Source organism: Corythoichthys intestinalis, chromosome 3, assembly GCF_030265065.1.
Source record: "Corythoichthys intestinalis isolate RoL2023-P3 chromosome 3, ASM3026506v1, whole genome shotgun sequence".
In the NCBI taxonomy this organism is placed as follows: domain Eukaryota; kingdom Metazoa; phylum Chordata; class Actinopteri; order Syngnathiformes; family Syngnathidae; genus Corythoichthys; species Corythoichthys intestinalis.
In genome coordinates, this window is record NC_080397.1 from 6,019,968 (window position 1) to 7,173,400 (window position 1,153,433).

A 1,153,433-nucleotide genomic window follows, 5' to 3' on the forward strand; every position below is an offset into this window, starting at 1 on the left:
AGCAAGCAGTTCGTTATTGAGGTTAATCAGCTTAACGCGGCCGGCCAAACGTAACCACGGCAAATTCATTTCCTACCCGGCTCGAGAGGGAGGGAGAGACGATGGGCCGAGCCTATTGTCAATCAGTCAAAGCGCCTTAACAATTATATATTTTCAAGTAGCATATTAATAACATAATAATAATATTAATAACTTTTTCAAAAATAAGAAACCCCCATTTTTTAAGAAAAAGTATTTATTTATTTATTTATTTATTTTAAAGATGGTATTATCAAGAAAACTGAAAACTCATTTTTGATAACCCTTTCGGGAACAGTGGTCACCGCTGTGAACAATAGGGGCGGAGCTTAGAGAGGTGCTGGGGGTGCAGTTTGTGGGCATAAAAGGGGCATGGTTAGGGGAGCAGAGGGTCAAAATGAAAAGGAAGATGATGGGCGGAGCCGTATTATGATTTTTAAATGTTAAAATATCACTGACATTAAATTAAATAACATATTTATTTATGTATTTTTAGGGGGAGCGATTAATACCTTTAATCTTTTTCTTTTGAAATTATTGATCATAATTATATTTTCGATGTTCTTTTTAATATAACTAAATGTATAAATTAATAAAATGTAAACTAAAAACTAAATTAATGAAATTACATGAAAAAAAGTGTTGTTTTTTCTGCATGTATGCCTTTGTAATTTCCTCAATATGGCGTTGATTGCACTTTATGTGAATAAGAAAAACAGTTTTTTAAAAAATGGACCCATGCTTGTATGAAGAATGAAGAAAATAATTGTGGACCTTCAAGACTTGTTATAGACAAATTGTTCTATCAAACACAACAGTTCTTTTGGCTTAAAATGCAGCAGTTTATTTTAAAGAAGGGTGCAAGAGCAGAAACTGCTTTTTTAGCGTTGTCTGTGTTTTCCGCCATGTACATAAAACAGTACATTTACAGGCTACAGTTAAGTCAGGAAGCTGTAATAAAAAAATATTTTTGAAGGAAATAGTCATCCATTTTGTCTTCATTGTTAATTACAACGTGCCTGAAACAACTTCATGTTAAATTGTAAAGGCAATTTTTAAAAAATTGACATTTGTCTGATTAATCGTTTAATTAATCATCCAATTAATCCATTATAAAAATAATCATTAGTTGTAACCTTACTTCAAAGTATTTTACAATATTTAAAAAACATGTACTATTTTTTTTTAAATTAAGGAAAAATATCATCTGCTTCTTACTAGTGTTGCACCGATACCATTTTTTGGCCCCGATACCGATACAGATACCTGGCTGTGCATATGTGTATATGTGTGTATATATATATATATATATATATATTTTTTTTTTTTTTTTTTTTTTTTTTTAAACCCCCCAAAGAGCTTCATAATTGGATGTGAAATCATTGCTATCAAGGCTTTGTCAGGCTGTTGCTTACCTTTGCAAAATAGGAAAAAGACTAGTACAAAGTATAATACTAGCCCAACAGTAAGAAAGTAAAAATAAGTTCATAATAATAAACTTATCTCTATTTCTGAAAGGTGGCAACCTAACTTTGGAAACAGTTCCCAAATTACTGCAGCATTTCTTTAAGTAAAAGACAAAGTAAAGCTGACGTAGTCAACTGACCAGAGATTGTTGCACCGGTCCAGCGCCCTTCCTTTGAATAGCAGTCCTGCTCTTGCAGGCTCAAACTCTTTGTGTTCGTTCACGTTTCGTCTTCAAATGTTTTATCAGGTTAGAGGTATTGAAACTGGCCGATTTAACTCCACATCTCGAAACTTTGAGGCCGCAAATCTTGCATGCAGCCATTGAATTTAATTGACGGGATTTCTATTTTGAAATATTTCCTGACCGCCGCCATGTCGGCGCCGCCAAGCGGCCTTGTCATTGGTCAAGAGTGGCTATTGGACAGTTCTCATTGGTCTGGAGCAGGCCAATAGCGATAGCTGCTTGATGTTCACGTGTCATCACACAACACAGAGACAGAGTGTAGTGAGCGCCAGGAGAACAAAAAAGGCTGCGGTCAAATGTTATAATAATGGACCGGTAAATGGTATTGGCGCCGTCTTTGTTGGTACTCACCGATACCGATACCACCATTTCAGGCCGGATCGGCGCCCCCTGCCGATACTAGTATCGGTATCGGTGCATCTTTACTTCTTACACACAGATGCACAAACAAACAAAAAACAAACAGAGTGTACATATGTGACATTTCCAGCTGGCTAATTCCTTCCTCGTGTTTGAGTGCTTATGAGCACACACACACTGTACTTCCTTGTTCGCACACAATCAGCTTGATTCTCTTACATAACTTGTTTGAATGTGTTAGCATCTCAAGCCTTTCTTTCACACATTGTTTTTCACCTGTCGCGTGTCAAGAAATGCGAGATGACTGTCATACTGAATCTCATCACTTTGAGGAAAGCAAAACGACAATTTTCTCAAAGTGCTTCCTGCTGCTATTTATTACGCCTAAATAAGGTGAGAGAAAACAAAAAAAATTGGATTCCACGAATCCCCATTTTTTAGTCATGAGCAGTCAAACATGACTTGGTTTGATCCATTTACCTCAGTTCAGGCATGAAAATGGGTCAGGGACTCAAGGTTTAAAAAAGTGAGAAGGGTGTGGAGGAAATATGTTCCCGTTGGGCTGTCCCAAACAACTAATTTCCTCCCGATTAGTCAGCCGACTATTTTTACGATTAGTGGACTAATAAAAAAACTAAATAATTAAAAAAAAAATTTTTTTTTACTAATTTAGCAATGAAATTTTTGTTGACATTTACTAATTCACAAAAACATTTTACAACACTTAAATTCTTTATTAAAGTACAAATACACATGTAAATAACAATAATTAATCACACATAAACAATGAGGTCAAATGTTGATAGCATTTACTAGTGCAAAAGAATATAATGTAAACAGATTCAGAAAACTGACTTTGCCTTTCCAACATTATTCAAAACAATTCTTAAAAAATATATATCTAGCAATATTAGTATCGTATACTACTATACATAATAGTATTATAATAATTAAAATATTCATAGCCAATCATTCAGTATTTTTCAAAAAGGGTATCATTTTAAAGCTATTCTTAGTGTAGAATCTGAATTCTGTAGTATTATAGTATTTACATATTATAGTATTAATTCTGAAGTATGAGGATTAATTCCAGAAATGGTTATTTATATGAGCGTGACGTGGTTTTATTTTGAAATTTTCACCGGAAGTACGTTCGCTAATCCGCTAACAGCTTCCCACTCCGCAAAAAAGCACCTTGTGGTGTCACTCATAGATTTTTTTTTTCTTTTCATTTTTTCGTTTGCAAATGCTGTTAACCAGTGATTTTTAATCTTCAAAGTGTCACCTTCTAACTGCAAGTTTGTGTTTTGGAGAAGACTGTCAATGTTATATAGCAGGCTAAAGTAGGTTGTCTTTTTTTCCCCATTAGTCTCAATGTAGCAATGCTAACGTTTACAGTGTTTAAAGACCTAATGTGAAGTAAGGTTGGCCAACCGTGTTTTTGAATAATATCAATGGCTAAAAAATTATAAGCCTATTTTCGTTATTTTTTTTAACGCAACCCATCCAGATTCTTTGTTTAACCTATAGCAACGCCCTTGACAACGAAAATGCTTTCCTTCGACAATCTTCGGAAATAACGTCACACAGAGAACTGCGAGGGAAGTCCGCTATAGAACAGTATTGTTGCATTGCTTCTCGGTAAGACGCCACGGCGGTGTGTGGCTATGTATTGTTCTCAATCTAAAGAAAAGTTGTGTTGTATGAGTGGCCAAAGGATAGCAGGGCAAGTAAACGGACAGCTTTCGTTCGCACGAAGCAAATGAATTTCACGCCATCATCGAGTAGCATTCTCTGCTACAAACACTTTGAAGATACCTGCTTCCTCAACCGGTCTGCTTATGATCAAGGATTTGCAAAAAAGTAAGTGTGATTTTTGGATAGATGACTGATTCTTTGTCAAAGCAGAGCTGCCAACTGTTGTGGAATTACCAATAGAAGGTAGCGACGTTAGCCAAAAGGTAACTTGAGGCAAAACCCCGATCGTGTTGTTGAATGAACAGTAGAAGCTAGCGACGTTAGCCGAAAGCTAACTCGTGGCAATCCCCGATCATAGTTGTATTCAGGCATGAAAATGGGTCAGGGGTTAAAAAGGTGAGAAGGGTGTGGAGGAAATATGTTCCGGCGTTCTGCCAAAATTCTGCCTACATGAGGCAAATTTGACAATTTTTCACATAAGGCTTAATATTCGAGTTAGCGGGGGTTTAATTAGTTGAAGGAGTTGATTTCAACCACCCTTGACTCACGCTAGAGGACTCCAACGACTAATTAAACCACGGCTAACTCAACGATTAAGCCTAATGTAAAAAATTCTGAACTTCCCCTTTAAAATAAAGACCATTTAATATGGCCATTAAAATGTTGTCTATAAAAGTTTTAGAGCAATAAAACAACAAAAATGAATGAAATGAACAAGAATCCTTCAAAGTATTTCATAATGGGTCCTAATTATTTTTCGAACAGATCATGTGACTATAGCACCTTAGAGACAGCCGTTTGCTTTGCTTAGCCAAAACTACAGCTGAGGAGGCAAAATGGATATTTAGAATTTCCTTAAACCTAAGCTTTCAAAACTTTCAACAACAACTGAGCTTGAACCGAGGATTGAGCACGAGCAGTATCAAAAAGTCCTGGCTGTCTTGTTGCCTGTTGTGCTGTAATTCCAAGTGGTGCTTGAATTGGATGCGGTCGACAGTCTTTTTGAGCCAGCGCAATGTTCGCAGCGCATGGAGATATTTTTGTCCTCTTTACTGGACAAAAATGTGAAGTAATGTCTGTGTTTCCAGTGTGCAAATGCAGCCGTTTGTAGTATATCTCCTGCCTATTTCATTGCATCCTGGCGAGGTAGCAAAGCAAGGTTGTTTTGGCGGCAAACTCCCAGCGCACATGGCTCACGCATCATAGTATTACACGTGACCTGTTTTTTTTTCCATCCCCGATTAGAAAATGTGACATGTGATGTCACTCCCATGACTACAGTATTCTTCATACTACATACATTATGGGGCAATAACAAAATAGTAACGCACAGGCATCAAGGAAAGTAACTTTAATCAGATTACTGATTTAGAAAAATGAACGCGTTAGATTGCTCTTTACTTAAAGAAAGTAATCAGATTACAGTTACGCATTACTCACATAACGCGTAACTGACAACACTGCTTTTATATTACCGTTAAATACACAAGCTTGACGCTAACTTAACGGGAGCTATTTTTTCACCGGAGATTTTGCTAGCTCTGGCTGTGTTCAATGCAAGCTGCAATGATTGAAACCATTACTCACCAAATTCAATATGCTGGCAAATGCATTCATCAAAAAAAAAATTGGGAGTGAGACCTCTCCTTGTCCATCGAACATGAATTTGTGCTTAGGACAAGATCATCTGTCGCAATTAGCGATCTATGACGCTCTCTTTTTCTCCTCCTGCATTCAAACTTGTTTCTCTCTCAGCGGCTGTGATTAACCTTAATGTAGTTGCTCTCCTAGTTAAGCCTTGCCCATCATTTGTCTTTGTTAGTTTTTAGTAACTTTGTGTATTGAATTTGAAAGGAAAATGTGTGTTTTGTTTTTGGCGAACTTTTTCATGAAGCTAAACTGTTGAAGCTACTCACGTGGAAAAATACGATTGTACAACGTTTTAAATGTATTCATTTGGTATATTTTAGTTACCACGATTTGAGAGATCAATAAATTGAAGAAAAGTACGCCTTGTGTTTGGAGTGTTTGTTTTTGGGTTTGCTGGAATAGCGTCACTGACACACGCAGCATCAAAAGGAGAAGGGGTAAGCGCTGCCGCGCCAAGCCACTTCTGGCTGCATTTTTGACACATGAAAAATAACGAATACGTACTACTGTATGACGGAAAATTTTAGTGGTTTTGTTACCGTGAAGGTAACTGGCACATGCCTACACCCCCCCCTTAAAAATTTTCTCCTCGGATCTACACGATTCACGTAGCTCATCCTTTTTTACTTCAAAACGGCGGATTTCGCCGAAAGGTGAGAGATTTTCATGCCTGTGTATTGAGTTAATTTTGCCTGCACTTATAAATTCGTTAAAACTTTTCTTTTATCCCAGGCAATACTAGGTGGTTTATTTACCTGACATGTTTCAGCGAACACTTCTGCCTTCATCAGAGTCCGAAGGCGAAAGTGTTCGCTGAAACATGTCAGGTAAATAAAAGTTAACGTCGCTAGCTTATACTGTTCATTACACAACATGATCGGAGATTCGTCAAAACTTTTCTTTTATCCCAAGCAATAGTAGGTGGTTTATTTACCTGACATGTTTCAAATCATAAAAATAATAACAGCCTATATCTTACCAATCTTGTAATCTCGATGGGTCTTGTCTCCATTCCATGTCAGGTAGTCTGGGCACATTGTTTGCGTCCTGATTAGCGTCTGGCTAATACATGTACGGTCCAACATAAAATTCCAACCTCCTCCTCTTCCTCCAACTCTTCAAAAACTTGGATCTCCTCACTTGCGCTCAATCTATCGCTTATATCGCTGTTTGAAATATTGTTTGAAGAGCTTTGTATGGCGGCCGTATGGAGCGCTGCCATCGCTGTTCTTGGTGTGACCTATCACTTCTGGTTTCGTCCCCTTTCAGGCTCGAGCTTTCAGGCTCGAACTTCGGAAACGCGATTATTTTGTCAAATATACAACATTTAAATTATTTTTGCATGCTGTTTTTGTTGGACAATGTTTAATTACGTTAATTGTTACCCTTTTTGGCATTTTATGAAATTACTTCACATTTGGTCTTTAATATACATGTTTCCTTATTTTGTATGTCCTAACTGTAATTCTATGGCGTGTTGATTACCAATAAACATCTGTGAAATGAACTGGAGTCTCATATGTCATCTACACGCACACAAGCGGTGATAAAACGCACCCGTGAAAATTGTCGCCCTCATTTTTATTTATCTTGCGACAAATGAACTCATTGCGTATCGCGGCAGGCTTAGCAACTTCAATAAAACATGTTTTTAGTTAGTTAGATGGAATTACAACCCCCACCTCCCCTTAAAAATGTTTTCCTCAGATCTACACAATTCACATAGGTCACCCTTTTTTATTTCAAAATGGCGAATTTCGCTGAAAGGTGGGTGATTTTCATGCCTGTCAGTTTGTCCTTGGGCTGACTCATGTTGCATGGTTGCCATCTGCTGGTGCCTGCACAGCACTCAAATTGATTCCAATGTACAACTGAGGAACCTATAAATACTGAAAATACCGCTAAATACATTTCTTAAAATGTGTTATACATAGCATGGGGTCAGGTTTCAAAATCTTTTTTTTTTTTTTTTTTTTTTTTTTTTGGGCGTGTTTATGTAATTACGCTTATGCAAGTGTGGCGTGCACATCAGGGAGTTGAGGCGCTTGGACATTCCATGAAGCGTCCACATGCTTCTCATCAAGTGTGTGCACAAGCCCGCCCTCGCAAAAATGAACGTTCTGCCGTGGCCACTTTATTTATCCAATAAGCGGTGCTTAGAATTTGGTGACTGTAAAGTTGTAATTTTTATTTTTTTAGACAACATATTGGATTCAACTAGACTTAAATACCTTGAACATGTGCATTCCAGTAGAAATAATCTTGTCTAAAGTGAAAAGACAGAATTTAATTTTTCCAATCCAGTGTTGTTTTCCTCAACGATGACGGCAACGAAAATATTTTTTCAAAGAACATTTTTTTCATGATGATGACGAGACGGTAACAAGCTAAAAAGGTGTTTTGGGAGACTAAAACATAACGAGACGCATTCCAGTTTTCGTCTGATGAGACGAGAACAAAATGCGCCATAGTTTCCGTCACATATTCACAATGTGTGACATTTTATCAAACCTTTTAAGTTGTGGAAAGTCAGAATAGGGAGATTTTTTTTCCCGCGCACGACAAAGATAAGACATGCATATTGGAATCTAATTTAACATTTTATTGTGTATTGAACCTTCATATGAATACAATGAGCACAGTAAATGATTAAAAAAGTTTTTTAATCATGCATCAATCATTCTTACATAAACTTTCTTACTAGTTATGTTCTTTAACATAATCGTTCTTACATAATCTTACATCTTTCTTACTAGGTCTGTTCTTTAACATAGTTCCATGTGGCTGTATTTGCCTTCTGAGCCAACTCAAAGGGAATTTTGTAATTATAACAGTCACTGTCTATGTTGAACTTTGTGGCTAGTGGAGCACAGACAGTTTCATTTGACAGATCTGATCAGTAGCTGGTATAAATCAGTTTTTTTACCATAGAGAATGGCCTCTCACTGTTACTGTTACTATTGGGAATTGTCAGTATAGCCGTCAGAACTTAAGACAAAAGAGGAAATCTGATGACCCCTGTCACTATCTTCATTTTCAACACTTTCATCCACCATTCATAAGTAGAGAGAATGGCTGATTTTAGCACTTGTCTACGACAGAGGCTGGTTGCTAATGATGCAAGAGCATTCTTCACCAACATTGTGGTCTTCATTTTTGCTCAACTGAATTTCTTTGCTACAGTGGGGCAAATAAGTATTTAGTCAACCACCAATTGTGCAAGTTCTCCCACTTGAAAATATTACAGAGGCCCGTAAATGTCAACATGGGTAAACCTCAACCATGAGAGACAGAATGTGGGAAAAAAACAGAAAATCACATTGTTTGATTTTTAAAGAATTTATTTCCAAATCATGGTGGAAAATAAGTATTTGGTCAATACCAAAAGGTAATCTCAATACTTTATTATGTATCCTTTGTTGGCAATAACGCCAAATGTTTTCTGTACCTCTTCACAAGCTTTTCACACATTGTTGCTGGTATTTTGGCCCATTTCTCCATGCAGATCTCCTCTAGAGCAGTGATGTTTTGGGGCTGTAGTTGGGTAACACAGACTTTCAACTCCCTCCACAGATTTTCTATGGGTATTTTTTTGGTATTTTTTTAAATCGGGAGATTATACTGGTAAATCGCGTGGCGGGAAAATTTGTAAATAATCGGGAAATTCCCGACCAAATCGGGAGACTTAATAGGTATGTTTTATGTCTAGTTAGCATACACAGAGTAAGATTGGCTTTCATGGCGAGAGAAAATATGCAATGTTGCTTTAGCCTTTAAAGGTCTGTACTCATAGATCATCACACACCCACTGTAACTCGTAGTGTTAGCATAGCATTCGCGTTAGCAATAGGCTAATGCTAACGTCATGCGTCCTCTTAATGCATCCAAAAGACTGAGACTAAGACGAAAATTAAAAGGTCTAGTAAAACAACACCGTTCCTATGTGTAATAGTAGAATAATAACAAATATTTCCCAGACGTAAGCGAAATAGCTGCTGTCAGACATTTCTAAATGTCAATAATATTTTAGGCAATCAAATGCAAGTACGTATCTCAGATTGTCCCACCTATTAATCACGCATTTACTCCCCACTTTAAACTTTAATGGACCCAGGATGTGAAGCGGTGATACAGGAATAATCATCAAACTTGCAAGATATGTTTGCAATATTAAACGGGGGTAATGAGTTCAGATTTCAAGCATGAGTTCTCTCCGGGTACACTCCAAATTATGGGTGTGAGTGTGAGCAAGGATGGTTGTCTGTCTCAGTGCCCTGTGACTGGCTGGCATCTGGTTCAGGGTGTACCCTGCCTCCTGCCCGTTGTTAGCTGGGATAGGCCCCCGCGACCCATGTGAGGAGAAGCAGATCAGAATATCAATGAATGAAGGGCTGGCTCTGGGTGACAAGGTGCCCTAGTCCAGGGGTCAGCAACCCACGACTCTGGAGCCGCTGGCTCTATAGCGCCGCCCTAGTGGCTCCTTGGAGCTCTTTCAAAAATGTTTGAAATGGAAAAAAGTGGGGGAGGGAAATATATATTTAGTTTGAATATTTTCTGTAGGAGGACAAACATGACACAAATATTCTTCTGATTCATTAATATTGTAATGAAGTCAAACTTGAGGCGGCATCGTACAACCGAGTAGTCACGTGGTGCGTCATTTTCTATAGGATGCACTGCAGGGAAAATAAACATTAAATCATGAAGGCTCATCATGTATTTTTAGCCAACTTAGTCATTTTGATAGTAGGCTAATATAGCTAATATATCTAATAAAGATACATACAGCATGTGTTGCCTTTATTATAAAGTTTATATAAGGGTTTTAATAATTTACGGCTCAAGACGTATTTGTTTTTTGTGTCCAACATGGCTCTTTCAACATTTTGGGTTGCCGACCCCTGGCCTAGGCGAAGGTTTAGCCACTCCCTTCTAACATACAGTGGGGAGAACAAGTATTTGATACACTCACAATGGGAAAACCCATTGGCAGTGTATCAAATACTTGTTCTCCCCACTGTAGCTATTTGTATATCTATATATTTCAAATATTATATATTTTGTCTATATTGGACTTTCACAAGTTCAAGGGCGTACATCCATCACTGTTTATGGTTCACCTGAAACGAGTGAATAAAGGTTCCGCCCCCTACATTAAAATCCCATAAAGTGCTCGTTTTTCTCCGCCTCCTTTCGTGGCTTTCTTAAAGCAGAACCTGAGGGCTAGGAGCTTTTCATATTCATGTTTTTAATGTCCTACTGTAAGTAACAAAAGAGAGACATTCATTTTTCAATTGCGCTAGCCACTAACACAATGAGATGATGCGCAACCGCTCCCCCGTGATATGTTAGAAAATGATCTGGAGGCGAAGCATGAGAATTTTATTCCCCCAAGTATTTTTTCCCCCCCAAAGAAATTTGGCGCCCCCTCCACTAGATGGCGTCCTAGGCAACCAACTAGCTCGCAGATGCCCAGGGCCTACCCTGAATGAATGAGTTCAGAGGTCAAATGACACATAAGCAAAATACATTGGTTTTGGACTTTTTGGAGTTATTTAGGGGCACCTAAAGGGTTAATTCTGACTCACAAAGAAATTCACGTTACATCACCAGTGTAGGAACAGAACTCGTTCATAACTCGGGGACTACCTGTACTAAAGTTCCATCATTGGCTGCCATTGACTGCAATACACATCCAATCCATTTGAACTGGGAGCGAATAGTTCAAATGGATTGGACGTGTATTGCTGTCAGTTGCATTGAAATATGTTCATTCAGTAATGAATGCTAACATTTACTAGAGTTCATATTCAATCATTTTGATTGATGGGTTTATAGATGATTTTTTTACATAGAATATGTTGTCTGACTTTAATCCAGGAGTTGATGTTTAATTTTTCGTCATCCTGTGACACATTTCCCCCTCATCATTTCACACTCCACTGACACACACACACACACACACGTAACAAATAGAGCAGATTGCGATGATGCTTGACGGATTAGCAGCTTTGCTTGTGCCGTTTATGGATTACAGTTGTGTATGTGAGTGGTTATGTAATGTCCAGCCGCTCCAATTCCTTTGAGAGACAACATAAATGACAAAAAAACCAATCTAATGAGCGTTACATTATCACAGGATATATAATCGTTGCACTTCATGAGAGCAGTTTTCTCTGCTTTTTCTTGTTTTTCTTTCTTTTGCATTTTACCTTTTACCAAAAACTTTTGGCAATTCAGACATTTTTTTAAGCACTAAAGACTCAAAGCATAACAAACAGATGCAAAACTAAAACTGGTGTGAGTATTCCTTACCTAATGCACAGGAAGTGCACATGCCAAAACTTTGGCTAGGAACTTTGCCATCCCAGAGATCTCTACGAAAAGCAGAAACTGATGATGATGGATAAAGTATTTCTGTCAAATCCTCAGTGGTCCTCGTAGGTGGAGCCATGAGCTGACACATGCAGGTGGCAGATTTCCTGCCTTTCATTCGCACGGCACAGTAGAAGAACTAAAACCACCAACTCCAAAAATAATAGATAATAATTTTATCAGTTTATCAATTTGTCACATTTCTGCATAAAATAACCATCAAATGTGATCTGATCTTTGTGAAAATCACACAGATAAAAAAAAACGTGTCTGCTTTAACTAACACCACCCAAAAATTTATAGGTTTTCATATTTTAATGAGGATAGTATGCAAACAATGACAGAAGGCGGAAAAATAAGTAAGTGAACTATCACATTTAATATTTTGTGCCTGCCTCCCCTTTGGCAGCAATAACTTCAACCAGACACTTCCTGTAGCTGCAGCTCAGTCTGGCACATCGATCAGGACTAATCTTCCCTACAAAACTGCTGTAGTTCAGTCAGATTCCTGGGACGTCTGGCATGAATCGCTGTCTTTAGGTCATGCCAAAGCATATCAATGGGGTTCAAGTCTGGACTTTGGCTTGGCCACTCCAGAACGTGTATTTTGTTCTTCTGAAACCATTCTGTAGTGGATTTACTTCTGTGTTTTAGATCCTTGTCTTGTTGCAGCATCCATCCTCTTTTAAGCTTCAACTGTCTGACAGACGGCCTCAGGTTTTCCTGCAAAACATCCTGATAAAGTTTTGAATTTATTCTTCCATTAATGATAGCATGATAGGTGTCCAGGCCCTGAGGCAGCAAAACATCCCCAAATCATGATGCCCCCTCCACCATTCTTTACGGTGGGGATGAGGTGTTGATGTTGGTAAGCTGTTCCATTTTTCCTCCACACATGATGTTGTGTCTTACTCCCAAAAAATTCTACTTTGGCTTAATCAGTCCACAAAATATTTTGCCAAAACTTCTGTGGAGTGTCCAAGTGCCTTTTTGCAAACATTAAACGAGCAACAATATTTTTTAGACAGCAGTGGCTTCCTCCGTGGAGTTCTCCCATGAACACCATTCTTGGCCATAGTTTTACATATAGTTGAGTTGTGCACAGAGATATTGGACTGTGCCTGTGATTTAAGTCTTTAGCAGACACTCTAGCGTTCTTTTTTACCTCTATGAGTATTCTGCACTGAACTCTTGGCATCATCATAGACAGCCACTCCTTGGGAGAGAAGCAACAGTGCCAAACTCTCTCCGTTTCTAGACAACTTCTCTGACTGTCGATTTATGAACATCCAGACTTTTAACGGTGGCTTTGCATCCTTTCCCAGCTTTATACAAATCAACAATCCTTGATCACAGGTCTTCAGACAGCTCTTTTGACCGAGCCATGATTCACATCAGACAATGTTTCACATCAGACAATGTTTCACATCAAGACATTTCTTACCAGGTGTGTTTTATAGTGGGCAGGCAGCTTTAAACCACTCATCAGTGATTGGGCACACACATGACCTATATTGTTTGGTAAAAATTGGTTTCAATTGCTCTTTAAGTCTCCTTAGGCAGAGGGTTCACTTATTTTTCCCCCCTTCTGTCATTGTTTGCATGGTATTCTCATTAAAATATGAAAACCTATAAATGTTTGGGTGGTTTTAGTTAAAGCAGACACTGTTTTTACATCTGTGTGATTGTGACGAAGATCACATTTGATGGTGATTTTTTGCAGAAATGTGAGGAATTCCAAAAGGTTCAAATACTTTTTCATACCACTGTATGTGCTCTTACTCGCGTGGCATTAGTACTACCTGCTCTAAACTTCCTGCACTAAGATGAAAAACATAACAAAAGTCAACATTATTAGAAAAAAAAAAAAAAAAACCTTTGGTGTCGTTAAGTTTAAATCACGTAAGTCGGGTACGTCGAGTACCTGTAATACCAATAAAATTTACATAAAGAAAAGTGATAATTATAATAGAAAAAGATTAAAATAGGCACTTTAGTGGTCATACGAAGAATGAAATCCTCCAAAAACGTATTTCGTTGCTCAAAAAATAATGTGAACCAAAGGAGTTTTGAGACAGCGGAAAATCAATTTGGGCCTATGACCTTTGACCTCATCACCAAAAATACAATTACTTCTTCAGTTATATATTGCAACAATATCCTGCAAATTTGATATTAACCCCTTTTTTTCAATCTTGAGTGATCGTAAAGTCAATTTGACCCTGTGACCTTTGACCTCATTTCCTCAAAATGTAATCACCTCTTGCATTTCATGTCGCAAGCATCCTGATTGATCTCTTTATTTGTTCTTAAATTATCTTGAACACAGACAGAAAAACATATGAAGCTGAATACATAACCTCCACTATAGGGTTCACCTACTGGCAGAGAAGATCCAGAAGGCTGGTATAACAAAAATCAAACTGAAATTTTGGCTCAGGCACCCCCTTTCAAAAACAACATTACATTGTGATGGAGTTTTGAGTCTTTTGACCCTTTCACCGTGCAATCCTCACCATACAAATCATCTGGTCTTATCCTCCATTAATAGCAATTTCATTGTTTTGTCTGCAGCTGCTTCTTAAGTGCGGGGCGATTAAGCAACACTTGGCAGAGAACTGTCAACACAGCTGCCAAGATGAATGACATCATCATGTAGGCGCTTTTGTTTTATTGTTGGTACGTAATTAATTTTGATGTTGCACTACAGTAATTATAAGATGATTCATCTTTTTGTCATAAATCTTTTTTTATTTACTGAAAAGTACCCTTGAGGGGTGATTTATTTAAATCCGTCTAAACATGAACGCTGGGCAATATCGCTGCCTCCCTCATGAGGCAGAAACGTGACATTACAACTATTTTTCCCAGACAGCGGTTACTTGCGAGTTGCGAGCCCCCCAAAATATCCATAATTTCACATAGGCTTTTATTTGTGACTTTGATAGCCCAAACGCTTTTATATACAGTACTGTGCAAAAGTTCTAGGCAGGTGTCCTGCCTAAAACGTTTGCACAGTACTGTATATTTTTATTATATTATGTATATACAGGATATACTGTATGTATATATTTTCTCCAAGTGGAAGCTTCCATGATCCTAATAAATTTAATAATTAAAAATATATATCTATACATATATATATATATATATATATATATATATATATATATATATACATACATACACACTCACCGGCCACTTTATTAGGTACACCTGTTCAACTGCTCGTTAACACTTATTTTCTAATCAACCAATCACATGGCGGCAACTCAGTGCATTTAGGCATGTAGACAATCTCCTGCAGTTCAAACCGAGCATCAGTATGAGGAAGAAAGGTGATTTGAGTGACTTTGAACGTGGCATGGTTGTTGGTGCCAGAAGGGCTGGTCTGAGTATTTCAGAAACTGCTGATTTACTGGGATTTTCACGCACAACCATCTCTAGGGTAGTGATGGGTCCGTGAGCCCTCATGAAGCTGGTCGACACAGTGACACACTGTGTTGACACAGTGTGGATACTGTGTCATTGAATACTGACACCTGCTGGACATAAAATATCCCTACAGACAACCCACTTGACAGACTGAAACTGAATTGATGACATAGCATGTAAAATCAAATCATTTAAGTCTTTGCATTCATATTGCATTATTCCATATCTTTAAATTATGTGAACATATATTATAATGTGAAAATGTAAGTAATAATGAATGGGTGAATGAGGAATGCCTGTGGACTTTTTGTTCTGATAAAATTTTATTCAAAAACATAGTTTTTTTTTTATGTTTAAAATTTAGTTGGTTACTTTTTTTTCTTTTTTTTTTTAACAAGTCTGCTGTGGACAACGCACTCGCATGGAGCCAACGATGCCAGCATGCACAAGAATTTCCAGTTGAAAGAGGTTTGGATAAGATGTCCATTGGCTCCTCCAGTATTGAAGAAAATCAGCATTGCGTGCCATGTTCGGCTCAGCCATGCATCGTTGCACTTTTGCGATTTCATCTACAGTTGCTTTGCCTTCTTGACTCCCCACTTCGTCGTCTAAGTGCTACCATAGCCCATCAGAAAGAAATTGAAGTGGACAAAAAATAAATTATAGCTTAATTACAGATATCTAATAAATTACCAAAAAAGTGACTGTGGGAAAGTAAAGGAATGGCTCTATACCTGTGTTTATTTTGGGATTATCAGAAACTTAATTCTCATGCTTGGCCCAATAACGCTTCAGCATTGAGGAGGTGGCAACTGTTTGTATATGACAGGTTAGTCATATACAAAGTACAAATGCGACCTTCACCTGCAAAAAAAAAAAAAAATACTTAAATAGTAAAATCCAAAGTTATAGAACTGCGCAGCGATCCGCTCGACATGTCCTGACCTGGACTCGGACTCGAACCCGCGCACATGACGCATCAGGGACGAATGGTGTTTGCTCTGACCACTAAGCTAGCATGTCGAATGCCAAAATGTATTCTTGAAGGTAAGGCACCGCAAACGACGGACCCACGTGCACCCGTCACACTAATAAACTAAGACTTACCGTAAAATTAATTGTACTTTGAATGGCCGATGAACAAGTAGATGCTTCGGAGTGAGGACAGCATAGACAGATTTAAATGACAGTAGAGTGAAATGCCCACTGCAGTCCTTTTATACCGTTTGTTGAATGTATATATCCATCTTGTGTCTTATCTTTCCATTCAAACAATTTATTTTACATAATATATATATAATTTACAGAAAAATATGGCATATTTCATGATGGTTTGAATTGCGATTAATTACGATTAATTAATTTTTAAGCTGTAATTAACTCGATTAAAAATTTTAATCGTTTGACAGCCCTAATATATATATATAGAGAGAGAGAGAGAGAGAGAGAGAGAGAGAGAGAGAGAGAGAGAGAGAGAGAGAGAGAGAGAGAGAGAGAGAGAGAGAGAGAGAGAGAGAGAGAGAGAGAGAGAGAGAGAAATTCAAGAAAAATATATTAATCTCAAGGTAAAACGTCAGGCAGGCGGCCATCTTGCAGCAGAGGATTTTAATCAGTGCCGTTTATTTAAAAATATATTAACGTGGCTATGATTAAAGATGAATATGTAATTAAAATATTATTCTCAAACATGCAGTAAAAATACTGCATCTGACGTTTATGAAAAATCAACCAATTTGAACGTCCGTATGCATGTGTGATACATCATTTGAAAGCTTAAAATCTCAATTTTCTGGGGGAAGAAAAGTTAAACAGCAAAACCCTAACTGGAGGTGAGAGCATGCAAGAGCATAATTAAAGATGCCATGATTTTAAGGAGATATTATCGCGTACTTACCTCTTTTGAATCCAAAAACTCCATGTAGCATGGATCACCTAGTGTCAAGACACAGCTGTGAATGGCCATGGCTGTTTTTTGGGGGATTTTATGGGTGACACATGGTAATATTACAAGGGTCGTGATGCAGAAATCGCAGACAAAAGACAATCGCAGAGTAATCGATATTTTCATATATTTACCCTTTTCATGTTTTTTTTTTTTTCAAATTTTCTTCGTTTGGATTGATTATTTATCATCTAAAATATCGGGGAAAATGCGCCAGTAACAGAAAACAAATACAATTAAGCCATAACTATGAGGTAGATATCCGTGACTTATTTACAGACAGCAAATTTTTCAGTGTGATGTAATTTGTTTAAAAGTTTAAAATATGCGAGTGAATATTTTTTTAAAGTTGTTTTTTTAAAGTGATCCTCTAACTTAAATACATGTATGCTCTAATAAACCACAATTGTTCTCTTGTACTAAAATATGTTGTTAGAAACACATAAAATGTTAAATCAATGGCAATATTTTATAATATTTAGTCCAGATTTTGACCGTTAGTTGGCGCCCTGGTTTGCGGGCTCGCAGTGATGACGTAATTGGTATCCTTCCAAATGTGTAGCGTGTTAAACAATTGCTTATTGCTGCCTAAACTCGCGAAGTAAAATGCCACGATGTGCTGCTTTTGGATGCAATTTCCAGTCAAATGGAAACAAGGGGAGTGAAGTGAGTGGTCAAGGTGGAATTATTATTTTTAGTGAATAAATGTGCATAAGTGGAAGCTTCTCCCCCTTTTTGGTCGCTGTATGCACATATCCTAGTACCCACCACGCGTTACAACTGGCACCCGAACATTTTTCCTGGATCCTCAGTCAACTGAGGGATCCGTCTATTTTCTGGATCCGACCGTCCTACCGCGTCTGCAATATTGGTTTCGGATCTGTCCATTTTTTTGATTCGTCGGTCCCACAGCGGCTTTTCGGATCAGTCTATTTTGTGGAATCGACGGCCAATGTTGAGTTCGTCAGGGAATGCGTGTTTGCGTACTGCTGAGCTCCCGAGTGAAGAGTGGTCATGATGGAAATATTATTTTTTCCAAAATAAATGTGCATAGTGGAAGCTTCTCCCCTTTTTGGTACTTTTATACACGTATCTTAGCTACCACGCGTTACAATGTACAAGACATGGATTACACAAGGTGTGCTCTTTGGCCTGTACTGTATGTAAAGTACACGACAGCTCTGGATGCTAACAATCTACATAATTATATTGGGATAAGTTTGAAAACGCAACATGCTTACCTTGAATATCTGCTAATAAAACCGGACAGCATACACTCTCGCAGTCAACCTGCAGTTCCCAACAGGACTCTCTCACATCACCAGTTTTGCCCAACTTTTGTCTTATCAGGTATTTGCTGCACACATTTTTCCCTGAAGCTCGTCTTGTGAATGACCGACAGTGCTGTCCTGCTCTTCACTTTTCAGATCTGGTTCAAATAGGAAGGGTAGAACTGACGACATGTTGGGAAACCTAACGAGTGACAAGCTGGAATTTCTGCATTCGGGGCCAGTGATGTCACGCACTGCGACGTAACAAGAATGGCGACCTATCACTTAAAATAATTTTACAAACTTTATTAAAACAAAAACATTAAGAGGGGTTTTAATATCAAATTATTATAACTCATACTAACATTTATGCTTCAAGAATTACTTGTCTTAAAAATAGAGGATCCCTTTAAACTAAATATTAGACATCAATTAATGATTCTAAGCTAAAAATGACAGACGTTTCGATTAATAAATACGATTACTTTCTTTTTATGGGTAGGTTGAAACACAAACGGTTGTGCGACGTCTTTAAACAGGGGTTTCCAGGGTAAAACGGACAAATTGAAAATAGTTCGGGGGCTTATTGCGATTCTGCTATGGCAGCATATAGACATATTGTTCTATTGAACACAACAGTTCTTTTGGCTTAAAAGACAGCCGTTTATTTTAAAGTGGGGCGCAAGAGCAGAAACTGCTTTTTCAGCCTTGTCTGTGTTTTCCGCCATATGTATAAAACCATATATTCATAAAAAAGACTTTCATCTCAAAGTGAAACGTTAGTCAGGCAGCCATCTTGCAGCAGAGAACTTTGCCTTCAGGATATCCTCTAAAATATGTTTGACATGGTGTAAACCGGACATACATCTCGCTGACGATGGCACTAGCATATTAATAATTAGTCTAGATGTTCTGTGTATTTCTTGTTGTTGTTTGTGTATGTGTTTCTTTTCTTTTTTCTCTTGTGTTGCTTTTCTTCTGTCCCCCATAATCTAGGGTGACCAAACGTCCTCTTTTGCCCGGACAAGTCCTACTTTCACGCAGTATCCTCGTTGTCCGGGCGGGTTTTATAAATTCATAAAAATGTCCGGTTTTAATTTTTTTTTTTTACGGGACCAACTTGAAGAGAATTCCTCCGGCCGCTAGGGGGCAGCGCTTGCCTGCGTTGACGTTGCTCCTACTAGTAGGGGCGGGAGAAGGAGTAGATCTTCTTCTTCTTTTTTGTTGGCAGTTCACCCTTTGTTTCATGGGGAATTACCACCATCTACTGACGGTTTGGCGAGAGCTCAGACTACAGTAAGGAGTTCAATAAGTTCTAAAAGACGTGGCTCCATACACCTTTCTGTAAGTTTCTCCTGTTAATGTCGATCACGTGTCTTCTGTTGTACATAGGGTTATATGTGTACACAGAGATGCAGTATATTGTACGAGTCTTGTAATTGTTCTGCGTTAGTTAGTGGTTGAATGCTAGAATAGCTAAATAGCTGTGTTGCTTATGAGTTTTTTTTTTTACGATAAATACGTATATAATGACAACTGTTGACTTCTGTCGGAGATTTGTACTGGTGTAATCTGTAAAATCCCGTTTGTTGTCGCATCTTTGCGCTGCCGATGGTAGTAAACTTTTATAGCAAAGTCTGATTTTGCCTCGGCTCCCGTATTCGCTAATAGGGAATGGGACGTACTACGTCACTGTTTGGACGCGCCTCCATGCTGGCAATATGATTTACTTCCGGTTCGGCAGAGCCAATGCGGATTGTAACGTGTGGTAGTGCTAAGCTAACTCCTTCGGTGTTTTAGAAAGAAAATATGGGCGTTTATTGTTGCGTTACCGGGTGCAGCAGCGTCTCCCACAGACAAAAAGGGGTTAGGAAAAATGGACTCACTTTTCACCGTTTTCCTGCATGGAGGACCAAATATCAGATCACGAAGGTACTACGGATGGCTGGATTGCAGCGGTTCGTCGGAAAAGCATTTCTTATGATCATATTTCTGCTGGAATGAGAGTATTCCCCTCATCTCTACTCTTGTAAGTTGAACGATTTATCCGTTTTGGTTTCAATACGGTTTTTGTTTTTTTACTGTTGTGTAAATCTGCCTCGGTAGCAATGCTAACCTACTCCTCCTCCTCACCTACCTGTTGTGTTACTAGGAAAACCTGCATATGAAATGCTGACAACACATCCCGATTGGTCACCATATCTCTTCTTGGGTTATTCTGAGGTCAAGCGCACCACATCGGAGCGTTATGAGAGGTTGGAAAGGCGAAGAGTGCACGCTGAAACTTCAGTTTGCTCTGCTCTTACAAACACGATCCCAAGTGTTGTTGTGAAAAGTCAATAAAATATGAATACCAAAACATGACTTGAACAACTTCTTGACAAACTGTAACTGCTTGTTGTTTACTTCAGGTCTTCATAATAAACAGGTGTAATAATTACAAAGTCAGGTGACTTAATTTTGTTATTCTATTTGGAATATGCATTGACAATTTTTGGACAGTGTTGTAGACAAGAACTGGGACTGATAAGTTGCAATAGATTTATTTCAAGTAATGCAATTTCTCCAATACGATATTTGAATTGACAGTTTAAAATCTTTAAATTAGCGCAAACAAGGCCCACCCTCTGACGGTGGCAGCAAATATTATATAATTATAAGTAATACACAAATACAAGATCACAATAAACGTGTCTTTGTCAAAGCAGTTTAAAACACTATTTACTGGCCTTGGGTAAATTGCCAGACAGGATAAATATGTGCTTTAAAGTTCTTGCATTTCCATTTTAAGTATTGCAAGTACTAGTCTCCAACACAGTATTTGAACTGACAGTTTAAAATCCTTTTAGTACAAAACGGCCCACACGCTGGCAGGGGGCAGCAAATATTATAATACATAATACATTATAAAAAGCTATATACCATATAAATACAAGATCACAACAAAACCTGTATTTTTTCAAAGCAGTTAAAAAACATCCAGTGGCCTTAGGTAAATAAAGGTGTAAAAATATGTACTTTACAGTTCTTGCATTTCTATTTTAGGTATTGCAACTTTTCCAACACTATTTGAATTGACAGTCTAAAGTCTCCATAAGTGCAAATAAGAATATTATCATTTAAAAATAATAATAGAATATATAAATTCAACATTACAATGAAACGTCAAAGTGGTTTAAAAAAATAATAATAATAATACGTCACTGGCCATAGTTAAATAGCCAGGCAGAATAAATATGTGCATTACAGTTCTTGCATTTTCACAAGTTAAAAGCCCGCAGTTCATCGACGAGAAGGGCAGACCCAGATGGCGTCTGCAGCAGGGGCTTGTTTGAGTCCGACACAGGACAAATGGAACCACTCCATTGAACAAATTTTCTTTGTCAAATGATCCAAGAAGAGAGATGGTGACAAATCGGGATGTGTTGTCAGCAGGTTTACCTAGGAACACAACAGGTAGGTGAGTCGTAGTAGGTGAGCATTGCTACCGAGGCAGATTTACACAACGGTGTAAAAAAAGAAAAACGTATTGAAACCAAAAGTGGATAAATCGTTCAACTTACAAGAGTAGAGATGACAGGAACACACTCTCATTCCAGCAGAAATATGATCATAAGAAATGCTTTTCCGACGAACCGCTGCAATCCAGCCATCCGTCGTACCTTCGTGATCTGATATTTGGTCCTCCATGCAGGAAAACGGTGAAAAGTGAGTCCATTTTTCCTAACCCCTTTTTTTGTCGTAGGAGATGCTGTTGCACCCGGTAACGCAACAATAAGCACCAATATTTTCTTTCTAAAACACCGAAAGAGTTAGCTTAGCACTACCACACGTTACAATCCGCATTGACTCTGCCGAACCGGAAGTAAATCATATTGCCAGCATGGAGGCGCGTCCAAACAGTGACGTAGTACGTCCCATTCCCTATAGGGTAGCAATCAGTGAGCTCAGCTGCGCGAGGCATTATGGGCAATGTAGTTTTGAATTTGAACTGCTGCGTTTGGAAACATGCTGGTTGAATCGCTTGTCAGTTTATTTCAGTTATTGTTTGCGTACAATTTAGAACATTGTATGAGAATAAAAATTGAGTGGGAATAACATTTTGTCAACGACAATTGTCGCGATCGTAATTTTAAAAAATGTTGAGTTGGCGCATAGCCAACTGTGTGTGTGTATTAACTGGACTACATTTCCATGAGTCTGCATTATATTATTTTTTTAATAATTATTTTTATTTTTTTAAATATTTTTTTTATTGTTTGATTATTTTTTTTAGGAAGAATAAAGCCTGTTGAGTAAAAAAAAAGTGGGAGATATACGCATCTTTGAGTGATCTTCAAGTAAAATTCAAGTATCTTGAGGCCGGGCCGAGTGTCCTCTTTTTTTGGAAATCAAAATATGGTCACCCTACCATAATCCCTTCCTGTTCGCTGCTTTGTCATAATAAAAAGGTATTTTGAATGATTACAATGAGAGTAAATCAGACTCTCAATGTGAAACATTAAAACTGTTCAGACAACCCGGACACTTAGACTTCCATTCTCTGTGTCAAACAGCTGAACAGGACAGGTTTAAAAAAAAAAAAAAAAAAAGTTTGATATACTGTAATGTGGCTTGAATGGATCTGTCCTTAAAATGGTCAACAACTGAAGGTGTTTGTTGCCGTTCCTTATAGTACAAGTAGTACATCTATCCTTATGTATAAGATATCTGTAGCGGAAACTGCCATGAGGTCCTACACTTCCGCATCCGGTTTTCCCGCCCCCTGAAACATCACCTGACTGCCTCAACAGTTTGTTTGCAAACAGAGTGGCGGCCTATGACATGGGTCGACGCGAAGACGATGACCAGGCGGCGGATGAGGAACTAGTGGAGGAGCTGCCCGCTACCGTCTCCACAGAAAGCTCCCTGGCCGCCTTGGATAACGCTGACCACGATGAGGACCACGGCGGCACGCAATCATCCCACCGGCTGCTAGCCTACAGCGATGCGCTCCTCTCCATCATCGCCACCGTTATGGTAAGATGATGAAAGCAGGTGCGTTGTGACGTAGGATGAAGTTTTTACAGGCGGACAACCAAACGGCGGGAAATCTTAGGTCTTCAACGTATCAAAAGTACAGTTTATTTGTATGTTTCAATTTTTAAAAAATGATAATAGGTGGGGGTGTACTACCCGCCAATAAACCCGAAAAAGAAATCTTTCCATAACGGCGTGATGTTTTTTAACGACTACCATTCCATTTGGAATGGTTTAAGAATCCAGTATGGATAACATGAGGTCTTCATAGCGATTATTGCTCATTATTAGCTTTGTCCACACCCAAAATAATCAACACGAGCTGCTGCTAAGTGTAGCGTTTAATAATGAGACTTCTCTGTAATCTTCCTGTTGGGGTGACCACTTCCATGAAGTCAAAATAAAAAACATATTTAGGAGAAACAAAAACAACAACAACAACAAAAAAAACCATCAGGCTTGCGACGTATTTTCATCAAAAATTCATGTAACTAAATAATAAAAATTACCAAAAGGTTTTGCACAAAGTATTTAACTTACAGTACTGTGTTTTCAATAGCGTACCACACGCAACACGTCGCTTTTGCTCATTAATATTCATGACGTTAGCAACTGTTGCCAAGGGGGTCAAACTCGCGTTTGTCCCTCATGCTGGATGCATGTAAATAGTGTAAGAACGAGATGTTTACTGAGTTAAACCTACCAACACTGTCCGAAAATGATGTCCCTGGTACCAAATTCACTGGTAAAGATGTGGAAGAACATCTAAGTGTTCAGTTAAAGAGATGGCTTGAGTGTTCCAGATGTTCCAGGGTATTCCTGATCCAGAGGTAGCTTTTTTATTGGCACCTTTTTCTTGTGTGCATTGCCTTACGCCACTGACAATGACACTCTCCTGTATCAACAAGCTATTCTTTACCACCATATGACCTGTCTTTCTTATATATTATATCCCCTGGTTGTCTTACGTCTCTGACCGTTCTTGGGGGTCATTTATATTTTTGTGTAGCGATCGCAAATGCTGCTCAGTGACAGCCAACGGACACATTTAAGTTTTTCATTAATAAAATTTTTTTAATCCTGTTAATTTATTTACACTTCCCCCCTGACTTAGGTTGTTTCTTTACAACAGAAAAGGTAAAGCTGTTAAATCTAGAGCCTACCTGTAGGCATGAACAGGCTTACTATACAAAAACACCAAGGCCAAACATGGCTAATTTATTCACATTTTAGAAAAATAGGCCTACATGACTGTTGTGATATATAAATATAATTTTAATTCTTTTTTCAGGTCATTCGTTGTCCGACAGAAGCAGCATGGCAAAACACCACGCTAAAAAATAAGTAAAAATATCAAAATGGCTTACCTCTTCAGGGCAGGCAATGGATCAGGATTGTCATCTGTAGGACCATGGCCCCCAACAAAATGTTTACTGCATATGATGGTGAATGGCTTCACCTTGCTGGCATTAAACTGGTCTTTTGGACGTCCGCAAAAGTTGATCCATTGTTCACATTTTTTCCCTCCGAGTTTTTGGGCTCGGGAAACGTATGAAGAAAACATCCTTCATATGTGGACAGTCGTAATGTCTAGAATTGTTTCTACAAGTTTCATAGCAGAAGTGTTTATTCGGCATGTTCTTTTTTTTAAAGATTACTGGCAGAAAACAAGCAGTAATAGCATTGCTTATATGCGAGCGCGTTTATATGTTGACCCCCTTCCTGTTTACGATGGTGACGTCACGCAGCCTTGCGCTCTAAAAATAGCATTTGTGTGGTAAGCTATTTCAACGTGCCCAAGAACAAGTCTTATTTTGAAACAGTCTTCTGCCATAATATGCTACATAGCGAAATGTCTACCAATGCCCAGTGCGCTTGCGCACGCATGCGCACATCAGTTAAAAGTTGCGAGTCCTTATTATTTTCGTTTTTATTGAATCTTGCCTTAAAATACTTTTGGCGTGTGTTTTCCTCTGATAGCCTTTGAGCAGAGTGTTTATGTGTTGACCCAGGCATGAAAATCTCTCACCTTTCGGCGAAATTTGCCATTTTGAAGTCAAAAAGGGCGACCTACGTGAATTGCGTAGATCCGAGGAGAAATTCTTTTTGGGAGGGGGGGGGTCGGGAGGTTTTATTTAATTATTATTATCATCATCATGTGATTAAGTTAGTACGTAAACTGAGCACTTAAGAAATCGGTTCTTTAAAAAAGTGACGCTTGGACAGTCAGCAAATCCTTCTAGATGCTTCGCTGACGAGAACCAATCATCGGCCCAAGCTGCGTTCCATTATTCCAAACGCGCGCACTCCTTTCGTGTACATGGAGTGCTCGGAGAGCCTTTGGTTGCATTGCAAAGCTGCGAAAACAAAAAGCAGGCCTTATCCACACCGGGGCAGACCAGAGCGCAGCATACACACTTGCCTGTATTTGCCAGCAGATTGAATTTGGTGAGTAATGGTTTCAATCGTTTTCACATTTTGCGATATAAAAAAGTTACTGCCATTCGTTGAAGCTTGCGTTGAACACTGCCAGAGCTAGCCAAATCTCCCATGAAAAAAAAATAGCTCCCGTTAAATTGGCGTCAAGCTTGTGTATTTAGCGGTAATATAAACGAAGAAACACAGTGTTGAGTCAAATTAAGCGGCATGCTCTCGGATGGAGGGGGCGCCTCGCAGCGCATCGCTCCCCTCGTCCGCCTGAGACGTGTTATTTTCGGCTGGGACTTGAGCTGACGGCCGGTGTCGGCACAACACCGGCCCGACGAGTGGTGGGAATGACTCTTGCTTCTTAATAAAGGGATCCCTCGTTTTTCGCGGTTAATGGGGACCAGAATCCGCCGCAATAAGTGAAAACCGCGAAGTAGCGCCCCCCCTCCCCCATTTTTTTGTGCGTGTTCAATGTATTTATTCAGATTTTACATTGGAAAAAAGATATATATATAAGACATGTTTTTTCACTTTTTTCACCAAAGTATCATTTATAAATGGTTTTCAAGCCCTTCAAAATGTAAGAATTATGATAAGTTTTTCTTTTTATATATATTTTTTTGTTTGAAGCAACTTATTTGATTGAATAATAAAGACACAAATGTCCTAGCCAAAATGTGGCCCAAACGCAAAACAACATTACTTCAATGGAAAAATTTGTTTCAATCAGGAAAAATAGTTTTCAAATGCTTTTTTTTTTGTCTCAAATTTATTTTTGCAATCAAAAACAATTTTTTTAATTGAAGTGACTTTTTTGGGATTAAAAGTATATACTGTATTTTGATTGAAACAACTTTGTTTTTGATAGAAGTAACTTTGTTTTTTGATTGAATAATAAAAACACAAATCTACCTCCATCGTTATTGAGAGAGAAAGAAATTAAGAAAGCTTTAAAACTAAAAGCCACCGGGGAGTCTGTTTTTTTTTTTTTTTTTTTTTTTTTTTTTTTAAATATATTTCATTACATAGACATGCCTCGTAGGGAAAGGAGATTGAGGGATAAAAAAAAGGAGTTGGATGAGGCTGCTAAAGGCAGTGGATACCTCATCAGCTGGGTGAATAGCAAACCTGGTAAGAACAAGTTTGCAAGGATAGTCGGGTATTATAAATTATAAACACAACTACAATGTTATTTTTCTATAAGATTTTATGTCATTGCTTTATTAATCATTAGGTGCTAGAGTTGTTAAGTATGGATAATAATGAAATAATAGTTTTGAGAAAACTGTGCTGTTGGTGGCTCAGTGACCATCTGATGTGGTTTGTTCTCATCGCGAAGGCCCGCGGCGGGTGTTGACGCGATGTGATTTCTGCCCAGTGCTCTCGTTTCGTTTCTTTCTACGCGTCGCGTTTCGGCGACGGAGACGGGGCCGCTTTTTGAGACGGGCGTTTTCACGATCGCGGGGGTACGAGAACGTCGGCCGCCGGGCGCTCCGCCGTCAACGCGGCGGAGATATTGAACCCCTTTTGATGCAGAGGTTGAAGGAAGAAAAGAGGCAGACTGACTGAGTCACAGCCAGAAAGTGTGGATGACAGTTTTGATTTCTATTCACTGTTGCCCCCTCCCAATTAAAGTACCGTATTTTTCGGACTACAAGTCGCTCCTGAGTATAAGTCGATCTAGCCATAAAATGCCCAACGAAGAGAAAAAAAACATATACAAGTCGCACCGGAGTATAAGTCGAATTTTGGGGGGAAATTTACTTGATAAAATCCAACACATAGAACAGACATGTCATCTTGAAAGGCAATTTAATAGAAAAATACAATAGAGAACAACATGCTAAATAAATATACAGTGTACAGTGCATGAACAACGAAATGTGAATATACTGTCCTACGCTACAGCTCGGTCCTGGCTGTACAGCGAACTCCCAAAAGACAATGCTAGACGTCCGTATAATTTGCTGAATCAATTTGGTCCTCGATAGAAAACAGGTTCGCATCAACGTAAATAAATGATAATTCGGTACTATTAGTAATAAGTAACAGGTTAGCATGCGTTCGCTATCATTAGCACATCGTTCAAACAACCACACAACTGGCTCTAAGTGTCCGATCGCGGGTGGAAAACACACAACAACAACAGAAAAGATGATACACGCAGGCGTTGCCTCTGTAGAGATGATTTAAAAGCATAAACAATAAAAGTAGGTTCGCATCCGTCTATTCTCTCTAGCTAACTCACTCACTCAGAGCTACGTAGCTGTCAGTCTTCTTCTGGCGTGTCACGTAAACAAGTGCGAGTGCGCCCTCACGTGGGCGTGAAAGCGCCACAAACTAAATGCATCCATTTCAAGATAAAAAAGTCAATAATACAATTGAACATACACTGCCATAGGCAGAACGCGAACGTGGCCATAGCTATAAAGAGTTATTCAGATAACTATAGCATAAGAACATGCTAACAACTTTACAAAACCATCAGTGTCACTGCAAAACACCAAAATAAGATGTGAAATTATATCATAATGTGTTAATAATTCCACACATAAGTCGCTCCTGAGTATAAGTCGCACCCCCAGCCAAAATATGAAAAAAAACGCGACTTATAGTCCGAAAAATACGGTATGTCACAGTCGCAGCCAATTATTATCTAAAGCTGGTTAAAATTGAAGTTATGTTGTTTTAAGTTGTATTAAATACTTGTTCATGTGCTTCTTTTGATCTACGAGCACCCGCCCCTCCACCGGTCTCTGCACGGCCCTGCTGAAACACAGTGTGGGTCGACAGAGCTCAATATTTTGTTGGGGTGTACAGTGTACTGGAACATATTTCCTCCACACCCTTCTCACCTTTTTAAGCCCTGACCCATTTTCATGCCTGTGACCACATTACTCATGGCGTGTATATAAACCACCCTTATGATATTATTACTTAAGGTATTTTTTTAGTCCGTTCTTCGTGTATGCATCCAAACAAAATAAGATGAAAGTGCACAGTATTACTGAGGGTGTCAAATTCACCATTGGTAGAGATTTCGCCAGTTTAGATACTGCTCAAAAGAAGTGAACCCTTCATAAGAGGAACAACAACAAAGTTAAGCTGCAGTTATTTTGTTATCCAGAGGCAATGACAAGAAATGTTATCAATGTGGATGCCCCGGCAAAGCGTGCAGGCACCATGGAACGAGTTTTGACTGTTTTTGGCTAGGAATTTGGTCTCACGTCCCCTTTCGATATTAAAAAGATATCCACCGTTTTGGCATGTTTCCTAGCACTATTGTAAAATCACGGTGAGTAAATGATGTTGTCAGATAGCCACGCGTAAAGCTTTGTTTACATTTTATTGAACCAATGATACCGGACGTTTTTAACTGAAGCCACTCTCGGCCAATCACAGACCAGTTGTGACAAACGTGGGGCTTAGTTGCATGACATAAACTGAACAGCTGCTCATTTTCTTTAAAAGCTGGACAAATAGCGTCCAGCTAATGGGTTGTGGACACCGGACACATCACTGACTGTCTGTCCCAAACTCGGACAGGTGGTCACACACCCTGTTTCACTACGATATGACTTACATAAGAAGTTCATAATCATTTTTAACTTAGTTTACATGTGACACCATGAACAAACAAGTTTGTTTTTACGCAGATCCTTCCTGTGGCGCACACCAAGATGGAGGACGACAAGGTAACGAGTGATATCATCGTAGTCGAGTGTTATCTTGGGTAACGGTGTCATTGTTTTTAGGGGCTAGATAATAACCTTCAGCTTTTGTTGGGCACTAAGACGGCCGTCTTCTTGATGACTTTCCTCATTGTCACTATGGCTTGGGCGGCGCACATCAGGTGACAGAAAATGACTGTTGTCACGGCGGTGACAGCTTCCTATTTCACATGACTTATTTTCCCACCTTTAGTACCTCTACCTTTGCTGTTCCTCAACTTTTTGCGTTTCCATTTGGCTTGTCGATTTTCCTGTTGGACTTGGTTTTTATATCTCTTGCAGGTTATTCCAGGTGATCGTGCGGATTGACGATACTCTGGCCTTGCTTAATCTTGTAAGTAGGCCAACATGGACACTAAGGATGTCGCGATCACATATTTTTGCCCCAGAGTCCGAGTCACCTGATTTTGAGAATCTGCCGATACAAAGTCTCGATCCGATACAGTGATATGAAAAAGCATCTGAACATTTTGGAATTTCTCACATTTCTTCATAAAATCACCATCAAATGTAATCTGATCTTTGTCAAAATCACACTGATGAAAAAACAGTGTCTGCTTTAACTAAAACCACCCAAACATTTATAGGTGTTCATATTTACTTCATAATGTGAATTATTTTAAACAAGAATAACGTAGAAAAATGCTTGTCTTTATTAAATGCTTCATTGAGTGAGTCCACTCAAATCCGTTCACGCTGCTAAGAACAGCCTCTCACTTACACAATGAGTTGCCACAGCACACTTCTGACTGGGCTGCAAATTTAACGATGAGTGTCACAATTGTTTCTTTGATCGTAGAGCTACCAAGCTTCTCTGGCTAGATCAAAGCCACAAACCTGTCAATCATTGTTAACTTTAGGTACCAAACGCAAGCTGGACAGTTTGGCTGCACTGCTTAGCAGGAGGGTGGGTGTGGGGCTGTACAAGCATGAAACAGAAAGCCTTTTTTTTTTTTTTTTTTAAATCTTTTTCACCCAATTCCAATCCTCCGAAAAATGGCGCGATCGGCCCGATTTCCAATCAAGTGATCGTATCAGGACATCCGAAGTGAACACTGTACTGCTTCTTGTTCCGTTGGTGATGTTGTGTTATGATCTTGTTGTTCCTGATATGTCATCGTTCCCTTTTGGTTTCAGGCATGCATGATGCTGATCACCCTGCTGCCGTACACGGTAAATATCACCCTGCCCATTAGTTGATCGATGACATCGTAGATGACAGCACAACGAAGTATTTTTTTGCACGTGCAGTTTTCTCTGATGGCAACCTTTCCCACGCACATCCTGGGAATACTTTTGTTCTGCGGCTGCGTGATAGTCATCGGCATCATTCAGGTCTGGTGTTAGCGCAACTAGCATTAGCTTGAGCTGCCAGTGACTTTTACTTCCATGTTGTATTTGTTCAGTCGGGGATCGTGCTGTACGCTTTCAGTCGCCCGTTCCTGCTAAAGGATGAGATCCGAGCGTGTGAGGAATGCAAAATGTACAAAATTCACATCCTCAAAGTGCTCCTGAGGGTTCCTCTCATGTGTTTCCTGGCTGCAATTTGCTCCTTCTTCTGCTACCAGCTGGTTGGGCCCGCCTCCCTGACAAAAAGTGCTTGTTGCTGTCATGTTGTTGTACATGATGTCATCTTTTTCTGTCTTTTAGTCGTACGTGTTGCTGACTGTGGTCATCTTCCTTCCGCACATCTCCCGCGGCCTCTTGTGGTGTCGGGACAAACTCCTCGGTAAGCGCCGGCTTAATTTCGCCTATCAAGGACTTTTGAAATCAAAGAAATAATAGGTTCCAACTTCCAATCATAATGGATTTTCTTCAAGAGATTAATTGGCCAATTAAGAGTGCGTATTTGTGTTTTTGAGGTCCTACGGAGGATGACCCTGAGCTGTTGATGTTCGGTGCTTTCCTACCTAGCGAGCCACTGAGTAAGGAGCGCGTGGAGGCCTTCAGTGACGGCGTCTACGCCATAGTGGCCACGCTACTTATCCTGGACATTTGGTCAGTGGACTTGCCTCTTTCAGCAACTGGTTAATTTTGTATAAATATGACTGGTAGACCAGTGGTATCAATTTGTGAGATTTCTATCATCTTGCGATATATCTTTGTTTGGCAGCGAAGACAACGTCCCCGAGCCGGCCTTGGTGCAGCAGCGCTTCAATGGCAGCCTGGTGGCAGCGCTTCGCTCGTACGGGCCCGAGTACATGGCCTACTTCGGATCCTTCGCCACAGTGGGTCTGCTGTGGTTCGCTCACCACTCGCTCTTCCTCCACGTGCGTCGGGCCACCCGCGCCATGGGCCTGCTCAACACGCTGTCCCTGGCCTTTGTGGGCGGCCTGCCGCTGGCCTTCCGGCTGACTCACGAGCTTCCCCGTGCGGCGTTACGGGACGAGCGCCGCGCCGTGCAGGCCGCCTGCGTGCTTGTGTTCGGCGCAGGTATTTTCCAGCTGGCCACCTGGGTGGCGGCTCTGAACGGCGACGGGCGGAAGAGGCTTTCTCCGCTCGTTCGCTACGGCGGCCCCGAGCACGTCTTCATGCTGGCCAAGCTAGCTTTATACCCGTCCGTCGCCCTCGGCGCTTTTCTGCTCTCGTGCGTGCTGAGCAACTTCAGCGTCACCATCTTCCACCTCATGGAAATAATCACCCCATTCGCCTTCTTGCTGCTTAGGTTGATGGTGCAAATCGTCCTCTCCCTGCTCAGACGCCTGTCGGCGGTGTCGTACGACCCGCTCATTACCTAGTCGCTAAAATATTCAAATGAATGCGCTTTGTAAAACTGCGGCACTGCCAAACGCTTGTTGAACAATAAGCGGCATTTATGTGCAAACTGTTGAAATAGAAGATAAAGGCACTTTAGGAAAAGTCTGAACAGTGAATGGGCAAATGAGACAAAAAATGATAAAAATCTGACGTGGGAGTCTTGTTTTCCTTTTTAGACACGATTGATGCTCTAGCTAACGCGGCCTAGGTTAAAAACATTAGATGCTCTGAAATCACCCCTAAAGGAGAGATTCAAGTGGGCACATATTTTGTTTTAACCGTAAATGGTGCCTAACTTCAAAACATTTCAGTTGAAAATAACTTTGGCTAACAAAGCCACTGATGGAAAGTGTTAAAATGCTAAAATCAGAATGGTTGAGTCAACCCTAGGTAACTTTTCAACCTTTATAAAATATTTTCAGAACATTTGTGATATGTTGAATGACACCTCTTTTATATCTTGATGGATTCTGTATTGCTTTCATTGGCACTAATTCACTTTGAGGAGGGTGGCAGGAACCCTGCCACACAAAAACTACAAATGTGCTGACTGCTTTACGGCATACGTCACTTCTCTGTTTCACCATTTGTTATAAAGATGTAAGTCGATCCAAACGCTGTAGCCACAATTGGATTCATTTCCTTATTACTATTCATCCTTCACACAGCCGCTGGAAACAGAAATGTCGTTCAATCCATCTGCAGGTGACCGGGAGATCAGGATCTGTGCCTCATGGGAAACGCAGTCTTCCTTAAGGCAAAACACTACCGCTTTTGTCTACATGCGTCGCTAAAATCAACCAAAACTGAAAAGTTACCTAGTGTTGTTTTAATAATTTTATTTTTAAAAATGGATACAAATCTTTGTTTTTTGAAAAATTACTACCATACAGGTACAGTCCCCAGGTTACGAAGGAATTCTGTTCCCACTTTGGAGACATAACCTGAATTTCAGCGTAAAATAGAAACTAACTCTATAACTACCCCTAAATACCCCTCAAAATAACCATCCAAAAACATTTATTATACGTCATTGTACTGTCCTCGCCAAGAAATTGGAGCTACATCGGTATGAAAAAGTATCTGAACCTTTTCGAATTTCTCACACTTGTGCATCAAATCATCAAATGTGATCTGATCGTTGTCAAAATCACACTGATTACAATACCGTGTCTGCCTTAACTAAAACCTCCCAAACATTTATAGGTTTTCATATTCTAATGAGGATAGCATGCGAACAATGACAGAAAAGGGGAAAATAAGTAAGTGAGCCCTCTGCCTCAGGAGACTTAATTGAATTGACGCAATTGAAACCAATTTTTACCAAACATTTTAAGTCAGGTGTGTGCCCAATCACACAGTGAATTAAAGCTGCCGTGCCCACTATAAACTACACCTGGTAAGAAATGTCTTAATGAGAAGCATTGTCTAATGTGCAACATGGCTCGGTCAGAAGAGCTGTCTGAAGACCTGCATTCATGGATTGATTTGTTTCAAACTGGGAAAGGACACAAAACCATCTGTAAAAGTCTGGATGTTCATCAATCCACAGTCAGAGAAGTTGTCTACAAATGGAGAGATTTTAGCTCTGTTGCTTCTCTCCCAAGGAGTGGCCATCCTCCAAAGATGACGCCAAGAGTTCAGCGCAGAATACTCAGAGAGGTAAAATCCTCGAGTTTCTGCTAAAGACTACAGAAATCACTGGTGCAGTCCAATATCTCTGTGTAAAACTGGCTGAGAATGGTGTTCATGGGAGGACTCCACAGAGGAAGCTACTGCTGTAAAAAAAAAAAAAAAACAACATTGTTGCTCGTTTAATGTTCGCAAAAAGGCACTTGGACACTCCGCTGAAGTTTTGGCAAAATATTTTGTGGACTGATGAAACCAAAGTTGAATTGTTTGGGAATAACGTCATGTGTGGAGGAAAAATGGAACAGCTCACCAACATCAACACCTCATCCCCACTGTGAACTATGGTGGAGGAAGCATTATGATTTGGGGCTGTTTTGCTACCTCAGGGCCTGGACAACTTGCAATCATTAATGGAAGAATAAATTCAAAAGGTTCAGATACTTTTTCATATCACTGAAAGTCCTAGCTAGACAGCGAGCTAAGCTCTGAAATGACAATGTCAGAGATCCGTGTGGTTTGCGGACTTTATTCATCTGCTTGTGGCATCAACACTTGCAGAATGAAACTAGAATAAAAATATCTTCATCTTCAATAACAGCAATTCAAATTTGTGTTTACAACCAGCTACTGATACAGCAATAAATCTGCACAAACGATTAGCATGTATCAGTTAGCATCCGCACATCATCAAAAACAGTCACATAAACTCACCCTAAGAATTCGACCACAATCTAAAAAGCACAACAAACAGTACAAAAGGTGTCATACACCGGTGTTGCCTCTGTGGATGGTTCAGAAGCAACAAATGTGCGAGCAGGCCTGCAGCTATAATCCATCCCCTACTTCGCTCTGTCTCGGCTGCACAACTTCTTCGTTGGAGCTGTCACTACCTGCAAATGTGCCCTTCCTCGTGAGTGCGCGTGCGCTCTTCTTCGTGTGCGCAAATATGTTCTTCGTGTGTACATGAGCTCTAATTCGCATGCCATTAGTACTACCTGCTATAAACTTCCTGAGCCAAGATAAAAGTATGCATCACAAACCAAAATTCAACATTATTTAAAAAAAACAAAAAATTTGGAAAAAAATACGTGTCGCAATCACGCAAGGCGAGTATGTCGTAACCCGGGGACTACCTGTATTTTTTAAAGGCGCACCTAAAAGACAGTCCCTTTAGCACAGCTCAATCTAGTGGATGCACAATGCAACCTAACTACTACTACTGTGCCTTATAATGCAGTGCGCCCTATATATGTAAACGTTTAAAAAAAAAAAAAAAACGACCATTCATTGAAGGTGCACCTTATATTCCGATGCTAGTAGTGCGAAAAATATTGTACGCACACACGTTTGTTGCCATTCATTTTCGTCAATCAGAAGCTCAATAATAGGAAAAAAACAATATTGCATAGAAAATGGAAGGTAAACTCCCTGTTTACTAAAAACAAAAGATTAACCGTTTCGTGTGGCTACAAACTTTGATGTTGATCGGAGAAGCTAGCTAATTTGTGGTTTGTTTTGTATGTTTTCCCTACAGGGTTCTTGCACTCTTTTAAAAGTCAAATTTAAGGCATTTTAAGACATTGACTATATCATCATTCAAGACCAAACCGTGTTGCAACAATTTCTGTTGAAGAAAAAAAAAAAATCACTGTAACTGACATTTTTCTCTTGTCATGTGCGACTTGACGGCTTTGACCCCCTTTGTCCCAAACTAAAGTCTTTTTGCAGACTTTGCACTAGTAATGGGAACCTCTGGGTACCTCGCGATACTATTTGCTAAGCAAGGCTCACAATATGGCGGTACAACAATTATCGGTACACGGGTCAGGTCATCATTGAAGGATATTCTCCAAAACAACTGATAAACAGAAACACAAGCTGTGAATTGGACTCCCTCCCACTTCCAATGAATTGGATGTCTATGGCCTTTAGTGGCAGTCAATGCAAGGCTCATTTTGGCCATTTGACGTCATTTCCTGCACTGGATGTCAAGCGCCTTCAATGGCAACCATTGAGCTAATGTAGACAAAAATCTAATGTAAGATTTTGGTAGCAACCTGTTGGTTCTTTTCTTTTTTTTTTTTTTAAACTAACACATTTAAACGCCAATTAATGATACCAGAAAATTGTCGCTAAACCATTATGGTCTGTATTTGCAGTATTTCAGCATGCAACAAAATGTACCAAATTGTTTTTGAGGCAATATTTTTGATTTACAAACGTCCACAAGTATGACTGTTCACTTTATTTTATGGAAATATAGAGCAAAATTACTTAGCACTTTATAATGTATATTCAGCATCATTGTATTCGTCTTTATTTTAACGTTAGCATGTTTAGTTTTTGTATTTTGATTTTAAGGCATCTGGAATGTTCTTAACAGTTCATTTGGAAATTTCATGGCATTGGTTAAAGTGTGGGGAAATTATTTCTCCCAAAATTTACATTTCATATCAATATTTTGTCTTTGTGCTAAATAAAAAAAATGTTGCACTAAACAAAACGTCGACTTTTTTTTTTTTTTAAATAACTTTATTTACCCCATGTTAATCTCAAACCCTTCATCATCAACATCATCACCATAATAATAAACATCAAATTAAATATTCACAGAATGATAAATAAAAAGCAAACTATTGCTAAATGCTCCAGTTGTTTTCTAAAATAATTATCCTTTAAAAAAAAAAAAAAAATGTCTTCAAAAATATTTTGAAAGAATAGTCAACTGGCACATTTAACAATATCACGCCCAATCCCAATATTGATTTCTAGTGTGCAAAATCCCCCACCCCCAATTTAAATCTCTTTTATTTAACTTTTCAGTGACAGTTTTTAGGTTGGGGCTGGGCCAGTGGTCAAAAGAGTGATTTTTGTTTGCAATTTCAGTCAATAAAGAAGCAAAAATCAGTCAGTTGATGGCCACATGTCTCACTAGTGTTCCACAACATCCAACTGCTCTGTGCTGTCACACTTGTAACTCAAAAACTCTCATCTCAAATCAATTTTCCCCAATCCAAACAAATGTATCTGCAATTCACCCGTTCCAGACTCCCCCAAAAAGAAAAACTAAAACTTTTTATAATATATTTTTCTGAACAAAAACAGCACTCCATAACATAGTACTTTATAAAAACATGAAATAATGACACTCCTGTAATTCAATAGAATGTAAAGAATTAACCAACTTGTGCTACTGTGTGCGCCTTGGCCACTAGGGGGACAAGGAAACAGCTTTAATTCCTCACCTACGGTATCCCAAAAGTGTCAAATTTAAATAAATAATATTTTGAAATACAATTTTGATAAATAATAGACAAATTGTGTAATAATGCCCTTAAATTGTAAAATAAGGTAACATTATGAAAAAGATTTACAAGATTAAAATCGTTTTTCATATAGTATTTTTCTATTTCATAATGCCTTTTTCCACAATAGCCTTTTTATTTCATTATATTGTTTTCCAGCACAATGAATTGTCTGCTGTCAATCAAATACAAAAGACAGAGACAGTAAAGTGAATGGCTGGATGGATTTTGTCTGGCTAGCTGCCATAGCATCACTTTCAGGGTTACTCAGAGAAGTTGCGAACCGGTTGGATTGTAATAAAAGGCCTTTACATCGGCCTGAGATAGGATTTCCGCAGCAGTGTTTTTGATGAGATGCTTTCTGGAAGTTTACCTAACAGTTCATCGACGCTACCAAACGCTAACGACCATGTCATTACCCGATCGTGACAGGATTGCTACTGCACATGCGCAAACCGACGCCATTTTCTGTCAAGAGATGACGGGAGATAAGATACGTACATGTTAGATTAAAAGCATGAAAAAAATACATTTTTCAGTGACAATTCTTTTTTTTAAACCATTCAATCATTATACCGTAGATAGAAGTAAACACAAATTACACAATGCCTTAAAATATTGAAACTGTTTTAATGTTCATGTGTAGAACATAAACTATACTAACATATGCAAATATAGGACTCTGAAGCCTTTGTTCTTTTTTACAATAACAATGTCTTACATACATCAAAACTAACTAAAAAGGCTAGTTAAACGATAGATACCTGAAAAATGTATGTTATAACAAAGTCTAACGTTCAAATAAAGTTTTTGGTTTATTCTTAACAGCGTGATTGGTTGGGGAGAGGAAGACAGGTGTGTAAAAAGCACTTGTTAAGATCTTGAAAGACATTAAGTTGATGTAAAGATCGTTAGGGTGGAGGAATGGGTGCTGCACATTTTGTACATTAGGTGGCGGTATGCTAACTCTGGGCGATAAAACCATAATAATTATCGTCAAATAATTTTTGTCAACAGGAATAATAAGGTTCGATCAATTTAAACTGTAATTACATCACCTGAACACCAGAGAGCGCTGATGCGACCTGAACGCTATCTCTGGGAGCGTATTCGGTACAGGAGGAAACATTTTTGTGACCTGTCACAAAGTAGCATTAAAGCCTGATTCTGTGGAAAGACTAATTTTTCTAGCCCGTAACCTTTAAAGCAATGGCTGTCTTGTCTATTTGTCAAATTTCTGAAACTGAACATTTTCTTTTGTCTATTTTGTTGACATTGTCAGTGTAAATTAAAAAGTTTGTCTATTTATGATTTTTTTTTTTTAGATTGCATGCCTACCTCAGATTTTGTGCAATGTTCCTCCTATTTGTGAAATGCTGAATAGTAGTTTGTCACCATGCCTGCATGTTTGTTCTGGCATCAAGTGCATGTGACACGGAAAAGCATGTTTATTTCATAATACATGCAGTATTTTATGCTCCTGAATGATATGGACCGCTTGGATGTGTGTGGAAGCGATCACTATATTTATTTAGTTTTTTTTTAATCCCGCACCATGAAAATGAGTGACTTCCGGCTTCGGTCTTGCATTGAGGAGGAGGGCGCTGTGACATGTACGGGTGAAGGCGTCCTCTTCACTAAACGGCCGTACTGTTGTGTATGAGGACTAAGGATTCAGCTGATTTTGTGGATTAATACGTTTATTTTTCGCATCACGCCAGCCAAACGGCTGCAGAAAAATCTTGCTTTATAAGGGAGAGGCGTGTGCGCCATTTTTAGAGTTTCAAAAAGTTCCCATTCACCATGGATATTGGCCAAGCCCTACTACTGTGGGACTATTTGACTTACGAGGAAGTGAGTAAACATCTTGTTTTGTATTATGTCAAATATTAATACAGCGATTACAAAGTAAACACTACAAACTTTCTTTAAATAAAAGACTACCTATGTTTTATCATTGATCGGCATGTAAAAAGCTCTCCTAATGCACATTAGCTGCACGTTAGCTGCACAACAATTGCAGCCGCCCTCCTCCGGGGAACGAACTGTAAATTGCTCTCCGCCGGGCGGTTTGCCGATCTGCGAAGACAATCGACAACCCAGTCGTCATGTCAAATAATACGGGCTAGTTTTGTGTGATTTTCCGCTTCGAAGACTTTGAAACATCACTCGGTTCGGGTTAGCATGTCGGCTAGCTGTCACGCCTCTTGGTTTGTTTAGATGCTCCGAAGCCGGGGAAGGGAAATGACATATGTCCGATTTAGGTGTCATAAAATATCATTCGGGAGGTGCAACAGTAAAGGTGAAGTCGACAGTTTTGACCATTATGGAGTAATTTTGCCATGTCGTCCTGAATAAGTGCATTTTTATTATTTCATATTTCATTTAGCACAAGACTGTAATTTGTCATGACCATGCCATTTATTTAGCAATTGGGGAAAATACTTGGATAAAAAGAATATCCTGTGAAAACATTGAAGTAAAGAGACAGAAACAATGACATTTTGCAGCTCTCTTTGTCGCGTTTTCCTCGTTGTGAATTGTTCCCCCTCGACGGGCTGACTGGCCCTTCTCAAGCCATTTATTTAGTTATTGGGGGAAAAAATACTTGGATAAAAAGAATATCCTGTAAAAATATTGGAGTAGAGAGACTGAAACAATGACATTTTGCGGCTCTCTTCATCACGTTTTCCTCGTTCTGAATAATTCCCCCTCAATGGGCTGAATAGTAAAACCGATGAGCCCAGTCTCCCGCTGACGTCATCCACCTGTTGGGGACGCTAGAGCCCTATAACGGTAGACGTGGCTAACCGGCTGATTAAAAGACTAATTTCTCGTCATCTGCGCTTTGCGAAATTGTTGTATATAGTCGAATTGTCCCATAATATGATTCAAATTCACATAATAATGCTATTTAAGACTTTTTTTTCCTCATGTCATATGCTCTTTAAAGATCGGTTTAAAGCAGCATCTGGTTTTGTCAACTTTCACTCGGGGAAAATCAGATTTCAAATTTTAAAGAAAAAATGATCGTGAAAATTGCCAATTTCGACTGATAAGAAAACTTATCATGATAGCAGTTTGTGTCATGTCGCTCAGGCTTACGGTAATCACCTGAAAATTGATTGCAAGAAGAACTTTAACGCGCATGCGCAGTGCAGCTACCCAATTGACACCGGCTGCTCACGTGATTGCGCTACGTCACTTCCCCCGTTGGCTTTAGGTTGGAGAGATTCGGACATATAAATTAATTATCCTTTGAATTAACTGGCATGTTGGTTGAATAATAATGTTTTATATGTCTAAATTGAACATAAATCACCTTAGGGACATCGCAGCACGTTAAAAAATCTTTTGATTAATGGCGGATTGCAAGCAGCTTTCTAGTGTACAAGAATGAGATGAGAAATGAATGAGAAATTCTTGAACTGTCTTTCAAGAATTTAAACAGCGCAGTCCAAACAGTCTTACTGTCCCCTCATCCCAAGTAAACCCTTCAGAGACAATTGTCACCTCCCTCAAAAAAAACTAAATATTTATTGTTTAATCTAGCACATACATATCTATATCTCCTGTCAATCATCGAAGAAAATGGCGTCGGTTCGCTCGTGTGCAGTAGCAATCCGTCGCGATCCGGTAGCTCGTCACGATTGGATAGTCAGTTTAGGCATGTGCCGGTATGAGATTCTGACAATATAATAACCTGAAGCAAAAATATCATGGTATTACAATTACAGCTCTAAAATGTGTTATTTTGAGATGTCTGGTTTTTTTTTTCATTGAATAGGATTTTTATTTTTCAAAACAACATATCAGCAAATTGAAACATAAGTATAATGAAAAATTCTAAATTAAATGAAAATAAATGCAGTCCTTAAAGTTAGCCCAAACCCTCAGCCACAGCTCGATACTATTATCATCAGAACAAAAATAATTAAATTATTGTCAAATTTCCATTTTGTTTTACCACCGCTAGACACACTAAACACGCTGGAGTTAACTCTCGTAGCTGGTGGGAAACGTTCATAACAGCGTTTACTAACCTTTAATTTTGTATAAAGCAACCGGTGGTCACGTCATATTCATATTGGATTGGTCCAAATCATATTGGAGGTACTGCCTCGTCTGGCAGCCACCCTCCGCAAACATGTTTTACATGACGGATGGCCCTCTTCTTCTCAGCCGCGACCGTCTAACTTTTCTGTAGCTGAAGTATTCCCATACCAATGACAAAGTTCAGGTGTTTCACCTCCTCCAGCCATCGTGTAGCACAGCTGACTCACTGAGCAACAACCGGAGGGGGAGAGGTGAGCCCTTCAGCTGCAAGATAGGGATTTCTACCTTTGGGACATAAAAAAGTAGCTAATAACGTAGTAACGGTATGACGGAAAATTTTAGTGGTTTTGAAACCTTTGCATACCACGCAATACTTTGAAACCGGTAACCAGCACGTGTTTAGTAGTGACAATGCTTTATGGAAGTTTACCCAATAGTTCATCGACGCTATCAAATGCTTACGACCAGACTCCACGACATAGCCAGTCACTTAACTGACTGCGCCTTATGTATTTGATTGACAGAAGACAATTCATTCTGCTGATAAACGACGTTATGAAATAAAAAGGCCATTTTGGAAAAAAGACAATGAAAAAAAGTGCCTGTGAAATCCGCTTTTTATCTTGTAAAATATCGTGCTGAAAAAACAACGTGAAGTAATAAGGCATTATGAAAAAAAAAAAACATTGTGAAAAATGCTTTTTATCTTGGAAAAATCTTTTTCATAATAATATTACCTTGTTTTACAGTTTAAGGACCATGTCACACAAATTTGTTATTTATCAAAATGGTATTTATTTGTAAATTTTGTTTTTATCTATTCAATTTGGACCCTTTTGGGGTTCCATTCGCACCAAGCCACAGAATTACAGAGAATGAAAAAATACACGCCCTGTGAGCTATCTGACTGCAGGCTCTACCAATTCCTTTCAAATATTTCTTATTATAACAGTGTAAAACTAAATCTATTTGTTGGTTGGTTGAAGCATGAGGAGCAAGATACAGTAGTGACATGTTGCATTGCTCAACTGGCTTTAAGGCGCAAGTCTCGTTTCTTTACAGAATTTTGACTTCTTCCTAATTTGAGTCTGGAAAGCCTTTTGTGTGTTGCATTCTATGTATTTTTCTATATTCATAAAAACTCAATCGGCAGCTGTAATGGCAAGTGACATGCTTTTATAATGAAACCTGCTCATATGGTCCCAGTTAAGATTTTCAAAATAAAAGGTCCTGGAAAAAGAAAAACTCAGTCTTTCCAGAGGAAAGCAGCAGAAAGTCAAAAACAACTCGAGAAAAAAAAAAAAAGCTTTGGTAAAAGCTTTTCTCCATCTGACGTATCGTGACAATATTTGGAGAAAATTTGCATATAATCTGCAGTAAGTTTTGCGAAAATAATATCTATGTGGCAAACCTTCAAACTATTTCACGTGTTAAAAGCATCGATTAAAAAGTGGCGCTCAGTGCGGACCGCTTAATTAGCGGTAGAAACTTTTTAGTGCTTTTTCTTCAGTAGTACATTGCTAACGGGTTTGTGGTTTCGCAGCTAGTTAACGTCAAAAATTGAGTTTATTGCGTCGAACATTTTGTCAATCTAACATTTTTCACGCGCCCGTCCAACTACATTTAGGAATAAAATGCTAACATTTCGCTAGGAAGCTCTAGCCTATTAGCATCGCTGCTAGTTGCTAGCGTTTTTCCACCTGGTGCAGAACGTGCTGGTTATTCTAGCGTTTTTTAACTTCATATAATTTGATAAACTACTCTTAAAATATAAAACTTTGTTCATATTCTAAATGTTCAACTCTACTAAATGTGTACATGCTAGCTAGCTACATAGTTAAGTTGTATTTTTCATAGTTTTTTTTTTGCATATATATTAACATCAGTAGCTATACATTAATAATTTTTATGTACATTAGTATGTAGCATGTGCGTGTTGTACTTTGGTGACGGAACGGGACGAGAGCGCGGTCTAAAGTGGGTGCTTGCCAACATCTTGATTTGTCAGCGTGTCAGTGCATCGTGGCCTTCAACCAGGTCAAAGATGGCGCAGAGCTCCAAAGTCGCCGGAAGACTTCTATTTTTTGCGGGGCAAGGGCTCTTTTTTTGACTGTTTTGTTAAATCCTCAGTGAGTGCAGGTTTCAAGTCTCTGTTGTGTGAATACTCGTCCCTCAGGCTGTGGGGGGCAGCAACCCTCGGTCCTTGAGGTGCGCGGTGAGCGTGTTGAAGATACTCACCTGCTGCTCGGGCTGCAGCATCAGCAGCTGCTGCAGGACTTTACTCGGATTGGGGCCCCTGTCATGAAAAACAACAAGGTAAGCTTGTAGGACGAAATGGAGAGCTCCCTGTGTGACTTATGCTTAAGATTCATGAGATTTTGTTGCAGATTTGCTCAGGGGTGAAAGTGGGTAGAATGTCTTGCCAGAACTCCCTGACATAGGTCGCCATGGAACATGAAGTTGTTTTTTTGTTTTTGCGGGTTTTTTGGGGGTTGGGGGGGTTCAACCTAAACTCATAAGATCATGTTTTTTTGGTAGCCATTTTAAGATTTAGGGGGTATTTAGTGGTACGACTTAAAGCGTTCATTCAGACTTACGCGGAAATTCGGGTTACGTCGCCAGCGTAGAACGGAACTCATTCGTAACCTGGGGACTACCTGTATTTTAAAGGGCTAAAAAGTAACAAAATAATCCAGATTTACGATGGCAAAACAAACAAAAATATGTATGTTTTATACTCCACAACACTCCCGGATAAAAAGGAAGAGAAAGTACTGTAAACAGTACAGTACTGTTACATGTTTGAAACTTTTGTTCAAATTGATAAAAAACATACAGTGGGGAGAACAAGTATTTGATACACTGCCGATTTTGCTGGTTTTCCCACTTGCAAAGTAATTTGTATCATAAGTTCTCTTCAACTGTGAGGGATGGAATCTAATACAAAACAACAGAAAATCACGGTGTATAATTTTTAAATAATAAATTTGCATTTAATTGCATGAAATAAGTATTTCATACATCACAAAAATCGAACTTAATATTTGGTACAGAAACCTTTGTTTGCTATTACAGATACCAAACGTTTCCTGTAGTCCTTGACAAGGTTTGCACACACTGCAGCAGGGATTTTGGCCCACTCCTCCATGCAGATCTTCTCCAGAGCCTTCAAGTTTCGGGGCTGCTGCCGGGCAACACGGACTTTCAGCTCCCTCCATAGATTTTCTATCTGGTTCAGATCTGGTGACTGGCTAGGCCACTCCAGGACCTTAAGATGCTTCTTACGGAGCCACTCTTTAGTTGCCTTGGCTGTGTGCTTTGGCTCGTTGTCATGCTGGAAGACCCAGCCACGACCCATCTTCAGGGCTCTCACTGAAGGAAGGAGGCTGTCAGCCAAGATCTGGCGATACATAGCCCCATCCATCCTCCCCTCAATACGGTGCAGTCGTCCTGTACCCTTGGCAGAGAAGCAGCCCCAGAAAATGATGTTTCCTCCTCCATGTTTCACGGTTGGGATGGTGTTCTTGGGGTTGTACTCATCCTTCTTTTTCCTCCAAACACGACGAGCCGAGTTTAGACCAAAAAGTTTAATTTCGGTCTCATTCGACCACATGACCTTCTCCCATTGCTCCTCTGGATCATCCAGATGGTCAGTGGCAAACTTCAGACGTGTCTGGACATGCACTGGCTTCAGTGGCGGGACCTTGCGTGCGCTGTCGGATTTTAATCCATGACGGCCTAATGTGTTTCTGATGGTTTTCTGCGAGACTGTGGTTCCAGCTCTCTTCAGGTCATTGACCAGGTCCTGCCGTGTAGTTCTGGGCTGATCCCACACCTTCCTCATGATCAGTGATGCCCCACGAGGTGAGATCTTGCATGGAGCCCCAGAACGAGGCAGATTGACCGTCAACTTGAACTTCTTCCATTTTCTAATAATCGCTCCAACAGTTGTTACGTTCACACCAAGCTGCTTGCTTATTTTCCTGTAGCCCATCCCAGCCTTGTGCAGGTCTATTATTTTATCCCTGATGTCCTTACACAGCTCTTTGGTCTTGGCCATTGTGGAGAGGTTGGAGTTTGTATGTTTGAGCATGTGAACAGGTGTCTTTTATACAGGTAACAAGTTCAAACAGGTGCAGTTACTTCCGGTAATGAGTGGAGAACAGGAGGGGTTCTTAAAAAAGAACGAAGAGCCGAAATATTTACTAGTTGGTAATGTATCAAATACTTATTTTATGCAGTTAAATACAAATTTATTATTTTAAAACCATACAATGTGATTTTCTGGATTTTTGTATTAAGATTCCGTCCCTCACAGTTGAAGAGAACTTATGATACAAATTACAGACCTCTACATGGCTTGCAAGTGGGAAAACCAGCAAGATCGGTAGTGTATCAAATACTTGTTCTCCCCTCTGTATCTATATATATAATATGGCGGAACACACAGACAAGGCTGAAAAAGCAGTTTCTGCTCTTGCACCCCTCTTTAAAATAAACTGCTGTATTTTAAGCCAAAAGAAATGTCTTGTTTGATAGAACAATATGTCTATATGCCGCCATAGCAGTTTCATGGCGCATTAAGCCCCCGAACTATTTTTAATTTGTCCGTTTTACCCTGGAGACCCCATTTAGACACCATGCAACTACGTTTGTCTCAACGCAGCCATAAAACCAAGTAATTATATTAATAATTCGAAATGTCTATCATTTTTAGCTTAGAATAATTAGTTGGTCTAATATTAAGTTAAAAAAAAAAAAAAAACTTTATAAAATTATTCACTTGCATATTTTAAACTTTTAGACGAATTACGTCACAATGAAAAAAATAGTGTCTGTAAGTGGGTCACAGATATCTACCACATAACTATCTTTTATTTTGTTACTGTCGCATTTTCTCCGATATTTTAGATGAAAAATAATCGATAGAAATAAAGAAAAATTGAAAGAAAGAAAAAACGTTGAAAAGGGTACATTTTTGAACGAGAAAATCTCGACCACTCCTCGATGTCTGTGATTTCTGCATTGCGACACTTGTTATATTACCGTCTTTCACCCATAAAATCCCCCAAAATTCCGGCTGTGGCCATTCAAAGCTGTGTCAAGACACTCAGTGAGACATGCTACACGGATGTACACGATAATATCTCGTTAAAATCACGGTGTCTTTAATTATGCTCTCCCATGCTCCCACCTCGAGTTAGGGTTTAGGGGTTTAATTTTTAATTTTTTTTTTTAAATGCCCTCCTGTTCAGAATTTTTCTTTTGAGATTTTAAGCTTTCCAATGATGTATCACACATGCATATAGGACAATTTTGAAATGTAGCCAAATTGGAGGTCTCAGAGCGGAACTTCAAGTCACCTGAGTGTATATATAATAGGGCTGCAGCAATCGAATATTTTAGTAATCGAGTAATCGACTGAAAATTCTATCGCTTAATCGAGTAATCGGATAAAACAAATATATTTTTAGGTGAAGAGCAATTATAAATATACATGAGAAAACAAGACATTTCATCTAATCTTGAACCATTTTCAGTCAATCAATGTCTTTATTTTCGATGTATATTGTTGAAAACAGCCAACAATTGCATCTCAGATGTAACTAGAATTAAAAAAAAGACAAATTCACTGCTTTCACTCAAAAAACCTTTAGATCTTATTAAAATATATATATATTTATACCTAAAAATGCCATTACGCTTGATAACACACATCACTTAAAAGTTAGGATTTTTTCCCACCTGTTTCAATTGAATTTCTATTTGTGTCAAGCCATTTTTAAGTACTAGTTAAGTTTTAGGCTACGCTAAACTGTAAGTCCTGATAGGATTTTGTGTTTTTGCAGTGTTCAAGATAAATGTATGATACAGGCTGTATTGGAGCACATTTGGGACCAGTGCTACTTGGTGTTTTATCCAGCAATGACTACTAAGCTAAAATTGATAGTTAGCATTATTGAGTTTTTATTTTACACCCTTATCACTCCACAAAGCTATGTTATGTTAAAACCTGTATGTAAGACACGTTAGCCACGCATCGAAAGTGGTCATAATTAATAGAAACCTAGCCCTCCGCAGGGCTAACGTTGCGTGAGCTAGTGACTCAGACAGTAACGTTAATCTTATTTTTTAGCGCTTAGCGCTCTTTATTAGCGCTTAGCGCTCTACTGCTTTAAGATGGCCGCTGTTTATTAACGCTGCCCAGACGCGGCCGAGTCTATCATATTGCATCTAGTTCAACATACATGTGATCTCTATGAGACTCCTCAGATGCTACCTGCTACCAACTTAACATCACGCGGGCTAGTTTTTAGCAACGTCGGCGTAGTTTGGAGCGGCTGTCGGCTGCGGAAATGTTTTTTATATTTTTTTATTGCTTCTTCCTCTACGCACGTGACGTCAGCGCGTTGTCCCGCATTAAAAGTAGTCCGAGCGAAACGTGATGCTTAGAGCTTTCAAAATAAACGATTACTCGAGGTGAATAAAATTACTCGGATCAGTTTTTAAACTCGAGTTACTCGAGTTGCTCGAGTATTCGTTTCAGCTCTAATATATATATATATATATATATATATATATATATACTGTAAGTGTTTGGGCTACTGAAAGCCTCAGTGAAATCATGGTTATTTTTTGGGGATCGTAATCGCAATTTTAAAAAAAGTTTCCGCAATAGGTATGACATACATAAGGCTAGTTGTATTCCTTATATTTTGAGCCAACGGGAAAAAACATTGTCAGTTGTTGATCATCTTAAATGGTAAAAGATGTTATACTTGTATAGACCCTACCCACCGACGTCACAAAACCACGTGCTCGCTGTGTGGTTCCGCCCAATTGTCCGTCATTTTGTCTCTGTATTAGCATTGTTTTCAATTGATCGAGGAATTTAAAATGCATTTCATGGAAGACCCGGTGTTTTCTGATGCCGTAAACTCACTGGATGTGTTGCATAAAAGGCGTTATGTGGAAAAGCTTCGTTCTATACAGTCGCCAGATCCATATTTGATGCCCAAATCGATGTTTTTCGACCCACTGTCTTCGCCCTGTCTGCCTGACATCTGCTACGCTGATATTTACAATTATCTTGTCCACACAAAATCAGCCTATTCCCACGAAAATTTGAAAAACTTCAAGAGCTTGGAGGCTTATAAATACTTCGTTGCTGGTTGGGTGAAACAGGTCCTCGTTCGGCAGGAATCTATCTTGTGCTTGGAAAGGTGAGTTACGAAATTTTCAATTCAAAATCTTTTGTTATTGCTAACATCCACTGTCAAGTCTAATGTATTTCATGTCGTTTGTCAATGGAGTTAAGGCTTTTAATGTTTATATGGTTTAGCGATAGCACTCTCACTACATACATACGTGTATGTTGTCGGCGATTAGCCTAGCAATGATCTTAATTGTGGTTATTTGTCAGCCCCGTAGACGAGGCCAGTTTCTTTCACTTGGTACCAGCTAAATATTATTCAAAAAATAACGATGGTGGAAGAAAGGGAAGTCACAAACATCTTGAATTTGAAACTATGTCGTACTACGTCGTATGTTGTCGGCGATTAGCCTCGCAATGATCTTAATTGTGGTTATTTGTCAGCCCAAAACCCTATAAGTATATCTTAAATGCATCTTACCGGATATAAAATGACTACTACATAGTCTGTGGTGATTTTTTGGTGCCCAGTTTTCACGTCGAATTGCAGCCGTCCATTTCGCTCTCCTCTTTGGATCCCTCGGAATACGGTAAAACTTCAAGTCTCTCCTTCCATCTTCTCTGTTAGTGCAACCAACAGCCACACACGCCTTCACCATTTTGATTATTAATGTTAAGGAGCAGAAAAACACGCCGTAAATAGGAGAAATGTACGTAGCCGTAACAGGTTAACACTATGTTTTGACGGACAAGTGGGCGGTACCATTCAGGAGAGCGGAGCTGTGACGTCACGTGGGTAGGGTCTATAGCGCTTTTCCACCTTTTAAGATGCTCAAAGTGCTTTACACTACATTGCCATCTACCAACTGGTGACGCAGCACCAGGAGCTGAAGGACATGACATTAAATAGTCTTCAATTTCAAAATTGTCCGATATGCATGTGTGATACATCATTGGAAAGCTTAAAATCTCAATTTTCTGGGGGAAGAAAAAATGCCCTACTGTCCAAAATTTTAAAAAGAAAATGTTTTTTAAACAGCAAAACCCTATATGGAGGTGAGAACACGCGAGAGCAGAGTTACAGACGCCATTACTTTGACGAGATATTATCGCGTACTTACCTTGTTTCGATCCAAAAAGTCCATGTCGCATGTATCACTGAGTGTCAAGACACAGCTGTGAATGGCCACAGCTGGATTTTGGGGGGATTTTATGGGTGAAACATGGTAATACAACAAGGGCCGCAATGCAGAAATCGCAGACATCAAGGAGTGGTCAAGATTTTCTTTTTCATATATCAACCCTTAAAAAAAATTTTTTTTTTTCTTTGTTTGGATTGATTGTTTATCATCTAACATATCGGGGGGAAATGCGACAGTAACAAAAAAAATACACTTTAGCGAAAGTTATGAGGTAGATATCCGTGACTTTTTTACAGACACCATTTTTTTTCATTGTAATATTTAAACCCCTGGCAACAAAAGTGAGTACACCCCATAGAGTACACCCCTTAGAAACTACATCCCTAAATGTCCAAATTGAGTACTGCTTGTCATCTTCCCTCCAAAGTGTCATGTGACTCGTTAGTGTTACTAGGTCCAGGTGTGCATAGGGAGCAGGTGTGTTCAAATTTGTAGTGCAGGTCTCACACCCACTCATACTGGTCACTGGCAAATAACTCTCTGAGGATCTTAAAAGATGGATTGTTGCGCTACATGAAGATGGCCAAGGCTACAAGAAGATTGCCAACACCCTGAAACTGAGCTGCAGCACAGTGGCTAAGATCATCCAGCGTTTTAAAAGATCAGGGTCCACTCAGAACAAGCCTCGGGTTGGTCGTCCAAAGAAGCTGAGCGCACGGGCTGAGCATCACATCCAAAAGCTTTCTTTGAAAGATCGTCGCAGGAGAGCTGTCAGCATTGCTGCAGAAATTGAAGAGGTGGGGGGATCAGCCTGTTAGTGCTCAGACCATACGCCGCACACTACATCAAATTGGTGTGCATGGCTGTCACCCCTGGAGGAAGCCTCTTCTGAAGACGGTACACAAGAAAGCCCGCAAGCAGTTTTCTGAAGACATGTCAACAAAGCACATGGATTACTGGAACCATGGCCTACGGTCTGATGAAACAAAGGTTAATTTGTTTGGTTCCGATGGTTTCAAGCATGTGTGGGAGCGACCAGGTGAGGGGTACAAACATAAGTGTGTCATGCCTACAGTCAAGCATGGTGGTGGGAATGTCATGGTCTGGGCTGCATGAGTGCCGCAGGTGTTGGAGAGTCACATTCCATTGAGGGAAATATGAACTCCAACATGTACTGTGAAATACTGCAGCAGAGCATGATCCCCTCCCTCCAGAAACTGTGTCGCAGGGCAGTGTTCCAGCATGACAATGACCTCAAACACACCTCCAAGATGACCACTGCTTTACTGAGGAGGCTGAGGGTAAATGTGATGGACTGGCCAAGCATGTCTCCAGACTTGAACCCAATAGAACATCATTGGGGGATCCTCAAGCAGAAGGTAGAGGTTCACAAAGTCTAAAATATCCAGCAGCTCCGCAACGTCGTCATGGAGGAGTGGAACAGCATTCCAGTGGCAACCTGTGAAGCTCTGGTCAACTCCATGCCCAGGAAGGTAAAGGCAGTTCTGGATAATAGTGGTGGCCACACACAATATTGACAGTTGACATGTTGTATTTTCATATTGACAACTTTCACTAAGGGCTGTACTCACTTTTGTCGCCAGGGGTTTAGATATTAATGTCTATATTTTGAGTTATCTTGAGGGGAAAATAAATTCTCTATTATATAAGCTGCACACAGACAACTTTTCATTGTGTCAAAGTGTCATTTTGTCAGTGTTGTCCTACGAAAAGATACACTTAGATATCTGCAGAAATGCGAGGGGTGTACTCACATTTGTGATACACTGTATTTAAAAAATTGCCCTTAACAGAATTTTGTCTTTGAATGCCTTATAAGTAGTTTCCAGAGCTGAATTTTCTCTTCTTACCTGATGAAGCTGGCAATGTAAACATGGGTGAAGGTGGCCATCAGATACTGACAGTCAAAACGGTCCATGATGCCTCCGTGTCCCGGGATGGTGCTGGCAAAGTCCTAGAAAAGAGGAAGCGTGGTGGTTACGTCTAGCCAGCCCGGTAATAAGACAAAGCGAGCGACTCACTCACTTTGATCTTAAAGGCTCGCTTGAAGCCGCTAGCGAAGAAACCGCCGAATGGACCGATGAGCGACGCGAAGGACGACAGGAAGATGCTGTGGATCTGGAACGGGTACAGCGTCACCGTTTCCTGAAAGACATTCAGGATAGATTAGTTCTACTGTTCTTGCATTTGAGGTGCGAGGTACTAACTCACCCAAGGCAGGAGAAAGTTGCGTACGAGCGCGGGTAGTTTGTACTCCTGCAGCACAAACAAGTCGGATGGCTCGCATTCCACCGTGAACAGGCTGCCGCTCTCGCTACTCAAGCCCACCGGACACACAAAGTACTGGAACTGGGACAGCAGCGACGACAACTACACAATAAAATGTAATAATAACAACGCTTAAGTCATTGGCTGCCAATTTAAAACAGAAAAAACAAGCCCTTTTGATCACTCTGCTGTGAATTGGAAAGAGTTTATCACTAGTAGATGTCCAATCCATTTGAACAGGGAGGGTGGCAGCGAATGAACGAATGTTCATTCGCTGCCATCCCTCCCATTTCAAATAGATTGCACATCTATGGCTGTCAGTGGCAGCCATTGATAGGCAATTAATACACATTTTGGTACATTTCACCTCTTCTCCTGTTGATTTTCGGTCACTTTCCTTTTGGGGCATTTACGGATTACTTCCTGTTGATTTTGGGTTACTGAAAAGGAAGTGATTGAAGAATGTCCCCAAATAAATAAATGACTCAAAATCAACAGGAATTAACCTGTTAATGACCTAAAATGAACAGGACCTGCAAATGCCCACAAGACTGGCTATGAATGCTCTGGTTTCTGTGCCATTTACAGCACTAGACGTCCAGTCCAGTTAAAATTAATTGGACGTCTAATGCCGTCAGTGAGTTAACATAGACACTATTCAAATGGAAGATTTTAGCAGCAATCTGTTGCTTCCTTTTTTTTTTTTTTTAATAACAACATTGACACTTTTTTAAAAATGATATATCGATTCTTGGTGGGAGCATATCAATAATCTTTTGAGCCACAATTTGTAGCCATGGAATGCCCCCCTCAGGTGGCCGAAAAGTGTCATTGCATGTAATTGATATGATTTTAATATTAAAGAGTTTTCCGGTAAAATATTGGAATAAAAGTTGTAAAGCAATAAAATAAACAAACAAAAAAATGAGTGAAATGGCTCAAAAAATATATTTTATAGTGGGTCAAAATTTTAACAGATCATGTGACTAGCACCTTAGACGGTCAATTGCTTTGGCATACACTTCATAATGTCTGCGACACACCTTCCCAAAGGGGGCCGTCCCAAACTCCGCTTCATTTATTAGCAGTCGGTCACATGCAGCGATCAAACGCCGGATTTACTTTAGAAAGTCCTAAAGCTGTACTGCATACAAACAGGAAGGATTGTCTCAGGAGTGATTTGTTCGAGGATTCAAGGTAAATATTTTTTTTTATACCATGCATGCATTTTGAAACATGAACAAAATAAATGAGAGTAATTAGCCGCTACAGCATTGGTGTTATACTTTGCAATATGTACGTAAAATAACTGCTAACTGTGCGCTGTTTTTTTTTTTTTTTTTTGCTTTTAACCAAGAATCGAGACTCTTTTGCCTACATATCGATAAAGAATTAATAATAAGCATTTATTCACAAGAATTTTCAACGGAAAAAGCTCTTTGTTTACATATGGCGGCTGCTAATTTCCTGACTAGCCTCAAAGTTCACAATATTTACGTAAAATAAATGGTACCAACATGTTTTTTTTTCTTTTAACCAAGAATCAAGACTGTTTTACATCCATATCTATAATAAATTCAGGGATTTAAACATTTATTCACAAGAATTTTCAACGGAAAAAGCTCTTTGTCCGTGTTTTCACTCAGTCAGCTTTGGCGAAGATAGGCCCCTTATGAATCGGTTCCATGCCCAGTGTCCTGTCAATACATTATGAAATCTATGGCTTTGGTTAGCCAAAACCACCTGAGGACTGAACAGGCAAGATACATAATTTTTTCAAACCTAAGCTTTCAAAAGCTACAACAACTTCTGAGCAAGAACTAAGGATTGAAAATGTGGACCATGAAACGCCAAAGAGCACTGGCAAAATAGTGAGCTGAGTTTCAATTTGCCCCACTAAAGATGCTGTACAACAGAGCTACCACCGGCGGGCGTACTTTATTCAATGGATGGCGATCTTGGCGAAAATTATGGCTGTCCTAAACAGCCTGATTTAGAATTCCACTCAAAAATAATGGGAAACAAAAAAGACGCTAATTTTCAATTTATTACTATGAATATTCTTGTAAGTTAATTTTGTTGCTGACACTGCGTTTCGGGGTCATCCACATGGTGTGCGCCCCCCTCCCCGCCCCAGAAGTCAAACTCCGCCTATGGCAACAAAGTATCGCGATATATCACCTTTCTGATATATTGTCACTAAGGCAGCAAAGACTAATCAATTAAATTGATTGATAAATAAGTTGCCAACTGATTTGATAATCCAATTTTGCCGGCAGCGATGAGCAGTCCCGTTTGGGTCCATGGGTGTGTGTAATGTGAGGGTGCGTGCACACCAGTAATTAGAGCAAGAGAGAGATAGTGTTCACTGCTACACTCAGGTTGGGTTGCTGAATCAATAATATTACAAACTGTCGAGAGTTACATTGTCTTTTGTGTTGTTAAATCCAGTGTGCCACTGTCAGGGTGAGTAAAGGAAGCCAATTGTTATGTTTGTATTCTTTGTTGATGAGACGTTGCTACATAGCAGGGAGTGCTAAACTAGTTCGCGATGATGCTAATCGGTGTCTTAAGTTGTCTTTAGGAGAAGCATATTAGCACTTCAGTTAACATAAAGTTGTCTCATTTATTTTTATTAAAAAAAAAACACACACACAAGTAAACCCCATTCATATAACAGCTTAGAGTCTCTTCAAAACAAACTTCCATTCAAACCGTTAATTGTCATACAAGTCTGTGCTTTGAAATTGGATTTGGATTGTATTTATGAACAACTGTTTGATAAAGAAAACTGATTCATTTCTGGCTGCCTCATTATTTGATTTCTTTTGTTTCATTGATTTGAAGAAAACAAAGGAGTCATTGACATAATTTACAGTGGTATGAAAAAGTATCTGAACCTTTTGGAATTTCTCACATTTCTGCATAAAATCTCCATCAGATGTGATCTGATCTTTGTCAAAATCCCACAGATGTGAAAACAGTGTTCGCTTGAACTAAAGCCACCCAAACATTTTTTTTTTTTTTTTTTAATATTTTAATGAGGATAGCATGCAAACAATGACAGAATGGGGGAAAATAAGTGAACCCTCTGCTTAGGGAGACTTAAAGAGCAATTGAAACCAATTTTTACCAAACAATTTAAGTCAGTTGTGTGCCCAATCACTGATGATTGGTTTAAAGCTGCCCTGCCCACTAAAACACACACGTGGTAAGAATTGTCTTAATGACAAGCAGTGTCTGATATGTATCATGGCTCGGTCAAAAGAGGTGTCTGATGACTTGCGATCAAGGATTGTTGATTTGTATAAAGCTGGTAAAGGATACAAAATCTCTAAAAGTCTGGATGTTCATCAATTGACAGTCAGTGAAGTTGTCTCCAAATGGAGAGAGTTTGGCACTGTTGCTTCACTCCCAAGGAGGAGCCGTCCTCCAAAGATGATGCTAAGAGTTCAGCGAAGAATACTCAGAGGTAAAAAAGAACCCTAGACTGTCTGCTAAAGACTTACAGAAATCACTGCCACATTTAAATATCTCTGTACACACATCAACTATATGTAAAACTATGGCCAAGAATGGTGTTCATGGGAGGACTTCACGGAGGAAGCCACTGCTATCTAAAAATAACATTGTTGCTCGTTTAATGTTTGCAAAAAGGAACTCCACAGATGTTTTGGCAAAATATTTTGTGGACTGATAAAACCAAAGTTGAATTGTTTGGGAGTAACACACAACATCATTTGTGGAGGAAAATGGAACAGCTCACCAACATCAACACTTCATCCCCACCGTGAAGCATGGTGGAGAGAGCATCATGATTTGGGGCTGATTTGCTGCCCCTCTGAGCCTGAACAGCTTGCAATCATTAATGGAAGAATGAATTCAAAAGTTTATTAGGATGTTTTGCAGGAAAACCTGAGGCCATCTGTCAGACAGTTCAAGCTAAAAAGAGGAAGGTTCAGATACTTCTTAATACCACTGTATATCAGCGCTTTGCCCACAACAACAAAAAAATGTCAATCAGCAGCACTTTTTTATATCTGAAAAAACATGACTTATGTCTGATTTGTGTACTGAGAAATTCTTTTTGTTTTATACTCAGAACCTTTTTTAAAAACAGTGGTAGACGACAGTTAAGTCAGGAAGCTCTAATAAAATATTATTTTTGAAGGAAATATTCATCCATTTTGACTTCATTGTTACTGACAACATTCCTAAAACAGTTATACAAGTTAAATTGTGAAGGTAATTGAAATAAAAGGGACATTTATAAGATTAATCGTTTAATTAATCGACCGATTAATCGAGTATAAAAATAATCGTTAGTTGCAGCACAAATTGTCACACCCCTCGTGTTGACGTGTACATTTTGTGTTTCTGTAATGTAGTGTAGTGATGTCCCAATCGGATCACGTGATAGGAAATCGGGCCCTGATCACGTCATTTTCGGAGGATCGGAATCAGGTGTGAAAGATCGGGTTTTATACAAGTATAAAGTTTATATAAGTACTCATGTTGTTATGTTGCTGTTGTGCATGTGTTGTGTGTCCACATGAACATTTGGTTGTGTGTACTTGATGAAGTGTAAAGATTGTGCAGTTTCTGCTCTCACAATGAATCCAAAGATGACGGTGGAGAAATAACCGCCGATGAATCCCTCCCATGTCTTCTTGGGTGAGAGCTGCACACACACAATGCAGTAGTTTTCATTGATATTGATCTCGTGTCTTCCTGTTGAAACATGGCTAATTTTAGCTTTTCTCTGGAAAAATGATTATTGCATCGCCCTCAAGCTTCCTTTTAACAAATCTGTCAGTTCAATTGATTGTCTAGTTATCATCAGGAGTACACAAACATGTTTTTCCTGCAAGTTTTTAAGGAAATAATCTTAATTGATTTCGGGGATCGGCTCTGTGCTTTTTTTCTCAGATGAAACTATGCGGAAATATACATGACTATCAGTTGACCCTTTTCATGTTGACATTTTATCTATATGAAATCACCTTGATGAGCGGAGTGCGGCCGAAGAAGAAGCCGAAGAGATAGGCTCCGATGTCGTTGCAGATTACAATGGAGATGGGCACAATGAACCTGAAAAACACCATGTCATAAAAATCATTATTATCACTGAATAACTGGTAAATTCAAGAGATGATGTAGATTCATTGGCTGAACACAGTAAACATTGTGCATGGCTTACCAGATCATTCCTTCAAACAGGTTCTGAATGACAAGGTGCGACTGAGTCACCACAATCAACAGTGTCACATGGGTCCACGCAAACTGGAATGGCAAACATACACACCCATACAATCACACGTATACACACACGTAAAGCATCACAGCATCGCAACGTGGCGGCACGCGTTCCGGCCCATTATTTGATTGACAGATGAATGACGTTGCATCAAGAGCAGATGAATCATTAGGCATTGAATAAACAATAAGCATGACCTGACCGAGCATTTGTGTAGCATTAGCGGTTAGCAGTGCTGTTTGTATACACACCATGTAAAACTGCAGGCGGTAATGTTTCTTCACTAAACTCAGCACAAACATGCAGAACCCTAAAAAAAAGAAAAAACATGCCATCAGAGACATTGAAGAAGACACGTCGTATGTTGAGCTTGTTCATGAAAGACAAAGCTTTTTCCACACACAGCATTCAGACTATGGAGGACCAAAGCTGCCAAAATTAAACATAAAAGTAATTAAAAATACATCAATAAAAGGCAAAATATAAACGACTATAAATACAAAATAAAAAATAGGATACAAAAATTAAAAATAAATACAAAAAAATATATGGAAATAAATAGCTACTTAAATAAAAGTAGAAATAAAAATGAATATATATACAAAAATAAGAAATTACATTAAAAATGTAAGAATAAATACAAAAATAAATGTGGAAATAAATACAAAAATAAATATATTGACTGAAATAAATGTCAAACAATAAATAAAAGCGCTTTGCCTTATATTTACTTATTTCATTGTCAGCACGACCGTGCAAGTGGAAATACTATTCAAATGAGGAGGCGTTCCTACGGGTGCAATGGGTTGAACTATTCGCTTATTGGTTGATCGACATTCTGAAATCTACTAGCCATGCCTCCCACCAAAGACGTGACTTTACAGTTAGCGATTTAGCCGACCTACATGGTGTGAAGTGAGAGAATATCCACCGTTGAATGTCAGAGCATGGTATAAGGTGAGTTTGTATGTATGTGGCATTTTTTAAAATGAAAACTTGGTTAATCGTATGGCATGCTGCACTCTCTATATATCTGACTACCACGGGTATCAAAGCTATTTGTAACTGCTCCAGTGTAGCTTAGCAGAAGTTACAACTAAACTCTCATGATAGCAAACGATATTCCTGCTCACCATGTTACGTTGTTTTTAGAGTTTCTGACCTGAATTCCACTGACATCACAACGTCGGATGCTGGATGATTACAGAGATCCCAGGATCTCCTCAAAATTCTGGGTTCAAAATGATGCAAGGACAAATGTTCAAAGTAAGTGAATGTCATTAACCAATTTGACTTGGACTATAGTTTTCACTCATTCAAATGAAGTGTCAAGAGGAAATATTTGTTTAAAAAATACCAAACAAGCCGAATCATGATTTTGCTATGAGGGTTAAACCATTTTGTTAATTCAAGTCCTGTTTAAACACTAGAAATTACTTTTTCAGCTTTTATGCAAGGCAACTATTTAAATTGTAACTTGTTTTTCTGTTTTTTCATGGAAGACTTCGTGTGCAAGAATCCATGCGACGTCTGGATCCACCGGGAATTGTCAGCACACTACAACTACAAACTGTTCGGCATAGAAGATATTCTGTGCCAGCCCCCGACAGTCAAAGGCATATCTATGGCAACCATAAACTCATAAATTAAGGCTCTATGTTGGGGAACTAGGAAGGAAGTACAAAAATAAATTAAGACCATATTTTTTTTCACCCATTTTGGAAAGGTAAACCCGTATATAATATAAACCATTTTAAGTTAAGTTTAAATATTTCATGCTTTTATTTTTATTACGCGCTAGGAATCAATTTTGATTGGGAGTGCTTTTGCTGCCAGCCTCTCCCAGTCAAAATGGATTGGGTGTCAAGCGCTGTCAATGGCAGCCAATGAGTTAAATGTTGATGTTTATGGCTTGCAAACAAAACAAAAAAACTCAAGTTTCATGTCTCGAAAAAAATTTAAACATTTTTTGGGCCTTGCAACACATCTTCTCTTATTGCAGAAATGTTGGTATAGTTTTAGTTGACACTTCTGGGAGATGATTGGATGAAATGTCACCCATCGAAATCAAATCATGAGGTTTGGCATGCCCTCTTTGCTTGTTGGCTCTTTGAAAATGGTTTAACAAGAGCAACTTCAAAAAGGATCATGTAAAGTGCATGTTTCTCACACATAACATTAAAAATAACCAATAAAAGCATGAAATATCCCCCGACCAAAAAATTACACTTTGTTCTGGTACTTGAGTAAAAATGAGCTTAGATTTTTTTTTTTTTGCCCAGCAGAAAAAACATGCACGACTGAACGGGTTAAGTCTAATGTCAAAAATTCACAACTTCCACTTTAAGGTTATGTGTAAAACGACCTAAAAGTAACAACTGAGTGTCACCCTTTCCATTTTGCAGTCTTGTCCATTGTCCTCAATCATTTTTTCCCCTTCTTAATAAAATTATATAAATAAACACTTTCACAGTCTAGGCACATATAGGTTAAGCTAATCAATAAATTTGCCATAAATGATGTGTGCATGTTTAGTTATATTTCAGGACTAGTTGGTTCAACTTTACATGACATATTTGGAGTTTTATGTGATGGTCCACATGGTCATCACCCCCATGTAGGTGTCAGTCCCTGAAGTGCAGCTGCAACAAGCCTCGACTCCTGAAGAAATTCAGCAGATGTCAGAATTTTCTAATTTATTGAATGTCTACAGCGAGACTATCAATCCTGCATCAGATATTTGGACTTGTTTGAAATGACAGCATGGCATGTTTGTTGTGGTTGATGTGACAGTACCTCACCAATGTGCAGAAATAATAAAGGCAATGATTGTTTTTCTGCTAAGTAGCATTTTATTGATGACCAGTGTAATACAATACAAATAATAAACAGACAATTGATCTACAAAAAAAGGACTTCCAGCACAACTAACTCGTTCATCAATGCAAAAAAAAAAAAAAAAAAAAAAAAAAAAAACCTGTCCGCTGGACACCAACATGAGCCACTTAAGGTCAATAACTTTCTCCCCTAAAACTGGCCAGCTGCTCACCATCAGCATCCCCTGAAATGTAAATTGTCTTTGGGGAGCTTTAGGGTTAAAAAGCACGTAGATGAGTGAGGACGAGAGATGTCTGTTATTGTTGAGGAACGACACCCCAACCTTCCTCGTAAGTATCTAGAAGAAAATAGATGACAACACAAGGCAAAATGGTATTTAAAAAAATAGCAACGGAAGCATTAGACGAGACACCAACCGGTGCAGTCTACCTTAGCCCTTAAGAGCGTAAACACGAACTTGAATGTGTAAATTTCGCTTCACTAATTTGCACTAACGGCAAACTATTCCTCGTGAGTTTAACATTGTTAGCAAATTTATCCGTGTCCCGCCTTGCCTCCCCTTCCTGAGACCCAATGCGAGGTATTAGCTTATTAAAAATGATGTAGATTCAACATACCTCAACTGGACTTAAGTAAAAAGTAAAAAAAAAAACCACACCAAATTAAGTAAAAAGTTAAAAAACACACCAAATTACCAATTTAATACGTACCTTGTCCTCATCCAACCGATTGCCAGCTTCCCGTTCCCGTAGCGGCTTGGACGCCGACCTTCTCGTCGAGTCCCATTATTTTACGAAGCTAGCAACAAGCAGCCAGGCAGGCCAGCAGGCAAAGTCGATCGAGAGGATCGCTGCACCAGCGTGTCGATCGACCAATGGGTGAATAGTTCAACACATGTAGGACCGCCCCCTCATTTGAATAGTATTTCCACTTGCACGTTCGTGCTGACAATGAAATAAGTAAATATAAGGCAAAGCGCTTTTATTTATTGATTGACATTTATTTCAATCAATATATTTATTTTTGTATTTTTTTCCACATTTATTTTTGTATTTATTCTAACATTTTTAATGTAATTTCTTATTTTTGTATATATATTCATTTTTATTTCTACTTTTATTTAACGAGCTATTTATTTCCATATTTATTTTTGTATTTATATTTAATTTTTGTACCCTATTTCTTATTTTTGTATTTATATTCGTTTTTATTTTTCCTTTTATTGATTGATTTATTTTTATTTTTAATTTTGGCAGCTTTGGTCCTCCATATCAGACAAGTATCAACACATCTATACAGTAATCTTCAAACAACCAAAAGATGTCCACACAAGTGACCAAGGTTATTACAATTTGGGGTTTTTCATCACTATTCCATATTTGTAGAGGTGTAAAGATGACCCATTTTGAATCATTTATCAGTCTATGATGTGGAAAACCCGTCACTATGAATTGTCGGATGGACCTGGATTTATAGTGACGGAATGGTTTCCTGACTTCAGTCATGTAGCTAGTAAACTTGCAAGCGCCAACAATATTGTCGCACTCACAGAACAAATTGGACTTACATCTTGTAAGCAGAAACATAGGCTTAAATTCACCTCAACACATAAGAAAAACTGAATAACTCACGTCAAATTAATGTTTTTTTTTTTTTAACCAAACGAAAATGATCACATAATAGTATAACTAGCAAGTTATGAAACAACTAATTAAACAAGTAATTAAATAAATAATTAGCACATGTCATGAACTTAGTAGGTTATTTCCATCCAAAGCGCCACAGTGCATGCTGGGAGGCATGAGGCACTATTTGCAAAGTTACAATATGTTGAACGACAACATGGATGAAATATACAGCGTTCTTCACCTAAATTAAAGGTTTGGAAATCATTTGGATTTTTAACAAGCATGCTAAACTAGACAAAGGTGATGGCTAAATGAATCTTCTTGAAGCAATGAAGCTTTGGAGCCTTTTGACTTGCACAAATGGCTAAATGAATCTTCTTGAAGCAATGAAGCTTTGGAACCAATTGACTTGCACAAAGCTTCATTGTGGTTTATTTCTTCTCCGGCGCCATCAAATGGTCTTGAAGCCCAAGAAGTCAACAGTGTTGAGAATTCTATGGCTATTTGTTTAAGAAACTTATATGAATGTGCATGTGTTCCTATAATAACACATTGCAATAAGTGCTGAAAAGATAATTTGTTATTCATTTTTATTTAGAAATAATATATTTATGGGGGGGGGGGATTTCACTAGCATCAGAGTAACCTTAACCAGCCTGAAATCCACCAAATTGAGATGACACACCGACACGACCGAAACAGCTCAAATTGTTTACTAGTTTTTATTAATCGTTCCTGAATCGGACTGTAGACTGTGACTCGAGATATACCGTAATTTTCGGACTATAAGGCGCACCTGACTCTAAGCCGCCACCCACCAAATTTGACATGAAAATGGCATTTGTTCATAGATAAGCCGCACTGGACTAAAAGCTGCAGCTGTCCTCACTGTATGATGTGATATTTACACCAAAAGATATTAACTGGTAACACTTTATTTGACAGCAGCATCATAAGACTGTGTCATAAGACCAAATGAACCCCATGAAGCTTTAAATCAATTGCCTGCAAAGCTTCATTGCTTCAAGAAGCTTGATTTGGCCATCACTGCTCCCTTGGGGAGACAGTCAACCTCTTCTGCCACCTGCTGTCAACACTGTTATTATCTAACATGCCCACAGTCATGCATTGCAGCACTACGGATGTCAATTACAATCAAAATTCATGTTCTGGGCTAATTATTTCTTCAGTTACTGTTGTAGTTGTTTTACTGCTAGTTGCTAATTGCTAGTTATGGTATTTGATAATACTTTATTTGACAATGGCACCATAAGACTGTTATAAGACCATGATAACTATGACATGACACTGCCATGAGCATTAAGAATGCTTATCACAGATGTCATTTTGTGTCATCCGGCAAATTATCACACTTTTGAATGGATGTAAAAGATCTGGACTTAAATGGAGTTAGTGAATAATTTGCCAGATGACACTAAATGACAACTGCCATAAGCATTCATTAAGACCCATGACAGTGTCATGTCCTCATTATGACGGTCTTATGAAAGTCTTATTACGCCGCTGTCAAATAAAGTGTTACCTATTAACCCAAATAAATCTACAACTAGGCCACACTGGACAATAACCTGCAAAATTCAAAATGAGGGAAAAAGGGAGCAGCCTATAGTCCGAAAATTACAGTAATCGAATCATTTTTTAGCAGTGAAAGATTCGCACCTCAACATATTATATTAGTTTTGAATAATATTTTCTAATTCAGTTAGTTTAAATTCATTTTTAGAGTTGATTCGCTAGTTTTTCTTGAAATGATTAATTCTACTTTAGTTATTACTACGTGTAGCGTTAGCTTTGAGTTTTCCCTCATAATAAAGTATTCAGTCATTTCAACAATCACCCATAACAGTCTACAGCCATAGACTTCATAATGATATTGATGGGACACAGTCCCCAGACGCCACACCTTCAAGTAGGGGGCCGTCCAACACTCCGGTTCAGTCGGTCAAAGTCGGTCGCAGTTATTCTCAAACACAAGCAGCGATCCATTGCCTGATTTTGGTTGAAAAAGTACAAAAGCTGTACCGCATACAAACAGGAAGGATTGTCTCAGGAGTGATTTGTTCGAGGATTCAAGGTTATTATTATATTTTTCGTACCATGCATATACATTTTGAAACGTAAAAAAAATCAATGGGAGAAATTAACCGCTACGGCATTGGCGCCATTATTTGCAATATTTATGTAAAATAAATGCTAACTGCCCAGTTTTTAACCAAGAATCAAGACTGTTTTACGTTCACATCTATAAAGAATTCATGCATTCATTTAAGCATTTATTCACAAGAATTTTCAATGTATAAGCTCTTTGTGGTGATAAGGTGCCACCACAGAGGCTTAGACTAGCAGCACATTCAACATATTTACGTAAAATATATGCAAACTGCCCGTTTTTTTTTTTTTTTTTTTGCTTTTAACCAAGAATCGAGACTGTTTTATGTCCACATCTATGAAGAATTCAGATATGTAAGCATTTATTCACAAGAAATTCAACATAAAAAGCTCTTTGTCTGCGTTTCCACTCGGTCAGCTTTGATGGAGATAGGCCCCCCAATTAATCGGCCCCGCACCCTGGGTCGTGTCAGTATATTATGAAGTCTATGCTATAGCACAGCTGCCTCAAGTGCCAAATATAGATATATGTTTTTTACTTACTCTTGTGGTAGAATACAGTAAAATACTGCCCATTTTCAATTTAATTTATAATAATTTTGTGTTAATTTCATTACATTTTAGTTAGTTTTGTGAACACACCAAAGTTTAAGTGAGGATTTTTTCTTTAATTTATACTTTTTTACGTCAGCCTTTTTATTCATTTTGAATTATACACAGAACACATATCACACGACTCATCAAAATACGAGCGTGTTACATGAAAACAGGAGAAAAATATATCAATATAATATCAAGAGGATAAAATTGAAAATAAAAATAATAATAATAAAGACAGAAGATTAAAGTCCCATTTTACAGCCTTAAATATTGTTTTATAAATTCTAGTTTTTGTCATTTAGTTCTTTTTGGGTAACGATAATAACCTTGCCGGGGCATCAACTTCCCCCCATTTTCAGATTGTAAAATGAGGATTGTAAGTAAAGATACACGATAATATCGGTCGCCGATAATTATCAGCCGATAATGGCAATTATGACGTCACACAGATAATCCAGATAATTAAAAAATTCAACCGATAATGCAATCCAATAATTATATACTTGATTTAGCCTCCAAATGTGCACAACCGAAGAATTCAGCACGCCGCCTCCTCAACCCCTCCCCTCTCTGAAAGCCCGAGGGAGGGGGGGTTAAGGAGGCGGAGTTACACGACAAGAAATAGTTGAATATTATGGCGGCTGTTACTAGAAAAAACTACGCTCTCGCCATCTGCGAAACGTACCGCAGAAGTTCCACGAGGCCGAAAGAAAGCGTCCTCATTCAAAAACACTAACCCAGCATTCATTTAAAACTGCATCACAAAGATTTTTGGAACGAATACGAGGCTGCTGCTAGCGGGAATGCTAAAGCTATTGTAAACACAAGCTAAACTACGGGGCTTGTGACAATACAGAGTCTAGTTGTTTGTGAAAGCAGCCCAAGGTGGGTGGTAAACTCGCATCTAAGGCTAAACACCGGCACGACTGGAGACCGATAGTCTGCAAGTAGCCGTCCTCCGACGGAGCCCGCCGCTCTGGCCGGTCCGGCAGGCCGCCGCCTCGCCGTTGGCGGGGCGGGCAGAGCCCGGCTTCAGCACCTCCGGCGAACACCCCGGTTTCTCGAGCGTTCCCCCACGGCGTGCGAGCTGAGCCAGGCCCCGATTACGCCGCGGCGAACAGGCCGGTGCGGGCGGATTATCCAGTACGAACGTAGCCGCCGAGACGAGACACGATTTTTTTTTTTTTTTAACCGAAATGACCCGAGAGCCAAAGCCCTACGACCACCATTCTTCATGAAAAATATGCCAATCACATTTTCACCACGGATATTTGGAAAAGTGATGTCCAGTAAGTAAGCTTATCATGACGGCACAGTGGTTAGATGATAATTTAAACATGGAGAAAACGAAGTCAGCCAGTCAATAATGCTTTCAGTATGTAAAATGACGAGCGATCAGATGACTTTGTAACGCTGCCTTTATTTTCGGCTTAACAAAACTCAGGCACAAAACAACACGCACGGAGTTGCGAGCTCCAACTCCATCCAAATAGTACTGCCGTGTATCAGTTTAGCTGCTGTAAAGCACATGTCGTGAGTGCCGCAAATGTAAACAAAGCGCTGCAGAATGGGGTACATGACATCTCGTTCTTCGAGTTAATCATTTTCACAGTGCGCAATAAAGCATATAACATTAGCAAACACTTTTCAAATTAATTTAACTTATTTGTCTGCTCAATTACAGTCACAGTAGATAATCAAAACTTATTGGCACTTATTAACACTTATCAATTTAAATATGCACATTGTTGTAATTAAATAACAATAACATTCTGTAGCCACAAATATTATTCAAAATCTTTTCTTCTTCCAAGTTTTTTTTTTAGGATTAAGTATAATAATGTATTGCTTAAAATAAGGCTGTTAAGATTATTTTCAGCTAGCTATTTTTCTTCCAAGAAATCTGAGAGAAATACACTTGAAGCGCTGGCAGATAATTTCACTTATTTCCAATAGATTTACACTTAAAACTGACAAGTTTTAAGGAGGGGTGTTTTGCAGTGTATTAATGATATACATGTTAGGAATGGCTTACTTTTAAAGGGATTTTTGTGCAACTTAGGTATTTACTCTGTAAGTAATTGTTGCCAAAAGTTTACCATTACACAATGTCAGACACCCTGTCATTATTTAGATGTTGGAATTGAATACTTCATATTTTATGTTGAAAAAAAGAGCAATAAATTACATTTTTGCACAGTAATATTTTCTTTTGTGTATACTTTAAAGTTTTACATAAATCTTTTAATAGAATTATCGGCTTGACATTATCGGTTATCGGTTGGAATGAGGAGGAAATTATCGGTTATCGTTATCGGTGGAAAAATGTATTATCGTGCATCACTAATTGTAAGTGTGGTAAGTGAACACTGCGGCAGATAAGGACAAAAAAATTGCTGGCGTGAGGGTTTAAAAGTCGCGACGTTAGGTCAGCGTACCTGCCAAGTACAAGGCGAAGGAGATGAATCTGTGGTAGCGGGACAGGAACTGAAGAGGCTCCTCTCTCTGCACCAGAGCGCCAAAGTAGTCGGCCAGTGTTTCGCCGTAGAAGAAGTAGTTGACACACACCAGGAAGTACCTCCAATTCACAAAATACACATACTCACAAATCAAATAAACATGTCATAGAACTAACCACACTCATACACGGCGATTGACGTCCTATCTATTTCTACTGAGAGCTGCTCGTCCTCCTAGTCAAAATGGATTGGACATCTATCGCCGACAATGGCAGTGAATGAGTTAATCATCCCCATGACACCACACAGCATTGACATCCGTTGATGCTCATTGACTTCCAACACAGCAGTGATCTTTGAACCCGGCGTTTCAAACTCCGCCTTATCCTCACCAGCTGAGCGTACGGAACCAGGGCAGGTCGTAGGAGCGATAGACCTTGTAGCCGATTGTGATGATTTCCTGGAAACACTTGATTTGCACCGTCATCACCTATGAGCACACACAAACATTCAGCTAGCTGCTCGCTAGGAAGAAACGAAGCAATTTCAGCGTCGTAAAAGGACAGGTGGCGTACAATCAAAATGAGAGCGATTGGTCCCAGGTAGATGATGAGGAAAAATCCGAATATCATGGCGAGGGATAAAACTCCTCGGATCCAGTAATTCTTCCATCTGTGGATGCAACAACAAAATGTGTTCATTTAATGTAGTTGCACAAGGTTTCAAACATGGAAGAGCAAGAAAGCTAATGTTTACGTCTGGGGACAAGAATTACTTGAATGTTTTTGGCTTTGCTAGAGTATAAAACAAACAAAACAAAATTAGGCCTGTGAGCTGAACTAAACGTGCCCAGGCAATTTGGCGCAACTCAGACTGCATGCAGCTCAGGGTGGTGGCAGATCGTCCCCTACTTATCATCTCATGAGAAACTGACATGTGCTCTAAAATCTCTTTTTTCGTGATGAGAAATACATTCACCGACCTATTGTAGAGGCTCCTACAAAAAGGAGGCTCTACTGAGCTGAGCAGCCACGCCCTTATTCAAAACCAAAATGAATCTTCTAATTGGGCCAATTCGACGAAGTGTGCCAAATTTCGTGGCTCTATAAACGACCTAGGTCCCTGAAGAAATCTACTTCCTTTTAATGACGAACAAAGGGACTTGAAACTTGATACGAACCACCCTGAAAGGAACTGGAAATGTATAATTAAAATGAGTGACTTTCTGTTGCCACTACTGGGTGCCGTAGGGTTGATGCAAATGACCTCTACAGGACCCTTCAAGGTATGACTTTCATCAAGCAAATATGTTGTATGTCTGCCAAATTATGACTGTTCAAAATTTGTGGTGAGACAAAATGGCGACGGTCATTTTCACTTTCCTGTTTGGACCCCTCCCCTCATTACTGTAATGCTTGATGTGCGCATATTTCAAGATCAGCTCATTTGACCACAGGAACACGAACGCCCACTCCACTGGCTTGTCTGCAGTTTGCGTTTGCCCTTTGCAATATTTATAGAACATAAGATTGTCTTCTAGCATTAGCCAAAGCAACAGTTTGAGCCAGTCTGATTGGAATTTGTAAATCTTGCTAGCAGTGTCACTGCTAACACTGACTGTCGGCAAATGTTTGACTAGATACTGTCTGACCCAGAAAGCATCTCCTGCCGCATTTCTCTTGCCAATTTCCTCTCAAATCTCTTATATTTTACAGGAGCAAAATGCGAATTAAAGGTGTAAAATCTCTTCTTGCACTCGTGCATTTCGCAATAAATTCTTTTTAGGCGCAAATGCGAGCACTGTACAGCCCTGGAATAACTTATATATTTAAACAGCAAACCCAATATAATATTAACTATCAATGGCAATAAATGAAATAAATCAAATTGAAGGTCAATAATGCAAGAAATTGATGGGAAAAAACGGGAAAAATGGGAAAAAATACGGCCCGAAATGGTGGTATCGGCGAGTATCAACAAAGAGGGCGCCGATAACATTTACCGGTCCAGTGTTATACTTTTTTTCTCCTGACGATCACTACACTCTCTGTCGTGTAATGACACGTGATCACTTTGCATGCCAAGCAGCTATCGCTATTGGCCTGCTCCAGACTAGAGATGTCCCAATCCAATATTTGGATCAGATTGGACATCGATATGGGCAAAAAAATGCGCATCGGTATCGGATCGGCCAACACGGAAAAAATCCATTCCAGACTTCCGATCCAGTTTCTAGAAGTCCGGTCTGGGTTTTCCAGCGCACCGATTTACATAATCCATTCCAGTTTTTGCTTCGGTTTCCTTAAAATCCGGTCTGCATTTTACGGCACACCTTCAACACACTACATTTACATTAGTTTCCCAATTTACCGAGAGACTTTATCGGTAAAAATGTCAGCTGTGTGTGATCATTTCACCTTAAAGGACGACAAAAACGAAGAGGCAGAGTGCAACATATACCACAATAAAGTCAACCGTGGTGGTAAAGCTGTAAGAAGTTTTAATACAACCAACCTAATCAAGCATTTAGCGAAATACCACCACAAACAATATCAGAAGTATGTTAAGAAAACCGAAGACAAAAAGAAAGGTCCTACGCAACTAACACTGGCAGAAACGTTTGCTATGCGTGACAAACTGGCACTCGACAGTCCCAAAGCCCAGGGAATAACAAGAGTCATTGCCGATGAATTCATTCTGGATGACGAGCCATTATCTCTCGTGAGTAGACGCACCATCCAACACTTAAAACCACGGTACAACATGCCCAGCCGTCATTACATCCTTGAGCGATTCGGCCGTGGAAGATTCTAGAACGATTCACAAACATCCAAATTCCGATTATTGAAATATGTCAAGTGAAGCGGAACTAATACACAGCGCGGTCTTCGGGACGCAATGAGAAACGGACTGCATTGCGTCCCGAGAGTAAACATCATGCTTGTCATAGACCCGCGTAATGCCAGTGCTCAACTCATGCCGCTGGATAAGAAACACAAGAATACCTGACTGCTGCTGACAGCCGCTACAAACTATGTCAACATCGTTTTACTGTAGATAATAGATATTGATAGATTGAAGTATTGAAAACTAGTTGCGTTAGTGAACAGCCGCCATCTTAAAGCAGGAGACTTCCCTAGTAGGCTGTTGTGAACCTTCCCAGAGAACCTAATTAACTTTTTATCTAAAATACTCCTAAATCGGCAAAATCATGACTTGAATCTATCTTCAAAACAGTTTTAAAACTTTCACATGTCGAAAGTAGACAGAAGGGAAATTATGGAATAATGGGAGCAATTTTAACAACTTTAACAGTTGATTCGCAAAATAAAATGAATTGAATGTAGTTTAAAGCTGCTGATACAGAATGGGGACTTGAGTATTTTATTTACTGTTTTAAATGTTAACTTGATACTGAAATAGTCGTTTATTTAAACCTGAGAGGCTTTTTATACAATTTTTGTAACTAATGCACGAAACATTAAAAGCATCTAATAGCTTGGGAGGTTTGTGGGATTTTCCACTGAGGTTGTTTGTGTGTTTTGCTTTTTTAAGACAGTTTACAATATTATTTGCACATTTTACTGACTGACTATGCCATTTCTGTTTGTTATTTATAATGTTTTGTGTTTGTCACTGAATAAACAGGTCAGTTTCTTGTTACCAACTGTTGTGTGTTATTCAAACTCACCTAATTCAGCTGGCTAGGTGTTATCAAGAGTACTAAAACCTTTTTCAACATGAGTCTGACAACTAAGTAAGGAGGCTAAATAACTTTAAACTTTAACACATGTTCAGATAGGCCGGTATCGGCCAGTATCGGTATCGAATCGGAAGTGCAAAACAATATCGGTATCGGATCGGAAGTGCAAAAACCTGGATCAGGACATCCCTACTTCAGACCAATGACAGAGGGCCAATAGCCGCTCTTAACCAATGCCGGGGCAATTTTTTCACATGCAGGGAAACCAAACTAAGAGAGGAAAATTTTGGCGGTCTGGAAATAACCAGAGGAAGAGGGCTGGACCGGAGCAACAATCCCTGGTCAGTTCAGTTCGTCTACTTTACTTTTATTGTCTTTTACAGAAAGAAATGCCGCAGTAATTTCAGACCTGTTTCAAAACTCAAAAGTGCTGTATAAGTAAGCAAGGTAAGCCAAGCTAAGTGGCTAATTGTGTGTTTCTGCTGGTGCACAGAGAGGGAGGCTAATAGAGAGACAGGATGCTGTGGTCAATTATTATTACATATAATTTCATGAAAGTTGCACTGTTTGGCCTTTGAGAGCTAAAACTCAAGGTTTTAAAAAGTTAATTATTTTTCACTGTATTTTCACTTTCTTACTGTTGGGCTAGTATTAGACATGTTTTAATTTCACGAATTTAGCACTATTTTGGCCTTTGAGAGCCAAAGGTTTATTTAACTATTGTCACCAATACCAGGTATGCTATAAAAACTTCTACTGGATTCACTTTGTGTGTATATATTTCAAACAAAGTGGTATCGGTATCGGCAGATACTCCACAGCCAGGTATCGGTACTGGGGCCAAAAAATGGTATCGGTGCAACGCTATCAGCAACCCGCGGCTCTTGAGCCGCCATTGTACAACAGAGTAGTCACGCAGTGCATGATTCTCTATAGGATACACTGTCGGGAAAATAAAACATTTAATCATAAAGGCTCATTATGTATTTTTAGCCAACTTATTAAAATCATTTTGATAGTAGGCTAATTTAGCTAATGTAGATACATACAGAAGACGTTGCTTTCATTATAAGGCTTATATAAGGCTTTTAATTTTTTGCAGCTCCGGACTATTTGGGTTTTTTTTGTCCAATGTGGTTCTTTCACCATTTTTGGTTGCCGACCCCTAAGCTAGATCATCGTTATCACAATATCATTTTCCCTGTAGTCACGCGGTTGAATCATCACGTTATGTCCATAACATAGGTTTCATTTTTGTGAACCTTTCTCTAACTTACTTGTCTACATATGCAGTGTTTCCCACAGGATTTTAGGAGACTGTGGTGAGAGGGTCTCTGACCCTCGGGGTAGGGTGTGTGTGTACATTTTCAAGCCTGGTGTATCTCTTTAGGGCATTTTGAGACCACTGAATGTAATATAATTTGCTGTATGCGGTGTCGCCGGATGGCACCAAATGCAGCAGAATGCAGCAGACAGTAGTCCAGTAGCCTGGTACACCAGACTCTGTAAATTCGGTTTTACATGACCAAAAACACATCGAGTCGCTAAAACCAACAGTCTGTCTCGCGCTAGCCATGTTGAATATGTTGAATATGTTGAAATGTCTCTCGCTAGTTTCTTGTCGCTTTACCGACGTCGCGTCAGCGCGTCGCTGATTGGTCCGCTCCGCTGTCTATTTGCTGTGGCTGGCTCCGCCCTGGAAATTTTTTTCTGCTGAATGGTGGCCAGACTCGTACTCTCATAGCCAGGCATGAAAATGGGTCAGGGGTTAAAAAGGTGAGAAGGGTATGGAGGAAATATGTTCCAGTACACTGTACACCCCAACAAAATATTGAGCTTTGTCGACCCACACTGTGTTTCAGCAGGGCCGTGCAGAGACTGGTGGAGGGGCGGGTGCTTGTAGATCAAAAGGGGCACATGAACAAGTATTTAATACACCTTAAAACAACATAACTTCAATTTTAACCAGCTTTAGATAATAATTGGCTGCGACTGTGACATACTTTAATTGGGAGGGGGCAACAGTGAATAGAAATCAAAACTGTCATCAACACTTTATGGCTGTGACTCAGTCAGTTTGCCTCTATTCTTCCTTCAACCTCTGTATCAAAACTTCCTTCCTCAACTTGTTCATCTGAGAACAAACCACATCAGATGGTCACTGAGCCACCAACAGCAAAGTTTTCTCAAAACTATTATTTCATTATTATCCATACTTAACAACTCTAGCACCTAATGATTAATAAAGCAATGACATAAAATCTTATAGAAAAATAGCATTGTAATTGTGTTAATAATTGTATTTAATACCCGACTATCCTTGCAAACTTGTTGTTACCAGGTCTGCTATTCACCCAGCTGATGAGGTATCCACTGCCTTTAGCAGCCTCATCCAACTCCTTTTTTTATCCCTCAATCTCCTTTCCCTACGAGGCATGTCTATGTAATGAAATATAAATATTTTTAAAAAACAAACAAAAAAAAACAGACTCCCCGGTGGCTTTTAGTTTTAAAGCTTTCTTAATTTCTTTCTCTCTCAATAACAATGGAGGTAGATTTGTGTTTTTGTTATTCAATCAAAAAACAAAGTTACTTCTGTCAAAAATAAAGTTGCTTCAATCAAAATACAGTATATACTTTTAATCCCAAAAAAGTCACTTCAACAAAAAAAATTGTTTTTGATTGCAAAAATAAATTTGAGACAAAAAAAGCATTTGAAAACTATTTTTCTTGATTGAAACAAATTTTTCCATTGAAGTAATGTTGTTTTGTGTTTGGGCCACATTTTGGCTAAGACATTTGTGTCTTTATTATTCAATCAAATAAGTTGCTTCAAACAAAAAAATATATATAAAAAGAAAAACTTTGCACATGTGTCAATCACCGTTTAATAAAGCCTGAGAGGGTTTGAGTAGACTCACTATGAAGCATTTAATAAAGCCAAGCATTTTCTTACTACTTTATTCTTGTTTAAAAATAATTCGGTGGGGCAGTAACATGTTTAAAACTTATCATAATTCTTACATTTTGAAGTGCTTGAAAACCATTTATAAATGATACTTTGGTGAAAAAAGTGAAAAAACATGTCTTATATATATATGTATCTTTTTTCCAATGTAAAATCTGAATAAATACATCGAACACGCACAAAAAAATGGGGGGGGGGGCTACTTCGTGGTTTTCACTTATTGCGGCGGGTTCTGGTCCCCATTAACCGTGAAAAACGAGGGATCCCTGTATTTCCGAAAAGCTTTAAGAAGCAAGAGTCATTCCCACCACTCGTCGGGCCGGTGTTGTGCCGACACCGGCCGTCAGCTCAAGTCCCAACCGAAAATAACGTGTCTCAGGCAGACGACGGGAGCGATGCGAGGCGCCCCACTCTATCCAAGTGCATGCCGCTTAATTTGACTCAACTGTGCGTTTCTTCGTTAATATTACCGCTAAATACACGAGTTTGACGCCAATTTAACGGGAGCTATTTTTTCACGGGAGATTTGGCTAGCTCTGGCAGTGTTCAACGCAAGCTGCAACGAATGGCAGTAACTTTATTATATCGCAAAATATGAAAACGATTGAAAGCATTACTCACCAAATTCAATCTGCTGGCAAATGCAGGGAAGTGTGTATGCTGCGCTCTGGTCTGTCCCGCTCTGGATAAGGCCTGCTTTTTGTTTTCGCAGCTTTGCAATGCAACCAAAGGCTCTCCAAGCACTCCATGTACACGTAAAGAGTGCGCGCGATTGGAATAATGGAACGCAGTTTGGGCCGATGATTGGTTCTCGTCAGCGAAGCATCTAGAAGGATTTGCTGACTGGATTTCTTAAGTGCTCAGTTTACGTACTAAGTTAATCACATGATGATAAGAATAATAATTAAATAAAACCTCCCGACCCCCGCCCCCTCCCAAAAAGAATTTCTCCTCAGATCTACGCAATTCACCTAGGTCGCCCTTTTTGACTTCAAAACGGCGAATTTCGCCGAAAGGTGAGAGATTTTCATGCCTGCACAGCTATGAGTCTGGTGTACCAGGCTAGTAGTCCCGTCTATGAGCGCGACCTGTTGGCGCGTGTGTCTGTGTGTGTGTGCACGCACGCACGCGCGCGCTCTCGCTCACGCGGGTAGTAGAGTGGAGTGGGCTACAGCTGTGTAATCGGCTGACTGACGCATCTGATTTTTTTTTTTTTTTCTTCCGGCGGGGGGTCAAACGAGCCGCCACAGTCTCGTTCATTGGTGGGAAACACTGATATGTGGGGATTGCTCTGCACACCTCACAGTAAAGCTTGTTTTTTGTCTCAATGTAGCCGAGCCAATTCCAGCAGTCTCGCCACCGGGGCTGAAACTTTCTCTCCCTTTTCTTTTAATGTTGGATTTCGCTTTCCCTCAATACCTCCAATGACGTTCTCTTTCTTGAGTGGACTTTTTCCCTCGGTGCTTGGCCGAGTGCTGGGGTTTTCAGAAACATGTCAGCTAGTTAGGTGGGTACTGAGATACTGACAATTAATCAACAGCAGTAATCAGGTTGCACAGGTTCAAGTGGGAGGGGGCGAGCGAATGAGGTGTGTTTACACCCCACGGAGAGCAACGGCTGGCTGCATAAATTTAAGGTTGTCTTTGATCAGGATAGCGTAATGTTGTGAAAACACGGAACCACTGGGAGGGACTTCATGTGAAATAAGGTTTTTTTTGTTTGTTTTTTTTTAAATCGATGCATCATTTTTACTGGCCCCACCAGGCTTGTGGTTGGCGCATTCTGGCCCTGAAGTTTTTAAAGTGCGTCAGGGTTACCGAGCCATTTATATTGTCGACCCCTGTATTCATTGCTTTGACAGGTTTAATACCAGAGCAATCCCAGGCTAATTTTGTTAAAACTTAAATTTCGTCTTCGATTATCTATTAGAATTAGGTTAACAGGTTTTCAGGAACAAAAGAATGCTTGGTATGTTTTGTATTTGAATGCACAGCTTGTTTAATTTTACTTTTGACCTCAATTGGACTTCAATAAATGGCTGTTGATCATTTAATTGCACACACTTTCTTTCAAGAGCTGTCTGTTATAAACTCCGCTAAGGCTAAAATGTGGATCTGAATTTGCATTTGTCCAATTTCAACTTGTACCTGGGCGGCAGCCCCTCCAGAGCCTTGTTGAGGCACTGCGGTGTGTTATCTGTGTCTGCCGTGGAAGCCGGTACATCGGATCCATCCGCTTTGGTGTCTACGTCGCACTCGCCCTCTGTGTCTCCCTGCATGCCCATCAACCTGTCGTCCTCACATGCCACTTCCTTAACACACAAATAAAACAAAAGTTTAGAGTGATTGACATTCACAAGGCAGACGAAAACAAAAGTTTAGAGTGACTGATATTCACAAGGTAGAAGGCGTGTGTGTTTTTGTTATCAGATTAGAGCATTAACATTAACGATGTTGCATTGCTTTGTCTTAGACAAAAGCGATAGTGATACTTCTGTAATCTGGTTGAACAAAAACCCTTTTTGTGGCCCCGCCGCAAAACGTGTCTAAAAAAGGCCAACTTGCAGAACGGGTTGAGGCACTGCTCGCATTTGACTGCTTAGCTCGCTCACCGGAGCAAAAGCCAACGCTCCAATGCCGCCGGGGTGGCTCGAGCCCACCAAAAAAGGGAAGTGAAGCAAAAATCAGTGCACGGAGGACGTTGTTGACGTTGTTAACAATATGTGGTAACCAGGGGCGTCATTAAACCTAATACAGAACTAGGGCACAGCACACACATAATCAAACCAAAATACAAGTTTCCAAGCTTTATACAAATCAACAATCCTTAAACGCAGGTCTTCAGACAGCTCTTTTGAACCATGAACCATGATGCACATCAGACAATGCTTCTCATCAAGATATTTTTTACCCGGTGTGTGTTTTATAATAGGTAGGGCAGCTTTAAACCATTTATCATTGCTTTGGCACACACCTGACTTAAAATGTTAATGGTAAAAATTGGTTTCAACTGCTCTTTAAGTCTCCTTAGGCAGAGGGTTCACTTACTTATTTTTTCCCCTTCTGCCATTGTTTGCATGCTATCCTCATTAAAATGTGAAAACCTATAAATGTTTGGGTGGTTATAGTTAAAGCATACATTGTATTTTCATCTGTGTGATTTTGACAAAGATCAGATCACATTTGATGGTGATCTTATGCAGAAATGTGAGAAATTCCAAAAGGTTCAGATACTTTTTTATACCACTGTAGGCTGTAACCTAAAAGTATTTTATGTTGCCTAGGTATGTTAACTAGCTTATCTCTTTCATTCCTCCTTGCTGCGACCAAATAACTTTCTAATATCCATTTGCAATAGTAATGCTGTTTGAATCAAATAAAACATAAAAAATAATACATCTTGTTACAGATTACAAGGCCTGCAGTAACAAATAAAATGCTTGTAAAACAGCTCGAAATTACGATGAGCACACAAACAAAATTGTTAGATGTTATATCCCAAAGATGGGCAACTAATTCAATTCATTTTTGTCATATAAACAAATAGCAATAAATAGCAAAAATATTGATAGAGTTCAAATACCACATATCATATTAACACAATATTAGACAAAGCTCTTGAGTGAATGCCTCTCACTCAAATCGCATTTGTCATTGTATTCATAGCCAGTGAGCTAAAAGACAGCAGCTAATCTGCGACTTCAATTTCCAACCAGAGTACTTTACCGCAGTAAACTGCCTGGTACGTAAAGAGTAAAGTTGGAACATTTAAACTCGCAAATAATGGGAAATAGCGATCAAACAAACATCAACACAGAGGCAATAAGGTAGTTTATCTAGAACTAAGCTGTAAAGCCTGTGGGAAGATGTAATTTGCAGCGTCGACTGTATAATCGACACACACACACACACACACACACACACACACACACACACACACACACAAAACGTAATATTGATGCTGCATTCCTGCCTTGTTGAAGTAATCCAAATAAAAAATTATTCTATTCTCTATGGCGTCTATAAAAAGCGCCAAACAGTCATTCAACTTGTGAAGTATTGTTGGAGCATTAAAATAGGCTACTTGTCTTTGTAGCAACCATGTTTTTATCCCACATTATGACTTTACAACACATCAGAACAATTTTCTAACTTGGGAACTCAGATCTGCCGACATACATGAATGCAGCATGTCTCCCGAAAGTACTTCGCGGAAGTTTCAAATCATATGCCTATCACGGTCAAAGTTACGTGCATAAATCACCATATTAAGGAACCGTGTACAGATCGTGTATCTGGAGTGAATAGAGTAATATGATCATATTATATACAGTGCCCTCCATAATTATTGGCACCCCTAGTTAAGATGTGTTTTTTAGCTTCTAATATTTTTTTTTAATTCAAATAATATGGGACCTTAATGGGGAAAAAAAAGAGAAAACTCCAACCTTCAATACAAGTGCATTTATTCAATGGGAAAAAAATCCCACATAAAGAAATAATTATTTGACATCAAATAATGTGAGTCACATTTATTAGCACCCCTGGTGTTAATACTTTGTACAACCCCCTTTTGCCAACAAAACAGCACCTAATCTTCTCCTATAATGTTTCACAAGATGGGAAAAGACAGAAAGAGGGATCTTCAGCCATTCCTCTTTGCAGAATCTCTCTAAATCATCGAGAGAACTGGGTCCTCTTCTCTGTACTCTGTTCTTCAGCTCACCCCACAGGTTTTCAATGGGGTTGAAGTCTGGGGACTGAGATGGCCATGGGAGGAGCTTGATTTTGCGTCTGGTGAACCATTTCTGTGTAGATTTGGCCATATGTCTAGGGTCATTGTCTAGCTGAAAGACCCAGTGACGACCCATCTTCAGCTTTCGGGCAGAGGGCAACAGATTTTGATTTAAAATGTCCTGGTATTTCAAAGCAATCATGATGCCATGCACCCTAACAAGGTTCCCAGGGCCTTTGGAAGCGAAACAGCCCCACAGCATCACTGTGCTGTCTACACGCCAACAAGCTGTTTGGGAGGCATGCACGGAGAAAACCTTTCCTCACTCACAGTTATAAACGCAAACGTCTGGAGTTCGCCAAGCGGTATTGGGGCTTCAACTGGGACCATGTGCTTTGGTGAGATGAGACCAAGATTGGGCTTTTTGGCAACAAACACTCTAAGTGGGTCTGGCGTGCCACGAAAGATGCGCATGCTGAAAAGCACCTCATACCCACTGTGAAGTATGAGGGTGGGTCAGTGACGCTGTGGGGCTGTTTCGCTTCCAAAGGCCCTGGGAACCTTGTTAGGGTGCATGGCATCATGAATGCTTTGAAATACCAGGACATTTTAAATCAAAATCTGTTGCCCTCTGCCCGAAAGCTGAAGATGGGTCGTCACTGGGTCTTTCAGCAAGACAATGACCCTAAACATATGGCCAAATCTACACAGAAATGGTTCACCAGACTCAAAATCAAGCTCCTCCCATGGCCATCTCAGTCCCCAGACCTTGTTTTGTTGGCAAAAGGGGGTTGTACAATGTATTAACACCAGGGGTGCTAACAATTGTGACATACATTAATTGATGTCAAATAATTATTTCTTTATGTGGGATTTTTTCCCCACTGAATAAATGCACTTGTATTGAAGGTTGGATTTTTCTCTTTTTTTCCCTTAAGGTCCCATATTATTTGGATTGAAAAAAAAATTATTAGAAGATAAAAAAAAACACATCTTAACCAGGGGTTCCAATAATTATGGAGGGCACTGTCGGTGCATTCTGTAGATTATGCCATGCAGACTTAAAACTTAGTTTCTGGGGGTTTTTTACCGGTGAAATTTATACTGGGGTACTGCTGATCATTACTGGTGCACATGTCCCAGTGAAATAAGTCTTGTGACTCCTATAGTGGAAACATTTAAAAACTCAGTTTTTGTGTTTTTCAATTTTTTTATTTATTTTTTTACCTCCACCCCTTTCTCTCGCTAGTGAATGTTGCGATTATTTTCTTGAGTGTTGGGTTAATTCCTATATAGAAAAAAAGTGTTCTTTTTCCAATGTGGTTCCTCCTTCACTGCTCTTGTTAATTCATTAATTCCTACATTGGTGTCTTTTCATTCCGAATTAAGCCCGGAAATAATCAATGTTGTCGGCGTCATCACATGACGTTTCCAGGTTTCAATTTAACACAACAGAAATCAGATGACTACCAGTGGGGGATTTTTACCCGTTACGCAATAGTGTTTACAATCAAGCCTCCATTTTGCATTCAAGCAGAAATATTCTTTCCCATGAATTATTCTTGTTTATAAATAATACTAATCTTGCACCAGTGTTGAGGATGATCAACATATTTGGTCCACGTTCATTGCATAACCTATGCTGCGATAAGCAATTAGTTGTGCACAAAACAAGTAGTTTTGTGTCTGGAGCCACCGTTATTCAGTGATTTTGATCTTTTGTTGTTCGTTTTTTACGTAAATCTTATTCTCCTTTTTCTTTTTATTCCTCAAAGTCTTCCTCACTCATTCAACTGGATCAAAGGTCAAGGAGACCCACAACCGCAATCACCACCGCAATCACCACACCCTCCCAAGTGAGGTTAAAGTTCAAATCTTGGCATCCGGTGAACTCATGAACTCGTCTCACTTGATATGTATGACTCAGGTTTATTGCAGTTATTTATTATTATAACAGTAAACTCCATATTGGTTAAAAAAGGATTGCAAGTTTAGTAGAAAACTCACATTAAATTTTATTTAATAACTGCAATTGTATAATTCATTACCTGCCATTGACAACAATAGACGTCCAGTTCATAAACGGCGTTTAAAAAAGTATTTGGCTCTGATCTTTATGTACAGCACTTTTTTGGCTGATGGCGACAGACATCAAAGCCATTTTGACTAGTCGTCAATGGGTGTTTTTAGTATAAATTTTCTTCTTTTAATAACCACCACAAGAGATACGCTGTGAATACAATACATTAGAGCTGTGGCATAAGGCTGAAAAAGCAGTTTTAAATAAACTACTGTATTTTAAGACAAATGATTTGTTGTGTGTGATAGAACAATATGTCTAGATGGTTTCATAGCAGTTTCATCGCACAATATGCCCGCGGATTGTCTTTAATTTGTCCGTTTTACCCCTGAGACCCCCATTTACGGACAAACCGCAACCACTTTTGTTTCAACCCAGCCGTAAAAACAAGGTAAGTAATTACATTTTTATTTATTTATTTATTTATTTATTATTTGAATTTTCTTCTTTCTAGCTTAAAATCATTAATTAATGTCTATTATTTAGTTTAGAGAAGAAAAACAACAAAGTAATTCACTCGCGTGTTTTTAACTTTTAAACAAATCACGTCACAATGAAAGAATTGCGTCTGTAAATAGGTCACGAATGTCTACCTTATAACAGTGGCGCCCCCAGGGGGTGGCCACGGCCCCCCATATAAATTTGTTGGCCACTCCACTGGCCACCCCGCTTGCTAGTATATCGTTAGATTGTTGTAGCATCAGTTAGCCATTTCATCCCATCACGTGTCCTTAAGTCTTTCTGATAGTTTTCCCCTGACCTTTTTACTGCAATAATATAATGAAAACCTGAAATTAAGGCTTTTAGTTTTGGTGTGCCCACCCCAAGGTTTTAAGTGGCCCCATCTGGCCACCCCAATGAAAAATTTCTGGAGGCGCCACTGCTTTATAACTATCGCTTTATTGGATATTTTTGCTACTATCGCATTTTCCCAATATTTTAGTTGATAAATAATCGAGCCAATGAATTAAAATAAAATAAAAACTTTTAAAAGAGAAAATATTTAATGAAAGAAAAATCGATTACTCGTTTTTTCCACGATTTTTATCTCGCGCTCCAGGCAAAATAACCGTTTTTAAGATATAAAAGCCAAACAAAGCCCAGTTGTACCCATTCACAGCTGTCTTTACACTCGGTGATACATGCTACATGGAATTTTTGGATCGAAACAAGGTAATTATGCAATAATAAATAGTTAAAATCAGTGTGTCTTTAATTCTGCTCGCACTTTATCACGCAACAAGGTACCGGAAATGTAGCATGAGCCGAAAAAAAGACGTACGTTGCAGTCCAACGCGAGCACGGACATAGCAAGCTAACTGATTAGCATCCTATCCATTTTCAACCTGTGTTGAAGTATGTATTGCTTATTATGGAATGATACTGATATATTAGATAGTACATTAGATGCATAAATTATAAAGCCTAGGTCCTAAACTTTGAGGCTAAACACAATAGATTGATGGCTAGATAAATCGATCTTTTTATTGGGAATTCTTCATTCACGTTCACATGATTGGCTGCATTACTTTTCAGAAGTAATCATGCCACATTTACACAGTGGAGTAGAGAAATGAAGCAGAATGATCCGGATAAATATGAGATGCTTAGGGATGCTATTATCTAGATATAGACCCTACCCACGTGACGTCACAACTCCGCTCTCCTGACTGGTGCCGCCCACTTGTCCGTCAACACATCGTGTTGACCTGTTACGGCTACGTACAGTGCCTTGCAAAAGTATTCGGCCCCCTTGAACCTTGCAACCTTTCGCCACATTTCAGGCTTCAAACATAAAGATATAAAATTTTAATTTTTTGTCAGGAATCAACAACAAGTGGGACACAATCGTGAAGTGGAACAAAATTTATTGGATAATTTAAACTTTTTTAACAAATAAAAAACTGAAAAGTGTGGCGTGCAATATTATTCGGCCCCCTTGCGTTAATACTTTGTAGCGCCACCTTTTGCTCCAATTACAGCTGCAAGTCGCTTGGGGTATGTTTCTATCAGTTTTGCACATCGAGAGACTGACATTCTTGCCCATTCTTCCTTGCAAAACAGCTCGAGCTCAGTGAGGTTGGATGGAGAGTGTTTGTGAACAGCAGTCTTCAGCTCTTTCCACAGATTCTCGATTGGATTCAGGTCTGGACTTTGACTTGGCCATTCTAACACCTGGATACGTTTATTTTTGAACCATTCCATTGTAGATTTGGCTTTATGTTTTGAATCATTGTCCTGTTGGAAGATAAATCTCCGTCCCAGTCTCAGGTCTTGTGCAGATACCAACAGGTTTTCTTCCAGAATGTTCCTGTATTTGGCTGCATCCATCTTCCCGTCAATTTTAACCATCTTCCCTGTCCCTGCTGAAGAAAAGCAGGCCCAAACCATGCTGCTGCCACCACCATGTTTGACAGTGGGGATGGTGTGTTCTGGGTGATGAGCTGTGTTGCTTTTACGCCAAACATAATGTTTTGCATTGTGGCCAAAAAGTTCAATTTTGGTTTCATCTGACCAGAGCACCTTCTTCCACATGTTTGGTGTGTCTCCCAGGTGGCTTGTGGCAAACTTTAAACGAGACTTTTTATGGATATCTTTGAGAAATGGCTTTCTTCTTGCCACTCTTCCATAAAGGCCAATTTTGTGCAGTGTACGACTGATTGTTGTCCTATGGACAGACTCTCCCACCTCAGCTGTAGATCTCTGCAGTTCATCCAGAGTGATCATGGGCCTCTTGGCTGCATCTCTGATCAGTTTTCTCCTTGTTTGAGAAGAAAGTTTGGAAGGACGGCCGGGTCTTGGTAGATTTGCAGTGGTCTGATGCTCCTTCCATTTCAATATGATGGCTTGCACAGTGCTCCTTGAGATGTTTAAAGCTTGGGAAATCTTTTTGTATCCAAATCCGGCTTTAAACTTCTCCACAACAGTATCTCGGACCTGCCTGGTGTGTTCCTTGGTTTTCATAATGCTCTCTGCACTTTAAACAGAACCCTGAGACATCAGAGCAGGTGCATTTATACGGAGACTTGATTACACACATTTGGATTCTATTTATCATCATCGGTTATTTAGGACAACATTGGATCATTCAGAGATCCTCACTGAACTTCTGGAGTGAGTTTGCTGCACTGAAAGTAAAGGGGCCGAATAATATTGCACGCCCCACTTTTCAGTTTTTTATTTGTTAAAAAAGTTTAAATTATCCAATAAATGTTGTTCCACTTCACGATTGTGTCCCACTTGTTGTTGATTCTTGACAAAAAAATTAAATTTCATATCTTTATGTTTGAAGCCTGAAATGTGGCGAAAGGTTGCAAGATTCAAGGGGGCCGAATACTTTTGCAAGGCACTGTACATTCCTCCTATTTACAGCGTGTTTTTCTGCTCGTTAAAATTAATAATCAAAATGGTGAAGGCGTGTGTGGCGGTCGGTTGCAATAACAGGGAAGATAGACGGAGAGACTTGAAGTTCTACCGGATTCCGAGAGACACGGAGAGGAGAGAGCGAGATGGGCTGCTGCAATTCGACGAGAAAACTGGGCTCCAAACGATTACCACAGATTATGTAGTAGTCATTTTATATCTGGTAAGATGCATTTAATATATATTTAGAGGGTTTTGGGCTGACAACCACAATTAAGATCATTGCTAGGCTAATCGCCGACAACATACACGTATGTATGTAGTGAGAGTGCTATCGCTAAACCATATAAACATTAAAAGCCCTAGCTCCATTGACAAATGACATGAAATACATTAGACTTGACAGTGGATGTTAGCAAGAATAAAAGATTTTGAATTGAAAATTTCGTAACTCACCTTCCGAGCACAAGATTCCTGCCGAATTTTCGTGTACGAGGGCCTGTTTCACCCAACCAGCAATGTAGCATTTATAAGCCCAGTGTTTCCCACTAATGGACGAGACTGTGGCGGCCCGCCACAGTCTCGTTTGCGCGCCCCCCCCCCCCCCCGGAAAAAAAAAGATACTAATCAGATGCGTCAGTCAGCCGATTACACAGCTGTAGCCCACTCCACTCTACTACCCGCGCGAGCGAGAGCAGCATTTTAGAGTAGTATATTATTTATTTATTTATTTATTTAAGAGACGCAAGGGGAACGAGTAGGAAGAATGGGAGAACGAGCGAGATAGCGAGAGACAGCGGTCGCATGTCGTAGCAGCCCACTGTTATTTTGTTATTGTTTTTCTTTATTATTGTTACCACAATCGAGTGGGTAAGCAAATACAGACTTCTCTCCTTCTTCCCCATATCCGGGGCATTACAATAGTTTCGATCGGACTTTTCGGCGAAAGTGAGCGGTGGACGGCCGTCTTGGACGGAAAGCAAACTTTGATTGAACTTGCGCGGAGAGGCGGGGCCCAAAATAAAGCCTTGCTCTATTTTCAGAGCGTTGGTCACAGTAAAGTATTTATTAGTTCAAGCAGAGTAAAATGATACATATTCACGGTACAAGAACGTCGTTTCCGTGTCCATCGATTGGTAAGAAAAGGCTGTTTGTACGAGTGACGTGTGGGCGCTCCCGTCGGGGGGACATTTCGCGTGGAGTGGCTATTTTTCGGCACAACACCGGCACGCCAACTTCAGACAATTATGGCTGACGAAAGTTGGATAAATGCGCCCCCCCCCCCCCCCCCCCCACACAATTTCGCGAGCTCTGGGACACTCGAAAAATGACTCTCTTACCTCTCCTTGCTAAGTTAATGGTACCTCGATGTGCGTTTGTGTGGAAATTTAGTTAACGAACAACGGGGAAAAAACTATTCACCTTCTCACCGAATCAAGAAAAACTCTTTACACGTAAATGGGTCAGTTGACAGAAGGACTGTTATTGTTGTGGTAATGTAGTACTTATGAGGGTCAAATAAAAAGAAAAAAGGAGGGCTACGACGGCGGTCTGAAACCCGCGGCTCTTGGGCCGCATGCGGCTCTTTAGTGCTGCTTCGAAGCTTTTTTTTTTTTTTTTTTTTTTTTTTTTTTTTTTTTTAATGGAAAAAGATGGGGGAGGGAAATATATTTTTTGTTTTAATAGGATTTCTAGGAGGACAAACATGATACAAACATTCTTTCAATTCATTAATATTGTAATGAAGTTAAACTTGTGGTGTCATCGTACAACAGAGTAGTCACGTGGTGCGCCATAGGATCCACTGCAGGGAAAATAAACATTTAATCATGAAGGCTAATTATGTATTTCTAGCCAACTTAGTCATTTTTATAGTAGGCTAATATAGCTAGTATTGATAATTATAAGGCTTGTACAAGGCTTTTAATTTTTTGCTGCTCCAGACATACTGTATCAGTTTTTTTTTTTTTTTTGGGGGGGGGGGTCAAATATGGCTCTTTTCAACAGTTTGCCAACCCTGAGTCACTACGAGATGTAAGTCGTACTATTGCTACGAGAAAAAAGTCGCATTATTACATAGGGTAACGTAGCTGTACTCAGCAACGCATTTTACATACATGTACCGTAGCTGAGAGCTATAACATTAGCCTAGCTAATAAAATATTTCAAATATATCGTTGTTATGGTTCTTCTTGGGGGAAAAAAAAAAAGAAAAAAAAAAAAAAAAAAATTCGCCGTGGCATGACATGGTGTGGCTGTCCGACTCCGATGCAGCCCACCACCACAGTTTCAAAAAATCCTATGGTCAGAGACCCTCCCACCACAGTCTCCTAAAATCCTGTGGGAAACACTGAAGCCTCCAAGCTGTTAAAGTTTTTCAAACTTTCGTGAGAATAGGCTGATTTTGTGTGGACAAGATAGTTGTAAATATCAGGGTCAGGCAGAGATGGCGAAGGCAGCCGGTCAAAAATCATCGATTTAGGCATCAAATATGGATCTGGCGACTGTATAGAACGAAGCTTTCCACATAACGCCTTTTATGCAACACATCCAGTGAGTTTACGGCATCAGAAAGCACCGGGTCTTCCATGAAATGCATTTTAAATTCCTCGATCAATTGAAACCAATGCTAATACAGAGACAAGTGGGCGGAACCATACAGCGAGCACGTGGTTTTGTGACGTCGGTGGGTAGGGTATATAGGGTGGACAGTGTGGTCAGGGAGGCCCACATCTTTATAACAGATGACATCAAACGCGACCACAAGGCGGTCAACGAGTTTGAAACACAGAGCCTGTCAAGGATGAGCACAAAAATGACAGTGACAATGTGGAGTGATGCTGTTGCGACTCAGTACGAATTAGGTTTTTTTTTTATCAGACTTCATTAGTGTGTTATGGAGAGTCTTTTTTGTTTATGTCGTTATTCATCATTTCTATTCCACTTCCATTCATCAGAATAAATCAACATGTGATGACTTGAAAATGATGCCCCACAAGTCTCAACGTCGCTTCTATGGCTCTGAGCACGGCAAACGGGAGAGTGATGGAGTGATTGGCTTTCTCTGAGCGCCGTGCACTCTGGAAAAAACTTCCGCAACGCCAAGGACATGGTTAAGTATCTGTCCGAGAAGCATGGCACGGTTACATCTCTTTTTCATACAAGCCAATGTGTCTTTTCACGTGATGAGTATGAAATGACAAGGAGTGGGAAATCACCTTTACGAAATGGATATAATAAAGTTTCTGGTACAAAATGTTACTTGAAGTGTTTGTTCTTTATTACTGGTATGTACTAGGATGGGTGCCTAAAACCTTTTTTTTTTTAAAAGGAGAAACAAAGAAATGTTGTCACTTGATTTGACCTACTTTTCAGGTGTCAAAAAAATGCCCTCCTGTTAAGAATTTTTCATCCCTCAGAAAATCGAGATTTTAAGCTTTCCAATGATGTATCACACATGCATATAGGACAATTTTGAAATTTGGCCAATTGAGGTTCTCAGAGCCATACTACAAACCACCTGAGTGTTTCCCGCCATACGGGAACCTTATTTGCATTGTATAATGACTTCAGTTAAATTGGTAATTAGATTGCCCATATGTTTTAAGGATAGAATTGACCCAACTATTATTAAGTGAATTATTGTCATTATTTTCAGACATACATTTACCCCCTTTTCACTTGCTGAATGTGTCAGTCCATTTTTTCCCCCCTCAAATACATATTTGATTGGCCGATGACTTGACACCCACTCCCACTCCCACACACACACTCACACTCACAAGGCCCAGCCAGAATTATATATATCGATGACACGCTGCCGCCTCCTCCGGCCCCTTCGAAGAGGAGGGATATTAGAAGTTTTTTTTCGGCCAGCAGAACAGCAGCCACTTTAAGTAATGTAAAAAGACGCGAGGTGAGGAAAACATCACTAATTTTGCTATTGAAAGTCCGACCTGCATCAGATTTAGCATAACATTAAACTGTGTGAACTTGCTAACATACAAAACTGGAGTAGAAAGCTGCTTAGAGAGAAGTCAGAAGTCCTCCTGTGTGCGTTTTCTACTGTTAACGTTAATTAAACTGTGAGAAATGTAGTGAACTCTGCTGGAGACTATAGAACCAGAAAAACTTGAGCAAGAAGCTGCTTAGAGAGAGTGTTTCACATGAATGTGTTGACAGCCAAAAACCCATACTGCTGCTTTTCTTCTTATAAATGGCCTGGTTTAGAAGGACAGAAGGCTAGAACATGTTGTGACTTTACACTTTTGAAACCAAATGCCCATTAGTGCATTTATTTATTAATTAAGATGTATTTATTTTCTACATTATTTATTGCAGCCTATGCAAACATTTTTTCAGGTAATCATACATTAATCATAACTGAGGAAAAAGTTAAATGAATCCCGATTTAGATTTTTTCCATAATTGCTCAACCCAATGATGCACTTTAGAAATGAAAATTAGAGCGAAGAAGATTAAAGACTATTTAAAACAATGTATTACTCTTGTGGCGAATGACAATGTAGCCTAACATGTAGTGTATAGGTTAAGTAGTCCCCCCCTCCCACCTTTGTCCTTTATATCAGGGGTCCCCATCTGCCGGGCCGCGGACCGCTACCGGGCCGCACAGAAATAATAATTTAATAACGACCGCATTCTGCCCAAATTAACCCTATGCCCCTGCTTAACACACCAATATCCCTGTCTACTCTAGATATAATACTACGGGATAGATTAGAATGTCGTCATAGAAATCCATTGATTGGACTGCTAGCAGTACATCTTGTTTGTGTATATAACATATCTATGTGCGCTTTTCTTCGATAATAATGTATTACTAAGCCGCAGGCGCAGCACATTTGTTCCCGGAAATAATTAGCCCCCACACAAGCGAAGATGACTGGAAAACAGACGTCTTTGGAGATATTTTTACGGCGAAAAGGGCACCTGAGGAGCCTTCAACCTCCAAGACCCACGAACTGCGAAGGAGTGGATTCGTGACCCGTTTGTGAATAAACCGAGAGATTCGAGCATGTCTGTGCAACAGGTGGATCAACTTGTAAATGACGGCGACCTTATTAAATGTATATGTGAGACAACAACTCTACGAGTTTCTGGATTAAAGTCATTCTGGAATATACTGAAATCGCTACGAGAGCATTGAAAACCTTGCTACAATTTCCAACATTGTAGCTTTGTGAAGCGAGCTTCTTAATTAATGCTTAACGACAAGGCGAAGTCGTTAATAGTGAGAGCGGTGTGCAGTTGTTGTATGCAGCTAACATGGCAGGATGTATCTGTGGAGAACCTTTCTACAAGTCCTTCCATGATCAAACGTAAGTTAATATTCCTTTCTTTCAACAAAGTTTGTAGTGTTCACTTTGGAATCGCTGCATTTGCGCATTTTGCGGCTATGATTTCCGTTACGCGCATGCGCAGAACCGCTTCGTTGCAATTTCTGATGGGTTGCAAAATTTGTCAGAACACCGGTCCGTGAAAAAAAAAAGACCCAAATAACACCGGTCCGTGGTGCAAAAAAAAAAAAAAAGGTTGGGGACCCCTGCTTTATATGAAGCAAGAGGGAATTCCCCCATTTTGAAAAATGACTTTCTCCCATGAAAATAACAATTTTAACTGAGTGGTCTTAAGACAAATGTTTATTTTATGCATTCCTGGATAGTCAAGAGATTACAAACAAGTTTGTATTTATTGTGTATGTTAAGATAATTTATGTGCCATTTAAATTTGCTGATAAATCCAGACATTTTTCCGGAATTTTTTCTTTAAATTTTTGAAATCAAAGGTTTGAATCTAACGGTGTATCGCCTGAACCAATACACATTAATTTTGCATTGATCATTTAGTCTATCAATTAATTGGGTTCATATTCGTGAGAAATGTAATCCTGACCCTCTTTCGCCCAATCTGTTTGGTTTTATTAATGTCCCGTCCCCAGCAAAAAGTGTAGAAGTACATGCAAGTAATGCTGTTATATCGTCCCAACCAATGTTAACAACAATCCTACAACCTTGCCTGGGACCGATGGGGGAGCGGTTCAATTCCTGGCCACGACTGCCCAATGTCGAAGTGCCCTTGAACAAGGCACTGAACCTTAATCGCACTGTTAGTGTGTGAATGTGTGATTTTGAATATGTGAAGCGCCTTGTGACTCTGATAAAGACGCTGTCTAAATACAGTTTAGTTACTTACTATAGGTATGTATACCTGCTGTGGTTAAAATGAGGATATAGTTTTATTTTATTTATTTATTTATTTATTTATTCAAACAAAGTTTCAGATTTTACTCCCTTGTTATTGTTTCGAAATGCACCGACAACTTTTTTTTTTTAATAAAATAACTTTCTAGTTAATTAAATGATTTAATTTTATGACTAAATGGCGTCAAACGTGTTAGTATAAGAATTTCTGCCCATTTAAATAAGAAAGCGTTTGTGTTGTAAACATTGAATCAAAGCGAGGGAGGTTATTTTTAGACCCGCGTAGGGATTAGCCACTTAGCTCGCTAACAGGCTAATCATTAGCCTCCCGCCTCGGTTCTATTTGGCTTCACAACCTCGACCAACTGGTTCGGCCGACAAGGAAGCTGCTTTATTTTATTTTGTCTACCTTGTCGCTCAGGTTGTCATTGCTGTCCGGGTCCTCCCCAACGCCCTTGCCATCGCCGCCGCCTCCTCGCTGCCGGAGCTCGGTCATGTCGCCAACGGGACGTTCGATAAGCCGTCCCCCGAGGAGAGGTGAGGGGAGCCCGGGAGACGAGCCTCGCAAGGACGGCCGCTCGCACGCTCGCTTGCCCGCTCTGGCGACGAGTCTCCTTGAACGGCTCTTCAAACCTCAACGTGTCCCTGGGTTTTCACGCGTCAAAGGCCGCTGGGAGCAAGAGAGAGATGCTCCGAAAAGCTCCACTGACGTCCCCGCTGTCACTGGACTCGGACTGCGTGTTTGTGTTTATCACCGCAGTCCACCGTCCCGTCCGGTTGTCAATACCGTGTCACTGCGGGGAAAGTACTTCCTAAATTGGGACTTTCAAAATAAAGTTGGCGTATAATCATGCTCATGCCGGACCATTAATTTGGTGGTCAAAACTACATTCGCTTCTGCATTGGGACCCAAAGCGTGTATTTGACGCGCGTTTGCTGCAGTTGACACTGCAGATAACGTGTACGCATGCGCGCGACGCTTTCTGACGTCACCTAGCAACCACAGTCCAAAACTCCTGAATGAGCCAAATGTCTCCTTTGGACAGGTTGTTGCTGTCACGCAAGGCATTAATACAACATTAATAACGTGATAAAGTTAGTGATAAAGTTGCCACTGACGGCCGGAGAAGTCCAATACATTCTGAATGGGCGACAAAAAATGAATAACTCTCTAAAAGCTATTTTTTTTCTTTCGGAGCATATTATTAATTTATAATTGTATTCATTAATCAAACAAATATTTTTGGGAAATACTTCTAACAACTCAAGGGTTAGTCTCATTTATTTTCTTTTACGCTCGGGGAAGACTGAAACGTTTCGTGCCCTCCAACTCTCTTCCGCCACTGTAAATAGTATCATTTATCTATAAAATTATTATTATTACTAGTACACTTCAGAATAATATTGTGTCTTTTTTATAATAAAGTGAAAAAGTACTGTAATTTTCGGACTATAAACTGCCACCCACCAAATTTGACAAGAAAACGGCATTTGTTCATAGATAAGCTGCACCGGACTATAAGCCGCAGCTGGCCACATTGTATTATGGGATATTTACAACAAAATATATTATCCCATGAAAATCCCCAAACTAGACGCACTGGACTATAAGGCGCAGGATTCAAAAAGTGGGAAAATGAAGTGGCTTATAGTCCAAAAATTACGGTAATATAGATCAACTTACAATAAAGTATAATTTTATTAATATTGTTTTGTTTGTAACAGAGAAGACACACCCAAACTGTTGAAATACACTCAAGGTACATGTTTTGACTGTTTGATACTGAAAAATAAAATCACTAAATACTAATACATTCAAATTGATTAGCAACATTAACTCATGAGGACAATATGCCAAACAATTTGACTGGAAAAAAAACAAATAATACGACAAAAACGACAGTGTCATTGGACAGTGGGACGGTTTTTATTTTTGCTGCAGGCAGTATCAGCTCCTTCGCTATGGTGTATTTTGCACTGAGAAACTTGGTACAGTGGGGCAAATCAGTATTTAGTCAACCACTAATTGTGCAAGTTCTCCCACTTGAAAATATCAGAGAGGCCTGTAATTGTCAACATGGGTAAACCTCAACCATGAGAGACAGAATGTGGGGGAAAAAAACTGAAAATCACATTGTTTGATTTTTGAAGAATTTATTTGCAAATCAAGGCCGAAAATAAGTATTTGGGCAATACCAAAAGTTCATCTCAATACTTTGTTATGTACCCTTTGTTGGCAATAACGGAGGCCAAACGTTTTCTGTAACTCTTCACAAGCTTTTCACACACTGTTGCTGGTATTTTGGCCCATTCCTCCATGCAGATCTCCTCTAGAGCAGTGATGTTTTGGGGCTGTCGTTGGGCAACACGGACTTTCAACTCCCTCCACAGATTTTCTATGGGGTTGAGATCTGGAGACTGGCTAGGTCACTCCAGGACCTTGAAATGCTTCTTACAAAGCCACTCCTTTGTTGCCCTGGCTGTGTGTTTGGGATCACTGTCATGCTGAAAGACCCAGCTACGTCTCATCTTCAATGCCCTTGCTGATGGAAGTACATTTTCACTCAAAATCTCTCGATACATGGCTCCATTCATTCTTTCCTTTACACAGATCAGTCGTCCTGGTCCCTTTGCAGAAACACAGCCCCAAAGCATGATGTTTCCACCCCCATGCTTCACAGTGGGTATGGTGTTCTTCGGATGCAATTCAGTATTCTGTTAGGAATCCTGCCTCCTGAGCCCTGCTCCTCCTTTGTGTGTGTGTGTGTGTGTGTGGGTGCGTGTCTTGATTGCAGGTTTGGACAGATGGGTGAGCCTGGGACCAGGTGCAGGTGATCGTCGTTAACAGCCTACTTAAACCAGTGCCTGGCCTCACCTCATCGCCAGATCAACAACTCAGCTCAAAGAGTTGGTGACTCAAGCCTCAGTCAAAAGACCTGAAAAATACTATTAAGCTAATTTTTCTTTTATTCCCTAGATCCTGTGATACTTGCCTGCCTGAACACCTGCTTGCCCGTCTGCTCATCTATCGCAAAGACTCACCTGACTATTTCAACACCTTCTGCCAAACCTGCCAATAAAGTGTTGTCACTGCCAGTTTTGCCTGTCATCTCTGCGCTTGGGTCCCCTGCTCAATCAGAACCACAACATATTCTTTCTCCTCCAAACACGAGAACCTGTGTTTCTACCAAAAAGTTATATTTTGGTTTCATCTGACCATAACACATTCTCCCAGTCCTCTTCTGGATCATCCAAATGGTCTCAAGCGAACCGCAGACGGGCCTGGACGTGTACTTTCTTCAGCAGGGGGACACATCTTGCAGTGCAGGATTTGAGTCCCTGGCGGCGCATTGTGTTACTGATAGTAGCCTTTGTTACTGTGGTCCCAGCTCTCTGTAGGTCATTCAAAAGGTCCCCCCGTGTGGTTCTGGGATTTTTGCTCACCGTTCTTGTTATCATTTTTACGCCACGGGGTGAGATCTTGCATGGAGCCCCAGATCGAGGTAGATTATTAGTGGTCTTGTATGTCTTCCATTTTCAAATAATTGCTCCCACAGTTGATTTCTTTACACCAAGCGTTTTACCAATTGCAGATTCAATCTTCCCAGCCTGGTGCAGGTCTACAATTTTGTCTCTGGTGTCCTTAGACAGCTCTTTGGTCTTGGCAATAGTGGAGTTTGGAGTGTGACTGACTGAGCTTGTGGACAGGTGTCTTTTATACCTGGGTTATGAGTTAAAACAGGTGCCATTAGTGGAGCCTCGTGAGACCTCGCTAGAAGAAGTTAGCCCTCTTTGACAGCCAGAAATCTTGCTTGTTTGTAGGTGACCAAATACTTTTTTTCCACTCTAATTTGGAAATAAATTCTTTACAAATCAAACAATGTGTTTTTGTTTTTTTTTCCACATTCTGTCTCTCATGGTTGAGGTTTACCCACGTTGACAATTACAGGCCTCTCTAATCTTTTTAAGTAGGAGAACTTGCACAATTGGTGGTTGACTAAATACTTATTTCCCCCACTGTATGTCACTCTATATGATGCTAACAGTGCTCGCTGGTTTACTGAAGTAACAGTGACAAATGATGGCTGGCCAGATTTGGCACATTTTCGCTGAAAAAAAAATCAGCGGCTTATCAATGTGATTGGGGTGTAATGTCTTTAAGTGATGTCTTAATTGATTTGGCTTCCTGCTGTTCGCTGCAAACATTTTTCGACACAGTAAACAGACTGGTCTTTCCTCGTCTCCCACTGTATCAAAAGTCAAAGCCGAAAACTACATACGCTTTGTCATATTTCCTCATCTTAGCTCTTCATATCTCCAGTAATCTTTGCTGTGTGCTCTTGTTTGGTTAAAAAATACTACACAAACCTACTGTGTCAATGTGCAATTACACTTTATTCTAGTACAGCAAAAAAGTATGTTCCCGGAGGTCACATGCGCCGCTTCCGGCTTTGCACTATTTGAGAAGAACTGATATTTTACCATTTTAAATGTCAGCCCGTTTTTATTGTTTTGAGTCTGTGTTTACAACGGATGTCCCGCCCTGAATTAATTAATGAATGGATTGTATTCTAAACGTACGGTAAATGAAAATGAGGTCGGTTATTTTTCCAACTGCGATTTTAACTGTTTAATTAATTCAAATAAATAAATACACAAAAGCCACACTTTTGTTTTGTGACCTTACACAGTTTAACTCTTCAGCTTTTATTGACGGCAATAGTCGTCCAATCCATTTTAACTAGGACTCTGTCAATTGAAATGGATTAGACGTCTATTGCTGTCAATACGTGCTTTTAGTATCAAATTTCCTCTTTTTTTAACGACCACAACACATTATCTGTGACCTGAACTGGCAGTTAATGAGTTAAACCATTGCTAATTTATGAATAGACATCTACTGTTTTTTCTTGAAAAAAAGAAATGCCAAAAATTTGGTGGTAAACAGCAATTATTTATTGAAAGGCTAAAGAATAAGTAAGCTCTATTGCATTATTGTAACATCTTGTTTCCATGACAAGGGTGTAAGATTTGTTCTTTTTTTTTTACAACATGGTTTGTGGCGTGTGAACACAAACACACGAGGAAGAAGAAACATTCATGTAGCACAGATTGCACAGCAGATACTCGCAAAGTCATTTAATAGTAGATCCCACGCGCAATCCGCACACGTATTTGATTTTTTCACAATTTCGTGTCCTCTTGAGTGACGAGTGTTGGGCCCAGCCCACAAAAAAAGTGTGTTTTCCTTGAAAACGCGACAGAAACGCACAAAAAAACAACGACAATGGCGACAAGAAGAAGAAAATCTTGTTGTTGATGCGGCGTCAATCCGCTGACGTCATGCAACAATTAAAAAAAAAAAAAAAAAAAAAACTATGTAAAAGCAGCCATCATTGCATAAATACTTTTTACAGGTGAAATGTTGTCCGTGACTATGTGAACATTTTAATATAAAAACTCAAAGTCAACTAAAGAAATGCTCTTTTGTACACAGATGATTGACAAGGACGCGCCAACACCCAACACGGTGACATCATCAACAATGGCCGTAACCACCTGTGAACCTGGTCGCAGCCATTTTGTCTTTTGGCCTCCAAAATCTTAAGTTTGATATGAACATAAAAAAGTATTACAAAAGAGTCTCCCACACAGAAACAATATTAATATTGTTAATATGTTCGGATGTTATAAATTCACATTTAAAGACATAATATTATTTTACAAATTCCATTTCTGAACGAAAGGAGACACTATTTGTATATATTTCATGAATAAACTCTCAGCTTAGAGACATTCACTTCAAGTTGAACTCTTTCCGTGCCATTGACGGCGATAGACGTCCAATCGATTTTGACTGTGCCGTCAATGGCACGGAAAGAGTTCATATGAAAAGTCACATGATTGTATTGTTTTAACATGATACAGTGGTATGAACAAGTATCTGAACCTTTTGGAATTTCTCACATTTGTGCATAAAATCACCATCAAATGTGAGCTGATCTTTGTCAAAATCACACAGACGAAAAAACAGTGTCTGCTTTAACTGAAACATCCTGAACATTTATAAGTTTTCATATTTGAACGAGGATAGTATGCAGACAATGACAGAAGGGGGAAAAATGAGTAAGTGAACCCCTTCCCTGAGGAGACTTAAAGAGCATTTGAAACTCATTTTTATCAAACAGTTTAATTCTGGTGTGTGTCTAATCACTGATGAGTGGTTTAAAGCTGCCCTGCCCACTATAAAACACACACCTGGTAAGAAATGTCTTGATGAGAAGCATTGTCTGAAGTGCAATACGGTTTGGTCAAAAGAGCTGTCTGAAGACCTGCGACTTGTTGACTTGTATAAAGCTGGGAAAGGGGACAAAACCATCCTGACTTCACGATACCATATGATTTGCAATATGAGGCTCATGATTATCACACGATATGGCGATACAACAATAATCGTTACAAGAGTTTCTGCGATACCACTGTTAAACAACCCATTTCTAAATAAAAAAATAAGCGGTTTATATTTTTGTACGTTTGTGGAAGTAAATCAACTTCAGAATGGTTTCAGTAGAACAAAATACACGTTCTGAAGTGGCCAAGTTGAAGTCCAGACTTGAACCCCATTGAGATGCTGTGGCATGACCTAAAGACAGTGATTCATCCCAGGAATCTGATTGTACTGTAGCAGTTTTGTAGAGAAGAATGGGTCAAGATTAGTCCTGATCGATGTGCCAGACTGATCTGCCGCTACAGGAAGCATCTGGTTGAAGTTATTGCTGCCAAACGGGGGGCCACAAAATATTAAATGTGATGGTTCTCTTACTTATTTTTCCTCCTTCTGTCATTCTTTGCGTACTATCCCCATTAATATATGAAAACCTATAAAAGTTTGGGTGGTTTTAGTTAAAGCAGACACTGTTTTTTCATCTGTGTGATTTTGACATAGGTCAGATAACATTTGATGGTGATTTTATGCAGAAATGTGAGAAATTCCAAAAGAATCAGATACTTTTTCATACCACTGTAATTTTCACTTAAAAACGTGGTAAATTTCACATTTCAACTAACATTTTAACATGATAGATTTCACATTAAAATATGGTTTTCACATTCGAACTAGTCTCACAATGTCGTGCCAAATAGTGGTGAGGAGTAATTAACTTGATGTTAAATTTGCATTCACCAGTTCCAAATAGCTTGAACCATCATTTTAGAATATTTTTTTTATTCAGAAGAAAAAATACCATCATTTTGGGATAAAACAGCACTCCTGTTCTTTTTATTGATTTTCCTTCATTTGTGGCTGCAACCAGGTTCAAATCGCACAAAAAAAATGCATATACATAATAACCACTGTGTTTTAATGCGTTTACATTCCTGCTTTTTGCAATCCAAATGATATCTCGAACATGTTTTTTGTCATGATTAATTAACAAGATCATTATGATGATGACGATAATCACAGCTGTCAACAAATGTTATATTTAAAAAAAAAAAACTGACACTTACATACAAGAAGAGTCCCTTTTGATAGAAAATCCTGTACACAAACTCAAGACTGAGCAAACATTATGAATAAAGTTATTTTCAGAAATAAGATATGATATTTCAACATCATCCCTCTCCAGTCTCTTCAGGAAGCAGCAACTTAATTCAACAAAAGGGGTGGGAAAAAAAAGGAACTGTTGCATAACGAGTGACAAAATTCATGAGTGACATTCATTTCTCTTTGATATCCACCTGCTAGCCGCTATGTTACATTGGACCTTTTTTTTTTTTTTTTTTTTTTTTTTAAATCTGAGAGTTAAAAAGGCTGTGGTTACATGTATGTACACTATAAACACACCTCGGGGAGTTTGGCGGGGGCGCTCAAGTTTTGTGTTCGTCGTTGGCCGTGCGCTCGTGCTGAAGGTTGCAGTAGCAGTTGTGACACACACGCACCGGAGATGAGATCTTCAAACGCTTGATCTCCGACTGGAAGCGACTGCACCTGCAAATACAGTAGCAGCTGACAAGCGCTATACAGAAATCAATTAATTCCTTAAGAGTTTTTTTCCTTAAAGGAGCAATATGTGGTGGCCAAAAATGGTACTGCAACCAGGATGAAATATTGAAGCGCACAACATGCCCTTCCTTCCCCTTTAGGCTGCCAGATAAGCGAATCAAAATGCAGAATCAAGCCGCGTTATCATACCAATGATGCATTTCGATAAGAAACTAGAAAATTTCTGGATTTGGTTACCCATGTAACTTTAGCCTGGTACACCAGACTCACTGCTGTTCCAGCTATTGAGTCTGGCCACCATTCACCGGATAAAATTTCCAGGGCGGAGCAAGCCACAGCAAACAGACAGCGGAGTGGACCAATCAGCGACGGGCGGACGTGATGTTAGTAAAGCAACGAGGGACTTGCGCGCGGAAGTAAACATACGAGGAGAGCGGAGTTTGTTCAACATGGCTAGCACGAGACAGACTGTTGTCAATGACTTGTGTCGATGTGTTTTTGGTCATTTAAAACTGATTTTACCGTGGAATGGAACATATTCTCGGCTCTCTTGTTCGCCATCTGTGTTGTTGTGGAGACGACTTCCGACGCGGAAGAGTGACGTTCCTCGTTAAGAACACGTCACGCAAATAAACAAATCTGATTGGACAGTTGATTTTGTTGTTTCTCGAGAGGCCGTTAATGGGCTGGGTCCCAGACTATTCTCACAGTGTTTGAAAAATACAGGGAGAACAGTCTGGCCATGCCAGGCAAATCTAACGTTGCTGTGCTGGTCGGTAGACATGTGGTACAGGTACACACTCTGGTACTACAAGTAAACGCACCTGTAGTACACGCAAGTACATGCGCTTGTAGTACATGTGCACGCAAGTATATGCGCTTGTAGTACAAGCACACGCAAGTACACCCACCCACCTGTTGTACAAGCACATGCAAGTACACGCACCTGTCGTACAAGCACATGCACTTGTAGCACAGGTATACGTGAGTACACGCGCCTGTAGTACAAGTACCCGCGCTTGTAGTACAACTAAACGCAGGTACTCGCGCTTGTAGTACAACTACACCGAGGTACACGCGCTTGTAGTACAACTACACGGAGGAACACGCGCTTGTAGTACAACTAAATGCAAGTACAAGCGCTTGTAGTACAACTACGCACAAGCGCGCGCTTGTAGTACAACTACGCAAAAGCGCGCGCTTGAAGTACAACTACGCGCAAGCGCGCACACTTGTAGTACACCTACACGAAAGTACGCACGCTCGTAGTACTAGTACACGAACATACGCGCACTCGTGGTACAAGTACACAAACATACACGCGCTCGTAGTACAAGTACATAAACGTACACGTGCTCGTAGCACAACTACACGCAGTTACACGCGCTCGTAGCACAATTTCATGCAGGTACACGCGCTCGTAGCACAACTAAACGCAGGTACACGCGCTCATAGCACAACTCCACGCAGGTACACGTGCTCGTAGTACAACTACAAGCAGGTACACACTCTTTTAGTACAACTACGCGCCAGTACACATGCTTTTAGTACAACTATGTTTGAGTAGACATGCTTTTAGTGCAACTACGCGCAAGCACGCACACTTGTAGTACAACAACACGCAAGTATGCGCGCTTGTAGTACAAGTACACGAACGTACACGCGCTTGTAGTACAATTACACACTTGTACATGCACTTGTAGCACAAGTACACGCAGGAACATGCGCTTGTAGTACAATTACACACTGGTACATGCACTTGTAGCACAAGTACACGCAGGAACATGCGCTTGTAGTAAAACTACACGCAGGTATACACGCGCTTGTAGTACAACTACGCGCAGGAACACACGCTTAATAGTATAACTGCACGCAGGTACACGCACTTGTAGTACAACTACCCGCCAGTACACGTGCTTGTAGTACAACTACGCGCAGGAACACTCGCTTAATAGTATAACTGCACGCAGGTACACGCACTTGTAGTACAACTACCCGCCAGTACACGCGCTTGTAGTACAACTATGCGTAAATACACATGCTTGCAGTACAAGTACACGCAGGAACACGCGCTCACAGTACAACTACACGTCGGTACACGTGCTTGTAGTACAACTACGCGTAAGTACACACGCTTGTAGTACACGTACACGCTGGAACACGCGCTTGCAGTACAACTGCACACAAGTATACACGCTTGTAGTTAGAGGTGGGAATCTTTGGGCACCTAACAAATCGATTATGATTCAGAGGCAACGATTCGATTATAAATCGATTATTGATGACACCCACAACCCCCCCCCCCCCCCCCAAGTTATTAGCTGCTTTCAATGTTTCGTACATTAGTTACAAAAATTGTACAAAAAGGCTCTCAGGCTTAAATAAACGACTATTTCAGTATCAAGTTAACAGTTCAAAACAGTAAATCAAATATTAAAGTCCCCATTCTGTATCAGCAACTTTAAACTACATTTAATTAATTTAATGTTGTGAATCAAGCGTTAAAGTTGTTAAAATTGCTCCCATTATTCCATAATTTCCCTTCTGTCTACTTTAGACGTGAAAGTTTTAAAACTGTTTTAAAGATAGTTTCAAGTTAAGATTTTGCCGATTTAGGAGTATTTCAGATAAAAAGTTAATTAAATTCGCTACAACAGAGCCTTCTAGAGAAGTCTCCTGCGTTAAGATGGCGGCTGTTTACCAACGCCGGCAAGTCTGTCATTTCGCATCTAGTTTTCAATACATGTGCTGCTAACGCCATTGAGTCTGTCATTTTGTATCTAGTTCTGTCAAGTATATATATATTTTTTTTAATGTAGCGGTGTGAGTTGAGCCGGAGCCGTGAGTTGAGAATTGTCGTTAGCCGGGTAATGACAAGCATGATGTTTACTCTCGGGACGCAATGCGGTCCATTCCTCATTGCGTCCTGAAAATCGCGCTGACTGTGTTTTAGTTCCGCTTTACTTGACATTAGGGGTGTAACGGTACACAAAAATCTCGGTTCGGTACGTACCTCGGTTTTGAGGTCACGGTTCGGTTCATTTTCGGTACAGTAAGAAAACAAAATGCAAAATATAAATGTGCTAGTTGTTTATTACACACTTTTGTGTTTTCAACAATAGGAACATTAGCCTACACAAAACTAGAATTCTGCTCAAAAATAGAAAATACAATATTCTGAAATGTAGATATTTTGAAAAACAAAATAAAAATAACTTTGGCTAAGACTTTCTTTAAAATAAATATCTAATGTGCAAAATTGAACAGTTGCAACACTGAAGTGAAGAGTTGTTCCATCTATATTCTTTTTTAAATTGAATTCCCCACCCAGAGGGCCAACCATCTTCCATGTTTAACCGTTACCCACGCTGCTCACTGCACTTTTGAGTGGTGTGACGGCCCTGGCCGTTTAATTGTTATCTTTTTTGAGACTGTTAGTCATCTGATCGCCGCGTCCGGCAGCTGGCTGCCTACCCTCCCAACGTGGCGTACTCTGATTGACGCCGGACGGGCAGATGACGTCACCGCCGCTGACGGGCCACCCGAACTAGCCGCTGTCTGACATGTATCCATTATGCAGCGCTTTGTTTACATTTGCGGCAATAACGACACATGCTTTACGGCAGCTAATGCGATACACCGTAATACACCTCTGGGTAATACTATTAGGCCGTTGTTTGAGCTTGCATACCCGCGTGTGTTGTATTGTGCCTGAGTCTTGTTAACCAAGTAAAGGCAGCGTTAACAAAAGTCATCTGACCACTCGTCATTTTACAGTCAACACTCAGAGTTCGCAACTTCGCATTTGACAGCATACGTGCCGCGTACCTCCTCGCCAGCTGTTTGCGCGCCATTCATTCACCTGTGCATTTGATCGCTATTTTGTTACACTCCCACTTTTTCGGTGAGGTATTTTGTGTTTATTCGTTGTTGGATCATTTTTGTTCACCACTGTAAATAAGAGCACCGCAGCAGTAGAGGTAAACTGCCGTTTTCGTTCAACCCGTTTTGTTTAGTGTAGAAGCCAGGCTAGTGGCTGTATTGTTTTTTCTTTTTTACGATCAGGGTTTACTTAGCGGGTGGGGTTCAAGTGTAGTTTCATTTTGTTTGTTGTTTTGGCCTGGGCTTACACTGAAGCCAGCTTCTTCCGCATTTTGTATATTTTGTTCATTGCGAGGTCAACTTGTGTGAATAAATTTGTGTCCACTTGCAACTTGTGTACGTGGCTCGTTTTATGTTACGCTCTTAGCAGCCGTCCGTGGGACGTAACAGTGGGATTATGGGAAGCATGAGCGGGCATTCCGCACTTGCGTTAAATGTGTCAAATATTTTAACGTGATTAATTCAAAAAATTAATTACCGCCCGTTAACACGCTAAATTTGACAGCACTTTACATTCTGTCAGAAACTCGTTCGGTACGTCCCTGTACCACGTACCGAAACGGTTCAATACAAATACATGTACCGGTCCGTTACACCCTTACTTGACATATTTCAATCATCGGAATTTGGATGTTTGTGAATCGTTCTCGAATCTTGCACAGCCGAATCGCGAATAATCTAAGAATCGGAAATTTCGCACACCTCTACTTGTAGTAAAAGTAAGCTCAAGTACACACAGGAACTCACGCTTGTAGTACAACTGCAAGCGGGTACATGTAATTGTCTTTTTTTGGTGAAAATGTGCAGGGGCCCTGGAAGTCACAACAGGGGTTGGTAAGGATCTTATTTTGTTTTTCCCATCCAAAAACAGTTGTTTCGGTCCAAATCTGTCATGCTCACTCTTTTTCTCCATACATGGCGTGCACAATGGCAGTACACACGCATGCTGGATAGTTGACGTACCACTACTAGGCTACTACAAACACAGCGTACTATTTTACCTACAGTGTCTGTTGGAGATTTTGTACAAGCAAATCCCTACAGCTAGACGGTGCAACGACACCCAAACACATTAGAAAACTAAAAGGTCCAATGAGCTTCGGTTAAATACCCACTTTTCACAACACTCAAACATACGTATTGCACACGAATATCCAACAGCGCTCTGCAAAGCGACAGCTAAACAGCAACCGCAAACAACATTGTGGCTACAACACAAACTATTTGAAGTTCTCCACTGTCTAAATCTGCAGCTAAATTTTCCTCGTGGGCACTATTATAAACTATCATAATCATCTTCGTTTGTGACCTCAAATTGAATTTTAGAAAATTTCGCAGTTTTTGTAAAGAAAAAAATTGCTAATTCGTTTTTGCGCCACATTAACGCCTCCTCTGTCAACAGTTAACTTTTCCGTTCCAATAGCGCCTTATCCAACGTGACCTAGTAGCAGGCAAGGTGTCAAACAAAAACCTTTTTTTTTTCCAACATATATATTTAATCCTCAAAGATAAATACGCAATTTTTTCAATAGGTATTATTGATTGATTTATTTTTAACGAAAACAAAAAAAACCCTACCCAACATCAGGGGGTGCTGCAGCACCCTCAGCAAACCACTTCCCACGCCACCGGAAATGACCTAAACTTATAATAAAGTCATGTTTCCAAGCAGAGGAGGGAGCGCCTAAAGCATGAAAATTTTGAATGGAGTGTGTTTGCAGTTGGACTTACTTCTGACAAAACAGTTGTCCACAATTCCGGCAGTGGTGGCGTCTCTCGGTGAGGGAGAATCGGACGGCGCAACCCGAACAGCTGTCCACCACCTCGTCCTTCACCCAGTGGTCGGCGGCCGAGCGTCCGGGTTGGTCACTCACAGACCAGCTGAAGACACGTCCCCGTCCGTCGCCCACCAATATCTTGCTGTGGTCTCTGGCAGGGCACCAAAGACAAAGGTTAGCGTCGTATTCCTCGCTAGTAAGACAATTCAGTGCACTACAACGGCGAGATAAAATGGGGTCTCACTTGGAGATGGCGAGGGCAGTGATCTCAGCGGGGTGCGCGTTGTCCTTGCGGTCGAACGCCGTGTGCATGGTGAGTTTACTGCGGAATACCAGCTGTCGCTCCCACCGGTAGCCTGCTGACACACGTTAGCGGTAAGCAAGCGCACCCTTTCACATTAAATGGGTGCGTTACACGATTTGGAGAGATGCCGTTCTGTGACATTTGAGCTAAAAACAAGGTTTCCGAAGTGACGAAACTAAATGACAAGCTAACTTAGACTGGTGTTGAAGGGGTTGCACAATCTTAAAATGTTGCACACCCCATAGACTTCATAATGTATTGACGGCTCAGATCGGTCATTAACTGTGCCTTGCATTCAAGTAGGGGGCCGCCCACATAAAGAGGAGCTATTCACAATCACGCACATAGCGATCTAAGGCCGGATTTAGTGTGAAAAAAGTATGAAAGCTGTACCGCATACAGACAGGAAAGATTGTCTAAGGAGGGATTTGTTTGAGGATTCAAGATAATTATTATATTTTTTGTACCATGCATGCATTTTAAAACATTGTGAAAAAAATCAATGGGCGGAACTAGATGCTACTGCATTGGCATCATAGTTCGCAATATTTATGTAAAATAAATGCTAACTGCACTTTTTTTTTTTTTTTTTGCTCTTAACCAAGAATCGAGACCGTTTTACGTCCATATCTATGAAGATTTCGGAGATTTAAGATTTATTCACAAGAATTTTCACTGGAAAAGCTCTGTTTACATCAGGCGGCCGCTAGCTACATTCACTAACAGACTAACATTGCACTTAGACATATTTACGTAAAATAAACCATAACTGCAGGATTTTTTTTTTTTTTTTGCTTTTAACCAAGAATCGAGACTGTTTTACGTCCATATCTATAAAGAATTTGGGAATTTAAGAATTTAATCACAAGAATTTTCAATGAAAAAAGCTCTTTGTCTGTGATTCCACTCGGTCAGCTTTGACGGCCTCACCAAAAATGCAGGCCCCCTATTTATCAGCCCCGTGTCCCCTCAATACATTATGAAGTCTATTCACACCCATTTAATTTTTTTGTTTTTAAAAAGGAAATAAACAGATATTATTATTTCTGTAGTCTTTGATAAGGCATTGAAGACTACAGAAATTTGATTTAAATCAAATTTTACCGTGAAACATGAAGTTGATGCATAATTTACTTTTGTGGTCCACAAAAAATCATGTGGCGGGCCGGATCTGGCCCTCGGTGCCTTGAGTTGGACACCTGTTATCTATGACGACACCCACCTGCCCTGAGCTGGTTGAAGGCGCGTGCCTCCATGGCGGGTGGGTGCAGCAGCTGAGTTGTGGTGTTGCTGAGGCCATGTGGGTGCGCGTGATGGGGGTGCGCAACCTTATGTTGACCCTCCGAGTAGTTGACAAACACAAAGCCGTCCTTCTCGTCGATGCTCAGACTATCCGACCAGCGGTGGGAGTCGTCCGAGCCGCTGTCCATCGACCAAGAGGCACCGGCTCGTGACGATGGACCTACGGGGGAGAAATTTGACAGTTGTACTTTAGTGTCAAAGCTTTGTCATCTATATTGTGCACACCCTTGGAGGGGTATTAAGGATCATTCTTGTACTAACAGTACAACTTTTTTTTCTTGTACTAATACTATGACTTTCATAACATATTCTTATTTTTTTTCTTTCTTTGTTTGCCCCAACTACTCTGTCGTGTAGAATAGTAGCGAAATGCAAAAAAGAGCTTTATGGCAGGTGTCACCTCTGGGTCTGTGCACACCGCTGCCTGGCTGACTAGACGAACTGCGCGGCGCTTTGGGCTCCTGATTCAGACCATTTCCCGCTACTCCTCCTTCTTCTCCATCTGATTCACTGCTGTCCTCATCACCACCCTCTGGAGGTCCAGAGAGAAAATTGCACTATTCAGGATTTGAACGCTTCCATTTTTCTTTTTAACATAATTATTTTTGACTCACCGAGTTTATCATCTCCGCAGCAGTCGGGAACGTCGGGCTCCACAGGTTCAGGAGCAGGGGTTTCAGGGACTTGTAGGAACTCCATTCTCCAAAACTACAAAAACAACATAGAGCTCAATCTGCCTTCTTCATCATGATTCTTACCAGTGTCATGAACAGTAAGGGAAGATCAATCGCACATTAGCTTCTTAATCCAACACTATTATTTGTAATTAATCGTTATTAATCTATCAATTAACCATTTAGAGGGCAAGTGACTACTTTTGGTAATCTAAAAAAACAATGCCATTAAGATCTGATATCCCCCTTTGGGTCATGTAAGCCACAATTAGACTTGGGCATTAAATGCAGCAAATAATCGCAGTCGTAATAGATTGGAGTGCTCGCTCCGTCAATGGCAACTAGAGGTTAGATTTTGTGCCCGAACCCAAACCGACCCGCCACATTTTAAGCATTCACGTTCGGGTCAGTTCGGGTCGGGCCGCCATGCCGGACCAATAAATTATTTAAAAAAAAAAAAAAAAATTGGAGAGCAGGGTCTCTGTATTGCGCTTCTGCTTGTGCATGTGCACGAACGCCGTGGCGCCGGCCGCTTTTTATTCTTGTCCTCCCGCTATACGTTTGCGCACGGCCGAGGCGCCGCCCTCATTTTCATTTCCTTGTCAGAGAGGCGCGTCCATGTGAGAACAATATCCCACACACTCAGAAATATGTTTAACAAACTTTCCCAGCATTATTTCGTTGTGTGAATGCTTTGATAATTCTCAAAAAAATATGTAGATTATTTAAACATTAAGAAAACTTGCGTTTTTTTCTGCCAACTCGAAGAAATGAAAATAAATTGCTGCTGCTGCGTTTTTTCCGCGTCACTCAAAAAAAAAAAAAAAAAAAAAAAAAAAAAAAAAAAAAATGGAGAGCAGGCTCTCTGTATTGCGCTTTTGCTTGTGCGTGTGCACGAACGCCGTGGCGCCGGCCGCTTTTTATTCTTGTCCTCCCGCTGTACGTTTGCGCACGGCCGAGGCGCCGCCCTCATTTTCATTTCCTTGTCAGAGAGGCGCGTCCATGTGAGAACAATATCCCACACACTCAGAAATATGTTTAACAAACTTTCCCAGCGTTATTTCGTTGTGAGAATGCTTTGATAATTCTCAAAAAAATATGTAGATTATTTAAACATTAAGAAAACTTGCGTTTTTTTCTGCCAACTCGAAGAAATGAAAATAAATTGCTGCTGCTGCGTTTTTTCCGCGTCACTCAAAAAAAAAAAAAAAAAAAAAATCGGGTTTTTCGGGCTCGGGCCTGCAAATCTAGTTAAGTGATCGAGCTCGGGCCGGGTCGGGCCTCAATACCAGCGGGCCGTGTCGGGTCGGGCTGGATTTTTTAGGCCCGAACTAGGCTCTAATGGCAACCAATGAGTCCCTTATAAAGAGGGGTTAATATCTTTACCCTGACAACACCGTCCGAATGTCCCGTGACGATGACGTTATGCGTGTCCCACTCATTCATTTCGGACACGCAGCAGCACGCGATGTTCTGGCTACGTCCGGTGAAAGTGTTGGCGCTGGCAATGGGGCTGCCGTTGATACTCCACACGTGGATGTGCGTGCCCGCGCACGACACGATATCGCCCTAAGCGGACACACACAGAGCTAATAAGCAAGGCAATAATCCTGCAAAAACAAACAGTTTTGACCTCTGCACCCACCGTGAGTTCATTGATGCAGAGCGCAGAAACGGGAGCACGGTGCCCTCGTAGCTGCGTGACGAAGGAAAGCTTGTTGAGGTCCCACACGATGCAGGTTCTGTCCCTGGAGCCGCTCACCACAATGTGGTAGGCGGATGACGCCGTCAGACAAGTGACAGCGTCCGTGTGACCCAGCAGCGCCTGCAAATGCGCACGAGAGGCGTAGAATGGTGCCACTACAGATTAAAGCTCACAAGTTTTACCTGCTTTAGAGTGAGTGTTTTAGCCCGCTCTTTGGACGTTCCTGTCTCCCATACGCAGATGGTCGTACTGGTACCGCCCGTGATAATCAGTTTAGGGTTTGGGCAGATGGCGCACAAAATCTGACCCCACTCAGACAAACACTCATACACGACCAATGCCTGGGAACAAAAACATTTGTAATGTTCAGAAAAACTGAAGTATGATGATTTTTCCATCTGAACAGACAAAAAGAGAAAGAAGGAACTGAAGAAATCATGAAACCAAAACATCACTGAATATATTCTACCTAGATAGAGGTAACGTTTCAAACTGTACGACTATCTTATCGAGGGGACACCATGTGGGAAGGGGTTAGGATAGGAAGAGAGACGATAGGTCAGATTAGGGTGTAACAGGGCAGGGTAAGTGCACAAGCAGTGTTAGTGATATATAAAAGGAAACCCAATATTAACTTATTGGCTGCCATTGACAGTGCTCGATATCCAATCCATTTTGAGTGGAAGGATGAGCAGCGATCATTCGAAGGATCGCTGAGGGGAGATTATTTTTTTAATAACATCTACAAAGCCTATGCAGATGACACAAAACTCTACATTTCAGTGTCCCCGTATGATTATAGTCCCTTAGTTTCTGTGAGTAAATGCATTCATCAAATCAATGAATGGATGTGCCAGAATTTTCTCCAGCTAAATGTGGCGAAGCTCGCTCTCGCACCTTGGCACAATGTCACTTACAGCTACAAATCAAGTCAGAAATCTTGGCGTAATTATTGACTCAGACCTCAAATTTGACAGCCATCTAAAGTTTGTCACTAAATCTGCTTATTACCAACTAAATATAGCCAGAATTAAGGGGCTTCTGTCTAGACAAGAAAAGGAAAAACTTCCAATGCAATGCAAATGAATCCATGCATTCATTTTTAGTAGATTGCAACTGTATAATTACGGGACTTCATTAAAAATCAGTCAGGAAACTGCAGCCAGAGTCCTTACAAATCCAATGAAACTGGACCATACTACACCGGTTACAAAGTCGTTACACTGGCTTCCAGTAAATCAAAGGATAGACTATGAAATACTACTGCTCGTCTCTAAAACACATAGTGGCGTTGGACCAAAATACGTGCTTGATTTGTTTGACCACTATGAAGCACCTAGACCCCTAAGGTCGTCTGGAACTTGTCTGTTGTATGTTCCAAGAACAAGAACCAAGCAGGGTGAGGCAGCATTCAGTCACATCTGGAACAAGTTACCTGAAAGTCTGAAGTGTGTTCAAACTGTTAGCTCCTCCAAATCAGGGCTAAAAATGCTTTTATTTACGACAGCATATACATTATTGTCTATACTGTATATCAGTGTTGTTTTCATCAACAATGACTACAACGAAAATATTTCGTCCACTACATTTTTTTTTCATGACGATGACAAGACGAGAATGAGCTAAAAACGTGTTTTGGGAGACTAAAGCATAACTAGACTAACGGCAGTTTCCGTCTGACGAGACGAGACGAAAATGCGCGAGTTTTCGTCACATGTTCACAATGTGTGACATTTTTTGTGTAGTTAGCCCACATCGTAACAGTGTCTGGTTGTGTCACTAATGTGACGTGCTGCTGCTCTCCATTTTCCAGGCTTGCACACACACACACACACATTGTAAGATTTGTTTTCTTATCTTGGCCAGAGAGAATTTGCAATCTTGCTTTAGCCTTTGAAGGTCTGTGTTGAGTGATCATCACACACTAAATGTAACCTGTAGTGTTAGCATTAGGTCAATGCTAATCGCGAGCATCCTCTTAATTGACTTTTTTTTTTTTTTTTTTTTTTTTTTACATACAGCTCAAGGCGTCCAGGTTGGTATAATTACTTGAAAATAATGTACTGATTTCCTTCTGAGTGTGTATTATCACAAAGTTGGCGTTGTCCTTGTAGACGCTACAATATGTGCTTGACTGTCGACTGTTTTTTAAATAATTTTATTTCCTGTTTCAATTGTCTTCGTTTTTAACTTTCGTTTTGATTGAATGTTATTTTTACGAATCATTTTACAGGTAGTCCCCAGGTTACGAACGAGTTCCATTCCTAAGCTGGCACCGTGACCGAATTTCCAACCAGGTCGGAATTAACCCTTTAAATACCCCTATATCTAAACATGTATTATACGTCATCGTACTGTCCTCGCCAAGACATTGGAGCTAAGTCCTAGCTGGACAGCGAGCTAAGCTCCGAAATGACGATGTCAGACGCCCGTATGGTTTGCTGACTTTATTTGGCTGCTAACAACATTAACACCAACTTGCACAATTAAGCTAAAATAAAAATGAAATTAAATCAGTTTCATCTTCAATCACAGCAATCCAAATTTGCGTTTATAACTAGCTGCTGATACGGCAATAACAATCCACACAAACAATTAGCATATATCAGTTAGCGTCCGCACATCATCAAAAACAATCACATCAATTCGACCACAATTAAAAACGCACAATAAACAGTATAAAAGGTGTCATATACACGCTTTGCCTCTGTGGATGCTTCACAAGCAACAAATGTTTGCGCAGCCTTGCAGCTGTAAACTATTCCCTCTCTCTCTCACTCGTCTGTCGCCCATTTCTTCATGAGCATAAATGCGTTCTTTCTTGCACGTGCACGTGTGTTCTTTTTCGTGTGTACGTGCGCTCTTACAAGCGTGCGGAAGTACTACCTGCTGTGCACTTGCTTTGCCAAAATAAAAGTAAGTATCACATAACAAAAATGAACATTATAATTTTATTTTATTTTTTTAATCAACTGGAGACAAAATGGCGGACAAGACTCCAGCATCATAAAGTCAAAATCACGTAACTCGGGCACGTCGTTACCCGGGGACTACTGTGGATCTTAATGTGATGTAAACCACTTTGAATTGCCTTGTGTTGAATTGTGCTATACAAATAAATTTGCCTTGCGCTGCTTTGATCGCTGCGGGCCCTCCCAGTCATTCTACACTCACTGAAACTATCAAAGTTTAAAACAAATCACCTGTGAGCATTAATGAATCAACATCTCTCTCACTCTGTAATCACGAATGCTAACAGCTTTAAACCAGTATGTGTCTAGTTATACCTAATCATGCAAACTCTGATTGTTGCTTACTCAAGATAGGCCTCGCCTGGGGCATTTACATTGACCTATGCCCCCTAAAGTCTGGTTCTTTGGAGAACCGCCACTGACCTTATCAGACTCATAATTGGCCAGGCGGCAGCTAAGGTCGGCGTAGCCCCATGCGAACGTCTTGTTCCACGTAGGTGGAGTTAGCACTTTGTTCTGCTCTACAGCCAGGATGCCTTTGTCAGTGCACACGATCTGACCCACTGGCTCCTTCAGTTCTGTGATAAACACAAAAAATGATATTATAAACGGTTGTGTTATTTTATGATTAGTTTTTGAGTGTGTGTACCTTTGACAGGGGCTAGCGAGGGTCTGAGGTTGTCCAAGTGATAAAAGAAGATCTTGTCACCGGTGGAGCTCGGCGGAACATTAGCCACATCACCGTTAGCTTTGCTGCGCACCCGTTTAGGCGGGTGAGGCTTCTTAAACAACTGCACAGCATTTGTGATGTTAGCATTAGGCCTAGCAACAGTTTCGCGCGATAGCGGAATTAGCTGTTTGCATTAGCACCTGTTTGGGGATCTGCCCAAAGTTGTTGATGAATCCTATGGTGGCAGTCTCCTTGAGGGGGTCGTTGATGTTATAAATGTCCACTTGGCCCTCGTAGAAGAGATGGTGGAAAACGTTGACAGCTTCCACGGCGGGAGGACCTTGTTGCTTGTAGCCAAAGATCAAATCGATCCACTCGTGGAGGTGCGCGGACACATAATCGCACTCCAGCGCCTGGATAAAAAGGCATAATTATGACTGAGGGACAACTGAACGGCTGCATTTTTTATGGTAGCTTTGCATGTAATGCAAAAGAAACCGTCTATGTTATTCCTTTTTTATAGGGGGCTTTGCGTTGCAAAGGCCAAAATAATCAATTTTTCAATAGTGTTTCTTCAGCATGCCACACAGCTCAAACAGTATGGCCCATTGACACCGTTCGAATAGTGAAATTAATGGAATTTTTGTGTCATGTAGGGAATCTTTCGAATAACCCCCAAAAAAATGACCATTCGCGCCAAAACGGAGGTTTTTTGAAAAAAAAAAAACGTTTTTTTCAAAATGTATCTAGTCCTACAATTTTTATCCAATTCGCATAAGTCATACATCAAACATTTCAGAAAGGTAAAGGGCATAAAAGTTGTATACAGATTACAGAATTTGCCAAAAACCTATGGTCCCCCCCAAAACAAAGTTTGCCAAAAACTTTCCCATTTGTTTCTAATGGACAGTTTGGACACCATTTCCATGTACAATGTTCCATTCATTTCTAATGGTCAAAATTTCCTCTTCATTTTCAATGGGAGAAAAACTTGGTTATGATTTTTTATCAAAAACTTATCATTACAGCCCAATGACTAGGGATGGGAATTGATAAGATTTTTACGATTCCATTAACGATATTGCTTAACGATTCGATTCTTTATCGATTCTCTTATTGATTCTAATTTGGACTAATGGACTGTATGTGGTTCTGGGTTCAATGTTTTATGGTTCATTCGCCTCGGGGTGTCGGTTAGAACACAAGGAGCGGAGAGTGGACTTGGTCTTTGGCAGTTTTAACCCAACTTGGAAACAGACACAACTATATACAGGCAATGGCACTTGATATGATCTGCTGGTTGGAATCTATAAGTCTAGAGAATCGTTAGATAAACTGCCAAACGATTCCATGGAATTGAATCAATCTCAATCTCGATTCCCATCCTTACCAATGACATTTAAATGACGCATATGTAAGTCGATGCATTTGACGGACCCCGAAATGTTCCCAAATCAATAGGAAGTGACCTGATATCAACAGGAAGCCCCTGAAATCAGCAGGACGTGAACCCAAGGGGTCAACCTGTGAAAGCAAAGCTACCATCGCAATTTCTCCAGAAATTGCATTTTCTGGTTTGAGGGTGGTACTAAGCTTTAGGGAAAATAAATGATGAAGCCGCACCTCTCTGTGCACCCGGATGAATTCCCGCGGGTCACCCTTGGCCCACGGAGGAAGGATGACGTCGCCAAGTTTAGTGCCATTCTGCTTAGCGCCTATTAGCATCAAAGACATCTTCATTAGCTTCAATGACCGTTACATCAAAGATATACTGGTCCTTCTAAAAAAATTACCATGTTGGGATAAAGTTCATTATTACCTGTAATGTACTGATAAACATTAGACTTTCATATATTTTAGATTCATTACACACCATTGAAGTACTTCAAGCCTTTTATTGTTTTAATATTGATGATTTTGGCAAAAAATGTCAAGAAAAAACAAAAATCCCTATCTCAAAAAATTAGCATATCATGAAAAGGTACTCTAAAGAAGCTACTAACCTAATAATCAGAATCATCGAATTAACTAAAACCCCTGCGAAAGATGACTGAGGGTTTTAAAAACTCCCAGCCCGCTTCATTACTCAAAACCAGGGGCGGACTGGTAATCTGTGGGTTCTGGAGGATCACAGAACGGCCGGTGCCCTGGACGGCCGGCGGCCGCCATTCATTATACATCACTATTTTTATCCCCTCTATCCTCTGATTATCTACAGTTCACGTCCAATCCGACAGGTGGCAGCAATGCGCCTGGCTGTTGACTGCCAATCTGATAGACTAGGAACGAAGAAAGCACAGAGTAGCCTTCATTGGATCCTTCCTTGTGGAAGCAAAATAGCGACGAGCGTTAATGCACAATATGGATGGTGGTGGCAAAAAACAGAAAAGAGCAGGATGGCGCGGAGAAGGTTAGGGAGAAAAAAATTAAACTGGAGAGTGAAGCATTAAAATGTCATAAGTCGACAAATATTTTCGCAAGCAGCAGTCTGGCTGCAACGGGCACGTCGGATAACAACAGCCCAGCTCCCGGCAATGGTGAGAGGGAGCGGCAGCCGCTCTGACGTGCAGCCGGTGCAGGGAGAGAGAAAAGAGGAGGGAAGTAAGCTGGTGGAAGTTCCCCAGACAAGCGCAGGGCAAGTAAATTGGGATGAAGAGGGTTACTTGCTCGGTATACTGGCAATTGTTATCCACCAGGTAGCTACATTTTAAATGAAATAAATGACAATTAAAGGGTTAGTGCCAGCTAATCGATGTACCCGTTTGCAATCGTGTCAAGTTACAGTATGCTAGTCCTACTATCCCACTCTTAAGAAAAAATATTTTAGCCGTAAAACAATGTATGCACACGCAGCATAGCAATATTAATTCAGAAGAAATATAACAAAATATTAATAAAATGAATAGTTTTACTTTAAAGTTTAGGTAGTTAAACTGATATGATATACAATATATTTTTAATCATTTATATATCATTTTGTTGTCTGGTTAATACTTTCCAATGAAGGTTATGTATACAGGATTTGTCTTGAAATGTTTATTGTATTTTTATTGAAATTGATTATTTGTATGGCAGGGGTCTCCAAACCGGTCCTCAATGGCCGCTGTGGGGCCTGGTTTTTGTTTCAACCGATCGAGTACCGACAGTTTAACCAATGACGGTTCTGCTAAAACAAGCAGTACCTGACTGCAATCAACTGATTACACTTGTAAGACACCAGATCGGTGCAGAGGTGTTGTCTTGTTTTGTTAGAATGAAATAGAATGAAATCCTGTGCCCGCCGCAGCCCTATGTGGAATAGTTTGGAGACCACTGAATTATGGCATAAACAATGAAGTCATTTTATAGACAGAGATATATAGAGATATATTATAATCAATTGGATACCTAAAACTTGCTTTGAAAAATAAATTCTTTAATTTGTTTATTCAGGTTGATCATAGAGCTAGTACAGAAAATGAATCCAACTCCAGTTCAGACTTACAGTACTTTGAGCGCCCCAAGTCAGACAGTCACAGTCTAGACACATTTTCTTAATTTTTCTCTGAAAGTGCACGAAATTGATGCATTTTACAATAAAATGTAAAAAAAAAAGAAAAAAAATTCTCCCCGGGGGGACATGCTCCCGGACCCCCCTAGGGGTTCTGTGTTTCCTTTCGTAAAGCGATTCTTGTGGGCTGGGCTGAGTCAAAGTCCAGGGCTGCTTTTTAGTCCCAGTCCGCCCCTGCTCAAAACCGCAATCATGGGCAAGACTGCCGACCTGACTACTGTCCAGAGGGCCATCATTGACATCCTCAAGCAAGAGGCTAAGACACAGAAAGAAATTTCTGAGCGAATAGGCTGTTCCCAGAGAGCTGTATCAAGGCACCTCAGTGGGAAGTCTGTGGGAAGGAAAAGTGTGCCAGGAAACACTGCACAACCAGAAGAGGTGACCGCACCGTGAGAAAGATTGTGGAGAAGGGCCGATTCCAGACCTTGGGGGACCTGCAGAAACAGTGGACTGAGTCTGGAGTAGAAACATACAGAGCCACCGTGCACAGGCGTGTGCTGGAGATGGGCTACAGGTGCCGCATTCCCCAGGTCAAGCCACTTTTGATCCTGAAACAGCGGTAGAAGCGCCTGATCTGGGCTACAGAGAAGCAGCACTGGACTGTTGCTCAGTGGTCCAAAGTACTTTTTTCAGATGAAAGCAAATTTTGCACGACATTCGGAAATCTAGGCGCCAAAGTTTGGAAGAAGACTGGGGAGAAGGAAATGCCAAAATGCCTGAAGTCCAGTGTCAAGTACCCACAGTCAGTGATGGTCTGGGGTGCCATTTCAGCTTCTGGTGTTGGTGTACTGTGTTTTATCAAGGGCAGGGTCAATGCAGCTAGCAGGATATTTTGGAGCACTTCATGCTTCCATCTGCTGAAAAGATTTATGGAGATGAAGATTTCATTTTTCAGCACGACCTGACACCTGCTAACAATGCCAAAACCACTGGTAAATGGTCTAATGACCATGGCATTACTGTCCTCAAATAGCCTACCAACTCTCCTGACCTTAACCCCATAGAGAATCTGTGTGATATTGTGAAAAGGAAGTTGAGAGACACCAGATCTAACACTGTGGATCAGCTTAAGGCTGCTATCGAAGCATCCTGGGCCTCCATAACACCGCAGCTGTGCCACAGGCTGATTGCCTCCATGCCACGCCGCATTGAAGCAGTCATTTCTCCAAAACCAACCAAGTATTGAGTGCATAGCTGATATAATTCATTGAAGGCTGACTTTTTTTTGTAATAAAAACACTTTTTTTGTATTGGTCGGATGAAATATGCAAATTTTTTGAGATTTTTTTGAGACTTTTTTGCCGAAATCATCAATACTAAACAAGAGGCTTGAACTACTTCAGTTGTGTGTAATGAATCTAAAATATATGAAAGTCTAATGTTTATCAGTACATTACAGAAAATAATGAACTTTATCACAATATGCTAATTTTTTTAGAAGGACTAGTATTTATTCGCGAAATTGGTGTCAGTTGATCTGATATGCAAAGCAAAATCTTAAAAACATTGGATGTTTTGCCAAGACAACTAAAGCTGTACGTCACTGTAATTGCTTCAAAATGTCACATTATATAAACTCAAAGAACTAAAATTATCACTGTCCTATCAGAAGTAGAAAAGTTGTATCAGATAATTGCCTGTATGTTAGCATTAAAGATGCATCCATTTGCGACAATGCTCTTATATGTTGTTGTGCAGCACAATCGACCCTACTCACCCAGGTCAAAGTTGTTGGAGTTGAGGAGGAATTCCGGCAAGTAGAAAAATTCAGGTATGAGCTCCTTAACATCTGCCATGTTGTGCTTGGCGGCAGACAGCCAGGCTTCGCGCACGCTGTGGAACATCCTGTCTGCCAGGTCAAAATGGCCACCCTGGATGTGGAAACGTCAAAAAAATGTTTTAGTTTTATAATTGAACAAACAAATAGAGGCAAATAACAAACCAAAACAGATACCATTCACAAAAATTCACACCATATAGATCAGGGGTCCCCAAACTACGGCCCGCGGGCCGGATACGGCCCGCAGCCACATTTGGTCCGGCCCCCTGAACAAAACAACCAAAAAAAATTGTTAAAAAAAAAAAAATTTTTTTTTTTTTTTTTTTTTTTTTCCCCCAATAGAGTTATTTATGTCCTGGCTTTTTTCTGTGAAGAACTGAGCAATGGTTATTTGGTTATTATCTATTTAATTAATACAGTATATTATATATATAGTATATATATATAATATATATATATAATAATATATATATAATATATATATAATATATAATATATATATATGTATATGTATAGTATATTATATTATATTACATGATATTATATTATATTATATTATATTCAGGGGTGCACATAAGTGGTCCGCACATGCGTACTGGACGTAGACAAACGCGCTGGCCCTCAACGGCTTCCATACGCTTTTGCGTACCGATGGCTGACCACTCTATTGGCGGCGGACACGAGAAAATAACTTCTCAAAATGTCGATGAGGCAGGCCACACTGAGTAATTACTTCCGTGTTCCCCCACCCCCGTCAAAAGACAGACAGACGACAGAGACGTCACCGGAGCTACCGAAAAGTGGCTACAGGAGGTACCATGGCTAGAAGCGAATGATGCTCGCACGGAAATGTGGTACAAAATGTGCCGTGAGAATCCCAATGTCGCCGATTAGAGCAACGCATTTTATGTAGGGTCAAAGAATTTCAGCCATCCAAACTTTGAAAAGCACGAAAAAAACAGAGAGCATGTGGCAATTAAGCAAACTATCGATGTCAAACAGGACCCCACTCGCCCTATGGACATGTGGCGGAGTAGGGCGGAATAAAGGTAATGAACAGCGACATGCACTGACAAACGTGTTTTTGCTCGCATTTTACAAAGCTAAACATGCACGTTCAATGAGGTCTCATGAGGAGGACATCCCACTTTTAAAAAGGCTTGGAGTTAATGTGGGAGCCGCATAATGCCCTTTATTTTGAATTGGTGCTTTTATGTTTATTTCTTTACATTTCACTTCAAAGTAATGGCAATTTTGTTGTGCCAGTTGATGTTAATCAAGCATTAACTGTTAATATAATTAATCAAAGTTAATTGGCTCTAAGTAAAGCTTGTCATAAATTTATCGCATCAGGTGGGTCGGCTCTCAAGCTCAATGAGGACCAAGTCACATCTCCAGGTCCTCCTCTGAGAACCTGGGCAAAAAAATTATGTGCACCCCTGATTATATTATATTATATTATATTATATTATATTATATTATATTATATTATATTATATTATATTATATTATATTATATTATATTATATTATATTATATTATATTAAGGGCTGTCAAAGTTATCGCGTTAACGGGCGGTAATTAATTTTTTTCATTAATCACGTTAAAATATTTGACGCAATTAACGCATATGCCCCGCTCAAACAGATTAAAATGACAGCAGTGTCATGTCCACTTGTTACTTGTGTTTTTTGTCTCCCTCTGCTGGCGCTTGGGTGCGACTGATTTTATGCACCATGAGCATTGTGTAATTCTTGACATCAACAATGGTGAGCTACTAGTTAATTTTTTTGATTGAAAATTTTACCAATTTTATTAAAACGAAAACATTAAGAGGGGTTTTAACATAAAATTTCTATAATTTGTACTAAAATCTATCTTTTAAGAACTACAAGTCTTTCTATCCAGGGATTGCTTTGACAGAATATTAATGTTAATGCCATCTTGTTGATTTATTGTTATAATAAACAAATACAGTACTTATGTACAGTATGTTGAATGTATATATCCGTCTTGTGTCTTATCTTTCCATTCCAACAATAATTTACAGAAAAATAAGGCATATTTTAGAGATGTTTGAATTGCGATTAATTACGATTAATTTTTAAGCTGTGATTAACTCGCTTAAAAATTTTAATCGTTTGACAGCCCTAATTATATTATATTATATTATACTATATTATATTATATCATTTTTATTTTATTTACTTTGGTTCCGTGAAGAATCCAGAAAGGGCTATTTGATTGTGGCTTTCTGAAAAACAATACATTTTTACATTTAGGCACTCCTGCAATCGTCACACTTTTTCTGTTACAAACTGACCCCGGCCCCTCATCAGAGAAGAGAAGGGTTATGTGGCCCTCACAGGAAAAAGTTTGGGGACCCCTGATATAGATCATCAGTTTTACATGATTAGTTTTGATTCAAATCTGTACAATTTCCTAACCTGTAGTCTGAGGAAAATCTGTGTGAAAGGCTCCATGCGCACCAGGTAGGAGGCCACGATCATGGCGGACGAGTAGTGTGTGCCGTAGTGGTAGGCGGGAGTTTCGCCTGAATGACATAGTCATAAATTTGTCATACAATTCCTAGTCAGCCTACCCAGTCATTACCATTTGGGTCCTCCCAGTCCTTGTAGCGTTTCTTGTACTGCGTCAACCTGTCGTCCGTCTGTGCCCCCATGGGTTTGGCGAGATTGCGGAAAGTCTTGGGGTTGTTCAGGTCCAGCTCCTTTAAAAAGGAAAGACAAAACTTGAATTGGCATCACAGGTATCTAGACAGGGCAGATTCCCACACATGGGACCCACCTCTGAGTCAAAGTCGGCGAGGATCCAGGGGAAAACGGGGTACTGCATCAGGTCGTTGTAGGAGCGTCCCGCCAATGTGTTGAGATGCATTAAGTACTGGAAATTGCTGATCTCCCCTCGCTGGAAAATAAAAAGCAATTTAACGTCAGAAAATGATCAGCTCTGACAATGAGGGTCCAACATGAAACATGATATGGCTGCTTTTTACCTCCCAACGCTGAGTCACAGACTTCTCACCAACTAATGTGCTGAGGAGGCCGGACCTGACGACATCATGACAGAGATGCATATTCACGATTGCGTTTTTCTTATTCTCATTCGACAACGTTCTTAGCACAGGTAATGATAAACACGCACCCTTGTTCCACGCTGGTGTTCGGCCTCTGTCCCGATACCGACTCGGAGCTATCAGCCAGTGACGGCACCACCGCCAGGAACCTACAATAATGGCTTGTTTATTGGTTGCCATTGAAAGCTATGGACCTCCAATCCATTTGAACAGTTCAAATGGACTGAACGGCCATCGCCATCAATGTTAGTATATGGGTATAATACATAGTCCACTCGGGGCGTTTAGCAATGTTCCCTCTAATTTTTCACATGTCTGAGCAGACACACAAGCTCCCTGAGAACACGGAGGACCACTGTGAGCAACATCTGATGTGGCCTGTGATGTGACTGTGGCCACACACCAGTATCACACCATTAAAAGAATTAAAATACAGCAGCAATTGGCATTAGTTTATTTTTAATGTCATTGATTTGGCCCACATAAATTGAAAAAGACACAAATATACTTGTTCATGAGATGTATAATGGCCTGATTAAGGTCCAGTTGTGGCATGGGCGTGTTAATAAATAAAACAACGAACAGCCCCAATGGGAGTACAGTATATCAAACTCCCACATTAAAAATGTTCAGACAAGAAGGACACTCAAGATTCATAATCTCTGTGTCTGAGCAGCTATTCTGCAAAAACACATCTCCTTAAAACTAGTTAAATTCCCTTGTTTTCAGTGTAAATCTTATTGAAATAAGTAAAATTATCTGCCAATACTTGCGCATATGGGCAGGGCACATATGCACAACACTGTGAGTTACATTGAGTTACTTTGCAAAAATTGTACAAATATTTTTTGTTGGTCTATTTAACTTAATTATATCAGTTCTAAAATTGGATATTAATGAATACTGTAGCGCTTAGACTGGCAGCGGAATTCTGCTTCAGTAAATCAGGAGTTCAGCTAACCTTTCACCACCAATGGCAGCGTTGTTTTGCCGTATCGAACGCACCAATAGGAGTGTCGCGCTAACACATCACTGTGGTGCCGACAGTAGTCCTACATACACTACAGTACGTTTCTGTTGAATTTTATTTTCTGCGCTGGATAGATTTTCTGGTGCGCTGAGTCTGTCCAAGCAGTTCGTGATTGCGCACGTGCAAAGGTTAGAGGCAACATTGGTGTTTAGTACCTTTGGTAGACTTTGTTGCGCACGCCCTTCTGGAAGGCCAGCAGGTAATTCCTCCCATCTGCAGAAAACACCTCCACCGCCATTGGCTGCCACACAACAGCAAAAGACTCTTGAAAATCCCTGACATTGACACACCCTCATCACCACAACCCATCCAAGAAAAAAAACTCATACCTGCAGTAGATATCGTCGCTTGTGTACCTCCTTGATGTCCTCGTAGGCGAAGATACTGCAGGTCCGCTTCAGCTGACTCTGACCCTGGCGCGCACCCCTGGGTATGATGGCTTCATGCAAGCTAACACACGACACAGCCACAGCATTAAATATCCCTTTTTGGATGTCACAGGGACGAGGCAAACTTTTTTGGGGATACTGAATAATGGCACGAAGCTACAAAAGTTTTGCAACGTACTTTGGCGGCAGAGTGTCAATATCCCGGATCTCTCTGGACACAGTCATGGTGTAGCCATCGATGACGTAGAAGTGTTCTTTTCCGAAGAGCAGCAAACCTTCGCTGGTGTCCAGACCTTGAACACGGGCACAGCGGTACATGTGCTGGATCTAAACACGGAACAGACAAACAGCAAGTCAGAGTAAGCTAGAGCAGCACTGTGAGAGCGCACACCTTGTCCTAAGCAGCCAAATTCACAGGGGTCAATGACTTTTGACCTCATTACACCAAGATTAAATCACCTCTTCTGTTTCATATTACGAACATAATCCCCAAGTTTGATGATTATCCCTTTTACTCATTCTTGAGGTTATGTTAAATACAAACAAACAGACAGACACACAGAACCATTTGTACCTTCTCCCCCTCCTCCAGTAGTCGCAGCAATGCGGTGTTGTCAGTACGCTGCTGGTGCTCCTCTTCAGGCCCGCCTGAATCCAGAAGCTGATCCTGGATCTGATCCTGAGCGTCCTCATCACCGCCGTCTGCTGTGGATCGTGAGCGCTTAAGGGGTGCCTTCACCAGACCTGAGAAAAAAAAATGATCTTTCACATCCAGAATCCATCTACCAGCAATTCTGTAGCGCCTTTCCTCACAAAGGTCTTGGGGGGGCGAAAGCCTATCCAAGCTTAGACACTCAAATTAACATCTACAGACAATTTCAATTGTTCAGTTAAAGTTCAAAATGTTGACATCAGGCTTAATCTTCGCATTAGATGAGGATTAATTAGTCTGTGGAGTTGATATCAAAAAATTCCGTGGAGTTTGTCAGATATGTTTTTCAGTTTCAGGGCTCCAGAGTAGCTAAGCTGTTGCGAGTCAATGGTACAATCTTAGCATGCCAATATAAAACAATATTAACAAATCTTAGATCGTCAAATAAATTCAAAATGCAGATCATTGTTCGAAATACGCACGCGACCAAAACAATGTCACACCAAAATGCCGTGATTCGTTTCATTCTGCAGGACTCTTTTTTTAAATGCGTAATGCCACCACAATAGAGAGAAGTGCTTCGGCCACTCATGCTCATGCTGCATTTGAGGAAGGTGGGAAGTCAGAAATCCCACTCGAATGGTACCAGTTGCGACCTCATAGCGTTCCAAGCGAATGTGAACAGCAAAGATGGCTGATCGCGACAAGTTGTTTTTCATTTTGGTCATCAAGAGACATTTTGACCTACAGCAAAATTGCCTTCTCCTAAGCGATCAAATCGTGGTGGAAAAACGACGGCTGACGTAAATAGCACACACTGTAAACTGCCTTCTTTTAGTTTTACCGTTGACGGTCTGCTTTTCGACGGGCAGCGCCATTTTGTCGGGTGACGTCAGATTGACTCGTGGTGACGGGGTAATTTTTTTCCGACCTCACGATTAAGACCTCACACTTTGAGTGCCGTTTTAATAATAAATTTCCAGGTCAGAGGTTGGAAACTCCGACTTCCGGCCTTCCTCGAATGTAGCATCAGTAATCTGAGTTGACTGAGGGACGGAAACATGAAGAGATGCGCTTTTTTTAATTCATGCAAACAGAAGAAATAGACAAAGGAAAGTTTCCTCAAATTCCCTATGAAAAACGAGGAAAAATATAAACTGTGGGTACTTGCTGCTGTCAATGACATAAACACAAAAATATCACTCCACTCTGCAGCCTACTCCCTGCAGAGCTGCTGGATTACAAATGTTGCTGTTCATACTACAGTTATTGACATACAATGCTAAGTTTGAATAACTTTATCCCGAAAACATAGCCAACACTATTGAATGCATGGGTGATTTTTATGCACGCATATGTTGTTTTTTTCTTGGCATGCTAAAACGGGACCATTGACTCGCGCTAGCTTAGCCACTCCAGAGCCCCGAAACTAACAAATAACTAACAAACTGCACGTAAATTGTTAAATTTAAACTCTACCGACTAATTAAACTCCCGCTAACCTAAAGATTAAGCCTACTGTCACAAATTTTGAACTTCCCCTTTAACCTATCATTAATTTTTTCAAAGGTGAGGGGAAAAAAATCTGTGGTGGTAACTAGAGGTGTGCAAAATTTCCGATTCTTAGATTATTCGCGATTCGGCCGTGGAAGATTCGAGAACGATTCACAAACATCCAAATTCCGATTTTGAAATATGCCAAGTAAAGCGGAAGTACAACACACTCAGCGCGCCGCGCAGTCTTCGGGACGGAACGGAGCGGGAGTAGCTAAACATCATGCTTCTCATTACCCGGCCCCTCGGGTAATGCCAACGCTCAACTCACGGCTCTAGCTCAACTCATGCCACGAGATAAAAAAACACAACAACATACCTGACTGCTGCCGAAAAGCTGCTACATGTACAGCTACATAATGTTACGGTAGATATCATTTATATAGGACTAGATGCAATATAGACTCGGTAGCAGCACATCTGCAAAAAGCTACATGTGGGCGTTAGAAACGGCCGCCATCTTAAAGCAGTAAACTTCCCTGCAAGGCTGTTGTAGCGAACCTTCCAAGCAAACCTAATTAACTTTTTATCTAAAATACTCCTAAATCGGTAAAATATTAACTTGAATCTATCTTTAAAATAGTTTTAAAACTTTCACATGTCAAAAGTAGACAAAAGGGAAATTATGGAATAACGGGAGCAACTTTAACAACTTTAACGGTTGATTCACAACATTAAATTAATTGAATGTAGTTTAAAGCTGCTGATACAGAATGGGGACTGGAGTTTTTTTGTTTAATGTTATTTTTGTATATTTGTTTACTGCTATATGTTAACTTGATACTGAAATAGTAGTTTGGTTTAGCCTGAGAGTATTTTAACAATATTGAACTAATTGTACAAAACTTTAAAAAAAAAAAAAAAAAAAAAAAGGAGGGGGGTGCATCAATAATCGTTTTATAATCGAATCGGAGCCTCTGAATCGTAATCGTAATCGAATTGTTAGGTGCCCAAAGATTCCCAGCTCTAGTGGTAACCGTCAAGAAAACTCATGCCTGTATAGGTAACACATGCTATTGCCCATTTTCAGTGTCACCTTTGACCCTGGCGATGGTATCCTCTCCATGCTCGGGTTCGTGTCGGGTAGTCTCGCCCTCACTGCTGTGCTCCACAGAATGTTGGTACATTCCGGGGTTGCCCGACAGTAGGCGCATGTAGTACTCCTTGCTGTCAGCGCTAATGGCACGACGGTAGCGCACTGGTTTCTGCCCAAGAAAAGAAAAAAATAGATATATTAAAAGAGGAATTGACAAAAACCTGTCAAGCGGCCAGTGGATTTAAAGGTGTACCTGTGCAGTGTTAGTGTTGTTTTCAGTCTCGGGGATGTAAGGGTAGTGGATGTAGAACATGTCGTTGCGCACCATCTTCTTGCGCATGCGGCAGGGGCCTTCGGTCATCTCCAGCATGAACTTGTCCAGGTGGGAGCCGATGGGAGGGCCCCATAGGCCTCGCTCGCGGAGAAGCTCGTACTCGATGGACGCCCATTCCTCTGTCACGTACTTGAGAGCGTTCTGCTGCCGCTGGGAGATGACAAAAAAGGAAAAAAACAAAAAATGACAAATTACACATACAGTCATGTGAAAAAATTAGGACACCCCATTAAATATTCAGTTCTTTATTGAAGAAATGTTCACATATCTATGTCTGATTTTGTTTTTCTTTATCACTGGAAAAGAAAGTGATTTCATTGCAGGTAAACAACAAAAATTAACATTGTTTTTACTCATTAAACCAAACATATCAACAAAAAACTATATTCTCACTAAGGAAATATCATAATACCTAGTGTTAAGGCCCAAGTACACCAGATGCAAGATCGTTGCGGTTCCGGTCCGGTTCAGTGTTGACTGCGTGCCACGCAGTACGTCAAAATCAGGCAAATCATACCGGCTGCGCACGGCTGCGGTCCGCCAACTCCGTCCCCTTGTGAGCTCTCGCGTGATCGCGCGCAATAATATGCCATTTAAAACAACGACAAACACAAAGAGTCTGTAGTATGTACTCATCAGAGAAGCAGAGAGAGAGCACATTTTTTTCCTTGCATATTGATATTGTAACGTTTGCTAAGCGGAAGTTTGGCCATGAAAACAACACACAAGTTTCAACACCTTTTTCCTCTTTTTCTTTATTAACTTCCCGCCACCTCACCAATGCAAAAACAACAACTATATACACTGACGCTATCTAGTCCACCAATCGGAGCGTCGCGCTGGTGCAACAGCACACCAATGACAGCCCCGCGTTGGTGCATAAATTAACCCACCGATGACAGCCCCGGCGACGCTACAATATTTTAGTTGCGTCTGTCTCTTAATTCCAGATTGACTGCATCATGTTGAGATCAGGGCTCCGTGTGTGGGGGGAAGGGGGGCTATTATGCCCTTGGTTGTGTCGGTGGGTTTATATCTTTGTGCACATTTAAAATTTATGGCACATAACATCTCATAGAGCTGTTATAAACAACTGTAAAATAATCCGTCATATTTATAAAACGGATAGCGAATTATATACTACACGAACTAAAAAACAGCGTACTTGGAATTGGTGTCTCAACACTGCAGATTCCTGTGCCCAGCGCAAACTGTTGTTTTTTCTATGAAGAGTCAAGTGAAATGTAGGAAAGAAAGAGAAATGTCTTGAATAGACCACCAGGTCGAAACTTGTGGGTGTCTCTTTATTCTCTTTCGTACTTTTCCCCCTCGACTCGGTATACAAACCGGCATTGTGTGTGCGCCGGGGACGAGAATTTCTGCAGTGGAACCACTTCCAGATACGCAGCTTTTTTTTTCTTTTTTTGCTCAAAGTTGTCAGCACATCGTGAGTTTGATATCATTGCCAGAAAAACACACATAATAGGACACCTTGCAGCTTCGCTTTTAATGCTGTCCTTATAATAACGATCTGCTGCATTGTATATTACTTTGTGACTTTCCACCTCCATGATGAAGCGCTCATCATCAATCTTCACTCGTGTTTAAACCGTGATTAGGCACCTGGGCTTTTGACGTCGGGCCCAGCTCTGCCCATTTTGTCGGATGCGTGTCCGGCAAAAATAGAAAATAGCCTATACCATCTGGCGGGCATACGGCACGCCGGAGGTGGTTCGCAGTCAATCCGGAGCACTGACGCGGCCGGTATACGTTGAACAATAGGATATAATGGGAACGGATTGGCTCCGGCGCTATTTTTTACCGGAGTCGGACCAGAACCGCAATGATCATGCATCTGGTGTACTTGGGCCTTTACACCCTTTGGCTGAAATAACTTCAGTGAGACACTGTTTGTAGCCATCTACCAGTTTTTGACATCGGTCTGAAGAAAGTTTGCCCCACTCCTCAATGCAGAATACTTTCAGCTGTGAGATGTTTGAGGAGTTTCTTCCATGGACAGCCAGTTTCAAGTCACCCCAGAGCATCTCAAAGGGATTAAGATCTGTGCTTTGACTCAGCCATTCCAGGACACTCCACTTCTTCCTTTTCTGCCGGTCCTTGGTAGATTTAATGGTATGTTTTGGGTCATTGTCATGTTGCAGGGTCCAACTTCGCTTTAGGTTTAATCTTTTCAAAGATGATCTCACATGTTCCTCGAGCACCCTCTGATACACGATAGAATTCATGGTGGATTCTATGATGGTGAGCAGGCCAGGTGCTGCTGCAGCAAAGCATCCCCAAACCATGAGACTTCCACCTCCATGCTTCACAGCTGGTATGAGGTTCTTTTCCTGGAAGGCTATATTGGGTTCACGCCAAACATGTCCTCTGCTCTGGTGTCCAAATAATTGAATTTTGGATTCATCTATCCAAAGAACATTATTCCAGAAGTCCTGGTCTTTGTCTACATTCACTCTGAAAAACTTCAGTCTGGCCTTCATGTTCTTCTTGGAGAGCAAAGGTTTCATCCTTGCGCAACTCCAATGTAGATTAAACTTGTGAAGTCTCTTTCTGATTTCACATCAACAGTAGCAAGAGCCTGCTGTATGTCCCGTGATGACATTTTAGGGTTTTTGGAGACTTCTTTTAACATCTTGCGGTTTGCTTTCAGGGTGAACTTGCTTGGATGGCCAGACCTGGGCATGTTGGCAGTTGTTTTGAATATCCTCCACTTGCAGACTATTTTCCAGACAGGGGAATGGCTGATTTAATATTCTTTTGAGATCTTTTTAAATCCCTTACCAGACTCATAAGCGTCTACAATCTTCTTTCTGAAGGCCTCAGACAGCCCCCTTTTATCTCACCATGGTGTTTTCTCTCACTTCAACAGTCAAGGCCACACCAAACTAAATGTGAGGTTTAAATAAGGCAAGCCTCCATCAAAACACTGGGTAATGATGTTGTAATCATGTGCACCTGATTGCGATACCCCTGTGTGTGATTTTAGCTCTTTTAAGTGGGATTAAATGTGGGGGTGTCTCAATTTATTCCACAACAGAAATTGCATTTATTTAAAATCACATTTTACAGAAAGATATAAAAAATATTTTTTTCAGTTTTAATTGTTTAGTTCTATTACTTGAATCTCTCAAGATTGTTAAAATTGATACTGAACATCCATATGACCAAATATGTTAGAAAACACACAAGCTCCCATAGGGTGGCCTCATTTTTTCACATGACTGTATACAGTTCATTACCATATTTTATGCCTTGTGGCAAGCTCCCCCCCCCCCCCCCCCCCCAAAAAATATGTATAGTTTATACATCCAAAATAATGTGTTTCATTTTACTTGAACAAGGTGGACTCTAAAATAATACATTACAGTATATTTTCAAAAAAGAAACTGTAATATTGTGGATCTGAGTTTCGAACTGTATTTGTCTCGAATTAGAAAAAAAAAATCGTGAAAGAACTGGATTTTTTTTTTTTTTTTAATATTGTGGATCTGAGTTTCGAACTGTATTTTTCTCAAATTAATTTTAAAAAATAATGAAAGAACTGGATTTTTTTTTTAAAGCAATTGAAAAAAATATATTCTCTTGCCCTAATCACTGGCGCACACATGTTCACATTACACACACACACAAAGACTCAAACGGGACTGCTCATACCTGACAGCAAAAATCAATTATTAAATTTGTTGGCAAATAATGTATTAATCGATTAGTTGTTGCAGCCTTACACTGGAGATAAAATGGTGGACAAGACTCCGGCATCGGAAAGTGGAAATCATGTAAGTCAGGTACGTCGCAACCCGGGGACTACTCGTATTTCTTTGTGGTAGTTTTGTGGTACTTGACAAATTCAGCCTAGCAATAAGTGACCAGCGGGAACTGAATTTAGTGATCTTGTGTCTTACTGTGTCCTTTTGTTACTAAAAATTGGTGAAGCAGGAGTAGATACCTCTTGATGTTCTTTGTACTGCATGGCCACCAGGTCTCTCACCACAGCTATGTGCGTGAACATCCACTGAAAAGCTTCCTGTGTTGTCAAAATAAACCAACAGTGAGTGATATTAAAAGAATATAAGTAGTATTTTTGTATTTGCACTTGCCTGTGCAGAGAGGCTGTTCTTGTTCAGGCTGTTCTCCTTCTTGTGGCGGCGCACGCCCGTTAGCTTGGACAAGCCAAAACCGCTGCTGACCCGCGACAGTTTGGACTGAGTCGCCACTGCCGGTGCGGCCGCCTCGCCGCGGCTAATGCACTTCTTCTCGTGAACTGAAATTGAACACTCATGTCACATGTGTTGCAAGTGATTTCATCTTAAATGGTCTTCAGAAGTTTGTGGACAAGACGTGATAATGTTGCTTACCCAAATGGTTCTGCCAACTCTTGAGAGCGGGCTCCTCCAGGGCAGGCCGGGCCGTGGCGATGTCCACATGGCCGCGGTCGTTGCAAGGCAATGACACCTTAAAGATGTCCTCCAGCATCTGACGCTTGCTGTGCATAAGCTCCGTCCACACGCGGTTCACCGCCTTCAGGAGGAGCTGCCGCCCTGCATAAGGCCGAGGCCAACCCATGCTTTAACCCTTTAGTTTATACGGCACTCACTGAACTCAATGGCTGCCACTGACGGCGCCAACAGGTTGCTACCAAAATCTTCCGCTAGAATAATATCTGTGTTAGCTCATTGGCTGGCATTAACGGCGTGAGATTTCCAATCCATTTTGACAGTGAGGGGGCAAAAAAGGTTCATTTGGGGGTCTTTCATGTCAAAGTGTCCCAGAAATGTTCCAATAATCAACAGGCTTGAAATACCCCAAAATGAACTCATTGGCTGCCATTGACGGCCAAAATCATCCAATCCGTTAAAAGTGATAGGGAATTCACAACCAGTCCATTCAGTTTCCTTGGACGTCTAACGTTGTCAAGTTAAATACTAAGAAATTTAAAAAGAAAAAAAAAAAGGGAAAAAAATGGATTGGACATCTGGTGCAGTCAATGGCAGTGAAAGATGAACATTCACATCTTGTTCTGGACGTCTATCAATGTCAATGGCCGGAAATGAGAATACTACAAAATTAAAAATGTATTGGGGCCATAACCAGAGTGTTTTTATTCATTTTAATTTTATTAATTTTGTTCTAATAACATTTTACTTACTCATAAAAAATATATACAAATAAACATTACATTTTACAAAAATTATATTAATTATACTTTGGCCCTGGTGTCTACAGTGTATCACAAAAGTGAGTACACCCCTCCCATTTCTGCAGATATTTAAGTATATCTTTTCATGGGACAGCACTGACAAAATGACACTTTCACACAATGAAAAGTAGTCTGTGTGCAGCTTATACAATAGAGTTAATTTATTTTCCTCTCATAATAACTCAAAATATAGCCATTATTATCTTAACCCCTGGCCACAAAAGTGAGTACACCACGTAGTAAATACGTACATCCCTAAATGTCCAAATTGAGTACTGCTTGTCATTTTCCCTCCAAAATGTCATGTGACTCGTTACAGGAGTGCTGTCAGCATTGCTGAAGAGATTGAAGTGGGGGGTCAGCCTGTTAGTGCTCAGACCATACGCCGCACTCTACATCAAATTGGTGTGCATGGCTGTCACCCCAGGGGGAAGCCTCTTCTGAAGACGGTACACAAGTAAGCCCGCAAACAGTTTGCTGAAGACATGTCAACAAAGCACATGGATTACTGGAACCATGTCCTATGGTCTGATGAGACGGGCGGGCTTTCTTGTGAAAGAAAGATGATGATTATGATGGTAATTCTATAACAATGCCCAGCGGGATAAAGTTAGCTGCAGATTTAGACTCTGGAGTCCAGAAAGGAAATCTACCTTTGGTCTCTTCAAATAGGTAAAAAAGCCGTAGTATTAATTGTTGTTGCTGTTGGGTTTCCGCCGTGCAGAGCGCTGATGGATATTAGTGTGCAATTTATTTTAGTGTTGTGAAAAGGCGGTTTCAAAGTAAGGCTTATTGAACTTTTAGTTTTCAAATGAGTTCATGTGTCATTGCGGGGGTTTTCATTATCATACACAGGCGCTGTTATTTCCAAAACAAAAACTCCAACACACACTGTAGGTGAAAAAGAACGCTGTCTTTGTAGTAGCCTAGTAGTAGTACGTAGACTATCCAGCATACATGTGTACTGCCATTATGCACACCTAGTATGGAGAAAACTGTGAGTGACTTCCAGTGCCCCCAAGCACTCTTGTGAACTAAGTTAATATTGTGGCCTACATGACACAAAATATGATGTCCATGTATGTGGACACAAGGTCTTTACGGGGCAAGACTTTACAAGTCATTTGCCATGTAGTGCGTAGTGTTAAAAAATCTGATCTCACCTTCGCTAACATCATGGTTGTGCCCGGCGTCGTTCTCATTTTCTGGTGACATCATGACGTGCCAAGTGGTCATACGGGCCTCCGCTTCTAGGCCGAAGCCCTCCACGCTGCTAAATACAAATGTAAATGTAAATACAAAGTTACATTTTCGATAGCAGATTTGTCAGAAGTTGAACTTAAGAACTAAGCCGTATTTCTATGTTTTGTTACAAACAACTCAGCAGGAATTTCCTCCAAAGAACGAGCTGTGTCCTACACCGGCTTACCTTCCGGCATGCAGACAGATGAAGCAGTGAGCCAGGCAGGCCACAAAGTCCTGGTCGTGATTGCCGGGGCCGAGCACCAGGTTGCGGTTGACCGTGAGAACGCGCAACGCGTCCAACAGCGCCACTTGTTGTGCCACTGTCTTGTGCGGCCGGCACAATTGGTATAGCACCGTGCGGTTTAGGCAGTGGTACACGGCGTCCAGAGAAAGACCTTGAGAACGCCTTTTCGACTGAGGACCACAAAAAAAAGGAAAGTTCTAGACTTGAATAGTTGAATTGTTGTATGGAATAGTTGAATCATTTTAAAGTAAGTAATTTTTGTGCCAAAACACAACTTTTAGTTTTCAACCATTTGATTTTGCACACAAACATTGTTGTGGTCAAATATAGTTTAGTTTTCTTAAAAATACTGTCTTCGGTGTTTAGGGTAAAAAATTTGTATCAACATTTTGTGGTCAATGCTGCATTTTGTGCACATACAGTGGGGAGAACAAGTATTTGATACACTGTCAATGGGAAAACCCATTGGCAGTGTATCAAATACTTGTTCTCCCCACTGTATACTGCACTTCTTTGAACAAATACACATTAATGTGACAAGTGTTACTAAGATTATGAGGTAATTTATGTATGAACCTGTCCAATGAGCTGCACAATGAAGTCCACAACCAATTTAGAGTCCTTGTTGAACATGCCCTGCCAAAGCTTGTCCACCACGCGCTGAGTAAAGTAGAAGACATTGTGCACCAGGATTTGATAGCTGCCGCCGCTGCTGAGTGGCAGGGACGAGTCCTCACCTGTAAAAGAGGGGCTTGTTAAACTATATTATGTTTTGGTAAAAGATTGTTGAGTGGTATTCATGCTTAAATTCTGTGGTTAGACATTGCATTTTTTTTATACTATAGCTAGGTTCATATCGCAGGTCTTAATGCACAAATCTGATTTTTCTTCATATCTGTTTTTTTTGGCGTGCCTGTTCAGACTGCCTTTTTTTCTTGGCGCTTAATGATTCGATTACGATTCAGAGGCTCCGATTCGATTATAAATCGATTATTGATGCACCACAACCCCCCACTATTAATTTTTTGTACAATCGTTCAAAACTGTTCAAACATCCTCTCAGGCTAAACAAATTACTATTTCAGTATCAAGTTAACCATTAAAAACAGTAAATAAAATACTCAAGTCCCCATTCTGTATCGGCAGCTTTAAACTACATTCAGTTAATTTAATGTTGTGAATCAATCGTTAAAGTTGTTAAAATTGCTCCCGTTATTCCATAATTTCCCTTCTACTTTCGACGTGAAGTTGTAAAACTGTTTCATCATTTAAAGATAGATTCACGCCAAGATTTTGCCGATTTGTTTTTTTTTTTTTTTTTTTAAGATAAAAAGTAATTAGGTTCACTACAACAGAGCCTTTTAGAGAAGTCTACTGCTTTAAGATGGCATCTGTTTACTAGCGCGGGAAAGTCTGTCATTTCGCATCTAGTTCTTGGTATATGATCTAACACAGCAGTCGTCTGTCATTTCACATCTAGTTCTAGATATATGTGATATCTACCATTGCCGTATGTTGCCGTATGTTTGTAGCAACTAGCAACTGGCCGCTGTTTGTAGCTGCTAATTGCCGCAGTCTGGTATTATTGTTTTTTTTTTAATCTAGCGGCATGAGTTGAACATGATATTTATTCTCGGTTCGTTCCTCATTGCGTCCTGATGACTGCGCTGACTGTGTTTTATTTCCGCTTTACCTGGTATAATTCAATAATAAGAATTTGGATGTTTGTGAATCGTTCTCGAGTCTTCCACGGCCGAATTGCGAATTATCTAAGAATCGGAAATTTCGCACGCCTCTAGTAAGCAATATTGAAATACTGCTCATTTGGTGCACAGAAAGAAAAACGAGCATTCTCAGGCTTATCCCCACCCCATTTTATTTTTTAAATGACTGTTGTCAAACTGCATTTTCCCTTGAAGCAGACTTCAAGCTAGGCGCAAACGCTATTGCATGGCTCCATTGCTGACGTCAACCTGCATCTCTCGCTCTTTACTGACATCATTACTGAATGAATTCTGATTTGGGAGACTTGACAGTTCAGACCGCAGCCACATTCTGGAAAAATGGGTTTAGACCGTTAAGTTAATGCCTCACTCTAGTCGGAAAAACACGAAAAAAATCGGATTTGTGCATTAAAACCTGCGGTATGAACCTAGCCTAAGTGACTGTTGCAATTGAGCCTGCACAATTTATCATTTGAAAATCATCATCGCAATGTGCGCATGTGCAATAGTCCCATCGCAGGATGTGCAATTGTGTTTTTTTTTTTTGTTTGTTTGTTTTAATGTGAACTTTTTATCTATTTATTTTTTAAGTAATTTTTAAAAAAATTACACACGAAAACATTTTTAGTAAACGTCGACTAAAACTAGATGAAATAAGTCTTGAGTTTTCGTCAACAAAACTTGATGAAGACAAACACATTTTGAGATGCCTAAAATATGACTAAGACTAATAAGTATTATCATCCAAAAGACTAAGACAAAAATTAAAAGGGCTGCTAATGGTATAGAGGAGATTGCATTTTACCAAGCAAAACATCAGCTGCCAGCAGGTGCTCCATGACACCATCTAAGATGTTGGACTGGAACTCCTTCTGCTGAGTTCTGGTGGAACGCTCGGGAGACGCCTTTGGATCACAAGAACAATGACAGGGCTTAAATGGACAAACAACACCTTTGAAACATGATCATTCACTTTCAGGTCATTCACCTCTAGCAGCAGGTCAATGATGGGTGTCTGCTTGGTAGCGGGCGTGACGCACATGTTGTCCATGATGAGCGCCCGCATAAAGTCAAATACGTACTTCTTCGCAGGGTGGTTGGTTAGTGACGTCTTGGAACCCACGTTGCAGTACTCAGACTGGCTGCGGTTCATGCCCGAATCAGAGACAAACGCCTTCAACTCTTCGATTGGAGAGCCTGCTTCATCATCCAGGTCGCTCACCTGCAAACAGTGAGACTGTTAACGCTAGCTAAATGCAGAGTATGAAATAGGCAAGAAACCAATGCCATTTTCATTCAATTACAGCCAATCAAAAGTGTTTATTTGATCCAAAATGACTGTCACCTTGTTCTGCAAAATGCACGTTAGCAAATTTGAAGCCAAATTATTCATTGCCAATCAGATTTTTCATAATGGGTGTCATTTTAAAGCTATTCCTAGTGTTGAATCTGAAGTATATGAGATTAACTCCAGAAATCTTTATTTACATGTTGAACATGGCGTGCTTTTGTTTTTAAATGTTCATCGGAAGTACACTCAAACCGTACCGGTAACCGTAAGCTTTAGACTTTGTAAAAAAAAAAAAAAAAAAAAAAAGTGCACTTCTCTTTTCGTCATGCATGTGATGTCAGTAGATTTTTTTTTTTGCATCAATTGCTGTAAACCAGCGAGTTTTCATGTTTGAAGTGTCACCTTTTAAGTTCAAGTTCGGGAGAAGACTGCCAATTTTTCATGGCAAGCTAAAGTGTTTAGTACATTGTCTTTTTTCCGCTAGCCTCAATGTAGCAATGCTAACGTTTTGTTTAATGTTTGTGTGTTTATCAATGTTTAATATAGATGTCTTTCCTTAATTTATGTAACTTAACTTTAATTCTACGGCGTGTTAATGGCCGTGTTAATGTGTAAAGAACACAAGCACGCAAAAATGCACGCACGTGGCGATAAATCAGTCGGGAAAATTACTGCCCTTATTTGTGTTTACCATGCAATAAATTGAATTTTTGCATATTGCGACAGACTTAATTCTAACCATTAGTACCATATAACCAACACACATGCCAAAGGCTACATATTACCATCTCGGAGTAAGGTCTCATGTTGAATGGAAAGACGGAAGCGGCCAGCGCACACAGGAAATCGGGACTGTGCCACATGGGGGCCAGGTCGGGCACATTGTGGTACAGGTAGCGGAAGAACTGCATCAGCGTCACTGGGTAGTCACGCAGCCACGAGCCCTCCTCCTCTGACTGCCACGGCTACTCCAAAATAAACATCAGTCACTTTCAATACCTTTACTTTTGGGGCTAGATGTATCCTATGTATTTTCACTCACCAGGTTTAACATGCTGCGCAGCATGGCGAGCAGAAGGAAGGCCGCCTCGGTGCACACGCTGTGAATGGAGCCCACCACGGTGGCGCTTGATGCCGGCACGCCGAAGATGAACGTCCACATGGAGTCCAGATCGAACTGTAACACAAAGCATTGCACAATAGTTGATGTGGATAATTATGAAGTTCATTCATATTTTTTTAATTACTCTATGGAGCAGAACCTCCGAAGTTGAACACCCCAGTAAGAAGAGTCACATGACATTCTTAAGTCACGCGTCAAAGCATTGACTTCTGTCAGGCACATAACCCGCTTTCAGACAAATACAACAACAGGGTCCCGGAATCTGGTTAGTTTCAGTCTTTTGGATGAAAATATGTATCAGTTTTAGTCCTTTTTTGTCATTTCTAAATGTGTTAGTTAGTCTTATGTCTTATTAGTCGATGAATACTCAAAAAAATTTTAGTTAGTAAAAATGTAAAGGTTGTAGACAGTCTAGTTTTAGACAACAACAAAAAACACACATCTGTATATGTTTTTTCAATTTAATTCATTTCTTTTCCACATTATGTTATTGAAGGCTACAGAGTCCCTAAAAGGACATCGACAGAAATAAAATAAATTTACACTATCTGGTGCGCACCGGTAACAATCTGGTAAACTTAAGAATACTATAGGATTTAAGCTAGCGGACTTTTGCTATGAAAGTTAGCCAAATGTTCTTTTATTATACTTACTGTATATCCTTTGCCTGGCACTGCCAGACTATTCTCCCTGTATTTTTCAAACACTGTGAGAAATCGCTGGACCAGCGGTTAGTCTGGTATACCAGGCAAGTATATCCTCATCTTATTTATTTTTTATATCGTTTGAGGCTAAGCTCCGGTGCTAGTTGAGTCCAAGATTGAAGTAAAGCTCAACAAAATCCTGTATCATCGTTTTTTGCACGCTGAAATTGCTGGTGTCCGATGCATGCCTGAGCTTAGCCTCAAACAACGTTAAAAAATAAATAAATAAATGAAGATCTGAGTACAACAAAAGAACAACTACCAGTAGCTAACTTGCATAGCAAAAGTCTACGAGCTTGAATGCTACATAATACTAAAATGCTACATAATACTAATGTTTACCAGATTGTTTCTGGTGCGCACCACCACATACTATCTAATTAATGTCACAATTTACCTTGATGTTTTTTTAAGCATGTTGTAAGCAACAATTTTCTTCAAAAATAAAATTTTATTACGGCTTCCTGACTTATTTGTAGTCTACAACTGTATCGATTATCAAATTCGTTGGCAACTAATTTATTAATCGATTTTAGTTTAGACCGGGGTATCAAATAACCGGGTTCGTTATCAGGCTCCTGCAGAGTGCTGATCATTTGATTCAGGTGTGTTTAAGGAGGGAGACATGGAAAACAAGCTGGATCGGGGCTCTCGAGGACCAGACTTGGATACCCCTGGTTTAGATAGTAAGATGTCCGAAAAATCTGAATTCCAAAGTAAAAGATGATTTTTGTTCATGTCTTACTTTTACGTAACCAAACTATCATGAAGAAACCTGATAGAATTTATAACTGAAAAGTTATATGTATGTTATAATTTCAAGAATTTAAACAAGTTTAAGGTGAAGAAGGTTGTAAACGATTAACTGGTTATGAAAATAGTTGTCGATTAATTTGCTAATCGCTTAGTTGTCGATTAATCGATTAAATGTTGCACCTCCTGATTGTAGTTTGTGCTGTTAGATACCGTGTGCCTCCGTCAGAGGTGAGTAAATGATGCCAGTTGTTTTGTGTTCTTTGTTGATGATCCGTTACTACATAGCACAGAGCGCTAAGCTGGTTAGCGATGATGCTAATCAGTGTCTGTATTGTGTTTTGGAGAAGCACATTAGCACTTGAGTTATGGTTAGATAGTAAAGTTGTTTCATTTCTCTTTTTTTTTTATAAAGAAACCACACACATAAACCAATCCATATAACAACTTGGAAGTCTCCTTTCAACACAAATTCCTATTCAAACTGTAAATTGTCATAAAAGAGAGTGTGCTTTGAATTTGATTGGATTTGGATTGTATTTATAAACAAACAACGGATTGATAAAGAAAACTGATTCATTACAGTCTGCCTCCTCCTTATTCGATTTTATTGTTTATAGTTTGTTTAAAGAAAACAAATGAGTGATTGACACGATTTATATCAGCGCTTTGCCCACAAGATAAAAAATGTCAATCAGCAGCACTTTTTTTTTTTTAATTTAAATAAACGTTTTGAATGTGTTATACTCAGAAACTTTAATAAAAACTTGAACAAGTTTTATGTACTTAAAACAGCACAGTTGTAGACTACAGTAGGCTACAGATAAATCAGGAAGCCGAAATAAAATATTATTTTTTTAAGGAAAGTCATCCATTTTGTCTCCATTATCACTTGCAACATTCCTAAAACAACTTCAAGCTAAATTGTGAAGGTAATTGTAAAATTTATCTGATTTACAGGTTTCATTAATCGCCCAATTATTCGATTTAAAAATAATCGTTAGTTGCAGCCCTAATTGTGAAAATTTGACAGAAACTACACAGCATTCTATTTCATTCCTTCTGACCGCCAGAGGGCGGTGCTTAGCACCTGGATATCTACGTGTGCACAGCACAAAGGTCGAGAATAAAATACCAACAAAGTCACGCCATTGGACGTGACCTGGGTGACGTCAGAGGTCGATAAGAGCCCCGCTCACCCAGCACTAGTTCCTTTTCTACATTCTCGCATCGGCGAAGGTCGTATTACCGTGTTTGTAACGCGCTCGCTGGAAGCCTCGAAACCGGCTTGGTTGGAGCTACGTGGATTACGTCCTCCAGAGGCTGCGAGCTGCGGCTGGACTATCGATTTCTTCACGTTCTGGATTATCTTCAGTTGCATATTTTCTGTGAGTGTTTTCCGCTCCGGACACTATTGATTGTATTGTTGTGAGTATATTCGCTCTGATACGCTAATGTAGCACCCCGGCTATTTCCACCAATCCTGCGGGCCCGCTCTGGCTAATGTGTCGCCGCGGCGGTTTCTTCCGAACCGGGTTATTGATTAGGCTGTGAGTGTTTCCCGCTCCGCGCCATTTTTGTTTGGTGTGCCGTGAGTGTTTACTCGCTCTTTGCATTTATACAACGGGAGTGTTTTACTCACTCTTTGCATTTCTACAACGGGAGTGTGTGAGTGTATTTTCGCTCCGCGCCTCCTCCAGCTGTAACCGAGTGGCTTGTTTGCTTCGAGCCTCAATACTGTGGACTGGTCCTCGAGTGTTATTCGCTCGGGGAGCCTCGTACTTTGCTGACTCACTCCGGAGTTCGTGAGTAGGGCTCGCACTGTGTGTAGGCATGTCGGGACCGCTCGTGAACGCGTGTGCTCGCTGTTTAGCCCACCTGAGCCCAGAAGACGGACACACTTTATGCCCGTCGTGTTTAGGTGTTGGGCATTTAAGAAAGGCGCTCACCGAGGAAGCGTGTCTTAATTGTGTCTGCATCCCGTTGTCAGAAAGGTCCGCTAGACTGGCTTTGGTGGAAAATGAAATTTCTCACGGCGCGTTGGCGTCGAGCCCAAAAAAAGACGACCAAGCGCCATAAGAAGCAGCATGTTGAGGCCACCTCATCAAAGAAGGGTTGTGATACCGACCACATGGTATCTGCTAAGGTTGACACTTTGGCCTCTGAGTTCGCTCAGATTAAATCATTACTCCTGAATTTACAGCCAGGGGAGGATATGTGTGCAAACACAGGTGTCATTGATAGCGTGCCTGAGCAGGAGCACTGCAGTGTGGTTGGCCACCTGGAAGAGGACGTTGTGTCCATAGAAGCAAGTGACTCGCTGTTTAGGACCGGAGATGTTACCTATGGTGGTGACCTTGACATCGGGCCTTCTCCATGCCCCTCGGTAGCAGACTCTGACACTTCCGAGTCCCTACCCCCAGACTCTAGTCCTGGTTTGTCTTTCATAAAGCAAACTGTCCAATTAGCCCTTTCACAACTGGGTATTGAGACACTACCAGCTGACAATTCGGTTTCTAGTGCCTTCTTTAAGACCGCTCAAAAACCACAATTCTGTGTGCCAGCATCACAACCCTATATCAAAGAGCTTCAGCTTTGCTGGACAGATCCTAAGTCGTCCACCCACTTGTCCCAAGACTGTAGGGCACTCAGCTCTATGCATGATGCTGCTCAATATGGGTTAAACAAGATGCCGTCGGTGGACAGCATTGTCGCGAGCCTGATAGTGGACCCAGCAGATGCTGCCCGCGCAGAGGCACGATGCCCGCGCCCACAGTGCCGGGTGACTGATGATCTCCTTACCAAGGCCTATGATGTTGCGGCTCGGATTGGCCGCTTGGGTAATACGTTTTCCCACCTTGCCCTGGCCCTTTCACAGTCATTGAGGGTTGCAGGTGTCAATGAAAGTTTACAGAACCTGAGCGATGCTTCCCTCCAGACATTTGCATATATGTCCAGAGAACTTGGCAGACTCATGTCGACACTTACTGTGACCAGACGCCAAGTATGGTTGGCACAGTCTCCTCTGACTGAGTCGTGTAGGGGTGCGCTTCGCACTCTACCTGTTGTTCCGGGTCAAGTGTTTGGCCCAGCAGCCCAACAAACCCTTGAGAGAGCTGTGGAAGCCAACAGGTCCCGGCAACAGTTTGTTGACCTGCAACGAGCTTCCAGGTCCCCCCACAGACATGCTCCTACCTATCACTCTGCAACCAGGGCTCCACCTGCGCCGAGAACTGCACGTCCAGTTTCTGCGGATGGACATTCCTCTCTACGGCCTGTTTTTCGGGAGCCGACAGGAAGACCTCCAAGAGCCGACCGATTTCACAGACTTCAACACACTCGCCCCTCCAAGCACTCTACCGCTGGTAGGGGCAGGAACGGTAGAGTTTGACTACCATTGCCAGGGCCTCAGCCGTTTTACCAAACACCATCTCAGACGCTGGGTCGCCCTTGTTCCAGACCCATGGGTCATTTCAACTCTGTTCAGAGGTTACACTATTCAGTTCAAGCGTCGCCCCCAAAGTTCAATGGGGTGAAGACAACAGTTGTGTCAGATCCAGGGAAACGTATGGCCCTCAGAAAAGAGATCGTAGAACTCTTACAGAAGGAAGCTATAGAGTTGGTTCCCAGTTCAAACCTGTTGAAAGGGTTTTATTCAATTTATTTTCTTGTTCAGAAGAAGGACGGCGGATTTCGCCCTATCCTCGACCTGAGATAACTAAATTGTTACCTCAAGCGTCTAAAACTTCACATGCTTCGCACGACGGACGTTCTCCAATCAATCACTCAAGGAGACTGGTTTACAAGTGTGGATTTAAAGGACGCCTATTTTCACGTGCCAGTGGTACCACACCACAGGCCTTTCCTTCGCTTTGCCTTCGAAGGAAAAGCATACCAATACAGAGTGCTGCCATTCGGCCTCTCTCTTGCTCCCCGGACATTTACAAGATGCATGGCTGCGGCGCTGGCCCCCCTGCAGAGCCGCGGCCTCAGAATTCTTCCTTACTTGGACGATTGGCTTGTGTGTTCACAGACTCGGGAACAAGCTCTCAGCCACACCACGCTGCTGTTGGACCATGTGAAGCAACTAGGTCTCAAGGTAAACCTTTCGAAAAGTCATTTGATTCCCAGCCAACATGTGATTTTCATCGGCATGAGCTTAAGCTCCTTAACTATGACCGCCTCTCCGTCGCCACAAAGGGTGGACGACGTTCTCCGAGCGGTCACGCGTGTCAGACACAGTGCGAGTCTGTCATACGAGACCGTCCTCCAGTTGTTGGGGAAACTGACTGCACTATCAATTGTGGTGCCATTGGGGCTTTTGTTTTTGCGCCCGTTACAGATTTGGGTGAACGGTTTGGGATTGGATCCCACCCGACATCAACGCAGACTTGTGACTCTCTCAGGGCGTTGTCATCGACTTCTAAGGCCCTGGATGGACAGGCAGTTCATATGCAAAGGGGTCACGTTAGGTTCTCTTCCCTCACGCCGAGAAGTGGTTGTAACGGATGCGTCGCTTTCAGGCTGGGGTGCAGTGTGGAACCACAGGACGATCAGGGGTGTTTGGTCCCCACTGGAGAGACTTTGTCACATAAATGTATTGGAGCTTCGTGCTGTTCGACTTGGTCTCAAGCATTTTCTCCCTGCGCTGAGTGGAAAGCATGTTCTGGTTCGGTCGGACAATACGTCCACTGTCTACAATATAAACCACCAAGGGGGGACCAGATCTCCTCTCTCACTGGTGGAGGCTCAAAAACTTCTCCTGTGGGCTTTTCCACACCTTCTGAGTCTCAGGGCAGTCCATCTTCCGGGGTGCGGAACTGTGCAGCAGACTTACTCTCCAGGCAGAAACCACCGCCTGGGGAGTGGAGGTTGAACCCTGCTGTGGTTCAGGAGATATGGGGGAGGTTCGGTGTTGCAGAGGTGGACCTCTTCGCTTCAGAAGCAACCACTCATTGTCAACTGTGGTTTTCCCTTGCGGAACCGAACAGTCCGCTAGGTCAGGATGCCCTAGCACACTCATGGCCAGACTCTCTCCTGTATGCGTTTCCGCCTCTTCCTCTCTTAATGGTGACTCTGCACAGAATCAGCCAGAGCAATCACAGGATGTTGTTGGTCGCTCCGTTCTGGCCAGGAAGAATGTGGTTTCCGTTGATTCTCAAACATCTCAATGGAAATCCTTGGCCTCTGCCCCAGAGAATGGACCTGTTGTCCCAGTTGGAGGGGAGCATCTGGCACCCCCACCCGGAGCGTCTTCACCTGTACCTGTGGCCTCTGAAGGGCCGGACTCTCTGTTAGAGTCCTGTACAGAGGCGGTTGTACAAACTGTACTTGATGCTCGTGCGACGTCCACGAGGGCGCTTTACAGTAACAGGCGGAGACTGTTCAATAAATGGTGTAAGGATCATGATGTGGATCCTGTGTGCTGCTCTGTGCCAATATTACTTAGCTATTTACAAGAACTTCTTGATAAGGGACTTTCTGTATCAACCTTAAAAGTGTACGTGGCTGCGATAGCCACCCACCATGTTTTGGTGGATGGCCGATCAGTGGGCTCTCATTCCCTGGTGTGTCGGCTTTTGAAGGGTGCCCTTCGTCGACGGCCTCCAAGATTACCACGCGTCCCCACGTGGGACCTTCCATTAGTCCTGGAGGGTTTGTGTTCAAGCCCTTTTGAGCCTTTGAATGGGGCTGACCTTAAGTGGGTCACAATAAAAACTGCGTTCCTCCTCGCAATTACTTCAGCGAAGCGAGTGAGTGAATTACATGCTTTATCGATTTCTCCGAACTGTTTAAGGTGGAATCCTGATTGTTCTGGGGTTACATTATGGCCCAATCCGAGTTTTCTACCGAAGAGGCTTTCAGCCTTTCACATTAACCAGCCAGTTACCCTGGCTGTGTTTAACGATGTGAGTGAACCTGACGGACATTTGCAAAGTTTGCTATGTCCTGTTCGTATGCTGAAGCAGTATATTAGTGTGACTGCAAGCACTCGTAAAACAGATGCTCTTTTTGTATGTTTTGGTGACAAAAATAAAGGCTGCACAGTCTCGAAGCAACGCTTGTCACATTGGGTTGTCGAAGCTATTCTTCAGGCCTATGAATCCAAAGGTCTTCAGCCTCCTAAAGTCACGTGCCATTCCACAAGGAAGATGGCAACTTCCTGGGCGGCACTGAGAGGTGTTCCTCTGAATGACATCTGTTCCGCAGCAACGTGGGCATCGTCTTGTACGTTTGCCCGCTTCTACAGAGTGAATGTGGCAGCTCCTCACCCGGTAGCTTCAGTAGTGCTGTCGGCTTCCTCTCATCGAGACTGATCCTCGGTATGTGTGGTGTCTTCGTGACATTGTTGGTATAAAGTCATCCAGGTGCTAAGCACCGCCCTCTGGCGGTCAGAAGGAATGAAATAGAACGAGAGTTACTTCTGTAACTAAGGTTCTATGAATTCCGGATGACCGCCAGAGCTGCCTGTCACTCAGACTCCCTGCGAGTACATTCCGAAAAGGAACTAGTGCTGGGTGAGCGGGGCTCTTATCGACCTCTGACGTCACCCAGGTCACGTCCAATGGCGTGACTTTGTTGGTATTTTATTCTCGACCTTTGTGCTGCGCACACGTAGATATCCAGGTGCTAAGCACCGCCCTCTGGCGGTCATCCGGAATTCATAGAACCTTAGTTACAGAAGTAACTCTCGTTTTGTGTTGTCTCGACTCCGCGACTCGTTAGAAGTTAACTGGCAGATGTCAGTCAACCAAGAAAGAACTATACATTTTCTAAATACAGTGGTACCTCTACATACGATCGCTTCGACACACGAACTTTTCGACATCCGACGTAAAATTTGACTCGCCATTTGTTTCTACATCCGACGACATGCTCGAAATACGACGACAATGGCAGCACCGCAGACGAATGCACGGCGGATTTTCTTGTGTGACAAATCAACACTGGTTTCAGAAAAGGTTGGTACAGGTGGTGAAACAAGGAAAAAGTTGACGCTTACCTTCTAATGAAGATGCAAATGACAGAAAAATATGAGCGTAGGGTGGGCATCCGTGAAATGGCTCAACAATACATCTCCACGGTCCTCCTCCGACCATCGTTCGCCAGTCTTTATAAGTTAAGCTGACAATTCTTATTATGGTAACATCTCCAGAGAAATCGCCAACTTCGCCACGTTTTTATCATTTATTTCACAACTTATTCAAAACAAAAACACCTTCTGTCTGCCGCAATTGACGGTGTTAAGAAAACATTCAAAGTGAAAGTGAAACTCAAGCTCACCGGTCTGCCTCTGGCACGTCAGCCCCACGGTGCGTTCAGGGTCAGCAAAAAACGTCCGCCGCATTAGAACCCGATTCGTTACATTAATACAGGAATTATTATTATTATTATTATTATTATTATTATTATTATTCCGATTTTGATTTATAATTTATTTGTTTTGCTATGTGTAATTACCATTTGTAATAGTACCAGCAGTATTTTTTAAGGATTTAGTGAAGGTTTTTGGGCTGTGTAACGAATTAATGAAATTATAATGTATTCCTATGGGAAAATCCTGCTCGACATACGACCATTTCGACTTACAAACAAGGTCCTGGAACGGATTAACTTCGTATGTAGAGGTACCACTGTAACAAGGTTTTTTTTTTTTTTTTAATTTAATTTTTTTAAATAACAAGGTTTATTGAGAAAAAAAATAAAAATAAAAAAAAATCCGCGAAGCATGAACCGCTCAAATACGATACGTCACATTACCAGATTTCAGGGTATGTCTGAAATCCAATCTTCCAATTAAAGTAGATCTCTGCTTCAGTGTTCTGACCTTTTCATTAACTCTACTTTGTGTTCAACCTTGGAGATTCAGCTTGAAATATTGGCGTGATAAAGAAGTAGTAAAGGAGGGTTGTGGTACTGACATGTACCTGCAGGCTGTCTGGCAGCTCAGTGACAGGCTGCTGCAGGAAGAGCGCCATCAACAGGAAGTAGAGCTCGGGTACGTTGGTGTGCTTGGGCAGCAGTGTCTGTAGCACCGGGAAGCCCGGGAAGTGGCATGCGTCGCGGTTGATTTCCCGCACCGTAGACCGGCCGCCGGCATTGCGTCCCACATTGAAGCCTGGAAACATCACTGCCGGTTAGTTACTGGCCTCTCCTGGTGAGTCTCAGTATGTGTGAGCAGTAAAGTGGTTGGTTTCCTAAGGATTTCGTCTCTAGCTGGGAATGCATTGGGAACACTAGGATTGCTTGCCAATGGCTGGCAGCGATCATATGCTGCCAGCCTCTCCCAGGTCACGTGAATTGAACGTCGATCACCGTCATTGGCACTGAACAGAGGTGGGTAGTAATTTACTTGAGTCGATTTGTGAAAAAGAAACGCTACTCTTACACCGCTACTTTGGGCTACACTAGTCATTACATTAGTCTTCTTAATCTACATATTAGGTTTTACTTTTTTTTTTTTGCCACAGATGCCAGCAGTTTCTCCACCAGTTTCACCAATGAGACATCGCAACAATAATCACATGCCTTCAATCGGACTCAAACTTGCCATTCTATGATCACGCTGGCCTGTTCAATCATGTAGCATCATCAAAGTACCATAAAAAATTAAGTATTTCGCATAGAGTGCTGCAATCAACATGACTCGAAAGCAGGGATTTTAACCTCTCTCCCAGTTTCTAATTGGCACCAACTGTCCACGGAAAACCGGACATATGATCCTTCTAATTTCATAATAGGAATTATGAAGGAATTATTCACCATTCAACTATTATTGTTATTGTACAGTAAAATAATAATAACAGTTCAAAATAACGCTACTCTTAAGTAAAATCTTTTAACCCTCTGGCACTGAATCAGTTACGGTAATAAGGTTGTTATATTTCACGAAAAAACGGACGAAATACCTCAAACTAAACTTTTAAAAAGTTTGAGATTTCTGTAAACAAAATAAAACAACGAGTAACCTAATTTTAAACTAAAGTTTTTTTAAATAGTTAAAATTCTTGAAAAAAAAATCAAGAGGGTCTCCAATGCTGTACACATATTATCCTTGGTGTCCATCCAGGACAAATCCTCTCTTTATGCAAACAAGTTCAAACAAACTATGACCAGCCGGTTCCCTAAAGGTATCATCAGTCCAGAGGCATGATAAGTACACTTGAAGAGAGGCCAAGCACTCTACTGTCCAATTCCAAACCTACAGGCAACAATAAGTCCGCAATTAATTATTCAGTCGGAGACAAAAAAAATTAAAATTAAGCTTTAAGGATTGACATCTACAGTCATGTGAAAAAATTAGACACCCCATGAAATATTCAATTCTTTATTAAGAAATGTTCACATTTCAATGTCTGATGTTGTTTTTCCTCATCTTTGGAAAAGAATAGAGGTGCATGATAATTATCGGTCCGATAGTAGGAATTATGACGTCATCCCAATAGATCCAATAACATTAGATATTATCGGGCTTATCGATATTAATTTTGGCACTGTGTCGGTGGATTTGGATGTATGCGTTTGAGTTGTTTCATGGACCAAGACCACAAAAGTCTCCTCTCCTCTTGCACCAAATGTTTAATCTGCTGACGAAGCACAATACCTGTTGGGTTTATATTTGTTTCAGTTCAGCCCTCATTGTTCAGGGGAACACATCATCAATAATATTAACTAATTGATGGTGACTGACTCAAATGTTATCTATTTGAAAAAATAAATATGGGCACTCTGAAGTCAAAACTGTTCTTGTCTTTGTTTTTTTCATTATAATAATGTTCATGTCATCATGAAAATTCTGGTTAGGTCAAAGGCAAGTCTATGTTGAATCCACCAGTAGTATTTTTGGCCTATACATGTTCAAAAACCCATTCGAATATACATTTAGAAATTATATATATATTATCGGTTATCGTATCGGTATCGGCCTGGAAGAGCAGGAAGTTATCGGTATCGGTTTCAAAAAATGGATATCGTGCACCCCTAGAAAATAAAGTGATTTAATTGCAGGTAAACAATAAAAATTAACATGGTTTTACTCATTAAACCAAATACTGTATATCAACAATAATGCATATTCTGAGAAATAAGTTAGGACACCCTACCACCTAATAGCTAGTGTTACCCACTTTGGCTGAAATGGAACGCTTTTTGTAGCCATCTACCAGTCTTTGAAATTGGTCTGAAAAAAGTTTGCTCCCCTCCTCAACGCAGAATACTTTTACCAGTGACTGACTGTTGAAGTCAGAGAAAACAGCATGGTGGGATCAAAAGAGCTGTCTCAGGCCATCAGAAAGAAGATTGTACACACCTCTGAGTCTGGTAAGGCATTTCAAAAGATCTCAAAAGAATATAAAATCCGCTATTCCACTGTCCGGTAAATAGTCTACAAGTGGAGGACATTCAGAACAACTGCCAACATGCCCAGGTCTGGCCATCCAAGGCAAGTTCACCCCGAGAGCAGACCGCAAGATCATCACGGGACCTACAGCAGGCTCTTGATACTGTTGATGTGAAAGTGAATGCCTCTACAGCCAGAAAGAGACTACACAAATTTAACATTCATGGGAGGTGTGCAAGGAGGAATCCTTTGCTTTCCAAGAAGAACATGAAGGCCAGACTGAAGTTTGCCAGAGTGAATGTAGACAAAGACCAGAAAGACTTCTGGAACAATGTTCTTTGGACAGATTAATCTAAAATTGCATTATTTGGACACCTGAACAGAGGACATGTTTGGCATGAACCCAATACAGCATTACAGGAAAAGGACCTCATACCAACTGTGAAGCATGGAGGTGGAAGTGTCATGGTTTGGGGATGCTTTGATGCAGCAGGACCTGGCCAGCTCACCACCATAGAATCAACCATGAATTCTATCATGTATCAGAGGGTGCTTGAGGAACAAGTGAGATCATCTGTGACAAAATTAAACCCGAAGCAAAACTGGAACCTGCAACATGACAATGACCCAAAACATACCAGTAAATCCACCAAGGAGTGGCTGAAAAGGAAGAGAGTCCTGGAATGGCTGAGTCAAAGCCCAGATCTTAATCCCACTGAGATGCTTTGGGCTAACTTGAAACGGGCTGTACATTCAAGAAACCCCTCAAAAGTCTCACAGCTGTAAATATTCTGCGTTGAGGAGTGGGGCAAACTTTCGTCAGACCAATGTCAAAGACTGGTAGATGGCTACAAAAAGCGTCTCACTTAAGTTATTTCAGCCAAAGGGGGTAACACTAACTATTAGGTGGTAGAGTGTTCCTCAGTTTGAATACGCATTTTTGTTGATATATTTGGTTATTTTTTGTTGTTTACCTACAATTAAATCATTTTCTTTTCCAGATATAAAGATAAAAATGAGATCACACATTGATATGTGAACATTTCTTGACTGAATGACTGAATATTTAATGGGGTGTCCTAATATTTTCACATGACTGTATCTATCACTGCAAAGTATAGTACCTAGCAAATATCATTCTTATCCATCCACAAATAATATAAGTAGCCATTTAAGTTAGTGTTCTCATCACAAAGACGACAACTGAAGCGAGTTACATCTTTTGCCCAATCTACAGATCCCAAGAAATCCCAATCAACTAAATTGAAATGTGGATAGTACTTCAATTTATGGGCATGAAAACCAGCAAATCTGTGTCCAATGTTCATATTATAATGAACTAGGAGTAAAATCAGCTTTTGGAGAGTGATTTTTGGTGGTCATAATGATACAAGGTGGGAATTTACAGTATGTAGCAAAGAAAAATATGTTACAATGAGAGAGCTAAAAACGAACTAAAATATGGCGAGGGACAACTGTCCAGTGGCAGCTTGACTGACAACAAACCAACTTCAATAATTTGGCATGCAATCCAGGCACACTAATATAAAAAAATAATCATCCCTTGTTTGCTAAAAAAAAAAGAAAAAAAAGGCATACAGTTAGCAACTTAAAGCAGAGGAAAATAGAATCAAGGAATTTTGACAGCACAAAGCTAAAAACATTGCAAAAATGCGACATTATCACAGCAAAATTTTGCTGATTTCAACTACAGCAGATGGTAGTGTGTCTAATTAAGGAGAACTGAAGCAGGAGTCTGCTCAGGATGAAAAGCGGCACTCAGGACTCTACGGGAGGACATCAGCGAGTTGAAAAAAATGACAAACCAACCCTTGGCCGTGCGGCGTACAAACCGGGAACCCAAGGACGGCCAACTCCGGTGAAAATGGACCCCAGTCACTTTGAAGGGAGCCTCGCACTCACCCAGCACGGTGCCGATCTTGTTGGTGAGCACGGAGTCGGTGTGGTCCAACCAGCCGCCGCCGCATGCGCCCTCCTTGAAGCGGTGGAGGACGGCCGGGTTGGACAGAAGTACGGTGAGGATCCAAAGAGCCGCCGCCACCGTGCTAGAGTGAAGGTGCTCCTCCATGAACATCAGAAGCCAGTCCAGCCCCAGGGTGCGAACCAGATCTTCACATGCCCTAAAACGGGGGCGGAGAGATCAACTTTTTTCATTTGGAGTCATTGGAATTTATCAGATCTGCAACTGAAGAGACCTTCGTTTAAGCAAATTGTATCGAATCAATATTGAATGAATTAATGTGGATTGTAAATAAAGTGAAGAGCAATTGGACTGGTTTAGATGTTGAGCGTGCAATGTGTGTAGACATACTGTGAGTTGATGGCCGTCTTGTCCTTGGTGATGAAGAGCAGCTTGAGTAGGTTGTCCAGCAGCCTGTTTCGGAGCAGGATGAGGTTTGCGGACAACAGGCCGCCAAAGTCATCCTCGTTCCCTGCATCCGTCTTCTCCTCGTTGTTGAGTTCCATCACCACGAATTTCTCGCACACTGCAAACGTGGGCAGCGTGGACGACAAGAACTGACCGAACCTGCAACCACACCAAAGAGTGGGAACTAGGAATTAGGCCTGAACGATATTGGAAAAAACTATCATTGTGATTTTTGGGGAGTTTGCGCAATATTGCAACATTAAAACTAGAAGAATTTTCACCAAATAACTTGAATAGTTCTGTTTGGGATAGGACTACATAATATTGGAAAAAATTAACATTGCAATATACTATATTGCCAAGGCTCCACACTTACTGAAAAATGGTGCGATCGGCCCGATTTCCGATCAGATTGGGGACATCCCGAATTTATATAATGCCTTGACTGTCTGTCGCATTGACGCTGTTAAGTGCTCTATGTTACGTTTCTGCCTTAGAAACTAGATGTCTGTAAGTATTTTACATCTATACCAACTTGTAAATAAGCAGTATACAGTATGTGCGCTTATGGGGAAAAGCTATATGAACAACTTGTGTGTTATGTGTTAATAAGTCCTACTGTATGGAAGCTAACCTATACTTATAGCATGTAGCTCAAGTAAAGTGTGGTGTCTAAATTTGTATACCTGCGTGTATTGTGCAGCTGTGTTGAATGAATGCATGTTTCTTTGTTACAGTTTCACAAGCTTAAATGAATTACTACATATAAAAACAAGAAGACTCCAAGACTTGTGTTTGACTGGATGGCATACAATGTTAGCTGGCTGTCAGGCATTGCACAAGGAAACACACTTTTTTGGGTAGTACACTTCTATATATTTTTTTATTTTTTAACAATAATAAAGTAACAAAATAAATCAGAGATATAATGGTATTGCCGGAAAAATATATATATATATATATATATATTTTATCCTCCGCAACACTCCTGGAAAAAGAGGAGGAGGAAGTACTGTAAACAGTACAATACTGTAACATGTTTTTGTTAAAAAAATAAATAAACAAAACAAACTTTTTCGGTATCGGCAGATTCTCAAAATCAGGTAAATCAGACTCGGGTTCAAAAGTACACCTTCGAGAAATCCATAGTGGGAATGTTTAAGACTTCTACTGTTATCTGATTTTGCTTGGTGAATAACAATTGTAATTTTTTTCAAATTTTTAGAAAGATTTCTACATTGGAGCGACTAAGAAGTCATTGCAGAGCACATTCGGCATGTGCGGAATAGCGGTGTGCCAATACAGTGATTATTAGATTACTCGAGATTCAACACGTGACGATTTGATTACGATTCATAAATGTTAAAAAAACGGTGATTTTTCCTCATAACTTAATGACAGCCGCTGCTAGCAGAATGAAATTCAAAACACATTTGCCACCCGGACACCTTGGGGGACGTATGAATTGAGGACGGCTGCAGCGGAAGTTACCGTGCGAGAGATTTACTCCCGTACAAAAGACTCAAAAATACATTTGTGTATGAGACAGGCAAGCACCAAGCGGACGCGCTTTGGGTCATCTTCCGACCGTTATTTTTATACAACTTATTTTTTCTAGAACGAGAGGGGAAGAGAGATCGTTCGCTGCTCCTTGCCTTTCAGTTGTCCAGCAGTAGGTTCAAGTCGTGTTAATTGGAAAATGTCCCTAGTATGTTGCTAAGTGTACAAAAGTTACTCCATATGGAGAACGTGTAAAACCAGGATTAAGTACACCAGTAACACTACAAACAATAGTACAGAAATCTATGAAAACAAAGTATATTGTTTAAAAGAAGTATTATTTCTAAAGGCACTTCATGTTTGTTTGCAGAAAATGTGTAATTCAGCACTAGGGTAGTGTGCTGTGGCAACTCGTTGTGTAAGCGAGAGGCTGTTCTCGGCAGTGTGAGTGGATTTGAGTGGACTCACTCAATGAAGCATTTGATAAAGACAAGCATTTTTGTATGTTATTCTTGTTTTAAAATAATTAACATTATGAAGGCGACACGGTGGGACAGTAACAAGTTTAAACTATTTTTTTTAACAACACTTTTTTGGGGGATTGGATCGGGACTCTGTATCGGCAAATTCCAAAATCAGGTGTATCGGACGCAAAAATATGCGATTGGGAATGAATTTATGAAGAGTGCTTTGCCACAGCAGCTCTTAAAATGTTTTATAATACATAACATGGTGTTGAAAGCTGAGCAGAAAGGATAGTGAGATGAGGTATGATTGGTTTTATGCGAGAATGCACTGTACCTTCATGTAGTATATCTATGTATTTTGACTAACTGAATCCGCCAAAGTTGCTATACAAGATGGCTGACCCGTTACACGTGTGCAGAACACATAAATCATGCGAACCAGATCACATACTGACAGGCATCACCTGTCATTTCCCAAAAACAACATCTTGCCATCCTTCCCATGAGAAATACCATTACGCAAAAGCAAATGACTGATTGGTACATGTGTTGGTTGGTTTCCCATGCTAACTAGGTACAAATACCGATAATCGTGTCAAAATACTGATCTCACCTGAGCAGGTCGTAAGGGTTGGGAAAGCCCTGCAGCAGCAGGCTGAGCACATTGCTGATGGCGGCAACGGTGGGCTGCGACAGTGACGTGTCCCTCAGGGTTAGCAGCAGTCTGGGCACCAATTGGAACTCGCGCAGAAGCCTGGCGTTCTTGGCCGCCTCGCTGTTGAGAGGGCCAGGAGAAAAAAAATGGTTAATCGATAATGGAAACGCAGGCGGTTAATGAATGGATAAGAAAAAGAGAGACTCACCTTGACTCTGTCAGAAGCTCGATGAAATGCTCAAAGAGAGAAAGGTGCAGTTCGTAAGGAGCGTGGAGCCAAACCTGAACAAAGAAACACAAATACTCAAAAGTTTTTTATTTCTGAATAATTTTAGCTTTTTAAAATCTTTTTTTACCTCAAAATCACAGAGAAGGTCTTGGAAAGCGGTGGAGTTGGGAATAATGGAGGTCTCGTGACCGCTGTCCACAGTGCCCACCAGTGAGAAGGTGAGGTGCAGGATGTGGCTGTTGAGCAGAGAGCGCTTCTTCTTCAGCAACATTGCCAGCAGCTGCGCAAAAGGAGGTTTCAGTTCACCACTACCACACATTGCCACTCAGTTCACTTTAATTTAAGGCTGCAACAACTAATTGATTACTGTAAATCGATTAATAAATTAGTTGCCAACTAATTTGATATTCAATTTTTTGCTGGCAGCTTTGAGCGTCCCGTTTGGGTCCTTGTTTGTGTGTAATGTGAGGCTGCGCGTGCGTGCCAGTGATTACAGCAAGAGAAAGAGAGAGTTCACTGCTACACTAGCCCTAACCTGAAACAATATTACAATTACAAAAATGTTGTGAGCTAGATTGTATTTTGTGTTGTTAAATCCAGTATGCCTCCTTCAGAGGTGAGTAAATGATGCCAATTTTTTTGTTTGTATACTTTGTTGATTAGACTTTACTACATAGAACGGAGTGCTAAGCTAGTTAGCGATTATGCTAATCAGTGTCTTAAGTGTGTGTTTGTAATGTGTTTCGGAGAAGCATATTAGCACTTGAGTTAAAATAATCGTTAGTTGTAGCCCTATTATGACTGACTCCTCACCTGGTAGCCCTTGATGCGCTCCATCTCTTTACTAGCGAGCGGGTTGCTCTTCACCACACAGACAAGTGCTTTGACAGCAGCGTACAGACCCTCCACGTCCGACGCCATGGCGACAAGACCCAAAATGGCTGCTGCCCCACCTACGTACTGCAGGTTGGTGGCAACTGGCTTGGGTGAGAAAGCACGCACGCCTGTGGGGGAAAAAAGGGTTATTGTGTAAAAGGTTTGTTGGCATCAGGAGCTAGTTTTTTTTTTTTTTTTTTTTTTTTTTTTTACCTAAGTAGCCAATGACGGCAGCGCCGATGGTACGGGCTGGACCGTTGAGGTGGCCGGCCGCGTTGTGGATCAGCTTGACAGGTGTGGCATTTTCGTGGGAGGACACAGCCAGCTACAGAAAAACGACAGACGTAGAAGAAGAAAGGCAAAGGTTACGCTAATGACAAGCGGCTTTAAGGTAATGTGGCAGTATACAATCTCCCCAGGTAAATGTCCTATGTTCACAAAAAGCTAGTGATGGGTGAAATGTACTGAGACTCCAAAGTGTCGGTCAAATAACAGTGCAGCTGCTAAAAGTGGCGCGGGAAGTAGGGTGCTGAGGGTGCTGCAGCACCCCCTGGTGTTCAGGAGAGAAAGTGTTTTGGTAGATTCTTTTTTTGTTGTTTTTGTTAAAAATAAATCGATAAATAAAACATTAAAACAATAGCATATTGAACTTTGAGGATTAAATAAATATGTCAGCACATGACACCTTGCTTGCTACCAGATCACATTGGATAAGGCGTTAACATGGTACAAAAACAAATTAGCGATTATTTTCTTCACAAAAAAAAAAAAAAAAAAAAAAAAAAAAAACACGCGCACAGCCATATGATTATTCTGATATTCGTGTGCAATTTATGTGAGTGTTGTGAAAAGTGTTTGTTAAACTAAGGCTTATTGGACCTCTTAGTTTCCAAATGTGTTTGTGTGTCATTGTGCCATCTAGCTGCAGGGATTTACATTATAACAAACGGGTGCTTTTTTTATTTTGAATACAAAAACCCCAACACACACCGTAGGTGAAACAGAATGCTGTCTTTGCCTAGGAGTAGTACGTAAACTATCCAGCATGTGTGTGTACTACCATTGAGCATGCCATGTATGGAAATATAGCACCAGCATGACAAAACGGCTGTTTTTGGATGGGAAAAAAACAAAATAAGATCCTCCGCACCCCTGCTGTGAGTGACTTCCAGCACCCCTGGCTGCAAAGCAAAGTGTGGTTCAGTGACATAAAGAATTACGTTTGAACCTTCCTTGAGCACGGTACTACGTGCCAGATTCTATAAGGGGTTTACTGACACCGCCTGTGATTTGAATAAAAAAAGGCGCAGCAAAATACAATGGCGTCTCCCGCGCGTCTTGTGTCATTTTTCAGTCTACTGAAGATATTTGCATTTTGCAATTTTGGAAGTTGGATCAATATACATAGTCAAAAAGAGGGAAGTATTCCCTGAGTCTTTAGACCTCATCAGTAATAACAAGGTTTGTCTTATCCAGTGTTGTTAATAACGGCGTTACAATATAACGGCGTTACTAACGGCGTTATTTTTTTTCAGTAATGAGTAATCTAATTAATTACTTTTCTCATCTTGGCAACGCCGTTACCGTTACTGAGGCGGGAAAGGCGTGCGTTACTATGCGTTACTAAGTTGGTTGAATAAAAAAAAGTCTGAGAGAAACGGACTCACGGGGACGAGAGCAGAGCAGGAGTGGGGAAGACGCCGTTGCGACCGCGATGCTAGATGGCTCCAATAATACCTGACTGCAGCCATAGCCGACAAACTACGCCCACATGACACGGTAGATATCATATTATAGATCTAGATGCATATGACAGACACTGCTGCATTGCCAACATGTTTTAAGGACTACATGCGTTTGTAAACAGCCGCCATCTTAAAGCAGTAGACCTCTCAGGAAGGCCCTGATGTAGAGATCCTTCCTAGCGAACCTAAGTAATTTTTTTTTATCTAAAATGCTCCTAAATCGGCAAAATCTTAACTTAAATCTATCTTTAAATGATGAAACAGTTTTAAAACTTACACATGTTTAAAGTAGACAGAAGGGAACTAATGCAATAACGGGAGAAATTTTAACAACTTTAACGATTGATTCACAACTTTAAATGACTTCCACACATAGCAAAGGTTACTAGCTAGTTATCGCAATACCCTTAAGTGGAGGGTAAAGAATTGGGCTTGGGCCAATTGTCCCCCAAGCCCTTTAAGCTTCACATTGTGTGACCTGTTTTTGTTTTTTTTTTTTTTTTTTTTTTTTTGGGGAGAAAAAAAAATATCACTAGTTACTTTGCCAAGTAACTAATTACTCTTACATTCAGGTAACTGAGTTACTAATGCAATTACTTTTTGGGAGAAGTAATTTGTAACTGTAATTAATTACTTTTTTAAAGTAAAATTAACAACACTGCATGGCACTAAATGCGTTAGTAGACAGCCGCCATCTTAAAGCAGTAGACTTTTTAGGACGGCTCTGTTGTAGAGAACCTTTCTAGCGAACCTAAGTAACTTTTTATCTAAAATACTTCTAAATCGGCAAAATCTTGACTTGAATCTATCTTTAAATGATGAAACAGTTTTAAAACTTTAATATGTCGAAAGTAGAGAGAAGGGAACAAATGCAATAATGGAAGCAATTTTAACAACTTTTAACAGTTGATTCAGGGTAAAGGGTAAATTAGGGTAAAGAATTGGGCTCGGGCCAATTGTACCAAAAACCTTCACAAAAAACTTCACATAGTGTGGCCAATGTTTTTTTGTTTTTGTTTTTTTTTTTTGAGGGAGAAAAAAAAAGTAATTATCACCAATTACTTTGCCAAGTAACTAATTACTCTTACATTCAGGTAATTGAGTTACTAACGCAATTACTTTTTGGGAGAAGTAATTTGTAACTATAATTAATTACTTTTTTTCAGTAAGATTAACAACACTGGTCTTATCAAAATCAATATAAATAAATACGATTCTATTCATTTTACAACAGCAAAGTTCACTATTATGCAGCTTATATAGACACGCAAGGGGTGCAAAATTACACATCTTCCGCTCACATAGAATAGAAATAGCGGTTTACTGTTTCAATTATCCTTATTTATTTACAACTGATACTTCAATGTAACACAGTCCCATTACTATTTCTAATACTGTGTTTCATGGTGGTTGCTATACCTTTGGGTGTGTATTTGTCCATGTCAGTGTTTTTCAACCTTTCCTGTGTCACGGCACGTTTTTACATTGGAAAAAATCTTGCGGCACACCACAAACCAATTACTTTCTGTACAGTATATTTCATTATGAAATAATTTCTCAATATTTATACTTACTCTGTGTGAAACTTGAGCCTGTATGGATAAACACAAAGCCGATACCCTTGCAGGAATCTTCGTTAACAGCTCTTAGTCTCTGTTTTTATATTTTTTTTTATAGCAGTTAGGCTTGAAAAGCTCCGAATTGTCAGATGGGGACTTTAGAAATGTCTTTAACCGCAAGCATCTCACTGACAATGGCTTTGCACGCAGGTAGTATTGCCTCTTTTTGGATTCAGCTTCAGCAACAAGTTTAGCAACAAGATAACCTTTGAGGGCTTTTTCATTTACCATTGTAGTGTTTCTCAAAAAAGTTGCCTTTTTTCTCTCTGTGTTTTCATGGAGGCGAACAAAATAGTCAATCGACTTGGTTTGAAACGAGAGCAAATGCAACTGCTCATGTCACGTTCAAGAACTGCTCGGATTTTTAGCTATCAGCTACCTTGCTGTCCTTGACAGTGTGTTGGAATAAAACACAGGGGGAGGATTGACGGTCTCAAACATGGATGAAATGGAAAGGACACTTCCGTGCATATTGACACTTGACGACTCTAATCATATGACGTACAGTTGACATGCTGGGGTCCACATTTTCGCAGACGGCAGGGTAGCTGATGGCTAAAATTCTGAGCAGTTCTTGAACGCGACACAAACAATACTTTGCTCATTTGCACACGACCGCAAGCTTCTACCTACTCCTCCTTTCCTACTGCGACTTGTTACACGTGGAAAGTAGGATGCGTGCAAAAACAAAAAGGGGAGAGGCTTCCACTTATGCACATTTATTCACAAAAAAAAGAAAAAAATAAATAAATCCGCCTTGACTACTTGTCACTCAAGAGCTCAACGGTTCGCACACACGCGTTCGCAGAACTCCAACATAAAAGAAGGCAGCAACAGAAGAACATATTCAACGTAAATAAAGCGGTGCCACCGCGTGGTGGATGTTGGGAGGATCACAATTTAAGGAGGTGACTGTTACAAACTCTGCCCGACGACGTAAAAAAAAAAAATCCGATATTGGATAACTTCTCGCGGCACACCAGACGATCTCTCACGGCACACTAGTGTGACGCGGCACACCGGTTATAAAACACTGGTCTATGTGATGGACAAATAAGCAATTCTGGATTTGGACCTATAGATGGTGTCATAGAGTAAATGAATCATTATAAAGTGTCGGCATATGTAACAGCAAAATTGGCTGAAAATATCAATGCTTCATCTGAACTTGACTACAAAAAGCTCACCTGTTTGGCGATGGCCTTGCTGTCGAGCTTGTTGTAGACCTTCCTGATCTTAGCCACAGTTAGCGTAGACACGGAGACGGCGAAAAGGCTGAAGGAAACCTTCTCCTCAGGCACCAGCGCTACAGGGGCAGCCGGTGCCACCTCCGCCTTGGATTCCTTGCCTACACAACAGCGTGACAGACAGTCAATGAAAAACAGAAGAATGGGTGTGCAAGAGGAGGTGGTGCTTACATGGCAGGTAGACGGCCTGCAAGCTTCCCACGTTAGTGGGGCCCAACTCGAAAATGGCGGCCACGCTGGTGGCAGGAAGCGCCTCCTCGAGGAAATGGCACGGCCCCAGGCGCCACACCAGCGCCGAAAGTTGGCGCTGGGCTGGTGGCGTGCCTACATAGCCGTACACTGTACTGGCCACTGGTGGGTTGGCAGAGCCAGAGCCGCCTGGGACGCTATGGACGTAGTGGAGCTGAAAGAACATTAGTCATTAAAAGGGGGAAGAATGATTTTAGAAATATCATAAATACCTTATTTTGGGAAGGGATTGAGTGACATATTTCTGAATATCTTTTGCTTTCGCACAACCCCAAGTAGGGGTAAGAACTTCTGGGTACCACAAGATACAATAGAATTTGCGATGCAAAAACTCACGATAATCTCATGATACGGCAATACAACAATTATCCATACACGCGTCAAGAAATCATTCTACAGTATTCTACAATGCACTTAAAAAACAGAAAAGTAAACTCTGCTCTTCTGTGAATTGAAATGAGTTTATCATTAGTAGACATTAGGGCTGAATGATTTTGGGGAAAAAAACTTATATTGTGACTTTTGGGGGTTTGTGATATATATTGCAGAACTAAAACTAGACCCGGGCTTCGGCCTTCCTGTGTGGAGTTTGCATGTTCTCCCCGTGCCTGCGTGGGTTTCCTCCGGGAACTCCGGTTTCCTCCCACATCCCAAAAACATGCATGGTAGGCTGATTGAACACTCTAAATTGTCCATAGGTGTGAGTGTGTGCGTGAATGGTTGTGTGTCTCCTTGTGCCCTGCGATTGGCTGGCAACCAATTCAGGGTGTCCCCTGCCTACTGCCCGAAGTTAGCTGGGATAGGCTCCAGCACCTCCGCGACCCTCGTGAGGAATAAGCGGCATGGAAAATGAATGAATGAACTAAAACTAGAAGAATTTTCATCAGATGCCTTAAATAGCTCTGTTTGGGAAGACTTTGGTTGACTCACCGTGACCAAATAGTATTCATATAATAACGTTAAATCCAGGCTAAGGGGGTTCATCTGTTACGTATGAAGATTGCTGTATATAAAAGTGATCCAAAAGGCCATGTCTCTGCACACATGTGGCTTTAACCCTTTAACACCAGACGTGTCGGCGGCGACACGTTTACGCATATCATATTTGAAGCCTCGTCACGCTGTAATTACATCACCCACGTGCCACTGGTTGATCTCGTTTGAAAGTGCGGAAGTTGAGGTCCATGCCTGTTTTTACCTGAAGTCAATCGACCAAGTAAAACGGGAGATAATGTCAATTGGGTTTTATCGTTTTATTGCCTTCATAAATAAACTTTTAAAAAGTTGCATGGACCCTATGTTTAAATCCATATTTTTATCATTTCTTGTCCCTTTTGAAAATGGAAAGCACCATGAAAAACAACATATCCCAGGAGTCATTGTGAGTTCACGTAGGAAGAACGTCATCCAATAACATATTATCGAGCAATGCAAGGTAGCGAGCCACGTTTGGATAATTATTCATGTTTATTTGGGAATAATTTATTTGGTTTCTTAAAAACAAGTTGTTAATTGTTATTTGGTTCTATAAAGTAAGTAGTTATTTGTTGTTTTGGTTTAGTGGGACGGCCTTGTGACGTCATGTCGTACTATATAATGGGCAGCGAGAGCTGTTTTGGACAAGTCAGTTGGAGTCGGCATGAATGAGGAAGCATAGGAAACTAATGAGCCCGAATAATTTTTTTGACCTACATTCTTCTACATTCTCTTTTTCTAGCGATCTCAGTTTCTCATTTTCGTTTGTATTTTGAATATCGGTGGTATTGCTTTTTGTTGTATTAAACAACGAACACGTAAGGAGCGGCGTGAGAGTTTTTCTTCGCTGTCTCGCAGGTACGAGGGAGAAGAAGAGGATAGCATCGGGTTGAAGGGCTTTTCGTTGTGGATCCTACAGTGCGGAATGAAACGAAAACTAAATTTAGCGTAAGCATTTGTGTTTTTTCATCAGTTCGAGGAAGAGGCTGGCCAGATTTGTTGTCGGGGACCCAACCAGACAATTGTGAACATTTTTTTCTATAATATGTAAAGGCAAAATCGAATGCATGCAAAATTGAAATAAATATACCCAGGCCTTAAAGGGTTAAACAGTGAAACCTTTTTAAAACGCTACATATCAATTCTCGGCAGGAGCATTTAGATAACTTTTTGGGATGTAAAGTAACGCATTAAATCACCATCACGAAATATTGTCACACCCCTACCTCCTAGCATTGTGTAAATCAATTCCTGGCATTGTTTCTCTGTTCTTTGCCCATCTTTTTTTCAGTTTGTCAAATAATTTACAACATTAATGAATATCCCGTCATGAGGGCAGGAAAACAGAAAAAATGTAGCCTGGTCCTTATCTGATTTTTCCAGGAAGAAAATTGATGCTTTCCCAATAAACAACGTGGCTTCCTCGGCGGAGGCCCTCATTTGTCTCGAGGTACGTACCTTAACAGTGTTGACGAGCTGTCCGTCCAGGTAGAGGGTGGCCATGCTGTTCTTCAGCATGCCCTTGCTCATGACCAACACCAGGTGGTGCCACTGGCCCTCGGCAATCAGCTCACCACAGCGGAATCGGGCACAGCAGGGAAGGATTTCATAGAAAGATGCCTCTTCACTTGACTCATCAGCTGACCAATATAAAAAGAGAGGAAAAACAGACACGCTCAGTTATTAATATCGTGGAAGTCATTTTGCAATCATCTGTTTGCTATTTGGTCGAAAGTTTCAATAAATGTTCCCTGAAGGACTGACCCCTGGTGCCAAAGTAAAATGATTATGAATGTGACAATGAAAAATTGGAAATGGAAATTGAATACATTGAAAATGACTTTTAATAATCAAAACATTTTGCTTGAAAGGACAATTTTCTAATAAATTTAAGTGAATACATTTTTTAAAGCAGAGAGTTAATTATAGAAAAAAAAAAAGACGAAATCTATAAATACTGCATGAAAATAAAGAAATAATAATTGCCAATTATATACACTCAATAAAATGTCATTAAATAATAAAGAGAATATGCTGTCAATTATCTATCAATAAAGTAATTAGATAGAGTAAACAAAGGAACATAAAACAAGAGAAAAATTAACAAATACGGAACAAAAAAAATACATTAAATAATTTTAAAATAAAATATCCCAAATTCTAATTTAAGAATAACAAATAAAATATGAATGAAGTCGTTAAAATGAAGTTAATTTATTACAAATAAATATGCTATTCAAGCTTAAAAATCAAATAACGATGTCTTTAAATAATTAAAATGAATTTGCAATTTTGTAGTCAAAAAAATGTCATTGTCAAAATGCATTGCAAAAACATATACAGTAGATATACTATTGCGTAATGAAAAATGTGATCAAATCAATACAACTGACATGAAATAATTATAAATAAAATTCTGGGGGCAGCAAGTTCATTGAAAATTGAATCAAGAAATGGCATTGAACGACAAGTAAATCAATGTAAATGCAGTGAAATACGTCAAGGCATGTAAAAAAAGAATGAAGACTTACAGTAGGTCTGCAGCAGTTCCTCCTTGGTGGAAACGGTGAGCGAGCGGTCTTTGGCCGAAAGCACCACGGCCAAGCAGACGTAATGTTGCTCCGACGACGTGGCGCGGCGCACCACTGTCAGAAGGCGTACTGGGTGGTTCTGTGGCGGTGCGCTAAAGCGCTCCACGCAGAACCAGGTGGAGTAGCTCAGGCCTGAGGGCGGAGGAAACAGACGCTCCCCTGCAGGAACCACACAAGAACAGATGATCGTGGCGACCATTAAAATATTGTTGAAAAACAACGTCATTTTTTAAAATGCGTAACAACATTTGGTCATATAATACTCAGTAAAGTAGAGGTGCTAGCTACTTATGTGGTAAAAGGAAAAGAAAGGCAAAAAATGTCACCAACAAGATATGAGTTGCTTGAATAGCTCCAAACGATGCATATTTTTCCATAAAATATCAAGACTCTTCCTAGTTGTTTTTTTATCTAGATCACATTCAAACTACTTGTCAACATGTCAAGACAACAAAGGAAAAACAACCTGCAGTAAAACCTCCAGACGGAGCAGGAACATCAAAGCACGTAAGGCATGGAAAGAGGAAGAGATAGAGGAAGAAAGACGAGAGGAACGACACTAACGAGACAATGATATGACGATTCTGGGAACCAGTGTTGTTTTCATCAATGACCATTTAGAGATTGCACATTTGAGACACTGGCGCCTAGGGAGTTAGTTGGATCCTCCTCAAAATTGGTGAGACTGTTCATGAGACATATGAGATCTTAAGTTATCAAAATGGTGAGTTTTCATTCACGGGCCTGAATTATTTTTTTGTATATGAGAGGTTTCCCAGCCTGAACACGACTGCATTGAGACATTACCCATTAGGCCTGGCGCCCCCCGCTGGGAACAAGAAACGTAGTTTTTTACTAGACAGGTTCCTCCTCCAAGGGAAAAAAATCAATTGACCTCAAACCTGCACCAGGGGCGCCTTAAGATATGTGTTCAGGTGCCTGAAATATTGAGGTTTCGTTGAAGCAGAGGGGTCCAAAATGAAAAGTGAACATGACCATCTGCATTTTGTCTCCCCACAAATTTTGAACAGTCATTACTTGGTAGATATACAACATATCGGTCCCAAACTTCCCATGCTTGATGAGAGTCGTACCCTGGAGAGTCTAGTAGAGGTCATTTGCATCAACCCTAAAGCGCAAACTAGTGGCTACAGAAGGTCACTCATTTTACTTATACATGTCCAGTTCCTTTTAAAGTTGCTCAGTGTAGTTAAAGACCTTTTGTAATACTACATTTTAAGGCCCATGTCCACATGGAAGTTCTTCAGGGACATTGACAGCTTAGACAGCCACGAAATCTGGCATACATGGGTGAATTGGCCCAATAAGAAGATTCATTTTGGTCTCCTTTTTTTGTATGACCCTCTTCAATTGGGGGTTTTTCACCTAGGTGTGTGAATGTATTTCTCAACTCAGGATATATCTCTGTCATCTCTGTCAGTCATGCCTACAACACAAAAGAAGTGAACTTCAAACACATGTCAGTTTCTCATGAGATGATTTGAGGGGGACGATCTGCCACCACCCTTAGCTATGTGCCATCCGAGTTTTGTGGTGTCCGAGTTGTGCCAAACTGCGAGAGCCCGTTCAATCCTGATTGCAGGTCCAATTTATTTATTTGAAGTTTACAGACGAAAACATCTGGAGTAATTGTCGACTAAAACTAGACAACATTTGTATGAGTTTTCGCTGACTAAAACTACACGAAGACAAATAACGAAATTATGATTAAGACTAATAAGTATTTTTGTCCAAAAGACTGACGAAAATTGCCAAAAACAACACTGCTGTGAATGTGATGGAACAGCTACGTAGGACGGTGTGGAAACTTAAAATGAGTGACAGGAAGTGGGAGGTAAGAAGAGACAAGGAGCTAGTGAAAGGAAGGAGATGGAGCAGAGAAGACTGGGGACAACATTTAGAAAAGAAGAAACCAAAGACAGGGATGCTAAAAAGGGCATCCATGGGCATGTTCAAAGTATTGATGATATCACCGAGGTGCTCGTACCTGTCCCCATGCCGCTGATGACATCACCATCACTGACTCCTGACGTGTTAGTGTTGTTGCTGGGTGCATTATGAGGTGCCAGGCTGGGGAGGAATAAACACCTGCACACAAGCACACGCAATACATAAATGCATCAATCAAATCTATCTTATGCATCTGTTCCTACTATTTGTAAGTAGGTGTGTGCGTGTGCTTGTGAGTGTGTGCGAGAGGCAAGAGTGCTACCCCGCTAATAGCGGAGGAGAGTATCAATATTTCATGTTGACAGATGGGAAAGCAGGGAGGGCTTTATCAGTCTATTTGTGTGTGTGCGACAGTGCTGCTGTGCAGAAAGTGGGCCAGCGCCGTTGTCTCCTGAGTGCAAGCGCTTGAAACTATCTTCCATTCTGTTGTGACTAAAACACTGACACAAAAGCACAGTTGTGACACAAACACTAGGAATACAAACATCTCGATGTTGCTCAAAAAGAAGTTAAAGAACATACACAAAAAAAAACATACACAAAAACTTGAATACAAACCAAGAACACATAGAACACACACATAACCACGCACACACACATACACACAAAACACACGCACCCATACAATAAGAACAAAGAAATGCCCACAAACACAAAGTTTAAACATAAGCACACACAAACGTAAAGAAAAACACACACACACAATCAACATATCTATAAGCAATGCACAAACACTAAAAATAGAAAGAAAAAAGAACATGCAATGACATACAAAAACTAAGAAACACACATAGAAACAGAGACGCACGCGCACACAAACTCTACAAACACGCATAAAGGAAATAAATTCAGTATCAAAACTTTAAAAAATACTACACTGTGATAACACACACACAAACAAAACAAGGAAGCACAAAATCACTAATAAACAGTAAGAACACAAAAATTCGGAAAAAGTCACACTAAGAAAAACAGCACTCAGAGAGTAGACTTCTGCCTAAACAGCCAAATTCAAAGCATTGGCATAGTTCTGACCTGTGACCTTAGACCTTTTACCCATTCTCTTCTCTCTTTTCACTTATCCAGCAAATTTGAGTTAAGTACGTTAATTTGTTATCAATTCATCACAAATTCCTTTTCTGACCTATGTGAAGTGAACTTTGACCCACGACCTTCCATTTATTCATCCATATTCTACTGCTTAATCCGGGGTCGGGTAACGGGAGCAGCAGCTGTAGCGGGGAAGCCCAGACTTCCCTCTCCCCTGCCGCTTCAACCAGCTCCTTAAGCGGGATCCCAAGGCATTCCCATGCCAGCCGAGAGACATTGTCTCTTTAGCGTGTCCTGGGTCGTCACCAGGGCCTCCCGCCAGTGGGACATGCCCGGAACACCTCTCCAGGGAGGCGTCCAGGAGTCATCTGAACCAGATGCCTGAGCCACCTCAGCTGGCTCCACTTAATGCAGAGGGGTAGCGGCTCGACACTCTGTCCATCCAGGATGACCGAGCTTCTCACCCTTTCTCTAAAGGAGAGCCCGCACAACCTGCAGAGTAAACTCATTTCGTCCGCTTGTATCTGTGATCTTGTTCTTTCGGTCAAGAAAGAACAAGATAGAACAACCCAAAGCTCGTGACTATATGTGAGTGTTGGAATGAACAGTAGATTGACTGGTAAATCGAACGCTTCGTCTTTTGGCTTAGCTCCTTATTCACCATTATGAACCGGTGCGGAGCCCGCATCAATGCAGACGCTGCACCGATCCGCCTGTCGATCTCCTGCTCCCTCCTGCCCTCACTTGTAAACAAGACCCAAGATACTTCAACTCCTCCACTTGGGGCAGGATCTCATCCCCCACCCGGAGAGGGCACGCCACCCTTTTCTGACCGAGGACCGTGGTCTTGGATTTGGAGGTGCTGATGTGCTCCCAACCGCTTCACACTTGGTTGTGAACCGCTCCAGTGAGAGTTAGAGATCATAGCTTGATGAAGCCAACAGCACCACATCATCAGCAAAAAGCAGATATGCAATGCTGAGGCCACCAAACCAGACCCCCTCAATGCAACTTGGCAGAGTACAACCCTCACTGAGAACGAATTCGACTTACTGCCAGCAATGCGGACCATACGCTGGCACCAGTCGTACAGGGACCGAACAGCCCTTACCAAGGGGCTCGGTACCCCATCCTACCAAAGCACCCCCTACAGGACTCCCTGAAGGACACGAAGAACAGGAATATTTCATGAGGTGTCCTCATGTTTTCACATGACTGTATAGGGTGACCCAAAAAAAAGTTTACACTGCCATAATACAACTTAAATGCCATGTTTATTCATCTTAGAATTAGAATTTAATCACAAATTATATATTATTGTAAAGAACATGTACAGTACACTCTATTTTTCAATGTGTCCTCCCTTAAGTGTCACAACAGCCTCCAGGTGCCTGCGGAACGCTTGACAGGTCTTCTTTATGTAAGATGCTGTCATCTTTTCCCAAGATCTAACAATGGACCTCTCCAAGGCTGCCACAGAAGTTTGTGGCTTCTTACAGGCACTGTCCTCCACAGTTGCCCATATGATATAATCCAGGGGATTGAGATCTGGACTCTGGGGTGGCCACATATCACCTTGTCAATCAACTTTTTGGTCCGCACAGATCGGCACTTCCAAACCCAGGTTTTCGTGAGGCTGTTCCAGTATCTTTCAGCTTCTTTTTAACTTTGTAGACTGCACATCTGGATATTCTCAGATTTGCTGCAATCTCAGTAGGTGTCAGACCGGCACGCAGCAATTCAGGTACAGCTAAAGTTTTATTCATTTTCAGCAGAAGCACAGGAATTGTAGAGACGAGAGATTACCAGCTGCATTGAGTGACCTTAATGAATCACTTAAGCATGACAACCTATTTAGATATGTTTCAATGGCTTTTAAACAAGCAGTCAACTGAGTGTAAACTTTTTTTTGGGTCACTCTGTATGTACCCTGCAAGTTTGATACTAATCTCTTCATTCGTTCTTGAGTTATCTTGAACACAAACGGAACCGAAAACATAACCTCCACCTTCCGTAGGTTTCGTCTACTGCCGAAAGTAAGAACTTACACATTTGTGACACATACAGTAGGAAAAAATACACAACAAGCAACGCACACAAACACACAAGTATTAGGAACACACACCGTACTAGGGAACACATACAAACGCACAAATTTACTGGAAATGATCTGTGAAATTAAATGAAAAAAAAAAAACTGAAAAATGATGTAGATTGTGCTATATTAGCTTCTGGTGTTAGCTAGCTGATGTGTGGGCGCGCACGCCTGCGTGTAAGAAACCTACCCGAATCCCTCAAGCGAGGCGTCAAACTCAACGTAGGCGGGCGTGTCAGCAGACCCGTGCAGTCGGATGTCATGCGGCGTGGTCATGGAGACCAGACACTTGACGCGGGTGAGCGGCACGGTACTGCCCTCAGCCGAGCGTACCAGGCTGCGGCTGATGCGGTACTGGCCGTTGTACTGGCCGCTGTCTTCAGCCGGCGTGGCGAACACACTGTCAGCACCGAAGCCCTCCATCGACGTTGTCATGCCGCCTGCGGGGGTAAAACAGTCGACATTTCGATTGAGATAAAATTAGAGGAGTGCTGGCCCTCACCTTAGGCGAGCTAGGCGGTTGCCTAGGGTGCATCTAGTGGAGGGGGGCCCAAAATTGCTTGGGGGTGGGGGATAATATACGGGTTGGGGAATACTCATGATACACTTTCTGAACATTTTCTAACACATTAAGTACATATCAATATGCTACATATAAAAAATATAATATTTTTAAAATGACTTCTGATCTGAACCCGTGACCGTGAGTCAGATCATGACCTGGCGCACTGACCCTTTTGTTGCTCTTGTTTTGTTCCTCTTAAACTCTTGCTGAGGGTAAAAGGTGTGGGGAGGGGTTGCCCATCATCTTACTGTGTTAGCAGCTAGCACTATTGATAAATGAATGTCTCAATTCTGTTGCTGTCAACACATTATTGAAGACTTTTGTTATGAAAAGGTCCAAGGTGCTGCTTTAAGAAAGCAACAAAAGGAATTTGGAGGAAAAGCGGGCTCAGGGTAGAAGTATGTCCATTGTCTACCATAAAAGTTAACCATTAAAAATAGCGATAGCTTTGTAGATTGCGGCGTGAATATCAGGTAAGGTGCAGTTTAAATAGGACTTTAATGCACGGAGGGGAACCTTTAGTGAATACGTACAGCATTTAAGTTGCAAAAATACAGTATTTACAATATATATTTATTGGTCATTCATGGTGGGCTCCTAGCTAGCTACACTTTTGTTTAGGGTACCAAGTCACCCACGCCCTTAATTAGGGGGAAAGGGAATTGTACGACAATCAATCAATCGATATGAAGTAATTTTTTTTTACCCCCAAGCAAAAAAAAAAAAAGATTATTTTTCAGTAAAAACAAATGACAGTTTTCCAAAACAGAAACACAGATGGCGCTGTAGGTTGTATATGAAGCTGTGCTAATGATCATTAATTAGCCCGACTTTTAATCTCCACTCAGCAGCAGAGAAGTCACAATAGCTGCTCAAAAGAGCTCATTAAGACCTGCTGACTCCGTAATTACAAACGTCAACAGCTGTTAGCATCTGCCATTTGCCTAGCGGAGGCGGCGAGCGGAGTTCATGCGGAGGTCGAGTCTGCAAAATGGAGGACGAGTGTGGGTCGCTTACCTCTCATGTCGGCGTCGTAGCTGAGCGAGCTGGGCTTGTGTACGCGGTACTGCTTTAGCAGCTTCTTGTCCCATGCTCCGCAGTTGAGAGGGTTGCCCAAACGGAGGAACTCCCTGTCAACCAGTAGAGACAATTGGTCAGTGTCCGTGCACGGCGTGTAGTCATTGGCCACTTTGAATAACATTTTTTTTTAATGATTTTAGATTTAAGCACATCTGTATACAGTCAATGTTCATACTCTGGGTGGGAACCTCTGAGTACCTCACGATTAGCGTTGGGCATTGAGCATCGATGGGATCCGGGACTAACACTCCAATTATCCCGGAACCATTTAAAAAAAAACAAAAAATTGGATTCCAAGTTTCGATGCCCTGACCCCTGACCGGAAAAAATAGCTGCCGAACACCATGAAGAAGAAGCCACATGAAGTGTGTGTTCGTGCATCGCAACTTGATTTCAATGGCGTATCGTACGCATGCTATTTTTAGACCGCGAAGTTGCATCGTAAAGCGGAAGTGAAGCAGGAGTGGGACATTATAGACCTGCCCTCGCATAGAAACCATGCTGATTGTGCTGCTTTTCTCCGATAATCTTTCAAAAACGAACATGCCGATCACACATTGCTTTTTTGGAACTTGTAGAAACGACTCATTGCTTTTTTGGAGCTTGTTGAAACGACTCTAGACATTACGACATATGACGGATGTTTTCTTCATACGTTTCCCGAAACCAAAAACTCAGAGGAAAAAATGTGGAGACTGAATCAACTTGCGCGGATAAGACACTCTAAAACATAGGCAAAAGAATAAGTTTAAATGTTTTCTCTGTGAGCTTTTGAAAAATAAACATCTTTGTGAAAGTGCACTCCTGTGGAAAGAAACTTCATCATATTCAAGTTCAAAGACTTCTATTTATTTACAAGTTAAAAATAGCCCTGTGAGAAATTCATAGCAAAGTTAATTGAAACTTCATATAATTTTAAAAATTAATTGAGAAGTTAAGAAATTAACATAAACTATGAAATTGTTTTTACCCGGCTATTAAAAGAATCGGAATCGGGAATCGTTTGGAGCCGGAATCGAAACGTGGAATTGGAATTGGAATCGGAACGAGAACCGTTCAAATTCAAACGATGCCTAACCTTACTCACGATACGATACAATACAAGGCTCACGGTAAAAATCATTTTACGATATGGCAATACAACAATTACCGATACTAGAGGTCGACCAATATATCTGCCGCACATATATAACTAATAGTGTTTGCGTAGCATTCGCGTTAGCATTAGCTTGGGCATGGCAAGCATCCTCTTCAACTTTCACTTGTTTACATTTGATCGTGACATCCTGGGTTTAATTATTTGAAAATCATGTACTGTTCTTGCCGGTGTATATAATCATAAAAAGAAGTGCTGCATTCGTTGGTTTGGTAGCACTGGACTGAATTAATCCTTTGAGTCTCAGGTAATCATTTTAAATTTGAAGCTGTTGATGTTTTTTTTTAAACACTATGGATAATCACAAAGAGAGTTTATCATTCTCCCATGTGATACATTAAAACTGTTCTGACCATAAGGACAATCAAATTCCAGTTGTCCATGTCAAAGTAGCTGAACAAGACAGGTGAAAAAAAAAATAATAATAAAAAAAGTGACTCAAAATGAACAGGAAGTGACCTGGCTGTAAATGACCTAAAAAGAACAGGAAGTGACCCGTAGATGCCCCCAAAACTAGCGCCGTCAGTGGCAGGCAACGACCTAACATAGACACTATTCTAGTGGAAGATTTGGGTAGCAGCCTGTTGGTTCTTTTTTTTTTTTTTTTTTTAAACAACGACACCTTTATAAACTGATATATCGATTCTTGCCAGGAGAATATCTATAACCTTTTGGGATACAAAGTATCACGATAAATCATCATTTCGATATACTGTCACATTCCTAGATCATACACTTTTAGTTAGCGTTTATAAGATTATTGTTTGGTCTATCTGCCAATGTTTTTGATTTTCAAAATCTCATATTCATGTTAATTCCTGTTTCTTTTTTAGTCACAGTCATAGTCAGTCTACACGCCAATCCTTTTCAAACCATCCATGATGTCATAAACATTGAAGAGCGACTCTGGGAAAAAGCTGATTTTACTGGCAACGCGCAAGTGAGCTGCATGCCAACAAGCCTGAGGAAGAGGAGAGTGGCGAGGATGAAGAATGTGAAGCGTTTAGGCTTTGAAGCGACAGGAAGCAGATTGACAGCCCCTCGCACACCGTCATTTCCATGTGAAAGGGGAAACGGCGCGTGCATGTCAATGAACTTTGCTGCTGCGACTGCCGTCTCGCTTCGGCAGTCAAGCGGGAAATGAGAGCTCGCACGCTCGTTCGTTCGGCTGCCCGGTCACAGCGCATTACCCATTCAGGTCATTCCCTAATTTCTCTCGCAGGATTAATCAAGTCTATTAATGATATTGTCAGTTCTAGAAAGAGAAACATAGATGGCCATCAAGTCAAGATTTGAGCGTGGCACAAGTAGTAGTGTGATCGTATGTGTTCAACAGTCAGCCCTTGTGACTTTGTTGAAGTCAGCTTCAGCAAACAACTGAACTCAAATTGCTCCTGATCAGTGTTGTTTCCGTCAACGATGATGATAACGAAAATATTTCGTCGATGAACTATTTTTTCATGACAATGACGAGCTAATAACATGTCTTGGGAGACTAAGGGGCAGTTTACATGGCGACTCTGCGACACAAAGACGCAAAGGCTGAGTAGCGGAATGGCCTCGCGTTCAAATGGTGTCGGCGAAGACGGAAGGCAAAGACGCAAATCTCCGAATCCCGCCTCCAAAGTGGAACGATTCGATTCGGGGGGGGGTCGCAGCGCATTCATATGAATGGAAACCCCTTTCGCTTCAATGATGTAAGCACTCGCACATGTCACATTTGGCGTGCGCAGCGGTGCTATTAAACATTAAAAAGTACAAATGGCGGATCATTGGTTTCTAATTTACTGTTTTTTTTTTTTGCGACATTGCGACATTGTTCGAACATTGTTTGAATGGTGACGGAACAATATAAATGTAAGTAGGGCTGCAGCTATCGAATATTTTAGTAATCGAGTAATCGACTGAAAATTCTATCGATTAATCGAGTAATCGGATAAAACATTTTTTTTTTTTTTTTTTAGGTAAAGAGCAATTATAAATATAGATGAGAAAACAAGACATTTCATCTAATATTGAACCATTTTCAGTCAATCAATGTCTTTATTTTCGATGTACATTGTTGAAAACAGCCAACAATTGCATCTCAAATGTGACAAAAAAAAAAAAAAGACTAATTCATTGCTTTCACTCAAAAAACTTTTAGATCTTATAAAAAATTTCTTACCTAAAAATGTAATTGTGCTTGATAACACACATCACTTAAAAGTAGGTGTTTTTCCCACGTGTTTCAATTGAATTTCCACTTGTGTCAAGCTTTAAGTTCTAGTTAAGTTTTAAGTTAGTCTAAACTGTAAGTCCTAATAGGATTTTGAGTTTTTGCAGTGTTCAAAATAAATGCTGTGCTGTATTGGAGCACATTAGGCACCAGTGCTACTTGGTGTTTTATCCAGCAATGACTACTGAGCTAAAATTGACAGTTAGCATTATTAAGTTTTTATTTTACACTCTAATCACTCTACAGCACATTTTTCACGGATTAAATAAAGCCTGTATGTAAGAGTTAGCCACGCATCAACAGTGGTCATAATGAATAGAAACCTAGCCCTCCGCAGGGATAACGTTTTGTGAGCGAGTGACAGTAACGTTAATCTTATTTATGAGCGCTGAGAAGTGTACTGCTTTAAGATGGCGGCTGTTTTATTAACGCCGCCGAGTCGGTCATTTCACATCTAGTTCTACGTACATGTGATATCTATCACACGCATCAGACACTACCTGCTACTATGTTGCTACCAACGTAGCAACATGCGGGCGTAGTTTTTAGCAACGTCGGCGCAGTTTGTAACGGCTGTCGGCTGTAGTAAGGTTTTTTTTTTTATTGCTTCTTCCTCTACGCACATGACGTCAGCGCGTTGTCCCGTATGAAAAGTAGTCCGGGCAAAACGTGATGCTCTGAGCTGGCAAAATTAAACGATTCCTCGAGGTGAATAAAATTACTCGGATCAGTTTTTAAACTCGAGTTACTTGAGTTGCTCGAGTATTCGTTTCAGCTCTAAAATTTTTTGTATTCTCGGAAAGTCACCATGTAAACGGCCCCTGACGCATAACCAGATAAATGCCAGTTTTTGTCTGACGAGACGAAAATTCGCCATAGTTTCCGTCATTAGTTTACAATGTGGGCCATTTTCTTATCGTACGTGTAGTTAGCACGCATGGTAGCAGTGTTTGGTCGTGTCATTCATGAGACGTGCTGCGCCCCAACACTAGGGTGACCACATGTCCGGTATTAGAACGAACACTCTGCCTTTTCGGTGATGTGACCGGCACAAGCCATTAGAGGCGTGCGAAATTTCCGATTCCTGGATTATTCGCGATTCACAAACATCCAAATTCTTATCTAGACTTATCTAGCAGGCGTTGTAGTGAACCTAATTACTTTTTATCTAAAATACCCCTAAATTGCCAAAATCTTGACTTGAATCTATCTTTAAATGATCAAACAGTTTTAAAACTTTTACATGTCAAAAGTAGACAGAAGGGAAATTATGGAATAACGGGAGCAATTTTAACAACTTTAACGGTTGAGTCACAACATTAAATTAATTGAATGTACAGTACTGTGCAAAAGTCTTAGGCAGGACACCTGCCTAAAACCTTTGCACAGTACTGTATATGTTTATTATGTTATGTATATACAGGACATACTGTATGTATATATTTTCCCCAAGTGGAAGCTTCCATGATCCTAATAAATTTAATAATTAAAAAAATATATATACAGTACTGTGCAAAAGTTTTAGGCAGGTGTCCTGCCTAAGACTTTTGCACAGTACTGTAGTTCAAAGCTGCTGATACAGAATGGGGACTTGAGTAGTTTATTTACTGTTTTTAACTGTTAACTTGATACTAAAATAGTAGTTTGGTTTAGTCTGAGAGGAATTTTGAACAATTTTGGAACTAATGTACAACATTTCAACCTCCACAAGCCATCAGCGGGACGCTATTTTTTCGGCTTTTAAAGAAAATATGCCGCGGTTCAGTTCATGTGACGCAACTCAGCCCTTCGGTTGTCACAACTGGTCTGTGATTATGCCAAGTGTGGCTTCAGTTAAAAACGTCCCATATCATTGGTTCAATAAAATATAAAACAAAGCTTCACGTGTGGCTATCTGACGACATCATTTCCTCGCCGTGATTTTACAACTGTGCTAGCAAACATGCCAGCAACACAGTAAAAACAGTGTGACGTGGTGTAATAACTTGGGCGCAATTAATAACAGGTGTAATAACGCAGGAGCCTACCTGAGCGCCATGGGTTGCAGCGCCTGCGAGGCGAGCCTCTCGAACATGCGCTGCAGTGGCGGGTGCAGCGGGTGGTCCTCATCGCCCAGCGCTTGGCTGCATCGATGCAGCAGACGCTGGTGCAGCGACGCCTCGCACAGGACCTGCTGGTTCCTTTCGCTGTTCACCAGCAGCTGCAGGATGTTGGCCACCGCCAGCTGGAGGTCCAAAGCGTGCTGCAATGACGAGGAGACCGGCTTAGTTTTTCTTTGTATTACCTGCATAATTTGGAAGCATCCATCAAATTCATTTGGTCTGGACCCAAAAAAAAAATCAACATTCCTTCTAGGAGGCAAAGCAGTTATGGTGTGAAATAATTGCACCCCCGTGATTATATTCAGCAAAATTACAACAAGCTGTACTGCCCTTACCTCGGGCTGACTTTCGGAGGAGACGGAGGGCAGCAGGTCCACCATGGCCAGCACGGCGCCCGGGTGGATGACCACCATGTCGCCCCCTGAGGACGAGGAAGAAGAAACCGAATGGACGGGGTTGGAGGAGTGCAGTTTCAGCTCTGTCAGCAGCTTGACCGGTGCCGGGGCACCTGATGAGCCGTGGTATCCATGTCTGTCGATGAGAAATAGTTCCTGTCAGCATGATGATATGACATAATTATAATCAGAGAAATCACTCATAAACTTTTAGGGTGTAAAGGAAGAAAGGAAAGGACCCAAAAAATGCAGCAGAGCCAAAGCAAAAGCAGCTACCTCTTCCGGGTAAGAGCGGGCGTGCCCCAGGGTGAGGGCAGCGAGGTCTCGTGAGTCAGGCAAGGAGGAACCTGCTCCGCGCGACTGAACACACAACCATACATTGTGAAGCGGGTGAAGACAGACAGGTAAATGTTAGAAGAGGACGGAAAAGAAGAAGAGTTAGTAGTACACAACAGTAGAAGAAGAAGAAGCTGAGAGACTCCAACTACGTACCTGTCAAAGGAGTCTGTGGCCATTTTATAAAGATAAATGAAGAGTTTTGCGCAGTGTCTGAGGGTGGGACACACGCTGTCACCACCGGGGGCCGCCTCCTCCTCAAGAAGTCGCTGAAAGGGCTCCGAGTTGGACGGAAAGACAGTGGTGGCGCCCAGCTTCTTGGTGTCGGAGAAACAGCCCAGCAGCCTGAGGAATGGAAGAGATTTATATTGTATATGTACATTTGTTTGTATTGGCCCATTTTGCAGTAAACGAAGGGCTGTGAGTCACATCAACAATCGTAATTAATATTTCAAGCAGAGAGTCTTTTTAACACTTGAAATTAATATCTTAAGCCCCCCATTGACTGCAAAATGGACCCAAACGGGTGGTTTGTGCTACGTTTAAGCTAGTTGTTGGGACACCCCTCTGTTTTTGAGAGAGTTGGTACGCTCCGTCAGTGGCTTGAGTTAGGAGAGAGAAAGGCTGCTGGTGACACAATCACTCAAAATTAATTTCTCAATATCTATAAAACGATAGCAGCACAAACAAAAAAATTTCCAGCACAAACGGGCACAAACGTAGGATAAACGAATGGCACCATTTCGGGTCCATTTTGCACTAAATTGGGGGCTGCGTGACATAATCACTCGAAATTCATATCTCAATATCTCAAAAATGATAGCAGCACAAACAAAAATTTTTACAGCACAAACCAGCACAATCGTAGCAGAAACGATTGACACCATTTTTAATCAAAATGGGTTGCTGGTTGACGTAAGATTGACCTATAAAAGAATTGTTCATATCTCAAAAACAAGTAGCAACACAAACAAAACATTTTTCAGCACAAACGAGCACAAACCTTGCACAAATGGTTGACATAAATCTTCTATAAATTTGTGTATGATGGGGGGGCAACTTCCCTGAGATTGTGCAAACCCCCCAGTAATGGTGGCCAACCACTAGAGGGCGACGTACACAAATCTCTACTCGGATTAGTCATATTGATGTGTTAAGAGGCACAGGCCAGATTACCGTTGTTAACAAATTATTTATTATTCCTCTGCAGCCCAGTAGCAAATGTGCCACGGACCGGTATCGGTCCCGGCCCAGTGGTTGGGGATCCCTGTTCAAAAATACTGTAGAATGATATCCTGACTCATATATCGATAACTGTTGCATCGCCATTTCTTGAGATAATTGTGAGCCTTGTATCAAAAATTGTATCATGAGCAAGCCAGAGGTTATATAAAGGGTTAAAAGGTTCAATTTGCCCCAAAAAATCCAAAGTATCCTCTTGAAACTGCTAGTGATATGAAAAAGTATCAGAACCTTTTGGAATTTCTATCATTTCTGCAAAAAATCACCATCAAATGTGATCTGATTTTTGTCAAAATCACACAGATGAAAAAACAGTGTCTGCTTTAACTAAAACCGCCCAAACATTTATAGGTGTTCATATTTTAATGATGATAGCATGCAAACAATGACAGAAGGGGGGGAAAAAGGGTAAGTAAACCCCTCTGCCTAAGGAGACTTAAAGAGCAATCTGAAACCAATTTTTAATAAACATTTTAAGTCAGGTGTGTGCCCAATCACTGATGTGTAAAGCTGCCATGCCCACTATAAAACATACACCTGGTCAGAAATGTCTTGATAAGAAGCATTGTCTGATGTGCATCATGGCACGGTCAAAAGAGCTGTCAGAAAACAGAGAAATCACTTACAGAAATTACTGGCACAGTCCAATATCTCTGTGCACACATCAACTATATGTAAAAGTATGGCCAAGAATGGTGTTCATGGGAGGACTCCACAGGGGAAGGAATGCTGTCTAGCGCTTAATGTTCGCAAAAAGGCACTTGGACACCCCACAGACGTTTTGGCAAAATATTTTGTGGTATGATGAAACCAAAGTTGAATTGTTTGGGAGTAAAACACAACGTCATTTGTGGAGGAAAAATGGAACAGCTCACCAACATCAACACCTCATTCCCACCGTGAAGCATGGTGGAGGGAGCATCATGATTTGGGGCTGTTTTGTTACCTCAGAGCCTAGACAACTTGCAATCATTAATGGAGAAAGAATTCAAAAGTTTATCAGGATGTTTTGCAGGAAACCCTGAGGCCGTCTGTCAGACAGTTGAAGCTAAAAAGAGGATGGATGCCGCAACAAGACAATGATCCAAAACACAGAAGTAAATCAACTTCAGAATGGTTTCAGAAGAACAAAATACACGTTCTGGAGTGGCCAAGTCAAAGTCCAGACTTGAACCCCAATAAGATGCTGTGGCATGAGATAAAGACTCGATTCATGACAGACATCCCAGGAATCTGACTGAAATACAGCAGTTTTGTAGAGAAGAATGGGCCAGGATTAGTCCTGATCGATGTGCCAGACTGATCTGCAGCTACAGGAAGCGTGTGGTGGAAGTTATTGCTGCCAAAGAGGGCGGCCACAAAATAGTAAATGCGATAGTTCACTTATTTTTCTCCCTTCTGTCATCGTTTGCATACTATCCTCATTAAAATATGAAAAACTATAAATGTTTGGGTGGCTTTAAATAAAGCAGACAGTTTTTTCATCTGTGCGATTTTGACAAAAATCAGGTCACATTTGATGGTGATTTTATGCTGAAATGTGAGAAATTCCAAAGGTTCAGACTTTTCCATACCACTGTATTGCACACAAATACTACACTTTGCCGTGGGAAAATCTCATATTTGGCCGAAAAACATAGCGATGTCTTCAACAAAAAATACCTGACAGCGTCGGCCAGCTTCTCGTACTGGATCTCCGTGCGGAAGAAGTGCGAGTTGGCGGGTTCGTAGCGCATGGCGGCGGTGAGCGTGCAGAAAACGGTGTGCAGCAGCTCAAACACTTGGTTTTGGTTGGGGCTCTGGTGGTGGTGCTGGTTGTTGGTACCATGCCAGCCGCTGCGATTCGGCTGGCACAGACACAAAGAGCGCTCCATGGCCACCAGCAGAGACGTGACATACACAAATCCGCCCACCTTACGGAAGACTGTGCGCGTACGGTGGCTCTCGCGCAGCACTGACAGCAGAGCCTGTGCAAAATTAGAAACTAGATTTAGAATCCCTACTTCAGCGTTTTGAAGTCGAAGGTGTTGTGTGGTCTCACCCTGAGTATGTCGGTCTTGAGCGTGAGTTCCGCGGGCGGCGCCGAATGCATGAGTCCCAGTAGTGTTCCCATGTCGTCGTCGCCGCTGGGCGACAGAACCAGCTGCTGAATAATGAGCAGGGCGTGCTCGCGACACTGACGGTACTTGATGATGTTGTGTACGCACCGCGCGCCACCGAACTCGCGGAACAATGCTGCAGGGAGATGGTCAGGGCAAGAAATCGGTCATTAGGCTTTTATGCGAGTCGGATCTTCTCATGCGTAAGCGTAAACACATTTTCGACCAGGGGTGTGCACACATTTTCATTCAAAACGGAAGGAAAAGGTGAGCTCATACACAAGGCAGGGGTACACAATAAGGGAAATTGAAGTTCACAGGCCCCAGTATGTGGTCCAGGTCAACGTGTCAGTTATTGTTCCCAATAATCACAAAAAAGAACAATTTGCTTGAATAACATGAATAACATTCATTATTTTGCGGTAGATTTAATGAAACGTGCAGCAAAATGGTGCAAAAACATGAATCTATTGCTAATAATCCTATTCTAATTCCATAACCATATAAAATGTACAATGTACAAACAAGCATGCAACTCATGCAACCAGTGGAGTGCTGTCCTACCACACGGATTTTGACTCCATTGGTTGCAAAACCAGGGAGTTTTTGCACTAAAATAATGTTGATCATTTTTATTATTTTTGTGTAACGTCGGCATGTCAACTGGCAACTGGCGGATGGCGTCCGCATTTACCCGTTTTCGACTTTACGGCGTGCACCAACCCGGAACACTAATAACCCAACCAGAAACATGAATAAACCCAAATCGACTACCTTAGACTGACCACTTACACATATTTTAATGTTTTCCGAGAGACAAATGCACACCCAAAAAAACAATAGGGGGAGGTGGGCCTGCGGGAGAGCCCAGTGCCTGGGCGAACCTTTCATGCCTTCCCCTTACCACCCTCTGGAAGTCTCCCCTGGCTCGTTGTTATGCCAACAATTTAGAAGTCAAAGAGATGACTATGCACAAAGTGAAAAAAAATACATTACCCGCATTGGTGTTCATCGTGTGTGAGCCTTGCAGGAGAACGGTGAGCGTCTCCATGACTAACCAGGCCAGCTGCTTCTGCTCCTCTGCAACCGTGTTGTTTTTACACTCCGCTACATACACAGAAAATTGGACAACAAAAGCTTAGATTGGATGCAAAGATGCTTTGGAACAACACAAATCAGTAGTACATGTACAACTGTAAACACAGTTTGAAATTTTTTCTGCTAAAATACAGTAGCGATGAAATGTGAGGCTGAACTTGCGCTTTATAAGATGTTTCAAATGATTCTGGTATGATTCAGACCTCTTTTCAGAGTACTGTATTTTCCAAACTATAATCCGGACTTAAAAGCCGTAAATTTTGTCAAATGCTGATAGAATATTAGTTGACCATGGCATGGCATGACATTCACTTTAACATAGCTCCATCTAGTGGATGTACAATGCAACCCCAACAATTACTTCTACTGCACCTTACAATGCAGTGCACCCTATAAATGAAAACAATTTAAAAATATTCGCCCAATAGCATATGACTTTCTGCCGGATCCGGCCTCAGCTCGCAAGATCCACATAGCAATCATGCTTGCTGAATGCCAGTGCGCCAGATGCGGACGGGATCATTAATCTGAAAGTCCAAAAGATAGGTTACAGATTGTTCTGGGGCAGACCATGCAGACTGGATGCGCTCAAAATCTGTAATTTAACGGTCGACACTGAAGGCGGGCCGCCGCGCTGCGACACTCAACAGGAAAACACACACCAGTGTGGACAGAGCATCTCGGCGGATGACAAATTTTTATGGTAAGTGCTTTATTCCAAGTCACAATCGCGTTCTTATGGTCCAGAACTGGTCCAAAATAGCAGAAACCACATTAATGCATGGTCCAGATATGACAAATCTGGGCCAGCATTGGGCCAGATCAAAACTGTTTTAAGTATTAAATTATGGGTCAATTTTGTTCAATATATCATAATGTAATTTGTTCCTATTGTGTGTTATGCACTACATTTATGCAGTAAACATTTTAATGTTGGAATACTGTTAGGACCCCTGCCCCCTGAGCCCCGCTCTACCTCCTTGTGCGTGTGTGAATGTGTCACTGCCTTGATTGCATGATTGGACAGATGGGTGACATTGGGACCAGGTGCCAGTGATCATCATTAGCAGCTTACCTTGGCCTCACATCAGCGCCAAATCAACAACTCAACTCCACTAATTTGTGACTCCAGCTTTCAGCTAAAAAAGAATCTTGTAATATTGATAATGAGCTTATTTTTGTGTTTTTCCCCCTTGATCCTGTACTGCTTGCCTGCCAGGACGCCTGCCTGGCCGTTTACCTGTTCTATCACAAAAGTGCCCACCGGATTTTTCGGTGTCACTCAATCTAACCGCCAGTAAACTCTTGTTACACTGCCAGTTTGCCTCTGGTCTCTGTGCTTGGGTCCCCCAGTTACCCCGGAACCTTAACAAATACAATATGTTGTTTACAGTCCAAAAAAATGTAACATGGAATTGCTTGTTCCAGTTCCACTTTTTATCTGGGCCATGCATTGTGGTCTAGGCTGCTATGAAACAGTTCTGGCCTCAACTGTTTGCTGATCCAGCAAATGAATTCCTGCTAAATTTGGGACAGATGCATTTTACGACATTGGGCGGAAATTTTCATTACATTTGGCCTATGTCCACTCCAGTTATATTTTGCTAACTGGGAATCTGGACTACATCAGGCCCAGTGCTGGCCCACATTGGGTAACATGTTGTCATATACGGTACAGGGCACAGATTAACGACGTGTCTGCTACTTTGGACCAGTTCTGGCACAAAACGGTTTGCTGGTCCGGCAAGTGTATCCAGACTGAGTTTGGCTCATTGTTAAAAAAGACACAGGGGCTGATCCGTTTCACATGATTGGGCCGAAATTTGCTGTACAACAGGCCCACATCCAATCCAGTTATATTTTGCTATTTGGGAATCTGGAATACATCTGGTTCAGTGCTGGCCCAGATTGGGTCCCGTGTGTGCCATATCCGGGCCATAGATTAACGTTGCGTCTGCTACTTTGGACCAGTTCTGGCACAAAACTGTTTGTTGATCCGGCAATTGAATCCAGACTGAGTTTGGCTTATTGTTCAAAAAGACACAGGGGTGGATCCGGTTCACGTAATTGGGCCGAATTTTGCTGTACGTCAGGCCCATGTCACTCCAGTTATATTTTGCTATCTGGTTTCATTCATTGAAGGTGCGCCTTATAGTCCGATGCCCTTATAGTGCGGAAAATACGGTAATAGAGTTTAAAAAATAAATTACTTATTCTACAAAAGAAAAAAAAAGTTGCATTTTCTCTTTTTCGCATTATAAATCGAGTTGTCTGATATTATTGGCTAGCTGATAATTCATAATCATTATCGGTTTTAGGCCAATATGCATGTTGCCTTCAAAGTGAATATAGAAGCCTTCTTAGTACAAGGGCTGGTCACAGCTTAAAACAGCAGTTACGCTTATTTGACCATTAGATGTCGCCAAAACAATATGCTTTGGATTTGTTATGTGATCAGACTATTTGTATTCACGGTGCAAATAATAAATGAATAATAAATGATTGAACAATAATGAATTATAAACTCATGAATTAGCCATGATATGTATCCAACGACATTTCTCTTCACCTTGGTCATGGTCGTGCTGCTGCTGAGCGGCGGGGTCCTTGAGGAGGGCGGCGTATTTATGCAGCAGGTTGACCAGCACCTCCAGGAGCCCAACCTCCCTCAGCACGTCCCCAAAGACTGGATCGTGGCGCGCCATTCTCAAAAGTGCTCGCACGGCCGTCACGCTACATGCGTGTGAGGCGCTGGCCTTGAGCAGCACGCTAACGCTGAACAGCTCCTTGCACGGCACGTAGTTGAGACTGAAGACCACGAACTCCAGCAGCTGGAAGTATTTGGCCTGCGCTTCCTCGGGCAGGCGGGCCACACGCTCGGCAAACTGGGACAGTGTGTGTTGTGACTCAAGGATGAAGTAGTTGGCGGGGTCAGCGGCGTAAACGCTGCCCACCGCGTCCAGCAGCGTGCAAGCCAGCCGGCCGCTCTTGGCTTGGAGGAAGGCGTTCTGCAGCACCGAGAACGCTTGGATGTTGCGCACTGTCTGGCCTGGACGAACAAGACCGCAGCGTGTCATTTGAAACCAAAACACCAGTTTTGTCAACCAGAGAACTGTGAGCTCTCGTACCTTTGCCGGAGGGTTGCGGAAGGACGAATCCTGGCAGCAAGAATGGCGCTCCGGTGGTCAGACCGGCGGGTTTGAGCTCAGTTACACCATAGGTGGTCAAACACGTCACCAGGTTGACTAGGTCCTTCAGAGCGTCCCGCGACTCGTCCTCCTTAGCCTGTTCCAGCCTGTATCAATCCACCACATAACAATAGAACCTTAACGTCCATAAACGTACTACCCTTTGAAGACATCTCCGGCAAAATTATCTTACGAAAAATGGTACGAGAAAGGACCATTTGTACTATGTGTGTGACAATATATCACAATGGCGATATATCACGATACTTTGAATCCCAAAAGGTTATCGATGTGCTCCTGCCAAGAATCGAAAAATGATTTTAAAAAGGTGTCACTGGAAAAAAATAAATAAATAAATAGAAAGCAACAGGTTGCTACCAAAATCTTCCAGTTGTAGAGGTCTATTTTAGCTCATTAGGTGCCATTGACGCTGCTAGGAGTCCAATCCATTTTGACTGGTAGGAGGCGTATGAACAAATATGAAAATCACATAAATGTCAATGGCACTGAAACCAGAGATTTCACAGCCAGTCTTTCCGGTTTTAGGGGCATTTACAAGTCCATTCCTGTTCATTTTAGGGATTTTACAGCTCACTTCCTGTTGATTTTGAGTCACTTCAAAGAACCTATTCACTTAGGGACCACTTCCTGTTAAGCAAGCCAAAATCAACAAGAAGTCACCCGTAAATCACCCAAAATCAACAGGAAGTGATCCAGAAATGCCCCAAAATCAACTGAAAGAGACCGACAAGCAACAGTAAATGATCTGAAAAACACTAAAATTACCTCATTTGCTGCCACTGACGGCAATAGATGTCCAATCCATTTAAAGTGGAAGGGGTGGCAGCGCTACCAGGGAAGAAATATCTATTTCTTATTATTTACTTTATTTTATTAATACGACGTATAATACATGTTTTTGGATAGTTATTTTGAGATTAAGGTTTCTTAAAGGGTTAATTCCGACTTGCGCGTAAATTCGGGTTATGTCGCCAGCGTAGGAACGGAACTCATTCGTAAACCTGAGACTACCTGTACTTTTCTGTTGTATTGTAGAGTGTCGTAGAATGATTTTGTACCGTACCTGAGCATGAGATTGCAAAGGAAGTTGTATCCCTGGCACATGCGGAAGTCATCCAGCAACGTCTGTGACACGTCGCTAGAGTCCTTAAGGAAGCAGGACAGGCCGGCAAACATTTCCACGATCTCATGTGGGGAAAGATCGTCAGACTGCTGCATGTTCTGCACGCACGTGGACAGGCATTTTTTTTCTGAGGACAAAGAAGGTACAACTCTTTCAGGTGTGAGGAAACACAAAGCAATGCTAACTATGAAATCCTTTTCAACTTTCAGACTCAAACAGATTTAAACACAAGTACAACATACCGTGTATGTATTTGACAACGTTAACACTGAGTCCGTGTCGCGATATGGTGGTGAGCACGTCTCCAGCGCTCCTCCTCCAGGGAAGATTGTGAGGCGGGCACCATGACGTGATGGCGCTGAACAAAAGGTGGAGATCGTCCTTCTGGGCCAACTCCTCAGCAGGGGAAACGAACGTGCACAACTTGACCAGGATCTAAAACGCCAGAAAATCATGTTTGAAACCCTCATTCAAAAAGTTTTTCCTGGATTTAAACTAGTGCTGCGATTAACTCGAGTAATTCGATTCAAGGGTTAGCTTCAAAAAAAGCTTCAAATCAAATGTTGCTGCTCCGAGATTCGTTTAATTAGAGTATTATAATGGTTTGTTTTGAAAGTGTTTGCATTTAGTTTTATTGATTTACGGTGGATACACTGACCTCTAGTGGCAACAGTGAATATGACATAACTCATTTAAATGGTAAATGGTATATGGTGTTATACTTGTATGGAGCTTTTCCACCTTTCAAGGCGCTCAAAGCGCTTTACACTACATCGCCATCCACCTACTGGTGACGCAGCACCAGGAGCAACGTGAGGTTCAGTATCTTGCTCAAGGATACTTAGGCAAGTTCATCAGGGCAGAGAATCGAACACACAACCTCTGGGTAGGGGAACAACTACTCTACCACGGAGGCACGCCATCCCATGGCTGAACATGGCTTAATTCAGCTGCTCCCCGTTAAGAGCAACACAAGGTAAATTTTTGTTTGATTTATGTTTGAGTATGTTTTTTTTAATGCAATAGTAATTTAGCTTATAGGTATACTTAGCCATTTTTTGTGGGAATACGAGTTGAAGCAATTTATTAAGACCTCTGTAAAAAATATATACCGTTTTGGCCCAAATATAAGACAGTGTTTTTTGCATTGAAATAAGATTGAAAAAGAGGGGGTCGTCTTATATTTGCGGTCTAGTCCAGTGTTTTTCAACCTTTTTTGACTCAAGGCACGTTTTTACGTTGGAAAAAATCTCGAGGCACACCACAAACTAAAAATGTTCCAAAATTATTTTCTGCACAGTATATTTAAATATAAAATAATTTCTCAATATGTACGTATACTTACTCAGTGTGAAACTTGAGCCTGTTTAGTCGATATCCCTATTCTTCAACCGTTCTCAGTCTCTGTTTTTATTATTATTTTTTTATAGCAGTTAGGCTTGAAAAAGCTCAGAATTACCAGAAAGGGGGACTTCAGCAATGTCTTTAACCACATCAGGGGCCGAGCATCTCGCAGACAATGGCTTTGCAGGCAGGTAGTATTAAATGTCTCTGTCATGGTGTGGGACTTTTTGGATTTAGCAACAAGGTGAACTGGCTTTGAGGGCTTTCTCATTTACCCTTGTAGTTTTTATCAAAAAAGTTGCCTGTTTCTGTGTGTTTTCACGAAGGCAAACAAAATAGTCCATCAACTTGATTTGAAGCGACAGGTGTTTCGTTTGGAGATGACGTTTAAACTTGCTTGGCACCATGGCGCTGTTTTTGGATTGCTGCTCGTGTCGTTTTCAAGAACTGCTCGGATTTTTAGCCATTAGCCACCTTGCTGTTCTCAACAATGTGTTGGAGTAAAACACATGGGGAGGATTGACGGTCGTCACATATAAATATAATAGAAAGGACACTTTGGAACACATCGACACATGACGAGTCTAACCAAATGATGTGCAGTAGACGTGTTGGGGTCCACATTGTCATGGACAGCAAGGTTGTTGATGGCTAGAAATTCGAGCAGTTTTTGAACGTGACACGAGCGATACTCCGCTCATCTGCACACGGCCGAGAACTCTCGAACTTTCTACCAACTCCTTCCTTCCATCCATCTACTGCAACTCCGCCCGACAACGTAAAAAACAATATTGTAATAGCCCCGAATGGGGAATTAGAAAGGAGAGGAGTCAGTGATGACTTTCCCACTTTATTGTGGCAACAATAGAAAATAATAAACAAAATAACAGCGGCATCCGCAACATGCGACCGCGAACTTGGCTCTCACGCCGTTCTCCCTGAGACTCCCTCCCTCCTTGCTTCCCGCTACGTCACCACTCTGCAGTCTGATGGCCCCTTCAAGGGCCCGTACAGAGTTACGGACATTACAAATTTATATATTATATATAAAAGCGACATTAGATAATTTCTCGCGGCACACCTGACGATTTAGTGTGCTGCGGCACACCGGTTGAAAAACACGCCAGATATCATTGAAGTGATGTTCTGTTATGACAGATCTCAGCTACTCTCACCATTCACGACGCTAGATGGCGCCAGATATCATTGAAGCGATGTTCTGTCATGACAGATCTCAGCTACTAGTTTAACCAGTTTGCATTATTTTATTGCAATGTTTTTCCTTATTCAGATTTGTTTCAAGACTACAGTTACAGTTAAACTTCACTTTGATGGTTAATGCAGTTATTGCAATTTTGTAGTTTTATCACAATAGATTGGTTTATTTACATTTCAAAATACAGAAGCCATTCATTTACGAATAAAATTGCACTTTAGTTTACATATTCAAATGTTCACAAATATTAACATTTGAATGAGGCAAAATAACATGCTTTTTCTCTCAAATATATTGTTATAATCATTTGTTTCAGGTGTACTGTAATTATTTTCTGTATAAAAATTAACTTTTTTCAAACTTGAGTCTTGAAAAACAGGGGGTTGTCTTATAATCAGGGCCGTCTTATATTCGGACCAATACGGTATATGTTAGCCTTTTATAACATTTAAGCTAGCAGACTTTTGCTATGAAAGTTAGCCAATCTTTATTTTGTTGGACTTAGATCCTCATTTACTATTTTTTATACTGTTTGAGGCAATACAAGTTCTAACGTAAAACTGAAATATTAACCTTTGAAATCAAACCTTGGCTTAACACCTCATGCAGACTTGAAACTCATTTGAAACAAAAATGTTTATAGAAGTCGATAACAAATATTTCATCAGCTAACAATTTTTTAAATATTTTTAAACTCCCATTCAAACTGTAAATTGTTATACGAGAGTGTGCTTTAAAATTGGGATTTGGATTGTATTTATGAACAACTGTTTGATAAAGAAAACTGATTCATTAAAGTCTGTCTCCATCTTATTCAATTTTTTTGATTAGTTTGTTTACGAAAATAAATGAGTCATTAACACATTTATATTAGTGCTTTGCCTACTAGAAAAAAACGTCAATCAGCAGCACTTTTTTTTTTTTTTTTGAATGAGCAGGTCTTTGGTCTTATTTATTTTATGTACTGAGAAATGCTTTTCGTGTTTTATATCCAGAACCTATATTAAAAATTTGAACAAGCATAAACATCATCACTATTGACGTGTCACTTCGTCATTCTTTGCGCGACGCCTTATCAGAGGGGGCCGAGCTTCATTTAGAAATAGCCGAAGACGGCACACGCTCATGTCGAATTTAAGCTTGGATTTTTGAAAAAGTATGAAGCTGTCCCGCATACAAACAGGAAGGATTGTCTCAGGAGTGATTTGTTCAAGGATTCAAGGTAAATATTATACTTTTCGTACCATGCATGCGTGATTGAAGCATTTATTTGCAGGAATTTCCTTCTTTGTCTACACATGGAGGCGGCTAATTTTTGTAACGGACTAGCCTTATAGTTGGCAATATTTACGCGAAATAAATGCTACCTGCATGTATTTTTTTATTTATTTTTTTTTGCTTTCAACCAAAAATCGAGACTGTTTTATGTCCATATCTATAAAGAATTCAGATTGAAACATTTATTCACAAGAAATTTCGCCAGAAAAGCTCTGTTTACGTCAGGTGGCTGCTAGCCTCATTCGCTAACAGAGTAGCATTCTACTTCGACATACTGTATATACGTAAAATAAACGCTAACTGCATGGTTTCTTTGCTTTTAACCGAGAATCGAGACTGTTTTATGCCCATATTTATGAAGAATTTGGGGATTTAAGAATTTATTCACAAGAATTTTCGCCAGAAAAGCTCCTTTTCCGCCAGGCAGCTGCTAGCCTCATTCACTAGCATAGTGGTATTGTACTTCATCAATATATGTAAAATAAACACAAACTGCACGGTTTCTTTGCTTTTAACATCGAATCGAGACTGTTTTACATCCATATCTATGAAGAATTCGGGGATTTAAGCATTTATTCACAAGAATTTTCGCCACAAAAGCTCCTGTCACGCCAGGCGGCCGCTAGCCTCATTTGCTAACAGTATAAAGTGTATAATGATAATAAAGGGCTATTCTATTCTATAATAAATTGTGATTGTATATAGAATTTATTAATAATCTAGTTACATATTATTTATAATTGATTCTGCATGTTTTCCTCAAGTATTAAGTTTCTGATGTTAAATTGAGTGATTTATTAGTTGTTGAAAAATTGCAGTAAATAAAAAATAACTTGCTATTTTGGTCAAAAACTTATGATATGTTAAATAATGCTATTGATCCTGAAAATATAGGTGATTATCGCTGCATTTGGTGATTTTTGTGCATTTAGTGTAAAATCTGATAGCCATTTTAAGTTGTGTTATATAAAAAATAATTAATCGGGATTTTGTAAGGGAACGACTTTAAATTTTCTGATGCCGCTGCTCATGGAGACTCATATATAGATAAGGTATGCCTGTTTTGGTTTTATGTTGGTAGCAGCTTTGGTTTTGTAAATATTTGAATTTGAAGTTTTTTAAAAATAGGCCCCCTACGAATCGGCTCCGTTTCCCGTGTCATGTCAATAGGTTATGAAGTCTATGGAACAAGTTTTATGTATACTTAAAACAGTAGAGTCGTAGATTACAGTTAAGTCAGGAAGCTGTAATCAAATATTATTTTTGAAGGAAATAGTCATCCATTTTCTCTTCATTGTTACTGACAACATGCCTAAAACAACTTCAAGTTAAATTGTGGAGGTAGATGACATTTATCTGATTGTTTAATTAATCATCAATCATTAATTGATTATAAACATAACCGTTAGTTGCAGCTCTAATGATGAAAATAGAAAGTGATAACATTTTGGAGTATGACACAAAGGCAGAATGGCCACTTTACCAAATATGGTGATGCTTTGAATTTGGTTACTTCGGCGAATATCTGCTCTCTCAGAGTGCTCCTCTAATTTATTTAAAAATGAATAATTAAAGAAAGTATTTTTTTTGTTTTGTTTTTTTTTGGAAGAAAAAAAAAACAAAACAAAAACAAATGTTAATATACTCTTTTTATACTTCAAAATTTTAAAGATCTTTTTTAATGGGGAAAAAAAACTAAAGGCTAACCAAGGATTGAAACCGTAATTTGGAGTTATAATGCTTTATTTGCTCATTTAAGTGATCTCCCACATTCCAAGATCCTCTATTCCAGCGTGATGCCGGCGCTCTGCACTTGTACCTGAACAAAGACTTTCTGTAGCAGCACCCTGCGGTCGGCCAGCGGAAGTTCCATGGAGGGGTGGCCCGGGCCGGGCGTCTTCTCCTGGGAGGGTGGCGGTGACGTTGTAGCAGGTGGGGGTGGTGGAGCAGCAGGACCCACTGGGGCCTCTGCCATGTGCGGGAGGTCGAAGAACAGGTAGAGACATTTAACCAGTGTGGACGGCACAGACATGGTTGTCATGCAGTCCACAGTTTTCTGGAAGAACAAAAAAAACACTTGTGTGAATGTGTTTTTGTTAGAAAGGATGGATGCAAGAATCAAATATTGCTTAGTCATGTGTGAGGAACACTAAGAGGAAGGAAGAAGGGGGTTAATGCAGGCCAGCTGCTGACATATCATACAAGTACACACTAACAGTACATTAGTTGGTGGCACACACACAAACGCACATGGACAGACAGAGTCGAGAGAAAAAATTATTTTTCTTCTAACAAACATTGACACAGCTTTAAAAGTAGGCACGCTATCAATCCACCAGACGCACAAACACATTGTTGTGACACAACAGACACCTCAAGCATACTGGACTGTCTCAGGAAATTAGAATATTGTGTATTCTAATTTTATGAGACAGTCCTGTATGTTGGTGCTGGATGTACAGTATATATATATATATATATATATATACAGGACTGTCTCATAAAATTAGAATACACAATATTCTAATTTCCTGAGACAGTCCAGTACATCAGCTTAGCAACAGATGAAAAATGTAAATATGATTCGAAGGTTCTCATTCAACTTTAGCCTAATGTCTTAGCCTAAGTCTAACCTAATGTTCATAATAAACTGCGTTTTCTCTAAAGTTTTAAACAATAGTTTGTTGCATGTTAGAATTATGCGCTGACCTGCCCAGAGGAGGCCAACAGGTTGATGGTGGTGAGGAGCATCCAGCCACGACTGGCCTCCTCGCTCTGGTTCACCTCCAGAAATTGAACAATGGCGCGGCTGGCTGCCTCTAGACACAAACACACAAATTTTATTAGAATAAAGATGTCTTACTGGAGGACAACGGGTAATTATAAAACATCTAACAAATGAGATATTTAAAACAGAAGAAACAACCTAATCTTGAATCAATTTTCCCCTTTGAAACCAGTGCAAATGCCGTTAATCTGTTCCAGCCTACTGACCAAAAAACTAAAATTGTAATGCAGGGGTAGACAATAAGGGATTTTGGGAAGTTCACTGGCCCACTATCAAAACCACTGACCCAGGTCAATGTGTCAGTTAACAATTTGCTTGAATTACAGTAATTCATTTTTTTAGGTAGATTTAATGAAAAGTGCAGCAAAAATGGTGCAAAAAGATGAATCTAGTGCAAATAATCCTATGCCAATTCCATAATCACATCCATAATCAATCTAACTTTTTTTCTTGGGCGCTCCAGGGGGAGGCGGGCCCAGGTGACTTTCTCTTTTTTAAGTGGTCTTTTTTCCCCCCGGTGTTTGTCCGGGTTCTTTGGGTTTAAGAAACATGTCGTCTTGAAGTATAACGTTAGGTGGGTACTGAGGGGCAGTTTACATGGCGACTCTGCGACACCAAGACGCAATGACTGTGTTGCGGACTGGCCTCGTGTTCATATGGTGTCGGCGAAGACGGTAGGCAAAGACGCAAACCTTGGAATCCTGCCTCCAAAGTGGAAGGATTCGATTGCGGGGGCTTAAGGGGGTTGCTAATTGTTTAATTATTATTATTATAATTATTATTATTTTAATTATTAATGGAAAGCTCCTGCGCCGGTAACGTCAGCACTCGCACACGTCACATTGGGCGTGCGAAGCAGTGCTACTAAACATTAAAAACAGCAAATGGTGGAACGTCGGCTTTAATTTACTGTTTTGATAATATCTTTCATTTAAATATGTTGAATGTTTCAATTTTTTTGCTTTTTGGAGCAAAAGAAAAATGTCATTGCTTGGAGTGGGCGGGCATGTTGTCTTCCAGGCTGAGGAGGTTGTTGGGGTCAAAGTGAATCATTCGCGGTCGCCCTGTAAATCTGCACTGCCCCATAGGACCTTGCATGAATACAACATCGTTTTGATGCGGAAATGCGACATTGGTTGAATGGAGACGGAACCATAATAATGCAAACATGAAATTTTTCGTCTTTTCGGAGAGTCACCATGTAAACGACCCCTGAGATACTGGCAATCAATCAGCAGCAGTAATCGGGTTGCGAGCGAGCGAACGAGGTGTGTTTACACCCTACGAAGAGCAACGGCTGCTGCATAGGCTCTAAGGTTGTCTTTGATTGGGACAGCGGGACGTCATCAAAAAACGGAAACGCTGGGAATTAATGTAAAATATGATTTTTTTTCCCCCAACACATTATTTTTACTGCCCGACTGGGCCAGTGATTGGAGCATTCTAGTGGCCCTGACGGTTTTACAAGTACGTCCGGGACACCGGGCAATTTACTTTATATTGTCGACCGCTGTAATGTAATGTAAATTAGAATTAAATGTGATTGGAACTATAATGTGTTAACACGGATAATGCTATTGTTTAACTACTTGTACCCATTGAATTTGGGGGGCTGGGATCACTATATTGGACGTCTATCCCCGTCAATGGCAGCCAATTAATTAATTTTGCTGCCATGATTTAAAAAAAAAAAAAAAAAAGAAAATTCTAAAATGATCTGCCATGCTAAAAATATCCAAATAATGCTAAATAATTGAAAAAATTAAATAATCAACAGCAACAAAAACACTAACCAGTGGATTTGTTGGAGGCCCTGCGCCTGATCTCGGTCACCATGAGGCGAGACACCTGCGTGGTGAACTGCAGCAGGTCTGAGAACTTCTCCATCATGCTGCTGGGCGCCGCATTCCCGAACACCTGAGAGCAGAATATAGAAGAAGTCGGACATCCGGGAATTAATGATGTCACCAGCTACAACAAAGCGTCGCCATATTGAAAACGGGGCAAAAGACGAGTCACAAGCAGTTGCTCTGTCATGCATTGTAATAAAAAGGCGTTGAACTTTCATCTTATTTGCGGTCTTTTTTCCGTCGGAATGACTAAAAGTTGCTGTGTTGCGGGTTGTCACACAAGGAAGAGTTCGGAGCCGCATTTGAAGTTCTTCATTCTTCCTCGTGAGAAGAAAAGGAGAAACAAATGGCTGAAAGCAATTAATCGAAGAACAGTAAAAGAAGATGGTTCCGTGGACTATTCTCGCCTGTGGGAACTTAAATCCAAGCACATTTACGTTTGCAGCCGACATTTTATCACTGGTGAGTAAACTTTAATCATTTTTTTTCCCCAATTAGCTGCTAGGATTCAATAGACTAGGCAGTGGTTATTATTACCATAACCGGCAACGCGTTATTATTCTTTTTCCGTGAACTGCTCTGATAGGTCAATCGGTATATTATTGGCCTGGTGGGAATTGGTTATTTTGCCGTGACGTGTTCACGGCTAAATAACCCTTGGAGGCGAATTACCGGTTACGGCAGAAATAATCACTCCGTATATACTACCAGTTTTCTTAGTTCCACACAGTACATATTCCACGTAATTGATAAAGGTCAACTTACTGGGTGACTTTATGAGGTAGTTGTAGATGTTTCCGAACTCCACTGCAGGCCATTCCTTTGGATTGTTTATCCAGCTATCATCTGCGACTTTGTATGCCCAGATTTGCAGGCCAATACACGGTAATTTTAAATTGTATTTTATGAAAAAAGACGCAAAACACACCTGAAATATATGAATTTCAGACGTTTGTCTACGGAATGTTTAGTTGTGCGTGCCCCCTTCGCAAAATGGCGACACGTTGCTAAGCGAGGTGACGTCATCGTGACATCACGCCGACTTCCTCCATAGAAATCGTCAAGTAAAAATACAATATACGGTAAGTGACGTCATCGTGACATCACGCCAACTTCCTCCATAGAATTCGTGAAGTAAAAATACAATATACGGTAACCCCTGAGTGGCATAGGTAAGGGCATATGTTTGCTTAGGGACGGTAGGGTCATAACACTGCAACATTTCAGGATGCTCAAATTGTTCCCACCAACTTTTAATCAACCTTATTTGCATTATATAATGAGTTCAATTATATAGGTAATTAAGATTGTCTTCCCATACTCTGCAAGACCAGAATTGACCCTACCATTATTCAGTGGATTATTTTCTTTATGTTTAGACTTACATTTACCCCTTTTCACTTGCAAATTGCACCGGTCTATTATTTCTCCCCTTAAACCAGTACTTCTCAAATAGTGGGGCGCGCTCCCCAGGGAGGCGCAGAGCAATGCCAGGGGTGGCGCGTGTGACCTCAGGGAACATGCTTTTTTTTTTTTTTTTTGCCGTACTAGAATAAAGTGTACTTGCACATCCACTCAGTGGGTGGCAGTGGCGCTCTCATTTTCAAAGTGCGCGCACTATTTTTGAAGTAAGCAAGAGCACACGGAAGAGACTTATGAAGAGCTGGAGAGCTGTAAGCCGTTTTCCGGCCGGACTCACGCAGCGACCCACTGTCTTCTCCGGTTCTCACGTGTCCGCCCGAGAAGTGCCATTTTCGGCTTGGGATCGTCACGACGACCGCCCTCACCTACGGTTCTCCCTCGGCCGCCGAGAATGCGCTTTTTTCGGGCCGTTTGCCTTTTGGCTTTGACATTTAATTCAGTGGTAGACGAGGATAGACCACTGTTTACTGTGTGTAAAAATGATTATAGCGGAGAGCCGGAAGCCAAATCAATTAAGACGCCACTTAAAGACATTAGACCCCAATCTCATTGATAAGCCGCTTGGTTGTTTTTCAGCGAAAACGTTCCGAATATTGCCAACAATCATTCCGCTTTGTCAGTGTTATATCAGTAAACCAGTGAGCACTGTTAGCATGTTCAGTGCAATATAACCCCACATCATTGCAAACTGGAGGTGATACTGGGAGCAGCGAAAATAAAAACGGTCCTTCTGTCCAAAGACAGTTTTTTTTTTTTCCTTCTATTCAGTTTTGTTTTTTCGGTCAAATTTTTTGGCATATTGTCCTCATGAGTTAATGTTTCTAATCAATTTGAATTTGTTATTATTTACTGATTTTATTTTTCAGTATCAAATGGTCAAAAATGTACCTTGAGTGTATTTTTACAGTTTGGACTTTTTTTTTTTTTTTTAATTCAGGCAAATTGATGTGCGTTAAGTCTTTTCTGTTCCAAACAAAACAATGTTAATAAAGTTGTACTTTATAAGTTGATCTGTTATTTTCTCTAACAGGAAAAAAAGGATACAATGTGAGGCAGAGGCGTACTTATAATAGTAATATTATAGACAAATGATACTATTTACAGTGGCGGCAGAGTTTGGGGGGGCGCAAAACATTTAGGTCTTCCTTGAGGGGGTGTAACAGAAAATAATTGAGAAGCACTGCCTTAAACGCATGGTATACTGGCTGATGACTTGATTCACACACACACGCACACAGACAACATGTCATCTCCTCCACCACCTTCGAACAGACCGGATATTAGAAGTTTTTTTTTGCCCAGCAGCGGCCACTGTAAGTAATGCAAAAAAAAAAACAAAAACAAAAAAATCAGTTTTGTGGAGGATGGGGAACACACCACTAATTTTGCTACTGAATGTCTGACCTGTATCAGAGGTTGCAAAACATTAAACTGTGAGAACATGCTCAGCTGCAAAACTCAAGTAGGAAGCTGCTTAGAGAGTGTCCTCCTGTTTGTGTTTTCGCCTGTTAAATTAATGGTTATTAAACTGTGACAATTGTAGTGAACCGAGGTTTATCCCCTTCTCCCCAATTTTCATTATTATTTATGTGGTCTTAAAGAAGCCCAAAGTAGCTTTCATTTTTTGTTGAGTTTGGCTTTTCTTGTGGACAAAAGCAGTAGTGTTTTACATGAAGGAAGGCTCCATTTTTATTTATTTTCAATATTCCCTGACCATGTCATTTTTTTCACTTATATTTAATTTCTTTATTCCTGCATACAATGTGGAGTAGTCTTAAGGCAAATGTTTATCTTTTGCGTTCCTGGTTAGCTAAGAGATTATTAACAAGTTTGTAGTTATTGTGAGTGTTAATGTAATTTAAGTTCATTCCAAATATCGCAATTTTAATTTGCTGATAAAATCCAGACATACTGTATATTCTGGTTTTCAAAATGTTTCTTTAGTAATTTTTGAAACCAAAGGCTTGAGTCAAATAGTGTTTCACCTGAACCAATAAACATGATTTATTTTGCATTATCATTTAGCCTATCAATGAATTAGGTTCATATTCATGAGAAATGTAGCCCTGACCCCCGTTCACCCAATCTGTTTGTTCTTATTAATGTCCCGTCCCTAGCAAAAAGTGTACATGCAGGTTATGCTGTTATACTCTCCCTACCAATGTCGAGACCAGGTGTCAACAACAAATGAAATTTGATTTGGCTGTTGACAGCACAGATAATCAGCTACCTGTTAACTGTCCAAGTGTCAATTGTGACCATGTCTGAATATTTTTGGGGTGAATACATTATTCCAGTTGTTTGATTAATAGTGATTATATAACACTGCTAGCGCCTTCACATACCCTGTTGAAGACGGGCAGCATCATGTAGAGCTTTTCCTCCTGCTCCTTTTGCGTCATGTGTCTGGGAGGGTGGCATAGTTCAGAGAAGAGGCGGCGCAGGTGCATCAGGCCCAGGGCATTGTCCTGGGGACTGCACTCCTCCTGACGCGGCCGCCCCATGATCCTCTTCACCATGTTCATCTTGAGAGGCTTGCTTAGGACGAAGCTCGCCCTGAACACAAACACGTGACACTCATGATCCTGAAAAATGTCTCAAAACATGTCAGTCTTGGTATAGGGAAAAAAAGTTAGAAAGTTACACCACAATTACAGTATACACTGCTAGCCAAAAGTATTGGCACCCCTTCAATTCTGTCAGATACTGCTCAATTTCTCACAGAAAAATGATTGCAATTACAAATGCTTAGGTAATAGAGCCGGGCGGTATACTGAAAATTTACCGTTACCGAAATTCTTCGCGAAGACCGACGTAATTTTGACCATATTGGTAAATTCGGTAATTTAAAAAAAAAAAAAAGAAAATATAGTTTTTTAAATTGCCGCTTTGACTCTGTGTTGTTCGACTATGTTCCTTCCCTTTTACGAAAGCAGTCAGTTTGCTTACGTATGAAGTTACATGGTTATCAGAAAGTCAAACAAACAGAAGCCCGGTAGGTTAACACTAGCAGCTAACGCTGCAAGCAAACGTGATGGAGTGTGGCTTAAGGGAGCTTCGCCAAGCTCTCACCCGAAATTAATTAGACTCTTGGCGGCATCCAGACAGGCTTTCACCCGTTGTCCTTGCTGGTTCTCACTATTTCAGGCTAGGGTGCTTCGAGTGCTTTTTACTGGTACCCGGGTCACAAGCTAAGGCTAGCGGCTAACGCTACAAATGAATGTGATGCAGTCGGATAGCGGCTCTACCCTTGTCGAAACGGCTAAATTTAATGAGTGCATTGGGCACGGACTGCATCTAGCAATTAGTATGTCGCGTTATTTTGTATCTCTGCGTGTGTTTTTTCTGATAGCTTTTATGATGGTAAAGCATTCAGCATAAAGTACAATCCAACAGTGAAACCTATAATATGACCGTTTAATGGCCACAGCTATTTTTCTGTATGTGCTTGCTTTACTTTGTGTCATTACTGCCATCATAAAATCTTAAATGTTTCATTGGCATAAGAGCAATATAGCTTTAATGCTTGTGTGTCTGTGTGTGTGGGGGGGGTGCATGTGTGCGTGCATGTATTAAAAAATGCTTTGGGGGAAAAAAAAAACCCTGAAACCTTGAAGTAAACACTTGTGTTGAGTAATAATGTCACAGCAGTCATTAACAATAAGTTGTCTGTTTGAAGTGTACTGTTCAAGCTGCAAGTCATTTTTGTTACAATGACATGTTTGTTCAGTCATCGTATTGATTTTTATAACGTGCATTGTTCAAGTCATACAAGCTGTTATAAATGTTCATACTGTAATTCTTATTATTTACAAAAAAATGTTATCTACTTAATGTTTAGACTGTGTGTACAATTGTTAAACATGTTAAAATGTTAACTTTGTATTTCCTGCATTGATTCAGATTTTTAAATTATATAACAGCCGCTTGGGCGAATTTATCGCCATTTATCGTTATCGAGGTAAATCTGCTCAGTTTACTGTGATACGTACTCAAGGCCATATCGCCCAGCCCTATTTGGTAGTGTTACGGATGGGGAGTAATTTTTCTTTTTGTTCAGGTATGTTTTCCCTTTCACTTTATGTTGGTTTATGTTGGTTTTCACCTGTTTTTTTTCCTTTGCAGTAGTTTCCACCTGTGTGATCACAGAAGGCCTCCACAGCTGGAACCACTTCCTCATCATCCAATCATCTGTTCGTCCTGCCACTATATAAGTAGAATTGTTTGCTTGGCTCAGGAGAGGCGGTGGCAGCTCTCATTTTGGTTGTCTTGGTTTGTTGAAGCCTGTTACGTTTTGACTTTTATTCTGTTTGTGAAGTTTGATTTCTGCCACTTGTTTATTAATGATCTCTTTTGTCTTTTTTTCCTTTAGGCTGGTGCAGAGCACAGAGGTAGGGACTTTAGTTAGACACCTGCAGGTATACATCGTGTCTCCCACCTCACGTAGGTACTAACTCTCTGTATTAGTTCATTAGATAGAGCGGCAACACCACCCATGTATTTTGGGGTACACTAGGTGCCTGTCACGGTAGTGTTTTAGTTTGGGGGTTGTTTTGGGTTTTAGTTTTAGTTGGGGTTTTTGAAACTGTTTATTTGGTGTTTGCTGCATAGTGCAGGGGGTTGGGTAAATGTTTGTGTGCTCTGTGTCCATTGTTTTTTTTTCTGTTAAATAAACTTTTTATTTGCAATTTTGATTTGTCACTGCCTCCTCCTTGCACACCTGCTGTCTTATGTTACGCCGCGGCCCCTGACCACCAGGGGTACTCGTAACATTTGGGGGCTCGTCCGGGAGCTTTGTGGTTCCGCGGAGGCGGCGGGTGTGTTGGTGTGCAGTGGCGTTCGGATTGAGAGTTTTGTTTATTTAACTTTAACTTTTTTTGGTAATTCCCTGCGCGCCCTGGTAGACAATGGCCACAGGTTTTAGTGTTGAGGATTTCTTGGCTAGTCCCACGGTGGGTCAATTGGACCAATGTAGAAAAGCGGATTTTTGTGCGATCGGTGCGCATTTTGGAGTTGAGCTCCAAATGTCTAAAACTTGGGCTCAGCTGAAGGCGTCGGTCGTTGATTTGCTGATCAAAGAGGGCGTGTCCGTTGAGGGGGTAGAGGGTCTGTCGGATTCTCAGGAGGAAGTTCCTCCGGTTTTTCGGGTTGTGGGGAGTGCGACTCCTCCCACTAGCCGTAGGTCATCCTTAGATGGAGCCGGTTCGTCCCCTCGGCTAAGGGTTCGCTTAGCTCGTTTGAAGCTTGAGAAAGAGGAGAGGGACCGTGAGCTCGAGTATAAACATCAGCAGGCCATGTATAAATTAGAACTTGAGGCTAGAAATGCTGTCCGATTAAAGGAATTGGAACTAGAAATGAAAAGGCTTGATGTAACGTCCGGAACTCATTTGGTCGCAACTCAGGGTGATAACTCATCACATAAGCCATTTGACGCTAGTCGGCAGATTGGTCTCGTCCCCGAATTCCATGAGTCGGAGGTGGACGAGTATTTTGAGACCTTCGAAAGAATAGCCACGGCTTTTAAATGGCCACATGAGGCGTGGGCACCCTTGCTACAGAGCAGGTTAACTGGTAAAGCTCGCGATGTGATGAATAAAATGCCTCTGAGGGATAGCATGGTTTATGCTACATTAAAAGAGACTGTCCTGCGTTCGTATAGCCTTGTTCCTGAAGCATACAGACAGCGTTTTCGTGTTCACAGAAAAGCACCCGAAAAAACCTTTGTCGAGTTTGCTAGTGAGAAGCAGACTCTGTTCAATCGTTGGTTAAAGGCGAGTGAAGTCACAGATTTTAAATCGCTTTGTGATTTAATTTTGATGGAGGATTTTTAAAATAGTCTATCGGATCGGTTGGCTACTTATTTAAATGAACAGAAGGTCACTAACGTGTCCGAGGCAGCTGTGCTGGTAGATGAGTATGTAATTACTCACCGACAGCACATTGATAAAAAAGATGACAGTGAGAAACGGGACAACAGTAAATTGAGAGTTAAAAGCTGGTCTCAGTCAGGACGGGCGTCACCACCTACTTCGGCGGAGCGTCGCTGTTTTCTTTGTCATAAGAATGATCATTTAATAGCCAACTGTCCAGAGCGGAGAAATAACCGAAAGGCTGAATCTTCTCCGACTGGATTATGCACGGTGCCTTCTCAACCAGTTCGAGTAAATAAAGGTGAGGTTTCCTCTTATGAACCTTTTATGCTCAACGGTTATGTTTCTCTAGGCTCAGGTGAGAAATGCTCAGTACGCATCCTTCGGGACACCGGAGCTGCCCAATCTTTTATCTTGGGTGATGTATTGCCTTTTAATGATGAGTCTTCTCGTGGCTCGAGTGTGGTGGTCCAAGGAATTGGAATGGAGTACATCACGGTACCGTTACACTGGGTTAATTTGTCATGTGAGCTCTTGGCAGGCACATTTTCAGTTGGGGTTCGCCCATCATTGCCGATGCCAGGCGTCACTTTTCTGTTGGGGAACGACATCGCCGGTGGTAAGGTCACGCCGGTGTTGGAAGTCGTGCAGAAACCTAATGAGTCGCAATCAGATGAATCGGGGCAGGCTTACCCTGATGTGTTCCCAGTATGCGTCGTCACTTGTGCACAATCGAAAAAGCTGGGTAATGTAGTTGATTTATCGAACACCTTTTTCGCGGATGGCTTAGTTGACCCAAAGAGTGAGAGTACAGCGACTGAGTTAAAAGGATCTGCTTTTGATGCAGTTTCTTTAGCTATGACTCGCGATGACCTTATTGCTGCGCAGAATTCTGACGCCAGTTTGAACAAATGTTTTGAGGCTGTTCAGCACCCGCATGACTTAAAGAATAAAGATGTTAAGTATTTTATTGAGGACGGGTTGCTTTTAAGAAAATGGAAGTCTCGTTTGGACACTGATTTTAAGGTTGTTCAAGTAGTTGTCCCTGTACGTTACCGCCATGCAGTGTTATCGTTGGCTCATGAAAATGCATGGGCAGGTCATTTGGGGGTGACAAAAACATACGATCGTGTATTGGAACCGTTTTTCTGGCCAGGTTTGAAAAATGATGTTGTGCAGTATTGCCGAACGTGCCAAGTGGTGGGGAAGCTGAGTCAGGTGCTTAAACCAGCCCCTCCTACATCCTATCCCTGCGCTGGGCGAAGCATTCGAACATATCCTTGTCGATTGCGTCAGCCCGCTACCCATGACGAAGAGGGGTAATCAATATTTACTCACTATGATGTGTGGAGCAACAAGATATCCTGAAGCCATACCACTCAGAAAAATAACATCGCAGTCTGTAGTCAAGGCTCTGATCAAGTTCTTTTCTACTTTTGGGCTGCTGAAATTGTTACAGACTGATCAGGGTACCAATTTCCTTTCTGGTGTTTCTGAGCAGGTGTTAACAACATTGTCTATCACACATCGAATCCTCAGTTTTGTGAGCTGCTACGCAGAGTATGTAGTTTGGCCAAGGAGTGTTTGTCGGGAGTGCGGAGCGACATGAAAAAACGGTATAAGACCGCCGTCTGTCGTTCGTTTGGGCCGGGTGACCAGGTACTGGTCTTGTTACCTGTTCCAGGTTCATCATTGTCTGACGACTGTGTTGATACAGTGGCTCAGCACTTTGCGTGGGAGAGGTGTCGACAAGGTGTTCGCGGATGCCCTGTCTCGGTGTGGTCAGTAGCAGGGTTTTTATTTATGATGGCATCTTTGTTTTTGGTACGTGCCGGTTTTGGTTACTTCTCTGTTGCTGTGCTACCCTTCTGAAATTTCGCTTGCATTGGATGGATGGGCTATTCCGGATAGGCCTGTTTATCAACTGGAAGTTGATATTTTAGGGGGGGAGTGTTACGGATGGGGAGTAATTTTTCTTTTTGTTAAGGTATGTATGTTTTCCCTTTCATTTTATATTGGTTTATGTTGGTTTTCACCTGTATTTTTCCTTTGCAGTAGTTTCCACCTGTGTGATCACAGAAGGCCTCCACAGCTGGAACCACTTCCTCATCATCCAATCATCTGTTCGTCCTGCCACTATATAAGTAGAATTGTTTGCTTGGCTCAGGAGAGGCGGTGGCAGCTCTCATTTTGGTTGTCTTGGTTTGTTGAAGCCTGTTACGTTTTGACTTTGATTCTGTTTGTGAAGTTTGATTTCTGCCACTTGTTTATTAATGATCTCTTTTGTCTTTTTTTCCTTTAGGCTGGTGCAGAGCACAGAGGTAGGGACTTTAGTTAGACACCTGCAGGTATACATCGTGTCTCCCACCTCACGTAGGTACTAACTCTCTGTATTAGTTCATTAGATAGAGCAGCAACACCACCCATGTATTTTGGGGTACACTAGGTGCCTGTCACGGGAGTGTTTTAGTTTGGGGGTTGTTTTGGGTTTTAGTTTTAATTGGGGTTTTTGAAACTGTTTATTTGGTGTTTGCTGCATAGTGCAGGGGGTTGGGTAAATGTTTGTGTGCTCTGTGTCCATTGTTTTTTTTTGTCACTGCCTCCTCCTTGCACACCTGCTGTCTTATGTTACGCCGCGGCCCCAGACCACCAGGGGTACTCGTAACAGGTAGTGACATCTTTATTCATTTTGGTTGCAATGAAAAAACACAAGAGATAATAATAATAATTGAAAAAAAAAGAATCATTCTCATTTTACATAAAACTCCAAAAATGGGCTGGGCAAAAATATTGGCACGCTTTGAAAAATCATGTGATGCTTCGCTAATTTGTGTAATTAACAGCACCTGTTACTTACCTGTGGCTAATACAGTAACAGGTGATGGCAATAACTAAATCACACTTGCAGCCAGTTAAAATTGATTAAAGTTGACTCAACCTCTGTCCTGTGTCCTTGTGTGTACCACATTGAGCATGGAGAAAAGATAGAAGACCAAAGAACTGTCTGAGGACTTGAGAAGCAAAATTGTGAGGAAGCATGGAAAATCTCAAGGCTACAAGTCTATCTCCAAAGACCTGAATCTTTCTGTGTCTACCGTGCGCAGTGTCATCAATAAGTGTAAAGCCCATGCAACTGTGGCTAACCTCCCTAGATGTGGACGAAAAAGAAAATTGACGAGAGATTTCAACAAAAGATTGTGCGGATGGTGGATAAACAACCTCGACTAACATCCAAACAAGTTCAAGCTGTCCCGCAGTCCGAGGGTACAACAGTGTCAACCCGTATTATCTGTCGACGTCTGAACGAAAAGGGACTCTATGGTAGGATACATAGGAAGACCCCACTTCTGACACAGAGACATAAAAAAGCCAGGCTGGAGTTTGCCAAAACTTACTTGAGAAAGCCAAAAACGTTTTGGAAGAATGTTCTCTAGTCAGATGAGACAAAAGTAGAGCTTTTGGGGGAAAGGCATCAACATAGAGTTTACAGTAAAAAAAAAACACGAGGCCTTCAAAGAAAAGAACATGGTCCCCACAGTCAAACATGGCGGAGGTTCCCTGATGTTTTGGGGTTGCTTTGCTGCCTCTGGCACTGGACTGCTTGACTGTTTGCATGGCATTGTGAAGTCTGAAGACTACCAACAAATTTTGCAGCATAATGTAGGGCCCAGTGTGAGAAAGACGGGTCTCCCTCAGAGGTCATGGGTCTTCCAGCAGGACAATGACCCAAAACACACTTCAAAAAGCGCTAGAAATGGTTTGAGAGAAAGCACTGGAGACTTCTAAAGTGGGCAGCAATGAGTCCAGACCTGAATCCCATAGAACACCTGTGGAGAGATCTGTAAATTGCAGTTTGGAGAAGGCACCCTTCAAATCTCAGAGACAAGGAGCAGTTGGCCAAAGAAGAATGGTCTAAAATTCCAGCAGAGCATTGTAAGAAACTCATTGATGGATAACAGAAGCGGTTGTTCGCAGGTATTGTCTAAAGGTTGTGCTACCAAGTATTAGGCTGAGGGTGCCAATACTTTTGTCCAGCCCATTTTGGAGTTTTGTGGAAAATGGTAATGATTTTTTTTTGTTTTTTACCATTTTGAATCCATTCTCTTTTGTGTTTTTTTTTTTATTGCAAGCAAAATAAATGAAGATATTACTACCAAAGCCAAATTTTTTATTGCAATCACTGTCTGGGTGAAATTGAGCATTATCTGACAGCATTGCAGGGGTGCCAATACATTTGGCCAGCAGTGTAGCTATTTATTTTTTTTTATTACTGTCTTTTATTTTGCAATGATAATATAAATGTGCCTCTGTATGTGTCAATTATTTCTCAACTGACTGTTTTGTGAAGCACAATACGAAAAAAACGTAATGTAGCACTGCATAGCAAGCCGCCGCTGGCACTCTCACCTGACTCAATGCCGAGCGAACTGGAGTATATAAAAATGCAATGGGGAAAATTAAACCACAAAAGCAGCCGACAGTCACACAGGCGCAAACGCTGTCACTTTCGTGACTTTTTGGACTGTCAAATAGTCGCCACTTCCAGGAGAGCGAGACTCACTAAACCTCCACCCAGAGAGGCTCCGCCCGTCTCGGCCAGTCACTCTCACATGGTACGTTCAGCAACAGCATGCAAAACACAATCGCCATATTAGAACCCGATTCTGTGTATCAAATGTAACTGCTTAGCGCAGCACAACAACATTTAGCCATGGCTAATCGTCTGTCATCTAGCCTTTGTTGATTTTGAGTAGGGTCCGCATTGTACTTCCGCTTCCAAGGATGCCCTGTGTGTACCGTCACAGCCTAAATCATCTCAGCTCAGCCCTGTGACGCTACAGATAAAGTAGCAAAGTAGCAAAGCGCAAAGTTCGGTTGTTTGGTCCGAACTAGAGTTTGATGCACGTTCACATTTACAAAACGAAGCGGACTATCTGAGAAAAAAAAACTCTGGTCCATTTAAAACAAAACAAACAGTGCTAGTGTGAAAGTGCCTTTTGTCCTGAGGGTTTGTGGGTTGGTTTACAAAATGTGTGGAGGGTGATGTATTTGGGGTTGTTTGTGTTGCTAATAAAAACCGAAAAACTATCAAAGTCTTCATCAGGTGTTAAAAACATTGAACGTTTGCATTTATCCTATCCGTTCGCTACTACCACACTAGTCTCCAACTGAGATTGCAGAAATAGAGTCACCATCAGGTCACCAACTAGTCTCCAGGCCAATAGTTGATTAGTATATTGTATGTTGTTTCTAACATTTGGAGGCTCTCATATTCGGTGCTTCTCACATTGAGCCCAAGGTCACCCTTATTTTTTGCATTGTGAAACAAAAACCAAAAAGAGGTTCTCACAGAAAATAAGGATGAAAAGCACTTAACGGATTATTGGTTTTTGATCTCAAAGCTTAGTTGGCTGACGTTCACGCACTGAATTACAAAAAAATTCGATGATCAGATCAATGCACGCCTCCACAGTATAAATTTGATGTTTACAAACATGCTGCTAGCCTGTTTGAGGTTTTGAAAATGTCTGCACTATGGTTGGTCAGCACAGTATAGCAACAGGCTGCCATACCGACTGTTCATAAGCAAAAGACTGTTGCTAAGAAACACCATCAAAGCTCAAACTCAGCAAAAAGAACCAATGCAAATCTCATCAGATGAAAAGAACAAACTTCCACTTAAAATATCTCGCTAATGGCATGAATAATCTAATAATACGGGAAATGGAAGGGCAATGATGACGAATGGTGGCTACCAATTACAAAATATGTTTACTAGTAACCATGTCTGAAGGTTAGAAAACTTTTCTCCATTTCTTTTTACAGATCAAACACGATGTTGACACGAGAAATTGCAAATGTCATTGAATTTTTATCGTTTGACTACCTATCATCGTATTGTGCTAAGAAAAAAAATGACAACAAAAAACATCTTGGCACCCTAAAAACATCTGCATCATACTAAAAACCATCTGTTGAGTGAAAGCATCCTGCTCATAAAAATCACTCTAAAACAACAACATCCGTTTGAAAAGCAAAACAACTATTACACAACAACAAGATAAGATATTTTCAGTCATGTACAAAAAAAGTACTGTCAATGACCTCCACAAAGTTGACACCCCATCGTACGCAAATTTATAGAAAAATTATGTCAGTCCTTTGCGCTAGGTTTGAGCTGAAAAAAATTGTTTGTGCTGCTATCGCTTTTGAGAATTAACAATTAGTTAATATCCAAAAAATAATAGCAGCACAAACGATTTTTTTTTCAGCACAAACGAGCACAAACTTTGCACAAAGGTGTTGACATAATTTTTCTATAAATTTGCGTCTGATGGCGGTCCAACTTCACGGATGTCCGTCGATGGCAGACAATGAGTTAAGCAGTGTCTGACCAAACCATGATAGCAATTTACTTTACATCGCCCAATTATGGAGGACCAAAGCTGCCAAAATTCAAAATAAAAATAAAAATCAATCAATCAATAAAAAGCAAAATAAAAACGAAAATAAATACAAAAATAAGAAATATGATACAAAAATTAAATATAAATACAAAATAAATTTGGAAATAAGTAGCTAATTAAATAAAAGTAGAAATAAAAATGAATATACAAAAATAAGAAATTACATTAAAAATGTAAGAATAAATACAAAAATAAATGTGGAAATAAATACAAAAATAAATATATTGATTGAAATAAATGTCAATCAATAAATAAAAACGCTTTGCCATATATTTACTTATTTCATTGTCAGTGCCAACGTTCAAGTGGAAATGTTATTCAAATGAGGGGGCGGTACTACATGTGTTGAACTATTCACCCATTGGTCGATCGACATGCCAGTTCAGTGATCCTCTCGATTGTCGAAGTAATGTCTGCCTTCCTGCTGCTTGCTTGCTTCGTAAAATAATGGGACGAGACGAGAAGGTCTGAATCCAAGCGGCTACGGGATGCTGGCAATCGGTTGGATGGGGACAAGGTACGTATTAAATTGGTAATTTGGTGTGTGTTTTTAAAAAAAAAAACTTTTTACTTAAGTCCAGTTGAGGTATGTTGAATCTATATAATCTTCCATAAGCTAATACCTTGCATTGGGTCTCAGGAAGGGGAGGCAAGGCGGGACATGGATAAAGCTGCTAACAACATTAAACTCACAAGGAATAGTTTAGCGTTAGCGCAATTTAGTGAAGCAAAATTCACACATTCAAGTTCGTGTGGTGCTCCGGGAGACTGTTTGTACCGGCTGGTGTCTCGTTTAATGCTTTCGTAGCTAATCTATTATACCATTTTGCCGTTGTCATCTATTTTCTTCTAGATACTTCTGAGGAAGGTTGGGGTGTCGTTCCTCAACAATAAGACATCTCTCGTCCTCTTATCTACGTGCTTTTTTTTTTTTTACCCTAAAGCTCCCCGAAGACGCAATAAATTTACATTTCAGGGAATGCTGATGGTGAGCAGTTGGCCAGTATTAGGGGAAAAAGTTACTGACCTTAAGTGGCTCATGTTGGTGTCCAGTGGACAATTTTTTTGATGAACGAGTTAGTTGTGCTGGAAGTCCTTTTTTGTACATCAATTGCCTGTTTATCATTTGTATTGTATTACACTGGTCATCAATAAAATATTACTTTGCAGAAAAACAATCATTGCCTTTATTATTTCTTCACATTATTGAGGTACTGTCACATCAACGACAACCAACATTCTATGCTGTCATTTAAAACAAGTCCAAATATTTGACGCAGGATGGATAGTCTCGTTGTAGACATTCAATACATTAGAAAATTCTGACATCTGCTGAATTTCTTCAGGAGTCGAGGCCTGTCGCAGCTGCACTTCTGGGACTGACATCAACATGGGGATGATGACCATGTGGACCATCACATAAAACTGCAAATATGTAATTTAAAGTTGAACCAACTAGTCCTAAAATATAACTAAACATGCACACATCGTATATGGCAAATTTAGTTATTGATTAGCCTCATCTGTATGTGCCTAGCCCTAGACTGTGAAAGTGTTCGCATTTATATAATTTTATTTAACTTTTTTGGTCAGGGATATTTCATGCTTTCATTTTTTTTTTTATGTTATGTTTTTGATTAGAAATGTGCACTTTACATTATCCCTTTTGAAGTTGAACTTGTTAAGCCATTTTCAAAGAGCCAACAATCAAAGAGGGCATGCCACACCTCATAATTTGATTTTGATGGGTAAAATTTCATCCAATCATCTCCCAGAAGTGGCAACTAAAACGATACCAACATTTCTGCAATAACAGACAATGTGTTGCAGGGCCCATAATTTTTGTAATTCTGAGACATAAATTTTAGGGTTTCTTATTTTTGCAAGCCATAAACATCAACATTTAACTCATTGGCTGCCATTGACAGCGCTTGACATCCAATCAATTTTTGACTGGGAGAGGCTGGCAGCGAAAGCTCTCCAAATCTAAATGGATTCCTAGCGCGTAATAAATAATAAAAGCATGAAATATTTAAACTTAATTTAAAATGGTCTATATTATACTGTATATGGGTTTATCTTTCCAAAATGGGTGAAAAAAATATGGTCTTCATTTATTTTTGTACTTCCTTCCGAGTCCCCCAATATAGAGCTTTAATTTATGACTTTATGGTTGCCATAGCTATGCCTTTGACTGTTGGGGGCTGGCACAGAATATCATCTACGGCGAACAGTTTGTAGTTGTAGTGTGCGGACAATTCCCGGTGGATCCAGACGTGGCATGGATTCTTGCACACGAAGTCCTCCATGAAAAAACAGGAAAACAAGTTGCAATTTAAAAAGTTGCATTGCATAAAAGCTGAAGAAGTAATTTCTAGTGTTTAAACAGGACTTGAAATAACAAACTTGTTTAACCCTGATGGCAAAGTCATGATTCGGCTTGTTATTTATTTTTTTAACACAAATATTTCCTCTTGACACTTCATTTGAATGAATGAAATTATAGTCCAAGTCAAATTATTAATGACATTCACTTACTCTGAACCTTTGTACGTCGGAACCTGAGACGTCCTTGCATCATTCTGAACTCAGAATTTGGATGAGATCCTGGGATCCCTGTAATCACCCAGCATCCAACGTTGCGATGTCAGTGGAATTATTCAAGTCAGAGACTCTAAAAACAATGTTATGGTGAGCAGGAATATCGTTCGCTTTCATGAGAACTTAGTTGTAACTTCTGCTAAGCTACACTGGAGCAGTTACAAGTAGCTTTGATACCAGTAGCAGTCAGATATATATAGAGAGTGCAGCATGCAATACGACTAACCAAGTTTTCATTTTAAAATATGCCACTGTCATACAAACTCACCTTATACCATGCTTTGACATTCGACGGTGGATAATGCATATTCTCTCACTTCTCACCAAGTAGTACTAAACTAGGTCGGTTGTTTCCCTGACTTTCAGACCCACGTTCTGTCATCTGTGGCAGGCATGGCTAGTAGATTTCAGAAATCGAATGTCGATCAACCAATAAGCGAATAGTTCAACCCATGGCACCCTTAGGAACGCCCCCTCATTTGAATTACATTTCCACTTGCAAGTTGGCGCTGACAATGAAATAAGTAAATATAAGGCAAAGCGCTTTTATTTATTGATTGACATTTATTTCAATCAATATATTTATTTTTGTATTTATTTCCATATTTATTTTTGTATTTATTCTTACATTTTTAATGTAATTTCTTATTTTTGTATATATATTCATTTTTATTTTTACTTTTATTTAATTAGCTATTTATTTCCATATTTATTTTTTGATTTATTTTTAGTTTTTGTATCTTAATTCTTATTTTGTATTTATAGTCGTTTATATTTTGCCTTTTATTGATTTATTTTTAATTACTTTTATTTTTAATTTTGGCAGCTTTGGTCCTCCATACCCAATATCACATTGGGAGCCAAAAAAAAAAAGGCATCAGTGCAATACAGTTCTAATAGTATGGCTGAAACTAATGATTATTCTTATTCTTATAATTATTCTTTATCAAAAAGTTCATAAATACAATCGAAATCCAATTTCAAAACCCACTCTCTTGAATGCCAATTTACAGTCGGAATGGGAGTTTGTGTTGAAAGGAGACTCTAAAAGCTGTTGTATGAGTAGGTTTATGTTTGTGGTTTCTGCATTAAAAGAAAGGCGATAACATTACTATCTAAAAATAACTAAAGCGCAAATACTGTATGCTTCTCCAAAACACAACACAAACGGACAATTAAAACACCAATTAACATCATCGCTAACTAGCTTAACACTCCGTGCTAAGTAGTAACGTTTCATCGACAAAGAATACAAACAATACAATTGGCTTTGTTAACTCACCTCCGACTGAGGCAGGCACACTGGATCTAACAACACACAAGACAATCTAACTCTCGATACTTCGTAATATAATTAATTTAGCAGCCCAACCTGAGTGTACCAGGGAACTCGCTCTCTTGTTCTAAAGTGCCTATGACAGCAAAAAGCATGTTTATTTCATATTTCACGCGGTATTTTATGCTTCTGAATGAAATGAATCGCTTGGATGTGTGTGGAAGCGATCGTTCTATTTGTTCATTTTTTTAAATCCCGCTAGTGACGTGTAGAGCCGGCTCTGTCTGTCTGTCTGTCTGTCTGTCTGTCGGTCTGTCGAAAGGAAAGGACGACACAGGAACGCGGTTTGTAGGCCTTCAAAATGAGCAGAAAATGCAATAACATTTGGAGACATTTTAATTGGTTAAAGTCACATGACAATAGGGCAGAATGCCGTGCCTGCAAACCTAACCCCTTATAGCCTAATGTCTCACATTTGATACACTTAGAATTTCATGAATTTGAGACTCTAATTTAGAATTTTTTTTTTTTTTTTTTTTTTTAAATGAAGGATGCAAGTCAACACATGCATCTGTAGGTTCCATGAGAAAAAAAATCTGGATTTAGCTAAAAGACTGGACAAATAATTACTGATAGAAGGAGCCGGATCAGTCCGTCCAAGTTGAAGTATTTAGTTTTCTTGAATGCAAATTTAAAGACCAAATGTGAAGAAAGGTTGGGCAACTATGTTTTTGAATAATATCAATGGCTAAACAATCATAAGCATATTTTCGTTATTTTTTTTAATGCAACCCTTCCAGATTCTTTGTTTAACCCATAGCAACGCCCTTGACAACGAAAATGCTTTTCTTCGACAATCTTCGGAAACCTTCGGAAATTACGTCACACAGAGAACTGCGAGGGAAGTCCGCCATATAACCGTATTGTTGCATTGCTTCTCGGTAAGATGCCACGGCAGTGTGTGGCGATGTATTGTTCTCAATCTAAAGGAAAGTTGTATGAGTGGCCAAAGGACAGCAGGGCACATAAATGGACATTTTCGTTACACGAAGGGAATGAATTTCACGCCATCATCGAGTTTTCTCTGCTACATACACACTGCTTCCTCAACCGGTCTGCTTATGATCAAGGATTCGCAAAAAAAGTGATTTTTGGATAGATGACTGATTACTTTGTCAAAGCAGAGCTGCCAACTGTTGTGGAATGAACAGTAGAAGGTAGCGAGGTTAGCCAAAAGGTAACTTGAGGCAAAACCCCGATTGTGTTGTTGAATGAACAGTAGAAGCTAGCGACGTTAGCCGAAAGCTAACTCGTGGCAATCCCCGATCACAGTTGTATTGAGTTCATTTTGCCTACACTTATAAATTCATCAAAACCTTTCTTTTATCCCAGGTAACAGTAGGTGGTTTATTTACCTGACGTTTCGGCGAACACTTCCGCCTTCGTCAGAGTCCGAAGGCGGAAGTGTTCGCCGAAACATGTCAGGTTAATAAAAGCTAACGTCACTAGCTTCTACTGTTCATTCCATAACATGATCGGGGATTCGTCAAAACTTTTCTTTTATCCCAGGCAATAGTAGGTGGTTTATTTACCTGACATGTTTCAGCGAACACTTCCGCCTTCGTCAGAGGGTCCAAAGGCGGAGGTGTTCGCTGAAACATGTCAGGTAAATAAAAGCTAACGTCGCTAGCTTCTACTGTTCATTACACAACATGATCGGGGATTCGTCAAAACTCTTTTATCCCAGGCAATACTAGGTGGTTTATTTACCTGACATGCTTCAAATCATAAAAATAATAACAGCCTATATCTTACCAATCTTGGAATCTCAATGGGTCTTGTCTCCATTCCATGTCAGGTAGTCTGGGCACATTGTTTGCATCCTGATTAGCGTCTGGCTAATACATGTACAGTCCAACATAAAATTCCAACCTCCTCCTCTTCCTCCAACTCTTCAAAAGCTTGGATCTCCTCACTTGCGCTCGATCTATCACTTATATCGCTGTTTGAATTATTGTTCGAAGGGCTTTGTATGGCGGCCGTATGGAGCGCGGCCATCGCTGTTCTCGGTGTGACGTACCACTTCCAGACTAGTCCCTTTTCAGGCTCGAACTTCGGAAACGCGATTATTTTGTCAAATATACAACATATAAATTATTTTTTCATGCTTTATTTGTTGGACAATGTTTAATTACATTAATTGTGACCCTATTTGGCATTTTATGAAATTACTTCACATTTGGTCTTTAAAATAAAGCAAGGAGTAGCTTATGTTTGTTTTGTTAGCTGCTTCTGTTGCAGTTACTACTCGCTATTTTTGTTATGATGCAGCATGTTTGATTGTTGTTGGTTGAAGTTTAATTTTGTTGCTTGTTTATTGTTTGGAGCCCTTTTAATGTTCAATAAAATAAGTAAAAAACCCTTTTCTTTGCTTGATAATTGTTGCTATTTGCAGTCAGTAGAGTGCAATATTCAGTTCACCAAGTCATTCCTCAAAATATATGCTAAATTTGTCATAAATATTTAAAAGAAAAGCTATAGTTAAACGAGCCGTGAGCCGATCCAAATGAACCGGATCACCGAGAAGAGCCGAAAATCCCATCACTAAGTCCCGCGCCATGAAAATGAGTGACTTCCGGTTCCATTCTCGGGTTGAGGACGAATGCGAATCTAAGGCCACACGGTTCAGCAACTCACAATACAGCATTGTTTTATAACATGCAGATGGACTTCGGATTCAGCTGATTTTGCGAATTCATTTATTTTTCGCATCACGCCAGCTAAACGTGCTGCAGGGTTTTGTTGCTGCACCAACACTGGGATTATGGCACATGTTTTAATGTGCTTGCATTTTGTGGCTGACAATGCTCGTTGTCCACCGAGTATAGCACTTGGCCGACAACCGGCGGCTTGTCGCACACCCCCCTCAGTCCTCTTCGCGTGCCCGCCGGGAGAGCAATATACTTGGCTTATGCTCGTGCGGTTCTCCATATCGTCCAGACTTCCAGCCCCCTCTGCCCTCTTCGTGTGCTCGGTAATCAACTGCTATCCTCGGGTTGGGCTCGGGCAGCTACGTGCTCCTCAGACGCTGGGCGGTTTGTCCGGCGGTCATTCTTCAGCTGCTTCCCCGGCAAACGAGCTCTCCTGCCTGCAGCAGGGCAATGAAGAGCTGTAACTTGCTCGCTGCCGTGGGGGGTTACCGATCCGTGAAGACAATCGACAACCCCGTCGCCGTGTGACATGATCCGGGTAGTTTTGTGTGATTTTTTTTTTTCGCTTCGAAAGGCGAGAATAAGACTTGGAAAGGATTAGCATATTGGCTAGCTGTTACACCTCCTGGTTTGTCTATGCTCTCCGAAGCAGGGGCAGAGAAATGACAAAAGACGGACAAACTTCGGTGGCATAAAATATCGTTCGGAGGTGAAAGAAGTCGACAGTTTTAACTATTATGGAGTAATTTTTTAATGTCGTACTGAATAAATGCATTTTTAATATTTCATATTCCATTTAGCACAAGCCTGTTGTCTGTCATGACCATACCATTTATTTAGCAGTTGGGGAAAGATACTTCGATAAAAAGAATATCCTGTAAAAATATTGGAGTAGAGAGATTGAAACAATGACATTTTGCTGCTTTCTTCATCGCATTTTCCTCTTTCTGAATCTTCCTCCTCAATGGGCTGAATTCTAAATCAGATGAAATCGTCACCCTGCCGACGTCATCCTCCAGCTGGGGACGCTAGAGCGCTAAAATGACAGGCAGGGGCTAAACGGCAGATTAAAGGACTAATTTCTCGTCATCTGCATTTTGCTAAATTGTTGTATATAGTCGAATCATCTCAACATATGATTCTAATTCACATAATAATGCTATTTAAGATTTTTTTATATGCTGTCACAGGCATTTTAATCACTGGCGCGCACGCGCACCTTCACAGTACACACAAACAAGGACCCAAACGGGACTGCTCATAGCTGCTGGCAAAAATAGATTATCAATTTCTTTGGCAACTAATTTATTAATCAATTTAATCGATTAGTTGTTGCAACCTTCATTAAGAAGCTAGTTTAGGCTGTAAAATGTCCGAAAATTGGCAAAAATGTGAATTGTTGTTTTCCAAAGGAAAAGCATTTTTTTTTCATGTCCTACTTTGACTTAACCAAAATATAATGAAGAAATCTATATTTAAAACTGAGAATTTGAATTGATGTAATAATTTCAAGAATTTAGACGAGTTTAAGGTGAAAGTCCTAAACAATTAATTGCTTTTCAAAATAGTTGTCTATTGAATTGCTAATCGATTAGTTGCCTCTAACTCAGGGGTGCCCAAGTCCGGCCCTCGAGAGCCCCTATCCAGCTTGTTTTCCATGTCTCCTTCCTTTAACACACCTGAATCAAATGATCAGCTCATCAGCAAGCTCTGCAGGAGCCTGATAATGATGCTGATTATTTGAGTCAGGTGTGTTGGAGGAGGGAGAAATGGAAAACAAGCTGGATAAGGCCTCTCGAGGACTGGACTTGGGCACCCCCGCTCTAACTAATAGAATACAATATTATCAGGAAAATATTAAGTTTTGGTGTTGTGTGTATCCAAAGAGAAAGTAAAGATAACTAAGGGGTAGGTTCTTCATTTCATTTGTGTAAAATGAAAGTAACCAACAAGTTTCACCTAAACTTGTCATGTTGGCAATGCGAAGCCATCTTGTTTACGTATGTCTTAGAAAAAGCTTTATGTGGAGTTTAATCCATTAAACAAACAGAAGCAATCATACGTGTCATCTTAATACTTGTGTCCACAATTACTCGAGAACAGCAAACATTTGAAACGGGATGTAAATAAGTTTTTTTTTAATGCTGCTCTTGTAGTTCGCAGTTCCTCAAATTGAAAAACAGGATAAGAAGTGAATTCTAGAACAGGAATGACTGCAGAACTCATGATGTCTCCTTCAGATTTTTACATGTATTTCACAATCAGATCCTACAATGCTAAAACAGTGAGGCTGAGCAGTAAGCTTGACAGAAGCCAGACTGCGACCAAAATAGAAAGACAGAAAGGCTGCCAGTTCAACATAAAATGTCTGCAAATAATAATATGGCAATCCCCCGAAAATTCAGCAGGACGCTTCCTGAGTCATTGCGGGAAGAACATCGCAAGGGGGTCGACTGTCGTCACCGCACCTGGTGACAGGTTAAAAATAGACACTGATTCAGACATAAAAAAAAATAAAAACAATCACATGGTCTGAGGCATTTCAAGTGAAACATCCAATACAACTGTTTTTACATTAACATGAAATTACACCGCAGATGCAAAATCGCATTTGAATAACTACACAAGCGTCAACAGTGGGCAACGGGACAGAACTGCAAACCAGGTCAAACTAACTAAAGACCCAGACGAGTTTTTAACCGCACACAAAATAAACCTCAGCCAATTTAAAACATCTTTTGTGAACTAATGACTTTGATTTGGTCTCGTTAAAAGTTCCCCAACAATCAAAACAAGTCAGTTGAATGCGTCAGTGGAATGTGAACTCCTCAGCAAGCCTACTGACGCTGTTCAAAGGGGACGTCAAGTGCGATGAACGTCTCTCGCTGAGTTAGAGGCAACTTGTGAGCGAGATGAAGGCAGCAGCGCAACCTCCCAGAAAAGCTCGATGTCTTCAAAGGAGTGTCAGAGTGAGAGAGAACATGACGTAACCGTGGGATTGTCTGTAGCTTTACCGGGAGGACGTGGAGGCCGGGGAGCTCCGGCTTGACAGCGGTGAATAAATAAAAACCCAATCTCAAACTTATTAACACGCCACGGCATGTATAAACATTTCCTTGAGCTGCAGACTCATTAGAGTCATTTCATGGCATAACAATGCAAAATGGGACTGAACATTCTTCATATTATTTTAGGTAAATTACTGTACATCTGTCAATAATCCATTTTATTTATTCAACACAAATGGAGAATGGGAAGGGGTAGACCTGGTAAAGAGAATAGTGCTGCAGCTATCAAATATTTTAGTAATCGAGCATTCGACTGAAAATTCAATCGATTAATTTATAATTTATTTTTTTTAGGTAAAGAGCAATTATAAATATACATGAGAACACAAGACATTTCACCTAATATTGAAACATTTTCAGACAATCAATGTCTTTATTTTCGATGTACATTGTTGAAAACAGCCCAAAAAAATGCATCTCAGATGTGACTAGAAAAAAAAAATTCACGGCTTTCACTTCTTCAAACTAACATCACTTAAAAGTTAGGTGTTTTTCTCACTTGTTTCAATTGAATTTCATTTTCTGTCAAGCTATTTTTAAATTCCAGTTAAGTTTTAAATTAGTCTAAATTGTAAGTCCTAATAGGATTTTAAGTTTTTGCAGTGTTCAAAATAAATGTATGATACCTGCTGTATTGGAGCACATTAGGCACCAGTGCTATTTTGTTTTATTTTACACCCTCATCATTCTACAGCGCTGTTTATACAGATTAAATAAAAGATTAAATAAAGCCTGTGTTTAAGACACGTTAACCACGCTTAGACAGTAGTCATAATTAATAGAAACCTTGCCCTAAGTAGGGCTAATGTTACATTAGCAAGGTACAGCACCGGTACTTTTATTTATTAGCACTGAGAAGTCTACTGCTTTAAAATGGTGGCTGTTTACTAATGCCGCCGGGTCTGTCATTTCGCATCTAGTTCCATATACATGTGATATCTATGAGACGCATGATCAGACAACACCTTAGCATCATGCGGGTGTAGCTTGTAGCAACGTTGGCAAAGTTTCTAGCTGCTGCCAGCCGCTCTCAGATATTATTGCGTCCCTCCTACGCACCTGACAGCGCAATGTCCAGCATTAAAAGTAGTCCAGGCGATACGTGATGCTTAGAGCTGGGAAAATTAAACGATTCTTCGGGGCAAATATAATTGCTCGGATCAAATTTTTTGGGATGGGTGGTAGTGAATGACCACCCTTCAAATGGTTTGAGGTGTAGTAGAGAAAGATCAATTATCGGCGCCTATATTCGGAATTTTGACATATATCCTTACCGCCTTTTTTTTAATCCGACCGGCTGATATAAAAAAATATATATATATTTTAAACTGCGTTATTTCGGTTCTGATGCAGCCGCGCCTCCCTCTCCTGCACTAGTATTCACCCTGTCCTCTGATTGGTTAAATGGTCATGGTAAATGGAGTTACACTTGTATTGCGCCTTTCGACCTTTTTAAGGCCCTTAAAGTGCTTCACAGTATATCCTCATTTACCTACAAGTGACACAGCACCAGGAGCAACATACGGTTTAGTGTCTTGCTCAAGGATCGGAGCAGAAAATCGAACCCACAACTTCTGGGTTGGGGAACGACTACTTTCCAACTGAACCACGTGCACGGTAGTAATTAGGGTGTCAAATTTGCCATAGTTTCGCCTGAGTAGGATATTTGGCAGAACGGCGGTTTTATCAAGGAACATTTGTAACAAACAAAATTCTTAAGAACAAGATTTTTTTGTGTAAAAACAATGTGAGCGTTGAACTGCTCAAAAGAAGTGAACTCTTTATAAGAGGAACAACTTTACAAAGTTCAGCTGCAGTTATTTTGTTATCGAGGGGCGATTAGGGTTCTCGAAAAAAATGTTTTCAATGTTGATGCACCTGCTCCTCACCTCATTCTTTTATATTTCGCACTCTCCACGAGTCTTGACTGCTTTTAGCGAGGAAATTGTGCTCTTTCGTCCATTCAATGTTAAACAATGTCTGCCGTTTTGCCATATTTCCTAGCACTGTTGTAGAGCTGTCCCGACTAGTCGACATAGTCGACGTCATCAATGACGTAAATGCGTCGACAAGCACAACATCATGTCGACGGTTAATGAAGGGTTAAAAAAAATGTATGCGTGGAAAGTTTAGAATGTCGGACGCTCGGTATGCAAGCGGGGAAAGCGGCACAAAGTCAAAAAAAGCGAACCAGAGTGGCCAAAAAATTGACTTATTTCAACAAAACCAAGGAGGGTAGTGTAAAGCGCTTTGAGCGCCTTTAAAGGTGGAAAAGCGCTATACAAGTATAACACCACAGGCCACCACAGGTACACTGTTGTGTCCTGTCTATTCAATGCCAAGCTTGGCTGCACGTCGGCCGTGAATGGACATTTAAAGCGCCGTCACCCAATTGTAATTTTGGAAGACAACAGGAGACAACAAGCTGGCAGATTGTAAGACCTGCTTTACCCTGCTATAAAACATTGGCAGTCTTCTCCAAAACGCAAACTTGCGGTTAAAAGGTGACACTTCAAACATGAAAAATCGCTGGTAAACAGCATTTGCAAATGTAAAAAATATATATTTTACTGACACCACATGCAATGACGAAAAGTGTTTTTTTGCGGAGTGTAAAGCTTACGGTTAGAGGTTTAGCTAATTTACTTCCGGTGAGCATTTCAAAATAAAAGCACATCGTGATCGTCATATAAATAACGATTTCTGAGTTAATCCCACACACTTCAGAATTCAGATTCTACACTAAGAATAGCTTTAAAATGACACCCTTTATGAAAAATCCGACTGGCAATGAATAATTATTATATTAATTGTAATGCTATTATTTATAGTAGTATACTATAATAATAATGCTAGATATATTTTTTTAAGAATTGTTTTGAATCAGGTTGGAAAGGCGAAGTCAGTGTTCTGAATCTGTTATTTATGTGTTTATTTGTATTTTAATAAAGAACTTAAGTGTTCCAAAATGTTTTTGTTAATTAATAAGCATCAATAAAAATTCCATTGCTCAATTAGTAAAATAAATAAATAAATATTTGATTATTCGACTATCGTAAAAATAGACTAATGACTAATCGGGAGGAAATTAGTCGTTTGGGACAGCCCTATACTGTTGTAAAATCTCAGCGCAGAAATGATGTCATCACATAGCCACATGTGAAGATTTGTTTACATTTCACTGAACCAGTGATATAGGACGTTTTTACCTGAAGCTACTATTGGCCAATCATCAGTTGTGACAACCGTGGGCTGAGCGTCACATACACTGAACTAGGGGTGTGCCATCTCAGGCACCCCACGATTCGATTCGATTCCGATTAAGGGTGCTACGATCCGATTATTAAACGATCGCGGCATTGACGATGATTGCAGTTACCGCAATTATCGCGATTATCACGATTATCAATGGATCGTACATTACTACTTAATACAGTAGCCAAACAAATTTATGTCAATTATTTATTTAAAATATCCTAATGATTCAACTGGAACGATGGAAGCATGCCCATACAACAAAAAGCTGCCCTTAAGCTGCTTTTTTATTTATTTTTTTTTTTTTACAAGAAAGTGCAAATAAGACTTCTTTCAACCAATAATTTGTTTTCACAGAATTCTGTACTATTTCGCATGTTTGTAGTGTTGCCGCTGTATTTAATCGTGGTTTTACACGTTCTGCATATGAAATAGATGTTAGCAAATTAGCTAATTAGCTTAGCGCTCGGCGCTAACTATTAACATCTAAAAAACAACAACAATAAAGGCTAAATAGTACAAGAAGGTTCGTGTACTCACCTCTATTAGATGCACACGGGTCTTAGCAACACACTCAGGACATTTTTCAGTTGAAATGCCTTAAAACTACTGCTGGACATCTAAATGACAAGGAGCAACGAACTATCTCTCTTCCCCTCTTGCTCTAAAAAAAATAACCTGCGCACAAAAGCGCAGCCACCAGGTTGCGCTTCTGTTTCTGCCTCTCTCATACACAAATTTATTTTCCAGTCTTTTAAAAAGGAGTAAATCTCTCTCTCAGTAACTGGCAGCATCCATCATAATGTGCGCATGCCTGTTAACGTTGCCTGGCGGCAGACGTGTCTTGAATTTCGTTCTGCTACGAGCGGCTGCCATAAAGTTATGAGGGAAAAACATCGTTTTTGAACCTTTATGAATCGTAAACGAATCGTCACGTGTCGAATCGCGATGCAAGTAATAATAGATTTTTTGGGACTCCTCTACACTGAACCACCGCCTATTTTCTTTAAAAGACGGACAAATAGCTTCCGGCTAATGGGTTGTCACTGAAAAGGCTGAGTGTCCCTAACCCTAAAACTAAAACCGGACAGGTGGTCACCCTAACTGCTAATAAGGTTCATAGTCTTCAACTGCAATCCAAACATTTACTGCAACAAACGAATATACTGCTCAAGTATCAAGTATGGTCACATTAAAAATATGGCATCACTTTGTATTTGAGATAAGCACAGAGGAACCTTAATATTAAGAAAACACTACTAAGAACCAATGCAAAACTCAATTGCATGACATTGTGCTAGTCTGGAACTACTGCATCAACGCGGCTTTACAACAAATTCGAGAAAACCAAACCAATGTTTTCCTGCTAATGTCTTAAGCGTGGAATGAGCTAGAAAAAAATAATTCACCAGATGACCAAAAAAATCCCCATAAAGCTTCTGTCCCGCATTGGTATCTTATCCAGAAACAAGTTGGCAAGTGTGCAAGTGTCTCTTGATGCTATCTCTAAAGGCTTACAAATTTGTCAGTTGACAAAAAACACCCCGGTCCCGCATCTGTACCTAACATGGCTGCGAGCTGGGAAAAAGTTTCTCACGCTACGTTGGAAGCTGACAAATTCCAACTTCAACCCCTGTTGTAAAGGGGCTCATGTCCCAGAATTTCAGAGATCATAACTAAATTTCAAAATAGTCAGTTTACCAATACTCTTGCTTTCCCTCATCTGAATGCGGGTTTCAGATCCAAATCACAATCAAAAGTTAGTTTTGAAATCCACGGGTGGCTCATATGAAAGCTCAACAACGGATTTGCCAAAAATTCAACAAAAACAAAGGTGATATTTTCAGGCTGTACTAGAATTTAAAATATACAACTGTTGTCACGATACAATCACATGATTAGAAATAAGGCAAAGTGACTTACTTTTTAGCTGAACAACATCAAGTGAAAAAGACTGAAAATCTATAGGGGAAAAAATCCAAAGTTCACAAAGCAACAAAATAATCAAATGGTATGAATATATTGCTAATGGACCTATTACGAAGCCCTGCCTCCTTGTAAAACTCTGTCAACTCAAGGCTCTGTCAAATTCTGTCAGTGACAGTGAATGAGTGAACCAACGATTTATTAATGATGGCGGGAGTTCAAATTTCTGAATTTCCAGTGCCACAGCTGTCAGGAGACCTGTTTTTTTTTTTTTTTAATTGAAACGTTTTTTGTTGCTTTATTTTTTTAAATTTATTTCGTCTAGGAGCAGACAGAGAGGGTTGCAGTATGCAGTAGAGCAGTATGTCCATGGTATTAAACTTTACAGAGAGGATACCATTATTATAATTGACACGAAATGCTACCACTCGCAACTTAAAAACGAGAAATCCCACAGTCCTATCTGTCTAGCGATAATGTTAGCTACTTAGTAACATTACGTCATGTGTTCTGTCAGATTTTTTTCCCGAAGCTTTTGTGGCAATGAATAAGCAGTCTTTTAAATTCAGTTGGATTCTCAATATTATCCAGAGTTATTAAATAAACAACTTACATCATAAACATTCATGTGCAACAAGAATATGACATAAATAAATGCTCAACGTTGACAGAGCGGCGTGCATTCGAGTTGACCGGAGCCAAATGCTAAGTGTGTGCGCGAGTAGAACTTTTCTTTGTGTGCTTCCGTGACCAAAATTAAGTGCATCTTCCTTTTTTTAAAGAAAGTTTGTGGTGTTTTTTTGGCCTTTTAGTGCTGGGTCTGGACAGCTTAGATTAGTTATATTTTATTCTATTTGTGTAGTGACAGGCTAGTAAACAAGTAGGCAGACTGCTAGCAATGTTAGCAAGCTAATGTTAATAGGTACAGTGCCTTGCAAAAGTATTCGGCCCCCTTGAACCTTGCAACCTTTTGCCACATTTCAGGCTTCAAACATAAAGATATAAGATTTTAATTTTTGTCAAGAATCAACAACAAGTGGGACACAATCGTGAAGTGGAACAAAATTTATTGGATAATTTAAACTTTTTTAACAAATAAAAAACTGAAAAGTGGGGCGTGCAATATTATTCGGCCCCCTTGCGTTAATACTTTGTAGCGCCACTTTTTGCTCCAATTACAGCTGCAAGTCGCTTGGGGTATGTTTCTATCAGTTTTGCACATCGAGAGACTGACATTCTTGCCCATTCTTCCTTGCAAAACAGCTCGAGCTCAGTGAGGTTGGCTGGAGAGTGTTTGTGAACAGCAGTCTTCAGCTCTTTCCACAGATTCTCAATTGGATTCAGGTCTGGACTTTGACTTGGCCATTCTAACACCTGGATACGTTTATTTTTTAACCATTCCATTGTAGATTTGGCTTTATGTTTTTGATCATTGTCCTGTTGGAAGATAAATCTCCGTCCCAGTCTCAGGTCTTGTGCAGATACCAACAGGTTTTCTTTTTTTCCTGTATTTGGCTGCATCCATCTTCCAGTCAATTTTAACCATCTTCCCTGTCCCTGCTGAAGAAAAGCAGGCCCAAACCATGATGCTGCCACCACCATGTTTGACAGTGGGGATGGTGTGTTCAGGGTGATGAGCTGTGTTGCTTTTACGCCAAACATATCGCTTTGCATTGTGGCCAAAAAGTTCAATTTTGGTTTCATCTGACCAGAGCACCTTCTTCCACATGTTTGGTGTGTCTCCCAGGTGGCTTGTGGCAAACTTTAAACAAGACTTTTTATGGATATCTTTGAGAAATGGCTTTCTTCTTGCCACTCTTCCATAAAGGCTAGATTTGTGCAGTGTACGACTGATTGTTGTCCTATGGACAGACTCTCCCACCTCAGCTGTAGATCTCTGCAGTTCATCCAGAGTGATCATGGGCCTCTTGGCTGCATCTCTGATCAGTTTTCCCCTTGTTTGAGAAGAAAGTTTGGAAGGACGGCCGGGTCTTGGTAGATTTGCAGTGGTCTGATGCTCCTTCCATTTCAATATGACGGCTTGCACAGTGCTCCTTGAGATGTTTAAAGCTCGGGAAATCTTTTTGTATCCAAATCCGGCTTTAAACTTCTCCACAACAGTATCTCGGACCTGCCTGGTGTGTTCCTTGGTTTTCATAATGCTTTCTGCACTTTAAACAGAACCCTGAGACTATCACAGAGCAGGTGCATTTATACGGAGACTTGATTACACACAGGTGGATTCTATTTATCATCATCGGTCATTTAGGACAACATTGGATCATTCAGAGATCCTCACTGAACTTCTGGAGTGAGTTTGCTGCACTGAAAGTAAAGGGGCCGAATAATATTGCACGCCCCACTTTTCAGTTTTTTATTTGTTAAAAAAGTTTAAATTATCCAATAAATGTTGTTCCACTTCACGATTGTGTCCCACTTGTTGTTGATTCTTGACAAAAAAATTAAAATGTTATATCTTTATGTTTGAAGCCTGAAATGTGGCGAAAGGTTGCAAGATTCAAGGGGGCCGAATACTTTTGCAAGGCACTGTATAAGTGTCCTTGCGTGACTGTCTTGACATTCAATTATTTACGTGGTCAGCAACAGAGCCTTATCCATAGCGTGTATTTTGCAAGCCTTCTTTTCACCTCTGAAAAGCTACAAAAAAAAATCCTCCCCCCAATCTTTCAGTGTACCTGGTGTCGGAATTACAGGTACCCCATGCATAGTGTTAAAGCACCGGGTTTTTGCTGTTTTAAAGTTTGAAAAAAATATGTTTTGAATCACGACCACACAGTATTCCTATGCAACTCTACGGCTAGGTGTCAGACTTCTGTGATTTGGCAGCGTAGTTTTGTGATGGGTCCATTCGAACAGCAGTAGCTTATTTGATTCAATACATTGTACAAATGTTATTGCACTCAGTGAAACTTGTCTTTTGTTGTTTTTTTTTTATTGTTCGACTTGAGCAAACAGCAAACAAAGCAACATTATTATTGACTCCTGAGATGATCATGATTTGAAAAGTTGCACAGTGTGAAATTGAAATCCTTGTCTGTTTCTAACTTAATGGCACCATGAAGATGATTCTGAAATTGCCTACTTCTTTGTAACTTTAGTAAATGGTGGTCAGTTAATGCCACCATTTTAGTCTTAACTGTAACTCCACTAAAAACACAACACACGGCTGTCTAGGAAACAGTGAACCAGTTGCTCCTCTTTACAACGATTCGCCCGTCTTTAAGATGTTGCAAATCATCATCGTCATGGTTTGTGTCTGTTTCCTTTCTGCCAGGCTGCTGACACTGACCATCTCCCGGGCATCGCTGCATCCATGTTAATGTAGGACTAATGTTAATGGGTGCGGCGTAGGCGAACGGAACAAGCGATAAAAACAAAACAAAAAAAAACATGGCAGACACGGACCGCAACCGCAGTAAACACTACTGTCGCTGCGGAGACAGGTTGTTGTTTTTCCCCCTACCTGCTGTTTTCTCTGTGTCCTGCCAGCATCTCAACATGTATATTTATTCTTTAAAGACTCGGACTTCTCTTCCCTTCCTTCCACGATATCTCTTCGACAAGGAAAGGCGGTGGTGACGGCGGTGTCATGCCTTCCCCTCGCCAAGGCGTGAGAAGGAGAGAAGCATGGCAGTGCCAGTGGCTTTGTTTGCCAGTCGGCCCGCTGTGTGACTGTGTGCGTATAAGTGTACGCGTACTGTATGTGTGTGTGTGTGTGTGTGTGTGTGTGTGTGTGTGTGTGTGTGTGTGTGTGTGTGTGTGTGTGTCTGCGTCCTGTAGAGACTGGTGCAGCTGATCCCCCCCTGACACCGCAGGGGTGCACGTGGCTTTGGAAGAAGAACGGGTAGAGGCAAGTGACCAATATGCCCAGAGGAATGGGCCATTTAGGTAGAAAAACATGGGGGTGAAGCACGTAAAGTACTTTGTGAAAACGGCACTTGCGATTTTTGTCAAATGTGTACTAAAAAAGCTGAAATGTCACTTATGAGACCAAATGTGTGTCACAGTATTTAGGTACCTAGTGTAACAATCACAAGACTCATTAGGATTTAACTGTTGCTTCTACGTTTAGACATGGACTTGAAATGATAAAAGGGGTTTGATACACTTGTAACACTTCTCAATTGGTTTCTGTTTCAGGAGTGCAGCTAACACATATTACAGTGGAATGAAAAAGTATCTGAACCTTCTGGAATTTCTCACATTTCTGCATAAAATCAACATCAAATCTGTGAAATCTGTCAAAAAGTGATCTGATCTTTGTCAAAATCACACAGATGAAAAAACAGTGTCTGCCTTAACTAAAACCACCCAAACGTATAGGTTTTCATATTTTAATGAGGATTGTATGCAAAGGAAGGGGGAAGGGAAGGGGGAAAAATAAGTACCGTAATTTCCCGAATATAACGCGCACTTTTTTTCCCCAAAATCAACTTGTAAACTCATGGTGCGCATTATAAACGGGTACATGGATGGAGACAGAAATATGTATGTATTACATATATATATATATATATAAACCGATTTTTTTTCATTGACACGGCCACGTTGTGTTGAAGAAACGTATGCGGCGACCCGTTGCCGACCATTACGGTACGTGACGTCACCGTTTTGTTTCGGTAATACTTCACTCTAATCGGCCGAATGATTTCGTCTGTGTTAAATTCTGCTTTTTTCACTCTTCATAAAGCACAGAATTTAGTTTCTTAAACTCATTTGAGTCGACGTTTATTGCAGCTCCGCAATTCGGACTATAACAAATGTAAGGACACACACTTCCTATGTCCGTCAACTATATCGGTCCCTCGGGAAACTCAAACCCAAATAACAATAGTTCCTTTTGTTACTGTCGAGTTGACAGCTATGAGCTCTCACGGATTTCCGACTTACGTTCTCACTTTCATTTTACCGTATCAATCCATGGAAAAAAAAATTTATTCATCATGAGGAAACGAGCAAGTTATACAGCAGCCTTTAAAAGAAAAGTCACGTCTGTTTTGTTTTCTCCTAGATTCTGGTAAGTTGGAGAAGTTGTCAAATCATATTATTACCGTAAATATTGTCAGTTTACGGTAATGTTTTGAACTACCAATGTGCTATGCTTGTGCTGTGTTTCACCAGTCAGTAAAATGACATCTCTGTATCTGTACACAAGCTCTGTTTTCTTCTAAAATTAGGGTGCGCGTTATAAACGGGTACAATAATTTTCCCTAGATTTTACAAGTAAATTTGGGGTGCGCATTATACACGGGTGCGCCTTATATTCGGGAAATTACGGTAAGTGAACCATCACATTGAATATTTTGTGCCCCCCCTCCCCCTTTTGGCAGCAATAACTTCAACCAGACGCTTCCTGTGGCTGCAGATCAGTCTGGCACATCGATCAGGACTAATTGTGGCCCATTCCTCTCTACAAAACTGTTGTAGTTCAGTCAGAATTCTGGGATGTCTTGCATGAATCGCTGTCTTTAGGTCATGCCACAGCATCTCAATGTAGTTCAAGTCTGGACTTTGACTTGGCCGCTCCAGTACGTGTATTTTGTTCTTCTGAAACCTTTCCAAAGTTGATTTACTTTCTGTGTTTTGGATCATTGTCTTTTTGCAGCATCAATCCTCTTGGTATCTTCAACTCTCTGACAGATGGCCTCAGGTTTTCCTGCAAAACATCCTGATAAACCTTGAATTCATTCTTCCATTAATGATTGCAAGTTATCCAGGCCCTGAGGCAGCAAAACAACCCCAATTCATGATGCTCCCTCCACCATGCTTCACGGTGGGGATGAGGTGTTGATGTTGGTGAGCTGTTCCATTTTTCCTCCACACATGACATTGTGTGTTACTCCCAAACAATTCAACTTTGGTTTCATCAGTCCACAAAATATTTTGCCAAAACCTCTGTGAAGTGTCCGAGTGCCTTTTTGCGAACATTAAACGAGCAACAATGTTTTTTTTAGACAGCAGTGTCTTCCTCCGTGGAGTCTTTCCATGAACACCATTCTTGGCCATCGTTTTACATATAGTTGATGTGTGCACAGAGATATTAGACTGCCAGTGATTTCTGTCAGTCAATAGCAGACACGCTAGTGTTCTTTTTTACCTCTCTGAGGATTCTGTGCTGAACTCTTGGCATCATCTTTGGTGGACGGACACTCCTTGGGAGAGAAGCAACCGTGCCAAACTCTCTACATTTGTAGACAATTTTCTGACTGTCGATTGATGAACATTGAAGGGATAAGAAACCATCATCTATAGAACGTCATATATATGGGGATAGGGACAATTCTGGATCCAAAACAAGGCTACATGTTTCCGAGCAGCAAAATCTGTGTTATCTCAGTGTTCAGTCTTTTTAAAGTCCTTGGTGGAGCGGGCCGTGTCGAAGGTGTGTCCGAAGGTGTGTCTGGGCGTTGCTTTTGGGTCTTCCCCTCTGTGGCCGGTTTTGGGCGGCTTAGGTTCGTGCGCGGATGGGACGCCCGCTATGACCTTTGTTGTCCGGGCTATCTCTACTTGTTTTGGGACAAAGCGCTTTGTCTTTGGAGTTTGCTGGGAGAGCAGATTGCAAGAGTTGGTGCGTCAATCTTGTTCGTGACGCACGCGTTCGGCTTCTGTGATGAGACGGCATTGTGTATCTCTTCTCTTTCTTCTCATTAAACTATGGTGTGCTATTTATTTTATATTAGTAGTGCAGTCCTACAGTAAATATGAAAACGATACTATTTCCTGATTAATTATATTACGTGTGTTAGAGTAATGCAAACAGTTAGACGGTGCCTACGAGAAACTGTACCATTTTTCTCATCTCCCCCTCATTAGCCCGGATAAGGTGATTCACTTTATTGTGTCAAAGGGCATGTAGTGGAGTCTGCTTAACCCTTGAGAGTCGAAGGACGCGACGGCGCGTCCTCAGCGCACGTTGTCTTTGAAGCGCCCTCACGTTTTGATTACGTCACCCACATGCCGTTGGTTGGTCTCGTTTTAAAGTGCGGAATTTGCGGTTTACTCTCGTTATTATTTGAAGTCAATCGACCAACTAAAACGTGAGATATTGTCATTTAAGTTTTATAGTTTTATTGTCCTCTCAAAAAAACATTAAATCACTGCATGGATCATTTGTTTATGTCTATATTTCCATCATTTCTTGTCCTTTTTCAAAACGGAAGCTCCATGAAAAAAACACAAATCAAACAAACCCTTTCGAAGTCACAGTAGAAGCACAAAATGCGTTTTTTTAAAAAATAAATATAACTGCCGTGCGAGGTTCCACCGAACGAGAGGGAGGAGTGTTCTGAAGCAGCGAGGTGGCGAGCGACGGCCGTTTGGATCGAGCAGCGACTTTGTGTGACTTTGAGAATGAACGGAAAACTAAATTTAGCGCAAGCAATTGTGCTTTTTGATCAACTTGAGGAAGAGGATGGTCCAAATTCGTCATCATCGTCTTCTTCAGAAGAGTCCTCGAGTGAAGATAGTGACGGATTTGAACACGTGGGTGACGCCATCGACGAGCAGAGGTAAGCAAACTCACTTTTTTTTTTTTTTTTTTTATGCTGAAAAAGTTTCTTTTAAAAGTTTCTTTTGATATTGCAAGACAAAGTTAATTTTGATGCAATATAAGTGTGTGTTTGTGTATATAATCATAAACTGTGCATATCAGATCAAAGTCGTACGTGCACTGTGTGTATCCAAGGCAGGAATTTATAATTGTGGTGATCTTCTTTCTATATGAAGATTAGGGATGTAGCACATATTCAGCTATGGTATTCTTCCTATTGTCATACATATAGATTTCCATTATTATTTATTGCTGTATATATTTTTATTTTATACTTTATTATTTTCATAAATACTGACTTTTTTTCATGTACATTTATAGTGACAATGAAAGTAAAGTGAAATGAAAATGGAAGGGTGGAAGGGTGGAAAGAGGACCGACACCCCATGGAAGTGTGGGCTGTGTGACGTCACCCTGTGTCGAATTCCAGGACGAAACTGCTTTTCGGAGTGGCATGCCTGAAAAAAATTTAACTTGTTTATTGTAAATATTTTTGAAAATACTTTTTTTCCCCCAAAGTTATATATATATATATATATATATTTTTTTTTTCCCCACAGTCTTCTCAATTTGTGTAAATAAATGTGTGTTCAAGAAGCTTGATTGTGTGTACATAGTTTTTATCAGGTGATGGGCCGCAATACCTAAACTCATAAAGAGATGGCCTCTAAACACTTTTTGTGTTAGATGGTATATTTTTTTTCACTGTTCGGTCTGCTGTATATAACCTGTTTTGACTAGAGCATGTATAAAGGCAAAAAACGCCTCTGGCTATACCTGTTGTTTATGTTGAATTGTCAAATATAAGACTATTAATTCTAATTTTTTTTGGTTGAATATTCATCCTAACATGTTGAATAAATATTACAAAGTTTCAAAACGGTTCGTTACGCATGTTTGGCTGTCAATTGGACATCAATATTAAACATTTTGACAAAACGATTTTAGAATTTTTGGTCTTTTGGGGCCCAAAATGATGATTTATAATTGGTCAGTGAAGGAAACAACAGTTTGGACATGAAGTTCAAGGTGTCACAAAAAAAAGGGACCAAACCAGGCCATCGTAAACAATTATTTCTTTGAAATATAAAGGCAACTTCAAAGGCATGCAAAATCAGACAAAATAGGCCCAGACCTTAAAGGGTTAAACAATAGTTAGATGAATGTGTTAGAGTTAGACTAATGCAAACAATTATATGGTGTGTGCGATGACGGTTTCTTTTCCCTTCAACATCCAGACTTTTAGAGATGGTTTTGTATCCTTATCCAGCTTTCTACAAATCAACGGTCCTTGATCGCAGACAGCTTTTTTGACTGAGCCATGATGCACATCAGACGATGCTTCTCATCAAGACAATTTTTACCAAGTGTGTGTTTTGTAGTGGTTAGGGCAGCTTTAAACTTCTCATCAGCGATTGGGCACACACAACTTAAGCAACTTAAATTGTTTGGTAAAAATTGGTTTCAATTGCTCTTTGAGTCTCCTTAGGCAGAGGGTTTACTCACTCTTTTTTCCCCTTCTGTCACTGTTTGCATGCTATCCTCATTGAAATATGAAAACCTATAAATGTTTGGGTAGTTTTAGTTAAAGCAGACGCTGGTTGTTCATCTTTGTGATTTTAACATGTGATAATTCATCCGCCTGACTACGGAAAAAATAATATCGTCATAACGACAGTCTAATTTGACCTGGGCCAGTGGTTTTGATAGTGGGCCAGTGAATTTCCCTTATTGTCTAACCCTCACCATGCTAATCTAAGTTTCTTCTCAATTGTGTTATCTGGATTAGGGCTAGAGCTATCAATTATTTTAGTAGTCGATTAATCGATGAACTAGTTAGTTCGAATAATCGAGTATTCGCATAAGGAACATGAAAAATGAAAATACCTGAGCTGAGCCTGGGACAGTATACAAAAAAATTAGGATCTATGTACAGCAAAAGAACTGTTGGCTAACCTAAATAGCAAAAGTCCGCTAGCTTAAATGCTATAAAATGCCAACTTTTTTGTACAATGCTCTTAACAAATAGTTCAGACACATATTCCCACAATAAACAGCCAAACATAGCTATAAACAAAATTATGAATGCATAAAAAACATTAGCTCAAACAAAAACCTATGTTGGTCTTAACAGGGAGCAGTTGGATTCAGCCATGCGAAATAAGGCAGACAAGAGGGTAGTGTATCCACCCTAATCAATAAAACAAAATGTCAATCAATCAATCAATCAAAATTTATTTATATAGCCCTTTACAAAACCCGAAAGGCCCTCAAAGTGCTTTACAACAAAACCTGGCTCAAGATAAATAAAAGGCAGGAAAATATTATACAATGACATTTAAAAAAAAATAAAATAAAATAAAACAAAGAGCGCATCGCAATAACATTCCAGCAAGCAAAACAATAAAACCGGTAGAATCGAAAAAACATTAAAAAAGCCCTTAAGCTAATAAAACCAGGCTATCCTAATCTTTGTAAAAGGCGAGTCTAAAAAGGTGTGTTTTTAGCCGAGACTTAAAAAGACCTACATCCGTGGTGGTACGGATTTCGGGGGGAAGGCTGTTCCACAGCCTGGGGGCAGCAACCGCAAAGGATCGGTCTCCCCACTGTTTAAGTTTTGACCTTGGAACATCTAAAAGAAGATGGCCGGTCGAGCGAAGAGTCCTGCCAGAGTTACGAAAAGTTAAAATTTCCGATAGATAAGATGGAGCCTGGCCATTAATAGAATTAAAAACAAACAGTAAAAGTTTGAAATCAATTCTAAAATGGACTGGAAGCCAGTGGAGTGATGATAGCACGGGGGTAATATGCTCACGTCTAGGTGTACCTGTTAAAAATCGAGCAGCAGCATTTTGAACAAGTTGCAGCCGAGAGATCGAGGACTTGGGTAGGCCAACATAAAGTGCATTGCAGTAGTCCAGCCTTGAACTTATAAAAGCGTGAATTGCTTTTTCAAGGTCGTGGCGACTAAGAAAAGGCTTCACTTTGGCTAAGAGACGAAGCTGGAAAAAACTTGCTCTTACAACGGAACTAATCTGTTTTCCAAAGTTAAGCCTGCTATCGAATATCACTCCGAGATTTTTAACGTGTGTCTTAAAAATGTCAGCCGGAGCGCCAGAGTTGGGCTCAAGGGCTTTCATCATGGAAGGTGTGCCAAAAGTAATAAATTCAGTTTTGCTCTCGTTAAGGTGTAAAAAGTTTTGTGCAAGCCACTGCTTCACATCAGATATGCACCCCATCAATTTAGCAAGAGCAGTTTCTTTGTTAGGTCTCAAGGGCAGATAAAGCTGCAGGTCATCAGCATAAAAATGAAAAGCGATATTATGTTTTTTTTTATAATTGATCCAAATGTAAACACTTTCAAAATAAACCATTACAACGCCACTTTAATTAAACGAATACTCGAAGCAATAAAATTTAATTCGAATATTTTTTTCTAATCGAATACTAGAGTTAATCGATTAATCGTTGCGGCACTAATCTGGATTAATAAAAAGTTTGATAAAAATACAAATACATTAAGTGAGTGAGTGACATGGATATTAGTGAACCAGAGTGCAGATTGAGTTACGTGTTGAGTGACAAAATTTGTTAGTTTTTACCACTAGCAGTTTGTATATGAAAATGCTTGTTACTGTAAATGTTTGTTTTATTACTCGATAAAGTGATTGAAAGTGCACCAGTGGCAGTGTCTTATGTTTTACTATGTGCAGGGACATGACAATCTGTTTTGACGAGTAATGGTAGACTAGGATAAAAGAGGTGACGTCGATACGTGCTTATGTGAAAGTATTCCAAAATTGGGACCGTCTGCTACCACTTCATTTTTACACGAAGCGGAACATGCGACTTGAATTATATTAGATTAATTCACCTCATGGAAAAATGATTCCCTGTAATCTTGAAATATGTGAAAACACAGAAGAAGGACTTCGGCGTAGAAAATACTGTGAAAGTAAAGAAACGGTCACTCAGTCTCAGACCGAGAGTGTCATTACAGACCTCTACTTGGAAGCAAGCCCTCAAGCAAGTAAAGAAATACTGTCATTGCTTTTGTTGAAGCTCTGCTCTTTGTTTCTGTCTTTGCCTCAAAGACACGCGAACTTGGAATTCGCCCATAACGCCCTTAAAATGGCGGTTATTCCTTTAAGCCTGAGCCAAGTCCCTGCTCTCAAAGTCAAAAGTCCCGACGGTTTCACAGACAGGGGAGCAAATGGGATCAGCTCACCTGCTTAACTATCTTGCTACCGGCAGCATGGTGAGTTGTAATAATGATTTGATACATCTTCAAAAAATAAAAGCAGGAAGCTCCGGAGAAACCAGTTACAAAGCCCCTGAGGGTGTCTTCTAGAGATTGGAGGTAAAATCTCCACTGATTCTTAAACAAACCCGAAGTATACGATATTGCAGTGATTCTCAACTAACTACTAAATCTGATATGATTTAACTGCCACCATAAAACACCTGTATGTCCAACGTTTCCCCGAAATCAAAATAAATCTGTGCTATTGGCATTTTTAGATGTCCAATCATGTGGCTCTTAAAAATTAAAACTCTTTAAATGAGTTTCTCACTAGTAGACGTCTAATTCATTTGAACTGGGAGGCTAGCAGCGAGAATGAACATTCGTTCATTCGCTGCCAACGCTCCCACTTCAAATGGATTAGACGTGAATGGCAGTCAATGGCAGCTGACAAGTTAAGATGACAGGGATTTTGAAATTATGATCATTATTTTCCTAGTTTTTATTTCCATTTGTTAAATGCGTCTTGCTGATTTGCATGTGAAATAACGCACTTTATAAGTACGTTGTGTTGAATTGTTTTTTAAAAATAAACTGCCTTTTAGTGTATTATCATTTAAAGCAATTTATCAACTAGAGGTGGACCGATATGGGATTTTCAAAGGCCAATCCCGATACCGTTATCCCCCCAAAAATTTTCAGCCAATTGCCGATATGCAAAGGCGATTTTGTAAGCCAATATTTGAGGCCGATATACTTTTTTTTTTTAAAGCATGTACATTATGAAAAGCATTTTTTAAATGCTTCAACAGCTTCAAAATTACAATGATGACCTGAGATTTAAAGGATTAATTTGGCCGAGTGCAGGGGTCAGCAACTCGCAGCTCCGGAGCCACATGTAGCTCTTTGATCCCTCTGATGTGGCTCAGTTTTAATAATAAAACACAAGTATTTTATTAAAACATATTATGGCGCTTTCAAAATTTAACAAAGGAAATTAGCGTTCCTAAGGTTGGCAGAACAACTCAGACTCACTTTCTTTGTACCTTCAGAGTGGCACCATGACTTTACATAGTTGGTGATTTATTATATACATGTGTGACTGCTCTATAAAAAAAGGTGTATAAAAACTGAACCTGACTTGTTCCGCTAAATTCCCTTGCAAAATCTCGTAAACACCATAAGCCATGTGTCGGCCAGCCCATATTTCGGTCGACCTCTATTATTAGTAATACTTAAATGTGGATTCTTACAAAAAGGCACAGTCTAAAAATAAGAGTTTTAACAAACAAATACACAATAGAATTCAGTTCAATGGCAAAAAGCTGGGACCGGTTTGTTTACATACAACCCATAAGATGTAACGCTTTCAAATTTATCACGAGACAAAGTTAATGTTAAAGATGCACGATAATATCGGCCGATAATGGCAGTTATGACGTCACACAGATAATCCAGATGAAAATAAAATTCAACCAATAATGCAATCCAATAATTATATACTTGATTTAGCCTCCAAATGTGCGCAACCGAAACAGTTTTATCAACTTCTCCACTGCCGCCTCTTCAACCCCTCCTCTCTCTGAAGCCCCTGAGGGAGGAGGGGTTGAGGAGTATGGAGTCATAGAGGAGGCGGCGTTACAGAACAGGGTTAAGGCGATATCATGGCTGCTCTCTCCCTAGCGTGGGTTGATTTTTCCCTGTATGAAACAAACGACGCTCTCGCCATCTGCAAAACATGCACTGCATAAGTTCCACAAGGCAGAAAGAAAGCGTCCTCATTCAACACCACTAACCCGATCAGCTATTTAAAAACTGCGTCACAAAGATTTTAGGAATGAATACTAGGCTGCTGCTAGCACGAATGCTAAAGCTAAACACACATAAACTAAGCGAAACTACGGGGCTTGTGACGATGGAGAGACGCTGCGGCCTTCCCGGAGTCGGGTTGTTTGGGAATGCAGCCCAAAGCGGGTGGTAAACTCCATCTAAGGCTAAACACCAGCACGAGACCAATAGTCAACAAGTAGCCGTCTTCCGACGGAGCCCGCCACTCTGGCCGGTCCGGCAGGCCGCCTCGTCCTAGGCAGGGCGGGCAGGTGGGCCGAGCCCGGTTCCCCGGCAGTGGGACCTCCGGCGAACACTCCGATTTCTCGTTTGTTCCCCCACGGCGTTCGGGACGCGAGGCGCGCGCCTCCGTCCGGAGCAAAGCCAGGCCCCGAATACGCCGCGGCGGGCAAACATCCGGTACGAACGTAGCTGCTGCCATCACTCATCTCCGGTTCAACTAATCGAGCACCACAGCCAGACAGAGACCTTGCACGGGTGCTAATTTGGCGACCGGACAGACTGAATGGCACAGGCGGGAGGGGATGCCGGATGAGAGACCGAAGTGACCCGAGAGCCTAAGCCCCGGATGAAAAAATAATGCAGTTTATACGACCACCATTCTTCATGAAAAACATGCCGATCACATCAGTTTCACCACGGACATTTGGAGAAGTGATGTCAAGTAAGCATGCTTATCATGACGGCACAGTGGTTAGATGATAATTTCAACATGCACCAAACCACACTCACAAAGAACTCAGCCAGTCAGTAATGCATTCAGTGCGCAGTAAATTTATGACGTCTTCATCAGATCACTCTTCTTAAATCTAGTCAAATAATTTTCCCCTTCTTGTTTTGAGTGTTAAAGACTATTTAACAGATGAATGCGCCAGATTGTTCCACTTACTTGAAGTAAATATTGCCATTTGTCCTTATTAAGCCCATACATCTTTAAAAAAAAAAAAAAAAAAAAAAAGTAATTTTTCACCTAAATCAAGAAAAAATTGCTTTCAAATAATGTTTTGAACCAGACCTATTCTTGAAAAAAGAACATTTCTGACAAGTTTTTTAGGATTGAGTATAACAATTTATTGCTTAAAAGAAGGCTGTTAAGATTATTTTCAGCGAGCTGTTTTTCTTCAAGAAATCTGAGTGAAATATTCTTGAAGCGCTGTCAAATAATTTCCCTTATTTCCAATAGATTTACACTGAAAACAAGGGAATTTAACTAGTTTTAAGGAGGTGTTTTTGCAGTGAAGTAACGTTATATGTTAGGAATGGCTTAATTTTAAAGGCATTTTTGTGCAATTTAGGTATTTACTCTGTAAGTAATTGTTCCCAAAGGTTTACCATTACACAATGTCAGACAATCTGTCTTTATTTAGATGTTGGAATTTACAACTTGTTCACATTTGATGTTGAAAAAAAGCATATAAATAAAGCAATATGCATTAATTTTTTGCACAGTAATATTTTCTCTTGTGTATATTTTAAAATTTTACAATAATCTTTTAATAGAATTATCGGCTTGACATTATCGGTTATCAGTTGGAATGAGGAGGAAATGATCGGTTATCGGTATGGTTTGAAAAATGTATTATTGTGCATCACTAGTTAATATATGTAATTTGTATACTTTATTTTGTAACACTGTTTTAGCCTAGCGAATAAGGCTGGAAAAGCCAGGCGGCCCGCCAGGCTTATAAAGCACTGGGTGAAACCCTGATGTCAAACTGTTGCTCACAACTCAATGCAAAAAAAAAAAAAATTATATACACCACTCAGAGTAGAAGCACATTGCAGCATGGAAGATGTTTTTTCTTGCCCTTCTCTGGTGACGAGTGGGACAAGGAGCTCCCCTGGGCGCTAATTAATTTTTTTTCCCTCATGCTTTTATGGCTGCCTCTTCTCAAGAAGCACAAAAAGCAGCAGTTCGCTCAGAGTGTGACTGCGTAGACCTACAACGCGAGGGAAGTTTGCATTGAGTGTGCTGCGTCAACAAAGCATCACGTGACTCAAGTCTACATATCCCACGCACACTTGTAACCGGTCATTACTTTTTTGTTTAACGTACAGCCTGTCATTAGGTTTCTGTTGAACATGCAGTCTGTCATTGTGTTTCTCATACATGTAACGCATTATAAGGCTTTGTATGTTTCACACATGTATTGCATCATGTGTGTGTGTCACTTATTACACCACTAAAGTGTAATTATTGTGCTGTATGCATTACATCATTGTACCACAAAGTATTTTCATAATCCACTTGTAACACAACGTTTCTAGCAAAGGTAAACAATCGTAATCTGTCATGTTCCTCTATTATATATGTCATGTTATTGTACGTGTAACAGCAGATGTTTTACTAGACCTGTGTTTCTACCACGTGCATATAAATCAAATGTTTTTGTTACACCATGTGTGACGCATCTTTGCTATACGTCTAATAGGGGTGGGAAATTCTGGGTGCCTCACAATACAATACAATTGAGCCCCTTTCACATACACCAGAATACTGTTTAAATGACCTTGTATGTGAACACAATTTCCCGGGTTTGCTGACACGGAGATTACGTGGACATTTCACGGGTCGCGTCTTAGTATAATGTCTGGGAATTTCCCGCAACGAGGCGTATGTGAAAGCAAGCGTTAAATTCCCGGGTCATAACAAGATGGCTCATGACGTAAATATCATGGCAGGCCGATCGTCACTTCCTCTTTCTTTGCAGTTTCACTAAAAGCGGTAAACAAACATCGCAATTATCAACATAGCAAGCTAGAGTAGCTAAATTAAACTGAAAACATAACGAAATTAAATTGCTACTGGATCGTAGAGCCGAGGAAGAGAGTCCATCGTGCATCTTTGGAAATGTGCAGTTTATTTTGTTGCCGATGTTAGCGTCCGCAACTGCGGAAACAAGGTTGTACCTCAAAGCAAAAAACAACGGACGGAGGCGTTTAAGGGTTTATTAAGTACAAACAAAAATACATGCGATCGCGGAAAGTGGGGAATAACACAATAGGTCCGTGACAGTAGGTCGACGGGGATAAAAACAACAAAATAAATACATTGGTACCTCTACATACAAAGTTAATTAGTTCCACCACCTTGTTTGTAAGTCGAAATGGTTGTATGTCGAGTAGGATTTTTCCATAAGAATACATTATAATTCCATCAATTCCTTCCACAGCCCGAACCTACACTAAATTCTTAGTAAATACTGATGTTACTATTGCAAATATCAATTACAAAGAGCAAAACAAATAAATTATGAACAAAATCGGAATAATAATATAATAATAGTAATAATAATAATAACTGTAATAATGCAACAAACCGAGTTCTAATATTGCGAATGTGTTTGCTTGGTGTACCTGAACGCATCGCGTGGCTGACTTGATAGAGTGAGCCTTTTTAATTTCACTTTGTTTACTTGCTGCGGGGGACACTAGGCGTGTTGTGTTGCACAGGTTGATGGAATAAATGATTAGAAACCTGGCGAAGCTGGTGATTTCTTTGGCAATGTTACCACAATAATAATTGCTGGAAAACAAAGAAACTGTGGTATGTTATAGATTGTCCTATTTAGAGCATGTCGTCGAATGTTGAAACATATGGCGAGTCAAATTTTACGTCGGATGTCGAAAATATCGTGTGTTGAAGTGATCGTATGTGGAGGTAGTACTGTACACTCAAATACCAGCAGAAAGTAGGGGATTTCAAACAAGGGCGGCAGACGAACAAGCTACCAAATGCACGAAATTCGAGAGTACAAGGTGTCGAATGGCGCCCAGCAAGTTAATTTCTCGTCACCCTTCTCTGGGACCGCCTGGGCTTAAATACGGTCTTGATGAGCTTGAATTGGCTGCAGTTACCAGGTCGGGGACGCTCCCACAACCAGCTCTGGAACAAAACACGATTTGACCAACATTGTGACAGCCGATGCTAACCAAAAATGACGTGATGCCTGGGTTACAAAATCGCGCCAGCCGCCCTCCCCGCACAGACAGCGGCAGTGGGCAACACGGGACAAGTCTGTGAAAGTGTCCAATCCTCGTCATTCCCAGGATATCTCTACATGCATAAAAGCAATGACGCGAGTAAATCCCACGTCACCTTTACACGGGAATTTACCGGGATATGTTTGTGAAAGGGGCTATTGTGATACTAACCTCAGGAAAAGGATTAAGATTTGATCTGATTTTGCTCTTCTCTTGACAGTAATGGAGAATATTTTTGCATTTTCCTTGTTAATGTATTGGCTGCCATTGAAGACGGCTACCAACCCTTCCACTTCAAATGGATTGGACGTCTACTAAGGATACATTTAAAGAGTTAAAATTTAGTAATTAAAACCAACATGATTATATGTCTATCATTGTCAATGTTGCTGAAAGAGTTAACGACAGTGTCATTGAACACAGGGACCGTTTTTATTTTTTCTGCAGGCAGTATCAGCTCCTTTGCTGTGTCATGGGGTTAGTTTGCACAGAGCAACTTAGCATGCCACCTTATATGATGCTCACAGTGCACGCTAATTGTTGTTTTGGTGAAAATAAATCAAGCGGCTTATCAATGTGATTGAGGTCTAATGTCTTTATGTGACACCTTAATTGATTTGGCTTCCTGGTGTTAACTGCAAACATTGTAGACTCAGTAAACAGACTGAACAGTCAAACAGACAGTCTTTCCTCGTCTCCCACTGTATTAAAAGTCACAGCGAAAAGCCAAACGCTACATATGCTTCGTCATATTTCGTCATCTTAGCTCTTCATATCTCCAGTGCTCTTTGTTGTGTGCTCTTGTTTGGTTCAAAAATACTGCGCACACTCTGAAAATGAGAGCTGTAGATCAAACCACTAGGTAACCATGTACGTTGCGCGGGACTACTTGGAAACTAATGATAGTAACATATCTTGAGCAGGTAACAGTAGGGCTCACTTCTAATACAAAAAAATATGATTTGTCATCAACTGGTTGTATTATTTTATTTAGTGCTGCAACGATTAATCGATGAACTCGAGTTATTCGATAAGAAAAAATTTTGAATTAAATTTTGCTGCTTCGAGTATTCGTTTACTTAAATTGTCATTGTAATGGTTTGTTTGGAAAGTGTTTGCATTTAGTTTTATTGATTTGGGTGGATAACCTGCCCTCTAATGGCAACAATGAATAAGACGTATCTCATTTCACATGGCTGAATCCAGCCATAAATAAAAAACTAAGTTATTGTTTGAGAAAATGTTTTTTTATTGCATTCGTAACTTAGTTTATAGTTTGACAGCATTTAAACTAGCGGACATTTGACATGTAAGTTAGTCAATTGTTCTTTTGTTGTTGTTCTTAGAATTTAGATCCTGCCGTTTGAGGCTAGAGATCAGGTATTTTAAGTTTTTATGTTCCTTATCCGATTACTCGATTATTCGAACTAACTAGTTCATTGCTTAACCGACTACTAAAATAATCGATAGCTGCAGCCCTAATATTATTGGTCTACAAATATGAGTATCGGATTGACAAAACATTTGGGAAAAAATCGGTTCAGATCGGAAGCCAAAAAGATCAACATCAAGACATGTCTTTCACATGTAACACCTGATATTACCTACATACTATCACTATTTGCTACACATATGCTTGTTAGGCATATCTGACCATGACCATCATTCCACACAGGTAACGTATGTGTGTTTCCATCACGGCACACATGTCAACAAGACACGTTTGTTACAAATTACTGCGCTGCATACATATTTTCCACCAGACTACGGCTCGTCGCCGGTAGTAATCCCGCAGCGAGCGACCGCGATAAAACCGCACCGAGGCCCGTCGTAAACGGACTAAAATGCCAGTCATTTCCTCTGTAACGTCACTCTCGAACGGAACCAGCCACCCGGTACCGTAACCATAACACCCCTCCCCCATCTACTACTCATGATCGTCTGATAAATCAAAGACGCGTCAATGCCCGGCCGCTCGTTCGCCTCCGTAGTAGCGACCGTTCCGGTACCGGGAAGCCCAACAACGTCTCCCCGGTCGAGATTGCTCTGCAGGCGGCATTTCAGTGCACAGAGGTCCGTTAGTTAGCTCCCAGCTGATCCCGCTAGCATCTCCAAGTGTCACATTTAAACCCATTCCGAAACAAATATAAGATAGCAGGTATCGCAACATGAATAATTAACGCTATGTTTCAAAAATGACGAGGTACAAGATACATTTAGGCCGAATTGGGTGTGGGTAGTGAAATAGCCGAGACGGTACAGGGCTTGTTTATGCTACTCCGCCCGCTAGCCATTTAGCTTCCCTGTTTAGCCTCCGTTTAGCACATAGGACTTACCAGCCAAGTAGTGGTCACAGCAAAACACTTGGCCCGGAATGAGAGGGGAGGAGAGCGGCGGCGCGTCGATTAGCTCCGGGCGGGCGGCCTCCACGTACATCCATAGGGTTTCACGGGACGCCTCGGTCCGACAATCCCGCTGTTGATGCTTCACCGCCGGCCGGTGGCCATTTTTTCCTCGCAAAACATCCACACACAGAGGAGGGAAAAAAATCTTAGCACGGAGCTCGTCGTCGTCCAAGCCGGTCTGCGAGCATCCCTCCAGTGGAGCACAGCAGCGACTGAGTGAGCAGCCAGTCAGCTGGGGACGACATGTCGAAGAGCGAGGGTGACATCTGCCGGGAGGAAGTAAGAAGACAAGTCCAGGTGAAAAAAATCACCAGGAATGCACCCATCTTATCGCTAAATTTGGACCAATTTTCAAAAACGTGACACGTGAAAAGGCGTGTGTAGACTGTTCATTACCTAAAACGGAGTTGCTTAGCCCATGGGTTGGTTGCCACACTTACTCAACCACCAGAGGGCAATATTGCGCATCGGGTAGTCCCACGGTTACGGCCAGAGGTGGGTAGTAACGCTTTACATGTACTCTGTTACATTTACTTGAGTAACTTTTTGAGAAAAATGTATTTCTAAGAGTAGTTTCACTAAGATTTACTTTTTACTTTTACTTGAGTAGATTTGTGAAGAAAAAACACTACTCTTAATCAAGGGCGTAGGTTTGCATAGGGACTGTAGGGACATATCACTACCAACTTTTCAGGATGCTTAAATTGTCCCCACCAACTTTTACGCAACCTTATTTGCATTATATAATGACTTCAAATATATAGATAATTTAAATTGTCATCCCATGTTGTAAGGTTAGAATTAACCCTACCATTATTAAATGAATTAAAGTACTTTTAATATGTTGAGACTTGCATTGACCCCTCTTCACTTGCTGAATGTGCTTGTCCATTTTCCCCCCTCAAACGCAAGTTTGATTGACTGATGACTTGACATTTACACACGTTCACAGCAATGAGACGTCGCAAAAATAATCACATGACTCCATTATACCAATCAGACGCAAGCTTGCCGTTATAGCTTCACGCCAGCCTGCTGAATCATGTGGTGACTTTAGCACCGTAGAAAAATGAAGTATTTGATAGTGAGCGCTGCTTCCAACATGACTCGAAAGTGTGGATTTCAACCTCCTTCCCAGTTTTTATTTGGCACTAATTGACCAAGGAAAACCGGATATATGCTCATTTTAATTTCTAAATAGTAATTATGAAGGAAGTCTTCACTATTCAAACTAGGAATTATTTTCACCACCAGAGGGCGTCAATGCTCTTTGGACGAATAATGCCTCATTTATGTATTTTTTTTCTCATTGGAATGGCATACTGCACGCAGGCTATTTTTAGACCGTGACGTCGCATCGTAAAGCGGAAGTAAAGCCGAAGTGGGACATTATAGACCCGCCCTCGCATAGACCCAACGTAATTAGTGCTACTTTTCTCCGGTAATCTTTCAAAAACGAACAAGCCGATCACGCATTGCTTTTTTGGAACTTGTAGAAACGACTCTAGACATTACGACACATGAAGGATGTTTTCTTCATTACGTTTCCGGAAACCAAAAACTCGGGAGGAAAAAAATGTGAAGACCGAATCAACTTGTGCGGACTTTAACACCAGCTCGGCGTATCTATTCACGTTTCATATGCAGTAAACATTATGGTGGGTTGGCATGGTCTTTCAGAGGACAAAGAGGTAAGCCATTTTTATATTTTTAACTTTTTTTAGCGTAACGTTGTGCCGTACTGCTTCTGTCTGACAATGAATGACCTGAAGAGAATTACAATGGTATCTGACTGCCACTGTCACCGTTTGTTATATATGAAAAAAAAACAACTTTAGTAAGGGGGAAGTGGATGTGGATGACTACTTTTACTCTTACTTGACTAATATTATTTTGAAGTAACGCTACTCTTACTTGAGTAAAATTTTTGGCTGAATTTAAATTTGCTTATAAAATCCAGACACTTATTCTGGAAGTTTTCAAAATGTTTCTTGAGTAGTTTTTGAAAACAAAGGTTTGAATCGAACGGTGTACCACCTAAACAAACCAATATATATGCACTGCAAAACTTCACCTTCTTAAAATGGAGAAAAAAGCTTAACTTGTTTTCAGTGTAAATCTACTAGAAACTAGGCCTGCAAGCAGGACTGAACGGGCCCTCGCAATCTAGCGCAACTCGGACGTCATGCAACTCGGACAGTGTGCAGGTCAGGGTGGTGGCAGATCATCCTCTCTAATCATCTCATTAGAACCTAACACGCGCGAAAGTTGCCTCTTTACATTCACACACCTAAGAGATAAAAACCCCTATTGGACAGAGGACTACAAAAAAGGAGCGAATAAAGGGTCATCACAGCAACAGACAGAGACATGTGGACATGAGCCGTAAAATAAGTATTTTAAAAGGTCTTGAAACTACAATGACCAACCTGAAAAGAACTGGACATATATTTTAAAAAATGAGTGACTTTCTATTGCCACTAGTTGGCGCTGTAGGGTTGATGCAAATGACCCCTACAGGACCCTTCAGACTATGACTCAACAAGCACGATATGTTTGGCGCAGATATGTTGTAGAAGTTATGACTGTTCAAAACTTGTGGTGAGACGAAATGGCTTCAGTCATTTTTACTTCTCCTGTTGGACCCTTCTGCTTCAACCAAACCTCAGTATTTTTCATCAGGCACCTGAACACATGTCTTAAGGCTCCCCTGATGCAGGTTTGAGGTGAATAGATTTTTTTTCCTTGGAGGAGGAGCCTGTTTCGTAAAAAAGGCATTTCCTGTTCCCACTAGGGGGCGCTAGGCCTAATGAGTAATATTTCAATGCACTCGTGTTAAGGGTGGGATGCCGCATATACATGCCAGATATGAAAAAGATTGAACGTTGTTTCAAGGAGCTATTAGTCCTTTACTGAATTTGTCATTTTGCCGAAAAAATGGCCGACTTTGGCACCACGCCCAGGTCAGACCCATGAATGAAAACGCACCATTTTGAAAAGTTTAGATTTCATATGTCTCCTGAATTGTCTAACCAATTTTGAAGATGATCCAACTGATTCCCTCTGTGACAAGGTCTCAAATGTGCACCCTGTTAATTGATAAAAATTTCACATTCGATCCAAAATACCCGATTTCCTGTTGGGTTTGGAATATGGGTACAAGAGACTTTTTGGAGCAGTTTTGCACAAGGTATCGACTCCCCAAATTTCATTGCGCTACGTTAAAAAAACCTAATAGGAAACGCCTTTTTGAAAAATTCAAGGGGGCGCCACTGAGCCATTTTGTTACATTTTTTTGTAACGTTGCAAGATTATCGAAATCCACACAAAGCCGCATGTATGTGCAAAATTTGGTGAGTTTTCGTGCATGTCCAGGCCTCCAAATGTAAACTGTACTAGAAATGGACAGAAATTTCACATTCGATCCAAAATACCCGATTTTCTGTTGGATTTGGAATATGGGTGCAAGAGGCTTTTTTGAGCAGTTAGGCATAAGGTATCTACTCCCCAAATTTCATTGCTCTACGTTGAAAAAACCCAATAGGAAAGGCCTTTTTTAAAACTCCTTTCTGTCGCAACTAGTTGGCACTGTAGAGTTGATGCAAATGACCCCTACAGGACCCTTCAGGGTATGACTCTCAACAAGCATGGGAAGTTTGGCGCAGATATGTTGTATATCTGCTGAGTTACGACTGTTCAAAGTATTTTGCGAGACAAATTGTTGACGATCATTTTCACTTTCATGTTTGGACCCCTCCGCTTCAACGAAACCTCAATATTTTTCATCAGGCACCTGAACACAGGTCTTAAGGCTCCCCTGATGCAGGTTTGAGGTCAACAGATTTTTTTCCCTTGGAGGAGGAACCTGTCTCGTAAAAAAAGGCATTTCCTGTTCTCACTAGGGGGCGCTAGGCCTAAGGGGTAATATTTTAATGCAGTCGTGTTCAGGCTGGGATACCGCATATACATGGCAGATATGAAAAAGATTGAAAGTTGTGTCAAGGAATTATTAGCCATTTACTGAATTCGGTGTTTTGCCGAAAAAATGGCCGACTTTGGCACCACGCCCAGGTCAGACCCGTGAATGAAAACACACCATTTTAGAAACTTAAGATCTCATATGTCTCCTGAACAGTCTCACCAATTTTGAAGATGATCCAACCAACTTCCTCGGCGAAAAGGTCTCAAATGTGCACCCTGTAAATCGATAAAAATTTCATATTCGATCCAAAATAACCGATTTCCTGTTGGGTTTGGAATATGGGTGCCAATGCTTTTTTGAAGCGGTTTTAGACAAGGTATAGACTCCCCAAATTTCATTGCTCTACGCTGACAAACCCTAATGTTATAGGCCAATTTTAAAATTTCAAGGGGGCGCCACTGAGCCATTTTGTGACATTTTTTTGCAACGTTGTTAAATTATCGAAATTTACAATTTTCCGCACGTATGTGCAAATTTTGGTGACTTTTCGCGCATGTTCAGGCCTCCAAATTGGCCGTTTTCATTTGCCCTGAAAAAAAATAAAAATAAAAAAAATAATAATCCTTTGCAAAACAATAGGGCCTTCGCACGCCCAGTGCTCGGGCCCTAATAAGTGAAATTATCTGCTAATGCTTCAAGTAAATTTTACTTTACTTAAATTTTACTCAGATTTCTTGAAATAAGAAAAATACCTAGCTGGAAATAAGCTTAACAGACTTATTTTAAGCAAAACGTGTGTATATTTGATATTTAAAAAAAAAAAAAAAACATGTTTGTCAGAAATGTTCTTAATTCAAGAATAGATATTGTTCAAAACATTATTTGAAAGCATTTTTTTCTTGATTTTGGTGAAAAATGAAAAACTTGGAAGTTGTATGGCCTTAATAAGAACAAATACTGTAGTAATATTTACTTAAAGTGGAAGAATCTGACGCATTAATCTGTTAACCAGCCTTTAACACTCAGAACAAGATGGAGAAAATTATTCGACTAGATTTTTTAAAAAATTATCAGATTAAGACGTTATAAATTTGCAGTGTGAAAGTTAAATAAATTTGTATTGATGTCTTTGCATTAATAGTTTAACCTATCAATTAATTTGGTTCACATTGGTGAGAAGTGTAGCCGTAACCGCCGTTCACCCAATCTGCTTGGTCTTATTAATGTCCGGTCTCAAGCAAAAAGTCTACATGGAGGTTATGCTGTTATATCGTCCCTACCAATATTGAGACCAAACCTACGCCCTTGCTCTTAATTCGCTACTTTGGGCTACACAAGAGTCGTTACATTTTTCCATTTTATTCTAGTAGAATAATTCTACATATTACATACCTGTCAAGTTGTATAGTTTCTGCGTAATTTGTACAAGTGAGCACTGATTTTTAAATGTGTACGCTAGGGGTGTGACAAAATATCGAAATTGTGATTCATACTTTGCATCCCAAAATGTTATCGATATGCTCCTGCCATGAATCGAGACATCGTTTTAAAAAGGTGGCAATGTATAAAAAAAAAAAAAATGGGACCAACAAGTTGCTACCTAAATCTTCCACCATAATAGTGTCTCAGGTACCTCTAAGGCTGCCATTGACGGTGGTCGAAGCCCAATCCATTTAGACTGGGAACATTCGTTCATTCGAAATAGGGCTGCAGCTATTGATTTTTTTAGTTGTCGATCAATCGATGAACTATTTAGTTCAAATAATCAAGTAATATGATAAGGAACATAAAAAATGAAAATACCTGAGCTTCGCTTCGCACGGTATATAAAAAAAAAACAGGATCTACAGTATGTACAGCAAAAGAACAATTGGCTAACTTACATATCAAAAGTCCGCTAGCTTAAATGCTATAAAATGCTAACGCTTTTTTACAATGCTTTTAACAAATGGCTCAGACACATATTCCCACAAAAAAATGGCTAAATATACCTTTAAATTAAATTACAAATGCATTCAAAAAAAATCATTAGCTCAAACAAAAACTTAGCTTATGCTGGTCTTAACAGAAAGGTGATGGATTCAGCCATGTGAAATGAGGTAGACTAGAGGGCCGTGTATACCACCCAAATCAATAAAAATAAATGCAAACAATTTCAAAACAAACCATTACAACGCCACTTTAATTAAACGAATACTCGAAGCAGCAAAATTTAATTTGAATCTTTTTTTCTAATCGAATACTCGAGTTAATCGATTAATCGTTGCAGCACTAATTCGAAACCAGAGCATTCGCAGTCATTCTGTCTGATTTTCGGGGCATTTACAGGTGACTTGCTGTTCATTTACAGGTCATTCCTGTTGAGTTTGAGTCACTTCCTATTCATTCGGGTGATTCCCATAAAATACCCCAAAATCAACAGGAGGTAACTGAAAATCAACAGGTAAATGACCTTAAATGGCCCAAAATTACCTCATTGCCTGGCATTGGCTGCCAATGACGGCCATAGACGTTTAATCCGTTTGAAGTGGGAGGGATGGCTGCCTCCCTCCCAGTTCAAATGGATTGGACGTCTACTCGTGATAAACTCGTGATAAACTCATTCCAATTCACAGCAGAAGCTTGTTTTTCTGTTTATTAGTTGTTTGTAGAATATCCTAGAATGTGTTAATGACCAATGTATCAATAATCGTTGTATCGCCATATCGTCAGATCATCGTTATCGTGAGCTTTGTATCGCAAATCGTATCGTGAGGTAACAAGAGGTTCCCACTCCTAGTGTACGGCGTACGTTCAAAATCTGTACGTTTTTCGTGGATTCGTTCGGATTTTGTCACCGTTTCGGCAACGAGACAATGTGCGTTACTATGCGTTACTAAGTTGGTTGAATGACGCGAGAAAAGTCAGAGACACGGAGACTGAAGAGGGCTTGTTGTGACGCTGTAGCAAACGCGATGCAAGGCTAGATGGCTCCAATATTTCCTGACTGTAGCCGACAGCCTACAATCTACGCCTAGATATCACATGCATATAGAACTACATGCGAAAGGACAGACTCGGCGGCGTTAGTAAATAGCCGCCATCTTCAAGCAGTAGTGAACCTTCCTAGCGGACCTAAGTAACTTTTTATCTTAAATACTCCTAAATCGGCAAAATCTTGACTTGAATCTATCTTTAAATGATGAAACAGTTTTAAAACTTTCACATGTCGAAAGTAAACAGAAGGGAACTAATTTTTTTTTTTTTTTTTTTGACAAAACGAAAAAACATGAAAAGTAACACCAGTTACGTTGCCAAGTTACTAATTAGTCTTACATTTAGGTAACTGAATTACCAACTCAATTACTTTTTTGGGAGAGGTAATTTGTAACTGTAATTAATTACATTGTAAAAGTAAGATTAACAACACTGGTCATAATGATGAAGTCTGCAGAATGAAATGTGACGAAAGCGGAGATTTCATTCTGCCAATTTGTTGCCAAACACAATTTGCCTATTGTTGGTCACTTCTCAGAATTAAACTTAAAGATTGCATCGGTAAGTTAATTTTATCAACTGACCTTTTTAACTTATAATTGGAGACACTAACGAACTACCTTCAAGTCAAACTGAATTGCGAGCTGAAGTGCAGCCATCAAAAGACATGATAGAAATTGCCAAAAGTGCTACATTCAAATTATAACAAAAGTCACTGTTACATCTTAGTATTCATGATGTAGCTGAAGATATTGATTGTTCTTTGCACCAGGTTATACTGTATATGAAAATATTACCAATAAATTCATATTATTTTAAAAATTGAGTTTTATTTTTGTTTCATATTGCATGCTATATACAACGTTGTAAGACTAGTCACCACTTGTATGGGCATACGTCACTATTTGTAAGATTGCCAACGGCCTCGGGTTGACAGGTATGATATTAGATTTATTATTTTTTGCCAGCAAAGCCAAGTCGCTGTAGCAGCTGTATTAGGAGTCAAGTAGCGCTACCAATTTCACCAATGAGACGTCGCAACAATAATCACATGACTCCATTATACCAATCAGACTCAAGGTTGCCGTTCTATCTTCAGCCAGCCTGTTCAAACTTTAAAGCACCGTAAAAAATGAAGTATTTGATATAGAGCGCTGCCCTCAAAATGACTCGAAAGTACGGATTTTAACCTCTCTCCCAGTTTTTATTTGGCACCGACTGACCACAGAAAAGTGGAGATATGATTCTTTTAATTTCAAAATAGTAATTATGAAGGAACTCTTCACTATTTAAACTAGGAACTGTTTTCTCCACCAGAGGGCACTCATGCTCTTTGGACGAATAATGCCTCATTTATGTATTTTTTTTTCTCTCATTGGAATTCAATTATTTTTTTCCCCTTTTTTCGTGTGTATTTCTTTGGCTTAATGTGGTTATGTAATGCGTCATTGTACATTATCATTATAACAACAGTTCATATTAGGGCTGCAGCTATCGAATATTTTAGTAATCGAGTAATCGACTGAAAATTCTATCGATTAATCGAGTAATCGGATAAAACAAATATATTTTTAGGTGAAGAGCAATTATAGATATACATGAGAAAACAAAACATTTTATCATTTTCAGTCAATCAATGTCTTTATTTTTGATGTATATTGTTTAGAACAGCCAACAATTGCATCTCAAATGTAACTAGAATTAAAAAAAATTTAAAAAAAAGACAAATTCACTGCTTTCACTCAAAAAACCTTTAGATTAATATATATATACACACACCTAAAAATGCCTTTACGCTTGATAACACACATCACTTAAAAGTTAGGATTTTTCCCCACGTGTTTCAATTGAATTTCTATTTGTGTCAAGCCATTTTTAAGTTCTAGTTAAGTTTTAAGTTAGTCTAAACTTTATAGGATTTTGAGTTTTTGCACTGTTCAAAATAAATGTATGATACAGGCTGTATTGGAGCACATTAGGGACTAGTGCTACTTGGTGTTTTATCCAGCAATGACTACTGAGCTAAAATTGATAGTTAGCATTATTGAGTTTTTATTTGACACCCTCATCACTCTACAACGCTATGTTATGTTAAAGCATTTATGTAAGACACGTTAGCCACGCATCGAAAGTGGTCTTAATTAATTGAAACCTAGCCCTCCGCAGGGCTAACGTAAGATGAGCTAGTAGTGACAGTAATGTTAATCTTATATATTAGCGCTTAGCGCTCTTTATTAGCGCTTGGCGCTCTACTGCTTTAAGATGGCGGCTGTTTGCTAACGCTGCCCAGACGCGGCCTAGTCTGTCATTTTGCATCTAGTTCAACATACATGTGATCTCTATGAGACTCCTCAGACCCTAGCTGCAACTAACGTAGCATGTGCGGGCTAGTATTTAGCAACGTCGGCGTCGTTTGTAGCGGTTGTCGGCTGCGGTAAGTTTTTTTTGCTTCTTCCTCTACGCACGTGACATCAGCGCGTTGTCCCGCATTAAAAGTAGTCCGAGCAAAACGTGATGCTTACAGCTGTCAAAATAAACGATTACTCGAGGTGAATAAAATTACTCGGATCAGTTTTTAAACTCGAGTTACTCGAGTTGCTCGAGTATTCGTTTCAGCTCTAGTTCATATAAATAACTGTACCCAGAAAAAATACTATTGAAAAAAAAAAAAAAAGAAATCCAGCAAAATTATAAGCAGTTACTCACAATGCTACTCATTACTTGAGTATTCTTCTCACCAAATAGTTTTTTACTAGTACTTGAGTACATTTTTGGGATGACTACTTTTACTTGAGTAATATTATTTTGAAGGTACGCTGCTCCTACTTGAGTAAATTTTTGGGGCTACTCTACCCACCGCTGGTTACGACGTACGTGGTTTACGTAATTTCGACTTTACAACGCCGGAGTCTCGTCTACCGTTCTGTCGCCAGTCTTTTTTTTTTTTTTTTTTTTAAATAATGTTGACTTTTGTTTTGTGATGCATGCTTTTATTTTGGCACAGGAAGCATAGAGCAGGTAGTACTTCCACACGCGAGTAAGAGCCCATGTCCACACGAAGAACGTATTTGTGCACACGAAGAAGAGTGTATGCGCACGCATCAGGAAGAGCGCATTTGCTCCCACAAAGAAGTCGCGCAGCTGAGTGAGAGAGAGCGGGGATAGATTACAGCTGGAAGCCTGCGCGCACATTTGTTGCTTGTGAAGCATCCACGGAGGCAACACTTGTGTATAACACCTTTTTGTACTGTTTAATGTGCGTTCCCAATTGTGGTCGAATACTTGGGCCAAGTTTATGTGATTATTTTTGATGATGTGCGGATGCTGATACATGCTAATCGTTTGTGTGGATTGTAATTGCTGTATCGGCAGCTAGTTATAAACGCAAATTTGAATTGCTGAAGATGAAACCGATTTAATTTTATTTTGTTTTAGTTTTATTCTGCGAGTGTTGATGTCATGAGGAGCTGAATAAAGTCAGCAAACCACACGGACGTCTGACCTCGTCATTTCGGAGCTTAGCTCGCTGTCTGGCTAGAACTTACCAGTACAACATCTTGGCGAGGACAGTACAATGATGTATAACACATGTTTTTGGATAGTTATTTTGAGATTTAGGGGGTATTTAGAGGTGCTTAAAGGGTTAATTCAGATTTACGCGGAAATTTGGGTTAAATCGCCAGCATAGGAACGGAACTCATTCGTAATCCGTGGACTAACGGCATTGAAATTGAATTGTGAAAGTGTGTAACCTGCATGAAGGGGCATGACTTGCAGGGGTTGTGGTTGAGGTTAGTGTGTGGTGTGACTTTCAAGACGGGGCATGGTTGAGGTCAGGGTTATGAATAGATTAGCAATAGACCATGCTACACCCACTTTCACGTTATGCCCATGCAAGGAAAATCCCAGATTTTGCAAGCAGCAGATAGACCTTTCTCAAATTGTGCTCAGAAAAAAAATACGTTCTTTTAATGTTTTAAGTGACACATCACTTTGAGTAACTTCAAAGTCTCTACCTCCTCAATCGCTTGCTAGATTTTAGCCAAAAACACTGGTTGGGGTTGGTTGTCACACTTTTGGGTCTGGGATTGTTGTCACGCCATCAATAGTTCAGTGGATTTAAAGGACTTTTATCATCACAGCACAGAGAACAGTGTATTCAACACGGATTAAAAAAAAAAAAGTGCTACAAAATACAAATTTAAGGCAGTTAAAGACCAAAGAGCAGAGTAGTGTGCTTGCATACCCGACTGCATATGATGCATATCTGCATATTTGGAGAGGGCAGAGAGTATGCTGTTACAAAAGTAGAGGTTCAGTTCTCGACTCCATTGAATGCCTCTAAATGAGTTCTCGAGTGCAATGAGCTCGTTTGTGTTGTGTACCGTCGAAGCAATAGTTCGTTTGTTCGTTTTTTGTTCTGTTCTAATTTAATAGACACATTATAATGTATTCTTGTTAGTTTTTTTTATTAATATTAATTAAAATTGCACTTAAATTTCATTAAAAAAAGACTCATCCTCATTATAAACAACAACGAAAAATCTCCCATTTAAATATCAAGTCACGACCAACCTCTGTGCCAGGCTGTCTTTGAATGATAATAAAAAGTTTAGAAAAAAATGAGAGGAATGTCAGATCCAAGCTAATATACACTGCTCAAAAAATAAAGGGCACATTAAAATAACATATTGTAAATATGATTGTTTGAAATATTTTTATTAAATACTTTGTTCTTTCCATAGTTGAATGTGCTGACAACAAAATCACACAAAAATTATCAATGAAAACCAAATGTCTCAACCCATGGAGGTCTGGATTTGGAGTTATACTCAAAATGAAAGTGGAAAACACTAGCGGCTGAGCTAACTTTGATGTAACGTCCTTTAAACAAGTCACAATGAGGCTCAGTAGTGTGTGTGTGGCCTCCGCGTCCCTGTATGACCTTCCTACAACGCCTGGGCATGCTCCTCATGAGTTGGCGGATGTTCTCCTGAGGGATGTCCTCCCAGATCTGGATCAGGGCATCACTGAGCTCTTGGACAGTCTGAGGAGCAACCTGGCGGCCTTTAGGAGATCCCAGGAGACACATAGTTACTCCAGAAGAGCTAGACAGGGTCGTAAAATTAAGGTCCTAAACCAGCAGGCTATGTAAAGTGGGGCAAATAAGTATTTAGTCAACCACCAATTGTGCATGTTCTCCAACTTGAAAAGATTAAAGAGGCCTGTAATTGTCAACATGGGTAAACCTCAACCATGAGAGACAGAATGTGGAAGGAAAAAAAACAGAAAATCACATTGTTTGATTTTTAAATAATTTATTTCCAAATAGGAGTGGAAAATAAGTATTTGGTCACTTACAAACAAGCAAGATTTCTGGCGGTCAAAGAGGTCTCACTTCTTCTAACGAGGTCTAACGAGGCTCCACTCGTTAGCTGTATTAATGGCACCTGTTTTAACTCATTATCGGTATAAAAGACACCTGTCCACAAGCTCAGTCAGTCACACTCCAAACTCCACTATGGCCAAGACCAAAGAGCTGTCGAAGGACACCAGAGACAAAATTGTAGACCTGCACCAGGCTGGGAAGACTGAATCTGCAATAGGTCAAACGCATGGTGTAAAGAAATCAATCGTGGGAGCAATTATTAGAACACGGAAGACATACAAGACCACTGATAATCTCCCTCGATCTGGGGCTCCATGCAAGATCTCACCCCGTGGCGTCAAAATGATAACAATAACGGTGAGCATAAATCCGAGAACCACACGGGGGGACCTAGTGAATGAACCACAGAGAGCTGGGACCACAGTAACAAAGGCTACTATCAGTAACACAATGCGCCGCCAGGGACTCAAATCCTGCACTGCCAGACGTGTCCCCCTGCTGAAGAAAGTACACGTCCAGGCCCGTGTGCAGTTCGCTAGAGAGCATTTGGATGATCCAGAAGAGGACTGGGAGAATGTGTTATGGTCAGATGAAACCAAAATAGAACTTTTTGGTAGAAACACAGGTTATTTTGTTTGGAGGAGAAAGAATACTGAATTGTATCCAGAGAACACCATACCCAACGTGAAGCATGGGGGTGGAAACATCTGCAAAGGGACCAGGACGACTGATCTGTGTAAAGGACAGAATGAATGGGGCCATGTATCGAGAGATTTTGAATGAAAATCTCCTTCCATCAGCAAGGGCATTGAAGATGAGACGTGGCTGGGTCTTTCAGCATGACAATGATCCCAAAGACAGAGCTAGGGCAACAAAGGAGTGGCTTCTTAAGCATTTCAAGGTCCTGGAGTGGCCTAGCCAGTCTCCAGATCTCAACCCCATAGAAAATCTGTGGAGGGAGTTGAAAGTCAGTGTTGCCCAATGACAGCCCCAAAACATCACTGCTCTAGAGGAGATCTGCATGGAGGAATGGGCCAAAATATCAGCAACAGTGTGTGAAAAGCTTGTGAAGAGTTACAGAAAACGTTTGGCCTCCGTTATTGCCAACAAAGAGTACATTCAAAGTATTGAGACAAACTTTCGGTATCGACCAAATACTTATTTTCCACTATGATTTGCAAATAAATTCTTTAAAAATCAAACAATGTGATTTTCTGTTTTTTTTTTCACATTCTGTCTCTCATGGTTGATGTTTACCCATGTTGACAATTACAGGCCTCTCTAATATTTTCAAGTAGGAGAACTTGCACAATTAGTGGTTGACGAAATACTTATTCGCCCCACTGTATCTTAAGGATGGAACAGGAGGAACAGGACGAACACTGCCAGATCCCTACAAAAATCCCATCCCTCGCCCGCCACTCACAGAGAGTGCCAACAAGGGACAAGTCTAAAAATGTCCAACCCCGGTAATTCCCGGTACATCTCCCCATGTCTGAAAGCCATGACACGGATAAATCCCACGTCATGTTACACGGGAATTTAATGGATATGTGTGTCAGGTTTATGCTCGTCACCCTGCCTAAATGTGCCCCATTTTGGCCATTACCGTAATTTTTTGACTATATGACGCTACTTTTTTCCTTCATTTTGAATCCTGTGGCTTATAGTCCAGTGCGGCTTATTTGTTGATTTATTGGGTTAATAGGTTACACTTTATTTAACAGCAGCGTCATAGGCTGTCATAAAACCGTAATAATTATGACATGACACTATCATAGGCATAACTGAATGCTTATGACAGATGTAATTCAGTGCCATCCAGCAAATTATGTCGCTAACTCCATTTATGTCCAGCTTGGCTCTTTTACATCCATTCAAAAGTGAGATAATATGCCGGATAACACTGAATGACATCTGATATAAGCATTCAGTAAAGCTCATGACAGTGAAATAATGTCATAATTATGATAGTATTATGAATGTATGCTGGCGCCACTGTCAGATGAAGTGTTAACAAATGCCATAACTAGCAATTAATGAAACAACTGGAACAGTAACTGAAGAAATAGTAAGCACAGAACATGAATTTTGATTGTTATTTACAACTGAAGCACTGCAATGCATGCTAGGGGGCATTTTGGACGACAACAGTGTTGACAGCACATGGCAGCAGAGCTTGACTGTCTCCCCCAAGGGAGCAGTGATGGGCAAATGAAGCTTCTTTAAGCAATGATGGTGGTTCATTTGGTCTTATGACAGTTGTATGATGTCGCTGTCAAATGAAGTGTTACCGGTGAATATATTTGGTGTGAGTGTCCCATAATACAGTGAAGACAGCTGCTGCTTATAGTCCACTGCGGCTTATCTATGAACAAATGCCGTTTTCAAGCCAAATTTGGTGGGTGTGGCTTATAGTCAGGTGCGGCTTATAGTGTGAAAATTACGGTAATTCCCCAAATGTTTGCTTAACGACTGGAATTTAACATCCATTTTACATCTATTAATTATTGTAATGTTAATTAAACATTAGTTATTGTCTTAAAATGCAATAACGAATGCATTAACTCATGTTAATTAATATATTAATAAATGTTAGATAAGGGATTACATGAATTATTGTCATGTTACTTAAACATGAGTTATTGTCTAAAATTGCATTAACTAATGTTAATTAAGGGACCCTTATTGTAAACCCTAACCCTTACCAAAAAATGTATTAAAAACAAAACAAAAACCTGATAACGGTTTGGGGGTGAAAGTGAAAGTAATCACAACTGATATACTAAAAATCACATGATTTTTAGCAGCTCATAAAACAAGACCGTCATCATCATCGTTAATTTATTGCTTCTTCTGTCAGCAAGGCCGTTTTCTTTTCCTTCTGCGACTGATCAGGATTTTTTTTCCCAGGGAAGCATGTTTGATGCAAGCACAGACATGCAGATAAACACCCACACAGCTCATCTTCCACATACAGTGGAAAAAACATCCACACACCTCTGTTCAAATGCCAGGTTTTTCTGATTATAGAAGAAATGAAACCAAAGCAAATCAATTTAGAACTTTCCTCTATAATGAGCGATGTCCTGTGTAACCCAATTTGGAACAAAGAAAACGAAAATCAAAAATAAGCAACTCCACACTTTCCCGATTGATCGGAATATTGGACATCAATAGGAATGAACAAAATACTGTAAACCTAATATTGTGTATTTCTGAGAATGGCCTTTTGAGACTTTTTTTGTCGGTCTACTCATGACAGACATATATATCAAATATTGACTTTTTTTGTGGGTCCCCTCATGATAGACGGGTACCAAATTTATGCTGCTACTTGAAACTGGCTTCCAGGGCTGAATTTTCTCAAAATTTCAAGTGCTGCCGAATATGATCAAATATAACCTAAAATGGGTGATTCAAACAACTTCCTGTGTGTTTTCTGGCACAGCTTTGTCAACATTTTATAAGGAACTCACTCAATTCGTTTTCTGCCAATCCTCCCTGTCAATATAGATTGGACACTTGACGCATGAGCATTTACAGCCAGTCCACCCGGTTTAAATGAATTTGTTTGTTGTCATTGTCAACAGTAGGCAATGAGTTAATTGTCAAAGTGGACTGATATCAGCAGGAAACACCCCCAAATCAACAGAAAGTAACCTGTTATGAACAGGGAGTGAGCCAATATCAACAGAAAGTGAAATTATATAAGCATGAAGTGACTACGAAATGCCTCCAAATCAACAGAAAGTGCCTCATAAACGCCTCCAAGTAAAAATGCAGGCGTTTACTTACCACAGCAAAGCCACCATCGCGATATCTCCAGTTTTCCATTTCTTTTTAACTTTTTTTTTTTTTTTTTTTTTTTTTTACATTTTTAAAAACGTTTTTTTTTCCCGAATTAAATCAAACTAAAATATGAAAAACTGTAAAATTCAGCGTGTGACAGCATGAAAAAAAGCTTAAATAGCATTATTATGTGAATTAGAATCATATTTTGAGACGTTTCGACTATATACAACAATTTGGCAAAGCGCAGATGACGAGAAATTAAGTCTTTTAATCTGCCGTTTAGCCCTACCTTTCATTAGAGTGCTCTAGCGTCCCCAGCTGGATGATGACATCGGCAGGGTCACGATTTCATCTGATTTAGAATTCAGCCCATTGAAGGGGAAGATTCAGAACGAGGAAAATACGAGCAGCAAAATGTCATGATTGTTTCAATCTCTCTACTCCAATATTTTTACAGGATAGGCTATTCTTTTTATCTAAGTATTTTTTCCCCAATTGCTAAATAAATGGTATGGTCATGACACACAACAGTCTTTTGCTGAATGAAATTTGTAACATTAAAAATGCATTTATTCAGTCCGACAGGGCAAGATTACGGCATAATGATCAAAACTACCGACTTCTTCCTCTCGAACGGTATCTTATACCACCGGAGTTAGTCCGGCTTTTGTCATTTCCATGTCCCTGCTTCGGGGACGAAGGAAAGAGCGTGAACAAAACAGGAGGTGTTACAGCTAGCCGACATGCTAACCCAAACCGAGTGGCTTTTCCAAGTCTTATTCTTGCCTTTCGAAAACAAAAAATCACACAAAACTACCCCAACTCATGTCACACACGACGGCGGGGTTCATTGTTTTCACCGATCGGCCAGCCCCCGCGGCGAGCAAGATTCGGCTGCGGCCACGGCGGGTTAGGCAGTGCTCATCGCCGGGAATGAACGCCGAAAATAGCCCATTCTCGGTGAACCAACCGGCCAACCTAGGGGCGGGGGGGCTGCTCTTGGCCAAGCGGAGGATAGTGGTTTATTGGCAGCCACACGAAGAGAACCGAGGGGGTGGAAGTGACCATGGTGTGGGACAAGCCACCGGTCGTGGGCTGAGTGACTTTCTCGGTAGACAAGGAGCATTGTCACCCACAAAATTCTTAAAACGTGTGCCATGATCCCAGTATTTGACATAATGCAAAACACATAGTTTACTCACTTCCTCGTCAGTCCAATGGTCCCACAGTTGTCGGACTTGTTTTGACCATTCTCCGCGAAAAAAAGGCTCACGCCTCTCCCTGGTGCAGCAACAAAAGCCTGCAGCACATTGGGCTGGCTTGATGCGAAAAATAAACAAATTAATCCGCAAAATCGGCTGAATCTGCAGTCCATATGCATGCTATAAAGCAATGGCTGTATTGTGAGATGGTGACCCGGGTGACGTCACATTCGCATTCTTCCTCAGTCCAGGAAGTCACTCATTTTCATGGCGCGGAATTTAAAAAAAAATTGAATAAATAAATCAATCCTTTCCACACACATCCAAGGGGTCCGTTTCATTCAGGAGCATAAAATACCGCGTGAAATATGAAATAAATATGCTTTTTGCTGTCATAGGCACTTTAAATAGCTTGAATACAAAAGAAAATTATTTCCTTAATTTACTTACAATGTTAATAATTTAAAAAAAAAAAAAAAAAAAAAAGAGGGTTCATTCATGTTATTTGTATTAATGCTATTTTATTTATTCGTCAAATTAAGAATGTTATTGAGGGTCATAGGCTCATGGCCAGTGTATTTCAGGGGCATCACTAGATTTAATACAATACTGGGGCACAGCGTGGAATTGGCCAGCAGATCAATACTGGCACACGTGCCCAGGTAAAATATGTATGGCGACACCCATGCCATACAGTAACCCCAACCTCCATCTCGTAATTTTTATTTTCCCTCATTTCCTCGCATCTAAATGCAAAACCTCAATTTTAACTACTTAAAAACATAGGATGTACACTACATTAAAATTGCAGATAACAATATTTAAGTCAATGTTTAAATTATTTAAAAAAAGAAAAAAAAAGAAAAGTAACATACATTAACAAAAATAAGTAACATTGACTTTTTTATATTATAAGGAAATAATTAAGAAGCCTAACATACTGTAGGTAAAATGAACAAAAATAAGTCTAAAGTGCACATTAACTATATTGCCAAATGTACCACACTGGAGACAAGCATTTCTGGACCTCATTGCATTAAAAAAAAGTTTCTTTATTGTGTTCAATCTCAATTTAGTTGTACAGAAATCCCTCGCTACTTCACGCTTCAAAGTTCACGTCCTCAGTCCCCAAAAATATACAGATGAGCTCTCCCGAGCCGATCATGTAGTCTCTCACCTTTCCTTTCCCTGCTCTTTGTCGGTCAAGCAGTGAGTGCGCTGGAATTGCTTATTAAAGTTAACGGTGATTGACAGACATGTAAGCTTTGATCTTACCTGAGATGCTGATAAGCCGAGACTTCAAAGCGCCGCATGCATCAACATCGTTTATCTAGAACTACCAAGGGTGGATCAGTTGATACATAATTTTGTATCCAGAGAAGGGTCATCTTTGTGAGCATTGAGGATCTGATTAGTCATTCCCATTCACACTCGCAAAACCACAGGGTTGGATTGCTCCAATTAGCATCTTGAGTGTTTGCAAGGCTGCCTGTTTACCGAGGACTGTCTGACATTACAGCATTGAGAAAGAACAGCTGTCTCAATCTCTCTGAATATTTAGTTGCACTGTTTCTTGTATTTATGGAGCTATAATTGTCATATTGCTGATGATGGATGGCTGATGATGCACAGCACAAGTCGTTTTTTACACAAAAAAGATTTTTATTCAATAAAGAAACCAATGTGAAAAAGACAACAAAATAAGCTATATATGTACAAGTGACAGTGTAATAAAAACAAAACATTTTTTATATGGTGACATATGACACTTCGCCCTTTTCCCTGGGCTAGGTGTTGGAGGTTGTTGCTGAAGCAATTTTTCCTTCTGCACCTTCTCTGTGCCAAATGAGAGTGAGACAATTCTTTTGCAAGACCCACCAAGAAGTCTGGTGCATCCCTGATACAACACATATGCATTCAGTGCTGCCATTTCAATCATATTGTAGAACACGGCGACTGGCCATCCCCGTGTTTCTACGTGGTTGACACAGCCAAGGGAGCCCTGGATTTGCAAATATTCAAGATGCTAATTGCAGCTGTCCAGAGTGAAACCCCCCTTCACACCTAGGCAACGACTCCACAGGAGTGTGTAGAGGGGTTGTCTGCTTGATTGCTTGTTTGAGTGGTCAATTGTATGACAAAGCCAAGTAGTCAGTTTGGTATCGGGGTCATTTGACGCCTTTCTAGTATTTCTTTATAGCCCCCCCAAAAAAACCCAGAGACTTCCAGTGTTATCTTGTTAAACAGTGCTGTGGCAACTCATTGTGTGTAAATGAGCAGCTTGAGTGGACTCACTCAATGAAGCATTTAATAAAAACAAGCATTTTTCAATTTTTTTTTACAATTGATTAGGCGTCTACATTTTTTCTTGTTTAAAAATAATTAGGTGAGACAGTAACATGTTTAAACCTTATCATAATTATTACATTTGAAATGCTTAAAAAAATTATTTAAAAAATTTATATACAATTTTATAAAAATGATACTTTAATAATATATAAAAAAATGAAAAAACATGTATTATATGTATCTCTTATCAATGATAAATTTGAATGAACACATTGCACACAAGAAGAAATTTTATTTGGGGGGGTGCTACCTCATGGTTTTTCACTTATGGCTGCGGGTTCTGGTCCCCATTAACCGGGAAAAACGAGGGATCAATGATCAGGCATTATAACATGGAATATGTTCTGAACCTCCCCATCAGAGCAAATAAAATAAAATAAGCCTTTTCAACTCTTTCATTTCTCTTAAAGATCTGATTTTCCATTGCATTGCCCTTTTTTATCGCATTAATTACAGTTGTTGTTTTCTTCTTTTATGTTGTCACATAAACGTGCATTTGAACCAATCAGAGCTAACTATCCATGCTGATCACATCCGTATGTCGGCCTATTGAACAGACAACGGGAGTCCAGGCAGGGTGTCTCGTCTGACGCAGATACACACGCTGGGAGAACTCAAATTTATCAAAAAAATCAGTTTCTCATATATGCCTTGTTACAGTAAGTGTAATGCAGTAGCCTGATGCATATGTAAAACCTGTTGTGTTTTATTTTGAGTTATGGGTATAACTGCCAAGAGCAGTTTTCTTTGCATTTCTGTGGTTTTAGGAGGTTTGAGTCCCCTATAATTTTTTTTTTTTTTTTGCTCCGTGGCGACCGTTATGTCTTTGTTAGACATTTGGACGGAAACAGTGAATTTCCCATACAGCAATGAAAAAGAGCTCCAGGGGAAAACAATTCATCCCACGTCATGTTCTGCTTGTTATTATGAAGAATGTTACTTTTACTTTCTGTTGAGCACTGTATATAAATCTCCCTGTGGACCGACATAGCCACCTACAAGCTCCAACCATGAACCCTCGATTTGCTGCTCTGCTCCTCTTGGTGCTCTTCTGCTCCCAGCGGCTGGCAGGTAAGACAACTTGAAGAGCATATCGCCGTTGTTGTCCTGTGCTTGACGTCGGGCGGTCTTTTCTTTTCTGCAGCTCAGAAGCTGCCAAACTGCTGTCTGCAGACCAGTGACAAGTGCCTCCCTCGTCAAATTCTGGTCAACTACTTCCAACAGGAAGCTGGAAAAGGCTGCAAAATCGGCGCCACCGTGTAAGTGTTCACTCATGGAATGGACCGATATTTTGTAGTTTTGTATTTATCAATTAATTAGATCGTTTTCATTAAAATACACATTATTGCTGAAATATTTCATTCATTCATTGTTTCTTTCAATTTTCATTTTGTATTGTTCAAGTATCTATATGGCGGAAAACACTCAGGGGACTTGAAGTTCCGCTCTGAGACCCCTAATTTGGGCCAAATTACAAAATTGTCCTATATGCATTTGTGATACATCATTGGAAAGCTTAAAATCTCAATTTTCTGGGGGGAAAAGTTTTTGAACAGGAGGGCATTAAAAAAACATTTAAACTAACTTGAGGTCAGAGCATGAGAGAACATAATTAAAGACACCATGTTTTACGAGATATTATCGAGTACTTACCTTGTTTCGATCCAAAAATTCCGTGTAGCATGTCTCACAGAGTGTCAAGACACAGCTGTGAATGGCCACAGCCGGACTTTTAGGGGATTTTATGTGTGAAACACGGTAATATAACAAGGGTTGCAATGCAGAAATCGCAGACATCAAGGAGTGGTCGAGATTTTCTTTTTCAATATTTACCCTTTTAAACGTTTTTTTCTTCTTCAATTTTTCGTTTTTGTCGGATCGATTATTTATCATCTAAAATATCGGGGAAAATGCGACAGTAACAAAAAAAATACAATTAAGCGATAGTTAAGAGGTAGATATCCGTGACCTATTTACAGACACTATTTTTTTCATTGTGACGAAATTTGTTCATAGGTTTAAAATATGCATGTGAATAATTTTGTGAAGTCGTTTTTTTTTTTTTTATATAAGCTAAATCTTAGACATCAGTTAATGATTGTAAGCTAAAAATGATAGCCATTTTGAATAATAAATATAATTACTTAGCTTCTTTTTATGGCTGGGTTGAAACAAAAGCGGTTGCGCGACGTCTGTCAGCGGAGGTCTCCAGGGTAAAACGGACAAATTAAAAAAAGTTCGGGGGCTTAATGCGCCATGAATCTGCTATGGCAGCATATAGACATATTGTTCTTTCAAACACAAGAGTTCTTTTGGCTTAAAATGCAGCAGTTTATTTTAAAGAGGGGTACAAAGAGCAGAAACTGCTTTTTCAGTCGTCTGTCTTTTCCGCCATACATACATACAGATTCTGTATACGGGTTAACGGGCGGTAATTAATTTTTCAAATTAATCACGTTAAAATATTTGACGCATTTAATGCATATGCCCCGCTCAAACAGATTAAAATGACAGCACAGTGTCAGGTCCACTTGTTACTTGTGTTTTTTGGTGTTTTGTCGCCCTCTGCTGGCGCTTGGGTGCGACTGATTTTATGGGTTTCAGCACCATGAGCATTGTGTAATTATTGACATCAACAATGGCGAGCTACCAGTTTATTTTTTGATTGAAAATTTTACAAATTTTATTAAAACGAAAACCTTAAGAGGGGTTTTAATATAAAATTTCTATAACTTGTACTAACATTTATCTTTTAAGAACTACAAGTCTTTCTATCCATGGATCGCTTTAACAGAATGTTAACAAATAAACAAATACAGTCCTTATGTACCGTATGTTGAATGTATATATCCATCTTGTGTCTTATCTTTCCATTCCAACAATAATGTTAACAATGTTAATGCCATCTTGTTGATTTATTGTTACAATAAACAAATACAGTACTTATTTACAGTATGTTGAATGTATATATCAGGCTTTCCATTCCAACAATAATTTACAGAAAAATATGGCATATTTTATAGATGGTTTGAATTGCGATTAATAAATTTTTAAGCTGTGATTAACTCGATTAAAAATTTTAATCGTTTGACAGCCCTAATATATATATATATATATATGGTGGAAAAGACAGACAAGACTGAAAAAGCAGTTTCTGCTCTTGTACCCCTCTTTAAAATAAACTGCTGTATTTCAAGCCAAAAAGAACTGTTGTGTTTGATAGAACAATATGTCTATATTTTGCCATAGCAGATTCATGGCGCATTAAGCCCCTGAACTATTTTTAATTTGTCCGTTTTACCCTGAAGACCCCCGTTTACAGATGTCGCGCAACCGCTTTTGTTTCAACCCAGCCATAAAACGAAGGTAATTAATCATATCTATTATTCAAAATGTCTGTCGTTTTTAGCTTAGAATCATTAATTGATGTCTCATATTTAGTTTTTTTTTTTTAAAAAAAGAACGACTTAAAAAAATTATTCACTCACATATTTTAAACTTTTAAACAAATTATGTCACAATGAAAAAAAATGGTGTCTGTAAAAAAGTCACGGATATCTACTTCGTAACTATCGCTTAATTGTATTTTTTTTTTGTTACTGTCGAATTTTCTCCGATATGTTAGATGATAAATAATCTATCCAAACAAAAAAAATTGAAAAAAAAAAAGGTTTAAAGGGTAAATATATGAAAAAGAAAAATCTCGACCACTCCTTGATGTCTGCCATTTCTGCATCGCGACCCTTGTTATATTACCATGTTTCAGCCATAAAATCTGTCAAAAATCCCGCTGTGGCCATTCACAGCTGTGTCTTGACACTCGGTGATACATGCTACATGGAGTTTTTGGATCGAAACAAGGTAAGTACGCGATAATATCTCGTTAAAGTCGTGGCGTCTGTAATTCTGCTCTCGCATGCTCTCACCTCCAGATAGGATTTTGCTGTTTAAAAAACATTGAAAAAAAAAAAAAAAAAAAAAAAAAACCCTCCTGTTCAAAAGTTTTCTTCCCCCAGAGCGGAACTTAAAGTCACCTGAGTGTTTTCTGCCATATACTGTATATATATATATATATATATATATATATATATATATATATATGTATATATAGTCCCCAAACTTTTTCCTGTGAGGGCCACATAACTCTTCCCTTCTCTGATGAGGGGCCGGGGTCAGTTTGTAACAGAAAAAGTGTGAAGATTGCAGGAGTGCCTAAATGTAAAAATGTATATTGTTTTTCAGAAAGCCACAATCAAATAACCCTTTCTGGATTCTTCACAGAACAAAAGTTAATATAATGTAATGTAATGTAATGTAATGTAATATAATAATAAAACTATTAATTAAATAGATAATAACCAAATAACCCTCTCTGGGTTCTTCACAGAAAAAGCCAGGAAATAAATAACAAGAAGTAAAAAAAAAAAAAAATTTTTCAAATAAAAAATTGTTCAGGGGGCCGGACCAAATGTGGAGGCGGGCCGTAGTTTGGGGACCCCTGGTCTATGGTATCATCCTTGTAGATATTTTCCAGCCGGATGTGAATCCTAAGAGGGGTTTCTCCCTCTGCAACAAGGAATTCTGTTTCCGACGAGCTTCAAGAGGGGCAGCCATTTTGGATGCTAGTTTAAGCTTTAAAAATCTCAAAATAAGAAAAACACATATAACAATCGTAAAAAGGTGTGTCCTATCATGTTTGTGCCAAATATAAACAAGATTGGTAAAATCCTGTACGAGCAATGCACTTGAATATACGAGGGGCATTCAAAAAGTAATTAACTCATGTTGTTTCTACAAATTATCACTTATTTTTTATTTAACACAGTGGTGATGCTTCTAATTTTCATATGTGGAGTGCAGGGTAAAATGTTACAAAAATTTATATTATTTTCTCATGTTTTTTTGTTGTCTTCTTTTTTTGTAGTTTTGAGACCAGTAAAGGCCGAAAACTTTGTGCCCGGCCACAGGATGAGAGCCTGTGTGTTCAAAAGCTCATTGCTTACCTGGACAACAAAAACAAGCCAAATAAGCTATAGAAGTAAGAGAAACCTTTATGGTATTTGTTGCGGTTATTAATGAATGAATAATTGTCTCTTTTTTTCCCCCAGGTAAAGAGAAGAAAACAAGAGAATGTTTTTGTGTACCATCACATTTTTTAAACATTATAGGCTGCATGTGAATAGACACCATTTCGTGGTTTTGTCCTTGATATCCGTTAAATGTTCTTTTTTTAAAAAGATAAAATAAAGTTCAGCCTCATTTTTAAAAATCATCTTGTGACGGGCTCATATGTTTTAAAGTGGAACTGAAACTGGTATTTTTGTTACATCGGTTTTAAATTTGATTTCAAGATTTAAAAATTATAACCTAGAAGAATTCAGAACTCTTAATAAGTTACATGAGAGAACTTCAGAAATCAATGTAAAACTAAATATAAAAAAAGGTACTTCTTTAGGAGATTTATTATTTATTTATTGAGTTAAAATTAAAAATAATTCCATGCAATAAATAATCTTCTCAATTCAAAGGATCCTTAAACACTGGATACATTTTCGTCCTTTCAAGGCTGCCGTACTTCCTGCTTAAGTCACACTCTCGAGCTAACAAGCTAACAGCTAACATTTAGAAAAATTAATATCCTAGTATATGATGAAAAGTGCCTTGATAGAAAGAATGAAAAAACTTTATTTTTACTTGTCTTCGAGCATTTTTTTTCCTTTGTGAGTTAATTTCTGCAAAGGGTAAATGCTGTTCAGGCATCAAAGTGCTAATCAAATGGGAAATGTCCACCAGCACTCAGTTTACCAATTAAGTATTGTATTATTATCACTTGGAAATTTCCCACAAAAATAAATACCAGTCACATGATTGCGTGTCACAAGAGCACTTTAGTTAGCCATATTAGTCGGTTAGCGTTGTACATACACACAAGAAAATAAAGGTATTTACAAGCGGGGGGGGGCAGGGCCAAGGCAGAGTAACCAGTCCCCGACAAGTGTCGCCTTCAAACGCTCCCTCAATGAGAACGACATATTTACACTACAAATCACATTGGCATTATTAAATAGTTTTGACTGTACAAGAAAAGCAAGCTAACATTTTCAATAAAGTGTTCAAACAGTGCAAAGTTCCCTTCTTTTTTCCCAGAAGCTAGCTTGCTAACAATTAGCTTGAGCTGTAACCGTGACAACCACGCAACAAATAAGGTGGAAAGGCCCGACGGCGAGTTAGGGGGGAAAATCTTTTGGGTTTAACTGTGGATTGTTTTGAGGTAACTGTTTTAAAGTGGAAATTCAGAATTTTTGACATTAGGCGGGGCTTTAATTAGTCGGTGGAGTTGATTTCAACAAATTCCGTGCAGTTGGTCAGTTATTTGCTAGTTTAGGGCCTCTGGAGTGGCCAAGGCCACTATCGAAGCATCCTGGGCCTCCATAACACCTCAGCAGTGCCACAAGCTGATTGCCTCTATGCCACGCCGCATTGAAGCAGTCTTTCCATCAAAAGGATTCGTGACCAAGTATTGAGTGCACAGCTGATATAATTAACTGAAGGTTGACTTTTTTTGTATTAAAAAACACTTTTTTGTATTGGTCGGATGAAATATGCTAATTTTTTGAGATAGGGATTTTTGGTTTTTCTTGACTTTTTCGCCAAAATCATCATTATTAAAACATTAAAAGGCTTGAACTACTTCAGTTGTGTGTAATGAATCTAAAATGTATGAAAGTCTAATGATTATCAGTACGTTACAGAAAATAATGAACTATCACAATATGATAATTTTTTGAGAAGGACTAGTATTATTATAAATGTTCCTGGGTGGAATATTCAGTCAAAACGAATGCGACGTCTACTTCCCCACTGGTAAGACAGAAAAACGTGCGTGCTCACACCTGCACGCGCACACACACGCAAACGCACACCCACATCTGGGATGCCGGTATGTACGAGCATGGGCTAAGCTACTTTTCGAGCATATATTTTGTAAGTTCATTTTATTGATGACACTGCGTTTCGGGGTCATCAACATTTTTGCACCCACTGCCACAAAAGTCAAATCCGCCTATGGTGTGCATATGTTGTTTCTTATTGGCATTAGGGCTGCAGCTATCGAATATTTTAGTAATTGAGTAATCGACTGAAAATTCTCTCGATTAATCGAGTAATCGAAAAAAACAAATATATTTTTAGGTGAAGAGCAATTATAAATATACATGAGAAAACAAGACATTTCATCTAATCTTGAACCATTTTCAGTCAATCAATGTCTTTATTTTCGATGTATATTGTTGAAAACAGCCAACAATTGCATCTCAGATGTAACTAGAATAAAAAAAAAAAAGACTAATTCACTGCTTTCACTCAAAAAAACCTTTAGATCTTGTTTAAATTAAAAAAAAAAAAATATATATATATATATATATATATATACCTAAAAATGCCGTTACGCTTGATAACACACATCACTTAAAAGTTAGGATTTTTCCCCGTGTTTCAATTGAATTTCTATTTGTGTCAAGCCATTTTTTAAAGTTCTAGTTAAGTTTAAAGTTAGTCTAAACTGTCAGTCCTGATAGGATTTTGAGTTTTTGCAGTGTTCAAAATAAATGTATGATACAGGCTGTATTGGAGCACATTAGAGACCAGTGCTACTTGGTGTTTTATCCAGCAATGACTACTGAGCTAAAATTGATAGTTAGCATTATTGAGTTTTTATTTTACACCCTCATCACTCCACAACGCTGTTATGTTAAAGCCTGTATGTAAGACACGTTAGCCACGCATCGACAGTGGTCATAATTAATAGAAACCTAGCCCTCCGCAGGGCTAACGTTACGTGAGCTAGTGACAGTAACGTTAATCTTTATTTATTAAGATGGCGGCTGTTTACGAATGCTGCCCAGACGCGGCCGGGTCTGTCATTTCGCATCTAGTTCAACATACATGTGATCTCTATGAGTTTGTAGTGGCTGTCGGTTGCAGTAAGTTTTTTTTTTTTTTTTTTGCGTCTTCCTCTATGCATGTGACATCAGCGCGTTGTCCCGCATTAAAAGTAGTCCGAGCAAAACGTGATGCTTAGAGCTGTCAAAATAAACGATTACTCGAGGTGAATAAAATTACTCGGATCAGTTTTTAAACTCGAGTTACTCGAGTTGCTCGAGTATTCGTTTCAGCTCTAATTGGCACGCTAAGGGGACCATTGACTCGCTCTAGCTTAGCCACTCCAGAGCCCTGAAACGAACAAATAACTGACAAACTGCACAGATTTTTGTTGAAATCAACTCCACAGACTAGTTAAACCCTCCTTGAAGATTAAGCCTAATATAAAAAATTCTGAACTTCCCATTTAACATGTGAAATGCAAGTTTCTAATTATAAAGGGCAAAAAAGTGACATAAGAATCTTATTTTTTTTTTCTTGGCTGTCGAACAAGTGTTCCGACTCACACAACTTCGGGGCTTGATCTCCCCTCACCCAAAATAACAAAATCATAAGAATTAGGTAGCATTTTCAACGTTACGGTTCTGTTATATCAATCAACTCTAACATTAATTATGTTTGATGCTAACTTCGGAAGTGCTAAAAAAAAACATTCAATCGCTTCTGGAGGAATCCCCGGTTAAATATGTAATGCTTCTAACTGGTGCCCCACCCCACCGTAGGCAGCTAGCGAGACGATAGTTTTAGCGAAGCATGCTAAGCTACCTGGGTTAGCTCCAGTTACATTACAGGATGTACGTATTTATATTGTTACACGAAGTAGGGATGGGATTCCTACGTTTCCTTCATGGCAACGTTACAATCAATATACGTTTGATTTCACAGATTTAAGACCTGATTCATCAACAATTAATTTGATTCCCATTTACTCCTGTTGACGTGTTCGATGCATCCTCTAGAGGGAAAAGGGAGTATTACAGTCTGTGACATTACATGCTAGCCCCTCCCGCCTATGAGCAAGGAAGTGCTGGACAGCAAGTTCAACCAGGTGTATTGATATTTACAACACGGATAACCTTAACCCATTCTTCGCCATTGACAGTGATGGGCGTCTGATCCATTAGAATTTTTAGAATGGATCAGACTCCCATTCTCATCAAAGGAAGAGAACAGTTAAATAATAATAATATGAACAGCGGTACGATGACAAGTCCTGTTGGTGTGCAAGTGTCTTTGGGTTTTGATTATTTGGATGTCGCATGCTCATGTATCACGGGAGGCCCCATGTTCTACGTCAAGGTGGCCTTCACTTCCCGTTTCCTTTTGAGATCAACATGGGCTGGAACCTTCTTGAGCACCTCTGACACCAGTACAGTCGCCACCATGGTCAGCGTCACCTCCGCTGCTTAGGCCACGGCTTTCCTCCATGCTGCAGATCGAGACGTAGACGATGGGCACTAGGCCCCGAGATGCGCCAGTAGAGCAGAGCAGCCAATCGGGATCAGCCTTGCTCAGCACACGCAGGATGTCACCTTTGCTGAAGCTTAGCTGTCCCGTCTCTGTGGCAATATGGTGGCACAGTGCTCGCACTTCACTGAGGGAGGGAAAAATAAAAACAAAATAAGTTCAAGGTCCTTGTTGGGACCAGTTTTGGTTTTGGCAGCCCTTTTAATTCTTGTCTTAGTCTTTTGGACGAAAATACGCATTAGTCTTAGTTAAGGATGCAACAATACTCGGTTTTATATTGAACGGTTCGATACGGCCTCTTCGATTCAATACGCAAAACATTCGATCCAATTGAAAAAGCTCCCAAAATGTATTTTCCAAACTTTTTTTGATGTCTCTCTCGCTATAATGTCCGGCGCATCTTTGCCTTGTATAAAACAGCTATGAGAAGGTTCCTCCCCGCTAGCAACCCACCTCTACTCCTCCCCAGCTGCGGGAGCCGTAGCGTACGGGGATCATTGCTCGTGAGGAAAGACAGTCGTACAGATCCGCTGTTTGGCAGCATTTTGGGTTTGCTAACACCCTATCCCCACTCGTACATATTCAACTCATTTGCTCCCAAAACGTATGAATACGTTCTATTTCTAATTATTTCAGTGTCCCAAAGACGTATTCCTTTACATTTTTTTTTTACAAGAGACATCTCTAGGTTCTGATTCAACCTAGCTTCAAAGCACAATGCTGAAAATCCAGTTTAAAGCAATAAAACTGGCCACTGGAGGGCAGTAGCGCATTTGGTAAGACCCCCAACCTGATTGAACGGAAAGAACGGCCGGGCAGAAAATCATACCAAACGTGACTTAACTGTATCGTTGCATCCCTAGTCTTAGTCATATTCAGTGTTGTTAATTTTACTTTAAAAAAGTAATTAATTACAGTTACAAATTACTTTTCCCAAAAAGTAATTGCGCTAGTAACTCAGTTACCTGAATTTAAGAGTAATTAGTTACTTGGCAAAGTAACTCGTGATAATTTTCATGTTTTGTTTTTTTTCCTCAAAAAAAAAAAAAAGTTCACACAATGTGAAGTTTAAAGGGTTTTTGGGACAATTGGCCCTAGCCCAATTCTTTACCCTCCACTTAACTAGACACAAGGGTATTGCGATAACTAGATAGTAACCTTTGCTATGTGTGGAAGTCATTTAAAGTTGTGAATCAACCGTTAAAGTTGTTAAAATTGCTCTCGCTATTGCATTAGTTCCCTTCTGTCTAATTTCAACATGTGTAAGTTTTAAAACAGTTTCATCATTTAAAGATAGATTTAAGTCAAGATTTTGCCGATTTAGGACAATTTTAGATTAAAAAAAAAAAAATTATTTTTTTTGCTTCGCTAGGAAGGATCTCTACAACAGAGCCTTCCTGAGAGGTCTGCTGCTTTAAGATGGCGGCTGTTTACTAACGCATGTAGTCCTTAAACATGTTGCCAATGCAGCCGTGTCTAACATTTGCATCTAGTTCTATAATATGTGATATCTACCGTATCATGTGGGCGTAGTTTGTAGGCTACAGTCAGGTATTATTGGAGCCACCTAGCATCGCGTTTGCGACGGCGTCTTCCCCACTCCTGCTCTGCTCTCTCGTCTCCGTGAGTCCATCTCTCTGACTTTTTTATTCAACCAACTTAGTAACGCATAGTAACGCACGCCTTTCCCGCCTCAGTAACGGTAACGGCGTTGCCAAGATGAGAAAAGCAATTAATTAGATTACTCACTACTGAAAAAAATAACGCCGTTAGTAACGCTGTTATATTGTAACGCCGTTATTAACAACACTGGTCATATTTTAGCCATTTCAAAATGTGTTAGTCTTTGTCTAGTTTTAGTTAACGAAAATTCGGATAAATTTTGTCTATTTTTAGTTAAAAATTACTCAAAATGTTTTCAATTATAAACTTCAAAAGTTTTAGTCAATGAATAAATAAATACAGTAAATGAAAGGTTTCCAACAATTTCAAATGAACATTGACTGATGAGCACACAATTGTAGAGTCTGTAAAGACATCACCATCTTCGTGATGATAATACACATTCAGCAGGAAAACAGGACATTATATTTAATGAATTAAACTCACTAGGGCTCTCCCAAACGACTATTTTTCTCCCGATTAGTCAACACTAAGTTTTTGTTTACACTTATTAATTTACAAAAACATTTTGGAACACTTAAATTCTTTATTGAAGTACAAATAAACACAAACACATAAATAATAATAAATCACAAATAAACAATGAGGTCAAACGCTGATAGCATTAACTAGTGCAAAAGAATGGAATGTAAACAGATTCAGAACACTGACTTCGCCTTTCCAATCATATTCAAAACAATTCTTGAAAAAATAAAATAAAATTATTCACCATTAATATTATAGTATAGTACTATATCATAGTCTTCAAAACTCTATTGACCTGACACTTCGTCATTCTTTGCGTCACACCTTACCATAGGGGGCTGAGCTTCATTCAATAATAGTCATTCGAAAACCGCACACGCTCATGTCCAAACTGGATTTAAGCTTGGATATTTGAAGAAGTATGAAAGCTGTACCACATACAAACAGGAAGGATTGTCTCAGGAGTTATTTGTTCGAGGATTCAAGGTAATTATTATATTTTTCGTACAATGCATGCATTTTTAAACGTTGTGAAAAAAAAATCAATGGGAGAAATCCGCCGCTATTGCATTGGCATCTTAGTTAGCCATATTTATGAAAAATAAATGCTAACTGCACAGTTTTTTCACTTTTAACCAAGAATCGAGACTGTTTTGCATCCATATCTATGAAGAATTCAGGGATTTAAGCATTTATTCACAACAATTTTCACCATAAAAGCTCCGTTTATGTCAGGCGGCCGCTAGCCGTAGTCGCTAACAGAGTAGCATTGTACTAGGCCAGTCGCAATAACAAATTTTTGTGTGCGATAATTTATCTCATAAATTATTGCGATATGCGATATTATTGCGCACCCCCCATTTTTTTTAAAACTAATTTACAATAAAACAGTGACAATACAGTATACATTAATAGATCAAGTACACCCATTTAAACGCGATGTTTAGTCTTAAATTCAAAAATACTTTTTAAGAAATCACAACTAAAAACAATAGACCATGCATTTTTTAAGTAAAAGACAACAATATTAATAATGCACAGAAACACAGAAAAAATAAAATGTTTTTTTTCAAGAAAAAAATTAAATTGCTCTTAATAACTTGGCAAATGAAAACTTTTCCCCTTATAGCTTCTGCTATGGCGTTCCATGTGTAATATTCTGATTGGATGTTTTCCGAGGCACCCTGAAGCGCACACAACGGTGTTGTTGTTCTGTTCATGTGACGCAGCAGTGAGAGACACACAGCCTGCCGAGAGACTCAGGTTGAGTAAGTGTTGTTAGCGCCTTGTGTTAATAAAAAACAAAGTTGTCAGCACGTTGTGTGTTTGATATCATTGCCAGAAAAACACACATAATAGGTCACCATACAGCTACCTTTTTCATATTGCCCTTACAATAATGATCTGCTGCATCATAAAGGACTTTGTGACTTTCCACCTCCATGATGGAGCGTTCTTCGTCCATGCTCGCTGGTTAAACTGTGAATAAGCAACTGGGCTGTTGACACCAGGCACGGCTGCGCCCATTTTGACGGATGCATCTTCGGCAAAAATAGAAAATAGTCCAAACCATCCGGTGGGCTCCGGCACGCTGGAGATGGTCCGCAGTCAATACGGAGCACTGACGCAGTCGGCATATGTTGAACAATAGGTTATAATGGGAACGGATTATTTTTTGCCGGACCCGGATCGAAGATGCATTTTGCGTAGTTGGCAACAAGGAAGCCGAACTTTTAACAGCACATCTGCCGCAAGCACGCACGTGCACGCGAGGCAATAAATCGCAGCGGAAAAATTACCGCCTTCATTTTAATTTACCGTGCGATAAATGGAATTATTGCATATTGCAACAGGCTTACATTGTACTTCGACATATTTATGTAAAACAAAAGCTAAGACAGTTGTACGTCCATATCTATGAAGAATTTGGGGATTTAAGCATTTATTCACAAGTATTTTCACCAGAAAAGCTCTATTTACGTCAGGCGGCCGCTAGCCTCAGTCGCTGACAAAGTAGCATTGCACTTCGATATATTTATGTAAAATAAACGCTAAATGCACAGTTTTTGGTTTTTTGGCTTTTAACCAAGAATCGAGACTGTTTCACGTCCATATCTATGAAGAATTCGGGCATTGAAGCATTTGTTCACAAGAATTTTCGTCAGAAAAGCTCTGTTTACATCAGGCGGCCGCTAGCCTCAGTTGCTAAAAGAGTAGCATTGTACTTCGACATATTTACGTAAAATAAACGCAAAATGCAGGTTTTTTTTTTTTTTTTGCTTTTAACCAAGAATCGAGACTGTTTCACGTCCATATCTATGAAGAATTCAGGGATTTAAACATTTATTCACAAGAATTTTCACCAGAAAAGCTCTGTTTACGTCAGGCGGCCGCTAGCCTCATTCACTACAACTACATAACTAACTATACAACTGTACACAACAACTTAATAATCTGTTTATAAATTATTTATAATTTATTCTGCATGTTTTCCTCAAGTATTAGGTTTCTGATGTGAAAATTGAGTGATTTATTAGCTGTTGAAAAAACTTTTAGTTGCTATTTTGGGCAACAACTTATATGTTTAATATTGCTATTGATCCTGAAAATATAGGTGATTATCTCTGCATTTGGTGATGCTTGTGTATCTAGTGTAAAATCTGAGAATTTTATAGCCATTTTAAGTTTTGTTATACTTATATAAAAAAATGATTAATCGGGAATTTATAAGGGAACGACTTTGAATTTTTTGATGCCGCTCCTCATGGAGACTATATAATATATGGCTAAGCTGGGTGCCTGTTTTGGTTTTAGCTCGGTAGCAGCTTTGGTTTTGAAAATATTTGAACTTTAAGTTTTTGAAAATAGGCCCCCTACGGATCGGCCCTGGGCTCCGTGTCATGTCCATATATTATAAAGTCTATGACTATATGTAATAGTAATGATAATTACAATATTATTATTATTATTATTCATTGCCAATCAGATTTTTCATAAAGGGTGTCATTTTAAAGCTATTCTTAGTGTAGAATATGAATTCGGAAGTATGTGAGATTAACTCCAGAAATCGTTATTTTTACGTTGAACATGACATGCTTTTATCTTGAAATGTTCACTGGAAGTAAGCTCGCTAAACCGCTAACCGTAAGCTTTACACTCCACAAAAAAAGTGCACTTCTCTTTTCGTCATTGCATGTGGTGTCAGTAATAGATTATTTCTTTGTTTGCAAATTCTTTTAACCAGCATTTTTTCATGTTTGAAATGTCACCTTTTAACAGCAAGTTTGCGTTTTGGAGAAGACTGCCAATGTTTTATAGCAGGCTAAAGTATGTTGTCTTTTTTCCCCATTAGCCTCTGTGTAGCAATGCTAACGTTTACTGTGTTTAATATAGATGTGTTTCCTTATTTTGTATGTCTGAACTTTAATTTTACGGCATGTTGATGACCAATAAACATCTGTGGAAGGAACTGGAGTCTCATGTGCCATCAACATGCACGTGTACACGCATGCACAAATGGATGCACTCACGCACGTGGCGAGAAAACGCAACCGTGAAAATTACCGCCCTCATTTTTATTTACCGTGCGATAAATGGACTTATTGCATATCCCGACAGGCTTAGCAACTTTAATAAAAAATGTTGTTAGTTAGTTATATGAACTAACAAACTGGCAGCTTGTCGTCTCCTGTCGTCTTCCAAAATTACAACTGGGTGACGGCATTGAAGAGACTGCACTTTCCCCGCTTGCATACCGAGCGTGCGCCATTCTCAACTTTCCACGCATATATTTTTTTTAACCTTTCATTAACCGTCAACGCATTTATGTCATCAATGATGTCGACTACATTAACTAGTCGGGACAGCTCTAAAACTCACCTGGATGTCGCAAACTGAATGTAAAAAGTTTTCCAAGAGTTTAAGACGACACTCACCCCGCTAAATGCTAATGCTAATGTGAACGCTATGCTAACGCTGCAAGTAGTGTGTGACGATCACTCAGCAATATGGCATAGCTCAGGGGTTCCCAACCTATTCCACTAAGGCACACTGTGGGTGCAGGATTTCATTCTTACCAAACAAGATGACAACACTTTTTCCCCAATCTGGTGTTTTACAAGTGCAATCAGTTGATTGCAGTCAGGTGTGGCTTGTTTTAGCAGAAGCCTCATTGGTTCAACTGTCTCTGCTGGATCGGCTGGAACAAAAACCAGGACCCACAGTGTGCCTTGAGGACTGGGTTGAAAACCCCTGGCATAGCTAACCAAGATAAGAAAACAAAACTTATCAAGCAACACATGACACATGTGTTTTACAAAAGGAGTGTGGATAGGGCAAACACTGCTAAGAATTGTGCTAACTACACATATGGTAAGAAAATGTCACATATTGTGAGCTTATGACGGAAACTATGGCAAATTTTCATCTTGTTCTCGTCTAGTCAGACGACAACTGGCATCCATCTCGTTATGTTTTAGTCTCCCAACACACGTTTTCAGCTCGTCATCATCATAAAAATTGTTAGTTAACTAAATATTTTCATTATCGTCATCGTTGACGGAAAGTTCGTGAAAGATCAATTCTCTATACAAGGGCCAGGAAATCATTCTACAATGCAACTAATATAAAGAAAAACAAGTTCTTTTCATCCTGTTGTGAACTGAAATTAGTTCATCACTCGCAGACATCCAGTCCATTTCAACTGGGAGGGTGGCAGCGAATGAATATTCATTCAGCCTTCCCAGTCAAAATAGGTTGGATGTCAATGTCAGCCAATGAGCTAACGTAGACACTATTCTAGTAGAAGATTTTTTTAGCAACCTATTTTTTTTAAACAGTGACACCTTTTTAAAACAATATAACGATTCTTGGCAGGAGCATATCGATAACCAATTGGAATAAAACGTATTGCAATATATCACCATTTCAATATATTATCACACTACTAGTTCGTTAAAAGGGAAAGGTTAAGATTTTGCTTCTTGGTCGAGCAAGACAGTTTCTGAATATTTTCATACCATGTTGGAAGTTTTTCCTCTGTGGCTTGGGTCACATTGGGCGGAGGTTCAACTGTAGGAGGGTTGATGGTCTCAGGCTCTAACTTTTTGCCGATAGTCTGAGCCATTAAGCCCAAAACAGACGAGTCCAGGCCGAGCCAGCCCGAAGGTGGCCTGAAAAGTACAATAATCTTGCTTTTGATAACACGAAAGACTGCGGCAAATCTTAAAAATCATAGCAGTATTGGATGTACCTGCTCTTCTGAGTTTTTGCCCTAGGTTCACTTGCGTCTGTTTTGGTCGGAGAACCCACACTGGACCCGAAGAGCCGTCCCCAGCGCAACCCCTGCCCTGGAGTGGCAGTGTCCGGCCGGACCTCGGTCGCCGGACTGATCCACTCCTGGTTGAGGACAGACTCAGGCGGGCTTCCCATCCACGAGGGCCGCCCCCCAGATCCAGACTCTGCGCCCTCCACCACGCCCTCCCTGGTAGGCGGCAGCCGGCGTCGCTCGGCCGATGTCCTTCGCTTGTCCGTCTTGATGAACTTGGAACCCTCTGCCGACTGGTCGATATAGACCTGGGAGGACTGCATGAGCTGGTACCACCACCCTGCCTGGCGGTCCTGACGTTGCCGTCCCTCGTCCAACTCCGCAGTGTCTTTCACCGTTGGGTCCTTCCCTGCGAGATCCTTCCTGGTATCCTTTTCCTCACTTTCTTGTCCAACTCCCTTCATCCTCTGGCTAACCGTCCCTCTCTCCGTGAACTCGTGACCCTCCCCCACCGGGACACTCTCCCTTTTGGGGTCCTCGGTCCTGGGCCACGTCCCCTCTCTCCTCAGCGCCGTCCTCTCCTTCCCAGTTACCATGTCCCCAACGGCAGCTCCCCAGCCCCTCATCAGCTCCAGGGTGGAACGGGTGGCGGAACGTCCCGCTGTGCACAGCAGCTCCTCGCGCCGCCTTTGCTGCTCGCGGCCCGTCGCCAATAGCCGAGGCTCGAATAGGAGGTCCAGGTCGAACGGGAGGAGGGAGAGGGGCTGTAGCAATAGAAGTAGCTCGCTGAACAGCTGCTGACACGAACTCAGAGCCAACGGGACTAGACCCCATGCATTATAGTGGGCGCCGATGATGTCTGGAACAACAGGGACACCCCATGAGTAAGCTACTAGTAATTTGTTAGCCTGTCTTGTTACGACTGGCAACTAATTTTGAAAAAATACTCTGCATGAAGTCTTGAGCAAAGTGGAAACGAAGGAGTACATTCGGGTTGTTGTTAATTTACCTTCATGTGTCAAGAGGTGACTGAACCAGAACTCCAAAGACTTGAGGCTGGAAAAACAGTCACGAAATGAACAAGAGTCTGAGAATATCAGCATAAAAAGGAAAAGAAAAGGAGGGCTTACTTGAGGAGGCCGAAGATGAAGGCGTTGAGTCTCATGCTGTGGCTTGTCAGCTCAGAGAGCTGGTTCACCTTCGTCAGCAGGTTGTGAAGGACACGTGTAGACGGTCCTGCAGGACATAAACATAAGCAAATGGCAATGTGCTTATCGGTTCTGGTCCCTGACTAGAATGCCGCTGATCCTTACCAAGCTGTGTGGAGGCCTCCACCAGGCTCCAGGGCTGACAGCGGCGCTGTCCGATGATCAGGTCCAGAACGTAGGCCTTGAGGCCATCCTGGAGAACTTCACGCAGCGCCGGGCATAAGTACTTCAGGATCAGGTGACCCACATTGGGACTCACCCAGCTGTTGCCGAGTTTAGCCTGATGCCGCCCAAAATAAAATTTGCGTTCATGTCGACAGACTGATGAGGAAAGGGATGCATGACGGACTCACTTTAACGTCGGGGTCTCGACTTGTGCCAAAGTGAGCCACGATCAAATCCACTGCTGTGTTGACAGCTTTCACCAAACCTGCAAAAAGATGACGAAATCTTCTTTACGTACATTCAAGACAACATGGATGCCTTCATACACGTATGCCTGCGCTATTTCACTTTTCATGGCTCCGCTATATTGCTGATTTTCGGTGAAGTTTTCTCAGCGTAGAGTGATGAAAATTGGGGAGGCGATACCTTGTGCAAAACTGCAACAACATACACTTCATAATGTTTTGACATGACACATTCTCCATTTACGCCTTCCGCTTCATTTATTAGTGTATATTCATTTATTATTTATCTCTTTGTTTACATAGGGCAGCCGCTAATTTCCTTACTGACTAGCCTCATAGTTTGCAATATTTACGTAAAATAAATGCTACCTACACGTTTCTTTTTTGCTTTTAACCAAGAATCGAGACTGTTTTACATCCATATCTATAAATAATTCAGGGATTTAAGCATTTGTTCACAAGAATTTTAAACGGAAAAAGCTCTTTGTCTGTGTTTCAACTCTGTCAGCTTTGACGGAGATAGGCCCCAATGGATCGGCCCCACGCCCCGTGTCCCGTCAATACATTATGAAGTCTATGGAAACAAAAAGTCTCTTGGACCCATGTCCCAAACCCAGCAGGAAATCGGATATTTTGGATTGGATTGAATGTGAAAAAAGTATGCAATTTAAGTCGATTAACAAGGTGCATATTTGAGACATTGGTGTCTAGAAAGTAAGTTTGATCCTCCTCAAATTGGTGAGACTGTTCATGAGACATATGTGATCTAAAGTTATCAAAATGGTGATTTTTCATTCACGGGCCTGACCTGGGCAGGGTGCCAAAGTGGGTTTGATTTTGGCAACACTCCAAATTCAGTAAATGACTAAACTCTCTGATCCAAGGTCTTTTTTATATCTGGCATGTATGAGAGGTATCTCAGCCTGAACATGAATGCATTCAAATATTACTCATTAGGCCTGGCGCTCCCTGCTAGGGACAGAAATTTTTTTTAAAAAAAAGCATTTGACCTCAAACCTGCAACAGGGGAGCCTTATGACATGTGTTCAGGTGCCTGATGAAAAATTTTGCATTTTCTTTGATGCACAGGGGTCCTAACAGGAAAGTGAAAATGACAGTCACCATTTTTGTCTCACCACAAATTTTGAACAGTCATAACTTGGCAGATATACAACATATCTGCGCCAAACGTCCCGTGCTTGATGAAAGTCGCATCCTGAAAGGTCCTGTAGGGGTCATTTGCATCAACCCTACAGCGCCAACTAGTGGCAAGAGAAAGTCACTGATTTTACTTATACATGTGCAGTTATGGTGTTATGGTTATGGTGTTATACTTATGTAGCGCTTTTCCACCTTTCAAGGCGCTCAAAGCACTCCTTTCAGGTTGGTCCATTTTAAGGTCCATGTGCCAGGCCCCAGGCTGGGCAAGTGTGTGGGTGTGTCTGTCAACCAATTACAGGCCCAGCACATGACGGGTGGAGCGACGGCAGCTGTCAGCAATCACCATCACCAGCCTATAAACAGTAAGCCAGCCAGAACTCCACTGCGTTGCTGGATCGTCTCTTTCAGTACAATGTTGGGGCCTCACGCGTTGTGAATACTTCTGTGTGGACTCATCTGATCATCGACCTATTTGCTTTGTTGATCTCGTGTATGCCTCGTGCTTTTGGTACCTTCACCCAGACGCTCAACGCCACAGACTCCACAGCTCTGTGATGAATAAACTGCTTGAACTCAGACCCTTGCTATCTCACGTGCCTGTTTTGGGGTTCTTAGCAAACGAACATTAACACCATGTCCACATGTCTCTGTCAGTTGCAATGACGACCCTTTGTTCGCCATTAAAAGGAAGTAGTGGGCATGTTAGTTTCTCATGAGATGATAAGAGTGGGATGATCTCCCCCCACCCTGAGCTGGGTGCCGTCCGAATTGCGCCAAACTGCAAGGGCAGGTTCAGTCCTTGCAGGCCTAGTTTTACTTTTAATACTTTTTGCACAAAAAAGTCATTAAATAACTGACAAAGTACGATCCTGCGTTAAAGCTTACCTCGCTTGTGTGTCATATCAACACTCATATGCGGCTGCGAGGAGGATGACGAGAAGGACGAAGCTGTTGAGGCGTCAGGGGAGAGGCAAAACTCATCCGGCGGTCTTTCGGTCAGAGAAAAGTAATCGGGTAGGAAGTCGCTGTAACTTTGCTGCATTTGCTTGACTGAACCCCAAAAAATACATAAAAGAAACACAATTACACAAACTAGTACATGGTCACAAGGTAATTACAGCAACAATATCAAAGGCGAAATGTGAATAAATACTACAAGAAACAATTTCTGTCAACTGCAGCGCCTCATTTGAGTAAAAAAAATCCGATTCAATAAGATTCAACACTAAAATTGAACAGCTTTTCTGCAAAACAGTAAAAAACATGAAATATTTGGACACAAAACTGCAATATTTATTTATTAAAAACTTCCTATTTTAGCACAGAAGTTCTACATTCTGACCAACAAACCCATTTGAGCCACAATATAGCAACACTTTTTTCATAAAAATTATATTTTTGCACAAAAATCACTACCCTAAAACCCAGAAAGACATAATTAGCCCGCAAAAGAGCAATAATCGCACCATGATGGCGTCCCATGGACTGGAAGGAGGGTGCTGAGGGGAAATCAAAGACGTTGCGTCTGGGGGGACGCTGAGAATCTGTTGCAGAAGAGATGCTTGGCAGTCTCTCCCCGCCTAAGGGATTCTGACGCCGGTATTCCCGCCACTTCAAGGCTTGGGGGGAAAGGTGGTGTGCTGTGAGGGGGGTTTGAGAAGGTGACAGGAATAAGATGAAAAAGGAATGATTTACAGAAGAAAAAGATGACAAAAGGTTCAACTTCAATCACTGCCAACATTCACAGTTCAAATAAATTGAACTTCTGTTCTGCTGTGTTTCCTAACCCATTTTGAGCTGATGCACACTTTTTGCATTGAAAAAAAATCTCAAGGCACACCATCAGGAAATCTTTAAATTAAAGACTCTGTAAGCTATATTAACAATATAAAGATTGTATGAGAATAAAGTCATACCTTGTAATTAGGGCTGTCAAAATTAACGCGTTAACGCGCGGTAATTAATTTTTTAAATTAATCACGTTAAAATATTTGACGCAATTAACGCACATGTCCCGCTCAGACAGTATTCTGCCTTTTGTTTTACAGTAAGGCTTTTTGCGCTGTCTAACAGCGAACTCTTGTGGTCGCTTTGTGACATGGTTTATTGATTTCTTGCCAGTTCAATATGGCTGCATGACGTCTCTGTTGTGCTTATATGATCCTTAGACAAGATTTGTCCGTAAGTATGGTTGTTGTAAAGAATGTACATATTATGTTAGTAAGCGAAATGTTATATTTTTTGTATGAGACGCTTTTTGTTTATGTTTAGTTAACCTGTATAGCGTGCTAAGCTAATGTTGTTGCTAATGCAATGCTTGTGTACTTTTTTTTGGTTGTTTTAAGACGGTCTAAAGAGAACAATGGTTTGAGGCCATTTTATTAATAAATCAGATGAAAAAGGAAGAAGTCTGATTATTAAGGCGTCGTTCACTAGCTGTCTAGCTTTGGAAAAAGTAGACGCTTCGGAGTGAGGACAGCATAGACAGATTTAAATGACGGTAGAGTGAAACGGCCACTACAGTCCTTATGTACCGTATGTTGAATGTATATATCCATCTTGTGTCTTATCATTCCATTCCAACAATTCATTTTACAGAATATATATATAATTCACAGAAAAATATGGCATATTTTATAGATGGTTTGAATTGCGATTAATTGCGATTAATTACGATTAATTAATTTTTAAGCTGTAATTAACTCGATTAAAAATTTTAATCGTTTGACAGCCCTAATATAAAGTATAAATATTGTAATGTCCGTAACTGTGTGCAGGGCCTTGGAGAGGCCATCAGACTGCAGAGTGGTGACGTAGCGGGAAGCAAGCAAAGAGGGAGGGAGAACGGCGTGTGAGTGAAGTTAGCGGCCGCATGTTGTGGATGCCGCTGTTATTTTGTTTATTATTTTGCATTGTTCCCACAATAGAGTGGGAAAGTCATCACCGACTCTTCTCCTTTCCAATGCCCCATTCGGAGCTACTACAATTTTTTTTAAGTCGTCGGGCGGAGTTGCAGTAGGACGGAAGGAAGGAGTAGGTAGAAAGTTCTCAGTCGTGTGCAGATGAGCGAAGTATTGCATGTGTCGCGTTCAAAAACTGCTTGGATTTCTAGCCATCAACGACCTTCCTGTCCGCGACAATGTGGACCCCAGCACGTCTACTGCACATCATTTGGTTAGACTCGTCATGTGTTGATATACTCGAAAAAGTCCTTTCCATTTTATCCAAATGTGACGACCATCAATCCTCCGCCTGTGTTTTATTCCAACACACTGTTGAGAACAGCAATAATAATAATAATAATATAATAATAATAATAATAAAAACAGAGGAAGACTGAGAGCTGTTGAAGAATAACGACATCGACTTTGTGTTCATCTAAACAGGTTTAAGTTTCACACTGAGTAAGTATACATACTGAGAATTTTTTTTATAATTAAATATACTGTACAAAAAAAAAATTGGGAACATTTTTGATTTGAGGTGTGCCTTGAGATTTTTTCCAATGTAAAAACGTGCCGTGAGTCAAAAAAAGTTGAAAAACACTGGTATAACCTAATTCTCGTGAGATTACAACTTTAATATCGTAATATTACGATTTTTCTCTCGTAATATTACGATTTTAATCTTGTAATATTACAAGTAGGGCTGTCAAACGATTAAAATTTTTAATCGAGTTAATTACAGCTTAAAAATTAATTCATCGTAATTAATCGCAATTCAAACCATCTATAAAATATGCCATATTTTTCTGTAAATTATATATATATTCTGTAAAATAAATTGTTGGAATGGAAAGATAAGACACAAGATGGATTTATACATTCAACATACGGTACTTAAGGACTGTAGTGGGCATTTCACTCTACTGTCATTTAAATCTGTCTATGCTGTCCTCACTCCGAAGCGTCTACTTTTTCCAAAGCTAGACAGCTAGTGAACGACGCCTTAATAATCAGACTTCTTCCTTTTTCATCTGATTTATTAATAAAATGGCCTCAAACCATTGTCCTCTTTAGACCGTAGTGAAACTACAAAAAAAAAGTACACAAGCACTGCATTAGCAACAACGTTAGCTTAGCACGCTATACAGGTTCACTAAACATAAACAAAAAGCGTCTCATACAAAAAATATAACATTTCGCTTACTAACATAATATGTACATTCTTTACAACAACCATACTTACGTACAAATCTTGTCCAAGGATCATATAAGCACAACATTACAACGTAGGCGTCAGCCCGAGACGTCGTGCAGCCATATTGAACTGGCAAGAAAGCAATAAACCATGTCGCAAAGCGACCACAAGAGTTCGCTGTTAGACAGCACAAAAAACCTTGCTGTAAAACTTACCAAAAGGCAGAATACTGTCTGAGCGGGACATGTGCGTTAATTGCGTCAACTATTTTAACGTGATTAATTTAAAAAATTAATTACCGCGCGTTATCGCGATAATTTTGACAGCCCTAATTACAAGGTATGACTTTATTCTCATACAATTGCGACTTTAATCTTAATATTATGTCTATTCTCGTGGATTTTTCCCCTTTCTTTTTTTGGACATATGATGACTAGATTTTCCATCCATCCGCTTATTTCTTTTTGAGGGTCTCTGGGACAATGGCACATTATTGGCAGATATTTTCTAGCAGCACACCAGTGTTGGCAAACATCTATAAAGTCTATACACAGCCCAGCTTCCACCTCTTCAACCTGTTGCTATGTGGCAGGCGCCACAGGGCCATAACAGCAAAAAGAGACTGAGATTCAGTTTCTTTCCGAGAGCTATAACAATGCCCAACTCAAGTTTGCACCTAAATGTTGATGTCTTGCACTGCTAATGCCACAACATTGTCACATGCATCTCACTAATATGTTCTCAGATATCTGTCTCAACGTCTATTCTATTCTATTCTATTCTATTCTATTCTATTCTATTCTATTCTAATCTAATCACTGCCATATACATGATTAAAATTAAGGATGTCCCGATCGCATATCTTTGCACCTGAGTCACCGATTTTGAGAATGTGCCAATACTTAGTCCCGATCTGATACCTTTTTAAAAATTTTTTGTTTTTTAAATAAAACTTTTAAACATGTTACATGCCATCATGTATGAGTTATTTTAAAACAAGAATAACCATAGACTTCACTATTAGTTGACGGTACCTGACGGTACATGATTGACATATCTATGCCTTTGATCGTAGCGCTACAGAGCCTTCACTCGCCAGATCAAAGCTACAAACCTGTCAATCATCGTTAACTTTAAGTAGCAAACTCTAGCTGCCTTCTGACCAAGAAAAACAGCAGGAGGGAGAGTAAGATGCTGTGGGAGCATGAAGCAGAAAAACATATATTTTTTAATCAAAAACCCGATCTTTTTCACCCAATTCCGATCCTCTGAAAAATTGGCCCGATTTCCGATCACGTGATCGTATCGGGACATCCCAAATTTAAATGAATGACCGTTACAGTAAATGAATTTTGACATTACCGTTGTGCATCCTGGCCGCTTTGCCTCCTTCCACGAGGGTCCCCAGGGGGCTCAGCGTGTCCTGGTGCACAGGCGGCAAAGCAGGTGGCACCACCCCTCTCTTCACACCCAAGGTGGCGGCGTCAGAGTCATTGGGCGGCAGCGGCCCACGGTTGTGAGGCGGCAGGGGGCTCGGGGTACACGTGGAACAGGTCCCGGAGCTGGCGGCCCCTTCCTGAAGGTGTGCCGGGGAGTAACTCCCCAGGGGCGACGGCCGAACAGACCCCGGGGGAGCTGCCGCCCCGTTTGCGCAGCCCCGATGCCGCTCGTTCCCGGCGGAGTCCTTGCTCTCCTCGTCCTCTGAACTGCCGGAGCTTCGGTGGGCCTGTGTACCCGATGTGTAACCGGTTAACAAGGGGAGTAGAGGCTTGGGCTGGGGGGGCTTGGTGGCTAGCTGGTGGTGGAAGGTGAAGGGCTGAATAGGGAGAGTAGTGGGTCGCCGGTCTTTGCTGTAACGCACAACGCCCGGGTGGATGCCAGACCAGCTGGTGAGGCCTCCTGAAATGACAACAGCAGAAATAACTGCTTTCAGGCGGTGGTTACGGACCATAAACAACCAAAGGAAAGCCTTTTTCTGAGTGAAGTGAGTGGGCTTGCAAGAAGGACTTGAAATTTACAACAGAGCAGCCTTAGAAATTCCTACACCTACCCGTGAAAAACATGAAAACACGTAGTGCACAAAACCTAGATTATACGTAGAAGCAAGTGCATGTTCAAGTTCAAGTCATTACAAGAAATTCCAATGGTTGTCATTGGAAGTCAGTCACGTGACTTTCCAGGCACTAACACAAGCACATATACATTAGCTTAGCTTATTTTAGCAACATTGTCAAGAAACTGCTGAGACATCTTGCGAACACACACCTACACACTGATACAGGCACATACAAACCTGTAAATCTTGCATCAGAAGAATTTATTCTTCTTTTCTATGTTTTTCTTCCCTCCCAAAACGCAGTGAGTGTTGCACCAGCACGTATATGTTTGTGTGTGTGTGAGAGAGAGAGACGCTTCACAGCATTGCGCAAGCTGTTTGTCAGTCTAAAGGCCGAATTACTACTACATGAGACTGGGTGAAGCGTTTGTGGCAGCCACACGGAGGCGACATTGAGTTGTAGTGGGAAAAGCGGGATGAGAGACGGAGGGCGGGAGCGAGGATGTTTGGAAGAAAGGAAGGATGGAAGCAGGAAGAATGAAGGAAGAGAGGAAAGAGGCAGAATACAAAGGAGGAAATCAGGGAGTAAGGAAGAAATAAAGATACAAGGTGTGATGAAAGAAAGGAAAGAATTGATTGAAAAGAACAAAGATCTGTAGAAAGGACAAATGGATGCGAGGTATGCATGAGTGAGGAATGAAAGCAAAACAGAGACAGGGAAAGAAATATGTGAAACAAAGTGGGAAGAAAGAAACAAAGACTGGTACATAAAGAAAGCAGGATGAGTGAAAGAAGGGAAAGAATAAAAGGAATAAAGAAGATGAAGAATGATGTATTGAAGGGCCGAGGGTGCAACAACATGTCTCAGGCAAAGCACGAGATGTTTTTTGCAACTTCACATTAGCACCATTAGCAAGGGGGCTAACCCACCGCAGGCTTTTAAAAACAAAAAACTTAGCTGATTGAACTTAATGAAGCTCAATGAATAAAATATGTGCACAGCTCTCATTGACATTCCAAACCATTGATGGAAGCGAAGAAGAAGAAGCACATCCTTTTCCACAGGCTGACCTAATTGTCAAAATCTCCAGTGTATCCATGCAGACGTTGACTGATCGCGACAAGGCGAGTTGCTATGTGAAAGTACAGAATGTTGTCTTACAGCACCTGTGCGTACCGTGGTACAAAAGCTATTTTGCATCGTCTCTAGCGCTGCAACAATTAATTGATTAACTTGAGTAATTCGATTAGAAAAAATATTCAAATTAAATTTGCTGCTTTGAGTATTCGTTTAATTAAGGTGGTGTTATTAAATGTTTTTTTTAGAAAGTGTTTGCATTTAGTTCTATTGATTTGGGTATATACTAGATACACTGCCATCTAGTGGCAACAGTGAGTATGACATAACTCATTTAACATGGCTGAATCAACCTGCTCCCTGTTAAGAACAACATAAGTTTTTGTTTGATGTAATGTATTTTTTAATGCATTTGTAATTTAGTTTATAGGTATATTTAGCCATTTTTTGTGGGAATATGTTTTCAAAACATTTGTTAAGAGCATTGTAAAAAAAAAAAAAAGCATTTTATAGCATTTAAGCTAGCGGACTTTTGCTATGTAAGTTAGCCAATTGTTCTTTTTTTTGTACTTATTCTCATGTATTTATTTATCTTATACCATTTAAGGCTCAGCTCAGGTATTCAAATTACTCAATTATTCGAACTAATTAGTTCATCGATTAATCGATTTCTAAAATAATTGATAGCTTCAGCCCTAATTGTCTCTTCTGAAATTAAAAATGAGAGCCAATTTTTTCTTTTTTTTAATTACATGCCAGGCCACTAGGTGGCATCGTCTATTTGTAAGAAAAACTCCATTCTAGCAGGACAGCACAGAACATCTTGGACAGGATGAAGAAAGGGATAAAGAAAAGCACGTAGGGAGTGAAGGGTGAACAAAAAGCAGATGGAAGGAAGCAAGCAAGGAAGACAGAAAGGGGTTTGGGTAAACTAAGAAAGTAACAAAGGAAAGAAACAAGACATGTAGAAACATATAAAGGCAGAAAGGGTGGTAGGGAAGAAGGATGGAAATTGACCTTTCGCAAACTCCGCCCCCGCAACTGTTGTTCGGTGAGCATGATCCATTAAGCTCTACCTCCATTGTCTAATTGATTCATTTAGTGGTTACATATGTATGAGACTGCCAACTGACATAAAACTTTACGGAAGAAGACAGACAGGATCAACAAGCTGTCGAAGTCCAAAAGGGTGAAACGATGTGCGTATCTAAATCGGACACAAAATCCCCCAGGAGTTTGGGACAAGGAGGAAAAGAAGGACAAAAACATGAAACGCAAACCTTCAGCGTTAGCCTCCCTGGTCGCGTCTGGGCCACAAACGGCAGTAGGGGATGTCATCCCTGTGGTGCCTCCTTCCTGTATGGGCCAAAACTCCGTGGAGGAGAATGGATCCACCTTTAGGGACGGCGAGTTCCCATGCCGACGCTTACTGCGGGCGATCTCGGCAAAGGAGGTGACACGAGGAGGTGCCGCCGCCCCCTCACTGAGGCGCACAGGGCAACTCAGCATGCGCTCCAGGGAGCCCAGGCGGGGCCCCGGCGACTTATCCAAGTTGCGGTCATAGCTGCGGGAACGTGGCCGGCCGCTGACGTCACCCCGGCTGCCCGGCGGAGGTGAGACGTTGACGTACACTTGGCCTTGGAGGAGGACAGGAGGGGCGTCGAGCCCCTCGATCGCCTCCTCATCTTCATCCTCGTCTGCTTCTTCATCTTTAGCAGCTAGATGAGACTGGAAGAACATTAAAGGGATTTATGATCATTCTCTATACATCAGCAGGGCGCACTCCATCTACCTCTACCACATGGGTATGCAACCTGCAGCTTTAGAAACACATTTGGCTCTTTTATCCTTCTGCTGTGGCTCATAGTGACTTGAAAGTCAACTCTTTTAGGGCGCTTTCACATTACACAAATAGGACCAGGGTCCAGTTAGAGAGCTACCTCGCAACAACACTTGCAAATGACTTGTTATAAAATATTCACCATTCACACTGCGCCAACCGAACTTTCAGAGTAGCATCACTTGGATGAAAGGCCCACTCATTGAGTGGACAAATAGAAGACGAAATACCTCCATCCTGGGAGGGGAGGGAGCGTGCAGCGTCATAGCACCACTCTGTGACGCTGCACGTAAAATAGCATAAATTAAGGAATCGCTCTTCCAGCGGCAGGGCCACTCCCTCTCGACTCTATGCCGAGTGAACTGGAGTATATGAACAAAAACGCATAGAAGAAAAATAAACCACGAAAGTGAACCATGTGGTACCCCAAGTCACACAGGGACACTATCGCTTTTACTTTCGTGACTTTTTGGACTGTCAATCGTCACCACTTTCAGGAGAGTGAGACTCACAAAACGGCAACCCAGAGAGGCTCTGCCTGCCCCGGCCACTTTCACTTTCACACTATTCAGGAACAGCATGCAAAACACAACCGCCACATTAAAACCTGGATCGAGACACGCGATTTTGAGCGGACCAGAATCGTTTGGTCCGAACTAGAGTTCAGATGCTCGTTCACATTTACAAAACGAAGCGGACTATCTGAGAAAAAGAAAAAGAAGTCTGGTCCATTTAGAACGGACCAAACAGTGCTAGTGGGAAAGCGCCCTTAGTCTGACTTATAATAATAGACGTCCAATTGCGTGGCATCCAATCAACCTTCGACCAGGAATTTAAGCGAGTTTATCACTAGTAGACATCCAATCCATTATAACTGTGAAGGTGCCAACAAATGAAAATTAGCTGTCACCCCTCCCACTTCAAATGGATTGGACATATATCACTGTCATTGCACTGGCTACCAATGAGTTAATTTGATTCAAATTGTGAATTGGGCTTTCTGTTGCTGTTCAGAAATGTTAGATGTCAGAGGACTTTTGAAGCTCCTGCTGTGATTGAGGTTACTGCTTTATCTATCATGACAACAATCTCTTAAAGCGAAGTTCAGGATTTTTGACATTAGCTTGATCTTCGAGTTAGGGGTTAAGTTAGTTGGTGGAGTTGATTTCAACAAATTCAATTTAAGTTATTTGTAAGTTTCACGGCTCTGGAGTGGCTAAGCTAGCGTGAGTCAATGGCACTATTAGAGCATGCCAATAAAAAAACGATACAGATCTATGAACAGATCCAACATAGTCAAATAAATTAAAAACAGATCTTTGTTTTAAAACACCCATGCGGCCGAAACAATGTCACACCAAACTGCCGTAATTAATTTTATTCTGCAGGACTATTTTTTTAGATGCGTAATACGACCCCAATAAAGAGGAGTACTTCGGTCACTTGTTCTCACGCTGCATTCAAGGAAGGTGGGAAGTCGGACTTATCACGCTCGGAGGGTACAAGTTGCAACCTTAAAGCATTCCAAGCGAATGTAAACAGCAAAGATAGCTGATCGCCACAAGTTGTTTTTTATTTTGGCCTTCAAAAACATTTTGACCTCCAGCAAACCTGACGTCTCATAAGCAATGAAATAGTGGAGGCGTACTAATGATATTTTTCCAGATCAGAGGTAGGAAACTCTGACTTCCCACCTTCCTCGAATGCAGCATCAGTCTGCTGAGTTAACTGATGGCCGGCAACATGGCGAAATGTGCATTTAGAGGCTGTGGAAACATCAGTGTTGTTAATCTTACTTTAAAAAAGTAATTAATTACAGTTACAAATGACTTCTCCCAAAAAGTAATTGCGTTAGTAACTCAGTTACCTGAATGTAAGAGTAATTAGTTACTTGGCAAAGTAACTGGTGATAATTTTCACGTTTTTAATTTTCTCAAAAAAAAAAAAAAAAAAAACATGTCACACAATGTGAAGTTTAAAGGGTTTTTGGGACAATTGGCCCTAGCCCAATTCTTTACCCTAAACTTAACTAGAAACAGGGGTATTGCGGATATTGCGATAACTAGATAGTAACCTTTGCTATGTGTGGAAGTCATTTAATGTTGTGAATCAACCGTTAAAGTTGTTAAAATTGCTCCCGTTATTGCTTTAGTTCCCTTCTGTCTATTCGACATGTGTAAGTTTTAAAACTGTGTAAGTTTTAAAACTGTTTCATCATTTAAAGATAGATTTAAGTTAAGTTTTGCCGATTTAAAAGTATTTTAGATAAAAAGTTACTTAGGTTCGCTAGGAAGGTTCTCTACAACAGAGCTTTCTTGAGAAGTCTACTGCTTTAAGATGGCGGCTGTTTACTAACGCATCTAATTCTTTATTATACTTGTTGCTAATGCCGCCGTGTCTGTCATTTGCATCTAGTTCTGTATATATGTGATATCTACCGAAGCATCATGTGGGCGTAGTTTGTAGGCTATCGTTTACAGTCAGGTATTATTGGAGCCATCTAGCATAGTAGCATCGCGTTTGCAATGGCTTCTCACTCCCTTGCCTCCTCCCCGCTCTTGCTCTGCTCTCTCGTCTCCGTGAGTCAGTCTTTTTCAGACTTTTATTGCATCAGTCAACCAACATCGCAACGCATAGTAATGCACGCCTGACCCGCCTCAGTAACGGTAACGGCGTTGCCAAGATGAGAAAAGTAATGCATTAGATTACTCATTACTGAAGGTTATTAACAACTCTGGGAAACACGGAAGAAACGGGCAAGGAAAGTTTCCACAAATTCCCTATGAAGAACGAGGAAAAATATAAACTGGTCACTGGCTGCTGGCTACGACATAAAAAATTAGCGGTGAAAAAAAAACCATGTGATATCACTCCGCCCTGCTCCTCTCCAGAGCTTCAGGATTACAAATGTTGCTGTTCATACTGCAAATATTGACATGCAATGGTAAGTTTTAATAACTTTATCCTGAAAACATTTTTCAACACTATTGATTGCAGGGGTCATTGATGATTTTCATACGTGCATATGTTGTTGTTTATTGGCATGCTATATTGATGCCATTGACTCGCGCTAGCTTAGCCACTCCGGAGCCCTGAAACTAATAACAAATAAATTGCAAACAAAACGGAATTTGTTGAAATCAACTCCACCAACTTGGAGTGGGAACCTCTTGGTGCCTCACGATACGATACGATTTGCGATACAAAGCTCACGATAACGGTGATCTGACGATATGGCGATACAACGATTATCGATACATTGGTCAGGAACTCATTCTAGGATATTCTACAAACAACTAATAAACACATGCTCATTCCAATTCACAAGCTGTGAATTGGAATGAGTTCATCACTAGTAGACGTCCAATCCGTTTGAACTGGGAGGGTGGCAGCGAACTAACATTCGTTCATTCGCTGCCATCCCTCCCACTATGGCTGTTAGTGGCAGCCAATGTCAGGCAATGATGTAATTTTGGGCCATTTAATGTCATTTGCCTGTTGATTTTCAGTTACTTCCTGTTGATTTTGGGGTATTTTATGGGTCACTTCCTGTTTATTTTGAGTTACAGAACACGAAATGACCTGGGAATAACCCAAATGAATAGGCAGTGATTCAAACTCAACAGGAAATGACTTGTAAATGAACAGCAAGTGACCTGTAAATGTCCCGATAATCGGACAGAATGACTGCGAATGCTCTGGTTGAGAAAGAGCCAACGTTGCCAGTCAAAATGGATTGGGCGTCGAGCACCGTCAATGGCAGCCTTAGAGTTAACTGAGACGCTATTTTGGTGGAAGATTTTGGTAGCACCTTATTGGTTCCTTTTTGTTTTGTTTTTAAACATTGACACCTTTTTAAAACGAGATCTCGATTCTTGGTAGGAGCATATCGATAACCTTTTGGGATACAAAGTATCATGATATATCACACTTTCGATATTTTGTCTTCACCCCTACCACCAACTAACTAAACCCCTGCTAACTCAAAGATTAAGCCTAATGTCAAAAATCCTGAACTTCCGCTTTAAGAAAATGTGCAGGTTTATTGTGTACCTCAAAGGGCCAATAGCACTCAGAAAAGAAATTTGATGTGATTTTGAATCGCACTCACACGCAGAACAACAGATGTCAAACAACCAAGCGATGTAAAAATAAATACAATACATCAGTCTAAAATAACCCACAGTCACAAGCATGCGACACTAGACAAAGCAGAAGCTGTTTCTTTTCTCTCCCTTTTTGGATTTAATAAAAATAGGAATCAAACCTGCCCATTTTTTATTTAAAAAAAAAAAGGAATGAACTTGCTGAATCATAGAGGAAAAAAATGAGCCCTTACTGTCATTGACTCTTCATCCTCCCTCTCATCTTCCACTTCCTGGTCAGCCCTCTGTCGGAACAGGAAGTACTCGCTGGGCTGCGTTGGGCTAGATGGGCTACCCCTGCTGTGCTCCTCAGAGCTGCTGTGGACCGAAGATCCGGCGGGGCTAGGCGACGACTGGGATGACAGGTCACAGGTGACCAATTTATAGTAATTCTGTGTGGCCACTACCAAGCGGGCCTGACTCTGCAAGCAGGATGCCGGGCCGCCCGCTGACGCACACGGCGGTGGACAGTAGGAGTTGCAGTTGGCGTCCAGCTCCAGAGCGGCCTGGTGCTCCGCCGAACAGGAGCACGCGGAGATGGTTGATAGCGGAGGCTCTCGCGCAAGCGGAAAAGACAGCGGTGGCTCCGTCGGAGATGTGAGGAGGTCCAAATAGAACGCGCTCCCTGTGGACTCCCGTTGGTCAACCGGCGGGGGTCGCTCAGCGGGGCTGTTAAGATTACCGGGCTTTTCGGGGACACTGTTGTTCATTTTGTTGTAAATAGTGCTGAAGTTGACCAGTACTCCGTCCGAGCTGTTGCATGAGGAGTCGCTGCCGTAGCCCCGCGGGCACTCAAGGAAGGTGTCGGGGAAGTCCTTGGGTAAGTCCCGGGAGAAGCTCTGGGCCAGGGTGCAACAGGAGCAGTGCCGTGTAGACGAAGCGGACGAGTAGGAGCCCGTCTCACCGCTCCGGCCGCACGGCATGGGATGATCTCCGTCCTCGTCGTCCTCCCACTCGTGCTCGGCACAGTCTACAGACATGTCGGACCCGCCGCTGGCGTGTCGGCGCCCCAGATCCGGAGGGTCCGAATCCCGGTTTGCACCGTTCCGTTTGTGTGGTTCTGACGCGAAGCCCAGGTCATGTAGATGGAATGACTGCATGGTCAAGTCAGCGTGGGTATGTAGGTGGAAGGAAGAATCTTCGCGGTAGCCACTCAGGTTGTCGTCTTCGTCATCCTCATACTCCTCATCGTCTGTCTTGATCAGGAAGGGGTTCCGACGTAGTGGGTGTTGGCTCCTGGTTTTGACTCGGGGTAACGTGTGCGCTGCCACCAGTTGTTCGTCAGAGATGCTAGAAGTGAATGAGGAGTCGTCGCTGGCCATACTACTACCGGCCTTCCTCTCTTCTCCTCCGTTGTGGGCTGAGGTCTGGATCAAGCTGCTATACAGCAGCGCCTCTCTCTGGAGGACGTCTCTTTCGGGGAGGGAGGTGGTGCGACTCAGTCCCAAATTCTCCGGCAGGCTAAATGGGTTGTTCCTCTTCAGGGAGCCTCCCCCAACACCGCACCCCCCTTGCCTACGGCTCGACACCTGACAGTGCACCAGAGGGATGTGGTGCACGATCAGGGTCTCCCCAGACAGCTTGGGGGTGCCGTCCATTGCTGAAAAGGACCGGGGTTAAAATTAAACTTTGCGCACTTTGTGTCAAGACTAGAATTCAAGAGTGGCAAGCCGGGTGCCGCTCAGGGGCGCCGCCAGGGACTTGAAAGGAGAGGTCAGGAAAGTCGAGGGCGTGGTCAGAATGGTGCACAAAGTCATGGAGAGAGTGAGACATCTGTAGACACATACAAAGAAGACACATTGCAAATTTTAGGTTATACAGTATTCACCAGAGAGAACGCCACCTCATAAAATTCTTAACTACTTGCAGGTGTCTATTAGTGAAAGGGTCAACAGGTCATAGGAGGCAAATGTATTTGGCTCGATCAAACTGATGAATTCTCTTTATTTGATTATGGCAAAATCCGCTCTTTTTTTCCCAAATGATCCACTCAATCATTTAATAATCCTCTATTATAAAAATAATCTCACTGGATTATGGAAAAATAATCCATGTGTGTGGATTCATGCATGTTTTAAAGAAAGACTAAAAGTCTTAAACCATGCTAATCACCTTTTGGTGGATTAAAACTGAATCTCATCAGGTTGGTTTTCAGAATCATATTACTACTTGACTCAACTGGAAATGCTCTTTTTTTATTACCAGAGTTTGTACCTTGTATTTAAATGAAGGAAAATCCAAGCAGCAAAACATATAGAAGATACAATACAGTCTTCTCACTAGACATATATTTAGCACTTACTAATTAGCATATTAGCTTTGCTACTGAACAATCCTTCTTACATCACCACATATGCACTTCCAGGAAAATGGAGCAGAGTGGGACAGGGGCCAAGTGGACCCCACCCTCCACCCCACACTCGCACACCCTAGACAGGGATTCCATGTTTAGCACTCCCAGTTGGCGTCTGCTTTGCACAATTACAGCATTAACAGATGCTAAAAGACAGATACTAAATGTCCAAACACAGACTGAACTAATGTTGGCATTGAGTGCATTTACTCCACATTAACTAGCACTCAGTAAGCAAGCAGCTGGTTGCAAAGGCCCTTACCACACAAAGAAGTCATATACGTCAAACGTACATTATGGATTTGGTGCACAGAGTAGCGTGAAAGTGAAATGAATAAATTGTCATACTTGTCAACCAGCAGTCTTCATCAACAACCATAATTTTCAGACTATAAGCCGCTACTTTTTTCCCTCATTTTGAATCCTGCGTCTTATAGTCCAGAGCGGCTTATTTGTTGATTTATTTGGCTTAACAGGTAACACTTTATTTGACAGTAGTGTCATAAGACTGCATAAGATTGCTGTCATAATTATAACATGACATTATCAGGGCATTAATGAATGCTTATGACAGATGTCATTAAGTGTAATCCAGCAAATTATGTCGCTAACTCCATTTATGTCCAGCTCGGATCTTTTACATCCGTTCAAAAGCGAGATAATTTGCCGGAGGACACAAAATGACATCTGTCATAAACATTCATTAATGCCTATGGCAGTGTCATCTCATAATTAGAATGGTCTTATGACAGACTTATGGCACCACTGTCAAATAAAATGTTACCGGATGATATCTTTTGGCGTAAATATCTCATAATACAGTGAGGACAGCTGCGTCTAATAATCCAGTGCGCCTTATATATGAACAAATGCAGTTTTCCTTTCAAATTTGGTGGGTGGCGGCTTATGGTCAGGTGCGCCCTATAGTGCGAAAATTACGGTAGTCAGTTTTGTCGATGGCTTTGGGTTCTCTTGTTAACCAGTTGCCCTTTTAACTCTTATTAACGGGTCTCTTTTGTCAGCTCGTCTATCCCGTCAACGAGTCACATTCACAAAAAAGTCTTTCAACCAGTCACTCTTCAAAACATTTTTTATATCAACCAGTTGTCTTCTTCAATTAGTCTCTCCTGACAATTTGTCTCTCTCTTCAAAGTGTCACTCTGATCAACCATTACTGGTCAACATTTGGACTTGCCCGTCGGGTAAACGAGTCTCTCGTTAGCTAAGATGATGTGTATCAAGTTACTACTCGTTCTTCAGCTCGATTCTCTCGTCAAGTTGCATATGGCAAAAAATAAAATCTTCTCTACCAACTATCAATTTTTCTTGTCAGCTGGTCACTATTCCAGTCACCCTCTAAACAAGTCTGCCACGTCAACCACACACACAATATAATTGTCTCTCTGGTCAAAACATGTCCTTGACCTGGATGGACACCTTCCAAATGACTTGGTTTACTTCCCAAGCTAACTGTGCATCCAAGGTAGATTAGCTTAGCCATGCTTACGTAACCATTGACCGCCGTCATTGTTGGGTGCGATGGGGTAGTGTCTTGTGTCAAGGCGTAGTGGATAATGAGTGCAACATGTTGCATCTGTAGGAAACTATTCATGGTCCTAAAACATGCATGTGTGTGACTACAACACACGCACACACAAATAGAAAGTATGTGCATCCGGTCAGTGAAGGCTCACAGTTATGTAACGTGAGGAGAAATGTTCCAAGAGGCATGCAGACACTAAAAACATCTTCACACTGCCTGCCAGATGGACGCAAACAACTTTAACAGATTCACATGAAGACACGTCAACTAGGAAAATGTTAAATAGTCAGATTGTAGTGATTCGTTGCTAGTTGCTCATGTCAATTGGTTGTACCCAGCAGGAAAAAGGTGCACAACTCCACTAGTTGAACTCATTGATACCTAGTACCTATGCTCAAATTGTCCCCACCAACTTCTAAGCAACCTTATTTGCATAACGACTTCAATTATATCGGTAATTTAGATTGTCTTCCCATATGTTGTAAGGATAGAACTGACCCTAGTACCCTACCATCATTGAGTGAATTACAGTATTTTCATTATGTTCAGATGTACATTGACCCCCTTTTCACTTGCTGAATGTACCAGTCCATTTTTTCCCCTCAAACGCATGTTTGATTGGCTGATGACTTTTCAAAATGTTTCCTTAGTAGTTTTTGAAAATAAAGATTTGAATCGAACAGTGTATCACGTGAACAAATACAGTGCCCTCCATAATTATTGGCACCCCTGAAAAAGATGTGTTTTTTAGCTTCTAATATTTTTTAATTCAAATAATATGGGACCTTAATGGAAAAAAAAGAGAAAAATCCAACCTTCAATACAAGTGCATTCATTCAGTGGGGAAAAAATCCCACATCAAGAAAAAATTATTTGACATCAAATAATGTGTGTCACAATTATTAGCACCCCTGGTGTTAATACTTTGTACAACCCCCTTTTGCCAACAGAACAAGGTCTGGGGACTGAGATGGCCATGGGAGGAGCTTGATTTTGTGTCTGGTGAACCATTTCTGTGTAGATTTGGCCATATGTTTAGGGTCATTGTCTTGCTGAAAGACCCAGTGCTGACCCATCTTCAGCTTTCGGGCAACAGATTTTGAATTAAAATGTCCTGGTATTTCAAAGCATTCATGATGCCATGCACCCTAACAAGTTTCCCAGGGCCTTTGGAAGCGAAACAGCCCCACAGCATCACTGACCCACTCCCACACTTCACAGTGGGTATGAGGTGCTTTTCAGCATGCGCATCTTTCGTGGCACGCCAGACCCACTTAGAGTGTTTGGTTCCAAAAAGCTGGGACCGTGTGCTTTGGTCAGATGAGACCAAGATTGAGCTTTTTGGCAACAAACATGCCAGGCAATATGCACTGCAAAAACCCAACTCCTTAAAATTGGGGGTGGGGAAAAAACTTAAAGTCCCTTGTTTTCAGTGTAAATATACTAGAAATAAGTGAAATTATCTAACAATGCTTCAAGTAAATTGTACTCACTTAGATTTCTTGAAATAAGAAAAATAGCAAAAAGTTTGGATATTTAATCTTTAAAAAAACGTGTCAGAAATGTTCTTCATTCAAGAAAAGATATTGTTCAAAACATTATTTTAAAGTTTTTTTTTCTTGATTTAGCTGAAAAACGACCAACTTTTAGATGTATGGGCTTAACAAGAACAAAATAGTAATATTTACTTAAAGTGGAAGAATCTGACACATTAATCTGTGAACCAGCCTTTAACACTCAAAACAAGATGAAGAAAAATATTCGACTAGATTGACGTTATAAATTTGCAGTGTGAATGTTAGTATAAGTCAATACAGATTTATTTTGCATGAATAATTTCACCTATCAATTAATTAGGTTCATATCGGTGAGAAATGTAGCCCTGACCACCATTCACCCAATCTGTTTGGTCATATTAATGTCCTGTCCCCAGCAAAAAGTGTACACTGAAAAAAAATAACTGGTGGATTTACTTGCTAAAATCATTGTAACCACTTGCACTTACTTTTATTAAGTAAATTTTACTGCTAGCACTTAGTGCAAATTGTTAGAATGTTTTTATCAAGTAAATCCACGAGTTTTTTACAGTGTACGTGCAGGTAATGCTGTTATATCATCCCTAACAGTACTGAGACCAAGCCTACGGCCTTGCATTCATCACAACTCGTCGTACTAACTGTTCACATGCTTGTCAGGTAATAACACTCATCCAATAGTCATACTGGTCACTAGACTCCCTCTAGTTGCACTGGTCACTCTTGACTATATTAGTTGCTTGTATTATGCGGATTAATTTGACACACACAAGAATTTGTCTTACTTGTCAGTTTGGCGCACACATCACACGGTCAAAATAATGACTCCAGTCAACTAGTCACACTTGTCAATTCCTGGACTGATTACTCAATCGTCAACCTCTTGGTCATTCACACCAACTGTAACACTGGTCAATCATATGAACTAGTCACACAGGTCACTCTGGTCAACTAATCCCAATCATTTACTAAATAGTTGCAGTGGTCAATTAATCGTAGAAATCATATCTGATTTTAGACAGCAAGGAAGTGACATAATGCAGTTCAGGTGTCTGGGCACACATCAGCTGGCATTAACCTACATCTTCATTACATTCTTCTATTTATGTCACATAGGCACGACCACAAGACTCAATGATGTTGCATTCGGGAAGTGTTTCCAGGATGACTTCAATATAAAAGAAATTAACGAATCTATCGAACATTCACTACTCATTACAAGCTGATTAAATTGTACGGAAATACACGTGAAAGACCTCAGTAGCATGGTTTATATGAAAAATAGTTTGCGGATGACTATCAATGTGTCAGGAAATAAACGATGCCTTTATTTTGACAAACAAGAACGGATATGTTATTCATTGCTTCCCTGTACCTTGACGGCTGTTTGTTTCTGTCATATCGGGATCAATATGTGATCAAATGGAGTTTAAATCAGTGCGTCATTTATCTCGGACTGTCAAAAGGTACACCAACAACAAAGCGTGTTGACGTCTAATCATCTCTTGACAACGTGTAAAAACATGAACATGTGTTAATAGCGATGCTGGTACAAACGTCCCTTTGTGTCAATGCGATGAAAAAAAAGAAAAGAACACCAGCACAGAACCGAGTTCTGCAGGGGTGGGGGTGTCAAAACAGAAACCGACATCTTTCCCGTCAAACGTTAGATCATACGATACGAAAAGATGGTTGAATGGGGAGAAAAGGACGTTTGAGGAGGAGGCTGAGGGAGGCGTCGTCAGCTGAAAGAAAACCTCCGAGCCGGGGCCGAACCGCCCCGTATCACCAAACCTCCACCCGGTTCTTCGCTTGTTTTTTTTCTTCTGATACCCACTACGCATTAACGCCACTCACCTTGACGGTGGTCGTCCGTGAAGTGGAGGAAGGGTCACAGTCCGGTGTTTTCAGGCGCGTGTGTGTGCGTGTGCCCGCAGGAGGACGACGACGAAGATGCTTCTTGCCGACTTGGCGGACTAAACACTCTGCGCATGCGCAGAAACAGGATTGTCTTACCTAACCCGCACCATGATATCCACTTTTTTAAAAATTTTATTCATTTTGATTTCTATCGTCATTAATAATCATCTAGAAAGTGTTACCCACACCATGCAATATTAAATCGTATGAAAATGATGTTTTGTACAACGCTTCTTGTTCAAATATGTTGTCAATAATCTCAAACATCATAGAAGGTTCTATTACTTACGAACTGAAGTTTTGAAAGGCGAAAATAGTTGTTTGTACGAAACGGAATGAAAAATGTGCATTATGCTGATGCTACAGATAAGTTTGAACCTTGTTTTATTTTTGCCACTAGATGGCGCGATATGACAGTAGAGCCACAGTAAACAACTGCAGTGATGAACACACGTGTTATCTGACTGATAAAGTACAGTACTGTATGTGGTTTTATGAACCCAACTTTATATAGAAGATTAATGGGGACCTCAGAGTAAAAAAAATATGATATAGAATATAGATTATGTAATACCTTAAACAGGTACATTTGTTTTCTCAGGTGTTCAAATACTTATTTGTAGCTGCATCACACAAATAAATCGTTAAAAAATCATACATTGTGATTTCTGGATTTTTCTTTTTAGATTATCTCTCTCACAGTGGGCATACAACTATGATGAAAATTTCAGACCCCTCCATGAATTCTAAGTGGGAGAACTTGCAAAATAGCAGGGTGTTCAAATACTTATTTTCTTCAATGTAAGTATATGTATATCATCCATATTTTTTATATAGATATGGCGGAAAATAGACAAGGCCGAAAAGGCAGTTTCTCCTCTTGCACCGCTCTTTGAAATTACCTGCTGTATTTTAAGCCAAAAGAACTGTTGTGTTTGATAGAACAATCCGTCTACAGTATTTATCAATAAGTATTTAGTCAACCACCAATTGTGCAAGTTCTCCTACTAGAAAAGATTAGAGAGGCCTGTAATTGTCAACATGGGTAAACCTCAACAATGAGAGACAGAATGTGGAAAAAAAAACAGAAAATCACATTGTTTGATTTTTAAAGAATTTATTTCCAAATTAGAGTGGAAAATAAGTATTTGGTCACCTACAAACAAGCAAGATTTCTGGCTGTCAAAGAGGTCTAACTTCTTCTAACGAGGCTCCACTCATTACCCGTATTAATGGCACCTGTTTTAACTCATTATCGGTATAAAAGACACCTGTCCACAAGCTCAGTCAGTCACACTCCAAACTCCACTATGGCCAAGACCAAAGAGCTGTCGAAGGACACCAGAGAGAAAATTGTAGACCTGCACCAGGCTGGGAAGACTGAATCTGCAATAGGTAAAAACGCTTGGTGTACAGAAATCAACTGTGGGAGCAATTATTAGAAAATGGAAATCATACAAGACCACTAATAATCTCCCTCGATCTGGGGCTCCATGCAAGACCTCACCACGTGGCGTCAAAATCATAACAAGAACGGTGAGCAAAAATCCCAGAACCACACGGGGGACCTAGTGAATGACCTACAGAGAGCTGGGACCACAGTAACAAAATCTACTATCAGTAACACAATGCGCCGCCAGGGACTCAAATCCTGCACTGCCAGACGTGTCCCCCTGCTGAAGCCAGTACACGTCCAGGCCCATCTGCGGTTCGTGAGAGAGCATTTGGATGATCCAGAAGACGACTGGGAGAATGTGTTATGGTCAGATGAAACCAAAATAGAACTTTTTGGTAGAAACACAGGTTCTCGTGTTTGGAGGAGAAACAATACTGAATTGCATCCGAAGAAAACCATACCCACTGTGAAGCATAGGAGTGGAAACATCATGCTTTGGGGGCTGTTTTTCTGCAAAGGGACCAGGACAACTGATCTGTGTAAAGGAAATAATGAATGGGGCCATGTATCGAGAGATTTTGAGTGAAAATCTCCTTCCATCAGCAAGGGCATTGACGATGAGACGTGGCTGGGTATTTCAGCATGACAATGATCCCAAACACACAGCCAGGGCAACAAAGGAGTGGCTTCGTAAGAAGCATTTCAAGGTCCTGGAGTGGCCTAGCCAGTCTCCAGATCTCAACCCCATAGAAAATCTGTGGAGGGAGTTGAAAGTCCGTGTTGCCCAACAACAGCCCCAAAACATCACTGCTCTAGAGGAGATTGGCATGGAGGAATGGGCCAAAATACCAGCAACAGTGTGTGGAAAGCTTGTGAAGAGTTACAAAAAAACGTTTGGCCTCCGTTATTGCCAACAAAGGGTACATAACGAAGTACAGTGGTACCTCTACATACGAAGTTAATCCGTTCCAGGACCTTGTTTGTAAGTCGAAATGGTCGTATGTCGAGCAGGATTTTCCCATAGGAATACATTATAATTCCATTAATTCGTTCCACAGCCCAAAAACCTGCACTAAATCCTTAAAAAATACTGCTGGTGCTATTACAAATGGCAATTACACGTAGCAAAACAAATAAATTATAAATCAAAATTGGAATAATGTAATAAAAAGAATAATAATAATTCCTGTAATAGTGTAACGAATCGGGTTCTAATAAGGCGGACGTTTTTTTGTGTACCTGAACGCACCGCGGGGCTCACGTGCCAGAGACGGACCGGTGAGCTTGAGTTTCACTTTCACTTTGAATGTTCTCTTGAGAACACCATCAATTGCGGCAGACAGCAGGCGTTTTGTGTTGAATAAGTTGTGAAAGAAATGATGAAAACGTGGCAAAGCTGGCGATTTCTTTGGAGACAATAAGAATTGTCAGCTTAATTTATAAAGACTGGCGAACGATGGTCGGAGGAGGACCGTGGAGATGTATTGTTGAGCCATTTCACGGATGCCCACCCCACGCTCATATTTTTCTGTCATTTGCATCTTCATTTCGAAGGTAAGCATCAACTTTTTCCTTGTTTCACTACCTGTACCAACCTTTTCTGAAACCTGTGTTGATTTGTCACACAAGAAAATCCTCCGTGCATTCGTCTGCGGTGCTGCCATTGTCGTCGTATTTCGAGCATGTCGTCGGATGTAGAAACAAATGGCGAGTCAAATTTTACGTCGGATGTCGAAAAGTTCGTGTGTCGAAGCGATCGTATGTAGAGGTACTACTGTATTGAGATGAACTTTTGGTATTTACCAAATACTTATTTTCCAATTTTGAAATTTGGCCAAATTGGGGGTCTTGGGGGGGTCTGAGTGTTTTCCGCCATATACACTACCGTTCAAAAGTTTGGGGTCAGACGATGTTGTGTTTTCCTTCAAAAGTCACAGTTTTATTTTTCAACTGATTTGCTAAATGAATAGAAAATATAGTCAAGGCATTGACCATGTTAGAAATAAGGATTTTTATTTATAATAATCATTTTCTCCTTTAAACTTTGCTTTTATCAAAGAATGCTCGCTTCGCATCAATTATAGTTTTGCAGACTTATGACATCATAGCTGGTAATTTGTTAGGGGAATCTGGAGAAACGTCACTCCACACATCCGGAAGCAGCTCCCACAAGTTGGATTTGCTTGATGGGCACTTCTTTCGTACCATACGGTCAAGTTGCTCCCACAACAGCTCAGTGGGGTTGAGATCTGCTGACTGTGCTGGCCACTCCATTACAGATAGAATTCTAACTGCCTGTTTCTTTACTAAATAGTTCTTGAATAATTTGGAGGTGTTCTTTGGGTCATTGTCATGTAGTAGGATGAAATTGACCCCAAATCAAGCGTTGTTCACAGTGTATAGCATGGCGTTGCAAATTGGAGTGATAGCCTTCTTTAGTTATAATCCCATTGACCTTGTACAAATCTCCCACTTTACCAGCACCAAAGCAACCACAGACCATCACATTACCTTTACCATGGTTGACAAATGATATCAGGCACTCCTCCAGCATCTTTTCAGTTGTTCTGCATTTCACAAATGTTCTTCTCTTTGATCCAAAGTCAAAACACCTCAAACTATGATTCGTCTGCCCATAACACTTTTCTCCAATCTTCCTCTGTCCAATGTCTGTGTTCTTTTGCCCATATTAATCGTTTCCTTTTATTAGCCAGCATCAGATATGGCTTTTTTTTTTTTGCCACGCTGCCCTGAAAGCCAGCGTCCCAGAGTCGACTCTTCACTGTCGACATTGACACTGGCGTTTTACGGATACAATTTAATGAAGCTGCTAGATGAGGACCTGCAAGGCATCTATTTCTCAAACTAGAGACTCTTATGTACTTGTCTTCTTGCTCGGTTGTGCAGTGGGGCCTCCCACTTCTCTTTCTACTCTGGTTAGATCTTGTTTGTGCTGCTCTCTGAAGGGATTGGTTCACAGCGTTATAGGAAATTTTCAATTTCCTGGCAATTTTTCTTATGGAATAGCCTTCATTTCTAAGAACAGATTGTCAAGTTTCATGTGAAAGTTGTCTTTTTCTGGCCATTTTGAGATTTTAATCAAACCGACAAATGTGATGCTCCGGATACCCAACTAGCTCAAAGGAAGATCAGTTTTATAGCTTCTCTAACCACCTAAACTGTTTTGAGCTGTGCCAACATAATTGTACAAGGTTTTCTAATCATCTATTATCCTATTCCTGCTGCTTCGCTACTGTGCAGACGTCTCTCTGCTTTGCTCCTGCTTCTCAAGCTTCAATCATCTTTTTAATCATTTTTAATCACCTCTAAATTACTCAGTAAGTCTTGGAATTTTCTTTTAATCTTGTTTATATTCAAACAAAGGCTTTTTGAGCATTTTTGAGCCTTTTAAAGTGCTTTTTTGTCGTTACTGGAACACAAGTCTGCCTTATCGGAGCTGAGGAATTCGGCTAGCGAAAGCTAAGTAGCAGCAACATGCCTCCCCTGTCAATGGATGATTACCACAAACTGCTCCAGAAGATAGCAGTACTGGAAACAAAAATCTACCGGCTTGAAGTGAATATGGAGGTAAATGGACAGCTCGGGAATGAAACCACTCTGCCGATCTCCCAAAACGGCGAGTGGGAGCGGACCCACAGAATGCAAACAAACACCATCGAGACTCAACGGGACCCTGGCAGAACCCAGCACTGGTAGATTTACGATGAAAAGGAATGGCCACCTCTGCAGAAGAAAGCGTCATCTACTCCGGCACCAGAAAGAAAATTATCACAGATCAAGGCAACAACAAAGGCTCAAAGCAAAGTGCCTCAAGCTGCTGGAATTCTACTGGAAAATAGATTTACGCCACTCTCCGAGACTCCTGACCCAGGGAAAGTTGGAACACCCAGCTCGAAAGAGAGGTACGATGCTAATGCATGTGCTAGCAGGCTACAGAGAAAGCGACCCAATGGGCCCCGCACTCTGATAGTGGGCGACTTTGCTGTGAATGGGATGAAACACTTTTGTAGCAACAATACCAGAGTATGTTGTTTTAACAAAGTTACGGTGTCTGTTATCTCAGAGAATATCCTGAGCATTGCTGCTCAGCATCCAACAGCCACTACTCTGATAATACACACAGGAGCCCTCGATATTGCGAAGCAAAAATCAGAGCTTTTAAAGCAAGACTTCACTGAACTGATAAACAAAGTCGGAACTTTAAATACTGAGGTGTTTTTCAGTGGACCCATACCCGTGCCCAGGCTGGGGGATGAAAGTTTCAGCAGAGTGATGATGCTCAACAAATGGCTCAAAGCAACATGCGCTGGACAATCGATGTACTTCATTGACAATTTCAACATATTTTCAGGGCGCAGGCATCTCTTTAAGAACGATGGCCTTCACCTAAATAAGTCAGGAGTGCGGTTACTAAGCAGCAGCATGTTTTATCTCTTGAGGCACAGACAGTCTGCTTATCTCGAGGAAAGGAGGCAAGCTGTCCCAAAACATCGGATAAACATGGTGGCTGGGATGAGTGCTGAATCAGACAGTGTGCACGCAGGATCAATGTCTCCTCCAAAAATGGAGCCGATAGTCGCTGAAGGGGAAGTGACTAAGCCAGCCCTGCCAGGCTGTGACCAACCCACCTCTGCTGAGGCTCCACTGCCTCAACGGGAGGAGACCCTGGTAGCAGGTGATCGACCCCCTTCAGACGAGACTCAAGAAGTGGCTCCATCAGCTCAACAGGAGGAGAACGACCCGACCGTGCAATCCTCTGCTGTCGAGGCCCCATCCAGCCCCAAATCCTCGCACTCCAAGACGCCACAACGCCGTCGACTCCAGGCTAAGGCCCCATTCAGCCCCAAATCCTCACACTCCAAGACGCCACCACGCCGCCGACTCCAGGATAAGGCCCCATCCAGCCCCAAATCCTCACACTCCAAGATGCCACCACGCCGCCGACTCCAGGGTAAGGCCCCATCCAGCACCAAATCCTCACACGACAAGACGCCACCACTCCGCCGACTCAGTCAGGCTAAGGCCTCATCAAGGCCTAAATCCCCACAGTCCCGGAAGCCACCCCGCCGACGACTTAGTTTGGATGGAATAATGAGTCAACCTGATTGGGACTCCATGGATCTAGATAGCAAGGTTAACCAGTCTCTTGATCTCCTCAAGTTCATGTCTTCGCTTCCACCCTGTACCTGTCACACCCGACAGGTGCCAGGGGAAGATGGCAATAAACCAACCAGCCTCCCCTGGAATTCTCTCGGGGCAAAGCCAAAGCACTACAACTCTGGAACTACACGGTATTATCCTTCTATGGAGGAAGCCATGTTTGCGACACCAATATGATGTGCACCGGGTCCAGGCTGTGACAACATTACAAAGACTGTTCTGTCCCAGCAAAAGCCGGGGCCTTATGGAGTACAGTATGTATGCTCAACAATCCCAGTGGTGATAAACAACAAAAAAAGGGCTACACTGGTGAGAAATAAAAAACGTTCAATCAACTCTGCCAACCTGTTAAGCATAGCATATCATTCCCAAAACTCACCAGTGAATCCAGTCTGGCATCTCCAATTGGCTCTGCTAAATATTAGATCTTTAGCTGGCAAATCTTTCTTAATTAATGATTTTATCAGCAAACATAACCTTGACATGTTGTTCCTAACAGAAACTTGGTTAGATCAAGATAAGAGTTCGACAGTTCTGATCGAGGCAACCCCCACAAACTTCAATTTCTTTAGTGCGCCAAGAACCCATAAGAAAGGAGGTGGGGTTGCCAGTCTGATCAGGGACAGTTTTCAATGCACGAGTATTTCATGTGGTCAATTTGATTCCTTTGAGTATATTGTCATTCAGCTAAAAAGTCCATGCAGAGCTGCCTTGGTAACAATTTACAGACCACCGAAGTATAACACAATGTTTTTTGATGAGTTTACCAAATACTGTCTTCCGTGTGCATGGACTTTGATTGTGTTGTTTTAGTGGGTGACTTTAACATTCATGTTGATAATCCTGAAGAAGGATGTGCTAGAGAGCTTTTAAATATTTTGGATACATTTGGTTTATCTCAGCATGTCACAGTTCCAACACATAACAGAGGGCACATACTGGACTTAATAATATCCAAAGGTCTTAACATCTCTGAGGTCACAGTGAATGATGTTGCTCTGTCTGATCACTACTGCATTATGTCTAAAATGACCACCCCTGTCCATCCTCTGAAAAGGGAAACAGAGGTGATTAGGAAGCGTTACATAAGTGATAACACATGTGCGTTATTCACACAGGCCTATGCCTCATCATTAACCCCTACAATAGCTCCAGTGGAAGAACTTGTAAATAGTTTCAGTTCCAGTGTGATGACTGGAATGGACACTATTGCCCCGATTAAGACCAAAACTTTGTCAAGAAAGAAGAGGTCACCCTGGAGAAATGCCATACTAGCTATAAAACAAAAACAAGTTTGTAGACGAGCAGAACGCAGATGGCGAAAAAACAAACTCCTAGTTTTTTATGATATCTACAAAGAGAGTCTTCGCAAATACAACCAGGAACTGAAAAATGCTAGACAATCATATTTTTCAGAGATCATTAGTAGAAACACCAACAATACTCGCACACTATTTTCTGTTGTTGACAAACTGACAAACTCACAAGCATCAATACCTCAGGAATTGGCATCTGAGGTGTCCTGTAATAATTTCGCAGCATTCTTTACACACAAAGTACTAAAGATTAGACAGACTGTGTGCAACTCCGGATTAACAAATGTTACACTAAATGCCTCCCAAAATGTCCCCCACGTCAATCTTAGACTGTTTAGCCTCTTGGACTATGCCACTTTAACAGAAATTGTGTCGAAATTAAAGCCCGCAACATGCTGCCTTGACATCCTTCCTTCAAACTTTTTCAAAACTGTTTTTCATTGCATAGCCCCAGACATACTTCAGATTATAAATACTTCCCTCCAAACAGGAGAGTTTCCTCAGACTTTAAAAACTGCAGTAATAAAACCTCTCCTAAAAAAACCTAATCTGGATGCCGCAAACATTAGTAATTACAGGCCAATATCAAATCTGACATTCCTGGGGAAAATTATCGAAAGGGTTGTGTTTGAACAGATCCAGACTTTTATGATGCAAAACAATCTTTTTAACTCATTTCGTTCTGGATTTCGGCCACAACACAGCACCGAGACCGTGCTTATCAAAGTCCTAAATGATATTCGTCTGAATACCGATGCAGGCAAATCATCTGTTCTGCTACTATTGGATCTCAGCGCCGCATTTGACACGGTTGATCACAACATACTACTCAGCAGATTGGAACAGTGGGTAGGGCTTACTGACACTATTCTTCAGTGGTTCACATCCTATTTACATGATAGGGATTTCTTTGTGTCAATTGGAAACTATCAGTCAGAACGAACCAAATTCACGTGTGGAGTCCCTCAAGGGTCAATTCTTGGACCACTCTTATTTAACATCTATATGCTTCCGTTAGCTCAGATAATGGAACAGTATGACATCTCCTATCACGCCTATGCAGATGACACACAACTGTACATTTCTGTGTCCCCACATGATTATAGTCCCTTAGTCTCCCTGAGTAAATGCATTCATCAAATCAATGAATGGATGTGCCAGAATTTTCTCCAGTTAAATGTGAAGAGGACAGAGGTGATCATTTTTGGGCCAAAAAAGGAAAGGTCAAAGATAAGCAGCCAACTTAGCACAATGTCACTTACGGCTACAAATCAAGTCAGAAACCTTGGCGTAATTATTGACTCAGACCTAAAATTTGATAGCCATCTAAAGTCCGTCACTAAATCCGCTTATTACCACCTAAAAAATATAACCAGAATTAAGGGGCTTCTGACTCAACAAGACATGGAAAAACTTATGCATGCATTCATTTTCAGCAGATTGGACTACTGCAACGGTATATTTACAGGTCTTGATAAAAAATCAGTCAGGAAGCTGCAGCTAGTACAGAATGCTGCAGCCAGAGTCCTCACAAATACAAGGAAGCTGGACCACATTACACCGGTTTTGAAATTGCTACACTGGCTTCCAGTGAGTCAAAGGATAGACTATAAAATACTACTGCTCATCTACAAAACACTTAATGGCCTTGGACCAAAATACATGCTTGACTTGTTAGATTCCTATGAGACATCTAGACCCCTAAGGTCGTCTGAAACGGGTCTTCTGCATGTTCCAAGAACAAGAACCAAGCAGGGTGAGGCAGCATTTAGTTATTATGCTCCTCACCTCTGGAACAAGTTACCCGAACGTCTGAAGTATGCTCAAACTGTTAGCTCCTTTAAATCAGGGCTAAAAACGCTTTTGTTTAGCACTGCATATCCATAACTGTCTATATATTTCAATCTACCTGCCTTCTATACCTCTAGTGCTTATCTCCATTGCTGATTTCAATGATTATTAGTAGTAGTAGTTTTTGCTTTATTTTTATTTTTGTTTTATTTTTATTTATTTATTTTTATTCTGTGATTAAATGCGATCTTTTGTCTTGGTTTTTACGTTGTATTGATTTAAATGTGATTTTTATGGTCTTCATGTGATGTAAAGCACTTTGAATTGCCTTGTGTTGAATTGTGCTATATAAATAAATTTGCCTTGCCTTGCCTTGCCTTCTAAGGCAACTAGCAAGCAATATGTACCATTAGAACACTGGAGTGATGTTTGCTGTCAATCGGCCTCTTTACAAAACTACATCGATACTGCATTAAAACCGGACGTTTCCAGCTAGAATAGTCATTTACCGCATTAATAATGTATAAAGTGTTTTTCTGATTAGTTTAATTTTATTTCCATTGAAAAAAGTGTGCTTTTTTTTCCAAAAAGGAGGACATTTCTGAGTGACCCCACTTTTGAACGGTAATGTATACACATACATGCATACATACATACATGCATACATACATACATACATACATACATACAGAGATCTAAGTCAATATTCAAAGAATGAACCAGACAATTCAGTGACTCCTCAGTTTTATCTAAAAGTGCAGAATGGAAAAAACAAGCAATAAAATTGACTGCACTGTAAACAGAAGCTTAAAAAGCCCAAAAACTCCAAAACTTAGTTTAATGGCAGATTGCAAGAAACGATCAGGTGCATACCGCAACCTACTGTCCAAGAGTGTGGTGTTTCTTATTGGTCAATATCTTGTTCACCTGCCCAATCTGGCTTCTACTCGTGTGGCTGCCTTTAGTGCTCAGTTACCGTATAGTTTCTATAGCTGAAAATGAAACTATCAATTCACAATGACAAAAAAAAAAAAAAAAAAAAAAATAGTAATGTGTAACACAGGTGATAATTTGAAAAGTAGTGAAGTAAAAATCACAGATACCTGCAGTAAAATGTTGTGAAGTAAAAGTAAAAAGTACCACTTCATATTTGTACTCAAGTAAAGTACAGATACACAAAAATGTACTTAAGTTCAGTAACGTAGTACTCTTACTTCGTTACATTCCACCAATAGTTACTGAACAGGAAATGTCCCCAAATAAATAAGAAGCAGTGACGTGCAGTCAGGGAAAATTATTCATCACAGAAATATGAAATTAAAAATAATTCAAATGGTTGTATTTATTCAGTGTTAAAGCTCTTTTTCATTTAATTCCTCTCACTGTGCCAGCAACAACACCTCGGTGGAGCGGTCATTCTCCGCACTGAAAAGAATGAAAACATACATACAGAACCTGACTAATCATGGACGACTTTCTTACTGGCAATGATCTCCATTGAGACACAGGGACTTTTAAAACTGAAGATTGATAAGGAGGACTTTTATAAACAAGTTATCAATGCTTTGATTCAAAAGGAGCAGCGTATGGACTTCATGCATAAGTTATGGAGTAAGCAGGGGTCGGAAACCCAAAATGTTAAAAGAGCCATATTGGACCGAAAAAACAAAAACAAAAAACAAACATGTCTGGAGCCGCAAAAAATTAAAAGCCTTATATGTATAAGCCTTATAATAAAGGCAACACATGCTTTATGCAAGAGCATAGGTTTGCATAGGGATGGTAGGGACATAACACTACCAACATTTCAGGATTGCCAAATAGTCCACACTAACTTTTAGGCAACCTTATTTGCATGATATAATGACTTCAATTATGTAGGTAATTTCGATCGTCTTCCCATTTGTAAGGATAAAATTGACCCTACCATTATTAAGTGAATTTTTTTCAATATGTTCAGACTTAAATTTCCCCTTTTTCACTTGCTGAATGTGCCTGTCCATTTTCTTTCTCCCTCAAACGCACGTTTGATTGGCTGATGACTTAACACACGCATGCACTCACAGCCCCGACAGAAACGCAACATGTCGACAACATGCCGCTTTTTACGCCCCTTTACGAGAGGAGGGATAGTAGAATATTTTTCAGCCAGAAGCAGCCACTGTAAGTAATGTAAAAGGACGTCAATGTTGTGGATTTGGGGAACACACCCCCAATTTTGCTACTGAAAGTCCGACCTGCATCAGAATCAGCATAACATTAAACTGTCAATTTGCTAAGTTGCTTAGAGAAAAGTGTCCTGCTGTATGTGTTTTCTACTGTTAACTTTATGTAAATTGTGAGAAATGTAGTGAACCGAGGTTTAGCTTCCTCACACCAATTTTTTTGTTTTGATTTTATTTATGTTCTCTTAAAGCAGCCCAATTTTTGTTGAGTTTGGCTGTGCTTGTGGACACAAGCAGTAGTGTTTTACCTGAAGGAAGGCTCCATTTTTATTTATTAATCCAGATATTTATTCTGGAAGTTTTCAAAATATTTCTTTGTTAGATTTTGAAAACAAAGGTTGGAATCGAACGGTGCATCCCCTGAACACGTGAAAGTTAGTATAAGTCAATACAAATTTATTTTGCAATAATCATTTAGTCCATCAATTAATTAGGTTCACATTTGTGAGAAATGTAACCCTGACCCCCGTTCACCCAATCTGTTTGGTCCCATTAATGTCCCGTCCCCAGAAAAAGTGTACATTCACGTTATGCTATTATATCATCCCTACCAATGTTGACACCAAACCTACGCCCTTGGCTTAATGTATCAAAATTAGCCTACTTTCAAAATGACTATGTTGGCTACAAATATGTAATGAGCCTTCATGATTAAACGTTTATTTTCTCTGCAGTGCATCCTATACAGAATGACACACCACGGGACTACTCTGTTGTACGATGTATTAATGAATTAGAAGGTTTGTGTTATGTTTGTCCTCCTCCAGATACATTATTAAAACAAAATATATATTTCGTCCATCTTCTTCCATTTTCAAACATTTCTGAAAAAGCTCCGGGGAGCCACTACGGTAGCGCTAAAGAGCTGCATTTGGCTCTAGAGCCGCGGGTTGCTGACCCCCTCCCTAAAGGGACATCGACAGAAATAAAATAAATTTAAGCAATCTGGTGCACACCAGAAACTAGCTGGTAGACATTAGTATTATACAACATTTAAGCTAGCGGACTTTTGCTTTGCAAGCTAACCAATGGCGTACCGCAAGCAACATGTCACTTTTGCTCAATAATATTCATGACGTTAGCAATTGTGGCTAAGCGGGTCAACCTTCTGTTTGTCCCCAATAGTAAATAAATGGAAATAGTATACCAACGAGATGTTTACTGAGCTACACCTACCCATTCTGTCTGAAAATGATGTCCCTGGCGCCACATTCACTGGTAAAGAATTAATGAATTAGAAGGTTTGTGTTATGTTTGTCCTCCTCCAGATACATTATTAAAACAAAAGATATATTTCGTCCATCTTCTTCCATTTTCAAACATTCTGAAAAAGCTCCGGGGAGCCACTAGGGTAGCGCTAAAGAGCTGCGTTTGGCTCTAGAGCCGCGGGTTGCTGACTCCCGCCCTAAAGGGACATCGACAGAAATAAAATAAATTTAAGCAATCTGGTGCACACCAGAAACTAGCTGGTAAACATTAGTATTATATAGCATTTAAGCTAGCGGACTTTTGCTTTGCAAGCTAACCAATGGCGTACCGCAAGCAACATGTCACTTTTGCTCAATAATATTCATGACGTTAGCAATTGTGGCTAAGCGGGTCAACCTCCTGTTTGTCCCCAATAGTAAATAAATGGAAATAGTGTACCAACGAGATGTTTACTGAGCTAAACCTACCCATTCTGTCTGAAAATGATGTCCCTGTCGCCACATTCACTGGTAAAGATGTGGAAGAACATACAAATGTTCAGTTAAAGAGATGACTTGAGTGTCGAGGACTGAAAATGACGGGAAAAAGAGCCGACCCAGCCAAAGCTTAGCCTTAGATTTTTTATCAACACCTTTTTCTTACGCCACTGACAATGACATTCTCCTGTTTCAACAATCTATCCTTTCGTTCTTGGTGGCAATTTACATTGCTATTTTTGTGTAGCGATCGCAAATGCTACTCGGTGACAGCCAACGAACACTTTTAATTTTTTTATTAACAACATAACAAATCTTAATTTTATACTTTGTTCACACTTCCCCTTTACTAAAGTTGTTTTTTACAACAGAAAAGGTAACAGTGGCAGTCAGACACCATTTTAATTTTTTTTCAGGTCATTCATTGTTAGACAGAAGCAGCACGGCAAAACGCCACGCTAAAAAGTAAGTAAAAATATCAAAATGGCTTACCTCTTCGTCCTCTGAAGGATCATGGCCCCAACAAAATGTTTACTGCATATGAAATGTGAATGGCTTCACCTTGCTGGCGTTAAACTGGTCTTTTGGACGTCCGCGCAAGTTGATCCATTCTTCACATTTTTTCCTCAGAGCTTTTGGTTTTGGGAAACGTGTGAAGAAAACATCCTTCGTATGTCGTAATGTCTAGAGTCGTTTTCTACAAGTTCCATAGCCGCAGTATTTGATCGGCATGTTTATTTTTGAAAGATTACTGGAGAAAACAAGCATAAATACAATGGATTGTATGCGAGGGCGTTTGTATAATGTCCCACTTCCACGTTACGATGGCAACGTCACGGTCTAAAAATAGCATTGGTGTGGTACGCTAATGTTTACTAGCCAAACAAAAGTGCGCTAGCTTAAATGCTATATAGTGCTAATGTTTACAATAATTGGCTAACTTGCATAGCATGAATGCTCTGGTTTCAGTGACATTTACTGGAAGGAGCGAATGAATGAACGAATGCCCCTTCCAGTCAAAATGGATTGGACGTCTAGCGCCGTCAATGGCAGCCAATAAGCTAACATATCCACTACTATTTTAGTGGAAGATTTTGGTAATAACCTGTTGGTTCCACTTTTTTTTTTTTTTTTTTTTTGTGACACCTATTTTTTTTTTTAACAGTGACACCTATTTAAAACGATATATCGATTCTTGGCAGGAGCATATTGACAAATTACCAGTTATATCACCATTTCGATATACTGTCACACAGCTATTTACTATGATTACTGATTTACAAAAGTGAACGACAACAATTCCATAAAAATGCCAAACAAACGTCGACTTTCCAAATGACCAGCTGCGCATCCAACCCTTGAACGCAGCACAAGAGCCGCCCAGCTCGTCGGATTTGATCCTCCTTTTTAATCGTTTGTGCGTGTAGGCGCGCGCGTGCAAGTGACACAACTCACTGTGACAGTCAGATAGTCGGTCGTACCTAGAGCAGCGGCGGCAAAACGGGAATAATGTCGACTTTTTTACTCTCACTTTCACTCCACGCGGAGATGTGGGACACGAAGGTGTTTGGTGGTCATGAAAGCAACAAGTGACTGAAGGAGAACGCGTGGAATCACTCCAAAACACGCCGCTGCGATGTCACTGCTGTGTGTCAGAGGTGAGCTTGAAAATTCACACACACCAGGTAGCAATATGAGCTATTTTCAAAGTAATTTTATTTTGAAATGACACATCAGAATATCACGACTTTAGTTCGAGTCTTCGGGTAGTCTTGTATACCTCCAGAAGTAGAACGGTGCTTGGATATCTCCAAAAAATATTTAATTGATTTTTGAAATCAGGCTAACTGACAGGAAATATGAGCAATTTTCAAAGTGCTTATGTTTTAAAATGACACTTCAGAATTTCATGAGAGTACTTCGGTTCAAGTCTTGGGGTACTCTAGTATACCTCGGAAGTAGAACGGTCCTTGGATACCTCAAAGATTTTTTTTAAATTATTTTTTTCAATCATGCTAACTGACAGGAAATATGAGCTATTTTCAAAGTACATTTATTTTGAAAGGGCACATCAGATATTATGAAAGTACTTCAGATTGAGTCTTGGGGTACACTAGTGTACCTCAGAAGTAGAACGGTCCTTGGCTATGTCAAAGATTTTTAAATTTTATTTATTTATTTATTTTTAAAGTAATGCTAACTGACAAGAAATATGAGCAAATTTCAAAGTGCTTATATTTTGAAATGACACATCAGGATTTCATGAGAGTACTTTAGTTTGAGTCTTGGGGTACTCTAGTATAACTCAGAAGTAGAACGGTCCTTGGATATTGCAAATATTTTTTTAATTTAATTTTTAAAATCAGGCTGACAGGAAATATGAGCTATTTTCAGAAAACATTTATATTTATAAGAGTACTTTAGATCGAGTCTTGAGGTACTCTTGTATTCCTCCGAAGTAGAAAGATCCTTTGATATCTTAAATATTTTTTTTGATTAATTTTTCAAAATAATGTCAACTGACAGGAAATATGAGCAATTTTCAAAGTGCATTTGTTTTGAAATGACACATCAAAACTATGTGACTACTTCAGTTCAAGTCTTGGGGTACTCTAGTTACCTTGGTCTTTCTGAAAGAAAGAACAAGGTATTGTTATTGTGCAACTTTATTATTACCTTGGTCTTTCTGAAGGAAAGAACAAGGTTATGTTGTTGTGCAACTTTATTACCTTGGTCTTTCTGAAAGAAAGAACAAGGTATTGTTATTGTGCAACTTTATTGTACTTATTACCTTGGTCTTTCTGAAAGAAAGAACAAGGTATTGTTATTGTGCAACTTTATTGTTCTTATTATTATTATTATTATTATTCATCTTATTCTCCGCGTTTTTTTGAGCCAACGCACAGCCCAAACCGTAGCACCGATCGGCACCGTTCAAGTATCGGCACGACCGGATTTTTCGTGTGACGATGGGAATTTTTCAAACCGCCACGAAAAATTTTCCGTTCGCCCGTAAACGGCAATTTTCCGAAAAATTAAAAAAGTTTCAAAATGTATCTAGTCCTACAATTTTTGACCAAATCACATAATTTGGGCATCAAAAATTCCGGGACGGTGAGGGGCATAAAAGTTGTATACAGAATTTGGCAAAAATTTACGGTTCCCCGGAAATTTGCCAAAAACTTTCCTATTCATTTTGAATGGAAAAAAAACGCGCGCTTCACAGCCTGAACCGTTAGACCGATCGGCACCGTTCAAGTATCGGCACGACCGGAATTTTCGCGTGACACAGGAAACTTTACAAATGGCCCCGAAAATTTTTCCGTTCGTCCGTAAACGGCAATTTTCCGTGAAAAAAAAAAAAGTTTCAAAATGTATCTAGTCCTACAATTTTTGACCAAATCAAATAATTTGGGCATCAAAAATTCCGGGACGGTGAGGGGCATAAAAGTTGTATACAGAATTTGGAAAAAAATTACGCTTCCTCGGAAATTTGCCAAAAACTATCCCATTCATTTCGAATGGGAAAAGTCCCATTCACTTCCAATGGGATTTCCAATGGAATTTACATTGCATTGATGCCATTGACGGCCATGCATGTCGAATCTACTGATGCCAATGTACTTGGATTCAACTGACTATATAGATGTCGATGCCATTGACTGCCATGGACGTCCAAAAATTTTCCCATTCATTTTCAATGGGGAAAAAACAAAATTACCCCAAATCAACAGAAAATGACCAGATATCAATAGGACGTGTCCCCCAAACTTCCCCAATTCCATTGACGCTTATGAAGGGTGCCGCCATTGACTTACATGGACGTCCAAAATTTTTCCCATTCATTTTCAATGGGGAAAAAACAAAATTTCTCCAAATCAACAGAAAATGACCAGATATCAATAGGACGTATATCCCAAACGTCCCCAATTCCATTGACGCTTATGGGGGGTGCTGCCATTGACGTCCATGGACGTCCAAAATTTTACCCATTCATTTTCAATGGGAATTTTTTTTTTTCCCCAAATCAACAGAAAATGACTAGATATCAATAGGACCTGTCCCCCAAATGTCCCCGATTGCATTGCTGCTTATGGAGGGTGATGCCATTGACGTCCAGGGACGTCCAAACTTCCCATTCATTTCCAATGGCATTTCTTCATGTTTGTTCATTCTTTTGATGCCAATGTACTTGGATTCCATTGACGGTTATGTAAGTTGATACCATTGACGTCCATGGACGTCCAAAATTTTTCCCATTCATTTTCAATGGGAAATTTTTTTTTTTCCCCAAATCAACAGAAAATGACTAGATATCATTAGGACGTGTCCCCCAAATGTCCCCGATTGCATTGCTGCTTATGGAGGGTGATGCCATTGACGTCCACGGACGTCCAAACTTCCCATTAATTTCCAATGGCATTTCTTCATGTTTGTTCATTCTATTGATGCCAATGTACTTGGATTCCATTGACGCTTATGTAAGTTGATACCATTGACGTCCATGGACGTCCAAAATTTTTCCCATTCATTTTCAATGGGAATTTTTTTTTTTTCCCCAAATCAACAGAAAATGACTAGATATCATTAGGACGTGTCCCCCAAATGTCCCCGATTGCATTGCCGCTTATGGGGGGTGATGCCATTGACGTCCATGGACGTCCAAACTTCCCATTCATTTCCAAAGGCATTTCTTCATGTTTGTTCATTCTATTGATGCCAATGTACTTGGATTCCATTGACGCTTATGTAAGTTGATACCATTGACGTCCATGGACGTCCAAAATTTTTCCCATTCATTTTCAATGGGATTTTTTTTTTTTTCCCAAATCAACAGAAAATGACTAGATATCATTAGGACGTGTCCCCCAAATGTCCCCGATTGCATTGCCGCTTATGGAGGGTGATGCCATTGACGTTCATGGACGTCCAAACTTCCCATTCATTTCCAATGGCATTTCTTCATGTTTGTTCATTTTATTGATGCCAATGTACTTGGATTCCATTGACGCTTATGTAAGTTGATACCATTGACGTCCATGGACGTCCAAAATTTTTCCCATTCATTTTCAATGGGAAATTTTTTTTTTTTTCCCCAAATCAACAGAAAATGACTAGATATCAATAGGACGTGTCCCCCAAACTTCCCCGATTCCATTAACAATTATGGAGGGTGCTGCCATTGACGGACATGGACGTCCAATTCTCCCAATCTTTTCTAATGCCTTTAACTTTGTTTAGTGCCAATGACTGGCATTATGGTCCATTCTATTGATAGACCTGAGTGGGGCTAAGATTTGTATCTCCACAGAGGAAAGACCAAGGTGTGTAATTTCTCCCGAAATTGCAGTTTCTAGTTATTTATTCATCTTATTCTCCGCGTTTTTTTGAGCCAACGCACAGCCCAAACCGTAGCACCGATCGGCACAGTTCAAGTATCGGCACGACCGGAATTTTCGCGTGACGATGGGAATTTTTCAAACCGCCACGAAAAATTTTCCGTTCGCCCGTAAACGGCAATTTTCCGAAAAACAAAAAAAGTTTCAAAATGTATCTAGTCCTACAATTTTTGACCAAATCACATAATTTGGGCATCAAAAATTCCGGGACGGTGAGGGGCATAAAAGTTGTATACAGAATTTGGCAAAAATTTACGGTTCCCCGGAAATTTGCCAAAAACTTTCCTATTCATTTTGAATGGAAAAAAAACGCGCGCTTCACAGCCCGAACCGTTAGACCGATCGGCACCGTTCAAGTATCGGCACGACCGGAATTTTCGCGTGACACAGGAAACTTTACAAATGGCCCCGAAAATTTTTCCGTTCGTCCGTAAACGGCAATTTTCCGTGAAAAAAAAAAAAGTTTCAAAATGTATCTAGTCCTACAATTTTTGACCAAATCACATAATTTGGGCATCAAAAATTCCGGGACGGTGAGGGGCATAAAAGTTGTATACAGAATTTGGAAAAAAATTACGCTTCCTCGGAAATTTGCCAAAAACTATCCCATTCATTTCGAATGGGAAAAGTCCCATTCACTTCCAATGGGATTTCCAATGGAATTTACATTGCATTGATGCCATTGACGGCCATGCATGTCGAATCTACTGATGCCAATGTACTTGGATTCAATTGACTATATGAATGTCGATGCCATTGACGGCCATGGACGTCCAAAATTTTTCCCATTCATTTTCAATGGGGAAAAAACAAAATTTCCCCAAATCAACAGAAAATGACCAGATATCAATAGGACGTGTCCCCCAAACTTCCCCAATTCCATTGACGCTTATGAAGGGTGCCGCCATTGACTTCCATGGACGTCCAAAATTTTTCCCATTCATTTTCAATGGGGAAAAAACTACATTTCTCCAAATCAACAGAAAATGACCAGATATCAATAGGACGTATATCCCAAACGTCCCCAATTCCATTGACGCTTATGGGGGGTGCTGCCATTGACGTCCATGGACGTCCAAAATTTTACCCATTCATTTTCAATGGGAAATTTTTTTTTTTCCCCAAATCAACAGAAAATGACTAGATATCAATAGGACCTGTCCCCCAAATGTCCCCGATTGCATTGCTGCTTATGGAGGGTGATGCCATTGACGTCCAGGGACGTCCAAACTTCCCATTCATTTCCAATGGCATTTCTTCATGTTTGTTCATTCTATTGATGCCAATGTACTTGGATTCCATTGACGCTTATGTAAGTTGATACCATTGACGTCCATGGACGTCCAAAATTTTTCCCATTCATTTTCAATGGGAAATTTTTTTTTTTCCCCAAATCAACAGAAAATGACTAGATATCATTAGGACGTGTCCCCCAAATGTCCCCGATTGCATTGCCGCTTATGGGGGGTGATGCCATTGACGTCCATGGACGTCCAAACTTCCCATTCATTTCCAAAGGCATTTCTTCATGTTTGTTCATTCTATTGATGCCAATGTACTTGGATTCCATTGACGCTTATGTAAGTTGATACCATTGACGTCCATGGACGTCCAAAATTTTTCCCATTCATTTTCAATGGGATTTTTTTTTTTTTCCCAAATCAACAGAAAATGACTAGATATCATTAGGACGTGTCCCCCAAATGTCCCCGATTGCATTGCCGCTTATGGAGGGTGATGCCATTGACGTTCATGGACGTCCAAACTTCCCATTCATTTCCAATGGCATTTCTTCATGTTTGTTCATTTTATTGATGCCAATGTACTTGGATTCCATTGACGCTTATGTAAGTTGATACCATTGACGTCCATGGACGTCCAAAATTTTTCCCATTCATTTTCAATGGGAAATTTTTTTTTTTTTCCCAAATCAACAGAAAATGACTAGATATCAATAGAACGTGTCCCCCAAACTTCCCCGATTCCATTAACAATTATGGAGGGTGCTGCCATTGACGGACATGGACGTCCAATTCTCCCAATCTTTTCTCATGGCTTTTACTTTGTTTAGTGCCATTGACTGGCATTATGGTCCATTCTATTGATAGACCTGAGTGGGGCTAAGATCTGTATCTCCACAGAGGAAAGACCAAGGTGTGTAATTTCTCCCGAAATTGCAGTTTCTAGTTGTACTTATTATTTATTCATCTTATTCTCCGCGTTTTTTTGAGCCAACGCACAGCCCAAACCGTAGCACCGATCGGCACAGTTCAAGTATCGGCACGACCGGAATTTTCGCGTGACGATGGGAATTTTTCAAACCGCCACGAAAAATTTTCCGTTCGCCCGTAAACGGCAATTTTCCGAAAAACAAAAAAAGTTTCAAAATGTATCTAGTCCTACAATTTTTGACCAAATCACATAATTTGGGCATCAAAAATTCCGGGACGGTGAGGGGCATAAAAGTTGTATACAGAATTTGGCAAAAATTTACGGTTCCCCGGAAATTTGCCAAAAACTTTCCTATTCATTTTGAATGGAAAAAAAACGCGCGCTTCACAGCCCGAACCGTTAGACCGATCGGCACCGTTCAAGTATCGGCACGACCGGAATTTTAGCGTGACACAGGAAACTTTACAAATGGCCCCGAAAATTTTTCCGTTCGTCCGTAAACGGCAATTTTCCGTGAAAAAAAAAAAACTTTCAAAATGTATCTAGTCCTACAATTTTTGACCAAATCACATAATTTGGCCATCAAAAATTCCGGGACGGTGAGGGGCATAAAAGTTGTATACAGAATTTGGAAAAAAATTACGCTTCCTCGGAAATTTGCCAAAAACTATCCCATTCATTTCGAATGGGAAAAGTTCCCATTCACTTCCAATGGGATTTCCAATGGAATTTACATTGCATTGATGCCATTGACGGCCATGCATGTCGAATCTACTGATGCCAATGTACTTGGATTCAATTGACTATATGGATGTCGATGCCATTGACGGCCATGGACGTCCAAAATTTTTCCCATTCATTTTCAATGGGGAAAAAACAAAATTTCCCCAAATCAACAGAAAATGACCAGATATCAATAGGACGTGTCCCCCAAACTTCCCCAATTCCATTGACGCTTATGAAGGGTGCCACCATTGACTTCCATGGACGTCCAAAAATTTTCCCATTCATTTTCAATGGGGAAAAAACTAAATTTCTCCAAATCAACAGAAAATGACCAGATATCAATAGGACGTATATCCCAAACGTCCCCAACTCCATTGACGCTTATGGAGGGTGCTGCCATTGACGTCCATGGACGTCCAAAATTTTTCCCATTCATTTTCAATGGGAAATTTTTTTTTTTCCCCATATCAACAGAAAATGACTAGATATCAATAGGACGTGTCCCCCAAATGTCCCCGATTGCATTGCTGCTTATGGAGGGTGATGCCATTGACGTCCAGGGACGTCCAAACTTCCCATTCATTTCCAATGGCATTTCTTCATGTTTGTTCATTCTTTTGATGCCAATGTACTTGGATTCCATTGACGCTTAAGTAAGTTGACACCATTGACGTCCATGGACGTCCAAAATTTTTCCCATTCATTTTCAATGGGAAATTTTTTTTTTCCCCCAAATCAACAGAAAATGACTAGATATCAATAGGACGTTTCCCCCAAAATGTGCCCGATTGCATTGCTGCTTATGGAGGGTGATGCCATTGACGTCCACGGACGTCCAAACTTCCCATTAATTTCCAATGGCATTTCTTCATGTTTGTTCATTCTATTGATGCCAATGTACTTGGATTCCATTGACGCTTATGTAAGTTGATACCATTGACGTCCATGGACGTCCAAAATTTTTCCCATTCATTTTCAATGGGAAATTTTTTTTTTCCCCAAATCAACAGAAAATGACTAGATATCATTAGGACGTGTCCCCCAAATGTCCCCGATTGCATTGCCGCTTATGGGGGGTGATGCCATTGACGTCCATGGACGTCCAAACTTCCCATTCATTTCCAAAGGCATTTCTTCATGTTTGTTCATTCTATTGATGCCAATGTACTTGGATTCCATTGACGCTTATGTAAGTTGATACCATTGACGTCCATGGACGTCAAAAATTTTTCCCATTCATTTTCAATGGGATTTTTTTTTTTTTTCCCAAATCAACAGAAAATGACTAGATATCATTAGGACGTGTCCCCCAAATGTCCCCGATTGCATTGCCGCTTATGGAGGGTGATGCCATTGACGTTCATGGACGTCCAAACTTCCCATTCATTTCCAATGGCATTTCTTCATGTTTGTTCATTTTATTGATGCCAATGTACTTGGATTCCATTGACGCTTATGTCAGTTGATACCATTGACGTCCATGGACGTCCAAAATTTTTCCCATTCATATTCAATGGGAATTTTTTTTTTTCCCCAAATCAACAGAAAATGACTAGATATCATTAGGACGTGTCCCCCAAATGTCCCCGATTGCATTGCCGCTTATGGAGGGTGATGCCATTGACGTTCATGGACGTCCAAACTTCCCATTAATTCCAATGGCATTTCTTCATGTTTGTTCATTCTATTGATGCCAATGTACTTGGATTCCATTGACGCTTATGTAAGTTGATACCATTGACGTCCATGGACGTCCAAAATTTTTCCCATTCATTTTCAATGGGAATTTTTTTTTTTTTTCCCAAATCAACAGAAAATGACTAAATATCATTAGGACGTGTCCCCCAAATGTCCCTGATTGGATTGCCGCTTATGGAGGGTGATGCCATTGACGGCCATGGACGTCCAATTCTCCCAATCTTTTCTAATGGCTTTTACTTTGTTTAGTGCCATTGACTGGCATTATGGTCCATTCTATTGATAGACCTGAGTGGGGCTAAGATTTGTATCTCCACAGAGGAAAGACCAAGGTGTGTAATTTCTCCCGAAATTGCAGTTTCTAGTTATTATTATTATTATTATTCAATAATTCTCCGCGTTTTTTTGAGCCAACGCACAGCCCAAACCGTAGCACCGATCGGCACCGTTGAAGTATCGGCACGACCGGATTTTTCGCGTGACGATGGGAATTTTTCAAACCGCCACGAAAAATTTTCCGTTCGCCCGTAAACGACAATTTTCCGAAAAATAAAAAAAGTTTCAAAATGTATCTAGTCCTACAATTTTTGACCAAATCACATAATTTGGGCATCAAAAATTCCGGGACGGTGAGGGGCATAAAAGTTGTATACAGAATTTGGCAAAAATTTACGGTTCCCCGGAAATTTGCCAAAAACTTTCCAATTCATTTTGAATGGAAAAAAAACGCGCGCTTCACAGCCCGAACCGTTAGACCGATCGGCACCGTTCAAGTATCGGCACGACCGGAATTTTCGCGTGACACAGGAAACTTTACAAATGGCCCCGAAAATTTTTCCGTTCGTCCGTAAACGGAAATTTTCCGTGAAAAAAAAAAAAGTTTCAAAATGTATCTAGTCCTACAATTTTTGACCAAATCACATAATTTGGGCATCAAAAATTCCGGGACGGTGAGGGGCATAAAAGTTGTATACAGAATTTGGAAAAAATTTACGGTTCCCCGGATATTTGCCAAAAACTATCCCATTCATTTCTAATGGGAAAAGTTCCCATTCACTTTCAATAGGATTTCCAATGGACTTTACATTGCATTGCCATTGACGGCCATGCATGTCGAATCTATTGATGCCAATGTTCTTGGATTCAATTGACTATATGGATATCGATGCCATTGACGGCCATGGACGTCCAAAATTTTTCCCATTCATTTTCAATGGGGAAAAAACAAAATTTCCCCAAATCAACAGAAAATGACCAGATATCAATAGGACGTATACCCCAAACGTCCCCAACTCCATTGACGCTTATAGGGGGTGCTGCCATTGACATCCATGGACGTCCAAAATTTTTCCCATTCATTTTCAATGGGAAAATTTTTTTTTTCCCCAAATCAACAGAAAATGACTAGATATCAATAGGACGTGGCCCCCAAATGTCCCCGATTGGATTGCTGCTTATGGAGGGTGATGCCATTGACGTCCAGGGACGTCCAAACTTCCCATTCATTTCCAATGGCATTTCTTCATGTTTGTTCATTCTATTGATGCCAATGTACTTGGATTCCATTGACGCTTATGTAAGTTGATACCATTGACGTCCATAGACGTCCAAAATTTTTCCCATTCATTTTCAATGGGAATTTTTTTTTTTTCCCCAAATCAACAGAAAATGACTAGATATCATTAGGACGTGTCCCCCAAATGTCCCCGATTGCATTGCCGCTTATGGAGGGTGATGCCATTGACGTTCATGGACGTCCAAACTTCCCATTCATTTCCAATGGCATTTCTTCATGTTTGTTCATTCTATTGATGCCAATGTACTTGGATTCCATTGACGCTTATGTAAGTTGATACCATTGACGTCCATGGACGTCCAAAATTTTTCCCATTCATTTTCAATGGGAATTTTTTTTTTTTCCCCAAATCAACAGAAAATGACTAGATATCAATAGGACGTGTCCCCCAAATGTCCCCGATTGCATTGCCTCTTATGGAGGATGATGCCATTGACGGCCACGGACGTCCAAACTTCCCATTCAAATTCCAATGGCATTTCTTCATGTTTGTTCATTCTATTGATGCCAATGTACTTGGATTCCATTGACGCTTATGTAAATTGATACCATTGACGTCCATGGACGTCCAAAATTTTTCCCATTCATTTTCAATGGGAATTTTTTTTTTTTCCCCAAATCAACAGAAAATGACTAGATATCATTAGGACTTGTCCCCCAAATGTCCCCGATTGCATTGCCGCTTATGGGGGGTGATGCCATTGACGTCCATGGACGTCCAAACTTCCCAATCATTTCCAAAGCCATTTCTTCATGTTTGTTCATTCTATTGATGCCAATGTACTTGGATTCCATTGACGCTTATGTAAGTTGATACCATTGACGTCCATGGACGTCCAAAATTTTTCCCATTCATTTTCAATGGGATTTTTTTTTTTTCCCAAATCAACAGAAAATGACTAGATATCATTAGGACGTGTCCCCCAAATGTCCCCGATTGCATTGCCGCTTATGGAGGGTGATGCCATTGACGTTCATGGACGTCCAAACTTCCCATTCATTTCCAATGGCATTTCTTCATGTTTGTTCATTTTATTGATGCCAATGTACTTGGATTCCATTGACGCTTATGTAAGTTGATACCATTGACGTCCATGGACGTCCAAAATTTTTCCCATTCATTTTCAATGGGAATTTTTTTTTTTTTCCCAAATCAACATAAAATGACTAGATATCATTAGGACGTGTCCCCCAAACTTCCCCGATTCCATTAACAATTATGAAAGGTGCCGCCATTGACGTCCATCGACGTCCAATTCTCCCATTCATTTCTAACGGCTTTTACTTTGTTTTTTGCCAATGACTGGCATTATGATCCATTCTATTGATAGACCTGAGTGGGGCTAAGATCTGTATCTCCACAGAGGAAAGACCAAGGTGTGTAATTTCTCCCGAAATTGCAGTTTCTAGTATACCTCTGAAGTAGAATGGTCCTTTTTTTTTTTTTTTTTTAGATTTTTTTTTTAAGATTAATTTTCAAAATAAGGTACCTGACAGGAAATATGAGCAATTTGCAAAGTGCATTTATTTTGAAATGACACATCAGATATTCATGTGAGTAGTTTAGATCGAGTCTTGGGGTACTCTGGTATACTTCAAAAGTAGAACGGTCCTTTGATATGATAAAAAATAAATAAATAAATAATGCTAACTAACATGAAATGATTAGCAAAGTGCTTTTATTTTGAAATGCCACCAGGATTTCCTGAGACTACTTTAGTTTGAGTCTTGGGGTACTCTAGTAGAACTCAGATGTAAAACGATCCTTGGATATCTCAAATATTTTTTAATTTACTTTTAAAAACAGGCTGACAGGAAATATGAGCTATTTTCAAAGTGCATTTATTTTGAAATGACACATCAGATATTCATGAGTGTACTCTAGATCGAGTCTTGGGGTACTGTAGTATACCTCAGAAGTAGAACGGTCATAGGATATCTCAATTATTATTTTTTTTTTTTTTCAAATTTAATTTTTGAAATCCGGCAAAAAGACGGCCATATTAGCAATTTCAGAGTACTGTACTTTAATATTAAAATCTCAAATAAGTTTTATGATACTATATAATTTAGTTTGAGTCTTGTGGTGCTCCAGTGTCGCACTGAGGTGGATCCGTTATTTGATAGCTTCCCGTTTTTTAAAAAATAATTTTTTAAGTAAAGGGACTTTCACTCCGAAGCCACCGCGATGCATTATCATAATGAACCAAATGAGGAGCAGCTAGCTTGACTTCGTCTTTCCGACTGGAGGCTGGCCTGAATGTAGTCAAGTGTTCCACCTGTCAGATTTACAAATGCGGGATGGCTAATCATATTTTGATAATAGAAAAATGAGGACTTTTGAACATTTGTATAATTACCATGTAATTCTCATCATGCGTAATCATGGATATGAAAGCCGACAAAATTTGCCACTTTGAAGGGTTGTTCGAATGGATGTTGATTTTTATCGCTGCCAGTGTTTCTCTGGTGTATCATTTATGTGTGATGGATGCCCGAGGCAAGGATCCACTACAGTCTAGTTCATTTGTTCCGTTTTGATGAGCTTGCACCTGCGTCCAGTTTTGGTTCAATAAAATGAGTAGCCTGGAACTCCAGACTCACCACTGTTCCAGCTATACAGTCTGGGACCCAGCTCCTTATTGGCCTCTCGAGTCCGAACGAAATCATCCGTGCAATCAGATTTGTTTATTTGCGTCACGTGTTCTTAACGAGCAACGTCACTCTTCCACGATGGAAGTCGTCTCCACAACAACACAGATGGCGAACGGAAAAGCAGAAATGATATGTTCCTATTAGGGCTGTCAAATTTATCGACTTAACAGGCAGTAATTATTTTTTTAAAAAATTATCAAGTTAAAATATTTAACCCATTTAACGCATACACAGAACGACCCACCCATGCATTGCTGCAAACAGACTACAATGGTGCCGTTTTATGTATATTGAGAGCGAAGAGGCAGAGACAAGCAATTGGAGTGGACACAGGCATTCATTGGGGCTGCGCTATTTATTGGCATTAGCTTTGGCATCTCTTCCACAACAATTATAACTATTGTGGCGAGCGACGTGGGGATTTTTTTCTTAACCCCCCGAAATGAACACAGTGCAGAGAAGATATACCATTTGCAGCCACCACTGACAGTCATGGTTGCCCAACTTCCCATCATGCATTTGGGCGGAACAGTTAAGTTGCTACAGTATCATTTACTGAAAGCACAACAAAAATAATATTCCTATCTCTCAAAAAAAAAAAACATGTTCACAAAAAGAAAAGTGCTCAATGCAAAGAGAACTGGCATTCCCAATCAAAATAGCTATGCAAAATAATACTCAGACTTTGGTCAAACTCTATTCAAACATTTCGTTTAGCTCAACAAATACACGAGATGGCAATATTTAGTCACAATATACAAGCTATCAGAGGTCTCGTATGTTGTGAAGTCAACACTCAAATGAACATAAGGTACAATGAACCTGGAAACTACGGTGTCAGTCGAGGGGCAAAACGCACTAGAAAAACTTGGCTAGATCTCTAATTAATTTAAAACTCGCTTGACACCTTGTGGTGTATTTCAATCACTACCTTCCACAATGGCGAGCTATTTATTTTTTTATTGAAAATTTTACAAATTTTATTAAAACCAAAATACACAGAGGGGTTTTAAGATAAAATTACTATAACTTGTACTCACATTTATCTTTTAAGAATTAGAAGTCTTTCTATGCGTGGATCCCTTTCACAGAAAGAATGTTAATAATGTTAATGTCATCTTGTGGATTTATTGTTATAATAATCAAAGACAGTACTTATGTACAGTATGTTGAATGTATATATCCGTCTTATCTTTCCATTCCAACAATAATTTACAGAAAAATATGGCATATTTTAGAGATGGTTTGAATTGCGATTAATTACGATTAATTATTTTTAAGCTGTGATTAACTCGATTAAAAATTTTAATCGTTTGACAGCCCTAATTCCTATCTGTGGTAAATTCAGTTTTAAAAGACCAAAAACAAATTGAGTCGCAAAAACCAACAATCGGTCTCGAGCTAGTAATGTTGAATAAACTTCTCCGTTCTCTGCTCTCCTCGTATCGTATGTTTACATTCTCGCGCTAGAGTTTCTTGTCGCTTTACCAACGTCACGTCCGCCCGTCGCTGATTGGTCCACTCCGCTGTCTGTTTGCTGTGGCGTGCTCCGCCCTAGGAATTTGATCCGCTGAACAGTTGCCAGATTCTATAGCTGGATCAGCGGTGAGTCTGGAGTTCCAGGCTATAAAACGAGTGCTGTTCATGACATCTTAAGTGTAACAGAATAATACACATAGGAGTGGGAACCTCTTGGTACCTCACGATACAATATGATTTGCGATACAAAGCTCACGATAACGATGATCTGACGATATTGCGATACAACGATGATCGATACATTGGTAAGGAAATAATTCTAGAATATTCTACAAACAACTAATAAACAGAAAAAGAAGCTTCTGCTGTGAATTGAAATTAGTTTATCGCTAGTAGACGTCCAATCCATTTGGGTGGCAGCGAATGAACGAATGTTCACTTGCTGCCATCACTCCCACTTCAAACGGATTGAACGTCTATGGCGGTCAGTGGCAGCTAATGCCAGGCAATGATGTAATTTTGGGCTATTTAAGGTAATTTACCTGTTGATTTTCCGTTACTTCCTGTTGATTTTGGGGTATTTTACGGGTCACATCCTGTTTATTTTGAGTTACAGAACAGGAAGTGACCTGGGAATCACCCAACTGGATAGGCAGTGACTCAAATTCTACAGGAAATGACCTGTAAATGCCCTGAAAATCGGACAAAATGACTTTTAATGCTCTGGTTTTGAATGAACAAACGATCCCAGTCTAAATGGATTCGGCGTCGTGCACCGTCAATGCAGCCTTAGAGTTAACTGAGACACTATTATGGTGGAAGATTTTGGTAGCAACTTGTTTGTTCCTTTTAATTTATTATTTTTTAAAGACATTGACACCTTTTTAAAACGATATCTCGATTCTTGGCAGGACCATATCGATAACCTTTTGTGACACAAAGTATCACGATATATCACCATTTCGATATTTTGTCACACCCCTAAATACACACGTGACTGAATATGCTTTTAACATGTGAGATATTTCCTCGAGGAGACAAAGAAACCATCAATGGAATCAATCTAGACAAACCAGAAGAACTGCCTCTTAACACTTTATTTTCTTTCTTCTTCCGGCTTCTCTAGAGTCTGCTTTGAGGGTGCTTAATTAAACAACTAAACAATGGAACCTTATGCTGACTTCATGCGGTGTCGTAAATATGGTAAATACCACTTGTCGAATTGAAAATTGCATGTGAACAAGTCATATTTTCTACTGGATTTTATTATGATACCTGAGTTTCTGGATGGGACGACCTCTTACTTTTCAAAATCGGGGCGCATGAACAAGAATTGTCAGAAACTAAGTTTTTAAAGAAGATTTATTGTCAATTTGCACGTTTTTTTTTTCTACAAGAGCACATGAACAGAACACACTTGTAATACCAATTACCAACTACCAAGTGGTAAGGATCATATTTCCCAGAGCGCCTGAAGACAGCATTAGGCTATGTTCAAACTGCAGCTTGAAGAGACCTCAAATCCTTTTTTTTTTTTTTTTTTTTTTTTTTAATTTAACATTTTTTTGAGAAGTTCTGAACGGCGGTCCAAGTCACATGGAATCAGATGTCTAGGTCATGTTCGTATTCAGGTCTCCAAAGTGCTCCTAAATGGGGGCATTTCACCTGTAAAATTTGACACATTGCAAGTATTTTTTTCATATACTTGCACCTGTGAAAGTGGGACTTCTGCAGATTAGTTTTTTTTTAAGAACTTTTTTTTTTCTGGCTCATAAATTTCTACTCCACACTTAAGCTTAATCTTTGGTGGCAATGCGCAAATAAATTGCTAAAGCATTGCATTCATCAGTAATATAGTAAAAATGAATGGAAATGAAAATATTGACAGGGTTCCTCCAGCTCATGGACAGTTAACTTCAAGACTTATTAAGTATGTTTGAGACTGTTTGAGAATAGATTGGTTTATTTACATTTCAAAAATCAGAAGCCATTCATTTACGAATGTGATTGCAGTTTAGTTTACCAGTACATATTTAAATGTTCAGATATTAAGATTTGAATGAGACAAAATAACATGCTTTTTCTCTCAAATATATTGTTATAACCATTTGTTTCAGATGTACTGTAATTATTTTCTGTATAAAAATTAATTTGGTGTTCAAAAAGTCTTTTTTTTCAAACTTGAGTCTTGAAAAAGAGGGTGTCGTCTTATAATCAGTGCCATCTCATATTTAGGCCAATATGGTAGTTTTATATGTTAACAAATAATAAGGGTTCAAAAATCAGCCAATTGAGGAGGAGATGGAGAAAGAACTGGTTATACTGGAGTGATTACGGAATTAGAATATGATTTTTTTGTCCTAGATTGATGTTTTTGCACCATTTTGCTGCACTTTTCATTACATTTACCTAAAAAAAAAAAAAAAAAGTTATTCATGTTATTCAAGCAAATTGTTCTTTTTTGTGACTATTGGGATTAGGGGTGTGACAAAATGTCGAAATGCTGATATATCGTGATACTTTTTGTATCCCAAAAGGTTATCGATTTGCTCCTGCCAAGAATCGAGATATCGTTTTAAAAAGGTGTCAATGTCTTAAAAATAAATTAATTAATTAATTAAAAGGAACAAACAAGTTGCTACCAAACTCTTCCACCATAATAGTGTCTTAGTTAACTCTAAGGCTGCATCGATGGTGCTCAACGCCCAATCCATTTAGACTGGGAACGTTCGTTCATTCGAAACCAGAGCATTCATCGTCATTCTTTCTGATTTTCAGGGCATTTACAGGTCACTTGCTGTTCATTTTGGGGCATTTACAGGACATTTCCTGTTGAGTTTGAGTCACTGCCTATATTCATTTGGGTGATTCCATGGTCACTTTCTGCTCTGTAACTCAAAATAAACAGGAAGTGACCCATGAAATACCCCCAAATCAACAGGAAGTAACTGAAAATAAACGAGTAAATGACCTTAAATGGTCCAAAATTACCTCATTGCCTGGTGTTGGCTGCCAGTGATAGCCATAGACATTCAATCTGTTTGAAGTGGGAGGGATGGCAGCGAATGAACATGTTCATTCGCTGCCACCCTCCCACTTCAAATGGATTGGACGTCTACTAGTGATAAGCTCGTTCAAATTCACAGCAGAAGCTTGTTTTTCTGTTTTTTAGTTGTTTGCAGAATATACTAGAATGATTTCCTGACCAATGTATCGATAATTGTCGTATCGCCATATCGTCAGTAGGGGTGCAACGGTTCAGTTAGACCACTGTTCCGTTTGAACCTCTGTTTTGGGATCACAGTTTCGGTTCGGTTTTGGTTTGCATTTTTTTTTTTTTTTCCCAAACTGTCTTCATTTTGCTTTTTTAAAAAAAAAAAAGAAATAAACACTTAAAATGTAAACATTTTCGACTGTTAAAATCAGTGTTGTTAATAACGGCGTTACAATATAACGGCGTTACTAACGGCGTTATTTTTTTCAGTGATGAGTAATCTAATTAATTACTTTTCTCATCTTGGCAACGCCGTTACCGTTACTGAGGCGGGAAAGGCGTGCGTTACTATGCGATAGATACTAAGTTGGTTGAATAAAAAAAAGTCTGAGAGAAACGGACTCACGGGGACGAGAGCAGAGCAGGAGTGGGGAAGACGCCGTTGCAACCGCGATGCTAGATGGCTCCAATAATACCTGACTGCAGCCATAGCCGACAAACTACGCCCACATGACACGGTAGATATCATATTATAGATCTAGATGCATATGACAGACACTGCTGCATTGCCAACATGTTTTAAGGACTACATGCGTTTGTAAACAGCCGCCATCTTAAAGCAGTAGACCTCTCAGGAAGGCCCTGATGTAGAGATCCTTCCTAGCGAACCTAAGTCATTTTTTTTTATCTAAAATGCTCCTAAATCGGCAAAATCTTAACTTAAATCTATCTTTAAATGATGAAACAATTTTAAAACTTACACATGTTTAAAGTAGACAGAAGGGAACTAATGCAATAATGGGAGAAATTTTAACAACTTTAACTATTGATTCACAACTTTAAATGACTTCCACACATAGCAAAGGTTACTAGCTAGTTATCGCAATACCCTTGTGTCTAGTTAAGTGGAGGGTAAAGAATTGGGCTTGGGCCAATTGTCCCCCAAGCCCTTTAAGCTTCACATTGTGTGACCTGTTTTTTTTTTTTTGGGGGGAGAAAAAAAAAAATATCACTAGTTACTTTGCCAAGTAACTAATTACTCTTACATTCAGGTAACTGAGTTACTAAAGCAATTACTTTTTGGGAGAAGTAATTTGTAACTGTAATTAATTACTTTTTTAAAGTAAAATTAACAACACTGCATGGCACTAAATGCGTTAGTAGACAGCCGCCATCTTAAAGCAGTAGACTTTTTAGGACGGCTCTGTTGTAGAGAACCTTCCTAGCGAATCTAAGTAACTTTTTATCTAAAATACTTCTAAATCGGCAAAATCTTGACTTGAATCTATCTTTAAATGATGAAACAGTTTTAAAACTTTCATATGTCGAAAGTAGAGAGAAGGGAACAAATGCAATAATGGGAGCAATTTTAACAACTTTTAACAGTTGATTCAGGGTAAAGGGTAAATTAGGGTAAAGAATTGGGCTCGGGCCAATTGTACCAAAAACCTTCACAAAAAACTTCACATAGTGTGGCCAATGTTTTTTTTTTTTTTTGTGTGTTTTTTTTTTTTGAGGGAAAAAAAAAAAGTAATTATCACCAATTACTTTGCCAAGTAACTAATTACTCTTACATTCAAGTAATTGAGTTACTAACGCAATTACTTTTTGGGAGAAGTAATTTGTAACTATAATTAATTACTTTTTTTCAGTAAGATTAACAACACTGGTTAAAATGCCTCTTAGCTCTTTGGCTAGTGTAGTGACTGACTACTGAAATACACACACAGTAGTAAAAAAGTTACTTGGCAAAGTAACTGGTGATACCTTTCATGTTTTTTTTTTTCATTTAAAAAAAAAAAAAAAAAAAAAAAAACATAGTAACCTTTGCAATGTTTGGAGGTCATTTAATGTTGTGAATCAACCGTTAAAGTTGATAAAATTGCTCCTGTTTTTGCATTAGTTCCCTTCTGTCTACTTTCGACATGTGAAAATTTTAAAGCTGTTTCATCCTTTTAAGATAGACTCAAGTCAAGATTTTGCCGATTTAGGAGTATTTTAGATAAAAAGTTGCTTAGGTTCGCTCGTAAGGTTTACTACAACAGAACCTTTCTGAGAAGTTTACTGCTCTAAAATGGCGGCTGTTTACTAATGCTACCGAGTCGGTCATTTCGCATGTAGTTCTATATGCATGAGGTATCTAGGCGTAGATTGTATGTTGTCGGCTAAGTCAGGTAATATTGGAGCCACCTAACCTAGCATCGCGTTTGCTACAGCGTCTCAACAAACACTCTTCCCTCTCCGAGTCTCTGACTTTTCTCGCGTCATTCCACCAACGCATTGTCTCGTTGCAGAAACGGTGACCAAATCCGAACGGATGAAAAAAAAAAAAAAAACGTAATGCACGAAAAACGTGCAGATTTTGAACGTAATGTACGGCGTACACATTTAAAAATGAGTGCTCACTTGTACATTTACGACGAGACCGTACAATTTGACAGGTATGAATTATAGTGGACCGTCACAGTTAGGTAGTAGCACTCTGTAGCACGGGACGTCCAACTTCCAGCTATCAGTGGTCAGGGCGAAACTATGTGCTTTAGCGAAATCATCTTCGATGGCTTTGCGTGCCATTTCATAAATGTCGGGGATTACGTTGTTGGAGAAATATGTCCGCGAGGGAACAATGTAACGCGGGTCAAGCGTTGCAAATAAATTAACGAAGCCCGCCGTCTGTTTTCACTGGTGTCATCTTCGGGGTTGTCCTACCCTGAGAAAGTGATATCTGTGGGTGATGCTAGCTGAGGTGCCGGAGTCATGTTATAAAAGTGTTGCCATTAGCATGGGGAACAAGCACTGAGCAATGCTTGCAATTTTTTTTTCTTCAATATTTTCTCTCCCTCTGCATTGTAATCCACAGAGAAACCAAAATGTTGCCACACCGCAGATTTGAAAGAAGCCGGTGCTTCCTCAAAATTCGGTGGTGGTGGTGGTGGTGTTATACTTATATAGCTCTTTACTCCTCCGCTCGCCATAGCTATTTTTCTTTCTTGTTTCACTTTCACTTCGCTTGTAAGCGAGCGAGGGCGTTACTCGGCTTCTATTACACAGGTGCTTGACAGCGATCCGACATTTACTTGCGGGGCGGGATTTTCTCCACAGCGGTGCTTCACGTCACACACAGGCACACAGAGATCGATCAATTCATTCCACAAGCGTTCGGAATACATTAATTGCAAAACCGAAAAGGTGCGGTTCATAAAGGCGTATTGAACCGTACAGGGCGAACCGAACGGTTCGGCTTTGAACCGCAAACCGTTGCACCGCTAATCATCAGATCGTTATCGTGAGCTTTGTATCGCAAATCGTATTGTGAGGTACCAAGAGGTTCCCACTCCTAATTGGGATTAATAACTGACACGTTGACCTGGGTCAGTGGTTTTGATAGTGGGGCCAGTGAACTTCAATTACCCGTATTGTCTTCCCCTGTAACAGGAAACAATGGGTCAGAACTGGAAGTGATGACCAGGAAGTCAAACATGAGAATGAAAGTGATAGGTGACCACTAGGATGTGGCTGGTAAAAATGGTCGTGATGGGTGGCTTCCAAGAAATGGCAGGTGAGAACAGGAAATGATCACCAAGAAGTGACAGGTCAGGACAGGAAGTGAGGTTGCAGCGGGATAAAACAAACAAGGAAGTAAGCTTCATGTGTTGTGAGAGGGAGGGAGTGAGCGGGTAATCCCCTTGCCATCTGCCGCTGCAGTTGAGTGTGTGTGTTTTCATTTATGTGTGTGTTTATGCATGTTTATGCACGGTGTGTGTCTATTGGAATGCAGAGCTCATCATGATAATGCCACTTTCTGCTTATCAAAATTGTCAGTGACGTCATTCAGGCACGGAATCTTCATTCGGGTCCTGATTTATCGACAGGCCCTGAAGCGGTATTGAGGTTGCTATTGACAGCTTGAATGAAAGCTGTTGATTCTAATAATGACTTTCTGTCTGTTTGACTTCATGTCATCACACTTGAAAAGAAAATGTTGAAAGTTAGAAAAACAACAACCTTTATTTTCCCCTTTATTTTTGGAAGACAAATCTTTGCATGATTTACCCGGCATAGCGTGTGCGGGCATTAAAGAATATGACATCATAATTCTCTGAGCATTTAATCCCATGCATGACTCAATCACATGGTCAGATTACAACTATTTCCTCTCATTTGTTTGATTTCTTTGACAAAGATAAGTCTCGATGTCTCAGGGTCCGCGTTGACTTTTGCGAAGCGATCCCGCATGGGAGTAGCTCTTAAGGAGTTATCCTGTCAGGATTATCTGGTTACAATGCCGCCACACAATCACTCGCACGTGCACACTCATGACCTGCTTCTGGCGCTTCTCCCGCCATCTAATCATGTCGGAACCCACATCCATGCTGACCTGATGTCTGACTGAACTTTGGTGGCTAACAGTGACTGCCATACCTCCTAGTAAAAATGGATTGGCTGTCTATTGCTAGCAATGGCAGCCAATGTGTTAAAGGAGCAAGAATATTGCATACCAGTGTGTTTTTCGTCCAAAATGACTATAACGAAAATATTTTGTCAATGGACAATTTTTTCATGACGATAACGTCACATTGACAAGCTAAAAACGTGGCTTGGGCGACTAAAACAAAACAAGACAAATGCCAGTTTTTGTCTGACGAGACGACAACGAAATGAAAATGCGACAGTTTTTGTCATATGTTCCCAATGCATGACATTGTCATATTGTACTTGAAGTACGTCAGTTTACATCATAGCAGTGTTTGGGTCGTGTCACTCATGTGAGATGAAGGAATCTGACCTTTTAGCCATATTGCCGGAACTACACCAGCCGAACCGCCGGACCCGCGCTGGCGCAGCTCCAACGACCCGGGCCAGCCAGACTCCGACAACCCGGCTAACAAGCCAAACTCCGCGCGTTAACTTTAGTCTTAACCCCTTATACTGACTCCATTTTGAAAGCTGAAAAACGCTTTGAAACACAAGTTGACAATTTATTCAGGTCGACAGCGATCAAACGGCAAGGCAAAACAGCAACAGACTCAGGCGATGAGGCAGAAAAATGACACGATTAGTTAAACATTTAGTCTTTTTGAAGGCTCTCGCGGGGCGGGCTGTGGGCAGGAAGAAGGGTGTGTTTGGGCATTGTTTAGGATTATTGTCTGTTTGTGTATTGGACCGGAGGATTCAGGAGTTACTGTTCTCTGGGCAACGAGGGTTTGTGGATTTTGCCACCTGAGCGCCACATGAGTGCTGAGTGTTCACTTCTCTGCCGCGGGTTCCTCCCTATCAGATGTTCCTTGTCAAGACAATATGTCCCACCATTTGTTCTGGACTCTCCGGAAGAACTGATTGCGGGAGTTGGTGGTGCAGACGTGGGCTTGTAGATGTCTTGCCTCGTCAGCGTCAATATTGCTCAGTCAGCTGCATGATGCGCGCATTGGGCTTCCGTGATCAGAAGGCGTCATGTATCTTTCATGCTCTATGTCAAATATATTCTGCTTATTTTTCCTTAAACTATGATATAAATGCTATTTGTTTTGTATTGGGTGTGTTAGAGTAATACAAACAGTCAAACAGTAAACATGAGAAAAGATACTACGTATTCCTTTAGAGATGTGCTGCGCCCTCCCTTACTCTCCTCACTGGAGTTTAGGATGTGTCTAAAGTAGTGCAGCAACGATTAATCGATTAACTCGAGTATTCTAGCTTAGAAAAAAAGATTAGAATTAAATTTTGCTGCTTCGATTATTTGTTTAATTTAAGTAGCTTTGTAATGGTTTATTTTTAAAGCGTTTGCATTGAGTTTGATTGATTCAAGTGGATACACTGTCCTCTAGTGGCAGCAGTGAATATATAACTCATTTCACATGGTAGTACAGTACGTATATACTGTATTACTTGAATCCTGCCATATCTTGGTTACCACCAGAGGTTGGTAGTAACTAGTACAGCAATGATTAATCATCTCAAGTAATTTGACGAGAAAAAAGCTTCGAATCAAATTTTCTTGCTTCGAGTATTCGTTTGATTGGAGTAGCGTTGTAATGGTTGGCTTTGAAAGTGTTTGCATTTACTGTATTGGCCCGAATATAAGACGGCCCTGATTATAAGACGACCCCCTCTTTTTCAAGACTCAAGTTTGAAAAAAGACTTTTTGAACACCAAATTAATTTTTATGCAGAAAATAATTACAGTACATCCGAAACAAATGATATACTGACAATATATTTGAGAGAAAAAGCATGTTATTTTGCCTCATTCAAATCTTGATATCTGAACATTTAAATATGTAAACTAAAGTGCAATCACATTCGTAAATGAATGGCTTCTGGTTTTTGAAATGTAAATAAACCAATCTATTGTGATAAAACAGCAAAATTACAATAACTGCATTAACCATCAAAGTGAAGTCTAACTGTAACTGTAGTCTTGAAACAAATCCGAATAAGGAAAAACATTGCAATAAAATAATGCAAACTGGTTAAATTTGAGAGTAAGTTTGAGAGTTCTGTCATGACAGAACACCGCTTCAATGATATCTGGCGCCATCTAGCGTCGTGAATGGGTACAATGTCTAGATTGCGAATATAAGACGACCCCCGCTTTTTCAGTCTTATTTCAATGCAAAAAACACTGTCTTATATTTGGGCCAATACAGTAGTTTTATTGATTTGTATGGATACACTGCCATCTAAGGGCAACGGGGAATATGACATAACTCATTTAACATGGCGGAATCCAGCTGCTCCCTGTTAAGACTAACAGATGTGAAGTTTTTGTTTGAGCTAATGTTTTTTAGTAAGGGATTTGTAATTTATTTGTTAAGCGCATTGTACAAAAAAAATAATAAATTGCATTTTATAGCATTTAAAGTAAGCTAGCAGACTTTTGTTATGTAAGTCAATTGTTCTTCTGTTGTACAGAGATCCTCATTTCTTTATTTTTTTATACTGTTTGAGGCTGTACTCAGGTATTTTAATTTTTCATGTTCCTTATCCGATTACTTGATTATTCGAACTAACTAGTTCATCGATTAATCGACTACTAAAATAATCGATAGCTGCAGCCCATGTCTAAAGCTAGGCTGCGCTCCATCTTGCTTGTTTGGAAACACGGTCAGATTTGTTTTCTTATCTTGGCAAGAGAGAATATGCAATGCTGCTTTAGCCTTCTATGCTTAGTGATCATCAGATGCTAAATGTAACTACTAGAATTAGCATAGCATACGCGTTCGCGTTAACATTAGCTTCAGAATGGCGAGGGTCCTCTTAAAACACCGGCCAGTCTAAAGCAGAGCCACTTGGCTTCTCTGGTCAGTAAGTCTAGAGGAAAGCCAGTTGGCAAAATGGCATTTAGATAATCGCCCACTTCAGCTTTTGTTTGGTAAATGAGCAATTACTAGGAAATACTGATAGCTTGCAACTTTTGGTTAGACTCTAAGAATATCAAAAAAAAAAATTCCAAGTGTTAAACGCTCGGACAGCATTTTTTTTAACATGCAGTTCATGGCTTCTAAGTGGGTTTAATTGAAAATGATGCACTGCTTTTCCTGCTGAGCGTGTATTATCATCACCAAGTTAGCGTTATCCTTGTAGATGCTACAATATGTGCTCGTCTGTCAATGTTATTCAAATCGTCAGAAACCTTTATTTGTTTTAGGACCAAAAAGCATTTTGATTAGCTGTCGACTAAAACTAGACAGAATTTGTATGAGATTTCGTCAACTAAAATTAGACAAAAACGAACACATTTTGAAATTACTAAAATATGACTATAGCCCCTTTCACACATACCTGAACACCATTTAAATCCCGGGATTTAAACGGGTAGCCCTTATGTTTGAAAGCAATTTCCCGGGTCGACTGACAGATTACGCAGACATTTACTGGGTCGCGTCCTAGTATATTGTCCGGGACTTACCCAGGACGTGGCATGTGTGAAAGCAGGCGTTGAATTCCCGGGTCACAGTGCGAAGGGTGATGAGGTAAATATAATGGCGGGCCTACTGTCATTTCCACTCTCTTCGCAGTAAGATGAAAAGCGATAAACAAACATCCCAATTATCAACATGGCAAACTGGAAAATAGCCAAATTAAACTGGAAACATAATGAAATTGAATTGCTACTGGATCGTTGAGCCTAGGAATAGACAGTTCATCGTCCATCTTTGGAAATGTGTAGTTTATTTTGTTGCTGATGCCGACCAAAATGACGTCATATCCGGGTTATAAAATTTGCATCCCCGCACAGAGAGTGACGAGGCGCAAACACAGGACAAGTCTTATAGTGTCCAACCTGAGTTATTCCCGGGATATGTCCCCATGTCTGAAAGCCATGACACGGGTAAATCTTGCATCACCTTACACGGGAATTTACCGATATATTAGTCTGAAAGGGTACGTGCACTTGTGTGTACTTTAATACAAGTATACTGACCAGCACGACAAAGCTACCCATGTAATTTCTCCAGAAATGGCATTTTCTACTTTCTGATTGAAATGCAACAATAGTATGATAATTCAGCTTGATGAGCCTTTGCAAAGCACTTTTCTGGCAGTCCAAATGGGCATGGAAGTTGTGCGCTACAAGATTTGGATCCTGGTTGCAGTACTGTTTTGGGGCACTAATCTTACATATTGCACCTTAAACAACCTACATATACTTTAACATCAGTTGACAAGACAGCTCACACAGACATTGTGCCACGCCTTCCCGTAGGGGGCTGACCCAGGCAGAACGTTGAGTTGGCTGTCACTGTGATAAGCGTAAACACACTCTTCGTTCTAACGCCGGATTTAGGTGGAAATAGGTCAAAGGTTTTACTGCATACAAGCAGGCAGGAGTGTCTCAAGAGTGATTTGGCGGAGGATTATAGGCAGGGGTGCACATAATTTTTTTGCCCAGGTTCTCAGAGGAGGACCTGGAGATGTGACTTGGTCCTCATTCAGCTTGAGAGCCGACCCGCCTGATGCGATAAATTTATGACAAGCTTTACTTAGAGCCAATTAACTTTAATTAATTATATTAACAATTAATGCTTGATTAACATCAACTGGCACAACAAAATTGCCATTACTTTGAAGTGAAATGTAAAGAAATAAAAAGCACCATTTCAAAATAAAGGGCATTATGCGGCTCCCACATTAACTCCAAGCCTTTTTAAAAGTGGGATGTCCTCCTCATAAGACCTCATTGAACGTGCATGTTTAGCTTTGTAAAATGCGAGCAAAAACACGTTTGTCAGTGCATGTCGCTGTTCATTACCTTTATTCCGCTCTATTCCGCCACTTGTCCATAGGGCGAGTGGGGTCCTGTTTGACATCGATAGTTTGCTTAATTCCCACATGCTCTCAGTTTTTTTCGTGCTTTTCAAAGTTTGGATGGCTGAAATTCTTTGACCCTACATAAAATGCGCTGCTCTTATCGGCGACATTGGGATTCTCACGGCACATTTTGTACCGCATTTCCGTGCGAGCATCATTTGCTTCTAGTCATGGTACCTCCTGTAGCCACTTTTCAGCAAAAGGCATTTTTTTCGGTAGCTCCGGTGACGTCTCTGTCGTCTGTCTGTCTTTAGACGGGGGTGGGGGAATACGGAAGTAATTACTCAGTGTGGCCTGCCTCTTCGACATTTTGAGAAGTTATTTTCTCGTGTTCGCCGCAAATACAGTGGTCAGCCATCGGTACGCAAAAGCGTATGGAAGCCGTTGAGGGCCAGCGCGTTTGTCTACGTCCAGTATGCATGCGCGCATGCGGACCACTTATGTGCACCCCTGATTATAGGTAATTATTATATTAAATAGCACCATGCATGCACTTTGAAATGTTGTGAAAAAATCTATAGATAAAATTAGTGTAACTTTGGCCTGAAATATTTACGTATAATGAATGATAACTGCCCGTTTTTTGCTTTTAACCAAGAATCTACACTGTTTTACACTCATATCTATAGAAATTCTGCGATTTAAGCATTTTTTAACATGAATTTTCAACTTAAAAACCTCTTTGTTTTGTGATGGCCGCCATGTTGGATAACACAATACTGTAACTTTGGCTTGAAACATTTACGTAAATTGAACGATAACTGCCTGTTTTTTGCTTTTAACCAAGAATCTAGACTGTTGTACGTTCACATCTATGGAAATTCCACGACTGAAGCATTTATTTACTATAATTTTCAACTAAAAAGCTGTTTTTTTCGGGACGGCCGCCATGTTGGATTTTTAATCTCTACACAATAGCGGAGTTCAATTTAAATAAGTTGTGATTGTCTATAGAAAAATGCAAATTGACTTTCGAACTTTTGAAACAGGTTTCAAATTACTGCAGCAATTCTTTCAGTAGAAGACAATGTAAGTAAAGTAGACGAAGTGAACTGACCGGGGTTTGTTGCTGCGGTCCAGCCCCCTTTCTCTTGGTAGCGGTTGCTGTTGTTGCAGCCTCAAACTCTTTGTGTTCGTTCACATGTTTCGTCTTCAAATGTTTTATCAAGTTTGAGGTATTGAAACTGGCTGATTTAACTCTACTCCACCTTATGAAACTTTTTGGCTGCAAATGTTGCATGCAGCCAATGTACTCAACTCAATTTCTATGCTGAAATATTTCCAGACCACCGACATTTTCTTCTCCTGGTTTGTTTTTCCTCCATATGAAGACACTGCCGCGGCTATTGGCCCGCTGTCATTGGTCTGGTGCAGGCCAATAACAATAGCTGATCGGCATGCAAAGTGATCACGTGTGATCACACAACACAGAGTGTAGTGAGTGTCAGGAGAAAACAGGCTGCGTTCAAGTGATACCAGTAAATGGAATCGGCGCCCTAGTTGTGGGTAATCGGCAATATCGATACCACCATTTTAGTGCTGGATAGGCCCCCCCCCGCCGATATTGGTATCGGTGCAACATTATTTATAGCCATTTTAAGTTTTGTTATATTTGTATAAAAAAAATTAATCAGGATTTTACTAGGGAACGACTTTGAATTTCTTTATGTCGCTGCTCATGGAGACTCATATATGCCTAAGGGAGGTGCCTGTTTTGGTTTTGTAAATATTTGAATTTTAAGTTTTTGAAAATAGGCCCCCTACGGATTCGCCTCGAGCCTAGTCTCCCGTCAACTGATAGTGAAGTCTATGCAACCTACTTACTGACCTAACTACCCACTTACCCACCTACTTAGATTCACGTTATGGTGTTATGGTGTTATACTTATATAGCGCTTTTCCACCTTTCAAGGTGACTCAGTACTTCTCAAATAGTGGGGGGCGCCCCCCCAGGGGGGCGCAGAGCGATGCCAGGGGTGGCGCGTGTGACCTTGGGGAACTTTTTTTTTTTTTTTTTTTTTTTGCTGTACTAGAATAAAGTGTACTTGCACATCCACTCAGTGGGTGTCAGTGGCGCTCTCGTTTCGCGCAGTATTTTTGAAGTAAGCAAGAGCACACGGATTCAAGGAAGAGACTCATTAAGAGCTGGAGAGCTGTGTGCCGTTTTCGACAGGCGTTTTCCGGCCGGACTCACGCAGCGACCCACTGTCACGACGACCGCCCTAACCTACGGTTCTCCCTCGGCCGCCGAGAATGCGCTTTTTTCGGGCCGTTTGCCTTTTGGCTTTGACATTTAATACAGTGGTAGATGAGGAAAGACCACTGTTTACTGTGTCTAAAAATGATTATAGCGGACAACCGGAAGCCAAATCAATTAAGACGCCACTAAAGACATTAAACCCCAATCTCATTGATAAGCCGCTTGGTTGTTTTTCAGCGAAAACGTGCCGAATATTGCCAACAATCGTCCTGCTTTGTCAGTATGATATCAGTAAACCAGTGAGCACTGTTAGCATGCTCAGTGCAAAATAACCCCACATCATTGCAAACTGGAGGTGACACTGGGAGCAGCGAAAATAAAAACTGTCCTTCTGTCCAAAGACACTTTTTTTTTTTCTTCTTCTATTCAGTTTTGTTTTTTCGGTCAAATTTTTTGGCATATTGTCCTCATGAGTTAATGTTTCTAATCAATTTAAATTTGTTATTATTTACTGATTTTATTTTTCAGTATCAAATGGTCAAAAATTTACCTTGAGTGTATTTTTACAGTTTGGATGTGACTTTTTTTTTTTTTTTAATTCAGGTAAATTGATGCGCGTTAAGTCTTTTCTGTTACAAACAAAACAATGTTAACAAAGTTATACTTTATAAGTTCATCTCTTATTTTCTCTAATAGAAAAAAAGGATACAATGTGAGGCAGAGGCGTACTTATAATAGTAATATAGACAAATGATACTATTTACAGTGGCAGCAGAGTTTGGGGGGCCGCAAAACATTTACGTCTTCCTTGGGGGGGCGTAACAGAAAATAATTGAGAAGCACTGCGTTAACTGAACGACGAAAGAGGTACAAGACACCTTTTTCACTTGTCCTGTTTTCCCAGCGTGTTCTTCACTCTGCTACCATGATTGAATAAATCGTCAAAGCGGGTTTGTGTGAAAACCTCATTGAGATAACCGCTTTAGCTTTAATTGCCAATTAACTTTTTCGCACTAAAAGTCGTTTCACGTTTAAACTGAAGGGAAGATTCCGAGGTTAGACAACCGCAAGTTAAGCATTATCTTACGACAAGAATGTTTGCTTGACAATAACAAATGCTTTTCTCTTTTTCTTTACAGTGAAGAAAGCCAAACTTCACGGACCTCCAGGTGAGAACACTTTTTACTTGTAGAACCATGAACTCTTGAAGGACTAGTCTAAACATGGCAGTAATCTAGCGGCCCTGGAGTTGAAGACATCTTGATAGTCATGATAGAATTTTTAACCTCAAAGATACTTAGCTGAAAGTGCCTGCCCAACTTAAATGGTTTGTTGCAAAAGGTTTCGTAAAGAATCTATAGAACTGCCAATTTTCCGCTTTAGAGACATAGTTATTGGTCCTGTTCCCTCACGCAGAATGCTTTGCAGTGGGGTCAGACATCACAAGTGCAAGAAAAAGAACAGCTGTCCCAGTCTGCTGCTCCACTTAAGCAAACATGATCTGATTTTTTTGCTAATCAACGATAAGTTTGGTCGCTTGAGGGAATGGACGCTCACATCCCAGAAGCGCGATGTCCCTTGTGGTGATTGGCCTGGAAAATGTGTCATTTGCTAAATTAGTTCGACAATCACTTGGATTTGTTCTCTGAGATAAGTTTCACACTGCTTGAACTGCAACTAGTCCTGGGCTTTTGAAGCACATTTTTCTTGTTTTTAACCTGCCTGAAACGGCACAGAAAATGTGCTATCTAGGTTCGATTTATTTATTTAACTCTGAAAGTTATTTGCCCCAGGCGTACCTTGCAGAAGCGGGGGGGCCTTAAACGCACCTTAATTATATAAAAATTATCTGTCCTAGTGTAGACATAGCCTTAACATTGGCACCTTTTTAAAACGATATCTCGATTCTTGGCATGAGCGTCTCGATAACCTTTTGGAATGCAAAGTATCATGCTATATCTCCGTTGAGGAAATTCACTAGAGTTTTCTTCCATTAACTTTACTTTTTAGTCTTCTTTGCTTGTGCTAACATCTTGAGTCCCCTCTCCTCTGCTGAGATTGCTTCTTCCCTCCTAATCACCTTGCTCTATGTCTGTGTTTTTCAACCTTTTCTAAGTCACGGTACATTTTTACTTAGGAAAAAACGTCGCGGCACACCACAAATGTTCCAAAATTACTTCCTGTACAGTATATTTAATTATCCAATAATTTCTCAATATTTATTCTAATTCAGTGTGACTTGAGCCTGTTTAGATAACACAAAGCCGATATCCTGGCTGAAATTGAAGAAAGATGTACACGAAGCTCTTCATCAACTGCTCTTTGTCTCTGTTTTTATTTATTTATTTATTTTAATCACAGTTAGGCTTGAAAAGCTCAGACTTATCAGACAGGGGGACTTTAGCAATGCCTTTAACCACATCAGGGCCGAGCATCTCGCTGATAATTACTTTGCAGGCAGGGAGTATTAATTTCTCTGCCACAGTGTGGGTCTTTTTAAATTTAGCAACAAGTTCAGCAACAAGGTAACTGGCTTCGATGGCTTTCTCGTTTACCTTTGTAGTTTTTCTCAAAAAAGTTGCCTGTTTCTCTGTGTTTTCACGAAGGCAAACAAAATAGTCCATCGACTTGTTTTGAAGCGACAGGTGTGTCGTTTGCAGATGACTTTAAGCTTGATTGGCACCGTAGCGCTGTTGGAGAGTTGCTTGTGTCGCATTCAAGAACTGCTCTGATTTCTAGCCATCGGCCACCTTGCTGTCCTCGAGAATGTGTTGGAATAAAACACAGGTTGGAGGATTTACAGTCGTCACATATGGAAAGGACACTTTTGTGTATATCGACACTTGTCGACTCTAATCCAGTGATGTACAGTAGACTTTCTAGGGTCCACATTGTCGCGGACAGCAAGGTGGCTAGAAATCCGAGCAGTTCATGAACGCGACACGAGCAATACCTCACTCATTTGCACACAACCGAAACCTTCTACCTAGTCCTTCCTTCCTTTCGCAACTCCGCCCGAAAAAAAAAAAGCAATATTAGATAATTTCTCGCTGCACACCTGACAATCTCACTCTAGTGTGATGCGGCACAACACTGCTATATGTATACACAAGTGCTAATGAGCCCCCTACTGACACAAATTAAAAATGCGCAGCAATAAACACAATTACAATATGGCAGTTACAGTTATGTTATTTTTTTGTTTTTCTCTTTAATAGTTGTATATTCATTTCCTGTAATTGTTGTATCGTGGGCCTTGTATCGCAAATCGTATCGTATCGGGAGTTTCACACCCTTAGGCTTGCAAAATGAATTGGTTAAGAGTAAATGTGGTCTTTTCCAGGGCTCCTACAATTTTTCGTTGGAGAGCTCGGTGGCAATTTCATTTATATGTCAATCACTAGCAAACCAATTAACCTTTCACAAAAGCTCCTCCCCCCTTAGTTAAGGTTGCTAAGCCAACAAGCTCCGTGACTCCAAATGTATACCTGAGTTTTAAGTGATTTATTTTGGAGCAATACCAGTGCAACATCCTCCAGATTGAAGCAAAAGTGTTTATAATATGTAGTATGTATTGAAAATATAAAATATTGTAGCAACGTGGCTAGCTATCGAAGTAAAAGCATACAGGTTCAACACTTACATCAAAGCAAAGGGTTGCAATACTTCAGTGTCTGTTCACAGAATATTGTTAGAGATTTGAACACAAAATACTGTAATTTTTGGACTATAAGGCGCACCTGACTATAAGACACAACCCACCAAACTTGACTCGAAAACAGCATTTGTTCATAGATAAGCCGCCAATATAGCTGCGACTGTCCTCACAGTATTATGGGATATTTACATCAAAAGATATTTACCGGTAACACTTTATTTAACAGTGGCATCATAAGACTGTCATAAGACTAGGCATGTGCCGGTTTCATGGTTTACCATGGTATGAAAACATCACGGTTTCAAAACCACAAAAATTTCCCATCATACCGTAGTACAGTATTCGCTATTTTTCATGTGCCAAAAATGCAGCCAGAAGTGGCTTGGCGCGGCAGCGCTCACCCCTTCCCCTTGCTGTGCGTGTCAGTGACGCTATTCTGCTAAATAGCCAGCGAACCCAAAAACAAACGCTCCAAACACAAGGCGTACTTTTCTTCAATTTATTGAGCTCTCAAATCGTGGTAGGTAAAATATACCAAAAGAATACATTTAAAAAGTTGTACAATTGTATTTTTCCACATGTGAGTAGCTTCAACAGGTTAGCACCATGAAAAAGTTCGCCGAAAACAAAAGACACATTTTCCTTTCAAATTCAATATACAAACTAACTAAAAACTTACAAAGACGAATGTTAGCCTAGGCTTAGCTGGGAGAGCAACTTCATCGAAGTTTTAAGCTTCACAGCCGCTTAGTGAGAAACCAGCTTAAATGAAGGTGGGGGAAGGATAGCGTCAAAGATCAGTAATTGTGAAAGATGATCTTGCCCTAAACACAAATCCAGGTTCGCTGGACGAGGGGAGGTCTCATTCTCAGTTTTTTTTAGATGAAACCTATCCACAACAATATTTACATTTGAATTAACTTATACATTTTTAACTTATTGACTTCTTTGTTTTTGTTAACACAAAGCCATGACATGTAGACTAGAGTTGACACAGTGGCTGAAAATGGCGAAACTTCACTTGAGCTTTTCTCACCTCATAACAAAAAAAGTCATGCAGTATAAATATATATTTTTTATTTTGTTTAGCAGTGTTTTTACTTTATTATAGCAATTATTTTGTTTTTGCTCTAATCTTGAGCTGTGGCTTTAGTTTAGGCAAGGCAAGGCAAGGCAAATTTATTTATATAGCACAATTCAACACAAGGCAATTCAAAGTGCTTTACATCACATGAAGACCATAAAAATCACATTTAAATCAACACAACGTAAAAACCAAGACAAACGATCGCATTTAATCACAGAATAAAAATACATAAATAAAAGTAAAACAAAAATAAAAATAAAGCAAAAACTACTACTAATAATAATCATTGAAATCAGCAATGGAGATAAGCACAAGAGGAATAGAAGGCAGGTAGGTTGAAATATATAGACAGTTATGGATATGCAGTGCCAAACAAAAGTGTTTTTAGCCCTGATTTAAAGGAGCTAACAGTTTGAGCATACTTCAGACGTTCGGGTAACTTGTTCCAGAGGTGAGGAGCATAATAACTAAATGCTGCCTCACCCTGCTTGGTTCTTGTTCTTGGAACATGCAGAAGACCCGTTCCAGACGACCTTAGGGGTCTAGATGTCTCATAGGAATCTAACAAGTCAAGCATGTATTTTGGTCCAAGGCCATTAAGTGTTTTGTAGACGAGCAGTAGTATTTTATAGTCTATCCTTTGACTCACTGGAAGCCAGTGTAGCGATTTCAAAACCGGTGTAATGTGGTCCAGCTTCCTTGTATTTGTGAGGACTCTGGCTGCAGCATTCTGTACTAGCTGCAGCTTCCTGACTGATTTTTTATCAAGACCTGTAAATATACCGTTGCAGTAGTCCAATCTACTGAAAATGAATGCATGCATAAGTTTTTCCATGTCTTGTTGAGTCAGAAGCCCCTTAATTCTGGTTATATTTTTTAGGTGGTAATAAGCGGATTTAGTAGTTCTATTTATTTTATTAGGGTTTAGTTTGTTTATTTGTTATTTTTTGTTAATTAATTTATTTTAACATTATATTCATGTTCCAATTTGCAAATATGTTCTGAAAAAAAAAAAAAGGGTCAATGGATTTTTTTTTTAACCCATACATCTCAAAATAACACATATTGGAGCTATAATTGCAATACCGTGAAACCGCGGTATTTTTGCTCACGGTTATCGTACCGTCAAAATCTCATACCGGCACATGCCTACCTAAGACCGTCACAATTATGACATGGCACTGTCATGAGCATTATTAATGAATGCTTATGACAGATGTCATTTAGTGTCATTCGGCAAATTATCTCACTTTTGAATGGATGTAAAAGATCCGAGCTGGACATAAATGGAGTTAGTGACAAAATTTGCGGGATGACACTAAATGACATCTGTCATAAGCCTTCATGAATGCCTATCAGGCATGAAAATCACCTTTCGGCGAAATTCGCCGTTTTGAAGTCAAAAAGGGCGACCTATGTGAATTGCGTAGATCCGAGGAGAAATTCTTTTTGGGGGGGGGGGGGGGGGGGGTTTCGGGAGGTTTTATTTAATTATTATTATTATCATCATGTGATTAACTTAGTACGTAAACTGAGCACTTAAGAACACAGTCAGCAAATCCTTCTAGATGCTTCGCTGACGAGAACCAATCATCGGCCCAAGCTGCGTTCCATTATTCCAAACGCGCGCACTCCTTACGCGTGTACATGGAGTGCTCGGAGAGCCTTCGGTTGCATTGCAAAGCTGTGAAAACAAAAAGCAGGCCTTATCCACATCGGGGCAGACCAGAGCGCAGCATACACACTTGCCTGTATTTGCCAGCAGATTGAATTTGGTGAGTAATGGTTTCAATCGTTTTCACGTTTTGCGATATAAAAAAGTTACTGCCATTCATTGCAGCTTGCGTTGAACACTGCCAGAGCTAGCCAAATCTCCCATGAAAAAAAATAGCTTCCGTTAAATTGGCGTCAAGCTTGTGTATTTAGCGGTAATATAAACGAAGAAACATACTGTTGAGTCAAATTAAGTGGCATTCTCTCGGATGGAGGGGGCGCCTCACATCGCTCCCGTCGTCCGCCGGAGACGCGTTATTTTCGGCTTGGATTTGAGCTGACGGCCGGTGTCGGCACAACAGCGGCCCGACGAGTGGTGGGAATGAGTCCTGCTTCTTAAAGCTTTTCAGAAATACAGGGTTCCCTCGTTTTTCGCGGTTAATGGGGACCAGAACCGGCCGCAATAAGTGAAAACCACGAAGTAGCGCCCCAACCCCCCCCCCCCCCCCCTTCCCATTTTTTTGTGCGTGTTCAATGCATTTATTCAGATTTTACATTGGAAAAAAGATACATATATATATAAGACATGTTTTTTCACTTTTTTCATCAAAGTATCATTTATAAATGGTTTTCAAGCACTTCAAAATGTAAGAATTATGATAAGTTTTAAACATGTTACTGCACCACCGAATTATTTTTAAACAAGAATAAAGTAGTTAGAAAATGCTTGGCTTTATTAAATGCTTCATAGTGAGTCTACTCAAACCCTCTCAGGCTTTGGTAAACGGTGATTGGCACATGTGCAAAGTTTTTCTTTTTATATATATTTTTTTGTTTGAAGCAACTTATTTGATTGAATAATAAAGACACAAATGTCCTAGTCAAAATGTGGCCCAAACGCAAAACATTACTTAAATGGAAAAATTTGTTTCAATCAAGAAAAATAGTTTTCAAATGCTTTTTTTGTCTCAAATTTATTATTGCAATCAAAAACATTTTTTTTAATTGAAGCTACTTTTTGGGATTAAAAGTATATACTATATTTTGATTGAAGCAACTTTGTTTTTGATAGAAGTAACTTTGTTTTTTGATTGAATAATAAAAACACAAATCTAACTCCATCGTTATTGAGTGAGAAAGAAATTAAGAAAGCTTTAAAACTAAAAGCCACCGGGGAGTCTGTTTGTTTTTTTTAAATATTTATATTTCATTACATAGACATGCGTCGTAGGGAAGGGAGATTGAGGGATAAAAAAAGGAGTTAGATGAGGCTGCTAAAGGCAGTGGATACCTCATCAGCTGGGTGAATAGCAGACCTGGTAAGAACAAGTTTGCAAGGATAGTCGGGTATTAAATCCAATTATAAACACAATTAAAAAAATTTTTTCTATAAGATTTTTATGTCATTGCTTTATTAATCATTAGGTGCTAGAGTTGTTAAGTATGGATAATAATGAAATAATAGTTTTAAGAAAACTGTGCTGTTGGTGGCTCCGTGACCATCTGATGTGGTTTGTTCTCAGATGAACAAGTTGAGGAAGGAAGTTTTGATGTAGAGGTTGAAGGAAGAAAAGAGGCAGACTGACTGAGTCACAGCCAGAAAGTGTTGATGACAGTTTTGATTTCTATTCACTGTTGCCCCCTCCCAATTAAAGTATGTCACAGTCGCAGCCAATTGTTATCTAAAGCTGGTTAAAATTTAAGTTATGTTGTTTTAAGGTGTATTAAATACTTGTTCATGTGCCCCTTTTGATCTACGAGCACCCACCCCTCCACCGGTCTCTGCATGGCCCTGCTGAAACACAGTGTGGGTCGACAGAGCTCAATATTTTGTTGGGGTGTACAATACAGTGTACTGGAACATATTTCCTCCACACCCTTCTCACCTTTTTAACCCCTGACCCATTTTCATGCCTGCTATGACAGTGTCATGTCATAATTATGACGGTCTTAAGACGTTACCTATTAACCCAAATAAATCAACAAATAAGCCACACTGGACTATAAGCCGCAGGATTTAAAATGAGGGGAAAAAGTAGCGGTTTATATTCCGAAAATTACGATAAGTTCATGGATCTTACTAGGATGCTATGTTTACTCAAAAGAGGAAACATCCGTTTAGTGTTAGCGCACACATAGAAAGAACTGCGAATGAAGAAATTAAGTTAACTAACTTTAGCTAATGAAACAGTTATACTAAAACGTTATAGCTTTGACATGCTTAACATATGATGCTCCCTTAATCTCTAGGATATATGATTGATTGATGGCCGTTTAGGAGACCGAGTTTGCGAAAGGTCAGTTAAAAAGTCTCAAGAACCCTAATGAAGAAAAACACAGGAAGTCTGCCATTTTTTTATAGTGGTCATTTTAGGATCTAATTTGTCATTTTCAGGGGTCTTTTGAATGATTTTGGAAAATACGCCTGACAATGCCAATTGAATTTACCAATTTGAAGTTTGATATGCTTGTCTATCATGAGTAGACAGTAGGCTCAGGAAGCCTGTCATTTTGATTGAAGCTGCCATTTTGGCTATCTGGTGCTTCACTTGACGGCCTTTTTACATCCAATAAATATGAATTTATCTGAAGAGTCCCCCCCCCCCCTCCCCCCGCGTCCTCGTCCCTCACATCACTGGTAATAGAGCATTCGCTACCCGCCGAGTCCCGACTAAATGTCATCTCGGCGGGCCGCGGAGCAGACGTCCATGTGTGACCGAAATATAACTTATTTTCATAAGTGGTCTAGACTTAATTATAAATGATGCACACTGCCACCCCCAGAGAGGCCTGCTGCATGCTGGGATGCATCTTCCTGCTCATTAAAGGAAAGTGTTTATTAGTAATACAAAAATGAGGGGAAAAATGACAATATGACAGGATAGCGTGACTTGCTAAGTGAATGATAGATGACTTACCATTAGGTCTTTCACATTATAGTTGACGTTTTACAGGGATCATTGCAGTGCAGTGAAAACACTATTGGAGAAATGGTTTTTTTTTTCCAAACAGTAGAATTCCAGCAGCAATGACAGTTTGACATGTTAGCAGATCCACTTTGGCAAAAATAGGTTTGAGTATTTTTATTTTCTAAAAGGATTTCATGATTTCTTTTGATTTTACAGATAAATTTAACTCTTACGTGACGCTAAAGGTCCAGAATGTGAAGAGCACAACCATTGCAGTGCGCGGCAACCAGCCATGCTGGGAACAAGACTTCATGTTGTGAGTAGAAAACTGATATCAAATGCTAACAGAAGCAGCTAGTATGTTGTTTCTGCTCATGCTTTTGTTTATATTTGCAACAATTAAAGACGACTTCCTCTTCAAATCAACAAGGCGAGAAGCCAGTGCTTGTATTCCGAAGCCACCCACGGCTGAATGACTCTGAACATGCTAATTTGCCTCATTAGAGGTAGGAGGGTGCAACGGGAGTAGGTTGCAGTTGCGGTGGTTGCTGTTTTTATGAGTATTTTCCCTTAGATGACGTGTCAATCAAACATGACAAGATTAATTTATTGGCTGCCATTGACGGTGCTAGACCTTCGATCCATTATCACTGGGAGAGCTTGCTTCTAGCCCTCCCAGCCAAAATGGATCGGAAGTCAAAAGTCACCAATGGCACTGAAAGATGAGCATTCACAGCCAGTCCTCCCAGTTTAAATGTCATGCAAAACTGTTGTCACGATACTAAAGTTTTCAACTTCACACTGCTACTACCAAAAATAATGTTTTCAGAACCATATAAATTAAAGAAAAATAATTAGATTTTATTCATTGGTGGTCATTTTTCATTAAAATAAAAAACTTGAATTGCCCCAAAATTAATTGTAAGTGGCCCAAAATGTTCAGAAAATGATTTGGTAATGGCCAAAAATCATCAGAAACTGACTCATAAGTGCCCAAAACAAACAGAAAGTTACAGAAAATCAACAGGAAGTGACCAACGAGAAGGAAGTGCCCCGGAAATACAGTTATCCATCGCTACTGCGCGCTTCAAACTTTGTGCCCTCAGTTCATCACGAATTTTTTTTTTCAATTAAAAAATAAAGACAAATGAACTGTCACGATCCAATCAATAGTCTCCCTCTCCCTCCTGCTGCTTTTTATTGATCTGGCAGTGCACTGCAGTTGCTTATTAAAGTTAACGATGATTGACAGACGTTAAGGTTTGATCTTGACAGAGATGCTTCGAAGTCGAAACTTCAAAGCGCCACATGTGTCAATCATCGTTTAGCTTGTTAAACAGTTACTGTGGCGACTCATCGTGTGTAAGTGAGCAGCTTGAGTGGATTCACTCAATGAAGCATTTAATAAAGAGCATTTTTCTACTTTTTCTTAATTTAAAATAATTCGGTTGGACAGTAACATGTTTAAAACTTATAATTATTACATTTGAAGTGCTTAAAAACATTTATTTAAAAATATATATGCATACATGCAAGTTTTTTCTAAATATACTTTGAGGGGAAAAAAGTAAAAAAACATGTCTTATATACAGTATATCTCTTTCCTATCCTAAATCTGAGTAAATACATTGAAGACATAAAAAAAAAAAATTGGGGGGAAGGGGGTGCTACTTTGCTGTTTTTAACTTATCACGGCGGGTTCTGGTCCCCATTTACCACAAAAAACAAGGGATCACTGTACCCAAAAATGTGGCAGAAGTGACCCATAAGTATCCTAAAATTACCAACGAGGTGACCAAATTTTTTGCCTGCCACTGACATTGATAGACATCCATTCATTTGAAATGGGAGGACTGGCTGTGAATGCTCATCAGCCAATGAGTTAAAAAATAAAATACAAAAATATCCTCCATTTCTATATGGCCTGCAACTAACGATTATTCTTATAATCGATTAATCGAACGATTAAACGCTTAATCAGATAAGTCGCTTTTTTCAATTACCTTCACAATTTAACTTGAAGTTGTTTTCGGCATGCTGTAAGTGAAAATGAATGACTATTTCCTCCAAAAATAATATTTTAGTACAGCTTCCTGATTTAACTGTAGTCTACAATTGTACTTTTTTAAGTACATAAAACTTTTAATAATGAGTTTTCAATAGCAGTTTAACTAACTGTAGTCTACAATTGTACTTTTTTAAGTACATAAAACTTTTAATAATGAGTTTTCAATAGCGGTTTTGAGTATAAAACACAAAAATAATTTCTCAGTACACAAGTAAGACAAAAGTCCTGTTCATTCAAATAAAAAAAAGTGCTGCTGATTTACATTTTTTATCTTGTGGGCAACTCGCTGTATATAAATTGTGTCAATGACTCATTTATTTTCTCTTAAAAACTATTGAATAAGGAGGTGGCAGACTGTAATGAATCGGTTTTATTTTATCAAACAGTTGTTCAAAAATGCAATCCAAATCCAATTTCAAACCACACTCTTGTATTGACAATTTAAGTTTGAATGGGAGTGTGTTTAAAGGAGACTCTAAGCTGTTATATGAATAGGTGTGGTTTCTATATAAAAATAAATGAGACAACTTTACTACTGTATCTAACAATAACTCAAGTGCTAATATGCTTCTCCGAAATATAATACAGACACTTAAGACACTGGTTAGCATAATCGCTAACTAGCTTAGCGCTCCGTGCTAAGTAGTCAGGTCTCATCAGCAAAAAGAATACAACCAATGCAATTGTCTTCATTGGCTCATGTCTGACGGAGGCACTCTGGGATCTAATAACACAAAAGACAATCTAACTGTCGACACTTTGTAGAGTTATTGATTCAGCAACCCAACCTGAGTGTAGCAGGCTAGCATTGAACTCTCTCTCTCTCTTGCGCTAATCACTGGCGCACGCTCACAGCCTCACATTATACACAAAGGCCCAAATGGGACTGCTCATAGCTGCCAGCAAAATCGATAATCATATGGTATGATAATTTATTATCATGACAACAACTTTCTGTTGACCCGTGGCAGTGCAAAAACAAATAACTGTGGATCCAAACTTTGCAATCAGAGATCTTATACTCTAAAATATTTCTGTATCCAAACTTCAATACTTTTGCCAAGCCTAGCAGTTAATGAGCAAGTAACTTATGCACGTGAATGAGCTGTGATGTCTGTAAAGTGACGTCTTAATTTATTTGGCTTCATGCTATCTGCGGCCAACATTTTTAGGCACAGTAAACACATTGATCTTTCCTCTTCTCCCACCATAGTTACGGTGAAGCCAAGCTCTACACGTTTTGTCAAATTTTCTCACATTAACTCTAAGGGCAAGGTTTGCATAGCGACGGTAGGGACAACTACCAACTTTTCAGGACGCTCAAATTGTCCCCACCAACTTTTAAGCAACCTTATTTGCATTTTTGTAATGACTTCAGTTTTATTAGTAATTTAGATTTTCTTCCCATATGTTGTAATGATGTAATTGATCCTACCATTACTATTTCATTATGTTCAGACTTAAATGTCTCCCTTTTCACTTGCTGAATGTAACCCCCCCCCCCCCCCAAACACACACACGCACTCACAGCCCCAACAGAAATACAAAATGTCGACAACATGCTGCCTCCTCCGCCCCCCTCAAAGAGGAGGGATATTAGAAGTGTTTTTCGGCCAGCAGCAGCCATTGTAAGAAATGTAAAACGATGTCAATATTGTGAAGGTGGGGAACACACCACTAATTTTGCTAATAAAAGTCTGACTTGCATCACAGTTAGCATAACATTAAACTGTGTGAATTTACTAACCTGCAAAACTCGATTAGCAAGCTGCTTAGACAGAAGTGTTCTCCTGTATGTTTTCTACTGTTAACGTTAATTAAACTGTAATTAACCCTTGAGAGTCGAAGGACGCGCCGGCGCGTCCTCAGCGCACGTCGTCTTTGAAGCGCCCTCACGTTTTAATTACGTCACCCACATGCCGTTGGTTGGTCTCGTTTTAAAGTGCGGAAGTTGCGGTTTACTCTCGTTATTATTTGAAGTCAATCGACCAACTAAAACGTGAGATATTGTCATTTAAGTTTTATAGTTTTATTGTCCTCTCAAAAAAACATTGAAACGCTGCATGGATCATTTGTTTATGTCTATAATTCCATCATTTCTTGTCCTTTTTCAAAACGGAAGCTCCATGAAAAAAACACACATCAAACGAACCCTTTTGAAGTCACAGTGGAAGGACAAAATGCGTTTTTTTAAATAAATATAACTGCCGTGCGAGGTTCCACCGAACGAGAGGGAGGAGTGTCTGAAGCAGCGAGGTGGCGAGCGACGGCCGTTTGGATCGAGCAGCGACTTTGTGTGACTTTGAGAATGAACGGAAAACTAAATTTAGCGCAAGCAATTGTGCTTTTTGATCAACTTGAGGAAGAGGATGGTCCAAATTCGTCATCATCGTCTTCTTCGGAAGAGTCCTCGAGTGAAGATAGTGACGGATTTGAACACGTGGGTGATGCCATCGACGAGCAGAGGTAAGCAAACTCACTTTTTTTTTTTTTTATGCTGAAAAAGTTTCTTTGGAAAGTTTCTTTTGATATTGCAAGACAAAGTTAATTTTGATGCAATATAATTGTGTGTTTGTGTATATAATAATAAAATGTGCATATCAGATCAAAGTCGTACGTGCACTGTGTGTATCCAAGGCAGGAATTTATAATTGTGGTGATCTTCTTTCTATATGAAGATTAGGGATGTAGCACATATTCAGCTATGGTATTCTTTCTATTGTCATACATATAGATTTCCATTATTATTTATTGCTGTATATATTTTTATTTTATACTTTATTATTTTCATAAATACTGACTTTTTTTCATGTACATTTATAGTGACAATGAAAGTAAAGTGAAATGAAAATGGAAGGGTGGAAGGGTGGAAAGAGGACCGACACCCCATAGTGTGTGGGCTGTGTGATGTCGCCCTGTGTCGAATTCCAGGACGAAACTGCTTTTCGGAGTGGCATGCCTGAAAAAATTTTAACTTGTTTATTGTAAATATTTTTGAAAATACTTTTTTTCCCCAATGTTATATATATTGTTTTTTTCACACAATCAGTCTTCTCACTTAGTGTATATAAATGTGTGTTCAAGAAGCTTGATTGTGTGTACATAGTTTTCATCAGGTGGTGGGCCGCAATACCTAAACTCATAAAGAGATGGCCTCTAAACACTTTTTGTGTTAGATGGCATATATTTTTTCACTGTTCGGTCTGCTGTATATAACCTGTTTTGACTAGAGCATGTATAAAGGCAAAAAACGCCTATGGCTATACCAGTTGTTTATGTTGAATTGTCAAATATAAGACCATTTATTCTAATTTTTTTTGGTTGAATGTTCATCCTAACATGTTGAATAAATATTACAAAGTTTCAAAACGGTTCGTTACGCATGTTTGGTTGTCAATTGGACATCAATATTAAAAATTTTGACAAAACTATTTTGGAATTTTTGGTCTTTTTGGGCCCAAAATGATGATTTATAATTGGGCAGTGAAGGAAACAACAGTTTGGACATGAAGTTCAAGGTGTCACAAAAAAAGGGACCAAACCAGGACATCGTAAACAATTCTTTCTTTGAAATATAAAGGCAACTTCAACGGCATGCAAAATCAGACAAAATAGGCCCAGACCTTAAAGGATTAAACTGTGAGAAATTTAGTGAACCGAGGTTTACCCCCTTCTCCCCGATTGTAATTTTTTTCTTATTCATGTGGTCTTAAAGCAGCCTAAAGGACAGACAAATATTGAAATTGAAATTTGCTAATAAAATCCAGACATTTATTTATGAAGTTTTCAAAATATTTTTGAAAACAAAGGTTGGAACCGAACGGTTTATCACCTGAACCAATACATACAATACATTGTGCTGTTATTTAACGTCCCTACCAATGCTGAGACCAAACCTACCCCCCTTGCTTTCGGGAGACTTTCTTTTCCTCATTATTTCCTGATCCAATACTGACAATGAGGGTCACTGCTCTACAGTAGTGGATGTAGAATTCTGGCTTGTGTATTAAGCAGATAAGCAGTAGAAAAGTCGACCTCGCCGCTCCTGCGGTCAGCGAGATCACGTTGTCATGTGACTTCGTATTGAACGCTGCACAGGCACGCTCACAGATGCACAAACACCAGCTGTGATGACTGACAGCCTAAGTGGGACAATATGAACATCATGAATTCAAATGTTGATAGTCTGGTTGAACTTGAAATTGTATTTTGAGTCAGAAACTTGCACAGAAAAATTACATTTTGGAGGAAAAGTCTGGATATATGTAGGCCTGTCGCGATAACAAATTTTAGTGTGCGAAAATTATTCTCATAAATTATTGCGATATGCGATATTATTGCGCCCCCCCCCCCCCCCAAATTTACAATAACACGGTGAGAATACAGTATATATTAATAGATCAAGTACACCCATTTAAATGCGATAAATATTTACTCTTAAATTCAAAAATACTTTTTAAGAAATCACAACTAAAAACAATAGACCATGCCTCTTAAGTAAAAAACAACAATATTGATACCGCACAGTAACACAGAATAAATAAAATGTGTTTAAAAAACTTTTTTTTTTTAATTGCACTTAATAACTTAAGCATTTAGGCCAGGGGTGTCCAAACTTTTTGGAAAGGGGGCCAGATTTGGTGTGGTAAAATGTGTGGGGGGCCGACCTTGGCTGACATTCTTTACGTAGAACAATATATTTAAGCAAATTTTAGCAAGCCATTCATTGTGTCAAATTTGCTTTATTTATTTATTTATTTTTATTATTAATTTCAACAATCTCGCAACTAGCCTTTGTGGCGTTTTCTTTCGACTCTCAGGCTCTTGTGAAATACGGCTGCTGTCAAATTAAACTAGCTTCAAGTTGCTTCAATTTCTCGCTACATATCTTCCCTGTAATCTTGTGGTACATGTCAGTGTGTCTTGTTTGGTAATATCGCCTCAAATTGAACTCTTTAAAAACAGTGACTGTCTCTTTGCAAATGAGGCGGACACAGTTGTTGCGTATTTTAGTGACGAAGTAGTCCAATTTCCACCTATCCTTGAAGCGTCGGCCGTCGCAGTCAACTTTTTTTTGTTGATTGTCGCCATTTTAGAAAATTGGGAGTAAAGAGTCACACGGGGTAAAGTTGCTTAGAGTGCTGCTGCCTTTTAGTGGGTAAATGAGGAGCAGCATTTAGGGTGTAAGCTACTTCATATGCTGGTAGCAGTACTGCTGACCAATTTATTAAGTCTATGTGCAGGCCAGACGTTATTGATTTTATGACAGAGGCTGGGGGCCGGATGAAATTTGACCAAGGGCCGCATTTGGCCCCCGGGCCGGACTTTGGACATGACTGATTTAGGCAAATGAAAACTTTTCCCGTCATAGCTTCTGCAATGGTGTTCCATAGGAATGCAACGATACAGTTAAGTCATGGTTCGGTATGATTTTTGATACAGGGGACATGATTTTCAATCCGATTCAATACATTTAATGCTCTGTAAAAAAAATAACAATTATATATATATTTTTTTGCTAACAAGCAAAAATTAAATTGCCATCATATAAACATGCAATTTAGTGCATAATATTTATGTGCTTACTTCTTACTGATCTGAAAAAAAAATTGTATAAAAGTGCTGAGAACAATCTTTACTGTTTGTAAAGTGAGGCAGGGCACACTGTTGATTGCTACAGCTCTCTTAGCAGCTAGGTTTACTACATGAGCAAGACATCCTATTTGTGGTCCGAATCCATCTGTGTCACGTACTGAATTAACAACATTTGCAACATTATCTATAGTCACTGGTATGGATTGATTTGGCCTTCTTAACTTCCATTCAGTCATGACAGTTTAGAATTCATCGATGTAGTATATGGACTACGTGTCCCATAATCACTCTGGGCTCACGTAGCCAATGGCATGGGACGTAGCACATCTAGTTTGCCATTTCATGAAATCTAGTGTGTGCGCGCATTAAAAAAGTTAGCAAGCGCTGCTGAAGTCACGTCTGCTCATTACTACACAACACCAGCATATGACAATCGACTTTCATAAACAGGACGAGTTTGAAGCAGCTGTGCGTTGTCAAAGCGAGGTTGTTCGTAGCAGCCAAGTCGGTAACAATGTTTTGGCGGACTTCGTTGTAAATATCCGGCATTGTGCCGAAAAATAGCCGCCCCTCGTGAAATGTCACTCCTGACGGGAGCGCCCACACGTCAACATCACCGGCGCGCCATAGATGGTCCACAGTCACTCCGGAGGACTGACGCGGCCAGTATACGTTGAACAATAGGATATAATGGGAACGATGGGCTCCGGCGCTAGTTTTTGCCAGACCTGGAACGAAGATGCATTTTGCGCAGTTGGTAACGAGGAAGCCGAACTTTTAACAGCACGTCTGCCGCACGAGCGCACGCACGTGCACGCGAGGTGATAAATCGCAGCGGAAACATTACCGCCTTCATTTTTATTTATCGCGCGATAAATGGAATTATTGTATATTGCGACAGGCTTAGATATATGTGTGTATTTGTTGTAGCCGCTGTTTTGTGCTGGCCATGACACATTCACGGGTATTTTATATCATGAAAATTCAATAAGTTGTTTGATTTAGAAGTTGAAGTACCACTGTTTTAATTGTTTTTGTTTGTTTTGTAGTGAGATCAGTCAGCGGGATTCTGGCTTGGTGGCGGAATTATGGAACAAGGGTTTAATTTGGGATACTTTGATTGGCACGACGCTCCTGCCACTTGATGCCATACAACAATCAAACGAGGTAATGCACATTAGGGAAGGGACACTGTACTGAAATGTTGTTATATCACGATACCTCGTATCCATAGGCAGAGATTGAGTGGCCGAAAAATGTCATTGCATGTAATTGACTTTCCTATAAATAAATTGAAAGGGGAAGTACAGAATTTTTGACATAAAGCTTAATCTTTGAGTTAGCTGTGGTTTAATTAGACGGTGGAGTTGATTTCAACTAATTCCGTGCAATTTGTTTGTTACAAGTAGAGCTGAAACGAGTACTCGAGCAACTCGAGTAACTCGAGTTTAAAAACTGATCCGAGTAATTTTATTCACCTCGAGTAATCGTTTATTTTGACAGCTCTAAGCATCACGTTTTGCTAAGACTACTTTTAATGCGGGACAACGCGCTGTCACGTGCGGAGAGGAAGAAGGGGAAAAAAAAAAAACTTACCGCAGCCGACAGCCGCCACAAACGACGCCGACGTTGCTAAATACTAGCCCGCACAATGCTACATTGGTAACAGGCAGCGTCTGGCGCGTCTCATAGAGATCACATGTATGTTGAACTAGATGCAAAATGACAGACTCGGCCGCGTCTGGGCAGCGTTTGTAAACAGCCGCCATCTTAAAGCAGTACAGCGCTAAGCGCTAATAAAGAGCGCTAATAAAGAGCGCTAAGCGCTAATAAATAAGATTAACGTTACTGTCGCTACTAGCTCACGGAACGTTAGCCCTGCGGAGGGCTAGGTTTCAATTAATTATGACCACTGTCGATGCGTGGCTAACGTGTCTTACATACAGGCTTTAACATAACATAGCATTGTGGAGTGATGAGGGTGTAAAATAAAAACTTAATCATGCTAACTATCAATTTTAGCTCAGTAGTCATTGCTGGATAAAACACCAAGTAGCACTGGTCCCTAATGTGCTCCAATACAGCCTGTATCATACATTTATTTTGAACACTGCAAAAACTCAAAATCCTATCAGGACTTACAGTTTAGACTAACTTAAAACTTAACTAGAACTTAAAAATGGCTTGACACAAAGAGAAATTCAATTGAAACACGTGGGAAAAAAATCCTAACTTTTAAGTGATGTGTGTTATCAAGCGTAACGGCATTTTTAGGTAAGATATATATATATATTAATAAGATCTAAAAGTTTTTTGAGTGAAAGCAGCGAATTAGTCTTTTTTTTAATTCTAGTTACACCTGAGATGCAATTGTTGGCTGTTTTCAACAATATACAACGAAAATAAAGACATTGATTGACTGAAAATGGTTCAAGATTAGATGAAATGTCTTGTTTTCTCATGTATATGTATAATTGCTCTTCACCTAAAAATATATTTGTTTTATCCGATTACTCGATTAATCGATAGAATTTTCAGTCGATTACTCGATTACTAAAATATTCGATAGCTGCAGCCCTAGTTACAAGTATAACACCATTTACCATTTACCATTTGTTAGTTTCAGGGCTCCGGTGTGGCTAGCGCGAATCAATGGTGCCTGCTTAGCATAACATTAAAGAACAACATATGAATGCTTAAGAATGTCAGTAATTGTAATGTGAACAGCAACATTTGTAATCCAGCAGCTCTGCAGGGCACGGGCTGTCTACGCAAGCAGGGCGGAGTGATATCACATCACGAAAGGGACTCCCCAGCAGACTGATTACAAGTGACCGAAGCACTCCTCTCTGTTGTGGTAGCTTTACGCATCTAAAAAAATAATAGTCTTGCGGAATGAAATGAATTACGGCAGTCTGGTGTGACATTGTTTTGGACGCATGGGTATTTGGAACAATGATCGTTTCTTTGATTTTATGTGACTATGTTAAATCTGTTAATATCGTTTTCTATTGGCGCGCGAAGCAAGCACTATTGACTCGCACTACCTTAGCCCTGAAACTAAAAGTATAACTGAGAAACTGAGCAGAATTTGTTGAAATCAACTCCACTGACTAATCAAACCCCTGCTAACTCAAAGATTAAGCATAATTAAAAAAATTCTGAACCTCCACCATTAAAATAAAGACGTAGCCGTTACAATGTCTATTAAAGTTGTAAAGCAATTAAACAAACAACAAAATGAATCAAATGAGCAAGAATCCTACAAAGTCTTTCATAATGGGTCAAAATTATTTTTCAAACAGATCCTGTGACTAGCACCATAGAGACGGTCCCGTGCTTTGCTTAGCCAAAACTACACCTGAGGAGTCACATGGATACTTAGAATTTCTTTAAACCTAAGCTTCAACATCAACTGAACTTGAACCTAGGATTGAGCTGACACTGCGTTTCGGGGTCATCAACATGTGCCCCCCCCCCCCCCCCCCCCCCAAAAGTCAAACTCTGCCAATGCTTCTCAAAGAGGTTATCTAATTGCTCCCGGCAAGAATCCTTATATCATTTTGAAAAGGTGTCACTGTTAAAAAATAAATTATAAAATCAATGTGAGGTTCCCACCGCTGTTGCACATACATGATAACAATCACGCATGCAAACACACCTCCTCCTTTTGTCCTCAATTTGTTTCAGGAGGGTCCCGGTGAGTGGATTTGTCTGGACTCAGAGGTTCTGATGAGGAAAGATGAGATCTTCGGTACTACTAAACCGACTTCACACCAAGTGCTGCTGGACGTACGCTTTGAAATGCCTTTTGGTTAGTCACTATTATATCTACCATGCATGTTAGGTTTTATATTATGGAGGCTATGGTTTGAAAATAAGCTTTTTGAGCCGGGTCGAGGATATACAGTAAGTATCTGAACCTTTTGGAATTTCTCACATTTCAGCATAAAATCACCATCAAATGTGATCTGATCTTTGTCAAAATCACACAGATGAAAAAACAGTGATTTAACTAAAACCACCCATTTACAGGTTTTCATATTTTAATGAGGATAGCATGCAAAAAATGACAAAAGGAGACTTAAAGAGCAATTGAAACCAATTTTTACCAAACAATTTAAGTCGGGTCTGTGCCTAATCACTAATGAGTGGTTTAAAGCTGCCCTGCCCACTATAAAACACACATCAGGTAAGAATTGTCTTGATGAGAAGCATTGTCTGATGTGTATCGTGGCTCGGTTAAAAGAGCTGTCTAAAGACCTGCGATTAAGGATCGTTGATTTGTATGAAGCTGGGAAAGGATACGAAACCATCTCTAAAGGTCTGGATGTTCATCAATCGACAGTCAGAGAAGCTATCTACAAATGGAGACAGTTTGGCACTCTTGCCTCTCTCTCAAGGAGTGGCAGTCCACTAAAGATGACGCCAAGAGTTCAGCGCAGAATACTCAAAGAGGTAAAAAATGAACCCTAGAGAGTCTGCTAAAGACTTACAGAATTCACTGGCACGGTCCAATATCTCTTTGCACACATCAACTATATGAAAAACTATGGCCAAGAATGGTGTTCACAGGAGGACTCCACGGAGGAAGCCATTGCTGTCAAAAAAAAACAAAAACATTGTTGCTTATTTAATGTTCGCAAAAAGGCACCTGGACAAGCCACAGAGGTTTTGGCAAAACATTTTGTGGACTGATGAAACCAAAGTTGAATCGTTTGTGAGTAACATGTGTGGAGGAAAAATGGAACAGCTCACCAACATCAACACTTCATCACCACCGTGACAGATGGTGGAGGGAGCATCATGAATTGGGGCTGTTTTACTGCCTCAGGGCCTGGACAACTTGCCATCATTAATGGAAGAATGAATTCAAAAGTTTAGCACTATGTTTTTGCAGGACTGAGGTCGTCCGTCAGACAGTTGAAGCTAAAAAGAGGATGCATGCAAGACAATGATCCAAAAAACACAAGTAAATCAACTTCAGAATGTTTTCAGAAGAACAAAATACACGTTCTGGAGTGGCCAAGTCAAAGTCGAGACTTTACCCCATTGAGATGACCTAAAGACAACAATTCATGCCAGACATCCCAGGAATCTGACTGAACTACAGCAGTTTTATAGAGAATAATGGGCCAAGATTAGTCCTGATTGATATGCCAGACTGCTCTGCAGCTACAGGAAGCGTCTGGTTGAAGTTATTGCTGCCAAAGTAGGGGGCACAAAATATTAAATGTGAGGTTTTTTCCCCCTTCTGTCATTGTTTGCATATTATCCTCATTAAAATATGAAAGTCTATAAATGTTTGGGTGGTTTTTGTGAAATCACTGTTTTTTCATCTGTGTGATTTTGACAAAGATCAGATCACATTTGATGTTCATTTTATGCAGAAATGTGTGAAATTTCAAAAGGTTCAGATACTTTTTCATACCACTGTATTGTTTGAACATTGCCATAGCGATGTGCGCATTCGCATTAGTCACATCTAGGGCTGCAGCTATCGAGTTTTTATAGTATTTTAGTAGTTGATTAATGAATCAACTTGTTAGTTCGAATAATTGAGTAATCGGATTAGAAACATTTAATGCATTGCATAATAAATTTTAGGAGATGTAAAACAAAGGCCTGCTAAGAATTGCACTTTCAAAAGAGCATTAAATGCAAATACAAAAAAAATTCCAGTGTTTCTTCAAATTATACAGAATTGCACTTTTATTTAAAAATACATTTAAAAACCTGATCTTAGCCGCTAGCTTAAATGTTATAAAAGGTTAATGTGTTTTTAATTTTTTTACAATGCTCTTAACAAATCATTAAAACACATTCCCACAAAAAAGGGCTAAATATACCTATAAACTAAATTACGAATGCATAAGAAAACATATTACCTCAAAAAAAAAACATACCTTTTGTTGGTCTTAACAGGGAGCAGCTGGATTCAGCCATATTAAATAAGTTTTGTCATATTCACTGGTGCCACTAGAGGGCAGTGTCATAGACTTCATAATATACTGACGGGGCGCGGGGCTGATTCATAGGGGGCCTATCGCTGTCAAAGCTGACCGAGTGGAAACGCAGACAAAGAGCTTTTTACATTGAAAATTCTTGTGAATAAATGCTTAAATCCCTGAATTCTTTATAGATATGGATGTAAAACAGTCTCGATTCTTGGTTAAAAGCAAAAAAAAAAAAAAAAAAAAACGGCCATTTAGCAAGTCTTTAAGCCACTGTGGCGCCGCCTTATCACCACAAAGAGCTTTTTAAGTTGAAAATTCTTGTGAGTAAATGCTTAAATCCCCGAATTCTTTATAGATATGGACGTACAACAGTCTCGATTCTTGGTTAAAAGCAAAAAAAAAAAAAAAAAACAGCAGTTATGATTTATTTATGTTAGGGCTGTCCCAAACGACTAATTTTCTCCCGATTAGTCAGCCGACTATTTTTACGATTAGTCGACTAATCTAATAATTTAAAAAAAAAAAAATTTTTTTATTTTTTTTACTAATTTAGCAATGAAATTTTTGTTGACGCTTATCAATTCACAAAAAATATAGTGGAACACTTAAATTATTTATTTAAGTACAAATGAACACGTAAATAACAATAATAAATCACAAATAAACAATGAGTTCAAATGCTGATAGAATTAACTAGTTTAGCATCCCGATTGAAAAGGTGGTCTCTTAAACTGATGGTTTTAAACTTTTATTCCATCCTTGATGTAATTACACTATAAGAGCTGCGGTGCACACAAATAAAACAACACAATTAGAAATTAACAAAAACTTTTCACCTTTTTCCTTTTAAACCTTATTTATATATCAATGAATTGCCTTCACCTTAATTTATTACCTTATCATTGACAATCTCTCCCTTGAGTGCAAGCACTGTATATACTGTATATATTTATGACCTTTTAACCTTGTATAATTTTATATACCATAAAATAAACCATAACATGAAATAAACCTTTCAGTTAGCATTAAGGACAATACTAATAGCATTTATAGGCCCAATGTCAATGAAACATTATTATTCAGTAAGGCGACAGCACCCTCTGGTGTACAAAAAATGAAAAAAAAAAATTAAAAAAAATTACAAACTGGGTGACGGCATTTGTGGCGTTTATTCACGGCAGACGTGCAGCCAAGCTTGCCATTGAAGAGGCAGGACAGAAGAGTGTACCCTCCGTTGTTTCTTTGAAATAAGTCAATGTTTTGGACACTCTGGTGCGCTTTTTTTGGCTTTGTGCCGCTTTCCCCGCTTGCATACAGAGCATCCGACATTCTGAACTTTCCACGCATATATTTTTTTTAACCCTTCATTAACCGTCGACGGGATGTTGTGCTCGTCGACGGATTTACGTCATCGATGACGTCGACTATGTCGACTAGTCGGGACAGCTCTAATTTATGTAAATATTGCGAATTATAACGCCAATGCTGTAGCGGCTAATTTCGCCCGTTGATTTTTTTCACGTTTCAAAATGCATGCATGGCACGAAAAATATAATAATTACCTTGAATCCTGGAACAAATCACTTCTGAGACAATCCTTCCTATTTATATGAGATACAGTTCACAGCTACTTTTTCAACCTAAATCCGGTGTTAGATCGCTGCGTGCGTGTGTTTGAGAATAATTCCTCTTGATGCTGGGTGTGGGCAGGCCCCCTACTTGAAGGCGTGTCACAGTGTCTGTGGAATGTGTCCCGTCAAAATCATTATGAAGTCTATGGCATTGTATCCATCCAAATCAATAAAATGATTGCAAACACTTTCAAAACAAACCATGACTACATCACTCTAATTAAATGAATACTCGAAGCAGCAAAAGTTGATTAGAAGTTTTTTTAATCGAATTTCTTGAGTTAATTGATTGATAATTAATCGTTGCAGCACTAGTCACATCGCAGACTGTGCAATTGTTTTTTGTTTTGTTTTAACATGTTTTGTTTTTGCCTGGCACCGCCAGACTATTCTCCCTGTATTTTTCAAACACTGTGAGAAGATTCTGGGACCATCTCCTTATTGGCCTCTCGAGCCTGAACGAAATCATCCGTGCAATCAGATTCGTTTATTTGCGTGACGTTTTCTTAACGAGCAATGTCACTCTTACGTGTTGGAAGTCGTCTCCAAAACAACACCGATGGCGAACGGGAGAGCCGAGCATATGTTCCAATCCGTGGTAAATTCAGTTTTAAATGACCAAAAACACATCAGGTCGCTAAAACCAACAGTCTGTCTTGCGCTAGCCATGTTGAATAAACTTCTCCGTTCTCCACTCTCCTCGTATGTTTATTCCCTCATGCAAGTTTCTTGTCGCTTTATCAACGGCATGTCGACCTGTCGCCGATTGGTCCACTCCGCTGTCTGTTTGCTGCGGCTTGCTCCGCCCTGGGAATTTGATCCGCCGAACGGTTGTCAGACTCGATAGCTGGAACAGTGGTGAGTCTGGTGCACCAGGCAAGTTTTGTTTTGCTTCATAAAAGCAGCAAGTCTGCAGATCCTGGATCCCTTTTATATACAGCAAGCCTGTATTAAACGGCATGATATAAATCAATGTCTCCGAACCGATCATGTTACCGGAACTCCGGCTGATCGCGCTATTTTTCAGAGGAAAGGAATCGGGTGAAAAATTATCGGGTTTTTAATTAAAAATATATTTTCATGTTTTTCTGCTTCATGCTCATACAGCGCCAGAGCCTCTCACCCTCCCTCTTGCTAAGCAGTACGACCAAACTGTTTTTGTTGGTCACTAGTGCAGCTGGCGTTTGGTACTTAATGTTAACGATGATTAGCAGGTTTGTAGCTTTGATCTGGCTAGAGAAGCCTCAGTAGCGCTACAATCAAAGGCACAAATGTGTTAATCTTCATTAAACTTGCAGCCCAGTCTGAAATGTGCTGTGCCAACTCATTCATTGTGTAAGTGAGAGGCTGCTCTCTGCAGCGTGAGCGTCAAAGAGTGAGTGAATTTAAGTGGACTCACTCAATGTAGCATTTAATAAAGACAAACATTTTTCTATGATATTCTTGTTTTAAAATCATTTACATTATGAAGGCGGCACAGTGGGACATGGTTAACACATTCCCACAGTTCTGGGATCATGGGTCTAATTCCGGCTCCGGCCTTCCTGTGTGGAGTCTGCATGTTCTTCCCATGCCTGCCTGCCTGGTTTTCTCCGGGTTCCTGCCACATCCCAAAAAAAACGTGCATGGTATGCTGATTGAACACACCAAATTGTCCGGATGTGTGAGTGTCTGTGTAAATGGTTATGTGTCTATACAGTATGTGCCCTGTAACTGGCTGGCAACCTGTTTAGGGTCTACCCAGCCTTCTGCCTGGAGTTAGCAGTGATCATTTTTAATTTCACAATTTTAATTTTTGATAAAATTTTTTTTGCTGGGGCACCTTAAGAAAAAAGTTAAGTTAGTGTTGAGCATTGGGAAAATATGTCACAATGTTCATTTTTCCAAATATCTGTCAGGCTTATCCCAAACAGAGCTATTCAAGTTCATTCATTCATTCACTCATTTTCCGAGGCACTTATCCTCACCAGGGTCGCGGGGGTGCTGGAGGCAATCCCAGATAACTATGGGCAGTAGGACGGGTACACCCTGAGTCCGTTGCCAGCCAACCGCAGGGCACAAGGAGACGAATAACCATTCGCACACACACTCATCCCTAGGGACAATTTAGAGTGTTTGATCAGCCTACTATGCATGTTTTTGGGATGTGGGAGGAAACCGTAGTACCCGGAGAAAACCCACGCAGGCACGGGGAGAACATGGAAACTCTACACAGTAAGGCCGGAGCCCGGGATTGAACCCAAGATCGGACGTGCTAACCACTCTGTCACCGTGCCTCTATTCAAGTTAACTGGTGAAAATTCTTCTAGTTTTGATATCACAATATAATACCGCAATATATCGCAAACCTCCCCAAAATCACAATGATAGTTTCTTCCAATATCGTTCAGGCCTAATTTCAAGACAGTCATAAGGTTCCAAGTTAAGGTTTAGAGCAAAGGTTAGAGTTTAAAAGGAGGATTTCGAAGCTTGGTTCCGTTTTAAAACTTACTGCTACTCAGAAAATTAGAATATCTTCAAAAGGTTGTTGTATTTCAGCAATTCAGCTTACAGTAAAGGAGAATTTGACATATTGAAGAATGAATAACATGCAAATCAATATATTTTTGGCCCAGTAAAAATTCTTGGTTCAGTTTTTTACGTTTTAAGGAAAAAATTTAGGGTTTTCAATTCAATTGAGGGTAAGGATTTGTTTCAGAGCTTCATCTGCCAATAAATTCAAATCCTTATACCAATAAAATTACTTTGACCTATATAAATAATGTCAATATCTGTCATTTCTACAGTGAACGTAACCATCCTTTGCTTTCAGACATTCCAGAGCTCGAAGCTAAATATTGGACTCGTAAACTGGATCGCATTAACAACATGAACATTGACGAGCAAGAAGTGAGTTCACTTTACCTTTCATGCATTGCTGACACCTGCAGGCGGAAAGGGATCACAACAGTAATTCTTGGATCATTACTAGTGAACTACAGTATTTATGTATTCATATGAAATGTGATTTTTTTTGTGCCAGTATCCACCACGCGACGACACAATTCGCAGGGGGAGGATGGCGTCCGTACCTTCGCAGTGCTGTAAGTACAAAATACAGATATTTGTACTTTTGACATTTTCATGTTGATGTCCTCTCATTATTTCTTTTCAAGTCTATGATACAATTCCTTTTATTTTCTTTGCATCCTCTTGTTTTCTTTCTCCTTCTTTTGGAGAAAACCATTATCATCATCATCATTATCAATGGTCTTCATCTTCCTCAGTGGTGATTACTTCCCTGAGTGACTTTTCTTCTTCTTGTTCTTGTGGTTTTACTGCTTGCTTACCACCAGGCAGCTGGAGTTATTTTGGATGGACTGACCAGCAAAGTACGTAAAGAGATGAGACAAAGCATGCATGGAAGTTCTCAAAAAAACTGCCTACTGGAGGGTTTCAAATGATGGTCATGATTTTCAATTTTAAATGAGTGTTTCAACAATGGGCCGAGCTTCAAGTTAGAATTGAGGTTTCAAAATGTGAGTCAAAAAAGCTTATGCTTAAATTTGGTAAAACAGATGTTGCAGTACAGGTTTTCAACACCAGAGAGAAGCATTTCTCTAACCCACATGTCTGCAAGCTGTTCTGATACTGGGACTGTGTTACATCTTAATAACGTAATTATTCAAACAAAAATGAGGATTGTGACTATTTGGCCTATCTTCAAAAGTTTTTCACACGTGTTTCTTTTTTTCTTTTTTAATGTAGCTTTCGACGACCACGACAGTGCAATGGACGACCATGACGGTGAAGCAGGCGTCCGATCGCTTCCTCCACGCTATTACAATACCTCACAGACCAATTCGTCAGCTCATCAGTATCCCATCGGGGATCGGGTCCAGCACCCGCAGCTCTTGCGGGACTCTGACTCTTTCCACAGCTTTGACAAGGACCTGCGGGGTTCCGGGTAATCATAATTGTATTTCTTTACTATGGTGTTTTCCTTCCGTCTTTTGTTTTAACGCTTTTTCTTTTCTTTTCTTTGCACTGCCTTTCATTGCTGTTGCAATCTTTCTTTTCATTTGCATTCCCGCCAAGGCGGTCAAGCAGAAGGCGTAGTGTAAGAATAGTCCCAGTGGACTCTGGCATGGGTGTAGAGGACTGGGAGGGCAAGTACAAATTGCCTGACTCGGAAATCCTGGATGACTACTTGGATCCAGAACAGAAGATATGGGAGGATGATGACAAGAGCATCATCTATCGCATTACGGATACTCCGCTAGCAGCGCATAAATCCAGAGGCAGAAGGTTTTACCAGACAGTGGAATGTGATGCCCTCTCACCTGAGGAACGCTCCGCACACCGACACCCACCAGGTTTTGGCAATGGTGATGTCCGCTTGGTTTACCGGGAAGCCGGCAGCTTTGAGGATGAGTCTCCACCTCCTGAGATCGACATCATTCCATCCGTCAAACACCTCCAACACCATGTGGACCGGGATGGTCTGCTCTTTAAAACCAGATTGTGGGCCAAGACGGCCTTAGAGAATAGCTACGCGGCGTTCCGTGAAGAGGAGGCAGCACGAGAAGCGGCCAGGATCAGGAGTGAATTTGGATCTGTGGGCTCTGATGAAATGCAGTACTCCTTTGGATCAGATGAGGAACTTGAAGACCTGATGTTTGCAGAGACTGATGTTGCATGTGAGCATGAGTCATACCACTATCCTAGCAGGTATGTGCCCCATTTTACAGGGTCCAGAATGGGACCTGTGTCCAGCTTCTTGCACGAGGAGGAGCCCTGTGAGTACTATATTGACCCTATGGATGAACTCAAGTGCTTAGTTGACTCCGTTTCGCAGTATCTGGCTGTGAAAGAAGAGGAGCTCAACAGCTACGAGTCACAGCAGAAACCCATGAGGCGAAAACTACCGTCACTCCCAAGCGTGCGGCCTGAGAACAGTAAAAATGACGACGTCCAAGCCAAGGACAACAAAGCTGAAGACATCAAAGTTGAGGACGCAAAAGTCGGGGACGTCAAAACCGAGGATAAATCAGGTGTTAAAAATGTTATGACTTCTTTGTTCAGTACGATCACTGGTTCCAAAACCACCAATGAACCAGACGCTTCAGCACCTTCCAAAGCTCCCACAGATGACTCCGGTATTTTCAAACTGCTCTCTATGATCCCAAAAAGTAGCCCTGAAACTACGCAAACGTCCGAAGTGACGTCTACAGACACCCTGCCCTCCAAAGCCACTCCTCAAACTGAATCTGGAATTTCCAAGCTTCTTTCTTTCATTCCGAAAAGCAGTGGTACGTCTCCACCAGTGGCCATCGTTCCACCCGCCTCCCAAGATCCTCCCACGGAGAAGAAGTTCTCGCTGCAATCTCTGATACCTTTCCAATCATCAGAATCCACTCGGCAAGCTGAAGCTACCCAGACGTCAACGAACACAGATGCACAAGCTGCAAACCAGACTGCCTCTGGTTTAGAATCTGTGCTGGGGAGGCTTAGTCCAATGAGGTTGTTTTCCAGTACACCCACATCAAGAGAGCCATCCCCTCAAACATCAGAAATACAAAGTACATCAGTTGCCAGCAATGCTTCTATAACCCCAGTCCCTAGTCCTAACAATAGTCCACAGGTCACACCAAGACCAGATTCAGGAAGTGGCTCCATTGAGCTTCTTCCAGATACAGGAAGCGGATCAGTAGAGCTTCTCCCAGAGACTGAATCATCTGGTGAACTACCGGAGATTCAACAAAGAACCTCTGTGTTACCCGAACCAAAACCTGAGACAACCCCAGAAGATACAGGCTTGTTCAGTCCTTTTAGAAAATCTCTCTCCAGTTTGATATCCACAAATACTCCTGAAAGCTCCACAACAAGTCCCAAACCGACAGAGGAATCGTTTTTAAGCAGCAAACTCAAGATCCCGTTCTTCTCCTCTGAAGATCATCTAATTACAAGTGAAGTGAAACCTGAGGGAGGAGTGCTGTCTGGATTTCTTAAGTTTGCCACTGGGGAAGACACCAGTGTGCCACCAAGGAGTCCATCCCCAAGTCCCACAAGAACACCCTCTCCGATTCGTGCTGCACTACTCGAAAGCACCCCAAAAGGAAACACTGAAACGGGCTGGTTTTCAAACCTGTTCAAAGTGGCTCAAAGTGAACCAGCTAAGGAACCCGCAAAAAATCCAGTGACTCCAAGTGTGACACTCACCAAACCGAGTGATATTACGGAACCACATACTGAGCCATCAGAGGGCACTGCCAGCGGAACAGAAACATTGTTGGACAATAATTCCAAGATTCAGACTGATGTTGGAGCCAAAGAACAACCAGACTCCCAACCACAAACTCCACAGCCTCAAGGGTTTTTGTCCGGGTTGTTGAAACTCGGCCCTACAGAAGAGCTTAAGCAAATCCAAAGGGACAGTCAGCCTCAACAGGGAGGACTATTTTCAGGTATATTTTCCTCACCCTCCCCGCCTTCTTCCCAAACACCGAACGCTGCACAACAGCCATCGGCAGGACTGTTATCTGGCTTCTTAAAATTTGCCTCTGACAACATGTCGGTTCCTCCAAATCAGCCACCAGCACCTGGGGCACAAAACCAATCTGGTCAAGTACCAGGTCAACAACAGGCTGGAGGTGCACAACCACCAATAGGTGGACTGTTGTCTGGACTTTTAAAAAAGGCCACAGACTCTGTTAGTCAGCCTAGTCAGGAGGTCAACACAGATGTAGTGAATCAAATGACCCAAATTAATGAAAAAGAACCAAGCTTACCTCAAGGTACACCTCAATCAAGGGTTTTATCAAGAGAAATCAAATCAGGTTCTTTGGAAAGCTCTCCGGCTGACCAGCAGACAGTAGTTGCCTTAGACCAACATCAAAAAATACCACCAAAAACCAAAGCCGTGACATCACAGCCACAAAAAGACCCTTCAGGTACCCAAGGTGCCCAAACAGACAATCAACAATCAGCCAATTTATTGTCTGGGATTTTTAACAAGATTGTAGAACCTACCACTCCATCATCTCAGCCACAGTCAGCAGCCCCTCAGCAGGGTGGCTTCCTCTCAGGCCTCTTTGGAATCGGTAGCCAAGACTCTGCTCCTGCAAAATCACAGAACCAGCATCAAAGTGGCACACCAGGGTTACAATCATCTCAACAACAGGGCATCAGACCAAATTTACATAGGCAAAACCAAATACCCCCTCAGCAGCCGCCCCCTAGCAGTCCTGCAGGGATGCTCACTGGATTCTTGAGCAAAATTACAGATGCAGGTACTCCACCATCTGCCACCTCATCAGGTAGTCAACAAGAACAGCAAAAAGCACAAATGACAGGTCCCAAGACAACCCAGCAACCTCCCAATCAACAAGGAGGTTTTCTGTCTGGACTCTTTTCATCAGGTCCTCCTTCGCCAGCACAGAAGCAAAGGGAACCACCTTTGAATCCTTCCAACAGGCAGCCGCTTCGCAGGCAAACCCAAATACCCCAACAACCTGCTGCCACTGCCGGTGAACCACAGCAAGGTGGACTGTTGTCAGGTTTGTTTAGTAAATTAACCACTGATAACGCACCGCAGCAACCTACCCCACAAGTAAGGCTTCAACAGGGTAGTAAATCAAATAGTGCCGGATCTCAGGAAAATTCTGGAGCAAACTCTGGTCAACAAGGAGGATTACTGTCTGGGCTGTTGAATCAAGCATCATCTCCACAGCAAGAACCGCCAGGAAAAAATACTCAACGTTCCACGACAGAACCACCTAGTCAAAGTGGAGGCTTACTCTCAGGCTTTCTGAAGCTTGCGTCTGGTGAGACTGCATCTCAGGAACAACAGGCACCCAAAACTCAAGGTGCTCAATCGACCCAAAGCCCAGCACCACCCGAATCAGGTGGGCTACTTTCTGGCCTGCTCAACAAAATGTCTGTTAATGTGGAGCAAACATCGTCCCCAGCTGACCAAGCAAACCTTAAAACAAAGCAGCAGCCACCACGTGCAGGACAATTACGTCCACAGATGCAGAGAACAAAACCCGTGGAAATGCATTCCACACCCGATGTGGCTGCAGAAAAGGGCTCAAAAGATCAAAAAGGTTTCCTCTCTGGTCTGTTAAGTTCGGGGGAGGAGTCATCCTCAAAGACCTCTATCATCGGAAAGGGTGAAGTGAAACCAGCCACCACCAGTAGCGCATCTACCGGTCTGTTGTCCAGCATTTTTAAAACTGCCCAGAGTGACATCGGCACGTCTGCTTCAGAAAAGGAAAAAGGCCTACTTAACCGTCTCCTTCCCAAAACTAAGGAGGATAGCCCATCAAGTACAGCATCAGTCACATCTTCAATTCCAGTTTCTACAACTGTCAACCCCTCAGAAAAACCACCGCCCCCGGTTTGGAAAAATCCCTCGGTGTCCCCCACCCAACGTTACCTCGAAGAGATTCAGCGTCTCTTGTATGGGACAGAAGGAGAGTACGGCTACAAGGACCTTTTGTATAACTTTACAGAGCATGGCGTGATTCCACCAGAGCTCTACGAGCACCAGTGTCTCATTGAGGCACTCCTTTGGCAGCAACTCAACGACTATGCCCTCGCTGAGGCTCTTGCCACTCAAGATCAGGTAAACTACTGTGAATACAGAGCCCCTCCAACAGATGCAGCCAGAGCATCCCAGTTGGAGAGTCACATGTGGCCGAGTCCTAAAGAAATAGATATTTGTCATTTTAATGTGCCATCACATCCATGGACGGATCCGACCGCCCCACTTTTTGAAAGCAGAAATCGGTTCCTGGAACCGAATGAAGACTTAGTTTTGTTTGATATGACCTGCAGGGACAAGAAACCCTGGACGAGCTGTGATCACCTGAATGAATTTGGCAGCAAGCAACAACCCTGGATTATGCACGGTGGAGGACTAAATTTGTCTAGCTACAAGTCAAACACCAGACTAAATCGGTGTCAGTCTCTCACAGAGTTCACCTACGTATCTGATAAGGCTACAACTTTAAAAGATGCAACTATAGATGACTTTAGTTTGAAGTCAGCTACAGACTTTTTAAAACGGCTCGCCAATAAAAAGGGTCCGGTGGATCTAACGCGTGGAGCCATGGATTTAAGCAAATCAGCCGGTTGCACTGTGTTCAATGATGAAATGCTTTTCGAGGACTCAGAATGGTACCAACAATGGCTGTCACTGCTGGATCAAGGGCTGTGGTGGCCAGCAGAAACCGGGGACTGTGGATATTATGTATATACCAACGAGGGCTATATTTACTCTCTTTTAACGGACAGAGCTGGTAGGCACTTTTATGCATGTGCTGCTCCAGAAGACCTACAAACGCTCAACAACATCACAGAAAACATTGCAAACATTCTAACGCAGAAAGAAAAGGAAAAAATAACCTTGTGTGGATTTAAAATCCCCCTTTTTGTAGAAGAAAAAGCTCCTTGGTTTCCTGACCAGTTTCACATCAGATCAGGGCTTCCGGATGCTCCAGAGGATCTTACGTCTGCCCTAAGAAAAGGTGAAAAAATAATGAACATGAACCTGGAAAGCTTCTCTCAGATGTTTCAGGAATCTCTATCCTCCCAAGTCGAAGCTCCAGTGGACTTCACAGTCTACAAATTAAAAAAGATCACAGTGGGACCAGCAGAAAACCTTCACAACCAGTGCGAGACCCCAATGAAAGCCGCTGATCTGACAATAAACTCGCTTAAAGCAGCTCACGGAGGACCTTACTGGATGAATCAGGGAGTTAAAGGCGTATCCTCTAGTTCGCCCTCTCCAGGGTCCTCCAAGCCAGTATCTCCGAAGAAACATCACCCAATCCCTGAAATTAGAATTGGGCATGTGGAAGACACACCCATGGACCAATCTCAACCAAAAACAAGCTCTGCAGTCTCAGGAAAAAACATTTCCAAGTCGTCTGTTGCTAATGTGAGTAAATCTCATACTCTTCTGTCTTCAACAACCGTGTCAGCTAGCAAGCCGTCCTCAAATGTCACCAGGAACCTTCCCCAGAAGCCATCAGTGTCAAAGATGCCTGAACTCAAGACAGCCAATCTACCGCCTTCCCCAATTATTAGTCCAGCCCCTACAACGCTTTCATCACCAACAGCTTCAGTTCCTTCAACCAACATGTCTTCATATCAGAGACCTCGACTAGCAAGGCAGCAATCTCAGGCAGACAAGTCCAAAATATTTCCACAAAACTCCAAGGCGCCAGTCTCTGCGATTTGCACTGTCAACGAAATCCCTCCTGCAGATATGTTATCCCCCATTCCAAAAGATACTCGCAAAGAACCGCCACAGTTACACATCCTGAATCCCTACACAAATGATGAAACTAAACTTTACCATACGAACCGTTACGTCGGTTCATCGACTGGTACTCGGTTGAGCCACAAAGTATTGGATTTTTCTGCAACCAGTGAAAAGAACAAGCCTTCAACTGATAAATTTTCGCAATCTGAAGCTTTGAAGCAAAAATTGGAGGTTGTTGACTTTTCTAAACACAAGTTAAAACAATGTAAAGAACCTGAGAAAAATGTCTTGACTGACAAGGTGGCTGTTGATCTTACCAAACAGATGGATAAAGAGGAGAAAGAAGGGAAGTGGACTTTAATAGATAAGTCAAAAATTTGGGACGCATTGCAGAGCACTTGCACAACTGCTGATAAATGTTTCACACCTGAAGAAACATCCTGTCCTCAGTCACATGTCCGAAGATCGTCTGCATCCAGATATTCTGCAACACCAGTGGATGTGCATAAAAATGTGACACCAGCCAAGAATGAGACCCATCAAGTGGATTGTTTCACCCATGCAGCGAAATCTAAATCGATACAATCAGTGACATCTTCTCCTCAAATGAGTCCTGTTCCAAAGCAAATCCACACTGAAGAACAGCATCCAAATTACACATCCAATGTACAATCGCAACCCCAAGTGCCTTTAGTTGCCAAGTGGTCATCACAACAGACATGTGTCGACAGCAGAAGAGCAACCATTACATCCATTTCCTCTCGGTCTAGTAAAAGCCAAGAGGTGACCATGCCAGCAAACTTGTTTAAAGCCGTACTAGATATGTCTGAACCACACCAGACTTGTGCCGACAGCAGAAGGGCATTGTTTACATTTACTTCATACAGGTCTCTTGAACACCATGACATCAGTGAGTCAGCAAAGTCAGTCAAAGCTGTCCTAGACATGTCCGCAAAGAAGGATAAAACTCCGCTTAAAGGCGACAAAAGTGTGACAAAAGAACCTGAGACGACTTCTGAAGCACTTGCACTGACAAAGAGAAAACCAGTAAGTCCAGAGAGAAAACACCTAGATCCGAGTCATTGGGAGTCTCATGACTTGTCTTACAAAGAAGTCACAGAGCTCCAAGGACCTCCTTTTCATGAAAACTATGAAAAACGGTCAGCCACGAGAGATGTTCAAAACGCTCACTACAGGGTGTTGTCACAGCCACAGTGTTCTTTTGAACACTGCCCCGGGGAAGCCTCTGCACCGGCCAATTCAATCAAAGCTGCACTTGACATGTCTTCCAAACCAACTGGCTTAAAATCGCTAGTACCCGACACAAGGATGCATGACACTCTGACTAAAGGAATTCCCTTAATGAAAGGGAAACCAACTGCCCGCCAGCTTGCACGAAACAATTCTGTCGGCGTTGCACTTGTCAAAGACCTTCCCCCTCAAGAATCCCTCGAGTGGATTCAGTGTCAAAAACAGATTACAGTTTCCATCCCACCCCAGTTAAATTGTTCAGATGCCATTTTATCAGATATGGTCCCAGCATCCACTTCTGTAATTTCCACAACAGGAACTCCCCTAGATATGTCACCAAAGCCACCCCAGATCACAGAAATAAAAGCAGCAGAGTCTTGTTTAGGTCTTCATGAAGCGGTTTCACTCATCAATAAACCAAGTGCACGAGTGATGGCAAGGAAAGACTCTGTCGGCCTACCACTGGTAGTTGAACTAGAATCTATATACCACAAGATATCTCCAGCTGGATCAGAGCAACGAAAGGTTGCTCTCACTGTACTCAACACAACAGAGAACCTGCACAGACAGATACCATCATGCCATGCCAATAAGTTAATGTCCTCCTTGCACAAACAATACCCGCAAACAAACAAACCAGTGGACTTCTCTGCAAAAGACCGTGTGAAAACAACAAACAATTCCAGGATTTTTACTGAGGGAGAAGATGGACAGCCCATAAATTTCACTAATCACAACACCAAAAAAGAATTATTAGAAATAGAGCAAGGTGGGAGGCAAATCAAAAAGAAGTTGTTACAAGGTTTAGTGGACCTAACGGTAGATCCTCAAAATGAGATCACAAATGGTCAGACTTCGAGTGTAAACAATCTTTCGTTACCTTCTTTGCATCGAAGCTGCCTTTCCCAACAACAGGAGTATAGGACAATTCCCAACCCTCAGGAAATGTGTAAATTCTCACATAATAATCACACTACTACTCAACTAGAAATGACTGACCTCTCAGGAAAACAACTTCATGTTGTACCCTACTTTGGTATTCAAGCTTCACTGGACGTCTCGTCCTCCAACAACCTCACGTATCACCAGGCCAGTGCAGAAAGTTTTGAAGCTACGAAATATTCCCAAATATATCCAAACAGAACAGAATTTAGTCTTGAAACCTACAGAACACCTGCAGGTTCAGTGACTTCCCTAACATCAGTCACCATGTTGCAAAGACAAGATCGAAGTATTCCTGCAAAACCAAAAAATCTAATCAAGCAGCCAACTATGGAAAACTGGGAAGAAAGTCCAATGCAAAGTGTTACAGGAAGCTATCAAAAGCAACCCCCTACCATGCAACCATATGTTCAACAAACAATCGATAGTTCTCAGACTTTATACAGTCAATCGTCACATGTATCAGCTGTTATACAAGTATCTGAACAACATAAAATAGATAATGCCCTGAAGTTTGACAGTACTCAACCTTTAAGGACAATTACAACCCCTCAACTATCAACACAGCCTGAGACAAGCCGATACCCCCTCACTATGCACCAAAATTATGTACCAAATGTGGGTTCAAGCTCTACCAGTTCTATTGAGTTTGCAGCAGGATTTACAGCACTTGTGTCACAACCCATGACTGAAAAGCAAGGATCTTTAAAGCATGCAGGGGAACAGGATTTTAGAGTGAAACTCCAAACACAAGACTCAACGCCTCCGCCCCAACCGGCATCCTCTCCAGTCAAGGGGTTGGTTTCAATGTTTAGTGGTCTAAGTTCCAATGATCATGTCCATAGCAAGCAAGCAGAGGTCAAACCAAACCTCACAATAACTGGGTCTACACCAAAGGACCCAAAGTCTCATCCCACACCCTTGGAAATTGATCATGGTGACCATGTTGCATGTTCTCCTGATGTAAGAGTAGAAGCATTAGTTGGTACCGTCCCATGTGCACCTGCATCTTTGGAGAGTTCTTTGCCTAGGCGACCATCACTCATTTCTGAATCACAAGACAAAGTCGGCATCTTAAAATACAGTGGCTCCGGGTATCATGGACCTGTGACATCATCATCCAGTGTCACAGTTCAGCTTGTCCAAAAAACTCAACATTCACCAAATGAACTAGGAAACAAAACACTTTCCAAAGTCGACCTCACTGAAGACTCTTTAGTAGAACCCCCACTTAAAGTGTGTGAAGGTTCATCTGAAACTATATCAGATGAGTCCAACACACACTCTCTTAATCTAAGTACTGGAAGTGTTATATTACAAGACAAAAAGAGCCAACCTAAGTCCATCTACATTGGCATTAATGCTACGGACATGTCACCTGTTGAAAAACCGATGGAGCTAAGTGAGCCGCGACCATATGTCAGACTACCCCATATATTTGTCTCGGCTGCGAGTTCACCAGAAGATGAGGCAATTGAAGAGGAGCCCGAAGAATCTGAAGGAGATATTACTGATGAAGGTACCACTGCAACTGCTGTCAACCTATCAGAATGTCAGAAAGATTCTAAACCTCACGATGACAGTACATCTTTGGGTAATGAAGCTACAGATGTCATTAGCACAGAAACTACACCTTGCTTACCTGAAAGGTTACCACAGACTTCAATAAAGGATTTCAATGCAAATGATCACAGGCAAAAAATGGATCATCCTGATATGGAAGCCTCTGTCTCCGATGCTGATCTGACAGCAGAGAGCGTTGCCGTTTGTGAACCACCTGTTGAAGAACAAGTAGCACAGCTAGAAGACGATAAGCCACCAAGTGATCTGGTAACATCACCCCAAGAAGAGAAAGATACAGAACCTCCAAGTGCGGAAAATAGTACAACTCTTGACTCGCCTGACAAAACGTTTCTCAACAAAATGACAGAATCGTCATCAGATATAAAATCCTCTGAAGAATTCCAACAACTTGACGACAATACTGAAAAGGATGCTCATTTTTCTATTTCTGAAGACAGTTCTTACAAAGAAACTTCCAAGGACAATAGTATAACTGCTAAGATCGATGAACTGCCTAATGAGCAACAAGGAAAGAGAATTGCAAGCCCAGAGCACACGACTTCCCATTCTGGATCGTCAGTACTTGGAGGTATTTTCCCTACCTCAATTACGAAAGATACAACTGGAACTGGTTTGCTGTCAATGTTTGGTGGTTCAAATACTCCAGCATCCCCTGAAACAAAAGGACCATTACCTCAATTAGCCCCTAAGGAGCCACAAGGTAAAGGTCTACTCTCGATGTTTGGGGGTTCAAATGCTCCAGCATCACTTGAAGCAAAAGAACAATTACCTCAGTCAACCCCACCTGAGCCACAAGGAAAAGGTCTACTTTCAATGTTTGGTGGATCAAATGTCATCCCTCCGGAAACCAAAGGATTGTCACCTACTTTAAACTCACAAGAACCACAAGGAAAAGGGTTACTCTCAATGTTTGGTGGATCAAATTCTCAAGCCTCCCCTGAAACCAAAGGATCATTACCTCACTCAATCCCACAAGAATCGCAAGGAAAAGGTCTATTCTCAATGTTTGGTGGGTCAAATGTTCCTCCTCCTCCTGAAAATAAAGGATTGTCACCTTCATCAGCACCACAAGAACCACAAGAAAAAGGTTTACTCTCAATGTTTGGTGGGTCAAATGCCCCAGTGTCTCCTGAGACCAAAGGACCATTACCTCAGTCTAGTCCACAAGAACCACAAGGAAAAGGTTTACTCTCAATGTTTGGTGGGTCAAATGCTCCTGCATCCCCTGAAACTAAAGGGCCATTACTTCAGTCCACCACTCAAGAGCCACAAGGAAAAGGTTTACTCTCAATGTTTGGTGGGTCAAACACCCCTGCATTCCCAGGAGCCAAAGGACTGTCACCATCTTCAAGTCCACAGGAATCACAAGGAAAAGGTTTGTTCTCCATGTTTGGTGGCTCGAGTAGTAATTCACAAGCTGGACCAAGAGGCCCAACTGCTGGAAGTCTACCAGTAAGAGGCCCTCAACCTAAAGAACCAACAGGAAAAAACTTGTTTTCTATGTTTGGGGGAGCTGGGCACCAACAGGGGTCAAATACAAGAGGTCCTGCACCGGCTAGTGCTGGATCTTCTTTATTTGGAGGCATCCTCCAAAGTTCTTCTTTCAATAAAGATAGCCCAGGCACAGGCCTGTTCTCCAAGCTTGGAGGTCCCAGTCCCTCGGCTGGACCAAGAATGCCGGTAGCAGGACATAAAGAACCAACAGGACTCAGAGCTTCAGAACCCTCTGAAAAAGGATTGTTCTCAAGATTAAGTGGACAGAACCAGCAGAATAAGACACCTGAAACAGAGGCAGGTTTTAAAGTTTCTTCTGTTTTCTCACTTGGAGCTAGCTCTGACGGAAATATAACCAAAGCTGGGTTTGGGATGTTTGGAATGTCTTTCATGGAGGAGTCCAAAAAAGAGCCAGAATCAGTTGCTCCTGTCACGGAGGCTAATTGTATAAGTGAAGATATAAAATCCCCAGAAACAAAAGAGGCTCTCTTGATAACACCTTGCCCCAGCGAAGACGTTAAACTCCCAGAAAGGAATGAGGCTCTCAAGATGGAGCCAAGTGCAATTGAAGAATTAAAACCCTCAGAAACGAAGGACACTCTCGAGCCGAGTACAAGGGAAGATGCAACACCTCCCGAGACTACAGTTAATGTAGACCCCAAGCCTCAGGCTAATGATAACATATTGAATGAACATGAATGTGAAGAAACACAAGACTGGTCCAAGCAGACATTTGACAATCATGTTCCATTAACGGGAGAGGACGATACTGAAAAAATTCCACTGTGTGCTGAAAATGAGTCCGATGTAGTGTCAGATACACAAAAGCTAACTAGTCTACCAGAGAATGACACCATACATGATACAGAAGCTGTTATTGCTGATAAACAATCAGACAACCAATCCAGGGAAGTTGGTGAATCAGAGACAGGAAAAGAAATCAAACCGCTTGTGGTATTGGACATGGAGCACAATGTAAAGAATACAATTATGGATTGCGATGAAGTTGGCAGACCCAACATGATAGAAGTAGAACATTTTCAACTTGGTGTTGAAAACATACCAATTAATGAGCAAGAAACACATATGCACCCCGAAAGTCCACCAAAGACTCTCGGTGAAGATGAAGAACCCAACATAGAGAAAGTAAAACTGAAAGAACAAACAGTTGATGTGGAAAAAACAACATCTGACTCATTTGATGTTACTGATGTTAAGGAGGTTACAGAGGCGGAGGACGCATGTGTAGCCAAAGCAGAGGAACCCATGACAGAAACAGTGACTACCCTCCAAACCTTAGAAACATCAGAAACTGCAGAGGAACCTATTAAGGCAGAACCCTCAGTAAAACAGCCACTTGTACTTGAGGAAGACTCTGATAGTACGATTCCATTAGGCTCTATAAAAGACGAAGATAAAGGTCCTCTAACCAAGCCACCAGAAATTGTGCTCTCAGACACTGTGGATAAAAAGGCTCCGATGCCCAGTCCTGATATACCTCTACCACAGCCTCTGTCAGGTAGACCACCTGTCCCTCCTGGGCAAAGAACGGGTGTACCAAGAATAAGAGGCCCTACAGAGATGAGGGGACAGAGAATGCCGGGGCCCAGAATGCCAGGACCCAGAATGCCAGGACCCCAGAAGCCTCCTGAGCCGACTCCATTTTCTGGCTTCATGTCAATGTTCTCCAACCCTCCCAGCGCACCTAGTAAACCAGCAAGTATTGGTGGCTTCTTCTCAAGCTCTCCAGGTTCCCTCTTTGGGTCGTCTGCTCCTCGTCAACCGCAAAAACCACAACAGCAGCCACAGAAAAGCTCATTTTTTGGCCTTCCGAGTAGCATTGCCCCTGAATCTCTTACAGGAGACATTCTTGGTATGTTCAAGGGTCCTGAAGCGACAAAGTCTGAGGAGCCTCAGCCTTCATCTGAAAAGACTGTAGAACATGTGGAAACCACAGAGGACTCCATTCCTGAAAAGGGGTCATTGGAGGAAGCTGAACATGCAGATAAAAAAGATGGTAACGAAAGTCCTATTCCTGAACAAGAGGTGGAAATATCTGAGAAACCTGGACAGGATGAAGACCAACCTGAAGTGTCTGATAAAGCAACATCACTTCCACCTCCTGAAGCCCAAGAGCCTGTGCCTGAGACCAAAACCAGCTCTGAAATACCAAACATAGCTGCACCTAAATTTGGATTCTTGTCCGTCGCTGCTGAAGGAACTTCATCACTCGGATCCCTCTTTTCATCCTCAACATCTCCAAGCATGGATGCAAAACCATCTCAGCCCCCACAACCAGAAGGAGGTCTCTTCTCTGGTTTTAAAAGTCTCTCAGCAGGTATTTTCCAGGATGAGAAACAACCAGGAAAGGAAGAAGCGGCGTCGGTTTTCGGCGTGAAACTCGGGTCAATGTTCGGAAGTTCGGATCCCCCCAAACCTGCAGTTGTGGTCACCACCCAACCGCAGCCTCAAAGTTCAAAACCCGCATACGAAGTGGACAAACTCTCCCAAGGGTCAGGAGACACAGAGAGTGGCACAGAAGGACAGAGCGGTACTTCAAGAACTGGAAGCTGTGACACCCTAGCTGAGTCACCTCAGACAGGACTCGCTTCTGAGTGCCTGTCCTTGGCAGAAGGTCCGGTAGAACCTCAGGTGCGAGTCATTTCTTGTGAGGGAGATGAAAGTATGGCTACACTGCTGAACACTGAGACTTCGAAGAACCTCCTGACACAAGAAACCGCTCCAAGGCTAGTGCTTCTCATCATGCTATTGCTAGCTTTCCCTTTCCTTTGTTTTGTTTCCAACCCTTCCTGACTTACTCCATTATTTTTGTGCAGCTGTCCGTTTTTTTTACATGAACCTCATAACCATCAACTACCTTACCATACAGAGAACCTATCTGCGGTATATAGGCATTTCTTTGGAAAATTCTACCCCTCTGACAAACTTAAAACACATCAAAACATATTAAAACAATTTTATAAGTATTCATTAGCGCTTGTTCCGCCCCAGTTTTGCTATTAGAAATATTGTACAACTACAACACCATCTCTTGAAGAACGGTAAATGGGCTAGCACTTCTCCCTTCAAGGTACTCAAAGTGCTTTGACAAAATTTCTATAATTCAGCTACTGATGACGCAGCATTAGGAGCAATGTGGGGTTCAGTAGCTTGCTCTAGGACATTTTGACATGGCAGGGTAGGGCATCAAACCCATAACCTTTGGTTGGGAGACAACTACTCTGAGTTAACGCTATCTTCATGCTAACATATTACAGTATAGGGAATGCCAAAGACTGACAAACAGAAATTCAGAAATAATTCAGCAGGGCCATGAAAGGAATTCACTTCACTGTAGGGCTGCAGCTATCGATTATTTAAGTCATCGATTAAATTTTCCAATTCGTTAGTTTTAATAATCGAGTAATCCACGAGTAATCTGATTACAAACATTTACGGTCAGAATAAATTTTAGGATATGTCAAACAAATAAAAGTGTTTATGATTGCAATACAGTGGTACCTCGACATACGTTCGCTTCGACACGATGTTTTCGACATCCGACGTAAAATTTGACTCACCATCGGTTTCTACTAGGGATGCACGGATACAGTTGAGTCACGGTTCGGTACTATTTTCGATACGAGGGACATGATTTTCAATTTAATACATTTAATGAAATACAAGTTTTTTTGTTTGTTTTTTTATTTTGCTAACAAGCAAAAATAACAATACCATCATATAAACATGCATTATAGTGCATAGTATTTATGTGCTTGCTTCTTACTGACCCGAAGAAATTTTGTATAAAAGTGCTGAGAACAATCTTTACTGTTTGTAAAGTGTGGCGGGGCACACTGTTGATTTCTATTACTCTTTTAGCAGGTATGTTTACCACATGAGAAAAACATCCTATTTGTGGTCAGAGTCCATCTGTGTTACATACTGAATTAACAATATTTGCAGCATTAAGAGTCAATGGTATGGATTGATTTGGCCTCCTTAGCTTCGATTCAGTCATGGCGGTTTTGAATTCATCAATGTAGTATATGGACTACACGTCCCATGATCACTCTGGGCTCACGCAGCCAATGGCCTACGACTTGGGGGGATCTAACGTAATACATCTAGGTTGCTATTTGATTATTATATTTGCTGTGTGCGCGCGCGAGTGTTGTCGGGCATTAAAAAAAGTTGACAAACGCCACAGAAGTCACGTCTGCTCATTACTGTACAACAGCAGGCTTTGACAATCGACTTTCATAAACAGGACGAGTTTGAAGTACAGCGCTCTTAATTTGCCACTCATTGTTCATCATGTAACCGTGAGTTAGGTCTCTGTGACCCACGATCTTAACCTGTCTGTTGTCAAAGCGAGGTTATTCATAGCAGACAAGTCGGCAACAATATAATGCCGGTCTATGTTGTACGTATCCAAAAAGACTGTCTTTGTTAAATTAGTAAGAGTGGGGATAGCATATCATCTCACCCAAAATGCTGCTTAACAACAGATCTGTACGATATTGAAGCCGGCAAGCCGCTTACTTATGTTTCTGTGTTTCCTCACGAGCAAGGATCCGCGTGCGCCGCTGATAGCGGCAGAGTTTGTTTATTGAAAGCAAAGCTGCGCCGGGCATTTTAGCGAGAGAGACGACAAAAATAAATTCGGAAAATACATTTTGGGAGCTTTTCATTAGGATCGAATGTTTTTGCGTATTGAATCGAAGAGGGCGTATCGAACGGTTTAATATAAAGCCAAGTATTGTTGCATCCTTAGTCTCTCCATCAGACGACATGCTCGAAATACGATGACATGACAGCGCCGCAGACGGACGCGCGGCGGATTTTCTTGTGAGAGAAATCAACACAGGTTTCAAAAAGGTTGGTACAGGTGGTGAAACCATTGAAATGAAGATGCAATGATAGAAAAATATGAGCGTTGCGTGAACTGGCTCAACAATTCAGCCGTAGACTGTCTCCGGTCTCCACGGTCCTCCTCCAACCTCCGTTCACCAGTCTTTATAAGTTAAGGTGACAATTATTATTGTGGTCACATCGCTAAACTAATCGCCAGCTTTGTCAGGTTTTCATCATTTATTTCAGACCTTGTCCAGCACAACACACCTACTGTCCGCCGCAGTTGACGGTGTTCTCAACAAAACATTAAAAGTGAAAGTAAACTCTGAACCGCACCATTCCCTCTCTGTCACGTCAGCTATGCAGTGCGTTAAGGTACAGCACGCAAAACACGTCCTCCGCATTGGAGTCTGATTCGTTACATTATTACAGGAATTATTATTCTTTTATTCCGGTTTTTATTAATAATTCATTTGTTTTGCTGTGTGTAATTGCCATTTGTGATAGTGCCATCAGTAGTTAGTAAGGATTTAGTGTAGGTTTTTGGGCTGTGGATCGAATTAATGGAATTATAATGTATTCTTATGGGAAAATCCTGCTCGACTTACGACCATTTCGACTTACAAACAAGGTCCTGGAACGAAATAACTTCGTATGTAGAGGTACCACTCTAATATTTATTTTGGCTTGCTAAGATTACACTTTCTAAAGAGCATTAAATGTAAATACAAAATAAAACTCCTTAATGTGTTTCTTCGAAAAATGCAGAGTTGCACTTTCATTTCACGAGCAATAAATACCTTTAAAAAGAAATTAAAATACCTGATCTTAGAGCCTTAAACGATATAAAAAACGAGGATCTAAGTACAATAAAAGAACAATTGGCCATCTTGCATGGCAAAGGTCCGCTAGCTAAACTGGTATGAAATACTATTTAAAAAAAAAATTTTTTTTTTTTTTTAAAGCTCTTAACAAATTGTTTAAATACATATTTCCACACAAACTACTAAATATACTTCTAAGTAAATAATGAATGCATAAACAAACATCTTAGCTCAAACAAAAACATACTTTATGTTGGTCTTAATTGGGAGCAGCTGGTTTCAGCCATGTTAGACGAGTTATGGCATATTCACTGTTGCAACTAGAGGCCAGTGTATCCACCCTAATCAATAAAACTAAATGCAACATTTTCAACACAAACCATCACTACACCACTCTAATTAAACGAATCCTCGAAGCAGTAAAATTTGATTCAAAGGTTTTTTCTAATCGAATAACTCGAGTTATTTGATTAATCATTGCAGCACTAATGAACTAAATGTACGTGCTATGCATGTCTTTGTAAATGTTGAATACAATTTGGAAGCTAATATATGAGTTTTGGTAAAGGGTAGGCAGGTCAGTGCCATTGCGAATGAAGAGTGCAGATTATAACCTCTGCCAGGGAACTGCTCTGCATTCAGTGTCCAGCTACAGCAGCTGGCGCCTGCGTAACAGTATTACAGCTTTTTTGACAGAGACGAAGAGGCCGAGAATCTTTTTATTTGTGAGGTGTGTGTAATTCGCCCTGTGTGCACCTCCTTGAATGATACCCTCAGTTGCAGCCAATTTCTTATATGAATCAATGCAAGCGGGATAGATTCACGACGGCGTGGCAGTACAGACGGGAATAAAAGGAGGGGCGGGAGAGGCTGTTTGGAGTGCAGCCAAGACTAAGTAAATCACCGCCACTTTCCTCGTTAGCCATCGGCAACACGGAGCAGCCTCGCAGACGTCTGCTGGGTTTCACCTCTAAAACTTCACTCCCAACATTCAAATATTGTCAGCAGGTATAATCTGCAGGGATAATACTAGGAGACATGGAATTGGGCAGGCGTGTCTTCTGTGAGAAGAACCAAGAAAAAGTCTCAAGAAGCCATGCCTGAAAAGAAAAATGCCTGACATTTTGGTTTGAAGTGGCCGTTTTAGGGTCAATTTGGTCATTTCCAGAGGTCCTTCAAAGACAAACGTGTCCTGGAGATTTTGAGCCCCTTCAACATGCAATTTATAGCAGGCATACCTATTATGAGGGGGAAAAATCCCCAAAACTAAAGTCGGCTTGCCCGAAAAGATTGAATCCAGTGTTGTTTTTGGCAGCCCTTTTAATTTTCGTCTTAGTCACAGTCTTCTGGACGATAATACTTACTAGTCTTCGTCATATTTTAGTCATTTCAAAATCACTAGTTTTATTCGGCATTTACTCGATATTTTCGTCTGTAAAATTAGAATGTTTCACTCAAAAAAATAATTTAATAAAGGTTTCTAACTATTTTGAATGAACACTGACAGACGAGCACATATTGGTAAATGGTGTTATACTTATTATACCTGTGAGTTGGGGGACAACTACTCTACGCCACCCCATTGTAGCATCTACAAGCATCTCCGAGTCTATCATGTGATAATACACACTCAATAGGAAAACAGTACATTGTTTTCAATTAATTATACTCACCTGGACGGCACAAATTAGTTTGAAAGGACGCTAGCTGTTAGCAATATCTTAATGCTAACGCCAACGTAAATGCTATGCTAGCACTAAGAGTTACATTTAATGTGTGATGATCACTCAGCACTAGTTCTGCAGCTATCGATTATTTAAGTAATCGATTAACCTTTCCATTAATTTGTTCGAATAATCACGTAATCGGATTAGGAACCTGTTAATGCTTTACAGAATCAATTTTAAGAGATGAAAAACAAAGGCTTTCTGAGATTGCAAAAGACCATTAAATGCGAATACAAAATAAAATTCCCTAGTGTTTTTTCAAACTATGCAGAATTGCACTATCATTCCACAAGAGCAATAAATGCATTTTACAATAAATTAACACACCTGATCTTAAAAAAAAATAACAAATGGGGCTCGAAGTGAGACAAAAGAACAATTTGCTAACTTGCAGAGCAAAAGTCCGCTAGCTTAAATGCTATAAATTGCTAAGGTTTTTTTTTTTTTTAATTTTTTTTTTTTTTTTTTTTTTTTAAACAATGCTCTTAACAAGTCGTCCAAACACATATTCCCACAAAAAAAAACAGCTAAATTACGACTGCATGAACAATCATATTAGCTCAAACAAAAACTTACAATCTCATGTTGGTCTTAACAGGGAGCAGCTGGATCCAGCCATGTCAGATGTGTTATGTCATATTCACTGTTGCCACTCAGGGGCTGTGTATCCACCCAAATCAATAAAACTAAAAGCAAACACTTTACAATCAAACCATTACAACGCCACTCTAATTAAGCGAATCCTCGAAGCAGCAAAGTTTGATTCGAAGCTTTTTTCTTATCGAATTACTCGAGTGAATCGATTAATCGTTACAGCACTATTCAGCACAGACCTTTAAAGGCTAAAGCAACGTTGCGTATTCTCTCTTGCCAAGATAAGAAGATAAATCTTACCGTGTGTGTCTCAAAACAAGCAATAGGGAGACTGGAGAGGACACTAGTGGGTGAGTTGGGGGAGGGCGCAGCACGTCACATGAGTGACACAACCAGACACTGCTACGATGCAGGCTAACTACATAAAAAATGTCCTACATTGTGAACATGTGATGGAAACTATGGCACATTTTCGTCTAGTTCTCATCTCGTCAGATGAAAACTGGCATTCGTGTCATTATATTTTAGTCTTCCAAGACATGTTTTTAGCTTGTTATCGTCTCGTCATTGTCATGAAGAAATTGTTCGTCAAAGAAATATTTTCGGCATATAGTCATCGCAAACACTGATTGAACCCACTAATTTTAGGGAAAATAATCATTTTCCATTAAAACCCCAATAGAAATTCATCCATCTTGCTAGCCTACCTCCCTGTTTAGTGCTCTTTTTTAATAGCAAATTTTATAACCGAACATTATACTAAACATCATGATCTCAACTCTACAGCAGCCGCTTGGACTCTTCTGACAATATTAGCCAGAGCAGCTCCCAGCTCAGCTCCGAGCCCGAGTCGGGCCATCCCCCGGATGTATGCCTCCATTCCAATTCCATTCTTCAGGAAAGCCAACCACCTACGTGCGACAAAGAAGAAGCTGAGAAACCTACACCAGAAACAGAAGGGCAGAGGGACTCCTTGCACCTGCAACCCAAAACTGTCAAAATTTGGGACAGTGACGAAAACAAGACCAGAAGTGATACCAGGTATGATTAGCTGAACTAGCTGTGACTCAATCATAAAAAAATTTTTTTTTTAAATTTAATTGCCATTATTTTGACTGTCGTATAAAATGTTTATTGGTCTGTATTCGTGAAATAGGTATATATAGAATATATGATGTATTTTTGCTGATTTTTATCTCCACCAGTAGGTGAAACCTACAGAAGCGGAGGTCATATATTAGGTTCCGTACAGGGCTGCAACTAACGATTACAGTGGTCCCTCGTTTTTCGTGGTTAGTGGGGAACCCAGGAAAATCAAAAATCCGCAAAGTAGAGGCGGCGCTTATTTACATAAAAAAAAAAAAAAAAAAATTAATTTCGGGTGTGTTCAATGTATTCATTCAAATTTAACAGTATTGGAAAGAGATACTGTACATATAAGATATGTTGTTTCCCCCCCCCCCCCCCCAAGTATAATTAAAAAAAAAACAAAAACAAAAAAATCATTATATAATTTAATTTTAATAATTTTAATAAATTGTTTTTAAGCACTAATAATGTAACAATTATGATATAAATGAGATCACGATCCCTCATTTTTTGCTTTTAATGGGTACCAGAACCTGCCGCAATAAGTGAAAAACCGCAAAGTAGCGCCCCCCCCTCCAAATACAAGACATGTTTTTTTTTCTTTTTTTTACCATTTTCCCCAGAGTATAATTTAAAAAAACATTTTACGTACCTGTATTTTTCGGACTCTTAAGTCGCACCAGCTGAAAAATGCGCAATGAAGAGGGGAAAAAAAAAAAAAAAAAGTCGAGTATAAGTCGCATTTTTGGGGGAAATTTACTTGATAAAATCCACACACATAGAACAGATATTTCATCTTGAAAGGCAATTTAAAATAAAAATACAATAAAGAACAACATGCTGAATAAGTGTACTGTATGATAATGTTACATGATGCATGAACAACGAAATGCAATCGTGGCCGGTATTTTAACGTAACATAGCTATAAAGAGTTATTCAGATAACTAGCATAAAGAACATGCTAACAAGTTTGCCAAACATTGAGTGTCACTCCAAAAACACCAAAATAACATGTGAAATGAAATAATAATGTGTTAAAAATGTCACACATATCTCGCTCCAGAGTATAAGTCGCACCCCCAGCCAAACTATGGGGGGAAAAAAAAAACTGCAACTTGTAGTCCGAAAAATACGGTATATGTATTTTTTGATAAATGTTTTTAATCACTTTAAATGTAAAAATTATAAGTTTTAAACATTTTACTGTCCGAAAGAATTATTTTAAATAATTTATTTTAAAATTAATTTTGAAGAAACAAAGTAGACACCCAATCCATTTAAAAAAAAAAAAAAAATGCATTTCTTTATTAAAGGCTACATTGAGTGTCCACTCAAATCTGCTTCAGCTGCTCACTTACACACAATGAGTTGCCACAGCAACTGTTTAACAACTTAAATGATGATTGATGCATGAGGCGCTTTTAAGGTCGAGTCTCTGGCAAGATGAAAGCTTAACCGTCTGTCAATCATCGTTTACTTTAATAAGCAACTCCAGTTCACTCTCTGATGAACAAAGAGCAGGGAGAGGGAGCGAGCGTGAGACAGCAAAATTGGCTTGGGACAGCACATCAGTATTTATTTATTTTTAATTGAAAAAAAAAAAAAAAATCCACGATGGACTGAGGGCGTGAAGTTTTAAGCGCAAAGTAGCAAGGGATCACTTTATATCAAAGAAAACAATGATTTGTACATGTATACGTGCATACATCTTAACATTTTAAAATAAATTACTGTCTTTATGATTTTAATTGGAAAAATAGCCACGATGGACTGAGAGCGCGAAGTTTGAAGCGCGATATAGTGAGGGATCACTGTATTTTCAGAATCAATTAATCTGACGATAAATTAAACGATTAATCGATTAGTCTGATAAATTTCACTTTTTTTCAATTACCTTCACAATTTAATTTGAAGTTGTTTTAGGCATGTTGTAAATAACGACAAAATGAATGACTAGTTCCTTCAAAAATAATGTTTAATTATGGCTTCCTGACTTAACTTTCGTCTACAACTGTACTGTTTTAAGTACATAAAACCTTTGAATAATAAGTTTTAATTAGTAAGTTTTTAATAAAGGTTCTGAATAAAAACATAAAAAGAATTTCTCAATAAGACAAAGCTCCTGTTCAAAGTAAAAAAAAAAGTGCTGATTGACATTTTTTGTTTGTGTAAAGCGATGATATAAATTGTGTCAATGACTGATTTATTTTCTTAAAGTAAACAACAAAATTGAATGAGGAGGTAGATTGTAATGAATCAGTTGTCTTTATCAAACAGTTGTTCATGAATACAAAACAAATCCAATTTCAAAGCACTTGTATGACAATTTACAGTTGTCAGAGTCAGATTCAGAGATTTATTCGTCATTCACACCAGCTCTCACAAGATGACAACAAAATTCCATTCAATGAGTGAGCATCGGGCCGCTGCAGACGTTCCGCACCGCCAATTTCTCTCTCCAGAAATTACAGCGCAAGTTACAAGTAGAGCAGTTACAGAAGTTGCAGTACACACATATATCATACAACATAGAAGGGATATGACACGACGCACAGGTCACGTGCAGGATTTTTTTTTTTGCGAAGAAAAGAACTACCATTCATGGCTAGGGGGGGTGGGTGTCAGTGCTAGTAAGAAAAAAGGCGGTGGCGGACTGGAGGGGGGGCTAGTGTGTGAGTGTGTGTATGCACAAGTGTATCAGTATTTGTACGTGTCTGTAGACCAAATAAGAGTCGCAGGGCCCTGCGACCGGCTTTGGGAAGAGAATCAAGGGCAAGAGATAGGCTCTATCCAGGAGAAGGAAGGGGTGGGATAAGGGTGTCCGGGAAAGGGAAAGGAAAATTAAAATCGAATTAAGCCGAATAAGTAATTTAAAATGTCCAAAATACAGTTGGTCTTCAGTCAAACTCCTCAGGACGTAGGTGGGACCTCAGGTCCCTGAAGTCATTGCCAATAGTCGCGGTCTGCCTCGACAGTTCTGTCACCTAGCGTCAGGTAGCATCCACTTTTCTCCATCCTTCCTCGGACCGAACCGTGAGTCCACGGAACCAGTTCTCGACCTGAGCCTTGATGCGGTCCTCCAATGCCTTGAATCGCACCGTTTGATCCGTGGACAATTTTTTGATTTCCTTGAAAGCTGCCGTCTTGGAAACTTTCCGGTAGAGCAGCGCACCTAAGCCAAGCAGAAGGAACCCCACGACCGTCACGCCAAACAGCCAAATATCCTCGAAATCTTTCACAGATAGGACAGTAAGACACGCTGGCTTCCAGTGATCCCATGAATCTCTCACATATCCAGCGGCGAAGGTACCATCTGGGCCAGACGGCTCTCCTGGTGCACCGTGTCTTGTTGAAAATATCTTGTCAATTGCGCTGAGAGAGTAACTAATCAGATCCATTTACATATGGGAGACCAGCAACAGTTGATCCACAGAGGAAATACAAAAAAAGCAGACAGAGTAGACTGACGAAGACAGCGAGCACCAGGAGCAGGGAGGAAACACGTCCGCCCCCGTCGAAGGCAGGAAGAAGTTTGAGTTTGTCTTGAAAGGAGACTAAGCTGTTATACAGTATGAACGAGTTTATGTGTGTGGTTTCTTTATAAAAATTGAGACAAGTTTAATATCTAACAACTTAAGTGCTAATATGCTTCTTAAAAACAGTACAAACGGACACTTAAGACACTGATTAGCATAATCGCTAACTAGTTTAGCGCTCCATGCAATGTAGTCACGTCCCATCAACAAAAACCACAAAAAATACAATTGTCTTCACTTACTCACCTCTGACAGAGGCACACTGGATCAAACAACACAAAAGACACATTCAACTCTTCGCAATATTATTGATTCAGCAACCCAACCTGAGTGTAGCAGATGAGCAGTGAACTCTCTTGCTTTAATAATAGTCCTTGCCAACATGGCAACAATTGCTGAGGTTCTGCATCAGCTTTCTCAGGATTTAATAACGGACATGTTAGAGTTAGCAGAACACGTTGATGCAGGAAATCCGAATCCTGAGCACGTGGCTTGCAATACACAGCGGTTTATCGCGAGAAACCGCTCATGCAGAACATCAGCAATCACTGCCTTGCTTCCATGTTGGGAAGGAAGGAGCATTATCGTGACTCCAGACATGTAGTTTGACTCACTCAGAGCTCGCTCAACTAAAACCCCGCCTAGTTATCGCCCGCCCACTGAGTTTGATGAGCCAATGACAGATAAAATTATTTCATGCGGTCTTACGGGGAACAAGAGTGCAAGAATGAAATAAATAAAAAGTGAAATAAATAAATAAAAATTGAAATAAATAAATATATAAAAATTTAAGTGAATAAATAAATATCGAAATAGAAGCATTGAAAGGCACTTTTAATTATTTATTTAATTGTGTATTTAATTTTGTGCACTCCTGGTCCTCCATATTCACCATCGGTTACGTTGTCATATGATATTGTTATAGCATCAATTAGATTCATTACGTCATCGCTATTAATCCTTCGCACAGCTACTGGAAACACACATCCAGTTTAGTCTGACTGCAAGCAACCGGGAGATCAGGAATTTACGACCCTCAAGGGAAATGTGGTCTGCCATTAAACAAGACACCACCACTTTTGTCCACTGGTGTCACACAAATCACAGAAAACTGAAAGTTATCTAGTGTTGCTTTAAATTTAGGGTAGTAAGGTCAGAAAATGAATTTCGCAATCACTCAAAAAACAAATAAAAGGATTATTATCAAACTTGCAGGATATGTTTGCAATATGAAATGGAAGAGGTAATTTTGGGGTCATGAGGTCAAAGGTCACGGGTCAGACAATGAATTTCATGAAAACTCGAAAGAACTAATTAAAAGACTATCATCAAACTTGCAGGGTATGTTTGTAATATGAAAAGAAAGAGGTAATTAAAATCTGAGGTCAAAGGTCGTAGGTCAAACAATAAATTCCACAAAAACTCAAAAAAACTAAGAGATTATTATCAAACTTGCAGGATATGTTTGCAATATGAAATAGAAGACTTGATTAAATTTTGAGGTCATCAGGTCAAATGTCACAGAGGTCAGAAAAGGAATTTCTCGATAACTTGTTTCACACTTAAAAGGAGTGCCCACTCTTCCAAATAAAGCAATGCTTTAAATTTGGCTACTTAGGTGGAGGTATACTCTTTCTGAGTGCTCCTCTCGTTTTCCACTGTATCGATTATCAAGGTTGTTGTATCATGATACTGTCAAAATCTTATGTCAAGCCGGTAAAATGTTAAATATTGTTTTCTGTCTTCTGGTCAGTGTGTCACTGGACGATCCCCCTCTGTGTTCTCCTTCAAAGATTCACTGGCTCAAAGCATACTACAAAGTCAGGGCCAAACTCCTCCAGGTAAGACTTTTACTCTGTCTATTTTGCTCCCCCATCGCCATCCGGTATCATTTTCAGTGTATCTTCCCTGCAGCTCGGTTGACTTTCTGCTCCCAATTTGCTCTTGTTTGCGTTTGGCCTTAGTGGCGATTGTGTTGTACGTGTGTTTTTCAGGGGAGTGGGCGACTCATTTGTGGATTTATCTTGACTTTTTGTGTATCTTAATTATAGGTGTGACAGTATATGGAAATTGTGATATTTCACGATACTTTGTATCCCAAAAGGTTATTGATATGCTCCTGCCATGAATCGATATATCGTTTTAAACGGGTGTCACTTTTGGGGGGAAAGAAGGAACCAACAGGTTGCTATCAAAATCTTCAACTACAATAGTTTCAATGCAAGCACGTTAGTTGCCACTGATGGCACTAGACATCCATTCCATTGTGACTGTGAGAGGCAAATGAACGAATGAAATCAAAGCATTCACAGTCACTCTTCCCGGTGTGTTGGGGGCAATTACTAGTCACTTCCTGTTCATTTTATGCCCCAAAATGGACAGGAAGTGATGGAAAATCAAGAGGAATTGACCTGAAATGCCTCCAAATGACCCTTTAGCTGCCATTGACGTCCAATCTATTTAAAGAGGGAGAGATGTAGAGCTGTCCCGACTAGTCGATGTAATCGATGTCATCGATGACGTAAATGCGTCGATGAGCACAACATCCCGTCGACGGTTATGGAAGGGTTAAAAAATATATGCGTGGAAAGTTGAGAATGTCGGACGTTCAGTATGCAAACGGGGAAAGCGCGTGGCCAACACATTGACTTATTTCAACGAAACAAAGGAGGTACACTGTTGTGTCCTGTCTCGTCAATGCCGAGCTTGCATACCAGGATGCACGTGGGCTGTGAATGAACACCTAAAGCGCTGTCACCGGTTGTAATTTTGGAAGATCAAAGGAGACAACAAGCTGGCAGATCGTGAGTCCATCTAACTATCTAGCGACATGTTTTTTGAAGTTGCTAAGCCTGTTGCGATATGCAATGAGTCCATTTATCGCACAGTAAACAAAAATGAGAAGGGTAATTTTCACGGCTGCGTTTTATCGTGGCGTGTGTGCATACAATTGTGCGTCCATGTGTATGGCATATGAGACTCCAGTTCCTTCCACAGATGTTTGTTGGTCATCAACACGCTATAGAATTAAAGTTCAGACATACAAAATAAGGAAACATCTCGATACGACACTGTAAACGTTAGCATTGCTACATTGAAGCTAATGGTGAAAAAACAACCTACTTTAACCTGTTATAAAACATTGGCAATCTTCTCCAAAACACAAAATTGCGGTTAAAAGGTGACGCTTCAAACATGAAAAATTGCTGGTTAGCAGCATTTGCAAACTAAAAAAGAAAAAAAAAAATCTATTACTGACACCACATGCAATGACGAAAAGTGCTTTTTTTGCGGAGTGTAAAGCATTTGACCTCATTGTTTATTTGTGATTTATGATTGTTATTTATGTTTGTTTGTACTTTAAGAAATAATTTATTTGTTCGAAAATGTTTTTGTGAATTAATAAGCGTCAACAAAAATTTCATTGCTAAATTAGTATTAAGAAAAAAAATTATCAGATAAGTCGACTAATCGTAAAAATAGACGGACTATAAGTCGCACCTGAGTATAAGTCGCACCAGCCATAAAATGCCCAACAAAGAGGAAAAAAACATATATAAGTCGCACCGGAGTATAAGTCGCTTTTTTGGGGGAAATTTACTTGATAAAATCCAACACATTGAACTAAGATAAGATAAGATAAGAACTAAGAAATAAGATAATAAAAATTTCATGTCACCTTGAAAGGCAATTTACTATAAAAATACAATAGAGAACAACATGCTGAATAAGTGTACAGTATGATAATGTTACATGATGCATGAACAACAAAATGCGAATATACTGTCCTCACCAGGACGCTACGGCTTGGTTCTGGCTATACAGCGAGTTAAACTCCCAAATGACGATGCTTGACGTCAGTATAATTTGCTGACTTTATTTTGGCCGTCGTTATGACACCATCAATTGAAGAGTGAAACTAAAAATAGAAATCATACCAATCAATTTCGTCCTCGATACCAAACAGGTTCACATCAACGTAAATAAATGATCATTAGCTGCTATTACAGCAGTGACACAGACGGTTAGGATGCGTTCGCTAGCATTAGCACATCGTTCAAACAACCACACAGCTGGCTCTAAGTGTCCGATCGCGGGTGGAAAACACACAACAACAACAAGAGTAAAGATGATACACACAGACGTTGTCACTGTAGAGATATTTTACAAGCATTAACAATGAACGTAGGTTCGCAGCCGTGTTTCGCTCTCTCTCTCTCTCGCCCACTTGCTCAGACGCTCTTCTTTGCGTAAACAAGTCCGAGTGGGCCCCTACTTGTGCGTGAAAGCGCCACAAACTAAAAGCATGCATTTCAATATAAAAAAGTCAATAATACAATTGAACACACATTGCTAAAGGCAGAACGCGAACGTGGCCATAGCAATTAAGTTATTCAGAAAACTATAGTATAAAAAATATGCTAACAGGTTTACCAAACCATCAGTGTCACTCCAAAACACCAAAATAACATGTGAAATAATATCATAATGTGCTAAATAATTTCACACATAAGTCGCCCCTGAGTATAGGTCGCACCCCCAGCCAAACTATGAAACAAACTGCAACTTATAGTCTGAAAAATACGGCAATAGGGAGAAAATTAGTTGTTTGGGACAGCCCTAGAGAGATGTTCATTCGCTGCCCCCCTCCGACTCGGCAACAATATATTGGCGAACTTTGCTGTACGTGTCTGTAAAGACAGTCTTTGTTTAATATGTACAAGTGGGGATAGCAAATCAGCTCACCCAAATTGCTGCCAAATAACAGATCTGTATGGTATTGAAGCCGCAAGCCACCTTCTTAAGTTTCTGGCTTCTCTCACGAGCAATGATCCTGGTGCGCCGCAGCTCCCATTTTTCATGCAGTGTGGGGGAGGAGTGGAGGAGGGGGCTGCTAGCGGCAGAGTTTAGTTTTCAAGGCAAAGCTGCGCCGGACATTTTAGCGAGAGAGACGACAAAAATAAATTCGGAAAATACATTTTGGGAGCTTCTCATTTGCGTGTTGAATTGAAGAGGGCGTATAGAACGGTTTGATATAAAACAGAGTGTTGTTGCATACTTAATAGATTGGACATCTCGTGCCGTCAATGGCCCTGAAACTAGAGTGTTCACAGCCAGTTGTCCTGGCTTTGTAGACATTTACATGCCACTTCTTGTTCATTTTAGGGCATTTACAAGTCACCTCATGTGTATTTGGAGTCACTTCCTTTTTATTCGGGGACATTCCTGGGTCATTTCCTGTTCAGTAACCCAAAATGAACAGGAAGTACGCTAGAAATGCCCCAACAACAACAGGAAGTGACTGAAAATCAACAGGAAATGACCTGAAATGGCCCTAAAATTAACTTGTCAATTAACTAATTGTCTGCCATGAATTGCTGTACTGTAGATGTCCAATCCCAATCCATTTGAAGTGGGAGGATGCAACTCTCCCACTTCAAATGGATTGGACATCTACTAGTGATGCAGAAGGATGGAAAGAGCTTGCTTTTCTCTTTATTAGTTCTATTGTAGAATATCGCAGAAATGATTTCCTGACCCATGTATCAATAATTGTTGTATCGCCATATCGTTACATCATCGTCATAGTGAGCCTTGTATCTCAAATCATATCATATTATGATTAATTAGTCATCCAAGATAATAAGTAAATGTATGCAATTAAAGCTTCCTATAACAAGTCCATCCCCTTGTTATTACCTGTTGCCAAGCAGTTGATCGTCGTATTTTTGTGTGAGTGTGTGTACACAAAAATTACTTAGCTAATTTCCGGAATAACTTTGAGAGAGAGAAGGAAGGTGGGAGGAAGGGTGCGGTGATATGGAGGGGTTGAAGGAAGAAGCCATTACATTTTGGTGTGGATCCAAGTTTTTTTTTTTCCACTTTTGTTAACATTTTTTCCTCCTGGCAGACATCCGCAGTGCAAGGCTGAGTGTCTCTTGTTCTGAATAAATGTAATTTTGCTGGATGGATTGATAAAAATAGACCATGTAAGGCTGTTTGGGTGAATGTTGGACAAAAATATGGATGGATGAATGTATTCTTTTAAATGGATGGCATGGATCTTTTCTTTACCATTAGTACACGTCCGATCCATTTGAAGTGGGAGGGTGGCAGCGAATGAACGCTCGACATTATGGCCCCAGTGTTGTTTTTGGCAGCCCTTTTCATTTTCATCTTAGTCATTTGGACGAAAATACTTATTAATCTTAGTCAAATTTTAGTCATTTCAACTTTGTTCGTCTTCGTCTAGTCCTGGTCATTGAGAACAGTTATGCATCCACAAGATGGAGCTGAGCTAAATGGAATGTCATGCCATGATTAACTAATATTGATTCATATATATAAGGCACATTGGCGTATAAGGCGCACCTTCAATGAAAGGCGTATTTTAAAACTGTTTTCATGTAGAGGGCGCACTGCCTTATAAGGTGCAGTCGTAGTAGTAGTAGTAGTAGTAGTGGTGGTTGGCGTTGACAAAATCAACACTGAATGGCCATCAATGAGTTAATAATTGGCAAGCAAGCTCGGGTGTGCATTGGGTTTTGGAGTATTTCTAGTCTTGCGTACTGTATGATGCTTTTGGTAAACAATTTTCAAATTTATGACTGCATTGTATTAAGTGTAGGTCAAATCTATAAAGCACACGCACGCACGCACTCAAGGGGTGATGTAGACGTTTTACCCTATTATTGTGGATTATTTCAAGTCATTTTCAGTATAGTAGAGGTGTCTAGCAGTGGAAGAAATAGGTTGGAGGGAAGAGAGCGAAGGAAAGAGATGAGAGAAAGTGAGGGAAAAGGAGGGAAGAGGGCAAAAGAACAGGAGAAAGGAAGGAGGGAGGGGTTTGTATTAGAAAGAGAAAGGAAGTAAAAGGGGGGAAAGAGTGGAGGATCCTGAGCAAGAGAGAGCGTAGAGGGCATATGGTCGGAAAGACGAAAAAGGACAGGAAGGCAAGAGATAGGGTGAGAAAAGAAGGATGGAAAGTGAAGAGGGAATGAGGGAAAAGAGTATGACAAAGAGAGAGGGAGGGAAAGATGAAGAGGGGCCTATTGGGTTAGCGTGAGAGGGAGGAATACAGAAAGTGAAAGGTAAAGCGGAGAGAGAAAGAGAGAAAGTGCTTGCCAACAGGCTGCGAGGAAGGCGAGCGAGCACTGAGCGGCTCCATCAGTGATATGAAGGAAGAAGAGGAAGAAGGACGGAGAAGATGATTACCATCCTGATTGGATGTACAAAAAGCATTCAATGGATTTAATTGGCAGCACAACAAAAACATGATGCAAAATCCACTTTGGAGGATTCCCAACTCTTTGTGCTCCAGGTAAGTGCCTGACAACCGTTTGTTTGTTTGTTCTATGAGGAGACATTTGAGGAATGAACACAAGTTCCACATCTTAAAGGGCCCCTTGGGAGCTTTTCCAAGACCCTCCCCGGTGAAGCTCCATCTTCGAGTGACAATCGCTTTCTATTTTTAACCAATGCACTTTCAACCCTTGGAAAGCCATCACACACTTTAATAGCAGAGTGAAACCTAGCGGAATCTTTGTCCGACGCCTCGAAAAGGGGTCCTCGGATACGTCATGTGGCTCGTAGCAAAGAGGCCACAGGTTACATTCCCACCAACTACTAATGATGAAAGTGAAGTCAACTCAGGGTGGGGATGCTTAGACCTCCACCAGAGATTTTAGAAGGTGCTGAAAGGACTATGACTTTTTTGGAAAGCGGTCGGACAGGAAGCTGAATTAAGTGAAATAACTTAATCTTCACAGAACCTATCATCCTTGGTCATTTTCTCGTGGAACTAAAAGGTTAAGTAAGTAAAATGCATTGCAAATTAGATTGAAATATGATGTTTATCTGAATGAAAGCATAAAAACAAATAGTTATTAACCCTTAATATGACAAGTGACTACTTTAAACAAAAAAACAAAACAAAAAAACAACCCCATAAAGACACATTACATTTTGGGTCATGTAGACTGCAATATCAACATTTAATAAATAAGTGGAGCTTGTAAGACCCAAATTGTGATGTCCACATACAGTGGTATGAAAACGTATCTGAACCTTTTGTAATTCCTCACATTTCTGCAGAAAATCAACATCAAATGTTATGTTATGTTATGACTTTTGTCAAAATCACACAGATGAAGAAAACTGTCTGATTTAACTAAAACCACCCAAACATTTATAGGTTTTCATATTTTAATGAAGATAGCATGCAAACAATGACAGAAGGGGGAAAATAAGTAAGTGAACCCTCTGCCTAGGGAAACCTAAAGAGCATTTGAAACCAATTTTTACGAAACATTTTAAGTCAGGTGTGTGCCCAATCACTGATGAGTAGTTTCAAGCTGTCATGCCCACTATAAAACACACACCTGGTAAGAAATGTCTTGATGAGAAGCATTGTCTGATGTGCATCATGGCTCGGTCAAAAGAGCGGTCTGAAGACCTGCGATCAAGGATTGTTGATTTGTATAAAGCTGGTAAAGGATACAAAACCATCTCTAAAAGTCTGTATGTTCATCAATCGACAGTCAGAGAGGTTGTCTAGAAATAGAAAGAGTTTGGTACTGTTGATTCACTCCCAAGGAGTGGCCATCCACCAAAGATGACGCCGAGAGTTCGGCGCAGAATACTCAGAAAGGTAAAAAAAAAGAACCCTAGCGTGTCTGCTCAAGACTTAAAGAAATCACTGGCACAGTCCAACATCTCTGTGCACACATCAACTATAACTAAACTATGGCCAAGAATGGTGTTCATGAGAGGACTCCAGATAGGAAGCCACTGCTGTCTTAAAAAAAACATTGTTGCTCGTTTAATGTTCGCAAAAAGGCACTTGGACACTCCACAGACCTTTTTTTGCAAAATATTTTGTGGACTGATGAAACCAAAGTTGACCTGTTTGGGAGTAACATACCAATTTAATGTGTGGAGGGAGCATCATGATTGGGGGCTGTTTTGCTGCTTCAGGGCCTGGACAACTTGCAATCATTAATTGAAGAATGAATTCAGAAGTTTATTAGGATGTTTTGCTGGAAAACCTGAGGTCATGTGTCAGACAGTTGAAGCTAAAAAGAGAATGGATGCTGCAACAAGACAATGATCCAAAACACAGAAGTAAATCAACTTCAGAATGCTTTCAGAAGGACAAAATACACATTCTGGAGTGGCCAAGTCAAAGTCCAGACTTGAACCCCATTGTGATGCTGTGGCATGACCTAAAGACAGTGATTCATGCCAGGCATTCCAGGAATCTGACTGAACTACAACAGTTTTGTAAAGAAGAATGGGCCAAGATTAATCCTGATCTATGTGCCAGACTGATCTGCAGCTACAGGAAGTGTCTGGATGAAGTTATAGCTTCAAAGGGGGGAGCCACAAAATATTAAATGTGATCGTTCAATTACTTATTTTTTTCCCCCTTCTGTAATTGTTTGCTTACTATCCTCATTAAAAATATGAAAACCTATAAATGTGCTTTAGTTAAGGCAGACAGTTTTTTCATCCGTGTGATTTTGACAAAGATCAGATCACATTTGATGGGGATTTTATGCCGAAATGTGAGAAATTCCAAAGGGTTCAGATATTTTTTTCATACAACTGTATGTGGATGCCGGGTCTCCATTATAATTAAGTTTTTCAAAATGTCATCACTCTTTTTCTTGCCATCATTTTTAGCGGATTAAGTGGGATTTGACAGGTGGGGGAGCCCTAAAATTAGGGAAAAAGTCAGGCCAGATTAACTGGAAAAACACACATGGCAATCTAACTTGGCTAACTAGCACAAAGAAACAGCAAACTAACAGCGTAACACAACAGCTTGGACCAAACCTATGTAGACACACAGGTGAGTGAAGCAAGACTTCATTTTTGTCCTCTGTTTTCTTCATGTGCCTCCATCTTTAACAACAAAATTATCCGATAATAATATTTAAAACAGGTTTTCCAGCAGTCATATAAATATTCTTAACATTCATAACAATCCAGCCAGCCACAGCCTCTACTTTTAAGCTAACTCGAGTAACATGAATATTTTGCCATTACACAAGACTGTAACCTAAAGCAGCTAGCCATTGAAAATTATTTTTATTCTCCTAATGAATTATTGAATACTATAGACCTTCTTGATCTAAGTAAATTTACTAGAGTTGTCCGATATTATCAGGTAGCCGAATAAAAGCATTTTAACACCTTCAGACCCGCAAAATTTTTACCCAACTCAAACACCAGAACAAAGTGCAATTTTTTTGGTCGGGGATATTTCATGCTTTGAATAGTTATTTTTAATGTTAATGTTCATGTGTTTTTGATAAGAAATGAGCACTTACGTTTGCCTTTTTGAAATTGCGTTTCGTTTCATCCATTTTCAAAGAGCCAAAAATAGCAAAGAGGGTGTGCTAAACCTCATGATTTGATTTCGACAGGTAGTTTTGTCCAATTATCTCCCAGAAGTGGCGATAGCAACTAAATTCAATGTATTTATAGACAAGTTTCCTGAGCAAAAATTTGGTGGCGCCATCTTTGACATTTTCTGCTACGGACTTCCGGTTTAGGCAGAACACCATGAATTTCGGTTGAAGTAGACAGAAGTTTTAAACTGCCAATCAAACCAGAGGAACCAACGGAATCTCCCAAAAATGGATTCAGCACGACGTAGATGAGACTGCGGGACTTTCTGTGCCGTGCTTGGTTTTGGAAGCGCCTATATATATGCTTGGAAGTGGAATGTTTTGTACAGCGTCCAGCTTCAAAGCGGTAGTGTGGCTCCACCTCACCATACGCCTTAAATGGAAACCAGCAGAGATTTAAGCATTTTGCCCGCAGCTTCAACCCTAAAGGACCCACCTAAAAGATTGCATGTTTGTTCTTCTCACTTTGTTGATCGTTCGTAGACAAAATTCTAACAGTCTGTGCAGCTAGTGTTAACATGGGGTGTAGATTGATACGCCGGCCACTTGAGTGATCAAAATGAGGCGAAATTACAAATGTTTCAGTTGCCGAAGGCAGAAGGGCTGACACGGATTATGTTGTTTCAAGGAAATGCAATAAGGTAATTTGATCTAAGGTTGTAGTTATGATAGTATGAGCTCATGTACATATAAACACAAATAGTATGTCATTGTTTTTTATTGCAGATATTGATCGCAATAACACTTTAGAACAACATGATTCCATTTTATTTAAAACAATTGGTACATGTGAAATACAGGTCAATAAATCAAAATTTATGAAATTATTAGAAAAATATAAACGAAGGTGAAGCATGAATCGAGCATTCCATCATCAAGGTAGAATGCACGTAGTCTCGATATACAGTATGTCCATTGACGTGTTGTTGTGAGGCACATTGAGTTGTCTTCTCTTGCCTGTTTTCCACCTGTAAACAAATAAAAAGAAAAGGGTAAAAAGCGCGCGTATGACTTGTAGTAGATAAGTGTGTTCGTTTTCCATTCTTTGTCGTTGAAGCTAATGCAAAGCTAATAATGTCTCAGGTGTGACGCAACACAGAACTGTAGTCAAATTGAACATAATTGTACTTGTTATTGCTTTGTGGTGGCACTGTCTTGGTTCCATATCTGCCTTCATGAACACAAAATTCCCATATTAGTGTAATTTAGGACACATTCAACTGGATGCTTCAGAGCTTTTCAGGTTCCCGATTGCGTTTCCATCCACTGCCATTAAATCAATCCAATACACAATTATTTTGGTTGTGGCGACTGTGGCCATTTCTTCATGGTGTCCTCCCATGTTGCGATGGTGGCAGATGGATGTGGCATTTCCAAATTTTCTTTTTTTTGAGGCATTTTGATGAGTAATGCCACTTCTGCTTCACTGTTGTTTTGGTTAGAGAAAGTGTAAAACGGAAGTCGCTATCAGAAATGCGGCATTACCTTGGAAACCTGTCTATTGGTTTAGAGATGCAAAAGTATCATGTCCGTCAGCAGCATGCCCCAGGTTTTGGGCCAATATGACATCACTGTGTGAGCCATATGTCATATGGCAGTGCCTTATTGGCACTTGATCAAAAAAAAAAAAAAAAAACTAATGTTTGCACTATTTTGATTTCAACAATAAATATAGTGGTGCAATATAGGCACTTTTTTTCATAACTTCAGTTAAAGTTATCTTATTTTTCACAGATTGCGTATTAGGAAAACCTTGAAGTTGTTACACTTATCATGATTAAAGCATCCAGTGGGGCATCACAATACAGTTAGCAATAACACATTAAGTGCAAGACCGCATGTATTGGTATCGGTTTGATATCGGTATCAGATTTTTGGAGTTGGAGAATATCGGGATATCGGTTCCAAAGACATTATCGGACAGCTCTAAAGTTTACCGTTATTTACCTCCACTTGGTTTAATAGCCTTTTTGGACTCCCGCGGAAACATTCAAACCATTCAAACGAACACTGGTGGTTTGACTGACTTGGTAGATGTAAGGGCGCTTTCACACTAGCACTGTTTGGTCCATTTTAAACCAGAGTTCTTTTTCTCAGGTAGACCACTTCGTTTTGTAAATGTGAATGCGTATCCGAACTCCAGTTTGTAAAAAACAAACGAACTCTGGTCCACTTAAAAATGGTGGATCTCGGTCCGCTTTAAGCGCAGCCTGCTTCGCTTGCGAATGCAACCGGAGCTGGGTGTGTTTTTGCTAGTTTACGTGCTGCGTCACAGCCTGGAGCATCACAGCTCCAGGCTGTGACGTTACACACAGTGCATCCTTGGAAGCAGATTCACAGCGTGCACACTAGTCAAAATCAACAATGGCAAGAGGAGAGAAAATCAGCCATGGCCAAATGTTGTTGTGCTGCGCTAAGCAGTTGCATTTTATACATAGAATCGGGTTCTAATGTGGCGGTTGTGTGTTGCATTCTGTTGCTGTGTGAGAGTTAAGAGAGGTGCGGGATATTTTCACTTTCTATGTTCTATTGTTGGCTTTGCCTGGGCCGGACAGTAACTGTGTTGTGTTGCACAAGTTTTGCCACTTCTGTTAGGGTTTAGGGACTTCATAATTGTATTGACGGGTCACATCTGTCAGCCACCGCGCAAAGCCTTCAAGTAGGGGGCCGTCCTCCAGTCCGCTTCAGTTATTCGCAGTCGGTCGCAGTTAGTCAACACATTCAGCGATCCAACACCACATTTAGGTTGAAAAAGTACGAAAGCTGTACCGCGTACAAACAGGAAGGATTATCTCGGGAGTGATTTGTTCGAGGATTCAAGGTAATTATTATATTTTGGGTACCATGCAGGCATTTTGAAACGTGAAAAAAGTCGATGGGAGAAATTAGCCGCTACGTACTAACATCATTCTTTGACATATTTATGTATAATAAATGCTAACTGCCCGTTTTTTGCTCTTTTAACAAAGAATCGAGACTGTTTTACGTCCATATCTATAAAGAATTCAGGGATTTAAGCATTTATTCACAAGAATTTTCAACAGAAAAACCCCTTTGTTTACATAGGGCGGCTGCTAATTTCCTTACTGACTGGCCACATAGTTCACAATATTTACGTAAAATAAATGCCATCTACACGTTTTTTGTTTTGTTTTTTGCTTTCAACTAAGAATCGAGACTGTTTTTCGTAAAGAATTTAGGGATTTAAGCATTTATTCACAAGAATTTTAAACGGAAAAAGCTCTTTGTGTTTCCACTCGGTCTGCTTTGACGGAGATAGGCCCCCTATGAATCGGCACCGCACCTGGTGTCTCGTCAATACATTATGACGTCTATGATGCTACTTCCTTCAGTCCAATCACACCACAGTGCTTTAAAGGTTCGTAGTTCTACCTGAAGTCCTAGGAATGTACAGAACACGATTTTTATTCCCAAAATCTGTTATGTGGACACTTCACAATGTTGAGTCAGTGTCTTTAACGGCTGTTGAAGGAAAGCAGTAGTTATCCTCATATTGACTGACGTCTGCCTTGTTTAATACACGCTCTTTTCTTTATTGCTTCAGATAGAAAAAAATCTGATTGATGGCTAGCGAAGTGCCATGTTAAAGCTCTCTTCCATTGATCGTCTTTGCGTGAAACTGTCACCAGAGCACGGCTGCCGTTTAGCGTCGATCAATAGCGAGGAGAAAATCTTGGGAAGTAGCAGATTGGAGCGTCTGCTATGCCGTTTAGTCTGAAATGTCAGTAGGGGGATTTTATTTTATATTATATTATTATTTGTAATCCCCTCCAACTTAAATTTTTGTATATTAACCCTATACACATTTCTTTGTGAAATTAGGGGTTGATTTTTCTATGTGTATTTATAAACTAAAAAAAAACAGTTAAAAAATGCCTTGTTGTACATCTTTTTATTCCTAAATCATCATAGGATTATGCCATTAACTTATTTCCAAATTTTTTACATTTCCTAAAGTGTCATAACCAGTTATGACATGAGAACAATATGCCAAACAATTCGACTGAAAAACAAAAACAGAACAAAAACGGCAGTGTCATTGGACAGAGGGACAGTTCTTATTTTTGCTGCGGACAGTATCAGCTCCTGGGGTTATTTTGTACTTAGCAACTTGGTACAGTGGGGCAAATAAGTATTTAGCCAACCACTAATTGTGCAAGTTCTCCCACTTGAAAATATTAGAGAGGCCTGTAATTGTCAACATGGGTAAACCTCAACCATGAGAGATAGAATGTGGGAAAAAAACAGAAAATCACATTGTTTGATTTTTAAAGAATTCATTTGCAAATCATGGTGGAAAATAAGTATTTGGTCAATACCAAAAGTTCATCTCAATACTTTGTTATGTACCCTTTGTTGGCAATAACAGAGGCCAAACATTTTCTGTAACTCTTCACAAGCTTTTCACACACTGTTGCTGGTATTTTGGCCCATTCCTCCATGCAGATCTCCTCTAGAGAGAGGTTTTGGGGCTGTCGTTGGGCAACACGGACTTTCAACTCCCTCCGCAGATTTTCTATGGGGTTGAGATCCAGAGACTGGCTAGGCCACTCCAGGACCTTGAAATTATTCTTACGAAGCCACTCCTTTGTTGCCCTGGCTGTGTGTGTGCGATCATTGTCATGCTGAAAGACCCAGCCACGTCTCATCTTCAATGCCCTTGCTGATGGAAGGAGATTTTTACTCAAAATCTCTCAATACATGGCCCCATTCATTCTTTCCTTTACACAGATCAGTCGTCCTGGTCCCTTTGCAGAAAAACTGCCCCAAAGCATGATGTTTCCACCCCCATGCTTTACTGTGGTTATGGTGTTCTTCGGATACAATTCAGTATTCTTTCTCCTCTAAATACGAAAACCTGTGTTTCTTCCAAAAAGTTCTATTTTGGTTTCATCTGACCATAACACATTCTCCCAGTCCTCTTCTGGATCATCCAAATGCTCTCTAGTGAACCGCAGACGGGCCTGGATGTGTACTTTCTTCAGCAGGGGGACACGTCTGGCAGAGCAGGTTTTGAGTCCCCGGCGGCGCATTGTGTTACTGATAGTAGCCTTTGTTACTGTGGTGCCAGCTCTCTGTAGGTCATTCACTAGGTCCCCCCGTGTGGTTCTGGGATTTTTGCTCACCGTTCTTGTTATCATTTTGACGCCACGGGGTGAGATCTTGCATGGAGCCCCAGATCGAGGGAGCTTATCAGTGGTCTTGTATGTCTTCCATTTTCTAATAATTGCTCCCACAGTTGATTTCTTTACACCAAGCGTTTTACCTATTGCAGATTCAGTCTTCCCAGCCTGGTGCAGGTCTACAATTTTGTCTCTGGTGTCCTACGACAGCTCTTTGGTCTTGGCCATAGTGGAGTTTGGAGTGTGACTGACTGAGTTGTGGACAGGTTTCTTTAATACCGATAATGAGTTAAAACAGGTGCCATTAATACAGGTAACGAGTGGAGCCTCGTTAGACCTCGTTAGAAGAAGTTAGACCTCTTTGACAGCCAGAAATCTTGCTTGTTTGTAAGTGACCAAATACTTATTTTCCACTCTAATTTGGAAATAAATTCTTTAAAAATCAAACAATGTGATTTTCAGTTTTTTTTTTCCACATTCTGTCTCTCATGGTTGATATTTACCCATGTTGACAATTACAGGCCTCTCTAATCTTTTCAAGTAGGAGAACTTGCACAATTGGTGGTTGACTAAATACTTATTTGCCCCACTGTATGCCACTTTATACTATGTTAACAGTGCTCTCTGGTTTACTGATGTAAAACTGACAAAGGGGGATGATTGTTGGCAATATTCGGCACATTTTCGCTGACAAAAAAATCAAGCGGCTTATCAATGTGATTGGGTTCTCATTTCTTTATGTGACATCTTAATTAATTTGGCTCCCTGCAGTCCGCTGCAGACAGTTTTAGACACAGTAAACAGACTGGTCTTTCCTCGTCTCCCACTGTATTAAAGTTCAAAGCCAAAAGCAAAACACTACATACGATTCATCATATTTCCTCATCCTAGCTCTTTTTATCTCCAGTGCTCTTTGCTGTGTGCTCTTTTATGGTTAAAAAATACTGCACACTCTGAAAATGAGAGCGCCACTGCCACCCTCTGAGTGGATGTGCAATTACACTTTATTCTAGTACGGCAAAAAAGTATGTTCCCCGAGGGCACATGCGCCACCCTTGGCATCGCTCCAAGGCCCACTATTTGAGAAGTACTGGTCTAGAGGTTGGTAAAAACTCTTGACTTTTTTTTTTTTTTTTTTTTTTTTTTTTTACATACATTTTGTGGCTTCAAGGTAGGTTTAATTTGGTGCTTTTTCTGCTGAGTATTATTGTCACAAAGTTGGTGTTGTCCTTGTAAACGCTACAATATGTGACAGCTCATCTGTCTATTCCACTCACTCCGCCCCACTATTTGAGAAGTACTGCATTACACACAAACAAAAACTGCTTATAGCTGCCGATAAAAAAAAAATCTACTCGGAAGCAAATATGAAGTGTATAATAATTTTATTGTATTTTCTTTTATTAAAACCTCCATTAAAAATTGAGGAGCATTTTTTTAAAATGTATTACACAGATTCACCCGAGCATGTTGTATATTTTCTGTTTTGTTCAAAAACTACTGATTTTTATTTCTGGTGACAAAAGAGAGTCTGCTTTTCCAGTCTCCGGGTCTTGAAAGTTAGTCAGAATATTATTTAAAAACGGCTGCCAGTGAATGAGTTACAGCCTTTAGTAGGCGCACCAACCTCATTCACCTTGGAATAAATGTCATAACATAGCTTAGCTTAACTGCTAATATAATACATTGGAGAAGCAGCCAAAGTGAAGAGGCCGCTGAGTTTGCAAATACTGTAAATGTACCAACATAGAAAAATTAAGAGTGGTTCCAAGAGAGACCCTCGATGCCAGACCGAGCAGATGAAAATATTCCCAAATGTGGGAGATCAAAGGAGAGTCAAGTGTGGATATGAAAATGTATTGCAACTCAATTTTGAAGTTCGCCTGAAGGTAACTCCAGTCAGCACATTAATGTACTTGAGGACATGCTTAAGGATCTCAAAGTTATTTATTTAATATGAAAGAAGCTATGAAACTTTTAAGAGGGTTGACCTTGACGACTAGCGGTATGACGATATATCGAAATGGCAATATATGTATATCACAATACTTTCTATCCTAACACGTTATCGATATGCTCCTGCCATGAATTGATATATCATTTTAAAAAAGCTGTCACTGTTTTAAAAAGGAGACAACAGGTTTCTACTAGAGTCTTCTACTCGAATAGCGTAGCTCATTGACTGCCATTGACGACACTAGTTTATTTGTCGAAATAGATTAGACGTCTAGCACTCTCAATGGCACTAAACCAGAGGATTCACAGCCAGTCATTCCAGTTTTGGGGGCATTTACAGATCCCTTTCTGTTCATTTTAGTACATTTACAAGTCACTTCCTATTCATTCGGGTACATTCTCGGATCACTTCCTGTTCAGTAACCCGAATTTAACCCGAAGTGACCCGTTACTGCCCCAAAATCAAGAGGAAGTGACCCAGAAATGCCCCAACATCAACAGGAAATGGCCTGAAAAGCCCCAAAATGAACTCCTTGGCTGCCCCTCGACGGCCATAGATAAACGTTCGCTCATTCGCTGCCATCCCTCCCACTTCAAAAGGATTGTGCTTCTGCTAGGGATAAACTCATTTCAATTAATGGTGGAAAGTGGGTGCTCGTGCTGGAACGATTAATCGATTAATTCGAGTAATTCGGTTAGAAAAAAGATTTGAATTAAATTTTGCTGCTTCGAGTATTCGTTTAATTAAAGTGATGGTTTGTTTTGAAAGTTTTCACATTTAGTTTTATTGATTTGGGTGGATACATTGCCCTCTAGTGGCAACAGTGAATAAGAGATAACTCATTTCACATAGCTGAATCCAGCTGCTCCCTGTTAAGACCAACATAAGCTAAGTTTTGGAGTTAATGTTTTTTAATGCATTCGTAATTTAGTTTAAAGGTATATTTAGCTGTTTTTTTGGAGAATATGTGCTTGAACTATTTGTTAAGAGCACTGTTAAAAAAAAAAAAAAGTTTAAGCATTTAAGATAGCGGATGTTTGCTATGTAAATTAGCCAATTGTTTTTTTTTTGTTTTATTTAGATCCTCATTTATTTATTTTTGTTTAATACCGTTTGAGGCTCAGCTCAGGCATTTTGATTTTTTTTTTATGTTCCTTATCGATTATTCGAACTAACTAGATTAATCGACTACCAAAATAATCGATCGCTGCAGCCCTAGTGGGTGCTCGACTCTTACACCAGAAAAGTGTGCGCTTTAAAATGAAATTAGTGTGAAGTTACAATAAAATTGTGGGTTACCGGGCTGAGACTGCTCCTAAATGGGGGCATTCCACTCCTAAAATTCGACACAACTCAAGTAAATTTTTCATCTGCTTGCACCTGTGAAAGTAGGACCTTTGCAGATTTAATTTTAAAAAATCAAGGGTTCAATCCCGGGCTCCCGCCTTCCCGTTTAGAGTTTGAATGTTCTCCTGGTGTCTACGTGGGCTTTCTCCAGGTACTCCGGTTTCCTCCTACATCCCAAAAACATGAATGTATGCTAATCGAACACTCTAAATTGTCCCTAGGTATGAGTGTGTGCGTTCATCTCCTTGTGCCCTGCAATTGGCTGGCAACTGATTCAGGGTGTAGCTCCAGCACCCTCGTGAGGACAAGCAGCTCGGAAAATAAATGAATGAATTATTATTATTGAATTTTTTTGGTTGACAAAATTCTACTCCACACTTAACTGTTGGCGGCAATGCGCTAAAAAGTTGCTACAGCATTGCATTTATCAATAGTATAGTAAAAAAAATGCCTAGATGTGAGGAAATGAGGGAAAATAAAAATTAGGAGATGGGCGTCGGGGTTAGTGCTGTTTTTGTTAACTTTTATTTAACAAATCACTGAAAAAATACGATTTTGAATGAAAATCAGTTTTTTATGTGTTGTCGGAATAACTGTGCCAAAAGCAATTTTCTTTCCATTTCAGTGCTTTTAAGAGGTTTGACAACCCCCCCCCCCCCCCTCAACAACAAAAAAAAAGGAAAAAAAATAATTCTTGCTCCGTGGCGATCTTCATATCAGGGAGTTCCGCCAAGAAATTCCAGCCACTTTCACCCCTGTATTTAACATGAAACACAGCAGGGCTTCAGACTGTGACCAAATTATTTTATTTTGAGACTAAAAGTGGAGCCAGTATGAGTATTTTTTTTTTTCCATCTACTCGCACATGGGCGACCAGTAACATTGCAGGTTTTTTTGTTGTTGCTGATTCCTTAACTGTTAAATCCACTAGTTGGTGGTAATGTCATGATCTGGTTTGCCAAGGGAAAAATACAAGAGAAGAAAAAGAAGGTGGGCAATGTGTGGAGCGGGTCAGGGGCTCAACACACGGGAGGCGATGGCGAAATGCGAAAGTCATCGACGTTAAGCTGACAGCCAATACACGGGGTGCGATGCATATCATAAAATATGTGCTGATCGCCCACTGCTAAAATAATACGCTTCTCCATGTTGACAAAGTGTGGCGTGTGGATGTCAATTTCCGGGGTTGCTAGTGTCCTTGCAGGTGATTTGTTAATCAATAAATCCGTTGCCGATTAGTTGTAATGTCAGGTAACAGAGACAGAAATAGAACAAAATTCCCATGTTAACCTAATTTCTAAGTGGTTGATGTTAAAACTGATAAAGAATGAAATATAGATCCATAGGTTTGTAGTTGTATGCATTCATCATGAAAGCATTTATTGATTAAACAATGAAAATTAGATGAAACTTTGCATGTTTCTTTACAGCGTGCGCCCCTGAATCTTCTGCTTGCGCCTCTATAATTTTAAGTTAGGGGCCACTGTGCTCCTAGTTAAAAATGTTAGTCTGGAGCCCTGGGTTGTGTTTGGTATCAGGTTGTGAGTATCTAGCTTCTTTCTTGGAGAGGGGCATTAAAGATTTGGCGTCTGATGAACAACAACTGGTTGTGATTTACATTTGTCCCTTTTTTTGACAGCAAAGGACTCTTGTGCAGGCTTCCAGAATGCTGACATCCAATCAATGTGGCAGTCAATGAATATAATTAAGAGTATTGTGCTCAAGCTGTAAAGTCAACAGACGCATAAAAAGAAACAAAATGTTCTCGATATTCCCTCCTTGGGTGTCATTGGGACATTCAGAAGTGTTCAACAGTAATTAAATGAAAGAAAATCAATTCATTGTACACAAGGACTATTTAATTGAATAGCTTGATAACCAGAAGAACAATTCATACAGGTACTGGAATCTAGGTCTAATCTCAGTTGACCATAAATCGAAACTAGATAATACTCAGTGACCCTCACACAAAAAATCCACCATCCGTCTTTCGTCATGTTGTAAATAGGATTAGTTTGTTCATTTTAATAGTGTTTGCCTGGAGCTTACCAATAGGCACATAGCAGGCATAAGGTTACGTTTTAACTAATGTATAGGCGGAGGTTGCAATTCTTTTGTTGTCTCCAAGGCTACTCCTTGGTTTGTGAGGAATGGCATTTGTTGTCACAAATTTGCGACTGCATGAATGGCAAACAGAGAAAATCAGTGTTAACAAAAGTGACAAAATTGGCTGCTGCCTGCGTTCTGATGGAGCATGTGGCTCATTCCCATTCCTGTATACTGTAGCGGTAAATATGTTTGAATAACTAGATTATTTCATGACGGTGCATCCAGAACTTCATTCCTCAAATGTCTTACCTGTTTTTTTTTTTTTTTTTTTTTTTTTTTTTTTTTTTAATTTTACTGCATTTACTAATATTTTATCTTTTTTTTTAGCCCAGTTACATCAGGGTGACTTGCCTGAATAAAAAAGGCATACTTCCTGCAAGTATGATTAGCAAAACACTGGTAGCATCCTTATGACGACAATGCGAGGAATTCCATAAAGAACATGTTCTCCAGGAATCGCTCTGGTGGGCAACATGGAGCCAGTGTGCCCCCAAAGGGAGGCATCAAGACCAAGAAACGAGCACCCAACCCCAAAGTAGCTTTAGTCATACGGGGGAAAATTCATCGGCTGCTGCAAGGTTCCGTGGACCACCATGTTCCTGATTCTGACCATTATTACGAGGAGGAAGTCGAACAGGAAAAGCGTGGGAAGGATCACAGACGAATCTACCCAAAGACGGGATCTAGGGATGAAGCGTGCTCTTCTGCTGTGGTGTCAAATGGTAAAGGACACGCCGGACCACCGGAAACACTATGTGTCGGAGAAGTGGCATTGACTCGGGAAGGGTGTTTACGAATACCCTGCACTCTGCAGCGCAAAAGTGGAAAATCCCCCGCCAATCGGAAGCGTATCTCATTTGAAGGTTTGCTCCCTTTGTCTCCGGAGCTGCCGCCCACATCGACCCCGCTCTCTGCACCGGCCAAAACAGACCGAAATGGGATCTTGGTTACTTCCCCTCGTCCTCGACCTAAGAGACCCTACTCTGCCGGGGATACCCTGGACTATGACTTCACCAGCCCCCTCCCAGGGCCACCGGAGCCAGAGGAAGAGAAAGGGCGTCTAGGTGAGGAGGAATCCAGTGCCATCATCGATCACATTCTCAAAGAGCTGCGGGGCATCAACAAGATCCAGGAGGAGATCTCAGACCTCAGGGATTACCTCACTTCAGTAAAAGGCTCCGTGGAGGAAGTGTCGTCCTGCGTGGATGCTGTGTTGGTGGAAATCGAAGGCATTCGATCCAGTGGAAAGGGGGATCAAGACCAGGGTGCACGGGCCGGCACCTGGTCGGGGGCGGTTCGCGCGGACAACAGCGGCGCTCGCAGAAGGCCTGCTAGTGCCTATGGGAGTTTAGGGAGTGCCAAGTCAAACCGTTTCCCTGACATTCACAAAGGGGAATCGCGACGACCGAGGGCAGAGGACTACTCGGTATCTCCAATTGCAGAATCGGCCAGTCATCTGGACCCGGAAGAACTTGAAGACACATCAGACATCAGCTCTGACATTCCAGAAGGTGCACTTGCCAGAAAGCTGAGCTTTGGCCAAGACTGCCTGAGCTCTAGTTCCATGTCTTCTCAAAGTTCCAAGTCTGAGTCAGATTTGGAGAGACCTACCGATCAAGTAAACGAGCAATGGAGGACCACTAAACCGCCACATGGGGGAGCTAGTGAGCATCTATGGGATGGAGATTCTTACCTGGGGGATCCTAAAGCAGGTGCTTATTATGATGGAGCATTCAGTTACAATCACTACACCACCAGGATCTCCAAGGATCATGGCTTATTTGGATCTAGGCAGCATAACTCCAATCCACATACGAGGACATCCTCACGCCGGGAGGATTGGCAAACACGGAGGTCAAAATCCCAGCCAGGATTTCAGTCAAATGTCAGAAACTATGCTGCAGATTCTTGCTCTTACCTTAAGCATTCTGGTCATCATTCTTTTGATGAAAATTATGGCTACTCCAATGGGATTCACTACAACCAGTCAAGCAATCAGTTTGGCAGTTATGAGGAATGTTATTTGCCATATGATAATGCATCAGGGACATGGGCTTCGCAGGAGAAACCCTTTGTACCGGAGACTGTAAACAGAGTCCATCATCCTAGCCGTGAAGATCTTCAAACAGGATTCAATGTCAAGCGTATAGGTCGAGCCGTTTCTGACTTCAGTTCCGCTTTGCGCGGTGCACTTTGTAAACTTGAGGTCCCTCCAGACCAAGATCTGGAAGATGCAACAGATTTTGACGTAACGGTGCCTTCTGACATGCCTCCAAAATCTTTCAGCTGGGATGTTGTGAGCCAAAATATTCCCTTTGAAGAGGATGGCGAAGAGTGTGCTGCCACCAGCCAGGAACTTGTAACCTACCCCAAATCCATGTCTGCCAGCGTACCAGACCACGCAAACATTCTTGAGAAGTGGCCTTCGGATCGAAACATCAACAATCAGCTGTCTCAAGGCACCACAACTGAATCCTTGTCAGTTGCAGAACCGGGGAAACAAGAAGAACACATTGAAGGCAAAACAGCTGTGCAAGCTGGGAATAAAACCCTTGAGATAAACCAAATGGATGAACGCAAGCTGAAATGTGTTAGGACTTTCCAGCAGATTCTGCGGGAGAAGCGGGAGATGAGGCGCAATCTGGCCAGTGTGTCCACTTCCTCTCGAGAGGGCTTTGAAGCAGGTAATCCTCAACCTTGAATCAAGCTTCATTGCATGTTTCCACTAAAACAGAGTTCTAAATATTCTTAGTAGTGATCCGACTATTATCTATGTTTTCCTGCGCCTAGTTTCCGACAAGTCCAGGTTCCACCATACGTTCACTTTTAGACAACTTACCCTCAAATTCCACATCGTCCTTGTTCGCTCAGCGTCACTCCGTTGCGGACCGCCTGCATGCAGGCTGGGTTGCCCAATGCCCATTGCTTACATCTCTCATCTGGTCTGACACCTGCGGACGCATGCACAAAACTATTTCCTATTTGGTGCGTGCTAAACGGCAGGACTTGATCCGACTGCAAGTTGACGGACAAGAAAATGGACCTCGAATGTATTTTTAGTTCTGCGGACCGACCGGAACAGACAAACTCAAGCGGATCCAGACCGGAGCTGAGCAGATGATGTGGACCACCATGTATTGATTAAAATAGAAACGTATTTGATGTGTCGTTCGGAACGGTGCAGACACAGACTATGTGTAATTTGGGGGTAAGATCTCAGCAAAAATCTCAGTGTGACTTTAACAACAAACAACAGCTTTGGTCTGATTCTAAAATTTTGTACTTATGTTTTTTTTTTAACTTTTCAAAGTACCTCTATGGAACGTGGCCATCAAATGCTAAGCGCTAATATCAATTTGACGCCATCTGTCTTGTCGTATTCGCAAAAGCCAAGATTTTCATATCCCCACGAGCGTCGTCCATCCATCACCTGCCAATCGCCAGCCCCTCACTCCAGCTGTAGCAGCCATTTGCTGAATTAGAACTCATGATTTATCTCCTGGGGAAGACGGAGATATCAGATTTTTTTTTTTTTTTTAATTATTATTGCCGGATGGACGTGTTAATGAACACTGATGAGCTCAGCCGGCGGTTAGTGATTAAGCCAAGCATGTGTTGACACTTGGCTGTCTCTCTTGTGCTGTCTTGCAGGTGGAAGTCAAGATGGAGATCAGGTTTCTGACTGTGTGGTTTCTCTGCCTCCCGACATTACTAACATTGCATCCCCCCAAGACCTTGTTCATGTGTAATTTGATGGAATGTTTCTTTGGTGTACAGTTGCATTCACTTTGCTACTTCCTTGCCATACTGATGACAAATAACATCAGCTTTAGTGTTTGTTATGACCCAAGCATGGTGTAAGAAGGATTTAGGATACTGAAAGTTTACTGTTTTGGTTTGAAGCGGGCATTTTTTTGGAACATTTGTCCATTTTTAACGATCGCTCAAAGTTAACCACCCTAATTTTTGTTCAATTTAAGTAAATAGGGCTGTGAAAGTAACTTCCAAATGTTTAGAGCACAAAACCTATTGGAGCAACATTATCATTAGCATGCAGTGCTGAAAGTCAACCGAGTTGCCTCTGTCCCAACCCGCTTCCATCTGCATGCTCGTGTGGCATCCATACACCTGTGAAAAGACATTGCACATACTTTAATATCTACAGTATGACATTTGACTATGTGTTTCAGAGCCAAGATGGCGATCCCGACAGGCAGCCATGGGCTAAGCCAGGGTCAGTGAACGTCTTGTTGTAGGTATATTCACCTGTTTACATATTGATCTGTGCCTTTGTGTGTTTTTGTGTAGGGAAAACACACCGTTCGGCATCGATAGCATGCCAGACCTGCGAAAGAGGAGGCCCATTCCCCTTGTTAGTGAAGTGGTAAGTTTAAAATGATTATCTACAGATTTTAAAATATTTTTAAACATTTACAGGAAGTGATGCAAAAAACGTAAACGACAGCATTTATTATAACATTTCTTTTAACAAAATTGCTAACTAAAATGCATTGCTAATGTAAACAACTAACTCTCGAGGAAACCATATGAACAGAGGTGGGTAGAGTAGTCAAAAATTTAACTCAAGTACGAGTAGCGTTACTTCAAAATAATATTAGTCAAGTAAAAGTAGTCATCCAAAAATGTACTCAAGTACAAGTTGAAGGAATCTGACCTTTTAGCCAGATTGCCGGAATCACGTCAGCCGAACCGCCATTGGAGCTGGCGCAGCAAAACCCCAGGCCAAACTCCGCGCGTTCACCTTAGTCTTAACCCCTTGTACTGACTCCATTTTGAAAGCTGGAAAAAGACTTTGAAACACAAGTTGACAATTTATTCAGATCGACAGCGATCAAACGGCAAGGCAAACCAGCAACAGACCCAGGCGAGGAGGCAGACTCGTTTCAGGGTCACCATATCACAAGTCAACAAAAGGTTCCCGAGAAAAAAATGTCTTTGTCTTGGTGCTGCAAGTTCTAATCATTCCAAGTGCAACTGTTCATAATATCAAATATATTCTGCTTGTTTTTTCTTAAACCATGATATAAATGCTATTTATTTTATATTGGGTGTGTTAAAGGAATACACAGTGAAACAGTAAATGGGAGAAAAGATGCTATTCCCTGATTGATTATATTAAGTGTGTTAGAGTAATACAAACAGTCAAACAATAAATACGAGAAAAGATACTATTCCTTCCAAGTAAAAAAGTATCCGGAGAAAAGAATACTCAAGTAATGAGTAACATTGTGAGTAAGTGCTTATTTTTTTTGTTTTGTTTTTTGTTTTAAGCCAAACGAATACAAACACAAAAATCATTGAATTCCGGCGAGAGAAAAAGAAAAAGAAAAGAAGCATTATTCATCCAAAGAGCATGAGTGCCCTCTAGTGGAGAAAAATAGTTCCTAGTTTGGATAGTGCATCATTCCTTCAGTTTTTATTATGAAACTAAAAGGACCATATCTGCGGTTTTCAGAGGTCAATCGGTGTCAAAAACTGGGAGAGAGGTTTAAATCTGTGCTTTTGAGTCATGTTGAGGGCAGTGCTCTATGTCAAATACTTCATTTGTTTACGGTGCTTTAAAGACGCCACGTGATTGAACAGGCTGGCGTGATCATAGAACGGCAAGCTTGCGTCTGATTGGTTCAATGGAGTCTTGTGATTATAGTTTCGATGTCTCATTGGTGAAATTAGTAGAGCTACTCTTGGCTTCGCTGGCAAAAATAAATAAATAAATGAATCTAATATGTAGAATAAAGAGGAAAAATGTAACTGCTCTTGTGTACCCCAAAGTAGCGGAGTAAGAGTAGCGTTTTTTTCTTCACAAATCTACTCAAGTAGGAGTAAACCGTATGGCTTAGTAAAACTACTCTTAGAAGTACATTTTCCTCAAAACGTTACTCAAGTAAATGTAATGGAGTACATGTAACACGTTACTACCCACCTCTGCATATGAAGATAGTTTCACATTTAATGGCTCGACAAACAGGAGGCGATGAGTGATGGTGAAGTGCGAAAGTCTTTGCTGTTGAGCTGAAAGACAACACATGGGACGTGATCTGTTTGCAATCATGCGGAGGCAGAAGGTTTTGTTGGAATTAACAGAGAAAGTGAGAAAGTGATTTTAACTTTGCCTTCTAAAAAAAAAAAAAAAAAGAAAAAAAAAGAAGAAGAAAAAACGACACCAGTAGTAGACAGTTAGGGAAAATTCAAATGGCCAGTGGCTTTTTAAGTTCACTGGCTCCACTATCAAAACCACTGGCCCAGGTCAACGCATCAATTATTGATCCCAATAATCACGAAAAAGAAAAATTTGCTTGAATAACATTTCTTTTTTTTTTTTTCTTTTTTTTTTTATAGGTAGATTTAATGAAAAAATGCAGCAAAATGGTGCATAAACGTGATTCAAGTAGAAATATTGGGTAAAGTTTTCAACTAGCAATAATATATAATAACAATCCCAAGATATTAGTAAAAATATCATATAAATATTATTTCAAACACTGATATAGCCTACAGTGTGCAATGAAGTTAGTTTTAAGCAGAATATTCAACAGATACTCTCTTCAAACAGGTGTATAATGTTCTCGCAGTTGATTTGTCCATCAGTAAATCCATTGCTGATTGGTTGTAGTGCTGGGCAACAGAAATACATGGTGACCGTAAAGTCTCTTTACCATTTCACAAATTTATTATCTGGGTCTTTTTCAAAGACCCAGATAGTGTTATTCTATTTTTTTTTAATGGGATTCCTTCGGCGCGCCGTGCAGCCCGAATCACTTGACCGATCGGCACCGTTCGAGTATCGACACGTTTCTTCCCATTCATTTTCAATGGCAAAAAAAACAATGTCCCCAAATCAACAGGAAATGCTCAGATATCTATAGAACCTGTCCCCCCAAATGTCCCCGATTCTATTGACGCTTACGGAGGGTGCTGCCATTGATGTACATGGACGTCCAAACTTCCCATTAATTTCCAATGGCATTTAATCATGTTTTTTTCATTCTATTGATGCCAATGTACTTGGATTCCATTGACGCCTATGTAAGTCGATACCTTTGACATCCATGGACGTCCATTCATTTTCAATGGCAAAAAAAAACAATGTCCCCAAATCAACAGGAAATGACCAGATATCAATCCAGATTCAATTGGACGTGTACCCCAAATGTCCCCAATTGCACTCCAGAAATTGCAGTTTCTAGTTAAAAATGCAATTGATTAGATATTTTATTCAGATTTGTTCTCTTGTATTCAGTGTTTATTGAAGGTTTTTTTTTTTTTTACCTCTTTTAATACACTTCTACATGGGCACCATTAGTGCACGAAGCACATGAAGACGGTACTCGATTTCTTGCCATGTTCGCTGTAGCATAGCCTCATCAATTGTGGCAATGGCATCAGTAATCCTTCGCCTAAGGTCAGTAATGTCCCTTATCTTTGTTCGATACACGATATCTTTAACATAGCCCCATGGAAAGAAGTCCAGGGGAGGGATATCTGGTGAATGTGGCAACCAAGGAATTGGCCCATCCCTTCCAATCCATCGGTCTGGAAATGTTTGATTGAGGAACCCACGAACATGCAGCCCCCAATGTGGTGGTGCACCATCTTGCTGAAAAATGATGGTTGGTTGAAGGTCATTCAGTTGTGGTGCCACATATTCAGTTAAAAGGCCAAGGTAAACATTTGCAGAAATTGATGTCTCGATGAAGAAAAATGTTTGTAAGCGTACAATCGCAAGTTCTTGTGTAGGACCTTGTACACTGTTGAACGCGGTAGCTGTAACTGTGTGGCAGCAGTACGGAGGGACTTTGTGGGAGAACAAGAAAAGGATTGTCTTACACGTTCGATGTTTTTATTAGATGTTCTTGGTCGCTCACTCCTTTTTTTAATCTAACACTGTCCCTGTCTCCATATTTTTCTTGTGCCATGCACGAATTGACGGACGTGATGGTTGATCTCTTCCATACTCAGTTTTGTAGTTTCGCTGAGTCTGCCCATCCGATTTTGTTTCAATAAACCATGAGACACAGTGTAATAAAAAAACTTTAATAAACACTGAATACAATAGAACAAATCTGAATAAAATATCTAATCAACTGCACATTTAATATTTTTTTAAATGGTAAAGAGACTTTATGGACACCCTGTAGAACCATTTCCTATTTTCTACCATCTCCTATCGCGTCACTGGTCCACGTGTGCACGTGTACGTGCATGTGTGCGAAATTTCATGTGCACGTGTCGCTTCGCCGCAAAAGAGTGGCGATTTTCTCCTCTTTGCGCTTGTGCCATAGAAAATGTACTGAACGCGAGCGACATCTCCTGTGTGTCGAGCTCATTAGTCTGAAATTGGAGCAAAAAAAGACGACTAGCTAGTCAACTATATATACATTCATAATTGAAATTCAAGTTAGATGAACTTTTATTTTCTCTGTCCTACTTTTAAAAAATGTTTCAGTGTAAATAATCCTATAAATACAGTACTTGTGTATTTAGGAATAAAAATTAAAACACAAACGGCCACAAATATTTTACCCATCACTGTTCGACAATGCTAATTCTAAGGTCTCTTTTAGCCGCTTGCTCATCTGTAACCTTTTATTTTCTTCCTCCTCCATCTCCTCCTCCTCCTCTTTTTGCTTCCAGGCTATGGTGAGTAAAGCACACAAACAGTAGCTGTTGTATTTTGAATGATGTGGGATCACCTCGCACACTTTTTGCATCCTTTTCATTTTTTTTTTTTTTTTTTTTTTAAATATTCAGCATAAAGACGCCTACACCTTCCCTCTCTCTTGGAGCCCCGTTTCTCACAAACAAATCATCAAAGTAAAATCATAGCAAGACGTAAAAGGAAATCCTTGCACTCATTTTCAAGATTTTTTTCCCACTGTTGACTCATGCTTATTTAGTTCTTTATGCAAGGTGATCTGAGGATTTGGTCACGGTAGCACGTACCGTAGTGCCCTGTCTGTGCCGTCGAGTTAACTCTAAGTTGTTAAAATCCTGTCGGAACTATTTTATCTCTTTGAGTTTTTCAATTGCAGTCAATTAAGGTAATTGATTTGGCAAACTCATCTGTTGCTGCCTCCTCCCCATGCCAAAGTTTTGTCATTAATGCTAACCGTCATGGAGGAGTGATAAAGACGACAAGTTGACCACTCCCATGTACATAAACTTTTTACTTTTTTAGATTCAGAGATTTATTTGTCATTGACACCAGCTCTCACAAGATGACAACAGATGCAACGAAATTCCGTTCGATGAGTGAGCATCGGGCCGCTGCAGACTTTGTTCCGCACTGCCATTTCTCTCTCCAGAAATTACAGAACAAGTTACAAGTAGACACACATATATCATACAACATAGCATGGGTAGGACACGACGCACAGGTTACGTGCAGGGATGTTTTGTACGAAAAAAAAAAGAACAACCAGTCATGGCTGGAAGAAGTGGGGGAATCAGTCATAGCACAAAAAATGACTGGGGGGGGTGGTGTATGCAAAAGTGTACGTGTCTGTATACAAAATAAGAGTCGCAGGGCCCTGCGGCCGGCCTTGGGAAGAGATCAAGGGCAAGCGATAGGGCCATCTGCGCGGCTCTTTCCAGGAGAAGGGAGGGGTGGGGTAAAGGCTTTCGGGAAAGGGAAAGGAAAATTATAATCGAATTAAGCCAAATAAGAATTTAATATGGCCAAATACGGTTGGTCTTCAATTAAATTCGCGATCCTCATGACGTAGGCGAGACCTCAGTCCCCTTAAGTCATTGCCAATAGTCACGGTCTGCCTCGACACTTCAGTCACCTGCCCCGACAGTTCCGTCACCTGGCGCAAGGTAGCATCCACTTTTCTCCATCCTTCCTCAGACCGAACCGTGAGTCCACGGAGCCAGTTCTCGATATGAGCCTTGACGCGGTCTTCCAATGCCTTGAATCGCACCGTTTGAGCCATGGTCAATTTGTTGATTTCTTTGAAAGCTGCCGTCTTTGAAACTTTCTGGTAGAGCAGGGCACCTCCTAAGCCAAGATGAAGGAACCCCACAACCGTCACGCCAAACAGCCAAATTTCCTCGATATCTTCCACAGATATGACAGTAAGACACGCTGGCTTCCAGTGATCCCGTGAATCTCTCACATATCCAGTGGCGAAGGTCCCGTCTGGGCAAGACGGCTCTCCTGGTGCACCGTGTCTTGTTGAAAAAATCTTGTCAATTGCGCTGAGAGACCAACTAATCAGATCAATTTTTGTTTCATTACGTATGAGAGACCAGCACAGTTGATCCACAGAGGAAATACAAAAAAAGCAAACAGACTACACTGACGAAGATAGCAGCAAGCAGCAGCAGGGAGGAAACATGTCGGCGAGGGGCGGTGGGATGTGCGGCTGGGAAGAACTCTCATGCAGCTCCTACTGCCCTCAGCTGGGCTCTCCTATTTTAATGCATACACTGCACTACCCTCCCCACACAATCCCATCATGATGCTAGGTATTAGCTGCCAGTTGGGGACCGTTGTGATGGGTGGGGGTGTGGGGGTCAGGGCTCCGGTCCACCCCGCGGCGGCTTCTCGGCACTCTCCTACTTCCGCCTTCCCTTCTCTTTTCTGCCCGGGAATCCTCCTTGGGTTCCGGCGCGGGTCGCTGACTGAGTGGTGGTGGGTCAGTGGTGTGTCGCCCACTTCGGGTGGAGATTCTGTCCTGCCATGGGCTTAGTGGAACGTTGGGGTCCCGCGGTGTGCCGTGTCAGTTGGGGGTTGCAGTGGTGACTGGGTCGGTGGTGCATCCCCTCATCCCTTCCCTGAAGGCCGGTTAATGACAGTGTGGATGGTCCGGGGACCACGCTGGATCCTGGGGGTATGCGGAAGCTATGGGAGGAGGGATAGGCTGCGTCGGCTCACCCCATCTGATTGGCTGGGGAGAGGCCGTGACGCTAGGGCCCAGCGCAGAATTTCCACTTGTTTGCAGGACTATCACACATCTGATAGAATTCACGCATGACTGGGTGCAATTAAGCACACTCAAGCAGAGAAACGGTGCCAGAATTAGCGATCAGCAGCATAGAATATGATATCAACATATCCGAACTTACAAGTGATTCACATAATACTGTTTGTACATCTAACATTGCTGATTTGTGTACGCTCCACCCCACCTAATCACATCTCTTTTTTACCCCCCACCCCCCTCCTTTTTCTCCTTGGTCATCAGGCCCCCCACATGGTGTCCACCGGAAATACAAATCACTAACATAGCACTATGTTCATAGTCAGTGTAGGCGTTGGATGTATTTTTTGTTGTTGTTCGTTCTTCTCTTCTGTCTCTCCTTTTCTATGTTCCTTTCTGTCCCCCCATAACCCTTTCCTGCTCACTGTTTTCTCCTAATTAACGAAACACAATGAATAATCATCACAATGGGAGTACATCATACTTCCATGATACATTAAAGCTGTTCAGATCACCTAACTCTTAATTCTTCTTCCCAGACCATGATCCGGTCCAGAAAGGCTGGACTGTCCCACACGTTGGCCACACGAACCTCCCTTAAGGACAAAGAACTTGTAAGTCCATATGGTGTAATTGAGCAAATCTACAATGAAAAAGCAAAACCATAGATCATTGATCACTTGGATATTGAAACTATATATTGCGGAATGTGGATCTAAAATGTATCCCTGTCGTGATTAACAGTTTCACTGTGCTTCACTGCTACCTGTTTTGATGTTTTCAAACAGAAAACTCATGTGTACAAAAAGACACTGCAGGCTCTCATCTATCCAATCTCTTGCACCACGCCGCACAACTTTGAGGTGTGGACCGCCACCACGCCCACCTACTGTTACGAGTGTGAAGGACTGCTGTGGGGCATCGCCCGGCAGGGCATGCGCTGTGCTGAGTGTGGCGTCAAAGTCCACGAGAAGTGTCAAGAACTGCTCAACGCCGACTGCTTGCAGCGTGAGTGGATAGTGCGTTTTCATCCAAAATCCGATTCAACAGTTCATGTCAAAATCTTCCCCATTTTCTGTCACCTTCCCTAGGTGCGGCAGAGAAGAGCTCCAAGACGGGAGCGGAGGATCGAACGCAGCATATCATCATGGCCATGAAGGACCGGATGAAGATTCGCGAGAAAAACAAACCGGAGATCTTTGAGGAAATCCGGCGGGTGTTCGACATATCTAGGACGCTCCACAACCAGCACATGAAAAACATCAAGCAGAACGTCTTAGACGGGACCTCAAAGTGGTCAGCAAAGATCAGCATCAACGGTATGTTCTTGTTTATTCAAAACATTTCAATGCGTCAATACGTTTGGCGCAAATTGCTGCTTTCGGACAAAGGTTGTTCTGAACCAGTCAATTGTTCAGCTGTCATGGATACAAGCAGCTCGAGTGAGTTTGTGAATGAGACTGTGATTGGACCACACAAAACGTCAATGCTGTCATTATATTTTCAAGGCATGCTGTGTTTTTAATGCAGTGATATTAAAGGTTGAATTCCGCGAATATTGAAAGTGTATCTCTTCGTCCATGCCCCTCATTGGGTGAACAAGTATGACAAAGTTATCTGCCTCGTCTAGTTCAGTGATCGGACAGACCACCTCCGCAAATGTTTTCTGCGTCCGATTCTGATTCAGGTCCCCTAAAAAATGGCGCGATCTGCCCGATTTTCAATCCGGATCCCTAATTTATATAATGCCGTTTAAAGTGCTTGTCATAAAAAAGTAATAAATAGCATTATTATGTGAATTATAATCCTATTTTGAGACGATTCGGCAATTTGGCAAAGCGCAGATGACGAGAAATTAGTCTTTTAATCTGACGTTTAGCGCTACCTGTCATTCTAGTGCTCTAGCACCTACAGCTGCGTGATGACGTCGGCAGAGTAACTATTTCAGTTGATTTAGAATTCAGCCCATCGAGGGGTAAGATTCAGAACGAGTTAAATGCGACAGAGAGCAGAAAATGTCATTGTTTTAATCTCTCTACTCCAATATTTTTAAAGGATATTCTTTTTATTTAGGTGTTTTTCCCCAAATGCTAAATAAATGGTATGGTCATGACAAATAACAGTCTCGCTATACAAGTATAACACCATTTACCATTTGTGCTAAATGGAATATGAAATATTAAAAATGTATTTATTCAGTACGACATGGCAAAATTACTCCATAATGGTCAAAACTGTCCTCTTCTTGCACCTCCTAAACTATCTCATAAAACCGGAGTTAGTCCGGGTTTTGTCATTTGCCTGCCCCGACTTCGGAGACTGAGGAAAGCGCGTAAACAGAATAGGAGGTGTGACAACTAGGCAACATGCTAACCTGAACTGAGCTGCTTTTCCAAGTCTTTTCCTCGTCTTTCGAGAATTAAAAATCACACAAAACTACCCCGACTCATGTCACACACGGCGGCGGGGTTGATTGTCTTCACTGATCGGCCAGCCACCGACGGCGAGCCAGGACACAAAAAGGAACGACGAACATAGCGCATTCTCGGTGGACAAAACTGCCGACGTCGGGGCACGTGGCTGCCCGAGAACCAAGCCGAGTACAGCGGACACGCGAAGAGGACCAAGGGGGCTGGAAGTCTGGACACAATTGAGAACCGGAGACGAGAGCGGGGGGCACCCCGAGCCCAAGCTGAGGATAGTGGTCTCTCGGTGGGCACGCGAAGAGGACCGAGGGGGGTGGATGTCTGGACACAATCGAGAACCGGAGACAAGAGCGGGGAGCTTCCCGGGCCCAAGCCGAGGCACACCTTTAGCGGCCGGCGACCATGGTGCACGAGAAGCCGCCGGTCGTTGGCCGAGTGGCTTTCTCTGTGGACAGGGAGCATTGTCGCCCACAAAATGCAAGCCACCTCCTTATTAAAACATTTGACATGATCCCAGTATTTGACATAACATAAAAAGCGTTGCATACTCACTTAGTAATCCGTCCAGTGGTTGCTCCATTGTTATATTTGTTTTGTTCGTGGTGAAAAGGATCTTCCAAAAAGCCTCACACCACTCTCCCTGGTGCAGCAACAAAAGCCTGCAGCACATTTGGCTGGCGTGGCACCAAAAAAATAAACAAATTAAAACACAAAATCAGCTGAATCCGCATTCCTTCTTTATACAATACTAATGGTTGTATTGTGGAAATGGTTAGTCCGCTGATGTCACATTCACATTTTTCCTCAATACGAGACAGTGGCCGGGTGTCATCATTTTCGTAGCACGGGATTAAAAAAATTGAATAAATACATCGATCGCTTCAACACACATCCAAGTGGTCAGTTTCATTCAGGAGCATAAAACACCCCGTGTAATATGCAATAGACATGCTTTTTTCTGTCACAAGCACTTTAATCCAGGCTTGTTGTGTATAAAACTATCCAGGATCTGCACACTTGCTGCTTTTACAAAGTAAAACAAAAGTTTACATGTTCAAAAAAAACAAAAACAAAAAAAAAACAATTACACATCCTGCGATGTGACTATTTCGTATGCGCACATCGCGATGGCGATGTTAAAACGATATATTGTGCAGGCCTACAAACTACCATCATGTGAGAGGAAAGTGTGAAACTGTCATTTCTCACTGCAAATAAGCATCAAGTATGTCAATGCTGGCCGCTAAGACGGAGCACATACCTTATTTGTCGTTTTCATTTTTCATCTACACAAAACATTGTGTTTAAACCCTGGTTGTTTTTAAAGTGCTTTATAAATTAAATTGAATTGAGTGCTGTGCTATTGCAGATGTTTATATCTCCAGACCAGTCACTGCCACAAAGCTAGGTGCGGACAAGTTTCCTGACTAAAGGGCTCTTGCCGTATGTCACTGCATATTCACATCTCTGTACATTAATGTCAACTGCAAACCCAACTAACTTCACCCCACCGCCAACACCTCCCGCGCATCCAGGGTGCCACTGTTACCACGGTAACCTGACACGTGGCAGCGTGCAGTGGCAGCGGTTGTTGCTGTGGTAACCATCACACCTTGTCTCTGAGGCCCATCAAAGGCGGAGACATCATTGAGGCTCCTGCTTTTGTTTTTTTTTAAGCTGAGAATTTCACATATGCTGGAGTTACGCTGAAATTTTTGCACATGGTTGCTCAAGAACTTGTCACGTTATTCATTTCGTCACTCATTACAATTTAGGTTAGTTACAAGCAATGTTCCCTTTAATTCTTCATTTGTCTGAGCAGACACACAGGCTCCCTGAGCACACTGAGGACCACTGTGAGCAACATCAGATGTGTACCCTGTGGCCACACACCAGTATCACGCCTGTTCAAAATCTTGGATCATAGCAAGTTACATGGCTTAATAAAAGAATCATTAATATATATATATATAATTGATTTGGCCCACTTAAAATGAAAAAACTAAAATCTCGTTCATGCGATGTGTATTATGTTATTTGTAAGAGTCCTGCTTTGGCCTGGGTAAGGTCCAGTTGTTTGTGGCATGGGTGAGTTAATAAATAGTTAATCAATAAAGCATAATGAACAACCACAATAGGAGTATGTCAGTAACTCCTACATTAAAACTGTTCAGACAATAAAACACTCGATTCCTATTCTCGGTGTCTAAGCAGCCTTACAGAACAGGTTTAAAATAATCATTTGCACATACTCCGACAGCCATTCCATCTTAAAAGAACCAAATGGTTCATATTAAAAGAACCATAAACTTCACTATCAGTTGACGGGACACATGGCCCAGGGCTGATCTGTGGGAGGCCAATTATTAAAAAAAACTTAAAATTCAAATATTTTCAAAACCAAGCCACTAGCAACCTAAAACCAAAACAGGCACCACCCTTATATATATTTGAGTCTTCATGAGCAGCGGCTTTAAAAAATTCAGTCGTTCCATAATAAAATACTGAGTCATTATTTTTTATATAAGTATAACAAAACTTAAAATGGGTATACAATTCTCATATTTGAGATGATAATCAGAGAAAATCACCTAGATTTTCAGGATCAATAGCTATATTTAACATATCATTTAAGTTTTTGCCAGAAATAGCATTTTAAATGTCATGTTAAGATACAAAATCCAACATAGTGGCCATCACAAAACAAAGAGCTTTTTAAGCTTAAATTGGAGAATTTCTATAGATATGAATGTAAAACGGTCTAGATTCTTGGTTAAAAGCAAAAAAACTGTCATTTATTGTTCATTTTACATAAATATTTGAAGCAAAAGTTACGGTATTGTGTTATCTAATATGGCGGCCGTCATGAAACAAAGGGCTTTTTAAGTTGAAAATTTGCGTAGACAAATTCTTAAATTGCAGAATTTCTATAGATATGAACGTAAAACAGGGTAAAAGCAAAGAACGGACAGTTTTCGTTTATTTTATCCATTGATTTTGTTCACAACGTTTGAAAGTGCATGCATGGTGCTATTTAATATAATAATTACCTTGATCCTCGACCAAATCACTCTTGAGACACTCCTGCCTGCTCGTATGCAGTAAAACCTTCGTCCTGTTTCCACCTAAATCCGGCTTTAGAACGCAGCATGTGTTTGATTTTATCACAGTGAAAGTCAACTCAACGAGCTGTCTTGTCAATTGATGGTGGAGTTTATGAAAAGAACCGAATATGATCCGAAACCAAAGAAGCAAAATAGTACGGAAACAATATTATTGGTCTAATTAACTAGATTATATCAGTTTTGAACAAAGATATTAATTAACACTGTAGCGCTTGCACAAATTGTCAGCGGAATGTGGCTTCAGCAAAACAGCAGATGAGTCTTAGGGCGCGTTCACACTAGCGCTGTTTGGTCTGTTTTAAATGGACCAGAGTTTTTTTTCCTCAGATAGTCCCCTTCATTTTGTAAATGTGAACGCGCATCCAAACTACAGTTCGGACCAAACAAACAAACTCTGGTCCGCTCAAAAATCGTGGGTCTCATCCCGCTTTAAGCACCCTGCTTCGCTTGTGAATGCAATCGGACCAGGGTCTGCTTTTGCTACTTTTGAGTGGGGAAAATAAGTATTTAGTCAACAACCAATTGTGCAAGTTCTCCCACTCGAAAATATTAGAGAGGCCTGTAATTGTCAACATGGGTAAACCTCAACCATGACAGAATGTGGAAAAAAACTGAAAATCACATTGTATGATTTTTAAAGAATTTATTTGCGAATCATGATGGAAAATACAGTAAGTATTTGGTCAATACCAAAAGTTTATCTCAATACTTTCTTATGTACCCTTTGTTGGCAATAACGGAGGCCAAACGTTTTCTGTAACTCTTCACAAGCTTTTCACACACTGTTGCTGGTATTTTCGCCGATTCCTCCATGGAGATCTCCTCTAGAGCAGTGATGTTTTGGGGCCGTCGTTGGGCAACATGGACTTTCAACTCCCTCCGCAGATTTTTTATGGGGTTGAGATCTGGAGACTGGCTAGGCCACTCCAGGACCTTGAAATGATTCTTACGAAGCCACTCATTTGTTGCCCTGGCTGTGTGTTTGGGATCATTGTCATGCTGAAAGACCCAGCCATGTCTCATCTTCAATGCCCTTGCTGATGGAAGTAGATTTTCACTCAAAATCTCTCGATACATGACCCCATTCATTCTTTCCTTTACACAGGTAAGTCGTCCTGGTCCCTTTGCAGAAAAACAGCCCCAAAGCATGATGTTTCCACCCAATGCTTCACAGTGGGTATGGTGTTCTTAGGATGCAATTCAGTATTCTTTCTCCTCCAAACACGAGAACCTGTGTTTCTACCAAAAAGTTCTATTTTGGTTTCATCTGACCATAACACATTCTCCCAGTCCTCTTCTGGATCATCCAAATGCTCTCTAGCGAACCGCAGATGGGCCTGGACGTGTACTTTCTTCAGCAGGGGGACACGTCAGGCAGTGCAGGATATGAGTCCCTGGCGGCGCATTGTGTTACTGATAGTAATACTAATAGTAGCCTTTGTTACTACCACGGGGTGAGATCTTGCATGAAGCCCCAGATCAAGGGAGATTATCAGTGGTGTTGTATGTCTTCCATTTTCTAAAAATCTCTCCCACAGTTGATTTCTTTATGCCATTTTCTAAAAATCTCTCCCACAGTTGATTTCTTTATACCAAGTGTTTTACCTATTGAAGATTCAGTCTTCCCAGCCTGTCCTTCGACAGCTCTTTGGTCTTGGCCATAGTGGACTTTGGAGTGTGACTGACTGAGACTGTGGACTGGTGTGTTTTATACCGATAATGAGTTAAAACGGGTGCCATTAATACAGGTAACGAGTGGAGCCTCGTTAGACCTCGTTAAAAGAAGTTAGACCTCTTTGACAGCCAGAAATCTTGCTTGTTTGTAGTGACCAAATACTTATTTTCCACCATGTTTTGCAAATAGATTCTTTAAAAAATTTTTCCAATTCTGTCTCTCATGGTTGAGGTTTAACCATGTTGACAATTACAGGCCTCTCTAATCTTTTCAAGTAGGAGAACTTGCACAATTGGTGGTTGACTAAATACTTATTTGCCCCACTGTATTTCCTGTTCTACTTGTCCAATCAGTAAGTACGCCTTTCATCCTTGTGATACGACTTGGAAAGATCGGTTGGCGCAATGTGAATGGTGAAACTTTTCAACAAATCATTCTTGTGTTGCTGCGACATAGCTCTCCAACTGGACCCTGGTCCTCTTGGTCTTGTGTGACAGCGCCCTTACTCACTTTTCGCTCTTCCTTTTTCTCCACACTCCTCATGTCATGCACCTCACAACTTTTTACAATCCTGGTGTCAGTAACCCACCAATTGGATCGTTGCGTTGCCATATCGAACGCACCAATAGGAGTGTCGCGCTGAAGCATCACTGCAGCTCCGACGGTAGTCCTAGCGACGCTACAATACATTTCTGTTGAATTTTATTTTGTGCACTGCATCGATTTTCTGAGAATGTAAAAGCAGTGTGTGATTGTGCAGGAGCACAGCTTAGAGGAAACATTGGTTACAAGAGTGTTATTCTGCATATTATAAATGTTTTGTGTTGAGTAGGTGTTTGTTATGCAATTTGAATAGTCATGTGCTCCTTCTGTTGCCTTTGTTAGTTGTCAGTGCGCAGGGTCTCCAGGCCAAGGACAGGACCGGTTCCAGTGACCCTTACGTCACCATTCAGGTAGGCAAGACCAAAAAGAGGACAAAGACCATCTACGGGAACTTGAACCCAGTCTGGGAGGAGAAGTTCAGCTTGTAGGTTGCCCTCCTCATCTTCATTAACTTTTATGTTTCGATTTGGATAATTTCATAATTCGGATTGGTCTTTTCCAGCGAGTGCCATAACTCGTCAGACCGTGTGAAACTGCGCGTCTGGGACGAGGACGATGACATCAAGTCGCGGGTGAAGCAGCGGCTCAAGAGGGAGTCCGATGACTTTCTGGGACAGAGTATCATCGAGGTCCGCACGCTCAGCGGCGAAATGGACGTCTGGTATAACCTGGGTATGCTATGCTCCTACAGGGCCTTGCTTGTAGACACCAGTGTTGTTTTTGACAGCCCTTTTAATTTTCGTCTTAATCTTTTGGACGATAGTACTTGTCAATAAGTCTCAGCCATATTTTAGTTTTTTCAAAATGTGTTTGTCTTCGTCTAGTTTTTGTTGACTAATACTCAGACTGATTTCGTCTAGTTCTGGTCGACGTTTACTCAGAATATTTTAAGTTTTAGTCCAAAAATAAAGTTTTCCAACTATTTCGAATGAGACAGACGAGCACATATTGTAGCATCTACAAGGACAACGCCAACTTGGTTTTAATACACACGCAGCAGGGAAACAATACACTATTTTCAATTAATCATACCCATCTGGACAACACAAACTGTATGTAAGAAGAAAAATAAAGTTGTCTGAGAGTTTAAGAGGACATGCGCCGTTAGCATTAGCTAATCCAAGTGTTAATTAATCAAAGAATTCATGTTTTAAAATCAAATTGTTATTTCACGATGCACGTGAATACATGTACGTCATCTCTCGATATACCCACTCATTGCAAAAAAAGAGAACGGGAACGTTAGATGATTTAAAAAAAAAAAAAAAAAAAAAAAAAAAAAAAAAAAAGCTTCCACCTAGACGGTGTTGGAGACAAGTCCAGTGCGTATTGAGCCAAGGAGAGGGAAGTTTGTTGAAGCAAACCTACCCTTGCTGTTGTTTTTTTTTTTTTTTGTTGGGGGGGGGTTCATTGACTCGAGGATCTCGTTGCTACCTGCGGCCTGGACTGAACTCCACCAAAAAGGCGCCACCAAAGGCGTTGGGAAAAAGAACAGAGGAGAATGTTGACGTTCCACAGCTACTTACGTTCCTTGAGATCGCGTAGTCTCACTCTCGCCAGCTCCCTCCCGTCCTCTCACTGCTCTTTGTACATCAGGCAGTGCATGTGCACTGGAGTTGCTTATTAAAGTTAATGATGATTGACAGATGTTTGTGTTTGATCTTGCCAGAGACACAAACTTCAAAGCGCCACATGCAGAAAAAAAAAAAAATCCTAGTGCAGTGATCCCTTGTTTTTGCAGCTAGTGGGGATCAGAAACCCGCTGCGATAAGTGAAAACCGCGAAGTAGCGCCCCCCAAAACAAAACTGTTTTTTTTTCGGGGTGTTCAATGTATTTATTCAGATTCAGCATTGGGAAATGATACATACAGTGCCTTGCAAAAGTATTCGGCCCCCTTGAACCTTGCAACCTTTCGCCACATTTCAGGCTTCAAACATAAAGATACAACATTTTAATTTTTTGTCAAGAATCAACAACAAGTGGGACACAATCGTGAAGTGGAACAAAATTTATTGGATAATTTAAACTTTTTTAACAAATAAAAAACTGTAAAGTGGGGTGTGCAATATTATTCAGCCCCCTTGCGTTAATACTTTGTAGCGCCACCTTTTGCTCCAATTACAGCTGCAAGTCGCTTGGGGTATGTTTCTATCAGTTTTGCACATCGAGAGACTGACATTCTTGCCCATTCTTCCTTGCAAAACAGCTCGAGCTCAGTGAGGTTGGATGGAGAGTGTTTGTGAACAGCAGTCTTCAGCTCTTTCCACAGATTCTTGATTGGATTCAGGTCTGGACTTTGACTTGGCCATTCTAACACCTGGATACGTTTATTTTTTAACCATTCCATTGTAGATTTGGCTTTATGTTTTGGATCATTGTCCTGTTGGAAGATAAATCTCCGTCCCAGTCTCAGGTCTTGTGCAGATACCAACAGGTTTTCTTCCAGAATGTTCCTGTATTTGGCTGTATCCATCTTCCCGTCAATTTTAACCATCTTCCCTGCCCCTGCTGAAGAAAAGCAGGCCCAAACCATGATGCTGCCACCACCATGTTTGACAGTGGCGATGGTGTTTTCAGGGTAATGAGCTGTGTTGCTTTTACGCCAAACATATCGTTTTGCATTGTGGCCAAAAAGTTCAATTTTGGTTTCATCTGACCAGAGCACCTTCTTCCACATGTTTGGTGTGTCTCCCAGGTGGCTTGTGGCAAACTTTAAACGAGACTTTTTATGGATATCTTTGAGAAATGGCTTTCTTCTTGCCACTCTTCCATAAAGGCCAGATTTGTGCAGTGTACGACTGATTGTTGTCCTATGGACAGACTCTCCCACCTCAGCTGTAGATCTCTGCAGTTCATCCAGAGTGATCATGGGCCTCTTGGCTGCATCTCTGATCAGTTTTCTCCTTGTTTGAGAAGAAAGTTTGGAAGGACGGCCGGGTCTTGGTAGATTTGCAGTGGTCTGATGCTCCTTCCATTTCAATATGATGGCTTGCACAGTGCTCCTTGAGATGTTTAAAGCTTGGGAAATCTTTTTGTATCCAAATCCGGCTTTAAACTTCTCCACAACAGTATCTCGGACCTGCCTGGTGTGTTCCTTGGTTTTCATAATGCTCTCTGCACTTTAAACAGAACCCTGAGACTATCACAGAGCAGGTGCATTTATATGGAGACTTGATTACACACAGGTGGATTCTATTTATCATCTTCGGTCATTTAGGACAACATTGGATCATTCAGAGATCCTCACTGAACTTCTGGAGTGAGTTTGTTGCACTGAAAGTAAAGGGGCCGAATAATATTGCACGCCCCACTTTTCAGTTGTTTATTTGTTAAAAAAGTTTAAATTATCCAATAAATGTTGTTCCACTTCACGATTGTGTCCCACTTGTTGTTGATTCTTGACAAAAAAATTAAATTTCATATCTTTATGTTTGAAGCCTGAAATGTGGCGAAAGGTTGCAAGATTCAAGGGGGCCGAATACTTTTGCAAGGCACTGTATAAGGCATGTTTTTTCACTATTTTTCCCAAAGTGTAATAAAAAAATGTATAAATATATTTTAATAAATGTTTTTAAGTACTTCAAATGTAATGATTATGGTAAGTTTTAAACATGATACTGTCCCACCGAATTATTTTTTTTAAACAAGAACAAGAATAAAGTAGTAGAGAAAAATGCTTGGCTTCATTAAATGTTTCATTGAGTGAGTCCACTCAAATCCGCTCAAGCTGCTCACTGACACACAATGAGTTGCCACAGCAACTGTCAGGGTACCCGCGGGGTATTAAAAAAGCATTGAATTTAGTTTTCCATTATTAAATGTATTAAATTAGCTGTCGTAAGTCTGGAATTTTTTTCACCGTGGTTTTAATTTTGAAGAACATTTCAGTGCAACCTAAATTATATCCGTGACAAAGGTTTTTTTTTTTTTTTTTTAATCCATAACGAAGATGACGCGTAGAATTTTTACGATGCACTGCACTACAAATCATAATGCACCTCGTGCGTGCGCGCTGTTAGCATCATTAGCATGAACATCACAACAGCAGGCAATCGCACAGTACTGTGTGCTAACGCAGGGAACTGCTCAGATGCCTTAGTTGTTATGTTTGACGAAAGCCTCAACAAGACAACCAAGTCCAAACAGTTGGACCAGCATGTGAGGGATTGGATCGACGACCAAGTCGCATCCAGATACTTTGGGTCGCAGTTTATGGGTCATGCAAAGGCAGTGGACCTGCTTAACATTTCAAAGTAAGTTGCCAATTTCTCCAATTAAAATGTGTTAGATGCAATAATGTATTTCTGCACGGTTTGCCTTTCGAATGAATGTGAATTTCGTAGTTTTAACTCAAGAGTTAGCCATGTTCAATGTGGTATAGGGAATGGGACGTACTACGTCATTGTTTGGATGCGCCTCCATGCTGATAATATGCTTTACTTCCGGTCCGCCATACTCAACGGGGATTGTAACGTGTGGTAGTGCTAAGCTAATTGCTTCGGTGTATCAGAAAGAAATTATGGGTGTGTATTGTTGTGTTACCGGGTGCAACAGCGTCTCCCACCCACGACAAAAAAGGGCAAGGAAAACTGGACTCACTTTTCACCGTTTTCCTGCATGGAGGACCACATATCAGATCACGAAGGCACGACGGATGGCTTGGGTCGCAGCGGTTCGTCGGAAAAGCATTTCTTTTTATCATATTTCTGCTGGAATCAGAGTGTGTTCCCGTCATCTCTACTCTTGTAAGTTGAACGATTTATCCACTGTTTTGGTTTCAATACGGTTTTTTTTTGTGGTTTTTTTACCGTTGTGTAACCTGTTGTGTTCCTAGGTAACCTGCGATGAAATGCTGACAACCAGTGTAGTTAATAACGGCGTTACAATATAACGGCGTTACTAACGGCGTTATTTTTTTCAGTAGTGGGTAATCTAATTAATTACTTTTCTCATCTTGGCAACGCCGTTACCGTTACTGAGGACGGAAAGGCATGCGTTACTATGCGTTACTTTATTGGTCGAAAAGTCTGAGGGAGACGGACTCACCGAGACGACAGAGCAGAGCAGGAGTAGGGAGGAGGCAAGAAAGTTGTGACGGCGAGCAAACGCGATGCTAGGTAGCTCCAATAATACATGTTGTAGCCGATAGCCTACCAACTACGCCCGCATGTTATGGTAGATATGGTAGGCATGGTAGATATCACATGTACTGTACATAGATATAACTAGATGCAAAATGACAGACATGGCACTAAATGAGTTAGTAGACAGCCGCCGTCTTAAAGCAGTAGACTTTTTAGGACGGCTCTGTTGTAGAGAACCTTCCTAGCGAACCTAAGTAACTTTTCATCTAAAATACTTCTAAATCGGCAAAATCTTGACTTGAATCTATCTTAAAATGATGAAACTGTTTTAAAACTTTCATATGTCGAAAGTAGAGAGAAGGGAACTAATGCAATAATGGGAGCAATTTTAACAACTTTTAACAGTTGATTCAGGGTAAAGGGTAAATTAAGGTAAAGAATTGGGCTCGGGCCAATTGTACCAAAAACCTTCACAAAAAAACTTCCCATCGTGTGGCCAATGTTTTTTTTTTTTTTTTTTTGAGGAAAAAAAAAAAAAAGTAATTATCACCAATTACTTTGCCAAAGAACTAATTACTCTTACATTCAGGTAATTGAGTTACTAACGCAATTACTTTTTGGGAGAAGTAATTTGTAACTATAATTAATTACTTTTTTTCAGTAAGATTAACAACACTGCTGCCAACACATCCCGATTTGTTACCGTCTCTCTTCTTGAGTTATTGTGAGGTCAAGCGCACCACATCAGAGCGTTATGAGAGGTTGGAAAGGCGAAGAGTGCACGCTGAAACTTCTGTTTGCTGTGCTCTTCCAAACATGAGCCCGTGTTGTGAAAAGTCAATAAAATGAGAATACAAATACATGACTTGAACGAGTTCTTGACAAACTGTTAATTGCTTGTTTACTTCAGCTCTTCATAATAAACAGGTGTAATAATTACAAAGGTGATTTAATTTTGTTATTCTATATGGAATATGCATTGACAATGTTTGGACAGTGTTTTAGACAAGAACTGGGACTGAGAAGTTGCAATAGATTTATTTCAAGTAATGCAATTTCTCCAATACGATATTTGAATTGACAGTTTAAAATCTTTAAATTAGTGCAAACAAGGCCCACCCTCTGACGGGGGCAGCAAATATTATATAATAAATTATAAGTAATACACAAATACAAGATCACAATAAATGTGTCTTTGTCAAAGCAGTTTAAAAAAACTATTTACTGGCCTCAGGTAAATTGCCAGACAGAATAAATGTGTGCTTTAAAGTTCTTGCATTTCCATTTTAAATATTGCAAGTTCTCCAACACAATATTTGAACTGACAGTTTAAAATCCTTTTAGTGAAAAATGGCCCACACTCTGACAGGGGGCAGCAAATATTATAATACATAATATAATAAATTATTAAAAGCTATAGACGATATAAATACAAGATCACAACAAAACCTGTCTTTTTCAAAGCAGTTTTAAAAAATTCAGTGGCCTTAGGTAAATAAAGGTGTATAAATATGTACATTACAGTTCTTGCATTTCTATTTTAGGTATTGCAACTTTTCCAACACTATTTGAATTGACAGTCTAAAGTCTACATTAGAGCAAACAAGAATATATTATAAAGAAATGATAGAATATATACAATATTACAGTGAAACGTGCCTTTGTCAAAGTGGTTAAAAAAAAAAAAAACACTGGCCTTAGTTAAATAGCCAGGCAGAATAAATATGTGCATTTAAGTTCTTGCATTTTCACAAGTTAAAAGCCCGCAGTCCATTGACAAGAAGGGCAGACCCAGATGGCGTCTGCTGCAGGGGCTTGTTTGAGTCCGACACAAGACAAATGGAACAAATTTCTTTGTCAAATAATCCAAGAAGACAGACGGTGACCAATCGGGATGTGTTGTCAGCATTTCATATGCAGGTTTACTTAGGAACACAGCAGGTTACACAACGGTAAAAAAAACAAAACAAAAAAACGTATTGAAACCAAAACAGTGGATAAATCACTTACAAGAGTAGAGATGACGGGAACACACTCTGATTCCAGCAGAAATATGATAAAAAGAAATGCTTTTCCGACGAACCGTTGCGACCCAAGCCATCCGTCGTGCCTTCGTGATCTGATATTTGGTCCTCCATGCAGGAAAACAGTGAAAAGTGAGTCCAGTTTTCCTTGCCCTTTTTTGTCGTGGGTGGGAGACGCTGTTGCACCCGGTAACACAACAATACACACCCATAATTTCTTTCTAATACACCGAAGGAATTAGCTTAGCACTACCACACGTTACAATCCCCGTTGAGTTTGGCGGACCGGAAGTAAAGCATATTATCAGCATGGAGGCACGCCCAAACAATGACGTAGTACGTCCCATTCCCTATTGGCAGGTGCACTAGCCTTAGCATGGATAAACCGGAGCTGTAGATCAACAACTGTTGTGCCGAAAAATAGCCGCCTCGCGTGAAATGTCCCCCCTGACGGGAACGCTTATTTATAACGCTTTATTGAGCGTTTATTTTATTTATTTGCTTATTTATTTTATTATTGAGCGCCCACACGTCACTCGTACAAACAGCTTTTTTTTACCAAACGACGGACATGGAAACGATTTTCTTGTACCGTGAATATGTATTATTTTACTCTGCTTGAACTAATAAATGTCATACCTTTGTGATTGTCATTGGGATATGGTCGTGAAAACCTGTAGACTAATACATTTCTGTTCAAAGATGGTTATGTGGCCCAGTCCACGATTTGTTACTAAAATACAGTATTACTACTTTGTGTAATTTATTTATTTAAAACTGATTTTACAGTCGTAAATCCATTCCTGTAATGCGTCCATGAAAACATTTGATGTTTTCACCTCAATAAAGCGTTATAAATAAGCGTTCCCGTCAGGGCGGACATTTCACGCGGGGGGGCATTTTTCGGCACAACACCACCATCACCTTCAAATACACAACACGGTTGACACTATTATTGTGAATATTATTGTGACACTATTATACTTTAAAAATCAAACAATGTGATTTTCTGGGTTTTTTTTCCCACATTCTGTCTCTCATGGTTGAGGTTTACCCATGTTGACATTTACAGGCCTTTCTAATATTTTCAAGTGGGAGAACTTGCACAATTCGTGGTTGACTAAATACTTATTTGCCCCACTGTAGTGTGTGATGGTCACTCAGCACAGACCTTTAAAAGCCAAAGCAACATTGCTCTAGCCAAGATAAGAAAATAAATCTTACTGTGTGTGTTTCAAAAAGAGCAAGCCTGGAGAGAACACTGGTGAGTTGGAGGGGTGCACGTCACATGAGTGACACAACCAGACGATGCAGACTACACATAAAAATGTTACACAGTGTAACATGTGACGGAAACCGCGCATTTTCGCCTCGTTCTCGTCTCGTCTGACGAAAGCTGGCATTTGTTTCGTTATGTTTTAGTCTCCCAAGACATGTTTTTAGCTCAGTATCGTCTCGTCAACGTCATGAAAAATGTGTTCATTGACTAAATATTTTCTGTATCGTCATCATGGTTGATGAAAACAACATTGGTAGACACGTAACACTGTATAATTTTTTTTTTTTTTACAACAATCTATTCCTATAAAGTTTTTGAAATCCAACCTGCAGAACTAGTTTCACTTTGCACATTTTTTGAAATTTATGCTAATTGCTTTAACTATGAGCTTGAGTGGCACTAAAAGTTTTTTTATTTTTTTATTTTGCCTTTTCAGAAAAGCGAACTGATAAGTCGGCAGTGTCCGGTGCCATTCGCCTTCATATCAGCGTGGAGATCGAAGGCGAGGAAAAGGTGGCGCCGTACCACATGCAGTACACCTGCCTCCACGAGGTAAGGTTCTCGGTACTTTTCTTGTTAGGGTCCTCGATGGAAAAGGTATCTGAAACTCAGTTGTAATCCGATCTGGTAGAATATGTTTCACTTGGTGACTGACGTGGAGGGCGGCGGTGTTGTCAAGTTCCCGGTGGCGCAGGGAGACGACGCCTGGAAGGTTTACTTTGACGAGGTGCAGCAGGAAATTGTGGATGAGTTCGCCATGCGGTACGGCGTCGAGTCCATCTACCAGGCCATGACGTAAGGCTGCCGTCAATCCTTCATGTTATAATAATAGTATAGTACCAAATTAAGTTCCAAGCAGGTATTAAATCATATTATCAGAAAAACTGCCAGTTTTTAGGGTTTCTAGGGTGACATTTTTCATTCATTTCAACAGGAAAAGATAACTGAACCAACTCATAAATCAAGGCATCATCGCACTTCAGAATGTTTTTTTAATTTGTTTTTAATTTTTTTGCACGTCTGTTCAGCCACTTCTCGTGCCTGTCGTCCAAGTACATGTTGTCGGGCGTGCCGGCCGTCATGAGCACACTATTGGCCAACATCAACGCTTTCTACGCACACCCAAGCGCCACCAACACCAACGTTTCCGCACCTGCACGGTTCGCCGCCTCCAACTTCGGGGTGAGTGGCAATCATCTAAAATTACCCTGTAAAAGCCATGACCCTGCAAAAATTACTGTGTTTGTGAAAATACACTTTTTCTCCTTAAGATTTCCATTCGTTTCAGATTGGAAAGTGGAAAAAACATTTTTACAAGAATATAACAATCAATCACCATATTTTATACTTTGAAAAAGAAAACTTTTTCATTCAGTATGACAATAATAAAAAACATGCTTTTTTTCACAATTCGTGCTGGCTGCGATCATTCGCTGCCAGCCTCTCCCAGTCAGAATAGATTGGATGTCTAGCACTGTCATTGATAGCCAGAGTTGGCTGAGTGCCCTATAAAAGGGTTAAAGATTCCTCCACGCATATGTCAATTCCTTCCAGATGATGACATTGAATTGTTTTAGTCAACTCTTGTAAAATTTATTGCTCAGACGGAATGCCGACAGTCCCACTGTGGGCAGGAGCCTCACTGACTGTTTGTATTCCAATTACCCGAACACTCGCAACAGGAACGACCGAGTTGATTGAAGTCTAACCAGTTAAAAAAGTGACATTGTACCATCACGTCACGCTTATTAGTGAGCAGCCGCTCTGAAAACAAACCTTCAAGTCCGGCAGGAGCTGCTGGAGACCACCACCAAGGAGTCCTGACTTTGACATGGCGATGATGAAGAGGAGATGAGGCTTTGTTTTAATGAGGGATGGTGCCAGTCAGTGGTATACACAAATAGATGCCAGGTGGTGCTTAACAGAGCAAGTGCCCTTTGTCAAGGTTATTAAGTCATGATCATTATTATGTTAGTAATGAATGTGGCCTCCCTGGCGCCCCAGCCAGAATCATTGTGAGCTTACAGCGCCCTCTGTCCTCCAAACGCCGACACACGCCCTCCTGTGAGATGCGTACCACCGGTCATTTGTCAACGTGAACGCGCAGTGCGGACACGTACTTATGAAGGCGGCACATTAATTGCATCAGGGGCTGCACGTACAATAACTGCCATCCACACCCCTGCCTGTAGCTCCTGTGCAGAGGTAACACATAACGAGTCGAATCTCAAGTTTATGTGTCTGCCCCCTAAACCTCAGTGGTTGAACTATTTTTCTCGTGAAGTAGCCTTTGTCTCAGGGCGAATCTCTAAATTAGCCGACATCCTAGTCCCACCTGTTAACTAAGCTAGGCTAGCCACTTGCCATAAATCAATTAATAGATGTGACGACCAGCACACAACCACTGTCAGTAGGAAAAATTAATAAAACTATTTATTATAGCTTAATATTTAGTCATGTGTTTGCATGTTTAAAACTAGTACTGATATTTCAGGAGAATGTTGCCGCTTAAGAAAAACTAATAAGAATCAAAATAAAGAAACACAAAAAAATATACAGTGATCCCTCGTTTTTCGCGGTTAATGGGGACTAGAACCTGCCACAATAACTGAAAAACCGCAAAGTAGCAAAGAACCCCACCCCCATCAAAAAAAACAAACCTTTTTTTTGTGTGTGTGCATAGGTTGAGGTACTATTCGAAGTTGACGATCGCCTTAGGCCCCCAACCAGTAGGGGGCCCCCAACCAGCTGCCCTTGCCCCAACGAGCAACGGCTTGGGCCACCGGAGCCAGTAGCACCCCCAACGATTCGTCATGTATAATTATGTCAGCATACCAAACAAACAAATAACAAAACAAAAAAGAAAGCCATTTGAATGCTGCATTTATATTATCTCCCCCCCCCGCACACGCACTACAACGGACTGTTCCACGACGGCGGACAGAGTATCAGTCGCTTAGCTTCATTTAGCGCCCTTTAGCATCGCTTAGCTCCGCTTAGCTGTTCGTTAGCTTCAGTTAGCTCTCCCGCGGTTTTCACGCCACTAAGCTCGCTATTTTTACAGCTCACTTGCTACTTTGCACGTCGGCTATCGTTTATTTCGAACACATGAGCGAGCGTGCTCTCCATTAGAGCCAAAGTGCAGTGAGGGAGAAGTTGAGAACAGGTCTCTAATGCCTATTTTAACTTTCTTCTTCTTCTTCACACCGAACATAAAATACACGACAGCACACCCTGTGGCGAAACAATGTAGTACAGTTCCAATCAGTCATACAGTAACACTCAACAGCTGGTTAACAGCAAAAGCACGTCATGCTCGTCATATAAATAATGATTTCTGGAGTTAATCCCACATACTTCAGAATTAATATTATAATATGTTGAGTAAATACTATATAATACAGAATAAGAATAGCTTTCAAAGGACACTTCATGACAAATATGATTGGCAATGAATAATTATAATTATTATACTACTGTTATATATAGTAGTATACTATGATAATATTGCCAGATTTTTTTTTTTTTTTTTAGAATTGTTTTGAATAATGTTTGAAAGGCAAAGTCAGTGTTTTGAATCTGTTTACCTTCCATTCTTTTGCACTAGTAAATGCTATCAGCATTTAACCTCATTGTTTATTTGTGATTAATTATTGTTTTTTACATGATTATTTGTACATTAATAAAGAACTTAAGTGTTCCAAAATAGTTTTGTGAATTAATAAGCGTCAACAAAAATGTCATTGCTAAATTAGTAAAAAAAAGAAAATTATTAGATTAGTCGATTAATCGTAAAACTAGTCGGCTGACTAATCAGGATAAAATTTGACGTTTAGGACAGCCCTAGTGTACCAGAACATATCTCCTCCACACCCTTCTCACCTTTTTAACCCTTTACCCATGAGGAGGGCCCCTGGATATGTTTGCCTTAGGCCCCAAAATTGTCAAGTCCGCCACTGTGTGTGTGTTCAATGTATTTATTCACATTTAGCGTCAGAAAGATATATATAAATTAGTGCTGTGAAATCTATCCCATTAACGGTCGGAAATTTTTTTTTTAAATCAATCACATCAAAATATTTGACGCAATTAACGGATGCACGAAATGACCCGTTCATGCGTTGCCTCAAACCGTTTACAATGACACCGCTTTGGCACATTGAGAGCGAAAAGGCAGAGAAATGCGAGTGGACACAGGCGTTCATGGGACTGCCCCTTTTATTGGCTTAAGCATTGGCAACACTTTTACAACAAATATAAGTATTGTGGCAATTGACAAGGGGAAGAATGACAGGAAACGATCTTTTTCTTAACACGCATACTCGAGCACAATGCAGAACATACTGTATACCATTTGCAGCCACCATTGACGGTCATGGTTGCCCAACATCCCATCATGCATTTGGGCGGTACAGTTAAGTCGCTATAGTATCATTTAGTGAAAGCACAACAAAAATAATATTCCTATCTCTCAAAAAAATAATGTTCACAAAAAGAAAAACACTCAATGCAAAGAGAACTGGCATTCCCAATCGAAATTGCTATGCAAAATACACATTTAACTTACTCAGACTTTGCCTTGGCTAGATCTCTAAATAATTTAAAACATTGACACCTTGTGGTGTATTTCAATCACCACCTTACGTAGTTAAAGACACTGTGGAAGAATGGCAGGGAGCCCATTTGACGTCCCGCTCGGCGATGTCAACAATGGCGAGCTATTAGTTTATTTTTTGATTGACATTTTTAAAAATTTTATTCAAACGAAGACATGAAGAGGAGTTTTAATATAAAATTACTATAACTTTAACCACCCAAATTTATCTTTTTAAGAACTACAAGTCTTTCTATTCGTTGATCCCTTTAACAATAATGTTAATATAATATAATATTTAATATGTTAATATGCTAATAATGTTAATGCCATCTTGGAGATTTATTGTTATATTAAGTAAATACAGTACTTATGTACAGTATGTTGAATGTCCGTCTTGTGTGTTATCTTTTAATTCCAACAATATTGTACAGAAAAATATGGCATAGTTTAGAGGTTTGAATTGCCATTATTTACAAGTAATTTATTTTTAATTTGTGATTAACTCGATTTAAAAAAATGTAATCGTTTGACAGCCCTAATATACAGTAATATATATATTAGGGCTGTCAAAAGTATTGCGTTAACGGGCGGTAATTAATTTTTTAAATCAATCACGTTAAAATATTTAACGCAATTAACGCACATGCCCCGCTCAGATTAAAATGACAGCAGTGTAATGTCCGCTTGTTACTTGTTACCTGTTTTTTGTTGTTTGGCGCCCTCTGCTGGCGCTTGGGTCCAAATGATTTTATGGGTTTGGAGAGTGAGCATGGTGTAATGACATCAACAATGGCGAGCTACTAGTTTATTTTTTGATTAAAAATTTTACAAATTCTAATAAAACGAAAACATTAAGAGGGTTTTATTTTAAAAATTCTATAACTTGTACTAACATTTATCTTTTAAGAACTACAAGTTTTTCTATCCATGCATCGCTTTAAGAGGATGTGAATAATGTTAATGGCATCTTGTTGATTTATTGTTATAATTAACAAATACAGTACTTATGTACCGTATGTTGAATGTATATAGCCGTCTTGTGTCTTATCGTTTCATTCCAACATTAATTTACAGAAAAATATGGCATATTTTATAGATGGTTTGAATTGCGATTAATTACGATTAATTAATTTTTAAGCTGTAATTAACTCAATTAAAATTTTTAATCGTTTGACAGCCCTAATTATATATATATATATATACATACATATACTGTACATATATGACATGTTTTTTCACTTTTTCCCCAAAGTATATTTAAAAAAAAAAAAAAAAAACTTTATGTATGTATAAATTTTAATAAATGGTTTTTAAGCACTTCAAATGTAACTAGAAACTGCAATTTCGGGAGAAATTACACACCTTGGTCTTTCCTCTGTGGAGATACAGATCTTAGCCCCACTCAGGTCTATCAATAGAATGGACCATAATGCCAGTCAATGGCACTAAACAAAGTAAAAGCCATTAGAAAAGATTGGGAGAATTGGACGTCCATGAACGTCAATGGCATCACCCTCCATAAGCGTAAATGGAATTGGGGACGTTTGGGGTATACGTCCTATTAATATCTGTCATTTTCTGTTGATTTGGGGAAATTTAGTTTTTTCCCCATTGAAAATGAATGGGAAAATTTTTGGACGTCCATGGACGTCAATGGCAGCACCCCCTATAAGCATCAATGGAGTTCGGAACGTTTGGGGGAGACGTACTATTGATAACTGGTCATTTTCTGATGATTTGGGGAAATTTAGTTTTTTCCCCATTGAAAATGAATGGGAAAAATTTTGGACTTCCAGGGACGTCAATGGTATCAACTTACATAAGCGTCAATGGAATCCAAGTACATTGGCATCAATAGAATGAACAAACATGAAGAAATGCCATTGGGATTTAATGGGAAGTTTGGACGTCCATGAACGTCAATGGCATCACCCTCCATAAGCGGCAATGCAATCGGGGACATTTGGGGGACACGTCCTAATGATATCTAGTCATTTTCTGTTGATTTGGGGAAAAAAAAAAATTCCCATTGAAAATGAATGGGAAAATTTTTGGACGTCCATGGACGTCAATGGCAGCACCCCCCATAAGCGTCAATGGAGTTGGGGACGTTTGGGGTATACGTCCTATTAATATCTGGTCATTTTCTGTTGATTTGGGGAAATTTAGTTTTTTCCCCATTGAAAATAAATGGGAAAATTTTTGGACGTCCATGGAAGTCAATGGCAGCACCCCCTATAAGCGTCAATGGAGTTCGGAACGTTTGGGGGAGACGTACTATTGATAACTGGTCATTTTCTGATGATTTGATGAAATTTAGTTTTTTCCCCATTGAAAATGAATGGGAAAAATTTTGGACGTCCATGGACGTCAATGGCAGCACCCCCCATAAGCGTCAATGGAGTTGGGGACGTTTGGGGTATACGTCCTATTAATATCTGGTCATTTTCTGTTGATTTGGGGAAAAAAAAAATTTCCCATTGAAAATGAATGGGTAAAATTTTGGACGTCCATGGACGTCAATGGCATCACCCCCCATAAGCGGCAATGCAATCGGGGACATTTTTGGGACACGTCCTAATGATATCTAGTCATTTTCTGTTGATTTGGGGAAAAAAAAAAAATTCCCATTGAAAATGAATGGGAAAAATTTTGGACGTCCATGGACGTCAATGGTATCAACTTACATAAGCGTCAATGGAATCCAAGTACATTGGCATCAAAAGAATGAACAAACATGAAGAAATGCCATTGAAAATGAATGGGAAGTTTGGACGTCCCTGGACGTCAATGGCATCACCCTCCATAAGCCTAAATGGAATTGGGGACATTTGGGGGAAACGTCCTGTTGATATCTAGTCATTTTCTGTTGATTTGGGGGAAAAAAAAAAAATTCCCATTGAAAATGAATGGGTAAAATTTTGGACGTCCATGGACGTCAATGGCAGCACCCCCCATAAGCGTCAATGGAGTTGGGGACGTTTGGGGTATAAGTCCTATTGATATCTGGTCATTTTCTGTTGATTTGGAGAAATGTAGTTTTTTCCCCATTGAAAATGAATGGGAAAATTTTTGGACGTCCATGTAAGTCAATGGCGGCACCCCTCATAAGCGTCAATGGAATTGGGGAAGTTTGGGGGACACGTCCTATTGATATCTGGTCATTTTCTGTTGATTTGGGGAAATTTTGTTTTTTCCCCATTGAAAATGAATGGGAAAAATTTTGGACGTCCATGGCCGTCAATGGCATCGACATCCATATAGTCAATTGAATCCAAGTACATTGGCATCAGTAGATTCGACATGCATGGCCGTCAATGGCATCAATGCAATGTAAATTCCATTGGAAATCCCATTGGAAGTGAATGGGAACTTTTCCCATTCGAAATGAATGGGATAGTTTTTGGCAAATTTCCGAGGAAGCGTAATTTTTTTCCAAATTCTGTATACAACTTTTATGCCCCTCACCGTCCCGGAATTTTTGATGCCCAAATTATGTGATTTGGTCAAAAATTGTAGGACTAGATACATTTTGAAACTTTTTTTTTTTTCCGGAAAATTGCCGTTTACGGGCGAACGGAAAATTTTTCAAGGCCGTTTGAAAAATTCCCATCGTCGCGCGAAAATTCCGGTCGTGCCGATACTTGAACGGTACCGATCGGAGGTACGGTTCGGGCTGTGCGGCGCGCCGAAAAAAACGTCAACAATTATTGAATAATAATAATAATAACTAGAAACTGCAATTTCGGGAGAAATTACACACCTTGGTCTTTCCTCTGTGGAGATACAAATCTTAGCCCCACTCAGGTCTATCAATAGAATGGACCATAATGCCAGTCATTAGCACTAAACAAAGTTAAAGGCATTAGAAAAGATTGGGAGAATTGGACGTCCATGTCCGTCAATGGCAGCACCCTCCATAATTGTTAATGGAATCGGGGAAGTTTGGGGGACACGTCCTATTGATATCTAGTCATTTTCTGTTGATTTGGGAAAAAAAAAAAAATTCCCATTGAAAATGAATGGGAAAAATTTTGGACGTCCATGGACGTCAATGGTATCAACTTACATAAGCGTCAATGGAATCCAAGTACATTGGCATCAATAAAATGAACAAACATGAAGAAATGCCATTGGAAATGAATGGGAAGTTTGGACGTCCATGAACGTCAATGGCATCACCCTCCATAAGCGGCAATGCAATCGGGGACATTTGGGGGACACGTCCTAATGATATCTAGTCATTTTCTGTTGATTTGGGAAAAAAAAAAAAAATCCCATTGAAAATGAATGGGAAAAATTTTGGACGTCCATGGACGTCAATGGTATCAACTTACATAAGCGTCAATGGAATCCAAGTACATTGGCATCAATAGAATGAACAAACATGAAGAAATGCCTTTGGAAATGAATGGGAAGTTTGGACGTCCATGGACGTCAATGGCATCACCCCCCATAAGCGGCAATGCAATCGGGGACATTTGGGGGACACGTCCTAATGATATCTAGTCATTTTCTGTTGATTTGGGGAAAAAAAAAAATTTCCCATTGAAAATGAATGGGAAAAATTTTGGACGTCCATGGACGTCAATGGTATCAACTTACATAAGCGTCAATGGAATCCAAGTACATTGGCATCAATAGAATGAACAAACATGAAGAAATGCCATTGGAAATTAATGGGAAGTTTGGACGTCCGTGGACGTCAATGGCATCACCCTCCATAAGCAGCAATGCAATCGGGCACATTTGGGGGAAACGTCCTATTGATATCTAGTCATTTTCTGTTGATTTGGGGAAAGAAAAAAAAAATTCCCATTGAAAATGAATGGGAAAAATTTTGGACGTCCATGGACGTCAATGGTATCAACTTACATAAGCGTCAATGGAATCAAAGTACATTGGCATCAAAAGAATGAACAAACATGAAGAAATGCCATTGGATATGAATGGGAAGTTTGGACGTCCCTGGACGTCAATGGCATCACCCTCCATAAGCAGCAATGCAATTGGGGACATTTGGGGGACAGGTCCTATTGATATCTAGTCATTTTCTGTTGATTTGGGGAAAAAAAAAAAATTCCCATTGAAAATGAATGGGTAAAATTTTGGACGTCCATGGACGTCAATGGCAGCACCCCCCATAAGCGTCAATGGAATTGGGGACGTTTGGGATATACGTCCTATTGATATCTGGTCATTTTCTGTTGATTTGGAGAAATGTAGTTTTTTCCCCATTGAAAATGAATGGGAAAAATTTTGGACGTCCATGTAAGTCAATGGCGGCACCCTTCATAAGCGTCAATGGAATTGGGGAAGTTTGGGGGACACGTACTATTGATATCTGGTCATTTTCTGTTGATTTGGGGTAATTTTGTTTTTTCCCCATTGAAAATGAATGGGAAAAATTTTGGACGTCCATGGCAGTCAATGGCATCGACATCCATATAGTCAATTGAATCCAAGTACATTGGCATCAGTAGATTCGACATGCATGGCCGTCAATGGCATCAATGCAATGTAAATTCCATTGGAAATCCCATTGGAAGTGAATGGGACTTTTCCCATTCGAAATGAATGGGATAGTTTTTGGCAAATTTCCGAGGAAGCGTAATTTTTTTCCAAATTCTGTATACAACTTTTATGCCCCTCACCGTCCTGGAATTATGGATGCCCAAATTGTGTGATTTGGTCAAAAATTGTAGGACTAGATACATTTTGAAACTTTTTTTTTTTTCCGGAAAATTGCCGTTTACGGGCGAAGGGAAAATTTTTCGGGTCCGTTTGAAAAATTCCCATCATTGCGCGAAAATTCCGGTCGTGCCGATATTTGAACGGTGCCGATCGGTCAAACGGTTCGGGCTGTGCAGCGTGCATTTTTTTTTCATTCAAAATGAATAGGAAAGTTTTTGGCAAATTTCCGGGGAACCGTAAATTTTTGCCAAATTCTGTATACAACTTTTATGCCCCTCATCGTCCCGGAATTTTTGATACCCAAATTATGTGATTTGGTCAAAAATTGTAGGACTAGATACATTTTTTAACTTTTTTTTTTTTTTCGGAAAATTGCCATTTACGGGCGAACGGAAAATTTTTCGGGGGATTTTGAAAAAGTCCCTGCGTCGCGCGAAAAATCCGGTCGTGTCAATACTTGAATGGTGCCGATCGGTGGTACGGTTCGGGCTGCGCGGCGCGCCGAAAAAACGCGGAGAATAATTTGATGATATAATAATAATAATAACTAGAAACTGCAATTTCGGGAGAAATTACACACCTTGGTCTTTCCTCTGTGGAGATACAGATCTTAGCCCCACTCAGGTCTATCAATAGAATGGATCATAATGCCAGTCATTGGCAAAAAACAAAGTAAAAGCCGTTAGAAATGAATGGGAGAATTGGACGTCCATGGACGTCAATGGCGGCACCTTTCATAATTGTTAATGGAATCGGGGAAGTTTGGGGGACACGTCCTAATGATATCTAGTCATTTTCTGTTGATTTGGGGAAAAAAAAAAAATTCCCATTGAAAATGAATGGGAAAAATTTTGGACGTCCATGGACGTCAATGGTATCAACTTACATAAGCGTCAATGGAATCCTAGTACATTGGCATCAATAAAATGAACAAACATGAAGAAATGCCATTGGAAATGAATGGGAAGTTTGGACGTCCATGAACGTCAATGACATCACCCTCCATAAGCGGCAATGCAATCGGGGACATTTGGGGGACACGTCCTAATGATATCTAGTCATTTTCTGTTGATTTGGGGAAAAAAAAAAAAATCCCATTGAAAATGAATGGGAAAAATTTTGGACGTCCATGGACGTCAATGGTATCAACTTACATAACCGTCAATGGAATCCAAGTACATTGGCATCAATAGAATGAACAAACATGAAGAAATGCCTTTGGAAATGATTGGGAAGTTTGGACGTCCATGGACGTCAATGGCATCACCCCCCATAAGCGGCAATGCAATCGGGGACATTTTGGGGACACGTCCTAATGATATCTAGTCATTTTCTGTTGATTTGGGGAAAAAAAAAAAAATCCCATTGAAAATGAATGGGAAAAATTTTGGACGTCCATGGACGTCAATGGTATCAACTTACATAACCGTCAATGGAATCCAAGTACATTGGCATCAATAGAATGAACAAACATGAAGAAATGCCTTTGGAAATGATTGGGAAGTTTGGACGTCCATGGACGTCAATGGCATCACCCCCCATAAGCGGCAATGCAATCGGGGACATTTTGGGGACACGTCCTAATGATATCTAGTCATTTTCTGTTGATTTGGGGAAAAAAAAAAAATTCCCATTGAAAATGAATGGGAAAAATTTTGGACGTCCATGGACGTCAATGGTATCAACTTACATAAGCGTCAATGGAATCCAAGTACATTGGCATCAAAAGAATGAACAAACATGAAGAAATGCCATTGAAAATGAATGGGAAGTTTGGACGTCCCTGGACGTCAATGGCATCACCCTCCATAAGCCTAAATGGAATTGGGGACATTTGGGGGAAACGTCCTGTTGATATCTAGTCATTTTCTGTTGATTTGGGGGAAAAAAAAAAAATTCCCATTGAAAATGAATGGGTAAAATTTTGGACGTCCATGGACGTCAATGGCAGCACCCCCCATAAGCGTCAATGGAGTTGGGGACGTTTGGGGTATAAGTCCTATTGATATCTGGTCATTTTCTGTTGATTTGGAGAAATGTAGTTTTTTCCCCATTGAAAATGAATGGGAAAATTTTTGGACGTCCATGTAAGTCAATGGCGGCACCCCTCATAAGCGTCAATGGAATTGGGGAAGTTTGGGGGACACGTCCTATTGATATCTGGTCATTTTCTGTTGATTTGGGGAAATTTTGTTTTTTCCCCATTGAAAATGAATGGGAAAAATTTTGGACGTCCATGGCCGTCAATGGCATCGACATCCATATAGTCAATTGAATCCAAGTACATTGGCATCAGTAGATTCGACATGCATGGCCGTCAATGGCATCAATGCAATGTAAATTCCATTGGAAATCCCATTGGAAGTGAATGGGAACTTTTCCCATTCGAAATGAATGGGATAGTTTTTGGCAAATTTCCGAGGAAGCGTAATTTTTTTCCAAATTCTGTATACAACTTTTATGCCCCTCACCGTCCCGGAATTTTTGATGCCCAAATTATGTGATTTGGTCAAAAATTGTAGGACTAGATACATTTTGAAACTTTTTTTTTTTTCCGGAAAATTGCCGTTTACGGGCGAACGGAAAATTTTTCAAGGCCGTTTGAAAAATTCCCATCGTCGCGCGAAAATTCCGGTCGTGCCGATACTTGAACGGTACCGATCGGAGGTACGGTTCGGGCTGTGCGGCGCGCCGAAAAAAACGTCAACAATTATTGAATAATAATAATAATAACTAGAAACTGCAATTTCGGGAGAAATTACACACCTTGGTCTTTCCTCTGTGGAGATACAAATCTTAGCCCCACTCAGGTCTATCAATAGAATGGACCATAATGCCAGTCATTGGCACTAAACAAAGTTAAAGCCATTAGAAAAGATTGGGAGAATTGGACGTCCATGTCCGTCAATGGCAGCACCCTCCATAATTGTTAATGGAATCGGGGAAGTTTGGGGGACACGTCCTATTGATATCTAGTCATTTTCTGTTGATTTGGGAAAAAAAAAAAATTCCCTTTGAAAATGAATGGGAAAAATTTTGGACGTCCATGGACGTCAATGGTATCAACTTACATAAGCGTCAATGGAATCCAAGTACATTGGCATCAATTAAATGAACAAACATGAAGAAATGCCATTGGAAATGAATGGGAAGTTTGGACGTCCATGAACGTCAATGGCATCACCCTCCATAAGCGGCAATGCAATCGGGGACATTTGGGGGACACGTCCTAATGATATCTAGTCATTTTCTGTTGATTTGGGAAAAAAAAAAAAAATCCCATTGAAAATCAATGGGAAAAATTTTGGACGTCCATGGACGTCAATGGTATCAACTTACATAAGCGTCAATGGAATCCAAGTACATTGGCATCAATAGAATGAACAAACATGAAGAAATGCCATTGGAAATTAATGGGAAGTTTGGACGTCCGTGGACGTCAATGGCATCACCCTCCATAAGCAGCAATGCAATCGGGCACATTTGGGGGAAACGTCCTATTGATATCTAGTCATTTTCTGTTGATTTGGGGAAAAAAAAAAAATTCCCATTGAAAATGAATGGGAAAAATTTTGGACGTCCATGGACGTCAATGGTATCAACTTACATAAGCGTCAATGGAATCCAAGTACTTTGGCATCAATAGAATGAACAAACATGAAGAAATGCCATTGAAAATGAATGGGAAGTTTGGACGTCCCTGGACGTCAATGGCATCACCCTCCATAAGCAGCAATGCAATTGGGGACATTTGGGGGACACGTCCTATTGATATCTAGTCATTTTCTGTTGATTTGGGGAAAAAAAAAAAATTCCCATTGAAAATGAATGGGTAAAATTTTGCACGTCCATGGACGTCAATGGCAGCACCCCCCATAAGCGTCAATGGAGTTGGGGACGTTTGGGGTATGCGTCCTATTGATATCTGGTCATTTTCTGTTGATTTGGAGAAATGTAGTTTTTTCCCCATTGAAAATGAATGGGAAAAATTTTGGACGTCCATGTAAGTCAATGGCGGCACCCTTCATAAGCGTCAATGGAATTGGGGAAGTTTGGGGGACACGTCCTATTGATATCTGGTCATTTTCTGTTGATTTGGGGTAATTTTGTTTTTTCCCCATTGAAAATGAATGGGAAAAATTTTGGACGTCCATGGCAGTCAATGGCATCGACATCCATATAATCAATTGAATCCAAGTACATTGGCATCAGTAGATTCGACATGCATGGCCGTCAATGGCATCAATGCAATGTAAATTCCATTGGAAATCCCATTGGAAGTGAATGGGACTTTTCCCATTCGAAATGAATGGGATAATTTTTGGCAAATTTCCGAGGAAGCGTAATTTTTTTCCAAATTCTGTATACAACTTTTATGCCCCTCACCGTCCCGGAATTTTTGATGCCCAAATTATGTGATTTGGTCAAAAATTGTAGGACTAGATACATTTTGAAACTTTTTTTTTTTTCACGGAAAATTGCCGTTTACGGACGAACGGAAAAATTTTCGGGGCCATTTGTAAAGTTTCCTGTGTCACGCGAAAATTCCGGTCGTGCCGATACTTGAACGGTGCCGATCGGTCTAACGGTTCGGGCTGTGAAGCGCGCGTTTTTTTTCCATTCAAAATGAATAGGAAAGTTTTTGGCAAATTTCCGGGGAACCGTAAATTTTTGCCAAATTCTGTATACAACTTTTATGCCCCTCACCGTCCCGGAATTTTTGATGCCCAAATTATGTGATTTGGTCAAAAATTGTAGGACTAGATACATTTTGAAACTTTTTTTATTTTTCGGAAAATTGCCGTTTACGGGCGAACGGAAAATTTTTCGTGGCGGTTTGAAAAATTCCCATCGTCACGCGAAAAATCCGGTCGTGCCGATACTTCAACGGTGCCGATCGGTGCTACGGTTTGGGCTGTGCGTTGGCTCAAAAAAACGCGGAGAATTATTGAATAATAATAATAAAAAAAAAAAAAAAAAATAAAGTTGCAGAATAACAATACCTTGTTCTTTCTTTCAGAAAGACCAAGGTAACTAGAAACTGCAATTTCGGGAGAAATTACACCTTGGTCTTTCCTCTGTGGAGATACAGATCTTAGCCCCACTCAGGTCTATCAACAGAATGGACAATAATGCCAGTCAATGGCACGAAACAAAGTAAAAGCCATTAGAAAAAATGAATGGGAGAATTGGACGTCAATGGCCGCACCCTTCATAATTGTTAATGGAATCGGGGAAGTTTGGGGTAAACGTCTTATTGATATCTAGTCATTTTCTGTTGATTTGGTGGGAAAAAAAATTCCCATTGAAAATGAATGGAAAAATTTTGGACGTCCATGGACGTCAATGGTATCAACTTACATAAGCGTCAATGGAATCCAAGTACATTGGCATCAATAGAATGAACAAACATGAAGAAATGCCATTGGAAATTAATGGGAAGTTTGGACGTCCGTGGACGTCAATGGCATCACCCTCCATAAGCAGCTATGCAATCGGGGACATTTGCGGGACACGTCCTAATGATATCTAGTCATTTTCTGTTGATTTGGGGAAAAAAAAAAAATTCCCATTGAAAATGAATGGGAAAAATTTTGGACGTCCATGGAAGTCAATGGCAGCACCCCCCATAAGCGTCAATAGGGTTGGGGACGTTTGGGGTATACGTCCTATTAATATCTGGTCATTTTCTGTTGATTTGGGGAAATTTAGTTTTTTCCCCATTGAAAATGAATGGGAAAAATTTTGGACGTCCATGGACGTCAATGGCGGCACCCTTCATAAGCGTCAATGGAATTGGGGAAGTTTGGGGGACACATCCTATTGATATCTGGTCATTTTCTGTTGATTTGGGGAAATTTAGTTTTTTCCCCATTGAAAATGAATGGGAAAAATTTTGGACGTCCATGGCCGTCAATGGCATCGACATCCATATAGTCAATAGAATCCAAGTACATTGGCATCAGTATATTCGACATGCATGGCCGTCAATGGCATCAGTGCAATGTAAATTCCATTGAAATCCCATTGAAAGTGAATGGGGATTTTTCCCATTAGAAATGAATGGGATAGTTTTTGGCAAATATCCGGGGAACCGTAAATTTTTTCCAAATTCTGTATACAATCTTTATGCCCCTCACCGTCCCGGAATTTTTGATGCCCAAATTATGCGATTTGATCAAAAATTGTAGGACAAGTAGCGTTTTGAAACTTTTTTTTTTTTCCGGAAATTTGCCGTTTACGGGCGAACGGAAAATTTTTCGGGGCCGTTTGAAAAATTCCCATCGTCACGCAAAAATTCCGGTCGTGCCGATACTTGAACGGTACCGATCGGTGGTACGGTTCGGGCTGCGCGACGCGCCGAAAAAAACGTCAACAATTATTGAATAATAATAATAACTAGAAACTGCAATTTCGGGAGAAATTACACACCTTGGTCTTTCCTCTGTGGAGATACAAATCTTAGCCCCACTCAGGTCTATCAATAGAATGGACCATAATGCCAGTCATTGGCACTAAACAAAGTTAAAGCCATTAGAAAAGATTGGGAGAATTGGACGTCCATGAACGTCAATGGCATCACCCTCCATAAGCGGCAATGCAATCGGGGACATTTGGGGGACACGTCCTAATGATATCTAGTCATTTTCTGTTGATTTGGGAAAAAAAAAAAAAAATCCCATTGAAAATGAATGGGAAAAATTTTGGACGTCCATGGACGTCAATGGTATCAACTTACATAAGCGTCAATGGAATCCAAGTACATTGGCATCAATAGAATGAACAAACATGAAGAAATGCCTTTGGAAATGAATGGGAAGTTTGGACGTCCGTGGACGTCAATGGCATCACCCTCCATAAGCAGCAATGCAATCGGGCACATTTGGGGGAAACGTCCTATTGATATCTAGTCATTTTCTGTTGATTTGGGGGGAAAAAAAAAAAATTCCCATTGAAAATGAATGGGAAAAATTTTGGACGTCCATGGACGTCAATGGTATCAACTTACATAAGCGTCAATGGAATCCAAGTACATTGGCATCAAAAGAATGAACAAACATGAAGAAATGCCATTGGAAATGAATGGGAAGTTTGGACGTCCCTGGACGTCAATGGCATCACCCTCCATAAGCAGCAATGCAATCGGGGACATTTGGGGGACAGGTCCTATTGATATCTAGTCATTTTCTGTTGATTTGGGGGAAAAAAAAAAAATTCCCATTGAAAATGAATGGGTAAAATTTTGGACGTCCATGGACGTCAATGGCAGCACCCCCCATAAGCGTCAATGGAATTGGGGACGTTTGGGATATACGTCCTATTGATATCTGGTCATTTTCTGTTGATTTGGAGAAATTTAGTTTTTTCCCCATTGAAAATGAATGGGAAAAATTTTGGACGTCCATGGACGTCAGTGGCAGCACCCTCTATAAGCGTCAATTGAGTTGGGGACGTTTGGGGGACACGTCCTATTGATATCTGGTCATTTTCTGTTTATTTGGGGAAATGTAGTTTTTTCCCCATTGAAAATGAATGGGAAAAATTTTGGACGTCCATGGCAGTCAATGGCATCGACATCCATATAGTCAATTGAATCCAAGTACATTGGCATCAATAGATTCGACATGCATGGCCGTCAATGGCATCAATGCAATGTAAATTCCATTGAAATCCCATTGTAAGTGAATGGGAACTTTTCCCATTAGAAATGAATGGGAGAGTTTTTGGCAAATTTCCAGGGAACCGTAAATTTTTTCCAAATTCTGTATACAACTTTTATGCCCCTCACCGTCCCGGAATTTTTGATACCCAAATTATGTGATTTGGTCAAAAATTGTAGGACTAGATACATTTTGAAAAAAAAAAAAAAATCTGGAAAATTGCCGTTTGCGGAAAAACGGAAAATTTTTCGGGGCCCTTTTTAAAAAAGCCATCGTCGCGCAAAAATTCCGGACGTTTCGATATCCGAACGGTGCCGATCGGTGCAGCGGTTCGGGCTGTGCGGCGCGCCGAAAAAACGCGGAGAATAAGATGAATAATAATAATAATAACTAGAAACTGCAATTTCGGGAGAAATTACACACCTTGGTCTTTCCTCTGTGGAGATACAAATCTTAGCCCCACTCAGGTCTATCAATAGAATGGACCATAATGCCAGTCATTGGCACTAAACAAAGTTAAAGCAATTAGAAAAAATTGGGAGAATTGGACGTCCATGTCCGTCAATGGCAGCACCCTCCATAATTGTTAATGGAATCGGGGAAGTTTGGGGGACACGTCCTATTGATATCTAGACATTTTCTGTTGATTTGGGAAAAAAAAAAAAAATTCCCATTGAAAATGAATGGGAAAAATTTTGGACGTCCATGGACGTCAATGGTATCAACTTACATAAGCGTCAATGGAATCCAAGTACATTGGCATCAATAAAATGAACAAACATGAAGAAATGCCATTGGAAATGAATGGGAAGTTTGGACGTCCATGAACGTCAATGGCATCACCCTCCATAAGCGGCAATGCAATCGGGGACATTTGGGGGACACGTCCTATTGATATCTAGTCATTTTCTGTTGATTTGGGAAAAAAAAAAAAATCCCATTGAAAATGAATGGGAAAAATTTTGGACGTCCATGGACGTCAATGGTATCAACTTACATAAGCGTCAATGGAATCCAAGTACATTGGCATCAATAGAATGAACAAACATGAAGAAATGCCTTTGGAAATGAATGGGAAGTTTGGACGTCCATGGACGTCAATGGCATCACCCCCCATAAGCGGCAATGCAATCGGGGACATTTGGGGGACACGTCCTAATGATATCTAGTCATTTTCTGTTGATTTGGGGAAAAAAAAAAATTTCCCATTGAAAATGAATGGGAAAAATTTTGGACGTCCATGGACGTCAATGGTATCAACTTACATAAGCGTCAATGGAATCCAAGTACATTGGCATCAATAGAATGAACAAACATGAAGAAATGCCATTGGAAATTAATGGGAAGTTTGGACGTCCGTGGACGTCAATGGCATCACCCTCCATAAGCAGCAATGCAATCGGGCACATTTGGGGGAAACGTCCTATTGATATCTAGTCATTTTCTGTTGATTTGGGGAAAAAAAAAAAAATTCCCATTGAAAATGAATGGGAAAAATTTTGGACGTCCATGGACGTCAATGGTATCAACTTACATAAGCGTCAATGGAATCCAAGTACATTGGCATCAAAAGAATGAACAAACATGAAGAAATGCCATTGGAAATGAATGGGAAGTTTGGACGTCCCTGGACGTCAATGGCATCACCCTCCATAAGCAGCAATGCAATCGGGGACATTTGGGGGACAGGTCCTATTGATATCTAGTCATTTTCTGTTGATTTGGGGGAAAAAAAAAAATTCCCATTGAAAATGAATGGGTAAAATTTTGGACGTCCATGGACGTCAATGGCAGCACACCCCATAAGCGTCAATGGAATTGGGGACGTTTGGGATATACGTCCTATTGATATCTGGTCATTTTCTGTTGATTTGGAGAAATTTAGTTTTTTCCCCATTGAAAATGAATGGGAAAAATTTTGGACGTCCATGTAAGTCAATGGCGGCACCCTTCATAAGCGTCAATGGAATTGGGGAAGTTTGGGGGACACGTCCTATTGATATCTGGTCATTTTCTGTTGATTTGGGGTAATTTTGTTTTTTCCCCATTGAAAATGAATGGGAAAAATTTTGGACGTCCATGGCAGTCAATGGCATCAACATCCATATAGTCAATTGAATCCAAGTACATTGGCATCAGTAGATTCGACATGCATGGCCGTCAATGGCATCAATGCAATGTAAATTCCGTTGGAAATCCCATTGGAAGTGAATGGGAACTTTTCCCATTCGAAATGAATGGGATAGTTTTTGGCAAATTTCCGAGGAAGCGTAATTTTTTTCCAAATTCTGTATATAACTTTTATGCCCCTCACCGTCCCGGAATTTTTGATGCCCAAATTATGTGATTTGGTCAAAAATTGTAGGACTAGATACATTTTGAAACCTTTTTTTTTTTCACGGAAAATTGCCGTTTACGGACGAACGGAAAATTTTTCAGGGCCATTTGTAAAGTTTCCTGTGTCACGCGAAAATTCCGGTCGTGCCGATACTTGAACGGTGCCGATCGGTCTAACGGTTCGGGCTGTGAAGCGCGCGGTTTTTTTCCATTCAAAATGAATAGGAAAGTTTTTGGCAAATTTCCGGGGAACCGTAAATTTTTGCCAAATTCTGTATATAACTTTTATGCCCCTCACCGTCCCGGAATTTTTGATATCCAAATTATGTGATTTGGTCAAAAATTGTAGGACTAGATACATTTTGAAACTTTTTTTATTTTTCGGAAAATTGCCGATTACGGGCGAAAGGAAAATTTTTCGTGGCGGTTTGAAAAATTCCCATCGTCACGCGAAAAATCCGGTCGTGCCGATACTTCAACGGTGCCGATCGGTGCTACGGTTTGGGCTGTGCGTTGGCTCAAAAAAACGCGGAGAATTATTGAATAATAATAATAACTAGAAACTGCAATTTCGGGAGAAATTACACCTTGGTCTTTCCTCTGTGGAGATACAAATCTTAGCCCCACTCAGGTCTATCAATAGAATGGACCATAATGCCAGTCAATGGCACTAAACAAAGTAAAAGCCATTAGAAAAGATTGGGAGAATTGGACGTCCATGGCCGTCAATGGCGGCACCCTTCATAAGCGTCAATGGAATTGGAGAAGTTTGGGGGACACGTCCTATTGATATCTGGTCATTTTTTGTTGATTTGGGGAAAAAAAAAAAATTCCCATTAAAAATGAATGGGAAAAATTTTGGACGTCCATGGACGTCAATGGTATCAACTTACATAAGCGTCAATGGAATCCAAGTACATTGGCATCAATAGAATGAACAAACATGAAGAAATGCCATTGGAAATGAATGGGAAGTTTGGACGTCCATGGACGTCAATGGCATCACCCTCCATAAGCGCCAATCCAATCGGGGACATTTGGGGGACACGTCCTATTGATATCTGGTCATTTTTTGTTGATTTGGGGAAAAAAAAAAAATTCCCATTGAAAATGAATGGGAAAAATTTTGGACGTCCATGGACGTCAATGGTATCAACTTACATAAGCGTCAATGGAATCCAAGTACATTGGCATCAATAGAATGAACAAACATGAAGAAATGCCATTGGAAATGAATGGGAAGTTTGGACGTCCATGAACGTCAATGGCATCACCCTCCATAAGCAGCAATGCAATCGGGGACATTTGGGGGACACGTCCTAATGATGTCTAGTCATTTTCTGTTGATTTGGGGAAAAAAAAAATTTCCCATTGAAAATGAATGGGAAAAATTTTGGACGTCCATGGACGTCAATGGTATCAACTTACATAAGCGTCAATGGAATCCAAGTACATTGGCATCAATAGAATGAACAAACATGAAGAAATGCCATTGGGATTTAATGGGAAGTTTGGACGTCCATGAACGTCAATGGCATCACCCTCCATAAGCGGCAATGCAATCGGGGACATTTGGGGGACACGTCCTAATGATATCTAGTCATTTTCTGTTGATTTGGGGAAAAAAAAAAAATTCCCATTGAAAATGAATGGGAAAATTTTTGGACGTCCATGGACGTCAATGGCAGCACCCCCCATAAGCGTCAATGGAGTTGGGGACGTTTGGGGTATACGTCCTATTAATATCTGGTCATTTTCTGTTGATTTGGGGAAATTTAGTTTTTTCCCCATTGAAAATGAATGGGAAAATTTTTGGACGTCCATGGACGTCAATGGCAGCACCCCCTATAAGCGTCAATGGAGTTCGGAACGTTTGGGGGAGACGTACTATTGATAACTGGTCATTTTCTGATGATTTGGGGAAATGTAGTTTTTTCCCCATTGAAAATGAATGGGAAAAATTTTGGACGTCCATGGACGTCAATGGCAGCACCCCCCATAAGCGTCAATGGAGTTGGGGACGTTTGGGGTATACGTCCTATTAATATCTGGTCATTTTCTGTTGATTTGGGGAAATTTAGTTTTTTCCCCATTGAAAATGAATGGGAAAAATTTTGGACGTCCATGGCCGTCAATGGCATCGACATCCATATAGTCAAATGAATCCAAGTACATTGGCATCAATAGATTCGACATGCATGGCCGTCAATGGCATCAATGCAATGTAAAGTCCATTGGAAATACTATTGAAAGTGAAAGGGAACTTTTCCCATTGGAAATGAATGGGATAGTTTTTGGCAAATATCCGGAGAACCGTAAATTTTTTCTAAATTCTGTATACAATCTTTATGCCCCCCACCGTCCCGGAATTTTTGATGTCCAAATTATGTGATTTGGTCAAAAATTGTAGGACAAGTAGCGTTTTGAAAAAGTTGTAAAAAATCGGAAAATCGCCGTTTACGGGCGAACGAAAAATTTTTCGGGGTCGTTTGAAAAATTCCCATCGTCGCGCGAAAATTCCGGTCGTGTCGATACTTGAACGGTGCCGATCGGTGGTACGGTTCGGGCTGCGCGGCGCGCCGAAAAAACGCGGAGAAACCATTGCATAATAATAATAATAAAGTTGTAGAATAACATAACCTTGTTCTTTCTTTCAGAAAGACCAAGGTAACTAGAAACTGCAATTTCGGGAGAAATTACACACCTTGGTCTTTCCTCTGTGGAGATACAGATCTTAGCCCCACTCAGGTCTATCAATAGAATGGACCATAATGCCAGTCAATGGCACTAAACAAAGTAAAAGCCATGAGAAAAGATTGGGAGAATTGGACGTCCATGTCCGTCAATGGCAGCACCCTCCATAATTGTTAATGGAATCGGGGAAGTTTGGGGGACACGTTCTATTGATATCTAGTCATTTTCTGTTGATTTGGGAAAAAAAAAAAAATTTCCCATTGAAAATGAATGGGAAAAATTTTGGACGTCCATGGACGTCAATGGTATCAACTTACATAAGCGTCAATGGAATCCAAGTACATTGGCATCAATAAAATGAACAAACATGAAGAAATGCCATTGGAAATGAATGGGAAGTTTGGACGTCCATGAACGTCAATGGCATCACCCTCCATAAGCGGCAATGCAATCGGGGACATTTGGGGGACACGTCCTAATGATATCTAGTCATTTTCTGTTGATTTGGGAAAAAAAAAAAAATCCCATTGAAAATGAATGGGAAAAATTTTGGACGTCCATGGATGTCAATGGTATCAACTTACATAAGCGTCAATGGAATCCAAGTACATTGGCATCAATAGAATGAACAAACATGAAGAAATGCCTTTGGAAATGAATGGGAAGTTTGGACGTCCATGGACGTCAATGGCATCACCCCCCATAAGCGGCAATGCAATCGGGGACATGTGGGGGACACGTCCTAATGATATCTAGTCATTTTCTGTTGATTTGGGAAAAAAAAAAAATTTCCCATTGAAAATGAATGGGAAAAATTTTGGACGTCCATGGACGTCAATGGGATCAACTTACATAAGCGTCAATGGAATCCAAGTACATTGGCATCAAAAGAATGAACAAACATGAAGAAATGCCATTGGAAATGAATGGGAAGTTTGGACGTCCCTGGACTTCAATGGCATCACCCTCCATAAGCAGCAATGCAATCGGGGACATTTAGGGGACAGGTCCTATTGATATCTAGTCATTTTCTGTTGATTTGGGGAAAAAAAAAAAATTCCCATTGAAAATGAATGGGTAAAATTTTGGACGTCCATGGACGTCAATGGCAGCACCCCCCATAAGCGTCAATGGAATTGGGGCGTTTGGGATATACGTCCTATTGATATCTGGTCATTTTCTGTTGATTTGGAGAAATTTAGTTTTTTCCCCATTGAAAATGAATGGGAAAAATTTTGGACGTCCATGGAAGTCAATGGCGGCACCCTTCATAAGCGTCAATGGAATTGGGGAAGTTTGGGGGACACGTCCTATTGATATCTGGTCATTTTCTGTTGATTTGGGGTAATTTTGTTTTTTCCCCATTGAAAATGAATGGGAAAAATTTTGGACGTCCATGGCCGTCAATGGCATCGACATCCATATAGTCAATTGAATCCAAGTACATTGGCATCAGTAGATTCGACATGCATGGCCGTCAATGGCATCAATGCAATGTAAATTCCATTGGAAATCCCATTGGAAGTGAATGGGACTTTTCCCATTCGAAATGAATGGGATAGTTTTTGGCAAATTTCCGAGGAAGCGTAATTTTTTTCCAAATTCTGTATACAACTTTTATGCCCCTCACCGTCCCGGAATTTTTGATGCCCAAATTATGTGATTTGGTCAAAAATTGTAGGACTAGATACATTTTGAAACTTTTTTTTTTTTCACGGAAAATTGCCGTTTACGGACGAACGGAAAATTTTTCGGGGCCATTTGTAAAGTTTCCTGTGTCACGCTAAAATTCCGGTCGTGCCGATACTTGAACGGTGCCGATCGGTCTAACGGTTCGGGCCGTGAAGCTCGCGTTTTTTTTCCATTCAAAATGAATAGGAAAGTTTTTGGCAAATTTCCGGGGAACCGTACATTTTTGCCAAATTCTGTATACAACTTTTATGCCCCTCACCGTCCCGGAATTTTTGATGCCCAAATTATGTGATTTGGTCAAAAATTGTAGGACTAGATACATTTTGAAACTTTTTTTTTTTTCCGGAAAATTGCCGTTTACGGGCGAACGGAAAATTTTTCGGGGCCGTTTGAAAAATTCCCATCGTCGCGCGAAAATTCCGGTCGTGCCGATACTTGAACGGTGCCGATCGGTGGTACGGTTCGGGCTGTGCGGCGCGCCGAAAAAAACGTCAACAATTATTGAATAATAACTAGAAACTGCAATTTCGGGAGAAATTACACACCTTGGTCTTTCCTCTGTGAAGATACAGATCTTAGCCCCACTCAGGTCTATCAATAGAATGGACCATAATGCCAGTCAATGGCACTAAACAAAGTAAAAGCCATGAGAAAAGATTGGGAGAATTGGACGTCCATGTCCGTCAATGGCAGCACCCTCCATAAGCGTCAATGCAATCGGGGACATTTGGGGGACACGTCCTAATGATATGTAGTCATTTTTTGTTGATTTGGGGGGGAAAAAAAATTCCCATTGAAAATGAATGGGAAAAATTTTGGACGTCCATGGACGTCAATGGTATCAACTTACATAAGTGTCAATGGAATCCAAGTACATTGGCATCAATAGAATGAACAAACATGAAGAAATGCCATTGGAAATGAATGGGAAGTTTGGACGTCCATGAACGTCAATGGCATCACCCTCCATAAGCAGCAATGCAATCGGGGACATTTGGGGGACACGTCCTATTGATATCTAGTCATTTTCTGTTGATTTGGGGAAAAAAAAAAAATTCCCATTGAAAATGAATGGGAAAAATTTTGGACGTCCATGGACGTCAATGGTATCAACTTACATAAGCGTCAATAGAATCCAAGTACATTTGCATCAATAGAATGAAAAAACATAATTAAATGGCATTAGAAACTAGAAACTGCAATTTCGGGAGAAATTACACACCTTGGTCTTTCCTCTGTGGAGATACAAATCTTAGCCCCACTCAGGTCTATCAATAGAATGGACCATAATGCCAGTCATTAGCACTAAACAAAGTTAAAGGCATTAGAAAAGATTGGGAGAATTGGACGTCCATGTCCGTCAATGGCAGCACCCTCCATAATTGTTAATGGAATCGGGGAAGTTTGGGGGACACGTCCTATTGATATCTAGTCATTTTCTGTTGATTTGGGAAAAAAAAAAAAATTCCCATTGAAAATGAATGGGAAAAATTTTGGACGTCCATGGACGTCAATGGTATCAACTTACATAAGCGTCAATGGAATCCAAGTACATTGGCATCAATAAAATGAACAAACATGAAGAAATGCCACTGGAAATGAATGGGAAGTTTGGACGTCCATGAACGTCAATGGCATCACCCTCCATAAGCGGCAATGCAATCGGGGACATTTGGGGGACACGTCCTAATGATATCTAGTCATTTTCTGTTGATTTGGGAAAAAAAAAAAAAATCCCATTGAAAATGAATGGGAAAAATTTTGGACGTCCATGGACGTCAATGGTATCAACTTACATAAGCGTCAATGGAATCCAAGTACATTGGCATCAATAGAATGAACAAACATGAAGAAATGCCTTTGGAAATGAATGGGAAGTTTGGACGTCCATGGACGTCAATGGCATCACCCCCCATAAGCGGCAATGCAATCGGGGACATTTGGGGGACACGTCCTAATGATATCTAGTCATTTTCTGTTGATTTGGGGAAAAAAAAAAATTTCCCATTGAAAATGAATGGGAAAAATTTTGGACGTCCATGGACGTCAATGGTATCAACTTACATAAGCGTCAATGGAATCCAAGTACATTGGCATCAAAAGAATGAACAAACATGAAGAAATGCCATTGGAAATGAATGGGAAGTTTGGACGTCCATGGACGTCAATGGCATCACCCCCCATAAGCGGCAATGCAATCGGGGACATTTGGGGGACACGTCCTAATGATATCTAGTCATTTTCTGTTGATTTGGGGAGAAAAAAAAAATTCCCATTGAAAATGAATGGGAAAAATTTTGGACGTCCATGGACGTCAATGGTATCAACTTACATAAGCGTCAATGGAATCCAAGTACATTGGCATCAATAGAATGAACAAACATGAAGAAATGCCATTGGAAATTAATGGGAAGTTTGGACGTCCGTGGACGTCAATGGCATCACCCTCCATAAGCAGCAATGCAATCGGGCACATTTGGGGGAAACGTCCTATTGATATCTAGTCATTTTCTGTTGATTTGGGGAAAGAAAAAAAAAATTCCCATTGAAAATGAATGGGAAAAATTTTGGACGTCCATGGACGTCAATGGTATCAACTTACATAAGCGTCAATGGAATCAAAGTACATTGGCATCAAAAGAATGAACAAACATGAAGAAATGCCATTGGAAATGAATGGGAAGTTTGGACGTCCCTGGACGTCAATGGCATCACCCTCCATAAGCAGCAATGCAATTGGGGACATTTGGGGGACAGGTCCTATTGATATCTAGTCATTTTCTGTTGATTTGGGGAAAAAAAAAAATTCCCATTGAAAATGAATGGGTAAAATTTTGGACGTCCATGGACGTCAATGGCAGCACCCCCCATAAGCGTCAATGGAATTGGGGACGTTTGGGATATACGTCCTATTGATATCTGGTCATTTTCTGTTGATTTGGAGAAATGTAGTTTTTTCCCCATTGAAAATGAATGGGAAAAATTTTGGACGTCCATGTAAGTCAATGGCGGCACCCTTCATAAGCGTCAATGGAATTGGGGAAGTTTGGGGGACACGTACTATTGATATCTGGTCATTTTCTGTTGATTTGGGGTAATTTTGTTTTTTCCCCATTGAAAATGAATGGGAAAAATTTTGGACGTCCATGGCAGTCAATGGCATCGATATCCATATAGTCAATTGAATCCAAGTACATTGGCATCAGTAGATTCGACATGCATGGCCGTCAATGGCATCAATGCAATGTAAATTCCATTGGAAATCCCATTGGAAGTGAATGGGACTTTTCCCATTCGAAATGAATGGGATAGTTTTTGGCAAATTTCCGAGGAAGCGTAATTTTTTTCCAAATTCTGTATACAACTTTTATGCCCCTCACCGTCCTGGAATTATGGATGCCCAAATTGTGGGATTTGGTCAAAAATTGTAGGACTAGATACATTTTGAAACTTTTTTTTTTTTCCGGAAAATTGCCGTTTACGGGCGAAGGGAAAATTTTTCGGGTCCGTTTGAAAAATTCCCATCATTGCGCGAAAATTCCGGTCGTGCCGATATTTGAACGGTGCCGATCGGTCAAACGGTTCGGGCTGTGCAGCGTGCATTTTTTTTTCATTCAAAATGAATAGGAAAGTTTTTGGCAAATTTCCGGGGAACCGTAAATTTTTGCCAAATTCTGTATACAACTTTTATGCCCCTCATCGTCCCGGAATTTTTGATACCCAAATTATGTGATTTGGTCAAAAATTGTAGGACTAGATACATTTTTTAACTTTTTTTTTTTTTCGGAAAATTGCCATTTACGGGCGAACGGAAAATTTTTCGGGGGATTTTGAAAAAGTCCCTGCGTCGCGCGAAAAATCCGGTCGTGTCAATACTTGAATGGTGCCGATCGGTGGTACGGTTCGGGCTGCGCGGCGCGCCGAAAAAACGCGGAGAATAATTTGATGATATAACTAGAAACTGCAATTTCGGGAGAAATTACACACCTTGGTCTTTCCTCTGTGGAGATACAGATCTTAGCCCCACTCAGGTCTATCAATAGAATGGACCATAATGCCAGTCAATGGCACTAAACAAAGTAAAAGCCATGAGAAAAGATTGGGAGAATTGGACGTCCATGTCCGTCAATGGCAGCACCCTCCATAAGCGTCAATGCAATCGGGGACATTTGGGGGACACGTCCTAATGATATGTAGTCATTTTTTGTTGATTTGGGGGGGAAAAAAAATTCCCATTGAAAATGAATGGGAAAAATTTTGGACGTCCATGGACGTCAATGGTATCAACTTACATAAGTGTCAATGGAATCCAAGTACATTGGCATCAATAGAATGAACAAACATGAAGAAATGCCATTGGAAATGAATGGGAAGTTTGGACGTCCATGAACGTCAATGGCATCACCCTCCATAAGCAGCAATGCAATCGGGGACATTTGGGGGACACGTCCTATTGATATCTAGTCATTTTCTGTTGATTTGGGGAAAAAAAAAAAATTCCCATTGAAAATGAATGGGAAAAATTTTGGACGTCCATGGACGTCAATGGTATCAACTTACATAAGCGGCAATAGAATCCAAGTACATTTGCATCAATAGAATGAAAAAACATAATTAAATGGCATTAGAAATGAATGGGAAATTTGGACGTACATGGCCGTCAATGGCGGCGCCCTTCATAAGCGTCAATGGAATTGGACTAGTTTGGGGGACACGTCCTTTTGATATCAGGTCGTTTTTTTGTTGATTTGGGGGGGGAAAAAATTCCCATTGAAAATGAATGGGAAAAATTTTGGACGTCCATTGACGTCAATGGTATCAACTTACAATGGAATCCAAGTACATTGGCATCAATAGAATGAAAAAACATAATTAAAAATAAATGGGAAATTTGGACGTCCATGGACGTCAATGGCATCACCCTCCATAAGTGTAAATGGAATTGGGGAAGTTTGGGGGACACGTCCTATTGATATCTAGTCATTTTCTTTTGATTTTTGGAAAAAAAAAAATTCCAATTGAAAATGACTTTGATGCGGGAGGTCGTAGGGTCGAACCTCTGTCAATACCAAGTTAGCTTTTGTCAATGCCTGTATCACATACATGATAACTTTATATACATATCACACAACACTGCATTTAGCAGATGGATAGCTCAGTGTTATTATCGCTGACCTTGGTACGAGAGGATGGTGGTTCGATCCCCGGTCAGTTTCCTACTTTATGCGTATACCTCAGAGTGGATTGGACGTCGCCGACGTCAAAAGAGCGGATGACGCCAACGTCCATCGAGAGGACGGCGCCGACGATCAACGAACGGATGGTGACGACGTCCAACGAGCAAACGGCGCCGACGTCAAAAGTTAGCGCGAGAGGCTGACGTCACCGACGTCAAAAGAGCAGATGATGCCGACATCCCACGTGGGACAGTGACAACGTTCAACAAGCAAACGTCAAAAGTGCAGAATGCGATGTCCAAGACGTCAATGACGCCGACGTCCCCGACGATCAACAAACGGATGGTGACGACGTCCAACGAGCAAACGGCGCCGACGTCAAAAGTTAGCGTGAGAGGCCGACGTCATCGACGTCAAAAGAGCAGATGACGCCGACATCCCATGTGGGACAGTGACAACATTCAACAAGCAAAAGTCAAAAGTGCAGAATACGATGTCCAACGAGCGGACGTCACCGACGTCCAAGACCTCAAAAGAGCAGATGACGCCGACGTCCATCGAGCGCACGGTGCCGACATCTCACGTGGAACAGTGACGACGTTCAACAAGCAAACGTCAAAAGTGCAGAATGCGCCGTCTAACGAGCGGACGTCACCGACGTCCAAAGTGCAGAATGCGCCGTCCAACGAGCGGACATCACCGACTTCCAAAGTGCTGACGCTGCCGACGTCCATCAAGCGGACGGTGCCGACGTCCAACGTGGGACAATGACGACGTTCAACAAGCAAACGTCAAAAGTGCAGAATGCGCCGTCTTACGTCCAACGAGCGGATGGTGACGATGTCAAAAGAGTGGACGACGCCGACGTCCAAAGTTTGGCGACGTCCAACGAGCGGACGTCACCAACGTCCAAGACGTCAAAAGAGCAGATGACGCCGACGTCCATCGAGAGGACGGTGCCGACATCTCACGTGGAACAGTGACGACGTTCAACAAGCAAACGTCAAAAGTGCAGAATGCGCCGTCCAACGAGCGGACGTCACCGACGTCCAAAGTGCTGACGCTGCCGACGTCCATCGAGCGGACGGTGCCGACGTCCAACGTGGGACAATGACGACGTTCAACAAGCAAACGTCAAAAGTGCAGAATGCGCCGTCTTACGTCCAACGAGCGGATGGTGACGATGTCAAAAGAGTGGACGACGCCGACGTCCAAAGTTTGGCGACGTCCAACGAGCGGACGTCACCGACGTCCTAATTGCTGTCGCTGCCGACGTCCAAAGTGCTGACGCTGCCGACATCCAACATAAAGACGGCGCCGACTTCCAACGAGCGGACGGCGCCGACGTCCAATGAGCGGACGGTGATGACGTCCAACTAGCAAACGTCGCCGACGTCCAACATGCGGATGACGCCGACGTCCAGTCGACGAAGTCCAACGTGCGGATGACGCCGACGTCCCATAAATTCCCATTGAAAATGAATGGGAAAAATTTTGGACGTCCATGGACGTCAATGGTATCAACTTACATAGGCGTCAATGGAATCCAAGTACATTGGCATCAATAAAATGAAAAAACATAATTAAATGCCATTAGAAATGAATGGGAAATTTGGACGTCCATGGACGTCAATGGTATCAACTTAAATAAGCGTCAATGGATACCAAGTACATTGGCATCAATAGAATGAACAAACATGAAGAAATGCCATTGGAAATGAATGGGAAGTTTGGACGTCCGTGGACGTCAATGGCATCACCCTCCATAAGAGGCAATGCGATCGGGGACATTTGGGGGACACGTCCTATTGATATCTAGTCATTTTCTGTTGATTTGGGGAAAAAAAAAAAATTCCCATTGAAAATGAATGGGAAAAATTTTGGACGTCCATGGACGTCAATGGTATCAACTTACATAAGCGTCAATGGAATCCAAATACATTGGCATCAATAGAATGAACAAACATGAAGAAACGCCATTGGAAATTAATGGGAAGTTTGGACGTCCGTGGACGCCAATGGCATCACCCTCCATAAGCAGCAATGCAATCGGGGACATTTGGGGGACACGTCCTATTGATATCTAGTCATTTTCTGTTGATTTGGGGAAAAAAAAAATTTCCCATTGAAAATGAATGGGAAAAATTTTGGACGTCCATGGACGTCAATGGCAGCACCCTTCATAAGCGTCAATGGAGTTGGGGACGTTTGGGGTATACGTCCTATTGATATCTGGTCATTTTCTGTTGATTTGGAGAAATTTAGTTTTTTCCCCATTGAAAATGAATGGGAAAAATTTTGGACGTCCATGGAAGTCAATGGTATCAACTTACATAAGCGTCAATGGAATTGGGGAAGTTTGGGGGACACGTCCTATTGATATCTGGTCATTTTCTGTTGATTTGGGGAAATTTAGTTTTTTCCCCATTGAAAATGAATGGGAAAAATTTTGGACGTCCATGGCCGTCAATGGCATCGACATCCATATAGTCAATTGAATCCAAGTACATTGGCATCAGTAGATTCGACATGCATGGCCGTCAATGGCATCAATGCAATGTAAATTCCATTGGAAATCCCATTGGAAGTGAATGGGACTTTTCCCATTCGAAATGAATGGGATAGTTTTTGGCAAATTTCCGAGGAAGCGTAATTTTTTTCCAAATTCTGTATACAACTTTTATGCCCCTCACCGTCCCGGAATTTTTGATGCCCAAATTGTGTGATTTGGTCAAAAATTGTAGGACTAGATACATTTTGAAACTTTTTTTTTTTTCCGGAAAATTGCCGTTTACGGGCGAAGGGAAAATTTTTCGGGTCCGTTTGAAAAATTCCCATCGTTGCGCGAAAATTCCGGTCGTGCCGATATTCGAACGGTGCCGATCGGTCAAACGGTTCGGGCTGTGCAGCGTGCGTTTTTTTTTCATTCAAAATGAATAGGAAAGTTTTTGGCAAATTTCCGGGGAACCGTAAATTTTTGCCAAATTCTGTATACAACTTTTATGCCCCTCATCGTCCCGGAATTTTTGATACCCAAATTATGTGATTTGGTCAAAAATTGTAGGACTAGATACATTTTTTAACTTTTTTTTTTTTTCGGAAAATTGCCGTTTACGGGCGAACGGAAAATTTTTCGGGGGATTTTGAAAAAGTCCCTGCGTCGCGCGAAAAATCCGGTCGTGCCGATACTTCAACGGTGCCGATCGGTGGTACGGTTCGGGCTGCGCGGCGCGCCGAAAAAACGCGGAGAATAAGATGAAGATATAATAAATAATAATAATAAGGCGAATAAAGTTGCAGAATAACAATACCTTGTTCTTTCCATAGGAAAGACCAAGGTAACTAGAAACTGCAATTTCGGGAGAAATTACACACCTTGGTCTTTCCTCTGTGGAGATACAGATCTTAGCCCCACTCAGGTCTATCAATAGAATGGACCATAATGCCAGTCAATGGCACTAAACAAAGTAAAAGCCATTAGAAAAGATTGGGAGAATTGGACGTCCATGGCCGTCAATGGCATCACCCTCCATAAGCGGCAATCCAATCGGGGACATTTGGGGGACACGTCCTATTGATATCTAGTCATTTTCTGTTGATTTGGGGAAAAAAAAAAAATTCCCATTGAAAATGAATGGGAAAAATTTTGGACGTCCATGGACGTCAATGGTATCAACTTACATAAGCGTCAATGGAATCCAAGTACATTGGCATCAATAGAATGAACAAACATGAAGAAATGCCATTGGAAATGAATGGGAAGTTTGGACGTCCGTGGCCGTCAATGGCATCACCCTCCATAAGAGGCAATGCAATCGGGGACATTTGGGGGACACGTCCTATTGATATCTAGTCATTTTCTGTTGATTTGGGGAAAAAAAAAAAATTCCCATTGAAAATGAATGGGAAAAATTTTGGACGTCCATGGACGTCAATGGTATCAACTTACATAAGCGTCAATGGAATCCAAGTACATTGGCATCAATAGAATGAACAAACATGAAGAAATGCCATTGGGATTTAATGGGAAGTTTGGACGTCCATGAACGTCAATGGCATCACCCTCCATAAGCGGCAATGCAATCGGGGACATTTGGGGGACACGTCCTAATGATATCTAGTCATTTTCTGTTGATTTGGGGAAAAAAAAAAATTTCCCATTGAAAATGAATGGGAAAAATTTTGGACGTCTATGGACGTCAATGGTATCAACTTACATAAGCGTCAATGGAATCTAAGTACATTGGCATCAATAGAATGAACAAACATGAAGAAATGCCATTGGAATAAATGGGAAGTTTGGACGTCCCTGGACGTCAATGGCATCACCCTCCATAAGCAGTAATGCAATTGGGGACATTTGGGGGACACGTCCTATTGATATCTAGTCATTTTCTGTTGATTTGGGGAAAAAAAAAAATTCCCATTGAAAATGAATGGGTAAAATTTTGGACGTCCATGGACGTCAATGGCATTACCCTCCATAAGCGGCAATGCAATCGGGGACATTTGGGGGACACGTCCTAATGATATCTAGTCATTTTCTGTTGATTTGGGGAAAAAAAAAAAATTCCCATTGAAAATGAATGGGTAAAATTTTGGACGTCCATGGACGTCATTGGCATCACCCTCCATAAGCGTAAATGGAATTGGGGAAGTTTGGGGGACACGTCCTATTGATATCTGGTCATTTTCTGTTGATTTGGGGAAATGTAGTTTTTTCCCCATTGAAAATGAATGGGAAAAATTTTGGACGTCCATGGCCGTCAATGGCATCGACATCCATATAGCCAATTGAATCCAAGTACATTGGCATCAATAGATTCGACATGCATGGCCGTCAATGGCATCAATGCAATGTAAATTCCATTGAAATCCCATTGAAGTGAATGGGAACTTTTCCCATTAGAAATGAATGGGAGAGTTTTTGGCAAATTTCCGGGGAACCGTAAATTTTTTCCAAATTCTGTATACAACTTTTATGCCCCTCACCGTCCCGGAATTTTTGATACCCAAATTATGTGATTTGGTCAAAAATTGTAGGACTAGATACATTTTTAAACTTTTTTTTTTTTTCGGAAAATTGCCGTTTACGGGCGAACGGAAAATTTTTCGTGGCGTTTTGAAAAATTCCCATCGTCACGCGATAATTCCGGTCATGCCGATACTTGAACGGTGCCGATCGGGGCTACGGTTTGGGCTGTGCGTTGGCTCAAAAAAACGCGGAGAATAAGATGAATAAATAATAATAATAACTAGAAACTGCAATTTCGGGAGAAATTACACACCTTGGTCTTTCCTCTGTGGAGATACAGATCTTAGCCCCACTCAGGTCTATCAATAGAATGGATCATAATGCCAGTCATTGGCAAAAAACAAAGTAAAAGCCGTTAGAAATGAATGGGAGAATTGGACGTCCATGGACGTCAATGGCGGCACCTTTCATAATTGTTAATGGAATCGGGGAAGTTTGGGGGACACGTCCTAATGATATCTAGTCATTTTCTGTTGATTTGGGAAAAAAAAAAAATTCCCATTGAAAATGAATGGGAAAAATTTTGGACGTCCATGGACGTCAATGGTATCAACTTACATAAGCGTCAATGGAATCCAAGTACATTGGCATCAATAAAATGAACAAACATGAAGAAATGCCATTGGAAATGAATGGGAAGTTTGGACGTCCATGAACGTCAATGGCATCACCCTCCATAAGCGGCAATGCAATCGGGGACATTTGGGGGACACGTCCTAATGATATCTAGTCATTTTCTGTTGATTTGGGAAAAAAAAAAAAAATTCCCATTGAAAATGAATGGGAAAAATTTTGGACGTCCATGGACGTCAATGGTATCAACTTACATAAGCGTCAATGGAATCCAAGTACATTGGCATCAATAGAATGTACAAACATGAAGAAATGCAATTGGAAATAAAAAGGAAGTTTGGACGTCCGTGGACGTCAATGGCATCACCCTCCATAAGAGGCAATGCAATCGGGGACATTTGGGGGACAGGTCCTATTGATATCTAGTCATTTTCTGTTGATTTGGGGAAAAAAAAAAAATTCCCATTGAAAATGAATGGGTAAAATTTTGGACGTCCATGGACGTCCATGGCAGCACCCCCCATAAGCGTCAATGGAATTGGGGACGTTTGGGATATACGTCCTATTGATATCTGGTCATTTTCTGTTGATTTGGAGAAATTTAGTTTTTTCCCCATTGAAAATGAATGGGAAAAATTTTGGACGTCCATGTAAGTCAATGGCGGTACCCTTCATAAGCGTCAATGGAATTGGGGAAGTTTGGGGGACACGTCCTATTGATATCTGGTCATTTTCTGTTGATTTGGGGTAATTTTGTTTTTTCCCCATTGAAAATGAATGGGAAAAATTTTGGACGTCCATGGCAGTCAATGGCATCGACATCCATATAATCAATTGAATCCAAGTACATTGGCATCAGTAGATTCGACATGCATGGCCGTCAATGGCATCAATGCAATGTAAATTCCATTGGAAATCCCATTGGAAGTGAATGGGACTTTTCCCATTCGAAATGAATGGGATAGTTTTTGGCAAATTTCCGAGGAAGCGTAATTTTTTTCCAAATTCTGTATACAACTTTTATGCCCCTCACCGTCCCGGAATTTTTGATGCCCAAATTATGTGATTTGGTCAAAAATTGTAGGACTAGATACATTTTGAAACTTTTTTTTTTTTCACGGAAAATTGCCGTTTACGGACGAACGGAAAAATTTTCGGGGCCATTTGTAAAGTTTCCTGTGTCACGCGAAAATTCCGGTCGTGCCGATACTTGAACGGTGCCGATCGGTCTAACGGTTCGGGCTGTGAAGCGCGCGTTTTTTTTCCATTCAAAATGAATAGGAAAGTTTTTGGCAAATTTCCGGGGAACCGTAAATTTTTGCCAAATTCTGTATACAACTTTTATGCCCCTCACCGTCCCGGAATTTTTGATGCCCAAATTATGTGATTTGGTCAAAAATTGTAGGACTAGATACATTTTGAAACTTTTTTTATTTTTCGGAAAATTGCCGTTTACGGGCGAACGGAAAATTTTTCGTGGCGGTTTGAAAAATTCCCATCGTCACGCGAAAATTCCGGTCGTGCCGATACTTGAACTGTGCCGATCGGTGCTACGGTTTGGGCTGTGCGTTGGCTCAAAAAAACGCGGAGAATAAGATGAATAAATAATAAGTACAACTAGAAACTGCAATTTCGGGAGAAATTACACACCTTGGTCTTTCCTCTGTGGAGATACAGATCTTAGCCCCACTCAGGTCTATCAATAGAATGGACCATAATGCCAGTCAATGGCACTAAACAAAGTAAAAGCCATGAGAAAAGATTGGGAGAATTGGACGTCCATGTCCGTCAATGGCAGCACCCTCCATAATTGTTAATGGAATCGGGGAAGTTTGGGGGACACGTTCTATTGATATCTAGTCATTTTCTGTTGATTTGGGAAAAAAAAAAAAATTTCCCATTGAAAATGAATGGGAAAAATTTTGGACGTCCATGGACGTCAATGGTATCAACTTACATAAGCGTCAATGGAATCCAAGTACATTGGCATCAATAAAATGAACAAACATGAAGAAATGCCATTGGAAATGAATGGGAAGTTTGGACGTCCATGAACGTCAATGGCATCACCCTCCATAAGCGGCAATGCAATCGGGGACATTTGGGGGACACGTCCTAATGATATCTAGTCATTTTCTGTTGATTTGGGAAAAAAAAAAAAATCCCATTGAAAATGAATGGGAAAAATTTTGGACGTCCATGGACGTCAATGGTATCAACTTACATAAGCGTCAATGGAATCCAAGTACATTGGCATCAATAGAATGAACAAACATGAAGAAATGCCTTTGGAAATGAATGGGAAGTTTGGACGTCCATGGACGTCAATGGCATCACCCCCCATAAGCGGCAATGCAATCGGGGACATTTGGGGGACACGTCCTAATGATATCTAGTCATTTTCTGTTGATTTGGGGAAAAAAAAAAATTTCCCATTGAAAATGAATGGGAAAAATTTTGGACGTCCATGGACGTCAATGGTATCAACTTACATAAGCGTCAATGGAATCCAAGTACATTGGCATCAATAGAATGAACAAACATGAAGAAATGCCATTGGAAATGAATGGGAAGTTTGGACGTCCCTGGACGTCAATGGCATCACCCTCCATAAGCAGCAATGCAATCGGGGACATTTGGGGGACAGGTCCTATTGATATCTAGTCATTTTCTGTTGATTTGGGGAAAAAAAAAAATTTCCCATTGAAAATGAATGGGTAAAATTTTGGACGTCCATGGACGTCAATGGCAGCACCCCCCATAAGCGTCAATGGAATTGGGGACGTTTGGGATATACGTCCTATTGATATCTGGTCATTTTCTGTTGATTTGGAGAAATGTAGTTTTTTCCCCATTGAAAATGAATGGGAAAAATTTTGGACGTCCATGGAAGTCAATGGCGGCACCCTTCATAAGCGTCAATGGAATTGGGGAAGTTTGGGGGACACGTCCTATTGATATCTGGTCATTTTCTGTTGATTTGGGGAAATTTTGTTTTTTCCCCATTGAAAATGAATGGGAAAAATTTTGGACGTCCATGGCCGTCAATGGCATCGACATTCATATAGTCAATTGAATCCAAGTACATTGGCATCAGTAGATTCGACATGCATGGCCGTCAATGGCATCAATGCAATGTAAATTCCATTGGAAATCCCATTGGAAGTGAATGGGACTTTTCCCATTCGAAATGAATGGGATAGTTTTTGGCAAATTTCCGAGGAAGCGTAATTTTTTTCCAAATTCTGTATACAACTTTTATGCCCCTCACCGTCCCGGAATTTTTGATGCCCAAATTATGTGATTTGGTCAAAAATTGTAGGACTAGATACATTTTGAAACTTTTTTTTTTTTCACGGAAAATTGCCGTTTACGGACGAACGGAAAAATTTTCGGGGCCATTTGTAAAGTTTCCTGTGTCACGCGAAAATTCCGGTCGTGCCGATACTTGAACGGTGCCGATCGGTCTAACGGTTCGGGCTGTGAAGCGCGCGTTTTTTTTCCATTCAAAATGAATAGGAAAGTTTTTGGCAAATTTCCGGGGAACCGTAAATTTTTGCCAAATTCTGTATACAACTTTTATGCCCCTCACCGTCCCGGAATTTTTGATGCCCAAATTATGTGATTTGGTCAAAAATTGTAGGACTAGATACATTTTGAAACTTTTTTTGTTTTTCGGAAAATTGCCGTTTACGGGCGAACGGAAAATTTTTCGTGGCGGTTTGAAAAATTCCCATCGTCACGCGAAAATTCCGGTCGTGCCGATACTTGAACTGTGCCGATCGGTGCTACGGTTTGGGCTGTGCGTTGGCTCAAAAAAACGCGGAGAATAAGATGAATAAATAACTAGAAACTGCAATTTCGGGAGAAATTACACCTTGGTCTTTCCTCTGTGGAGATACAAATCTTAGCCCCACTCAGGTCTATCAATAGAATGGACCATAATGCCAGTCAATGGCACTAAACAAAGTAAAAGCCATTAGAAAAGATTGGGAGAATTGGACGTCCATGGCCGTCAATGGCGGCACCCTTCATAAGCGTCAATGGAATTGGAGAAGTTTGGGGGACACGTCCTATTGATATCTGGTCATTTTTTGTTGATTTGGGGAAAAAAAAAAAATTCCCATTGAAAATGAATGGGAAAAATTTTGGACGTCCATGGACGTCAATGGTATCAACTTACATAAGCGTCAATGGAATCCAAGTACATTGGCATCAATAGAATGAACAAACATGAAGAAATGCCATTGGAAATGAATGGGAAGTTTGGACGTCCATGGACGTCAATGGCATCACCCTCCATAAGCGCCAATCCAATCGGGGACATTTGGGGGACACGTCCTATTGATATCTGGTCATTTTTTGTTGATTTGGGGAAAAAAAAAAAATTCCCATTGAAAATGAATGGGAAAAATTTTGGACGTCCATGGACGTCAATGGTATCAACTTACATAAGCGTCAATGGAATCCAAGTACATTGGCATCAATAGAATGAACAAACATGAAGAAATGCCATTGGAAATGAATGGGAAGTTTGGACGTCCATGAACGTCAATGGCATCACCCTCCATAAGCAGCAATGCAATCGGGGACATTTGGGGGACACGTCCTAATGATGTCTAGTCATTTTCTGTTGATTTGGGGAAAAAAAAAATTTCCCATTGAAAATGAATGGGAAAAATTTTGGACGTCCATGGACGTCAATGGTATCAACTTACATAAGCGTCAATGGAATCCAAGTACATTGGCATCAATAGAATGAACAAACATGAAGAAATGCCATTGGGATTTAATGGGAAGTTTGGACGTCCATGAACGTCAATGGCATCACCCTCCATAAGCGGCAATGCAATCGGGGACATTTGGGGGACACGTCCTAATGATATCTAGTCATTTTCTGTTGATTTGGGGAAAAAAAAAAAATTCCCATTGAAAATGAATGGGAAAATTTTTGGACGTCCATGGACGTCAATGGCAGCACCCCCCATAAGCGTCAATGGAGTTGGGGACGTTTGGGGTATACGTCCTATTAATATCTGGTCATTTTCTGTTGATTTGGGGAAATTTAGTTTTTTCCCCATTGAAAATGAATGGGAAAATTTTTGGACGTCCATGGACGTCAATGGCAGCACCCCCTATAAGCGTCAATGGAGTTCGGAACGTTTGGGGGAGACGTACTATTGATAACTGGTCATTTTCTGATGATTTGGGGAAATTTAGTTTTTTCCCCATTGAAAATGAATGGGAAAAATTTTGGACGTCCATGGACGTCAATGGCAGCACCCCCCATAAGCGTCAATGGAGTTGGGGACGTTTGGGGTATACGTCCTATTAATATCTGGTCATTTTCTGTTGATTTGGGGAAATTTAGTTTTTTCCCCATTGAAAATGAATGGGAAAAATTTTGGACGTCCATGGACGTCAATGGTATCAACTTATAGAGGCGTCAATGGAATCCAAGTACATTGGCATCAAGAGAATGAAAAAACATAATTTATAGCCATTAGAAATGAATGGGACATTTGGACGTCCATGGCCGTCAATGGCGGTACCCGCCATAAGCTTCAATGGAATTGGGGAAGTTTGGGGGACACGTCCTATTGATATCTGGTCATATTTTATTGATTTGGGGAAAAAAAAAAATTTCCCATTGAAAATGAATGGGAAAAATTTTGGACGTCCATGGACGTCAATGGTATCAACTTACATAAGCGTCAATAGAATCCAAGTACATTGGCATCAATAGAATGAACAAACATGAAGAAATGCCATTGGAAAATGAATGGGAAGTTTGGACGTCCATGGACGTCAATGGCATCACCCTCCATAAGCGGCAATGCAATCGGGGACATTTGGGGGACACGTCCTAATGATATCTAGTCATTTTCTGTTGATTTGGGGAAAAAAAAAAAATCCCATTGAAAATGAATGGGAAAAATTTTGGACGTCCATGGACGTCAATGGTATCAACTTACATAAGCGTCAATTGAATCCAAGTACATTGGCATCAATAGAATGAACAAACATGAAGAAATGCCATTGGAAATGAATGGGAAGTTTGGACGTCCATGAACGTCAATGGCATCACCCTCCATAAGCGTAAATGGAATTGGGGAAGTTTGGGGGACACGTCCTATTGACATCTAGTCATTTTCTGTTGATTTGGGGAAATTTAGTTTTTTCCCCATTGAAAATGAATGGGAAAAATTTTGGACGTCCATGGACGTCAATGGCAGCACCCCCCATAAGCGTCAATGGAGTTGGGGACGTTTGGGGTATACGTCCTATTAATATCTGGTCATTTTCTGTTGATTTGGGGAAATTTAGTTTTTTCCCCATTGAAAATGAATGGGAAAAATTTTGGACGTCCATGGCCGTCAATGGCAGAACCCCCTATAAGCGTCAATGGAGTTGGGGACGTTTGGGGGACACGTCCTATTGATATCTGGTCATTTTCTGTTGATTTGGGGAAATGTAGTTTTTTCCCCATTGAAAATGAATGGGAAAAATTTTGGACGTCCATGGCCGTCATTGGCATCGACATCCATATAGTCAATTGAATCCAAGTACATTGGCATCAATAGATTCGACATTTATGGCCGTCAATGGCATCAATGATGTAAATTCCAATGGAAATCCCATTGGAAGTGAATGGGAAATTTTCCCATTAGAAATGAATGGGATAGTTTTTGGCAAATATCCGGGGAACCGTAATTTTTTTCCAAATTCTGTATACAATCTTTATGCCCCCCACCGTCCCGGAATTTTTGATGTCCAATTTATGTGATTTGGTCAAAAATTGTAGGACAAGTAGCGTTTTGAAACTTTTGTTTTTTTTACGGAAAATTGCCGTTTACGGGCAAACGGAAAATTTTTCGGGGCCGTTTGAAAAAGACCCTGCGTCGCACGAAAATTCCGGTCATGCCAAAACTTGAACGATGGCGATCGGTGCTATGGTTCGGGCTGTGAAGCGCACGTTTTTTTTCCATTCAAAATGAATAGGAAAGTTTTTGGCAAATTTCCGGGGAACCGTAAATTTTTGTCAAATTCTGTATACAACTTTTATGCCCCTCACCGTCCCGGAATTTTTGATACCCAAATTATGTGATTTGGTCAAAAATTGTAGGACAAGTAGCGTTTTGAAACTTTTTTTTTTTTTCGGAAATTTGCCGTTTACGGGCGAACGGAAAATTTTTCGGGGCCGTTTGAAAAATTCCCATCGTCGCGCGAAAATTCCGGTCGTGCCGATACTTGAACGGTGCCGATCGGTGCTATGGTTCGGGCTGCGCGGCGCGCCGAAAAAAACGTCAACAATTATTGAATAATAATAATAATAAAGAATAATAATAAAGAAGTACAATAAAGTTGTACAACAACATAACCTTGTTCTTTCCCTTGGAAAGACCAAGGTAATAAGTACAATAAAGTTGCACAATAACAATACCTTGTTCTTTCTTTCAGAAAGACCAAGGTAATAAAGTTGCACAATAACAATACCTTGTTCTTTCTTTCAGAAAGACCAAGGTAATAATAATAAGTACAATAAAGTTGTAGAATATCATTACCTTGTTCTTTCCTTTGGAAAGACCAAGGTAATAATAAATAAAGAAAAAGTACAATAAAGTTGTACAATAACATAACCTTGTTCTTTCCCTTGGAAAGACCAAGGTAACTAGAAACTGCAATTTCGGGAGAAATTACACACCTTGGTCTTTCCTCTGTGGAGACACAGATCTTAGCCCCACTCAGGTCTATCAATAGAATGGATCATAATGCCAGTCATCGGCAAAAAACAAAGTAAAAGCCGTTAGAAATGAATGGGAGAATTGGACGTCCATGGACGTCAATGGCGGCACCTTTCATAATTGTTAATGGAATCGGGGAAGTTTGGGGGACACGTCCTAATGATATCTAGTCATTTTCTGTTGATTTGGGGGAAAAAAAAAAATTCCCATTGAAAATGAATGGGAAAAATTTTGGACGTCCATGGAAGTCAATGGTATCAACTTACATAAGCGTCAATGGAATCCAAGTACATTGGCATCAATAAAATGAACAAACATGAAGAAATGCCATTGGAAATGAATGGGAAGTTTAGACGTCCATGAACGTCAATGGCATCACCCTCCATAAGCGGCAATGCAATCGGGGACATTTGGGGGAAACGTCCTAATGATATCTAGTCATTTTCTGTTGATTTGGGAAAAAAAAAAAAAAAATCCCATTGAAAATGAATGGGAAAAATTTTGGACGTCCATGGACGTCAATGGTATCAACTTACATAAGCGTCAATGGAATCCAAGTACATTGGCATCAATAAAATGAACAAACATGAAGAAATGGCTTTGGAAATGATTGGGAAGTTTGGACGTCCATGGACGTCAATGGCATCACCCCCCATAAGCGGTAATGCAATCGGGGACATTTGGGGGACACGTCCTAATGATATCTAGTCATTTTCTGTTGATTTGGGAAAAAAAAAAAAAAATCCCATTGAAAATGAATGGGAAAAATTTTGGACGTCCATGGACGTCAATGGTATCAACTTACATAAGCGTCAATGGAATCCAAGTACATTGGCATCAATAAAATGAACAAACATGAAGAAATGGCTTTGGAAATGATTGGGAAGTTTGGACGTCCATGGACGTCAATGGCATCACCCCCCATAAGCGGTAATGCAATCGGGGACATTTGGGGGACACGTCCTAATGATATCTAGTCATTTTCTGTTGATTTGGGGAAAAAAAAAAAATTCCCATTGAAAATGAATGGGAAAAATTTTGGACGTCCATGGACGTCAATGGTATCAACTTACATAACCGTCAATGGAATCCAAGTACATTGGCATCAAAAGAATGAACAAACATGAAGAAATGCCATTGGAAATGAATGGGAAGTTTGGACGTCCCTGGACGTCAATGGCATCACCCTCCATAAGTAGCAATGCAATCGGGGACATTTGGGGGACAGGTCCTATTGATATCTAGTCATTTTCTGTTGATTTGGGGAAAAAAAAAAATTTCCCATTGAAAATGAATGGGAAAAATTTTGGACGTCCATGGACGTCAATGGTATCAACTTACATAAGCGTCAATGGAATCCAAGTACATTGGCATCAATAAAATGAACAAACATGAAGAAATGCCATTGGAAATGAATGGGAAGTTTAGACGTCCATGAACGTCAATGGCATCACCCTCCATAAGCGGCAATGCAATCGGGGACATTTGGGGGAAACGTCCTAATGATATCTAGTCATTTTCTGTTGATTTGGGAAAAAAAAAAAAAAATCCCATTGAAAATGAATGGGAAAAATTTTGGACGTCCATGGACGTCAATGGTATCAACTTACATAAGCGTCAATGGAATCCAAGTACATTGGCATCAATAAAATGAACAAACATGAAGAAATGGCTTTGGAAATGATTGGGAAGTTTGGACGTCCATGGACGTCAATGGCATCACCCCCCATAAGCGGTAATGCAATCGGGGACATTTGGGGGACACGTCCTAATGATATCTAGTCATTTTCTGTTGATTTGGGGAAAAAAAAAAAATTCCCATTGAAAATGAATGGGAAAAATTTTGGACGTCCATGGACGTCAATGGTATCAACTTACATAAGCGTCAATGGAATCCAAGTACATTGGCATCAAAAGAATGAACAAACATGAAGAAATGCCATTGGAAATGAATGGGAAGTTTGGACGTCCCTGGACGTCAATGGCATCACCCTCCATAAGTAGCAATGCAATCGGGGACATTTGGGGGACAGGTCCTATTGATATCTAGTCATTTTCTGTTGATTTGGGGAAAAAAAAAAATTTCCCATTGAAAATGAATGGGTAAAATTTTGGACGTCCATGGACGTCAATGGCAGCACCCCCCATAAGCGTCAATGGAATTGGGGACGTTTGGGATATACGTCCTATTGATATCTGGTCATTTTCTGTTGATTTGGAGAAATTTAGTTTTTTCCCCATTGAAAATGAATGGGAAAAATTTTGGACGTCCATGTAAGTCAATGGCGGCACCCTTCATAAGCGTCAATGGAATTGGGGAAGTTTGGGGGACACGTCCTATTGATATCTGGTCATTTTCTGTTGATTTGGGGTAATTTTGTTTTTTCCCCATTGAAAATGAATGGGAAAAATTTTGGACGTCCATGGCAGTCAATGGCATCGACATCTATATAGTCAGTTGAATCCAAGTACATTGGCATCAGTAGATTCGACATGCATGGCCGTCAATGGCATCAATGCAATGTAAATTCCATTGGAAATCCCATTGGAAGTGAATGGGACTTTTCCCATTCGAAATGAATGGGATAGTTTTTGGCAAATTTCCGAGGAAGCGTAATTTTTTTCCAAATTCTGTATACAACTTTTATGCCCCTCACCGTCCCGGAATTTTTGATGCCCAAATTATGTGATTTGGTCAAAAATTGTAGGACTAGATACATTTTGAAACTTTTTTTTTTTTCACGGAAAATTGCCGTTTACGGACGAACGGAAAAATTTTCGGGGCCATTTGTAAAGTTTCCTGTGTCACGCGAAAATTCCGGTCGTGCCGATACTTGAACGGTGCCGATCGGTCTAACGGTTCGGGCTGTGAAGCGCGCGTTTTTTTTCCATTCAAAATGAATAGGAAAGTTTTTGGCAAATTTCCGGGGAACCGTAAATTTTTGCCAAATTCTGTATACAACTTTTATGCCCCTCACCGTCCCGGAATTTTTGATGCCCAAATTATGTGATTTGGTCAAAAATTGTAGGACTAGATACATTTTGAAACTTTTTTTATTTTTCGGAAAATTGCCGTTTACGGGCGAACGGAAAATTTTTCGTGGCGGTTTGAAAAATTCCCATCGTCACGCGAAAATTCCGGTCGTGCCGATACTTGAACTGTGCCGATCGGTGCTACGGTTTGGGCTGTGCGTTGGCTCAAAAAAACGCGGAGAATAAGATGAATAAATAACTAGAAACTGCAATTTCGGGAGAAATTACACCTTGGTCTTTCCTCTGTGGAGATACAAATCTTAGCCCCACTCAGGTCTATCAATAGAATGGACCATAATGCCAGTCAATGGCACTAAACAAAGTAAAAGCTATTAGAAAAGATTGGGAGAGTTGGACGTCCATGGCCGTCAATGGCAGCACCCTCCATAAGCATCATTGTAATTGGGGACATTTGGGGTACACGTCCTATTGATATCTGGTCATTTTTTGTTGATTTGGGCAAAAAAAAAAAATTCCCATTGAAAATGAATGGGAAAAATTTTGGACGTCCATGGACGTCAATGGTATCAACTTACATAAGCGTCAATGGATACCAAGTACATTGGCATCAATAGAATGAACAAACATGAAGAAATGCCATTAGAAATTAATGGGAAGTTTGGACGTCCATGGACGTCAATGGCATCACCCTCCATAAGCAGCAATACAATCGGGGACATTTGGGGGACACGTCCTATTGATATCTGGTCATTTTTTGTTGATTTGGGGAAAAAAAAAAAAATTCCCATTGAAAATGAATGGGAAAAATTTTGGACGTCCATGGACGTCAATTGTATCAACTTACATAAGCGTCAATGGATACCAAGTACATTGGCATCAATAGAATGAACAAACATGAAGAAATGCCATTAGAAATTAATGGGAAGTTTGGACGTCCATAGACGTCAATGGCATCACCCTCCATAAGCAGCAATACAATCGGGGACATTTGGGGTACACGTCCTATTGATATATGGTCATTTTTTGTTGATTTGGGCAAAAAAAAAAAATTCCCATTGAAAATGAATGGGAAAAATTTTGGACGTCCATGGACGTCAATGGTATCAACTTACATAAGCGTCAATGGATACCAAGTACATTGGCATCAATAGAATGAACAAACATGAAGAAATGCCATTAGAAAAGATTGGGAGAGTTGGACGTCCATGGCCGTCAATGGCAGCACCCTCCATAAGCATCATTGTAATTGGGGACATTTGGGGTACATGTCCTATTGATATCTGGTCATTTTTTGTTGATTTGGGCAAAAAAAAAAAATTCCCATTGAAAATGAATGGGAAAAATTTTGGACGTCCATGGACGTCAATGGTATCAACTTACATAAGCGTCAATGGATACCAAGTACATTGGCATCAATAGAATGAACAAACATGAAGAAATGCCATTAGAAATTAATGGGAAGTTTGGACGTCCATGGACGTCAATGGCATCACCCTCCATAAGCAGCAATACAATCGGGGACATTTGGGGGACACGTCCTATTGATATCTGGTCATTTTTTGTTGATTTGGGGAAAAAAAAAAAATTCCCATTGAAAATGAATGGGAAAAATTTTGGACGTCCATGGACGTCAATTGTATCAACTTACATAAGCGTCAATGGATACCAAGTACATTGGCATCAATAGAATGAACAAACATGAAGAAATGCCATTAGAAATTAATGGGAAGTTTGGACGTCCATAGACCTCAATGGCATCACCCTCCATAAGCAGCAATACAATCGGGGACATTTGGGGTACACGTCCTATTGATATATGGTCATTTTTTGTTGATTTGGGCAAAAAAAAAAAATTCCCATTGAAAATGAATGGGAAAAATTTTGGACGTCCATGGACGTCAATGGTATCAACTTACATAAGCGTCAATGGATACCAAGTACATTGGCATCAATAGAATGAACAAACATGAAGAAATGCCATTAGAAATTAATGGGAAGTTTGGACGTCCATGGACGTCAATGGCATCACCCTCCATAAGCAGCAATACAATCGGGGACATTTGGGGTACACGTCCTATTGATATCTGGTCATTTTTTGTTGATTTGGGGAAAAAAAAAAAATTCCCATTGAAAATGAATGGGAAAATTTTGGACGTCCATGGACGTCAATGGTATCAACTTACATAAGCGTCAATGGATACCAAGTACATTGGCATCAATAGAATGAACAAACATGAAGAAATGCCATTAGAAATTAATGGGAAGTTTGGACGTCCATGGACGTCAATGGCATCACCCTCCATAAGCAGCAATACAATCGGGGACATTTGGGGGACACGTCCTATTGATATCTAGTCATTTTCTGTTGATTTGGGGAAAAAAAAAAAATTCCCATTGAAAATGAATGGGAAAAATTTTGGACGTCCATGGACGTCAATGGTATCAACTTACATAAGCGTCAATGGATACCAAGTACATTGGCATCAATAGAATGAACAAACATGAAGAAATGCCATTAGAAATTAATGGGAAGTTTGGACGTCCATGGACGTCAATGGCATCACCCTCCATAAGCAGCAATACAATCGGGGACATTTGGGGGACACGTCCTATTGATATTTAGTCATTTTCTTTTGATTTGGGAGAAGAAAAAAAATTTCCCATTGAAAATGAATGGGAAAAATTTTGGACGTCCATGGACGTCAATGGTGTCAACTTACATAAGCGTCAATGGAATCCAAGTACATTGGCATCAATAGAATGAACAAACATGAAGAAATGCCATTGGAAATGTATGGGAAGTTTGGACGTCCCTGGACGTCAATGGCATCACCCTCCATAAGCAGCAGTGCAATCGGGGACATTTGGGGGACACGTCCTATTGATATCTAGTCATTTTCTGTTGATTTGGGGGAAAAAAAAAAAATTCCCATTGAAAATGAATGGGAAAATTTTTGGACGTCCATGGATGTCAATGGCAGCACCCCCCATAAGCGTCAATGGAGTTGGGGACGTTTGGGGTATACGTCCTATTGATATCTGGTCATTTTCTGTCGATTTGGAGAAATTTAGTTTTTTCCCCATTGAAAATGAATGGGAAAAATTTTGGACGTCCATGGATGTCAATGGCAGCACCCCCCATAAGCGTCAATGGAGTTGGGGACGTTTGGGGTATACGTCCTATTGATATCTGGTCATTTTCTGTCGATTTGGAGAAATTTAGTTTTTTCCCCATTGAAAATGAATGGGGAAAATTTTGGACGTCCATGGAAGTCAATGGCAGCACCCCCCATAAGCGTCAATTGAATTGGGGAAGTTTGGGGGACACGTCCTATTGATATCTGGCCATTTTCTGTTTATTTGGGGAAATTTTGTTTTTTCCCCATTGAAAATGAATGGGAAAAATTTTGGACGTCCGTGGCAGTCAATGGCATCGACATCCATATAGTCAATTGAATCCAAGTACATTGGCATCAGTAGATTCGACATGCATGGCCGTCAATGGCATCAATGCAATGTAAATTCTATGGAAATCCCATTGGAAGTGAATGGGACTTTTCCCATTCGAAATGAATGGGATAGTTTTTGGCAAATTTCCGAGGAAGCGTAATTTTTTTCCAAATTCTGTATACAACTTTTATGCCCCTCACCGTCCCGGAATTTTTGATGCCCAAATTATGTGATTTGGTCAAAAATTGTAGGACTAGATACATTTTGAAACTTTTTTTTTTTTCATGGAAAATTGCCGTTTACGGACGAACGGAAAAATTTTCGGGGCCATTTGTAAAGTTTCCTGTGTCACGCGAAAATTCCGGTCGTGCCGATACTTGAACGGTGCCGATCGGTCTAACGGTTCGGGCTGTGAAGCGCGCGTTTTTTTTCCATTCAAAATGAATAGGAAAGTTTTTGGCAAATTTCCGGGGAACCGTAAATTTTTGCCAAATTCTGTATACAACTTTTATGCCCCTCAACGTCCCGGAATTTTTGATGCCCAAATTATGTGATTTGGTCAAAAATTGTAGGACTAGATACATTTTGAAACTTTTTTTATTTTTCGGAAAATTGCCGTTTACGGGCGAACGGAAAATTTTTCGTGGCGGTTTGAAAAATTCCCATCGTCACGCGAAAATTCCGGTCGTGCCGATACTTGAACTGTGCCGATCGGTGCTACGGTTTGGGCTGTGCGTTGGCTCAAAAAAACGCGGAGAATAAGATGAATAAATAAATAAGTACAATAAAGTTGCACAATAACAATACCTTGTTCTTTCTTTCAGAAAGACCAAGGTAATAAGTACAATAAAGTTGCACAATAACAATACCTTGTTCTTTCTTTCAGAAAGACCAAGGTAATAAGTACGATAAAGTTGCAGAACAGCATTACCTTGTTCTTTCCCTTGGAAAGACCAAGGTAATAAAAAATAATAATAAAAAAAAGTACAATAAAGTTGTACAACAACATAACCTTGTTCTTTCCCTTGGAAAGACCAAGGTAATAAGGCGAATAAAGTTGCAGAATAACAATACCTTGTTCTTTCCATAGGAAAGACCAAGGTAATAAATAATAATAAAAAAAAGTACAATAAAGTTGTACAACAACATAACCTTGTTCTTTCCCTTGGAAAGACCAAGGTAATAAGTACGATAAAGTTGCAGAACAGCATTACCTTGTTCTTTCCCTTGGAAAGACCAAGGTAATAAGTTTTAAACCACCGAATTATTTTTAAACAAGAATAAAGCAAAAAAATGCTGGGCTTTATTAAATGCTTCATTGGGAGAGTCCACTCAATCACTTACAATGAGTTGCCACAGCAAATGTTAACAAGTCAAAAGGATGATTGACGCATGCGGTGCTTTGAAGCTCGCTTCTGTAGCAACATCAAACATCACCGTCTGTCAATCATCGTTAACTTTAATAAGCAACTCCAGTGCACTCACTGTCTGACCAACAAAGAGCAGGGAGAGGAAGGGAGCGAAAGGAGATTTATAATTAATTTTTTAAAAATCCGGGATGGACTGAGAGCGCCAAGTTTGAAGCGCAAAATAGCGAGGGATCACTGTAACCCCCGGCTGAGGGTGAGGAATGAGTGGAGTCAGGAATTACTTTACTCACTTAAATGTGCCTACAATAAACAAAAAAATAAAGCGGGCTGCTGCGTAGTGCGACCGATATCACCAGCTCCCAGCCTGTTCTCTCTCACTCTACTCACTCGATCGCATCCTCCTACGTCATAGCTCACAAGTCCCGAGTGTCTCTTAAAGGGGCCACACATAGTTACGGACATTACATTATACCATTTGAAACTCACCTGGAGAAAGTGAGACTGGGTGTGTGTAGTAGAAAGTGAATAATATACTCCAAGAAAACTGCGGGCTCCCTTGTTTGAGTATGGGCACACAGATACACAGTTTTAAAGTAGGCTATAAGTATCATTTATTTGCTAAATGCCAAACATAAAATTAGTTGTGAAGTGTATAAGTGTATAAGTATTCATATTGTTGGTCATATTGTCGAGATAAACCATAATGAGATTATCTGGATCTTCAAAACATGGCACAAAGGAGATTGCTCCTTTAAAACTGGAATAATTCACATTTGCGCTGTTTGTATTTTATTTCGACTGTTACAATGTTTTGTTGACCCTTGCGAGGTTGGAATAATATGATATGGTGATATATCATCATACTCTGTATCCCAAAGAGTTATGATATGCTCCTGCCAAGAAATGATAAATTGTTTTAAAAAGGTGTCACTGTTTAAAAAAAATAGAATGAACCAATAGGTTCCTACCCAAATGTTCCACTAGAATTGTGGGAATGTCAGCTCTTCGGTTGCCATTGACGGATTCACAACCAGACTTCCCCTTCATTTTAGGGCCCTAGAACCCAAAATCAACAGGAAGTGATCTGTAAATGCCCCAAAATTAACAGGAAGTGACACAGAAATCCCCCTAAATAAACAGGAATTGACTGAAAATCAACAGGAAATGACCTGAAATGCCCCAAAAGTAACTCCTTGGCTGCCATAGACGTCCAATCCATTTGAAGTGGGAGGGTGGCAGCGAATGAACGAATGGTGATTCACTGCCACCCTCCCACTTCAAACGGATTGGGTGTCTACTAGAGATAAAACTCATTTCAATTCACAGCAGAAGGACGAAAAAAGCTTTATTTTCTGTTTATTAGTTGTATGTAGTTTAAATTGACTGCTGTGAATTGTTTCATTGTATGAGGGCAGAGCTTGGTTGAGACGTTTGTCGACTCAAAAAAAAAAAAAAAAATTTCCTATAGCCCATGGTACGTCATCTTTGATAATTGTTTCAAAATTGAAGCTGGTTTCAGATAGCTGCATGAAATTAGTCACCAAGCAACCAGCCTGCCTTTGGCTGATAAAAAGTCAAAATTTTGATTTTGACAAATGCCAAGAGTTAGGGGGTGTATTTGGGCTCCTGACTGACATTTTGCCTTTTTTTTTTTCTTTCTAACAGAGGGATCGTTTTGTCAAACTTTTGGATCAGCTGCACAATTCACTGAGGATTGATCTCTCCATGTACAGAGTGAGTGTTTAAACAACAAAAACAAACAAATAAATTATGAATTTTTGTGAGGTATCTGTTTGGAATCAGAACAATCCCTCCAGTGCGGAATAGGGATTTGCCATTTTTAAAAATCTTTTTAAAAATAGTAAAAAAAAAAAGTTTAAAAAAAAAAGGGAAAACGCCGACTCGCAGGCACAAAGGTACCGTCAACTATATAATTAGCACACGCAAGGTAGTATTGATGCCTGATTCACATGTTGTGTGGAGTAATTGAAAAAAATGATTCTCTATTGCATTGTCTATAAAAGTGCCAAACAGGCAGTCAACTTATTTTGTTGATTTATCATTGGAGCATCAAAACAGGCAACTCTTCTCTGTAGCAACCTGAGAACAATTTTTTAACTTGGGAAGTAAAGCTCGGATCTCCTGACATACATGAAGGTGCTTCACGAAAGTGTCAACTCATATGCCTATCACAGCCAAAGTTACATGCATAAATTAGCATATTAAGGAGCAGATTGTTTATATGGAGTGAATAGAGTAATATGACCGCATTAAATAGGCACATTTTGTTGAGTGTAGATTGTGCTATGTAGACGTAAATTGCGTATGACACCAAAAGCCTGTTTATTTTTATATTTCACGCTGTGTTTTATGCTCCTGAATGAAATGCCGATCGTTTTATGCATTCAATTTTTTAATCCCGCGCCATGAAAATGAGTGACTTCCGGCTTCAGTCTCAGGTTTAGGACGAATACGAATGTGACGTCACCCGGGTCAGCATCTCACAATACAGCATTGCTTCATAGCATGCTGGTTGACTGAGGATTCAACTGATTTTGCAGATTGATTTGTTGTTTATTTTCGCATCACGCCAGCCAAACGGCTGCAGAAAATTTTTGCTGCACCAGGGAGCAATCCCTACTACTGTGGGAACATTGGACTTACGCGGAAGTGAGTAAACATCGTATTTTGTATTATGTCAAGTACTGGGGTCATGGCACACGTTTTAATACGGAGGTGGCTTGCATTTTGTGGCTGATTTTCCAGAATGCCACTCGCGGACAACTGGCGGCTTGTTTGCACACCCCCCTCTATACTCTGCTTTTTTCCCTCTTTGTGTGCCCGGTGTTCTGTCAAATTTTCAACCCCATCAGAAATTGCAACATTGTGTTAAAAATGCCGCCAATACAGCGATTCCAAAGTAAACACTACAAACTTTTTTTTAAATAAAGGACTATTTGCCTACGTTTAATCATGGACAGACATGTAGATAACATCTCCTCAGACACATCCTGCCATGTTAGCTGCACAACAACTGCACATTGCTCTCTGTTTACATCTTTGCCGTGTAGTAAAGCATTATTTTACGCCATATTCGTGTTGATCATGTGGCAGCTATGTGCTCCTCTGACGTTGGCCGGTTTGTACGGCGGTACTTTCCAGCTGCTTTCCCGGCTAGCTCTCCTGTCCGTAGCAGGGGAACGAATTTCAAAAGCCACTGGCCTTCTGGGCCAATGGCTTTTGAAATTCAATGGCCCCACTATCAAACCACTGGCCCAGGTCAAGCAGGCAGTTATTGATCCCAATAATCGCGAAAAAGAACAATTTCCTTAAATAACACTTATTTTTTGTGGTAAATTTTATGAAAATTAATGTAAAACTTTGCAAAATCATGAATCTTTTGCAAATAATTCTATTCCAATCCCATTATCTCATCCAAAATCACTCCAGGACACATAAAAAAAACCAAATTGACTCCACTGACCACTTTCACATATTTTAATGTTTTCAGGGAACACAGAAAAAAAGCTCCAGGGAGAGCCCCGTGCCTGGGCGAAGTTTTCCTGTCTTCCCCTTACCGCTCTTTGGAAGTCTGCCCCGGCTCAGTTGTCGTGGCAACAATATAGGCAATTACATCTAACGATTTTCAAGCTAGACTGTCGTTATGGCGATATTATTTTTTCCGCAGTCACACGGATGAATTATGGCATGTAAAGTTCATACCGTAGTTTTCATACTCATTAAACTTTTCTCTAACTTACTTGTCTGCATATGTGGGCATTGATCTGCACACCTCACAGTAAACCTCGTTTTCTTGTCGCATCGTAGCCGAGCCAATTCCAGCGGTCTCGCTACCGGGGCTGAAACTTTCTCTTCCTTTTTTTTTCATATTGGATTTTGCTTTCCTTCAACTCCTCCTGTGACTTCCTCTTTCTTGAGTGGTCTTTTTTTCCCCTGTGCTTGGCCGGGTTCTGGGGGTTTCAGAAATATGTCGTCTTGTAGTATAACGTTAGGTGGGTACTGGGTACTGAGATACTAACAATCAATCAGCAGTAAAATCAGGCTGCGTGCGTTTACACCCCACGGAGAGCAACGGCTGGCTGTATAGACTGTAATGTTCTCTTTGATCGGGATAAGTTGGATTTTTCTTTTATCCTAGACGATGTGTTTTAGATTTATTTACCTGACATGTTTCGGCGACTACTTCCACCTTCATCAGAGTGTCACTAACGTTGATGTTGATCAGTGCTTAATTTGTAAATCATACGGTGCCGGAACGCAAAGTACATATTACAGCGCGGGGACGACAAGACGGGCACAGGTCTCGAAACATACGCAGAAAATGGTGCTGAAACAACACGCAAATGTCCACTTGCCATGCTGTATTTAGGCTATACGCTGCACAGCTCAGGCAATTGCCCACATAACCACAGGTGGGACTTACAGTACACAGTCAGCAATTAGTTTCTCAACAGGTCTAACTCTAATTTATAAAACATAAAAAAATCAGTGATTACAATAAATAAAACAAATCTCCCATTATTATTATTTATTATAATAACTGGTAGAGATGTCACGTCATTTTCAAAGTATCGGAATCGGCAAAAAAATATCGGCCATGCCTTTTTTTTAATATTAACACGTATATTTTTTAATTAAATCGTTTTCTAATTGTATTTAACGTTACAAACATAATGTGTTACACTCATCCACAGTCTTTAGTTTAGGCTTAAGGTAGGGTTATCAAATTTATCCCGATAACGGCGGTAATTAATTTTTAAAAAAATGTATTACGTTGAAATATTTAATGCAATTAATGCATGCGCTGCACGACCCACTCTCGCATTGCCGTGCTCAATCTGTAATGGCGCCGTTTTACCCATATAGATAGATAACAGGCAGCGTATAACGAGTAGGGTGAATTTGGCAGCCTTTGGAGCCTTTTTGTAATTGGCTAAAGCCTCACAATCCCTCTCTCTACGATTAGAAATGTCATGAGGAGCAATATGGGGAAGCAAGGTAGCACTTGATCTTTGTCTTAACATCGTAAGTTGGCCCCCAATGCAGAGAAGATACGTATATCAATTGGTAGCACTACGCACAGTCATGGGTGCACTTCCCATCATGCATTTGGGCAGAAGTTAAATGCCTGAATTATCATTTACTGAAAGCTCATAAAAATCCACTAGATGGCAATATTTAGTCACAATATACAAAGTCACATCTGGTCTTTAAGAATTACAAGTCTTTCTATCTGTGGATCCCTCTCACAGAAAGAATGTTAATAATGTAAATGCCATCTTGAGGATTTATTGTCATAATAAACAAATACAGTACTTATGTACTGTATGTTGAATGTATATATTCGTCTGAGTTTTATTCATTTTTTTCTTAATGCATTGCCAAAATTTATATGATCGGGAAAAATTATCAGGAATGATTGGAATTAAATCGGGAGCAAAAAAAGGCAATCGGATCGGGAAATATCAGGATCGGCAGATACTCAAACTAAAACGATCGGGATCGGATCGGGAGCAAAAAAAAACATGATCGGAACAACCCTAATAACTGGTGGGTTTGAAGAAGCTCTCTGATTGGTCAGTTGCTGTGTTTTAAACACAATATAACATGGCTAGATGATTAATACATGGCTAGGGCCTCAGGGTCTCATCACCACATGTATAACTACGCGTGTCTTGTGTCTGTGGTTTGCAAACATATTTATCCTATCATATTTATGAACACATTTTATGCTGATTTAAATGTGGTGGTCCGTTATATTATCGCAATAGTACACTTGATGCTGTTGTTTAACGTGGTATTGGTTACATTGGTGATACTCAAGTACAGCATACGCAGCGCTCTCGTACCACTAATGATGTTAAACAACATCATCTCGTGTACTATTCCCAGATAGCAGACCGACGTTGAAAAGATGTTGGATTAACATTCCGCTGTCGATCTTATATTGTTGAATCAACGTCACTTTTGCACCCTCAATTATTTTTTTTTCAACGTTGAAATCCTTACAAAACCTAAACGTCATTTCGATTATTAATTATATTGGAACAACGCTGAATCAATTTTATGTTTTCGACCAAAACGCCCGCTCATCCATGATTCCATGACTTTTGAATAATATTTTCTGGTCAATCATAAATCAACTATTTGTCAACATTATTTCATCAACTATAAAACAATGTTAACTCAACCATCGCCTGACATACCATAGAACAACGTTGTTTCAACGTCACTTGACGTCGAAAATTCCCATGTCAACCATTTTGATGGAAAATCATTGTTTATTCAATGTCGGTCTGCTATCTGGTTTGCTTAAAAGATTAGCACGGCGGCCTATTAAGTATGCTTACCATATAGTTGTCTAAAACATTCCACACCGCGAGAATGTCCGGATTCTCCCCTATTCTCTGTTTCTGGTTTTACTGCGTGTGTCGGTGGCAGTTCTGTGTCCTTTGGCCACTCATGACCCCACGTACGGGACTGGATTGAATTTAGCCAGTGGAGGTCCAACAAGATTTAGGAAGAGTAAATATGATATGGTGGATGTGAGCAGAGACGCACGGTTGGAGTACAAATCAAGTTCATTTGAGAAAATCCGCGCTCACAGCCACTTGACAGCCACTTGTAACCCCATCAGTTCATCAGGCGTGTCGTTTCCATCTGAATCTCTGTACTGTACTGTAGGCCACAGCGACTCAACCTCAGTCTCGCCATACAGCGTATCTGCATCATCGGGCCAATACTGTGCGTAAAGCACCTTCAACTCCTCAATAAAGTTGTTACATCCAGTTTAATCTGGCAACCGACCTTCTTGGGATAACACGTGATTTGTTGGTCCAGCTTCAGTTTTTCAGTGCATTAACAAATGCTCCGACTTTTTCAAATGACGTAAAATTTTTATAAACAACATGCAATTCTTGGGATTTGTTCTGTTAATGAATTTATGCAGATTATGATTTTAATTTATGCTGTAATGTCTGTAACTATGCACGGTTCGTATAAGAGACGCTAGCCTGGGACTGGAGAGCTGTGAGGTAGTAGGAAGCGATGGGGATACGGGCGAGAAGCAAAAGTTCGCGGTCGAATGTGGCGGCAGTCCGCTGTTATTTTGTTTATTGTTTTCTTATTGTTGCCACAATAAAGTGGAGAAAACCTCTTCTCCTTCTTTCCCCCCATTCGGGGCTATTACATTTTTTAAAAAACATTTTTATATTGTTATTATTTTCTATGCACGAGAGGTGCCGGATCTGCCAAAAAAAGTCCCGGAACACAGGGAGGCCAAAATCAAAATCATGCTTGTTCCGGCATGTTTCGGCTCAAATTAACCCCAGATGTTGATGTGATGCCCTGATATACTGTATATTACCTTGAAAAATGTTTTAAAACAAAATTAAGTGTAGCTACTGTACACACTTTTCATTGGACAGTATCAATATGCAAGTTACATAATGTTCAGGACAAATTACAAACAAGCATTTGCACTCACCTTGTAAAACCATTTCATGTGTGCTTTATGTACAGAACAACTTTCCCGCCAGTTGTAAGCCCCGCCTTCAGGATCTCAAGTCTACGGTGGACCTCCTGACCAGCATCACCTTCTTTAGGATGAAGGTACAAACTTACACTCATTGCATTCCAAAATGTTCTTCCTGCTACTTAAGCATCGGGAATGACACAGTTTTGCCCCCGCGGTCCTGTTCAGGTCCTGGAGCTGCCGAGCCCCCCCAGGGCGTCGGGGGTGGTCCGCGACTGCGTCAAGGCCTGCCTCAACTCCACCTACGAGTACATCTTTAACAACTGCCTGAACCTGTTCAATCGCCAGTTCCAGACCACCGCTCCTGTCAGTACAATACATTACTATTATAATGAAAATAAGGGATATCCCCAACCCAATCAATTTTAGAAGATCGGAATCGGGTGTAAAAGATTGTTTTTTTTTTTTTTTTTTTATGTATTCATTTATTTTTATTTTGGATTATTAACTCATTGGCTGCCATTGATGGCGATAGCTGTCCAATCGATTTTGACTAGGAGGTCTTGCAGCGATCGTTCGATCAGGTTCAATGTTACAGGTTCTCCAATGTGAAGCGGTATTCTGGCAACCCGAAGAACCATTTTTGGCTATCAATCCTACATGGTGCACCTTTAAACATAGACTTCATAATGATATTGACGGGACACGGGGCGCATGGCCGATTAATAGGGGGCCTGCGTTGTTGGCGTGGCCGTCAAAGCTAACCGAGTGGAATCACAGACAAAAGCTTTTTTTTTTTGTTGAAAATTATTGTGAATAAATGCTTAAATCCCTGAATTCTTTACAGATATGGACGTAAAACAGTCTTGATTCTTAGTTAAAGCAAGAATAACGTGCACTTAGAATTTGATTTACATAAATACAGTGGGGCAAATAAGTATTTAGTCAACCACCAATTGTGTTCTCCTAAAGTTCTCCTACTTGAAAAGATTAGAGAGGCCTGTAATTGTCAACATGGGTAAACCTCAACCATGAGGGACAGAATGTGGAAAAAAATAGAAAATCACATTGTTTGATTTTTGAAGAATTTATTTCCAAATTAGAGTGGAAAATGGTCACCTACAAACAAGCAAGATTTCTGGCTGTCAAAGAGGTCTAACTTCTTCTAACGAGGTCTAACGAGGCTCCACTCGTTGCCTGTATTAATGGGACCTGTTTTAACTCATTATCGGTATAATCAGAGCTTTACTGGTGAAAATTCTTGTGAATAAATGCTTAAATCCCTGAATTCTTTATAGATATGGACGTAAAACAGTCTCGATCCTTGGTTAAAAGCAAAAAAAAAAAAAAACATGCCGGTAGCATGTATTTTACGTAAATATTGCGAACTATGAGGCAAGTCAGTAAGGAAAAATTAGTGGCTGCCATACGTAAACAAAGAAGTATAATAGGAAGTATAATGCCAATGCTGTAGCGACTACCGTATTTTTCGGGCACCAGCCATAAAATGCCCAACGAAGAGAAAAAAAAACATATACAAGTCGCATTTTTGGGGGAAATTTACTTGATGAAATCCAACACATGGAACAGACATGTCATCATGAAATGCAATTTAATATAAAAATACAATAGAGAACAACATGCTGAATAAGTGTACAGTGTACAGTGCATGAACAACGAAATGCGAATATACTGTCCTCACCAGGACGCTACGGCTCGGTCCTGGCTATTCAGCGGGCTAAACTCCCAAATGACGATGCTGGAAGTCCGTATAATTTGCAGAATCAATTTCGTCCTCGATACCAAACAGGTTCGCATCGACGTAAATAAATGATAATTAGGTGCTTTTACAGCAATGACATGACACAAACGTTTAGCATGCGTTCGCTAGCATTAGCGCATCGTTCAAACAACCACACAACTGGCTCTAAGTGTCCGATCGCGGGTAGAAAACACACAACAACAACAGAAAAGATGATACACACAGGCGTTGCCTCTGTAGAGATATTTTACAGGCATAAACCATGAACGTAGGTTCGCAGCCATGTTTCTTTCTCGCTAACTCGCCCACTCACTCAGCTACGTACCTGTCGGTCTTCTTCTGGCGCGTGAGCGCTCTTCACGTAAACAAGTGCAAGTGCGCCCCCACGTGGGCGTGAAAGCGCCACAAACTAAAAGCATGCATTTCAATGTAAAAAAGTCGATAATACAATTGAACACACACTGCCAAAGGCAGAACGCGAACGTGGCTATAGCTATTAAGTTATTCAGATAACTGTAGCATAAAGAACATGCTAACAAGTTTACCAAACCATCAGTGTCACTCCAAAACACCAAAATAACATGTGAAATGATATCATAATGTGTTAATAATTTCACACATAAGTCGCTCCTGAGTACAAGTCGCACCCCCAGCCAAACTATGAAAAAAAACTGCGACTTATAGTCCGAAAAATACGGTAATTTTTCCCATTGATTTTTTTGACATTTCAAAATGCATGCATGGTACAAAAAACATAATAATTACCTTGAATCCTTGAACAAATCACTCCTGAGACGGTCCTTCCTGTTTGTATGTGGTACAGCTTTTGTACTTTTTCAACCTAAATCCTGCGTTAGATCCCTGCATGTGTTGACTAACTGTGACTGACTGCGAATAACTGAAGCGGACTATAGGACAGCCCCCTGCTTGAAAGCGTTGTGCAGTGGCTGACAGATGTGACCCGTCAATACAATTATGAAGTCTATGCTTTAAATAAATGCATAAACTGCCGATCGGATTGGTATCGGCGTATCCTCAAAATCAAGTGACTGGACAATCAAATTAGAATTTTTTTATTTTTCCGAGTCACTGTTTCAAAGGCAACTTTGAGCACAAACCTTGACGTGAAAGTTTCTGAGGTCTGAATTTATATCTACAGGTATTACAGGTAATCCCGGGTTATGACGTACCTGATTTACATGATTTCGACTTTACGACACCAAAGTCTCGGCTGCCATTCTGTTTTCAGTTGGTTTTTTTTAGTTGTGTAAACAATACTTAGTTCTTGCCATGTCAAGCTCCCCCAGCAGCGTCGCCGCCAGGATGCAGTTCCTGTCGGCGTCGGGTCCCACTTCCTTGTTCTCATGCTGCTGCGGTCTCTTCTTCCCCGGGGCCGAGTCATATTGCAAGTCCCGTTCCGGTTTTTTTTTGTGTTTGTTTCAGACGGCAGGCTCGCGTTAAGAGCACAGCAGTTATGCTTATTGACCATTAGATGTCTCCAAACTAAGATGCTTGGGATTGGTTATGTGAGCAGACCATACGCATACATGGTGCAAAAATTAAATGAACAATAAATGATTGAAAAATAATAAATATGTTAAGTTCACGACCACATATATCGGTATCAGTTTGGCATTGGATTTTTGGAGTTGGACAATATCGGGATTAGACGTGCTAATTACAGGTTTCAATGTATACCGTGGTATGAAAATGTCACGGTTTCAAAACCGCAAAAAAATTTTCTATCATACCCTCCCTGAGGTGTTAGCTATTTTTTAATGTCCCAAAAATGGGGGGAGAAATCTCTCGCTTGCAACTGCAAGGCTCAACCTTCCCCCCACCAGTTGTTGCTTAGTGTCAGTGAGTCAACTGTGCTACACGATGGCTGGAGGAGATGCAACTCCTGAACTTTTTCCCCTATAGAGGAAAAAGAAATCGCTAGTATGGGAATACTTCGGCTCCAGAAAAGTTACAGACAAACCCATGCAAAACATGTTTGCGGAGGGTGGCTGCCAAGGAGCCAATACCTCCAATATGGTTTTGCATTTATACAAAATTAAAGGTTAGTTGTTGTGAATGGCAAGCTATTGATGTGGATCCAAATCACAGACCAAGAAACAGAAATAGTGAATGTTAGTATTTAATAAGTACAACAAAGGGAGCACGCCAAAATTGCAAGTATAACAAAGTACAAGTAAAGGAGCACGCCAAAAAAGCGAGTATAACAAAGTACAACTAAGAGAGCACACTATAATATGTGAATATAACAGAGTACACATATCTAACTACAAAGTCCAAAAGACTATAAAAGTAAAAATGATCAAACCAGGACACGACCGTAGAAACGTCAGGAAGCTCAAAGGAGGATGCACACACACAGCGGTAAGCAAGACAAGTAACATGCAAACAAGCAATAGTCCGACACTCGCAGACGGTGACAGGAGTCCTTAAATAACGAGCGCTCCAAATGCGCCACAGGTGTGTTGCAACGGCCCCGCCCATCCAGCTGAATCAGGTGCTGGAATGAAAAAAGAACTGAGAAGGCATACATATATGACATTAGTAAACACTGTCATGAACGTTTCCCACCAGCTACGAGAATTAGCGGTGGTAAAACGTGTTTTTTTTTCTCGCTGTCAACTGTCTGTGTTAAAAAAAGAGTGTGTGCATAATGTAAAAATGATACGAGTCATACACACGTGCTTTTTATGGAAAATAATTACAATTATTTACAATTATTTTTGTTCTGATGGTAATGTTGAGCTGTGACTGGGTTTTGGCTCAACTGAAGGACTGCATTTATTTTAATTTTACTTGGAATGTTTCAGTTGTTGTTTTTTTTTGTTTGTTTTTTATTTTAACTTAACATTATACTTATGACCTAATTTGCTAATATGTTTTAAAAAATATAAATCCTGTTCAATGGAAAAAGATTTTTTTTTTTTGATACCCAGATATCTGAAACACATTTTAGAGCTGTAATAGCAATATCGTAAAACCGTGATATTTTGGCTTAAGGTTATCATACCGTCAGAATCTCATACCAGCACATGCCTAATCCCCAGTGTTGTTTTTGGCAGCCATTTAAATTTTGGTCTTTTTTTGGACGAAAATACTTACAGTATTAGTCTTAGTCAAAGAACTCTCAGCCAAATTTCGTCCAGTTTTAGTCGACAATTCTCAAAATGTTTTCGTGTATAAACTTCAAAAATTTTAGTCCATGAATAAATAAAAGGTATCCAACAATTTTTGATAAACATGACAGACGAGCACGTAACTGTAGAGTCTAGAAGGACATCACCATTTTCATGATGATAATACACACTCAGCAGGAAAATACCACATTATTTTCAATTAAATAAACTCACCTTGACGCTACGAACTGTATGTAAACTGTTTTCCAAGAGTTTTCCAAGAGTCACCGCGCTAAATGATAATGCTAGCGCGAACGCTATGCTAACGCCACAACTTAGTTTAGTGTGTGATGATCACTCAGTACAGACCTTGAAAGACTTAAGCAACATTGCATAGCGAAGAAAAGAAAACAGAACTTACCAAGCAGCACCTTACACGTTTCACAAAAGGAGCCTGGAATAGGCAAACGCTTAAGCCTCTAGGTGCGGCGATGCTGTGACGTGCTGCACGTCACAGGAGTGACACGACCAAACGCTGCTAAATGCATTTTAACTACACGTACAAAAAGAAAATATCACACATTGTGAATTTATAACAGAAACTATGGCGAATTTTCATCTCGTTTTCGTGTCATCAGACGACAACTGTCATTCATCTCGTTATGTTTTAGTCTCCCAAGACACGTTTTCAGCACGTCATCGTGACGTCATGTCATGAAAATGTTCGTTGACAAAATATTGTCGTTATCGTCATCGTTGACGAAAACAACTGTGCTAATCAGGATACCGTTAATCGGTTAAAAAGTCATTATCGGACAACTCTATTCACAGTCCACGTTTTGGTCCTTGTTGTTTTCGCAGCCTGAGCCAGAAAAGGAGATAAAAAAGAAGAAAAAAAGGGAAAAAGCTGAAGGAGAAGAAGGGGGAGAAGAGGAAGAAGAAGAAGAGGAGGAGGAGGAAGAGGAGGAGAAAAAAGAGGAGAGCCAGCCTCCAGAGGAGCAAGGCCCGAGCATCCAGAATCTGGACTTCTGGCCCAAACTCATCACGCTCATCGTGTCTATCATTGAGGAGGACAAAAGTTCCTACACACCTATCATCAACCAGTCAGTTTTCTTGATCTTTTTTAATCATCATCCATCATAGGTGGACTCATCCAAAAGTTTTTGTAGCTATCAAATCTACTTTCAGTTGGCTAAAATTAGAAGGCACATTGACAGCTATAGATGTGCAATCTATTTGAACTGGGAAGGTCAACCAGCACACCCAGTTGAAATGGATTGAAATGGACTATGCTAGTAACAAATTCATTTAAATCCACAGCAGAATAATGAAAAGCAGAGCATGATTGGGAGTCTATCATTCTCAATGGCATAGAAAGAGTTCATTTAGAAGTTTTCATCATTGTTTTGGAGAAACGTGGCAGAAAACTTGCATGACTCACTGTATAACCGCATGTGCGCCCCCTTCAGGTTTCCTCAGGAACTCAATGTAGGGAAAGTCAGCGCTGAGGTGATGTGGACGCTCTTTGCTCAGGATGTCAAGTACGCTCTGGAAGGTAAGATTCCGTTCTGTCAAATAATATTTATATTTTCGCGCTGAATAAATCCTTTTTTTTAACGATAATCGTTGCTCCTCCAGTTTTGACTAAAGGCAATCGCCACCTCAGGAAGGCTGGTGAGCGGTGGTTGTTAGCATTGTTAGCTGTCACGTGATAGTCTCAATCTTTTAGACCAGTGGTGTCAAACGTACAGCTCGCGGGCCAAAAGCGGCCCAGTAGGGAGTCCTTTTGTGAGCTTGTTCTTCCTGACAGGCACTTTGTAGCTCATTCCCACTATGAATGCACTAAATTTAACGGGAAGTGAATGCCCCAAAATCAACAGCAAGTTCCCTAAAATAAACAGTAATTCACCCAGAAATGCCCCAAAATCAAAAGTAAATGACAAGTGACCTGTAAACGCCCTAAAATCAACAGAAAGTAACCCAAAATCAAAAGAAGGTAACCCAAAATAAACAGTAATTGACTCAGAAATACCCCCAAATCAACCGTGACCCCTAAGTGCACCAAAATGAACAGGACGTGACATGTAAATGCCCCAAAAATAACAGTAAATGTGACCCAGAAATGCACCAAAATTAACAGGAAGTAACCTACAATGGCCCAAAATCAAGAGGGACCATGACCGAAAAAGTGACCTATAAGTACCCTAAAATTAAAAGAAAGTGACCCAAAATTAAAGGCCTTTTCACATTAGCATCAGCTCAGTGTGAACAGCGGCCCTCGGCAAGCGCAAAATGGGGAGGAGCCACGTAGCCTGACGTAGACGCTGTCAGGAAGTGAAAAGCAACAAGCATATTTACTAGAGTCCCAAGCACCAATGCGTTTATTTTTCATCGATGCACAAGAAAACAGCGACTTTTCCGATTTACAGCATTATAGTAGCGGTGTAAAGAGTTTTACCAGTTGCGGCGAGAAGGTGAATAGTTTTTTTGTTGTTCGTGAACTACATTTCCACACAAACGCACATCGAGGTACCGTTTAGCTTAGCAAGAAGAGGTATGAGAGTCATTTTTCGAGTGTCCCAGAGCTCAAGAAACTTTAAATAAGCGCAGTTATCAAGGTTTCGTCGACCGTGATTTGTGTATATCCGTGTAACCTTATCAAAAGTCAAGAATCTGCATTGGACAAGGTAATGATGCTGGAACTTTTGTTTGGTGCTGTTCCAGTGAGATTCACAAAGAATAGTCATCCAAGTCCATGCCTCAGAGACTGCAAGCTGTCATAAAAGCCAGATGTGGCTAACCCTGTCGCAATATGCAATAATTCCATTTATCGCGCGATAAATAAAAATGAAGGCGGTCATTTTTCCGCTGTGATTTATCACCTCGCGTGCACGTGTGTGCGCGCGTGTGGCAGACGTGCTGTTAAAAAGTGGGATTCCTTGTTACCAACTGCGCAAAATGCATCTTCGTTCCAGGTCCGGCAAAAACTAGCGCAGGAGCCAATCGTTCCCATTATATCCTAATATTAAAGTATACCGACCGCGTCAGTGCTCCGGAGTGACTGTGGACCATCTATGGCGCGCCGGTGTTGTTGACGTGTGGGCGCTCCCGTCAGGAGTGACATTTTACGCGGGGCAGCTATTTTTCGGCACAACGCCGGATATTTACAACGAAGTCCGCCAAAACATTGTTACCAACTTGGCTGCTACGAACAACCTCGCTTTGACAATTAACAGCTGAATGAAATTAAGAGCACTGTGCTTCAAACTCGTCCTGTTTATCAAAGTCGACTGCCATATGCTGGTGTTGTCAGGCATGAAAATCTCTCACCTTTCGGCGAAATTCGCCGTTTTGAAGTCAAAAAGGATGACCTACGTGAATCGTGTAGATCCGAGGAGAAAAATTTTAAGGGGGGGGGGGGGGGTCGTTTGTAGGCATGTGCCAGTTACCTTCACGGATTACCATGCTATGAAAACGTCGCGGTTACAAAACCACTAAAATTTTCCCTCATACAGTAGTAAGTATTCGTTATTTTTCATGTGTCGAAAATGCAGCCAGAATTAGCTTGGCGCGGCAGCGCTTACCCCTTCCCCTGTTTGATGCTGCGTGTGTCAGTGACGCTATTCCAGCAAACCCAAAAACAAGCACTCCAAACGCAACGCGTAAATTCTTCAATTTATTGATCTCTCAAATCGTGGTAACTGAAATATACCAAATGAATACATTTAAAACGTTGTACACTCGTATTTTTCCACATGTGAGTAGCTTCAACAGTTTAGCTTCATGAAAAAGTTCGTCAAAAACAAAACACACATTTTCCTTTCAAATTCAATACACAAAGTTACTAAAAACTTACAAAGACGAATGATAGGCAAGGCTTAGCTAGGACAGCAACTTCATTGAGGTTAATCACAGCCGCTGAGAGAGAAACAAGTTTGTATGCGGGGAGGAAAAAAAAAAAGAGCGTCAAAGATCGCTAATTGCGACAGATGATCTTGTACTAAGCACAAATTCACATTTGCTGGAGGAGGTAAAGTATCACTCCCAATTGTTTTTAGATGAATGCATTTGCCAGCATATTGAATTTAGTGAGTAATGGTTTTCGTTTTCATATTTTGTGGTATGACAAAGTTACTGCCGTTCGTTGCAGCTTGCGTTGAACACTGCCGGAGCGTCCGGTGAAAAAATAGCTCCCATTAAGGTAGCGTCAAGCTTGTGTATTTAACGGTAATATAAAAGCAGTGTTGTCAATAACGCGGCATCGTAATGCGTAACTAATCTGATTACTTTCTTTCAGTAAAGAACAATCTAACGCGCTCATTTTTCTAAATCAGTAATCTGAGTAAAATTACTTTCCTTGATGCCTGTGCGTTACTATTTTGTTATTGCCCCATAATGTGTGTAGAATGAAGAATACTGTAGTCATGGGAGTGACATCACATGTCACATTTTTTAATCGGGGATGGAACAAAAAGGGTCACGTGTATTACCATGATGCGTGAGCGCTGGGAGTTTGCGGCCAAAACAACATAGCCTTGCTACCTCGCCAGGATGCAATGAAATAGGCAGGAGATATACTACAAACGGCTGCATTTGCACACTGGAAACACAGCCATTACTTCACATTTTTGTCCAGTAAAGATAACAAAAATATCTCCGTGCGCTGCAAACTTTGCACTGGCTCAAAAAGACTGTCCACCGCTATAAGCATCCAATTCAAGCACCACTTGGAATTACAGCACAACAGGTAACAGGACAGCCAGGACTTTTTGATACTGCTCGTGCTCAATCCTCGGTTCAAGCTCAGTTGTTGTTGAGGGTTTTGAAAGCTTAGGTTTAAAGAAATTCTAAATATCCATCTTGCCTCCTCAGCTGTAGTTTTGGCTAAGCAATGCAAACGGCTGTCTCTAAGGTTCTATAGTCACATGATCTGTTCGAAAAATAATTTGGACCCATTATGAAATACTTTGAAGGATTCCTGTTCATTTTATTCATTTGTGTTGTTTGTTTTATTGCTCTAAAACTTTTATAGACAACATTTTAAGGGCCATATTCAATGGTCTTTATTTTAAAGGGGAAGTTCAGAATTTTTTACATTAGGCTTAATCTTTGAGTTAGCCGGGGTTTAATTAGTCGTTGGAAATGATTTGAACACATTCTGTGCAGTTTGACAGTTATTTGTTAGTTTCAGGGCTCCGGAGTGGCTAAGCTAGCGCGAGTCAGTCGTGGTTGAAATCAACTCCTTCAACTAATTAAACCCCCGTTAACTCGAATATTAAGCCTTATGTGAAAAATTAAAATGGTCAAATTCGCCACATGTTGGACGTTTTGCCGACGGCGGACATTTTGGCAGAACGCCGGAACATATTTCCTCCACACCTTTCTCACCTTTTTAACCCCTGACCCATTTTCATGCCTGGTTGTGTAGTAATGAGCACTAGCAGACGTGACTTCAGCGGCGCTTGCCAACTTTTTTAATGCGCGCACACACTAGATATCATGAAATGGCAAACTAGATGTACCATGCCATTGGCTACGTGAGCCCAGAGGGATTATGGGACACGTAGTCCATATACTACATCGATGAATTCTAAACTGTCATGACTGAAAGGCCAAATCAATCCATACCAGTGACTATAGATAATGTTGCAAATATAGTTAATTCAGTACGTCACACAGATGGATTCGGACCACAAATAGGATGTCTTGCTCATGTAGTAAACCTAGCTGCTAAGAGAGCTGTAGCAATCAACTGTGTGCCCTGCCTCACTTTACAAACAGTAGATTGTTCTCAGCACTTTTATAAAAAAATTTTTTTAGATCAGTAAGAAGTAAGCACATAATATTATGCACTAAAATGCATGTTTATATGATGGCAATTTAATTTTTGCTCGTTAGAAAAAAACAACAACAACAACAACAAAAACGAAACAAAAAATATAATTGTTATTTTTTTACAGAGCATTAAATGTATTGAATCGGATCAAAAATCTTGTCCCCCGTATCAAAAATCATACCGAACCATGAACTGTATTGTTGCATCCCTATGGAACACCATTGCAGAAGCTATGACGGGAAAAGTTTTCATTTGCCTAAATGCTTAAGTTATTAAGTGCAATTTTATTTTATTTTTTTTAAACACATTATATTCATTCTGTGTTTCTGTGCGGTATCACTATTGTTGTTTTTTACTTAAGAGGCATGGTCTATTGTTTTTAGTTGTGATTTTTTTAAAATGTATTTTTGAATTTGAGAGTAAATATTTATCGCGTTTAAATTGGTGCACTTGATCTATTAATATATACTGTATTCTCACTGTGTTATTGTAAATTGGTTGAAAAAAATTGGGGGGGCGCAATAATATCGCATATCGCAATAATTTATGAGAATAATTATCGCACACTAAAATTTGTTATCGCGACAAGCCTAGAGCCTACTAAATTCTAGAGATGTGTTTTGATTGTTTTTTCTTTGTTTCTCGTGATTCTATTTTTTTTTTCCTCAGAATGGAGTGATTCCGTATACATTTCCCTTTACTTGCTCTATAAAATTTGCATTTACTGACCACCACAATGTTTTTTATTCATTTCTTTTAGTGTTTCTGAATGCTTAAGAGATGCACTTTTGAACTAATTCATTATTTTTTCAAGCTTTTTATCTGAGTTTGTTCTACATGATAAAATGTCTGAGTGAGTGCTCGTCCGAGATTAATGATTCCATACTTTTTGCTAGGGGTTGTACATTTATTAAGGAAAGAGTAATTTAAAGCCGGCTGGCCGTAAAAAATTCTGCCTGGACCTGAGAATTCACAGTTTATATCTGCCCTGTCCACGAACAGTCGGAAAAAAACAGGCAGACTAGTGCCTAGACAAAACAGTGGAAGCAAATCTCCTTGTATGCAAGAAGTAATGTACATAACACACAGCTATGAGAAGATCATGTGCAACCATGTGAAATGAACAGATATGTTAAAGTGAATAAATGAAAATGTATATCTACAGTGCATTGTTGATGTCAGGGCGGCGCCGCTCTGAAAATAGAGCAAGGCTCTAGTTTGGGCCCTGCCTTCCGGCGCAAATTCATTCAAACTTGCCGTTATGCCTAAAAAGGCTGTCCACCGCTCACTTTTGCTCAGAAGTACGCTCCCATATACACAATGAATACCGTAGGTTGCCGCTGAACCTTTCACACTTGGCTGCGTCTAGTTTAAAACTGCCTTAACTCCTTGGGTTCCACTGACAACAATAGATGTCCAGTTCTCTTAAACTGGAAGGACTGGATGTGAATACTCAAATTTCATAACCATAGATGGCGTCTAATCCATTTTGACTGGGTGGGGCGCCCTTCCCAGTCAAAATGGATTGGACATCTAGCGCCATCAATAGCAGCCAGTGAGTTTACTTACAGTATTTGGCCAAAAATAAACTAATCCGGCCCAAATGAGATCTAATTGCCCTCATTGTGTACAGCGAACCAAAATGAGTTTGACACCCCTGTTCTAGACTACAGTGATTATTGTTTAAATTTAAAATTTGAGCGGAAAAAAAACAACATTTTTTTGGTAGTTTTTAACTTATTTCGTGCCATTGACAGCGATAGACTTGCAACCCATTTGAACTGTTCACATGGATTGGACGGCTATTGCTGTCAATGGTGGAGTTAGTCACGCAGGGTTGTGTTTGTGTAAATGTGTTTGGAGTGTAGCAATCCATCATCATAGTTTTTTTTGGCAGTCACTGTCTTCTCCATAAAGTTCATCATCACCATCATCTTCCTCCTTTTCAATGCTGCTGTCATTGTTTTTTTTTTGTTTCTTTATTTTTCTGCCATTCTGTCGCCATGGCAGCAGCAGCTCCCGACACCTTCCGCATTCGCAGAATAGACTTCCAGAAGGGTAAGAAGACGGAGTGTATGTTTAAGGATTATTGATTGACGTAGTTGTTAGATAGAAAGTCAGGATAATTTTACACATCTGGGGTCGATAGTAGATTCAGAAAAGTGGATTGCTGGTAAATTGGGGAAAGGAAGGCAAGAGGGGCGGGGGGTTCTGGTATATTTAGGAAGGTCATTTTTTAGTAATTTTGGATATTAATTTGTGTTTGACAGAGCACGATCATCATCGTCTGTGCAAGGCATCCGACTACATGAATCTTCACTTCAAAGTCAAGTGGCTCTACAATGAATACATCTGTGATCTTCCCGCCTTCGTTGACACCGTTCCCGAGTATCCTTCGTAAGACGCCGTCTTGCTAGTGTGGATCCTTTCCATCCGTGTTCATAACCCCATCCGCATTAAGGGTCTCGTTGTCTTTGGGTTCTTCGCCCTAGGTGGTTCCAGCAATTTGTCCTGGCCTGGCTGGCTGAGAATGAAGATGTTTCTATGGAGTTCATGCACGGAGCCTTGGAAAGGGACAAGAGGGAAGGTGTAAGTAAAACACACCAAAATAAAACATGCACATGTCGTTCCTTTCTTAAATAGACCTGAAATCTCTGCTTTCTAAATTTGAAGAGGAGATAAGTCACATTCTGAAAATCATATCATTTTTGTCATTTTCTCCTTCTCCGCATTAAGACGAAAAGCATGAAACAAACATCGCAATTGTCAACATGGCAAACTGGAAAGATAGCAAAATTTAACTTTTTTTTTTTTTAAACAAATTGCTGTTTTCTGTCCATAGATCGTCATTTATTTATTGTCTTATATCGTTTGAGGCTAAGCTCAGGCGCTAGTTGAGTCCAAGATTGAAGTAAAGCTCAACTAAATCCCGTATTATCATTTTTAGCACGCCGGCTGCTGGTGTCCGATGCACGCCTGAGCCTGGCTTCAAACGATATAAAAAAAAATAAATAAATGAGGACCTTACAAGAGAACAATTGGCTAACTTCCATAGCGAAAGTCCACTAGCTTAAACGCTATATCATGCTAATGTCTACCAGATTGTTTCTGGTGCATATGAGAAACAATCTTGTTTTATTTCTGTCGATGTCCCTTTAGGGCCTCCGTACCTTTCACACTGTCCATGAAATTAAAACTTTTATCCCCCTCCCCAAGTCATGTCAAGTGACGTATGTTGTTTATTTTCCGCCCGGACAGTTCCAGCCGACGTCAGAGCATGCGTTGTTCTCATGCTCGGTGGTGGACGTATTCACGCAGCTCAACCAAAGTTTCGGGATTATCCGCAAGCTGGACTGTCCTGACCCTGCAGTGTTGGCTCAATACAACATACGATTCGCAAAGGTAATGCGACCCAGTGTGCTTAAATCGATTAACTGCAATTTCTTGATGAAAGCGTTGTCATCGTTAGTTCTGTAGAAGAAGCTTTTTTTTGTGTGTGTACTTGGACAGAAGAAGGTACATTTAATGACAAGATGACAAAACATAACAAAACAGAACATAAAACAGTAAGACATATTTAAACTACATTGAGACAAAACAATTAGACAATACAGACCGGTCTGGGCCCCCTCTCAGTCTGCCATTCGGTGATTTCCAGGTTCAAGGGAGGGCCCCGCTTTCAGGACACATTCACTTTTAAGTCTATATGCAAACGAGCAAGTGAGCCCACTACCAGTGGGTGTAACCAAGATGGGAAATACATAGAAAGGCTACCATAGGAAGATATTATTTGAGAACAAAAGAGGTTAAAGAATGTCCATCTATGGTCACTGATCTCATCGACAGTCGTTGAAAGAAACATTCCTTTGGCCTAGGAAAAGAAAGAAAAGGAATGAACTTATTTTGCTTACACAGCTCAAAGAGGGTCATAAACCACTCAGGCCTTCTGGTCATAATGATACTGTAAGTAAATGACCAAAATAGAAATACACATTGTTTGATCAAATAATAATATAGGCGAAATTCTGTGCTTTTTTGCTTAGATCTAAATTTATTGTTGTGATTATAATTAGGGATTATTTGTTTGCACCCAAGTCCGAGTCATCTGATTTTCAGAATCTGCCAATACAGAGTCCCGATCCGATAATGAAAAATAGTTGGGTTTTTTTCAGACAAAAAAAAAGCTTTAAACATGTTACTGTCCCACCGTGCTGCCTTCATAATGTGAGTTTTTAAGCAAGAATAACATAGAAAAATGCTTGTCTTTATTAAATGCCTCTCCAATCCGCTCAGGATGCTGAGAACAGCCTCTTACTTTCACAATGAGTTGCCACATCACACTGCCGCGAGTGTGTAACAAGCTAAACGATGATTGACACATGTGTGCCTTTGATCGTAGTGCTACCAAGCCAGAGCCATGTGGAGAGAGCGTTCCGACATTCTCTGATCTCGCCACGGGTGGTTACATGGTTCACGTAGGCGTGAATAGTTCCAAGCACAAGCAGCGCTTTAATGGTTTTCTATGGAGCTTACAGTGGTGATTGCGACATTCATGGTAAAATGGATATAATCACAAATCTAAGTTCTGGGGGTTTTTTTTACATTTGGAGTGGTAAGGTTACAACTGAAAACCATGTAAATTGTTACGCAGAAGGGAATTTTCCCATGTTGTGGTTTCATGTTTGTGTTAGCATTAGCACGGGAAATGGACTTTTACATTGAAATGCAAGATGATTTACCGGTAGGTTTTTCTTTTTTCACAACTTGAATACTGTTTTTCCAGAGAATTTCTAGATTTCCTTGATTCACTTACCTGTGGTAATATATTAAAGAAAAACAGCTCATTTCCCTTTAATATAGAAAATCATATTTTTTATTGAATAATTGGTGAAACTGGTGTCATGGTTCACTGTTAATACCTAACATTTTAAAGAACAGTGGGTTGTGATGGTTGGTTGTTCAGATTTGGATGATTGGATAATTTTATGTCTATTGTTGGTGACATTACTTTTCAATCTATACACATCTCTAAAATATAGTATCTTCAACATTTTCATGTAAAGAATACAGGTTGTCTTAAATTGGTTCTCTACGAATGAAGATAATGCCTTCAAAATCAAGCTCACAAGCACATGAAAGTTGGTCGTCTACCAAAACTTACAAATACAGAGATAAGTGTATGCGTTACCAACGGCCTCTAAAAGAGTTGAACATTTAAAAGCGATAGCGACAATCAATTTATCCCTGAGGATACCACAACGCTGGAAAAGGCTATGGGACAATTGGAAAGCAGCTTGGTGAGAATAAATCAACAGTTGCAGCAATTGTTAGAAAATGGAAGAAGCTAAACATGACTGTCAATCTCCCTCAGATTGGGGTTCCATGTAAAATCTCTCCTCGTGTGGCATCACTCATGATGAGAAAAGTGAAGAGTTGTATCTAGAAATACACGGCAGGAGCTGGTCAATGACCTGAAGAGAGCTGGATGCACAGTTTCAAAGGCTACTGTCAGTAGAACACTACGGTGCAATTGTTTAAAAACTATGCATTGCTCAGAAGGTTCCCCTGTTGAAGCCAGTACGTTTGAAGTTTGCCAGGGACCAACTGAATGATGCAGAGGAGTCATGGGAGAAAGCCATGTGGTCAGATGAGACCAAATTAGAACTTTTTGGTGCACACTTTACCTGTCGTGTGTGGAGGAAAAAGAAAGGTAAGTACAAGAACCAAGAACACCATCCCCAATGAGAAGTATGGGGGTGGAAGCCTCAAGCTTTGGGGCTGCTTTTCGGCAAAGGGGACAGGATGACTGTACTGCATAAAGCAGAGGATGAATGGTGAAATGTATTGTCAGATTTTGAGCCACAACCTCCTTCCCTCAGTCAGAGACTTGAGGATGAGTCATGCTGGATCTTCCAACGTGACAATGATTCGAAGCACACACCCAAGCTGCGTAAGAAGCATATCAAGGTTCTGCAGTGGCCTAGCCGGTCTCCAGACTTCAATCCAATAGAAAATCTTTGGATGGAGCTGAAATTTCTCAACGCTAGCCCTGAAACATGACAGATCTAGAGAAGATTTGTGTGGAGGAATGGGCCTAAATCCATATTTCCATATGTGAAAATCTGCAGAAAGACCTACAGAAAGAGCCTGACCACTGCAATTGCAAACAAAGACTTATGCACTAAATATTAGCACTTATTTTCTCAGGGATACAAATACTTCTGAACCCCAGTAAATTACAAATAAATTATTGAAAAATCATACAATGTGAGTTCTGGATTTTTTTTTTTTAAGATTATATCTCTGTTCGCAGAAATGAATCTATGATTTAAATTTTCGACCTCTACCTATTTTCTAAGTGGGCGAACTTGCAAAATCACATGGGGTGCAAATACTTCTGCTCCTCTCTGTATATAATTACGCCGTGCACATACAAATAAAGCTCAACATATAAGTCTTAACGTGCCTCTGATAATATATAGACAGTTGAAAATTCAAAACAGGTATTTTTTTTAATTAAATTGCCTTTAAATATACTTAAACAGCCAGCCATCCAAATAAATGGGGTCCGCCCTCGTTGAAGCCATGTTTGGAACTTTCGAGGCTCGATTATCTGGAAGTAAAATCCTATAATGGATCCCCATGGGAGTGTCGCAACTCTCTTACTACATGGCTCTGTACAGAGCTTCTCTGGCAAGATCAAAGCTACAAATCTGTCAATCATCGTTAACTTTAAGTAGCTAACTCCAAGGCACTACTGCTGACCAAGAAAAGCAGCAGGAGGGAGAGTGAGAGGCTGTATGAGCATGATCACAATTTTAAAAGAAAAATGATTGGCATTGACAAAGGATTGTCTGACATATTTGCTTGTTGTCATTTCCTCAGACCATCAGCAAAGTGCTGCTGCAGTACTGTGCTCTGCTGGCCAAAAGCTTCCCTTCCTACTGCGATAAGGAGAAGATTGTCAGTACACGCACTGCACCGATGCCATCACAAGTTCTAGTACAGCTGTACTTGATTTAACTTGGGCTGTTTTTGTATAGCCGTGCGTGCTGATGAACAACATCCAGCAGATGCGAGTCCTTCTGGAAAGGATGTTTGAGACCATGGGAGCAAAGCAGGTCAGCTGCCTGACACATTTCTTTTTTTTTTAATACTACGAGTGCAGCTCATTGGCTGCCATTGACGGTGATAGACATTCTCTACCAGCCTCTCCCAGTTCAAATAGATTGGATGTCTATCTCCGCCAATGGAAATTCACATGGAGAATTTTCTGTACGTTTTGATGCTTTTCAATCTGCTTTAAGGCTCTTTTGCTTGACCTGTCAGTATTTTTCTTCCTGGCAGTTTACACTTGAGGAAGAGAGGGTATGTCGCCTTAAACGTCCCCAAATCAGACCTTGCCAGTTGCCTTTTCCTCCCTTTTCCCTTCTTAATAAGCGTTTACCTACTCATGATAATTGAGTGTTGTGGTGATGAATATTGTCAAATTGCTGGTGGTAAAGTATCTTTGTTTCCACTAATCTGCAATAATCATTTTCCCTAAATTTTCCAGCAACATATATTTCCTTAACTTAGCAACAATACATCATATTTGTATTTGTCAGCAATTCCTAAACTTTGTAGCAACCCTCAATGTTCTTAACTTTACAGCAATCTCCCTTGTCTAAATGTACAAGTCAGCCCTTTTCTTAACCTATTCATAAACAAGCTTTCCAAAAGTTGCCAACAATCTCATTTTCCCTAAACATATTTGAAATCTCTTTCCCTTTCCTAAACTCACCAGCAACTTCCATTTCCAAAATTTATCAACAATCCCACTTACCCGAATGTACATGCCACTTTCCTCTCCTAATCTTAGATTAAAACTTTATTTAAAATTGACGACAATCTCCCTTTCCTTCATTTGACAATAACTGTACTTTCCTTAAATTACCAGCCACTTCCCCTTTCCAAAATATACTAGCAATCTCCCTTTCCACAGTTAATTAGCAATTACTCTCCTGAAGCGATGCCCCTTTTTCCTACATTACCAGCAGTCGACCTTTCATTAATTTAGCAGCAATCCCTTTTGTTTTTCACCTGATTATTGTTGCTTGTTTACAAAAGTTGGAAAACGAGGAAGAGGAGGAATTTGATGAAGAGGTGGGTGCCCCTCTCACATGATGACATATTTACAAGCCCACCTTTTTGGTACAGTGGTACCTCTACTTACAAAATTAATTGGTTCTGGAAGTAGTTTCTTAACTGGAAACATAGACTTGAAAATTCTCTAAGTACAGACACGTTTTCCACGTAAATGCCCTAATTTGTTCCAAGCCACCCAAAATTCAGACATAAATCTTTTATAATGCATAAAAATTAGGGCTGTCAAACAATTGAAATTTTTAATCGAGTTAATTACAGCTTAAAAATTAATTAGTCGTAATTAATCGCAATTTAAACCATCTATAAAATATGCCATATTTTTCTGTAAATTATTGTTGGAATGGAAAGATAAGACACAAGACTGATATATACATTCAACATATGCTACATAAGTACTGTATTTGTTTATTATAACAATAAATCAACAAGACTGCATTAACATTATTAACATTCTGTTAAAGCGATCCATGGATAGAAAGACTTGTAGTCTTTAAAAGATAAATGTTAGTACAAATTTTATATTAAAACCCCTCTTAATGTTTTCGTTTTAATAAAGTTTGTAAAATTTTCAATCAAAAAATAAACTAGTAGCTCGCCATTGTTGATGTCAATAATAATTATAGTGCTGAAGCCTGAAACCCATAAAATCAGTTGCACCCAAACGCCAGCAGAGGGCGGAAAAACACCCCAAAACACAAGTAACAAGTGGAAATGACACTTTGTTGTCATTTTAATCTGTTTAAGCGGGGCATGTGCGTTAAATGCGTCAAATATTTTAACGTGATTAATTTAAAAAAATAATTAACGCCCGTTAACGCGATAGTTTTGACAGCCCTAATAAAAATACATCAAAACATATAACAAATACGTGTTACAGTTAGATTATTGCACAATAAACATAAAATCTGAATTGTGCATAATGTAAAAAAACAAAAGGGAGTGAAGAATAAAAGTTAATACATGTAAAGCTGCCGGAACATGAAGGGCAGATGAAGAGGACACTGGGATACACACGAACACATACAGCAAAGGTCCCTCTTAGCCAATTGGATGCCAGGAATGCTAGGCAATAGCCAATGGAAGAGCAGCTATAAGTGTGTTATGTTCAGTAAACTCTGGGAGCTGCGAGTACCAGCCATAATGTATTTTTGCCTTTTGTATCCTGAAATTTCTTTTGTTACAAGATTAACCTGAAAATTATGTATGTAGAGGCACCACTGTATTTTGGTACCAAACTCAAAGCCTTTTTTTTTTTTGGCATTGCTTGCTCCGCCTTTGGCAGGCCAACAATGACAGTGAAGGTCGAGATAACGATGAAATGGTGCGTATGCTACGCTATGCTAGCTAGCTATCCACAAAACACACTTTCCCTGGTATTATATCTTTTGTATTTTTTACATTTCCCATTTGTGGCTCAGTCGGGCTGTTCGGACTCGGAAGGCTCGGAGGTAAGCGATAGCGGCCATCTTTTAGCAATAGCATGGCTACGTTTCAAAACAGTTTGAGTTGCCCTTGCTCACTTGCCCTCAGCCCTTTTTGCTATGACGTCACACAGGGACCACTTGGAGGGCGTAGGGGGAGTGAAAGAGGTACTGTATTTTTCGGACTATAAGTCGCACCAACCATAAAATGCACAACGAAGAGGGAAAAAAACATATAAGTTGCACCGGAGTATAAGTCAATTTAAAATAAAAACAAAATAGAGAACAACATGCTGAATAAGTGTACAGTTTGATAATGTTACATGAATCATGAACAACGAAATGCGAACGTGGCCGGTATGTTAATGTAACATAGCTACTGAGTTATTCAGACAACTATAGCATAAAGAACATGCTAACAAGTTTACCAAACTGTCAGTGCCACTCCAAAACACCAAAATAACATGTGAAATGATATAATAATTTGTTAATCATTTCACACATAAGTCGCTCCTGAGTATAAGTCGCACCCCCAGCCAAACTATGAAAAAAAACTGTGACCTTTAGTCCAAAAAATACAGTAAATGGAATACACTTGCCCACGTTTACTCACAGGCCGGGCAATCATGGATCAACCACATGTTGTTGGAGTCGTGCTATACTGCCTATTCCAAATCACACAGAATATACGGAGACTCATGTCGTTAAGATGGAGCGTATTCTGTGCTTGATTTCAATACATCCGTGCCTGATAATTATCAGAATTATTAGTTTTGTATCAATTTTTGGGGGGGCAATTCATTATTATAATTTGTAGACAGTTGTTTACATACATTTAACCTACTTTAAGTTCATTTGACATTAGTTTCAGTTTCCTTCCCTCCCAACACCATTTGATTGACATACCATTCCTTTCGGTAAAAACATCTTTCGGTAAAAGCAAAGGCAATCCCAAAAGAGAGAAACAAAGAAGCGAAATAGAAAAGGCAAAGAAAAATATTTTTGCCATTGTTCTTTCCGTTTGTGTTTATCAATGACAAAAAGGAAAAGTACATGAAAAAATATACTTTTATATTTTCATGTATTTATTAATTTATCTCTATTTATTTAATATTTATTTTTTAATTTTGGCACCCCTGCTATTCTATACGTTCTGCCATCACTGCCGCGAACACTCTTTATTTATTTATTTATTTAACAGCAATGATTGATTTTACAATTCCAAAGGCAATTTGGTATAACATTCAAACACCGTGCTGACTCCTTAATTATTTTTTTTCTTCTTTGAGGGTAAATAGACAGCAGCCAACGGTGTTTGAGGTTCCTTATCGCCACCGCGTGGACATATTTTTCGTGCATTACTGCAGTCAGTTGTGGGATATATACAGCTATGAAGTGACCATCGTCGATCACTAAGCCCCCAAGGGTCTCACCAAGTTCACTTCAGCTGTTTAGAGAAATGGAACAGCCCTTAAACGGAACCACGGACTTAAAGATTTGTAGGCTCTAATAAGCCACAATTGTTTCTTTTACTAAAATATGTTATTAGAAACACATAAAATATTGCCATTGATTTAAAGCATTAATGTGAAGTAAGGATGGCCAACCATGTTTTTGAATAATATCAATGGCTAAACAGTTATAAGCATATTTTCGTTATTTTTTTAACGCAACCCTTCCAGATTCTTTGTTTAACCCATAGCAACGCCCTTGACAACGAAAATGCTTTTCTGCGGGAATCTTCGGAAATCTTCAGAAATTACGTCACACCTAGAAGTGCGAGGGAAGTCCGCCATAGAGCAGTATTGTTTGTTGCATTGCTTCTCGGCAAGATGCCACGGCGTTATGTGGCGATGTTTTGTTCTCACTCAAACGAAAAGTTGTATGAGTGGCCAAAGGATAGCAGGGCACGTAAATGGACATCTTTCATTCGCACGAAGCGAATGAATTTCACACCATCATCGAGTAGTCTTCTCTGCTGCAAACACTTCGAAGATGCCTGCTTCCTTAACCGGTCTGCTTATGATCAAGGATTTGCCAAAAAGTAAGTGTGATTTTTGGATAGATGACTGATGACTTTGTCAAAGCATAGCTGCCTACTGTTGTGGAATGAACAGTATAAGCTAGCGACGTTAGCCGAAAGTTAACTCGTGGCAATCCCCGATCATAGTTGTTGTTGCGTTCGCTAGGTTAAGCGTGTTTAAATTGTGCGTCATCTACGGTCTTTTCTGAAAGGGTTAATCCACTGTCAATCGGGAAACGGGTGTGGATGTGCATATAAACGGGTCGTCGTCGCGGTAATTTACGGTCACGTTGCAGTAAGAGACACACACCGCCGGTGAGTTTGTGCACATTTATTTGTATTTTTATAATGTATTTCCACCTTCATGCTTCAAGCATTGCATTGCATTTGTACGGTTCGGCGTTTCTTTCACGGTTATCGCTTGATAGCCTTCTAGTTTGTTTCGCGAGAGCCGCTGACAGGTGACAATTTAGTGTGCTGGCATTGAGTCAATCTCGCAGCGAATCAGCGAGCGCGCAGGTCACGCAGTGAATCATGGGAAATGTAGTCTCGGGATAACACTGAAGTGGTGCTTTGTAATCTGTTCGCTTGTGTAAAAAAACTACATTTCCTCACGCCATTAGACGCCACTTCCTGCCGAGAGCTGTGCCGAGCTGTGTTCTTACTTTTCCATAAGAACTGCTCCATGTGCTAATAAAGAGACAAAGTTGTCAGCACGTCATGTGTCCGATACATTTGTAAACAAAAAACTCATAACAAGACACTATGCACGATCCGTTTAAGAGACGCTGGAGTAGGAGGCGAAGAGGAGATCAGCGAGAAGCAAAACTTCGCGGTCGAATGTGGCGGCAGTCCGCTATTATTTTGTTTTCTTATTGTTGCAACAATAAAGTGGAGAAAGCCATTGACGACTCATCTCCTTCTTTCCCCCCCAACGTTTTTATATTATTATTTTATATGCACGAGAGCTGCCGGATCTGTCAAAATGAACATGAAGTCTGATTTTTTTTTTAACAATGTCATCAGATAGACAAAAACATAAAATTATGTGCAAATGCCTGCATCTTCAAATCATGAAAATAATAACAGCCTTTATCTTACCAATCTCGATGGGTCTTGTCTCCATTCCATGTCAGGTAGTCTAGGCACATTGTTTGCATCCTGATTAGCGTCTGGCTAATACATGTTAGGTCCAACATAAAATTCCAAGCTCCTCTTCTTCCTCCAACTCTTCAAAAACTTGGATCTCCTCCCTTGCGCTCGATGTATCGCTTATATCGCTGTTTGAATCATTGTTTGAAGGGCTTTGTATGGCGGCCGTATGTATGGAGCTGCCATCGCTGTTCCCGGTGTGACGTATTACTTCCAGGTTCGTCCCCTTTCAGGCTCGAACTTCGGAAACGCGATTATTTTGTCAAATATACAACATATAAATTATTTTTTTCATGCTTTATTTGTTGGACAATGTTTAATTACTTTACTTGTGACCCTATTTGGCATGTGAAGAAATTACTTCACATTACTGCTTTAAAAATCTACAGTATGTAGTACATGTTTTGACCTTCGTAGGGCACCATGTTTTACGCGCGCAATGCACGCTGTGGGTGATGGTGCAGTTGAGCTGAACTGGGAGAATAGCTGTGCAAGTATAATAATAAAAACAGTAATAATACATTTTATTTCAAAGCGCCTTTCAAACAATCAAGGACACTGTACAATAGAGAATAAAAATTAACAAACGCAAATTAAAAGCAGAATACAAGCAATAAAAAATTAAGAAGACATTGAGATAAAATAAAGTGTGTAAAGATGAATGGCAGGATTTTTGTCACATTCTGCTGCTGGTCAGATTGTGCATTTACAGAGCTGTGGGATGAGTTCCCGACGTCGAACCTGCATCCAATTCCAACTCATCAGCAATGTCTTTAAACCGATCCTAGGCGGCTTGCCGAGATATTGCCTATAGACCTCATTCACGTGACGTCACAACATCGCCCCCTGACTTGTGCCGCCATATTGTTCGTCAGCTGATCGTGTTTACATGTTAGCACTACGTACATTCCTCCTATTACTGTGTGTTTTTCTGCTTGTCCAAGGAATCACCGCCTAGTAAACGAACCCAAAAACCTTCCTGACAATCGTTAACATTGTTTAATCAAAATGGTGAAGGCATGTGTGGCAGTTGGTTGCAGTAACAGGGAATATAAACGGAGAGACTTGAAGTTCTATCGTATAGACCCTACCCACGTGACGTCACAACTCCGCTCTCCTGAATGGTACCGCCCAATTGTCCGTCAAAACATAGTGTTAACCTGTTACGACTACGTACATTCCTCCTATTTACGGCGTGTTTTTCTGCTCCTTAACATTAATAATCAAAATGGTGAAGGCGTGTGTGGCTGTTGGTTGCACTAACAGAGAAGATGGAAGGAGAGACTTGAAGTTTTACCGTATTCCGAGGGATCCAAAGAGGAGAGCGAAATGGACGGCTGCAATTCGACGTGAAAACTGGGCACCAAAAAAATCACCACAGACTATGTAGTAGTCATTTTATATCCGGTAAGATGCATTTAAGATATACTTAGAGGGTTTTGGGCTGACAAATAACCACAATTAAGATCATTGCTAGGCTAATCGCCGACAACATACACGTATGTATGTAGTGAGAGTGCTATCGCTAAACCATATAAACATTAAAAGCCTTAACTCCATTGACAAACGACATGAAATACATTAGACTTGACAGTGGATGTTAGCAATAACAAAAGATTTTGAATTGAAAATTTCGTAACTCACCTTTCCAAGCACAAGATAGATTCCTGCCGAATTTTCGTGGACGAGGACCTGTTTCACCCAACCAGCAACGAAGTATTTATAAGCCTCCAAGCTCTTGAAGTTTTTCAAATTTTCGTGAGAATAGGCTGATTTTGTGTGGACAAGATAATTGTAAATATCAGCGTAGCAGATGTCAGGCAGACAGGGCGAAGACAGTGGGTCGAAAAACATCGATTTGGGCATCAAATATGGATCTGGCGACTGTATAGAACGAAGCTTTTCCACATAACGCCTTTTATGCAACACATCCAGTGAGTTTACGGCATCAGAAAGCACCGGGTCTTCCATGAAATGCATTTTAAATTCCTCGATCAATTGAAACCAATGCTAATACAGAGACAAAATGACGGACAAGTGGGCGGAACCATATAGCGAGCACGTGGTTTTGTGACGTCGGTGGGTAGGGTCTATACCGAGAGACCTGAAGAGGAGATGGACTGCTGCAATTAGATGACAAAACTGGGCACCAAACGATCACCACAGACTATGTAGTAGTCATTTTATGTCTGGTAAGATGAATTTAATATATATTTAGAGGGTTTTGGGCTGACAAATGACCACAATTAAGATCATTGCGAGGCTAATCGCCGACAACATACAGTTTCAGTTTCAAATTCAAGATGTTTATTTCTTTCTTTTCTTCCACCATCATTATTTTTTGAATACAAATTTTGGTGGGACCAAGTGAAAGAAGCTGGCTTCACATTTACACAGTATATGGCCACATTTATATTATTATTCTAAATCTTTATTTAAAAAGATGACAACCCTCTGAGTCCAGACTATGTACCTTCAATATTTTGATTCATCAAATCCCCTGTCGAACGAGCAAGGAAAGAGATGGCAGAGAAATTTGCAAGACAGTAAAAATTAAAGAGAAAAAGACTGGAAAATTTCCGTTGTAACAATGCAGTGGATGCAGTGTTGGAGCTTTCAAAAGAGTTGTTGAGAACAGAGTTTGTGTCAGGATGTAGAGATGGCTCTTAATGTTTTTCAAACTTTCGTGAGAATAGGCTGACTTCGTATGGACAAGATAGTGTTAGATATCCAGATAGGAGATGTCAGGCAGAGACGGCGAAGACAGCGGGTTGAAAAACATCGATTTGGGCATCAGATATGGATCTGGCGACTGGATTGACCAAAGCGTTTCCAAATAACGGCTTTTATGCAACTCATCCAATGAGTTTACAGTGTCTGAAAGCACCGGGGCTTCCATAATTTGCAAGTGAATCCACCTTTAGAAACTACGATCATTGACAATACGGACACACAATGACGGACAATATGGCGGCACAATAAAGCGATCACGTGATGGTGTGACGTAGGTGAATGGGGTCCATAGCCATTTTACAGTTTGTAGTTGCATCCTTGCTTTGGTTTTTCGTTCGTCTGCCACTCACCACAATTGAGCTTGTTTTTCTTTGTTTTTTTTAAATTTTTTAATTTTTTCCCGACCTACTGTCACGGAACCTTTTTTTTGTCTCCCTTTTCGGAATACCGTCTTTTTTGTTTGTATGCGGCGAGATGTCTTACACAATGCCCAGTGCGCTTCCCCACGCATGCGCCCTTAGGTTAAAAGCACCGAGTACTCACTATTTTCGTTTTTATTGAGTCTTTTATTCCCTCAGAATACTTTTTGCATGTGTTTCCCTCTCATACTTTTAAGCATTGTGTTTTCTTGCGGTATCATTTAAGCAGATTGTTGATCTGTTGATCACATTCGTCACATAGCGTATTTAAACCACTCTTATTTGATAGAGCTACATTTAAGTTATTTTGTTAAGTAATTTTAGTACGTTCTGCCTGTATGCATCTCGACAAAACAAGTTGAAAGCGCACGGTAGTACTTTAGTAGGTAAATTCCCCTCTTGTACGACATTTCGCCGATGTAGGACATTTTGGCAGAACACCAGTTTTGTCCTTCTCTTGTCTCATCCCATCTCTCCTGTTCATTTTGCTTTTGCTGCTCATTTTGTGAAATATCGACAGTGCTGTCCTGCTCAATAATATTCCTCTCGGGTTCGATTGAAAGGGCTAAACAGATTACATGTTTATGTCGTTAGTCATACTCCAAAAGCCCGGCAGCGCTTCCAGTTGACGTCACTGCCCACAGTGTATTGCGGCATCAACATCAATGTCAATCTACTAGTTAAACTACTAATTTTACAAATTTTATCAAAACAAAAACATGAAGAGGGGTTTTAATATCAAATTATTATAGCTCTACCAATATTTATATTTTAAGAAGTACGGGTCTTTCTATTTGTGGGTCTCTTTAAGATGGCGGCGGGCATTCCCCTGAGGGTACATGCTGACGGCAAGTGAGCGTAGGCAACTAAAACTGTTTATGAAACGCAGCCCATGTCTAGAATTTGGCCTACATTTGTGTGTGATTGAGAAGTTAACATTAAGCAGCTAAATTTTGCAAATGTAGCAATGAAGTGGAGAAAAGAGGATGTCAAACTAAATATAATTCCTGTTTGTCACATCCTGTCCTGTCTCTCTTGATGTAAAATGCTCAGGTGGACAACAAACACAAGGAGGATAAGGTCACACTTTGTGTGTGTGTGTGTGTGGGTGTGTTTGTTTGTGAGTGAACTAGAATGAGGAGGCAATTGCTTCACTGTGTGTGTTCAATTGTACACCCGTGGTCACCTTCTCATTCGACCGAATGGTGAAGTGACTCAAAACCTTTGATTAAGAGGGATTGTGTGTGTTTGTGTTTTTTTGTTTCGTGTACATTGGGGTAAATGTTTTTTTCTTACCTTATTTTCGTTGCCCAAAGATTGAAGAGGAAAAGGTGAGCCACCACAGCAAACATTTGACAATATTTTTATTTTTCTAAGATATTGTTTGTAGACATAATAAAATAACACAAATCATATCAATCATCTTTTTCTTATTATTTCTTCAGTTGGAATCTGATAAGCAAACGGTGTGTGTATTTATTTATTTATTTTTATTAATGCTGAACCCTCTTTTTAACCAAACATAACACTTTTGTTATTTTTCATCTTTACACAGTTGGAATCTGAGGAAAAGGTGTGTTTGTCTTTTTTTTTTTTTCATCTGTTGCGTATCTTATTTTTGTGTATCTGTGTGATGCTTCTACCACAATGAAATTACATTATCCACAAATTTGTCCTGTCAGGATTGCGTGTGTGTGTTAGTGTTCTGATGTGTGCGTTGTATTATTTCAGGCTGAGAAGAAAGATAAAGAGAAGCAGGTCTGTTGCTTTCTTTTGTGTTATTTTTGTTAAGCGTTAACTCCTTCCCTTTCGCCTCGTGAACGTTCTCGTTCTTTTACTCGCCTTCAAAGCAGATTGAAAGTAGAAAAACACTACGGCAGTCAACCCCTCATATCCCACCTGGCATCATTTAATTCCAATCCTCTTATGATTTTCGGCCCACAATTCAATTCAGTGTGTGTGCGTTTGTTGTAGTTGGACACGGAGGCTGCTGACATCCTTAATGACCTCCAAGTGAAACTCAACGACGTACTTGACAACTTTAGTGCGGTCTTTGCCAAGAGGTAACACACTTACATAATATATTCACACATTGGCAGCCATTGATGGCTATCAACGTCCAATCCATTTTGACTGGGATTGAATGATCGTTGCCATAAAGGACATTTGTCGCCGTCAATGGCACCCAAATGGTTAAGGGAGCAGTATGTAAGATTGGTGGCCAAAAATGGTACTGCTACCAGGATCAAAATATTGAATCTCAGCTGTGCTTCGCAATGGAGAATCAAGCTGCGTTATCATACCAATGTTGCAATTCAATCAGAAACTACGAAATTCAATTTCTGGAGTAATTGTTGGGGTAAATTTGTTGTGCTGGTCAGTATATTTGTAATACAAGTACACATGAGTACACATACTTGTCGTACAAGTACGTACGAGTACATGTACTAGATGTAGAAGTACACGTACTTGGAGTACGAGTACTTGTAATACATGTATTTGTAGTACAAGTGCACGTACTTCTAGTACAACGGCACCTACTTGTAGTGCATGTACTTGTACTGTAGTACAGTGTTTCTCAATTATTTTCTGTTGCACCCCTACCAGGAAGAAGTATAGGTTTCGCGCAACTCTGCCGCCACTAAATAGTATTATTTGTCTATAAAATTAATTTTATTACAAGTACACATTGACATAACCTTGTATCATTTTTAATATAAAAGAAAAAAGAAATACAGATCAACTTACAATAAGATACATTATCAACATTGTTTTGTTTGTAACAGAAAAGACTTAAAGCGCATCAATTTGCCTGAATAAAAAAAAAGTCACTCCCAAACTGTAAAAATACACTCAAGGAACATTTTTTGACCATTTGATACTGAAAAATAAAAATAATAATACAGTGCCTTGCAAAAGTATTCGGCCCCCTTGAATCTTGCAACCTTTCGCCACATTTCAGGCTTCAAACATAAAGATATGAAATTTAAATTTTTTGTCAAGAATCAACAACAAGTGGGACACAAACGTGAAGTGGAACAACATTTGTTGGATAATTTAAACTTTTTTAACAAATAAACTGAAAAGTGGGGCGTGCAATATTATTCGGCCCCCTTGCGTTAATACTTTGTAGCACCACCTTTTGCTCCAATTACAGCTGCAAGTCGCTTGGGGTATGTTTCTATCAGTTTTGCACATCGAGAGACTGACATTCTTGCCCATTCTTCCTTGCAAAACAGCTCCAGCTCAGTGAGGTTGGATGGAGAGTGTTTGTGAACAGCAGTCTTCAGCTCTTTTCACAGATTCTCGATTGGATTCAGGTCTGGACTTTGACTTGGCCATTCTAACACCTGGATACGTTTATTTTTTAACCATTCCATTGTAGATTCCGCTTTATGTTTTGGATCATTGTCCTGTTGGAAGATAAATCTCCGTCCCAGTCTCAGGTCTTGTGCAGATACCAACAGGTTTTCTTCCAGAATGTTGCTGTATTTGGCTGCATCCATCTTCCCGTCAATTTTAACCATCTTCCCTGTCCCTGCTGAAGAAAAGCAGGCCCAAACCATGATGCTGCCACCACCATGTTTGACAGTGGGGATGGTGTGTTCAGGGTGATGAGCTGTGTTGCTTTTACGCCAAACATATCGTTTTGCATTGTGGCCAAAAAGTTCAATTTTGGTTTCATCTGACCAGAGCACCTTCTTCCACATGTTTGGTGTGTCTCCCAGGTGGCTTGTGGCAAACTTTAAACGAGACTTTTTATGGATATCTTTGAGAAATGGCTTTCTTCTTGCCATTCTTCCATAAAGGCCAGATTTGTGCAGTGTACGACTGATTGTTGTCCTATGGACAGACTCTCCCACCTCAGCTGTAGATCTCTGCAGTTCATCCAGAGTGATCAAGGGCCTCTTGGCTGCATCTCTGATCAGTTTTCTCCTTGTTTGAGAAGAAAGTTTGGAAGGACGGCCGGGTCTTGGTAGATTTGCAGTGGTCTGATGCTCCTTCCATTTTAATATGATGGCTTGCACAGTGCTCCTTGAGATGTTTAAAGCTTGGGAAATCTTTTTGTATCCAAATCCGGCTTTAAACTTCTCCACAACAGTATCTCGGACCTGCCTGGTGTGTTCCTTGGTTTTCATAATGCTCTCTGCACTTTAAACAGAACCCTGAGACTATCACAGAGCAGGTGCATTTATACGGAGACTTGATTACACAACAGTGGATTCTATTTATCATCATCGGTCATTTAGGACAACATTGGATCATTCAGAGATCCTCACTGAACTTCTGGAGTGAGTTTGCTGCACTGAAAGTAAAGGGGCCGAATAATATTGCATGCCCCACTTTTCAGTTTTTTATCTGTTAAAAAAGTTTAAATTATCCAATAAATGTTGTTCCACTTCACGATTGTGTCCCACTTGTTGTTGATTCTTGACAAAAAAATTAAATTTCGTATCTTTATGTTTGAAGCCTGAAATGTGGCGAAAGGTTGCAAGATTCAAGGGGGCCGAATACTTTTGCAAGGCACTGTAAATTCAGATTGATAGGCAACATTAACTCATGAGGGCAATATGCCAAGCAATTTGTCCGAAAAAACAGAACTAAATCGAACAAACATTGAACAGAGGGAGAGTTTTTATTTTTGCTGCAGGAAGTTTCATCTCCTTTGCTATCGCGTGGTGTTATTTTGCACCGAGTTTTTGCAACCGTTTTCGCAAAAAAAAAAAAAAAAATCAAATGGCTTATCAATGTGATTGTGGTCTAATGTCTTTAAGTGACATCTTAATTGGTTTGGCTTCCTGCTGTCCGCTGAAAACATTTCTGGTCTTTCCTCGTCCACCACTGTATTAAAAGTCAAAGCCAAACACTACATCCACTTGTTCATATTTCCTCGTCTTGGCTCTTCATATCTCCAGTGCTCTTTGTTGTGTGTGTGCTCTTGTTTGGTTAAAAAATACCGCGCACTCGGAAAGTGAGAGTGCCACTGCCACCCACTGAGTGGATGTGCAATTACACCTTATTCTAGTACAGCAAAAATGTATGTTCCCCGAGGTCACATGCACTCGGCATTGCTCTGGGGAGCGCACCCCACTATTTGTGAAGTACTGCTGTAGTACAAGTGCATGTACTTGTAGTATACAAGTGCATGGCGTATATGCATATTCTTGTCATATTTTTGCAAACAAGCTCTGGAAACCTGAACGAAGAAAAGGAACTTGTCATATTTGGGTGATTGGTGGAGGGTGGAACATCGGTCGTAAGCACAGAATCAAAACAATAAAAACTTTTACGGGTTGACAATCGACTTTTAAAATTGGAACATTTCGGCTTAATCATTCTTTCCTATCTATTGAATTATTAGGGCCATTAAATGAATAATTGAAGTGCAGATCTTACGTATTGCTCCTTTAAGAACAACTGTATTTGCAACTAAGTGCTACACATTGTAAATACACCCCAACATCAGAAAACATCACATCATTTAAAAGACTACGTACACAATGTATCACATTGACAGCTTTTTCTTACTTCTGGTTGTTTTTAGCCTAGGGACACGCATCAGCACGTGCATGCGTCAGATGGCTGAGCTTCTGTACCAGATGAGGGGCCCCCCCAACCCCAAGACAGCTGAGGGGGACGCCGACGCCATGCTGAGACCTCTCATGGACTTCCTAGACACCAAGTAACGACACATTCAAATTTGGATTATCGTGATTATGTTCTCATATTGTTTTGTTTTGCATGTTGCCATGCGTAGACTCAGTGTTTTTGCTGACGTGTGCGAGAAAGCAGTCCTGAAAAAAATCCTGAAGGACTTGTGGAAAGCGGTCCTAAGCGGTCTAGAGAAGAACATCGTGTTGCCACAGGCAAACGACAGCCTGGTAATTTTTAATTCTTGCTTTGTACTAACTTTGTTGATTGAGTACTACTTGTGTGATACTATGTTAGAGCTGGGTGAAAAAAAAAATCCATGTAGTCGATTAAAGATGACACAGTTGATCATGGAGATCTAAACACAATTTTTTCCCCCATCATTCATCTCGAGCTTAAAATCGCCCAGCTCTGGACTGTATGTGGTTATACAAGATAAGCTTGATGCTCTCATCTACTGGTGGTATTAAAAAGTAGTAGTTTCATACAAGGGCGTAGGTTTGGTAGAGACGCTAAAACAGCATAACCTGGATGTACACTTTTTGCTGGAGACAGGACATTAATAAGACCAAACAGATAGGCTGAAAGAACAGGGGGTCAGGGCTACATTTCTCACAAACATGCTGATGTGTTTCCTGCAGTATGTAAAAATGAAAAAAGTTGAAATTGTTATTTTCATGGGAGGAATTTATTGTTCAAAATGGGGGAATTCCCCCTTGCTTCATATTAAGGAAATTTATTTTATTTTATGTTTTGGGGTGGAGGCGGCTACTACATAGCCTATACATGGAACTACATGTTAGCCTTCAATGTCCTTCACCACAACAGTAATACATTGCTTCAAATTGTTGTCTCTTTCATCTTGTTCTCCCTTATTTTCATCTCTAAAGTGCATCAGTGGGTTGAGGAGTTATGGAAAAAATTGAAATCGGGATTAATTAAACTTTGTACCCTGATTATGATTAATGTATGATTATCTGAAAAAAAATGTCTGCATAGGCTGCAAATAAAAATATTTCTAAATAATTAATGTAGAAAATAAATACATTTTAATTATTGATTGAAATGTACAAACAGGTATTTGGTTTCAAAAGTGTAAAGTCACTTCATTCAAATACTTGAATACTTATTGTTTACAAGATATATTTATATACTTAATGTTTACTGGTAAATAAATCAACGAGAAACTGTTCATTTGTATGTCATGCATTGATTCAGATTTTCAAATTATATGACGGTGAGCTTGGGCGAATTTATCGTTATCGAGGTAAATCTGCTCAATTTACCATGGTAAGTACTTAAGGCCATATTGCCCAGCTCTTTTCTATAGTTTCCAGCAGAGTTCACGCCATTTCTCATAGTTTAATTAACATTAATAGTAGAAAACATGCAGGAGGACACTTCTCCCCAAGCAGCTTCCTACTTGAGTTATGCAGGTTAGCAAGTTCACATAGTTTAATGTTATGCTAACTCTGATGCAGGTCGGACTTTCAATAGCAAAATTAGTGGCGTTTTCCCCACAACATTGACCTCTTTTTACATTGCTTACAGTGGCTGCTGCTGCTGCTGGCTGGCAAAAAAAACTTCTAATATTCTTCTTCTTGGAAGGGGGCAGAGGAGGCAGCATTTTGTCAGCATGAATCTATCTGGGGGGGGGGTGTCAAGTCATCAGCCAATCAAACGTGCGTTTGAAGCGGGGAAAAAATTGACCGTCTCATTCAGCAAGTAAAAAGGGTCATTTTTTCCCCCAAGACATTTCTGCCTGTCAAAACTGTTGCCACTTCCAGGATCACCACTTTTATGCACAAGCAGTCTAGTCCAGGTTGCGGCTTCCAGGAAATATACGAAGTGCCAAACCATATGCTTCTATTTGCTATCTTCCAAGTGGTGAGAGCACAACTGAGCATCGATTGTAACATCCCAAGTAATGATGTTAGGCTTCCATTGTTTTATAAAGATTTATTTCAATCACAACACGGCGCCTGCACGTAAAAGCAGAGCATGCTCTCCCTTCCACTCTCGCTCCTGTGTGATGAGTTTAATTGCGATCACGAAAAAAACAGTGATCACAAAATAATGACAGTCTAGAAGGAATAGTAATTTCGAAATTTTCCGCGGGCTAGGAATGAGTTTCCGTTTCAGAGGTAAACCGCGCGGGCGATGACGTTAACACATGAGGCTTCTCCTTTTTACGCATGCATAGTTTGTGCAAATGCAGGCGTACCTCGCAGAAGTGGGGAGGCACCTTAAACGAAGTGTGGATAGGTATAAAAATAGTCGGCAAAATACCCTGGAGTAAATTATCCGTCCTACTGTAGACATAGCCTAAATTATCTGTATACATGAACTCATTATATAATGCAAATAAAGTTGCTTAAAAGTTGGTCGTGACAATTTGAGCATCCTGAAAACTTTGTGTTTTGTCACTATCGCCCTGATGCAAACCTACGCCCTTGTTTGGGAATGATGTAGAATAGTAATGTAGGAATTTTAAATTGGGAAAGTTTTGTGAATGTGGAATGGGATTTATTTGGAACTATTTTTACACTGTGTGATTAAGAATGAATGAAGTGAAAATGCCGATTTGTGGCAAATGTGTAGGTACATGTTGTATTTCGAATAGCTTGAACCACTAAAGAAAAGTTCAAAGATAAAAAAAAAAAAAATACATTTAAAAAAAGTAGAATCACTGGCATGTCCAAGCATTCACACAATTATGATGCATGTTGCAAATCATTTGTGCTGTTGTCTTTGTAGGGTGCGCAGATCCTCACCGCTGCCAAAGGACTCTCCAACCTCAAGGTAACATCTAATTTGATGATGATGATTAAGATCATGGCTGTGAGCACGCATTTGTCCTTTAGGGCGGCGGCGGTGGCGGCGAAGCCAAAACGCTGACGCCCAAGCAGTGCGCAGTGATGGACGCCGGCTTGGAGAGCCTCAAGGTAGGCTGTACAAATACGTTTTACTTAGTTCAACTTAATTTCATTGGAATTCTTGACCTTGTAGCAATACTTCCATGCTGGCGGGAATGGGCTGAAGAAATCGTTTGTGGAAAAAAGTCCAGAGCTGGCATCTCTGCGTTACGCTTTGTCGCTTTACTCATTGAGCACAGACGCTCTCATCAAGACATTCGTCAGCACGCAGCGCCAGCAAGGTGGCAATACCCCACACACACGCACACCTAAACGAGCAATATGTAAGATTTACACTTCGTTTTATTAGTTGGCCCTAATCTTTCAATAGTCATTAAATAAACATTTTCTTGGGAAATACTTTTAACACAGTTCTCAATTATTAAGACGAGATTTTCTAATTTCAAAAGTCACTTGTCAGCCCTTTTAAAAGCCCTTTTACTACAAATACATGTACTTGCGTGTACTTGCGCTACAAGCACGTTTGAGTGTAGTGCATGTACTTTCACTACAGTTGCGTGTACATGCACTACAGGTACGTGTACATGCACTACAGGTACGTGTATATGCGCTACAGGTACGTGTACTTGAGCTACAGGTATGTGTACTTGAGTGTACTTGAGCTACAGGTATGTGTACTTGAGTTTACTTGAGCTACAGGTATGTGTACTTGAGCTTCAGGTACATGTACTTGCGAGTACATGCGCTACAGGTACGTGTACTTGCGCTACAGGTACGTGTACTTGCACTAAAGTTACGTGTACTGTACTTGCGTGTACATGCGCTACAGGTATGTGTACTTCAGCTACAGATACAGTATGTGTACTTGAGCTACAGGTATGTGTACTTGAGTGTACTTGAGCTACAGGTACGTGTGCTTGCGAGTACATGCGCGACAGGAACGTGTACTTGAGTGTAATTGCAGTACAGGTACGTGTACATGCGCTACAGGTACATGTACTTGAGTTACAGATATGTGTCTTTGAGTGTACTTGAACTACAGGTACATGTACAGTGTTTGCAAGTACATGCGCAACAGGTACATGTACTTGAGTGTACTTGCAGTACAGGTACGTGCACTTGCGCTACAGGTACGTGTGCTTGCACTAAAGTTAGTGTACTGCGTGTACATGCTCTACAGGTACGTGTACTTGAGCTACAGGTATGTGTACTTGACCTACAGGTACATACTGTATACTTGCGAGTACGTGTACTTGAGTGTACTTGCAGGACAGGTACGTGCACTTGCGCTACAGGTGTGTGCATTTGCGCTACAGGTACATGTACTTGAGTGTACTTGCACTAAAGTTTGGTGTACTTGCGTGTACATGTGCTACAGGTATGTGCACTTGAGCTACAGGTACATGTGCTTGCGAGTACATGCGCTACAGGAACGTGTACTTGAGTGTAATTGCAGTACAGGTACGTGCACTAGCGCTACAGGTACAGTGCCTTGCAAAAGTATTCGGCCCCCTTGAACCTTGCAACCTTTCGCCACATTTCAGGCTTCAAACATAAAGATATAAAATTTTAATTTTTTGTCAAGAATCAACAACAAGTGGGACACAATCGTGAAGTGGAACAACATTTATTGGATAATTTAAACTTTTTTAACAAATAAAAAACTGAAAAGTGGGGCGTGCAATATTATTCGGCCCCCTTGCGTTAATACTTTGTAGCGCCACCTTTTGCTCCAATTACAGCTGCAAGTCGCTTGGGGTGTGTTTCTATCAGTTTTGCACATCGAGAGACTGACATTCTTGCCCATTCTTCCTTGCAAAACAGCTCGAGCTCAGTGAGGTTGGATGGAGAGTGTTTGTGAACAGCAGTCTTCAGCTCTTTCCACAGATTCTCAATTGGATTCAGGTCTGGACTTTGACTTGGCCATTCTAACACCTGGATACGTTTATTTTTGAAACATTCCATTGTAGATTTGGCTTTATGTTTTGGATCATTGTCCTGTTGGAAGATAAATCTCCGTCCCAGTCTCAGGTCTTGTGCAGATACCAACAGGTTTCCTTCCAGAATGTTCCTGTATTTGGCTGCATCCATCTTCCCGTCAATTTTAACCATCTTCCCTGTCCCTGCTGAAGAAAAGCAGGCCCAAACCATGATGCTGCCACCACCATGTTTGACAGTGGGGATGGTGTGTTCAGGGTGATGAGCTGTGTTGCTTTTACGCCAAACATATCGTTTTACATTGTGGCCAAAAAGTTCAATTTTGGTTTCATCTGACCAGAGCACCTTCTTCCACATGTTTGGTGTGTCTCCCAGGTGGCTTGTGGCAAACTTTAAACGAGACTTTTTATGGATATCTTTGAGAAATGGCTTTCTTCTTGCCACTCTTCCATAAAGGCCAGATTTGTGCAGTGTACGACTGATTGTTGTCCTATGGACAGACTCTCCCACCTCAGCTGTAGATCTCTGCAGTTCATCCAGAGTGATCATGGGCCTCTTGGCTGCATCTCTGATCAGTTTTCTCCTTGTTTGAGAAGAAAGTTTGGAAGGACGGCCGGGTCTTGGTAGATTTGCAGTGGTCTGATGCTCCTTCCATTTCAATATGATGGCTTGCACAGTGCTCCTTGAGATGTTTAAAGCTTGGGAAATCTTTTTGTATCCAAATCCGGCTTTAAACTTCTCCACAACAGTATCTCGGACCGGCCTGGTGTGTTCCTTGGTTTTCATAATCCTCTCTGCACTTTAAACAGAACCCTGAGACTATCACAGAGCAGGTGCATTTATACGGAGACTTGATTACACACAGGTGGATTCTATTTATCATCATCGGTCATTTAGGACAACATTGGATCATTCAGAGATCCTCACTGAACTTCTGGAGTGAGTTTGCTGCACTGAAAGTAGAGGGGCCGAATAATATTGCACGCCCCACTTTTCAGTTTTTTATTTGTTAAAAAAGTTTAAATTATCCAATAAATGTTGTTCCACTTCACGATTGTGCCCCACTTGTTGTTGATTCTTGACAAAAAATAAATAAATTTCATATCTTTGTTTGAAGCCTGAAATGTGGCGAAAGGTTGCAAGATTCAAGGGGGCCGAATACTTTTGCAAGGCACTGTATGTATATTTGCGCTACAGGTACGTGCACTTGCACTAAAGTTACATGTACTTTGGTGTACATGCGCTACAGGTACATGTACTTGAGCTACAGATATGTGTTTTTGAGTGTACTTGAACTACAGGTACATGTACAGTACTTGCAAGTACATGCGCTACAGGTACCTGTACTTGAGTGTACTTGCAGTACAGGTACGTGCACTTGCGCTACAGGTACGTGTGCTTGCACTAAAGTTACGTGTACTTGCGTGTACATGCGCAACAGGTATGTGTACTTGAGCTACAGGTATGTGTACTTGAGCTACAGGTACAGTACATATACTTGCGAGTACATGGGCTACAGGTACGTGTACTTGAGTGTACTTGCAGTACAGGTACGTGCACTTGCGCTACAGGTGTGTGCATTTGTGCTACAGGTACGCGTATTTGAGTGTACTTGCGCTACATGTACGTGTACTTGCACTAAAGTTTGGTGTACTTGCGTGTAAATGAGCTACAGGTATGTGTACTTGAGCTACAGGTACAGTACATATACTTGCGAGTACATGGGCTACAGGTACGTGTACTTGAGTGTACTTGCAGTACAGGTACGTGCACTTGGGCTACAGGTGTGTGCATTTGTGCTACAGGTACCCGTACTTGATTATACTTGCGCTATAGGTACGTGTACTTGCACTAAAGTTTGGTGTACTTGCGTGTACATGTGCTACAGGTACGTGTACTTGAGCTACAGATATGTGTACTTGAGTGTACTTGAGCTACAGGTACATGTACAGTACTTGCGAGTACATGCGCTACAGGTATGTGTACTTGAGTGTACTTGCAGTACAAGTACGTGCACTTGCGCTACAGGTATGTGCACTTGCGCTACAGGTACGTGTACTTCCGTGTACTTGCGCTACAGGTACCTCTACTTGTATAGCAGTTGCACGTACTGCAGATACGTGTATTTGCGCGTACATGCGCTGCAGGTGCGTGCGCACCTGTACTACAAGTACAGCAAAGCTTTCTCAAGAAATTGGTTTTCAGTATGTGATTGAAAAGAATCATTGGTATAATAACGTAGCTTGACTCTCCATTGTGAAGCACTTATCTGGCAGCCCTGGTTGCTGTACCATTTGTGGCCAACAATCTTACATATTGCTCCTTTAACATCGTATCAACTCACACGTGTGTGTATTCTTAGTGCACAGCGGCATGGGAATCAGAATCATGCCTAATGAGAAGATTCGACCCGATCGAGGTGAGCTCACAAGACTTTAACCGATTAGGCTCGCAAGTCCGTTTTGAAGAAAAGTGATTTTTTTTTAATAAGGTTCTGGCGTCGAAGAGCCCATCGGAGAAGTGGTCTTGCAGGTAGACGTCATGGCCAAGGAACGCAAAGTCAACGTGAAAGGTAAGCGCCGGCCACTCAGGATTCAAAAACTCGGCACAACGCACCTAACACACATCCGCGGCGGCCGTCTGGCAGTGATCGGCGTGAACGACGTGCACTGGCGGACATCCGGAATGTTCCGACCGTTTGTGGAGTTGTGGCTGCTGGGGCCGACTCTGGGCGACAAGAAACGCAAGTTCACCACCAAGTCCAAGAACAATTGCTGGAGCGCCAAGTTCAACGAGAGCTTCCAATTGTCAGTCATGTTGACGTGCACCTCACCACACTGAGCTAGCATAGACGGTTTTTAAAAGGCTGTTTTTTAATTATTGGGTTCACACTATTCTAGTTGGTCATACACGAGTGTCAACGATTGTGAGCCATATTTTTTCAATTTCTTGTAAGTCAGAACTTTTCTTAGTATCATCGATTTGAAGTCTAAGACAAAAAATTTCGGTCATCAAACAGTAGTAATATTTTTCTTTTTCAAAATATATCACATTTGAGTCTGAGTGCTGTTGATTGGAAGTACACATTTTTCCTAAGTGTCATCATTTAGGAGTGCAAATTTTCCCAAAAAATTCTAAACTATTATGTAATAGTTTGAAATTCAAAATGGATAGGGTACCTATCGCCAGTGTTGCCAACTTGGCGACCTTTTAAAGCCTCTTGGTGTTTTTTTTTTTTTTTTTAATTTGTCAAAAGCGATGAGCGACAAATTACCATCATTTTTTCCCAAGCAAATTGCCAATTATGCACATTTGGTGATGATGTCATTGAGTGACTTCTAGCAAATTTTAGGACAGCCAATGGCTACTTTTCTTACTGGGGAGTTGACAACACTGCGTATCGCCATCAATAGGAAAAAGAAAAGGCATTTACAGGTCACTTCCTGTTCATTTCAGGGCATTTACGGGTCACTTCCTATTCATTGTAAAGCATTTACATCACTTACTGTTCATTTATAGACGTTCCCAGCTCTCTACCTATTTAGGGTCCACTCATTTGACCATGGGCCCACAGGGAAGTCCCCGGTATCTCCGTATGCCAGTCTGCCCTTGCTTATCTATGAACAAATGCAGTTTTGTGTCAAATTTGGTGGGTGGCGGCTTATAGTCAGGTGTGCCTTATAGTCCGAAGGTTATGTGTACCTGTACCTTGATGGAAAAAAAAAAACGGCATTTGATTCGTTTTGGACAGAAAACATATAGTAAACAATAACACGAGCCCTTAGTTAGCCTAGAGAAAAGTAATTACAACAGATTTTAAAGCATGTAGTGATTTTAATGCAAACAGGTCATTGATACAATAAACCAGGGGTCATGAATTAAAAATCCTCCGGGTTCGAAATTAAAAAATTACAACAATCTCTGGTCAGGAAATATTTTTAATGCGTCTTTTTTTTCCAAAAAATACAAACGTATCTTTATGTGGCCATGCTGATAATTACAACATTCAAAAATGTAAATAAAATGTAAAAAATAAATTTATAGTAAGTAATAAATAATATTTCGTAATAATAAATTCGTAATAGATAATAAAGCGATCATATTGAGCCCTTAATTCCGCAATTTTTTGAGAACGGATGGCAGAGTTCATAGGGAAACTTTGCGAAAAAGCTGCGTGCTTCGTCTCATAGTGCCTTTTCAAATTGCTGCTTTTTACAAGCGCTACCGTTGTTCGGCCATTCCTTACTACGCGGCGAAATGTCTACACAACGCTCAGCGCGCTTGCGCAAGCATCCGCACGCATGCGCACATCGGTCAGAAGCGGCGAGTACTCACTATTTTTGTTTTTATTTAGTTCTTTAGAACCTTTTCATTGCCTCAAAAATACTTTTTGCATGTATTACCCTCTCATACTTTTAACTAGGGTTGTATCGATCATGTTTTTTTGTTCCCGATCCGATCCCGATCGTTTTAGTTTGAGAATCTGCCGATCCTGATATTTCTCGATCCGATTGCTTTTTTTTTTTTTTTTTTTGCTCCCGATTCAATTCAATCATTCCCGATAATTTTTTCCGATCATATACATTTTGGCAATGCATTAAGAAAAAAATGAATAAAACTCGGACGAATATATACATTCAACATACAGTACATAAGTACTGTTTTTGTTTATTATGACAATAAATCCTCAAGATGGCATTTACATTATTAACATTCTTTCTGTGAGAGGGATCCACGGATAGAAAGACTTGTGACTTTGTATATTGTGACTAAATATTGCCATCTAGTGTATTTGTTGAGCTTTCAGTAAATGATACTGTAACCGTGGCCAAATGCATGATGGGAAGTGGAACCGTGACTGTGCGTAGTGCTATCAATTGATATATCTTTTCTGCGTTGGGAAATAACATAAGGTGTTAAGAAAAAGATCAAGTGCTACCTTGCTTTCTCACATTGCTTCTTATGATATTTATAATCGTAGGGAGCGGGATTGTAAGGCTTTAGCCAATTAAAAAAAGGCTCCAAAGGCTGCCAAATTTCACTCTGCTCATTTTACGCTGCCTTTTATCTCTATATATAGGTAAAAGAGCGCCATTACAGATTGAGCGCGACAATGGGTTAAATATTTTAACGTGATACATTTTTTAAAAAATTAATTACTGCCGTTATTGGGATAAATTTGATAACCCTACCTTAAAGAGCATACGACACGAGAAAAAAAGTCTTAAATGGCATTATTATGTGAATTAGAATCATATTTTGAGACGATTCGACTATATACAACAATTTAGCAAAGCACAGATGACGAGAAATTAGCCTTTTAATCTGCCAGTTAGCCACGCCTACCATTATAGGGCTTTAGCGTCCCCAACAGGTGGATGACGTCAGCGGTAGACTGGGCTCATCGATTTTACTATTCAGCCCATTGAGGGGGAATTATTCAGAACGAGAAAACGCGACGAAGAAAGCCGCCAAATGTCATTGTTTCAGTCTCTCTACTCCAATATTTTTACAGGATATTCTTTTTATCCAAGTATTTTTCCCCAATAGCAATATAAATGGCTTGAGAAGGACCAGTCAGCCCGTCGAGGGAGAACTATTCACAATGAGGAAAACGCGACGAAGAGAGCGGCAAAATGTCATTGTTTCTGTCTCTTTACTTCAATATTTTTACAGGATATTCTTTTTATCCAAGTATTTTCCCCAATTGCTAAATAAAAGGCATGGTCATGACAAATAACAGTCTTGTGCTGAATGGAATATGAAATAATAAAAATGCATTTATTCAGGACGACATGGCAAAATTACTCCATAATGGTCAAAACTGTCGACTTCACCTTTACTGTCGCACCTCCCGAACGATATTTTATGACACCTAAATCGGACATATGTCATTTCCCTTCCCCGGCTTCGGAGAATGTAAACAAACCAGAAGGCGTGACAGCTAGCCGACATGCTAACCCGAACCGAGTGATGTTTCAAAGTCTTCAAAGCGGAAAATCACACATAACTATCCTGGATTATTTGACATGACGACCCGGTTGTCTATTGTCGTCGCGGATCGGCAAACCGCCCGGCGGAGAGCAATTTACAGTTCGTTCCCCGGAGGAGGGTGGCTGGAGTTGTTGTGCAGCTAACGGGCTGCTGCTAATGACCATTAGGACAGCTTTTTACATGCCTATCAATGATCAAACGTAAGTAGTCCTTCATTTAAAGGAAGTTTGTAGTGTTTACTTTGTAATCGCTGTATTCGTATTTGACATAATACAAAACAAGATGTTTACTCACTTCCTCGTAAGTCCAATGGTCCCACAGTAAATATCCACGGTGAATGGGAACCTTTTGAAACTCCAAAAAGGCGCATACGCCTCTCCCTCATACAGAATGATTTTTCTGCAGCCGTTTGGCTGGCGTGATGCGAAAAATAAACGTATTAATCCGCAAAATCAGCTGAATTATTCGTCCCCATACACAACAGTACGCTGTATAGTGAAGAGGACGTCTTCTACGTACACGTCACAGCGCCCTCCTCCTCAATGCAAGACCGAAGCCGGAAGTCACTCATTTTCCTGGCGCGGGATTCAAAAAACTAAATAAATATAGCGATCGCTTCCACACACATCCAAGCGGTCCATATCATTCAGGAGCATAAAATACCGCGTGTATTATGAAATAAACATGCTTTTTCGTGTCACAGGCACTTTAAGCTTAAACTAAAGACTCTGGGTGAGTGTAACATATTATGTCTGTAATGTTAAATACAATTAGAAAACGATTTAATTAAAAAATATACAGTATATATATATATTTAAAAAAGGCATGGCCGATATTTTTTTGCCGATTTTGCTTTGAAAATGACGTGATTGGACTTGATCGATCGGGATGCCGATCGATCGGGACATCTCTACTTTTAACCATTGTGGTTTTTTTGTGTTAGCTTTGAAGCAGTTGACCACATTAGTCACGTAGCGTATTTAAACCATCCTTATTTGGTATAACTGCATTTAAGTATTTTCTTAAGGCATTTTTAGTACGTTCTGCCTGTATGCATCAAAACAAAACAAGTTTAGCGCACCCGGTAGTACTTTGGGTGTCAAATTTGACTAATGTAGACGTTTCGCCGATGTAGCAGATTTTGGCAGAACACCGTCTCTGAACAGATGAGGCTTAGTGGTCTTGTGCTGCCGCCAGGTAAAATGAACAAAAAGGTGTTGGTCTACTCCTCCTTAAACACTCTGTTTTCTGCATCAATCTTGCGTTGTTTTGAGCACGCCATTTGCCGTACCTTTTCGCCTCTTCCTCCAACTTCATTCGGCTCAGTTTTTGGCTGTCACTCCGCGGAGTCTGGAAAGAGAGTGTGAGACATGCTGTTCTAAAAATAACTTTCAAATGCTTCACTCCCATTGGCTGGCTCACGCGCGTCACCGCTAAGGTTTTTGTTTGTTGCCCACCTCTGCTCTGCAAACCCGCAGAAAAAAAATGATTTTTGTTGTTGCAACGTGTATTAGTCCGGACAGCTTGAGATCCGGTCCAGACGGCTTGGGGGTCCGGAACCGGACCGAGGTCCACGGTTCCGTGACCTCTGCAGTAAACTAAAAAATGTGTAAATCATTTGAGAACTGTAACCTGATCAAAGTACAGATGCCGGTTTTTAGTTCAAATTTTCTAAATATTGGTACAGTAAAAATGCATAGTTTGACGTCTGAGTAGACAGAGAGGTACACTACTAATATTACAAAACTTGGCCAGAATTTATTCAGAGTTGAAGATTTACAGTACCACAAAAATGAAAACTGTAACCTGTAACCAGATCAAAGTTCATATGTAGGACATTATTTTTTCTAAACATTGGTCCAGTAAAATTGCAGTTTTAAATATGGAAGTAGTCATAGAGGTCTACTATTAGTATTTACCAATCATGTCAAGAACTTCAGATTTGTGGTTTTAGGTTGTCACAAAAATGAGAACAGTAACCTACCATCTAATAAAACAACCCGTCGCTTAGGGGAATGACATAATATTGTACTGACGTGACAGTAGATGGAGCGGTTTCAAGATCAGGGGACTTTATTTCCTTTATTAAATGATGACAATGGTGGCGATATATATTTGGCGGAAAACACTCAGGTGACTTGAAGTTCCGCTCTGAGACCCCCAATTTGGCCAACTTTCAAAATTGTCCAGTATGCATGTATGATACATCATTGGAAAGCTTAAAATCTCAATTTTCTGGGGGAAGAAACATTTTGAACAGGAGGGCATTAAAAAAAAATTTAAACAGCAAAATCCTTTCTGGAGGTGAGAGCACGCAAGAGCAGAATTACAGACGCCATGACTTTAACGAGATATTATCGCGTACTTGTTTCGATCCAAAAACTCAGTGTAGCATGTATCACTGAGTGTCAAGACACAGCTGTGAATGGCCATAGCCGGATTTTTGGGGGATTTTATGGGTGAAACATGGTAATATAACAATGCAGAATTAGCAGACATCAAGGAGTGGTTGAGATTTTCCTTTTAATATATTACCCTTTCAAACGTTTTTTTTTTTCTTTTTTCCTTTTTTCAATTTTTCTTTGTTTGGATTGATTATTTATCATCTAACATATCGTCAAAAATGCGACAGTAACAAAAAAAATACATTAAGCGATAGTTATGAGGTAGATATCCGTGACAAAAAAAATATATTTAAATGATAGTTATGAGGTAGATATCCGTGACTTTTTTACAGACGCCATTTTTTCATTGTGCCATAATTTGTTTAAAAGTTTAAAAATTTGTGAGTGAATAATTTTTTTGTCGTTTTTTTTTTTTTTTCCCCCCGAAGTATGAGACATCAATTAATGAATCTAAGCTAAAAATGAGAGACATTTTGAAAAATAAATATAATTAATTACCTTCGTTTTATGGCTGGGTTGAAACAAAAGCGGTTGCGCGATGTTTGTAAACGGGGGATTTCAGGGTAAAACGGACAAACTAAAAATAGTTTGGGGGCTTAATATGCCATGAATCTGCTATGGCAGCATATAGACATATTGTTCTATCAAACACAACAGCTGTTTTGGCTTAAAATACAGCAATTCATTTTAAAGAGGAGTGCAAGAGCAGAAACTGCTTTTTCAGTCTTGTCTGTGTTTTCTGCCATTTTAAAGTGTTAAGAGCTGGGAACAACGCAAGCACACGCTCATTTACCGTAATGCTTGGAAGCTTGGATTACGCGGGTGCGCTAATTTTAGGGTCCGCTTATTTGACCACAGGAACACGAACGTCCACCGGCTTGACCGCAGTCACTAATTCCTACTTATTTTATAACCAATATTTATTTTTCCCGTGTATGTCTAAAATATGAAGTTTGCGCATGTGTAGTGACACCAAACCCTATTTATTTTAGGAATTACGACCAATGTCGTTAATCTTAGTTTAAAAAAGTAATTAATTACAGTTACAAATTACTTCTACTTCAGTTACTTGAATGCAAAAGTAATTAGTTACTTGGCAAAGTAACTGGTGATAATTTTCATATATTTTTTTTCTAAAAGACACACAAAAAAACTGGTCACACAATTTGAAGTTTAAAGGGTTTTCGGGACAATTGGCCTTAGCCCAGTTCTTTACCCTAAACTTAACTAGACACAAAGGTATTGCGGATATTGTGATAACTAGATAATAACCTTTGCTATGTGTGAAAGTCATTTAATGTTGTGAATCAATCGTTAAAGTTGTTAAAATTGCTCCCGTTATTGCATTAGTTCCCTTCCCTCTATTTTCGACATGTGTATGTTTTAAAACTGTTTCATCATTTAAAGATAGATTTAAGTAAGTTTTGCCGATTTAGGAGCATTTTAGATAAAAAGTGACTCAGGTTCGCCAGGAAGTTTCTCTACAACAGAGCCTTCTACTGCTTTAAGATGGCGGCTGTTTACTAACACATCCAGTTCTTTATTATATATGTTGTTAATGCCGCCGTGTCTGTCATTTGCATCTAGTTCTGTGTATATGTGATATCTACTGAAGCATCATGTGGGCGTAGTTTGTAGGCAATCAGCTACAGTCAGGTATTATTGGAACCACCTAGCATAGTAGCATCGCGTTTGCAACGGCGTCACACTCCCTTGCCTCCTCCCCACTCCTGCTCTGCTCTCTCGTCTCCGTGAGTCCGTCTTTTTCGAGACTTTTCTCGCGGCAGTCAACCAACATCGTAACGCATAGTAACTCACGTGACTATGCGTTACGATGTTGGTTGACTATATGTAATCATCGGCAGCGCAACGATACAACACCAAACGGGATTTCACAGTCAAAGCTCCGACAGAAGTCAACAGTTGCCATTGTATACTTATTTATCGTAAAAAAACTTCAGGCGTTGTGGCCAAATCATTAACCTAGTAGATGGCGGTAATGCCTCTAGGAGCCATGTCATCACAGGCAGGCGCTGCCACCCAGTGGCCGGAGGGATTCTCTTCAAATTGGTCCCGTGAAAAATCATAAAAAACGGACATTTTTATGAATTTATAAAACCCGCCCGGACTACGAGAATACTACGTGAAAGTAGGACTTGTCCGGGCAAAAGAGGACGTTTGGTCACCCTAAGTAACGGTAACGGCGTTGCCAAGATGAGAAAAGTAATTAATTAGATTACTTACTACTGAAGAAAATAACGCCGTTAGTAACGCCGTTATATTCTAACGCCGTTATTAACAACACTGATTATGACCCTACTTATTTCTCCTGACGGGCCCACTGGAGAAGTCCCGGGTATCTCCGTATTCCAGTCCGCCCTTGATTAGCGATAAACTCATTTCATTTCACAGCAGAAGGATGAAAACCGCTTGATTTTTTATTTATTAGTTGTATTGTAGAATATTGTAGACTGATTTCCTGACACAAGTATCGATAATAATTTTATCGCAATAACATGAGCCTTGTATCGCAAATCGTATCTTCTCGTGAGCTACCCAATTTAATGGCATGTTTCAATGTAAAATATCATGTACGCTAACTTTGTGCTTCTACTTTGTCAGCATGCTGGGCAAAGAGGGCTGGGAGTGCTGCGAGCTGCACGCGTCACTCAAGGACTACTGCTTCGGGCGCGCCGACCGTCTGGTGGGCGTGGCGGTGGTGCAGCTGCGTGACGTGGCCGAGCGTCGCGGCTGCGTCTGCTGGTGCCCCCTCGGCCCCGCCGTACGCACCGACGAAACGGGCACCACTGTCATGCGCATCCTGTCCCAGAGGCCCAACGACGAGGTCGCCAAAGAGTTCGTCAAGATCAAGTCGGAGACACGGCCACCCGAGGAGGGGAGGTGAACGCGGCCCTTCGTGGAACTAGAGACTTTTGGAAAGCCTTTTTTCCTGGAAGATGTTTTAAGTTTACAAAATTTTACAGCGAGTTCCGAACATATTGTTACAGTTTACCAGTAGTACCAAGAACTGAATACCCCAAGAACTTAAGATGGAGCTGTAAACTATTCCAAGTTTAGTTATGGGATCCTTTATCTGGAACAAAGAGGGAGACTGCAAGGGTGATTGCACTTTTGGAAAGCCAGGAACTAAAATACCCAATACAGTGGTACCTCTACTTACGAAATTCATTGGTTCTGGATAGAGCTGCAACTCACGATTATTTTTATAATTGATAAATCGGATAAATTTAACTTTTGAAGTTGTTTAGGCATGCTGTAAGTAACAATGAAGACAAAATGGATGACTATTTCCTTCAAAAATATTTTATTACGGCTTCCTGACTTAAAAGAGTACACGACAGTTAAGTACATAAAACTTGTTAAAGTTTTTACTAAAGGTTCTGAGTATAAAACATAAGTTTTTCACAGTACAGAAATCAGACCAAAAAAAAGCTGTTGACATTTTTATCCCTTGTGGGCAAAGCGCTGACATTGTGTCAAACTCATTTATTTTAAAAAACTAAACTACAAAATCGAATAAGGAGGCAGACTGTAATGACTGTTTTCTTTATCAAACAGTTGTTCATAAATACAATCCAGATCCAATTTCAAAGCACACTCTCTTGTATGACAATTTACTGTTTGAGTTTGTGTTGAAAGGAGACGCTAAGCTGTTATATGAATGGGTTTATGTTTGTGGTTTCTTTGTAAAAAGAAATGAGACACCTTTACTATCTAACAATAAGCCAAGTGCTAATATGCGTCTCCAAAACACGATACAAACGGGCACTTAAAACACGGATTAGCATCATCGTTAACAAGCATAGCGCTCTGTGCTAAGTAGTAACGTCTCATAGAATCAGAATACGAACAATACAATCGGCTTCATTTACTCACCTCTGACGGAGGCACACTAGAGCTAACAACACAAAAGACAATCTAACATTCAACATTTCGTAACATTACTGTATTGATTCAGCAAACCAACCTGAGTGTAGCAGTGAACTCTCTTGCTTTAATCACTATTGCACGCCACCTCACATTACGCACAAACAAGGACCCAAACAGGACTGCTCATAGCTGCCGGCAAAAATGAATTGTCAAATTAGTTTGCAACTAATTTATGAATCGATTAGTTGTTGCAGCCTTAGCTCAGTAAGTAAAGAGGCATTTCCCATGTAAATGCCCTAATCCATTCCAAGCCCCCTTAAATTCAGACATACTATTAAATCTTTTGTATTGCATAAAAATGCATCAAAACATGTCACAAATACATGGTGCGATTAGATTATTGCACAATAAACTTAAAATTAGAGTTGTGCATAATGTTAAAAACCAAGAATAAAGAATAAGTTAATACGCATATAAAGCTGTCGGAACACGAGGGGCGAATGAAGAGGATGTTGGGATACACATGCAGTCGAGATCCCTCTTAGCCAATTGGATGCCAGAGCAGCTATAAATATATTACATTCAGCCATACTGTATTTTTGCCTTTGCTATCCTGAAATTTCTTTCGGAAGAGGCAATATTTTCCCGTTTAGGTGTGTGTTAACTGGAAAATTCCGTATGTAGAGACGTTCATAAGTAAAGGTACCACTGTACCTTCAAGGATATTCAGGGGATATTGTCTACATTTACTTCCAGGGTAAATAATGGGAAAACAAAATGCATTCCTCCCAAAGGAACTTCCTGATGTTTACAAATATTTCCAATGCAAGCCAGTTAGCTTAACCCTTGCGTGCTTACGTATTATAAATGGCTGCCATTTTGTCGATGGGAATCAAGTAGCTGATGACTGCTTTTGAAAGCCTTTTAGACAGAATTAGCATTTATAATCATTAATTGTAAAAGAACGGCTGTAATTAGGATTGTAGTTTGAGTACATTTCTTCACTCGGTGTCTTTAAACTGGTGCTTGCTTGACAATAACACTGGGATTCGAAAAAGGCAGGAAAGCAAATTTTTGGTTTGTGTTGAGTTGCAGACACAAAAGGACATCCTTCTGTTTTTATTTTTTAATTTTTTTTGCCTTGGATCCAAACTGACAACTGCTGCCAAAACAAGGACAAACCTTTAACTTTGTGACGATTCAAAGTGTCTCTGCTGGATGTTTTGAACTGGATTTCAACACATAAAGTGCGAGTAGAACCTAGACATTCAGATGAATTGTAGATTTACGATGTTGCGTGTTTACAATGTGCCAAGAAATCCAAAAGCTGCTCTTGTATGTACATTAAAAAAAAAAAAAAAAAAAAGAAACAAAGCATGTATTTGAACCGAGTGTACAAACTCTTTTGCCATGTATTTAATGTGAAATATGGAGATTCATCAAATACGTCATTAATGAACAAATTGTGTGATATAACGGTATATTTTCTACATAAAATATTTGTGAATGAAAAAGTGTCTTTTTTTTATTCAATTTGCGGTAATATTTTTCTATAAACTAGGGCTGTCAAAATTAACGCGTTAACGGGCGGTAATTTTTTAAAAATTAATCACGTTCAAATATTTGACACAATTAACGCACATGCCCCACTCAGACAGATTTAAATAACAGTATAGTGAAATGCCCACTTGTTAATTGTTTTGCTGCCCTCTGCTGGCACTTGGGTGCTACTGATTTTATAGGCTTCAGCACCCATGAGCATTGTGTACAATGGCGGGCTACTAGTTTGTTTGTTTTTTTGATTGAAAAATTTACAAATTTTATTAAAACGAAAACATTAAGAGGGGTTTTAATATAAAATTTCTATAACTTGTACTAACATTTATCTTTTAAGAACTACAAGTCTATCCATGGATCGCTTTAACAGAATGTTAATGTTAATGCCATCTTGTTGATTTATTGTTATAATAAACAAATACAGTCCTTATGTACCGCAATTTGAATATATATACCCATCTTGTCTTATCTTTCCATTCCAACAATAATATGGCATATTTTATAGATGGTTTGAATTGCGAAAAATTGCGATTAATTACGATTAATTTTTAAGCTGTAATTAACTCGATTAAAAAATTTTAATCGTTTGACAGCCCTACTATTAACACTACCTACAGTAATAAATACTACAGTATAATGAATACATTAATTACATACTGTTATTTTTTGTCACATTCACAACAATATTTACCAACTTATTTATAAGTTATGCTTCAATATTTACTCCAGAATTATTTTAACGTATGGAGACTTTTTGCCTGTATAGTAGCTACCAAAAGTGGGCAGAGTAGCCAAATATTTTACTGAAGAGTAGTGTTACTTAGAAATAATATTACTCAAGTACAAGTAAAAAAGTGTTTGGTGAAAATAACGTAATGAGTAACATTCTGAGTAACTGCTTACGTGTTTGACTTTTTCAAACTATTTTTCTTCTCAGCACAGTTATTTATATGAATTTTTATTGTACTGTACTATAACCGATTAACAACATTAAGCTAAAGATTTTTTTTTTTTTAATCATAGAAATCTGGAGAAAGAAAAAAAAAATTTCAGAAACGAAGCATCATTCGTCCAAAGAGCATTAGTGCCCTCTAGTGGAGAAAATATTTCCTAGTCCAAATATTTCCATTCTGGTTCCTATTATGAAATTAAAAGGATCATATCCCCAGTTTTCCGTGGCTAATTGTTGCCAAATAAAAACTGGCTTTCGAGTCATATTTAGGAGTGTGCTCTATGTCAAATACTTGTTTTTTTACGGTGCTTTAAAGACGCCATGTGATTCAACAGGTCGGCGTGATACATTTTGTTGCGATGTCTCATTGGTGAAACTCGTAGAGCTACAGTTGGTATCGCTGATTAAAAAAAAAAAAAGTCAAAACTAATATGTAGAATATAGAGGAAAATGTTAACAACTAGTGCAGCCCAAAGTAGTGGCGTAGAGTAGTGTTTCTTCTTCACAAATCTACTCAAGTATAAAGTATGGCGAGGTAAAACTACTAAGAAGTAAATTTTTCTCAAAAAGTTACTCAAGTAAATGTAACAGACTACATGTATTGGTAACTAGTTACTACCCACCTCTGGTAGCCACGAGGGGGCTCAGTCGGATTGCTCGTATCAATACGTAAAAGTGGAACAAAAAAAACAAAATACCCCAAAAGGTTTCTCTAAAAATGCATTTTTATGTGCATATCGTTATCATCACAATAATCAATCTCTAGGGGCCAACTGCCGCCGTTGAGTAAGTTTTTTTCATTATTTAATAACAAAGTCTGAGCTTCTCTAGCTTTAATTTTGTTACTTCCAGTGTTCTGACAAATTTTGCAACCCATCAAAAATGGCAATTTTGCAGTTCTGCACACGCGCGTAACACTAAAAATGGCCACGAATGCAGTGATTCCAAAGTAAACGCTACAAACTTTCTTTAAAGAAAAGAATATTTAAGTTGGATCATTGAAGGACATGTAGAAAAGTTCTCCTCAGACACATCCTACCATGTTAGCTGCACACAACAACTGCACACTGCTCTCTCACTGTTAACGACTTCGCCGTATCGTTAAGCATTGATTTACGCCATTTTCGTGTCGCACATGTATGTTTATAATGTAACCAGTTTATTTAGCACCTTTGCATAACAGAGTCCAACTGAATGTATAAGAGGGATTTTTCACCGCCACAAAAGCTTTGGGAGCAAAATTTATAAGGAAGCAAATTTTGACAGAACACCGGTCGTTTGAATTTGCATAGCAGGTAACCATTTAGTTTCACCCAAATCAAGACTTATATATTTCTGATTTACATTGATTTCTGATCCACATTTAATATTTATATTTAGATATTTAAAAAATCTGATTTAGGATTTAATTTAAATATTTAGTTCTAGATGAAAAATTTAAGTACAACACTTTTTTAGAAATAAATATTTTAAATGGATAAGTATTGTAAATTTGCAACAACAACAAAAAAAACAAAAAAGACCAATTCCCACATTTTAAACTTTGTTTGGCGCCAGATGTGACTGTTATTTATATACATACATATCTGTTCAATATGTATGTTTATGTAAGTATATGTATATACGAATACATATAAATTTATGTCTTCGTTAGTTGGCTGTCTCAACCTGAAGTACCGACAGGATGTGAGTGGCGCATGCGTAGTATATGCATACATACATAACCGTGCGTTTGTTGAATTTTGCAACCTTTTACGACAGTTTGGGTATGTGATGTTTTGGGGATTTTTTAAAAACAATGTTTATTAATAATTGATAATACTACTACTACTACTAATAATAATAACGGCTGTATTTAGAGTTTTTTGAGGGAACAATAAATTTACTCTGCTATTTAAGTTGTACACTGACTACTTTTACTTGTGTAAGAGTCATATCTTCAGTCTGGTCCCATGAAAAGATTATCAAACATGTGCGGAAAGATAAGCGGTATACTCAATTGTTCATATTATTCAAAAACATGTTCATAATCTCATACATACACAATAGACTCACATCCTGTCAGTACTCACATTGGGTTGCGACAAAGGCAACAAAGTACGTAGTTCGTCGTCGACACGAACCCGGAAGTAAATGACTAGCTCGACTATCACCTGTCAAATATTTCAGGCTATCAAGTTGGCGATACGTTTGCATGTCATACTTGCACAATGTTAAGTATTCAACTGTAACGTGTGTGAACACTATAAAGATGTACTGTAGACAAAAACGTACATCTGACGCTTGCTAGGGAAGTTGAGAGAGAAATCCTCTCGTAGTTCCGGTGTCGTCCAGAAATACTGCTCGCTTGTTTACATTTTTACAGTAAACCGGCTCGGTACTGTAAGCCAATTGCAGCCGCTTTTACCTTACCGTTTTCGGGCTGGAGTAAACTACCATGGCGTCCTCGCGGGTCGCATTACTGTGGCCGGTACTGTTGCCTTTTACGGCGACAGCGGCTTTACTGGTTCCCCAGCAGGTCGCCGTGGTGGAGGCGTACGCGGAGAAGTGGCTTAGCGGCGCTCTACTCCGCGGGAAGGTGGTGACCACCAGCCGAGGAGAGAGTGCAGACGGCCGCGGCGAGGAACCGGAGAGCATGGAAGGAGATTTAGTTCTGGTCTGTGGATAAGATTACGTCTATATTAGGATTATCGCGTCATGGGCGTTCATTTTTGGTTAGATTCAGGACGTGGAGCCGCGAGTGAGCAGAGATGACATGGAGAAAGGAGAGCTTTGGATCGGAGTGATGCCCGTGGAGGACCACCAAGGGGCTTTTGGGAAGAAGCAGAAGTCTTTTACAGAGTCGGTGGTCAGCAAGGTAAGGCCTTTTTAAAAGAAGCGGAAGTGTCCAAACTTGGTCACCTTGAAAAAACGATTAAACTGGAATTTATTAAACAGGCAAAAACATTTGTTCACTGTAATTTTAATCCCAATTTTCAAATTTAAATTTAAGCACCAAATCCAAAGGTTAACTGTGTTGTAAATTTGAATTTTTACTTTTGCTCTCAAAAATCACTCTCTCTTCTCATCACTTGACAAATTTGAGTTAAATAGGCTAATCTGTTACAGTGGTATAAAAAAGTGTCTGAACCTTTTGGAATTTTACATTTCTGCATAAAATCACCATCAAATGTGATCTGATCTTTGTCAAAATCACACAGATGAAAAAAAACAGTGCTTTAACTAAAACCAAGCAGGTTTTCATATTTTAAAGAGGCAAGTATGCAAACAATGACAGGGGTTAGGGATAGGTTTAAGATAGTCTGAGCTCCAGGCTTGGTTGTTTTGAAACACATGGTACAGTGCCTTGCAAAAGTATTCGGCCCCCTTGAACCTTGCAACCTTTCGCCACATTTCAGGCTTCAAACATAAAGATATAAAATTTAAATTTTTTGTCAAGAATCAACAACAAGTGGGACACAATCGTGAAGTGGAACAAAATTTATTGGATAATTTAAACTTTTTTAACAAATAAAAAACTGAAAAGTGGGGCGTGCAATATTATTCGGCCCCCTTGCGTTAATACTTTGTAGCGCCACCTTTTGCTCCAATTACAGCTGCAAGTCGCTTGGGGTATGTTTCTATCAGTTTTGCACATCGAGAGACTGACATTCTTGCCCATTCTTCCTTGCAAAACAGCTCGAGCTCAGTGAGATTGGATGGAGAGTGTTTGTGAACAGCAGTCTTCAATCTTTCCACAGATTCTTGATTGGATTCAGGTCTGGACTTTGACTTGGCCATTCTAACACCTGGATACGTTTATTTTTGAACCATTCCATTGTAGATTTGGCTTTATGTTTTGGATCATTGTCCTGTTGGAAGATAAATCTCCGTCCCTGTCTAAGGTCTTGTGCAGATACCAACAGGTTTTCTTCCAGAATGTTCCTGTATTTGGCTGCATCCATCTTCCCGTCAATTTTAACCATCTTCCCTGTCCCTGCTGAAGAAAAGCAGGCCCAAACCATGATGCTGCCACCACCATGTTTGACAGTGGGGATGGTGTGTTCAGGGTGATGAGCTGTGTTGCTTTTACGCCAAACATATCGTTTTGCATTGTGGCCAAAAAGTTCAATTTTGGTTTCATCTGACCAGAGCACCTTCTTCCACATGTTTGGTGTGTCTCCTAGGTGGCTTGTGGCAAACTTTAAACGAGAGTTTTATGAATATCTTTGAGAAATGGCTTTCTTCTTGCCACTCTTCCATAAAGGCCAGATTTGTGCAGTGTACGACTGATTGTTGTCCTATGGACAGACTCTCCCACCTCAGCTGTAGATCTCTGCAGTTCATCCAGAGTGATCATGGGCCTCTTGGCTGCATCTCTGATCAGTTTTCTCCTTGTTTGAGAGGAAAGTTTGGAAGGACGGCCGGGTCTTGGTAGATTTGCAGTGGTCTGATGCTCCTTCCATTTCAATATGATGGCTTGCACAGTGCTCCTTGAGATGTTTAAAGCTTGGGAAATCTTTTTGTATCCAAATCCGGCTTTAAACTTCTCCACAACAGTATCTCGGACCTGCCTGGTGTGTTCCTTGGTTTTCATAATGCTCTCTGCACTTTAAACAGAACCCTGAGCCTATCACAGAGCAGGTGCATTTATACGGAGACTTGATTACACACAGGTGGATTCTATTTATCATCATCGGTCATTTAGGACAACATTGGATCATTCAGAGATCCTCACTGAACTTCTGGAGTGAGTTTGCTGCACTGAAAGTAAAGGGGCCAAATAATATTCCACGCCCCACTTTTCAGTTTTTTATTTGTTAAAAAAGTTTAAATTATCCAATAAATGTTGTTCCACTTCACGATTGTGTCCCACTTGTTGTTGATTCTTGACAAAAAAATTAAATTTCATATCTTTATGTTTGAAGCCTGAAATGTGGCGAAAGGTTGCAAGATTCAAGGGGGCCGAATACTTTTGCAAGGCACTGTACCATTTGTTTGCTTATCTGAGCAAAAGAGAATATACCATGTTGCTTTAACCTTTAAAGGTCTGTGCTGATTGATCATCACACACTAAATGTGACTCATACCGTTAGCATAGCATTCGCGTTCACATTAGGATTCAGCGTGGCGAGTGTTGTCTTAACCTGATTTTTTTTTTTTTTTTTTCAATGGCTGGCAGCCAACATTCGCTGTCAGCCTCGCCCAATCCAAATGGATTAGATGTGTAACGCAATCAATGGCAGCCAGTAAGTTTGAAATGATTTTGAAGAAAATCTCTTCTTAATCTTCAGATGAAGCGAGCGTTGGTGCTCGGAGCGTCCGCACTCATCATCCTGGCTCTCAACCAAAACACAGTCAGAGAAGTATGGGGAAAAAACACATTTGCGCAGATAAGAGAAAAAAATAACATGAGTGTTTGTGTTGTGGTTGAGATGGATCTGTCTCAGGTTCTGTCCAAGCCTGTTATCATCATCCAAACGTCGGAGAACGTCACCAGGCTCATCGGAGCGCTGCTCAAGTAGGCTAGTGGATCAAAATGGTAGCATTGCAATGTGCTACGTTGCATTATCGTCATGTTAATGTACTGTATTGTGCACATGTTCCTCAGGGGCCTCCACGCATCAGCAAAAATTACGTTCTCAAAAGTCCTACATGACAATCTGGTAAGTGTTCAACATAGTGCCCCCTGTTGAATGGTCATTAGCTAAAAAGTGCATTTGGGAGCAGGGCGCCACGCTGACACTGTGGTCGAGCTGTGGCCGCTCCAGAGGGGGGCGCTATGGCGAGTGGCAGGGTGTCATCTGCACGGGGGAGACAAAGTCACAAGTGCAGGTGTGTAGGATCCCCCCCCCCCCCCCCCCCCCCAAGATTAATTCAATTTCAATTGTATCCAATGATAAATGGACTATCCTGTATGCTACTGTGTTCAGAAGAACCTACAGCAGCTGTGGGACACCATCCTGTGGGTGGTGTTCATTCTCAGCACGGGCGTCATCCTGCAGGCACGCCGACTGAATCGCGAGCGCCAGCTCCACGACAACATGGAGGTTAGTCCCCAAAACTGATTGGGGCGAGAAATAGGACTCGGGGCCCCTAAAACCATTTAAAAACTTTCAAATATTTTCACTTACACTTGCCCAAAACATGTATTTTTAAGTCCATCAAATGGACATGAAGAATAATGAACCAAGAGAACATGCAAAATAGTTGATTACATGGCCCCTAATCATAAAAACACAAAATCTCAAAGCAGTGCAACACAGGCATGAAAATGGGTCAGGGGTTAAAAAGGTGAGAAGGGTTATGGAGGAAATATGTTTCGGTAGGGCTGTCCCAAACGACTAATTTTCTCCCGATTAGTCAGCAGACTATTTTTACGATTAATCGACTAATAATTTTTTTTATTTCTTTAATGATATTGGACAAAACTATCATTGCAATGTTTGGGGAGTTTGCGATATTAAAACGAGAAAATTTTCACCAAATAACTTGAATAGCTCAGTTTGGAATAGCTGCACTGTTGACCATGAAAAACAGTTTGGTCTCTCTGCCTAGCAGGAGGGAGAGTGAGACGCTGTGGCGCTGTACGAGCATGAAGCAGAAAATCATGAATGTACTGTATGTTGTCTTTAAACAGAAACCCAATCCTTTTCACCATCGGCCCTAATTTATATAACGCAGTTTAATACAGGATGTGCACACTTGCTGCGTTTATGAAGTAAAACAAAAGTTGAAATGTTGAAAAAAAAAAAAAAAATTGCTTGTCCTGTGATGTGACTGTTGCGGATGCGTACATTGCGATGGAGATGCTCAAACGATATATTGTGCAAGCTTAGCACAGAGCATTTACTAGTGCGAAAAAATGGAACGTAAATAGATTCAGAAAACGGACTTCGCCTTTCCGACATTATTCAAAATAATTCTTTAAAAAAAAAATCTAGCATTTTTATTGTATATACTGCAGCAGGTTCCCCCCAGGATTGATGAATCTAAATTAAAGACTTTTAAGACCTTTTTTAATGCCATTTCAACTGAAAATTAATACTTTTCTCGCACCCATTTTTTAGATCATATTGAATCATATTAAATAAATACAGCACTGGACATCAAATTTAACCTCAATTTTTAAGTGTGTTTGACAAAAGAATGCACATATATTGAAGATACAATTAAAACACATTTAAAGTAACATTATAAAGTCTGTCAGAATTTTTTAAACACACACACACGCACACAATAATTATGGACAAAAAGAGGAGGAGGACAGGACTCAGACCAGCCATCTTCTGTAACAGGCTAGCCGCTAGTGCACCTGCCAAGACCCCAGTGAACATAGCTAACTCTCGAGTTAAAACGGCGAAATTCACATTCATTCGAAAGGCAAACCGAAATGTTTAAGCAGGTCCACTGCCTTCGCATGACCCATAAACTGCAACCTAAAGTATCTGGATGTAACTTGAGCCCCTATCACATACTCCAAAACAACGGGAATATCGCGGGACTTAACCGTGCAGCAGTTGTGTGTGAAAACAATTTCCCGTGTCGACTGACATGGGAAGCAGTGTGCGTGAAAGCAGGCGTTAAATTCCCGAGTCACAGCAGATGGCTGATGACTTAAATATCATAGCGGCGGCCGATGTAACTTCCTCCCTCTTCGCAGTAAGAGGAAAAGCAGTAAACAAACATCGCAATTATAAACATAGCAAGCTGGAAACAGCTAAATTAAACTGAAAACATGACCAAAATTAAAATGTCAATTATTACGTCGGGCCGGGCCTTGGTTCTTTCTCGCTAACTTTTGAAATAACTGTATATTAACGATGTATGAATGATAAACTAAGGAATACTTGTTATAAAATAAATAATTTGGATAAAAAAAGAAGGCACTGTATGGTCATTGCAGAGCCAGAGCGTGCCTATACGCCCTTTATAATCGTCCCCTCTGCGAGTCCGCAAAACCGCATCTGTTTATTTATATTTAACAAACTTTTCCAGCGTTATTTCGTTGTGTCAATGAATTTATAATGATCATAAAAATATGTAGTCTATTTAAACATTAAGAAAATGCATTTTTTTTCTGCCAACTGAGAATTCGTTATAAAAGACAGGCTTTTATGCAGACATCGTCACAAATGTTATCACACAAAACGCGGATCGGACTTTAATAACCTCGGACCAGTTTGGGTCGGGCTGGACTTTTTAGGCCCGATTTTACCTCTATCTTAAAGTCTTGATGAGCTTAAATTGGCTGCAGTGACGAAGTCAGGAATGCTCCCTCCGGAAAAAAACACGATTTGAGCAACATTATGTTTAACAAACTTTTCCAGCGTTATTTCATTGTGTAAATAAATTTATAATGATCATAAAAATATGTAGTCTATTTAAACATTAGGAAAATGTGCGTTTTTTTTCTGCCGACTGAGAATTCGTTACAAAAGACAGGCTTTTATGCAGACATCGTCACAAATGTTATCACACAAAACGCGGATCGGACTTTAATAACCGCGGACCAGTTTGGGTCGGGCTGGACTTTTTAGGCCCGATTTTACCTCTATCTTAAAGTCTTGATGAGCTTAAATTGGCTGCAGTGACGAAGTCAGGAATGCTCCCTCCGGAAAAAAACACGATTTGAGCAACATTATGTTTAACAAACTTTTCCAGCGTTATTTCATTGTGTAAATAAATTTATAATGATCATAAAAATATGTAGTCTATTTAAACATTAGGAAAATGTGCGTTTTTTTTCTGCCGACTGAGAATTCGTTACAAAAGACAGGCTTTTATGCAGACATCGTCACAAATGTTATCACACAAAACGCGGATCGGACTTTAATAACCGCGGACCAGTTTGGGTCGGGCTGGACTTTTTAGGCCCGATTTTACCTCTATCTTAAAGTCTTGATGAGCTTAAATTGGCTGCAGTGACGAAGTCAGGAATGCTCCCTCCGGAAAAAAACACGATTTGAGCAACATTATGTTTAACAAACTTTTCCAGCGTTATTTCATTGTGTAAATAAATTTATAATGATCATAAAAATATGTAGTCTATTTAAACATTAGGAAAATGTGCGTTTTTTTTCTGCCGACTGAGAATTCGTTACAAAAGACAGGCTTTTATGCAGACATCGTCACAAATGTTATCACACAAAATGCGGATCGGACTTTAATACCCGCGGACCAGTTCGGGTCGGGCTGGACTTTTTAGGCCCGATTTTACCTCTATCTTAAAGTCTTGATGAGCTTAAATTGGCTGCAGTTACGAAGTCGGGAATGCTCCCTCCAGAAAAAAACACTATTTGAGCAACATTATGTTTAACAAACTTTTCCAGCGTTATTTCATTGTGTAAATGCATTTATAATATTCATAAAAATATGTAGACTATTTAAACATTAAGAAAATGTGCGTTTTTTTCTTCCTGCCAACTTAAAATTCGTTACAAAAGACAGTTAAGACATCGGGAACGCTCCCTCTGGAACAAAACGCAATATGACCAACATTGTGACAGCCGATGCCGACCAAAAATGACGTAATATCCGAAACAGATCACCAATGGGCTCATTTGAAGTATATGAATGGTGGTCTGTTTTGGTGTTCAGAATCCACAATACTTCTGCCTGCAGGGTTTTCGTTCCACCGACAAACGGACGCATTCCCGATGCAGAGGTGGATGGATTCTCCGTTTTGCCGGTTGTGGTGGTTTGGCACGCACGAGTTGCATTTCGATTTGTAGTGCAGTGCATCATAAAAATTCTATGCGTCATCTTTGTTATGGATTAAAAAAAAAAACAAAAAAAACAAAAAAAAACTTTGTCACGGATATATTTAGGTTGCACTGAGATGTTCTTGAAAATTAATACCGCGGTGAACAAATTCCAGACTTACAAAAGCTAATTTAATACTTTTAATACCTTTAATAATGGAAAACTAAATTCAATGCTTTTTTAAAACTTTTAATAACCCGCGGGTACCCTGTGCAATATATAATAGTATTATAATAATTATAATATTCATTGCCAGTCATCTTTTTTAAAAAGGGTGTCATTTTAAAGCTATTCTTAGTGTAGAGTCTGAATTTCTTAAGTATTACAGTATTTACATATTATAGTATTAATCCCACATACTTAGGGGTGTAACGGTACACAAAAATCTCGGTTCGGTACTTACCTCGGTCCGGTTCATTTTCGGTACAGTAAGAAAACAAAATGCAAAATATAAATGTGCTAGTTGTTTATTACACACCTTTGTGCTTTCAACAATAGGAACATTAGCCTATACAAAGCTAGAATTCTGCTCAAAAAGTAGCGGGTATTTAAAGATAATCCAACAACAATTTGCCTTACAGACCCCGCGTATTGGTCAGCTTTCTTTCTGAAAGAAAAAAAGTCCTGTGCGAAAGAGAAAAGCAATCCCAATGACAAAGATTTTAACATGTATTTTACAAATATAATCGTTTTTTTTTTTCTTATGAACGGTTATCAAACGCTTTATTGGTGGATTTTCTCAAGTTAAAGCGCCACACAGAAATTCATAAATTTCAATTGTGTAAGCAGGATCTGCATATAATTCATATTAATTACAGATGATTTAGCTCATTTCATTTTATATAAATGGGCTATTATTTATGTGTTTATATTTTACAAATGTCATGTAGTATTCATTTATATTGTATATTTTATGTTGTATAACTTTAGTTCTTATGTGAATATTAGTTCCTACTTTTTTTGTAGCGGTAGGAGAGTTTTGTACTGAACACGGGGCCGTGTTGGTTATTATTATAGCAGAGAAGACAGCAGTAAAACAACAAAGACAAGTCAACTGTGCCCCGATCTGCCACTCAAGAGATCTGATGGAGTCAAAAAGTGGGTTACGATTGCATATTAGTTTGAAAATCGACCGGGTCCACCGTATTTTTACACAAGTGATTTCCGGTCTGCCTGATCCTAGCTACCGGTAGTAGTATTGACGCAGGAGGGCCGCGTCTCGCGTCAAATAATAAACTCTGCCGTTCTTTTCGCGTGCGTCGTGCTTCTGGGACGCGTCTAACACGCGGCCGCACTGCGACTGGTATGGATTGGCTGATTGACTTTAACGCCCGTGTTTCACTGCGTTCTCGCGCCGGCCACATTGTCGTGCCATTGACGTTTCTGGGTTATACTGTCGTACCGTGTTGGTCCTCATTATAGTAGAGAATACGGAGTAAATATAATTTACACAAAGAAATTGTAACCCGATCGACTCACAGCCTCGAAAAGAAAGGGTTACATTACGTCAGAAACTTTTTCGGTACACCTCCGTTCCGAACAGAGCACCACGTACCAAAACGGTTAATACAAATACATGTACCCTTACACATACTTCAGAATTAACTCCAGAAATCGTTATTTATGTGACGAACGTGACATGCTTTTATTTTGAAATGTTCACCGGAAGGACGTTCGCTAAACCGCTAACAACTTTACACTCGGCAAGAAGCACTTTTTGTCATTGCTTGTGGTGTCACCAATAGATTTTTTTCTTCATTTTTCTGTTTGCAAATGCTGTTAACTACTGGTGTCAACAATAATCGATGCGGCGATGCATCCCGATGCGGGCCATGGACGATGCGATTCGATGCGGGCAACAAGCCGAATCGATTCAGCACATATTAAAATATATAAGTCCGTTCAAAAATCTTCCAGTGATGCAATGGATTTGGTTTCCCCATTTGTATTATTATTCTCATGTTTACCTGTAGAGGGAGCTATTGTACAAGCAATGCAGGGGGGGATGAGGAACTCAAATCGGCTTCCTCACGGGAGTAACGTCACAGACATGCGCAATTGCGCAGTGGCACTCAAAGCAGAGATAAGACATAATGACAATGGCTAAAGCGGAGAAAGAGGAAGCGCGAAAGATTATTGACGCACCAAAGACATTGAAAGCAGGCATATGGAGACATTTTGGCTTCTATGAGGTTGGTGGGAAACTTGACCAAACTTATGCGGTGTTTAAAAAATGAAAGGCTGCTAGTGTGTGTAAAAAAAAAAAAAAAAAAAAGAAAGAAAAAGAAAGAAAGCCCTGGTCTCATTCAAAGCACTAATTAAATGCTGTGATGTTTTTTTATTATTTTTATATATATTACTATTTTCATTTGACTACAACCAGGAATGACACAGGAGCCTATAAAAAGGTGTTTAATGTCTGACCCCTTGTGTTGCCTCATGATTCACGAAAAATATGCTTTGCTTTAGCATTTTAATGCATCCCAGGCTTTAATGCATCGTGATGCATTGCCGAATCGAACCGAATCGAATCGTGGCCCTCTTAATCGAATCGAATCGAATCGTGGCCCTCCGAATCGTAATCGAATCGAATCGTGAGGGCAGTGCCGATGCACACCTCTACTGTTAACCAGCGATTTTTCATGTGTCACCTTTTAAACGCAAGTTTGCGTTTTGGAGAAGACTGCCAAAGTTTTATAGCAGGCTAAAGTAGGTCGTCTTTTGTTCCCCATTAGTGTCAATGTAGCAATGCTGACGTTTACAGTGTTTAATATCAATGTGTTTCCTTATTTTGTTTGTGTGAACTGTTAATTCTACGGCGTGTTGATGACCAATTAACATCTGGACACAACAACTGGAGTCTCATATGTCATCTACACGCACGCACAAATGTATGCACTCACACACGCGGTGATAAAACGCAGCCTTGAAAATTACCGCCCTCATTTTTATTTACCTTGCGACAAATTGACTCATTGCATATCGCGACAGGCTTAGCAACTTCAATAAAACATGTCGTTAGTTAGTTAGATGGAGTTAAGTCCCCCCCATCCCATCCCTAAAAATTTTCTCCTCAGATCTACACAATTTACGTAGGTCACCCTTTTTGATTTCAAAACAGCGAATTTGTCAAAAGGTGAGTGATTTTCATGCCTGGCAGCAGCATCATGGATGGTAACCTCATAGTTAAAGCGGGTTTGAAGTTTAGTAAAATGGGCACAGCGGCCCTTATGTTCCAATACAAGCACAATTTTAATATATAAGTATGATAGGCCTACTCACCCCTATTTGACTCATGTTCTGCTCAGGCCTCCATAGGTTTTCTTCTGCTGCTCCGGTTTCCTCCCAGATCCCAAAAACATGCATGGTAGGCTGATTGAACACTCCAAATTGTCCGTAGGTGTGGGTATGTGCATGAATGGTTGTCTGTTTTTGCCCTGCGACTGGCTGGTGACCAGTTCAGGGTGTACACTGCCTCCAACTTGTTTTTAGCCGGGATATGCTCCAGTGAGTCGTGACCCTCGTGAAGATAAGTGGTTCAGAGGATGAACGAAGAGTATGTGTTGAAATATTAATGCCATTTAATGAAGAGTTGAATTGCAAATCTTACATATTGCTCTTTGAAGCTTACCTGTAATGGTAAATGGTGTTACACTTGTATAGCGCCTTTCCACCTTTAAGGCCCTCGAAGCGCTTTACACTGTATCCTCACCTACCCGTGACGCAGCACCAGGAGCAACGTAGGGTTCAGTATCTTGCTCAAGGATACTTAGGAGAGTTCATCGGGGCGGGAATCGAACCCACAACCTCTGGGTTGGGGAAAACTACCACTGGGCCACACCTCCCACATAATAAACAAACTGCTATTCCAGCACATATGAACGAGTAGAAATTAGGAATGTCCCGATCGTATATTTTCATAATGGAAATTATTTTTGAACAAGAATAACATAGAAAAATGCTCATCTTTATTAAATACTTCATTGAGTGAGTCCACTCAAATCCACTCATGCTGCTGAGAACAGCGTCTCACTTACACAATGAGTTGCCGCAGCACACTACCGCTAGTGTGTAACAAGTTAAACGATGATTGACACATTTGTGCTTTTGATCATAGAGCTACCGAGCTTCTATGGCAAGATCAAAGCAACAAACCTGTCACTCATCGTTAACTTTAAGTACCAAACGCAAGCTGGACAGTTGCGCCGCACTGCTTAACACAAGGGAGGGTGCGGAGCTGTACCAGCATGAAGCAGAAAAACAAATATATTTTTTAAATTAAAAACCCGATCCTTTTCACCCGATTCTGGTTGTCTGAAAAATGGCGCGATCGGCCTGATTTCCGATCACGTGATCGGATTGGGACATCCCTAGTAGAAATTGTAACAACCAACACTGTTCTCCCCTCATCTTTTTCAGTCCTTTCCTAAACAGGACGTCCTGAAGACTATGTCCTCCCTCCAGACCAAAATGTACCAAATGCCCAAAGTGCGGCACGACGAGACTGACAACTGCGCCGTCTGTTTGGAGCCCTTCCACCAAAACCAGGTAAGTACGACAACGGATTTGATTACGCAAATGACATGAGTGACACACGTCCGCCCCTTCAGCGTCTTCGCGTTTTGCCCTGCCGACACGAGTACCACCAAGAGTGCGTTGACCCCTGGCTGCTGTTACGTCATACCTGCCCGTTGTGCAAGCGCAGTATCTTGGGTGAGTGCTAGTAAATATTAGCATCTGGCACCAGTGAGCCCAGTTAACGCCATTTTTTTTCCTCCTCAGGTGGCATTTGCAGGAGCAGTTAGCAGTAGAAATAACCCTGATTTTTGTGTTTTAAAGGACTCAGTGCTGCTCTCAATGTTTATGTAACATTGGCGGCGATAGACATCTGATCCATTTGAACTGGGAGAGGCTAGCAGCAAACAGATTGGACGTCTATCGCTATCAATGGCATTCAGTGAGGTAAATTTAAATGACCAAGTCAACTTTTGAAAGACCTTAAGACAGTGTTTGTCATTATATGCTATTTTTAATCCATAACCACAAAAACCTCAGCATCAGTGGGTCCAAAAGGATGTCAACACTGTCAAATTAATCTCAAAGCAGTATGGAGACCTGATTCAAGTATTTATTTTGAGTAATGTGCTGTTACAAAGTGCTAACAGATCAGGTTTGTGTACAAAAGTTGATGATTTGTATTTTGGGAAGGCGCAAAATGGATGACAAGCTCAATGCAATAAACATCCACTTCTTCCAGATTTTGCTTGGATGTCTTTTTTTAGTGCAAAAATAAACATCTCTCTACTGCTCTTCCACTTTGGTTTCCAATTAAATAAATGACTTGTCCAAAAGAAGAGTGCGTCAGTCATTACCAAAAAAACAGCAGTCCTCTTTCTTGGGTACGTCTCATCACGAGGGGATCATACCTTTGCTCCTCTTGCGGTCGGCCATGTTACGGCGGTTGTGATTGGCCCCGCGGCCCTTGTTGGCTTCTTTCTTTCGTCTGTCTAGGAATGTGTCCAGTGTCTGTCCCTGGCCTTTGGGACGGCCCACCACGTGGCTCTGGCGCTCCGGCTGGACGCTGAAGGGGATCGGTCGCCGCTTAATAAACTTTGTTGCTGCGAGTTCCTCCGCCGATGGCTTACCCTCTCCTCTGCTGCATGGCGGCTCGTCTGGCTGCGGCTCGCTCCCTAAGAAGTGCGGGGTCCTGAATAAACTGGTCCTTGTTCATGTTGCTCTGTAGGACACAACAAAGCTTGAGTTACATGCATAGGCGTTGGGTGGTATTTGAATTGTATCAATACTGATGCTATTCATTGCTATTTGTTTATATGACCAAAATGAATAGAATCAATCCGTATGAATTAAATGCCTATCATTGGGATATAACCTCTAACAATTTTGGATGTGTGCTCGTCATAATTTCCAGCTATTTTACAAGCATTTTATTTGTTACTGCAGTCCCAGTAATATGTAAGAAGATGTATTATTTCTATTTGACTCAAATAGCATTACTCTTGCAAATGGATATTAGAAAGTTATTGGTGAGACTCCCATTGGCAGTGTATCAAATACTTGTTCTCCCCACTGTGTGTGTATATATATATATATATATATATATATACACATACATACATACTGGACTGTCTCAGGAAATTAGAATACACAATATTCTAATTTTTTGAGACAGTCCTGTGTATATATACAGGACTGTCTCAGGAAATTAGAATACACAGGAAATTAGAATATTGTGTATTCTAATTTCCTGAGACAGTCCTGTATATATACACAGGACTGTCTCAAAAAATTAGAATATTGTGTATTCTAATTTCCTGAGACAGTCCAGTATATATATATATATATATATATATATATATATATATATATATATATATATATATAGTTTGGTGTAGTTTTGGCTAAGCAAAGCAAAGGATAGTCTCAAGGTGCTAGTCACATGATCTGTTCGAAAAATGATTTTGACCCATTATGAAAACTGTACGTTGTAGGATTTTTGTTCATTTCATAAGTTTTTGTTGTTTTATTGCTCTACAACTTTTACAGACAACATTTTATTAGCTAGGTCTCTATTTCAAAGGAGAAGTTCAGAATTTTTTACATTGGGCTTCATCTTGGAGTTTTTTGGAGATTTTATTAGTCGTTGGACTTTATTTAAACAAATTTCGTGCAGTTTGTCAGTTATTTGTTAGTTTTAAGGCTCCGGGATGGCTAAGCTAGGGCGAGTCAATGGTGGTTGAAATCAACTCCATCGACTAATTAAAACCTTGCTAACTCAAAGATTAAGCCTTGTGTGAAAAACTCAACTACATGTGATTAAATTTTTCTGTTATTTTTATGTTGAAGCAGCAAAAGGACAAAAATTGGTAAAAAGTAACTGATAAGTTACTGATAAAGTAACTTAGTTACTTTGATAATAAAGTAATCAGTAAAGTAACTAGATTGCTTTTTTGAGGTGTAATCAGTAATTAAATTACTTTTTTAAGTAATCCGTAACAACACTAGCCATAATTGCCATCGCTTTGACTTCTAAATTGTCGCTACGACAACGAAGCCAGGTGAGACTTCCAGAGAGCAGTAAAGGGAAGACAGGAAAGCTTTGCCCAGGCACAGGACTCTCCCGCGGGCCCACCTCCTCCTGGAGCTCCCAAGAAAAAAATGTTGGCTATACTGGTGTGGTGGCTACCACTACCACCACAATTTAGTGTTTCAAGATTTAGTTAATTATTTATTTGATATTTTTTGGACATGTATTTTCTAATGGGTTCACACTTTAGTTAATATTTGTCTGAATGCGTACTGGATTTTATTTGAAGTAACGACCACAGCTGTCTAAGATCAGGCACCTACCATTCTGAAGGGGGGATATTTAAGTTGATTTAATTATAACTGTTTGGAGTAAAGTTTTCACTGTTTCTTTAAATACACATTAGTTAATTATTGTTTGAATATATGTACATTTTCCATCTGTTGTCGGTTTAATTAAGTTGACAGTGTTTGGTTAATTTGTCTTGTCATACCTCCTTCAGGTGGTCGTTAGTCGAGTCCGCCCTGATTTAAACGGCCACAGAGATGTGTCTGGAGGTCAGTATGGTTGAAGCCTTTTGTTATGTTGGCCTTTTTTATGTTGGGCCCAAGATATTTTGTTAAACTGTTTCTTTTATGACTTTAATAAATTGAATTTTCACCTAAATTGAAAACCAGGGTCCTCGTGTATATTTGGTCCACTACACTGGAGTGATTATGGTATTATTATGGATAGGATTATGGAATTGGATTATGATTGTTTGCACTAGATTGATGTTTTTGCACATTTTTCATTAAATGTACAGCAAAAATATGTTATTCAAGCAAATTGTTCTTTTTCGTGATTATTGGTATCAATAACTGACACGTTGACCTGGGCCAGTGGCTTTTGAAGTTGCTAATTTCCCTTATTGTCTACCCCTGCAAAGTACTCTCATGAAATTTTGATGTGTGATTTCATTTCACAGATGTTTTTTTTCTTGTCAGTTCATGTTCTTTTCAGTGTCCCCCTGGAGTGGACCCATTCTTGGATAGCTCCCCGTTTTTTTTTTTCAATAAAAGGGACTAGCACTCTGAAGCCACCGCGTTGCATTACCATAACGCATATAATGTAAACAATGATCCAAATGAGGGACGGCTATCTTGACCTCGTTGTTCCTTGTGGAGGCTGGCCTGACCGCAGTAGTTTTACAGGTTAACAAGTTCACACAGTTTAATGTTATGCTAACTCTGATGCAGGTCTGACTTTCAGTAGCCAAATTAGTGGTGTTTGTTTCCCCAACCACCACAAAATTGACTTTCAGTAGCCAAATTGGTGGTATTTGTTTCCCCAACCTCCACAAAATTCACGTCTTTTTACTTTACATACAGTGGCTGCTGCTGGCCGAAAAAAACTTCTGAAATCCCTCCTCTACGAAGGGGGCGGAGGAGACGCCATGTTGTCGACATGAATCTGTCAGGGGTGTGTGAGTGCGCGTGTGTGTGTGTGTGTGGCAGGGTCAAGTGATCAGCCAATCAAATGTGCGTTTAGGAGGGGGAAAACATGGACCATCACATTCAGCAAGTGAAAAGGGATAAATGTAAGTCTGAACATAATTAAAATAGTTCACTTTATAATGGTAAAGTCTATTCTATCCTTACAACATATGTGAAGACAATCTAAATTACCAATATAACGGAACTCATTATAGAGGGTGATTCAAAAAGAATGTGCCAAAACCATTACAGTGCATTAAAAACAAAACAAAAACAAAAACAAACAATAACTAGCTGGATACAAGTATTGTACATAATTTCAAGTTTTTATTTCAAGTGCTCAATTGTCACCACCACTAGCAGCACGGACAACATCAATCCGATATGACTTAATTTTTAAAAATTACTTACTTGTTAAAAAGACTTTCAATTCAATTATCAAATACTAATTAATTAACTAATTAATTCATATAATTAATTTATATTTGATCAATAATTCAGTCCATTTCAATGATTTTAAAATATATAAATGTGTGCTGATTTTGGCACATTCTTTTTGAATCACCCTGTACAATGCAAATAAGGTTGTAGCGTTCCAGTGTGTCCCCACCGTCCTTATGCTAACCTACGCCCTTGAGGATAAGTAACACTGGAGTATAAGTCGCATTTTGTGGGAAAATTGTATTTTATCAGAGACCAAGAACCAACATTGATAATAGTAATCATAAAATTGAGAATAACAAGCTAAATAAGCGTCTGCTAAGTCAGTTATTTTCCGTACCGCATTCCTTCATTCGCTGCCAGCCCTCCCAGTTCGAATGGATTGGACATTTATCGGCGTCAAAGGCAGCCACTGAATTCATGTAAGCTGTGCATGTGATCCTTGCCACAGTTATAGAGTAATATTTAGGCTCCAATCAACAACGTTTTCAAACAGCTAGTATGCTTCCGTCAATTTTGACATTCACAGGCACTTCAAAACCTGTTCGGACGCCCGAGCAGACACTTACCTGCTGTCCCTGCTCCTCTTCCTCATCTTCTTCATCCTCTGCTTCCTCAGCTTTGCCTGCTTGCTGCAGGACTCTGGGCATCGTGAAGGGTCTGAAGCGGAAACTCATCCGTTAGCATCGGAGTCTAAATCCTCAGACCGGTTTTACTGTGCCGTACCTCCTGTTGAGCAAGCTGTCTCCATCTAGATCGTTGGCCCCCACTTGATTCATGTCGTACGTGTCGTCATACTCGTCGTCGTAGTCGTCACCAACGTTGTAGCTGGCAGAGTCCCCTGCCTGCAGCACAACCTCGTCCACCACCGTCTGGTAAGTCTGGTAGCGAGCGCGCTGCTCAGATATGTGCTTCTTATCATTCAGGAGCTCCTGACTGCTCTCGCCTTTCCTGTAGGAAGGTTTGAAGACGTTTAGTGTTCAATTGGCTCTAAAAATTGAGACTTAAAAGCCAGGGTTAGGTATGCAAATATGGGTAGCCTAAAGCTCTGTTTTGAACCAGAATTGAAGTCTTCAAGTGGTCTCTCACCTCCTTCCCTTCCAGACGCGCGTCATGTCTACACGTTCTCTGCGGAACACATCAAACTCGTCATCATCGAACACGTTGGATCTGCTGTCCAGGACGTTTGGGAGAGCTTCTTTCACCGGCCTAAGAACAGAGACACAGAGAAAAAGCACAATTCAAACTAAATTCACAGCCACCACAATGCGGTGCTTCCGCTTCATTCACGAAGTAGTGGCTGCTCAAGAGTTACTTAGCGACTTGCATTTCCCACTAGTAGACACTAGACTCGCGCTCGCTTAGCCACTCCGGAGCCCTGAAACTGATAACTACCAAACTGTGCGAAATTTGATGAAATCAACTCAACAGACTAATTAAACCCCTGCTAACTCGAAGTTTAAGTCTAATGTCGAAAATTCTTAACTCCTGCTTTAAACCATTGCCTGCCATTGACAAGGATAGATATCCAATTCATTTAAACTGGATGGATCCCTGGCTGTGAAAGCTTATCTTTCAGTTCCATTGACAGCAATCACTCACAGCCACCCTCGCCCTGTCAAAATGGATTGGATATCAATCGCTATAAATTAGTTAAAGGGTATTACAACACCTGGGGAAATGCTAATATTCCATCATTTATCCATAAACGCATGCCTTTTGGATTCATATCATGCCACTTCATGTAATTACACACATCAAAACACCAAGAAAATGATAGAAATTTGGATCAATTGTCAAGCTAAAACGACCAGCGCCCGAGATCCCGGAAATCTAGCATATTGTGCGCGTGACGTCACAACAAGTGCTTCGTACTGAATGGCGGCGATGATGGCGGACAATTTTGTTTCTAGTTGCAGCAACGAATCAGACGTAACGAACGTTCTTCTAATGGTGACGAGGAGAGTTACGAACCTTTCTTTGGTGTTTTGGGTTATCAATTTGAGCCCAAACGAAAGCCAATGCAGCCTAATGACAGGATCATTGAGGGGAGCAATAACACTGATAAAACACCGGCAACAGATCGTGTGGGAAACACCGACTGGTTTGTTTTTCATTTCTTTTTGTGAAGCTGATACACCGTGACCGCAAAATAATGTATAGAATAATTATCATTCATTGTGCTATCATAGGTTTTCGCTCTGCCAACAGACACAAATACGAATGGGATTAGAGGATTTGTTGTATATATTTTACGAGCGATAATTTATACATGTGTCCAGTCCTATATCCAATCCGTGATATGTTTTTTTATTATAAAAGAGTACTCACTCAGGCCATTTCGAGCTTGGCTGCTCCCCTTTGGTTAGCCTGGGGTGGTAGGGTGGTTTCATCAGAGCCAGTCATCGTCCTCTTTCTTGATATCTCGGGACATTTAAGTGGCTGTGCGTGTATGGTGGGCACCACATCTGCTTTCAGCAGCAATTTCTTAGCAAAACCTGATTTCATTTGTCCATAGTTCGAATAGCTTTCAGGTGTAAAATGCGAACCACACAAAACCGTTCCGGAGGCTGGGTCTGCAAAATTAGCCCTCTTCACTCATTGTCTGCGTAGTCCAGCTCTTTTTCTCGCGTTCGGGAACTCATGGGTACTACATTGTGACAAATGGCTATTTGTACACCACATAGCTTGACAGGTTTGAACCATTTTAGCGATTTTTTGATAAAACCCGAACACAACTCTCTCGTCAATGAACAACGATGGCATCTGCCTCGACCTTTTGTTTCCTTTCTGTGACGTCAAATCCCCATTCGGCTGTTTCCGGAATACTTTCGGAAATGTTCGTAATTTTGATCTATTTTCAATAATTGCTCATGAATGTGATTTATTTTTTTGTTAACGTTATTAATATTTGTTATCTTGCCACATAACGGTTCTATTGATATCTCACAGCCCCTTAGTATTATAATACGCTTTAACTGAGTGCCCTATAAAGGGTTAAGTCTAATTTGTGCTGTTAAGTGATAATGTTTGTGTGGGGACACCTGGGCATGGCGCGGTCGAGCGCATCCAAGCCTGGTGCAAGTCGTCCCTCAAGGATATTGTTGATGACCACTTCTGAATCGTAGCCATACTCCTGAAGACACGCCAGCACGAATCCCTCGCCGAGGTCAGGCAGCAGATCCCGGATGCACGACAGCAGTGACTCTAACTCTGCCTCGCTCACCGGACAAATGGCACCCTGGAGAGAGAGAGGAAAAAAAAGATGGTCAGTCAGATTTTTTTTTGAATGATCGCGTGACCAATCATTTTGAAGGACTTGCATTGCTTCCTCGCCGTGGGACGTCCAACATAGCCTCAGCCCCCCTTGAGGTTTCTCTGCCATCTTCGGCTTGCCTCACATCCTGACTGATATTCCGTGAAGCCCCGCCCACTGCTCCCTGATTTGGCGATTGCGACGAGGGTTTGGTTTTTCGCCTTCCTGTGCTGTCCCAGGCACTGTGGACGCCCTGGAGCAGGTAAGACGTCCTGGTCTCGTCGCTGACGCGTACAATATAAAGTTCTATAACATTTTGTTTTGGTTTGTGATCATTTTTTAATACTTTCAGGGAGTGCCCACTTTCCGAAATATGCCGATGCTTTAAATTTGGCTGCTTTTGCGAATGTCTGTTCACTCAGGGTGCTCTTCTAGTTTAAAAAGTATTCTCATGCCTTAAAAAATGCGTCAGTTAGATATTAGGCTCGAGCGTATGACGTGGCACTCGCGAGGTTTCCCCTATCGCCATGTTGGAAGCAGGAAGTTCACTGTCAGAACTCCGGGAAACAAACTGTGAGGCATTTCGACTCAAGTCACTCTTTAAAAATGATTGGAAATTATTGTTTGGTAAAGAATTGCAACAACCGATCGAATAAAAGGAGAATGTACAGCTCGACGGAACCCCATTGAGTTTCTTCCGGATCCCTACATGGAGAAAAGGCGAGGGAAAGCTCATATCTTAACTTACTAAACGTCCAAGAATGGCATGGATGGCCTCGATCAGAAGGAAGGGCATAACGTTTGACTCTCTAGTTACACACAGAGTTTGCTCCATGCACTTCCACTCCGGTAAGTTAATTTCGTTTGTCTACGCAAATTTCGGTAACTTTATGCCCCAAATCGGCCAGTTGTTAGCTATAGGAACAGCTAAACAACTGGATGCATACATGTGCATTGTCTCCATAAGACATAATCCTGTCGTTTCTAAATGAAAAAGCTGTTACATGTTGCCGTGATATAGTGGCAAATAATTTGTACACAGGCTACATTGTCTGCAACAAATCTGTTTTCTAAAACACAGCATTGATTTGTCACTTAACTATCACAGCTCAGCACAGCACAAATTCAGATGTTCATGACAATGAAAACGTAAACACACATTGCCTACCTTTGCAAGAACGATTGTTTTGCCGTTTGGTACGGTTATAATGTGCAGGTCCTGCACCGATCCGCAGCAAAACTGTTCGTAACTTTGTAGCGATTTGTAGTTTCGGAATTGTTGATGAGTGTAGTAATTTACACCAAACACTAAATACTGCATGATGTCCATTTCGCGTAGTGGTGGAAGCTTGTCGACATCTTTATTCCATTTGTGTTCGGCTTGCTCGTAAGGGTCAACATTGTTCACATCGTTAAGTTTGCTCACATATCTGTCCTTTGCCGTGGTAACAAGTTTGTCTCTGTATCGAACTGGCAAGTTTTCCTTACTTTTTTCCATCTTTGGCACTCGTAGTTGAATTGTATTTGACGTTAATTTTAAATGTCCCGTGATGCAGACGTGCTTCAAATATGGCTGCGTTGTCGCAAATCTCGCATGATCCCGTGCTGCTGTGACATAAACGCTCGAGCCTAATTGCTTTTGGATATAATAAAATCAAAAAGGATGAGTGTCTTTAATTTCAATATGTTTGAGTTAAGTTTTGTCAACAAACAACAGAAAGACAGGCTATTGGCGCCGATGTTTGGAAATTTGACGTATAAGGGTATCGGCCTTTTTTTTTTTTAATCCGACCGGCCGATATGAAAACAATCCATTTAAAACTGGGTTAATTCAGCTCAGATATAGCCGTGCCTCTCTCCTGCCTGCTGTCTCCTGCACACAAATTCACCCCGTCCTCTGATTGGTTAAATGGTAATGTTAAATGGAGTTACAGTTATATTGCACTTTCCACCTTTTTAAGGCCCTCAAAGCACTTCATACTATATCCTCATCTACGCAGCCCCAGGAGCAACGTAGGGTTTAGTATCTTGCTCAAGGACACTTAGACAAGGTCTTCAGGGTGGAGAATCGAACGACACAACCTCTGGGTTGGGGAACGACTACTCTACCCCTAACCATGCCACCCCCCAAGTGGCAGAAACATTCAATGAACATGCTTTGGGCATTTCAATGATGCCCCTTTAACTACTAATAATCGGTGTCGGCCCTAAAAAAAACATATTGGTCAATCTCTACAACAAACAATCCTAGATTTCCCCGATCCAATCAAATTATCGGAAATCCAGCCCGATCAAGTCACTTTTGGAAGACCAAAATTGGGTGAAAAAAAGCAGGATTTTAAAATGTATTTTTTGATTTTTAGGTTTTAACTCAATGGCTGCAATTGACGGTGATAGACGTCCAATCCATTTTGACTCTGAGGGCTGGCAGCGATTGATTGCTGCCAGTGAATGAGTTAATGTCAACATGAATGAGTTCATGAATAAATGAGTTAAGGACTACAAGAAACAAAATAATCGAGAGGTATAAGGATTACGGTGATTGGAAATCTTAGGTTTTTGAGATTTTTTAATGGCTACCAAACAACAAAATAATCAAGATGGATAAGGATATTGCCAAAAGAAAGACAAAAAAATTAATTATGAAATAAATGAACACATTGCTTTGGTATCGGATCGCTACTCGAAATGGAGAGACCCTCAAAATCAGGTGCAAAAATATGTGATTGGGACAACTACACCAAGAGTTTCAGCTGGTTCTCGTTATGTCTTTCAATTATAGCTTTTAGCTTAAAATTTAGCATTATTTATTTATTATTATTTTTATTTTAACGTAACGCAACTTTTTATGTTTACCACGTAGTTGACAAAAGGATACATAACAGGAAGTGCTTGTTGGAGAAGACTGATATCTTCTGCAATGGGAAACAACTCGTCGTAGTCACACAAGAACCTGCAAAAATACCAAAAATGTCAAACTGTACAACACAAGCACGCGCTATATGGCAAATCTTTTACCTTTTCTCTGAAAGAAACGACGTGAAGTGTTGCAGCAGCTCTTCTGCAAATGTTTGTGTATTTTCTACCCTAAAAGAAGACATCAACACCTATTAGTATTCAGCATGTGCATGTTGTGACGTAGTAGCCTTACCCTTCCAGAATGGGCTGTAAGCATGTGTGGTGCAGCAGAAGGTGGGCCGTCTCTAACATCTTGCGACGTGAGTGGGACAACCTCCGCCACACGTCCTCCTGAAGACTGCAAAGACATTTTCGGTTTTAGTCACTTGGGGGTGAAAGATAGATTGACAGTGATCAACGTGCAATCCATTTTAACTTGCAGTCTAGTACAGCCCAGAACCTAAACTTTAATCCAGCAAGTAACCAATCTGGGTTCTTAAACACTCACCTTTTATCCTCAAAGTTTCTCTTCGTTAAGGCCTTTTCAAGGTCGGGCATAACACTTTCGTAAAACGAAGACAATCTGCAATGGGAAGGAAGGATGGAGTAGATATTTTGGACAGATTGTGCACATTTTTCTGGATTTACCTGCAAAGAAAGCTGTGCGAGTGAAAGGTGGCGCACGCACCGGGGAAGACGCTAAAGAAGGCGTGCAAGGTACTGCTGGTGTCACACAGGTAAAGAATAATGTCCAAAAAGTCCTGTAAATATAAAGACGTTAGCCTGCTAGCATTTGGTCGCGGACATTTGTAGTCATTAATATAATACTTGTTTTGTATTTTCATACGTTCACGACCCAAACATAATGTTCACGATTAGGGATGGTCTGATCGCATATCTTTGCACCCGAGTCAGTCATCTGATTTTGAGAATCTGCCAATGCAGTCCTGATCCCATACCGAAAAAAAGTGAAAAAAAAAAAAACAAGAGTTCCTAACATGTCATTGCCCACCCGTGCTGCCATAAACTGAATCATCTTTAAACAAGAATAACGTACAAAAATGCTTGCCTTTATTAAAAGCTTCATTGAGTGAGTCCACTCAAATCTGCTCACGCTGCTGAGAACAGCCTCTCACCTACACAATGAGTTGCCACAGCACACTATCACTAGTGTGTAACAAGCTAAACGATGATTGACACATTTGTGTCTTTGATCACAGAGCTACCAAGCTTCTCTGGCAAGATCAAAGCTACAAACCTGTCGATTATTTAAGTAATCGATTAATCTATCAACTAGCTGGTTTGAATAATCGAGTAATCGAGTTAGGAAAATTTAATGCGTAGCAGAATAAATTTTAGGAAATGCAAAACAAAGGATTGCTATCTAAAGATCATTAAAAGAGAGTACAAAATAAAATTCACGCGTGTTTCTTCAAAGTATGCAGAATTGCATTTTAATTTAAAAATAAATTACAATACCTGAGCTTAGCCTCAAACGGTACAGAAAAATAAATGAGGATCCAAGTACAACAAAAGAACAATTGGCTAACTTGCATAGCAAAAGTCCGCTAGCTTAAATGCTATTTTTTTTAATGCTCTTAACAAATCGTTCAAACACATATCTCCACAAAAAACGGCTAAATATACTTAAAAACTAAATTACGAATGCATAAAAAAAACATTAGCTCAAACAAAAACTTATGTTATTTATTATTATATATTTATGTTTAACAGGGAGAAGCTGGATTCAGCCTTGTTGAATGAGTTATGTTATATTTCCTGTTGCCACTAGAGGGCAATGTATCCACCCAAATCAATAAAACTAAATGCAAACACTTTCTAAACAGTCCGTTACAACGCCACTCTACTTGAATGAATCCTCGAAGCAGCAAAATTTGATTCGAAGCTTTTTTCTAATCGAATTACTCGAGTTAATCGATGAATCGTTGAAGCACTACTGTCAATCATCGTTAACTTCAAGTAACAAATGCAAGCTGACAGTTTGGCCGGATTGCTTAGAAGGAGGGAGGGTCTGGCGCTGTAAGAGAATGAAGCAGAAAAACAGTATCGTTTAATCAAAAAATCGAATTCATCGACACAGTCAAAATTACGTCGGTCATCGTGAACTGTCTCGGTAACAGTAAATTATTGGTAAACCACCCGGCTTGAATAGGGAGGCCATCGATCCGATCACGTCATTTTTATGAGATCGGAATCGGGTGGAAAAAGATCGGGTTTTGAAAATGTATTTATTTTTAAGAAATCAACTCACTGGCTGTCGATGTTCATTCGAAATTGTTGGAAACCTTTATCTATTTGTTTATTTTTAGAGTAAATGTAATTTTACAGACGAAAATATTTTCGGTAAACCAACTAAAACTCGAGGAAATTAGGCTTGACAGACACATTTTCAGATGACTAAAATATGACTAAGATTATTAAGTATTATCGTCCAAAAGACTAAGATGAAAATTAAAAGAGCTGCCAAAAACAACACTGTTCATGGGTAATGTTTTGTGTTTTAGAATAAAACAACATTTATGACAATGTTAAAGGTGCAAACTTTAGGAATGGCAGGTCAGGCTTTTCAAAAATTGACCAAAAAATATAAATAAATTGGCAAATTAATAATGTCTAGTTGGTTGTCTTACCTGCTGAGTCATGCTGACAGCATTCGGCTTCTTTTGAGCATTGAGCTTCAGGGGCTCTCCGGCACCATCGCAGCGGAGGCCGCACTTCTCCTCAATACTGTCGAACACCTGACGGGCGACGTGCTCAACCATTATCTGTAATTTAAAAGTGTTGCTGTGTGGACACTCACCTCCAAAATGGTGGGCACGGTTTCATCCAGGTCTCTGTAGTAAGATGGTTGTTGCGTGAAAATGTTCTCTGTCCGTAAACATGTTTAAAATGAATCCACACAGAGCAGATAAAGTCAACATCAACCGTGAGAGATGAAGGCGACACCCACCGATCATCTTGTACAGCAGCGGACTGTTGCCTTTCCCGAAAAGCATGCACAGATCCATTATTTTGGGTACATCGAAAAGGAAGTTTTCATACAGTATTTCCCCAAATACAGCTGGTGTGATGTAGTTCTCCTGAAGTAAAAAGATCATCAACATGTTTGTTGTTTTTCTTATCATATGGTGAGCATTTTTTATGAGTTGGAACGCCGTAACTTTTAACTTCAGATCCCAGCCGCACGGGAAGTGGGGTACTGAGGTTGCTGCAGCACCCCCCGGTGTTGGGGAGAAAAATAGTGTTTGGGGGGTGGGGGGGGGGCTTAAAAATAAATAAATAAATACATAAAACATTGAAACAAGAGCATATATAACTTTGGGGATTATTTAATGACACCTTGCTTGCTACCGTGTCACTTTGAATGAGGCGCTATTGGAATGAAAAAGTAAACTTGACAAAGGAGGCGTAAACATAGCACAAAAACGAATTAGCGATTTTTTATTTACAAAAACTGTGAAATTTTTGAAAATTCAATTTGAGGTCAAAATTGAAGATGATTGTCTTTTGGCGTCTTCAAATAGCTAAGACATGCTTGCGTTGAGCTGCCACCGCGCAGATCGTTGTTGGCTATTCGTGTGCAAATTATTTTAGTGTTGTGAAGGGGTGTTAAACTGAGGTCTATTGGCCCTTTTAGGGGCAGTTTACATGGCGACTCTGCGACACAAAGACGCAATGACTGAGTAGCGGACTCGCCTCGCGTGCATATGGTGTCGGCGAAGACGGAAGGCGAAGATGAAAAATTCTGAATCCTGCCTCCAAAGTGGAAGCATCCGATTGCGGGGGATTGAGGGGGGCTTCCTCGGCATGCATATCAATGGCTCCCGAGGCGCGAGACCAGGCCAATAATGTCAGCACTTGTACATGTCACATTGGGCGTGCGCAGCGGTGCTACTAAACATTAAAAACAGCAAATATGGCAGAATGTCGCCTCTAATTTACTGTTTTAATAACATTTTTAACTTAAAAATGTTGAATGTTTCCATTTTTGTGCTTTTTGGAACAAAAGAAAAATGCCATTGCTTCGAGTGGGCGGGCATATTTCTTTCCTGGCTGAGGAAGCTTGGTGGAGTCAAAGTGCATCATTTTCTGTCGCCCTGTAAATCTGCACTGTCCCCTAGGGCCTGGCATGAATACTACATCGTTTTCATGCGGAATTGCGACATTGTTCGAATGGAGACGCAAATGAAAATTTGAAATTTTTCGTATTCTCGGAGAGTCACCATGTAAACGACCCCTTAGTTTTAGAATGTGTTCGTGTGTCATTGCGTCGTCAAGCTGCGGGGATTTGCATTATAATACACGGGTGCTTTTATTTCCAATACGACTGTACTCCAACACACACTGTAGGTGAAATAGAACGCTGTCTTTGTAGTAGCCTAGTAGTCATACGAAAACTATCCAGCATGCGTGTGTACCACCATTAGGCACGCCTTGTATAGGGAAAACACATGACAAATTTGGACCGAAAAAGCGGTTTTTGAATGGGAAAACCTAAAAAAGATCCTCAGCACCCCCTGCTTCCAGCTGTCAGACCCTACCTTGGACTCCTTGTGAGTGGCCATCCTAAGGAAGGCAAAGAAGACGACACGATGGAGGGACTGATGAGTCTCCGCCACCACGGGGGATGTGGATGCAGAGCTCAAGTCGAGGCCACGAGGGGCATGATGGACATAAGAGTCCAAGCATTTCTGCAGCGACGTGTCAAACACAACCTGGAGAACCAGAAAGTTCACGACAGACGTTTTGAAAAATGATTAACTGGCTTCTTCAAATTTAAACTTCGGGTCAATAACAACCAAAATGTTGTAATTTTTATTTTGTTGTTGTTGTAGAAGGACCACTTTGCTTTAAAAGGACAAACAAATATGACCCTGACCTGACACCAAAATTTGTCATGCGGCAACGCGAGTAGCCATTCCAGATCTTCTAAGATGAACCTGCTGCGCTCAAGGAACTCTTCCACCTCGGCTGGACAGGCGTCGGCTGACAGCGGCACGTAAGGCACAAAAAGGCGGTCCTCCTTCCTGTCGGGATGCTGTAGAAAGACACAAACGATGACGGAGAGCAAGCACGTCAACAAGAATGAGAAGATGGCAACTCACCAGCGCAGGCAGTGTGCGCTCTTTGCCCAAAGCGTCTTGCTCAGTCACCTGCTGCTCGTCCAGAGGAACCTGAGCGCAGGCCATAGCTCCTCCTTAACACGACAAAAGACAAAAAACATAACACATTTTACATTTTCTCTAAAACGTTATTCAGATATCGTAAGATTTTTAGGTGGTCCTGTGGGAGTGATGAAATGAAAATTGGAGGCGAAACCGTATTTTGCTGTGAGCTGTTGAGTTGAATTGCGGTGAAATTTGTATAATGTATTAGTTTTCATTTTTACAAGTGTTATGTTTTAAAGAGATATAGAATTTTAAATTTGATACTATTAAATCACAAGACGTATAAGTCACATTCAGCGGCATCGAGAAGAGAATACAGCTAAATTATTATAGGTCATTTACAGTGCATCACAAAAGTGAGTACACCCCTCGCATTTCTGCAGATATTTAAGTCTATCTTGTCATGGGACAACACTGACAAAATGACCCTTTGACACAATGAAAAGTCGTCTGTGTGCAGCTTATATAATAAGAGTTAATTTATTTTCCCTTCAAAGTAAGTCAAAATATAGCCATTAATATCTAAACCCCTGGCAACAAAAGTGAGTACACTACTTAGAAACTACATTGCTAAATGTCCAAATTGAGTACTGTACCACTTGTCACTTTCCCTCCAAAACGTTATGTGACTCATTAGTGTTACTTGGTCCAGGTGTGCATAGGGAGTAGGTGTGTTCAAATTTGTAGTGCAGCTCTTACACTCTCCCATACTGGTCAATGAAAGTTCCAACATGGCACCACATAGCAAACTCTCTGAGGATCTTAAAAGACGTATTGTTGCGCTACATGAAGATCGCCAAGGCTACAAGAAGATTACCATCACCCTGAAACTGAGCTGCAGCACAGTGGCTAAGATCATCCAGCGTTTTAAAAGAGCAGGGTCCACTCAAAACAGGCCTTGGGTTGGTCGTCCAAAGAAGCTGAGCGCATGTGCTGAGCGTCACATTCAAATGCTTTCTTTGAAAGATTGTTGCAGGAGTGCTGTCAGCATTGCTGCAGCGATTGAAGAGGTGGGGGGTCAGCCTGTTAGTGCTCAGACCATACGCCGCACTCTACATCAAATTGGTGTGCATGGCTGTCACCCCAGGAGGAAGCCTCTTCTGAAGACGGTACACAAGAAAGCCCGCAAACAGTTTGCTGAAGACGTGTCAACAAAGCACATGGATTACTGGAACCATGTCCTATGGTCTGATGAGATGAAGATTAATTTGTTTGGTCCCAGTGGTCTCAAGCATGTGTGGTGGCGACCAGGTGAGTAGTGATGGGTCCGTGAGACCTCATGAAGCGTGTTGACACAGTGACACACTGTGTTGACACAGTGTGGATACTGTGTCATTGAATACTGACACAGAAAAAAATCCCTATAGGCAACCCACTTGACAGACTGACACTGAATTGATGACATAGCATGTAATATCATCATTTAAGTCTCTGCATTCATATTGCATTATTCCATGGAGATGCTTGTGAACTTTTTGTTCTGATAAAAATTGTATTCAAAAACAAAGTAAAGACAGGGGGACTTTAGCAATGTCTTTAACCGCATCAGGGCCGAGCAGCTCGCTGACAATAGCTTTGCAGGCAGGTGGTACAAAAGTCTCTGCCACAGTGTGGGACTTTGGATTTAGCAACAAGTTTAGCAACAAGGTAACTGGCTTTGGGGGCTTTCTCATTTACCTTTGTAGCTTTTCTCAAAAAAGTTGCCTGTTTCTCTGCGTTTTCACAAAGGCAAACAAAATAGTCCATCAGCTTGTTTTGAAGCGACAGGTGTTTCGTTTGGGGATGACGTTTAGGATAGCTGCTCCAGTCGCGTTCAAGAACTGCTCAGCTGACTGACAAACTGCACGGAATTTGTTGTATATCAACTCCACAGACTAATTGAACGCCCACTAACACAAATATTAAGCCTAAGCTAGTGTCAAAAAGTCTGAACTTCCCCTTTAAAATAAAGACCTAGCCGTTAAAATGTTGCCTGTAAACGTTGTAAAGCAACAAATCAAACAACGAAAATGAATTAAACAAACAAGAATTCTACAAAGTGCTTTTTAATGGTTCAAAATTATTTTTCGGACTGATCCTGTGACAAGCACCTATAACTACAACTAACACTTGAACGGTCCTTTGCTTTGCTTGGCCAAAACTACACCTGAGGTGGCAAGATGGTTATTTAGAATATCTTTAAACCTAAGCAGTAGGCTTCATAATGATCTATGTCTAAACTTTCAAAAGCTTCAACAACAACTGAACTTGAACCAAGGATTGAACACGAACAGCGTCAAATATATATATAATATTATATAAGTTCATTGAACATGTCATGAACATGTTATACCCCCCCTCCCACAAACGTCAAACTCCCCCTATGCTCTTAAGTGAAAGTGCAGTTTTCTCCTCCACGCTATAATGATGTAAGTTGTTACAGTTTGAACACGTATCTGGAGTTGTAGCAAGGAGATAAAAGTGAATTCGACCTTACAGTTTAAGAGCGCGTCAATCAACCATTGCTGCTAAGCATTAGCATAACGTGGTTAAAACCTTTGAAAACTTCGCCGTGTGGTCCACAAAGACGCAAGAAATACCCTCACCTTCACGGTTAGCGTCCGACACTCTCACAAGGCATCTCCGTGGAAGTGTCGACGCTTTTGGCAGCTTTTTTTCCCAGTCAAAAATGTGGTTTTCGCCCTTTAATTTCTAACCGGTGTCTCGAGTGGGTAGAAACGCATGCGCAGTGTAGTCGGATGGCTCCAAGTTTGTTCTTCGAGACCGTTGGTAGCAACGCAGCCGAGCTTGTTTACTTCCCTCTAGTGGGCGCCAGCAAAACTGCAGCATGACGTCGCAAATTGTTAATAAAATTCTTTTTGAAAAGTTAATGGTTTACTAAAATAAATAAAAACAATTCAAACAAAACAAAATACTGTTATTCATGTATACGAATGCAAGGTGTTTGCAATTTACAAAACAGTGCAGCGGCGGACCAAATGTGAACGGGGCCGGCAGGGGCACAGCCAGGGGTTTTGGGCCCCATGAAAAGATATCACTTTGGGCCCCACCACCAGTGCCGGGACACACACACACATTTAGAGTATCACTACGTAATTTCCTGAATTCTGGTGAATCTTTACACACTAATTTGTGCATTTTCTCCATTAAGATGAAAATATATTTATATATACATACAGCGTATAGAGCAATAATGAATAGACTGATATCATCTCTCAGTATAAGAAATGTACTGAAGGCTATCTTTTACAATCTAAATATATTTTTTATTAGAAATATTCTCAAAGCAAATACCATAATGAATGACTTAGAATAAATGTTTTGTTTTAACTTAACTATACTACAGTATACATCACAGTATACAACTGTTTTAGTATGAAGAGCTTGCTAAGGGTTTGCCTGCTGTATCGATTAAATGTAAGCTAAAAGTGGAGCGAACAATAGCTAGCATACAATTACAGTATTTCATTATGGAGTAGGCTTAGCCCATCTGGAAACTCGCGATCTCCACTATAGGCTACAGCTCCGAAGCAATGTTCCTTTGTTAACAAACTAAATTCAATGGATGACAAACTATATTCAATAAATTCTTGACAAACTGGATTCAACCCGATTTTAAAAAAAGACCATTTCCACACCAACTTTCAACATCTGTAGGATACCAAAAAAATGCTGTCATTATTTTGAATTCATTTTTTTGAACAGGTGAATGTCCCTCATTCAGACCGGGAAAATCCTGTATTTCTTACGGAGTGAGCTGGGACCTCGCATCAGAGCTTTGTAATAGACATCGCGAGGTTCCAGATGGGGCTGGAGTGGGCTAAGATGACAGGTTTATTTTCAGCACTACACTGACACAAGACACCAACCTTCCTTTGTGAAGTACTTTGTCATATTCTGTTGGCCTTTTCAACCCTTCTCCTGTTTTGCTTTCTTTTCTTTCCTCTTTTGTTTTGAAAACATTTCTGCAGTACCACGCACTCCTAGTCATTGACTGGTGTAATTGTGCACCGCTGCTGAAAATATGACGCCAACTGTCAAAACCCCTGTTTAAAAAAAAAAAAACCTACCACGCTGCCACACACACATCTCCAATAAGAACAATCAACTAACGTCAGATTTACATACACAAGTGTTAACAACAAGCCTAATAAAGAGCTTGTGAGCGTAATCCGTTTACACCAATATTTACTATTCATTTATTTTTTCTTCGTAGTTCTTCACAGCGTCTCTCGCCCTTCACATGCAGGCAGCAAAAAAAAAAAAAAAATCTGGACTCTGCTTTTCGTTCAATTGGCTGACATACTGACCAGGGCCATGTAAAGAGGGTTGCGACACTAAGTGCTTGTTTGATTATATCATTGCATTATAACATGTACCGGTATGTAAATGCTAGTTTTACACTTGGAGTGGTATGGCGACAACTGAAAAGTATGTAAACTGTTACGCAGAAGGAAACTTTCCCATGTTGTAGAGTGAAAGTGTCATGTTTGTGTTAACATTAGCACGGGAAATCGACTTTTACATTCAAACGCAAGATGATTTAGTTTTTTCTTTTTTCACAACTAAAATAGTTTTTTACAGAGAATGTCTAGATTTCCTTGATTCACCTACCTGTGGTAATATATTAACGATAACACCATGTACTGTATAACATATTTTGTTCCCAAGTTCTAAGTGGTAGTAGTCCCTATTTTGTTTTTTTGCATAGACATATAAAAACACTTTTGTTTCCCGAAAAGTTTGGGCTTGCGGTCACAACTTTTAAATTGTATTTTCCACTTTTCTTTACTGTTGCACTTTCTATATATGTGTGTGTGTGTACATTTTCCTTTTTATTTTATCGACTTAGTTTGGCTTGAAACACACACAAAAAATGACATTTAACAAAAATTTCCTGAATAACAAATTTTGAATATAGCCTCTCATTTTACCAAAACCAAACCTGTACCTCTTTAGAGGCATTTTTCATTTAGTTTGCACCAAAGCAACACAAAATGATTACAAGACAGGAACAAAATGTTATTATTTTCCTCAATATGGTGTAATGTATATCAGCAACTTATTACGTTTTGATTAAGAAAATCACATTTTTAATTGTACAGTTGGTGAAATTGGTATCATGGTTCATGGTTTACACCTAACATTTTATAGATCAGTGGCCTGTGATGGTTGTGCAGCATGGTTTTTCACCAAGGACCAAGAGCAGCAGAAAAAATGGATGGCAATGGTCAGCTGTCAGAACACTAAATAAAAGGCTTTTTTAATTTGTTTTTTGCTATTTGCAAAATGGGTTTAGCGCCTACAGCCAGCAGGCACCAGCAGCTGTCCCCAGCAGCAGCATGATGTCGATCATGAAAATGTAACCTAAAAAACAACAACAAAAAACATTGGTTTTACTTTTTAAATTTGTGTCTATTATTTGTTGACATCCTATTTCAATCTGGACATGTCCATAAAATATAATAATGTCAAACATTTTGGTGTAAAGAATACAGGTTGTCATGCATTGACTTGGTACTCTTTCATGAGGGGGATACCTTTGTTCAAATCTTACAAAATCGAGCTAATAAGCATGTGAAAGCCGGTCGTCTACCAATACTCACAAATACAGTCGACAATTTAAATGAGGTAGTGACTTAATGAATTTATCCCTGGCGATACATTCCCAGTTAGCAGAGTCAGCTTTAAAAAAAAAAAAAAAAAAAAATTAAAAAGTCAGCTTAAAAAGTATGGCTCGTCAACCAAGGGAAAATATATGTATAATTACGCCACGTACATACAAATAAAGCTCATATACATCATAAAGCGCCTGTGATAGAAAACAGACTGTTGAAAATTCAAAAGGGATCATTTTTTTCATCAACTTACCTTTGAGCATACAATTCAAATATACCAGGTGAGGAGTACAAAGATAAGTGTGTCATGCCTACAGTCAAGCATGGTGGTGGGAATGACCACCCCCACCTCTTCAATCTCTGCAGCAATGCTGACAGCACTCCTGTAATGAGTCACATGACATTTTGGAGGGAAAATGACAAGCAGTACTCAATTTGGACATTAAGGGATGTACGTTTTTCCATAGGGGTGTACTCACTTTGGTTGCCAGGGGTTTAGATATTAATGGCTATATTTTGAGTTATTTTGAGGGGAAAATAAATGAACTCTTATTATATAAGCTGCACTTTTCATTGTGTCATTTTGTCAGTGTTGTCCCATGAAAAGATATACTTAAATATCTGCAGAAATGCGAGGGGTGTACTCTTGAACTTGGAGGTGTGCTTTGGGTCACTATGATGTTGTAGGATGAATTTGACTCCCATTTTCCAAAGGGTATGGCATGGTGTTGCAAAATGGAGTGATAGCCTTCTTTATTTAAAATCCCGTTGATCTTGTACAAATCTCCCACTTTACCAGCACCAAAGCAACCCGACCATCACATTACACCTCAAACCTTGATTCGTCTGTCAATAACACTTTTTTCCAATCTTCCTCTGTCCAATTTCTATGTTCTTTTGTCTATATTAATTGTTTCATTTTATTATCCTGTCTCAGATAAAGCTTTTTCCTTTGCCATGCTGCCCTGAAAACCAGCATCCCGGAGTCGTCTCTTCACTGTCGACATTGACACTGGTGTTTTACGGGTACTATTTAATGAAGCTGCTAGATGAGGACCTGCGAGGCATCTATTTCTCAAACTAGAGACTCTTATAGACTTGTCTTCTTGCTCGGCTGTGCAGCGGGGCCTCCCGCTTCTCTTTCTACTCTGATTAGATCTTGTTTGTGCGTGATAGGAAATCTTCAATTTCTTGGCAATTTCTCTTATGGAATATCCTTAATTTCTAAGAAGAGATTGTCGAGTTTCACTTTTTTCTGGCCATTTGAGAGTTGAATCAAATCCACTAAGGTGATGCTCCAGATACCCAACTAGCTCAAAGGAAGATCAGTTTTATAGATTCTCTAACCACCTTTACTGTTTTGAGCTGTGCCAACATAATTGCACAAGGTTTTCTAATCATCTATTATCCTTCTAAGGCAACTAGCTAGCACAATGTACCATTAGAACACTGGAATGATGTTTGCTGTCAATGGGCCTCTTTACAAAACTACGTAGATATTGCATTAAAACCGGACGTTTCCAGCTAGAATAGTCATTCACAACATTAATAATGTATAGTGTTTTTCTGATTAGTTTAATTTTATTTCCATTGAAAAAAAAACGGCGCTTTTCTTTCAAAAAGGAGGAAATTTCTAAGTAGCCCCAAACTTTTGAACGGTGGTGTATGTGTGTTTACTTGTAACTTGCTCTGTAATTTCTGAAGAAGAGAGAGAAGTTGGCGGTGCGGAACGTCTGCAGCGGCCCGATGCTCACTTATTGAACTGGATTTCTTTGCATCTGTTGTCATCTTGTGAGAGCTGGTGTCAATGACGAATAAATCTCTGAATCTGAATGTGGCATGTCAGCATTTTAAAACTAGTTTAACATGAAATAAAAACTCTGAACTAAAACACTTTCATGGAAAATCTTACTTTAATTGGTCAAGTATAAAGTCAGCTTAAATAGCAGTCATGATTTTCTTGAAAAATAACATATTTGTAAATGTTTTTACATATATAAAAACAGAAAAAAGAATGGACATGACATGAGTAACATTTGCGTGATCATTAATGTGAACAAATTGACATACTCTGTCCAAATATTCATCCATAGAGTATGAACACGCAAATTTATTCCCAAATGAGATTTTTAAAAAAAAGACAATGTCTGGCGTTCATGGGTGGTGTAAAAAGCATAAAAGAAGCAATAAATAATCTGTTTACACGTTCAGTGTAAATAAAGGAGCAGCAATGATGGAGCTGAGCTTGCCATCCATTTACTACCTTAATGCCACTTTCAACGCCGACAAGTCATACTGCATATTCTTCACATGATATCAAATATATTGTACGGCAGCATAAATTTGGGACAGCATCAGTAACTCTCTGGAAATAAACCAGTCCGGTAAACAAACATTAAACAAATCACAAACTATATAAAAGTGACAAAAAAGTGTGCTGACACCGAGTCCATATCCCATAAATATCATTTTTTTTGGTGCCAAAATTAAATAAATATGAAGCAAAATTTAACAGATAGCAATTAAAAACAACATTAAAATGTAATATACTTGATTCACTTATCCAATAACTGATTCAAGCGTGAAATACAACAGGAAATATGTAACATTTTTTGGACGACCTTATGAATGGTCCCATTAAGTATTTCACATTTTAATTCATTTATTCATAACGCAATAGGAGTAAACAAATTATCGAGATCTTAAATTGTGCAGAATTATTTGTTTATAATTCAATGAATTATTAATTCATTTTCACGATCATAAATTGACATATACAATGTCATTATAAATATCCAAGAATGAATTAGATCAAATTTACTTCTCACATAATCACATAAATGAATTGGAATGAGTTTATCGATAGTAGACGTCCAACCCGTTTGAAGTGGGACGGTGCCAGCGCATGCCATCCTTCCCACTTCAAACGAATCAGACGTCTATGGCGGTCAATGGCAACCAATGAGTTTTATGTGGGGGCATTTTTGCTGTTGCTTTTCAGTCACTTCCTATTGATTTTGGGGCATTTCCGGGTCACTTCCTATTGATTTTAAATTACAGAACAGGAAACGACCCAGGAATCTCCACGAATGAAAAGGCAGTGACTCCAAACTCAAACGGAATTGACCTGTAAATGGCTTAAAATCAACAAAAAAGAGGCCTGTGAACACCCTAAAAATAGGGGAAAAAACGCAAGTTTTCTGGTTTCAAATGAACTGACGTTCATTCACAGAAACCCTGTTAGGGTGTTTCTGGATATTTTGTTACCAACTAGCATAGACTTCATAATGATATTGACGGCATTTGACCTTCACTGCGCCACGCCTTCAAGTAGGGGGCCATCCCGCAATCCAGTTCTGTTATTTGCAGTCGGTCGCAGCGACAAATTATTATGTTTTTTCACAAGAATTTTCAACTTTTTAACAAAGAATCGAGTCTGTTTTACGTTTATATCTGTATAGAATTCAGGCATTTAAGCATTTATTCACAAGAATTTTGAACGTAAAAAGCTCTTTGTTGTAAGGCTGCCGCCACATAGACTAACAAGACTAGCATCGTACTTCGACATATTTAAGTAAAATAAATGCTAACTGCATGTTTGTTTGTTTTTTTGCTTTTGGCCAAGATTCGACTGTTTTACATCCATATCTATGAAGAAGTCAGGGATTTCAGCATTTATTCACAAGAATTCTCAACTTAAAAAGCTCTTTGAAGTGATAAGGCAGCGCCACAATGGCTTAAACATTCAACATATTTACGTGAAATAAATGCTAACTGCCTTTTTTTTTTGCTTTTAATCAAGAATCGAGACTGTTTTCTGTCCATATCTATAAAGAATTCAGGGATTTCAGCATTTATTCACAAGAATTTTCACCGGAAAAAGCTCTTTGTAGTGATAAGGCAGCGCCACAGTGGCCTAAAGACTAGCAGCACATTCGACATATTTACGTAAAATAAATGCTAACCGCATGTTTTTTTTGCTTTTAGCCAAGAATCGAAACAGTTTTCCGTCCATATCTATAAAGAATTCAAGGATTTCGGCATGCATTCACAAGAATTTTCACCGGAAAAGCTCTGTTTACATATGGCGGCCGCCACATTGACAAACAGACTAGCATCGTACTTCAACATATGTACAGTACGTAAAATAAATGCTAACTGCACGTTTTTGTTGTTGTTGCTTTTAACCAAGAATCGAGACTGTTTTCCGTCCATATCTATAAAGAATTCACCGATTTAAGCATTTATTCATAAGAATTTTCAACGTAAAAAGCTCTTTGTCTGTGATTCCACTCGGTCAGCTTTGACTGCCACGCCAACAATGCAGGCCCCCTATTAATTGGCCCCATGCCCCATCAATATCATTATGAAGTCTATGCAACCAGTTAGTTCCTTATTTTTACCGTTTATTTGGTAACACTTTATAATAACTATCTGTTATACTAAACTGTTAATAAATGATTTATTGTTGAATTGTTAAGTGTTAACAGCACAGCAAACTGTTATGTATAGCCATTAAATGCCCCTCAAAAATTCAGTTTATTCTGGTTTAGCGCAAAAAGAGTTCCAAAATTCATGGGCTTGAACTGCTATTTTCAGTACATATATATACAGGTAGTCTCAGGTTACAAACGAGTTCTGTTCCTAAGCTAGTGATGTAAACCGAATTTCCGCGTAAATTGGAATTAACCCTTTATAAAGTATTGTATTCTTTTTAATGATTGGAGATAGACTGCCCTCTGGTGGCAGCGCTGGGTCTGGCTGGACTGTCGCCTTGTATGACTGAGGAGCAGACTCAAACATCTGACATGAATAAAGCACAGTTGCTCGAATTTGCCAACATAAGGCTGTAAGTTGTTTCAGCTAATATATGTTTGTGTATTCATTTGTAATTAAGTTTACAGCTATAGTTTGTGGAGTTATGTGTGAGCAATTTGCTATGAGAATTGTAAATTCGTAAATGTTTAACATTACGTTAGCGGACTTTTGTTAGGCAATTTAGGCTAATTTAATCTACTAAATTTACATATTGATCTGACCAAATGGACGTTTGAACACCAATTGATTTGTGTCAAGTGTTAAAATGTTAAAAATGTTGACTGTTAAAATGCGTATTATTTTGAACATAAGTGTACATATGTGTGTTACAGCTTTACAACTTTTCAAAAGTGAAGGAAGTAAAAAGATTCAAAAAGCACTTCAAATTTAGTGAGGACAGAACATATCATAATAATAAACTAAAGTAAAAAATAAGATACTGTGAGGTATAATAAGGTACTGTTTATGACTGAAAAAGAAAAAAAAAAACGACTGGAGACTAAATGGCGGACGGGACTCCGGTGTCGTAAAGTCCAGATCGCGCAAGTCGAGTACCCGTACGTCGTAACCCAGGGACTACCTCTATATATATATTTATTTTTATTTATAAAATGGTCCATTCTCATAAACACTAATAAACTCGACAAGTACTTGAATTGTTTTTGTTCAAATTGGAATTGGTATGATATTTAATTAATTTTGGCTTGCATACAAACTGCTGGTGAACACACACGCGAGCAACGTGTAATCGGGAATGAGGGCACAACCGTACAAGTTGGTTACCTTTTAACAATGCTATCACTTTGACCGTTTTTTTTTTTTTTTTTTTTTCCAAAAACTAAACAATTACAACTACAAACTAGGCCTGCAAGCAGGACTGAACGGGCCCTCGCGATCTAGCGCAACTCGGACGTCACGCAACTCGGACTGTGTGCAGGTCAGGGCGGTGGCAGATCCTCCTCTCTAATCATCTCATTAGAACCTAACATGCTCGAAAGTCGCCTATTTACATTCCCACACCCAAGAGATAAAAACCCCTATTGGAGAGAGTACTACAAAAAAGGAGCCACTACTGAGCTGTGCAGCCAAGCCCTTATTCAAAACTAAAATTAATCTTCTAACTGGGCCAATTCGACCAAGTGTGCCAACTATTGTGGCTCTATAAGCTGCCTGAGTCTCTGAAAAAAAATATTTCCTTTAAATGGCGAACAAAGGGTCGTCACGGCAACAGACAGAGACACGTGGACATGGGCCGTAAATAAGTATTTTAATAGGTCTTGAAACTACAATGACCAACCTGAAAAGAACTGGACATGTATTGGAAAAACGAGTGACTTTCTATTGCCACTAGTTGGCGCTGTAGGGTTGATGCAAATGACCCCTACAAGGCCCTTCAGGGTATGACTCTCAACAAGCACGGGAAGTTTGGCGCAGATATGTTGTATATCTGCCGAGTTATGACTGTTCAAAGTTTTTGGAGAGAAAAATTGTTGACAGTCATTTTCACTTTCCTGTTTGGACCCCTCCGCTTCAACGAAACTTCAATATTTTTCATCAGGCACCTGAACACAGGTCTTAAGGCTTCCCTTTTGCAGGTTTGAGGTAGATTGATTTTTTCCCTTTAGAGGAGGAGTGTGTCCCGTAAAAAAGGGCATTTCCTGTTCCCACTAGGAGGCGCCAGGCACAAATGGTAAATTTTCAATCCAGTCCTGCTCAGGCTAGTATACCTCACACACATGCCAGATTTAAAATAGATTGAACGATGTATGAGGGAGTTATCAGTCATTTTCCGAATTCGGTGTTTTGGCGAAAAAATGGCCGACTTTGGCACCCCGCCCAGGTCAGGCCCGTGAATGAAAACACACCATTTTTATAACTTAAGATTTCATATGCCTCATGAACAGGCTCGCCAATTTTGAGAATGATCAAACTAATTCCCTAGGTGCCAAGGTGTAAAATGTGCACACTGTAAATCGATAAAAATTTCACATTCAATCCAAAATACCCGATTTCCTGTAGGATTTGGAATGTGTGTGCAAGAGACTTTTTGGAGCAGTTTTGCACAAAGTTTTGACTCTCCAAATTTCATCACTCTATGTTAGAAAAACCTAAATGGAGAGGCCTTTTTGAAAATTTCAAGGGGGCGCCACTGAGCCATTTTGTTAAATTTTTTCGTAACGTTGCAAGATTATCGAACGTTATCCAAAGCCGCATGTATGTGCAAATTTTGGTGAGTTTTTATGCATATTCAAGCCTCCAAATGTAAACTCTTACTGTGAACCCATGAAAATTTCACATTCGATCCAAAATACCCAATTTCCTGTTGGATTTGGAATATGGGTGCAAGAGACTTTTTGGAGCAGTTTTGCATAAGGTATCTACTCCCCAAATTTCCTTGCTCTATGTTGAAAAAACCCAATAGGAAAGGCCTTTTTTAAAACTTCTTTCTTTCGCCACTAGTTGGCACTGTAGAGTTGATGCAAATGACCCCTACAAGAACCTTCAGGGTATGACTCTCAACAAACACGGAAAGTTTGGCGCAGATATGTTGCATATCTGCCGAGTTATGACTGTTCAAAATTTTTGGCGAGACAAATTGTTGACGGTCATTTTCACTTCCAGTTTGGACCTCTCCGCTTCAACGAAACCTCAATATTTTTTATCAGGGACCTGAACACATGTCTTGAGGCTCCCCTGAAACAGGTTTGAGGTCAATAGTTTTTTTTCCCTTGGAGGAGGAGCCTGTCTCGTAAAGAAGGCCATTTCCTGTTCCCACTAGGGGGCGCCAGGCCTAATGGGTAATATTTCAATGCAGTCGTGTTCAGGCTGGGATATCTCATATACATGCTAGAAATGAAAAAGATTGAACGTTGTATCACGGAGTTTTTAATCATTTTCTGAATTTGGTATTTTGCCCAAAAATGGCCGACTTTGGGACCACGCCCAGGCCCGACCCTTGAGTGAAAACACACCATTTTGAAAACTTAAGATCTCATATGTCTCCTGAATACTCTGACCAATTTTGAAGACGATCCAACTATTTTCTTCAGCGACAAGGTCTCAAATGTAAATCGATAAAATTTCACATTTGATCCAAAATTTCCGACTTCCTGTTGGATTTGGAATATGGGTGCAAGAGACTTTTTGGAGCAGTTTTGCACAATGTATCGACTCGCCAAATTTCATCGTTCTACGTTGAAAAAACCTAATAGGAAAGGCCTTTTTGAAAATTTCAAGGGGGCGCCACTGAGCGATTTTGTTAAATTTTTTTGTAGATTATCAAAATTTACGCAAAGTTGCATGTATGTGCAAATTTTGGTGAGTTTTCGTGCATGTTCAGGCCTCCAAATGTAAACCCCAACTGTGAACCGATAAAAATTTCACATTTGATCCAAAATATCCGATTTCCTGTTGGATTTGGAATATGGGTGCAAGAGGCTTTTTTGAACAGTTAGGCATAAGGTATCTACTCCCCAAATTTCATTGCTCTACGTTGAAAACCTGAGAGGAGAGGCCTTTTTGAAAATTTTAAGGGTAAAGGGGGCGCCACTGAGCCATTTTTTGACATTTTTTCAAAACGACACAAGATTATCGAAATTTACGCGAAGCGGCACGTATGTGCAAATTTTGGTGACTTTTCGTGCATGTTCAGGCCTCCAAATTGGCCATTTTCATTTGCCCTGAAAAAAGAAGAATAATAATAATAATAATAATAATAATAATAATAATAATAATAATAATAATAATCCTTTGCAAAACAATAGGGCCTTCGCACGTCTAGTGCTCGGGCCCTAATAAGAAGCGATGACGAGAAACGTTTCTAATCTTTGGGTGGCGTCGTCGCTTTAAATCGATGACCCGAGCATGTTTTCACAATAGTGTCCATCCGGTTTGCTCGCAGATTTATTCAGAGGAAGGTTAAAGCGGAAGTTCGGGATTTTTGACATTGGGCTTAATCTTTGAGTTAGCAGGGGTTTAATTGGTCAGAGGAGTTGATTTCAACAAATTCTGTGCAGTTTGTCAGTTATTTGTCAGTTTCAGGGTGCTAACTCAAAGATTAAGACTAACGTAAAAAAATTCCCCTCTAACTGAAGTTTTAAAAAAAAGGAAAAGGAGCTGACGCATCTCCTCTCATCACGTAGAAAACAAAAGACAGGCAGTCTGCTTAGTTTGGGTGCTGACACCACAGAAGAATGCAGCTGTAATCAGACTGTGTGAAGGCTAGCTGTCATTAATCAGTCACATGATGTGCGGGTACCGAAGTGGCGGCTAAACCAGCTGCATCTCTCCGGAGTAGGTGGTAAGCAGCAACATGATGGCGAAGCCCGTTAGTAGGCCAGCGTTCTGGATGGCGAATGTGAGCAGGAAGCTGCTGCCGCCCGCGTTCTCCTCCTCGCGACTCACCTCGTTCATCTCGGGGAACTGCCAAGAAACGCAAGGACTTAAAGACTTGTAGGCTCTAAGAAGTCACAATTGTTCTCTTTCACTAAAATATGTTATTAGAAACATAAAATATTGCCATTGATTTAAAAATCTCTAATATTTAGTACATGTTTTGACCTATGGAGGGCGCCATATCTTACGCCTGCAATGCACGCTGGGGGTGATGACGCGGTTGGGTTGGACTGGGAGAATAGCTGTGCTAGCTAGCAAGCAAAGCTAGTATGACAACTGGCACGATTTTATCACATTCTGCTGCTGGTCAGATTGTTTTGTTACAGAGATAAGGATGAGTTCCTAACGTCGTACCTGCATCCAATTCCAGCTCATCAGCGGTATCTATAGGCCGATCCTAGGCGGGTTGCTAAGATAGACTTTCTGTCATTTGACAGTTTGTATATCCCTTCGTTGCTAGTTGCATGATTGCCTTGGTTTTTTTTCGTTTGTCTGCTTCTAACAGCGGTTTTACCTCAGTTTTTTTTTTTTTACTGATCCTAACCTAATGTCACGGACCCTTTTTGTGTCTCTCTTTTCGCGATCGCGTGTTTTATTGTGTGTTTAATAAACCAATTTACGCAATCCCTATGTTATTGCTGTCTGCTTGCCGTCTGAAGAGAGCCGCGTTTTCTAATTCCGTGGTCAAGCCAGCCACACACTCTTTTCAATTGCCTTTCCCTTTCAGGTTTTACCGCACAGAAAGACAATGCATGTGGGTTGCGATTGCTTTATGAGGAAAATCCTAACTATAACATCACGCGAAACTACAGTCCTAGGGTCAAGTGCTCGTCTGTCGCACGGGAAATGCAAGTTCGAATCCTGCTGGAGACCTTTACTTAAAGCTGTAGTGTGAACTAATTTCTTCACATGCCAAATAGGGTCACAAGTAAAGTAATTAAACATTGTCCACCAAATAAAGCATGAAAAAATAATTTACATGTTGTATATTTGACAAAATAATCGCGTTTCCGAAGTTCGAGCCTGAAAGAGGACGAACCCGGAAGTGATACGTCACACCGGGAACAGCGTTGGCAGCTCCATACATACGGCCGCCATACAAAGCCCTTCAAACAATGTTTCAAACAGCGATATAAGCGACAGACCGAGCGCAAGGGAGGAGATCCAAGTTTTTGAAGAGTTGGAGGAAGAAGAGGAGCTTGGAATTTTATGTTGGATCTAACATGTATTAGCCAGACGCTAATCAGAATGCAAACAGTGTGCCTAGACTACCTGACATGGAATAGATACAAGACCCATCGAGATTACAACATTGGTAAGATATAGGCTATTATTTTTATGATTTGAAGATGCAGGCATTTGCACATAATGTTATGTTTTTGTCTATCTGATGACATTGTTAAAAAAAATAATAATCAGACTTCATGTTCATTTTGGCAGATCCGGCAGCTCTCGTGCATATAAAATAATAATATAAGAACGTTGGGGGGAAAGAAGGAGATGAGTCTTCGATGGCTTTCTCCACTTTATTGTGGCAACAATAAGAAAACAAAATAATAGTGGACTGCTACCACATTCGACCGCGAAGTTTTGCTTCTCGCCGATCTCCTCCTCGCCTCCCACTCCAGCGTCTCTTAAAGGGATTGTGCATAGTGTCTTGTTATGAGCTTTTTGTTTACAAATGTATCGAACACACGACGCGCTGACAACCTTGTCTCTTTATTAACACATGGAGCAGTTCTTATGGAAAAGTTAGAACACAGCTCGACACAGCTCTCGGCAGGAAGTGGCGTCTAATGGCGTGAGGAAATGTAGTTTTTTCACACAAGCGAACAGATTACAAAGCACCACTTCAGTGTTGTCCCGAGACTACATTTCCCATGATTCACTGCGTGACCTGCGCGCTCGCTGTTTCGCTGCGAGATTGACTCAATGGCTACGCTAAACCAACACGCTATTTTTCAGCTGTCACCTGTCAGCGGCTCTCATCAAACACAAACTAGAAGCCTATCATGCGATCACTGTGAACGCTGAACCTTCCATAAGCAATGCAATGCTTGAAGCATGAAGGTGGAAATACGTAATACAAATACAAATAAATGTGCACAAACTAACCGGCGGTGTGTGTCTCTTACAGCAACGTGACCGTGAATTACCGCGACGCCGACCCGTTTATATGCACATCCACACCCGTTTCCCAATTGACAGTGGATTAACCCTTTCGGACATGATCGTAGATGACGCACAATTTAAACACGCTTAACCTAGCGAACGCAACAACAACTATGATCGGGGATTTCCACGAGTTAACTTTCGGCTAACGTCGCTAGCTTATACTGTTCAATTCCACAACAGTAGGCAGCTCTGCTTTGACAAAGTCATCAGTCATCTATCCAAAAATCACACTTACTTTTTGGCAAATCCTTGATCATAAGCAGACCGGTTAAGGAAGCAGGCATCTTCTAAGTGTTTGCAGCAGAGAACACTACTCGATGATGGCGTGAAATTCATTCGCTTCGTGCGAATGAAAGATGTCCATTTACGTGCCCTGCTATCCTTTGGCCACTCATACAACTTTTCGTTTGAGCGAGAACAAAACATCACCACACACCGCTGTGGCATCTTACCGAGAAGCAATGCAACAAACAATACTGTTCTATGGTGGACTTCCCTCGCATGTCTAGGTGTGACGTAATTTCCGAAGATTTCCGAAGATTGCCGAAGAAAAGCATTTTCGTTGCCAAGGGCGTTGCTATGGGTTAAACAAAGAATCTGGAAGGGTTGCATTAAAAAAAATAATGAAAATATGCTTATAATTGTTTAGCCATTGATATTATTCAAAAACATGGTTGGCCAACCTTACTTCAAAGTTCCCCTTTAATAAAATATCGACAGTGCCGTCCTGCTCATCACTTTTCCGTTAGGGTTCAAATTGAAAGGGAAGAACCGATGACATTTTTATGTAGGTAATGAGTGACACTGTGTAAGTACGGCAGCGCCGCTCAGCGACGTCACCGCCCGGAGTGCATTGCGTCGTCAACAATAATGGTGACCTACTAGTTAAACTAATTTTTCAAATTTTATAAAACGAAAACATTAAGAGGGGTTTGAATATCAAATTATTATAACTAATAATTTCATTATCTTTTCAGAACTACAAGTCTCTCTGTCCGTGGTTCACTTCAAAAGACTTATAATTAGGGTTGTGACAATACAGTGGTACCTCTACTTACAAAATTAATTAGTTCTGGAAGTAGTAAACTGAAAATTCCATAAATAGAGATGCGTTTTATATATATAAATGTCCTAAAACCGTTCAAAAATTCAGACATAAATCTTTTATAAAACATAAAAATGCATCAAAATATGCAACAAATACATGTTACCATTAAATTATTGCACAATTAACACAAAATGAGAGTTGTGCATTATGTAAAAAAAAACTACGAATAGAGTAAAATACGATTAATTGATTAACTCGAGTATTCGAGTAGAAAAAAAAGATTCGAATTAAATTTTGCTGCTTCGAGTATTCGTTTAATTAAAGTGCCGTTGTCATGGTTTATTTTCAAAGTGTTTGCATTAAGTTTTATTGATTTAGGTGGATGTACAGCCCTCTAGTCTGCCTAATTTCACATGGCTGAATCCAGCTGCTCAATGTTAAGACCAACATACAGTGGGGAGAACAAGTATTTGATACACTGCCGATTTTGCTGGTTTTCCCACTTGCAAGCCATGTGGAGGTCTGTAATTTGTATCGTAAGTTCTCTTCAACTGTGAGGGACGGAATCTAATACAAAAATCCAGAAAATCACATTGTATAATTTTTAAACAATAAATTTGTATTTAAATGCATGAAATAATATTTGATACATTACCAACTAGTAAATATTTCGGCTCTTAGTTCTTTTTTAAGAACCCCTCCTGTTCTCCACTCATTACCGGAAGTAACTGCACCTGTTTGAACTTGTTACCTGTATAAAAGACACCTGTTCACATGCTCAAACAAACAAACTCCAACCTCTCAGCAATGGCCAAGACCAAAGAGCTGTGTAAGGACATCAGGGATAAAATAATAGACCTGCACAAGGCTGGGATGGGCTACAGGAAAATAAGCAAGCAGCTTGGTGAGAAGGTAACAACTGTCGGAGCGATTATCAGAAAATGGAAGAAGTTCAAGTTGACGGTCAGTCTGCCTCGTTCTGGGGCTCCATGCAAGATCGTACCTCGTGGGGCATCACTGATCATGAGGAAGGTGAGGGATCAGCCCAGAACTACACGGCAGGACCTGGTCAATGACCTGAAGAGAGCTGGAACCACAGTCTCGAAAAAAACCATCGGAAACACATTACGCGGTCATGGATTAAAATCCTACAGTGCACGCAAGGTCCCGCTGCTGAAGCCAGCGCATGTCCAGACACGTCTGAAGTTTGCCACTGACCATTTGGATGATCCAGAGGAGCAATGGGAGAAGGTCATGTGGTCGGATGAGACCAAAATGGAACTTTTTGGTCTAAACTCGGCTCGTCGTGTTTGGAGGAACAAGAAGGATGAGTACAACCCCAAGAACACCATCCCAACCATGAAACATGGAGGAGGAAACATCTTTTGGGGCTGCTTCTCTGCCAAGGGTACAGGACGACTGCACCGTATTGAGGGGAGGATGGATGGGGCTATGTATCGCCAGATCTTGGCTGACAACCTCCTTCCTTCAGTGAGAGCCCTGAAGATGGGTCGTGGCTGGGTCTTCCAGCATGACAACGACCCAAAGCACACAGCCAAGGCAACTAAAGAGTGGCTCTGTAAGAAGCATCTTAAGGTCCTGGAGTGGCCTAGCCAGTCACCAGATCTGAACCCGATAGAAAATCTATGGAGGGAGCTGAAAGTCCGTGTTGCCCGGCAGCAGCCCCGAAACCTGAAGGCCCTGGAGAAGATCTGCATGGAGGAGAGGGCCAAAATCCCTGCTGCAGTGTGTGCAAACCTTGTCAAGGACTACAGGAAACGTTTGGTATCTGTAATAGCAAACAAAGGTTTCTGTACCAAATATTAAGTTCGATTTTTGTAATGTATCAAATACTTATTTCATGCAATTAAATGCAAATTTATTATTTAAAAATCATACAACGTGATTTTCTGTTTTTTTGTATTAGATTCTGTCCCTCATAGTTGAAGAGTACTTATTATACAAATTACAGACCTCTACATGCTTTGCAAGTGGGAAAACCAGCAAAATCGGCAGTGTATCAATACTTGTTCTCCCCACTGTAAGCAGAGTTTTTGTTTGCGCTAATGATTTTTTTAATGCATTCGTAATTTAGTTTATAGGTATATTTAGCCGGGTTTTTTTGTGGGAATATGTGTCTGAACCATTTGTGAAGCACATTATAAAAAACGTTTTGTAGCATTTAAGCTAGCTTGCTTTTACCAAGTAAGTTAGCCAATTGTCCTTTTGTTGTACATAGATCCTTATTTATTTTTTGTTTTTTACCGTTTGAGGCTGAGCTCAGGTATCTAAATTTTTCGTGTTCCTCTTCCGATTACTCGATTATTCGAACTAACTAGTTCATCGATTAATCGACTTCTAAAATAATCGACAGCTGCAGCCCGAGAGTAAAGAACAAAAGTTAGTACACTCACATAAATCTCTAATGGAGAGGACGCTGGGATAAAAACATACGCATACATTAGAGGTCCTCCTTAGTCAATTGGATGGCAAGAAGATGCTAGTCAATAGCCAATGGCAGAGCAGCTATAAGTAGGTTACGTTCAGTACACTCTGGGAGCTGTGAGTAGCAGCCCATAACGGCATATATTGAACATATGTATATATACAGTGAGGAGCAGAAGTGATTCCTTGTGATTTTGCAAGTTCACTTAGAAAATTGGTAAACACACACCTATGTCTGATTAGCTAACGTTAGCAGCTAATGTCATAGCTACTACGATCTCTACTGGATGATTAGGTTTGCAGTACGACTTGGTATTTAAGCTTGATGTGTTTTGCGATAAAATCCAATATGACAAAAGCACAATGTGCCTCAAATTCTGGCATATGCGTTTTTTTCTTTTGCAAAGCGTTTGGAATTACAAAATTGCCTGAAACGTCCCAGCCACTGTACTATAGGTTTCAGGAAAATCAATCTAGACAGAGCAGAGGGGATTTCTAAAATGAGAAAAAGTAGGCTCTGACCATGTCTGCCAGAGATATGTAGAGGAACATCCCTCCTGCCAGGGCGAAGATCCAATTGGGGGAGAAGCTGTTTCCGGCCAGGATGCCAAAGCCCATCCCCAGGTAGCAACAGCACGCTGACAAGAAGTTAAAGAAGAGTGCTTGCTTGATGGTCATGCCGGCGTTCAGCAGGATGACAAAGTCGCCTGGAGAATGGCAAGAATGACAAATAATTCCTTCTGGTATAATTTAATTCGTCTAGAAACTCATCTTTGTCAAGGGCTACTTTGCACATCATGCCTGCCAACTAGGGCTGCTGCAATTAGTCTACTACACCCCCTAGCAAAAAGTATGGAATCACCGGTCTCGGACGAGCAGTCACTCAGACATTTTATCATGTAGATTGTAGAACAAACTCAGATAAAAAGCTTGAAAAAATAATGAACTAGTTCAAAAGTGCAACTCTTTAGCATTCAGAAACACTAAAACAAATGAATAAAAAACATTGTGGTGGTCTGTAAATGTTACTTTTATAGAGCAAGTGCTGGGAAATATATATGGAATCACTTTATTCTGAGGAAAAAAAATATGGAATCATGAGAAACAAAGAAATAATCAAAACACATCTCTAGTATTTAGTATCAACACCTATGGCTTTTATGACCCACCGCTGGCTTTTATGATGGCTTGCAATCTCTGAGGCATGGACTTGATGGGTATTGTTCATCAATTTGGTGCCAACTCTCTTTGATTGCAGTTGCCAGATCATCCTTGCAGGTCGGACCCTTGCTGTAGATTATTTTTTTCAATTTCCACCACAGGTTTTCAATAGGTTTGAGATCTGGGCTATTTGCAGGCCATGACATTGACTGGTTGAGTCTTTCTCCAAAGAATGCTTTAACAGTTTTAGCTCTGTGGCATGATGCATTGTCATCTTGGAAAATGACAAACATATTTTCAATTGAAGGCATAAGAAAGCAGTCTAAAAATTTAATGTAAACTTGTGCATTTATTGACGATTCAACCACAGCCATCTCCCCAGTGCCTTTGCCTGACATGCAGCCCCATATCATCAAGGACTGAGGGAATTTTGTTTTCTTCAGGCAGTATTCTTTGTAAATCTCACTGGAACAGCACCAAACAAAAGTTCCAGCATCATCAGCTTGTCCATTGCAGATTCATGACTCTTGACACCATGTCCAATGCAGATTCTTGACTCTTGACAGAGTTGCAATTTTGAACGAATTCATTATTTTTTCAAGCTTTTTATCTGAGTTTGTTCTATATGATAAAATGTCTGAGTGAGTGCTCGTCAGAGACTGGTGATTCCATACTTTTTGCTAGGGTTTGTAAGAGTGAAACTGAAAAGCACTAGTGAAGAAACAACAATGTAAACATTCCTCACCAAGCTCATGAGGGAACTCCTCACACAAAATGGCCACCGAAGTGCTGATTCCCTGAAAGACTGAGGCAGTGAAGGAAGCGCCGATGGCCAGACCGTCAATAAAGTTGTGCAGGCCGTCGCTCAGCGTAATCATCCAGGCCAGTGTGCCGATGTCAGAATACGCCGTCCCTTTCAGCCAATGGCAGCCACCGCCGCTCCTGCTGGCCGGCCTGCCACCACCATCCGCACTCTGCGAGTCCTGATAGGAAGGGGGGATGGTGAGATGAGTCATTAATACAAAGAAAATCAGTCGTGAACTTTAAAGTGTTACCTGAGGCGTCTGTGTGGGACGCAGCATGAGCTCGCCCTCGCCGGTGTCCATTTTGGACACAGCATGGCCGTCGCTCACTTCCCCGTTGTGCTGCAGCTTCTCACCTTCCTCAAGGTCTCCGTTGGGTGCCGAGTAGTGCTCGGCGCTAGAATAATGGCTGTGGCCGTGACCCTGGAAAAGTATCAGTTTGTCCTAAGGAGCCGTTTACATGGTGACGCTGCCATACTTCGAAGGCTTCGCGCACCTTACTACCTCACTACTTTTATTGCTCGATATTATCAGCTAGATCAGGGGTCGGCAACACAAAATGTTGAAAGAGCCACATTTGACCCAAAAAATAAACTGATACAGTATGCCTGGAGCCGCAAAAAATTAAAAGCCTTAAATAAGCCTAATAATGAAGGATACACATGTGACTACCCTGTTGTATGATGCCACCTCAAGTTTAACTTCATTAGACTTGTTTCTTTGCTTTTATGAAATTAGAAAAATGCAATAAAGACAAAAAACAAAAACAAAACAAAAAGGAGCAAATTTCTAAGTGACCCCAAACCTTTGAACGGTGGTGTATATACCTCAACCATTTTTTTTCCATTTTCAAACATTTTGTAAAATGCTCCAGGGAGCCACTAGGGCAGCGCTAAAGAGCTGCATGCGGCTCTCAAAACGGGATGCCGACCCCCGAGCTAGATGATATATCAGACAACTCAAAAAATATATATATATACAGGCTCATTTTCAGTTTTTCAACAAATACAAAAGACTACTATTTTCCTATTTTTTGTTGACACACATCAAAAAATAAAAATAGGCTCAGTTTCCATTTCTCTTTTTACATAATCAGAAGACAAAACATGGACCTTAACGCCACTCACCGTGTGCTTTTGCTTGAGAATCATCTTGAGAATCTTCTCGGTGAAGAAAAAGAGGTAAAAGCCTCCAAAAACCACAGCAGACTTGGACACGTAGAAGTTGACCTTAGGGTCAAAGCCAAAGGCCTGATGCGGGGGGAACACAAAAAACCTTCAAAACATGTATGGTGACGTAACTCAGCTAAAGTAAGAAAACAAATTTTCTCACTATCATGAAGTTAGACTAACCTTTAGGTCAAATAGCATTACCGAAATGATTTATATTCGAGAATTTTGTTTTTTTTGGGACAACATTTAATTACTGTCTTCAAACACAGTGGTTTACACACAGTTAAGATCACAATGCATTTAAAATTTGGCGGGGAAATTACTGTACTGTAATTACTGTAAAAAAATAATAATTACTACTTAGCACTTAATAAAAACTAATTTAATACTGCGGTCCGGTCTTGAAAATGATGACATCACTGGACTCGAATGCTGGACTCGTTTTCTCATTCGTCTCCCCTCTTCAAACACAATTCAAACTACGGATGTCCCGATCCGATACTCATTATCTGTATTGGCTATTATTGGAGTATCTGATTTGGCCATGAGATCACATCCAATCCAGTTGTCAAGTGTTTTCAGCACCATATGGTGTTATGGTAAATGGTGTTATACTTATATAGCGCTTTTCCACCTTTTCAAGGCGCTCAAAGCGCTTTACACTATCTCGCCATTCACCTACTGGTGACGCAGCACCAGGAGCAATGTGGGGTTCAGTGTCTTGCTCAAGGACACTTAGACGAGTTCATCAGGGCGGAGACTTGAACCCACAACCTCTGGGTTGGGGGACAACTACTCTACCACTGAGCCACGCCAACCATAGTGCTTTTCACCGGCTGTAAATTAAACCACGAGGTAAATATGTCCGTTGAGTGAGACCACCGCTGTTCTCGCCTGGTCAGACGAAAACTAGCATTCGTCTGGTTATGTTTTAGTCTCCACGTTTTTAGCTTGTTATCGTATTGAAAAAAATCGTTTGTCTACAAATTGTTTTTGTTATCGTCATCGTTGACAAAAACAATGATGTTCGGTTGAAAGTAGTGATGTCACGATCCGATGCTCAGTATCTGTATCGGGGCCTGATACTATTTTTGGAGTATCTGACGGTAAGATAGGATCTGATCCAGCAGGCGTTGTTTTCAGTACCATTGTGCTTTCAGCTGCTGTAAATCAAACCGCTGGGCAAATATGTCTGCTGACTGTGACTACTGCTCTTTAGAAACTAATGATAGTAACAGAGCATCGAGTTATATTCTTGAGGAGGTATGAGCAGAGCTCGTTTTAATAAAAATTAGAATTTAAGTTTGAATTTACTTTTACTGGTCTAGAAAGGTAGGTTTTGTACGGCATCTGTATTGGCAAAACATCTCTTAAAAAAACTGATAAAAAATTTTAAAATCCACATCAGGACATCCCTAATTCAAACCCCAGCAATCATCACGGAATTCGAGCGTGCTAACCACTGAGCAACAGAAAACGGGTAAAATAAGTGCGCTGAGGTTAGAAGGTTAAGGGCACTTTCACATTAGATCAAGAGGACCAGGGTCTGGTTGGAGAGCTACCTCGCAACAACACTTGCAAATGAGTTGTTGAAAAGGTTCAGTATTCACACTGCGCCAACCGAACCAGGAAAGGCACACTCATTGATTGGACAAATTTAGAATGAGGACAATATGCCAAACAATTCAACCGAAAAAACAAAATTAAATTAATAGAACAAAAACGACAGTGTCATTGGACAGTGGGACAGATTTATTTTTGCTTCAGGCAGTATCAGCTCCTTTGCTATGGTGTGGGGTTATTTTGGACTGAACAACTTCGTATCCCACCTAAGATGACGTGAACAGTGCTCGCTGGTTAACTGATGTACCACTGACAAAGCGGGACGATTGTTGGCAATATTCGGCACGTTGTTGCTGAAAAAAAATCATGCGCCTTATCAATGTGATTGAGGTCTAATGTCTTTAATTCATTCATTCATTTTCCATGCCGCTTTTCCTCACGAGGGTTGCGGAGGTGCTGGAGCCTATCGCAGCTAACTATGGGCAGTAGGCAGGGTACACCCTGAACTGGTTGCCAGCCAATCGCAGGGCACAAGGAGACATACAACCATTCACGCACACTCATACCTACGGACAATTTAGAGCAGGGGTGCCCAAGTCCAGTCCTCGAGAGCCCCTATCCAGCTTGTTTTCCATGTCTCCCTCCTTTAACACACCTGAATCAAAAGATCAGCTCATCAGCAAACTTTACAGGAGCCTGACAACAATCCTCATTATTTGATTCATGTGTGTTGGAGGAGGGAGACATGGAAAACAAGCTGGAAAGGGGCTCTCGAGGACCAGACTTGGGCACCCCTAATTTAGAGTGTTCAATCAGACTACCATGCATGTTTTTAGGATGTGGGAGGAAACCGGAGTTCCCGGAGAAAACCCACGCAGACACTGGGAGAACATGCAAACTCCACACAGGAAGGCCGAAGTCTGGGATTGAACTCAGAACTGTGAGGCGGACATGCTAACCACTCAGCCACCGTGCCGCTTAATGTATTTAAGTGATGTCTTAATTGATTTGACTTCCTGCTTTGTGCTGCAAACATTTTTAGACAGAGTGAACAGACTGACCTTTCTTCGTCTTTGACTGTATTAAAAGTCAAAACCAAAAGCTACATAGGCTTAATAATATTTCCTCATCTTAGCTCGTCATATCTCCAGTGTGCTTTGCTGTGTGCTCTTGTTCGGTTCAAAAATACTGCACACACTCTGAAAATGAGAGCGCTACTGCCACCCACTGAGTGGAAGTGCAATTATGCTTTAGTATGGCAAAAAAAAACTCTGCACCCCCGCCCCCTTCCCCATTCCCTCTTGTGCGTCCAACAATTTGCGAAGTACATTGGTACCTCTACATACGAAGTTAATTCGTTCCAGGACCTTGTTTGTAAGTCGAAATGTTCGTATGTCGAGCAGGATTTTCCCATATAAATACATTATAATTCCATTAATTCGTTCCACAGCCCAAAAACCTACACTAAATCCTTAATAAATACTGCTGTCACTATTGCAAACAGCAATTACAAAGAGCAAAACAAATAAATTATGAATAAGAATCGGAAAAATAATATAATAATGGTACGTAATAATAATACCTGCAATAATGTAACATCGCGTTCTAATGTGGCGGATGTATTTTGTACCCAAATGCACCACGTGGCTGACGACAGAGAGAGAGGGAGACAGTGTAGTTGATATTTAACTTTCTCTTTTAACCTCTTGTTGTTGCTGGCTGGCGTCAACTTCGGTAGACAATTGGCGTGTAGTGTTGCACAAGTTCTGAAATGAATGATTAAAAACCTGACGACGCTGGCGATCTCTTTGGCGATGGTACCACAATAGTATTGTCACCTTAACTTATAAAGACTGACAAATGGAGGTCGGAGGAGTATTGTCAAGCAGTTCACAGACGCACACCCCACGCTTATATTTTTCCATCTTCATTTCAATGGTTAGCCTCACCCTTTTTCTTTTTTTCACCACCTGCTTTAACTTTCTTGGAACCCATGTTGATTTCTCTCACAAGAAAATTTGCCGTGCGTCAGTTTTGCGGGAAAACAATGAAATTGCAACGCTATAATCGTTGTATGTTGAGCATTTCGCCAGATGTAGAAACAAATGGCGAAATTTTACGTCGGATGTCGAAAAGATTGTATGTCGAAGCGATCGTATGTCGAGGTACAGCATTAGACCAAGAGGCCCAGGGTCCGGTTGGAGAGCTCCCTCGCAACAACACTTGCAAATGACTTGTTGAAAATGCATTCACACTTCGCGAACCCAACTCATTCACATTTACAAAAGAAAGTAGACTATCTGAGAAAAAGAACTGTGGTCAGTTTAAAACGGACCAAACAGTGTAGTGTGAAAGCGCCCTTAGACCAACAATAAAAAGTGACCGGTTTGATTCAGGTAATCAACTACCTCAGGGATGAGTTGAAAAAGGGCGTTGGAGTACAGTGTGCCGATGGCCAGCGCAATGAAGTAGAGCAGGACACGCTTGTAAAAGGTTTTCTTCATGAAGGGCACTACGATGGCCCCCAACAGCGAGCACAGCGAGATGAGCGTCACACACAGGAACCCATAACCCCACACTGAGTGGCCACCAGGAAAAGGAAGAAAAGGTGGGAGAGGAGAGAGACAGAGTTCGTTAGTCCATTTATTTTAAGTGGTTAATAGGATGAACCACCACCTGAAAGAGAAATCGGCAAGCTGATTGGGACCTGTCATTTATGTTGCTACAGAGAAAAGAAAGGTGACATTAAACATACACGTTAGCCTTCCACACTGGCGATGAATGGTACAAACACCCACAATATGGGGGGTTACACTTGGGAAAATTTATTTTTCTAAAAGATTCCATGCTTTGATTGGAACAGAAAACAGACCAGTGACTTTTACACTGCCTAACAAAGCTATTAGGCTTAAAAGGTATTTTCTGTATTTTGAAGGTATCCTTGAGATACGAGTGACCTGACTTATAGCTTTTTGAGGACGTTTACTTGAAAATAGGGCTGCAGCTTTCGATAAATTAAGTAAACAATTGATCGATTAGTTAGTTCGAATAATCGTGTAATCGGATTTAAAACATTTAATGCGTTGCAGAACAAATTTTAGGAGATGTAAAACAAACATGTGTTATTCTTGTAAGAACATTTATTTTGGCTTGCTAAGATTGCACTTTCAAAATAGCATAAATGTGAATAAGATCAAAAATAACCTGAGTGTTTCTTCAAACTATTCAGAATTGCGCTTTCATTTCACAAGCGAAATAATAGCATTTAAAAATAAACTAAAATACCTGAGCTTAGCCTCAAACAGTATAAAAGCAAATTAATAAGGCTCTAAGTACAACAAAAAAAACAATTGCCTAACTTGCACAGCAAAAGTCTGCTTAAATGCCACAAAATGTTAACTTTTTTTTTTTTTTACAATGCTCAACATATTGTTGATATTCCCACAAAAAACAGCTAAATATACCTCTAAACTAAATTATGAATGCATAAACATATTATCTCAAAGAAAAACTTTCAACCTTAAATTGTTCTTAACAGGGAGCAGCTGGATCCAGTCATGTTATATGAGTTATGTTATATTCACTGTTGCCACTAAACGGCAGTGTACTCACCCAAATCAATAAACCTATTGCAACACTTACAAAATTCATTACAACACAACTCTAATTAACTGAATCATGGAAGCAGCAAAATTTGATTTAAAGCTTTTTCCCACTCAAATTACTCTATTAAATCAATCGTTGCAGCACCGCTTCCAAACAAGCAGATTTACAGTTATTGAACAATCTGCCAAGCTGTTTATCGCCACACCCAATTGAGGTTTAGTGTCAAACTAAATATATACAACAAAGAGAATTACAAATTGCATGTATTTAAAGGCTACCTCGGATAGAAAGACATGTAAATTTTAAAAGATAAATGTCAGTACAAGTTATAATAATTTGATATTATAACCCCTCTAAATTTTTTTGCTTCAATAAAATTTGTAAAATTTTAAATAAAAAAATTAACTAGTAGCTCGCCATTGTTGTTGACGTCGCAGGACGGTGACGTCACATTGACACGCAGCCGTACTTCACAGTGTCACTCTTTAACTATGTAAGGTAGTGATTTAAATACACCCGCGTTGTAAATTCAAGTTGCTGAGTGCGTTTTGTCCCTCGACTGACGCCATAGTTTCCTGTTTAGTTCGGGTCCGTTGTGATTTACGTACATATTAGTGTAACAAGACTCCCGATAATGGCTCCCAGCATCATAGTCTGTATATTTTGACTAAATATTGCCATCCAGTGTATTGGTTGAGCTAAATGAGTTGCTAAAATGTTTTAGAGTCTGACCAAAGTCTGAGTAAGTTTTATTTGTATTTTGCATATCTAATTTGATTGTGAATTTGTGAATGCAAGTTCTCTTTGCATTGTTGTTTAAATATGTGTGAATAGGGCTTCATTAATACAGATTGCAGAAATTTTCTTTTTGTGAACATTTTTTGAGAGATATATTATTTTTGTAGTATTTTCACTATATGATACTTATGTTTGTCGTGAAGGAGTTGCCGAAGCTTAATGCCAATAAAGCGGTCCGAGTTACGAATCTGAACGCCTGGAACATTCTCCTTTCTCTCTGCCTTACACCCCACTGTGGATTAAAGGAAAACTACAGCGTCAGTCAAGGGACAAAACTCACTCATTGGCTTGATCCCTTATTAATTTAAAACTCGCCATTGACACCTTGTGGCGTATTTAAATCACTACCTTACATTATTAAAGAGTGACACGTTTTTTTTTTGTTTTTTTTTAAAGAGTGACACGTGGAATTCCGGCAGCGTGGCCATGTAACGTCCCCGCCCTGCCCTGCGACGTAAACAACAATGGTAACCTACTAGTTAAAATTTTGGGGAATTTTTGCGTTTATGAAACCTTGACATTTTCAGAAAACGATATACCTTGAAACCGGTAAACGGCACATATCTAACTACAGCGCAGCACACTGAAGTGAAAAATGTGGTAAAATGGTTCAATTCATTAGATACTATTTATCTGGCAGAAAACACAGACAAGACTGAAAAAGCAGTTTCTGCTCTTGCACTCCTCTTAAATAAACTGCTGTATTTTAAGCCAAAACAACTGTTGTGTTTGATAGAACATATGTCTATATGCTGCCATAGCAGATTCATGGCGCATTAAGCCCCCTAACTATTTTTAATTTGTCCGTTTTACCCTGGAAACCCCCGTTTACAGACGTCGCACAACCGCTTTTGTTTCAACCTAGCCATAAAAAGAAGGTAAGTAATCGTATTTATTATTCGAAATGTCTGTCATTTTTAGCTTAGAATAATTAATTGATATGTAATATTTAGTTTAAAAAAAACGACTTTAAAAAATTATTCACTCGCATATTTTAAACTTTTAAACAAATTACGTCACAATGAAAAAATGAAAAAAAATTGAATGAAAAAAAAAAAAAAAAAAAAAGTCACGGATATCTACCTCATAACTATCGCTTAATTGTATATTTTTCATTACTGTCGCATTTTCCCCGATATTTTAGATGATAAATAATCGATCCAAACAAAGAAAAATTGAAAAAACAAAAATGTTTAAAAGGGTAAAAATATGAAAATGAAAATCTCGACCACTCCTTGATGTCTGCGATTTCTGCATTGCGACCCTTCTTATATTACTAGGTTTCACCCATAAAATCCACAATAAGTCCGACTGTGGCCATTTACATCTGTGTCTTGACACTCGGTGATACATGCTACATGGAGTTTTTGGAGCGAAAAGAGGTTAGTACGCGATAATATCTCGTTAAAATCGTGGCGTCTTTAATTATGCTCTCGCGTGCTCTCACCTCCAATTTGAGTTTTGCTGTTTATTTATTTATTTATTTATTTATTTTTAAATGCCCTCCAGTTCAAAATGTTTCTTCCCACAGAAAATTGAGATTTTAAGCTTTCCAATGATGTATCACACATGCATATAGGACAATTTTGAAACTTGGCAAAATTGGGTGTCTCAGAGCGGAACTTTTCAAGTCACCCGCCATGGTTTTCCGCCATCTATCAATACTGCGCTTTTTTTTTTTTATTGTCACAATATTATAGGGTGCTAGTTTCTCATTATAAATAAAAATTTGTTAATCAGAGAAGTCACGATGGATTTTAAATTGATTTTAACCATTGAATAACGCACGATTCTGGAATACATTAAACTTAAAGGGAAAGTTCAAAATTTGCTAGCATGTCAATAAAAAACAATATTAACAGATCCAACTGTTCAAACGAAGCCATGTCGTGGTCAAAGAGTAAACAGTACAGTGCGTCAAGGTGATTGATTTGGGGGATGGGATGTCCCTTTCCTTCCATTCAGGTGTTTGCACCATGCTCTGACCTTTGACCCTTTAAACAAAAAGGTAGCTATTATCACACTTTGCTAGATGCACAGAAAAGCACAGACCGATGAATCCTGACTCTACTGCTACACACACGTGCGCACACAAACAATGATGTTTTTGTCCCTTCAAGTTGTTGGCACCTTATGCCCTGTAGTCAAAAAAAGGGGAAGAAAATTAACCTGAATTACAAAAGAGGAAACAAACCTGTCCATTCATGCCCGAATCAAGAACTAAGGGTTTTTTTAGAGAAAGAAAGGAACACCGTGAAGCAAGGCACCATTTAGCAAACAAAGACAGTAAGGAAAAAGTGAAGCCCGAGGGAAGGTTGACGGGAGTGTGCTACTTTTTTGCCTAAAACTCTCCAGTATTTTGTGAAACTTTGGCTCACGCATAAAGACTGTCAGGCTGTTTTTATACCGACTGTTCCCCTTTATAGCATAACTCACATTATCATGCTACAAGAGCTGCCGGGACAATTCAATATTTGACTTACTGGTTTTCTTATATGTAAGACACAAGATAATGTGATATTTTATGTTCTTAGTCAGAACAAAAACTGCCCGATTGTCTTTATAGGCCCTCAGTGTTGTAATGCGAGGGGAGTGAGCGGGGCTCAGGGCATCAAACCTCCGGCAGCAGCTGCAGGACGGCGTTGGAGTACAGTGTGCCAATGGCAAGTGCGATGAAAAAGGTGAAGATGTGCTTCATGTAGCGCGTCTTCATCACAGGCACAATGAAGATTCCGGTCAGGGCGAAGACATTGACCACAGACACGCTCAGGAAAGAAAAGCCCCACACTGAGGAAGGGGGGACGGAGTGGTCACATTAAAGAAGGGCATTGAACTGTCAACACAAACTATTCAATAGAGAAAAAAACATTGCAAGATGACAGGGACGCCTCCAGTTTCCAGTTTGAGACCTAGAAGAAAACCTTTTATTTTGTAATGTTATTTTTAGAGGGTTTCTGGAGAGGACCTACAGGTAGTCCCCGGGTTACAAATGAGTTCCGTTCCTACACTGGCGACGTAACCTGAATTTCCGCGTAGGTCGGAATTTACCCTTGAAGTTCCTCTAAATACCCCCCCAATCTCAAAATAACTATCCAAAAACATGCATTATACATCATTGTACTGTCCTTGTCAAGATTTTGGCTGCGACACTGCTGGCCAAAAGTACCAGCACCCCTGCAATTCTGTCAGATAATGGTCAATTTCTCCCAGAAAATGATTGCAATTACAAATGCTTTGGTAGTAATATCTTCATTTATTTTGCTTGCAATGAAAAAACACAATGCTCTCTTATCATTTTACACAAAACTCCAAAAATGGGCAAGACAAAAGTATTGGCACCCTCAGCCTAATACTTGGTAGCACAACCTTTAGACAAAATAACTGAACAACTGCTTCTGGTATCCATCAGTTAGATTCTTACAATGCTCTGCTGGAATTTTAGACCATTCTTCTTTGGCCAACTGCTCCAGGTCTCCGAGATTTGAAGGGCGCCATTTTCAGATTTCTCCACAGGTGTTCTATGGGATTCAGGTCTGGACTCATTGTAGACTACTCTACAAGTCTGCAGTGCTTTCTCTCAAACCATTTTCTAGTGCTTTTTGAAGTGTGTTTTGGGTTATTGTCCTGCTGGAAGACCCATGACCTCTGAGGGAGACCCCGCTTTCTTTCACTGGGTCCTAAATTATGCAGCAAAATTTGTTGGTAGTGTTCAGACTTCATAATGCCATGCACACGGTCAAGCAGTCCAGTGCCAGAGGTATCAAAGCAACCCAAAAACATCAGGGAAACTCCGCCATGTTTGACTGTGGGGACCGTGTTCTTTTCTTCTGCCTCGCTTTTTCTCCTGTAAACTCTGTAATTCCCTCTCGAGTCGAAATCACGAACCAAGCTGTTTCTCTTTTACGGGCTTTAATCACAGAACTTGATTTGCCTTGACAATGCGGTGACAATGCAAATCAAGTTCTGTGATTAAAGTTCGTAAAAGAGAAACAGCTTGGTTCGTGATTTCGACTCGAGAGGGAATTACAATGAGAACTCATTGGCCGCTTTACTCCAGAGGAAATTAGTTCAGCTTCAATTCTTCGATGCACTATGCACTTGAGATGTTTCCTTGTTGGTCTTGATCAGAGGTACTGAAAAGTTGTCTGTACTCTAGTGGTGTTCATCAGATAATAAGCCGATGTAACGCTTAATGGTGCCCGTGTCAACTTGCGACAGTGAACTTTAGTTCCCACCCCATATCAAAGAAACTAAATGCTTCACATTACACGGCCAGATCAAAGAGTAAATTATTTATTTCTTTATTCTGCCTGAATGGCAGCTACACTCCCACCAAATCGCTTGTGATTTCACTCTAACCTATGTAACACTGGATGATCAGAACCATTGCAAGGAAATGTGATTGCATTACCCCGCTTCAATCAAAGTGACCGTCTTCCTGGGTATCCTACCATAGAGTCCCTTTTCATTCAAATGCCAACGGATAATACAGGTTGACACAGTTGTACCCTCGGATTGCAGGATAGCTTGAACTTGTTTGGATTTTAGTCAAGGTTCTTTATCCACCAGCTGCACAATCTTTCGTTGCAAACTCTCATCAATTTTTCTTTTCCGTCCACACCTAGGGAGGTTAGCCGCAGTGCCATGGGCTTTACACTTATTGATGACACTGCACACGGTAGACATAGGAACATTCAGGTCTTTGGAGATGGACTTGTAGCCTTGAGATTGCCCATGCTTCCTCACAATTTTGCTTCTCAAGTCCTCAGACAGTTCTTTGGTATTCTTTCTTTTCTCCATGCTCAATGTGGTATACAAAAGGACACAGGACAGAGGTTGAGTCAACTTTAATCCATTTTAACTGGTTGCAAGAGTGATTTAGTTATTGCCACCACCTGTTATGTGCTACAGGTAAATAACAGGTGCTTTTAATTACACAAATTAGAAAAGCATCACATAATTTTTCAAAGGGTGCAAATACTTTTGTCCGGCCCATTTTTGGAGTTTTGTGTAAAATGACAATGATTTAATTTTTCTTTTTCATTCTCTTTTGTGTTTTTTTCATTGCAAGCAAAATCAATGAAGGTAGTAATACCAAAGCATTTGTAATTGTAATCATTTTCTGGGAGAAATGGAGCATTAGCTGACAGAATTGCAGGGGTGCCAATAGCTTTGGCCAGCAGTGTAAAAGCATGCATCACCCAAAAAATGTCAACACTATTAAAAAAAAAAAAAACGTATGTGATAGACCGCGCTCGGGTGGGGGGTCCCGGTGCCGGGAGTGGCGATGGGGCGGCGTAGGGTCGGTCAATAACGGGCTTACACTCACAAGGGATTTACACGATTACTGGGTTCTTGATCGCAGAGCTGATTTGTGTACACAGTACCCCTTTCAATCACTTAGCTTATAGACTCCCCCACCCCCGTCCCCCTCTTTCCCTGGTCAACAGGCCCCCCACATGGTGTCAACCGAAAATACTTCTAGCTGACGATAGCACCAGCATATTAGTAGTTAGTGTAAACGTTCAATGTATTTCTTGTTGTTTGTTTGTTTGTGTTTTTCTTTCTTCTCTTGTGTTTCTTTTCTTCTGTTCCCCCATAACCCATTCCTGTTCGCTGCTTTGTAATAATAAAAGAGGTATGTTGAATGATCACAAAGGGAGTATGTCATACTCTCAATGTGAAACATTAAAACTGTTCAGACCAACCGGGCACTTAGACTTCCATTCAAACAGCTGAACAGGACAGGTTTTTTAAAAAAAAAAACAAAAACAAAAAAACGAGACTTCAGCGTCGTAAAGTCGAAATCAATTAAGTCGGGCACATCATAACACGGGGACTATCTGTATTTACGTCCAGCCTTGCACAAACACATTCAAGCACCAGAAGGTGGTGCTACTGCCATGCAATGCAAAGTGTTCATGCACGTCACAGTGAAGGTGGGCAGTTGTTGCAGGACTGAACCCTCTAACCGTTCGATCACTGGATGGCCTCAGTGCCCTTCCAATGTATAACAACTCTTAGACGGATAAAGTGTTAAGATATGTAAAGAAAATAGACTTAGACACTGTTGACAAACGGTAAATATTTTTAAAAAATGGCAGAGAGGTTATTAGGAGAATATAATACCTTAATAGACAATATCCTGGTCATGAAGTTTGTAGTTGCAACAGAAAAACTGCAAAGTCAACAACTATACACATATTGAACTCATGCCTATGAATATCACGAAACACCTTTTCCACAGACTTTTTTGAATATCAAAAAAAGATCAAAAAGATTTATTCTAGTAATTCCATTCAAAAAGAGAAATATCCAAGTATTGATGTCCCCAATCTGATCACGTGATCGGAAATCGAGGCCGATCACTTAATTTTTAGAAGATTGGAATCAGGTGAAAAAGATATGGTTTTTAAAATTGATTTATTTTTAAGTTTTAACTCATTGGCTGCCGTTGACGCTGATAGTCTGATGTCGTATCCATTTTGACTGGGAGGGCCAGAGGCCATCATTCGATCGCTACCGGCCCCCCAGTCAGATGCCAATTTAAATAAACTTAACGTCTGTCGCTGTCAGTGGGAGTTAATGAGGTAAGGTCTACAAGCAACAAAATAATCCAGAGGTGTAGTGATAAGGGATGTCAAGATCCGATCAGATGATCTGAAATTGGTCCGGAGCTCGTAATTTTTTAGAAGATCGAAATTGGGTGAAAAAAATTGCTTTTTTAAAAGATTTGTTTGTATTCAAGAGCTACAAAGTAACAAAAAAATAAGATGTACAAAGATATCGTCAAAAGAAGCAAAAAAAAAAAAGAGTGTTTTGCACTATGCAACAATTTTAGAAGATCGGAATCAGATTTAATGTTTTTTCTTTGCTACAAAGCAACAACATAATCTAAATGGACCAGGATATTGTCAAAAGAAATTTTAAAAAGTAAGTTTTGTCCTAAATTTTCAAATAAATGAATAAATTGCCAAGGTTCGGATCGGTACTCGGTATCGACACATTCTCAAAATCAGGTGACATGAACTCGGGTTTAAAAATATTTAATCGGGACAACTCTAATTTCAAGCACTTACTATTATCAATAATAATAGCATTTTAAAATCATATCGGATAATATCGACATCTGTTTTTCTTTATCGGTTTTGGGCCAAAATGCATGTTGCCTTCAAGGTGAATGTAGAAGCCTTCTGCCTTTGTACAAAGGCTGGTCACAGCTCCTCCTTATTTTTCACAGAATGTTTATTTGGAAAACCTTGAATTTGTTACGTTTATCATTATCAAAGCATCCAGTTGGGCATGACAATATAATTTGTGAAGTCCACAACCGCATATATTGGTATCAGTTTGATATCGAAATCGGATATTTGGAGTTGTCATTATAGGACAACTCTATTGTTGACCTGACAGTTGTTCAAAAGCAAGGCTGCAAAAACTAATCAATTAAATCGATTAATAAATTAGTTGCCCAAAAAATTTAATAATCGCTTTTTGCTGACAGCTCAGAGCATTCCCGTTTGCGTCCTTGCTATGTGAAATGTGGTGCTGTGCACACCCAAGTGATAGGCACAAGAGAAAGCTAGTTCACTGCTACACTCAGGTTGGTTTGCGAAATCAATAATATTACGAACTGTCGAGTGTAAGATTGTGTTTTGTGTTGGTAGATCCAGTGTGCCTCCATCAGCGGTGAGTAAATGAAGCCAATTGTATTGTTTGTATTCTTTGTTGATGGGATGTTACTACTTGGCATGGAGCTCTAAGCCAGTTAGCGATTACGCTAATTAGTTTCTTAAGTGTCCATTTGTATTGTGTTTTGGAAATGCATTTTAGCACTTGAGTTATTGTTTTATTGTAAAGTTTCATTTCTTTTTTTAATGAAAACCACCTTCAAGTGAAATTGTGACGGTAATTGAAAAAAGTTAATTTGTCAGGTTAATCCATTAATCGCTTATTTATTGCTTCGTCCGATTAATCGATTATAAAAATCATCTTTAGTTCCAGCCCTATCCAAAAGACAAAAAAGGTGGGCAAGCAATATGGAAATCAAGAAAAAATGGAATTACTGAAATAAATCAACGTTTTTGTCATATTTTACTTTTTTGATCAGCACCTGTACGTGCAGTCAGCAAGAACCAAGCAGGAATTGTGATTTTTGAAAGTGTTCATGTTATCACGGGACAGCAATCAAAGTCAAAGATAGTGAACCCACAATATACAATGAACATTAGAACCCCTTATATTGCCTCGGCCCAATGAAAACCATGCATCTGCCATTCTGCCACATACATATTTCTCTTTTACAAGTAACAGAACTTGGAGACATGTAGACAACATAAGATTTTGAATAATACTTGATAAACACCTGCATTCATATGTTTTACCTTCAGCATCACTTGGCCTTGGCGAGACATCGCTGCTCAGCTCGTCTTGATTGTGGGCACGGCATGCACCGGCATCCAGCTGCTGCAGCATGGTGGGGCACAACTCCTGTAAGCCCCGCCCGTCCAAACGAGACTGCTCACCCATGCTGTAGATGGCTAGCTTGTCCTCGGGCAAGCACTGGAAAAGGCAACAAAAAAAAAACAAAAAAAACACTAGGCCTGCAAGCAGGACTGAACGGGCCCTCGCGATCTAGCGCAACTCGGACGTCACGCAACTCGGACTGTGTGCAGGTCAGGGCGGTGGCAGATCCTCCTCTCTAATCATCTCATTAGAACCTAACATGCTCGAAAGTCGCCTATTTACATTCCCACACCCAAGAGATAAAAACCCCTATTGGAGAGAGTACTACAAAAAAGGAGCCACTACTGAGCTGTGCAGCCAAGCCCTTATTCAAAACTAAAATTAATCTTCTAACTGGGCCAATTCGACCAAGTGTGCCAACTATTGTGGCTCTATAAGCTGCCTGAGTCTCTGAAAAAAAATATTTCCTTTAAATGGCGGACAAAGGGTCGTCACGGCAACAGACAGAGACACGTGGACATGGGCCGTAAATAAGTATTTTAATAGGTCTTGAAACTACAATGACCAACCTGAAAAGAACTGGACATGTATTGGAAAAACGAGTGACTTTCTATTGCCACTAGTTGGCGCTGTAGGGTTGATGCAAATGACCCCTACAAGGCCCTTCAGGGTATGACTCTCAACAAGCACGGGAAGTTTGGCGCAGATATGTTGTATATCTGCCGAGTTATGACTGTTCAAAGTTTTTGGAGAGAAAAATTGTTGACAGTCATTTTCACTTTCCTGTTTGGACCCCTCCGCTTCAACGAAACTTCAATATTTTTCATCAGGCACCTGAACACAGGTCTTAAGGCTTCCCTTTTGCAGGTTTGAGGTAGATTGATTTTTTCCCTTTAGAGGAGGAGTGTGTCCCGTAAAAAAGGGCATTTCCTGTTCCCACTAGGAGGCGCCAGGCACAAATGGTAAATTTTCAATCCAGTCCTGCTCAGGCTAGTATACCTCACACACATGCCAGATTTAAAATAGATTGAACGTTGTATGAGGGAGTTATCAGTCATTTTCCGAATTCGGTGTTTTGGCGAAAAAATGGCCGACTTTGGCACCCCGCCCAGGTCAGGCCCGTGAATGAAAACACACCATTTTTATAACTTAAGATTTCATATGCCTCATGAACAGGCTCGCCAATTTTGAGAATGATCAAACTAATTCCCTAGGTGCCAAGGTGTAAAATGTGCACACTGTAAATCGATAAAAATTTCACATTCAATCCAAAATACCCGATTTCCTGTAGGATTTGGAATGTGTGTGCAAGAGACTTTTTGGAGCAGTTTTGCACAAAGTTTTGACTCTCCAAATTTCATCACTCTATGTTAGAAAAACCTAAATGGAGAGGCCTTTTTGAAAATTTCAAGGGGGCGCCACTGAGCCATTTTGTTAAATTTTTTCGTAACGTTGCAAGATTATCGAACGTTATCCAAAGCCGCATGTATGTGCAAATTTTGGTGAGTTTTTATGCATATTCAAGCCTCCAAATGTAAACTCTTACTGTGAACCCATGAAAATTTCACATTCGATCCAAAATACCCAATTTCCTGTTGGATTTGGAATATGGGTGCAAGAGACTTTTTGGAGCAGTTTTGCATAAGGTATCTACTCCCCAAATTTCCTTGCTCTATGTTGAAAAAACCCAATAGGAAAGGCCTTTTTTAAAACTTCTTTCTTTCGCCACTAGTTGGCACTGTAGAGTTGATGCAAATGACCCCTACAAGAACCTTCAGGGTATGACTCTCAACAAACACGGAAAGTTTGGCGCAGATATGTTGCATATCTGCCGAGTTATGACTGTTCAAAATTTTTGGCGAGACAAATTGTTGACGGTCATTTTCACTTCCAGTTTGGACCTCTCCGCTTCAACGAAACCTCAATATTTTTTATCAGGGACCTGAACACATGTCTTGAGGCTCCCCTGAAACAGGTTTGAGGTCAATAGATTTTTTTCCCTTGGAGGAGGAGCCTGTCTCGTAAAGAAGGCCATTTCCTGTTCCCACTAGGGGGCGCCAGGCCTAATGGGTAATATTTCAATGCAGTCGTGTTCAGGCTGGGATATCTCATATACATGCTAGAAATGAAAAAGATTGAACGTTGTATCACGGAGTTTTTAATCATTTTCTGAATTTGGTATTTTGCCCAAAAATGGCCGACTTTGGGACCACGCCCAGGCCCGACCCTTGAGTGAAAACACACCATTTTGAAAACTTAAGATCTCATATGTCTCCTGAATACTCTGACCAATTTTGAAGACGATCCAACTATTTTCTTCAGCGACAAGGTCTCAAATGTAAATCGATAAAATTTCACATTTGATCCAAAATTTCCGACTTCCTGTTGGATTTGGAATATGGGTGCAAGAGACTTTTTGGAGCAGTTTTGCACAATGTATCGACTCGCCAAATTTCATCGTTCTACGTTGAAAAAACCTAATAGGAAAGGCCTTTTTGAAAATTTCAAGGGGGCGCCACTGAGCGATTTTGTTAAATTTTTTTGTAGATTATCAAAATTTACGCAAAGTTGCATGTATGTGCAAATTTTGGTGAGTTTTTGTGCATGTTCAGGCCTCCAAATGTAAACCCCAACTGTGAACCGATAAAAATTTCACATTTGATCCAAAATATCCGATTTCCTGTTGGATTTGGAATATGGGTGCAAGAGGCTTTTTTGAACAGTTAGGCATAAGGTATCTACTCCCCAAATTTCATTGCTCTACGTTGAAAACCTGAGAGGAGAGGCCTTTTTGAAAATTTTAAGGGTCAAGGGGGCGCCACTGAGCCATTTTTTGACATTTTTTCAAAACGACACAAGATTATCGAAATTTACGCAAAGCCGCACGTATGTGCAAATTTTGGTGACTTTTCGTGCATGTTCAGGCCTCCAAATTGGCCATTTTCATTTGCCCTGAAAAAAGAAGAATAATAATAATAATAATAATAATAATAATAATAATAATAATAATAATAATAATCCTTTGCAAAACAATAGGGCCTTCGCACGTCTAGTGCTCGGGCCCTAATGAGTAATCTGACAAGGTTTGATGGAACTTGGTTGTAAGTCATGTGAACTGGGGGTGACCTTCAACCTGATCACTTTGCGTTCTTGGCAGCACATTAAAAGTATCTGGCTAGCCGGCCAATCCGCAGCGACATTAAGAGGGAGAAATATGCGGTAACCTGTGCTTCTCCCTGTGAGAGCTGAAGCTGCAATTAAGAGAGGGGACCGCCACGTATACTAAATTGAATCAGTGAGATAAATCATCTGCGGTTTTTCCAGTAGGTCCTCACACTACAATTGGTAAACCAAACTAGAAGATGCTTTGCTCTTCGATGGGTAACTTTCTATTAGGGGTGTGACAAAATATCGAAATGGTGATGTATCGTGATACTTTGTATCTTAAGGTTATCGATATGCACCTGCCAAGAATCGAGATATCGTTTTAAAAAGGTGTCAATGTTAAAAAACAGGAACCAACAAGTTGCTATCAAAATCTTCAACTATAAAAGTGTCTCAGTTAACTCTATGGCTGCCATTGATAGCGCTCGACGCCCAATCCATTTAGACTGGGAGGGTCGAACGAATGTTCATTCGTTCAAAACCAGAGAATTCACAGTACTGTTTCTGATTCCCAGGCCATTTACAAGTCAATTTCTGTTCATTTTAGTGCATTTACAGGTTGCTTCCTGTGTAGTTTGAGTCGCTGCCTATTCATTTGGGAGATTCCTGTGCCATTTCCTGTTCCATAACCCAAAGTTAACAGGAAGTGACTCATAAAGCGCCCCGAAATCAACAGGAAGTGACTCAAAAGCAATCAACTAATGATCTGAAATGCCCCAAAATTACCTCTTGTTTACCATTACCATTGGCTGCCACTGATGGCCATAGACGTTCAATCTGTTTGAAGTGGGAGGGATGGCAGCGACCCCCCCCCTCCCCCCAGTTCAAATGGATTGGATGTCTACTAGTGGTAAACTCATTCCAATTCACAACAGAAGATTTTTTGTCTGTTTATTAGTCGTTTTGTAGACTATCTTAGGTTGATTTCCTGACCAATGTATCGATAATCGTTGTATCGCCATATCGTGAGATCATTGTTATCGTAAGCTTTGTATCTCAAATCGTATCGTATCGTGAGGTACCAAGAGGTTCCCACTTTACTTCCTATTGATTGTGGAGCATTTTCAGGTCACTTCCTTAAGTTAATAACTGGATTGGACATGTAGCACCGTCATTGGCCTTCAATGACGGTGCTACATGTCCAATCCATTTACTGGGAGTGGTGAATGAACGAATTTGGGGCATTTTGAGGCATCCGTTCATTCGCTCTTAAACATGAGCACTCACAGCCAGTCCTTACAATTTAAATGAATTCGACGTCTAACAATGTCAATGACAGGCAATGAGTCAATTCTGGGTCACTTCCTTGTTCATTGAGTTAAAGGAAAATTGGAGGCCCTGAATTACATGCAACGTATATGAATTAGTTCCTAGCTCTTTCCCACTGTCATTCAAATGAGCACGAAGTACGACAAGTAGTAGTAGTGAAGTAGTAAAGTAATGTCAATAAATTTTTATACCTTTAAAAATTGTATTTAAGACATTTATCAAGATTTTAGGAGAATTCTAGACATTTTAAGGCCTTAAATTCAAAAGATTGGATTTAAGACTTTTTTTAAATACATTTTAAGACCCCGCAAATACCCTGCACTTCTTGTGAACATTTTCTGATTATTTTTGGGCATTTATGGGTCACGTCTTGTAGATTTTGTGTTTTTTCAGGTCACTTCCTCTTGATAGTAGGTCATTTTTTTCCCCATTGGAAAAGAATGGGACCATTGAAAATTAATGGGGATGATTTTGTCAAATTTTGGTAGAACTTTACCTCTTTGGCGAAAACTGTATTCATCTTCATTTCCTGATTTAAAAAAAATTTTAATTATGTGAATTGGATAAAGTATGGAGGATGAAATACATTTTGAAATTCAGGAAATGACTGGGGCTTTTTTTTTAAGCAAAACGTTTTTGCTGCAACTGTAATTTTCAAGGTTTAAATCAAAAGAGGCTACAGTGATGGCCAAAAATACTGGCACCCCTGCAATTCTGTCAGATAATGCTTAATTTCTCCCAGAAAATGATTGCACAAAATTATTACAAATGGTTTGGTAGTAATATCTTCATTTATTTTGCTTGCAATGAAAAAACACAAAAGAGAATGAAAAAAAAAAATCATTACCATTTTACACAAAACTCCAAAAATGGGCCGGACAAAAGTATTGGCACCCTTTGAAAAATCATGTGATGCTTCTCTAATTTGTGTAATTAACAGCACCTGTTACTTACCTGTGGTATATAACAGGTGGTGGCAGTAACTAAATCACACTTGCATCCAGTTAAAATGGATTAAATTTGACTCAAACCTCTGTCCTGTGTCAATGTGTTTACCACATTGAGCACGGAGAAAAGAAAGAAGACCAAAGAACTGTCTGAGGACTTGAGATGCAAAATTTCTCAAGGCTACAAGACCATCTCCAAAGACCTGAATGTTCCTGTGTCTACCGTGCATAGTGTCTCCAATAAGCCCATGGCACTGGGGCTAACCTCCCTAAATGTGGACGGAAAAGAAAAATTGACGAGAGATTCTCACGAAAGATTGTGTGGATGGTGGAGAAAGAACCTCGACTAACATCCAAACAAGTTCAAGCTGTCCTGCAGTCCGAGGGTACAACAGTGTCAACCCGTACTATCCGTCGGCATTTGAATGAAAAGGGACTTTATAGTAGTTTACCCAGGAAGACCCCACTTCTGACCCAGGGGATCAAAAAGCCAGTTTGCCAAAACTTACCTGAGAAAGCCAAAAACGTTTTGGAAGAATGTTGTCTGGTCAGAAGAGACAAAAGTAGAGCTTTTTGGGAAAAGGCATCAACATAGCGTTTACAGGGGAAAAAAACGAGGCCATCTAAGAAAAGAACACGGTCTCCATAGTCAAATATGGCAGGCAGAGATTCCCTTATGTTTTGGGGTTGCTTTGCTGCCTCTGGCACTGGACTGCTTAACCGTGTGCATGGCATTATGAAGTCTGAACACTACCAACAAATTTTGCAGCATAATGTAGGAATGTGAGAAAGCTGGGTCTCCCTCAGAGGTCATGGGTCTTCCAGCAGGATAATGCCCCAAAACACACTTCAAAAAGCACTAGAAAATGGTTTGAGAGAAAGCACTGCAGACCTCTAAAGTGGCCATCAATGAGTCCAGACCCGAATCCCATAGAACACCTGTGGAAAGATCTGAAAATGGCACCCTTCAAATCTCAGAGACCTAGAAGAGTTGGCCAAAGAAGAATGGTCTAAAATTCTAGCAGAGCATTGTAAGAATCTAATTGATGGATACCGGAAGCGGTTGTTCAGTTATTTTGTCCAAAGGTTCTGTTACCAAGTATTAGGCTGAGGGTGCCAATACTTTTGTCTGGCCCATTTTTGGAATTTTGTGTAAAATGATAGTGATTTAATTTTTTTTCCATTCTCTCTTGCGTTTTTTCATTGCAAGCAAAATAAATGAAAATATTACTACCAAAGCATTTGTAATTGCAATCATTTTCTGGGAGAAATTGAGCATTATCTGACAGAATTGCAGGGGTGCCAATACTTTTGGCCAGCACTGTATGTTGCGTGAATTTTTGGAACGTTTCGAAGTTGAAACTGTGGGAATTGGTCAAAGTGCGGTCAAAGTAGATGAGAAAAAAAAATATATTATGTGTAGGGGGTTTTGATTCTTTTGAATGATCTGAATCCGCTCTTTTCAAGAGTAATTCGAGTCAGTCTGCTTCAATATGAACTTTTGACCCATAAGGAAGCAACCAGTTTGCTTTACTCTCACCTTGGATTTGTTTATCTTAGGTGATGTAGTCGTAGCTGTGATATCTGGATGTACCGCATCAGCTTCACCGTCGCCTTGACCCTGGCTGAGGAGGGCCAATAGGGAACGCAGCTGTGGCACCGTGATGGTGCTGTTGTCTCCATGACGGGCCAACAGGTCCTTCAGAACCTGCGTGGGGGACTGGCTCTGAACATCCTCCTGAGCTGTTACAGGACAAAGCAGAAGGGCCGAGGCCAGGACCAAGATAGACGCCGACCGGAGGATGCTGGAAGCTGTCTGGCCGTGACGGCAGAAGGTCAACATGGCTGCTGCACTGGCAGGACTTCTATCTGCAGATAAGAATGGGAATGTTAGAATAGATAAAGGCTCTAACAAAAGAAGTGACATTTTATAACCTCCTGTAATGAGACATGAAAATCTACGGGACAAATTGTGTATTTTCACAGACATAAAAAAATCTGAGTTTGACATCCTTATTTTGGAGGCAGCAAAATTATTGCAAAAATAGCGTCACTGTTCTCATGTCACTGGCTTCCCAGGTGAGGAGTTTACAGAATTAACAGAAACAGCAGACCCAGAGAGTTGAGATTTGTGACTAATGATAGCTAGTAACCAGGGGTGTGACTAGACCTAATACAATACTGAGGCACAGGCGAGCGAGCAATTTTTTTTAGCACTCATCTGTCATAAAAAGTCAAAAATAGCACTTGAAGCTACATATAAACAGACCAAAATGCAAGTTTCTGTAAAAAAGGGATGTTTTTTAGCCATCAGTATTCAAAATCAAAATTGGGACATCCCATGATAGTAAATTCACCTCAGCTCATGCTCATCAACTTCATCTCTCCTTCAACTCTTCCTAAACTCCGCTGCTCTACTTTGTCTGGACAGAAATGGGGATATATCACTGTAACAGTTGTGCAATTCATCAATGTTTCTCAACTAGTAGATTGCGACCTAAAAAGTAGTTTATGTTGCCTAGGTGGGTTACCTACTTTACCCTTGCTTATATATTCTTGCTGCGAGCAAAAAAAACTTTCTGACAGTCATTTGCAAGAGTAATGCTGTATGAGTCAAATAGAAATAAAAAAATACATTTTGTTACAGATTACAGGGACTGCAGTAACAAATGCTTGTAAAACAACTGGAAATTATGATGAGCACACATACAACATTGTTAGAGGTTATATCCCAAAGGTAGGCAATTAATTCATACAGGTTGATTCTATTCATTTTAGTCATATAAACAAATAGCAATAAATAGATGTCACATTCGGCTGCTTGTCAATTTTCTCATTTCAATGTGTGGGTGGTATTCCCTGGACGCAGGTGAATCCAATGCTCATCAGCTGCGTATTTAAACGCAGGCAACCCAAGCAAGGGTGCTGAGATATTATTATTAACTTGCTGATCGCCATTTGACACTTGTGCTTTCGAGGCTCCTCGGATTTGCTAGCTTGTTCATCAGCTGTTTTTTGTTTTGTGATTCCTCTACCTTGTGCAGGTATTGAGTGTGCTCATTTTTGTTATCTCATATGCTCTCTGCCCACCGCTTAGTTTAGTGTTATTTGATCCCCGTCAACCTATTGTCACGGACCCATTTAGTTATTCCCCCTTTTCCGCGATCCCATGTTTGTTTTGTTGTTATTAATAAACCCTTGTAAGCATCCCCTAAATTGTTGTCTGCTCTTGAGTCCAATCTTGTATTCCGAATTCACGGATCGTAACAATAGAATCTGTATTGATACAGTTCAAATACCACATATCATATCAACACAATATTAGACAAAGCTCTTAAATGAGAGCTTCTGACTCAAATCGCATTTAACTGTCAATGTATTCATAGCCAGTTACCTAAGATAAGGCAGCTAATCTGCAACTTCAATTTGCAAAAAATGTTTTTGACCGAAGTTAACTGCCTGATACGTAAAGAGTAAAATTGAAAAATTTAAATTCACAATTCATGGGAATAGGCAACCAACCAAACATTAACACAGAGGTAAAAACAAACAACAAGGATGGGCAGTTTATCTGGCACTAACCAGTAAAGCAGGTGGGAAGATGTCATTTGCACTGTAGACTGTATAATTGGCAGTTTGGCACACGCACCGTATTATTGATGCTGCATTCACGTGTTGTGGGAATAATCGAAAAAATGATTCTCTATTACATGGTGTCTATAAAAAGCGCCAAACAGTCACTCAACTTGTGATGTATCGTTGCCACATTACAAGACACTGCCCTATTTTGTAGCAACCATGTTTTTTATCCCACATTACCACTCACACATTAGAACACATCAGAACAATTTTCCAACTTGGGAACTCAGATCTGCCCATACACATGAACGCAGCATATCTGTTCAAGGTGCTTCGCGGAAGTATCAACTCATATGCCTATCACAGCCAAAGTTACGTGCATAAATTACCATATGAAGGGGCCAACTGCAGTTTGTGTATACGGCGTGAGTAGGGTAATATGACCATACTAAATAGGTACACTCTGTAGATTATGCTATGTAGACTTAAAACCTTTTTATTTAATTAATAAATGTTATTTATTTTTTGTATGGGTGAAATTTATACTGGGGCACTGCAGATCAATACTGGGGCAGGTGCCCCAGTGAAATATGTCTGGGACGCCCATGCTAGTAACTCAACAGAAATATATTTAACTCAAATTATTGGGTTCACGGACTTATAGGAACAGATAAATGGTAAATGGAAGTTCTTATATAGCTCTTTACCTACATTGTTACAATGCCCAAAGCGCTTTACATTATTACACATTTACCCTTTCCCGCAATCATTCCCACACCAATGGTGCTGCTACCATGCAAGGTGCTGCCAACCCATTGGAGGCAAGTTACGGTTCAGTGCCTTGCCCAGGGGCACTTCGACAGTGGGCAGTCGTAGCCGGGAATCGAACAGCTGACCCTTCGGTCCCAGGACAACTCAGGCTACCAACTGCGCCATGCCGATAACACCTGACCTTCATGGAAAAGGGCCGCTCAAAGTATTCAAATATCCTAAGTATCAAAGGATTGTATTGAGTATCTTATCCTAACATAATTTACCCTACAAAAAGTGGACTGACGACTTCTATAAAGACAGAGAGCTACCACTTATAAATAGTATACTGTACAACCCTTCTATCCTATAGCATTCCTGAAGTTGATGGCCAACTTGAGTGACATGAGCGGGAGGAACCATCACTCATCTATCCGACTAAGGTACCATTTCACAAACTCACGCCCCTGTAATGGCATCATGCCAAAACCTAATGTACTCTCTTCAAACATACGAAAGAAACATGGATTAACACTCGACAAACAGGCTCATTCAGTCGCAAATGAGAGGTTCAGCCTGGGCGGATAGAGAGGAGGTGATCTCACCACTTCCGCAGGGTGGACCAGGTAGGACACAGCACACAAAAAGTACCACTCACCGGCGAGTTGACAAAAACACTGGAGGAGGAAAGGACGAGCGAATGCCTGCTTTCCGCAAGCAAGAAACACAGTCAAAACTCCTCCTCTGCAACCACATGGGTGCATTCCTACACCATTTTGAGAACATTTTTAGAGCCTGGGGAAGCACATTACATTTTTGGGGAAAGTCTTTTCTTGGAGATGAGCTGTATTTTACTTTCACGTGTGCAAATTACAACCAAAAACAAACCAAGAACACCATGGGCGCCAGACACATTGAAATGAATCCAAATTTAACAGCAGTTAAGTGCCTGGAAGCACTGAAAAAAGAAAAAAAAAAACGTTCTGCATAACATTGGATGAATGACTACGGTCACTTGTAGTTACATTTAATCAGGCTCGCGATCGAAACATCTAAGTTTTACACTGCCAAGTAAAACCAGTTGCGGGTACTGAAATCCCCCAGGGAAAAAAAAGCACATAACCTGTTTCAATAGGTAACGCACGAATGCTGTTTTTAGACCGCAAGGGGGTCAACATAGAAGCGCGCTTGCATGCAACCCATGCTAATACTGCTTTTTTTCTGCCGGTAATCTTTCAAAAAAGAACATGCCGAGTAAACCCTGCAGCAATGGAACTTGAAGAAACGACCCTAGACATTACGACATGTGAAGGATGTTTTCTTTATAAGTTTCCTGAAGCCAAAAACTCAGAGGAGTGCGGACTTGTGCGGACGTCCAACAATTTCAAATGAACCTTGATTGATGACCACATATTGTAGAGTCTACAAGGACAACACTTACCTGGTGATAATACACACCCAGTAGGAAAACAGTACATTATTTTGAATTATCATACCCACCTGGACGGCAAGAACTTTATGTAAAATAAATTTGTCCGAGAGTTTAAGAGGACGCGCGCCGTTAGCATTAGGCTTCGAGTTATATTTAGCATGTGATCATTCAGCACAGACCACAGTACGTCACATGAGTGCTACGATGCAGGCTGTAACTACACATAAAATGCTACACATTATGAACATGTAACGAAAACTATGGCGCATTTTCGTCATGTCAGATGAAAACTGGCTTTAATCTCGTTATGTTTTAGTCTCCCGAGACACATTTTTAGCTTTTTATGGTCTAGTCGTCATGAAAAAATTGTTCGTCGAGAAACTAAGACAAAAACAACACTGTCCAACACAAAGTACAGACATGTCATCTCGAAAGGCAAATTCAAACAAAAATGGAATCGGGAACAACAGTTTCTTGCTAAATCCAAACTTTCTTTCTGCTGCTCGATTACCGTTCTCGGCTGCATATTTCACTACTTGCAGCTTGTAATTTGCAGAGTATGATTTTCTTTTTGGTGCCATTTCATTCCGCCCTTCTAACTTGGTTTTAAAAGTTACCGCCAATGTCGGCCTTTGTTGTGAAATTTACAGGTAAAATGATATAATCAATGTGTAAATAATTTCACACATAAGTCCCTCCAGAGTATAAGTCACACCCCTGGCCAAACTATATAAAAAACTGCGATTAGTCTGAAAAATATGGAATCAGAAATGTCAGGAACACTTTGCAAACATTTCAAGATTCAAGTTAAAATATTCAGAGATATGTTTCTTTCGATAGTACACTTAAGTGCCACATGCTTACTTACTGCAGACGCTAGGCGCTAGCTAGCTGAACATCACATTTCCGATGGACAACGACAGATACCAAATGACGGCTCTTAAGTTTTAAACAGTTGGGGATGAAAAGTTCATGCTGGACTCTTAAGGTCACCGTTCGATCAACAATGATGACAACACGCAAATACACACGATGAATGTCATTATTCCAGTCAGCATGCCCATTTGTGTGTGACCGTTCAAGAGTCCAAGGCCTGTTTGGAGTAGAACAGCTGATAACAAGGACACTAATGGTAGATACCAGACCTAAAAAAACACTACATAACACTTTTGAGAGGCATGACATATTGTGTGCGAATTTTGGTGGAAAATATCTAAATGAAAAGGTTAATGGGATTTTTAAGATAAATAAATAGGATTTGTTTAATGTTGTAATATACAGCGTATTGATATAGGCGATGAAAAATATATTGTGATGGATTTTCTTCCTTACTCATTTCTCTTGAAGGCTTTGATGGAAAACTAAAAAAGAAATCAAGTTAATGCCTTAAACCAGTGCTTCTCAGTTATTTTCTGTTACGTCCCCCCCAGGAAGATGTAAATGTTTCGCACCCCGGCAAACTCTCTGCCGCCACTGTAAATAGTATCGTTTGTCACCAACATTCAGGATTGAAATACAAAAGCTAAATCATAATGTATTTAGCTAAATTTATGCACTTTGATTGACATAAGTCACCAGAAATCACATCAGTCACAAGCCAGTTGTAATGCTTTCCTTGATTACTGCGCTGATTGTGATCCCTGATCATCGAGCAATGAACTTAGTTGCACTAAGCCACATTTATCACTCAAACACATCTATTCAAAATACATCTGGCTAAGCACGTCCTCCAAGTCTCCGAGTAATTGTACGTCAATGACACTGAACGCTTGGACTCTTAATTTATGAGTCAGTGAACAAAATACCTGAATGACATCACAATACTACAGGAATTAAAGACAAAACTTTCACAATACTACAGAAACACCAGAAAAGTCCAGCTGCGATCGTTCCATTGATTTTATCAAGCATCATTATGAAGATAAAAATAATGTCTGAATGTCTGTCTTTAACTCATTGGCTGCTATTGACAGCGATAGGGTGTCCAGTCCACTTGACCCTTCATATCAAATGGACTGGACTTCGTCAAAACTCTTAAATTCTCAGCAGAAGGATGAAAAGAGCACATTGGATGTCTAACATTGTCAACAGCACTGAAAGAGTTAAGCAGGCTTCATTCTTATCATTGTCTACACACAACAAGAACATTTCCGAGAAGGCAACCGCAGACCATCCTACCTTGAGCTTCGGTGTCTCGTCTAGTCACTCTGGATGCACGGAATTCAATGTGACAAAGGCGAAAAATAATCACGTTTTTAAGATGGGCGTGTTTACTGCCAAACAAGTTCTGAGAAGGTCAGATGCTGCCAGCAGAGTTGGCAGGATTACAAAATTGCTCCACGGTGAAGAAACTTTGATTTTCGAGGAATGTTGAAGATGCGATTATTTGATGGAAACACTGGTATAAATTTATAGAAGCAGCTCTCAGTTTCAAAAGGACTTGTGACCTCTGTGTCAGTGCTTCATCTTGTTTTTATCCTACTGGGCTGCCAGGTGATTAAGTGACACCCCCTTAATTATAAGGGTCACTTTACAGTCACCATCAGCAGGACTGACATTGTGCTGTTTCAGCAAACACATTGTATTCCACACAAAGGTACACTCATTATACCAGCATCACCTCAGGCTTAGGGCTTGGAGGAGCATAGATTTGGACAGAATGAAGACTTTTAAGGATAATTTATCGGAAAATAATAGGAAAACTAGGTCATTTTGGATGTTTAAATGACCACCATGTATTTAGGGCTTTAAATAACGCAGACAGGTGTCTCAAAATGAATTGTTTTTCTTAATAAAAATGTTCATAAAAACAAAATCAAATTAAATACTGATAACTCATATTAAGATACAGTCCTTAAAGGTGAACATTTTACATACAAAGTGTATAGGTATCTAAACAAAAAAAAAAGTTCAACATTACATAATAAAGGGATAAGTTTCACAGATTGACCTGAGATGTTATCACATTAAAGCTTGATATGTTTAACCATCAGCCTTCATGTTAAACAAAACAAAACAAAGCAACTCATTTAGGTTCAGGTCACTGGCGCCTTCTTTTTAAATCTAAAATACGGTATATTTATAGGTAAATTGAGGGCACGTAGACTGTGTAGTGCTTTATCGACACAATCAGGTTGCTCAAAGCGCTTTACAGAGGCTCACATTCACTTCATTCAGGAAGCAGGAGGAGAAATATGTGACAATGATGGGGGGAGGGAAGCCTTGAAAACCGCCTCAGTTACCAAAAAAATGACACAAAGGGAGTCTGGTTACTGTTGTATTGCAAGGTTCACCTGTGTACTGATCGGTAATTTGAACAGATCATGACAAGGAAAAATATGTTTGTGGTTATTTTGTTGTAAAACCCCAATCAGATCACGTGATCGGAAATTGGGCCTGATCATGTCATTTTTAGAAGATCTTAACTGGGCACTGGCCAGAGTTCCTAAAGGCACTGGATGTTGTGGGGCTGTCATGGCTGACATGTCTCTACAACATCGCATGGACAACGGGGAAAGTGCCTCTGGATTGGAGGACCGGGGTGGTGGTCCCTCTTTTTAAGAAGGGGACCCAGAGGGTGTGTTCCAACTATAGAGGGATCACTCTCCTCAGCATCCCTGGTAAAGTCTATTCAGCGATGCTGGAGAGAAGGGTCCGTCGGAAGGTCCAATCTCGGATTCAGGAGGAGCAGTGTGGCTTTCGTCCCGGCCGTGGAACAGTGAACCAGCTCTACACCCTCGGCAGGGTCTTCAAGGGTGCATGGGAGTTTGCCCAATCGGTCTACATGTGTTTTGTGGATTTGGAGAGGGCGGGGAGTCCTGTGGGGGGTGGGAGGGAGCAGGAGATTGACAGGCGGATTGGTGCAGCATCTGTAGTGATGCGGACTCTGTAGCAGTCCGTTGTGGTGAAGAATTATTTGAGCCAAAAGGCAAAGCTCTCAATTTACCAGTCGATCTACGTTTCGTGACTGAAAGAACAAGCTCCCGGATACAAGTGGCTAAAATGAGTTTCCTCCGCAGGGTGTCCGGGCTCTCCTTTGAAATAGCGTGAGAAGCTCAGTCATTTGGGAGGGACTCAGGGTCGAGCGGTACTCCTCTGCGTTGAGAGGAGCCAGTTGAGGTGGCTCGGGCACTTGGTTCAGATGCCTCCTGGACGCCTCCCTGAAGAGGTGTTCCGGGCATGTCCCACCGGCGGGAGACTCCGGGGATGACCCAGGACTTGCTGGAGAGTCTATGGCTAGGTTCATACCACAGGTCTTCATGCACAAATCCGATTTTTTGTCATATCTGCTTTTTGGAGTGCCCGTTCAGACTGCCTTTGTCCATTGAGCCCGTTCAAGTATCACGCATGCGCACTAATTCGCAGTCCGAGATGCGCTGAGGAAGCTGACACACATGCGCAGGAGCATCAAAACAAATGACCACACATGCTGGCTCAACGTCTTTCATTGGTGATCATATTTTGATTTCCAAAAAGAGGACACAAATAACAGACATAAATGGTCCCCGTTTAGTCTTATATTCAAAGTTTAGATGGATCGATAGCATGCACGCACTGTCCGTGCATGACACGCACACATAAGGTTAGGGTTAGGTTAGGCCAGTTTGCCCAGACTCTCGGCCGTGTAAGCAATCTTGAAATATTGAGAGAAAACAGAGCATTCTCAGGCTCATCCTCAACCAATGTTATTTTTTCATGACTTTTGTCAAGCCCAACCTTTCCTCAAAAGCCGTGTTCAAGGCAAGCTAAGCGCTATTGCACAGCATCACCACTACAGTACCACGCTGTCTCTCTCGCTCTTTGACTATGTAATTGCTCAATCAATTCCGATTTGGAAGACTTGACAGTTCAGACCACTGCAACATTCTGGCAAAATGTGTCCCAGATCGGATTTAAACCACATACGAAAGTGACCCAGATTGGATTTGAAATGGTCCACTTCTATGCGAATTGTCCCGTTCAGACAGTCAAGTTAATGCCTCACTCGAGCCGTAAAAACACAAAAAAATTGGATTCGTGCATTAAGACCTGCAGTATGAACCTAGCCTTAGTCACTCGGCTGGCCTGGGAACGTCTTGGGATCCCGCCAGAGGATCTGGTTGAAGTGGCTGGGGAGAGGGAAGTCCGGGCTTCCCTGCTAAAGCTGCCCCACCCCCACCCCCCAGCGATAATGGATGGAATGGATAGATGTAATTGGGTGAAAAAGATTGGGTTTTTACAATGCATTTTTTAATTTCTATTCATGAAGTGTAAACTCATTGGCTGCCATTGATGATGATAGACATCCAATTGTTGACAAATTTATGGCAAGTTTAAAGTTAAGACGTATCAATTTAGTAGTGACAAAGGTTTCCCCAAGAAAACATGCAAAGCCTGGTGGTAAAAAAAAGCCCACTTGTGGCCCACCATGATTTGACAAAAAACAACAATCAGATAAATATGGGACAATCTTTCCCTCACCGTCACTGACCCACCACCACACCTGTCATGCTGAATGATGTTGCAGGCAGCATAATGTTCTCCACGGCATCTCTGGATGCATTCACGTCTGTCGCATGTGCTCAGGTTGAACCTGCTTTCATCGGTGAAGAGCACAGAGCCAGTGGCGTAGTTGCAAATTCTGGTGGTCTATAGCAAATGCCAATCGAGCTCTACGGTGCTGGGCATTGAGCACGGGGCTCACTTCAGGATGTTGGGCCCTCAGGCCATCCTCATGGAGTCCGTTTCTGATTGTATGACCAGAACCATTACATATATTGACAAAAGATTTGGGGATTTTTTTTGTCTTTGTAGGTCAAAAATGTTGATTATAATTATCAGTGAAGAAAACAACAGTTTGGACATTATGGTGTCCTGAAAAAGGGACCCAATCAGGCCATTGTGACCATTTTTTTTTTTAAATATAAAGGCAACATCAAAGTCATGCAAAATCGGAGAAAATAGGCCCGGACCTTAAAGTGCCAAAATAATTCATAAACGTTGTTTTCACTCAACTTAAATCCCAATGAATCTTAAAACAAACCATTGCTGGTCACTTTTGAAAGCCAACAAACAAACGAAAAGCACAAACATGACCTAAGGGTAAAACCAGGTAACACGGAGGCTGTAGATGGATGTTGTGTTGTGTGACCTTTTTTTCTACACATGGTGCAGGTTGGATTAGTGCAAGTAATCTAATAACAAAACTGAGACAAAATGTGTAACAACTTAAACTGCTAACAGAAAAGTGAAAACAAAATACACATCCTGTTCATAGCCAAAAAAATTCACTGCACTAGACAGGAATTGTCAGTGAAATGGCAGAGCGGGAACAGTTCTGTTCACATATCGACCATTTTGCTTTCCATTGCAGCTTAAAAAGAGGTTAAAATCTGTATACTTTTTATACTTTAGTAGCACTGTTTTAGCCTGGCGGCAGTGCAAGACAAGCTTGGTGGTCCACCAGGCTTATAAATGGGTGACGGTTCGGTGCAGGTTCAGTAGTACAGGAAAAACAAAAAGGCTTTTTTCTCACAGCACTTGAAAGTTAAGTTTGTATACATATGTATTTTTTATATGTATACATACATATTTATATTTGGGTGATCTACAGTTGGGCCCGATAATATTTGGACAGTGACACAAGTTTTGTTATTTTAGCTGTTCACAAAAACACATTACGAAATACAATAATATAATCAATATGGGTTTAAAGCGCACAATCTCAGATGCAATTTAAGACTTTTCATATCCAAATCGGAATAAGGGTTTAAGAATTATAGCCGTTTAAACTCTTTATACCCCTTTTTCAAAGGATCAAAAGTAATTGGAAAATTGACTCTGAGGGCTGGAATTGACTCAGAAGGCTTCTCCCACGTTAACCTGTCATCAGTTAAGTATTAAAAAGGTCTGGAGTTGATTCCAGGTGTGTCAATTTGCAACTGGAAGCTATTGTTGTGACCACACATCATGCGTTCAAAGGAGCTCTAAATGGAGGTGAAGTAGAGGATCCTGAGACTGAAAAAACAGAAGTAATCCATGAGAGAGATAGCAGAAATTCTTGGAGAAGCCAAATCAATAGTTTGGTACACCCTAAGAAAAAAAGAATGCACTGGTGAGGTTGACAGTTCAAAAAGGCCTGGTCCACGGAAGACAACAGTGACGGATGACTGCAGAATACTCTCCATGGTAAAGAAAAATCCATTTACAACATCTACAGAAGTGAAGAACACTCTCCAGGAAGTAGGTGTATCTGTCTCTAAGTGTACAATAAAGAGAAGACTGAATGAAAGTAAATACAGAGTGTTCACAACAAGGTGCGAGCCATTCATCAGTCCCAAAAATAGAAAGGCCAGACTTGACTTGGCTTCCAAGGGCACTGGGTCACTGGTGGTCATTGGTGACATTACAACAGATAAAAGTAGCCGGATGAATTCTGAAGTATACAGGGATATACTTTCTGCTCAGATTCAGCCAAATGCTGCAGAGTTAATTGGAAGCCGCTTCACAGTGCAGATGGACAATGACCCAAAGCATACAGCAAAAGCAACCCAAGAGTTTATTAGGGCAAAGAAGTGGAAAATTCTACAATGGCCAAGTCAATCTCCAGACATCCCAATTGAGTATGCATTTCACCTGCTCAAGACTAGGCTGAAGGCGGAAAGACCTACAAACAAGCAACAACTCAAGGCTGCTGCAGTAAAGGCCTGGCAAAGCATCAAGGAGGAGGAAACCCAGCGTTTGGTGGTGTCCATTGGTTCCAGTCTTCAGGCAGTGATTGCCTCCAAAGGATTTGCAAACAAAATATTGACTACAAAGTTTTTGGTTTAGATTATGCTTAATTGTCCAATTACTTTTGAGACCCTGAAATGTGATGTATTTCTAAGAAAATGTATACAATTCCTTAATTTTCTGTCATATGTTGTTGTTTGATCACTTTAATTAAACATTACAGTCTGCACTTAAACTCTGGTCTAGATATTTTATCTCAGGTCCAATGTGTTTGAATGTAGAGCCCAATTTATGAAAATTGTGTGTATGAATGTAGGTGATAGATCACCAGTAGGTGGATGGGGATGTAGTGTGAAGCGCTTTGAGAGCTTTGAATGTGGAACGACGCTATACAACTATAACTCCATTTAGCATCCACTTACCACTAAAAGTGCATCAATACATAAGATTTGTAAATGTAAAAAATAAAATAAAATAAGAGGATGCTGACATGAGTCTGCATTCCCCCCAGATAATCAGGTAGTTACATCCCTGTTTACAGTAACTGCTTGCTGTCTGGGTAGCTATATCCTTAGGTCATTTAAACAAACTATTTGACTATGACCTTAATGTGTCATGACAACCACATGTAGCGTTTTTTAAAGCAATGATTGTTGAGTAATGACTATTACAACAAAGAAGGAATTTATATTGACTTCCATGTAATGACATTGTTGTTCACTCATTTCAAAGGTTACAAAAGAACGCTTTGTAAAAGTGTCGCCGCTGAATGGACTACAATCACTTGAACATTTTTTTTTTTTTTTTTTTTAATAATAGCTATTTTTTGGCAAAGCTTTGCTTTGATAATTTATGAATTTAAGTTCACGAACCTCCACGATGGCGCTGTGCGGCTAGTTTAGTGAGCAGGTAGCGTCGATTAGCTTCGTCTTTCATTAGCTTTCCTACCTTGCCCGCGGATGCTGCCGAAGAAGCAGCCTGACGTCAGCTCCAGCCACGGCAGCAGTCCCTCTGACAGGCCGGCGATATCACATTCAGCTTCCAGGCGAAAGATGTCAGATAGCGGTGATGGTGGGATTTGGCCGCTTCATTTTCTCTCTTCGCACTCTCACTGACACATAAAAGCACGAAACGAGTGAAGGCGCCTGGTGGACAACGCTGGAGTCAGGTTCCGGCGTAACGTGACACGCACGCCCCGTGCGATTTCCTCGGGTATTGCAACATCTGTCACATACCCCAAAAGAAAACGGAGACTAGTATTATTTATGCTTTATATTATATATATATATGTATATATACATACATAATTATAAAATATTCTAGAGGTGTTTAAAATTAAATATTCATGTCGAGCAAAATGAGGGCTCGTCCGGGATTTGAACCCGGGACCTCTCGCACCCAAAGCGAGAATCATACCCCTAGACCAACGAGCCACGTTAACTGTGTGATGCAGATATCATAAGTAAGACACTATTATGTCGTGTAGTGTCAACTTTGAATGTAGTCCTCCAAATAATTATTTGTGTAATAGTCAGAATTCAGTAACTGTTTGTTCAGTAAATGTTTATACCCCCTCCCACAAATGCATGAACAACAAATTAGCAAAAAATATTTATGGGAATATGCCAAACAATACTAAACTAAACCTACTGTTTTAATGTTCAGTTATGGAGTAGACTTAAACAGGCAGTGGCATCAAGCCGTTTCATGCCTCAGAAATCTATACAACTAAAAAAAAGTGCATTGCATACATTCACTTGCGTCATCTTCTTCAACAGCAGTAGCAATGTGAACATCTAAAATGTTGGTCGATATTATGACACGAAAATTATTGTCCATACGGGGGAGGGAAGCTGTAGACACAGTATATGGCGTGCAAGGAACGAAAAAGTACATTAGCGCTAGAGTGTAGTGTACGTCATCAATAGTCGCCGTCGCGGTATTGCGTCAATAAGGAAAAGTGGACACGAATTTATTCATATGTCACCCTGTCCTACGTTCAAAAGACATTATTTTTCCCTGTCATTTCCCCGGAGTGTATCCAAATTAAGGTTGAGGAAAGGTAGCATAATGGTCACTAAAAGAGTCGACTTTTCGAATCAGGACTGTAGCTTCAAGTGGTGGACGCCATCTTTGTTTTCCTGTGGACTTCGCAGTTCGCATACGCAATGCATGTGTCAGCCAATCACATCCACCTTTCCCGACATGTGACATAGCGTCAACCGGAAGTGGATGTAATTACGGAAGTGTTCGGTGTATTGTAGTAATAGCGCCGTTCCCTCCAGAAATCTGGTTTGCGAGTCCTGAATCGGAGCCCGAGTCTTAATACTGTATGTAGGAGCGCTGTTTTACACCGCGACCAGGTAAGAAACTCACCACATGGCCTGCGCATTAATTTTACGCCGCTTTCTCGTCACTTGATGTCGAAAAATGGTCATGTTAGCTACTATGGGCTAACGCGACATCAGTGGCATACAATTATTCGACTCGTTTCCGTAATATATTTGGGACAACGATGAGAGAGAAAAGTATCACGTTTTAATATATGAGACGTCCGTAGTAGTTTGTTTGCCGTGATGTTGCTACATGACGTTTAAAGCATCTTAGCGTCTTATGGAAACTAAAAATGACTTTTCTGATTCTAGTTATGTTATGACAATTCTAGCAGTGGAAAATATACCTTCAAATAAAGTCTGTTACTTAAAACTTAACAACTTAAGACGCTTTATCTTTCAAAAAATTATTGATCCGAAATGCCCCAAAAAGCATTTTAAATGAAACATGAAGTACTCTCCTTAATTTACTCACACTCAATGAGGAATTTGGGCTTGTCCAGTTGAACACATAACTAGTTTTCTTTTGTATGAATGGCAACAGGTGATAACTGGTTAATCGTACCTTCCGCCATCTGGCATAAAGCGTGTTATTGTTCTGCCTGTCCGTACATCACTGGAATAGTTAGATGAGGAAAGATAAATTATTTGTCATATATCAGTAATATTCAGATACTGTAACTTCACAGTCACACATGATTTTTTGCAGCTTGTTATTTTTGGGAATCACTTGATTTATACACCGTGGCATCAATTATGTTAGGAATTAGAGGTCAACCGATATTGGATTTTAAAATGTCGATACTGAGATCTAAAAAAATTTTTTAGCCGATTGCCTTTATCCAATGCCAATTTTGCAAGCCGATATTTGAGGCTCATGTACCTTTTTATAAGAGCAAGTAGTAGATCACAATGTTACAGAAAAAAATTTGTTTTTGTTCCTGGCTTGTAATCATTTTTTTGTGTTGCTTGGGTCCAAACTAAATTAAAAAGTACCACAAAAAGGGTAAACGTTTGGTTTTGCTAAAATTACAGGCTATTTTGAAAATTTCTGATTTTCTGTCCTAGTTATGCAGAAAATATTTGTTAAATGTAATTTCTTCATGTTTCAGGTCAAACTAAGTCTATTAAATAAGTAGGAGGAAAATGTACATATGCAGTATTTATATTGAGGATGCAACAATACTCAGTTTTATTTTGAACTGTTCGATCGCCCTCTTCGATTCAATACACAAAAACATTCGATCCAAATGAAATGCTTTCAAAATGTATTTTCTGAATTTATTTTTGTCGTCTCTCTCGCTAAAATGTCCGGCGCAGTTTTACCTTGAAAAAACAAACTCTGCTGCTAGCAGCCCCCTCCTCCACTCCTCCCCCAAACTGCCCGAATGGTGAAAGGTGTGGCGCACGTCGATCATTGCTCGTGAAGAAAGACAGAAACTTAAGGAGGCGGCTTGCTGGCTTCAATGTCGTACAGATCCGTTGTTTGACAGCATTTTGGGTGAGCTGATATATCCCCACTCATACATATTTAACAAAGACTGTCTTTATTAGAGCTGCTCCGACTAGTTGACGTTGTCGACGTCATCGAGGACGTAAATGCGTCGACGGGCAAAACATACCGTCGACGGGTAATGACCGGTTTAAAAAAATTTACATGCGGATAAAGTTTAGAATGGCGGGCGCTCGCGATACAAGCGGTTGTTACTGGCACCCCCAAGGGGGCCGCTGTAATTTCAATGTGACCGGCGTTGTCAGATTTACCAAAGAGGAAGAAAGTGGGCGAGCGAGAGAGAGGGAGCGAGATCGGTGAGTTGGAAAAGTGCGTGGGTAGCGCCGAGTTGAGTGGCTTCATCCCCCACGTTTTTGTTTTAGTCAATAAAAGTATCCATAAAGAGCCATCCGACGCCTCTCGGTGTTTTTATGCATGCCATCGCCTTCCTGAGGAGGAAATCGGACGAACCCAGACGAACCGACGACAACGAGCCAAGTGAATCGCCGGTGAGGAGTTGGAAACACCGCCAGTTTCCAAAAAGGGCAGAGTTGGTAACACGTGAAAGCGGCATAAAGCCAAAAAAGCGGACCAGAATAGCCAGAGCCTGGAATTATTTCAAGGAAAATATGGAGGGTGCCACTTTGTGTACTTTTTGCTAAGCTGAGCTGCATACCATGGTTGCACGTCAGCTATGAACGAACACTTGAAGCAAGTTGCCTTTATGTGCGTCGTATCAACGTTTATTTTTGTTTAATAAAATAATTAATATAATTATATTTATTATTGAATTTATTAGGATCATGGAAGCTCCCACTTGGGGAAAATATATACATATATCCTGTATATACATAATATAATAAAACTATATATGGAAACAGCACTGGCCTGCTTACTGTAATCCATGACTGCACTAATGTTAGTTATTTAATATTATAAAGTTTTACATATAGTAGTATACTATAAAATTAATACTATATATTTAATTTTTGTTACTGTGGGTATGTGTGCCTTTCATTCAAAATAATTGTGGAAATATTTCAGTGTGCCCTCTACTTTATCTATTTTCAGGTTAAAACAAAAGTTTCCCCATCTCCCAAAAATGCGGCATGCACACCAGAAAAAGCATCCGAACTCACACAAAGTATTCTGAAAATGGTTGTCCGGGACATTGCAATTCATTTTGACATTTAGAAATATATGGACAATGACATACCACAAAAAGAGTAAGAATTGTTTTGACTCCTGTTAAAGAGGTGAAGTCACGGTGTTTCCGTTTACATTTTTTTGCACTAGTTAATGCCAGCAGCATTTGACCTCATTGTTTGTGATTTATTTTTGGTATTTACGTTATTTATTTATCCGTTAATAAAGAATTTAGGTGTTCCAAAATGTTTTTTGTGAATTAATAAGCTTGAACAAAAATGTCATTATTAAAGTAGTAGTAAAAAAATAAATACATTATTAGATTCGTCGACTAATCGTAAAAATAGTCGGCTGACTAATAGGGAGGAAATTAGTCGTTTGGGACAGCCCTAGTCTTTATGGATACGAACAACAAAGTCCGCCAATGTATTGTTGCCGACTTGGCTGCTACAAACAACCTCGCTTTGACAGTAGACAGCTGGACACACCGGGACGACACTGAGCGCTATCTCACGGTTACGTGATGAACAATGAGTGGTAAATTAAGAGAGCCGTACTTCAAACTCGTCCCGTTTATGAAAGTTGTCAAATGCTGGCAGACGTGACTTCTGTGGCGTTTGTTAACTTTTTTAATGCCCGACAACACTCGCATGACTAGAGGTGGGAATCTTTGGGCACCTAACGATTCGATTACGATTACAATTCAGAGGCTCCGATTCGATTATAAATCGATTATTGAAGCACCCCCCCCCCCCCCTTTTTTTTTTTATTTATTTATTTATTTTTGTACACTAGTTCCAAAATTGTTCAAAAATCCTCTCAGGCTAAACAAACTATTTCAGTATCAAGTTAACCGTTAAAAACAGTAAATAAAATACTCAAGCCCCCATTCTGTATCGGCAGCTTTAAACTACATTCAATTAATTTAGTGTTGTGAATCAACCATTAAAGTTGTTAAAATTGCTTCCGTGAAAGTTTTAAAACTTTTTCATCATTTAAAGATAGATTTAAGTGAAGATTTGGCCGATTTGGGTTTTTTCTTTTTAGATAAAAAGTAATTAGGTTCGCTACAACAGAGCCTTCTAGAGAAGTCTACTGCTTTAAGATGGCGCCTGTTTACTAGCGTGGGAAAGTCTGTCATTTCGCATCTAGTTCATATGGCCTATTTACTTACACTTAAAAAAATAATAATAAAAAGGAGTGAAAGACATTTTTTTAGAGAATAATAAAGTTGTATTTTTGAAATTGACTTTCGAAAATATTTTCCATTCCTTTAACATCATGTATTCCTCCAAAAAGACCCTGTTTGTGAGGTTGAGTTCTTATACAGTATTTACATTGTTGAATGGCTTGTTTTTCCCTTATATTTTATTTCTTTTATTCATTGACTTATTTATTTACTTAGTATGTTTTTAATTTAGGGCAGGGGTGTCCAAACCTTTTGCAAAGGGGGCCAGATTTGGTGTGGTAAAAATGTGGGGGGCCTACCTTGGCTGGCGTCCTTTACGTAGAACAATATATTTAAGCAAATTTTAGCAAGCCATTCTGTGTGTCACATTTGCTTTATTATTTTTTTTATCAATAATTTCCACAAAGTGTTGCAACTCGCCTTTGTGGCATTCTCTTTCATCTTTTCTCGCTGTAAAATTAAACTAGCTTAAAGTTGCTTCAATTTCTCGCTACGTATCTTCCCTGTAATCTTGTCGTACATGTCAGCGTGTCTGTTTGGTAATATCGCCTCACATTGAACTCATTAAAAACAGCGACTGTCTCTTCACAAATGAGGCAGACACAGTTTTTGCATATTTTAGTGAAGAAATAGTCCAATTTCCACCTATCCTTGAAGCATCGGCTGTCGCGGTCAACTTTTGTTGTTGTTGTTGATTGTCACCATTTTAGAAAATTGGGAGTAAAATGTCACGGGGTAATGTTGCTTAGAGTGCTGCTCCCTTTTAGTGGGTAAATGAGGAGCAGCATTAAGTGTGTAAGCTACTTCATCTGCTGGTAGCAGTACTGCTGAGCAATTTATTAGGTCTGTGTGCTGGCCAGACATTATTGATTTCATGACAGAGGCTGGGGGCCGGATGAAATTTGACCACGGGCCGCATTTGGCCCCCGGGCCGGACTTTGGACATGTCTAATTTAGGGTCTACTGTTTCAGATATTGGCCATGAGTAGTGTTGTTTGCAAAAGTCAGGCATATTTTATGTTCATTTTTACTTAAGCCATGTATAAAGGCTGCCAACATTTATTTCTTATATTTTCATTGCAGATTTTTTTACAACAACCAGTGGAACTAAAAAAAACAACAACATAAAAATCAACTTAATAAAGGCAGGGAGGGCAGACGCTATCTTTAAGTTGTGGCACTCAAAGGGACTTAAAACGATTAATGACTTCTATATTTATGACACAAACGTTATGATGTCCTTTGAGCAATTAAGACTGAAATTCGGACTTGACGGGAAGCATTTTTTTAAGTATTTGCAACTTAGGAGTTTTATTCAAACAAATCACAGTCTTGATCTCCTTAAACCTCCTCTCACTTTTTTAGAGGATTTGATGACCAAAGACATTCTTAGGAAAGGGGCTATCTCGAGTTTGTACAAAATTCTAATGTGTAATTCACCTGAAAATTCAAAGGACAAAATGAGGGCATGGATTCATAACTTGGATAAGGACATAACAGAAAGGGAATGGGCTAAGCTGTGTGCAAATGCTCAAACCATATGCATGAACGCACGGTTGAGACTTATTCAATACAAGTGGATAATGAGAACATACATAACACCAGCAGAACTAAACATATATAATAAAAATATTCCTGATACCTGCTTTAAATGTACAGGAGAAAAAGGTACCCTGTATCACTGTGTATGGCAATGTGGAAAAGTTAAGAAATTTTGGGATGAAGTAAGAAGCACGTTGGAGGGAATGATTTTAAAAGACATTCCATTTGGACCAAAGTTTTTTCTGCCGGGATTGTTTCCAGAAGAACACAATTACAACAAACATGAACAGACACTTATCAATTTTGGTTTAGTAATGGCAAAGAAATGCATTGCATTAGTATGGAAATCAGATCGTGGACCTTCTACCAAACAATGGATCAACCAGATGTTGTCGGTTATACCTCTAGAACGCATGACATACATATTGAAGGGCAAACAACAGCTTTTTGAGGACTTGTGGACACCTTTTATGAATTATGTCAAAAAGATGAAATTGTCTTGAGGCTTACAAGATCCATATTCGGGACTTTGATTTTGTGTTTATGGAGGATAAATGGGGTGAAGCTGGAGCTTAATAATGGTAGAGGAACAACTATTTTTTTTTCTTTGTTTTTTTTTTTGTTTTTGTTTTTTTTTTCTTGTGGGTGTGTTCTCTGTGTGGTCTCTTTATGGTATTGTTTTGATGGTGTGAGTTATTAGTTTGAAAATCAATAAAAATATTGTGGGGGAAAAAAAGGCAGATTTATCCTTTAATGGTTCAAGTTATTTGATTAATCGTTACAGTGGTATCTTGTTTTTAGGGTTCCAGTTGGGGCTGCGGCCATGACGGACCCCAGTGACATCAGTCTGCCGCCGGAGGAGCGCGTCAGGATCCTCACCAAGAAGGGGAGCTCGGTGGACATCAACGACGAGGTGCCCTTGCGCCGCTATTTCCGATCAGGCATGGAGATGATCCGTATGGCCAGCATCTATACTGAGGAAGGCAACATTGAGACTGCCTTTATCCTCTACAACAAGTACATTACGTAAGAGCCGTTTTCCTAGGCTTTTTTGGTGATGTTCTTTGGGTCTGACCTTCTTGTCGCCCCTCCAAGGCTCTTCATAGAAAAGGTTCCCAAGCATCGGGACTATAAAACGGTGAATATTCCTGAGAAGAAGGACACGCTAAAGGTAGGAACAAAATGGCGCTAAGCTGTTTTTAGATCTCCTCCTAATTTATATTCATCTCCAGAAATTGAAGGACGTGGCCTTTCCTCAAGCTGAAATCCTGAAGAAAGCACTTCTTAAGAGATTTGAACAAGACTACGCTCAGTATCGAGTCAAGAAGGTAAGCATGACTTGCATATCACACTGTCAATAAAAGGAGACTGGTATTAATGGTTAACAAAACGATCAGCTTGAACAGCCACATTCCACTTTGTAACAGTTGGAATTACACTGCATGGTTTAAGTGTCGTGTTAAAGTTGATCGAAATGGGTGTAAACCTTGCATTAATATAGTTACTAAACATTTAACACAATCGGTTAAATATCACTTAAATCAATAAAAAATACAAATTAGGCCTGAACGATACTGGAAAAAACTCATTGCGATATTTTTGGGTAGGTTGTGATAGATTGCGATAATAGATTGCGATATTAAAACTTGAAGAATATTCACCAGACAACTTCAATAGATCTGTTTGTGATAGGCCTAAACCATATTGGAAAAAAATTAACATTGCTATATATATTGCCAAGACTCCACACTTACTTTTTGCAATGGTTGCACTGGTTGCACCTAACTTTTTCTTAAGGTGCACCAGCAAAAAATGTAGGCGCACCCACATTTTTTTTTGCATCACCTTTAACACCACAATGTTATAATTCCTTCATTCATTCATCTTCTGAACCGCTGATGCACGAGGTTCGCGGGGGGTGCTGGAGCTTATCATAGCGAACTCCAGGCAGAAGTGCGTGGTCGCACTGCCTAGCAGGAGGGAGGCTGAGAGGCTGTGGTGCTGCACGAGCATGAAGCAGAAAAGTATGAACTATTTTTAAAATTTAAAACTCGATCCTTTTCACCCGAATCCAATCCTCTGAATTTTTTAAAACATTTATATCTGCCCTTTGTCCACAAGAAAAAAAATGTCAATCAGCAGCACTTTGTTTTATTTGAATGTACAGGACCTCTGTCTGATTTGTTTACTGGAAAATTATTTTCATGTTTTATACTCGGGACGTTTATTAAAAACTTTAACAGGTTTGATGTACTTAAAACAGTGTAGTTGTAGACTACGGTTAAGTCCGGAAGCTGTAATGAAATCTTATTTTTGAAGGAAATACTGTAATTTTCGGACTATAAGCCGCTACTTTTCCCCTAATTTGAATCCTATGGCTTCTAGTCCAATATGGCTTAAATGTTGATTTATTTGGGTTAATAGGTAAAACTTTATTTGACAGCGGCAAATTATGTCACTAACTCCGTTTATGTCCAACTTGGATCTTTTGCATCTATTCAAAAGTGAGATAATATGCCGGATGACACAAAATGACACCTGTCATAAGCATTCATTAATGCTCATGGCAAGTCATAAGCATTCATTAATGCTCATGGCAGTGTCATGTCATAATTATGCTGGTCTTATGACAGTTTTATGGCGCCGCTGTCAAATAATGTGTTACAGAATACCAGAGCTAGCAATTAAGGCAACAATTGGAAGAGTAACTGAAGAAATAATTAGTACAGAACATGAATTTGGATTGTTATTTATATCTGTAGCGCTGTAATGCATGCTAGGAGGCATGTTGGACAACAGCAGTTTTGACAGCAGGTGGCAGCAGAGGTTGACTCTCTACCCCGAGGGAGCAGTGATGGCCAAATGAAGCTTCTTGACGCAATGAAGCTTTGCAGCCAATTGGTTCAAAGCTTCAAGGTGGTTCATTTGGTCTTATTTCTGGAGCAATTTATGTGTGATTATTTACGGTCGGGTTGGGCTGACTTCTCTCTCGCTAACTTTTTTATTCAAAAATATATATTCATATATTTATACTAAAACGATGTATGGATGTTAAATAAAATACCGTAAATAATTTAGATCAAACAGAGAAGGCGCTGTGCATGCCTGCGCACTGGAATGCAGTGGCTCTCTTTTCAATCTTCCCCTCCCACGCCTTGGCACCCTCCGCGAGCATCGTTATTTCCTTTCCGATATGGACCAGCTATAGGAGTGAAAAACAAACTATAGACGGGAATTGAAAAGAACAACTGCGGTAGGAGTGGGATATGGAAAAGGGTTCAAATTGATTGTTGAAGATGCTATAGGAAACCTGTGTTGGCTTCGTTGAATGTTAACGAATGTGGCGCTTTGGTCTCATACGAGAAATATATTTAACAAACTTTTACAGCATTGTTTCGTTGTGTAAATGCATTTATAATGATCATAAAAATATGTAGACAATTTAAACATTGAGAAAACGTTTGTTTTCTGCCGACTCGAGATTAAAATAAATGTCAAATCCACTATCCGCCTGCTGGAACAGACATGCAAATATAAAAGATATACAGTATTGGCCCGAATATAAGACGGCCCTGATTATAAGACGACACCCTCTTTTTCAATACTCAAGTTTGTAAAAAGACTTTTTCAACACCAAATCATTGTACAGAAAATAATTACAATACAACTGAAACAAATGATTATAACAATATATTTGAGAGAAAAAGCATGTTATTTTGCCTCATTCAAATTTTAATATCTGAACATTTAAATATGTAAGCTAAAGTGCAATTACATCCGTAAATGAATGGCTTCTGGTTTTTGAAATGTAAATAAACCAATCTATTTTGATAAAACAACAAAATTGCAATAGCTGCATTACTATCAAAGTGAGGTCTAACTGTAACTGTAGTCTTGAAACAAATCTGAATACGGAAAAACATTGCAATAAAATAATGCAAACTGGTTAAACTTGAGAGTAGCTGAGATTTGTCATGACAGAATATTACTCCTCAAGTTCTGCATTCGCTTCAATGATATCTGGCGCCATCTAGTGTCGTGAATGGTTATAATGTCTAGACCCCGAATATAAGAAGACTCCCACTTTATCAGTCTTATTTCAATGCAAAAAACACAGTCTTATATTCGGGCCAATACAGTAAATGTTTATTGAAAAAGCTGAAGATGGGTTGTCACTGGGTCTTTCAGCAAGACAATGACCCTAAACTTATGGCCAAATCTACACAGAAATGGTTCACCAGACACAAAATCAAGCTCCTCCTATGGCCATCTCAGTCCCCAGACCTTGTTTTGTTGGCAAAAGGGGGTTGTACAAAGTATTAACACCAGGGGTGCTAATAATTGTGACATACATTATTTGATGTCAAATAATTATTTCTTTATGTGGGATTTTTTTCCCCACTGAGTAAATGCACTTGTATTGTAGGTTGGATTTTTCTCTTTTTTTCCATTAAGGTCCCATATTATTTGAATTAAAAAAAAATATTAGAAGCTAAAAAACACATTTTAACCAGGGGTGCCAATAATTATGGAGGGCACTGTATAGACCCTACCCACGTGACGTCACAACTCCGCTCTCCTGAATGGTACCGCCCACTTGTCCGTCAAAACATAGTGTTAACCTGTTACGGCTACGTACATTTCTCCTATTTACGGCGTGTTTTTCTGCTCCTTAACTTTAATAATCAAAATGGTGAAGGCGTGTGTGGCTGTTGGTTGCACTAACAGAGAAGATGGAAGGAGAGACTTGAAGTTTTACCGTATTCCGAGGGATCCAAAGAGGAGAGCAAAATGGACGGCTGCAATTCGACGTGAAAACTGGGCACCAAAAAATCACCACAGACTATGTAGTAGTCATTTTATATCCGGTAAAATGCATTTAAGATATACTTAGAGGGTTTTGGGCTGACAAATAACCACAATTAAGATCATTGCGAGGCTAATCGCCGACAACATACGACGTAGTACGACATAGTTTCAAATTCAAGATGTTTGTGACTTCCCTTTCTTCCACCATCGTTATTTTTTGAATAATATTTAGCTGGTACCAAGTGAAAGAAACTGGCCTCGTCTACGGGGCTGACAAATAACCACAATTAAGATCATTGCGAGGCTAATCGCCGACAACATACGACGTAGTACGACATAGTTTCAAATTCAAGATGTTTGTGACTTCCCTTTCTTCCACCATCGTTATTTTTTTAATAATATTTAGCTGGTACCAAGTGAAAGAAACTGGCCTCGTCTACGGGGCTGACAAATAACCACAATTAAGATCATTGCTAGGCTAATCGCCGACAACATACACGTATGTATGTAGTGAGAGTACTATCGCTAAACCATATAAACATTAAAAGCCTTAACTCCATTGACAAACGACATGAAATACATTAGACTTGACAGTGGATGTTAGCAATAACAAAAGATTTTGAATTGAAAATTTCGTAACTCACCTTTCCAGGCACAAGATAGATTCCTGCCGAATTTTCGTGGACGAGGACCTGTTTCACCCAACCAGCAACGAAGTATTTATAAGCCTCCAAGCTCTTGAAGTTTTTCAAATTTTCGTGGGAATAGGCTGATTTTGTGTGGACAAGATAATTGTAAATATCAGCGTAGCAGATGTCAGGCAGACAGGGCGAAGACAGTGGGTCGAAAAACATCGATTTGGGCATCAAATATGGATCTGGCGACTGTATAGAACGAAGCTTTTCCACATAACGCCTTTTATGCAACACATCCAGTGAGTTTACGGCATCAGAAAGCACCGGGTCTTCCATGAAATGCATTTTAAATTCCTCGATCAATTGAAACCAATGCTAATACAGAGACAAAATGACGGACAAGTGGGCGGAACCATACAGCGAGCACGTGGTTTTATGACGTCGGTGGGTAGGGTCTATATAAGTCGCACCGGTGTATAAGTCGCATTTTTGGGGGGAAATTTATTTGATAGAATCCAGCACCAAGAACAGACATGTCATCTTGAAAGGCAATTTAGAATACAATAGAGAACAACAGGCTGAATAGGTGTATAGTATGCTAGCATAACATGATGCTAGAAGTTAGATCGGGCCCTGGAGGGCACTGTATGTTTTTTTCCTTTTCAGTGCACATTCTTTGGCTGGTGCGACTTATACTCAGGTGCAATGTATAGTCCGAAAAATACGATAAACGTCCAATTAATCGATCTTAAAATATTAATTATTAGTTGCAGCCCTAGCCAGCATCATCGCAGGTGATTTGTTGATCAATAGATCCATTGCTGATTGGTTGTAGTGCCAAGTGACAGCGACAGGAATAGAACACAATTCCCATGTTAACCTAATTTCTAAGCAGTACACGGGTTGATGTCAAAACTGGTAGAGAATAAAATATAGATTCGTAAATATGTAACTTTATGCATTTATTATGAAAGTATTTATCGATTAATCAGTGAAAATTAGAGAAAATCTTGGCATGTGCGTGCGCCCTTGAATCTTCTGATTGCGCCCCTAAATGTTTTAAGTTAGGGGGCACTGTGCTCCTTGTACAAAATCTTAGTCTGGAGCCTTGGGATTGGATGTCTATTAGTGACAAAATCATTTAAATTCACAGGGAAAGATGAAAGAGCCACATGATTGGAAGCGTATTACTTTCAATGGCACTGAATGAGTTGATTGGTAGATTGGGTATTTAAGACATTTACTTATCTACTGCCATTGATGCCATATATTGGGAAGAATGAGGTTGATTTTCACGTGTTGTAGTTGCATAAAATCTACATGTCACATCACTTTGCGGAATTAGACAAGTAATTTTTTAAGATATATTTGCAAATTTTAAGGTCTTAACTTTTTATGGGCTCTTACACAATCAGTTTTAGTTGTAAAAGTGTTACAATTCAAAAGTATGAAGAAGCTACAGGTTTAATTCGCGTTCACGAGCTAGCCAGGTGCTTGCGAGCTGTTAGGGTTAGCTAGACAAAACACGGTTTGGGGTTGTCACAGTTGGGAACAACAGTTCAAATTATTCAAAAGACTTTTGTATATAGGGTAGAGGACACAGTGAAGTTATATTCCAGCAGCTCTCAGTTGTGTACATTACATACATAGAATTAAAAAAAAACTATAGAAAATGAATATTAATTCAAGGCAGTAAAACAGCAGCGTGTAAGAAGTGGTGATACCAACTCTGCCTATAATAATCTGCATATATAAAAGCATAACCTTATGTTCCTATAATGAGCCAAGTTGTGCAAGCAAAACTCAGTCTTTTTAAAAATATTTCCATAGATGCTCCCAAATTTAGACCGTGCTCAACGAAGAAATAAGAAATATTCCAGGCACTGAGATTTTTCTCACTTTAAGCCAGCGGTCTCAAACTTTGCAACCCGCGGGGTAGTATTTTGTGTCACTAAGTCAAGTGTTTGTGCGGCCTGTGCGTCATTGTGCTTGGCTTTTCTTTTTTTTTTTTGTTAATCACTTACTACGAATTAGCATATTTTAGGATAATGACAGTTTGGAGCGGTGTTTTTTAGCCAAAGTGAGTCACTTGATGGATACTTAATTTCAAAGTGATGCCATGTGGATGCAATATGTATCCTGTCACCCAGTCATTCCTGCCGTGAAGGCAAAGGTTGGCCAATTTCAGGAAAAGTTGGAGACAGAATAATTTTTTAGTTGAATACACCTGACCAAACGGTGTATTACTGTATACACAGAGAAAATTCTAATGCTCAAATATTAAGATTTAAGACATCTTTAGTCAACTAGACAAACTATGTTGAATAGCGGAGATATGAAAGCAGGTCATCGATCATCACCTTTTGGAGAACATTCATGTCCTCAACTATCATTAAGATTGAAAAGACTGGATTACTTTTACTGTTTTTTTTTAAATATTTGAAACCTTTATTTATCTCCAATAACCATTGAATGAACTGAGCCTAATCTGACACTGTGGACCTTCCAGAAAGAGGAGGAGGAGGCTTTGGCTCTGCAGGAGTCCCGCCAGCGAGCGCTGGACGCTGAGCGGGAGCGTGTGGCCGAGATGCAGCGGCGGCAGCAGGAACAGGAACAGTTCAGCGCCTTCGAGGAGATGATCCGACGCCAGGACCAGGAACGAGAGCGCCAGCGCATTCTTTTGGAGTTCGCCGAGCCCTCGGAACCGCCCCCGGACATGCCGCTCATCCCAGGCATAAGAGGTCCGCCGGTCATCTCGCCCACAATTCCAAACAACCCAACTGTGAACCACCCTTCCTCGGCCGTAACCCCACCCAGCTTTGACCGCTCACTTAAGCCCGGCTCGTTGGTCAGTCCTGGGAACAATGGTGAGCTCGGAACAAAACGAAATGTCATTGATATCCATAAGGCCTTGTTTCGTTGTCATGGTACCCGCGGGTTATTAAAAGTATTAAAAAAGCATTGAATTTAGTTTTCCATTATTAAAGGTATTAAAAGTTTTTTAAATCCATAACGATGATGCATAGAATTTTTATGATGCACTGCACTACAAATCGAAATGCAACTCGTGCGTGCCAAACCACCACAACCGGCAAAAGAGAATCCATCCACCTCTGCATCGGGAATGCGTCCGTTTGTCGGTGGAACGAAAACCCTGCAGGCAGAAGTATTGTGGATTCTGAACACCAAAACAGACCACCATTCATATAATTCAAATGATTCCATTGGTGATCTGTTTCGGATATTACGTCATTTTTGGTCGGCATCGGCTGTCACAATGTTGGTCATAATGCGTTTTGTTCCAGAGGAGCGTTCCCGATGTCATAACGGTCTTTTGTAATGAATTTTCAGTTGGCAGAAAAAAAACCCGCACATTTTCTTAATGTTTAAATAGTCTATATATTTTTATGATCATTATAAATGCATTTACGCAATGAAATAACGCTGGAAAAGTTTGTTAAACATAATGTTGGTCAAATCGTGTTTTTTTTTTCCGGTGGGAGCATTCCCGACTTCGTCACTGCAGCCAATTTAAGCTCATCAAGACTTTGAGATAGAGGTAAAATCGGGCCAAAAAAATCCAGCCCGACCCGACCTGGTCCGCGGGTATTAAAGCCCGACCCGCGTTTTGTGTGATAACATTTGTGACGATGTCTGCATAAAAGCCTGTCTTTTGTAACGAAATCTCAGTTGGCAGAAAAAAACCCGCACATTTTCTTAATGTTTAATTAGACTACATATTTTATGATCATTATAAATGTATTTACACAACGAAATAACGCTGGAAAAGTTTGTTAAATATAAATAAACAGATGCAATTTTGCGGACTCGCAGAGGGGAAGATTAAAAAGGGCGTATAAGCACGCTCTGGCTCTGCAATGACCATACAGCGTCTTCTTTTTTTAATCCAAATTATTTATTTTATAACAAGTATTCCTTAGTTTATCATTCATACATCGTTAATATATAGTTATTTCAAAAAGTTAGCGAGAAAAAACCCTGGCCCGACCCGACGTAATAATTGACATTTTAATTTTGGTCATGTTTTCAGTTTAATTTAGCTGTTTCCAGCTTGCTATGTTTATAATTGTGATGTTTGTTTACCGCTTTTCATCATACTGCGAAGAGGGAGGAAGTTACATCGGCCTCCGCTATGATATTTAAGTCATCAGCCATCTGCTGTGACCCAGGAATTTAACGCCTGCTTTCACGCACACTGCTTCCCATGTCAGTCGACACGGGAAATTGTTTTCACACACAACTGCTGCACGGTTAAGTCCCGCGATATTCCCGTTGTTTTGGAGTATGTGATAGGGGCTCAAGTTACATCCAGATACTTTAGGTTGCAGTTTATGGGTCATGCGAAGGCAGTGGACCTGCTTAAACATTTCGGGTTGCCTTTCGAATGAACGTGAATTTCGCCGTTTTAACTCAAGAGTTAGCCATGTTCACTGGGGTCTTGGCAGGTGCACGAGCTGCTAGCCTGTTACAGGAGATGGCTGGTCTGAGTCCTGTTCAGTGCTTTATTTATTTAATATGACTCAATGATCTAACTAATGGGTGCGAGAAAAGTATTAATTTTCAGTTGAAATGGCATTAAAAAAGGTCTTTAAAGTATTGAATTTAGATTTATCAATCCCGGGGGGACCCTGGTTCTATATTTGATCATACTTTTCTTCCATCACCGGCAGACTTGACTGTAGACGCCCTTCGCCAGCTGTGTGTGCCGTCAGAGCTGTGCCGGAGTTTCCTCCGGCTGGCCGATGCCAACACCAGCCGGGCTGTGGAAACCTGCGGAATCCTGTGTGGAAAACTGGTAAAACCTGACATTCAAATACGCATTGTGCATTAAATACGATGTCCCAAATTTCATTATTTGATTATTACAAACCAGATTCTAAACAAGGTGGGACACTATAAAATTTGTGAATAAAAACTGAATACAATGATATAAGAGTGACAAATTTCAATATTTTGTTCAAAATGTTTGTATTTGTTTTATACAGAACCCCACAGGTGCCAGGGTAGAAAAAAATATTTTTCATAGCTAATCTGTACCAACAGTTTAGTCAACTGTATCAACAGATGACTAAACTGCACCCACAGTTTAGTAATACGTACCCACAGATTACTAAACTGTGGGTACAAAACATGCCATATTGATTGATAACATCTGAAAGCGACAGTGTTCACGGCTACCAAAGAAAATGTGCTTTAGTTACCTTTCAAAATAATTTTAACAGCAAACCAAATTGAGAACTACTGTTTCCAGATCATTGCTAAACTGTGGGTACAGATTAGGCAAGGTAAGGAAAATTTATTTATATAGCACAATTCAACACAAGGCAATTCAAAGTGCTTTAAGTTCACATCACATGAAGATCATAAAAATCACATTAAATCAATACAACGTAAAAAGAAAGACAATCAAAACAGGAAACAAAATTGTACATAAAAATCGCATTTAATCAGCCGACAGCAGCTACAAACTATGCCGTCGTTGCTAAAAACTAGCCCGTATGATGCGGTGGCAGCAGGTAGCATCTGATGCGTCTCATAGATGTATGTTGAACTAGATGCGAAATGACAGAGTCAGTGGTGTTAGTAAACAGCCGCCATCTTAAAGCAGTACACTTCTCAGCGCTAATAAGATTAACATTACTGTCACTCGCTCACGTACGTAACGTTAGTCCTGCGGAGGGCTAGGTCTCTATTAAGACCACTGTCGATGCGTGTCAAGCTCTTTTAAACGTTTGTCCCGCTTGATGGGACGGCGAGCACATATGACGCGAGGCCAACTCGGCTTCTTCCAATTTTTTATTCGTTTGAATATTGAGAAGGAGAAAAGCAGGTTGAAAACCTTGAGAAAAAGTAAGCAGTAAAAAGAGTGAAAATGTTTGTGTACTATTTACAGTGAAATATTTACAGAATAATCAAACATCGGTGTCATGAACATAAACAATTTCTAACTTATCTTAAACTAGACCAATTGATTACTTAATCTACTTATTTAATTAATCATCATCAATGATAATAATTCATTCAGTCAAGCCTATTTTAACATGAAGTGACTTGTCAATATTTTAACTTACAAGCTGAAATATACTCATGCTTTGCTAAACAAATTCAATTTCTAACAGAAAATGCTTACAAAGGGCAGCCTCTCAGGCCACTCTAACACCTACATTGATTAACACCTAAATTGAAACATTCACATATACAGCTGTCCAGCTTCTAAACTCATAGCTGTCTCATTTTTACATTCACAAAGGCTTATTCTAGTAGCCTGATCATTCATAATTTGGAATTAGAAAGCAAACTGCAACTCACCAGCAACGTCTGTGCTCTGTTGTTTGGGTGCTTACAGACACACCTGGTTCCCCTTACCTATATAACATTGCTCACAGACACACCTGGCTTCCATCCCCCATTAGTGGATCATTAGAGGCCAACTCTTAGGTGGCTCCATCTGGTGGAACCAGGGTTGACTACACTAAAGTTCTAAATAAAATGAGAGTCAGTAGTAAAGACAGGAAAGGAAAATTCGTGGAAAATAGAGAAAAATAGAGAAAGTGAAAAGATTTGCTTTTGCTGGATCCGTGGATCTTTCTTTGCCGCGACACCTCCCACTTGAGCTCCTGGCGGGGACCAAAGGAGGTCACACACTTCTTTGGGTCACACAGTTCTTTAGGGGTTCGGTGATCCTTGTTCTTCAACAGGCAGTAGGACAACAAGTCGCCTCACATCCCTTTGGAGGATCGTAGTTGGAATCTTGTTCTCGGCTTGCTTGGTGGGGGTTATCGGGACTGGGTAACTTGGGAACACTCTTATATGAGCGTCCCTCACGATTCCTTTCTTGTCCGGGTTAACTTTTACCACCCTTCCAACTTTGTACTGGTTTCTTAGTGCATTCTGATCTGCCACCCAGACTATGTCACCGATTGCAACATTGCGCTCTTTGGTGTGCCACTTGCTCCGTATGAATAGATTTGGCCCTGCCAGCTCAGACCACTTCTTCCAGAACCTGGTGACTTCTGATTGAATGTTCTGAAGCCGTTTGTAGGAGTATCCTTCGAAACCAAATTTTGCGATGTCACCCTTTGGGCTGGCTCGTCCTAAAAGGAGACTATTTGGGCTGATGTAGTGGATACAGTCCTCTCTGCTTTGCACACTGGCGTCTATTGGTCTCTCGTTCACAAGGTTGGCTGCCGTGAACAGAAAGGTTTGGAATTCGCCCCAGGTAAATACGTTTTCACCAGCTAAGTTGTTCAAGGCTCTTTTCACCAGTCGGACTGCTGCTTCAGCTGCACCGTTTCGATGAGGAGAGTCTGCAGGGTGAATCTTCCAGGACCATCCAGTTCCATCTTTTGCAGCTTTGTGTTCCAACTCTGATTTGTCCAGATTGTCAAGGTATTTGTATAGCTCTTTCAGTGCAGGCTTGGCTCCCACAAAGTTTGACCCTGGATCAGACCATAGTTTTTTGGGGTGTCCTCTAAGTGCAGTAAACCTTTGGTAGGCAAGCAGGAAACCTTCAGAGGACTGATCACTGACAACATCCGTATGGATGGCCCTTGATGCCATACAGCAGAATACTATGCCCCATACTTTCAGCTTCACTCTTTTTCGCACTTCGTCCTTAACCATGTATGGTCCAAAGAGGTCTACAGTGGTGTATTCGAAGGGGTTGGCAGGGTTTGTCCTCACAGGAGGTAGGTCACCCATTTGCTGTTGACATGTTTTGGCTTTGTTCTTTTTGCAGGTTACACAGCTGTCAACAACCTGCTTAGCATGTCTTCGACCTTTGATTACCCATGCTTTGTTCCTTATTCTCAGAAGTGTTCCAGCAATTCCTTCATGGTTGACTTTGTGGGCTTCTCTGGCAAGTAGGACGGAAATCCACTGTTTGAATGGGAGGATTGGAACAGCAGTTCTTTCTTCGGCAAACGATTGGAACCGTCCCCCACACACAAGGAGTCCATCGTCATCTCTGTACACAGCCAACCTTTTTAGTGCTGGGTCAGGAAATGCTTGTCCAACTTGAGCGGCAAGGAGAAGATCTCTGAAGGCGTCTTGACGTTCGGTGACAGTTAGACCAGGTATTTTCCCTTTAGTCACACTGCCCACCTCGTCTTTCTTTAACCATGTTTGAGCAGCCCGCCAGGTCCAGGCAACAACATCCACAAGCTTTTGGAGGGTGCTGAACCTCTCGATTGTGATGAGTTTTGTGACCCAACCTGTTGGTCTTGCTGCTTTGACACGTGGACTCACTTTTTCTTGCTGTTGGTTCTTCTTGGCCTGGCTTCTAGTTATAGCAGCTGCAAAGGATTTTCTTTGGAGTTTGTCCACGTTTTCTTTGTATTGAGCTGCAACATCTCCAGGTGATTTAATCGGCCACTTATCCACAGGTAGTTTCAGGAAATCGGGTCCCCTCTGCCACGTAGATCCCTCCTTTAGTTCCTCAACTGAACCTCCCCTTGTCATAATGTCAGCGATGTTAAGTTCACCAGGTACCCACCACCAGTCGGATGCAGGCGTGGACTTCTGGATCTCGCCAACACGGTTAGCAAAAAAGCTTTGGTAACCATAGCTGTCTCTTTGGATGGCTCCCAGCACCGTCTGACTGTCCACGAGGTGAAACCACTGCTCCACTTGCATTCTTGCATGCTTCTCAAAATACTTGCGAAGTCGGGCTGCAAACACTGCTCCGCAGATTTCAGATTTGACGGCTTCGCCTTTTTGATCTAGTGGTGTTAGTTTTGCTTTTGCCTCTACAAAGTGGACTTCAACACCACTTGTTGTGTGCCACCGAAGATACAGCACTGCACCATATGTTTTGTCACTTCCGTCAGAGAAGGTGATTCCTAACGGTTTATGTTTCCAGTCTGCTGGCGTGAGACTCCTGGTGAACATGATCCGTGTCAAATCTGTGTACTCCTCAAAAAGCTTTATAGCCTCTTCTCTAAGGCCTTCTGAGAGTGGTCTGTCCCAAGTCTCTTGTGTCATCCTTCCACCACCAGCTTCTTGGAATGCCCGTCTAACAAGGATAGCACCCTTTTGCTTCAAGGGCGCACCCAGGCCGATAGGATCATAGAGTCCGGCTACTTGGCTCAATAACTCCCTCCTGGTTAATGGGTTAGGTGTCTCCAGCCTTATCTCCTCTTTAGTGAGATTACTGCCGGTTCTCATTTTCTTCTTCTTCTTGGAGAAGTTAATTGAGGTAAGCAGGTACAGTTTGTCCTCTTCTGCCTCATAGCCAACTCCAAGTGCCTTGTTGTCTTTGTCCTTCATTTGATTTGGAAGGATAAGGGTCCTGCTTGGGTTGTGATCTTGGAGGTCTCTGATTGAGCTGACGTGTTCTGCTCCCTTTTGCCTCCCACTTTGCTTGGACCACACCCAGGGTTTGAGCAGGAAGCCCCCAGCTTTTAGAACTTCCTCCACTCCTTGTGTGATTTTGGTGAGGGTTTCCAGACTGTTGTGGGAAGTGAGTATATCGTCTACATAGCTGTCTTCCTCCAAGACCCGACGCTCCTCCACCAGGTGAGAGAAGGCAGGTAACTTGGCAGTTTCCCTCATCGCCAGTTGCGCAATGCATCCTGCAGGTCGGTCACCAATGTTTACTCTGGTGATAGCATACTCCTCGATGTCATCAGAGGGATGGTCTCTCCAGAGAAAGCGATGCAAATGCATTTCGTTGTCTTCCAGCCAGACCGAGTTGTACATTTTCTTTATGTCCTCTATCGCAGCATGCACACCTTGTCTGAAACGTAGCAGAACAGCCCTGATTGGATTGAGCACATCTGGTCCTTTAAGCAAAATGTCGTTCATGCTTAGTCCTTTGAACCTCTGACTACTGTTCCACACCAGGCGGACAGGAGTAGTGACTGAGTGAGGGTTCGGGGCAACCAGATGACTCACGTACCAAACAGGACCTCCCCAATCACCTTTCATTCCATCTGTAAGTCTTATGGCCGCACGTCGTTCTACCATTTCATGAACTTGACCAGTGTATGCCGCTCTCCACTCTGGCTCTTTTTCTAGCTGACGTTCTGTCCTCAGGAATGTAGCTTGGACAGCGCTTTTGTTGTTCGGGAGTGAGGTGGGATCTTGCGTCCACGGGTACTTTGTGTCCCAATGTGGAGAGTCAACATGAGCGTCGCCCTTGACATAGGTAAGGCCTTCCTTTATTATTTCCAAATCCTTTTCCTCTGCTAGTGTCATTTCCTTCCCTCCCGGTTGGCAATTTCCACACCGACATCCCCCGCATCTGGGCTCACAGGAAGCACCGATGCTCTCCCATCTCCACCATTCGAGGAAATCCTTGGGAGAGCCTGCCGTGGCCAATGTTTCGGACACTTTTTGTTCCAAAGTGCTGTCTGGCTTGAGACAGACTTCGGCCAGTTCTTCATATCTGGTCGCAGCTGTTCGCATCGATCGAGCAAAGTGAGTCTTGGACTGGTGCGCAGCGATCTCAGTGTGCTCATAGAGTTCAGGGTGAGCTCCTCCGACCGTTTTGCCCAGTGGGCCTTCCCACAAGACAAGGTCCCCGACAACTTTAACCCTTTGGGGGGCAAGTCTTCCCTCGCGGTGGCTGATCAAAAGCTCAACTTCACTTGGACGTTTCAGCTCTTCCAAATCAACCTCGGGAAAGAAGCTTTGAAGTCGTCTGGGTTCGATCTTTGTATGGACCTTTGCTATTTCATCTAACCCATAACAAACAAGTTCATGTGCTCTTTCTTCACCGGATGCTGATCGAGCGCGCACTCTCAGGAGATATCGCTTTGTACTCACTGTCAACGTCATTCCACCAACACCGTATAGGACTAAGGTCACTTTTTCACTTCGCAGTCTGAGACGCTCAGCAGCCTTGTGTGTGATATAGTTCGTGTCGGAAGCAAGATCGATGAGTGTTCCAACTTTTTGTCCTGCATTGGCTGTGACTTCCATCAACATCAATATAACAGGTGGCTCTGGTAGTCCATTGTTTTCTCGCATTTGGGACGGCGGTGGGTTGCCAACTCTAGTGATCCCGTTGGTGAATGCTTTCTTGCATCTTTCAGCCATTTCCGGGGACAGTTCAGCAAGGAAATCTGCTTGCTCAGCTGTCAAGTTGCTTTTGGATGCACTGTTTTTCTGGCTGGGATCGGTACTTTTACGTGATTGGGCTGTGCTGTCACAAAGAAAGTAATGATGATCCGGAGGACCTCCTTTCCTGCATTCCATGTTCCTGCACAGGTAAGTGTCCGTACAATCATCCTTCCTTGTATGCCACCCAAGACACATCTTACAGGCTCCTAGCCTCTTCAGTGTGGCTTTCTTCTCTGGAGTACTTAAGGTTTTGAATTTCCTGCAGAAGAACAGTTTATTGTAGTGCCTTTCATCACCACACACACCACATGTGCTTTCAAACTGCTTTTTCGTGGCCTTAGTTGAAGCAAACTTCTTCTCCAACCTCCTTGTAGGGGCGTTCTCTGATTTGTCACTTATTTTTAACTGCTCCAACCTCTCTAGCACACTCTCTTGCTTCTTCAGAAATGTGACAAGCATGTCGAAGTGGTTGTCGGAATTTACTCCATTATCTGGTTCCATCATGTAGACAAGCCAGTCCCGTTTCACAAAATCGGGAAGTTTACTTTCTATTGTTCGTATTGCAAGTGGATTCTTTATTGCGCTGGTGTTGTTCAGTTCTGTGAGGTCAGTTACCGCCTTTTCAACCACTTGGACAAGTTCGATAACCTTGCGTGGTTGGTTTCCCCGCACGGGAGGGAGTCTTTCCACGTCTTCAAGAATCTCAAGTGCTATTGCAGACTTGTTGCCGAATCTATTATCGAGGACTCTGAATATGTCTTCAGCGGAAGAGTATGTGGTTAGTCTCAAGTCTTTGACTATTTTCTCCACAATACTATCCACCAATTGGATCTTCTTGACTTCGATGGACCCTGTTGGTTCACCTTGCTTTTGCAGGTTTTCCCAGTCCTTTTTCCATCTGTAATAGTCTCTGCTGTTACCACAGAATACAGGAAGAGCAGTTGGTTTAATTCTGACGATTGGGGTCAATGGTGCTGGGTTAGGAGACATCGGCACCTCATTCCCATTGGCAGCTTCAGCCACTTCCTCTGCGACCCGTCTTGCAGCAGTAAACTCGGCTTTGCGTAGCTCCAGTCTGTTCTTCAGAGTTCTTATGTTTTTGATCCGGTCGTTGAGCATCCTTCTCTCATCTACAGGAATCCATTTTTCCCAGGTACGCACAACATCAGTGCTTTCCTTAAGACCTTTTGCCAGTAGTTCCATGAGAACATTAAAGCTTTCAACATTACTACTTAAGACGGGTAGATGTTGTGCTTTTTGTACAATCTCTTCAGCTCCGTCAATTGTGTCCATAACCTCTTGTTCACCATGCTTTGACCACAAAGTCTCTTTCACCATATTTCTTACAAGTGCGTATTTTTCCTCAGCTTCGTTAGCTGTCCGGTCAGACTCCTCCTGATGCTCGAGGACTTGTGATTCCTCCTTTTTCGTTGGCACGTCCTCCAGTACAGCTGCTAAACAGTTGACGTTTGCCTCCAGGAGTTCTCTGAATCGAATAGATAGTTTATCAAACTCTTCTAGTATCTCCTGCTGAGCCATGGACTCAGCCTCTTTTAAGAGGATATTTGCTTGACGAGTAAAGAGGCTCTTTGAAATTGTTAGCTCTTTTTTGAGCTGCTTAATTGACTTCTCTTCAGCCATTGTCCTCGCAACCACAACACTTGGATTTTCTGAAAGCCTTTTATCTTTCACTTATCCTGGTGCGCGAGATGGTTTTCAACTGTCAAGCTCTTTTAAACGTTTGTCCCGCTTGATGGGACGGCGAGCACATATGACGCGAGGCCAACTCGGCTTCTTCCAATTTTTTATTCGTTTGAATATTGAGAAGGAGAAAAGCAGGTTGAAAACCTTGAGAAAAAGTAAGCAGTAAAAAGAGTGAAAATGTTTGTGTACTATTTACAGTGAAATATTTACAGAATAATCAAACATCGGTGTCATGAACATAAACAATTTCTAACTTATCTTAAACTAGACCAATTGATTACTTAATCTACTTATTTAATTAATCATCATCAATGATAATAATTCATTCAGTCAAGCCTATTTTAACATGAAGTGACTTGTCAATATTTTAACTTACAAGCTGAAATATACTCATGCTTTGCTAAACAAATTCAATTTCTAACAGAAAATGCTTACAAAGGGCAGCCTCTCAGGCCACTCTAACACCTACATTGATTAACACCTAAATTGAAACATTCACATATACAGCTGTCCAGCTTCTAAACTCATAGCTGTCTCATTTTTACATTCACAAAGGCTTATTCTAGTAGCCTGATCATTCATAATTTGGAATTAGAAAGCAAACTGCAACTCACCAGCAACGTCTGTGCTCTGTTGTTTGGGTGCTTACAGACACACCTGGTTCCCCTTACCTATATAACATTGCTCACAGACACACCTGGCCTCCATCCCCCATTAGTGGATCATTAGAGGCCAACTCTTAGGTGGCTCCATCTGGTGGAACCAGGGTTGACTACACTAAAGTTCTAAATAAAATGAGAGTCAGTAGTAAAGACAGGAAAGGAAAATTCGTGGAAAATAGAGAAAAATAGAGAAAGTGAAAAGATTTGCTTTTGCTGGATCCGTGGATCTTTCTTTGCCGCGACAATGCGTGGCTAACGTGTCTTACATACAGGCTTTATTTAATCTGTGAAACATCGCTGTAGAGTGATGAGGGTGTAAAATGAAAATACGATAAAGCTCACTGTCAATTTTAGCTCAGTAGTCATTGCTGGATAAAACTCCAAGTAGCACTGGCCCCTAATGTGCTCCAACACAGCACGTATTACTGTAACGTTGACAAAGAGTCACCCGCTTCGTTAGGTTGCAATTATTTCTTTTTTGGGAACTTGTGGAACGACAACATGAACAGGAAGGCACGTCTCTCGCTGTCCCGCACCTCCCTCACCCCCGCACGTCACGCGGTGCATTCAGGAACGCATGCAAATATCACCGCCATATTATAACCTGATATGTTACAATACATTTATTTTGAACACTGCAAAACCTCAAAATCCTATCAGAACTTAAAAATGGCTAATCACAAATGGAAATTCAATTGAAACACGTGGGAAAAACACCTAACTTTTAAGTGATGTGTGTTATCAAGCGCAATGGCATTTTTAGGTAAGAAATATATATTTTTTTATAAGATCTAAAAGTTTTTGGAGTGAAAGCAGTGAATTGGTCTTTTTTTTTATTGTAGTCTCATCTGAGAGGCAATTGTTGTCTTTTTTCAACAATGTACATCGAAAATAAAGACATTGATTGACTGAAAATGTTTCAATATTAGATGAAATGTCTTTTTTTCCTCATATATATTTATAATTCCTCTTTACCTTAAAAATGTTTTATCCGATTACTCGATTAATCGATAGGATTTTCAGTCGATTACTCGATGACTAAATATTCGATAGCTGCAGCCCTACTTCAGACCTTCAGGTAACTTGTTCCAGAGGTGAGGAGCATAATAACTAAATGCTGCCTTACCCTGCTTTGTTCTTGTTCTTGGAACATACAGGAGACTGGTTCCAGACGACCTTAGCGGTCTAGGTGTTTCATAGAAATCAAACAAATCAAGCATGTATTTTGGTCCAATGCCATTAAGTGTTTTGTAGACAAGCAGTAGTATTTTATAGTCTATCCCTTGACTCACTAGAAGCCAGTGTAACGATTTCAAAACCGGTGTAATTTGGTCCAGTTTCCTTGTATTTGTGAGGACTCTGGCTGCAGCGTTCTGTACTAGCTGCAGCTTCCTGACTGATTTTTTATCAAGACCTTTAAATATACCGTTGCAATAGTCCAATCTGCTGAAAATGAATGCATGCATAGGTTTTTTCCATGTCTTGTCCTCAACAAGAAGCGCCTTAATTCTGGCTATATTTTTAGGTGGTAATAAGCACATTGAGTAACGGACTTTAGATGGCTATCAAATTTTAGGTCTGAGTCAATGATTACACCAAGATTTCTGATTTGATTTGTAGCTGTAATTGACATTGTACTAAGGTGCCTGCTTATCTTTGACCTTTCCTTTTTTGGCCCAAAAATGATCACTTCTGTCTTCTTTACATTTAACTGGAGAAAATTCTGGCACATCCATTTAGTGATTTTGATGAATGCATGACTTGTATGTATGTATGATTAGTCATCTGTGGGTACATATTAATAAACTGTGGGTACAGATGACTAAACTGTGGGTACAGATTAGCTATGAAAAATATTTTTTTTCTACCCTGGCACCCGGGGGCACCGTAGTTTTGTGTACCATTAAATGTTAATTTTTTTGTGTGATTAAAGCAAATCTCTGTTGAAAATCTTGCATAATAACTTCACCACTTTACGATTTATTAACTATTTTTTAACGGTTATTTAAAAAATGAGATTAGGGGTGATAATGTTAGAAAAAGTCTAATCAATAAAAGACTTTTTTTTTTTTTTTACTTTTCAGACAAGAAACACATTTACTGTGACGCACGTCATCGTTCCGAAGCAGTGCGGCGGTCCTGACTATTGCGACACAGAGAATGAGGAGGAGCTCTTTCTTATACAGGATCGGTATGATCTCATCACCCTTGGCTGGATCCATGTGAGTCAACCTCTTACTCAGACATTTTTCAGTGTGCTCGTACTCTTCTGCAAACTTGAAAAACCTGTCGGGCTGTTGTAGCCTTGTGACGCATGCTGCACAGATAATCACTTTGATATTGGGTAGAATCTTACAAAAAATTAAACCAGGTACAGGTAACGGGTAAAGCATGAACATCTGCAAATTTGAAAAACAGTGATGTCAGTGTTAGCGATGCAGCACAGACAATTATTTTGATAGCAGAAAAAATCTACACAAACAAAAGTAGTACCAGGTAGGGTATCGGCCTCCTAAACTAGTGATGATTTGTATTGGCAAGGTTTAAAAACAACAGTTGATCATTAGATGTTTTTGTGTGTTTCGTTTTGTAAAATGTAACAATGGCTACCTGTAGCCTGCAGCTTAAAGTGACTCAAATCGGATCTTTTTGCCTTTATCTGACTCGAGTGAGATTCTTTCATGATGGTCTGTACGGGTCAGGTCTCATGGAATCTGATATTTCTAAATTCAACCTAAGTCACTTTCGTACGTGAATTTAAATCTGACATGGGTAAGATTTTTCGGAATGTGACTGCAGTCTAAACGTTCCAGTGACCCGAAATCGGAATTTATTCATTGCGCATTAAGACCTAGACGACATGTATTTTTTCTCATTGAATATGTATTTTCCTTTATTTTCATTTTTTAACTCTGCCATTGGGTGAAACTTACAGTAGGCGTATTCGCTTTCATTATGTCTACTTGTATTAGGGGTAGGCGATATGGCCTTAAACACGTATCACGATAAATTGAGCAGATTACCTCGATAACGATAAATGACGATAAAGTCGCCCAAGCGGACTGTTATATAATTTGAAAATCTGAATCAATGCATGAAATACAGATTAACAGTTTCTTGTTGATTTAGTTACCAGCATTCAATTTGATATATTTAACAATTGTACATGCAGTCTAAACATTAAGTTTATTGAAATGTATTATAAACAATAAGAATTCAAGTATGAGCATTTATAACAGCGTGTATGGCTTGAACAATGTACATTGTCAAAATCAATGTGCCTGTGCAAACATGTCATTGTAACACAAATGACTTGCAGCTTGAACAGTACACTTCAAAAAGACAATTTATTGTTAATGGCTGCTGTGACATAATTATTCAATACAAGTGTTTACTTTATGGTTTCAGGTCCCCCCCCCCCCCGCCCCCGCCGGTGCATTTTTTAATATATGCACGCATACATGAACCCCCAAACAGACAGACAGACACACATTAAAGCTATATTGATCTTCTGCAAGTGAAACACTTAAGATTTTATGATAGCAATAATGACACAGAATCAAGCACATACAGAAAAATAGCTGGGGCCATTTCTCGGCCATATTATAAGTTTCACCGTTGGATTGTGCTTTATGCTGAATGCTTTACCATCAAAAAAGCTATCAGAGAAATCACACACAGTCAGATACAAAATAACGCGACATAGTAATTCCTAGATGCACTCATTAAGTTCAGCCATTTCGACAAGGTTAGAGCCGCTATCCGACTCCATCACGTTCATTTTTAGCGTTAGCCGCTAGCGGCCGCTAGCGTTAGCCGCTAACGTTAGACTGTGGCCTGGCTACCAGTAGAAAGCACTGAAAGCACCATCTCCGGAAATCGTGAGAACAAGGGAGGACAGCGGGTGAAAGCCCGTCTGGATGCCACCAAGAGTCTACTAAATGTCGGGTGAAAGTTTGGCGAACCTCCCTTAAGCCACACTCCATCACGTTTTGCTTGTAGCGTTAGCTGCTAGCGTCTAGCGTTAGCTTACCGGGCTTCTGTTTGATTGGCTTCCTGATGATCACGTGACTCCCTACGTAAGTACATTGAGTGGTTTCTTAAAGGGGAATGAACATAGACGAACAACACAGAGTCAAAGCGGGATGAAAAGCCTATTTTCTTGTTTTGTTAATTTACCGAATTTACCGACATGGTCAAAATTACGTCGGTCATCGTGAAGAATTTCGGTGACGGTAAATTTTCGGTTTACCGCCCAGCTCTAACTTGTATGTATGTATATGTGTTCGAGATAACACAACAACAAATAAAGGGATTATTATCACACTTGTAGGATATGTTTGTAATGTAAAACAGAAAAGGTGATTCAATTTTGGGGTAATGCGGTCAAAGTTCCAATTATAGAGGGATGACACTTCTCAGCCTCCATGATAAAGTCTATTCAGTGGTGCTAGAGAGGAGGGTCCATTTGGAAGTCGAATCGCTGATTCAGGAGGAGCAGTGTGGTTTTCGTCCCGGCCGTGGAACAGTGGACCAGCTCTACACACTCGGCAGGGTCCTCGAGGGTCCACGGGAGTTCGCCCAACATGTGTTTTGTGGATTTGGTGAAGGCGTTTGACATGGTCTCTCAGGGAGTCCTGGGGAGGGTGCTTCGGGAGTACCCCCTGGTAAGGACTGTTCGGTCACTGTATGACCGGTGAAAGAGTTTGGTCCGCATTGCCGGCAGTAAGTCAGATTCGTTCCTAGTGAGGGTTGGACTCCGCCAAGGTTGCCCCTTGTCACCTTTGTCTGTTCATAACTCATATGGACAGAATTTCTAGGCGCAGCCGAAGCGTTGAGGGGGTCTGGTTTGGTGGCCTCAGCTTTAGATCTCTGCTTTTTGCAGATGATATGGTGCTGCTGGCGTCATAAACCTGTGATCTCCAATTCTCTCTGGAATGGTTGGCAGCCGAATGTGAAGCGGTTGGGATGAGGACCACTACCTCCAAATCTGAGACCATTGTCTCCAGTCGGAAAAGGGTGGTGTGCCCTCTGCGGGTCGGGGATGAGATCCTGCTCCACGTGGAGGAGTTCAAGTATCTTGGGGTCTTGTTCACGAGTGAGGGTTGGAGGGAGCGGGAGATCGACAGGTCGATCGGTGCAGCGTCTGCAGTGATGCGGACTCAGTCTGTACTGGTCTGTTGTGGTGAAGAAGGAGCTGAGCCAAAAGGCGAAGCTCTCGATTTACCAGTCGATCTATGTTCCTACCCTCACGTATGGTCACAAGCTGTGGGTTGTGACTGAAAGAACAAGATCCCGGAGTTGTTTCCTCCGCAGGGTGTGTAGGTTTTCCCTTAGGGATAGGGTGAGAAGCTTGGCCATCCGGTAAGGACTCCGGGTTGAACCGCTACTCCTCCACGTTAAGAGGAGCATGCTGAGATGGCTCGGGCATCTGGTTCGGACGCCTTCCTGGAGAGGTGTTCCCGACCCCGGGGACGACCCAGGATACGCTGGAGAGACTATGTCTCTCGGCTGGCTTGGGATCCCACCAGAGGAGCTGGTTGAAGTGGCTGTGGAGAGAGAAGTCTGGGTTTCCATGCTAAAGCTGCTGCCCCCGCGACCTGACCCCGGATTAAGCAGTAGATGATGGATGGATGGATGTTTTACATTTATTGAAAAATTGCTGTTATGTGTAGTTGATTAACTATTTCTTGTACCATTGCTTTGATTTATTTGAATGTTGTTGTTTTTTTTATTTAAAGCATTTTTTTTCTGTTGATTTAATAGACTCACCCAACTCAGACAGCATTCTTGTCCAGCGTCGACCTGCACACACATTGTTCGTACCAGATGATGCTACCCGAGGCAATCGCCATTGTCTGCTCGCCCAAGTTCAATGAGTAAGTCATGCCTACCAACAAAAAAAAACCCAAAATGGTCATACAAACAAACAAAACAAAATGGTTGTCGTCATCCAGGATCGGCTACTTCAGACTGACAGATCGGGGAACCAACGAGATCTCCTCGTGTAAGCAGAAGGGCTTTCATCCTCACAGTAGAGATCCACCTCTATTTACAGTGAGTTCACTTTACATACATGAACCCAGCAAATCAAGTGGGAAGGGGGTCTATTTTCATATTAAATGTGGATTTTAAGTATAGGAAATTGTGATGCAAAATAAATTTAAAAAATTTTGTGTCTTGAACGCAGCATGCCGGTCATGTCACCATCTCCAACGACACTGTCTCCGTGATGGATTTGCGGTGATTTTGGGATTTTTTTTCCTTTCCATTGTCTTTCCCCCCTGCTGCTGCTCCTCCTCCAATGGCGACACTCAGAGACTGTTTTATCACAACATAGTTTTGTTTTTCAGGACGTGTGTTCATATCGTTCTGCTGACTATTAAGTGTTCTCTGAGGGAACAAAAACAAAATGAACAAAATTGTCATTATTGCACTTATGTCCACCTTGTTGTCTATGTACTGAATGTGTGCGTGTTCTACAATTTTCCGCCTGACGGATTTAAGTGCCAAGGGTGGTGACGTGGCTGACATTTTGGTTGTTCGGACTGAAGTTTTGATGTTTTTAAAAGGCGGTTGGAACTCAGGTGCAAACACATCAAACTTTTTTTTTTTTTTTTTTTTTAAAGAACGTTGATAAAAACTTTTCTTCCTCGTGTGTCCTTGCTTCAGAGAGAGTGAATGTATAACTCCACTAACCTCCGTGCTCCTTGTTTCTGCCTTTCAAAGTTGGTTTGCGACCCTTGTGTTGATATTGTGAAGAATTACATTCCCCCCATAATGTGCATATGCAAATATCTTATGTTGATAAAATGCCAAGTTTAAATAAAACTAACTGTACATGAGCTTGGGATGTTTGTCTACTTAACTGTTCACTGGCAGTTTACAGTGTTAACCCTGTAGTGACCGGACATAGAAAAACATAAAAGAAAAAAAAATTCAACCACTTATATGGTGTTGTAGGAGGCCTTTGAAGATGAAAATGAAGTGCTTGCAAAAAAAAAAATTTTTTTGTAAAGTTTTATGAGAACGTAATCTTACAACGCTGGCTAAATGGGGTAGCAGGATTTCCTGACTCTAACCCTAGTTGTACTCATTGTCAAATCAGAAAGATACAAATGTTTATATTTCAGTAAAAAAAATACACTATGGGTTAATTTGCACTGGTTGATTGCTTGTTACATAGCCCCAGAACAGTACATAATATGAATAATAATTTCAACAGTAGTCATATTTACATTACAAATAGCATATTTATTTAGAAACATCACATCAGCAACAGGTGCAAGCCATGTGTCTGTCTCCCAGTACATTCGCACTCCAGCCATTTGTACCAGGCCCATCTTCAGATACATGCCCATCATTCGTTCTATTTCTTCTTTGCTGGTGTTTATGGATCTTCCATGTGTTTGAGGGCTATTCTCATTTGTGTTTATTGTGAGTGACTCAATCATGTCTTCAGACACAAATTGTCGGAAGCATTCCAATGGTGTGTCGAGGGAATGAACGTATTTTGTGAGAGGTGGTCCACAAATATCCAAATCAGGGCTGATGAAAACTTTTTTCTGCTAGAGATATCTGTCACGGGGCATGGCATGTTTGGGTGGTTGGGGCTCAATGTCCTCATTGGCTGGGCAGTCACTGGGTTGATGGTTTTCTTTGTCCACTTCTTCGTGGGTTTCGTCATCTGACTCTTCATGAGCTTCATCAAAGTCTATGTCCACATCACTCTCTTCATTTTGGACAGCATCGATGACCTCCTGCACAGTGTAGAAGGTCTTTCTTTTTGCTGAAGACATTGTGAAATGACAAAAATTAAATGGAAATAACATTGGTACATGGGTGGGCGGCAAAGTAACCTATTTACACATCTCACTAGCCAAACAATACTGTCTGGCCAACCTTTTGTGCTCTGATTATCAAGTGAGAATGTTCAAGAATGTGAAACCATCATCCTAAAAGGAAGGCATGTTGCATTTCTACAAAGATGATAATGTCTGCAATGGTAATGCATTTCCGAACATTGTCACTTTTTCTTGGAACAATGCAACAGTCACCCTTCAGCATCCCCCCCAGATCTAACTGCTTAGGCAATGAATTGAGCCAACATAATAGACAATCAGAATGAGAAACTGAACTATTGTAGGTGATTACAATTATAAGCAGTAGAAAGAGGTATGCTATTGCAATATATTTCAGTAATACAGCTTCTTGTACAGTGGGTTCCAAATAGCACTGATTTGGAAATTAAAAATAAATATAAAGCTTATATAATACAGTACAGTATATCTGGAAAGTGTAAAAGATGTGTGTAATTTTAAAATATATTGTGAAAAATCGAAGGTCCCTGTCAAAATGTCTATTTAGGCTACACTTAGCCAGGTAACTTGAAAACCTACACCATGGCCATTTTGATTACCCAAGGGCCAGAGTTGGAAAAATAACAACATATATACTAGATGCTCTAATTTACATTAGGCTGAACAGTAGGACCCAATGACTATACTAATGAAAAAAAAAATTTTTCAACCCTTTTTTACAAAAAATAAAAATGCTGTGAATCTACAACGCTGGCCTCTACAGTGTTAAGCATAAATTTAGTCTGCTGCTACTACTAGGCAATTTATTTTAGTAAACTTCACCTGTAGAGAGCGCTCGAGTGCTCATTCAATAATAAACTGCGACAAAGAGGAAGAAGCACTTCTGGGTATACGTGGTTAGCTAAAAACAGCACACGGAACTCTGCAAAAAACAAATTTTTAAGCGGATTTACCTACAAAAGACGACAACATGGGGAAGCGGCAGCACCAAAAGGACAAAATGTAAGTTTAACGTGTCATTAAAATACGGCAGAATTAGCCCAATTCCAAAATCAGCCTGATGTTGTTAGCTTCCATGGCTAATGCTAGCGTGCTAACTTTTACAAGCTCTATGAATTTTGTCAATAATTCAAACATTTTCCTATGTTTCTCCTTTCAAGCGTCATTTTAATTATTCTTGCCCACCCACACAGGTACATTACGTGTACAGAGTACACCAATTTCTATGGAGGCAAACGGGCGGGTAAGCTTAGTGCTTAAAACTTTCAAATAATAGGGAATGGGACGTACTACGTCACTGTTTGGACGCGCCTCCATGCTGGCAATATGATTTACTTCCGGTTCGGCAGAGTCAATGCGGATTGTAACGTGTGGTAGTGCTAAGCTAACTCTTTCGGTGTTTTAGAAAGAAAATATGGGTGCTTATTGTTGCGTTACCGGGTGCAACAGCGTCTCCTACGACAAAAAAAGGGGTTAGGAAAAATGGACTCACTTTTCACCGTTTTCCTGCATGGAGGACCAAATATCAGATCACGAAGGTACGACGGATGGCTGGATTGCAGCGGTTCGTCGGAAAAGCATTTCTTATGATCATATTTCTGCTGGAATGAGAGTGTGTTCCTGTCATCTCTACTCTTGTAAGTTGAACGATTTATCCACTTTTGGTTTCAATACGTTTTTCTTTTTTTTTAACACCGTTGTGTAAATCTGCCTCGGTAGCAATGCTCGCCTACTACGACTCACCTACCTGTTGTGTTCCTAGGTAAACCTGCTGACAACACATCCCGATTGGTCACCATCTCTCTTCTTGGATCATTTGACAAGGAAAATTTGTTCAATGGAGTGGTTCCATTTGTCCTGTGTCGGACTCAAACAAGCCCCTGCAGCAGACGCCATCTGGGTCTGCCCTTCTCGTCGATGAACTGCGGGCTTTTAACTTGTGAAAATGCAAGAACTTTAATGCACATATTTATTCTGCCTGGCTATTTAACTATGGCCAGTGACGTATTATTATTATTATTTTTTTTTAAACCACTTTGACAAAGACACGTTTCATTGTAATGTTGAATTTATATATTCTATTATTATTTTTAAATTATAATATTCTTATTTGCACTTATGGAGACTTTAGACTGTCAATTCAAATAGTGTTGGAAAAGTTGCAATACCTAAAATAGAAATGCAAGAACTGTAAAGTACATATTTTTACACCTTTATTTACCTAAGGCCACTGGATGTTTTTTAACTGCTTTGAAAAAATACAGGTTTTGTTGTGATCTTGTATTTATATAGTATATAGCTTTTTATAATGTATTATGTATTATAATATTTGCTGCCCCCTGCCAGAGTGTGGGCCATTTTGTACTAAAAGGATTTTAAACTGTCAGTTCAAATACTGTGTTGGAGACTAGTACTTGCAATACTTAAAATGGAAATGCAAGAACTTTAAAGCACATATTTATCCTGTCTGGCAATTTACCCAAGGCCAGTAAATAGTGTTTTAAACTGCTTTGACAAAGACACGTTTATTGTGATCTTGTATTTGTGTATTACTTATAATTATATAATATTTGCTGCCACCGTCAGAGGGTGGGCCTTGTTTGCACTAATTTAAAGAGTTTAAACTGTCAATTCAAATATCGTATTGGAGAAATTGCATTACTTGAAATAAATCTATTGCAACTTATCAGTCCCAGTTCTTGTCTACAACACTGTCCAAAAATTGTCAATGCATATTCCAAATAGAATAACAAAATTAAGTCACCTGACTTTGTAATTATTATACCTGTTTATTATGAAGACCTGAAGTAAACAACAAGCAGTTACAGTTTGTCAAGAAGTTGTTCAAGTCATGTTTTGGTATTCATATTTTATTGACTTTTCACAACAACACTTGGGATCGTGTTTTTAAGAGCAGAGCAAACTGAAGTTTCAGCGTGCACTCTTCGCCTTTCCAATCTCATAACGCTCCGATGTGGTGCGCTTGACCTCAGAATAACCCAAGAAGAGATATGGTGACCAATCGGGATGTGTTGTCAGCATTTCATATGCAGGTTTTCCTAGTAACACAACAGGTAGGTGAGGAGGAGTAGGTTAGCATTGCTACCGAGGCAGATTTACACAACAGTAAAAAAAAATACACACAAAAAAAACCGTATTGAAACCAAAACGGATAAATCGTTCAACTTACAAGAGTAGAGATGAGGGGAATACTCTCATTCCAGCAGAAATATGATCATAAGAAATGCTTTTCCGACGAACCGCTGCAATCCAGCCATCAGTCGTGCCTTCGTGATCTGATATTTGGTCCTCCATGCAGGAAAACGGTGAAAAGTGAGTCCAGTTTTCCTCGCCCTTTTTTTAGTCGTAGGAGAAGCTGTTGCACCCGGTAACACAACAATACACACCCATAATTTCTTTCTAAAACACCGAAAGAGTTAGCTTAGCACGACCACACGTTACAATCCGCATTGAGTCTGCCGACCCGGAAGTGAATCATATTGCCAGCATGGAGGCGCGTCCAAACAATGACGTAGTACGTCCCATTCCCTATTACGTTTTTATTGCTTCATTTGCGGATTACTTAATGTCACGGGATTTAACCCGTTAAGGTCTGGGCCTATTTTGTCCGAATTTACATGCCGTTGATGTTGCCTTTATATTCGAAGAAAAAAATGTTCACAATGCCCTGGTTGGGTCGCCTTTTTCATGAACCTATAATCTTCATGTCCAAACTGTTGTTTTCTTCACTGACCAATTATTATAATCAACACTTTGGACCCCAAAAGACAAATTCCAAATTCCTTTGTCAAAATGTGTGATATTGATGTCCCATGGACAACCAGAATGCTCAACTAAACGTTTTGAAGCGTGATAATATTTATTGAACTAGTTAGGATATACTACTACATTCAACATAAAAAAAATGAGACCTAATAGTTTTATATTCGATGACTCAACAGAGACAGCAGGTGTGATCATTGACGTATTTGTCCTTTCTACGTACTATGGTCAAACCAGGTTATATACAATAGACCAACAGTGCAAAATAGTGGGAAAAAATATACTATCTAACACAAAAATTGTTTGGAGGATATTGTTTGTTTTGTGAGGTTAGGTATTGCACCCATCACCTCATGCATTATACATACAATCAAGTTTCTCGAAAACACACATCTGTAGACCCCAATCACCAACGTCACACAATCACGTGATCGCTGTATTGTACCGCCATATTGTCCGTCATTGTGTGTCCGTATTGTCAATGCTCATAGTTTCTAAAGGGGGGGATTCACTTGCAAATTATGGAAGCCCCGGTGCTTTCAGACGCTGTAAACTCATTGGATGAGTTGCTTAAAAGCTGTTATTTGGAAAAACTTCGGTCGATCGAGTCGCCAGATCCATATTTGATGCCCACACCGATGTTTCCTCCCGTCCCGTGCGTCAGAGCTCGTCCTAAGACCACAATATTTCCAATCATACTCCAGTTTATGTCGCGATGAGGAGTCGGGTACCCAAAATCGGCACCGGCCCGAATATAAACCGACATTTGGTCAGCTGAGCGTACCGTTGTCACGATTGTAAAATGAAGCTTGATCGACAACGGGCCGGTGTGTGCCGAAAAATAGCTGCCCCACGTAAAATGTCCCCCCTGACGGGAGAGCTTATTTACAACGCTTTATTGACGTGAAAACATCAAATGTTTTCATGGACGCATCACAGTAATGGATTTACGACTGTAAGATCAGTTTTAAATAATTAAATTACACAAAATATTAGTACTGTATTTTAGTAACAAATCGTGGACTGGGCCACATAACCATCTTTGAACAGAAATGTATTAGTGTACAGGTTTTCACGACCATATCCCAATGACAATCACGCAGGTATGACATTTATTAGTTCAAGCAGGGTAAAATAATACATATTCACGGTACAAGAAAATCGTTTCTGTGTGGGCGCTCCCGTCATGGGGGACATGTCACGCGGGGCGGCTATTTATCGGCACAACACCTGTTGTTGCGCTCACCTTCTTGCTGCACGACCGTGGCGAAGAGCTTCGTAGTCTCCGTTTGATGATGTCTACGATCGTGTTGGCATCATATTGATGTTTTCGCCGCTGTCTGACAGCTGTCGACACAAATGCATCATGGACCGAGATAAACAAACCGTGCTGCTTAAGAGATTTGCCCTTTTAACAATGGGCACACAGCAACTACTAAAATGACCGTTTATCTTCTCTGTTACTGCAACCAACCGCCACACATGCCTTCACCATTTTGATTAATCAATGTTAACGATTGTCAGGAAGGTTTTTTGGGTTTGTTATTAGGCGGTGATTCCTTAGACAAGCAGAAAAACACACAACAATAGGAGGAATGTACGTAGCGGTAATATGTAAACACGATAAGCTGACGGACAATATGGCGGCACCACTCAGGGGGGCGGAGTTGTGACGTCACGTGATTGGGGTCTATATGGCGGAAAACGCCAAAAGTTCCCCTCTGAGACCCACTATTTGGCCAAATTTCAAAATTGTCGGATTTGCATGTGTGATACATCATTGGAAAGCTTAAAATCTCAATTTTCTGAAGAAAGAAAATTTTTGAACAAGAGGGCATTAAAAAAAAAAAAAAAAAAAGTTAAACAGCAAAACCCTAACTGAAGGTGAGCGCATGAAAGACCATAATTAAAGACGCCATGATTTTAATGAGATATTATGGTGTACTTACCTTGTTTCGATCAAAAAACTCCATGTAGCATGTATCACCGAGTGTCAAGACACAGATGTGGCCACAGCCGGATTTTTGAGGGGATTTTATGGTTGAAACATGGTAATATAACAAGGGTCGCGATGCAGAAATTGCAGACATCAAGGAGTGGTTAAGATGTTCTTTATCGCATGTTTACCCTTAAAATGTTTTTTTTTTTTTTCAGTTTTTCTTTGTTTGGATCAATTATTTATTATCTAACATATCGGTGAAAATGCTACAGTAACAGAAAAAATAGAATTAAGCGATAGTAATGAGGTAGATATCCGTGACTTATTTACATACACCACTTTGGGGACCTTTCGGGTTTTGTCAAGGGCTATATAAATAAATTTTATTTGATTTTTTTTTTTTCATTTTGATGTAAGTTTTAACAAAAGCGGTTGCGCGATGTCTGTAAATGGGGGTTTCCAGGGTAAAACGGGCAAATTAAAAATAGTTCGGGGCTTAATGCGCCATGAATCTGCTATGGCAGCAGATAGACATATCGTTCTATCAAACACAACAGTTCTTTTGGCTTAAAATACAGCAGTTTATTTTAAAGAGGAGTGCAAAAGCAGAAATTGCTTTTTCAGTCTTGTCTGTGTTTTCCGCCATATACAAATTGAAAAGATAGTGGAAAAAAATATAACATTGAAAAAAATATATTTAAAAATATTGACAATAAACCAGTTCGGTTTCTTCAGGCATGCCGCTCAGCTTTGTCGTGGAACAAGACATGGGGCTACGTTACACAGCTCACAATTCCAGGGGGTGTCATTTCTTCTTCTCCGCCCTTTGTGAACCGCTGTCACACTTCTTACTCGCCGACTCATCCGAAGAAAACAACGACAAATTTGGCCCATCCTCTTCCTCGAGTTGATGAAATAATGCATTAGCTTGTGTAAATTTAGTTTTCGATTCATCCTGCACGTTTCACAAATTCGCTTGCTCTATCCAACTGGCCATCACTCGCTACGTCGCATTCCTCTCGTTAAATGAAAATAAAAAATAAAAATTAAGTGTTGCCTCGTTCGGCAATATTTTAAACGTTTTTGGATGACGTCCTTCCTTTTCGACCTCACAAAGGCTCCTGGGATTTGTAGTTTTCCGTTGTGCTTTCCGTTGTGAAAAAGGACAAATGATGGAAATATAAACATAAAAACATGCTCCATGCAGATTTTTAAGGTTTATTTATGAGGGTTATAAAACTCATTTGACCTATCCCCCGTTTTACTTGGTTGAGGTCTATGCCCTTTTTAACTTCCGCACTTTGAAACGAGACCAACCAGTGGCACGTGGGTGACGTAATTACAGTGACGAGGCTTCAAAGATGATATGCATATATGTGTCGGCGGCAACACGTCCGGTGTTAAAGGGTTAAACAATATAGTAGTATTTAATTGTATTTTTTTCCCCAGCAAGGCACGCTTTTTTGCAGTTAATGTCATGTTAATCTAATAGTATTTGTTGAATGTGTGCCTATACGGTACATTTGAATCAATCGTTGAAGTGTTGTATTTTTTAAAATTGACCTTGTTCCGGTTGTCAGAAATCCCGCAGTCCAACTTCAGACGGCTTCCGTTCGACCACTGCAGGTGGGCAATCGTCTCAACTGGTTTGCTCTCTTCTCAACTGGCACACTAGGTCTCAAACCAGTTTTTTTCAAATTTCCTCAGCTTGTCCCTTCAGCCATTTTCTTATCCTGTGTGCACTTCGGAAGGCATCGTCTTTGACCTGCTGTTAGTAAGCGCATATTTAACTACAAGCAGGTTTTACTGTATATCAGTTAAGATGTGTCCTTTCTCCTTTAGGAGCATTATTCCATGGATCAAGAAGTATGGGACTAATCCCATATCTGGAGAGGTACCAGCACCACGGATTGCTTTACTTTTCTTTTTTTTTGAAAGCAAGGAAGAAATATGTAACTCAGAAATGAACTCTTTCATTGCCATTCACTAGTAGAGGTCCAAACCATTACAACCATGGATTGGACGTCTATTACAATCAATGGCTGCCAATGAGTTGAACAGATTGTGGAATACTTGATTTGATTGGACGTGATTTAAATGTAAGTCGATGGAAACTGGGACAAGGAAGGTTTATCTGGCAAACTGTCATCTTGTCTTTTTTTCCCCCCAATTTCCACAATTTTGTTGAATAGGTGACACTTATGGGGACGTTCAACTAAGGTGTTTTTTTTGTTTCTTTGGTGTAAATTGATTTACTAATTTTGTTGCTTTCTTCTGTGCAGAAACTGGAAGTCAAGTCACTTGTCAAACTCAACTTCTCCAAAAACAACGATGGTACTCATCAACAATTACCTCATGTTTCATACACACATACTGTCAGAATTTAAGTTTAGGTGGTTTCCCGGGTTACGACGTACTCGACTTACATGATTTCGACTTTACGTAGCAGAGGTCTCGTCTGCCGTTTCGTCTCCACTAGTTTATTTATTCATTTATTTTTAATCGTGTAGCAGTGTCTCGTCTGCCACCTCTCAGCATAATGGTAAGTAAAGTATATTATTTGTCATTTAATTTTATTATTTAATAGGTCCAATTAATATAAATAGGCAATCTCTAATTGCTATACATATCTGGTATTTAATTATACTACATGTTTGGTCCGCGTTTCGTTTTTTGCACTTTATAGCCTGATGTTACACTCTTTGTCAATATTGTATTTTATTTTCAAATTGTATTTTCATAGTTTGTCAGTGAAAAATTAATAACTGTCAGTTGTAAGAAGAACTATGGTGTGATCAATGTTACCCTAGGGAACTAATAACTTATTTTATTTTTTACTTCATTTTATTAATAAGGCATGCAATACATGTTTTTGTATAGTTATTTTGGGATTTTCGGGGTACTTAAAGGGTAAATTCCACCTCTGTAAAGTGGGCCCCCAATTAGATACAAATTTATAGAAAAATGGTAATTCTTTTGTGCTGCTACCATTTTTTAAATATTAACAATTCTTTTATAAGTCAATCTGAGGTCAGACACCCCCCCCCCCCCCCCCCCCCCCATTTTAATTAGAAATGGTGCCATATGTTTGTGCTAATTTAATCTCTAAAATGTTCTTTTGTGCTGCTATCGTTTTTGAGATACTAATTTAGAGTGATGACGTCACTCAAAATGGACCGGAAATGGTGCCATTCGTTGATGCTACGTTTGTGCTGTACAAATTTTGGTTTGTACTGCATCGTTTTATAGATAATGTGATATTAATTTCAAGTGATGACGCCAATCGCAGCGACACCGTCAGGGCAGACGAAGCGTACCAATTCTCTCTATAACAGAGGAGTTTCTCAACAACTCGCGCAATTGAATGGCACACCGTCTGGTATGTTTTGCTAGAAATAGGGGGCTGTGAGTCATGTCATCACTCAAAATTAAATATCTGAAGCCCCCCCATTTACTGCAAAATGGACCCGAAGGGGCTGCCATTCGTTTGTGTTGCAGTTGCCCTCATAGTTAGGACACCCCTCTGTTATAAAGATGATGGTATGCTTCGTCAGCTGCAACGGAGTCGTTGTGATTGACATCATCACTTGAAATTAATATCTCTATCTATAAAACGATGCAGTACAAACAAAAAGGTTTACAGCACGAACGTATTATCAACGAATGGCACCATTTCGCGTCCATTTAACAATAAATGGAGGGCTGCGTGATGTCATCAACCGAAATTAATACCTCAAAAATGATGGCAACACAAATTTTTAGAGCACAAACGATTGACACCATTTTTAGCCATTTATAATACAATCAATCTGGTTGAGCTCAGATTGAGCAATAAAAGAATTTTTAATACCTCAAAAACAATTGCAGGAAAAAACAAAAATTTTCCAGCACAAACGAATGACATAGTTTTTCTATAAATTTTTGTCTGACGCCGTGCAGCTGTTAATTCCGATTTACGCGGAAATTCGGGTTACGTCGCCAGCATAGGAACAGAACTTGTTCGTAACCCGGGGACTACCTGTATTTGATACTGACCGTTAAGTTCTTTGCTTTTCCTGATGTGTAACAATATTGTTAATTTGTCCTTGTCTCATGATTGTTCATGTCAAAAAACGAGCTTTCCCCCCATGAAAAATCGTGATTGCAGGCTAAATTGACTAAATTGTACTTTTCTTTGCGTTATTCCAGGCAAATACCACTGTCCCGTTCTCTACTCAGTCTTCACAAACAATTCTCACATTGTCGCCAATAAGGTTACCGGCAACGTTTTCTCCAATGAGGTTGGTCGACAACGCACCGAGACAACTGTGAACGAACTAGATTCACGAAATAAAAATAATAAAGAATTATTATTATTGTTTGCTGTTGCTAATTATCAGTGGGCATTTGTGTTCAGGCAGTAGAGCAGCTCAACATCAAGACTAAAAGTTTCAAAGATCTGCTGACGGATGAACCATTTACAAGAAAAGACATTATCACACTTCAGGTAGCTTTTGCTTTTTAATATATAATTTAAAATTGCTAATCAACAAGAAACTTCATGATTGTTAATTTGACCTGGCCAGGATCCAACAAACCTGGACAAGTTCAACGTCGCCAATTTTTTCCACGTGAAAAATGACCTCAAAGTGCTGGATCCAGGTCGGATGTCCACAAGACATTTGCTTCTCATAAAGAAAAAGTGGGAATGAATGTTTTTTGTTGTAATTCAGAGGAAGAGAAGGCCAAGCAGGACCCATCGTACCACCTCAACACCACCAACCTGGAGACCCGGGAGACCCTGGCAGAGCTGTACAAGGACTACAAGGGGGACCAGCTGCTTGCTGCCACGATGAAGGAGCCTGAGGCCAAGAAGACGGACAAAATCAACAAGGTAAGGCTGCATACGTGGGTCACCATGGTGTCAGAACGGGAGAATGTCATGTGCGCTGTGTCCAAAAGAGGGAGCCAAACACAAAGAAACGAAACTCATGTACAGTTCAAATTCATACCATCTTAATCTGATTTTTAAAATCTACTCAAATAATTTTCTCCATTTTCTTTTGAGTGTTAAAGACTAGACTGACTTTAAGTAAATTTTATTATTTGTCCTTATTAGGCCCATACATCTAAAAGTTAGAAGTAATTTTTCACCTAAATAAAAAAAAAAAATGCTTTCAAATAGTGTTTTGAACAATATCTATTCTTAAATTAAAAACATTTGACATTTTAAAGCTTTTTAAAAGATTAAATGTACTAATTTATTGCTTTACGTATGTTAATCTTATTTTCAGATGGCTATTTTCTTATTTTAAAAAAATCTGAGTAAAATGTACTTGAAGCACTGGCAGATATCACTTTTTTTTCCTAATAGATTTACACTGAAAACAGGGGGATTTAACGAGTTTTAAGGAGCTGTGTTTTTGCAATGCAAAATGGTGTCAAGATGACAAAAGACTACAAGTTAATAAATACAAAAAGTTTACTTTTTTTTGTAGAAACATTAGCGTTAAAATTTTTTTAAAATAAAATAGTTCAAACAAACACCACAGAATTATATGTGAAATTATTACAGTAACATTTCCACCTAATTGAAATGTTTGTTCTGTAATTATGGCGCTCGCGAGACAGTTTGCACTAACATACCGTAAAAAGAAGAACAGGCCCACATTCACATCCACAAACAATGATGATTAATAATGGCTGGTCATTATAAATCAGATGTCCGGCCCAGTCATGGTGTCACAACAAAACAGAAATGGTCACATAACAGCAACCTAAATGGCATAACTAGCAAGTAATGAAACAATTGGAACGGTAACTGAAGAAATAATTACCACACAACGTGAACTTTGAACGTTTTTTACATCCCGAGTGCCACATTGCATGCTGGTGGGGCGTGAGCATGGATGAAATTGGCGAGAATTTCTTGACAGAACTCCCTGACATAAAGGTCGCCACAGAGCCCAATTTTTATTTATTTATTTTTTTAATTATTATTCTTGGAGGGGGGGTTCCCTTGCCACATACTGTATTTTTCGGACTATAAGTCGCAGTTCCCCCCCCCCATTGTTTGGCAGAGGGTGCGTCGTATACTCTGAAGCGACTTATGTGTGATTATTTACGGTCGTGTCGGGCTGACTACTCTCTCGCAAACTTTTTAAAAAACAAATATATACTCATATATTTATACTGAAACGATGTATGGATGTTAAATAAAATAAATAAATTGTATCTGACCAAATCTGATACAATTTATTTATGACCAAAGAACCGAACTCTGGTCCACTCGAAAATCGTGGGTCTCGGTCCACTTTGAGCGCACCCTGCTTCGCTTGTTAATGCAACCATAGCAGGGTGCGCCTTTGCTACTTCATGTACAGCGTCACAGCGTGGAGCTGTGATGCTCTCGGCTGTGACTGTACACACAGGGCATTCTTGGAAGCGGAATTATAACGTGGATACTATTCAAAATCAACGACTGCAAGATGACAGATGATTAGCCATAGCCAAATGTTGTTGTGATGCGCTAAGCAGTTGCATTTCATACACAGAATCAGGTTCTAATGTGGCGATTGTGTTTTGCATGCGGTTGCTCAACATACTGTTTGAGATTGACTGGCCGAGACAGGCGGAGCCTTTCGGGGTGTCCGTTTCGTGAGTCTCGCTCTCCTGGAAGTGGCGACAATTAGACTGTCCAAAAAGTCACGAAAGCGACAGCTATCGCGCCTGTGTGACTTAGGTGCACCATCACAGCACCACACTGTGACACCCAATCCTCCCTTTCCTCCCAGGAGGAGGTTTTTCCTCTTCTATTTGTCCAATCAATGAATGTGCCTTTCGTCCATGAGATGCTACTCGGAAAGTTCCGTTGGCGCAGTGTGAATGCTGAACTTTTTCAACAACTCATTTGTGTCAAGTGTTGCTGCAAGGTAGCTTTCCAATGGGGACCCTAGTCTTCTTGGTCTAGTGCAGTGCTTCTCAATTATTTTCTGTTACGCCCCCCCAAGGAAGACGTAAATGTTTCTCGCGCCCCCCCCCCCCTCCCCGGCCGCCACTGTAAATAGTATCATTCGTCTATATTACTATTATAAGTACGCCTCAGCCTAACATTGTGTCCTTTTTTTTCTATTAAAGAAAAAAAGTAACATAGATCAACTTATAATAAAGTATAACTTTTTTAACATTGTGTTGCTTGTAACAGAAAAGACTTAACGCGCATCAATTTGCCTGAAGTTAAAAAAAAAAAAAAAAAAAGTCACATCCAAACTGTAAAAATACACTCAAGGTACATTTTTGACCATTTGATACTGAAAAATAAAATGTAATAAAATCAGTAAATAATAACAAATTCAAATTGATTAGAAACATTTACTCTTCAGGACAACATGCCAAAAAATTTGACCGAAAAAAAACAAAACTGAATAGAAGGGGGGAAAAAAGTCTTTGGACAGAAGGAAAGTTTTTATTTTCGCTGATTCACCACAGTGCTCACTGGTTTACTGATATAACACTGACAAAGCGGGACGATTGTGACAGTTGGCAATATTCGGCACATTTTCGCTGAAAAACAATCAAGCGGCTTATCAATGAGATTGAGGTCTAATGTCTTTAAGTGGCGTCTTAACTGATTTGGCTTCTCCGCTATAATCATTTTTAGACTCAGTAAACAGTGGTCTTTCCTCATTTCCCACTGTATTAAAAGTCAAAGGCAAACGGCCCGAAAAAAGCGCATTCTCGGCGGCCGAGGGAGAACCGTAGGTGAGGGCGGTGGTCGTGACGATCCCAAGCCGAAAACGGCACTTCTCGGCCGGACACGTGAGAACCGAAGAAGACAGTGGGTCGCTGCGTGAGTCCAGCTCTGCATGAGTCTCTTTCGTGTGCTCTTGCTTACTTCAAAAATACTGCACGCACTTTGAAAATGAGAGCGCCACTGCCACCCACGGAGTGGATGTGCAAGTACACTTTATTCTAGTACGGCAAAAAAAAAAAAAAAAAAAAAAAAGCATGTTCCCGAGGTCACTCGCGCCCCCCCTGGCATTGCTCTGCGCCCCCCTGGGGGGGCGCGCCCCACCATTTGAGAAGTACTGGTCTAGTGTGAAAGCACCTTTATACTCCGGAGTGATTTATAGTCGGCAAAATATGTTATACTTAAGGAATCTTTGATAAAACAATAGCAAAAAATATATATAATGGTTACACAAATCAAGATAATAAAAGAAATTCATTATTAGGAAAAGTGCAAACATATAGAATGTTAAACAAAAATATGGGGGGAAAAAATTCAGATCAAAGACCAAAACACCTGACAACCATGAAGAAAAAAATCATTTTAAAAATATGAGACAAGCATGCATAAATATCCTAAAATGCCAATATATATAAAACTGTAAAATATTAGAACTACACAGAAATATTTCTAATATTTTCTTTCTGTTAGTGCACCTGTCATACAAAGAGCTTCTCTCCTGTTTGAGCGCCACCATCTGCGTGCCCACTTAACTGCAGAGCCAAGTTTAATCAGAGTCGTGCCAGTCATGTTTGGTGAAGAAGGTTGAGAGAGAATATAGGTCAGACAGCGAAGCGCGCGATCTAATGTCTGCACGCCAACTAGAACATGTATCTACTTACCGATGATGGTGACCTCGCACTGTTCCGGCATGATTTATTACTTTCGGAATGCCTCTATAGAGTGGGGAATCATCTCTTCTACTTTTATGTATTCACATTAAATGTCCCTATTCCTATTTACCGGGCGACACAAAGCTTTTCTTATGTTCCAAGAGTGCATTTAGGTCAACCTAATATCATAGGTAGAAAAGTAAACATAAGAGTTATCATTCAAAAATAGTACACAATGTCTTTGTTCTTCAGGCTCACTACTCTACGGGCAGGGTCGCCGCCTCTTTCACGTCAACAGCCATGACGCCGGCCACCACTAACCAAGCAGGCAAGTAGAAAAAGTGTCCACACTCACTACTTAACTCATTGACTGCCATTGACAGTAATAGAAGTCCAATCCATTTGATTTTTGATTGTTTTTAATTTATTTACTTATTTATCTCAGACGCCATCGCCGACGACACGGTGCGCTACAGCTATGTTAAAAAGAAAGGCTATGTCCGCCTGCACACCAACAAAGGAGACCTCAACGTGGAACTACACTGTGACAAGGTATGTTATTTTTTGCACGATTGACGATCACGTCAGCCAATCATAACGCTGCGTGGACACACTCCCCCTCCCGTGCTTTCCACAGTGCTCTATTTGCGTCCCGCTGTTTAGGAATTAATGAGCGGCGCTAGCATGTCGCATACGCTCTGCATCACACAAATCCTCAGCTCACCTTCTGAAAGGACATGTGACCCCCCCTCCCTCCCTAATGCTCATTGGACACGGTGTCGCATGACATCAGAATCGTTGTTACCGTTGGTACACTTCAATTGAGTAGGATAAAATAGAAAACGCGGGTTAGTGTTGGTGACAAATAACACTGTGTAGCCTGACTTTTTACCATATTTCAGTTTAGTAAATTATTAAAGACGTTTTTCATATTATCATAAGGATAGGAGAATCTGCAGTAATTCCCCCCATGAGGCATAAGCCGAGCCCTGCTGTGATTAGTAAAACATAAAAGTAATTGACGCCTACACAAATTTATTTTTAAAAATAAGAGCATCATGAGTTATCTTTCAAGGCCCACAGAATATTATGATTATGACAGGAAAATTAAAGCCCGAAAAAACTGGGAAGTTGAAAACAAGGTATAATTCTTCAAATATAAAAAATATACTCTCTGGTGGCCAAATGTATTGGCACCACTGCAATTCTGTCAGATAATGCTCAATTACTCCCAGAAAATGATTGCAATCACAAATGGTTTTGTACTAATATGTTCATTTATTTTGCTTGCAATGAAAAAACACAAAAGAGAATGAAAAAAAAATCATTACCATTTTACAAAAAACTCCAAAAATGGGCCGGACAAAAGTATTGGCACACTTTGAAAAATCATGTGATGCTTCTCTAATTTGTGTAATACTAATTTACAGCACCTGTTACTTACCTGTGGCACATAACAGGTGGTGGCAATGACTAAATCACACTTGCAGCCAGTTAAAATGGATTAAAGTTGACTCAACTTCTGCCCTGTATCCTTGTGTGTACCACACTGAGCATGGAGAAAAGAAAGAAGACCAAAATGTCTGAGGACTTGAGAAGAAAAATTGTAGGGAATCATGGGCAATCTCAAGGCTACCATCAATAAATCATCAATAAGTGTAAAACCCATGGCACTGTGTCTAACCTTCCTAGTTGTGGACGGAAAATAAAAAATGAGAGATTTCAACGAAAGATTGTGCGGATGGTGGATAAAGAACTTTGACTAACATCCAAACAAGTTCAAGCTGTCCTGCAGTCTGAGAGTATGACAGTTTCACCTTGTATTATCCTTTGGCGTCTCAATAAAAAGGGACTCTATGGTCGGATATCCAGGAAGACCCACGTCTGACCCAGAGACGTAAAAATGCCAGGCTTGAGTTTGCCAAAACTTACCTGAGAAAGCCAAAAACGTTTTGGAAGAATGTTCTCTGGTCAGATGAGACAAAAGTAGAGCTTTTTGGTAAAAGGTATCAACATAGAGTTAACAGGGGAAAAAACGAGGCCTTCAAAGAAAAGAACACTGTCCCCATAGTCAAATATGGCGGACGTTTCCTGATGTTTTGGGGTTGCTTTGCAGCCTCTGGCACTGGAAACCCATTCATTGTGTATGGAGGAGGGGACTTCTCGCCTAAAATGAACTATGGTCGGCCGTTTTGGGTGGAACGGCAAGTTTGAATGAATTTGTGCTGAGAGGCAGGGCCCAAAATACAACCTTGCTCTATTATTAGAGCGGCGCCGTGCTGAAGTCAACAATGCATCCAATAGCAGGGGGGCAGGCATACTTATATCTGTGCTATCAGGCTGTTACAGCAGACGGATGTAGGCAAATCATGGCCGACGAAACCTTGATATATGCACTCTTTTAAAGTTTCGCGAGCTGTTGAACACTCGAAAAAATGACTCGTACCTCTTCTTGCTAAGCTAAATAGTACCTCGAAAATTTGGAATAATAAAAAATAATCATAAATCCTGCGATAATGTAACGAATCGGGTTCTAATGTGGCGGACGTGTTTTGCGTGCTTAACCTGAACGCACTGTGTCGCTGACGTGACAGAGAAAGGGAGAGGTGCAGTTGGCATTTTACTTTCTGTATTAATGTTTTGTTGAGAACACCGTCAACTGTGGCGGACAGTAGGCGTGTTGTGTTCCAGAAGTTGTGAAATAAATAATAAAAACCTGACAAAGCTGGCGATTTCTTTTGCGATGTTACCACAATAATAATTGTCACCTTAACTTATAAAGACTGGCGAACGGAGGTTGGAAGAGGAGGACTGTGGAGATCGTAGACATTCTACGGCCGAATTGTTGAGCCAGTTCACGAATGCGCACCCCACACTCATATTTTTCTATCATTTCCAATTTCATTTCAATGGTAAGCGTCACCCTTATCCTTGTTTCACCATCTGCGCGGACCTTCTTGGACCCTTTGTTGATTTCTCTCACAAAAATATCCGCCGTGCGTCCCTCTGCGGCGCTGTCATGTCGTTGTATTTCGAGCATGTTGTCGAATGTAAAAACAAATGGAGAGTCAAATTTTACCTCGGATGTCAAAAAGATCGTGTGTCGAAGGCTATTGTATGTCGAGGTACCACTGTATTGGCTATTCCCTTTAGCGAGCTCTATCTACCGGATGCATAATGCAACACCAATGGCTACTACTGCTGCCGCTTGTAATACAGTGCAGTGCCATAAGCGGAGCTTAAGGGGGAGCCAGGCCCTTGCTACTAGGGGCTGTCAAACGTTTCTTTCCACTGACCTGGAGTCAGCCCCGTTACACTTAAAATGACAGCTAATCATGACACCGGGGTTGGTAGTTAGGAGGCCAAAACAGTTTTTGACAGTGGCTTCGTGCATTGTGCTCAAAAGGAATGTACTCATTTAGTTTGTTTCGTTGTGAATACGTTTTTGACTCTTTTGTTTTGTTACTTTTATTTGGATAAAGAGCATTTGAGTTAAGTTACAAGACGCCGCCAAAATAAACTATTGAATAAGAGAAATGGACTCGCTGTGTATGCATTGCTTCTTAAACTGCACTGGGCGCCCATCATCACAAAATTATTTTTCAAACTGATCACGTGACTAGCACCTTAGACCAGGGTTAGCCAACTCCTGTCCTCGAGGGCCCCTATCCAGCTTGTTTTCCATGCCAAGATGGGTATCTGTAATTTTGTTCAAACCTAAGCTTTCAAAAGTGACAACAACTAGCAAGAACCAAAACCAGAAGCAATATAATCAATAACAAATGCTATAGATCATAAGAAATATGCTGCTAGAATATTTATAGATCTGAAGAAGGCATTTGATACAATTAATAATGACATATTATTGAATAAATTCCAACAATATGGCATTAGAGCAGTGCTTCTCAATTATTTTCTGTTACGCCCCCCCCAAGCTAGACGTAAATGTTTCGCGCCCCCCCAAACTCTCCGCCGCCACTGTAAATAGTATTATTCGTCTATAAAATTACTATTATAAATACGCATCTGCCTAACATTGTGTCCTTTTTTTCTAATAAAGAAAAAAAGTAACAGATCAACTTATAATAAAGTATAACTTTATTAACATTGTTTTGTCTGTAACAGAGAAGACTTGACGTGCATCAATTTGCCTGAATTTTTAAAAAAAAGTCACATTCAAACTGTAAAAATACACTCAAGGTATTTTTGACCATTTGATACAGAAAAATAAAATGTAATAAAATCCGTAAATAATAACACATTCAAATTGATTAGAAACATTTACTCATGAGGACAATATGCCAAAAAATTTGACCGAAAAAACAAAAATGAATAAAGGAAAAAAAGAGTGTCCTTGGACAGGACGACAGTTTTTATTTTTGCTGCTCACACTCAGTATTACCTCCTTTGCAATAGTGTGGAGTCATTTTGCTATGAGCATGCTAACAATGCTCACTGGTTTACTGATATAACACTGACAAAGCAGGACTATTGTTGGCAATATTCGGCATGTTTTCGCTGAAAAACAATCAAGCGGCTTATCAATGAGATTGGGGTCGAATGTCTTTAAGTGGCGTCTTAATTGATTTGACTTCTGGCAGTCCGCTATAATTATTTTCAGACACAGTAAACAGTAGTCTTTCCTCATCACCCCACTGTATTAAAAGTCAAAGCTAAAAGGCAAACGACACGAAAAAAGCGCATTCTCGGCGGCCGAGGTAGAACCGTAGGTGAGGGCGGTCGTCGTGACGATCCCAAGCCGAAAATGGCACTTCTCGGGCGGCGACGTGAGAACAGGGTGTAGGTTCACGCCTACACCTGACAAGACAGTGGGTCGCTGCATGAGTGAGTCCGGTCGGAAAACAGCTTTCGAAAACGGCGGCGGCGCACTGCTCTTCATATCTGTTTTCTGTGTGCTGAGTGCTCTTCCTTAGTTCAAAAATACTGCACGCACTCTGAAAATGAGAGCGCCACTGCCACCCACTGAGTGGATGTGCAAGTACACTTTATTCCAGTCCGGCAAAAAAAAGAAAAGAAAAAAGCATGTTCCCCGAGGACACATGCGCCCCCCCTGGCATCGCTCTGCGCCCCCCCAGGGGGGCGCGCCCCACTATTTGAGAAGTACTGCATTAGAGGAATAGTGCTTGAATGGGGGAAAAAGCTATTTTAGGGGGAGGCAGCAGTTTGTCAAATCAAATCAAATTTATTTATATAGCATGGCGTACCGCACGCAGGCTATTTTTAGACAGTGACGTCGCATCGTAAAGCGGAAGTAAAGCCGAAGTGGGACATTATAGACCCGCCCTCGTATAGACCCAACGTAATTAGTGCTACTTTTCTCCGGTAATCTTTCAAAAACGAACATGCCGATCACGCATTGCTTTTTTGGAACTTGTAGAAACAACTGTAGACATTACGACACATGAGGATGTTTTCTTCATACGTTTCCGGAAACCAAAAACTCGGGAGGAAAAAATGTGAAGACCGAATCAACTTGCGCGGACTTTAACACCAGCTCGGCGAATCCATTCACGTTTCATATGCAGTAAACATTATGTTGGGTTGGCATGGTCTTTCGGAGGACAAAGAAGCCATTTTTATATTTTAGCTTATTTTTTTAGCTTAACGTGCCGTACTGCTTCTGTCTGACAATGACTGACCTGAAAAGAATTACAATGGTGTCTGACTGCTACTGTTGCCGTTTCTGTTATTTATATATGTATGTGTATATATACATATATGTGTGTGTGTGTGTGTGTGTGTGTGTGTGTGTGTGTGTGTGTGTGTGTGTGTGTGTGTGTGTGTGTGTGTGTGTGTGTGTGTGTGTGTGTAAAAAAAACAACTTTAGTAAGGTGGAAGTGTAAATAAATTATAGGGTGAAGATGTGATATCAATGAAAAAATTAAAAGTGTTCGTTGGCTGTCACTGAGTAGCATTTGCAATCGCTACACAAAGCTAACTAAATTACCCCCAAGAACGGTAAGAGACGTAGGACAACCAGAGGATATATAAGAAAGACAGGGCTGATGGTAAAGGATATCTTGTTGAAACAGGAGAATGTCATTGTCAGTCGCGTCGATAAAAATGCTAAAGCTATGCTTAGGTCGGCTCGTTTTTTTTTGTCTTTTTCAGCCTTCGACACTAAAGCCATCTCTTTAACTGAACCTTTTTATGTTCTTCCACATCTTTGCCAGTCAATCTGGCACCAGGCACATCATTTTCGGAGAGAATTGGTAGGTTTAGCTCTGTAAACATCTCCTTCGTACACGATTTCCATTCATTTCCTATTAGGGACAAACGGTGGCTTGTCCCTACTTAGCAACAGTAGCTAATGTCATGAATATTAATGAGCAGAAGTGACGTGTTGCTTGCGGTACGCCATTAGGTAATAATTCCTCATCATGTTTGGATGTTGTGTTTGGTGTCCCCCAGGGGTCAGTATTAGTTGCCTGGCACGGCCAGACTGTTCTCCCTGTATTTTCCAAACACTCAGAGAAAAGTCTGGGAACCAGCCCATTAACGGCCTCTCGAGCAGGTACAAAATCAATCGAGTGACGTGTGCTTAACGAGCAACGTCACTCTTGCGCGTTTAAAGTCGTCTGCACAACAACACAGATGGTGAACAGGAGAGCCGAGAATATGTTCCAATCCACGGTAAAATCAGTTTTAGATTACCAAAATCACATCGACACGAGTCATTGACAACAGTCTGTCTCGCACTAGCCATGTTGAATAAACTCCGCTCTCCTCGTATGTTTACTTTCGCGCGCAAGTCCCTCGTCCTGCCCTCGTCGTTTTACTAACGTCATGTCTGTCCGTCGCTGATTGGTCCACTCCGCTGTCTGTTTGCTGTGGCTTGCTCCGCCCTGGAAATTGTATCCGTTGAATGGTGGCCAGACTCAATAGCTGGAACAGCGATGAGTCTGGTGTACCAGGCAACAGTATTAGGCCCCAAATTCTTTCCTTTGTACATTGCGGAAAACACAGACAAGGCTGAAAAAGCAGTTTCTGCTCTTGCACTGCTCTTTAAAACAAAACTGCTGTATTTTAAGCCAAAACAACTGTTCTGTTCGATAGAACAATATGTCTATATGCTGCCATCTCAGATTCATGGTGCATTAAGCCCCCGAACTATTTTTAATTAGTCCGTTTTACCCTGAAAACCCCCGTTTACAGACGTCACGCAACCGCTATTGTATCAACCCAGCCATAAAAGGAAGGTAAGTAATTATATTTATTATTCAAAATATCTGTTATTTTTAGCTTAGAATCATTAATTGATGTCTAATATTTCGTTTGAAAAACAAAAACGACTTGGAAAAAAAAAAAAAGTCCGGGATATCTACCTCATAACTACCGCTTAATTGTATTTTTTTCGTTACTGTCGCATTTCCCCCAATATTTTATATGATAAATAATCAATCCAAACAAAGAGAAATTGAAAAAAACGTTTAAAAGAGTAAATATATGAAAAAGAACATCTAGACCACTCCTTGATGTCTGCTATTTCTGCATCGCAACCATTGTTATATTACCATGTTTCACCGATAAAATTCCCCAAAAATCCAGCTGTGGCCATTCACAGCTGTGTCTTGACACTCAGTGATACATGCTACATGGAGTTTTTGGATCGAAACAAGGGAAGTACGCGATAATATCTCGTTAAAGTCATGGCGCCTGTAATTCTGCTCTCGCGTGCTCGCAATTCCAGATAGGGTTTTGCTGTTTAAAAAACTTTTTTTTTTAAATGCCCTCCTGTTCAAAAATTTTCTTTTCCCAGAAAATTGAGATTTTAAGCTTTCCAGTGATGTATCACACATGCATATCGGACAATTTTGAAATTTGGCCAAATTGGGGGTCTCAGAGCGGAACTTCAAGTCACCTGAGTGTTTTCCGCCTTATAAATGATATGTGCAAGGTTTCCAAGCTACAGCAGTTTGTATTGTTTGGTGATGACACGAATATTTTTCACTCAGGTATAACATTACAATTGCAGGGGGAAATAATAACAGAAATGAACAAATTAAAAATATGGTTCAGTAATAATTAATTATCATTAAATTTAGAGAAGACAAAAATAATATTATTTGGGAACTGTAAAAACAATGTACATTTGAAGATAATAGTAGATGGGATAGAAATTGAGAGAATACATGAAAATAGGTTTTGGGGGATATTGATGAAAAACCTAACTGGAAACAACATATCAAATATATACAGGGCAAAATTTCGCGGAACATTGCAATATAAAATAAAGCAAAGTGGGTATTGGATTCCAAATCACTCCACAGTCTATATTAGAGATGTCCCGATCCGATATTTGGATCGGATCGGACGCCGATATGGGCAAAAAAATGCGCATCGGTATCGGATCGGCCGACACGGAAAAATTCCGATCCAGACTTCCGATCCAGTTTTTTTTTTGTTGAAAGTCTGGTCCGTGTTTTCCAGCGCACCGATTTAAATAATTCATTCCAGTTTTCGCTTCGGTTTCCCTAAAATCCGGTCCGAATTTTACGGCACACCTCCAACACACTACATTACCGTCTCCCAATTTACCGAGAGACTTTATCGGTAAAATTGTCAGCTGTGTGGGATCATTTCACCTTACAGGACGAAAAAGACGAAGAGGCAGAGTGCAACATATGCCACAATAAAGTCAAGCGTGGTGGTAAAGCTGTAAGAAGTTTTAATACAACCAACTTAATCAAGCATTTAGCGAAATACCACCACAAACAATATGAGGAGTATGTTAAGAAAACCGAAGACAAAAAGAAAGGTCCTACGCAACTAACACTGGCAGAAACTTTTGCTATGTGTGACAAACTGGCATTCGACAGTCCCAAAGCCCAGGGAATAACAAGAGTCATTGCCGAAGAATTCATTCTGGATGACGAGCCACTATCTCTCGTGAGTAAAGACGCACCATCCAACACTTAGAACCACGGTACAACATGCCCAGCCGTCATTACATCCTTGAGCGATTCGGCCGTGGAAGATTCGAGAACGATTCACAAACATCCAAATTCCGATTATTGAAATATGTAAAGTAAAGCGGAACTAATACACAGTGCGGTTTTCGGAACGCAACGAGAAACGGACCGCATTGCGTCCCGAGAGTAAACATCATGCTTGTCATAGACCCGGGTAATGCCAATGCTCGACTCACGGCTTTAGCTCAACTCAGGCCGCTGGATAAAAAACACAAGAATACCTGACTGCTGCTGACAGCCGCTACAAACTACGTCAACATCGTTTTACTGTAGATAATAGATATCATATGTATATAGAACTAGATGCAAAATGACAGACTCGACGGCGTTAGCAACATTGAAGTATGGAAAACTAGATACGTTAGTAAACAGCCGCCATCTTAAAGCAGGAGACTTCCCTAGTAGGCTGTTGTGAATCTTCCAAGCGAACCTAATTAACTTTTTATCTAAAATACTCCTAAATCGGCAAAATCTTGACTTGAATCTATCTTCAAAACAGTTTTAAAACTTTCACATGTCGAAAGTAGACAGAAAGGAAATTATGGAATAATGGGAGCAATTTTAACAACTTTAACAGTTCATTCGCAAAATTAAATGAACTGAATGTAGTTTAAAGCTGCTGATACAGAATGGGGACTTGAGAATTTTATTTACTGTTTTAAAATGTTAACTTGATACTGAAATGGTCGTTTATTTAAACCTGAGAGGCTTTTTATACAATTATTGTAACTAATGCACGAAACATTAAAAGCATCTAATAGCTTGGGGGTTTTGTGGGATTTTCCACTGAGGTTGTTTGTGTGTTTTGCTTTTTTAAGACAGTTTACCATATTATTTGCACATTTTACTGACAGACTATGCCATTTCTGTTTGTTGTTTATAATGTTTTGTGTTTGTCACTAAATAAACAGGTCAGTTTTTTGTTACCAACCGTTGTTTGTTATTCAAACTCCCCTAATTCAGCTGGCTAGTTGTTATCAAGAGTACTAAAACCCTTTTCAACATGAGTCTGGCAACTAAGTAAAGAGGCTAAATAACTTTAAACTTTAACACATGCTCAGATAGGCCGGTATCGGTATTGGCCAGTATCGGTATCTGATCGGAAGTGCAAAACAATATCGGTATTGGATCGGAAGTGCAAAAACCTGGATCGGGACATCCCTACTCTATATGGTTCACTAGTCTCTCCTTACTTTCAATACAGTGCCGAGGTATGGGGCAGTAATTACAAAACATATTCAGTAAATGTACTGCAGAAAAGGGCATTACGGATCATACACAAAGCTGGTTATCAGGATCATACAAACACACTATGTTTTAAGTCAAAATTGTTTTCTGATATCGTACAATACCAAACAGCACAAATAATGTTCAAAGCTATAAGAAATTTATTACCGCAGAATATTCAGCAGTTGTTTTTCCAAACTATGAAAAAAGTTACATTGGCATGAATGCGTCAGGCGTGCTATATTCAATGGATGACTATCTTAGCGAAAATTATAGCTGTCCTAAGCAGCCTGGTTTAGAATTCCTCTCAAGAATGATGGGAAACAAAAAAATGCTCATTTTCAACTTGTTATAAATGTTCTTGTAAGTTAATTTTATTGCTGACACAGCGTTTCAGAGTCATCAACATGTTGTGCCCCCCCCGCCCCAGAAGTCAAACTCTGCCTATGCAGTGCACCCTTTATATTGAAGTTTGTTTACCATTACACTCTTGTGTAAGTGAAATTAAAAAAAACAAAAAAGGTTTTCTCTTGTTTTTTGAATGAAATAATCCTTGATTTTAATCATGACTCATCTAAAAAGACAGGCTCGGTTCATTTATACATGCATGAACTTATCGATGGAAAAAAATAAAACAAGTCCACACTAGTTCTCCGTCACTCGTGCGTGTTGCATAGCGACAAAGTGCACTGATCATTTGGAGGCGTAGCCCTTGTTGCTGTTTAGTACTACTATTTTAAAGAAATCTCAAGCAGAAAGCCTTCAGGGTTGTGAACAGTCGCCTCAGTCTACCTCGTTTCCCACGCTGACATCACCAATCACAATGCGGAGCCTCTCGGCGCTGCGTCTCAAAAGTGAGATTGTCATGCATTCTAGAGCTCCGACTCGCAGAAAAACACATACTCATCAAGTTTCCATGACCTGGGCTTTTAAGATGAACAAAAGAGGAATGGCGTCAAATAGCTTCAGCACCTCGGGCTACTCAAAATTGGGGCAGGAATGACACTTGCGTTGCTTTGTTAAGTGCCACTGATCAGTTTAAATGGATTGGACATCTACCACAGTCAATGCTGATTGATATACTTTACAATAAGTGTTTGTCTTGTGCTTCCTCAGATTCCCAAAGCAGGGGAAAACTTCATCGGCCTGTGCAAAAAAGGCTATTATGATGGCACAGTCTTCCACAGATCCATCCGGAATTTCATGGTAGGTACAAAGCAACTGAACTGGTCTTTTATATGTCCCATGATGCACTACGTCCATGGGTCAAGCAACCATGGGATTGATTTAACCTCTAGACGCAGCACATTGGAAAGAAACTGGGAAATCTCATTATGCAACTCTTCTTTTCCACGAATGTGTTGTTATTCACAACATTACTTGGAAATCGTAATGTTCGTAATCGTAATCGTTTTGGAGTAGTACAAATGCTGTAAATTCTACATTGTAAAACACACAGGATTGATCAAAAACATTTTTTCAACCAAATTATCATCATAAATGTTCTTGGGTATATTCTCTTTATTTAAATACGGCCCACTGTCAAGTCCGACAGGTGTGTTCACAGACAGTCTGAAACCACAAATTATTTCAATTTAGAAAGCTTGGTGGCTCCAATTGCCTAGAAAAATAAAAAATAAAATCCACTTTACCTTTACTTTGTAGCTTACAGCGGACAAAGCCTTTGGTGAGCCTGTCGCGATATGTTATGAGTCAATTTATTGCACGACAAATAACAATGAGGTTGTAATTTTCCCGGCTGCGTTTTATCGCCGCGTGGGTGCGTGCGTGCTTACATTTGTGCGTGCGAGTGTTTGCGTGTGCTGCGTTCACTCGGCACACGTGCATGTTGACTGCATAAAGGACTCCAGTTCATTTCACAGATGTTTATTGGTCATCAACACACCGTAGAATTAAAGTTCGGAAATATAAAATAAGGAAACACATCTATATTAAACATAGTAAAACGTTAGCATTGCTAAATTAAGGCTAATGGAAAAAAGACCATTTATAAACCATTTTAACCTGCTATAAAACATTGGCAGTCTTCTCGAAAACGCAAACTTGTGGTAAAAGGTGATAGAGGCGCTGGAAATTTCCAATTCTTGGATTATTCGCGATTCGGCTGGGAAGATTCGAGAATGATTCACAAACATCCGAATTCCGGTTATTGAATTACACCAGGTAAAGCGGAAATAAAACACATTCAGCGCAGTCTTCTGGACTCAATGAGGAACGGACAGAGAGTAAATATTATGTTCAACTCATGCCGCCAGATTAAAAAAAAAACAAAAAACAATAATACCTGACTGCGGCCGACAGCCACTACAAACAGCGCCCAGTTGCTAGTTGCTACAAGCACACGGCAACATACGGCTATGGTACCTATCACATATATATTGAACTCAAGGGCGTAGATTTGCATAGGGATGGGAGGGACATGACACTAGCAACTTTTCAGGATTCTCAAATTGTCCCCACCAACCTTTAAGCAACTTTATTGGCATTATATCAGTTATATAGGTGATTGAGATTCTTTCCATATGTTGTATGGATAGAATTGACCCTACTATTATTAAGTCAATTACTTTCATTATGTTTAGGCTGGCATTTACCCCTTTTCACTAGCTGAATGTACCAGTCTATTTTTTCCCCTCAAACAGACCTTTGTTTGGCTGATGACACGACCCCCTTTAACCCCCCCCCCCCCCCCCCCCCCCCCCCCCCCCCACACACACACACACATGCACTCACAGCCCAGACAGAAGGACAAAATGTCGACAACATGCCACCTCCTCCGCTCCCTTCGAAACAAGGGATATTAGAATTTTATTTTTAGGCAGCAGCAGCAGCCATTGTAGGTAATGTAAAAAGATGTCAACATTGTGGAGGTGGGGAACACACCACTAATTTTGCTGCTGAAAGGCCGACCTACATCAGAGTTAGCATAACATTAAACTATAAATTTGCCGACCTGCAAGATTCGAACTGCTTAGAGAGAAGTGTCCTTCAGTATGTTTTCTGCTGTTAACGTTAATTGTGAGAAATGTAGTGAACCGAGGTTTAACCCCTTCTTCCCAATTTTCATTTTTATTTTATATTTATGTGGTCTTAAAGCAGCCCAAAGGAGCTTTCATTTTTTTGTTGAGTTTGGTTGTGTTTGTGGACATAAACAGTCGTGTTTTACCTGACGGGAGGCTCCATTTTCATTTATTTTTGTTATACGCTAAGATGTTTTTTCAGTTTTATGTAATTTATTTATTTAGACGACGTTGAGTGGTCTTAAGACAATTGTGTATTTTTTTTTTTGCATTACTGGACAGTTAAGAGATTATTGTGTATGTTAATATAATTTGAAATCTGTTCAAATATTGCAATTTAAATAAAAAATAAAATAAAATAATCCAGACATTTATTCTGGAAGTTTTCAAAATGTTTCTTTAGTAGTTTTTGAAAACAAAGGTTTGACTCGAACGACTCACTTGAACTAATACATATGAAAGTTAGTATAAGTCAATGCAGATTTACAGTGCCTTGCAAAAGTATTCGGCCCCCTTGAATCTTGCAACCTTTCGCCACATTTCAGGCTTCAAACATAAAGATATGAAATTTAATTTTTTTGTCAAGAATCAACAACAAGTGGGACACAATCGTGAAGTGGAACAACATTTATTGGATAATTTAAACTTTTTTAAAAAATAAAAAACTGAAAAGTGGGGCGTGCAATATTATTCGGCCCCTTTACTTTCAGTGCAGCAAACTCACTCCAGAAGTTCAGTGAGGATCTCTGAATGATCCAATGTTGTCCTAAATGACCGATGATGATAAATAGAATCCACCTGTGTGTAATCAAGTCTGCGTATAAATGCACCTGCTCTGTGATAGTCTCAGGGTTCTGTTTAATGTGCAGAGAGCATTATGAAAACCAAGGAACACACCAGGCAGGTCCGAGATACAGTTGTGGAGAAGTTTAAAGCCGGATTTGGATACAAAAAGATTTCCCAAGCTTTAAACATCTCAAGGAGCACTGTGCAAGCCATCATATTGAAATGGAAGGAGCATCAGACCACTGCAAATCTACCAAGACCCGGCCGTCCTTCCAAACTTTCTTCTCAAACAAGGAGAAAACTGATCAGAGATGCAGCCAAGAGGCCCATGATCACTCTGGATGAACTGCAGAGATCTACAGCTGAGGTGGGAGAGTCTGTCCATAGGACAACAATCAGTCGTACACTGCACAAATCTGGCCTTTATGGAAGAGTGGCAAGAAGAAAGCCATTTCTCAAAGATATCCATAAAAAGTCTCGTTTAAAGTTTGCCATAAGCCACCTGGGAGACACACCAAACATGTGGAAGAAGGTGCTCTGGTCAAATGAAACCAAAATTGAACTTTTTGGCCACAATGCAAAACGATATGTTTGGCGTAAAAGCAACACAGCTCATCACCCTGAACACACCATCCCCACTGTCAAACATGGTGGTGGCAGCATCATGGTTTGGGCCTGCTTTTCTTCAGCAGGGACAGGGAAGATGGTTAAAATTGACGGGAAGATGGATGCAGCCAAATACAGGAACATTCTGGAAGAAAACCTGTTGGTATCTGCACAAGACCTGAGACTGGGACGGAGATTTATCTTCCAACAGGACAATGATCCAAAACATAAAGCCAGATCTACAATGGAATGGTTCAAAAATAAATGTATCCAGGTGTTAAAATGGCCAAGTCAAAGTCCAGACCTGAATCCAATCGAGAATCTGTGGAAAAAGCTGAAGACTGCTGTTCACAAACACTCTCCATCCAACCTCACTGAGCTCGAGCTGTTTTGCAAGGAAGAATGGGCAAGAATGTCAGTCTCTCGATGTGCAAAACTGATAGAAACATGCCCCAAGCGACTTGCAGCTGTAATTGGAGCAAAAGGTGGTGCTACAAAGTATTAACGCAAGGGGGCCGAATAATATTGCACGCCCCACTTTTCAGTTTTTTATTTGTTAAAAAAGTTTAAATTATCCAATAAATTTTGTTCCACTTCACGATTGTGTCCCACTTGTTGTTGATTCTTGACAAAAAATTAAAATTTTATATCTTTGTTTGAAGCCTGAAATGTGGCGAAAGGTTGCAAGGTTCAAGGGGGCCGAATACTTTTGCAAGGCACTGTATTTTGCATTGATCATTTAGCCTATCAATTAATTAGGTTCATATTCGTGAGAAATGTCTCCCTAACCCCCCTTCACTCAATCTGTTTGGTCTTATTAATGTCCAGTCCCCAGCAAAAAGTGTACATGCAGGTTACGCTGTTATATCGTCTCTACCACTGTTGAGACCAAACCCACGCCTTTGGTAGAACTAGATGCGAAATGACAGATGACGACGGCGGCGTTAGAACATGCACATAATAAAATGAATAGATAACAATAAATTAGCCTGTACATGGATAGAAAATTGTCACAGCTTATCATAAGAAAAATACAGTTTGGTCAAATACAATTTGGGTAACTGACTAACTTATTGGCTGCCATTGACAGTGGTCGACGTCCAATTCCCTATGTTTTTGTTCAAGATAACTCAAGGACGAATAAAGGGATTATTATCAAACTTGTAGGATATGTTAAATATGAAATGGAAGAAGTAAATACATTTTGGGGTAATGAGGTCAAAGGTCACAGAAGTCAAAAAAGGACTTTTGCAGTAACTCAAGAATCCAGTTCCCTTTTAAAATAGATTGCTTTGCTTTTCTATTGTCAATAAAGGGTGCTCTAGTTTTATAGAAGACACACTCTTGTGTTTGAGTTCAACATGCTGCAAAACTTGTTTTTTAAATTCTTTTAAATTTTTCCTCGCAGATACAAGGAGGCGACCCAACCGGCACGGGCACAGGTACCAGCAGCAGCAGCACACTTAAAGCCCCTTGCATAACATCCCCTCTGTGTTCAATTATTCACAACTCCTTTTTGGGAGTGTGTAAACACAGAGAGGCCACATGTAGGAGGAGGCCGCTTCTAAATTTACCCGGGGAAAAAAGAGGCACTCAAGACGCGTGACGCAAAGGGAGGGAGGCTGGCCGCGGTGCAGGGTGTGTCTTCTTTTTGATATTTTTTCAAGCCTTGGAGCTGAAAGGGCAGCCACTGATACAAATTTTGCCTGTACTTGCATAAGACAGATATCTGTATTTGCCTAGTTCCACACAATTGCTTGACATTTTTTGTCACCAAGAAACGTTGCATGATGATCATTCGCTGCCAGCCACTCCCAGTTCAAACAGTTGGGCATCTATTGTCGTCAATGGCACTAAACGTAATCATTCACTGCCAGTTCACATGGATTGGTCCTTCCTCACATGTGGAGGTGAAATGTCAGCCAGCTGATCAATTATGTACAAATGTCACTCGTCTTGTTTGCCACCAACAGCGAGGTGTACATTTACATACTTCCTGTTAAGTGCTTGTGAGGGATGTTCAGGTTGATTTTCAGTCTGTGCCCCTCAATGGCAGTCAATGAGTCAACCATGTCTACAAACATAGAATTCATTAAAATATTATTATTACAAATGATTATTTGGATCGTTGAATAATCACTGAAATTAGTCAACTAATCGGCTCATACGTTTATCACGTTATATACTTTATTACCTTGTGCTTAAAATCTTACCTGTAAATGTGCATTGGAACTAGGGCTGGGCAATATGGCCTTAAGCACGTATCACGATAAATTGCGCAGATTTACCTCGATAACGATAAATGACGATAAATTCACCCAAGCACTCTGTTATATAATTTGAAAATCAATCAATGCATGAAATACAGATTAACCGTTTCTTGTTGATTTATTTACCAGCTTTCAATTTAATATATTTAACAATTGTACATGCAGTCTAAACATTAAGTATACAAAAATTTATTGTAAACAATAAGAATTCAAGTATGAACATTTAAAACAGCTTGTATGGCTTGAACAATGTACATTGTCAAAATCAATATGCCTGTGCAAACATGTCATTGTAACACAAATTACTTACAGCTTGAACAGTACACTTCAAAAAGACAATTTACTGTTAATGGCTGCTGTGACATAATTACTCAACACAAGTGTTTACTGCAAGGTTTCAGGTTTTTTTTTTCCCAGTGCATTTTTTCATACACACACACACACACACACACACACACACACACACACACACACACACATTAAAGCTGCATTGATCTAATGACACAGAATTAAGCACATACAGAAAAATAGCTGGGGCCATTAAACAGTTATATTATAATTTTCACTGTTAGATTGTACTTTATGCTGAATGCTTTACCATCACAAAAGCTATCAGAGAAATCACACACAGACAAAAGATACACAATAACGTGATAAACTAATGCTGCATTCCAGAGAAGTGGGAAGTCGGATTTATCCCACTCGGATGGTACCAGTTCCGATCTCAAAGCGTTCCAAGCAAATGTAAACAACAAAGATGGCTGATCGCGACGAGGTGTTTTTTATTTTGGCCATCCAAATACATTTTGACCTCCAGCGAACCTGCCTTCCTGTAAGCAATCAAATAGTAGAGGAAAAACGACGGCTGCGTTATAGCCCACACTGTAAATTGCCTTTTTTTAGTGACATCCTTTGCTGATCGTCAATATAAAAACATAGCACAACAAAGATAATTCACTGTATGAGAAAAAAATACATGGCGTCTCAAATAAACTTGATTTACTTCATTATTGTGTTAACATTCAATACGTTTTCATGAGCGCCAATTTGTCCAGTGCCGTCAGATTGAAACAACTTGGAAGTCGGGGTAGTTATTTTTTCTCCGACTTCGCGACTTGGACCTACCAGTTTGAGTGGCGTTCCAATGATATTTTCCAACTCGGAGGTCGGAAAAGTCCGACATCCCACTTTTCTGGAACGCAGCATAATTGCTAGATGCAGTCAGAGACCAATCCACTCATTAAGTTTAGCTGTTTCAACTAGTTTAGAGCCGCTATCCGACTCCATCACGTTCATTTGTAGCGTTAACCGCTAGCGTTAGCCACTAGCGTTAGCCTGTGGCTTGGCTACCAGTAGAAAGCATTGAAAGCATCCTCTTTGGAAATCGTGAGAACAAGGGAGGACAACGGGTGAAAGTCCGTCTGGGTGCCGCCAAGAGTCTATTTAATGCCGGGTGAAAGTTTGGCGAACCTCCCTTAAGCAACACTCCATCACGTTTGCTTGTAGCGTTAGCCGCTAGCGTTAGCATACCGGGATCGTTTGATTGGCTTCCTGATAACCACGTGATTCCATACGTAAGCAGACGGTCCGCTTTCTTAAAGGGGAATGAACATAGCTGAACAACACAGAGTCAAAGCGGGATGAAAAGTCTATATTTTTTTGTTTTATTAAATTACCGAATTTACCGTCATGGTCAAAATGACGTCAGTCATCGTAAAGAATTTCGGTACCGGTAAATTTTCGGTTTACCGCCCTGCTCTAATTGGAACCAAAGTAAAAACAGGTGTTTGCATTTCCAAAGATAATCTGCTTTTATCAAGGATGACAGGATTTGTGTTTTTAATTTAAAACAAAAAAATATGATAATGAGAATATTGTTTCCCCTCCTCCTTTATATAAATCAATTAAACAAAAGACAATATTTTAGCCCGTTAAGAAGTGGTCACTACATTAATTATTATTTCTATTATATATGTTGATAATTATTCATTATTGTATTTTTTTTAAATATAAATTAATAAATACAAAATCAATTAAAATTAAAAACAAAAATTCACACTGGTTACGACCCCAAGTAAGGCTCTGTATTGATTTTTTTCCCCCCCTGATAATATTTAACTCTTTGCATGCCATTGACGGCGATAGATGTCCAACTGTTTTAAACTGGGAAGACTAGCTGTGATAGCTCATGTTTTTGTGCCATTGATGGTGCTGGATGCCCAATCCATTTTGACTTACAGGGGTGAATAAACAAACATTTATTCACCCCTTACAATCAACGGCAGCAAATGTGTTAATGAGTGCCCTGTAATGGTTTAAAGAATAAATATAAATAAATCATCGGTGCGTTAAAGGGTAAAATAAAATATATATATTTTTCCTTTATTTATTTTAAATGTTAAAAATCTGTTTAAAAATAATGAAAAATAACATTTACTATTAAGAAGCTCAATTAAAAGGCTGTGGACAATTTTTAGATCAACAATGTCTTATACTGATTAATAGTTTCAGAATAGTTGAAGATTACTTTAACAATCATCTGCTGTCATCAAGAACTAAAGACGAAAAAATATATATTTTCCATTTTAAAAAAAAAATTTTTTTTTTATAAATACTATAGAAAATTGATAAATTAATGAATAATAAAATGTCCTATTAAGAGGCTCAAACAATCTAATTACAAGTCTTTGCTCCTGAATGAGCTAAGTTTTTTTTTTTTTCTTGGTTGGGAGGGCAACCTGTACACATTGAACTTATTGGGTGCCATTGGCAATGATAGACGTCCAGTCCACGTTTACTAGGAGGGCTGGCAGCGATCAGCCTCTCACAATCAATTTTGATTGGACGTCTAGGGCTGTCAATCGCAGCCAAAGAGTGGCCAATTGAAAAAGCTTGGATATGCTGGACATTGTGGTTCCAGGTGGAGAATCCTTCTGGGGCAAACCTTTCAAGGACGAGTTCAGACCCAACTTATCCCACACGGGCCGAGGGATTCTAAGCATGGCCAATTCGGGTCCAAACACCAACAAGTCTCAGTTGTAAGAAATTAAACGATTTTTTTTTTTTTTTGGTCTCTAAAACATTGTAATGTTTTCTTCTGTTTCCCATCAGCTTCATCACATTCCGCTCCTGCACTTACCTGGACAGGAAACACACGGTGTTTGGAAGGTAAAATCGTGTCTGAAATTCAGCCTTAGTGCAAATTCCACAAATTCTGCCCTGTCAAAATCCGGCGGGGGCAGGTACACAACAGGTACACAACTGTTCAGGTGCACAAACAGCTCAGGGGTTCTGGGTGTCATACTATTCAAGCTACATGATTGGCTGAGGAGTTGTAGTACGTTCATGTAAAAGTGCCTGATTAAAAATGTGCCCCAAACGTATCCAACCACCCGAACACATCTAGTAGCTACATGCCAATACATGTTTTTACTACTCAATCTGTTCATAATTTGACCTTTTTACAAGGGAAATGTGCAACCATATCTGAATGAATTGCACTTCTATAAAAGTGTCTTGTTCAAAATGCTTCCCATGGGCTCACCACCTGTGGGAGGGGCCAAAGGGGTCGGGTGCGTAGGGAGTTGGGCGGCAGCCAAAGGCGGGGGCCTTGGCGGTCCGACCCCCAGCTGCTGAAGCTAACTCTTGGGACATGGAATGTCACCTCTCTGGCAGGGAAGGAGCCTGAGCTGGTGTGTGAGGCGGAGAAGTTCCGACTAGATATAGTCGGACTCTCCTCCACACACAGCTTGGGTTCTGGTACCAATCCTCTCGAGAGGGGTTGGACTCTCTTCCACTCTGGAGTTGCCCATGGTGAGAGGCGCCGGGCAGGTGTGGGCATACTTATTGCCCCCCGGCTTGGCGCCTGTACGTTGGGGTTTACCCCGGTAGACGAGAGGGTAGCCTCCCTCCGCCTTCGGGTGGGGGGACGGGTTCTAACTGTTGTTTGTGCTTATGCACCGAACAGCAGTTCAGAATACCCACCCTTTTTGGAGTCCTTGGAGGGTGTGCTAGAGAGCACCCCCTCTGGGGACTCCCTCGTTCTACTGGGGGACTTCAACGCTCACGTGGGCAATGACAGTGAGACCTGGAGGGGCGTGATTGGGAGGAACGGCCCCCCCCGATCAGAACCCGAGTGGTGTTCTGTTATTGGACTTCTGTGCTCGTCACGGTTTGTCTATAACGAACACCATGTTCAAACATAGGGGTGTCCATATGTGCACTTGGCACCAGGACACCCTAGGCCGCAGTTCGATGATCGACTTCGTAATCGTGTCATCGGACTTGCGGCCGCATGTTTTGGACACTCGGGTGAAGAGAGGGGCGGAGCTGTCAACCGATCACCACCTGGTGGTGTGTTGGCTCCGATGGCGGGGGAAGATGCTGGCCAGACCTGGCAGGCCCAAACGTATTGTGAGGGTCTGCTGGGAACGTCTGGCAGAATCCCCTGTCAGAAAGAGTTTCAACACCCACCTCCGGCAGAACTTCTCCCTTGTCCCGGGGGAGGTGGGGGACATTGAGTCCGAGTGGGCCATGTTCCGCACCTCCATTGTTGAGGCGGCCGATCAGAGCTGTGGCCGTAAGGTGGTTGGTGCCTGTCGTGGCGGCAATCCCCGAACCCGCTGGTGGACACCAGCGGTAAGGGATGCCGTCAAGCTGAAGAAGGAGGCCTATCGGGCCTTTTTGGCCTGTGGGACTCCGGAGGCAGCTGACAGGTACCGGCTGGCCAAGCGGACTGCGGCCTCGGCGGTCGCCGAGGCAAAAACTCGGACATGGGAGGAGTTCGGTGAGGCCATGGAAAACGACTTCCGGATGGCTTCGAGGAAATTCTGGTCCACCATCCGGCGTCTGAGGAGAGGAAAGCAGTGCACTATTAACACTGTGTATAGTGAAGATGGTGTACTGCTGACCTCGACTCGGGACGTCGTGAGTCGGTGGAGAGAATACTTCGAAGCCCTCCTCAATTCCACCGACACGCCTTCCTTTGAGGAAGCAGAGTCTGGGGACTCTGAGGTGGGCTCTTCGATCTCTGGGGTTGAAGTCACTGAGGCGGTTGGTAAGCTCCTCGGTGGCAAGGCCCCGGGGGTGGATGAGATCCGCCCGGAGTTCCTAAAGGCTCTGGATGTTGTAGGGCTGTCATGGCTGACACGCCTCTACAACATCGCGTGGACATCGGGGACAGTGCCTCTGGATTGGCAGACCGGGGTGGTGGTCCCCCTTTTTAAAAAGGGGGACCGGAGGGTGTGTTCCAATTATAGAGGAATCACACTCCTCAGCCTCCCCGGTAAAGTCTATTCAGGGGTGCTGGAGAGGAGGGTCCGTCGGGAAGTCGAATCTCGGATTCAGGAGGAGCAGTGTGGTTTTCGTCCCGGCCGTGGAACAGTGGACCAGCTCTACACCCTCAGCAGGGTCCTCGAGGGTGCATGGGAGTTCGCCCAACCAGTCTACATGTGTTTTGTGGATTTGGAGAAGGCGTTCGACCGTGTGCCTAGGGGAATCCTGTGGAGGGTGCTCCGGGAGTACGGGGTACCGAGCCCCTTGGTAAGGGCTGTTCGGTCCCTGTACGACCGGTGTCAGAGTCTGGTCCGCATTGCCGGCAGTAAGTCGAATTCGTTCCCAGTGAGGGTTGGACTCCGCCAAGGCTGCCCTTTGTCACCGATTTTGTTCATAACTTTTATGGACAGAATTTCTAGGCGCAGCCGAAGCGTTGAGGGGGTCCGGTTTGGTGACCTCAGCATTGAATCTCTGCTTTTTGCAGATGATTTAGTGCTGTTGGCTTCATCAAGCCGTGACCTCCAACTCTCACTGGAGCGGTTCGCAGCTGAGTGTGAAGCGGTTGGGATGAAGATCAGCACCTCCAAATCCGAGACCATGGTCCTCAGTCGGAAAAGGGTGGAGTGCCCTCTCCGGGTCGGGGATGAGATCCTGCCCCAAGTGGAGGAGTTCAAGTATCTTGGGGTCTTGTTCACGAGTGACGGTAGGAGGGAGCGGGAGATCGACAGGCGAATCGGTGCGGCGTCTGCAGTAATGCGGACGCTGCACCGGTCCGTAGTGGTGAAGAAGGAGCTGAGCCGAAAGGCAAAGCTCTCGATTTACCAGTCGATCTACGTTCCTGCCCTCACCTATGGTCACGAGCTTTGGGTCGTGACCGAAAGAACAAGATCCCGGATACAAGCGGCCGAAATGAGTTTCCTCCGCAGGGTGTCCGGGCTCTCCCTTAGAGATAGGGTGAGAAGCTCGGTCATCCGGGAGGGACTCGGCGTCGAGCCGCTACTCCTCCGCGTAGAGAGGAGCCAGCTGAGGTGGCTCGGGCATCTGGTTCGGATGCCTCCCGGACGCCTCCCTGGAGAGGTGTTCCGGGCATGTCCCACCGGCGGGAGGCCCCGGGGACGACCCAGGACACGCTGGAGAGACTATGTCTCTCGGCTGGCCTGGGAACGCCTTGGGATCCCGCCGGAGGAGCTGGTTGAAGTGGCTGGGGAGAGGGAAGTCTGGGCTTCCCTGTTAAAGCTGCTGCCCCCGCGACCCGACCCCGGAACAAGCGGAAGATAATGGATGGATGGATGGATGGACAAGGGAAATGTGCAACCATATCTGAATGAATTGCACTTCTATAAAAGTGTCTTGTTCAAAATGCTTATTTTTTTTCCCTCTTCCAAATCAAGTAATAAAAACATGTATCTGTTTGGGTGGTCAGATATGTTCACGACACACTTTTACACGAGCGCACTATAATTCCTCCAGTTTACTGCCTAACAAACAGGAAACAGAACGACAGCTATATCTGGACTTGAAACGACACATTTTTTTTGTCATTTATATTTTTTCTTTTATGAATACATTTTAAAACCCTGCGATACACTGAATCCGCGACACGTGAACCGCGAAGTAGGAAAAGATACTTTTACTAAAATAAACTTTTATTTCGAAAGGCCTCTACAAATGACCTAGAATCCTATTGCAAAGAAAACAATGAGGAGAAGCTGATTTTGGACACAGTGCAAGGCTCTTGGAAATATGACCTAAAATATTGAAAACAAATCAAAGCTTTCGCAATTGGTCTCGTTCAAACATGAAACAACAACGTCTGAATTTGTTTTGACGCACGTTTAAAAATTACGAGAAAAAATGTTTTGACGGTATTTCGCACGCAATTGCAAGTAATAAAAAAAACTTGGTCTCCCAGTTAAATCCAATTTTCCTATTTTCTCGACACAGGGTTGTTGGCGGCTTCGAAACGTTGACGGCCATGGAGAACGTTGAGAGTGACGCCAAAACGGACAAACCAAAGGTAAGAATTCTCCCGGACTCTGTCGCCATGAATATATTTGGTTGGGTTTTATTTATGTATTTGTTGTTTTCTTCAGTCGGAAATCAAGATCATAAGCGCAACGGTGTTCGTGGACCCGTACGAAGAGGCTGACGCGGAGGTTTGCCTCGCATTTGAGGATTTTAACTTATCCATTGATGGCAATGAAGTTGATTTTTTTTTTTCCCCGTTGCTTGTCAGATCGCGGCAGAGCGGGAGAAAGAAGAGAAGAAGAAAACAGAAGAGGAGGAGCGGCGGCAAGCCTGTGCCTCCTTGAGGAAGGCTAAGGATGAGCAGACACCCAAGGCATTCAAGCAAGGCGTCGGAAAATATATAAATCCCACTGCAACGTAAGTAAACGCTGTTTGTGATCCAGATAACTCAAGAATGAATAAAGGGATTATGATCAAGCTTGCAGGATATACTTGTAATATGAAGCAAAAGTGGTGATTAACCCATTGGCCGCCAGTGATGGCAATAGACATCCAATCCGTTTGACCTGGAAGGGGTTCCATTTGAATTGGAAGCCCTTGCGGTTCAAACGGATTGGACGTCTACTAGTGACAAACCTAATTTAAATTCTCAGCAGAAGAATGAACAGAGCACCGTGATTGGATTTGTCATCAACCGAACGGAAAGAGTTAAATTTGGAGTTATGAGGTCAAAGGTTACAGAGGTCAGAAATATGTTTTAAAGATAAGAACAAGTAAAGGGATTATTATGAAACTTGCATTCTATCTTTGTAATTGAAATGGAAGAAGTGATTATCCTATTGACGGCGATAAACGTCCAATTCGTTTGAGCTGGGAGGGTCTGCGGCGAATGAGCCAATGTTCACTGCATTTAAATGGACGTCTTCTAGTGACAAACCACAGTGGTACCTCTACTTTAGAAATTAATTGGTTCTTGAAGTAGTCTCGTAGCTTGAAAATTCCATTAAGTAGACACTCATAAATACCCTAATCTTTTCCAAGCTCCCCAAAATTCAGACTTAGTGATACACTTACAGCAGAAGGATAAAATGGCTTGTTTTTCTGTTTATTAGTTCTGTAGAATATCCTAGAATGATTTCCTGACCAATGTATCGATAATAGTTGTCTCGCCATGTCGTCGGATCGTTATCGTGAGCTTTGTATCACAAAGCATATTGTATCGTGAGGTACCAAGAGTTTCCCACCCCTAATGGATAATCCAGCTGAATGCAAAAGACTGCTTATTCATCGCCCCAAATCTTCGGGAGAGAAATGTGACAGAACACATGACATAATGTTACTAAGTAGCTAATGTTGTAGATGTTCAGCCTGTGAGGTTTTTCGTTTTTAAGTTGCGAGTGGTAGCATTTCGCCCTGATGATTATAGAGCGTCTCGTCTCTGTTAAGTTTAATACCATGAGCATACCGCTCCACTGCATCTGGCAACCCTCCCGGTCTGCTTCTAGACTAAATTCATTAAGAAAAAAAGGAAAAAAATCATTAAAATAAATAAATAAATAGCAAGAGTCTATTGCCAGCTGTGGTAGTGCAAATTCAGAAATTTGAACTGCCCTATCATCCATAAGTCGTTCATTTACTCAATCACTGTCACTGAGAGAATTTGACAGAGCCTTGGGTTGACATAGTTTTACAAGGGGGCGGGGCTTTGCGATAGGTCCATTGGATGCCAGAAGGATGCTAGGCAATAGCCAATGGCAGAGCAGCTGTAAGTATGTTACGTTCAGTAAACTCTGGGAGCTGCGAGTAGCAGCCCATACTGTATTTTTGCCTCTCATATCATGAAATTTCTTTAATAACGAGGCAATATTTTCCCACTGAGGTGTGTTGTAACCAGAAAATTCCATTTGTAGAGACATTCGTAAGTAGAGGTACCATTGTAATTTGAATTCGCAGCAGAAGAATGAAAACAGCCGCATGTTTAGATATCCATCTTTAACTGAACGGAAAGAGTTTCATTTTGGAGTATTGAGGTCAAAGGTGATAGAGGTCAGAAATATTTTCATCAACAGAACAGAAAGAGTTCAATTGTGGAGTGTTCAGGTCAAAGGTTAGAGGTCAGAAATATGGTTTTGTTCAAAATGACTCAAGAAAGAATAAAGGTATTATTAGCAAACTTGCAGGATATCTTTGTAATATGAAACGAAAGAGGTGATTAAATTATTGGGTCAAGAGGACAAAGGTCACAAAGCTCAGACAAGGAATTTGAAACAGCCTATTTAACTCATATTTGTTGGGTAGTTGAGATGATGAGGTGAGGAATAGTGACAACATTTTGGGGCCAAATATGGCAATGCTTTGCATTTGACTGCTTAGGCGGAATCGCTAATCAAGTGTGAAATTGTTCTTCCAGGAAACGCCCAACCACAGAAGAAGAAAGCGGACCTTCTACCAGCAGTGCCGCCAAAAAACCAAAAGGAAAGTCCACGTTAGGAGATTTTAGCTCCTGGTAGCGGTGATGTCGTCAACCTAACCTCAATTCTATTTTTATTTTCTTTATTTTTACTACTTTAACAGCCTTGTCGATAAATAATAAATACACTTTTCCTTTTGTGACCATGCGGCACTTTATTCGGTACATCCAATATGGAAATGAAGTGCATGAAAAAGGCTTTCAACAGCACTTTAAAGCTGATGGCTTTTTTATAATCTAATAGACCTCATTAAGTTGAGAATATTGAACAGGTTTGCACTTCTGTTGTCATTGAAATGTTCCTTCAAAGAAAGCAATACCAATACGAACAGCATGCGTGGGAAAGCAGCTGGCTGCCATTTGTTGCTTTTAAAAGAGTGACCTGAAAGAAGCATCTTCTCTTTAAATCAAAGCATTAACAGCAAATTGCTCAAATTTGTTTTACTAATACATCACTGCAAATTGCAGTGTATTTTTTAAAACTAATTTTCAAAATAGATGAATAAATTAGTTCGTATGCACGTGTGCAATTAGTTAAATGCATGAATTATGATATACAGTGAGAAAAACAAGTACAGTGGTACCTCGACATATGTTCGCTTCGACACACGATCTTTTCAAAATTTGACTCGTCATTTGTTTCTAAATCCGACGCCATGCTCGAAATACGATGATTTATGACAGCGCCGCAGTTTTCCCACAAGACGGATGCACAGCAGATTTTCTTGTGAGAGAAATCAACATGGGTTCCAAGAATGTTAGTGCAAGTGGTGAAATAAGGAAAAGGGTGAGGCTTGCCATTGAAATGAAGATGGAAATGATAGAAAAATATGAGCACTGTGTCCGTGAACTGGCTCGACATTACGGCCGTAGAATGTCTACGATCTCAATGGTCCTCCTCGAACCTCCGTTCGCTAGTCTTTATAAGGTAAGGTGACAATTATTATTGTAACATCGCCAAAGAAATCGCCAGCTTCAAACAGATTTTTAATCATTTATTTCATGCCTTGTGCATACAACATTACTGTCCGCCGCAGCGGACACCGTCGACAGAACATGAAAAGTGAAAGTAAAAAATCCTCTCTCCCTCTGTCAAGTCAGCCACGCAGGTTCAGGTACACCACACAAAACGCGTCCGCCACATTAAAACCAGATTCGTTACATTATTACAGGAATTATTATTACTATTCCGATTTTTATTCAAAATTTTTGTTTTGCTCTGTGTAATTGCTATTTGCAATAGTACCAGCAGTATTTATTCAGGATTTAGTATAGGTTTTTGGGCTGTGGAACGAATTAATGGAATTATAATGTATTCTTATGGAAAAATACTGCTTGACATACGACCATTTCGACTTAAAGTCCTGGAACGAATTAACTTCGTATGTAGAGGTGCCACTGTATTTGAACACCCTGCGATTTAGCAAGTGCTCCCACTTAAAAATGATGGGCAGGTTTGAAATTTTCATGGTAGGCGCTTGTGAGAGACGATAATTACTATTTTTTTTTTTTTTTTTAAATCTCAGTGTATGATTTTTTAAACAATTTATTTGTATTGTACTACTGCAAATAAGTAAACACCTGAGAAAATTTATGTCAATATTTGGTACAGTAGCCTTTGTTCACAATTACAGGGGTCAAACGTTACCTGTAACTTTTCACCAGGTTTGCACAGACTGCAGCAGGGATTTTGCACCACTACTTCCCACAGATCTTCTCTAGATCAATCAGGTTTCCGGACTGTCACTGAGAAACACGGGCTTTGAGCTTCCTCAAAAGATTTTCTATTGACCTTAGGTCTGGAGACTGGCTAGGCCCCTCCAGAACCTTGATATGCTTTTTACGAAGCCACTCCTTGGTTATTCCGGCTGCCTGCTTCGGGCCATTGTCATCTTTGAAGACTATGTCATGACCTATTTTGAATGCTCTAACTGAGGGAAGGAGGTTATTCCCCAAATTCTCTCAATACATAGCCATGGTCATAATCTTAAGTCTTAATGCAATGCAGTGCAGTTGTCCAGTCCCATTTGCAGAAAAACACCCCCAAAGCATGATGCTACCACCCCCATGCTTCCCAGTAGGGGATGGTTTTCCTGGGATGGTATTCATTATTCCTCCACACTTTGAGTTCCATTTTTATCTCCATATGACCACATAAACCATGACGTCTTGGTGTATTACCAACAGTAACCTTGTAAATGGTGGTCCCAGCTCCTTTCAGGTCATTAACCAGCTTCTCCCGTGTAGTTCTTGGCTAATTCCTCACCATTCTTAGGATCATTGAGAACCTATGAGGTTGATCTTGCATGGAGCCCCAGTCTGAGGGGGGATTGACAGTCATGTTTAGCCTCTTCCATTTTCTAATAATTGCTCCAACGGTGAATCTTACATCACCAAGCTGCTTGGCAATTACCCTGTAACTCTTTACGGCTTTGTAGAGGTCTATAATTCTGTCTCTGGTGTCTTTGGGCGGCTATTTGGGGTGGACAGGTGTTTATATGCAACTAACCACCTCAAACAGGTCAAAAAGATACTCAAAAAGTCCACCGCCACTTCATTTATTTAGGAGAATAAGTGGAGTGGAGGTGGACTTTTTAAAGGTGACTAACAGGTCCTTGAATCTCACAATTCTAGCTAATAGAGAGGTTTTCAAATATTTGTTTTCAGCAGTACGTTACAAATAAATGTTAAAAAAATCATACACTGTGATTTAAAAAAAAAAAAAAAAAATTAAGATTGTCTCTCACAGTGGACAAGCACCTACCATAAAAACTTCAGACCCGCCCATCATTTCTAAGTGGAAGAACTTGCTAAATTGCTGGGAGAACTTACTATATCGCAGGGTGTTCAAATGCTTATTTTCCTCACTGTATATATCCTGGTCCTTCTAAAAAAAATTGCATATTGTGATAAAGTTCATTATTTTCTGTAATGTACTGGTAAACATTAGACCTTCATATAGGCCTGAACAATATTGGAAAAAACTATTGCTGCAATTTTTTTGGGGTTTGCGATATTATATTGCGATATTAAATTTTTATTTATTTTTTAAAGAAATTTTCACTAAATGACTTGAATAGCTGTTTGGAAAGACTTTGGATGACTCACAATGACCAGTGTACAGTGATCCCTCGTTTTTCGCGGTTAATGGGGACCAGAACCTGCCGCGATAAGTAAACAACCGCGAAGTTGCGCACCCCAAATTTTTATTTTTTTGTGTGTGCTCAATGTATTTATTCAGACTTAGCATTGGAAAGAGATACATATAAGGCATGTTTTCTCACTTTTTCCCCAAAGTATGATTTTTAAATATATGTATGTGTATGTATATATATATATATATGGTTTTAAGCACTTCAAATGTAATAATTATGATCAGTTTTAAACATAACTGTCCAACCAAATCATTTTTGAACAAGAATAAAGTACTGTAGTAGAAAAATGCTTGGCTTTATTAAATACTTCTGTTTATCTACCTTAGCTGTGACTCTTGGTGGACATGTAGAAATTACAAACTCCTCATGATCACTTCTGGCATTTAATTTATATATCTCAAACGTCTCCACACACACATACACACAACATAAACACACCGGTCAAACCACACACAACACTCTGCCAGATATTGGTCCACCCAAAGGACAAAATCCATCCAGAAAACAAATGCAACTCAATATATGAAATTCCATGCAAATCATGCAATAAATCATACATCGGGGAGACAGGGAGGAGCTTCATTACAAGAAAAACAGAACACAAGAAGGAATGTGAAAAGGAGACAACAATGAGACAAACAAGGGCAATAAAAGAACAATCACAACAAGAACATCACAAATCAGCCATCACCGATCACTGCAAAAGAGAAAACCACATCATGGACTGGGAAAAGGCCAGAGTCATCCACACCGAAGAAAACAAACATCAGCGCTGGATCAGGGAGGCCATTGAGATCCGCAAGCGGGGCCCGAGAACCATCAACAGGGACGAGGGGGCATACATGCTCTCTACGACCTGGAACAGCATCTTGGAAGAGTGAATGGGCAGCAGAGGGCGTGACTCACCTGTCATTCTGGCAGGTGAGTCACGCGTCACACCAACATCAGTGACCCTCTGACGAAGGCGGAAGTGCCCGCCGAAACATGTCAGGTAAATAAAACTACCTACTATTGCCTGGGATAAAAGAAAGGGTTTGACGAATATATAAGTGTAGGCAAAATGAACTCTATACAACTATGCTGACCAAATTATTAAGTCTGTGTGCGGGCCAGATGTTACTGATTTTATGACAGAGGCTGGGGGCCGGATGAAAATTGACCACGGGCCGCATTTGGCCCCCGGGCCGGACTTTGAACTTGTCTGGTCTATATGTTTATCAGTACATTACAGAAATTAATGAACTTTATCACAATATGCTATTTTTTTGACATTTCAGGGACCCACCCTGTTATCAGGTCACTTCCTGTTGATATGGGGATATTTTGTGGACACGTCCTGTTGATATCGTCACTTCCTGTTGATTTGGAAACATTTTCGGTTAGAAATCAAGAGAACTGAATGGAAGTGCTATTGAAATGAATGGCGACTAGGGCTATTGGAAATGTATGGGAAATTTTGCCCATGAGAAATGAATGGGTATGTTTTTGGCAAATTTTGGCAGACCCATACGTTTTTAGCAAAAACTATAGAACTTTTGTGCCCCTTGGTGTCCTGATTTTTTTTTTTTTTTTTAATGTGTAAATGATGTGGTTTGGACAAGAATTGTAGAACAAGTAACATTTTGAAATGTCATTTTGCCAGTGTTTTTTGGGCGGTTCTTTTTAGGGTGTGAAACAAAAGAGAGCCTGTGTTGCGTGAGAATTCCGGTCGTTTTGGTGTCGAACGGTGTCTGTGGGTCAGGGGTCGCGTTAACCGAATATTTTCCGTCGTTGACCGATTTTTTTAAAACGGTGACGGAAAAAACTGAAGTCCATCTGTCATTTTGACAGGTTGCAATTCACACCCCAGACCACAGGGTGGCGAGTGAGCATATTAATTAGCTATTGTCTCTCTTGATGCATGATGTCGTTGGCCTTACTCGGAAAAATGTCAAGGCAACTGAGTGTCCGAAGTTTCTTCAAAAAGCCCCAAAACGACGATGGTGTTGATAAAAGAGGTGAAAAAAGAGGGACTGCACAAGCGGGCACGCAATTCAAGTCCATGCGCACCAGGAGGAAGGTGTGAGACTGCGTTCATGCCACAGCAGGTGAACTGTTAATTTCATTGTTCCATATGTAGCCTACCTACTGGGGCCACAGTCAGCTGTTTTTGTCGCTGCGGAGAAAAAGTTACATATTCATCTGCTTGATGTGTGATGGCACGGTGAGGATTCTCTGTTAAGCTTGTTCGGACAGAATATTAATTTAAAATGAATGAAAACTAAATATTATTGAATATGTCATTATTATCATTTTAAAAATTTAAGTGACGGGTTAAAATAGATTATGACCAGATTTTTATGACCTTGTCAGTCAAAATGTCAGACAATGAAAAAGTGTAGCGCAACCTCTGCTGTGGGTCTAATGGTTTTAGTTGTAAAGAAACACCATTGGGGGGGAGGAATATTACAGATGGTAGCTGTTGCATTACATGCAAAGCTACCAACATCAATAAGGCACACATTATTAGCATTAGCATTGTTTGTTTTTTTGTGTGAGTGCAGATTTCAGGAGTAACATTGTTTATCAGTGACATCACTCATTGCTCTGATTAGTCAATGTGACTGTCAATCACACTGCTGGTGATTCACGATGCAGTGCTTGTGTCGCCATGGGGATGGTGGATGCGGAACTTAGTGCCTGTGTATCTGCTGATGACGTCACAGTTGAGACAGAACCAAAACATGCCCTCCGCTTGAAAATGTGTGTGTGTTGGGAGTCAACACTGCGGCACCACAAGTGTCCAGAATCGCCCCCTCACCCCTCCCCCACTTGCCTACAGCTGTGACTCACCAGAGGAGGGTTAAAGGCACTGCCCACTGATGACGTCACATCCAAAAATAGAAGCGGCATAATTTGGAGTGGCGGTTATGGGGGGAAACAACAGGCGTATTACAGGATTTACAGCTGAGGCCAATTGAGGGGAAAGATAGGGGCATCACCGTCGGCATGGTGACCCCATTACTGCATGAAGTGGATTCTCAAGCCATGACGTCATTGTTAAATGACATGGTACCTATGAGTACAGTCGTTCATTATGACCCATTCACTACCAGTTCAGGTACATGCATAGCCAGAGTCCTCAGTTAGCGGACCGTGGTCTACGACCGGACCACGGCACACCGCTCTGGACCCAGAGCAAATGGCACTTTTCAGGGAAAAAAAACAAGCTTTTTTTTTTTTTTTTTTAAACATACATCATTTGTATGAATCGCCAATCTATCGCTATGTTCTACTATTCTATACCTAAATTCTGTTTCATTTTTTTTGGTCAAATATCTCTCATGTTCCTACTTCTTCTGTCATCTCAATGACAACAATGCGCTGATTGGCCGAGAGAGCCTGCATGCTGCTAGCTAGAGTAGACGGACCGCAGCAGTGAAACGTAAGTATGGACAGGTATAAAAATAGTCGGCAAAATACCCTGAAGGAAATTATCTGTCCTAGTGTAGACGTAGCCTGAAACACGAGTCGCACATCGCACTTTGCAATGTTTGTTTTACATGCCACCTCTGCATTGTATTTTAGTTTGGTCAAAAGAAAACCACCTTTATCACCTTTAACCTACCTTGCACTTGACCAACATTAATAAATGGACCAATGCTTGTATGAAAAAACAATTGTGGAGCTTCAAGATTTGTATTTGAGGACCCCTGATGTATAGAATTCCCTGAGTATGTGCTGTGGTAGTTAGACCGATATAAAAATGACATTAAAATAATTTAATCTATATCAAATCCTTTTTTTGGCATTTGATTATCGATGAATTAAACAATATATCGACAAATTAAATCAATTTAACCAGGGGCGTCACTAGACTGAATACAATAAATACATTTTTTGAGCACTTACAGTATCTTCATAAAGTCAGAAATAGCTCTTTTGACTATGTATAATCAAACCAAAATGTTTGGGGGGGGGGCCGTTTTGTTGTTTTTCAGCCATCAGTAGTCAAGTCTATGAGTAGTCCAAATCAAAATTGGGAAATCCCTTGTTGATAGTCAATTCAGCTCTGTTCATGCTCATCAACTTCCATCTCTCCTTTACAAACTCTGCTGCTTTGTTGCTCTACTTTGTCTGGACAGAAATGGGGCTATATCACCAGTGTTGTTAATCTTACTGAAAAAAAGTAATCAATTATAGTTACAAATTACTTCTCCCAAAAAGTAATTGCGTTAGTAACTCAATTACCTGAATGTAAGAGTAATTAGTTACTTGGCAAAATAATTGGTGATAATTACTTTTTTTTTCCCCTCAAAAAAAAAAAAAAAAAAAAACATTGGCCACACTATGTGAAGTTTTTTGTGAAGGTTTTTGGTACAATTGGCCCGAGCCCAATTCTTTACCCAAATTTACCCATTACCCTGAATCAACTGTTAAAAGTTGTTAAAATTGCTCCCATTATTGCATTTGTTCCCTTCTCTCTACTTTCGACATATGAAAGTTTTAAAACTGTTTCATCATTTAAAGATAGATTCAAGTCAAGATTTTGCCGATTTAGAAGTATTTTAGATAAAAAGTTACTTAGGTTCGCTAGGAAGGTTCTCTACAACAGAGCCGTCCTAAAAAGTCTACTGCTTTAAGATGGCGGCTGTTTACTAACGCATTTAGTGCCATGCAGTGTTGTTAATTTTACTTTAAAAAAGTAATTAATTACAGTTACAAATTACTTCTCCCAAAAAGTAATTGCGTTAGTAACTCAGTTACCTGAATGTAAGAGTAATTAGTTACTTGGCAAAGTAACTAATGATATTTTTTTTTTTCTCAAAAAAAAAAAAAAAAAAAAAAAAAACAGGTCACACAATGTGAAGCTTAAAGGGTTTGGGGGACAATTGGCCCTAGCCCAATTCTTTACCCTCCACTTAACTAGACACAAGGGTATTGCTAGTAACCTTTGCTATGTGTGGAAGTCATTTAAAGTTGTGAATCAATCGTTAAAGTTGTTAAAATTTCTCCCGTTATTGCATTAGTTCCCTTCTGTCTACTTTAAACATGTGTAAGTTTTAAAACTGTTTCATCATTTAAAGATAGATTTAAGTTAAGATTTTGCCGATTTAGGAGCATTTTAGATTTAAAAAAATTACTTAGGTTCGTTAGGAAGGATCTCTACATCAGGGCCTTCCTAAGTTCCTGAGAGGTCTACTGCTTTAAGATGGCGGCTGTTTACAAACGCATGTAGTCCTTAAAACATGTTGGCAATGCAGCAGTGTCTGTCAATTGCATCTAGTTCTATAATATGATATCTACCGTGTCATGTGGGCGTAGTTTGTCAGCTATGGCTGCAGTCAGGTATTATTGGAGCCACCTAGCATCGCGGTTGCAACGGCGTCTTCCCCACTCCTGCTCTGCTCTCGTCCCCGTGAGTCCGTTTCTCTCAGACTTCTTTTTATTCAACCAACTTAGTAACGCCTTTCCCGCCTCAGTAACGGTAACGGCGTTGCCAAGATGAGAAAAGTAATTAATTAGATTACTCATTACTGAAAAAAATAACGCCGTTAGTAACGCCGTTATATTGTAACGCCGTTATTAACAACACTGTATATCACTGTAACTGTTATGCAATTAATCAACAGGACGTGACCCGATATCAACAGGACATGTCCCCAAATCAACAGGAAGTGACCTGATGTAAACAGGACGTGTCATTCCCAAATCAACAGGAAGTGACCTGATGTCAATATGAATCGTCCCCGGAATGTCTCGAAATCAACAGAAAGTAATGTGATATCAACACGTGAACCTTAAATGTCCCCAAAATCAACAGGAAGTGATATGGCCGGGGACCTGGCAGCCACAGTAATAGGGGGGTAGGTGGGCCTCACTTTTTCTCTATGGCGTAGCTCCCGGAGCGTCAGACCATACGCCGCACTCTACATCAAATTGGTGTGCATGGCTGTCACCCCATGAGGAAGCCTCTTCTAAATACGATACACAAGAAAGCCCGAAAACAGTTTGCTGAAGACATGTCAACAAAGCACATGGATTACTGGAACCATGTCCTATGGTCTGATGATACGGGTGGGCTTGCTTGTGTACCGTCTTCAGAAGAGGCTTCCTCCTGGGGTGACAGCCATGCACACCAATTTGATGTAGAGTGCGGTGTATGGTCTGAGCACTAATAGGCTGACCCCTCACCTCTTCAATCTATGCAACAATGCTGACAGCACTCCTGTAACGAGTCACATGACATTTTGGAGGGAAAATGACAAGCAGAACTCAATTTGGACATTTAGGGATGTACGTAGTTTCTAAGCTTGAGAACGATAAACCGATACGACCGGATATCCGGTTTTACAGGTGAGAGATACAGATGTATCGATAGTAAAGTTACCATTCGACAGTAATTAGCCATTATATATTCAATGAACTGATAGTAGAGATAGAATTCGGCTATCGCGAGCAGAAGAATCGGCTTCTAATGCCTAGTTCAATGCATTGCTTAATATGATAATAATTTAGCTTTTACCTCACATTCTGCGCTTGTGTCATTCACCACACAGCGCACTTAGATTGTGACCGCCGTCGTGGTTGCCTCAACTTCCCATTCATTTCGGCAGAACAGCTAGTAGTCGCCGTCATTACCCGATCATCACGGGCGTGTCTTAACAACGCGAGAGCTAACGAAACCACTGTAACGCACGCTCCGTAGCGTTTTCTTCACAGCCCAAAACAAAACTGGTAGTGGCAATGAAGCAACATGCTAAAACAATGGGCAGTGTGATCACCGACGCTAGCGGCGTGCAGCGATTGATTTTCAACGCACCCAGGAAAACTAAAGTCGGACTTTGAAGTGATGAAGGCTGCCAGATCTGTTCGCATGGGACAGAGCTTGTGTGAAGTGCGGAGCGGTACAGAGATTGTGAGGTTTTTAACCCTGAAAAATAACCCACTACAATGGTGGAAAGGGCGGCATATTGTTTCCACGAAACGCAGTCTACTTAAACATGAACATGTGGATTAGTTGATCTTCCTCAAGAAAAATCTGCCCTTCAAAAAAGATATGGACAGTGATGAGGAATAAAAAATGGGGAAGCACAGGCATAAGTGAATGACTTAGTTGTGTATTAGGTTAAAGTAATGATTGTTGACCTGTCTGTCTAAAATAACATGTTTTTATTCCCCCAATTATACCAGTCGTAAAGCATAATTTATTATGTATTTATGATAACACTAGCAGGTTTAATTTTTTTCTAGAGCTGCTGCATATAATTAATATTTTTTGTTTGTAAGATGTTTACGTTGAAAGTTTGCACTTAAATTACTTACCTCTTGTGTTCAAAACACCAGGAAATACAGTAATTGAATTACTGCACTTTATTGTTGTCTGTCACTGGAGTTTTATTTTATTATAAATCCCATCCAACAAAATGACGGTCATATAGTAAGCCTTTTTTTTTTTTTTTCATAAAAAAACAACAACATAATATGGGTATGAAATTTTGTTTAATTTTGCTATATTAGAAATGTGGTCTTTTTATATGTTTAAAATACTGTACAAACACACATAACAAATATTTACTATCGTATCGTTTTCACTCTATTGAACCGTATTGTTCTTACACTGTATGGAATCGCTCGGCCTTGAAAATGTATCGTTTTTTAATCGAATTGTAACCTGTGTATCTAGATACATATCGAATCGGCTTCATCCCAGAGATTCCCAACCCTAGTTTTTTCATAGTGGTGTACTCGCTTTTGTTGCCATTGGTTTAGATAATAATGGCTATATATTTTCAGTTATTTTGAGGGGAAATAAATTAACTATCATATAAGCTGCACACAGACTACTTTTCATTGTGTCAAAGTGTCATTTTGTCAGTGTTGTCCCATGAAAAGATATACTTACTTAAATAGCTGCAGAAATGCGAGTGTACTCACTTTTGTGATACACTGTAGTGTAGGCGTTCAATGTATTTCTTGTTGTTGTTTGTGTTTCTTTCTTTTCTTCTGTTCCCCTATAAGCCCTTCCTGTTTGCTGCTTTGTCATAATAAACGAGTTAGTTGAATGATCACAATAGGAGTATGTCAGACTCTCAGTGTGAAACATCAAAACTGTTCAGACCAACTGGACACTTAGGGAAATGACCTGAAATAAATAGGAAGTGTCATTGAAATATCCCCAAATCAACAGGAGGGGACCCCGAAATGTCCCCAAATTAACATGAAGTAATGTGATATCGCCACGTGACTCTTAAATGTCCCCAAATCAACAGCAATTGACCCGATATGAACAAGAAGTGGCCCTAGAACGCCTGTAGTACCTGATATCAACAGGACATGTCCCCGAAATGTCCCCAAATCAACAGGGAGTAGTGACCTGATATTAACAGGAAGTGTCCTCCAACTTGACAGGAAGTGACCTGATATCAATTAGGCTCGAGCGTTTACGTCACAGCAGCACGGGATCATGCGAGATTTGCGACAACGCAGCCATTTTGGAAGCACGTCTGCATCACGGGACATTTAAACTTAACGGCAAATACAATTCAACTACAAGTGCCAAAGATGGAAAAAAAGTCAGGAAAACTTGCCAGTTCGATACAGAGACAAACTTGTTACCACGTAGAAGGTCAGATATGTGAGCAATTTTAAGGATGTGAACAATGTTGACCCTTACGAGCAAGCCGAACACAAATGGAATAAAGATGTCGACAAGCTTCCACCACTACGCAAAATGGACATCATGCTGTATTTAGTGTTTGGTGTAAGTTACTACACTCATCAGCAATTCCGAAACTACAAATCGCTACAAAGCTACGAACAGTTTTGCTGCGGATGGGTGCAGGACCTGCACATTATGACCATAGCAAACGGCAACGCCATCTTTCTAGCAAAGGTAGGCAATGTGTGTTTACATTAGTCTGTGACCACGGATGCACAATTTTTTTGTTGCAGAAAATGTAGCCTGTGTACAAATCTTTGCCACGCTCTCACGTCAACATATAACACAGCTTTTTCATTTAGCAACGACAGGAATTATGTCTTATGAAAACAATGCACAAGTATGCATGCTGGTTGTTTAGCTGTAGCTATAGCTAACAACAGGCCGACTTAGGGCATAAAGTTACCGAAATTTGCGTAAACAAACGAAATTAACTTACCAGAGTGGAAGTGCATAGAGCAAACTCTGTGCGTAACTGGAGAATCAAACGTTATGCCCTTCCTTCTGATCGAGGCCACCCATGCCATTCTTTGACGTTTGGTAAGTTCAGATATGAGCTTTCCCTCGCCTTTTCTTCATGTAGGGATCCGGAAGAATCTCAATGGGGTTCCGTCGAGCTGTACTTTCTCCTTTCTATTCGATCGGTTGTTGCAATTCTTTACCGCACAATAATTTCCAACCATTTTTAAAGAGCGACCTGTGTTGAAATGCTTCACTGTTTATGTTTCCCGGGTTCTGACACCGAACTTCCCGCTTCCAAAATGGCGATAGCGGCGGAAACCTTGCAAGTGCCACGTCATACGCTCGAGCCTAATAGGAAGTGTTCCCGAAATGTCCCCAAATCAACAAGAAATCACCTGATATCAATAGGAAGTTGACCCCAAATCAACCTGATATTAACAGGGCGTGTCCCAAAAATGACCTCAAATTTACAGGATCTGACCTGATTATCAGCAGGACGTGTCCCCAAAATGTCTTCATATCAGCAGGAAGTGACCTGTTATCAACAGGAAGTGTCCCCGAAATGTCTCAAAATCAACAGGAAATAATGTGATATCGACACGTGGACCTTTAAATGCCCCCAAATCAACAGGAAGTAACCTGATATAAACAGTACGTGTCATGGCGTGATATCAACAGGAAGTGACCTGATAAATGTGTACAGGGCCGGCCCAGCCTATACGCAGACTATGCAGCTGCTTAGGGCCCCTGACCACTAGGAGGCCCAGATAGGGGGCAATCTGGCAGTTGTTTAATTTATATTCTATTTTGTTTACTACAGTTTGCTTTATTTGACTTTTGTGAGTTTTGATACTTGATTACAAGCTTAAAAAAATAAAACTTCTTAACTTCTTTCCTCTTTTAGAAAAAGGTTTGGCGTTATCTACTGTAAGTACTGACAATCATTTGGGGTGAGAAGTTTGAAGAATGCAGTTCAACAAAATCTGATTAATATACAAAATATGGACATAGAGGTTGGATTACATGTATGGGTTTCACAGTACACTGTGACGAAATGGTGGGCCAACAATATGGGCGCCTTGACATTTTTTTGCTTAGGGCCCCCAAATGGCCTGAATGTGTATCTACCGCAGCAAATCCCCATTGCAATTTCTCCAGAAATTGCAGTTTTTAGTTTTTACTTGAGTCAATTTTTTTCTCAGACATTTTTAGTTTTGTGTTTAAAAAAGTACATAACTAGAACATTGCATTGAAAATTTATTGTGATATCAGACAGACGAGTGAAAAGCGACGCGTGACATCATCCGTCGTCATCTACTGAGGCAGAATGCGGAAGCAAATCAAAAGCAGCATCGGAACCACCCCGAGGAGAAACAAAGAGGCACAAAAACAAGAATAATCATGATGATACGTATAAATATAACATGCTGCTTGAGGCGCTCGCCACTGTCACATGACATCAGACAAGTAAACAAATTGGCAGCAGCTGGAGAATTTTGTTTTTCATCTTTGCCGCTGCTCCCGAAATTTTAAAAATAAAACATTCCACACCTTATATTTGGATTTCGCAATTGGACAATAGGCGTTTTTTTTTTTTTTTTTAAACCATAGCCGCCATTGAGCAGGGGGGAAAAAAACACCCCTCATTTGTTAGATGATTTTAAAAAAACAACAGTGAGGAGCCCTGATTTGGGATGCAACAACCGCTAAGGCCAGCGAGTAATAAATAACAGGAAGTACAATCACGTGTGCGGCTTGAAGAAACAAAAAGTGGGGCGAGATGACGGCGAGAGATTCCAGCTCGCCCTCCACCAAATCAAACGGGCTAAGCGAACTAAAGCGGGTCAGGCAAAGTGCTTCAAGTTGGGGACGTAACAGAAAAAAAAAGCCGGTAGAAATATACGTAGAAAAAGCTTAAATATGATGTCATTTTATGTACACAAAAAAGGGAACAATATCTCCGCCGTTTGTCGTTCAAGTAGAGTTGCTCGTGCTAAACGCTAACTTTTTTTTTTAACCCTTCGAGAAAAATGGCGGCAATCGGAATGACCTTCGCCGGCAAAGTCATCGATCTCGTCGCGCCAAAACGTGCCCGAGGGGATGTAGCCAGTTTCTTTGTACTCGAGGGGCCGGAGTTTCGCGCCGCAAAACGTACATGTAATAAGGAGTCGTCGGAAGTTTTGCGGAGGCGCGGTGATCGGCCGCAGCTTGGAGGTCGAGACGTCGGAAAGTTCTTCGTAAAAGCGGCGCAAGTGAAAACTAAAAAGGTGTAAACATCACAAGGGAAACAGGAGGAATAAACGGCATTAAATCAAATCGGAAACTATGTTAAAAGCGGGAAAATGCGCAATATTGCCGGTTGTGGATAGTATTACGCAAGAAAAATGGAAAAAGTCGAGTTGCGTTCAGACCGGACAAGTTTTTCCCCCATACAAAGTTAATGTAATTGCGCGTTGACAGTTGGACCAGATAGGCCGCACCCTGCGATGTTGGGCGTTCAACTTTCAGGCCAAATTGATTTTACTGCAACGATGAGGAAACACCCAATCAAATATGATTTCTTGTTCACATGACTTCAGTTACAGGAAACAACAAAAGTCCAGAGAATGATAAAAAATATATATATAGGACCAGAAGAATCATCCAAATATGAGAGATAAAAGTCGGCATACTGCGAGAATGAAGTCATACATTGTATTATTACAAGAGAAGTAATATTACGAGATTTAAATTATATATTGTAAAATTAAAGGATTAAGGTCATCGTATTACGAAATTAAAATCATAAATTACGGATCAAAAAATTGTATTACAATAATTTATGTAAGATTCAAGTTGGCACGAGTATTAAATCCTATATTGTATAAGATTACAGGATATTAGTTGTAATATTTCAAGAATTGTCATTTACCATTGGAAAATGGATTGTCATAAAATTACAAGGTTAAAATTGCAATATTACGAGAGTAAAATTGCAATTTTACAAAAGTCATTCTAAAATTAATGGATCGTAAATTAGAATTAAATCATATTGTAAAATTAAAGGATATTAGTTGCCGTATTACGAGATTAAAGCCGTAATATTATAAAATAAAGTCATAATATTACGAGATTGAAGTCATACATTGTAAAAATTAAAGGATTAAAATCGGCATATTACGAGTATTAAATCATATTGTAAGATTAGATGAAAGCAATTTTACGAGACTACGAGATTAAAGCCATAATATTACGAGAATTAAGTCACATACTTTTGGAAAATGAAAGGATTGCCATAAAATTACAAGGCTATAATTGCAATATTATGAGATTAATCATGTAAAATTGCCATTTTAAAGTCAATCTAAAATTAAGGGACAGTAAAATTACGAGAGTGAAATCATATATTGTAAAATTAAAGGATATTAGTCATATTATGAGATTAAAGTTGTAATATTACAAAATAGTCGTATATTGTAAAATTAAAGGATTAAAGCAATTTTACGAGATTAGTCGCACTAATACGAGTATTGAATCATTTGTATAATTACAAGAATTAAATCATATATTGTAAATGATTAAAATCAGCATTTTATGAGATTAAAGTCGTACCATTAAGAGTATTGAATCATATATTGTAAAATTATAGGCTATTAGTTGTAAATTACAAGATCAAAGCCGTAACATCACGAGAATTAAGTCATATACTATTGAAAAATTAAAGGGTTGTCATAAAATTACGAGGTTAAATTTGCAATATTACCAGAGTAAAATCGCAGTTTTACAAAAGTCGTATATTCTAAAATTAATGGATATTAGTCGCCATATTGCGAGAAAGTCATATTACAAAATAAAGTCATAATATTGCAAGATTGAAGTCATATATTGTCAAATTAAATGATTAAAATCAGCATATTACGAGATTAAATTTGTGCTACAAGTATTAAATCATTGTAATATTAAAGGATTAGAGCAATTTTGCAAGTATTAAATCCATATATTGTAAAATTCAAGAATATTAGTTGTAATATTACGAGAATTAAGTCATATACTCTTGGAAAATGAAAGGTTTGTCATAAAATTACCAGGTTAAAATTGCAATATTATGAGGGTAAAATTGCAGTTTGAGACAAAAGTCATATGTTCTAAAATTAAAGGAAAGTAAAATTACGAGAATATTAGTCACCATATAACGAGATTACAGTCGTCATTTTACAAAAGTCATATTGTAAAATTAGATTTTAGGTGAGTAGAGAATTAAGTCGTATACTATTGGAAAATGAAAGCATTGTTAAAATTACGAGGTTATAATTGCAACGTTACGAGATTAATCTTGTAAAATTGCCGTAAGAAAGTCATATATTCTGAATTTAAAGGATAGTAAAATTACGAGACTGAAATCATATATTCTAAAATTAAAGGATATTAGCCATGATGAGATTTAAGTCAAATACTATTGGAAAATTAAATGATTTATATAAAATGATGTGGTTAAAATTGCAATATGACGATATTAAAATCGCAATTTTACAAGATTAACGTTGTTTTGTTGCTTATTTGAACGTTATGTTAACTGGAAGTTGTTTGGTTTCACTGGCTGAGACTTACCAACTTAAGTTTTTTAATCAACACAAAACTTTTTCCGTAATAGTAGAATAAAAGTAGTTAAATGAGATTAAAGTCGTTATATAAATTTTTACATTACATGAACCGGAAGTCGTTCGGGATACGCGGATTTCCAACTTTTGGCGACGTACAGGTTGGTGCAAACAAAAAAAAAAAAAACAGCATTTGGTGTAGGGTTGGCAAAATCGCGACAAACGCGTCCGATCCGAACGCAGCTTCAGAAAAAACATTAAATCAAAACGTCAAAAACTTGTAACTATACATGATCACACAAAACCATAAAAACAACTTCTAAAACACAAGGAAATATCACAACAGCCAATCGAAATAAAACAACCGTCGTTCATCACCGATGAAACAAAATATCGGAACACAAATCACAGAAAACGTGTGGAAAAAATGGTCATCAACACGCAAATCAATCAAGAAAATGTTTAAAAAAAAAAAAAAAAAAGTTCCAACCCATGAGAAAATTTCTTTCATAAGTAAAACACACATAACAGAAACCAAAAAAAAATAAAAATGTCAAAACGGGAAAATATCTTTCGCGTAGCTCATTGCCAAACACCCAAAAAGAAGCAAACTTAATAACCATCCATAAAATAAACTAAAATTAAAAAAATGGAAATTTTGGACCTCCAAGCTGACGTGAAGCAGAAACCTCCGCAAAGTGCAAAAACCACGTCGCACACATCATATGCAAATGACACACGTGTGCTTGACAGCAAGACATTGACCGTGTAATATATATATATATATATATATATAACATTTATATATAAATATTTAGATAGATTTAAAAACCTATGTATTCATATCTACTTAGTAAATATCTCTTCTCATTCTATGGAACGGCTATCAAAGTTGGAACCAGCCACTCTTGCGTTAACCAAACACAACATATACTACAGCTATCTTCATATATATTCATATTTCCATATTCATAAATTTCCGGAGAAATACTGCTTTGACGTTTTTGTAACATGATCTGATAGTTGGTCAAGAAAGTGGGAATAATCTCAATAAAACGAGCCGATTGGCAGGCATTGACAGTTATAGACGTCCAATCCCAGTCAAAACAGACTGAACGTCTATTGTCTCCGACGAGTTAAAAAGAAAGGGTCCGTCGTTGTCCCGCCGGCGGCCGCCGAGACGGGACAGCGGTCGCGTTTTGACGATGTCGCAAACGGGCGGAGGGAGTCATAGTTCGACGAGCGGGCGGTCGTCCGTCACTCCCATCCGTTGTCTTTGATCATGTGAGCTAGCTCGATGATGAACTTGCCCTCTTTGTACTTCTGACTGCTCTCGAAGGCGTGCTCCTAAAACACAAGACGGCAATAGCTTAGGCACACTCCCCAAATCCCAAAATTTGGGTGCGTGTCGACTCACGTATTTCCAGCCCAGAGTGGTTTTGCAGTTTTCACAGTAGATGTCGGCCACGGCGTGAAGACCCGTGAGGAGAACCCGCTCCTCGGCCGGACCGCAACCCACGTTTACCCTACGCAGCAGAGAATATCCGTTAGGCGACATGTGCAAGGTCTCGGGCAGGGGTGTCCAAACTGCTCCTTAGCTTTTTTTTAGGGATGTCCTGCTCGTACAGTGGTACGAAAAAGTATCTAAACCTTTTGGAATTTCTCACATTTCTGCATAAAATCACCATCAAATATGATCTGATCTTTTTAAAAATCACACAGATGAAAAAACTGTCTACTTTAATTAAAACCACCACATATTTTAATGAGGATAGCATGCAAACAATGATAGGAGGGGAAAAAATACCATATTGGCACGAATATATCAGTGTTTTTTAGCATTGAAATAAGACTGAAAAACTGGGAGTCGTCTTATATTCGGGGTCTAGACATTACACCCATTCACGACGCTAGATGGCGCCAGATATCATTGAAGCGAATGCTGAACTTGAGGAGTAATGTTCTGTCATGACACATCTCAGCTACTCTCAAGTTTAACCAGTTTGCATTATTTTATTGCAATGTTTTTCCTTATTCAGATTTGTTTCAAGACTACAGTTACAGTTAGACCTCACTTTGATGGTTAATGCAATTATTGCAATTTTGTTGTTTCATCACAATAGATTGGTTTATTTACATTTCAAAACCCAAAAGCCATTCATTTACGAATGTGATTGCACTTTAGTTTACATATTTAAATGTTTAGATATTAAGATTTCAATGAGGCAAAATAACATGCACGCTAAAAATCTATAATATTTAGTACATCTCCAGCAATATTCAAAGCCTTAACTGTTAAACTGCTGCTACTTCACTCTGATTATTTGCACTGCCTGAACATAAGGCTATCAAATACACATTTTATATTTATTTAGACTTTATACTTGCAAGTCACTTTTGAGATTTTAACTTATCATGCACTGCAAAAGGAAATGCTCCACAATTTCACTGTACAACTGCATGATAACAATAAAGGGCTATTCTATTCTATAAAAAGTTGTGATTGAATATAGAATTTATTAGTAATCTATTTATATATTATAATTGATTCTGCGTGCATTCCTCAAGTATTAACTTTCCTATGTGAAAATTGAGTGATTTACTAGCAGTTGAAAACATGCAGTAAATAAAAGAAAAATAAGTTGCTATTTTGGGCAAAAACGTATACAGTACATGTTAAATATTGCTACTGATCCTGAAAATATCGGTGATTATCTCTGCATTTGGTGATTTTTGTGCATCTAGTGTAAAATCTGAGAATTTTATAGCCACTTTGTTTTGTTATACTTATATAGAAAATAATTAATTGGGATTTTATAAGGGAACGAATTTGAATTTTTTGCTGCTGCTGGTCATGGAGACTCATATATGGCTAAGGTAGGTGTCTGTTTTGGTTTTAGGTTGGTAGCAGCTTTGGTTTTAAAAATATCTGAAGTTTTTGAAAGCAGGCCCCCTACAAATCGGCCCCGTTTCCCGTGTCATGTCAATAGGTTATGAAGTATATGTATGTACAGTACCCTCCATAATTATTGGCACCCCTGAAAAAGATGTGTTTTTTAGCTTCTAATAATTTTTTTTAAATTCAAATAATATGGGACCTTAATGGGAAAAAAAGAGTGGGTATGAGGTGCTTTTCAGCATGCGCAAAAGCAATCTTGGTCTCATCTGACCAAAGCACACGGTTCCAGTTGAAGCCTGGGACCGTGTGTATTTTTGTGTGAGACCAAGATTGAGCTTTTTGGCAACAAACACTCCAAGTGGGTCTGGCGTGCCACGAAAGATGCGCATGCTGAAAAGCACCTCATACCCACTGTGAAGTATTGGGGTGGGTCAGTGATGCTGTGGGGCTGTTTCACTTCCAAAGGCCCTGGGATCCTTGTTAGGATGCATGGCATCATGAATGCTTTAAAATACCAGGACATTTTCAATCAAAATCTGTTGCCCTCTGCCCAAAAGCTGAAGATTGGTCGTCACTGGGTCTTTCAGCAAGACAACGACCCTAAACATATGGCCAAATCTACACAGAAATGGTTCACCAGACACAAAATCAAGCTCCTCCCATGGCCATTTCAGTCCCCAGACCTTGTTTTGTTGGCAAAAGGGGGTTGTACAAAGTATTAACACCAGGGGTGCTAATAATTGTGACACACATTATTTGATGTCAAATAATTTTTTCTTTATGTGGGCTTTTTTTCCCCACTGAATGAATGCACTTGTATTGAAGGTTGGATTTTTCTCTTTTTTTCCCATTAAGGTCCCATATTATTTGAATAAACAAAATATATTAGAAGCTAAAAAACAAAAAATCTTTTTCAGGGGTGCCAATAATTATGGAGGGCACTGTACTTGTAGGGTGCACTGAGGCGCAGTAGTAGTGGTAGTAATAATACTAGTGGTTGCGTTATGGAGCTAAGCTAAAGGAAATGTCATGCCATGATTAACCAATATTGTTCTATATATAAGGCACATTGTATTATAAGGCGCACTCGTCATTTGAGAAAATTGAAGGATTTTACGTGAGCCTTATCGTGCAGAAATTACGGTAATTGTGAAGGCTCCTTATGTATTTGTAGCCAACTTAGTCATTTTGATAATAGGCTAAGATGGCTAATAAAGTTATAGGATAGACAACAGGTACTGCCTTCACGATAAGACTTATATAAGGCTTTTAAATTTTTTTGCAGCTCCAGATATATTTGTTTTTTTGGTCCAATATGGCTCTTTCAACATTTTTTGTTGCTGACCCCTGCACTACACCAATACTACCGAGTTACTCAAATTCCTTCTAAGCGGCGAGACATCCAACACATTCGCACAGCGGTTAAAAGTGGCGATTACTTACTATTTGTGTTTTTATTGAGTCTTTTATTACCTTTTCATTGCCTAAAAATACTTTTTGCATGTTTCGTTGTGGTAGCTTTAAAGCAGATTGTTGATCTGTTGACCACGTAGCGTATTGAAACCACCCTTATTTGATATTTATATAAGTATTTTCTTAAGGCATCTTTAGCATTTTCTGTCCGTATGCATCTAAACTAAATAAGCTGAAAATGCACGGTAGTATTCGTCTCTTCTAGGATGGTTCGCCGGTGTCAAATTAGTCTTTTCTAGGATGGTTCGCCGGTGTAGCACATTTTGGCAGAACTTTTTTTTTTCTTCCCTACTCTCATCCCATCTTTCCTGTTTATTTTGCTTTTGCTGCTCTTTTTGTGAAATATCGACAGTGATGTCATGCTCATTAATGTTACTCTCGGGATAGCACTGTTTGGTCCATTTTTAACAGACCAGAGTTCGATTTTTTTGATCGTCCGCTTCGTTTTCTAAATGCGAATGTGCATCCCAACTCTGGTCTGCTCAGAAATCGTGGTCTCAGTTAGGCCTGCACAATATATCGTTTCAACATTGGCATCGCAATGTGCGCAATACTGAGATCCCTCGTTTTTCGCCGTTAATGGGGACCAGAACCCTCCGCGATAAGTGGGAAAAGCCGGAGTAGCATTATTTTTTTATTTTTGTGTTGAATGTATTTATTCAGATTTATCATTGGAAATAAGTACAAATATGAAATGTTTTTTCACCCCCCCCCCCCAAAGTGTAATAAAAAAAACTTAGATATTTTAATAAATGTTTTTTAAGCACTTCAAATGTAATGATTATGATCAATTTTAAACATGATACTATCCTAACAAATTATTTTTAAACAGGAATAAAGTAGAAAAATGCTTGTCTTTATTAAATGCTTCATTGAGTGAGAGCACTCAAACCCGCTTGAGCTTCTCACAACGAGTTGCCACAGCAACTGTTTAACAAGTTAAATGATGATCGACGCATGCGGTGCTTTGAAGGGTCGTCTTATAAGCGTCTCTGGCCAGATCAAACCTTAACTGTCAATCATCATTAACTTTAATAAGCAATTCCAGTGCACTGCCTGACCAAGAATGGTGTTGGTAAATGGTAAATGGTGTTATACTTATATAGCGCTTTTCCACCTTTCAAGGCGCTCAAAGCGCTTTACACTATCTCGCCATCTACCTACTGGTGACGCAGCACCAGGAGCAACGTGGGGTTCAGTATCTTGCTCATGGACACTTAGACGAGTTCATCAGGGCGGAGAATCGAACCCACAAGAAAAGCAGCAGGAGCGAAAGTGAGAGTCTACGTGATCGGATCGGGACAGCTCTATATAATACTACATTTATTTATCCATTTTTTCATTGAAAAAAAAAATCTTTGATGGACTGAGGGAGCGAAGTAGCGAGGGATCACTGTAGTCCCATCGCAGGATGTGTAATGATCCCTTCTTCATCATTCACAGACAATCATATCATATACCGATCGCATATTTCATATCAGAGTCACCTGATAAGAATATGCCGATTCCGAATTTTTTTTTTTTTTTTTTTGCTTTGACGCCAACACTGCCAAGAACAGCCTCTCACTTACACAATGAATGAGTTGCCACAGCACACTACCGCTAGTGTATTACCAGCCAACGATGATTGACAGATTTGCGCTTTTGATCATAGAGCTACCAAGCTTGACAGGGAAGATCAAAACTACACACCTGTTCATCATAGTTAAATTTTAACTAGCAAACTCCAGTGCACTGCTGACCAAGAAAAGCAGCAGGAGGGAGAGTGAGAGGCTGTACGAGCATGAAGCAGAAAAACATGATCCTTTTCACTTGATTCCAATCCTCTGAAAACTGGGATTTCTGATCACGTGATCATATCAGGACACCCCTACTTACTAGTTTAAGTCATATTTCAGTCATTTCAAAATGTGCTAGTCTTTGTCTAGTTTTAGTCGACAGTTACTCAAAATGTTTCCCTCTATCAAATTCAAAGGCTTTATTTCAAAAATAATGGTTTGCAATAGGGCTGCAGCTATCGATTATTTAAGTAATTGATTAATCTATCAATCAGTTAAGTCCAGTACTAGAGTCATTGGATCAGGAACATTTAATGTGTTGCAGAATCAATTTTAAGAGATGTAAAACAAACAGTGGCTAAGTTGCATTTTCAAAAGAGCGTTAAATGCGAATACAAAATAAAATTCCCTGAGTGTTTTTTCACACCATGCTGAATTGCACTTTTATTTCACAAGAGCAATAAATTCATTTCAAAATCAATTAAAATACCTACGCTTAGCCTCAAACGGTATGGAAAAATGAGGCACGAAGTACAACAAAAGAACAACTGGCTAAATTGCATAGCAAAAGTCCACAAACTTAATGCTAACTTTTTGTTTTTACAATGCTCTTAAATCACAAACACATATTCCCACAAAAAACTGCTAAATATACCTGTAAACTAAATTACGGATGCATAAACAATCATATTAGCTGAAACTAAAACTTACAACCTTATGTTGGCCTTAACAGTGAGCAGCTGGAACCAGCCATGTTAGATGAGTTGTGTCATATTCACAGTATTCACCACGAGAGGGGGAGTGTATCTTTCAAAACATTCAAAACAACGCCACAAATTAAATGATTCAAACCTTTTTTCTAATCAAATTACTCGAGTTAATAGATTAATCATTGCAGCACTAGATTTAATGGCTCCGTTCTTTTTAATTTCAATTTGCAACTAAATATATATACACGCGTAAAGACCATCTTTGCCCCGGTCAATGGATTCACATGCTAAATAATGTTGCTAACATGCTAAAAGATGTAGCCAAATGAATGCGTATCCTTGTTTTGCTTCTCATGTTGTCTTTAATCCTTTGAAAAAAATTTTTATTGCCTGAGTAGTAGACTTAATTCAGACTGTTTTTCAAAGTTCTTTATTGAAATATTATGGCCATTTCATGGATAACTGAAGTGAAAGTCATACATTGTGCACCTTTAAAAGTGTTTTTGAGGAAAAAAACTAAATTTTCTGCTTTTTGGGGTCTGATTTCATATTGCTAAGCTAACTGGATTCAGGGGCAGAATTTAAAAACAAAAATGAATCAAGACCTAAAAAGCTCATTTCGAGGGGGGAAAATGACCAACCTTCAGTGTCTTCTCTACTTAAGAATTTTTTATGTGTTAGTTCTTAACAGCCATGTCTACCAATATTTCCAGTTGCAAAGTGAAAGTGGCTCATTTTTCAAAACTCTTGGTTAATTTTTTGGATGCTGTCACATACTTGACTGAGGTACTTACACAGAGTTAAACAGGTACGCTCTTCCTTGGCTGCCCTGAAATGACTGAAAGCAGAAAACAAAGATTGACATTAATGCCTGCCCATGTACTTGTTCCGCTGCTTCAGCCCGTTTTCCCGGTTCAGCCAGAAGTAAGTTCCAATGACATAGTATGATGTGTTGTGATCAGGCTGACACAAATTTGACAGCAAAATTAAACCGCACAGTGATGCAAGAACACTTGTACGCCTTTCAGCTGTGATACTGACAGAAGCATACGTCTAATTGTAACATGGAAGCACTCCTTTGGAAGCCTAACCATGTCTTTAAATCCTAGCTAGGCCTATCGCGATAAATTTTAGAGGGTTATATATTTTCCCATAAATTATTGTAGATAAGCAATATTATTAGCCCTCGAATTTTATATAGTTTGTGTGTTTTATTGAAGAACTAAGAAATGCAAATGGTAGCTTTCCTGTGATTGTTATATTAGGTCACTTCCTGTTGACTTTGACCCATCTTGAACTTCCCTTAATATTGGTTCACTTCCTGTGAATTTTGGGGCATTTCAAGGTCACTTCTTGTTGATTTGGTGGCATATCAGTGTCACCTCCTATTGTTTCAGGTCACTTCCTGTGTATTTGGGGGGTTTTCCAAGGTCACTTCCTATTGATATCGCTTTACTTCCTGTTGATTTGGTGGCATTTCAGGGTCACTTGTTGATTCTGGGTCACTTCCTGTTAATTTGGGCACATTTCAGGGTCACTTCCTGTTGATTTTGGGTTCATTTCAGGGTCATTTCCCATTGATTTGGGGGCATTTCATTCAGGGTCACTTCCTGTTGATTCAGGGTCACTTCCTGTTGATTTGGGGACATTTTGTGAATGCGTCCTTTTGGCATCTGCTCACCTGTTGATTTGGGGACATTTCGGGGACATGTCCTGTTGATATCAGGTCACTTCCTGTTGATTTGGTGATATTTCGGGGATGTGTCCCGGTTGATTACGAGACATTCCGGGGATGCTTCCTGTTGATTTGGGGGCCACTTCCTGTTGATTTGGTAATATTTCGGGGATGTGTCCCTGTTGATTTGGGGACATTCCGGGGATGCGTCCTGTTGATTTGGGGGCCAGGTCCAGTTGATATCATTGAACTTCCTGTTGATTTGGTGACATTTCGGGGATGAGTCCCTGTTGATTTGGGGGCCACGTCTTGTTGATATCAGTCCACTTCCTGTTGATTTGGGGACGCTTACTGCTGATTTGGGGACATTTCAGGGACACGTCCTGTTGATATCAGTTACTTCCTGTTGATTTGGGGACATTTTGGGTACACGTCGTATTGATATCAGGTCATTTCCTGTTGATGTCACGTTACCTCTTGTTGATATCAGGACACGTCAGACTTGATATCAGGTCACTTCTTGTTGATTTGGGGACATTTCAGGGACGCGTCCTGTTAATATCAGGTCCCTTTCTATCGATTTGGGGATATTTAAGGGGGGTTAACAGGTAACGTCATGTTCATACAGAGGTCATTTCCTGTAAATGGAATCGCGGAAAGAGCCGTTGGAAATGAATAGGATGGAATAGGACTTTTGGGGTGACGTCCTGTCGATTTGGGGCAATTTCCGAATGTTCATTCACAGCCACCGTCCCACTTCATATGGTTTGACCGTTTACTAGGGATAAAATTCAAATTCACATCAGAAAATAGCTTGTTTTTCTGTTTATTTGTTGTTTTGTAGAATACCAAAGAATGATTTCCTGACCCATGAATCGATAATTGTCGTATCGCCATATCGTGAGATTTTCGGCCTTATCCTAGCGAACAAATCTGAAAGCGCCTACCTTGGAGATGAGCTCGTCGTGGTTGGCCAGGTGCGCTCTGCAGTGCACGCAACTATACGTGCGGTGGCAGCTGGGCAGGTAGGCCTGGAAGGTCTTGGACTTGGTCATCTTGACCATGTCCGAGGGCCGCAGCTCCTCGCCTGCGTCGGGTCCGGACGGGTCGCGGCTCCGCTGGACTTGCTGACAGAAAAGACACTGGAGGATGCAAGCCAGGGCCGTCGTGGTGCCGGTGGGCTCGGCGGGCGCGTGGCGGCTCCACGCCGACGCCGCGCCAGGAAATCACACCTGCCGGAAAGGAGGAGAACGGAACTCCCGGTCAAAATGAATTGGACGTCTATCGCTATCAACAGCATCAAATGAGTTCATAAACGCCAATGTCATTCCATGTAGTACTAGAATGTTTTCAAATGTATGACATCATCACAGTGCATTTATAAAGAAAACTAACCCTATAAATACATTTGTGGACATAACATGGTCAGAATATTAACATTTTGGTAGATATGCGTGGCCTACATAATCCAAAATCTGATGCCATGTCTCATTTCATATACTATTTTTTTAGATTAGCACAAGGGAGGGCTCAATATCTCACTCGCTTTGTTGTTTTTGCTGAGAAGACCATCTAAAATAGCTACTTTTCCAGTGCAGACCACAATTAAATTTTGTCGGTATATTACAGGTAGTCCCCGGGTTACGACGTACTTGACTTACTTGATTTTAACTTTACAACGTCGGAGTCTCGTCTGCAATTTTGTCTCCAGTGTTTTTTGTCCTGTTTTTAGTACATAAACAGCAGCTTATTTTTTAATTTACTTTATTAATTTGACGTGTTCTGTCCACACTTTTTGTTATTTACTTCCTTTAACTAAGCACAGGTAAGGCCGAGCTAAGACATCATTACTATTGACGTGTCACTTTGTCATTCTTTGCGTGACGCCTTATCAGCGGAGGCCAGGCTTCATTTAGTAATAGCCGAAGACGGCACACGCTCATGTCGGATTTAAACTTGGATTTACTTACGATTGGATTTAATTACGAAAGCTGTACCGCATACAGACAGGAAGGATGGTTTCAGGAGTGATTTGTTTGAAGATTCAAGGTAAATATTACTTTTCGTATCATGCATGCGCTATTTAAGTATTTATTTACAGGAATTTTCTTCTTTGTTTACACAGAGGCGGCTAATTTTCGTAACCGACTAGCCTCATAGTTTACTTTTAACCAAGAATCGAGACTATTTTACGTCCATATCCATAAAGAATTCAGGGATTTAAGCATTTATTCACAAGAATTTTCGCCACAAAAGCTCTTTACGCCAGGCTGACGCTAGCCTCCTTCGCTAACATAGTAGCATTGTACTTCATCAATATACGTAAAATAAACGCTAACTGCATGGTTTCTTTGCTTTTAACCAAGAATCGAGACTTCTTCACGTCCATATCGATGAAGAATTCGGGGATTTAAGCATTTATTCACAACAATTTTGGCCAGAAAAGCACCGTTTATGCCAGGCAGCCACTAGCCTCATTCGCTAACAGTATATAGTGTATAATGATTATAAAGGGATATTCTATTCTATAATAAGTTGTGACTGTATATAGAATTTATTAATTATCCATTTACATATTATTTATGATTGATTCTGCATGTTTTCCTCAATTATTAAGTTTCTAGTGTTAAATTGAGTGATTTATTAGCTGTTGAAAACTTACAGTAAATAAAAAAAAAAAAGTTGCTATTTTGGTCAAAAACTTACATGTTATGTTAAATAATGCTATTGATCCTGAAAATATAGGTGATTATCTCTGCATTTGGTGATGTTTGTGCATCTAGTGTAAAATCTGAGACTTTTATAGCCATTTTAAGTTGTGTTATACTTATATAGAAAATAATCGGGATTTTATCAGGGAACGACTGAATTTTTTGATGCCGCTGCTCATGGAGACTCATATATGGCTGAGGTAGGTGCCTGTTTTGGTTTTAGGTCGGTAGCAGCTTTGGTTTTGTAAATATTTGAATTTGAAGTTTTTGAAAACAGGCCCCCTACGAATCGGGCCCAGTTTCCCGTGTCATGTCAATAGTAGAGGTGTGCAAAATTTCCGATTCTTAGATTATTCGCGATTCGGCCATGGAAGATTCGAGAACGATTCACAAACATCCAAATTCTGATTATTGAAATATGCGAAGTAAAGCGGAAGTACACAACACTCAGCGCGCCGCGCGGTCTTCGGGACGGAACGGAGCGAGAGTAGCTAAACACCATGCTTCCCATTACCCGGCCCCTCGGGTAATGCCAATGCTCAACTAATGGCTCTAGCTCAACTCATGCAACGAGATAAAAAAACTAGGGCTGTCAAACGATTAAAATTTTTAATCGAGTTAATTACAGCTTAAAAATTAATTAATCGTAATTAATCGCAGTTAATCGCAATTCAAACCATCTATAAAATATGCCATATTTTTCTGTAAATTATATATATATTCTGTAAAATAAATTGTTGGAATGGAAAGATAAGACACAAGATGGATATATACATTCAACATACGGTACATAAGGACTGTAGTGGGCATTTCACTCTACTGTTATTTAAATCTGTCTATGCTGTCCTCATTCCGAAGCGTCTACTTTTTCCAAAGCTAGACAGCTAGTGAACGACGCCTTAATAATCAGACTTCTTCCTTTTTCATCTGATTTATTAATAAAATGGCCTCAAACCACTGTCCTCTTTAGACCGTAGTGAAACAACAACAAAAAAGTACACAGCATTGCATTAGCAACAACGTTAGCTTAGCACGCTATACAGGTTCACTAAACATAAACAAAAAGCGTCTCATACAAAAAATAGAACATTTCGCTTACTAACATAATATGTACATTCTTTACAACAACCATACTTACGGACAAATCTTGTCCAAGGATCATATAAGCACAACATTATCAGCCCGAGACGTCGTGCAGCCATAATGAAGAAAAGAAGAAAATAATAAACCATGTCGCAAAGCGACCACAAGAGTTCGCTGTTGGACAGCGCAAAAAGCCTTGCTGTAAACCTTACCAAAAGGCAGACTACTTTCTGAGCGGGACATGTGCGTTAATTGCGTCAAATATTTTAACGTGATTAATTTAAAAAATTAATTACCGCGCGTTAACGCGATACTTTTGACAGCCCTAAAAAAAACACAACAACATACCTGACTGCTGCCGAAAAGCTGCTACAAGTACATCCATATAATGTTACGGTGGATATCATTTATATAAGACTAGATGTATTATAGATTTGGTAGTGTTAGCAGCACATCTACAAAAAGCTAGATGCGGGCGTTATAAACGGCCGCCATCTCAAAGCAGTACACTTCCCTGCAAGGCTGTTGTAGCGAACCTTCCAAGCAAACCTAATTAACTTTTTATCTAAAATACTCCTAAATCGGTAAAATATTGACTTGAATCTATCTTTAAAATAGTTTTAAAACTTTCACATGTCGAAAGTAGACAAAAGGGAAATTATGGAATAACGGGAGCAATTTTAACAAATTTAACGGTTGATTCACAACATTAAATTAATTGAATGTAGTTTAAAGCTGCTGATACAGAACGGGGACTGGAGTTCTTTAATGTTATTTTTGTATATTTGTTTACTGTTATATGTTAACTTGATACTGAAATAGTAGTGTGGTTTAGCCTGAGAGTATTTTTGAACAATTTTGGAACTAATGTACAAAACATTAAAAAAAAAGAAGGAGGGGGGTGCATCAATAATCGTTTTATAATCGAATCGGAGCCTCTGAATCGTAATCGAATCGTTAGGTGCCCAGAGATTCCCAGCTATAGTCAATAGGTTATGAAGTCTATGAGCCGAGACTTGAATGGAACAACACCTTTTTTATTCGGTGTGCTTCTTATCATATGTCAGAGATACTCCACAGATGGTCTAAAAAAATTGACATTTTTCCTTGCGCACTCGAAGACCATACTGCCTTAGCCTTTTTAAGACAGCATGCAGGTTTTGAAGATGCTCCTCGTCGTTGGCACCGGTGCAGAGAATGTCATCCAAGTAACGTACTCCTGGCAATCCACTCAAAATTTGATCTGTAGCCCGTTGAAACAGAGCAGGAGCGGACGTGATGCCAAAAGGTAATCTGCAATATCTGAAAAGTCCCTTGTGCGTGTTAATTGTCAGCCACTTCTGTGATTCTTTGTCCACCTGCATCTGCAGATAAGCTTGGTTGAGGTGAATTTTGCTGAATTTTTGACCCCCGCTCAGACCTGCAAACAAATCACCGATCAATGGAAGCGGGTACTGCTCCGCACAAAGCACCGGATCCAAAGTCACTTTAAAATCTCCACATGTGAGAATTCCGACATTCTTTTTTGGAACCGAGACAATTGGTGTCGCCCAGTCGCAGGTGGTGACCGGTTAAAAAACACCACTTTTGACCAACGAATCTAGGTTAGCCTCGACTTTGTCCCGAATTGTATCAGGCACTGTCCTAGCCTTCATAAACACCAGTTTGCTTCCGGGTTTAATGTGCAATTTCACTCTAATGTCCTCCATGCTGCCCAATTCCTCATGGAAAACCTCTTTATTCTTGCCCAGGATGACTTGTAGTCTTGAAGAACCGTCTGATAGCCGCCAAACTTAGTGTATTAATCCACAGTCGTCCCATTATGGAAGCAAAATTCCCTTTTGTGACATACACTGGAAGTTTGGCAGTTTGCTCATTGCATTGCAAAGCAATGTCAGTCATTCCTTTCATGTGCACTTTATGTCCAGTGTACGCTTTGAACACAGTGACGATCTTAATGAAAGGTGCCTCAAACACTGTTCACAGACTTGGTAAGACACAAGTGATGCCTTTGATCCAGTGTCTATTTGCATTTTGACTGGGTGACCCTCTAACTTTGGTGTGACCCAGTAACAATCTGAGTTTCCGTCCACGCTCATTACATGCACGGCGTGCGCGTCGCTGTTATCTTCGGAAGTAGTGGCACTCTCGACTGCTAGGACATATTTCTTCTTTTTCTTTTGGTCATCCAGTTTCTTTTCTTTGTTTTGTCCTTTTTTTTCTATTATTCAGACAGGCACGCTCAACATGACCCTTTTTCCCACAATTACGGCAAGGTGCCCCGTTTTACCGCACATAAAACAGGGACCAGCAACATCGCTTTGGTTACTTGCCACTTGGTGTATTCTGCTCGTCGTGTTCAGTTGTAGAGCCTTCTTTGAAATCATTTCCATAACCACACTTAGATCAAAGGCTTTCTTTAATGTCAATCCATTTTCTATGAGTAACTTCTTTTGTGTTGCTTCATTTCTCAGTCCACAGTAGACAAACAAGGCAATTGTGCTTTTTGAAGGTTTTCACTTCCTTCACTTTTGACAATTTGTAAAGCTTTAACACTTATGTTCAAAATGACACGCATTTTAAACAATAAAACACTTGAATGAAAACAGTTGGTGTTCAAATGTCCATCTCGTCGGATCAATATGTAAATGAATAAATTAGCTTAATTTTCCTGACAAAAGTTCGCTATCTTAATTGCTACAAACGCTAACACATTTCCAATTCTCATAGCAAATCACTCACACATAACTCTACAAACTGTAGTTCTAAACTTGATTAAAATGCATGCACAAATATATATTAGCTGAAACAACTTACAGCCTTATGTGGGCCAAACCAGAGCGCAGCTATCCTTTATCTATGTCAGACGCCCGAGTCTAATCCTCAGTCATACAAGGTGACAATCCAGCCATACCCAACTCTGCCACTAGAGGGCAGTGTATCCTCCATCATAATTTTGGACTTCTTGGATAGTTATTTTGGGTGACTTAAAGGGTTAATTCCGACTTAAGCGGAAATTCGGGTTTCATCGCCAGCGTAGGAACGGAACTTGTTCGTAACCCGGGGACTACTTGTATTGGGATGCATACGTATCGATCTTCGGAGCCCGATTATATATAAATTTGGGCTGCAGCTATCAATTATGTTAGTAGTCGATTAATTGATGAACTAGTTAATTGGAAAAATCGAGCTACTGGATAAGAAACAGAGAAAATTAAAATAACTGCGCTGAGCCTCAAAATGGTATTAAAAAATAAATGAACTCAATACAACAAAAGAACAATTGGCTAACTTACATAAAATGCAAACTTTTTTTTTTTTTTTTTTTTTTAACAAAGCACTCAACAAATAGTTCAAACACATATTCCCACAAAAAACAGCTAAATATACCAAAAAATTACATTACGAATGCATTAAGAAAAAAACGTTAGCTCAAACAAAAACTAAGTTTACGTTGGTCTTAACAGGGATCAGCTGGATTCAGCCATGTGAAATGAGTTATTAACTTTCGCCACTAGAGGGCACTGTATCCACCCAAATAAATGGAACTAAATGCAAACACTTTCAAAACAAACCATTACAACATCACTTTAAACGAACACTCGAAGCAGCAAAATTTAATTCAAAACTTTTTCCTAATCAACTTACTCGAGTTAATCGGTTAACCGTTGCAGCACTATATTTTAGCTCCAGGCCGATTAATTGCGTACTTATTGTTGCCTTTAAGTTCAGAGTTAGCCAGCAAAGGGCATACACACTCTTCGGGTGCGCATTGATCTCTGGATTGATGAGATGTTTAGGGAGCCGAGTGGTCGTAGTTCAATTTTAATTTATTTCCAATATACATTAGAGACATTTTTAAAAACTGTAAAGAAATAAAGTTTACTTTTTCATTTTTTAATAAACGTTTAAAAAAAAAAAAAGGGAATTTAGCAGTTTTACTTTTATTTGAATTGTTTTTATTTGTTAAAACGATAAATGACTTTTTCTGCCTCTGTTTTCATCTAAAAATGTAAAAAAAAAAAAAAAAAAAAAATTCAAAAATAAAATCCAAAAATATATGCTGTTAGTTTTTTAGATGCCATTGACGGTACTCGATATCTAATCCATTTTGAATGGGAGGGCTGGCAGCCAGTCAAAATGGATTGGACGTCTACTGCCGTTAATTGCCGCCAATGAGTGCCCCAGGGTGAAGGTGCAAAAAAACCACGTTGCCTTCAGGTAGATATTCTTTCAATCAAACACGATGGGGGCGGGACAATGACGTTCTCTTTGTTATTGATTAGCACTCTGCTTTCTTTAGAGGGCGCTGTTTCTCCGCTCTTCCTTTTGTCTTTTTAGTTCAGATGAGAAAACATGCTTTTACGCATACAAGACCGATTTAAACGTCTCATTTTGTTGATTTGGGTGAGAAAACACGTTTTTAATCAGGAAAAATCAATTCTATGTGGATTTATTAAAAATAACTGGAAAGGGGGGATGACACAAACGACATTTTGATTTGTTGAATGCGACACATTTTTTTTTTATGGAAAGTAACATTTTTGTTTCGCCGGACAAAACACACAAGTTAACGCTAAAGTGACATCGTGCTGCAAAGGGCAGAAAATAGCAGACGACAAACAAAGAGCGCAACAGGAAGTAAGCATGTGGCTCGCGCACACGCGCTCACAAAAGTGGTCAAACAACGTGTGTGTGCGTCAACCATCTCTCATCTCATCTAATTAGCTCACTTTGATTAAGCCTCGCACACAACTAACTGCTCGCCGTCTGTGATACCCTGCGCATGCGCAATCCCACTTCAGACAACAATGTGGTCCTGAACTCATCAAATAAGGGTACATTTTCGACGCCTCGTGCTTACCAAGCCAATTTTAAAACAAGTTGGCAGCGGTTTTCTCGTTTATAAATATGAATAACATTTTAATTCAAGCACCGCGACGCCAAAGCACCTGTTTTTACTGGTTCACAATCGAGAGTATACAATGAACTAGTTACAGAAATTGCAACAAATCTCTCCTTGTGCTTTTCCCCACCACGCTTCGGCCACCTAAAGGCACCGCGACCTCACAGCACCTTTTTTGTCGTGTTTTGTAAAGTTTATATGAGTTGTCATACTTCTATCGCACTCGTTAGTCCTAACATAAGATATTTTATCGAGTTGTATCAATGTCAACGTCTAATTACCTTAAAAAACGGGAAATGTTCGAAAAAGCAACAACTATTCATTCCTCTTCGTCTTTTGTTTGGTAGCACAGGTGAGAAAAGCAAAAGCAAAGGGGAAGCAAGCAGTTCAAGTGACAACAAAGAAAAACACTCACACGGGAAGTGCAGACAATAGCCTCGCTGCCTTTTCTATATTAAACAAGACTTTTCTACATCCAGACACGCGTTTTTCGACCAAATGGAACGCTTACTGGTTCTTTTGTGTCAACTTGGACGGCCACTAAGCTCAGAGCAACAGCGTGCTCATTTTTCCCAGCTGGTCTTTTGACTCGTGAAGCCAGCACGACAACACAGCTCGCACATTAACTTGAGGTTTCGATTAAAATATAAAAACACTCAAATCACTCTTGAAGGGGAAAAGTGTTGTCACGCACCTGAATGTTTGTTGAAGCGGACGACAGCCTGTCGAGCACGTAAACGCAGCAAACGCAACACAAGCTTCTTGTTGTCGTCACAATCTCCGCGTAAAAGTCATCGTGTTCGCTTGCGCTCCATGCGTTTGAATGTGTCGGCTCAGCGGGGAAGTGTGAGGCCACCGACGGCTCGCATTTTGGCCCCCACGCGAGCTTTTGTTGTCTTTTGTTGTGCGCGTCTCGCGCTGGCCTGCCCGCTTTGGCACGGAAACGTCACCCACGTAGGAGGGCGCTTCCCAGTGATTGACGGCTACATTGGCTAATCAGCAAGAGCGCTGCCTTCACATCCCACTGGGAAAGATGGAAAACGACGCATGGAGATGTTTATCTCCACATATCCTGCCTGTTTTGTTGTTGTTGTTTTTTATAGCCACACTAAAGACAATCAACTATAATCACATAATACACACCGCATCTTTACGATTATTTGACTGTTCTAGTTTGCTTTCAACTACTTAAATTCGACGGATGTGCGCCATATTCTTAATCTGATTATCCCCGTTGCTATTATTAGTACGATTAACCTAGTCTTTTGTGTGACAGACACACAGACATATGACACATCTATTGATACATTTTACTGACTTCATTCGGGTCGATTATGAAAATAATTCATTCGACGCGTTAGCCTCGATTTATTCGGCTGACATACGACAGATACGGATTTATTGTCCAACATTTTAAGACAAAATAATTGATTACATACAAGATAAATCTTGTCTCCTGCTGTTAAAACGATTGAGGTGTTACACATGAGACGTGTAATCCTAATTTCCAAAATAAATCAAGACGCGGAGTGAGATTTTCGAGTTTCCAGGTTGTCGTGTTTACTGGTCAGATTATTTCCCATGTGACATGAACGCGCCAAACGTTCACAGTCCCGGATGTGTAAATAAATACAGGACGAGAATATGAATTTCACGTGTGTAAAACACTCAAACCCACACGATTACTTTTGTTTTTCCTGCTTCGTGTGATTTCATTTAACGTCACAGCTCGTCGTCCGAGGTATTAAATAAAATCGTGCAAGAAAAAAAAAAAAAAAAAAAAACGAACTGTCATATTTAATCATGTGAACAGAGCTGGCCGAGGTCACCTTTAAGTCACCCACACACGCTGGGTTAATTTTAGAAAGGCTTAATCAATAAAACGTCTAATTGTGCCGAAGAGGTCTGGACTCTCCGTAAGTGATTAGATTAAAGCAACAATAATAATAATAAAAAAAAAAAAAAAAAAAAAAAAAAAAAAAAAAAAAGCTGAGCTCAGTTGGACAGTGCGATGACGTCACTGTCATACGGACACGCGCAGACTTTATTTTTTATTTTTTTATGCAGCTGTTGGCTGACTAGAACGAAAACAACAGCAGTATCGAAATGAACGAGCCTCTCGTAAACATAGCACCGCAGAGACATAATCTGTCTGCTTGACTGAATAAACGTCGCAAAAACCACAATAAATCCAACCTGTGTGCAATTCAAGTATCCTCCGTGTTAACGACATTTAAAATTATATTTCTTAACCAAAATAGGCACGAAATAGTCAACAACACAGCGAGAACATCACGAACCAAAGCGAGCTGAAATCGTTATGAGACGTTCAGGGTGCAGCAAACGTGTCCTCCAAAGCAGGTCACTCACCCCCGAAAACACTCGCTGACTCCCGGGGAGCCCGCTTGGGGGATCACCGTCCCATGCAAGCGGAAGTGGCAGCGCGTCTAGGCCGCCCGAGCGGCCGTGTAAGGCGGCCTGGCGATGGGACGGCACTCGCTTGTTTGCTGGATCGTCTCGGACGTGCGGCGATTAGTCAATCCGGACGAGGGCGCCTCTCTCTCGGCCATGAGCTTCTAGTCCACGGCCTCGTTTGGTTTCTGCTTCGGTCCCTGGTGATCAATAATTCAGAGAAACAGAAACGAGGCGCTTCGTGACAGAGGCGAAGAGTTTAAAAAAGAAACGCGAATGTTGTGACTCCGAACTTGGTGTAAAGTGAAAATAAAGCAGCTTTTCTAATGCTTGTGCTACCTTTATGTGTTGTGGGGAATTTTAGCATTACCAACTCGTCACTCAGTAACTTAATTTTTTAAAATTCAATGTCAAATTGGTTAAAGATGTCTAATAGCTTAAAGCAACATTTAAAATGAATCCATCCAACTTTTACTATATTAGCTGTTTACATCGTGAACTTTTAGCCACTCTTCCATTACAACTACTTTCTTTGTTCCAAATAAATGTTCATACATTCATGTGCCTTTTTAGGCTCAAGCAAACGTGAAACAATCATCATGTGTTCGTTATGCGCTTCCATAAAACCACGAACGTTTGTTTTTTTTGTACTAATTAAGCCCCAAAACGACAATGTCCGAGTTTTGAACAAGACCACGATGGCAGCAGTGGCCTAGCTACTAAACCGCGGCTACAAATAGCGTCCAATCGACGACGAGCGAAATCGCAGCTTGGCCAATCGTCGGTGGGATAGGGCGGGGCTGGAAGGAGACAGCCAATCGAAAGCAGTGAAGTGAGAGCGAAGGAGCCTGGTTTGTTTTCGACTGCGCTCAGACACGTGTCCAACGTCAGTATAGGCCAGTGCGCATGCGTTTGATGCGTCGCCACCACGTGGTCGGTTCTCAGGTAAACAAAAGCTGCCAATGGTGAGACGTTATCGTTTTAATCCGAATTTATCATTTATATGTCACTCTGATATCACATGTGTGGCTTTGGGAGTTTTCACTAGATTTTAATCTAAATAAAATAATGATTTTTTTCTTTATAGGACACTCATTAAAACGGATATTCATTATATTAAATTATTAATTTATTTAAGTTTGGATAGGCTCCAGCACCGCTTCGACCTTCGTGAGGATAAGCAGCATGGAAGTTGAATGAATGTATTTATTGAAAAAACTAAATATGGACCATTCTATCCCCTTGTACAAGTAGTAAAGTGATCCCTCATTATCACTTTATAGGACCAGAAGCGATCGCATAAAGTGAAAAATAGTGTCATCCCCCATTTTTTATTTTTTTGTGTATATATAATATCAAAAAGTGCATATAAAACCCTTTTAATGCATATGTTTTTGAAACGTAAAATAACAAATACATGAATAAAATAATGTATAAAAAATGCATACTGCACATTCACTTTCTCTTATATATGGGGGTGTGTGTAAGTGTACATACGTACGTAGATGTACATAAAGTTTACATAAATATGTTTGTAGAACTTTTATTTTTATAACAAGATTAAAAAATCCGCTATGCACTAAGGGCACAAAAGTTGAGCCGCAAAGTGGCGAGGCATCACTGTATACCCATGAGTGGCCCAACCTGTGTTCGGGAAAAAAAAAAAAAAAAAAACAACTCATAAGTCATCATTTCAAAATTCCTGTCATTTTGTGTCATTATAAGCCATTTATTAACAATACTTATACGAAGTCTTACAAAATGGCACAACTTTGAAATACAGTTTAAAAAAAAAAAAAAAAAAAAATATATATATATATATATATATATATATATATATATATATATATATATATATAATCGGTACAATGGCAGAGAACTGGAACATGTTTTACCACATATCGACCATAAGATTTCAAGCTCTCTCAAACGTATCATCAAACACACTTAAAATACAATATTTACACTAATATACTGTACTTCCACACTGCCTTTTGTAGAACTGTTTTAGCATTGCCCAGGGTCAAGAAAAGCCTGACGTCCCACCAGGCTTATAAAGCATTGGTTGAAACACTGAATTGATAATCTATGTCGTATTTTTAAATATCAAAATAGTCACTTGCCCTATAAAGGGTTGGATTTTTTTTTTTACGACATACATTGACGTCTAATGATCCCTGTTAGTTTTCACCACGATTGTAATGTCAATTTATTTTAAATTTAATGGATTCCTAAATATCACAGTATTAGATGGGGCTTTGCAAGACAGAGGTCCAGGGTCAAGCTAGTAAAATACCTCAACTTCATTCAACAATGTTATCGCTATGGCTCTACACCGCCACCTACTGGGAGAACACAACATAAATATGAAAGGAACCGGAGACAATGACAAGTGACTGGACACTACACTCTTTCACAAGTGGGTCAAAAATGACCTCTTATGCCATTTTGGTGAAGAATATTCACTTGTAAAATATTTAGTATTGTATTTAGAGCCACACAAGAATTAATTCATGTTTGAAATATCTTTATTTTTCACTTAACGTTTTGGGAAGAGAAAATTACCAGAACAGCTATAGACTTTGTCCCCTCTTGTATTACCGTATTTTCCGCACTATAAGGCGCATCTAAAAAAAGCAAAAGCAATGCGTCCTATAATCCGAGACGCCTTATACAGGTAGTCCACGGGTTACAACATAGCCGACTTTACGACACCGGAGTTTTGTCCACTATTTTCTCTGCAGTCTTTTTTTTTTTTTAAATAATGTTTTGTGATGCATGCTTTTATTTTGGCGCAGGGAGCATAGAGCAGGTAGTACTCCCACACGTGAGTAAGAGCGCATGTACACACGAAGAACATATTTGGGCACATACAGCTGAGTGAGAGCTGCAAGCATTTGTTGCTTGTGAAACATCCACAGAGGCAACACCTGTATATAACACATTTCGTACTGTTTATTGTGTGTTTTCAATTGTGGTCAAATACTTGGGCCGAGTTTATGTGATTATTTTGATGATGTGCATATGCTAATTGATACTTGCTAAATGTTTGTGTAGATTGTTATTGCTGTATCAGCAGCTAGTTATGACCGCAAATTCGAATAGCTTAAGATGAAACATTTAATTTTTATTTTTGTTTCATTCTGCAAGTGTTGATGTCATGAGTAGCTGAATAAAGTTAGCAAACCACACGGACGTCTGACATCATTTCGGAGCTGAGCTCGCTGTCTAGCTAGGACTTAGCTCCACCGTTTTGGCGAGAGTGGTACAATGACATAATACCTGTTTTTGGATAGTTATATTGAAATTTGGGAGGAATTTAAAGAGTTAATTCATGCTTATGGGGAAATTCGGGTTAAGTCGCCAGCATAGGAACGGAACTCGTTCGTAAGACCTGTATATGGATAAATATTGGTTAATCATGGCATGACATTCCTTTAGCGTAGCTCCATCTAGTGGATGCATAAGCAACTACTAGTGCTACAACCACGACTACCACTACGGCGCCTTATAATGTGGTGCGCCCTATATTTGAAAACAATTTTAAAATAAGCCATTCTTTGCGGGTGCGCCTTATAGACAAGTTTACTCCGCGAAAATTGGGCGGAGCCATCTTTGACATTTTCTACTCCAGACTTCCTGTCTAGACAGAACACCATGCATTTCGGTTAAAGTAGACCAAGTTTTAACTGCCAAATCAAACCAGAGGAACCTACAGAATCTCCAAAAATGGATTCCGCACGGCGTCGATGAGACTTCTGGATTTTCTGTGCTGCGCGTGGTTGTGTGAACTCCTGGAAGCGCCTAAATATATGCTTGGTGGAATGTTTTGAAGTGTTCAGCTTCAAAGCGCCAGTGTGGATCTACCTCGCCATACACCTTAAATCGAAACAAGCAGTAGATTAAGGATTTGGCTCACAGTTTGAACCCTAAAAGATTGCATGCATGTTTGTTTTTAGCACTTCGTTCATGATTGTTCATGAACAAAATTCTAACAATCTGTGCAGCTTGTGTTAACATGGGGTGTAGATTGATACGCTAGCCAATTGTGTGACCAAAATGAGGCGAAATTACAAATATGATAGTTTCCGAATGCAGAAGGGCTGACAAGGATTACGTTGTTACAAGAATATAAACTCATTTTCATCTATAGTTATAGTTATGAGCTCATCGTACATGTACGGTATATATAAACACAAATGGTACGTCATTCTTTTTTATTGCAGATATTGATCGCAATAAAGCTTTTGGACAACATGATTCCAATTCTTATTTAAAAAAAAAAAAAAAATTGGAGCACATGCAAAACGTCAATAAATCACAATTCATTAAATTATTGGAAAAATATTAACAAAGGTGGACCATAAATCGAGCCTTCCATCATCAAGGTAGAATGCATGTAGTTTCGATATACTGGTCCTTCTAAAATAGATTAGCATATTGTGATAAAGTTCATTATTTTCTGTAATGTACTGATAAACATTAGACTTTCATATATTTTAGATTCATTACACACAACTGAAGTAGTTCAAGCCTTTTATTGTTTTAATATTGATGATTTTGGCAAAAAAGTAAGCAAAAACCAAAAATCCCTATCAAAAAAAAATTGCATATCATGAAAGGTACTCTAAAGAAGCTACTAACCTAATCATCTGAATCAACGAATTATATCAAAACCCCTGCGAAAGATTCCTGAGGCTTTTACCGCAATCATGGGCAAGACTGCCGTCCTGACTGCTGTCCAGAAGGCCATCATTGACACCCTCAAGAAAGAGGTTAAGACACGGAAAGAAATTTCTGAGAGAATAGGCTGTTCCCAGAGTTATGTCTCAAGGCACCTCAGTGGGATGTCTGTGGGAAGGAAAAAGTGTGGCAGGAAACACTACACAACCAGAAGAGGTGACCGCACCCTGAGAAAGATTGTGGAGAAGGGCTGATTCCAGACCATGGGGGACCTGCAGAAACAGTGGACTGAGTCCGGAGTAGAAACATCCTGAGCCACCGTGTACAGGCGTGTGCTAGAAATGGGCTACAGGTGCCACATTCCCCAGGTCAAGCCACTTTTGAACCCGAAACAGCGTCAGAAGCGCCTGACCTGGGCTACAGAGAAGCAGCACTGGACTGTTGCTCTGTGGTCCAAAGTACTTTTTTCAGATGAAAGCAAACTTTGCATGTCAGACGGAAATCAAGGTGCCAGAGTTTGGAGGAAGACTGGGGAGAAGGAAATGCCCAAATGCCTGAAGTCCAGTGTCAAGTACCCACAGTCAGTGATGGTCTGAGGTGCCATGTCAAATCCTGGTGTTGGTCTGTGTTTTATCAAGGGCAGGGTCAATGCAGCTAGCTATCAGGAGATTTTGGAGCACTTCATGCTTCAATCTGCTGAAAAGCTTTATGGAGATGAAGGTTTTATTTTTCAGCACGACCTGGCACCTGCTCAATACCAAAACCACTGGTAAATGGTTTACTGACCATGGCATTACTGTGCTCAATTGGCCTGCCAACTCTCCTGACCTGGACCCCATAGAGAATCTGTGGGATATTGTGAAGAAGTTCAGAGACACCAGACCCAACACTGTGGATGAGCTTAAGGCTGCTATCGAAGCATCCTGGGCCTCCATAACCCCTCAGCAGTGCCACAGGCTGATTGCCTCCATGCCACGCCGCATTGAAGCAGTCATTTCTGCAAAAGAATTCCCGACCAAGTATTGAGTGCATAGCCGATATAGTTAATTGAAGGTTGACTTTTGTATTAAAAAACACTTTTTTGTATTGGTCGTATGAAATATGCTAATTTTCTGAGTTAGGGATTTTTGGGTTTTCTTTACTTTTTTGCCAAAATCATCAATATTAAAACAATAAAAGGCTTGAACTACTTCAGTTGTGTGTAATGAATCTAAAATATATGAAAGTGTAATGTTTATCAGCTCGTTACAGAAAATAACTAACTTTATCACAATATGATAATTTTTTTGAGAAGGACTGGCATTTCCATCAACGTAAGTGTTGTTGTGAGGCACATAAAGTTGTCCTTCCTTGCCTAAGAGCGTTTTCCACCTGTTAACAAATGAACAAAAAATGTGTACAGTAATACTTGAATTTATGCGGGTTTTTTATGAGTTGTAGTAGATGGGTGTTTTCCATTTCTTTATCACTGAAGCTAATGCCAAGCTAATGATGTCCCAGCTGTGACGCAACACAGAATAGTCAATTTGAACATATTTGTACCTGTCATTGCTTTGTGGTGGCACTGTCTCCACATCTGCATTCATGAACACAAAATTCGCATATTCATGTATTAGGACTAGGGCTGTCAAACGATTAAAATTTTTAATCGAGTTAATTACAGCTTAAAAATTAATCGTAATGAATCGCAATTCAAACCATCAATAAAATATGCCATATTTTTTTGTAAATTATATATATATTCTGTAAAATAAATTGTTGGAATGGAAAGATAAGACACAAGATGGATATATACATTCAACATACGGTACATAAGGACTGTAGTGGGCATTTCACTCTACTGTCATTTAAATCTGTCTATGCTGTCCTCACTCCGAAGCGTCTACTTTTTCCAAAGCTAGACAGCTAGTGAACGACGCCTTAATAATCAGACTTCTTCCTTTTTCATCTGATTTATTAATAAAATGGCCTCAAACCATTGTCCTATTTAGACCATCGTAAAACTACAAAAAAAAAGTACACAAGCATTGCATTAGCAACAACGTTAGCTTAGCACGCTATACAGGTTCACTAAACATAAAAAATAAGCGTCTCATACAAAAAATATAACATTTCGCTTGCTAACATAATATGTACATTCTTTACAACTACCATACTTACGGACAAATCTTGTCCAAGGATCATATAAGCACAACATTACAACGTAGGCATCAGCCCGAGACGTCGTGCAGCCATATGGAACTGGGAAGAAAACAATAAACCATGTCGCAAAGCGTCCACAAGAGTTCGCTGTTAGACAGCACAAAAAGCTTTGCTGTAAAACTTACCAAAAAGCAGAATACTGTCTGAGCGGGACGTGTACGTTAACTGCGTCAAATATTTTAACGTGATTAATTTTAAAAATTAATTACCGCGCGTTAACGCGATAATTTTGACAGCCCTAATTAGGACACATTCAACTTTGTTGATGTGTAGGCATAATAAAATTCAAAACAATTATGGTTGTGGAGACTCTTAGCCACTCTTCATTTTGTACTCCCATGTTGTGATGATGGCAGATGGATGTGACATATCCAAATTGTCTTTTTTGAGGGATTTTGATGAGTAATGCCACTCCAGCTCCACTGTTGTTTTGGTTGGAGAAGTGTAAAACAGAAGTCGCGAGCAAAAATGCTGAAGTAAAACGGAAGTACCTCGGAAACTTGCCTATAGAGCGGAAAATATGGAGCTCCCATGCATCTTTTTGGTGATACCATGATGCAGAGCCCTTGTGCAGGCCCTGACAGACTTCTGAGCCAAAGATGACGCCAAGAGTTCAGTGCAGAAAACTCAGAGAGGTAAAATAGAACCCTAGAGAGTCTGCTAAAGACTTACAGAAATCACTGGCACAGTCCAATATCTCTGTGCACACATCAGCTATATGTAAAATTATGGCCAAGAATGGTGTTCATGGGAGGACTGCACGGCAGAAGCCACTGCTGTCTAAAAAAACATTGTTGCTTGTTTAATGTTCGCAAAAAAGCACTTGGACACTCCAAAGAAGTTTTGGCAAAATATTTTGTGGACTAATGAAACCAAAGTTGAATTGTTTGGGAGTAACACACAACGTCATGTGTGGAGTTAAAATGGAACAGCTCACCAATACCAACGCCTCATAGCTACCGTGAAGCATGGTGGAAGGAGCATCATGATTTGGGGCTGTTTTGCTATCTCAGGGCCTGCAACTTGCAATAATTAATGGAAGAATGAATTATTAGATTAATCGGGATTTTTGCAGGAAAACCTGAGGCCATATGTCAGCCGCAAAAAGGTAATGATCCAAAACATAGAAGTAAATCAACTTCAGAATGGTTTCAGAAGAACAAAATACACGTTCTGAAGTTGCCAAATGTCATTGTTTGCATGTTCTCCTCAGGTTGTTATAGTTAAACCGGACACTTTTTTTTTTTTACCTGTGTGATTTTGATCAGATCACATTTGATGGTGGTTTTATGCAGAAATGTGAGAAATTCCAAAAGGTTCCCATTTCATTCCATAGAAAATTCATGTGGGTCTTTTTTGATCCACTTATGAAAGCATTTCTTCAAATGTAAAAAAAAAAAAAGTTGGTGAAAAAATTGGAAGGCATATCAAAAACATGTATTATGATGAATACCTGGAGTGTGGATTGATAACAAATTTTATTATGAAGATATTTCAAGAAAACAAGCTTACCGGGTCATTTGTGACCAACTTCTGGATCTTAGGTTTTATTAAACCTATTATTTTCAGTTTAGCTATAATTAGTAAAAATAGGTTGCTAAAGTGTTCTGATTATTTTCCTGCAAAAATCGTAGTTTTCTGAGTGTGTGAATCTTTAAGAACATCAAAGATCCAATATTGTAATATAACATTTTAATTTTTAAATGTAAGTGAAGCAGCGAAGTCACCAAATGTTTTGACTCATTCTTACAAATAATCGCGAGTGATAGACACATGAAAATGTTGGGGTAAAACACGTCTTTATTGATCTTTTTCTTTTCCCTAATTAAATACATTTAGAATTGTTTTTGCTCCAAAGAATGCAAGCTTTTTGGCAATCGTGTATGTGTTGATTGTTGATAGCGGTCCAGTCACTTCAATATTGTTTATTTTCTCGACGTTTGTGTTTTTCTTCTTCTTGGCTTGCAAAAGACAATGTCATTATTCACTTTTTAAAAACAGTCTTCAACAATAAGAGCAAAATTCTTCACACAACAGCAAAATAAAACTGACCCAAAAAACATCAAAAAGAAAATTAGCCGCGGACGCACTTTTATAAACATAAGCGTAACCATTTTTTTCCTGTTTTAATCGTTTTTTTCTTCTTCACAAATTGATTAAAACACAAAGTGAAGCAACAATATCATTTAGTGTCTGATAGAAACAGAACATTCATCGGACAATAAAAATATCTTCTGAAAAAAAAGAAGAAAAAAAAAAAGGAAATTATTATTTGATTTTTTTTTCTCTCCACGCATCGCACACTCACAGCGGTGGCAACAAACCTTTTTAAAATGTACAAAGCTTACTTTTTTTTTTTTTTTTTACTGATTGATCACGTCAGAAGCTGCACACGGAATCGTCAAAGAAGGCACAAACAGACACAAAAGAACGGAGCACGAGCGCTGATCAGCACACAAACCGTCCAGATGCCGCTGTTTCCCGGTGCCCTTAAACGCCCCCCCCCCCCCCCCCAAACAATTACACGGTATACCTACAGGCCGCAGGAGCATTTGACGCCTTTTTAAATATGCTCAGCTAACAAAGTGCTAAATAAGTCATTTAAAGTCGAATAATTTCTGGCTAGGCCACTCTTGCTTAACTCTTTCAGTGCCATTGACGATAATAGATGTCCAATTCTTCTTTTTTCTTTTCAAAATATTCTTCTGCTTTGAACATAAAACATTTTTTGTCACTCGTAGAAATCCAATCCATTTGAACTGGAAGGGCTAATTTTCTGCCAGCCCTACCAGTTCAAATGGATTGGATGTCCATTGCTGTTATTGGCAAAAATAAAGCTCATTAAAGAAGCAATATGTAAGTCTGTTGGCCACAAACGGTACTGCAACCAGGATGAAAATATTGATGCGCACAACATCACCTTTCTTCCCCTGAGGACTGCTCGATATGTGCTTCGCAATGGAGAATCAAGCTACATTATCATACTAATGTTGCATTTCATTCAGAAACTAGAATTTGTAATTTCCGGAGAAATTTCGTGGGTAGCTTTGCTGTGCTAGTCGGTATACTCTGACTACGCGGTCCGTAGCACAAGCTCGCGCAGGTCCATGCACAAGTATCACAAGCGCGTGCAAGTCCACGCGCACGCACACAAGCGCGCGCAGGTCCACGTGGACACAGCACAAGCATGCGTATCTCCACGTAGCATAAGCACGCGCAGGTCTACATACTAGTAGTAAAAGTAACCATAGTTGAGAACAATTAAATAAACATTCTTGTTGTATAAGTAAACGTACTTCTAGTACAAGTATACGACGTATATGCATATCCTTGTCTTATTTCTGCAACATGAGTTAACGTAGCCTACAGAGCTCTGGCAACCTAGATGACAACAAAGAACATCTCATAAGTGATTGGTGGAGGGCGGTACATCTGTTGTACAGTAAACACAGAATTGAAACAATAACTTTTATAGGCTGACAATAGACTTTTAAAATAGGAAAATATCGGCTTAACTATTGAGGAACGTGTTTGAAGTATTTCCAAAAAACATGTTTCCTTAAAGTCTATTGAAATATTAAGGCTATTTATTAAGACAAAGTGCAAATCTTACATATTGCTCCTTTAAAGCAATTATGTTTATTAGAAAAAAATGTTATACAGGATTCATCATTTGTGTAGGAAAGCTGCGTCAAAAACTATCCTTTCAGATTTCCAAACCAATTTAGCGAGTCAACCAGCTAATTTAACGGAAGTTACGTTAGCATGGCTCTTTCCAAAGCTGCAGGCTAATTGGAGCTTAAGTGCTATGTTTCAAAGTGGCGGCCTTGTTTCAATTGGAAAAAAACAAACAAAAAAAAAAAGTCAAAATGAGGACTCGAAGCACCGTGTTGGGAGGCGGAACGGTAAAGGCCCGTGTGGCACTTGACATGCTCTTTGTATACACAGCTGCTAACAGTCATGCAGAGGGGGCACACTTGTCTTCTCGGCAAGCCACGCGCACGCACACGTACACACACACAAAGAAAATATAGTCCGTTTCCCATCACAAACACAATGTTTACTACTTAGAAAGGATAAACTACAGAGGGGGGTGTTTTTCTTTCCCTTTCAAACACATTAAGACTGTCCCGTGCTGACCTGCGGAGGCTAAAACACAAGATGTAGTACAATAAAAGGACGATTCGAGAGAACCGTCATAACCATGGCTTTTTTTGTGGCTGATGACTCTTTGCATAAATTGCTCGTTTTTTGGAGGGTCTGCGATAGAAGCAGGCGATGATTTGGGGGAGAAAAAAAAAAAAGCATTTTTAAGAAAGGGAAGAAAATCAACCCCGAGTCGCTGGCCCACCCTCCCTCATCTGGGAACGACGGACTGATTGATTCCTGACGCCATTCCTGAGCAACGTGGACTTGATGAGCGACAGCCAAGGATTCTGGGAATCAAAACAGAAAAATACGACTCAAATAAAAAAAGGGGGGGGAAAAAACAGCGTGGAGGAGGCGGAGTTTGATTTTAGTGGGGGGCAGCGACAGCGAATCATCTGCAGGATGAAAAAAAAAAAGTTACTCTTCAATATCAAATTGGCTGCCAGTGACGGCGATTTGGGCTGCCACCATTAAGTTATAAGAATTTTTTCCCCCACGCTTTGAACCGTGTAAGTTAAACTTTAGTAATGATGTGACAATACAGTGAAATGGCGCTATATCGCGATACAGTGGCACCTTGAAATACGATCATTTCAACTTTCGACGTAAAATCTGACTCGTCATTCGTCTCGACATGTGACGACATGCTCGAAATACGACGATTAATGACAGGGTCACAATTTCATTGTTTTCCCGCAAGACGGACACACGGGTTTCCGGAAGTTAAATTTAATATTTTTTAAGACCTAATTAAGACCATGTTTTAAAAACTTAATATCTATTTCACAGCCATATTGACAAAGAAAGACAAAATCCGTGAATTTGTTATTTCTCGAAAGTGGAAATGTGAAATGTGTGCGTGCAGGATGTAAGAATGCAGAATATTGAATAGGCTACTCGCACAACACCATCAATTTGGCTGCGTAAGCAGTTTTGTCGGCACCACAAGTGTTGGCAATGTCTGAGTCCGGGATCTTGTACCTCAAAAGCTCAGAAATGCCTTCATTGCCATTGTAGGAATTGTGTTAGCAGCGGTATGCAGAGTCAACAACAACTCTCAGGGTTTTCCCAACAAATTAAAGATTACGGCGCACCGCCACACCAAAATAAAAGCCGCCATGCCTGGCATATTTGATTTTTTTTTTTTTTTTTTAATTTAAAGATACATTATAATTTATAAATTGTATAAAAACAGGTATGTTATATGTCTGTGCTGCTATATGTGCTGGTGTGCGAAACCAGATGACCTTTTGAGTTGCTGCCACCTGTCGGTCAGAAAATTCACTGCATCTATTTTGTGACAGTTTGGCTCACAAGTCATTCACTTGCACAGTGCTGTGTCTCGACGGTCCTTGTCCGACCTCCATTCACCAGTCTTTATAAGTTAAAGTGACGATTATTATTGTGGTAACATCGCCAGAGAAATCTCCAGCTTCGTCATTTTTAAATCATTTATTTTAGAACTATTAACTTCGTATGTAGATGTACCACTGTACTTTGTATCCTAAAAGGTTATCGATATGCTCCCGCCCAAAATCAATAAATCTTTTGAAAAAGCTGTCACTGTTTACGAAGAAGAAAAAAATTATAAGCGGAACCAACAGGTTGCTTCCCAAATCTTCCACTAGAATAGTTTTGATGCTAGTTCACTGGTTACCATTAATGGCGCTTTTGACTGGCCACTCTACTCAAAATGGATTGGATGTCTAGTGCCATCAGTGGCACTGAGACCTAAGCATTCACAGCCAGCCTTCCTGGTTTTGGGTGCATTTACAGGTCACTATTCATTCAGAGGACATTCCTGTTCAGTAAAGGGATATATATGTTCCAAAATCAACAGGAACAGACTGAAAATCAACAGGAAATGACCTGAAAGACCCCTAAATCTTTGGCTGCCATTGACAGCCATAGAAGTCCAATCGGTTTGAAGTAGAAGGAATGGCAGCGAATGAACGAATGTTCACTCAATGCCACCTTCCCCCTTCAAATAGGTTTCAATTCACAGCACAAGCATGAAAAGAGCTTGCTTTTCTGTTTTTTGGTTGTATTGTAGAATATGGTAGAATTATTTCCTGATGGCGATAAATGTTGTATCCCTTTATCATGAGAATCATTACCCGTGAGCCTTGTACTATTGCAAATCGTATCGAATTAGATGTTCCCACCCCATAACGCCAATGTGGCTAATTTATTGCTTCTAACAGACTAATGAGCCACATGTCTTTTAGTGTGAATATCCCATAATGCTAAGTGGATACCTGTGGCATACACTTACACATAAATATATTTTTTCTTGTAGAGTTGCGTGTGTGCGCCTTAAGGTCCAAAAATGATGGTAATTGACAACTATTCTGATATTCAAGTAATTGTTTAGCAACATTTTTGACTTAAACATTATCCAAATCTCTTAAGAGGAAATATTTTTAAATTACTTTATCCACTTACTAAAAATATTTTTATTTTTGTTGTTGTATTTAAAAAAAAAAAAAAAAAAAAAAAAAAATTATGTTGAAGCTTTAATTTTTAAAAAAGTTTAAATGAAAAAAATCTAAAAAGGTAAAAAACAGTAAACCTTTTTGAATTCTTAATTATTTTAAATTAAATATAAAGAAAGAAAAAGTAGATACAGGTATTCACCCGAGTCTGTTCCTATGCTAGCGACGAAAAATTAAAAATAAATACAGATGAGCTGTCCTGAGCCGATCGCGTAGTCTCACTCTACCACCCTCCATTTCCGTGCTCTTTGTTGGTCAGGCAGGTCAGTGAGTATACTGGAGTTGCTTATTAAAGTTAATGATTGACAGACGTTGATGTTTGACCTTAACAGAAAAGCGAGCTTCAAAGCGCCGCATGCATCAAGTCATCGTTTATCTTGTTAAACAGTTGCTAAGGCATCTTATTGTGTGTAAGTGAGCAGCTTGAGCGGATTTGAGTGGACTCATTCAATGAAGCATTTAATAAAGCCAAGCATTTTTCTGCTTTATTCTTGTTTAAAAAAATAATTCGGCGGGACAATAACATGTTTAAAAGTTATCATTAATTATTACATTTGAAGTGCTTAAAAGCCATTTATTAGAATTTATATATACCGTAATTTCCCGAATATAATGTGCACTTTTTTCCCCAAAAATCAACTTGTAAAATCATGGTGCGCATCATAAACGGGTACATGGATGGAGACAGAAATATATTGCACACACACACACACTCATATATATATATACCTATATATCAGTGACGTGCGGTCAGGGGAGGCAGGTGAGGCAGAGCCTCACCTGTCATCATGACAAAAAAATGATAGCATCAAATTTATATTAATATTTGTCCATTGCTCTTTATGTATGACTCATTTCAAACATTTTTTATAATCAAAATCGCTGAATTTGCCAATTTCCTGTTCAAATAAAGAAATGAAATGAGGCAGCAATGAGTGAAGCCTCACCTCTGATTGCGCAATCCATAACAAACTGGGTTGATACATGGAATTGGAGCGTGCTGGTTGCCGTACATTTGCATGTCGCCATTATAATGTTTCCAGATACGTTTATTTGACCTGATTTTCCACAGTCTGGCTAATGTCTTTAACCCTTAAAGTTTAATGTTTGTTAGCAACATATTTAGTTTTGCTGATGGGAAATAAACCCACAGTGAAAAGGCACAGGTTGCGGCAGATAGTACTCTGGCGCACTGAAAGGGGGCGTACGTGAAACTGGACTTTCCGTCAAAAGTGGACGCGATTAACACCACACCGGAGCTAAAAGGTTTGCTTCAAACTGCGGGACAGAAGATAACTCGCGCTTTTCAAATGGACAGGTACACCCGAAAAGACTGGCTATGTGGCCGTCCTTCGAAAAATCGCCTTTGCTGCTTTCCCTGCCTTTTCTTCTCTACTTGTGCCAATGTCTGGACTAACACGAGATATTGTGACATTAAAAAACTACCACGAAGCCTCAGCAAACATGAGAGCTCGACCACTCACATTCAAAGCCTGATTGCTTTAAAAACTTTTGGAAGCTCAAGGATCGATTTGGCTTTAACGAACAGCGGAAGCTCAACGGTAGCAGCCACAATGCTAAGGTAAAAGAGAACCGAAAGAGTTTGAAAGATCTCATTAATGCAACCTGTATCCTAGCTAAACAGGAGTTAACATTTCGTGGTAACGATGAGCGTGTAAGCTCTTCTAATATATGTGGCATATATGTAGAACGATTACATGGTTTTGCTGAGAAAGATGAAAGGTTAGCTAGACATTTGGACACATCCACTGTGTTTTCTGGCTTGTCAAATAGAACACAGAACGATCTAATTGAAGCAATCCTCTCCATTGAGGCGGAGAGATTTTTTAAAGTAAAGGAAAATAAGGAGGACTTTTACAAAAAGGGCGTCGGTTTGCATAGGGACGGTAGGGACATGACACTACCAACTTTTCAGGATGCTAAAATTGTCCCCACCAACTTTAAAGCAACCTTATCTTTTTTGCATGATACAATGTTCAGTTATATAGAGAATTTAGATCTTTCGATAGTTCCATATGCTGTAAGGGTAGAATTGACCCTACCATTATTAAGTGAATTATTTTCATTATGTTTATGTTTGCTAATAAAAACCAGACATTTATTCAGGAAGTTTTCAAAATGTTTCTTTAGTATTTTTTTAAAACAAAGGTTTGAATCGAACAGTGTATCATCTGAACCAATGCACGTAAAAGTTATTATCAGTAGATAAGGATTTATTTTGCATTGATCATTTTGCCTATTAATTAATTAAGTTCATATACATGAGAAATGTGGCCCTTTGCCCCCTTCATCCAATCTGTTTGGTCTTATTAATGTCCCGTCCCCAGTAAAAAATGTACCTATAGGCAGGTTATGCTGTTATATCGTCCCTACGAATGTTGAGACCAAACCTATGCCTTTCCAAAGTAACGCCGGTTTTTGTGGTGAAGGACAGACGCAAGACCACAAACAGTTTTAATTTCAATCTTATAAAAAAGATTTTTTTTAAAAAGAGCTTAGACTAAGAAAAATGCAATAGAATATTTAAAAACTAAATTTTGGCCTTAAATAAAATATTCTTTGTTTTTCTTTTCACACTTTTTGTTTAGCAATCTGTAATAAATTGATTAAAGTATCAGAATTAAAAGTTTTAAAAACAACTGAATATTTCACTAAAGGTCAGAACTGAATTCTGTGGTTTTGTACACCACTCTTTACTCTCATTTATGTTGCATGAATTATAGAATTGCGACGGCCAACACATTGAGTGTGTAGAGCAAATGCATGTTATTTTCTTACTTTTACGTATCGATAATATGTCCCGTGTGTGCGTGTTTTGTGAAGAATGCTGATGAGATATGAAATAACCAGTAGCCAATTGAATAAGCTACCCTTTTTGGTTTATATATTCGGAAATCTGACACTAAAGGAGTCAGTGCCTCACCAACCATGAACCTCACCGCACGTCACTGCTATATATAAACTAAGCACCAGAGTCCCAGTCACCTAATTTTTAAGAATCTGCCGATACCGGGAAAAAATTGTTCAAAGAAAAAGAAAAAAAAAAGTTTTAAACATGTTACTGTCCAACCGTGCTGCCTTCATAATGTGAGTGTGTGAATGTATTAAAAAAGAAAATGTAGAAAAATGCTTGTCTTTATTAAATGTTTCACTGAATCATCTGCCGCTAGTGTTTAACAAGCTAAACAATGATTGACGCATCCGGTGCCTTTGAAGGTAGCTCTTTCAAGCTTCTCTGGCAAGATCAAAGCTTCAATGCCGGTCTATCATCATTAACCTTGTTACCGAGCAAACTCCAGTGCAGTTGACCAAGTAAAGCACCAAGAGGGAGAGTGAGAGGTTGTACGAGCGTGAAGCAGAAAAACACAAATATATTTCTAAAATGAAAAACCAATCCTTTTTACCCGATTCCGATCCTCTAAAAAATCCTGCAATCGGCCCGATTTCCGACCATGTGATCGGATCGGGACATCCCTATTTTGACCACAATTGAAAACGCACAATAAACAGTACAAAAGGCGTTATATACAGGTGTTGCCTCTATAGATACTTCAAAAGCAACAAATGTACACGCAGACTTGCAGCTGTAATCTCCCACCCCCGTCTCTCTCTCACTTGGCTGTGCGAATTTTCGTGGGAGCAAATAGGTTCTTCATGTGTACATGTGCGCTGTCTTGCATGTATAAGTACTACCTGCTCCAACATAAAAGCATGCATCACAATACAAAAGTCAACATTATTAAATAAATAAATAAACGACTGGAGAAAAAAATGGTGGACGAGACTCCGGCGTCATTAAGTCGAAATCACTTAAGTTGGTCGGGTACGTCGTAACCGGGACACTAACTGTATTTTCTGATTTCTGCAGGCCTTGAAAGCAGATCATTATGTTCATAATTAATCAAAATAACATTTTTACACACATCTGCTTTGGAAAAAATGTATACAAGTAGTTTCTCTAAATTATATTGATAGTTAAGTTTTTCTAGGCGTATTGTTTTGGCTTTCAAAGCACACTTCCGATTAAAATATAAAGTTCAAAGAAATTTATCAGTCGGCGTGAGCGATAAGCGATATGAATAAATTTAGTTTTTTATTTCTTTGTGAATGATTGAAAAAAAAAAAAACTAGTTTTTTTCCTGCAAAAAAAGGAAATCTACCAACCAGTTAATCGCCAGATTATTTTATAATACAGAGTTTGTTTCTTTGAGTAGTTATAACATTGAATATGGGGTGTGAAAGGCCAAATAGGGGGAGAAAAAACATTTAAAACAGAAATTTTGAAATTGAAATTTTATATCAATGTTTTCAACTTTTAATAATTTCTTGTTTTGAGCTTGCTTTTTCTAGTCTCCTTAAAAAAGTAGAGGGCAGAAAAAGAAAAAAAAGAAAAAAAAACGGAAATTTATTTGTACATAAAGTTCTTTACATAGCATACGATTAGTCAACATTTTGCAGGAAAAACGTTTTGTGGCAGCCCAATGTCACTGGTTGACTTAAAAAGCCATCAACTGACCTAGCGTGAAGCGTTAGGATCGGAACCCTGGCTGGAAGCGTGCCGTCTCCTCAAAGATCAACTCTTTCAGCGTCTCCTTTGGGAGGTCGTCTAGCTCCATGTCGAACTTGAACGGCGCCTCAGCGACGGGCTGCGGCGAAAAGCAAACGTCGACATCGTGCGAGGATGCTCACCGATGGCGTCGCTTACCTCATCGGTGGGGTCGTAATATTGCTCCAAGTAGGGATGCGCGAGGGCCTCCTCCACTTCGATCCTCTTGTGGGGGTTGAAGGTGAGCATTTTGTCCAACAGATCCAATGCTGTCACACAAAAACAGCATGAAAAATATTGGTAATGTAGCAAATTTTCCAGTAGAGGGAGCCAAATAGACTGATAGACGTTCAATCCATTTCGAATGGAAAAGGGCCTCTTTGTCAAAATGGACTGGACGTCTATCACTGACCTCCGTGAAGTTGGCCCTGCATCAGACGCAAATTTACAGAAAAATTATGTTTCTGCTTGGTTTGAGCTTGTTTGTGCTGAAAAAAAATTCGTTTGTGAGGTCAATCTGAGGTAGCCCCCAATTTTGATTAAAAATGGCGTCAATTGTTTATGCTGTAAAAATTTTCGTTTGTGCTGCTATCATTTGAGATATTGAGATATTAATTTCGAGTGATGACGTCATGCAGCCACCCCATTTACTGCAAAATGGACCCGAAATGGGGCCATTCATTTATGCTACGTTTGTGCTGTAAAATGTGCCAACAACTAGTGCAAACGTAACAGAAATGAAAGGCGCACCCCTCTGTTATTGAGAGTTGGTACGCGTCGTCAGCTGCGACGGAGTTGCTGCGATTGACGTCATCACTCAAAATTAATACGAAATATCTATGAAATGATATTTTATAGCACAAACGAAGCATAAACGAATGGCACCATTTCGGGTCCATTTTGCAATAAATGGGGGGCTGCGTGACGTCATCACTCGAAATTAATATCTCAACACATAGACTTCATAATGTATTGACGGATCAGGTCGGCCATGCACTGCACCTCGCATTCAAGTAGGGGGCCGCCCACATCAACAGGAGCTATTCACAAACACGCATGCAGCGATCTAATGCCCGATTTCTGTTGAAAAACTATGAACGCTGTACCACATACAAACAGGAAGGGTTGTCTCAGGAGTGATTTGTTTGAGGATTCATGGTAATTATTATATTTTTCGTAGCATGCACACGCAGTTTGAAACGTAAAAAAACAATGGGAGAAATTAGCCGCGACTGCGTTGGCATCATAGTTCGCAATATTTGCGTAAAATAAAAGCTAACTGCACTTTTTTTTTTGCTTGTAACCAAGAATTGAGACTGTTTAACATCCATATCTATAAAGAATTCAGGGATTTAAGCATTTATTCACAAGAATTTTCACCGGAAAAGCTCTGTTTACATCAAGCGGCCGCTAGCTATATTCACTAACAGACTGGCATTGTACTTTGACATATTTATGTGAAATAAATACTAACTGCACAGTTTTTTTTTGCTTTTAACCAAGAATCGAGACTGTTTTACGTCCATATCTATAAAGAATTCAGGGATTTAAGCATTTATTCACAAGAATTTCAATGTAAAAAGCTCTTCGTCTGTGATTCCACTCTGTCAGCTTTGACGGCCTCGCCAACAATGCAGGCCCCCTATTTATCGGCCCCCGCCCTGTGTCCCGTCAATACATTATGAAGTCTATGCTCGACAAACAAAAAGGACAAACAAAAAATTTTACATACAAATGATGGACACCATTCATAGCCATTTTTAATCAAAATTGGGGGCTAGTTGACCTCAGTTTGACCTATAAAAGAATTTTTAATATCACAAAAGCAGCGCAAACGAATGACATAATTTTTCCATAAATTTGCGTCTGATTTCACGGAGGTTTATCACTGTCAAATTTCTTTTACAGTGTGGGTTATTTTCAACATCTTCAGACCTTTGGCATCAGCGTTAGGAAAGAGACGGTTCCAGGGTACTTTGCAGCGCAGCGGCAGAGACAGTAAATAATTCCTGGCTTTGATGTTGATGATGCAGTTTAGGTCCTCCTGAGAAGGGGAACCCAGGATACCTGAAGACAAAAAGATTACCACGTTAGAGGAGGACGTGGATATCTAAAGAAAACAGTTTTACCCAGAATGTGGTTGAGTTGATCCAGGTAATGTTTCCCGGGAAATATGGGTCGGTTAGACAACATCTCAGCCAGGATGCAGCCCACTGACCAGATGTCTATGGACTTGGTGTAGCCCTGAAAGTCAACCCAGAGACGGGAGAGGATCAAACCTACTCAAGGCACACGTTATGAATCCGGTTCCATATGTCCGTATGTCTGTGTTCAAGATAATCCCTTTATTTGTTCTAGAGTTATCATCAAACTATGGAATATTGAACGGAAGAGGATTACATTTTTGGGGTAATGAGTAGGGACGTCCCAATTAGACATGTGCCGATTACCAGTTTCAAGGTATACCGTGGTACGAAAATGTCACGGTTTCAAAACCGCAAAATTTTTCCGTCATACCGTCACTAACGTATCGATTTTTTATGTCTAAAAATGCAGGTAGAAATCCTTCGCTTGCAGTCAGCTGTGCTACACGATGGCTGGAGGAGGTACAACTCCTGAACTTTTTCCCCTATCAAAGAAAATGAAATCGCTGGTATGAGAATACTTCGGCAACAGAAAGGTTACTGATGGCTACAGCTTAGAGGGCCAACCGACATGTAAAACATTTTTTCGGGAGGGTGGCTGCCAAGGAGGCAATACCTCCAATAGGATTTCGCATTTATACAAAAGTAAAGGTTGGTAAACACTGTCATGATCGTTTCCCACCAGCTACGGGAGTTAACTCCAGCATGTTTAGTGTGACTAGCGGTTGTAAAACATGTGTTTTTGTTCTCTCTTGACAACTGTCGTGTTGAGAAAGAGTGTGTGTATAATGTAAACATGATACGAGTCATACACACTTGCTTTTTATGGAAAATAATTCAATTATTTTTGTTCTGATGGTAATAATGTTCAGCTGCAAGTTTAGGCTCAAGGATGTATATGTATATGGCTGAAAACACAGACAAGGTTGAAAAGACAGTTTCTGCTCTTGCACCCCTATTTAAAATAAACTGCTGTATTTTAAGCCAAAATAACTGTTGTGTTTTAGAGAACAATATGTCTCTATGCTGCTATAGGAGATTCATCCCGCATTTAGCCCCCGAACTATTTTTAATTTGTCAGTTTCACCCTGGAAACGCTTACAGACGTCACGCAACCGTTTGTTTCAACCCAGCCATAAAACAAAGGTAATTAATTATATTATTCAAAATGTCTGTCATTTTTTAGCTTAGAATCATTAATTGATGTCTAATATTTTGTTTAAAAAAAAAACAACTTTAAATAATTGTTCAGTCGCATATTTTAAAAAAAAATTTAAATTCTATCACAATGAAAAAATTAGCGTCTATAAAAAAAGTCGCGGATATCTACCTCATAACTATCGCTTAATTGTGTTTTTTTTTTGTTACTATCGCATTTTCTCCGATATGTTAGATAAATAATCAATCCAAAAAAAGAAAAATTGGGGGGGGGGAAAAACGTTTAAAATGATAAATGTATGAAAAAGAAAATCTCGACCACTCCTTGATGTCTGTGATTTCTGCATCACGATCCTTGTTATATTACCATGTTTCACCCATAAAATCCCCCCAAAATCCGGCTGTGGCCATTCACATGTGTCTTGACACTCGATGATAAATGCTTCATGGAGTTTTTGGATCGAAAAGAGGTAAGGTTTTTTTTCTTTTCTTTTTTTAATGCCCTCCTGTTTTCTTCCCCCAAAAAATAGAGATTTTAAGTTTTCCAATGATGTATCACACATGCAAATAGGAAAATTGTGAAATTTGGTTAAACTGGGGGTCTCAGAGCGAGACTTCAAGTCACCCGAGTTATCATACCGTCCGAATCTTATACTGGTACATGCCTAATCCCAATCACATATTTGTGCACCCGAGTAACCCGTTTTTGAAATCTGCCGATACAGATATAACCCCCCCCCCCCTCCCCAAAAAGCAAAAGTTCCAAACGTAATACAGTACTGCACCTTTTACAGTACTTCCTCTTGTGTTGTGGGATATAAAACGTATATATTTTTGTATGCTGCAGCGATACCATTGTATTTCTGAATTATTTTGTTACCTTTTAGCCCTTAAAAGTAAAAAAAAAAAAAAAAAAAAAAATTAGGACGGAAGGATTTTAGGTAAAATCAACATTGCGATATACAGTATATTCCTAAGGTTCCACACTTGCTTTTTGCATTGGTTACACTGGTGCGCCTAACTTGAGGGGGCGTACTAACCACTGTCCCACCGTGCTGCCTTCATAATATGAATTATTTTCAAACAAGAATAACGTAGAAAAATGTTCGTCTTTATTAAATGCTTCAATGAGCGAGTCCACTCAAATTCACTCACGCTTTGACGCTCATGCTGCTGAGAACAGCCTCTCACTTGAATGAGTTGCAACAGACTGGTGTGTAACAAGCAAAAAGATGATTAACACATTTGTGACTTTGACTGGAGAGCTATCCCACCTTCTCTCGCTAGATCGAAGCTACAAATTTATCAATCATCGTTAACTTTTAGTACCAAACAGCTGCACTGGTGACCAAGAAAAAAAACCCAAGTTTGGCGCACTGCTAAGCTAGCAGGAAGGAGGATGAGAGGCTGTACGAGCATGAAGCAGAAAATATATATTAAAAAAACATTTAATTTAAAAACCCAATCTCGATTCTCTGAAAAATGGCTCAAATAAAATACATGTATACAATTAATTTATAAATTAATTGTTTACATTTTATTTCATTATTTTCCGATTAATGCCCTTTGCCTTAGGCACAATTCCGAAGAAACGATTTAACCCTCTCAAAAGCCTCCGCCAAAGGAGGAGGGATGATGGGAGCGACTTTTTTTTTTTTTTTTTAAGTTTCTGTGAGATTCTTATACTCGTCGGACAAGTGGCTGATTAGAGCTGAGGTGGAAAAATTCTTCAGCGTGTACCCCCTCAAGACACTCCAGCAGAACAGATAGTACAGAAAGCTATTTAAGCATATTTCTTTGATACCTCAAAATACTTCCAAACCGCGGACATGTTGGCTGTAAGCCAAGAGTGTTTGGAAGACAACATCATCCAGCCTGTTGCTTCTCACAGTGTTCCGATTACGTGATCACAATAGGACTAAGGTTCTTCACACTATTCTGTGGTAAACTTTCGGTCTTCAAAACATTTAAACCGATAATACATTTTTAGCTACAGTATTTTGGGCCGATAGTTAATACTTTCTCTGATTGTCATGATAACCTATTAACAGATTAGCTTATTTTACTCAAATTTTCAGGGTACGTGATTAGGCATGTGCCGGTTACCTGTTTCAAGGTTTACCGTGGTATGAAAACGTCACGGTTTCAAAACCAGTAAAATTTTTCGTCATACCGTAGTACAGTATTCGTTATTTTTCATGTGGCAAAATGCAGCCGAAGTGGCTTGGCGCGGCGGCGCTCACCCCTTCCCCTCTTTGTTGCTGTGTGTGTCAGTGACGCTATTCTGCTAAACAGCCAGCGAACCAAAAAAAGAAACACTCCAAAATACAAGGCGTACTTTTCTTGAATTTATGGACGTCTCAATTCATGGTAACTGGAATAAACAAAACGAATACATTTAAAACGTTGTACAAAAGTTTTTTTTACACGTGAGTAGCTTGATTAGCACAAACACAGCAGAATGTGAGGAAGTCATATCCATGAACACCATGACAAAGTTCGCCAAAAACAAAACACACATTTTCCTTTCAAATTCAAAATACAAACTAAAAACTTACAAAGACGAATGTTAGCCTAGTCTTAGCTGAGAGAGAAATTTCGTCGAGGTTAGAAATCTCACGGCCACTGAGAAACAAGCTTGAATGAAGGAAAAGGGATGTCATCAAAGATCGCTAATTGCAACAGATGATGTTGCTCTAAGCACAAATGCACGTTCGCCAGACAAGCAGGTCTCACTCCCAATGTTTTTTTAGAAGAAACCTTTACACAACAATATTTACATTTTAAGTGACTTATACATTTTTAACTTAATAACTATGAATTCTTTGTCTTTTTAACACAAAGGCATGACATGTAGACTAGAGTTGACAAAGTGGCTGAAAATGGCGAAACTTCACTTGAGCTTTTTGCCACCTCATAAAAAAAGTACAGTAGATAGATTTTAATTTTATTTAGAAGTGCTTTTACTTTTTTATAGCAATTATTTTTGTTCTTGCTCTAATCTTTAGCAACCTGGGCTGTGGGTAGTCTATAAGTTCTATTGATTTTAATTTTATTTAAGATATTTGCTAATTTTTTGTTTATTTATTTTAACATTATATTCATGTTCTAATTTGCAAATATGTTGTGGGAAAAAAAAAAAATCCCAGAAAAAAGTTGTTTTTTTAACCCATACATATCAAAATAACACATTTTGGAGCTGTAATTGCAATACTGTGATACCGCGGTATTTTTCCTCAAGGTTATCGTACCGTCAAAATCTCATACCGGCACATGCCTATTCGTGATACGTATATGAGGAGAAAAAAATGATGACACTTTGGGACCCATTCTATGTCCATTACATGGAAATGAATTCACATTTTCTGGCAACAAAGTGTCTTTAGAAATAAGACTCCTTTTAACCAATATACTTTGTTTTCACAGATTTCTGTACTACAGTGGTACATCAACATATAATTGCTTCGACACACGATCTTTTCGACATCCGACGCAAAATTTGACTCGCCATTATTTTCTACATCTGACGACATGCTCGAAAACGCCGATTTTTGACAGCGCCGCAGTTTCTTTGTTTTGCCGAAAGACGGACGCACGGGTGATTTTCTTGTGAGAGAAATCAACACTAGATCCAAAAATGTTAGTGCAGCTGGAGAAAAAAAGAACAGGTGACGCGTACCATTGAAATGAAGATGTAAATCAAAATATAAGTAAGCCACACTACAGAGTGAGAGGACAAGTTTTCTTGTGTGAGAAGCTCCGGACAGAAAACTCAAATTCAGGCACTTCTGAATTATATACGTATTCTCTATTTGTGTAAATCAATAAACATGTTTTAGGCATTTTAATGAAGTGTTTCAGTGTTTGCATTACTCAGTGTTTTTTTTTTTTACGTCAATTTTTACACTATTGCTGCAAATGAATATCGGCTCCAAAAATTGGTTATCGGCCCCTATAACTACTAATAAACAACATCGGTCCTGAAAAACACCATTATCAGGTTAGAGATCTCTTGTCATTATGACAGGGTTCTTCCAGGTTTAATCAAGTGAAAACGCAATACTGACCACTTAAAGCAGAATTTAATAATTCTGTGACAAATTTAATGGCCACCTCTGCAGAACAAAAAAAACTGAGAATGTCAGAAAATTTCTCAAATACAATTTCATGCAATGCAAAAAGATTAAGGATATCAAGACCTACTGGAAGAAATTCAATTCTTTCTTAAGACACTTCATCAAAATAAGTAATTTTTGGACTATTGAGATTAGAGTTCAACCGATATGGGATTTTCAAATGCCAATATCTAAAAATTTTCAGCCGACATCCAAAGCCGAATTTGTAAGCTGATATTTAAAACAAGTGACAGTTTAGGCAGAAGATCTCCATGCTGAAGCTAATGCTAACGCGCATGCTACGTTAACGCTACATTTGAGTTAAGTTACATTATAAACACCTCAAAGGCTAAAAAGCTTCATTGCATATTCTCCCATGCAAAAAAAAAATTTTTTTACAATATTTACAAAACAGGCAAGCCTTTAGCTTTCCTGTGGCAGCTTGCCTTCAAGCTGATGCAGGGTCCTTCTGGGGTCCTACCGTGGCCACAGTATTGCCCACACAGATGCCTGATCAAAATCCTTTTTTATTGGCTTAGTTTTTTTTGTTAATTGGCCGATGGCGGAAAAAAATACTCCCTATATCAGCCAACATCTAATGACACATTGACACATGGATGACAATGAAACATCTTATGACACATTTCACATGGAGTTTTGTACAGATTCTGAAGATTTATTTAAAAAAAAAATAAAATTAAAAAAAAAAAATAAAAAAAGCTAAGTTAATGGCGCTTTAGAAGAAAAGAGAAGTTACTGAGTTGGCTGGCAATTAAAACAATGCTGCAAAAAATATGGTAGGACAACGAAGGAGGGTACAACGGTACAGACAAAAGTCTCATTTTGAAGGGCAACTTACTAAAGAAATTATGGTAGCTTAGCAACCAGCTTACCTTGGAGTTGAGCATGATCTCTGGTGCTCGATACCAACGCGTGGCCACATACTCCGTTAGGAAGCCGGTGTGGTCGTGGTCCGGGTCGGCCACGCGGGCCAGGCCAAAGTCGCAGATCTGAGAAACGATGGATCGCGGTTGTTGAGGCACAGACACACAAAAAGAGAGTAGATGGCAGGTCGTACCTTGAGATCGCAGGTGGTGTTGAGCAGGAGGTTGGACGGCTTGAGGTCGCGGTGCAGCACGTTGGCCGAGTGAATGTACTTGAGACCACGTAAGATCTGGTAGAGGAAGTAGCAGATGTGGTCGTTGCTCAAGTGCTGGGTTTTCAGCAGCTTGTACAGGTCGGTTTCCATCAGATCCTGAACGATATAACTGAAAAACGTCAAGGAAACCTTCAGAAGGTCAGAGAAGGTAAATAAAAACCAATGAAACAAAAAGATATGCAAAATCAGAACCGCGAAAGGATACACGTCTTTCATCTGGTCAATGGTGGGCGTGCGTATGATGTCGTTGATTCCGATGATGTTCTCATGCTTGAAGCGCAGCAGGATCTTGATCTCGCGCAGCGTGCGCTGGCAGTACGTCTGGTGCTCGAAAGGGCTGATCTTCTTGATGGCCACGCGGAGTTTGTTGTCACGGTCGTACGCCGAGCTGGAAAACAAGGAAGCAGTCATTCGGATGGGCAAAACTACCAAACTTCAATATCGTGTAACTACGTGATTGGTTTAAAGACCAAGAGGGTTCTCGTGGACAAATGTGACTTTAGATGCAAAACCTTTAATGTTAAAGAAAAAAATATATATAGCAGAGCAAAATTTGTCAAAAGCCACACAGACTCAGAGAGAAACGTGAAAAATGTATTTGCCATTTCCTCATTAAAAGTTCAATAAACACGCATTTCATTTAATCAAAGCTTGACTGTGTTCACGATAACTCAAGTATGAACAAAGGCATTATTATCAAACCAGCAGGATACGTTTGTAATATGAAATGGAAGTGGTGATGAATTTGGGGATAATGGTCACAGGTCAGAGATGTCGGAAAAGGAGTTTCGTGATATATAGGCTAGTGTTTTATCAAAATAACTCAAAATTGCAGGGTAGGTGATATAATGAGAATCGAAAGGATCAAAGATCACAAAGGTCAGAAACATGAAAAGCTTTGAATTTGGCTGCTTAGAAAAGGTCTGCTGAGTCAGTCTTCCTCTCGTTCCCTATTTAATTAAGTTAAAAAAATACTGTGATTTAATATTCATACTTTCAACTACTATAGCTTCCAGCTGTACTTAAAAATAAATTAAACAATTAGAAGGTAGTTATTTTACATTGAAAATTAACTGCATACAAGTAGTCCCTGGGTTACGAAGTACCCGACATATGTGATTCCGCCATTTCGTCTCCAATCATTTTTAAGTCACGCAAACAGCACCTTATAGTACCTCACGGTATCTTATTTTATCGATATGACTGTTCTGCCCTTTGGCGAAATGTGTATTCGAAGAAGAAACATGCATAGAATAGCGCACGTGCACACACAAGGAAGAGCGCCTTTGCGCAGCCCAGTGAGCGAGAGAGGGGAAAGATTTCAGCTTAGCTCGCTGCAGTGTTGTTTTCGTCATCAATGGCGATAACGAAAGTATTTTGTCAATGAAACTAATTTTTTTCAAGACGATGACGTGACGAGCTGCGATCTTTAAGCAGTAGACTTCTCATCGCTAATAAATATAACGTCACTGTCACTCGCTTACGTAACGTTAGCCCTTCGGAGGGCTAGGTTTCTATAGACCCTACTCACCTACGTCACAAAATGACGTGTCGCTGTATCCGGCCACCATATTGTCCGTCATTTTTTAGCCCTATTCTCAATGGTTTCAATTAGTCGTGCAATTTATAGAGCAATTCATTGAAGCCCCGGTGTTATCTGACGTTGTAAACTCATTGGATGCATTGCATAAAAGGCGTTATGTGGAAAAGCTTCAATTTATCCATTCGCCAGATCCATATTTGATGCCTAAATCGATGTTTTTCGACCCGCTGTCTTCGCCTGTCTCTGCCTGACATCTGCTACCCTGATATTTACAACTATCTTGTCCACACAAAATCAGCCTATTCTCACGAAAGTTTGAAAAACTTTAAGAGCTTGGAGGCTTATAAATACTTCGTTGCTGGTTGGGTGAAACAGGTCCTCGTCCACAAAAATTCGGCAGGAATCTATCTTGTGCTCGGGAAGGTGAGTTACGAAATTTTCAATTCAGAATCTTTTGTTCTTGCTAACATCCACTGTCAAGTCTAATGTATTTCATGTCATTTGTCAATGGAGCTAGGGCTTTTAATGTTTATATGGTTTAGCGATAGCACTCTCACTACATACATATATAATACGTAATAAATATGAAGTGCGATAGCACTACTCCAGATTGTCCCTCGTTGAATTTATTTTTTGGCTTTTGACCTCAATAGTGAAATTGTACATTAATTGTATGATAACTGTCTTATTATCCCCTTATAATTATATATTTTCAGGTAGTTCATTCACAACGTCTGAGTGTATGTTGTCGGCGATTAGCCTAGCAATGATCTTAATTGTGGTTGTCAGCCCAAAACCCTCTAAATATATATTAAATGCATCTTACCAGATATAAAATGACTACTACGTAATCTGTGGTAATCGTTTGGAGCCCAGTTTTCTCGTCGAATTGCAGCAGCCCATCTCGCTCTCCTCTCCGGGTCTCTCGGAATCCGGTAGAACTTCAAGTCTCTCCGTCTATCTTCTCTGTTATTGCAACCGACTGCCAAACACGCCTTCACCATTTTGATTATTAATGTTAACGAGCAGAAAAACACGCAATAATAGGAGGAATTTACGTAGCGGTAATGCATCAACAGTGACGAGTTGACGGACGATATGGCGCGGGGGCGTGGTTGTGACGTCATGTGAGTAGGGTCTATTGATTATGACCACTGTCGATGCGTAGCTAACGTGTCTTACATACAGGCTTTATTTAATCCGTAAAAACAGCGCTGTAGCGAGATGAGGGTGTAAAATTAAAACATAATAAACCTAACTGTAGCGGCACGGTGGCTGAGTGGTTAGCACGTCTGCCTCACAGTCCTGAGATCAAGGGTTCAATCCCGGGCTTCGGCCTTCCTGTGTGGAGTTTGCATGTTCTCCCCGTGCCTGAGTGGGTTTCCTCCGGGAACTCCGGTTTCCTCCCACATCCCAAAAACATGCATGGTAGGCTGGTTGAACACTCTAAATTGTCCATAGGTGTGAGTGTGTGCGTGAATGGTTGTGTGTCTCCTTGTGCCCTGCGATTGGCTGGCAACCAATTCAGGGTGTCCCCTGCCTACTGCCCGAAGTTCGCTGGGATAGGCTCCAGCACTTCCGCGACCCTCGTGAGGAATAACCGGCATGGAAAATGAATGAATGAATGAATAAACCTAACTGTCAGTTTTAGCTCAGTAGTCATTGCTGAATAAAACACCAAGTAGCACTGGTCCCTAATGTGCTCCAATACAGCAGGTGTCATACATTTATTTTGAACACTGCAAAAACTCAAAATCCTATCAGTACTTACAGTTTAGACTAACTTAAAACTTAACTAGAACTTAAAAATAGCTTGACACAAATGGAAATTAAATTAAAACACGTGGGGAAAAACACCTAGCTTTCAAGTGATGTGTGTTATCAAGCGTAAGTACATTTTTAGGGAAGAAATAAGATCTAGAAGTTTTTTGAGTGAAAGCAGTGAATTTTTTTTTCTAGTCACATCTGAGATGCAATTGTTGGCTGTTTCCAACAATGTACATCGAAAATAAAGATATTGATTGACAGAAAATGGTTCATTATTGGATTAAATGTCTTTTTTTCTCATGTATATTTATAATTGCTCTTTAACAAAAAAAAAAAAAAAAAAAAAAAAAAAAAAAAAAAGTTTTATCCGATTACTCAATAGAATTTTCAGTCGATTACTCGATTACTAAAATATTCGATAGCTGCAGCCCTAATCTATATATTAGCCTACTATGAAAATGACTAGGCTGGCTAAAAATACATAACAAGACTTAATGATTAAACGTTTATTTTCCCTGAAGTGCATCCTATAGAGAATGACGCGCCACGTGATGACTGTTGTACGATGCCGCCTAGGGTTTAACTTCATTACAATATTAATGGATTTGAAGAACGTTTGGGTCATGTTTGTCCTCCTACAGAAACCATATTAAAACAAAATATATATTTCCCGCCACAATCTTTTTCAGTTTTCATTTTTTAAAAAGCTCTAGGGAGCCACTATGGTAGTAGTACTAAAGAGCCTCATTAGGCTCTAGGCTTCTGGGTAGGTTTAATTGAAAATAATCCACTGCTTTTCCTGCCGAGTGTGTATTGTCATCAGAAAGTTAGCACCGTCTTTGTAGACGCTACAGTATGTGCTCATCAGTCCATGTTCATTTAAATTTGTTGGAAACCTTTATTTATTTTTGGACCAAAACTTGTGAATATCACAGACAAAAACATTTATAGTAACTGCCAACTAAAACTAGACGGAATTTGTACAAAATTTTGTTGACTAAAACTAGACTAAAAACTAAAAATATGACTAATAAATATTTTCATCCAAAAGACTAAGACAAAAATTAAAAGGGCTGTCAAAAAGAACACGGGCCTCTGCCTAGCTAGGACTTAACTCCGTCTTTGGAAGTACAGTACAAGGACATAGAATATGTATAATAATAGAAGACGTTTGGATAGTTATTTTGAGGCTTGGGGGTATCTAGAGGTACTTAAAGTGCCTGTGACACGAAAAAGCATGTTTATTTCATAATACACGCGGTATTTTATGCCCCTGAATGATATGGACCGCTTGGATGTGTGTGGAAGCGATCGCTATATTTATTTAGTTTTTTGAATCCCGCGCCATGAAAATGAGTGACTTCCGGCTTCGGTCTTGCATTGAGGAGGAGGGCGCTGTGACGTGTACGGTAGAAGACGTTCTCTTCACTATACAGTGTACTGTTGTGTATGAGGACGAAGGATTCAGCTGATTTTGCGGATTAATACTTTTATTTTTTGCATCACGCCAGCCAAACGGCTGCAGAAAAATCATTCTGTATGCGGGAGAGGCGTATGCGCCTTTTTGGAGTTTCAAAAGGTTCCCATTCACCGTGGATATTTACTGTGGGACCATTGGACTTACAAGGAAGTGAGTAAACATCTTGTTTTGTATTATGTCAAATACGAATACAGTGATTACAAAGTAAACACTATAAAATTACTTTAAATAAAGGACTACTTACGTTTGATCATTGATAGGCATGTAAAAAGCTATCCTCATGCTCATTAGCAGTTAGCTGTTAGCGCGTTAGCTACACAACAACTCCAGCCACCCTCCTCCAGGGAACGAACTGTAAATTGCTCTCCGCCGGGCGGTTTGCCGATCCGCAAAGAAACTCGACAACCGGGTCGTCATGTCAAATAATCCAGGCTAGTTATGTGTGATTTTCCACTTCGAAGACTTTGAAACATCCCTCGGTTGGGGTTAGCATGTCGGCTAGCTGTCACTCCTTCTGGTCTGTTTACATTCTCCGAAGCCGGGGAAGGGAAATTACATATGTCCGATTTAGGTGTCATAAAATATCGTTCGGGAGGTGTGACAGTAAAGGTGAAGTCGACTGTTTTGACCATTATGGAGTAATTTTGCCATTTCGTCTTGAATAAATGGATTTTTATTATTTTATATTCCATTTAGCACAAGATTGTTATTTGTCATGACCATGCCATTTATTTAGCAATTGGGGAAAGTACTTGGGTAAAAAGAATATCCTGTAAAAATATTGAAGTAAAGAGACAGAAACAATGACATTTTGCCGCTCTCTTCGTCGCGTTTTCCTCATTGTGAATAGTTCCCCCTCGACGGGCTGACTGGTCCTTCTCAAGCCATTTATATAGCTATTGGGGAAAAATACTTGGATAAAAAGAATATCCTGTAAAAATATTGGGAGTAGAGAGACTGAAACAATGACATTTTGCAGCTCTCTTCGTCGCGTTTTCCTCGTTCTGAACAATTCCCCCTCAATGGGCTGAATAGTAAAACCGATGAGCCTAGTCTACCGCTGACGTCATCCACCTGTTGGGGACGCTAAAGCCCTATAATGGTAGGCGTGGCTAACCGGCAGATTAAAAGACTAATTTCTCGTCATCTGCGCTTTGCTAAATTGTTGTATATAGTCGAATCGTCTCAAAATATGATTCTAATTCACATAATAATGCCATTTAAGACTTTTTTTCTGGTGTCATATGCTCTTTAAAGGGTTAATTCTGACTTGCACAGAAATTCGGGTTATGTCGCGACTTGCCAGCGCAGGAACAGAACTCGTTCGTAACCAGGGGACTACCTGTCCTTTACTTTTCCCCCACCCTCACCACCAAATTAATTACTTATTCTTTCCTTTACAAAATTCAAATGGACCACTTGAGCACAAACCTTTACACCTAACATTATTGCACAATTCATCTAACAAGGAAAATGACAAAGTCATTTGGTTCCGACGGCAATTAGGCGCACCTAACGCATGACATGACATAAGCATAAATGAGCACTCTGATGTAATAAGAACAGAGACAAATAACTACGATGACTATGACTGCTACTGGTTTCTCCTACCCCCCCCCCCCCCCCCCCCCCGGTCGGTTGTGTAGTGATATTTTTTTAACACTGCGGAAAACGGAATACGCCCACACTGTGTGTGACAGAAGACGAAAAGCGGTTACCATGGTGATGACCAAATGTAAACAGCAGCGTGCCAGCCTTCTGCCAGGGAAATGTGACTGACCTTCGTTTCCACTTGGCTGTGAGGAATGTGAGTGTATATGTGTGGGAGGAGGTGTGTGTGTGTGTGTGTGTGAGTAGTGTGGGAGGAAGCGACAATGTGTGTATGTGGGAGGCAAAGCTGCAAGATACTAACGGCCGCTTGTGCTGCACTCAGCATGACGCCAACGTGTTCATCTTTTGAAAGCGTTTATACAAAAATACGACTAAAATTACAATAAAAATTGACTGTAAAGCCCTATTTATTGCAAAGGATACCACTTTCCAGAACCACTCACAAGAGGTGAAAATCAGGAACATAGACTAAATAATTTTCGATTTACCCCTCTCAAATTCTTTAACACTTTATAGAGCATGTTCTGCCTGTCACCACAAATTTTTTAAAACATTTTTCAATAAATTATTGCTGATATGCCAAAAAAGTCCTGATTATTAGAGCTGGGAATCTTTTGGCACCTAACGATTCGATTACGATTCAGAGGCTCCGATTCGATTATAAAACGATTATTGATGCACCCCCGTCCTTTTTTTTTTTTTTTTTTTCAAAAATCCTCTCAGGCTAAACCAAACTACTATTTCAGTATCAAGTTAACATATAACTGTAAACAAATATACAAAAATAACAGTAAATAAAAAACTCCAGTCCCCATTCTGTATCAGCAGCTTTAAACTAGGCCTGAACGATATATCGTTTAAACATCGCCATCGCGATGTGCGCATGCGCAATAGTCCCATCGCAAGGACGTGCGATAGTTTTTTCATTTCATTTTTTTAAATCCACAAACGTTTGTTTTGAGGAAGAAGCGCGAAGGACAGCGCACAGCCTCTCATCTCATTCCCTCCAACTCGCAGTCATCGGCTCCTCCCCCTCCCCCTGCTACAGCGGAGTGGAGGGAGGAGGGGCCGAACAGCAGAGCGGAGGGAGGAGGGGCCGTTTTCAAAGTGAAAGCAAGCAACACGTTGAATAGGGAAGACTGTCTCCAAAAGGAGTTTTGGAAGTATTTTGGCTATCGACAAGAATATAAGGAACAAAAAACAGCCCTGTTGACAGTGCCTCGCCATGGTTGCCTCAACAAGAAGTAATCCGTCGAACATGTGGGACCATTTAAAACGCAGGTATCTATGCATTCCTGCTACGAGCTTCCCATCAGAGGCTTTTTAGTACAGGTGGAAACATTGTTACGTGCCAACGTTGTTGTCTCAAGCCTGCAATGGTGGATAAACTAGTAGTCTTGGCCAAAAACCTATGAGACCCAGTTGAGAATTGCTGAGCAAGGAAGGTGGACGGACAATATGCAGACAAATACATAAATTTGGGAGTTAAAATGGTTCTGTTATTCATCAGTTATTTGCTGTTATTCAGTTCAATTATTTACAAGTTCAATTGAGTTTCTGTTTCTTTTATATTTAAATTAATTGTAAATCGTATTTTTCAAATAACTATAGTACAGCTGCACATAAAGTTTTGATACTTAATATTTTTTAAAGATTTTTACAACTTTGTTGCAGTTTTGCAGTTTTATATTGTTATATTTTGTGTAAACAACTCAGGGGACTAATGCACTTGCACTTTTATTTGACAGATTTGATATTTAAGTTAAAATATGTTGACAACTTTATTGTTTTACTGAGGTTTTTATTTATTGTTATAGTTTGTGAACAACTCTTATTTGTCATATTTAATATTTTTGTTCAACTATGTTTACAACTTTGTTGTTATTTTACAGAAGTTTTTATTTGTTATATTTTGTCAAAAACTTAGGGCAAGGCAAGGCAAGGCAAATTTATTTATATAGCACAATTCAACACAAGGCAATTCAAAGTGCTTTACATCACATGAAGACCATAAAAATCACATTTAAATCAACACAACGTAAAAACCAAGACAAAAGATCGCATTTAATCACAGAATAAAAATAAATCAATAAAAATAAAACAAAAATAGAAATAAAGCAAAAACTACTACTACTAATAATCATTGAAATCAGCAATGGAGATAAGCACAAGAGGAATAGAAGGCAGGTAGATTGAAATATATAGACAGTTATGGATATGCAGTGCTAAACAAAAGCGTTTTTAGCCCTGATTTAAAGGAGCTAACAGTTTGAGCATACTTCAGACGTTCGGGTAACTTGTTCCAGAGGTGAGGAGCATAGGGGACGAATGCACCTGCTCTTTTATTTGTCATTTAATGTATTTGCTGCTGTTGAAGTGTCAAATATTGTGTTCAATAAATTATCTATTATGTGCAGACATTGCTTCCTGTATCCCTTCATAATAATACAGCAATCTTAATCATTCACAAATGAAACGGTATTATATGAATACACTGTGGTCACGGTGTGTCATGCAAAGTATTTCCAAACAGCTATTCAAGTCATCTAGTGAAAATTTCTTTAAAAAAAAAAAAAAATATATATATATATATATATATATATATATATATATATATTTTTTTTTAACTATCGCAATATAATATCGCAATATATTGCACACCTAAAAAAAATCGCAACAATAGTTTTTTCCAATATCGTTCAGGCCTACTTTAAACTACATTCAATTAATTTAATGTTGTGAATCAACTGTTACAGTTGTTAAAATTGCTCCCGTTATTCCATAATTTTCCTTCTCTCTACTTTTGTCCAAGTTTTAAAACTATTTCATCATTTAAAGATAGATTCAAGACAAGATTCTGCCGATTTAGGAGTATTTTAGATAAAAAGTTAATTAGGTTCGCTACAACAGAGCCTTCTAGAGAGGTCTACTGCTTTAAGATGGCGGCTGTTTACTTACGCCGGAAAGTGTCATTTCGCATCTCTGTTCAATAATACATGTTCTAACACCGACGTCGTCTGTCATTTCGCATCTAGTTCTACATATATATGATATCTACTGTGGCCGTATGTTTGTAGCAACTAGCAACTGGGCGTTGCTTGTAGTGGCTGTCAGCCGCAGTCAGGTATGATTGTTTTTTTTATCTAGCGGCATAAGTTGAACATGATATTTACTCTCGGTCTGTTCCTCATTGCATCCCAAAGACCGCGCTGACCGTGTTTTACTTCCGCTTTACCTGGTATAATTCAATAATCGGAATTTGGATATTTGTGACTTGTTCTCGAATCTTCCAAGGCCGAATCGCGAATAATCTAAGAATTGGAAATTTTGCACGCCTCTACTGATTATTGTTAAAAAAAAAAAAAAAAAAAAAAAATTTTTTTTTACCAATTTAACAACTAATTTAGTAATAAGGAGTGTGACAATATATCGAAAACGCGAAGTATGGTAATACATAATCTCCCCCCAAGAATCTATAATATCGTTTTTAAAAAGTGTCAGTTTAAAAAAAATAAAGAACCAACAGGTTCCTACCAATCTTCCATGCAAATATGGTTTATTAATGGCTGCCATTGACGGCGCTAGACGTCCAATTCATTTTCACAGGATTGGACATCTAGTGCCGTCAATGGCACTGAAACCAGAGCATTCACAGCCAATAGCGTACCTCATGACTGCTATTTTTAGACCGTGACTTCGCATACAATCCATCTTATTTTTGCTCGCTTTCTCAGGTAATCTTTCAAAAAAGAACATTCAGAGTAAACACTGCTGCTATGGAAGTTGTGGAAACGACTCTAGACATTACGACATATGAAGGATGTTATCTTCATACGTTTCCCGAAGCCAAAAAATAAGAGGAAAAAATGTGAACCATGGATCAACTAGTGCGGACGTCCAAAAGACCAGTTTAACGCCAGCAAGGTGAATCCATTCACCTTCATATGCAGTAAACATTTTGTTGGGGGCCATAGTCCAACAGAGGACGAAGAGTTAAGCCATTTTGATATTTTTAGCGTGGCGTTTTGCCGTGCTGCTTCTGTCTGACAATGAATGACCTGAAAAAAATTAAAATGGTATCTGATTGCAACTGTTGTTACCCTTTCTCTTGTAAAAAAACAAAAAAACAAAAAACAAACAACTTAAGGGGGAAGTGTAAATAAATTATAGAATTAAGATTTCTTATTAATGAAAAAATTAAAAGGCTGTCACTGAGTAGCATTTACGATCGCTACACAAAAATAGCAATGTAAACTGCCCCCAAGAACGGTCAGAGACATAAGACAAGTAGAGGATATAATAGAAAAGAAAGACATGGCATACGGTGGTAAAGGATAGATTGTTGAAACAGGATAATTTCATTGTCAATGGCGTAACACAATGCATACAAGAAAAGGGTGTCTATAAAAAAGCTACCTCTGGATCAGGTCGGCTCTTTATACCGTCTTTTTCAGCCCTCAACACTCAAGCCATCTCTTTAACTGAACATTTGTATGTGAATTTGGCAACAGGGACATCACTTTCGCAGAATTGGTAGGTTTAGCTCAGTAAACATCTGGTTCATACACTATTTACATGCATTTAGCATTAGTGACAAATGCGAGCTTGACCCGCCTAGCAATAGTTGCTAACGTCATGAATATTAATGAGCAAAAATGACGAGTTGCTTGCGGTACGCCATTTTGTGGGCATTGACAGGTCACATTCTGCTCCTTTTAGGGCATTTACAGGTAACTTTATGTTGATTTTGAGTCACTTCCTATTCATTTGGTAACATTTTCGAGTCTCTTCCTGTTCAGTAATCCGAAATCAACAGGAAGTGATCTTTAAATGTCCCTAAATCAACCGGAAGTGACCTGTACATGCCCCAAAATGAATAGGGAGGGACTGAAAATGACCTGAAATGGCCAAAATTAACTCACTGCCTGGCACTGTTTGCCTTTGAGGGCTATAGACGCCCAGTCCGTTTCAAGTTTGATTGCAGCGAATGGACAAATGTCCACCCTCCCACTTCAAATTGATTGGACGTCTCCTAGTGATAATCTTATTCCTCTATGCGGCAGAAGGATGAAAAGAGCTTGTCTGTTTTTTAGTTGTAGAATATCCTAGAAAGATTTCCTGAACCATGTATCGATAACTGTTGTATCGCCATATGGTGAGATTGTCGTTACGGTGTGCCTTGTATCGCAAATCGTATCGTGACATACCCAGAGGTTTCCAGTAGTGACAACATATCATAATAAACCACCCATTCGAAAGCAATAAATGTTTAATCCTAAATTAAAAAAAAAAACTGCATTCAAAAAAATCGTACATATTTTTAAATCATCTCTGTCATTTGAAAGCTGTGTTAGTGTAGAATATGAAGTAGGTGAGAAACCCAACGCCAGTTTTGCTCTCTGCCAATTAGAGCACATCAAAAGCTTTGATTTGATCCAAAATGACTTATCTTGGCCTGCAAAAAGCACGTTACTAAATTTGAAGCCAAATGATTCAATTTTTTGCCAGTCAGATTTTTCATAATGGGTGTCATTCGAAAGCGTACTGTAGAATTTAAAATATGTGAGAGTAACTGCAGACATCTGCATTTATGCTGACCATGACATGCTTAGTGTGCGTAGCTGCTAACTGTAAGCTTTACACTAGCTAAAAAATTGGACTTGCATTTTCTTCAAACATGTGGGGTCAGTTGTACATTTCTTTACCCTGCATCATTTGCAAATGCTGTGAACCAGCGAGTTTTCATGTTTGAAGTGTCACCTTTAACCACAAAGATTACGTTATGGCGAACACTGCCATTGCTTGATAGCAGGCTAAAGTGGTTAGTACATTATCTTTTGCCATCAGCCTCAAAGTAGCTATGCTAACTAACCCTGTACAACGTGTAATATGTGTTTTGTATGTCTGAACTTTAGTTCTACGATGTGTTGATGACCAATAAACATATGTGAAAGGAACTTGAGTCATATGCAATCTTGGCCAAAGTTTTAACATGCATATGTGCACGCGGTGATAAATCACAGCTGGGAAAATTACTGAGCTTATCGTCATTCATCGTGCAATTAAATGATTGATTGCATATCGCGACAGGCTCAGAACATGTGCACATTTCGTGGTTCTCTGAAGCAGACTAAAAATGTATGTTTGTTGTGGTTCATGCCAATGAGTTAAAAGTCAAATTTTCAAAAAGTGATCCCGGACAGCAACGGTAGACATTTGATTCAGCAGAAGTTATGATGTATCATAGGAAAAACTGATATAATGCATATAAAGTTCATTTCAAATGAGAAAATGAAAAGTTCAAGAAAATTATTTCACACAAAAAAACACATGAACTTCCTTGACCGTGAAAATGAAGTGGGGGGACATGAGATACTGATATTTTATCCAGTTAGAGAGAGAAACCCATACCATGCGTCACCACATCAAAGCAAAGCAGCAACCCAAATTAGAAGCACAATTGTGCACATTTTTCATAGCGTTTCATCAAATCAACTGATGTCTAAATTTCATTTAATCACCCACATAACGTCGATATAAATGAAATTATGCTGAGTTACTGGTAAAGCCGCTGCGGTTTTAATGCACTTATTAGCTGCACCCAAAAGAGCCTGATATCTTTTTCCTGCCCAACAAGTTTGGTTAAATCAAAACAAGAAGTTAGGTGTGTCACTGATGTAGTGTGCTTTTGTTGTGTGTTGGTGTGTACATTTGTTTGCGCAGGAGTCTTTATGTTTTCCACATTTGAGTTTTGTTTGTGTTGCTGTGTAATACCTTACATTGCATATTTAGTTGTGTTGATTTTGGTGCGTACTGTATTTTTTTTTTACTAATAGTAATGCACATTTAACATTGTGTATGATGTTATGCACATCTGGTGGTGATTTGTGTTGCTGTAATGTACACTGGGCGTGTTAATTTTAAAAATTTTTGTGTGTTGACTGAGAGTGGGCAAGATAGCCTCATAAATATATCACAATATTGAAACAAAATTTGCAATCAGGTCATTTGTGACGATATGCTAAAAGAAAAATCTAAATACTGCTTCGGATTAACAGCATGTTTATTATGCACAATATTTAAGCTAAGACTGTAACAACTATTCCATTAAATTGATAAATAAATTAGTTGTCAACTAATTTGATAATCGATTTTTGCCAGCAGCTACGAGCAGTTCCGTTTGGGTCCATATTTGTGTGTAATGTGAGGCTGCGTGCAGGCACCACTGATTAGAGCAAGAAAGAGAGTACACTACTACACTTTGGTTGGGTTGCTGAATCAATACACTAATGCGAAGTGTCGAGTTAGATTGTCTTTTGTGTTGTTAGATCCAGTGTGCCTCCGTCAGAGGTGAGTAACAGAAGCCAAAATATTGTACAGTGCCCTCCCCAATTATTGGCACCCCTGGTTAAGATGTGTTTTTTAGCTTCTAATAATTTTTTTTAAATTCAAATAATATGGGACCTTAATGGAAAAAAAAAAAAAAGAGAAAAATCCAACCTTCAATACAAGTGCATTTATTCAGTGGGGAAAAATCCCACATAAATAATTACTTGACATCAAATAATGTGTGTCACAATTGTTAGCACCCCTGGTGTTAATACTTTGTACAACCCCCTTTTGCCAACAAAACAAGGTCTGGGGACTGAGATGGCCATGGAAGGAGCTTGATTTTGTGTCTGGTGAACCATTTCTGTGTAGATTTGGCCATATGTTTAGGGTCATTGTCTTGCTAAAAGACCCAGTGACGACCCATCTTCAGCTTTCAGGCAGAGGGCAACAGATTTTGATTTAAAATGTACTGGTATTTCAAAGAATTCATGATGCCATGCACCCTAACAAGGTTCCCAGGACCTTTGGAAGCGAAACAGCCCCACAGCATCACTGACCGTGTGCTTTGGTCAGATGAGACCAAGATTGAGCTTTTTGGCAACAAACACTCTTAAGTGGGTCTGGCGTGCCACGAAAGATGCGCATGCTGAAAAGCACCTCATACCCACTGTGAAGTATGGAGGTGGGTCAGTGATGCTGTGGGGCTGTTTCGCTTCCAAAGGCCCTGGGAACCTTGTTATTTGATGTCAAATTATTATTTATGTGGGATTTTTTCCCCACTGAATAAATGCACTTGTATTGAAGGTTGGATTTTTCTCTTTTTTTCCATTAAGGTCCCATATTATTTGAATAAAGAAAAATTATTAGAAGCTAAAAACACATCTTAACCAGGGGTGCCAATAATTATGGAGGGCACTGTATGTATTCATTGTTTATGAGACGATACTACTTAGCACAAAGCGCGAAGCTAGTTAGCGATGATGCTAATCTAGGGTGACCATATTTTGATTTCCAAAAAAGAGGTCACTCGGCCCAGCCTCGAGATAGTTGAATTTTACTCGAAGATCACTCAAAGATGCCTATATCATCCACTTTTTTTATACTCAACTGGTTACTCAACAGGCTTTATTCTTCCTAAAAAAAATAAAAAAATAAATAAAAAAAAAGAATAATGAAAAAAGATAATATACCTGTATAATGCAGACCCATGGAAATGTACTCCAGTCAATACACACACACACACACACACACACACACACACACACACACACACACACACACACACACACACACAGTTGGCTATGTGACAGCTCAACATTTTTAAAAATCATGATCACGACAACTGTCGTTGACAAAATGTTATTCCCACTCAATTTTTATTCTCATTCAATGTTCTAAATTGTACGCAAACAATAAGCGAAATAAACTGACAAGCTATTCAACCAGCATGTTTCCAAACGCAGCAGTTCAAAACTACATTGCCCATAATGCCTAGAGCAGCTGAGCTCACTGATTGCTACCCTATTGGCAAGTACGGGAACCGAGGCAAAATCAGACTTTGCTATAGAAGTTTACTATTATCGGCAGCGCAAAGATGAACAAAAAAAAAAAACTGGATTTTACAGATTACACCAGTAAAAAACTGACAGAAGTCAACAACTGCCATTATATACAGTGGGGCAGATAAGTATTAATAAGTCAACCACTAATTGTGCAAGTTCTCCCACTTGAAAATATTAGAGAGGCCTGTAATTGTCAACATGGGTAGCCTCAACCATGCGAGGCAGAACGTGGAAAAAAAACACAGAAAATCACATTGTTTGATTTTTAAAGAATTTATTTGCAAATCATGGTGGAAAATAAGTATTTGGTCAATACCAAAAGTTCATTTCAATACTTTGTTATGTACCCTTTGTTGGCAATAACGGAGGCCAAACGTTTTCTGTAACTCTTCATAAGCTTTTCACACACTGTTGGTGGTATTTTGGGCCATTCCTCCATGCAGATCTCCTCTAGAGCAGTGATGTTTTGGGGCTGTCGTTGGGCAACACGGACTTTCAACTCCCTCCACAGATTTTCTGTGGGGTTGAGATCTGGAGACTGGCTAGGCCACTCTAGGACCTCGAAATGCTTCTTACGAAGCCACTCCTTTGTTGCCCTGGCTGTGTGTTTGGGATCATTGTCGTGCTGAAAGACCCAGCCACGTCTCATCTTCAATGCCCTTGCTGATGGAAGGAGATTTTCACTCAAAATCTCTCGATACATGGCCCCAATCATTCTTTCCTTAACACAGATCAGTCGTCCTGGTCCCTTTGCAGAAAAACACCCTCAAAGCATGATGTTTCCACCCCCATGCTTCACAGTGGGTATGCTGTTTTTCAGATGCAATTCAGTATTCTTTCTCCTCCAAACACAAGAACCTGTGTTCCTACCAAAAAGTTGTATTTTGGTTTTATCTGACCATAACACATTCTCCCAGTCCTCTACTGGATCATCCAAATGCTCTCTAGCGAACCGCAGTCGGGCCTGGACGTGTACTGGCTTCAGCAGGGGGACACGTCTGACAGTGCAAGATTTGAGTCCGTGGCGGCCCATTGTGTTACTGATAGTAGCCTTTGTGACTGTGGTCCCAGCTCTCTGTAGGTCATTCAATAGGATTTTTGCTCACCGTTCTTGTTATCATTTTGACGCCACGGGGTGAGATTTTGCATGGAGCCCCAGATCAAGGGAGATTATCAGTGGTCTTGTATGTCTTCCATTTTCTAATAATTGCTCCCACAGTTGATTTCTTTACACCAAGCGTTTTACCTATTGCAGATTCAGTCTTCCCAGCCTGGTGCAGGTCTACAATTTTTTTTCTGGTGTCCTTGGACACCTCTTTGGTCTTGGCCATTGTGGAGTTTGGAGTGTGAATGACTGAGGTTGTGGACAGGTGCTTGCTTGTAGGTGACCAAATACTTATTTTCCACTCTAATTTGGAATTCTTTAAAAAAAATCAAACAATGGGATTTTCTGTTCCCCCCCCCCCACATTCTGTCTCTCATGGTTGAGGTTTACCCATGTTGACAATTACATGCCTCTCTAATCATTTCAAGTAGGAGAACTTGCACAATTGGTGGTTGACTAAATACTTATATTGCACCACTGTACGTATTTATCACAAAAAAAAAAAAAAAAAACCCTCATAAGAATACTCATAAAAATAAAAATAATTTGATACTTTTTCGTTACAATCTTTCTCTTCATTTGATTTTGTTGTTTAGTTTGTTTGAAGAAAATAAATGAGTCAGTTTTATTTGAATGAACAGGAAATCATTTTTATATTTTATACTCAAACTGTATTATAAACTGTAATAAGTTTTATGCACTTAAACCAGTACAGTTTTAGACTACAGTTAAATTAGGAGGCTGTAATAAAATATATTTTTAAGGAAATAGTAATCATTTTGTCTTCATTGTTACTTAAAAGATGCCTAAAACGACTTCAAGCAAGACTTCATAACCTATTGACATGACACGGGAAACGGGGCCGATTCGTAGGGGGGCTATTTATTTACAAAACCAAAGCTGCTGCTGACCTAAAACCAAAACAGGCATAGGCTTAGCCATATACGAGTCTCCATGAGCAGCGGCATAAAAAAATTCCAAGTCATTCCCTTATGAAAGCCGATTAATTATTTTCTATATAAGTATAACACAGGGGTGCCCAAGTCCGGTCCTCGAGAGCCCCTATCCAGCTTGTTTTCCATGTCTCCCTCCTTGAACACACCTGAATCAAATGATCAGCTCATTAGCAAGCTCTGCAGAAGTCTGATAATGATCCTGATTATTTGAGTCAGGTGTGTTGGAGGAGGGAGACATGGAAAACAAGCTGGATAGCGGCTCTCGAGGACTGGACTTGAGCACCCCTGGTATAACACAACTTAAAATGGCTATAGAAGTCTCAGATTTTACACTAGATGCACAAAAATCACCAAATGCAGAGATAATCCCTTATATTTTCAGGATCAATAGCAATATTTAACATATCATCTAAGTTTTTGACCAAAATAGCAACTTGTTTTTTTTTTTCTTTTTTACTGCAAGTTTTCAACAGCTAATAAAACACTCAATTCAACATCAGAAACTTAATACTAGAGGAAAACATGCAGAATCAATCATAAATAATATGTAAGTAGATAATTGATAAATTCTATAAACTAGTACAATCACAATTTATTAAACAATAGAATATCCCTTTCTTATCATTATAGACTATATACAGTTAGCGAAAGAGGCTAGCGGCCGGCTGGCATAAACAGAGCTTTTCTGGCGAAAGTTCTTGTGAATAAATGCTTAAATCCCCAAATTCTTCATAGATATGTACGTAAAACAGTCTCAATTCTTTGTTAAAAGCAAAGAAACCGTACAGTTAGTGTTTATTTTACGTATATTGACGAAGTACCATGCTACTATGTTAGCGAATGAGGCTAGCGCGCCTGGCGTAAAAGGAGGTTTTCTGGCGAAACCTCTTGTGAATAAATGTTTAAATCCCCGAATTCTTCGTAGATATGGACGTAAAACGGTCTCGATTCTTGGTTAAAAGCAAAGAAACCGTGCAGGTAGCATTTATTTCGCGTAAATATTGCCAACTATGAGGCTAGTCAGTTCCATGTGTAAACAAAGAAAATTCCTGCGAATAAATGCTTCAATCAATCATTCATGGTACCAAAAATATTACATTTACCTTGAATCTTCGAACAAATCACTCCTGAGACAATCCTTCCTGTTTGTATGAGGTACAGCTTTCATAGTTAAATCCAATCGTAAATAAATCCAAGCTTAAATCTGACATGAGCGTGTGCCGTCTTCGGCTATTACGAAATGAAGCTCGGCCCCCTCTGATAAGGCGTGTCGCAAAGAATGACAGCGTGTCAGGTCAAAAGATTTTTTAAGTCTATGCTTCAAGTTAAATTGTGAAGGTATTTGAAAAAAGTGACATTTATCCTATTAATAGTTTCATTAACTGTCCGATTAATAGATGATAAAAATGATCGTTAGTTGCAGCCTTAATTTAAGCCACCACTGTTTCACACTGCAATGAATACAGCGCAAATGTAATGCAGTTGATAACTTGATACTGTTAACAGACACAGCTTGAAATGGATACAAAAATTAGTCGAGTAGTGTTTAACCTCAGAAGTCAAATGCAACAGTTTAATACTACAATTTTAGAATCTAACAAAGAACACCATGACATCAAAGAAAGCTACAGATAGACATCTTTAGCCCCCCAAACAGACACTGGGCAAAGAGCCTCCCTCAGTAAATAAAACGTATTTTGCCATAGAAGTGCTTACCAAACATGTCACAAGACATCCCCTTCTTTCAAGCGTCAAAGTTGCATCAATGTACTAAGGATGTAACAGTACTCTTGTTTTATATTGAACTGTTCAGTTTAATACGCAAAAACATTCAATTCAAATGAAAAGCTCCCAAAATGTACTTTCCGAATTTATTTTTGACATCTCTCTTGCTAAAATGTCCGGCGCAGCTTTGCCATGAAAACAAAAAACTCTGCTGCTAGCAGCCCCCCCCCCCCCCCCCCAAAAGGCTGATCCAACTTTGATGTAATGTCTTTTAAACAAGTCAAAATGAGGCTCAGTAGTGTGTGTGGCCCTGAGTGCCTGTATGACCTCTCTACAATGCTTGGGCATGCTCCTAATGAAATGACAGAGGGTGTCCTGGGGAATGTCCTCCCAGATATGGACCAGGGAATCATTGGGCTCCTGGACAGACTGAGGAGAAACCTGGCGGCGTCAGATGCACCTAAACATAATGTGCCAGAGGTGCTCTATTGGATTTAGGTCAGGCGAACGTGGGACCAGTCAAAGTTATCAATTCCTTCTTCCTTCAGGAACTGTTTGCATACTCCAACTACATGAGTTTAGGTATTGTCGTGGACGAGGAGGAACTGAGGTCCCACTCCACAAGTGTAGCTTATGACAATGGGCCAAAGGATTTCATCCCAATATCTAATAGCAGTCAGTGTGCCATTATTTAACCTAGAGATGTCCCGATCCGATATCTGGATCGGATCGGACGCCGATATGGGGAAAAAATGCGTACCGGATCGGCAAACACGGAAAAATTCCGATCCAGATTTTCGATTCAGTTTTTTTTTTTTTTTTTTTAAGTCCGGTCTCGGTTTTCCAGTGCACCGACTTACATAAGCCATTCCAATTTTTGCTTCAGTTTCCCTAAAATCCGGTCCGCATTTTACGCACACCTTCAACACACTACATTAATGTCTCCCAATTGACTGAGAGGCTATCGGTAAAAATGTCAGCTGTGTGGGATTATTTCACTTTAAAGGACGACAAAGACGAAGAGGCAGAGAGCAACATATGCCAAAATAAAGTCAAGCGTGGTGGTAAAGCTGTAAGAAGTGTTAATACAACCAAACTAATCAAGCATTTATCGAAATACCACCAAAAACAATACAAGGAGTATGAGGAGTATATGAGGAGTATCAGGAGAAAACCGAAGACAGAAAGAAAGGTCATACGCAACGAACACTGGCAGAAACTTTTGCTATGCGTGACAAACTGGCACTTGACAGTCCCAAAGCCCAGGGAAGAGTCATTGCCGAAGGAATCATTCTGGATGATGAGCCATTATCTCTCGTGAGTAAAGTGGGATTTAGACGCATCGGGCAGACTTTTTTCAAAAAATATATATTCATATATTTATACTAAAACGATGTATGAATGTATGTACTTTTCCAGCGTTATTTCGCTGTGTAAATGCATTTATAATGATAAAAATATGTAGAGTATTTAAACATTGAGAAAACTTGCGTTTTTTTTCTGCCAACTCGAGGAGATTAAAATAAATGTCAAATCCACTATCCACCTGTTAGAAAACACATGCAAATATAAAATATATAAATGTTTATTGAATATCTTACAGTCTTGTTTAACTGGGAGAATTTGTTACAAAAGACAGGCTATAATTTGTTATCATTATGCATATATGCACTGGCGTCACCAAACGTGATCACACAAAACGTAACCACGCATCGCTCCTGAGTCCTCACAAATAAAGCATAAAATTTTGTTTTTTTCCGGCTCGTGCCTACAAATAAAACATAAAATTTTGGGTTTTTTCAGGCTGGGCAAGCAAATCAAAGGGAGTGTGTAATAGTTAATAGTTTGAGGTTGTTTGTGTGTTTTGCTTTTTTAAGAGAGTTTAAGATATTAGCATGTTTTACTGTCTGAATATGTCATTTCTGTTTGTTATTTATAATGTTTTGTGTTTATCATTTCATAAACAGGTCAGTTTCTTGTTACCAACCATTATGTGTTATTCCAACTCACCTATTTCAGCTGGCAAGTTGTTATCAAGACTACTAAAACCCTTTTCAACATGAGTCTGACAACTAAGTAAGGAGGCTAAATAACTTTAAACTTTAATACATGCTCAGAGAGGTCGGTATCGGTATCGGCCAGTATCTGTATCGGAAGTGCAAAACAATATCGGTATCGGACCGGAAGTGCAAAAACCTGGATCGGGATATCCCTAATTTAACCTGTAGAGGTCTGTCCCCCCCTCTGACCATCACTAGTGACCCACCACCACACCGGTCATGCTGGCAAGTCATACAGGTACGTTGAGGCCACACACCCTACTGAGCCTCATTTTGACTTGTTTAAAGGACATTACATAAAGGTTGGATGAGCATGTAGTGTGTTTGTCCATTTTACTTTTGAGTACAACTCCAAATCCAAACTTCCATGGGTTGATAATCGGATTTTCATTGATAATTTGACGTCTTTGGCCAGCAAGTCCGCCAGCAATCACAAGTGCTTAGCTGAAGATTTTCAGTGCATCCCCACTTAACACTCAACATCGTCGTGCTACCCTCGCTCTTGGAAATTGTTGTATATAAGGCGTGTACGTATGTAGCAAACTTTTCCATCATGTATGAAGTCTTCAAATCACTGCAGCCTAACCAGAGATATTTCAAAACTCATACCACCACCTAAAATACACTGGTAATATTGTCGACGGTATGATATGGCGTGGTCTTATAGTGTTTACGATTTGAGTATTTTTGTTGTATCTTACAGTAATGTAGTATTGACAATTTTTCCATTGTAAGTTAATGTACACATTTAGAGTGGGAACAGTGTTGTGCATGAACGTGTTCAATGAATGATCGTTCATGAACACATTCATATTTTGGGCGAACGTGAACTGAAGGCATCATATTTTTGTGTCATGAACGTTAAAGCTGTAGTTCAGAATTTTTTACATTAGGCTTAATCTTCGAGTTAGCGGGGGTTTAATTAGTTGGTGGAGTTGATTTTTTTAAAAATCTGCAGAGTTTGCAAGTTATTTGTTAGTTTCAGGGCTCCGGAGTGGCCAAGCTAGCGCAAGTCAATGGCACCTTCCTAGCATGCCAACAAAAAACTATACAGATGTATGAACAAATCCAACATGGTCAAGTTAATTCAAAACATAGATCTAGAGCTGAAACGAGTACTCGAGCAACTCGAGTAACCTGAGTTTAAAAACTGATCCGAGTAATTTTATTCACCTCGAGTAATCGTTTATTTTGACAGCTCTAAGCATCACGTTTTGCTCGGACTACTTTTAATGCGGGACAACGCGCTGTCACGTGCGGAGAGGAAGAAGGAAAAAAAAAAACTTACTGCAGCTGACAGCCGCCACAAACGACGCCGACGTTGCCAAATACTAGCCCGCACGATGCTACGTTGGTAACAGCTAGCGTCTGATGCGTCTCATAAAGATCACATGTATGTTGAACTAGATGGTCAATGACAGACTCGGCCGCGTCTGGGCAGCGTTATTAAACAGCCGCCATCTTAAAGCAGTACAGCGCTAAGCGCTAGTAAAGAGCGCTAAGCGCTAATAAATAAGATTAACGTTACTGTCGCTACTAGCTCACGTAAAGTTAGCCCTGCGGAGGGCTAGGTTTCAATTAATTATGACCACTGTCGATGCGTGGCTAACGTGTCGTACATACAGGCTTTAACATAACATAGCATTGTGGAGTGATGAGGGTGTAAAATAAAAACTTTATCATGCTAACTATCAACTTTAGCTCAGTAGTCATTGCTGGATAAAACACCAAGTAGCACTGGTCCCTAATGTGCCAGTACAGCCTGTATCATACATTTATTTTGAACACTGCAAAAACTCATAATCCTATCAGGACTTACAGTTTAGACTAACTTAAAACTTAACTAGAACTTAAAAATGGCTTGACACAAAGAGAAATTCAATTGAAACACGTGGGAAAAAATCCTAACTTTTAAGTGATGTGTGTTATCAAGCGTAACGGCATTTTTAGGTAATATATATACATATATATATTTTTTTTTAATTTAAATAAGATCTAAAAGTTTTTTGAGTGAAAGCAGTGAATTAGTCTTTTTTTTTTTAATTCTAGCTACATCTGAGATGCAATTGTTGGCTGTTTTCAACAATATACATCGAAAATAAAGACATTTGATTGACTGAAAATGGTTCAAGATTAGATGAAATGTCTTGTTTTCTCATGAATATTTATAATTGCTCTTCACCTAAAAATATATTTGTTTTATCCGATTACTCGATTAATCGATAGAATTTTCAGTCGATTACTCGATTACTAAAATATTCGATAGCTGCAGCCCTACATAGATCATTGTTCCAAAATACCTATGCGGCCAAAACAATGTTACACTAAACTGCCGTAATTCATTTTATTTTGAAGGACTTTTTTTTTTTTTTTAGATGCGTAATACAGCCACAATAGAAAGGAGTGCTTCGGCCACTCATGCTCGCGCTACATTTGAGAAAAGGGGGACGCCGGACTTATCCCACTCGGAGGTTACCAGTTGAGACCTCAAAGTGTTCCAAGCAAATGTAAACAGCAGTCAAAGGACATTTTGACCTCCAGCAAACCTGCCTTCTCGTAAACGATCAAAAAGTGGAGGCGTTCCAATGACATTTTTCCATATCGGAGGTTGGAAACTGATTTCCCACCTTCCTCACTTGTAGCAACAGTCCGCTGAGTTAACATACGCCTGGCAACATGGCGAAATGTGCATTTCGAGGCTGTGGAAAAAGAAGAAATGAGCAAAGAAAAGTTTCCACAAATTCCCTATGAAGAAGGACCAACAACATAAACTGGTTACTGGCTGGCTACGAGATAAAAAATCAGCGGTGAAAAAAAAAAATGATGTTATATCACTCTGCCCTGCTCCTCTGCAGAGCTTCCAGATTACAAATGTAACGGTAAGTTACAATGTTGAAAAAGTAAGTTTTAATAACTTTATCCTGCATAGCCCACACTATAAATTGCATGGGTCATCGATTAACATGTTAATGCTAATTAACATAAATTGTAACATGTTAATATGTTGTTTTTTTTATTAGCATGCTACGATGGCCCAATTGACTCGCGCTAGCTTAGCCACTCCGGAGCCCTGTAACTAACAAATAACAAAATACATGGAATTTGTTGAAATCAACTCCACTTACTAACTCAACCCTCGCCAACTCGAAGATTAAGTCTGATGTAAAAAAAATCTCGAACTTCCCCTTTAACTGTGAACGCGCTCATTCTAGTGGTTGTGAGCAGCGTTCATAACCTAGTTCATTGTCAAGTACTGATGTGCAGCAAAGAACATAAAAAAAAAAAACTACAAAAGTTAATTCTTTTTTAACCTTGCATCCCTCCCACTTTAAACGGATAGGATGTTTATGGCAGTCAGTGGCGATCAATGCCAGGCAATGAGTTGTTTTGGGGGCATTTCCTGTTGATTTTCAGTCACTTCCTTTTACTTTTGGGGCATTTACGAGTCACTTCCTGTGGATTTCGGGGTACTGAAAAGGAAGTGACTCAAGAATGTCCCCAAATGAATAGGAAAAGACCCAAAGTCAACAGGAGGTAACCTGTAAATGCCCTACAATGAACAGGAAATGACGCGAAAATGCCCACAAAGCACTGGCTGTGAATGTTTTGGTTTCAGTGCCATTGACGGCGCTAGACATCCAATCCAGTCAATATGCACTGGATGTCTAGCACCAGCAATGGCACCCAGTGAGCTAACCTATTCCAGGGGTCGGCAACCCAAAATGTTGAAAGAGCCATATTGGAACAAAAAAAGTATGTATCTGTATTTGCTATCTTAGCCTACTATCAAAATGACTAAGTCGGCTAAACATACATAATTAGCCTTCATGATTTATTGTTTATTTTCCCTGCAGTGCATCCAATGCACCACCTGACTACTCTGTTATATGATGCTATCTCAAGTTTAACTTCATTACAATATTAATGAATTGTTTAATTGCTTTTATGAAATTATAGAAATGCAATAAAGCAATCAGATTTTTGATATTTTTATTTTGAGGTTTCGAAAAACAACAAAATGGAACATGCATAACATGCCCCTTACCTGGGCATGTCTTTGATTTTCTTTATTATCTCGTTTTTTTTTGTTTTTTTTTAAAGTCTGCAAATAGGTGTTTGATGAATGTCTCCTTCATGTACTCACTATCTGTGAACGGTTTTCCATGCTTAATTATCTCCCGGGTCGAAACAAAACATGCAGCAGTAGTGGAGTTTGGCGATGCAATCCAGTTCTTAACCTATTTCTGCGCTCCTCGAAGTTCTTTGGAAATAACACAATTTTTCTCTCACTCCCAACTGGGTACTCGGCTGCCGGTTTATTTACAATAGCCACCGGCCTTGCATCCCGCCGCGTTGATAGAGACGTGTCTCACAAGCTATAAAATGAAATGTGGAAATTTAATATTTATTTGACAGATTTTTACAGCATTGGAAAACATTAAGAATGTTTGTGTCATTTTTGTCCTACAGAAACCATATAAAAAAAAAAAAAAAATTCCCTCAACCATCTTTTTCCATTTTGAAAATGTTTTGAAAATGCTCCAGGGAGCCACTAGGGCAGCGCTAAAGAGCCACAAGCGGCTCTCAAAACACGATGTTACCGATCCCTGTCCTCTTCTAAAGGAAGATTTTGGTAGGAACTAGTTTGTCATCTTTTTAAAAACGAAACCGATAACCGTTTGTGCCACAAAGTATCGCGATATATCACCTTTTCGATATATTGTCACATCCTTAGTACAAATAAAGTTGTGCGTCAGGATATTAAAGCAGTGTAACCCTGAAGTTCCAAGGACACTAGTTGGAAAAGCGTCACGTAAGCAAAATTTTGGAAATCACACTATCAAGACACTGGGCAACTATTTTATACTGTGACAAAATGCTCAATATGTTTCCTTTCAAATTTTCTGCCAAACGACGACGACAGTCACGTCGCATTTCCCGTTTCTTCGTCTTCAGCACTGTTGCCATGGAGACGGAAATGCAAAGGCTTCACGCCTCATCCGCCGGCACATTATGTAACGCCATGTTACCATGACGGCGTATTAAAAAAAAAAAAAAAAAAAAAAAAGAAGAAGAGGATGGGGGAAGGGTTGAAGGAAGCAGTTCGCCACATGCACTAAGGGCAACAAGGGGGCCAAGGAGGCCCGCGTGACAGTCTGATGTTGTGCTGGGACTTTCAACGCAACGCGAGCTGATCTCCATCTGCATTACAACAAACTAAAACAGTAACGCTTTGGCATCAAGAGCTATAGTTAGAAAAAGTGCTTTTTCTGCAGTTTTGAAGCTTCTTAGTTAAAAGGAACTATGTTGAAGTGAGTTGAGGGGATTAGTTTAAACAAAAGTAGCGTTTTGCCATCATTGTGGCATCCTGGTGCCAACGAACATTGTTGACGTGAGCCAAGAAGCTTCATTTTTGACCAAAGTAATGGATTGCTGCAATAAAACTAATCATTTTACTGATGAGTCAACTATATAGTCCACCATATATTAAAAACATTGTGATTTGGGTGGAGGTAACGAATGTCACATAATGTTTGGATTTTGCCATCTTGTCAGCAGCAATCACATACACGACATCTGATCCTCAGGCTCTAATTCTTTGCCATTGGCTGTGAGGGTGGGGGTTGCTAATGATGTCACAGGCGGAGGGGTTGCCAAGGAAACGAGCGCCACAATGGCGTTTCAAGGGGACAGCAGCAGTGGGAAGCATTGACGAGGGTAACAAGGCGATGTTCAGACTTTGCTCTGAGCTTTAAGAAGACACAAAAATCTTTTCTATTCTTGTGGAATTATAACTTCAGAAAAAAAGCTTTTGGGGACAAATATCGTTACAAAATGAAAATGCAATTAATTGCGATTAATTAATTACAAATCCTCTATATGTAAATGCTTTTTTTCTGGCAAATTTTTGCCCCTGTAACATCTTGCATTTTTCCCTGTAAATTTATATGCAGTCTGTATAACAGTACATCAGGGTCTCAGATTAAAGGTTGACTTGTCTATGGAAGTGTTATCGCAACGGTTATCTTTACGAGCCGTGTACATAGAACGGTCATGTGTTGTTCAGAATGTGGTTTAAGCGTCCTTAATGTTTTTTTCACATGGCTTGCTTGGCAAATATGGATAGGTCACAAACCTACTTACACTAGATGGAAATTGTTCTCGTTAAGTATTAAAACTTTTATAGTACTCATTTAACTCTCAGGCTGCTATTGGTGCAATCCATTGTCCAATCCATTTTGACTGGGAAATGCTTGCAGTGAAAGATCGTGGCCAGCCTTTATATGAATTGCATGTCTTTCATTATCAGTAACAGATAATGAGTTAAATACAGTACTATGCAAAATAATTTTTAAAAACTACTTTGGATCAGGTGCCATAACCCGGTGTATTTCTTGTTTTATTCATTCATGTTGTTTTTATTATTAATGGATTTATTTATTAATAACATACATACTCATAAATAATATTTTTTTTAAAACAACAAAAAATATTATTAATAAAGAACACATCTGCATTGATGCCTACATGAGCTTTAATGTGAGGTCTTTTCAATAACCAGCAATAGTGACTTCCCCAATAAAGGGTTAAGAGATAAAATGGATTAATGGTTCTCATGTAGCAGGCCTTCCTATTGAATATTGAGGAGAAAAATGCATTTCTATTGGTAATGTAACATAAGAGATAATCATACATGACAATATCCGTGAAACAAATGGAAACTTGTTCAAATGAATTCAAAGAATGAAACAAATCAATAGAAAATGCCGTTTTCCTCACATATCAACATTGGACAAAGTCCTCTAATTAAATAGCAAATCAAAACAGAGACCACTTTCCAATTGCATTGAATAAATACCAAACACATTGGTATATAACATAACAAAACGCATGAATATATGCTTCAGCAATGTTTAGTTTGAGGAATTTATCAATCAATTATAAACGGACCAGATATAATTCACTATTAATGATAATTATCTACGATATCTTTGACGGATGCAATTGATAAAGACCAAATGTACACGTGATATTTTATTATTTTTTGCAGCCAAACTTTTTTCTACAATGTTCGTTAAAACACATCACCTGTTAAATCTATTTAAGCTGCAATGCACTTATTTATTGGCGCAAGCACGAAAAATAAGACAACTGAGAGTGACGATTAAATCACTTTTTCTACCAAGGGAATCTGTTGATTAGACCCACAGTTCAACTCAATAAAACGCGTTTATGTTTAAATAAAGTCACGCTGCGGTGTCGCCGCGTTTGAATTGCGACATGAATACCCCAAATGGCTGTCATTTTGATGCATTTAACCGATTAAATTGACGGATTTTGACGCGATAGCAAACCAAACACAGCGTTAGCAGTGTGGCTAAGCTAACTTGCTAACTGGAGGTGTGTTCCAGCGACGGCGTCTCCCTGTTTTGTGTGAAGCGGTTTCGGGGTGCTCGGCGCGCGGCCTCACTCACCACACCATCCCGTAGGCTCCTTCACCGATGTACGAAAGGTTGCTGTAGCGAGGCCCAACGTCGAACGCCTGCCCGCGCACCAACTCGGTGCCCGGGCCGGGGTTGGGGCCACCGACCGGGGCTGACACCGCCGCTGTCGCCATGATGAACGCTCGTTCGCTTCAAATTATTTTTTCCCCACTTTGAGTCCAACTAAAAAGGGGGAAGAAAATGGACGACTTTTTAGTCCGTGTAGAATTCGAGGGAGGCCTTCGGCACGAGCGTGTAAGCAGTCCGTGGAGGAGGGAGCACAACGCCGGCCGCGGAGGGGCTGAGACTGGCGGCGGCTAGGTAGCGTAAGTTAGTGCAACAGGAAATAAGCAGTCATGTGATCCACTCAATTTTTCCCCCCGATTCTGAACGACCTGTAGAGCCTCCTGCGTGGGAAAAACAAGTTAGATGTGTGATGCTATTAGTCGAAATATACTAGTAGATATTTAAAGGAACAGTAAAAACGGATTTCTTGACTTCACCACCACTGTCATTTTCCTCGCGGGCACATTCTACCCATTTTTTAAAAATATATGAAATTAGTCCTTCTACCTGGGGCTCTAGAACTACATGTGGCCCTTTTCATCATTCTGCTGTGATTTAAAATTTTATCAGTAGAAGCCTCTCCCAGTCAAAATGGATTGGACGTCTATTACTGTCAATGGTAGCCAGTGAGAAGAGTAAAGCATATATTATTGCATGAGCTTTAGAGATACATCTGCTGCCAGTAAGGACCACTATACCTCCATTGGATGTCTTTCCGTTTTTCCACACAAACAAACAGACTCAGATGAGCATTTTGACCTTCGACCTTTTTCCTTATCATATCATCTGCCATGCAAATTAACTTCAAATCATTTTCTGACCAGACTTTTGACCTCATTATCTATTCTAAGCTAACTTGATATAAAAGAAAAAAACTGCATATAAAATAGCAATACATCAAAAGATATCGTAAAAATAAAATTAAGGAAACACTTTTGTATTTCAAAAACTCGAAGTAAAATATCAAAAGTATGTGTTAAGTGAGCAATGAAAAACAAAATGATACAACTGAGCAGAAAATCTTTTACTCAAGTAATATATAGTTGATCTTTTTTGCAGCAATATCAAAACAATACTCTACTAAATAGGAAAACAATACCCTAAAACACCCGATAAAACTCATTGCCTGCCATTGACAACAATAAACGTCTGTAATCATTAAAACTGGGAGGACTGGCTGTGAATGCTCAGACTGCATTTCTGTGCCATTTCTGCACTTGACGTCCAATCGCTGCCAGCCTCTCGCAGTCAAAATGGCTAGAACGTCTAGCGTCGTAAATCGCAGAGCCAGGCACCGAAATACAGTACTGTACTACAGCTTAGTGTTGTATCGGTCGCGAACGATTCGTTCTTTTTGAACGAATTGTTTTGGTGAACGAGACCGAACTAATCATCATCTGCACTGATTCGTTCTATGAAGGTGGTGCTTGTTCGCTGCGTGGGAGGGCGTTGAGCAAGCGGCAGCGTCTTCTGACATCGCACACGACCAATCAGACGCCAGCCTCATCGTGCGCAGGGGAGGGAGCGGAAACAGAATCAGGGCGTTTGTCACTCACGTCCACGTGTGGCCAATAAGCAGCCAGCGTGCAGGCAGGGGGGGCAAGACTGAGTTTTGTCACTTCCCGTTCAGTGACTCGGTCCTCCGGTTCCTGACCTAGCTTGCTGCTAACTTGTTTTTCCAGTAATGACTATGCGGTGAACGAATCAGAAAATGAAAGGAAATGACTTTGTCACATATTTGTTAACGTGGAGCCTATCAAATGCTGCTCAAACAGACAAAAACACCACACAAATCTAGCGAGCATTGTTTAGAGTAGTACTTTTCTCAACAAACTCGTGACTGCCTATGACGACATACTATCAAATTTACAGTAATTTAAAACACGGGTAGCTACGAGGCAAGCAAAAACTGAGCTGCGGTCGCGTGACGGCAGTGAAGCGGGCAGAGAACTGTCACTATATGGAGGCTTCATGGCAGCGATATTTACCTCATATGTGCACAGAAAAAAATATTTAGTATGATCACCATAATACTGATTTGCAATGAAACTGTATATACATGTCAATTTTTTCCCGAGTGTTTTTTTTTTTCGTGTCAGCGTGTCGGGTGTTGGTTGGTTTGACAAAATGTCAATCCGTCCATCATGTGCTACTCAAGCGCCCAAAACAACGCACGCAGACACGGGAGATGTCGCAATATGTCTACATTTTTCTTAACAGACTAATGAGAGTAGAAAGACGACATCGTAAAGAGCTAACAATTATTTCTCGTCAGCATTTGACGATCTGAGATGCGGGGACGACACGGGAGCTGACCGGATTATTTTATTTATTAATACCAGTGCAAAAAAACAACATGATCACCATAATACTGATTTGCAATGAAACTGCATATACATGTAATTTTTTTCCGAGTGTTTTTTTTTTTTTTTTTTTCTCGTGTCAGGTGTTGGTTGGTTTGACAAATTATGTCAATCCGTCCATCATGTGCTACTCAAGCGCCCAAAAACAAAGCACGCGGACACGGGAGATGTCGCAATATGTCTACATTTTTCTTAACAGACTAATGAGAGTAGAAAGGCGACATCGTAAAGAGCTAATAATTATTTCTCGTCAGCATTTGACGATCTGAGATGCGGGGATGACAGGGGAGCTGACCGGATTATTTTATTTATTAATACCAGTGCAAAAAAAAACAATATGATCACCATAATACTGATTTGCAATGAAACTGTATATACATGTAATTTTTTTCCGAGTGTTTTTTTTTTTTTTTTTCGTGTCAGGTGTTGGTTGGTTTGACAAATTATGTCAATCCGTCCATCATGTGCTACTCAAGCGCCCAAAACAAAGCACGCGGACACGGGAGATGTCGCAATATGTCTACATTTTTCTTAACAGACTAATGAGAGTAGAAAGGCGACATCGTAAAGAGCTAACAATTATTTCTCGTCAGCATTTGACGATCTGAGATGCGGGGACGACAGGGGAGCTGACCGGATTATTTTATTTATTAATACCAGTGCAAAAAAACAATATGATCACCATAATACTGATTTGCAATGAAACTGTATATACATGTAATTTTTTTCCGAGTGTTTTTTTTTTTTTTTTTCGCGTCAGGTGTTGGTTGGTTTGACAAATTATGTCAATCCGTCCATCATGTGCTACTCAAGCGCCCAAAACAACGCACGCAGACACGGGAGATGTCGCAATATGTCTACATTTTTCTTAACAGACTAATGAGAGTAGAAAGGCGACATCGTAAAGAACTAACAATTATTTCTCGTCAGCATTTGACGATCTGAGATGCGGGGACGACAGGGGAGCTGACCAGTTTATTTTATTTATTAATACCAGTGCAAAAATTCAACACGATCATCTTAATACTAAAAAAACAAAAATACAACAGAGCGAGATGTAAATATGATGTGTTGGTCGTTCCATATTCAGAAATTAAACTTTCGATGTATTTTTATTTTCGTGACAGCAAACATGCTGTATATGTGATTGTATGTGTGATCAAGAACCTGCTAAAAGAAAGTCCGTGCGCCCCCGCCCCCTACTCCCCTCACAAAAGGAAAATGTTTAACCGTGTCCTAAATCGAAATGCAAGCACGAGCCATGACTTTGAGCCCATAGAACTAGAACAGACGACGCGGAAGTTCTCCCTCGCTTTTGCAGCAGCAGGAGGGAGACGAGGCTGTCTGTGAAAGCAGAATGATACCGCCTGTCACTCATTTCTGAAACTACGACGAGTGGTCAATGTGGAAGAGAGGGAGGGACCAAGCAATGTCACTTCCCGTTCAGTTACACTGCGAAGCGGTCTTTGGTGATTCGTTCGGCAACGTCACTTCCCGTTCAGTAACCGAACGATTCGTTTGTGCGGGGAGGGAGATGAGGGGGGCGAACGATTCGTTGAACGATTTGTTTGAACGAATCTTTTTACTGAACGAACCGGAATGGATTCGTTTACTCAAGTGAACGACAAATCTCGTCACTACTACAGCTGTACAGCTGCCACGTCATGAGCCACTCATAGTTGGCTAACACTGCCCTTTACTGGTTAAATCTTGCACTACATCAACAGCATAATAAACACTCCAGACAAATGTGATGGTGTAGATTTTTATTTAGAAGTGTTACAAACATAATTCTCAAACTTTAAGTAAATACTAGCTTTGTTAAGATACAATACTCTTGTTAAAATTTCTAATTGGAAGAAACAAAAAGCAGAGGGAAGGTGAGTTGTGTGCATAGCTTATAACCATCCATCCCCTAGACTAAAAATATAAATAAATGCTTTTTAAAACAAGTTAAGTATAATTGGTGGTGTAAACCTGACAAATTAGTGGTTTATCCCCTAAATGTGAAATAAATCTACCCATGCGTGTGCTCTTAACGAAACGAAAAGTAAAAAAATCGATCAAAAACTTTGTGTAAAGAGAAAATAAGAAACCCACTTGCCACTGTTTAGGTGCAAAACATTCAAAAGTAATTCCTATTGTTAAAGAAAATGGATAAAACAAATGAAAACAAAGAAATAGTTGCAAGCAGCCAGCTGTCTGCCAACATTTCTTTGTCGTTTCCCAAGCTTTTTGCTAACTCTGTTGGCTGTAAACACTTGTTGCTCCACCAGGGAGGAGCAGAACTCCTTATGATGGAGCTACCTCAGAAGAGGTTTTGAAAGAAAAATGCTAAAAGAAAAAAAAAAAGGACGTCATATCTCTCATCACCATCACCAGCGTTCTTACTCGAGGTGAAGACGCTTTAGGCTCATCAAGAGAAATTTTCAACAGGTCAGAAAAGACTCAAAATTGCCTGTATTTGGGGTTCCCAAATACAGGCACTTTCCCAGTTTTAAAATGAACTTAAAAGGCTCATAACTAACTAAACCTTAGCCTGCCTAAAAACAAACAACCCAACTTAGATGTGATGTATGGTTCGAAGTAGAAACTGTTGAACTTATCCTGGTGTCTCAGTGAAGTCCTGCTACGCTCTAACCTGGACGTCAACGTCGACGTGCAGCTCAGCTGCACACTTTGAATGTCTGTAAAGGGTGGGAATTCTTTTGGTAATGTTTTGTAAGGAATAAAAATATATCATATGTGAAATTAATTTTCAACATTCACTAACTTCTGCAGAAAATTAAAGAGCGATAATATCTAATCCTCCGGTTAGATATGAAAGTAGTGCCTTGAAATATTTGTGAAAATTAAAGATACAAGCTCTGTCCGGTGGTTTATTAACCCATGGACTGCCAACCCAGAGTAGGTGTTGTTTTAGTTAGTAAAAGAATATAGTCTAAATTAAAAACACCCATTGAAGACAATATATGTCCAATCTATTTTGACTGAGTCAAAATGAAATAGTCGTATATTGCCAGCAATGGCAACCAAAGCATTAATTTAATACACTGCCACTCGTTGAAGTTTACCTTCAATCAAAATATGACTGAGAATTGACTTTGTACAATTAAAACAAAAGCTTAACTTTGCCTATCAGTCTGCTTACTTGTTCCACAAATTCCACTCATTCGTCAAGGCACCACTGTGTGAAATATACTTTACACGTATAATATGGATATTTGATCAAATTCCGTCTATATTGTATCACGTTTGTCCCCACTCCACCGTCTATTTTGATGATTGTGACAACACTGAAGACACCAGGGAGATATCGGTGCCCTCAACAAGATGGCGACCTGTGATTAAAGTGCAAACTGATGAGGAGGAATCCCTCCCGTCTAGTGGCTCTCGATGACCACGGGCTCGTAGCCGCCGGCTGACACCCTGGGGGGACACAGCGATCAGTCAACGCTTTTTCCAACCGAGCGAAAAGATCCAGTACTCACCTGTTGCCCAAGCGGATGGCGCTGAGCGCGGTGCTCCCGTCACGGTTGATGAACAGACGCAGGTTGCTGTCTGCATGGTGGCGGAGACACAATGAAGTGAAAAAGTTAGCTTTGCAAAAAAGATGGCTAAAATGAAGTCAATTCATTGTTTAAGTCAGTACTTCTCAAATAGTGGGGTGCCCACCTGGGCGATGACGGGGGGTGGCGCATGTGACCTTGGGGAACATACTTTATTGGCATACTAGAATAAAGTGTAATTACACATCTACTCAGTGGGTGACAGTACTGCTCTCATTTTCAGAGTGCGCAGTATTTTGAACCAAACAAGAGCACACAGCAAAGAGCACTGGAGATATGAAGAGCTAAGACGAGGAAATATGACGAAGCTTAGGTAGCGTTTGGCTTTGACTTTCAATACAGTGGGAGATGATGAAAGACCAGTCTGTTTACTTTGACTAAAAATGTTTGCACCAGACAGCAGGAAGCCAAATTAATTAAGAGGTCACTTTCAGACATCAGACCCCAATCACATTCATAAGCCGCTTGATTTTTTTTTCAGCGAAAACCTGCCGAATATTGCCAACAATCGTCCTGCTTGTTTCGCAGTGTAACATCAGTAAACCAGGGAACACTGTTCGCATCATATGGTAAATGAGGTGGTATATCAAGTTGTTCAGTGGAAAATTAACCCCACACCATAGCAAAGGAGCTGATACCGCCTGCAGCAAGAATAAAAACTGTCCCTCTGTCCGATGACACTGTCGTTTTTATTCTATTTATGTTTATTCCGTCAAATTGTTTGGCATATTGTCCTCATGAGTTATTGTTGCTAATCAATTTGAATTTATTATTATTTATTGATTTTATTACATTTTATTTTTCAGTATCAAATGGTCAAAAAATGTACCTTGGGTGTATTTTCAACAGTATGGATGTGGATTTTTGTTTTTAACTCAGGCAAATTGATGCGCTTCAAGTCTTTTCTGTTACAAACATAACGTTAATAAAGGTATACTGTATTGTAAGTTAATCTATATTACTTTTCTTTAATATTAAAACGGATACAATGTTATGCAGAGGTGGACTTATAATAATGAATAAGACAAATAATACTATTTATAGTGGCGGCAGAGAGTTGTGTGTGTGTGTGTGGGGGGGGGGGGGGTTGAAACGTTTACATCTTCGTTGGGGGGTGTAACAAAAAATAATCGAGCAGCACCGGTTTAAGTGATCCACCTTCAGTGTTGTTGACGTCCTCAAAGTTTTGGCTCTGGACAATCTTTTCCACAATGTCATCAGCGTCCATGCGGGTGTCATCCACCCAAGATGGCTGATTCTCCACAGAGTCTGGCTTTCTCCTGCAACAGAGATTAAAAAATAAAATAATCAGTTTTGGTTTAACCCTTTCCAGGGCAAGTGACTTTTGGTAATTACAAAAACATTAACCTCATAAAGACTTGCCGTCTACATACATGGACATGACTCAAATGTCATGTAGATCTAGACACCAGGTCTCAATTAGAATCATATTAAAAAACACTTTATTATTTATTAGAATTGTATTTTTTTTTTATTATTACTATTTTAAATGAATAAATGAAATTTTAAATAAAAATAAAATTACTGAAATTATACGAATGTAAATATACCTCAATAAAACTGTAAAGATTATCATTATTTTCAGTTTCATAGTATTCAATTCATTGCCTGCCATTGACGATAGACATCTAATTCATTATAAGTGGGAAGACTGGCTGATAATGCTCATCTATCAGTGCTAATTTGACGGTTGATACATCTTTTAGAGACATTGTTGACTTAAAAATTGTCCAAATACCCAATTTTAGCCTCTTAATAGCAAATATTCCAATAGCAAATGTTATCCAATTTTTAAAAAAAAGTTTTTAAAAATAGAGATCCCTCGCTACTTGACTGTTCTCCTTTTGCACCTTCAGTGCATAGCAACTTTTTAAATCTTTTTCCAAGAATAAAACAAATCCTAAAAACATATTTATGTACACTTTATTTACATCTACGTATGTATATACACTTATACACACACACACAGGCAAAATATGAGAGAATGAATGTACAGTGAATATTTATATAATTTATACATTATTTTATGTGTTATTTTTCTGTTATTAATATTTTTTTGACATTATTCAAACTATTCTTTACTATTCAAATGATAACATGTACACAAAAAATGTATTTTAAAGATGGGGGGGTGACATTGTTTCACGTTTATTCACTTTACGTGGTGGGTTCTGGTCCCCATTAAGAGCAATAAGTGAGGGATAACTGTAAGGGGAAAACAGAAAATATATATACATTTTTTAATCTTTTGATTACAAAAATGGGAAAACACTGCAAATTTATTGAAATAAGCATGTTTCTTTCTTTCTTTATTTTTTTTTTCTAAAATTGACCAAATTACAGATTTGGGGTCACTTTTGATGTATAAAATGTGTGGCGGATGTATACCTGAGAGGCCTGCTATTGGGCAGGAGCGGCCTGGGAGGTCGTGGGGGTCTATCCGAGCGCCCCGCTTCTTTTTCTGCATCTGTGGGAGTGTCGGTAGCGAAGCCCCCCAGGCCTCCGGAGGCGCTGCTGCCGGTAGAAGTATTCCTGCGGTGGGTCAAGTCCGACAGGCTGGAGGAGCAAGAGTGCTCGGTGCTGTAGCCTGCGGAACATGAGAGGAGCAAGCTAAAGCTACATATTAAGCTTAAGGCTTATTCTGGTTTTGGGTGGAGGGAAAACCTGAGATTTTGCTGTGCTGGCTGGCGTAGCTGGAGTTACGAGAGTGTCCAGACTGGAACAGTTCTGAGGGCGCACTTGGATTCGCTTCGGAATCTTCCAAAAGACCTGACACAATTTAAAAAAATTTAAAAAGCTTGACACTCAAGGTAAAACCTTGAAGAAACACTTGGTAATTTTTCAGTTTTGGTTGATTTTAGTGACGCCGGTGGACAAAAGCAGTAGTGTTTTGCCTTAATGAACACTGCATTTTCCATAAGGACCGGTGCACACTCGCAGTGTCGTAAGATCGTCAATCAATCAAAAATTACTCTCCCAGTCGCCTGCAGATGGATTAAACAACATTTCTGTTTCCAGCGTGAAGGATGAATAAGGTAATGAATACAGTTGTGGCTAAACAATAGCACATGACGGTTAGCAACCTGTTTTGAAATAATACAATGGGATAGTGTTATTGTACGCATTTATTTATCATTCTCACGGGTCGTCAGTTACAAATGAAAATTCAAATGTTGCAATCGGGTACTCTCTGCAGTTTTCGGAGATCAGGTCACATGCAGGACGGGATGGAGAAAAACTGTCGACTTGGACTGTCACAGGTTGAGCTTCTGCCAGAAAATGCCTAACTATTGCATTGTCCATTGATGCAAGAGTGTTGTAAATTAAGATTTAGCGATCTCCACATTTAAATTTTCAAAAGAGGCTGCACTTGCAAACTGCAAACCCGGAGCAATTTTTGAGAACCTCGACCAGGGGCTGTCGTGTGTTTGTGACATTTGAGGAGTGCTTCGTAAACTGCATTGTCCTTCGAAATCCCTTACTTTCAACATTTTTATGTTGTCTAAATGCACCCTGAAAAGTTTTTTTTCCAATTAAACTTATAAGTTTTGCTTTCTAAACCTGTATTTGTATGCTTTCCTTGTCTAGATTTGTACATGAAAATAAATGCTGGCTAAATGTATCAGTTTTGTTCAGATGTACAAATTTTTATCTACATTGCTGGTATTTGCTGCACATAACTTTTAAAATTGTATACATTTAACCACCTTTTGAAAATCTATATTTGTGCTTACAAGTTTTTGTTATTGAAATTGATTCACTCAAGTCTTGTTTGTTGTCTAAATTCAGTTATCAGTTCAAGTATTAGCTGTAGTGTTAACGTGTACCCGAGCTAACGATGGAAGGTCGATGTTTGGGCGTCCGGCCGAGAGAAATCCCCCCGGTGGGCCCGGCTTCTGTCTTGGTTCCCTCCCCCTTGCAGTCCAGCTGCAGGGTGTGCTCACGTCCTGGGATGGAGATGCTCTTGGCCGTGCTGGCCGGACTGAAGGGCGAAAGAAACCAAAAATGAAAACATGTCAGGATAAAAAGTCCCGTAGGGCAGTCAGCAAATCATCAGCGTATTTCTTATGATTTGGTCATAAGTGTTACTCACGTTTTAAAACAGGGGTCTCCAGACAGGAGGGTCATCCCAATGATTACCTTTAAACACACAAACGTACACACAGTTAAGTTCCTGAGCAAACACACGACGCTAAGAGAGGCTAACCTTGAGAATGGAGTTATCCTGTCGCGTGTTCTTGGTGTCGTAGCCCTCCAGAAGGCAGCAACGCACTGTTGACCCCGAGCCCGCAAACTCAGCCATGTTTAGATCCGCGAAGCCCAGCTGAGGAGAGATGCGAGGAGTTGAATCGCAATTTCATGACGGAAAAGAATCAGCGCTTTTGTGGATTATAAGGCGCTTCTGTTTACAAGGTGCATTGGTGTGTAAATGTACTGCATTTGTAATTTTTTCTTCATCTTTTAAAATTATTATTAGTGTTTAATGACCTCCGCTAGTAGATGTGACCTAAGGTGGAGGTTATGCGGATGGATTTCATATGTATCTACGAAATGTAATATGTTTTTACTACTAAAAAATCGTTTGTAAAACCAAAAAAATGCATGCCGTTGCAATTGTTAAGTCTAGAAACACAGTTGATGTGTGGAGCTTTGTGTGTTACATGCTGTCCCTAAACACACCATGTGACTGGAGAGAGTGGAATAGGTGTGTGAGTTTCCGGGAGTGTTAAGGCCGAGTTATGCTCCTGCGGCAGACCTGCGTAGTCAAGGCAGACCCAATTTACGACCCCGCGCCGCAGCCTTTCGTGTTCCTTCACAATTTTCTGACTTCACGTCGTGTCAACGCGTGTAAAGTGGTGGAAATGGACTGTGATTGGTCCGCTCAGACTATTGTTTGCGGTTCAGCGCGAAATCCCCGCCATTGTCAGTCATTATTTTGCTACACGAAAAATGGACCAAGCAGACAAGAGTATCAACAAAGAGCAAGTACGACAACTTCTACAATGTCTCGTCAAGACATTATGAAGATTGCCAAATGGCAAGCAATTCAAGAGAGGACATTGCTGAAAATACGGGGCTGCAGGTCAGCTAGCGATTGAATAAAAAATGGTAGAACCATCGAGACAAGTATGTGTGTGTTCGGAATCGAATGGGCACATGAAGCGGTGACTTAGTGGAACTACCAGCTTTTTATCACTTTGTCGTATTGTTGGTTGGTGCACGTCATTATTTATTGTGTACATATGTTTGCTGTGAGTCTGCGACTTATTTACTTGTCAAATTTCAGGTATATGAAGATTAGAGCACAGGTTTGGTGTCAAATTTTTTAAATTTTCAACTAGACAGTTCACACACTTGATACATCATCACCGATTGAGAGTGCCTAGGTGCTTTGATGATAACATGTTTACCATCAAGGCTTACAACGCAGTTTGGTTACATAGCTGCCAGAAATCTGGTATGGCTTCCCACTGGCTGGTTGGTTTAGGGCACGGCAAAAAAATCGTCTGAAGGGCTGTCCACAATTCTGAGCAGACCTCGGCCAAAACACTGGACACAGTGCTCGACGCCAGTTTGAAGCTAGCCGCCACAGCTTGCTGGCTTCCACCCAAGGCTAGAATTCGTATTGTGACGGCAACAACAGTCCGACAGACCGCCTCCCAAACGGTCTTCTGCGTCGCCTGCGCCTCGACATTTGTATGATCAACATTTCTTGTTCAATTTTGATGAGCTGAAGATTCACATTGAAGCGTTTTATCTCCGTTGGCATTTTAGCATAGCAGTGTAACCGGAAGAAAACTAGAAGTCATCAAAAGTCCCCCAAAACCCTACAAAGACAATGCCACATCCCTATAGTGGCTTGGTGAATTACAGAACAACGGCGCATAACTATCGAATGCTCATTGACGCCGTAGTCGCTTCGCTGTCACCGCAACGCAGTAGCATAACTCAGGCTTGTAAGGGGTCTGTGTATGTTAGTTTTGATGGTGTTGGCTCTGGCTGACAGCAGTCATGTTTGTGCTCTCGGGTGCAAATAAACCATTGAAAACCCTAACAAAGTTGGCGTTGTCCTTGTAGATTTTACAATATGTTTATTAATTTTTGTCTTGACTTCCGTGTTTTTCCATTTTTCTTTTTTTTTTTTTACTGTACGCCGTATCATTTTGAAATTCCCATCCAAAATATGAGCAAACCGGTATGGTTATGTATTCAGTTCCGTCTGCCTGTATGTTTGTGTTCAATTCAAGTCAAGAATGAATAAATAGATTACTTTCCAACTTATTATCGAACAGGCAGGATATGTTTGTAATATGAAATGGAAGAGGTGATTAAATTCCGAAGTAATGAGGTAAAAGGTCAAAAGAGGTCAGAATAGGAATTTTGCAAAAACCTGATCGCGGACGAGCCAATAAAACTCAAACTTGGTGGGTAGTTAATATGATGAGATGCGAAAGTGTGAAAGGTCAAAGAGGTCAGAAATATGGCGATGCTTTCAATTTGGCTGCTGGAAGTATGCTCTCTCACAGTGCTCGTACGGTTCATTATTTGGTTTATTTATGGGTTTGATTAATATAATAGTATAATATTTATGCTTTTATGCTGCAACAAACAATTCATTTAAACTGCGAGGAATGACTGAATGCTCATGTCTCAGTGCCGTTGGGGCTAGCGCCGTCAATGGCAGCCAATGAGCTAAAGACAGGCAGAATTCATGCATTAAGATACAGTAAATTCAATCTTACCAAGGCTTTTGAGAATTCATTATTTAAATTTGTGATTGCTCAATTTTGTAATTTTATTACAATTACAATCTATTTGATCTAAATATTCACAACATTCAACAGATCAATTATTTTAGTAGTCGATTAATCGATGAACTAGTTAGTTTGAGTACTCGAGTAAGCAGATAAGGAACATAAAAAATACCTGAGCTGAGCCTCAAATTGTATAAAATAAATAAATAAATAAATAAATGAGGATCTAAGTACAACAAAAGAACAATTGGCTAACCTACATAGGCAAAGTCCGCTGGCTTAAATGAGATAAAATGCTAATGTTTTTTTTTTTTTTTTTTTTTTTAAACAATGGTCCTAAAAATGGTTCAAACACATATTCCCACAGAAAACTGCTAAATATACCTATAAACTAAATTATGAATGCATTAAAAAAAATATTAGCTCTAACAAAACTTAGCTTATGTTGGTCTTTACAGGGAGCAGGTGGATTCAGCCATGTGAAATAAGTTATGTCATATTCACTGTTGCTACTAGATGGCAGTGTATCCACCCAAATCAATAAAACTACATGCAAACATTTTCAAAACAAATCATCACAACGCCACTTAAACAAATACTCGAAGCAGCAAAATTTGATTGAAAATCTTTTTTCTAATCGAATTACTTGAGTTAATCAATTAATCCTTGCAGCACTACCGCAGTCACATTGTTTCTTTAATTTGTCCAGACACCCAAACGAAAGGTGACCATATTTCATTCGGCGAGTCTCCTGGTTTTTCCGGCAGCTTCTGTTTTTCTTCGAGGTGCGAGGAAGCTCCACTTCCGAGGAGGGAAGTCAACTAAATTTAGCGATTTAAGGGAAACGACACATGGCAGCAGGATGCCGGTCGAGTGTGTTATTCCCGTATTTGAGGTCACTGACCGCCGGTGAATGTCTTACCTTCGTGAATGCTTTCCCACCTTTCAGCTCCTGTGGAAAAAAAAACAAGGAAGGAAACGTTAACTAAAGAGCCTGTTTTATTACTCACATTCTGATACTACCTCTGAGGCCGAATATCCTACAGAACGGTAGAATAATGTTGATTTTGAAAGCAACATGAAAGGATAAACGTAAAACGTTTGCATTTTGTGTTGTTTATTTACCTTCCTGACAGACACCCGGCAGACAGACGGGTCCAGCACGCCCGTGTGCGGGTTTGCACTCATTTTGGACACAAAAGAGAACCTCTTTCTCCATCGTACGCAGTTCTCACGTACTTCCTCCCTGTGAAAACACAATCGATAAATGTAAATGCTGTAAAACCAAGTAATAAATGTATATTTGGGGAATATTTTTGTGAAATTTCAGCCACTGAAATTAGCTTGTTTCAGCAAGAAAATTGGTGGACATGTTGTCCATAATAGGTAGAGCTGCAAAACAAAACAAAAAAACCCCCTAAACCTAACACACAAAAAACACAAAATTTCATTAACCCAACCACAATATTATTAAAATAAATAATAATTCTGCCACAAAAGTTACATTTCACTTGGTAACATGTAGAGGTCAACTAATATGGGATTTTCAAATGCAGATGCCGATACCGATATCTAAAAATTTTCAGCTGACTGCTGATATCCAAAGCAGATTTTGTAAGCAGATATTTGATGCCGTTATACCTTTTTTTTTTTTTTTTTAACTACATAGATTATGACAGGCAGTTTGAAAAAAAAATTCTTTAGCAGCTTCAAATTTATAATGATGACCTGAGACTTAAGGAATTAATTCGGTCTAGTGCTAGCAAACCAATGAACGCAACATTTCTTTTTATGATTATACACACTCAGCAAGAACAGTACATATTTTTCAAATAGTTAAACCTACCAGTATGTCACGACGAGATATAAACAAGTGAGAGTAACAGTTTAAGAGGAGTCGAGCCATGCTAAGGATAATAGTAAGGGGAATGCTATGCTATTGCTACGAGTTACATTTAGAGTATAAGGATCACTCAGTAAACACCTTTAAAGGGGAAATGTGAACTAAGGTTGGCCAACCATGTTTTTGAATAATATCAATGGCTAAACAATTATAAGCATATTTTCATTATTTTTTTTAATGCAACCCTTCCAGATTCTTTGTTTAACCCATAGCAACGCCCTTGACAACGAAAATGCTTTTCTTCGGCAATCTTCGGAAATTACGTCACACCGGGAAGTGCGAGGGAAGTCCGCCATAGAACAGTATTGTTTGTTGCATTGCTTCTCGGTAAGATGCCACAGCGGTGTGTGGCGATGTTTTGTTCTCACTCAAACGAAAAGTTGTATGAGTGGCCAAAGGATAGCAGGGCACGTAAATGGACATCTTTCGTTCGCACGAAGCGAATGAATTTCACGCCATCATCGAGTAGTGTTCTCTGCTGCAAACACTTCGAAGATGCCTGCTTCCTTAACCGGTCTGCTTATGATCAAGGATTTGCCAAAAAGTAAGTGTGATTTTTGGATAGATGACTGATGACTTTGTCAAAGCAGAGCTGCCAACTGTTGTGGGATGAACAGTATAAGCTAGCGACGTTAGCCTAAAGTTGACTCGTGGCAATCCCCGATCATAGTTGTTGTTGCGTTCGCTAGGTTAAGCGTGTTTAAATTGTGCGTCATCTTCGATCTTGTCCGAAAGGGTTAAATCCACTGTCAATCGGGAAAGGGGTGTGGATGTGCACATAAGCGGGTCGGCGTCGCGGTAATTCACGGTCACGTTGCAGTAAGAGACACACACCGCCAGTGAGTTTGTGCACATTTATTTGTATTTGTATTATGTATTTCCACCTTCATGCTTCAAGCATCGCATTGCATTTGTACGGTTCGCCGATTCTTTCACGGTGATCGCTTGTTTGCCTTCTAGTTTGTGTTTTGCTGCTTCGCGAGAGCCGCTGACAGGTGACAAGTGTTGCTTTTAATGCCTGGCAGCGAATCAGCGAGCGCGCAGGCCACACAGTGAATCATAGGAAATGTAGTCTCGGGACAACACTGAAGTGGTGCTTTGTAATCTGTTCGCTTGTGTGAAAAAACTACATTTCCTCACGCCATTAGATGCCACTTTGTTTTCTTATTGTTGCCACAATAAAGTGGAGAAAGCCATCGGCGACTGATATAGTGGATATTATTTAGTTGTAATACGGGAGTTCACCAGTTGAGTGTACGCATGTCATTTAGATGTGTTATTGTTTGTGCCTTACTCCTTCACTAAAAGAGAGAAAAGTTGTTGTTCAGAGTCACTTGGCAAGACGTTGAGTAAAGTTGTAAAAGCCAATAAAGGTGTCGTGTGGGTCACTTGGTCAAAATATAACACCGACTCATCTCCTTCTTTCCCCCAATGTTTTTATATTATTATTTTATATGCACGAGAGCTGCCGGATCTGCCAAAATGAACATGAAGTCTGATTATTATTTTTTTTAACAATGTCATCAGATAGACAAAAACATAAAATTATGTGTAAATTTCTGCATCTTCAAATCATGAAAATAATAACAGCCTATATCTTACCAATGTTGTAATCTCGATGGGTCTTGTATCCATTCCATGTCAGGAAGTCTAGGCACATTGTTTGCATCCTGATTAGCGTCTGGCTAATAACATAAAATTCCAATCTCCTCTTCTTCCCCCAACTCTTCAAAAACTTGGATCTCCTGCCTTGCGCTTGATCTATCGCTTATATCGCTGTTTGAATCATTGTTTGAAGGGCTTTGTATGGGGGCCGTATGTATGGAGGTGCCATCGCGTTCCCGGTGTGACATATCACTTCCGGGTTCGTCCCCTTCCAGGCTCGAACTTCGGAAACGCGATTATTTTGTCAAATATACAACATATAAATTATTTTTTCATGCTTTATTTGTTGGACAATGTTTAATTACTTTACTTGTGACCCTATTTGGCATGTGAAGAAATTACTTCACATTACTGCTTTAAAGGCTAAAGCAACATTGCATATTCTCTCATGCGAGAAATCTTTCAATATTTACAAAACAGGCAAGCCTGAAGCCTATAGCAGCACGTCCTTAGCCTGCTGCAGAGTGCTTCCGGGGTCCTACCATCAGTCAGCGGCGGCCAGTTGCCCACACAGATGCCAGATCAATTTATTTTGGGGAAAAAAGTCCATGTATCGGCCAGATATATCACCCAGCCGTTATATCAGTAGACCTCTTGTAACATGTAATGTTTGAAAGGACACCTGCCATATTGGTTTGGACTTGACTCGACATTAACTTGCTGAAAAATATAAAACCTTAACCGTTTATGAGGCAAGTGAATCTGTTTGGAGGTTAAATTTTTTCCCCATAGTTTGGCATAATCTAGAGCGACTTATGTGTAAAATTATTCACACATTATTATATCATTTTTGCTTGTTAGCATGTTTTTTATGTTATGGTTATCTGAATAACTCTTAATAGCTATGTTATGTTACCATAACGGGCACGTTCTCAGTTCGTTGCTTATATGTTATGCAACGTTAGCAGACCGTACACTTATTTTAAATTGCCTTGCCCATGTCTGTTCTTGGTGTTGGATTTTATCCAATAAATTTCCCCAAAAATGCGACTCACTCCAGTGCGACGTTGTGTTTTTCCTCTTCATTGCCCATTTTTTGGTTGGTGCGACTTATACTGATGTGTGACTTATAGTCTGAAAAATACCTTATATATATATATATATATATATATATATATATATATACATATATATACAGTGCCTTGCAAAAGTATTCGGCCCCCTTGAATCTTGCAACCTTTCGCCACATTTCAGGCTTCAAACATAAAGATATGAAATTTAATTTTTTTGTCAAGAATCAACAACAAGTGGGACACAACCGTGAAGTGGAACAACATTTATTGGATAATTTAAACTTTTTTAACAAATAAAAAACTGAAAAGTGGGGCGTGCAATATTATTCGGCCCCCTTACTTTCAGTGCAGCAAACTCACTCCAGAAGTTCAGTGAGGATCTCTGAATGATCCAATGTTGTCCTAAATGACCGATGATGATAAATAGAATCCACCTGTGTGTAATCAAGTCTCCGTATAAATGCACCTGCTCTGTGATAGTCTCAGGGTTCTGTTCAAAGTGCAGAGAGCATTATGAAAACCAAGGAACACACCAGGCAGGTCCGAGATACTGTTGTGGAGAAGTTTAAAGCCGGATTTGGATACAAAAAGATTTCCCAAGCTTTAAACATCTCAAGGAGCACTGTGCAAGCCATCATATTGAAATGGAAGGAGCATCAGACCACTGCAAATCTACCAAGACCCGGCCGTCCTTCCAAACTTTCTTCTCAAACAAGGAGAAAACTGATCAGAGATGCAGCCAAGAGGCCCATGATCACTCTGGATGAACTGCATAGATCTACAGCTGAGGTGGGAGAGTCTGTCCATAGGACAACAACCAGTCGTACACTGCACAAATCTGGCCTTTATGGAAAAGTGGCAAGAAGAAAGCCTTTTCTCAAAGATATCCATAAAAAGTCTCGTTTAAAGTTTGCTACAAGCCACCTGGGAGACACACCAAACATGTGGAAGAAGGTGCTCTGGTCAGATGAAACCAAAATTGAACTATTTGGCCACAATGCAAAACGATATGTTTGGCGTAAAAGCAACACAGCTCATCACCCTGAACACACCATCGCCACTGTCAAACATGGTGGTGGCAGCATCATGGTTTGGGCCTGCTTTTTTTCAGCAGGGACAGGGAAGATGGTTAAAATTGACGGGAAGATGGATGCAGCCAAATACAGGAACATTCTGGAAGAAAACCTGTTGGTATCTGCACAAGACCTGAGACTGGGATGGAGATTTATCTTCCAACAGGAGAATGATCCAAAACATAAAGCCAAATCTACAATGGAATGGTTCAAAAATAAACGTATCCAGGTGTTAGAATGGCCAAGTCAAAGTCCAGACCTGAATCCAATCGAGAATCTGTGGAAAGAGCTGAAGACTGCTGTTCACAAACACTCTCCATCCAACCTCACTGAGCTCGAGCTGTTTTGCAAGGAAGAATGGGCAAGAATGTCAGTCTCTCGATGTGCAAAACTGATAGAAACATACCCCAAGCGACTTGCAGCTGTAATTGGAGCAAAAGGTGGCGCTACAAAGTATTAACGCAAGGGGGCCGAATAATATTGCACGCCCCACTTTTCAGTTTTTTATTTGTTAAAAAAGTTTAAATTATCCAATAAATTTTGTTCCACTTCACGATTGTGTCCCACTTGTTGTTGATTCTTGACAAAAAATTAAAATTTTATATCTTTATGTTTGAAGCCTGAAATGTGGCGAAAGGTTGCAAGGTTCAAGGGGGCCGAAAACTTTTGCAAGGCACTGTATATATATATATATATATATATATATATATATATATACACACACACACATTAGGGCTGTCAAAATTATCGCGTTAACGCACGGTGATTAATTTTTTAAATTAATCACGTTAAAATATTTGACGCAATTAACGCACATGTCCCGCTCAGACAGTATTCTGCCTTTTGGTAAGTTTTACAGCAAGGCTTTTTGTGCTGTCCAACAGCGAACTCTTGTGGTCGCTTTGCGACATGGTTTATTGTTTTCTTGCCAGTTCATTATGGCTGCACGACATCTCGGGCTGATAATGTTGTGCTTATATGATCCTTGGACAAGATTTGTTCGTAAGTATGGTTGTTGTAAAGAATGTACATATTATGTTAGTAAGCGAAATGTTATATTTTTTGTATGAGACGCTTTTTGTTTATGTTTAGTGAACTGTATAGCGTGCTAAGCTAACGTTGTTGCTAATGCAATGCTTGTGTACTTTTTTTTGTAGTTTTACGACGGTCTAAAGAGGACAATGGTTTGAGGCCATTTTATTAATAAATCAGATGAAAAAGGAAGAAGTCTGATTATTAAGGCGTCGTTCACTAGCTGTCTAGCTTTGGAAAAAGTAGACGCTTCGGAGTGAGGACAGCATAGACAGATTTAAATGACAGTAGAGTGAAATGCCCACTACAGTCCTTATATACCGTATGTTGAATGTATATATATCCATCTTGTGTCTTATATCTTTCCATTCCAACAATTTATTTTACAGAATATATATAATTTACAGAAAAATATGGCATATTTTATAGATGGTTTGAATTGCGATTAATTGTGATTAATTACGATTAATTAATTTTTAAGCTGTAATTAACTCGATTAAAAATTTTAATCGTTTGACAGCCCTAATATATATATTTCTATGTACAGTACATATATAATACCTGACTGCCGCCGACAGCTGCTACAAACTACGCCCACATAATGCTACCGTAGATATCACATCTATTGAAAACTAGATGCGAAATGATAAGACTCGCCGGCGTTTGCATATGTATAGAAAACTAGATGCAAAATGACAGACTCACCGCGGTTAGAAAACAGGAGCCATCTTTAAGCAGTAGACTTCTCTGGTAGGCTGTTGTAGCGAACCTTCCGAGCAGACCTAATTAACTTTTTATCTAAAATACTCCTAAATCGGCAAAATCTTGACTTGAAGCCATCTTTAAATGATGAAACAGTTTAAAACCTTTACATGTCGAAAGTAAACAGAAGGGAAATTATGGAATAATGGGAGCAATTTTAACAACTTTAACAGTTGAGTCACAACATTAAATTAATTGAATGTAGTTTAAAGCTGCTGATACAGAATGGGGGCTTGAGTATTTTATGTACTGTGTTGAACTGTTAACTTGATACTGAAATAGTAGTTTAAGCCTGAGAGGATTTTTGTGTGAGTGAGTTTGGAGGGGGGGGTGCAGGGGGAGACATCAGTAATCCATTTAGAATGGAATCGTAGCCTCTGAAACGTACTCGTAATCGAATCCTTAGGTGCCCCAAGAGTCCCACGTCTAATACAGTGGGGCAAATAAGTGTTTAGTCAACCACCAGTTGTGCAAGTTCTCCTACTTGAAAAGATTAGAGAGGCCTGTAATTGTCAACATGGGTAAACGTCAACCATGAGAGACAGAATGTGGAAAAAAAAACAGAAAATCACATTGCTTGATTTTAAAGAAATTATTTCCAAATCAGAGTCGAAAATAAGTATTTGGTCACCTACAAACAAGCAAGATTTCTTGGCTGTTTAAGAGGTCTAACTTCTAACGAGGTCTAACGAGGCTCCACTCGGTACCTGTATTAATGGCACCTGTTTTAACTCATTATCGGAATAAAAGACCTGTCCACATCTCAGTCCGTCACACTCCAAACTCCACTATGGCCAAGACCAAAGAGTTGTCGAAGGACTCCAGAGACAAAATTGAAGACCTGCACCAGGCTGGGAAGACTGAATCTGCAATAGGTAAAACGCTTGGTGTAAAGAAATCAACTGTGGGAGCAATTATTAGAAAATGGAAGACATACAAGACCACTGATAATCTCCCTCAATCTGGGGCTCCATGCAAGATCACACCCCATGGCGTCAAAATGATAACAAGAACGGTGAGCAAAAATCCCAGAACTACACGGGGGGACCTAGTGAATGACTTACAGAGAGCTGGGACCACAGTAACAAAGGCTACTATTAGTAACACAATGCGCCGCCAGGGACTCAAATCTTGCACTGCCAGACGTGTCCCCCTGCTGAAGCCAGTACACGTCCAGGCCCGTCTGCGGTTCGCTAGAGAGCATTTGGATGATCCAGAAGAGGACTGGGAGAATGTGTTATGGTCAGATGAAACCAAAATAGAACTTTTTGGTAGAAACACAGGTTCTCGTGTTTGGAGGAGAAAGAATACTGAATTGCATCCGAGGAACACCATACCCACTGTGAAGCATGAGGGTGGAAACATCATGCTTTGAGGCTGTTTTTCTGCAAAGGGACTAGGACGACTGATCTTTGTAAAGGAAAGAATGAATGGGGCCATGTATCGAGAGATTTTGAGTGAAAATCTCCTTCCATCAGCAAGGGCATTGAAAATGAGATGTGGCTGGGTCTTTCAGCATGACAATGATCCCAAACACACAGCCGGGGCAACAAAGAAGTGGCTTCGTAAGAAGCATTTCAAGGTCCTGGAGTGGTGTAGCCAGTCTCCAGATCTCAACCCCATAGAAAATCTGCGGAGGGAGTTAAAAGTCGGTGTTGCCCAACGACAGCCCCAAAACATCACTGCTCTAGAGGAGATCTGCATGGAGGAATGGGCCAAAATACCAGCAACAGTGTGTGAAAAGCTTGTGAAGAGTTACAGAAAACGTTTGGCCTCCGTTATTGCCAACAAAGGGTACATAACAAAGTATTGAGATGAACTTTTGGTATGGACCAAATACTTATTTTCCACCATGATTTGCAATTAAATTCTTTAAAAAAAAAAATCAAACAATGTGATTTTCTGTTTTTTTTTTTTTTTCTCCACATTCTGTCTCTCATGGTTGAGGTTTACCTATGTTGACAATTACAGGCCTCTCTAATAGTTTCAAGTGGGAGAACTTGCACAATTAGTGGTTGACTAAATACTTATTTGCCCCACTGTATGTAGACATACTCATTTTTTATAAATATTTGTTTTAATAAATTCATGAATGATATGATTTTTTAAATAAAATCAAAAATGGAAAATAGACTTAAATGTGACTTTTGTGAAGGTGAATTAGAATTGCACAGAAAACAAACTGGATTTCCACTTTTGTTTTTATATTTTGAAAAATAATAGAAAAATAAAAATTATTTTAAAATTGGGTTCAAAACAGCTGTGGGACCAGGATCAAAAATGTTGTTGAAATTAAAATGAATAAAGAGAAATACACTGGTTATGGTCCCTGATAACACTCTAAAAGTTTTTTTTTTTTTTTTTTTAATAGTTTCAAAGTATTTTCATTATTTTACCTGTCATTCACAACAACATCCAATCAATTTACTGAGAGGACTGACTGCGAATGCTTACATTTAAGTGCCACTGGCAGCACTAGCCGGCCAATCCAATATAGGCTGAATGTCAGCCAATGAGTTAAGTGAGTACTCTAAAAAACTGTAATAAGCTCGACTAAATGTCTTTAATTACAATTATTGGTGTAGCGCAGAAGTCCAATAATGAACACCATCTTTCCCAGAGAAAATTCATAACGTGAACCAAACATCTGCAAGCACTCTGTCGTGTTATTTCAGGGATAATTACCGCCGTCTCAAAATGCTAAAAGGGGGAAACATGAAAGAGGCAATTTGCTGGAAATGACAAATTTTTTTGGAAAGGCAACGCACTCATTAACGACCATTCTGAAAAGTCATGTCGTAAAAAGAACCTTGTCATTTGCTTCCCGAGGCACGCAGCAGAGTAAACTCACTACATCAAAGTTCACCTTTTGCACCCTCAATGTAGCACAGATTTCTGGGACGCCTGACATATTCAAAACACATTGTTTTAAGAGCTGTGCTTGGATAAAAGTATCAAAGTGAAATGTATATGGGTTCTCTATATCACAAGTGGTTCTGGTCATGATCAGAACAACAAAACACTGAACCTCTGTGAAGTTGTCCCCCCCATCAGAAAATTTATACAAAAATTATGTCAATCGTTTGTGCTAGGTTTGTGCTCGCTTGTACTGGGAAAAAAAATGTTTGTGCTGCTATTGTTTTGAGGTATTAACCATTGTTTTATAGGTCAATCTGAAGTCAATCAGCCCCCCTTTTTGATTAAAAATGGTGTCAATCGTTTGTGCTACGTTTGTGTTGTAAAAAGTTTCGTTTGTGCTATTGTTTTTGTGATATATCAATTTCGAGTGTTGACGTCACGTAGCCCCCCCATTTATTGTAAAATGGACCCGAAAGGGTGCCATTCGTTTATGCTACACTTGTGCTGTAAAACTTTTTGTTTGTGCTGCTATGCGTCAATCGCAGCGACTCCTTCACTAACAGAGGGGTGTACAAACAACTTGCGCAAACGCAGCACAAACGAATGGCACCCCTTCTTGTCCATTTTGCAGTAAATGGGGGGCTGCGAGTCACATCATTGCTTGAAAATAATATTTCAATCGTTTTTGAGATTGAGAGGTCATTATTGTAAAATTGAAGCTGTTGAAGGTCATCATTGTAAATTTGAAGCTGTTGAAGCAATTTAAAAAAAAAAAGCCTTTATAATCTATGTGCTTTGGAAAAAAACATATCAGCCTCAAACATCAGCATAAAAAATTGGCTTTGTATATCGGCAATCGGCTGAAATCTTTTTTTAGATATCGGCATTTGAAAATCCCATACCGGTCGACCCCTAATATTTTAACTTTTTCTTGACTTAAGGGTTTTTTTTAATTGAACTTAGAGTATATATTTTGATTGAAGCAACTTTTTGGAGGGATTGAATAATAAAAACACAAATCCACCTCCATAGGATATCTCCATAGCGACCACTTTATAGTTTAAAGGCTTGCACATAACTGGAAAACTAAACACAGAGTGTATCCTGGTTGCGGCAGCTGCTTCTCACACTACCCCCCCTTCCCTCTTCGCCACCGCCATTGTTTAACACGGCCCCCGCGACAGAGCGTGTCACCGCAACCACTTGCTCACTTGTCTCCACGCTTTCGACTTCTGGTGAGGGGTTCTTATCAGGCACGACCCGGGTGGTCGGCCAAGCAAGTAAAGAGGAAGGATAACATTCCTTAGAAGCGTCAGCTTTGTTGGCTCTCCATGGAGACATCGCAGTGTGACGCTCGCTAGTTCACAGCCCACTTCTGGTCGGTCTCACCAATTTGTTTGGAAGGTCACTCTTCTTGATCTTCTAACCTTTCGCACTTTTTTCCAAATATTTGTTTTTCTAATGAAAACATCGCTAAGATTAATTCATCAACTGGATGTGTTGTTTCTCATTTCACAAACAAAATCAGTGGGGAAAACAAAATTTAAAGAACCTAGGATGTGCCCAGCAATTAGTTTAAACCAGGAAGTGGGCCCTGTGAGCGCACCTGTCAATCACTGCTTCAAAAATAGGATTACCATAACAAAAACAGAACTGGCATTCCATTTACCAAAAAATAATTAAATAAATAAAGATAACAATTAAGGGTAGGAGAGAGAAAATAGACAAGGAAAATTACATTTCAGATTGCTAGTTTTTTTTTTTTACCTCTGCCAGTACGTGAATCCTACAGAAGGCAGAGGTTATGTAATTATTAAGTTTGTGTTCAAGATACCTCAAGAACGCATAAAGAGATCATTGACAAATTTGCTGGATATTTTTGGAATATTAAATGGAAGAGGTGATTACATTTTGGTGTAATGAGGTCAAAGGTCACAGAGGTCAGAAAAGGAATTTTGAGCTATCTGATAACGGAATGGGCTATTTACAGTGGTATGAAAAAGTATCTGAACCTTTTGGAATTTCCCACATTTCTGCATAAAATCACCATAACATTGCACTCTGAGGTGGACTTATGGGTGCGACTTACCCTGAAATGCAGAGATGTTCGAACTGTATACAGTGGTATGAAAAAGGGTTTAAAGCTGCCCTGCCCACTATAAAACACACATCTGGTAAGAAATGTCTTGATGAGAAGCATTGTCTGATGTACATCATGACTCAGTCAAAAGAGCCGTCTGAAGACCTGGGATCAAGGATTGTTGATTTGTATAAAGCTAGGAAAGGATACAAAACCATCTGTAAAAGTCTAGATGTTCATCAATTGACAGTCAGAGAAGTTGTCTACTAATGGAGAGTTTGACACTGTTGCTTCTCTCCCAAGGAGTGGCCGTCCACCAAAGATGATGCCAGAAGTTCAGTGCAGAATACAGAGAGGTAAAATAGAACCCAAGAGTGTCTGCCAAAGACTTACAGAAATCACTGGTGCAGTCCAATATCTCTGCGCACACATCAACTATAAAAACTATGGCCAAGAATGGTGTTCTTGGGAGGACCCCCATGGAGGAAGCCACTGCTGTCAAAAAAAGAAAAAAAACCATTGTTGCTCGTTTAATGTTCGCAAAAAAGCACTTGGACACGCCACAGAAGTTTTGGCAAAATATTTTTTAAACTGATGAAAACAAAGCTGAATTGTTTGGGAGTAACACGCAAGGTCATGTGTGGAGGAAAAATGGAACAGCTCACCATCAGGGAGGGAGCATCATGATTTGGAGCTGTTCTGCTTCCTCAGGGCCTGGACAACTTGCAATCATTAATGGAAGATTGAATTCAAAACTCAATTCAAAAAGAGCGGCACGGTGGCTGAGTGGTTAGCACATCTGCCTCACAGTTCTGAGATCAAGGGTTCAATCCCAGGCTTCGGCCTTCCTGTGTGGAGTTTGCATGTTCTCCCCGTGCCTGCGTGGGTTTCCTCCGGGAACTCCGGTTTCCTCCCAAATCCCAAAAACATGCATGGTAGGCTGATTGAACACTCTAAATTGTCCGTAGGTATGAGTGTGTGCGTGAATGGTTGTGTGTCTCCTTGTGCTCTGCGATTGGCTGGCAACCAGTTCAGGGTGTCCCCTGCCTACTGCCCGTTGTTAGCTGGGATAGGCTCCAGCACCTCCGCGACCCTCGTGAGGAATAAGCGGCATGGAAAATGAATGAATGAATGAATTCAAAAGTTTATCAGGATGTTTTGCAGGAAAACCTGACGCCGTCTGTCAGACAGTTGAAGCTAAAAAGAGAATAGATGCTGCAACAAGACAATGATCCAAAACGCAGAAGTAAATCACCTTCAGAATGGTTTCAGAAGAACAAAATACACGTTCTGGAGTGCCCAAGTCAGAGCCCAGACGTGAACTCCTATGAGATGCTGTGGCATGACCTAAAGACAGCGATTCATGCCAGAAATCCCAGGAATCTGACTGAAGTACAGCCATTTTGTAGAGAAGAATGGGCCAAGAATAGTCCTGATCAATGTGCCAGACTGATCTGCAACTACAGGAAGGTTCAGGTACTTTTTCATACCACTGTAAGTCAAATTTGCTGTGTAGCGAAAGGATCAATGGTCATGAAGGGCAGAATATGGGAATGTTTTGAATATGGCTGCTTAGGAGGAAAATTTGCTCTCAGGTGCTCCTCTGGTTTCATTTGTAGTGTGCTCAGACATCATTTTGTACCCAACCAAAATTTTTAACTCAAGCTTATTTGAGGAGAAGGGGTAATAATATAAGACAAATCAACATGAAACTATGCTTGGAAAGTTTAGATGTTTCATTGAGACACATTTTTAGATTCAAAATAACTGTATCTGTGCTTTGTTAAAGAACATAGGTCAAAATCATTTTTAATTAAAAATGTGAATTTATGTGTTCACATGTTGCTTAGAAGTGTTCCAATTACGGTAGGGGTGTGAAAATATGTAAAGGTGATATATCGTGTAGCCCAAAGGGTTATGGATATGCTACCACCAAGAATCGATATATTGTTTTAAACAGGTGTCACTGTTTATAATAGAACAGTTGTTTATGTTAGATAACTGACTACCATTGACAGAGGTAGAAATTATTCAGAGCCAGTCTTTTGTGGGCATTTACAGGTCACCTCTTTCTTTTAGGGCATTTACAAGTTAAATCCTGTTGGTTTTGAGTCTTTCTATTCATTTGAGAACCTTCTTGAGTCACTTCCTTTTCAGTCGCCCAGAATCAACAGGAAGTGACCTATAAATCCCCCAAAAGACAAAGTGACCAAAAATCAACAGTAAGTGACCTGTAAATGCCCCAAAAGGAAAAAGAAATAACCGAAAATCAACAGGAAATGACACAAAATGCCCCCAAATCAACTCATTGCTTGGCATTGGCTGCCAGTGACTGCCAATCCATTTGAAGTGGGAGGGTGGCAGCTTATTGCCTGGCACCGCCATATGGAGGACCAGGAGTGCAAAAATTCAATAAATAAATACACAATTAAATAAATAATTAAAAGTGTCATTAAAATGCTTTTATTTCAATATTTATTTATTTATTTCAATATTTTTTTATTTTTTATTTCAATTTTTATTTATTTATTTCAATTTATATTTATTTATTTCAATTTATATTTATTTATTTCGATTTTTATTTATTTATTTCAATTTTTATTTATTTATTTCAATTTTTATTTATTTATTTCAATTTTTATTCATTTATTTCAACTTTTATTTATTTCAATTTTTATTTATTTATTTCAATTTTTATCTATTTCATCATTTATTTATTTATTTCAACTTTTATTTATTTCACTTTTTATTTATTTCATTCTTGCACTCTTGTTCCTCTGAAGGTGCAACCATGAAATAATTTTATCTGTCACGTTTGCTCGTCAAAGTTTCTAACATCTGATTGGTTGCTCAGCAAAGCAAGTCTTAACTAGTCGATCTCAGATAATAGATTGACGCCTGAGGCATTGGCTAATTTTATGTACACCCTATACATAAGGTGGCAGTGTAGATCCGTATAATCTGAAAAATAATTGCTCCCTCAAAATCACAAAAACGACGAAGATTAGTAGCGTGGTCAGTGTAGCGGAAGTAGGCTTTGACGCATTTCGCGTGTTGTCCAAGGAAAACATACATATGTCCAAAATGTGCCCAGAGCTGCTCAGAGAAGCAGCAAATTTAATCGAGGACACTCTGAGGAGAACTCCACCAGCAGCCCATGATGGGAGTCCAGTCTGTGGCTTCTACATCGCGTGGGCCAGCGCCTTTAAACGGGCTGATGTCTGCATACGGGAAACTCTTGTATAACTCAGAAGTGGAACGGTCCTTGGATATTTACTAGATTTTATTTATTTTTTATTTTTTTTTAATCAAGTTTTGAAATAAGGCTAAATGACAGAAATAATTAGCAGTTTTCTAAATAGTTTTACTCTGACTCTGATTTAGTTTGGGTCTAGGGGTGCTCCAGTGTCTCTCTAAAGTGGACCCGTTGTCGAATAGGTCACCGTTTTTCCCCCCATATATTTAATAAAGGGACTTGCGCTCTGAAGCCACCTCATTGCATTCTGAAGCCAGCGCATTGCATTACCGTAATGCACATAATGCAAACAATAATCCAAATGAGGGGCGGCTGGTTTGACTTCGTTTTTACGAGTGGAGGCTGGCTTGACCGCAGTTCTAAACTATCGAAAACTCTTCGATCAACATCTTGATCTGACAGAGCCGAGATGATGCCAATAACGTTAATTAATTGCTCTGTTTTGTAGGACACGTACTCAGGGTCCAAATGTCCTGCTTCAATTTGTTCTGAGAAATCTAATATGTCCAATGAGAGCTCATGCAACATCTCAGATAATGTCGCCATGTTGGGAAGAAATAGGACGAAGCAATCGCTTATTACTTGATCAACTCAAACCCCACCTAGTTCACGCCCGCCCACCGAGTTTGATGAGCCAATGGCAGATAAAATTATTTCATGCGGCCACACGGGGAACAAGAGTGCAAGAATGAAATAAATAAAAAGTGAAATAAATAAATGTTGAAATAAATAAATAAATGATGAAATAAATAAATAAAAGTTGAAATAAATGAATAAAAATTGACATAACTAAATAAAAATTGAAATACATTTTGAAATAAATAAATATAAAATAAAATAAATAAAAATTGGAATAAATAAATAAAAGTTGAAATAAAAGAATGAAAACAAATAAATAAATAAAAGTCGAAATAAATTTTGAAATAAATATAAATTGAAATAAATAAATAAAAATTGAAATAAATATGAATCAAAATAAATAAATATGAATTGAAATAAATAATTAAAAATTGAAATAAATATAAATCGAAATAAATAAAAATTGGAATAAATAAATATAAATTGAAATAAATAAATAAAAATTGAAATAAATATTGAAATAAATAAATAAATATTGAAATAAAAGCATTTTAATGACACTTTTAATTATTTATTTAATTGTGTATTTATTTATTGAATTTTTGCACTCCTGGTCCTCCATACCGCCAGACTATTCTCCCTGTATTTTTCAAACACTGTGAGAAATAGTCTGGGACCCAGCCCATTAACGGCCTCTCAAGCAAGCACAAACTCAACCGTCCAGTCAGATTTGTTTATTTGCATGACGTGTTTTAACTAATCTCACTCTTGCGTGCCGAAAGTCGTCTCTACAACAACACAGATGGCGAATGGGAGAGCCGAGAATATGTTCCAATCCGCGGTAAAACCAGTTTTAAATGACGAAAAACACATCGACAAAAGTCATTGACAACTGTCAACATGACTCGCGCTAGCCATGTTGAATAAAGATCTCCATTCTCCGCTCACGCTAATTACATGTCGCTTTAATAACGTCGCGTCCGCCCGTCGCTGACTGGTCCACTCCGCTTTCTGTTTGCTGTGGCTTGCTCCGCCCTCGGAATTTGATTCGCCGGACGGTCGCCAGACTCGATCGCTGGAACAGCGGTGAGTCTGGTATACCAGGCAAGGCAGCTCAGGCTGCAACAATTAATCGATTACAATTGATTAAAAATCAATTAATAAATTAGTTGCCAACAAATTTGAGAATCGATTTTTGCCGGCAGCTATGAGCAGTCCCGTTTGGGTCCTTGTTAGTGTGTAATGTGAGGCTGCCCGCGCGCGCGCCAGTTATTAGAGCAAGGGAGAGAGTGCACCGCTACACTCAGGTTAGGTTGCTTAATCAATAATATTACGAAGTGTCGAGTTAGATTGTCTTTTGTGTTGTTAGATCCAGTGTGCCTCCGTCAGATGTGAAATGATGAAGCCAATTGCATTGTTTGTATTCTTTGTTGATGAAATGTTACTACTTAGCATTAAGCGCTAAGCTAGTTAGCAATTACGCTAATCAGTGTCTTAAGTGTCCGTTCGTATTGTTTTGGAGATGCATAATAGCACTTGAGTTATTGTTCGATAGTACCGTTTTCTCACTTCTTTATATAAAGAAACCACAAACATAGACCCATTTATATAACAGTTTAGAGTTTCCTTTCAACACAAACTCCCTTTCAAACTCCAAATTGTCATACAAGAGCGTGTGCTTTGAAATTGGATTTGTATTGTATGTATGAACAACCGTTTGATAAAGAAAACATTCATTACAGTCTGCCTCCTCCTCACTCTATTTTGTTTGTTTAAAGAAAAATGAGTCATTGACAATTTATATCAGGAAAATATCAATCAGCAGAACCTTTCTCTGATTTGTGTACTGAGAAATAATTTTGATGTTCTATACTCAGAACCTTTATTAAAAACTTTAACAAGGTATATGTACTTAAAACAGTGGCTGTAGACTACAGTACAGTTAAGTCAGGAAGCTGTAATGAAATATTTTTGTCTTAATTGTTACTTGCAACATGCCTAAAACAACTTCAAGTTATATTGTGAAGGTAATTGAAAAAAGTGACATTTTTCGATTAATAATTTATCGCCAGATTAATCGATTATAAAAATAATCGTTAGTTTTCAGCCCTAGTGGCAGCCAACTCTATCCCTTTGGGTTGACTCTTTGGGGGTAGGAAAAGATTGTCAATAACACCCAGAAATGTTCATTCTTTGGCTGTCATTTGTCATAAACCTATTGGTCCTACTGTATTTTCAAGCAAGGTGAAGAGGATTGAGAAGACATGAAATGAAGCATTGTTGGTTTTATCAGAAACTAGTCCATTTTTGGATGATGAAAACTAGGGGATTTTTGTTACAATATTTTCCCCTCAAAGTTAAAGTTCATCAAAACGATTCTCACACAGTCAGAGTTCATGTGGACATAGGTTGTTATCTTTCACAGTGAGTGGTGCTGGTCAGAAAGACAAACACTCCACGTTCCGGGCCGGGTCATGAGGAGAAACGTCAGATAAATGAGTGCTGAGGAAACATACACAGCCGTGACGTCAGGACGGGCCCCAAGGGTGGCACCTCGGGTCAACCCGTGCGAGAGAAAAAAAAAACAAAACACAAGCACTGAAATGATTAGCCGGAAAGTGAATCAGACAATTTCTTTTCATGGCAGGAGACAATGAGAGTTTGAAATCATAAATTTAAAAATTAGGTCAAATAACTGTATAAATGTTCTTCAATATGTTAAAAAATTACAGAATATTTTCTCAGATTTTTTTTTGTGCAATATTTTGTCGTCATGGGCTTTATTTTAATTTTATTTTTAATTGTCATTCTTTTCGGTGATATTTTTGTATTTTCAAGTAATAGCACTGAAATATTTTGGTGGTTTTCGTTTAATATTTTCTTTTTTTATCAACAATTTTGTATTTGATAAGAGTTTTGTATTTTTTTTAAGGTACATTTTATCTTTTTCTCCTCCAAATAATTCAAAATGTTTGCAGTATATTTTGTGTAACATTTTGTGTTTTCTACTAACACTGCTGTATTCTTTATTAAATATTTTGGTATAATCTTTTGAATCGGTTTGTATATAAATTTATTAGTCATTTAATACTTTTGTATTAATTAGTTTTAGTATAATTTTTATTTTTCAGATTCATGTACTGTATACATCTTTTACTTGTGTCGCTTCCGCTATGACACGTCTTCACTTCTTCATTTCTACCATAGGCAATTTAGACACTATGCCAATTCATCTTGTTTCAATGAAGATCTTTCTTCACTAAATAACCACCACACACGCATGAACACACAGACGATATGCAAATGAGGGGGAATAAAGTTGAAAACAGGAAGCAGATGTTGAAAAGCCGCCGCTCCAGGGTAACCTCTCGTTCATCTGCGGATTTTTCCCTCATTCAAGCTCGCACGCACCCAGCTTGACTTTCATGCTAACGATTGCTACTTTTAAGCATACATAAACAAATTGACTTAAACCTTTATCAAGTACTCAGGGGTGCACATAAGTGGTCCGCATGCGCGCATGCGTACTGGAGGTAGACAAATGCGCTGGGCCTCAACGGTTTCCATACGCTTTTGCGTACCGATGGCTGACCACTGTATTTGCGGCGGACACGAGAAAATCACTTCTCGAAATGTCAAAGAGGCAGGCCCCATGAGTAATTACTTCCGTGTTTCCCCACCCCCGTCAAAAGACAGACGGACGACAGAGACGTCACCAGAGCTACCGGAAAAAAGGACTTTTGCTGAAAAGTGGTGGCAGGAGGTACCATGGCTAGAAGCAAATGCTGCTCGCATGGAAATGTGGTGCGACATTTGCCGTGAGAATCCCAATGTCGTTAATAAGAGCAGCGCATTTTATGTAGGGTCAAAGAATTTTAGCCATCCAAACTTTGAAAAGCACGAAAAAAACAGAGCATGCGGCAATTAAGAAAACTATCGATGTCAAGACAGGACCCCACTCGCCCTATGGACAAGTGGCGGAAAAAAGTCATTGAAGAAAAGCGCCATGAACTGACAAATGTGTTTTTGCTCGCATTTCACAAAGCTAAACATGCACGTTCAATGAGCTCTTATGAGGAGGACATCCCACTTTTACAAAGGCTTGGAGTTAATGTGGGAGTCGCATATGAATGCCTTTTATTTTGAATTAGTGCTTTTATGTTTATTCCTTTACTTTTCACTTCAAAGTAATGGCAATTTTGCTGTGCCAGTTGATGTTAATCAAGCGTTAATTGTTTATATAATGAATTAAAGGTAATTGGCTCTAAGTAAAGCTTGTCATAATTTTTTCGCATCAGGCGGGTCGGCTCTCAAACTCAATGAGGACCAAGTCACATCGCCAGGTCCTCCTCTGAGAACCTGGGCAAAAAAAATATGTGCACCCCTGCAAGTACTCGTTTAACTCATTGACAGCGCTAAACGTGAAATCCATTTTGACTGGGTGAGGCTTGCAGCGATCCTGCCTGTGAAAATAGATGGAACTTCTAGCCCCGTCGATGACGTTAAAAGATAAGCGTTCATAGCCAATCCTCCCAATTTAAATGAATATATTGTGTCAATGGTAATATATGCGTTAAATACAGCAGGGGTCGACAATATAAATGGCCCGGATGTACTTAAAAAACTGTCAGGGCCACCAGAATGGTCCAACCACTGGCCCGATTGGGCCAGTAAAAACTAATGTGTCAATTAAAAAAATATATATATATATTTCACATCAATTCCCTGTAGTTTCGTGTTTTAATGACGTTACGCTATCCCGATCAAAGACAACCTTATAGTCGATGCTGCAGCCATTGCTCTCCATGCACCTCGTTCGTTCGCTCGCGCGCAACCTGGTTACTGCTGCCGATTGATTTCAATATCTCAGTACCCACCATGAATATGGTAGTGCTATCATTAGCTAATTGTATTTACTAGAGCTGAGAAATCTTTGGGCACCTAAAGATTCGATTACGATTCAGAGGCTCCGATTCGATTATAAAACGATTATTGATGCACCCCCCCCCTTTTTTTTTTTTTTTTTTTAATGTTTTGTACATTAGTTCCAAAATTGTTCAAAAATACTCTCAGGCTAAACCAAACTACTATTTCAGTATCAAGTTAACATATAGCAGTAAACAAATATACAAAAATAACATTAAATAAAAAACTCCAGTCCCCATTCTGTATCAGCAGCTTTAAACTACATTCAATTAATTTAATGTTGTGAATCAACCGTTAAAGTTGTAAAAATTGCTCCCGTTATTCCATAATTTCCCTTTTGTCTACTTTCGACATGTGAAAGTTTTAAAACTATTTTAAAGATAGATTCAAGTCAATATTTTACCGATTTAGGAATATTTTAGATAAAAAGTTAATTAGGTTTGCTTAGAAGGTTCGCTACAACAGCCTTGCAGGGAAGTGTACTGCTTTAAGATGGCGGCCGTTTACTAACGCCCGCATCTAGCTTTTTGAAGATGTGCTGCTAACGCTACCAAATTGATATTGCATCTAGTCCTATATAAATGATATCTGACGTAACATTATGTGGATGGACTTTGTAGCAGCTTTTCGGCAGCAGTCAGGTATGTTGTTGTGTTGTTTTATCTCGTGGCATGAGTTGAGCTAGAGCCGTGAGTTGAGCATTGGCGTTACCCAAGGGGCCGGGTAATGAGAAGCATGATGTTTAGCTACTCTCGCTCCGTTCATTGCGTCCCGAAGACCGCGCGGCGCGCTGAGTGTGTTGTACTTCCGCTTTACTTGGCATATTTCAATAATCGGAATTTGGATGTTTGTGAATCGTTCTCGAATCTTCCACGGCCGAATCGCGAATAATCTAAGAATCGGAAATTTTGCACACCTCTAGTATTTACGGTGGACACCATGTGGGGGGCCTGATGACCCAGGAGAAAAAGGAGTGGGGGAGAGTCAGAAAGAGATGTGATTGGTTGGATAGAACGTACAAAAATCAGCAATGTGAGGTGTAGAACACATTATGTGAATCACTTGTAAGTGTGTATATTGACGTCTTATTCTATGCTGCCTGATCGCTAATCCTGGCACCGATAGTTTCTCTATTTGAGTGTGTCTAATTATACCCAGTCATGCATGAATCCCATCAGACGTGTGATAGTCCTGCAGACAAGTAGAAATGCTGCGCAGCGGCAGCCCCAGCCAGTCAGGGGGGTGAGCCAACGCAACACGTACTCCCTCCCACAGCTCCAGCAAGGCGGCCGCCGTCAGTCATCCCTCCGGTACCAGGGTGGTCTCTTGGGCCATCCATGGGCCCATTAGGGAAGGGATGGGATGAGGGGATGGGCTACCGCCACCCACACCGGGCCCCACCACCACCCACCCAGCAGCCACTGCCGCAACCCCCAACCGACACGGCACACCACGGGACCCCCATGGCCCACTAGGCCCGGGGCAGGACAGGATCCCCACCCGGAGTGGGCGACTCCTCGCCGATTTAGCAACACTCAGCCAGCGACCCATGCTGGAGCCCAAGGAGGATACCCAGGCAGATTTTTTATTTATTTTTTAATCATATTTTTAAAACCCATTGTATAAAACCTCCAATTATCACAGGCTTTCACCAATTACAAATGGCTTCCGAGAATATACATGTTTTCCGTATTCACAAACACATTCTATTTTTTTATATGAAGTAAGTTTGGATTAACTAATGGCACAATAGAAATCCCCTTTCAGTCTTCTCATTTGTTTAGTTAGCTCTTCCCAGGAAGCATGTGGCCTCTCGGCAGAGCCAGGATGCAATCGTCCAATGTTTGGAGTCCGAAAAACATGACCAAATGTTAATGGCTGTAAATTCTGAACTTAAGAGAAGAAGCTGCCAAAAACCCAAGAGTAAGCATGTGGAAGCTGCTGCAGCTGCGCGCAATTTCACTGAATCCTTTTTTTCCCTCTCCCTTTTGTCTTGTTTTTTTACATCATCACATCTGATTTGGGTTTAAACCGCATATAGCAAACATATCACATGCAAGATTTCCACAGGCGGGACATTAACAAATCAGTGTCTTGTTCCCCAATTGGACAGTCTCACTCACTCACGTCCCAAGTATTCCAGCATGAAAGCCTTTTATACTTGCCCAACTGCTGGAATGCTGAGAAGATATTTCTGAGTCCGGCACAGCTGTTATTAATCACAGCATTGTTCAAGTTGGAAAAAAAAAATCATATCTTTGTTTTCTTGAGGGAAGAATGCACATTTAGGCAATTTTGGTTTTCAGTTGTTTTCCCGCTTGACTCGTTGGCTTGCCAATGACAGCGGGAGGTGTCCAATTTGTTTAAATTGGAGTGAATGGATGTGAATGCTTTTTGTCAATGCCATTGACAGTCTTCTCCAAAACGCAAAATTGCCATTACAAGGTGACACTTAAAAGATGGGAAATCGCTGGTTTACAGCTTTTGCAAACAATGCGAAAAAAAGAAGAAAACAAATATGACTGACACTATATGCATGACGAAAAGTGAAGTATGCACTTATGTTTTTTTTTTTTTTAAACCAAGTGTAAAGCTTATGGTTAGCGGATTAGCAAACATACTGCCGGTGAACATTTCAAAATAAAAGTACGTCATGTTCAACATGTTTAACATGTTTCTACACTAAGAACAGCTTTAAAATGAAGCTCATTATGAAAATCTGATTAGCAAAGAATATTTTGGCTTGAAATTTGTTGACATGTGCACTTTGCAGGATAGGATGACAGTCATTTTTGATCAAATAAACACTTTTGATTGGCTCTAATTGGCAGAGAACAAAAATGGCATTGGTTTCTCACCTATTTCATACTTCGCACTTAAGTAGCTTTCAAATTACTCGCAATGCATTGTGTGTGGTTTTTAAAAAAATATTTATTATTGCTAGTAGAGGTTGACAGAGATTAATCGGCCGGCAAATATACCGGGCCGATATATGGACTTTTTCGCTGATTAACAAAAAAAATAAGCCGATAAAAAAGGATTTTGCTCAGACATCTGTGTGGGCAACTGACTGCCGCTGTCTGACGGTAGGACCCCGGAAGGACCCTGCAGCAGCTTGAAGGCAGGCTGCTACAGGACGCATCAGGTTTGCCTGTTTCGTAAATATTGTAAGATTTTTTTTTGTCTTGAATGAGAGAATATGCAATGTTGCTTTAGCCTTTTAAAATTTTTACCGAGTGATCCTTACACTCTAAATATAACTCATAGCGTTTTAATTGCTTTTCAATATCTACATGCGTTTAAAAAAAAGGATATCGGTCTCAAATATAGTCTTACAAAATTGGCTTTGGATATTGGCAATCGGCTGAATGTTTTTTTTTAGATATCAGTATTGGCATCAGCATTTGAAAATCTCATATCAGTCGACCTCTACTTGCTAGTACGCATATCAATGCTGCCACAAATTTGACTGCCAGTTGCAGCTGACAGTACTTTATTGACACTACTGAGACGGAATGATTACGTCATCAATTCATGCTGGACTTGCAAGCAGCACACCAAGACCACAAGGTCACAATTACGCCATGTGACATGGAGAGGAAGAGGGAGGTGTTACAGTGGAGGGTGGTCCCGTACAAAGACCTGGATTGTCACAAGAATGACATAATGGTAATCTGATTGGATTTGAGAGAACAAGCGAGAGTGAGAGGATTGCAGAATGTGTGGATATGATAACCAAGAAGGGAGTGGGTTAGTTATGCAACATCTAGAAAGATGTGGGGGGATTTCAAGAGGTTTCGCTCGGACAAAAAATGGAAACCTCTTCAGAATTATTAGTACCTTGTTAGCATGTACAGCTAAAATGTAAACACAACAACTTCCGACTTGAAAACCTGCTTTCCAACCAGAATCCCATTTCAAAACCCTACACTGGAACCCTAATCTGAAACTCCAACCCTGCGTGTGTTAAAATGTGTCTCACAACAAGGAAATTGCATGTAAAATGACTGAAGCAGAGTGCCACAGATGTCTTTAGTCTCGTTTCACACTCTTATCAGAAACTTCATAAATCTGTTTGCATCACTCACACTTTACATTTTATTATTTAAATTAGTGATTAAGTTAAGAAAGCTGGAGCTAACCTAACCTCCCTAATGACCTCTTTAGATTGGACTACTACATCAACAAAATATCGAATGTCAAATTATTCAGAAACAACTGTATTTGGATAATTGAGTGATCACTTGGCGACATTGTTTACAAAACAATTGTCCCAAAACTGTTCTTTGAGCTTTAAATAATCTCATTTCTGTAGTCCTCAGTGAAAGCAGACTAATTATCTTTTTAACGAACTGAAATAAGATATTTGCTCTTCTTTAAGATCACTGTTTCAGTCACCTAGCTAGATAGTATTTGTAGTCCAACCTTTTCTGCACTAAAATGTTAAGCGCACAGTAGAACAACCGCAAATAATGATTTATTTTGAGTAGGGATGTCCCGATCGCATATTTTTGCACCCGAGTATATTTTTGTTTCTTTTGGCAGTGCCACTGTATTCCTGGGTTATTTTGTTACTTTTCAGCCCTTAAAAATACATACACACATGCACACATACAGTGCAGGCTTAAAGAGCATACGACACGAGAAAAAAAAGTCTTAAATGGCATTATTATGTGAATTAGAATCATATTTTGAGACGATTCGACTATATACAACAATTTAGCAAAGCGCAGATGACGAGAAATTAGTCTTTTAATCTGCCGGTTAGCCACACCTACCATTATAGGGCTTTAGTGTCCCCAACAAGTGGATGACGTCAGCGGTAGACTGGGCTCATCGGTTTTACTATTCAGCCGATTTAGGGGGAATTATTCAGAACGAGGAAAACGCGACGAAGAGAGCCGCAAAATGTCATTGTTTCAGTCTCTCTACTCCAATATTTTTACAGGATAATCTTTTTATCAAAGTATTTTTCCCCAATAGCTATATAAATGGCTTTAGAAGGACCAGTCAGCCCGTCGAGGGGGAACTATTCACAACGAGGAAAACGCGACGAAGAGAGCGGAAAAATGTCATTGTTTCTGTCTCTTTACTTCAATTTTTTTTACAGGATATTCTTTTTATCCAAGTATTTTCCCCAATTGCTAAATAAATGGCATGGTCATGACAAATAACAGTCTTGTGCTGAATGGAATATGAAATAATAAAAATGCATTTATTCAGGACGACATGGCAAAATTACTCCATAAATGGTCAAAACTGTCGACTTCACCTTTACTGTCGCACCTCCCGAACGATATTTTATGACACCTAATGGTAAATGGTATGTGGTGTTCGGACATATGTCATTTCCCTTCCCTGGCTTCAGAGAATGTAAACAAACCAGAAGGCGTGACAGCTAGCTGACATGTTAACCCGAGTGATGTTTCAAAGTCTTCGAAGCGGAAAATCACACATAACTAGCCAGGATTATTTGACATGACGACCCGGTTGTCGATTGTCTTTGCGGATCGGAAAACCACCCGGCGGAGAGCAATTTACAGTTCGTTCCCCGGAGGAGGGTGGCTGGAGTTGTTGTGCAGCTAACGTGCTGCTAATGAGCATGAGGAGAGCTTTTTACATGCCAATCAATGATCAAACATAAGTATCCTTTATTTAAAGGAAGTTTGAAGTGTTTACTTTGTAATCGCTGTATTCGTATTTGACATAATACAAAACAAGATGTTTAGTCACTTCCTCATAAGTCCAATGGTCCCACAGTAAATATCCACGGTGAATGGGAACCTTTGAAACTCCAAAAAGGCGCATACGCCTCTCCCTCATACAGAATGATTTTTCTGCTGCCGTTTGGCTGGCGTGCTGCGAAAAATAAACGCATTAATCCGCAAAATCAGCTGAATCCTTCGTCCTCATAAACAACAGTGCGCTGTATAGTGAAGAGGACGTCTTCTACCGTACACGTCACAGCGCCCTCCTCCTCAATGCAAGACCGAAGCCGGAAGTCACTCATTTTCATGGCGCGGGATTCAAAAAACTAAATAAATATAGCGATCGCTTCCACACACATCCAAGCGGTCCATATCATTCAGGGGCATAAAATACAGCGTGTATTATGAAATAAACATGCTTTTTCGTGTCACATGCACTTTAAAGTATTGGCACCCCTGCAGTTCTGTCAGATAATGTTCAATTTCTCTCAGAAAATGATTGCAATTACAAATGCTTTGGTAGTAATATCTTCATTTATTTTGCTTGCAATGAAAAACACAAAAGAGAATAAAAAAATAAATAAATCATTATCATTTTACACAAAACTCCAACAATGGGCCAGACAAAAGTTGTGGCACCTATTGAAAAATCATGTGATGCTTCTCTACGTAATTTGTGTCATTAATAGCACCTGTTACTTACCTGTGGCACATAACAGGTGGTGGCAATAACTAAATCACACTTGAAGCCAGTTAAAATGGATTAAAGTTGACTCAACCTCTGTCCTGTGTTCTTGTGTGTACCACATTGAGCATGGAGAAAAGAAAGAAGACCAAAGAACTGTCTGAGGACTTGAGAAGCAAAATTGTGATGACGTATGGGCAATCTCAAGGCTACAAGTCCATCTCCAAAGACCTGAATGTTCCTGTGCCTACTGTGCGCAGTGTCATCAATAAGTGTAAAGCCCATGGCACTATGGCTAACCTCCCTAGATGTGGACGGAAAAGAAAAATTGACGAGAGATTTCAACGAAAGACTGTGCGGATGGTGGATAAACAACCTCGACTAACATCCAAACACGTTCAAGCTGTCCTGCAGTCCGAGGGTACAACAGTATCAACCCGTACGATCCTTCGGCGTCTGAATGAAAAGGGACTCTATAGTAGGATACCCAGAAGACCCCACTTCTGGCCCAGAGACATAAAAAAAAGCCAGGCTGGAGTTTGCCAAAACTTACCTGAGAAAGCCAAAAACATTTTGGAAGAATGTTCTCTGGTCAGATGAGACAAAAGTAGAGCTTTTTGGGAAAAGACATCAACAGAAGAGTTTACAGGGAAAAAATTGTGGCCTTCAAAGAAAAGAACAAGGTCCCCACAGTCAAACATGGCAAAGGTTCCCTGATGTTTTAGGGTTGCTTTGCAAACTCTGGCACTGGACTGCTTAACCATGTGCATGGCATTATGACGTCTGAAGACTACCAACAAATTTTGCAGCATAATGTAGGGCCCAGTGTGAGAAAGCTGGGTTTCCTTCAAAGGTCATGGGTCTTTCAGCAGGACAATGACCCAAAACACACTTCAAAAAGCACTAGAAAATGGTTTGAGAGAAAGCACTGGAGATTTCTAAAGTGGGCAGCAATGAGTCCAGACCCGAATCTCATAGAATACCTGTGGAGAGATCTGAAAATGACAGTTTGGAGAAGCCACCGTTCAAATCTCAGAGACCTGGAGCATTTGGCCAAAGAAGAATGATCTAAAATTCCAGCAGCGTTTTGAAGAAACTCATTGATGGATACCGGAAGCTGTTCTCCGCAGTTACCAAGTGTTAAGATGAGGCCAATATTTTTGTCCAACCCATTTTTAAAGTTTTGTGTAAAATGATAATGATTTAATTTTGTTCATTCTCTTTGTGTTTTTTCATTGCAAGCAAAATAAATAGATTACTCCCAAAGCATTTGTAATTGCAAACATTTTCTGGGAGAAATTGAGCATTATCTGACAGAACTGCAAGGGTGGAAATACTTTTGGCCAGCACTGTAAGTATAGGTTAGCTTCTATACAGCAGGACTTATTGACAAAGTCGTTCATATAGCTTTCTTTAAACACACATATACTGCATATAAAAAGGTATAGATGTAAAATACTTACTGCGTCACACAATAGATGCAATGACTGCAATTATAACCACAAGGTGCCAGTAACGTACTGTAAAATGTCAACTGGCTCTTAACACTGGGGACTCTAGCCAACACAATAAGTTTCTTTTAAATTAAAAACTTGATCCTATTAAACCCCATTCCAATCCTCTGAAAAATGGCCCATTTCTGATCACGTCATCAGATCGGAGACATCCCTGAATTACACAAGCCAATTCGCATACTAATCTCAAAAATAATTGGTGATTAGTTGACTCTGGTCTAAATGATCATTTGTGGCACCCGTACTTTGTTTGAAACCATTCTATCTGAGGCTGCAACAACTAATCGATTAAATCGATTTATAAATTAGTTGCCAACTAATTTGATTATCAATTTTTGCCGGCAGCTATGAGCAATCCCGTATGGGTCCTTGTTTGTGTGCCATGTAAGGCTGCACGTGTGCCAGTGTTTAGAGTGAGAGAGAGAAAGAGAGGTCACTGTTGCAACTGCTGGGTTGCTGAATCAATAATATTAAGAGGTGCCGCGAGTTGGATTGTCTTGTGTGTTGTTAGATGCAGTGTGCTCCGTCAGAGGTGAGGAAATAAAGCCAATTGTATTGTTTGTATTCTTTATTGATGAGACGTTACTACTCAGCACTGTGCGCTAAGCTAGTTAGCGTCACGATTATGCTAATAAGTGTCCAAGTGTTGTTTGTATTGTGTTTTAGAGAAGCAAAATAGCACTTGAGTTATTGTTAGATCGTAAAGTTGTCTCAATTCTTTTATATAAAGAAACCACACACATAAACACATGAATATAACAGCTTAGCGTCTCATTTCAAACAAACTCAAACTGTAAATTGTCATACAAGAGAGTGTGCTTTGAAACTGCATTTGGATTGCATTTATAAACAACTGTTCGATAAAGAAAAAAGGATTCATTACAGTCTTCCTCCTCTTTATTTGATTTTGTTGTTTAGCTTGTTTAAAGAAAATAAAGGAGTCATTGACACAATTTATACCGGCGCTTTGCCTACAAGGAAAAAATGTCAATCAGCAGCACTTTTTGAACAGGACTTTCGTCTGATTTGTGTACTGAAAATTTATTTTCATGTTTTACCCTCAGAGCTTTGATTAGAAACTTTAACAAGTTTTAAGTACTTAAAACAGTACAGTTGTAGACAACAGTGCGGCTAAGTCAGGAAGCTGTAACATAATATCATCTTTGAAGGACAGTCACCCATTTTGTCTTTATTGCTACGTACAACATACCTAAAACAACTTCAGGTTTGATTGTGAAGGTAATTAAAAAAAGTGACATTAGTCCCATTAATCGTATAATTAGTCGTCCGATTAATCGATTATAAAAATAATCGTTAGTTGCAGCCCTACTTCTATAAAATCCCAAACAAGGTTTGAACATTTTACTTAACACACTAATTTAAGGTGAAACCGATGGGAAACCCTGACATGAAACCCTAATTATGGATTGGGTCTCTAAACTTGGTCTGAAGCCCTACTAGTCTTAGAAAATTAATTTGTACTCCAAACCCCAATTCAAAACCCTTTCAGAACTGATAATTTCCTTTAAATACTCCGATTTGAAGCCCTACTTTGAAATCCAAATTGTGTCTATGTCACCTATACTTCAATTCTGGAAACTAATTTTGAAATAACTTGGCTGCCCGCTTCTCTTCTCTTATAACACGGATTAAAATTAGAGCTGCAACTAACGATTGTTTTCATAATTGATTATCGGACGATTAATTAAAAGATTAATCTGATAAATGTCACTTCTTTCAATTACCTTCACAATTTACCTTGAAGTGGTTTTCGGCATGTTGTAAGTAGCAATGAGGTAGAGCTGAAACGAATACTCGAGCAACTCGAGTAACTCGAGTTTAAAAACTGATCCGAGTACTTTTATTCGCCTTGAGGAATCCTTTAATTTTGCCAGCTCTAAGCATCACGCTTTGCCCGAACTACTTCTAATGCGGCATAACGCGCTGACATCACGTGCGTATAGGAAGAAGTAATAATACCTGACTGCAGCCGACAGCTGCTACAAACTATTCCAACGTTGCTAAAAACTACGCCCACACGATGCTACCGTGGTAGCAGGTAGCGTCTGATGCCTCTCATTGATATCACATTTATATAGAACAAGATGCGAAATGACACACTTGGCTGCATTCGTAAACAGCAGTAGACTTCTCAGCTAATAAATATTCTCTAAACGTTACCGTCCCTTGCTCACGTAACGTTAGCCCTGCGGAGGGCTAGGTTTCTATTAATTATGACTACTGTTGATGCGTGGCTAATGTGTCTTACATACAGGCTTTATTTAATCTGTAAAAACATAGCGCTGTAGAGCGATGAAGGTGTAAAATAAAAACATAATAAAGCTAACTGTCAATTTTAGCTCAGTAGTCTTTGCTGGATAAAACACCAAGTAGCACTGGTCCCCAATGTGCTCCAATATAGCTGGTATAATACATTTATTTTGAACACTGTAAAAACTCAAAATCCTATCAGGACTAACTAACAGGACTAACTTAAAATTTAACTAGAACTTAAAAATAGCTTGACACAAATGGAGCAAGCGGAAGATGATGGATGGATGGAATTTTCAGTCGAATACTTAATTCCTAAAATATTCGATAGCTGCAGCCCTACAATGAAGACAAAATGGATGACTATTTCCTTCAACTGTATCAATTATCAAACTCGTTGGCAACTAATTTATTAATTGATTAGTTGTTGCAGCTTGGCAAAAATGTTGTTTTCCAAAGTAAAAGCAGATTGTTGTTCATGTCCTACTTTGATTTAACAAAAATAGAACAGAAGAAGAAATCTGATATTTACAACTGAGAAGTTATATATATGTTATAGTTTTAAGAACTTAGACACATTTTTCGGTGAATAAGTTCCTAAACGATTACTCATTTAGTTGTTGCACCTCTAATTAACATATTACAAAATTCAACAAGCATGTCAAAAAATCAGCAAACAATATGGCCAAATTTCATCATTTCACCCAGTTGTAAAGTTAACCAAATACTGAAGGATTGCAAAACACGTTTAATATTCAGCCTATAATTTGCATTGTTTGTCATCAGCAACAAAATTACATTTTCTTTGAAATAATCAACTATTTGGGTGCTACTGACAAAGCTAGACGTCAAATCCATTTGAACTGCGAGGGCAACAACAGTGATGGACATCTAAGAAGGACGACAGGAACGACTAAGGTATGACGGGGCAGCATGCGAGCAACATTTTAACTCATTTTCTGCCACTGGCGGTGAAACAGTCTTATCAATTTTGACTGAGAGAGGATGTCAGCCATCATTTGATCATAATAAATCTAATTGGTTAATGTTTTTCGTCCAAATATGGATATATCAATATAAAAGTCCACACCAACCCATCAACTGCAGCATCTCTATAAAGTCAATTAATCATAGCTATGATTAGTGTTAAAAGTCACCTGGAGGAGGAAGCGACGAAGTCTCCGTCCAGCAGACGAACTTTACAGAAGAGAACCCCATTTACGAAAGGCACCGCGCTCAGTTCCTCCAGCGTCAGATGCGTTTGGAACTTGAATTTCTTCTTCTTAGCGAAGAACGCCATTCTTCCACCACACTCTTTCGACCTTTCAGTCGCCTAACCCCCCCTGCCCCTAAAACAACAATAAAGAGCTCTTAATGACAGCGTTTTATTCCAGGTTTGGCCGAAAAAATGCCAACTCCTCGTCCTTCATCGTCTTCTCCGGCGACGAGTCAATGCAGAAATCTGAAAACACACCCAAAGACTTGTCAAAGTCGACATTTTGTGAGGTGAAGGTGACAAAAAAAGCGTAAAAAAGTGACGCTATAAGTCCCACCTGGAGACATTTCTGCTCCCGGTGACGGTTCTCCTAAACAAATGCTACAAAACAACCATTTTTTTCTTCTCTCTTCGAACAGGATTAATCCAGCCAGCGGGAGGTAAGCAACAAGCCAACTCATCATAGCGAGTACTGCCAGTAAACACCTTTCAAAAGAAAAGAACCTTGGTAATAAAGACTATAAAGTAAGTAATAAACTTGCGTTGATTTAAATCAAACTGTTAATGAAATGAATACAAAAAATTCTAAAAGCATTTATATAGATTTTTTTTAATGTGAAAAAAAAAATGATGCCTTCTATGCGTAGTCTTTTATTTCTGCCGAGGTCACATAACTTCCGCTCATTAACGTGGTAACACTTGCTACCTTGATTTAAAAAAAAATCCCATTGACTGACAGTCAAATCAGAGCACGGCCTGAAATACGGTAAAACATCGTCATCTACTGGCCGAGCCCAGCGTGTGCTCTTTTTAAAGAGCCACGACGAAAGCAAAACATAAAACGTAAAAAAAAAAAAAAAAAAAAAAACATAAAACGTATTTTATCACCTGTGAAATTTGATCAGTATTCGTCATTTTAAATTATAAAACCTGACTGAAACCAACTTAAAATGATAGCCCTTGTTTGGATACCCAACTTTTTAAAAAATGGCCTTTTTCTGAAATGCTACATAACTATGTTGACAACATAAACGAAATTGCGTTGGCGTTTTGTTTTCAGTCAATATAAGCCACAGTTTTGATTATGGGTGCTCAATCCCTGGTGGTCTAGTGGCTAGGATTCGGCGCTCTCACCGCCGCGGCCCGGGTTCGATTCCCGGTCAGGGAATATGAGTTTTTCTTGTCGCTCACATTGGTCATTTCAGAAAATGTACTACAATCAATCTTTTTCTTGTCGCTCACATTGGTCATTTCAGAAAATGTACTACAATCAATCTTAGTCATACATAACGTTATTAAACATTTAGGCAAGGGAAATTGTATTTGTATAACACACTTTAACGGAAGTAATTTATGGGGCATGTAGTCTCCGGATTACGAACAAATTCAGTTCTTACTCTAGCGAGGTAACTCGAATTTCCGCGTAACTCATAATTAAACCTTTAAATACCCCCAAAAAAACCCCAAATCTCAAAACAACTATCCAAAAACATGTATTATACATCACTGTACCGTCCTCGCCAAGACGTTGGAGCTAAGTCCAAGCTGGAAAGCAAGCTAAGCTCCGAAATGGCAATGTCAGACGTCCGTCCAGGGCGGTGTCGAGTTGCTACTCCTCTGTGTTGAGAGGAGCCAATTGAGGTGGCTCGGGCATCTCGTTCGGAGGCTTCCTGGACAGTGTTGTCACAAATAATTTAAAATAGTAATTTAATTACTGATTACGCCTCAAAAAAGTAATCTAGTTACTTTACTGATTACTTTATTATCAAAGTAACTAAGTAACTTTAAAAGTTACTTACCAGCTACTTTTTACCAATTTTTCTCCCTTTTCCGCCTCAACATAAGAATGAAAAGAGAAAAATGTCATCGCATGGAATTGACTTTCCGATAATTGAATTTAAAGGGGAACAGGGCCGGCCCAGCCTATATGCAGACTATGCAGCTGCTTAGGGCCCCTGACCACTGGGGGGCCCCCAATTTGGCAATTGTTTAATTTATATTCTATTTTGTTTACTACAGTTTGCTTTATTTGACTTTTGTCAGTTTTGATACTTGATTACAAGCTTAAAAAAATAAAAGTTCTTCCTTAACTTCTTTCCTCTTTTAGAAAAAGGTTTGGCGCTATCTACTGTAAGTACTGACAATCATTTGGGGTGAGAAGTTTGAAGAATGCAGTGCAACAAAATCTGATTAATATACAAAATATGGACGTATGGATTGGATTGCATGTATGGGTTTCACAGTACACTGTGATGAAATGGTGGGCCGAAAATATGGGCCCCTTGGCATTATTTTGCCTAGGGCCCCCAAATGGCCTGGGCCGGCCCTGAAGGGGAAGATCAGAATTTTTCACATAAGGCTTAATCTTCGAGTTAGTGGAGGTTTAGTTAGTCAATGGAGTTGATTTCAACCACCATTGACTCGCGCTAGTTTAGCCACTCCGGAGCCCGAAACTAACAAATAAATGACAAACTGCATAGAATTTTTTAAAATGAACTCCACCAACAAATTTAACCCCGCTAACTCGAAGATTAAGCCTAATGTCAAAAATTCAACATTTCAGGTTAGGGTTGACAGTATATCAGCCAATGTAAAACAATGCAAATTGACTACCCAATAATCAACAACACACAAATGAATTGCACAGTGCAATAAACACAAAAGGTGGGGGCGGGTGTGGCTGCGCTCGCACAACTCGGAAGTACACCATACACACACCCGGACAATTTGGCCAACAAATGTGGCGGCAACTAGGCGCTTTACACTCAATTGGACTTACAACATATACCAAAGATGCTAAACGAACACGTCACCTCACTGCATAAATGTGCAACATGAATATGATGCAAACAATGGTTGCCAACTTGGAGCGTTGACTGCCCGTCGTTGCAACGGCAAAGCTATGAAACGGCCGCGCATGTTGGTTGTCCAACCTATCGCTGATACCCTTCAGAATGAAGGAAAAATACACACTTTTATTTATGGATGTATACAGATCAACATTCCCTCACACATCTCAACACTCACTTCGAATGTGCACACATGCTGGCAGCCTAGCCCACGCCTTTCTTTGTTCAAAAACACTTAGCGCGTGTGACTCGAGACCAAAACAGGAAGTAGCTGTCAGCGGTTACCATGGAAACAAACACCTACCGGGAACCTTTTCGAGCTTTTCTGTTCAAAATGCTCTTCGTACATGACTACTAGTGGTGTCAACAATAATCGATACATCCCAATGCGAGGCATGGACGATTCGAGTCGATGCGGGCAACAAGCCGAATCGATTCAGCGCATTTTAAAATATATAAGTACGTTCAAAAATCTTCCCTGCGCAATTCCGGTGATGCAACGGATTTGGTTTCCCCATTTGTATTATTATTCTCATGTTTAATTTTTTTACACACCGCATAACTCAAGTTTCCCACCAACCTCGTAGAAGCCAAAATGTCTCCAGATGTCTGCTTTCAATGTCTTAGTGCATCAATAATCTTTCTCGCTCCCTCTTTCTCCGCTTCAGCCATTATTATGTTATGTCCTATCGCTTAGAGGTTAGATCTTGTGCCCGAACCCGATTAACATTTTAGGCCCGACCTGACCCGAAATGTTAAGCATTCACGTTCGGGTCGGGTCGGGTCGGGCCACCGGGCCGGACTAATAAATTATAAAAAAATTTTTTTAAATGGGATAAAACCGAGAGCAGGCTCTCTGTATTGTGCATTTGCTTGTGCACGCACAAGAACGCCGTGGTCCGCGTATATTTTTTTTTATATTAAACTTTCCCAGCGTTATTTCGTTGTGTAAATGCTTTTATAATGATCATAAAAATATGTAGACTATTTAAACATTAAGAAAACTTTTTTTTTCTGCCAACTGAGAATTTGTTACGAAAGACACTTTTATTTATGCACACAAAGGCAACACAAATGTGATCCTTTTGAATCTTCTCCTCTGTGTGTCTGCGAAACTGCATGTTTTTTGTTTTTGTTTTTATTAAACTTTCCCGGCGTTATTTGGTTGTGTAAATGCTTTTATAATGATCATAAAAATATGTAGACTATTTAAACATTAAGAAAAATTGCGTTTTTTCTGCCAACTCAAAGAAATGAAAATAAATTGCTGCTGCGTTTTTTTTTCTTCGCGTCACTCCAACAAAAAACAAAAAAAAATTTCGGGTTTTTCGGGCTGGGCCTGCAAATCTAGTTAATTGATCGGGCTCGGGTCGGCCTTCAATACCAGCGGGCCGTGTCAGGTCGGGCTGGATTTTTTAGGCCCGATCTAACCTCTATTGCACATATATAGTGGGCTAGGCCTACATTTTATTTTTGTTCTACATTGCAATTTAGTTGATGTTTTGTTTGCAACTGAACTGATCCCTGGATTGATATTGCGATAAAGATGCTGCTGCACTACAATATTTTCTTTGTCGTTTTTCTTTAATATTTACTTGAATATTTTTAATGATGGGTCATTGTGACTAAAATACAGTGACTGTTATTACTGATTTTGCACAGGAGTTCAGATGTTGCACTGTGTGAAAGGCTGCTACTGTGGGTACAAAAAGAGAAAGCCCTGGTCTCATTAAAAGCACGAATTAAATGCTGTGATCTTTTTTTTTTTTTTAAATATATATATCTGAAAGTATTTTCATTTGACTTCAACCAGGAGTGACACAAGAGCCAATAAAAAGTTGTTTAATGTCTGACCGCTTGTGTTGCCTCATGATTCACGAAAAATATGCTTTGCTTTAGAATTTTAATGCATCCCAGGCTTTAATGCATCGCGATGCATTGCCGAATCGAACCGAATCGTGACCCTCTGAATCGAATCGAATCATGGCCCTCCGAATCGTTATCGAATCGAATCGTGAGGGCAGTGCCGATGCACACCTCTAATGACTACATTCTTCATTCTACATACATTATGCCTGGGAACACCTTGGGATCCCGCACGAGGAGCTGGTTGAAGTGGCTGGAGAGTGGGAAGTCTGGGCTTCCCTGCTAATATTGCTGCCCCCGACCCGACCCCGGATTAAGCGGTAGATGACAAATGGATGGATGGATGGATGGATGGATGGATGGATGGATGGATGGATGGATCATTAACAAAAGTCAACATTATAAAAGAAAATTACTGGAGACAAAATGGTAGACTTCGGCGTCGAAAAGTTAAAATCATGTAAGTCGGGTGTGTAGTAACCTGGGGACTACCTGTATTTATTCTCATCAGGGGAAAAAAATATTAACCCCAAAAAAGATCTGGCGTTATTTTAAGTAATTTGTAAAGCTAAAATCAATAAAAATAGGCATACACTCTAATTATGGTCCCAATAACACACGAAAGTTGTTGCTGTTTTTTTTTCTCCATAAAATTTAACTCATTGCCTTTCATCGACAAGGAGAGACCCCGAATTCATTCATTTAATCTGAGAGGACTGGCTGTGAATGCTTTTTTTCAGTGCAGCTGCCAACCACAATGGATAGAACTTCTAGCAACGTCAGTGGCAGCTAATGAGTTAAACCAGTAACAGGTTAACAACTCATTATTAAACATATAGCTTAGCTGTTTTTGCTACATTCTATTCACTCTTTTTTTTTTTTTTCCTGGATGAGAAAAGTGCCCATTTTCTTTCTCCATCGATATTCAAACAATAAAAAGCAATACTCTCATGATATCTCCACAAAAGTTTTGATATCAGAAGGGTACCTATTTGACTTTTTGTGAAAAATTCCACATCACTTAAGCACAGCAAATTATTTCAAAATATGTTACACAAAATATTAATTGTGATGGTTCACTTACTTATTTTTTTCCCCTTTCTGTCATTGTTTGCAAGCTATCCTCATTAAAATATAAAAACCTACTAATGTTTGGGTGGTTTTAGTAGATTTTGACAAAGAACAGATCACATTTGATGGTGATTTTATGCAGAAATGTGAGAAATTCCAAAAGGTTCAGATACTTTTAAATACCACTGTAAATTATTATACAGTCCGTTCTTTGTATGTACTATAAACATTTGGGGATGTTGTCATTCATTATCTCAAGTGTTGACCACCAGAACACCTTGTTGTTGACTTCTAGTGGTAACATTAACCACCACAAAAACAGCTTCTTTCTGCTCGTCAAAACAAACTTTGTTCTCCCCTCATGTGTATCGTAGTGTTTGCGTGAGTCTGCAGGTTAAAGGGCGACCATTGCAATCACGTGACGCAACTGAAATGTCAACAACAAAATTGTTATTGAGACACAACACAATTTTTTATTAATTAGGAGCTGAATATATTTAATCAAACTAATGATATTTTACATATCGTGTATTATTTTAATTGATTAAAGAGAAGAAATAAGGACATGAATAAAATGCTAACCATAAATATTGATTAAACTCCTCAATTAATCAATCCTTGAATCCTCCTATGGCACATGTGCCAAAACAAAGCTCACAGGCTACAGGAGTTACTGTAAGTCCATGATCTGTACATCTTTTAATAAAGTACAATTTCAAGAAAAAAAATATTGGACAAACACTTTATTGATTTTACCAGTGATTCATCACATTGACCTGACAGGTTAGCTCCGCGCACAACAATGCAGTCGGCCATTTCTTTTATTTTGGCATATGCGCCGTTAGAGGATTCGAGGATAGATTACTTTCCCTGAGACCTGCTTGACGTCAATTTAAAGGCCAAATGTTAAGTAAGGTTGACCAACCATGTTTTTGAATAATATCAATGGCTAAACAGTTATAAGCATATTTTCTTTTTTTTTTTTAACGCAACCCTTCCAGATTCTTTGTTTAAGCCATAGCAATGCCCTTGACAACGAAAATGCTTTTCTTCGACAATCTTCGGAAATCTTCGGAATTGACGTCACACCGAGAACTGCGAGGGAAGTCCGCCATACACACAGTATTGTTGCATTGCTTCTCGGTAAGATGCCACGTCGGTGTGGGGCGATATATTGTTCTCAATCTAAAGAAAAGTTGTATGAGTGGCTGAAGGATAGCAGGGCATGTAAATGGACATCTTTTGTTCGCATGAAGCGAATGAATTTCACACCATCATCGAGTAGTGTTCCCTGCTGCAAACACTTCGAAGATGCCTGCTTCCTCAACCGGTCTGCTTATGATCAAGGATTTGCCAAAAAGTAAGTGTGATTTTTGGATAGATGACTGATGACTTTGTCAAAGCCGAGCTGCCAACTGTTGTGGAATGAACAGTAGAAGCTAGCGACGTTAGCTGAAAGCTAACTCGTGGCAATCCCCGATCATAGTTGTTGTTGCGTTCGCTAGGTTAAGCAGGTTTAAATTGTGCGTCATCTACGTTCTTGTCCGAAAGGGTTAATCCACTGTCAATTGGGAAAGGGGTGTGGATGTGCATATAAGCGGGTCGGCGTCGCGGTAATTCACGGTCACGTTGCCGTAAAAGACACACACCGCCGGTGAGATTGTGCACATTTATTTTTATTTGTATTATGTATTTCCACCTTCATGCTTCAAGCATTGCATTGCTTTTGGATGGTTTGGCGTTTCTTTCGCGGTGATCGCATGATAGCCTTCTAGTTTGTGTTTTACAAGAGCCGCTGACAGGTGACAGCTGACAACTAGCGTGTTGGTTTAGCGTAGCCACTGAGTCAATCTAGCAGCGAATCAGCGAGCGGCGCAGGTCACGCAGTGAATCATGGGAAATGTAGTCTCGGGACAACACTGAAGTGGTGCTTTGTAATCTGCTCGCTTGTGTGAAAATACTACATTTCCTCACGCCATTAGACGCCACTTCTACAGGCTCTATCTATCGCTCCACACAGCCTGCCGAGAGCCCCAAGCTGAGTTCGTACTGTTAGCTCCATTTGTTAATAAAGAAACAAAGTTGTCAGCATGTCGTGTGTTCGATACCTTTGTCAACAAAAAGCTCATAACAAGATACTATGCACGATCCGTTTAAGAGACGCTGGGACTGGAGAGTTGTGAGTAGTAGGAGGTGAGGGGGTGAGATGAGCGAGAAGCAAAACTTTGCGGTCGAATGTGGCGGCAGTCCGCTATCATTTTGTTTTCTTATTGTTGCCACAATAAAGTGGAGAAAGCCATTAATGAATCATCTCCTTCTTTCCCCCCAATGTTTTTATATTATTATTTTATATGCACGAGAGCTGCCGGATCTGCCAAAATGAACATGAAGTCTGATTATTATTTTTTTAAGCAATGTCATCAGATGGACAAAAACATAAAATTATGTGCAAATGCCTGCATCTTCAAATCATAAAAATAATAACAGCCTTTATCTTACCAATCTCGATGGGTCTTGTCTCCATTCCATGTCAGGTAGTCTAGGCACACTGTTTGCATCCTGATTAGCGTCTGGCTAATACATGTTAGGTCCAACATAAAATTCCAACCTCCCCTTCTTCCTCCAACTCTACAAAAACTTGGATCTCCTCCCTTGCGCTTGATCTATCGCTTATATCGCTGTTTGAATCATTGTTTGAAGGGCTTTGTATGGCGGCCGTATGTATGGAGCTGCCATCGCTGTTCCTGGTGTGATGTTTCGCTTCCAGGTTCGTCCCCTTTCAGGCTCGAACTTCGGAAACGCGATTATTTTGTCAAATATACAACATATAAATTATTTTTTCATGCTTTATTTGTTGGACAATGTTTAATTACTTTAATTGTGACCCTATTTGGCATGTTATGAAAATACTTCACATTTGGTCTTTAACGCTTTTGACTAGTATAAAATTCAATTCGTCCACAGATAAGATTTGTAGTCGTCTAAAAGAGGGGTTGTATTCACACACCCACAAAAAAAAAATCCGACGTCAGGATTTGGTGGTTACAGATAAAAATGCCTAAAATACAAACACGAATGCGTAAATATGAATATGAATCTTTTATATACGAAAATGAGTGTGTAAATAGGAGTATGAGTCTTTTTGACAGCTATCTTACGCCATACCTATCGCTTATCTCACTGTTCGTGACTCAAAAACGCGAGGAGACCTACGCTCTAACGTGCTCCTAATGTAATGAAACATCTTTGGGCTTAGAAAAATCTTTTCACGAGACAAAAACACAAGGAGCCTTATGCTTATTTTGCTGTGACATCGACCAGCTATAGCAACAATAACACTGTCGCGCCTGTGCACGTCGTTATATAACCTCATAACCTGAAATTACTTTTAAAGCAACACTAGGTAACTTTTCAGTTTTGGTTGATTTTAGCGTCACAGGTGGACAAAAGCGTTCCCTATGAGGACCAGTGCACAGTGTCGTAAAATCCTGATCTACCGGTCGCCTGCAGACGGATTAAACGACATTTCTGTTTCCAGTGGCTATGTGAAGGATGAATAGTAATGGGGTAATGAATCCAGTTGTGGCTAAACAATAGCATATGACGATGTTGAAAATAGAAACGTATGATTTTGCACTGTACTCCCCCCCGAACTCGTCAATGTGTGTGTGTGTGTGTGTGGGGTGGAGGGGGTCACGTCAGCAAGTGAAAGCCAGGCCAACGTTTATTCTTGAGTGTCCTTTTATCCTGGTAGCCTCTCTTTTTCTTTTTCTTTGTTTCCTCGGACAAAACATTTTGTCTCTCCTTTTGTTCTGCCATCTTTGCAGAATTTGTGTGTCTTTATAACGAATGGGGAAAGGGGGAGGTGACGTATGCCGTAAAGCAGTCAGCACATTTGTAGTTTTTGTGTGGCAGGGTTCCTGCCACCCTCCTCAAAGTTAATTAGTGCTGGTGAAAGCGACACATACCCCCTCAAGATGTAAAGGAGTGTCATTCATTCATTGTAAGTCGACATCACAAATGTTATGAAAATATTTTATAAAGGTTGAAAAGTTACCTAGTGTTGCCTTAACAAGAGGCAATATTTTCCCGTTTAAACGTGTCGTAACCTGAAAATATTGTATGTAGAGACGTTCGTAAGTAGAGGTAGGCTACCACTGTAGTATGCAGGCCACACTTGTACTAGTATGATACCAAATGTTAATATTGTGGCCTACATGACCCAAAATATGATTTTTAATCACTAGTCTTGACCTAGAGTAGTTGTTTTCTTCTCTTTTGTTTTGTAATTGTCATTTTCCTTGTCTGCACAATATGAGCTCAAGCATAATTCGCTTGTCTGTCACACCCATTAATGTCCTTGTCTTGTCTGAAACACGCCCTTTTAAATTATTATTATTATTATTACAATAAATAAGAGTTTGACAAAAAAAAAACACTGCATAAAAAACATGGATACAAGTGTAAATGACTTAAGAATGTGAGGACGTATTCATCAATATCAAGTAATAGAATGTTGATCTGTGATGTTATCTGGCATTTGGAGTTTGTCCTCCTTATCGTTCTAGATGGAAGCATTAAGACATGCTGTTAACACAACATGCCAAGACATATAATAAGACATGCACAATTAAATCAATTAAAATATCTGAATTGCTAAGACAAAAGTAAGAACGTGGGAAACCACAGTTGTACCTCTAGTATTGTTTATGCCTATAGATTCATTATAAGTTTCCAGGTCGCTGGATTCACCTGTGTTGCATTGGTCATACAGTTGTTCCCTTTAATTTACGTAGCAGCAAGCCCGTTGACGGGGGGGGGGGGGCAACCGGGTATGTTGTCCTGGGCCTCAGGACCATAGGGGCCCCTGAATGAATACTTTACATTCACATATTTCTTTTTTATTTAAATTATTGTCTGATTAAATATTATATTTTACTCAATATATACTTACAAACTTTAACATATTAAATATTTCAAATATATATTTTTTCCTTTTTTGCGAGAAATTAAAATCTGTCATTGTTATAAGCTCTAAACATGGTGAGTCGTTATAAATCGGGTGCGCAGAGAAGAAAAGAAAAAAGAAAAAGAGATGAAAATCATAGAGGTGAATGAGAATAAATGATGAAGTTTTTAAAAGAGGGACAAGAAGCCAGAGAATTAGGGCTAGAGTTGGCTGTGGACGGTGATGTTGGTAAGTGAACAACAGCCGACGTTTACATTCGCGATCACCGTGACCAAAGCCCGATTCGAGTCTGTCACCAGCCGCTTGTAGCCTATTGAGGTGCGGTATGACAAGAAATTCTGCTCGCGTTGAGCCGAGGAGAGAGAAGGTGATGGGAGACCAGGGATATACAGTGGGGAGAACAAGTATTTAATACATTGGCAGTGTATCAAATACTTGTTCTCCCCACTGTACGTACAGTATGTTAGTCTGTGGGGAGCAGGTGCGCGAGGCTGAACAGACTCGGGTCCGGTGGCTGGATTTGTCTTGGGTTTACAACCCACTGTGTATTATAGCAAATGTTAATACGAATCCATCACCGAAACAGCACAAACGAGCAGCAGTGGAACAGCAGAGGAGCCTGTCAGGGAAAGACAGGGAGCTGTCAGGCAGCCCACAGTAAGAGATGAGGAAGGGGCGCATCCCAGGTCCCATTCAGCGCAGTAGGGAGGGGCCAGGCACAGGATGTTTAGTTATACTGTTTTGTTGCTTAGCAGGCAGGCATAGCACTCTCAGTTGTATTTATTGTAGCCTACATGGGAAAATCGATGGAAATTGTTTGTTTATATTGTGTCACATCACATTACGGTCTTCGTTGCTTGCATGTTGTCTTGACAAGCCGGTGGTAGGGATGGGTTGGGGGGCTATAATGGTCTCTTGTCCCCGGGCCCCTGCAACACTGTTGACAGCCCTGCGTTGCATGAAAGAATTTTGAAACATTGGTAATTGGAAATCATGACTGATATCTAAAGTAGGAACATTTTGTTAGTATGAATTGAATTCATTAAAATAAATGGTGCTTTGAGTGCTCGCTTTATTAAAGGATAGTACAAATCTTTAATATTATTCCGGGTGATCTAAACTTGAGTACAGTTGCGTAACACAATTAACATAAGAGCTGTGGTACGACTTTTACTCAGTACAAATCTCCATGGCGTTCTTATTAGACATAAGTAGTGTGATTGTTTTTAATTATGCTTTTTGTTATTAATGTTTGTTATAAGTATTATTTCTCTTCGGTGGTTATAACTTGTATTGCCAATCAGGCACCCAGGCTGCTTTTGGCAGCGTTTGAATGAAAGGACACTCCTGATTGGTTCATCTTTGACAAGCTGAACAGAAGCGAGCACGGGATTGGTCCATAATCAGCCATTCCTGACGAAACTTAAAAGGCGGAATCAAACCGAGTATTCAATGAACAAGGCTCCCGATTGGGCAGTAGTAAAATTACGTAAAGCGGGAATGCTAAATCAGCCAATGACGCTCCACTATTTCAGCAAGGGGCGTGTCACCATGGCATTCTTTAGAAGCCGGCTTCTCGTGGCATACCGGCATTTCGGCGGTCGACCGGGAAGTGGTAGTTCTCGCTCCTCTATTTATTTATTTATTGTAGTTTATTTTGCAGTTGAAGAAAACAAACATGCTATCCTTGTGCCTTTACGTCCCCGTGTCCAACTCCGACCCGGTTGAAGTTGACTACTTCGAGTCGAACGGACTTCCGACCGAACTCAATTCGCTCTTCAACAAGCTGAGCGTGTTCCTTCCCTCTCAGGAATTTTCCACCTATCAAAGATGGCGAAAAGTAAGAAAAAAATCCCTTTAACTGTATTATACTGGTGTTTTCTATATAGAGTTATGCACATTGGTGTTTGAAATAGTACTTACATATCATTAATCCACTCTGTTTGCCGTCGTCGATTGACTGTAGCTGGGCGCCGGCTGGTTTAGCTTAGCTGAAATAGCATGAACCTTTACGACTAGGCCGCAATGTTATACGCGTTCTCGCTGTCACAAAATTTGCCTTTTTTCCTTCAATTATGCCGTATTTGAACAAGTTAGTCCTTAGAAATTGTTTACTTTTAGAGATATTTCTTTCTAGTAAGTACACTTTTATTCGTATCTGTCAAATAAAAGGCATTCAGAAGCGTGGGCGGGAGTCCACCCATCTGAGGAAGTCAACTTCTTTCATTCTAATAATTGTGATGTCATAGAGCTCGTCCAAAATGTATTTATGCACAAACTACTTATGTAATATTAAGTTGTTTCTTTGTTTTGATGTGTTTTTTGTTTTTTGTTTTTTTTATTGTCAAGTGATTTTAAACAATGAAGTAAAAATGCTCCTTTTTAAGGTTCCATTTTCATGCATTTTCCATAAAAGCCTGTTTGGACCACTTCTATTGCAATTTCGGTAGCTGCACTTGACTTTTTTAAATGTCGACATTTATCCTCCCATGCGCGTGATCACTCCCTGACAAGGCAGGCTGGGTCGGGTGTCGTGGTACTGCGTCAAAGTGCCAACGACCTGCTCTCGATTTAGTATCAGACGGGATTACCGGTGTTGGCGGCCCGCTTCAGTCTTCAGGTCAAAGATAGAGCGGTCACCGCGTCACTCATTACTGCAGAAATGGGTCATGGTTGCAATGCTTGACTCTAAATGGACATAAGACATCTTTTGTCCATGTATGTAACTTGCAGAAAAGTCTAAAGAGGGAACCAAACATGTCCGACGACCAGCTGGACTTTGAGGAGTTGGTGCACTACCTGCAAGATTATGAGAAAGACCTGAAATTGGTGGTCAAAAGTCTGGACAAGAAGAACGCAGGTAAGCGCCTCACATTTGCTCACCACCTTTGCATATCGCTGCTTTCGTGTTAACCCGTTTGCATTCTCAAGGGCGAATTGACAGCAAGGAGTTCATCCAGGCTCTCCAGGACATTGGTGTGCACATTTCTCACCATCTCGCCGAGAAAGCCCTCAAGAGGTACTTGACTTGAGGGAATGGTATAGCTTTTTTTTTTGGGTGTGGTTCAGGAACTTATTGTTCTTATTATTATTATATTTTTGTGTTTTAGCATGGGCAAGAACGGTATCATAACCATCAACAGTAAAGAATGGAGCAAGTACCCTACGGTGGAGGAGGAGAGCATTCCCGAGATCATCCTATACTGGAAGCACTCCACGGTAGGTTTTTAGGCCGTGTCGCTACATGTGATTCAAATCGTAGTTTTCCAAACACTGTGAACACTGTGCATTCATTTCAGTATAGGCCAGATGATAGAAAAAAGGAAGTGGTGTCAACCTGTGATTTAAAAAAACAAAACATAGGCCACATGATAGAAAAAAGGAAGTGTCAACCTGTGATTTAAAAAAACAAAAAAAAACAAACATCATGACCGATCATGTGAAATGAAACAGAAGCAGAAAATGATATTGCTAGCATGAAATACAATGTGAAAAATCAACTTGCTAGGGTCACCGTGGAGAATTTTTTCCCGCTTAACAACTAAATGTCTTGTTCCATATTTCAGAATGCATTTAAAATTACAAACATCTGCCTAATACGCCTTTTGGTGCTTATGTAGTATAAAGGTTTTTATAACTCCAGACCAAATAAAATTTGTTGCAAAATCAGCAATTTCTAAAGTTTGCTAGGGGAAAAAATTACAAAAAAGATACTAAAAAAACACCACTTTTGCTCAAAATTTCATCCGGTGCATATCGAGTTAAAATGTTTAAATGTTAGCGGTGCAACAATTAATCAACAACTATTTTGATAACCAATTAATCGTGTAGGACCTTCTTCACTTTAAACTTCGACGAAATTTTTGAAATTATATCTCAGTTGTAAATGGCAGATTTCATCATATTTTTAAGTCAAAGTAGGACTGCTTTTACTTTGGGAAACAATTCACTTTTTTGCCCATTCTCAGACATCTTGCTGTCTAAACTACTTAATAAGGCTGCAACAACTAATCGATTAAAATCGATTAATAAATTAGTTGCCAACGAATTTGATAATCGATAGAGTTGCAGACTAGTTAAGTCAGGAAACTGTAATAAAATAGTACTTTTGAAAGAAATGGTAATCAAATACCAAATAATTAAAGTAAATAATTTTGTCTTTGTTACTTACAACATGCATAAAACTTCACAGTAAATTATGAAGGTAATTGAAAAGTGACAATTATCAGATTAATCGGTTATGAAAATAATTGTTAGTTGCAGCACTATTAAATATGTATAGAAAAACAAAAGGGGGTAGTGAAATGAACAATTTGAATGTTAAAAACTAATTAATGGAAAACAGACTGAAATCATTGGCAATAGATGTTCAGCCCATTTGCACTGGAAGAGCTGGCAGCGAATGAACAAATGTTCATATGCTGCATATTCAACCCTCCCAGTTAGTGGATTGGACGTCTACTGCTGACAAACTGATTTAAATTCACAGCAAACGCATGAAAAGAACCGTATAATTGGACGTCTATCATCATCAATCGTACTAAAAGAGTTAATTAAGAATTTGGATACAACTTTTAACTGATCTTTAAAAAAGAAAAAAAAAAAAAAAATTATGTTGGCCGCAAACTCTTATTTCATCTTTACAAACCATAAGAAAATAGCAGAGTCACGATTTAAAAAAAAAAAAAAAAAAAAAAAAAAAAAGTCAACCTCTAAATATGTTAGCCCGTAACCTTTATCACTAGTTAACACAGTGTTCTTTTTTTTTTTTTCCCTTGTATCTCCTGGCCTATTTTGGAATAATTAGTCGCTCTTTATCGGCTCCAAAGAGCACCTTACTGTCTCTGCTAAATAGGCCAATTAGAGGCGCATTCCAAGCGGCGGAAGGCAGCCATTGCGTCAGCGTGTCAACTCGGGATTATGTGTGTCGGTTACATAAAGGTATCAAAAGTCGCTGGTAAGAAGAGCAGCTGGTGACAGTTAAGAGGCTCTCATGACCGCCATGCTAAATCTAAATGGCACACTCGACCAAACGTCACAGTCGGGTTAGCATTTGAGCAGACCAGTGGCATTGCGGTGAGCCCTTATCGGTGCCAATGACAACAAAGCTGTTAGGCAGCGTGATGTTTACTCAAGGATATGTTATGTTGGATTGTGGGCAGTGGAAGATTAGAAATTGATTGCATAATTGAAAAGTTTCTATAATTGAAAAGTGTAAAGTTATATCTAGAGGTTGTCATTAACTCATTGGTTGCCATTGATGGCGATAGACGTCATTCCATTCTGGCAGCGCTCAGTCTGGTTTAGTATTATTAGACACAATTTGTGTACTTGACGTTTTATTTATTAACCTTACATAATACACATTTGCTTAAAGGACTCCACGGATAGAAAGACTCGTTCTTAAAAGATAAATGTTAGTACAGGTTATAATAATTTGATATTAAAACCCCTCTTAATATTTGTTAAATTATTTTAGATAGTAGGTTGTTGCCATTGTTGTTGCCGTTGCTGGGCGGTGACACTGCCAGAATTCCACGTGTCACCTTTTTATTTAAAAAAAAAAAAAAAAAAAAAAGACTTCAATTATGTAATGTAGTGATTTCAATACGTCACAAGGTGTCATTGGAGAGTTTTACATTAATTAGGGATCAAGCCAATGAGTGCGTTTTTTTCCCTTGAATGACGCTGTAGTTTCTTTAATCCACAGTGGGAGAGAGAAAGTGGGCACAGGCGTTCAGATTCGTAGCTCGGACCGCGCCGTTTATTGGCATAAGCTTCGGCAACTCTTTCACAATACACATAAGTATCTTATAGTAAAAATACAACCAAACTAATACTCTTAAAAAAATAATGTCACCAAAAAGAAAATTGCTTCAATCTGTATTAATGAGGCCCTATTCTCACACAGTTAACACAAAGAGAACTGGCATTCACAATCAAAATAGATGCGCAAAATACACATAAAACTTACTCAGACTTTGGTCAAACTATATTTAAACATTCTCGCAACTCCTTCCGCTCGACAAAAACACTGCATGGCAATATTTAGTCACGATATACAAACTTTGATGCTGGGAGCCATTATCAGGAGTCTTGTGAAGACTACACTCAAATGAACGTGAATCACAATAGACCCAGTCCAGGCCCTGACCCAGTCTGGGGGGAAAAAAAAAACAGGGAGCTACGGCGTCAGTCGAGGGACAAAAGGCACTCATTGTCTTACAGTATTAATGTAAAACTTGCCATTGACACCTTGTGGTGTATTTAAATCACTGCCCTACATAATTAGCGTGACTGTGAAGAATGGCAGCGTGGCCCTGTGATGTCACGACCCTGTAACCAACAACAATGGCAAGCTATTAGTTTATTTTTTTATTTAAAATTTTACAAATTTTATTAAAACGAAAACATTAAGAGGGGGTTTAATATCAATTATAAATTGTACTAACATTTATCTCTTATGAACTACATGTCTTTCTATCCGTAGTTCCCTTTAAAAAAAATCATGCATTTCTTTCAGATTTCAAACTATAGCACTCAGATAGCATAACCCAGTCTAAGCAGCCAAATCCAACGCACTGCCATATTTGGTAGAGTGAGCACACGTAACCTTTGTCCTCATGCCCCAAATGTCATCCCACTCTCATATCACTTGCCCTGAAAATTTGAGTTATTCATTATTGTGAAATTACTGTTTTGACACCCGTGACCTTTTGACCTTGTTACCTCAAAATGTATTTGTCTTCCATTTTATATCATAAACATATTCTGCCAGTTTGAGTTATGTTTAACTCATTCGTACAGATCCGCATACACAACTGCTGTAGGTTGTAATGGAGGCAATTCTGTTACTTTTTATATTTTTATTGTTTTTGGTATGAATAAATGATAAAGAATAGAATGTTAATAAAAACAGAAATCACTTTGGTTATGGCACCCAATAAGACTCCAAAGTTGATTATCTTTTTAAATTTCATAACATAAATGCCTTCAAAATGTGAACTTTGAGCGCATCGATGCCAGGCTCTCCCACCCAAAATGGTTGGGACATCTTGTGTTAGCAGCCAATTGGTACTCATTAGCTATTTAGAAAAGTAGATCCCAATATAGAATTTTATTGACGAGATCTGCTCTGTGTTCTTAGATCTTCGACGTTGGTGAGAACCTGATGGTCCCCGACGACTTCACCGCCGAGGAGAAGCAGAGTGGCATGTGGTGGCGCCACCTGGTGGCGGGCGGTGGAGCTGGCGCCGTCTCCCGTACGTGCACGGCGCCTCTGGACCGCGTCAAAGTCATGATGCAGGTAAGCGGGGTAGGCGGGTTAGTCTGTTGAATAATTCCGGAGAGAAAGTGGAACGTCTTATCGGAACTTGGCAAATCATAAAAAAAGTTAATATTTAAATTGGGCGAAGGCGGGCAGAGTCCGAGGCCTCACTTCCTGCGTCATCCGAGACCCGAAGGTCGCACAAATGCGTCAGTGGCCTTTTATCGGCTTAACCTCTTTCAGTGTCGTTGACAATTTTTAGGTCAATGTCTAAGCTAGAGGTCGACCGATGTGGGATTTTTAAATGCCGACACAGATATCGAAAAACATTTTCAACTGATGCCAAAGCCGATTTTGTAAGCAGATATTTGAGGCCGAAATATTTTTATTTTTTAAAGCACGTAGATTATGAAAAGCAATTAAAAAAATGCTTCAACAGCATCAAATTTACAATGACAACAATTCGGTCTCGTGGTACTAAACCAACAAACACAGCAATTTTTACGATTGTACACACTTGGCAAGAACAGTACATTATTTTCAAATAATTAAACCTACCAGGACGTCGCAACGATATGTGAACAAGTGAGAGTTCAAGAGGATGCTCGCCATTAGGGATGGGAATTGATAGGATTTTTACGATTCTGATTCCATTATCGATATTGCTTAACAATTCGATTCTCTTATCGATTCTAATTTTGGGGGGGGGGGGGGGGGGGAAGAACAAACATTTTGATTGGCATCTAGTTTGTTTAATCAGAAGTCACAACCTAACAAACTCACAACAAGGTCAAAGAAGCCCAAAGCCTCCATGTTAACTGTGGCAAATAGACAATGTGTAATTACTGAAACATTTATCTAATAGATATAAAAATATCCTCATTTTAAAAGGACACACGAGCTGATGGTACTCAAAATTAATAATAAAAAAAGATGAATACTGTCAAATACAACAGAATGTTGCGTAGTGCAAATGTGCAAAATTAACAATTCTATTACAGAAAAAATAAGCATGTCTGCCTTTTCAAGTAGGATACATGATCTTTCTGGACTTACGGTGTCTCCAGCAGTGGAGAACACCCGCTCAGATGGGGTGGAGAAAGCCTGCATACACAAAGTGTTCAGCTAGTCCAGACAGCAGGGGTAGAGTATCACCTATTTTGAATTACGGGTGAAAATATGCTGATTGGCTGTAGTCGTCAGGTGCATTTCGGGAAGTAATTTGGAACATCCGTTAGACATAGCAACACGAAAATACCACCATCGCATGCGGAGGTATATACTTTTGTGTGAAATCAGTTGTCAGATTGGCCCTACCACCCACCAAATTCAAATTATTAAAAAAAACAAAAAAACACCACTGACTGGTGGACTACCGACCGAAATGAGTATTAAAATTATAAATAAAATCGTTGGAACAAAATCTAGCACCCTCTCTGGCCCTTTGTGGAATAGTTTGAACACCCCTGATGTACATGGACGGCAGGTCTCAATTGTAATTATATAATAATAGAAAAAATCATTATTGTATTTTTTGGTATTATTTGTTCAGGTGTACGGTTCCCGAAGCAACAATATGTGTATCATGAGCGGCCTAATGCAGATGATCAAAGAAGGTGGCGTGCGCTCGCTCTGGCGAGGCAACGGTGTCAACATCATCAAGATCGCGCCCGAGTCGGCCCTAAAGTTCATGGCATACGAGCAGGTACGTGCCACCGTGCCGCACTTCCGTACGCTAAGCTCACTGGCGACTGACAAAAAACATTCCTACTCGTAGATTAAACGCGTGATCGGCGGCGACAAGTTGACACTGAACATCTCGGAACGCTTCGTGGCCGGGTCGTTGGCGGGAGTCATTGCGCAAAGCGCCATCTACCCTATGGAAGTGCTGAAAACCAGACTGGCTTTGAGAAAGACTGGCCAATACGCCGGAATATCCGACTGTGCCAAGCAGATTTTCCGCAGAGAAGGAGTGGCAGCCTTCTACAAGGGTTACGTGCCCAACATGCTAGGCATTATCCCCTATGCCGGCATTGATTTGGCAGTGTACGAGGTAAGTGATGCCGCCGCATCCCTTTTAACCCAGCCAGTCTTTCACCGTGCTAACTTGTCGTCACGTGATGCTTCCAGACTCTGAAAAACGGCTACCTGCAGCAGTACGGCGCCGGCGGTGACCCCGGCGTACTGGTGCTGTTGGCGTGCGGCACGGTGTCTAGCACCTGTGGCCAGCTCGCTAGCTACCCACTCGCTCTGATCAGGACACGCATGCAAGCACAAGGTGAGATTGCCGCACTCATGTTAATGCAAAGGTTTTATCTTCTATTGAAAAAATCTTGGCCTTTCATATATTTAAAAATAAGTTTATTGAAAAAGTATAGGGGCATTTTTTTAATGAACTAAATTAGTTAAATTGCAGAATGACATTTTAGATTTTCAATTTAAAAGAAAAAAAATTCCCCCAACTATAAGGCGCACTTAAAATCTTATTTTCCCAATAATTGACTGTTCGCTTTATTATCCAGTCCAGTGTTTTATGTATGAATACGGTTATTTCGTAATGATCTCAAACCTATTTTGTTGTAGCATTATGCTGTATAATTTTGTGGCATGAAATGTGAAATATAAAAAAAAAAAATAGGTGTACGAATGAGTTAACCAACCATTTTCCTTTTTTTTTTTTTTAAAGTGTGAAATACAGTGGTACCTCTACTTATGAAATTAATTGGTTCTGAAAGTAGTTTCGTTATCCTGAAAAAGATGTAAGTAGAAATGCACTCTACTTTTCATGTAAATGCCCTAATCCAAGCCCCCCCCCCCCCCAAAAAAAAATTCAGACATAAGTCTTTCATAATAAAAGTAAAAATACATTAAAATAAAAATACATCAAAACATGCAACAAATACATGTACATTATTTCACAATAAACCAACAAGCAGAGTTGTGCATGTTACGTTCAGTAAACTCTGGGTGCTGTGAGTACCAGCCATACTGTATTTTTGCCTTTCTCATCCTGATATTTATTTTGTAACGAGGCAATATTTTCCTATTGAGGCATGTATTAACCTTAACCTAAAAATTCTGTATGTAGAGACGTTCGTAAGTAGAGGTACCACTGTATTAAAGAAATTGTAAAAGCAAACGTTTTTGAAAACTGACAAAAAACATAACTCTGCTGCCATCCCTCCTTGTCCAAATGAATTAGACGTCTATTCATGTCAACTGAAGCCGATGAGTTAAATGTTTGATTCATCATCTCACGGCTAAAACATACTGTGATTTTCCAAATTGCATACAATAATCCCACAGTGTCTATTAAACATTGTTTAGCTAGATTTTAAAAAGATTTTCCTTTTGCAGCCGCAACGGGCAGTGGCCAGCAGGCGAGCATGACGGCGCTCTTCCGTCAGATCCTGCAGGCCGAGGGTCCGACGGGCCTCTACCGGGGCCTGGCACCCAACTTCCTGAAGGTCATCCCAGCCGTCAGCATCAGCTACGTCGTGTACGAGCACATAAAGACGCAGCTGGGCGTCACCTCGCGTTGACCGCCTGCCTCCTTATCCGCTGAATCCTACCCACCCGAGGGGGGGGTTCAACTACTCGATATCATTCTGTGAATGTAAGCTGACCGGAGAAGAGCTCGGCGACTGCTGCTATTTATTACGGTTGTGTAATGCAAGGACCAAATATTTGCGCTTAGAAGGCGCTGTTGTGTTCATGTGAGAGTTTTTGCACAGTTTGCTCTCTACTGCCGCACACAATTTCCATCTGCTATTTATTGTTTTTAGCGTTTCATGGAACATGTTAACATTTGGTGTTGAGTGTGTGCGCGCGCATGTATATGTTCGAGAGCCGAATATTTCTCATTTGACAAATGAGTAAAACAGCAGCCTTAATGACAAGTGAGACACTAAACAGATGATGTTTTTTTCTTTTTTTTGCAAAAGACTTGTCCTAATGTTCCTCAGGTTAAAGAAGTCACACAAGTGTTCAAACTTTTTTTGGAGCAGCAAAGGCTTTGAGAAAAAAACTGAACTCCTTGCACTTTATTTTATGCTGGAAAAGCCTCAATGTTAAGAGACTTGAGGTATTACAGATGACTATTTTTTAGTATTTTAAAGCTATTTTCTTGCAAATAAATGCAAATTCTTGTCAAAACTGCCTCCTGTTGCCTAATCACTTGTCACAAAACATTCCGTTGCATTAGCAGGGTATCTACAGGTGTGAGCAAATCTCAGTGAATGTTTTTTTTAATGCAATTTTAATTTAATGCCCATGGCCAACTACATATAGTTTCACCCACACAAATTGTAAGACTTGTCCAATAATGACTATAACTGATATCCCAATATTGTCCAATCCTAAAAAGCCGATCCTGACATATGCACTCGTGGACTTTAGATATAATGGCCAATTGTAACAACTAGTGCTGCAACAATGAATCAATTAACTGCTAATTTGATTAGGGCAGGGGTTGGCAACCCGTGTTTTGAGAGCCGCATGCGGCTCTTTAGCGCTGTCCTAGTCCCTGGAGTGTTTCAAAAATGTTTGAAAATTGAAAAAGATTGGGGAGGGAAATATATTTTTTCTTTAAACATGGTTTCTGTCGGAGAACAAACATGACACAAACAATCTTAATGTTTTCCAATGCTGTAAAAATGTGTAGAATAAATATTACGTTTCAACATTTATGTCTACGAAGATTTGCGTCATAGCCTGCGATGCACGTTTCTATCAGCAGAGCAGCTGTTGTAAACAAACCGGTAGAGAACAGAGGATTCAACATTTCTTGGGCCGTATCAATTGCATTCATTGCCAATGCGAAAGGATTTTTCTGAATGCTTGCTCTGTAGCGAGAAGTTGTTAAATCACAAAAGGAGTAACGTGGAAAGACATTTCCGGGGAAGGCATACTACTTTTGCAGCAGAGTACTCCGTAAGTGGGATTGCATTACTTCTGGAGAAATTAAGTGCAAAATTAGATTTAAAAAGTGGATCGCATCTCCAAATTTCACTACTGCAAGTTTTGTTGCAACCCGGGAGTAATAAAGCGTGGAAAACCATTCACAGATGGTGACTAGTAAATGAAGGAGTCACTCATCAACATATCAGAATACCTATTTGCAGACTTCAAAAACAAAACCGAGTTAATGAAAATCAAATACATGCCTCTCGCACTAAGACAGTGAAGGAAAGGGCCAAAAAAATAGGCAACATCACCAATCAGCAAATCAAGGGCTAATTCAGCGGCAGCATACTTGTGATAAGTCATGTGATGTGATCGATATTGAACACCCTGCACTTTTATGCAGGTACGTGAACTTCGATAATATACTTTACCTCTTCAAAAGGGTGCTGTTTTATTTATTTACTGTATTTATTTTTATAAATGCAGGCTGCGTCTTGTTGCACTATGTTTTTTGCCCAGATAAGGGGCATGTTATGCAGTTTTTTTCGAATCTTCGAAATAAAAATGACATCAAAATTTGGATTTCTTTATTGCATTTCTTTAATTTTATCAAAGCAATTAAACATAATTCATTAATATTGTACATCACTATACTGTAATTACTACACTGTATGTACATCATTATATCTACAAAGAGAGTCTTCGCAAATACAACCAGGAACTGAAAAATGTCAGACAGTCATATTTTTCAGAGATCATTAGTAGAAAAATACCCGCACACTATTTTCTTTTGTTGGAAAACTGACAAACCCAGAATCATCAGTACCTCAGGAATTGGTATCTGAGATGTCCTGTAATGATTTCGCAGCATTCTTTACACGCAAAGTACTAAAGATAAGACAGGCTATGTGCAATTCCAGATAAACAATTGTTACACTAAATGCCTCCCAAAATGTCACCCACGTCAATCTTAAACAGTTTAGCCTCTTGGAGTATGCCACTTTAACAGAAATTTTGTCAAAATTAAAGCCCACAACATGCAACCTTGACATTCTTCCTTCAAACTTTTTCAAAACTGTTTTTCATTGCATAGCCCCAGACGTTCTTTAGATTATAAAAAGTTTCCACAGACTTTAAAAACTTCAGTAATAAAACCTCTTCTAAAAAAACCTAATCTGGGTGCCTCAACCATTAGTAATTATAGGCCTTTATCAAATCTGACATTCCTGGGGAAAATTATCGAGAGGGTTGTGTTTGAACAGATCCAGGTTTTTATGATGCAAAACAATCTTTTTAACTAATGTCAGTCTGGATTTCGGCCACAACACAGCACCGAGACTGTGCTTATCAAAGTCCTAAATGATATTCATCAGAATACAGAGGCAGGCAAATCATCTGTTCTGCTACTATTGGATCTCAGCGCCGCATTCGACACGGTTGATCACAATACACTACTTAGCAGATTGGAACAGTGGGTAAGGCTTACTGTTCTTCAGTGGTTCACATCTTATTTACACGATAGGGATTTTTTTGTGTCAGTCTGAAACCATCAGTCAGAACGAACCAAATTCAAGTGTGGAGTCCCTCAAGGGTCAATTCTTGGACCACTCTTATTGAACACCTATATGCTTCCCCTAGCTCAAATTATGGAACAGTATGACATCTCCTATCACACCTATGCAGATGACACACAACTCTACATTTCTGTGTCCCCACATGATTATAGTCCCTTAGTCTCCCTGAGTAAATGCATTCATCAAATCAATGAATGGATGTGCCAGTATTTTCTCCAGTTAAATGTGGAGAAGACAGAAGTGATCATTTTTGGGCCAAAAAAGAAAGGTCAAACATAAGCAGGCACCTTAACACAATGTCACTTACAGCTACAAATCATAAACTGCAAAGATGGCTGATCGCGAAAAGCTGTTTTTTTTATTATGTTTATCAAAAGGCATCTTGACCTACAGCAAACCTGCCTTCTCGCAAGCAATCAAATTGTGGAGGAAAAACGGCACACACTGTACTCTTTAGTTACATCCTCGCTGAAAGTCAATTTAAAAATCATCTGAAAATTCATTAAGCTAATTCACTGTGAGAACATTTTATTGTTTAACTTCATTATTGTGTCATCAATGTGTTGTCTGAGTCTCTCTTTATTTAACTGATAAAAGTTGTCTGACTACCAGTAGCCATCCTACCGCGGAGAGTCCAGCCCTGACATAAAATACGTGTTCATTGACAGACACACCATAACACACACTGCACTTGAAGTCACAGAGAAGAGTTGTGTTCAATGACTAAATTTATTTAATAATAAATAGATACAGATGAATATATTTTTATAATCGTGTAAATTATGTTTTACCATTCACGGTCTGTTGTGTTTCCATGGGCATCGCCATTTTTTCCAGTGACGTCAGATTGAAACAACTTGGAAGTCGGGGTAGACATTTTTTCTCCGACTTTGCGACTTGGACCTCGTAGTTTGAGCGGCGTTCCAATGACATTTTCCTCGTTGGAGGTCGGAAAACTCCGACTTCCCACTTTTCTGGAATGCAGCATAAATCTGCTTATTACCACCTAAAAAATATAGCCAGAATTATGGGGCTGCTGACTCAACAAGACATGGAAAAACTTATGCATGCATTCATTTTCAGCAGATTGGACTGCTGCAACGGTATATTTACAGGTCTTAATAAAAAAATCAGTCAGGAAGGTGCAGCTAGTACAGAATGCTGCAGCCAGAGTCCTCACAAATACAAGGAAACCCTTCCACATTACACCGGTTTTGAAATAGTTACACTGGCTTCCAGTGACTCAAAGGTTTGACTATAAAATCCTACTGCTCGTCTACAAAACACTTAATGGCGTTGGACCAAAATACATGCTTGATTTGTTAGATTCCTATGAAACATCTAGACCCCGAAGGTCTCCTGTATGTTACAAGAACAAGAACCAAGCAGGGTGATGCAGCATTTAGTCATTATGCTCCTCACTTCTGGAACAAGTTACCTGAAGGTCTGAAGTATGCTCAAACTGTTAGCTCCTTTAAATCAGGGCTAAAAATGCTTTTGTTTAACACTGTATATCCATAACTGTCTATATATGTCAATCTATTTGCTTTCTTTTCCTCTTGTGCTTATCTCTATTGCTGATTTCAATTATTAGCAGTAGTAGCAGTACGGTATTTGTTTTATTTTTTTATTATTTTTTTTCTAATCACGATTAAATGAGATTTTTATGTATAATTTTATTTCCTATTTTGATTGTCTTTGTTTTTATGTTCTATTCATTTTAATGTGATTTTTATGATCTTCATGTGATGTAAAGCAGTTTGAATTGCCTTGTGTTGAATTGTGCTATATAAATAAATTTGCTTTGCCTTGCCTTGTAATGAAGTTAAACTTGAGGCAACATCGTACAAAAACAAGTAGTCACGTGGTCCGTCATTCTTTATAGAATGGACTGCCAGGAAAATAAAAAATTTAATCATGAAGGCTCATTATGTATTTATAGCCAATGTTATGTACTTCCTTGATCTAAGTACATGTAAGGCCGAGACTTGAATGGAACAACACTTCTTTATTCAGTGTGCTTCTCAGCATATATGACACAGAGACATAACAGAGATTCCTTTTTATACTGTAATACCACACCCACAGGAAGTGCACACTATGGCAACAGCAGTGTGACATAAATATGTCACAGCCAACTTGGTCATTTTGGTAGTAGGCTAATATGGATACATACAACATGTGTTGCCTTCATTATAATGCTTCTATAAGGCTTTTAATTTTTTGCGGCTCCAGACATATTTGTTTTTTGTTATTTTGGCCGAATATGGCTTTCAATATTTTGGTTTGCCAACCCCCGGGGGAAAAAGATTACAATCAAATTTTGCTGCTTTGAGTATTCATTTAATTATAGTGGCGTTGTAATGGTTTTGAAAGTGTTTGCATTGTTTTATTGATTTGGGTGGCTACACTGTCCTCTCGTGGCAACAGTGAATATGACCAAACTTATCTAACATGGCTGAATCCTTAGACCAGTACTTCTCAAATAGTGGGGCGCGCCCCACCAGGGGGGCGCAGAGCGATGCCAAGGGTGGCGCATGTGACATCAGGGAACATGCTTCTTTTTTTTTTTTTTTTTTTTTGCTGTGCTAGAATAAAATGTACTTGCGCATCCACTCAGTGGGTGGCAGTGGCGCTCTCATTTTCAAAGTGCCCGCAGTATTTTTTAAGTAAGCAAGATTACATAGAAGAGAGATATGAAGAGCTGTGCAGTTTGCGCCGTTTTCGAAAGCCGTTTTGCGGCCGGACTCACGCAGCGACCCACTGTCTTCTCCGGTTCTCACGTGTCCACCCGAGAAGTGTCATTTTCGGCTTGGGATCGTCACGACGACTGCCCTCACCTACGGTTCTCCCTCGGCCGCCGAGAATGCGCTTTTTTCGGGCCGTTTGCCTTTTGGCTTTGACATTTAATACAGTGGTAGATGAGGAAAGACCACTGTCTACTGTGTCTAAAAATGATTATAGTGGACAGCCGGAAGCCAAATCAATTAAGACGCCACTTAAAGACATTAGACCCCAATCTCATTGATAAGCCGCTGGGTTGTTTTTCAGTGAAAACGTGCCGAATATTGCCAATAATCGTCCCACTTTGTCAGTGTTATATAAGTAAACCAGTGAGCACTGTTAGCATGCTCAGTGCAAAATAACCCCACACCATTGCAAACTGGAGGTGATACTGTGAGCAGCAAGCAGCAAAAAAAAAAAAAACTGTCCTTCTGTCCAAAGACACTCTTTTTTTTCTCTTCTATTCAGTTTTGTTTTTTCGGTCAAATTTTTTGGCATATTGTCCTCATGAGTTAATGTTTCTAATCAATTTTAATTTGGTATTATTTACCGATTTTATTTTTCAGTATCAAATGGTCAAAAATGTACCTTGAGTGTATTTTTACAGTTTGGATGTGACTTTTTTTTTTTTTTAATTCAGGCAAATTGATGCGCGTTAAGTCTTTTCTGTTACAAACAAAACAATGTTGATAAAGTTATACTTTATAAGTTGATCTCTGCTATTTTCTCTAAAAGAAAAAAAGGACACAATGTGGGACAGAGGCGTACTTATAATAGTTGTATTATAGACAAATGATACAATTTAGAGTGCCGGCAGAGTTTGAGGGGGCGCGAAACATTTACGTCTTCCTTGGGGGCGTAACAAAATAATTGAGAAGCACTGCCTTAGCACAGACCAACAAAAGGTAGTTTTTTATTTGAGCCCATGTGGTTTTTTTTTTTTGTTTTTTATACTTTCGCAATTAGTTTATAGGTATATTTAGGATTTTTTGTATATGTCTTTATACGACTTGTTAAGAGCATTGTAAAAAAAAAAAAAAACATTAGCATTTTATAGCATTTAAGCTAGTGGACTTTTGCTATGCAAGTCAGCAGTCGAAATCACGCAAGTCGGGTACGTCGTAACCCGGGGACCACCTGTCAAGTTTTTTTTTTTGGCCTGCTGCTTCCAGTAAGTCGCCACTAGGGGTAAACCAAACGCACATAGCACAACCAAAGAAAAACGTTTGAGTCCGGAGCTGGGTCTTTATCAATATAAAGTGCCTTTTGATGTCCTCATCAGACACACCCAGCTATCCTGAAAATGTATATTCAATACAATCAACAAATAATTAAACTCTTATGTCTTATTATAGGAGAAAAAGATTTTCACACATATCTGGACAACAATAGGTCTCTTAAAATGTGTTTCCTTTATTTTATGTGTACTTTTTTCTTTTCAGATACTGCATTTTGGCATGTCCCACACACTGCACTGCTAACTTCAGTGTGTGTAAGAGTTAAATGATAAAAAATGAAATTTTTTTTACATATGAACTTCTTGTCACAACTATTTGATAGAACTGGTCATTTTGATCATGTATATCCTTACTTTCATAATTATATTTAACATCCCCCCCCCCATAATACAATGTCCCTAAAAAAAAATTGTCCACCCTGCCACTTAGGGAAAACTGACTCTTTAAGAAACCTACTGATTTTTTCAGTGATGTCACAACCCCAATTTTGTCTTCCTTTATTGGTGACTGAAACAGACTAGTTGCAGAGTAAGTATTTACACTTATGTTTCGCAATTTTTGTCATATTAGTTAGTTGTGTAGTCAGATGTTGTCAAGCTTAACGTGTCCACTCTGTCATTATAAAATACCAATAGAAAAAAAATGATAAATTTGAAAGATATATGTTAAAAAGTCCAGTCTGTTTGCTGTTTGAACCATTTTGCTTACTGAAGGTCCACCATGTGGTTATTAAATGGAATTTCTAGACAAAAATCCCCACCCTGTCATGGTCCTCGCTGTCAACAAAGCTTTAATGACTGGGTGCACAGGGTTCTTAAAAGTTTAAGACACATACTGATAATGTTAACATGCTAATATGATAAGAGCTATTACAGACATTTTATAACAGGTCATGCTAGACATGGTAAAAATGTATCGGAGCAGCACTACAGAAAACCTAGTTTGATTGGGCAAGCCAAATTTACTCCTTATTAAATTGGTTAAGTTACACTTTTTGTGTTGAACTTTTCAAGGTATGAGATCAAAAGGAGCTAAAATAGTAAGGACACAATCAGGAATGTCATAATCCTGACCCTGAAAGGACAATATCTGAAGGGGATAAGACCTCTGGTATATACAGTGGGGAGAACAAGTATTTGAAACACTGCCATTGCAGTGTATCAAATACTTGTTCTCCCCACTGTATATTTCAATTTAAATTCTTTGATTCATTCAACAATGTTTCACAATTTGTCCACTTTGCCTGTCAGGTTACTGTCCACTCTGTTATGTTTTATATTCTAAGAAAATAAAGCATCCCCCCCCCCCCCACGAGTTAGCAAACTCTTTGCGCGATTTCTGCATGATCAAGTTAGGGCCTTATAGTATCGGCTGAAAATCTGACCACATATCTTTGTTGACAGATTTTATTAAGAAAAATTTTTTGTTGAGTTTAAGGAAAATGAAAAAAAAAAAAGGCCTAATTTAACTACTATCCATTGTTTTTTTTCCAATTAAACACAATGTAGGCTGAAGAAAAGGACAAAACAACCTTCCTGAAAATATACATTTGAAAATCACTATGTAATTAGAATGCATTAATTCTGCTTTGAATTTGTCCATGACAGAGATGACATAATTTGCTGTTTAAGTGTACTTTGTGTACTTGTAGTTTATTATTTTAAAAAAGTGTGGGAGCTTGACCAACGTGCATTCCTAACTGTATAACAGCTACTTGATACTATAAATGTGAAGTTAAATGGAAAATCCCAGCTTTTTTTTTTTTTTTTGAGAGTTGAGAGTTCTCAAAGGTACCGTACATTGATAATGAACCAGTTACAATGCTGACATCTTGTGGATAGATGACCAATGTATCATTTTAGAAATAAATCAAACTTAAAAGTAGTCAACATAAGATCAAGGGGCAGAACAATTTGACCGATATATTAGCCGGGCAACATATCGGTCGACCTTGATAAGAAAAATCAGAACCCAAAAAGCGACCATAAATTCTTCCATTGTATCGGCCAGTGTTGAAAAAAGGTCAATATAGGCTACTAGCTCGATATATTGGCTGACCGGTGTATCGGTCGACCTGTATCTACTGTAAAATGGTTAGTTTGGGCAAGTGGTGTCAAACCGATTCCACAAAGGGCCACAGTGGGTCCTGGTCTTTGTTCCAACAGATCCAGCACAGACAGTTCAACCTATGAGGTTTCTGATTAAACAAGCAAGAAAATGAAAAAATACAAAACTCCAAAAAATGGGCCGGACAAAAGTATAGGCAAATGCTCCAGGTCTCAGATTTGAAGGTTGCCTTCTCCAAACTGCCATTTTCAGATCTCTCCACAGGTGTTCTATAGGTTTCAGGTCTAGACTCATTGCTGGCCACTTTCGAAGTCTCCAGTGCTTTCTCTCAAACCATTTTCTAGTGCTTTTTGAAGTGTGTTTTGGGTCTTTGTTCTGCTGGAAGACCCATGACCTCTGAGGGAGACCCAGTTTTCTCACACTAGGCCCCACGTTATGCTGCAAAAGGGGTTGGTAGTCTTCAGACTTCATAATGCCATGCACACGGTCAAGCAGTCCAGTGCCAGAGGCAGGAAGCAACCCCAAAACATCAGGGAACCTTCGCCATGTTTGACTGTGGGGACCTTGTTCTTTTCTTTGAAGGCCTCGTTTTCCCCCCCGTAAACTCTATGTTGATATACTTTTTCCCAAAAAGCTCTATTTTCGTCTCATCTGACCAGAGAACATTCTTCCAAAACATTTTTGGCTTTCTTGGATAGGTTTAGGCTAACTCCAGCCTGGCTTTTTTATGTCTTTGGGTCAGAAGGGGGGTATTCCTGGGTATCCTACCATAGAGTCCCTTTTCATTCAGATGCCGATGGATAGTACGGGTGGACACTGTTGTACCCTCTTACTCCAGGACAGCTTGTTAGTCAAGGTTTCTTTATCCACCATCTGCACAATCTTTCGTTGAAATCTCTCAACATTTTTTCTTTTCCGTCCACATCTAGGGAGGTTAGCCACAGTGCCATGGGCTTTACACTTATTGAAAACACTGCACGGTAGACACAGGAACATTCATGTCTTTGGACATGGACTTGTAGCTTTGATATTGCCCATGCTTCCTCACAATTTTGCTTCTCAAGTCCTCAAACAGTTCTTTGGTCTTCTTTTTTTTCTCCATGCTCAATGTAGTACACACAGGAGAGAGGTTGAGTCAACTTTAATCCATTTTGACTAGCTGCAAGTGTGTATCTGTTATGTGCCACAGCTAAGTAACAGGTGCTGTTAATTACACAAATTACAGAAGCATCACGATTTTTCAAAGCGTTTTGAGTAAAATGATAATGATTTAATTTCCCCCCCCCCATTCTCTTTTGTGTTTTTTTTCTCATTGCAAGCAAAAACAATGAAGATATTAATGCCAAAACATTTGTAATTGCAATCATTTTCTGGGGGAAATTGAGCATTATCTGACAGAATTGCAGGGGTGCCAATACTTTTGGCCAGCAGTATATACCTGTATGCATTAATCCTTTGAGCTCGATTTTTAATATTTGTCTCAGGGCTGATTAACTACAATAATTGTTGACTTATAGATGCACGTACACTCTTCGGTTGTGCTTCGGTAGTCCATTTTGAACTTGTATTTTCTACTTTAGTTTGTTCTTTCGTTCGTCTACAATGTAAACATTCTAGTTTCAACGAAATCACCTACTTTGTATCGAAAAACAAAATCTGGCTTTTTTTGTGCAAAGATATATTTTTGTACAACAGTGACTAGGAAAATATTACATTTTGTTTTAGTGCCACCTCAAACATGACTTATAGCAACGTTGGTAACTTGTCATTAGTACTTAAACAGTTATCGTATTTTCCGCACCTTCAATTTTCTCAAAAGCCGATAGTGCGCCTCATAATCCGATGCGCCCGATAAATCAATCAATCCAGTGCTTCTCAATTTTCTGTTACGTCCCCTCAGGATGAGGTAAATGTTTTGCGCACCCCCAAACCCCCCCCCCCCCTCTCTCTCTGCCATCACTGTAAACATTATCATTTGTGTATATAATTATCTTAAGTACTCTTCTGATAACATTGTGTCCTTTTTTATTTTAAAGAAAAAAAAAAGCAATATAAATCAACTTACAATAAAGTTAAACTTTATTAACGTTGTTTTGTTTGGAAATGAAAAGACTTAAGAGTGCATCAATTCGCCGGAAATAAAAAATAAAGTCATACCCAAACTGTAAAAATACACTCAAGGTGCATTTTGGACCATTTGACATTAAAAAAACAAATTTAATAAAATCAGTAAATAATACATTGAAACTGATTAGCAACATTAACTCATGAGGACAATATACCAAACACTTTGACAGAAGAAACAAAAATTGAAAGAACAAAAACAACTGTGTCCATGGACAGAGGGACAGTTTTTATTTTTGCTGCAGGCAGTATTATTTCCTTCGCTCTGGTGTGGGGTTATTTTGCACTGAGCAACTTGGTATGTCACTTTATACGATGCTAACAGCGCTTGCTGGTTTACTGATGTAACACTGACAAAGCGGGACCAAAAGTATTTGCACCCCTGCAATTCTGTCAGATAATTCTCAATTTCTCCCAGAAAATGATTGCAATTAACAAATGCTTTGGTAGGAATATCTTCATTTATTTTGCTTGCAATGAAAAAACAAAAAAGAGAATGGGAAAAAAATTAAATCATTATCATTTTACACAAAACTCCAAATATGGTCCAGATTAAAGTATTGGCACCTTTTGAAAAATAATGTGATGCTTCTCGAATTTGTGTAATTAACAGCACCTGTGGCACATAACAGGTGGTGGCAATGACCAAATCCTACTTGCAGCCAGTTATAATGGATTTACGTAGGTTGACTCGACCTCGGTCCTGTGTCCTTGTGTGTACCACATTGAGCATGGAGAAAGGAAAGAATCCCAAATAACTGTCTGAGGACTTCAGAAGCAAAATTGTAAGGAAGCATGGGCAATCTCAAGGCTACAAGTCCATCTCCAAAGACCTGAATGCTCCCGTGTCTACCGTGCGCAGTGTCATCAATAAGTAAAAAGCCCACGGCACTGTGGCTAACCTCCCTAGATGTGGATGGAAAAGAAAAATTGACGAGAGATTTCAACGAAAGATTGTGCGGATGGTGGATAAAGAACCTCGAATAACATCCAGACAAGTTCAAGCTGTCCTGCAGTTCGAGGGTACAACAGTGTCAACCCGTACTATCTGTCGGCGTCTGAATGAAAAGGGACTTTATGGTAGGATACCCACTTCTTGCCCAAAGGCATAAAAAAGCCAGCATGGAGTTTGCCAAAACTTACCTGAGAAAGCCAAAAACGTTTTGGAAGAATGTTCTCTGGTCAGATGAGACAAAAGAAGAGCTTTTTGGGAAAAGGCATCAACATAGAGTTTACAGGAGAAAAAATTAGGCCTTCAAAAAAAAGAACACTGTCCCCACAGTCAAACATGGTGGAGGTTCCCTGATGTTTTGGGGTTGCTTTCTACCTCTGGCACTGGACTGCTTGACTGTGTGCATGGCATTATAAAGTCTGAAGACTACCAACCCCTTTTGCAGCATAACGTGGGGCCTAGTGTGAGAAAACTGGGTTTCCTTCAAACGTAATGGGTCTTTCAGCAGGACAATGACCCAAAAAGACACTTCAAAAAGCGCTAGAAAATGGTTTGAGAGGAAGAAGTGGAGACTTCGAAAGTGGCCAGCAATGAGTCCAGACCTGAATCCCATAGAACACCCGTAGAGAGATCTGAAAATGGCAGTTTGGAGAAGGCACCGTTCAAATTTCAGAGACCTGGAGCAGTTGGCCAAAGAAGAATGGTCTGAAATTCCAACAGAGTGCTGTAAAAAAACTCATTGATGGATACCGGAAGCAGTTGTTCGCAGTTATTTCATCTAAAGGTTGTGCTACCAAGTGTTAGGCCTAGGGTGCCAATACTTTTGTCCGGCCCTTTTTGGAGTTTTGTGTAAAATGATGACTAAAAAAAACAATGTCCATGTTTTTTCATTGCAAGCAAAATAAATGAAGATATTACTACCAAAGCATTTGTAATTGCAATCATTTTCTGGGAGATATTGAGCATTATCTGATAAAAACTGCAGAAGTGCCAATACTTTTGGCCAGCACTGTACGCTTTGTCATATTTCCTCGTCTTAGCTCTTCATATCTCCAATGCTCCTTGATGTGTGGTTAAAAATAAGAGCGCCACTGCCACCCACTGAGTGGATGTTCAATTACACTTTAAAACCTATGTTCCCATAGTTCACATGCGCCACCCCCGGCATCGCTCCGCGTGCCCCACTATTTGAGAAGTGCTAATCTAGTGGATGCACAATGCAACCTCAACTACTGCACCTTATAATGCAATGCACCCTATACATATATATATGGAAACAGTTTTCAAATAGGCCATTCATTGGAGATGCGCCTTCTATTGCGATGCACATCATGGTGCGGAAAATATGGTAATAGTTTTCTGTGGACCTCATTAAATCAACTTTAGTGTTGGCTGTCAATCAAGTTCTTCATCAAGCAGCTGCCAAAGGTTATCTAAAAAATACAACAACAACAAAAAAAAATAGGCAGTTCACTTTGAGTCATCAATTACAAATAAATACAAAGTGATCAAAACATACTTAAAGTGGGTGCTTAAAACTCTCCCCATTGACATACACGATTGTAGATCATCAACGTTATGAAACGTCAGATCCACGTAAGCCTCCGTACTGGCTGATTTTCACTCATTTTCGCCGCAGCCGATTTTGGACCCCATTTCGTTGACTATCTGAAAATTCAAAAAGTTCAATCGATTTAATCAATCAATCAATTAATGGTGGAGACAAATTCAGGCCAAACCTTTTTGGTGGGCAAAACGTATGACGGCTCGATGGCTTGAAGGAGTTCTCTGAAGCTGTCGCTCTCAACAATGCTGACAGGTTGCGACTCTTTGATTAGGAAATTTAGAACTGCCTGGTCCAATGCATGTTTTCTGGAAACTTAACCCAAAAAATGTCATGAGAAGTCAAAGTAAACCATTAGCTACCACCCTCCCGTTGGCCATAGACTTCATTACTATTGAAGTGGGACTTCGTCATTCTTTGCGTAACGCCACCCCGAGCTTCATTTAGTATAGTCAGGCGAAGACTGCACACGCTCACGTCTAAGCTGGATTCAAGCTTGGATTTTTGAAGAACTACGAAAGCTGTACCGCATACAAACAGGAAGGATTGTCTCAGGACTGATTTGTTTGAGGATTCAAGGTAAATATTATATTTTTCGTACCATGCATGCACGATTGAAGCATTTATTCGCAGGAATTTTCTTCGTTTACACATGGAGGCGGCTAATTTTTGTAACTGACTAGCCTCATAGTTCACTTTTAACCAAGAATCGAGACTGTTTTACGTCCACACCTATAAAGAATTCAGGGATTTAAGCATTTTTTCACAAGGATTTTCGCCAGAAAAGCTCAGTTTACGCCAGGTGGCTGCTAGCCTCATTCGATATCAGAGTACCATTGTACCTCGACAATATACGTAAAATAAACGAACTGCACGGTTTCTTTGCTTTTAACCAAGAACCGAGACTGGTTTACTTCCATATCAATGAAGAATTCAGGGATTTGCGCATTTATTCAGAGAATTTAGCCAGAAATTTCTGTTAACGCCAGGCGGCTGCTAGCCTCATTCGCTAACAGAGTAGCATTGTAGCTCGACAGTATATGTAAAATCAACACTAAGTGCACGGTTTCTTTGCTTTTAACCAAGAATCGAGACTGTTTTATGTCCATATCTATGCAGAATTTGGGGATTTAAGTATTTATTCACAAGAATTTTCGCCAGAAAAGCTGTTTACGTCAGGCGGCTGCCAGCCTCATTAGCTAACAGTATATAGTGTATAACGATTATAAAGGGCTAGTCTATTCTATAATAAGTTCTGATTGTGTATAGAATTTATTAATAATCCATTTACATATTATTTATACTTAATTCTGCACGTTTTCCTCAAGTATTAAGTTTCTGACGTTAAATGGAGTGATAAATTAGCTGTTGAAAACTTGCAGTAAATAAAAAAAAATTAAGTTGCTATTTCGGTCAAAAACGTATATGTTAAATATTGCTATTGATCCTGAAGGTATAGGTGATCAACTCTGCATTTGGTGATTTTTGTGCATCTAGTGTAAAATCTGATACTTTTATAGCCATTTTAATTTTGTGTTATACTTATACAGAAAATAATTAATCGGGATTTTATAACGGAACGACTTTGAATTTTTTTTTTGCCGACGCTCACGGAGACTCAAATATGGCTAAGGTAGGTGCCTGTTTTGCTTTTAGGTCGGTAGCAGCTTTGGTTTTGTAAATATTTGAAGTTTTTGAAAATAGGCCCCCTACAAATCGGCCCAGTTTCGCGTGTCATGTCAATAGGTTATGAAGTCAATGCGTTGACGACGATAGATGTCTAACCTAATCCGGCAGAGAATCATGGCAGCTAACTTACCTTTGGCTATTTTAGGCGTATTCGTGGAATCCTCGTGGGTATGTCTCGCTCTGAAATGTCTCAACATTGACGATGTGCTTTTATTAACGTAGGACAGTTTAGTCGAGCAAATGCGACATTTAACCTGCAGGAAATAAAATGGTAAAATGACTATAAATTCAACCAAGAATCATTTCAGAATGGATTACAGACAGGATCTGAGTGCGACCTAAACCTTCACTGGTGATATAAGTTCAAAATGGTCCCACACGGCGGAGAATTTTCTTTTGTTTTCGGAGTCCGTATTGTAGTGGGTTGAAGGGAAGGATTGGGATTCAAAAGACGTATCGCTTGCGGGACTTCTCAAACCGGCTCGCACGCCGACACGGGGTTTCGAGTGGGACGTGTGCTGACGTGGCGTCGTTTGTTCTTCCGTGTTGTCGTCGTCGTCTGTGTCTGACAACGGGGCTAAGAGGTCTCCACTTGAAATACGGCGATGCGGTTCGTCTTCATCCTCACTTTCCATAGGTACACCAGTCAGCGGCAACTCGCTGATATCTAAGTGGTTGTTTTCCTGTTTAATAAAACGGGGCTCTGAAACATTTTCCTCCTTAATGTGGGGGGACAAACTTGAGCTTCCTGACTGCAGATGTGAGGATGGTTCTTCCTGATGAACAGTTGGCGGCTGAATGTCTGAAAGACAAAAACATTGTTACAATTTCCCCAAAATTTTAAATTACCGTAATTTTCGGACTATAAAGGCGCATCTGACTGTAAGCCGCCTATACTATTACTACTAGAGGTGTGCAAAATTTCCGATTCTTAGATTATTCGCGATTCGGCCGTGGAAGATTCGAGAACGATCCACAAACATCCAAATTCCGATTATTGAAATATGCCAAGTAAAGCGGATGTACAACACACTCAGCGCGCCGCGCGGTCTTTGGGACACAATGAGGAACGAAGCGAGAGTAGCTAAACATCATGCTTCTCATTACCCGGCCCCTCGGGTAATGCCAATGCTCAACTCACGGCTTTAGCTCAACTCATACCACGAGACACAAAAACACAACAGCATACCTGACTGCTGCCGAAAAGCTGCTACAAAGTACATCCACATAATGTTACGGTAGATATCATGTATATAGGACTAGATGCAATATAGATTTGGTAGCGTTAGCAGCACATCTACAAAAAGCTAGATGCGTACACTTCCCTGCAAGGCTGTTGTAGCGAACCTTCTAAGCAAACCTAATAAACTTTTTATCTAAAATACTCCTAAATCGGTAAAATATTGACTTGAATCTATCTTTAAAAGTTTTAAAACTTTCACATGCCGAAAGTAGACAAAAGGGAAATTATGGAATAACGGGAGCAATTTTAACAACTTTAACGGTTGATTCACAACATTAAATTAATTGAATGTAGTTTAAAGCTGCTGATACAGAATGGGGACTGGAGTTTTTTAATTTACTGTTATTTTTGTATATTTGTTTACTGCTATATGTTAACTTGAAACTGAAATAGTGATTTGGTTTAGCCTGAGAGTATTTTTGAACAATTTTGGAACTAATGTACACAACATTTAAATTAAAAAGGAAGGGTGTGCATCAATAATCGTTTTATAATCGAATCGGAGCCTCTGAATCGTAATCGTAATCGAATCGTTAGGTGCCCAAAGATTCCCAGCTCTAATTACTACCACACATATTATGGGATATTTACACTAAAAGATAATAATTGGTAACACTTTATTGGACAGCAGTATCATAAGACTGTCCTAAGACCAAATGAACCACCATGAAGCTTTAAACCAATTGACTGCAAAGCTTCAAGCTGCTGGAACACTGCCCTGCAATTCAGTTTCTGGAGGGAGTGGATCATGCTCTGCTGCAGTATTTCAGAGTACATGTTGGAGTTCTTGTTTCCATCAATGGAATGTAACTCTCCAGCATCTGCAGCACTCATGCAGCCCCAGACCATGACATTCAACAAATTAATTTTCGTCTCATCCGTCCCTATGGCATGGTTCCAGTAATCCATGTGCTTTGTTGACACGTCTTCGGCAAACTGTTTGCGGGCTTTCTTGTGTACAGTCTTCAGAAGAGGCTTCCTCCTGTGGTGACAGCCATGCACACATATTTGATGTAGAGTGCGGCGTATGGTCTGAGCACTAACAGGCTGACCCCCCACCTCTTCAATCTCTGCAGCAATGCTGAAGGCACCCCGCGACGATCTTTCAAAGAAAGCATTTGGATGTGATGCTCAGCACGAGCGCTCAGCCTCTTTGGACGACCAACCCGAGGCCTGTTCTGAGCGGACCCTGCTCTTTTAAAACGCTGGATGATCTTAGCCACTGTGCTGCAGCTCAGTTTCAGGGTGTTGGCAATCTCCTTGTAGCCTTGGCCATCTTCATGTAGCGCAACAATACGTCTTTTAAGATCCTCAGAGAGTACTTTGCCATGCGGTGCCATGTTAGAACTTTCAGTGACCAGTATGAGTGTGAGAGTTGCACTACAAATTTGAACACACATGCTCCCTATGCACACCTGGACCTAGTAACACTAACGAGTCCCATGATATTTTGGAGGGAAAATGACAAGCAGTACTCAATTTGGACATTTAGGGATGTAGTTTCTAAGGGGTGTACTCACTTTTGTTGCCAGGGGTTTAGATATTAATGTTTTGATTAATAATATGATGATTAATATTGTGATGATTAATATTTTGAGTGATTTTGAGGGTGAAAATAAATGAACTCTATTATATAAGCTGCACACACACTACTTTTCACTGTGCTAAACTGTCATTTTGTCGGTGTTGTCCCGTGAAAAGATGTACTTAAATATCTGCAGAAATGCGAGGGGTGTACTCATTTTTGTCATACACTATACACATAGCGTGAACAAACACGACAACGGTTGTCTTTTACGTCATTGACGGCGATAGACGTCTAATCCATTTTGACTGCGAGGAATGGCAGAGGTTCCAATTTTGACGTTGTCTTATTTGGGGAAAAAAATAATGTTACGTTTTGCACATCCCCATTAGAGGAAATATCAAGTATAAGATGCGATCAAACCTTGGAGTTTGGTGACAGTCTGAGTCTTGCTCACAGCTTCCAGTTGTCGTCGGTGTCGCTCGTTCTCCTCTCTCGCTCGACAAAGTTGCTCCTCGTACGATGCTATCGCTCGTTCGAACAGTTCGAAGATTTCGTCGGCGGCCGCAATGAGTCGCTCCCTCACCAACTCTTTCAACATTCTGATGTAGTAGACAGTAAAAAGCAAAGAGACAAGAGGATTTTAACGTCAAGTCTGGTCCAATTAAAGTGATGTACGCTAATGCTATTGCTAACTTCCGCAGTTTTCTTTCTTGTATTTGTTGCAGGCGGTAAATATCGTATAAATCGAGTTAACGCCACCTACTGTCGTATACTTGAACTCATTGGTTAAAGATAACTAAAAGGAAAAAAGAACTGTAAACATGCTCTTTATTGATTAAAAAAAAAAAAAAGTGCAATACAGAAATAGCCACACGTCTGTATATTTCCTACCTCTATGTTCATGGTGTATGCATTTAGATATTTTGTTATATCCTATTTTTTCCATATCTTGCTACATTTTTGCACTAATTAGGGCAAGGGTCTGCAACCCATGGCTCTGGAGCCGCATGCGGCTCTTTGAACCCTCTGTTGCGGCTCTATATTGAATAAATGATTATGTGTTTTAAATCTATTCTGGTGCTTGCGAGATTTAAGTAAGAAATTTAACTTCCTTTTAGCAGGCAGATCACGACAGGCTCACTGTTTTGTGTGTGTGTTGACAGAAAACCTACGTATGAATTCACTCACTATGTAAAGTTATGGTTGCCCACCAGGAGGTGTACCCCCAAGTTGTTGCACCATTCACAGGAGCAAATACTACACTTGGCACACTTTCCAAATAGGAATCACGGCCTTACTTGGTTCACTCATTCAGCTCATTAATTCAACTATGTAAAGGCAAGGCAAGGCAAGGCAAATTTATTCATATAGCACGATTCAGCACAAGGCAATTCAAACTGCTGTACATCACTTGAAGATCATAAAAATCACATTAAATCAATAGCACGTAAAAACAAATACAATCGAAACAGGAAATAAAATTATACATAAAAATCGCATTTAATCACGAAAGAATAATAAACTTAAAAAAAAAAAAAAAACGTTATTTAAAAAAAATACTACTGCATACTACTACTTCTGATAATAATTGAAATCAGCAATGGAGATAAAGCACACGAGGAATAGAAAGCAAATAGATTGAAATATATAGACAGTTATGGATATGCAGTGCTAAACAAAAGCGTTATTAGCCCTGATTTAAAGGAGCTAACAGTTTGAGCATACTTCAGAGCTTCAGGTAACTCGTTCCAGAGGTGAGGAGCATAATAACTAAATGCTGCCTCACCCTGCTTGCTTCTTTTTCTTGGAACATACAGGAGACCGGTATGGAGAGATGGCAGTCTTATGACGCCGCTGTCAAATAAAGTCCTATCTATTAACCCAAATAAATCAACGAATAAGCTGCACTGGACTACAAGCCGCAGGATTCAAAGTGAGAGAAAAAAGTTGCGGCTTATAGTCCGAAAATTAGGGTATATATATATATATATATATATATATATATATATATATATATATATATATATATATATATATATATATATATAAGGGCTGTCAAACGATTACAATTTTTAATCGAGTTAATTACAGCTTAAAAATTAATTAATCGTAATTAATCGCAATTAATCGCAATTCAAACCATCTAAAAAATATGCCATATTTTTCTGTAAATTATATACAGTACTGTGCAAAGGTTTTAGGCAGGATATTTTTATTATATTATGTATATACAGGATATACTGTATGCATATATTTTCCCCAAGTGGAAGCTTCCATGATCCTAATAAATTTAATAATTAAAAAAAAAAAATCTACAGTACTGTGCCAAATTTTAGGCAGGTGTCCTGCCTAAAACTTTTGCACAGTACTGTATATATTCTGTAAAATAAATTGCTGGAATGGAAAGATAAGACACAAGATGACAGCACAAAAAGCCTTGCTGTAAAACTTAGTAAAAGGCAGAATACTGTCTGAGCGGGACATGTGCGTTAATTGCTAATATATATATATATTCATATATTAGGGCTGTCAAAATTATCGCGTTAACGCGCGGTAATTAATTTTTTAAATTAATCACGTTAAAATATTTGACGCAATTAACGCACGTTGCCCCGCTCAGACAGATTTAAATGTCAGTACAGTGAAAGGCCAACTTGTTAATTGTGTTTTATGGCGTTTTTTCGCCCTCTGCTGGCGCTTGGGTGTGACTTGCATATGTTATCTGGCGTAATGTTGCCCTCTGCTGGCAATTCGGTGCAGCTGATTATTTGGGTTTCGGCGCGCTTTTCCGACGTGATTATATGTCGACGCGAACTCACACTAATAGACAGTGCTATTCACAGGCATGAAAATCTCTCACCTTTCGGCGAAATTCGCCGTTTTGAAGTCAAAAAGGGCGACCTACGTGAATTGCGTAGATCCGAGGAGAAATTATTTTTGGGAGGGGGGGGGTGTCGGGAGGTTTTATTTAATTATTATTATTATCATCATGTGATTAACTTAGTACGTAAACTGAGCACTTAAGAAATCCAGTCAGCAAATCCTTCTAGATGCTTCGCTGACGAGAACCAATCATCGGCCCAAACTGCGTTCCATTATTCCAATCGCGCGCACTCTTTACGTGTACATGGAGTGCTTGGAGAGCCTTTCGTTGCATTGCAAAGCTGCGAAAACAAAAAGCAGGCCTTATCCAGAGCGGGGCAGACCAGAGCGCAGCATACACGCTTCCCTGCATTTGCCAGCAGATTGAATTTGGTGAGTAATGCTTTCAATCGTTTTCATATTTTGCGATATAATAAAGTTACTGCCATTCGTTGCAGCTTGCGTTGAACACTGCCAGAGCTAGCCAAATCTCCCGTGAAAAAATAGCTCCCGTTAAATTGGCGTCAAACTCGTGTATTTAGCGGTAATATTAACGAAGAAACACACTGTTGAGTCAAATTAAGCGGCATGCTCTCGGATTGAGTGGGGCTCCTCGCATCGCTCCCGTCGTCCGCCTGAGACACGTTATTTTCGGTTGGGACTTGAGCTGACGGCCGTTGTCGGCACAACACCGGCCCGACGAGTGGTGGGAATGACTCTTGCTTCTTAAAGCTTTTCAGAAATACAGGGATCCCTCGTTTTTCGCGGTTAATGGGGACCAGAACCCGCCGCAATAAGTGAAAACCGCGAAGTAGCCCCCCCCCCCCCCCCCATTTTTTTGTGCGTGTTCGATGTATTTATTCAGATTTTACATTGGAAAAAAGATACATATATATATATAAGACATGTTTTTTCACTTTTTTCACCAAAGTATCTTTTATAAATGGTTTTCAAGCACTTCAAAATGTAAGAATTATGATAAGTTTTAAACATGTTACTGCCCCACCGAATTATTTTTAAACAAGAATAAAGTAGTAAGAAAATGCTTGGCTTTATTAAATGCTTCATAGTGAGTCTACTCAAACCCTCTCAGGCTTTGTTAAACGGTGATTGACACATGTGCAAAGTTTTTCTTTTTATATATATTTTTTTGTTTGAAGCAACTTATTTGATCGAATAATAAAGACACAAATGTCCTAGCCAAAATGTGGCCCAAACAAAAAACAACATTACTTCAATGGAAAAATTTGTTTCAATCAAGAAAAATAGTTTTCAAATGCTTTTTTTGTCTTAAATTTATTTTTGCAATCAAAAACAATTTTTTTTGTTGAGGTGACTTTTTTGGGATTAAAAGTATATACTGTATTTTGATTGAAGCAACTTTATTTTTGAGAGAAGTAACTTTGTTTTTTGATTGAATAACAAAAACACAAATCTACCTCCATCGTTATTGAAAGAGAAAGAAATTAAGAAAGCTTTAAAACTAAAAGCCACCGGGGAGTCAGTTTTTTTTGTTTTTTTTGTTTTTTTTGAAATATTTATATTTCATTACATAGACATGCCTCATAGGGAAAGGAGATTGAGTTATAAAAAAAAGGAGTTGGATGAGGCTGCTAAAGGCAGTGGATACCTCATCAGCTGGGTGAATAGCAGACCTGGTAAGAAGAAGTTTGCAAGGATAGTCAGGTATTAAATACAATTATAAACACAATTACAATGTTCTTTTTCTATAAGATTTTATGTCATTGCTTTATTAATCATTAGGTGCTAGAGTTGTTAAGTATGGATAATAATGAAATAATAGTTTTGAGAAAACTGTGCTGTTGGTGGCTCAGTGACCATCTGATGTGGTTTGTTCTCAGATGAACAAGTTGAGGAAGGAAGTTTTGATGCAGAGGTTGAAGGAAGAAAAGAGGCAGACTGACTGAGTCACAGCCATAAAGTGTTTATGACAGTTTTGATTTCTATTCACTGTTGCCCCCTCCCAATTAAAGTATGTCACAGTCGCAGCCAATTATTACCTAAAGCTGGTTAAAATTGAAGTTATGTTGTTTTAAGGTGTATTAAATACTTGTTCATGTGCCCCTTTTGATCTACAAGCACCCGCCCCTCCACCAGTCTCTGCACGGCCCTGCTGAAACACAGTGTGGGTCGACAGAGCTCAATATTTTGTTGGGGTGTACAGTGTACTGGAACATATTTCCTCCATACCCTTCTCACCTTTTTAACCCCTGACCCATTTTCATGCCTGTATTCAGACCAGCTAACGTCTGCATCCAGTATTCAGTGGCAGTTCTCATAGCCTCATCACACTGTTTGTGTCTAATACATGCATCGCTTGTGAGTTTTATTCCTCCTTTGTTTAAGTTAATGAGCATCATAATGTTATTGGTGATGTGTATTTGAATTTGTTCACATATATGGTGAAATGCAGTTACATTGTTAGATGCTTGTGAGCTAATTGGCTAGTGCTACTGCTCAAATGGACACGTGTGTGTACATTTTATGTTATTTTGTGAATTATGCAAGTTATTGACACATTGCCTTGTTATTTTCAGTTTTACAAAAATACAATAAACGTGCTCCTGTCAAAAAAAGATGACTTCAGTTTTTTGATTGAACATTTTACAAATTTTATTAAAAGGAAAACATTAAGAGGGGTTTTAATATAAAATTTCTATTACTTGTACTAACATTCATCTTTTAAGAACTACAAGTCTTTCTATCCATGGATCACTTTAACACAATGTTAATAATGTTAATGCCATCTTGTTGATTTATTGTTATAATAAACAAATACAGTCCTTATGTACCGTATGTTGAATGTATATATCCATCTTGTCTTATCTTTCCATTCCAACAATAATTTACAGAAAAATATGGCATATTTTATAGATGGTTTGAATTGCGATTAATTGCGATTAATTATGATTAATTAATTTTTAAGCTGTAATTAACTCGATTAAAATTTTTAATCATTTGACAGCATATATACAGTATGTATATATAAAATCGTGCTGATGCAATCATTTCAAATGTCTACACTACAGTATATGGCGGAAAACACAGACAAGACTGAAAAAGCAGTTTCTGCTCTTGCACCCCTCTTTAAGATAAACTGCTGCATTTTAAGCCAAAAGAACTGTTGTGTTTGATAGAACAATATGTCTATATGCTGCCATAGCAGATTCATGCCGCATTAGGTCCCAGAACTATTTTTAATTTGTCCGTTTTACCCTGGAAACCCCCGTTTACAGGCGTCGCGCAACCGCTTTTGTTTCAACCTAGCCATAAAAAGAAGGTGAGTAATCGTCTTTATTATTAGAAATGTCTGTCATTTTTAGCTAAAAATCATTCATTGATGTCTGATACATAGTTTAAAAAAAAAAAAAACTTTTAAACTTTAAAATTTAATATTTAAACAAAGTACGTAACAATGAAAAAATTTGCGTCTGTAAAAAAGTCACGGATATCTCCCTCATAACTATCGCTTAAATTATTTTTTTTCGTTACTGTCGCTTTCCCCCCCATATTTTAGATGATAAATAATCGATCCAAACAAAAAAAAATTGCAAAAAAAGTTTTTTAAAAGGGTAAATATATGAAAAAGAAAATCTCGACCACTCCTTGATGTCTGCGATTTCTGCATCGCGACCCTTGTTATATTACCATGTTTCACCTGTAAAATCCCACAAAAATCCAGCTGTGGCCATTCTCAGCTGTGTCTTGACATGCAGTGATACAAGCTACATGGAGTTTTTGGATCAAAAAGAGGTAAGTATGCGATAATATCTCGTTAAAATCATGGCGTCTTTAATTCTGCTCTCGCGTGCTCTCACCTCCAGTTAGGATTTTGCTGTTAAAACATTAAAAAAAATTTTTTTTTAAATGCCCTCCTGTTCAAAAATTTTCTTCCCCCAGAAAATTGAGATTTTAAGCTTTCCAATGATGTACACATGCATATAGGACAATTTTGAAATTTGGCCAAATTGGGGGTTTCAGAACAGAACTTCAAGTCACCTGAGTGTTTTCTGCCATATGTCTGTGTGGCTCCAGTGATGTCTTTTCTGTGGAATCTGGGTCAAAGTGGCTCTTTGAGTGTTATAGGTTGTCGACCTCTGGACTAGGGAAACATCCCACAATTTCGTTGTACGTACCTGTGTATAATGACAATAAAAGCATTGTAATCTATCATATGAAAAGAAAAAAAAAATATTCACTTTATGTTTTAAAGCAGTGGTTCTTAATCTTGCTTAAGGTACCGAACCCCCATGAGTTTCAAACGTGCATTAACCGAACCCTTTGGAATTTTAAAAATCTTTTTTTTCAAATTCTAAATGGATATATCTAAGCTAGCAAGCTAAAACTGAAGTGAATTTCCATTCAAATTTCTTGTCATTTAGACAGCATGTTTTTAAACAGGCCAAAATGTGTTTTTATCTTTGTGCCTGCAGCATCGACACACTACTAAACAAACACTGGGCCAGTGCGCATATCTTGGAATTTTTCATTCAAATTTGGAGGAACACATATTAAATTGCTCAACATTATACTTGCCCAGTTGCCTTAACCTTGACCTTGCAGTTTCTGTCATGTTTACATCACAAATGAAATCGAATTTAATGAAACACCCTGCACATAATGAACGCCACATTTGTACACGAACTAATTTCGTTAGAAAAAAATCCCAACAAAAACATGAATCTTCTCATAAATCCAACAAACAGTGTTCATTTACAACAAATTTTGCCTTTTGATTTGCTTTTCAATTTGGAAAATGAAATTAAACTCGATTCATTTCACAGTTTCTAATTTTGTTTTCATGTCAATATTCTCATTCTATTGCATCCTTGCTTCACACACTATTTTTAATGTGTAAAATGTGACGCAAATGGTGTTAACTTTTTTTTTTTTATGTCAACGCATTGCCTGCCACCTCGTACTTCCTCATAGCAAGCAACCTTCGACTGAGCAAAAAAAAAAAAAAAAAAAAAAAAAAAAGATTGTCTAAGGTGCTTGTCACTGTTCGAAAAATAATTTTGACCCATTATAAAATTATCTTTTTTTGTTCATTTCATGAATTTTTGTTGTTTGTTGCAAGGGCGTAGGTTTGCATAGGGACGGTAGACACGTAACACGACCAACTTTTCAGGATACTCTATGGCTACGTTCATACTACAGGTCTTAATGCACGAATCCGATTTTTTGTCATACCCGTTTTTTTGGCGTGCCCGTTCAGACTGCCTTTGTCCATTGAGACCGTTCAAGTATTACGCATGCGCACTAATTCGCAATCCGACACGCGCTGAGCAAGAAGACCCGCATGCGCAGAAGCATCAAAACAAATGACACACGTCATCCGTCATTCCAGGGATATCATATTTTGCTTTTCAAAAGGAGGACACAAATAACAGACATAAATAATCCCCATTTAAAAAAAAAAAAAAAAAAAAAATCTCTTTTAAAAAGTGAATGTCTGTACCTGGATGACGTTATAAATTTGCGTGTGAATTTTGTGTGAAAGTTAGTATAAATCAATACAGACTTATTTTGCAATGATCATTTATCATGTCAATTAATTAGATTCTTATTCGTGAGAAATGTAGCCTTGACCCCCGTTCACCCAAACTGTTTGGTCCTATTAATGTCCCATCCCCAGCAAAAAGTGTACATGCAGGTTATGCTGTTATATCGTCCCTACCAATATTGAGACCAAACCCACGCTCTTGCTTCCTAATTATGTTAATTATGTTGGGTAAGAATAAAATACCTAGTGTGCTCCCACATGTGTTAAGTTTTTTTTTCTCCTCCTGTTTCTTTTGTTCTTTCTTTTATGTTAATCATCATCTTTTACGACTGTTTCCATTAAAAGAAAAACAATGAATCGTGAAATAGATTATCGTCATTCACTATTGTTGTATGTACAATTTATATTATTTGTAAGCAAGGGCGTAGGTTTGCATAGGGATGGTAGGGACATAACACTACCGACTTTTTAGGATGCTGAAATTGTCCCCACCAACTTTTAAGCAACCTTATTTGCATTATATAATGACTTCAGTTATATAGATCATTTAGATTGCCTTCCCATATGCCGTAAGGATAGAAATGACGTACCATTATTAAGTGAATTATTTTCATTATGTTCAGACTTAAATTTACTCCTTTTCACTTGCTGAATGTGCCAGTCCATTTTTTCCCTCAAACGCATGTTTGATTGGTTGATTACTTATCGAACACGTTGTCAACATGCCGCCTCCTCCGCCCCTTCAAAGAGGACGGATATTAGAAGTTTTTTTTCAGCCAGCAGCACCAGCAGCCTCTGCAAGTAATGTAAAAAGATGTCAATGTTGTGGAGGTGGGGAACACACCACAAATTTTGCTACTGAAAATCCGACCTTAGTTTTCTTAACATTAAACTTTGTGAATTTGCTAACCTGCAAAACTTGAATAGGAAGCTGCTTAGAGAGAAGTTTCGTTCAGTAGAGTATGTGTTTTCTCCTTAAACTGTGAGAAATGTAGTGAACCGAGGTTTACTCCCTTCTCCCCAATTGTCATTTTTGTGGCCTTAAAGCAGCCCAAAGGAGCTTTCATTTTCTGATGAGTTTGGCTCTGCTTGTGGACAAAAGCAGCCCAGATAGCAGACCGACATTGAATAAACGCTGGTTTTTCTATCAAAATCATCAGTATGGTTGACAACGAAATATTCAACGTCAAGTGACGTTGAAACAATGTTGTTCTATGGCAGGGGTCCTCAAATACAAATCTTGGTCCACAAATATTTTTTCCATACAAGCATGGGTCCATTTATTAATGTCGGTCAAGTACAAGGCAGGTCGAAGGTGGTAAAGAGGGTTTTCTTTTGACCAAACAAAAATACAATGTACATTCTGAAAACATTTTTTTTAATTAAAATAAAAATACACAAAAAAAGAAATGTACAATGTTTACACATCTACATTAAATAATTGACAAGATCTGTCATTAAGGTGCAAACAATAACTATTGACAGTACATTTAATAATAGTACATTTAATAATTGTAAAACACAGCTTGACAAAAAACAAAACATTTGGAAGTAGTACAGTACATGTTCACTTGTTCAGAACATAAATGACAAGCTCTGTCATTGAGGTGCAAACATAACAATTATTGACAGTAACTTTAACTCTAAAACACTGCTCAATGAGAGAAATTGCATTTGGGGGTCACAAAGCTGTTTACTCACATCATCAGGCAGTACTTCAGTGCGTCTTGTGGTTGATGTATCTGAGTGTGAGATTTGATTTTTGTTCTCATTTCCTCCTTTTGTTTTTCTCCGAACATTGCTGCCATCACTTCAGTCATGCACTCTTTTATTATTTCTCCATCAGAGAACGGATTATGTTTGGCCAACATCCCACGACACTCTGAGTGAGCACTCTGTTGCAATTTGTTGTTGTGTCATAGATTTAACAATAACCTTCCTTGACTCTTGATATGACTGCTTCAAAATTAATTTCTTGCCTTCTCAATTCTGATTTAGGAAGAAACTTACCTTTAAAGCAAGTAATTTCTTCACATGCCAAATAGGGTCACAAGTAAAGTAATTAAACATTGTCCAACAAATAAAGCATGAAAAAATAATTTATATGTTGTATATTTGACAAAATAATCGCGTTTCCGAAGTTCGAGCCTGAAAGGGGACGAACCCGGAAGTGATACGTCACACCGGAAACGCGATGGCACCTCCATACATACGGCCGCCATATAAAGCCCTTGACAATGATTCAAACAGCGATATAAGCGCTAGATCGAGCGCAAGGGAAGAGATCCAAGTTTTTGAAGAGTTGGAGGAAAAAGAGGAGCTTGGAATTTTATGTTGGACCTAAAATGTATTAGCCAGATGCTAATCAGGATGCAAACAGTGTGCATAGACTACCTGACATGGAATGGATACAAGACCCATCGAGATTACAACATTGGTAAGATATAGGCTGTTATTATTTTCATGATTTGAAGATGCAGGCATTTGCACATAATTTTATGTTTTTGTCTATCTGATGACATTGTTAAAAAATATAATAATCAATTCAATTCAATTTTATTTGTATAGCCCTCAATCACAACAGAAGTCTCAAAGGGCTTTACAGAGGCAATATTCATTCATTCATTCATTTTCCATGCCGCTTTTCCTCACGAGGGTCGCGGAGGTGCTGGAGCCTATCTCAGCTAACTCGGGGCAGTAGGCAGGGGACACCCTGAACTGGTTGCCAGCCAATTGCAGGGCACAAGGAGACATACAACCATTCACGCACACACTCATACCTACGGACAATTTAGAGTGTTCAATCAGCCTACCATGCATGTTTTTGGGATGTGGGAGGAAACCGGAGTTCCCGGAGGAAAACCCATGCAACATGCAAACTCCACACAGGAAGGCCGAAACCCGGGATTGAACCCTTGATCTTAGAACTGTGAGGCAGACGTGCTAACCACTCAGCCACCGTGACAGAGGCAATATGATACACAATTAGAAATGAAGCAACAAAGATGAATAGATACAGTTCAAGTCCTGGGTATCCCCTATCCTAAGACCCTCCATGCCGGCAAGGAAAAACTCCAAAAACTCCAGAGTCAATTGGGAGAAAAATGAGAAACCTTGGGGAGTACCACAGTCAGGAGAGATCCACTCCCAGGACGGATAGACAGGAACCCCAGAACTGCTAATGGGAATTAGCAAGCGAAGTTATAGTCCGTAAAAATACAGTGGAGTAAAGGAGCAAGAAGAGGTCCCTCTAGTCAGATGAGACGGGGGTAGCAGCGAGGACGTCTATCCAGCCTGGGGTCCGGACAGTCAGGAGGCTGCAGCTGAAAAATAGCCCCTCCCCAGAGGGGAGGGGGGAAAGGGGACACCGGGTGACTAGTGATGAAGAGACTAGACAACTAGATATTAACATTGGAAAAATAGAAATAAAGTAAGACAAGTGGTAGGTAGAGTAAGAAAAGGAGATAGAACTCAGCGGCTGTACTGCCCCCAGCATTATAGCTTCTAGTGCAGCTTAGACTAAACTGTGAGTCTACTCCGACTTCAACTAGCCTAACCATAAGCTTTGTCGAATAGGAACGTTTTTAATCTAATCTTAAATGTGCAGACTGTCTCGGCTTCTTTAATACTAGCTGGAAGCTGATTCCATAAAACGGGCTTGGTGGCTAAAGGCTCTAGCTCCGACAGTACTTTTATAAACCCTGGGAACTACCAGTAGACCTGCATTCTGAGATCGGAGTGTTCTGTTGGGGCGGTATGGAACCAGAGCATCGGTGAGATAAGATGGCCCCAACCCATTAATGGTCTTAAATGTAAGAAGGAGTATTTTAAATTTAATTCTAAACTCGACTGGAAGCCAGTGAAGTGCCTGGAGCACAGGGGTGATGTGCTCTCTTCTATTGGTTCCTGTTAAAAGTCTTGCTGCTGCGTTTTGGACTAGCTGAAGACCTTTTAGAGAGCTTTTAGGACAAGCTGCAAGTAGGGAGTTACAGTAATCCAATCTCGATGTAACGAACGCGTGAATTAATTTTTCTGCATCGCTTTTAGATAAAATATTTCTAATTTTGGCGATGTTGCGCAGGTGAAAGAAAGCCGTTCTACAGGTTTGTTTAATGTGTGTTTTAAACGATAAGTCAGGGTCAAATAAAACTCCTAGGTTTTTAACTGTGGCGCTGGAGGCTACACTTACATTGTCCAGAGTGACTATCTGGGCAGCTAAAGTCTCTCTCACACTTTTCGGGCCTATTATAAGGACTTCTGTCTTTTCAGGGTTAAGTAGAAGATAGTTAGTGCTCATCCAGGTATTTATATCTCGGACGCAGGCGCTTAGTTTTTCTACTTGCCTGACCTGCTCAGGTTTAATTGATAAATACAGTTGTGTGTCGTCAGCGTAACAATAAAAGTTAATGCTATGTTTTCTGATGATATTACCTAGAGGAAGCATATACAGCGTAAACAAGATGGGCCCGAGGACCGATCCTTGCGGCACACCATAACTAACTCTAGAGTACGATGATGATTGCTGGTTTACATTGACAAACTGGTACCTATTAGATAAATATGATTTAAACCAGCAGAGGGCTGCTCCTCTAATATGGAGGACCAGGAGTGCAAAAATTCAATAAATAAATACACAATTAAATAAATAATTAAAAGTGTCATTAAAATGCTTTTATTTCAATATTTATTTATTTATTTCAATATTAATTTCAATTTTTATTTATTTATTTCAATTTATATTTATTTATTTCAATTTATATTTATTTATTTCAATTTTTATTTATTTATTTCCATTTATATTTATTTATTTCAATTTTTATTTATTTATTTCTATTTCTATTTATTTATTTCAATTTATATTTATTTATTTCATCATTTATTTATTTATTTCAACTTTTATTTATTTCACTTTTTATTTATTTCATTCTTGCACTCTTGTTCCTCTGGAGGTGCAACCATGAAATAATTTTATCTGTCACGTTTGCTCGTCAAAGTTTCTAACGTCTGATTGGTTGCTATGCAAAGCAAGTCTTAACTAGTCGATCTCAGATAATAGATTGACGCCTGAGGCATTGGCTAATTTTTATGTACACCCGATACATAAGGTGGCAGTGTAGATCCGTATAATCTGAAAAGTAATTGCTCCCTCAAAATCATAAAGACGACGAAGATTAGTAGCGTGGTCAGTGTAGCGGTAGTAGGCTTTGACTTGTCCAAGCAAAACATACATATGTCCAAAATGTGCCCAGAGCTGCTCGGAGACGCAGCAAATTTAATCGAGGACACTCTGAGGAGAACTCCACCAGCAGTCCATGGTGGAGTCCAGTCTGTGGCTTCTACATCTCGCGGGCCAGCACCTTTAAACGGGCTGATGTCTGCATACGAGAAACTAGTATAACTCAGAAGTGGAACGGTCCTTGGATATTTACCAGATTTTATTTTATTTTTTTTTATCAAGTTTTGAAATAGGGCTAAATGACAGAAATAACAAGCAGTTTCCTAAGTAGTTTTACTCTGAACTCCGACATCATTTTTACATGATAATGATTTAGTTTGGGTCTAGGGGTGCTCCAGTGTCTATCTAAAGTGGACCCGTTATCGAATAGGTCACCGTTTTTCCCCCCATATATTTAATAAAGGGACTTGCGCTCTGAAGCCACGTCATTGCATTCTGAAGCCAGCGCATTGCATTACCGTAATGCACATAATGCAAACAATAATCCAAATGAGGGGCGGCTGGTTTGACTTCGTTTTTACGAGTGGAGGCTGGCTTGACCGCAGTTATAAACTATCGAAAACTCTTCGATCAACATCTTGATCTGACAGAGCCGAGATGATGCCAATAACGTTAATTAATTGCTCTGTTTTGTAGAACACGTACTCAGGGTCCAAATGTCCTGCTTCAATTTGTTCTGAGAAATCTAACATGTCCCAAGAGAGCTCATGCAAAATCTCAGATAATGCCGCCATGTTGGGAAGAAATAGAACGTAGCAATCGCTTATTACTCGATCAACTCAAACCCCGTCTAGTTCACGCCCGCCCACCGAGTTTGATGAGCCAATGACAGATAAAATTATTTCATGCGGCCAAACGGGGAACAAGAGTGCAAGAATGAAATAAATAAAAAGTGAAATAAATAAATGTTGAAATAAATAAATAAATGATGAAATAAATAAATAAAAATTGAAATAAATGAATAAAAATTGAAATAAATAAATAAAAATTGAAATACATTTTGAAATAAATAATAAAAGTTGAAATAAAGGAATAAAAATTGAAATAAATAAATAAAAATCGAAATTAATTGTGAAATAAATAAGTATAAATTGAAATAAATAAATAAAAATTGAAATAAATAAATATGAATTGAAATAAGTATAAATTGAAATAAATAAAAATTAAAATAAATAAATATAAATTGAAATAAATAAATAAAAATTGAAATAGATATTGAAATAAATAAATAAATATTGAAATAAAAGCATTTTAATGACACTATTAATTATTTATTTAATTGTGTATTTATTTATTGAATTTTTGCACTCCTGGTCCTCCATAGTTCAGAACATCTTAGCTGTCAATGTGCACTTTGCACTTATATTTGTTTATATATGTTAGGCTACTTATTCATTTCCTTATGATTTAAAAAAGTCAATGTTTGCGCGATCTTCAAAGTATATTCCATTTCACTCTGCATAATATAAGTCATTTGTACTTATTTTTCTGAATGGATGGTACTTATATCTTCATTATTAAAAAACACAACAAAAAGTAAATGTTTACATTATCTTCAATTTTAATATACATCCGATGTTCTTCAATAGTTAAAATTGTAATTTGGCATTTAGTATGTGAGGAAATGAGGGAAAATAAAACATAGGAGATGGAGGTTGGGGTTATAGCTGCTTTTTGCAAATCATTGAAAAGATACAATTTTGAATGAAAATCAGTTTTTGTATGTGTTATAGAAATAACTGACCAAAACAGTTTTACAGTTTTCTTTGCTTTTCAGTAGGTTTGACGCCCCCCCCCCCCCCCCCAAATAAAAAAATAAAAAAATAAAATTTCGAATGGGTAAGTTTTTTGGCAATTTTTGGCGGGACCGTACGTTTTAACCGCAAGAAAAATAATAGCTGGGTGCGCCTCATTATTTTAAGATTTCTGAAGTGATTTGGACAAAAACAAATAGCGTTCAGGGGGAGAAAATGGTGCTGTTGCTTGTGGCGACATGTAGTAGTGCACAAACACTTAATCAAAACTCCACGCGTAATTAAGAAACGAAAACAGTGAGTTGAAAAAACAATTATATAACTTTAAAGTTTTGAATTACCATGAGACGCGCTCTGCTGTGATTTGGTAGGAGGACGTGTGAAAATCTCCCCTCCCAGTACGCACTTGTTCTTCCAGCTCATTCGCTTTCATTTGCCCAGCGTCCTGCATGCTGAACGACTTCGGAACGAAACGGTAAATAGTCTTTTGGACTCATATTTGCTATTAATTGACAATGTACATGTATATATATATATATATACATACACGTATCTAACAAGTAAAATGAATTATTACATATCTCTATAACTGCTGATATAAAAGCTGACTACCACACGTGTGTCATAACTCGTCGTTTTGTTCAGTCAGTGGTTGCGGAAATAGTTCAGTAATGAAGATGAGCGTAAGTGACACGAGACGGAAAATTAAATAGAGCATATTTTCATAAACAATAACAAGGAACAAGGAAATCTCGCTATATCGTCGGTAAAACATATGTCAAAAACGTATTCAAAATGTTTTATTGAGTTAAGTACTAGCTAATAGTGGATTGAAGTGCATTTTGTTTTTCATTGAGATAGAATGCACACACAATTGTTGTTATACGCAACTTTTTAACTCATTGGCTGCCACTTAAATGGTAAATGGTGTTATACTTATATAGCGCTTTTCCACCTTTCAAGGCGCTCAAAGGGCTTGTTATTTTGAGATGTATGAGTTAAAAAGGGAATTCCATTGAACAGGATTTATTTATTTTTCATATCATATGAAACATACTGTATATCTATATATATATGAAACATATATATAACATACTGTACATATATATATATATAAATATTAGGGGTGTCGAACGATTTTAATCAAGTTAATTACAGCTCAAAAATTAATTAATCGTAATTAATCGCAATTAATCGCAATTCAAACCCTCTATAAAATATGCCATATTTTTCTGTAAATTATTGTTGGAATGGAAAGATAAGACCGAGATGGATATATACATTCAACATACGGTACATAAGTACTGTATTTCTTTATTATAACAATAAATCAACAAGACAGCATTACCATTATTAACATTCTGTTAAAGCGATCCATGGATAGAAAGACTTGTAGGTCTTAAAAGATAAATAAAAATAATAAATAAAATATATAAATAAATAAAATATATTAATATTTATAAAAATTTATAGAAAATAAAAAAAAGATAATAACTAGTACAAGTTATAGAAATTTTATATTAAAACCACTCTTCATGTTTTCATTTTAATAAAATTTGTAAAATTTTCAATAAAAAAATAAACTAGTAGCCCGCCATTGTTGATGTCAATAATTACTTACACAATGCTCATGGATGCAGAAGCCTATAAAATCAGTCGCACCCAAGCGCCAGCAGAGGGCGGCAAAACTCCGAAAAACACAACAAGTACACTTTTCACTTTGCTGTCAATTCAAACCATCTATAAAATATGCCATATTTTTCTGTAAATTACATATATATTCTGTAAAATAAATTGTTGGAATGGAAAGATAAGACACAAAATGGATATATACATTCAGCATACGGTACATAAGGACTGTAGTGGGCATTTCACTCTACTGTCATTTAAATCTGTCTATGCTGTCCTCACTCCGAAGCGTCTTTTTCCAAAGCTAGACAGCTAGTGAACGACGCCTTAATAATCAGACTTCCTCCTTTTTCATCTGATTTATTAATAAAATGGCCTCAAACCATTGTCCTCTTTAGACCGTCGTAAAACTACAAAAAAAAAGTACACAGCATTGCATTAGCAACAACGTTAGCTTAGCACGCTATACAGGTTCACTAAACATAAACAAAAAGCGTCTCATACAAAAAATATAACATTTCGCTTACTAACATAATATGTACATTCTTTACAACAACCATACTTACGGACAAATCTTGTCCAAGGATCATATAAGCACAACATTGCAACGTAGGCGTCAGCCCGAGACGTCGTGCAGCCATACTGAACTGGCATGAAAACAATAAACCATGTCGCAAAGCGACCACAAGAGTTCGCTGTTAGACAGCACAAAAAGCCTTGCTGTAAAACTTACCAAAAGGCAGAATACTGTCTGAGCGGGACATGTGCGTTAATTGCGTCAAATATTTTAACGTGATTAATTTAAAAAATTAATTACCGCGCGTTAACGCGATAATTTTGACAGCCCTATAGACCCTACCCACGTGACGTCACAACTCCGCTCTCCTGACTGGTGCCGCCCACTTGTCCGGCAACACATCGTGTTGACCTGTTACGGCTACGTACATTCCTCCTATTTACGACGTGTTTTTCTGCTCGTTAACATTAATAATCAAAATGGTGAAGGCGTGTGTGGCGGTCGGTTGCAATAACAGAGAAGATAGACGAAGAGACTTGAAGTTCTACCGGATTCCGAGAGACACGGAGAGGAGAGAGCGCGATGGGCTGCTGCAATTCGACGAGAAAACTGGGCTCCAAACGATTACCACAGATTATGTAGTAGTCATTTTATATCTGGTAAGATGCATTTAATATATATTTAGAGGGTTTTGGGCTGACAACCACAATTAAGATCATTGCTAGGCTAATCGCCGACAACATACACGTATGTATGTAGTGAGTGCTATCGCTAAACCATATAAACATTAAAAGCCCTAGCTCCATTGACAAATGACATGAAATACATTAGACTTGACAGTGGATGTTAGCAAGAACAAAAGATTTTGAATTGAAAATTTCGTAACTCACCTTCCGAGCACAAGATTCCTGCCGAATTTTCGTGTACGAGGACCTGTTTCACCCAACCAGCAACGTAGCATTTATAAGCCTCCAAGCTCTTAAAGTTTTTCAAACTTTCGTGAGAATAGGCTGATTTTGTGTGGACAAGATAGTTGTAAATATCAGGGTCAGGCAGAGACGGTGAAGGCAGCCGGTCAAAAATCATCGATTTAGGCATCAAATATGGATCTGGCGACTGTATAGAATGAAGCTTTTCCACATAACGCCTTTTATGCAACACATCCAGTGAGTTTACGGCATCAGAAAGCACCGGGTCTTCCATGAAATGCATTTTAAATTCCTCGATCAATTGAAACCAATGCTAATACAGAGACAAAATGACGGACAAGTGGGCGGAACCATATAGCGAGCACGTGGTTTTATGACGTCGGTGGGTAGGCTCTCTCTCTCTCTCTCTCTATATATATATATATATATTAGGGCTGTCAAACGATTAAAATTTTTAATCGAGTTAATTACAGCTTAAAAATTAATTAATTGTAATTAATCGCAATTCAAACCATCTATAAAATATGCCATATTTTTCTGAAAATTATATATATATATTCTGTAAAATAAATTGTTGGAATGGAAAGATAAGACACAAGATGGATATATACATTCAACATACGGTACATAAGGACTGTAGTGGGTATTTCACTCTACTGTTATTTAAATCTGTCTATGCTGTCCTCACTCCGAAGCGTCTACTTTTTCCAAAGCTAGACAGCTAGTGAACGACACCTTAATAATCAGACTTCTTCCTTTTTCATCTAATTTATTAATAAAATGGCCTCAAACCATTGTCCTCTTTAGACGGTCGTAAAACTACAAAAAAAGTACACAAGCATTGCGTTAGCAACAACGTTAGCTTAGCACGCTATACAGGTTCACTAAACATAAACAAAAAGTGTCTCATACAAAAAATATAACATTTCGCTTACTAACATAATATGTACATTCTTTACAACAACCATACTTACGGACAAATCTTGTCCAAGGATCATATAAGCACAACATTACAACATGGGCGTCAGCCCGACACGTCGTGCAGCCATATTGAACTGGCATGAAAACATAAACCATGTCGCAAAGCGACCACAAGAGTTCGCTGTTAGACAGCACAAAAAGCCTTGCTGTAAAACTTACCAAAAGGCAGAATACTGTCTGAGCGGGACATGTGCGTTAATTGCGTCAAATATTTTAACGTGATTAATTTAAAAAAATTATATATATATATATATATATATATATATATATATATATATATATATATATATATATATATTGTTGTCATCTAAAGTTTACATACACTTGTGAAGAACATAATGTCATGGCTCTCTTGAGTTTCCAGTTATTTCTACAACTCTGATTTTTATCCGATAGAGTGATTGGAACAGATACTTCTTTGTCACAAAAAACATTCATGAAGTTTGGCTCTTTTATGACTTTATTATGGGTTAACAGAAAAAGTGATCAAATCTGCTGGGTCAAAAATATACATACATGGATCTGAAAATAGCGGATCATTGACTTGAACAAGTCAGGAAAGTCACTTGGAGCCATTTCAAAGCAGCTGCAGGTCCCAAGAGCAACATCCATCCATCCATCCATCCATCCATTATCGCAAGCTACCACCTGCTGCTGAGAGAAAATTGGTCAGGAAGGTGAAGATTCAACCGAGAATCACCAAAAAGCAGATCTGCCAAGAATTAGAAGCTGCTGGAACACAGGTGTCAGTGTCCACAGTCAAGCGTGTTTTGCATCTCCATGGACTGAGAGGCTGTCGTGCAAGAAGGAAGCCCTTGCTCCAAAAGCGGCACCTTAAGGCTCGACTGAAGTTTGCTGCTGATCACATGGACAAAGATAAGACCTTCTGGAGGAAAGTTCTGTGGTCAGACGAAACAAAAATCGGGTTTTTTGGCCACAATGCCCAGCAATATGTTTGGAGGAGAAAAGGTGAGGCCTTTAACCCCAAGTACACCATGCCTACCGTCAAGCACGGCGGTGGTAGTATTATGCTGTGGGGCTATTTTGCTGCCAATGGAACTGGTGCTTTACAGAGAGTGTATGGGATAATGAAGAAGGAGGATTACCTTCAAATTCTTCAAGATAACCTAACGTCATCAGCCCAAAGATTGGGTCTTGGGTGCAGTTGGGTGTTCCAACAGGACAATGACCCCAAACACACATCAAAAGTGGTAATGGAATGGCTAAATCAGGCTAGAATTAAGGTTTTCGAATGGCCTTCCCAAAGTCCTGACTTAAACCCCATTGAGAACTTGTGGACAATGCTGAAGAAACAAGTCCATGTCAGAAAGCCAACAAATTTAACTGAACTGCACCAATTCTGTCAAGAGGAGTGGTCAAAGATTCAACCAGAAGCTTGCCAGAAGCTTGTGGATGGCTACCAAAAGCGCCTAATTGAAGTGAAAATGGCCAAGGGACATGTTACCAAATATCAGCGCTGCTGTATGTATATTTTTGACCCAGCAGATTTGATCACTTTTTTCTGTTCACCCATAATAAAGTCATAAAAGAACCAAACTTCATGAATGTTTTTTGTGACAAAGAAGTATCTGTTCCAATCACTCTATCAGAGAAAAATCAGTTGTAGAAATAAATGGAAACTCAAATTATGTTCTTCACAAGTGTATGTAAACTTATGACCACAACTGTGTGTGTATATATATATATATATATATATATATATATATATATATATATATATATATATATATATATATATATATATATATATATATATATATATATATATATATATATATATATATATATATATATATATATATATATATATATATACAGTGCCTTGCAAAAGTATTCGGCCCCCTTGAATCTTGCAACCTTTCGCCACATTTCAGGCTTCAAACATAAAGATATGAAATTAAATTTTTTTGTCAAGAATCAACAACAAGTGGGACACAGTCGTGAAGTAGAACAACATTTATTGGATAATTTAAACTTTTTTAACAAATAAAAAACTGAAAAGTAGGGCGTGCAATATTATTCGGCCCCTTTACTTTCAGTGCAGCAAACTCACTCCAGAAGTTCAGTGAGGATCTCTGAATGATCCAATGTTGTCCTAAATGACCGATGATGATAAATAGAATCCACCTGTGTGTAATCAAGTCTCCGTATAAATGCACCTGCTCTGTGATAGTCTCAGGGTTCTGTTTAAAGTGCAGAGAGCATTATGAAAACCAAGGAACACACCAGGCAGGTCCGAGATACTGTTGTGGAGAAGTTTAAAGCCGGATTTGGATACAAAAAGATTTCCCAAGCTTTAAACATCTCAAGGAGCATTGTGCAAGCCATCATATTGAAATGGAAGGAGCATCAGACCACTGCAAATCTACCAAGACCCGGCCGTCCTTCCAAACTCTCTTCTCAAACAAGGAGAAAACTGATCAGAGATGCAGCCAAGAGGCCCATGATCACTCTGGATGAACTGCAGAGATCTACAGCTGAGGTGGGAGAGTCTGTCCATAGGACAACAATGAGTCGTACACTGCACAAATCTGGCCTTTATGGAAGAGTGGCAAGAAGAAAGCCATTTCTCAAAGATATCCATAAAAAGTCACGTTTAAAGTTTGCCACAAGCCACCTGGGAGACACACCAAACATGTGGAAGAAGGTACTCTGGTCAGATGAAACCAAAATTGAACTTTTTGGCCACAATGCAAAACGATATGTTTGGCGTAAAAGCAACACAGCTCATCACCCTGAACACACCATCCCCACTGTCAAACATGGTGGTGGCAGCATCATGGTTTGGGCCTGCTTTTCTTCAGCAGGGACAGGAAAGATGGTTAAAATTGACGGGAAGATGGATGCAGCCAGATACAGGAACATTCTGGAAGAAAACCTGTTGGTATCTGCACAAGACCTGAGACTGGGACGGAGATTTATCTTCCAACAGGACAATGATCCAAAACATAAAGCCAAATCTACAATGGAATGGTTCAGAAATAAACGTATCCAGGTGTTAGAATGACCAAGTCAAAGTCCAGACCTGAATCCAATCGAGAATCTGTGGAAAGAGCTGAAGACTGCTGTTCACAAACACTCTCCAACCTCACTGAGCTCGAGCTGTTTTGCAAGGAAGAATGGGCAAGAATGTCAGTCTCTCGATGTGCAAAACTGATAGAAACATACCCCAAGCGACTTGCAGCTGTAATTGGAGCAAAAGGTGGCGCTACAAAGTATTAACGCAAGGGGGCCGAATAATATTGCACGCCCCACTTTTCAGTTTTTTATTTGTTAAAAAAGTTTAAATCATCCAATAAATTTTGTTCCACTTCACGATTGTGTCTCACTTGTTGTTGATTCTTGACAAAAAATTAAAATTTTATATCTTTATGTTTGAAGTCTGAAATATGGCGAAAGGTTGCAAGATTCAAGGGGGCCGAATACTTTTGCAAGGCACTGTATACAATATGTCTATATGCTGCCATAGCAGATTCATGGCGCATTAAGTCGCCAAACTATTTTTAATTTGTCCATTTTACCCTGGAAACCCCCATTTACAGACGTCGCGCAACCGCTTTTGTTTAAACCTAGCCATAAAAAGAAGGTAAGTAATCATATTTATTATTCGAAATGTCTGTCATTTTTAGCTTACAATCATTAATTGATGTCTAATATTTAGTTTGGAAAAAAAAAAAAATTGATCACTCGCATATTTTAAACTTTTAAACAAATTACGACACTATGAAAAAATTAGCGTCTGTAAAAAAGTCACGGATATCTACCTCATAACTATGGCTTAATTTTATTTTTTTCGTTACTGTTGCATTTCCCCCAATATTTTAGATGGTAATCGAACCAAACAAAGAAAAAAAAAAAACCAAAACATTTAAAAGGGTAAATAATAATTAGGGCTGTCAAACGATTAAAATTTTTAATCGATTTAATTACAGCTTAAAAATTAATTAATCGTAATTAATCGCAATTAATCGCAATTCAAACCATCTCCAAAATATGCCATATTTTTCTGTAAATTATTGTTGGAATGGAAAGATAAGACACGACGGATATATACATACAACATACTGTGCATAAGTACTGTGTTTGTTTATTGTAACAATAAATCCACAAATGGCATTAACATTCTTTCTGTTAAAGTGATCTAAGGATAGAAAGACTTGTAGTTCTTAAACGATAAATGTTATAGTTACAATTTATAGTAATTTTATATTAAAACCCCTCTTCATGTTTTCGTTTTAATAAAATTTGTAAAATTTTCAATCAAAAGTAGTTAATATAATAATAAGAGGAATAAAAACAACAATAATAAAAATAGAGTGACCAGAGTCTTAAGTTTTACGTGTATTTTGCATAGCTATTTTGATATGGAATGCCAGTTCATTTTTCCTTGTTGTTTAACTGTGTGTCAGAATAGGGCCTCATTACTATAGACTGAAGTGCTTTTCTTTTTGTGAACATTATTTTTTTGGGGAGAGATAGGAATATTATTTTTGTTGTGCTTTCACTAAACGATACTTACAGTGGGGAGAACAAGTATTTGATACACTGCCAATGGGAAAACCCACTGGCAGTGTATCAAATACTTGTTCTCCCCACTGTATGTTTGTTGTGAAGGAGTTGCCAATAGGGAATGGGACGTACTACGTCACTGTTTGGACGCGCCTCCATGCTGGCAATATGATTTACTTCCGGTTCGGCAGAGCCAATGCGGATTGTAACGTGTGGTAGTGCTAAGCTAACTCCTTCGGTGTTTTAGAAAGAAAATATGGGCGTTTATTGTTGCGTTACCGGGTGCAGCAGCGTCTCCCACAGACAAAAAGGGGTTAGGAAAAATGGACTCACTTTTCACCGTTTTCCTGCATGGAGGACCAAATATCAGATCACGAAGGTACTACGGATGGCTGGATTGCAGCGGTTCGTCGGAAAAGCATTTCTTATGATCATATTTCTGCTGGAATGAGAGTATTCCCCTCATCTCTACTCTTGTAAGTTGAACGATTTATCCGTTTTGGTTTCAATACGGTTTTTGTTTTTTTACTGTTGTGTAAATCTGCCTCGGTAGCAATGCTAACCTACTCCTCCTCCTCACCTACCTGTTGTGTTACTAGGAAAACCTGCATATGAAATGCTGACAACACATCCCGATTGGTCACCATATCTCTTCTTGGGTTATTCTGAGGTCAAGCGCACCACATCGGAGCGTTATGAGAGGTTGGAAAGGCGAAGAGTGCACGCTGAAACTTCAGTTTGCTCTGCTCTTACAAACACGATCCCAAGTGTTGTTGTGAAAAGTCAATAAAATATGAATACCAAAACATGACTTGAACAACTTCTTGACAAACTGTAACTGCTTGTTGTTTACTTCAGGTCTTCATAATAAACAGGTGTAATAATTACAAAGTCAGGTGACTTAATTTTGTTATTCTATTTGGAATATGCATTGACAATTTTTGGACAGTGTTGTAGACAAGAACTGGGACTGATAAGTTGCAATAGATTTATTTCAAGTAATGCAATTTCTCCAATACGATATTTGAATTGACAGTTTAAAATCTTTAAATTAGCGCAAACAAGGCCCACCCTCTGACGGTGGCAGCAAATATTATATAATTATAAGTAATACACAAATACAAGATCACAATAAACGTGTCTTTGTCAAAGCAGTTTAAAACACTATTTACTGGCCTTGGGTAAATTGCCAGACAGGATAAATGTGTGCTTTAAAGTTCTTGCATTTCCATTTTAAGTATTGCAAGTACTAGTCTCCAACACAGTATTTGAACTGACAGTTTAAAATCCTTTTAGTACAAAATTGCCCACACTCTGGCAGGGGGCAGCAAATATTATAATACATAATACATTATAATAAGCTATATACTATATAAATACAAGATCACAACAAAACCTGTATTTTTCAAAGCAGTTAAAAAACATCCAGTGGCCTTAGGTAAATAAACGTGTATAAATAAATATGTACTTTACAGTTCTTGCATTTCTATTTTAGGTATTGCAACTTTTCCAACACTATTTGAATTGACAGTCTAAAGTCTACATTAGTGCAAATAAGAATATTATAAATTAAAAATAATAATAGAATATATAAATTCAACATTACAATGAAACGTGTCTTTGTCAAAGTGATTAAAAAAAACAACGTCACTGGCCATAGTTAAATAGCCAGGCAGAATAAATATGTGCATTACAGTTCTTGCATTTTCACAAGTTAAAAGCCCGCAGTTCATCGACGAGAAGGGCAGACCCAGATGGCGTCTGCAGCAGGGGCTTGTTTGAGTCCGACACAGGACAAATGGAACCACTCCATTGAACAAATTTTCTTTGTTAAATGATCCAAGAAGAGAGATGGTGACCAATTGGGATGTGTTGTCAGCAGGTTTACCTAGGAGCACAACAGGTCGGTGAGTCGTAGTAGGCGAGCATTGCTACCGAGGCAGATTTACACAACGGTGTAAAAAAAGAAAAACGTATTGAAACCAAAAGTGGATAAATCGTTCAACTTACAAGAGTAGAGATGACAGGAACACACTCTCATTCCAGCAGAAATATGATCATAAGAAATGCTTTTCCGACGAACCGCTGCAATCCAGCCATCCGTCGTACCTTCGTGATCTGATATTTGGTCCTCCATGCAGGAAAACGGTGAAAAGTGAGTCCATTTTTCCTAACCCCTTTTTTTTGTCGTAGGAGACGCTGTTGCACCTGGTAACGCAACAATAAGCACCCATATTTTCTTTCTAAAACACCGAAAGAGTTAGCTTAGCACTACCACACGTTACAATCCGCATTGACTCTGCCGAACCGGAAGTAAATTATATTGCCAGCATGGAGGCGCGTCCAAACAGTGACGTAGTACGTCCCATTCCCTATAAACGGCGCGGTCCAAAGAATGCCTGTGTCCACTCGCCTCTACGGTATAACATATATTTGTACATATCTTACCCAAAATACAACAAGAGACACATAATTGCCACTAAAAGAAAGAAAACTTACCGAAATATGTGTGGAGTACAAATAGGAATTTGCATTGCATTGTGAATACAGCATAAACGTCTCACAACTACTAATTCTCCCACATTTAGAAGAAATAACATGAGTATGGAACGGCGCTGTCCCCAAGCGGCCAGTGGCATTCTCTTCACTCTTAATGTCCATAAACGGCCTCATATGATGTAATCTGTTTGAGGCAATATGCGAGATGGTCATTCACCCAAGCGCCAGCAGAGGGTGGCAAAACTCCATAACAACAAGTGAGCGTTTCAGTGTACTGTCATTTAAATCTGTCTGAGCGGGACATCTGCGTTAATTGCGTCAAATATTTGATTAATTAAAAAAATTAATTAACGCCCGTTAACGCGATAATTTTGACAGCCCTAGTGTGTGTATATATATATATATATATATATATATATATATATATATATATATATATATATATATATATATATATATATATATATATATGCTGTATATATATATATATATATGTGTGTGTGTGTGTATGTATATGTATGTGTGTGTGTGTGGCGGAAAACACTCAATTGACTTGAAGTTCCGCTCTGAGACCCTCAATTTAGCCAAATTTCAAAATTGTCCTATATGCATGTGTGATACATCATTGGAAAGGTTAAAATCTCAATTTTCTGGGGGAAGAAAAATTTTGAACAGAAGGGTATTTAAAAAAAAAAAAAATTAACAGCAAAACCCTAATTGGAGGTGAGAGCACGCAAGAGCTTAATGATAGACGCCATGATTTTAACGAGATATTATCGCGTACTTACTTTGTTTCGTTTCAAAAACTCCATGTAGCATGTGTCATCGTCCAATCTAGCCTCACATTCCAAATGGATTAACATCTACCGCCGTCAATTGCACTGAAACGTATTCACTGCCAGTCATCTAGTTCAAATGGATTTAACATCTGTCACCATCAATGCCAGCTAATGAGTTAACCCTTTCATGCACAAATTATGATTTTTTTTTTCCTGAATTGTTTTAATTATTATCATTGGAGAGCATTGGGTCCTCAAATGGTCAGGACAACATTTTGCTGCCCCTGTTTGACATCCAGTTGTAGTATCAGTGTTGCCCGAATGTATTTTGGGATGGGCTATAAAAATTTATAAATATATTGAATTATTTATATGAAGGAGCCATTAAAAAAGATATACTGTAATAGTAAATATGAAAGAATTAAAAAAATATATATGGCGGAAAAAACAGACAAGACTGAAAAAGCAGTTTCTGCTCTTACACTCCTTTGATTGATTGATTGAATTTATTTCGAAAACATGCATCACATTATGGATGTACAAGAAAACAAAAAAAACATAAGACTCGAAAAGGAGTAGGAAGAAGTAAAAATACTTATATCCTCCTCTTTAAAATAAACTGCTGTATTTTAAGCCAAAAGAACTGTTGTGTTCGATAGAACAAAATGTCTATATGCTGCCATAGCAGATTCATGGCGCATTAAGCCCCCGGACTAGTTTTAATTTGGCCGTCTTACCCTGGAAACCCCTGTTTACAGATGTTGCGCAACCTCTTTTGTTTCAACCCAGCCATAAAAAGAAGATAAGTAATTATATTTATTGTTCAAAATGTCTGACATTTTTAGCTTACAATCATTAATTGATGTCTAATATTTCCTTTAAAAAAATAAAAACGACTTAAAAAAATTATTCACTCTCATATTTTAAACTTTTAAATAAAATACGTCACAATGAAAAAAATGGTGTCTCTAAATAAGTCACGATATCTACCTCATAACTATGGCTTAATTTTATTTTTTTGTTACTGTCGCATTTTCCCGGATATGTTAGATGATAAATAATCGATCCAAACAAAGAAAAATTGAAAAAAAAAAAAAGTGTAAATGTATGAAAAAAGAACATCTCGACCACACCTTGATGTCTGCGATTTCTGCATCGCGACACTTGTTATATTATCATGTTACACTCATAAAATCCCCCCAAAATCCGACTGTGGCCCTTCACATCTGTGTCTTGACACTCGATGATACATGCTAGATTGATTTTTGGGATCGAAACAAGGTAAGTACACGATAATATCTTGTTAAAATCATGGCGTCTTTAATTATGCTCTTTCGTGCTCTCACCTCCAGTTAGGGTTTTTCTGTAAATTTTTTTTTTTTTCTTTTTAAATTCCCTCCTGTTCAAAATTTTTCTGACCCCATAATATTGAGGTTTTAAGCTTTCCAGTGATGTATCACACATGCATATAGTACAATTTAAAAATTTCGCCAAATTGGGGGTCTCAGAGCGGAACTTCAATTCACCTGAGTGTTTCCGCCATGTATATTAATAATTCTAAAAATATTAAAATGAATGGAAAAAAAAACTTCAACATAAAGTAAACTAAAACAATTCTAATAATTTGGAAAAATAAAAATACATAAATTCAAATAAGTGTGGTCCGTGTGTATGTTGCTCTGGGAATTTGATTTGTGACCTCACAGAGCTTAACTCTTTGGCAGCCTTTGGAGGCAATAGATGTCCAAACCATTTTAACTCCCAGTTGAAATTGATTTACGCATTTACAAGTCACTTCCTGTTCAGTAACCCAAAATCAACAGGAAGTGACCCAGAAATACCCAAAAATAAACAAGTAATGATAAAAAATGAACAAGAAAGGACCTGAAATGCCTCAAAATGGCTTCCTTTAACGACAATAGATGTCCGATCCGCTTGAAGTGGGAGGTACGGCAGTGAATGAGCAAACTTCAAATTGATTGGACATCTACTAGTGATACTCGTTTCAATTCACAACAGAGGGATGAAAAGAGCTTGTTTTACTTTTTATTGTAGAATATTGTAGAAAGATTTCCTGACCCATGTATCAATAATTGTTGGTTCACCATATCGTGAGATAATCATTACTGTGAGCCTTGTATTGTACTGTGAGGTACCCATAGGTGTCCACCCCTAATGAACACTGTCCTGAAAGCTTAAACAATTTCGAAAAATTCACTATTGTATTGTGTTGTTGCAGGGTCCCGAAGCTAATGTGTCATTGTTGATTTGAACACCAACTGCTGGTTCATGTTCCAGTAGCTACCATGTCAGTGGCACCTCTTTTCCTTGTGGTCTTTCATTTCCTGGGCGATGTGTTGGGGGCACAGATTCCATATGGAAACTCACGTAACATCAACGGTGCTCAGCCGTTCCCCTGGCATCAGATTAGACTCCCCCAAACTGTCGTGCCCACCCACTATGACCTCACCATTCACCCCAACCTGACCACCCTGACCTTCACAGGCATCGTTCGCATCCTGGTGGATGTTTTAGAGGACACCGAAGCCATCATTATGCACGCCAAGCAGTTGAAGATTCTCAATGTAAAGCTCAAAACACCTGAGGGTGATAGGGCTCTTCAGGTTGTGGAGAATTCAGTCCACCAGCAGCTAGCCTTGCTGTCAGATCAGGTGATCACCAAAGGGGAGGACTACGAGGTCTATATGGAGTTTTCTGCCATCCTCTCGGACACCTACCATGGTTTTTACAAAAGCAGCTATCAAACCAGCAGCGGGGAGGTCCGGTAAGTCGGATTAAAAAAAAATTTTTTTTGCTAACACTACAGCACAGTGGGCAATGTTCCAGAAGCTGTAGTAGAACTTGAAAATGCCTCTTTCTGCTACTAGAGCAGGGGTGTCCAAACTTTTTGCATAGGGGGCCAGATTTGGTGTGGTAAAAATGTGGGGGGCCGACCTTGGCTGACGTCCTTTATGTAGAACAATATGTTTAAGCAAATTTATGCAAGCCATTCTGTGTGTCGCATTAGCTTTATTATTATTATTTGTATTTATTAATTTCAAGAATCTCGCAACTAGCCTTTGTGGCGTTCGACTCTCGGGATATTGCTGCTGTGAAATTAAAATAGCTTCAAGTTGCTTCAGTTTCTCGCAGCGTACATGTCAGCGTGTCTTGTTTGGTAATATCGCCTCACATTGAACTCTTTAAAAACAGCGACTGTCTCTTTGCAAATGAGGCAGACACAGTTGTTGTGCATTTTAGTGAAGAAATAGTCCAATTTCCACCTATCCTTGAAGCGTCGGCTGTCGCAGTCAACTTTTTGTTGTTGTTGATTGTTGCCATTTTAGAAAATTGGAAGTCAAGCGTCACACGGGGTAGCGTTGCTTAGAGTGCTGCTGCCTTTTTGTGGGTAAATGAGGAGCAGCATTTAATGTGTAAGCTACTTCATATGCTGGTAGCAGTACTGCTGACCAATTTATTAAGTCTGTGTGCAGGCCAGACGTTATTGATCTTATGACAGAGGCTGGGGGCCGGATGAAATTTGACCACGGGCCGCATTTGGCCCCCGGGCCGGAATTTGAACATGTCTGTACTAGAGTATGGAGGTACATTTCTGTCTTTATTATTCAATAAAAAAAAAAAAGTTGCTTCAATCAAAATATATATTTTTTAATTTAAAAAAGTCACGTCAATCAAAAAAAATGTGTTTGAATGCAAAAATAAATTTGAGACTAAAAAAAACCCAGCATTTGAAAACTTTGATTAAAAAAAATTTTTTTTTAAAATTATTTTTAAAGTTTTTTGATTGGAACAACTTTTTTGATTGAAGTAATGTTGTGATTAAAAAAAGCATTTGAAAACTATTTTTTCTTTGAATTATTTTTTTTATTGAAGTGAAGTTTTTTTTTTTAATTGAAACAACTTTTTTGATTGAAGTAATGTTGTTCCTGCGTTTGGGCCACATTTTGGCTAGGACATTTGTGACTTTATTATTCAATCAAAAAATAGGTGGCTTCAAACAAAAACATATTTACCGTATTGGCCCGAATATAAGACGGCCCTGATTATAAGACGACCCCCTCTTTTTCAAGACTCAAGTTTGAAAAAAGACTTTTTGAACACCAAATTAATTTTTATACAGAAAATAATTACAGTACATCCGAAACAAATGATTATAACAATATATTTGAGAGAAAAGGCATATTATTTTGCCTCATTCAAATCTTAATATCGGAACATTTAAATATGTTAACTAAAGTGCAATCACCTTCGTAAAATGCGTGCGTAAAATTCGTGAAATGCTTCTGGTTTTTTAAATGTAAATAAACCAATATATTGTGATAGAACAACAAAACTGCAATAACTGCATTAACCATCAAAGTGAAGTCTAACTGTAACTGTAGTCTTGAAACAAATCTGAATAAGGAAAAACATTGCAATAAAATAATGCAAACTGGTTAAACTTGAAAGTAGCTGAGATCTGTCAATCAGAACATAGCTTCAATGATATCTGGCGCCATCTAGCGTCTTGAATGGGGAGAGTAGCTGAGATCTGTCATGACAGAACATTGCTTCAATGATATCTGGCGGCATCTAGTGTCGTGAATGGGTATAATGTCTAGACCGCGAATATAAGACGACCCCCTCTTTTTCAGTCTTATTTCAATGCAAAAAACACCATCTTATATTTGGGCCAATACGGTATTTTCAAAAGATAATCACTTCCATAAAAAAAGATTTTTTTTTTCAGTCATAGAAAAAAACGTTTGTGAATGCGAAAAAATATTTGAGACTCAAAAATTTGCATTTGAACACTTAATTTTTCTTAGAAAATGTTTTCTTTGATTAAAGCAATCCTCTTTGTGTTTGGGTCATATTATGGGTAGGACATGGCAAAATCATTCAATCCCAAAAAAGCTGCTTGAATTAAAAAAAAAAAAAAAAAAAAGTAATTCAAAGAAAATAGTTTTCAAATACTTTTTTGAGCCTTAAATGTAATTTTTGCAAACAATTTAAAAAAAAATTGAAGTGGCTTTTTTTGATTGAAAATACAGTATATATCTTGATAGAAGCAACTTGCAACTTTTTTTTGATTGAATAATAAAGACACAAATCTACCTCCATACCAGAGATGTCCGATAATGACTTTTTAACCGATATCCCGATGATGTAAAATAAAAAAATCCAATACCGATATCAAACTGGTACTGATATATGTGACTGTGGACATATTATTGCTAATTGTACTGTGATGCCCCACTACATGGTTTAATACTGATAAATGTAACAACTTCAAGGTTTTCCAAATAAAATGAACATTCTGTGAAAAATGAAGAGAACAACTTCACCTGAAGTTATAGAAAAAGTGCCAAAATAATAAATAAAATGAATTGAAATGAGTCCATAATTAAATAAAAGGAATAATTGACAATAAGCCATGTTTATAGTAATTAACCCAAAGAGCCACTAGGGAGGCGACCAATGCATGACAAATACAGACAGGCAATCGTAGGAAATGCCAATGCAATGACAATTCCTAAGCTCCATTTTTCTGCGCTTTTGAACAGTTTTATATTTATACAGTGGGGAGAAAAAGTATTTGATACACTGCCAATGGGATTGGCAGTGTATCAAATACTTGTTCTCCCCACTGTAATTATGTGTTTTAATAGTTTTCTTTGTGACTTTTTCTTTTTCGTGACGCAGTAGTTGTATGTGATGAGTATAAAATTCATTATTTGTTTATTTTTTTCCCATTTATTGGTCCTTTTATGTGTGCACCATGAGTGATTAGGCCGTTTCCCTCAGTTAACGAATCCCAAGCATCTTTGCAAACTTCTAAAGGTCACTCTAAGCACAGCCGCTGTTACCAGCCCATACACAAAGGCGGCAGGCTTCTACATTAATTTATAACTCAGCATACATACTGGTGCAAAACCGATACAGACACAGACACAGGTATTCCCCGGGTTACGACGTACCCAACTTATGTGATTTCGATTTTACCATGCCGGAATCTCGATCGCCATTTTGTTTCCAGTGTTTTATTTTTTTTAGCTGCGTAAACAGCAGTGTTGTTAATCTTACTGAAAAAAAGTAATTAATTATAGTTACAAATTACTTCTCCCAAAAAGTAATTGCGTTAGTAACTCAATTACCTGAATGTAAGAGTAATTAGTTACTTGGCAAAGTAATTGGTGATAATTACTTTTTTTTTTTTCCCCCTCAAAAAAAAAAAAGAAAAAAAAAAAAAAAAGAAAAAAAAAATGGCCACACTATGTGAAGTTTTTTGTGAAGGTTTTTGGTACAATTGGCCCGAGCCCAATTCTTTACCCTAATTTACCCTTTACCCTTAATCAACTGTTAAAAGTTGTTAAAATTGCTCCCATTATTGCATTAGTTCCCTTCTCTCTACTTTCGACATATGAACGTTTTAAAACTGTTTCATCATTTAAAGATAGATTCAAGTCAAGATTTTGCCGATTTACAAGTATTTTAGATAAAAAGTTACTTAGGTTCGCTAGGAAGGTTCTCTACAACAGAGCCGTCCTAAACAGTGTACTGCTTTAAGATGGCGGCTGTCTACTAACGCATTTAGTGCCATGTCTGTCATTTGCATCTAGTTACATCTATATACAGTATATGTGTTATCTACCATCTCTACCATATCTATCTGTCATTTGCATCTAGTTATATCTATATACAGTACATGTGATATCTACCATGTCTACCATATCTACCATAGCAGCGGGTGTAGTTTGTAGGCTATCGGCTACAACATGTATTATTGGAGCTACCTAGCATCGCGTTTGCTCCTCGTCACAACTTTTTTGCCTCCTCCTCACTCCTGCTCTGCTCTGTCGTCTCGGTGAGTCCGTCTCCCTCAGACTTTTCGACCAATATAGTAACGCAGAGTAACGCATGCCTTTCCGTCCTCAGTAACGGTAACGGCGTTGCCAAGATGAGAAAAGTAATTAATTACATTACCCACTACTGAAAAAAATAACGCCGTTAGTAACGCTGTTATATTGTAACGCCGTTATTAACAACACTGGTAAACAGTACCTTATTGCACCTCACAGTATCTTATTTTTTACTTCATTTTATTAATATGAATGTTCTCACCTTTGGCAAAATGTGTATTTAATTATCATGTTGACTTTCGTTATGTGCTGCATGCTTTTATTTTGGTGCAAGAAGTGTAGAGCAGGTAGTACTTCCGCACGCGAGTAAGAGTGCCTGTACAAACGGACAACGTATTTGCACACAAGAAAAGAGCGCATGCACACACAAACACGAGGAAAAGCGCATTTGCTCTCACAAAGAAGTCACGCAGCAGAGTGACAGAGAGGGGAAAGATTACAGTTTAGCATGCTGTCTAACTAGGATTGAGCGCCACTGTGAGGACTGTACAATGACAATGTATAATTCATGTTTTTGGATAGTAATTTTGATATTTAGGGGGTATTCAGGACTGCCTGAAGGGTTTAGTCTGATTTACGCAGAAATTCGGGTTATGTCGGCAGCGTTGGATCACGACTCATTTGTAACCCGGGGACTACTTGTATTTTTGGATATTACCGTATTTAAAATGCTTTCATTATCCGATACTATCAGGTGGCCGATATTATCGGACAACTCTACCTGCTACTACTGACTTTGCATCACATTCTAATTAATCTTTATCGAATGAGTTTTAGAACTTTTAGGAGTTGGTGAAAGTTGACTTCCTGTTTTGATTTTAGGATTCTAGCGTCCACACAGTTTGAACCCACCTTTGCCCGAGCAGCATTCCCTTGTTTTGACGAGCCCAGCTTTAAAGCCAACTTTACCATTTCCATCCTACGAGAGTCACGACATGTTGCCATTTCCAATATGCCCAAGGTACTCTACTATCATTGCTACTATTTCACTTTCAAAATGTCTGACTATAATATAAGTTACTTGTTACCTCACAGATCAAAACAGTGACATTGCCTGGAAATGTATTTGAGGATCATTTTGCCACCACAGTGAAGATGAGCACATACCTGGTAGCGTTCATTGTTTCTGACTTCCACTCCGTGAGCAAAATGACCCAACATGGTGTTAAGGTGAGGGCCACTCCCTCATGCGTGCTTAATACTTTATACAATGGTACTTTGATGTTTTTTCTAAGCTGTAAACTGCACCTGATTATAAGATACAAGTGTCCAAATTTTAATAATAGATATTTACATACAAAGACATCATCAACATACTGAGTTACGTCTTCGTCGTTCATATGAAGCTGCCTGTCAGGGCACCAAACAGTGCCAGAAATGTTTCAGTTAGTATCAGGGCCGGCCCAGGCCATTTCAGGGCCCTAAGCAAAATAATGCAAAGGGGCCCATATTTTTAGCCCACCATTTCGTCACAGTGTACTGTGAAACCCATACATGCAATCCAACCCATACGTCCATATTTTGTATATTAATCAGATTTTTTTGCACTGCATACTTCAAACTTCTCACCCCAAATGATTGTCAGTACTTACAGTAGATAGCGCCAAACCTTTTTCTAAAAGAGGAAGGAAAGAAAGTTAAGGAAGGACTTTTATTTTTTAAGCTTGTAATCAAGTATCAAAACTCACAAAAGTCAAATAAAGCAAACTGTAGTAAACAAAATAGTATCTAAATTAAACAATTGCCAGATTGGGGGCCCCCTAGTGGTCAGGGGCCCTAAGCAGCTGCATAGTCTGCGTATAGGTTGGGCCGGCCCTGGTCAGTATGAAATCTTAAAAACACTTAAATTTACTAAAACAGATTACTACCATTATGAAGAAGAAAAATAAAATACTTGACTTCTTGGTCTTTAAATCCTCAGGGCTAACAGATGTTAGCGCTAGCCCTAACATAATAGTTACATCGTAGCACACTGCGGAGGTCTGTTCTTTTTAAATCTGTCAAACCTCTCATGGCTAGCCTTAACCCTATAACTTCCGGGCTTATTTTGTGCGATTTTGGCGTGCCCTTTATATTTCAAAGAAAGAATTGTTCACAATGGCCTAGTTTGGTCCCTTTTTTCAGGACACCATAAGTTTCATGTCCAAACTGTTGTTTTCTTCATTGACCAATTGTATCAACATTTTGGGCCCGTAAAGCGTAAAGACATAAGAAAAAAAAAATTTGTCAAAATTTGTAATATTGATGTCCTATTGACTAGCAAGCATGCTCAATTAACTGTTCCTAAGCTTGATAATATTTATTCAACTTGTAAATATGAACATTCAACAGAAAAAAATGTGACTGAATTGTTTTATATTTGATAATTCAATAGAAACAGCAGCTATGGTCATACATACATACATACATACACATTTAGTAGGGCAGTAATTAATGATTATTTTTATAATCGATTAATTGGACAACTAATTAAATGATTAAGTGGATAAATGTCATTTTATCAATTACCTTCACAATTTAACTTGAAATTGTTTTAGGCATGTTGTAAGTAACAATAAAGACATAATGGATGACTATTTTCTTGAAAAATAATATTTTATCACAGCTTACTGATTTAACTGTAGTCTACAACTGTTTTACATAAAACTTTTCATTGTTTGTAAGAAAGTTTCTGAGGATAAAATATAAAAAGAACTTCTTAAAAATCATGTTAATTCAAATAAAAAACACGTGCAGCTGACTGACATTTTTTATCTTGTGGGCAAAGCGCTGATATAAATTGTGTCAATGACTTTTTTTCTTTAAACAACAAAATCAGTTAAGGAGGAGGCAGACTGTAATGAATCAGTTTTAAAACAGTTGTCCATAAATATGATCCAAATCCAATTTCAAAGCATACTATTGTATGACAATTTCCAGTCTGAATAGGAGTTTGTGTTGAAAGCTGTTATATGAATGGGTTTACCTGTGTCTTTTCTAAAAATTTACTTTAAAACTTACTTTAAAATTTACTTTAAAACTTTAAAACTTTACTACTAAAGAATAACTCAAGTGCTTATATGCTTTTCCAAAACACTACACAAATGGACATTTAAGACACTGATTAGCATCATCGCTAACTAGCTTAGCACCCTGTGCTAAGTAGCAACATCTCATCAGCAAAGAATACAAACTATGCAATTGGCTTCATTACTCACCTCTGACGGATACACACTGCATCTAACAACACAAAAGACAATCTAGTGTTTAACACTTCATAAAGTTATTGATTCATCAACCTAAACTGAGTGTAGCAGACCAGCAGTAAACTCTCTCTCTCTTGCTTGAAGCACTGGCGGAGCCTCACATTACACACAAACAACGACCCAAATGGTACTGCTCATAGCTGCCGACAAAAAAATCGATTATCAAATTAGTTGGCAATTGATTTATTCATCGATTTTAATCGATCGGTTGTTAGAGCCTTAACATTTATACATACTCTGGTTAAAACGGGTAATATCATCCTCTTCGTCGTTGTTAAAATAAAGCAAAATGCATTTTGCAGATCATATCTTCCAAATAAACACTCCAAACTCGCTCGTGGTAGTGGCTATTGTGTAACTATCGTCATTCCATTTCATCACGAAAGCCTTTATTGTCATTGTACAGAGTACAGTGAGATTTAAAGCTTGTTTATGAGGGAAATAAAACTATAAAGATCGAATGGGATTATTCCCATTTTAGTTGGTGTATTGAGTTAAAGTAAAAACAAGGGTGAAGCTCCACTTCCACACTTTTAAATGAGCGGGACCGCAAGCACGTGGGTGACGTCATCACCAAGTTACTTGGCTTAAAAGAGGACATGCGCATAGGACGCTGCTGCGCATCTTCTAAGGGTCAACTTGTTCTTCTGTAATGGCACCAAGGATCAGGCCGTACCTTCACCTGCTACTTTTTTAAAATTAAAAACCCAAAAGTTGAAAATTATTTTTTCATGATGTAGGAATGGATTCATGGCGTTTTCATTCATTTCAACGGAGATAGATTATTTGAAATATTAATGTGTTGAATTACGTGCATTGTCTTGGAACAGATGTAACTCTTATCTCAAGGTATTACTGTATTCCTGATTGTCATCAGATTTCCGTCTACGCCGTTGCTGAGAAAATCAACCAGACGGACTTCGCGTTGGATGCCGCCGTGAGGCTGCTCGATTTTTACGACACCTACTTCAGTATTCCTTACCCACTCCCCAAACAGGGTGAGCATGTTGTTTGGTATTTGACCCAGGATTGGGAATGTGGAATGTCGTCACTTTTTAAATCGTATTGCAGGAACAGTATAGCATGTTACACATTCAATGAAATACACACTTGCTGAAAAAAATCTAGCTACACGATACATTCAAAATGTAATAAAATTTAAAACGAAAATCAGTTATTACTTCACAATTCTGGTTTTGTACTTTATGCTTTGCAGCACAAAGCTACCTTATCACATAGTGACAATTCAAATGTGAGAAAACAAGTATAGCCGATCTTTCCTTGATTCTGATTTCCAATTACACATTGGGATCGTAACATCCCTGCAAATTTTTTAACAAGAAATGAACTAGAGGGACATATTCAAGCAAGGTGTGTCCTCCAATTAACACCACAGGTTTCTTTGAACTTGTAATTACCTGTAGACAGGGGCGGACTGGGACTAAAAATCAGCTCTGGACTTTGACTGGGCCCAGCCCACAAGAATCGCTATACGAAGGGAAACACAGACCTCCGGGGGCATGCCCCCTCCCCCACCCGGAGACTTTTTTAAAACATTTTATTGTAAAATGCATCAATTTCGTACACTTTGAGAGAAAATGAAGAAAATGTGTCTAGACTGTGACTGTCTGACTTGGGGCGCTCAAAGTATTGCAAGGTTGAACTGGAGTTGGGTTCATTTTCTGTACTAGCTCTATGATCAACCTGAAAAAAACAAATGAAAATTTATTTTTCAAAGCAAGTTTTATGTATCCAATTGATTACAATATATCTCTATATATCTCTGTCTATAAAATGATTTCATTTCATTGTTTATGCCATAATTCAGTGGTCTCCAAACTATTCCACATAGGGCCGCAGCGGGCGCAGGATTTCATTCCAACAAAACAAGACAACACCTATGCACCAATCTGGTGTCTTTCAAGTGTAATCAGTTGATTGCAGTCAGGTGCTGCTTGTTTTAGTGGAAACTTCATTGATCAAACTGTCGGTACTTGATCGGTTGAAACAAAAACCAGGCCCCACAGCGGCCCTTGAGGACCGGTTTGGAGACCCCTGCCATAATTAATCTTGCCATACAAATAATAAATTTCAATGAAAATAAAATAAACATTTCAAGACAAATCCTGGATACATAACCTTCATTGGAAAGTATTAACCAGAAAACAAAACGATATTTACGACAATTTAACTAACTAAACTTTAAAGTAAAACCATTCATTTTATTAGTATTTTATTATATTTCTTCGGAATTAATATTGCTGCTGCGTGTGCATACGTTGTTTTACAGCTAAAATATTTTTCCTTAGGAGAGTGATAGTAGGACTAGCATACTGTAACTTGACACGATTGCAAACGGACTAGCTGGCACTAACACTTTAATTGTCATTTATTTCATTTAAAATGTAGCTACCTGGTGGATAACAATTGCCAGTATACCGAGCAAGTGACCCTCTTCATCCCTTTTTACTTGCCCTGCGCTTGTTTGGGGAACTTCCACCAGCTTATCATTACACCCTCCCTCTTCTTTTCTCTCTCCCTGCACCGGCTGCACGTCAGAGCGGCTCCCGCTCTCCCTCTCACCATCGCCGGGGCCTGGGCTGCTGTTACCCGACGTGGCCGTTGCAGCCAGACTGCTGCTTGCGAAAATATTTGTCAACTTATGACATTTTAATGCTTTGCCCTCCAGTTTCTTTAATTTTTTTCTCCCTAACCTTCTCCGCGCCACTCTTCTCTTTTCTTTTTTTGCCACCACCATCCATATTGTGCATTGACGCTCGTCGCTAGTTTGCTTCCACAAAGAACCAATGAAGGCTACTTTGTGCTTTCTTCATTCTTCTATCAGACTGGCGATGAACAGCCAGGCGCATTGCTGCCACCTGTCGGATTGGATGCGAACTGTAGGGGAGATAAAAACAGTGACGTATAATGAATGGCGGCCGCCGGCCGTCCAGGACACCGGCCGTTCTGTGATCCTCCAGAACCCACAGATTACCAGTCTGCCCCTGCCTGTAGACTGACAACCTATACAATGGTGACAAGAAGTTTGACATATTGAGTACCACAATAAACATAGCTCAGGGCATCCACTGGATAATTGCCAGCCTCCCTGGATGTGTCTAGCATTAATTAACGGCAATTTGAAGAGGTGTATAATGCAGATGGTAACAAAAGCGGCCAGAACACAGCTACAAAACACTTATTCTCGTATATATAAGGCTAGATGGGTGACTGATTTTCAGGCCGCTTGGTTTTTCATCAATGCCAAAAATGCAATAAATTTCCTGTATTTTTAAAAACCAAAACTTTTTTAGACATCAAGTCTGAATCATAGCTACGTTTGTAAATCTGGCAAGAATTCATCGAGTTGACAGTATTTCAGTGGACCTTAGGTCCTTTACAATAGAACCTACCAGAAAAGGCCCCTGTTGCAAGATGGCCGCCTGTTATCATCAAGCCTTATATTTGTGAACAGTATGCCAAAATATCCAAGAATGGCTCAAAGTAAGACATCAGACTGTTGACTGGTTGCATAATGATGAGAAAGAATGTTACCGCGTTGCATTGTGGGAGTAGCTGGGAGTCAAGAGTGTTAGCTTTAAGCCGGAGAGCATTATATTTTTCAGCGAGAAGGAGGTTAGCGGAGCTATTTCGCGTGAAAAATGTGTTGTCAGTCATATACATTCCATCCACCACCCCAGCTCCTGTTTATTGTTCTTTTTGGAAGGTTTTTCACAAATAAGAGCATCGCTAACCTCTATCTCACCAAAAAATACATAGCACTTCGCCTTAAAGTTCGTATTACAGGAGAAAAACAGTCTTAAATAGCATTATTATGTGAATTACGATCATATTTTGAGACGATTGGACTATATACAACAATTTGGCAAAGCGCAGATGACGACAAATTAGTGTTATAATCCATCGTCTAGCCTCGCCTACCATTATAGGACCCTAGCGTCCCCAACAGGTGGATGACGTCGGCAGGAGAGAGGTTTCATCATATTTAGTATACAGCCCATTGAGGGGGAATTATTCATAACGAGGAAAATGCGACGACGAGAGCCACAAATGTCATTGTTTCAGTGAGTGTTTGTTGCCAAAAAGCTCAATCTTGGTCTCATCTGACCAAAGCACACGGTCCCAGCTGAAGCCTGGGACAGTGTGTATTTTTGTGTGAGAACAAGATTGAGCTTTTTGGCAACAAACACTCTAAGTGGGTCTGGTGTGCCACAAAAGATGCGGATGCTGAAAAGCACCTCATACCCACTGTGAAGTACGGGGCTGGGTCAGTGATGCTGTGGGGCTTTTTCGCTTCCAAAGGCCCTGGGAACCTAGTTAGGGTGCATGGTATCATTAATGCTTTGCAATACTAGGACATTTTAAATCAAAATCCGTTGCCTCTGCCCGAAAACTGAAGATGGGTCGTCACTGGGTCTTTCAGCAAGACAATGACCCTAAACATATGGCCAAATCTACACAGAAATGGTTCAGCAGACACAAAATCAAGCTCCTCCATGGCCATCTCAGTCCCCAGACCTTGTTTTGTTGGCAAAAGGGGGTTGTACAAAGTATTAACACCAGGGGTGGTAATAATTGTGACACACATTATTTGATGTCAAATAATTTTTTTATTTATGTGGGATTTTTTCCCCACTGAATGAATGCACTTGTATTGAAGGTTGGATTTTTCTCTTTTTTTCCATTAAGGTCCCATATTATTTGAATTAAAAAAATATATATACTGTATATTAGAAGCTAAAAAAACACATCTTTTTCAGTGGTGCCAATAATTATGGAGGGCACTCTATATTTAGTTTTACTAAGGTTTAGTGACGGTTTGTTGGCATTGAACCATTCTTGTAGCTTGCCTAATTCCTCATTCACTTGTTGGGCCAATCTGTTTAGGTCGCTACCTGAGCAAAAGATATTAGTGTCATCAGCAAAAAGCACAACTTTTAATAAGCTGGAAACCTTGTATATATCATTTATATATAGTATAAACAGTTTTGGTCCTAAAACAGAACCTTGAGGTACTCCACATGTAACTTCAAGTTTTTCCGACCTTTTCCAACCAATTGTCACATATTGATGCCTTTTAAATAGATAACTACGTATCTAGTCTAGAGCTGTTCCTCTAATTCCCAGTCTCTCTAATTTGTTAAATAATATATTATGATCTACTCTGTCAAATGCTTTTTTCAGATCCAAGAAAATTCCAACAGAATACTGTCCTTGATCAATCGCATCCGTAATAATTTTTACTTACTCCCTCAGCGCTTGTGCAGTAGAGTGGTCTTTTCTAAAACCATACTGGCTAAGCTATGATTTGATATGAATTTGTCAAGCCTATTATTAAAGAGTTTTTAGAGGATCTTAGACAATTGTGGCAAAATGGAAATGGGCCTGTAGTTGTTAAATACATGTGCGTCCACTCCTTTATATACGGAGATGACTTTCGCTATTTTCATTTAATTCGGAAATGTTCCAGTTTAAAAAAAAAGATTAAAAACATATGTTAGAGGCTGAAGAATGTCATCTATTACAAGTTTTATAAGCCTCATGTCCATGCCTTGCATGTCTGTCGAAGCTTTGTTTCCCAATTTCCCGACCAGATGCCTTATCTCAGTGTCCTTCACTGGATGCAAAAACATGGAGTACATAGCCACTTTGCTGCGTGTTATTGTAGTGTACCTGTGGAATGTTTTCAGCTAACCTAGGAGCAATTGTAACAGCAATTGTAACAAAAAAAAAAAAATCATCAAAGTTTTTTGCAATGTTACGAGGACTTCCTCGTAAGTCCAATGGTCCCACAGTAGTAGGGCTTGTTTTGGCCAGTATCCACTGGTGATTGGGAACCTTTTGAAATCCCAAAAAGGCTCACACGCCTCTCCCTGGTGCAGCAACATTTTTCTGCAGCCGTTTGGCTGGCATGATGCGAAAAATAAACGAATTCATCTGTAAAATCAGCTGAATACGCAGTCCATCTGCATGCTATAAAGCAATGCTGTATTGTGAGACGCTGACCCAGGTGACGTCACATTTGCATTCGTCCTAAAACCGAAACTGGAGCCAGAAGTAACTCATTTTCGTGGCGCGGGATTCAAAAATTGAACATATAAAATGATCGCTTCCACATCCAAGCGGTCCATTTCATTCAGGAGCATAAAACACAGCGTGAAATATGAAATAAACATGCTTTTTGGTGTCATACACACTTTAATGCTAACACTTTAACACCCCTAATGTCACATTGTTACATCATTATGCAAGCGGTCAGTTCTGAAGTGACATTCTATCATGAAATCCAAAATTACAATTATTGTTTAATTTCAGTGATTGCCTCAGAAATTTGTGAAACAAAATATTAGCGGGTGGTGTTGCACCGATACTAGTCGGTATCGATACAGCTCTAAAATGACATCATTGATATCAGGGAATACTAAGAAATGTTTTGCTGATGCTGCACAATATGTACTCTTTGAGATCTAGGTCAGAACTGCCGGTCTCCTTACCCAAGATGCCCACCAGCTATTCGCACCGCTATAAAAAAAAGGAGCGCTTGTCTTCTTTTCCAAGATGATAATAAAAATCCTAGCTTGTGGCGTCCAATCATCCTTCTGTTGAAATGTAAACGAGTTTATCACTAGTAAACGTCCAATCCATTTGAAGATGGAGGGCAGCCTGCCCAATTCGAATGGATTGGATGTCCAGCGCTGTTAATGGCAGACTATGAGTTAAGCAGTGCCTGACCAAGCCGTGATAGAATCACTTTACATTCAAGTGAGTATGTAGAAATTTAAAGGAAAAAAATTTGTATATGTAGTGTCGTTATAGTATTGGTTAAGGGTGTCACCAATAATCGATGCGGCGATGCATCCCGATGTGGGGCAGGGACGATTCGATTTGATGCGGGCAACACGCTGAATCGATTCAGCGCATTTTAAAATATATAAGTACGTTAAAAAATCTTCCCTGCGCAATTCCGGTGATGCAATGGATTTGGTTTCCCCATTTGTATTGTTATTCTCATGTTTACCTGTAGAGAGAGCTACTTTACATTCAAAGCAAGGCCGTAGAGGTTAGATCGGGCCTTAAAAAATTCCAGCCCAACCCGACACGGCCCGTTGGTATTGAAGCCCGACCGACCAGATCAATTAACTATAGATTTGCATGCCCGAGCCGAGTGATGCGAAAAAAAAAAAAAACGCAGCAGCAGCAGCAATTTATTTTCATTTCTTCAAGTTTTCTTACTGTTTAAATAGTCTACATATTTTTATAAGAGTTATAAAAGCCTTTACACAACGAAATAATGCTGGGAAAGTTTAACATAAAAAAAACACGGTTTTGCAGACACACAGAGGAGAAGATTCGAAAGGATCACATTTGCCTTTGTGTGCATAAATAAAAGTGTCTTTCCTAACAAATTCTCAGTTGGCAGACAAAAAACGCAAGTTTACTCAATATTTAAATAGTCTACATATTTCTAAGAGATTTATAAAAGCATTTACTCAACAAAATAACGCTGGGAAAGTTTAATATTAAAAAAAAACACGGTTTTACAGACACACAGAGGAGAAGATTCGAAAGGATCACATTTGCCTTTGTGTGCATGAATAAAAGTGTCTTTCGTAACGAATTCTCAGTTGGCAGGAAAAAAACGCAAGTTTACTCAATATTTAAATAGTCTACATATTTTTATGAAATTTATAGAAGCATTTACACAACGAAATAACGCTGGGAAAGTTTGATTAAAAAAAAAAACACGGTTTTACAGACACACAGAGGAGAAGATTCAAAAGGATCACATCACATTTGCCTTTGTGTGCGTAAATAAAAGTGTCTTTCGTAACGAATTCTCAGTTGGCAGGAAAAAAACGCAAGTTTACTCAATATTTAAATAGTCTACATATTTTTATGAGAATTATAAAAGCATTCACACAACGAAATAACGGGAGGAGAAGAAGATAAAGAGGGCTGCGCCACAGCCCTCTGCACATTTTTTTTTTTTTTCATTTTTAATAATTTATTAGTCCGGCGCGGCGGCCCGACCCGGCCCACCGAAACGTGAATGCTTAACATTTCGGGTCGGGTCGGGTTCGGGCACAAGATCTAACCTCTACGGGGGGACGAGGAACCCAAATCCGCTTCCTTACCGGAGTAACGTCACAGACAAGCGCAGTTGTAATCGAGAGAGCAGAGAGATAGGACATAACATAACAATGGCTGAAACGGAGAAAGAGGGAGCGAGAAATATCATAGATATAAGATAGGCTAGGCCTACATTTTACTTTTGTTCTACATTGCAATTTAGTTGATGTTTTGTTTGCAACTGAACTGATCCCTGGATTGAGATTGCGATAAAGATGCTGCTGCACTACAATATTTTCCTTGTCGTTTTCTTTAATATTTACTTGAATATTTTTATTGATGGTCGTTGTGACTAAAATACAGTGACTGTTTTTACTGATTTTGCACAGGAGTTCAGATGTTGCACTGTGTGAAAGGCTGCTACTGTGTGTAAAAAAAAAAAAAAGAGAGAAAGCCCTGGTCTCATTCAAAGCACTAATTAAATGCTGTGATCTGTTTTTTTTTTTTTTTTTAAGATATATATGAAAGTATACTATTTTCATATGACTTCAACCAGGAGTGACACAAGAGCCAATAAGAAGTTGTTTAATGTCTGTCCGCTTGTGTTGGCTCATGATTCACGAAAAATATGCTTTGCTTTAGAATTTTAATGCATCCCAGGCTTTAATGCATCGCAATGCATTGCCGAATCGAACCGAATCGAATCGTGACCCTCTGAATCGAATCGAATCGAATCGTGGCCTTCCGAATCGTAATCGAATCGAATCGTGAGGGCGGTGTCGATGCACACCTCTAGTATTGGTAGAGTACCAAGTATTTTGCGTACATGTTTATCATTTTTAAATTTTACAATATTCCAGAAAAGTTTTGAACCTGAAGGAACTGGAAAATAATTTATCCTTTTACAAGCTATGAGTTATTAATAGTTCGTATTGTGCTGTGTATTGTGTATTGTATTGCTGTGATTGTTATCAACAACAAGCTTGAGAAGGGATTACATTAATTATACGCTAGTTGTTCCAGATCCGTGAGAGTCACAGCATGACTTGGCATGTTTTGCATTTTTTAATGGTATTTATTGAATTCATATTTCAAATTCGTTACATTAAAGGCTTGTAAAGTTGTGTATTTCCTTGCAAATAACTATCTTCTTGCCCCTGTAGATCTGGCTGCTATCCCTGACTTCCAGGCAGGCGCGATGGAAAACTGGGGCCTGACCACCTACAGAGAAGAGGCCCTTCTCTTCCACCCTGAAAAATCCTCAGTGGCAGACAAAGTGCAGATCGCCAGAATTATTGCTCATGAGCTCGCACACCAGGCAAGAGCAACAGAAATAAAAATGAAATAATATACAGTATACAGTATGTGATCCCTGCAGGTATCATTATTAGGTTTTGAAATATAAACTTGCCATTGCAAAGTTTGACGTCTCCTACTAATATTTTAAATTCAGGATTGGGGAAAATGTTCCATCATGAATTTCGATCCACTCTATATTCTAAATGACTTTGGAATCAATTTGTCAAGGTATTCTTTGGACTAAGGTGTGGACAATCACTGACAAATTTCTGTTACCAAATAAGATAGAAGGGGTCTCTTTCAAAATTATCCATCAGTACTGTCTATACATTTCCTTCGGACATGCTTTTTCTCAATTAATTTTTTCAAGGAATTTTGCAATTTCATCATCAGGAACTTGCACATGTACATAAATTCAAATGGGAAAATGTTAGTTTTTTTTATTTACAGCAGTATTAAAAAATGAGGATGCCGTCTAATTCACTAACCTGCTAATTTTTTTGCCTAAATTGTACCTTGACAAATGTAAATTTAATAACCTTTCTGCCATCCTTTTCACATTTTCAGAACAAAATTATATAGCTTGCTAAACAAATCAAAACAGGAAAAAGCAATAAAAACGCTCAATATCTGTAAAATACTAAAAATATTTTGTGACTAATAATTTTTGGATGTTTATTTAAAGATAATTGCTTTCCTTTTTCTGTAAATATGTTAGGAGGATGCACTGCGTGCCAAAAGTATTGGCACCCCTGCAATTCTATCAGACAATGATCAATTTCTCCCAGAAAATGATTGTAATTACAAATGCTTTGGTAGTAGTATCTTCATTGATTTTGCTTGCAATGAAAAAACAAAAAAGAGAATGGGAACCCTTTGAAAAATCATGTGATGCTTCTTGAATTTGTGTAATCAACAGCACCTGTTACTGTTACTGTTACCTGTTGCACATAACAGGTGGTGGCAATAACCAAATCACACTTGCACCAGTTAAAATGGATTAAAGTTGACTCAACCTCTGTCCTGTGTCCTCGTGTGTACCACATTGAGCATGGAGAAAAGAAAGAAAACCAAAGAACTGTCTGAGAACTTGAGAACCAACATTGTGAGGAAGCATGGGCAATCTCAATGCTACAAGTCCATCTCCAAAGACCTGAATGTTCCTGTGTCTACCGTGTGTAGTGTCATCAATAAGTGTAATGCCCATGGCACTGTGGCTAACCTCCCTAGATGTGGACGGAAAGGAAAAAAATTGACAAGCGATTTCGACAAAAGATTGTGCGGATGGTGGATAAAGAACCTCAACTAACATCCAAACAAGTTTAAGCTGTGCTGAAGTCCGAGGGTACAACAGTGTGAACCATTACAATCCGTCGACGTCTGAATGAAATGGGATTCTATGGTAGGATAGCCAGGAAGATCCCACTTCTGATCCAGAGATATAAGACAGCTAGATTGGAGTTTGCCAAAACTTACCTGAGAAAGCCAAAAACGTTTTGGAAGAATGTTCTCTGGTCAGATGAGACGAAAGTAGAGCTTTTTGGGAAAAGGCATCAACATAGAGTTTACAGGGAAAAAAAAAACGAGGCCTTCAAAGAAAAGAACACGGTCTCCACAGTCAAACATGGCGGAGGTTCCCTGATGTTTTGGGGTTGCTTAGCTGTCTCTGGCACTGGACTGCTTGACTGTGTGCTAACGTTATGAAATCTAAAGACAAATTTTGCAGCATAATGTAGGGCCCAGTGTGAGAAAGCTGGGTCTCCCTCAGAGGTCATGGGTCTTCCAGCAGGACAATGACTCAAAACACACTTCAAAAAGCACTAGAAAATGGTTTGAGAGAAAGCACTGGAGACTTCTAAAGTGGCCAGCAATGAGTCCAGACCTGAATCCCTTAGAAAAGGGGTGTCCAAACTTTTAGCAAAGGGGGCCAGATTTGGTGTGGTAAAAATCTGGGGGGCTGACCTTGACTGACGTCCTTTACGTAGAACAATATCATTAAGCAAATTTTAGCAATCCATTATGTGTGTCACGTTTGCTTTATTAGTTTTCTAAATTAATAATTTCAACAATCTCGCAACCATCCTATGTGGTGTTCTCTTTCGACTCTTGGGCTCTTGCGAAATAATGCTGCTAAAAATTAAACTAGCTTCAAGTTGCTTCAATTTCTCGCTATATATCTTCCTTGTGTCCGTCACAGTCAACTTTCTTTTTTTTGTTGATTGACGCCATTTTAGAAAATTGGAAGTAAAAGGTCACACGGGGTAATGTTGCTTAGAGTGCTGCTGCCTTTTAGTGGGTAAATGAGGAGCAGCATTTAGTGTGTACGCTACTTCATATGCTGGTCGCAGTTAGGGTTGCCACCTGTCCCTTAAAATGAGGAACAATCCGAAATTGGGAATTAAATGTTGCGTTCCGTATTGAACTAATACAGAATATAAATGAATAGATACATTTTTATGCATTTTAGGAGTTTTTGGGATGTCCCTTTTTTTCTCTACCTGTACAGCTTTGGGCGCGAGGGGGGGGGCGTCTCATATTTCTTATTTCTGAAAGGTGGCAACCCTAGTCGCAGTACTGCTGACAAATTTATTAAGTCTGTGTGTGGGCCAGACGTTATTGATTATATGACAGAGGCTGGGGGGCCGGATGAAATTTGACCACGGGCCGCATTTGGCCCCCGGGCCGGACTTTGAAGTCTTAGAACACCTGTGGAGAGATCTGAAAATAGCAGTTTGGAGAAGGAACCGTTCAAATCTCAGAGACCTGGAGCAGCCAAAGAAGAATGGTCTAAAATTCCAGCAGAGCATTGCAAGAAACTCATTAATGGATACCGGAATCGGTTGTTTGCAGTTATTTTGTCTGAAGGTTGTGCTACCAAGTATTAGGCTGAGGGTGCCAATACTTTTTGCCGGCCCATTTTTGGAGTTTTGTGTAAAATGATAAATGTATAAATGTTTTTCATTCTCTTGTCTTTTTTCATTGTAGGCAAAAAAATGCAGATATTACTACCAAAGCATTTGTAATTGCAATCATTTTCTGGGAGAAATTGAGCATTATCTGACAGAATTGCAGGGGTGCCAATACGTTTGGCCGGCAGCGTATCTGTACCCCCTGGCATACTTTTATATATCTAATTTTTGTGGATTAACTTTCTGTCCAAATGTATATTCATGTTCCATTACTTGTTTTTGAATGTTTCTATTACAATATACAGTATACAAAAAAATTATTCACGAAAGCTGTAATATTTCTTAAGCCACCAAAACTGACATTTAAGCAGTACTGTGTAGACCATGGGTGTCAAACAGAATACCATGCTTTTTAAAAAAAAAATTTACACTCGCATCTTAAAGCCAGTTATTTGTGTGATCGAGTGTGTGCACTCCTGAAATTGACTTACTTTCCTGTCCTGTCACAGTTGTTTCTTTTCCCACCTCCCAATTGATTGGACATCTTGCACCGTCAATAGCAGCTAATGAGTTAACAAAGAAGTGACCCAAAACTAACAGTAAGCGACTCAAAATCACCAGGAAGTAACAAGGAAATGCCCCAAAATCAACAGGAAGAGACCCGAAATCAACAGGAATTAACCTGAAAATTTCCCCAAATCAACAAGGAAGTTACCCGAAATCAACAGGAAGTAACCTGGAAACGCCCCAAAGTTAACAGTGACAAAAAAAACAAGAAAGTGGCCCGGAAATGCCTTAAAATCAACAAGGAATGATCCAAAATGTACAAGAAGTGACCCGCAAATTACAAAGAAGGGACCCCAATTTAACACTTTGGCTACCATTGACAACGATAGACTTCCAATTCACTTAAACTAGAAAGATTTGCTGTGAATATGCTTAAATTTCAGTGCCATTGGCGGCGCTAAACTTCCAATCCATTTTGACTGGTAGGCGAATAGGTCCACATAAGATCTAATTTCTATGAATGTAACCCGCGAACCAAAACTTTGACATCCCTGGTTTAGACCGTTGATATTCATTGATTATGAATGACGTGCATTGTCCTTTAATTGCAGTGGTTTGGCAACTTGGTGACGATGGAGTGGTGGAATGATTTGTGGCTCAACGAGGGCTTTGCCAAGTTTATGGAATTTATTGCCGTTGACATGACATATCCAGAGCTTCAAGCAGTAAGAGATATGCTACTATTACAAGTGGAAAATTTCTGTCTGTGAAGCTCTATGCAAAGCTCATAAACCTGGCGCATTTCCTCATAGAATGACTTGTTTTTGGGCAAGTGTTACCATGCTATGGAGGTAGACAGCCTCAGTTCATCACACCCAATCTCCACCCCTGTGGAAAACCCCACAGAGATCCAGGAAATGTTTGATGAAGTATCATATGATAAGGTTCGGTTGTTTTCTCTTGTTGTATTAATTTATTATATGTCGTTTGCATCTTTGTATTACCGAGTTTGTTCTTTTTTAGGGAGCGTGTGTTCTAAATATGCTGAAAGACTTTCTTACGCCAGAGGCCTTCGAGGTCGGGATCATCCGCTACCTGAAGCGCTACAGCTATCGAAACACTGCCAATAGTCATCTATGGGAGAGTCTGACCAATGTGAGTGATTGATGTGTATGAAATACACACAATATGTATGAATAATACAATTTTCATTAGTTTAAACTAGTGCTGTCAAATTTATCGCGTTAACGGGCGGTAATTATTTTTTTTAAATTAATCATGTTAAAATATATGATGCATTTAACCCATGCGCGGAATGACCCGAACATGCATTGCCTCAAAAAGATTACAATGTTGCTGTTTTTTGCACATTAAGAGCTAAGAGGCAGATAAAGGCGAGTGGACACAGGCGTTCATTGGACCGCGCCGTTTATTGGCATAAGCTTCGGCAACTCCTTCACAACAAACATAAGTATCATTTAGTGAAAGCACAACAAAAATAGTATTCATATCTCTCCCAAAAAAATAATGTTCACGAAAAAAAAAGTGCTTCAATCTGTATTAATGAGGCCCTATTCTCACACAGTTAAACAACAATGCAAAGCGAACTGGCATTCCCAATCAAAATAGCTATGCAAAATACGCATAAAACTTACTCAGACTTTGGTCAAACTCTATTCAAACATTTCATTTAGCTCTTGTTTAGTGCAACAAATACACTGGATGGCAATATTTAGTCACAATATATAGTACAAACTATCAGAGGTCTCGTACGTTGTTAAGCCAACACACAAATGAACGTAAGGTACAATAAACCCAGAAACTACGGCGTCAGTCGTGGGACAAAACGCACTCGTTGGCTAGATCTCAAATTAATTTCAAACTCGCCATTCACATCTTGTGGTGTATTTTAATCACTACCTTACGTAGTTTAAGACACTGTGGAAGTACGGCAGGGAGCCCATGTGACATCACCACTTGGCGACGTCAACAATGGCGAGTTTATTTTTTGATTGAAAATTTACACATTTTATTAAAACGAAAACATTGAGGGGTTTTAATATAAAAACACTATAACTTGTACTAACATTTATCTTTTAAGAACTACAAGTCTTTCTATCTCTGGATCCCTTAAACAGAAAGAATACACAATAATGTTAATGCCATCTTGTGGATTTATTGTTATAATAAACAAATACAGTACTTATGTACAGTATGTTGAATGTATATATCCGTCTTGTGTCTTATCTTTCCATTCCAACAGTAATATACAGAAAAATATGGCATATTTTAGAGATGGTTTGAATTGCAATTGATTACGATTAATTAATTTTAAAGCTGTGATTAACTTGATTTGAAATTTTAATCGTTTGACAGCCCCTAGTTTAAACAAAAAAACCACTCTTATGTATTATCGCTGCACCGCCACGCTTTTAAAAACACCCAAACAGTCTTTTCTAAAATTAAATGCATCTGTAAATATATTACAGCCAGTGCTGTTTTTTGGCAGTCCTTTTACTTTTATGGGCTGTTTACATGGTGACGCTGTGTCACAACGACGGTTTCGTTGTGGAATGGCCTCGCCTTTGCATGGTGATGGCAAAAACGGAAGGCAAAATGGGGGGAGGGGGTGACAGTTCCTGCACCTCTTTTATCGCACCACATACATTATACTCCACGGGGGGGGGGGGGGGGGGGGCTTCGGCGTGCAGCTGTGGGATGTGCTGCTGGGAATAACTTCCATGTGGCGGTCCCACTGCCCTCAGCCAGGCTCTCCTATTTTAATGCATACACTGCACTACCCTCCCCGCACAATCCCATCACGGTGCTGTGCAATGTTCCCTCTAAACTGCGCGCGTGCGCAATCGCCACTGTTTGCACACACTCAGCACACAAGAAAATCTATGAAGCGCAGAAAAATAAAATTCAACAGAAACGTATCGTAGTGCCAATAGGACTACTCTCTGTTAGCGCCGCAATGATATGTCAGCGCACCGCTCCTATTGGTGCGTTCGATACGGCAACGCAGCACTTCCATTGATGCGTTCGAAACGGCAACGCTCCCACGCTCCCATTAATAGAGAAAAGTCAGTTTGACTCCTCTGCTGATTTACTGAAGCAACATTCCGCTGCCAATCTTTGCAAGCGCTACAGTATTAATTCATATCTAATTTTAGAACTGATATAATCTAGTTAATTAGACCAACAAAATTGTTTCCGTACCATTTTGCAATGCTGCTCAATGAGTGACTGGTGTCTACAAAAATCCTTTCAAATAATGGTTTGAACAATATCTATTCTTGAATTAAGAACGTTTCTGACCTTTCAAAGCTTTTTGAAGATTAAATATACTAATTTATTGCTTAAAATATGTCTTTTAAGCTAATTTTCCACTAGCTACTTTTCTTATTTCAAGAAATCTGAGTAAAAATTTACTTGAAACACTGGCAGATAATTTCACTTATTTCTTGTATATTTACACTGAAAACGAGGGAATTTAACTAGTTATAAGGAGGTGTGTTTTTGCAGTGTAGCTGCTCAGACACAGAGAATAAAAATATTGAGTGTCCTTATTGTCTGACCATTTTTAATGTGGGAGTGATATAGTGTGATACATTGTGGTTGTTGAATATGTTTTATTTATCAACTCACCCATGCCACAATTGGATCTTACCCAGGCCAAAGCAGGACTCTCCTATGGTTAAAGCAAGACTCTCACATATGACATAGTACACATCTCATGAACAACGGGATCTTGGTCTTTTTCATTTTAAGTGGGCCAAATCAATTATACTGTATACTAATGAAATTTGCTGCTGTAATTTCTTTTAATAAGCCATGTAACTTGCAATGATCCAAGGTTTTGAATAGGCTTGATACTGGTGTGTGGCCACCGTGTACACATCTGATATTGCTCACCGTGGTCCACAGTGTGCTCACAGAGCTTGTGTGTCTGCACAGACACATGAAAAATTAGAGGGAACATTAGTGCTGTGTAATGGCTGTCGGTTGGGGACCTGGCAGCCACAGTAATAGGACGGTAGGTAGGTCCCACACATTTTCTCTATGGTGTGGCTCCTGTGCGTGGCCTCCTCTTTACCCGCTGCGGCTTCTCAGTGTTCTCCCCTTTCTTTTCTGTCCGGGTATCCTCCTTGGGCTCCGGCGCGGGTCACTGGCTGAGTGCCGGTGGGTTGGCGGGGTGTCGCCCACTTCCGATATGGACCCTGTCTCAAACAAACAAACAGTGCTAGTGTGAAATGGTAAAGCGCCCTAAGAAACAAGTTAGGCACACCAGTGCATTTAATGCAAAAAGTAAGTGTAGAGCCTTGGCAATGTATATCGCAATGTTAATTTTTTCCAATATCGTTCATGCCTACAGTGGTATAAAAAAGTATCTGAACCTTTTGGAATTTCTCACATTTCTGTTTAAAATCACTATTAAATGTGATCTGATCTTTGTCAAAATCACGCAGATGAAAAAACAGTGTCTTCTTTAATTAAAACCACCCAAACATTTATAGGTTTTTATATTTGAATGTGGATAGTATGCAAAAAATGACAGAAGGGAGAAAAATAAGTAAGTGAACCATCACATTTAATATTTTGTGCCCCACCCCCTTTGGCAGCAATAACTTCAACCAGACGCTTCCTGTAGCGGCAGATCAGTCTGGCACATCGATCAGGACTAATCTTGGCCCATTCTTTTCTACAAAAATACTGTAGTTCAGTCTGATTCCTGGGATGTCTGGCATGAATCGCTGCCTTAGCTCATGTCACAGCATCTCAATAAGGTTCAAGTCTGGACTTTGACTTGGCCACTCCATAACATGTTTTTTTTTTCTTCTGAAACATTTCTGAAGTTGATTTACTTCTGTGTTTTGGATCATTGTCTTGTTGCAGCATCCATCCGCTTTTTAGCTTTAACTGTCTGACAGACGGCCTCAGGTTTTCCTGCAAAACATCCTGATAAACGTTTGAATTCATTCTTCCATTAATGATTGCAAGTTGTCCAGCCCTGAGGCCCAAATCATGATGCTCCCTCCACCATGCTTCATGGTGGTGATGAGGTGTTGATGTTGGTGAGCTGTTCCATTTTTCCTCCACAAATGACGTTGTGTGTTACTCCCAAACAATTCAACTTTGGTTTCATCAGTCCACAAAATATTTTGCCAAAACTTCTGTGGAGTGCCCAAGTGCCTTTTTGCGAACATTAAATGAGCAACGATGTTTTTTTTTTCAGACAGCAGTGGCTACATCCATGAAGTCCTCCCATAAACACCATTCTTGGCCTTAGTTTTAGATATAGTTTATGTGTGCACAGAGATATTGGACTGTGCCTGTAATTTCTGTAAGTCTTTAGGAGACACTCTCGGGTTCTTTTTTACCTCTCTGAGTATTCTGCGCTGAACTCTTGGCATCATCTATGGTGTACGGCCGCTCCTTGAGAGAGAAGCAACAGTGCCAAACTCTCTCCATTCGTATACAACTTCTCTGACTGTCGATTGATGAACATCCAGAGTTTTAGAGATGGTTTGATATCCTTTCCCAGCTTTATACAAATTAGCAATCATTAATTGCAGGTCTTCAGACAGCTGTTTTGACCAAGCCATGATGCAAATTAGACATTGCTACTCATCAAGACAGTTCTTACCAGCTGTGTGTGTTTTATAGTTGGCAGGGCAGCTTTAAACCACTCATTGGTGGTTGGGCACCCACCTGACTTAAAGTGTTTGGTAAAAATTGGTTTTGATTTTTAAAAAAATTTTCTTTAAGTTTCCATTGGCAGAGGGTTCACTTACTTATTTTTCCCCCTTCTGTCATTGTTTGCATGCTATCCTCATAAAAATATGCACACCGATAAATGTTTGGGTGGTTTTAGTTCAAACAGACACTGTATTTTCACCTGTGTGATTTTGACAAAGATCAGATCACATTTGATGGTGATTTTATGCGGAAATGTGAGAAATTCCAAAAGGTTCAGATACTTTTTCATACCACTGTATTAAAGATGTGAAGCTTACCACCGAATAGTGTGAAGAACCATAGTCCTCTTGTAATGACGTCATCAAAACATGGCGAGAAGCATCACGCTGGCTGACGCTGTCTTGCAAACACTCCTGGCTCGGTTTGGTGGTATTTTGAGGTATCAAAGAACTATGCTTTGATACCCGGCCGTAAAATGTGTTCTGCTGAAGATGGTACAACCCTGAAGAATGTTTCCACCTCAGGTTCAATCAGCCACTTGTCTTACAAACACGCAGAACAATATGACAAAAATCGAAAGCTCATAGAAACAGGGGGGGAAAAAAAAAGAAGTAGCTCCCAGCTTATCGACTTCATCTGTGCCAAAGCAAAGGGCATCAATCGCAAAATAATGAAATACAATTAATTTTAGAAAAATAAAATAAAAAATGAATTGTATACATGTGTATTATTTGGCCTTTAGATTTCGGCCAAGCATTTTGCTTTCGGTAAATCCTTAACTATCATGTACATATAATCAAAATTTTTTACGCATTGTAATTCATAAAAATGTCATTGAGGTGTTATTACCTCAACAAAAATAAACTGTTTAAATTTAATACTTTTGTGACATGTGCGAAAGAATTAATGATAGCACTTACAAATGCAAGACAACTCAAGAGCGAATAAAGGCATTATTATCAAACTTGCAGGATACGTTGATATGAAACGGAAGAGGTGATTACATTTTCTAAGCTAAAGAGATCACAGGTCACAGAGGTCAGAAAAAGAATTTTCGTGGTCACTTGATAACGTATTAGCTTATTTAACCCAAATTTGTAGAGTAGTTGATATGATGATGAAAGAAAAGAAAGAGTGACGACATTTTTAGGGCATGAGGGTAAAGATAAAAGAGGTTAACCGAGCAACAATGTTGTTTTAGACAGCAGTGGCTTCCTCCATGGAGTGTGCCCATGAACACCATTCTTGGCCATAGTTTTACATGTAGTTGTTGTGTGCATTGTGTGCACAGAGATATTGGACTGTGCCAGTGATTTCTGTAAGTCTTAAGCAGACACTCTAGGTTTTTTTTTTTACCTCTCTGAGTATTCTGCGCTGAAGTCTTGGCGTCATCTTTGGTGGACGGCCATTCCTTGGGAGAGAAGCAACAGTGCCAAACTCTCCATTTGTAGACAACTTGTTTGACTGTCGATTGATGAACATCCAGACTTTTAGAGATGGTTTTTTATACTTTCCCAGCTTTATACCAATCAACAATCCGTGATCGTAGGTCTTCAGACAGCTCTTTTGACCGAGCCATGATGCACATCAGACAGTGCTTTTCATCAAGACAATTCTTACCAGGTGCGTGTTTTATCGTGGGCCAAAGTTGCTTTAAACCACTCATCAGTGATTGGGCGCACACCTGACTTAAATTGTTTGGTAAAAATTGGTTTCAATTACGCTTTAAGTCTCCTCAGGCAGAGGGTTGACTTCCTTATTTTCCCCCTTCTGTTATTGTTTGCATGCTATCCTCATTAAATATGAAAACCTATAAATGTTTTAGTTAAAGCAGACACTGTTGTTACATCTGTGTGATTTTGACAAAGATCTTATCACATTTGATGGTGACTTTATGCCGAAATGTCAGAAAATCCAAAAAGTTCAGATACTTTTTCATAGCACTGTAGTTTAGAGGTAAATCGCACTAGCAAAAAAAAAAAAAAAAGCATAATAATGAAGAATGAAACGTATACAGTATGTCGCACTAGAGTTTAAATCGAGTTCCTATGTGGAAATGCATTTAATAACATCCAACCCTAAGAACAGATATTTCACTTTGTGGGCAACTTAAAATAGTGTTGTGAGCGATGTGTGGGACAAATATGAAGATTCTGGCCTTTACTTTCACAAGTTGCTCTTGAGTTTCATACATTGGGCGACACCCAGAATAGGTACTATACTGAACTCAGCCCACACACAGGCCTATAGTGAACTTAACAACTCTCAGTCATGGTGCCCTAACAAATTACCCATCAACCTTTGCGGGTGGAACAGACCAATAAGTATCATTCCTCATGCCTCCCAGCATGCAGCGTCGTTTTGATAATTTTACAGATAAATCTCTTCAGATTATAAATCGTACACCTGCCCGAACTATGCAAAAAAAATTTGATTTATAATCTGAAAAATACGTTGTATACAAGGAAACAGACCTCTTATATACATACATTACATTTTTGGAACATAAAATAAATATGTTCTACATGTAAGCCAACATGCTGACGTTAGCAGCGCAAACAAGCTAAAATACTTAACTCAACACTCCATTTACACCAAATATGTGGAAAACAGATACTGTAGCTAGGATGCAGCCTGACAAACTACTGTACATGTGCCCTGACCAAAATATGTAATGCATTTTGAACATCTGACAGAAACTACTTAACATTTTTTGCATCGTCCCGTCAGATGTAAACCGGCAAAGTCTCGTTATGTCAAGAAACACTTCTCATTGATTTTCTTTCTTAATCAGATTTGCAATTCAAACGAATTGCATAACGCCTCATCCAAACAAATAGAATTCTGCTGGAAACATAGCCTTAAATCTGGAGAATATGTAAGTTTTTATGCTTAAAAATACGTACCTTTAAGTGTGATGAATTGCGTGTAACTGATTTGTGTTTTTTTTTTTTTTTGACAAAAGCAATACGATGGTAATAAGTTTGACATCAAGACCATCATGGACACATGGACACTACAGAAAGGCTTCCCGCTGGTCAACGTTGACCTAAGAAATCGCAAACTCATGCTTACCCAGCAACGTTATGTGAAGATAGATGGGAAGCCCACCACCACAACCTCAACCCCCACCACTACTGTAACCCAAACGGAAAAGTAAATCTTCCTTAATCATTCATGCTCAAGTGTATTGTTTGAAACTGTCTTTGTATGCATATTTTGCCACAAATGTCGCCAGTTTTAAAATGTCACAGTTTTACAGAACACATTTTTAAACCATGAAAATTACTTTTAATAATGAATTACAAATGTGTATGTGTATTTTTTTCCTAATTTAAATTTTGTACTGATGTGTCTAAAGGCAAGTTTGGCAGATTCCACTGACATACAAGACGAGCGCCTCTGACACAACACACCACTTCCTGATGAAGTCAGCAGTAGGTAAGAGGCTGATTTTTTTGTTTAACCTTTCTTAGTGCACTCATTTAACTTACTGACAACCAGCGACAGTGGTAGACATTACAGCCAATGAACGGATGTTCACCGCCAGCTCTTACAGTCAAAATGCAAAACATACAGTTGCAACTCTTGCAGTGAGCACTGATAAAAACACTGAAGTGTGTTGCGTTCATGTCCAACTCCAAAAAGAAAGGCAAATAAGTGTCCAGCTTGAGGCTGCATAGGATGCAAAATGCATTTAAATGAAGGACTGTCTTGCATTACGCAGGATGTACTGTATGTCTGTCTGATTATCTGTGTTTTTGTATTTAAAATAACCCATATGTGAATAAAATGATTGTTTATCAAACTTGCAGGATGTTTCAAATATGAAATGAAAGAGGTGATTAAATTTTGGGGTAATGAAGTTAAAAGTCATAGAGGTCAGAAGAAAATATTTTTTTTCATAATGCAGGGTAGGTGACATGATGAGAAAAGGTCAAAGGTCACAGAAGTCAAATATCTATACAGGTAGCCCCAGGTTGATGAAGTTAAAAGTTATAGAGGTCAGAAAATATTTTTTTCATAATGCAGGGTAGGTGACATGATGAGAAAAGGTCAAAGGTCTCAGAAGCCAAATATCTATACAGGTAGCCCTGGGTTACAAGCTGGTTCCGTTCCAACGCTGGCGACGCAGCCCGAATTTCTGTGTTAACCCTTTAAGTACCCCTAAAGACTGACGGCAACCTCATAACAACAGAGACAGACTGCCTTCAACGCTGGAACGAGCACTTCCGCCTCTTACTGCAGCACAACACCACCCTGGTTGCTGAGCTGATAACACCAGAGGAGGTCAGAGCCGCTCTACAAAAACTGAACAACAGAAAAGCCCCTGGCATTTGCTCCATTACTGCTGAGATGATAAAGGTTGGCATTGTCGAGTGGCTGACGCACATCTTTAACAAGGTCTGGGAAACAGAACAGCTCCCCAGCGACTGGACCAAAGGGTTCATCCTACCCTTCTGGAAGCGGAAAGGCGACAGGCTCGTCTGTGGCAACCACCGAGGTATCACTCTGTTCTCCATTCCTGGAAAGCGCTTCTTCTTGCTGACCCGTGCTCTCCCAGCGATTGGAAGTGGACGCCGCTCCCAGCAAGCTGGCTTCATGCCAAACCGTTCTACATCAGATCACAAATCCGCTGTCCGTCTGCTCATTGAGAAAGTGTATGACTTCCGGAAAGACCAGGATCTTTACATTGGATTCCTGGACCTCAAGGCTGCATTTGATAGAGTCCACCACTCATAACTGTGGAGTATCCTACAAGCCCTTTGCGCACCTCCGAAAATCACAACCCTCTTCAGGCTTCTCTACAGCAATGCACAGAGTTGTGTCCGCGGCAACGGATGTGACTCTGACTGGTTTTCCATCTCAAGTGTTGTCCACAAAGGCTGCATAGCTGTTTTAGACCTGTTTAATTGTTAATCAACTACCTGATGTGCCGGGTCTGTGAGCGAGTACCCGGAGTGTCCCTTGGCAACTACCAACTGACCAACCTGGAGTATGCTGACGACACCATCTTGCTCAGCACCTCCTTCAACCGGCTGAGGGATGCTCTGAGCATATACAGCGAAGAGGCAGAAAAGCTTGGTCTCCACATGAGCTGGGCCAAGACCAAATTCATGCATGTCGGTGAGGGACCTGATCCACCCCCCATCCTGCTTGGTGATAACACCGTAGAGCCGTTGAACAGTGGTCCCGGTGACCGATAACTGTGACCTTAAATCAGAGGTTCTTCGCTGGAGAGCCCGTGCAGCCTCTGCCCTCCAGTCTCACTGAAAACCACTCTGGTGGCACCAAGCCATCTCACGGAAGATGAAGCTCCGAATCTACAACACCTCCGTAATCTATATTCTCCTCTATGGCTCTGAAACATGGCCCTTAAACCAGACACTGGCCGCAAGAATAGATGGCTTTGACAGCAGGGCTCTCAGAACCACCGAGAACATCAGGTGGCCCCAGCAAATCTCCAACGAAACACTGCGAGCCCGGACAAATCAGCCCAAGCCTCCCGCCTGGCTGCACAGCGCCGCATCTGCTGGCTTGGCCATGTTGTCAGTCTTCTTCCTGACCACCTGACAATAGCCATTCTGAACCAAAGGCTGCAGGCTGTAGACGACCACCAGGAAAGCCCCGCACTCGATGGTTTGACACCATCGTGGATGATCTCCAACAACAAGGACTTACCTTGAAGGATGCAAATCTGCTGGCACAAGACCGCCAGTACTGGAGAGGCCCGGCTCACCTGGTCAGTTCTACGCAATGTCGTGATGGTGATGATGATTAGTACTCTCAAATCTCAAAATAACTATCCAAAAACATGGATTATTGTCATGTTAATAAAATAAAAATAAGATCGCAACTGGTGACAAAATGGCAGACAAGACATTATTACGAGATGACGGGAGACTAAATGGCGCAAAAGACTCCGGCGTCATAAATTCGAAATCACGCAAGTCAGGTACGTTGTAACCCGGGGACTGCGTATTCTTCTATATAAATGGAACTTTATGGGTGTGTGTGCATGTGTGTGTTCTTTCCCTTTGGACTCCGAAATGGCTGAGCGACTTTGTTTCTGGGAGTGTTTTTAGATGGGTTTGATTTCTGTAGGCCATGTACAATTTTCTGGAATATTACTCAGGGATTCATTTCCGCTGGATATTCATACTGTAGTGAGTAGGGGGGAAAGGCCCCAAAATGAGCAGGAAGTGACTGAAAATCAAAAGGGAATGACTTCAAATGGCCTAGAATTACCTCGTTGCCTGGCATTGGCTGCCACTGACAGCCTTAGAAGTGTGAGGGGCCCGTTTGAAGTGGTAGGGGTTTATTCACTGTCACCCTCCCAGTTCAAATGGATTGGATTAGTGATAAATTTACAGCAGAAGGATGAAAATGGCTTAGCTATTACTTGCTTGGTTGAATATCTTGATTTTCTGACCAATGTATCGATAATCGTTGTATCGCCGTATAGTGAGATCGTTATCAAGAGCTTTGTATTGCAAATCGTATCATATCGTGAGGTACCAAGAGGTTCCCACCCCTAGTAGTGACTTTTATTTATTATGTGTTATGCCCGCAATGGTTCATGGGTACTGTAGTTGTGGCACCCACCACTGAGAGTGGTGGATGCCATTGTTATATTCTTGTGTTTTCTGTTCAGTAAAGGCCCTGTCTCTTGGGGTCGTACATTGTATAGAGTAAAAGAGCAGCAAGTATGAAACAAAACGGTCTCTCTCATTTTTCTCTGTCGCTCACCACAATTCTGTACAGAGTGATGGAAAAGCGATTGTGTACCCTTGTATTACTATTAATTATACATTAAAAGTGCATCTCTAAGAAAAGTATGTTTTATCTGACACTTGATTGTACTGCGTTCACGTTACACAAACCAGAGCAATGCCGGGCTATGAGTAACTTGTAGTTGACTTACAGTATACTCTTAATGCCAATATACAACTTAATTAAATGGAATAAGTGAACTAATTTTTATCAACCAGTTGTGAACCCCAATTTTTTTTTTTATAAGTAAGTAGTATTTTGGGGCTAGAAAAAATGCCTAATTTGATGCATCTCAGTCAAGTCAAATTAGAAAAAATGTAATTTTTTTGTACCCAGTGTTGTTCGAGCATTCTTGTAGAGATGCGCAGATCTGCCTCGTCTATTTCGCCCTTCTGACCACAAAACATTTCTGCACATGTCCACGGTGAACTGCGCTGTCAACCAGAGCTCTCTTGAGCACCTTCAATTACTTTACTTACTTCACATCGATTTGATAAGTAAATATTTTACTCTTTTATAAAATGTCACGTTGCCGTAAAATATCGTAACGATTGGTATTTATCTGTTCCGCCGCAATGGATGATGGGTAGTTATTCGCCACAATATTTAATTATCAAATTGATGTGAAAGTGTTGAAGAGAGCTCTGGTTACACTACTGATTGTTAATTTCACTCCAAGGATTAACAAAACATTCAGCAGCATGTCAAGAGCCAATGTCTCTCGTGTCTTAAATGCATTGTTGAGCATTTTAAAATAGTATAATTCCAATGAGTTAATCCATTGAGTGTTCTGCCATCATTTATTTGGAGGTAGGGTCATTATTGTTTGAAAACGTGTTATCAATGAAATTAGCATGTGCTGTTTATATTGTAGCATTATTTCATGTAAAAAAATGACGTTCACTTGCATATGATGAATGAGCAGCACTAAAGCTAACTTAGGTATCACTTTAGTACTGGAAGCGCACAATGAATAAATTACTGTAATTCATTAAAGTTAATTTGAGTACTGCAAACTCAGAATTAACAATTTACTATCATAATTATTAAGGTTAATTTGAGTCCTTAAAAGTTGACATGACTTAGTAAATTGCATCTAATTAATGTAAGTAACATAAATATAATTATCTCAGGCAGCAAGTTAGCCTTTTTATTTTTATTTTATTTGTTTTTTTATTATTTTATAAAGTCAACATAAGTCCTTATATTTTACAGTGTATTTGAACCTGAAGTAGCTGTAACATATATCTCAAACTAGTAGCCCTTTGTAATAATCGGTTAGGGCTGTTCAAGTCTGCCTAACAAGAAAATCCAGAATATTTTCTCTCAAACCCGATTTTCCGATGTCGATTACAATTTCTTGGCAAAAGAAAAAGGTTTTCGAATGTCTTCTATTTAAAAATATTTTTCCTTTATTAGCACTGAAAGTGACAGTGAATTTAACTTTGTGAATACACACAGAACAATCCCTTGGGATGAAGACCATTTTATTTATACAACAGACTCCAGCTCTGTTCTTAATAAAGCGATTATGAAAGAAGAAAGTGCTTATTCCATTCTAAACAAAATCAAACATGAGAAAACGTAGTCAGTCAGTCTGTAAATCAAACAGTCTTTCAGCAAGTCAGTCTGCCAACCAGCTAGCCAGCCAGTCAATCAAGTCAGTCAGGTGAAGTAGGTTGCCAGCCAGGCTCAGGGTGATGTGCTGTATTATGCCATAATCCTCTCTGGTTTTACTTGCATAAATGAATTATTAGTGCAAAACTTTCACTCAATAATAACAATATGCAAGGTGACAATCACCTTGTCTAAACAAACGCAAATATGCACCCCAGTGAAGGTCACAAACAAAATGATCTCTTAGGTTTATGAGCATCTCATCTTTACAAAAGACGTCAGTGGCCTGTACTACGAAGCCGGTTTTCTGGCTTATCAGGATAATTTCGAGAGTAACTTAATCGCGTTCAGCATAATTTCCTGGCTAACTGGGACTACGAAAGGTGGATATGTTGAAACCGGGGAATGTTGCCATGGCAATGTACGCCACATCTCAAACCTGGTCGTCTCAGAGTTGAATATTGCTTAACCTCGGGTTTCCGATTAACCACGCCATATATTACCACCCCAATGCCATATATTACCCTGCACATAGAGGGTGGACATTTCCACTACACAAGGGGTGGACTGCACCCCCTCCAAAATTGGCCTGCCACTGTTGTTGGCTAGGGCCAACTCTTCAGCCACAGTGAAGGACTCTGGTGCACTTCCTCCTCCTGTGCCCCTCACTGCAACTTTCCCCTTGTTGGCTGTGAGAAAAGACAAAAGCATGTTTTCATTCTCTCACTCTCTCTTCTGTCCCCCCAACCCACCACACACACTTACCATTTTGGATGAGGTCCTTATATTTCACTTTGACCTGTTGCCAGGTGCTTTTCTGCTGCTGTTGCCTCTGAAGATATTCAAAGGACATGAATAGACTCATACAGTCAAGGGGACTAAACATACAATCATCCTGCTTCATGTGGTGATGCACATACGATAAATTACAGTTAATGTACCAAATCTTATTTTATTGTCCTGACAGCAGGCTTCATTTCTTTTCACGGACATCAATAAATCTGGCATACTTACGCATTCACACAATCTTTAATTTGCTGCTAACAGACCAGTCGCGCTCTACTCGCTGAAGTGGTGTTGGATTTCGCGGTGAGGATGGATTTGAATTCTTCATAACTCATAATTATCATGCATTCCTTGTCTGAGAAATAAGGTGCCCGTGCCATCGTCAAAAGTAGTGTATGACTGTGGTATCCGCCCCCTTTTATGTGACCGCGCAGTAACTCTGATTGAGTTAACACAGGTTCAGCAAATCAACTTCATAATCAACGTCGTAGCACCGATTAACCCCACAATGGATAACCAGGTTTTGTCAACCCCGGTTTCCCGCTGGAACCCTGGGTTACTTCTGGGTAGGTTGAACCCCGTTCGTAGTACAGGCCACAGGTCAAACACATTCATCGGTCAACGAACAATGTGCATATAGATTCAGTTTTCAAATGTAGACCTATGCATTTTACTTTTTTATTGTCTTAAAACATAAAACAACATGATATGCTTTTCAATACTGTAATCTATTGGCAGCAATCTTGACAAGAAAACAAGACAGAGAAACACACAGAAAACAAGACAGAGAAACACACACACACAGGCATATACTTTCATACTTGTGTTATAGTGCAATATACACTCAGCCAGACGTGGCGCTGTATACCTGTCTGTCATTTTGTTCTACATGAAAGTGTGCAGACGAAGTAAATGAGGAAGTGTTGGAACGTTTCGAGGCCGCATGTTTTATTTGACGATCCACTGCAATCCTTCTACATATACACATAATACTTTAATTACATCATGAGATAATACACTTACTTATGGCGCTATGCAATTTTCGTCCAAAGTTGGCTGGGCAAATGTTGTTTTTATTGTTGTTTAAGACGTCGCGCTCTAGTGGGAACGAGCGGAAATGCTTATGTAGATGAACCAAAATAGTGGTAGTCTATTTAGGGGTGCTGGAGAGGAGGGTCCGTCAGGAAGTCGAATCTGGGATCAGGAGGAGGAGGGTGGTTTTCGTTCCGGCCTTGGAACGGTGGACCAGCTCTACACTCTCGGCAGGGTCCTCAAGGGTGCATGGGAGTTTGCCCAACCGGTCTTCCTTCAACGAGTCCTGTGGGTGGTGCTTCGGGGGTACGAGTACCGAGCCCCTTGGTAAGGGCTGTTCGGTCCTTGTACGACAGGTGCCAAAGTTTGGTCCGTGTTGCCGGCGGTAAGTCGGATTTGTTCCCAGTGAGGGTTGGACTCCGCCAAGGTTGCCCTTAGTCACCGATTATGTTCATATTTTTTATGAACAGAATTTCTAGATGCAGCCGAAGCATTGAGGGGGTCCGGTTTGGTGGCTTCAGCATTGCATCTCTAATTTTTGTAGGTGATGTGGTGCTGTGGCTTCATCAAGCCATGATCTTCAACTCTAACTGGAGCGGTTCGCCGCCAAGTGTGAAGCGGTTGGGATGAAGATCAGCACCTCCAAATCTGAGACAATAGTCCTCAGTTGGAAAAGGGTGGCGTGCCCTGTCCGGGTCGGGGATGAGATCCTGCTCCGAGTGGAGGAGTTCAAGTATATTGGGGTCTTGTTCACTAGTGAGGGTAGGAGGGAACAAGAGATCGACAGGCGGATCGGTGCAGCGCCTGCAGCGATGCAGACTCTGTACCAGTCTGTTGTGGTGAAGCAGGAGCTGAGCCAAAAAGCGAAGCTCCCGTTTTACCAGTCGATCTACGTTCCTACAATGACCTATGGTCATGAGCTGGTGGTCGTGAGTGATAGAGCAAGATCCTCGATACAAGCGGCAGAAATGAGTTTTTTCCGCAGGGTGTCCGGGCTCTCTCTAGAGATACTGTAGGGTGAGAAGCTGGGTCATCTGGGAGGGACTGGGGGTTGAGCTGCTACTCCTCCGCGTTGAGAGGAGCCAGCTGAGGTGGCTCAGGCATCTGGTTCAGATCCCTCCTGGACGCCTCCCTGGAGAGGTGTTCCGGGCATGTCATACCGGCAGAAGGCCCTTGAAATGACTGTGGGCATGCTGAAGAGACTATGTCTCTCGGCTGGATTGGGAACGCCTTGGGATCTGGTGGTGGAGCTGGTTGAAGTAGCTGGGGAGAGGGAAGTCCGGACTTCCCTGCTAAAGCTGCTGCCCCCGCGACCCGATCCGGGATTAAGCGGTAGATAACAGATGGATGGATAGATGTTGCGGTTTTTGAAAATTGAACATACCGATTTGAACATTTTTAACTTAGTTTTAACCAGTAAGGTCTGTTTCGGTTGAAAATCGGTTAATCGAACAGTCTTATAATCAGTACCGTAGAAGTAACGCAAAATACATTTTTATCTGATTACTCAATGAATAATCCTTAGGATAATCTTTTCTAAACCCTTGATTTCGACTGCCTTACTCATTGCATTTGCAACCTATGTATCTCTTTTTCCACAGACCTTGTGCGTGTTCCAAACCCAGTGGACTGGATCAAGTTAAATGTGGATATGAGTGGCTACTACATCGTTCACTACGGCAAAGACGGGTGGAAATCCATGATTAACCTTCTGCAGAACAATCATACGGCGCTTAGCAGCAAGGACCGTGCTAGTCTGATACATGATGTCTTCCGGCTGGTCAAGTAGGGAAACAGTGTATTTTGTTCACTGTCAAGTTTCCTTTGGATATATTGTGTGTTAAATAAGTGTTTTTGTAGTAGTATTAAGTAGTATTCATACCGAACACAATGGTGTTATTATTTTTTGGCCTGTTGCAGCATTGAGAAGCTGGGTCTGGAAACAGCTTTGGATCTGTCCACGTATCTGTCCAAAGAGACCGACATCATGGCTGTGACTCAGGGCTTCGGAGAGCTCGTACCCATCTATAAAATGATCGAACGGAGGGAAATTTCTATTCTGGAGAACGGCATGAAGGTTAGCAAAGGCAGATATTTACCCATTTATCGCAGGGGTGGGCAAACCGGTCCTCGAGGGCCGCAGTGGGTCCTGGTCTTTGTTCCAACTGATTCAGCACACACAGTATAACCAATGAGGTTTCAGTGGAAACAAGGAGCACCTGACTGCAATCAACTGATTGTACTTGTAAGAAACCAGATTGGTGAAAAGCTGCCCTCATGATGGGTATGAACAAAAACCCGCACCCACTGCGGCCCTTTGTGGAATAGTTTGCCCACCCCTGATTTATCGGGTAAGGGACTATTTTTGGTAGGGACATCCCGATCACTTATTTTTGTACCCTTTTAGGATCTGCTGATACAGAGTCCCTATATTAAAAAAACAAAAACAAAAACTGCAAACAAACTATCCCAACACGATAGCCATATAAAAACGTTCATGGGGTGGTGGTTTAAACCAAGTGAAAAAATATATATGTGTATTTGCACATTTGTCATGCAGCACGAAATGCGGTTGAAAATAAATGACTAATTACAAAATGTACGAAAATAAACATTTAGCTATAAAAATAAAGTACCATATTTTTCGGACTATAAGTCACAGCTGACTATAAGTCGCACCAGCTAAAAATGCACAATGAAGAGGAAAATAAACCTATAGAAGTCCCACTGGAGTATAAGTCACATTTTTGGGGGAAATTTGTTCCAAAAATCCCAGACTAAGAACAGACATGTCATCTTGGAAAGCAATTTTCAATTTAACAAGCAACAATGATATAATAAGGAGTTAATAATTTCACACATAAGTCGCTCCAAAGTATTAGAGAGAGTAAGTAACTCGCAACTCCGGCCAAACTATGAAAAAAAAACAAACTGCGACTTGTAGTCCGAAAAATATGGTAGTAGAAATTCCATTAACTCCAACATGGGCGTGCCCCAGTATTGATCTGCAGTGTCCCAGTATAAATTTCACCGCTAAAAAAACATACATAATCTACAGAATATGCCTATTTAAAATACGTGTTGAGGCGATTAAAAAAAAACAACTTAAATAGCATTTTTATTGGAATTAAAATCATACTTTGAGATGATTCGATTATATACAACAATTTGAAAAAGCGAAGAAGTCGACAAATAAGTCTTTTAATCTGCCTTTTAGCTCTTCCTGTCATTGTAGCGCTCTGGCTCCTCCATCTGGGTGTTGATGTCAGAGAATGGAGAGACAGCGAGAACCAAAAGTGGTATTTGCCATGTGGCAAAATGGTTTTGCCATGTGGCAATTTTTTTTGCCATGTGGCAAAATGTTTTTGCCATGTGGCAATTTTTTTTGCCATGTGGCAATTTTTTTTGCCATGTGGCAAAATGTTTTTGCCATGTGGCAATTTTTTTTGCCATGTGGCAATTTTTTTTGCCATGTGGCAAAATGTTTTTGCCATGTGGCAATTATTTTTGCCATGTGGCAATTTTTTTTGCCATGTGGCAAAATGTTTTTGCCATGTGGCATTTTTTTTTGCCATGTGGCAAAATGTTTTTGCCATGTGGCATTTTTTTTTGCCATGTGGCAAAATGTTTTTGCCATGTGGCAATTTTTTTTGCCATGTGGCAATTTTTTTTGCCATGTGGCAAAATGCATTTTGCCATGTGGCATTTATTTGGGGTATGTGGCAAAATGCATTTCGGTTTGTGGGGGGGTATATGGTATTTTGGGGGGTATATGGCTGTTTTGCAGGCCATACAAGTCCATGCCATTGACGGCTATGCACGTCCAAATTGTTTTTTCATTTTAAATGGCAGAAAAACATCTGTGGCTGTGTTTTTTGACAGTACACTTTACATTAGAGCTTATCGGCATTCATCTGGAACCCCAAGTAAGGCTCTGCCATTGACGGCTATGCACGTCCAAATTGTTTTTTCATTTTAAATGGCAGAAAAACATCTGTGGCTGTGTTTTTTGACAGTACACTTTACATTAGAGCTTATCGGCATTCATTTGGAACCCCAAGTAAGGCTCTGCCATTGACGGCTATGCACGTCCAAATTGTTTTTTTTCATTTTAAATGGCAGAAAAACATCTGTGGCTGTGTTTTTTGACAGTACACTTTACATTAGAGCTTATCGGCATTCATCTGGAACCCCAAGTAAGGCTCTGCCATTGACGGCTATGCACGTCCAAATTGTTTTTTCATTTTAAATGGCAGAAAAACATCTGTGGCTGTGTTTTTTGACAGTACACTTTACGTTAGAGCTTATCGGCATTCATCTGGAACCCCAAGTAAGGCTCTGCCATTGACGGCTATGCACGTCCAAATTGTTTTTTTCATTTTAAATGGCAGAAAAAAATCTGTGGCTGTGTTTTTTGACAGTACACTTTACATTAGAGCTTATCGGCATTCATCTGGAACCCCAAGTAAGGCTCTGCCATTGACGGCTATGCACGTCCAAATTGTTTTTTCATTTTAAATGGCAGAAAAACATCTGTGGCTGTGTTTTTTGACAGTACACTTTACATTAGAGCTTATCGGCATTCATCTGGAACCCCAAGTAAGGCTCTGCCATTGACGGCTATGCACGTCCAAATTGTTTTTTTCATTTTAAATGGCAGAAAAACATCTGTGGCTGTGTTTTTTGACAGTACACTTTACATTAGAGCTTATCGGCATTCATCTGTAACCCCAAGTAAGGCTCTGCCATTGACGGCTATGCACGTCCAAATTGTTTTTTCATTTTAAATGGCAGAAAAACATCTGTGGCTGTGTTTTTTGACAGTACACTTTACATTAGAGCTTATTGGCATTCATCTGGAACCCCAAGTAAGGCTCTGCCATTGACGGCTATGCACGTCCAAATTGTTTTTTTCATTTTAAATGGCAGAAAAACATCTGTGGCTGTGTTTTTTGACAGTACACTTTACATTAGAGCTTATCGGCATTCATCTGGAACCCCAAGTAAGGCTCTGCCATTGACGGCTATGCACGTCCAAATTGTTTTTTCATTTTAAATGCCAGAAAAGCATCTGTGGCTGTGTTTTTTGACCCTACACTTTACATTAAAGCTTATCAACATTCAACTGGCACCCCAAGTAAGGCTCTGCCATTGACGGCTATGCACGTCCAAATTGTATTTTAAATGGCAGAAAAACATTTTTGGCTCTGTTTTTTTAACGATGAACTTGACATTACAGCTTATCGACATTCAAGTAAGGTTCTGCCATTGACGGCTATGCACGTCCAAATTTCTGTGTCAGCTTTCTTTCTGCACTGATGAATCTTGGGTATGCGGTCACTACGCTCGCGGTTTGACCAGAGGCGCGTAGCAAGGGTCCCCGGTGGCCCCAGGCAACGAGCAACATGGGGCCCTTTTGAGTCACGTGACACACATACCACTTGCGCAGTATAATGAACACAAAGGTGAGGGGGTGCGAGTGCGCGCGGTGCATGCACGTGCAGTCCATCTTGGCCATAAAAGTGGCGAAAACTAGCACTTCACATTGACTCATATGGATGTACTTACATTAGTTCATGGACGTGCACATTTTAACAGGTGGCCGTCCTCTGCTCGAAATTCTCGCTCCCAGAATACACAGCGCTTGTGACGTAGGACAATAACAGGACTGGTTGCTATGGGAATGTACGCATACCCAAGGAACCTTGCTAAAAGGAGTATTGAAATTGCTAATAAAATGGTTTAGGATTATTTTAGATGCATATATGTTGTATTTTTCTTATAGAGTATTCAACGAGGAATACAATAGACCCATTAATAGACTTTTTTGGAAAATCACCATTTCTCTTAGTAGTTACGAGTAATGAGTTGGCCTGTGATAATCAACGTAAAACAACTCGGCAAGGACTTTCCAAAGAGTTTGGTGAGTCACTCTTTAAACAATCATGTGGTATTAATACCTGATTGGACTTTCTTAAACACGTAAAATCTACGTGACATAGTTAGTGCTGATTGGGATTGATAACAGAATCGTTACATAATCTGCCAAATGATTCCATGTTATTGAAACACTCCCTACACTTGTCGCTGCGACAGTGCAGTAAAGTTGCGTGTGCTAAATCTGTTGGCCCTCTGAGGGGGCCCCTTCTGGCTGGGGGCCCTAGGCAATTGCCTGGTTTGCCTAATGGGACGCGACGCCTCTGGGTTTGACCACGAGGTTATTTCAGGAGCCACGTCAACAATTTCAGGTAAATCTTAATTTTATTGCTGGTTGTTTTTATATGATTGTGTTGTATGTTTAAAAATAAAATACTTTGTACGTCTCAGTTTTCTTTTATTCTCCTTTTACACAGATACTGAATAACTGTTACGCAATGTATTGATTCTAGTTTTCCGTCTGTCGAAACAACTGTAAGGGTGCCACTCCAATTTCGCTGTGTTTCAATACGATGGAATCATTTGGCAGATTATCTAACAATTCTGTTATCAATCCCAATCAGCACTAAATCTGTTACGTAGATTATACATGTTTAAGAAAGTCCAATCAGGTATTAATACCACATGATTGTTTAAAGAGTAACTCACCAAACTCTCTGGAAAGTCTTTGCCGAATTGTTTTACGTTGCTTTTCACAGGCCAACTCATTACTCGTAACTACTAAAAGAAATGGTGATTTTCCAAAAAAGTCTATTAATTAGTCTATTGTATTCCTCGTTGAATACTCTATAAGAAAAATACAACATATATGTATCTAAAATAATTCTAAACTATTTTATTAGCAATTTCAATACTCCTTTTATCAAGGTTCCTTGGGTATGCGTACGTTCCCATGGCAACCAGTCCTGTTATTGTCCTACGTCACAAGCGCTGTGTATTCTGGGAGCGAGAATAGGCGTAAGGTGCGCATTTCGAGCAGAGGACAGCCACCTGTTAAAATGTGTGCGTCCATGAACGAATGTAAGTACATCCATATGAGTCAATGTAAAGTGCTACTTTTCGCCACTTTGATGGCCAAGATGGACCACACGTGCATGCAGCACGCACTCGCACCCCCTCACCTTTGTGTTCATTATACTGCGCGAGTATGTATGTGTGTCACGTGACTCAAAAGGCCCCCATGTTGCTCGTTGCCTGGGGCCCCCGGGGACCCTTGCTATGCCTCTGGTCAAACCGCGAGCGTAGTGACCGCATACCCAAGATTCATCAGTGCAGAAAGACAGCCGACACCGAAATTTGGACGTACATAGCCGTCAATGGCAGAACCTTACTTGGGTGTCAGTTGAATGTCGATAAGCTGTAATGTCAAGTGCATCGTCAAAAAACACAGCCACACATGTTTTCTGCCATTTAAAATGAAAATACAATTTGGACGTGCATAGCTGTCAATGGCAGAGCCTTACTTGGGGTGCCAGTTGAATGCCGATATGCTCTAATGTAAAGTGTACCGTCAAAAAACACAGCCACAGATGTTTTTCTGCCATTTAAAATGAAAAAAACAATTTGGACGTGCATAGCCGTCAATGGCAGAGCCTTACCTGGGGTTCCAGTTGAATGCCGATATGCTCTAATATAAAGTGTACGGTCAAAAAACACAGCCACAGATGCTTTTCTGCCATTTAAAATGAAAAACAATTTGGACGTGCATAGCCGTCAATGGCAGAGCCTTACTTGGGGTTCCAGATGAATGCCGATAAGCTCTGATGTAAAGTGTACTGTCAAAAAACACAGCCACAGATGTTTTTCTGCCATTTAAAATGAAAAAAACAATTTGGACGTGCATAGCCGTCAATGGCAGAGCCTTACCTGGGGTTCCAGTTGAATGCCGATATGCTCTAATATAAAGTGTACGGTCAAAAAACACAGCCACAGATGCTTTTCTGCCATTTAAAATGAAAAAACAATTTGGACGTGCATAGCCGTCAATGGCAGAGCCTTACTTGGGGTTCCAGATGAATGCCGATAAGCTCTAATGTAAAGTTTACTGTCAAAAAACACAGCCACAGATGTTTTTCTGCCATTTAAAATGAAAAAAACAATTTGGACGTGCATAGCCGTCAATGGCAGAGCCTTACTTGGGGTTCCAGATGAATGCCGATAAGCTCTAATGTAAAGTGTACTGTCAAAAAACACAGCCAAAGATGTTTTTCTGCCATTTAAAATGAAAAAACAATTTGGACGTGCATAGCCGTCAATGGCAGAGCCTTACTTGGGGTTCCAGATGAATGCCGATAAGCTCTAATGTAAAGTGTACTGTCAAAAAACACAGCCACAGATGTATTTCTGCCATTTAAAATGAAAAAAACAATTTGGACGTGCATAGCCGTCAATGGCAGAGCGTTACTTGGGCTTCCAGATGAATGCCGATAAGCTCTAATGTAAAGTGTACTGTCAAAAAACACAGCCACAGATGTTTTTCTGCCATTTAAAATGAAAAAACAATTTGGACGTGCATAGCCGTCAATGGCAGAGCCTTACTTGGGGTTCCAGATGAATGCCGATAAGCTCTAATGTAAAGTGTACTGTCAAAAAACACAGCCACAGATGTTTTTCTGCCATTTAAAATGAAAAAACAATTTGGACGTGCATAGCCGTCAATGGCAGAGCCTTACTTGGGGTTCCAGATGAATGCCGATAAGCTCTAATGTAAAGTGTACTGTCAAAAAACACAGCCACAGATGTTTTTCTGCCATTTAAAATGAAAAAAACAATTTGGACGTGCATAGCCGTCAATGGCAGAGCCTTACTTGGGGTTCCAGATGAATGCCGATAAGCTCTAATGTAAAGTGTACTGTCAAAAAACACAGCCACAGATGTTTTTCTGCCATTTAAAATGAAAAAAACAATTTGGACGTGCATAGCCGTCAATGGCAGAGCCTTACTTGGGGTTCCAGATGAATGCCGATAAGCTCTAATGTAAAGTGTACTGTCAAAAAACACAGCCAAAGATGTTTTTCTGCCATTTAAAATGAAAAAACAATTTGGACGTGCATAGCCGTCAATGGCATGGACTTGTATGGCCTGCAAAACAGCCATATACCCCCCAAAATACCATATACCCCCCCACAAACCGAAATGCATTTTGCCACATACCCCAAATAAATGCCACATGGCAAAATGCATTTTGCCACATGGCAAAAAAAATTGCCACATGGCAAAAAAAATTGCCACATGGCAAAAACATTTTGCCACATGGCAAAAAAAATTGCCACATGGCAAAAATAATTGCCACATGGCAAAAAAAATTGCCACATGGCAAAAATAATTGCCACATGGCAAAAACATTTTGCCACATGGCAAAAAAAATTGCCACATGGCAAAAAAAATTGCCACATGGCAAAAACATTTTGCCACATGGCAAAAAAAATTGCCACATGGCAAAAACATTTTGCCACATGGCAAAAAAAATTGCCACATGGCAAAAACTAATTGCCACATGGCAAAAACATTTTGCCACATGGCAAAAAAAATTGCCACATGGCAAAAACATTTTGCCACATGGCAAAAACATTTTGCCACATGGCAAAAAAAATTGCCACATGGCAAAAACATTTTGCCACATGGCAAAAAAAATTGCCACATGGCAAAAACATTTTGCCACATGGCAAAAACCACTTTTGGTTTTCGGCCCTGCTGTAATGAGCGATTTTAGCGGATTTAGCATTGAGCCCAATGGAGGGGGAAGGGTTTTTCAGCGATTCTGGTTCAAGTGTGGATTATTCGTACGATATTGTCGATTCAGAGGATGTACGTATGTGACATACAGCCATAAATGTTTGAGTCATATTTGGAGGAGGAGGAAGATTCAGAACGAGAAAAAGGCGACAGAGACAACAAACACAAGGTTGATGACTACAGCAAACTGCAAAATGTCATCATAGCTTTTATCCCTCTACTCCACTATTTTTATAGGATATTCTTTGTATCCAAGTATTTTTTCCCCAATTGCTAAATAAATTGTATAGTCATGACAAATAACAGTCTTGTGCTAAGAGGAAAATGAAGTATTAAAAATGCATTTATTCAGTATGACGGCTAAATTACTGCATAATGGTCAAATGTGCCGTGTTCTTAAACCTCCCGAACGGTATTGTATGCCACCGGAGTTTCCCAGCAGGTATTCGGAGCTAGGCATGCTACCCCGAACTGAGCGGCTCTTCCAAGTCTCTTCTTTGCCTTTCGAACATGAAAAATCACACAAAACTACCCCGACTTGTGTCACACATGGCGGCGGGGATGATTGCCTTCACTGATCGGCCAGCCCCCGTCCCCCTGCTGCGGTCCCGGCAGGATGGCAGTGCTCATCACCGGGGACGCAGCAGGGGAATGAAGGCCAAAAATGGCGCATTCTCGGTGGACAAACCAGCTGACATTGGAGCGCATGGCTGTCCGAGCCCAAGCCGAGTATAGTGCTCTCTAGGTGGGAACGTCAAGGGGGATTGGGGGATGGAATTCTCGACACAATCAAGAACCAGAGATGAGAGCGGGGGGCTTCGCGGGCCCAAGCCGAGGATAGCGCTCTATAGGTGGGCAAGCGATGAGGGCCGAGTGGGTGGAAGTCTCGACACAATCGAGAACGGGAAACGAGAGCGGGGTGCTCCCTGGGCCCAAGCTAAAGATCGTGCGCTATAGGCGGGCACGTGAAGAGGTCTGAGGGGGGTGGAAGTCTTGACACAATCGAGAACCGGAGACGAGAGAGCGTGGCTGCTGGAGCGTGGGCCCTCCGGCCTTCATCCGCGGCGACCATGGTGTGTGACAAGCCCCCGGTCGGCTTGGTGAACAGGGAGCATTTTCACCCACAAAATGCAAGCCATCTCCTTATTAAAACATATGCCACGATCCCAGTATTTGACATAATATAAAATTCGTAGCTTACTTACTTCCTCGTCCGTCCAATGGTCCCTCGAATGCCGGACTTTGTTTTTACTTGTTTTTCTTCACGGTGGACAGGATCTTTTGGAAACCCAGAAAGGCGTACTTGTTTTTTTTCACGGTGGATAGGATCTTTTGGAAACCCAGAAATGCTCACACCACTCTCCCTGGTGTAGCAACAAAAGCCTGCAGCACACTGGGTTGGCGTGATGCGAAAAATAAACTACTTAATCCGCTAAATTAGCTGAATAGTATATACAGTTGTGGTCAAAAATTTACATACACTTGTGAAGAACATAATGTCATGGCGCTCTTGAGTTTCCAGTTATTTCTACAACTCTGATTTTTCTCCGATAGAGTGATCGGAACAGATACTTCTTTGTCACAAAAAACATTCATGAAGTTTGGTTCTTTTATGACTTTATTTTGGGTTAACAGAAAAAGTGATCAAATCTGCTGGGTCAAAAATATACATACACGGGTCTGAAAAAGAGAATCACTGACTTGAACAAGTCAGGAAAGTCACTTGGAGCCATTTCAAAGCAGCTGCAGGTCCCAAGAGCAACAGTGCAACCAATTGTTTGTAAATATAAAGTGCATAGCACTGTTTTGTCACTGCCACGATCAGGAAGAAAACGCAAGCTATCATCTGCTGCTGAGAGAAAATTGGTCAGGAGGGTGAAGATTCAACCGAGAATCACTAAAAAGCAGATTTGCCAAGAATTAGAAGCTGCTGGAACACAGGTGTCAGTGTCCACAGTCAAGCGTGTTTTGCATCTCCATGGACTGAGAGACTGCCGTGCAAGAAGGAAGCCCTTGCTCCAAAAGCGGCACCTTAAGGCTTGACTGAAGTTTGCTGCTGATCAGATGGACAAAGATAAGACCTTCTGGAGGAAAGTTCCGTGGTCAGACGAAACAAAAATCGAGCTGTTTGGCCACAATGCCCAGCAATATGTTTGGAGGAGAAAAGGTGAGGCCTTTAACCCCAAGTGCACCATGCCTACCGTCAAGCACGGTGGTGGTAGTATTATGCTGTGGGGCTGTTTTGCTGCCAATGGAACTGGTGCTTTACAGAGAGTAAATGGGATGATGAAGAAGGAGGATTACCTTCAAATTCTTCAAGATAACCTAACGTCATCAGCCCGAAGATTGGGTCTTGGGTGCAGTTGGGTGTTCCAACCGGACAATGACCCCAAACACACATCAAAAGTGGTAATGGAATGGCTAAATCAGGCTAGAGTTAAGGTTTTCGAATGGCCTTCCCAAAGTCCCATTGAGAACTTGTGGACAATGCTGAAGAAACAAGTCCATGTCAGAAAGCCATCAAATTTAACTGAACTGCACCAATTCTGTCAAGAGGAGTGGTCAAAGATTCAACCAGAAGCTTGCCAGAAGTTTGTGGATGGCTACCAAAAGCGCCTAATTGAAGTGAAAATGGCCAAGGGACATGTTACCAAATATTAGCGCTGTTGTATGTATATTTTTGACCCAGCAGATTTGATCACTTTTTTCTTTTCACCCATAATAAAGTCATAAAAGAACCAAACTTCATGAATGTTTTTTTGTGACAAAGAAGTATCTGTTCCAATCACTCTATCAGAGAAAAATCAGAGTTGTAGAAATAACTGGAAACGCAAGAGAGCCATGACATTATGTTCTTCACAAGTGTATGTAAACTTTTGACCACAACTGTATATATACATACATAATGCGGGATCAAAAAAAATTGAATAAATATATCAATCGCTTCTGCACGCATTCAAGTGGTCACTTTCATTCAGGAGTATAAAATATCGTAATATGTAATATGAAATAAACATGCTTTTTTGTGTCACAGGCGATAAAAATATTATCGATACATTGGTCAGGAAATCATTCTACAAAACAGCTAATAAACATAAAAAACAAGATATTTTCATCCTTCTGCTGTGAGCTTATTATTGGTAGACGTCATTTGAACTGGGAGGGTGGCAGCCATCCCTCCCAACTTCAAACAGATCGGACATCTATGGCAGTAAATCGCATCCATTGAGTTTAATTTGCAGGCATTTCAGGTAATTTGCTGTTGATTTTGGGGCATTTATGGCTCACTTACTATTTCTGATGCATTTGCATGAAAGAAAAGGAAGTGACCAGGGAATCTTCCCAAAAAATAGACAGTGACACAAACTCAACAGGAAGTGACCTGAAAATGACCTAAAATGAACGAAAAGTGACCTAGAAACTCCCCAAAATTTGGAAAGATGCTCTGGTGTCAGTTTAATGAACGATCATTCGTCTCTTCCAGTCTAAATGGATTGGGCGTCTACCGCCGTCAATGGCAGCCAGCGTTAACAGAGACACTATTTTGGTGGCAACTTGTTGGTTCCTTTTTAAAAAAAAAAATTTAAACATTGACAACTTTTGAAAACGATGTATCGATTCTTGACGAGAGCATGTCAATAACTTTTTGGGATACAAAGTATCACGATATATCACCATTTCAATATTTTGTCACACCCCTAGTGCCAATCATTCAGTCGAGGGTTCAAATTACATCTTCCCACTTGCTTTACAGGTTTGTGCCAGATAAACTGCCCATCCTTGTTTGTTTTTACCTCTGTGTTGGTGTTTGTTTAGTCGCCTATTCCCATGAATTGTGAATTTTAATGGTTCAACTTTACTCTTTATGTATCAGGCCGGTTTAACTGCGATAAACTACTGCGGTCGCAAATTGAAGTAGTAGATTAACTGGCGTCTATTAGCTAACTGGCTATGAATACAATGACAATTAAATGTGATTTGAGTGAGAGGCTCTCACTCAAGAGCTTCGTCTAATACTGTGTTATAAGATATGTGGTATTTGAACTGTATCAATACTGATGCTATTTATTGCTATTTGTTTATATGACCAAAATGAATAGAATCTCTTTGGGATAAAACCTCTACAAATTTTGGATGTGTGCTCATCATAATTTCCAGCTGTTTTACAAGCATTTTATTTCTTACTGCAGTCCCTGCAATCTGTAACAAGATTTCTATTTGACTCAAACAGCATTACGCTTGTAAATGGATATTAGAAAGTTATTTGCTCGCAGCAAGGATAAATAAGCAAGGAGGAATGAGAGAGCTAAGTGAGGTAACCCACCTAGGCAACATAAACAACTTTAGGTCACAACCTTACTGTTGAGAAACACTGATTAATTTTATGACAGTTACAGTTCTGTCCAAAGTAGAGCAGCAGAGTGTGGGAAGAGGTGAAGTAGTGATGGAGGGTTTGATGAGCATGAGCAGAAGTGAATTGACTATCAACACGGGATGTCCCAATTTTGATTTAGAATACTGATATCTGAAAAACAAAAAAGTCACTTTTTATACAGAAATAGATACAGTAAGTACAAAAACTTTTTCCTCCGCTCGCCAGTGCCTCGCTGTGCCCCAGTATTGTATTAGTTCCCCTGAATTCCAATAACAAAAAATAGATATTAAAAGGTCAAATAATTAAAGTGCAAGTAAAACTAAATTTCTAAATATTAACTAAAACAAAGAATATATTTACAGTACATTTAAATAATCCAATCTTTTTCAGTCGATCCTTTGAAAATGACGTGATTGGACCCGATTTCCGATCGCGTGAGCGGATCAGGGAAATCTCTAAATTTTGGTACTCTAAAAAAAAAAAAAAAAAAAAAAAAAAACCTAACCCACTGTCCGTTTTACAAAGTAAATTTAACTCTTCAGAGGGCAAGTGACTATTTTTGGCAATTATTTATTTATTTATTTTTTAAATCATAAAGACATGGCGTCCAAATAAGTGAACATCACATTTTGGGTCATGAAGGCCACAGTATTAATATTTAATATACAAGTGTGGCCTACATGACTCAAAAGGTGATATCGTATATACTGACGCTAGTTCTCAATTGTAATTAGATATCTGTATCTTTTTATTATTATTTGTGTATATTTTTTCTATATTATTTGACTGTATTTTTGATCAATCGATGCAATTATGAATGAATTAAATGATGAGAACTCAAAAGTGATCTAATTAAAATGAATAAAAACAGAAATACACTTAAATTTAAATGCTATGAAATATAAAAAAAAAAGTCATTGCCTGTCATTCAAAGCAACTGGCGTCCAATTCATTTAAACTCAGAAGGTGGCTGTAAATGCTCATCTTTCGGTACCAATAAGTTCATTGATTGTTCTATAAAGGTTTAAGTGTTTTGTCTAGAAGGAAATGTTTGCGTGGTTTGGAGACATACAGCAACTATGTGACTGAAGACGTCAGCGTTACTGAAGTCATGTAAGACTCCAAAGTTGAAATGTGGTCTAACTGGTTGTACGTGAGGTATGGATGTCGCACATTTGCATGTTTTTGAAACAGAGTTGGTGATTAGTTGACAGAGGGGATCTGAATATTTCTGTTATCTTGCAATAATTCAAAATGCAGAAATGAACATTATAACTTCTGGCAACAACAGTAAACCCCGAAGTTAAAATTGTCCAAATAGGGCCACGATTAACAATTTTCCTCCCCAGCTATGGTTTTCAATGAACTTTAAAAAATCTTATTTTATCGTCCTCCACATATTTCTCCCTTCAGCCGACTCAACAAACTTCAACTGTCACCAATTAGCTCAGAGCACCTCCACTAGGCTTTTGTTTCGTCACAAACTGGTTTCACATGAGGAAATAGTTTGATTGACCTGTGTCATCGCGTCAATTTTAAGTTGTTGTTGTCAATTGTTAAAATGTTTATGTTGTCGCAGGCTTTTATGCTGGACCTGTTCAAGGACTTAATTGACAATCAGAGTTGGGACGACTCCGGTTCCACCTCAGAGCGAACGCTGCGTAGCTACCTGCTGTTGTTCGCCTGTGTCAGGAACTACACTCCTTGTGTGACCAAAGCCACTCAGCTATTCAACATATGGAAGAACTCTCATGGCATCATTAGGTCAGCATTTCCTCACATTTCAATGATAATGATCATGTCTAGTGCACGGGATTAAAATGTCTGTGTTTCGTAGTCTCCCCAATGATGTCACGTTGGCCGTGTATGCTGTCGGGGCTCAAACGCCGGAAGGGTGGGACTTCCTGTTCGAGCACTACCGCCGGTCTTTGCAAATGTCTGTCAAGAATCGCATCAAAATCGCCTTGACAATCAGCCCACTGCGTGACAAGCTCAAGAAGTATGTACTTACATCAAATAAGTTAGGTGGTGCTATCCAATCGTAAATATCATACATTTAACATTTAGAACTAGAGGAGCACTTTGAGAGAGCAGACTTTCGCCAAAGCCGCCAAATTCAAAGCATTGCCAGATTTGGTAGAGTTGGCACTCACATTAAATATGAAACAAGTGATTGTGAAATTCCTTTTCTGAATTCTGTGACCTTTAAGCTCATCGCCACAAATGTATTGACTTCTTCTGTTTAATATTACAAACATATCCTGCAAGTTTGATTATAATTTCAGTTGTCCAATAATGACTTTTTAACCAATAACAGATATTGTCCAACCGATACCCATACATGTGGTCGTGCCTTTAACGTGTTATTGCTAATTATATTGTGATGCCCTACTGGATGCTTTAATCATGAATGTAATAACTTGAAGGTTTTCCAAAGAAAATAAACATTCTTTGTAAGATATGAAAACAACTTCAACTGAGGTTATGGAAAATAAATGTCCCTTATAAATAGTATATATTGAAATAAGCCAAAATGTCCATAATTAAATAAAAGGAAACATTCATAATTAAATCACGTTTACAGTAGTTAACCCAAAGAGCCACTACAGTGCGACCAAACTACATCAGTTTCATGTTCAATAACAGCAATTCAAATTTGCGTTTATAACTAGCTGCTGATACAGCAATAACAATCCACACAAACGATGAGTCAGTTAGCGCCTGCACATCATCAAAAACAAGTACATAAACTCGCAAAAGTATTTCACCACAGTTGAAAACGCACAATAAACAGTACAAACGGTGTTCCATACAGTGGTATGAAATCGTTTCTGAACCTTTTGGAATTTCTCACATTTCTGCATAAAACCACCCAGTTTTAGTCAAAGCAGACACCGATTTTTCATCGGATGACAGATGACAAAACAGTGTCTGCTTTAACTAAAACCACCCAGTTTTAGTCAAAGTAGACACCGATTTTTCATCGATGTGGTTTTGAAAAAGATCAGATCACATTTGATGGGGATTTTATGCAGAACTGTGAGAAATTCCAAAAGGTTCAGATACTTTTTCATACTACTGTACTTCCTGCACCAAAATAAAAGCATGCATCAGTAAACAAAAGTCAACATTATTAAAACAAACAAACAAACAAACAAACAAACAAACAAACAAACAAACAAACAAAAAAGACTGAAGACAAAATAGCGGACGAGACTCAGGTGTTGTAAAGTTGAAACCATATAAGTCAGGGATGTTGTAATCCGCAATCTGGAAGTATTTTGAGGTATCAAAAAAATATGCGTTGATTCCCGTCCGTAAAATCTGTTCTGCTGAAGTGTCTCAAGAGCAGGGGTCGCGTTAACCATATATTTTCCGTCGTTGACCGGTTTTTTAAAACGGTGACAGAAAAAACTGGTCCATCTGTCATTTTGACAGGTTGCAATTCACACCCCAGACCACAGGGTGGAGAGTGATCATATTAATTAGCTATTGTCTCTCTTGATGCATGACGTCGTTGGCCTTACTCAGAAAAATGTCAAGGCAACTGAGTGTCCGAAGTTTCCTCAAAAAGCCCCAAAACGACGATGGTGTTGATAAAAGAGGTGAAAAAAGAGGGACTGGTGCAGGATGACAACGAATCAAGTGAATCGCTGGTTCACTCCTCACTATGGCGAGCAGTTGAAAACACCGCCAATTACTAAGAAGGGCAGAATTGGTAACACGGTGAAAGCGGCATAAAGCCAAAAAAGCGGACCAGACTAGCCAGAGCCTGAAATTATTTAAAGGAAAATATAGAGGGTGCAACCACTGTGTGTACCAGTGACGTGCGGTCAGGGGAGGCAGGTGAGGCAGAGCCTCACCTGTCATCATGACAAAAAAATATTTATAGCATCAAATTTATATTAATATTTGTCCATTGCTCTTTATGTATGACTCATTTCAAACATTTTTTATAGTCAAAATCACTGAATTTGCCTATTTCCTGTTCAAATAAAGAAATGAAACGAGAGGTGTGGCAGCAATGAGTAAAGCCTCACCTCTGATTGCGCAATCCACAACAAACTGGGTTGATACATGGAATTGGAGCGTGCTGGTTGCCGTACATCTGCATGTCGCCATTATAATGTTTCCAGATACGTTTATTTGACCTGATTTTCCACAGTCTGGCTAATGTCTTCATCCCTTAAAGTTTAATGTTTTTTAGCGACATATTTAGTTTTGCTGATGGGAAATAAAACCGCAGTGAAAAGGCACAGGTTGCGGCAGATAGTACTCTGCCGCACTGCAAGGGGGCGTACGTGAAACTGGACTTTCCGTTAAAAGTGGACGCGGTTAACACAACACCGGAGCTAAAAGGTTTGATTCAAACTACGAGACAGAAGATAACTCGCGCTTTTCAAACGGACTGGTACACCCGAAAAGACTGGCTATGTGGCTGTCCTTCGAAAAATCGCATTTGCTGCTTTCCCTGCCTTTTCTTCTCAACTTGTGCTAATGTCTGGACTAACACGAGATATTGTGACATTAAAAAACTACCACGAAGCCTCAGCAAACATGAGAGCTCGACCACTCACATTCAAAGCCTGATTGCTTTAAAAACATTTGGAAGCTCATGGATCGATTTGGCTTTGACGAACAGCGGAAGCTCAACGGTAGCATTCTCAATGTTAAGGTAAAGGAAAGAGTTTGAAAGACCTCATTAATGCAACCTGCATCCTAGCTAAACAGGAGTTAACATTTCGTGGTAACGATGAGCGTGTAGCTCTTCTAAACATGGCATATATGTAGAAAGATTACATGGTTTTGCTGAGAAGGATGAAAGGTTAGCTAGACTTTTGGACACATCCACTGTGTTTTCTGGCTTGTCAAATAGAACACAGAACGATCTAATTGAAGCAATCCTCTCAATTGAGGCGGAGAGATGTTTTTTTTTTTTTTTAAGTAAAGGAAAATAAGGAGGACTTTTACAAAAAGGGCGTAGGTTTGCATAGGGACGGTAGGGACATAACACTACCAACTTTTCAGGATGCTAAAATTGTCCCCACCAACTTTTAAGCAACCTTACCTTTTTTGCATGATATAATGTTCAGTTATATAGAGAATTTAGATCTTTCACTAGTTCCATATATTGTAAGGATAGAATTGACCCTGCCATTATTAAGTGAATTATTTTCATTATGTTTATGTTAGCTAATAAAAACCAGACATTTATTCAGGAAGTTTTCAAAATGTTTCTTTAGTATTTTTTTTTAAAACAAAGGTTTGAATCGAACAGTGTTTTATCTGAACCAATGCATGTAAAAGTTATCAGAAGATAAGGATTTATTTTGCATTGATCATTTTGCCTATTAATTGATTAGGTTCATATACATGAGAAATGTGGCCCTTTGCCCCCTTCATCCAATCTGTTTGGTCTAATTAATGTCCCGTCCCCAGCAAAAAGTGTACCTACATGCAGGTTATGCTGTTATATCGTCCCTACGAATGTTGAGACCAAACTTATGCCCTTCCAAAGTAACGCCGGTTTTTGTGGTGAAGGACAGGCGCAAGATCACAAACAGTTTTCATTTCAATCTTATTAAAAAAAAAAAAAAAAAGAGCTTAGACCAAGAAAAATACAATAGAATATTTAAAAACTAAATTTTGGCCTTAAATAAAATATTCTTTGTTTTCCTTTTCACACTTTTTGTTTAGCAATCTGTAATAAATTGATTAAAGTATCAGAATTAAAAGTTTTAAAAACAACTGAATATTTCACTAAAGGTCAGAATTGAATTCTGTGGTTTTGTACACCACTCTTTACTCTCATTTATGTTGCATGAATTATAGAATTGCGACGACCAACACATTGAGGGTGTAGAGCAAATGCATGTTATTTTCTTACTTTTACGCATCGATAATATGTACCGTGTGTGCGTGTTTTGTGAAGAATGCTGATAAGATATGAAATAACCAGTAGCCAATTGAATAAGCTACCCTTTTTGGTTTATATATTTGGAAATCTGACACTAAAGGAGTCAGTGCCTCACCAACCATGAACCTCACCGCACGTCACTGGTGTGTACTCTTTTTGCTAAGCTGAGCTCGCATACCACGGTAGCACGTCGGCTATGAACGAACACTTGACGCGCCGTCACCCAGGTGTATTTCAGAAGACAACAGGAAACAACAAGCTAGCGGATTGTAAGTCCATACAACTTTCTAACGATTTTTAAAAAAAATTGAAGTTGCCTTTATGTGCGTCGTATCAACGTGCATTTTTATTTAGTAATCATAATACATAAAAAAAAATAAAATATATATATATATATATATATATATATATATATATATATATATATATATATATATATATATATATATATATAATGGAATTATATAATATTTTATTATTATTAAATGTATTAGGATCATGGAAGGTCCCACTTGGGGGAAAAAAAAAAAAAATATATATATATCCTGTATATACATAATATAATAAAAATACATATGGAAACACAGCAATGGCCTGCTTACTGTAATCCATGACTGCACTAATGTTAGTTACTTTATATTATGCATCAAGATATAGTCAATTTAAAAATTTAAGTGACTGGTAAAAATAGATTATGACCGGATTTCTATGACCCTGTCAGTCAAAATGACAGACAACGAAAAAGTCTAGCGCAACCTCTGCTCGAGAGGGTACAACCCTGAAGAATTTTTCCACCTTAGGTTTAGTCAGCCACTTGTCTTACAAACACACAGAACAATATGACAAAAATCGAAAGCTCACAGAAACGGAAAAAAAAAAAAAAAAAAAAAAAAAGAAGTAGCTCCCAGCATATGGACTTCATCTGTGCCAAAGCAAAGGGCATCAATCGGAAAATAATGAAAAACAATTAATTTTAGAAAAATGAAATAAAAAATGAATTGTATACCAGTGTATTATTCGGCCATTCGGTTTCGGCCAAGCATTTTGCTTTTGGTAAATCCTTAATTATTATGTACATTTAATTCAATTATTTTTTTACGCATTGTAATTCATAAAAATGTCATTGGGGTGTTATCACCTCAACAAAAAATTTAAATAATGATTAAATTTAATACTTTTGTAACATTTGCGAAAGAATTAGTAATAGCACTTACAAATGCAAGAAAACTCAAGAGCGAATATAAAGGCTGTATTATCAAACTTGCAGGATACGGTGATACGAAACAGAAGAGGTGCTTACATTTATTATCTTACTTTATCTGATTTGTACCTGATTTTATCTGTGTTTCTGACTGTTTTTGCTTTTAATCTTTTATTTTTAGGCTTTTTATTTTATTTTTTTACATGATAATGTGCACTTTGAGATTTGTTTTTCAAATGTAAAGTGCGTTATGAATAAAATGTATTATTATTATTTTAAGAAAAAAGAGGTCACAAATGTACATGAGAGTTGGGCGGCATGGTGATGATGAGGGTTGAATTTGGTTGCTCTCTGGGAGTGCTCCTCCAGTGTATGAAGATAAACTCATTCATTATTGCACCTTATAATCAGGTGCAGCTTTTATCGCAGTCTGAAAAATAAGGTAACAATTTAAAAACTGAAAATAAGGATTCTATTACAGGTAGTCCCCGGGTTACGATGTACTGGACTTACGCGATTTTGACTTTACGACGCCGGGCTCTCGTCAGTCATTTTATCTGCAGTCGTTTTTTTTTTTTTTATTCAAGTCGGATAAACAGTTCTTCATTGTACCTCACAGCATCTTATTTTTCACTTTTCTTTACTATTATAACATGTTCTGTCCTCACTAAATGTGAAGTTGTTTAGCTTTACAGACAGCAAACAAGGCAATTGTGTTTTTTGAAGCTATTTACTTCCTTTACTTTTGACAATTTATAAAGCTGTAACACACATACTGTATGTACACTTATGTTCAAAATTACACACTTTTACAGTAAAACACTTGACACAATACAATTTTTGTTCCAAGGTCCATCTAGTCTGATCAATATGTAAATTTAGGAGATTAAATTAGCCTAATTTGTCTAACAAAAGTCTGCTATTTTAAACACTACGAATGCTAACATAGTTAAAATTCTTATAGCAAATCGCTCACGTATAACTCCACAAACTCTAGCTGTAAACCTAATTACAAATGCATACACAAACATACTGTATATTAGCTGATACAACTTACAGCCTTATGTGGGCCAACCAGAGTGCAGCTATCCTTTGTCCATGTCAGACGTCTAAGTCTACTAAGTCATACAAGGCAACAGTTCAGCCAGAGCCAACGCTGCCACCAGGGGGCATTGTATCCTCCATCACTAAGCTAAATACAATACTTTTGGACTATTTTGAAAGTTATTTTGGGGTACTTAAAGTGGAGGTTCAGGATTTTTGACAATATGCTAAATCTTGGAGTGGGGGGGGTGGTTAATTAGTATGTGGAGTTTATTTTAAAAAAAATCTGTATAGTTTGTTAGCTTTTTAAATTATTTTCAGGGCTCCAAAATGGCTAAGCTAACGCAAGTCAATAGTCCCCTCCTAGCATGCCAATTGAACATAGTCAAATAAACTCAAAATGCAGCTCAATGTTAAAAAATCCTTTGCAGCCAAAACAACTGTTCATACTACAGTTATTGACATGCAATGGTAAGTTTTAATAACTTTATCCTAAAAACAGCCAACACTATTGATTGCATGCGTCACCGGTGATTCTCCTGCGAGCATATGTTGTTTTATTGGCATGCTCGGAGGGGACTATTGACTTGCGTTAGCTTAGCCACTCCGGAGCTCTGAAAATAATAAAATAACTAACAAACTGCATGAATTTTTTTCAAATCCACTCTACCGATTAATTAATCCCCTCTAACTCAAAGATTAAGCCTGATGTCAAAAATTCCGTACTTCCGCTTTAAAGGGTTAAATCCTACTCACGCGGGAATTCGGGTTACGCCGCCACCTTAGGAACGAAGCCTGTTGGTAACCCGGGGACTACCTGTGTAGTTTTTTTCGGCTTCAGTTTGTTTGTCAATGATTAAAGAAAACACGAGAATCACCCATTTTTTCCCCCGGATGGATTAACTCATTGGCTGCCATTGACGGTGATAGAAGAACCTCTCAAACTACAGTTTTTACAATTTGGCATATTAATATTTAAAACACTCAAACAAAGACACATCAAAAACCTTCCTTTTGTTCTAACGGCTTAAATGTTATTTCATAAATTTAAAAAAAAAAATAAAAAATAACAAATGGGTCTTCTCGTTTTCCTCCAGGATTCTGGCAGAGAGTCTTTTGGGTGAAGTGATAAAAACTCAAGAGTTACCAGAGGTGTTGGTATCAGTCAGCAGGAACCCTAAAGGCCATCGAATAGCGTGGGACTTCCTCCGAGCCAATTGGGGCACGCTGATCCAAAAGTGAGTCGTAAGCCAATGACTTTTATGAAACGTGATACTTTTATCCTGGGATGCTTAAACACAATATCGGACAAAGCTCTTGAGTGAGAACCTCTGACTCAAATAACTATTCATTGCCAGTAAACTAAAAGACGGCAGCTAATCTGCTACTTCAATTTGTGACCAGAATAGTCTACCGCAGTTAACTGGCTGATATGTAAAGAGTAAAGTTGAACCATTTAAATTGACAATTCATGGGAACAGGAGACAAACAAACATCAACACAGAGGCAAAACGAACAACAAGGATGACTAGTTTATCTGGCACCAACCTGTAAAGCAGGAGGGAAAATGTCATTAGCACTGTCTACCGTATAATTAGCACACGCAACGTAATATTAACGCTGAATTCACGTGTTGTTGGAGTAATCAAAAAAGTATTGTCTATAAAAAAGGCCAAACAGTCACTCAACTTGTGGTATATCGTTGGCGCATTAAAATAGGCACTCTTCTTTGTAGCAGCTATGGTTTTATCCCGCATTATGACTTTACAACACATCAGAACAATTTTTCAACTTGGGAACTCTGACTCAGATCTCCCAATATACATGAACGCAGCATATCTCCTGAAGGTGCTTTGCGGAAATTTCAATTCGTATGTCTATCAAGGCCAAAGTTGCGTGCATAAATTAACATATTAAGGAGCCATGTACAGATTGAATAGAGTAATACTAATACCGTATTTTTCAGACTATAAATCGCAATTTTTTTTCATAGTTTGGCTGGGGGTGCGATTTATACTCTGGACTGACTTATGTGTGAAATTATTAACACATTATTATATCATTTCACAAGTTATTTTGGTGTTTTGGAGTGACACTGATTAAACTTGTTAGCATGCTCTTTATGCTATAGTTATCTGAATAACTCTTAATAGCTATGTTACGTTAACATACCGGCCACGTTCGCATTTCGTTGTTCATACATCATGTAACATTATCATACTGTACACTTATTCAGCATGTTGTTCTCTGTTGTATTTTTATTTTAAATTGCCTTTCAAGATGACATATGTGAAACAGTTCTATGTGTTGGATTTTATCAAGTAAATTTCCCCCAAAAATGTGACTTATACTCCGGTGCGACTTACACTTTGTTTTTTTTTCCTCTTCATTGCGCATTTTTGGGCTGGTGCAACTTATACTCAAGTGTGATTTATAGTCTGAAAAATATGGTATATTAAATAGGTGCATTTTGTAGATTATGCTATGTAAGACTTTAGGGCTGTCACACACAATTATTTTTCTTCCGATTAGTCTACCGACTTTTTTAACGATTAGTCAACTAGTCTAATAATTTCTTTACTTTTTTATTAAAAAAAATTTTTTTTTTAAACTAATCTTGCAATTAAGTTTTTGCTGATAATTATTAATTTACAAAACATTTTGGAACACTTAAATTCTTTATTAAAGTACAAATAAACATATAGATAACAAAAATGAATCACAAATAAATAATGACATCAAATGCTGATGGCATTAACTAATGCAAAAGAATGGAATGTAAACATATTTTCCACACACTTTTCCAACAGGATTCAAAACAATTCTTACTTCCTCTTTATGTGGTATGTCTATATTCTTCTCAGCATTAGAGTAAGCACCGGCAGAGCAGATAAATAAATGTCATGTATCACTGGAGTGAAGTACGTGAAAAAAACTTAAAGATGCACGTTGATATGACGCTACGACGGAGTATTAGGGCCCAAAAAAAAAAAAAAAAAAAAAAAAAAAAAAAAAAAATAATTAGGGCAAAATAAATTGGAAAAAAAGAACGACATTTAAATTCGTAATACTGCTACGAGCAAAAGTCGCCGTATTATGGAAGGGTAATGTAGCTGTGAGCCGCTACGCACTTTACATACATGTACCTTAGCTGCATTATAGCATTAGTATAAATTCTTCTTTTGAGTATAATTTGATGTTGCTGAAGCAGAAGTGATAAGGATTTCCTTATTTCTAAAACAAATTCTAAAACACAAGAGGCTTTCAATGTTGTTGATTTTAACAGAGATGGCAAATACGTAAATAAAAAAATAAAAATACGTAAAGTACGTAGCTGCTTTTTCAGCTACATTAGCCTGAGATTAGCCCCGATACTCCGTCATAAGACGCACATAAAGGCAATTTTAAATTAAAAAATATCGTTATATGGACTTACGATCGGCCAGCTTGTTGTCTCCTGTCGTCTTCCAAAATTATACCTGGGTGACAGCGCTTCAGGTGTTCATTCATGGCCGATGTGCTTCTGCCCTGCTCCACACGACAGTGACACCCGCCTTTGTTTCGTTAAAATAAATCCATGCTTCGGCCACTCTGGTCTGCTTTTTGGGCTTTGTGCCGCTTACCCTGCTGAATGTCCACCATTCCCAACTTTCCTCGCATATATATACTGTATATATATATATTGTAACGAATTGGGTGTATTTGCATACCGTCCTAAATGCGCCGCGTGCCGTGGCTGACGTGAGTGAGGGAGGTGTGACGGAGCGAGATGTCATCCTGTTGTTGCTGGTTGTTGTTGTGCTGGCATCGGCTGTGGCAGACAGGGCCCTGTTGTTCCCACAAGTTCCAAAAATAAAGAATTGCAAACCTGACTAAGGTAATCTCTTTGTCGACATTACAATATACATAGATATTTTTAACTCACCTTTAACAGTCGACGGGATGAGATGGGACAACGTTGACTAGTTGGGCTGTACTGGACTGTAACTCTAAAGTTTATATATATATATATATATATATATATATATATATATATATATATATATATATATATATATATATATATATATATATATATATATTAGGGCTGTCAAAATTATCGCGTGAACGCGCGGTAATTAATTTTTTAAATTAATCACGTTAAAATATTTGACGCAATTAACGCACATGTCCCGCACTGTCCCATGTCAGACAGTATTCTGCCTTTTGGTAAGTTTTCAGCAGGTTTTTTGTGCTGTCTAACAGCGAACTCTTGTGGTCGTTTTGCGACATGGTTTATTGCTTTCTTGCCAGTTCAATATGGCTGCATGACGTCTCGGGCTGACGCCTACGTTGTAATGTTGTGCTTATATGATCCTTGGACAAGATTTGTCCGTAAGTATGGTTGTTGTAAAGAATGTACATATTATGTTAGTAAGCGAAATGTTATATTTTTTGTATGAGATGCTTTTTGTTTATGTTTAGTGAACCTGTATAGCGTGCTAAGCTAACGTTGTTGCTAATGCAATGCTTGTGTACTTTTTTTTTTTGTAGTTTCACTACGGTCTAAATAGGACAATGGTTTGAGGCCATTTTATTAATAAATCAGATGAAAAAGGAAGAAGTCTGATTATTAAGGCGTCGTTCACTAGCTGTCTAGTGAAAAAGTAGACGCTTCGGAGTGAGGACAGCATAGACAGATTTAAATGACAGTAGAGTGAAATGCCCACTACAGTCCTTATGTACTGTATGTTGAATGTATATATCCATCTTGTGTCTTATCTTTCCATTCCAACAATTTATTTTACAGAATATACATATAATTTACAGAAAAATATGGCATATTTTATAGATGGTTTGAATTGCGATGAATTGCGATTAATTACGATTAATTAATTTTTAGGCTGTAATTAACTCGTTAAAAATTGTAATCGTTTGACAGCCCTCATGTATATATATATATTTTTTTCATTCGGTGATATTTATACGGGGGCACTGCAGATCAGGCACATGCCTCAGGAAATATGTCCGACTATGCCCATGGTTAACGATGATTGACGGGTTTGTAGCTTTGATCTACCGAGAGAAGGCTCGGTAGCTCTACAATCAAAGGCGCAAATATGTCAATCATGATTTAATTTTACACACCAGTCTGTGGCAGCTCATTCAAGTGAGAGGCTGTTCTCGGCAGCGTCAGCGTCAAAGCATGAGTGAATTTGAGTGGACTCACTCAATGAAATATTTAATAAAGACAAGCATTTTTCTACATTATTCTTGTTTAAAAGTAATTCACATTATGAAGGTGGCAAGGTGGGATAGTGATTAGCACGTCCACCTCACAGTGCTGTGCGCATACATTTTGTGTTGGTGCACCCGAAGAAAAAAGTTTAGTGCAACCGATGCAAAAAGTAAGTGCGAATTAGTATGGCGGAAAACACTGACTTGACTTGAAGTTCCGCTCTGAGACCCTCAATTTGGCTTTCAAAATTTCAACTTCAAGCTTTCAAAATTGTCCGAAATGCATGTGTGATACATCGTTGGAAAGCTTGACATCTCAATTTTCTGGGGGAACAAAAATTTTGAACAGGAAGGTATTTATAAAGAAAAAAAAAAAGTTTAAACAGTAACACCCTAATTGGAGGCGAGAGCACGCGAGAGCAGAATTAAAGACTTCATGATTTTAACGAGATATTATTGCGCACTTACCTAGTTTCGATCCAAAAACTGCAAAAAAAATACAATTAAGTGATAGTTATGAGGTAGATATCCGTGACTTTTTTACAGACACCAAATTTTTCATTGTTTTGTAATCCGTTTAAAAGTTTAAAATATGGAGTGAATAATTTAGTCGTTTTTTTTAAAACTAAAATTTAGACATCAATTAGTGATTCTTATCTAAAAATGACATTTTGAATAATAAATATAATTACTTACCTTGTTTTTATGGCTAGGTTGAAACAACAGCGGTTGTGTGATGTCTGTAAACGGGGGTTTTCAGGGTAAAACGGACAAATTAAAAATAGTTCGGAAGCTTAGTGCGCCATGAATCTGCTATGGCAGCATATCGACATATTGTTCGATCAGGCACAACAGATCTTTTGGCTTAAAATACAGCAGTTTATTTTAAAGAGGGGTACAAGAGCAGAAACTGCTTTTTCAGTCTTGTCTGTGTTTTCCGCCATATGTATATTTTTTTTACTTTTTTAGGGCTAAAAATGGTAAATGGTGTTATACTTATATAGCGCTTCGTAACAAAATAATCCGGAACGTTTTATATTCCGCAACGCTCCTGGAAACAGCGGAAGAGGAAGTACTGTAAAAAGTACACTACTGGAACATGTTTGTAACTTTTGTTCAAATATAAACATTTTTTTTTTTTTTGTCGATATCGGATCGGGACTTGGTATTGGCAGATTCAAAATCAGGTGGCTCGGACTCGAGTGAAAAATATGTGATCAGGACATCCCAACTTTATCAAAAACTAGGGCTGTTAAACGATTAAAATTTTTAATCAAGTTAATCACAGCTTAAAAATTAATTAATCGTAATTAATCACAATTCAAACCATCGATAAAATATGCCACATTTTTCTATAAATTACTGTTGGAATGGAAAGATAAGACACAAGATGGATATATACATTCAACATACTGTACATAAGTACTGTATTTCTTTATTATAACAATAAATCAACAAGATGGCATTAACATTAACATTCTGTTAAAGAGATCCATGGATAGAAAGACTTGTAGTTCTTAAAAGATAAATGTTAGTACAAGTTATAGAAATTTTATATTAAAACCCCTCTTAATGTTTTCGTTTTAATAAAAATTTTAAAATTTTCAATCAAAAAATAAACTAGTAGCTTGCCATTGTTGATGTCAACCCATAAAATCAGTCGCACTAAAGCGCCAGCTGAGGGAGACAAAAAACAAGTGAAGTGAAGTAACAAGTGGACATGACACTGCTGTCATTTTAATCTGTTTGAGCGGGGCATGTGCGTTAATTGCATCAAATATTTTAATGTGATTAATTAAAAAAATTAATTAATGCCAGTTAACACGATAATTTTGAAAGCCCTACAAAATACCCATTATTATATGGGCCAAGTATGGACATGTGGACGGACTACTTTTACTTATGCTTGACTGATTTCCAAAGTCTCAGACCCGATTAGGTAATGTGTGTTATCATTTTTTTGAATGATAGCCAACTATAGATTGCTGAGTGAACTGAAATCAGGTCAGGTCTGAGGCGGCAAATGAACTTCTTCACGTCACCCTTTGTTTAAGTGATAATGATTTTGTCACTATCTGGGTTCAGAAATCTAAATGATCATCACGCCATGTGCGATTCTCTACGTAAAGTTGCCAAAGTTCCTAGCGGTGCAGCTTGTTGTCAAGGGCAGTTCCGTATTTGATAATAGCAAATTAAACGCTCAGACTGTTCAGTAAACTTTTTTTTCCCCATGACTATTGTAGGTTTGAAATTGGTTCCTCCTCCATCGCTCACATGGTGACGGGTGTGACTAATGCCATTTCTACAAAGACGTTGCTGACATCGGTGAGTGCACATAGTGTACTATTTTTGAGAATTGCATTTTTCACTCATTGGCTGCCATTAAGGGTGCAGCTATCGATTATTTAGGTAATCGATTAATCTATCGAATTGTTAGTTCCAATAATAGAGTAATATCAATACGAACATTTAATGCATTGCAGAATAAATTTTAGAATATGTTAAATAAATAAGTGTCAATGTTTGCAATAATATTTATTTTGGCTTGCTAATATGACACTTTCAAAACAGCATGAAATGCGAAAACAAAATTCCTGATTTTCTTTATACGTTTCAGAATTGCACTTTCATTTCACAATAGCAACTAATGCTTTTGATAATAAATTAAAATACCTGACCTTAGCCTCAAACGATATCAAAAAATGAATGAGCAGCGAAGTACAACAAAATAACAACTGGCTAACTTGCATAGCATAGGTCTGCAATCATAAATGCTATAAAATGCTAATGTTTTTTTTTTACAATGCTCTTAACAAATTCTTACGAATATTGTAACGCATGGTTACACATATTGCCACCACAAAAAAAAAAAAAACCAAGAACTGCTGAATATACTTCTAAATAACGAATGTATGAACAAACCTAGCTCAAACAAAAACATACTTTATCCAGCTGGATTCAGCCAAGTTAGACGAGTTATGGCATATTCACTATTGCCGCTAGAGGGCAGTGTATCCACCCAAATCAATAAAACTAAACCCTGTAATACACCATGCACGTCTACGACGCAACAACGTGGCCGCCGCTTCAACACAGTGAACGCGGCCGTTAAAGTCAAGCAGCCAGAGCACACCAGTCACAGTGCGGCCGCGTTTTTCGATTCATTGTCGGTATAATTGACACCTGTCCACAACCTCAGTCAGTCACACTCCACTATGGCCAAGACCAAAGAGCTGTCGAAGGACACCAGAGAAAAAATTGTCGACCTGCACCAGGCAGGGAAGACTGAATCTGCAATAGGTAAAACGCTTGGTGTAAAGAAATCAACTGTGGCAGCAATTATTAGAAAATGGAAGACATACAAGACCACTGATAATCTCACCCCGTGGCGTCAAAATGATAACAAGAACGGTGAGCAAAAGTCCCAGAACCACACGGGGGGACCTAGTGAATGACCTACAGAGAGCTGGGACCACAGTAACAAAGGCTACTATCAGTAACACAATGCGCCGCAAGGGACTCAAATCCTGCACTGCCAGACGTGTCCCCCGGCTGAAGCCAGTACATGTCCAGGCCCGTCTGCGGTTCGCTAGAGAGCATTTGGATGATCCAGAAGAGGACTGGGAGAATGTGTTATGGTCAGATGAAACCAAAATAGAAATTTTTGGTAGGAACACAGGTTCTCGTGTTTGGAGCAGAAAGAATATTGTATTGCATCCGAAGAACACCATACCCACTGTGAAGCATGCGGGTGGAAACATACTTTGGGGCTGTTTTTCTGCAAAGGGACCAGGACAACTGATCTGTGCAAAGGAAAGAATGAATGGGGCCATGTATCGAGAGATTTTGAGTGAAAATCTCCTTCCATCAGCAAGGGCATTGAAGATGAGACGTGGCTGAGTCTTTCAGCATGACAATGATCCCAAACACACAGCCAAGGCAACAAAGGAGTGGCTTCGTAAGAAGCATTTCAAGGTCCTGGAGTGGCCTAGCCAGTCTCCAGATCTCAACCCCATAGAAAATCTATGGAGGGAGTTGAAAGTCCGTGTTTCCCAATGACAGCCCCAAAACATCACTGCTCTAGAGGGGATCTGGATGAAGGAATGGGCCAAAATACCAACAACAGTGTGTAAAAAGCTTGTCCAGAGTTCCAGAAAACGTTTTGCCTCCGTTATTGCCAGCAAACATAACAAAGTATTGAGATAAACTTTTGGTATTGACCAAATATTTATTTTCCACCATGATTTTTAAATAAATTCTTTAAAAATCAAACAATGTGATTTTCTGTTTTTTTCCCCACATTCTGTCTCTCATGGTTGAGGTTTACCGATGTTGACAATTACAGGCCTCTCTTAAATTTTCAAGTGGGAGAACTTGCACAATAAGTGGTTGACTAAATACCTATTAACTACTTTTTTATTAGCAGTTCTTTTGGTTTTATTTTGTTGAAAAATGTAGTAATGTATGAACATTCACTGTAATGCTTGATTAAATACGATATCACCAGTTTTTGTTCCATTTTTTTCAAATTTGAATATTTCTGAAAAGTTTTTTATAAATTCAGTAAAAGTATATTTACAGATCGTGTTTTATCTTTTTTATTTAAAAAAAAAAAAAGAAACAAAATATATGAATATTCATTCAGTTAAAATGCTCAGTTAAGCATTAACTAAATTCCAGAAAATTAATAAGAAAAAAAAAATCAAAAGAAATTTAAGAAGGGTTTTTTTTGTCCATTTTCGAAATATTAAGAAAATTACGCTATTATGTTCTTCATTGCGAGCAGCGATTGATGCAAAGCAAATATGTAGTATTAAATATGTTGAAAATCACCTCATCAACTGTGTCAGTTAATGTTTCTCCTCTACTTTCGTGCTTTATTGAGATTAATTTCTGTACATATGCTCAGGTTTGGAAATTCTTCAGCTCTCTTACGGAGGAGATGGGCGGTGAGATGAGGTGTATCCAGCAGGCTTACGACACTATCACCGATAACATCCGCTGGGCCGACACCAACTTCTCTGTGCTGCAGTCCTGGCTGAAAAAACGCGAGCGTCTTATTCATGAGGATCTATAAGATTCACACTTGGACACTTTTTCAATTCATTATGCAGAATGTATTTATTGGGTGATGGACAAGTGGTTGACTTTCTCAGGGGGTTGTCCCAAGTTGGACACGTTTAATTTGTGACTTTGCACAATTTTTGTCAAAGTGAAACATCTTTTGGCCAGAAAGAAAGTAGAAAGTAACTTTTGTGTTTAAAAGGTCATTTGTAATTGCCATTTTTTTGGTTTATGTTCAATTACAGCACTAGAACACATCTGTCTTTTTGATGATAAGTAGTGTGAACTTAGAATCACTCCCAATGCCTTTAAAAGAGCGCCCTGGGGACTGGGCAGCTTCGCATGTAATGCAAAATCTACCATCTATAATACAGTGGTACATCAACATCCGATCGCTGTGCCACACGATCTTTTCGACATCCGATGTAAAATTTGACACCATTTGTTTCTACATCCGACGATATGCTCAAAATACAACGATTTATGAGAGCGCCGCAGTTTCTTTGTTTTCCCGCAAGATGGACGCACGGCAGATTTTCTCGTGAGAGAATCAACATGGGTTCCAACAGTGTGGTAAAAAAAGGAAAAAGCTGAGGTTTACCATTGAAATGATGCTGGAAATGTTAAAAAAAATATGAGCGTGGGGTGCGCATCAGTGAACTGGCTCAACAAAATGGCCGTAGACGGTCTTTGATCTCGGTGGTCCTCCTATGTTCGCCAGTCTTTATAAGTTAAGGTGACAATTATTATTATGGTAACATCATCAAAGAGATTACCAGCTTTGTCAGGTTTTTAATCATTTCAGAACTTAGCACTACAAAATAGCAACACGACATGCCTATTACCCACTACATCTGAACAAGTGAAGTGAAAATAAAAAGTCCTCCCTCACTGTGACACGTCAGTACACCACGCAAAAAACATCTGCCACATTAGAACCCGATTCGTTACATTATTACAGGCTTATTATTATAATTATTACTATTATTATTATTCCAATTTTTGTTCATAATTTATTTGTTTTGCCCTGTGTAATTACTATTTGCAATAGTAACAGCATTAGTTTTTAAGGATTTAGTGTTGGTTTTCGGGCTGTGGAATGAATTAATGGAATTATAATGTATTTTTATGGGGAAATCCTGCTCGACATACGACCATTTCGACTTACAACCAAGGTTCTGGAACGAATTAACTTTGTATGTAGAGGTACCACTGTATTCCTTTTTCCCCCAATGGCCCAGCCAAAACCGCTTGGCCACCGACGTCATTCATACACCAAAACGAACGGAATTGTCACAATGTGGGCTATTTTTTGACACCCCAAAAATGACATTTCTCTAAAAAACACATTTTTTTTTTTTTTTTTTAAAGAAAAGTGAAACTTCAAATCACAAAATTTGTTGTCCAAATCACATCGCTTACACACGAAAAAATTCAGGACGCTAAGGGGCAAAAAGTTCTATACAGTTTTTGATGAGAATGTACGGTTCGACCAAAATTTGCAGAAAGCATACTCATTAATTTCTAATGATCAAAAGTCACCATTCATATCAATAGCACAAAAACTTCTATTAATTCTTATTGATTTTCAACTCAAGTGAACCGATATCAACAGGAAGAGCACCCAATATTTATGAAATGCCCCCAGATCAACAGGAAGTGACCAGATATCTACAATCTACAGGAAGTGACCCTGGAATGCTTCTAAATCAACAGAAGGCGACCCCGAAATCCCCCCTGTAAACAGGAAGTGACCCAATATGAACAGGAAGTGAACCCAAAATGCCTCAAAATCAACAGGAAGTGACCCAATATTTACAGGTCTGACCTGATATGCCAACCATCACTGCAACGCCACCATTGCATTTTCTAGTTTAGTAATGCATTGATATTGATAGCATACACAAAAACAATGTTATTCCTCCATCCATTTCAATTACGAACAAACATGTTCACGCATATTGACACTATCTTTTCCCTCGACAATGGACCCAAATGCTATGCAACGTTAGCGCGAACATGCTAACGTTATTCATATTCCAAATCTAAGGTTACCGTATTAACACAAATGTACAGTGTATCACAAAAGTGAGTGCATCCCTCGCATTTCTGCAGATATTTAAGTACTGTATATCTTTTCATGGGACAACACTGACCAAATGAAATTTTGACATAATGAAAAGTAGTCTGTGTGCAGCTTATATAATAGTTGATTAATTTTTCCCTCAAAATATAGCCATTAATATCCAAACCCCTGGCAACAAAAGTGAGTACACCGCATTGAAACTACGTACATCCCTAAATGTCCAAATTGAGTACTGCTTGTCAGTTTCCCTCCAAAATGTCATGTGACTCGTTACAAGAGTGCTGTCAGCATTGCTGCAGAGATTGAAGAGGTGGGGGGTCAGCCTGTACTGTACTCACACCATACGTCGCACTCTACATCAAATTGGTGTGCATGGCATGGCCCAGGAGGAAGCCTCTTTTGAAGGCGGTACACAAGAAAGCCCACCCGTCTCATCAGACCATAGGACATCATGTGCTTCGTTGACATGTCTTCAGCAAACTGTTTGCTGGCTTGCTTAGATTTTCCAAAGTCTCTTCTGGAAATACTAGACTTTTTCTGTTTACCCGTCTACCTTTTTTTTTTTGGTTTTGTTTCTGGTGCAATAAATTCTATATGTATTTCACACCATGAACAAATTATGATCGAAACTGACTATCTGTAAGTGTAAAAATAAATACAAGCAAAAAAATTGGAAAAAAAGTGTGAAAATAAAATTTCTGTTGACTGCGTATGACAAGATTCATTTATTTTTGTCCTATTTTCCATGTTTTTTTTTTTTTTTTTTAAACCTAACCTAACCTTTTGCACCTACATTACTCGATTTCAAGCATAATCTTGAATTCTAATCAACCGTGATTACAGAACTGTGGCTATAAAAAGTCTGCACACCCCTGTTCAAATGGGAGTGTTGTAATATAAAAAAAACAAACAAACCCTCATATAAAAGATTAGAATAAATATGGGGAAAAAATACCGTAATTTTCGGACTATAAGGCGCACCTGACTATAAGACTGTCATAATTATGACATAACACTGTCATGAGTTTTAGTGAATGCTTATGACATGTAATTTAGAGTCATCCGGCAAATGATCTCACTTTTGAATGGATGTTAAAAGATCCGAGCTGTACATAAATGGAGTTTGTGACAAAATTTGCTAGATGACAATTAATGACGTCTGTCATAAGCATTCATTACTGCCCATGACAGTGTCATGTCATAATTAAGACGGTCTTATGACACCGCTGTCAAATAAAGTGTTACCAATTAACCCAAATAAATCTACAAATAAGCCACAGGATTCGAAATGAGGGAAAAAAGTAGCAGCTTGAAGTCTGAAAATTACGGTAATTGAAAAATTATTTACCGTGTTTTTCAGACTATAAGTTGCACTTTTTTCTCAGTTAGGCTGAGCCTGTTTAAACCTCCTAAAACCACCAAAATGCAAGAACTTTTGGCACAGTTATAAATATAACACACAATAAAACACAACAGGTTTCACAGTGGTTAGCACCTTCCCCTCACAGTTCTGATATCAAGGGTTCAATCCCGGGCTCTGGCCTTCCAGTGTGGAGTTTGCATGTTCTCACCATGCCTGTGTTGGTTTTCTCCTGGTGTGTGTGAAAGCAGGGCTATAAACAGGGCAAGCTGGAAATGGCTAAATTAAACTGAAAATAACTAAATTAAAATGTCAATCATTACGTTCGGGTCGGGCTGGGGTTCTCGCAAAATTTTTAAAATAAATATATATTTATATACGTATACCAAAACGATGTATGGATGTTAAACAAAGGAATACTTGTTAACAAATAAATAATTTGGATAAAAAAGACAAGGCGCTGTATGGTCATTGCTGAGCCAGAGCGTGCCATGCGCCCTCTTTTTACTCTTTCTCCTCTGCGATGCAAAACCGCATCTGTTTATTTTAGGGCTGTCAAAATTATCGTGTTAACGGGCGTTAATCAAATTTTAAAATTAATCACGTTAAAATATTTGACGCAATTAACGCATGCACTAAATGACCCGCTTGCACATTGCCTCAAACAGATTACAATGAGGCCGTTTATGGACATTAAGAGTGAAGAGAATGCCACCGGCCGCTTGGGGGCAGCGCCGTTCCATACTCATGTTATTTCTTCTACACGTGGGAGTATTAGTAGTTGTGAGACGTTTATGCTGTATTAACAATGCAATGCAAATTGCTATTTGTGCTCCACACATATTTCGGTAAGTTTTCTTTCTTTTAGTGGCAATTATGTGTCTCTTGTTGTATTTTGGGTAAGATATGTACAGATATATGTTATACAGTAAAGGCGAGTGGACACAGGCGTTCTTTGGACCGCGCCGTTTATTGGCATAAGCTTCTCCTTCACAACAAGCATAAGTATCGTTTAGTGAAAGCACAACAAAAATAATATTCCTATCTCTCCTAAAAAAAATAATGTTCACAAAAAGAAAAGCACTTCAGTCTATAGTAATGAGGCCCTATTCTGACACACAGTTAAAAAACAATGCAAAATGAACTGGCATTCCATATCAAAATAGCTATGCAAAATAAACGTAAAACTTAGACTTTGGTCACTCTGTTTTTATTATTGTTATTTCTATTCTTATTCTTATTATATTAATTCAACTTTTGATTGAAAATTTTACAAATTTTATTAAAACAAAAACATGAAGAGGGGTTTTAATATAAAATTATTATAACTTGTAACTATAACAATTATCTTTTAAGAGCTACAAGTCTTTCGATCCGTGGATCACTTTAACAGAAAGAATGTTAATAATGGCATTTGTGGATTTACTGTTACAATAAACAAATACAGTACTTATGTACAGTATGTTGTATGTATATATCCGTCGTGTGTCTTTCCATTCCAACAATAATTTACAGAAAAATATGGCATATTTTAGAGATGATTTGAATTGCGATTAATTGAGATTAATTACGATTAATATTTAAGCTGTAATTAACTCGATTAAAAATGTTAATCGTTTGACAGCCCTAGTTTATTTACATTTAACAAACTTTTCCAGCGTTATTTCGTTGTGTAAATGCATTTAAAATGATCATAAAAATATGTAGACTATTTAAACATTAAGAAAAGTTGTGTTTTTTTTTTTCTGTCAACTGAGAATTCGTTACAAAAGACAGGCTTTAATGCACAGGCATTGTCACCAAATGTGATCATGCAAAACACAACCAGTCCGTTTTTCCAAGGAGCAAGCAGTGATCTGTCCAGGTCTGACTGGAGCATCCCTTCCCTCTCCTCCTCACAAATAATACATAGAATTTTGAGGGTTTTTTTTCTCGGGCTTGGGCCTACAAATAAAATATAAAATTTCGTTTTTTTTTCCGGGCTCGGGCCTACAAATAAAACATAACACTTTTTTTTTTTTCCCGGGCCTGCAAATCAAGTTAATTGATCGGGCCCGGGCGGGTTAGGCTTTAATACCAGCGGACAGCGGACCCGGGTCGGGTCGGACTGGATTTTTTTAGGCCCGATCTTACCTCTTGATGACCTTAAATTGGTTGCAGTTACACGTCGGGGAACGCTCCCTCCGGAAAAAAACACGACAGGATTTGACCAACATTGTGACAATACTGACCAAAAATGATATAATGCCCAGGTTATAAAATCGCCCAGCACCTTCCATGCACAGAGAGCGCCAGTGGGTAACACAGGACAAGTCTGTGAAAGCGTCCAACCGGCTTCATTCTCTCTCTTCAATCTTTTCATGCATGAAAGCAATGACGAGAGTAAATCCTGCGTCACCTTATACGGGAAATTCCCTGGTAATATGTGTGAAAAGGGCTACAGGCAATGCGACTTGTCAGATAGAGAGAAACGCTGGGAAGAACTACGTAGAATAAATGAATAATAAAAATCCGTGGAACGGATGACGCTAAGCAAGCTCTTTATTAGGCTTGTATTGTTAACACTTGTGTATGTAAATCTGACATTAGTAGATTGTTCTTATTGGAGATGCGTGTGTGGCAGCGTGGCAGTTTATTTTATTTTATTTAAAACATTGGGTTTTGACAGTTGCCGTCATATTTTCAGGATCAAAGCACCGAATGACGGAACGGCGCTCCGCCATGAAGGTGCGTTTCGGCCCACTTTCACCCCTGCTCAGCTGTCTTGCAGGCTATCTAGCCCTCATCGTTTTTAGATTGAAATATTACATAAAATAAAACACGTAAAAGGCGATTTTTTTGTATTGACGCAGAAATGTCTAAATTATTACTTTTGTTGCCAAAAACAGGCAGTTGGCCGAAAAACACCTGATCATTTGAATCTAAACTTACGCTACTGTGAATGGATACATGGCAGTCATCATAAAACAAAGAGATTTTTAAGTTGAATATTTTTGTAAATAAATACATACATCCCGTAATTTCTATAAATATGAACATGGAACAGTCTAGATTCTTGGTTAAAGGCAAAAAAACTGGCGGTTATCTTTCATTTTACGTAAATATTTCGAGCTAAAGGTACGCTAAATTTTCCATGCATTTTTTTCACAACTTTTCGAAGTGCATGCATGGGGCTATTTTATAAAATAATTACCTTGAATCCTCGATCAAAACACTCTTGAGACACTCCTGCCTGCTTGTATGCAGTAAAACATTCGTCCTTTTTCCACATAAATCTGGCGTTTGAAGGCAGAGTGTGTTTGGGCTTAGCACAGTGAAAGCCAAATGTTCTGTCAATGGGAACGCGTGGCGCAATGTTTGTGGGAGCTGTCTTGTCAATTGATGGTGAAGTCTATGCATGAGAAGTTATTATCCCATTTTTGAATGGATGTAAAAGATCCGAGCTGGTCATATATGGAGTTTGTGGCAAAATTTGCCGGATGACACTTAATGACGTCTGTCATAAGCATTCATTAATGCCCATGACAGTCATACAGTGGCGCGGGAAGAGGGGTGCTGAGGTAGGTTCTTAATATCATTTTTTTTTCTGCTTAAAAATGAATAAACAAATAAATCATGTTGAAACAATGTCGTAGTTTTTACACACGGGCTACACGGGCACTTTTATTTCCAATACAAAAACTCCACACACACTGTAGGTGAAATAGAACACTGTCTTTTTAGTAGCCAAGTAGTAGTACGTAAACAATTAAGCATGCTTGTGTACTGCCACTGTGCACGCCTTGTTTGGAGAAAACGTGTGAGCATAACAAATTTGGACCGAAACGGTTTTTGGATGGAACCCCTGTTGTGAGTGACTTCCAGTGCTCTTAGTGTCACATCATAATTATGATGGTCACATGACAGTCTAATGTCGCCGCTGTCAGATAAAGTTTTACCTGTTAACCCAAATAAATCAACAAATAAGCTGCCCTGGACTATAATGCAAGGCAAGGCAAGACAAATTTATTTATACATACATACATATATATATACATATATATATATATATATGTATATATATATACATATATATATATACATATATATATATATATATATATATACAGTGCTGCTCAAAAGTTTGTGAACCCCCTCAACATTTTGGAATTTTCTATTATTTCAACCTGATTTCCTAATCAATCAATTCAGTAGTTTTTTTTTTTGTTTTTTTAACAGTTGTGTTGTCGAGACTAAATTAAAAAGAGTTTTCATCAACTGATGTAGGTGCAAAATTGAACTGTTTGGTCACAACCAAAACCGCCATGTCTGGCGAAAAGTCAACACTGCATACCACCAAAAGAACCTTCTCCCAACAGTGAAGCATGGAGGTGGGAATGTCAAGATCTGGGCTTGCTTTTCATCCTCAGGACCTGGACAACTCCACATAGTCCAGGGAATCATGAATTCTGAGGAATATTGTCAAATCCTAGAACATAACCTGACGCCATCTGTTTTGAAGTTAAAGCTTGGCAGAAGGTGGATCATGCAACATGATAATGATCCAAAGCATTCCAGCAATACAACCAAGGAATGGCTGAAAAAGAAGAAGATTCGTGTTCTGGACTGGCCCAGTCAAAGTCCTGACCTAAATCCCATTGAAATGCTGTGGCGGGACCTGAAGCGAGCAGTTCATGCCAGACGCCCATCAAACCTCTCTCAACTGACTGCGTTCTGCAAGGAAGAATGGGCAAAAATCCCCCAAAGTAGATGTGAGAGGCTGATTAGTCACTACAGAAACCGTTTGGTTGAGGTAATCTCTGCAAAAGGAGGCGCAATATCCTATTAACTGAAGGGGTTCACATACTTTTGCACACATGATATCTGAGTTTTTCTTAAATCAACCACTTTTGTTAAATAAAGAATGACAATATAACTATTTCTTTTGTTTCAGTCCATTATTTGGAATGTCAGTATTGTGGATTTGGGTATAACTTAACATTTAATAAGGTTATTTTAGTTTTTTTTACAAAAAATCTGACCATCGCTGTGGGGTTCACAAACTTTCGAGCAGCACTGTATATATATATATATATATATATATATATATATATATATATATATATATATATATATATATATATATATATCCACACATATATACATATATATATATATACATATATACACATATATATATACATATATATACACAGACATATATACATACATATATATATACATACATATATATATACACATACATATATATATATATATATATATATATATATATATATATATATATAGCACAATTCAACACAAGGCAATTCAAAGTGCTTTACATCACATGAAGATCATAAAAATCCCATTAAATCAATAGAACGTAAAAACAAAGACAATCGAAACAGGATATAAAATTATACATAAAAATCGCATTTAATCACGTATAGAATAATAAAAAAATTAAAAAATACTGCTTCTACTACTAATAATTGAAATCAGCAATGGAGATACAGCAAAAGAGGAATGGAAAGCAAATAGATTGAAATATATACATAGATAGTTATGGATATGCTGTGCGAAACAGGAGCGTTTTTAGCCCCGATTTGAAGGTTATAATAAGCCACAAGATTTAAAATGAAAAAAAAGTAGAGGCTTATAGTCCGATAATTATGGTAGTTATCTGAAAAACTCTTGATGTTTCATTAACAAATGCCTATTTAGCCTGTTGTTCTCAATTTTACTATTATGTTAATGTATAATGTCCGCTCTTGGTGTCTGAACAATTAAAAAATTGACTCCCAAAATTGCAATTTATACTCCAGTACGACTTATACTTTTTCATCTTCATTGTGCATTCTTTGGCTGGTGCGACTTATAGCCCGAAAAATACAATTGAAGTGTGGTTTAAAATGTAGCCACAGCCTTTTAATTTAGATGCTGTTGTTTTCAGAATAAAACATTCATAAAGAACCCAGACCAGATATCAGCGTTGTTTTCGGTAGCCCTTTTAATTTTTGTCTGAGTCTTTTGGATGATAATACTTATTAGTCTTAGTCATATTTTAGTCATCTCAAAATGTGTTTGTCTTTGTCTAGTTTTTGTTGACGAAAACCAAGACTAATTTCGTCTAGTTTCACTGAAAATATTTCCGTCTGTAAAATAAAAACATTTTACCCCGAAAATAAAAAAATAAAGGTTTCCAACTACTGTATTTCAAATGAACCTTGACAGACGAGCACATATTGTAGCACCCGAAAGGACGCCGCCAACTTGGTGATTATACACACTCAGCAGAAAAACAGTACATTACTGAATTTTCAATTAATTACACCCACCTGGACGCCACAAAAAGTTTAAGAGGCGCTCACCGTTAACATTAGCCTATTGTTAACGCGAATGCTAGGTTAACGCTATGAGTTACATTTAGTGTGTGATGATCACTCGGCACATACAGACCTTTAATGGCTAAAGCAACATTGCCTATTCTCTCTCACTAAAAAACACACTGTTGAAAGTGGGAAGGCTGGGGGAGGGGCAGCACGTCACGAGTGACACAACGAGACACTGCTAAGATGCACGCTAACTACACATAAAATGTCACACATTGTGAACATGTGACAGAAACTATGGCGTGTTTTCATCTCGTCTCGTCAGGCGAAAATTGGCATGCGTCTCGTTATGTTTTAGTCTCCCAAAACATGTTTTTGTCAGACCGAGACGACGAGGTGGACTCAGTTGGGGAGTTTCGGGCAAAAAAACTTTTATTTTGAAAACAGAGGTTCTTCCGCTGACATGCGGGGATGAGAAAAGTACAAACAGAAAGCGCTCCAACAGAGGAATGAGTCAGGATGATTAGAAACAAAAACAGTTCAAACACAAAGCACTCCAAAAGGGAGGAAAGGTAACAGCGTAAAATTCTCCAAAAAGAGGACAAAGTCAGGATTACTATGATCAAAATTTACAAACACAAAGCGCTCCAAATGGAGGATAAATATACAGGATTACTATGAAAGCTATGACAAAATACTGCTGTGACTTACTTGAGTAGAAAGACACTTCTGGACTGGACAAGGGAAACTAAGGCAATATATACACAGGAGGTAATCGGGAACAGGTAGAAACAATAAGTGATTAGGTGACCAGAGGAAGGGCAAGTACGCACACACGAGGAGGGTGAAGCCTTCAAAATAAAACAGGAAATAACATGACATGACAGACCCCCACCCCTCTAGGACCGGCTAGCAGACGGTCCAGGCTGGTCGGGGTGGTCTTTATGGAAGTCCCTGATCAAGGAAGGGTCCAGGATGAACCGAGAGGGGATCCACTGTCTCTCCTCAGGACCGTAACCCTCCCAGTCCACAAGATATTGGTGGCTTCGACCTCGGGATCGCACCGCCAGCACTTTCTTGACCTGGTAGGCATGGCGTCCTTCGATGTCCAGAGAAGGTGGAGGGGGTGGCGTAGACACCATGGAGCTCTCAACCACTGGCTTGACCTGGCTGATGTGGAAGGTGGGGTGGACCTTCAGGGAACGTGGGAGTAGCAGGCGCACTGCCGCCGGACCAGTGAGCTTTGAGATGGGAAACGGGCCCACGAAGCGGGGGGCAAGTTTCCGGCAGGTAGCTCTGGGGGCAGATTCTGGGCACTTAGCCATACTCGTTGTCCTGACTGGTAGGCGGGTGCTGGGCATCTGTGGTGGTCTACAGCCTTTTTCACCCGATCCCCTTGGCGGACGAGCACCTGGCGAGCCGCCTCCCATATGCGTCGGCAAAGGCGAACCAAGACATGGGCGGATGGGACAGACCGCCCGCTCCTGTGCAGCAAACAAAGGTGGTTCATAACCATGGACGCACTTGAAGGGAGACATACCTGTGGCGGCGGTGGGAAGCGTGTTGTGGGCATATTTGACCCAGACCAGGTGATTGCTCCATGTGGACGGGTTCTGGGATACCAAACACCGGAGGCCGGTTTCCAACTGTTGATTGAGGCGCTCAGTCTGTCCGTTGGACTTCGGATGGTATCCCGACCTGAGGCTGGCTTTGGGCCTGATGAGACGACAAAACTCTCTCCAAAAGCTTGAAACAAACTGTGGCCCCCGGTCAGAGACGATGTCCCGGGGGAAGCCGTCAACGCGGAATATCTGTCGCATCATGATCCCTGCTTTGTCCTTGGCAGAGGACAAGGCTATCATGGCTATGAAGTGAGCCATCTTGGAAAAGCGGTCGACTACTGTCAGGATCGTGGTGTTTCCCTGGGAGACAGGGAGCCCCGTGACGAAGTCCAAAGAAATCTCTGCCCATGGTCAGGAGGGAATTGGGAGAGGTTGAAGGAGGCCCATGCGTGGTCTGGTGGACGTCTTAAATTGGGCGCAGACCGAGCAAGCCTGAATGTACTCTTGGACCTCCGGCTCCATGCCTGGCCACCAGAACCTCCGGGAGATGGCGTGCATGGTGCGCCTGACTCCCGGGTGACAGGAAAGCAGCGTGGAGTGAGCCCATTGGATCACCCGGGGGTGTAGGTTAGCCGGGACGTATTGTCGTTTCTCAGGGCACCCCCGAGGTTTCGGAACCCCCCCTAACGCCTGCTTAACCTCCGTTTCTATTTGCCAAGTTACCGCCCCTACTACACAATTCAGTGTCAAGATGGGTTCAGGTTCCTTGGCTACAGGCGAGAGAGGGCGTCTGCTTTGATGTTCTGGGACCCCGGCCTGTAAGAGATAGAAAAGGAGAACCTGTTAAAAAAAAGAGTGCCCATCTGGCCTGGCGCGAATTGAGTCACTTAGCTGTCTTAAGATACTCTAGATTACGATGATCAGTTCAGACAATGAAATGTTGCTCCGCCCCCTCGAGCCAATGCCCCACTCCCCCAGAGCGGTCTTGATAGCGAGCAGTTCCCGGTCGCCCACGTTGTAATTCCGCTCCGATGGCGACAGGCGGCGAGAAAGGAAGGCACAGGGGTGCATCTTCCCGTCCAGTTCCGAGCGTTGGGACAGCACAGCCCCGATGCCCTCATTGGAAGCGTCGACCTCCACCACAAACTGACGGCGGGGATCTGGCACAGTCAGGATGGGGCCGTGGTGAAGCGAGTCTTCAAGGCCTGGAACGCTGCCTCTGTCGCTAGAGTCCACGTGAATTGCATTTTGGTGGAGGTAAGAACATGGAGAGGGGCTGCTGTCGCACTAAAACCACGGATAAACTGCCTGTAAAAGTTTGCGAACCTGAGGAATTGCTGAACCTTCTTGTGACAGTTTGGTGTGGGGCAATGGGCCACTGTGGTCACTTTGGCTGGATCCATCTGGACCCCCCCAGGGGTTATGATAAATCCCAGGAAGGAGATGGAGTCAACATGAAATTCGCTCTTCTCGGCTTTAACATAAAGGTCATTGGTGAGAAGGCGTTTCAAAACTGATTCCACGTGCTGCTTGTGGGTGGCAAGATCCGGGGAGTAAATAAGGATGTCGTCCAGATAGACAAAGACGAAATGGTCAAGAAATTCACGGAGGACGTCGTTAATTAACAACAGGTGCATTGTTGAGGCCCAAGGGCATAACTAAATACTCATAGTGGCCATCTGGGGTGTTAAAGGCCGTCTTCCACTCGTCTCCCTTCCTAATGCGGACTAAGTGGTAGGCGTTGCGTAGATCTAATTTTGTGAAGACCTTGGCCTGCTGCAATTGGTCAACTACTGAAGACATGAGGGGGAGTGGATAGCAATTCTTGATGGTGATTTTGTTGAGCTGGTGGTAGTCTATAGTGGGACGGAGTGACCCACCTTTCTTTCCTACAAAAAAGAAGCCCGCTCCAGCAGCAGATGAGGAAGGACGGACGAGCCCTGCTTTCAAGGAGGCTTGGATGTATTCACGCATGGCGGCTTTTTCAGGACCAGAGATGGGATACAGGCACCCCCTGGGGATAGTGGAGCCCGGGATAAGGTCAGTAGCACAGTCATAGGGACGGTGGGGTGGCAGAGACTGGGCTTGGGTCTTACTGAAAACCTGGCATAGGTAGTGATAACACTCGGGAATGGTGCTCAAGTCGATCTCTTGCTCTGGAGAGACAAAAAGAGAAAACTTATTAATCACAGTCTCACCAACCCCAGGATCGTCAACCCCAGGGTTCTCAACAGCCAGACAACATCCCCTGCAGTCCACATCCCACCCCAGTATGGACCCGGAGTTCCACTCAATGTGGGGTTGGTGTTTGCGAAGCCATGAGAGTCCCAAAACTAATGATTGAGCTTGGGCAGGAAACAAATGGAATGACATGGTCTCAGTATGTCCTTGGACTGTGATTTCTACAGGTTCGCAAGAATGGGTGATTGTAAAGTTTCTCTCCATTGAGGGATCTGGCCACCAGGTGTCGGTCAAGTGGGACAGCCTGTAGACCCAGGAGGTTGCAAACCGCCCATGGTATCAGACAGTCATCAGCGCCGGAGTAAATGAGGGCGGGGAGTGTATGTGAAGAGGACTGCTTTACTTGAATGGTGGTCGTAGAGCGAGGAGTGGCACACACAGGTTGACTGTCGTGGCTGGGCTTGGCTCTGCGGGCCGCGCAAATCGCTACCAGGTGTCCCGAGCACCCACAGTAGAAACACAGTCTCTCCTGGTGTCTGCGTCTGCGCTCCTCTGGGGATGTACGTGTAGGTCCGGGTTGCATGGGTACAGCGTCGTTATAATCCCTATGAGGAGCGGCCGGCGGGGTTTGAGCGCGGCGAGGTTCAGACCGCTCCAGCGACTCGGGAGGCGATCTCACAACGTGGATAGGTCGGCTTTTGCTAAGCTCCACAAGACAGTGGTCAGTGCGTATGACAAGGGCGATGAGGTCGTCCAAACCCTCTGGAAGGTCAAGCGGTACGAGGCGATCCCGGATAGTAGGAGAGAGTCCCTTAAAAAAGGTGTCATACAGGGCAGTGTGGCACTAGCCACAACCCGTGGCACGGAACTGAATAGCATAGTCGTTATCCTGATGCAAGTTGCTGAGTTCTCGGGCTCTGTCTCTCTCAGAGCAAACAGGGTCAAACGTCGTCTTTAGGGCGCCTTTAAATGAGGACAAGACATGGCATGATAATGAATCACGCTGCCACTCTGCCATGGCCCAGGCCCGGGCCCGTCCCGACATATGGGACACCATGAAGGCGATACGAGAGCGATCTGAGTTGAAATCATGAGGCGAACAATCAAAGTGCATGCCGCATTCAGTAATAAAAGCTTGGCTTGTACCTGGATCCCCACAGAACCGCTGCGGTGGCGCCAATCTAGGTCCTCTTCCAGAGACTGTGGGGGAGGAAGCAGGAGGGGGGGGGATCCGGCAGTGGGGGCTGAGTGTGCTGAGAGCAGCTGGGCTGTGAGCTCCATCATCTGATTGTTCATGTGGACCAGCTGTGCAGCCATTGCGGCCTGGAAGTCCTCCTGGCGGGTGAGGCGAGCTGCTTGCTCTCGCAGCGTGGCAAAGAATTCAGAAAACTCCACTGGGTCCATTTCTGGCAGAAGTATTCTGTCAGACCGAGACGACGAGGTGGACCCAGTTGCGGAGTTTCGGGAAAAAAAACTTTTATTTTGAAAACAGAGGTTCTTCCGCTGACATGCGGGGATGAGAAAAGTACAAACAGAAAGCGCTCCAACAGAGGAATGAGTCAGGATGATTAGAAACAAAAAAAGTTCAAACACAAAGCACTCCAAAAGGGAGGAAAGGTAACAACGTAAAATGCTCCAAAAAGATGACAAAGTCAGGATTACTATGATCAAAATTTACAAACACAAAGCGCTCCAAATGGAGGATAAATATACAGGATTACTATGAAAGCTATGACAAAAGGCTGCTATGACTTACTTGAGTAGAATGAGACTTCTGCACTGGACAAGGGAAACTAAGGCAATATATACAAAGGATGTAATGGGGAACAGGTGGAAACAATAGGTGATTAGGTGACCAGAGGAAGGGCAAGTACGCGGATACGAGGAGGGTGAAGCCTTCAAAATAAAACAGGAAACGACATGACATGAAAGTTTTGCGCTAGTTATCGTCATGAAAGTGTTGTCGTCACTGTTGACGAAAACAACACTGCTAGAGATGTAGAAAATATTTTACATTCTGATGAAATCAAGGCAAAACCTTTTGTTTTAACCATAATGGCACACCAATGAAAACTTACTAGAACATCTGAGCTTCATTTTTGTCAGTATAACCCAATAGTCTTAACTGTTTATGTACTATGACAAATTCTCCGCATGTCCACGTGATGCTAGCAATCTCTTCTGTAAGCAAAGTGGTCTGAGGTGAGGCCGTATGACTGTCGGTAGCGTTTACTTTAAAACCTCTACAGCCGTCATAAATTCTTGCGGTGGACCTTTGGCACATACCAATAAAAGGCGCCATATACTATAATAGAAAACAGCACACCTACAGTATCACTGAGCATTGACTGACGGCAAACTTCACTTGCTGCAGTGGAAAGATACATTAGAAAGTGTCTTTTTCATTTATTTTTTTGCGTTTAAGTCTTGCGCAGACAAGGCTGCGGGCCACTCCCTGACATCAGAAGACAACCTTTTTGTCCACACCTGAGGAAAGCCGTCACTGCGACTTAAGGTAAGAAATTTCAACCCATTTATTTTATAATAAGCAGCTGGTAAAATAACTTGTCACAAAAAACAAACAAACAAAAAAAAAACACATGACTCCCTCAAATAATCTATTCGAACTTTAAAATAGTATTCCCTATCTAATATGTATTACTATTTTGACCTAGGTAAATCATTTGTTTGAGTGCAGTTGTTTTATTGTAACCATATTTGATTACTAACTAGAGCGGAAACTGCCACCACGTGCCTCAGTTGTACTGACCATGACCATCAAAACCATGTGATTCTTCTCCAGCCAATGGGTCAAGAAAATCTATTTTCAAAAGAAAATTTAACCTTTTATAGGGCAAGTGACTAAAAACTTCATAAATACTTGGCAACAATATTAACATTTAGTATACAGGTGTGGCCTACATGACCCAAAATTTGATGTCCAAGTATTTGGACAACAGGTTTCAATTACAGCATATTTATATTATTATTATTACTTATGCTATTAATCATCAGTGTATTTTTATTGTCTTGTATTTTACAATGAAAAAAATTAAATTATATATTAATAAAAAAACTATTATAATAAATAATGATGCACACTCAGGTTATGGCCCTCAATAACACTAAAGTAGATTTTTTAAACATTTTTTTATTTCAGTTTCATAATATTGAACTCATTCACTGCCATTGACATTCATATTCATCTAATCAATTTCATTTAGTAAGGCTGGCATTGAGTGATCATGTTTCAGAGCTATTGATGGATAAGCCTTAACCCAGTCATGATGGATTGGACATTTAGCACCGTCAATGGCAGCCAATGACTTCAATGAGTACCCTATAAATGGTTAAGCACATTTCTGTAATTTACATGTAAAGCTCCTAGCTTATTTTATAAAGTTTAAGAAATCTGAATGAAGCATGTCTTGTTCTTATTCTTTAGTATGGTAAACCTTTATGTAAGAGGTAATGAACTGACCAAACAGTGAGCCAACACCCGCTGCTGACATATTAATGATTTACAAAGTATTGACTAATAATGCATACTACTTAAGGTGCTCTAAAGTTGTATAAAAGCTTATACACTCTATACACTGACAGAATATCCTCAGTAATTAATTAAGTATTCACTCACTGTTTGCTATTGACTAAGGGTGTGACATTATATCGAAAAGGTGATATATCATGATACTTTTTAGCCCCAAAGATTACCGTTTTGCTGCCACCAAGGTATATCGTTTTAAAAAGGTGTCACGGTTAAAAAAAAACAAACAAAAAAACAATCTACCAATGTTACTTCTACGCTGTTCACGTGCTCAATTGCGCACTGCTTGCACGTACTCAGCGCAGAGAAAAAAAGAAATTCAATTCAATTCAATTTTATTTGTATAGCCCTAGATCACAACAAGGTTGTCTCAGAGGACTTTGCAGAGTCAATATGATACACAGTCAGAAGCAGTAGGTGAATTAGATGAAGTTCATGTCCAAAATGAGAAACCTTGGGGAGAACCACAGTCAGGAGAGATCCGCTCCCAGGACGGACAGGCTATAGATGCACCAGGACTAATGGTGGGAATTAGCAGCAGGAGGTCCAGTTTGTAGAGATGCATTGGAGTGAGAAAACAATATGGGGTCCATATCGCCAGATGAGACGAGGGGGACGACAACGAGGACGTCCATCCAGCCAGGGGTCAGGATAGTCAGGAGGCTGCGGCTGAAAAATAGCCTCTCCCCAGATGGGAGGGGCTAAAAAAAAATCTATGCATCGCACAAAATAAAATTCAACTGAAATGTATTGTCGCGTCACTAGCAGTGTATAACGTAGCACGTATAACGGCGTTACTAGCGGCGTTATTTTTGTCAGTTGTGAATAATCGTAATTACAGTGCTGACCATAAGTGTTGGCACCCCTGCAATTCTTTCAGATAATGCTCAATTTCTCCCAGAAAATGATTGCAATTACCAAATGCCCTGGTAGTAATATCTTCATTGATTTTGCTTGCAATGAAACAACACAAAAGAGAATGAAAAAAATAAAAATCATGATGTTTTTACACAAAACTCGGACAAAAGTATTGACACTCTAAGCCCCCTGGCAACTTAAGAAGTCTCCAGTGCTTTCTCTGAAACCATTTTCTAGTGATTTTTGAAGTGTGGTTTGGTTCATTGTCATGCTGGAAGACACATGACCTCTGAGGGAGACCCAGCTTTCTCACACTGGGCCCTACATTATGCTGCAAAATTCGTTGGCAGTCTTCAGACTTCATAATGCTATGCAGACGGCCAAGCAGTCCAGTGCCAGAGGCAGCTAAGCAACCCCAAAACATCAGGGAAACTCCACCATGTTTGACTGTGGGGACCGTGTTCTATTCTTTGAAGGCATCGTTTTTTGTTTTTTTTTACTGTACCCTCTATGCTTTCCCAAAAAGCTCTACTTTTGTTTCATCTGACCAGAGAAAATTCTACCAAAACTTTTTTGGCTTTCTCAGTTAAGTTTTGGCAAACTCAAGCCTGGCTTTTTTATGTCTCTGGGTCAGAAGTGGGGTCTTCCTGGGTATCCTACCATAGAATCCCTTTTCAGACGCTGACGGATAGTACGGGTTGAGATTGTTGTACCGTCGGACTACAGCACAGGTTGAACTTGTTTGGATGTAAGTCGAGGTTCTTTACCCGCACAATCTTTCGTTGAAATCTCTTGTCAATTTTTCTTTTCCGTCCATATGTAGGGAGGTTAGCCACAGTGCCATGGGCTTTACACTTATTGATGACACTGTGCACGGTAGACACAGGAACATTCAGGTCTTTGGACATGGACTTGTAGCCTTGAGATTGCCCAGGCTACCTCACAATTTTGCTTCACAAGTCCTCAGACAGTTCTTTGGTCTTCTTTCTTTTCTCCATGCTCAATGTGGTACACACAAGGACACAGGACAGCGAGTGAGTCAACCTTAATCCATTTTACCTGGCTGCAAGTATTATTTAGTTATTGCGACAACCTTTTATGTGCAACAAGTACGTAACAGGTGCTGTTAATTACACAAATTAGAGAAGCATCACATGATTTTTCAAAGGGTGCCAATACTTTTGTCCGGCCCATTTTTGGAGTTTTGTGTAAAATGATGATTTCATTTTTTTCCTATTCCATTTTGTGTTTTTTCATTGCCAGCAAAATAAATGAAGCTATTACTACCAAAGCATTTGTAATTGCAATCATTTTCTGGGAGAAATTGAGCATTATCTAACAGAATTGAAGGGGTGCCAATACTTTTGGCCAGCAGTGTTTTTAAAGTCAAAACAAAACATTGATTACTGTGTCTGTCGCTAACTTTCACCGCACTGTAAAGGTTGTCAAAAAAATGATCCATGACAGACTATAACTCTTGATGTGTATTGCTACCAATAGCAGGGAATGAGTTAAAAGTTAGAACCACTTTCAGTCCGCTTTTATTTTGACACAAAGTCAAGCAATCAATGTGATGATTCAAATACTCGTGATCGTGTATTGCGACAACTGAAGGTTACGTAGTACTGAATATACACAGTATTTTTATGATTACAAAGCATAAATATAGGATAACATTGTCCTAATCGGTTGAAAACATGAAAACGTGTTCTCTGAAATAACAAAACAACATTGATCGAACAACCAGTAGGATTTGATTTCAATTCTGCTGTTGATGGCAATAAGATGTCAAATCTACTGTATTTGGACTTGGAGAGCTTGCGGCGATGGTTCGATAGTGCGTATGTCAGACCTAATCTAGAAAACATGGGTGTTCTTTAGTATTACATGAAACAAGACCCAGTGAAAATCTGAACCAGCAACAACCAGTGCTGGAGGACTGTAAAAGCAGAATGTTGGGTTAGGGCAGGTTGCCTGCTAAAGACGCTTATCTCGTCTGTGCGTGTCATAAAAAAACACTTTGAGATCATGGTGACTTGGACAAATGGTTGTGGTTCAAAGTGTATCAAGCAGTTGTGGGTTGGGCAGCCTGCTTTTTTTCCAGTAAGATCAGTCAAATTGATATTGTTCTGGGAAAATGCAACATTTTTAGGCAGTACATTAGCTTACCGTATATTTCCAACTATAAGTCGCACCTGTGTATAAGTCGCACCAGTCAAAATATGCGCAATGTAGAGGAAAAAAAATGTCACACCGGAGTATAAGTCGCATTTAAAATTTTTTTTATTTTTTATTTTTAATTTGATAAAATCCAACACCAAGAACAGACATATCTTGAAAGCAATTTAAATTTAAAAAAGAATAGAGAACAACAAGCTGAATAAATGTACGGGATGCTAACGTTAGATGACACATACACAACGAGCTGAGAACGTGCTCGTTATGTTAATGTAACAAAGCTATTGAGAGTTCTTCAGATAACTATAGCATAAAGAACATGCTAACAAGTCACAATGATTGTTAATAATTTCACACATAAGTCTCTCAAGAGTATTGAGTTGCACTCACAACCAAACTATGAAAAAAATTACTTGTAGTCCGAAAAATACTGTACTTACCGTAATTTTCGGACTATAAACTGCTTCTTTTTTTCCCTCATTTTGAATCCAGCGGCTCTTAGTCCAGTGTGCTTTATTTTATTGGGTTAATCGGTAACACTTTATTTGACCCGGCATCATAAGACTGCCATAAGACTGTCATAATTATGACACGACACTATCATGGGCATTATGAATGCTTATGACAGAAGTCATTAAGTGTCATCCGGCAAATAATGTCCCTAACTATATTTATGTCCAGCTCGGATCTTTTACAGCCATTCAAAAGTGGGATAATTTGCCGGATAACACATAATGACATCAGTCATAAGTATTCATTAATACTCATGGCAGTGTCATGTCATAATTATAATGGTCTTATGAATGTATGATGGCGCCACTGTCAGATAAAGTGTTACCAAATACCATAACTAGCAATTAATGAAACAACTGGAACAGTAACTGAAGAAATAATTAGCGCAGAACATGAATATTGATTGTTATTTACATCTGTAGCGCTGCAATGCATGCTAGGAGGCATGTTGGACAACAAAATTGTTGACAGCAGGTGGCAGCAGAGGTTGACTGTCTCCTACAAGGAAGCAGCAATGGCCAGATGAAGCTTCTTGAAGCAATGAAGCTTTGCAGCCCATTGGTTCGAAGTTCACGGTGGTTCATTTGCTGTTATGACATCTTATATTGCCGCTGTCAAATAGTGTTCCCGGTTAATATCTTTTGGTGTAAATATCCCATAATACAGTGAGGACAGCTGCGACTTATAGTCGAGTGGGGCTTATCTATGAACAAATGCCGTTTTAGTGTCAAATTTGGTGGGTGGCTGCTTATAGTCAGGTGTGCCTTATGGCCCGAAAATTACAGTAATATGAATTCTTTGGAAAACAATAACACATATATTTTTCTTTTTCTATGTCCTGTTTTGATCCACGTTGGTTGACCTCACCTAAAAGGATGTCGTTTAGCAGTATCCCCGCTCTGGAGTGAGTACATTTCCACGTAAAGGGTTGAGCTCCAACTAGAACATACGATTGAAACTCCATGGATTTTCCTCCCAAGGATCTTCCTGGCCATCCTGGGCATCGGGCTCCTCATCATGTTCTGCACCACCTTCTTCAGGGCGTGCAGCCGCCTGAGAGAGGAGCAGATCGAGAGGGAGGCGTGGAGGCGCACCGAGCACGACGGTCGCCCTCCTCCCATATTTTTTATACCCTTTCATGGGAGGCTGTCGCAGCAGCAACAACAGGGTGAAGAAGACCAGCAAGCAGTGCCGCAGTATAACCAGGAATCCTTCACACCGCCGCTGTACAATGATGCTGGAGGCTACTGTGGACCCCCGCCTTCCTATAACGAGGTGATCTTTAATTGTTATTTGTCATTAAAAGTAGGCCGCAATATTAAAATTTAGAGAGAGGCTGCCAGTGAACAGAAGTGGGTAGGGAAGCCCAAATGTTTACTCAAACTAAAATTACACGTTTAATTAAACACTAGAACACCCAAGGGTGGATCAGTTGATACAAATGACTGTTGTTACCAGAGAAGGGTCATCTGACTCTAATCAGCTTATCTTTTGTGAGCATTGAGCTGCTCATTACACATTCACACTAGCAAAACCACAGGGTTGGATTGCTACAATTAGCATCTTGAATATGTGCAAAAATGGGTTACCTTGACTTTGTCAAACAATAGACCACTCAAACAGACAATTAAGCAGATACAGTTTAACTTATTTTTCAGACAAAAAGTGATTGAGACAGTTGTTCCTTTGTAATGTTTTCATGTCAGACACTTCTTCTCAATAAATCCTCAGCAAAAAAGAAAAAAAAGGATTTAGAGGATTTTTTGCGGAGGACTGTCTGACAAGACAACATTAAAAAAGAACTACTATCTCAATCCCTCTGAAAATTTAGTTACACTGTTTCTTGTATGTATGGAGCTATAGTTGTCATATTGCTGATGATGGCTGATGATACAACACAGTTCATTTTTGCACAAAAAAGCTTTTTGTTCAATAAAGCTGTTGTCGGTCAAAAATACGGTGGAAAACGTTTGTGAAAAAGACAACAAAAGAAACTATATAAAAGAGGATGTGTAATAAAAAACTAAACAAAGCCTTTTTATGTGGTTTTGAGTGTGTGCAATGTCCTTGTCCGACTGGCATTTCAGCAGTTACTATGCTCTCCTTCTGCTTGGCGGAAACATACGGCAGCTATCCAGAGTGAACAGCACCACTTCACACCCAGGAGTGTCCTCACAGGAATATGTAAAAAGGTTGTCTGCTTGATTGCTTGTTTGAGTGGGCTGTTGTTTGACAAAGCCAAGGTAACCCTGCAATTTACAAATATTCAGATGCTAATTGTAGCTTTTCACTTGAGTAGTCAGTTTGGTATTGGGGTCATCTGACGACTTTCTGGTCTTTCTTTTTTTTTTAATTTTTTTTTTTTTTTTTATAAACCTGTCCTGTTCAGCTGTTTGACACAGAGAATGGAAGTCTAAGTGCCCGGATTCTGAACAGTTTTAATGTTTCACATTGAGAGTCTGACATACTCCCATTGTGATCATTCAAAATACCTTTTTATTATGACAAAGCAGCGAACAGGAAGGGATTATGTGGGGACAGAAGAAAAGAAATACAAGAGAAGAAAGAAAAGAAACACATACACAAACAACAACAAGAAATACATTGAACATCTAAACTAGTTACTAATATGCTGGTGCTATCGTCAGCGAGATGTATTTCCGGTTTACACCATGTGGGGGCCTATTGGCCAGTGAAAGAGGAGAATGGGGGTGGGGGTGTCTATAAGACTATAAGCTAAGTGATTGAAAGGGGTAGAGTGTACACAAATCAGTTCTGTGATCTAGAACCCAGTAATCGTGTGAATCTCTTATGAGTGTAAGCCCGTTGGCGACCAACCCTACGCCGCCGCATCGCCAATCCCGGCACCGGAACCCCCAACCCGAGCATGCCCTACCACATCCAGCAGCACGCAAGCCCCCTTTCTGGTCTTTCTTTATAGCCAACCCCCCCGGGACTTCCAGTGTTAAAAGTAGTCATCCAAAAAACAACAACAAAAAAACCTCCACTACAGGTAAAAAGGTATTCTGTGAAAAGAACTGAAAATTCATCAAAACATGTAACTACTACTACTATTACATAAACTACTTCAGTAAAAGTACAAGAATCTAAGGGGCAGTTTACATGGTGACTGTTCGAGAAGACGAAAAATTTCATGTTTGCATCTATATGGTTCTGTCTCCATTTGAACAAAGTCAAAATTCCGCATGAAAACGATGTAGTAAGCATGCCAGGCCCTAGGGGACAATGCAGACTTACAAGGCAATAACGAATGATGCACTTTGACCTGCACAGCCCGGAAGACAACATGCCCGCCCACTCCAAGCAATGGCATTTTCTTTTGTTCAAAAAGGCACAAAAATGGAAACATTCAACATATTTAAATTAAAATATTATAAAAACAGTAAATTAACGGCGACGTTCCGCCATATTTGCTGTTTTTAATGGTTAGTAGCACCGCTGCGCACGCCCTATGTGATGTGTATGAGTGCTGACGTTATCGGCGCCGGTCCGCGCCGCGGGAGCTTTTGATATGCATGCGGAGAAAGCCCCCCTCAACCCCCGGCAATCGAATTCTTCCACTTTGGAGGCAGGATTCCAAGGTTTGCGTCTTTGCCTTCAGTCTTCGCCGACACCATACGAACGCAAGGCCACTCCGCAATAAGTAAAAGTACAAAGGTACTTGCTTTAAAATTAATTTAAAAGTAAAAAGTAAAAGTATACAATCCCGATACAAAAATGTATTCATAAATAAAAAAAATATAAAATATTATATTTTAAATATAAATACATTATATATCTACGCAGAATGACAAACTCATAAAATTGACTGCACTGTGAACAGAAGCTTAACAAGCTAAAAAAACTCCAAAACTTATCTTAATGGCAGATTGCAAGCAACTATCAGGTACATACCCCCACCTGCTGTACAAGAGCGTGCAGCACCCATTTGAAGGTGCTCTGCTCTCACTGTTTTTTTATTGTACTGTATTTTATTGGTAAATATCTTGTTCACCTGCCTAATCTTGGTAGTACTTGTGTTACTCCCCCGAGTGCTAAATAACGGTATAGTTGCATGAGGCTTATCGATTGCGCCGGGGGCATGAAAATGAAACTTTTTCACAATGAGAAAAAAACAAAACAAACAAAAGTAACGTTTAACGCAGGTTACAAGTGGAGTAGAAAGTACAGAAACGAGCTATAAAATGTAGTGAAGTAAAAGTAAAAAGTACCACTTCATATTTGTACTAGAGTACAGATACACAAAAATGTACTTAAGTACAGTAACAAAGTACTTTTATTTCATTACATTCCATCACTGATTACTGCATAATAAACATAAAATCAGAGTGGTGCATTATGTAAAAAAACCAAGAATAGAGTAAAGAATAAAAGTTATGTAAAACTTATGTAAAACTGTCGGAACACGAGGGTCGGATGAAGAGGACGCTGGGATACACAAATAAACATGCAGAAGAGGTCCATATTAGCCAATTGGATGCCAGGAATGCTAGGCAATAGCCAATGGCAGAGCAGCTATAAGTAGGTTACGTTTAGTAAACTGTTGAAGCTGTGAGTACCAGCTATACTGTATTTTTGCCTTTCGTATCCTGAAAGTTCTTTCATAACAAGAGAAATTATTTCCCGTTGAGGGAAATGTATGTAGAGACGCTCGTAAGTAGAGGTAGTACTGTATACTGTACCATATTAGGCCATATTAGGCCCAAAAAATATGCTCAAGTCATCACATCTCGACTGGAAAAATCTATAGACCCTACTCACCAACGTCACAGAATGCCGTGTCGCTGTATCCGGCCGCCATATTGTCCGTCATTGTTTATCCGTATTCTCAATGGTTTCAATTTGTCATGCAATTTATAGTGCAATTCATGGAAGCCCCGGTGCTTTCAGACGCTGTAAACTCATTGGATGCGTTGCATAAAAGGCGTTATGTGGAAAAGCTTCAGTCTATCCATTCGCCAGATCCATATTTGATGCCTAAATCGATATTTTTCGACCCGCTGTCTTCGCCCTCTCTGCCTGACATCTGCTACCCTGATATCTACAACTATCTTGTCCACACAAAATCAGCCTATTTTCACGAAAGTTTGAAAAACTTTAAGAGCAGCACTCTAAGCAACATTACCCCGTGTTACCCTTTACTTCCAATTTTCTAAAATGGCTACAATCAATAAAAAAAAAAGTTGACTGCGATGGCCGACGCTTCAAGGATAGGTGGATATTGGACTATTTCTTCAATAAAACATGCAACAACTGTGTCTGCCTCATTTGCAAAGAGACAGTTGCTGTTTTCAGAGTTCGATGTGACGCAATATTACTAAACAAGACACGCTGACATGTACGACATTACAGGGAAGATACGCAGCGAGAAATTATAGCAACTTGAAGCTAGTTTATTTCACAGCAGCAGTATTTCGCAAGAGCCCGAGTGTCGAAAGAGAACGCCACAAAGACGAGATTGTTAAAATTATGAACTAAAAAAAATAATGAGAAATTATGAACTAAAAAAAATAATAATAAAGCAAATGTGACATACAGAAGGGCTTGCTAAAATTTGTTTAAATATATTGTTCTATGTAAATCAGCCAAGGTAGCCCCCTGCAGTTTTACCACACCAAATCTGGCCCCTAGCCTCGCAATGATCTTAATTGTGGTTGTCTGCGCAAAACCCTCTAAATATATATTAAATGCATCTTACCAGATATAAAATGACTACTACATAATCCGTGGTAATCGTTTGGAGCCCAGTTTTCTCTTTGATTTCCAGCAGTCCATCTCGCTCTCCTCTCCGGGTCTCTCGGAATACGGTAGAACTTCAAGTCTCTCCGTCTATCTTCTCTGTTATTGCAATCAACCGCCACACACGCCTTCACCATTTTGATTATCAATGTTAACGAGCAGAAAAACACGCCATAATAGGAGGAATTTACGTAGCGGTAATGCGTCAACATGACGAGTTGACGGACAATATGGCGCGGAGGCGTGGTTGTGACGTCATGTGAGTAGGGTCTATAGCAGGGGTGGGCAAACTATTCCACAAAGGGCCGCAATGGGTGCGGGTTTTTGTTGCAACCCATTAAGAGGACACATTTTCACCAATCTGCTGTTTTACAAGTGCAATCAGTCGATTGCAGTCAGGTGCTTCTCATTTCTGCTGAAACCTCATTGGTTATACTATCTGTGCTGGGTCAGTTGGAACAAAGACCAGGACCCACTGCGGCCCTCGAGGACTGGTTTGCCCACCCCTGGTCTATAGACATAAAATATCACCCTTCCAAAGAAACATATTTCCTACCATGAAATGAAAACGATCATATCTCCGTGTTTCTGTGATCTATTGGTGACAAAAAAAAAAAAAACCTGCAAGAGGGGTTAAAATCTGCACTTTCGAGTAATGTTGACAGCAGTGCTCTATGCGAAATACTTTATTTCTCACTGCGCTTTAAAGACGCCAAGTGAATGAACAGGCCGGCGTGATCATAGGAATTCCGACTGCAAGCTTGTGTATGGTCATGTGATTGTATTATTAGGTCTGATTGGTGTAATGGAGTTAAGTGATTATTGTTGCAATGTCACATTGGTGAAACTAGTAGAGCCACTGCCGACATCTCTGTCAAAAATAAAGTGAAATATGTAAAATAAAGAAGAGGAAGATCATCGTTTCTTCTTCACAAATTTATTCAAGTTAAAGTAAAAAGTATGGCATGTGAAACTGTTACTACCACCCCTACCTCTGTGAAGCTGGCCCCATTAGATAAAAATCTATATAAAAATGATGTCAATCGTTTGTGCTTGTCCCCATTTACTGCAAAATGGACCCAAAGTGGTGCCATTTATTTGTGCTACATTTGCGCTCTTTGTTGGGACGCCCCTCTGTTATTAAGAGAGTTGGTACACTCCGTCAGCCGCTGGAGTTAGGATAGGGACAGCCTGCGAGTGACGTCATTGCTCGGAATTAGACATGGTTTTTCAGGACTGATACTGATTATTAGAAGTTAGAGGGGTAGGTAACCGATTTTTAGAGCCAATATTCATTTGCAGTAAAAGTGTAAAAATTGGCGTAAAAAAATATTGAATAATGTAAACACACAGCCTAAACCTTTTTTTATTGAATCACACAAATAATTTCAGAAGTGTCTGAATTTCCAAGACTCAAAAACATCTTAAATAAATAAATAGTTAAATGAAAGGTTAAATAAATAGCTCTCTGAAAATTTTCCACAGAAAAGAAAGTCCTGATGACCTTGTCTAAGTATCCTGGAGCAAGATACTAAACCCCACGTTGCTCCTGGTGCTGTGTTACCAGTAGGTCGATGAGGATATACTGTGAAGCATTTTGAGGGCCTTAAAAAGGTGGAAAGTTTCAATACAAGTGTTGTTCGATTTACCATTACAATTTAACCAATCAGAGGAAAAGATGAATACTAGTGCAGGAGAGAGAGGCGCGGTTGCATCTGAGCCGAAATAATCCAGTTTTAAATGGATTTTTTCATATTGGCCGGTCGGATTTAAAAGAAAAAAAGGCAGATACTGATATACAACAAATGTCCAAATATCGGCGCAGATAATCGGCTGGGCCGATAATGTAGTATGGCATTAAAGATGATACAATGAAAAATGTGGATGTGCTTACATTTTGTGCTGGTGCACTTTAAGAAAAAAGTTGGGCGCACCAGTGCAACCAACGCAAAAAGTAAGTGTGGAGCCTTCACAATATACGGTATATCGCGATGTTAATCTTTTTAAGGGCTAAAACAATATCTCAGTATCTATAAAATGATAGCAGCACAAACAAAAATTTTAACAGCACAAAGAATAGGCGGCGATGGGGGGGTGGTGGTGGGGGGGGGGCAGTGTTCCTTCCGGTGGCCAAAAAATGTCATTGCATGTAATTGACTTTCTGATGAATGATTTTAAAGGGGAAGATCAGAATTTTTTACATAAGGCTTAATCTTCGAGTTAGCGAATTAGTTAATTAGTTAGTTAATTAGTCAGTGCAGTTGATTTCAACAATTTTTTTGCAGTTGGTTAATTATTTTTTAGTTTCAGGGTTCCTAGGCAAACAGGGTGGCGTAATATCACATCGTTTAATTTCACCGCATATTGAATATATGTGAATATATTAGACCTGCTAATATGTTTTTTTTTGTATGCTAAGCAGGCACCACTGGCCCGCGCTAGCTTAGCCATAAAAAAACAAAACAAAACAAAAAAAACCCGACAAACTGTACAGAATTTGTTGAAATCAACCCCACCGACTAATTAAACCCCCGCTAACTTGAAGATTAAGCCCAATGTAAAAAATTCCGAAGTTCCCCTTTAAAATAATGACCTAGCCGTTAAAATGTTGTTCATAAAAGTTGTAAAGCAATAAAATAAACAACAAAAATGAATGAAATAAACAAGAATTCTACAAAGTATTTCATTATGGGTCAAAATTATTTTTCAAACAGATCATGTGACTAGCACCTTACAAACGGTCCTTGGCTCTGCTTAGCCAAAACTACACCTAAGGAGGCAAGATGGATATTTAGAATTATTTACAGGCACAAAGGAGCACAACACTTTGGGGCAATTTAGCAATAAATGGGGGGCTGTGTGACGTCATCACTACAAAATATTAAAAGCATAATATCTACAGAACCTTTGCAACACAAACAACATTTTTTAAAGCACAAATGATCAACACGATTTTTAGCCATTTTTAATCAAAATGGGGGGCTAGTTGACCTCAGATGGACCAATAAAAGAATTCTAAATATCTAAAAAAAAACAAAAAAAAAAACAAAAAAACACTGATAGCAGCACAAACGAAACTTTTTACAGCACAAACACGCAAACAACAAACAAACGTAGCACAACCCATTGACAGCATTTTTATATAAATTTGCATTTGATGGGGGGCCGACTTCACAAAAGTCCCACACCTGGCAGCTTATGATGGCTGTCAGCCCTCCCTGTCAAAATAAATTGGACTTCTAGTGCCGTCAATGGCACTGAAAGATGAGCATTCACAGCAGTACTCCCAGTTTCAATGAATTGGACGTTTACTGTTCTCAATGGCAGGCAATGAGTTAAAATACAGATTTGCTTGTGCGTGACTGGTTTTGTCCATCCCCTCTATTCCAGGTGGGTTTTAAACCCGACGAACTGCCGCCTGCATACACAGAATACAACATGAACCCTCCCTTAGCGCCGGCTCACACGGCTGCAGTCCAATCTCCAACGCAACCATAAGACGCTGAAGCTATGACACAGTTTTCCAAAATGGAGGTCTGATATTGCACTGGAGCCACTGGAATTTATCTTGAAAGTGAGTTTGCGAGTGTTCTTTGAAGAGATGAAGATGAAGATAATGGACGCTGCTGAGTTGGCATGTTGGCGTATCATTAGAATGACTCTTCTTGAATTAATTTAATACAGCACATTTTTCAGAGCAAATAATTGTACGTATATCTATTTTAATATAGACATTTGAAGTACAGTAGCTGGTCTACTTACCTAGTGTTAAATTGTGATTTTGTATGTCCCAAACAAAATAATATACCTGTGTATTTGTAAAACAGAATATTGTCACACGTGCATGTTATACAATAAAATATTGCTAAAATCACCTGAATGTAAGCATAAACCAATTTCTTTAACTTGCCATGAGCTATTAAGGAGGAATATTGGAGAGTACTGTGAAACAAATAGGTCAAATATAATCATATGGCCTACCAATTAGTTCACAAAGGCTGACTGGAATGAACTACAGTAGACTAGATTTGCGCCAGTTTGTAGCGGAATACTGATAGTAGTCCTTTATCGGGTGAATGAGTATTGCTTAAGAGGGTGTTCCTTTCAAATGAACTCTGCACGTCACACATCCCGAACCTATGATGTAATGCTTTATAGTGAAAAGGTGGTGTGTTAAAAAAGGGTGTACTGTCAATAGTAAGCAACATTTCGATGACTTTTTTGAAAAATTATTTTTTACAACGACAAAATACAACAACAACATTTACATTAATAATATTCACATGATAAAAAGCACAGTAGAAAAAAAAAAAAGAAACAATAAAAGCCATCACTCAAAAAACAAACAAACAGTATTTAAGCAAGAAGGTTAAGCAAGTGATTACACACAACTGCTTTAAGTAGCTATTAGGTTTTGTAGTTAAATAAAAATGTCAAATTGGTTTAAGTAAAATTTAATAAACAGTATGACATACTGAATACACAACATAGACCAGTCCTGACGTCAAATAATATAATGATATAGCCTATAGGCCAACAAAACATCCAGTCTGGTGTTTGCATCGATGTGATTGTGTTGTAGTCTGAGGTTCAACTCCCATACATCATCAGCTACAGCTAACGCTAATGCATTTAACTAACATTTGTAACATCAAAATTTAAAACTCAATAATCATGAACAGGGGTCGCGTTAACCGAATATTTTCCGTCGTTGACCGATTTTTTAAAACGGTGATGGAAAAAACTGAAGTCCATCCGTCATTTTGACCGGTTGCAATTCACACCCCAGACCACAGGGTGGCGAGTGAGCATATTATTAATTAGCTATTGTCTCTCTTGATGCATGACGTCATTGGCCTTACTCTGAAAAATGTCAAGGCAACTAAGTGTCCGAAGTTTCTTCAAAAAGCCCCAAAACGATGATGGTGTTGATAAAAGAGGTGAAAAAACAGGCACTGCACAAGCGGGCACGCAATTTAAGTCCATGCGCACCAGGAGGAAAGTGTGAGACTACATTCAGGCCACAGCAGGTGAACTGTTAATTTAATTGTTCCATATGCTACATATGGTTGGCTACCTACCTACTGGGGCCACAATCAGCTGTTTTTGTCACTGTGGAGAAAAAGTTACATATTCATCTGCTTGATGTGTGATGGCTCGGTGTGGATTCTCTGTTAAGCTTGTTCGGACAGAATATTAATTTAAAATGAATGAAAACTAAATACTATTGATTATGTTGAAGCGGTATGCAATGTTAAGAGTCTTGTTACCTGTAGGCGCACTATCCTATTCCCCTCACTATCCACTCACGGGGGCCTACGCTTGTCAGTGACGTTCCTTATTCCTCGCTATATGATTATACAACTTTAACATTTGTAAATAATACGCTCTGTGTGTAGTATCATCCATCGCTTTTCCTTTTTAAATGGGCACTTATAAGCGAACGCAAGAAGTAACAACGGGAACATTTTTAAACAGGCATTTTACGGGAGAGCATTTCGACTCTTCGGCCAATCATATAGCGAGAGCGAGTGGATAGTGAGGGGACCGCGCGCGGCTCTTAAGTGTCTCTGTCACGTGACTGTCGTAGCCGGTAATGCGCTCGGCCAAATGGACACACAAGTACGGAAGGTGAATTATGCCAAACAAAGGGTCACCACAATGTCATTGTCATCATTTTAAAAATTTAAGTGACGGGTAAAAAGAAATTATGACCGGATTTTTATGACCCTGTCAGTCAAAATGACAGGCAACGAAAAAGTCTAGCGCAACCTCTGATCATGAAATAAACATAATAAATTTATTATATATAGATAATAATATAAATAGAGAAATAATTGAAAATACATTTTATCGTATTATAACTCCACTGTTGGATACATATGAGACACTCGGATTTTGCCTTTTTAACCGCTCACCGGCAAACACCTTTTATTTATTTCCCCAAAACATTCACTCAGCAGCATCTTTTGCAAAACAATAGAAAACGGACCTCTACTGGCACGCCAGAGGAATAAACATCAATATTACAGTATATATCGCTATCCAGCAATCCTCTGAACTTTAGTTTAATATAAAGTATTTTAGGTAATATGAATAACCCTTAATTAACTTACCTTTTATAAATTGGTACATATAAATCCCAATATAAGTTGAAGAACAAGCACTGAAGAGCAGCATATGTCATCTAAAGTCATCCTCTGAGGGGTCTCCAACATAAAAATTATGGGTAATTAGGTCCTCCAGGATTTGATGGCAAATTATTTGCAGTGTCTAGGTATTTTAATTTCAATTGGCAAAAAACATAGCCTATATTGCCACAATGTAAAATATGTCAGATTTATGACCATGCTCCAAATTTCCAATCTAAACTCAGTTTCCAAAAATACTGTAGTGTCATGTAATTGAAACATTAAGATACCGTTTACAGCATTTGTCTTGTTGCTTTAATGTTGGTAACCCACAATGCATTGCTAACTACCTACAATGCATTGCTAACTACAGTAATAAACTGTTTAACAAAAAAATGGTATTTTAATGTTCAAAATTGTCCGTAAATTTACAGCAATTTTTTACAGTGTACTTTTGGACTTTTTGGATAGTTATTTTTGAAGGACTTAAAAGGTTAATTCCGACTACCGTGGAAATTTGGTTTACGTTGCCAGCGTAGAAGCGGAAAATGTTCGGAATCCGGGGACCACCTGTATTAAGCAATGCTTTTTAATAAGTGTTTTTATTGACTCTCTTACATAATAAACACAACAATGGATTCAGAAATTTGTGAATACACAAAGCTAATGTATATATACAATGAAAAACTATTCAAAAGTGAAGATTGTGCACATGCATCCTTTTGAGTGCAGAACAGTTCAAATTTACAAAGAATAAAGGAAAAAAAAAAAAACATCAAATGCAAGATGGCACATGGTGCTGTGGGCTTCCAATCCAATTGATCTGCGAGATAGGTGAACAAACAATGCAAAAAGTCTTAGACGTTCTGACATTTAGCATCGCTGTCACAGTTTGAAAATCTTCAAGGCAAAAGATATTTAAACCCAAACGGTGAAGCAACACATGTAGACAGACAATTTAAACACATCAACATACGTATATAAAACAACAACAATAACTAGGCCTGCAAGCAGGGCTGAACGGTCCCTCGCACTTTAGCGCAACTCGGACGTCACGCAGTTCGGGGTGGTGGCAGACAGCCCCCCTCTAATCATCTAATGAGAACCTAACATGCTTTAAACTTGCTTCTTTTTTTGGGATGAGAAATTGTTTTGAGTTTTCGAGCATGCAATGGCCACAAATAAACAGTGTGCAGGTCAGGGTGGTGGCAGATCCTCCTCTCCTTTCATTCTCGAAAGTCGCCTCTTTACATTCACACACCTAAGAGATAAAAAACCCTATTGGAGAGAGTACTACAAAAAAGGAGCGAATAAAGGGTCGTCACGGCAACAGACAAAGACATGTGGATATGGGCCGTAAAATAAGTATTTCAAAAGGTCTTAAAACTATAATGACCAACCTGAAAAGAACTGGACATATATTAGAAAAATGAGTGACTTTCTATTGCCACTAGTTGGCGCTGTAGGGTTGATGCAAATGACCCCTACAGGACCCTTCAGAGTATGACTCAACAAGCACGAGATGTTTGGCGCAGATATGTTGTAGTTACAAGTTATGACTGTTCAAAACTTGTGGTGAGACGAAATGGCTTCAGTCATTTTCAATTCTCCTGTTGGACTCTTCTGCTTCAACCAAACCTCAGTATTTTTCATCAGGCACCTGAACACATGTCTTATGGCTCCCCTGATGCAGGTTTCAGGTGAATATATATTTTTTCCTTGGAGGCGGAGCCTGTTTAGTAAAAAAAGGCATTTCCTGTTCCCAATAGGGGGCGCTCGGCCTAATGGGTAATGTTTCAATGCACTCGTGTTAAGGGTGGGATCCCACACATACATGCCAGATATGAAAAAGATTGAACGTTGTGTCAAGGAGCTATTAGTCTTTTACTGAATTTGTCATTTTGCCGAAAAAATGGCCGACTTAGGTCCACGCCCAGGTCAGACTCGTGAATGAAAACGCACCATTTTGAAAATTTTAGATCTCCTACGTCTCCTGAATAGTCTCACCGATTTTGAAGATGATCCAACTAACTCCCTCTGTGACAAGGTCTGAAATGTGCACCCTGTTAACTGATAAAAATTTCACATTCGATCAAAATACCCAATTTTCTGTTGGGCTTGGAATATGGGTTCAAGAGACTTTTTGGAGAAGTTTTGCACAAGGTATCGACTCCCCAAATTTCATTGCTCCACGTTAAAAAAACTTAATAGGAAACGCCTTTTTGAAAAATTCAAGGGGGCGCCACTGAGCCCTTTTGTTACTTTTTTTGTAACGTTGCAAGATTATCGAAATCCACGCAAAGCCGCACATATGTGCAAAATTTGATGAGTTTTCTTGCATGTTCAGGCCTCCAAATGTAAACTGTACTACAAATGGCTAAAAATTTTACATTCGATCCAAAATACCCGATTTTCTAATGGATTTGGAATATGGGTGCAAGAGACTTTTTGGAGCGGTTTTGCATAAGGTATAGACTCCCCAAATTTCATTGCTCTACGTTGAAAAAACCCAATAGGAAAGGCCTTTTTTAAAACTCCTTTCTGTCTCCACTAGTTGGCACTGTAGAGTTGATGCAAATGACCCCTACAAGACCATTCAGGGTATGACTCTCAACAAGCACGGGAAGTTTGGCGCAGATATGTTGTATATCTGCTGAGTTATGACTGTTCAAAGTTTTTTCGAGGCAAATTTTTGACGGTCATTTTCACTTTCCTGTTTGGACCCCTCCGCTTCAACGAAACCTCAATATTTTTCATCAGACACCTGAACACAGGTCTTAAGGCACCCCTGATGCAGGTTTGAGGTCAACAGATTTTTTTCCCTTGGAGGAGGAACCTGTCTCGTAAAAAAAGGCATTTCCTGTTCTCACTAGGGGGCGCTAGGTCTAATGGGTAATATTTCAATGCACTCGTGTTAAGGGTGGGATACCGCACATACATGCCAGATATGAAAAAGATTGAACGTTGTGTCAAGGAACTATTAGTCATTTACTGAATTTGTCATTTTGTCGAAAAAATGGCCGACTTTGGCACCACGCCCAGGTCAGACCCATGAATGAAAACGCACCATTTTGAAAATTTTAGATGTCCTATGTCTCCTGAATAATCTCACCAATTTTGAAGATGATCCAACCAACTCCCTCGGCGAAAAGGTCTCAAATGTGCACCCTGTAAATCGCTAAAAATTTCAGATTCGATCCAGAATAACCGATTTCCTGTTGGGTTTGGAATATGGGTGTAAATGCTTTTTTGGAGCGGTTTTGGACAAGGTATAGACTCTCCAAATTTCATCGCTCTACGCTGACAGACCCTAATGTTATAGGCCAATTTTAAAATTTCAAGGGGGCGCCACTGAGCCATTTTGTTAAATTTTTTTGCAACGTTGCAAAATTATCGAAATTTCCAATTTTACGCACGTACAGTACTGTGCAAAAGTTTTAGGCAGGACACCTGCCTAAAACTTTTGCACAGTACTGTATGTGCAAATTTTGGTGACTTTTCGTGCATGTACAGGCCTCCAAATTGGCCGTTTTCATTTGCCCTGAAAAAAAAAATAAATAAATAAATAAATAAACTAGGCCTGCAAGCAGGACTGAACGGGCCCTCGCAATCTAGCGCAACTCGGATGTCACGCAACTCGGACAGTGTGCAGGTCAGGGTGGTGGCAGATTGTCCTCTCTAATCATCTCATTATAACCTAACATGCTTGAACGTTGCCTCTTTACATTCACACACCTAAGAGATAAAAAACCCTATTGGACAGAGTACTACAAAAAAGGAGCGAATAAAGGGTCATTACGGCAACAGACAGAGACATGTGGACATGAGCCGTAAAATAAATATTTCAAAAGGTCTTGAAACTATAATGACCAACCTGAAAAGAACTGGACATATATTAGAAAAATGAGTGACTTTCTATTGCCACTAGTTGGCGCTGTAGGGTTGATGCAAATGACCCCTACAGGACCCTTCAGACTATGACTCAACAAGCACGAGATGTTTGGCGCAGATATGTTGTAGAAGTTATGACTGTTCAAAACTTGTGGTGAGACGAAATGGCTTCAGTCATTTTCACTTCTCCTGTTGGATTCTTCTGCTTCAACCAAACCTCAGTATTTTTCATCAGGCACCTGAACACATGTCTTATGGCTCCCCTGATGCAGGTTTCAGGTGAATATATTTTTTTTCCTTGGAGGAGGAGCCTGTTTAGTAAAAAAAAGGCATTTCCTGTTCCCAATAGGGGGCGCTTGGCCTAATGGGTAATTTTTCAATGCACTCGTGTTAAGGGTGGGATCCCGCACACACATGCCAGATATGAAAAAGATTGAACGTTGTGTCAAGGAGCTATTAGTCTTTTACTGAATTTGTCATTTTGCCGAAAAAATGGCCGACTTAGGTCCACGCCCAGGTCAGACCCGAAAATAAAAACGCACCATTTTGAAAATTTTAGATCTCTTATGTCTCCTGAATAGTCTCACCAATTTTGAAGATGATCCAACTAACTCCCTCTGTTACAAGGTCTCAAATGTGCACCCTGTTAATTGATAAAAATTTCACATTCGATCAAAATACCCGATTTCCTGTTGGTTTTGGAATATGGGTTCAGAGACTTTTTGGAGCAGTTTTGCACAAGGTATCGACTCTCCAAATTTCATTGCTCTGCGTTAAAAAAACTTAATAGGAAACGCCTTTTTGAAAAATTCATGGGGGCGCCACTGAGCCCTTTTGTTTATTTTTTTTGTAACGTTGCAAGATTATCGAAATACATGCAAAGCCGCATGTATGTGCAAAATTTGGTGAGTTTTCGCGCATGTCCAGGCCTCCAAATGTAAACTGTACTACAAATGGATAAAAATTTCACATTCGATCCAAAATACCCGATTTTCTGTTGGATTTGGAAAATGGGTGCAAGAGACTTTTTGGAGCAGTTTTGCATAAGGTATGGACTCCCCAAATTTCATTGCTCTACGTTGAAAAAACCCAATAGGAAAGGCCTTTTTTAAAACTCCTTTCTGTCACCACTAGTTGGCACTGTAGAGTTGATGCAAATGACCCCTACAAGACTCTTCAGGGTATGACTCTCAACAAGCACGGGAAGTTTGGCGCAGATATGTTGTATATCTGCTGAGTTATGACTGTTCAAATTTTTTTGCGTGACAAATTGTTGACGGTCATTTTCACTTTCCTGTTTGGACCCCTCCGCCTCAACGAAACCTCAATATTTTTCATCAGGCACCTGAACACAGGTCTTAAGGCTCCCCTGATGCAGGTTTGAGGTCAACAGATTTTTTTCCCTTGGAGGAGGAACCTGTCTCGTAAAAAAAGGCATTTCCTGTTCTCACTAGGGGGCGCTAGGCCTAATGGGTAATATTTCAATGCACTCGTGTTAAGGGTGGGATACCGCACATACATGCCAGATATCAAAAAGATTGAACGTTGTGTCAAGGAACTATTAGTCATTTACTGAATTTGTCATTTTGCCGAAAAAATGGCCGACTTTGGCACCACGCCCAGGTCAGACCCGTGAATGAAAACGCACCATTTTAAAAACTTAAGATCTCATATATCTCCTAAACAGTCTCACCAATTTTGAAGATGATCCAATTAACTTCCTTGGCGAAAAGGTCTGAAATGTGCACCCTGTAAATCGATAAAAATTTCATATTCGATCCAAAATAACCGATTTCCTGTTGGGTTTGGAATATGAGTGTAAATGCTTTTTTGGAGCGGTTTTGGACAAGGTATAGACTCCCCAAATTTCATTGCTCTACGCTGACAGACCCTAATGTTATAGGCCAATTTTAAAATTTCAAGGGGGCGCCACTGAGCCATTTAGTTACATTTTTTTTGCAACGTTGCAAAATTATCGAACTTTATAATTTTCCGCACGTATGTGCAAATTTTGGTGACTTTTCATGCATGTTCAGGCCTCCAAATTGGCCGTTTTCATTTGCCCTGAAAAAAAAAAAAAAAAAAAAAAATCCTTTGCAAAACAATAGGGCCTTCGCACGCTTAGTGCTCGGGCCCAAATAATTTGGAACAATATCACTATATAATGCCCTATAATAAGAAAAATCTTATTATGTACTGCACACTTCCTTATTTGTGCTAATGTTTAACCCGAGAACACTAATGTTGGGTAATTTTTCACCCGCACAGTTCTTGTCATGTGATTTTTATTGTATAGCACGGGTCCTTGTGTAGCTTCTTGTTAACCCTTTGCAGGGCAAGTGACTATTTTGGGGAATTGAAAAACCTTCACACAACAGCATTGCATTTTGGGTAATATTGTGGTAGAGTGCTCAATCTGTGTTAATCATTGTTGTATGTTTATATTATCTATATATCATCTTTAAAGGAATAATGCGATTCCAAATTAATTAAGGAAAATTGGGATGAGTATGATTTTTTAAAAAATGTTTTTTTTTTTAATTTAAAAATTTTGAAATTTCATAATATTTAACTCATTGCGTTCCACTGACAACATTAGATGTCCAATTCATTTAAATTGGAAAGACTTGTTCTGAATCCTCACCTTTCAGGGCCACTGACGACACTAGACGTCCACTCCATTCGAACTGGGAGTGTTGGCAGTGGAGTTAAAGTTATCGCAAAATGGCTTTTCTGTCCTCTATGAGCTTTGACCCCTAAATGGAACTCTTTCATCCAGTGGCATCCAATCATGTGGCTCTATTCAGCCTTCCACTGAATTTAAATGAGTTTATCGCAAGGAGACATCCAATACGGACTGCAACTTCGCCTGCTAATTCCCATTAGCAGTCTTGGGGCTTCCTGTCTATCCGTCCTGGGAGTGGATCTCTCCTGACTTTGGTACTCCCCAAGGTTTCTCATTTTCTCCCGAAGACTCTGGAGTTTTTGGAATTTTTCCTTGCCGACATGGAGGGTCTAAGGATTGGGGGATACCCAGGACTTGAATTTATTTATTCATCTTTGTTGCTTCATTTGCTGTTTCTGATTGTGTATCATATTGCCTCTGCAAAGCCCTTTGAGACAACGTTGTTGTGATCCAGGGCTATACAAATAAAGTTGAATTGAATTCAATCCATTTGAACTAGGAGGGCTGCCACCTTCCCACTTCAAATGGATTGGACGTCTGTCAAAGCTATGGCTGCCTATTATTTACAAGTATTTCAAGGCACTGCTACAATGTGGTGACAATGTGGTGCAACTCAACTCAACATTGCAAAGTAGAGTATGAGCACAAGGGGAGGAAGGTCGTAGGTCAAGTGTACTTGCAGACGGAAGTGGACTGTGAGCGAGCTGGATCATGACAGACAGGAGCCAGGTGGTGGCCATGGTTCTGCAACCTGATGACAGCAGAGATTGATAGCGAGTGAATGGACAAGTCAAGAGTTTACACAAACAGGAAGAAATTAGACAGACATTTCCTCCACTGTGCTAAACACTAAAGAAATCTGTTGTTGGTTTAGGACGATTATTCAATGAAGCCCAGATATGATCAAAAAGATAAAAGTACTTCCTGTTTCTGTAGAAGAATCATGGGAAATGTAGTCACGTTAACAACACCCATAGTGATTTATTGTAAGAAGCGGGGCTGAAAGTGGGCCGGAACGCTGTTCCAGTAAAAGATTCAGGGCCGGAAAGGGGCGGAACAGTGCTTTGATCCTGAAAATATGACGGCAACTGTGAAAACCACATGTTAAAGAAAACTGCTAGGCTGCAACACACTGATCTCTTTTCCAAGAAGAAAACAATCTACCAAGGTCAGATTTATATACTATGCCGGATCATTAGGGCCAGTGTTGTTAATAACGGCGTTACAATATAACGGCGTTACTAACGGCGTTATTTTTTTCAGTAGTGGGTAATCTAATTAATTACTTTTCTCATCTTGGCAACGCCGTTACCGTTACTGAGGACGGAAAGGCATGCGTTACTATGCGTTACTATATTGGTCGAAAAGTCTGAGGGAGACGGACTCACCGAGACGACAGAGCAGAGCAGGAGTGGGGAGGAGGCTAGAAAGTTGTGACGCCGAGGAAACGCGATGCTAGGTAGCTCCAATAATACATGTTGTAGCCGATAGCCTACAAACTACGCCCGCATGTTATGGTAGATATGGTAGACATGGTAGATATCACATGTACTGTATATAGATATAACTAGATGCAAAATGACAGACATGGCACTAAATGCGTTAGTAGACAGCGCCATCTTAAAGCAGTACTTTTTAGGACAGCTCTGTTGTAGAGAACCTTCCTAGCGAACCCAAGTAACTTTTTATCTAAAATACTTCTAAATCGGCAAAATCTTGACTTGAATCCATCTTTAAATGATGAAACAGTTTTAAAACTTTCATATGTCGAAAGTAGAGAGAAGGGAACTAATGCAATAATGGGAGCAATTTTAAAGTGATCCTCTAGTTTTAAGACAAGTAATTCTTAAAAGATACATCTTAGTATGAGTTATAATAATTTGACATTAAATCCCTCTTAATGTTTTCGTTTTAATAAAATTTGTAAAATTATTTTAACTGATTGTTCGCCATGGTTGTTGACGTCGCAGTGCTGTGACGTCACAAATCCTGCTGCCGGACTTCTCTCGACTTCAGCGTGTCATTCATTAGCAACATCTCGTCAGTTCGTCCCTTCCAATTTGAACCAGAGCGGAAAAGTGAAGAGCAGGACAGCACTGTCGGTCGTTCACAAGACGAGCAGCAAAGGCGAAATGCACAGCAAGAAATACCTGATGAGGCAAGAGTTGGGCTAAACTTCTGGTGTACTTGCGGCAAGTGCATCTCGATGACAACGGAGCGAGAGAGCGTATGTTGTCGAGAACTCAGGTTTTTGTCAGCAGATCTTCAAGGTGAGTTATTGCGTCATCAAACTCATTCCAATATAATTGTGTAGATTGTTAGCATCCAGAGCTGTCGTATGCTTTACATACAGTACAGGCCAAAACACATTGGCATTCGTGCCTTTTTATTTTCTTGACCATTGACATTATAAACTCTCACTGAAGGCAATAAAACTATGAATGTGTGGCGAGCTAGGGAAGGATGCGGAGTATCAAACCACGGAGCTAATCCGCGTTGTTTTATTGACATTTAGGCTGCAAGAAATAGCAATGTCTGTCTGGCATGCGACCCGCGGAAGGTAACAGTTATTTCCAGCTGTTCCCTTCACAAAGTACCCCCCCCCCCCCAACCACACAACGTGCCAACATAATTTCCGCCGGTGAATTCTGTTATAACTTGCTACAAATGCACACGTGTGTATTGTGTACTTAGAAAAAAGGTGAAATAACTAAAAACGTGTGATATTCTAGTATCTTCAAAGTAGCCACCCTTTTCTCTGATTACTGTTTGGCACTCTTGCCATTCTCGCGATGAGCTTTCAGAGGGAGTCCCCTAAAATGGATTTTGACTTCACATGTATGCCATTCCGGCGATGAGAATTTATTGCTTTATCAATGGGGTTGGGACATTTGTGTTGCATTGAATGAATTGCATTGGACGTGCTTTGATCAGTTTGAGTGGCAGCATCACTCATATTAGCTGAATACTGAACACACACTGCCTGATGAACTGACAGTAGAGGTGAATTATTAGCTTCCTCTGTGACTAGCGGTACGCCCGAAGGTTCGCCTCCCGCTGTAGCGACAGGAGCGGCTTGGGTGCTTAAGAGGGCGGCCAGAGTGTCTCGTCTGTCTCGCTTCATTGCGCGCATTTCACTCGATATCCGAGCAGGCTGAGGCTTCTTGTGCGGGAAAATAGTTGCAACAGCATTTGGTTTTAGTCTGCGCTTATATCTAGCCGCTCCGATGAGATCTTTCATTAGTTGTCATCTACTAAAATCCTCAAACGCGGTAGGAGAAAAATGGCGACAACAAAGCCTTGGTTGTTTGGGAAGATTTGCTTGTCTACAGGCATTTTCCCAAACCTTTCTCCTCTTCTTGTCAACAGGAAATTTGTGGAGACTCGCATCACTCTCCTTGTTTCCATTTGACTCGAAATTGCATCCATAAGCAGCACATCGTGGCATTTTACTTCGCGAGTTAAGCCAGTAATACACAGTTGTTGTACACACGCTACACGATTGGAAAAATATCATCGACGTCATCACTCCGCGCCCGCAGAACATGGCGCCAACTATCGGTCAAAATATGCACTAAATATTATAAAATATTTCCATTGATTTAACATTTTATGTGTTTTTAACGACATATTTTAATACAAGAGAACAATTGTGATTTATTAGAGCCTACATGTCTTTAAAATCGAGGATCACTTTAACAACTTTTAACAGTTGATTCAGGGTAAAGGGTAAATTAGGGTAAAGAATTGGGTTCGGGCCAATTTTACCAAATACCTTCACAAAAAACTTCACATAATGTGGCCAATGTTTTTTTTTTTTTTTTTTTTTTTTTTTGGAGGAAAAAAAAAGTAATTATCACCAATTACTTTGCCAAGTAACTAATTACTCTTACATTCAGGTAATTGAGTTACTAACGCAATTACTTTTTGGGAGAAGTAATTTGTAACTATAATTAATTACTTTTTGTCAGTAAGATTAACAACACTGATTAGGGCCAAATAAAGGGAAAAATGGACTACGAGATTAAAGTTGTACTATTGCTATGAGAAAATAAAGAAGTAGTATTAAGTAGAGGTAATGTAGCTGTAAGCAGCTACACACTTTACGTACCTTAGCTAGGAGCTATAATGAAGCATTAGTATAAATGCCTTGGTTAATTCGAATTTGTAGAAATTATAGAAAAAATGTAGATGAGGCAAAATATTCAGGATTTCCTTATTTGTGAAACCGATTCTGACAGGAGATGCTGTCGATATTGCTGATTTTAACAGAAGCGGCAATGCGCTACATAAAGTAAATAGCTGCTTATTCAGTTACATTAGCTCTACGTAATAATACAATTTTTTACTCTGTTACTATTAATTCGACATTTAGTCATGTAGTAATAGTTCCACTTTTTGAATGAAAGTCATATATCCTATGTTCTTAAGTAGTTAAAATTGAGGTTTTGCATTTAGATGTGAGGAAATGAGGGAAAATAAAAATCAGGAGATGGATGTTGGCATATCTAGTGTTTTTGTTAATTATTATTTTGCAAATCATTGAAAAAAAAATACAATTTTGAATGAAAATCAGTTTCTCATGCATGCCTTGTGACAGTATGTGTAATGTAGGCTAATGCTTGTGTAAAACCAGCTTTTGTGTGTGTGTTATGAGTATAACTATGCCAAAAGCAGTTTCCTTTGCAATTAAGTGGTTTTAGGAGATTTATAAACAAGTTTCCGAGGTACTTCCGTTTTACTTCCGCATTTCTGCTCGCAACTTCCGTTTTACACTTTTTCCAAACAAAACTACAGTAGAGCTGGTTTGGCATTACTCATCAAAAATCCCTCAAAAAACGACAATTTGGAAATCCGCATCCATCTGCCATCATCACGACATGGGAGGACAAAATGAATAAATGGCTAAGAGTCGCCACAACCAAAATGGTTTTGTATTTTATTGATTTAATGACAGTGGATGGAAACGTAATCAAGGACCTGAAACTCTCCAAAGCATTCAGTTGAATGTGTCCTAATATACAAATATGGGAATTTTGTGTTCATTTGAAAGCAGATGTGGAACCGAGACAGTGCCCCCACAAAGCAATAACAGGTACATTTATAATCAATTTGACTACAATTTTGTGTGTTGCGTCACAGTTGAGACATCATAAGCGTTGCATTAGCTTCAACGATACAGAAATGGAAAACAAACACTCATCTTCTTGTCTACTTGAGCCGCAATTCATGGTTTTCTGTCTAAACCGGAGGTCCGTAGGAGAAAATGCAGAAGTTGGCACCGCCTATATTTCGCTCAGGAAACTTGTCTATGAGTTTAATGACAGTTCATATAGAAGAGTTGTGCTGAGAAAAAGAAATACCATTGTTTGGAAAAAAGCTGACTTTGTAAGCAGTTTCTCTTTACTTGAGTAATTGTTCATCAACTGCTGTACTGTAATTGAGTAATTTTTTTGGATGACTTCTTTAGTGCTGCAACGATTAATTGATTAACTCAAGTAATTAGATTAGGAGGAGGATTCATTTCGAGGATTCATTTAATTAGAGCGATGTTGTAATGGTTTGTTTTGTTTTTAGTGTTTCGTTTAATTTGATTGATTGGGGTGGATACACTGCCCTCTAGTGGCAACAGTGAATATGCCATAACTAGTCTAACATGGCTGAATCCAGCTGCTCCTTGTTAAGACCAACATAAGGTATGTTTTTGTTTGAGCGAATATGTTCCTTTATGCATTCGTTATGTAGTTTAAAAGTATATTTAACATTTTTTTGGGGTGGGAATATGTTTTTAAACAATTTAATAGGAGCATTGTAAAAAAGAAAAAAACTTTAGCATTTTATAGAATTTAAGGTAGCAGACTTTTGATATGTTTTTTTATGTTCTTCTTTTATTATTAGTATATTGTTTGAGGCTAAGTTTGGGTATTTTAATTTATTTTAAAATGCATTTGTTGCTCTTGTGAAATAAAAGTTCAATTCTGCATTTGTATGCACATTTAATGCTCTTTTGAAAGTGTAATCTTAGCAAGCCAAAATAAGTACTTTTGAAAGCATAAACACTTTTTATTTGTTTTACGTATCTTACTTTTTATTGTACAACGCATTAAATGTTCATAATCCGATTACAGTGATACCTCAGCTCACGAACGCTTAAGCTCACGAACTTTTCGCCTCAAGAACATTAAATTCGCGAGCATATAGTCTCTGCTGACGAACTAGTTTTCGGCGGACGAACCAATTCACGCGGTCGAAAAGCGCCACGAGAAGCTGACGCACGCTCACGGCGTCCCAGTTCGTCCCCTCACTTTTGTTGAGTGCGGACGTGGTTTGTGTTTGATAGACATTTTGGACCATATTGAGTGTACTTTTGCTATTATGGGACCGAAAAAGAGTTACCTACAGTCCTTATGGAAGGTGACTCGTGTTACCAATTCGCCCTCGACTGGTAATTGGCGGTGCTTTCAGCTTCCCACCGTAGTGAGAAGTGGACCGGCGAGTCACGTTGGCTCGGTGTCGTCGGTTGTCTTCGGTTCGCCCGATTTCCTCTCCAGAAAGGAGGCGGCGTGCATACAAACACCCAGAGGCGTCGGATGGCTTTTTGTGGGCACTTTTATTAACAACCAAAAGCATGTGGGGGGCACAGCAGTGGAGTCTACGCTAACTGCGCACTTTGCCGGTAACACTCTCCTTCCAAACAGTAACTCCCTCCCTCCCTCCTCCTCCCACTCCATTCCATCAAGCCATCAACTACCATCACAAAGGTAAAACGACTTTATTATACAGTACAGTTTATTTCTTTAATTATAATACAATAGCACATTTATTATACATAAAATAAGGTACATTTTTGTGTAGTTTTAAGGCTTATTTAGTAGAAAATTATGTTTTATGGGGACCTGGGAACGGATTATTCTCATTTTAATGGTTTCTTATGGGAAATAAATGTTCGGAAGACGAACTTTTCGCCTTACACACACTTTCTGGGAACCAATTATGTTCGTGAGCTGAGGTATCACTGTACTTGATTATTCGAACTAACTAACTGCTAGGTTAATCAATTACCTAGATAATCGATAGCTGCGACCCAGTACTATTTTGATTTGAGTAATATTGTTTTAAAGAAACGTTACTCTTGAGTAAAAATTCTCTGTTTATTGCCTTTTGTGATGCTTTATTTAAAGTTGTGAAGAGAACATGAGCCCTTATTTTGCTGTTTGATGCAAGATTAAAGGTTTAGAATGGTCATTCTAAGTACTATTTAGGATTTTGTTATTGCTTGTTTTTATTAAGTTTCATTTTTCTTGAAGTGATTTTGTTTATTAATCTTAGTTTAGTTTAAAAAAAAAAAACTTTAAGTCGTATGTCAGTTCTTAAAAAAAAAAATTCATTAAAGTCACAAAAGAAAACGTTAGAAAACACCTGTAGAAAGGATAATGTTAGATTTTTTTTTAATTCATATTTTTTTTCCCATAAGTTTTTTAATATGCTTTAGTTTTCACTTATGTGAAGATGCACAGTTTAAATGATTGTTTTAATTTTATTTCAGTTAACAAAAATGTATTTCAAATTTAATTGTCATCATTTTGTGAACAAATCAATTTTAATGGTATTCTCTCAAGTAATTTATCACCTTTCAGTGGGTATGCACAGTTTTTTTGCAAGCAGTGTTGAAAATGTATGTATGTTTAGAAGTAGAGCCACAGGGTGTCGCTGCAACCCTTTAACCAGAGTGCTGTGTAATGGGCCCACCTCAGAAACCACTTCCCCTTTCTGGGACCTCTTTGCAGGCTTTGAGTGCTGATTTTCATTTTCTCATAGCATGACGTGTCAAGAAGCATGATAAAACCTCAAAGTAGGATGTTTAGTGTACTCTTAGCTTAGCTATCCATTTCCATGTAATAAAGCTTTATTTGCAAATATAAGATTGCATCAAATATCTAAAGGTCAACCCAGTGAAACAATAGAAAAGCAGACTAACCAGGATCTGAATTTTTGATGTCGTGTGCATTTTAAGCGGACGAATGTTAAATAAATTCCCACCGTGCTCCTTTGGTGAGGATTTATTGAACCATATTGCTCTGATTACAGATTCACAGGCTTAACACACGACGAATGTACTGTAAAGGGCACATCATTGATTGATTAAAATAGTTTTCATGTTGGAGAACTCCTATCCAGGATGCCAATAAGGTTATTTCATTAAAATAACATCACTCAGCTGTCAGAATCTATCATTCAACAATAATGTTCTCCATTTTTCCCACCAAGTGTTGAGACTTTTGTATTGACTCTTCAGAGGAATCTGATCAAATAAGGTAGCTTTTCTCACTTGCTATTATTAGACCGCAAGTGCAGTAATTGGAAAGTTTTGGATAAGGTCATCCGAGAAAGTCTGCTACAAATGATCATAGTGCGACAAAACTGAGAAGTCTAAAGCTGCGTTTATACATGTTTTTAACTCATTTACTGCCATTAATGGCGATAGACGTCCAATCCATTTTGACTGGGAGTGCTGTCAGCAAAATATCGCTTTTAGCCACTCCCAGTTAAAAATGAATTGAATGTCTATCACCGTCAATGGCAAAAAAATAAGAATAAAACATGGAATTCACCAGATGTTTTCAAGATGAGTTTTTTTTTCTTATTAACTAGCATCAGAGGTGGGTAGAGTAGCCAAAAATTTTACTTAAGTAAGAGTACCGTTACTTTGAAATAATATTACTTAAGTTAGTGTAAAAGTAGTCATCCAAGAAAATGTACTCAAGTACAATTAAAAAAGTATTTGGTGAAAAGAATACTCAAATAATGAGTAACATTCATACGAGGAGATTAAAGGGGGCCCCCGTGGGGCATAGTCCCCCCACTGGCCGAAAATGTCATTGCATGTAATTGACGTTCCAATATATGAATTTAAAGTTAAGACTTTGCCGGTAAAATGTTGTCTATAAAAGTTGTAAAGTACTAAAACAAACAACAAAATGAATAAAATGAACAACAAATTTTTTTTTTATAATGGGTCAAAATTAATTTTCGAACAGATCATGTGACTAGCACCTCAGAGACGGTCATTTGCTTTGCTTAGCCAAAACCCCCTAAGGACAAGAGAAACGAAAAGATGGATATACATATTTTTTTCCCCCTGCAAAACTAAGCTTTCAAAAGCGACAACAACTACTGAGCGAGAACCAAGGATTGAAGAAGTTGACCATGAAACGCTGGAGAGTACCGCCAAAATAGTGAGCAGTTTCAGTTTGTGCCACTAAATACGCTAATTTTACTCAGAGCCATAACCGGAAGTACCATATTCAATGGACGACGACGTCCTTGGCCAAAAGCATATCTGTCCTAAGCAGCCTAATTTAGAATTCCCCTAAAAAATGATGGGAAACAAAAAAACGCTCATTTTCAATGTTAGAAATGTTCCTGGCTGAAATATTCAGTCAAAAAGGATGCAGTCTCCTGTTTTGCCGGTCGCCATTTTCAAACTCACCACGGTGAGGATTCATTTCGCAAGGGTGTGAGTGACTAGGAAAAACTTGGCATTAAATTGGACATTTACTTCTCCACAGAAAAATGTGCACGCTCACCCACACATAGCTTGGATGCCTGTACTTACGAGCATAAGCTAAACTACTAACTGAGCATATATCTTGTAAGTTAATTTTATTGCTGACACCACGTTTTGGGGTCATCAACATTTTTGGCCCCCCCGCCACAAAAGTCAAACTCTGCCTATAGTAACTTAGTGAGCAACGGCTTATAATGTTTCATTATTTTTTTTTCAAAAACAATGATATATTTTTTTTCTCAGCACAACATTATCTATACGAATTGTTATTATTATACTTTGAAGAACAATACTATAACCTACTAAATAACCACATAAAGCCAAAGGGAAAAAAAATAATTGAATTCCGGCAAGAAAAATACAGAAATGAAGCATTATTCGTCCAAAGAGCACAAGTGCATAAAACATATTTCCTCTTATGAAATGAAAATAATAATAGTACATTTAATAATCCATACATAAAAGGATCAAATCTCTAGTTTTCTGTGGTCAATTGGTGCTAAATAAAAACTCGGGAAAGAGCTTAAAATCTGCGCTTTCGAGTCATGTTGACGACAGCACTCTATGTCAAATATTATTTTTTGTACCATGCTTTAAAGACACCATATGATTGAGCAGGTCAGCGTGATCATAGAACTTGAGTCTGATTGGCATAATGTCATGTGCATACCCGGGTCTTCTATTCAGGCGAAGTAGGCGATCGCCCTAGGCCCCCAACCAGTAGGGGGCCCCCAACCAGCTGCCCTTGCCCCAACGAGGAAGGGCTTGGGCCACCGGAGCCAGCAGCACCCCTAACTATTCGTCATGTATAATTATGTCAGCATATCAAACAAACAGATAACAAAACAAAAAAGAAAGCCATTTGAATGCTGCATTTCTATTATCTCTACCCCCCCACACAAGCACTACAATGAACTGTTCCACGACGACGGACTGAGTATCAGTCGCTGAGCTTCATTTAGCGCCGTTTAGCTTCGCTTAGCTCCGTTTAGCATCTCTTAGCTTCGCTTAGCTGTTCGTTAGCTTCACTTAGCTCTCCTGTGTTTTTCACCCCACTAAGCTCGCTATTTTTACAGCTCACTTGCTACTTTGCATGTCGGCTATTGTTTATTTCGAACACATGAGCGAACGTGCTCTCCATGTGAGCCAAAGAGCAGTGAGGGAGAAGTTGAGAACAGGCCGGAAGCCGCTAATGCCTCTTTTAACTTTCATCTTCTTCACACCGAACATAAAATACACGACAGCACACCCTGTGACGAAACAATGCACTACAGTTCCAATCAGTCATACAATAACACTCAACAGCTGGTTAACAGCATTTGCTAAAAATTAAATCTATTAGTGACACCACAAGCAATGACAAAGAATGTTTTTTTAAGGAGTGTAAAGCTTTTGGTTAGCGGTTTAGCGAAAGTACCTCCAGTTTCAAAATAAAAGCACGTCATGTTCATCATATAAATAACAATTTCTGGAGTTAATCCCCAATACTTCAGAATTAATATTATAATATGTTGAGTAAATACTACAGAATACAGATTCTACACTAAGAATAGCTTTCAAATGACACTCTTTATGACAAATATGATTGGCAATGAATAATTATTATAATTATTATACTACTATTATATGTAGTAGTATACTATAATAATAATGCTGGATTTTTTTTTTTTTTAAAGAATTGTTTTGAATAATGTTGGAAAGGCAAAGTCAGTTTTCTGAATCTGTTTACTTTCCATTCTTTTGCACTAGTAAATGCTATCATCATTTAAGCTCATCGTTTATTTGTGATTAATTATTGTTATTTACACGATTATTTGTATTTTAATAAAGAATTTAAGTCTTCCAAAATGGTTTGGTGAATTAATAAGCGTCCACAAAAATTTCAATGCTCAATTAGTAAAAAAAAAAAAAGAAAATTATTAGATTAGTTGACTAATCGTAAAACTAGTCGGCTGACTAATCAGGAGAAAATTTGTCGTTTAGGACAGCCCTAGTGTACCGGAACATATTTCCTCCACACCCTTCTCACCTTTTTAACCCCTGACCCATGAGGAGGACCCCTGGATATGTTCGCCTTAGGCCCCAAAATTGCCAAGTTCGCCGCCACTGGTCATGTGTCATGTGATTATTGTCTCATTGGTGAAACTGGTAGCACCACTGTTGGCGTCTCTAGCAAAAAAATCTAATACAGTATATAGAATAACAAAGAGGAAAAATGTAGCAACTAATGTATCGCAAAGTAGCAGAGTAAAAGTAGTGTTTCTTCTTCACAAATCTACTCATATAAAAATAAAATGTATGGTTTAGTCAAGCTACTCATAGAAGTGCATTTTTCTCAAAAAGTTACTCAAGTAAATGTAACGTGTTTACTACCCACCTCTGCCTACCATAACACATACTCTGCGAACAAGGACGTAGGTTTGGTCTCAACAATGGTAGGGACGATATAACAGCCTAACCTGCGTGTACGCTTTTTGCTGGAGACAGGACATTAATAAGACCAAAAAGATTATTGAACGGGGGTCGGGGCTACCTATCTCACGAATATGAACCTAATTAATTGATAGGCTAAATGATCAATGCAAAATAACTTATTGACTTATACTAAATTCCATGTGTTTTGGTTCAGGGGATACAACGTTCGATTCAAACCTTTGTTTTCAAAAACTCCTAAAGAAACATTTTGAATCGCAAGTCCCTTTATTACATAAACAGGGAGATATCCAAGACTGGGTCCACTTCTTGGAGACAATGGAGCACTCCGAGACTTAAACTTAAGTATTATAATATAAAAGTGATTTGGGGGGGAAAAAAAATAAAAAAGAAATATATATATATATAAAAAAAAGAAAAAATATCTGAGATATCCAAGGACTGATCTACATCTGAGGCATACTAAACTACTCCAAGATTCGAACCAAAGTACTCTCATGAAATTCTGATGTGTTATTTAACTTATTTCATGTCACAGATTTTTTTTTAGAAGTGGACCTGTTGTTAAATAGCTCCGCATTTTTTTTTTTTTAATAAAGGGACTTGGACTCTGAAGCCACGATGTTGCATTACTGTAATGCACATAATGCAAACAATGATCTAAATGAGCTAGCTTGACTTTGTTGTTGCTTGTGAAAGCTGGCCGCAATATTTTTGCAGGTTTGCAAGTTCACACAGTTTAATGTTATACTAACTCTGTTACAGGTCGGACTTTCAGTAGCAAAATTAGTGGTGTTTCCCCCACCTCCAAAACATTGACGTCTTTTGACATTACTTACAGAAAAAAACTTCTAATATTCCTCCTCTTCGAAGGGGGTGAAGAAGGCAAGTTGTTGACATGAGTCTGTCAGCACTGTGTGAGTGCGCGTGTGTGTGTCCATGTGGCGGGGGAGGGGTGGGGGGTGTTGGGGGGGGTCATCAGCCAATCAAACATGCGTTTGAGGTTTAAAAAAAAAAAAAGAAATGGACCAGCACATTCAGCAAGTGAAAAGGGATAAATGTAAATCTGAACATAATGAAAATGATTCACTAAATAATGGTGGGGTCTATTATATCCTTACAAAATATGGGAAGACAATAATCAAAATTATTATATGTAATTATATATTATTGTCTCCTCCTTGAGTCATCACCTTATCGTGGTGGAGGGGTTTGCGTGTCCCAATGATCCTAGGAGCTATGTTGTCTGGGGGCTTTAAGCCCCTGGCATGGTCACCTATGGCAAACAGGTCCTAGGTGAGGGGCCAGACAACGGGGGGACTTCAAAGCTCATGTGGGCAATGACAGTGAGACCTCGAGGGGTGTGATTGGGAGGAACGCCCCCCCCGATCAGAACCCGAGCGGTGTTCTGTTATTGGACTTCTGTGCTCGTCACGGATTGTCCATAACGAACACCATGTTCAAACATAAGGGTGTCCATATGTGCACTTGGCACCAGGACACCTTAGGCCGCAGTTCGATGATCGACTTTGTGATCGTGTCATCGGACTTGCGGCCGCATGTTTTGGACACTCGGGTGAAGAGAAGGGCGGAGCTGTCAACTGAGCACCACCTGGTGGTGTGTTGGCTCCGATGGTGGGGGAAGATGCTGGTCAGACCTGGCAGGCCCAAACGTATTGTGGCAGAATCCCCTGTCAGAAAGGGCTTCAACACCCACCTCCGGCAGAACTTCTCCCTAGTCCCGGGGGAGGTGGGGGACATTGAGTCCGAGTGGACCATGTTCCGCTCCTCCATTGTTGAGGCGGCCGATCGGAGCCGTGGCCGTAAGTTGGTTGGTGCCTGTCGTGGCGGCAATCCCCAAACCCGCTGGTGGACACCAGCGGTAAGGGATGCCGTCAAGCTGAAGAAGGAGGCCTATCGGGCCTTTTTGGCCTGTGGGACTTCTGAGGCAGCTGACAGGTACCGGCTGGCCAAGCGGACTGCGGCTTCGGCGGTCGCCGAGGCAAAAACTCGGACATGGGAGGAGTTCGGCGAGGCCATGGAAAACGACTTCCAGACGGCTTCGAGGAAATTCTGGTCCACCATCCGGCGTCTGAGGAGAGGAAAGCAGTGCACCATTAACACTGTGTATAGTGAAGATGGTGTACTGCTGACCTCGACTTGGGACGTCGTGAGTCGGTGGGGAGAATACTTCGAAGCCCTCCTCAATTCCACCGACACGCCTTCCTTTGAGGAAGCAGAGTCTGGGGACTCTGAGGTGGGCTCTTCAATCTCTGGGGTTGAAGTCACTGAGGCGGTTGGTAAGCTCCTCGGTGGCAAAGCCCCGGGGGTAGATGAGATCCGCCCGGAGTTCCTAAAGGCTCTGGATGTTGTGGGGCTGTCATGGCTGACACGGCTCTACAACATCGCGTGGACATCGGGGACAGTGCCTCTGGATTGGCAGACCGGGGTGGTGGACCCCCTTTTTAAAAAGGGGGACCGGAGGGTGTGTTCCAATTATAGAGGGATCACACTCCTCAGCCTCCCCGGTAAAGTCTATTCAGGGGTGCTGGAGAGGAGGGTCCGTTGGGATGTCGAATCTTGGATTCAGGAGGAGCAGTGTCGTTTTCGTCCCGGCTGTGGAACAGTGGACCAGCTCTACACCCTCGGCAGGGTCCTCGAGGGTGCATGGGAGTTCGCCCAACCAGTCTACATGTGTTTTGTGGATTTGGAGAAGGCGTTCGACCGTGTGCCTAGGGGAGTCCTGTGGAGGGTGCTCTGGGAGTACGGGGTACCGAGCCCCTTGGTAAGGGCTGTTCGGTCCCTGTACGACCGGTGTCAGAGTCTGGTCCGCATTGTCGGCAGTAAGTCGAATTCATTCCCAGTGAGGATTGGACTCCGCCAAGGCTGCCCTTTGTCAACAATTCTGTTCATAATTTTTATGGACAGAATTTCTAGGCGCAGCCGAAGCGTTGAGGGTGTCCGGTTTGGTGGTCTCAGCATTGCATCTCTGCTTTTTGCAGATGATGTGGTGCTGTTGGCTTCATCAAGCCGTTGGCTTCATCAAGCCGTGACCTCCAACTCTCACTGGGGCGGTTTGCAGCTGAGTGTGAAGCGGTTGGGATGAAGATCAGCACCTCCAAATCCGAGACCATGGTCCTCAGCCGGAAAAGGGTGGCATGCCCTCTCCGGGTCGGGGATGAGATCCCGCCCCAAGTGGAGGAGTTCAAGTATCTTGGGGTCTTGTTCACAAGTGAGGGTAGGAGGGAGCGGGAGATTGATAGGCGGATCGGAGCAGCGTCTGCAGTGATGCGGACTCTGCACCGGTCCGTTGTGGTAAAGAAGGAGCTGAGCCAAAAGGCTGCGGGTCGTGACCGAAAGAACAAGATCACGGATACAAGCGGCCGAATGGCTCTCCCTTAGAGATCGGGTGAGAAGCTCGGTTATCCGGGAGGGGCTTGGTGTCGAGCCGCTACTCCTCCATGTTGAGAGGAGCCAGTTGAGGTGGCTCGGGCATCTGGTTCGGATGCCTCCTGGACGCCTCCCTGGAGAGGTGTTCCGGGCATGTCCCACCGGCGGGAGGCCCCGGGGTCGACCCAGGACACGCTGGAGAGACTATGTCGCTCGGCTGACCTGGGCACGGCTTGGAATCCCGCTGGAGGAGCTGGCTGAAGTGGCTGGGGAGAGGGAAGTCTGGGCTTCCCTGCTGCTGCCCCCGCGACCCGACCCCAGAATAAGCGGAAGATAATGGATGGATGGATGGATATATTTTTATATATTGCTATTGTTATATAATTAAATAAATATGATTATTATTATATAACTGAACTCATTATGTAATGGAAATAAGATTGCTTAAAAGTTGGTGGGGACAATTTGAGCATCCTGAAAAGTTGCTAGTGTTATGTCCCTACTGTCCCTATGCAAACCTCTGCCTTTGTCTGTGAGTACTATATATCCACCTGGTCTGACATGACATGAAGGAGTTACATTAAATTAGTACTTTCGCATAAAAATGACTGGACCTAAATGCTTTTCAAGATATGAGGTGTCTTTCAGTGAAATTTTTGCTTTAATTTAAGAGTGAAAAATTGACATATGAGCACTTTCTGGGCAAATTTATATTTAATCCGCTTGAGTGTGTTTATCAAATAACAATATTTAAAAAAATTTTTAAATGCCACTCACTGATGAAGTCAGCTGGGTGCTGCCATTGACGGTGATAGGTGTCCAATCTTATTCTCCCAGTCCAAATGAATTGGACCTCTTTCGCTTAAAATGTTAGTTTTTAATAGGTGTACAATAATCACAAAGCCTAACCAGCTTAACTTGATTTTTACCGATTATTACCGTTTTCAGCAGTACATGCAGAAGAGCTCTATAAAATAATTTCAAAGTTTAAAAAAAAATTGTATCCAAACCACCAAATTTGAATTTTCTACAAAAAAAAAAAAAAAATTCAGTACTAATTTGCTCTACAAAATGAGAATCACAAGGTTTGAAGAACTTGATAATTAATTATATCAGTTTTTCCCCCTCACATCTAAATACCTTTTAATGCTGGAACAATTGAATGTGAGCCAAATGTGAGCTTTTACTAAAGAGGTGTTATCTGACTGAATTCACTCACAAAGGAAAGACAGCATAATGAGGCCACGTAGAGGCCGAAATCAATAACTACACAGTGACTATATGGAATGCCAATAAAAAGTTCCCTACTACCCAGATTAGCGTAGCGAAGAGAGACAGACTTTACAACCGTTAACATTATATGCAGATAATACCCAACTAGTGGACTCATATGCGCGTATTGATGACCACAAATTTCGCAACCAAATGCTAGCGAGCTAATGTGGCCAACTGACGCTAGACGAAAGATCTGTTATATTTTTAGTGATGAACTGACCTACCAAAATTCATTAAATCATCGATCAGAGCACCTTAAGCTTTTAAGATACTTTTATGTTCTTTTACTAACTTCCAAAATACATTCCTTATAAGTTTACCTGGTCTGAGTTTCTTATTATAATCTGATAATATACTTTATTAGTATCTATGATCACAAGCCAATGCAAAAGAACCCCCAAATGACAGTTTATGGTCTTGGTCAACTAAATCACCTTAATGTGGAGAGACCGCAGGCATGTTGTATCCCAGTGAGACAGCAGTAAAACAAATCTGGCAACTTCCTTGATGTCTTTCCGGCTACAGCATGCGTCTCAATGCAAGCCACGTAACAAGTATGATTCCAGAGACAACAAAAAAGTCTCTGCTCGGAATGCTGTCTTGTGTCTCTATCTTTTCCAGACAATAACTTCTGTGGCTAAGAGCGTGGCCCTATGTGTATGTATCAAGGAAAAGGTAAAAAGTGGATGTCAAAATTTGTCGAGTAATAAGTAATTTATTTATTTAAAAAAAAAAAAAAAAAAGTGTACAATTCTTAGAACCTTTTGGGGCACGATGATGTCATTTTGCGTATTCACACATATAGGAACTAGGGACCAGGAACAGGACTTCTGAAAACCATTTTAGTTACCTAAAGCCCCTTTCAGTGGGGCCGTAGGAACTTGATTAAAAAGTACCCTGTTCTAAATCTGTGTGCTTTTCCAGTCAAGTCGTTAGATGCTGGATTTGCTCGCCGATGGAAACTACATGCAGTCCCCGCTTTACGAACAAGTTCCTTTCCTTTCCGAAGTCAGACTTAACCCTTTAAGTACCCGTACATACCCTCCAGATCTCAAAATAACTATCCATAAACGTGTATGATACGCCATTGTGCTGTCCTTGTCAAGATGTTGGAGCTAAGGCCTAGCTACAGTGCCTTGCAAAAGTATTCGGCCCCCTTGAACCTTGCAACCTTTCGCCACATTTCAGGCTTCAAACATAAAGATATAAAATTTTAATTTTTTGTCAAGAATCAACAACAAGTGGGACACAATCGTGAAGTGGAACAAAATCTATTGGATAATTTAAACTTTTTTAACAAATAAAAAAATGAAAAGTGGGGCGTGCAATATTATTCGGCCCCCTTGCGTTAATACTTTGTAGCGCCACCTTTTGCTCCAATTACAGCTGCAAGTCGCTTGGGGTATGTTTCTATCAGTTTTGCACATCGAGAGACTGACATTCTTGCCCATTCTTCCTTGCAAAACAGCTCGAGCTCAGTGAGGTTGGATGGAGAGTGTTTGTGAACAGCAGTCTTCAGCTCTTTCCACAGATTCTCGATTGGATTCAGGTCTGGACTTTGACCTGGCCATTCTAACACCTGGATACGTTTATTTTTGAACCATTCCATTGTAGATTTGGCTTTATGTTTTGGATCATTGTCCTGTTGGAAGATAAATCTCCGTCCCAGTCTCATGTCTTGTGCAGATACCAACAGGTTTTCTTCCAGAATGTTCCTGTATTTGGCTGCATCCATCTTCCCGTTTATTTTAACCATCTTCCCTGTCCCTGCTGAAGAAAAGCAGGCCCAAACCATGATGCTGCCACCACCATGTTTGACAGTGGGGATGGTGTGTTCAGGGTGATGAGCTGTGTTGCTTTTACGCCAAACATATCGTTTTGCATTGTGGCCAAAAAGTTCAATTTTGGTTTCATCTGACCAGAGCACATTCTTCCACATGTTTGGTGTGTCTCCCAGGTGGCTTGTGGCAAACTTTAAACGAGACTTTTTATGGATATCTTTGAGAAATGGCTTTCTTCTTGCCACTCTTCCATAAAGGCCAGATTTGTGCAGTGTACGACTGATTGTTGTCCTATGGACAGACTCTCCCACCTCAGCTGTAGATCTCTGCAGTTCATCCAGAGTGATCATGGGCCTCTTGGTTGCATCTCTGATCAGTTTTCTCCTTGTTTGAGAAGAAAGTTTGGAAGTACGGCCGGGTCTTGGTAGATTTGCAGTGGTCTGATGCTCCTTCCATTTCAATATGATGGCTTGCACAGTGCTCCTTGAGATGTTTAAAGCTTGGGAAATCTTTTTGTATCCAAATCCGGCTTTAAACTTCTCCACAACAGTATCTCGGACCTGCCTGCTGTGTTCCTTGGTTTTCATGATGCTCTCTGCACTTTAAACAGAACCCTGAGACTATCACAGAGCAGGTGCATTTATACGGAGGCTTGATTACACACAGGTGGATTCTATTTAACATCATCGGTCATTTAGGACAACATTGGATCATTCAGAGATCCTCACTGAACTTCTGGAGTGAGTTTGCTGCACTGAAAGTAAAGGGGCCGAATAATATTGCACGCCCCACTTTTCAGTTTTTTATTTGTTAAAAAAGTTTTAATTATCCAATAAATGTTGTTCCACTTCATGATTGTGTCCCACTTGTTGTTGATTCTTGACAAAAAAATTAAATTTCATATCTTTATGTTTGAAGCCTGAAATGTGGCGAAAGGTTGCAAGATTCAAGGGGGCCGAATACTTTTGCAAGGCACTGTAGACAGCTATAGCTAAGTTCGAAAATGACGACGTCAGATGTCCATATGGTTTGCTGACTTTATTCAGCTGCTCATGACATCAAAACTTGAAGAATGAAACGAAAATAAAAAATAAAATTAAATCAGTTTCAATTTCAATAACAGCCATTCAAATTTGCGTTTATAACTAGCTGCTGATACGCCAATAACAATCCACACAAATGATTAGAATGTATTAACGTGCACACATCAGCAAAAACAATCACGTAAACCCGCCCCAAATAATTTGACCACAATCGTAAACGCACAATACAAAATGTGTTATATACAGGTGTTGCCTCTGTGAATGCGTCACAAGCTACAAATGTGTGCGCAGGCTGTCTTTTCCCTCTCTCTTCCTCTCTCTCTCTCGCTCGGCTGTGCGACTTCTTCATGGGAGCAGATGCGCTCTTCCTTGTGTGTGTGCGTGTGCACTCTTCTTCGTTTGCGCAAGTACATTCTTCTTTGAGTGTACATGCTCTCTTACTCCTGTGTGGAAGTACTACCTGCTCAATGCAATGACAAAATAAAAGCATGCACCACAAAATAAAAGTAAACATGATAAAAAAAAAAAGTCGAAATAATGTAACTTGGGTACGTCCTAACCTGGAGACTACCTGTATTCCCTTGAAACATGTAGGAATTTCCACTTTGTCCTCGACTGTCTCCATTTCTTTGTTTTCCGTTCAGCTTCGTTTTCACAGTTTTAGCTGAGAACCTAACTTTCTCGGAACTTATCTCTTTTTTTGGTATTTCAAATACATTCACACACCTAGGTGACAAAGCCCCTATTGAAGACAGTCCTACAAAAAAAGGAGGCGCTACTGAGCTGTGCAGCCACTCCCATATGCAAAACCGAAATGAATCTTCTAATTGGGCCAATTCGACCAAGTGTGCCAAAGTTTGTGGATCTGTAAACTGCCTAAGTCCCTGAAAAAATCTACTTCCTTTTAATGGCGAGCAAAGGGTCGTCACGGCAACAGATAGAGACGTGTGGACATGAGCCTTAAATTGTAGTCTTACAATAGAAGGTCTTGAAACTACAGTGACCAACCTGAAAAGAACTGGACATGTGTAAGTAAAATGAGTGACTTTCTGTTGCCACTAGTAGGCGTTACAAAGTTGATGCAAATGACCCCTACAGGACCCATTAGGGTACGACTCTTGGGCGCAGATAAGTTGTATGTCTGCCAAGTTATGGCTTTTCAGAATTTGTTGCGAGACGAAATGGGCAACAGTCATTTTCACTCTCCTGTTTGGACCCGTCCTCTTCAACGAAACCTCAATATTTTTCATCATTCACCTGAACACATGTCTTAAGGCTTCCCTGAAACAGGTTTAAGGTCAATAGATTTTTTTTTCTTTGGAGGAGGAGCCTGTCTTGTAAAGAAGGACATTTCCTTTTCCCACTAGGGGGCGCCAGGCCTAATGGGTAATATTTTAAATGCAGTCGTGTTCAGGCTGGGATACCTCACATACATGCCAGATATGAAAAAGATTGAACGTTGTATGAGGGAGTTATTAGTCATTTTCTGAATTTAGTGTTTTGCCAAAAAAATGGCCGACTTTGGCACCCCGCCCAGGTCAGGCCCTTGAATGAAAAAACAGTTATGAGAACCTAAGATCTCATATGTCTCATGAACATTCTCACCAATTTTGAGGAGGATCCAACTAACACTCTAGGCAGCAAGGTCTCAAATGTGCACCGTGTTAATCAATAAAATTTCACATTCAATCCAAAATACCCGATTTCCTGTTGGGTTTGGAATATAGGTGCAAGAGTTTCTGAATCAGTTTTGCACAATGTATCGACTCCCCAAATTTCACCGCTCCACGTTGAAAAAACCTAAATGGAGAGGCCTTTTTAAAAAATTCAAGGGGGCCCCACTGAGCCATTTTGTTACATTTTTTCGCAACGTTGCAAAATAATTGAAATTTACGCGAAGCCGCACATATGTGCAAATTTTGGTGAGTTTTCGAGCATGTTCAGGCCTCCAAATTGGTCATTTTCATTTGCTGAGGCGAAGAAATAATAATAAGAGTCCTTTATATTACAATAGAGCTCAAAATAGGCTTTTTTTTGTATCGGATCGGGACTAGGTATCGGCAGAATCTCAGAATCAGGTACTCGGGTGCAAAAATATGCAATCGGGATATCCCCAGACGAATCCCTATTAACAAGTAGTAAACATTAAAATATTAAGAAATAATGAAATGTAAAAAATTGACCAGAACAAAATGTAAAGTTTAGGTTCAATTAATTAGGTGAAAAAATGGCATGTGGTGACCCTTCTGCATGTGTGGCTGCATCCCACATGAGTTGCGATTCAGCACTTTTCAGCTTACATAGCGCGGCGCACGCCAAGCGGTGATGTTGTGCCGCACATCTGCTGCTGACAGAGTGGAAAAAATTAAACAATTTTTCCCCCCCTCACATTTATGGAAGACGCCGAGCGCACCGAGCGGCGTCTTTCCACGAGCCCCCTGGAATCGCGTGGGCTGGCAAAGGATCAAACAAGCGAACACCTCTGCCTCCTCAGGAGAGTTTTAAAGGTGCTTCCTGCTCTCCCGAGGTACCAAAGTTTGCCATCTCATCAGATAAAACTTTTCTTAAGAGAAAAGACATGTTCTTTTCTGGTTAATACCACATGTCAAAGAGGTGATCATCAATGACAATGAATGGCTTATGTAATTGGGGGAATAAATTGGCTACCATGTGAAGGATCAAAGTGCAAATTGTTCAATGGTCAGGATAAAACTCCCGACTGAGCACAATACAGGAAATCAATGTGGTTAAAAATGGCAAGGAACTAATTGTGTTTCTTACTGGGCTGCAGTGGAAAGAAGTAAGAAATTTTCTTTTTTGGTGGCTTGACAGCATGACATTTTGTTAAACATTATTTTCAACCTGCATCACATATTCTGTGCATGGCAGGGTTTTTCGTGGTGATTATTTTTGGTTATTTTATTTGCTATCGCAAAGTAGCACTAACTTCAACAATGTGTAATTCCTCCACTACATTTTTATGTTTAGCGTTAAATGAAACGATGAAAACTGAATTGGAGAGTCATTTTTGTTAACTGAAATCAATGAATTGGAGAATAATTTTTGTTAACTGAAATCATTAAAAACTATCACTCAATTGTAAGTAAAAGACAAACATATATCAAACTGAAACTATTGTTTGTTTACAAAACTAGCTGAAATGTATTAAAATAAAAGATGCTAAAGCAGGGGTCTCAAACTCAAGTTAACAAGAAAACAACAGCAAAGGTTACCATTAGCTTGAATTACTTTTGTTAGGCCATACGAGATGAAAACAAACAAACAAACAAACAAACAAACAAACAAACAAACAAACAAACAAACAAACAAACAAACAAACAAACAAACAAACAAACAAACAAACAAACAAACAAACAAACAAACAAAAGCAAACTAATTTCCAGGGTGAAATAAGCCACTTTTTAACCACTCTATTTATTGGTATATATTTAAAAAAAAAAAGTAATTATTTGTGTTTTTTTTTTTTAATTTAATTTTTTGTTTAAGTGTGAATAATTTATTTTATTTAGAATTATTTCTAATTTTACTACCCATTTGTGGACCACTTTTTTTGGGTTTATTACGTCATTTTTAAAAAAATACATTTTTAAAATTGTTTTTCATTCATCTATTTATTAAATTTTAATATGTCTATATGCTGCCATAGCAGTTTCATGACGCATTATGCCTCCAGACTATTTTTAATTAGTCCGTTTTACGCTGGAGACCCCCGTTTACAGTCACTGTGCAACCGCTTTTGTTTCAACCCAGCCATAAAAAGAAAGTAATTGTAATTTATAATTATATTTGTTATTCGAAATGTTTATTTATTTATTTTTTTAGCTTAGAATCATTAATTGATGTCTAATATTTAGCTTAATAAAAATGACTTTAAAAAAATTATTCACTGGCATTTTTTAGAACTTCTAAACAAATTTGTAAATAGGTCACTTCATAACTACCACTTAAGTGTATTTTTTTTGTTACTGTTGCATTTCCCCCAATATTTTAGATAATTGATACAAATGAAGAAAAGAAGAAAAAAAATCGCTTAAAAGGGTAAATATTTGAAAAAGAAAATCTCGACCACTCCTTCTTGTCCGTGACTTCCGCATCGTGACTCTTGTTATATTACCGTGTTTCACCCATAAAAGCCCCACAAAGTCTGGCTGTGGCCATTTACTGCTGTGTTTTGACACTCAGTGATACATGCCTTACCTTGTTTTTAGATCGAAACAAGGTAAGGATGTGATAGTATCTCATTGAAGTCATGGCGTCTTTAATTCTGCTCTTTCATGCTCTCACCTCCAGATAGGGTTTCGCTGTTTACTTTTTTTTTTTTTTTTTAAACTGCCCTCCTGTTCAAAAATTTTTTTCCCCCAGAAAATTGAGATTTTACGCTTTCCAATGATGTATCACACATGCATATCGGACAATTCTGAAAGTTGGCCAAATTGGGGGTCTCAGAGCGGAACTTCAAATCACCTGAGTGTTTTTTGCCATAGAAATATGACGGTGCTTTGAATTTGGCTGCTAAGGCAAAAACTGCTCTCTGAGTGCTCCTATAGCTTTGTTGTTGTTTTTAGGGGAACATAAGGAAACAATTCAAGACAAACTACTTTGAACACAAAGCTATTTATTGGTTGATAGCAAATGATCAATTCTGCGCTACGTTGAGAACGGAATTGAATAACACAGGAACTTAAACATGTCAACAGGAGTGCATTGAGATTTCATTTCTACATTAATGCAGAATTTGCATATACTGTATGTAGGTCAGTAGTCTTGTTTTGCTCGTGCACGCACCTCGAGTGACCAGAAAGCCACAAAAAGACATTGAGGTGGAACGCCAGCACGAGAATTAAGGACACAGCAGGCTAACTGACAAGAATGCTATCCATTATCTTTTCGACCCTTGTTGCCATTTGGGTTGCTTACTATGGAATGATATCAATGTATTAGATACATTAGATGCTTAAATCATAAAGCCTAGATCATAGGCTTCAAGACTAAATACAATAAATAGATAGTATTATGTACTCACAATTATATATTCCCTTTATGCATATGGAGCCTTTTATTCTCAGTCAAAGCAGTGATGCATTGTATACACATTCTTTTATCATAATTGAATAAATATTTTAAAAGCCCACAGCAAAAATTAAAATATTACGATATTGGAATTTAACCCCTAAAATTCCCTTGGAAATGTTTTTTCTTCGCACAAATTTAAAGGAAGCCAAATCAAAATATGCATGCAGTAAAATTATCATTAACTATACCGCTAACTCTCAGTTTAGGCAGGTTTATTTGCAAAATAAAACACAGGGCTAAATTAAATCAATCTACATTTACTCACACACAAATTTCCTTTATTACTGTACTATACATCTACCCACATCTTAGTGAATGCATATTGATTATTAAAGACTTGAGTAGACAAAGGGGGATCATCTTGAAGTGTTCGTTATTTATTATGTACCAGAATAGGTGTCCAACACCTTTTTTTTTTTTTTTTAAAATGAGAAACACAAAGAAAATTTCAAAGGTCTCAAAAATGTCTTTCACTCACCTGATTTGACCTATTTTTAAGGTGTCAAAAAAAATGCCCTCATGTTAACATTTTTTTCTTCCTTCAGAAAATACAGATTCTAAGCTTTCCAATGATGTATTACACATGCATATAGAACAATTCTGAAATTTGGCCAAATTGGGGGTCTGAGAGCAGAACTTCAAGTCACCTGACCATTTTCCGCCGTATATATGATATTTACCCTTTTAAGCCATTTTTTTTCTTCTTTTCTTCATTTGTATCAATTATCTAAAATATCAGGGGGAAATGCAACAGTAAAAAAAAAACAAACAAACAAAAAAAAAACAATTAAGCGGTAGTTATGAAGTGACCTATTTACAGACAATTTTTAAAAAAAGTTTAAAAAAATGCCAGTGAATAATTTTTTAAAATCATTTTTTATACTAAATATTAGACATCAATTAATTATTCTTAGCTAAAAAAAAAAAAAAAGACATATAGTGGAACTCCAAGTCACCTTGGTGTTTTCCGCCATATATTTATATATAATTTAATTTTAATTAATTTATTCACCTTGATGTCAAATAGGGAGCCGCAAAATATTGTATCGCGGGCCTTAATCAATCCCTGGGCTGCAAGTTTGTGACCCGTGCTAAAGTTAGTTTTGTATATCATCTGGAAAAGCAGCATTTCCACATCAAAATTAAATTATTATTACTATTATTTTTAATTGTTTTGGAATCCTGCGCCTATGAAAAACAAAAAGTAAAAAATAAACTACAAACCAAATTAGAGAGAAAAAACAAACAAACTAACTTCAAATGTAAAACCTTATCACTTATCAGATGAGACTGGTACACAAGGGGGGGTTGCAGGTTGAAGAATTCTGTAAACGGTGTGATTTCTTTTTGATTGATGTTCACTTGGCGGCCCACATCAGAGAAGCCCCGGCGGGTGGACGGGCGGGCGGTCGAAAGGAAGGGAGGGGAAGAACGGGACAAACGGGAGGAAAGGGGTACAAAAGCAGACACCAACTGCTGTTTTCCTCCCTCTAATCTTTGCCCGCATAATCAGAAACACATGGCCCCCATAATGGCCACACTGTTGTCCTGGGTGGTGATAGAGAGTAGACTTTGAGGCTGACGTAGATGAGAAGCGCACGACCGACATCATGTAAATATACTGTACGGCAAACTTTTGAGACAAAGTACGACCTGAAATAGTACTCTGCTTTTTAACTACCACTCTCGTGACTTTTTTTTTTGTTTTACCACTTTTTACCACTCGAGTGAACCAATTTTTCCAAGAGTAAAATCCAGGCCCCCCCCACCAAAAAGTCAGAAAAGGTTAAAAAGAAATAAAATTAAAAATGTGATATTATGAGAAAACCAGAACTTCCCCAAAATGATCTGACAAAAAAATTAAAAGCATGTTTAATACTGTATATGAGAACCATTATTAACTTAATACAAAAAAAAAGTCAAACTGTTTAAAGGAAATGTTTAGCACTTTATGAAAAAAGTTACAAATGTTAGCACATAAATTCAATAAAAATGTCCCAAATAAAAGTTTCAAAACAAGACATTCTTAAACAATAAATGCGCATAACTTCAACTTCCAATCCATTTGAAGTGGGAGGGCTTGCAATGAATGAATGTCACTGCTTGAAATGGACTGGGCATCTACTTGTGATACACTCACTGAAATTCACAGCAGAAAGATGATGAGATGTCTATTAGGGGTGTGACAAAATATCGAAATGGTGATATATCGTGATACTTTGTATCCCAAAAGGTTATTGATATGCTCCTGTCACTGCTTGAAATGGATTGGGCATCTACTTGTGATACACTCTATGAAATTCAAAGCAGAAGGATGATGAGATGTCTATTAGGGGTGTGACAAAATATCGAAATGGTGATATACCGTGATACTTTGTATCCCAAAAGGTTATTGATATGCTCCTGCCAAGAATCGAGATATCGTTTTAAAAAGGTGTCAATGACTAAAAAAAAAAAAAAAAAATGAAACAAGAAGTTGCTACCAAAATCTTCCACCATAATAGTGTTTCAGTTAACTCTAAGGCTGCATTGACGGTGCTTGACGCCCAATCCATTTAGACTGGGAACATTCCTTCATTCGAAACCAGAGCCTTCACAGTCATTCTGTCCAATTTTCAGGGCATTTACAGGTAATTTTCTGTTGAGTTTGAGTTACTGCCTATTCATTTGGGTAATTCCCAGGTGACTTCATGTTCTGTAACTCAAAATAAACTGGAAGATACCCATAAAATACCCCAAATCAACAGGAAGTAACTGAAAATCAACAGTTAAATGACCTTAACTGGCCCAAAATTACCTCATTGCCTGGCATTAGCTGCAACTACCGGCCATAGACATTCAATCCGTTTGAAGTGGGAGGGATGTGAAGGAATAGTTACCTTTCTTGCACACACCATATACTGTAACTGTTTGCATTACGCTAACACACTTAATATAATTAATCAGGGAATAGTATCGTTTCTCATATGTACTACAGGACTGTTTGTACTACTTTAACACACCTAATATAAAATAAACAGCACTTACACCATAGTTTAATGAAAAGAAGCAGAATAGATACACAACGCCATCTTATCACAGAAGCCCAACGTGTGCGTCACGAGCAAGATTGATGCACCAACTCTCGCAATCAGTTTTCCTGGCCACTCCAAGGACAAAGAGCAGGGCGCTCTGTCCTAAAACAAGTAGCATCTCGCCCAGCCAGGATAACAAGTTGATAGCGGGCGCTTGGGACGTCAAGACCGATGTCGGTCGCTGTGGCAACGACGTCCCAGCCATGAAGGATGACGCACGAACCTAACTGCCCAAAACTGGTCACAGAGGGATGATCCCAAGACAACACCCGGCCACACCTTCGGCCCGGCCCACTCCACCACAGTTTTCAAAAAGACTGGACAGTGAGATAACAAACGGTCGCTGCTCAGGAACATGTCTATGTAGCCTTGTTTTGGATCCAGCATTGTTCCTCCGTCATCTGTTTTTGCCTTGTTTTTTGACCATGGTCGATGAATAAATTGTAAACCTGTTTTCGGTGAGCCTTCTACAAACGTTTGGAACATGGAGTCAGTACAAAGGGTTAACACAGGAGGGGAACGCGCTGAATTTTGGATCCTCCAGGTTGACTCACGGAGTGGTCTCAGTGGAGGATCCAAAATTCCATGCGTTCCCCTCCTGTGTTAACCATGTTATGTCTATTATCCTCTTGGAACGGGCGACAAGTTGACCTACATCTTGAAAAGTACATATTGTGCAGCATCGGCATTATGCATTATTTCTTAGTACTACCCAATAACAATGGCATCATTTTAGTGCCATATTGATACCTACAGTGGGGAGAACAAGTATTTGATACACTGCCGATTTTGCTGGTTTTCCCACTAGCAAGCCATGTAGAGGTCTGGAATTTGTATCATAAGTTCTCTTCAACTGTGAGGGACGGAATCTAATACAAAAATCCAGAAAATCACATTGTATAATTTTTAAATAATAAATTTGTATTTAACTGCATGAAATAAGTATTTGATATGTTACCAACTAGTAAATATTTCGGCTCTTAGTTCTTTTTTAAGAACCCCTCCTGTTCTCCACTCATTACCGGAAGTAACTGCACCTGTTTGAACTTGTTACCTGTATAAAAGACACCTGTTCACATGCTCAAACAAACTCCAACCTCTCCACAATGGCCAAGACCAAAGAGCTGTGTAAGGACATCAGGGATAAAATAATAGACCTGCACAAGGCTGGGATGGGCTACAGGAAAATAAGCAAGCAGCTTAGTGAAAAGGTAACAACTGTTGGAGCGATTATTAGAAAATGGAAGAAGTTCAAGTTGATGGTCAATCTGCCTCGTTCTGGGGCTCCATGCAAGATCTCACCTCGTTGGGCGTCACTGATCATGAGGAAGGCGAGGGATCAGCCCAGAACTACATGGCAGGACCTGGTCAATGACCTGAAGAGAGCTGGAACCACAGTCTTGAAGAAAACCATCGGAAACACATTACGCCGTCATGGATTAAAATCCCACAGCGCACGCAAGGTCCCGCTGCTGAAGCCAATGCATGTCCAGACACGTCTGAAGTTTGCCACTGACCATCTGGATGATCCAGAGGAGCAATGGGAGAAGGTCATGTGGTCGGGTGAGACCAAAATTGAACTTTTTGGTCTAAACTCGGCTCATCGTGTTTGGAGGAAAAAGAAGGATGAGTACAACTCCAAGAACAACATCCCAACCGTGAAACATGGAGGAGGAAAATCATTTTTTGGGGCTGCTTCTCTGCCAAGGGTACACGACGACTGCACCGTATTGAGGGGAGGATGGATGGGGCTATGTATCGCCAGATCTCGGCTGACAACCTCCTTCCTTCTGTGAGAGCCCTGAAGATGGGTCGTGGCTGGGTCTTCCAGCATGGCAACGACCCAAAGCACACAGCCAAGGCAACTAAAGAGTGGCTCCGTAAGAAGCATCTTAAGTTCCTGGAGTGGGCTAGCCAGTCACCAGATCTGAACCCGATAGAAAATCTATGGAGGGAGCTGAAAGTCCGTGTTGCCTGGCTGCAGCCCCGAAACCTGAAGGCTGTGGAGAAGATCTGCATGGAGGAGTGGGCCAAAATCCCTGCTGCAGTGTGTGCAAACCTTGTCAAGGACTACAGGAAACGTTTGGTATCTGTAATAGCAAACAAAGGTTTCTATACCAAATATTAAGTACGATTTTTGTGATGTATCAAATACTTATTTCATGCAAATAAATGCCAATTTATTATTTAAAAATCATACAACGTGATTTTCTGTTTTTTTGTATTAGATTCCGTCCCTCACAGTTGAAGAGACCTTATGATACAAATTACAGACCTCTACATGCTTTGCAAGTGGGAAAACCAGCAAAATCGGCAGTGTATCAAATACTTGTTCTCCCCACTGTATAGGCAGAGTTTGATTTTTGTGGGAGGGGGCGTCGTTGGCGGTGCGTCCCCTCTTGCCATCCCTGAAGGCCGGTTGATGGGTGTGCGGGTGGCTCAGGGGACCACCCTTTCCGGTGGTGGGGACGATGTCTCCTTTGCTGGGCTGTGGGAGGAGGGATGGGCTACGCTGAAAACAAATAAACAAGTGTTCATGCTTGCAATAGTATTTATTTTGGCTTGCTAAGATTACACTTTCAAAAGAGCGTTAAATGCGCATACAAAATAAAATTCCTGAATTTCTTCAAACGATGCAGAGTTGCACTTTCATTTCACAAGAGCAATAGATGCATTTTATAATAAATTAAAATACCCGAACTTGGCCTCAGTGATATAAAAAAATAGAAGAACATAAGCGAACATATCAAAAGTCAGCTACCTTGAATGCTAGAAAATGCTAACTTTTTTTTAATAGAGCATTCAAACACATATTTCCACAAAAAAATGCTAAATATACTTTGCAAATGCATAAAAAACATATTACCTAAACAAAACCATAGCTTATGTTGGTCTTAACAAGAAGCAGATGGATTCAGCCACGTTAGACGAGCTATGGCATATTCACTGTTGCCACTAGAGGGCAGTGTATCCACCCAAATCAATAAAATTAAATGCAACGCTTCCAAAACAAACGATTAAAATTTCACTCTAATTAAACATATCCTAGAAACAGCAAAATTTGATTCTAAGCTTTTTTCTAATCGAATTACTTGAGTTAATCGATTCATCGTTGCAGCACTACCAGTATCGGTACAGATGCAACACTAATCCTAACCATAATATCTAGCGCTCATTCACCGCAGCCTCTCCCAGTCAAATTGGATTGGACAAAATGCATAAAAAATGAAGTTACCGTTGACCTTTAAAACGTGTAAATAAAAACTTGTGACACGGTTTTCACCCACTCCACCCGGCGTAGAAGGGAGGAAGGTGGGAAAAAAATGGGGTCAGCCTGTGGTATTATGTGAAAGCTGAAACCTCAAGCCACATTAACTTTAGTGTGCAGATAGCAGATGGATGGCAGTGTGAGGAGAAACACAAAAAAGCAGAGGGCGCTGACGCTAAACAACACTAGCTTTTCAGTGTTTTCTATTAATGTTTGAAAAAGAGAAATCCCTTATAAGATGAACTAAGAGGGACAATTTCTCTCATGAAGTCATTCCAAAATGAGGCTCCTTGTGGCCTCGTGTCACCACATCATCACTCGTTTGAGCGCCCATTTGGGAGGTCGGGCCGCTGTGCGGTTTCCCTTCATTTGTGCCATCAAGTGCAGCTGATTTTAGCTCACTGCAAAGGAGTTTGGGTCTACACTAATGACAGTGTGCAGTAAGTCCATGTGACTGTAAATGTAAATGCATGTTTAATTCTGGCACCCTTTCAGCAGTTTTGGCTTGGGAGAACTTGCTCAGCCTTTTCTGGTTCATTTTGCCACGTTGTTTTTGCTTTGTACTGTGATCAAATATTAGCTGTTCTTTGCAGAGGATAAGGAATATATTAATAAGTATAATTCTATGATCTCTTTCTATATTTGATTCGATCCAGTAAAAGTGGTGGTCCATCGATTTAATATGATTATGTACACATCAAATGCGATTACTTAAGGGGCAAAACACATGGGAGGTGACATCACACACGTTTAATACATTTTCCATGGAATGAGCGCGAAGAGGCGAAAATCGCAACCCTCTTGCAGCGAAGTGACACGCAACATTCGTGCACGTGAAATTTCCCGCTCGTACACATACACTTGCACATGCGGACCAGTGACAAGATATAGACGAGTTTCATGAGCGAAACACTGGCGGCGCTATCTTGGAAAATTTCTGCATCGAGCTTCCGGTTTGGAAAAAAAACCTCATGAGTTGGGGTTGAAGTTAGCAGTGTGTTTGCAAAGTTAAAACTGCAAAATCAAGCCAGAGGAACCCACGGAATCTCCAAAAATGGATTCAGCACGACATAGATGAGCCGTAGATGAGATTGTATGATTGTTCTTATCACTTCTTTGATCATTCGTGAACAAATTTATAACAACCTGTCAGCCTGCGTTTTTGTGAGGTATAGATTGATACGCTGGCCACTTGAGTGACCAAAATGAGGTGAAATTACAAAATTATATTACATTTGCCGAATGCAGAAGAGCTGAAACAGATTTAGTTGTTACAAGGAAATACTACAAAGTCAGCGGCAAGCCATTCATTGTGTATGTGGGAGGGGATTTCTCGGTGAAAGTGAGCGGTGGACGCCTGCCGCTGCTCTTACATCAACAACGCATCCAATAGCAGAGGGGCAGGCGTACTTATATCTGTGCTATCAGGCTGTTTCGGCAGACAGATACATTGGGGAGAACAAGTATTTGATACACTGCCGATTTTGCTGGTTTTCCCACTTGCAAGCCATGTAAAAGGTCTGTAATTTGTATCATAAGTTCTCTTCAACTGTGAGGGACGGAATCTAATACAAACATCCAGAAAATCACATTGTATAATTTTTAAATAATAAATTTGTATATAACTGCATGAAATAAGTATTTGATACATAACCAACTAGTAAATATTTTGGCTCTTAGTTCTTTTTTAAGAACCCCTCCTGTTCTCCACTCATTACCGGAAGTAACTGCACATCTTTGAACTTGTTACCTGCATAAAAGACACCTGTTCACATGCTCAAACAAACAAACTCCAACCTCTCCACAATATCCAAGACCAAAAAGCTGTGTAAGGACATCAGGGATAAAATAATAGACCTGCACAAGGCTGGGATGGGCTACAGGAAAATAAGCAAGCAGCTTGGTGAGAAGGTAACAACTGTTGGAGTTATAATTAGAAAATGGAAAAAGTTCAAGTTGACGGTCAATCTGCCTAGTTCTGGGGGTCCATGCAAGATCTCACCTCGTGGGGCATCACTGATCATGAGGAAGGTTAGGGATCAGCCCAGAACTACACGGCAGGACCTGGTCAATGACCTGAAGAGAGCTGGAACCACAGTCTTGAAGAAAACCATCGGAAACACATTACGCCGTCATGGATTAAAATCCTACAGCGCACGCAAGCTCCCGCTGCTGAAGCCAGTGCATGTCCAGACACGTCTGAAGTTTGCCACTGACCATCTGGATGATCCAGAGGAGCAATGGGAGAAGGTCATGTGGTCGGATGAGACCAAAATTGAACTTTTTGGTCTAAACTCGGTTCGTCGTGTTTGGAGGAAAAAGAAGGATGAGTACAACTCCAAGAACACCATCCCAACCTTGAAACATGGAGAAGGAAACATCTTTTTTTTGGGGCTGCTTTTCTGCCAAGGATGACTGCACCGTATTGAGGGGAGGCTGGATGGGGCTATGTATCGTCAGATCTTGGCTGACAACCTCCTTCCTTCAGTGAGAGCCCTGAAGATGGGTCGTGGCTGGGTCTTCCAGCATGACAACAACCCGCAGCACACAGCCAAGGCAACTAAAGAGTGGCTCCGTAAGAAGCATCTTAAGGTCCTGGAGTGGGCTAGCCAGTCACCAGATCTGAACCCGATAGAAAATCTATGGAGGGAGCTGAAAGTCCGTGTTGCCCGGCAGCAGCCCCGAAACCTGAAGGCTGTGGAGAAGATCTGCATGGAGGAGTGGGCCAAAATCCCTGCTGCAGTGTGTGCAAACCTTGTCAAGGACTTCAGGAAACGTTTGGTATCTGTAATAGCAAACAAAGGTTTCTGTACCAAAGATTAAGTTTGATTTTTGTGATGTATCAAATGCTTATTTAATGCAATTAAATGCAAATTCATTATTTAAAAATCATACAACGTGATTTTCTGTTTTTTTTTGTATTAAATTCCGTCCCTCACAGTTGAAGAGAACTTATGATACAAATTACAGACCTTTACATGCCTTGCAAGTGGGAAAACCTGCAAAATCGGCAGTGTATCAAATATTTGTTCTCCCCACTGTATATGCAAATCACGGCGGGCGAAACCTTACCGAAAAATTACTTTCATACTTCTCATTGCTAACCTAAATGGTACCTCGATGTGTGTTTGTGTGGAAATGTAGTTCATGAACAACAAAAAAACTACTCACCTTCTCACCGAAAGTAGTTAAACTCTTTACACGGCTATTAAAATGCGCTCTACTACTTGAAACATGAAAAGTTGCTGTTTTCTTGTGCAACAATGAAAAATAAACACACTGGTGCTTGGGACGATAGTAAATATGCTTGCCGCTTTTCACTTCCTGACAGCGGCTACGTGGTCCCTCCCATTTTGCGCTTGTCGTGGACCGCTCTTAACACTGGGTTGACGCTAGTGTGAAAAGGCTTTAAGACTGCAAGTCAAAATGTCAAAAAAAAATAAGTGATCAAATTTACACTGTTGTGTGTACGTGCCATTGACTACCCCAATAGCAGGCGACTGCATGCCAAATCCGCTCCAGTTATATTTTGCTATCTGGGTAAATATGCGCTTTCTTTTCATTTATTCGAATGTGGAAGCTGTGCATCTCCAGAGTTGAGAGTACATTGTTCCACTACAGCAAAATGAGACGAGTCATTGGCTAAGGCTGGATTTATCCCGCTCATTGGAAGACGTGCGTCTCTGGGCGGGTCTTGGCTGGCCCAGATGCTCTGCTTCGCTGCATGATGATTGGATGATCTGTCTGAGGCTGAACACCTTTTTGATTGACTGAATCAACGATCTTGTCACATTTTTCAATTTGCATTCTATCGTTCTGAGTTGAACCGGAGACTTTCATCATCATCATCATCCTAGTGACACTTGCTTTGTTAAAAATGACTAGCAAAAAATCAAGCTTATTTCTAGTGTTTTTTTCTATTGTAGTTGCATGTGTTTGAAGACTTGACTTCTGGCACCCTAGGTTCTTTCTGAGCCCATCCACCATCACAAAGCACTCACAGGTGGACACACTTTGAGCTTCCCCTCATTGAAAGACCAGCATCCAACATGAAAAACAAAAGAAGATGCTTTGTTTATTTATTAAAGTTAAATTTTTTGGCTGACACATTTCAGACATTTGAATGAAAATTATTCTATTTAGCAAAACAGCATGATGAAGGTCAGCATTTTGCATTTTGATCGTTTTAACCAATTGATATATTCGTTCCAGATTGATGTAATGTTACGCCTCTACTTCATAAGGTTAACCACTGTGACACCGATGCTATGTGCTAGCAGCCAGTCAATAGTATTTACCCTGTGTTAAGGTTTATAGGGCACTAAATTAACTCACTGGTGGCCATTGACGGTGCTAGTGGCCATCCCTCCCATTTAAAACGGCTTGGACGTCGACTATGAATATTAATGTGAATATGCAGTATTAGGGGAATCAGACTATAAGGTGCACCATCAATGAATGGCCTATTTTAAAACAATTTTCACATATAGGGCACGCTGAATTATAAGGCGCAGTAGTAGTAGTAGTAGTGGTTGGGGTTGTGTTATACATCCAATAGATGGTGCTGTGCTATGACATGATTAAAAAATATTGATCCATATATACAGTAAAGTGCACTGTCTGCTTTTGACAAAAGGTTTGAAGGTTTTTAGGTGTGCCTTATATTTCGGAAAATTCAGGAACAAATTTGTTGTAACTTTAACTCATTCACTCCCAGCCATTTTCACTGGAGCAACCCCCTTCGCTCCCGACCATTTAACTAAATTTAGATTGATTTTGCAAGGCCCACAGAAAATTCTGTTCTATTGCTATATAAACATGGAACCCACCAAAAGAAAGATTATACTTTCTTCTTTCAGCAGGAAAAGAAAGTTAGTTCATATCCTTTTCCATCCTTTAGATATCAGCATTAGAAAATAGCTTAGTTTGAGCAATTTTCCCATTTCTGATGAAAAAACAGAAATTGAGCTTTTTGTAAAAGCATACATTTCAAACATCACTTTGACTTTAACACAGCTAATTTTAGCTTTTGTGACATCCCAACCACCTGAATAAAGTTTTCCTTCTACAAAATAACAAACAACAAGACAAATAGAGCTTTTGATAGCAAAGTAAAAATTTATTTACACATAACTGAGAGACGACGCTGTTGTGGCAGCGACAGCCAGGGTAAACTTTTCCCGCATCACCGTCTGTCTCATCAAGATGTTTTTTTTTTTAGTCTTTCTTTTGTGGTAACCACTGCCTCGTGGCGGAGTTCGCCTGGAAAACTTGTGTTCCTGGGGGGGAACTGGTTTGACCGTGCACGTTTCCAGTTGAGTCGCGGGACCCTGGAGGGTGCGGGGGACGCAAGCGGCCGAGCACGGCGGCGCGGGCTCTGCTCGGTGAGCAGCATGGACTCAACAGCATCGTCCGCTGCACTGGTGGTCACGGTTGTGCTGCTCGGTTGTCCAGCGCCTGGCATCCCGGGCGTCCTCCCGGTTGTTCTGCTCGGTCGTCCGCTGCCTGGCATCCTGGACGTCCATTCGTCCTTCCGCTGGCAATCCGGCCGTGCGGCCCGGCCATTTGTTCGGTTGAATCAGGTTGCGGGTCTTACCAAACGCGCTACTGCCCTGCAGTGGCCAGTTTTATTGCTTTAAAATGGATTTTCAGCATTGTGCTTTGGAGCTACGTTGCAGAACTTAGAGATGTTTTTTGTGAAAAAGAAAAAACGTAAAAGACATATTTGGGACACTGAAACAATTAAAAATAGAACGTATTTTTATGTTTTTGGGAGCAAATGAGTTAAAAAGATTTGATATACACATGAGGAAGACAGCAATTAGAGCGCATTCACGTCTCTCGCAGACACTGATAAGAGATAAAAACACCCTCTTATGGTATCTGACCTAAGGGAAATGACCGCATCCCAGGAAATGACAACACATTCACGTCTGATAGTTAGGCCTTCGAATAATCAACAATGAAATCATTCCTGCTGGCAAAAAGCTTAAAGACATTTCTAGCAATCTCAATGTTTCTTCCACTCGCGCAAGTTTGACTGAAGCCTCATCCATCATCGACTCTCAACTCAAATGAATATTTTCACCCACTTTCAAGTGCAATACGACTCCACTTTCTTTCTGCTTTGCATTGCAGAAAATATTTGTCTTTTTCCCTCTCACTCATAAATTTCTTTCTTCCTCTCCTCACGGGGACCCAAATGGCTACCAGATGTGGTTCCAATCGGCTCTGGTTGCTATGGAAACACTGGGACTGGAATAGGGTTTTTAGCGTTTTTTGGCTGACTCATTGGTGGCTGCATTTTTTTTTTAAATTTTAGATTTTAAAGCGCTGCTGTTTCTATAGGCCTGGCGTGCTCCATGTCATGTTTGGACTGGCAGACAAGATGTCACTGAGCCCCCCCGTTCCCACACGCTTAACCACAACTGTTTGACCACACTTTGCCTTGCAGCGTATAGTCGCTCCTTTGTGTGCCGTTGGGTTGCACAGCCAAAACAATTACACGCAGCCAAGTATTAAAAAAAGACAGGACAGACAGGATTGATTTTGAGATAATCAAATTCAGAGAAAGGAAAGACATCAAAATGTACATACTTGATGTGCCAGTGGTAGATGGTCAGGGACAGTAAGGAAAATTAAAACTACTGACCTACATATACGGAAATTCTGCATTAATGTAGAAATGAAATGTCAATGCACTCCTCTTGACATGTTTAAGTTCCTGTGTTTATTTTTTCAATTCCATTCTCCATGTAGCGCGGAAGTGATCATTTGCAATCAACCAATAAACAGCTTTGTGTTCAAAAGTGATTTGTCTTGAATTCTTTCCTTATGTTCCCCTAACAGCAACAAAAAAGCTATAGGAGCACTCAGAGAGCAGTTTTCCGCCTTAGCAGCCAAATTCAAAGCATCGCGATATTTCTAAGGCGGAAAACACTCAGACTTGAAGTTCCGTTCTGAAACCCCCAATTTGGCCAAATTTTAAAATTGTCCGATATGCATGTGTGATACATCATTGGAAAGCTTAAAATCTCAATTTTCTGGAGGAAGAAAATTTTGGAACAGGAGGGAAGTTTAAAAAAAAAAAAAAAAATTAAACAGCGAAACCCTATCTGGAGGTGAGAGCATGAAAGAGCACAATTAAAGACACCACGACTTTGACAAGATATTATAGCGTACTTACCTTGTTTGATCCCAAACCTCCATGTAGCATGTATCACTGAGTGTCAAGACACAGCTGTTAATGGCCACAGCTGGGTTTTTTGGGGATTTTAGGGGTGAAACATGGTAATATAACCCCCATGCTGGATGGACGTCCTCGTTGCTACCCCTGTCTCATCTGGCTAGATGGACCGCTTCTTGTTCCTTTACTCCACTGCATCTTTACGGACTGTAACTTTGCCTGCTAATTCCCATTAGCGGTCCTGGGGCTTCCTGTCTATCCGTCCTGGGAGCGGATCTCTCCTGACTGTGGTACTCCCCAAGGTTTCTCATTTTTCTCCCGAAGACTCTGGAGTTTTTGGAGTTTTTCCTTGCCAACATGGAGGGTCTAAGGATGGGGGAAACCCAGGACTTGAATTTATTTATTCATCTTTGTTGCTTCATTTGCTGTTTCTGATTGTGTATCATATTGCCTCTGCAAAGCCTTTTGAGACAACGTTGTTGTGATGCAGGGCTATACAAATAAAATTGAATTGAATTGAATATAACAAGGGTCACGATGCAGAAATCGCAGACATCAAGGAGTGGTTGAGATTTTCATTTTCATATATTTACCCTTTCAAAGTTTTTTTTTTTTTTCAATTTTTCTTTGTTTAGATCGATTATTTATCATCTAACATATCGGAGAAAATGCGACAGTAACAAAAAAAAAAAAAAATACAATTAAGTGATAGTTACGAGGTCGATATCCGTGACATTTTTACAGACGCCATTTTTTTCATTGTGACGTCATTTGTTTAAAAGTTTAAATATGCGAGTGAATCATTTTTTTAAAGTCGTTTTTTTTTTTTAAACGAAATATTAGACATCAAATTAAAGATTCTAAGCTAAAAATGACAGACATTTTGAATAATAAATATAATCAATTACCTTCGTTTTATGGCTGGGTTGAAACAAAAGTGGTTGTGCGACGTCTTTAAACGTTTTTTTTGCAGGGTAAAACGGACAAATTAAATATAGTTCGGGGGCTTAATGCACCATGAATCTGCTATGGCAGCATATATACATATTGTTCTATCAAACACAACAGTTGTTTTGGCTTAAAATACAGCAGTTTCTTTTAAAGAGGAGTGCAAGAGCAGAAGCTGCTTTTTCAGTTTTGTCTGTGTTTTCCGCCATAACCTCTGCCAGCTTTAACCCCTTCTCTTCTCACATAATTTACCCTGCAAATTTTAGTTTAAGAGGGTAATCTGTTATCAAGTCATCGCGAAATTCCTCTTCTAACCTCTGTGAGCTTTGACCTCTTTAACCCGAAATATAATAGCCTATTCTGTTTTATTTTACAAACACATCCTGCAAGTTTGCTAATCCCTTTAGTCGTTATTGAGTTATTTTGAGATAAACTTCATTAGGATATTGACGGGTCACTTTCACCAGACACTGCGCCACGCCTTCAAGTTGGGGGGATGTCCTACACTCTGTTTCAGTCGGTCGAAATCGGTCGCAGTTATTCAACACATGCAGCGATCCAACGCCGGATTTCGGTAGAAAAAGTACAAAAGCTTTACCGCATACAAACAGGAAGGGTTGTCTCAGGAGTGATTTGTTCAAGGATTCAAGGTAATTATTATATTTTTTGTGCATGCATTTTGAAACGTTCAATGGAAAAAAAAATCAATGGAAAGAAGAAATTAACCGCTACGGCATTGGTGTCATAATTTGCAATATTTACGTAAAATAAATGCTAACTGCCCAGTTTTTTTTGCTTTTAACAAAAATCGAGACTGTTTTACATCCATATCTATAAAGAATTCAGGGATGTAAGCATTTATTCCTGAAAAATTTCAACGTAAAAAGCTCTTTGTCGTGATAAGGCGGCGCCACAGTGGCTTAAAGACACGCAGCACATTCGGCATATTCACCTAAAATAAATGCTAACTGCCTGTTTTTTTTTTGTTGCTTTTAACCAAGAATCGAGACTGTTTTACATCCGTATCTATAAAGAATTCAGGGATTTACGCATTTATTCACAAGAATTTTCTACATACAAAGCTCTTTGCCTGTGTTTCCACTCAGTCAGCTTTGACGGAAATAGGCCCCCTATTAATCGGGCCCATATCCCGTCACTTCCTGTTGATGTTGGGTTACAGGTTACAAGTGAAAAGTACAGTAAATGCCCAGAAAATCGCAAAGAGTGACTGTTAATGCTCTGTTTCCGAATAAACGAATGCTCTTTTGCCATTCCCAGTCTTAATGGATTGGGTGTTGAGCGCCATCAATGGCAGCCATACCGTTAACTGAGAAACTTTTGTGGTGGAAGATTTTGGTAGCAACTTGTTGTTTTTTTAGTTTTAGTTTTTGTTTTTTTGACATTGACACCTTTTTATAACGATATCTCGATTCTTGAGTGTATCGATAACTTTTTGGGATGCAAAGTATCACGATATGCAGTGGTATGGAAAAGTATCTGAATCTTATGGAATTTCTCACATTTCTGCGTTCAAGACACATGAAAAAATAGAGGGAACATTGGTAAAGGCTACATATTGTTTTGATACGTGTTCCGAAATATACAATGACTTTAACTCTGTGGCTGCCATTGACGACTGACTGAATAAGACGGAGAAAGGTAGTATGACTAAACTGGCAAAAATGGCATATACAGTGGTATGAAATGGTATCTGAACCTTTTAGAATTGCTCACATTTCTGCATAAAATCACCATCAAATGTGATCGGATCTTTGTCAAAATCACACCGATGAAAAAACAGTGTCTGCTTTAACTAAAACCGCCCAAACATTTATAGGATTTCATATTTTAATGATAGTATGCAAGCAATGACAGAAGGGGAAAAACAAGTAAGTGATCCATCATATTTAATATTTTGTGCCCCCCCCCGCCCTTTGGCAGCATTAACTTCAACAGGACGCTTCCTATAGTTGCAGATCAGTCTGGTACATCGATCAGGAATAATCCTGGCCCATTTTTCTCTACAAAACTGCTGTAATTCAGTCAGATCCCTGGGATCTCTGGCAGGAATAGCTGTCTTTAGGTCATGCCACAGCATCTCAATGGGGTTCAAGTCTGGACTTTGACTTGGCCGCTCCAGAACGTGTATTTTGTTCTTCTGAAACCATTCTCAAGTTGATTTACTTCTGTGTTTTGGATCATTGTCTTGTTGCAGCATCCGTCCTCTTTAGCTTCAACTGTCTGACAGACGGCCTCAAGTTTCCTGCAAAATATCCTGATAAACTTTTGAATTCATTCTTCCATTAATGATTGCAAGTTGTCCAGGCCCTGAGGTAGCAAAACAGCCCCAAATCATGATGCCCCCTTCTCCATGCTTCACAGTGGGGATGAGGTGTTGATGTTGGTGAGCTGTTCAATTTTTCCTCCACTCATGTGTTACTTGTGTGTTACTCCCAAACAATTCAACTTTGATTTCATCACTCCACAAAATATTTTGCCAAAACTTCTGTGGAGTGTCCAAGTGCCTTTTTGCGAACATAAACAAGCAACAATGTTTTTTATAGACAGCAGTGGCTTCCTCCGTGGACTCCTCCAATGAACACCATTCCTGGCCATAGTTTTACATATAGTTGATGTTTGCACAGAGATATTGGACTGTGCCAGTGATTTCTGTAAGTCTTTAGCAGACACTCTAGGGTTCTTTTTTACCTCTCTGAGTATTCTGCGCTTAACTCTTGGCGTCATCTTTGGTGGACGGCCACTCCTTGGGAGAGAAGCAACGGTTCCAAACTCTCTCCATTTGTAGACAACTTCTCTGACTGTCGATTGATGAAAATCCAGAATTTTAGCGATGGTTTTGTATCCTTTCCCAGCTTTATACAATCAACAATCCTTGATCGCAGGTCTTCAGACAGCTCTTTTGACCGAGCCATGATGCACATCAGACAATGCTTCTCATCAAGACATTTCTTACCAGGTGTGCGTTTTATAGTGGGCAGGGCAGCTTTAAAACAATCATCAGTGACTGGGCACACACCTGACTTAAAATGTTTATTAAAAATTGGTTTCAATTGCTCTTTAAGTCTCCTTAGGGCAGAGGGTTCACTTACTTATTTTCCCCCCTTTTGTCATTGTTTGCATGTTATCCTCATTAAAATATGAAAAACTATAAATGTTGGGGTGGTTTTAGTTAAAGCAGACACTGTATTTTCATCTGTGTGATTTTGACAAAGATAGATCACATTTGATGGTGATTTTATTCATAAATGTGAGAAATTCCACAAGGTTCAGATACTTTTTCATACCATCGTATCACCATTTCGATATTTTGTCACACCCCTAATAACACGTGATTTATACATGAACTGATTAGTCCTAGAAATCCCCCCAAATATTAGTTGACATTTGTGGCATCCCTACATGGCAAGTTTTCAATCAAACCACAATTAAAGGGGAAAAAATGTGCACAAGCTTAAGTATGAACTCTGCTTTAGTTTGGATTGTCGGAAACCAAAAGAAGGATCAGCAACGGGTGTTAGGAAGAACATGAGAAGAGAATAACACATGCAGGAGGTTACTTGAGGTAACAGTTCAGAAATTCCTTTCTTGGCCAACTCATCTGTAGTTTTAAATGCCAGACATGGCATGCACGATTGTTTGTAATAAATTGCCTTTCAATTTTAAGTTATCAAAATTGCTTGCATTCATGCATTCACACCATAAATAAAGAAACCATAAAGTGAAAACAAAGCTGCTTTGCCTTCTGGCTGCAATTACCAACCACATGACCTCTCCATCCATTCTTATGCACATCCTCTTCTTTCAGCATTTTCACAGCCTTGGCTAAGAAGGACATATATGCAGCGCGTGATTGCGTCCCATTACAGACTTTCCACTGTTTCCCCTGTGAAAGGAGCTCTTGTCCCCCATTCCGGAGCGATCCAAACTAACAGTCCCTTGGTTTCCTCGGCCTCTTTGAAGGGCTGCCATTGACCCCGGGACCCCGCGGCCCAGACCCACAGGAAAGGGTCACATATCAAAGACCAGAGACAATTGGACGTTTATCGGATTAGGAGTCAATATGTACTTTTTTTCCACAGCACAGCTGTTCTAGCTGGAAAAATAGCTGGATATGGGTCACTGGTCCATGTGAAGGCTGCAATAAATTATCGGATGATGAGAAATTGATTAGCGAGGCAGTCAATGAAGTATGTATGAATAACAAATGTTTTTCACGTTGTCTCAATTCTGAATACCGTATTTTCCCAAATATAAATCGCACTTTATAAAAAATAATTTAGCTAGGCCTTCGACTTAGAGTGGGGCAAATAAGTATTTAGTCAACCACCAATTGTCCAAGTTCTCCTACTTGAAAAGATTAGAGAGGCCTGTAATTGTCAACATGGGTAAAAAAAACTCAACCATGAGAGACAGAATGTGGAAGAAAAAAACAGAAAATCACATTGTTTGATTTTTAAAGAATTTATTTCCAAATTAGAATGGAAAATAAGTATTTGGTCACCTACAAACAAGCAAGATTTCTGGCTGTCAAACGGATCTAACGTCTTCTAATGAGGCTCCACTCGTTACCTGTATTAATGGCACCTGTTTTAACTCATTATCGGTATAAAAGACACCTGTCCACAACTCAGTCAGTCACACTCCAAACTCCACTATGGCCAAGACCAAAGAGCTGTCGAAGGACACCAGAGACAAAATTGTAGACCTGCACTAGGCTGGGAAGACTGAATCTGCAATAGGTAAAACGCTTGGTGTAAAGAAATCAACGGTGAGAGCAATTATTAGAAAATGGAAGACATACAAGACCACTGATAATCTCCCTCGATCTGGGGCTCCATGCAAGATCTCACCCCATGGCGTCAAAATGACAACAAGAACGGTGAGCAAAAATTCCAGAACCACACGGGGGGACCTAGTGAATGACCTACAGAGAGCTGGGGCCACAGTAACAAAGGTCAGGTGTGTGTCAGTAACACAATGCGCCGCCAGGGACTCAAATCCTGCACTGCCAGACGTGTCCCCCTGCTGAAGCCAGTACAAGTCCAGGCCCGTCTGCGGTTCGCTACAGAGCATTTGGATGATCCAGAGGAGGACTGGGAGAATGTGTTATGGTCAGATGAAACCAAAATAGAACTTTTTGGTAGAAACACTTGTTCTGGTGTTTGGAGGAGAAAGAATACTGAATTGCATCCGAAGAACATCATACCCACTGTGAAGCATGGGGGTGGAAACATCATGCTTTGGGGCTGTTTTTCTGCAAAGGGACCAGGATGACTGATCTGTGTAAAGGAAAGAATGGATGGGGCCATGTATCGAGAGATTTTGAGTGAAAATCTCCTTTCATCGGCAAGGGCATTGAAGATGAGACGTGGCTGGGTCTTTCAGCATGACAATGATCCCAAACACACAGCCAGGGTAACAAAGGAGTGGCTTCGTCAGAAGCATTTCAAGGTCCTGGAGTGGCCTAGCCAGTCTCCAGATCTCAACCCCATAGAAAATCTGTGGAGGGAGTTGAAAGTCCGTGTTGTCCAACGACAGCCCCAAAACATCACTGCTCTAGAGGAGATCTGCATGGAGGAATGGGCCAAAAAACCAGCAACAGTGTGTGAAAAGCTTCTGAATAGTTACAGTATAATGTTTGGCCTCCGTTATTGCCAACAAAGGGTTCATAACAAAGTATTGAGATGAACTTTTGGTATTCGACTAAATACTTATTTTCCACCATGGTTTGCAAATAAATTCTTTAAAAATCAAACAATGTGATTTTCTGTTTTTTTTCCCACATTCTGTCTCTCATGGTTGAGGTTTACCCATGATGACAATTACAGGCCTCTGTAATATTTTCATGTGGGACAACTTGCACAATTAGTGGTTGACTAAATACTTATTTGCCCCACGGTATATATTGATACTTATACTCGAGGCGTGCCCTCTACTTGGTGCAGTTAGTTGGGGCAGTTGTTCAAAATTGATACTGGTGATTTAGAGAGCGAGAGTTTGTTTTGTTTATTGCTATCTGAACTGTTAATATGTTAACCAGAGTTGTTTTCATCATCAATGATGACAACAAAAACATTTAGTTGACCGACAGTTATTTCATGACCATGGTGAGCTAAAAACGTGGCTTGGGAGACTAGAACATAACGACACAAGTTTTTGTCTGACGAGACGACAACGAGATGTTCAAAATGCGTTACATTTTCATATTGCACGTGGAGTACGTCAGATTGCGTCGTAGCAGTGTTTGGATGGTGTCACTCATGTAAGATGTGCTGCGCCTCTCCCTCACTCTCCTCACTGGAGTTTAGGATGTGTCTAAAGCTAGGCTGCGCTCCACTTGCTTGTTTGGAAACACATGGTAATTTTTTTCTTATCTTGACAAGAGAGAATATGCAATGTTGCTTTAGCCGTGAAAGGTCTGTGCTGCGTGATCATTAGACGCTAAATTTGGATTACCACTTCCATAACGTCAAAATGGGGGACATATTAAAAAACAAAAAATCAGACGAGGTGTATTTTTCACCAATAATAAAGTTTTGCACGGTTTATAGATCATATTTGTGTTACTAAATAGTAAAAATGCCAATTAAAAGTCGAACTTTTTTTGACAATTTATTTAGTTTACTGTTTTCAAATTGGAACGTGCCCAAGAACAAATCTTAATTTGAAACAGTGTTCTGCCAAAATATCCTAAACGGCCAAACGTCCTACCAATGCTCAGTACACTTGCGCACGCATGCGCACATCAGTTAAAAGCAGTGAGTACCAGTGCTTAATTTGTACATCATAAGGTGCCAGAACGCAAAGTACATATGACAATGCAGGGATGACGAGACGGGCGCAGGTCCCGGAACATACGCAGAAAATGGTGCTGAAAACAACACGCAATGCCTACTTGCCATGCTGTGGGACTTAAAAGCCCCAATTTCAGATAATATACATTGTACAAATGTTTTGACAACAATTTACAATTATTTAGGCTACACTCTGCACAGCATGGGCAATTCCCCAAATAACCACAGGTGGGACTTACATACACAGTCAGCAATTAGTTTCTCAACAGGTCTAACTTGTAAAGCATTAAAAAAAAAAAATCAGAGATTACAATAAATAATACAAACGCATTCTATGAAAGTTTTTTTTTTTTTTTTTTTTTTTTTTAATGTCAGCGGGCATGATTATTTGGTCCAGCTTTTCAGTGCATCAAAAAATCTCTGACTCTTTCAAATGTCGTTACATTTTTATAAACAACATGCAATTCTTGGGATTTGTTCTGTAAATGAATTTATGCATATTATTTTATTTTATACATTTTTAAAAAACGTTTTTATATTATTAGTATTTTCTATACACGGAAGGTGCCCAAATAAGTCCCGGAACACAGGGACGCCAAAATCAAGAGGTGCCGGATCTTGTTCCGGCAGGATCTGGCACTAATTAACCGCTGGCGACAATGTATTATTTTCATTTTTACTGAGTCTTTTTTTTACCTTTCTATTGCCTCAAAATGCTTTCGGTGTGTTTTCCTGATAGCCTTAAGCCATTGTGTTTTCTTGTGGTAGCTTTACATTCAAATTTGCCATTGATAGGACATTTCGCCGGATATTTTGGCAGAACAACGGTACATTTGTCGTAAACAAAATTCTTAATAACAAGAGTTTTTCGTGTAAAAACAGAATGAGCATTGAACTGCTCAAATGAGGTGAACCCTTTATAAGAGGAACAAATTTACAAAGTTCAGCTCCAGTTATTTTGTCACCCAGAGGCGATGAAGGTTCTTGAATAAATTTCAGTGTCAACGTACGCTCTGGTCGCCTCATTCTTTTATGTTTCGCGCTCTTCGCATGACGTTATACGGCTGTTTTGCCCCTGCTGCTCACGTCCACCTCAAACCGGCAAGGCGTGCTAAACCGTGGAACGAGTCTCGACTGCTTTTGGAGAGGAAATCATGCTATATTGTCCATTCAATGTTAAAAGATATCCACCGTTTTGGCATGTTTCCTAGCACTGTTGTAAAATCTCGGCGAGGAAATTATGTTGTCAGAAAGCCACACGTGAAGATTTGTTTACATTTTATTGAACCAACGATATAGGACGTTTTTAACTGAAGCCAATCTCAGACAAGTTGTGACAACCGTGGGGCTGAGTTGCATCACATAAACTGAACCGCAGTCCATGTTCTTTAAAAGCTGGACAAATAGCGTCCGGCTCATGTGTTGTGCCGGACGCCTGACTCATCGCTGAAAAGGTTGAGTGTCCGTCCTAAAACTGGACAGGTGGTCACCCTATTCTTAAATGTAACTCCTAGCATTAGTGTAGCATTCGCGTTTACGTTAGCATTAGCTTCAGAATGGCGAGCGTCTAAAGTCTAAAGCAGAGCCACTTGGCTTTTCTGGTCAGTAAACCTAGAGAAGAGGCAGTTGGCAAAATGGCATTTAGCTCATAGCCCATTTCAGCTGTTTTGTTTTATAAATGAGCAATTACTGGGAAATAGTGATTACTTGCAACTCCTGACTAGACCGTAAGAATAGCAATAAAAAAATCCAAGACTTCCCAGTGTTAAACGCTCGACAATATGTTTTTTTTTTTACATATAGCAATAAAAAAATCCGAGACTTCCCAGTGTTAAACGCTCAACAATGTTTTTTTTTTTACATACAGTTCGTGGCTTTCAGGTGAGTTCAATTGAAAATAATGTACTGCTTTTCCTGTTGAGTGTGTATCATCATCACCAATTTGGCGTTGTCCTTGTAGACGCTACAATATGTGCTCGTCTGTTCATTCGAAATTGTTGGAAACTTATTTTTTTTGGACTAAAACTTTTACAGACGAAAACATTTTGTGAAACTGTTGACTAAAACTAGACGAAGAAGTACACAGTTTGAAATGACTAAAATATGACTAAGGCTAAGGATAAGTATTTTTGTCCAAAAGACTAAAACAAAATTAAAAGCGCTGCCAAAAACAACACTAATGTTAACACATGCTTATTTAGCACTTTCTTCTCTGTTTTATTACTACTGTAACACCATGTTACAGAAAACGATATATAAAATTCTTTTCCTCGCTTGTAATCATTTCATTTGTGTTGTTTTCGTCCAAACTAAATGAAAAAGTGCCACTTCAAAGGTAAATGTTTGACTTTGTTAAAATTAGAGGCTATTCATAATTTCCGATTTTATGTCCAAGTTATGCAGAAAATATTTGTTAAATGTCATTTCTAGGCGTTTCAAGTCAAACTAAGTCTCTAAAATGATGAGGAAAATCAGGGGCATCACTTTGCACCAAAACAAAAAAAATGGCTGACTGCAGTGTTGTGTGTGGACCTAACCTGTCAGGTGAAAGTGATGAATCACTGGTAAAGTCAACGTGCTTGTCTAATATTGTATTTCTTGTTACTGTACTTCTCACTGGAACAGCACCAAACAAACATTCCAGCATCATCACCTTGTCCAATGCAGATATTCTTGACTCTTGAAACCTTGTCCAATGCAGATTCTTGACTCTTGATAAGGTGTTGATGCTGGAACTTTTGTTTGGTGCTGTTCCAGTGAGATTTACAAAGACGACTGCCTGAACAAGACATCAAAATTCCCTCAGTCCTTGATGATATGGGGCTGCATGTCAGGCAAGGGCACTGGGGAGATGGCTGTGGTTAAGTCTTCAATATATGCAGTTTTTAAGTTTACTGAATGCTAAAGAGTTGCACTTTTGAACTAATTCATTATTTTTTCAAGCTTTTTGTCTGATTTTGTTCTGCATAATGTTTGTTTGTTTGTTTGTTGTGAGTTTGTTCTATATGTTTGTGTGAGTGCCCGTGCTGATTCCATACTTTTTGCTAGGGGTTGTATACGAACAAGAATGTGTAAATACGAGTACAAATCTTTTTGACAGATATCTAATGCTGCATTTGAGGAAGGTGGAAAGTCGGATTTTTCCAACCTCCGATCAGCGAAAATGTCATTGGAACACCACTCGAACTGGGAGGTCCTAGTCACGAAGTCGGAAAACAAAGTACCCCGACTTCGCGGGTTGCATCATTCTGACGTCACTCAAGACAATGTATTGAAGACACAATCATGAAATTAAAGTTTATTTGAGACGCGATGTATTTTTTCCCATATAGTGTCTAATACAGCATCTTAAAGAATTTATAGATGTTTTCATATTGACTTTCAGCAAGGATGTAACTAAAGAAGGCAGTTTATTATGTGGGCTATGCGTCAAACGTCGTTTTCCCCCCACTATTTGAGAGCTAATGGGAAGGCAGGTTTGCTGGAGTTCAAAATATCTTTTGATGGCCAAAATAAAAAAACAACTTGTGGCGATCAGCCATCTTTGTTGTTTAGATTTACTTGGATTGCTTTGAGGTCGCAACTGCTACCATCCAAGTTGGATAAGTCCGACTTCCTACCTTCCTCGAATGCAGCATTACTCCATAGATAAACACTGGTGGTAGTGTGCTGTGGCAACTCATTCTGTCAGTAAGAGGCTGTTCTCAGCAGCGTAGGCGGATTTCAGTGCACTCACTCAATAAAGCATTCAATAAAGACAAACATTTTTCTACGTTATTCTTGTTTAAAAATAATTCACATTATGAAGGTGGCACGGTGGGATAGCAACATGTTTAAAACTGTTAAAAAAAAAAAACCCAACACTTTTTTTAGGTATTGGATCCGGACTCAAAATCACGTGACTCGGACTCGGGTGCAAGGTGCATGACATCCCTATCTACTCGTGATAATTTGAGTAATGTAAATCACAACAAAAGGATGAAAAGAATCACATGATTGGACATCTATTATCGTCAATAGCATTGGAAGTTAAATCATAACTTCTGAATTTTATCATTACCCTTCTATGCATTACATCACGTGACTCTAATGACTCCAATTTCACTGCTACGCTGACGACATCCAAATTTACATAACCACACAACAAATCTCGCACAGCACCCAATCCACACTTCAAAACTGCCTCAGTGAAATTAATTCCTGGATGCAAGAAAACTATCTGCAGCCCACATCATAGACAGTCAATTTTCCCTCACCATCAACAACTGCACCCTGCCTCTCGCAACACATTCCCACAACCTTGGTATCATTTTTGACAATAAACTAAGATTCGACCACCACGTCAACCATATCACCAGAACTGCCTTCTTCCACCTCAAGAACATAGCCCGTCTTCGTCCCTCCCTCACCTTCTCTACTGCTGAAACCCTCATCCATGCCTTCATAACCTCCAGACTTGACTACTGCAACAGCATTCTCTTTGGTTCTCCATCCAAACTCATCAATAAACTACAATATATCCAAAACTCCGCTGCACGCCTGCTCACCCGGACCCCCTATAGGAACCACATTACCCCCGTCCTCCACAAACTGCGCTGGCTTCCTATCTCATACAGAATTCAGTTCAAAATCATCCTTCTCACTTACAAAGCACTCAATAACTTGGCCCCGCCCTACCTCACAGACCTTCTCTGTCCCCACACCACTTCCCGTCACCTCCGATCTTCTAATTGAAACATCCTCGCACCGCCCAAACAAAGAACACACCTAACTAGGGGAGACAGAGCCTTCTCTGCTGCTGCCCCCTCCCTTTGGAACTCACTCCCAAAACCCATCCATACCTGTTCAGACCTTCCCACATTCAAAAAACTGTTTAAAACTCACCCTTTTAAACTAGCTTTTAACTTATAATTATTTTCTTTGTTTTGTTCTGTTTTCCTACTGTAAAGCGTCTTTGAGCATTGGTAAAAGCGCTCTACAAATAAAATGTATTATTATTATTATTATTATTATTATCTATTCAACACTCAAATGAAACTAATCAAATATGGTAACATGCGTTGCGAAAGGCCTCGTAAGTCTGACAATAGTGACATTATATTGCTTTTTCTTTAAAATTTTTTTATTCCAGGTACGTGAATGAAAACACTAACTTAATGACCATACACAAATATGCTTAAAAAAACCCCCACAGAAGGACAAAATACACTTTACAGCTGGTAACAGTGTTTCAGCTTTTGAGGCCCTTTTGTACACAAACCCAAGTCTGTAAAAAACACACAAACAAACAAACAGGGGACAGTCAGATTTGAAAATTGCAACTCCATTATTACATGTCATGGTTTTATGAATGCAATGATATCATCAGTGGTATTGTTGTACTGTACAATCATTTCTGTAATGAGTTCATCACACGGAAAAGGGAATGTAAGGGTTTACAGTTTTCAAGTGCAGCTAGTAATGCCTTTTAATGATAGTCTGCATCATGCAGTTAAATGTTCCACAAATAAAAACATTGGCAGAGAACAATTACATTGTGAACTTGAGGATGAAATAAATGGAGGATTGGGGCAATACATTGCAACGGAGTATTAGGTCCACACAGTAAACAAATAGTGTAGATACAGGAATGTCAATCTGTGTCGCAAGTCACATAAGAGGGTCCCCGTTGGAGGGTCATGACATCTGCCAACGAGGGCTGTCGCAATGAAATTGACAAAAAATTGATTATCAAATGTATCGACTACAGCAGGGGTCCCCAAACCTTTTCCTGTGAGGGCCACATAACTTCTCCCTCCTCTGATAAGGGGCCGGGGTCAGTTTGTAACAAAAAGTGTGACGATTGCACGAGTGCCTAAATGTAAAAAATTATTGTTTTTCAGAAAGCCACAATCAAATAACCCTTTCTGGATTCTTCATGGAACAAAAGTAAATAATAATATAATATAATATAATATAATATAATATAATATAATATAATATAATATAATATAATATAATATAATATAATATAATAACACTATTATTAAATAGATAATAACCAAATAACCCTCTCTGAGTTCTTCACAGAAAAAGGCCAGGAAATAAATAACACTATTGAGGAAAAAAAAAAAATCAAAATGCTCTCTGGTATTGTTCAGGGGGCCGAACCAAAGGTGGAGGAGGGCCGTAGTTTGGGGACCCCTGGACTACAGGTTAATAAGTACCCGACCTACGTGATTTTGACTTTACAACGCCGGAGTCTGGGATGTCATGATCTGATCACGTGATCGGAAATCGAGCAGATCACACCCTTTTTCTGAGGATCGGAATTGGGTGAAAAGGATCGGGTTTAAAATTTTAAAAATATATTTATGTTTTTCTGTTTCTTGCTTATACAGCCTCTCACTCTCCCTCTTGCTGCTTTTCTTGGTCAGTTTGCTTGTTAACGATGATTGACAGGTTTGAAGCTTTGATCTTGCCAGGGAAGCTTGGTAGCGCTGCGGTCAAATGGCGCAGATCTGTCAATCATCGTTTACCTTCTTAAACATCAGCTGTAGTGTGCTGTGGCAACTCATTGTGTAAGTTAGAGGCTGTCCTCAGCAGCATGAGCGTCAAAGCATGAGTGGATTTGAGTGGACTCACTGAATGAAGTATTTAATAAGGACAAGCATTTTTCTACATTATTCTTGTTTAAAAATATTTCACATAAAGGCAGCATGATGGGACACTAAAATGTTTAAAACTTTTTTTTTTAACAACTTGTTTTTCGGTATCGGATCGGGAGTCGGTATCGGCAGATTCTCAAATTCAGGTGACTCGGACTCGGGTGCAAAAATATGCGATCAGGACATCCCTACTATAAAAATTTAAACATGGGAAATGCCATAGTTTTACAGCAAACAGAGTAGATAACGTAGAAAATGATGCCGATTATTCTAGTGATATTGTCTGTACACTGTTTGAGTTCAAATATCCGTTGCTTAATGGGTTATGAAACGGCGACAATGCTATACGTCAGCCTGCCTATAGCATTTTGCATTGTGTGTTAGCATTAAGCTAATTGAACCATATGGTTCCTTTGTGGCATAGATTGAGTAAAAAACATTCCACGATTCATATCAGTTGCTCGTCTATGACTTGTGTTTAATTTGTGTGGAAGTTTTTACATTCTTCCTTTACAGTGTGGTCCTGATAGTCCTTTGGAACATAGAACATGAAAGCCAGTTCATTGACACAAACACACAGAAAAAACACAGAGGGTCATATAAGCACAGCTTACAAAGACTGTAACAAGTACACAATGTTTAAACGTAGAAAAAGCTGCAAATGTAACATAATAAATTGTACCTTTAAAAAGACAAACTTTCATATATACTGTAGCTATCCAAAACACCCTGAACATTGAACCGCAACCTCTTTAAAAATATGAATCATTCCAGTTTAAGTACCTGTGATTCCACTTTTTGGTTAAAAACCAATACAATACACAATGGAGACTAGCTGACAAACTTCTATTGCTTAAACTGATCCACAGTCGAGGCACACGTCAACACGTTACCATTACGTTTCACCCCAGAAAGCAGCTTCAGCATTCAATGACATTAAAACTTTATGGCCAGAAAATTTGAGATTCATTTTTAAATGTTTATTCTAAACCGGTGACACATACAGACAAGTGAAACAGGTCCTCATCACTTTCATTAATCTGTTTTCGTTACTTGACACATGCATTTTTAGACAAAACATCAGGCTGAGGTTACGTTTTATTAAATGCAGCTTGCGCGAACTCCAGATGACTGCGGTTTGGAAAATGGACGGTAAAAAGTGTTTTTTAAGCATGACAGAAAAGTTCACGCAGCTCGACAGTGGCTTGGGATTTCAGTTTATGTTGATTTCTGACCAGAGAGCGCAACATTCTGGTCATTTGGTGCTTCTCCAGACACTCCAAATCAAGAAAATCTGCTCTAAATTTGCTGCCGACATTGCAAACAAGAAACTTTTTCGCACTCGGTTGGACTTGTTTTCACATCGAAGAACAAGTGAAACACTATACATCTGACTACATCATTCTGTTTATAGGTGAAGAGTGTCTGGATGGCAAACATAACTGTAAATTCCCAGACTGGTACACAAATCTATGGATCTGCTACATCGGCAAAAGAATATTAATGTAGCTGTTGTTAAGTACCCCATCTGTAAAATATCATTTACTTGGCTAGAAAAAGTAAAAACGAAAGTTTTATTGTACATGCTGATCCAGAGAAATAGAACAATACCTCAGAGGAACCAATATGTTTAGTACCTTGTGAAGAGTATTTATAAACGGAATGATACACTGCAGAGCTGCTGGTTTGACTAATGCTGCATTCCAGAAAACTGAGAAGTCGCACATTTTTCGACCTCTGACCGTGGAAAGTCTAACACAATGTCAGGCAAGTTAGGGAACACGATGTATGGATGTTATGTTCATTTTGTTTTACACTTTAGTCTTTTACTAGTCATGCTTACTTAAGATTTTCTCTTAATTCATTGGCTGCCATTGACGGTGCTAAACGGCCAATAATGTGGCATCCAATCATGCTTCTGCTGTGAATTTAAATGAGTTCATCACTTGTAGACATCCATCCATTTGAACTGGGAGGTTGACAACTTCCTAGTTCAAATGGATTGGACGTCTATTGTCGAATGGGTTAAGTACAATGGTACCTCTACTTACAAAAGTCTACATACGGAATTTTCAGATTACGACTAGAGGTCGACCCATAGAATTAATTACCTATTGACATGACACTTCGTCATCCTTTGCGTCATGCCTTACCATAGGGGGCCTGAGTCGCCGAGCTTCATTTAGTAATAGCCAGCCGAAGACGGCACACGCTCTTTCCAAGCCAGATTTTTTCGTACCATGCATGCATTTTGAAACGTTGTGAAAAAAATCAATGGGAGAATGGGAACCGCTAGGGCATTGGCGTCATTCTTCAGCATATATACTTAAAATAGATGCGTAACTGCCCGTTTTTTTTGCTTCGACAGATTTAAGTAAAGTAAATTTGAACTGCCCTTTTTTTCTTCTTCTTTTTGCTTTTAACCAAGAATCGAGACTGTTTTATGTCCATATCTATAAAGAATTCAGGGATTTAAGCACTTATTCAAAAGAATTTCAACGTAAAACGCTCTTTGTTGTGGACTTGTGGTAAGGTGGCGCCACAGTGAACTTAAAGACGAGCCGCATGTTCGCCATATTTACGTAAAATAAATACTACCTGCACATTTTTTTTTTTGCTTTTAACCAAGAATCAAGACTGTTTTCCATCCATATCTATAAATAATTCAGGGATTTAAGCATTGATTCACAAGAATTTCAACGTCAAATGCTCTTTGTTGTGGACTTGTGGTAAGGTGGCGCCACAGTGAACTTAAAGACGAGCCGCATATTCGCCATATTTACGTAAAATAAATACTACCTGCACGTTTTTTTTGCTTTTAACCAAGAATCGAGACTGTTTTACATCCATATCTATAAATAATTAAGGGATTTAAGCATTTACTCACAAGAATTTCAACGTAAAAAGCTCTTTGCTGTAGTAAGGAGGCGCCATTACAGACGAGCCGCACATTCGCCATATTTACGTAACATAAATACAATACAGGGCTATATATATATATATATATATATATATATATATATATATATATATATATATATATATATATATATATATATATATATATATATATATTATAATTGATTCTGCATGCTTTCCTCATGTTTTAAGTATACGTTTCTGATGTGAAAATTGAGGTGTTATATGTGATTATCTCTGCATTTGGTAATTTTTGTGCATCTAGTGCAAAACCTGAGAATTTTATAGCCATTTTAAGTTTTGTTATACTTACATAAAAAATAATTAATCGAGATTTTATTAGGGAACGACTTTGAATTTTTTGATGCTGCTGCTCGTGGAGACTCTTATATGGCTAAGGTAGGTGCCGGTTTTGGTTGTAGGTTGGTAGCAGCTTTGGTTTTGAAAATATCTGAATTTAAAGTTTTTGAAAATAGGCCCCCTGTGGATCGGCCCCGTTTCCCGTGTCATGTCAATAGGTTATGAAGTCTGTGGGTCGACCGATATGTGGACTTTTTTCCAATACCGGCCATCGGCCGATTCAAAAGGATTTTGATCAGGCATCTGTGTGGGCAACTGTGGTCAACGTTGACTGACGGTAGGACCCCGGAAGGACCCTGCAGCAGCATGAAGGCAGGCTGTTACAGGATGTTTCAGGCTTGCCTGTTTTGTAAATATTGTAAAAAAAAAAAAAAAAAAAAAATATATATATATATATATATATGTATATATATTGCATGAGAGAATATGCAATGTTGGTTTAGCCTTTTAAGGTGTTTACTGGGGGATCCCTAGACTTTATATGTAACTCGTAGTGTAGCATTAGCTTTAGCATGGCAATCATCCTCTTAAAAACTCTCACTCTCACTTGTCAACATCTCGTTGTGACGTCCTGGTGGGTTTAATTATTTAAAAATAAAGTACTGTTCTTGCTGGGTGTGTAAAATCATCATAAGAAGTGCTGCGTTCGTTGGTTTGGTAGCATGAGACAATCCTTTAGGTCTCGGGTCATTGAAATTCGAAGATGTTGAAGCAATTGTTTAAAAATTGCCTTTCATAAATACTCAAGAAATAAATACTTCAAGAAATACCATATCAGTCGACCCCTAATTACGACAAGCCTCAACGGGAAAATATTGCCTCTTGTTTTGAAAGAAATTTCAGGACATGAAAGGCAAAAATATAATGTGGGCTGCTACTCGCAGCTCCGAGAGTTTACTGAACGTAACATACTTATAGCTACTCTGTCATTGGCTATTGCCTAGCATGTTCCTGGCATCCAATTTGCTAAGAGGGACCTCTTCTATATGTGTATGTGTGTATCCGAGTTTCCTTGTCATTGGCCCTCGGGCCATGAGGTGTTCCGACAGCTTTATGTGAGTGTATTAAGTTTTATTGTTTATTCTGTTCTGTTTTTTATATTATGCACAACTCTCCTTTTATGTTTATTGTGCAATAATCTAAGAGTAATGTGTATCTGTGACATGTTTTAATGCATTTTTATGCTTTATTAAAGATTTGTGTCTGAATTTTTGAGGGCTTGGAATGGATTAGGGCAGTGGTTCTTTACTGGGGTTCGGTGAGTAAGCCTCAAGAGTTCGGTGAAGGTTAAGAAAGGCAGAGCCCTAGTTTGTATGCTGACTAAATTGAGGCAAAGTGGCATTTTAAACCAGGTTATTGACTGGTTTGTCCTCAATTGACAGGCTTTATTCCATTTGTTTCAACTGCTAGCCTTCTAGCCCTCTATCTAATGGGAGGAAAAATCGGTTTGCTCGGTGGAAGGGTTTGGAAGGTTGACTCGCACTTGGTAAGAGGAAGTATAACGGACCTACAGGCAGCATGAACTGCGTAGATAATAATAAAAAAAACAACAACAACATTTGCATCATTTTACGTCATCAAAATTGTATTTGATGCAAGGATGCGACAATAAAATGATGAATGTAGACATGAAAACAAAAGAAACTGTGAAATGAAATGAGTTTCATAATCATTTCATTTACCAACCTGAAAATCAACAGCAAATGGCAAAATTATTTTTAGTAAATTAAACATCTGTAAGAAATTTACTTAGATGTTAGCTTGCTAGGTTTTGAAAATTGTATTTAAAAAAAAAAAAAAAAAAAAAAAAAAACTGGATTAGGGCATTTACATGGAAAACGCGTCTCTACATGCGGAATTTTCAGTATATGAAATAACTTCCAGAACCAATTAATTTTGTACGTAGAGGTACCACTGTAACTTATTTTTAGTATTCCTAACTTACTTTATCAAGTTGTTTATCAGTTGCCTGTATGTTCCGCTGTCTCAAAATTTAATATATTCACACAAACTGATGTCCAGTTTACTTAAAATGTTGAGTTCAAACTACTTGACTGAAGTCCAGTATAATTAGAATGCTGAGTTTACAGCGTTTTGTTGTTTTGTTTTCAAGTGTTTCAAATTCAAGTGTAACTGAACTAGAAACTGACAACAATCTATAACCCCTGTCCCTCATAGTTGATTGCTGTAATTCAAATTCAAATGCTGATCCTAGGCCTTGTTCACACTGGCAGCAAATCTGATTTTTAGCCCATCCAAATTGATACAGCATAGCTCTTTTGTTGTCTGAACAGACACAAAGCACAGAACTCAGATTTTTGCGAGACAGATTGAAACCACAAAGGGGAGATAGTTTCATATTAGATTTGGACAAGATGCTTCTTAGTCTGAACAGCTCAAATGGGATTTGACTGTCTGTGACATCGCAGTATGCTTCGTTGTCACAGCAACCTGTCAGATGTCAACAATGTGGCCCAGTCTGAACAGGCACAGATTTGATTTGGACACTTGCTAAAAATGGTGTGAACAGTCAGCCTTAAAAATCAAATATGAGGATAAATCCGATTGAAATCAGATACGCTCGCAGCCTGATTGTAGCCTAAAGTAATGTTTCCTTGCCAGTCTCTTCACAAACAGTACTAGTTCATCGCAGTCAACATCTTTGTTTCTTGTTTGACCCATTACCAGGAATGAGATTGAACCGCTGAACTCCAACTGGATTGTGTCCAACTTCCCAGTTGTTTTGAATGCATCATTGGCCGCAAGATGTGTTTAGAAATGGATACACGTGGTATGATGATCTTTGGTTGAAAACATTCTTCACTCTTGGTGTCACAGCACTTGTGTCAGTTTCCAATCAGTCAATATGTTGTCTCTGCATACAAATGCTGCTGATTTGTGAAATAAAGCCACTTACTTGACTATCTGGGGTGGCATGATGGCTGTCTTTTGTTGGGGGGTTTTGCTCTCTGGTGTATCCAATGAAGCCTCTTTGGATTTCTTTCTCGGCGGCTTTTTAATGGGAGTCTTCTTAGGTGTCGCATCCGACGCCGGATCCCCCGGCCTTGAGCCGTTCAAGTCCTGCTTTTCCGGGCTCTTGGCTTCGGGGGTCCTTTGGTCAGTGGTGATGGGCGCCACCATTTTCTGAAGGCTGCTGGAGGTGGGCAGCAGGGGCTTAGTAGATCCCTGCTGGGTCAAACCGGCAGACGGGGTCCTCTTGGCTTTCTGCGGTGGAGTCGGCCTCTCCCGGGAAATTCCATTCGTCTTCGTCAGGCCCGTGCCCTCGTTCCTGTTGATGCTTTGAGTTTTCTCCTTGAGCTGAGCGGCCAGGAGGGTGGCGGCTTCAGAGTTCATGTGGGGATGGACGACCTTGGGACTCTTAGGAGGTTCCTTCGGGGTTTCTTTTGAAGAGTCAGCACTCTTCTTCTCAGATGAAGAGCTGTGGAAGTTACTAATCTTCCTCAGGGCATTCTGAACCACTCCATTGATGTGCTCCATGTGACTGGGACTGCTGTGATCATCGCCAGACTTCTTGCTTCGCAGAGGTTTGTGTTTACTGGGGGAGCCACTAGTGTCGCTCTCTTGCTTTTTCTGGTGATCGACGCTCTTCTCGCTCTTGGCTGAGACGTCACTGGAGCTTCTCTTTTTCTCCTTTGGAATGGGAAGCGCTTTACCCGATCCCTGCCCTTGTTGGTCCTGTTGGGGAGTGCTTCCGTGAATCCACGATACTTTCGGTTTGGTCGAGGGGTCCGGTGGCCGTGGCTTGGGCCTACCAGGCGACGGTGGTGGTTTACCGTTGCGCTTGTAATCTGGGTTCGGTAATTCCCCATCTCTGCCGCTATTGTCATCCTCTTTGGACTGCTTGGAGAGGCGGGCAATGCGGGCGTAGAGGGTTGCAGCTGCGTATTCGGAACCACTGGTAGAGCCTTCGCTATCTGAGGACTTCAGCACAGGTTGATCAACGCCCTCTGGTTTAATGACACTAGTATCCTTTAGGGAGGTGTACTCTCCAGCATCTTCATCAGTAGGGGTAGCTTCAGCCTTCTCTGTTTCTGGACTGTGGCTGCGCTTCTCTTTGCTTTCATTCACAGAGTCTGCAACAGGACAACAATTTTTGCATTAGTACTCAAAAGCATTTGTGAACGGATTTCTAAGAAATGATTTCACTTTAGCGATGCTCTCTGGTTAGATTCTTGCTATGCCATTGAATGGTTATTCCTTAAGGAGTAATCCATGCAAAGTTTATAGGACCATTTTGTATTCACAGATTTTTATTACTCATACCATGTATAAACCACTGCATATCATACACTTGAGCATACATACAGTTGATACATAACACACTGATCCACATCAGGTCAAAAGTCACCCTTTACATAATTTTACTTTCCAGCACACGAAAGTAAAGACCTCTGCTCTGGACTCATTACATCACGAAGGAATGAGATTCCAGCACTGCACTCCAATTCCCAACTGTACTTTTGTGAACCTTTTAGATAAAAACCCAAAACGGATAAGTGAACAATTTCCGATTTCCTGCATTAAACAAGTGGGGTAAACAGTTGACATCTTCCCAGCTGGCTGGGTAGCTTGGCCCAGCGGCCAGATCCATGTGAGGGGCCACCGGCTGCGGAGACCTAGTACCATCACTATCTAATTCTCGCTTTTTAACTCATTGGGTTGGGCGTGCATAATATCCAGATTTTTCATTAAGAGTACTCATCAAACTCAAACAAGAGATTTTGATAATGGTCAAAAATCCAAAAATCTTGCATATACATGGAAATGATGTCATGGCCTGACCGGAAACTTACAACACACCCAATCAGATAATGAGTGAATGAAGCACTGTGGCACACATAGGAAATATTTGTAAAGTACATGGGGGATTTCATGGCATTTTGTTTTGATAAGAATCAAGGTTGGTGGTAGAGATGATTTTATGGGACAATGAGTCATGCATTAAAAATACTATAGATACTATGGATGTACTATGGAAATACTATGGATGCGCTGATTGGCTGAGAGAGCCTGCATGCGACAAGCTAGCATGGACGGACCACGGCAGTGTCAGCAACCTCAAACAAGAGTCGCACCCGGCACTTAGCAATCTGTTTGTACATGCTATCGTGTACTTTATTTTCCATTCAAGAACATGGGTCATACTGCGAGCAAACGTGATTTATTTATTTCCCCTTGTTACCCCGGCACTAACACCACACATGCCAGTAGAAGACCGAATCTAACAAAAGGGCATGATCAAAGTTGACCAAGAGAAGAATCACTGTTTCAATGAGGAATGGAATGACAAATATGCGTCCATTTTGTAACTGCAAATACCAAACCTATGTGCCTAATATGCTTAAAGACAGTTGCTCTGATAAAAAGTGGAAAAGTGAAACACCATTACGTTCAAGAACACAGCTCTTTTGAAGATAAGTTTTCTCCTAAATCTGAATTGAGAAGGCAAGAAATTATAAGGTTGAAGCAGTCATATCAAGAGTCAAGCAAGGTTATTGTTAAATCTATGACACAATAACAAATGGCAACTGAGTGCTTACTCAGAGTGTCGTGGGTGTTGGCCAAACATAAGAAGCCGTTCTCTGATGAAGAAATTATAAAAGAGTGGATGACTGAAGTGATGACAGCAATGTTCAAAGGTAAAGAAAAGGAGGAAATGACAAAAAAATCAAGCAAATCTCACTCTCAGATTTATCAACCACAAGACGCACTGAAGTACTGGCTGATGATGTGATTAAACAGCTTTGTGACCTCCCCAGTTGCCATTTCTCTCACTGAGCAGTGTTTTACAGTTAAACTTATTGTCAATAATTGTTGTTTGCACCTTAATGACAGAGCTTGTCATTTATGTTCTTAGCAAGTGAACATGTACTGTACTACTTGCACATGTTTTCTTCGTTTGTCCAGCAGTGTTTTACAGTTACAAAATGTAATGTCAATAGATATTGTTTGCACCTTGATGACAGATCTTGTCAATTATTTAATGTGCATGTGTAAACATTGTACTTGCATGTTTTTTTTTTTTTTTTTTTGTATTTTTATTTTAAGACAAAAAATTGTTTTGTTAATTAATTGTTATTTAATTAAAATGTACATTGTATTTTTGTTGGGTCAAAAGAAAACCACCTTTACCACCTTTGACCTGCCTTGTACTTGACCGACAGTAATAAATGGACCCATGCTTGTTTGACAAAAATATTTGTGGACCTTCAAGATTTGTATTTGAGGACCCCTGATTTAAAGTATTCAATCATCCTACCATGCATGTTTTTGGGATTTAGGAGGAAACCTGAGTATCCAGAGAAAACGCATGCAGGCATGGAGAGAAACTCTAAGTAAATTTCCTCTGTGCAAACTATACACAGGAAGGCCAGAGCACCGGATTGAACCTTGATCTCAGAACTGTGAGGCGGATGTGCTAAACACGCGTGTACCGTGCCACCCCAAAAAAGATTTAGACACAAAAAGAATGACACCGCTGATGAGCATAGGCATTTTATGATGAATATACCCACACACTTACACACTGATAGACTGTGCATGTAATAATGAGTACTGACTTAGGCCAAGCAATCTGGAGCCCCTTTCAGACATTCGCTGAACTATGTTTAAGTCCCGGGATTTAAACAGGTAGCCCTTACGTCTGAAAGCAATTTCCCGGATCAATTGACAAGGACATGACACGGAGATTAATGGGGTAGCGTCCTACTATAATGTCCGCGATTTACCCAGGACTCGGCATGTGCGAAAGCAACCTTACAATTCCCGTGTCATAGCGCGAAAGCTGATGACGTAAATATCATGGTAGGCCTATCGTCATTTCCTCTTTCATCGCAGTAAAACGATAAGTGCTAAACAAACGCAGTTATCAACAAAGTAGAAATAGCAAACTGGAAACAACGAAATTAAATTGCAACTGGATCTTAGAGCCGAGGAAGAGACATTTCATCGTCCATCTTTGGAAATGTGTGGTTTATTTTGTTGACAATGTCGACCAAAAATGATAATCTCCGGGTTATAAAATCCTGCCCTGCCCGCACAGAGAGCGTTGTGCGTTGAGTTGCCAACACGAGACATGTCTGAAAGTGTCCAACCTGGGTTATTCCAAGATCATCTCCCCTTGACGGAGAGCCATGACACAGGTAAATCCCGTGTCACTTTACACGGGAATCTACCAGAATATAAATCTGTAAGAGGCTTGGAATACTCACATTTCATTGTCTAAAAGAGTATCGGCATTAGGGATGTCCCGATCTGATCACATGATGGGAAATCAGGCTGATTGCGCCATTTTTCAGAGGATTGGAATCAGGTGAAAAGGATCGGATTTTTAATTTAAAAAAAAATTGATCTTGATCAGCAGTGCCCTGGAGTTAGCTACTTAAAATTAATGATGATTGACAGGTTTGTGGCTTTGATCTTGCCAGAGAAGCTTGGTAGCTCTACCATCATAGGCGTAAATGTGTCAATCATTGTTTAACTTGTTACACAAGAGTGGTAGTGTGCTGTGGCAACTCATTGTGTAAGTGAGAGGCTGTTTATCAGGAGCGAGAGCGGACTGGACTGGACTCACTCAATGAAGTATTTAATAAGACAAGCATTTTTCTACATTATTCTTGTTTAAAAATAATTCACATTATGAAAGTAGCACGGTGGGACAGTAGCATGTTTAAAACTTTTGTTAAAAAAAACAAAACAAAACAAAACAAAACAATCAGATCTGGACTGTATCAGCAGATTCTTAAAATCACGTGACTCGATCTCAGGTGCAAAAAATATGTGATCGGGACATCCCTAATCAGCATTGAAAAAATTTCTCACCCCAAGTTGAGTGGCCGCTCTACTGGAATACTGTCTTTTATTGATATTTTCTCTATTATACATAAAAACAAAAAAAAATGTTGTATTTTTTTTAACCTGGTTGTCTCTGTTAGGATGCACAAGTGTTATCTTTCCCAGTAAAGTATGTTACTGAAAATCCGAGCATTCTCAAGCTAAAATATCTAGCACTTCCTGCTTCAACAGTGCTGGAAAGACCTAACATCAAGAACTTCACTTTGGATTTAATCCACATGCTGACTTGACCATACTATTTCCTGTTTAGAGACTCCACTTGCTCCCAAAGTAAGACACAGATGGCACATGATGAGAGGCACGACTCCTCTAAATGAGATTTGCAGAAGTGTGTGAGTCATTGCATCAGGGGATCTTCACAAACTATGTGTGTCAGCAGCATGTGTGAGTGGAGAGGCCTCCCATGCTAGCAACATATCAGGCATGTAGATATGTGTCAGTACAGATGACTTTTGTATTTATTTATCTCTCATGATGACTCACCTTCATGAGGCACGCAGTAAACTGGGCCCTCGTCGCCGCTCTCAAAGGAGGAGAAGGACTCCTGGGACGACCAGGAGGAAGGGGAGGGCTGTTCAGCCGCCGAGGGGGGCTCAATAAAGCTGCAGTTGAAGTTATGCTCTGGGTCGTGGTGGGCTACTGGGAACACAAAACAAACGCAGAAGCCCAGAGGTCAGCGAGAGGGTATTGGACCATGTTACAAGAACAACAGCCTCCTCTTGCAATGGCTGCCGAGTGGTAGGAAATGGACTCGCTGTTGGTTTTACATGTCAGTTAACAGAGCGAGTGTGATTTTCAGGATTTGGAGTTTTTCTCAGTGATTGATGCCACATGTCGTCAGTGAGTTGGCAGATGACTTTCAAACAGGCTATGAATCAAATGAATACTTTGGCGACGACAGTCCAGCCTAAATCTTATTGACCGCCCCCAATAACATAAGGACAACAGTCTTCTAAAGCATATCGCATATCTTCCAAATTGTAACAGACTACAAAGGATACATTATCCCTTTGAAGAATTAGATTCCTGCTGTGAAAATATCATGGACAGATGTCATTCTGTATTGTTAATGTGTCTCTTTACAATGGAAATGAAGCCTGTGAGGTCATACATTTTAGAATATCGACCTGTTTTCGGGAAAGATACGCCTCTAAAGAAACACAAAGATTCAATTCAAACAGCTCTAATAGATAATTGAACAAAAATGGTGGCGCAACACATGAAGACAGACAATTGTACTGAATTAATCGTCATGACCAGAAATTGGGCCGATCACACAATTTTCAGAGGATCGGAATCGGGTGAAAAAGATCCGGTTTTTAATTTACATAACATATTTATGTTTTTCTGCTCCATGTTAGTGCAGCCTCTCACCCTCTCTCCTTCTGCATCTCTTGCTCACCAGTGCAGCTGGTTTGGTACCTAAAGTCAATGATGATTGACAGGTTTGTAGTTTTGATCTGGCAAGAGAAAAGCTCTATGATCAAAGCTACAAATGTGTTAATCATTGTTTAGCCAATTTTTGTTGTCGAGGGGCTCTTCTCGGCAGCGTGAGTGAATTTGAGTGGACACACTCAATAAAGTATTTAATTAAGAAAAGCATTTTTCTGCGTTATCTTTGTTTAAAACTAAATGTGGGTTTTGTCCAGGTTCCTGCCACATCCCAAAAAAAACGTTAATGATATGCTGATTGAACAGTCCAAATTGTCCGTAGGTATGAGTGTGTGTGTGAATGGTTGTGCGTCTATATGGCTACGTTCATACTACAGGTCTTAATGCACGAATCCGATTTTTTGTCAATATCCGTTTTTTTGGCGTGCCCGTTCAGACTGCCTTTATCCATTGAGACGGTCCAAGTATTACGCATGCGCACTAATTCGCAGTCCGACACGCGCTAAGCAAGAAGACCCGCATGCGCAGAACCATCAAAACAAATGACAGACGTCATCCGTCATTCCAGGGATATCATATTTTGCTTTTCAAAAGGTGGACACAAATAACAGACATAAATAATCCCCGTTTAGGCTTACTGTATATTCAAAGTTTATATGGATCGATAGCATGCACGCACTGTCCGTGCACGTCACACACACGTACGGGCAGTTTGTCCCGACTCTCGCAGGCAATGTTGAAATATTGCTCACTTGGAACAGAGAGAAAACTGAGCATTCTCAGGCTTATCCTCAACCCATTTTTATTTTTTATGACTGTTGTCAAGCTCAGCCCTTCCTCAAAAGCCTTGTTCACTGCAAGCTAGGCGCTAATAACGCACAGGTGCATCGCTACGGTAACGACTCTCTCGCTATTTGATGACGTAATTGCTGCATTAAATCCGATTTGCGGGACTGGACAGTACAGACCGCCGCGACAGTCTGGAAAAATGTGGCCCAGATCGGATTTAGACCACATACGAAAGTGACCCAGATCGGATTTGAAATGGTCCCGTTCTATGCGACTTGTCACGTTCAGACCGTCAAGTTAATGCCTCACTCGAGTCGGAAAAACACGAAAAAATCGGATTCGTGCATTAAGACCTGTAGTATGAACGTAGCCCATGTGCCCTGCAACTGGCTGGCAACCTGTTCAGGCTGTACCTCACCTTATGCCTGGTGTTTGCTGTGATAGGATCGAGCACCCCCTCGTGAGGATAAGCGGTTCAAATAATAAATGAATGAATGAATGAATTATATGAATGTTATGTTGTCTCTGCACAATCGCTGCTTTTATGATGAGAAACAAAAGTTTACATTAAAAAAAAAAAAAAAAAAAAAAAACCCACAAAACAAAAAATAAAAAACAATCACACGCCCTGCAATGGGACTATCCCTATGGAAAAGAAATAGAGAAAACCTGTAAGAATTTACATCAATTCCGGAAATAAATCTTTATAATTCTCTTGAAAGTGACCACTTTCGCATTCTTTTCATGCTAAATCGTTAAAGGATTTGAGTACGAAACAAGTAAAAATAATGTATGTAGAATAAAATGTATAATGTATGTGTACCATATGTGTAATGTATATCCCACATTATATTTTGCATTGATAGTTCATTTGTTTTGAAGTTTTCAACTATTTGTCAGTTTTAAGGACATACTACTTTCATATATTTCATACTTACTTACTACTTTCATATATTTCATATACTGTATACTATTATATATTTGTAGGTTGTCTGCATGTAAAGTGTATATATTTTGCAGGGAGATTATGCATTCTTTATATACTTCGTATAAGTTCATTTTATGCCATGTGATTAAAATGAACTTAAACATACTGTATATGGGTTATACAACATTACATACAGTTTTTTGGTATGCTGTGGTATATGTCAGCCTATGAAATTTATAATAGCTACATAAAAATCACATACTTTTGGTTCATGAATTGATTATTGATTGATTAGCTGGATGAATCCATCATGATAGCTAGCTAGCTATCATGATGGATTCATCTATCATGAACTGATACGCAGTCGGATCAAACATTGAAAACCAGCAAGGAAAAATGGGTCTGTGTTCTTATGGGTTAAAAATTTTGTAACAGCAAGAATAGAGTGAATAAGTGCATCGTTTTCTGTCTTTGACATTACATTTTGATTATTTACAAAAATGTATTTCAAAAAACATTTTTCATGTCTAATTTGATGTACAGTAATACCTCATTTACACGTTAGATTGGCTCCAACACCAGCCCCGTTAGGGGAATTTCTACAAAGTTGGGACATTGTCTTTGCAGGATCTATTAATGTATTTTTAGCACCATAAAGTGCACCTATTCCAGCTAAGTGCGACAATTTATTTGTGTGTACAGGGTGAATTTCTACTAAGTTGGGACACTTTCTTTGCAGGATCTATTAATGTTTTTTTAGCACCAAAAAGTGCACCTATTCCACCTAAATGCGACAATTTATTTGTGTGTTATAAACTGAAATGTGTTTTCCTATTTTACACTTGTTTAAATAAGCGTAAGTTCATACACGGTGAAATAAAATTCGTGTGTCATATTTTAACAGATTTAATGGAATCAGATCTGTTTTCAGATTTTTATATATAAATTCGGCCTGCGAAGTCATGAATCCTCCATAGTCAAACCTCAAAGTAGCGAGGGATTACATTAAAACAATAAATAATTTTAGTAATCTGTGCTTTTCCATGTGATTTTGTTTAAGGACTGTTTTTTTTTTGTGTTTTTTTTAAATTTTTATTTATGATATGATTATTTATGATTTATGATACAAGTTTCATTTTGTACAAATTTACTAAAGATTGTATATGCGGTTTGAGTGTCACATACTTTACATACAAGTTCCAGATAAAACAGATATGAACTTTATAAATTTCATAAATAGCTTTTCCATATGGGTATGGTGGATGCGCACATTGCGATGGCAATGTTCAAACGATATATTGTGCCGGCCTTAACTACATCTTTAAATTAACAAGTTTAGGTATTAAAATGTGCTTTGAAAAACATTTAAGGTGTGGAAAAGTGCTATACAGTATAAGCATACGGGTATGCTGTTTTCTAATCTGTCAGAACACTGGGTTTCCTGATCACCTGTAGTAAATTCCTTCGCTTTTCTTGGTTCTATTCGGTGGAAATTTGAAAAAACTTTTTTTTCTATCAGGCCTCCAATGAGCCGTACAATCGACCACACAGCAAGGGTGAAACATCTGTCTCGCTAAATCCTCCTCCACTCTTGCAAAAAAAAAAAAAAAAAAAAAAAAAAAAAAAAAAAAATCGAACTACAAGTAAAATATGTTTCTGGCCACGCGCTACAGTAAAGCAACGTGAGAAACATACGTAGTGCTGGCAGCGAATCTCTCAGTTTAAATGGAATAGACATATATCGCCGTCAAAGCAAATAGCTAAAAGGAACAATAGGATGACGTTCCTTCTTCCGTGTCTGAGGAATGCCAAGCAGCTCTTGTTAGTCAACAAGGCAACACATGGACAGTTTGCAAAATGACAACTGCTTTTCTTCAAATAAGCACACGCACAATCTCGTGGGTCCTGAGGGGCACATTATTCTGGAGACTGGACGCCGTTGGGTTAGTTCTCCACACTAAAGGGTATTACTGACATGTCACAGCTGTGGAAGGCAATACCTCACTTGCTTGGTGAATGTGGGACAGGGTCATTTCAAAGATTTTGAGGTAACTTTATTGTTAAAGAGGTGTTCTAAAAGAGGGAAAAAAATTCTGAGGACCAAATCTACAATGCTAACGCCAAATAAACATAGCTAGCATATTAAGCCAAATATGCTGTTTGAAAGAAAAAGTTGCCAAGAAAAAAAATGCTAATTTTACAATAACAAATGAATTAGATTTTTCAGAGAAAACACAAACTGCTTTCTTAACAAACAAAATTTTTTTTTCTAATTTAAAAAAATACGTATAAATATTCAATGTACAGTGGTATGACAAAGTATCTGAACCTTTTGGAATTTGTCACATTTCTGCATAAAATCACCATCAAATGTGATCTGACCTTTGTCAAAATCACACAGATGAAAAAACTATCTGCTTTAACTAAAACCACCCAAATATTTATAGGTTTTCATAATTTAATGAGGACAGTATGCACACACTGACAAAAGCGGGAAAAATAAGTAAGTGACTTGGTGTAAGTGAGTGTCTTTAGGTCATGCCACAGCATCTCAATGGGGTTTAAGTCTGGACTTTGACTTGGCCACTCCAGAACGTGTATTTTGTTCTTCTGAAACCATTCTGAAGTTGATTTACTTCTGTGTTTTGGATCATTCTCTTGCAGCATCCATCCTATTTTTAGCTTCAACTGTCTGACAGACTGCCTCAGGTTTTCCTGCAATACACCCTGATAAACCTTTAAATTCATTCTTCCATTAATGATTGCAAGTGGTCCAGGCCCTGAGGCAGTAAAACAGCACCAAATCATGATGCTCCGTCCACCATTCTTCACGGTGGGGATGAGGATTTGATGTCGGTGAGCTGTTCCATTTTTCCTCCACACATGACGTTGTGTGTTACTCCCAAACAATTCAACTTTGGTTTCATCAGTCCACAAAATATTTTGCCAAAACTTCTGTGGAGTGTCCAAGTGCCTTTTTGCGAACATTAAACAAGCAACAATGTTTTTTTTAGACAGCAGTGGTTTCCTCCATTGAGTCCTCCCATGAACACCATTCTTGGCCATAGTTTTACATATAGTTGATGTGTGCACAGAGATATTTGACTGTGCCAGTGATTTCTGTAAGTCTTTAGCAGACACTCTAGGGTTCTTTTTTACCACTCTGAATATTCTGCGCTGAACTATTGGCGTCATCATTGGTGGACGGCCACTCCTTGGGAGAGAAGCAACTGTGTCAAACTCTCTCCATTTGTAGACAACGTCTCCGACTGTCGATTGATGAACATCCAGACTTTTAGAGATGGTTTCAACAATCCTTGATCTTCAGGTCTTCAGAAAGCTCTTTTGACCAAGCCATGATGCACAACAGACAATGCTTCTCATCAAGACAATTCTTACCAGGTGTGTGTTTTACAGTGGGCAGGGTAGCTTCAAACCACTCATCAAGTGACTGGGCACACACCTGACTTAATTGTTTGGTAAAAATTGATTTCAATTGCTCTTTAAGTCTCCTTAGGCAGGGGGTTCACTTATTTTTCTCCCTTCTGTCATTGTTTGCATGCTATCCTCATTAAAAATGAAAACCTAGAAATGTTTGGGTGGTTTTAGTTGAAGCAGACACTGTATTTTCATCTGTGTGATTTTAAAAAAAGATCAAATCACATTTGATGGCAATTTTATGCAGATATGTGAAATTACAAAAGGTTCAGATACTTTTTCATACCACTGTATATAAAAAAGCCCAAATAAATCATATATAGATGAACTAAATATAGACATACTATTATAAATAAGACTCAGCAATTCAAGTCTTTAATATTAATATGCTAGTAGTTTGTAATATTGATGTAGTAATGCTGAAAAATTCACTTTTTTATAACCTACTTTCAAAACTCTTATTCTGAGACTATGCAGTGACTTGGCAAAATGTTATGCCTAATATATGCCCAAATAACACCTGTGTGTGAACCAGACCTCTTTATAAATTATATAAATTGTGTGATACAATGCAGTATAATTACCGTAGTCATTTGTATATTTTACTACATCTTTCGATTTTTTCGACATCACTGCTCTAATGGCACAAAGAAACGTTTGGATTAACCTATTTTTCGGATTATAAATCACTGTTTTTTTCATAGTTTGGCCGTGGGCGCAATTAATACTCTGGAGTGTTTTAGGTAAATTATATTCTGCAGATTACAAGCTGCAAGTAGTGAAATATGCAGCCGAAATTGGTAATCAAGCAGCAGAAAGAAATTTTGGAGTTCTATTTCATCCCTGCTGAACGCCAGAGGCGGTGCTGTAACCACTGAATGATTCCTTCGCGCATGCGCAGTGCGAGTAAAAATACCAACGTTGTCACCTGTGACCCCAGGTTGACCTCCTGCAAAGGTATAACTTCCGGTGTCAACCTAGATGCCGTCCCTTTTTTCTACTCGCGTGGCAGTTGCTGCCTTGTTGTTTGTCTCACGTAAAGCCTTTTTGACTGCGTGTCGGAGCTGCGAGTTGGATTCGCCCTCCTTAGGCTGCGTCACTTTGTTAGCTATCCGGCCGTGTGGAGTTTGTTTTGTTTCTTCCTCGCTGGAGCGCCTGACTGCCGGTACGTCGTCTCCTGCGTCCGCCCGGAGTCTGGTGGAGGCGGGGGCCGACCGGCTGCTTGCCTCTGGTGTTGGACAGCTTCTGGCGGTTCTGCTTCCCTGTTCCATGATGACATGGGTGGTCAGGCGTTGCGTCTTCGGTGCTCGGCTTTTCATCCTCCTCGTGGGGCTTGTCGCTGGTTCCCCTGACGTTTCCAGGCTGGCAGTGCTGCGCAGCGCGTTGGCGTGTCTGCAGCTGGATTCGCCTCAACAGCCTGCTTCAGTGCCGGCGAGTGCTTTCGGCACCGGCGGACCGCTTTAGGTTTTTCTGTCCCCATTTTGGCTGCCTTTGTGGGGGACCTCCAGGCTGGTTGGTGTGTTCCTGCGGTTCTCTCGCTGTTCTCAGCTGTTGGCTGCGCTTTGGCGGCCATGCGTGGTCTGGCTGCTGTCGGCCTGGACCGCGTGGCGGGTGTTGACCTCGCCACTGCGTCCCTCATTGTCCCCTAGGCGGTGTCTTCGTCCTCTTGTGTGCTGCCATCAGCCTCGGCTCCGTGCGTCAGTGATTTCCTAGCTTGCCTTATGCTGGCCTCTTGGCGCCCTAGCCGAGGGTGGTGTTGATGCCCCAGTGGTGGGCTTCGGCGGCGCAGCCTTGCGCGTGTCTGTAGGGACGGCATCTAGGTTGACACCGGAAGTTATACCTTTGCAGGGGGTCAACCTGGGGTCACAGGTGACAACGTTCGTATTTTTACTCGCACTGCGCATGGGCGAAGGGATCATTCAGTGCTTACAGCACCGCCTCTGACGATCATTTGGGATTCATAGAACCGTAGTTACCTACGTAACTTTCGTTTGTTGTTTATGCGTCATATAGCGTTAGCATAGCACATTTGCTAAACTTGTTGACATGTTCTTTATGCTATAGTTATCTGAATAACTCTTAATAATTATGCTACGTTAACATACCATGCATGTTCAGTTTGTTGTTTATGCGTCATGTAACGTTATCATACTGTACACTTATTCAGCCTGTTGTTTTCTATTCTTTTTTTTAATTTTAAATTGCCTTTCAAAATGACGTGCCTGTCCTTGGTGTTGGATTTTATCAAATAAATTTCCCCCAAAATTGCGACTTATACTCTGGTGCAACTTATAGTTCGAAAAATACTGTACAGTGGTACCTCAACATACGAATTGAATTCATTCCAGGACCTGGTTTGTAATTCGAAATGGTTGTATGTCAAGCGAGATTTTCCCATAATAAAACGTCGTAATTTGATTGTTTCGTTCCACAGCCCAAAAACCTACGCTAAATCCTTAATAAATACTGCAGGTACAATTACTCATTGCAATGACACATAGGAAATGAATTATAAATACAAATCGGAATAATCATGATAATCATAAATGGAAATTTAAAAAAAGGGTTTTTATTGTCACCTCAACTTACAGAGACTAGCGAACAGGTGGGAGGAGACAGTGGGTGCATGTGGACGCAGTGAACCATGTTCTGTCTAATTTAACAAATGCATTAAATAAGACACATGTAAAACAAATAAATTATGAAAGAATAAGAAATAATAAAAGTGTTTTTATTGTCACCTTAACTTACTGGCAAACGGAGGTTGGAGGGAGGAAACAGTGCGTGTGTAGGTAGGTAGAGGAGTTGGGGTGAACTGGTGAGGTGCGTTGTCTTGCCAGTTCACTCACCTCGCTCATATTTTTCAATCATTTCCTTCTTAATTTCAATGGTAAGCGTCATCTATTTCCTTTTTTCACTACCTGCACTAACCTTCTTGGGACGCATGTTGATTTCACTCACAAGAAAATCCGCATCTTGCTGTCTTGCAGGAAAACATTTTAACTTGCGATGCTGTCATAAGTCGTCGTATTTCAAGAATGTTGTCGTATGTCGAGCCAAATGACGAGTAAATTTTTACGTCGGATGTCGAAAGGATCGTATGTCGAGGTATCACTGTACCTGACTTTGAATTGACTTCAATCATCTTGAGGTCAACAACAAATCAAATTAAGATCTTTTAGACAAAGTTAATTTGCATACTACTCCTCCTCCAAGGCCCCAGTTTGAGAAACCCTGTTTAACAATGACTATTTCTGACTGTTTTTCTTAAAAAGCTTGACATTCCCCCCAAAAATCCAACATGGCTTCTTGGGTGCATTACATGATTGCAACCTGTGCATGAGCACATAATTAGGGTGTGAAAATTCCTTGGACACAGTTTACTGGCCAATTAAGGGGCCGAATGTGAAGAGGAATGTTGCTACAAATGTACACATCTGCACTGCCAGTCAAGTGTCCCGGGATTAATCCAGCTGCTGGTGAAAAAAAAAAAAAAACGGGTGGTGCTCCACCCAAGCACTCATCCATGAGGAAACATTTGGACGCAAAGGATGCAAGGAATGCTCCGCAGACGAGCAAGGGCGTGGGGTAAATATGCTTCTAGTGGAATGCCAAAAAAGCAAAGTGAACCAATTTTTAGTAACGCCAAAAGGGGGCTAGGCTAGGTACGCAAGTAAGCAAACGTGCGCCCCTCCTCCTTTCCTGTTCCTTTTCGGGTCTACATTGCCACATCTGTTGCCACTGGCCCTGGCGGGGATAAATCACAGCTCTGACATGGGCTGGGGTAAATTTGACCACTTCCTGTTTCCAGCCCCGTCGGGCCCCCTCTGGAATGTGTGTGTGAGCAGGACTGCACAGCCTCAGTCAAGAGTTTCTAAATGCTGGCAGACCACACTTCTGCGGACCAAAATTATGGATAGGACAAACCAGGAAGTACAATAAAGTCTTAAAAAAAAAACTACAACCATAATCTTTGCATTTGGAAGCATTTATGGGGATGACTTGGCTGTAAAAGCGCATATTTCTTTAATTGTATTGTAAACACTACATAGCATTTTTCTGTAGAAAATAGATCACTCGAAGCGGGAGTAACTCTTCTCCTTTTTCAGAGCAATATGGTGAAGACACACTCCTCTAAAAACAAGCAGTTCGATATCCAACATTGTGATGACAAAGACATGCCTGTCTCGGCACAGAACAAGGTCACAATGGAGTCAGACTAGAGCTTAAATAATCAGCTGGATCACTTAGGAAGCACATGCTGCTCAGACGTGGAAAAGAAATCAGGTCATCGTCTTTTAACTCTATCATCGCTCACTTAAGACTTTTTTGGCCGTATCAAATGTAGGCCACGGGCAGAGAAGCGCCACATTGAGTTTTCTGTCTGCTGAAGCAACTGGTTAGAAATGTGGAAATGGACTTCAAAAATTGTCAAATTTAAATATTTCGTTACGGTAACAGGAAATATTCATTCATTCATTCATTTTCCATGCCGCTTTTCCTCACGAGGGTCTTCTTAATTGAAAAAAAAAAAAAATATATATGACACATTCAAAAAACATCTGTTCTCAGTTTGTGGGAACAGAGGTCAACATTTTCTTTTGCCTACTTTTTGACGTGACTGAAAAAAAAAACAATAAATCAGAATCAGTTTGTGTTTTAGCATTTTATGAATTATGAGTTTCAGATAAATGTCCATGGAACTATTTTTTTCCTCCACCGGATTCATACATTAAGCGAAAAAGTACTCAACAGATTAATAAATGACTGACCCATTCCCTCCCATCCACTGCAATGGACATAAAATCCATTTTAAATGGGATGACTGGATGTCCATCGTCCTCAATGGCAGCCAATCTTAAGTAAACAGAAATTTTGGGGAAAAGTAATGCAGTGATATGAAAAAGTATCTGAACCTTTTGGAATTTTTCACATGTCTGCATGAAATCACCATCAAATGTGATCTGATCTTTGTCAAAATCACACAGATGTAAAAACAGTGTCTGCTTTAACTAAACCACCCAAACATTTATAGATTTTAATATTCTGATGAGTATAGCATGCAAACAATGACAGTAGGGGGAAAATAACTAAGTGAACTCTCTGCCTAAGTCGACTTAAAACACAATTGAAACCAATTTGTACCAAACAATTTAAGTCAGGTGTGTGCCCAATCACTGATGAGTGGTTTAACGCTGCCATGCCCACTATAAAACACACACCTGGCAAGAATTGTCTTGATTAGAAGCATTGTCTGATGTGCATCATGGCTCGGTCAAAAGAGCTGCTGAAGACTTGCGATCAAGAATTGTTGATTTGTATGAAGCTGGGAAAGGATACAAAACCATCTCTAAAAGTCTGGATGTTCATCAATCAACAGTCAGAGGAGCTGTCAACAATTTGAGAGAGTTTGGCACTGTTGCTTCTCTCCCAAGGAGTGGCCGTCGACCAAAGATGATGCCAAGACTTAGAATATTCAGAGAGGTAAAAAAGAACCCTAAAGTGTCTGCTAAAGACAAATTTTGGCAAATACTTTGTGGACTGATGAAACCAAAGTTGAATTGTTTGGGAATAACACACAATGTCATGTGTGGAGGAAAAATGAAACAGCTCACCAACATCAACACCTCATCCCCAACGTGATGCATGGTGGAGGGAGCATCATGATTTGGGGCTGATTTGTTTCCACAGGGCCTGGAAAACTTGCAATCATTAATGGAAGAATTAATTCGAAAACTTATCAGGATGTTTTGCAGGAAAACCTGAGGCCATCTGTCAGACAGATGAAGCTAAAAAGAAGATGGATGCTGCAACAAGACAATGATCCAAAACACAGAAGTAAATCAACTTCCGCATGTTTCACAAAGTCGCTCGCTCAATCCAACCGCCTGTCGCTCGCTATCTCGACACCCTCCCGTTAGATGGTGTCTTGCTCAGCAATATATTAAAATTCTTTGGATTGCGTCCTTCCTTTGTGACTTCACAATGTGCTTTCCGTTTTAAAATGACATTATCTCTTGTTTTACGTCTACTTCGATTGACTTCAAGTAAAAACGGGCGTGGGCCTCATCTTCTGCACTTTCAAACGAGATCAACCAGCAGCACGTGGGTGACGTAATTACAGCGTGACGATTCACACACATTTGATGGTGATTTTATGCAGAAATGTGAGAAATTCCAAAAGGTTCAGATACTTTTTTATACCACTGTATATGCCATTTTGCCAGTTTAGTCATACTACCTTTCTATATATTATTCAATCAGTCGTCAATCGCAGCCAAATAGTTAAAGTCATTGTTGGTAAAATATTTAGGAACACGTTTCAAAACAATGAGTAGCGTTAACCAATGTTCCCTCTAATTTTTCATATGTCTGAGCAGACACACAAACTCCCTGAGCACACTGAGGACCACTGAAAGAGAAATCAGATGTGTACCCTGTGGCCACACACCAGTAACACGCCTGTTCAAAACCTTGGAACCATAGCAGTTACATGGCTTAGTAAAAGAATGAGGTTACAGCAGCAATTTTCATTACATTACTTTTAATATAATTGATTTGACCCACTTAAAAAGACAAAATTCTTTTTGTTCATGTGATGTGTATTATGGTATTCGTGAGAGTCCTGTTTTAACTATAGGAAGAGTATCGGTACTTTGGCCTGGGTAAGGTCCAGTTGTGGCATGGCTGAGTTAATAAATAAAACATCATAAACAACCACAATGGGAGTATATGTCTAAGCAGCTTTAAAGTTTAAAAAAAAAAAAAAAAAAAAAAGAAAAGAAAGAAAAATCCAACAGCCATTCCATCTTATAAGATCCAAATTTTTTTAAAAAAAGACAATCCCAAACCAAAGAAGCAAAATGGTAAAGAAACAATGTCATTGGTGTAACTATAATATATTAGTTCTAAACTTAGATATTAATTAATACTGTAGCGCTTGCACAAATTGGGAGCAGAACGTGGATTTAGCAAATCAGCACAGGAGTCTTACTCACTATTCATTCTGTATTTTTCCCCGCGATCCTCAAGTCATGCACCTCACAACTATACACAATCGTGGTGTCAGTAAGTAACCAATAAGAGCGCAGCATTGCGGAATCGAACGCACCAATAGGAGCGTCACACAGACACATTACTGCAGCGCTGACAGTAGTCCTAGTGATGCTACAATAAAATACGTTTCTGTTGAATTTTATTTTGTGTGCTGTAGGCATGTGCCGGCATAAGATTCTAACGGTATGATAAACTTAAGCAGAAATATCACAGTTTCACAGGAATTGCAGTTACTATTCTAAAATATGTTACTTTTAGATATCTGGGTTAAAAAGGAAAAAAAAAATCAATTGAACAGGATTTTAATACATTTTTCAAAATGTATTAGCAAATTGGAACATAAAGTATAGTGTTAAGTTAAAATAAAATTAAATAAGAAATAACAAAAAATAACATAGTCTAAAAATAAATGTAGTCCTTTAGGTGAGCGTAATCCCATAGCCACAGCTCAACATTTTTACCATCAGAACAAAAATAATTGAATTATTTTTCATAAAAAGCACATCTAAATGACTCGTATCATGTTTACACACACTCTCTTTCTCAACACAGACAGTTGCCAGAGAGAAAAAAACACGTTTTACCACTGGCAGACACACTAAACATGCTTGAGTTAACTCTTGTAGCTGGTGGGAAACGTTCATGATAGTGTTTACTAACCTTTAATTTTGTATAAATGCAAAATCAATTGGAGGTATTGCCTCCTCGGCAGCCACCCTCCACAAACATGTTTTACATGTCGGTTGGCCCTCCCCCCTCTAAGCCGCGGCCGTCTTTATCTTTTCTGTAGCTGAAATATTCCCATACCAGTGATTTCATTTTCTTGGATGGGGGAAGATGTTCAGGTTTTTCACCTCCTCCAACCATCGGGTAGCGCACCTGACTCACTGACCCTGAGTGCGATTGTACACACTAGCAGTTTAGAGGGAACATTGGCCTTAACTAAGGTTATTTAGAGAATTTGAATATGATATGAATGTTTATGCATTCATTTAATTCATTATAACTAATCCTCTTTCTCGATATTGTGACAACATGTTAATTGTTGAGTAGCGCAAAGAGCTATTGAAATAACCATTCAAATAATTTTATATACTGTAGTTCTGTCCATAAGGGCCAACTTTCTCTACAAAGGTGGTTTAAAATTTTTTCCTTTCTTATATATCTTGAATGTGTGGGACATAATACTAGAAAAACTTTTCAATGTAATGCAACAGCAGTAAACTAAGTTTTTCTCTGGCACACTAAAAGAACAACTCAACTCATTCCCAACTGCTCATTAGAGTTGAAAAGATCAGCATCTTTTGACATCCTGAAATAGAAGAAAATGTGGTCTGAGACCAATCTGTCATAGACCACGAGACCTCCACATGCGCCTGCAGCGTCCACCCAAACACTACAGCTTTTGATGGTTCGTCTCTTAGCACCAGCGCCAGCCTTCTTTTCATAACACTTGCCCGAGAAACCCTTTGCTGGGTGAAGACAACCACAGATGCAGGGTATAGAAAACAAGAGGAAAAGTGTACCAGTTTGGGGCTGGAGTAAGACGAACACATGGTGATTAAAGAGTGCCAAGAACAATATGGAGCTCTAAAATCGGTGCATTCCTTTTAAATGAAAGCCCACATTTGTCTGCCATTCACCACACTTTTTGATCATCATCAGATAGGTAAAGAAGAGCAAAGGAAAATGAGTTAGTTGTCCTTAGAGGGCTATGCTAAAGATATGTGACCTTTTATTTAGCTTGGAGGCCTGACATGATGTTTAAAGGGCAATCATTTAACCCATTGGCTGTCATTGACGGCGTAAGATGATATATAATAATATATATATATATACATTTAATGAATTTATTATTTTATTCATTAAAAAAATATCTAAAAATTATATTAAAAAAACACAATAATGATGAATAGTAAAAAACAACAATAACTCGATAATAATTGAGACCTATGGTCCACATACAGAATGTGGACATCATATTTTGGGTCATGTAGGGTCACACTTGTACACTAAATATTGAATATTGCGTCCTACATGACCAAAATGTAATGCCAGTTTATTAAGTTTTATTTTTTTTAATTACCCCAAATAGAAACGTGCCCTATAAAGAGTTAAGGAAAAAGCCTTCTAGGAGAAGTATGATATAAGACTTTCCCAAATGACACAAGAAGATGTTATGTTAGTCATTTTTGGCAGATTAACATACTCGTATTGTCTGTTCATATGTGTTGCTCCATCATTTGTATTGAAGTATCTACTGCTTTAGGGTTTATCAAACTTCAAATTAATGTACATTGTTAATTATGTTGTGTGAGCAACATATGAGGTTATGTTGCTCACACAGCAATGTATTTTTTTTTTTTTTTTTTTGATGCTGCGAGCTACCCACACTGGCGTTGCGATCGACTGGTCGGTATAATGGGCACCCCTGAACTACAACAATGGTGCTATATGTAAGCCTGTCTATGGCCTTTTACATTGGTTTTTAGCCTTAAACTATATGGAATTTAATAATTAAAAGTTATGAGGATGAGGAGGATGAGACTGGGAGCACTATATCAGATAATCGGTTTGTAAACTGGTCCATTCTTCCTCAATTTGTGCCAGACATGGTCTATTGCAGTGCAAGGTAGTTTTTAGAGTACATTTCACCAACACTCGTCTCGCAAAAATTTACTCCACTACCTCGGACAGATGTAATAGATGTAAACAATCACCTGCTAATCACACACACGTTTTGGACATGTCCCAAACTCGCTGGTTTTTGGCGCCAGATATTTGACACCCTGGAAAACGTGTCTGGCACAAACCTAGGGAATGATCCATGCATAGCACTTTTTGGCTGCCCTTCTCTATCACCTGTTCTATCCGCGCCAATACGCCATTTAATTGCTTACACGGCCCTATCAGCGAGACGTCTTATTTTACTTAAGTGGAAACATGCACTTACCCCATCTTATAACAGTTGGCTCAAAGAGGTTCTCACTCACTTAATGTTAGAAAAGATAAGATTTTCACTTTCTGGTAAGGAAAATATCTTTCACCAAACCTGGCAGCCCTTCAGAAACTACCTGGATGGATTAATAATCTCCACAGAATAACAACTAGATGCCCTGCCCACCCCTTCCCCCTTTATTTTCTTTTTATTGAATTTTGTTTATCATAATATTCATGCCTATCTATTGTTTTACGGAATGCTTGAATTTAGTTTTTAGTTCTACTTAAAGTTATTATTATTTTCTTTTTAATTTTCATTACTATTATTATTATTATTTTTTTTTTTTTAGCGATGTACGTGTGGTTCGTGTAAAACAGACAGAGTACTTGTTTATGACACAGCCAAACATAACTGTTTTCCGCTTGGAATTATAGCAAATATTAAATGTTGCTTCAATCCATCCTTTTGATTATTTTTTGTGGTTTTTCTCATTCTACCGCTTACATCAAACGGACCATGAAAAAGACTAATAGAATTGTTATTTTTGATTTGGCTGAAATCTATGAAATCATGTACCTGTATCCAAAAACTCAAATAAAAAGATGTGTACAAAAAAACATTAAAAGCTATGAGTTTCTTGTAAAAACAACGGTTTGAAAGCAAACATCACAAAAACTCTCAAGTAACAGCAAAATAAAAAAATTAAAAATTGACCACTTGCAGCTAAAAGAAATCAGAGGGGCCACTGAATGATTCCTGGCAGCCCTCGCAGTTAAAACGGATTGGACATCTATCTCTGTCAAAGGCAGGCATTGAGTTAAACACCCTCACTGTTGAAGTCTACAATTTTAACAAAGCTCCAAAGGAGTCAAAAGAAAGCACAGTTGAAAGAAAAAAAAAAAAAAAAAAAAAAGGACAGACAGGCAATGTCTGGCGGCTCACTGTGGGATATGAAAGCGAGTTTTGGGGCTTACCAACTACTTTTGGCAGTTTCTGCCTCCTCAGTGGAATACGGGGAAGTTTAGTGCTGATTCGGCTAAATCGTCCGCACAGGATCCACTTGGCTTTTTTGCTGTTGGAAGAGTTGTCTGGGTTAGATCTGAGGTGGGATGACAGCATGGAAATCCAAATGAATCATTTAAAAGAGGGTTTATTGGACTTGGCTAGCTCAAATTGCTCCCTGTGCAGCATTATCAACATGTTAAACACTTGGACTGCAGTTTACATGTCTTTAGCTCTTAATATGCTGCTACCCGGAGAGACACGAACAATCCTACTTCCATCTGAAAAAAAAAAAATCCCCTTGTATTCTGGGAATCAAATTGATGTTGAGAAAGCATGGATGCGTCACTCACTTGTGGTCATCTTTGTGTCGATACAGGCAGCAGCAGCACAGCAGAGAGAGCAAAACAATCAGCAAAAAGGAGACCAGCGTTCCGGCCGCGATCACGCCCATCCGCTGGTTGGGCTCTGTGGAAAGAGGGGACACAAGAAGTTCTGGGTATATATAATTTTTTTTCTATTATAAAATACTTATAGAGCTGTCCCGATCCAATCACGTAGTCTCTCACTCAAGCTTCTGCTGCTTTTCTTGGTCAGGCAGTGCAGGCAGTTGCTTATTAAAGTTAACAATGATTGACAGACATTAAGGCTTAATCTTGCCAGAGACGCTTGGAAGCTGAAACTTCAAAGCGCTGCATGCGTCAATCATCGTTTAATTTGTTAAACAGTTGCTGTGGCAAATCGGTGTGTGTAAGTGAGCTGCTTGAGCGGATTTGAGTGGAATCACTCAATGAAGCATTGAATAAAGACAAGCATTTTTCTACTTTATTCTTGTTTAAAAATAATTTGGTGGGACAGTAACATGTTTAAAACTTAAACTCATAATTATTACATTTGAAGCGCTTAAAAAACATTTATTAAAATACAATTACGTAAAAGTTTTGTTGTTGTTGTTTTTTTAAAATATACTTTGAGGAAAAAAAATGAAAGACCTTGTCTTATATGTATCTCTTTCCAATGCTAAATCTGAATATATACATTGAACACGCACATCAAAAAAAAAGTTTTTTTTTTTCGGGGGACGCGCTACTACGCAGTTTTTCATTTATCGCGGCGGGTTCTGGTCCCCATTAACCGTGAAAAACGAGGGATCATTGTACCTAGATTTTCTTAATAAAGTCAATTTAGCTTAATAATTTAATACTAAAACTGCAAAATGCAATAGATAGGCTAATGTCTAGCATCGTTGTCGCATTTTGATGACCTGCTAAGCAACGGATATTTGAACACAAAGGTGGAGCAACACACACAGACAGTCAATATGACCTTACTAATTGTCATATTTTTTATCCTCAGCCGAAAATTACTAATGTGACTTTATTTTACTGTGTCAGTTGTAAAACTCTTGGATTATACTTCCCTTAGATGGCTAACTCATCCCAGTAGAATGAAAATGAATTGAACATCTATCGTCGTCAAGGGCAGAGGTGGGTAGTAATGCGTGACATTTACTCCGTTACATTGATTTGAATAACTTTTTGAAAAAGTCGTTAGGGTTAGGGTAGGGTATAAGGTTAGGTTAGGGTTAGGGTCATTAGTCGTTTTACTTAGCCATATTTTAAAAATTTTAACTTGAATAGATTTCTGAAGAAACACTATTCTAACTCCGCTACTTTGGGCTAGCTTAGTCGTTACATTTTTCCTCTTTATTCTACATATTAGATTTTACTTGTTTTTTTGCCAGAGACGTCAACAGTGGCTCAACCAGTTTCACCAATGAGACGTTGCAATGATAATCACATCTCAATTATACCAAACAGACTCAAGAGTGTTATTCTATGATCACGCCGGCCGTTTCAATCATGTGGCGTCTCTAAAGGGATCCACGGATAGAAAGACTTGTAGTTCATAAAAGATAAACGTTATTATGAGTTAAAATAATTTGATATTAAAACCCCTCTTGATTTTTTCGTTTTTATACAATTTGTAGAATTAGTTTAACTAGTAGGTCGCCATTTCTGTTGACGTCGCAGGGCGGTGACGTCATTGGGTTACGCTGGCGGGCTTCCAGAGTACGACTCTAGCGACATAAACATGTCATCTGTCCAACCCTTTCAATTAGTCCCCGAGAGGAATATTAATGAGCATGTTAGCGCTGTCGATATTTCACAAAACGAGCAGCAAAATCAACAGGGAAGACTTCAGTGAGATCCTTTTTGCAGCCATCTACCAGTCATTGACATTGGTCTGAAGAAAGTTTGCCCCACTCCTCAACGCAGAATACTTTCAACAGTGACTGACTGTTGAAGTGAGAGAAAACAGCATGGTGAGATCAAAGGAGCTGTCTGCGGCCTTGAGAAAGAAGATTGTAGACGCTTATGCGTCTGGAAAGGGATCTGCAAAGATCTCAAAAGAATATAAAATCCGCCATTCCACTGTCCGGAAAATAGTCTACAAGTGGAGGACATTAAAAACAACTGCCAACATGCCCAGGTGTGGCAAGCAAGTTCACCCCGAGAGCAGACCGCAAGATGCTAAAAGAAGTCTCCAAAAACCCTAAAATGTCATCACGGGACCTATAGCAGGCTCTTGCTAATGTTGATGTGAAAGTGCGTGCCTCTACAATCAGAAAGAGTCTCCACAAATTTAACATTAACGGGAGGTGTGCAAGGAGGAAACCTTTGCTGTCCAACAAGAACATGAAGGCCAGACTAAAGTTTGCCAGAGTGAATGTAGACACAGACCAGGACTTCCGGAATAATGTTCTTTGGACAAATGAATGTAAATTGAATTATCTGGACACCAGAAGAGAGGACATGTTTGGTGTAAACCCAATACAGCATTTCAGGAAAAGAACCTTATACCATCTGTGAAGCATGGAGGTTAAAGTGTCATGGTTCAGGGATGCTTTGCGACAGCAGGACCTGGGCAGCTCATCATGATAGAATCCACCATGAATTCTATGGTGTATCAGAGGATGCTTGAGGAACATGTGAGATCGTCTGTGAAAAAATTAAAGCTGAAGCGAAACTGGACCGTGAAACATGACAATGACCCAAAACATATTAGTAAATCCACTAAGGACTGGCTGAAAAGAAATTGAGAGTCCCATCCCATTGAGATGCTGTGGGGTGACTTGAAACAAGCTGTATATGCAAGAAACCCCTCAAACATTTCAGTGTTGAAAGTATTCTGCATTGAGGAGTGAGGAATTTCTCAACTCAAAATTGCATGTGAATATAAGTTTGAATAGTCGTTTGCATTTAAATTATTGTGTCGATTCAATTAATCAAATCTTATCAAAGTTGATTTTTTTTCATCACAGCCTGCCTGATTACAAATTTATGTGTAGTGGCCATTTGCCCTCTCCCAGTCAAAACAGATTCAAACTCTTGTGTTGCCAATGGCACTGAAATGAGCACTCACAACAAGTCTTTCCAGTTTCAATGACTTGGAGATCAATTGATGTCAGTGGCAGACAACGGGTTAAGAATTCTTATGTAGACCATGCCAATGTACATTGAGAAGAAAAATGTATTTTAAGGTAAAGTTTCATATGTCTTGAATAGATAACTTGCGTTGGTTTTTAGTTTTTTACTCTGTCACATAAAAATACGATGAATTGTTTTGATCACTGGTGGTTATTTACAGTCAGCGAATGAAGGCCGGAAAGCGGATTGAGGGTCTGAGTCGATCAACGCAAGCTTTCTCGATAATGCTACCATCGTGTCTAATTATTAAACAGTCCACTCATCGTTTTACTTTCCTTTTCCCCTTTTTCTCGATCCCCTTCCTTCCTTTCAGTTCCACTGGACGGGACCTGTGCCAACAAACGCAGCTCACCGGGGACACAAGTCTGGAAAAGCTATCAAGGCTTTGTGAGTGTAAACTCTCCCACTACACACACAAGGCAGCAAAAAATGTTTGTTGGTACTACATGTACAGCCAACTGTTAGTCACTTAAGACTCAGTCAGATCAGGGAGCTTATGGCTTTTTTGGACATCCTAAGAAAATGTTCTTTTTGTTTCAACCATAAAAACACAAGTTCACTTGAGGACGACGCATGCTGTTGAAAACAAATCACATTTTCTTACGAAGATAGCAGGCGCCAGAAACGGGATCGCAGTTTTTGTCGTGGCAAGGGCAGGTTTGGTTGCAGTTCACTCCGTATTGTCCAGGTTGGCAGGTCATATTGCAGCTGTAGATGAGAAAACAAAGATTTCAGAGTCTTTTAAGAAGGTAAAACTCAAGCATTATCCAATCTATTGAAGAAAAAAAGCAAGATAACGGAAATGAATAGATACAACACTCATTAACACCCTATAATTGGACAAAATTCTATAGAACCCTTTTGGATACTGAGAAAGAGAAAGTTTGCCTTTTGAATGATCAGCTACATGGCCCTATGTTAGAAAAGACACGTTCCGTGTAAAATGTGAGTCACATTAAGTTAACCCTTTATGGTCCGGGCCTATTTTGTCCGATTTCTTATGCCTTTGATGTTTCCTTTATATTTCACAGAAAAAAAAAATTGGGTCCCTTTTTCAGTTCAATTTCTTCAGGCATGCCACTCAGGTTCGTCCTGGAACAAGACACAGGGCCACATCACTCAGCCCACAAATCCAGGGGGTGTCCTCCTCCTTCCGCCCTTTGGGCACTGCTGTCATTCTTCTCACTCGCCGACTCATCCGAAGAAAATTACTACAAATCTGGCCCATCCTCTTCCTCGAAAAGATGAAATAACGCAATTAGTTGCGCTACAGTGGTATGAAAAAGTATCTGAAACTTCTGGAATTTCTCACATTTCTGCATAAAATCCCCATCAAATGTGATCTGATCTTTGTGAAAATCACACAGATGAAAATACCGCATCTGCTTTAATTAAAACCACATAAACATTTATAGGTTTTCATATTTTAATGAGGATAACATGCAAACAATGACAAAAGGGGAAAAATAAATAAGTGAACCCTCTGCCTAAGGAGACTTAGGGCCCAAGTACACCAGATGCATGATCGTTGCGGTTCCGGTCCGGTTCAGTGTTGACTGCGTGCCACGCAGTACGTCAAAAACAGGCAAATCATACCGGCTGCGCACGGCTGCGGTCCGCCCACTCCGTTCCCTCGTGAGCTCTCGCGTGATCGCGCGCGATAATGTGCCATTTAAAACAACGACAAACACACGGAGTCTGTACTCATCAGAGAAGCAGAGCGTGAGTACATTTTTTCCCTTGCATATTGATATTGTAACTTTTGCTAAGCGGAAGTTTGGCCGTGAAAACAACACATGAGCTTCAACGCCTTTTCCCTCTTTTTCTTTATTAACTTCCCGCCACCTCACCAATGCAAAAACAACAACTATATACACTGACGCTATCTAGTCCACCAATCGGAGCGTTGCGCTGGTGCACCAGCACACCAATGACAGCCCCGCGTTGGTGCATAAATTAACCCACCGATGACAGCCCCGGCGACGCTACAATATTTTAGTTGTGTCTGTCACTTAATTCCAGATTGACTGTATCATGTTGAGATCAGGGCTCTGTGTGTGGGGGAAGGGGGGCTATTATGCCCTTGATTGTGTCGGTGGGTTTATATCTTTGTGCACATTCAAAATTTATGGCACATAACATCTCATAGAGCTGTTATAAACAACTGTTAAATAATCTGTAATATTTATAAAATGGATAGCGAATTCTATACTACACGAACTAAAAAACAGCGTACTTGGAATTGGTGTCTCAACACTGCAGATTCCTGTTCCCAGCACAAACTGTTGTTTTTTCTATGAAGAGTCAAGTGAAATGTAGGAAAGAAAGAGAAACGTCTTGAATAGACCACCAGGTCGAAACTTGTGGGTGTCTCTTTTTTCTCTTTCGTACTTTTCCCCCTCGACTCTGTATACAAACCGACATTGTGTGTGCGCCGGGCATGAGAATTTCTGCAGTGGAACCACTTCCAGATACTCTGCTTTATTTTTTTCGCTCAAAGTTGTCAGCACGCCGTGTGTTTGATATCATTGCCAGAAAAACACACATAGTAGGACACCTTGCAGCTTCGCTTTTAATGCTGTCCTTATAATAACGATCTGCTGCATCGTATATTACTTTGTGACTTTTCAGTTTCCACCTCCATGATGAAGCGTTCATCATCCATCTTCGCTCGTGTTTAAACCGTGATTAGGCACCTGGGCTTTTGACGTCAGGCCCAGCTCCACCCATTTTGTCGGATGCGTGTCCGGCAAAAATAGAAAATAGCCTATACCATCCGGCGGGCATGCGGCACGCCGGAGGTGGTTCGCAGTCAATCCGGAGCACTGACGCGGCCGGTATACGTTGAACAGTAGGATATAATGGGAACGGATTGGCTGTGCTATTTTTTACCTGAGTCGGACCGGAACCGCAACGATCATGCATCTGGTGTACTTAGGCCCTTAAAATTGAAACCAATTTTTACCAAACATTGATGATGAGTGGTTTAAAGCTGCCCTGCCCACTATAAAACGCACACCTGGTAAGAAATGTCTTGATGAGAAGCATTGTCTGATGTGCATCATGGCTCAGTCAAAAAAGCTGTCTGAAGACCTGCGATCAAGGATTGTTGATTTGTATAAAGCTGGGAAAGGATACAAAACCATCTCTAAAATTCTGGATGTTCATCAATCGTCAATCAGAGAAGTTGTCTACAAATGGAGTTTGGCACCGTTGCTTCTCTCCCAAGAAGTGGCCGTCCACCAAAGGTGACGCCAAGAGTTCAGCGCAGCATACTCAAAGAGGTAAAAAAGAACCCTAGAGTGTCTGCTAAAGACTTACAGAAATCACTGGCACAGTCCAATATCTATGTGCACATATAAACTATATGTAAAACTATGGCCAAGAATGGTGTTCATGGGAGGACTCCACGCAGGAAGCCACTGCTGTCTACAAAAAGCATTGTTGCTCGTTTAATATCCGCGAAAAGGCACTCGGACACTCCACAGAAGTTTTTATTTTTGTGGACTGATGAAACCAAAGTTGAATTGTTTGGGAGTAACACACAACGTCAGGATAGAGGAGGAAAAATGGAATAGCTCACCAACATCAACACCTCATCCCCACCGTGACGCATGGTGGAGGGAGCATCATGATTTGGGGCTGTTTTACTGCCTCAGGGCCTGGACAACTTGCAATCATTAATGAAGAATGAATTCAAAAGTTTATCAGGATGTTTTGCAGGAAAACGTGAGGCCGTCTGTAAGACAGTCGAAGCTAAAAAGAGGATGGATGCTGCAACAAGACAATGATCCAAAACACAGAAAAAAATCAACTTCAGAATGGTTTCAGAAGAACAAAATAACACGTTCTGGAGTGGCCAAGTCAAAGTCCAGACTTCAATCCCAATGAGATGCTGTGGGATGACCTGAAGTGCCAGACATCATGCCAGACATCCCAGGAATCTGACTGAACTACAGCAGTTTTATACAAAAGAATGGGCCAAGATTAGTCGTGATCGATGTGCCAGACTGATCTGCAGCTACAGGAAGTGTCTGGTTGTAGTTACTGCTGCCAAAGGGGGTGGGGGGCACAAAATATTAAATGGTTCAGTTACTTATTTTTCCCTCTTCTGTCATTGTTTGCATATTATCCTCATTAAAACATTAAAACCTATAAATGTTTATGTGGTTTTAATTAAAGCAGACACTGTTTTGTCATCTATGTGATTTTGACAAAGATCACATTTGATGGTGATTTTAATGCAGAAATGTGAGAAATTCCAAAAGGTTCAGATATTTTGTCATACTAGTGTAAATTTATTTTTCGATTCATTCCACATGTTTCACAAAGTTGTACGCTCAATTCAACCGCCCGTCGCTCGCTATCTCGCCTTCCTCTCGTTAGATGGCGCCTCGCTCGGCAATATATTAAAAGTTTTCGTATCACGTACCTCCTTTATGACCTCACAATGGCTCCTGGCATATGTCGTTTTTCGTGGTGCTTTCCGTTTTGAAATGACATTATCTCCCGTTTTACTTGGTCGATTGACTTCAAGTAAAAATGGGTGTGGACCTCATCTTCTGCACTATCAAACGAGACCAACCAGCGGTGACGTAATTACAGTGTGACGAGGCTCCAAAGATTATATACGCGCAGGACGCGTCGATGCATGGGTAGATGTGTCAGATTTTAAAGGGTTAACACATACGCTGGCAGCTCAGGTAAATTTATCACACTGGTGTCCAACCCAAAGCTCGTGAGTCAGATCTGGGCCACCAAATGATTTTGTGTGGTCATGTCCATTGATTGTTACTTGATAAATATCAAAATTGGTGATTCTCTTCACTTTTGAAAATGTTGAAATATTCAAGTATTTATGTTAACAATCTCCATTTTTAATATAAATTGAATAATTGTTGGACAAAACATTTTTTTCAGTTTCTGATTTCAAAACTAGTTTTCATTCAATTTGTTGTAAAAGTGAAAATATATAGAGATCATATACATTGGCAGCTCAAGTTAATGTTTCAATTACTTATTGTATTTAGTATTTCTGAAAGCACCTCTCCAGGTATGAACACTTTTTAGCCCCCTGCTTTGGCTCCTGACTTACTAGATTCCGTAAAATCCTTGGTCACACAGGCACTCTCCTGTGACAACATGACAGTTGCCGTTGAAACAGTGGCTGCAGTTGTTTTCACAATTGTCGCCATACGTGCCATTAGGGCATCGCACCTCACATCTATGACAAAAGAAGAATGCGGCAACAGCCGTCATTACAGAGCTAAGCAGCATTAGTCACAGGGCGTTATCGCTAGCGTACACTAGTATTACTGTAGCTACTAGTTTAAGTTATGGCCATTGTGTGCTGTGTTTAAAACACATATATATATAATTTTTTTACCTGTCCCCAATCCAGCCGGGGTTACAGTGCGCACACTTGCCCTGAATGGGGTCACAGTGGTGGCCGTCCTTACAGGTGGGACACACTTCCTGGCAGTTTTCGCCAAAGAAGCCTTTGGAGCAGAGCTGGTCGCAGCGTGTTCCGTTCCAGCCTTTGTCGCACGTGACGCAGCGTCCCTCCGTCACCTTACATGGTTGCTGGCCTTTGCAGTGGCCACACCTGGGAGACGGGGGTCAATTCTTTAAATTGATTCTGAGATAGAATGATGAACGGGGTCACAGTGTTGATTTAAAGCCACGTAGCCTTGATGATCGGTTAATGGGCCAAATACATTGAATTGTAACTTCACTATTTTCGGTTCATTGAGTCTGAATTGTACGAGGTGCACAGTCCATGAAAGGTAAATCATTTAAAGCTTAAATGGTTTTTACGTCTTGGCTTAATGGTTACGGGATAATGTGAAAACCAATTTCCAAATCTTTACGCCAGCTCCATTAAATTTATTTTAAGAGTTATCAGCTGCAGAGTATATCACATCTTATTGAAACTATAAAATAGCTACCAATCATGCAGCACATAAGGTAAGTGAATGTTTAGCACCTGTAAAACAGTACGTTTCCTACAATTCTGTTGGTATTTTTGCCGCTGTCACCTTGCAATGAACTGTTCTTGAACGACTATATTTTTTCACTCACCACTTTTTTAAGTCTGTTCTTTACACTATTAAAGTTTTATGTTACACTCCTGCCAATATACACTATCCTGTAAGAGTATTCCAACCTCGTTTCCATAAAAATGTACATTCTAAAAAATTTTTTATTACAATAATATAGGTTTTTATGTTATCCATCATGACACATCAGATTGCATGAAAATTGATTTAGTATGCGGGTAACTGTGGCTTCCCAACGACAGTATTAGAACATGAGGACGTAACCATCGATCTGGATTGAAATTATGATCTGTTAAGCACATTAAAATTGAAATCGATGCAATCTCTAAAAATTAATTGATATTGTCATTTATTAGTTATGCATTTTGTTAAAAACAAAGTTTTTATTAAAATGTATAAAACATTTCAGCAACGAAATTATGTAAACAATTTCAAAATTGCTTTGTATTTTTTGTTTTAGGTGAAATGGAACTGACGGTGTTATATGTGTAAATAATACTGTATATTTAATCGACTGAAGGCCCTTGAATTGAATCAAATCGAATCGTGGCAGACTTTTTAATACTAACAAATATTGTATCATTTATCAAAGAATCCGTATTGTAACATCTTGTCATGAACCTCATGCGAACTCGAACTACAGCGCTAAAAAGGTGACGCTTACCATTGAAATTAATAAGTAAATTGATAGCAAAATAATGAACGTGGGGTGCGTGAGTGAACTGGCTCGACAATATGGCTGGTCTCCTCTGACCTCTGTTCGCCAGTCTCTATAAGTTAAGGTGACAATAAAAACGCTTTTTTATTTCCGATTTATTATCATTATTTTTATTATTACCGGTATTGCAAAATTTGGCAAGAAAGTCGCCAGCTTCATCAGGTTTCTAATAATTTATTTCAGAACTTGTACAACATAACACGGCTACTGTCCGCCGTAGCCAATGGCAAAAACAACACGAAGAAAAGCAAAAACTTCCCACTTTACCTTCTTCGTCAGTCACACGGTGCGTTCAGGAACAGCATGCAAATCACATCCGCCACATTAGAACCCGATTCATCACATTTTTATTATTATTATTCCGAATTGTATTTCTAATTTATTTGTTTTGCTATGTGTATGGTATGTGTGATTGCTATCTGTAATGGTACTAGCAGTATTTTTTTGGGATTTAGCGTAGGTTTTTGGGCTGTGGAACGAATTAATCGAATTATAATATTCTTATGGGAAAATCCCGCTCGACATACAACCATTTCCACTTACAAACCAGGTCCTGAAACGAATTCAGTTCCTTTGTAGAGGTACCACTGTACTACCTAATGTTTCTAAAGGCGCTGGGCAGACTAGAATGACATAGCAACACCAAGGAGGTTAAATCTCATTGGACAAAAAGTTAAATATTCAAGTTGTGCAGTCAAGTGAAACACTATGAAATGAAGAGAATAAACAATTGCAAAATAAAGTCATAAAATTTCATGGAACGAAGACCTGCATTTAGGTTGTAATTTACGTCAGTGTTTATTTTTTATGTTGTGTACACCTCCAACAATGTATTTATTTTAGCATTTCTAATGTACAGTAAAGTCTAGTGCCTTTCATTTCAATTTATTAATTCTGACAGTAATCATTACTTACTTGTTTCTGCAGTTTTGCCCATAGAAACCAGCAGGACACGGCTCCCTGCAAAACTTCCCACGGTAACCTGGCGTGCAGGTACACGAGCCGTCCGACGGGTTGCACTTGCCGTGGACGCACCCGCAATACCGGTCACATCTTGGGCCCCACATCATCTCCCTGCACAGGCAGCGCTGCGAGAACTGCTCGCACGGCGAGTTGTTGCAGTTGCACTGCGTGGCGCAGTTGCGGCCCGTCCAGCCGGGGCTGCAAGTGCACCGGCCCGTCATAGGGTCGCACATTGAGTTGACGCTGCAGTAGCAGTTGTTGTTGCACTGAGGGCCCCAGAACCCTGGGTGACATGTGCAAAAGCCCGTGTCCTGGTCACATTTGCCCTTTTGACACATGCAGGAATTCTCGCAGTTTGGCCCCCAGCGATTGTGGTTGCACGTGCATTTGCCTGTCAAATCATCACACTGGCCGTTGGGGTAACAGTTACATTTACCCTTGCAGTCTGGACCCCAAAACTGGGCTGGACACTCTGTTGAAAGAAAAACACAAGCGTTTCACAACTTATACATTAAGATATACAGTAGTAATAAATCTCATTTTTTGGAGAGGATAATAAGATTACCTATTAGTTTAGGCATACTGTGTGCTCAACCCTTTGTGCTTAAATATCTCAAAACAAAACTTAAACGTTTAAAAAAAAACTGCAACAAGAGTGCTACAGGTTAGTCTGTCTATGGCATTTTGGATTGTTTGTTACCATTAAGCTAAATTAACTGTGTGGTTGTTTTTAATATGCAAAATGCATATCTGTGTTTTATGTTTTGTTTAACATTAAACTTCAAGTAAACTTTACAAATTAATATTTATATAAATGTATTAGAAGCAGTGAAATTACATGAAACTAGAGAATAGGCATGGGAATAATTAATACAGTGGCATGGGACAAATGTTAGATTCAGTAATGTGAATCTTAGTTCAGTGTTTCTCAAATTGTTTTTACATTTCATGTTGTGTACATTTTCTTTATAATGTTCTGTTGTGAGTTTCAAATCTGGCACAATAACATAAAATCTGTTATATTTTGGCAGAGGACAATTATAGGCATATTAGCATTGGCAAATGTTCCATCGAGATGTGTTGCTCTACCATTTGTGTTCAATTACCCGTGACTTAGTGACTTATTTAACTGCGACAGTGATTCTACGCGTCTACACAACTACACAATGTAATGAAGGGGATTGAGTGACTGATTGTTATGTTATATAAAACCAGAAATTTTCAGTTTCAGTCACTGACGGCAATAGACAATGAATCCTTTGGATGTCTGTTGCTGTCAATGGCAAATAATGAGTTACAAAAAATCCTGGGCTCACAACTGACACAGTAAAGATAATGTTATAGGAGTAATTTTTGGCAGAGGATAAAAAATATACCTCTTCGCGCAATCGTATTGTCAGGTGTTGCTGCACCTTTTGTGTTTTAATATCTGTTGCTTAAATGTTTATCAAATTGCAACAGCAGTGCTATATATTAGCCTGTCTATCTATCTTTTTTGTTAGCAATATGTTAATGGAAAAGCTATGTTGTTCTTTTGACTACACAAAGTACTTTTAATGTTTGGTTTACTAGAAAAACTCAAGTTAACTCTTAAGTTGAAGCAAAAAGAAAAACATTCACCCACTCGTATCACAAAATAAATCATAGGGCCATTTGTATCTCAAGGTGCCATTAATAAATAATTTCTTTTAACTTATTTGTTCTGCCATGACTGTCTTTTACATAGGTTGGGCTCACTGCCTTACTTGTGTCACAGCTCGCTCCAAAGTATCCATGGCGACAGCGGCATTCGTTAGGCCTGACGCACACCTCATTTTCCTTGCACGTAAAGTTGCCTTCGCAGAGAGCTTGGGTGAAACAACAAGAAGGCACGTTATCCAATCATTCAATCCCAAATGCTTGACCTACAGTGGTCTGAAACAGTAACTTTTTGGGAATTTCTCACCACCAAATGTTATCTGATCTTTGTCAAAATCACACAAATGAAAAAACATTGTCTGCTCTAACTAAAACTACCCAAACATTTGTAGGTTTTCATACTTTAATGAGGATATTATGCAAACAAAGACACGAGGGGGAAAAATAAGTAAGTGAACCATCACATTTAATATTTTGTGTCCACCCTTTTGGTAGCAATAACTTCAACCAGACGCCTTCTGTAACTGCAGATCAGTCTGGCACATCGATCTGGACTAATCTTGGCCCATTCTTCTCTACAAAACTGCTGTATTTCAAGCAGATTCCTGGGATATCTGGCATTAATCACTGTCTTTCGGTCATGCTACAACATCTCAATAGGGTTCAAGTTTCGACTTTGACTTGGCCACTCCAGAACGTGTATTTTGTTCTTCTGAAACCATTCTGAAGTTGATGTCCTTCTGTGTTATGGATTATCCATAACACGACATTGTCTTGATGCAGCATCCATCCTCTTTTTAGCTTCAACTGTCTGACAGACGGTCTCACGTTTTCCTGCAAAACATCCTAATAAACTTTTAAATCCATTCTTCCATTAATTATTGCAAGGAGTCCAGGCCCTGAGGAAGCATAACAGCCCCAAATCATAATGCTCTCTCCACCATGCTTCACGGTGGGGATGAGATGTTGATGTTGGTGAGCTGTTCCATCTTTCCTCAACACATGACGTTGTGTGTTACTCCCAAACAATTCAACTTTCATTAGTCCACAAATAATTTTTCCATAACTTCTGTGGAGTGTCCAAGTGCCATTTTGTGAACATTAAACGAGCAACAATTTTTTCTTTAGACAGCAGTGGCTTCCTCGGTGGAGTCCTCCCATGAACACCATTCTTGGCCATAGCTTTACATATACTTGATGTGTGCAAAGTGATACTGGACTGTGCAAGTGATTTCTGTAAGTCTTTAGCAGACACTCCAGGGTTATTTTTTACCTCTCTTAGTATTCTGCATTGAACTCTTGGTGTCTTCTTTGGTGGACGACTACTCCTTGGGAGAGAAGCAACAGTGGCAAACTCTCTCCATTTGTAGACAACTTCTCTGACTGTCGATTGATGAACATCTAGACTTTTAGAGATGGTTTTGTATCATTTCCCATCTTTATACTGTACACATTAACAATCCTTGATCACAGGTCTTCAGACAGCTCTTTTGACCGAGCCATGATGCACATCAGACAATGCTTCTTATCAAGACAATTCTTACGAGGTGTGTGGTTTATAGTGGGCAGGGCAGCTTTAAACCACTTATCAGTGATTGGGCACACACCTGACTTAAAATGTTTGGTAAAAATTGGTTTCAATTGCTCTTTAAGTCTCTTTAGGGCAGAGGGTTCATTTACCCTTCTGTCATTGTTTGCATGCTATCCTCTATAAAATATGAAAACCTTTAGGTGGTTTTAGTTAAAGTGAACACTCTTTTTACATCTGTGTGATTTTGACAAAGGTCAGATCACATTTGATGGTGATTTTATGCAGAAAAGTGAGAAATTGCAAAAAGTTTAGATACTTTTTCATACCGCTATACATCATATTTGATATATGTTCTGAATGAATTGTGTGGAACATACGTGTCAGGCATTCACTTCCTAGCTGAGCCCATCCGCTGCAGCAAACCAAGCCTGGAGATCTGGAAAAGAATTCCAAAAATTGAAATGAAAGGGAGGGCACCTGTTGTGAAACACAGACGTATCAAAGTTGCTGCAACCACACCCAATTCTTTTGTTCACATCTGGGAAGATCAAACACTGAAAGGCATTATCACTGTATTGCACATGCTGAGCACATGGTGGTCTCCATTAGTACAGCGCAGTCACAACTGGAATTCTCTCAACTTTTATCAGGCAGGCTCTTTAGTCTTTCCGGGCCTTTCTGAGAAAAAACAGTGGAGGAGTCTAAATATATAGAAAGATTGCTGCCAAGAGTTTTTTTTGTGGCTCTGTCAGGAAAAGACAAATTCGTCTCCTGTTCCTCCCACAACCATGACCTTTGCGGGGCCTCTGAAACACGTCCGCTGGCCTCATAACGTTTGAGGAAGCCAGTTCGTTTTAGAGTTAGCGAGCAGTGAACGACGCTCCCCCCCAATTCCGGCAAAACGGCACGTGGTAAAGCTCAACCTTCGCATGCTTTCACTTGAAATGAGGGAGGGAGTTTTGGAAAGTGTGTGTTTATAACTTTTTTGTGCATTGATTCAATGTATTCAATTTTATTGTGCCTCTCCAAAATATGATTACTACTAGTTTTGTGTATGGAGTTGACCCTTGTTGATCTTTTAATACTACTCCAGTGCCTTTTAGCATTTATTGGGAATGATTGTGTGTCACAAGCACTGCTACCGCACACAAATAGCACTTGGGAGTGACTAAGTTCCTTTTCATGAGGCCGCAAGTATTTTTAAGATTTTTTTTTTTTTTTTTTAAATATGCGTTTTGCTTTTTCATTCCTTAAAGGTCACTAGAACTTAGCTTACTGTTAATTCATTGCCTTTCACTGACGGTAATGGAAGTCCAATTCTTTAAACTTTAATTGTTCCTGTATACTTGCAATCGGGCCATATGAGCCCGTGACTATTGGTTGGGGTGAAAACCTGTGGACTTCAATATCAATATTATTGAATCAAATGAGTCACACAGACTTGTTTAATATTCTCCAATTTTGAAAGATGTTTGATTTCCATTAAAGTATGTCAAGGAGTGTCATGTCTGCTCAATAAAATTTGCTGAAGACCCCCACCACAAAAAAGTAAAAAAAACTGTTACAGTAGGCTTGCATTGGGGACAGGAGTAGACAAAAACAAATTGTATTACCAATTTGCCTGGATTAAATACATCCTAAATGTTTGTAACAAAACAAAACAAAACAAAAAAAATACATAAATAAAGTAAATAATTCATCTTCTGAATCGCCTGTCTTCACAAAGGTTGTGGAGATGCTGGAGCATATCTCAGCTAACAATGGGCAGAAGACACGGTACAGCCTGAACTGGTTGCCAGCCAGTTGCATTTTTCAAAAATCAAAATGCTACAATTCCATTTGATTAAAGGGCCTCTGATTGATTCAATGTGATATTTTTATGTGCACTTTACAACAATCAGTTACATTTCACCTACAGCAATCAAAAATACAGAGAAATTTTACAATGCTTGACGATGTAGATGTTGAAACATCTCCGACATAAAAAAAAAAAGCGTATCTAAGCGATGGCACTATTGATTAATGTTTTGCGTTTCCACTGATTACGATTCAACATTGCTTCACCAGTCTGTATGTCAATTCTGATCATTGTATGTTTAAATGGCGTATCTTTACAATCTGCTTTGTTAATACACTTTGTTAATACACTTTTCTGGAGAATAAGTTTGCGTGACACACAACCCATTATTCCATAACAAATACAAGAATACAGTGAGCGCTGGAGGCATCACACTGACATCCAACAGCCGTAATGCAAAGACATATCCCCGGAAACGCTGACATGTGATGATAAATTTGAACTACTTCCCCCCATTCATTAGACTTTAGTCAGAACAAATAAAGTACATACTGTAATGGACGCAAAGGGGAAAATAAGTTTGTGGTGAGTGGCAGTGATGGATATAAAATGAAGGGGCAATATGACAAAGGAGCAGGGACGTGGGCCAGACTGGCGCTGAAAACATACACAAAGCAAGCCCAAAAAAGTGATGACTGAATAATGAGGCCCAGAAAGTGAACCTTGGAGGATTGTAAGGATAAAAAACAGGGGTCGACAATATAAATCGCCCGGACATACTTTTAAAATCGTCAGGGCCACCAGAATGCTCCAACCACTGGCCCGGTGGTTCCGTATTTTGATGACATTACGCTATCCCGATCAAAGACAACCTTAACAGTCTATGCAGCTAGCCGTTGCTCTCCGTGGGGCCTAAACACACCTCGTTCGCTCACCCAATTCCGCGCGAATGTGCGCAACCTTATTACTGCTTCTGATTGATTGTTAGTATTTCAGTATCCAGTGCCCACCTAACGTTATACTACAAGACAACATGTTTCTGAAACCCCCGGGACCCGGCTAAGCACCCTAGGAAAAAAGACCACTCAAAAAAGAGAACTTCACCAGAGTTTATGGAAAGGGAAATCCAATATGAAAAGAAAAGGGAGACAAAATTTCAGGCCCAATTGCGGTATCGCTGGAAGTGGCTCAGCTACGATGAGATAAAAAGCTAGGTTTACTGTGCGGTGTGCAGATCAATGCCCACATTTGCCGACAAGTAAATTAGAAAAACGTTTACGAGTAGGAAATCTATGGTATGAACTTACTGTAATATGTGATTATTCATCCGCGTGACTATGGGGAAAATAATATCGTCATAACGACGGTCTCGCTTGAAATTGTTAGCCATAATTGCCTTTAGTCATCTCTGCGTCTAAAGGTCTAAACTGTTGCCACGACAGCCGGGGGGAGACTTCCAGAGGGCAGTAAGGGGAAGACAGGAAAGCTTCACCCAGGCACTGGGCACTCCCGTGGGCCCGCCTCCCTCTGGAGCTCTCAAGAAAAAAATCGACTATATTGGAGGGATTATAGAATGATTATGGATGTGAATATGGAATTGGAATAGGATTATTTGCACTAGATCAGTGGTTCTTAACCTGGGTTTGATCGAACCCCAGGGGTTCGGTGAGTAAGTCTAAGGGGTTCGGTGAAAATAAAGAAACGCAGAGCCCAATTTTCGTACAATGCTTAAATCTAGGTGAAGTGGCTTTTTAGAGTTGGTTTTGGATTGGTTTGCAACCAATTTACAGGCTTAATCCATTTAACTGCTAGTCCTCGACCTGATGGGAGGTGGAACTGGTTTGCTTAGTGGAAGGTTGACTCACACTTTGTATGACCAATGGGCAGCCTGGTCTCAAATTTGACCCGTTTATTAAACATGCTGTCAAAATTAGAAGAATTTTGAACAGGATTTTTAAAAATTATTAGCTTGCTAGCTAAGATGTATTGTTTTGAATTAGAAAAAAAAACTGCTTTATTATCTAATTCTGAAGGGTTCGGTGAATCCACATGTGAAACCAGTGAGGTTCAGTACCTTTAGCAAGGTTAGGAACCACTGCACTAGATTCATGTTTTTGCATCGTTTTGCTGCACTTTTCATTGTATTTATATATGGGAAAAAAATATACATGTTATTCAAGCAGATTGTTCTTTTTAGTGATTACTGGGATAAATAACAGACGCGTTGACCTAGGCCAGTGGATTGGATAGTGGGGCCAGTGAACTTTAAAAGCCACTGGGCCAGTGGCTAATTTGCCTTATTGTCTACCCCTGAAATGTGAGGATATTATCATTGGCTGCCTGTCACTATCCATGATTGACGCTCAATCCATTATAAGTGAGGCAGGCAGCAATTGCTCAAAGTCTGAGAATTATCTAAAAATTAACATGAGTTTAAGCAATAACAATTGTCTCTGATTCAACATCAGCACCCCCTGTAGTACTATGCAAACACTGCAAGACACAGATGCACACATCTGGACTCCTCCTTCTGTTCAAACTGCGGACAAAACTGCTCGAAATCATTTTGGGGAAGAACATTTACCGTAATTTATAATAGCCTTACTTTCTGAATTCAAATTTTGGGAAAATAGATGCTTTTTATTAGTGGTAAGGAGAGTTAAAAGCAGTAAGCAGCAAAAAGTCCATTGTGTCAAGAAGAACTTATCGAAATAGATGAGACTTAATGTAATAATGTACTGAACATCAAGTAATAAAATAGTGAATGTGATGCTCTTACCCAGCTGCTTTGCAAACATTTCTGCCTTTGGGTCTCAGTTGCTGGCTCGCAACGACGCTAAAAAGGAGATAAACCACCGCCGCAAAAGCTAAAAAGTTCTTCACTTCCATCGTAAAAGCAGCAGCATCCTTCTCGACGCCTTCACTTATTCCACACAAAAACTTTGCTTTTGCGCACTTAATCCAAGCGTGTCTCCAAATAACTTGTTCGAAAGTCCAATTGCGTCCACTCCGATTCCAAAGGCAATTTTGTTTATAAACGTCGTCCTCGTATGTTGCACCGTTACTTCCATCCAGTGTTCTTCTTTTGCAAAACCAGTGGCTCCAAAATCATTTTCTGGAAAGACAAAATTGGCCTCTCTTCTGATAAACTGTAGTGGGAAAAGTCCAATAAAGTATAGACGAGTGGACGGTCCCGCGCTGGCTGTCCTTCTCTAAGGAGAACTTCACTTTTGTCCTCTCTTGCGCTCTCAGGAGTGGCAAGAGGGAAATTCCTGATTTGTTACTCTGTCTTTGGCTGAGCGCGCCATGCCTGCGCCACCAAATTTACATAAAGCGTGCGCACCGAGGTCTGCCCTTTCCCCTCTTTTGCGGAACTAAAACTGCAACATAAGACTCGTTCAAAATAAAGCAAATATTGTAAGGAGGGTAAATACAGTTTGATAATACATTAAAAAACCCTATTGGTTATGACAAACAAACACATCAAACTCAGTAATAATAGGAAAACAAAAACAACTTAATATTTTTGTACTTTCTGTAATAAAGTGGGTGCTGCTGTCCAGCACTCTCGCACTTTCAGTTTTTGGATGAGTGCGGATCAGTGATGCAACACGTCCATATTAGGGCTTGGTCCTGGGGCGGGACAATAGCCCCTCCTACTGATGTTACTACAGAAGTGGTTCTAAAGTTTTGAAAACGTAAGAAAATATCCAGTAGCCCTGAACGCAAGGGCGTAGGTTTGCATAGGGACGGTAGGGACACAACACTACCAACTTTTCAGGATGCTCAAACCACCAACTTTTAAGCAACGTCATTTGCATGAGTTCAAATATGTATGTATATATATATATATATATATATATATATATATATATATAGGGATGGGAATTGATAGGCTTTTTACGATTCCGATATATATATATCAGAGGTTGCGGTAGACATTTTCGTTGTCTGTCATTTTGACTGACAGGGTCCTAAAAATCCGGTCATAGTCTATTTTTACCGGTCACTTAAATTTTTAAACTGATAATGATGACATATTCAATAGTATTTAGTTTTCATTCATTTTTAATTAATATTGTAACGCTTGCTTGGCGGCGAAAAATTAGACACGGGAGTCGTGGTATTTTTCTCCCTTTTTACTCTGCTTACCGCCAACAACTCCGCCCCCAAAGAAAAAGAGGCAACGATATAGACCCCAATCACACAATGATCTTAATTGTGGTTGTCAGCTCAAAATCTTCTAAATATATATTAAATGCATCTTACCAGATATAAAATGACTACTACATAGTCTGTGGTGATCGTTTGGTGCCCAGATTTCTTGTCGAATTACAGCAATCCATCTCGCTCTCATCCTCCCGGGTCTCTCAGAATACGGTAGAACTTCAAGTCTCTCCGTCTATCTTTTCTGTTACAGCAACCAACTGCCACACACGCCTTCACCATTTTGATTATTAATATTAACGAGCAGAAAAACACGCCGTAATAGGAGGCATGTACGTAGTGGTAAACATGAACAGCTGACACACAATATGGCGGCTCCACTCAGGGGGGCGGAGTTATGGCGTCATGTGATTGGACGGCAATCTTGTCCATCAATTGGATGACGCGCTGGCACACCGGGTGCACCAATAAGAACCTCGCGTTGATGTGTCAATCACGGTGCCGCCGCCAGACCCCGGTGACGCTACAATATTCTGACAGAAGAGCCAACGACATCATGCATTAAGAGAGACAATAGCTAATTAATATCGTCACCCTGTGGTCTGGGGTGTGAATTGCAACCTGTCAAAATGACGGACGGACGTCAGTTTTTTCCGTCACCGTTTTAAAAAACCGGTCAACGACGGAAAATATCCGGTTAACGCGACCCCTGATATATATATATATATATATATATATATATATATATAGGGATGGGAATTGATAGGATTTTTACGATTCCGATTCCATTATCGATATTGCTTAACGATTCGATTCTTTATCGATTCTCTTATCGATTCTAATTTGGGGAAAAAGAAGAACAAACGTTTTGATTGCCATCGAGTTTGTTTAATCAGAAGTCACAACCTTACAAACTCACAACAAGGTCAAAAGAGTCCCAAAGCCTCAATATTAACTGTGGCAATAAGTGGCAAATGCACAAGAATGTGTAACATTTTACTGAAACATTTTTCTAATAGAAATAAAAAATATTGGTATATATTGGCATATAGGTCATTGGTCTGCCGTTAGCAATATGTGTTAAACTTGCAGGGGTCCCCAAACTTTTTCCAGTGAGGGCCGAATAATTTTTCCCTTCTCTGACGAGGGGCCGGGGTCAGTTTGTAACAGAAAAAGTGCGACGATTGCAGGAGTGCCTAAATGTAAAAAAATATTGTTTTTCAGAAAGCCACAATCAAATAACCCTTTCTGGATATTTCACGGAACAAAAGTAAATAAAATAAAAATAATGGAAAATGAATGAATGAATGAATAATAATATAATATAATATTAATTAACAATAATAACACTATTAATCAAATAGATAATAACCAAATAACCCTCTCTGAGTTCTTCACAGAAAAAGGCCAGAAAATAAATAACACTATTAGGGGGGGAAAAAAATGCTCTCTGGTATTGTTCAGGGGGCCGGACCAAATGTCGGGGCGGGCCATATTCGGCCCGCGGGCCGTAGTTTGGGGACCCCTGTTAAAGCGTATTATTTACCAGTATATTGAAATGCATGCCTTTTAGTTTTTATGGTGCTTTCACGCTCAAGTGGGGGCACCCTTGCGCTTCCTCACGCGAAGAAGAACGCGCTCACGTGAAGAAGAAGAAATGCCGCATCCAAGGCGAGTGAGCGAGTTAGTGAGAGAGGGAAGCACTGCGACGACCCTACGTTCTTTGTTAATGCTTGTAAAATATATACAGAGGCAACGCCTGTATGTATCATCTCTTGTGTTGTTGTTGTGTGTTTCAACTCACGATCGGACACTTAAATCCAGTTGCGTAGTGGTTTGAACGATGTGCTAATGCTAGCGAACGCATGCTAACTGTTTTGTTATGACTGAATTAGGAGCTAATCATCGCTGACTTACGTTGATGCAAACCTGTTTGTTATTGGGGACGAAATTGATTTGTTTCATTTTTATTTTCAGTTTCACTCTTCAAGTGATGGTTGAATAAAGTCAGCAAATTATACCAACGGCTTCTGTATCGTCATTTCGGAGTTTAGCTAGCAGTATAGCTGTCTCGGTGAGCACAGTGCAGTCTATTCCCTCCCGATGCAGTTATCTCCACCTTGCAACGATTGCAAGTCGTTTTGTTGTAATTTTTCCTCGTGAAGTGAAGACACACTTTCGAGCGTTTGAACCTACGTGCTGTCATTGTTATGTTTACAGCTGCAAATGCTCGTGCTTCGTGCTAAACCATCGTAACCTTTCACTTTCACCCTCTTTCCTGGTGAAGTTTAGCCAAACTTTGGAGCGGGTGGTTCTTGGCGTCATGCTAGTTTGATGCGTTTGGACAACAAGACAGTCGCAACGCAATATGCGTCTTAAGGACTAGTTAAAGGGATCGTTAAGGCTTTTTCATTGTGATCTCGAGGCCTCGAAACACTAGGAACCGGTTCCGAATTGGAATCGGATTTCGATTCCCATCCCTATATATATATATATATATATGTATATATATATATAAGTAAATGATGATGAAAAATAATGAGTTCAGTTATACTGTATAGGAAATTTAGTTTGTCTTCCTATATGTTCTAAGGATAGAATTAACCAATTAACTACCATTACTAAGTGAATTATTTTCATCACGTTCAGACTGACATTTACCCCTTTTCACTTGCTGAATGTGCCAGTCCATTTTTAACCCTCATATGCACGTTTAATTGGCTGATGACTTGCATTTATTTAAAATGTATTTATTTATTTAACACATTATTTATTTAAAAATATTTTTACTTGCAGCCTATGCAAACATTTTGAGATAATCATATATTCATCATAAATGAGCTAAAAAATTTTCATTTTTTGGTCAGTTTCGCTGTGCTTGTGGACAAAAAGAGTAGTGTTTTATATGAATTTTTGTATTTTATATTTATATTTTTATTTATTTTCGTTATACCCTGAAAAGTTTTTTCAGTTATGTTTTTTTTAATGTATTTAGTAGGGCTGTCAAAATTATCGCGTTAAGGGGCGTTAATTAATTTTTTAAATTAATCACGTTAAAATATTTCACGTAATTAACGCAGATGCTCCGCTCAGACAGATTTAAATGACGGTACAGTGAAACACTCACTTGTTAATTGTGTTTTATGGAGTTTTGCCGCCCTCTGCTGGCGCTTGGGTGCGACTGATTTTATAGGCTTCAGCACCCATGAGCATTGTGTAAGTAATTATTGACATCAACAATGGCGGGCTACTAGTTTATTTTTTGATTGAAAATTTTACAAATTTTATTAAAACGAAAACATTAAGAGGGGTTTTAATATAAAATTTCTATAACTTGTACTAACATTTTTCTTTTAAGAACTACAAGTCTTTCTATCCATGGATCGCTTTAACAGAATGCTAATAATGTTAATGCCATCTTGTTGATTTATTTTTATAATACACAAATACAGTCCTTATGTACCGTATGTTGAATATAAATATCCATCTTGTGTCTTATCTTTCCATTCCAACAATAATTTACAGAAAAATATGGCATGTTTTTTAGATGGTTTGAATTGCGATTAGTTAATTTTTAAGTTGTAATTAACTCGATTAAAAATTTTAATCGTTTGACACCCCTAGTATTTAGACAATGTTGAATGCTCTTAAAAAGAATATTTATTTTTTGCATTCCTGGGTAGTAAAGACATTTTTAACAAGTTTGTATTTATTGTGTATGTTAATATAATTTAAGATATGTTCAAATATTGCAATTTAGATTTGGTAATAAAATCCAGACATTGATTCTGGAAGTTTTCCAAATGTTTCTTTAGTAGTTTTTGAAAACAAAGGTTTGACTCGAACTGTGTATCACCTGAGCCAATACACATGAAAATTTGTATAAATGAGTACAAGTCAATACAGATTTATTTTGCATTGATCATTTAGCCTAGCAATTCATTAGGTTCATATTCGTGATAAATGTAGCACAGACCTCAGTGAAAAACTACCATCACAATTTTTTTTTTTGGGGGGGGGGGGGGGGGGGGGGGGGTGATATATTGCGATATTAAAAGTACAAGAATTTTCAGTAGATAACTTGGATAGCTTTGTTTGGGATAGGCTTGAACGATATTAGAAAGAAAAAAAAAACATTGCGAAATAGGCTACAGTATATTGCCAAGCTTACTTTTTGCATTGTTTGCAGCTTTTCTTAAAGTGCGTATGACACCAAAAAGCATGTGTATTTCATATTTCACGCGGTGTTTTATGCTCCTGAATGAAATGGACCGCTTAAAAATGGCCGCGAATACAGCGATTACAAAGTAAACACTACAAACTTTCTTTAAATAAAGGACTATTTACTTACGTTTGATCATGGACAAACATGTAGAAAAGTTCTCTTCAGACACATCCTGCCATGATAGCTGCACAACAGCTGCAGGCCACATTATTAAGCATTATTTTATGCCATATTCGTGTTGACCATGTGGCAGCTATGCGCTCCTCCGATATCGGCCGGTTTGTCCAGCAGTAGTCTCCAGCTGCTTCCCCGGCAAGCTCTCCAGTCCGTAGAAGGGGAAGGAGCTGTGACTTGCTCGCCGCCGGGCGGTTTGCAGATCGGCAAAGACAATCGACAACCCCGCCGCCGTGTGATGTGAGTTTTATGTGATTTTTCGCTTCGAAAAGCGAAAATAACACTTTCAGATGTCACTTCGGTTCGGGTTAGCATGTCTGCTAGTTGTCACGCCTCTTGCCGGGCAGGGAAATGACAAAAGCCTGACAAACTATGGTGGCATAAATTATCACTCGGGAGGTGCGACAGTAAAGGTGACGTCGACAGTTTTTACCATTATAGAGTAACTTTGCCATGTCGTCCTGAATAAATGCATTTTTAACATTTCATATTCCATTTAGCACAAAACTTATTTGTCATGCGTGGCTAAACGGGGGATTAAAAAACAAATTTCTCGTCATCTGCGCTTTGCCAAATTGTTGTATATGGTCGAGTCCTCCCAAAATATGATTGTAATTCACATAATAATGCTATTTAATAGAGGTGTGCATCGGCACTGCCCTCACGATTCGATTCGATTACGATTCGGTGGGCCATGATTCGATTCAATTCGATTTACAGGGTCAAGATTCGCTTCGCTTCGCTTCGATTTGGCAATGCATCACGATGCAATAAAGCCTGGGATGCATTAAAATTCTAAAGCAAAGCATATTTTTCATGAATCATGAGGCAGCACAAGCGGTCAGACATTAAACAACTTTTTATTGGCTCTTGTGTCACTCCTGGTTGAAGTCAAATGAAAATACTTTCAGATATATATATTAAAAAAAAAAAACAAAAACAGATCACAGCATTTAATTAGTGCTTTGAATGAGACCAGGGCTTTCCTCTTTTTTTTTTTACACACAGTAGCAGCCTTTCACACAGTGCAACATCTGAACTCCTGTGCAAAATCAGTAATAACAGTCATTGTATTTTAGTCACAACGACCCAAGAAAATATTAAAGAAAACGACAAAGAAAATATTGTAGTGCAGCAGCATCTTTATCGCAATATCAATCCAGGGGTCAGTTAGTTGCAAACAAAACATAAACTAAATTGCAATGTAGAACAAAAGTAAAATGTAGGCCTAGCCCACTATACTGTATATGTGCAATAGAGGTTAGATCGGGCCTAAAAAAATCCAGCCCAAAATGACACGGCCCACTGGTATTGAAGCCCGATCCGGCCTGAGCCCGATCAATTAACTAGATTTGCAGGCCTAGCCCGAAAAACTCTTTATTACCTTTTTTTAAATTTTGGGGTGACGCAAAAACAAAACAAAAAAAAAAAACGCAGCAGCAGCAATATATTTTCATTTCTTCGAGTTGGCAGGAAAATGCAAGTTTTCTTAATGTTTAAATAGTCTACATATTTTTATGATCATTATAAAAGCATTTACACAACGAAATAACGCAGGGAAAGTTTAATATAAAAAAAAAAAACCTTGGGTTTTGCAGACACACAGATTAGAATGTTCAAAAGGATCACATTTCTGTTGCCTTTGTGTGCACAAATAAACGTGTCTTTCGTAACGAATTCTCAGTTGGCAGAAAAAAAACGCAAGTTTTGTTAATGTTTAAATAGTCTACATATTTTTATGTTCATTATAAAAGCATTTACAAAACGAAATAACGCTGGGAAAGTTTAATATAAAAAAAAAACATGTGGGCCACGGCGTTCATGTGCGTGCGCAAGCAAATGCACAATACAGAGAGCCTGGTCTCGATTTTATCCCATTTTTTCTTTTATAATTTATTAGTCCGGCGCGGCGGCCCGACCCGAGCCGAACGTGAATGCTTAACATTTTGGGCCCGACACGAGGGCCCAAAATGTTAATCGGGTTCGGGCACAAGATGTAACCTCTAAGAGATAGGACATAACATAACAATGGCTGAAGCGGAGAAAGAGGGAGCGAGAAAAATTATTGATGCACCTAAGACATTGAAAGTAAGCTTGAGAATGATAAACCGATACGACCGGATATCCGGTTTTACAGGTGAGAGATACAGATGTATCGATAGTAAAGTTACCATTTGACAGTAATTAGCCATTCAATATTCAATGAACCGATAGTAGAGATAGAATTCAGCTATCGCGAGCACATGAAACGGCTTCTAATGCCTAGTTCAATGCATTGCTTCATATGATAATAATTTAGGTTTTACTTCACATGCTGCGCTTGTGCCATTCACCACACAGCACACTTTAGATCGAGACCCCACGCATGATATAAAATGGACAAGCACTACACACAGTCGTGGTTGCCTCAACTTCCCATGCATTTCGGCCGAACCGTTACTAGTCGCCGTCATTACCCGATCATCACGGGTGTGTCATAACAACGCGAGAGCTAACGAAACCACTGTAACGCAGGCTCCGTAGCATTTTCTTCACAGCACAAAACGTAACTAGTAGTGGCAACGAAGCAACATACTATAACAATGGACAGTGTGATCACCGACGCCAGCGACGTGCAGCGATTGATTTTCAACGCACCCAGGAAAACAAAAGTCGGACTTTGAAGTGATGAAGGCAGCCAGATCTGTGCACATGGGACAGAGCTTGTGTGAAGTGTGGAGCGGTACAGAGATCGTGAGTTTTTAACCCTGAAAAATAACTCACTACAATGGTGGAAAGGGCGCCATATTGTTTCCACGAAACGCAGTCTACTTAAACATGAACATGTGGATTAGTTGATCTTCCTCAAGAGAAATCTGCCCTTCAAAAAAGATATGGACAGTGATGAGGAATAAAAAATGAGGAAGCACAGGCATAAGTGAATGACTGCTGTGTATTAGGTTAAAGTAATGATTATTGACCTGTCTGTCTAAAATGCCATGTTTTTATTCCCCCAATTATACCAGTGGTAAAGCATGATTTATTATTTATTTATGATAACACTAGCAGGTTTAATTCTTTTTTTTTCTAGAGCTGCTGCATATAATTAATATTTTTTGTTTGTAAGATGTTTACGTTGAAAGTTTGCACTTAAATTACTTACCTCTTATGTTAAAAACACCAGGAAATACAGTAATTGAATTACTGTACTTAATTGTTGTCTGTCACTGGAGTTTTATTTTATTATCAATCCCATTCAACAAAATGACGGTAATATAGTAAGCCTTTTTTTTTTCATAAAAAAATAAAACATAACGTTGGTATGAAATTTTGTTGTTTAATTTTGCTATATTAGAAATGTGGTCTTTTTATATGTTTAAAATACTATACAAACACACACAACAAATATTAACTAGCGTATCGTTTTCACTCTATCGAACCGTATCGTTCTTACACTGTATCGAATCGTATCGAATCGCTCGGCCTTAAAAATGTATCGTTTTTTTTTTAATCGAATCGTACCCTGTGTATCTAGATACATATCGAATCGGCTTCATGCCAGAGATTCCCAACCCTAATTGAAAGCCGACATCTGGAGACATTTTGGCTTCTACGAGGTTGGTGGGAAACTTGACCAGAGTTATGCGGTGTGTAAAAAAATGAAACATGAGAATAATAATACAAATGGGGAAACCAAATCCGTTGCATCACCGGAATTGCCCAGGGAAGATTTTTGAACGTACTTATATATTTTAAAATGCGCTGAATCGATTCGGCTTCTTGCCCGCATCGAATCGAATCGTCCATGCCCCGCATCGGGATGCATCGCCGCATCGATTATTGTTGACACCACTATTATTTAAGACTTTTTTTATCTTGTCGTACGCACTTCAAGGCGCACCAGCACGAAATGCAGGCACAGGCACACCCACAATTTTCGTTGCATCTTCTTTAACGCCTTACCAGTGTTGTTTTCGTCCACAATGAAGATAATGAAAATATTTTGTCGACGAACAATTTGTTCATGACGATGAAGTCCTGATGACGAGGTAAAAACGTGGCCTAGGAGACTAGAACATAACGAGACAAATGCCAGTTTTCGTCTGACGAGACGACAACGAGACGAAAATGTTTCTGTGTATGCTTACAATGTGTGGCATTTTCACATTGTACGTGAAGTACATCAGCTTGCATCGTAGCAGTGTTTGGGTCGTGTTACTCATGTGAGATGTCGGCCCTCACTCTACTCACCGGAGTTTAGGATGTGTCTAAAGCTAGGCTGCACACCATTATTGCTTCTTTGGAAACATGGTAAATCATCAGGCACCAAATGTAACTCCTAGCATTAGCATTAGCTTGAGAATGGCGAGTGTCATAAAAGTCTGGCCAGTCTAAAGCAGAGCCACTTGGCTTTTCTAGCCAGTAAATCCAGAGGAGAGCCAGTTGGCACACTGCCATTTAGCTAATAGCCAAATTCAGCTGTTAAAAAAAAACAAAAAAACAATTCCACGTCCTGCGATGTGACTATTGTATTGCGCATGCACACATTGTGATGGCGATGTTGAAACGATATTGTGTGCAGGCCTAATATACAGTATTTAATTTGTCAAGCACAATTCTAATGACAAAAATTAAAATACAGAAACATAGTAGGCCTAAAGATCCAACAAAAAAACAGGCAGGGGTTACATTATTGAAAAAAAAATATGCGGAGGTCATTTAATAAATAAGGTGAATTTTTCGGTGTAAGGACTTCCAATATAGATCGATTTTTTTTTTTTTTTTCTTTTTTCTTTTTAACGTAGTCTCCCTGCACTGTAACACACTTTTCCCATATGTGCACAAGCTTCCGTATTCCCTCAGTGTAAAAATCTTTGGACTGATGTCTCGCCCAGTTGCTCACAGACTTTTGAGTTCGTCACTTTCAAATTTCGTGGCATTTTTTCAGACTTTTTTTCCGGCTGAAACATGTGGCATCATGCACTGTTAAAATTCCTATGAATTCCTATGAAATTTCCTATGAATTTCAACAGGTTTGCACCCTTCAGCAACCAAACTGACCACTGCTCAGTCCTGGAGCATGCTTCTTGGTCTGCCATCTTTGTTAACCGCCAAAACTCTCAATTTTTTTTTTTTTTTAATCTGAAAATTAAAATCTTCAAATTAAGTGAAAAAATTAAATCAGTGATAGACGTCCAATCCATTTGAACTGGGAGAAGTTGGCAGCAATCATTCGTTACCAGCATCTCCCAGTTCAAATGGATTAGACGTCTATCACCGTCAATGGCACCATTAAATAACTATTCAAATTCATAAGACGTCTACTATTGTCAATGGCAGCCAATTGGGTGAATATTACTGAACTGAAATGTAATATTCTAATTTGTTTAAAATGTGATGTACATTTTGTTCCGTTCCTGTTTCCATTGCGTGCCACTAGAGGACGCCAACGTACAGTTAAAAACTGTTTCAAAAATTGCTTAGAAAGTTCTACAGTACGTACTTTGCAAAATATGTTAAAAAGCACCATCGCCCTCTAATGTTTTTTTTTTTTTTCAGGGATTCATTACTGATTCTATATCAAAACCCATAATTCTAAAAAGCATTTTGGAGTTCTTTAGAAGTTGAATGTTCTCATTTGGTGCTGCAAAGAACAATTTGATAATGGTTGTTTTTTATACAACCCAAAATGCAGTACCAGTAAGCAGGGGCGTAGGTTTGGTCTCAACATTGGTAGAGACGATATAACAGCATAAACTGCATGTACACTTTTTACTGAGCATGGGACATTAATAGACCAAAGAGATTGGGTGAATGGAGGTCAGGGCTACATTTCTTGAAACTAATCATTTGATGGGCTAAATTATCAATGCAAAAAAAAAAAAAAAAAAAAAAAATCTGTATTGACTTATACTAATTTCACGTGTATTGGTTCAGGTCATACACCGCTTGATTCAAACCTTTGTTTTAAAAAAACTACTAAAGAAACATTTTGAAAACATACAGAATAAATGCATAGATTTTATTAGCCAGACAAATTTAAATTGCAACATTTGAACATAAATTATATTAACATACACAATAAATACAAATTTGTTAATAATCACTTAACTATCCACAAATGCAGGAAATAAACATTCGTCTTTAGACCACTCCACATTGTCTGTAAAATAATACTTAAATATAACTGAAATAACTTCTGAGTCAAGGTGTAACAAAAATACATTAAAATAGAGCCTTCCTTTAGGTAAAACACTACTGCTTTTGTCCACATGCAAAAAACAAAAAACAAACAACAACAAAAAAACCTTTCCCTTGATTATGATTAATGTATGACTATCTGAAAAAATGTGTGCATAGGCTGCATATAAAAATATTTGTAAATAAATGTTGTAGAAAATAAATAAATACATTTTAAATAAATGCCAGTCATCAGCCAATCAAACGTGCGTTTGAAGGGGGAAAAAATGGACCGGCACATTCAGCAAGTGCATAGGGGTAAATGTATGTCTGAACATAACGAAAATAATTCACTTACTAATGGTAGGGTCAATTCTATCCTTACAACATATGGAAAGACAATTTACATTACTTATGTGACTGAACTAATTATATAATGCAAATAAGGTTGCTTAAAAGTTGGTGAGGACAATTTACGCATCCTGAAAACTTGGTAGTGTTATGTACTTACCAAGTAAGGGTACTTGAACCAAACATTAAGAAGCACAGCTATTTAATTTACGCAAGCTCTCCCTTGTTGCTTAATGGGCTCTTTTGGCTCCTGCCACATTCATCCAACATGAGAACAAGCCTGCAGTGTTTTAAGTACTTAATGCTTCCAGGACACAACATTGCACTCCTCGGCAGAGGTAATGATCCTCCTCCAAAAAGGCCTCAAAACAAGATATAACGCTCAGATAGATTCTGAAACACATGTTGAATTGGCCCTTAACAAAGCAAAGTGCTCGTTAATAAATTATAGCAAAGATATATAAATAGATCGAACTATGATAATAAAAATCAATACATTAATTATACAATTAAACTGACACATATTATCAGGAAAAGGAAGAGTAATCATTATGCAGAATTGATAAATGAATCCAGGGCTGTCAATAGACTTGCAGGGGCCCGGGGACAAGAGAGACGATTATAGGGCCCCCCCCACCTGCCACCGGTTTGTCACGACAATATACGCAGTACTTTTAACGAGGTACTTTTAATGCTTTGCAAGGAATGACAGTGTAAATTTTCAAATTATTTAGTTTGAGATGGACAGTTAAATTTAACAGACCGTAATGTGATATGACACAATATAAACAAACAATTTCCATCTATTGTCGCATGTAGGCTACAGTACAATACAACTGAGAGTGCTATCCCAGTCTGCTAAGCAACAAAACAATATAACTAAACATCCTGTGCTTGCCCCCTCTACATCCCTGGGGTTATCAAGCCCTCAAACAGTGATGCGCCTAGATTTTTTGACAGCAAAGTCATTTATAACATCAGTGAAATCCAGTTTTCTAACAAGCTCACGCTCAATGGAGAGCATGACTAGGTTGTTAAGCCTGCCCTGTGATATGGTGGAGCGTAGGTAGTTTTTTATTATTTTCATTTTACTGAAGGCTCGCTCTCCTGCAGCTACAGTCACTGGCAAAGACATGAAAATGCGTAGCAGTGATCTACGTATGTGCACGTGTGTAACCGTGTGCTTCGTATTAGCGTTTGCTATAATACACAGTGGGTTGTAAACCCAAGATAAATCCAGCTGCCGGACCTGAGTATGTTCATACTCGCGCACCTGCTCTCCACAGACTAACACATATCCTCGATCTCCCATCACCTTCTCGCTCCTCGGCTCAACGCAAGCAGCATGTCTTGTCATACCACAGGTCAGTTGGCTACAAGTGGCCAGTGACAGACTCAAATCGGGCTTTGGTGACGGTGATTGCGAATGTAAACGTTGTGATAGCGGCTGTTGTTCACTTACCGACATCACCGTCCACAGCCAACTCTAGCCCTAGCGGCTTTTTGGATCAGTCTATTTTGTGGATTCCACGGCCTGATCGCGGTTGCAACATTGCCATGAGATCGGTCTAATTCCTGAATCTTCGAGTTAGTGAAAAAACGCGGATTTGGATTACTATTGCTAATTAAAGCACTATGGCACGCTACAGTGACGACAGTGACTCTGACATGGACCTTACTTTTATGTTGGAGTTTATCTGGGAACGCGTGTGTGCGTACCGCTGAGCTCCCGAGTGACGAGTGGTCAAGGTGAAAATATATATATCTTTTGTGAATAAATGTGCATAAGTGGAAGCTTCTCCCCTTTTTGGTACTTTTATGCAGGTATCCTACCTACCACGCGTTACAATGTACAAGACATGGATTACACTGGATTCCAGGATTTGTTCCCGTCAAACTGTTGGCTTGTACTGTATGTAAAGCATACGACAACTCTGGACACTAACAATCTACAAAATTATACTGGGATAAGTTTGAATAAGCAATATCTTACCTTGAACATCTGCCAACAAAAACCGGAGTTCTCAACAGCATACACTCTCTCGCTCCGTTGTCCAGTTTTGCCCAATTCTTCTCTTTTAAGGTACTGTATTTCCTGTTCTCATTTTGCCTTTGATGCTCGTCTTGTGAACGACAGACAGTGCTGTCCTGCTCTTCACTTTTCCGATCTGGTTCAAATTGGAAGGGCAGAACCGACGACATGTTGGGGTAGCTAAGAGTGACACGCTGGAAGTTTGGCCCGGTGACGTCACGCACTGCGATGTAACAAGAATGGCGACCTATCACTTAAAATAATTTTAGAAATTTTATTAAAACGAAAACATTAAGAGGGGTTTTAATATCAAATTATTATAACTCATACTAATATTCATCTTTTAAGAATTACTTGTCATAAAGATCGAGGATCACTTTGACGAAAAAAATCTACGATGCAATTGACAAACGTGACTACGGAGTTGGCATTTTTTTTTTTTTTACCTGTCCAAAGCATTTGATAGCGGTAGACTGGTTCCGTAGCTATCTGTCTGAAAGATATCAGTATGTCAACATGAATAATTCTGAATCATTATACAAACTCATCAACCATGGCATCCCCGAGGGCTCCATCTTAGGGCCGCTCCTTTTCATCCTGTACATTAATGACTTTGTTAATTCCTCATCTGTTTTACATAAAGTAATATTTGCTGATGATACTAATTTGTTCTTTTCCCATAAAAGTCAACTGCACTTGAGCAAATCATAAATAGTGAATTAGAGAAAATATACACATGGAAAAAATGTAATACTCTCTCTAAATATCAATAAAACAAACAAATCCATATTGATGAGTACTTTAATTTTAAAAAACATATTGATCTCACAAATTGTCCAAATATGCTGCTCTGTTTTTTAAACTGAGACATTATATCCCACTCTCTGAGCTTCTTATTCTGTATAAATTAGGGCTGTCAAACGATTCAAATTTTTAATCGAGTTAATCACAGCTTAAAAATTAATTATTCGCAATTCAAACCATCTCTAAAATATGCCATATTTTTCTGTAAATTATTGTTGGAATGGAGAGATAAGACGGATATATACATTCAACATACTGTACATAAGTACAGTATTTGTTTATTATAACAATAAATCCACAAGATGGCATTAACGTTATTAACATTCTTTCTCTGAAAAGGATCCACGGATAGAAAGACTTGTAATTCTTAAAGGATAAATGTGAGTTTGTATATTGTGACTAAATATTGCCAACTAGTGTATTTATTGAGCTTTCAGTAAATGTTACTGTAGCGACTTAACTGTTCTGCCCAAATGCATTATGGGAAGTGGTGCAACCATGACTGCAAATGCTATATCTTCTCTGCATTGGGTGCAATACATTGTGTTAAGAAAAAGAATCAACTTCTGTCATTCTTCCCTACGTTGCTTCCAACAATATAGAAGTTGAGGGGGAAATGTTGAAGCTGTTGCCAATTAAAAGCATGGCCCATATGAATGCTTGTAGCTACACCACTCACTTGACATTGCCCCTTCGCTCTGTTTACAAGTAAAACGGTGCCATTGTAGGCTGTTTGTGGCAATGCGTGAGTGGGTTGTGCCGCGCATGCGTTAATTGCGTTAAATATTTTAACGTGATTAGCTAAATAAAATTAATTACCGCCCGTTAACGTGATAAATTTGACAGCCCTAGTATAAATCTTTATTAGAACCAGATTTACAATACTGTAATATCATATGGTGCAACACATTTCCAACTTATCTAAAAAAAACTTGAAATATTACAGAAAAAAGTTATACGTGCCCTAACATGGTCTGAGTTCAATGCTCCGACTAAGATAATTTTTCACTGCCACAACCTTCTGAGGCTTAAAGAGCACAACTATTTTCAAAATGCTTGCGTAATGTATCAGAGCATCCATAAACTAAACTATAAGTTAGGTGACCTCATCCCAATCTGTACTCTTCAGCACACTTAAACTACCAGAAGAAAAAAAATCAAATCACTGAAAACAGAAGACAAAAACAGAAGGCTAAAGTGTACAAGCTTTAGCATTGTGTGGAGAGGACCACAGATTTGGATTGAACTTGATGAAACACTTGAGATGTCACACGCCAACACAATTTTTGAGAAAAAAATCATCTCCTTGCAATGTATGTTTAATATGCTGATTCTTTGAATAACATTACTAAAGTATCCCATATCAAATCCAATGTAACCAGAATGTTGAAATTGTCTGTGTTAAGGCCCCTGCTCCCTGAGCCCTTTTCCTCCTCCTCCTTGTGTGTGGGGGTGCGTGTGTCTTGATTGCAGGATTGGACAGATGGGTGAGCCTGGGACCAGGTGCAGTCAGTCATCGTTAACAGCCTACTTAAGCCAGTCCCTAGCCTCACCTCATCGCCAGATCAACAACTCCACTCCAAGAGTTTGTGACACTAGCTATTGATAATTCCAGAAATCTGAATTGTCTTGCTTTAGCTCATTTTAGCCTTGTTCACAGATCCTGCATTGCTCGGCTGCCTTCACAGCTCACCTGCTTAGACACCAACTGCCTGCCTGACTATTTGGACAAAGACTGCCTCCACATACTGCAATAAACAATTGTTAACACTGCGACCTTGCCTTCCTTCTCTGCGTTTGGGTCACCCGCTCACCCAGAAACTTAACAGTCTGTAGTTAATTGTATGTAATACAATATTATGATATTGATAATATGATATGATATAATATTAATATTATACAATATTATACAATATGTATGTATGTATGTAATGGTGAGTGTGTGTATGCTGTCCAACTGGGCCCCTACTAAAAGCTGAAAATGGTTTCTTAGGAGTGTCCTTTTCGCGCATCTTATTATTTGAACTGCTTGTATACAGTATGACCATGTACTACCTTGTAATACCTTGAATGATGTGTGAATAAACTAGACTAAACTGAAAATGCTTTTACAATTTTGTTGCTCCATTATTAAACACATATCCTGTGTGAAATTCTTCAAATTTAACACCTGCCCTGATTAGCAAGAATATCTTGATTTGAATCATTCAAAGTGTGTTTGGAGAACCATAAATTTGTCCTTGATCTGTAACTGGAAAAGATTTTGCACAAGGCAAAAATGATGAAAACATACAGATAGCTGAACCTGGGGGCAAATTAAATATGTAGAGAGTGCAAATAAGCGAGGCTGTATAACAAAATAAGTCAAATAAAAACCTAAAGTAAACACTAATACTTAGTGTGTTATGATGTATAAATATTTGAGTGAATGGGTGAATGTGAGACACTGCAAAGTGCTTTGAGGAAGGTCATGGAGTATATAATAATACAGTGCTGGGCAAAAGTATTGGCACCCCTGCAATTCTGTCAGATAATGCTCATTTTCTCCCAAAGAATGATGGCAATCACAAATGCTTTGGTAGTAATATCTTCATTTATTTTGCTTGCAAAGAAAAAACACAAAAGAGAGTGAAGACAAAAATTAAATCATTATCATTTTACACTAAACTCCAAAAATGGGCCGGACAAAAGTATACTATAATACTTGGTAGCACAACCTTTAGACAAAATAAGTTCAAATAACCGCTTCTGGTACCCATCAGTGAGTTTCTTGCAATGCTTTGCTGGAAATTTAGACCATTCTTCTTTGGCCAAGTCTCTGAGATTTGAAGGGTGTCTTCTCCAAACTGCCATTTTCAGATCTCTCCACAGGAGTTCTATGAGATTCAGGTCGGGTCTCATTGCTGGCCACCTCAGAAGTCTCCAATGCTTTCTCTCAAACTATTTTCTAGTGCTTTTTGAATTGTGTTTTGGGTCATTGACCTCTGAGGGAGACCCAGCTTTCTCAGACTGGGCCCTACATTATGCTGCAAAATTTGTTGGTAGTCTTCAGACTTCATAATGCCATGCACACGGTCAAGCAGTCCAGTGCCAGAGGCAGAAAAGCAATCCCAAAACATCAGGGAACGTCCACCATGTTTGACTGTGGGGACCGTGTTCTTTTCTTTGAAGGCCTCATTTTTTCCCCCTGTGAACTCTATGTTGATGCCTTTTCCATAAAAAAATCTCTACTTCTGTCTCATCTGACCAGAGAACATTCTTCCAAAACGTTTTTGGCCTTCTCAGGTAAGTTAAAGCCTGGCTTTTTTATGTCTCTGGGTCAGAAGTGGGGTCTTCCTGGGTACCCTTTCCATTTAGACGCGGACATATAGTATGGGTTGACACTGTTCTACCCTCTGGACTGCAGGACAGCTTGAACTTGTTTGGATGTTAGTCGAGATTCTTTATCCACCATCCGCACAATCTTTCGTTGAAATCTCTCGTCAATGTTTCTTTTCCATCTACATCTAGGGAGGTTAGCCACAGTGCCGTGGGCTTTACACTTATTGATGACACTGCGCACGGTAGACACAGGAACATTCAGGTCTTTGGAGATGTACTTGTAGCCTTGAGATTGCCCATGCTTCCTTACAATTTTGCTTCTCAAGTCCTCAGACAGTTCTTTGGTCTTTTTTCTTTTCGCCATGCCCAATGTGGTACACACAAGGACACAGGACAGAGGTTGAGTCAACTTTAATCAATTTTAGTGTACAAGTGTGATTTAGTTATTGCCACTACCTGTTGTGTGCTACAGGTAAGTAACAGGTGCTGTTAATTACACAAATTAGAGAAGCATCACATGATTTTTCAAAGGGCGCCAAATGCTTTTGTCCGGCCCATTTTTGGAGTTCTATGTAAAATGATAATGATTTAATTTTTATTTTCATTCTTTTTTGTGTTTTTTTTTTTTTTTTTTTTTATTGCAAGCAAAATAAATGTAGATATTACGACCAAAGCATTTGTAATTGCAATCATTTTCTGGGAGTAATCGAGCATTATCTGACAGAATTGCAGGGGTGCCGATACTTTTGCCAGCATTGTATGTTCATCGACGTGTGTGGGTATGTAGGTGTGCGTGTCTGTGTGTGTGCACTCTATTTACCGTTTTAGGATTCATTGTTTTGTAAAGATATGTAGTTTCTTACCATTTAATTAATTTTTGAGTGGTTACTGAATTAATTTAGTTAAATTACTTAAATTTGTTTTAAAAAAAACCCACACATGAGAACAACCTTGGCTTCTCTACTCACCTCTGTATATGAGTAATAATGTTACACAATACATGCGAGATAAATGTGTAGGTATGTGTAGCATGTTGCTAGTGCAATCTATTTATGATTTTACGTCCTCAAATATTTTGTAAAGACATGTAGTTTCTTACCTGTTAATCAGTTTTTGAGTAGCTATTGCCTTTGTTTAAAAATCAATTATTTGAAAGACTTTTTATCGTTGCCTTTTTACAACTTTGTTTACTTAAAAATAACACTGGAGAAAAACTTTGGGCTACTTTTTATGAGTAATAAAGTTACACAATATGTTTGAAGATAAATGTGTAAATAATTGCGCTAGCACACGCTATCTACCATTTTATCTTTTTAAATTTTTTTTGTATAGATATATAGTTTTGATACCAGTTCATCAGTTTTTCAGTAGTTACTGCCTTTGTTCAATACTCAATTATTTGGAAGACTCTTTTTTTATATTCCTTTTTACCACTTTGATCACTTCAATTAGACTCAAACTGTTTTGAAGTAACACTGGAGAACACCTTTGGCCTACTCTAGTCACCCCTGTTTATGAGTAATAAAGTTACACAATGTGCTCGAGATAATGTGAAAATAATTGTACTTGTGTAAGCTATTTACCATTTTATCATTCGTTAATATTTTGGAAAGATATGTAATTTGTTACCAGTTAATCTGTTTTTGAGTACTACTGTATTTATCAGTAATTGCAATTAACAAACGAGTAATTATATAGATCTGCTTATGACAGGCCAGCAAAAACAACAACAATAAAAAGGTCCCACTTCAATAAACAGGCAGTAGGATTTGCCCTTCTATTGTAACAGAACTTCATCAAATTTAGAATTACATAAGTGAGTAAAAGTCTACTTACGTCTTTGGAAAAAAAAAACAAGGTTGTATTCTCCAAGGCTCCTAGACTGGTAGATGGCTACAAAACGCGTCTCACTGAAGTTATTTCAGCCAAAGGGGGTAACACTAGCTATTAGGTGGTAGGGTGTCCAAACTTTTTCCTCGGTTAGAATATGCATATTTGTTGATATATTTGGTTAATT

General features: G+C 39.8%; 20 protein-coding genes, 3 long non-coding RNA genes and 2 other non-coding genes across 38 annotated transcripts; 13 read left to right on the forward strand and 12 right to left on the reverse strand.

Annotated features, from left to right (window-relative positions):
• Positions 1–14,411: 14,411 nt before the first annotated feature.
• On the forward strand, positions 14,412–36,115 carry tmem175 (transmembrane protein 175). Of its 5 annotated transcripts, none has more exons than XM_057831248.1 (12): positions 14,412–14,491; positions 15,646–15,715; positions 23,254–23,479; positions 29,563–29,601; positions 29,662–29,759; positions 29,920–29,971; positions 30,775–30,810; positions 30,889–30,972; positions 31,044–31,208; positions 31,288–31,366; positions 31,500–31,635; positions 31,751–36,115. In XM_057831248.1, exons 3-12 carry the CDS (start codon positions 23,285–23,287, stop codon positions 32,373–32,375), a joined length of 1,509 nt encoding a protein of 502 aa, XP_057687231.1. In that variant the 5' UTR covers positions 14,412–14,491; positions 15,646–15,715; positions 23,254–23,284; the 3' UTR covers positions 32,376–36,115. The 5 variants fall into 5 exon arrangements, with proteins under 5 accessions (XP_057687231.1, XP_057687233.1, XP_057687232.1 ...); XM_057831250.1 differs by having other exon boundaries at positions 14,431–14,467; positions 23,269–23,479; XM_057831249.1 differs by lacking the exons at positions 14,412–14,491; positions 15,646–15,715 and adding an exon at positions 19,676–19,804 and having other exon boundaries at positions 23,269–23,479.
• On the reverse strand, positions 33,397–90,739 carry cds1 (CDP-diacylglycerol synthase (phosphatidate cytidylyltransferase) 1). Its single transcript, XM_057831252.1, has 13 exons — positions 90,362–90,739; positions 75,702–75,865; positions 67,459–67,555; positions 67,276–67,373; positions 66,863–67,002; positions 57,480–57,538; positions 57,172–57,254; positions 56,975–57,062; positions 56,584–56,652; positions 51,915–52,073; positions 51,729–51,848; positions 51,554–51,657; positions 33,397–43,683 (listed from the first exon to the last, which is right to left on the reverse strand). The coding sequence occupies exons 1-13, from the start codon at positions 90,446–90,448 to the stop codon at positions 43,560–43,562; spliced, it is 1,392 nt and encodes a 463-aa protein (XP_057687235.1). The 5' UTR covers positions 90,449–90,739; the 3' UTR covers positions 33,397–43,559.
• On the forward strand, positions 58,057–60,116 carry LOC130913007 (uncharacterized). Its single transcript, XR_009062692.1, has 3 exons — positions 58,057–58,185; positions 58,381–58,494; positions 58,731–60,116. It is a non-coding gene; the product is annotated as an uncharacterized LOC130913007 (long non-coding RNA).
• Positions 90,740–94,885: 4,146 nt separating the features above from the next.
• On the reverse strand, positions 94,886–240,926 carry wdfy3 (WD repeat and FYVE domain containing 3). The gene is made up of 67 exons (XM_057831026.1): positions 240,642–240,926; positions 224,145–228,688; positions 195,832–196,042; positions 192,008–192,131; positions 190,136–190,245; positions 189,246–189,482; positions 183,831–184,023; positions 183,529–183,715; positions 182,385–182,551; positions 181,826–182,305; positions 179,155–179,265; positions 178,101–178,294; positions 177,722–178,026; positions 174,974–175,162; positions 174,758–174,841; positions 174,422–174,617; positions 174,012–174,226; positions 168,548–168,660; positions 167,156–167,405; positions 163,858–163,958; positions 161,790–162,008; positions 160,717–160,898; positions 158,206–158,437; positions 157,975–158,135; positions 153,637–153,748; positions 153,361–153,551; positions 152,675–152,827; positions 152,527–152,600; positions 152,277–152,438; positions 149,640–149,855; positions 149,231–149,448; positions 144,891–145,087; positions 135,431–135,565; positions 135,174–135,353; positions 134,086–134,319; positions 133,903–134,002; positions 131,950–132,110; positions 131,314–131,543; positions 131,048–131,157; positions 129,043–129,225; positions 128,785–128,948; positions 128,634–128,711; positions 124,586–124,816; positions 124,333–124,501; positions 121,665–121,834; positions 121,269–121,417; positions 121,031–121,151; positions 120,857–120,942; positions 119,740–119,820; positions 119,591–119,645; positions 119,383–119,502; positions 119,188–119,305; positions 119,022–119,128; positions 116,512–116,665; positions 112,868–112,959; positions 111,445–111,657; positions 111,224–111,365; positions 110,998–111,152; positions 107,785–107,943; positions 107,543–107,722; positions 107,284–107,466; positions 105,838–105,931; positions 105,624–105,755; positions 105,144–105,383; positions 103,862–103,973; positions 103,571–103,768; positions 94,886–97,942 (listed from the first exon to the last, which is right to left on the reverse strand). Exons 2-67 carry the CDS (start codon positions 224,171–224,173, stop codon positions 97,822–97,824), a joined length of 10,770 nt encoding a protein of 3,589 aa, XP_057687009.1. The 5' UTR covers positions 224,174–228,688; positions 240,642–240,926; the 3' UTR covers positions 94,886–97,821.
• Positions 206,011–209,014, reverse strand: LOC130912903 (uncharacterized). The gene is made up of 3 exons (XR_009062670.1): positions 208,693–209,014; positions 208,362–208,497; positions 206,011–208,126 (listed from the first exon to the last, which is right to left on the reverse strand). It is a non-coding gene; the product is annotated as an uncharacterized LOC130912903 (long non-coding RNA).
• Positions 240,927–259,929: 19,003 nt separating the features above from the next.
• Positions 259,930–265,742, forward strand: LOC130913749 (C-C motif chemokine 4-like). The gene is made up of 4 exons (XM_057832580.1): positions 259,930–261,414; positions 261,488–261,602; positions 265,268–265,381; positions 265,452–265,742. The coding sequence occupies exons 1-3, from the start codon at positions 261,354–261,356 to the stop codon at positions 265,377–265,379; spliced, it is 288 nt and encodes a 95-aa protein (XP_057688563.1). The 5' UTR covers positions 259,930–261,353; the 3' UTR covers positions 265,380–265,381; positions 265,452–265,742.
• Positions 265,743–266,008: 266 nt separating this feature from the next.
• Positions 266,009–300,618, reverse strand: rusc2 (RUN and SH3 domain containing 2). The gene is made up of 13 exons (XM_057832579.1): positions 300,492–300,618; positions 293,398–294,976; positions 288,499–288,946; positions 285,447–285,983; positions 281,411–281,584; positions 280,830–280,994; positions 278,727–278,803; positions 278,479–278,653; positions 278,296–278,401; positions 278,175–278,221; positions 277,151–278,024; positions 276,918–277,070; positions 266,009–269,878 (listed from the first exon to the last, which is right to left on the reverse strand). The coding sequence occupies exons 2-13, from the start codon at positions 294,799–294,801 to the stop codon at positions 269,614–269,616; spliced, it is 4,425 nt and encodes a 1,474-aa protein (XP_057688562.1). The 5' UTR covers positions 294,802–294,976; positions 300,492–300,618; the 3' UTR covers positions 266,009–269,613.
• A 14,949-nt stretch (positions 300,619–315,567) lies between these two features.
• LOC130912784 (uncharacterized) lies at positions 315,568–554,853 on the forward strand. Of its 3 annotated transcripts, XM_057830826.1 has the most exons (44): positions 315,568–315,806; positions 345,718–345,747; positions 354,162–354,261; positions 362,658–362,775; positions 365,299–365,422; positions 372,009–372,085; positions 372,219–372,279; positions 372,532–372,567; positions 372,944–373,142; positions 373,274–387,466; positions 393,508–393,762; positions 399,101–399,188; positions 422,510–422,553; positions 422,628–422,703; positions 429,805–429,879; positions 430,054–430,273; positions 430,357–430,584; positions 437,377–437,518; positions 437,597–437,766; positions 445,919–446,034; positions 446,114–446,277; positions 446,511–446,664; positions 498,167–498,235; positions 504,044–504,133; positions 504,225–504,362; positions 509,754–509,995; positions 510,362–510,447; positions 510,531–510,566; positions 516,739–516,786; positions 516,999–517,125; positions 517,221–517,317; positions 517,987–518,130; positions 521,614–521,691; positions 521,772–521,849; positions 532,599–532,687; positions 536,170–536,307; positions 536,383–536,506; positions 539,034–539,078; positions 539,141–539,221; positions 539,286–539,433; positions 543,453–543,509; positions 543,582–543,662; positions 543,738–543,897; positions 552,112–554,853. In XM_057830826.1, the coding sequence occupies exons 1-44, from the start codon at positions 315,785–315,787 to the stop codon at positions 552,392–552,394; spliced, it is 19,131 nt and encodes a 6,376-aa protein (XP_057686809.1). In that variant the 5' UTR covers positions 315,568–315,784; the 3' UTR covers positions 552,395–554,853. The 3 variants fall into 3 exon arrangements, with proteins under 3 accessions (XP_057686809.1, XP_057686811.1, XP_057686810.1); XM_057830828.1 differs by lacking the exons at positions 372,532–372,567; positions 510,531–510,566; positions 516,739–516,786; XM_057830827.1 differs by lacking the exons at positions 429,805–429,879; positions 430,054–430,273; positions 430,357–430,584; ... (25 more) ...; positions 543,738–543,897; positions 552,112–554,853 and adding an exon at positions 426,975–427,734.
• On the forward strand, positions 404,192–422,503 carry LOC130912786 (uncharacterized). Its single transcript, XM_057830829.1, has 3 exons — positions 404,192–404,668; positions 418,647–421,003; positions 421,971–422,503. The coding sequence occupies exons 2-3, from the start codon at positions 418,762–418,764 to the stop codon at positions 422,066–422,068; spliced, it is 2,340 nt and encodes a 779-aa protein (XP_057686812.1). The 5' UTR covers positions 404,192–404,668; positions 418,647–418,761; the 3' UTR covers positions 422,069–422,503.
• Positions 554,854–558,043: 3,190 nt separating the features above from the next.
• rnf215 (ring finger protein 215) lies at positions 558,044–571,686 on the forward strand. 3 transcript variants are annotated; one of them, XM_057832556.1, is made up of 10 exons: positions 558,044–558,545; positions 558,609–558,746; positions 561,163–561,234; positions 561,319–561,389; positions 561,480–561,534; positions 561,599–561,703; positions 561,802–561,918; positions 570,053–570,181; positions 570,244–570,346; positions 570,416–571,686. In XM_057832556.1, exons 1-10 carry the CDS (start codon positions 558,327–558,329, stop codon positions 570,436–570,438), a joined length of 1,032 nt encoding a protein of 343 aa, XP_057688539.1. In that variant the 5' UTR covers positions 558,044–558,326; the 3' UTR covers positions 570,439–571,686. The 3 variants fall into 3 exon arrangements, with proteins under 3 accessions (XP_057688539.1, XP_057688536.1, XP_057688538.1); XM_057832555.1 differs by having other exon boundaries at positions 558,045–558,545; positions 561,304–561,389; XM_057832553.1 differs by having other exon boundaries at positions 561,163–561,389.
• Positions 570,748–588,678, reverse strand: ascc2 (activating signal cointegrator 1 complex subunit 2). The gene is made up of 19 exons (XM_057832552.1): positions 588,523–588,678; positions 585,875–585,966; positions 585,649–585,807; positions 585,311–585,484; positions 583,720–583,849; positions 583,570–583,637; positions 583,400–583,507; positions 581,397–581,509; positions 581,257–581,331; positions 581,002–581,106; positions 580,869–580,937; positions 580,729–580,803; positions 577,918–578,134; positions 577,639–577,835; positions 575,684–575,803; positions 575,321–575,545; positions 575,164–575,254; positions 571,279–571,370; positions 570,748–571,214 (listed from the first exon to the last, which is right to left on the reverse strand). The coding sequence occupies exons 2-19, from the start codon at positions 585,956–585,958 to the stop codon at positions 571,043–571,045; spliced, it is 2,274 nt and encodes a 757-aa protein (XP_057688535.1). The 5' UTR covers positions 585,959–585,966; positions 588,523–588,678; the 3' UTR covers positions 570,748–571,042.
• An 11,166-nt stretch (positions 588,679–599,844) lies between these two features.
• Positions 599,845–644,062, reverse strand: slc39a14 (solute carrier family 39 member 14). Of its 2 annotated transcripts, none has more exons than XM_057831909.1 (10): positions 643,806–644,062; positions 631,744–631,809; positions 630,927–631,255; positions 623,924–624,101; positions 618,157–618,326; positions 609,528–609,650; positions 608,653–608,823; positions 608,343–608,580; positions 606,959–607,143; positions 599,845–600,795 (listed from the first exon to the last, which is right to left on the reverse strand). In XM_057831909.1, the coding sequence occupies exons 3-10, from the start codon at positions 631,227–631,229 to the stop codon at positions 600,643–600,645; spliced, it is 1,521 nt and encodes a 506-aa protein (XP_057687892.1). In that variant the 5' UTR covers positions 631,230–631,255; positions 631,744–631,809; positions 643,806–644,062; the 3' UTR covers positions 599,845–600,642. The 2 variants fall into 2 exon arrangements, with proteins under 2 accessions (XP_057687892.1, XP_057687891.1); XM_057831908.1 differs by lacking the exon at positions 618,157–618,326 and adding an exon at positions 613,544–613,713 and having other exon boundaries at positions 599,848–600,795; positions 643,806–644,050.
• A 156-nt stretch (positions 644,063–644,218) lies between these two features.
• trnap-ugg (transfer RNA proline (anticodon UGG)) lies at positions 644,219–644,290 on the reverse strand. Its single transcript has one exon. It is a non-coding gene; the product is annotated as a tRNA-Pro (tRNA).
• A 780-nt stretch (positions 644,291–645,070) lies between these two features.
• LOC130913830 (STAM-binding protein-like A) lies at positions 645,071–676,313 on the forward strand. The gene is made up of 10 exons (XM_057832717.1): positions 645,071–645,220; positions 651,361–651,585; positions 651,655–651,730; positions 651,792–651,887; positions 658,513–658,870; positions 660,695–660,819; positions 671,539–671,676; positions 675,221–675,333; positions 675,412–675,511; positions 675,645–676,313. The coding sequence occupies exons 2-10, from the start codon at positions 651,383–651,385 to the stop codon at positions 675,699–675,701; spliced, it is 1,266 nt and encodes a 421-aa protein (XP_057688700.1). The 5' UTR covers positions 645,071–645,220; positions 651,361–651,382; the 3' UTR covers positions 675,702–676,313.
• Positions 676,314–678,105: 1,792 nt separating this feature from the next.
• ppil2 (peptidylprolyl isomerase (cyclophilin)-like 2) lies at positions 678,106–721,663 on the forward strand. Its single transcript, XM_057832102.1, has 20 exons — positions 678,106–678,276; positions 678,468–678,517; positions 684,577–684,622; positions 684,704–684,766; positions 684,839–684,890; positions 685,279–685,330; positions 687,185–687,276; positions 687,393–687,482; positions 687,562–687,637; positions 687,709–687,869; positions 691,850–691,925; positions 692,043–692,149; positions 702,934–703,023; positions 707,659–707,692; positions 711,441–711,558; positions 711,632–711,688; positions 715,739–715,811; positions 715,888–715,950; positions 716,031–716,179; positions 718,173–721,663. Exons 1-20 carry the CDS (start codon positions 678,245–678,247, stop codon positions 718,270–718,272), a joined length of 1,581 nt encoding a protein of 526 aa, XP_057688085.1. The 5' UTR covers positions 678,106–678,244; the 3' UTR covers positions 718,273–721,663.
• A 10,131-nt stretch (positions 721,664–731,794) lies between these two features.
• ypel1 (yippee-like 1) lies at positions 731,795–755,410 on the reverse strand. Of its 2 annotated transcripts, none has more exons than XM_057832529.1 (5): positions 754,733–755,410; positions 744,610–744,894; positions 742,782–742,825; positions 736,545–736,653; positions 731,795–736,474 (listed from the first exon to the last, which is right to left on the reverse strand). In XM_057832529.1, exons 2-5 carry the CDS (start codon positions 744,724–744,726, stop codon positions 736,385–736,387), a joined length of 360 nt encoding a protein of 119 aa, XP_057688512.1. In that variant the 5' UTR covers positions 744,727–744,894; positions 754,733–755,410; the 3' UTR covers positions 731,795–736,384. The 2 variants fall into 2 exon arrangements, with proteins under 2 accessions (XP_057688512.1, XP_057688511.1); XM_057832528.1 differs by lacking the exon at positions 754,733–755,410 and adding an exon at positions 753,057–754,084.
• An 8,012-nt stretch (positions 755,411–763,422) lies between these two features.
• Positions 763,423–810,459, reverse strand: mapk1 (mitogen-activated protein kinase 1). Of its 2 annotated transcripts, none has more exons than XM_057831620.1 (9): positions 810,063–810,459; positions 781,652–781,834; positions 781,366–781,555; positions 781,181–781,297; positions 775,000–775,114; positions 774,806–774,937; positions 773,030–773,139; positions 772,841–772,970; positions 763,423–766,095 (listed from the first exon to the last, which is right to left on the reverse strand). In XM_057831620.1, the coding sequence occupies exons 1-8, from the start codon at positions 810,203–810,205 to the stop codon at positions 772,854–772,856; spliced, it is 1,107 nt and encodes a 368-aa protein (XP_057687603.1). In that variant the 5' UTR covers positions 810,206–810,459; the 3' UTR covers positions 763,423–766,095; positions 772,841–772,853. The 2 variants fall into 2 exon arrangements, with proteins under 2 accessions (XP_057687603.1, XP_057687602.1); XM_057831619.1 differs by having other exon boundaries at positions 763,424–766,203; positions 810,063–810,456.
• A 3,792-nt stretch (positions 810,460–814,251) lies between these two features.
• Positions 814,252–855,873, reverse strand: LOC130913227 (early estrogen-induced gene 1 protein-like). Its single transcript, XM_057831670.1, has 12 exons — positions 855,725–855,873; positions 855,329–855,633; positions 823,971–824,091; positions 823,768–823,797; positions 820,298–820,414; positions 820,184–820,230; positions 819,918–820,072; positions 818,755–818,859; positions 818,479–818,677; positions 817,228–817,349; positions 815,992–816,061; positions 814,252–815,929 (listed from the first exon to the last, which is right to left on the reverse strand). The coding sequence occupies exons 2-12, from the start codon at positions 855,469–855,471 to the stop codon at positions 815,884–815,886; spliced, it is 1,155 nt and encodes a 384-aa protein (XP_057687653.1). The 5' UTR covers positions 855,472–855,633; positions 855,725–855,873; the 3' UTR covers positions 814,252–815,883.
• LOC130913228 (uncharacterized) lies at positions 854,773–858,941 on the forward strand. Its single transcript, XR_009062733.1, has 3 exons — positions 854,773–855,089; positions 855,566–855,677; positions 855,807–858,941. It is a non-coding gene; the product is annotated as an uncharacterized LOC130913228 (long non-coding RNA).
• On the forward strand, positions 856,484–856,555 carry trnae-cuc (transfer RNA glutamic acid (anticodon CUC)). The gene has a single exon. It is a non-coding gene; the product is annotated as a tRNA-Glu (tRNA).
• An 8,769-nt stretch (positions 858,942–867,710) lies between the features above and the next one.
• Positions 867,711–877,506, forward strand: slc25a25a (solute carrier family 25 member 25a). The gene is made up of 9 exons (XM_057832965.1): positions 867,711–867,982; positions 868,876–869,002; positions 869,074–869,161; positions 869,253–869,361; positions 873,290–873,448; positions 874,962–875,114; positions 875,187–875,462; positions 875,540–875,687; positions 876,767–877,506. Exons 1-9 carry the CDS (start codon positions 867,821–867,823, stop codon positions 876,949–876,951), a joined length of 1,407 nt encoding a protein of 468 aa, XP_057688948.1. The 5' UTR covers positions 867,711–867,820; the 3' UTR covers positions 876,952–877,506.
• A 10,498-nt stretch (positions 877,507–888,004) lies between these two features.
• On the reverse strand, positions 888,005–895,775 carry LOC130913390 (uncharacterized). Its single transcript, XM_057831983.1, has 6 exons — positions 895,498–895,775; positions 892,651–893,108; positions 892,437–892,560; positions 890,793–890,932; positions 890,573–890,721; positions 888,005–890,486 (listed from the first exon to the last, which is right to left on the reverse strand). The coding sequence occupies exons 1-5, from the start codon at positions 895,673–895,675 to the stop codon at positions 890,674–890,676; spliced, it is 948 nt and encodes a 315-aa protein (XP_057687966.1). The 5' UTR covers positions 895,676–895,775; the 3' UTR covers positions 888,005–890,486; positions 890,573–890,673.
• A 15,023-nt stretch (positions 895,776–910,798) lies between these two features.
• Positions 910,799–995,932, forward strand: erap1b (endoplasmic reticulum aminopeptidase 1b). The gene is made up of 19 exons (XM_057832747.1): positions 910,799–910,931; positions 924,560–925,105; positions 930,066–930,204; positions 930,279–930,413; positions 933,366–933,486; positions 941,743–941,897; positions 945,906–946,019; positions 946,107–946,238; positions 946,318–946,449; positions 953,792–953,875; positions 953,963–954,153; positions 954,359–954,438; positions 962,808–962,991; positions 963,127–963,283; positions 976,833–977,017; positions 977,091–977,252; positions 984,513–984,653; positions 990,876–990,957; positions 993,542–995,932. Exons 2-19 carry the CDS (start codon positions 924,627–924,629, stop codon positions 993,707–993,709), a joined length of 2,841 nt encoding a protein of 946 aa, XP_057688730.1. The 5' UTR covers positions 910,799–910,931; positions 924,560–924,626; the 3' UTR covers positions 993,710–995,932.
• A 13,619-nt stretch (positions 995,933–1,009,551) lies between these two features.
• si:dkey-283b1.6 (uncharacterized) lies at positions 1,009,552–1,023,861 on the forward strand. The gene is made up of 4 exons (XM_057832888.1): positions 1,009,552–1,009,714; positions 1,015,170–1,015,199; positions 1,015,276–1,015,570; positions 1,023,446–1,023,861. The coding sequence occupies exons 2-4, from the start codon at positions 1,015,171–1,015,173 to the stop codon at positions 1,023,551–1,023,553; spliced, it is 432 nt and encodes a 143-aa protein (XP_057688871.1). The 5' UTR covers positions 1,009,552–1,009,714; position 1,015,170; the 3' UTR covers positions 1,023,554–1,023,861.
• A 66,472-nt stretch (positions 1,023,862–1,090,333) lies between these two features.
• On the reverse strand, positions 1,090,334–1,133,488 carry scarf2 (scavenger receptor class F, member 2). Of its 3 annotated transcripts, none has more exons than XM_057832695.1 (11): positions 1,132,963–1,133,488; positions 1,128,763–1,128,821; positions 1,126,962–1,127,063; positions 1,125,169–1,125,688; positions 1,122,863–1,123,081; positions 1,122,572–1,122,700; positions 1,118,081–1,118,184; positions 1,114,339–1,114,453; positions 1,113,958–1,114,055; positions 1,096,923–1,097,078; positions 1,090,334–1,092,658 (listed from the first exon to the last, which is right to left on the reverse strand). In XM_057832695.1, exons 1-11 carry the CDS (start codon positions 1,133,070–1,133,072, stop codon positions 1,091,478–1,091,480), a joined length of 2,793 nt encoding a protein of 930 aa, XP_057688678.1. In that variant the 5' UTR covers positions 1,133,073–1,133,488; the 3' UTR covers positions 1,090,334–1,091,477. The 3 variants fall into 3 exon arrangements, with proteins under 3 accessions (XP_057688678.1, XP_057688677.1, XP_057688676.1); XM_057832694.1 differs by having other exon boundaries at positions 1,096,923–1,097,075; positions 1,113,958–1,114,082; XM_057832693.1 differs by having other exon boundaries at positions 1,113,958–1,114,082.
• Positions 1,133,489–1,153,433: the final 19,945 nt, after the last annotated feature.

What these genes read in the sequence shown, in the direction of transcription:
- ppil2 (XM_057832102.1), top strand. Translation starts at nt 678,245, where the DNA reads ATGGGGAAGCGGCAGCACCAAAAGGACAAAAT. An exon ending in CTATGGAGGCAAACGGGCGG is followed by an intron (nt 678,518 to 684,576) that starts GTAAGCTTAGTG and finishes TCCGGTTGTCAG; the next exon opens with AAATCCCGCAGTCCAACTTC. An exon ending in CCTCAAAGTGCTGGATCCAG is followed by an intron (nt 687,638 to 687,708) that starts GTCGGATGTCCA and finishes GTTGTAATTCAG; the next exon opens with AGGAAGAGAAGGCCAAGCAG.
- mapk1 (XM_057831620.1), bottom strand. Translation starts at nt 810,205, where the DNA reads ATGGCGACAGCGGCGGTGTCAGCCCCGGTCGGTGGCCCCAACCCCGGC. An exon ending in AGATCATGCTCAACTCCAAG is followed by an intron (nt 775,115 to 781,180) that starts GTAAGCTGGTTG and finishes GTTGACTTTCAG; the next exon opens with GGCTACACCAAGTCCATAGA. An exon ending in ATTACGACCCCACCGATGAG is followed by an intron (nt 772,971 to 773,029) that starts GTAAGCGACGCC and finishes TTTTCGCCGCAG; the next exon opens with CCCGTCGCTGAGGCGCCGTT.
- LOC130912786 (XM_057830829.1), top strand. Translation starts at nt 418,762, where the DNA reads ATGTTCTCCAGGAATCGCTCTGGTGGGCAACATGGAGCCAGTGTGCCC. An exon ending in TCGAGAGGGCTTTGAAGCAG is followed by an intron (nt 421,004 to 421,970) that starts GTAATCCTCAAC and finishes GCTGTCTTGCAG; the next exon opens with GTGGAAGTCAAGATGGAGAT.
- slc39a14 (XM_057831909.1), bottom strand. Translation starts at nt 631,229, where the DNA reads ATGTTGACCTTCTGCCGTCACGGCCAGACAGCTTCCAGCATCCTCCGG. An exon ending in TCCTGCAGCTGCTGCCGGAG is followed by an intron (nt 609,651 to 618,156) that starts GTTTGATGCCCT and finishes CCCCCGCATCAG; the next exon opens with GCCTTTGGCTTTGACCCTAA. An exon ending in GTCCCACACAGACGCCTCAG is followed by an intron (nt 608,581 to 608,652) that starts GTAACACTTTAA and finishes CCTTCCTATCAG; the next exon opens with GACTCGCAGAGTGCGGATGG.
- cds1 (XM_057831252.1), bottom strand. Translation starts at nt 90,448, where the DNA reads ATGACCGAGCTCCGGCAGCGAGGAGGCGGCGGCGATGGCAAGGGCGTT. An exon ending in TGGTTCCGTACGCTCAGCTG is followed by an intron (nt 67,003 to 67,275) that starts GTGAGGATAAGG and finishes TGTGAATTGGAG; the next exon opens with GTACTTCCTGGTGTGTGTCA. An exon ending in GCCGCACTCCGCTCATCAAG is followed by an intron (nt 56,653 to 56,974) that starts GTGATTTCATAT and finishes GTGTGTGTGCAG; the next exon opens with CTCTCACCCAAGAAGACATG.
- rusc2 (XM_057832579.1), bottom strand. Translation starts at nt 294,801, where the DNA reads ATGGACGGCACCCCCAAGCTGTCTGGGGAGACCCTGATCGTGCACCAC. An exon ending in CAGGGAGGCTAACGCTGAAG is followed by an intron (nt 285,984 to 288,498) that starts GTTTGCGTTTCA and finishes TTGTCATTTCAG; the next exon opens with GAGGCCTCACCAGCTGGTCT. An exon ending in TTCATCTTCGGCCTCCTCAA is followed by an intron (nt 278,222 to 278,295) that starts GTAAGCCCTCCT and finishes CTGTTTTTCCAG; the next exon opens with CCTCAAGTCTTTGGAGTTCT.
- LOC130913390 (XM_057831983.1), bottom strand. Translation starts at nt 895,675, where the DNA reads ATGTTGAAAGAGTTGGTGAGGGAGCGACTCATTGCGGCCGCCGACGAA. An exon ending in AACTTATATCACCAGTGAAG is followed by an intron (nt 892,561 to 892,650) that starts GTTTAGGTCGCA and finishes TATTTCCTGCAG; the next exon opens with GTTAAATGTCGCATTTGCTC. An exon ending in ACGTTTTGCCCACCAAAAAG is followed by an intron (nt 890,722 to 890,792) that starts GTTTGGCCTGAA and finishes TTGAATTTTCAG; the next exon opens with ATAGTCAACGAAATGGGGTC.
- erap1b (XM_057832747.1), top strand. Translation starts at nt 924,627, where the DNA reads ATGTCAGTGGCACCTCTTTTCCTTGTGGTCTTTCATTTCCTGGGCGAT. An exon ending in TTACCCACTCCCCAAACAGG is followed by an intron (nt 933,487 to 941,742) that starts GTGAGCATGTTG and finishes TTGCCCCTGTAG; the next exon opens with ATCTGGCTGCTATCCCTGAC. An exon ending in TGGGGCACGCTGATCCAAAA is followed by an intron (nt 984,654 to 990,875) that starts GTGAGTCGTAAG and finishes TGACTATTGTAG; the next exon opens with GTTTGAAATTGGTTCCTCCT.
- rnf215 (XM_057832553.1), top strand. Translation starts at nt 558,327, where the DNA reads ATGGCGTCCTCGCGGGTCGCATTACTGTGGCCGGTACTGTTGCCTTTT. An exon ending in CTCATCGGAGCGCTGCTCAA is followed by an intron (nt 561,390 to 561,479) that starts GTAGGCTAGTGG and finishes CATGTTCCTCAG; the next exon opens with GGGCCTCCACGCATCAGCAA. An exon ending in AGCTCCACGACAACATGGAG is followed by an intron (nt 561,919 to 570,052) that starts GTTAGTCCCCAA and finishes CATCTTTTTCAG; the next exon opens with TCCTTTCCTAAACAGGACGT.
- wdfy3 (XM_057831026.1), bottom strand. Translation starts at nt 224,173, where the DNA reads ATGCTGGCAGGACACAGAGAAAACAGCAG. An exon ending in AAGCTGGCCGACGCTGTCAG is followed by an intron (nt 175,163 to 177,721) that starts GTATTTTTTGTT and finishes TCCATTCCTCAG; the next exon opens with GCTGCTGGGCTGTTTCTCCG. An exon ending in CATCAGCGGCATGGGGACAG is followed by an intron (nt 162,009 to 163,857) that starts GTACGAGCACCT and finishes TGGTTCCTGCAG; the next exon opens with GGGAGCGTCTGTTTCCTCCG.
- LOC130912784 (XM_057830826.1), top strand. Translation starts at nt 315,785, where the DNA reads ATGTCACTGCTGTGTGTCAGAG. An exon ending in ACGCTTTGAAATGCCTTTTG is followed by an intron (nt 365,423 to 372,008) that starts GTTAGTCACTAT and finishes CTTTGCTTTCAG; the next exon opens with ACATTCCAGAGCTCGAAGCT. An exon ending in ATGGACTTCCTAGACACCAA is followed by an intron (nt 536,308 to 536,382) that starts GTAACGACACAT and finishes TGCCATGCGTAG; the next exon opens with ACTCAGTGTTTTTGCTGACG.
- ascc2 (XM_057832552.1), bottom strand. Translation starts at nt 585,958, where the DNA reads ATGGCCTGCGCTCAGGTTCCTCTGGACGAGCAGCAGGTGACTGAGCAA. An exon ending in CTCGACCGCGCCATGCCCAG is followed by an intron (nt 575,804 to 577,638) that starts GTGTCCCCACAC and finishes CTCTGTTCTTAG; the next exon opens with GCCGGTGAAAGAAGCTCTCC. An exon ending in GCCATGCAGCAGAGGAGAGG is followed by an intron (nt 571,215 to 571,278) that starts GTAAGCCATCGG and finishes GATCCCCTTCAG; the next exon opens with CGTCCAGCCGGAGCGCCAGA.
- si:dkey-283b1.6 (XM_057832888.1), top strand. Translation starts at nt 1,015,171, where the DNA reads ATGTCGTTTAGCAGTATCCCCGCTCTGGA. An exon ending in AGCAGTATCCCCGCTCTGGA is followed by an intron (nt 1,015,200 to 1,015,275) that starts GTGAGTACATTT and finishes TTTCCTCCCAAG; the next exon opens with GATCTTCCTGGCCATCCTGG. An exon ending in CCCCGCCTTCCTATAACGAG is followed by an intron (nt 1,015,571 to 1,023,445) that starts GTGATCTTTAAT and finishes CCTCTATTCCAG; the next exon opens with GTGGGTTTTAAACCCGACGA.
- slc25a25a (XM_057832965.1), top strand. Translation starts at nt 867,821, where the DNA reads ATGCTATCCTTGTGCCTTTACGTCCCCGTGTCCAACTCCGACCCGGTT. An exon ending in TATACTGGAAGCACTCCACG is followed by an intron (nt 869,362 to 873,289) that starts GTAGGTTTTTAG and finishes CTGTGTTCTTAG; the next exon opens with ATCTTCGACGTTGGTGAGAA. An exon ending in GACACGCATGCAAGCACAAG is followed by an intron (nt 875,688 to 876,766) that starts GTGAGATTGCCG and finishes TTCCTTTTGCAG; the next exon opens with CCGCAACGGGCAGTGGCCAG.
- ypel1 (XM_057832529.1), bottom strand. Translation starts at nt 744,726, where the DNA reads ATGGTCAAGATGACCAAGTCCAAGACCTTCCAGGCCTACCTGCCCAGC. An exon ending in GCGTACCTGTTTAACTCTGT is followed by an intron (nt 736,654 to 742,781) that starts GTAAGTACCTCA and finishes TCTGCTGCGTAG; the next exon opens with GGTAAACGTGGGTTGCGGTC. An exon ending in CCACTCTGGGCTGGAAATAC is followed by an intron (nt 736,475 to 736,544) that starts GTGAGTCGACAC and finishes CTTGTGTTTTAG; the next exon opens with GAGCACGCCTTCGAGAGCAG.
- scarf2 (XM_057832693.1), bottom strand. Translation starts at nt 1,133,072, where the DNA reads ATGGAAGTGAAGAACTTTTTAGCTTTTGCGGCGGTGGTTTATCTCCTT. An exon ending in AATGTTTGCAAAGCAGCTGG is followed by an intron (nt 1,128,822 to 1,132,962) that starts GTAAGAGCATCA and finishes ATTCTTTTCCAG; the next exon opens with ATCTCCAGGCTTGGTTTGCT. An exon ending in CCCGGCTGGATTGGGGACAG is followed by an intron (nt 1,122,701 to 1,122,862) that starts GTAAAAAAATTA and finishes CTTTTGTCATAG; the next exon opens with ATGTGAGGTGCGATGCCCTA.
- tmem175 (XM_057831248.1), top strand. Translation starts at nt 23,285, where the DNA reads ATGGGTCGACGCGAAGACGATGACCAGGCGGCGGATGAGGAACTAGTG. An exon ending in CCATCATCGCCACCGTTATG is followed by an intron (nt 23,480 to 29,562) that starts GTAAGATGATGA and finishes GTTTTTACGCAG; the next exon opens with ATCCTTCCTGTGGCGCACAC. An exon ending in CCTTCTTCTGCTACCAGCTG is followed by an intron (nt 31,209 to 31,287) that starts GTTGGGCCCGCC and finishes TCTGTCTTTTAG; the next exon opens with TCGTACGTGTTGCTGACTGT.
- LOC130913749 (XM_057832580.1), top strand. Translation starts at nt 261,354, where the DNA reads ATGAACCCTCGATTTGCTGCTCTGCTCCTCTTGGTGCTCTTCTGCTCC. An exon ending in CTGCTCCCAGCGGCTGGCAG is followed by an intron (nt 261,415 to 261,487) that starts GTAAGACAACTT and finishes TCTTTTCTGCAG; the next exon opens with CTCAGAAGCTGCCAAACTGC. An exon ending in TGCAAAATCGGCGCCACCGT is followed by an intron (nt 261,603 to 265,267) that starts GTAAGTGTTCAC and finishes CTTTTTTTGTAG; the next exon opens with TTTTGAGACCAGTAAAGGCC.
- LOC130913227 (XM_057831670.1), bottom strand. Translation starts at nt 855,471, where the DNA reads ATGGCGTTCTTCGCTAAGAAGAAGAAATTCAAGTTCCAAACGCATCTG. An exon ending in GGAGACCCCTGTTTTAAAAC is followed by an intron (nt 820,073 to 820,183) that starts GTGAGTAACACT and finishes TTCGCCCTTCAG; the next exon opens with TCCGGCCAGCACGGCCAAGA. An exon ending in CCAGCACAGCAAAATCTCAG is followed by an intron (nt 818,678 to 818,754) that starts GTTTTCCCTCCA and finishes CATGTTCCGCAG; the next exon opens with GCTACAGCACCGAGCACTCT.
- LOC130913830 (XM_057832717.1), top strand. Translation starts at nt 651,383, where the DNA reads ATGACGGACCCCAGTGACATCAGTCTGCCGCCGGAGGAGCGCGTCAGG. An exon ending in AGAAGAAGGACACGCTAAAG is followed by an intron (nt 651,731 to 651,791) that starts GTAGGAACAAAA and finishes ATTCATCTCCAG; the next exon opens with AAATTGAAGGACGTGGCCTT. An exon ending in TGCTCGCCCAAGTTCAATGA is followed by an intron (nt 675,334 to 675,411) that starts GTAAGTCATGCC and finishes GTCGTCATCCAG; the next exon opens with GATCGGCTACTTCAGACTGA.